Source organism: Ambystoma mexicanum, chromosome 4p, assembly GCF_040938575.1.
Source record: "Ambystoma mexicanum isolate Mex_15411 chromosome 4p, UKY_AmexF1_1, whole genome shotgun sequence".
Taxonomy (NCBI): domain Eukaryota; kingdom Metazoa; phylum Chordata; class Amphibia; order Caudata; family Ambystomatidae; genus Ambystoma; species Ambystoma mexicanum.
Window position 1 is genome coordinate 691,190,831 of NC_090927.1, and position 968,833 is coordinate 692,159,663.

The window sequence follows — 968,833 nt, forward strand, 5'->3', positions numbered from 1 at the left end:
CCCTTTGTGCCTCCTCCCTGGGAACCGGTGAGTTATCGGGGTGCTGCCCCCGTCATTGTTCTGGAGCACCAGGTCCAGAGTTGGGTGCGTTCTGCGCCGGCACGCCCATCTGAGGGTTCTGCTGAGCCCTCAGTATGTGACCCAGATCCCGCGCCATGTTTTGAACCTGGCGCTCTAACTGGGAAACCCGCTCAGGCTGATACGGGGCCCTGTTTTCTCCCCTGGGCTGATCCCGGGAAGGGTAGCTGTCCCTCCTCTGGTAATACCCCGGGTTGGGAAGATTTGGATACCCCTCCACCCTTGGCCTCCCCTCTCCCGGATTCAGTGGTCTGGGCTCAGGGAATTGGGGAAAGAAGGATGGATGGTTTTGGGGCTGAAAGTCGGGTGGATATCTGGGGAAAAAGTTCTGCCCAGGGTTTGGTAAATTTCTGCCCTCCTGTGGGAAGTTTGGAGGGAAGTTCCCTGGGTTAGGTGCTTGGCTGGATCCCGCCCCTTGGGCTGGAGGAGTCCACACATAACCCAGGATGGGTCGATTTCCCTTGTAACGGGGACTTACATAATCAGGAGAGCGAGGGACCCCATTTGTGGGGCTGCCTCCTTGGCTCCCTGTCTGTGACTGACCCGAGGACCTCCTGGGCCTAGCATTATTAGGTGCAGGTAGGTTTTTAGGCCCCCCCATCTCCAAATCCAAAACGGGGGTGACCTTTACCTCTGCCACCTTGGCAGCAGCAGGGGTGCTGTTGGCTTTGGGGTTTTTCTGGGCATTACTTTTGCTATCTATCGGTTTCTGCACCTCATAGATCCGGGTAGCCTGTTCAATGACCCAGTCTAAAGATCTTTTCTCGTGAAAATCCCTCACGAGCTTGGTCATGATATATTTGGGCAAGGCATGGAAAAACGTATTAATAAATTCTCTGCTATCCGTGCGCACCCTTCTTGTGGTCTGTGCAAAAGCACGCTTTAACTCCTGCACAAATTCTTGTGGGGCCTGATCCTCCCCACATTGCAAATTGTAGGCTGCCTTGCGAGCCTCTTGAGGATTTCTGTGAACAGAAAAATGTTTCAAGATGGCCGCCTTATAGGTGGACCATCTTAAATGATTTTGGTCCTCCAGCCCTGCAAAGAAACTTGAGTATTCCGGGGAGAAGGTCCACTTTACATATTGAATACAGCTTTGGCTGTCCTTCAAATGGAAAGTCTCCATCATTTGTTCAAACAACTCTAAGTGCTCCCAAACAGAATACTTAGCGTTCTTATGGTAAGGCGTGATGACGCTCCTGATCGCCTTAATCTGCTTTAAGGGGTCCTTAAGCAAGGCCCTTTTTGCCTTATTGGCCTTTTTGGTTCGGGTAACCCTTGTCCATTCGTCCTCGGACTCAGAGGCACTGCTCCAGAGGTTCCCGTCTGTTCTTCCAGGTTTTCCCGGATTCTGCGAGCCTGGGAATGGCTGGCAGAATGTGGGGACCTGGTCTCCTGTGTCCTGCGCAGTTCAGAGGAGTCTTCAGATTCCTCCTTGCTGCCAGGATTTGATGGGTACCCCCTCCACTGACCTAACTGGGCAGAGGTTTTCAGGATGCCCTTAATGGGCCTACTCTCCTGGGGTTCCCCATTGAACTGTACTGTACTTGGGTGCCCATACCCGGATGCCCACCCCTCCATTCCTGAGTGGTACTGGCCTATGAGCCCCATACTCTTAGCTGGATAGTAATCTGCCATCCCTGTGGCCCTGTGCTCATGTGCGCCAGGGGACATGGGGGTGGTAGAGTCCAGGGACTGGGGGAGATGAAGGCCCCTGGTGTTAGGGCTCCTGCGGTTATGGTCAGGAATCTCTCTTTCCCAGCGGACCTCATCTCTATCCGCCCCTGCTCCCTGTTGCAATGCAAGAGCCTGCATTTGTGCTTTCAGTTCCTCTGTTAAGGCCTTACTCGACTCTATCAGTTTCTCCTGCATCGCTACCTGTTGCTGGAGCCTCTCATTGTGCTGGCAGAGAGCCTCATTTTCCCTCCGTGCTTCCTGGTTGGTCCTGGAGAACTGGGCCAGTCTTTGCTGCAGGAGGGTTACCTCCTGAGCTTTGTCCCTATTGGCCTGCTCCTTTCTTGCTAGAGCATCCTCCACCCTCCTGGTGTGCTCTAGCAAGTTCTGGTGTTCTTTTTGGAGGTCACCCAGTCCCTGGTGGGCCAGGTGATTTTCTTCCATTTTTCTTTTTAAGTGGCAGACTTCCTGGCCTAAGGTGTCCCTTTCCTGACTAAGAGTCTGCATCTGTACCGTCAGGTCGTCCCTTTGCCTTTGGAAGGCACCAGCTTTCTGGCGCTCCTGATCAAACTCTGCCTGGGTATCCAGGTCTTTCAGAATCAGTTTATTGCTCTCTGCCTTCTACCTATCTAGGTGGCTTTGCAGGGTGACTACCTGCTCAGCACATGCCCTATTGAAGTCTAGCTGTTGCTCCAGCTTTTTCTGGCTTTGCAGTAGGGAGTCCAAACCTTCTTGGTGTTCCTTCTGCAAGGCCAGAAATCTGGTATCCTGTTCTGACTTTTCCTTTTGCAGCACATCCATATCCTCCTTTATTTTAGTGATGTACTGTCTGGTCTCATTTTCTGACTCCTGGCTTCTGTGCAGCCTTTGCTCAGAAGAGTCCAGATCAGATTGGGCCTTTTCTAACGCCATCTGTTGCCTTTTTGCCAGATCATGGCCTTCAGCACATTTATTCTGTATGGCTCCCATATATAAATATAAATATGCCGCTATCCTAACGATCTTGTCGTGTTCATCTTTGGCCTTAGGAGCCATATATAGTTCACTCAGGGCCACATGTAATGGACCCTGATCTCTCCATAAGTCTGACCCTGTTTCAGTGACCTGTCGCGTGATGGCCTGCAACCAGGCATCCTGGCCCTGCTCAGCCCATTCACCTCTCACAAATAGTTTATGTAAGAAGTGCTCTCTGGCTATTTTCATATCTACCAAGGTCGTCATTCTAGAGATTGGTCTCTGTCCTGACTTACAGAAGTTAGTATTTTATTTTTGCAGAACAGAACTTTTCTTGGAGTGTCCCTTTTGAGGAATGCTTCACAGCGTAATGCAGCGTGGTGATCCGACTGGATGTATGTATCCCGTCAGTTAGCACACTGTATTAAGCCGCACAAGTGGTATTCTAACCCAGAATCCCGGATACGAGCCCCCAATTTGTAAGAGGATTCAATTCAACACTACAGCTAAGTCAATGCCTAGTCTGGGATACTGAATGGAAACCCTTATTAATATATCTTTATGTCCAGTTCATGCGTTCTGGATGACTACCCCTATATAACACCCCTCCCTTGGAATCCCCCTGACCCCACTGAGCCAAGAAGTAGTTCTATTTTGCAAGTTAAAAGGTTTATTTGATAATTTAAACAATAGATATAGATATCAGACTTTATAATAAATTAATAATTGAATATCACACTTAATCTGGTATGATAAAGATTAACAACGGAGAATCTGGCACTAGCACACTTCTTGATAATCACTAAGGAGTTGACATGAAATGGATAAGATAGCAACAATACTTTTGGGGTTTCCAATGGATGCAATGTGGAATGAAATGCAGTACAGAAAATAACTTGATAGGATTTCAGCAAAACAATGTAATCACTTTCTTGTACAATTCACCCCCCCCCCTTTTATGCAATGCAAGGAAATGGAAGGAAGGCACACAATTCTCAGAAATGCAATTAAATGTGATTCAGTTAACCCCAGCAACTTAGACTACAGACGTTGAAAACACAGGCAAAATGCTTTGATATGTGCTGGCAATGTAGAAAAAAATATGCTAAAATGCTTAAATTCCCTCTAGGAGGTTCAGGGTGAGTGAAATCAAGTTAATATTAGTCCAGGCTCACACTAGCAATGATTCAGGGATGATTAGCAGGTTAAACGAATTTCTGGCAAATGGAAGGCAAGCAGCAGCAGCTTTTTACACGTGAAGAAATTTGCAAATCGCGGCAAAATTCGCGAATGCGTGTTCCGCGATTACAGAGGAACTACAAGGACTATCACTATCGTTTTGGGGTCCTAAGAAAGCCTAGGATCTCAGCTTCCAGATGAAAGTTACTGCAAGTCTCTAGCACAAACGGTCACGGAGATATGAGCGATTAAATAAAGGTCGTTTTTCAGATTTGAAATTTTAAAGTTCAAAAGACAAGTGCAGCTTGCAACTAGAAAATGACAGGTGACAGCTTTGCAAATGACAGGTGACAGTTAGGAGACAGTTCTACTTAGATTAAAATAGGATTGAATTATATTATTTTAACTAAGAGATTGGTTCTGCGCAGTTTTGCTAGGTACTCACACTATATTTAGAAATATGCCTTGCCACGGATCTGGTCAGGTTTTGGACTGCACTCCGGTTCAGCTCTCTCTGGTTTTGGATACTGCTCTGCTTTCTCTGGGTCTTTCTGCACAGCTTTCTCTGGAGATTGATGGAGGTAAAGTATGGATTTTCCCGGCAGAGCGTCCCGCAGCAAATGGATTTGAAGGTCCTTATCTGTCCTGTCTCTCTGCTTTTATGTGTTTTGAAATGGGTGTGTGTGAGCATCACTAGACCCTACCCCTCTCCACTTGCCATTGGTCAAATTTTCATTTCTCACTTGATTGGGGAAGGAACTGTGAGTCAGAGCGATGTCATTTTATGGCTTGCAGAGAGGACACTCCCCTGTCAAATTGCACACAATCTATATTTGATATAAAAAGACATATTTGCACAGGTAAACATTTGTTTAAAATTACATGCACCCCTCACATATCACAGTAGGTATCCCCTGTTCAAACTCTGCTCTTCCTGAGAGCTTGCATTCAGAAATGGCAATATTTTGCACTTTTTAACTGGTTTGCAATACCGGACATTAACCCAAATTTACACACATGTGTGCAAGGAGTATGGACATTAGTTGATGAAGTGTCAGATTTTTCACATGCACACATTTTGAGTAATATCCTCTTAACTGCTAGTTTGCCCCCAGAACATCACACAAATTGGAGTTTGGGCTTGAATTGAAGGTACATTTTTTAAATTAAGGCTCTCAAAGTTATACATTTCTGTCATTTGATTACAAAGAGTTATCAGTGTTTTTGTAAAATATATATTTTTCTTTCAATTCAGTTCTCAGAGTGTTGGAGTCCGCCTCCAAGACTTGGGTGGGTCAGTCCTCTGGGCAGGCAGGGCTTTGTTGACATTAAACAGTCAAAATCAACATATTCCTTTCAGAGGAAAGGGGCCATTGTGTGGTCTCTGGGAAGCTCCCAGCCAGTCTGCCTTCTATCAATCAAGAGGTCATGTGAGATTCTAACTCCTGGTGTGAAGCTCTGGAGGTGAGAGGGTTTCCCAGGCTTCAGGCCTCTGGGAACAGCATGTGGCTAATTTTTAATTAAAATGCAGCCTTTGAAGTCAGCTGAGTCAAATCCCTTTGTCAGCAACTGCACTCAGTTCTCCTGTCAGAGTTTAGACCGCCAGCGCCCCCTTGAGGATTTTGTTGGTACTGCATGCAATTTTGGGATTTTCTTGGATTAATGCATTCTAAACAGGAATGGTTCTTACATGGTAGTAAATCCTTGCTTAACATTGTTTTGATGGGGCTCCTTACAGTAAAATGGTTATGTGGAACCCCACAAAAGGGTTGAATCTTTAAAGTGGTCCAATGAGTCACGATTTCAGCAACTTTTTCACATCAGTAACAGTGGATTTTGTTAACAAAGACCTTTCTTTACACTGGTGGGTGGCAAGTTAGGTAACCATTTTGGTGTGCGCACAACTGCGCAGCTCTCCTGGATTCTGGGATGAAATAATGGGCGGCGACAGCGCATCCCCATCTTTACCCCGTCTAATGATTCCACATGGGTCAAAACCCTCCACACTCCCCAAATCCTTCACCGCTTACTCTCTCGCTTGCATCACCTCGCTCTCTGGCATGCACACTTGTTCTGACTCTGGCAGGCACGCTTGTTCTCTGGCACACACCAACCCACTTTCTTTTTTGTGGCCCAGGCAGGCCCTAGCTCTCTCTGGCACCTTTGCCCTCTTACATAGCCTGCAACTCATTAGAAAATGTACCAGTAAATGCCACAGAAACTTTGTTTCTGCATTGTCTGATTCCATCCTGCAATATCCCAAAGTGTCACAGTCACTGCAAGCGCTACTTACACTCCTGGCCATTCATTTATCAGACACACCCCTGGTCCTTGTGCACTTTCTGAATTAATCAATTCCTAACCGTTTCAAGGCCCATCCCTTCTGCGGACACTCCAAGTGTAAAAAGTGGCAGTGATTCATGAAGTCACCCCCCAGTCCTGGTGCTTCATTAACTACTCTTCCTGTAACTATTCCAATTAATCCGACTCCTGGCAACTCCATGGGCACCTTCACCTCCAATGATCAACTCTCAATATTTACCCTTTCATTCCCAACTCCTCCTAGAAATCACACTCTAAGATTCAAGAATCAATCCTTCTACAGACCCGGCCCCCAACAAATCAGGTCCAGCCGCATGCTCTTGGGAACAAGCAAGCCCCTCCATGAATGATTCCTGCTGGATATACTGCCCGCACCACCACAATGTGAATCACGTCACCACCTGCTGCTTTACCCCATAATACTCCTCGCTCTGCTCCGAGTCCCAGCCCCGCTAAGACTCCATTCCTGGAGCTTTCAATAACCTGCACAGCTTTCTATCCCACTTTTCTGATTTTCCTCTGGAGATGTAAGTGGGAGGGTTGGATAATCTTCTGCATGTTTTAAAAAGGTCCCTCTTGAGCATGGGAGCATTGGTGGCACTAACCTTGCTAGTAGGCTACTGCTGTCACAGTGTGTGCATCACCTGATCTCTCGAGCCAGAGCTAGGTCCAGGACAGGCCGACTTGTCCGTCCACAGACCGCCCCCTCTTCTCTTCCTTATTCTTCTTTCTTTAGTGAGTTTCAGATTCAGACAGATACTTGACTTGTTGCTCAGACTTGAGTCGGCTGCTGTGTTGGCGTGTGCTGCCGCCTGCCTCCCTCTCTCCTGCAGTGCAGACGGGTCAGCTCACTGACCGAGCTACCTAGATCTCAAAGCGGCTGGCTGGTGTCTCCCACGTCCTGGCGCCCAGGCCTAGCACTGTCTGTAGAAATGTTACTCGGCTCACTGCCTTTAGTAAACAAAACTGAATGTGCAACTGTAGTTTGCGACTTGGCAAATGGCTGCTCTGCTTGGCTGATTACCATAGACGCCAAGGTGGCGGGGGCAGGCATAGGAGAGGAGCAGCAGGATCACAGGGCTAGGAACCAGTAACAAAATAACAACAGGGCCATTACATGATGTAAATCAGAAAAAAAATAGTTAATACAACAGATAAACAGACGATAGCAGCAGCAGGCAGCCCTGGCTATCAGGCAGCTGAGCTTGGGGACAATAACATAAAAGTTGATATACAGATGGACTATTTTTCGGTTCCCCAATAGTATGCTCCTTGTAAAAAACATCCCACATGAGTGACAAGACTCATCTCAATCGGCCCCGGGCCGAATGGCCGAGTGGCCAGTCCACCCCTGGATGTGGCGACTAGGGAAATGATAAGCGAGGAAATTACTAGGTTCTTTGAAACCAATGAAGGCTCTGTAGCAGAGGTGGGGGTTGTGTGGGAGACCTTTAAGGTAACTATGATAGGGCTATGCATCGCTAAGGAGGTGAGGATGCGTAAGACGCTTACTGAATCACTGATGCGAGAGGAAATTGACATCAAAGAATTGGAGGCAACACAATCAAGGGGAGATGAGGTAGGGGAAGATTTAGCCAGGGCAATCTTACAACAGCAGAAAATACAGGAGGCACTTGATATATGACCAAAGTAAGGGAGTGCAGTATAGATGCACACAGGGAAAGTTAAAATACACGGAGGACTTGCTGTGGCTTGAAAAAGTGGGGCGGCAGGTCTTGAGGGAGGTGTTTGGAAGTGGCAGTGATTTAGAGGTAGTGTTTTGTTTGAATGGATTGACAGAAGTTGAAATAAGGAGTATGTGTATTAACGCCACAAACATTGAGTATACTTGGCATATATCTGGTTAGTGCAGATGATTTGAACTATAGATTTCAGATTTTTAGATTTTGTAGTTTAGAAAATTAGAGGCCTATAGTATGGGCACGTGTAACACAGGCAATGTAAATAGGGGTTAAAGGATGTCTGAGGGATATAAGTTTATAGTGTATATTTTATTTTTCTATCGTACTGAATTTTGAAAGCTGTATTATGGACTAAACAATTTGTGTGTGCACACTGTCTGTTCCCATTTCACAATCCCCTAATTATGTGCATCTAATATTTAGATGGCATTGTATTCCCTTCTAAAAAAATGTTTTCTTTATGTAACTGAAAAACATTGTGGGCAGACATTGCAGAGAGGCACACCACTTCACTTAGATGTATTTATTTAGAAAGTGAACATTTGTATTAGAATAGGTGCCACACATCAAAAACAAAACACTGTATCAAGTGTTCACACAGATGGCGACATACCACATGAAGTAGACAACATTTTTTTGAAATTTGGATACCTCACCAGACAGCAATTGAAAATGGCTCATGCCATGCTTTTAGCCCAAACAATGACATCGCAGCAGCAGGAAGACCTCTCGAAAGTGGCAACACATTTGTGGACAAGTAATACACATAATGCAGGACCCTTGAAAAGCATTAGAGCGGTGAAGATCAAATTGAAGCTTGGTGCCATTATACCAAGAGTGGGAAAGTGCCATATATATTTTATTTATTTGTTTATTGGGCATTTGTATGGCGCCTATACACAAGTGTTTCCAGGCACCACAAGACAAGAAGGGGGGGGAGCATGGGGTATCATAAGAAAACAGCAACAAGAACAAAGAAACGATTATATTGGCTTTGTAACAATCCTACCGTGCAAGTGCTTGACAGGGTGATAAGTGCAAGGGGGTAAAAGGGGAGAGGGAGAAGTGCAATAGTGGGGGGACCCCACAGGGGGTGGTCAGGCAAGTGCTATTCGGGCCTGGGAGGCTGGTGCTGGCGATAGAGAGGTGAGAGGAGGAAAGGTGCAGTGGACAGGAAGGGACTGGGTTGTATAGTACGGGGAAAGGGAGACAGAGGGCATGTGCTGGCGGAGGATGCTGGGAAGGACTGGTATGGGGGTGGTCTGGTCCCTGTATGACTCTAAAGGGACCAGGCCCCAGTTGCATCGGCAGATGGGGAGCTTAGCACAGGAAGGGCGAGAGGGAAGGAATAGGAGACAAGGAAAGTCTTGAGAAGTTTCCGGAATGTAAGAAGTTCTGACTCAAGTCTGATGGGGAGAGGGAGGCTGTTCCAGAGGGCCGGACCAGCTGAGGAGAGGGATCTCCCACTCTCTGCTTGGAGAAACATTTGACCTGCAGAGAGTTGGAGCCAGAAGACTGAAGGATTTTGGCTGGGAGGTATTTATGGAGGGAACGCTGGATGTAGAGAGGTCCCAGACCCCAGACAGACTTGTGGATGATGCAAAGAGTTTGATCCTTGCAGACACCGGGAGCCAGTGTAGAGACTTTAGGGCTGGAGAGATGCTATCCCTGGGCTTGAGGCCAAGAATAAGTCTCGCAGTCCGATTCTGGATCAGTTCGAGAGGGCCCAGGGAGGAAAGAGGATGGTTGAGAAAGAGGCTGTTGCAGTAGTCGAGCCTAGAGAGAACCATGTATTTGGAGACATTGAGCTTCTGGGGGAAGGTGAGGAAAGGTAGAATACCCCATAGGAGATAAAGGTGAACATTTGACTTCTTGGCAAAGTCTGAGATGTGTGGAGAGAAAGAGAGATAGGAGTCAAAGATGATCCAGAGTTTTTTTTCCCTCAAAGTGGGTGAGGGGAGTGGACTCAAGGAATCTGGCCAGAGAGTGAGGGGGAAGCTGGGAGCAGGCATCCCAATGAGAATAATCTCGTTCTTGCTGGCATTGAGGCAGAGATCATTGGCAGAGCACCGCATAAGGGAGGAGAAGGAGGTAGGGGAAGGCAGCCGGAAAGAGAGCTGTGTGTCGTCTGCGTAACACTGGAAGTGAGGAGTGTAGGTGGAGTGGGCCAGAGGGGCCAGGATGTTGTTGAAGAGCCATAGAGATAGGGTAGAGCCCTGAGGGATGACACAGGTAGAGAGGGGGGTGGAGGAGAGAAAATGACCCATTTGAACTTGGGAGGGTCTGTTAGAGAGGAAAGAGGTAAGCCACACCAGTGCCCTGTCCGCGATGCCTAGGGTATCACAGAGACGGTTTATGAGGATGGAGTGGATGACTGTGTCAAAAGCAGAGGAGAGATCAAGGAGGATCTGGACAGATGGAGAGTTAGAGGCCAGATTAGAGAGTAGGTCTTCTTGGGTATTCATGAGAGAAGTTTCAGTGCGTCTGGTTCCCCTGAAACCGGACTGGTGGTCATGGAGGCAGCCCGTCATTTTGGTGTGGAGGGTCAGTTGGTGAATGACCAGCTTCTCTAGGAGTTTGCCCAACAAAGGGGTGATAGAGATAGGTCGATAGGTAGCTGGGCAAATGGGGTCAGCAAATGGCTTTTTTAGGAGAGGGGCACAAGGGAGTGCTTGAGGAGTTGAGGGAAAGAGCCTGTGGCAAACAAGTGGTTGCAGAGGTCAGCCAAGGCGGGGCAAGGGTGTCAAAGTTGTCCTTAATGGTTCTGGAGGAGCAGGGTAGCACTTGTTTAGAGGGGACTTTCATAGAGACCGGACAACACTAGAGATCTCATCTGGTGCAATGGGAGAGGGGGAGAAGTGTTTGGGGGAGAGTGGCAATTCAGAAGAGGTGGAAGAAGGAGGGAGGTAGGAGGAGGGAGCAGATGACAGAGAGAACAGTATGTCAAGAGTTTGAGGAAAAGTGGGAGGCCAATGCAGAGCATATGGCCTGGGAGGGAGGAGAAGAGGAGAATGCAGTAGGATCGGAGAGTTCCTTGCAGATTTTAAAGAGTTCAGCCATGTTGTTTGTGGCTCCAGAGATGTGAGCTTGAACATGAGCTCTTATCTTGGCGCAGATGGAAAGACGGTATTGCCTTTGGAGTAGGCAGCAGGCCAGTTTGTCAGGGGATGAGCTAGATATCTGCCACTTCTGCTCTGCCGCTTTGCACTTTCGTTTTAAAGCGGGTAAGTCAGAGTCATACCAAGAGTTGCATTTGGTGGCAGGCTTCATGCAGATACTGATGACGGGGGCAAGGATGTTCAGGGTGTTAGTGATAGAGAGATAGAGGTTAGATAGGACAGAGTCAGGGGGAAGAGTCCAAAGAATGGGACAGGGAGGGATGAAGGAGGAAGCAAAGGCAGCGTCTGACACAGCTTCATCGGTCGAATGATGGAGAAGGAGACTGGCAGGGCGAGGGTAGGAGACAGGGGAAAGGGGAGGTCCAGGAAGGTAGAGAGGAGAGAGTGTCGGACCAGGAGAGAGGAGTAGTGAGGGGGTTGGAAAGAGGTATGTCTGATGCGATGAGGGCATCTAGGGTGTGCCCAGCAGAGTGGGTTGGGCCAGAGGGAAGGATAGTGAGGGAGAGAGTGTTGCGGAAGTCACAGAAGAGAGTGGTGGCCACATAAGGAGAGTCGAGATGGATGTTGAAGTTCCCGAGGAAGATCTGTATGGGGGAGGAGGCAAGAAGAGAGGAGGAGAGGTCGGCCTATTCAGAGAGGAAGAGGGAGGAAAGACCGGGGGGTTTGTAGATTGTAGCAAGATTCACTAAGAAAGAAGGGGAAACTGACAGCCTGCAGACTAGGCTTTCAAAGGAAGATTATGATTGAGTGGGGATGATGAAGGCAGGAACCAACTCACGGAAGATCAAAGCCACTCCACCACCAGATCGGGAGGGTGTGGGGTTAGATATGATCTTGGAGCCCCCAGGAAGAAGAGTGTCAAAAGCAGTGATGGAGCAGGCCTTGAACCATGTCTCAGTAAGGGCGAGGACGTCAAGGTCATCAAAGAGGCAACAGATGTCAGAGGAGTGTTTAATGGTAGAGCGAGAGTTGAGGGCAGCTAAGTGTAGTTGGTGATCCCATTTGACAGATTTGCGAGGAGGGGTACAGGGATATGGCAAAGGAACAAGATGAAGGCATGTAGCAGACCATTATGTCACTATGGGAATAGGAGATAATACAGACATCAGATTATTGTTCAAGGCCTTTGACCTCTAAACACCTCTAAACACTGTAGTGGATGCAGAAGTCCCAGTGGCACCAAACAAGGCAACCATCCTTCATAGCATTCAAACACAAACAACACATTTTACGGATGCATATTTAAAGAACATATTTCCTGATTGTAGAATAACAGCCTCTCACAGCATTCCCTTGCCGGCATGAGAATCTGGCACTCAAGAGTACTATCAGGGTATTCCAAGTATCTATAAATCCAACAGTGTGATACACATGAATTTAGTAAACATACAAGTTGAGAGCACCGTCATGCAGTATGTGAAAGGGTTTTTAGTGTGCAGCCAGAGTAAGGAACAGTGTAGGGCAGACTTAGTCAAACATTTATAATATTGTTAGATGTCACACTGTAAACACAGGAGTATTTCCTGTAAACTCATGTACAGTACATGCAGACTTAGCCTACGTTTGTCAGAATCAGCCCTTACCTCTTTAGTCTTTGTTTCTTTGGCAGTGAAGAGGTAAGGCCTGTCCTTCCCAGTAGCCACTGTGCAACCCAATTATCAGTAATAGGAGGACACTGTGGCCGCCCAGAGAGCCAGGTCCCAGGGGAAAGAAAGTCCCCCTTGAGGGGAAAAATACCTAATGAAAAGAGAATCCGTCCAAGAATGAGGTAGGGCTGGAATGCGCCCAGGAGATGAGTTAAGGAGTACCCAAGCTCCAGGATTAGCGGCTGTATGTATTGAATTCAGGATGCAAGACTGCAGACTACAGCACTCAGAATGCACCGAGCTAGGAGGTAGCCTAGAATGGGCGTGGAGCAACAGGTAAGTCCACTAGGATGAGATCGGCAGAGAACAGCAAGAAAAAATGCAAATGAACCGCAAGCTCCAGGGAAAAGGAGAGCGGGAGAGAGCCACAGAAAGCATGTGCGAGCCCGCGAGAGAACAAGAGAGAAACCAAGGAGCCGCTAAACCGACAAGGGTAGCAGAGTGAGAGAGAGGCTAACAAGCACTAGCGTAACGCAACATAGGTACAATTGCAATGCGATGTGCCTCAATACGGAAAACACCATTTATTTCCGGGCCACTGGGCGTTTGGGAACACATAAGAGTGACGCTCCCACGACGCGGCACGGACGTACCAACGCCATATTGGTTTGGAAACCAAACCGAAAGTGCTTGTAAAGAGATGCACGATCGGTCATGTGCCAGGGGCGGAAAGGCATGACACCATTACATCCATAGTGCATTCAGGTTTTCTAAAATGGCAGAAGAGTGTTTACAAGAGATAAAATGGCACATAGTACAACATGCAGCTTTATTATTAAAACTAAAAGAAGCAAATTATATAACAAAGCTGTCTCAGAGTCCATGGTCGTCGCCAATAGTCTGCGTGGCCAAACCATATCAATCATATAAGTTCCGCATCGATTTTAGAAAGCTTAACACAGTCCTAGTTCGATAACTATCCAATGCAGAGGTCTGAAGAAATTATTGATCAACAGGGCACTGCCGTTTACATCTCTATGATTGATCTGACCAAGGGCTGTTGGCAGGTCCCTCTGAACCCTGAAGATAAAGAAAGAAAAAGCTTTCTCCACCCTTAGAGGGTTACATTCAAGATCCTTCCCTTTTGAATTCACGGTGCACCAGCAACCTTCCAACGGGTAATGGACGAAGTGCTTTGACCCTGTACCAGTTTTTGTGGGGATTAAATCATACACAGCCAAACATGGGAAGCACATATGATCCAACTATACCAAATCACCCAGGCCTTAAGCCATGCCGGAAAACCCACTAATCCAAAGAAATGCCACCTGGCCCAGTAGGCTCTAAAGTATCCTGGATTCTTTGTAGGTAACGGAATGGTTCAACCTCAAGTGGAGAAAGTCAAGGCTGTGACAGAAACTCCCATACCTAAGACCAAAAGTGAATTCCGGGCTTCCTTAGGGTCAGTGGGCTATTATAGAAGGTTAATTCTCAATGTTTCATCGATCACTTCATGCCTAATAGACACATTAAAGAACGCAGAGCCACAAAATATAAAATGGGGAAAAAAGGATCTGGCCTGCTTTGCTCCCTTACATCAATATTATGTGGCGAGCCCATCCTAAATATTCCAGATTTCAACAAAAAAAATTGTCCTCCAGACACACGCTGCGAAGGTGGGTCTAGGAGCCATTTTGTCTCAGGTTTATGATGGGAATCGAGCATCCCATGCTGTATGTCACCTGCAAGCCTTTCCATGGAAGGCACGAAAACTGTGGGCAGATAAGGTGAGTAACGTAACCAGCATCCTACTCAATGCGGTCTGCCTGGAGCTGGCCTAGAGTCCTTAATTAGAGGACTTGAAAGTATGAAAACTGTTGGGGCGGAGCAGCTGAGTGGCAGAGTCTAGTTACATGCCCAGAAGCCTACTGATTGCTATTTGCCTGGAGCTGGCCTAGAGTCCTTAAGTAGATGCCTGAAAGGTGTGAAAGCTGTTGGTGGGCAGAGGAGCTGAGTGACAGGGCCCTGTCACGTGACTAACTGCCTACTCACTGCAGTCTGACTGAAGCTGGCCTAGAGTCCTTAAGTAGAGGCCTGAAGGAGCAAAAACGTTTACAGGATGGAGCAGCAGATTCCCATGGCCTAGTCACGTCACCAGCAGCCTACTCAGTGCTTGCGGCTTGCAGCTGGCTTAGGGTCCTTCAAAAAAAGTAATGGAAGGCACAAAAACTGTCAGTGAGCAGAACACCCGAGTGGCAGGGCCAAGTCACATAGCCAGAACTCTAATTGTTGCCATTTGCCTGGAGCTGGCCTAGAGTCCTTAAGTAGAGGCCATAAAGGCGTGAAAGCTGTTGGTGGGCAGAATAGCTGAGGGACAGGGCCATTTCACGTGACCAGCAGCCTACTCAATGCTGTTACGCTGAAAATGGCCTAGAATCCTTAAGAAGAGCCTGGGAAGACACAAAACATATTGGTGGGCAGAGCAGCTGAATCGCAGGGCTTATTCATGTGACCAGCAGCCTGCTGAATGCTGTCTGCTTGGAGCGGCCTTAGAGTCCTCAAGTAAAGGCCTAGAAGGCGTAAAAACTGATAATGGGCGGAGCAGCTGAATGGCATGGCATGACCTGGTCATGTCACGCATAGACGACTTATTGCTATCTGCCTGTAGCTGGCCTGTAGTCCTTCAAAAGAGACTTTGAAGGAGCAAAAGCTGCTGGTGGGCATTGCAGCGGAGCAACAGGGCCCTGTCGCGTGACCAGCAGCCTACTGAATGCTGTCTGCCTGGAGCTGGCCTAGAGTCCTTACGTAGAGGCCTGGAAGGCATGAAAACTATTGGTGGGCAGAGAAGTTTAGTTTCAGTGCCTGATCCTGTAACCAGCATCCTATTCAATGCGGTCTACCTGGAGCTCGGCCTAGAGTCCTTAAGTAGAGGCCTAGAAGGTGCAAAAACTGTTTGTCGGCTGAGTGGCAGGGCCAGGTCACATGACCAGAAGCCTACTCATTGCTATTTGCCTGAAGATGGCCTAGAGTACTTAACTAAAGTCCTGAATGATGCAAAAACATTTACCAGACAGAGCAGATGAGTGGCATGGCCTGGTCATTTGACCAGTAGCCACCTCAATGCTGTCTGCCTGAAGCTGGCCTAGAGTCCTTCAAAGGAGACCTGAGGCACAAAAGCTGTTAGTTTGTGGAGCAGGTTTAGTGACAGGGGCCTGCTACATGACCAGCAGCCTACTCAATGCTGTCTCCCTGGAGCTGGCCTTGAGTCCTTCAAAAGAGACTTGGAAGGCGTGAAAGCTGATGGTGGGCAGAGGAGCTCAGTGACAAGGCCCTGACACGTGACCAGCAGCCTCCTCAATGTTGCATGCCTGGAGCTGGACTAGAGTCCTTAAGTAGAGGCCTGGAAGGTGCAAAAACGTTTACTGGACGGAGCAGTTGAGTGGCATGGCCTGGTCATGTGACCAGTAGCCGACTCAATGCTGACTGCCTATTCATCCCACTGTTGAAACGAGTGTATGAGGCAGCCTATGAACGGGGGTTCTTCCTGGGACCATGAGGGAGGTGAGAATTACAGTGCTATTGAAACCCAGCAAAGATCCAAACTACTGTGACTCATATAGACCCATCTCGCTCATCAATGTAGATGCCAAGATACTCTGGAAATTGCTGGCAACAAGGCTGAATGCTCTGGTTCCGGACCTCATACACCCCAGTCAGTGTGGATTTGTGGGCAGGAGGAACTACTCGATGAATATTAGGAGGTTGCATTATATAATGGAACAAGTGCAGGGTTCGCCGAAGGATCTTGCCACAATGGCCCTCGATGCAACCAAGGCTTCTGATTCTATGGAATGCCCCTGGATGTTCGGTTGTTGCAGGCATTTGGGTTGGGACCCAGTATTCATAGATGGATCCGCCTATTGTATAGGGACCCAGTAGCACGAGTTAAGACTGGGGGGGTGGATTTCTTCACAATGGACATTGGAAAGGGGAACCAGACAGGGCTGCCCGATTTCCACATTGCAGTTTGCCATGGCTCTAAAACCTCTGGTCAGGTATTCTAGGCACTACATGTCGGAAACGGGATCAGGGTCAAGGCATCACCCAGAATATATTGTGTACGCGGATGACGCATTGCTCTATGTCAGCAACCCGAGGGAGAATATTTAGAGAATATTGGAAGTACTCAGCAATTTTAGGCAGCTATCGGGTTTCTTGGTGAACAGGGAAAAGTCTCTGCTGTTCCCGTTGGCAGCGTTGCAAAGACAGCAGAGTGAAATGCTTCCTCAAGGGGAGATACAATGGGAATTAGAGTCATTCCGCTATTTGGGCATTACAATTTTCAATGTGATGGAAGAAACTTTTGTCGATACCACAGGAAGGGCATTGTCAGGTGTAGGAGACTCAGTGGATTTTGGAAGACTTTGCTGCTGTACCTGATGGGAAGAATTGCACTATGTAAGATGGTAGTATTGCCTAGATTGGTTTATTATTTTACAATTATATTCCATAGAAGATCGAAAAGGTATTTATTAAAATGCTGGATGTGAAAATCTGGGAATTGTTAAGGGGTACGGGTCGTAGACGAGTGGCTTTAGAGACATTGCATAGGCCTGACCAAGATGTGGGATGCACACTCCCAAATTTTGAAACCTATTCTATGGCAACTCAGTTGCAGGCGGCAACTCATTGGAATGCTTCTCTGGAGGGGGATCAGAGGAGGCTCCTATCGGCGCACCGGAGGAATAGCGAAGGGATGGAGTTATTGTGGGATCCAAAAAGCACTGTGGAATTAGTCAAATATATGCGGTTTCAAGGGAGATATGGAAGGGCCTACCGGGGAAATTAGATGGATCACAGATTTACAGTCCGAACTTGCCGTTGGGGTTTGACCCGATTGGTTAGGAAATATTTCCAGTGGAGCACAGCCTTCAGCTGCACTCCTGTGGGCTTTTGCTCATCTTTTATGGGGAAATTGACACGTCCCTCAGACTGTCAGTACTGGGGAGCTATGTTTCCCTTAGTCTTTGACTATGTTGCTATTTCCTGGTAGCTTTTTACCTTACAGTACCGCACATAGGGGTCGTTTGTTTTATGGCCCTAGACACCCTGTAAATATTTTTTGGTGATTGTACAAGTGTGCCTACGATGAACTGGTGGCAGCAGTTCACATAGTATTTTCACTTCTTTTCAATTAACCATATCATGTTTACCGCGTTTGGCTCAAGACTGTGGACAGTGCTGAAAATGGCCATGCCACAAAGTCTTTTGTTCTGTCCTTTGGACATTTTGTCCCTTTGCCTTCCCCCAGGACAAGCAAACCCAGGAATTCCTTATTTGGGTATGCAGCCTCCTGCGAAAACCACAACCTTTGCGAGCTTCTGCATGGTCCGAATCCACACCACTGGTGCCAGTATGTTTGGTATGCCTGAATGACTGGGACCACCGTGGACCATGATTGGTCCATGTTTGCCGTGCATGCAAGAGACAAGTTTTTCCAATTGGTTATCCCATATTTGAGCGTGAAATGAAAAAGGGACTCTGCATTCATTCCAGGTCGATCACTTGAAGTTCACAACGAACTACAAAAGGAGCCAAGTATCCTGAAACGCTAATGCAGACCCGTGGGACCACTAGAGATGTACTGGAAGGCTTGGGACCCTGAGCCCGCTGTTGTCCAGTCAGATCTCTGTTTTTGCATCGATCACTGAGGGCCTGCAAGGGCGCTTTGACCCTTTGGAGTAGTGGGAACAAATACGCTCGGCACCTCCCGATTACCCTCCAAAAGAGCCTCATGAGAAGTGTTCCTGGTCCATCCAGCGAACTGACCAGCTCGAACCCGGAGTATCGCATAGGAGCGCTGCCATTCCGAGTTGACACTCAAGATTTAAGGAACCGCCAGCGTGTGGGCCTGGGCCCTGTAAGGAACTCATGGTGGCAACAGTAAAGACAGACACGTGATCACAGTTCAAGGATGTTTATTAAACTGTACATGCAGGTTGGAAAAATGCCTAATCCAAGTCTAAATCTAAGATGGAAGCAAGCTACGACCATCAAATAATAGTAAGGCAGCCTTAGTAGCGTCTTGTCAAATAAAAGGGCATACACTAAGAAAAACCTACTGCCAATCCTTACGCTAAATACAAACAAAGAATGTGGGATAGGATTCACAGGAAAAAAAGAAGTGTTCACACATAATAAGTCCGGATGTGGTAGTCAGGTCGCCCTTCCCCACGTTTTGAGCACAGGACAAGGTAGGACTCGGGAGCACAGCACACGCTTGAGCTTTCCCAACATGAGCTAACAGTTCCGCTATCAGCTTATCAGGGCCTTCAGTGGTTAAGTCTATTTTCCACAAAAAGTATCTTGCCTCCGAGGACCTGATGTCTTCAACAAAATAATAAACAAAAGTTCCTTTCTGCTTGCACGTTTGGTAATGCCTTTTCACCTCTGGATCCACCTCTTCTGGGCTATGTTCTACAGGACGTTTTCAGCAGTATCAGGCCCTTCGGTATTCAACACACTGTTAATCAGGACTTCAGACTTCGCCTCCTTTTATCAGCATCCCTCGGTCGGGTTCACACGTGCCAACTTTACAATGTGGGATTTGCTTCCCTTAGCTTCACAATCATCTGTCGATCAAAGGATTTTTACTTTACAGGGGCTTTTACTAGACCCCTGTATGGTCACAAAGTGGTTACTTTGATCCCCTTCTCGCAAGTCCTTCTGGTAATGGTAGTTCAAAAACAGGGTAATCGAACAGAGTTTCCCCGAGTGAACACCCACGTGGCGCTTGACTCTTCTCTGTACCTTTTTTAATCAGCCGCTTGTTACTTTCCCCTTGCGTATCAACAGTTCTTTGTACTTTCTATAATCAGCTGCTAGCTGCTTTTGTTCAACACAGTTCGGTTTCTTATCGGCTCTCCCTTATCGACTCACAGGCTGACAGGCTGATATGAACCACTTTGCTTTTCTTGTCTCTGTGGTCAAGGCCGGTACCATGGGCCAAGCATCTTTCCACGGCTTGGTTGTCAGCGGAGGAGGACCCTGTGTATCATCAACATCTACTGCAACACATGCTGGCTATTGTTCACGGTTTTACGATTCCTTCTGCTGAGGTTTCACAGGCCTTGGTCGGAAAGGGCAAGGTCTCTTCATCCCTTGCACCCTCTTGATTCACGCTGTCTTTCTCCTCCTCTTGAACTGCCAGTCTGAGTTAGCTCTCTCGTTGTGCGTTCTGCCTTGCTCATATTGTGCTCTCGTGCTCCACCTTTTTTTCCTGTGGGTAAGGGAAAGGGCCATTAGGTGTGTGCGATTCTCATCAATTGGCTGACTTTACCTGACCCTGGCATTGGTTCATGTGAGGTAAATGGCTTTGGTGTTTGTCCGTCGGTGTGCAAAAGTGTTTGTGTCAGAAAAGGGGGGTAGAGTGTTAGAGTATCCTACGGAGTAGGATGGGGAAAAGTTGTTATAAGAAGGGGGATACCACGTCTCACCCGTCTGTGTCCCACTTCCACTTCTGAGAACCCCCATTCAGGTGATCCACTCTCACTAGTCCACCCCCAGAAACTGGATCCAATATCAGTGGCCATGCCCTGGCCACCTGATTGACAGATTCCCTTCAGGTTTCTCACATACCATTCCCCTAGGCGAGGTGGATATACCTGTACTTTGTCCAGGTTCTTGGTTGTTATGACCTGGAAGAGAACAAGGACAAGACCTGGAGTGCGGATGAGCATGTCAAATCAGCCGGTTACCTGAAAGGAGTGATGAAGATCTGGACTCCGAAGAAACACTTCAAGAGGAGATATCAAAATGTGGAGACTGGTGAATGTGTGGTCGATGACTCGACCAGAGGGAGGAGTATAGAGGAACAGCCGAATACCTTTGCAGGAAGTCCCGCCCTGCTACTACCTGTATGCTGCCAGCCTGAAATTGTGCCATGTCTGACACCAGCAGTTATGACCATTCCGCTGTGAATATTTGAGAAGAGATATCCACTAAGAAACCCTATCAAATGTATTCCCGAAGAGATGACAATTTAATGGAGGAGCGCCACAAAGGAATATGAAAATGAGAGAAAGAGGAGATGGTGACGTCCCAAGAAGCCAGCGTGACATACTGAGCAGATAAACTGAAGAAGATACATGGACCTTTTAGAAATTGATGATGAAATAAAGAATCAAGTGAACGTACACATGTGAAAAGAAGATTGCACGTGTGAAGAGCACTGCAAAAAATACAAGTCTTTCAATAACTGTACAGATGCAACGCAAGTAGATCAAGTAATATTAGACGCTGGCTAAAAGTAGTGAATAGACGGCAGGCGGAGCCACCATTATATTTATTTTATTTTTTTACATTTATAAAGTGCTCAAAGTGGCCCTGGGGCATCGTGGTGCTGTTACAGCAATGCTTACTTCATTATATGAGAAACAGCAGGAACAAATGTTTGCGGTTCTTGGTTACAGTGAACCTACTCCAGGAGAGGTAATGGTTAGAATGGGCATAACTGATGTGGACAAGTTACAAGTTCTGTGAATCTAGTGAACTTAGGGGCCTGAGGAAGCTCGGGGCGTAGGTGGACCGACTGTACGTGTGGGCATCAAGTGAAGGGGAGAGTTAACTGAATAGCTTAGTTTTAAGTGATTTGCGGAAGGCTATGCGAGAAGTCTCATTCCTGAGGGCGGTTGGGAGATCATTCATATAGAAGCTGGACATCAGTGCCACATATTTATTACGTTCAAACCCTTGGAGAAAAAGGACCAAAAGCTGTGTCGCAGCAAATAATTAGCTGGGACCGTGGCAGAGTCGAGAAGGGCTGTCTTGCCTGGTGTCAAGGCTGAAGCAGTCAAGACTGGTTATCTATTCTTGAAGGCAGCAAACATCAAGGTGCAAAGAAAGAACACCATGAGTGGCAAGTTCTATTCATTTAAGACAATTAAATGCTGCAAAATGGGCCAAAGTACGGCCTCCAGTTACGTGAGTCAAGAAAGAAAATAGAGTTGGGCATACAGTTCTAGAACTATGATAGCACATGCTCACACTCCCTTGTATTCCAAGAGACAAGGATACCTTGCAAGGCCAAGTTCAAAGACAATCTGTCATGATCCATAGAACGCGTCCCTTTTGGACTTCCTGGTCTCTGTCACAACGGGGCTTGCACTCCTTGGTACTTCCAACATGGCAGTCTAACGTGGTACGCTCTCCACCAGCCTCCACGTCAGACGTAGCTCAGACCACACCTCAGCAGTCCCGCACGTCTCAACGCTACCGCTTGCAGTGGCTAGACGTGTGCTACGTAGTTCGCTGTAACTAATCTCTTGTTTCCGGTTTCCAGACCATCGATTTCCCCCCTCTTCCCTTCCTCCCTCTTTACTCTGCCTTGATTCCTGGATCTTGCCTACCGCCTCCGAGTACACCTCCCTCGTTTCCTGGACTTGCTGGAGACTCCGAGTACCCCTGGATGCTGAACGCACGCTGGAACCAGAAGAGGCTCACGCGGGCTTGTACAAAACCCGATCCGTACGCAAGAAGGCTCCTTCCAAGAATTCCTGCAAGGATGGAACTCAGGTGAGAAAGGGGGAAATCCGCGACAGATTGAGACGCCAAACGACCGAAGTTGAATCGGACATGGAGGCGGCCGTTCAGGATCTCATGCGTCGCATGCAAGAATTAACGACCGAGGTGCAGAATCTGAACGCGGAAAATGCTGCATTATAACAATTAGTTTTGTCCCGTGATTCCGCTACAAAAGGAAAGCGTACTACTGGGCGGCATTGTAGAGAAATATGATGGGTCTACAAAAACCCTTTGTGGATTCCTTGACTCCTGTTTAGTCCACCTTACCTTTAAGTCCTACTACGTTTCAACCCCCAGGGCTCAGATGGGCTTTATAATTTCGCACCTTTCCGGAAATGCACTAACCTGGGCCACACCTTTAGTCAATTCTGGAGATGCCCTCCTGGATGATTACGATGGATTTATACAGGCCCTTACGACCATGTTTGACTGCCCAGAACAGGTCTTTAGTGCCCAGGAACGTCTACTTGATTTCCAGCAAGCTTCCCAGGACATGCTTACGTATGTAACACGATTGAAACAATTGGCTTAACAAGCGGATTGGTCTTCAGAAGCATGCTTTACTCTTTTCCGAAGAGGGTTAAATGAAGACATCAAAGATGAGCTAGCCAGAGTGGCTCGCCCAAGTTCATTCCAGGCCCTTATGGATCTCGCTATGCAGATAGACTTTCGTATCCAGGAAAAGAAGGCAGAGAAGAAGAAAACCAAGATGCCCTTCCAGAAGGTTTCCATTGAAACCTCCTCAAAGTCTGACCCTACTCCTGCCTCGGTTAACGATCCAGAACCCATGCAATTAGGGGCTTTCCATGGACCCATATCCCCCAAGAAAGGATGCGAAGGATCCACACGGGGTTATGTATGTATTGTGCCTACGATAAACATCTAGTTAGAGAGTGTCCTCTAGCCCCTCCACGGCGTTCGGGAAACGCCAGCTCCCGATCTTAGATGGAGCAAGGCTTCGGGAGAGAGATGTTTGCTCCACATCTATTCCATCCTTGAACTCTCCTGGACAGAACAACGTAGTGATTCTTCAGGACCCAGAACCTTACAGACCAAAGAGATCCAACTCTCGATAAACCATCATCAAGAGGTGATCAAATTTGACATCATAAAGTCAGCTCATTACCATGCCCTGGTTAGAGAAGCACAACCCATATATCAACTGGGCAGCAGGATCCTTGTTTCTCGGTTCTGAGCATTGCATGTCTCACTGTCTATTCCTGGATTCCTCCTCGACATCTTCAGAAGGCACGCCAACAGACCAGCAAAGCCCATTCATGGTTTCAAATATCATACAGGTTCCTAAGGCCTATCAGGAATACGCTGACGTGTTTTCAACTGCTATAGTCCAGGCCCTACCCCCTCACAGACCTGAAGACTGCCCTATTGATACAGAACCTATTGATACAGAACCTTCAGCAGTGATTCCCTTTGGAAGGATGTTCATTTTATCCAAACCTGAAAAAAGGGCCCTCCGAGAATACTTGGATACCAACCTTGAAAATGGCACCCTAAGACCATCCAAATCTCCAGCTGGAGCTTTGTTGTTTTTTGTTCCCAAGAAAGACACTAAAGAGCTTAGGCCTTGTCTTGATTATCGTGGATTAAATCAATGCACCCTCAAGGACCGCTACCCATTGCCCTTAATCTCAGATATCCTGGAAGCGGTGAGAGGAGCTGTTGTATTCACGAAATTGGATCTCAGGGGTGCTTACGATCTGATCCGTATCAGGGAAGGAGACGAATGGAAAACAGCCTTTAGAACACCCTTTGGTCACTTTGAATACCTGGTCATTCCCTTCGGACTCGCTAATACCCCAGCGGTCTTCCAACGTTTCATGGATCGGGTGTTTTCTGACATGCTGTTCCTCTTCGTCATAGTTTACCTGGACAATATCTTGATTTACCCCAAGGACCATCTAAAGCATGAAAAACATGTTAAGGCAGTCTTAAAACGGCTACGTGAACACAAACTCCTAGCTAAACCCGAGAAATGCCTTTTTTTCATGTCTCTACTGTTCACTATCTAGGATTTGTCCTTAGTCCAGAAGGAATTGGAATGGACCACTCAAAGGTAAAAGCCATACTATCTTGGCCTGTTCCCACTACCGTGAAACAGATTCAATCCTTCTTGGGGCTTGCCAACTTTTACCGGAAATTCATACCATCCTTTTCTGAGATAGTTCAACCGATCATTGCATTGTTGAAGAAAGATACTCCCTTTCTCTGGACATCAGCTCAAGATAAGGCATTCCAACGATTAAAACCAGAGTTTACTCAAGCCTCCATCCTAGCTCAACCTGATATTAATTGACCATTTGTAGTGCAGACGGATGCCTCTAACTACGCCATAGGAGCAGTGCTAAAACAGGAATTCGAGGACAAATTAGAACATCCCATCGCTTACCTTTCACGAACCCTGACTCCCAGCGAGACTCATTATTCCATCTTGGAAAAGGAGCCGTTAGCCATCCGTCAAGCCTTCACAGAATGGCATCATCTACTTCTGGGAGCTAAACATCCTGTTCAGGTCCGTACGGACCATAGAAATCTTCAAGTTCTACAATCTTTGGAATTTAGGAATAGTCGTCAAGCCCGTTAGGCCTTCTTCTTTGCCCAGTACCAGTTCCACATCCATCATGTCCCCGGATCACAGAACTTAATTGCTGACGCCTTATCCCGACGTCCCGACTACGAAACTCTTGAAGATCGGTCCTTCCCAAAGATGTTTCCCCACACAATTTTTGTCGCCCAAGCAATCAGTCTCCTGAAAGACATTCGGATGCAAACCTAGTCCTCTGAGATCTGGAAGGAATTTACGGGGAAGAATCGGTGGAATCTTAGAACAAGAGACGGGTACCTGTTTAAGGATAATGGCCTGGTCATTCCCACACAGAGACTACAACAACAGATTATTAACCTCTGTCACGATACCCTCCACTTCGGACATTGTGGCATCACCAACACCCTCCGTCTCATACAAAGACAATTTTGGTGGCCTAAAATGAAAATTGACGTTCAACGGTACATTCAAGCCTGTGCAGTCTGCAATCAAAAAAAGCATGATAACAGGAAACCGACAGGTCTACTACTTCAACCTATGCTGCCGTCTAGGCCCTGCAATTCATTGCTACGGACTTTATTGTGGAATTACCACCATCCAGAGGTTACACGACTATCATGGTCACCATTGATATATTCACCCACACCATTGTACACCATTGTACAAATTGCCATCTTCCTCAGAACTCGCTGGCATCTTCCTGGAACACATATTTCGACTTCATGGACTCCCTTCCAAGATCATATCAGACAGGGGACCTCAATACATCTCTCAATTCTGGAAACACTTATGCCGTATTCTAGGAATCCAACGTGCCCTCTCTTCAGGTTATCATCCACAGACTAACGGAGCTACCGAACGTGTGAAACCAGACCCTGGAGCAATACCTACGTTGTTTCGCCACCAAGGTACAGGACGACTGGTCACTCTTAATACCTGTGGCTGAATTCGTCTACAACAATTCTGATCACTCGGCAGTCAAGACCAGCCTTTTTTTTTGCAGCCAAGGATTCCACCCTTCGGTTCTACCTTCCATTCTTCCACATCCCACACTAGTCCCAACAGTCGACTCCTGGATTGAAACTCTCATCAACGTACACAAGGAAGCCAGAGAACACATGCTAGACGTGTGCTCCGTAGTTCGCTGTAACTAATCTCTTGTTTCCTGGTTTCCAGACCCTCGATTTCCCCCTCTTCCCTTCCTCCCTCCTTACTCTGCCTGGATTCCTGGATCTCGTGTACAGTCTCTGAGTACACCTCCCTCGTTTTTTGGACTTCCCGGAGACTCCGAGTACCCCTGGACGCTGAAAGCACGCTGGAACCAGAAGAGGCTTGCGCGGGCTTGTACAAAACCCGATCCGTACGAAAGAAGGCTCCTTCCAAGAATTCCTGCAAGGATCGAACTCAGGTGAGAAAGGGGAAATCTGTGACACAATCTCCATGGCAGAAGGCGTGGGTGATGAGACGTTGTGCTAATTGGGTGGGGCGGTACAGTCAAGTCCACCTCCTCGCAACAGGGGTACGAGCTTACGTGCTGCTAGTGAGCCGAATGTTCCAGGCTGGCACAAGCATGCCAACCAATTGTAGAGGGCCATATAATGAAGTGCCTTATAGTTCAAGAGCCAATGGTATATCGTGTACCTAACAATGATGAAGATTACTTGCACTAAAGGAGGGCACAAGTTGTCCACCTGACATTAGATATCCAATCACAACCCAACCCCTTATAGAAAGTATACTCTGATGTTCTCCTTGAGCATATCGCAACCCCCGTAGGTTTCTCATTTGCCATGTAGTATGATGTCACGTATGACGAATTTCTGCTATAAAAGTTTGCTTTTTTATGAAATGCTTCGAGAATTCTTGTGCGACGTCTGTAGAGGTCTGTTGTAACTCCCTGTTTTATACAACTGATGTTAAAACAGAAAACCTTTTGCCATCTTCCTGAGTTGGTTCTGTTATTTGGTGTAAGAGTTACTCTGCTTCCTATCCACGGCATGACACGTTACCCAAAGGACCTTATGTTCATGGATGTTCACTAAAGTTGCACCAACGGTGATGTATTTTCTTTAGATGACTGTCTTTTACGCGATTTATTTCTGTTGCAGTTTATTCATTTATGTATGCCTTTTGTGAATAAATAGCCGTATAAGGTAACTTATCATCTAACTGAGTGTGTATGTGTGAATCGTTGCTTACCTGCAATCAAGCTTTTTCATTCAGTGTGCTGGTGATAGAAAAAGATATATGTTTGTCCGTGCAATTTTTAAAAAGCAAGACACATCCCCAAACTGATTGCTTGGTAGAAAAACTCAATGAAACCCTGAAACTGATTTTACGAAAATTGGTAGACAAGGATGTGAAAGACTGGGATTGAATGATCCTGTGGGCACTATTTGCAGTGAGGAAAATCCCCCAAACTTCCACAGGTTGCTCTTCCTTCGAACATCTCTATGGTAGAGAACACAGAGATGTCCTGGACATGCTCCGGGAAACCTGGGATGAACGATAGGCGGCTCACATTCCCATCTCACAAACTGCCACCAGAATGCGATAACATATGAAATTGGTTAGGGACTTGGTTTGTACACATATGGAAAAGGCCCAGAGCCAACAAAAATCCACTTACGACAAAAAAGTGAATTTAAGATAATTCTCCATAGGACAGAAAGTACTGGTCCTCTTGCCCACCTCAGACAACAAACTTGTCTCCAAGTGGCATGGACCTTATGAAATCGTAGAGCGAACGGGAACCTGTACTTATAAAGTAGCCCAACTGGACAGAAAACATCAAATCCATTTGTATTATGTAAATCTATTGAAAGAGTGGAAAGAGAACCCGTCAGATACCCATGCCAAAGTACTAGCTTGTATGGTTCCTGAAGAGATAGATAACTATGAATTAATCCTGCGCGAGCTATCTATCCAACAACAACAAGATTTAAAAGACAAAGTAATCTCCTTTCCCGATGTATTCTCAGAAATACCAGGAAGAGTAAAAGGCACATAACACTATATTAGAACACCTAAAGGTAAAGTGGTTCATTTAAAACTGTATCGACTCCAAGAAGCCCGTAAACAGATAGTGATCGAGGAAGCCAAAAAAATGTTGAAAGCCAATATTATTGAACCATCTTCAAGCACATGGTACTCTCCTATCGTGTTGGTCACTAAACCTGACCGTTCCTGGAGATTTGGCGTAGACTTCCATGAAGTAAATGCCATCTCGGACTCCTATGCATATCCTATCCCTGACATCAATTACCTAATTGATCATCTTGGAGCAGCCATGTTTCTATCTACCCTAGATTTAACCAAAGGGCACTGGCAAGTCCCCGTAGAGGGGCCAGATAAGGAGAAACTTGCATTTCCCACGCCTCTAGGACGATTTCAATTTAAAGTCCTTCTTTTTAGGTTACACAGTGCGCAAGCCACTCTCCAACGCCTCTTGCATCAAATTTTACAACCCTACTCTGATTTCTGTGGAGCTTACATTGACAATATTGTAATTTATAGTAAAACCTGGGAGGACCATCTCTTCCATCTTGATACCATCATGAAAGTCCTCAGAAACGCTGACCTAACTGCAAATCCAGCTAAGGGCATATTGGCCCAGTCAGTCGTAAAATACCTAGGCCTCTTCATAGGGAATGGGAATGTACAGCCTCAACATGAGAAGGTAAAAGCTACCTTAGATACACCAACCCCGCAAGACCAAAAGAGATCTTAGAGCTCTTCTCAGGTTAATAGGAAATTACCGTAGGTTAATCCCCAACTTTCTGGATAATACAGCCCGGCTTACAGATAGACTTAAGGATGCCGAACCCCAGAAACTTCATTGGAGTGATGAGGATGATTTATGCTACAACACCTTGAAACAGACTGAGCCAGAACCTGATCCTAAAAGGTAGTCGACTTTTCTAAAGAGTTAATCTTACAAAATGATTCCTCCCTTACAGGGTTAGGAGCAGTCCTGGCCCAGGTTTGCAAAGGATTGGAACACCCCATTTTATTCACCAGCTGCAAACTATTTCCACTTGAAAATAATTACTCTGTGTTGGAACTAGAGGCCCTGGCCATTAAGTGGGCCATAATCCATCTTAGATACTACCTCTTAGGATGAAGGTTCACACTTGTCACAGATCACTCACCTCTGGTTTGGATTAGCCAATGCAAAGACTCCAACCCTTGGGTCAGGTGATGGTTTCTAGACCTGCAACCCTATTATTTCACTGTGGAACACCGAAAAGGAAAAGATCAGGAAAATTAGATTTTCTTTCCCGGTTCCCCTGTGAAACAAATGTGGCCACATCACATGGAGGAAGGGTATGTGAGAAACCTGAAAGTGTCTCCCTGACTAGTCCACGGGGATCTGTCATCCAGGTGACCAGGATGTGGGCATCGCTATTGGAACCAGTTCCTGGGGGTGGACCAGTGAAGGAGGATCACCTGGATGGGGAGTCCTCGGGGAGTGGAAGTGGGGCACCGACGGGTGAGACACGGTGTCCCCCTTCTTATAACAACTTTTCCCATCCTACCCTGTAGGATACTCAAACACTCTTCCTCCTCCCCCTTTTATGACCCGAACACTTTTGCATACCACGAAAGACGACGGCCAAACACCAGAGCTATTTACCTGAAATGTCCCACCACAAGGGTCAGGCAAAGTCAGGCAATTCACCAGAATCGCACACACCCAACGGCCCTTCCCCTTCCCCACAGGGATAAAAGTTGGAGCACGAGAGCACAATACGAGCAAGACAGACCGCACAATGAGAGAGCTAACTCAGCACGGCAGTTCAAGAGGAGTAGAAAGACAGTGTGAGCTGAGATGGTGACAAGGAGAGAAGCAAACTTGTCCTTTCCGAGCCAGGCCCGTGAAACCTCCATGGAAGCAATTCCGTGAACAATAGCCAGAGTGTGTTTCAGCAGATGTCAATGGTACACAGGGCCCTCCTCTGCTGATAACCAAGCCGGGGAGAGACGCTTGCCAGCGTGGTACCGTCCTTGACTTCAGAGACAAGAAAAGCCAAGCGGTTCATCACAGCTGGTGAGTCGAGGGGAGAGCCAATAAGAAACTGAACAGTGTTGAACCAAAGTAGAAAACGGCTAATTGAAGAAATACAAAGAACTGTTAATGTGAGAGGGGAAAGCCAGCTATGGAGGTGTAAGGCACCACGTGGGTGCTCACTCAGGAAACTCTGGGCGATTACCATATTGTTAAAACTATTATAACCAGAAGCCCTTGGGAAAGGCGAGGAAGGGGTCAAAGTGGACATACAAGGGTCTAGTAAAATCCTCTGTACAGTCGAAAGTCTTAGAACGACAGATGATTGTGAAGCTAAGGGAAGTGAATCCAGCGTCAGAAGAACAGTTCAAGAAATGGTGTGATTGACAAATTTGGCAACAGTGTACCCGACGGACGGATGCCGATAAAGAGGGGGCGAAGCCAAAAGTCCTGCTAAATAGTGTGTTGACAAGAGTGAACCCGGCAGAGGGTTGTCCACAGCGAACTGTTTAAAAAGACATTAAAATTTGTGAACGTCACAGATGAGATTGTGTTGAAAGCTGTAGTGAACCTGATGGAGAGAGGCTATCATTCGAGAAGGGTCTGATCCAGGAAGAGGGGGATCCAGGGGTGAAAGGCATAACTCAACCTGCAAGCAGAAAGGATCATTTGTTTATTATTTTTGGAATACATCAGGTCCATGGAGGCAAGAGACTTTTTGTAGAAAACAGACTTAATCACCAAAGGTACTGATAGCTGAGAGCGGAACTGTAGTCTTGTGCTGGGAAAGCTTGAGCGTGTGGTGTGCTCCGTAGTCCCGCCCTGTCCCATGCTCAAAATGTGGGGAAGGGAGACCCTGACTACCGCATCCAGACTTTGTTATTTGTGAACACGTCTTCCTTTCCTATGAATCCTATCTCACACTGTTTGTATTTAGCATAAGGATTGACGATAGGGTTTTCTTAGTATAGGCCCTTTTATTTGACAAGACGCCACCAGGATTGCCTTATTATTTGATGGTCGTAGCTTGTTCCCATCTGAGATTTAGGTTTAGATTAGGCATTTTTCCAACCTGCATATACAGTTTAATAAATACCCTTGACCTGTGATCACTTGTATCTGTCTTTACTGTTGCCACCATGAGTTCCTTACAGAGGATAGCTTCATAAAACAAATGCCTCTGATGATTAACGAAAACATGCAAAACAAGGTATTTTCCAGCCCGCAGAGCAGAGGAATTAATATAGGACAATAAATTGTTGAAGTGTTCTGGCACACAAAGTAAAAAAATACCTGCTTGCTGGAATAGATCTCAGTTGCACATAGCAGGGAGAGTTGACCAAAGAAGGATGGGTTGATGGACTGAAAGGCTGCAAAGGACAAGCACTCATAACAGCACCAAAGGAGGTTGTGGAGAATGCAAACAGAATGCACACGGGGTGTTCCTCAAAGAGTGGACTGAAGATTCCAAATTGCTTACCTGGGTAGAAGATGAAGCAGGACCAGTACCCATAATATCGGTCACACACCTGGAGTATCACACAACTCCTTCCTAGCCACGGAAGCCAAATGCAGTTGACCCGTCCCCTGTCACCTTGGTTGGCACAGCTCCTGATTTTAGCATACACAGGCCCCTGGAGGCAGCCAATGGGGGGAAGAAGGTTAGGGACAGCTTGTGGATGGGTAGGGGGTGTTTAGGGTCACTGGAAAGAGGTTTAGGAATCTTGACGTTGGACAGGACAAGGGAACATAGGGAAAAATGTAACCTGACCTTTCAGCATACACTTGTTCAAATCTAAGCAACTCCCCTAAGAGATTTCATAAGTAGCCAGTACCCTTCTTGATTTGGATATGGACTCCTTCTCATGCATTTATAAACATCCTCTGAGTAAGCAACAAACATAAGCACAGGAAGCGTTATTGATGGCCAAGGATTACTGTAGCGACGTACACATGTGGACAAGGAGCACAAACAACAAATACAGCTTTCCAAGAAGGCATGATTCAACCCCTCTTACTGTCACCCAACATTGGTCGAAATCAGAATTCTGTTCTGAACAAAATGCTTGGTAAGAACATGAAATGTACAATAGCAAGCAGCCACAAACAAACAGTGTTACACCATGTCATGAAACAGGTTTTGCCCCAACACTGAGCGTTCACGTTCCGTGTGTTGTGGTATGCCTAGTATGAGTTTGTGAGGTTTGTTGAGAAAAACACACACGTGCAGTCTGTATGATATGGAACCAACCCTTGGCTGTTGTGAGAGGTAAGTTCCTTAATTACACACACGGTGCGTACCGCACCCAACAACTGAGGATATGCGCAATTCATTCAAGAAACACTTAACTGAGATCTAGAGGGCTCGCCGGCACCTCCCCAGGCAAGATGTATCCTGCATTGAACAGACTCCTGCCATGCTCCTGCTCGATCCCCAGTGGGGAACAGAGTGCTGTTGGAACGCAGCGTTTCACTGCCGGGCCCAGGTCCTTTGTAAGTCTCACCGCCTGGCCCGGGTCTTGCTCTGACTCCCAAACATTGTCTGCACACCTTCTGCCTCCGGCCCATGCCTGCCACGCAAACAATCACCAACAGGCAACACAGGCCGGAGGATGTCTTAAATAGCACAGCTGACACACCTACCTCGATCCAAACCAACTGTAACCCCAAAGGCTCATGGGGATTGTAGTCTTTAACCCGTTTTCACACGGGAACCTTTGCTTGAACTGCCTTTTCGGCCCAGACAGCCCCTTCTTCATCACAATACCAACATAAAATGCAACCCTGTGTTTTAGAAACAAAGGTTCAATGAAAGTAGGAGTGAACAAGGGTTGCCAATGGATTATGGACCCACCAGGCATGAAGGTGGGCACATCTGTATTATTGGACCACTTTTAGGCTATATTTGCAGCTCCCTCCAAATTGGGGAGGCATATGCTCCTGAGTAGTAATAAATGCACCGGTTCTGGTGGTGCCACAAAGTGAGGTACAGATAGGGGATTTTCCCCTGATGGGCACAAGCACCAGAAATAACAGGTCTCTTACCCTAAACATACACGCAGGGAGAATTACCCGACGAGCATAAACTGTTCAACAGAACTGGAATACTCTTCACCTGAAGAGGATAAATGCGATTAAAGAAGACTTGCAAGCCGTACAATTAATGACTCTCCAAAAGAGAAATGTTCTAGATCTCATCATGGCCAGGGGGGATCGGGGGGTTTGCCCCAAGATAGGCTTGTCTTGCTGTGCGTGCATACTGGAAAATGGCAAACAGAATTTTCAGAGGCCATAACGACCTTACAAGAGCTGCACACTAAAATGGTGTTGGGGGTGGTGGGTACTGAAGATGATGACTTGTTTAATTACCTGTTTTAATCAGTACCCACTTGGTTGACAAACACATTCAAAATGTTACTGCCCATACTGGTACTAACAGCCTGCTGTGTCCTGAAAACAGCACTGAACCAATGTAAAAAGCCCAGCAGGAAAGCACTGGAAATGACAATAATAGTAAATGTGGATGATCAAATGCACAGATATACACAAACAGATGAAATGGAACATCCTATCGGATCCCTTGGGACAATGTTCACATGTCCGGTTGACCCCCACAACTACACCGAACATTTAGTGGATTGTGCAGGGGATGGAGATTGCCGTTATATGACATGCGGTCCGGAAGAATATGTAGAAGAAGGAGGTAGCCTGGTGTGGGTCATAAAACTATGAAGGACCAAAGGATGGCTTTAATGGGACAGGCAGAAGTGGGGACGTGGTCAATGATTTGACCAGAGGGGAGGGTAATGGGGGGATGAATATGCAGATATCACCTACTGCCCCTACTCAGATGAATATGCAAGTACCAATTCTTGCCCCTACTCCTCACCATTATCGTACAGGTGAGAAACCGTACCTGCTGAGGCAGCCCTAGTACCCCATGAGTCTAGGGGTGAAAGACGAGACAAACTAAGACAGATTCCAAGAAACAATGTTTTAAACAATCAATGTATACACTTGTGCCATAAAGAATTAGTTAGGCTGTGCGACACTAGTAGGGATCATAGTTAGATAGCAGAAAGCACAAGTAGTGTGCTGTAAATAGCATAAAAGGGCGGAGGACTCCGGAATACGAAGAGAGGGACTCACTACACCGATTGGGTAGATCAAATCATAGGCAGGTAAGATCCAGCATACACAGGCAGGGAAACCAACGTATGGCAGATGCACAAGGTGAATATAACATGACCAGAGATGACTATAGGTCGCCAACATGGAGGCGAGAAGCGCAGGAGTACAGCCATTTTCCCAGCAAAGAGGTTGCAGAAGGCCTAGAAGTTAGCAAGGACGCAGATGAGATGCTAAATACATAAAACACATTTATTTTAGAAGCTATGAAGCTTCCCAGACAGTAGTTGTAGCACGTACCAAGGCCAGTTGCACGGAAGGGACTAGTGGGTGTGCAGAACGCAGGGACGATGCAACAGTTCCCAGGATGCAAAGCAGTGGCCTTCACAGTTTATTGAATTAATAGGAGCACAGACAGTCATTGATGTCCAGGTGCATGAGCATAGTATGCCAAAAGACTCCATAGTGAATAGATAAATGGTGTCCCAAGTGGCTACAATGAGTACAACATGCACATTAGGGTTAGATAAAAACTCAGTAAATAGGAGGAAAATCATTCTTCAACACGGTCCCCTAACACCTGATCAATACATGAAGAACACTGGTTATTCCTTATGAGCCAAGTATAGATAAGACACCTGTTGAAGTCCCTGGCACACACACAGATACAGGATGATACACAAGGCAAAATACAAAGGAGTAGATTGGGCACTTGGCCTGGGAATGATGGGGAGTACTTATAATTGGAAGTATTGCAGACTATGAGCTTCTCTCCCCCACCATATGTCTCCCTTTTATCTTGGACGCCTTGCCAACGTGTCCAACGTTGGTGAGCAAATGACCAACCAATGGAAATCCCTCTTGCCACACAGTCTATAATGAACAGAGCCAACGAATTAAGTGTAAGTATAATAAAGGAGTATCTGTAATGGGTTGGACCCTGGAGCAGCGATCAGATATGTCTAACTCAATCATAAAACTAACGCCTATATACTCAATATGTAGTTTACAATGTTAACCAATTAAATTTAACAATAAGTTTTGTGATTGAGATTGTATTATGACGACACAAATGATGTGTCTTTAGCTCAAAAGCCACTCACGCTCGCCCAACGACGAGCGCAGATTGCATGCTATCCTGGCCGAGTTCAATGCTATGAATAAAGCTGTGTTTTCCCGTGCACTTTGAGTAAGCCACTATTGAGTATTGTTTTTTATTAGTGTGATAAATTGGGCCCTCCTTTACAGCTGTCTCCTTACACTCTTTTCAGGTTTCCAGCAACTATGTCAATAGTTAGTGCACACCCTTTTTAGCACGAAAAATAGGCTGAGGTTTGAAAATAGAGTATCGCGCTCCCTGCACTCTGCTTCATTATGCCTAGCATCTGGCTATGTTTGCACACCATACAAATAATTCAAGAAAAAACGACACAAACACAGCTTTTTTTTACTCATTATCCTATTGATCCAAGGCCATCACACCTAGTTCCTGTGCCAATGTATAAGCGTAAACATAACAAGTCCACAACAAGCTCCCACTAGTGCAGATAGCGGGCTTTTGCATATGCCAGCGATTAAGAAATTAATAAACAGCCATGATTTGCCAGAGGTGCCGACTGGTTCATCTACATTATTGCCATCAGATATCATGGTGTTGGTCAATGTGCATCATATGATAGAATTCCTGTCATATTGCAGGGAGTTGGTTAATCTGCCAGTGTTTGGTCATGATAATCTGGGTGCAGTCTTCATATGCCAAGACTAGTGACATCACTTGCAAAATTTGCTGACATCATCCAGAGCTCTCAATTTCGCCGCGGCCATGCGTGAGGAAGCCATAAAGCACTGGGTGTTTTCCCTTTGGATTGTGGAACTTGCAGTTCGTTCTTTCCCATTTGAAATGTAGGAGAACTACAAGTCCCAAAATTCCAAGCAAAAACAAGCCTGGGTGGCCTGCTCACGTATGGCAGAAGGAGCTTTGAGAGCTCTGATCCTATCTCAGGAGTGTTTCATCATATGCCAACGGTGCTAGCTAGCATCATATAAAAGTAATGCTACTCATATTCCTTCAAAAATTGCCATTGTGTGCCAAGTGTGTTGTCATCATATGTCATGCGTTCTGCTCGATGTTCTTGTGTGCTGTAAAGGGTAATGCCATCATATGCCATACGTGACAATAAGACCCGTTGCAATCTGTAGGTGCTTATCCAGTCCTGGGTTTTTCTTCGCATTCTGGGCAGTACCGGCTCAAGGTGCGCTCCGAGGGTGCAGCCGCACAAGGGCGCCCTCACAATAAAGGGCGCCCTCACAATAAAGGGCGCTGTGCCTCCAGCTTAGTGTCATGTAAAGGCTGCCTATTTTTGAATCACGTCGCGCTTCTTTAATAGACGCTATTTAAATGACCCTGAGCTGGCGGCAAGGTGCACTTTACAATAACATCAGGGGGCTAATTTCCATTGTTCGACTGATACTTCTTCTAATATCAGCCGAACAACAGAACTGAGCCCCTGATGTTGTTCTGCATTTGTGGCGAGAGGAGTGGGGGGCAGACCTGGGGCTGGAACTGATTCGGAGACTTGTAGCACTACTTTCCCATTATGAAGCTCAGACTACAAGTCTCAGAATGCAAAGAAAAGCCCAGGACTGGATACGCACCTACAGATTGGAACGGGTCATGTTGGCAAGTATGCTATGCCAACACGACACCTTTGGGCAATAGCATCGTATTACACTGTTAAATACACAATACATCTCAGTGCTATTGCAACATCAGTATAAATGAGTGTTTCTTGCATCATATACCATGGGCACGGTCTTCATGTCCCCGGGGTTGTATCACCATGTGCCAAGGGCTGTCTGACCTCTGCAAACGTCATCTCTCGCCCATTCCGTTTACCCCCTCATACATCAAGTGACTTGAGATACAATGTCAAGGGGACACCGCTTTTTAAATCCTGGCCACGCCCATTCCTTTTATCTTATCACAGCTGCAAACCTGCAATGTACTCAGACTCAAGACTATAACACCCAGAATGCATTTGTATGTTAAATGAAATCACTGCACTGTTAAAAGTGGTGCCCAGGCTTCCCAGATGACATTTAAAAGTTGTGTTTAAATCAGCAGGCTTATCTTTATTTTGTTATACGAAATGTACAACAGGACTACAGTAAGCCCTTGCGTTTCCTAAATAATAAGAGTATGATACCTGCGGGTGGCGTGTGAGGGGCATTTATTATTTAAAAATAAATTAAATGTTCTCAGGATTGTGTGCTCTTGCTCACTGGCCCTCTTGACCACAGCTGGGCTCAATCCCGCTTATAGCGCGGCCAGAGAGCAAAGGGTCAGTGCTCACCTGGGAAAGCATTCGGAAGGGGATTTCAATGGGTCGCAGCGCTGCCCCACCGACTCCTGGTTATCAGCTCGTTAGATCCGTTCAAACCACAGTGTGTTTTCAGCGCGATCGTTTAAGCACTTTAAAATGTCCGAATAAAGGTGATATGGGGATCAGGGGGGACCAGTGTCAAACCCGTCTTTACAGGTTACCAGTAACAGGCCTGCAGGCTGATTGCTGATTGGCCAAGGGGCATGCAGTGCCTTGGGGCGGGGCCACGGTAAGCAAGGCTATAAAGCCGGCTTTTCGGCCAGTATTTGGTTTAGTCTAATCAAGTTTTGAGAGAGGGGTTGAGATGCAGCCACCATGGGTAACCGGCATACTCTGCCTCTCAAGCGCTGTGCTCTGTTTACGTATGCGTGCTGCTGCGCAGTAAGTGCTTTTGTTTTTTTGGTCGCTGGTTTCTTTTAAACCCTTCATGAACACCGTAGGGCAGGTTACAATCTCAGAATGTTTCTCCACCGGTTGCACGCGCACTTGTCTGTGACTGGATAGAATTGGGAACCACGGGGACCAAGGGAAATACCTCTTCCCCCCCCCCCCAATAAACTGTAAATTAAAGTTTGGAGACCTGGTACAAAGTTCCCGCAAATGTTGGACTTGTGCATATTTAACTTTATATAGATACCGTGTCCATCACTTGCATTGGACAGCATTCTATAGACAACCTTGCTGATGGCTTGCCCTGTTCCCAAATACTCTGCAATCCGAAATAATGTCCCTGTTTTGTTTTGCCAAACGTTAGTGCAAAAGCTGTGAAATGCAGAGCCCTCCAATAGTTTAATGGTAGTTCATCTATTTCTGCCTTATTTTATTTCTTTACATGTTTTGCAACGTGGGACATGACTAGCTGAATTCACAAAAAAAGAAAACCAGTTAACGGAATGCAAAAAGTAAAACCAGGACTGGAGGATTTTCTCCCAGTGGTGGAGCATGTTTTGGGGCAGGGGAGTGGGGAGCAGATGGGGTGCCAGCAGGAGGATGGGGGGTGCACTGGGCACCAGGGTGGATCCAGGGGGTGGCCTTCTCCCCCCCTGCCCCTCCTCCTCCCCTGGCTTTGTACTGCACATTCCTCCCTGGAATGGGAGTGTTGCTGAGATGTATACTTTTTATGCTTCTTCCCCTCTCCTAGTGAGACAGGAAGCACTTTTTGCTGCACTTCTGGAACTTTTTCTTTAATCCTGAATGAGGAGGAGCCTTTTTCCACTAATTCATGCTTATGGGCTCTGTCTTTTGTAACTCTGTTCTCTGTATCTAATCTGTCCTATGGAATTCATTTTGCTCCATGCCTCTTAAAGGCATCTGTATTTTACTAGTGCAGCACACAGCTCCTTATGGGCAGTGTTGTTGAGGACCCTTTGGGCCCTCCTTGGAGATTCTTTTCTTTATCCTAGAGTAATTACAGTTCTTAAGGGTAGAGATATTTAGTATCTCCCCTAAAACTTTAGTCTGAGAGATTGGCACACCCCACATTATGTGGAGTGCCAAAGCGATACCTAGTACCACCACCCCCCTTCTCTCTGCTCATGTGACTTTTTAGTCACATAGACCACCTAGTTATGGCTGGTGGCAGTGGACGTGTTCTACCAACTATTGATTTTTCCACCAGCAGGCTATGTACATAGCCCTGGTAGTGCACAATAGGGACAAGCACGTACTAACCTGGGGAGGCTTTCTTCTTTTTTCACCATTTCTAGCGTGGTTGTTCTTGGTTAGTCCTTCTACCATTCTGGGAGGGTGAGGTCTGTGCATTTTTGGCCTTTTGCAGGAAACCTTGGGTGCCCCGCCTAGGCTCTGCTGTGTCTGGGCAGGCAGGAAGTGGAGTTTTGCACTCTTCCTGTGCCTTGTCTTCCAAAGGGCCTGAATAGAACCAGCTCCCACCGGGAGTCTGGCTGTCCTGATTGGACAGCCATATGCCCCTTTCTGTAAGTTGCTGAGAGAGATTGCAGAGGAGTGAGTGCTGGAATTGTATGATGGGTGAGGCTCACGGAATAAAAAGGAAGTCGACCACTGGAAACTGAAGTAACCGAAGAAGACTACCAGAGACGCATGTAGACCCTTTGCAACATTGTGAAGCAACCTCTGCTGTCCAGACCCAGTTTCTATGCGACAGAGGAACTCTGAAGGGGACTGCCTTCCCTTTGACTGGTGGGAACAACCAGTCCCAAGACCAACTTTGATTTGAGCCATCTCCTGAGGTCCTGAGTGTTTCCAGAGCTGTGGAACCCCAAAACCAGGAGACTTGCTGCACATTTCAAATGCATCATTGTGGAAAGGCCGAAACCGTCCAAGTCTTTACTGAGCCCTAAAAGACGCTCTACAGACCCAATCCAACCCGTCCAGAGTGTGGGACTGCAAGAACCGAAGATTGACCAGGCAAATGGCATCCTTTATTGGTGCTGCAAAAAAGGCACCAAAACTGTAGTGTGATCAGAGAAGCTGATGTAAGCTGTGCTAGAGGTCTTCCCTCGAGACTGCTGCTGAGAGATCCCGCCCATTGTCCTGCCTTTCATCATCGGACCAAGGAATCCGGAGGTCTGGCCCAGAGCTGCAACATCAGAGCATCCAGCAACAAACACTTTCTTCAAACCTAAGGTACTGCGGGGGAAAAGGGTATTGCTTACCTTATTCCAGAAAGTCGCTCCAGAGTGTTGGTGTGCACGTAGGTGTCCAGGGAAACCCCCCCACCTTAACTCCAAATCAAGCTGATGCTGGTGTTATTTTACAGGGTCGCCAAGATTGGTTAAGCTTTTATTGTACCTTCCTTCCTACAGACTGGAAAGTATCCACAGGAACGTTTGACTTCTGCTGCTTTGCAAGACTGAGCCTCTCCGAACTGCGTTTTAGCTAGGGTTGTGTTTTGGACTAAGTCCTGCTGTGCATAGAAACTGCCTCCAGAACGTGAAGCTCTGCTAAATCACAAAAATCACTATCCTTTGTGTATGCTGACTAAATGCGATATCTTATTACTTTGTGGGTGCACGTTATTACTATAGTACGGTAGACCTGTCAAACTCCTGTAAGAATTATGCGCATTCAGCAACTTCCAACTAAGTAGTGGCCTTTTAAAAGTATTGTATAGTATACCTATGTGCGGTTTGTTGTGGCAAGTATTTAACAGTGACTCGTTGTGTGTATATATACATAGAACAGATTTGTGCAAGTGTTTCTTTGATGTGCATTACTAAGTAGATTCAGTGTACTTACCTACAGCTCACATCTTCCTTTTAAGATGAGCCTGACTGCTCAGCTATTCTACCAAGGTTCCGGAGTAGCAGAGACTGATGCTCAGTGTTGGGGATCTACAAACCACTGGGCTAGATTACTAAAGTGTTGCCTCCAAGTGGGACTTTAGGAAAGCACCCCTAACAGAGCACACATTCTGAAAATGGCTGTATTTGGTGCACATCATTCCTAGAAAGGGGATCCTCCATGTTTTGCGCTTAAACTGCATGCTTTAAATGTATTGCTGGGTAGGGTTTTAAGCTGGCCAGCGCTCCTCCCTGGCAGTCTCCAGATATTGCCCTTGAGCCCAGAGGTCTCCCTAAATGGTTTGCCAACCATAATTCTGTCACCATAGCAATGGAAATAAAGTTTAGTGACCATGTTCTTCAACAGTAGTTGCCACTATGAGCCATGTTTAAAATCATATTGGTTAGACATTTGGAGTGAAACGCATAAGGGAAATTATAGGAGAATGCACTGTTTGATTTTTGCAACACATTGCGTTGCGTTAAACTATATTCATTGCAATGATTTCAATTGGTTCCATTTCCTTCAAAAGAAATGTGGGGCCATATGGTATGCGGACTTATTTTGATTTGATGTGCAATTTTATAATTGAAAATGTTCATTGCAGTCAATATTCTAACTGCACATGAATTATATGTAAAATGTTTTTTAAGTTAGAATTTATTTCCTTTCATTGCTCTTATGAAAGGGCCTGTTGGGTTACTCCTTTCATTCCATAACCCCACCTCTTTTAAAGGTTTACTAGCTACTTGAGGCTGCGCCAGACCAATATTTTAGGCCTGTCCCCAAACATTACGTTGTTAGAGCTGCGCCACCCCACCAATTTTGAATCCCACTAAAATAACTGTTGCTGGTTATCTTGAGCACTGAATATTGCAGTGAGCCCTGAACATTAATGTGTGCAAAGGATAGATTTCTGAATGTTGAATCTCTTTTAAAATAAATGAATTCTACTCTTATCACCGGGGATGTTCCTACTCCCCGAAACAGGCACCCACGCAAAACCGCAATCATTTCCCCCAAAGAAGGTAATACAACTTAGTAGTCCTTGCTGCTTCCCGGGGCTGGCTAAATGGGGCCAGACCCCCAATTTTTACCCCCACAGGGAAGCAGCAAGGCTCTGCCCATCCTTGGAGGTGGGGGGAATCTTAATGGGGCTGGCCCACAGGCACAGGGCCAGCCCCCGACACTCCCCCAAGAGTTCTACTATATGTGGAGTGTAATGTTTTACCTTCCCGGGGGGGGGGGGCAATCGATGCATCACTGTACCAATTTGCCTCCAAAACAGGCAAAGCATTATGCATTTGGTTGGCACTTTCTGGGGGTGGGGGGGCTGATTAGCCTGTTTCCTCCACCCCACCCCAAGATCATATCCCTGGTGGCCTAGTGGTCCTTGCTGCTTCCTTGGGGTGCAAAATGAGGTCAGACCCTCAATTTTGCCCCCTGCCACGGAAGCAGCAAGAACCTGCCCCACCCTGGGGTGATTTCTGGGGGACTGTCCCACATCTTGCCTTGCTTGGGGGTAAATTGCAAAACGGCACCCATCTGCCCCCAATGAAGGCAAAACATTGTGGCTTTTTTATTTTTGGTGGGGGGCTGTTTAGCCTGGTCGGGGCCCCCACCCAAAAAAATCAATGCCCTGGTGGTCCAGTGGTAATTGCTGGTCGAGGATCGAATGATCCTTGACCAGCAAATGATTCTCGACCAGCAATCTCATTGAGTGAGGGCTAGTTGGAAACGGTTAGTCTCCACTCAAGGAAATCGGGCTAGAAATGCCTGAGCAGCATGCAAAAGCATGACCAGATTGAATGCCTCTACAAGTGTTCCTCCACCATTTTTTGGTAGATCTTTAGGTCTTTGTTTTCTTGATATGTTTGTCTGGCAGTCTGTAAATTAATGGTACCTTGTCTGATAAAACTGGTAGGATTCTCCCTCGAATATTTGCAGTTATTTCAAAAGAAAAACTGGACGTGATAGTCCACAGTTCGAGCAAATGGTGGAGAAACACTTGTAGAGGCTTTCAATTGAGGCATTCAATCTGTTCTCTCAATGGACATTATTCGAAGTGAACAAAGAATTTGAACAAATTGATTAGAAATTGGAACAGTTTAAGAAACCAACAGTACTTGGCGCAACCTTTATAAAAAAAATTAAAAAATGATGGGAGAATTCTTTTTGAAAACCTTATTTATATTTTCCAATAGAAGAAAGAGAAGAAAAAAATGTATAACTGAATCAACAGTAAGGAACCATTTTCAAAAGGCCTAATATCAATAGTGGTGATTTACAGAACCATCAATGAGGCAAATAAGCAACTCCTAAAAGATTATAATTGTCCAATGAGTAACCTAACAAAAATATCGATACCCTACTGTTAACCCTCTATACATAACTTGCATGTTTGTATAAGAACTACATTTAAGAAAAAAAGGGAGAAAACACAAAGAAGAAATTAAAAGAGAAAGAATAGAACAAAATAGAAAAAAGGTACACTAGACAACTAAATACCTATACAAAACACTCACCACACCCAGCATACCCTATATTCATCATAACACCACATGAACATACAAATATCATACATCACCAAACTCGATTCTATACACCATAAAAATCATTAAAGGGCGACCAAATATCCAAATAACCTCCTCTTGATTTCTCCTGTAATATATATTTTTCAAGATCTGACAACTGCATATCATTGACCGGATCTTCCACTGGCAGCTTTTTCCTAGTTTTCCATATTCTTAAGATTTGTTAAACTGCCATTATCAAAGCCTTATTAATCCAACATCCATACCTTCTAGTAGTCACACATCTTCCTGTCTGATAAAAGAATTGCTGACAAGGGTGTTCTTGGAAAGCTTATGGACAATACTGTGTCCAACATATCCTCCCAGAAACTCATCGATCTCGAACAATTCCACATCATGTGAATCATAGTCCCTCTTTCTCACATCCCCAGCAAATTTCATTATCTAATATGCCAAATCCATGCATACTCACAGGTGTCCAATACAGACCGCCCAAAATCTTCTGGTTTAACGAGGCGTATGTTTAAATCTAACTTGCTCCTATAATCCATCTGAAGTATTCCCCCCCCCCCCCTCCATTCATGAGAGAATTTCAACTTTGGGGCAGAAACAGAAGTACACTTGTTTAGGAAGCGATTAGTCATAGCTTCAAAACCTGAGATAATCGCTCAGAGGATGTAAGGACTACATATTTTTTGTAACAAGATTAATTTCATTATTCAAGTTTGAAAATGTGCAATTATATTTGACTGAACGACTAAACATATTTGTGCAACAATCTGCTCAACAAGTCTGGACAAATAGTCGATTTGGAGGAAGTTAAGGTGAAGTATCAACAAACTGACTAAGGCTTGATACCTCAGAACAAACACATTCTCTCACCTCATCTGGGGAGACTACTTCACCTATACCATCAAACTGAGTCTAATGTGCTAATCTATCAGTGTTTAATTAGGACCTCTGTTTCAGTTCTGAATTTGGGTACTGGTGCTATTTCTGATCCATGGACTTTAGATTCATTAGTGGTTACCTCTATGGAGGGATTGAATGGTAACATAGAGGGCAATGATTCTTCTCTTGATCTTAATTGGGAGTTAGGGGGTCGCTTGGCTAGGATAAAAGCATATTGCCAGTTAATGGCATGCCTAGTAGGCTGGTTCCTCAGGCGGGCAAGAAAGAGGGTAAACATCTGAGTAAAACCAAAAACATTGTTATGCCTGCTAAAAATTGACAAGTCTCTAAAGAAAAAGTTCAGTTCTTTGCTAAAAGAAAATCCTGAGGTCAAAGGGAAATTAAGAACTAGCGATTTACAACTTAACTCTGTTAAAGTGGTACAGAATATATCTCGAAAAGGATTAGGGGCAGAAATCTGTACAGGGAATATGAAGAACAGGTTGAGCTGTGAATCGCTGGCCCACACTGTTGTAATGCAAGTCAGTCTTGTTATGCATCACTGGCCAGGAGTGCCTGCTGATGGAATGTGGATGTATGCATGATAGACCGCTCAGGAAAATGGGTAAGTGTTGTGTGTGTTCTATGAATTCCAATTGGGGTCCTGAGCTGGGAGTGAGAGGATGGCTGGTGGGTCTGTCCCTATGTCTACTTGTGTCTACCTGATCCTGTGATGTACATACCTGCAAGTAACTGGAGTTTGTAATGATGTGCTTATGCATGATGCTTCCTGGTAACCTACGTGACTCCAAAGCTGGTCTGTGTACTTAAGGTTAGAGCCTACCATACAACTTAACATCGGCGACGAGGATATTCAAAGAACTCTCACCAGGAAGAGTGCTTACTGGAGAAAAAAAATGACTACATCTGAGCAAGAGACAGCAGCAACCTGTGGTAAGGAGAGCTGTGGGAGGGGGAAGCAGCTGCAGTCAGACTAACTGTTAACCCATGCAGTTAAAATATCCGTACTCTCCCAGCATATGTGTCCATGGGTTCTCTGGGTGAAAGGCCCCCACCAGCAAACTAATTCCCAGAGTACCCCAGTCAGAGAGCACCTGTTCCCCTGGAGAAAAAAAAAACTCTAAATCAGCGCTGTTAGTGCATCGCAGTTACAAATGAACAAACCAAAATTACGGCTTGCCACCCTATCATAGGAGTGCCGGAGGATTGCCTTATCCCCATGTGTACAGCCCTCTGCTTATGTGCCAACAGCTCCTTCCCACTTGCTTCGTGGTCTGCTGCTCCAGGCGCCATGCAGCACGTAAAAGGGTAAAAAGTAAAGGGGCGGGAGCTCTGCTTTGAATGGGATAGGCCTCGTGAATTGGTGAGGATTGGAAAGTGTGCCCGACAGGGCTTTGTTCGGTACCTGAAGGTGTGGGACATTTTTGCTCCCTCTGGTGCAGGTTCCGCATTGATGGAGCGGAAGGAGAGCTCTGTTCCCGTGGTGCCTTTTCCACACTGGGGACATGGTGCCATGCCTGTGCCGCGTTCTACTGCCATTGGTTCCGGCCTTTCTAGAAGAAAGGCATGCTGTACATGCTCTACGCCTGATGAGCTTTTAGATACTCTACTTACTGTTTTTGTTTGGTTTCGTCCCCTGAAATGCCACAAAGGTTTAGAAACGCTCCAACCTGCTAATGCAGTGTCATTTTAAATGGATTACATCAGAGATTGGTGGTCACAAGAGATTGACAAGGACTCCGGAGGGAAAAAAGGTGCCAGCTCATCAAACGCTGCAATGCTATCAGAGATTGGGAGTCGTGAGAGATCGACAAGGACTAACAAAATAACTCCAGTTAACAATTTAGCTTACAAGTGAACGGAAGAGGTTAGGTATTTTACGCATCAGCATTCTGTTCGCATCAAGTATGATTAGTATGACTATTGTAGTGCATATGAAACGTGGTTGCTGGCCATGATCACTCCAGTGCCCTCAGATTGAACAAGTACATGTTGCTGGAGCACTAGTTGAATCAAGAGACTTGAACATTGATGATACTTGAGGGAAAAAGTGCGTTGCATAGCTGGTTGTTTGGTTTGTGAGTGTGGAAGTTGTGTGGATTACGTACCCCTTCTGTGCTTGCTGTTCCTGGCATAGCCAGCGCAACCCTCCCTGTGGGTTAGTTGGTTTGGACTTTGGCGGTCTGTATGTTCCGCACAGGCTCTGCATCGACGAGGCACATTGCATCCTGGTCCGGTGTTGGGTAATTGCTGATCCTTTCCCCTACCCTGTTTCCCTGCCTTTCCCGCCTACCCCGTTTCCCCGCCTTGTGGCGTAGAGTTTTTCCCCAATTCTGGGTGTTTGTGCGAGGGTGTGGCAGACCCTGTATCCGGGGGTGGCAGCTCCTGGATGGAAGGTCGCTAGGTGTGGAACCAGAATGCTAACACTGGTGTTGCATCTGGGTGTGCATGTTTCTGGTGTGTGCTTCAGTATGATTTTGTAGACTAGGATTGTTTGTAGGAAGGTAGATGGTATGATGCGAGTTAGTTTGTTCAGTCTCACTGGCCATGAATGCATGCTGATAGAATGTTGGTGTATGTATGATGGACAGCTCAGGGGAATGTTGAGTGTGATGTGAGTGTTCCATGAATGCCAGTTGGGTGCCTGAGCTGGATGTGAGAGGTTGACCCGTGGGTGTCTTTTGTTGTGCTTAACAGGTCATGCCCCCAACTGACTAGAACACTCGCACATACTCACTCAACATTCCCCTGAGCTGTCCGTCATACATACACAAACATTCTATCAGCATGCATTCATGGCCAGTGAGACTGAACAGGACTAACTCGCATGTTAATTGGAAACGTTTTATCACAAGTATTCCTGAATGTGAACCAGTTCTGCTGTAAGTGGCAAAACACATTAAGAATTAATTTATATGGAATTGACAAGTGGAAATATTGTAGACATTTTACAAAACATAATGCATTTCAGAGTTAATTAAAAGGGCCATGGGAAAAGTTGTATTTTTAAAAAATGTTTACGCTTTGCTCTCGGAGTGGAGCAAAGTTTTGGAAAGAAGAATTGGAACACTGTTAATTGATGAAGCTTTTAAGATGTTCAGTTAAATATGGTGTTCAATGTTTTATTTCAGTTTTGGAACATTGTGACGTTTGTTGTGGCCCATTAGACCCATCATATTGCGTCATCGTTTAACCAAGTACCACATTGTTTTGATGGTGCTTGGTCTAATCACCATGGAGGTTCACGGTGGCTATATACTGTCTAAATTAAATGTATATAGTGGTTATGCATTAAGTGCAATAATGGTGCATCCATGCAGTGAAGTATTGCATCCAGATTACAGGTTAAAGTTTTAGACTGCCACAAGGGGTTTACATCAGTGGTGTAGAATAAAAAGGATTGCATAGGTAAGTTTCCCATGTATTCCTGGATAGATGGCCATGCACAGGACAGAAAAGGTAAATGGGTAAACTGTGCATTGAACTGGAAAACGTTAAAAATGCATGTACTAGGAAATATTAAAGATGTAAATGGAGATGGAAAGTGAGCGGTTGTGATAGTGCACCCTGCACACAAAGTATAGAAAATTGCGCCTGGAGTAGAATACAGATATAGCTATATGTAAAAATGTGGGCCACATTTCTCCCCAAATAGTTTTTGTTAATGTTTAGATTATAGTTTGGTTCTGGGTGTCACCAGGAGCACCTCATTGGTTTATTTTATGTGTCGAGTGTGTGTGTGCGCTATGTGGCAGAAATGTGTAGGTTTGTGTATGCATGCACGTGTACGAGATTACACTGGATGTCTATGGCATGGTTGAGGTTGCATGATGAACATGGTAGAGATGAACATGGTAGAGATGAACATGGTTTTCTTAGTCATGTTGGATGTGTCATGGCACCCCCTGTTGTGAGAGGTTTGCTTGCCTGTGTTGCTTTGCTGCCTCATTCCTTTATTCAACTTTGGTATGTTTGAGTGTTGTAGTGCATGTATATAGTTAGTGATGCGTCAGTGTTTTGCATATGGTGATTTGGTGATGGTTGCGTACACAGATGTTTGAAGTTATGAATGAACATTTTGATTATTACCTTGGTGGTTGATATTCTTGTGGGACTGTTTTTATTGGGTGATAAGTGGGAGCTGATTGCAATTGTTTGTCTGGAATGTGAGGGTGGAAGTTGGTGGATTACGTTCCCCTCCTGTGTTCCGGTTATGGACAACACCACCCCCCCTGGTGTTAATGGATTTCTGCTTCAATGTTACGCTTTGGCTCTACATCAATGTTTTGTGATGCATCCGGTCCAAAGTCTGGCAATCCGTGACCCTCCCTTCTTGTTTCCCTGTCTCTTCGTGTGTAGTTGGTTTCTTGTGGTTACCCCTAGGATGTTTGTGGCAGACACTGTATTCCGGGAGTGTCAGATCCGGATGGAAGGTTGTTTGGGTGTGGCGGAGAAATGCTGCGTGTGATTCTCTCTATGGAAGAGAGATGTTGTGGCCTGTGACTGTTTATAGGAAGGGAGATGTAATGTAAGTCAGTCTGTGTTATGCATCACTGGCCAGTAGTGAATGCTGATGGAATGTTGATATATGCATGATGGACAGCTCAGGAGAATGTTGAGTGAGTGTTCTATGAATGTCAGTTGGGGGCCTGAGCAGGGAGTAAGGGGATGGCCAGTTGGTCTGTCCCTATGTCTACTTTGTGTCTACCTGGTCCTGTGATTTACATACCTGCAAGTAACTGGATTTTGTACAGATGTACTTCTGTATAATAAAGCTTCCTAGTAACCTAAGTGGCTCCACAGCTGGTCTGTGTAATTAAGGTTAGAGCCGACCATACAATTTAACACACACTAATCCTCCTTCTGGATTATGTCCAAGCACCTTTGGGGGTGGGGGAGTTGCCTTGGGCAGGAACAGACCTAATGAATAAACATCACCAGATGTTGGTCAATGAAAGACCTTCAGGGTTTATCTCTGGTCCATTGGCTACCAATACCATTCTGCATCACCACCTGGCAGGAATGGGGGTGAAGGCATGACCGTGATTGTGGAAATAGTCAGAGGGGTCACACAATACCAACTCGTGTTATGCTTTTGACATTATAGCAGCATGGAATGCCTTTACGTACAATCGAGGTATGACTCATATAGCCTCTTCATGCACATTTAATCAGTTAGTGGCAGCGTTAACCATTTCCTCCACTGCACCAAAAGTCTACACTAATATTCACATCCCTTAGCATTAGTGTCAACCTCACAGCCATTACCTCCAGACTCCTTGACCCCCCACATTACACAATCTTTCCTAACTTTCAACTGTGAGGGTGCCTCGAGGCCTGTTTGTAATGAGTCAGTTGAGAGGGGCCGATGTGCAGGGGGTGGAGCTCGATTTGATGAGTTTGCATGTGGGGAAGTTGCCAATGGGGTTGTTATGTTTGAGTGTAGTCCCGGACAACAGGTCGATTGTAGAGACACTCCAATGTATTGGGATTGCTGGGCTCCCTTTCTGCTTTGACCCCTATTTGCTTGTCTATCGATCCATTTTCTGCAGCTCAACAGAGGAATGACCGTGTGGTTCGCCATCTTAAATCCATAGTTGTTCTGGACGTCTTAAGGAGTTGGACGCAATTAGGTCAAGGTGATTTGATCTTTTTCTGTACAAGGAACACACCCCACCATGGGGTGGAAACCTTTTGGGGAACAAACGTCTCTTAAGGATATGATGGAAACTTTGTGTATGGCAAAGTTTGAATTCTAGAAAGCCTGAGTCAGACTTACACTCAGAATGGCTGGCTCCGCTCACAGGGGTTGCCCAGGACAAAGCACAATCGGAGGTTTATAACTCATACCTTACATTGATCATAGTCATCTCTATTCCTCTTCTTTCCTGGAACACTAGGGTGCATCACATTTTTCTAACTAATCCTAAAGTAGGAGATTGTTTAATGCGCACACAGTAATTGTCCTACAAGAAACATGGCTATTACAACCTAGCCCTGGATGGTTATCAAATTGCTTGCCAACCAGCATGTAGATCTTTTGGTGGTTTGACTATGGTCAAAATGTCCTTCCCATTATCTATTTCCTTTACGGTCTCTGTTTGGAGTATTGGCTACTCAAATCCGAATTCAATTGGACATTACTTGGGATATTTTGGTCAACATATATTGGCATACTGGTGTGTGCCCATATTTTATTGGTCATATAGTCGCTCCAGCAAATGGTTGGCCGGCCCAATATGAGAAATTCCAGCTTCTCCTGGGGGACTTGAATGCCAGCTGTATGCCAAGGCATTTTGAATTGGGACTGAAGCAGTGTTCCATGGCTAAGGACCAGTTTGGTAAGCTTTGGGGTCGCAATTTACATGGGCCCGGTTTAACAATGCTCAATGGTTCGCTCAATGGTTTGGTTAATGGGGATGAACCCAGTAAGTCTACATGGAGCGATGGGACAGTTTGCTCTACTCTGGACTATAGTTTTGTGACTACTGCAGTTGTCTGAGAATTTGTTTAGTGAACATCACTACTTATCAACCATGGTTTTTGTTTCAGTCCATGACTTGTGTTTTGCCCAAGTCCCTCCCTTGATTGCCAAGTTAACTTGGCGGGTAATCGGCTAAGATGGAATTCTAGCAGTGTAAAGAAAGTTAACACAATTTCCCTAAACCGCCTTACCACTACTCCTCTGTACTGGCAATTGGATACTTTTGAGTCCAGAGGTTTGAGGGTTTTGTTCGATTAGGAGGTATTCACACGCATATAATGCTGACCTAGTTCAGAAGAAAAGGATCATGCATGCGAAGATTAGGGCAATTAAAAAATGTGGCTCCCTGTTCTACTGAGCAAAGGCAGCTGGCAATAAAGCATGTTGGGTGAGGGGCAATCTGACTTCCCAGTTACAGCTAGAGGAAGCAATGCTGCATGCTCAGCAAGACAAGGATACACAAGCCTTTTGGTCATTGATAAATGACTTGAATGGGACCCAATTCTATCATGGAAGGGCCTCAGTAACGGAAGACCAATGGGTTGCCCATTTGGAGTTTTTTTGCTTTATCTACCCTGTTGGGGTGGACTTGCCCTGAATTAATGGTTGATAGCCATGAAGGAATTTGAATGACTCGGTTTTTCGGATTATTTTAATCAGTTCCTCCAGAGCTCCGGGCCCAAACAAACTTTTGAATATTCTCTTTTTAAGGGGAACCAGCCCTTTGGGCAACGATTCTAACCACCCAGTTTAGAGACATTGTGATTCTGAATTACTTCCCCCTTGCTGGTTGATACCACATATCTTCCCCATATACAAAAGGGCTCTCGTTCAGATCTGTGCATCTATCGCCCAATTGCCATCTTAAACGCAGACAACTTTTTTTCTGTGATACTACTTGAGCATTTGGAGTCCTGGTAGAAAGCTGTTGGCAGGATCCCTCAATGGCAAACTGGTTTCTGCAAGAGTCGCAACACTGTTTGATATTAAAGGCAATTTTGAGCCACGCTTGGAATGGAAAGATTGCTGTTTATTTGGCCACAATAGATTTGTCTGCCTCCTTTTATGCTTTAGATCATAATTTACTGTGGTTAAAGTTACAGGGATGGGCGGAATCCCAGTTGGGCTTCTTTGATAGTTGATCTTCACACAAGGACTAATATTTCAGTTGGATTCTGTTGGTTTCCTATCAAGTAAACTGCCCACAGTGAGGTGTTAGGCAGGGATGCAATTTGGCTCCCTGCCTTTTTAATCTGTCTGACATTGGGGAATCATTGATTAAGGCTTCTCTGGGTTATCCCAGAGTGGATAAGCTCGTCTATGCGGACGATTTTGTAAGTTTTGACCTGACTCCCAGGGGCCTTTAGCGACTGTGGAATGGACTTTCGGCCTTCGCCGCTGCTCATGGCTTGCATATTAATCCAACCAAAACAAAGTTCTTGTGTGACTAAAAAGAACAAAATTAACGCTTGGCTGTAAAATTGTATGTTGATCAGGTATTATTGGAGAGATTGGACACTTTTTTCTTGCGTGAATCCAAATTTCTACTGAGGCACTGGTTACTCTCTCATGGAGTTAGTATGGGCAATCCGCTATTAAGAGGAGACCTACAGTGTGTCAAGTTTTCCATTCGCCCGGATATCTCCCGGGTATTACATTTTGAGGACAAGATACTGTCTAAGTTGCTGTATGGTATTGAAATCCTCTCAGGTTGGATCTGTGATGAAATCCTCCCAGGTTGGATGTGTGACCTGCTTACGCAAGTTGAAAGAAGCATATGGAGACTTGTATTGCATGATCACTGCAGTGTTCCTATTGCCATTATGCTCTATGATGTGGGGCTTTTTTCTCTTAATCGTAGAGGGCATTGGAAGCTCCTTGCACTCTAATATAAGATCATTACTTTGGAGCAGGAGCCCTGTCTGTACACAGATCTAAAGATAATTATCGAGAATTCTAGCAACACTTTTTTCTGTCGCTCTATTGTCTATTTGTCATTCATAGTCTATTTGTCATTCAGTTCTTTTGGATCTGGACATGACTGTTATCGATTTTAATTGAAAATCCTGAAAGAGTGAAACATTCTTTATAGGCAGGAATGGGCATGTACAGTTCATACCATGCACTCTTAGAATCTTTGAATTATCTGAAATCTGATTATAAAAAAAAGCTAAGAACATTGCAACATTTTTTAACCATGTATCCTCACTCAGCAGTGAGGTGACTTTTCCTCCATTTTAGATGGAATTTAATTCCGACAAGGCAGATACTGTCCCACTACACTCCTGCTCCCAATCACCATTGACATGTCGCTTTTGCAATTTGCCCTCGATGGAAACCTTGGAACACTTAATTGTGCATTGCTCAGAAAGCAGGAGTTGGACTTTAAGAACTGTCATTTTTGTTTAGCGGGTCGGGTAACTTCCATTGTATCTCTGAAACGTGAATGAATTCATTTTATGTATGGGATTTTTTTTTAACAAATTGGCTTTATATTTACTTGTACTTAATAAACTTTGCTGTTTTTTTTCCTCTTCACTTTTTCGATGAATCTGATTTTTTGTTTGATAACTTGTAATTATTTGACTATTGTTTGTCAAAGGTTTGAAAATAACCATAAAATAAAGGTTGGTCTTGTGATGCTTTTGCCACCAACATGTTCTTTACAAACCCCTTTACGAAGACACCCATGATGGTATTAAAAGTATGGGGTGGGTCATTATTTTCAGAGGTGAAATATCCATGTACATATGTCTGGTCCACCCACCTGGGCAGTCCAGCACTGAAATGCTAGGCAATTCTCCTCTGAACAAGAGTATCAACAGCAACCCTAGATACGCGTTTGGCCTTGTCTGGTCTCATCAGTGAGGTGAAGATGTGCCTCTCTAAGCACAATGAGCAAGGGTTGCACGTCTGGATTATCCTGGTTAACCTGGGGTGAAACCCCAAGTTCTTTAAATGTTGGAGCCCTTGTTAAGTAAACACTGTTGGCTTTGCCGCAAAATGCAAGCATTTGCAGTTGTTTATACATCCTTCTGATAGCTTTGCTCCAACATGCCAATACTTGTCCCTGTAAAAAGTGACCTTGCCCCATTCTTGTCCTCTCCACCCCACAAGCACACTTTTCGTGCATACTTGTTCACGGCACATACATTAATCATACACACATTAATTCATTCACCCGCAGTCTCTTGCACTGTACACCTGCTCCAACACATGTATTTACATGCCTTAACCCGCACCTCTCCTTCCTTCACATGCACGCATGCGCAGACACCCATTTCTTTTCAGTCACGCACACACACTTGCACACATACCACACACTTAACGTCTGGAGTGTTAAACCCAGTTCATAACTTCTCCTCATCTGGGTTTAAGATGACTGGCACAACACCTGCAAGCACTTTCTCATCCTGGGACCTTGCTGAATATCGTCTTTGGGCAGCCAGCAGAACCATGCCTAGTGATGTGCTGGTTGTCCCTTTCTCACCTCCACGCCCTGCCAATAGGGTAATGAAACCTGCAACAGGTAGGACATCTGTGTTTAATGAGGCACTAATTTGCCCTGTCCTAAACTCCTTCAGGAAGGTAACAGACATACCCTTGGAAGCATTTACTGTTTCTTGCATGCCCTGGCGCTGAACCGTTATTGGGCATTTGTATAGCACCTTTCACCATTGGTATGATTCCAAAGTGCTGTGTGTTGAACACCCTTGGGCACTGGTCAGTGGAGAGATTAGAGTAGTGATGTGCTTTGGTGCACTTGGTATGTGTGCAGCCAGGGCGGATTAGGTGGTGTGTAGCTGTATTGTAGTGCTAGGCATGGTGCAGGGGTTGTGAGATCAGTAGAATGTGTGCAGCAGGCCAGTTGGACTTGGATAGCTGCATTCTGGTGATGGCAGAGTTTGTGAATGGGATTGTGTGCGGCTAGGCTGATTTTCGTGGGATATAGCGGTGCCCTAAAGACTGAGGTGATCAAGTCGGTGTAGAAGTATGTGTGCAGCTAGGCCGAATAATCAAGGGGTATAGCTGCATTCTATAGTTTGTTGGTGTATCAGAAAGTGTTAGCATATTTTTGTGTATGAGTGTTTGCGTGGATTTGAGGGGGACCCTGTTCCTTATGAGTTTCCAGTGCCTGACGAGGGTATGGTTTCTCCCTATGGGTTCAGCTGTTAGGTTAGGTCCTCCCTGTGTCTTTTTGGGACAGCAATTGTTAGCCTTGTCTGTTGGATGATGGCCAGATCTGGTGCAAATTGTATCATTTCAATATAGGTGCTGGCGAGGCCCTTGGTTGCTAGTTCCACTAGAAACGTTCCGCAATACATAGGATTTGCAAAGATATAAGACCTAGTAGGCCCTCTGTATGAAGTGTCGCCCAGATTTCCAGATGAGTGACATCTGCAAGGATAGGTAGCCATTGGACGGATCTGGAGGGAGATGGGATCAAGCCTAGCCATTGCATAGATAAATGATGTTAGTGCATGAGTTATGAGTGTGGCACAGTCGGGCCAGGTAGTTGGGGACAAATATCACTTGGCCTCATAGCGTAATGTATACCTGGAGGAGGAAGGCAAATAGTCAACTCCATCATGGTGGAGGTACTTAAGTGCTGCTATGATTTTCAGATGGGTAAGATTGGCGAGGGTGGGCCTCACTGATGGCTTAGTGCATATCTGGAGTCATGGTATAGGCACAGAAGTGCAAACTAGTGCTTGGGTTATGAGTCTAGCATAGTCGATCTAGATACTTGAAGATGGATATCATTTGGCCTCAGGGCATAGTATATGCCTGGTGGAAGGAGGCAATGATTCATATCAGTCAAGGTGTGGTATAAAAGTGCTACCATTCAGCTTTCACGAGGGCATTGGCCCCAGACAGTATCCTGGCCTGAGAGTCTCTTGAGGGCCCGTATTGAAGGGTTATCAAGCCATTTCTTGGATGTGGCGAGTCTGGTGGTCGGTGAGGTCCCTTGAGCTTTAGGGAATGGCCAGGTATTGAGGTTCTTCCCGAAAGCCATGTAGTTTTGGTTGTCTAATGCACACAGGCAGAGTGCCACAAATGTTGCGCCAGGGTTGAGTAGGCAGACACTCTGATCCTGGCCGAATTGGAGGTGGGAACCATTAGGAGGACTGCTTAACCTTAGGGTACGAGTAGGGAGTTATGGCTTATTCACTTGTAGATATTTGGGGCCTGCTTTGTGCACTGCTCAGTGAGTAATGCACAGATTTGTAGAAACTCCTAGATTTGGCGATACCTATATAGAGGGAGAAATGTCTGAAATGTGGGCTAAACAGTAAATTTGATACTCACGATTGTGGATTTGTCAAATATCCAGACAGCTGCCTGCCCTTTTTTTGTGAAACAAAACGATTTCCAAAACCAGCCTTTTTGTTCCTGGATTGTTGCCTTTCAGAAACCAATCCTGATGTTAAAGGTTATCTTTTTTGAAAAACCTTACTTTGCAACACGCAATGCATCAGGGGAGATGCTGCAATTTCTGCTTAAGTTTAAAATTATCTACCCGAAAGATTTCTGCCAAACCAACAAGGAATGCATGACTGTACTTTATCGCTTTTAAACAAATTTGGCAGGGTCGTGGCTAGCAGTGCTGACTATGTGGACGCGGCTCTGATGGTCTGTGCATGAAGCCCTAAGTAAATGAAGCTGGTGCTTGCTCCTAAACTCAGCTGATGTCCCTTGAGCAGGTTGTGTGGCAGCACCCGCTGCACGCTGAGTGGCAAGATCAAAAGCCACAAGGGAAAGGAAAAGCAAGTGGCAGTAATTCCATTGCTCCGGCGGCAGAGCTCCAGGAAAATGGCAGCCATGTAGCTCAGAGCCCTGGTGATTGGCTCAGAAGCATCTTTCTCTCTCTGTGCCCCTGCCTGTGTTCCTGGCTCCTGAGACCACAGGACTGGCAGTAAAGATCCACCGAGTGGAGAGACCAGAGGCGCTCTCTGCCTGCCTGGCAGCCTACGGAGCACCAGCTCCTTGGCATGCATTCTTTCCTTTCCCACGCAGTAGCGGGGGACAGCAGAGCAGCTGCCCACAACACCCTTCTACTAGCCCTGATCAACTGGTCATGGCAGCGGTACCTGGAACAGCTAAATAACTTTTTGAGAGCCGTGGATCCCCCCAACCAGCACTACAGTACCTCAACAGGTGAGAAGCAGCAGGGGGACTCGCTAGGAAGGTGCTGCCAAAGGAACCCAAATGCTGCAGACAATGGGGATATGAGACTGGGAGCCCTCCAGAGACTCATCTGAGCGAATGTTGGCAGAGGAGCTGGCCGGTGCCCCAGAGCTGAAGCAGAAATGAAATCTGAGGCAACCACAAGGAGACGGATGCCCCTACTCCTCTCCATAAACCCCATCTTGCTGGCTTACTCCTTTAGCTCACCCATGCTCCAGCTAAACCACCCCTGCCCACCCCCATGACCTTACTCTGCGCAAAGGGAACCTCCAACCACAAACTGGCAATGGTGAAGCTGGCGAAATCTCAAGAAATGCAGACATTACAACCCTGTTGCAGCCCACCGACAAGGGGGGGAAACTGGAGGTGACAATCCCAGCTGCTTTCCCTGCCTCACCCAGGGGGACAACTAGCCATGAAGCAGGATATACACTCCTTTGTCAGAGATCAAGCTGGAGTTCCGCAACTGTGTGACAGACCACAACAAAAGTTGACCCACTGGACCGAGTGCTGGGGACCAAACAAAGGCTGAGTGAGGTGGAAGACGAAACGGACAAGGCAACAACTGTGGCAGATTTACAATGCAAAATTCATGCACTGGAGGATAGGAGTGATGCCATGGAACGAAAGCAAGAAGACATGGAAAACTAAGCCCGTGGGAACAATCTACAGCTTGGGGGTGAGGAGGGTTGTTCCCTCAACTGTCAGTGATGAGGCCTGAATGAATATGTAGGGGATCCTTTCCAAACGCTCCTCCGGCACCCACAGGCTTTGCTCCCACAGTGGGATGGGCTTCAGACTTTGCTCCAGACGTTGTCCCGAGAATCCACTTCACAGTAAACAAGAGATTCTCACGGCCAGCTGAATATGTGGAGAGCTGACCTTCCAAGGGGTGTCGCTCCAAATCTTCCAGGATCTTGCTACAGTACAAAGGAGAATGCTTCAACCATTGACCACCCTACTTCAAGACCAGAAGGTCAGATACCGCTGGCTGTTCCCCGCTACTTTAAAGTTTGTCCTGAACGGCACAGCCCTCACTATAATTTCCTTGGAGGAGGCTTAGGACATGCTACCGAACGCCCCCGCCCCCTAGATGCAGAAAGAGGCTCCCCCTCGACCTCTTTACATCACCAAAAAGATACTCACTTGCCTAAACATAACACGCAAAGGGTTGTAAATCCAAGATACCTCCATAACAGACCTAAATGGCCTCTGCCGGTCCATTGGCGGATACTCACTTCCATGTAATCACCCTCCAGCTGAACCGGCACAACCTATCCAAGATCTAGCACTGGGCTTCATGCAACCTCTGACCACTCGTGGGTAAGATTTCACACAGATTCCAACAGGGGCTTAAGACTGGCACAAAGGTGGTTCTGTGGCACTAACTTCACACACACATTTCACTCCCTTCCATGCCATCCAGCTCCAATGTCTCCACCCTCGTTTTGAACTATAAATTATCCCTCCCAGCACCTCACAATACAAATCAAATAATTGTAGCTTAAAGACGTGCAATGTCTCTTTGAACATTTCAGGACTGGTTACATTGGGGTTGGTGGTCAAAGAGCACCTGCGATCTTCAGGGTTGGTCAGTGATATGGGCTATAACTCATGGCTGCCTGCGTATGGGCCAGGTCATACTTGGTCAGTGTGAGATAACTGGCACACCAGGATCTGGTCTATGGCACATTCCTTGTGGATCGAAAAACATCTTTTCAACACTGTTGGAACAATGAATGAGCTTTCTGGCAGTCGGGGGTGTGGGTTGTCCTCATGGGAGTTCAGACATGTCTTGAGATTTCCCTCATCTCACCATTAGGGCGTAGTGCATGAAATGCTGCATTCACCAAGCAGGCCTTGTCTTCAAACTATGGTTACTAACATCTACACAGAATGCACTAACATCTATACAAAGTGGCAGTCTTGCTCGTGCCTTAGGCTACACTGTGGGATGATTATATTGGGGTGGGTGTCCTACCACTGCCCCCGCCCCCTGTCCCGCCATAGTGCTTGGAATGCCGCTGGCCTTACTCTAAAACACTTAGGGGGTGGGACGGTGTCACCCGTTCCCAACATCGCCCCCCCTTTCGTTACTTCTACAGTAACAAACTCCTTAACACTCGTTCTCTCCGGATGTCTCCTCTCTGCTTCCATGTATGGCTGTGTCCCATGGATTTCTACCAAAGCCCTGTATAATGACCGCAAACTGTCCCCGCTATGTGCATATTCCTCAGGTGAGCAAGTCATAGAGGCATCTCCTATCCCCCGCCAGGTCCACCCAAACCTCTAATTCTCTACATCTGGGGGTGGGGTAATGTTGGTGTGGAATAGGTTGTCGACGTCGTTTCCCTACAGGATGGGGAGCATTTCATGCTTGGTGCCACACTGTGGAAGATCAGTCTGTACAAAAGTCTTGCGAGGTGCTTTTGAAACTCCAATTGATACCATCATTCTTGCGCTATTGGGTGACACATTGGCACAACATCTAATTCCCAGTTGACAGGTGCAGAGAATAAGGAGTAACATGATGGGCATCAACATCTTCATGATTGCTTCAAGCCACGACGGGGCCCAGTCAAATGCCATGGCAAACCAGTCTCTCCTGTACTCCTCCCGCCATTTATTTTATTGATTTTTGTATTTGTAAAGCGCCTACAGCCCGGAGGCATCGAGGCGCTGTTTCAAGAAGATGTCTTGGTTGCGTGAACAAAAGGCATTGCATAGGTTACAGGGAGCAAGTGCCTTAGGGAATACAGTCCTATTCATATGATGCATACAATGGATGTCTTACAAACACACAGGCCATGGAAGGCTGCAATGATGTGGGATAACAACACATTCTCTGCATCCTCTGAAGGCACCAACGTGCAACAGGAATCGCCAAACATTTTTGCAAACTATGCCTTCCATTACTGTTCCAGCACATTGAGTTTTGCATCATCTTAAGTCTCAATGCACGCAACTCAACCTTGATCACATGGAACCCATTCTCTGTATCATCTCCCAGCGCACAATCTGCAACCATTTGGCATTTGCTGCGGCGTGCACTCACGGCAACAGTGATAGTATTTTGCAGAGCTGAAGAGCTTGTAATCTTCTGGTATTGCAGCAAGCAATGCGAAAAGAGTCTTTGGATATGTAATTCGATTGTTGGAACTGTCCTTTTCCTGGCAGGATGCAGAGCTCTTGTGTGGACAACAGTTTTTTTTTTTCTTCGAATACAGGAGGGCTAGTTGGCTCCTCAGCAGGCATTGCTCCTACTAGTAGCACTAAGTACTGCGTGGCTAACAAACGGCCCCTCCATGACAGTGGGAGGGGCAGGTAAGCTTGTGGGCCACAGACCCAGTAGTAATCAATTACAGCTGCCATTATCTTCATGTCTGCAATCAGTCTTCTTGCAATGTTCATTCAAGCCGACACTGTATTCTTGCTGCAGAAACATAGTCCATATACTTCTTCCTGTGCACTCGCATCAGCTTTTCCATTGTTGCAATCCACATCAGCTTTGTGTTATGATCTGTCCAAATTTGTACACAGAAATTGTTCACTCGTTCCATCATGTTCTTGTTATACATTACCAGTCCTTCTGCCAGGCAAGGAAGTGTGGTGTCCTGCCATATTCTATCAACATGTTTGCGTCCTTTCACCATCAAATAGGGCAACTCCACACACTTGATGTTTGGATTGTTGTTGCACTTCACAAAATCACCAATTGCAGTTGCACACTGTGTCCCTGGTACGTTCCTTTTATTCTGCATAGCACAAGATGAAGTAGGTATTGGGCCTCAATTGGGACTGCTGGCTGTAGTAAAACCTTGGGAGCCCCGACGCATGTGGAATGAGTGAAAACACAGCAGCTTCCATTCACAAAGCTTCTTCCCACGCCACTCACGTCAGTATACCAAGAGTTGGTAAATTCGGGATGGCGTATATCCTCCATCACATCCAAACCTAGCCCTTGATACGCATAATACTTTTTTCGTACTTCCCTTTTCATTATTCTATACACGCTGTCAGTGGGCCAGTTTTAACAGAACTATTGAAAATATCACCATACGGTTTCGAATTATTAAACAATCCTTGACTTGCTGGAACCAAACTCTTCACTTTCACTCTTATTGGCAATTGTGCACACCCGCTTGCTGTCGTGTTCCTGTTATAATCGTCATATAAAGACTATTGCTACTCCTATATGCGTTTCCATTATTGTTAGCATTCATGTTGCTACTAATATATGTAAATCCACTATTAACATTTATAAGTACTGTCCCGTTTAAATTTACAGGGCCATTGCCCACCTTTATAGGACCTCCCCCTATAACATACTCTCCCAAAAAAGCCCCAACAGTGCCATCACTATCATACATAGACCTGGAATAATGGTCATTCCACTATAGTAGGCATAGGCCCATATATTTGTGCATCTGCACTTCATATCCCTACTTAACGAACAATTATTTACATATGTGAGATTAATCCTCTTTCCTGAAATGGAAGCAAAGACCCGAAACAAAGGAGAGACGTACCCAGTGGCCCAACACAAAATGTGGGGCCACCCTGTGAGCCATGCCGAGGGCCCCCCCAACTCGGCAACAAATCACAGCTTGCGTCCCAATCTGGGCCGGCCTAGATTACCACATGTGCACAATACGCACAAACATACTAGTGCAGGGGTACGCTGCACACTGCACTAGGAGAGATACAAATGTGTTTTAATGCATTATACATCACACTTTGAGAAAATGTGGCTAAAAGGGCAGAGCGTTTGCAATTGTTTTGTAGGGTAACACTAATCCAAAAATCCAATACATGCAAGTCATCAAAAGTGCACAGGAACATTAATGCTTTTATTTATTGCTTTGCTTTTCAAAATGCCATGCCACAATGAAAACATGTCCAACTGGCTGCACAATGTAGACCAGTCTAGACACTATAATATTATAGTAAAGGATGCACAAGGAATGAGAGCACAGTATGCCCACCAAGTTAGAACAAAGGTTTCTACAGGGTTAGTAGATATTTAGTGAGGTGCAAAGGAGAAAAACACTGCCTTGACACTAGGCAATGGTACAAAACAAGGAAAAGGAAGGATCCACGGGCTGTGGATCACTCGTGTCCCCTGCGCACTCAAGTTATTGCCAGTGGCAATCAATTGTTCAAAATGTTTCTCTAATACTCTTGATCTGTTTCAGTACTTCTTTTCTAGTCTGAACTGCTTACACGGAAAAGAGGAATAACTTAAAGTTGACTTAGAGTAACTGGCTAATTAGCCACCAACTGGGGTTATCTCAATCAGCACTTTGGTAATAGTCATTTACACGCTTTCTTAATCTGTAGAGGTAATAATCATGCAGTCACTTGGTTATTGATTTCAGTAGAAATACAATTTATTAATACATGCCAGTCTATATTCAGCAATATTACCAATTGTTGATAATCATATAGTGTCATGTCTTCAATCACAAAATATATACATTTTAGGTACAGTAGAGGCCTAACTACTGTTCGAAATAGCTCAACGCGTTTTGGGAAGTGATTGTCCCTTCTTCAGGAGCAAAATATTCTATGTTAATAACTTTCAAACTTCATGTTTTCATAATCTCGGTTCTTCCGGACAATCGGTTTCCCTCTAGAGAGAAAATCACAAAGAATACTTTTAGTCTATTCTCCAATTGCAATGTGCGTGAATATTTTGTCATTTTTACAACTCAAATGTGTCTCTACCTCTCATTGGTGGCCCTTCGGTGTGTCTCTGGCTGGAGTAGTCAGTAATCAGGGGGGGTGTCCCCTCTAGAAAGGATATGGGTCCATAATTCTGCTTGTTAAAGTTTTACAAAATGTCTTTAAGGCTGAGTAATTCTCAATTATTACTATCAGAGTCTTGTATATGTAAAAAAGTGAGTCACTCACCCTTTCATGCGAGTGAGGTCAGGGTATGTAGTGGTCAGTCCAGTACCCAAATGGTGGGGGGAGGTGAGCTTGTCAGAGCAGTCATTACCTGTAGATAAAAAGCGAAGTTGGGTCAACCCTTGTCCTGTCCACACAATGTGGAAGTTAAATCTAAGGAAATCCTCTAGCCTTTAATATTTTGTTGGGCTTCTTACCTCAGTTGCAGGTAAGTGTTCTGGGAAGGAGTCCGTGAATGCAATGGAGCGTGGACATCCCGTTATTACCTAGACGTGGCGCTTGTGTAAGTCAGCACGATGACGTCAGATGTAAACACCCGACATCACGCCGCGCGCTACCAACCGCGCGTCATCACTCCAAATCCCTGCTAATGGGATAGGGCTGGGAACTAAGTATACAACTTCATACAACCAATGTCAAGGCCATCTAGGATGAAGTTATGAATCCGTAAGATATGAATTACATTTCATGGAAAGATGCTACAGACTTTTGTGCAGTGATAGTATATTTAGGATATTGAGATATCAAATGGGGCACCTCTGCTCACAATCTCGCTAAGTTCATCCGTTGTCATGACAGTACATTTATTTGTGAATAACATGGTTCTATTGTAATCATATGATTCAGTCAGTTTCCTTCAAACACAGGCAAAAAGGCAACGAGATGCTAAAGTGCATTACATGATGCTGTCCTTAGACTATGCCTATCCGAAATTTGCATGGCAGATAAATTAAATTTTCCATACATGGATCCTTAGGGTTATGCTAGTCATTGTAATCACCTTTGCGGATAAACACTAAGAATTAAAGAACCTGATGAGTCTACAGCCTGATAGTGTAATGTTTGAGTCATTATTGGTATGGTGTAGTAGGGATGTTTAAACAGTCTGATCATTCAATGTCGGTCTATACCCAATGGGATTAAGGCCTGATCATGTGCTGTCTGGTAAAATTGTTAAAACATTTTCGTTTAACTGGTGGTTACGTTTATGCATCCACTGTTAGGAGCGCTCCTATGAGCAGAAACACTAGGTGGAAATCTTTGTTCGTTCCATATGGGCACATGCTGTCCAATTTATCTATCCAGTACAACTCGTGTTGGTCCATCTTTTTTGTGTGGTTGCCTCCTCTTGGTGCTCTATGTACCACCTCCAAGATTTGCAATCTCAATTGGGCTACTGTGTTTTTTCTCACTGAAGTGTCTTGCAACTGGCGACCGTTATTCTTGGTCCGAATGTTGCTTTTGTGTTCGTTGCATCTCTCCTTCATCTTACGTTTGGTATGACCAACGTAATAAATGCTGCATGGGCAACTCAAGGCATAGATTATAGATTTGGTATCGCAAGTTGCAAAGTGTTGAAGTTTAATTTTGGCACCTGTTTGAGGATGTCTCACATAATCTCCTTTTGTGATGTTGTTGCAGTTATTGCAGTGCAGGCACGCAAAGGTACCTAATTTTTTAGTAAGTAGTACCCTTTGTCGTTGATCTTGAATACATTCTGCCCTCACCAGTCGGTCTCTAAAGTTCTTCCCTCTTTTGTAGGCGATTAAGGGTGGTTCTGGGAAAAACTCCTTCAGATGTGGATCCAGTTGTATTATCCTCCAGTTCTTTCTGATTAGCCGAGTAATTTGATGGCTTTGGCTAGAGTATTTCAAAGAATATAAGAATGGAATCTTTCTCTGGTGTTTTCTTCAGTAGGTCTTCCCTAGATATGAGGGTGGTTCTTGTTTTGGCTGCCAGATCACATTTTCCGGGTATCCTCTCTTCGCCACAACCAGAATCCTCGAGACAAAATACAATTGAGGCCATTAGTGAGATTCCGTCAAGTGGGGAAGAAAGAACAAGGAGCAGAGAAAACAGGAACCCAGCCACCAACATATACAAGACTCGGATAGTAATAACTGAGAATTACTGAGTCTTGAAGACATTTTGTAAAACTTTAACAAGCAGAATTATGGACCCATGTCCTTTCCTGTAGAACTCTTCAGCTCCAGCCTCTACCAGAGACCAAATCACTATACTGAGGGGACACCCACCCTGATTAATGACTACTCCAGCCGGAGACACACCGAAGGGGCACCAATGAGAGGTAGAGACACATTTGAGTTGTAAAAATGACAAAATATTCATGCACATTGCAATTGGAGAACAATAGACTAAAAGTATTCTTTTTGATTTTCTCTTTAGAGGGAAACCGATTGTCCGGAAGAACCGAGATTATGAAAACATGAAGTTTGAAAGTCATTAACATAGAATATTTTGCTCCTGAAGAAGGGACAATCACTTCCCGAAACGCGTTGAGCTATTTCAAACAGTAGTTAGGCCTCTATTGTACCAAAAATGTATATATTTTATGATTGAAGACATGACACTATATGATGATCAACAATTGGTAATATTGCTGAATATAGACTGGCATGTATTAATAAATTGTATTTCTACTGAAATCAATAACCAAGTGACTGCATGATTATTACCTCTACAGATTAAGAAAGCGTGTAAATGACTATTACCAAAGTGCTGATTGAGATAACCCCGGGTTGGTGGCTAATTAGCCAGTTGCTCTAAGTCAACTTTAAGTTATTCCTCTTTGCCGTGTAAGCAGTTCAGACTATAAAAGAAGTACGGAAACAGATCCTCAAGAGTATTAGAGAAACATTATAGTAAAGGATGCCAGGCCACATTTAGACATACCTGGACTGGTTGCCCCAAAAGGCCAGTCGAAGCAATAACACTTACCATGGTTATTGATCATGGATATTTTATCACAGATGCCCACACAAATATACAATGCTGTAGTAAGAAACTGGTAGCACCCAAATGCCAGTCTAGCCAGGTAATTACACTATCAGATGCCCAGGTCAAAATGAAGTCCAGCCAAACTAAGAAATGACTAGACTGGCTGCACCAGTGCCTCTCTAGCCACTAATACCACATATCATGCCTGCTTAGCCTGGACATGGATGACCATTATGATTTATTCCACAACCCCTGTTCAACCCCACGCCCCAAACCTCCCCTCTCCCTCCCACCCAATCCCCAAAATCAACTTCTCGGCCCAGAATCGCCTCAACATCTCTTTTTGTATCCCATTGCTTGTGTATGAGGGTCCTTGCATCATAAGGAAGTACTGGGATGAGGACGAGTGAGACTAGGAGTAATGAAAATTACAGGTAACTAAGCCAGGCATTACCTCCATGTACCTCTACCTCATCCCAGTACTTGTGTAGGAGTAAGTGCCTCATACACAGGTACTGGGATGAGGACGAATAGGGCTATGAGAAATTAAGATTACCAATACGTAATTGAGGGATTAAACACAAGTAGTGGCGCAACACCATTGAGCTGACTGGGCTTCAGTCCTCTCCCCAAACATCTCCAAATTTTGGGCTATTTTGACTCGACCTGGCTGACCTACAGAACGGTTGCCGGACAAAACATGACACAGATGTTAAGCAGCACCTGGGTTTTGCTGTTAACAAAGCCCTGGCAATAAATAACCTAAAACATTTCACTATTAGTGCCTGCATTCATATGCATAATTCTTTAGGCAATTGAAATCTTGATGTGGGTTTAGTACTTGCATGCCAGGGAAGTGATTGGAAGAGTAGAGAGGGGACAGGAGATGGTTTATTCCCAAAGCAGTCCATAAGTGGGTGCGTTCAGACTTGGTGTTAACTGCTTGTAACATTGAAGCTGCACTAGAACAGTCTAATTAGGATGCATAAAGTAGTTAGATGCCCCACAAAAATGTTTTCCCCTCCCCACCACCTGTGAATTTAGCATCTTTCCCAACATTTGAAGGGTTAGCACCCCAGCCCTGAAATTTAGGTTTCATTGCACCCCTGAACCCAAGCACACACCATTCACACCCAGCCACCCAAGTGTGCACCCTTTCACCACACACCCACACATGTCATGGGGTTGAAGGGAGCACTATTACTTCAAAAAGAATGATTTCTTTTTGATGTCACTTCGACTTCATAAAGACATTATTTCTGTTAAGGAGCGAACTATGTGCTGCCCCCAACCCCATGACATGGAGGACTCCAACCTAGAGGTTTCCATATCATGGGGTGGGGAAGCCCTCGGACTAGATTCCTTCTTTTTGTAGTCACTCGGGTTTCATAAAGAAATAATTTCTGTTATTAAGAAATTCTGTTACTTTGTAACAGAAATAATTTCTTTATGAAGGCCGAGTGACTAAAACTGTCTTTTTAAAGACTTTATTTCAAGGGGGGGCGGGGGCTCCAAGGACATGTGGTGGTGTGGCCCCCGTTATGCCAGTCGATGTACCTTGATAGAGAGAAAGCTGAAATAAAAGAATAGAGCTAGCAGCTGAGCTTTGGCCCATCAACAGTGTGCGACACTGCACACGTATCATGCCTGGACGGTCTGGTGAGGTAGATAAGGTGCCGGTACTATTGCCCCTCCTTTTAAGATAACTGAAGTCCTGATGTGCTGTATAGGGGTGCCCTGCAGACATCAGAGCGGTGGACCCAATATCGCAAGCACTTTACCTTCACAGCGAGGGGAGCACAAAACACCACCTTGTAGGGAGTTCCACCTACGCACGAAATTGTTAATGTACAGTCCAGGCAGCAGCGGTTGTGTGGTCATGCACTTGTTAGGACAGTTTTTCTGAAGTCCAACTAAGGGCTCAGTAAAACCATTTAACTGATGCAGTACAAGATTGCACTCTTAGTATAAGGCTGTACTACCAGAGTTCATGGTAGCGTAGACAGAGCAGCCAGGCTTATCTTAGGTAGGAGAGAGGGCTGTAGAATCAGTACAAATGTAATTGTAATACAAATGGTTCAATGAAATGTACACATACATGGTTTATTTAAATAAAAGTAGGCCCAGATAAATATTGGGTTGGGGGAAATAAGTATTCACATTATATGTAATCAGAATTCTAAAAACGCAACACTATGCGAAGGTACACAGACCAAAGGATAAACCTTATTTTGAAGACCTAACAGAAGTTCTAGGGAAGTCCCTTTTCAAACATATTCAGTATAGGTCACACCTATTCTTGGGCAATAAAAAGCAATGCTTACTTTTAGATTACATTCCGTAAGTCAAGGGTAGTAGACCCTACCAGTTGCACAGTGACTCTCAGCAACACATCACATAATCAGTCAACTGAGCAATATACGTTTTGTGAATAGTGGAACACTTATTCTAGGTACAGTAAAAACCTATAACTACTTTTGTGATAGCTCAGTTATACTAGGTGAGTAAAACCTACAGATATAATTTGCAATTACAAGTGCTTTTGAGATCAGTGAAACAGATTTAGATAAGGAGTAACTCTTGTAACTTATTTTGGATGGCGCACAGCTAACTCAAGGTAAGTAAAACCCATATACTTGTTCAAGGAGCTATTAGCAACTTGGGGCAGGTATAAACCTAAGACTCTCGGTCGGTCTAAAACAGACCAGGGAAAGCAAAACTCAATGAAACACTTAGGTAGGTAAAACCTAATGCAGACTTATTCTGGACAGGCTAACAGCAACTCAGGGGAAGCAAGACCCAGTTGGGGAACACTCATACAATTTTCCTAACCAGAATAATTATGTGAAACCAACAGCATTACTTTTGGGAAGAGGCAAAACCAAATCACAGTTGAGTAATATACCATTACATCTACTTTCTGTTCGAATGGCAAAATCAGTTTCTAAGGAAAAAAAGATGTTGCATACTTTTCAGAATAGTGCAACACACATTCAAGGTAAGTAAGAACTTTTTGTTCACTGTCAGTTAGTACCCAACCAACTTCTTTTGCAAGTAAGTAACTTTTAAACACATATTCTCTTTTCTAGGCAAAAGGCCCACTCCTTTAACAGTCTTTCCCTTTTTCTTAGAGCATGAATGTTCTCAGCAGAAGGGTGGCAACTAGGGTCTAGTGCAATGTTCTCTCTAAGCTGTGCACATGTGCGCTTGCCCAGCTTCCATCTGAGTGCTGCTCAGAAGAATTTCAGCAGCGCATAGACAATTCTCACCTATACAAAACGATTTAATAAGACACAAGCCACAGCAATTACGTGACATTTTCTTTCTCCTAAAACAAGCAACTAGTCTTGATATTCTGCTAATTTGCATTAGACTACTATGCACCTAAAATCCCTAACCGCAAAATACAACCCAAGAGGTTAAAAACGAATATGAAAAACTGGCTCCATGAAAAGAAGAATATAACCTATGCCTGCACACGTAAACCAAAAATGTTCCTTCCTCACCCATGACTAAACATGACTCTACCACACTTTTACCTAAAGACTCTAACTTCTGCCCCAGAGTACATTAAGATACTGCCTGACAACCTTTACTCTTCCTCTCTTGGCTCTGCGAAAGGTTAGCAGGTGTGTACCTACATCCACTTCTTTGATGTTTGTTGTAACATAACGTTCACAACCCAGAATTTCTGTTACTATTGGGCCATACCAAAAGCGTCATCCACACTATTTAATCGAACTACCAGCTCAAATATCGCATATTGACTAAGTAAGCAGGCTATTTAGATGTGTAACCAAATCCCATACTTCCTCTTTGTACATATATCACCAAGTGCTTTGAAGCGGCCCTCTTGTAAGTTAACGCATTATAAAACTCAAATATTATTTTGCCTTCTAAAGATTTTGATAAGACTAATGTGATGCTCTGCGTCTCCTATTTTAGCATTACTAACATTACCTTAGAAGTAGAGAGCAAAATTGCAATATCATTTACTTGGCCTACAAGGGATAATGGGTATGCACTATGCCTCATATTACTCATCCATAGTATCAGGGCACCAGATTTTCAGACCAAAGAATGCTTTCCACATAATCTGCATCATTTCCAAGTGTCCAGAGTTCCTTTAGGCATAGACCATCACATTATATGGTAACTTGCTTCTATACAAAAATAATTTCACCGAACACTTGTGTAATCCTACACAATGATATAAGGATGGGTATGTTACAAGCAATCTTGTATGCACTGCAAAAGAATTGTGTACATGCAAAGTCATGACATTCTGAAAATGCACATCATGTGGTGGTGTGGCTTTGAGCCATAGTGGTTGGATCAGCTCTGTAAGGGCTCCTGACTGACCCCATGCATCCGACCGAAATGCCCCGGTGAAAGTGTGATTAAGAGATCCTGACGGTGCACCTGAAAGCCAAAGTGATGCTGCAAATGAGGACCTAAGTCCTAACACCCCGCGACTCTTGCAACAGAGGGCTTGCTCAAAATGGCAGGTGCCACTACACTTCGCAACTCACAACAGCGGAGTGCACTGAGAAGCAGGCGGTCCCTCTGCAGCGGAACCACTGGCCCACTCTGAGAGGCGACCTCGACGCAGCCCTTGGGCGGATGAAGGCACTCGCTACCAGCAACCCTGAATGAGGAGCCAGTCGCACCCCAGCTGATAGCTGAGCAGGCTCCGGCATGACATGGCATTGTGGAGCCAACTGCCCCGGACGAACCAGGAGTGCCCCAGCCCCTGGGCACAGGGACACTGCAGGAGATCAGAGAAGGCTGGTGCGTTCCCTCCCCCGCGGGCAAAACCAGACACCGACTTGCTGCTGCATGCAGCGGTAATTGCCATAACAAGGGGGGGGGTCAGCAGGCGAGCAGCACCCGAGGCGGAACCCAGTCAGCCCAGGGTACGGACATCTGAGGCAACAGCACCCCGGGACACAGGCTGCCTTGAGAAGGTGAGAGCGGAAGCCTGCAGCAACGAGTCAAGTCTTGACAAATTCCCTGCCCCGCACTCCTGAGCCGCCTCACGGAATCCCCTCTGCACTGGGGGTTGCAGGCTCTGGCTGGCTGTAAGCTGCGGGACAACAGAGACCCAGGGAATTGGAGCCCCCCCCCATGGAAGCAGTTGCATTGGCCCCAAGCCTTTGCGTATGGTAAATCACGGCTCACCTCTTCCTCCCCCGCACTTACACCCATCACTGGAGCAAAAGCCAGGCAGCGGAGTCCCCCAAAAACACTAGCAGCACGGGCCTCCCCACAGAGCACCCCTTCCTTAACAGGGGCACTGGCCTCTGGCCCACAGGACCTGGACTCTGAAGGAGCAGGGGCCTTGGGGACCGAGGCTTCCAACATCGCGGCAGGTGAGGGGGTTCCCTGCAGTGCCCAGACACCAGCAGGGCTCACACCTAAGCCGCACAGCTGAGGCTGGAGGCCCGGACTGCCTGACATGCCCCCCCCACCTCTGCCCGAACTGCCAGGACAAGGCCGAGCAGTGGAGCTCTTGAATAACCGAAGTTGCATGCACCCCCCCATAAGGCGCCCCCATTGACCGCAACCTGTGTGTGGAACGAAGGCCCTCCGAAGCGGTTACCCACCAGCAAGCCCTGGGCCCACAGCGCACCCCACATCTAGACCCGGGGAGCAGGGCTGGGATGCCTCCCAGAAGAAAACCCCACCTCGGCGACACTCGGGCAGGGGCAAACCACCCATCAGCGGCCATACCTAGCCCCCCGCCAAGCAGCAACACAAGCAACAGTAGCCGGGAGAAGACAACACAGCCACCCCCCCCGGGGTGGGATTGCACATCTGCGTCTGATCGGTCCCAACCAAACCCTCCCTCGCGGAGCCTGAGGCCCTCAACCAACAGCCTCACAAGAGCACAACGGGTCCCCTGGCACGTCAGAGCAACCCACTGCCTGAGAGGCACGTCATTGGCCCCCGGCCTTCTACCCCAGGACACCGTACTGGCATCACAGGGAGAAGCTAGGGGCATGATTAGGGAGTCTCCAGCGGAGAGGGGCTGTTCAACACCTGCGGTCCCCCTGCCTGGGGGTTACTCTACTAAACGTGGCCAGGCACACAGGGTCGCGGCTCCCCCTGCCCTCTGGCTTGAGTAACCATCCACCCAATTACCAGCCCCGCAACTCCAGCAGACTGCACCCCATTCTGTGGGACGGACCTGACTTCATCATGGCCAAAAAAACAAGTAAGCAAGTAGACCTTGCAACTGTTAACCACCCCTCACATAGGTACAGGAAAGGGGACCGCCTGGAACCAGGGGAAAGGACCACTGAGAACACAGACATGGAGCCACCCTGAGAAGCCCCTACGCAGGCAGTCACGAAGTCGACCTCCTAGCGGCACTAACCAAAGAGTTCCAGAGGGAAACCAAAGAGGTGAAGAGCACCATCACAGTGCTGGAAGCAAGAGTGGGGGTGCTGGAGGCAAGGACTACAGAGGTAGAAACTACCCTGTCCGAACACAGCTACAAGGTCGAGAAGGGGCGGACAGGCTCGCCGCACTAGAAGCCAGGTGCGAAGCCTTCAAACTTAAGCAGGAGGACTCGGAGAATCGCTCCCGTCGCAACAACATACACCTGAGAGGGATCCCCACATCCTTCCCCAAGGCAGACCTTGTGAAGACGAGACACTTGTCTCTGCTGCAAGGTGAAGTATGGTGTGCGACTGTCAATTTGGCCACGTACCGAAACCCATGAAGCAATGGTTGTGGCTGGCGTCTAGACCTTCAGGTGACACGTTACGTGGAGCATTACGTGAGTGACCTTTCGCTTCATCCTAACCCTGCCGGACTAATCGCCCCTGGTGCTTGACAGGGTCCACAGAACCAGAGTCTGATCCAACTCCTCAGCCCCACCAGATGTTGTCCTACTTCAAAGTCAAGGAAGAAATCATGTTGGAGGCAAGAAGTTCCCCACGAATACTGTTCCGAGATGCCTCCATCTCCTTATATCAAGATCTCGCCTCCATTTCACTTTTGAAAAGGAAGGCACTGAAACCAGTCACGGAATGGCTGAGGGAGAAAGGAGTACCGTACCACTGGGGCTTCCCTACCTCCCTGATCTTCTCCTGGAACAGGAGAGTGCCACATACGCAAAGTGCACGAGGCGGAGAGACTGCTACACCCGGACACTGGGGAAGGGACCAACGCAGAAGACGCACCCTAGGAACAGGAAAACCCACAGAACTCTTAACTGATCCTGATCATGAGTGGAGAGGCAATGCCGGAGAATTAGGGGCCCCTCACTTAAGAGCAAACGTCCCAGCAATGATGGCTGAGGCCGCGTAGCACTGGCACAACGGATCTGCGGATCCGATACGGGTCACCTGAAGGTCTAGACCCCAGCCACAACCATTGCTTTATGGGTTTCGGTACGTGGCCAAATTGACAGTCGCACACCATACTTCACCTTGCAGTGGAGACAAGTGTCTCGTCTTCAGAAGGTTGTGTCAGCCCAGCCAAAGTCCCTGTTAGTCGAAGGCTGGTCCAGATGACCACATTTTGTTTATTACGGGGGGGGTAGAGGGGTGGACACCGAGGGGCACAAACTACCAATGCAGGGCCCAGCCCAACTGGCAGCTATCCATACAGAACGACGGAAAATGGAGGGGAACTCTGTGAAATGGGATCCCCCACACAAAATCTAACCATGATCACTTGGAATGTCCAGGGCCTAAACTCCCCCAGAAAACAGAAGTCTGTGGAACATGAGGCAGATATGGTCTGTCTACAAGAGACTCACCTCTTGAACCCGGATGAGCAACAAGTTAAGTACCAAAGATTCCCTAAAAGATATTTTGCATACTTCTGGACAGAAGAGGATGGGTGGCAGTTCTGCTCAGCCAATCAGTGGTTCTGTGAAAGGTCACGGTCAAGTGGGATCCTGAGGGTAGGTTCTTGCTGATCAAGGGATTCCTGGTGGAGCTCCCAGTAACTATTGCAGCAATTTACTGTCCAAACGACGCCCAGGAACGCTTCCTACAGTGGATTCTCCCAGTGATAACGTCCTTCGCCAAAGGTAAACTGCTGATCGGAGGTGACTTCAACCTCACCCTGGACTCCCACCATTAACAAGACACTATCACCGACTGGAGCAGACTTCGCGAAGGCCCTGGGGCTTGCGGAATGCCTGAGAGACAGGTACGATTGACGCCTTGAAGCTGGCTAACGGTAAGGCCTGTGACTACACCTTTTCACATGTCCACTGGGGTCTCTCCAGAATAGACCTACTCGTCTGACATGTGCTGTTACGCTCACCTGGTATCCATGGGGACGCCACCCAGCCCTGGTTGGATGATTTGGACTCTTGAACCCTCTCCCGGTCCCTTGGTAAGGCCTCTGGTTAAAGATGGGTCTGCAATATAGGAGAGCTGGATTCAATACCAGATTCTTTGTTTTCCCACCTCCCTTGGCCTCAACTCCTTTCTCACGCTTGGGCCTTCTCCTCACCTTAATATTGTAAAAGGTGGATTCTCCATCCTGCTCCTCGTGGCAGGGGCGTGTAGATGTGGGGGGCGAGCAGCAATGAAGTTACTTCACTGGTGCAAGCCCCCCTGTGGGAATCCAGGCCTGCTGCGACTCCGTAGGTTTGCTACTTTAGTGTCTTTATATGCAGTTCTGATGTTCCTCTTAGTTCGAATGTCTTGCTTCTTTCCTTTTAGGTATGGAAAGGTGAGTAATGCACCATGTGCGGTGCTGTTTCGCCTTTTATATTGCTAACCTGTCTTTTCTCCCTTGCAGGTTGCGATGTTCCTCGCCGAGCACCATAATGTTCCAGCAATGATACTGACCAGGAGATGACTACCCAGGTAAGAATTGTGGCTTTCTTCATTCGGGAGGAAACGTGAGTAAACGCTTACTAATGCTGTCTTTCTTTCTCCTCTTTCTAGGTTATGGTATTCCAGGAGGCATGCGGTGCCGGATGATGGAGTTCGTACCTTCAGGTGAGTGGAACTGAAGTCAGCGATGGATTGAAGACCGGATACTGTTCCAGGTAAAGTGTTCTTTCTCTCTCTGCAGGTCCTTGGTTTCAGGTAAGCTGGCACCAAAGAACTGGACATGGTGAGCGTTCAGCTGCCCACAGCAGAATAACGCAAAGCATGTTCTGCTGTTTGGGTATGGTTTAAATAGTCTCAGGTAAAATAGTCCCAGCCCTGCCACACCCAAAGTAGTCCAGGTAAAGTAGTCCCAGGCCTGACACACCCAAAAGACTAGACCGCATTGCTCAGTTCCTTGTAACTGAGCTGTGTGCCTCCATGTTGGCTGAACCCTCCCTCCCCACTGGAGTTAAATAGTCCCAAGTAAACAGTCCCATTCTAATGCTGGTCTTCATGATGGTTATGAGCCTGGCGGCAAGAGTCTTGGATGAGGTTTTAAGGCCTTTGACCTGGCCCTAACTGGAAGGCTGACTTGCCAGTGAGGGACAGGGGCAAGGGTCATGACAGCTGTTCCCCTGCATCCACATAGGGCTAAGGGATTCTCCGACCACGTCCCAGTTATGGCTCCGCTCCAAATGGAGGGTCTATTAACGCCACAGCGGAGGGCTTGGAAGCTGCAAGACTACCTCCTTTCAGACATAGCAGACAGCCAGGAACTGTCAGAAGCTCTAATTGACTACTTCACAGAGAATGCGGGCAAGGGATCCACGGAGGCTACGGTGTGGGATGCCATGAAACACGTGCTTCGAGGCATTGCCATGAATTGCTCAGCAGCACACACACCAACTCAGACTAAAGGAACTGGAAACTGAGGTGGCCCAGAAAGAAGCAAACCATAATCGCCATTCGGCAAGGTCGTGGAGTGCATTAAGCAAAGCCAAAGTAGTCTTGGAAATGCACCTGGCAGATCGAACAGCCGGAGCATTAACGTACACAAAGCAGTACTACTATCTAAACGGCAACAAAGCCAATCACCTGCTTTGTGCATAAGCTCAAAGTGCACACAAACCTCGCAGTCCTACGAGACCTGGACGGGAAACCCCGCTGCTCGGACCCCAAAAAGATGGCCATCATGACCGAACTCCACAGGAACGTGATGTCAGGGAGGCCTACATGTGCAGAAGCACACACCAACTATCTGCAAACTGCCCCGCCATCCGCAGATCAACACTTCCAGACACAATATTGCGGGAGGAGGTATAGGAGTGATCCTCTCAATGAAGAACACGGCCCCTGGCCCAGACGGCCTGCCCGCACCATTCTACAAGAAATGCAACCACATCCTTGCCCCCCATCTTGCCCCTCTTCAACTCTTTCCTGGAAACTGGCTCCATCACCCCCTCCATGGAGGAATCTGTCACGGTCCTGATCCCGAAACCAGGAGCAAACACAGAACTCTGTTCAGCATACCGCCATATCGCCCTGATGAATGTGGACTCCAAAATCTTCTCAACTGCTAGCACGCAGGCTCGCCGGGCTCCTTCCAGACCTCACCTACCCAGACCAAACCGGCTTCATCCCCAGCCGCAACACCTTGGACAACATCAGATGCACCTTAAATGTTATTGAGACGGCCAACAGAACTGGAGGGGAACTAGTGGTGATCTCACTCGACGCACACAAGGCGTTATATATGCTAGACTTGGGCTACATGAGGGAGACGCTGCAACACTATGGGGTGGGGCTGAAATTTCTGAAATGGACGATGGCAAATTACCAGCACCCCTCCACAACCCTCTGAATCAACGGTGCCATATCCCCCAGAATTGAGATCACCAGAGGCACTTGCCAGGGCTGCCCCCTGTCGCCTCATCAATGGAACTGTTTGCCTCCAGGACGTAATAGAGCCCCACAATCCAGGGACTTGAAATCAAGAACAATATTTATAAAGCAACCCTTTACGCGGACGACGTGCTATTGATGCTCTCACCCAGACGCATCCCTGGCACCACTATGAGAAGAGATGAACAGCTTCAAAACAGCCTCCGGGTTCTCGATCAACCGCACGAAGTCTGTAGCACTGGGCATCAACATCCCTAAAGCAATGCTGGACTCCCTCTTGGCTAGTCTCCTGATTCTGTGGCCCAAATCCCACCTAAACTATCTGGGCATCTGGCTACCTAAGCTGGCAGAACGCACTTGCAAACTAAACTTCCCGCCCCTGCTGAAGGACCTGCAGTCGGACATGTCCCGCTGGCAAGATCGAGAGAGATCCTGGCTGGGGAGGATCACAGCACTAAAAATGAACTTAGTTCCCAGACTGCTCTACCACTGCCAAGCCCTTCAGTAGCAATCCCCAAAAAAGCCAAGCAGAAACTACAAGCAAACATACTAAAATTCATATTGGGGGGGGGGGGCAAGAAACCCGGGTAACCAGGAACGTCCTGCTCAGAAGCCCCAGTGTTGGGGGCATGGGAGGCCACAAGGTTGAGAGGTATTGCTTAGCCGCCCAGCTATTGGCGGCATTTATGTGGCAACCGGGCACAGACGAACCCCGTTGGATCAAGCTGGAGGATTGGAGCAAATATCCATTGGAATCCCTCCCACATATCACGTGGCTTAAGCATCTTACAAATGCCGGACCCCTCACAGCCACTAGGAACATGGTGAACAGCTGGAAGCAGGTGGCCAGGAAACGGAACAGCAGGAGCACGGTGAGCCCGCTCTCCCCGGTCTGGGAGAACCCGGACTTCACCTCAGGACGAGGGCAAAACACCTTTTCCAAGTGGAAGCCTGAAGCATGTGGCGGATTTCTATGAAGGGGACACCCTACTCACTTTCGAGGATGCAAGAGGAAATTCCAGGTGTGGGAGAGTGAAAGGTTCCATTGCGCCCAACTCCAACATTGGCTGTCGCACGACTCAATGAGGACGCACGGCCACAGAATTTACAGCGCTGGAACGCACACTAGCTGCAACCCCGACCAGGGGGAAGAGTTCGACCCTGTATAGGCTACTGGACAGGGCAGACGCCGAATCTAAGGTGCCCTACATGAAACGGTGGGAGAGACCTAGGCAGAGAATTAGACATGGCCAGCTGGAATAGCATTTTGACGAGAACCCACAAGACCTCCAAATGTGTGACGAATAAAGAGGGTCATTAAGGTCTGCTATAGGTGGTACATAACACCGGAAATTCTACAGAAACGCAACCCCACCATAACGCCACTCTGCTGGAGAGGCTGCACGGACACAGGAACATTGTTCCATCTCCTTTGTTCGTGCCCGAAGGCAGAAAGGTTTTGGAAGGAAGTCTTGGAAAACAGCCGACTCATTACAGGCCTAACAATCCCGTGGGACCCAGGAATTGTCCTGCAGACCGGCCATCTGGCGAACCTCTGCACGCACCTACTTACTGCAGCCAAAATCTCAATTGCCATACTTTGGAAACTTCATGAGGGCCCAGTGATCCCTGTATCGTGGGTAAAGTGTTGGGACATAGCCGCAGCTGAGAAAATCACTGCCATCTGCCTTGGCAACAAACCTGTTTTGCAGCATCTGGACTCCATTCCTAGACTTCGTGCAGAGATTCCCCGGAGTAGCCAGGCAGCCACCATCTCTCCGCTGGCTGACGAACATGGACTGAGAGACTAAGTGCCCCTGGACTGTGAGAGCGGCTTTCTAGCCCACCGCTATCACTGAACTTGCACCCTGCAACACTAACCCGAGACTGCTGCAACCCCGGCCACCCCAGAGTAATCCCCCTTTTTTTCATTCACCTCAATTGAGGTTAAGTTGATTTTTGTTATGTTATACCTCACATGTCATAAAGAATAGTGAAGCGTTTGCAATCTATAAATGCCAATAGTCATGTTGGAAAACAAATGCACATATGTTGAGGCATTTAAATATGCCTTGCTGGCAAAGTACTATGGGTCTGTAAATATCCCACAGAGTGTTTACTGCCACAATCCCTCACTTTTTACAGTGTTCTATCAACTAGTATTGGAGGCAAGCACAGGGGCCAGGGCAGGGTATGGGTGAAAGCATCACTCCTTGCAGGTGATGAACAAAGCAGCAAATGTCGTTTCGGCAGTACAGTGAAGGAAATGTGTAGCATGTTTGCTAAAGGATTGGAACCTCTAGTACCCATCTACACAACAGCGCCGACTTTTTCTTTGAATGCTCAACTGCTGAGGGCTTTTCAATATAACCATGTGTTCTGGGTGTGCAGTCTCCAGCATCTCCCTGCATCTTATTTAACTGATCACAAAGAATAACAGAAAGGGATCCATAGTTACAGAAGAAGGCACTCAATCAGTTGTATCTCTGAATTGATGCAATTAACTTAAAAGGCATACATGTGTGATTTTTCGTCAACAGTGCTCCATAATTAACCTCAGTAATGCTCTGGTTAATTTTATCTAGGCTGTGGTGCGTAAGGGTGTGCAAAACTATACACTTTATTTGCCCTGTCATTTCACTCCCTTTGTCAGGGGTACAAGTAGGGCTCTAATCGTATGTTGCGCCCTACTTGGACTCAAATGATTTTTCAGGGAGTAAAAAAAAAAATTAGCTTTGCCAAAGGGATACTTTCTGCTTATTAAAAGTTTTCCCCATAAAAGTCCTGTTGAGATCGGGCATTAATGTTCCTTCCAATCCCACTGCTCTAATGGTCACTAATTTGAAAAAATATCAGTGGAGCTTTGTGGGTTGAAGCAATGTGTTCATTGTTTCTCGCTTTTGTTAGGCACATTTTCCTTTTTTGGGGGGGGTAAAAATGCATGGTGCGTATGTCTCTTACCTCTAAGGCTTGAGATCGTAATGTGGACAGTAGGCAGAGGCACAGGAGTTTTGGATCATCATATTCTAAGGTGCCGTTGTTCTGATGCAATTATCATCCTTACACAAATTATTAGAAGCCTGTTCTCCTGGCCCTTGAATTACTTCAAGTGGCACTTGAACTCCTTTCAGCATGTTTTGGAGACATTGCTTTTAATTGCCATTAATCCATCGGCAAATGTATTCTGTCTGAGTTTCTTGACAGCCACATTAGTTATGATAAGAGTTGTTTTGTAAAACAAATGAGTGATTTTCCAGTGGCATAAAACATACAGGGCATCATTATGACTTGGGGCGGTATCCTGAAATCAGCCAGAATACTGCCCAAATGATTTGCTGTTACCGCCACTTGGTCAGGAGGAATTTCCGCCCTATTACAACTTGTGGTGGCAGTGTAAATCCCCATTCAAATTGAGTCCATTGGACTCAATGTGGCTTTTTTGGCAGAATTACCACAGCGGAAATTCTGACTGTTGGCGTTGAGTTGGAGCATTTACCTCCAGGACTTTCCTGGAGGCAAATCCTCCACTCAAGGCCCGTAATCGTAATTTGGCACAGTGGTAAAGTAGGCAGTTATGGAGTTACTGCCACGGTTTGGACAGACAGCAGCCAGGGTACTCCCGCCGAAGATAAAAATCACACAAAGGAATTTCCCACCCTGGATGTCAGGGGGGCAGGGAGGGGGGAGGGTGGAGGAACAAGAGACAAGGAACGCTAAAATGGTGAAGAAAGACTGGGCCCATTTTTGTAAAATGAGCACCCTTAGATGCCTTTACTGCAGTTGTGAACACAGCCCACGGTAAAGGTGCACAAAATTAATAAAAGGTATCACTGCCACCAGCCATTGAAGGTAAGCTTGTCCGTGTAACGGAATTGTTACAATGTATCCCCTTTCCCACTATAACTGTATCTCCCCAGCATTTCACTTAAGGTAGGGTTTGCTGGTTTCTCCAAATAGTATCTAAAAGGGATCCAAAGATCCTTTCTACCCTTGGGACTGTAGTTCTCTCAAGTTTGGGCAGAGAAAGTTAAAAGGGGAGATCCTAGGGCAAACCAGCTTATTGCCAAAAAAGTTAAGACAACTTTAAAAAGACACTATGGAGAGTCTAAAAAATGATACTGATAAAGAGTAAAAGATTCTGTGAGTGTGGAAAACGGTTCCCACTTGGAGGTATAAGGAAAAATAATCCACCAGTAAAGCCAAAAAGTTCTGGTGTTGACACACCATTTCTATGAAAATCTTACCTAACAGCACTCTGGATCTGTCACCGTTGTGTTTATTACATCCAGTGTCTCAATTCTGGGAGGTGGATCTGTCGGGACATTTAATCGCCTGTGTTAGTGTGGTCAAATAATCTTTGAACTTATCACTGAACACTACTGCTGCGTCTGAAGCTCTTACAGGGGATATGGGGGTGTGCATACGCTGACCAGTGACCACCTTGTGAGGTGGCAAATGGTGGTCTTTGCTGGGCTGTGTACATGGACTGAAAAAGGCCTGGGGAAATCGGTGCACCAGGTCTTCAACGTAGTACACAGTTTGGGAAATGTGCTATTGAGGAGCCTGTCAGTCTTCTCCACAATGCTGTTGTCCTGTGGGTGGTACATTGAACACATCCAGTGCTGTAATGTACTGAAACAGTGCACTGAAAAAATGTCTGCCGTTGTCAGACCGTAAAACCTTGCACACACACCCCATCGAGGGAAAACCTTGACTACTAAAAATCTAGCAGCACATTTGGCATCCGGATGTGCACAAGGCACTGCTTCTACCAACCTTGGAACAGGACAAACCACAACTATGAAATGCCTGGAGCCAACTCAATGCTCACCAATTTGGACATAATCTACATGTCATTCATGAAATGGCCCTTTATGTGCCCTGTAACGTCCCTAATGTCATCCCGGTACTGAAACATTGATATGTGGTGCAGTGTAGGACCATTTCTGCGATGATCCAATGAATATTTGGTATACACCTGTATATCTGCTGCGATGTGCTGCTTCAAATGGTGGGATGAGTAATGTAAATGCTCAAAGGCTACTGTTGGCAGCTCCCAGGCATTACTGTCTTGCCTGAGCTCTGTCGCCACAACAGATCAGTTGGGGATTGATTGCATCCCCGCCGTAATCACAATTCCATCTCCTCTTCTGATGCCCTACCTTTTAATTAAATAATTTGGGAGATTGGCAGTGCTGCATAAGGTATTGAATGTTCGCTGGCTGGTAGGGTGGGCATGATGTGCTCAGCAGGCATTTTATTTGTCAGATATACTGCCATTTTGGCTGCCAAGTCGGCAGCAGCGGTACCCATCGATATTTAATCTATCCTATAAGTGTGGGCACCTGACGATCGCCACAATAGATGCCTGAGGTAATGCTACTATCAGTATTTCTAGCAGTGCTGCATGCTGCACTGGGGAATCCATCCGCCCTCCGAAACCCACTCTTCGAGCAGGATAGACCAACGTGCACAGTTGTGATATACGCAGTCTGAATATATTGTGACATGGCACTCTCGGGACGCTCTCAATGCTTCAATGAGCGTTATGAGATCCACCACCAGGCCAGATTAAGACATGGACAATCTTCTCAACCACTGTCTCTTACTCCCCTTCCTCAAGCCATACCACCGCTGCTCCTGTATGTCTGTCCATTCTCCTGGTCAATTGTGGATGGCCAGTCAACGAAGAGTACCTCGCCCTCCGTCAATGCGCAATCTTCGCTTTGGGGATGTTATCCTCCTCCCCCTCATATGTGGGCAAGTCGTGCACCATCAGATCTTCAGCAGTGGGCATAACTTAAAAGTGGCAGGATTCACTGTTTGTATCTAACCACATGAATGTGGGGCTTTGAAATAATAATCTTGTACGCTGAAGATCTCTGTATTGTCAGAGTGGACTTTGACCTTTCTAGGGTGGCAAATGGAGACTGTTCCACATACAACGTAACTGAGCACTCCATTACAATAGAACTTTTTTACTATTGCAAATGCAGCCGCTGCAAAACCTTGTTTGCACACAAACTGCCCTTTCATCACTGAATATAATACGCTGCTGTAGTAGGCTGACTGCTTATGACCCATAGTACTTTTCTCTGTCAATACTGCTGTCAGCTGGCCATCTGAATGTGAGAACAAATACAATTCCTGTGTAGTCTGGGGTGGTGAGTACAGGTGCTGAAATAATTACTACTTTTTAGATCGAACTGTTTGATCATAACTGCAGTCTACTGTAACTTATGATCCTTTGTTTTTTGTGCTTCCTTAAAGGCTTGCAGAAGTGGTCTTGTGTATTCCACATAATCTAAGATCCGTGCCCTACAGTAGTTGCACAGCCGCAAAAACAGCTGCATTACTTTAACTGAGGCAGGTCTGGGGGTGGCGTGTACTGATGCTGCCCTATCTGATGGTATCCTTTTACCATTCTCTGATATGAACTGTCCCAAATAGAGCATCTCCAGTTCGCAGTATTGCTACTTAGCCTTGTCAATTTTGTAGCCCTTACAGGCCAGCAATTGGATGAGTGTAATAGAATCCCTTTGGCAGTGCTGCTCACTGTCAATACACACCAACAGCTCATCCATGTACTGGATAATCATTTTGGGCACCTGAATATTCCCTAAATCAGCGTGCAATATTCTATTTAAGATGCTCAGGCTCTCTCAGTACCCTTGAGGTAAGTTCAAAACTCATATGGCCCTATGCGAATGCGGTGAGGTACTTCGACTCAGGATGGAGTTGAATCGAGAAGAATGCATTCTTCAAGTCCACTACAGTGAAGTATGTGACTTCTTTGCGGATACTGCATAAAATTGTTGCAGGATTCGGAATTACTGGACATTTTCTGTACCACATTATTTAGGGGGTGCAAGTCCTGAATCGGTCTCCAATTGCCCCCTGTTGATTTTTGACAGGGTATATAGCCGTGTTACATGGAGACATCCCTGGCGCAATGATCCCCTGGTCCAGTAGGGCCTGTATTGTCTTTAATAACCCTCCTCCTTGCTTGATAATGGTTATTGTTTTACCCTGGGTAGCACCGCTTAAGTGTTATATGCACAGGGGTCATGTCTCAGTATATGTAATGGGCTGGATAGTGACAATCCTGGCATCTAATGCGTTCCTGTTTTAGCTGGACAGGTGGAAGTCACCAAGTCTTTTCCTAAGCCAATCGAGGAAGAGGATGATGTCTGGAGATTATATTTGAGAATACAATATTTTGTTATCCTGAGATACCCGCTTTGTCAGGGTGATGTCCTAATTGTTCTGAGCCTTCCCTGTTAATGCTTAGGATGTGTGGAACTGACAGTGCAGTACACTGTGATGAGGTGACCCTCTGCACAGGTTTGAGCAGAGGACAGCTTTTGCCTCTGTAGGGATGCATAGATGTGTGCTCTATGGAATACGCATGAGCAAGATCTATGCTAGTTTGCGCCCTTCTGAAAATCTAGATGCAGGTTTCATTATGATGTAAACTTTAATGCATTTGTAAAGCATAATAAGAAAGAAATGTCAGTGCAGAATCGTCCTTAATGAAGCACAAATCTCAATTGTGTATTGTTCCTACATGGTGTTGCATGTAAAGTGCAATGTAGATTTTATGGTGCGTCCCCAAATAGTTTTTACTGGAATTGGTTTGGTTGCATGATTTAGTTCTGCATGTCAAGGTGATCTGTTCCTTGGTGCTTGAATTCTAAAGACAACTAGAGCAGGCATTGTTACAGCTATGGATCTAATCCTGAATACCTGTGTTTTCGGTAGTGAGGACATCGGAAAGTCCAGGGTCGGATTGGGGCAGAGCATTGGCTCTACACAAATGGAAACAGTAGCCCAGTCACATACGGCAACTAATTTCGTTTGCTACCGGCTGTTCATCAAACACTCTTGTTGGGTATTAGTGTGTTGCAATTTGTGCATTTTCAATAATATTTCAGTAATGTGGGTCGATTGTACTAGCTCCACATTGAACTTATTAAACTGGCCCATTCCAGCATGTTGGGCCTCCACTTGGGCATTGTCCTTTTGCCCTATAGACTGGGCCAAGGCTGCGAGTGTCCATGGGTCAACACCAGTGTGTAGTATTCTAGCCCAGTCTGCAAACGACCAGATTTTTGTCAAAAGTTGCTTGGTGAGTCACACTGGGCAGTACAACTTTGAATGTGCAAGCCATTATTACTCACACTTTGGTGTAACCCCATCTCTGCCAGTGCATATGCACACCCCTGTAACGAACCAGGCTCACATTCCTGAAGTGCAGGCACGACATGCTAGTGTGGGCCACTTGTGGGACATTTTGATGAGTTGCTTCCTTGTGCAGCTGATCGGTTTGGCCAGTGATACTGAGCACGTTTTCTTTGAAATGTGCTACTTGTAACATTTTACCAAAAAGCTCCCGCTTCGGTACACCTAAAACAATGTCTCAAAGCAAATTGCTATTTGCGACGGTGGGCCACTTTTTTAATGGTTCCAGCCAAATGTCATGCCCCAGTCTGACCCCGTGCCAGACGTTTCAATAGAACCCTCTCAAAAAAGAAAACTTCAAGAATTATGCCTGCAGCGGTCTCATTACAATTAAGACGACGAATGTCATGAGGGAAAACTTTGGTTAAACTGTGGGGGGTGGGGGTTCACTTAAAATGTGATCCCCTAAATAATTTAACTTTGATTAGTCTGGGCTTCGTATAATAGTGGTGCAGTGACTGGGTATGCCGACAAAAAGGAATAGGAATGCAAGTATGTTTAAAAGTAAAGCTAATTGTGTGCTCCATATGGTAGCAGGGCAGTGAATATGCCCAAGCATGTAAGTCACAACAAATGCCAATTTGTTGCAGACAGTACTTTGGTGATTGTTTCATGGTTCCCTAATGGTTAGGTGTATAGTTGAAGTTCTCAAAGTACATGGGGCTTTAAAGAACCCAACGTGATTAACCTGCATGTGTGTTGCATGATTGGTAACCGATCTGGAAACTGGTGCAGCTGCTTGGTCCATCTACCTTAGATCCTTAATTTGAACCTTTCATGTCAACTTCTGTACCCATAGATAAAATGGCCAGGGGACATATTGCCTGAAAGTAATACCTAGGCATGACGAGATCTGGCATGATCTCTGTATAGGAGGTGCTAGAGCAGGCCTTCGGGGACAATTTGCTCTTGCCGTTACCACGTAAATGTGTCTACCACGTAAATGTGTCGTCACATTTCGCAAGGCTCCAGTCAGAAAATTGGATACAACTTTCCGAGGTATTATGTCCTGGTTGTTTAGTGCCTCACTGTTTGATGGTGTTGACCATCAGAGTTCTTGTTGGAATATTCACGTCTTAACTTAGTTTAGGTACTTTTATTTTTTCCTGCAAAATCTGCTTGTTGCAAATGGAACCACAGATGTTAATTTTCCTAATCATTGGCCTACTAGTCTACAGAGCCTGACTTGTGCAGTTTTCCTTGACTGAAGATGTGCCTGGAGAATGCGGGAGATGCTGTAGGTCTCTAGTTAGCTAGACATTCAATGCCTTATATTCTTTTATTACAAGCTTAATACAGGAAAGCAGTCATTAAGCGTGGAATTGGGATTCAAACCAGTTGCTTTGTGTTGTCTTGCTTCCAAGATAAATGTGCTGCCCCTGAGTTATCCTCCCTGCCAATGTGTTCACATAGCCAACTGATTTGCTTTTTACTGAATTGTAGACCCAAGAGCCCAGTGAGCACTTTCAATCGAACAAGGATTAGATTTCCAGAATTTGCTTGCTCAACAACCAAACGGTTACTGAGACTGTGGTGGGTGAGGCTAGTCCAGAACAGAAGCAGTGACCAACCTCAACGTATCTGCAAACAAATTCATATTTGAGAGTTTTAAACCGAAACGCATCCTTTTGCTATTTCGGTATGCTGTTAAGGTGTTCCAGATTGCCAATGCACCTAGGAAGGATTGGTAGGAAACCTGGGTCTGAAATTTGGGGGTTTCTAATCTTGGATTCTGGTCACTCTGGTGCCACTATATTTGGTTACTATATATGCGAGATTGAAGGTTTGTTGATTAGAGCACTGTAGCAGTTATATGCAAGTTTGGGTTTTGGCTTTGGTCCGGTAGTGCATCCATAGTTTTCATTGTGCTAGAATTCCAGTGCAGAGATGTTAATCATTCTTTGGCCTTTGTCCTCTTGTCTGCGAGCAGCCTACCTCTGCAAGCTGAATGGGACCCCCTTCCTTTAGAAGAGTGGATTTTCTTGATCACTGGCTTAATGCAATGATTCATAACACTAGGCATTATGGAATCTGAAAGATTAAAAGCACAAAAGTCTATAAACTAATACAAAGTAACTTCTAATGCACATAAGCCTGTATGTAAAAGTTGAACGTGTTGCAATTCGTATGCAAAGTGTAATGCAATTAACAGCAGGTCTTGTGTTCTCCAGGCCATCCTACTACATTACCACCCCATCCCATCTCTGCCCTGGCATTGAAACTGCTCTTGCTGTCCACTGGTTTGGCAACGAGGACATTCTCACTGTGGATGCAGAAATTTCAGATGGCAGTGCACGCCTGGCTCACAGACGCGACAGCTTCAGTAACGGTACGTTGTTTCTAGGTAATATCAGTGATGTGCGTTTTAAGCCTGTTCTAACTTGTTCAATGCAGGCTTTTTAGGAGTTTGGATGAGTAATTTTAGGTCACTCTATGGCAAAATTACCACATTACCGAAGTGACATCTTTGCGTAATTACTTAACTTTGCAAAGGTGATGCAATGTCTAGGTGTGATTGAGGTCTTTGCATTTTTTCAATGGCCACACAAAATAGATTTAATGAGTAGTCTGACCTGTTAACACCAGGGAAATGTTGTTCCGATGTTCCCCAAATGTTTAAAGATGATCTGCCAAGTCCTAAAATTACACAATTGTACCTCAACATTTTTTATTTCTTTTGCATATACTTTTTCCTGCAATCAATGCTTAAAGAAATTTGTATTGACTAATTTCTAATAGCCAATGATGTTCTTCATTGGTTATTTCTTTTCCATTTCATTTTCTGCATGAATTATTTAGTGCAAATATACACATTCATTATTTATATAAACACATTACATTCATCATGCGTCCCCTATCCCCTTTCAAACCAGTAGGTTGTAGTAAATGCCCTCCTTGATGTGTGACAGTCCACTCGCAGACCAGTTGCAGAGCCATGATGGATTCCAGGTCACTTTATTGTACATATGTATAAATATACAGACTCCAGTTACTCGTGGGGTATTTACATAATACATAGAAGTAGATTAAGTACATCCAGTGACAGGGAAGACAGACCCCCACCGGCCATACTCCTACATCCAGCTCAGGCCCCCAACTGACAAACATGTAACACACATGCATCACTCACTCAACATTTCCCTGAGCTGATATCAACATTCTGTAAGCATACATTCATGGCCAGTGAGACAAACAAGACTAGCTCACTACATAACATAGGTCTGCATTTTCAATCACAGATTTGCAAAAATCCTAATTGCTGTTGGCACAGCCAACAGCACCTCGTGTAGTTAATCCCACGGTATACCCATATAAACACTTCGACCAGGTCTACGTCTTGTGTAGCAAAACATTCCACACATCTAATTTTGCTCTTCTGTTGCTAGATTGATGTTTCGGTGGAGCTACAATTACGCCAACTTCAGGACCGTGTCCTTTGTGGGGATCCTAGAAAGCAACAACAAATGTGTATAAACCTAATGTGTTGATAAAATCCTTAAACTATTGACTAAAATGGTCAATGAGCCAGAGCGTATTTTTCTGTGACCTAATCTCTGTAGTACTAACCTTGCTGTGTACACACAGCCTCCTGTTCTTCACTTGTGATGGGCTTGGTGCTTCTTCACTCTTGTATGTGACCTATTAACAATGGTTGTAGGGTTGGTTGACCCTCTACCTGTGCTCTACACAAGTGCCTGTACCATTATGCTACAAAAGTCTTACCCTATTAGTGGGTTCTTTATGGAGTATTCTTGTTCGGGAATACAAGGGTCTTCATGGCGGTAGAATATTTTGATCTATCTCTGTTCAATGGTGCAGCCTTGGTTGCTTGTGCCCTAGTCTGCAAATAGAGGTATACATCTATATACACACTGTAGGGGCTCTTCCCTTGAATCCACAATATATATGAATCTTATAGGGCAGCATGGTCCTGGTGACCCTCTAGAAGTGTTTGTACTTGATTCTCACTATATTAGTGGAACATAGTCCATTGTATTTTATTTCTTCTATATTTGATAGCGTCCCTTCTGGTTATGGATTGCTTGCACATCATATACAAAGCAGTGGAGTGATTATGTGAATGGCCTGTGTTCAAGTATTGTGGGATGTATCCGCGCTCTGCCATTCTCCATTTATCTATTTAGTACACCACATTGGAACTTACTGTCTTCAGAGCCTTCTGTGTGAGCGTGTCCTCACGGTTGCTGGCTTCGGCTCCAACTAACCAGCAATGCTGCTATACGCATGCCTCTGCTTTTGTTTGTTTGGTTGGTAGTGTGACGTTGCCAATGGCAACCTCAACACTGCCCATGTGAAGCACAGACTTTGCGTCGCTTTGGTTTTGTAAATGCAATCACAATGATATATTGCTGCTCCATGTGTCAGAAAGGCATTTGGCTTGCGGCAAGTGTGGCCAGAAGGTCCAATGTGATGGGACTGACTTCGTGGCACAAGTTGTTCAAAAATATGGTTGTGCGGATGTTGGCATACACTCAACTCGTCCCCCACTATTTTGGAGCTCAATGCTTCCGGTAATTCACATCTGTGTTTAGTGACACTTCACTTCTGTGTCAGTCCAGGTCTACCTGTCACTTGGGTGCATAGCAACTGGTTACTGCAATATTGTGTTTTTGCACACCCACATTGAACTGCATTATGTTAAAAAGGGTGACCTAAGTGATTTGTCAGGCAAACCATGCAGTCAGATCGTTCTGCTAAGGGAGTGACTGCAGACTGAATCAACTGGTTTGCATTTATCTGTGCCATACCTGATAGTGTTTCCCGCTGTTAGATGCGGTAGTGTGGGCTTGCATTTATCCCCTGTTTGCATAGGACTTGTATGGGAACACCTCATGGGCCACTGTGCTATATAGTCATAATGTGTTTTGGATTAAGTTCAAAGGATAAGGTAGGCATACACTCTGATCGACAGAACAAATTTTCCAACATGTCTCAAAAGTCATGACAAAATTAGTTCCTCGTTTAATCTGGTCAGGTGTGTGCCCAATTTGTGTATCAACCAGGACTCCTTGTGTAGGAGTGCCCTGGGTGTGGTTTTTAACTGTATCTATAATCCACCAGACCATATCAGGAGTGCGCTGGAGGCTTATATAGTGTGATATCAGTGGTGCTGTATGTGTTGCATCTAATGCGGGAGCGGTGCTCCCCTATTCTCTTGTGTACCGGTCTAGATGTTTGGCCGATATATTTCATAATGCAAGGGCACTGTATACAGTGAATTGCATTGGGCATTTTGCAGTTGGTGAATTGTTTTTAAAGTCCATGATCTGCCTTCCACTGTAAAGGTGTTGATTTTCCATGTGGATCTGCACACTGCAAGTGCTGCACGGGTAGTGTCCCATACTCTCAGATTCCATAATGAGGTTTTAGCAGGTTGCTTTTGGAATAGGGCATGTGTAAGACCTTTTAAACGCCATTCTAGGAAGTGGTTCATCTGGTAGAACTAATTTTACTAATGGTCAGAGTTCTTTGATGGATTATTTTACCAGCGGGGTATTTTGGCAATAGGTAGCGACACGTCATTTTTGGTGACCCTGTTGTGCAGGTCCTTCGGGTGTCCAGAGTACTTCAGGTGGAGTAAACTTTGCTCTTTCTCTACTGGCTAAGTAGTTTCTTAGGGTACCCTCTGGATTTGTATCTGTTGGTCAAATTCCCTGCATGCAGCTGGTAGTCGTTGAGGTATGTGCAGTTAAGTCGTACCATCAAAAACTGTCCATCGGGGAGAATTTGTTGGAGGGGAAGTGTATAACTTCCATACTGCATCCATGTGTTCCTGTCAGTGGGTTTCGCGAACAGTGCATTTCAGCTTTCCATTGTCGCTGCCAATACAGAGGGCCAAAAAGTGGATCTCAGTCACTCGTGTTCATTGTAAACTTAATGTGGGGCGTCCCAGTCATTGTGACAGACTAAGAATTGTCCCAGACATTCCCTGTTGCCTCTCCAGATCAAAATGTCATCTATGAAGTGATTCCATTTCTGAATGTTTTATATATAGGTGTTGGTGATGGAAAAATATTTCTCTTCAAAGAATGCCATGTAAATTGTTGCCCCATTGCTGTTCCATTGACCTGCTGATCATGAAATTTGAAACAAATTTGAAGTTCTTCATGAGTGCAGTGTGTAGCAGATCTACTAGGAACTCAGTTGGTACCCTTTGTTGTAGATCATAGAGATTAAGTTGACTTTGAACGCATTCCAGGGCCAACACTTGTCGAATGCTTGTATTTAATGCTGTTATAGCCATGGTTACTAGCATTTCTTGTTGTGGGTCAAATGGTTCTTCCTTGAAGCACACAATGGTTGTCATAGTGTCCAGTATATATGAGTGAGCGAGTGTGCTTACTGGTTTCAGGAAATAGTTAGACTATCTTAAACTACTGGGGCTCCCTAAATCCTCACCTGGCCCCACATTATACATGGGATTGAGACCCATACAGAGGCCAATTTCAGACCAGCATTTTTTTGGCTGAGGCTCTGGTCAACACCAGAGCTGAAAATTTACCAAGAAGCCGTACCTCACATCTTAGAGGCTGAAGGAGTGAGATCTCTGCCATGGTTCCAGCATGTTAAGTCGATTTTGTGGTTGAATGACTGAGGTAAAAATGTTCGCAGGAGAAATAACTTGTCTTTTCTCCTCCGAACATTTCACACTTTTCCACACCCCAACACACCACCACCACCCCCCCACTTAACTTTTCATTCCGATGCGTTGTATACAGTATAGTGATCCCCCGCAACCTCTGCTCACTTTACTTTATAGTATGTGGGGGAAACCCCTGCAGCGTCTTATTTTGTTATTTTTGGGATGGCCCCACAACCCCGCTCACAATATAGTGAGCAAGGGTGTGGGGGATGGCCCTGCAACCCCCAGCAACGAATGCGTGATCTGGTCGAACTTTTCGGCCGTTTGGAATTTTACAAACGGCCGAAAATTGGCCAAATCACGCATTCAGATATTTTTTACAAACCTTTTGGCCTAAACGGTTAAGTCTATTGGGAAAATTGGAGTTGTTGGAACTATGGCAGAACCCACAAGGAACAACTTGTGTAGCACTTATAGAAGTGAAGCGCAGCGCCCGGTTGCTTATGGAGCTCGAATTAGTGAATGAAGGCATCTGTCGATTTGGCCAGCAAGACATGTCTGGGGTTTGAAAACTACCTAGACATGGTAAATCCTCAGTTTTCTCATAATCTGTATATAAGGTACAGAATGTCAAACTTGAATCTTGCAGTTGTTACAAAGAATTGGGTCCCAAATGGAAATGGTCTGTGTCCCGTGTGCCTGTCAGCGGAGTTGTCGCTGTCGCATTTCCTTTTTTTGCTGTGACAGTTACCAGGCCATTAGACGTAGGCTCTTAATTCCGTTACTGTCCAGAAATGGTATCCACAACGTAAACGCAGCACTCCACTTTCTTAGGAAATGTATTGAAATCAAAGTGGTGTAGTGTGGCCACCTATTCATCTCCAGCCTGGAGGGTGAGGGCGAACAAGTTAAAAGGAGTGGAGAATAGAGCCATGAATATTTAATTGACAAACTGGATTGAAGAAAGTGGTATATTTTATGGATGCATTGGGCACAGGTGTTATTCTTATGTATTGAAGGAATTGTAACTAGAACATTTTAATGTATTAGTGAATTAATTTAAAAATTGTTGCATCCTTAGTCAAGATCTTTGGTAATTTTGTGTATTTGAACATGCTACTTTGTCTAGATATTGTGTCAAATAAGTCTTTTGAACAAACAAAATAGTCTATGATCGTATTGACTGGTTCCAGTATTGTGCCACATACTGAAACTATTAGACGTCCTGGTTGGTGGTTCGTATCCTTGTGGATTTTTGGAATGGCGTAGAATAATGGCATTCAACCTTCAGAGATGTTCAAAAAGTAAAATTCCTTGTGTTATCCATGCTCTCTCCCTCCCCAGTTCTGAACTGTCCAGTATTACGTTTCATTATTGGGGTTGGATCCCCATCAAGGGGGGGAGATGCTTTTCTTTCTGATCTAGAAGTGCCATCACCATTGTCATGAACTTATCTCTGGTTTGGACCACAATACCCCCACCTTTGTCTGTTACCTTTATAACAAGCCCTTGGTTTGAGCTTAGACCCTTGAGTGCATGTCTTTCATGGTTGGTAAAATAGTGTCTGACCTTGGGGTTCCTAGTTCCTAGATCTTGAATTTCTCTTAGGACACATCTCTCGAAAGTGACCACCTTTTTGGGCATTTGGCTCTCCATTGGAATACATGTAGATTTAGGGCAGAGGCCTGTTTTCAAGGTTAGCAGAGTCTTCATGGTTCTTAAATACTTTGAGTCTAATTGTTGTGGAGAAATTTCTAATTTCCTACTCTGCCAGTTTGTTGGGTGGGTGGGCACAAGTGAGACCTTTCAACAATATCGACATCTCATCCTTTGTTAGTGTTATATGCGACTGATTCAATACTGGGATTTCTACATTGGGTTCTACCATCTCATTCTCGGTCTGTGTGGGCTCCATGTTCTCGGGCCCATTGTTACCTTCTGGGGGTCCCTTCTGCCTAAAGTCTGACCATTCTAGAACCTGCACCAATTTGCAAAGCTAACCGGTTTGGTTTTTTGAGTTCATTGCATTCGACATTTAATAGCATGTATATCTGCAACATTAAGAACGGACACCACACAAAGAACATGAGTTGAAGAGCCAGTCCTAATGGGACTATTGCATGAACTTTTAACTTCTGCTGGATGATTAGTTTTATCCTTTTAAATTGGCAGCTGGGGCAGAAGGCTTGGTTTAAAAGGCCGAATATGGAGGACCATAACATGCTTTTAACCTTGATCATCCTGCAATGCATCAACAATTCTAAAACGCACCTTCAAGCCACAATTGACCAGACTGCAAACTGTCCATCAGTAGAACACCTAACTATTCACTCACTATGGGGCCAAATGATAGATCCATACAACTTCAAAAGAACACCGATCTACATATGAGACCATGTAGGGGTTGTGCTGCTTTTGTTTGTAGCAATACAAGACTATTGTACAGCACCTTTTTTAACTGCCTTGCTCACAGACTTGTACATACACAAGGTGTGCTGCCTCATTCTGAACTCTTTAAAAATAACAGCCCTACTCTTTGCTTCTAATATTCCTCCCCTTCGATCTCCTCTCTGCTTCCTGCCTGATTTTTCTCCATTGCCCAATGCATACAAACATGGGGTCTGCTCTGATGGCAATGTCCAAATACAAAAATTCATCACTACCACTGGTCTTTACCATATTCCTGACATTCTAACCTTACTCTCACGCTCATCAAACCTGACTACTCAATCCTATTCCTTGGCCTTCCTCTTCTCCATCCTCCCTCTAGGCAAAGTCCTCAGCTTTGCTGCCTGCGCTCTTGAGTCCTACCCAAATCTTCTACCACTTCTTCCTACCAACATATCCTGCTGGCTGACTCTTATGCATAAAGTCTCCTTTTTCAAGTTCGTTCTAGTCTATAAAGTGATCGATGGTCTTGGCCCTCAGCACCTGTATCTTTTTTTTCACTCTCGTTCATTCACTGATGCTCCTCTGCACTCAACCTCCCAGTCACACAGCCCCAGTACCTCCACTCACTTCTATGCTTTCTTTCTATTCGCCCCGCTCCAATGCCCATCACAAACTGCAGGTCTCTTCAAAGCTCTGCTTAAACTTCACCTACTTGGTAAAGGAGCTACCATTGCCTTCTCACCCTTCCTAACTGACCCCACCACTCCCAGTGACGCTTAATATAATTTACTATATTTATATAGTACTCCCCTTTAGTTCACAGCACTACCCACTTAATGTTTGTTACCTTTCTACGTCACTGGTTTCTTTAAATATACATATTTTTCTGTGTTTTGTCCCTGTTAAAAGTCCCACTTAATCAGAAACTGGCTCAGCGCTTCTTCTGATCTTGGTGCTGTTGTACAGGCACCCATCACTGAAATGCCTCTGCCATCTGTAAATGTTATTGTAGTCATTTCTGATAGAAATTGATACCCGTTCTTGATACAGCAGTGGCACCTGGAATCAGTTCACTTGCTCATAGAAGCTGCTGAATAGCAGGAAGCCAGTGTTATAATTTGGATAGAGGAATACATAAAGCTACAGTTACATGCATGTGTTGCAAGAAAGATGGTTGGTATAGGAAGCCTTTTAAGAAAACTCGTATATGTACGGTTTAACATAACATATTCTGGGTTGCTAAACCAAAAGACTATACCTAGGTACTTGTAGTGTACGTGCGAATGCCATGTATCAATGTGCACAATGGAACAGGTCTGGGAAAGTAGACCATTTCATGTTCGGCACAATGCAATTTGTTCTACAGATTCAAGAACCTTCTCAGTTTCCCAATTGCTCACCAGGTGCAGGGATCAGACTGGCCCAGCAGAAGGAGCTGCTGTTGGGTAAACTATGAAGTTGAAGGAGTCTGGCAGGCTGAGTCTGTGGCAGTCTTAATTTGGTGGCCTCTGCATGGTCTAAAGAGGCAATGAAAACAGAATTGGCGAGTTATGGAAAATACGTTTAGAAACTGCGTCCCAACTCAGTCTAGGGGAATTGAACGTGATCTAAGATCTGACCACTATCACACAGGTTTTAACGAGTATTTTCAACCTCAACAATGAGGAAAAGATGGGACATCGCCTGTGATGAGGTGCAAGATTACCTGAATGATCCAATAAGGTCCATTTGAGAATGCCATTCATCAGTTGCGGCTTGAAGTCGCTGAAGTAAGATGCAGGAGGCCAAGATGTGTTGGTGGAGAGGAGTACCGAAGTACGCCAGTTGACAGTACAATGTCGAAGTCTTCAGCATGCATGGGGGGGCACTTAAAGGCATATGGGCAAGACCTAGAAGTGGATACTGGAATATGGGAATGCTGTCTGGGATTGGGTTGTTGGAGATGTCTACGACATAAGTGTCCGTAGAGTAAAATCTTTGAGCGCCAAGGTAGCTTTTTTTTTAATTTATTTTTTTTATTGCATAAATCCAGCAATGGCTCATGACCTTCTGTATTTCATGAACTTGGTCTATAATCTATTTACACACCAGTGGGAAAGCACATCCACAGAAGAATTTAGTATGAGCAATGGTTCTACAGTACTGTATACTGTAGCAGGTGAATGGGTGCCGTTGAGTTGTGCTTTCATTCAAGTTTTCTTGGTTTTTTCACTTTCTGGAGGTGGGAGTGTCCATACATGGCCATCATATTTACCGTAGACTCTCACTAACCCCTCTAAACCAAAAGATAATGGAAAAGCTACTGAAACAAGTGAGTTGCAGTTAATGGTGATTTGGGGGCGAGATCATGCGCATCAAGGACAACATAAGGGTAATACACCAGGCACTGAGGGGCTCTAAACTGGAAGTGGAGATTCGCAAGCTGTTGCCAGAAAATGTCCCATCACCCAACACCTTTTGGATTGGTATTTTTTTAATGTATTTGGGCGTCTTAGTTAAAACAGTTAAAATAAACCGAATACTAATAATGAGGCTAAAGTATGACAGAATACAAATTGTATGTTTAAGCACACATGGAGCAGTAATTACCCTGGCACCTTGTTTGGCTGAGGGGTCTTGTACATGGACTTGTTCGCTGGAAATATTCTTGCCATGTATTGAAACGCCTTGGACACTTGATCTCTGGGTATCAAATAGCACAGGTTCTGAACTACTTGAAAACCCCCATGATGGTCATTTTCTTTCGTTAAAATCAATTCTCTATTGTGAAATTATTGAAATGTGTGCTTTGATTGAAGCTGCGTTTTTTTTTTACTTTTTACCTTTCCTACTGTGTGCTCTTTATATTTTGGTTTTGCTGGTAGCAGTGAGGTCACACCCCTTAAATGGATGTGTTAATCTCAATCGTACTACTAAATTGACTTTTTGACCATTCTGGTGTGAATGACTGGGGGCGGTGAGCAAGGAGGTCAGCTTGAGCTGAATTCTGCTTTTGGACAAGGCAGTGGTTTGGAGGTTCATCAAGAAGTGTACTGTACAGGAGTTTAAAAAGCAGAAGAGGATACAATAATCAATCACTGTGCACATTAACTGCCACTGATTTATGGTGCATATTGCCACCACGCCAAAATCAAACCATCTAAAAGCAGTGGGTTTATGAAAACTAGAGCATACATACAATACATGCCAGAAGTGGGAAATTGATCTAATGCATGCATTAATAGATCATGTGGAATCCTGGGGTCCCAGTTGATTGTGGTGGTCGCCCTTTTGATGAGGTTTTTGCCCAGTTGAAGCTCGCACCAGGTTCGCACACCCATCCCCAATGAAGGGGTGCACTGGGTAGGTCAGAGGTACTACAGAGCTACAAACCTAGGTTTTAAAGGACACATCTCCCTCGCCTGCAGCCAGGCCAGTGCGAGAAGGGGTGGGAGCCCATATCTTCATTAAAAGGCAAGGGCCACCTAGTGGTGAAATGGTCATCTGCTTCTGGAGTAGCTGATGTATTGGGGCCAAAACAGGGTTAAGATGTGTGGGCAATGTGACAGACTGGTCCCATTTAAAAAGCCATATGCACCAACTTTGTGGATAGGTGCTGTGTATACGGGCTTCTACGTTATTTGCCGCAGGTTTTTTCATCACTGTTTTTTTCTCAAAACTCTTTTTTTGGGGTGTTACCCGCCCAAGCCCACTTTTTAAAAAAATGTTTTTATTCCCTTACACCCACAACCATATATTTAATTTTTTAAACAAGTTTTTTTTCGAAATAAAAACGGCGATGAAAAAACACACGATGAAAAATACCGCGGTGAAATGCATGTATACCGTATACGGAAGGCCCAACACTTACTGCAACTTAAGCTGAAGGGTGCAAACTCTGCCTAATTAGATTTTAGTGAAAGTGTGCCTAGACTCTGGAGACAGCAGTTCCCGATAGCGCAGTGGCAAGAATGCAATATACCCCCCAATGGCCAAGGCATCATTGCAATCCGAAGAACTGATGCCCTGATGGGGATCCCCAACCTAATCGTTTTCCCTAATCAGAGTCCCCCTTTGATCTCCTAGGCTACCACCGTACACCACAAACCTCCCCCACAGTGCTGTTACAGGCCCAGCCATTAGCGCATGCACACTAATCTATGACAAAGCGCTCCATAGTCGTATCACATTCTCCCACTTCTGTGCTATTGGTCTCTTCCCTATGCAGAATACTTCATCTAATCACTAAATAACCAACAGGGATCCATGCAGCAAAGTCAGAGGGTTTCCATATAGCAGTTCAGGAAAGTACCATAGCATGCATCCCTCTCTCAAAATGGTGGCCCCAAGGACAAAAAGCTCAGGATTGTATTATCCAGTTTTACACCAGGAGTCTCATACAGAAAAACCATTGATGCATGTAGTCTGTTACATTAATAACTGACTTCCTAACTGCACATTCTTGGGCCATGGTTTTGCTGGATCAGAGCTTGTAGTACTGTTTGGCCCCCCATGGGACGTACCCACTTCTCTCTGGAAGCTTTCCCTAACACCTAATGGTAGCAAAACTGCAGCCTCAGCAGTCAGAGGGTCATTTTACTTCCCATGCTGCTAAACCCACCTTTATAACCTAATGTGGGGTGTGTAAGTAGGCATGCCTCGGACTGTGGATTATTTCTTACTCGCATTGTTTTCTGGGCAGTCTTTGTGCTTGACAACCAATCCGTCTTTACTCTGCCCCACCACCCCCAGTGATGGCTGTTATTGCGAGACATTGAGGCTTCTGTGCAACCACACACCTAAAGTAATATGTAGTCGGTTTCCACATTTACCCCTTTTGTGCTTTGAAGCACACTTTTTCCATTTTACTTCAGACTTAATTTCCACTTCACATTGTATCCCCTTATGTATACATTTGTTTGATCTTGCTCTGTGTACTGTGATAAATCGGATGTCATCACTCCTTTACCAGGGATAAACTCTCCCCATGTGGCCAGGGGACAGCAGCCGCTACTTGAGCCTGACCCTGGGAGTGGATCTGACGGAGGACCACATGGGGAGGTGACCCTGGGGTGTGGGGATAACATGGCGTCATCAAATGAAGGCACATGCCACCCTTTCTCTTTTAGGGATGTTCCCTCAATCAAGCTTTTATGGCTTATTGCGAAAGTTTCCTCCCACAAAACCTGCTAATGGCCTCACTCAGTATCCTGTAGAAGACACCTAGGAAAGCCCAATATTTCCATATGTAAGAATACTGAGACGAGGGGGCTGAAGGGAGCAATACAGACCCACGATGCAGAGAACTACAGAATGTGCTCTAGTAGTTGCAAGTGCTTGACAGGTGCTGGGAGATTTAAAAGGCGGAATCTGAATGAACACAAAGAGCTACCTGGGAAAGCCACGTTTGTTCAAGGTTGATCGAGGGACTGCGGAGTCACTGTGGAGGAGTCTGTGGCGCCAGCTGGCTCAAGACAGGAGGAGGAAGGCTGCAGCAACCAGTGTCCCATGCTGGGACCGCAGCAGAGGATGAAGGCAATGCTTGTCGGCAGTCACGGGAACCAGAGAACAGCACCTCAGCCACAGGAACATGAGGGAGGCTCAACCACCAGGGGGAGCCGCAAAGGATGTGGAGTTGGCGAGTGAGGACAGTGGACCCACAAACTGGATGCAAAGCGCACACGCTGTTCCCTTTTAACCGTGAGCGAACCAAAGAGTGCTGCAGAAAGCCAGTGAGCCCTGGAGAGAGGACGACACTGTGGTGCTTTCGCAATGATACCGAAACACTGCTAAATAATTCATTTGAATGAAAGAATTGTCTTTTTGGGAAGCAAAACCGGATTTCAAGAGAAGAAAACTCCTCTCCTTGTGCACTTGCAAGACGATAAGTTAGCCTGCTACCTCTACCCAAGGGAAGCAAAGCCAGAGGTTAAGGGGGGAGAAAGAGCCCTTCACCTTATGAACTTTTGCAAAACCACAAGTCTGCAAGTGTGTTTAAAGGAAGTATGTTTAAAACCCTGGCAGAGTATACCGGGACAAGTTTGCAATTGTAGAAAGACACCCAAAGTCCTGGAACAGTAATATGCTAGGTAAACCCAAAACCGTGAATTAAGTGAAGTGGAAAAGAACCTGTCGGAGTAAAATGGGTATCCTGTATATTTGAAACTTGCATCTAAAACTGTTTTGGAATATCAAGTATTTTGTTATTAACTAATAAACCTCCAATAAAATATTGTGCCTTTTTGGAGTCTTGAGAAATCTTTAACCAGCTGGGGAAGGGAGCCATCTCCTGGAACTGTGAACCTCATCCATTGGGAACGTTGGTGTTGAGTGCATTCATATTTCTTTTGAACTCTAACATTTGTGCACCTTCCAGGGCTAGACAGTGCCCCGTTGCACATTAGTTACTTTGGAATGTGAGGGCAGGGATAGGTTTTCAGACACAGGACCGTTTTTCTTTGGACATCTTGCCACCGGACAGACGTTTAGTTTTGGTGGAGGTAGGAAAATACCTCGTAGATGTAGGGACATCGGGTCCTTTTCCAACCCTTTAGTTAAATCTGTAACCACAAATGACTTCTGTGTCGGTCTCATTCCTGGCTCCTCACAATACCCATTCAGAGCTCCTCCCATATCTCATTGTACCCCTATTTGCATTCTGCTTAATTAGTGTATATCAGAGTGTTTAGTGTTGTGTATTTTGGCAACCACAATAATTAAAACACAAGTGAATGGAGGCTTGTATGCACGCTATCTGCATCATTTGTAAAATGTCTTCATTCATCTTGTTGTTAGTTTCCTGCAAGGTGCCTATATGCTTGAATTCAGTGTTACCGAGGGGCATTATACATTCATTACGAATATGGATTGCTCTTTCCTGACAGGAGGAGCACCAGTAAAAGAATGTGCATGACCATCATGGTAATGGGAAATGGGATCCAATGAGTAGGACCAACAGACTTCGCTCACTCAATGATGTGACAGACATCCAAAGCTGTGCATATTGTGAGTGTCTAGTCAGTTCGAAAGCTTTTTTCTTATGTTTAATTTCCAGAGCCGTTGTTAGTCATTTAATTTGTGGAATTTTAGTAAATGGTTCTCAAAATGGTATGGGAACGTTTTAACCCAATCACTCACTTTATAGCTCAAGTGAATGTTGTATTGCACAACTGCACACCAATGAACAGAATCCTAACATTTATGTAAGACCAACTAAGTCTACGAATAATGTGTTCACCCTAAACCGATAGTGAGCCAATCCGCTGCACACGTTAGCAACAGCGAAAGTACCCAAAAGCTTCTTGTGCGATTTCAACCCCCCACTTGAGCCTTTGGCTGTTTTCAGTCCTTTCAAAGGAAGATAACTTTGGATGAATTTCTGATTTAGACCGTTTCCCAGAACATGAACGTATGGTGGCAGAATGGCCTCTTTTTCCTCTGGGTGAAAGTCACCTTTTCTGTTAGGGCCAATGTGAAAATGTAATGGGGATGTACTTTACTGGGGCAAAAGTGGCATGGCACTGTGGACAGTCCGGCTACTTTTAGGGGGCATCTAGAAAATACCACGAGTGTTTAACGAGGCAATGAGAAACCGAATTGGTATTGTGTATACTGTCAGGCGGGCATGTTTGAGGACAGTATGGAATATTAACAGCACACCTGTAAGGCTGTCGCACGGAGCCCCGTATTTGTAGCAGAATTACTATTTCAGCAAAATTCTTAAGTACCTGGATGTGATGGGAGTTTTATTTTATGGCAATTGAGAGTTATACTCAGCAAGGAATAAAGTGCTGTGCATCTTCTTGTATAGTGTTACATTGATATAATTAGCCTGCCACTATTAAAAACTATGCACTGAGCAATCTAAAGTAAAGCAAACCGGGATGAGGAACTTATTCGTGGTGTCTGTTGAAAGTTAAATGATGATCTGGTTTATAATTTCATCAGCATGTGACCGGTAGCACGAGACAGCAAGATGTGGTACTGTCATGCAATTTGAATTTGTATTACTAAGCCTTTCTGCCTTGTTCTCGCCAATGTGGTGCCATGTTCGCTCTGAAGAACCCCAGGTTCCAATGCAAGATGGCATTGAACAGCAAACGCGTCCTGCGGTTACAGCGGCTCACTCTTGCTGCATAGGCTTCTGTGCAGCTGAAAGGGTTGGGAAATCATTGCCACAGACCAGCTACTCGCCGTCCTTTCCACCTAGCTCCAAGTAGACGATCATTTGCTTGTGTAATGCCAATCGGGGGAAGTGTTTGAAGCCCCCGAGGCACAGTTTTTCATGTGCCCAGAATGAACCAGATCATAGTTTTCCACCTCCCCACGTGTGTGTTAGATCTCCTACCACCGGTCTTAAATACTGAAAGTCAGAATTGCGAACGTTATAACTATTTGTGACGAGCAGACCTTCATTTCCAGCTTTGTACTTTCATGCAATGGGAATTAAATGAATCCTGTGGAAATACCCACTCTGACACAGAACAGTGGGATGTGCTGTAGGTTTTCAGCATGTGGATCATCCTTGGTAACCTGGCACTAGACACTGACCCACCCTAGGTTAACACGAGGCAGTACATTGTTCGTAGGTTACCTAGGGCTTTTTTGATTGAATGTGCTGCCTGGGATTGTATTTCCTTTTAAATGGGCCCAATGTCTGAAATGTATTCTTTTCTTTGCAGATTCCATTGGCCTCCTGAAATTGCCTGCGGTAAGATACGGAACGAGCAAGGGAATGATTGTGCATGTTGTGTGCTTCGGTCACTAAACTGAATGGAGTTGGGACAAACTTGCTCTGCTAAGCTATGTTTCAGGCCATCTGGCTAGTAAGACTAGATGCAATACACCTACATGTACACAAAAGCAAGGTTGGAAACCTGGTTCACAATTTGCAGATTTGACATAAGCAAGGCGGGTGCATGAGTCTCATTCCAAACTCTGTGGCTCCTTCACACAGTGTCTGATTACAGCTGCCATGCATGGTTGCAAGGTGACCCAAATGCACATTCCTCTTCCCTCACCGTCTTCAGTGCTTCACCATTTATATTTTAAACCAACTGAGGTGTGGGCATTGCAGTGTGCTTCCGGTTTAAGATGCTGTGTTTTTGCATCTGCATTGTTCCGTTCTCTTGTTTGTTCCAATCTGCCTCAACCTTCACAATGTCACAAGTTCTGTGCTTGGTCTTCTGTGAAGAGCATATTGTTCCGGTTTGCCAGTGGATCAGTCTAGTTTGATATCTAGCAATAGTCAAATTGACCTCCCCTTCTCTGGAGATTGGAGCTGCAGTGTCATCTAGCTGAATGAAATGTGTGCCGAATGGTTTCCAAGTGCTGGTCTGTTTATGCAGTGATGTGTGCTATTAGAGACTGAACTCTTATCCTTGACCCTGGCTCGGGTGTGAGTAACATGATCTTGATAGTTCAAGAATAGGATTCAGGGGCTCATCACAAGTTGGGTGATCTCCCCAGAGGTATTACCGCTGGGGCTATTAGCATTCCCGCCAAACCCCCAGGCGCTATTGGCGCCGGATCACAGGTTTGCTGGAATAAAGTTCCCATTCCCCATTGGGCCCATTTAGAATTCCCCATTGGGGCATTTTCGGTGCTACCACCTCCGGCAGTATTAGCGCGGCGGTAATAGTGCAGAAAATCGGCAAAATCGTGTCGCATTTGCCCCCAGCTCAGAGCTGGGGGTTAATCCTGCCAATCCTGTGATTTTGCAGACCCTTAAATGCGGCAGTAATGGCGTTACTGCTGCATTTAAGGGTTACCGCCAAACTCGTGATCTCCCATCCAGTGAGGGAGAATAGCTCAGGGGCAACGTGCTCACCTTGGAAGCAAGACGACAGTGCAACACAGGTTCGATTCCCAGGTCTGCGCTTAGAAACCTCTGGGTATTTAGTGTTATAAATAACCAATCATATCGGTGTGAGCCGCACCCTCTCCAAAATGCAACTTGTTGTTGCACTGTTTTCAGTAGTGGTTATGAACTATTAAATACGAAATGAAGACAAAAATGCTAGAACAGTGTGTTTAGTATTGCATTAGTAACGGAGTGTTAAAATTGCATAGAATTCCTAACATTTTTCTTCACAAAAGAATACTGTGCAATACTAAAGGCCTGACTATATTGCACACACTATAAAAAGACAATGAGAAAACTTAAACACTAAAGGGCATTGTAAATCTGGGCAGATGTGGAATGGGCGCAGAAATGGGAGTCTTGTTGGACTGCTTGAATGCAGCAAGACTGGAGAAGTCAGTGAGCAGGCATGACCAAACACGGTTTCTGCAAAATATCGTTCTCTGGGCACAATTGTCCATTTCTGAGTTGGTGTCTTTTTTCATTTGGAGTCTGTTGGTAAACCTATACTCTCGTGTACATACATGTTCATGTGTTTTCTCTTACCAGCTTCCAACGGACTTGGCACCCCATTCTAAATATTGGCTGCTAGTTAATGGATCAGCACAAAATGCTTCGCTCTTCACCAGGAAAATTGAACTGGCTCTGCAGTCCCAGGATGTCTCAGTGTTCATAGAGTTGGACAAATCGGTCTACAGGCCCAAGCAAGACGTTAAGATCCGAGTAATTTGCCTCCAGTCAGACATGAGACCGTTCCATGGACCAATAGACGTTCATATAAATGTAAGCGATTCCTGGATTTGAAATTCTAATCCATAACTACCAACGTAAGGTCTGTCGTTTGCATTTGTGTCAAGGCGCTAAACAAGTTTAAATCTGCTAAAATGCTGGATATTCACATTTCCATAAACGAAGTGCTTACTGTCGAGCAGGGTTGACTTCATGTTTTGTCTTTTTTTTTTTTTTTGTCTGTTATTCTCGCATGAGCAGTTTTCTTCATGAGTGATGCGATTGCAATCGTGTTTGTTTGCATCCTCGGATCTTAGTAATGTGCGTTATATTGATATTTGCTCTAGTCGGTGTCACCAGCAAATGTAATTGTATTCTAGCTCCAAATTCTTTAAACCTTGCATGTAACATTTAGCCAAATCTTGATGCCTTTACCTTCCCTTGGTATCACTGAAGTGCAGACCCGGAGCTGCATTAAGTTGCAGTGGCGGGGAGATGCTACAACTGTACCCAACAACCCTGGTATGTCTGTGAACCCGCAGTTTAACATGTATGCCTTTCTTTTGTAAGCAGTCTCTTAATCGTGTCGTGTGTGGGTGTAACATTTTCATTGTACATTTTGCTGACTCGTTAGACAATGCAACCAGTATTGCAATAGGCCTGTAACACATGGCAGCCTGTACATGCTCTAGTGACAGGCCAGTTGTTACTTTACTACTGACCTGTAATAGACAAATGGCAGCACTACTGCATTTGAGCTGTGACATCACAATGCCTGCGGCTTGAGCCAACACAGAGCACAAATGCAGCTGTCACTGCAGCACTTAAACCAAAAGCTAGCAGTTCAAATCCCTTGCTTGTAAAATAGATTTCTGTGAAACTTTGCATCCATTATCTGATGGAACTATTTACGGGTGTTTATTTTTTGCACTACTGCAGTTTAACTGGGGAAAGCAAGCATCTGTTTCCACAAAACGGGCTTTAGATTTTTATTAATCTGAATTCTTTGTGTTCTTAATCCAAACAGATATACATTTCATTATTTGGTTCTGTAACTGGAAGATCTTAAATTGGATTTAGTAAGTGACCAGGTTTTAAGTGGGATGACGGTGTTATGGGCTTTTATTCTGAGGAATGATATTGCAAGCCACCCTGGATGCCCATGACCTTGTATAGGAACTATATCAGTTTCACGGGTTTTTGAACCTTTGGCTCTTCTGATGCTATGGACTACATCCCCACCAACCCTAACAAGCAAAATCAGTGAGGGTTCATGGGATTTGTAGTCAAACATCTGGAGAGCCACATGTTGAAGACCTCTACCCTATTTGGTCATGGAACTCTTCAGTGACTTGTAATATCCCTAACACACTAGGGTGTACTTTACCCCATAAATGCAACAAAAAGGAAATTGAATAAACACCCCACAAATTAAATCAGACGACATCCAGGCCTTGCTTAAACTTTGAATTTATAAACATTTCAGTATGATTCTTCAAAGATGATGCAGAAGAGCCAGATATCCAAAATAATGTATATGCATCACATGGTATTGCAATTTCCCAAACGAAGAGCTATGGCATGGGGGCAAGGGTCCTTGCCTCCTAAAATAGGATGTCTGGTTAATAAAATAGTCTTCTGGAAGAATTGCAAGATCAAACATCCACCAATTGCAGCAAGAAATAAGTCGGATTATTAGTACCTAAATTCATTAAAGAAACCGGTTTCCTCGTGAATTTAACATGAGTACATCTGCAGAGGGATGTCATTGACAACACTTAGGCTTACATGTCAAAGTTGCTAGGCACCAATAATTCGAGTGGGGATATATTAACTTGAAGTAGTGCAAATGCAAGAAAGTGGTCACGTTTGATTGCAAGCAAAGGCAATTGTCATGTATATAGTCCTGTCCAATTTTGAAGCCTGGTAAAACTGTAGACCTCTAGTTTATTTTCAGGGACAATTACTTGTTTCCAGAACAACACACAGTACTTGGAACCTCTAAACCATATCCTAGATGTGGCAACATGCAGTCCTTCAGATGCTTTTTCCTAGGATTCCCATAGGATGTTTTTAGGTTAAGAATCTGAAGGGCTCTAGGTTCAGTCACGCTGCTGACCACCAAAGTGTGAAGTTCATGTGATTGAAGCCTGTTAATATGCAGATTCAGCATTCCAAGCACGTGTGCAGATTCAAGATGAGAAGGTCCCCCGCCAGGTAGACCTTAGGACTTGAATTCTTTTTAAGTGCATTCTGGTTTCTTTACAAAAACCTTCAGCACTACATATACTAAAAAGAAATAGCTGCATCACATAATCAAAATCTATACCACATAAAACTTGAGAAATGCAACTAATAATTAACAAATCAATATCCCAAAAAAATAATTCCATTAATAATTTTTGCATTTAAAATGTCTGCTCCTTCTAAATGTAATAAGCGGCAGCGGAAATAACCAGTTAGTCTCCCCCATTGCCTTTGCTCAAAATGATCTAATAAGCCCAAGGGTTAGTGAACAAACTTGCTATAACATACATTTCGAATGGATTGTGTCCTCCAACGTATTCCGCATCTTTGACATGTGATGTCCACAGCTGTGTACTTCGGAAACTTTTTCGGCAGAGGGCGTCCTGCGTCAGGTCGATGTCCCTTGAAGGCCTCCGTCGAGGATGACATCACTGGATGTTATAAATAGGACGCACGGCGCCTGTAGCCTCAGTTCCATTTTTTCCGCAAACGTGTTTGCTTTGGAGACTCTGGCGCCTTGTGTATTCCTTGTGAATGTCTTCTTCAACCCCTCGGTATTCCTGGCAGAGGAGTGCACCAGGGGTACTGTGAAAAGCAGTCAAGCATACCCAACTGTGCAGGAGGACAAGGTCCTCCAACAAGCCCTCTTTGTTACATTGCCTGGTGTGGTCGAATAAAAGAGGGGTGTGAGAGGTCGGAAGGGAGACATTCCCCCTACTTAAACTGCCAATTATATAGAAATGTATGTGTCCATAGGAAAGGGCAAGGGGAGTCCTGACCAAGACAGTGAACCAGCTTGGTTTATTTTCAAGTGTAAGGGATAGAAGTAGGATTTTGACACTGGACTCTTTTTTTTATTTTTTATTTTATTTTTTTGTTTTTTCCAGACATTTTTCCTTAATGGAGGCAGAGAAACCCCTCTTGGTGGTAGAGAAGGATGGGGGTTTCTCGTTACTTTATTCAAAGAATATGTCTTTGCCCAAAAGAATGCCACCTGTGTTAGTCTCCTCCTTCCACACCCTTACAATGCATTGGTAGGCCCTGGGCAGATCATAAAAGGAGTAAGAACTGCCGAATACCAGGACAAACAGGCAGTGTTGCATACTCAAGTCTGCCGATAGAAATCGGACCAAGTGATGGCTCATACATAAGGATCAATATGGACAGTAAATAAAAGCAGAGAGGACAACCCTGATGGAGGGGTGGGTGGGGGGTATCTCTTCCTTAAAAGAAGTAGAATGTATTGAATAATCACTCTGGTCTGAAAATCAGTATCACCATACCTTCCAACAGACCTCCCAATTGACATGATTGAAAGCTTGTTTGTCAGCATGCAGAGTTGTATGGTGGTTCTGAGATGTCACGTCCACCAGAGTGAGTGGCAGACAATATTCTGCATGGTCCTGTCATGGCCCCTCACAAACCCGTGCTCCTCGTGTCCCACTAAATCCCTAAAAAGGCTTTCCAACAGATGAGAACGTTTGCGAGCAGCTTACGGTTCCTAGTTTCTGGGAGAGATGTGCCTATATGAGGAACAACACCTCCCATCCTGTCCTCTTTTTAGGAAGGATTGATATCTGGGTCATGCCACAAGTGGGTTGCTGCTTTTTATTCCATACGTACTGGAGCATTTCCATTAGAGGAAGAAATGGAGTACCAGTACACTTGATATACCCCTGTTGTAATTCCGTCCTCTGGATGCCTTTGCAACAGAGTGGCACAGAAATGCTTGACCGAGGTAATCGCCTGGATATTCAAGTAATTGCCATTTGTCTTTTAGTCCCGTAAGCGCAGTCTTGCAATAGACTAGGGCTGATGGCTTGGTACAAAGTTTGATAGAATTTTGACAGGATCTTCAATTTTGCTGATTAAACTTCATTTGCTGTGTATTTTATTTTCCTGTCTGTACTATTTGGCATTTGCACTGCGAGTACTTTACTGCTCCTATGAACTCTGGCTACTCCTATCACTTGGAACAAAGTTCCCTGCCTAATTCTGCACTTCACCAAGGCAGTGCCTCCGGTGTCCTGCTGCCGCTTCATGCCAGTGCATGATGGGCTTCGGAGTTGCATGGCGAGGGTTTCACTGGTTATCCTGCTTCACCCCCACTCCCCCATCCCCCCCCTTGTCCCAACTGGGTAAATAGACTAATAAACGCCTTCAGTCCCCGGTGCCCAAAACCCCCTTTATCTAGACACGAAGTCCCAGGAAAAAAAAGATTTTTACTAAAATTGTTGGCCTATGGGGCTTTTGGATAAAACTAATACATGGCACATAACATAAAAATAGAAAACAGTAATTAAAATCCATCCTATTTTAAAAACATCAAATTAATTAAAGAATGAAAATCATTGTGTACTAAAATACCATTGATTAAGTAAAAGGAACAAAATGTGTTTACATGCAAACTCACAACATACACACTGAGGGATATCATTTACTGTGGCAGAGCAGTGTAACCCAGGTTCTCTAAATTTCTAAGCTGCAACTAAGAGCTCCCCCATTTCTTGCCACCTGATAATTGAAATCGCCCAGAAGAAAGGCCAGAAGTCTCGGACGCAACTTGCTGTTGCAGTGCCCTGGATGTTGCTGCTTAGTCACATTTGGATGGCTCTTCAGGAGAAGCAAAAGCCACTTCCAAAAATATCTTCTGCCTTAGTTTATGCATGCCGAACAATCTCCCACAACTCTGCACCTTAAGTCACTTTACTTCCTATTTTGGCTTGGAAAATCCTATCGATTTGGTGCGAGATGTTACATGCCATCTCACCATTTTTATGACCACCCTTTCAACAGGCTCAATCTTTTCTATAGCTCAAGATGAGATTACCAACTTCCATCTGCTTTGCATTCCAAAATCGGGGTACTCATTAACTTGTTTTAATGGAACCCTGTTTAAATAGGTATCCAGTCAATCTATCTAAAACATTACCGTGTGGAACATTTCAGAGTGGATCATAATACTGAAAGACACTGCAAACATTAAAAGCGTTAAAATGCGCCGGGTTTGGGGGTGGCGAAAGGGTAAAAAAAACAGGGTGCTTGGGGGCTGATGGAATCCCCAAATAAAAAAAAAAAGAAATCCGTGTTTTTTTGGTATTTTGTCTGCAATGAAATTTACCACGCTGTAATTTTAGTCCGTAAAATCGCATAGACTGCCCTTACTCTTTTACATCGCCCATGCTTGGCAAAATTCATAATATTGGACTTGTGCTTATTTTAAGTTTTTATTTTGACTGCAGTACTGGCCTACTGCCATCACTTGTGCCTGTAGAGCAGTTTGAGTTCTAGCCAAGAAGATTGAACTCATCTTGAAGTAAGAGAAACTTCTCTCCCCTCTGAATGACATCTGATGCAGCCAAAACGCTGTCCACCAATTTGTTGCTGGAAAGTTACATAAGGGTACATGGAAGTAAGGAACCCTGCAAGACTCCCCTTGTCCTAAAGCTTTGAGAGATTCCCTGGATGGCCAAACCGTACTTGATTAGATATTTTCATATAATCCACTGACAATATTCCGAAGAGAAATTGCCATACATATCTTGGCCAACTTAGACTAAAGTCTGACCATTCTAAAACAAACTGGGAAAAAGGGTCCTATTCAGCGTACAAAACATAAATATGCTACAAATTGAGTACTGATGGACAGTTGATAAGCCACTCCTAAAGCCTTTGTAGTGGGGGTCACACAATAGTTTTTGTCGAACAAGTCATTTATGGCTCAAAGAATCAGTTGGCAGTAACTGTCGCTCAAACTGATGAGGGAATGATGTACCTTTTTTCATACAAGGGTACCATGGTACTCTGCGGACAGAGGCAGGAAAAGCACAAGTCTCCGAAAATCTGAACTCCTTTCTTAATAATGAAACTGTTGTGAAGTGCTTGCTTGTGAACGAGACCCTTTGATGTCATGTGAAATGTTAGTGTAAATGCTGTATGAGTGTTCTACCTGATGTCAGTTAAGCCTTGGTGATGGGACCCAGTGGTTATCTTTATATGTAGCTTAATGTAACTATGTAATAAAGTATATGTAAGAAGCCAAAGACCCCTGAAGTTACATTATTACAGAAACCCACAATGTAGAGGCCCGTTGGTACCAGGTGCTTCTCCTCTCACTCGTTTCAGTAGCCATGGAATTTTTTCGTGAGAAATAAAATGATATATTTGCTTGCAAAAGGTTTCTCCTGTGATGGATAGCAGTATTTTCAGGAAGAGAACCTATGGGTCGGTGGGCACTCTTATTCGAGCAGGGTCATCATTGGACAGTCCCAAGTATGCCCCCCCACACATCTTCAGCTATCCTGTTGTCTCCACAGGATCCAACCGTACTTAACACTTGTTCGACATTAAGCACAAAATATTGAGTCCTTTTTTTCTTTTGCTGTTTTTTCTAATGCAGCCCATCTAATGGCAATATGACCGTTTATTCTTCGCTTCAATCAAAGCTTTCTAATGAGCTCCAATATTCGTAATAGACCTGCAACAAGTGCTATCCTTAATTGCATTTTTTAGAACAGATTTCTTGTCTGCACAATTTTTATCATGCCAGGACTGTTGAAGGACGCAGCCTAACCTTTTCTTTCCAAAACAATCTATAGTGACTAGGGGGATGGAAGAAAGTAATTTATCATACGAGGTTAGACCACCAAGGGAAGGATCACACTTGTGACATAGGGTTTGGTTTTCAAATCATCCACAGACTCACTATTCAGTTTCCAATGCCCCAGGGACCGGGCCGCATGAAATGCGGGACAATAGAGGGTCTGGGATTTTAGGCGCTGGGTGGGGGGGAAATGGCGCGAAAGCGTAGGGAGGGGCGTCCGAACGGCGCCACAAGAAACAAAAGCCCAGGAAAGGGCAGGAAGCAGCACCTGGTGTGAAAACAGCAAGGGACCTGGGGGGGTAACCCGGCCGCCCCAAGAAGGAACAAAAGGCCGGGTTGTATAAGTAAGCCAGGAAAAGGAGAGGCGGCACAAACCAGGTAAGAGCTCACCTCTTGGGTAGGCTCTTAGTGCCTGGATAAGGGGAAGGAAAAACGTTTGCTCTTGCGGGCTCACACATTTCACCTCTTAAATCGATCTAAACGCAGTGGCTTAGAGTTCGCCCAGCCGTGCCGGAGCAGGAGCGACCCAGAAGTACCAGCTGCGAGTGAACAGAGCACTTTCGCCGTGGACAAGCGAGACGGGTGAGAAAGATCGGGTTTAGAAGACAAGGAGAAACAGAGGACGCACGGTGCGAAGGAGAATTCAGACGAGAAGGATGGCGGAAGGAAGAGCAAAAAGGGCTCAAGAATTCTCAGAATGGACGAGAAAGGCAGAAAAAGAATATGGGGCACAATGGATGCTGTAGATAATGCAGAAGGAAGAAAGGACAAAGGCAATGTCACCCTTGCTGTTCATAGAGCCGAGCAGCAGCGAAAGTGAGGACGAGGTACCGCAAGGACAGAAGAGGGGGAGAGTGGAGTTGAAGAGATCGGAGGAACGGACAGAGGCACCTACCAAGAGGAAGAAAAAAGATAAAAACAAAGGTACTGTGAATAATAATGTGGGGAATAAAATCGTAAAAATGTTAATTGCGTCACGGTTTCGGGTACGTCGCCCAGAACCAACGGCAAGAAGAGCAGACGTGAGAAGGGATCCAGGGAGGAGCGGCAGGGGAGCTCTTCAACTGAAGTAAGCAGTGATGACTAAAAGGGATCATTTAAGGGTTTGGGTAAAATGGCGAGGAGTGGTGAGCAGGGAGAAACAGAGGGGAAGGGGGGGGGCAGGGGCAGAACCCAGGGAAACCCCGGTCCCAGCGCCACAAGGGGCACCAATAGTCCCGGCACCACAAGGTGCACCGGTAGGGCCAAACACAGGGGGAGCACCGCAAGGACCCAACCCACAACCGGGGGTGCCAACAGGGGCACCAGCGGCAACAGTGGCAGGGGAACCACCACCGGGGGTAGCACTGACGGTGGCAGCGGTAGAAATCGGGGGGCCACTCGTGACGAAATATGGCAGCCCAACATTCGGTAAAGATGCACAGGGCAGGTCAATGAAGGCAATGGCTTGGTATATAAACGACAAAGTAAAGGAGAAAATATGGAGGAAGGAATTGATCGATATTTTCACATTGTTAGATTGTCAAAAGAGGGTGATGAATGTGGCCCTAGAGGACATTAAGGAGGACGAGAAAAGCTTCCTTAAAAAGGGGCCAGTGGTAAGGAATTTTGACAACTGGATGGCGGCCTTCACCATAATGTCTACAATTATATTACAAAAATTCCCGGAAGACGGGGTAGCATTAGTGGCGTATCAGCAGAGGGTGCTGAAGGTACACGCAGCGTTTGGGGGTGACGCATGGCTGGAGTATGATCACGAGTTCAGAAAGGAGATGGACTGCTTCCTGGATATGGGATGGGATGAGGACAATTTTAATCTCTACATATTTAATGTGCTGAAGGAGAAATGGGATTCCAAGGAGCGAAGCGCAGGGGGGCAGCAGAGAAGGCAATATTGGCAGAATGATTACAAAGCGGATTATAGATACAAGGAAGATCCGGAAAGAGTTAGAACTGGGGAGAGTGGAGGGCCAATTTACAGCCTTACCATTCAAAGAATTTATATGCTCTCCACTGGGGCTGGTGCCGAAAAAAGACTAAGGGGAATGCAGGCTGATACACCACCTATCCTACCCCCCGGGGGCCTCGGTGAACGACTGCATCGCCCGGAGCGACGCAACGGTATCTTATTCAGACTTCGAGGAGGCAGTAGAACTGGTCAGGAAAGCAGGAAAAGGGGCATGGATGGCGAAAGCAAACATTAAATCTGCATTCCGCATGTTGCCAGTCAACAACAGATCTCAAAGATGGTTATGTATGCATTGGGAGGGGGAATACTTCATCGACAAATGTCTCCCGATGGGGTGCGCCATCTCATGTGCATATTTTGAGAGGGTAAGTTCATTTTTGCAATGGGCGGTAACAGAAGAGATGAGGGAGTCCATGCTGGTACATTACCTGGACGACTTATTCATTGGGCCCAAAGGTTCAGAGCTATGCAGGGCAACCTTAGATAAATTTGTGGAAATAACAAGCGAGTGGGGTTTTCCACTGGCGGAGGAGAAAACAATGGGCCCAACGCAGATTAGTCAAATCCTAGGAATAGAAATTGACTCAAGCAAAGGAAGGTGCCGGATCCCGGATGACAAGGTGACAGATCTGCTGAAGACAATAAAGGAACTACAAGGAAGAAACAAAGACAGTAAGAGAATTGCAAGCGCTGGCGGGAAGGGTCGTACCACAGGGGAGGGTGTTCCAGAGAAGTATTGAGCTGAAAACCAGAGGGGCTACAATGGGGCACCAGAGTCAGGCTAGGGGGAGGAATCAAGAGAGACCTGGAAGTATGTGCAGAATTTCTGAAATACTTCAATGGGTCGGTGATAAGGCGCTCACCGGTAAATGAGGAAGGTAAAAGGGTGTTGTTCACCGATGCAGCAGGTGGCCTTGGTTTTGGCGCAATACTGGGGAAACAATGATGTGCAGGCAAGTGGCCAAAAACATGGCAGGTGGCGGAATGGACAAAAAACATAACGCTGCTGGAGCTCTTCCCCCCCCCCCCCTGCGCATAACGCGACCCATATTGGGAAGAGCTAGGAAACCAGGAGTTGGCAGTATGGTCGGATAACATGGCGGTGGTGCACGTGTTAAAGTGCGTCATGCATCATAGTGTTGGAATTAATGAGGGCAATCGCGCTGGAAAGCCTAAAAATGAATACATGCATAAGGGCGAGGCATATCGCTCGGGAAGCAAATGTGGTGGCTGATGGCAATCTCTCGCTTTCAGTGGGAGAAATTCAGGGAGCTGAGACCGGACGCCGACAAGGAAAGAACACCCACGCCGCGGAAGGCATGGGTCCCGTTGGAGGCACTGGAAAGGAAAGCACGTTTGGCCACAAGGTCGACTCAAAAGAAGTGGGAGAAGAATGGAGAAAGGAAAGGGTCATTGACACCAGGAACGCCCTAACGTACAGAACGGGTAAGCAGTATGAAAAGCATGTAAAAGATGTGCTGGTGGAAACAGGTGTAAAAGAGGAAAATAATTTCAACAGAAATGTGTGAATTTCTCGAAGGGGCATTTGCCAAAGGGAAAAAGAAAAGCTGGGCAGCAGCGCACATAGCAGCGGTGGCATATACCACAAAAGTGGCTGGCATACCGGACCCAACCGACAGCGCTAGAATAAAATACGCTATGAGAGGATGGGCGAAATTAGAGGGGAAGAAACCAGATAACAGAAGGCCGGTAAATTTTGGGAAGTTGCTAATTCTGTTAAAAGTACTACGAGATACATGCAGCAGCACGTACGAAACCGCGCTGTTCAGGGCAGCATTTGCGCTGGCATACTGTGGGGCTTTCAGGGTAGGGGAACTGGTGGCCAGTAATAGTGGCAGGAGACGGCCTGGCAAGGAAAGACATTAGTATGGGAAACAAGGGGATGTCTATAATGCTGAAGAAATAGAAAACAGACCAAAGGGGCAAGGGGAGAGCAATAGACCTCCATTGCATCAGAGAGAAGGTGCCTACGGCCTACAACTTTTCCATAAACATAATTGGTCCGTGATTTATTATTTAGGTAGGGATCTTAGGGCTCTGGTAAGAGGAGCAAAGCGAGCCCACACTACTCAGCCTAAGAGATTTGCCATTCCGTGTGCAGTTCCTGTAACATTGGGACCCATCTTGATGTAAATTCAAAAGAACAATGTTGGGGGGAGGGGCGGTGTAGGGGTGGTCCTGTATCATTTTTCCAATTGGCCACTCTAAGAAACGACACAGCGTAGTGGTTTGTAGATTACTACTATGGTGATCTGCAGGCATAGACATGTGATCCATAACAGAGCTGGCTCACCTGGTACTATACATTGGGACACTGTTGAAAGGGAAGGCATTTGGGCAGATAACAGTACCCTACACATCCAGCTAATTGAAATGGTTTACAGTAGGAATCCCCCAGCACCTTCTCCTGGAAAAGGGCCATCCTACTGCCCCATTCAGACATTTTAGCATCTAGGTCATCACAAATGAAAATTCCCCACTTCGCATCTGATTCATGAAAAGTCCCAATTTGTTAATGCTTCAGTAATGAATGTCATTGAAAAGACTGCCTTTTGGTTTACATAACTTTTTGGTGTAGTAACTCTGCCAGTGGTCTGCAAAGTTTGCCATTGGTGAAGGGACAAATTGACTCCTTTCTTTATCTAGCTTGCATGCTGAGCTCATGGGAGGTTTAGTCGGTGGTAGACTGGCCTACAGAAAACTAGCGATTTCCCAGTGGGCCTCTGCACCATGGGCCACGTTTGTGTGGGTGCTGTTGATCAACTGCTTTTAACCTCTAGCCCATGCACCCATCCACCTTCCCTTCATCTCCACACATCCCTTTGTTGTGTTTAACTACTTTGTATTCTGTATATAGTACAAATGTGCTTTAAAACTCATTATGTGGACCCGTGTTGTCCAAATTCTTCTCGGAGAACACCTGGGTTTGGTTGAGTTGCACCCTGCCTACTGCTCAACTTTGGAAAGTCTGATTTGACTGATTCTTTAACACATCCTCTGTTTTGTTATGCTGGTAGGATCCTGAAATGAACATGGTCCAGAAGTGGGTGGCAATTGGGACAAAGTTTGGAGTTGCTTCCCAGGAGTTTATTTTATCTGAAAACCCCCGTTTTGGAAAATGGACCATCGAGGTGCAGTTAAACGTAAGCTGGACCGTTTTATATCCAACGCAGAATATACAAACGTCTGTTATTTTTGCTTAAAATAGTTTTCTTCAAACTTTCATGTGTGAACCTTTTCAACTTCTGCAATCCTGTGTATTTGCTTAATTTTCTAAAGCAGTTAAACCGTTCTAGGCCCAAAGTAGGAATTAACATCCTGAGGTTATCTGCTTCAACTGTCATTGAACATTTCATGCGTTTTGCAAAGGGATCTGATGTCAGATATGTTTCAAATGACCTAGGAAATATATTGGTTTCCACCATTCTTTTATGGAATGTAGTTTCTTGAAAAGCTTTCCCTCCAATAAAATAACCATGCCCCCATTTTGCTCCATCTGCACTGGCTTTCAGTTTTCTTTAAATTAAAACCAGGCTTCTATGTCCTCAGATTTCTCCCAGCACTAACCACTGGAATGCCAGTCTTGTGTGGTGCCCCAAATGTAAACACAATCTTTGGTTAATATTTTACCTTTGCCTTCACACTCTTGTACCCTGAGTTTCAAACGGTTTTGGGCCCTCTTCTAAGGTGTTGACAAATTGTCTGTGTTCGAGAAACACTATGACCCGCGTGTTCCAGACACACTATGACCCGTTAAACCTTTGGTTTTTCCTTTTTAGTTGTGTGCATTTTGTTGCCAGAATTTGTGGTGGCTTCGTAACATTTCAATAAATTATAAAAACGACCATTTTCCAATGTCAAGACGCCAACTGGTGGCTGTATGTTTTTTTTGTAAGAGAATAATAGATTATATGACGTGAATCACATCTTGAAATAAAACACTTGTTAAGAATATTTCAAAATTGTCTTCTTGCCTGACTCTGTGCCAAATCCTCTACTGTGGCTGAAAGCAGAGGCGTTGATGGGGGGGGGGGAGGGGGAGAGAGAAGGCGTCTATAGCCCCTTGTCTTTTGGCTGTAGCCCCAGATAGAAGCTCAGGGGTTACAACCAAAAAGGCTAGCTAGCCCCCAGTCCCGACAGTCCCAACATTAGTGTAGCCCTGGATCTTTTCCAGACCTAGCAACACCCCTGGCTGGAAGTGGGGCCGTTCTATGAAAACCTTTAGTGCTCCTAGTGGTGCTGACTGGTGATCGAACAGTGCAGCATTACAGTATGAAGGACTGAGGCGAGTATGCCATTTTAGTGATGACCAATCACAATGCAAAAGTCTTCATTTTCTTTGGGATACCTAAACGTGTTCTTCCCAGAAAAACAATGTAGCATTGCCCCTGCCCTGGGGCACGCACTGTGGGTGGCCTGCAGGATCGCTGCGCTCTGTACAAAAGGCACGTAGATGGAGCAACTTCCAACACGTCTTTTTTCTGCATAAACCAATCAGTAACTGCCCTTCTCTTTCTCTACGTCATGTCCGTCCTGCTCCCAGCATCCCGCCCACCTCCCCCAAACAAAATTTCCGAACACGACTAACCTCTTGAAATGTTACAATAAAGTGAATACTCTGCCAATTCCCACCTTTATTAAACAATACATTCTACACAACATTTTTGCACCTTCTGGTCTTCATCTTCCCCGCCTGCCCGGAGATATTGATTTCATTGTTCTGATGCACGAATTACTCTTGTTTTCATGAACATTCTCACACACTAACTTTTTGTATTGGTCAAATCCTGTTCTCCCCCTTACTTCCTCGTTCAATTCTATTCCATGTGTATTGTTCAGTCAAGGCACGTGCAGCAATCTTTTCTTCCATGTAGCCTTGCTTTTAATCAAACTTTGATTGTTGGGTTTATATATTGTGGTCCAATTTTTAAAAAATGTTTATTGGTTTAAAATTCCAAGCAATCTGACATAAAAAAAACCTTGAACATTACATTTCATACAGATAGATCATCATAAAGGTCCATATATTTTACCTTCCTCCCCACCTTCTTCAGTTAAACCTCTTTCAAGAGGGTATTGGGGTGGAGGGAGAAGGAAAAACCCATCGCTCAAAACAAAGGAAAAGAAGCCAGCAGTGTTTTCTTCACTTTCTAGTTAACTAGACTCCTAAGGCTCCTGTGCTCACTCCCGCACCCCCCGATTGGGGCTTCCACCCAACACAAATTCAATCATCACAGCTATTACCAAACTCGTTTGCTCCCCCAATAGAACCCAATCCCACCACTCCTCATGACTCAAGAGTTTCCCCAAATCCCCTATTTGGAATGACTGCTAAATTGGACCACAAAGTTTGCTTATGTTTGCTACTGGAGTTCTATATGGAAGCTTAATCTTTCTAGGTACGATCGGCTTCCTCAACCTGCTGATGTAAATGCAACTGGGACCACACAATATTGCTGGCTAATTTGCTGCCCTTTCAAGATAAATACTCAAACTCTACACTAACAGTCCCGACTCTACCACAGAGCTATCAAGTTTCCAGTGGACATCCCCTTTGGATTCTGGCACTTTTAGATTTATCTTCCTTATTCAAAACCTTGGAAAACTAAGATTTCCAGATCTACAAGCAAAAACAATACTGGATGCCTTACTCGGGCATTTGCGCAGAAAACGTAGCCTCATCTACCTACTCCACAACTAAAATTGGGCACAATGCAGAGTATCCAGGTGTACCTTCCCTCAAATGATTGGATCGCCATGTTTCAAGGACGTTACAAAAAGCTAGTAGATGGTACTAATCAACTTAAAAAATGCCAGAATGCCGCACTTTCTAGCCTTGATGGGTCGAACTGATAAAATGACCCTTTTGACTTGTTTCTGTATCTTTTTAGAACGTTGCTTTCTTATGGAATTACTTAGGCTTTAATGTCAAATTATCTGAAGATATCTTCAGCCACAAGGACTCAAACTAGCCACCTCAACCTCGCTCAACCCCCAACTGACATACGGACACTGAGCTAGTTTTCACTTTGCACATCAACATTTGTCTATCTACTCTGAAACGCACCAAAACCTACCTGTGGACAGGCTCAAACTGACAGGGCAAATACAACGACCAAACCCGTCCACTTTTGGCCAGTCAAACAAGGACCCTGTCTGTAGACCCCCAATGTCGAGACAAACCACAAAACAGGACTGCATCCTGTGACTTAAGGCTGCTGTGCACTCCGGAAGATGTGCCAATTAGAATTTGGTTATAAGAGATTCTATATTAACTTCTAGCTGGAAACACTCAAGAACCATATGTTAACCCATAGTGCCGGAACACATGAAAGCATTTGTATCCGAGTCTGCCACCCTCGTCCATACTAGTCATGCCTACACACATGCAATCCCAAAATGCCATGAAAAGCAGCACAACAAACGTCTTGCTGAGAGGGGACATGACCGCCTAAACAAAATGACACACGTGGTACCTCAAGCAAGACCCTTGTATAGCGTGTCTCATTCATCGTTCACAACAAAAGGACAAACTATGGCCTGCTACTCCTGCACTCAATAGTCACACAATTCTGGGACCGAAATAAAAACCCTTTGGCGGAGAGGTTAATCTTTAAAGAGCTGAGAAGGTGGCACTCCAAACACCTAGTCACCCTATCCAACTGGCTTCGTAGGCCTGGGCTATCGCCTCTCAATCACTCATGTACAGAAGTCTAGCGCACGCACAGCTGCATCAAAAAACGCATCGTTGATGGCATTCACGCAGTTGAACGTGCCACTCCTTGGCCTGAATCAAAACCTATAAACCCGTCCCTAATGTCAAGGACAAATCTATTGTGACATGTAGAAGGGAGTACTATATGCTTAGAATATGTGTTTTTGTTTAGTCCAATGGACGTATTTTAAGCTTTTATTGCAGTAAGTGAAGGTACATATAGCGAACTACGCCATAACATTGCAGGGTGTGTCCAATGGGAAACACATCTCATAACTATGTAGTACAAGCCACCGTCTATGCACTAAGCCAGTTAAAACTGGTTCACCACGTGACAACTGCCCCTAAAGCATTGCTCCGATATCTTAAAGATTACTTGGTGTTCCATTAAGGTAAATTTTATATGCAAATTAACAAAGGGTCACAACTGTAATGCAGGCAGTCATGCCACACCATCCCGTAGGGACAATACAAAATGGCTCTCATTACATTTGTCAGCTAAGGTTACTATTAAGCATTTGTTTTTCAGTGCAGCTAACTAAACCGAATATATTACTGTTGAATGTATAGATCTGAAGACATGTGAGGCAGCCCTCCCAGCAACCAGACAATATAAACTCCTGAGGGGGAAAAAAAAGCTCAGTGCACCTCTTTGCAGGGAAATAAGATTTATTTTGTATACAGAAGGGAAAAGGGTAGCAGAAGACCCTGTAGAACCAAACTGACGGGGAGATCTCATTTCAAAGCAGTCGCAACGTTTTAAGAGAATCTTAATTCGTGACGTAAACCATGTTAACCACCCACCCTCATTGGCTACCACCTATATACATACTACCATTCCCCATTAGTCCCTTGACTGATTGGCCACATTCTATCCTCCCCCGTCCCCTAACATGTAATTCATCTACTAGTCACCTTGGTTCCCTGCTACTGTATTTGTAGGCTGCTTGATGCATTACCCTCCCCATGAGCTTAGTCACAAGGGGCTCTAGGAGTTTGTGAGGAGTCAGAAATGCGAAGCGGACAACTTGGTAAAAGTTTTTCACAAATAGCCATTTTATTAACTTAAAATGGTGGTGACAAAATGCTTCGCTATCCCGAACCTAAATAAGATTTCCCTGCCCATCAAATTAGACTAAAGAGAAACTGTAATAAAAGGAATCTGTTTCTGTCTCATGGCAATTCAGGTTAAACAAATAAACATACTCAACATGAACTTGATAACTTTGTATCCTTGTAGCCTGGGCCGGATCCCCTTCCTCGGGTTCAAAAGCAGCATTACCGATTTAAGTTCTAAATAAGAAAGTTCCTCTTTTGTATAGTCAAGCTCTATTCATAAAGTCCCAGCAGGGGAAATTGGACAGTGAAAAAAGAAAACGGGAAAGGCCATACCACAGGCTAACGCCCACTTGTCAAGATGGGCTACTACTCGATAGGATTGAGACCTCAGATGGGTTAATAATGAACAGGGCAAATGTGGTTAGATGGTTTCAACACGTTCCAAGCCTGTGACTTCTTACATCGGATGATCTAGTTACAGTGGAATTTTTTGATGAACTTCGCACAGAGTAGCCCTTTCTCCATCAACGCCCATGATTAGCCAGCTCTTCGTCGAAGAAGCAAATCGTCTGAGACCGCTGGGTTTTGACTTAATGGAATTTAATCCTCCACGAAGACACTCTCGTATGGTAACCTCGAGCCAAAGGACGCCTGCTAACCAGACTCGCACCAAAGGCCGTGATTATGGGCGGGTCAATAGAAGAGGATCATCCAGGACAAGAAGTGGGAAACCAAGACTGAAATCCCTGAGACCAAGGAGTATTTCCTGTGATTGGCATAGACAGAGATATGTATCACGCGACTGGAATGACAAGGAGTCGGGTCACTGAAGATCTAGGCGTCCAGAGGCTTTCGAGGTCTGACTCGAGAAGGGAGAACTATACGAGTACGACTAACTCAGGGGACCATAAACCGACAAATTCAAGGGACCACAAAGGGACCAATTCAAGGGACCACAAATGGTCCGACGATAATTGGAAGTGGCTTGTGGGCCTTTTGGCTGACAAAATAAATATGCCATAACTGAATCAGGAGTTAGTGGAGGCTCCAGTGATGTTGGTCAGTTGGAACACGAGGGTCTTTGTCCATCTATTCTAGGGGGCGTACCATCAATTGGTAACCATCACATTATATGCCTCCAAGAGACATGTTTAAGAAACTCCAATATTAGATGGCTAAGAAGTGTATTTAAACCCAGCGATTAAAGGTCCCAAGGGCAGACCATCATCAGGCCTGTTAATCGCTATCAAAGATAGTTTGGGTTTTGAATGTGTCGAATCTTTCACCTAATCCTTACATCCAAATACTGGTTGGCAATGTGACTTGGGGTGTACTGAAGCATAAAAAGACACTTATCCTTATGAACCTGTCCTGGAATCCGGTACTTAGTGTGGAATTGTTGACCAGCGATTAAAATGGAATGATGCATGGTTTATTCTATCTGGGGATCTGAATTGTTTGTTTTGATACCAATGGTGTGCTATGCGAGGATGACCGGATTCAAGCAACGGCTGCTGAAGTGAGAGGTTGGTGTTGGCAGCAAATGATGGCTTCAAAAGATTTAATAATCCTGAATGGTTGCACCAAGGGAGACATCCCGGGAAATGCGACTAGAACTGTCTGTAAACCGGGCCAGATCTTGATTACATCTGCACGTCTAGAAACATGGTAATGGACGTGAGAAGGAATCAGAGCGACCATAACTTAAGCATGACCTGGTACTCTGCCTGTTATGAACGTGCACCAACATGTATAAACGTTGGAAATAACGCCAGGCAGAAACCGCCTTCAAATCCCGTCAAACAAGATCTTCCAACTTGCATGGAACCTGGAAGAGGTAACTACCTGCTTTAAAACTAAAAGTGGAAAGACGAGAGTTGATTACACTGGTTTACTCAAAGCCTTTGAAATGAAAAAAAAGAAAGTTTACGCGACAGGCATTCGAACACTGCCATATATACGACCAGATCATGGCAGCTAGGAAAAAGATCATGCATCATAAAATTATGCAGGTAAAAAAAGATCGATCAGATGACAGAAGAGGGCAAATTCGGATATTGAGGCAACATGGAAATTGGCTGAAACTGCATAAAAAACATTACTCGAACAACGCCGAACACATGTTGGAAAAGATCAAGTCCCGGAATAGTGGCGAAATTTGGTCAATATTAAATTGGCAAGAGGGGCCCCAGGAAGCATATCTGTTAAACCTCTATACCTGTGTCGACTTGGATGGACTACTTCAGGAAGTTTTCAGATATTGATGCACTGGATATGTGAAGGGCACAGCACTAGTGGGGATGATTGCAAGTGAGAAAAATGGAGGAGGTGGACGACAGCTGCACCTGTGTGCCCTATGCGCAATCGCATTAAAAGCATCCGTAGGATGCCACTATGGGCCGCATGTTTTCATGCACACAACCGTCTGTAAATAGTTGCAGGAGCATCCGTTTATCTGTGGCACAACTGCACACATGGGTAGATTGTCCTGTGACGCCTGGTAACACTGTCCCTGGTGAACATATGCAAATAAACTTGTGATGTAGTTGTACTAGCTGGAAGCATGCTCCCACGTCCTGCAAGTATTTTTCCACATAAACATTCCACCTACTGTATCGTGCTCACAGCAATCATAGGTAGAAATGTGCAATGTATGTGTGCCATATGTTTAAGTAGTCCGGGTATGGCAAGAATATCTTTATGTGAACTATGCACGTGCCACAAAGTAGAACGTCCAATATACGTCCGGCAGACAAGCTTGGAAATGGAGAACAATGTTGACATCACCATTGTAATGGAAGGGTGCGCGTGGTCCCTTATTTGGCGGATGCAACCCAGATCTGTATACATCGAAAGGGGAAATATTTCTGTTACAGTGATGGTTCACCCTTACAGAGATCCTCCACTCTGCCTTCTACATATTGTAGGGAAAAAGTTAGTGCCACTTTGCTGTGTCACATGCTCCACATTGGCCCTATAAAAGAGCACACCCCACAAGTGCTGGGTTTGGCTTTTTAGAGAAGAGCAGCAGTGCACATTGTTTCGGGCAGAAATTGCTTTCTCACCAATTGTGTGCCTGCAAACTACTTCTCCAAGTAATGGCCACCAGAGCTTCTGCTACTACCTCGGACTCGGGAGCACCCACACCCTCACCACCAACACCTCCTTCTAAAAGTCCTAAGCAAGGGGACAGGCATCATAATATGGAAGGACATCGCAGAGGAAACAAGAATAAAGTAGAAGGAATCCCCATTGCCTACAGCCAGAGGCAATACTGGGTGTGTAAACTATTTAGGACGGTTGGAGATGCTAACCAGGTACAGTGCACTGATTACAACATAGTACTCAGTCGCGGAAAACCTGGCTTCTACAACTATGGCACCACCTCCATGCGACACCAGGAAGCTATTCGGCGGGTTGTGCCCTTCTAAGCAGGCAGTAGGTTATTGTCCTCTACAGCATCCTCCGCATCTGCTCCTGCCACCACTACGGACACTCCAGTGGGCCACCGCGTCCCGCAAGCAGCCTTGGAGGGCATACGCAGTGCAACAGACCCTTACCTTTCAAAGGTCACTGTATTGTGCATATACTGCAATACGGTACTTTGTAGGGGAGAAAATGTGTGAAGTGCTTTTGAGGCTGCGGTCCGGGACCATGACAAACTGCCCCTTAACCAAGTAAGGTGCACCCCACATCTTCTGCTCTCCATGTATGATTTCTTATCCCTGTGGTTGGTACCCTTTGCCAAATCTCCCTTCCACTGCTGGCTTTTCTGGCGCGTCTCATAACAGGAAAAATGCTACACAGCCAGAGGGGGGGGGGGACACAAAAACGCTCTTTTCAGAGCCACCTTGCACTGTTCAAAAATAGAAGATGAATGCAAGCATGCAGGTGATGATGCTGCCTGTAAGCACCGCATAAAGAGATGGCAACAATGGGTGGCAGGACGCGGTCAAAACATTGTACGCATTTGCAAAAAAGTGGTGGCTCTGAAAAGAGCCTTTTTGTGCGGGGTTTGTATTTTCAACGTTAAAAGTGGTGAACAACCATAGGGACAATGCATCCTACACTTGCAGGAAACGCTGCATGGCATTTTGGAAATTGCGCAGAAAGATCACAATGCCAGCATCAGCCAGATGAACTCCATCTGAACGAAAACATTTCCTACGATGAAACTTAATGTTTTCACTGTGGAAGGAGAACATGCCAACGTCGCTCAAAAAAGCGCAAACAGCCTTGTTCACATTGCGCCACGCTTTCTCCATTTGTGGGTCACAGAAGGAAGAATGCAGCCACATCTGTCTCTGGGCAATGCGCGAAAAAATTGTGTGATTTGGGAAACATTTCCATGAGTTGTCGAAATGTCTCCTTCATTGCAAACTGCAGTGAAATGCTGGTAACGTGCCCTAAACTGTTCCCTACAGAATGAACAATGTCTGGATGAGCAAGCGTCCCCAAACTGGCACAAAAAGGACCCACATGGAACTACTGCATCCCACGTATTCCGTACCAGTGCACATTGACATTATGGAAACCAAGTTGTGCTGTTAGTGCACAACACTCTGCGTAAACTTGTACCCAATGGATCTAAGAGTTGACCAACAGCCAGATAGTCCTCATACTCAACAGCACACCCGTCCCCGTAGCCATGTCCACTCCTATTGGCAAACAGACATTTTGGCGCAATCTGTTCCTACACACCACACCCACAACTTCATATTGACCAATCTCAACTCCTGCATAGTCCCATTTCTATTGCAGCCACCCTCAAAAGACTCGGATGTTGCATGTCTGCACCCCCAAAAGGTGCGGCTTTCGCAAACATATTGCCCTGTGTAAGGGGCTACACAAACACATTTTAAGCGTCATTGAAAATGGGCGTCTTCGAAGAAGTTGTGCAAAGTGTTTTTTTTTCTAATTTTGCTAAAGGGACGTGTAAAACACCTTCTTGTGTGCTCCCAGTTAGGGATTGCTCTTGGCTTGTCCTCCATACATTACTACGTGTGTCTGCAGCATACATTTTATAAACTGCAACACATTACTATTTGCAATAGGGGGAATTCTTTGTTGTTGCCACCACTGACAAACGTCACTAAAAACACCAATGTTGTCATGGGCACAAAAGAACAACCTACCATGGAACACAAAAGCAGACGCACGTGAATCACTGAACCGTAGTCCCATTTCCATAGCAAGGACATTACGAAGGACATCATGTAGCACGTGCGAATTCCCCAATTCCCTGTACAGCGATCTACGCGTTCTGCACCCACAAACATCCGCATCGCTACCCATCACACCCAGTAGGTATTACTATTTCTTCTACAGTACAGTGCCAACATTGTTATACGTGCGCATGCCTCTCAAATCACACGCATTTGGCGGGTGTCACCCGCCACTTACGCAGCTCTCACCCACCAAGCTCCCTTAAACGCCCATAGGAATCAATGGGCTTTCACACGCCAATTGCAAAATTGGGTGTTTTCACCCGCCCAAGGGCCATGAAGGGCTGAGAGCTATGCATGCTTAGCAACAGTGAACCTAGAAGTGAACCCTCTGTCCCCAGGGCCCAGTTACCTACTCACCCTGCCACCCTCCTGCACTGCCTCCGGGCCACCTCTTGCACTGGGTTCTATATCTGTAACCATACAGTCCCCACCCTGCTTTTCTTCTGCACTTACCAGATTTACCCGGTCTGCTAAATCCAGCACTTGCCACTTGCTGGCTGCCCTACTACAGTTTATCACCATTATTTTATTTATTAATTATGTTTCTCCCCTGTTCTGTACTTTCCACTTCTCCCGCCTCCCATGCACTTTTCCCCTTTTCTGTTTCCCATGCACTTGCACGTTTTCAACGTCACTAGGCCTAGTAAGATCGTTGTTTTGTTCTCCCATGTTTCCCCTGCCTTGTCACGCTCTGAAACGCTTGTGTACGAGCGCGATATAAATAAAATCATATCACCAGGAATTGAAGCTAGAATGAACACAACCCGTGTGTATATATATAGTTATTATGTATTGCATCGGGAAACGTCAGTTTTATCAATTGCACATGCACTATGGTTATGTTGGGAATGAGGTGTAATATCATAGCTTCCCTTCAGTGCATTAGATTAGCTACTTTGCTCATATAGTACTGCGTCTGGTCAATGGTGGATACATTTCCATTTATACAGCTATTTGTGTTGTATGCCTGGGCACCATGTATCTTGTTGCAATATTGCGCACATGTGCATTTGCACAGATTTAAGCATTTTATTTAAAGCATTGTTGCACAATAGGCAACTGTACACAGATTTAAGCACTATGCTGTTGAAGTATTTGCAGGCATGTTTCAAACCTGATGTCCTGGGTGTTAGTGTTAACAGTGCACGGTGGCGCGAGTTATGGTTGCTTATCTTACCATAACTGACGAATTTCAGGGGTTTTTCGGTTTTACTTTGCCCCATAACGTCCCTTTTAACGTTTTTCACTGAATTTCATAGGTTTTTAGTAGCGCAACTTAACCATAAAGTCACTTTAACACATTTTCTTTTACTGAATTTCATAGTTTTTTATTAGTGCAACGTAACCATAACGTCCTTTTCAATGGAGGAAGACCACTAGCATCCTAGGTTCTCAAAGTGGGAACCCGGGGTGGTAAAGATTTTTCTTCCCAAACCAGGACACCGCAGGCAGGGTTCCCGGTGTAGGAAGGAAAATCTTTTACCAAGATGGACACCAGGGAAAGGGAAGGCAGGGTGTATAAAGAGAACACAACAGGGCATCGGCAGGGGGTCGGGAAGACCAGGAGAGAGACGCGGGGCATGAGTGGGGGGTAACACGAGGGAGACACGGTGCATGAGCAGGGGGTGGAAAGAAGGGAGACACTGGGCATGAGCGGGAAAGAAGGGAGACACGGGCCATGAGCGGGGGGTGGGCGGCGGGAGGGATAGACATGGGGCATGAGCTGGGGGGAGGGATAGACATGGGGCATGAGCTGGGTGTGGGCGGCGGGAGGGATAGACACATGGGGAATGGGCGAGAGGGGGAGAACACAGGGCATGAGCGGGGGGTGGGCGGGAGGGGGAGAGACACAATGGGCATGAGCGGGGGGTGGGGGAGAGACGCATGGGGCATGAGCGGGGGGTGGGAGGTTTGAGAGACACACGGCGCATGCATGAGGGGGGGAGAGACACACTGCGCATGAGCGGGGGGTGGGCGGCGGGAGGGATAGAGACACGGGGCATGAGCGGTGGGAGGGATAGACATGGGGCATGAGCGGGGGGTGGGCGGCGGGAGGGATAGACACACGGGGCATGAGTGGGGGGTCAGGGGGGAGGGGAGAGACACGGGGCATGAGCGGGGGGTCAGGGGGGATGGATAGAGACACGGGGCATGAGCGGGGGCTGGGGGGCGGGAGGGATAGAGACACGGGGCATGAGCGGGGGCTGGGGCGGGAGGGATAGAGACATGGGGCGTGGGCGGGGGGGATGGATAGAGACACGGGGCGTGGGCAGCGGGAGGGATAGACACACGGGGCATGAGCGGGGGGTCGGGAGGTGGGCGGCGGGAGGGATAGACACACGGGGTACGAGCGGGGGGTGGGCGGCAGGAGGGATGCGCACGGGGCACGAGCGGGGGGTTGGCGGCGGGAGGGATAGACACTGGGCACGAGCGGGGGTGGGCGGCGGGAGGGATAGACACACGGCACGAGCGGGGGTGGGCGGCGGGAGGGATAGACACACGGGGCACGAGCGGGGGTGGGCGGCGGGAGGGATAGACACACGGGGCACGAGCGGGGGGTGGGCGGCGGGAGGGATAGACACTGGGCACGAGCGGGGGTGGGCGGCGGGAGGGATAGACACTGGGCACGAGCGGGGGTGGGCGGCGGGAGGGATAGACACACGGGGCACGAGCGGGGGGTGAGGGATAGACACACGGGCATGAGCGGGGGTGGGCGGCGGGAGGGATAGAGACACGGGGCATGAGCGGGGTGTGGGCGGCGGGAGGGATAGACACGGGGAGTGGCCAGCGGGAGGGATAGACACACTGGGCATGAGCGGGGGGAGGGATAGACACACGGGGCACGAGCGGGGGGTGAGAGGGATAGACACACTGGCATGAGCGGGGGTGGGCGGAGGGAGGGATAGAGACGCGGGGTGTGGGCGGCGGGAGGGATAGAGACACAGGGAGTGGCCAGCGGGAGGGATAGACACATGGGGAGTGGCCAGCGGGAGGGATAGACACTGGGCACGAGCGGGGGTGGGCGGCGGGAGGGATAGACACTGGGCACGAGCGGGGGTGGGCGGCAGGAGGGATACACTGGGCACGAGCGGGGGTGGGCGGCGGGAGGGATGGACACGGGGAGTGGCCAGCGGGAGGGATAGACACACGGGGCATGAGCGGGGGGAGGGATAGACACACGGGGCACGAGCGGGGGGTGAGAGGGTTAGACACACGGGCATGAGCGGGGGTGGGCGGCGGGAGGGATAGAGACACGGGGAATGAGCGGGGTGTGGGCGGCGGGAGGGATAGAGACACGGGGAGTGGCCAGCGGGAGGGATAGACACACGGGGCATGAGCGGGGGGAGGGATAGACACACGGGGCACGAGCGGGGGGTGGGCGGCGGGAGGGATAGACACGGGGCACGAGCGGGGGGTGGGCGGCGGGAGGGATAGACACACGGGGCACGAGCGGGGGGTGGGGGGAGGGGGAGAGACACGGGGCATGAGCGGGGGTGGGCGGTGGGAGGGATAGACACACGGGGCATGAGCGGGGGGTGGGAGGGAGAGACACACAGGGGTGGGAGAGACACACTGGGCATGAGTGGGGGTTGGGGGGAGGGGGAGAGACCCACATGGGGCATGAGCGGGGGGTGGAGGGGAGGAAGAGATGCACACGGGGCATGAGCGGGGGTGCGGGGGAGTGGGAGAGACACACGGCGTTCGTGTGAAGGTGGCAGATCCCGCTCCTCGGCCCTCCGCTGGCCACCGTGTGCCGATGGCGTGAGTGGGGGACTGGAGGAACAGGGGACACACGGAGCATGAGTGGGGGTGGGAGGAACAGGAAATGGACACGGGCGGACTTACTGTGCAGGCGGCAGATCCCGCTCCTGCTGACAAAGCCTCTCATGCGAGGAACAAAGATGGCGGGGCATCTCTGAAGCCAGACGCACTACACGCTTTCACTGCATCCAATGAGAGAGCACGTCGGATGTCGCGGTTATCACGCAAGCTGCTTGCCCAATTACCGTCCTGTCCGCGGAGCGAACCGGGAAGTGTGTCCGCGAAGCGAACACAAATATCACTAATTTCTTTCACTTACATTTTTTTCATTTTTTTAAAAAAAACTACTGGACGGATTTACACCAAATAAAGCAAAGCACGCTTTTGGTACCAAGCCACAGCTCCTGCTGCAAATTTGGTGTAAATCCGTCCAGCGGTTTGGGCTGTAGGCGTGAGCAGTTTTTTCCCATTATGTCTATGGGGAAAAAGTTTTGGGACCCCCTATAACTTTTCCCCCCCTGGACGAATCCTCACCAAACTTTGCAAAAGAATTCAGAGTGGGCCATATACTTTTTTTGCAAAGTTCGGTGAGGATTCGTCTAGGGGGAGCGAAGTTATAAGCCGCCCAAAAAGTGCTCTTCCTATGGAAACACCAACTTAACCATAATTACATGGCCACTACCGTGGCCATGTAATATAATGCAATAGCCGCCCTAGTTAAGGTGAGTTGGAGACACATGGGAACCCCTCAAAATTCTGTTAACTTTTGATTTGAGTAACTGATTTGACAGTTTTGAAAGTGATTAAAGTCTGCAACCCCCCAACACCAGATTTAAAAAAAAATGTTCAATGAATCTTTCCGAAACTTTGCAAAGTATTAAGCGTCAAAATAAGTGTGTGCTACTTCCCATCCCTTTTCCCATATACAAAGGTCGATTTCTGCCAAAGCGCACAGCACAAACCGCAGATCGGATTTGGACAAGGTCCAAAACAACTGGGGCACGAAGCATTGACTTGCATGCCATGCATTGTTTGGGTCTATGTGGAGTAGTCATTTAAATATTTGATGGAGAAGGGGTGCCCCTTTCCCCCACAAAATAGAGACCTCCCATGGTGTATTGCAGGATTATGGCTTTCAGAAATGAAACGACCACCATCTTGTTTTTCTCTTGATTCAAGACGTATTTGCGGCTGAAACCGAGGTTAGGGGAAAATGAAATGCAGGAAAAAGCTATGGCCTGGTAAAAAAAACATGAATGCCATCAGGATAGAGGTAGGGTGATGGCTAGAGGGCCCTGAGTGAAATGTTGGAGATGGTTCCAGGAACCGAGTTTGCAACGCGAATAGCCGACATCTGAAAGCAAAATGCGCCACAGAAGAAGCATGTGTTCTGTAGTGAAAGGGAGGTGGCATGGGAGATTAGGGTGCGGGGGGAGCTGGCACAGATGAGGGTGGCACTTATGTCCTGGGGGTCAGGGAAGCAGTTTTTGTTTTCGGTTGTTTCGCCGATATTTGCTGCTATACCCAAGGCTACGAAGGACTAGATATACCCATGGGTAAGAGTAGTTCTGTATTCGCTTCTAAATTTCGGGGGGGGGGGGTGTCTATTTTATTTATTTTCTAAAGATATTTGTATAGGTATAGTAACGTCGGGGATGAAAGGCGCCAAAAGCCATGGTCAGTGACCTGGTAGGTATTAGTCTTTTTTGGATGTGTTTTTTCAGACTTTTGAGCATGTGAGAAATGGACGAAAATAGTTTAACAAAATCAATATAAAAAGGAGGAATTGTCTAGTTTTTGATGTGTCATACAATGTATTTTGGGTTGTGTATTTTCATTTATGGTATTACATTGTCTGGTTGTGAAATGTTTGCCTATATAGTTTTGTAAAGTAACAAACATAAAGCATAGAAAAATTAACATGAGTATTGTTGGACTGTATTGATATTTTAAGTTGGATTGTAATATAAAACTTGAAGTTAATTCCCCTTTTAATTGAGTTTTTGTAATCAGTTATGGTAAATCAATGAGCTGTAGCGCGTGTATTTTATTTATTGTATTTGTGTATTAAATCTGGTGGTCCATCTCCATTTTTGCCTATGAGCGAGATTGGAAAAGATAAAGCTGGTGTGAGCAAATAGTTCATTTAGTTTACCCATGTCTTGTTTTATCATTGAAGTAATGGACACCTCTCATACTTTCCCCAAATCATTGTCTCCACAATGAATTGGTATGACGTCTGGGTGCCCTCTTCACACTTAAAATTTTGGAAAGACTTGGAATCAATGCATTCTCTGCAATCCAAACCGTTTAATTGTAAAATCTCTCAAACATAGGTCCATGTTAATATTTAGCTTCTCACAAAAAGCCAGCCGCCAAAACAGCAAACTGTCTTCAATCAGCCACACAGTTTTCAAACCAGCCATAAAATCTGCAGTCTTTCCGTTTATAGGAAAATGATTCCTAGTTTGAATTTCTAGTAGCTTGAATGAGTAGGGTATGTATTGTGTGTGTTGTAGTTTCTAATTAGTTGATGGTGCTGGCATTATTCGCGGCTATACAGCAGCCACCCAGAGCATGGCATTGGTATTTGTGGGTAGATAACCCCACCCCTTCTGCAGCCGCAGCTAAATGTGGGCAAATGACACATTGTGTGTTTGGACGTGTGGTAGCTGCGCCTATCTGAAACTTTGGGTGGGATAGCATCTTGTATGAATTGAGTGGGGGATTTTAAGAGATTAAGGGAGTGGAGAAGGTCTAAAGATTGGAGGCGGGGGATGGCCCTTGCCCTCCCTCTCTTTTTACATTATATTTCCTGGGGGCGGATTTAGGACTATAAGCCCATAACGGACAATATGCGAAATGGAAGTATAGTTGCCATTGGTTCTAAATTGCGTGGTATGTGACATTAGGAAGTAACAATTTTAAAACGATCATTTGTCTCACTCCCCATCTCTTGCCTGATGCCATTTCTAGTTTTATACCTCTGCATATTAGTATTTTCCACTATGTAAAGTGTGCATAACCACAGCTTCAATGAATGCACGATACCCGCGGTTGGCAACAGACCAATGAGACGTGTGTTTTAGCTATGACTATGGCAACGGCAGGTAAAGCGGTTACTTCCTATAGCCTTGAATATCAAAACATTTCTTATCTTGGAAACAAAATAGTTATGGCCTGCACTTTGGACTTCATAATTTAACATATGGTCCTTTTCCACTTTCTTCACCTGTATTCTGACATTTGAACTTTTGCCACCCTGTACGTAAATTGCCTATAAGCGGCTATGTCGGCATGGCGTGTATTTATAGATGAAACTGCCAGCACATTGTTGGATAGCCACGAGTATTATACTGCCAATGAGACATCCATTTTTGGTAGGCTGCTATACCTTCATCCAACGGTTGTGGTACCCATGGCAATTCAGAACGTACACTAGAAGCTTGCAACTTTTAGTCATTTGTCAGGTAATCGCCTTATTCAGATTATGGAGGAATAAGTTAACTGCGACAAGCGGTGATGTGGAAGAAATTTGAGAAGCATTGGCTAAGTACATGCTTTTATCAGAACAGAATTCTGGAAGGAGTTTTTGAAAGAATAGCTGTGTATGGATTGTGGACAGATATTTTTGATTGGAGTACAGGATATTTTTTTTTTTGTTGGTAAAAGAAAGCATCAACAGGAAGAATACACATTGAAGGATCCAAATAAACTTGCAAAGGAACCTTGTGAGGGAATTGCAGTAGGACACTGTCGGAATATGAACTGTAGTATTTTAGCAAAGTTGGAGCATTCCTTTATTATAATGGAAGACCTGCATTTCCCTGATTGATTAGGTGTACTCCAGGTCTACATAGGTTAGACATGTAGAATTGGATGTTTTAGTTAGTCATCCATTACCAGTCTCTGAGAGCAGAAACAACCTCATTAACATTTCACTGAGATTTTAAAATTTTAGAATTAAATCTGGCGGTCCATTTACATATTTGCCTTTGAGTCAGGTTGTGAAAGATGAAGGTGGTGTAACAGTTTCATGAGCTTTTCAAAATATTGCTTCATCAAAGCCATCCATTCCCCAAGTCATTGCCTCCACAATGAATGAGTATATCGGGCTGCCATGTACTTCTCAAACTCCAGAATTTAAATCTGGAACCATCGCATCCCTCGCAATCAAGAACATTTAACTCTAAAATCAGTCCAACCCAGATGCATGTTAATATGTAGTTTCTCACAAGATCGGTAAAGAAAAGACCCAACTGGCTCCGTTCATCCACACTTTTAAATCCGGCCATGACTGGACTCTTTCACTGTCTTCTTAAAAACACATACTAGTTTGCTGGCCCAAAAGACATCAATAGTGACCACGCCGAAGGAGGTGGCTACCTCTCCCAATCTATTTTTTGGGTCCAGAACATCTACAGTGGACACGGCCAAAAGGCCATGGCTTGTGGCTCTTTAAAATACCTATGAAATAGAAAACTCTTGAAATGCACTGAAAAACTTTAGTTGCAGGGACGATAAGTTGAGCAATACATTCTACCCAAACCTTTCAACCTTCCATCAGTGATGTACTAGATGTCATGTATGATGTAGTTTTTTTTAAAAACAATTCTGTTAATTTGATAAACACAACAACCAAAAGAAATCAAACTGTGAATATCAGTCATAGCTTCCAAATGTCATGTACAGTATCATATTGTATCCACTGCTGTCCCATTACACTCCCCCATCCCGAGCTTACTCCCCATCACCCCCTTCGACCACCCTATCTTGGGGTACAGTCTTCCCCTCACCGTCCCAAGAATCTTAGTCATCATGGCTGGTCAGGGTCGACTCGGACAAAGTAGCTACCAAGTGCCTCCAGGCCCTCAATGTCTCTGCTTCTTCTCCCTCTGTTGGCTGCCTCACTCCACACCATTGTTTCCGTGTCCACTCATTTCGAAGGTCATTCTTTCCAGCCCATGGGTATCCTGCGCTTGGCCAGCATATAGGCCAAGTCTTATGTGCCAGCTTGCGCGGCTGGAAACCCCCCCTGCCCACCATGCATGCCCACAAAGAATCTACCTCCAGTTTAATCCCTTTCTCAGCCAAGAGATGGGCCACCTGCCCCCAGAATCTCATTATTTCTGGGCATGCCCAGAACAGATGTACCATTCCTACATCCACCTCCCCACATTTAGGACATGTTTGTATTCCAGCATTCTTGAACCTTGCAATCCTCTGGGGGGGTCATATACGCCCTGTGGGTAATATATAACTGGATTTGCTGCAACCTTGCGTTTCTAGATACCTTTAAAAAGTATCTCTGAACTCTCACCCACAACCAGTCACTCATAGATTCCCTGGCTTCCTCTTCCCAATCCCGTCTCAACTGGAGCACCTCCTTCCCCACCCTCGACATCAATAGTTCATAAATCCGGGAAACTTCATGGCCACCATCTGATATGATACAATGTTTCTATGGCCGTATCGGGCAGACCCTCCAGCACTAGTGACCACGTATCTTTTATCATATGCTCCAGCCTAATGTGAGCGATTGTCCCTGGTGAAGAACAGTGGCTGCCAACAGTGGGTCAAACTCTACCACCTTCCCCTCTTGCCATGTCTCCTAGCGTGGTTAGCCCAATCGGTTTCCAATGCTTCCGGATTATCATCCTCAACTGCTTGTCTGCTCCTTTCAACGCCACAAGCGGCATTTGTGGGGGAACATGACCCGACAAGCTCTTCGCCAAATCTTCCATCCTAAGTCTAACATTCTTGTCCTCCCATCTTGCTGTGGCTTCAGCACCCATATCTATTCTTTTAAGAAAAATGGGACACACTCCGCCTTCAACAGTCTGGACTCTGATATTGAGTCTTCTGATAACCATCTAGCTACATATTGTAGTTGGCTGGCCAAATAGTAAATCTTGAAGTTGGGCAATTTAATGCCCACTTCATCGTATGTGTTTTGCAGCTTCCATAATGCAACCCTGTTCCTAGTATTTTGCCATATGAACCCTCTACATATACTTTCGAGCTTGACAAGCATTGCTTGGGTATCATTTATGGTATATTCCAAAAGAAATGCAACAACCTAGGCAGCACCACCATCTTTAGTAGTGCCACTCTCCCCATCATGGTTAAAGGGAGCTTGGCCCAGAACCTCCACACCGTTTTCAATATTAGCCACTGCCTTCTGTTATGTTTGTATTCGGCCTCGACCATATGGTATCCCTCAATCCCCAGATATCTAAAGGTCTTGGGTCTCCCATTGTATTTGTAGTACCGGCAGTCCCCCTCGTGGCGCCCCTTTATATCTACCTAGGGGGAATACACACACATTCCTGGGATTCACTGTTATGCCAGACGGCACCACATAGCTATCCATTACTTCCAAAATCTACTGTATGTTCTCCTCAGGGTATCTTAAAAACAGCAGCATATCTTTAGCATACATTGATATCAGGTGTTACCCTCCTTTCATTGCTGATCCCCACATCTCCATATTGCTTCAAGTATATCGCTTGGGGTTCCAGTGCTAAGATAAACATTGGGGTCCATGGCCATCCCTGTCTAGTACCCCTGCTAAGTTGTCATCGATCTGAGATGGTTGCTCCCATCCTAACTCGGGCCAGTGGTGCACTGTATAGCAGTTGTGCCCACCTCGGGTACGTGGACCCAACTCCATACTCCTTTAAGGCCGCCATCAACCAAGGCCATTTGACAGTCGAAGGCCTTCACTTCATCCAATGAGACTATGACAACCTCCTGTGGGTCCTCTTCCGTTTGTTCTATGACATGATGTATAAGTTTGTGGATAACCGCCTCAGTCTATTCGCCAACACCGCCGTGAGTATCTTGCTAGCTTGGTTCAGCATGGATAGCGGTCAATATGACCCGCATTCCATGCATGGTTTGTTAGGCTTGAGAAGTGGGACAATGATCGCTTCCCTCAGGGACTCCGGCAGTATCCCCCTATCCAAAGCCTCATTTAGCATTGCTAATAGTGGGGGGGGAGCACCTCCGCCTTGTATGTTTTGTAGAACTCGCTAGGGAGTCCATCCACCCCTGGAGCCTTACTAGTAGGTAAAAGCTTGATCACTGTCTCTAGTTACTCCAGGGCGCTCCGCAGTCCCAATTTGGGAAGCCCAATATCCGCCCATATTTCAATCACATCTCTCCTTTACCCTCCTCGACATCTCTATATAGCTGCTGGTAAAACTCCAAAAAGCCCCTGTTAACCCCTTCTTTGGTGTCCTGTATTTGCCCGTACTGCTCTAATTGTTTTCCTGGGTATTTCCCCTCTTATATAGCCAGTGTAGTTGCCTGCTCGGCTTGTCTCCCCCAGCGTGCTGTCTTTCCACTTATTTTTTTTTATAGCTCAGGTTACATAATCTCTCCCAATACTCCCTACAATCCTGTTGCAATGGTCTTATTATTCCAGCCTCCTCAAGGGCATGCTCGCTCTTTTGCATAATTGCCTCTAGTTTCTTCTCCGTTTCATGTAGCTCATGTGCAATTCCCCCCTGCAGACCCTTGCATTTGGATATTGCTGCTCCTCTCACCACCACCTTAAATGCCTCCCATACTGTGCTGCCTGAGTCTACACTCTGTGTTAAGTTCAAAGTATTCCACAATTCCATTTCTTATATCCTCCCTAAATATTGTATCTGTCAAAGCCTCAGCCCTGACTTTCCATGTCAGGATCTGCGCCCTGGGAGGTGAGTATTGCCATGTCATAATCGGAGGCGAGTGGTCAGAGGACTCTCGCTTTGTATTCCGACCGCACTAGCTCCCCCCATGAACTCCGGTGTAGCTAATATATAGCCCAAACCTGTATGCAGGTTATGTGGGGCGGAATAGTGATAGTGCCTATCCTGCGCATGGTGCGTCCTCCACACGTCTACCAGATAAAAATCTCTTAATAGGGTCTTTAGGGATTTAGCTGCCAGGGTGGGCTTGTCCACCTTCATGTCTGATCTATCCACCTTGGGGTCCAGCATACAATTAAAGTATCCTCCCTGTATGACTGCCCCCCCATGTGTGGACTTATCTTACTGTATAAGGTCCTGAAGTAGCCTGTGGCATCTTGATTCTGGGTATATGTGTTAAGCCGTGGTCGAAGGGAGCAGTGCTCCTATACTTTTTTTAAATGACCTTTAACAGCCCATATACTTTTATTTTTAAAAAACTGTTCCGGAATGGTTTTGTTTTAAAATAAAAGTGTAGGAAGAAGTTGAAACCTTCACTTTCGGTGCACTGCACTGAATGTTCCCTTAAACAGCAGGTGCTAGTGTTTGGGGGTGTGTATTGTGTGGGAGGGGTTGTGGCAACGGGGTTTGTGGGGAGCAGGGCCAGGCCAGCAGGGAACATAGTTCCACTACTTCTTTTTGAACACTTCGAACACTGCTGTTAAGTATGCTCAGTTCCCTGTTTTTTTACTAAACCTCTTATTAGTACATCCTCCCATCTGGCTCTATGGTTGACTGTAACAGTTTAAAAGGGACATGCGGTGCTATCCACGTAATAACCACTCTGGCGTATGCCGAATATGCTGACCCTATGGTGGTCCCTCTCCATTTCCTCCCCACTAATTTCTGTTTCTCCTTTAAGTTTCCTGCAATAAAACTGTCTATGTACAACATGACCTTATTCCTTTTTAAATAACTATTGAGCCCCCTGACATTCCATGTCACTATCTTGAGGTCCCCCATTTTATCCGTATCCTGTTCCACCCCCCACCCCCTTTCCTTTCCACAGTGATGTATAGGTGTAAGCTTGCTCCCTAACTGTTAACACCCCTTCAAACTCCCTTCCCATCCCCACCAACCCCAACTGTCACCCAGCTCATCCCTGGATCTCAGGCTATCCCGCATCTAGCCCTTTCTCGGTAATACGGTTACTCGGGCTCAGCAGGGGGATAATGAACTATCAGTATCCTAACTAAGCTAACTGTGAGGAGGTGATATTGTGTCTCCCGGTGTCGTTGATCTAATACGGCTCCCGTATTCCTGCATCAAAATGGCAATATGCCACAGTCTACCTCATCTTCCTCAAACCATCCCCGTCTTGCCTGCTCCCTCCAACCTCGTCTGCTGTGCTATATTCAAGTCCAAGGTCAATTTTTCGCACAACACACAATCCCAAACCCCTGGTTCACTTATCTAGTCAGCCCATCGTCTGGTCATCTGCTCCTGCCGGGCTGTTCTGGTCGTCGAGCCACTCTGTTGCATCCTCCGGGGGTCTAAAAAAATAGAGCCTTATTCTTGTGGAACACCTTCAATTTCGCTGGGTACATCAGTATGTATCTGTAGCCCGCTTCACGTAACCACTGTTTGATCGTTCCATAGTGCAATCGGCATCTTTGAACCAAGAAGGTGTAGTCTGGGTACGCTGTAATGGACGCCGACCCTGTCTATTCCTCCCTTCCGAAAGTGCTCCAAGATCATCTCTCTCTGTAATTCAGGATCTTAGCAATGATCGGCCACGGGGGGCTCCTGGCAGTGGCTTCCGAATCTGTGCCCTATGTGCTCGCTCAACTGTGAATCTTTGGGTGTGCGCCCCACCCTTTATCTCCTGTAGCAACATTGTTTATTCATAATTGGTTGGGTCCGAGCCTTCTCCCTCCGGCAGCCCCACTATTCACACATTGTTCCTTCGTGCCCATCCCTCCGCATCCTCTGCTCTGTTCTCCAGATTGCGCACCTGTTGCCGCAGTGTGTGGACTTCTGCGGCGTTTGCTGTGCAGGTGGCCGTATTGGTCTTCACTTCTCTCTAGTCCACTCGTTCGCTCCGCTAGCGCCCTCACATCTTGCTGCAGCAAGGTGAAGTCTACTTGCACCGCATCTATCTTGAATTCCAGTGTGGTCTTCAGATCGGCCATTGCTGCATTGAGTTTATGCTCTCTGGACACTCAAGGTCGCAATTGCATCCAGATCTGTTGGTCCTTGTGCACCGGGGATGTTTTGTCCTGGTTGTTCTGCCCCTTGTTTTTAGTAGCCTCTGTTGTCTGTGGCGATTTGGCATATTCTTCTATTGTCAACTGCTTCACTTTGTTTTTCATCATTTTATTGGTCATTTTTGTCTGGTGTGAACCCCCACTGTGGGTGGGCGGAGCCTCTGAACGCCAATGACTTATATGCTGCTCTTTCACCTCTGTGGCAGCGTGAAACATGCCCTCTTCAGCACTGTGCCGGACTACTACCAGATGTAGCAGGAAGGGATCCGGGCTGTCTTCCTATGTTGCCCTCTTCCACTTAGAGTAATCCAGCTGAACAGGCTAATCATTGGGGATTCACCAATTTGTCTCTCCTGAGGGCTTAGAATGAGGGCCACCTCGATCTTGGTTTTGCTACCCTGCAGTCCGTTATACGTGGCTGCTTGTGTAGCGCCAGCTCTTTGATGTGGACCGCACTTCACGGATCCTGATCCCCAGGCCCAAGTCCATCCATACCTCCTTTGGGTGCCTAGGCATCGGGCGCTCTCCTCCAGTGTAGTGCTTTGTCCTCCGGGTCCCTACTTGTCCTCTCAGCTATAAGCCCTCTTGGTTGCTGCTGGATGAGTCGCCACCTTGTTCTGTTTGGTGTAATTGTGTTGTGCGCCTGCTAGAGCACTCGGTCCGCGGGGGCCCTCTCCTGTGGTGCAGTATTTCAGGTCCTCTCCCACAGTCACTACGCGCAGCGATGAGGGTCCATCCCCATGGCCATGTTCCTCCCCTGTACTGCTATCAGTGTTGCACTTGGTGTTTGTGGTTCCTTCCTGGTACCCGCTGTGATTCACACCATTAATCCGTGGTTGGCAACATCAGTGTCTGTGGGTGGCCTCCCAAGCAGATGTTCATTATGTCAGAGCAGTTCTAGCTTGCTCTTGTTACTCCATGTTTCCATTTACTTAGTAGTCCTCGTGATAATTATTTCAATTTTTTTTAAATTTTTACTTTAATCTTTTCCTCCAACTTCGCTCATAACGTCTACTGGGCAGGTCCGGGGGGGACTATGTACTCCTTGCCTGTCATCAGGCCGTGTGAATCTCCAGTTAAGCAAGCCAGGATCAGCACCGTTTCGGAGCTACTTCGGTGCCTGAGCCTGCCCTTTCTTCCTTTGTCTGCTGTAGGTTGCTGTTGAAATTAAATGGATCGTGGGCTCCAATATATGACCACCTGTGCTTCCGGAATCTGCTGTTCTCTGCCTCTACCCTTTGTCTTATCCCGGGGTCCCTGCCATAGTTGTTGTTTGGTGCGTCCCGTGTGTATGCTTCAGTGTTCTCGCATCTGAAGCCTCTGCAGGGACCGTACCCGGGACAGCCGTATGAGCACTCTTCCCTGATTCTCCGCTCGCGTGGGACTCCAGCCCTCTCAGTTTCTCACGTCTTGTGGCTGGGCTGTTTTCTGTGCTGGGCACTTAGAGCGACAATGTATCCCCTTATGATACAATATCTGTGCGCAACCCCCCAGCCCTCTGTTTTATCCTTGCCTTCAGTTCTCAGCACACTCTTTGGCAGCCGGCAGTTTTGGTTCTCACTATTCGTATCGAAGCGTCCTTTGTTCTATCATGTCGGCCATTTTTAATTTTTTTTTTTTTCCCCGTGCCAGTCTCTGGATACAAACTTGTGCTCGATGTATTGAATGCGGTCAGCATTGCCAAGGTCCCAGCTTCTCCACAAATGTGCACCACAGCTTCCCACAAATGACTACTTTCCAAGCTCAAACGAGTTATTCTGGCATATTTCTAAGCAGGATCATCTCGGATAATCGGGAGCCACACGAGACACACGTCCTACTCCATGGCCCTCAAGCCGCGCCCCCATAAATGATGTAGTTAGTGATGTAATCTGTCATCATTGTGGTCATACACTGCAACTGGGGACGTCAATTTAAGGTCACTTTTCCTGAATTGTCTGCCGAATTTCAGGGGTTTTCCTGCATTAAATGTATACCTTAATGTCCCTGCAACTGTGGATATATAATTTGAGCAAGTGAAAGATTAGTACTAGTTACGAAGCTCCTACCTATAAGTTTGCTCAATCCAATTACTGGACTCGTCCTAGATGTATGTTCAGGTGTTGTCCAAAGTCTCCTGCAAATAAGTTGGTTACATTGGTGATTGAATCACATAAAAGCATGAATTACGAGTCCTTGGTCTATTACCATATATGGGTGTTTTGATGTAGTTACATCCAGCCAGGGGCGTTGCTAGGGGGGGGTAAGGGGGCTATAGCCCCTGATCTTTTGGTTGTAGCCCCGGATGGAATCTCAGGAGCTACAGCCAAAAGACTAGCTAGCCCCCAGTCCCAACAGTTCCGACATCAGCTTAGCCCCGGGTCTTTTCTAGAACTAGCAACTCCCCTGCATCCAGCTTTGTTCCGCCTAAGAGCAGCATGATTATTGCATTTGGTGTGCTGGAAAAGAATAGGAACGGCATGTATGGGCCGTGCCCTATAAATGACGGGACATCTCACATTTAGCGTGTGATGTCGTAAATGTCAATACATTCTGTAACGTGCTACAAGGCATATGTCGGCTGTGAATCCATGTATATATGGTGTGCATCCGTGCGCATGCACCATTAACTGATTTGGTCCTATATAATAGTTGGAATAGAAATCAATTAATAAACAAAACAGACGGTGACAATAGCAATGAGGGTGGCGAGCGTGATTCATGACACTTTACGAATCAAGTGATTGATATATAATGAATATCACTGCCATTGAATGACAATAAATTGGGGACAGGGATGGGGGTGAGCGGGGAGAAATCCTAAAGTAAGCCTGACATTGACATATCCACATCTTGAAAAATAGACACCTGCGGGGGTGGTGGGGGGGGGGGGGGTCAGGATCGGATAACGCAGGGCAAATGTTTACCATGATGTGGGAATAATGCCAGTAACCGAGGGAATCATAAAACCTAAGGATATGTATAATGTCATAGGATTTCATACTGTAAGTGGTTTCAACCCAACACTTCACCTAAGTCAATGCCTAGCGTGAGATGCCCAATGCAAACCCTTATTTACATATTTTAATGTCAAAAGTTCTTTTATTTCCGGATGATGTACCCTTATATAATGCCCCTCTCTTTGAATCCCCCCCCCGGTCGCATCGAACCAAGGAATAGGTTTGTTTTGCAAGTTAAAAGATTTATTTGAAGAATTACACTATCTATATATCACACTTTCATGAATATGAATAATATTTAAATATCACACTTATTAATATTTCTACAATGATCAGCAATGGGTAATATCACAATCAACAATATCTTTAATCATTTAGGAGTAGGAATAGGAAGAATAAGGTAGCAGAGAATAACTTTGGATGGGTTCAATGAATGCAAGGATATGAAATTAATGCAGCACAGAAATAAACTTGATATGAACTCGGACAATGTTACTACTCAATCCCCCCCTCCTACTATGCAATCTGAAGAGATGGAATGAGGCACACAGGTTTCAGGAATAACAATCAACAAATGCAAGTTCAATCCCGATTTCCCCCCCCAGCAAGCTTAGAGAGACACAGGAAGGATTTTAAAACGGGTCAATTGCTTTTTAATGTGATTTAGTAATGTATGGAACAATGGTAAAAATGACTTTAATTCACTAAATGGAATTCAGAACTAGTGAGAGCTGCTTTGGATTGTTTCTGGTCAACACTAGCAAAGATTCTTGAATGGTTGGCAGATTGAAAACGAAATTCAGAGGTTGGATACAAGAAATAGCTGTTTTTACATGTGGTGAAATTGAGCCAATGCAAAATCGCGGCAAACTTTTCAGCGTGCCAGAAATGCGATTACGGAAAACTATAAAGAATTGGAATGTCTTGGGTTCGTTTGAAAGCTTAGGATGTTGGCTTCAAAATTACATTTGTTTCTAGGACGTACGGTTCAGAAGTTAGAGGTTTTAGTAAAGGTAGATTTTTCAAGAGAGTCAAGATTTTACAAATGTGAGATTGAATTACAAACAGATTGGACTTTACACTAAGTCTATGAAGCCGCCAGCTACACAACAGCGTACCCACCAGACTAGTGGCGCCACCAGTTGGTTGGACCTGTCGAGACGCTTGCCTTTCTTCAAAAATATATTGTGCAAAGATGATTCACTACAATTATCACAGAATGGATGAGAGAAAGATTCAGGATGGACACGGATTCTATAATGCAGTTCTGGATAGGTTGAAATGGATTGAATAGGATTACTTTAAACTAATAGATGACTATGGACAGTTCTATACTAAATACTCACTACTATGGCTTGGGAATGGAATGGGCCCGTCAAAGGTTTGGCTGGAATTTGCTCGCCACCGGACAGGTCTCGGGTGCTTGGTTCTGCTCTCAGCAAGGCACTCTGGTCTGCACGGCCTCTTGGACTGGATCGACAGGTTGGTTCTGGGACAGCACTGCTCTACCGGTTTGGACCTCTGGGTTCTAGCACGGCTTCTTGGCTAGAAGCAGAAAAACAGCTCAGCCAGACTGTTGGATTTTGTAGTGCCCCTTGGAAGTTTGGGTATTCAGGTTGCAAAAGATTTTAAAGGCCAGCTGAGAAGGGTTCAGCTTTTTGGATTGGGCCGTTCTGCTTCAGAGTTGTGGAGTCTGGATCTAGGTTCTGGAGTCTGGATCTAGGTTCTGGAGTCTGGATCTAGGTTCTGGAGTCTGGATCTTCCTGCAGGGTGCTTCGCCAGTGGATCGGTTGATGAGAGAATGTGTCTTGTCTGTCCTCAGCAGTCCCTATTTATGTATTTTCCAAGGGAGTGGGTCGGCTGATTCTACTAGGCCCAACCCTCTGGTAGGCCAGAGAATTCACTCTCCTCTGATTGGAGAAGTGACACTATGTTTATGGTCCAAAGGAAAAAAACGCCCCTTTGTGTCAACCAGAAAATCTATTTTTCATAAAAAAACATTTCCAATATCCCCAACTTGTTGATAATGCATATTTACATTACAGATTACTTAAGGTACGCTTCTGTCGAAGTCTCATATTCCTACGAGTTTTGGTTCACAAATGAGTTTCGCGCTTTTGGTTGGTTACACATTTTCGGATCTGTACAATTGTTTACACATACATGCACATACCATCTGGGCATACTTCCGTAAATTTTCATCCTTATAGCATAATCACAATAGCTACAATATTAAAATGTTCATGGTTCAGTCTCGGAACATCGCACAGATTCCAGATCAGTTTTAAACTGTGAGCGACCTTTTCATTTTAATAACCTCTAAATTCCATATTTTTACTAGTTCAGCACAATTTGTTATGTCTTTTTCTCAAACATATATTTACTTCAGTTTCAAATCTGCATTTTCAGTCTGGCCCGCCTCCAAGGCTTGGCTGAGCCAGAGAGCATCATGAGCTTGTTCCTGCCTGGGCTTGGTTTGTCACAGCCGAATTAGCATTTTCGTTCAGTTCAAGGAACCCATTGTCTCTTTACCAGAGCAGCAGAGCAAGTCTCCTCCGCTTCTCATTAGAATCCAGATGAGAGATCCTATCCTTTTGGCGGGAAGCAACAAGATGGTGTTCTCTCAGTGGGGGAAAACCTCTTTGAAGTTTAGCTGAATCAGGTTACCTACAGTACATTGAGACATTGTTCCTTGTGAAATTTTATTCCTTGTGAAATTTAAAGTTAGAAATTTAAAAATAAGCAAACCTATCTTCAATTCCAGTCTTTTTCAATATGAAAATTAAGTTGTGGCAACCTATATTGCATTGGATGGAAGTCTCTGCTTTCCCCACACTTAGATTTTGAGACATAAGTTTACATGACAAGTTAGAGATCGCCAGCTTCTGATGCAGGTGAGTCACGGTATTGCACCCATTTTCTTTCAAGCAAGCATCTTTAAATGTGGATTTTCTCCTGATAAATGTACTCCTGCTAACATTGTATGTATGTGGACTCTTGAAGTAGAATGATGTTTAATGATGTTTAACCCCCAAACAAGAGGTTGGATCTTTTGTGTGGTTTGTGAACCATGATTTTTGCAAATTTGACAGCCAAGAAAAATGGATTTTCAAACAGCTGTTTCATTTTGCAATGCAGCATTACTTTTTCAAGTGGCTCTCTTTGACCTTTGGGGGCAGCCAAAGGATAGGTTTTGGCAGTGGTCTCCTGTGTTACCACTGACCTAGGCAAAAGTGGATTGTCGGCCATTCTGATGATTTTCCTGCGCACTCCTGGGTGATTTTTAGCGTGCATCATGCTTTCTGGCAGCCATTCTGATGTTCCTGATGCCAGCAGTGCACAGGAATGTTGCAGGGCCTGGACTAGTGGGTTAAAACATCCCACAAGCCAGCTAATTACTTTATTCCCTAGCGACAAGTGACCCAGAGTACAACTTGGCAAGAGTGCCATCTTGGAAGAAAGCATAAAATTCATGATCAGAATTGAGGTCTTGTGTAACCGTTCTAAATATACATATTAGTTTGGATTTACATTGTAGTATTGGTTCCCCATCACCGCCTCTGACATCTAGAGATTTCTTGCTGGTCCACTGGAGGCTGGCATGCACTGCGTACAACATCTCTCTGCTCGCCATGTTTCACCATTACATTGTTTCCTAGATCTTTGGGTCCCAAACACATGGACAGTGTTTTTATTGCTGAGTGATGACAGTGGTGCCACTATTACCAAGAATTGCCCATTTTGGGGGTACAGGGATTGTGCCACTCCAAACTCCCTTGCCCAACTTTAGCTCTGGCATACACCTTAGTAGGCTGCATAACCCAGGTTGAGGTCCCCTGTTCTACTCCCTTTCACCGGCAGGGTGAAGCTCTTTGACCCTATTGCACAGCATAGAAGTTTGTAAACACCAAGAGATTTGGTTGGGGGCTTACATCCTGTGTGATCTTCCTCAAAATTCAATTATGACTGAACAATAACTTGCGAGTACTTATATATTTGGGACATATTTTTTAAGGTAAATGTTTTGCTATCTGGGAGGCTTATTATATAGACAACCCTTTGGGTCAGGTGGCAGTTCCCTGTAGCTAATACCGATCATAGCAAGGTGTGCAAGGATGGCATCTACTGGTTTCCATGGAAGTGTGATGTAAATGTCGTCGCTTTTGAAGATAGATACATAATGTGTACCTGGATGGCAGTATTGCAAAATGCGACAACATGGAACTGTAACCGCCTAACTCGCCTTTAAAACCTCTCAATATTCAGATTGTGTTGGTTGTTGCATAAAGAGATGCCCTATAAAAAGTATTTGATCTGCTGCCACTAGGAAGTGGCCAGATTAAGAATTGATTCAATGTTGACCAAAGTGTCCACGTGCTGGTCTAATTTCTGTAGCAAAGGGTTAGCATCCACATTTTGAACAAGAAGCCACATGCCAAGTGCATTTTAAAAAGGTAATTTCCAAAACAAATGAGCTTGCATAATTGTCCAGCGAATTACAAAAAAAGTCCAAGTCCTTGCACAATTTAACATATGTTACGTTCTCCTTTGACCTGCCCATATACTTGCATGGTTTGAGAGGTACGACCATGAGCTGTCTGATATTGTTATGCTATGTTTCACATTAATTTGCCAAATTACTATGCTGTGCCACATCCTACCAGTAAATAATGCCTTTGCACCCGATCATGTACCAAGCATTACCATCCTATAGCAGGGCTTACCGTCATTTGCTTAGGTATTTCTATTGATATGGAATAATTGAACATTTTGGCACTTTTCGTATGCCATATAATCAGTACAAGACATTTGAAGGGTACTGGAATTGCATACTACCACACATACTCACTATATGCCCGGGCATTGCCATAGTTTATTTTGTAGTTGTTGTGGGGTGTTTTTCGGTAGGCTAGCTTATGTGACCATACCCACTTTGGGTTTGAGGTTTCTGAGAGTCTTTGAAGTGTTGTGGGTACATTTTGTTGAGCCGGGATGTAGTAGGTTGTGTGGGTGGGTTCCTTTGCGGATAAATACTGACATTTCATGTATAGATGCTAAAAAAAGCTCTTCCACGTCGTTATAGAGCACACTGCATTTATTTTTGATATTTTTGCCTTGTTCAGAAATATTTTTGTCAAACCCAAAATGATTTAACTAAATGTCTTTATTTTCAGAGCTTACTCTTTTCAAAGCAGTTCACGGTCACCGAATATGGTAAGTGAAACACTGACTGTTGGAGAATGTTTCTCCTTTTGTGAAAACATCCACCACAGAGCTGTGGTGGTGCATTTCTGTCATGCAAAATAGCCCTATCGAGCAACAAACGATTGAGCAAAGCTTTGGCCAATGTTTCCCTGAGATTTACCAAGTGATACCCATCCTTCCCTCAATTGCTGCCATCCATTTGTAATCTAAACGTTTTTATTTTTAGGTCTGCTGCACCCAACCCAAAATGAGTACTTGTTTAAGCTGTAAACCTAATGTGAATGATGGTGTGCTGCCATTGGGCCAGATTTTCCTGGATCCGGGAATCTAGTAAAAAAGGTTTCTGAAATGTGCACCCTTCAACTAGGTAGACCTATTTAAAATGTGCCCGCTGGGTTTCGAACACAGATCCCTGGGCACCAGGGCAACACACCCACACGACCATTTGAATGTCTGATGTATGTGAAATAGCTTCAAAGTTTTTGAAAAATGTCAATACAGACCTTATTTAGGTTGAATAAGTGTGAACCTTTCATGCTGTGGATCTTGGCTAAAAAAAGCCAGCAGTGAGGGCTTCAAACCCTTTGTCTAGCTTTTTCGCTAGAATAAATTCCTTAAAAACATTGCATAAGGAAAAACACGAAACATTGGTTGAGGCAAAACCCCTTTGTATTTTCATATAAAATAACCACTGTACATCTGCCTATGTATTTCGGACAGATTGTCCATCGTCAGGCAAATAGCTGTACATGTAATATAGAAGACCTGAGGGACCCCAAACAGGTCAATGGTGTATCAAGCAACTGGATGAAAATAAAAAAAATGATTGTGGTAGTGACGGGTATACTGTGTACACAATAATACATTCCCATGCCAAGAATCGCATGGATATGGATCAACCCATTATTTAAAGCCATTATTTAGTGTGCAACACATTTTTTACAACCTAGTTATCCATTGCTTGAGGCCTTAACTCCACTTACTGTCACTACGTCAAATTGTATATGTTCTGCGAGATTCAGGTCTTTGGTCCCCCTGATCCACCGATTGTTCTATTCTGCATATGCCTAACTAATTACTTTGATTGACTTGCTGCACTTGTGTAGAGCTTTTTGCAGTAGGAAGCAGCCGAGTTGCCCTGTACTTATTGTAGGCTTGGTTGAGTCTGGTCGAGAATGTTTCTAAGACCATGCCTTAGGTGCAGAGCATTAGAATAAGCAGCACCTTGTGTAGTTCTGATAACCATCTCTCGTCTCTGATTGCCTAACTGCCATTCAAGATTGGTGTGCCGCCAATGATCTTTGAATGCCAGCAAGACTGAGATCCTCCTCATCGTCACACCTTCACCATCCTTTCCCCTCACTCTCTGGCCGGCTTCCCTTGGCCCTCCTCCTACCCCCACCTGCGAGGCTAAGAACATCGGGGTCATCTTTGACTCTACCCTTTCCTTCTCCGCCCACATCTGAGGTCTCTAAAAAGTCAAACTTCCTACTGCACCTCCTATGAGGTACTCTGCCTTGCTTCTCTTTCCCCCAGAAGCTCGTGGTATGCCAAGCTCTGGTTCTATCTAGGTTTGACTATTTTAACAGCCTCTTTCTAAATCTACCTGCCTTTACTCTCCGCCTTCTCCCACTAATCCAGAACAGGACTGCAAGACTTGGCCTTGGCCTCAAGCCCTGGGATCATATCTCTCCAGCTCTGAAATCCATTCAAAGGCCTCTGCATTGTCCACAAGGCTTTCTGGGGCATGGGTCCAAAATACCTTCAGCTAGCCCTCTGCAAATACCTCCCCTCTCGAGCTCTTCGCTCCTCTACCTCGAACTCTGTCAGGGTCTGTCGTTTTTCAAAGAAATGAGCTGGGGGTAGATCTGTCTTCAGCTGGGGCCTCCCTCTGGAACCGCCTCCCTGCCACTCTAAAACTTGAGGAGAACCATCTCTGGTTCCAGAAGCACCTCAAGACCTTCCTTTTTTCTTCTGCCATTGCTCCCCCTCTCCCCTGCTGATCTGTTCTCTCTTGGCATCGTGCACCTGGCCAACCTCTGTCCTCCGGGCCCAGGTACCTGCTCACCCTGCTACCCTCCGGGCCACCTCTTGCACTGTGGTCTGTATCTGTACCCATACAGCCCCCCCTTTTCTTCCTGCACTTATCAGGCATACCCTGTCTGCTGCCTTAAACCTAGCACTTGCAAATTGCTGGCTGCACTACCACTGTTTGCCTTTATTTATTATTATTGATCTGTTTCTCCTCTGCTTCACACTTTCCACTTCTCCACCCTTCCATGCACTTTTCCCCTCCCCCGCTCCCATGCACTTGCACGTTTTCAATGTCACTGGGCCTAGTAGGATCGTTGTTTTGTTCTCCCCTTGTCCCCTCCCTTGCCGCGCTCTACTAGTGTACGAGCGCGATAGAAATAAAATATCAATATCAACACGCTCATTAACGGAATGTTGTTCTAGCAAATATGCTAGACAAAGGGTGTGCAGCCCTGACTGCTGGCTTTTCTAGCAAAGGTCCACAGTTTTGCCACTTGATACACGTTCTGACTGCCTGATTTCTTTTTGTCCCCCATGAAGCATTGGAGTTTGCATTTGAGGGCTCTAGTGTGGCAGATTTCCTCCAAAGTTGGTGGCCCTGAGCCGAAGGAGACGGTCTTTTACCACGGTAAAGGTCAACTAGCTTGTGTCAGCTTGTTTGTCTCCTTGACCAGTCTGTATATATAACAAAAGGAAAATTGTAATGCAGCCTTTACAGGGGGCTATAGCCTCTGTTACTAGCTTAGTGATTGGCTGGAGGCTACACCTTTGCTATTAAGCACTCACTACCCCTGCAATATTCACAAAATCGAAATGTCCATCTGCTAAATTAAGCCTGCCACCCTGTGCTGCCTGTTAACTCACTCTTAGCCCTTGGGCTGGCTGGGTTAAGAAACGTGAATTAAACAGCACCTAGATTCGTTATTGCAAAAACATGAGGTTTTTGCCCTTCCAAGATGGCCGTCGCCGCATTTCTGGAGGATTCAAACTTCCCTGCTGCCATCTGAAAACCACCTCACACCGGATTGGCTGGCCTTGGCTTGATAGAAAATCAGAGAGCACCGGCAGTCGAAAGCTGGGCCCCAACAAAGGCAATCCGAAAAAGGCTCCACCTCACTGAGCCTGACCGAGCTGGGCCATGCTCGAGTGCTCTCCTGCCTGCTCATTCCGAGCCACACAAGGTGAGATCACCTTTCACTTGCCTACCATCATCTGAGCGCCCGTGGTTACTCCTTAACCTGGTAACCACTATAGCCCGGCCATATCACATGCTTGCTCTGTTTATCCCCTCCTCCCACTCCTTACCAATAACCGAGGCCCGTTCAGCCTCCCAAACATCGCTCACTACCGCGTTTATTGTGCAGTCACCGGATTCTACCGCCACACCAATTGCACTGTCATTGTGTAAAAATCGTGCAAAATTCCAGAACCCCAGCTTCCGCCACATAGTGATTGCGAGCCAGGTCCCTGCTAACCCTCTGATCCTTACAAAAAATCACCTGCAAACTGCAAGCCTCACTGCACCCTCCCGATCGCCTGCTACGCCAGTGCCCCTCAAGGAACTGTCTGCCGATGACAAACTGCGGCTACCTTATCCGCACTGCCTGCACACTTCCTCACTATGCAGATTTGAATAAGAGCTATGCCTCTCTTCGCAGGCCCACATTGAAACCTAAACGAACAACTCCCCATAACGTCTGATAGCTTCCTCACTATTGGACTGAAACCAGCACTGTGCGCCTTCTCGTACCTGTTTGTATTAAACCGGCTGCATAACTGACTATACTATGCATTATCTGCCAACTTCTATTGGATTGTAGTTAGCGCCTCACGATTTGATTGTTCTATATACTCCTTGCCTCCCAAGTCAACACGACGTTGACTACACCTATTGCCTCTTAACCACAATTGCCATGCCTAACTCTCTGATCCTGATTTAATAGTAGCCAATCTTAACGCTCCTCATTGCCTGTTTGCTGTAAACTTGTCTGGCACACGTTCTTATTTATCTTCTATATGTGGACAATAATTCCAGAGCATGCTTACTCTAACCTGTACTAATGTGGTTCATATCTGCGGCCCATATCCGTATTGACCTGTTTTGACTTCAATCAATCATGTAGTAGCACTATCAGTTCATGCCCTAGCACTGAGTCTATTCTTCATCTGACTGTGTTTTTAGCACTAACTGTGCAGCAGCTCATTATCCAATTGTGCCCTAGCATTTGTGCCCGTGTCTCTTACTATTGTGCCTCAGCAGTCTAGCAACTTAGGCCAGCATGCATTGTATCTGGTTATGTATTAGCATCTTACGCAAATGTGCCCCAGCATCTTAACTGATTGTGCCCCTGCTTTCTATCTGACCTGGCCCTAGCATTTCAGCTGACTATACACTAGCTCCTTATCTAATTGTATAACATTACTCCTGCCCAGATCTCACATGCTCGAGCTCTAATACCTGAGTATGCTACAGACCGCTGTACAGGCACGCACCCCAGCCCTGTGACACAGTATTATTTAACCCCTCCTAGACAATCCTACCTCAGCTATGCTAACCTGGATCTTCTTCATGTTTCCTTTCTGCGTGATCTCGCATGACATCCCATGCATAGGATCAGCACTTCCTCTCCCACCACAATGGCCTTAGTAGACCAGCCTGCCAAAGACCCCATCCCATCCCCTGTCCCACCCCATTCCTACCCAACATAAATGCCTTCCAATCTGTCTTCACCAAGCCTCACAGCTCAACTGTTACATCCAGCACACAAAAAGGAATACAAACCACAACCTCTGACATGCCCACACCGAAGAATTTCACTACCAGTGCATCTTACCCCAGCTTAGGCACATCTAGACTCAACCGCCTCAGATCCAGAACACACATCCTATCGACCACCCCCAAGTCAAACATTAATACAACCTGCACCAAACCCAAATTAGCCATCCGTCTCACACACCACATGCTACCCACCGATCAGACCACGCCCTGCCTTAACACCACCCCCCCCGCACCCATATCAGAAAACCATGTCACACCCCTGAAACAATCAAAGGTGCACTCATCAACGCGAGATCCTTAGTCGCCCACGCCTTCGACATCCTCTCCCTCAATGAACTTGATTTCATAGCAATCACCGAGACCTGGCTCCACCCAGCCTCCGGTCCTGCACTAGCGCTAGCCATACCCAACGACTACACAATCTACCGCGCAGACAAACAGCCAAAGGTGGCGGAGTAGCCATTATCGCTAAAAGCTCCCTTAACATAAGGCACATTCAAAACCAAACTCTCCCAACCGCAGAACTACTCACTTTCAAACTATCCACCACACACAAGCACCATTACCACTCACCTCATTTACAGACGCCGGGCCCATACTATCCTTCAATGATGACATGGCTCTCCTAATTTCCAATAATACCAAACCCAACTCACGAATACTCTTCCTAGGCAATTTCAACTTTGGTCTTAATGACAAGAAAGATGACCAAGCTAATACCATCGCCAACACCATCTCAGAACTAGGATTCACCCATCACATTTCGCAACCTACACACAACAAAGGCCGCATCCTTGACTGGATAGCTGATCTCAATTGCAATACGACCATCCTCTCCAACACACCATGCGCCTGACCGACCACCACCTCATTAGTTTCACCATCAACAAAGATACCCAAACTCCTGGCCCTCTTCCCCAATGCTCCACCTACACTCACAAGAAATGGCAAAAACATCATAGAGAAACTCCTCCCTCTACTCCAACCTATCATCAACCTTTCACCCAACATCACCGGAATTAGTTGAGCTCTACACTACAACCGTGCTTAAGGCCATAAACACCATAGCACCACTTAAACTTCGGAAAGCCAAACCACGCATGCACCTCAACTCCTGGTTCATGCCTGAACTAAAAACGCTTCACAAATCAAAGACAAGCTGAATCCGCATGGAAACGGAAGCCCTCCACTAACACATCCTACACACTTGCATCCAATATATACAAGTCAGCAATCATCCAGACCAAGAAAAACATGTACAACGAAAGAATTTGTAACGCCAAATCAAATACCAAAGAGCTCTTCAACATCCTGAGAGCACGAATCCCCCTCCCCTATTCCAGATACATGCACCAAAGACATCTCTTGGTGTACAAACATTCAAGAAGCACTCCTGGGCAAAATTGCCATGCTACACGTCATCAAAGACGCAGCCAAACATCTTGCTCCTTTCGTTCACATCCAGCACAGTGCCTAACAACCTCAAAGACTCTTGGGTTCTACCCCTTCTCAAGAAGCCCACCCTTGACCCCAGAGTCCCCACCAATTACAGACCCTTTAAGACTGTTCCCTTCCTCCTAAAAATCCTTGACAGAGCTGCATACCTACAGATACAGAATCACCTCGAGAAAAACAAGCTACTAGGACTCAGACAATCAGGCGTCCGCCCTAAACACAGCACTGAGACTGCACTAATTGACCTCAAGACACAAATGGACAACATCAAAGGCAAACTTGCACTACGCCTTCTCCTCGACCTGTCGGCTGCCTTCGACCTTTTCAATCACGACATCCTCTGTAAACATCTAACCTCAGCTGCCAAATTCTCAGACAAAGCCAATGCTTGGATCCAGTCCTTTTTGAACAGATCCATGAGTTTTTGCACCCACAGCCTCCGCCAAACCTGCCCCAGTCACATGCGGTGTCCCACAGGGCTCCTGCGTTTTCCTCCCCACACTATACAATGTATTTACAAAACCCCTCTTTGACATACTGGACCTCTTGGGTGTCATTTACACTACGCAGATGACACCAAATACCCCACTAACAGGCGGCTATTCCACTGATGGCACAGTTCTCAACAACATTTACTCCATTATTCAAGAATGGATGGCCAACCACGGCCTCAGTCTCAACGACAAGACTGGGCTACTTCTCCTAGGCTCCCAACCCAGACTCGACAAACTAGACAATTCATACTAGTCATTCACCATAGACGGCCACAACATCCCCGTTTCCAATACCGTCAAAACCCTTGGGATTTACCTCGACTCACCCCTCACACTGACAAGACAGATTAATGACATCTCATCCGCCACCGCTTACACCTGCAAGCTTATCAATGCCAGTAGAGCGTTCCTCTCTCCTTCCAACTGCATCACACTGGCTAGAGCGCTAGTTCTCTCCAAAGTCAATTACTCTAACGCTCTATATCTGGGTACCAGCCAAAAAAATGAACAAGCTGCAAATTATCCAAAATAACGCACTGCAAACAGCTCTTAACATACCTAAACATGGACATATCTCTGATACCAGACGATCTTGCCAATGGCTCTCTATACCGCAGAGAATTGAACTCAAAACACTGTCGCTCACACACAAGTGCTTATCCAACCAAGCACCCAGGTACCTATCAGACAACTTCACACACTACATCCCAGTGCTCGCCTCTAAATTGTGGAAATCGCTACCATTGGACCTTAGATCTGAACCGTCCTTTCACCGGTTCAGACACACCGCTAAATCCTGGTTACTGACCAAAGAAGTCTAGAATTCCAAATCCTACACTGTTACCATGCCCACTCCCCGCAAACATGTACATTTTACTGTATTATAAATGACTTGCGTGTGCCACTTCTTTGTACATTACCTGCAACTGCCTGACAATTTATAACTTTCTGTATTGCTCACACGGACCTGCTTTTTTACACTGAAATGTTGTAATTTTTTTTTTTCCAGAGCGCCTGGATGCCCCAGGGACAGGTGGCGCTATACAAATAAACTAAACTAAAAGATGTGGGGCACAAAGGAGAAAGCTGGAATACAGGCTTCTACTGTGAATAGACAATGGAGGCTCTAAGGAGGAGAAAACTGTTCAGAGTTTAGGACTTTAGGAGACTCACTCTTGGGTGTACAAGGTTATAACTCTCAGGTTTGGCCTGAACTACCCAAAAGGTTTGGTAGCTATGGTTGAGCAGCCAGGCTTAGTCTAGGGGGGAAAAGGGCAGTGGGTAAGTACAAAGACCTTGTAGCACATTTGCAGTCGAGGAAACGCACAATGTAGTTAAATAAAAATGTGTTTATATACACTAAGGCAACACTCCACACAATACCAGACTTTAGGTAAGTAAAACACTCTTCATAGATATATACACAGTTGGATGATTGCATTCAATATTCTGTTTCAACATTAGACTTTCAATGGAACACCAGTAAGTATTCGGAGTAGCTGAAGGTTAGCGTTGAAACCGAATGGTATACTGATGCTGACAGCGTTTCTAAGCAGCCTAGACTTAGGAAGGCCAACCCTATTTTGGGAGAAGTCTGTCAGATGAGGCACAGGGGTGGGGTGGGGGACTGTTAACTTTGTCAGCGTCTGCCTTCCTTGGTTCTGCTGTTCAAAGGTTCAGCAGATTCTTCAAAATTGTAGGTAAGTAACTTTGTTGAAATTGGAAGGGTTCGGTAAGGTTAGGGGACCTCCTGACGGCAAGTAGCCCAAAGGATTGATGTCCTTAGGCCAAGGATAACACGATTGGGTTGCCCACCCAAGCGTGTTTTAGGAAGCTCAGGAGGTGCACGGATCAAAGATACCAGCAACCAGGTAGGTACCTAGGAGTGGGACAATATCTGAACAAGTGATGTCACTGGCAGGCCCCCAAGGTGGTGACAGACTCTGGTTTAGGGCCTTGGCAGCTCAAGACGTCACTTTTGGCAGGAAAAGTTGGTTGTACTATTTGGAAGGAATGCCCTGAAGACTATCTTCATGATACTGGCTCATTGGAATTGGTAGGCTTCAGGTCAGCAAATGTCACCAGGCAGGATTCTGTTTCCTGCTCTCCATCTCAGTTGCAGGGATGTCTAGGCATGGAAAGAGTCACGGTAGGCCCATACGGATGCCCAGAAGGTTTCTGATGAAACAGCACTTCAGGAGACTATGCACCGCAAGATGGTCCAGTGTATTGGTGGAGTTTAAGCTCTTCATGGGATGGTGCCAAATGCAGTTGGTCTCAAGACTGGTTAGGCTAACCAGTCCAAAGGAGGAAGTTGTCCGGTGTGGATCTTCCCTGTTGCACAGAAGGTGTCGGAACAGCAGCGGTTACTCGGCAGGCACTGGCAGTCACTGGAGCTGGCTGCAGATGTTCTGAGAGTCAGCTGCAGGACCATCACCTTCTATGCAAGAAGCTGGCTTCTTCAGCCCATCACCAGGCATTTGTTCAGGCCAGGCAAGGGAGTGGCGTGTCCACGAAGGACAACACCATCTCAGTTTGAACTGGATCCAATCAGAGAATGCAGGACAGACCAAAGGAGTTTTGTTGCCCTCTCCCACTTCCTGTCGTTTCAGGCACTCCGAACCTTGGCGGGCCTTCGCAAGGAAGCCTGCCAAAGACAAGACACCTAGCAGGACCTCCGACACCCTGGTAGGCAGAAGGCTCGAGACAAGTCATTGATAGTTGACGAAAAAAAGTCACTTTTTTAGGTCCATTTTGACCCAGGTGTTCCTTACCACAGCTGAAAAAGCCTGCAGGCAAAAGTGCACAAAAAGTCAGAAAATATCAACAGTCACTCAGATTAACTTGTTGCTGAAAACTAGAAACTACAACGTTACAGGAGAAGTGGGGAAGGGGATACAATGTGTCCCCTCAGCATTCCACATAAGGTGGGGTATGCTGATCTCACAAAATAGGTTGGGTAGGAAAAACAGTCCCCCTGTCCTTGGTAACATCTGTTATCACAAGGAAAAGAAAAGCGGCAGCTGAAGGGGCACCCAGCAAGACTGCAATAATAAATTACAGCTGCCACGAAAGCATGATGCCATGAGAAAGATAAAACGGGTTGAAAAAGGTTCCCACTCAGGAGACCTGGTCAAAAGTCCAGCACAAATTGCAGGGGGACTCGCAGGTCAAGGAGATTTCACATGAAAATGAAAATCTACTGTAACAAAAGCCACCTCTGTTTGTGCCTGAGAAGCATACCCACGTTGCCATTCTAACAGCAAAAGCGTGGTAGTTTAAACCTGGGTGCATAATATACCAGTGGGGAATACACAGTAGTAGGCACTTTTAATTTTATTCACCTTCACCTGAATTAGAAATATTTAAGCCTTTGTATACTGCGGTGTCGTTTTGGGGGATAATGTCCCACCGACGTTATTAGCTTAAGCAAAGCTGTGGACAGCAAGTATGTGAAGGAATATTATCCCTGGTAGTAGTTTCCTCTTATGCAAGGCTAATGGCATAAGGCTCTTGTCCTCTTTCTTCACACATTCAGAAATGCAGTCGGTGAAGGAATGAATGCCGGCCCAAAACACATTAGTCACCCACCACACCATCCAACATTACCTATCCGCTGTCCTGACAGCCACGCCCCCAGAAAGCCCAGAATCTCAACCATATTTGCCACATCGGAAAAGTTGGTGCGCCAACATTATTCGTATGGCAGACCTTTGCCTAAGATATTGTATGGATGAATGTATTTAGTTAAGCATTTACTTACCACTCTTCTACTTAAAGCACTTAAAGATAACCATGGTTGACTAGTCACATTTTTCTTTTAATGCCATCTCAAGGATTTTTTTTGACAAATCCCTCATCTCCAGTTTTCAAAGCCTTCATTGCAAGAGAACCCTGCACAAACTGTTGGAAGAGAAATGGACATGGGGAGTGCTCCTGGGCCAGGCCACTCAGACGAGACACTATGCAGTGTCATGGCATCTAGTCCAAGAGTTAGAGGAGCAACATACAGGAATGAATAATTAGCAACACGTGTGTATGTATTTCCTGCACCGCCCTTTATGAAGACTTGCTAAATAAGTATTCCCTGTATGCTCCGTGAAGTTCCACTTGAATGCGTTTCTTGACAAGCCGATGTTAAACGTAGCTTTAGGGGGGTGATCCTGGCTTCTTATTGTTCTGGATTTTACCGGCTTTGATTTCTTGTAAGGGGACAATTCTGTTCAACTGTGGCCAATAGTTTGGCTCCTGTCGCACTGGAGATTCTCACTGTAGAGCTCCATAGGTGAATGTGTCTTAACATTCCAAGCACACCAGGCTACCTCCTTTGACAGGCCACATTTTCTCATGCATGGTGTGCTTTTTCAAGGCTTAATACCATTTGCATCAAAATCGTGTCTTTGCACCTCTTGTGGTGTCCTTATCAAGACACTACTTACTTCCCAGCAAATAGAGGCGTGGGGGATATAAAGTGTGTCTCACGCCAATTCTGCTCCATCTGCCAGAGGCTCCTCCGCACCTACGTGGGAGTATCCGACCAGCCATGTAATACTCTTCTTGGCTTCTGAGCACCCCTTCTAGAAAGTGCTACTCTCCTGCTCAGCACCCCACAGCAGTTACTCTGCTTGGCTCTTCAAGCGAATGGTTAGCTTGGTGTTAAGACGGATTTCTGAACTCTGACCTGGTGTGAGAGGTTTAGAAGGCTAGCCTAGTTTCTTGGAACAGGGTAACCTTCTGGACAAGCCAGGCCAATCAAGGTAGCTAAAGCAGGCGGTCAAGACTAGGTCTCGGAAGGGTTGAGGGTCTCACTGAAAGACCTCAATGAGCCCACATTGTAAAGGACACTTATAAATTACTCAGTTAGGTGTGTATATATATATATATATATATATATATATATATATATATATATATATATATACTCCACGGTAGTGGCTGTGTAGTTATGGTTAAGTTTGTTTCCATAGGAGGAGCACTTTTTGGGTGGCTTATAACTCCGCTCCCCCTGACGAATCCTCACCAAAACACTGCAAACAAAGTATATGGCCCACTCTGAATCTTTCTGCAAAGTTTGGTGAGGTTTGGTCCGGGAGGGGGGGAGTTATAGGGGGGGGGGTCCCAAAGTCTTTTTTTTTTCCCATTGACTGAATGGGGGAAAAACTTTGTGCACGCCTACAGCCCAAACTGCTGGACGGATTTTCACCAAATTTGCGGCAGGAGCAGCGGCTTGGTCCCGAAAGCGTGCTTTTGTAAATTTGATGATCCGTCCAGTAGTTTTTTTTTTTAAACCTACTTTTTGGTCGTTTTAAAGAAATGTGTGATATCTGTCTGCTCCGCGGACAGGACATCGATTGGGTAATCGGCTCGCGTTAAGTCCACGGACATGTGACACATTCCCTCATTGGATGGTAAAGAGCGTGAAGTGCGTCAGATTGTTCCGATGCGCCCGCCATCTTTCAACCGTGTTTTGGTGTCTGCGGACATCGCCGCAAAAACATACAACGCACCGCATTGCACTTGTTAACCTTATCAAATACTGTTTCGAAAGGTGAGTGTTGATGAGGATGGGATGTGGCAGCAAGAAGCAAAATTGTGTTTTTTTGTCACGGAAGTCATACGGTACATTTGGAGGTGTTCCTTATTATAATGTGCATAAAGTACAGGCAAAGGACTAATGTGTCTGTTTTACAACGTATTTAAAATAATATTCAAGTCAGACTGGCGCCTCCTAGAGTCTGGCATCTGAGGCAGCCACCACTTTGATGGTAACCTTATTAGAAATTAGCATGCATTTGAAAGGAAAGAAAAATGTGTTTATGGTAATATGGCCATAGGGTCTGCCTTTTTCCCTTCTGCAGGCTGCCATGGAAAGCGAAGAGGGGCCCTGTATGGAATCCTCGCCTTCCCTTTCCTTGGTGGCCATCTTGGAAAAGGATTTTACTTCCTAAACCGGGAAGCGAAAGGCATCCTGGTGTAGGACAAAAAATCCACCTTTTTAGTAGCACGGGCTACCGCTTTGGAAACCTAGGCTGGTAATGGCCTTCATCCCCCCTCATTTCAGGGGCTGGAATGGAGGGATAATGGTCCAGAGACCTCGTTATCCACCCTCGCTTCGGTTGGGTCCCTGGAACGGAGGTTGACCGCCACAATATTCCCATTAGCATAACACAAAATGCAAATGGAAATGTTGGAAAATGTTATGCGTCTATGTACTTTACTGAGAAATATAAAGTAGATGCCATCTATGCGTTTTTTTTTAGTTCTATTTTTTTTACCTGTGAAAGGTGGTTCCTAAAGGAACATTTATTTTGTTTTTGAATGGCTTTTTTTTTGGCAGGAGAGCTAACGACGAAAGATCGGGAAGGGAAAGGAGGGAGGAAGCACCAAACACTAATATGGAGGGCCAGGTGGACAGGGGAAAATGTTGTGCATGTGTTACTTCTAAGGTAGGGGGCAGTGTTTCTCATGCTCCTTGATTACAGCAGTGGTGGTGTGTCTTGGGGAGGAGGGATGCCCTTAGCTGATGTCATTTTAAGATGAATAGCAGTTTTGCCAAAAGTATGTACTGTTTACTAGATTGGGAAATGGCTGAGTACGAATAGGTATTGGAGCTGAGCAAGGGAAATGTTGAAGTTGCAAGTTCCTACATCAGTAGAAAATGGAGTTGCACAGTGTCCACGAAGCACAGATCTTATTGGGAAGTGCGTACAGGTTCTCGGACACGTCATCATGCTGTGCACCAGCATATGGTCATGTAGCAGTCACCGGAATGTGTGCAATGAAGTCACATGTTCGTAGACATTATGGTTAAGTTGTGCTAACAAAAACCTATGAAATTCAGTAAAAAAACATTAAAGGGACGTTATGGTTAAGTTGCGCTACTAAAAACCTATGAAATTCAGTAAAAAAAAACTGACGTTCTTGTTCCAAGTAAAACCGAAAAACCCTTCAAATTCACCAGTTATGGTAAGCTAAGCAACCATAACTCGCGCCACCACCATGCACTGCTAAGACTAACACCCAGGACATCAAAGATATCACAAATATCATTAACATCACATGTGCGTTTACTTTTCATACAAGGGGTTGTTAATGTAATGTTGGCCAAAAAGTTTCAGGGATTATCGGGAGATGTGTAATAAACTACGTACTTCATTACGCAATGTAATGTTCTAAATAACATTCCATTGCAGTGCGCTTTATAGTACAGGAGCCTACTCGTACAGAAATGTAGGTTTTGGCTGCAGCATACACCACAGAGGTGCTATGTTTTTAATTTTCCAAAGTTATATAAAGAAACAGTGAATGCTTCTGTATCAGACTTTTCCGTACTGTGAAACATGTACTAATTAGCTAATAATGCATCACTTACTACATATTTCTACTAATAAACACAAAACATAGACTACAATGCATACAAATATGGGGCTTATATATGGAGAGTTAAGTAAGCAAACAAGAGGCAGTATAATTAGCAACTGTGTATAATCTACATGATTGCATTCACGCACAGAAATTATTGCTGTTTCAGGCCTGCTTCTTCCCCTATATGTGTACATCATAAGATGCAATTAAATTCTAAGGAAAGTAGTGTAAGAACATGTGAGAATATCAATATCTATAAATGTAATACCTTTTTGAAAGTTAAGTTTCTGACTGTCAGTAAATAAAACCACCTGCCCTAGATATAGCAGTGAACAAAAAAGGGGCTAGACATGTGATGTCATCTTTGATGTCCTGGGTGTTAGTCTTAGCAGTGCATGGTGGTGGCACGAGTTATGGTTGCTTAGCTTACCATAACTGGCGAATTTGAAGGGTTTTTCGGTTTTACTTGGAACCATAACATCACTTTAACAGTTTTTTTTTTTTACTGAATATATATATATATTTTTTTTTACCCATATTGGTTTTCCATTTGGCCTGCGGAGAGTGCGGCTCCCCTTCTCATATATGTATATGAGAAGGGGAACCGCACTCTCCGCGGGCCAAATGGAAAACCAATATGGGTAAAAATGGCGCAGCTCACAGCAAAGAATAGGTCAGGAATTTAATTTAGAATACAAAAAAAACAGATAAAAAACACGGCCGGAAAGGCAGCAGCAACAGAGGCAGGATGCCCGTGAGCACGACCCGCACACAACGCGTTTCACGCTCAACTGAGCGCTTGGTCACGTGAATATATATATATATATATATATATAATCTCCAATGGGTTCTAAAGGATGAATGCACCAAATGGGTTCACAACCTAAACGGGGAATGAAGCAGGCAGTGCAAATAGTCTTTAGTCCCTTCTTCATCAAACACAATCCTAACTGAAAGGCAGTCCAGTCCCTAAGATGAGGGGAGCCAAAAGCTCAAATGTACTTGCGAAGCTGGCACTTGCAGTAGTTAAAATGGGCGAAACAGGGTCTTTTGTAGGGGCTGTAGCAGCTCAGAAAGGTAGGTGAGGTGATGCAGAATAGGTTCCCACTATTCGAGGAGGTCCTCCACTTGAGGACAGTCGATTTCAAGAGTTGGAATAGTTCGCACGAACAGTGGAAAGGAGGGGCACCTCAGGGGCCACTCGTGCGTAAAAATGGATGGATGCGCTAGGGGCCACTGGTTAGGGTTGCAATTACTTGCCGACCCCTGGCGCACTCCGGACCAAACTTCGCCAGTCGCGTCCAGGGATGCTTCTGAAAAGGCTTACTTGCAGGATTTGATGAAGGTGCCGAGAATAGTTGGTCCCACCATTCCAATGGGTCAGTGTCTTCGCAGAACTATGATGACCAGGTGCAGAGGGGTCCCACGGGACGACAGCAGGCTCAGGGTTCCAAACCTTCCAGCAGGTCACCAGCGGTTCCTCGACTCTGCTTCTTAGTTTCAGGAGACTTGGATCCTATCCTTCATTCAGTGAGAACGTAAGACATCGACCTGGTATGGATGCTTCGAGCCTTCTTTTATCCAAAATCGTCTTCGCGCCAAAACGAAGAGGACTCGATGTGAAATCTGCTCACATACAGGCATGCCATACGTGGACCAATCATGGACCACGGTGGTAGCAGACATTCACAGCGCACCAGACTCTCTGGCACCCAGGATGTGTATTGGAACTAGGTCCTGCCTACATCCTGGGGGCGCGCACACAAGGCATGCAGAAGCTAGCGAAAGCTTGGCGCTTCACGGGAAAATGCATGCCCAAGTAAGGACTGACCTGGGTCAGCTTGACCTGGGGACGGTGAAGGGGCAAGATGGCCAAAGGACAGGACAAAAACTTGTGGCGTGGCCATTTTGGAGCCAGGCCACGTAACCGTGCTAAATGCAGTAATCGCTGTTTACCTGGCAAAGGGTTAAAAAGATACAAAACGATAAGCTGCCACCAGCCCTGTCCAAGGCACATCTGCACTTCTCCTAAAAATAAAGAAAAACCTTCGAGAGTAACTAGGGCCTTTGGAAATGGCAGGAAGACCCAAGTGCACTGTACTGTAAGGTACTTTGTGCACTTGCAAAGGACTAAGGGAAACAGTCTCCCAGTACTGACTGTCTTAAGGGCATATCAGTTTCCCCATAAAAAGTGAGCGAAAAGCCCAGAGGAGTGCAGCAGAAGGCTGGGCTCCTCTGGTAAAGTAAGACTATGGTGTGTAAACAAAGCCAAAAAGTTGGGGGTTACACAACTGGAGGGAAAATTACACATGAAATGGAAATCTTTCCTAACACTTGGCTTCCTGCACTTCTTGTGACAAGTACTTTAACGTCTTAAGCAGCCTGTCGGTCCGATGCTCTGCTAGACTTGTCCGCTCCATCTCTGGCACATGCCTGCTTTGCTTATTCTGCCCCAATGGGTTTGTTTGCCTTGCTTCACTGCCTATTTAAACAAGTGTGTGATTTGCCTGTCAGCACCTCCGTGGCAGAGTGCATTGTTTGACTACCGTTCTTTACATGCCTATCTGCTCATGTTAATGTTTGTACTCCTTTGTATCTCTATGGTCTTATTTCCTTTGACAAAAGAAATTTCTGGCTTTGGCACGTGACGCTGGCGTAGATTTGGAGTTGGAGCCCATCAGTGTTTCAGAAAAAACAGCTCTGTGTGGTATCTGGTAATATTATCCCCATAAATAATGTTGCCATACATAGTCGCAGGGAAATGGCATTGGCGACATTATTTATGGGGACTATATATGGGGTAAATAGGGGCGGGGGTGTCCCTGCTCCCTTTAAAAAAAAAAATGGGGTTTGCAGGGGTGTCCCCTGCATGTTCCATAGGGTAATTTCGCTGCAAAACAGCACCATTCTTGTATGGTCGACATTTTCGCAGGGATACTATCGCATGGAACCCTCCTTGGAATGAGCATACTATGGTTCAAAACCAGTCCCTGCGGTAGACGTGTAACCTGAATGATGGAAACAATTGGGAAAAGCCAACTGATGCTATTTCAGGGCATGGATCAAGGCTTTCCAGTAGACATGTACGCTAAGCACTACCATGGGTGAAAGCAGTGCAGCACTGGCTCAGTGCAGGCCTATGCAAGCGTGCCCTCGGCCCAAGAGATTACCCGACAATGGGGAGGCTCGTAAGAGCAGCGGCAGAAGAAATCCTAGATGACCTTGGCGCTTGCCGAGGAAGGAGGATCACAAGGTAGCATGGCCAGAACACTACGGACGAACAGCGCAAATACAAACAAAAGGTCTCTGCCCACCACCCCCTGAAAGTTCATGTTGGCCACAAATCATATGAACTTGGGTCATTGTAGACCTTAAAGAGGAAGAGTATTTTCCCTTCGGAACTAAATCACAAACCCTTTACTAATGGGGGGTCAATCATATCAGCAAATTGGGGAAATAAGCAAATGAACATGGCCTATAAAAGGAAAGGTAAAGCTAAAATTGTGGCAGGTGTTGGCTGAACTAGCAGCAAAGTGGAGTGAAGCTGCAGAGGGCAGTGGTCCTAGTGGGCGGGAGCGGTTGGGAGCAGTGCTCCACTACTTTAGTTAAGTTTTACTGTTTTTATACTTTGATTTTAAAAAGAAACCGTTCTGGAATGGTTTCGTTTTAAAAGAAGTTGAAACATGCACTTTCAGTGCACTGAACATTCCCTTAAATAGCAGTTGCTTGCGTTTGGTGGTTTGTATGGCGCGTGGGAGGGCGGTTGGCGATGGGGTTTGTGGGGAGCAGGGACAAGCCAGCAGGGAACATAGTTCCACTACTTGTTTCCGTACACTTTGACCACTGCAGAGCACTGCAATTTTCCTTGGCTGATGGCCTTCAGACACCATGCTGCCATTGTCCTGGCTCGGCTGATTGCCCAGAGGGCATCAATTGCACATTTAAAAGCAATTCAGCATGGGTCTCCCTGGATCAAGTGGCAGTGGGCCACAATGGCCACCCTGCAAATAGGATATGCCACCTCTTAAACTGGAAGGACAAGTCGCAGCCAATATGGCAGCCAGTTACTGGTCTGTGCCACACACTTTTTTCTGGCTAGCCATGGAATATTAGGTTCTATATAACAGATTTTATTTCAGATGGCTTGCATGCTCCCTATTCGGACAGTTCCAGGGTAAAAGGAAGGGTTGGAGCCTGACTGTTAACGGATCACAATAATGCTGAGGTTATGTTGTAACATTTACAATCTTTGTTTTTCAAAACCCTTTTTTTTTTTTCTTCAACCTGGGACGGCCTTATTCTCTCTGGGTAGGTAAGGTACTCTTCTGTTACGTTATGTTAAAGGTACTTGTATAGCACAAAGTCACCAATGGAATTGGTCCCCAGGCGCTCTGACTGATCTGTAACAGGAAGGACGGGTAGGGTTATTCGGGAGGAGGGGAGCAGGAGAGTGGGAGAAGTGATGTGCTGTTGGCAGCTTCAGCTCGGTATGCACCAAGTGCTGGGCTTTGGTGCTAGTATCGGATCGGGACAGACCTCGAGTGCTGTAGGTGATTATGTGTTGATGCAGTGTTAAAGTGCGTGCAGATTGCTGGGAGATATGGTTGTGTGGCTTTGTGTGGTTTAAGTATGCAGAAGATTGAGGGTTGGGTTAGTGGTCTGTGTCCTGATTCAGGTGCTTCTGATTCCGTTAGTTGTATCCCTGTGGGTTGGGTTGATGCTGGTTTCTCATGGGCCGACTCACTTTGTTGGTGCTGCGCTGATCCGGCTGTATCATAGTGAGTATTGTTTGGATTGATGGGTGCATCTGAACCTTTCTGCGGGTGTGGGACTGGGTTGGTAATATTTCTATTCTCTTGTTATCTAGTGCGACACTGGTCAGTTGAGATTTTGAATGGTTCTGTCCCATTCATTAGTGCGATTTGTGACCAGTATTTTGATTATATGGAGTCCACTTTGTCATTCTCAGTGGACAGAGGTTGGCGCTTTTAATGTCTACACGAACTGTGGCTAGATTCTGGCTTGGGTTTGAAGCATTTGGTAGTCTGCTGTTTTGGATAGGTCGTGGTGGGTTTAGATACTTTTTTAGGGCGGGGGGAATTAATTATTTGTACAGTTACTCAGGTTCTGTACCTGCCGGCTTGGTGCAGGTCCCTGTAGATGGTCCTGGTTTGTTGGAGTGGGTTGATTTGCTAAATTGGTAGGATCGGAGGGTCTGACCAGATTATATTGAGGTGGTTTGTCAAGTGTGGCTACAACTTAATATTTTTATTAGTCGAGATCTTTTTCCAGGGGAGATTATGATCCAGTCTAGCCCAGAGTTTGGGGGTTTCAGCTATTGTGCTGAAAGTGTTCAAGGTTATATGTCAGAGATGAAAGTGGTTAGTAAAAATGAGTATGTCCGTGTACCATTCTTTATTTTTTATGACCCCAATCGCAGTTGGTAGAATAGGTGTCGGGGATATTATGGAGGAAAATATTTTTGAATTGCCTTTGCCCATTTGTGGAGTACATTGTAAGTCTTTGGCGGTTATCCATAGTCCCGTATGGTATGTGGTTGGACTGCAATGCTATTAAATGCTCAAACACAGGGCTTTCGATTGCAGATGCAATTGTAAAGGTCATAATGAGGCAGAACAGAGCCAGACCCGCTTAGCAATTCCCCTTAACCAAGCCAGTTGGGTGCCAGAGCCTAATCCGAGACTCCCGTCAATAGGGAGGAATTGATGGCAGATTTTACTGTTTTTCTTATTACCTGGAAAAGCGGTCACTTGAAAACCCACAGCTCCCTTGCTCTGTGTGCCCTGTTCCCCACTTTGGTCTATGCAGTCTGCATTGCTACTTATTGGCTCTCATTTGCTCTCATTTGGTGCACAGTGGTAGATCGGTCTGGGGGCCTGGAGGCCATAAATGAAGTGGCGATATAAGGGCACCGTCATAGAGGTGAGCAAAGAGCATTTCCGTATTGGATTTTGTTTTGGATAGGCAGTTGACCTCCTTCAATCTGCACTGAAGGAATCCCTGATCACATGTAGGGCAAAAAAGCTCCCATTGCACAATCCTCTTAAGAGGTACGATTTTCATACTTGTGATTGGACCTTTAAATGATCATTGCCTCTTGAATGGTCTAATATGACGTTAGTAATTGTTGTGGTCTTTAATTAACAAGTTATTTGCCACTGGCAGCCTCAAGTCCTATGTCGCTATTAAGTGTTGTGATTGAATAAACAGGCGAGGCTCCTTTAAGGAAGCAAGCACGCCAGGGCAGGAAGAGGGCGGAAGGGGAGGGACAAAAGGAGTTGGGACAGTAACGGGATGTAAGAATAAAGAAAGGTTGAAGCATGGAATGGCTTCTGTCTTAGGCTGCGCCATGAAGGCCTAATTTATAAATGTTATTAACTGCAACACTAAGCATTGTCAACTTGACCCTTTTCATTGCACTTGCCAATGTTTTTCTGGTTAACCACTTTTTTGATTGACCCTAAAATCCAATGGTTGGTAAATTCTGTTGTATCACTTCTCACAACGAATTTCTGTTTTTCTGTTTCCATACCTCCTACGAGACTGCTCTGCTTTCAGCGAAACTGCAGTATTGCTCTTCTGGATTCCTATTCTTCACATCCTCGTCTATTTTAGCATAGCTCTCAACCATTTGAGTCGCAAAAGTGGGTGAAAACACCCGATTTTGTTTTTGGCGGGTGAGAGGCCCATTGAAATGAATGGGCCTGCAGGAGGCTTGGCGGGTGAGTCCACTCTTTACAAGGTGGGTGACACCCGCCAAAAGCGTGTGAGTTGAGAGCTATGATTTTAGACCCCGTCTCGTATTCGATCTCCTCCCCTTCCTGACACTGCCGTTTCCTCCTTTCTCTCTTGGCTTCAGATTTGGCAACCCATTTCTCTACGAAAGTTGACCTCCTTTGCTCCCCTATTTCCACCACCATAACTTGATCTGTTCCCACTTCCTAACGCCATATCCCTCTCTTTGCCTTTTCGCCCTCTAATGCCAATATTGCTGCTTTTCCTTCCAAAGCCCATTCAACCTCTGCCCCACTGATGCTCTCCCTTCTGTGGTAATACCTAAAGTCTACCCTATTAACTTCCTTTTCTAGCATCTGTTTAATTTTCTGGTTTTCCCTACTATTTTTAAGCATGCCACGATTCATCCTACTCTAAATGAACCATTACTTGAAATTTCTTTGCCTTCTAAGTTCCTATTTCTCTTGTTTTTCTCGCCAAGCTCGTGGAGCAAGCAGTTTATACCCTTAATTTCACATATCAATTCTAACGCTTGCCTGATTTCCAATCTGGCTTTCACCCTTGCTACTCTATTATATCCCATCCACATGACAAATTCACTGTTTTCCTCTTCCTCACACGCATGATGGATGAAAATTGCCACCTTGACTTACAACTCTGGGTCAAGAAAAGATGGCAGAATGTTCTTAATGGTACTATTCACCCCAACGTGTGTATCCGGTTGGTAGATTTTGAGCAGTTCCAAAGCCAGTTGACCTTCTCCATAAACTACTTTTGGTATTGTTGGATAGAGCCCCCATCGGATACACCAGTGACGCCACCTTTGTTCCGCTTGGCTGGGTCATGTCGGTGAGCACCACAAAACTCAGCCTTTTCGGTCCGCAATTGAGGTTTTTATTTTGTTTCGCAGGTGGCTCACTGCCTCGGGATCAGGAATGTTCCTCCTTGGATGCAAACACTGTCTGTGCCTCGCGCTGCAGAGTTTGCATCTCTTCCATATTTTGAGGCATATGGCGTCATGCGAATTTACTAGTCATTCTATGGTTTCTCTATATGTTCCAATATTTTCTTTGGAGATTAGTAGTGATTTAGCCCTTATAGATTCCTTATGCATCCCCCGTAGCTCCTTATGGTTAGTTGCGATAAAGCGGTTGCAAGCTCGGTCCATGTAGGCTTACCTTTCTGAGGTTTCTAGATTTGGCTAGTGAAAAGGAAAAGCTTTTGACAGTATGTATCTGTCCTTATCTACAGAACGGTGTAAGCATGTTTTTCGTGTGTGCATGTGTAACTTCATGCAGGATTTCAAATTTACTTTGCAACGTTGCTATGTCGCGTTGTCACTAGTGACGTCAGCACGGCTGGAATTTCAGTCAACCTGATCCAGTGATGAGACCACTGCCTTTGAAGCCGTCAACTGGATAGGGTTTGAACGGTCGTCTGAGAGTATCTCTTCCCATACATAGAAAACACTGATGCGCCTGGAGGTTGGCCAAAGAGCGAGTTGCATCTCTCGTTTCTCATCTTTTGGGCTGACATGCGCATAGGGGACATGAGGGCCATTCCAGGGACCCTCTCTTCAGTTACATAGCATATAGGCTAACTTGCTGGGTGGCCTCGTCAAAAGACTGCAGTAAAGAAAAAACGTTGACACTTTCCACTATGTACATTTTAGATGGGCCCCCCCAATTCTAGTTACTGGCTCACGCTTTTACGCTAGTCCCTGCCTTGTGCTTTTATTGTAAATGGTACCAGCATAAGAAGCGTCGACTTCTGCTATGTTTTCATTGTATTAATTCCCTATGCTTTCCTCCAATATTTCAGCACTTTGAGAATCTTCTAGACCACACTAACAACCTCAACTACTGGAATTTCAAACAGTGGCAGCTGGTGACCTTGAAAGGTGGTGGTGGCGGCGTAAATTTAAGAGGGTGAATTTGGAAGTGAGCAAGCGCAGCAAGCGAGCCCAACAAATCGGAGGCTGCTGACTGCCCGCCCCTCCCCCTACGAAACTTTTGGAAAAATGTCTTCCAAAATCTGCAATTTACTTTCCAAATCCACCCAAACACGTCCTAAAAAGCATTGGGTTTTAGGTACCAATGATGCATTCTTTTTACATGTGCAAGTGTGATGGTGTGTTTACAGATTGTATTGAATAGCTGGCACTATGTTTATGCATGAAGACATTCATGGTATGTCTGTAAGAATATCATTGATCATATCAAGATGGTGCAAGGTGCTCCAACTGCCTAATACATATACATAAAAAATGCAAGACCTAAAATACAATGATGTGGGGAATGCAAAAATAAACACAGCAATTAACTCTACTCATGCTTGGAATTTCTTTTTCTAATCAGTCTTTTGCGTTCCTGGTAGGGGGTGGAGAAAGGGGATGCGGTCAGGAAGCCTGCTTTCTTCTACTGGAGCAGTTCACTTACTACTAAGTCCATGACCCAAGCGAGGAGAATGCCACACACACAAAGAAATGGCGACAACACATTGGGCCAATTCGCAAAGCATTTTCATAGACTCAAACATATTTGCAGGTACAATGTGCAATTGGGCGACTTGCACCTCAACCACACAACAAAAAAGGCTGTTTGGTACAAACGATCCCCCGAACCGGTCACGCCGACAGTGGGTAGGAGCAGGTGTGTATCTCCATGAATATCCAATTTGAATATGAAAAATTTCTGGAGTGGCCATGGGTGGGCCACACATTAGCCACACACCTACAAACGCAGGTCGGGCATCCGGATTGAAAACAATGCAGCAACACACCTGCTTTAATTTCTCCTTGCTCTCAATTTGCCCTGTTCCAATTCAAACTTTCAGAAGTGACGCTTGGGAAATGGGCAAATCTGCAAGAACAAAGTCAATTTATGTTAAAAAAAATCCAAAAGGCTAATTTAAAGGCCTTAATGAAATGTGTATATTAAGATTGCTGACTGCCAACAGCAGGCCAAGTTGCTGCCCCCCCCCACTGAGGCTCGGTCACTTTTACTTTCCCACATGAATATCCCATACCAAGTTGGAGAGACCACTCGCAAGACGCGAGAGATGCCCCATGCGAGAAGCACATAGAGGTGTGACTGAGGGAGCGCGGACACCAAGGAGGAAGCGTCTCACGGCCCTCCTCCATGAGCTGGGGGGAAAATAGGGGCTTAGGCATGATTGAGTCCCAGATCTCCTGAGACATTAAAGACTAGATGACCTGTGACATAATGCTGTGTGTAAATAGTTGCTGTTAAGCCTGTGAATAAAAGGAGAAAATACCTGATCCTGAGTGCCTCATTTGCTTGCGGTGATGGTCTCATTTAAAGTCCTTTTCTTGTGGGCCCGGATATTTAAAGGCAGTTCAAATCCCACACGGTTTATTTTGCATCAAAATCCGTGTGAATGCATGTACAAACTGAAAAGTAATTTCTTTGTGAATTGCCAAACCCCCCGAATCGGGTGCATAGCACAAAAGGGGATTCTTCAGTGGGGGGTGAGGGGTGCAGTACATTCAAGCCCAACAGAGGGAGATAGCTTCCTATTGAAAAACCAATTAATACACATCATAACTGCCCTTAGCATCCCAGTACAAGTGTTTCTGCAGCACAGTGCCCCCAAGTGCTCGCCGGCATCTTGTGGGTGCTTTCAAAAGGACCGTGTGAGCCTCGTATGTGGGTGCTTAGCCTTGACACACGCACAGGGGCTCAAGCATTTAACGCACAAGAGCGGGACACCTGAGCTCTTCACATACATGTCTTAGTTTATTTTCGCTCGTTACAGGAACTGCCCTCCTCCCCCCCCCCCCCCCCATACCCGCCTCCCTAACCACTACGGCACTTCCTGTGAGTATGTCCGCAACGGCAGGCATCCCACATAACGATATGGAGAGGCTACCTGGGCGTGTTTACTGCACATCCTGACATCACCCCCCCTTTTAAGGCACTGGATCACCTTCTGTTCCTTACCCCATCTCCTCAATGTGTCTGGGGGTTTTATCCGGAAACGCTGACCTCGGGGAGATTCGAGGTGTTGTCGGGGCTGACTCCATCACCAAGATAGGGTTTGTCAGACCCTCTTTCGTCCTGGCTGTCAGATCATTCCCATACATGCTCTGGTGGGAACATTACCTTTTTAAAGTGTGACACGCTGTGCGTCACTGAAGAGTGTCCTTCCTCTTGAGCCGTGACCATGGTGTCTTTCCTTTTGGGTCACTAACATTTTCTGGTGCGAACATGTCATCTTTCTGGCCTTTCCGTTGGCATGCCAACACTTGATCCCCTGGTTCGAGAGCGGATTCATGAGCCTGCCTCCATGCATTCGCTCTTTCATTTTGCTCTTCTCGTCTGTCCTTTTCCCTCGCATGTTGTTCTAGCGGGGTTGGGGGTGTTAGATCAGGGCCTTCCTGTAGTCTAGTCTTGACAGGCCTCCTGAACATGAGATCCACTGGGCATACCCCTGTGGTGCTGTGTGGGGTGTCGATAATCCCTCAGCAGTTGTCTCGGGAGGGTAGCTCAGGGGCAACGTGCTTGCCTTTTGAAGCAAGGCGACACTGAGCAACGCAGGTTCGATCCCCGGGTTCGTGCTTAGAAACCTCTGGGTATTAAACACGTTATAAATAACCTATCATATCAGTTGGTAGTGGGCCTGCTCGAAAGGCTTGTTGAGAATGGTGGCTATCTGCAGTGTCCTCTTGATACTTGCCATGAACCGCTCGACGATGCCATTGGCTTGTGGTCACTGTGGGGTTATTTTCCTGTGTAGAAAACCGATGTAGAGGAGGTCCCAAATAAAGCCTGCACTCCAGTCGCCCATTTTGAAGTACCAGGAACATTCACACCGAAATACGTGACGTATGATGAGCAAATAAACCAGCAGAGAGCCACAGTAGGGCTCTGCCTATTACCTATCAGAAGAACAATACCTATTGAAGTACCAATAACCAGACAGCCATGGACAGTAAGATACCCATTAAGAAAACCCTACCAGCAAATGAAACGAAATGAAGATTGCTTAAGTAATGTCCAGGAAGAAACCAAAAAGTCCTTAATGCGGCTTGCTATGCTAAGTAGAAGAATAGAGCGGCAAGCGCCATTGTACACAATCTATCTCAAAACTAAGCATGTTATAGAAGTGCTAGTCCACTTTGTGCTAAAAGCTGAACCAACCCAGGTTATTATAGGCCAAACGCAAGAAGATTCATATTCTAGCAAACACAAGGAAAGAACGCTGAATCGAAACTCTGCAGAGGCAGCTCGTGCCAGGAAAGCCAAGGTCATATCAATAGAAGCTATCAACAGTAGTTACTTTTAATTGAAGCTAAGAACAGAATATCCTGCTTCCTGAAGGATCGAGCTAAGAAGGCAAAGGCAGGTGGTGGGTGAAACGAAAAATCAAATACACAAATTGAGAAACAAGGCAAATTCACGGTGTAGTAGCACGTGACCATCCAAGCAAGAGGCACAGGTTCACACCTACGCTTGGCAGCCGCCCAGACAAAGATATCCTAACTTTTCCTGACAAGAAGACCGTTTTGAGGCCGTCCACAGCCAACTAATTGACACATAGCCACTATAGTAATGATGGATTGAGGGAAGGCAGGGTGAATCTTAGGGCACCCTGCACCTGGTTGACCATTCTGCGTGCTGCTAAGTAAAGTCCAGTCTACAGAAGTCTACTCACGACGTGACTTCCGCAACTTTGACCCCTCCCTCTTCACCGACACCTGCTCTTCTCTTCTCCCATCTCTCCATGACTACTTATTATCGGCGAATGATGCCCTTTCCTCCCTTTCATCTGCTATTTCATCCTCCCTTGTTCATCTCTACCCTCTTTCGTCCTTCCACCCAACCTGGAAACCCTCTCAACCTTGGCTCACTCCTCCTCTCTCCTTCTCGCCCGTCTCCCCCTCTGAAGTCTCCACCCTCCTATCCAAAGCCCATCCCATGTCTGCCCCTACTTACCCTCTCCCTTCCCTTCTCATCCCTAGGATATACCCTCTTCTTGTCCCCTACCTCACTTCCTTCTTCAACATCTGTCCCTCCTCTGCTACCTTTCCCTCTGCCTTTAAACATGCCACGATCATCCCCATACTAAAGTAACCTTCTGCTGACCCATGTATCACCTCGAATTTCAGACCTCTCTTCTCCCTTTCCTCTCCAAGCTTCTCGAATGCCTTGCATACTCTCAACTTTCATCCTTTACCACTAATTCCTCTCTCCTACCACCCTTCCAATCAGGCTTTCATCCTAAACACCCCACTGAAACTGCTCTCGCCTCTATTCTGAATTCCCTTCTTACTGCCCGCCATGCTAAACAATCCTCTATCCTTATTCTCCTTGATCTCTCTGCAGCCTTTGACACTGTCGATCACCCCCTCCTCCTTCACACTCTCTACTCCTTTGGCTTCAAAGGCTCCGTACTCAACTGGTTATCCTTTTACCGCTCCTTTGCAGTCTCCTGGGGTGGCCGGTCCTCTAACTATCCTCTTGAATATGGCGTACCCCAAGGCTCCGTCCTAGTCCCTTTCCTATTCTCTCGCTACACCTCCCTCATTGCCCCTGTTATCTCCTCGTTTGGCATCTCCCACCACTTCTATGCCAATGACACTCAACTCTTCCTCTCCTTCTCCTCCTTCTCAACTGACCTCCACCTACAACTCTCTTCCTGCCTTACTGCCATCAAGAACTGGATGCCTTCCCGATTTCTCTCTCTCAACGACGACAAGACAGAAGTCTTATTTTTTCCCTCTAACTCTCTTCCTCCTTCCTCTCCTCCCCCTTTCATTCACTTCCCTCCCTCCAATCTCCCTATCTCTTCTCAGGCTCGTAACTTAGGCATTCTCTTCGACTTCTCTCTCTCCTTCTCCCAACACATCTCCCTCACTTCTCGCTCCTGCAGCTCCCACCTCTTCAACATTCGCAAAATCCGCCCCTCTCACTTTCCACGCTACTAAACTCTTAATCTCCTCCCTTATCTTCTCCCGCCTCTTCTACTGCTCTTCCTTACTCTTTGGACTTCCTACTTCTCACCTTGCCCCTCTTAAATCCATCTACCACTCTGCTGTTCGCACCCTCTGTCTCCTTACCTCCTGTGATTCCATCTCTTCCTCTCTCTCCTACCTTGGCTGGCTTCCTTTTCACTCCCAATTTCAATTTCTCTGTCTTGTCTTCAAATCTCTTCATGGTCTTGCCCCCTTTATCTCTCCTCCCTTCTCTCCTTCTACTCCCCCTCCCGTTGCCTCCGGTCTGCTGACCATTTTCTTCTCACTTCACACCCTCCCCCTGTGCCTCCTCCCGTTTTCGCTCCTTCCAGCTCTTAGCTCCTCTACACTGGAACTCCCTTCCTCTTGCCCTCGTTCTTCCCCTCATTCTGCACTTCCCTTAAATCTTTCTTCATCCTCCTCCTTGAATCCCCTACCCCCTTCTACTTCCCCTCTTCCTCCCTCCTTTTCCCCCTCCTGCCCTCCTCCTTCACTCCACCCCCAACTTGTCCCATCTCCATTTCCTCCCTGCCCTTCAGCTAATTGCTCTTTCCATTGTTTTGTTGTTTGATTCATATTGTTATGCTTCAACAGTTTATCGTTCATGTTTTATGTATCATGATCTATGTACAGCGCTTTGGCGTAAGGTGCTTTATAAATCAATAAAATACAAATACAAAGTGGAGATTTATGCATGGGGTTGAAGCCAACCCACTCACAATGTACCAAATAATCTAGGGTTCTATAGATAGTAGAACCAATGGGACGTCTTATTCATAGTGACGTCTACTAGAGTAATGTTAGAAGGAAGGGCTTAGATGCCCACCTGATAGTGTTCATCCAATCCTCTTACTCTGTTACCATATACAGATATAGTACCTATAGTAAAGTTACCTTTTCCTAACCAATAGAACTGCATGTTAACTTTTGAGTGTTACACATCAATGATGACGAGGTTTGGATATAAATGTTACTGTTTGTATGAAGTTCGAGGGAGTTGAAGTGAGACGGACTATCGCATCACTGTTGATTTCCATGTTTCCCCGTTTTTTGTACTTGTCATTAAACAAACTCCCCTTTGCCAAACCATTGCGTGTTCCTTAATGATTGGTGTTGGAGTAAGAAAATCTACACCCCCATCCATCTCAAGGTGCAGCTATCTTGTCTTAAAGTACTCTGGAGCAAACCCCGACTCTATGGGCCGGTCTGGGGTCTCCCCAGTACACACATGTATCTTTTGAAGTTCTGAAAGTCCTGGCTGGTGAAAGGCAGGCTATTATCAGACTTTATGACTCTTAGGACTCCATATGTGGACAACATGTGGTCCAGTATTGGGGACACACGTGGCGCCCGTGCTCTAGACCACCTTCGCTTCCCGGAAGCACAAATGTTATCCATCAGTACTGGAACATAAGCACCATGGCGGAGAAGGCCAAAGAATTCTGCCAGTTCATCCCACACATGTTCAGGGAGTGCGGAAATCTGCACCGGGTTAGGGTATGGTGGCGGGGCCATTTGTGCGCACGTCTGGCACTTTCCTACCATTTCTTCCACCAGGGCGTCCAGCCTTGATTCGATTTTTTTTTTTTACATTTGTAACGCGCACGTGACAAACTTAATCGTATTTTGGCACAGGTGACAACAGCAAAAGTAGAATATTTCAGTTGAAACAGGACCCCCAAGAAAACAGGGCTATCTACCTAAATAGAAAGGTTTTCAGTGCTCTGCGGAATTGCAGAAGAGAGCTTGTGGTCCTAAATGGCAAGGGTAAAGAATTCCACAACCTAGGACCAAAAACAGAGAATCTTCTGTCACCTCTAGAGGTACAGATTGAATGGGGAATAACCAGAAGATGACTGTCACTAGAGCATAATTGTTTTACTGGGTGATGAGGCTGAATTAGCTCTCTCAAATACAGAGGGGGCAATGCCATTAATGCATTTGAAAATAATGCAGGCCGTTTTAAATTTGATGCATCAGCAATTAAGAGCCAGTGTAGCTCTCTCCGGTAAGATACAGGAGTAAATTTGCCCAATTTAAATATCAATCTAATGGCCGCATTCTGGGCTCTCTGAAGTTGTTTGGAGGGGATGCCCATCAATTGACTGTTACAATAGTCAAGGTGGGCGCTAATTAGTGCCCTACCACAGCGGCATGAGCCTCATTAGGGATATAAGGAAGAGCTTTGCGTAGCATTCTCAGGGCGAAATAGACTGCTTTAGTCTTGGCTCACACCTGTATTTCACTCCCCAGGTCGTCTTGCCACATGCATTCCAGATTTTTAATTTTTGAGGCAAACTGAAGATGTTTGCCCAATAGTGTTGGTACAGGTAGTTTTTTAGCAGCTGTCAGCAAATGTTTAGGACCGAATAATAGGAGTTCAGTCTTGGCAGCATTAAGCTGTAAATAGTTCTTTGACATCCAGCTACTTACTTCTGTCAGACATTGCTCCAGTTTGCTAAACGCTTCCTGAAAATTAATAATTTGCAGGAATATCTGGGTATCATCGGCATAAGAATGGAAATCCAACCCATACCGTCTAAGAATTTCCAAAAGGGGTCGGATATAATCATTAAACAGTAATGGTGACAAAGGGGATCCCTGTGGGACTCCACAACTTAAACAAATGAGGTTCGACAAGAACTCTCCCAGTCTTACACGCTGCTGACAATTAGTCAGAAAAGACTTGAACCAGTTCAATGCAGAACCTGAGACTCTTCCTACCTCCTGTAGTCGCTCTAAAAGGATATCGTGATTCACTGTATCAAAAGCCGCAAACAGATCCCGCTTCACCAAAAGTGTGAGCTCCCCCTGGTCCGCGGCCTTCAGTAATCCCTCCTGTACTACTAGGAGGGCTGTCTCGGTTCCTTGGGAACTACACCTTTTGCCGTAGTAGGTGCTTGTTGACACCACCCCCATGTGGCCTTCGTGCACCAGCCTGACTGTTTTCTCTCGCAGTGTCTAGGGGATCAACACCTTGCAGCCATTCAACACTACATGGTCCTCCACAATGGAGAGTTCATCTTTGACCTGGTCTATCCATCGGACGTCGTTGCATATTGATTCACTCTCCTGCTTGGCTTGTTTCATATGAGCTTGTCGTTCAGACTGAATGCAGTGTCTGACAATGCAGATGGCAGGGTCCTTTCTGATTGAGTGATGAGCTCTGACCACCCCACCGGAAGTGGTTGTAGGTGGTGGACTACATAGTTGATGTATGCGTCAGCTATGGATGGCTGGCACGCGCCCGGCCAGTGGGATGGCGGGATAAGTAGTCTGCCATTTTGGCTTCCTTGCTAGGTCAATGTTAAAATTGTAGTCCTGGAGGTGCCGCCCCCACCTTGCATTTCTGGGCGGCATCCTGGCTTTTGGTTCACCATAAATCGGCAGTAGGGCTTGGTGGTCTGTTATAACTGTGAACGCCTTACCATACAAGAACAAATGAAAATCTTCACAGGCCCACACCACTGCAAGGCTTTCGTTTTCAGCCTGGGAGTACGCCTGTTCTGTGATGGTGAGGCTCCTGCTGGCGTAGGCCACAATAAATACGTTGGCTGGGGTGGCTGGGTCTTTTTGGGTGAGGATGGTTCCCAGCCCCACGGGACTGGCATCCACGATCACTTCAGTTTCTCTTTGCGCATCAAAGTATGCCATGTCCTCTGCTCTTGCGATGTTGTGGATGGACTCGAATGCTCTCTGGCATTCCTCCGACCATTTGAAAGGTTGGTCTTTGCAGGTGAGTAGATGTAGAGGGTTGCTTACAGTGGTGTAGTCCTTGAAATATCTCAAGCAGTAGCTCACCAATCCCAGGAAAGAGCGCAGTTATGTGGTGTTTTAGGGGTTTGTGCTGTGTTGAGGGCTGCCACCTTGTCTGGATCTGGCATATCCCCTTTTCAGAGAATATATGGCCGAAAAACCTTAGTGACTGTTTACCAAACTCGCACGTGGCCTTGTTAAGGGTGAGGCCAGCCGTCCCCAACGTGGCGCGCACACACACACACACACACACACACACACACACACACACACACACACACACACACACACACACACACACACACACACACACACACACACACGATGTAGAGCTATGTCATGTTCTTCCTTTGTTTTTCCAAATACTAAGACTTCATCCGAATAGTTGAGGCAGTTGGCGCATGACTTTTAGAATGTCCTCTTGGATAGTTTCTGCTGCCGACGAGATGCCGAAATGAGTCATTTGTATTGAGAGTCCTAGGTGACACAAATGTTGTAATGTATCGTGAGTTTGGTGCAATTTCAATTTTGATGGTAACCCTTTGTATCAACCCAGCTTGGAGAACACCTTTGCGCCTTGAAGTAGATCATGTCCGTGATCCTCGGTGCCTGATGTCACTCCCTTTCAATTGCTACGTTCGCTCTACACATGTCTACGTGTAAGCGTATTGACCCGTCCGGGGACTTTTTTGGCACAGGGACTATGGGCGACACCCAGGCTGTTGGACCTGTGACCCTACGATCACTTGCAGCTTGATGAGTTTGTCCAGTTACTCCTCAACCTGCCTCTGTGTATTGACCGGAAGGCCCCTATATTGCTGCCGACTGGGCTGGACGTTCAGGTTGATGCATAGTTGGATTTTTATGTGCTTCAACTTCCCAGAGTCCTCTGAATGAATAATTTTGGGAAAGCTGCTTCCACCACCTCCGGCCTGGCAAAATACTTGGGTGCCGTCAGCTGCTATAGTATATGGAATAAACCCATGTCGACGGCTGTCCTGACGCTAAGTATGCAGCCACTGTTGGCCTCGGTTTTAAGCACATGTAAAAAGACTTTAGCAGTTGAAACACTTGTGCATAGACGTGTTATAAATGCCATATCATATCAGTATGGGTCTTGTGTGTGCACCAGGCCGTGATGGTGCACTTGCAGGCCAGTGGTGTGGTCGCGCCATATGGATATGTCTACTGTAGCTTTTCTCAGCTATGGGGGCTATGTAAGGGAGTTGTATGCCTCCTCGTGGATATTGATGGTGGCTCCCGTGTGAGGAATTCCAGTGGCATGTCATTGACTTGTCGCGTGAGAATGGGGCTGTGTTGGGAGGCTGTGTCGTTGAGCGCCCATACGTATCCCTTCTTCCTCTGATCCTACCCTGACGATGGTGATTCACTGCTCGAGGGTGATCGCATCTCTATGTAGCGGACAAATCGTCTTCTCCCATTGCATCTGGAACCCTCGGATGGCTGTCTCTCCTCTCAGGTACAGGTGCTTCTGCGTTCTCCGTCTTCCCGCTGTTGATTCCTCGGGTCGCCTTCCGACCTGTTGCCAGGTGGGCTTGGACGAGAGCTCCTTTGCCGTTCCTGGACCCTCTGTCTGCCAGGCGTAGGAACAGGGTAGTTTTTGCAGACAGCTCTGAAGTGGTCCATTCCTCCGCAGGTGGTGCATTGCTGCCCCACCGCAGGGCATTCGCCCGTGTGTGAGTATTCGTAGCCACACCTGAAACACGTGGCTTCTGAGCGTTTTCCCCCTTGGTTGGGTGTTGCAGACGGCTTGTTAATGACATCCGGGTTCGTCGCTGGATGGTGTAGTGATTTTTATTTCCAAACTGTCGCGTTAGAACTCTACTGCCGCCTTCATCCAGGCTAATGCGAGTATCTCCTCCAGTGATAGTTGTTTCTGCAAGAATTGTTTCCTAAAGGGCTGTGATGCACAGCCAGCAATCGCCTGAGACCTTTGTGCCTCCTCGTTGGAATAGTGGTGAGATTCACAATATTTGAGTTTAATGCGGAGGCACATGAGAAAATTATCGAGGGATTCCCCCTTTTCCTGTCTCGTGGTGTCGAAGATAAGTCTTTCATAATCAATGTTGGTGTGAGGAGCCAAGTATTCTGACAGCTTGCCGTGCAGATCGTCATATGACACGGTGTCCAGATTGAATATCTCCCCCGCAATGCCCCTGACAGCAGGCCCGACGGTCATGGACAGCGTGTTTTTCAATCCGGCGTCATCCGTGAGTCCTATGGCTCCTACATAGAATTAAGTCTAACAACCAAATGGCCCAGAGGGGCCCCAGGTTGGTGGTGTCTCTTAGGTTGAAAGGGTGTGGCATGTGTAGTACCTGTGACGCTCCACTGGCGCTGTGTTGGCGGCACCCCTTGGTGCACTATCCGCCCCTGAGGAGGATGCCACTGGATAGAACATGGCTTTGTAGGGAGATGGGCCTCAGATGTGAGGCAAGGTGTGCTGCGCTTCAATTTGGGGCATGGGCTTTCTCTTCAGCTGGGCCCTGGCTTGATGCTTTCCTCACCTGGCCATGTGTCTCATATGCCGTGGGTGTGTCCTGCTTTTGGGGTTCCTTCCCCATGTGCTGTCTCTGGGAGAATGTTGCCTCCCCTTTAGTTCCCCTTGTAATGACAGGGCATGTCCTGGAGCCTCTGGCGTTGAGCTGGTGCCTCGTGGGCTTGTTATGCACCGGTTTTGCCTGTGTGGTGCGTGTGGCTGCTTGGTCATGCAGAGCACGTCTCTCGGGCTCTGTGATGCAGCAGTGCCTCCCCCGGCCTCCGCACCGTTGTAGCTGCAGTGATCCTTCACATGCACTCAGCAGCGCAGCCTTCTTGGGGCACAGGGGTGGGCCTAGGCATGGGAGGCGCGCTGATGTATGATTACATGCCAGACAGTATCCTCCCGGCCGTACCACTGCACTGTCCTCCTGCGGGTCCTTCGCTATGTCTCGCGCAGGACCTGCAATTACCTAGTCGCCATTGTAAGCCTCGTATGTGGGTGCTTAGCCTTGACACACGCAGACAGGGACTCTAGCTTTCACAAACAAGCGCGGGACACCAGACCTCTTCACATACACATCTTTATTTTAGCTCGTTACAGGAACTGCCCTCTCCCCGTGTCCCCTTCCTAATGCCAACCTCACTTCCTGTGAGTATATGGCCGCAACGGCAGCCATCCCACATAATGTTGTGGAGAGGCTACCTGCGGGTTTTTACTGCATGCTGACAGACCGCACAAATTAATAAGAAATCTCCACCATATCTAAGTGGCTAGTACTTAATCTTCATGCACGCTATTCTAATACCACAACCCTAGGGCTCCAGGAACAGGCTGGAGAACCTGTCTTGGGAATAGAGGCTGTACTTGCTGTGGCTTGACTACTGTAAAGGTCCATAGTCCAGGTGCCGGCCGTGGGTACAGTTCTACAACTTCTCTTCTTAGTTTTACAGCTTACCATTTCGGAGTAGGACAGGACCGTCTACTGGCAACCAGCACGGCAAGGCCGCACTGCGCATGTGGCTGGCTCAGGCTCTGCTGCTGTTGTGTGGCTGGCCATGCCCTGGGAAACAAACTGCAACAAGTACAACTGAACTCAAGTGAGAAGGTGGCGCTGCACGTGTGCCCAACACCCACTGATGCAATGTATATTAATTGGCAGGCAAACAGCTGATGACCACTCTGCACATTGTGTTACTATGCTATTACTGTGTGCAGAGAGATCTGATTCGACACTGCGCTCTTTGCACATAGGACGCTAGAGTGGTGGCCCTGCCAGCATTAATCTATCAGCCTTCTACATTAAATGATTATGTAAAGTACGTGGTACTACACATTTCATGTAGTATACTAAAGGAAAACTAGTGGGACTCATCCCTCTGTGTGGGCAAGCCAAGCCATGACACAACCATTTTTTACTACACAGTGCTTGCGCTGCATGTAACAAAATAATGTATACAGACAGAAGTGAACAACACTTTATTCTGCACCCATGCCTTAAATAAGCGTCTGTCACTGCTTACGGAGTAAGGCACCACATAATTTAGCGCATAAGCAAAGCAGGTCGCATGCACTGTTTTGCCTATCCTCGGAGCAGCTACATTAGACCCTTTGTCAGATGTCATTAAGCATGCTTTGCACCACTGGGCGTGATCCAATTTGCCACATTGGTCAGTGTATATCTTCCCAGAGATCAATTGCCCTGACTTGCTGTCAACCCGGCCTATACACGATTTATGTGGGTGATTAGCCCTCTGTTCCTGTTATCTAGGGCTTTTCTGAGGTGTGCCAGAGATTCTGTCCACATGTCTATTCTCAGGCGGACTTTCTGAAACTGTGGCCCATTTGATTTGCTTCCATGGTATGGTGGTAGAGGGTTGATATTGATCAACAAGGCCAAGGAGTTGCCTTGAACCAGGGTTTTCAACAACTCAGTAGGGCAATAAATCTACTAAGGTAGACATTGAATGGATTGCTTTTTATGTCTCAAACTATTTTGGAAGAGGCTCGAAATCCACTGCAGCAAACAAATGGTGCATTGAAAGAGGGGAGGGGTAGAGGTTGTCTGTGTGCTGTGGTACTTGCAGACAAAGATGGTGTTGCAACAAAGCTTGTGAACATCTGTGAATTTGCAGCTATGGAATAATGCTGGGGATGGAGTACAAATGTGTGCCCATTGTCTGCAGGTGGGCCTGGGATTCTGTCCAATCACCTTCCCGCTTACCATCCGTGTGGAAGATGCAATCACATGTAGGCCCACAAGGTGCCCACATTGCTTCCCAACGTCCCCCGCAAGAAACATTTCTGCATGTTTCCCATGTGGCAAGAGGTTTATTTTCTGCTTTACAATAATCCATTTGGCTGAATTATATTTAGGAGTGGCCCTGCTCCCAACCTTACTTCAAGTGGCTACTGTAGACTGCAGAGCTGGTGCTTTTGATGGGATTGACTACAAAGTTCGATTACCAACGTGTTTTCTTTCTAGTTTTTGGAAGACTCTTTACTGGGGCTGTGACTTGTCCTTGACAGTTGACTGGGTGTTCAGATCCCCGCACTGTCTTGTTTTACCTTTAACTTTGACAATGCCATGGCAGTGGTGACATTTTGAATCTCGATCTTGAATATGGCACAATGTATAGTCTTGGTCATTTTCTTTTTCCAAGGAAAAGTGTGTGGAATTTCCAGGAGTCACCTTTTCATAAAACGTTAATTCTTTATTGCTGAGGCCATTGACATGGTCTCTTGAACCTCCGATAGTGGGGCTCAAATTCCTTCTACTGAACACGATCCTTAGTTGCTCAGTGTGTGACCGATGTACATTTATTATTTGTATGGGATTTGAGCGTGGACCTGGCTTCGAGAAGCAACAGAGTGCTTTACAGAGATATGCAACAATACAGATGCATAATGGAGCACTTTTCAGAGGTAACAGAACAGACATACAGCAGAAGGTGGGATACAGATGGGTACAGCTATACTGGGTGGTGGGAAGAAGAGGGCGGGCAACGTCTAGGCAGTCAGGTGGCACGAGGGGCATTGTGATGGCCTAGGTGTTGAGTGAGAGAGATTCCTTGCTGAGGTGGGTCTTGAGTTCTTTTCTGAATCTTAGGAACATGGGGGCAAGTCTGATGTTTACTGGGAGGTTCCATAGTCTTGGGGCGTAGGCAAAGAAGGCTTGTTTTCTGGTCTCTTCCTTTTTGCAGTAGCAGATTTGAAGTCTGCACGTGTCCTGTCTTCTGATATTGTCTGCCTTCAAAATTTCATATTTGCTTAAGATTGCTTTGGTGTTGCACGCCCTTCACCAGTGCCGAGTACTTTAGAGTACTACACCCTTCTCCACCGCCTATGAAATGTACTTTGGGAGTCTCACTACTTGGGCCTTCTCTTGGTTTTTCTGCCCCTCCACCCACAAACCATGTCTGCAATCTCCCCAAAAATGTAACTTAATTGCCTAACTCTACCCAGGCCCTATTATGGATGAAACCACTCCAATATGCACTACAACGAATCCTTCCCTAACTACTGTCTCTTTAAAGTCCAACCAGTGTAATTGTTCCTAATTGCATGACTTTATATGCATGACTTTATATGTATGCAAGGTCTAACCCGGAAGAAGACTTTGCGGAAGCTTTGGGGACGGGATGGGAGAAGTGATCTTTGGAGAGAATAAAGCACAAAACATTTCTACATGGTAGGCCTCCAGCTGGACTGGAGCTTGTTTGCACAGGGAACCTAGTGCCAGGGTTGGCATGTGGCCTCCAGGTTGCTAAGCAATCAAGTTGTGATCTGTGTGCCCCCCAGTCCTTCTGTGTCACTGCCTGCTTGATTCATTAACACTTTATTGCAAAATTACTACCAAAGGTAGGTTTCCAAATTTGTTTTTTTCTGTATGCATGCCTTTCAATATAGTGCATAGTTTTTGGTGAGCTTGTTAGTGGTGTTTGGGCTTTAGTGGTGCGTGAATGCAACGTATGCCTGTTTGTATGGCTGTGGATTGCGACACATCAAAGTGGTTTAGTGACTGTGCCCTGACTGCCATCCTATATTGTATGTAGGACCTCATCAAAGTGATACATGCCACCATTGTCACAGTATATGGACATAGCATCATGAACAAGTAGCAATTCTATCATGTATTAGTGGCTCAGCTTCATGAGTGATTTCCAGTGACCATTAATGGCAGATGTGTTGGACCAGCATATTCGTGAACATGTTTTAAAATGTTGTACTTTTGGTGACGAGGCATTTACATTTTTTCATGTTACCATAGAGAACCAATTGAACATTGTATTGTTTGCCCCATTTTTCTCATTGTGCTCTAAAATGCACAATTTCAACACCTTATTTTGCTCGGATGCATTGTGATTGACAACCATCTATACCAAGTTAAGATGAAAGGTTGGTTCGGGGCAGTACTGTGGCAACCCAGGCTTAGATGGGCATTTTTTGTTAGCTAGCTGGGAGCTGAATAAGCACTTCCAGCAGAACACCCATTTCAGGGTGGGGATGTAGGTAGCCTCCTGAACGTGTGCTCATTAAATTACAATGAGCCATGAAGGGTGTGCATACATTGACATCTTACCACTTGTCCATAGTGTCCCTTGTGCCATTTCTTTTAAAATCGAAACCAGATCAATGAACATGATTCCTCTATACATTCTGGTAGAAAACCCTTCGTCCACACTTTTCCTTAAACTACAAAGGCACTTCAGTTCTAGTTGGAGAGGCATGCAGAGTGATTCCTTAATGCAGGTGTTTTATCATCTACAAAGCGTTGTCTGCACTGATCCTCTGATTGCAACGGAAAACGTTTGCTTCAGCCACTTTAATACTTCAATGCCCCATCCCAGGGGTCAGTGTGCCTCTACCCTTTCTAGCCTTCCGCCGTGGGATGGGAGGTGAGGATCAGATTTCCAGATATTCCAGTTCTACCGACGTCTGACACACCGGGGTTAGACCATTTTCTTCAAGAAAACTCTATTCTCTATATGGTTGGGCTAATCTGCTTTTCCTGTACTGCTTCATCCTTTTCCCATTAACAGGTAGTTTGGTCCATAAGAAGCCTTTCTGCGTGGGGGTGGGAGGGAGGGCTGCGGGTGTGGGGGGGGTTCGCTTTCTGGTATAGTCTGCCACATTTCTCCTGGCACAAGTTGCACGTTAGCTGCATATCGGTCTAGAGCCATTGGTCCTACAGGCTCAAAACATTGCTCAAATTGCAATAGTCTAACAAAGTTGAGGATCAAGTTGTATTTATGAATGTCCTCCGTTTTGCTCGTCGCAGCTTATCAGTTGGCTGCATGCGAAATCAAATTGCATACACATGTTCTTGTGGCAGGTATTTGGCTGGAACCACAGCTTTACTGGAAAATGATCCAAGTGTTCGTACTAACCGATTTCTTTTTTATCTTCTAGTGGTGCCTAAATATGAAGTTACTGTGAGAACTCCATCTGTTTATGTTCTGTCCAAAAAAGAAAATGTAACTGGTACAGTAATTGCCAAGTAAGTGAGTGTATTGCAGCTTTGTTACAACTTAATCTGGAATACTGCAGGCGGGAGAAAAAACATACCAACAGATTTCCTGTTTCAAAATAATCTACATAACTAGTGCATTTCATATTCGGAAAACCAAATGTATGTCGAAGCAGGGAACACCAACATCCCACAGTTGTGTATTGTGTACATGTAGCTACCACAAAAGCAGGAGGCATTTAAAAAGTGACTGCAACTTGTAATCAAATATTATAAATGTACCATTGACAATAGAGGCCGCTATTATGCTAGGTACATTAACTTGTCGAACTGATGTAGTCCTACCATTTTAGTTGAATAACTATACTGCAACCACAGTGGGAAATCTTCATTAAAATACATAATACTGACAATAGTTGGATGTGGTGTTACAAATACAATAATTACAAACTTGAGAATTTTTTTTTTTCCAGACAATGACATAATAAATATAACAATCTGAAAATTAAATCAAGTATTAATTCACATTGTTGTTATACAACACTTAATGCTAGATTTGTTCATATTCTTAGACTGCTCTATTATATTAACGGTACTTGGACACGCATATTTAAGTGTAGCTCTTATGTCACTCTGTTAAATTCACATGTTTCAAGTCATCTAATGGCTCTTCACCTGGCCAAATTCCTCGTCTCCTACAAATATTTAAAGGGCACTGATTTGAAGAGTCATTAGTGTTGGACATTTGGGAAAATAGCAATCAACAAATTTACCAATATTGCCAGTTGCACATTTTCCAGGTTCTGCCAACAATAGTTGAGTTATTAGGAGTACTAGAAAGGTAATCCACCAAAGTGTTGCAATATTATATCATCCAAATAGGAATGGATTTGTTATAATCCGATATCCTACTTTGACAAAAACGTTACCCCATTACTGAATTGGGACTAAACATTGGTGTGAACAAATTCAACTGGTTGAAGTGGGCAGTATGGCAGGTACCTTATCTACGCCCCCAAATTATGTAGTTCAATAGGTTAGTTTATATCCATGTAACTTCTCCAAAGAGCAGAATATATTCTTATATTTTCTTAATGTATAACAAAATAATAAATATACATTTAACATATGGGGCTTAAACTGACATGCAGAAGAGGATGCCTCTTTCACAACAATAATTTAGCTATGTTATGTCCAACTCATGTTCCTGAGAAGAGTGATGGAAAACCTGTTCACTTAGTGGCTGGTTTGATGCTGGCGAGTGCCCACTTTCCTTAATGCTTTAGAACCTGAAGGTTTTTGTTCCTTCCACTATTGTGTATCGATGGTAAAGTCTTAGTTCACAGTTGATCCAAAAGAATTCTGAACTGTGATTAAAATTAATCCTGTTGAGAAAAATGTTTACATGTAAAAGGTCAATTTTAGCTCAAATTTGTATCACTAAAATAATGCTAGACCTTAGGTTTTTATCCTGAACTGTACTACATTTTGTACGTAACATGAAATGGGCACCATGTTCACTAGGAAAAGGGATTTCCATTTAGAAATCACTGATGAAAAATGGTATTTGACATTGGATAACCACTGTGGTCTGAAGGTTAAGGGTCTCCTTGAAAATTAACTTCAATATGCAGAATTGTAAAGATTGTTAAAATATCTCAATAACATTAGTGCTAAAAGTAAGTATCTCACAACCAGACGGTTCCCTTTCTGCTGATTGTACATTTAAAAAGTTTGCCTCAATATAAAGTAAGATCACGAAGAACATGCACAATTCTTTCTGAACTCTATATAATGCACTTGATTGATGTTGAATTTCTCATGTGACTATTACACTTTCTTTGCTATAGAATAGAGATTACTGCATTTCCAGCCTACTGGAGATTTGACCTGCACAAATGTTCAATTTGTGTTCCTTCCAACTTTGCTTTTCTAATAGTTAAATGAACATAAGAACAGCATTGGCATTTGATCCCATTATTTGACTTGCGTGCCAAAATATTTTCTTACCTTTTTACAAAGGCGATTTGCTTTAGCTCCTAATACAAAGACATCATTTTCAACACGGGGAAAGTCATATTGTAATCGTTTTTTGCTGCTTCCATGATTCACTCTGTTTTCTTTGGCATAACACTTTGAACGGTTTCCTGTAGGTAAATCGGTCTGGTTCAGGAAATGTCTTATGCAAGGTATTGTGCTGGAATAGTCCATCTTTTCTTCATTATTGCTTTCAGTTTGTTACTGTTGAAAAGTTAAACACCAACCAAATTAGATGACTTCTTGGCGGATACTGGTTTAAACTGTTCTCATGCTACTTTCAATGCTTTATCCAGTGCTTTGATGTCATCACTGGTAATTACTAGTGGTGCTCTAACTTACTAAAAATCATTCCTGTGGGAAACTGTTGTCTTTTATGGATGGGTCTGACCCACTTCGTTGTAGTCCATGTGATTGTTCTGATGGTCAAACCCAGCCACAAGTCCTATGGTAGATTTCCAGGCCTTCTACCCAGTTGCAATGCTTGGGAATAACTAAACGGAGACCCTCAGCCATTCTAAACATGTTTGAGGGTCTGGCGTTCTTCCTTCTTGCTTTGTAGGTTTTTTTCGGCTGTTTAGTTAAGGGTAGACAAGACATGCCAATAAATGTTTTTGTGGGTGTATCGGTGTGCATTTTGTGCATTGGCTAGGTGGTTTTGCAGTTATGACCCTGGTTATAGCTCCTGGTTGCCAGTTTGTATACTTTAGGCTTTCCTTTAACGTTCCAATTGTAATCCTTAATCTACTTTTAAGAAATGTAAACTTTTTCGGTTTGTTGAAAAAACATTGTGGGAGAACCCGGAAAAGTAGGTGCTGTTCAGTCTCCTTCCCCTCTGTTTGAGAACTCCTTTGCATCATTTGTCTTGTGAGAATCCCTTTATTTGGGACTTCTTTTGTATTTTGCTGTTTGGTCCTCTTATTTGGAGGGAGTGCGAGGAGAAGATGAGCAGCTGGATTACTCCTTAAGCTCTGGTTGAGGGAATCTGCAAGCTGGGGGAGAAGAGGGGTCAGCAAGCGGTTGAGATGAAGCATGAGGAGGAGATGGTGCTTGAGGGGGAGACCAAGCATGAGGTGGATGTGGCTACCAACCTGGAGGAGGTTTTGTTGGTGGTGGAGTTGGGAGTACCTGCATACGGCGGGCGATTAGATTCACCTTGGAGTTTGTGGGGAGGAGGTGTTGCGCCAGGATCAGGGCGAGATGGCTACATAGTTGCAAGGGTTTGAAGGGCAGAGGGAGGGGAGAGGTGGTGGCAGTGCTGGAACAGACTGATAAGCACCAGACAGAGGAGCCAAAGATGGTCCTCCAGCAGATGGTTCAGCAGGAGAGTGCAGGTGCTGCCATATTGCCTGCCCATGCTGAAGGCTTTCCTCAAGAGGTTCTCCACACCCTTTACATCCCTTTGCATCTGATCATGCGTTGCACTACTTCAGCTTGCCGGAGGTTGACCTTGTGGCGGCTGGTTGTGCAACATGCAACCTCTGCCAGAAGGGATTTTGAGGCAAGCCAGATAAGAGTGCTTTGAGCACCACATTCATATACAAGCTCTTTGCTTATGGCACAATTATGTATTCAAGGGGGTGCACATGTGTCAGATGTAGCTAGTGAAGTACCCTCCAGAAGCTCTGATGGCCATAAGGAAGTGTTTTAAGACACTCCAGCTACTATCGGGTCCGTCTTTAGCAAGTGGATTCAATCCCCCCATGTCTGGCTCAGCACAACCAGACACACTGCTGACTAGCAGGGCCACTTTACCTCCACTATTAGCAGCACAGCCTCCTATTGGTCATGGAATGCTGGGTGTGGTGCCATTGGCTCAGAACAAGTAAGACGGAATGATTAAAGCAGGCAAATACTTCATGCATTCCATGACCACCTGGTCGGTGTGAGCTGGTTCATGAGCTAGTGGTAGATTCCATAGAGAAGCACGTGCCTGTGCCACCCTACATTCATTTTGAGGACTGGGCAAGTGGTTGGAAAAAGAGGTCATGGGCCTATAGCAATGGGGAGAGAAAGGCATTGGTGGCTCCGTTGGTTGGTAGAGGCAAATAGAGGATGAAGGATAACTGAAACATGTAATTTTTCAATGCACTCGGCTGGCGGTCTGCACGGCCTTTCCCAATTCCTCTCCACCATGACTAGCTGACAGTGAGAGCAATCTGTCTTCCCAAGTGATGGTGTGGTGTTTCCTCCCACCAAAGTCTTCAGCAATTAGATGCACTTATGCTTTTATTAAGGTAAGCTTGCATGTCATTGAGGTGTCTCTTGCAATGTGAGGCAATGGCCCCAGCAGTACTAAAAACCCATTCAAACTGTAGATCATAGTGCACGTTTTGCTTCCCATAGGTAATCGACCTAGTACAGATGGTGACACTGCTTGCTAAGCTAGATTTGCAGCAGATTATCCTCCTACTCAGTTGGGATTTGTCAAATGTAGGCATCAACCATCTTGTTTTCCATGGGCCAGCTGAATTCTTGTAGGGACCTTGATGCAAATGGCAAGCCAGACTGGGAGAGGAGTTTGACTCTCTGAAAGCTCGTTTTAGTGGTGCCTGAAATATGTTCAGGAGTTATGGAGATTGTGTGCTGAAAGGGGTTGAGACTAAGACTCAGACACAGAGGCATGTTGAGTTTTGGTTATAAACTTTTTTTATTGAAATGATTGTTGGAGAAATCCGATCAATTCCCTAATTCTGAGGGGGGCATCCCAGCCTCCACAAAACTAAGGAACATCTGTGTCAGATTGTAAACAAAAAGTGTCTTGAGTCATGAGTCCAAAATCCTAAACTGACCCCTACACACTTGGCTCGGAGAGAAAAAAATAATTTCACCTTTTATTTAGTTTAGTCTTACAGCTTTCTCTTGAAGTTGCCGTCATGAAGTTCTATGGTAGAGAAAGAAACAAACTTGCTCTTGGAAAGGGGTTTTCCCATTCCCTAGATTTCTCCAGTTGTCTTAAATGCTTTATCACAGTTCCAAGTGGTTCAGGGGGGGGGGGGGTAGCTCTTCCCCTTGAATCACTTCCCATATCACACAGCTATTTTGTCAAAGTACAGTATCCTCAAAGGAACACGAGTCTTCCCTCGTCTGTAATCCACATCCACGTATAGGGGTGTTGACCCCTAGGCTTTTACACTCGTCCTTCCCCTGGTAGTCACCAACTAGTGTATCTTCCCTTCATTGCTCGGGTATGAGTCCCGGACTCTGTCTAGTTCACTAACCTGCCAGGGCGTTTACACTCTCCACGTCCTTTCTTCATTGCCTTTCTTTAGGCTTTTTTTCTTATCAATGTTTGTAATGATTGTATTGCCTTTACGTAGGCTTTTCTTTCAACGATGTTTGTATCTATAAGAATTGCTCTGCCTTACCTTTTGGCCTGCTTGCGTAGTACACGGTACACAGCATTCACTCTGAAGCGCTTTTTTAACCCATTCTCTCCCGGATTACCGGTTATGGGCGACATATTCAGTGCACTTCGCGTTTCCCCAGGGTGTGCACGCCCAGGCCATCTACTGGTAATGCGCCCTGTGAGTTTGTTTGCTTCCTGTCTTGCTTTCTTCAGTCCTTGGCAGCTCTGGGTGCCCATAGTCAGAAAACGGTACTTCTCCCGACCTGGCAATTGCTCAATACAGCGTATCTGTTGGCCTCCGCACTGCGCTGTGCTTGCCTTCAGTGTCCTCCACTTTATCTGCATAAGACAAGAGCCTCTCCAGTCTCTGGCTCTCTAGTTCTGCTGCTCGATCTCCCCAATTTGTTTCACCTGCGTTACTTTTAAATATCCTTGTCTCTGCTGTTTACAAAGACTAGAATGCAGTGTTGGTTTGCTGTGCCTAGTTATCCTTATTGCTCCAGCCCACGTCCTCGTCTCGGTGCTACAAAAAGGAGGTGGGAGGAAGAGAGTTTGGGCTAGAGAAACCTGGGAAATCAGGATCTGTTAAAACAGGCCATGTATGAATGTTGCAAAGGCACTTGGTGATCACTAAAGGTATGACCGAAGAGTCATCTTGCTACAATGAATGTCCCTGGAGCTTGTCTTCTCCCATGTGGTTTTCCTGCAGATTGCCACACCCAGGTTTAGTCAAGTAGCTAATGCCTTTACCTAGCCATTTGAGAGGCTTCCTTCCAGGGAATTAGTGACCAGGTTGTCGTATTCATCACAGTGCACTGTCTAAACCTCTGTGCACTGGAAACCCAGACTGGGTTGATACCCGTTCTTTGGCTCATCTTTTTAAAGCTGAAGCCTAGTATTTAGTGCATCCTTGCATATGTATAGCACACCCTCCAATTTCCTCATCCTTGAACACATGCAGTTAAGTTTGCCAACTTGACTTTAAACCATAGGTCTAAAAAAGATGCCTGGAAATAATCCATGTTCCCACTCATCTCAACAAATCATGGTTGCAATCAAAGTTGGAGCGGCTTCCTAGCCAATTGTCCTGGTTCTGCATCACAGTTATGAATTATGCTGGATAGTAAAATTTCCAACTAGTACAGCGGTGGCAGCCCCTCGCTGAGTGGTATAGCATAGAGGCTAACCCTCTGGGTGACCTCTCAAATGACTGCAGCAAAGAACAAACGCTGTCTGACGTTCACCACTGTGTAGGTGTCAAGTAGGCAGTTTATTTGCAAGCTCTAGCCGCAGTAGTTAATCACTGCATTGCTCTTTTGGCAGGGGCTCCTGCATTTGAGGGTTGCATTCCACACTAGATCCATTGTCCACTGCCGCAAAGGCCACTTGAAAATCATGAGTGAGCCAATGTGCCACAACCTCATTTACTTTCTCTGATATATTAATATGTGGGTTTTGCTTTCAAACCCTTCCATACACAAGGTGGCTAGCTGGTAAATGTTATTTGGTGGTTGTGATCCTGGGCTGTGCTGATGAGGACTGGGGGCAGGTGGCAGTGTTCGGTTAAGGGCATGAAATGTGTACATTGTTAGGGAGACATTCTTCCCTTCTGTGGTCCAGTGCCATTTCTACCACATGGTCATGGAGGCATGGTTCAGACATGTGTGAAGTAGTGCTGATTGGGAATTTACCTGCATTTATCAACCAGGACAAGGAACCAACTGAATCCTACAATGCAGTGGATCTATGACCTAAACTACATTACATGGATATACAGAGCTTTTTGTGTCTTGTGATATTTTGTGACATGCTTAAAAGCTTCAGCAACGGTGGGTCAGTGCATGAAGTGGGGAAGCTTGACTGCTTTCCTTGGCATTTACTGGCAAAGCTGGTGTTCTGGCCTAATTACACGTTCCATTCTCTCACTGCCACTCCCACCCCTGCCCCCTCCATTACCCCATTCCCTTGGCCTTGCACTTTTGTGCTGTCGCACTTGCACAATCTGAATGTGATAAGACCCAATAAGAGAGTTTGTCTTGTCCTCCCTCTCTTCTCCTTCCCAGAGCCCCCCCATCTCTTTTTGCCCTCTGTACAGGTGAGTTATAAATGACATGTGTATCATTGGCCTTGCTCTATGCATAGTCAATGCTTGTAGGGTTCTCGGTTTCCCTTTAATGCAGGAGGGGCTCATTGCTTGGACTTTCTCCTACATCTAGTAAATGCATGTTGAGTTCTCAATACTTTGCTTTCATCTTCACTTACAAAACATGAATTGGGTTCAGTGCTTTGGCCTTTCCAATACACCTAGTAAATGCATGCGTAGATGTATTCTTTGGCCTTTCCCCACACAGTGAATGCACAAGTGGTTCTCATGGCTTTGCCTTCCCTAACAGCAAAATGCACCTGGGTTTCTGTGTGCCTTACCCAAACTCTAGTAAATGCATGTGGAGTTCTTTGCTTTGGCCTTCTCATACAAAATGTACATGGGGGGGATGCGGGGGTTCGCCCCTCTTCTCACAAATCTAAGTGGGTTGTATTGCACTTCCATTTCAGGAGACTTACCATTTTGTAAGTTATTCTGCATCTTTAATATATTCTTTAAATAAGTTACTGTCTAAACAGATGAATGTCATTCAAGGTGACTGCCAATTTCCCGCCCCAAATTCGTAAAGTTATGAAACGCTATGCACTAAGGCAACCATATCCGCCTTACTCAGCCAAATACAAGAAGAGCTCAACCTGATGTAACTAAATATGGAGAGAGCAAACGACCTCGCTGCCAAGGGACACAAGTGAGTATAATAGAAATGAAGCAGATATGAGCTCACCATGATGAAACACGAAAGGTTAAACTTCTATTTAGACATGAATATTGCTTGCACCATATAGGTATAGCATAGCCAATGCATATGTTGACTTGCAACAAACTATATCAACACAACTTGCTAAACGTAGAAGCGCAACAGTAATGAGTGGGCATCTTGTATAAAATGGATGGCAGAGTCACATTACAGTGAATGAGCAGCCTTGAGGCTGCAGGAAAATTTGACTGCTGAATTAGCTGAAATACAGATCAGTGCAGGCCAGAGGGTGGCTGTGCAGCTCCCTTCCAAGGTTACTGCAAAATAAGTGATGTCTGGATTGCTCCCAAGAGATCAGAAGATAATCAATCCTGAGCGCAAGACAGATTGTTCTCCTATTTAAACCCAAAAAAGAAAACCGCCTTTGAATGCCATGTGCTGATTAATTGTAAGCCTAATACTTTACGAAGAATGGATCAACTAAGTCTCTGGTGGTCAAAGACTAACTGCTGTATTAATAACTGAAATCACGGTAAAATAGTACACTAATTCAAAACATGCTCTTCTCACGCATGATCTGTAATTGGAAGACACTGTCCATTCATTAGCTCCAAACTGATATGCACCTGCCTCGACACCCCACAAATTCCCAGAACAGACGCTGGACAAGGCCAAGTACAAGGCTAGATGCCCTGGCTTGTGGCCTAGGAAATAAGCGATGGTGTCTTGTTTAATTAAAAGGAGCAGTTCCTGTATTTCACTCCCCGCTACCCCCTATTACCCATGTATTGATGACCTGCCAAGTGCTCATTGTTGGTAAGATATGTCGGTCAATCAAAACTCTCAATGTGATGCCACCCTGTAACTGTTGCATTAGCCAATTACCTATTTCTGGGATGTCTCTTACCTTTACCAATTTAGTGGTGGTCCAAGGTGGGGCCATCAGATAGTGTTGCCCAATGAAAAGACTAAGCCCTATATATTGTATATGTAGATAATTCACTTAACCAATCCCTTGACCCCGTAGGTTTTTGCAACTAAGATTGTTATATTACGTCAGCTATGCCGCATTTTCCATTTATAATTAATTGTTCTGTATTGAAACCTTTGAGAGACTTGTGTGCTTACTGCTGTCCCTGCTTTATATGGTTTGTTAAGAAAGCGGGCTTTGCCATTTACTGTGACCATTTATTTGGGTGCAGGATTTCCTACCCTGTCTTTTCCGCTACTTCTGGGGCTTCCTGGTGCTCCTTTACAATACTTTTGGAGGAAGCACAGATGGGAAAGGTTCTGCTACAGTGGTTATGGTGATATTTAATGACATTCATTTCTAAATTGTAATTGCGTTTTCTCCAAGACCACACTTTTGGGTTGCATATGAAATGGCAAAATTTGTTTGAGCAGTAATGATTTGAAATATTTATCAGTTTTAGGCTATACAATGCCCCTAAGTGACCTTTTGCATATACAAAATGAATGGTTTGTTATGCAGGATACATTTTTAATTACTGTACACAATTATCTGAACAATTCAGAACTGGGTCTAATGATGCACCACAGAGGCACGGAAAACCTTTCAATTCAAAAGCATTCTGGAAATTGACACTCGGGGGGGGGGGGGGGGCGGTAATTCATAGAATTCAGCGCACAAGTGGCGCATGCGGCTGGCGCACAGTGTGCGCGTGCGAATCCCTGCGCCAGCCGCATGCGCCAAAACCCATTTCCGCGCACAGTGTATTCATGGATTCCAGCTACCAAAACCAGCCGTGGCGCAGCGACCCTGCAGCAGCGCCAGTTACGCCCCCAAGAACGCCTCTCGCGCAGGGAAAAGCCATCAAAATCCCCAATCCAGCGCAAAGGGCTGCGCTAACCCTGTACCAGCACGGCAAGCGGGCTACGTGTATCACTGGGGTATTAGGCTTACAATTAATCACACGTCATTTCAGCTGGGTACGTGCATTTCAGGGGTGCGCGGGAAGTTCCACACGTGATTTCAGCAGGGTACGTGTGTTCCAGGGGTGTGCGGGACGTTCCACACGCGAATGTCCAGGCTACGTGTATTTCGGGGTGCGCGGGAAGTTTCACACGCGATATCAGCAGGGTACGTGCATATCGGGGGTGCGCAGAAAGTATCACACGCGATTCCATCAGGGTACGTGTATTACAGGGGTGCGCGGGGAGCACCACACGTGAATTGCACGTGTGGGTCCTCCCAGGTGTACCCTCTACACCCTCCACGGCCCCTGCAGGTGGCTCACACCACAGGGGCCTACCCTGCACATGTCCTGCAGGCACCCCATCCACCATGGCCATGCCCCCCAGCCAACCCACATGTCAACTTGCACTACTGCCCACCAACGCATGTCCCCCCTGCACCCCCAGCCACCAGGGGCACCCTCCACAGGCCCCCACCCATGTCTCCCACCACCCCCACCCCCCAGCACTGTGGGGCACCTGCCAGCAGGCCCCCACCCATGTCTCCCACCTCCCCCCACCCCCCAGCACTGTGGGGCACCTGCCAGCAGGCCCCCACCCATGTCCAACTCATGTTCCCCACCCATGTCTCCCACCCCCCAGCACTGTGGGGCACCTGCCAGCAGGCCCCCACCCATGTCTCCCACCCCCCAGCACTGTGGGGCACCTGCCAGCAGGCCCCCACCCATGTCCAACTCATGTTCCCCACCCCCCAGCACTGTGGGGCACCTGCCAGCAGGCCCCCACCCATGTCCAACTCATGTTCCCCACCCCCCAGCACTGTGGGGCACCTGCCAGCAGGCCCCAACTCATGTTCTCCAGCCAACATGTCATCACAATCTAGATCCCTGGTCCCTATGGTCAGCCTCCAAATGCAAAACACCCACCCAAGTATTGCATCCACCCACTCAGAAATGGCAATTACATGACAGAACACCAATTGCACGTTTCGAAACAAACACATGTCCCTCACATACACCCAATGGGTGTCAGTGAATCTCAAAACCCATATCATGATATGCATGAAACCAATGAGATGATACTACACATTGAAGTTCGATAAAAAAATATGTATTAAAGGAAACATAAATAGATTAAAAAATAAAGAAACAGAAATGGCAATGTACAGAAATGAAAAGAAGCATGTCCGTGAAAAAAAGCAAAACCAAAAATCATAATCCAAAGTAATGGTGTCCAAAGTCACTGTCCACAAAAGAAAATCCAATGGGAAATAATAATTGAAAGCCATTGCTCCATGGGTAAATTGTGAAAGTAAAATAAAATCCAACAGTGAACTATGTTCAGACGAACAAGCCAGGGTCCATTATCCCAACAAAAGAAATGAAACCTATCTAACAACACTAACTAATAAAATAAACTATATACAAAAATGTGGCCAATGTCCAAAAGGTCAAAAAAAACCAAAGGAAACCTAACACTACCTACATAACTATGTACAAGGGCAGCGGGCTAGTCTGACGGCTCACTTTTGGATGTCCCGGGCCAGGGCATCATCGAACTCCTGCTCAATGTCCCGGAGGCGGTCCTCCTCCATGGCCCTGAGGGTCCGCTGGGCCGTCGACGTGTCCACCTCCAACCCCCTGCGGATTGCTTCGAGGCACTCGGCCCGCCTCAGGGCCCTCCGCATGGAGTTCTCCGCCCTGACCATTGTGAGCCGTGCCTCTTCCGCCCGCTGCCGCTCCGCATCTATGGCGTGGCCCAACCGCTGCCACACGGAAGACACTCACTGTCCTGGGTCCCCCTGCCCTCCGGCCGATGCCTGCCCCTCCGATGTTGAAGGCCCCGAGCCTTCATGGCTCCCACCACGTTGCTGCTGCTGTGCCTCTGCCCGTGCACTGCCTCCTGCTGCCTGCACATCCTCCGCCGGCTGGGGTGCAGTCGTTGATGTGGCCACCCCTGCTGGACGTCCGACTCCCGACTGTGGCAGGGATGCCTCCTCCACCAGCCTGGCCGCACCGTCAGAGGCAGCTCCACAGGGCACCCAGGTGACTGGGTGGGAAGATGGCACGGTGGACGACTGGCGCGTAGGGGGTTCCGTTGAGGGGGTCGGAGCAAGCCCCATCAAACGGATGAATCCGGCCTCGGTGACCTGTCCCAGCAGGCTGACGCGGTCAACGAGCCATTCGAGATGACGTGCAGTCTCCTCATGAAAAGACTGCAGGTCACCTCGCATGGCCCGTTGACGCAACGCCACACCAGTCAGGACAGGCTCAACCCGGCCCCGGATAGCCACGTCCGCAGGCAGAGGAAGGCCAGTTGTCTTGCTTGCACGGCCTCCTCCACCAAACCCCCCACCAACCTGGATGACTCCGTGCCATCTTCCCCCGTTGGGCCCTGTGGGGGTCCCAGCTGCCCCTTGTGCTGCTGAGGAGTCCAACTCCAACCTCTGCCTCTTGGTCCTCCCCCCGGCAGCTGCGGCCTGGGACGCGGCACCGGAATCCTCACTCCCCGACAAGATGACAACATGGGAGGGGAGCTGGGCCTTGCGTCTCCGGCTGGCGGTGGGATCCCCACCACTGTGCTCCACAGCACCTTCTCCGCCCTCTTCATCAGTTGACGCTGCAGACAGGGAGAAATAAAACGGGCATCAGGGCACTGTACAATGGACACATACACAGACAGTTGTACATGAGTGGCATTGGCAAACCTCAGACATGCCATCACAATCGCGTCTGTGACGTGACGGGCACGAGTGTTTCCCTCATTACACGTGATGACAGAGCACACGTGGTAAAACTGCACGTCCGAGTGTCATCGCGTGTAATCAGAGGGAAGTGAGCGTACACGCGATTGGCCTGGGTACGTGTGTTTCGGGTGCGTGGGAAGTTCCACACGCGATTAGCCTGGGTACGTGTGTTTCGGGGTGCGCGGGAACGTTCATTTTCGATTTGGTGGAAATCCACGTGTGCTCTGTCATCACGTGTAATGAGGGAAACACCCACGCGCGTCACGTCAGACGCGCTCACGCGCTAAGGGCCTTTGGTCCAATGAAATCGCATATGCGTGCTGACGTGTATACGCGCTAAGGGCCTTTCCTCGATTTACACGCAGACGTGCAGGATTTTCACGTGCCAATTCACTCCGTATCAAGCTGGCCACGCGTAAGCACACGGAAGACCACGCTCCTGCCCAGAAGGCCGAATCACTGCCCCCCAGAGCCCCGAGCACGCTCCCACCTGCCATCTGCTGCTGCCTGACTGCCTGCTGCCCACGTGCCCTGCCATTTGCTGCCTGCACATCAGCCAGGGGTGCTGTTGCTGTGACCACCCCTGCTGGAACCAAAGACTCCCGACTGGGATTCCATCGCTCCACAGCCCAGCCCCAGCCCCAGGACCCAGTTGCCCACCCACTCCTGCCTCTGGGGTTGTCATGTCGGGCACTGCAACATCTGGCACCACTGACAACCCCCGGCCTGAGAGGCAGAGGGGCACCAGCTTCAGTGCCAGGGAAGTTGTTGTCCTGGTGGAGCAAGTCCTGGGGCAGTATGATGCCCTCTTCAGAAGTTCCCGCGCCGACAAGGAAGGACGGACTCGGATCTGGACGGACATCGTGACTGCCATCAACGCGGAGGGGGTGGCAGTCCGCGACTTACAACATGTCAAGAAGCGCTGGGAGGACTTCAGGTCCAGGACCCTCAACAAGGCCCGGCGCCTCTTGAAGGCCCGGATGCTAAGGGGCGCCGGGGCCACTTGTCGGAAGATCAGATGAGGGTCCTTCAACGCATATCCCCAGCGCTCCACGTCCAGGTCCTTGAGAGGCAGACCCGTCTGGAGTCGAGCGGTAAGTGCACATGCATCGTGATTGTGAGCTGTGCGTGTGGTGATGTTTCAGTAGTGTGCAGGTTGCACATCTGTTTGTATGGGGTCGGGTATGGGTGGGGGTGTACAGGGCCGTGAGGCTAACACATGCGAGGGCTGTAATGTGTGAGACTTGGATGGTGCTTGTGTGTGTAGGCTTGCATGCCAAATGCAGCTGTGTGGGCACACATGTTTGGATGAATGTGTATGTAAGTAGACATGTTCGTGATGTCACGCATGTATGTTGATTTCAGCTGCATGTATCAGCACTGTGTACATGTGCATTTGTGTGTATTTGACAAGGGTGCAACAGTGATGCAACATGGATGCATGTGACAGCGGGATGTGGAAGCCTGATTGGCAGATGTGACATGGATGCCCATCTGAACACTGCGACACTTGGCAGAGGTGTACACATGCATGCAAGTGTGGTGGTGTGTGTACATGTGTAGTGCACTTCCTGTGGTGCATGTGATGTCTGGCTCAGCTTTGCCTGCTCATGCTGTTGTATGTGTATGGATGGTGCTGGCAGTTGCTTTATGGCTGTGGTACGGCTCATGTGTGCGAGTTGAAATGACATGTGTGTTGGGGATTGTGATGCCCTGTCTGAGGTTTGCCAATGCCACTCATGTACAACTGTCATGTGTGTATGTGTCCATTGTACAGTGCCCTGATGCCTGTGTTTTATTTCTCCCTGTCTGCAGCGTCAACTGATGAAGAGGGCGGAGAAGGTGCTGTGGAGCACAGCGGCGGGGATCCCACCGCCAGCCGGAGACGCAAGGCCCGGCTCCCCTCCCATGTCATCTCGTCGGGGAGTGAGGATTCCGGTGCAGCGTCCCAGGCCGCAGCTGCCGGGGGGAGGTCCAAGAGGAGGGGGTTGGAGTTGGACTCCTCGGCAGCACAAGGGGCAGCAGGGACCCCACAGGGCCCAACGGGGGAAGATGGCACGGAGTCATCCAGGTTGGTGGGGGGTTTGGTGGAGGAGGCCGTGCAAGCAACAGACTGGGTCTGGAGGTGGGGATCCCACTGGTGCTAGTGGTGCAGTGCAGGACCAGGGACAGGAGGCAGCACAGGCCGCCGCGGAGGTGCCTGTGTGCAATCCTGTGCCTGATCCTGTCCCTGCATCATCTTGCACCAGCAGGGATGCCTACGTCCAGACCCGTTTTCAGGCAGGGGATGAGCAAACGACAACTGGCCTTCCTCTGCCTGCGGACGTGGCTATCCGGGTCCGGGTTGAACCTGTCCTGACTGGTGTGGCGTTGCGTCAACGGGCCATGCGAGGTGACCTGCAGTCTTTTCATGAGGAGACTGCACGTCATCTCGAATGGCTTGTTGACTGCGTCGGCCTGCTGGGACAGGTCACCCAGTTCGGATTCCTCAGTTTGATGGGGCTTGCTCCGACCCCCTCCTCAACGGAACCCCCTACGTGCCAGTCGTCCTCCGTGCCATCTTCCCACCCATCAGTCACCTGGGTGCCCTGTGGAGCTGCCTCTGACGGTACAGCCAGGCTGGTGGAGGAGGCATCCCTGCCACAGTCGGGAGTCGGACGTCCAGCAGGGGTGGCCACATCGACTGCACCCCAGCCGGCGGAGGATGTGCAGGCAGCAGGAGGCAGTGCACGGGCAGAGGCACAGCAGCAGCAACGTGGTGGGAGCCATGAAGGCTCTGGGCCTTCAACATCGGAGGGGCAGGCATCGGCTGGAGGGCAGGGGGACCCAGGACAGAGTGTCTTCCGTGTGGCAGCGGTTGGGCCACGCCATAGATGCGGAGTGGCAGCGGGTGGAAGAGACACGGCTCACAATGGTCAGGGCGGAGAACTCCATGCGGAGGGCCCTGAGGCGGGCCGAGTGCCTCGAGGCAATCCGCAGGGGGTTGGAGGTGGACACGTCGACGGCCCTGCGGACCCTCGGGCCCATGTAGGAGGACCGCCTGCGGGACATTGAGCAGGAGTTCGATGATGCCCTGGCCCGGGACATCCAAAAGTGAGCCGTCAGACTAGCCCGCTGCCCTTGTACATAGTTATGTAGGTAGTGTTAGGTTTCCTTTGTTTTTTTTATTTATTTTGGACCTTTTGGACATTGGCCAAATTTTTGTATATAGTTTATTTTATTAGTTAGTGTTGTTAGATAGGTTTCATTTCTTTTGTTGGGATAATGGACCCTGGCTTGTTCGTCTGTACATAGTTCACTGTTGGATTTTATTTTTCTTTCACAATTTACCCATGGAGCAATGGCTTTCAATTATTATTTCCCATTGGCTTTTCTTTTGTGGACAGTGACCTTGGACACCATTACTTTGGATTATGATTTTTGGTTTTGCTTTTTTTCACGGACATGCTTCTTTTCATTTTTGTACATTGCCATTTCTGTTTCTTTATTTTTGAATCTATTTATGTTTCCTTTAATACATATTTTTTTATCCAACTTCAATGTGTAGTATCATCTCATTGGTTTCATGCATATCATGATATGGGTTTTGGAATTCACTGACACCCATTGGGTGTATGTGAGGGACATGTGTTTGTTTCAAAACTTGCAATTGGTGTTCTGTCATGTAATTGCCATTTCTGAGTGGGTGGATGCAATACTCGGGTGGGTGTTTTGCATTTGGAGGCTGACCATAGGGACCAGGGATCTAGATTGTGATGACATGTTGGCTGGGGAACATGAGTTTGGGCCTGCTGGCAGGTGCCCCACAGTGCTGGGGGGTGGGGTTGGTGGGAGACATGGGTGGGGGCCTGGTGGAGGGTGCCCCTGCACGGCTGGGGGATGGGGGTGGTGGGAGACATGGGTGGGGGCCAGCTGGCAGGTGCCCCACAGTGCTGGGGGGTGGGGTTGGTGGGAGACATGGGTGGGGGCCTGGTGGAGGGTGCCCCTGCACGGCTGGGGGATGGGGGTGGTGGGAGACATGGGTGGGGGCCAGCTGGCAGGTGCCCCACAGTGCTGGGGCGTGGGTGTGGTGGGGAACATGAGTTGGACATGGGTGGGGGCCTGGTGGAGGGTGCCCCAGCACTGCTGGGGGGTGGGGGTGGTGGGAGACATGGGTGGGGGCCTGGTGGAGGGTGCCCGGTGGAGGGTGCCCCAGCACTGCTGGGGGGTGGGGGTGGTGGGAGACATGGGTGGGGGCCTGGTGGAGGGTGCCCGGTGGAGGGTGCTCCTGCACTGCTGGGGGGTGGGGGTGGTGGGGACATGAGTGGGGGCCTGCTGGCAGGTGCCCCACAGTGCTGGGGGGTGGGGGTGGGGGTGGGGGTGGTGGGGAATAGGAGTTGGACATGGGTGGGGGCCTGGTGGAGGCGGCCCCTGCACTGCTGGGGGGTGGTGGGAGACATGGGTGGGGGCCTGGTGGAGGGTGCCCCACAGTGCTGGGGGGTGGGGGTAGTGGGGAACATGAGTTGGACATGGGTGGGGGCCTGGTGGTGGCTGCCCCTGCACTGCTGGGGGGTGGTGGGAGACATGGGTGGGGGCCTGGTGGAGGGTGCCCCTGGTGGCTGGGGGTGCAGGGGGACATGCGTTGGTGGGCAGTAGTGCAAGTTGACATGTGGGTTGGCTGGGGGGCATGGCCATGGTGGATAGGGTGCCTGCAGGACATGTGCAGGGTAGGCCCCTGTGGTGTGAGCCACCTGCAGGGGCCGTGGAGGGTGTAGAGGGAACATCTGGTAGGACCCACATGTGCAATTCACGTGTGGTGCTCCCTGCGCACCCCTGTAATACACGTACCCTGCTGATATCGCGTGTGAAACTTCCCGCGCACCCCGAAATACACGTAGCCTGGACATTCGCGTGTGAAACTTCCCGCGCACCCCGTAATACACGTAGCCTGGACATTTGCGTGTGAAAATTCCCGCGCACCCCTGATGTACACGTACCCTGATGGAATCGCGTGTGTAACTTCCCGCGCACCCCCTAAATACACATACCCCGCTCAATCGCGTGTGTAACTTCCCGCGCACCCCCGAAATACACGTGCCCCGCTCGCACAGGCCCAATTGCTGTATATTGCCCCTTTTGTAATGCGCAGGGACGCTACCGCCTGCCTTCGTGTGGCGGACGTGTTTCGGCTTGTGCGTGTCTTTGGCTGTGCGTGGCTTTGCCCTATTCCATTCCATGAATACGTGTGGGCGTTCCGTCTGCTTCCCTGCAGTACATCCCCAGTTACGCCCTTATTTTCGCGCGTTGTTCCCCATTCCGCGCGTTACGCCCTGTGTTCCGCCCACTTTCTGGTGTATGCGCCGAGGTTGTGCGCTTTCACTGTGCGCGTCGCCTTTCGGGATGTTGCAGTGACGTGTGCGCCATGCATGGCGCACATCCCGAGGAAAACACGCGCAGGGACTTCCATGAATCGCACGCGTGCGCCTGTTTTTTTGCGCTTGCGCAAAGATTTTCAGCGCACGTTTGTTACATGAATCGGCCCCTCAGTTGGCACGTGCAGAACTACATGAAACTGCCCTTAACAGGGAACTGAATTCAATCAGAATAACTAAATGCAACCGGCATCCTCCTGTGCACGTCCAGTATAGGATACGTTTCCTTAGTTATCGAGTTTGATCTGGAGATTTGAGAAATTTTGTTCTACATACTGATCAAGTTTATCCTAATGCCATTTCACTGATATGCTAATTATTACCTTTGTGGCTTTTGTTAACTACCCAATCCTGTTGGGATAATCCAATATCACAAAGGTTCTGTCCAGTTACCTTTCTAGTACAGCCTGCAGCTTTTATTGGTGCGGAACCTGTACAGTAAAATGTTAATGTCTAGCACCTAGCCAGTATCAAGTACAATGGTGATGTATTTCCAAGTTAAAGTTTATCCCTAGGAAGAGCAGACTTATTTGTGCTAATGGAGTCGTTGGATGACTTTCAACACCTTTAATTTTTGCTTTACGATCTGCACTTGATTATAGGGATTGTGACATATCCTAAAGTCAGTGGGCTCATGGAGCGTGTCACCCCTGTGATAAAATTCTATTGGACATTGGCTAGTGGTTAAGGATGAAAATAGATGCTCTGAATAAGAGTGCAGAATCCTGGTACCTCACATTTCGATTGGTCAGTGCGAGTTTTCCATGAGGACAAGCATTGTCTTTTGATTTGTCTCCCAGAGATGTGAAGGTGAAGATTGACAGCAAAGTTCTTCGGAGATGCAACATCCGAGTACAATGCTACATACTATACCCACAGGGGCTGTGGGCTAAAAAGTGGAGAGTGGGATACTGGGTGAGCATTGGAAAACAATTCATTTAAGACAATGAAAGTCTATTTGATCCCTGCTGGCTTGAGAATGTGGGTTGGAACTTTTGACTGGGGGTGGGATTCATTGGAAACCTGTTCCTTGTGCGGAGGAGTGTTGACCCAGCCAAGTTGAGCCCTAGTAGAATGGGGTAGGATGAATACATCGGAGTATGCTTGGAAATGAAGAACCTACTGTTCATGGAAAAATGTAGAGTCAGGGTGCTACCCTGGAAACATGGTTTTGTGTACCTTCCCCGTCACCTTATTTCCCTTATCCCAGTTTGTGCTGATTTTCTATGACTATTTGTTTTCTGCATGTATTCGGAGCATGAAAAGGACCTAAAGTAGTAGCTTAAGGTGGGGGTATGAGGGTAGGGGGGTACGAGAGCAACTGTTGAGTCTGCCATCCTCATGGTTTCTTGCAAGGTTTGCTGCCTGGGACTGATGTGAGCTGGTGCTTGATGAATGGTGCTTCACTTGTGCTCCTAATGGAGGAGGATGCAATGTCTGAGTGGCCCTTCATTGCAGATTTAAAGAAGCAAGAGTTAACCACATGGGATTGAATTTTCTTTAGAAGACATGTTCTAATGGCAGAACTGCATTTCTGGACAGAGCAGCATACATTTGATTTGTATCCCCTTCATCACTTTCCGTTATATCACCGGTCTCTTCTGAGGTGTAGCTGCAATCACCAGCTTGGGCAGCTTGGGTATTTCAACGTCTTATCTTTTTTTTTCTTTGAAGTTATTCGGCGTACTATGTGTTTAGTTGACCTAGTGTTAATGTGTTAATGTATAGACCTACATAAGGTATCATTTCCTTTGGTTATGGATGCACTGTTAATTTGTAAGCTTCCTGTGATAAGCTCTTGATAAAGAATGCAACTCATTTTTAAGACTTCCAATTAAAAGGAATTACTGTAGACTACATAACGCGACTTAGTTCGAATCTATGTAATGTAGGAAATGTGCGGATATTTAATGAATGTATGGGGGGGAAAAGCTGGGAAAGTTTTATTTGTTTTACTGTATTGGGGAAGATGGAAAACTGGTCGCTTTCGTCAAAAATCCTTACATTTCAACTATTGGATCAACATAAACCCTTGTTAAAGAACTTTTTAATGACCCAATTAAATTGCATAAATATATATGCACCTACCGCTGACTTGGTATTTTGCAGGGGGTCGAACTACTGAAATGTTAACCTAATTTTCTTTCGAATGCGGGTAGTGACACACTTGACCCCACCTCCCTGCACAATTTACTGCCAGATGTAAAATGTATTCAATGCCTTTTTCAAAAATACAAAACTAATTGACCCATGGAGATTTAAACATCCAGCCCAGAAAGATATTTTTCTCCATCCCAAATCTGTCTGACAAATTTTAGATGTATTTAGAAATCTGGCAAATTGTTAATAGGATCAAACCATTAGTTTCAGATCAAGCGCTTCCTAAGTTTAATGTTCAACTATGCAATTCTTATCTTAGTAGATCAGGATGGAGAAGTATAGGTGACCTTGTTTCTTATGGTAACAGATTTTTCAGTCATGTTAAAAATGTTTATTGATACTTCTCCGAACAATGGCTGGATGCTTTTAAAGCAAGTCAATGGATGTACTATGTATACTTTTTTTTGTTTTTCTTCACAACTGTTTTTCTTTAACTGCTTGACAAGGCGACCAGGGCAATCATATCGGTAACATTATGCACAGCAATATACATTTAACATTGACCACATTTCCCAATTGTGTTACAGTATATTATATCGTGTGTAAGTCGTGAGTTCATGCACAAGTCGCCAGACTTCGGGGGGGGGGGGGGAGGATCGGTTTCTCTCAAATAATCAGTGGTGATTGTATGTAGGTAAGCTCGGAAGGGTGGCCAGATGTCTGGAGGCTTGCAACAAGCTGGTTGCAGGGAGATGTATTGTTCCTCAATAGCTGATGCCCAGGTGACATTGCAAAGCCACTGTTTGATGTTGGGGGTAGCAGCTCTGAGCCATAACCGTATACAGCGCACAGCAAGGATCATACAGAGACTAGCAAGATCACGGCATGTTAAATGGAGTAGCAAGAGCTTGTGGAACAGGCAGTTCATAGGATTCGGATCAATAGTGCAATAAAGCCTTTTAGATACAAATGTACAAACCCCTGTTCAATATCCCAGAATTCTGGGACAAGCCCAGAGCATTTGGAGGTAGCTTGCGCTTTCCATGCGGCATCTGAGGCAGCGGGAAGAGTGGTCTTGAGACATTATGTGCAGTCTAGCTGGGGTGTAGTGACATCTGTGTAGATCCTTGAGCTGAATCAGTTGAAACCTGGCATTTAGGGAAACCTCCCACCGAACATCAGTGATGTTGATACCCAGTTCACTGCCCCATGTATCAGAGTTTAGATAGCAGCTTATTTAACCAGTCTTGCAGCTGTTTTTATAGTCTAGACACTACCCCAGGAGGCACAACACTACCCACAATTAATGCTCTAAGTGTTTGGTCTGGGGGCAGCGAGGGGACCTCTCAATGTCTTACTGGCTGCACGACAAAACCCTGCATATTTCAGACACCGGGAGGATTGCCTGCTGGGGTGTTTAGGAAGATAAGGCCATGCCACAAAGGAGCCCATTTTGAACATGTCACCCAGCGTGGAGTAGCCATCGGCTGCCCACAGGTCCACAGTTGCTTTGCTTACTCTAGGTAACCCAGGTAAGAGGTTCCATTGTGGCAGGTTCCTATGAAATGGATGAGGGATATGGCGATCAGCCTCCTTATGTTATCCCATGCCAGTGCTGTGATGGCCGCTGGGCACCTCAGGATCTTTCCACAATGGGGGTAGTACCAAAGAAGGGAGGTCATAGGGCCCGCTCGCATGTCACTCGATCTTCACATGTGGGAGTGGAGAGCCCTCAGCGAACCAGTACACAGCGTAGTGAGTCTGTGCTGCCAACAAGTATTTCTCGATCTGGTGCTGCTAGACCTCTCTAATTGTATGCTTTCGTAAGTGTGGCCCATTTTAGTCTTACCGCTCCAGAATGGCATGGGAATCCATTTTTCCGAGACTTCAGCTCATCGAACAGTGCAGTATTGGGCCATATTGGGAAGTTGGGAAAATGGTACAGTAATTGTGGCAGCACTATCATTTTAAGGAGTGATACCCTGCCAGCAAGGGTTATGGTCAGTTTAGCACAAGTGCACAGCTTCGGCATGAGCTGTAGCAGGTAGGATCCATTGTTCTGATCATACAGCGAGCCTTGCTTTCTTGAGATTATAATCCCGAGATACTTAATCTCCGAAGGAGCACACTTGAACACCATAAGGTCAGTTGGGGCTGAGGTGGCGTCGGTCAAAGGAAAAAGTTCTGACTTGGCACAATTGACCCAGAGTCCGGATGGGCACCCGAAATGAAGGACATCCCTCATGATGGGAGCAAGGTTACTTTCAGGATCTCTGATGTAAATTAATGCATCATCTGCATAAAGCAAAATAATCTTGGGGTAACCCGATAGCCGTGTCCCCTATGCACATGTTTTTGTCACATCAAATGAGCGAAGGGCTCTATAGCTATTGCAAATATAATTGGGGAAAGCGGGCAGCCCCGTCTGGTCCCTCTGCAGATGCCAAATGGCTGGGAGAGTCGGCCATTGGTGCAGACACTGGCCACAGGCATTGTATAAAGTAACCATAGCCATGAAATGAAGCGGGGGCCAAAGTTGCTTTTTTCAAGCAAAGCCCAGAAGAACCACCAGGATACTGAATCAAAGGCCTTTTGAACATCCACTATAGCCACAACTACCCCAACATCCAGATCTCGGGCTAGTATGTTAGAGGCGCCTCAGGTTGAGGGCCGTGGAGTGGCCGGGTACAAATCCTGATTGGTCAGTGTATTAAGTGTCATAGGGAGCGAGCCGGAGGGTGAGCACCTTTGCAAATATTTTAACATCAATGTTGATGAGTAATGTGGGCTGAAATGAACCGCAGTGCGAGCCGGGTTTGCCAGGTTTAAGGAGCATGGTAATCTAGGAGTGACCTATAGCATTTATAAAAGTCCATGGAGAGGCCATCTGGGCACAGGGCCTTACCGGTAGGCAAAGCTTCAATAGCCGGTAATCTCGCCCAGACCAGAGAGCTGATAGCGGGTGCCCGTCCTGGAACGTTTCTATATTCGAGTCAGGTGCTTCATCAGTATTGACGTAGAGGGCCATATAAAAAGTAGGAAATACTTCATTTATACCTAATTCAGTGTGGACTATAAGACCCCATTGGAATCCCTGATTATTGGTATGTGGTGTCCACCCTCTTGTCACACTACCCTAGCCATTAGTCTACCCGGGCGTTCACCCTCACCATATTGCCTTGCAACTCCAGGCTCGTCAAACGTCCGTTAGCGATCGGCGTGTTCTCTGAAGCTGTCCAGTTCCTTTAATTTTGCCTAGAGTAGTCAAGGCCGGGTCAGTAGCGTATTGAATTTCAAGTTGCTTATGTGAGGTCTCACTTTTTCTAATACTTTGACGGATCACCCGAAGTATCCCTGATTCTTTGGCCAGGGCCATGCCGCGGATATAAGATTGGAAGGCATCCCAGAAGGTAGCCAGGGAGTCCACTGTTAAAGTGTTTATCCTGAAAGAGTCACCCACACACTCCCCCCAGCTCGGTCTTGAACACTGTCTAATAGTGCCTGTGTTTCTCGCCTCCAGAGGCGACTGGGGGACTGTATCCCGCCCCAAGACATGGTCAGGGTGATTGGAGAGTGGGTGGATTGGTTTGAGAGTATGTCTGCCTCTATCGTCCAGTTTACTATTGTCCCAGACACAAGCCATTTATCTATTCTTGAGTGCGAGTCATGTACTGTTGAGTAAAATGTGTATCCACAAGACTGAGGGTGTAACAGCCTCCAGGCATCTTCAACACCTAGACTGAACTGTCTTTCTAATATGGTCCTGGCAGCTCTAGTTGGCTGTCGAACCCTATTCCCAGACCTGTCCAGTTTGAGGTATATGATGGTGTTGACGTCCCCAGCCCACAAGACAGAAACAGAAGGGTACATTGCTAATAAGTCCACCATCTCAGTATAGAAGTTGGGGTTGTCTGTTGTGCCCGTAGATATTGAGCATTACCACCTCAGGGCCAGACAGCATGCCATGTGTCAGTATGCAACATCTGAGTGGGTCCGCATGAGTGGCCTTCGGTACATATTGTAGTGATTTGTGGATCAGTCCTAACACCACGGCTTTGGGTAGAATATTGCGTGTAAAAAACACTTCGCACCCCAGCTATTAGTGAATTTTTTGCAGCCTGCCGTCAATGCGTGCGTTTCTTGTAAGAAAAGAATGCAGGCCTTGTGGTGGTCAGCATATAGCTGTAGCTTTCGCATCTTAGCATGGTTTCCCAGAGCTCTGTTTCAACTCATGCACCCCAGTGGAACACCTGGCATTTGTAGGTGGTAAGTCATGGGCCCTATGCGGCCAAGTAGAAAGCACCTTTTCAGAGATCCTTTGGGGAGTTGTAGCCCACTGAAAGCCCCATCAGCCATGTCAACAGTTTCTTTTAACTTTTCCCATCTTCACTCCCTCCTCCCCAGCACCCCTCACAATCGGGCAGGGGTGGGGGGGGGGGGGTGAAAAACCCATAGCAGATATAACATTTTCAACTTAGCATGGGGGAGGGACTGTTTACGTCAACAAGCCTGGTCCACAATACATCAGAGTGGAGTATATCAAGTATAGAATGCACAATAGCATGTTTTTAGAGCCTTCGCAGGGGGGAACTGCAATTGGATTGGAAGTGTGGCCCAGTAAAGGCCTACTATAGTGAGTCTGGCGTTGGCATCTGTTAGGCGGAAACCTGTGCAGTTCCCTCTGGGACCACTGCAAAAGATTTAGGACTACAGGCGTTGGCGGTGAACCTACTTGGTAGCAGTCTGCACCACACAGATTCACTTGGTAGCTGTGGCTGAGCAGTCAGACCTCTCTCAAGAAAAGTTGAGCAGTATGTGGAGTATACAAAATAGGGCAATTCTTCACAGCAAGACAAGCAAACACGCAACGAAGCTTAGTGTAAAGATATTAAGGTATTTATTTATAACAGAACATCTATGAAAAACACTATAGCACTATCACGGCAAACAAATCAAACACAATTACTCTACGAAGTAGAAAACGATCAATCCCCCTAGCAATATGTCGACAACTCTAGGTTCTACCGGTACCACTTATTTTCAGACAGGGGTGTATACCTCAACCTAGATGACACTCAAACATTAGTTAGGACGGGAGAGAAAAGATAGGCAGGTCATGAAATCAACACAGTTCAATCCTTTGCGGATAAAATGCAAGGCGGGAAGGCAAGAATCACAATAGATCATAAAGTTCAGAGGCCAGGCCCACTCGGAGAGAGGCAAGGCGCGATGTCCCAAAAAGTCTCTAGTGGAGATGCATTCAAGTCTTTGTAGCAAATTGTTATCAGCAGATTGAACTAGTTCAGAACAATAAATGAGTAAAGCTTGAAGGCGACCCAACGGAACGGAGAGGATTAAGACACCTCACTCGAACCGATCGAAAGGGAAGCCAGGCGGACACAGTACCTTGTTGTGGAGGGCAGCTCCGGCGGGGGCAGTTGTTCCTGGTGGTGGATGCACGTCGGGTCTTTGCCAAGAGTAGAGATGATCCCGTCGAAGAAAAGTGAAGTCCGGTGCACCACCAGGGAAGAGACCAGCCGCGGAGTGCTCCGTCACAAGGCACCACCTTTTGGTCGCGGTACAGGGGTAGTGGCTATCCGGTTGCCGAGGTGCTCTGCACGGGCAATTCGACCACTGCGTCCTGAGGCGAATAAAAAGCAAAAGAGACTGGTTGTTCCCACCAGCCAGGGGAAGAGACTCTCTGGCAGGGAGATCTCTTCTGTCGTCGGGAAGTGGTGAGTCGGTTCCGCAGGGCTCCACCGGAAGTGTCGTCGTGCAGGTCGGCTCAGCGTTGCCCTCGTCGGATTTTTAGGTCCTCTGGTGACTTCTGAAGATCCAGTCCCAAAAGCCCTGCTTTTATGCAGAAACCCCCATTCATTCAGCCTAGCTGTCAATCAACACATGCTAAGTGGTGAGCGGGAAGGCTCACCACTTGGGCCAATCACTCCAGAGTGCGACCGGAGTTGGCAAGGCAACTCGGTCCAGGGTGCCTAAACCCCCTCCCACACCCCTGTGGTAACCCAGACAGAATGGCACCACTTTGGAGGGTCTCTGTCCAGGGGCCCGCCAAAAGTGGAACAAAGGGCTCAACCTTTGGTTTAGGAGTCACCGAGACGAACAGACGCCATTTTAAAAACCGAGTTCTGGCAGAAAATACCATCTGATAAACTTATTTAAGATAAGGAGACCGGTGGTACGTTGGAGAATAATGAGAAAAAGGGTCAATCTCCAGCAATGGGACGAATCCCATAGGGTTATGGTCGGGGTCGAACATAACAAGTAGTTTCCACTGCCACCAGCCAAAACTCGACAAGGGGGGACGGGACAGTGCCCCCTCGAGTAACAGATCTAGGAGTAATCGAATTACCCCTACTAGTACGTCTACAATAAGATGGTTTGTACTAGTTCTGTTAGTAAATTTAGGTCTAGTAAAGCCAATGGTGACTTTACATGCCTGGGGAGACAGTAGTCAGTCCCCGGGTATGGAGTCTATGGTGGGGGTCCGCTAGGACACCCCAGTGTTACGGCACGTAGGGTGCGGTGTAACACACATAGAAAAACATATGAGACCCTATGGAGTAAAAGACCCCATAGCCCATCGAACACATTGACATTTCAAAGGAATTACACACATACATGTCCAAGAGTGAGAGAAAAGAGTCGCACTCTTGGCAGGATGGAAAAAAACAAACTCCAGAAATCCAGCAAAGCTGCTGGGGGACTCACTAGGTTAGGAAATTCAGCCTAAACAGAGAATTCTCCCTAACAGCATCAGAGCTACGGCTTATAGAGTCAGCCACTAGATCGATGGAAGGATAAAACTGGTTCACCCAGGAAAGTGTTGGTCGAGGAATTTCATAGCCTCTTCGGGATTGTGACAAAGTAAACTTTCTCGGAGTGCTCTACTCTTAACTTGGCGGGCAATAGCATAGCGTACTTGATCGTTTGTTTACTGCCACACAGGATTTCCCTCCTGCTGCACTGTGATGATCCGGATATAGATTAATTCTGTTAGATTCCAACAGGAGCTCCCCCTTGGCCCTGGAAGCCCGCAGCAGCGTGTCTGTCTCAGTAATTCAAGACCCTGGCGATAATTGGGCGAGGAGGGGTTTAGGTTTTGCGGATAGTGAATGATGAGCACGTTCTATAGCAAATTGAGGCGAGAGCTTGTGGCACTCCAGAGCAGGGAGAGAAGTGTGTTCAACGTAGTCTTCCATGGAGCCAGTGATGTTATCCTCCGGGACCCCAATTATGCGTATATTGTGCCGTGATCGTGACTTAATCATCATTTTTCTTGCTGATGGTTTGCACCTGTTTGGTGAGTGCAGTCAAGTCATCTCTGAGTGCTTTGATGTCTTCTGTTAGCCCAACTCTGGACTCTACCTCGGTGACCAGGGTGTCGGTCTTCTCCATGCAGGCTTTTATGGTGCTAATCATGCCACTCGTGTCGTCGAGTTTGGTGTTGAGGGTTGTAAAGCCCTACCTCATGTAGTCCATCAATCGCTGCATCTGTGGCTTCCATGGTGGTAGGCGTGAAGGGGCCCTCCCTAGCTTCTTCCAAGTTTCTGGGCTTTTTGGGGGGCAGTCTTGGAGTACAGGTTAATGGAGTTAACCCCCCCTCCCCCTTGGTCATAGCCGCTCCATGCGTTGCAGACTCGGGTAGGTAAATGCAGTGAAGCAGTTGTTGCCAGTTAGAGGATGAGGTTAAGCAGTGGGTGCCGTGCCCGGGTTCACACCCCACGTTTGGGGTTCAGTGGGAGTGACTTGTGCCATCGCTGTCCTAATTGGTGGTAGTATCTGTCCTCCAACCCAGTAGGCCACACAGGCCACGTCACAGGGGGTTGCAGTGCTCCCGTGGTGTGCAGAGAACATACGCTACATCTGTAGGGTAGTCCCAGTGGAGGTGCTGTTCTTTAAATTACAGGCTGCCTGAGGAAGGCAGAGCAGATCAAAGGGGCCCAGAAATGCCAAACGAGGGCCAGCAGAGACATGGAGGAGGAGGGGGGGAGGTGGCGGTAGGTAGTGAGGTTTCAGTGCGCCACCAGCATATGGCCACCCACCATGTCAGTGATTACATAAATGTAATAAAGCAGTAGTTTCCAGTCAGGATGTGGGAGAAGCAGCAACCGCGGTGGGATATGCATCCGAGTTCACACCCCGTGTTGGGGCTTTAAGTGGGAGTCATTTGTGGTGTTGCTGCTTTTAATGGTGGCAATATCTGTCCTCTGACACAGGAGGCCACACAGGGGAGGTCTCTGGAAGTTGCAGTGCTCCAGTGGTGTGCAGAGAAGATGTGCTACACCTGTAGGGCAGTTTCAGAGAAGGTGTGGTCTTTAGAGATATAGACGAGCCACACGAGGTGAGCAGAGCAGTCAACAGCTGAGGGCTCCCAGGCATAAAACAAAGTAGTCCAGCGATGCCTGGGGCAAGCGAGGGCTAGGAGTGATGCGTGGAGGATGCAGAGGCCTCAGGATAATCCCACAGGCAGCAGGGTTTCAAGGTGTTGCCACCACACGACTACTCATAGCGCTGGTGCTCATCTAGCAAGGCAATCCGTCAGAGCTGTCCTGGATCGTCAGGCGCAGCAGGAGCTGGACAGTTAAGGGCTTGTAGACATAACCTGGTATCAGTGTAAACTGGCAGGCCCCTGCGGCCTCTTCTGCACCGGCCACCCAGCGCGAGAGTGCGTCACGGTCTCAGATGCAGGTTGACATGGGGAAGGTGAGCAGGCCGAGGCAGCGGCCCATGCTGATGTTCACCCAGGCAGCAGGATGCCGCCAGTGACCGACCACTCACCGCGCCATTGCACACCAGGCAAGGTGACCTGCCAGGGCTGCTCCGATGCATCAGGTCTGATGGTTGTAGGGAGGTCTAAGGTGCCCAGGCATAAATTCATGTCAGCAGTAACAGGCACATTTCTGTGGCCATGCCTGCACCGCTACCGCAGCTCCAGAGGCGTATCGGTATTAGAATGGCGCAGGGCCGGTGGGCCTAAGCAGCAGTCAGGCCAGTGGTGCAGCAGTCGGAGCGATCCGGATGCCGATCAGTGGGACTGATATAGCCCTGAAGTGGCCTGGGAGGAGACTCGACTCTCCTATTTAAACAATTCTCAGTTTCAGCTTCATAGAAGGGTGTATACTACCCTGTGTTGAGATCTCGAGCTGCGGCGCAACTCGTTCAAGCGGCCATCTTCCTTCGCACGCAACAATGCCCCCTACTATATATTTTCTGACATAGAACAAACTAATAAAATATACCACCTATAGCCATCAATACAGCACACTGACTTCAGTATGATTATTTTTTTATTTGTATTTGGTTTCATTGAAACCTTTACAAAATAACACCACCATACCATCATAAAATAATTATGACATTAGTAATTTTACCTGGAATTAAAAAAATCTAAAAATGGATTTCAATTCAAATTACAGCATTTCGTTGCTTTACATGTTTTGTAAAGGGGATCACCATACTTCCTTTACTCTGAGCCCTTTTCTGTGTTTTAGATTAGACTGGTCTGGGTAGCTATGTAGTAGCTCCCAAATATACTGAATGCCTCTAATTGATAGCTGGTTATTATATCGAAAGTACTCTCCACCAGAATTGATCTGCCACAGCTATCATTGAGTGAATTTCTGAAAGTACTTTTTCAAAATGTTTAACACATTTGGACAATCAATAGATGTCTGAGTTTCTAATCCACCATTGGAGCAGCCAAACCTGCAAATCCTGAACTGGCAGTGTGTTCCTAATACCACAGAATTCTCCTCCTAATGAGAAATAAATTTAACTTCAACCCCATAAATAAGCCTCTATAATACATGTGGAAACCTTTTCAGGTATTGTGATCTCATTCAATTTTATATCCTATTTTAACTGTGAGTAGATTTTATATTTATATTGTCCTTCTCTAGTTTCTAACCAATCTTTCTGCAGATTTATGTTTTAAAGTTGGAGGGTTTCAAACATATGATCATTGATCAAATGTATTTTATCCAAGAGTTTTGTTCTAAAAGTCCAATTTAGTGTTAAACAATTGCCTTTTATCACGCTACTGTGAAGTGTAAGATAAAGGGAATTGGAGTGAGGCGTTAAGATGTTCCTGTATAAAGGGCCACATCTAAATTCAAAAATAGTTTTGATGGAAGTGAGCTCGAATTTAAATGTTGCAACACTGGCTGGAATCCCTAGAATACTTCTGCACAATTTAGCCTCTACTCTTGACCATGCAATATTATGCTCTCCAAATTCTGCCCTATGAATTGAAGTAGGAATTTTCGGTTTATAAAATCGATGCACGCAATGAGTCCTGATTTATTTTTTTAATTTGCTCTGCTGGTAGTAAATTTTGAATAGAAATGTTGAAAAATGAAGCTGATTTTCTGGTAATTAATGAAACATTTCCCTATGATGATAATCTAGTTGATTGATGGAAAGGTATTAAGGATGGGGGGGTCAAAACTTCCACAATAGGTTTGTTCTATGCCCATGAATTACAAAGTGATACTACAGGAGTTTGAGAAATGTTTTCTAGATTATATGACCAGCCCATTGCTACAGGCTAGATTCGAACACATTATTTTCTTGAAGTCCTTATTGGGAACCAGATGCTTAGTGGTTGAAAACTTTTGTTACTTAGATCCATGACTCCATGAACTCTTAAGTTTTAAGGCTGCTGGGTGTCCAGCACATTTTTTAGAAAGGTTTTTCTAAACGAGTCACAATCCATTTAATCATTTAGGAAGTATGTAGTACATCTAGGATGGGATTGTGGTCCTAAAACATGGAAGACTAACTGGTTTGTAATTATCAACTAATCACCAATCAAACAATATTTTGAAACTACTTGGATTAAATGCTCGTTTTTTAAACATTTTTAAATATTGGTTTTATAGAAAAACAAAATCCATCATAATCCCCCACTAAAGCTTTGAAAATATGGTCTACGTTCTTTGACTTGTTGGCGGCATCTTCATATTCAATAAGTGTTATCACTTTTTTCTTTGAAATTCCTAGATTCACTTTTTCAACACATTTCTTTGGGATAATGAAGCTCAAGACTTTATAAACTGCTAGGAAATGATGTTGCCATATCCTTTCAAGATTGTCTAGAAAATCATTTTTCCGGGTCAGACTCGATATGTTATGGTTCTGCAACATGAATGGCAACATGAATGGCTTAAGTGTCATTTGCTGTTAGAATTAGAAAAATCATTTTGGCCCTTTAGCCACCGTCTAGCTCACTTCGAATATGGTAGGTTTCTTCACATTATTAGATACACCAAAGAGATTACACTTTTGAAAAAAATAACTCATGAAAATGAAGCTTTATAATGATCTGAAGAATGGGCTTGGCTGTAAATTACTGATTTTGGAACTAGTCTGCGCCCCATTAATCAGTTTAACCATAAACGTCTGCTACTTTAAGGGCAAGAGCCCACCCACTGCCACCTGGTCCATGCAGTTTGTCTGAACAAGGTTGGAAAGCCAAATACCGATTTGGTGGGTTTCAAACTGAAATGATTTGGTCTTCAGTTAGACCAGATCCAAAGATTAGTAGATGTGCTACCTATCCTATACTAGTGCATGAATTACAACTATACTGGAATAAAGAGCAAAAGTTGGATATTGGAGGACCGGAATGGGAAAAATCTTGATTTTATTAACACATGGCTCCGTTTAAATATGTCCAAACAGTATGTTTCCAATTAATCAGCTTTTGGACCCCAGTTAGATTACAAAGCGACCATTTCAATGTTTGCCAAAACGTGTGCCCAGTTAATCGATGGATTAAGAGTGAATGAACTAAAATGTAAACGTGTACGTCCTTGCACACAGTGGAACGCTTCCATGTTTTGTTGCAGAACCAGGTTCTAGTTTGATGTAATACGTGACGCACCGAATGTGTGCGAATAGCATGCATTTACAACTGTAATGTTTAGCAATGGAATGACTGTCCATCATTGTCTTTGCTTTGTAGGTACAGCTATGGTGAGCCTGTGACTGGACACTTAACTATTTTGATGTCTTCTATTTATACCAATACGCCAGTAGTTGTCAGGCCGACCTTCCCGGTAAGTCAACGAGAAACCTCTACTAGAAATCCCTTTCGAAATATCATGTAATGGGCTTGACTTCAATTAAAATGATTTTTTAATTGTTTAGTTCATTTGCTACTTTCCTTATTGCATAATGTTTATTTCTTAATGGAAAGTCTAAAAAATTAATTACTGCTGTCGCTGATGTTTTATCAGACGTATTAATGTCTCATGGCGGCATAGGTTTTCACATGTTCTGCTTTCCTTTATGCCAGCTGTGAAAACCAGATAGATTAGTTGCGTCGGCGTGTTGTCTAGGATGAATTCTTAGTTTTGTGTATTGCGTTTCTCATTGATCCAAGAAACTCCTGTCGCGATCAGTGCTAGAATTAGCCACACAATGCCGAGAGCAAAGCAGCACTTGGTTTCCGACATGAGATTCCCTCTACAATGAAGGATGCTAAACGAGCGATGTGGGGGTGACACTTTGTGCTACTGTCGCAGGTTGGAGGATTATAGCATGGAGTGTCCTTTGTCAAGTTTAGCTGTAAAGCCTACAATAGACTAAGCTTTTTTTTTTTTTGTAAATGTAGCTGCTTAAAATTGCACATGTTGGGAAGCTGTTTAGACACAGCATTTCGATACTTGAAATATTAATTTGAAATGAGCATACCTTTAGAACAGTACGTCAAAGTCGACTGTACTTTGATGTCAGTCAATTTGATCTCGACTGTTTCTGGCATTTTGGTACTCCAGCACTACCGGGTGGTGGGCTCACTGGGAATTTTGGAGAAAGCTAATTGGCTTTGTCAGGGGGCGCTGCAGCCTAGGCAGAGGCCTGATTGGCAGCAGTGCCAAGGGCAAAGTTGGTGCTGGGGGGCCACACATTTGTCTTTAACTCCCCACTCCCGTGGTGGAGCGGGGAGCGAATTGCTTCAATAGGGCACGGATTACTGCAATTGGGTGCTGATTCTAATGCATCAGTGCCCTACTGTAATGAAATGCGCCCCGCTCCCGCACTGGAACGCCTGTGCCAGCACGAGAGCAGGGCGCATTACCACGCCAGCTCGGAGGAGCCCTTGAAAGACTCCAACCACCCCCTAGCTGGCATGGCGGGGAGCTAATGTGGCGCCCCAGGCAGTTGCCCTGACCGGGCCTAAAGCCGGCCCTGATCCCCTTGCCTCGCTCACCTCTAGCATCAGTTAGGGGGCCACAGGGTTATGTCCCTAAAACCACTTGCCTAGAATCTTACATTTGTGACTGGCAGGGAATGTTTAAGTTGGCATCAATGTTTGGGTGAAAGGAATTGATAACTGCATTTGAAGCTGAAAGATCGCACAAGCCTCCAGTTGGCTTCTGAAATTTTTTCTCAAGAGCCTCAAAGGCCCAAGCCCCATTTTTAATTGGTCCAATAAGTGTGCACCATTTATATCTCCAGATAGCCTTTAACTACGACCCCTAACCAGCTTTGTGAATAGTCAGGGATCATGGGAGTTATAGTCCAAAGCAGTGGGCAAGTTGCAGATTTCAGACCACTGATTTTGTTTTTACTTTTATACTTCCATTCAGCATGGAAAACATGAACTTATTACATCAAATGTATATTGGTTAGTGTTTTCTGTTATATCAGTTTTGATATATAGTGAATATGGATTTTATTTCACATCTATATAAAGATGGGAGCAGCGCTCAACGATTTTCCTAGGTCGAGCGCCGAGAGCGATGTGAGCTTTGAAGAATGGGATTGTGAATGTAGTGTTTTGCATAGGGACGCGTTATGTCACGTCTAGAAAGCAGATATAAATGGTTATATAGTATAGATGACATGAATTTTATACGGGGTATGGAGTTTGCTGCATCACTTTAACATTGAATTTTGCTATAAACTCAATATAAAAAAATGTTCTCAATGACACAGGTTCAAATTGATCTTTTTGATATAAAATGCTCGAGCTACAAATAGAGTGGGATGGTTTTAGTATTTTAAGACCAATAACATTTGAATGCAAATTGTTAATAAAATATGCGCTACTTATAAAATATGGTTGTGTTTAGGTTGAGCGGCTATGGAGTGTGCATGCCCGGGTATGTTTGCCCCACAACTGAAGCTGGCTGAAATATATTATGACAAAGGGTTTTAAGAGCCTGTAGCATCTGCTAGAATAATAAACAGCTGGAATAGTGTTACTGTGTTTTAACTCAGTGTGATTACAAAATATAGAGACTGTTTCTTTAGCCCATAGCAAATTGTTTATCCTTTACAAGTAAAGTGTGGTTTATAATGCTAATGAAAAAAGAGCCAGAACTATTGCCTTTGAAATAATGAAAGCAGTTTACTTTATAAGTAAAGTGTTTCCCAGACCCGTACAAAAGTCAAGCTTTGCCTTTGACAATCTGGCAAACTGCATGTGCCCCTCTGTGACCCAGCAAGCAACTGTGACCTGGAAATGCCGGCGCTGATCAGCTGTGAAACCGCACTGCTGAGGTTTTTGATCTACGACAAGGCCTGTGGAACCCCAGCATTGTGACTCACACAGCAGTATTCTATCCACATCAGCAGAAGGCACAGGTATCTTTATATTTACAGAATACAGGATGTTCAAATACACATGGATGTTAACTAAAACCAACGGTAGTTCGCAAGGCTATTAACTTATGACTGAAGGACAGCACAGGAAACGGCTGACTTCTGAACTTAATTTTAGATGTTGCTTTAAGGATACAGGAAGTGAACTTTTCAATCTACGGTACCACTATAATTATTGCAAGGTAAGCAGAAATACATACATCTGTGCATTGGTGATAAGACGAATGGGCAGGAAAAGGTATGCATTTTCACCCCTTAAAAGGGTTGTCTCGGACTCCAGCAGGGTATCGCTTGCCTGTTTGGGAATTCTGGTAGAGTGACAGCCTCATGATCCCCTGCAGTGTCAACTAATTGACTTGGAAGAGCTGATTGAAACTCTGTGTGGGAGGCATTGTTTTTTGGCTGGATTTGATTGTTGTCTGTGGACACGCCTACTTTTTATTCAGAGTTTATTTCAACATCAAAAAAAAGTAAAATCGGCCTGCCTCATGGCCTTAAAGATGTTTCATGGAGCTTGGAATGCGCTCAAAGGCGCCAGGCTGTACATTTTTTAATTGACAGCCTTGTGCTTTTAATAACCTGTTAAAAAATGTATACTTTACTTGGAATGCTCTGTGGTTAATCATGTCTGCTAGGTAGCACATAGATATTGGTAGCGCCGGATTCTATTTATGGGTGTGAGATCACATGAGCACAGAGCTTATGTTCTAGAACTGTTTTTGAGATTTTGACTACAACACTTTGTTTTGCAAGTATTTAGTGTTTATTAGCGCTGCTACACAGTTGGACACACAATCAACAAGCAATGGGTGTTATGCATGAATTTGAACACATTCTTATTTTTATAAAAGGACCTATTTAATACTAATCAGGTCAATGTAGAGAGAAGTTTTAATGCAACAAAGAATAAACCTGTAGATTCAAACACAGCTCTCAGACACTCAGCTAGGACTGTAAGGAAGGCATGGTATCACCAGTAAGACCGACACAAGTGATCACAATAAAATGGTGTTTATTGAACTTCAGAAAGGGTTTGAAAAACACCTATTCCTAAATCTACAGATTGGAGCAAGCTAGAATGCAGTCTTTGTAGTGTCTTGTCAAAATAAAAGGGCCTATACTAATGAACCTATTGCCAATCCTTACCTCTAAATACAAATATGGTGGGAAACAATGTCATGAACAAGAAAGAAGTGTTCACAAAATATATCAATATGTACAGGCCATTGGCCTCCCTTCCCCGCCTTTTCAGCACGGGAAAAGGCAGTACATTTGAGCTTAGCACAGTCTCTGGCTTATCTAGCACGAGGATACAGTTCAATCTTTAGCATCAGGGCCTTCCGTGCCCAAGTCTCTTGCCTTGCAAAGTCTCTTCATTCAAAGGCCTGATGTGACAAATGATGAGTTCCTTTCCTCTTTCAAATATTCACAAGTATTCAATTTCTTAGGCGACTCACTATTGACCTCAGATCCCCAACAATGGCAAATGTTTGACAATTCCAGGTCTATATTGCCATCACCCTATATACTGCCAAGTCCAACATGATTATGATGACATAGTTCAGGGGACTGCAACCTGTGCCTTTCCAAACGTTTTGGATTGAGACCCCTACAATCCATCATTGACTATGCTGATTTAGACGGATGGGACGTGTAGTCCAAAGCACCTGGAGAGCCAAATGTTGCAGACCCCTTACATAGCTAATCAAAACAAGGATTGGTTCATCAGACAATCATGCTTTGGCATTGTTGTAGCAGACAATGCGTTGAATGGTGCCTTACAAATTGACAACCAAATTCAAGCCCACCATCACCATTTGCTACACCTTGTCAACACATGCTTCATCAGTAATGGTCCTCCTGTGGAAGTGACTAGTGACTAATTTCTACAAGCACCAGTTGCCACTGCACAACCTGTAGCCACCCTTTTGAGACAGTACTTTGAATAGGTTGCATGGGCAGTGCAATGCCATCAGATTAATGTGACTATTGTAGTTGAGATTTAGGGGGGGTCACTTTTTACACCACTGGAGACAGCTGCTGGTTGTCTACTCTGTGCCAAGACCTTTCAGGGAGGACAATAAGCATCCTTCAGCAAGCATCTCTTGAGGTTTCTGCATGAGAAGAAGCTGTCCAACATGGTGAGGGACCATGCCCTTGGCAGGTGATGTGGATGCAATACTTGAATAAGAGTACTTCCAGTCTTCCTTTCCGAACCCATGTTTCATGGTTAGTGGCTGCTTTTCACGGTTGAGGGCTGCTTTCTTGCAGCACTTAGAACTTCAATTGGAAACAAAGACAGCAGAAGAACAGATACCAGTGCACATGGTGCCACTACTACCCACACTGGGAATGTCGCGCTCCAGATTGACTGCATCACTGGGACTCGGAAACATGTCCAACAGCATGTCTTTACAGGCAGTGTTGGCTCTGCTCACAAAGCTTTAGACACCCTTCTCAGTAATTTGGCACCTTCAATACAAATGGGTTATCAACAGGATCAGAGATCGGATCAGCTGTACGGATGCTCGATGCTCATCTATTGGGCACTTTAACTGTGAGAAGGAATGACCCAGTATTTCTGCTGCATACAATCTGAGTCCAGCAGCACGTGTGTGAATTGCAATTCTGCTAAGCCTCCTTCCCTACAAATGTGCAACCTGAGGGCATTTAGTGCAGCCCAAACTATTATCTAACACAGGTTAAGCCTCTCAGTGCCACGTGTTGAACAATGGACACACACATTAACCTTTAATTCCTTGTGGAAGAATTTGGAATAACATCTAGCCAAAGTCAAGGTAACTGTTTGGATGATTAGTCACGCAGTACATTACACACTGAAAGGTGGAGCAGGAAGGTTGCATGGTGTGTGGTTGGGAAACTGAGGTCCCAACCATTTGCTGGGTGATAACGTTCGTGCCAGTTAACAGTTTTGGGCTCTTCCACGGTCTACAACTACTCCCTGAAGTGCTTGGGCTCATACACATAGTACTCGTCCCCCTGGTGTGTGAAGTCTCCCTCAAGAGCCAAACCCAGCCATGACTGCCCCATTCATTTACCTTTCACAGCATCCTACAGATAGGAAGGGTGGTGCTGCAGGACATGTATCTGCAGCAGACTCCATTATTGTGGCGTTCAGCTTACCCTAGCTGTCTGGCATTGGCAATGGCAAGCAATGTGCCTGCATCCCTCAACATCCAGTCCCATAAATTCTACCTTGATGGAACAGCTGCCAGTGGATTTGGTGATTAACAGCAGCCCGACACTACACTCCGTGTTGGGGAGGGGGGCAGCAGCACACTATATATCACATATTTCTATAAAAACTATGCACTGCCTTATTTTCTATCCGGCAACCATGGGAGTCCCCTGATGCAATCAGTATTCTAAATTGACTTCTGAACAGGGCAGCGTTCCAGTCCACTCTTCCACTCCCCTGTATTTAATGTCTGATTGGTCTGTGCCCTGGGACAAGCAGATGAGTCTCAAAGTACCATCAGCTTTGCTTTCTATCAGATTTGAAGATATATTTTGATTAATATGTTAATATTTGGGATGTTCATTAGGTGGACACCATAATAGTATACCCCCTCCTATAAAGTCCCACCCCACAATTCTGAGCAAGAAAAAGACTATTTGCTCATAACTCCAATTTATTTAAATTGTGAAATTTGATGTGAATTCACAGCAAAGGTGAGCTCCAGCTTTATGCTGGCAAACTCGCAACAATGCTACACAGATAGCTGGTCAATGAAAATTACCTACCTCACAACTTCTCACTAATGTATATAATCTGAATAACGCTGCACATTCTAATTCTACTTCTACAGCTTGTCGGTCAGTATATTGAAATTCTTGACTTCTTTTTAAAACATTTCTAATTATACACTGTTACATTTGCAAATGAATCAAACTCGGCCAGCCCAGTAACACCAATCCATGCTAGTATCAAAGAACCATTTCAGGGTCCCTACAGCTCACATAACTGTGGGGCTAAGTGCAGCTAACGTGTGTGCAATTTACACTATGCTTATAATAACTTGGAACTGCAGGTTTAGGGTTAGGGAAGTCATGTTTTCAATTTAGAACGGATAGACTATTTTGACCCATCTAACATGAGAGAATTGTTTTCAAATTCTATTGAACACATCTAAAAACCCTTCTACATTCAAATTGCACATGCACCTCACTGTGGGAATTTCAGAATTGGGGCGGGGGGAGGGGTTAGTGTGGGAATTATATTTGTACTATGATCAAAGAAATATAAATGACTCCTTTAAACTTTAATTTCCAATTTTATTTCAAGTAACTACGGTCTTCACAGATCATATATGATCAAACTTATCTTCATTAGACTTTGTTATGGGTGTCCTATCACAGCCCAATGTAACTATTTCTGTGATAACACTTTGGGTACAATTTATTATGATCCATACCATTTGAGTTAACAATTCAAATGTATTTTAAATTTTATTAAATTGACACCTCACTTAATTTTACATACTGAGATTGTACGATGGTTATCCCTTTTTTAAATCCATGTTTTTTGAGAACACCTTCCCAATCACCCCTTTAGATATCAATTATTTTGGGCAAATATCATACACCCTTTTGCTTAGTCTTTAGAGGCATGAAGCAGGGAGGAATCGTGTTCCCAGGGGAGAGTCACAATGAGGTTCCATTCTACAGATCCCCTCAGTTTGATCTCCCTCTTTAATCCATGGTGGTGGTATTTTTTCTGCAACTCTACAGTGTTAGAATCCCTCCCCTCTGTACTTGCACTTTTTTAAATATCTGCTTAGTTTCCCACCTTTTGTCATAATTGTCTAATATCGCTAGCTACACACCTATTGAATATACACCCCGAGTCTTCATTGGATGATTTGTATACTTGTTATAAAACAATGGTGAGACCAAAACCACTCCAAATACTTGACAGCAATTTAGATTCTCTTATATAATTTTACAGTAATATGCTATCTTAATGACGCCAAGACGATTGGACTATGTATTTGCAGATGTGCATGTGGATATGTGACATAAATGTTAGACAAATTGAAATTATGAAGCAATAGGTCAATCGTGAATTATAGAAAAGTTGAATTTGGTGTAAAATTGAAGAGGAGTTTTTGATCCTTATAACCTTTGCTTTCGGCACCTTTAACACTGCATTGCATCCCACCTTCAAGGTCACCCGACCCATGAAGAGTGTCAGCAGCTGCCTTTGCCTCTACCTACACTCCTTCCCCTCGCGGCTGACACCCACCCTGACCCAGCCCTCTCTAACTTTCACCCTTCCATCTCCAACACTCTCGACATCCATCGCCCCGTCATGAGGGTTCGACTGAAGCCTGCCAAAAAGTGCAAGTCTTGGTACTACTGATTTGGCTGATCTTAAACGCAAGTGCAGGGCAGCGGAACGGAAATTGGGCTCTTCAGGTGCACCCTCTGACATACTGGCCAGCTGCCTTCTGCAAAGACAATAGACCCTGCATCCGGTCCAAAAAGCCTGCATCTCTGCCGCATCTAACATGGCTGAACTCTTCAAAGTATCAAGGAACTAGCCAACCCTACTGCAGCCTCATCCTCTTCTGCACACATCCAGGCCCTTTGCTCAGCCCTGGCTGCACACTTCACTGCTAAAACACGATATACAATTCTTTCTCTCTTCTGCACCCATTCATGCACCATCATCCCTTGGGCCCACCTTGGCCGACCCCTCCCCTCTTAGGTGTGACAGGGGAGAGAAAGGAGAGGAGGTTTGCAGACAAGTCCATTCTATGAAAACCTCTTCCAAACGGGTGAAACCCTGCCCCTCCAAAACTAAGGACAACATTGACTCTCTCACTTCGGCCTTGGCAGACCTCTGAAACCTCTCCTTTGCCACTGGAGTTTTACCCACTTCTCTAAGGCACTATCTTGTGGGCCGTCTGCTGAAAAAAAACCTCTGCCGACCCTTGCATTCAAGCTAACTATCGCCCAATCTCCATCACCCCTTTCCTGGGCAAACTCTTGGAGAAGCTCACTATCCCTCAGCTTATCCTACACACAGAATCTGTTGGCTGTCTCCATGACCATCAGTCTGGCTTTAGAGCATCTAGAGGCATGAAAACTGCTTTGCTGAACACCTGTGAAGACCTGCTCTCTAATCTTGACTCCAAATCTCCCTGTGTCCTCGTCCTTCTTGAACTCTAATCTGCTTTCAATAAGGTAAACCACAATATCCTGATCTCCGGCTGTGTGATACCCTGGGCATCACAGAACATGCCCTTGCATGGCTTTCTTCCTTCCTCTCGGATCACCCTTCCCAGGTTGAACTTGGGTCCTTTCTCTCCGCTATCACTGTATACTTGTGATGTTCCCCAGGGATCTAATCTATCCCCCTGGGTCTTCAATGTCTACATGGCCCCTTTGGCCCACATGATCTCTTCTTTCACCTCTAACTGTCAGTGTTATGCGGATGACAACATGCGCTCTCTCAGGGTTCCCTCAGCCTCTTCCTTCTCTCTCAATTCAGTCCTGGTGTGCTGATAATAATCTCTGCTTTAATTCCAGCAAGATAGAGATCGTCCTCATTGGGACCCCTGCTCCCGCTTTCCCCCTTGCGTTCTGGCCGGCCTCCCTTGGCCCGGCTCCTTCACCCACTAGTGAGGCAAACAATCTGGGTGTCATCTTCGGCTCCACTCTCTCCTTCTCTTGTCACATCTTGGACATCTCTAAAAAGTCCCACTACCAGCTTCACCTCCTCAGAGGTATTCTACCTTTTCTCACCTTCTCCCGGAGGCTCACCGTCTCCAGAGCCCTGGTTCTCTCTAGACTGGACTACCGCAACTGTCTTTCTCAATCTTCCTATTTCTAATCTGACCTCTTCAACTTATCCATAACAGACCCACAAGACTTATCCTTGGCCTCAAGCTCAGGGACCACCTCCGTCTGGAGCTGAAATCTTTCCACTGGCTCCCAGTTGCGGCAAGGGTCAAATTCAAGTCCCTCTGCATAGTCGAAGGCTTTCTGGGGCCAGCGCCAGCACTACCAGAGTCCTCTGCTCTGCCTCCTCCAATGTGAGCCGTTTCTCCAAACAGATTTGTGGGTAGACGTTTTCCTCTGCAGATGCCTCCCTCTGGAACAGCATCCCTGCCTCTCTCTCCGTCTTGAGCCAGACCTCCGCAAGTTGCGGAAATGTTTTAAGACCTTCCTCTTCCCTTTCTTTCCCTCTCCTGCTAACCACCTTTTTTCTCCTCTCTTGCTTTCCTCCCCAACTCTGCTCAGTTCGCCGACTCGTCTCCTGGTGCACCTCCAGAGCCACACAGGTCCCTGGCTCCCACGCCAGTCATACTGTCTCTGGGCCTCTGCACTATACCTCGCACATCTGCACTCAGAATAACATTCCATGCTAGAGGCACCCTTTTCTGCACTTAACCCAGGCCCTGATGGACTGGGCGCACTTGTCCCTCTGCCTCGCACTTCCTGTCTGCGCACTTGCACAACCTTGAATGCACAAGGCCTAGCTAGTTTGTATTGTCCTGTCCTCCCTTTGTCTTCCCTTCCTAGCTTGGTCACTCCTGAAACACCTGTGCAAAGGCGTGTGATTTTGCTCGTTCCTTCTCCCCCTCCCGCTCTCATTCCCTCCGGTCATGCAATTGCACTAGTAGAAATGCCTCGGTCCTAGTATACTAGTACACTTTTATACCATCATTCGGAAACGTCAAGGCCTAAGAATGACTACTGTCTTCCCTTGTACCCTTCCTGCCTTGAAGCGCTTTGAATCACTTCACTTGTGTATAAGCGCTCTACAAATAAACCATTACAATTTCATGTTACTAGGTCTTGTTAAAAGGTAACCAGTAGTAATCGCTTTCTGCAGGTAAACTCAATGACAAATATGTTATCGTTTGTTGGAGTTGGGAGGACAGGTGGGCACCTGCGCTAACTTGTTGATAAATTTGTTGCTATGAGAAGACCTGCAGCCTAGCACTTGGTTTGTCTGGGAACCAAAAACTCTTAGGGTGCCCATTGAATGAGTTTAGAGAGGGTTGGTTGACAAACCTTGTTGAGTATAGGCCTGGGTTTAACTGTTGGTTATGGCCATAGATTTCTTGCTTCTTGGTTTTTAATAGAGCAACTCTTGATTTGTCATCAGGGACGTTTTAATGTTGGTACACAAGTAAACCGAAGGACCTAGCAGAATGTGCTAGGTACATCAGAGGGGAGCCAACACGCAGTGTTCCAGTCTGTAACGCTGGAATGAAAGTTCAGTTTTTCAGTGTTCCGACAACCGTCGGAACACCGAAAAACAGAGTGTGCATTCCAGTGTTGGACTGGATAACCAGGCTGCCGCCCACCAGGAACAGTGATCTTCTCACAAGACGCAACAACCCCTTAACAGGACCACGAACCATTGCACATGCCTTGACAAAGGCTAAGGTCAAAACACGTGTTTGCTCCCCTCTCATGTACCTACCACATTCTGCTAGGTCCTGCGGTTTACTTGTCTACTAACATTAAAACCTTCACTGACGACAAATCAAGAGTTGCTCCATTATTGTTAACAACCAAGAAGAAAGCAATCTATGGCCATAACCAACGGTTAAACCCACCACCAGCGCCTATAATCAACGTTTGTCAACCAACCCTCTAGACAAATGTTATGCTTTAAAATCAAGGAAATATATGTGCCTACTCTTGCCTTGTGCTCTCAGTGCATAAGAACAGCTTTTTGTGAGGCTGTGATTAATGAGTCATTTGACCTGTTACTTTTGTTCTCTTTGCATTAGTCCAACGCACATGTATTTTATGGTGACCAGGGTCAATAGATTGCCAATTAATGCACTATTTTGCTTTTGAGGCTGGCCCTAAATTCGCATGGGCTCCATCCATCTGGTAATTCCAGAGGCAAACTTTTTTTGTGAAGCCCATGAATTTGTATACTCTTGGAATTGTAAGGTTTCTTTTTTTGAACAACCTCCCCCCCTCAATATTTCCAAAGGTGGGAGGGATTTTGCTTGGAGTGGAAATGCTGATCTGATGAGATGAATAGTGCTATCAAACCAATAGAACCTTTGCTGCTTTTCTTCCTTTATGATAGTATTTGACATTATTTCACATAATTTTGAATGGAATACATTGCAGATACAATGTGTTTGACATAAATATATCCAGAATGCACTTTGTGTGCATTTCACCCAAAGACTAAGGAAATAAACAAAGGCCCAGTATGTTGAGTGGTCTCTCATGCACAGGCCATTACCCACATTCAGGTGCACTCTTGTTGTGGTGGTGAGTATGGGGCAGTGGTTGTAACTCAAACGTTGCATATTTCTGGTGACTCTCAAACTTAAAACGGTCTCCTTTTCACTTTTATTCTTCCAACAATTTAGTCGTCGGTCTCAATCCTATAAGGAACAGAGAAATTTGCAGTTTTGGGCATTTTTTCTTTATGGAAATTGTCTTGGATTCTATTTATTTGGACACTATGAATGGGTTGACCAATGTCCTTCGGCGGTTGTTCCCTTGTAAAGCAGTCTCTATAGAACACCAATGAACATGGACGAGAAATGGCCCATCTGTAGGTTGGTGCACGTGCGTCTATCACTTGTTTTTGTTGCTTTATTCCATCCCTACTATAACGTTCCACATTTAATCCACCACACTCCGTGGTTCTCTTAAAAGGGTATTCCCAGGATAACCTTTTTGTCCTTGCAATTATCAATAGTAGCACTTGAGAAGTTTAACAGAGTTAGACTTATCTCTTGATTGGGCCCAAAAAATGAACACCTTAAAGTGACTTTGTTGGGTGCCATTCTAAAGCTATAACTGACTTGTTGGGGCAGCACTGGCAACATGGGCCTGCTTCTGCCAGCATTTACTTACCAGGTCCTTTAGAGTGAGGCGATCGATGGACAGAAGTGCGATGTACCAGGGGGGAAGAGGGCCGGGCTACGAAACCCTGCACGAACACAATATTGCATGAAATACAGATGTATAGACTTAGTGCTGGCATAGAAAGAGATGACATTTTTGTAGTTATAGTAGATGCATTCAGTCCTGTAGGGCTGCACGGTAAACACAGGTCCGATGAAGAAACCTGAACAGGCCCTAGCGCAGATGGAAGAAGAACCTGCACTGCCAATCCCATTGACTCTTCTGCTTCCTTAAACTGTTGCGAATACTGGTTATCCCAAAAAGGAATGCACCCTGCAAGGCCGCTAGACAGCACCAGGTGCCTCACTGTGCACATTAATCGCAGCCAGACTAAAAGCAGATCTCCAACCCCCACCCAACACACCAGGAGTTAAGATCCCTACAACTGACAGTCCAAGACCTCGTAATTTCCACAATCATAGGTGACCTCAGACCACCAACCATATACCAAGTGGTCATAAAAGATCTGAAAGAAAACAACCATTTCACCCTATTGCTTAATACACTTTATAATACGAGGTACCGGGAGGAATAAATTCTAGTCCAAAGCGAAGGTGGAAGCCTTGGGTGCGGAGAGTTCGATATGAACTGAGCAAAGGATGTGTGGGTCAGCATGATCATGATCCTACCCCTGTGCCAGTCCGAGTTTCCCAGGTGTATGCCATAATGAGTGGCATTGTCTTGCAATAGTAACTAATGAGCAACATGACCTTCATTCACTGTAGAGATGTGCCCAGCTGACCCCACATGATGGAAGACGAATGTAAGGGGCAGGGGTTCTCATCCTGGCAACCCCTAGGGAGCAGGCCCATGTATAGGGTCTAGCCAACCAGCCATGCAGGTTTCTACTGTATGTATGACAGTTATGACTATGTGTTGCCTTATAACCTTCTGCTTGTACCATTTCTCAGCAGAACATTCCTTGCTGGCTTACCTATTTTTGTGTGATTAAAACTTTATCCTTGCAAGAAATCTCTTGGCATTTTTTTACTAGCCGGTTGTATTTTTTTGGCTGTAGGCGTACAGGGGCATGCCTTCATTTGGTGACTCTAACGTGATCCCAGCGCCCCTGTACCTGGGGAGGTATCCAGGCAGCCTCTCCAGAAGGGCTGCACCCACCCACCTACAGTGACTAGTCCCAAAAATGCATACTTCCCAGTGGCCGTACAGGAGTCGCCTTTGCAGAATCCTTGCTGCTCTTTGAAGCGGGGTATGCCCCCATGGAGAAGTGCAGGTTGGTGTTGGAATCCTGCGACAGACGAGTTTAGTTGAACACGTGCAAGTGAGTATAGCCTTTCAAGGGATAACTAGTCGAGGACAGATGTATGGGAAAGTGTGAACACGCAGAGATTGGAATTGGAAGTGTGGCATATCTGTGGCTTATTTTGTTTTTTGGTTTTTATTAACATTTTGAGGAGAAAAATAAGGAAAGGAAGACTGAAGTGTAGGGAGCCTCCCCGAGTGAGGGGAGATGGTGGCGCCACTCATACTGTTTAACAAAGAAGAAAATAGGAAATGCAAAGGACACGTATAATTGGAGAGCTCGCGAATAGTAGCAATTGTTGTTTTAGCTTATTTCTGTTTGTTTTATTTGTTTTGTGTAGTGGTGGGGAGGGGTGCTATGTGGTTTAGGGTGTGTAGCGTATGGTTTGTGTGAGCAAAGAGACTGAAAGGAAAAGGGGTATGAAGCAAAACAATTGGGTGCCCTGGTGGACGGGCAGCAGAGTGGGCAATAGTAGTACAAAAAAATGACTGCCGAGCGTTATCTGTATGGTTATCGATTTAAAACCATTTTGCATCAACAGATGGTCAAACAATGATTCAATCAAATAATTGCGCCCAGAAAAATCCTACAGACCACTCAATTGTATTCAATGAAGTATAAATGTTAATTTACTAACATTTCAAGACAGAACATTAGCATAATTATTAATCAATAAACATAGACATAAAAAATTGTAGTACAATACAAATACCTTGTGTGTAGTAGTCATAAATTACAGTGCAAAGTTACGTTGTAATCTTTAGAGAAACAAAACCGTGCAAAGGTAGGTTGTAATCGATCAAAGGGACCCAGTGACAATAGTGTGCAAGACAAGAGCTGATACTGAAGGAATTGGAAAATGACAGAAAAATATTCGAAATACAAACTGGCAGGTAAAATTGTGGCAAACAGTAGTTGGATCAAGAAATGGTTATTCAAATCGTACCCTTACTTTCAGTGGAGTAAATTTGCTGAAAATGTTGGGGGGGGGGGGGGACATGACATCTGAAGAAAAGGTGCTACAGCCAAATGAATGGGGACAAAATGGTATGCCATGAAAGTTGGGGGGACAAACACCCCTGTTAACCCCCCCTAAAATTACGTCCATGCTTACTTGGGAAACACTATCTTGAATTTCTCCAAAATAAACCAATAGTTATGTCTGACTTGACAATTAAGTCAAATGATACTGCATAACGGGGATGGGAGGTAAAGTAACAATGGTAAATCTCACATTAGTTGTGTTTGAACTGTTGGAAGCAGAGTTGCTTCGGTTTTCATTTTACAATACAAGTCATTCCTTGGTTTTAAAGAAAAGGATAAGGGGGGCTGAGGAAAGAATTATTGAAGTTTTTTGTTAACTAAAATGGGTGGGAAATGTAATGTTTTTGACAATATATATACAACTGTGTAGCACATTAGTACAGGCGTAGCACCAGCAAGTGCGCAACCAACGTGGTTATGGGAGGAGAAATGCCCATAGAGTAAATGTGTAAGGCCCTGCCATTGTACTGCGACGGGATCAAGAAATATCAAAACCAGTGGGTGACTGAAGCAAGGGGAGAGAGGGGGGTGCCCCGCTTGTGGCCAGAGCAGGACTCCTATGATATAAGTATTCTGGAACACATGTCTTACCTTTCTGACAGCAAAATACAAAGGGAAACGATTACCAAACAGACAGGTAATATTGAACCTCTGGAAAATGATTGAGGACGCAGAGGAGCGTGAAGGAGGGGCGCACAACGATAGCAAGAGCGCAGGCATTAACACAGATGGGAGGACGTCAACGGGCTACAATGTATTATACCCTATAACGGCCCGTCCCGCAGTAGGATACACAAATGCAGCTTATGTAGCAACACCAGTGATAGCCCCACCCACCCCATATGCCTCGCCTCCAGATGTCACAGTGCACATGGCTGTTAATCTGAGAGACCTAGTGGTAGCGCTGGCATCGACGCACACAGAACTCGCCAGACTACGGGTGGCATATGGCGTGACTAAGGCAGACACACCAGTTCTGCACAGGGAGGATGCATGGCAGTCAGGAGATTTCTTATTCAGGATAGACAACACGCCCAATGGAACTGTAGACTTGCACTACAATGGTGAAACCGCTTGGGTTACAAGAATGTTGGACCCTGTAGGGGAGACAAAGGTAAGTGAAGTACGTTGGATGAGGAGGCCGAGCAAGCGCCTCAATGCACCCCTAGAGTAGAGCTTATGGAATGGCAGGTTGAGAGAGGGGTTTGGCCGGATGGAAGTAGCAAGGAAAAAGGGAAGTGCAAAAAAGGCGGTAGAAGCAAGCTAGAAATGGAAATGCCCCTAATACACAAGGGTACAGGGAGACCACATTATGTGCCATTGGCACAGATGGACAAAAACAACCAAATAATAAAGGCGCTTCTGGCTCTTACAGCGGTTGCGGGGAAATGGATATATGCATTCGAAAAGCAAACAGTGGTAGTGCACCTAGCTATAGGAGACATGAAAAGCTTATTGGTGGCCGCTATCCGATATCAGGCAGCCGACGTGTGGGTGAAGGTGGGGTACCCGGAAGTAATGCTGAGCAACGATGCACATGATGGAGCATCCTTAAATAAAATTAGAGCTAAAGTGTGTGGTGTGCTATGGTGAGCTTTCCCGGACACACCCGATTTGCAGTCCATTATGCAGTGTACAATTTGGTGGTGGTGGTGTTCAGTTTTTTCTTAAGGTCCAAGAGATGTGGAGGGCAGAAATGGGTAACGCATGGGACCAGTTAATATCTATTTTTCTATTTTATTGTCAAACGAGGCCTACCCAAAGAAGTACAAAAAGCACTAGACAAAATTGTGGGCATCGGGGCAAAGGAGTGGCCTGAAATTCAGAGCATAATAGTGCATCTGTGTAGAAGAATAAGGGAGCGTGAGAAAGAAATGACTGAGGCGACAGGCAGAGGAAGCAAAACTGGTCCAAAACAAATTATCTAAGGTAGCTGTGGAGGCGTCCGTATCGGCACTAGCATAGACAGACGTGGCAGGATACACACCTGACTTCACAAACTCTAGAATAGCAGTTATGTGGGCCGAAGAAGGACAAGAAAAGTGGGGCGGAAACTGACCATACACAGGGCCACAGTGGCAAGGACAAAAGCGAAAACTAGGTGGGTTCAGAGGATCAAGGTGAATGGGGTTTGGAGGAATGGGTCCCCAAAGAGGTGGAATGGGGCAATGTTGGAACTGTGGGAAGTGGGGGCATTTTTCAAGTGAGTGCAGGAGCAGGCAAGGAGTGGGGTACAGCTATGGCCAACAGAACTATGGTGCACCACCCCAATGGGGCCCTCGAGGGCTGACTCCCAGAAGGAACTCCATACCCTATGATCTACACCAAGCTTTCACCCAGTTGACCCCACAGATACCAGACCCTCCCTGCAGGCTATGCAACAATACCATCCTCACAACAACTTCATCAGGCAGAAGTTGCAAACCCCTTTAATGGTGCCCCCAGTGGCCCCATTCCAAGGTGCTGCAATGGTGCCAGGAAACCCCTTCTCATTGATAGGGACATATACTTATCCTGTCTAGGACAGCCCACAGACAGTATTTGTGTGTCCGGTCCTGTCAATGATCTTCACACCTGAAGAGGAATCCATGGTGGGGGCAGAGATGGGAAACAAGCAATTCATCTTTATGATGGATTCAGGTGCTCAGAAATCGTGCATCAGTGAAGCAGACCTCCTGTTACTGGCGAAAGTCACGACACGCAGGCATTCTCTGGGGCTATTTCTAGGGTTCCATATACAAAAGATTTGGATGTAAAGGTGGGAGGAAGGGTAGTTTGCGCTCCCCTAATGTATTCTGAGAGCTCTGTTGTGAACTTGCTCAGCAGTGATCTGCTTAACAAGTTTAACACAACAATCTCATTTACCGACCACGGCATTGTCTGCGCCAGACCAGGAATGTCCGCGATGAGGGTGATGCTCATAATGCACGCCATGACACGTTGACCCAGGCATGTTCATCTATGGCATAACCATGCTTCTCAAAGTAGTGCCATAAATTGCCAAAGCCTGCTGGAGAGTTCCAACCGATTTCTTTTTCCGCCCTGTAGTGTTCCCAGAATTGGTAGCGGGCACAATACTATCCCTCGAAGGGTTGTTGGTGTCTGAAAAAAGAGTAGTAGTTCTCAGAACAGATGGACAGAGTGCCAGTGGCGTATTGTATTGTTCATTGATCCCTACATACCCCTCAAGGAAGTGACCGATGACAATGACGGGGAGATAGTACTTGAGCTATGTATCCCCTGAGGTCATGGTGCAGTACAGAAGAGTGCAGTGCCCCTAATGGCTGTTGTCGTGCCACCTTCCGTCATCCATTTTCTCACCTAGAGTATGTGCCAGCACAATTGTGGATAACCAACCCATCTGATGTAGGCCTATTAATAGGAAGTGACCCCAGTGCAGATCACACTAAAACCTGGGGTGTTATGACCCCTGGTGAACAGTACCCACTATCAAGGGAAGCACGGGGATGAGACCATACAGGCTGTAATCCACCAAGGTATCATAGTGCCCTCTACCTCTCCTTGTATTACTGCTATATATCCTGTAAAAAAAGCAACCGGGGGGTAATTGGAGAATGATCCAGTATCTCCGGTCACTTAATGATGTAGTACAGAAAATGTCCTTTAATGCCGAACCCGGCCACCATTTTGTGTAGCATCCCCAAAGACGTAACTCACTTCAGTGATTGACTTAAACAATGCCTTCTTTTCTAACTCCGTACCTCAGCATTCACACATGGCAAAGTGCTACGGTCACACTAATTTGCCCCTACAAGAGCGCAAGCATATTCAACAGGATATTACATGAAGAAATAGGCAATATCCATGTGCCCAGAACAGTCATCCAGTATGTGGACTACTTTTGCAGTGCCAGTGAGCAAACAGCGCAGCGCTCCGCATCAATAACTGACTGTGGTCTTTGCCATCGGCGCGGCAACTCCAAGATCGAAACCATCCCTGTGAAAACAAGAGACATTGTTAGGGAACAGCGTAGTGGAGCAAGACGCAGAGAAAACGGAGGGAAAGAAAGCGACGTAATAAAGACGGAAAAGACATAAAACACCTGGAAGACAGCAGAGTCGGAGTTACAGACGGGCTGGACCCGACATAAGGGCACACAGACCAGTGAAGCAACTAGGTCCATGGAACGCCTGCACCAACCACGCGCCCCTGCAGAGACGCAGGTCGGAGAGTTCAATGCACAAAAACCTAAGGTGAGCAATAACCCCAAGGGAGGGGATTTGGACCAGAGGGAGGTGGGAGTCCACCTATCACAGAACCAGTATCTTAACCCTCCATTCTCCTGTTATAGGTGCTACCCAACGTCTGGCACATAACCACGCAGAGAGGGATCTGGGATAGGACTTAGAGCTCCATCTAGTATCGTGTGGCACCCCCGTGGATACCAGGTGAGCGTAACAGTTACCCCTGATGAAGAGGCGTTAACCCCTGCACTTTTCAGTGCAGGCAGCAGAATTGATGGCACTCATCGAGGCTGTACAGGCATCACAAGGTTGTCATGTGACTATCTATTCAGACTATGCATATCTCATTACAACTGTGCATTGGCTTATCACGATGGAAAACGAGAGGGTTCTGCAGGGCAGATGATTCCCCAGTACAACACGCTGCTCGATTAGAAACGCTGATTACCTCACTGTTTCAACCTTTTGTGGTGGCGGTCATCAAGTGCGCTGCGCACACTAGTAACACTGATGAAATGGCATTAGGAAACACTGCTGCAGATGCTGCAGCCAAATTGGAGGCCTACCTTCCTGTCCTGGTAATTTCAGAATGTCATAACTACACAACCACAGTATCTGCAACCAGCATCATACACTGCGCTGCCCATAGCACAACTTATTGAACTACAGGGAAAAGCACCAAAATTTTGAGAAATAACTATGGTCCAAAAGTGGGATGTAAACCGCCCACTGGGCGGCTTTGTAGACATGAATGCACCGGCAAGGCAGTAGTGCCTGTAGAGCTCTTGACAATAGCATTCAACCAGTTACACAACCCATTCCACAGCTTCAAACACCTTGCTGCAGACATTCAGGAAGATTGGTTCATTCCAAATCTTCAGGGGCATCTCATGAATCTCATTACACACTGCACCACCTGCAAAACTTTCAGCACTGGCATGACACTCCGGACAATACTAGGCACAATGCCTCGCCCTATTGGGCCATTCTGTTAGTTGCACATTGATTACGCAGACCTGGGAGAAAGATGGAATGGGTCACGATACCTAATAGTTGTGTGCCCATTTTCACAATAGGTTGAGGCTGGTCCTTGTGCACACCCAGATGGCAAAAGCACTGCTAAATTTCTAGTACGCAAGGTGTTCTCTCATTGGGGCTTGTGCGATATGTTAAAGTCTGGCAACGGCACCCATTTATTCAATGAGCTCTTCAAAGAGCTCATACTTGGCATTAAACATCAGATGTGTACAATTTACCACCCCCTAAGCAAACGGCGTTGTGGAATGAATAAACAAAAGAAAGCTCTCCAAACTCAACCACCCTAAATGAAAAACTGGGTGCGCTGTTTGCCCCTGGCATTGTTCAGTATGCGCACTGAGCCAAATAAAGACCACCTCTTGCCACAAAAAATGGTAACTGGCAGGCGCATGCACACACCCATCTCCCAAGTAAGGAGGGCGTCAGACACTCGTAAAGCTTAAGCGGTTCTGGGCAAGGAATTAAAAGAATACTTAACAAACCTGACTGGTGCGATCAAATATCGCAACAAATTGCACCGCCTCGCCTAGGAAGTCCACCGAACCTTGATGAGCAGCCTACCACAGATAACACGCCCACCCAACCACTGCTGCTAGTTGACATACTATGTTAGGAGTTTTGTGCACAAATGGAACAATCCAGGGTTCCATGGCCCGTACAAAGTAGTGTTTTTTTTTACCCTTCTTGCGGTAAAGGTGAGGTTGATATTGAATACACCTCACTGATGTTTGTAGGGCACCCCCAAACTCATCACCAATACTATAATTCTGAGGAAATTATTGTGAGGTAGATTGGTTTACTTTAATGTCGCTGCATGCCCCAGAGAATAAAACATGCATTGCTGCTGAAGGCATAAGCACTGTAAAGTAAAATAATCTTTCTCTCGTTCTTTCTTCCTCTTTCCTCCCTCACCCATTTTTGTTTCCTCTACAGGGATATACAACATGAAGCACTCAACGTAAAATTCATTGTATGTTCAGAATAGAGCTAGATATGCTGTTAGTTACACAAGGTTATATTCTTACACTTGTGGTTTACACTTCACCGCTATCCTATTTACCATTCTAATGTTAGTTAGGAATTCATTGGGGTAATCTTTTATCTGGGCAAGCCATCTCGAAGAGGGGGTGGGGGCGCATGAACAGAAGTGCACGCCAATATGCAGCTGCACTGTCAAATGAGACCCGCAATGCAACTGTAGATATGTATAAAACTTCCCAAATTAGTAATGCATGTCAACAGTGTGTGCATGAGCAGGATGTTACAAATATTCCCCACAAAGGTTATTCCAAACCTTTTTTTTAGCACACATTAGTAAGAACAGCAATGTTCGCGCTAGTATAGTAACAAGGAGTTATGTATTGTGCCATGGTAGAATGAGAAGGAAAGCATGTTTGATGCATACCATGGCCTAGGCCTGGATGCTATTGAATATATTGGACATTCCGAGCACACAAATAGCTGATATACGGATATAAGTGCGATAGGAAGATAATGACAAATGGCAGCTGCTATCTATGCTCGTTGATATTGCACTCATCGGGGGCACACACGGTTTTAGTACCACAGGAAGTTCCAATTATAGAGGCACAATGCCTGGTTCATCTTGCGCTTTGTAGACTAAAAGGTGCCTGGAAGGCACACAACGTGCAACTACGGTTGTTGATCCAGATGCTCTGCAATGCAAAACCCGAAGAACAAACTGCTTACAACAGCCATATTTAGTGATTGATGAAGCGAAATACAGAAACAAGTGGCAGCAAACTACATAGTTTCCCAGCTGAACGCCTACTGGGATACAAAGAGAAAACCGTGATGTTCGTGGCAAGAACATGTGCACAAATATGGACAGAGCACATCACAAAACTGACATAGATTGCAGCAATGGAGAAGCCAGTGAAAGTCCCCAGAGATTAGAATTGAGCTTTGCTTCCGCAGTGTCTTTGTCGGCTCCAATGAGCAATGCAACAGGACATTGTTGATTCCAGACCTGAAGAGGGGCCTGGCAGCCGTGATGTACTACTACTGGGTATGCGGCCAACAAACTTTCTTGCATCTCCCAACATCTTTGGGGGGGGGGGGGGTCTACTGTTCGCTGCCCATGCTACACTCCGCACTATGGGTAGTCGCACAAGATCATTTGAAAAGCGGGCCAATACCAGTTCCAAAACCAACAGTTTCCCCAGAAGTCGAACAGAGCCCAATGCCACTGCCAGAATTTCATCTTACCTGGCAAGAGCCAATATGATAAGCTGTGGAGGAAGAAGAGCGCATCAAACTATCTATCAAAAGACAACCGCATTGCTTGATGAGATACCCGATGAATAACGGTTGTTGAACTCTGCTGAAATGTTTTTTGCATCGCTCGTTACCCGGCATACAGGCAAGAACTAATTGGCTGCAGATCATACGATGAGAACTGGTCCAGTTGGCACAATACTATCCCTGTACAATACTATCGCTGTGTGCCCTAAAACTGATAAAACAGATGCATCCTGGATATGCTGACGGCAATGGGAGGTGTGCAAAAAGATCAGGGATTCATGTCGCACATTCGTACCTCCAGAATTTTCAGAAAACGTATCATTTGGCTGAGGGGGGGGGGGGGTTTCATGTGTAGTGTTTTGGTCTTGATTATGTTTGTGTGTAAGTGTTTGTTGTAATGGTTTACTTGATATGTGAGGGGTCTTTGTATTGGAAGTTATAGTTTACTGATGATTGTATTTTGGTGCAGAAATTATGTATACTGTTATTTCTATGACTCTCACCAATATGTGTTGATGTTATTAATGGTTTGAAAATTTAAATAAAGTTATAAAAAAAAGAAAACTGATCATTGACCCACATAGTATCACCAGTGCACGACCTGGGGATGCGCATGAAAAAATAAGCGGATATCCAAGGAGATACTGGTATCCAATGAGGTGATAGATTTGTTATCGCCTTTGACTGGGCACCATCCTGGATACGAGCCGTCCTGATTATGCCGATTCCTGCCATCGTATTCATCCTAGTTCTTTTCTGCTTGTGCCACATGGGACTCCGCTGTTGGGCCAAAGCAGTGCCTAGGAGAGCAATGATGGTTTCAATTGGCATTTCAAAGGTACCTCATAATACAAAAGATAGAAATACAAACTGACCACCCTATCCCCCACATGGTCCACATACCCTATGGAGATGAGGTAGATAGACTGTACCAAACGATTATTATTGTTTCTTCTGACCCTGAAAATTATAAAGACGTGTTTGTAGATTTAGCGGGGGATGTATCTACATGACATGCACTCCAGAAGAATAGGTACAAGCAGAAGAAAGCCTGCGGGATGTATGTAGGGCATTGATGCCAATAAAGCGAACTCCACCGTATGACGCTGCGGTAAGGAGGGAGAATGAACGTAAGTAGGCAGAGGAGTTTGTTACTGTAGAAGTAACAAAACGGGGGAGTGTTGGGGAAGGAAATTAACCTTTCCCACCCCCCTCCCCCCCCCAGGTGCTTTAGAGTGAGGAGTCCCATAGACTTGCGATGTACTAGGGGAGAAGGCTGTGCTACAAAACCCTGTTTAAACACAATCGCATGAAATACCGATGTATAGACTTAGTGCGCACATATAAAGTGATGCCTTATTTGTAGTTATGGTAGATACATTCAGTACTGCATGGGCATGTGGTAAACACAGGCCTGATGAAGAAACTTGAACAGGCCCAAGCGCTAATGGTAGAAGGACCCGCGCTGCTAATTCCCCTTGCTCCTTAAACTGTTACGAGTACTTGTTATCCCAAAAAGGAACGCACCCTGCAAGACCATGGAGCCTCACTGTGCACATTCATCACAGCCAGGCCAAAAGCAGACCTCTAACCCCCACCCAGCCCACCAGGAGTTATGACACCCACAACTGACCCAGTCCAGGACACCTGAATTCTGCGATGGGTGACCTCAGGTGACCAACCATAAACCCAGTGGTCATAAAAGATATGAAAGAACATCACCATTTCACCTTATTCCATAATGACACACTTTGTAATACGAGGTACCGGGAGGAAGAAATTATAGTCCAAAGTGAGAGTGGAAGCGGTGGGTGCCGAGAGTGCAATATGATGTGTGGATCAGCATGATCGTGATCCTACACCCCCCCACCCCCCTGTACCAGTCCCAGAGTTTCCCAGGTGCACGCCATAATGATAGAGTAGCATTGTCTTGCAATAGTAACTTATGAGAAACATGACCTTCATTCCCTGGAGAGATGAATCCAGGTGACCCCACATGATGGAAGACAAATGTATGTGGCAGCCAATCGTAGCCTAGCAACGCCTATGGAGCAGGCCCATGTTATAGGGTCTCACCAACCAGCCACGCAGGTTTTTACTGTATGTATGAGAGTTTTGACGAGGTGTTTTCTTAACCACCTGCTTGTACCATTTTTTTAGACTGAACGATCTCACGCAGCAGAGTTCTTTGCTGGCTTAACTATTTGTGTTATTACAACTTGTTATCCTTGCAAGAAATTTCTTGACCTTTTTTCCCTAGCGGGTTGTATTTTTGACTGGCGTGAGCCTACAGGGGCGTGCTTTCATTGGCATGAATTGGACAGGCTTGGCAGATGCATGGTACTGCATACCAAAGGGTGACATTGGCTCTACCCTGGCCTCAACGGTATTGGGACCTGAATTGCTACCACTGCTGAAGGTGCCTTTGGCGACAGCTGGGTCGCCTGTGGATTCCATGGAGTGGGACTACATCTCTGTGCCACTCATGAATGTGGTTGGGCATGATAGTTGTACCAAGGGAGATTCCTTTACTCTTAGGCCTCATCTCATTTCCTTGCCTCAGCCTTCCACCGTGAAGACCTTTCACAGTCTTGACTATAGTGGCAAGCCAAAATACTGCTTACTGGAAAACGGAGGGCTGCATCATGGGGTGGTGGGGGGGGGGGGGTCATTATTCCGAATCCTGTACCTGCTTGACACTCTGCAATGGCGGCAGGCACAGTGTAAGGCTCCTATTAAACCACCCCCTGCAAGTCCTCCCCCTCAGGTGGGACCACTGCCTGTTGTGGAACCACCAGACTAGTCCTTCCTCTGTGGCCCAGCTTCAAGGTCATCTTCCGTCTTCTGCCCATAGCCCTGCTGGTTAAATACCACTTCCCCCTCTACGAAGGTACATGCACCCAGTAAGTAACAGTGCAACGGGCACCACCTGAGCTATTGGCAAAGGTGTACAGATGGGAAGGAATTTTTATGTGAGATGGGGGTGGGGGGAGACAGCATGGTGGTGTCTGGATTTACTCACTCACGCACTGCCCTTAGCCATGCATATCCCTATGGCTGCTGCTCTAAGCCACTACACGCCCTGCCCAAAATACACCTTCCTGCGATCTTTGTGCTAGCTATGTGGGTTTAAAGGGATTGCCTAAGCAGGCTTATGATAGGAAAGGGATTACTTATAGCTGTTGAATTGTCTTCTGGTGCTTAAAACTGTATTAACCATGTGTATCGTTAGCTATTTGATTTCTAAACAACGTAAACTTACATTTTGTGTCTTGCACTGAGTTCATTTAAGCAAGAATTGGTAAATCCAACAATTGTGGATCTTGTATATGTATTTAAGCCTTTGCCAGGCACTGCCATAATATGCCACGGTTCTTGGACCATTTTCCAACTGCTGCCATTTTATGCCCAGGTAGTACCATTATGGCAATACCTGGAAAATCCCTATTGCATGCCTGCACGAAAGCCAAAACTGTCAGACTTGCATTCTGTATGACCTTACTTTACATGTCAACAAGCGCCCACCCGACTATATTAATATTCGGTGGTGTTCCTGCTCTGCTCAGCAACAGAAAATAGTGCTCCAATCAGTTATTAATTGGGTGGAAAGATTCAGAAAACTTGCCATGTATATTTCCTATAAAGTTCAAAAAGTCACCTCAGCACATAATATACACAGACACGAAGTGAATAATGTATGTAGGTGATCTGTATTTACTAATATATCACCTAGTCTGAATATACAATAAAAATACACTTCGAGATCACATTAGAAAATATCAAATCACATTTTATTAAAAGCTAATTCAGTTTTCAAGACTCTTACAAATACACACATGTAACACCAAAAAGCCCATCAATGGAACAACACTGTGTAGATAAATACTCGAAAGGGTTTCAAAAGACTAACCAATCCTAAAATGTGACACTGTGTGTAAGCTCCACTTTTTCACAAGCTTGACATGTTTTGTTCTCTCTAAACTATGGTATCTTCCTCGGGGGCAACAATAACCGTAGTATGAGGTGATGTGTACATATGAGCAAAATCAGAAATAAAAAACTGGTCACCACCCAATTATCATTGTAAAATATATTTGATTAGATTGCTTATTTTGTGTTTTTTACTGACCTCATCCCATAGGAAATAGTGGGTGTAGTCCCAAAAGCATGAGGATTATGCCTATTTCTTATTTATTTTCAAAACATTTCAGCGATCACCCCAGTAGGCCTTGATCTGCTATAAAACAGAAGTATTCAACAGTATGCACTTTAACATTGTTATGGCCTCGCAAGTATATTTCTTGCTTACCTCCGTGTTTAGGTATGCTTGCTACCATCCAAAAAATTGGCAGTAACAGCTAGAAGACCAAGCTGCAAAATGATTGACCTAGTATGTCAAATAATGTTTAAAATATCTCCAGTTTATACAACAGTCAGCTTAGCTACGTAACCTGTACTGACTGACTTCCTTTCAAGTGTTTACTGCTGAATTTCATACCATGATTTCAATGCACTTATAATAAATTCCAGGGGATAAAGTTTATGAATGCGTTGCACTGTGGCTTTTTGAAATGAAAGCACTTGCTCTACTTGTTTGGATGCTGTGATTAAGTGCTAAATTGTGCTGCACTTCGTTTCTCCAGTAAAAGTGAACTAATATTTTATTGAGACTTCTATTGAACCATCTCACATTTTTGGTGTGATTGTAGTTAAAGTAAAATTAATTAATCCCCCCTGGATGCATTCCTCTCCAATCATTCATAAGGACACTGACATCCACGTGAAGTGATACAAAACAATTTAAATGGAATTGCAATTTTAAAGGGGGCTTGTGTTGAATAACCTCCCTAGACCGAGAGTTTGTCTTTTGGGTTCAGGACACGATTTTGCAGGATACTGCTACAGATTAGAACTTCTCAATATTGCATACACCTCACAATGTCTGTTCTTTGCTAAATTGACACGGTTTTCCCTTTGTTACTTTTGCAGATCTCTGGTTCAATTCATTTGACTTTCACATACAACCAATTACTAAAGCTCAGTGAGAAATTTAAAACTCAATCAAAACTCCAAATCCAGGAAGACTTGCTCTATGACCTGATGTGGCTAGACAATGTACGTCTGAACGTAACAGCCAGAGTGACCGAGTCATTGACGGGTAAGGAAGATCATTTATCTGTATATTAAATTGAATCTGTTGGCAGCAGGGCAGGGTGTTTATTCAAAGAGTGCTGCAAGTAACTTGTGGTGTACAGGGCATCATCAAGGTAGCGCAATAGTGCCAGTGTCTGGACAAATTTGTCCAGTCTTCTCTAAATCCCTTGAAGTGGGCAGTGGTGTAATTCTTTACTTGATTATTTTAGTTTGGTCTTCTGATATCCATGTTTATCCACCCCTGAAAACTGAAGTGCAGAAGCACCTACAATTACTTGCCCGAGGAGCAATTCCATCTTCAAGGATTTCAGTTATGAGAAGAATTATAAACTATATGGTTATTTTATCATCCTGGGTTATGGTGCAATGTTTTTTCCAATTCTTGGAATAGTATTTAGTCACCCACCAAGATCCCTTCTCAGCTGCCTTTGTGGATGAAGTTGGTTTGCTGGCCAAGTGGTGTGCCTTGGAGCCAGTGTTTAGCACCAAACTGAAGACCTGGACTGTCTGAGAGGAAACGTTGGTGAAATAAATTCTACTCTTCATGCTACCCATGTGTCAAAGTAGATAATGCTTGAAATCAGCCTTGGTATCGCACAACCAGCATGGGTCACTTTGCGCTCTATTCCTTTTTGAGATGCAAGCCATTATGCTTCGAGTCCCCTCCGTGCATCATCAAGATATATGAAACTACTTTCAGAAATGCAATGCTCTTGAACTGCTCAATTGATTGTCCATTGATTTAATAACCCAGCAATGTACTTCATATACTTAGGAAGGAACGTCTAGGTTAATGCTGGACCAAGGTCTGCAACCATCCCAGTCCATGGAGTGGGAACATGGCAGTGATAGTCCAAAATACAATGGGTGGGTGGAGGGGGAGCATAGATTGCTGAACTCTGGTGCAGAATATGCTCCGACTTTGAATTTGGAAATCAGACTTTGAAAAACAGCATCATATAGGTTCAACAAGGAGAACATAACCTTTGCAGTAATAGAATGTAGGACCACAATTACAACATGTTTATATAGAACCTGGTTATCCACCCCAGGAACGTCATTTGGGGATCGCCAGGGGTCGCAACTGTGACCCCTGTGGTCTCCCTTGCTACCCCTAATAAAATACAAAAAAGTAACTTACATTTTTTTTAATCTAAGCTCCTGGGCTGGCTTTGGCCAGTGCCATGTGGATCTTTATTTCTGGAGTGGCTTGCTTTCTTGCTCAGGCCACTTAAAAATAAAATGGGGTTGCACTAGTGTAACACTTTGAGTAGTGACTTTAAATAAGAAATAATAGGAATAACAATTTCTTTCTTGAATTCTATACAATCATTGCTAGACTCATTAAAATGTTTATTTCAGGGACACTTCAGGGGTAAATCCCTGATTTAGTATGTTCATAAACACCTCAATTCAGCCTTTCATCCTTCTGAGGTCGATAAATGAGTACCAACACTGGTTTGGTGATAGTGTATGTAATATAAAGCACTTAAGCGTAAGTGCTTTATAATAACACATCATTCTCATTTGACCTTAGATTTCTCCTTGCCTTGACAGTAATTTGGTAATATGGGCCTATACACACTGATATTAACGATGCATATGGTGATCCATTCTTGTATGAAATGTATGTCACATAGTGATATCGTAACCATATTTTTCGTTGTGTATGTACGAACAATGCTATGATGCCCATTCCTGTTTTATCAAGGGGCGAATAGTTGTGTTCCATTGCTTCCTTTGATGTCACTTTGGGGTTGGGACAAAGGACATCACTTCCTGTGATCTAATCATAGCTCGGGGGTCGTGTGATGTCACTTCCGCTATCCCTGGCATTTTAGTGAAAGGACTTCCCTGATCCAGCCATCTCCGCCCCATGGACGGTTTGTGTGAAGATGATGCAAATGGTTGTCAAGTAGTCTACTCTCTCAGAACGAGATGGTAAATTTAACTTTGTTACATGTAGCAAAGGGTGGAGCACCAGGTTATGGAGTGGTTACCCAAATTATCGTTGGCCTTAGGATCGTCTTCCTGCCGGACCGAGTTCCTCTTATTGCCAGCACAGTGTTCGCTTGTTAACCTACTACAGACAAGATGGTCATACGGTCAAAGCTTTTCCTACGTATTTGGAGGGCTAAAGGCGACACCCAACGACCTTCAGGAATTCCTAAGTGACCTTAAGGGAATGGTCCCTCTCGTGGGGATTCAGTCTTCCTTTTTTGTCTCAATCCTGTCTTCTCCCTCCACTTCTCAGGTCTTCACTCTTCCTCCTGCTCCCATTCCTGTTTTCTCCTGCTCTTACTCCTCTAAGCTATTCTCCCACACTTCTCTCTATTTTCTCTTACTCTGCCTCCTACTCCTCTCAACCGCCCCCCCCCTGTGTTCTCCTTCTATAATTTACCCTTGATCACTCATACCATATTGGTACCACTTTCTCAACCAACACCTTGCCTTAACTCCCCAAATACCCCATTTTCTTCTGTCCACTCCTACTTTGTGCTCCTCTCTGGTCTCTTGGGCCTCCTACCACACCCAAATAACATTAAAACTGACTCTACTAGGCTTTTATAGCCCTCTCATTCCTGCTTGGAAAATACCCTAAACTCAATTGGACACTGTTTAGTGTCTCCCTAGGCCAATCTCTGGTCTGTCTAAATTAAACTGCTACTATCTCCTCTTGTCGTATGCAACATTCCCCGAGTTTTCATAAGAGCCTTTACCCCTGCCCCTTTCAGCTTCCATTTACTTTCGCCAGGCCATGCCGTGACTGGGTTTTTTTATCTATTCTTTCTCAGTTTGCTGTTTCAGGTAAGTTACTGCCCATAGTTTTGAGGTGCATTCTGTTCTCCCCTTCTGCTATGTAGCTCCGCTTCTCCCCTGCTAATCTGCCTCAGCATCGTGCACCTGGTTACCCTCTGACTCTGGGGCCCAGGTACATGTTCACCCTGCCACCCCCACTGCTTCCTGGCAATCCCTTGCACTGGGGTCGGTATCTGTAACACTAGAGCCCCCCCCCCCCTTTCTTCTGCACTTATCAGATACCCCCTGTCTGTTGCATTAAACCTAGCACTTGCTGGCGGCACTACCACTGCTTGTTTTTTTAAATTATGTATGTATTCCTTTGCTCAGCACTTTACACTTCTTCCTCATCCCATGCACTTTCCCCTTTCCCTCTCCCTGCACTTGCGCGTTCTCAATGTCACTGGGCCTAGTAACATCGTTGTTTTATTCTCCCTTGGTCCCCTCCCTTGCCTCGTTGCGCTCTGAAACACTTGTGTACAAGCGTGATACAAATAAAATATCAATAGCTCCCTGCTGGTTCGATCTTTGCTGTTGGGCCATCTATTGTTCCCTTTTAGCATGTTTGGGTACCCTTAGGCTATTCTCTCTCCGATTTAGCTCCTTAATATCTGGGGATAGTCTGACATCAGGGCAACCATTTCACTTTGTGATCCAGGCTGGGTTTTGTCCATTTCACCCAGGTGCATTTAGTGCTTGGAGTCCTTTCCCACACAACGTTTAGTCGCTCTTGCTGCTTATAACCGCATAATCGGTGTAACCTCTTCAGGAAACTAAAGTCCCCCGTCCTTGATGGTCTCTGGAAGGTGCTGTTACCTATGGTTCATTGACTATTACGATGGTATAAGAAGTGTGATGCATGCTTATAGCTGTAGTCTGAGTCTAGCATCCTGACAATGGGCTGGTCTGATCGCCATGATTCTGTGGGACGATCTCAAACATTAGCAAAATGGCTCAGACAGAGGGTGCTAGGCACTCGAATGGGGACTGTGGTGTGCAAGTCGGAACACCGAACGGAAAACCTGCTGGCGACTAAGGGGTATGTTTCAACTCCTTGCCACCCGTCCGAGCACTTGAGTGGTAAGTCTTGCTATGTCCTGGTAAGCCACCTACCCAACTACGAGAGGGGTCACTGTGCCCTCTGACACAGTAATTTCCACGACCCTGTCTGTAAAGTGACAGGACACACTATTGCCCCATTTGCTCCCTGTGCAATGTCCTGGCATGAGAGGGAAACCATTTAAAGATGAGCAGGTAGAGATGAATGTGGGGGTGGGAGGGGGGGTAAAGGTACATTGTGTTTGGCAGAGAAAATATGAAAGTTAGTGGGGAAGGTAGGAACAATCTGTTAGGGAGGAATTCGGGTGAAACCCGAGTAGGGCAGAAATAATGGGTTTTGGATGAAAAAAATAATGGGTCAAAATAGGTGGGCTTGGGTGGAAGTTGGAAAGGATTAATGCAGTAAAAGGACAGAAGGTGTGCTCTAGAGACTGGGTTTATAGGTACCTGGTGTTAGAAGTTGTAATGATAGCAGAGGCTGGCAGGGTTTGTTGGCACATGCAATTTGTTTCATGGTATTTGGATACTCTCAATGGTTTAAACAAATCAGGGGTGCCGCAGAGCCTTTTACGCTACCATCAACATACCAAACATATGGACTATGGCTACAGCATGTGTTTTTAGTAGTTTGTCAACGGAAGGTAAGGATCATCTCTTCACGGACGATGCATCTTAAACTGGCCTTATGTCATCTATTTACACTATTGGCTTTCAGAAAAAAATATACATGTGCAATGCCAAACTGGAATATGTCAAAACAAGGATGTGGTGCATGAAAATATGCCAATGTCTGGGCTACTGAATGGGGAGAGCTGTGGTCCATGGATCTTCATCCAGAATTTCAGTTCCGTCATAATTTTGTATTCTGGGATTTTGAACACAGACCTAGCTTTGAGAAGCAACAGAGTGCTTTACAGAGGTATATGATGATACAGATGCATAACCAGCACTATACAGAGGTAAACAGTACACATGTATAACGGAGCTCTTTTCAAAGTTAAAAGAATAAATCTACAGTGGGAGGTGCAGCTGTACCAGGTGGCCGGGAGTAGAGGGGCAGGCGGTGTCTAGTGAGTCAGTTGGCGTGAGGGTTGATGTGATGGCATGTGTTGAGTAGAGATTCCTTGAAAAGGTGGGTCTTGAGCTCTTTCCTGAATCATAGCAGCGTGGGTGCGCATCTGATGCCGATGAGGGAGGAGGTTCAGTAGTCTTGTGGTGTAGGCAGAGAAGGCTTATTTTCTGGTCCATTTTGCAGTGGCAGATTTCAAGTCTGCATGTGTCTTGGCTTCTGGTGGTGTGCTGTCCGCCAGAGATGCAGAGTTTCTCCATGAGGTAGCTGGGTGACTTGAGGGCGACTGCCTTTTAGATGCAGCAAGTTGATATGTGCATGTAGTGGCAGCCAGTGAAGGTCGATGGGGGCTGGGGCGATGTGGTCGTATGTGCGTAGACCCTTGATGAATCTGGGTGTTCAGTGTTGTTGGTGAGGAGTAGGTTGAGCTTAAAATATGCATTGGACATCCAAGACTGGATCATCGAAAGGCAGCTTTTGAGCTTATGCATAGCTTTGTGTCGTCGGCATATTGGTGGATGTTATTTGGCTAGGAGGGCTTCTAACTTTATTTGATTACAAAATAGGTAAAACAAGAATAGAGTACCCTCTACAATGACAAGTGAGCAGACTAAAATGAAATTCTCATATTCCATACAAATGGATGCTTATTTGGCTTTGGTTACAGGTTGTCCTTTGCAATGATATGGATTGCTAAGAAACATTTCAGTCTGCTGGATGGAATTTAGCTAGATTTAACTGGATTGAGTTTAGTCAGCAGATGACGTTTATCACAATTGCTTACTATTTAGAGTAAGTCTTTTCTATAGCAACGTCTGAGCACTTTTCTTTACAGTAATATGCACAAGATTAGCATCTCAAAACACAAATCATGTAAGTAATTGGTGTAGACATTGTGCAGTCAGTGAATGGACCAACACACAGGTGTGCTTCATGGCCTTCATTTCTCGTTCTCCAGAGATTCCATACCACGAGTCCATATTAACCTACAATAATGTTCAGTCTCTCCTAGCATTCCAGGGTGGTAGCATCTCATAGCTAACTGTGGGGTGCCAATGTGTAGCAACCATTACCTAGGGCTTTCTACAACCTATGTATTACACTCCATGGTTGCCACCTCACTCTTCCAGTGGCAGACTTCAACTTGGTCTTCATCAAACTGGTATATGGCACATTTCTGCAAGATTGGGAGTTAAAACCAGCAGTCACCACTATCAACTTAGACTTTGCAGGCCCTCTTTGGACTTTCAGGGTTCCTGTCCTCATAGCCGCTTGCCTCATCAACTCCTGCTGTCACTGCCAGGAGCATGTAACTACTTGCCTTCTGCGTCTACTTTGTACTTGCAATATCTGCTAGAACCTTCCACTTGCGGGTTCACTTTTCCTTCTGGTGTTAAACACTTTCCAACTATTACCACATCCCCCTATCGCAAACATCTCCTCCTAATGCAATACCAGCTACTGACATTGCCGTCTTTTCTTGACGGTCATCACCACCTCTTACTAACGCTACCTCCACCAATCACTGCTCCTCCTAATGACGCCACCTCCTCTGAGGACCTTAGCCTAAGGGGATGCAGTCACTACTTGGGTTTCATTACACAAAGTACGCTGAGACTAAAGCGAAGTTGCATGCGGTTCTTTATTTCTTAACTATTGCTTATAAGTAGCACACTCTGGCAGCAGAGCAGTGGTTACCTCACCCCCTGCCCTGTCTCCCAGTTCCCCTATGTTAGTCCTCTGCTTGGGAAGTCCTGGTACGGACTGTCCTTGTTATGAACAAATCCCACGATGGCGGTGTTCCGCTTAAGAGTTCATACCTTTTCCTGTCCACAACCCACTTTCTCTTCTACAGCCTCACCTGCTCCCTCAGTGGTGGCGTTCTGCATGCTAATCTCTAGTTTTCCTCTTTTGCCTCTTCCAGCTGTTATTCGAGAGTCCGGCTTCGTTTCCTTTATCATACGTCCCTCCGTTCCGCAGCCGCGTCTGTTCACATCGTTCCTCTGGTACAGTTTCCCCAGGCCGGCTAATAAGCCCAAACTTCCGCAGCACCACCTGCATCCTCCTCTGTCCCTCGTGGCACAACCTCTTTCTGGCGGGCCTCTTCCTCCTTTTTAAAGACGGACCGAACAAACCCATTAACCCAACTCTGCCCCTCCCCGCACCTGGGCTCACACCTGACAGTCCTTTATTCTCGTAACTGTCTCGCACTCTGATTAACCTCTTCCCTGCGTGCTGCAGCCTGTGCTCCCTCGGTTGTCACTGTCACTTCCTCACAGAGGCCATTCGGGGTTCCCATTTGATTTGCACCTACCCAGTGGTGGGGATCAACCAGAGGCTACTCTGCATTCTGCCCCCACATCTATCCCCTCGCTCTGAGGTACCTGCGCCCCCTCCCATCGTGTTCCTCTCCTGACATTTCTTATAACCTGACCGGGGACATTGTTACAGAGGCCATACGATGGCCGGGGACATTGTTACAGAGGCCATACAATGGCCGGGGACATTGTTACAGAGGGCATACGATGGCAGACTGTATTGGTCTGGGTTTTATAGGCAGATTTGTTGTCTTTTGTGGTGAAACTGCTCCACTTAAACTTTGGAGTGATATATATTAAGGGAAACGGGGTGTCAATTGTTCCATAGCAAGAGGAAATTGGTGATCAGCCATTTCTGGTGTAGGTGGACATCAACTGGTTTACATGATCACTGTGGCACCTGGTCCTCATTCTGGCAAACATTTATATAGTTTAAGGTCAGTATATTGGAATGAAATTCATGTTGCCCAGGTAGTCTTCCAGCTAGACCAGTGGACAGTGGCCCAGTCTGCAATCTTGCAGGACCTGCTTCTATAAGTAACTTGAACCACTATTCCAGAATGCCAATTTGCTTGGTGTGGCTTGGCCAATAGTCCCAAGTCTCATGTTTTGGGCTGAGTCTTGATCTATCTAGCTGCTTGCATTTGCTCTGGAAGCCTTGTTTTAAAGAAAACCAAAGCATGTCGCAATGTGGCGGTTTAATTGTGTGAGATATCTAGTTCATTTCACCCAGTTTCAGCAGTTGGGTTTAGTAATGTTTTGGTAGCTGGAATTTTGTTCAGTTGATCACTGATTGGGGAGTTAGGGGTGGAGTTTTGAGTACTGTGTAGGCTTCTTGGAGTAAGACAGACAACAGAAGCTGGTTTTGTGATCCAAGCACGTGTGGGCCTCAGTGTTTACATCTTGGGACCCTGTCATAACTGGCGGTTGCTGCCCCGCTGATGCCTGGGCTGCGGCTGTCCTGGTGTAACGCTGAGGGTATTTCAGGCCTCTGATCGTATTGCAGGCTTTTGACCAGGGAGTGAAGGTGAAGGCTAAGTTACACCAGTAGTGTTATGCCTCAGATTAGAAGTCTTTTCTGGTGCCGTTTTTGTTTTCAGTCTAAAACTTGCATAATGCCTGACACCAGTACATAGGCTCCTAATGCTGCATTGGACTCCCCAGTCGGTCAAGGTGAGAGGGGAATCCCCACAGTCACCAGGAGATCGTTGTATTTTTGATGTTTTGGCTAGAAGCTCTCGGTGCAGGCAGCGTCTGAACAAAGTAAAACATGATATGGGAAATCATGAAATGAATCACTCCCCAAATGTTTCTGCCAACAAATCTGTTCCAATAATTGATCCCTGGATAGTAGGTCACAGAAGTAATCACGGATGATTTGGAGGGAAAAAATATCATAGCTTGTCTCACCGCCCAACCCTGCTTTTCAATTGGATCAAGATCAACTTGGGGGGGGGGGGGGGGGGGGGTGATTTGTGAATTGCAAAAAGATTAAGCAGGCAGTCAATACAGCAGTTTGCAAAGCTGTGAAACATCAATCGAGCAGTATGGATAATGTCGTCTCTGAAGTCCTTGCCGACATGAATCAATATGGCCTCCTGCTGGCAGTCTGTTAAAGAGCTGATTATTCGTGACCTGGATAAATGCAAACTGTCAGACTTTCAGATTTGGACGGACTCTTTGTAGGAAAGACAAAAAATGCCAAACAGATTGCTTAATTGCAGATGTACGATGTCAAACTGAGGGGGTTCTGTTAAGTAACAATTTACTGATGCCTGCGATACCTGCCGTTAATCCGGTTTCGCCCCCTAACCCCGCGCCCCTCCCCCCCAGTGTCTGTGGGTAGTATACATTTTTCATTAGATAATATGCTTTTGTCTTACAAGGTGATGACAGTGTTCGGTCATTACTTTCCAGTTGTTTTAAAAATAATTTAAGCTGCCCCTCCTCAAAGACATTAGTGTGAAAAAGACTTCAATGGCAAATATATCAGATCCATCTTTAAAAAGTCTGATTGCTGATAAAAGGAACATGGTCATTGTAATGTAAGTAATGTAAAGAGCACTGAGCCGAGAGGCGCCCTTCGGAAGAAGGTTTTGGCATGGTTGCTGTGTAATATTTTGGAGGAGTTATATCAGAACCCAGGATCTGAAACAGTTGTGGAGGGTTCAAATTAAAGAATGGGCCTCAAAATTTGGGACAGAATGGGTCATCTGCGAGAAGGGACCTGAAATGCTGACACTGCACCCTGTGCCGACACAACCTCCTGCATGCAATCTAATATCCCGCAAAATGGGGTGTGTGGGAGATGAGGAGCAAGTAACCATTTTGCACGAATGTACAAAGCCTCAGGACCAGTAGTTATGCGAAGAGGCCCTGCCAAGGTGGTCATGTCTGCCCTCAGAAGTTTCCTGAGGCTTGCCCAGGTAGATCAGGATGAGGAACGGCCAGAACAAGAGGACGATGTGTTCATTGCCAGTCTCGGTCACAAGTAAGCGTCAGCCAAGGTGCGCGTTGTCTGTTGACTGAGATTCCGATACTGATTGACACTCGGGCATCTGTGAGTGTGATGGCACTGGAACACTGAAGCGTTACCTGGCCTGCCATTCTTGGCTCAGGCAAAAGTGAGAATGTTCACCTTCAGAGGTAAACCACCATTGTTGCTCAAAGAGGCGTTCTTCTCGAAAGTGGGTCATGGGCCAGACACAACCAAGGTGAAGTTCTGCATCACAAATGTTAGCAACAACACTCTACTGAGTGCGGAGTGCAACGGAGGCCCTCAAAATGGTTAGTTTTGCATATGGGGGTCAACGTGGAGGACATTCAGGAGGTGCTGCAGAAGTTGGAGTGTGATCGTGAGCGTAGGAAAACTGGTGGTTGAGCTGGTGAAACTGCAGATTGATGAATACATTCGCCCGGTGGCCCTTAAGCAAAGGAGAGTATCTTTTCACCTTAGCAACCAATTGGCTAAGGAGATTGAAATCCTTGTGAAGATGGACATCGAGACGTGGAGGGGCCCACCCCGTGGGTCGCCCAGATAGTGGTGGAAAAGAAACCGAAACAGCCAGTCCGTTGGGATTTGTGTGGATATGCGACTGCCCAACAAGGCTATCAAGCGGGAATGGCACCTAACGCCCACTCTACAAGACATCATTGCATGACTACAAGGAAGTAAGGTTGTTCTCAGAACTGGACCTGCGGATGGGCTATCAGGGGGTCCTGCACCCTGAGTGCAGGTACATTGCAATCTTCATGCCTCATGGGTTTAGGAGACTCGGCTTTGGTGTATCATCAGCGGCTTAGGTATTTCAGAACATTCTACGTGGAGTGCTGGCTGACCTGGAAGGGGTCATAAACATCAGTGATGACGTTTTGGTCTTTGTCGTGTCCGAGACTGAACAGATGGAGAGACTGGAAAAGACACTTTCAGGTCGCTGGAACTCTCCCTCCATAAGGAAATGTTTTAATTCTGAGTTTTTCGGGTTTGTGTTTCAGCAGGGATGAGTGCCGCCGGATCCCAGAAAGGTGTGAAGGACATCAAGGAGGCGAAGTCCCCAGAATCGGTCACAAGAAGTGAGGTTTCCTCGGTATGGTAACATACTATGGGTGATGCATCTGGAATCTGGTGACTTTGTCAGATTCCGCAATGGCTCGGACAAAGGGCACTAGGTGGCTGTGGAGCCCCTTAGAACAGAGTACCTTCGAGGAAATCAAGATGGCCCTAACGGCCGACAGCGCAATGGCATTTTTCTACCCAACCGTAGCGTCAGATTGTGGTGGATGCAAGCCCATTTGAACTAGGGACCGTGCTGACCCAGCACAATTCTAAAGGTGAAGTGAAGCCTCTAACATTTGTGAGCAGAGCCTTGACGGACACTGAACGCTGTTCCCAGATTGAACGCGAGGCACTGGCTGTGCTCTGGGGTGATATGATATGGCATTTATAACTTGCCGATACACAAGTGTTTCAAGGCGCAACGAGGCAAGGGAGGGGGAACAGAGGGAAGACAGACAACGAACTTACTAGGCCAGGTGTCACTCAAATCGCACAAGGGAAGGGGGGGTGGGGAAGGAAAGTGCAGGTGATGGGAAAATGCAGTACATGGGAAAGTGCAGTACATGGGATAATAAATAAGATAAATAAAAGAACGGCCAGCTGGTGGTGAGTGCAGACAGAAGTGCTGGTGGGGGAACTGTAGGGATACAGAAAACAGTCTCCAGATACAGGGGTTGCCAGGGAGGCAGTGCAGGCGTGCTACTGGCAGGGCTTGGGCCCGAGATCAGATGGGTGGCCAGGTAACCCTGCGGTATCGGTGTCAGCAGGACTTCAACAGGGGAGAGGGGGCGAGAAAGCAGAAGCAAAGAGGAAGGTGTTTAGGTGCTTCCGGAACTGAAGATGGTTCTCAAGTCTCAGGGAGGCAGGGAGGCTGTTCCAGATGAAAGGCCCCAGCCGAAGAGAGAGATCTACCACCAACTTGTTGCTTTTGGAGGGGGATGAGCGGAGAGCTCAAGAGGGAAGATATTTAGGAAGAAAGTTGAAGGTATTGAGGCCCCAGGCCACAGAAGGCCTTGTGGACAATGCAGAGGGTTTTGAAGGAGGGAGCCAGTGCAGAGATTTCGGTCCTGGAGAGATACGATCCCTGGGCTTGAGGCCAAGGACAAATCTCGCAGTCCTGTTCTGGATGAGTTGCAGAGGGCGTAGAGTAGAAGCAGGAAGATTTAGAAAGAGGCTGTTGCAATAGTCCAGCCTAGAGAGAACTAGAGCTCTAGAGACAGTGAGCTTCTGGGGGAAGGAGAGGAAGGGAAGAATACCTCTGAGGAGGTGCAGCTGGTAGTGTGACTTCTTAGAGACGTCGAAGATGTGAGGAGAGAAAGGGAGTGTGGAGTCGGATGACCCTGAGGTTTTTAGCCTTGCGGGTGGGAGCAGGAAGAGGGCCAAGAGGCTGGCCAGAGAGCTATAGGAAAGGAGGGAGTAGGTGTGCTGATGAGGAGAATCTCAGTCTTACTGGCATTAGGCAGAGGTCATTGGCGGCATACCACTCACTCCTAGATAGGCGACACAGATGAGGGACGGAGAAGAGGTGGCCAAAGGTAGTCTGAAGATGAGCGGAGCGTCATCCGCATAGCACTGAAAGTTGGGGCAGAGAGCGGCAATGCGGTGGGCAAGGAGTGCCAGCTATTGGTTGAACAGCCAGGGAGAGAGGTTGGACCCCTGGGGGACACCACAGTTAAAGAAAAAGATAGCAGAGAGGAAGGACTCAAGTTGGACCTGGGAGGGTCAGTCAGAGGAAGGAAGTCAGCCACGCCAGGGCCTGACCGGTGATACGCAGGTTATCACAGAGACAATTAAGCAGGATGGCATGGTTGACCCTGTCAAAGGCAGAAGAGATCAAGCAAGATGAGGACACGGGGGGTGTTGGAGTCAAGGTTGGAGAGCAGGTCTTCACGGATGTTCAAGAGAGCAGTTTCCGTGCTTCTGGCAGCTCTGAAGCTTGACTGATGGTCGTGAAGACAACCAACAGATTCAGTGTGGAGATTAAGCTTGGAGATGGCCAGTTTCTCCAGGAGCTTGCCCAGGAAGGGAGTGATGGAGATTGGGCGATAGTTAGCCGGGCAGGAGGGATTGGCAGAGGGTTTCTTAAGAAGAGGGTGCACAAGGGAGGGCTTCAGGGGGGTGGGTAGACTCCAGTGGTGAAGGAGAGGTTGCAGATGTCGGCTAGGGCAGGAGCCAGGGTGTCAATGTGGTTCTTGACGGTTTTGGAGGAACAGGGGTGAACCTGTTTTGACAAGACTTTCATGGATCAGACTTGTCTAGAAATCTCGTCAGCGGAGAACAGGGGAAAGGCAGAGAAGGAGGGAAAGGTGGCTGCAGAAGTGCCAGAGGAAGAGCAGGGAGTATAGGGAGGAGGAGAAGGAGGAGAGTAAGGACAGGATGTCCTGAGTTTTAGAGATGACGTGAGAGGCCAGTGCTGTGTACAGGGCCTGGGAAGGGACAGGAGAGGAAGAGACTGTGGCAGGATTGGCCAGTTCCTTGCAGATTTTAAAGCGTTCAGCCGATTTGTTAGATGCCGCTGAGATGCGGGCTTGGATATGATCTCTCTTCTTGGTGAGGACAGAGAGCCGGTATTGCCTTTGGCGCAGGCGGGAGACCAGTTTGTCAGAGGATGTACAAGAAGCACGCCATTTCCTCTTGGCCACCCTGCACTTGCTTTTTAGGGTGACGAGGTCTCAGTCGTACCAGGAGTTGCACTTGACTTTGGGCTTCAGGTGGATCCTCATGACAGGGGCAAGAGTATCAGATATAGCAGAGTGGAGCGTGGAGAGGGTTGTCAGGGTGAGAGTCAGCCAAAGGGGAATGGGGGGTGGGTTGAGAAAGTGGTAGCGAAAGCCTCAACTTATACGCGCTTCATGGGTCAGATGACTGAGAAGGTGGGTGGCAGTGATGGAAGCGTCTTGGCCTGAGGGGTAGAGAGGGTGAGCTGGGAGGAAAGGAGAAAGTGATCACTCCAGGAGAGGGGAGCGGTGAGAGGGACAGAAAGGGGGACGTCTGAGGAGATCAGAACATCCTGAGTGTGCGCAGAGGGAGTCGGGCCAGAGGGGGGGAATAGTGAGTCACAGAGGTCGCAAAAGAGTCCAGAGGGAGGACAGGCATCCAGGTGGATGTTGAAGTCTCAAAGAAGGAGTTCAGTGGTCGAGGCCAGGAGTGAGGAGGAGAGGTCCGCCCACAGAGGAAGGGGGAAATCTGACCAGGTGGCCGATAGATAGCCACAGTAAGGGAATGGCTAAGGGAGAGAGAACCTGCACACAAGGCATTCAAAAGAGTAGGCCTGCGTAGGAATGACCGAGGCAGGAATCTGCTTGGGGAAGATCAGGGCTACACCCCCTCTGAAGCAGTTGGACATGGGTGCGGAGAGGATCTTTTGGCCATCGGGGAGGAGTGTGTCAAAGCTTGTGACAGAGCTGGCCGTGAACCATGTTTCGGTGATGTCGAGGACATCAAGGTCAAGTTCTTCCAGAAGGAGTGTTTGACAGCTGAGCGAGAGTTAAGAGTGGCAATGTGGAGAAGGTTGCCATCCTTGAAGGACTTCTGGGGAGGGGTACTGATCAGTGGTACGCCCTGCGGAGGTGTGGAAGGAGCCCTAGGGGGGGCAAGAGAGGGAATGAGAAGGCAAGGTAGCCGAGGAGGAGGCAGCAGGGGGAGGCGAGGAGGCCATGGAGGGGGGAGAGGGGACAGCAGGAGAGGAAAGGAAATTGATGCGGCGTGGGAAGCGTCTATCAAAGAGGTGAAGGTTGGCCTGAGGGCCTTGGACTAGGGCGGACCCATTTGAATAAACATTAATGATTCACATTTTAGGCTGTGTTGGAGAGCCAGGTGAAGGTTGTGACCGACCATAAGCCATTGCTACCAATCATTGCCGGATCGTCGTTGAGGCCACCGGCCTGAATCGAGCGTTGGATGCTTGCATTATTGTAGTAAGACCGCTGCTAGTGTACCTGCCAGGGGTAAACATTACCTGTCCAGACATCGAAGTCCTAAATGGAGTCTGGTGGAGGAGAGATGTATGTCGAAGCATTTGTCAGGCTGGTGGTGGAGTCCAGCACCCTGAACTCAATGTTTGTGTAAGAGCTGGTGGAGAGATCCGCAAGTGACAAATGTTTCTGCCTACTCCGTGAGGCCTTGGCCAAAGGAGAGTGGAAATGGGCTGTGATGGGGGTGGACAAACGCACACAAGATGCGAAGGTGGTGCTGGAGCAGCTATGGGTGGTGAGGAAGGAGTTGTCTTTTTATGGAATCGGGACTGCTATTCCCAGTGTTGGTCTCAAAAGTAACACTGGCTCATCATTGGTCAGCCAAGAACAAGTCACGCTTAAGGATGAAGGTGTGGTTCCCCAACTTGGAACAGCTGGTGGACGATTTTGTGAACAATTGTGTGTGGCATCATGCTGCAGCCCCAGTGCGGAGAAAGCCCCAAAAGTCTATTCCCAGGGCTGCTGGACTGTGGGAGATTGTGCACATGGATTTTGGATCAGTAGGCAGAGATGTACACTTTCTAGTGGTAATTGATGAATGGACCAGGTATCGCGAGGTGGAGTTTGTAGAATCCACCTAGTTTGAGAGTGTGGTGCCGATGGAGAAGATATTTGCCTCATGGATTTTCAGGAAAAGTGTGTACCGATAATGGACCGCTATTTCAGAGCTTTGCAAGCTTCATGATAGACTGTAGAATCTGGCACAGGAAGATGTCTCCTGTGGCCTAGAGCAAATGGGGAAGCAGAATGTTTCATGCAGACCCTGAGCAAAGTATTTAGGATCACTCATGGGCAAGGGCAATCGAGGCCAAGCCCCACTGCTCCACAGGAGTCACCCCCGCAGAAGCTCTGTTAAGAAGGTGCCCACATTCGCTCTTGCTGGGCAGTGAGGATAAAGCACCAGAGTGATCGTTGAAGAGCAGGAGGCCAAAGAACAAAGGATGCGGAATATGAGAAAATTTGTTGGGAGGAGATTCTGACCACCGGACATATCCCTGTTAGAGGAAGTGCCTGTCAGGAACCGGCACCTGGAAGGCAAAATCTCGCTGCCATATGACCCAAAACCCCCGTAGATGTGGTAGGAGTAAAGGGAATCGATGGTGACTGCATCTGATGGGAGGACGACGTTTACCAGAAATTAAAGTTTCTTTAAGAAGTTAGGTGGCTGGAACACAGCAGAACTGAGCCCTGTGAGGGGTGAGGTAGACCAGAATAACGATCAAGGGTGGATTCCACAAGAGCAGATAGATCCTGCCCCAGTAGTGGAAGAAGAGTCCCGGGGGGCACAGGTAGGAGGTACCACCAACGCAAGTCCAGGTGCCGTTCATCTTGTTTGAAAAGGTATATACTGGACGATTAACCTGCTGCCAGCCTTACACCTGTGCAACCCACAGAATGGTGGTGTGATTATCAATCCTAATGGCATTGTTCATGTTTGGTTGATAAGTTTGGTTTCTATGCCAACTCGATTGTTATGACAAAGGATGTAACTCTGACACATGAATAAAAGGAATTTCCCCATGTATGCGTGACTGAGCGCAGCGGAGCTCAGATGGAATACCCATGTCAGTGTTGGTCTGTGGGGGTCCTGGGGTTTACCGCTACGCAAGGCTGTGTGGCCTTACAACAATTGGGTTGCTGTCCTTGTTAATGGTTTATTCACCTCAGAGTTCATTATGCTTTGGTTTAACACTCAATTGCCTTGTGTAATCAATGCAGATGAACGTTGCCTGCAATGTTTCATTCACTTTTGAAGTCTCCCCCCCCGCACTGTATTTAGTAAAATGATAAAGCTTTACTGTTAGCATGTTCATGAGTAATGCTTTTCTTTCAGTAGGGTATTCCAAAATGTGTAGATGTAGTTAACCATTGTTTTCGGTTTGGCATTCCATAATGCTTAAAGGTTTTCATGCAAGTCATTCTGTTATTTAATTTAGTTTTGTTGTAATTTATCTTTGTATTTTGCCTTTAAGTATGCCCAGCACCTGCAGACCTTCCAAAACGTGCTTTCATCTACACGCAACCACTCCATAACAAAGTATTCTCTCTTGTTCAAGAATTAAGTCCTATTCGCTGGGTTGCAAGGATTCGAATCAGACTTTTGAAAACGTGTCTCGCCATACTAAACCTTGCGAGTAAGATCAAACACTTGCATACCTGGTTTCTATTTGCTTAGAAACTCACCAGTTTCTTTGATGCAAGTTCCTGCAGTGCAGATCGATCTGCCTTCTAGTCTTTGCTTCAGGGATCCACCTCCTGCCCCTCAGGCACTCTTGGATCAGCTTCCGGCCCCAGGAGAAGGAGCACCTTCAGCCATAGAAAAAGGGGCAGTCTTCTGGCACATCTTCCCTTTCCAGCTTCCTTTGGTTCCACAGATTCCCAGCTCCCAAGCCGCTTTTCCCTGAACCATAATTGTGCTTCACAGGGACAGCTCCTCGCTGTTCTTGGTCTCCCTGTGAAACTGCATTTTTCTATGATGGTTATTATGAGATTAATCCATCCACTAATCCATTCATTAGTCATTCATTCATACATGCATTCATTTTGAATTCATCTAGAATAGGCTGTTTGAGCACTGTAGTTTTGGTTTAAGCTAGTATGGTTCAATATATGCTGAGAGCCATGTGATTATGTACACGTCATTTAATAGTATTATAGTGTGCTTTCAGGCGCTAGATATGATCTGCCTTGTATCTCTGTCCATCTATGAATTTGGCTTCTTGCTGTGTGCGGAGAGGGAATTGTTTTCACAAGTGAACACACAGTGTAAAATATTATCATAACTGCCCTTTGGCAGACAGTCAGCTACTCATTGGCAGAGAGAAACGCCCTTGCTGAGTGAGGCGGATGCTATGTGTTGGGTTTTTCAAATGAGACTGCTCTCTCAATGCGAGAATGTTAGCGATGGCTTGTTCATACTTGGGAGAATGTAGAGACATGTCACCGTGACTAGTATAGTTCACTCCATAACAATGTATGCACGTAGATAGACGCATGCTGTTTTCCATGAAATGCTTACTGCGCATATATGTAATGAGTGCGTCACAGCACAACAATGCTAATGTATAACTGTGGGGTTTCTGTTGAGTAGATTCAGGACGGCGGTAAATGGAGAAGGAGAGGGGAATAGGAGTGTGTTGGGGAGCTGCTATGAAAAAGAGCTAGCTACAGGGAAGGAAGCGGTCTCATCAGAGCACAGTTCTAGGGACCTGGCTGTGTGGGAGAGAGCATTGCTAGGAGAAGCTAGGAGAAGCTGGGAGAGCCTGGGTAGTTAAACGCACTCATAGGCTAGAGAGTGCTGATTGCTTGCTTGTATAGCGATGACTGACCTTTTGCCTTGCAATGCAAGGCATGAATAAAGATACAATGTTGCTTTGAAATGAATAGATTTCTGTCTTTTTGTGATCTTCTGTTTTGTTTCCATAGCATAGCAATTTTGCTGTAGTTTCACAACTACTTCTGCTGCAACTTCACTGCCACTGCCCCAGTCACTGCTTCTCCCCTCAACTATTTGGTGGTGCTGTTTGTACACCTGCAGCCCTTTAAGAGGCTGCAGGTGCAAGTTTACAATTGGCCCTGCTTGACCATCCTTAATGGGACATGCCTGACCTCTACTGCTCTCAGCAGGTCTCTTCCTCGTCCCAGTACCACAGTGGTGATAGCAACTAGTCTTCATTACTCCCGGTTGCCTCGTCCTCATCTCAGACATATCTATAAAAAAAACGTACTGAGGGAGTCAGGGGAGTTGGTTTATAATGCCCCATGAGGACGGTGGGGGCAGGGGGTGGGAGCCTTGAGTTGGTAATTTCTAGGACAAGGGTGCTACCATGTCTCTTCCCAAGGGCATCCCACTCCCCGCAGACCCTTCACCAAGGTTATCCTGCCTCGCTTGTCCACCCCCAGGGTCGGGATCCAAGAGCGATGGCCTTTCCCTGGCCACTTGCACAGAGGATCCATGGGGAATAGGAGTGGGAGCACCCTCGGGTTTCTCACAGTAGTCAAATCGAATACCAAGAATGATCCTCATGTGTCTGGGCAGGAGCAGTTGCCAATGAAATGAGCCATTCAAAGGGCACAGCATAATTTCTATTCCCAAGCAGTAGATGATTGCGGATAGAAGAAGCTCTGATCCAATAGTTTATGATCCAGACACTTGGTCATGTCAGTCCACCTTACTTTATGGCCAAATTGGAACCCTACTCCACTTCCAGAACACTGCACTCTTCTTTTAGATCATCTTGCCAATTACAAAACCAGAGGGAATGTTTTCTGTGCTGGGCCCAAGATTTTGTAATTCCCTTACCCTGGACATGTCTTCTGAACCCGATCATCTGAAAAGCAGTTAAAATGTTAAAAAAATCCTTCACCCCACCACTCGAAAGTGCCCATCTCTGGCATCTAGTTTGCTTGTTTGCTGTGCTAAAGGGCAAATGAGTGTTCCCTGATTGCATATTAGAAGTGAAAATAAAATAAACTCGAGAGTAAATAGTTGATAACCCCACCCTATTCCTATGGTTCTGAAACATTGAGGAGGAAAGATTTGAGGAGTCTGACTTGCTAGTGAACTGGAGGCTTCCAGCCCTTTAAGATGAGTAGTACCCTTGAGAAAGATAGGGATGCATATTTTAATCAACCATCAATAATCAGGACGACACAAATAGTTTGGCAAACATTAGTCTGTTTTAATGCAGGTATTTAAAACGGGGAGTACAACGAACATCGGCAATTGCTCAATGTTCTGACTCTAACTACTTTATAAAAACAATGGTTTCTTATACCCATAATTGGTCATAGCTGACGTGTTGACCTGCGTCATTGCCAACATCATCCTACGTGGCAAACTACAGAAACTTATCTGGAAGCTGGATTGGTTCTAAGTGAATAACTAAGCATAGGTTCTATATCTGTATGGAGTAACAGAGAGAGGTAAAAGGATAGTTAACATCAGTTGGGGCAACTAGGCCCTCCCTTAAAAATGGCCACTATGTATGTCACTAAATGTTTGATGTCCCATTGCCTATACACACTATAGGACCCCAAACTACGTGGTCCCTTACAATTGGTTGGCTACTAACCCCCGTCAGTTATAGTCCACCTATGTGAGCAGCATGCAGAGCGAACAACCAGGTGTGGGTGATCTTGTCTTGATACCAGCTTCCCACCAATTAAAAATGTGATCCATCACCTCGATGGGCCAGTGTCAATTAGCACTTTGAAGTTGGCCTTGAGTCTGTACTGTTCTGAGAATTTTTAAGGAGTATGGGTACTATTTGGCTTCCTTGCGTAGGTGTGATCTTCTCATTCGTCCAACTTTCTTCCATCATGTGACTGGACACCATGTATTGAGCCTTTTCGTGTATTTTATTTTTATTCTTCAATAGTCCTCTGACGTCTTTTGTTTTTGCTTGACCTTCTTGAACAGGAGCTTTTGTTCTTTCACGTTAATTGTATCAAATGTCAGCCAATTCCAGTTTGATAAGACCTTGGCTTTCTTGGCTCAGAACTCCTTAGCTACACTTTTATTCTGTTTAATTCAATGGCTTTTCTTAACTGCGACACTGAAATTAGGCCTTCCTCGTTTTTCAGTACTGCTTTATACGTAGAGGACACATTCATTCTTTACTTAATCCATATGTATCTGTGAGGAATGTAGGTATATGTTGGCGCTTGCTGTGGTTTAATAGATTTAAGGATGTGGCTCGCTTCATTATTGCTTTGGCTCCCCTCTACACTGGCACTCCAATCTGTGAGCTCAACTTTCTGAGAGCAGTGAATTCCGACCTTGTTGAGCCATCTTGACTTGTCTAAAATGCAATTTCTTTACTGGCAGCCCTTCTAATATTCATATTCTATTTTGCTAACCTTTTATTGACAAGCCAAATTCTGTCGTTCAAACTAAAATTAACATAACTACAATCTAAAAATAAATCTAGCCTTGAACTGTTAGAGCTGTAATAAATAAGTGTGCCGGTAATTGTAATTTATTAGAAAAAATTATTTACTTTAGTCAACATTTACTTCTGGGTGCACATAGGAATGAGCATGTTATTAAAACTACTTATCTCACCAATCTGCAGCATTATATTTAGAAGCCAGCTCATTTTTGTGCAAATAATTTGTGATTTTCACAGAATGTGAACTGAAATGTTTTCCCAGCTTCGATAATGTTAAACCTCTTCATTAACGTGTTGCAGGTGTGACAGTCAGTAAATCCACTTCAGTCACTTTAATATACTCCGAATATGTAATCCTGGATACCGCTGGACTTCTTCGACCGCAGCTCAACTATACAATGAAGGTATGAAATAGTACTGGTATATTCCCCCTGCTATGATTTGGTTTTGTGAACCTGGAAGCAGATATTGGGTGAGAGACTGAAGTGTATTTTCTTACATACGAAGAAACTTGACAGTTATATATAAGTGGGAGAGTGACCCTAAGCATGAATCGGCTCTAGGTCTGATGGGTCAAATTCAGTAAACCGTCAGAATCTTCTAGCGCCAATTTCATGTTTGCGCATACATAAAGCAATCAATCCTAAAATAAATCAGCATTTACATGGCCATGAGTCCACTTGTTAAAAGACAAATCCTTGAATTTGCATATAATGTAGCATTGCTCTAATCCACTAGTTATAGAAACATAATAATCCGTTTCATGTATGGCTCTTCCTTCCTCCGTTCAAAACCAGAGTATTTCTTGGTTACAATGCACAAGGAAATGTGAATCTAGAACACAAGAAAGACAAAACTATTGTCCACAATGTACTCTGAATAAATTCTTCACCAGTTAACTAACTAAAGGAAGAGACATAAATGACCTGTTTACTTTAATATAATTTCCAACTGACGTGATCTGTATCACCCCTACCTCCAGAGCCTTCCCTCCAACCTCTACAGGATTGTCCAAAGTGTAAGCAATAACCACCTGCAGTGAGCGACTAGTTCGCAGAGAAGAGGCCCTACACATCATGCTCATATTTAAAATGCATCTTACAACTTTCTCCGTAATGAACACTCAATGAATGCATCGTAAACTCTCATGTATATTTTGTAATTGAGTCATAAGTAATACAAAAACATTGCTACCATTATGGTCACTATACAAAATGCACTTAAGATGCAAAAAGTTATTTATTGCATAAGCAGCAGTTCTTATCATTGCGGTTAGTCAAGAATCAGACTAATCCACTTTCTTCGAGATATCATAGCCGCCTTAAAATAACTACCTGCCTCACCAGGAAACCTCATCAAAACTTGCTAGGCAATCTTCATAGAAGCACCTGCTCTTTCAATACCGCACTATCTTTCTCAATGGGTTCTCAATAATGGGTAAAAGCTCTCATGCTCACTATCTGTAGAAGGTAGGGAGATGAAGACTGAAGGTCTGGGGAGGTCTGCACAGTCCAGGGAAAATGCTTATCAACCACCTAGTAAATCACCATGGTTTTGTAATCAAAAAAGCAGGAAAATAGGAAAGAATTCTTCATAAAGTCAATGTCAATTGTATCATCCATGGTGCCAGCATCAGCCAATTAAGATCTGTTCATATGTGGTGAGCTATATTGCGTTGGGTGGAAATGTAAAGATATTCCCCATATAGCTGGGTAAAAAAATAGTTCTGCTCAAATGCCAATAGCACTCTGTTTGGTTTTGCTGCAGTGTGGTGTAACCTACTCTGTGTCCTTTGAGATTTTCATGCTGCTAATCTGCTTTAGTTCTGAAATTGTCAAAGACCAAGATTCTGAGCAGTGAAGTGTGTGCATATGTAAAGCTCAGTGAAACTCAGATTGAAAGTGGCATAGATAAGGCAATAATATATGAAGCATTTCAAATGCGAACCATACAGTTCACAAGTTTACACACTCCTGTGATGTTATTAGGGATTGTATCTGTGTAATCCCTTAATATTTGGTTGAATAATCTATAAAAGTTAAATTTTCAGAGTTTACCTGATTGGGTTTCCGCAGTTCTTTCCATTGTCCCTGGTACTGCAAACAGTGGTTTGCGGTGGGAAGCGCCACTATTAATCCAGAGTCACGAGATTGGGTGGGTCTAGAAAGTTACCCATCGGTCATGTCTGTCGGATCAGAGGTGGACACGTTGTTGCATATTGGCCTAGATTCCCTAGGCAGTGCTTATGTTTGTAAAATTCTCAATATTTCTGAAGTGGCAACAGTTGTGTGGCAAGAGAACACTGATTTTAATCAAAGTTACACGAGCATGCCAATGTTGATGATCCCGATCTTCAACTTCTCTTCCACTGAAGAACTGCATGAATACACTTGTCAAAAGGGCTTATTTGCAGGCCTAATGGTGTAGTAATCTGGAATAAATGGAGCTAGATCTTAAACTATTTAGAGTGGTTAGACTTGATGTTAATGGACATTTGTACCGCGCACTATCACCACCGAAGTGGTCCCCTGGCGGCTCTGAAAAAGGGGGGGGGGAGAGGGGGTGGGTTAGTGGGAATAAGCTGGAAAAGTGCAAGAGAGCAGTGATGTGCTGTTGACAGCCTCAACCCGGTGGGTCCGTTGGCTGGGCTTGGGGTGTTTTGTGGTCCGTAGTCGTCGTGTGCTGTTCAAGTCTGTGTGGTTTGTTTTGTTGTTGCATTGTTGTGAAGTTTGTGCGGATTGCTGCGTTTTAGGTTTGTGGTTGTTTGGTTATAGTTTGAGAGGTGTATGCAGAGGGATGGAATTGTTAGTTGGTTGGTTAGTTGGCATTGCTGTCCTTGCAATTGTGGGATTCCATCTAGGTGTGGCACATGCAGACAGTCACAGTTCTATCTAGATGCGGCGCAAACTAGGTTCAGAATTCTAAGTGTGGTGCATGCTGAGAATCATATATGCTAATAATCACATTTCTGTCTAGATCTGGCACAGACTAGGCTTGAGAAATTCCATCTAAGTGTGGCATATGCTAATATTGCAATTATGGGATTCCATCTAGGTGCGGCACATGCCGACACTCGCACTTCCACCCAGAAGCGACGGAAGCCAAAGTTCAGAATTCCATACGAGTGTGGCACATGCTAAGTCACGTTTCTATCTAGATGTGGCGCAGGCTAGGGATCAGTTCCATACATGTGTGGCACTAGCATATTCATCTCATGGCAACATTTACATTCCATTTACAGTGGTCACAATTCTTCATAAGTATATATTAAAGTCTATGGAAGTCTACGCTACGGAAGCTAAGGTAGAGTGACAGGGGCTTTCTGGAGTAGAGTGATTGCTCTACACCCCACCGCTGCCACACTCAGTTTTGTTGGTGTCTGCTGGCTTCCTTGGCTTCCCCTGCTGACACCTGCAGACACTTTGTGTATCCGTCCTTCGCCTCGGGGTCCTTAGCTGTAGGGGCTGCCCTGGGAAGGTGGCTTAAGAGCCTTGATGGATCAATGGGGGAGAGGGGGTGGACAGGGAGGCGGGAGGAGGGAGGGAAGGGGAGCCGCAGGAGAGGGACGCTTCGGGCATGGCGGGGGCTTGCCAGGGCCACTGCTGGCCAAAATGGAGGCAGCCCATGCCCAGCCTTACCTGGAGTGCCGCGCTCACCTGCAACGCCGAGATGGAATAATCTTGAGGCATTATTCAGTGGAAAGAATCTTGAAATATAGGGCCTTTAATACTAATTCCAGAAATCCTAACTTTTTAAAATACACTCAAACAGCTACCCAATGTCTCTTCAGATAACCAACATGGTCAATTTTATTCTTTCCACTGAAGACAGAACAGCACTCTTAGAATTACAAAATAACCATGCCCTCATGATTAAACCTGCAGACAGGGGTGGCGTGATGGTTATGGATATCAACAAATAAATGGAGGTGGGATTGGTACACCTGACTAAACCTACATATAAAGACTTTAAAGAAATTCAGCTGATATTGTAAGGTTACAACTGCTGAAATTGTGTTCAAAGGCTTTACAGCTAGGCTTCCTTAGCAAACCAGAAGCCATGTTTTTTGGTTCTATTGGATGTTTCCGCATTTGAAGAGCGAACTCAATAGTCTTATTTCTGCCAATTTTGTGTGGCTAAAATCAGTCTGAACACCCCCTGGGAAGGTGATCCTGCTCCCACTCTCTCCTGAGCTGGTGGGGTTTCACCCCGCTCCCCCTTTCATTTCTGCCCCCTTTCCCAACACATTCCATCTCACCCTCCACCACTCAGACATGCAAACACTTTTACTTGCTACCCCCCCTCCTCTTTCCTACGCACATACTCACAAAAATAACACCTCCCTCCCGTGGCTCCTGTGCTGCTGGGGCGTGACCGTTTGATTTGGAAAGACTGTTCGGAGAAGTCTTTATAAATCGATTCTTTTAATTTTCTTTTTATTGAACATGCCACTCTAAGATGTATTTTCTTTTTTGGCCCCTACAAATATTCTGAACCTGGTCTTCTGTGCATTATGAAATGAATGCGTTTCTTTATGGATTGAGAGGTTCAGATAATGAACTATGGCTTCTGTAGTGGTTTTTAGATCGTCTGTAGAATTGCATGCTGATATGATTAAGAATACCTTGAGCAATCCTATCTATTTCATGTCAATTAGAGATAGTTGGCGCCTATTAATCAAAGCTTACCTTGTTTAGCAATATGTTCATTTGAAGTACGGAAGTTGATCACTGTTTCATTTGATATGCAAATGTTTCTCGCTGCCATCAAAAGGTTGTGGTCCTCATAACTAGATTCTAAGATGAGAGGGATGAGGCTGGTCCTGGGACACAAAAGGACTTCAAAAAACCTTGAACAACGTCTGAAACTGGGAGTGATTATTTTGCCACCTGTGGCACTTATCATTTTTATAAATTGGTCTTGTTTATTGATAAATGTGCATTTGGCATAATTCCATCTTCCAGTCATTTTGTTTTTTTTGTAACAATGTTCTTGAAAATGTGTATAGAAGTACGGGAGTGTTTCTCTCTCCTGTGCTGCTTTTCTGCATAGTGTTTCTCCAGGTTTCCATTTAGTTGCAGGAAGGCTTATTTGCTTTTGTTCGATCTAAAAGTATATATGCTTCGAGGGGATTGGGTCCTCCGACGTATTCCATATCTATGACATGTAATCACCACAGCTGTGCTGATTACATGTCATAGATATGGAATACGTCGTCGGACCATCCCATCGAAAGAACGTTACCAGGTAAGAAAGTAACTTGTTCTTTGGTATCGACCCAAAAGGTCGTATTAGAAGACATACACATGGTTTTCCCGCATTAGCCACATATACAAAATCACGAATCTGAAAATACTGGTTCGGTGTGCGGAGGTTGTGGGGGTGTGCCCGGCATACATGAAAGTGAATGCAGGGGACTAAAAAAACCCGGCAATATCGAATTGCAAAATGCGGCACAGTGGGCCTCTGCATTTTGCATTTCTATCTTTTTGTCCAATGTTTGCACGTACATCCACATGCTTTTATAAACTTAACTCAAAATATCTTTTTATTGCAGCAGGGCATAGTGAATGGAGGCAAATAAAGTGTATCAGAATCTAGCAGGGCTTTCCCCTTGGGACTTGATCTTCGACTTTGCTACCTCACAAGGAGACAATATTTGTATGACAATGAGAGATCTGCAAGTTGGCAGCATAAAATCGTCTTTTCATAAGCAACTCTGTATAGAACATAGTCCGGAGGAAAGGGTATGGCGAGTATGCTTGACTAATCTGATTGGTTCTGAACTTGGGGCCAGTGGCACCATGTGGATCTTCATTCCGATAGTTTATTCAGTCTTGATGGATTATTTTTCAGTGGTGGAGTAGTACAAATTTGTAGTTGGCCCCGACTCCCAGAAAAGTTTCGCCTTCATCCGGTATGAGTATCCTGTAAACACCAACTAATGCAAGTCTGCCCTCCTTTTCCTATACCCTGCATGAAAAAAAAACTATTCTCCAGCATTGGATCTTTGATAGATTCACATGCTGAGAATATTCCCTGGCGTCCGGCTGGGAATCCTCGGTAACCTTTTGATTTCCCTTGCTACAAGCAGGAAAAACTCTAATTTGTATCCCATCACACTTTTTGTGGGTGGGTTTGGTCCCAACCAAATGGAACCTAGCGTAGCTAGCTATTCACTCCTCCTCCTTTTCCCTTCAGATTCTAATTGCGTGTTGAAGCTGAGGTAGCCCTGTTTTTTTTTTTTTTCCTCCCCATAGAATTGACAAAATATAACCAACTGCATTTTTTCTTCGTCATTGAGATGTACATTGTTTGATTAACAGCACTACATTGCAGGATCACTGTGACTGATAAGTGGGGATGGAGCGAAAACGGAGACCCCTTAAGTCCTGTGACACTTGTGGGCTCAAACATATACGAGGGGGACAAACATACCTAATGCATATACTGTTTATACCCCCACCACACGCTTGACAGTTGCAACATCTGCAGAGGTCGTAGCACCAAGACACTCCGATAGAAAACCGGTAGCCGGTTAGTTGGCTGAATGAGGGGTGGATCTACCCGGAGTACCCCTCTGATGTCAAATCAACGAGGAGCATGGCCATACCTGTGGAGAAGCGACCACAGTCCAGGGAAAGGGCAAGGCCAAGAAACTTAAGCAACGGGTTGCCCACATCTATGAGCCGTCAACAGGAGCAAAGGTTCTCTTGGAGGGAGAGATGACGCCTTTCAGACCGCCTGATAGACCATTGTCACCAGGCAAAGGGCTGTCTTCATTGGGCATGCAGAGAAGCAGACCGGCACAATGGGAATCTACGGCAGCGACACCTTCTGGTCGGTCAGAAGATGCACCAAGGCACATACTTGGATCGAAGTCAGCGGAAGGGTCTGCAAGGTCCTAGTCGATGTCCTCGTCTGGGGGGAAGCAAGGAGCATAAAACCTTGAGCCACAAGATCCCAACAACTGGGTCGACTACATCCACAGCAGCCCCCGTGGATGCCAGTATTGGGACTAACAGAGTGTCCCAAACATCCTGCTGGACACAACAAAAAGTAATCCCCTACCATGTCTACTGGACCAAAATGGACAACTCTTAATGAAGGCCTGGCTGAGGCAAAGCACAAACACAAATCCAGTTCACTGATGAAACTCCATAAACCAGTTTTACAATGGAAAAGACCACACACAGCATGGCGATACACTGGCAGACACCCCATCGCTGATGATGGGGATGCCTGTTCAAGGAAAAATCTGTCGACGGGACAGATGAAATCAGTGTCTTGTCACAGACGTTCACGACACCCTTGTTGACGGAAAAATGGAAAATGCCACAGGAACAAGCTTTACAGATGGAACTTGGGTCCTTACTCTCTGCCATCACCCTCTCTACTTGTGGTGTGCCCCAAGGATCAAATCTATCCCCCCTGGTTCTTCAACATCTACATGGCTCCTTTGGCCCACATGATCTCTGCCTGCACCCCTAACTTTCAGTGTTTTGTGGATGACACTCGGCAATTTCAGGCTACCCTCGGCCTCTTCTTCCTCCTCCTCCTCCTCGATCATTCCAGATTGTCTTTCCGCAATGCTGCTAATGATCTCAGCCATAATGCCAGCAAGATGGCGAGTCCTTATTGGGACACCCACTCCCACCTTACCATTCACTCTGGATGGCCTCCCCTGGTCCTGTGCCCCCACCTACCAGTGAGGCAAAACATCTAGGGGTCATCTTAGACTAATCTCCTTCTCTTTTCACATCTCTTAATTCTACCATTTCTCTCCTTCCCCCCAGAGGCTCATGATCTCCAGAGCCCTGGTCTTCTCCAGACTGGACTATTGCAACAGTCTTTCTGAATCTTCCTACTTCCTCTCTATGACCCCTCCAACCTATCCAGAACAGAATTGCAAGACGTATCTTTGGCCTCAAGCCCATGGACCGAATCTCCCCAGTGCTGAAATTGCTTCGCTGGCTCCCCGAGGATGCATGGATCAAGTTCAAGTCCCTCTGCATAGTCCACAATGCTTTCTGTTGCCGGGGCCCCTTCTACCTACAATGATAATCCCTCCAACTCTCTGTGGGTGAAATGTTTTTCCAAACAGATTTTTGGGGGTAGATCCGTATCTTCTGCAGGTGCCTCCCTCTAGAATGGCCTCCATGCCTCTTTGTCTTGAACTGGACCTCCTTAAGTTCCGGAAACTCCTCAAGGCCTTACTTTTCTCCTCCTCCCGGTTCTCTCTCCCTCTCCCCTGCTAACCTCCTCGCCTCTTTCCTTCCTTTCTCCTCCCCAATCTGCTCAGCTTGCTGACTGGTCGCCAGGTGCACCTCCACAGCCCTACAGGTCCCAGGCTCCCCCCCCCAGTCCTGGCCTTGCTTCTGGGCCCCTGCACTTTGCTCAGCACTACTGCATTATCCTCCATTAGAGGGGTAACCACTCTCCACTTAACCCTGGCCCGTGCTGGACTTGGCGCACTTGTCCCTCTCCCTCACACTTCTTGTCTCTGCGCACTTGCAGGACCTTCAATGTACTTGACTTAGCAAGTCTGTCCGGTCCTCCCCGTCTCCCCTCCATAGCCAGGCTTAGTACTGTAGTTGTATTGTACATCACTCCCCCACCCCACTCTTTCCTCATTCTTTGTCATGCACTTAGTAGATATGCCTCTGGTCTAGTATGCTAGTTATTGTTTGATCATTGTGAATCTTCAAGGCATAAGAATGACTGTAATCCATTGTTCCCTTCCTGCTTTGAAGCACTTGTGTATAAGCGCCTTACAAATAAACAATTACAATTAAAATGACAGCCTCCACAACCAACCTGGCCAATGCCTCCAACCGTAGAACTTGGATTGGAAGATCCCATACAGTCTCTCCTATTGCATATTCTTAGGTTATCCCAGAGGAGATATTGCAACACAAAATTGACAGCTTGTGAGGCACAACACGAACAACTCCAGATTACCAACTCTGAGGAGCCGGTCATAATGTAAGAGCAGGTCCCAAGTAGGCTGGTGATGCCAGGGAGACATTCCCAAAGAGTGCCAATCGAGTTGCGGCCCACATGCACAAGTGGGGACTGGGCCTATGCCAATCCCAGGGCTCAGCTACCTCGAGTTTCAATAGAGGGTGGTACAGGCATTGCTGTCGAACCCGCAAGCCTTGCTGCCTATACAAGTGCTGTCTTCTTTGCAAAGGGTGATTACCCAGCTTGACGCAGCACTGATGAAACCAGCACCACCAGCTTTACTACCGCCACCCAAACAACCCCCATCCCAGCTGGTAACACCACCGCAGCCCTCACCGCCCAGGTCCAGATCCAGGTCAATGCGAAGGTCTGCCAAAAGGTCACCAAGAGATCTCTCCCGAACCAGATCGGTGTCTCGCGTTACCCCAAAACCTCCCATGCTCCATTCAGGCAACAGGAGCAGAAGCATCACTGGGGCTAACATCGCCCCCACATAAGAAACCGCAGGATCTCCCTCTTGGTCGGCCAGCACCGGAGAAAGGAGAACTGACTGACGCGTGCCAGGACTAGTCGTCTTCGTCTTGCATGCCACGGAGGGACGATGATTGGGACACTGATTCCCTGCAAGAGTGCCTACCAGAAGAGCCAGCAAAACCATCCCCTCTGTATGACCTCAAAGGATTACATTCACTGATCATGAGGGCTTGCAAGGAATTAAGCCTTCTTGCCTCCAAAGACGAAAAGGAATGTTTCTTCGACCACATGGCCAAGAGGAGGAAGGCGGTTGTATCAATACCAGTCCTAGATCATGTCTGGCAAGAGAGCCTCAAGACAAGCACCCGTTCATGATTCCATCGGTAAAAGGGCAGCTGGACAAGAAATATAATCCCCGGACAATGCATCCAAGTGCCTAACTTTTCAACCATCACCAGAGTCTATAGTGTCAGCAGCGGCAAGCCACAAGGCCAAGTATGACGAGCAGAAATGCAGTCCTTCTGGACAACGAGGTATGGAAGCAAGATGTGCTTGGAAAGAAAGTGCTTGCGATGGGTGTCACAACTGTCAAGGTGGCCAACTCTCTGGCTTTCATCAGCCGGTATGATAGAGAAATGTAACACAAAATAGCACCAATCCTGGAGCATCTTCCGGAGGAAAAATGGAAGGGAGCAAGCACGAGCCTCAAGGATGGGGAGGAGGCCTCCATTCTTATTAATATCGCGGTGGACCTCACAGAGACCAGGTTTAAATGGGTGGTAAATGGCACTGTCCTGAGGAGGCAAGCATGGTTTAAATGCACAGACTTCCACACCGACATCTAGCATAAGGTGGTGGACGTGCCATTCGAGGGTCGAGCATTCTTCTGCTCCAAAATCAACAAAGCCCTCAATGCCATTAAAACAGATCTGGTCCAGTCCCTGCAGAACTGCCAGCCTTTTCTCGTCCTTTCAGGGGAGCCACAGGCAGAACATCCACATCACCCTCCAATAAGGGAAGACATTACTCCAGAGGATTCTCATATTCCCAGGGGTACAAACGATTGTACAAGGGTTAACAGAAATCCAAGGATTCTAGACGGACGCAGCGACTAAAGCAGTTCCCTGGCACTCAGACAATTGCAGGGCAAAACCCAACAATGACTACACACCCCTCAGCACTGCACTATTGGGGTGGAGGGGTGGATCTACAGGTCTGCTCACAACTGGAGGCTAGTAACAGACAAGTGGGTGCTGGAACTGGTGTTTTACGGACATCTAAAACGCCTCCCATGACCCCAGACCACTGGCCTCAAGCGCACAAAAGCGCACTCCTCAGGGATGTTCAGCTCATGCTGCAAAAAAGGGCAATAGAAAAAGTCCCCAGAAACCTCAGGGGAAGGGGCCTGTACTCCTGGTACTTTGTCCGCAAATTGCAAATCTGGGACTTGCGAAGGATATACAAGTTCATGGTTCACCATGGTCACACAACAGCAAGTGATGGAGGCAGTTCAACAACACTACCCTTACCTCCCTGGATCTCCGGACGCATACTTCCACCCGGGTCACAGGAAATGACTACGGTTCGTGGTCAAAACTAAGAGACCAAGACTATTGAGTCTTCGGTGTGGGCCGCACACCCTTTACCCACTTTAAGTTCACCAATTTTGTTGAGTAAATCAATAGATTTTCATTCAAGTGTAGTTGTATTAAGATCCTTTATTTTTCTCCAATATTCATTTTGTTTCAAATTTCCGAAATTATACAATTGTAGCTTAACTATTTAGGCTAATGCAGGTGCTGCGGAAAACAAAAATTCAACCCTATGTGGCGAATGCATTTCAGATTATAAATCCTTCAGAGCCGGGTTATGACTAATTCATAAACACAAACATATGTTGTATATTCAAATATTCACATAAATTTCATGCATTAACATTGTGTGTAACACATTTAGGCAATTCAAAATATGCAGGGCACCCACAGTTACATACACACAATCAACAGATAAGAAAAACATAAACAAGAAAGCCTCATCAGTGCATTTGTTATGGCGGATCGTAATTCCCATTTGTTATAACACCTGTAGATCAACTTAGTTTATTCTGCCTAGTGCGAATGTTATCCTTCAGTACATTGTCACCTAGATTCTTTGTGCTTATTCTGTGCTGCACACTTATCGTTGTACAACATGCTCATATCTTTACACAACATGCTCGTGGTTGTGACCATGTCCATCGCTGTGTTTACTCTTGTATTTTAAATCGTGTCAATGTTTACCTACTGGCTTAGTCCATGCAGTGTTTGGTGTGAAAATCAACATTATCTGTGCTGCCCTTAAATGGTTCCTTAAATAAAATTGTGAATCATTCCAGTGGAAGTGTGCACCCTAAGGAGGCCACTGACCTGTTTGCCGTTGTGTACTCTGTCAGTACGGAGATTCGAAATCTCGTAATTTTCACTCCAAGATAATCATAAGTGTAGATCGTATTAGCAACATACTAAACGTTGTGACAAAATGAGCTTAGTGTTGTGAATAGCGATCGGCCTTGTGCATACCCCTCGTCCTGCAATGCAGGCTTTGCAGGACGCCGCTACAAGAGTTCCTGGCGGTGATCTGGTCTCGGGTATCGTGGTCCCAGGGGTTGGGGGGGGGGGACAAAATGTGAATTCCTCTGGACTCCTCACACAACTCCAATGATGGGCCAACATTAGCAAGGGAAGCCCGCTCCCAACAAGACACTTGTCACGGGCACCTCGCTACAAGGTGGGGCACATATGTGGACCAGCTTCACATCAGAGGGCTGTGGGGCCCACATGAGATATCCCTCCATATCAATGTGCTCAAACTCAGAGAGGTATGGTGGGCACTCGGGTCTTTTCTTCCAGTTTTTATTTTTAAAATAAATGTTTTTATTGTGATCTAACCAATCATGGTTTCTTACACATTACATCAACATGACGAAATATAAAAAAGTTCTATAAAATCATTTCCCTTCATAATTCAACCACACTTGATAGAAATTGTCATACATTTCAAACCATGCATATAGCCATAACGAAATGAAAAAAAAATGTACACAATTCATTCACAAACCCGAATAGACAAAACAAGTATCCCATCGGTAGAAGTTTAAAGAAGGGAAAGAGTAAAGATCACTTCCAACTCAGGAAAGAAATTTACCAGAACTCTTGTGGAATAAACCCAGTCTGCTGCAGAACTCTTACAACATTCAATGAATTTCGTCTCATGTCCTGAGATCATTCTTTCCCAGAGCGTATTTGACGAAAGACGGTCTGAAAGGGGCCTTTAGGGGGGGTCCCTCGCGATATGGAAACAAGGCAATAACCATACACGAAAGGATGCGCCAGACACAAGGTTCAAATTGCTAGGTTTTATTGCAAGCAAAATAGTCCAAATTGGCCAACTGTGGTCTCGCACCCCGCCACGTGTATTCTCTAGACCTCGAGGGACGCAAGAGAGCGAATTACGTACATCAGTTACATATATACAAAATGCATATCATACAATCAGCTATGTCATGTTTAACACCCCCTTTTATTGAGTTTCTTTGAACTCTGGATGATGGACATTTCCGAAGAGTATGACAATTATGACACTTTCGATGTCTATTCTAGTAACAATGTGCAATTTAGAAAGTGGGGAGGCATCTTCTAGTTGTTGAACAGAACATGGTGCTTCTGTTCTTGGAAGCAAGCTGCACACGGGGGAAGAGTCACATTCCAAGCTTTGCTATCTGTGAGGTGCTATTCGTGTCCTGGGAGCCGACACGCTCTAAAGGGTTTTGTGAAGGGGGGCCGTAAGAAGAGCATAATTCAAACCTTTAGCTGCTTTATTCTAACATATTCTACCACAGTACGAGACTGGCTGGCAGCTGTGAAATGATTAAATGCCCTGCGGCTCTCCCTCAAGGCTACAGAGAGGGAGCGTGGGCATTCCTTTCTGGGCTGCTCATGAGGAGTTTCAACGAACTCCTCAGTCCCGCGGCCTTGCCCTTTCATATTCAGACAACAATGTTAACAGTTGAGCAGAGTAAGCAGAATTCGCAAGAATTGCAAGCTGCAAAGCAGTTTAGACAGAAAGCAATGAGCAATGGTTAACAAGCAAAATGGCGATTCTTGCTACGTTTAAAATGGCCGCTTGTTGGTCAAGCATAGCAGTCTGTATTTCTATAATTCTGTGCATAAGACGGTTGGCCTTCGGCCATCAAGATACGTCTATCATCCAAATGAAGGGTATTCATTTTTCCAGATTGACAGGTCGCTGGACCTGACAAAAGTGGCCAGATGTTTTACCCTACTTTCCCAAGTACCCTGGCAAAACCTCAATATATGTTCAATGGTCTGAGCTCGAGTCAATAATTTCGACATAGTGCGCGTATCTCCGCAACTAGGTCCCACTTACTAAAAACGGAGCCTGTCTTTATCAAGACCGTCTAAGGAAGTTCTGCCTGGTTTTTACATCCATGGATTTCATTGATATTTTAGTTCTATTGCACTTGTACACAAGTGTTTTAGAGCGCGGCAAGGGAGGGGAACCGGGGAGAACAAAATAGCGATCTTACTAGGCCCAGTGACATTGAGAACGCGCAAGTGCATGGGAGAGGGGGGAGGGGAAAAGTGCATGGAAGGGGGGAGAAGTGGAAAGTGCAAAGCAGAGGAGAAACAGATCAATAACAAGAGAACAGATCAGCAAGGGAGAGGGGAAGCGAAGGCAGAAGAAAAGAGGAAGGTCTTGAGGTGCTTCCGGAACCAGAGATGGTTCTCCTTAAGTTTTAGAGTGGCAGGGAGGCTGTTCCAGAGGGAGGCCCCAGCCGAAGACAGATCTACCCCCAGCTCGTTTCTTTGAAAAACGACTGACCCTGAGGGAGTTGGAGGAGAGAAGAGCTCGAGAGGGGAGGTATTTGCAGAGGGATAGCTGAAGGTATTTTGGACCCAGGCCCCAGAAAGCCTTGTGGACAATGCAGAGGGTTTTGAATTTAATCCTTGCATCCACTGGGAGCCAGTAGAGAGATTTCAGAGCTGGAGAGATACGATCCCAGGGCTTGAGGCCAAGGACAAGTCTTGCAGTCCTGTTCTGGATTAGTTGCAGAGGGCGGAGGGGAGAGGCAGGTAGATTTAGAAAGAGGCTGTTAAAATAGTCCAAGCTAGAGAGAACCAGAGCTTGGGATACCATAAGCTTCTGGGGAAGGAGAGGAAAGGCAGAGTACCTCTGAGGAGGTGCAGTCAGATATTTTACTTTTTAGAGACCTCAGAGATGTGGGCGGAGAAGGAAAGTGTGGAGTCAAAGATGACCCAGAGGTTCTTAGCCTCGCAGGTGGGGGTAGGAGGAGGGCCAAGGGAGGCCGGCCAGGGAGTGAGGGGAAAGGATGGTGAAGATGTGCTGATGAGGAGGATCTCCATGTTGCTGGCATTCAGACAAAGATCATTGGTGGCACACTAATCTTGAATGGCAGTTAGGCAATCCGAGATGAGAGAGGGAGAGGAGGTGGCAGAGGGCAGCCTGAAAATGAGTTGAGTCGTCAATTTAGCACTGGAAATTTGAGCAGAAAGTGGCAATGCAGTGGGCGAGAGTTGCCAGGTATTGGTTGAAAAGCCAGGGCGAGAGGTTAGGCCCATGGGGAACACCACAGCTAGAGAGGAAGATGAATGAAAGGAAGGACCCAAGTTGGACCTGGGAGGGTCGATCTGAGAGGAAAGAGGCCAGCCAGGCCAGAGCCTGATCAGTGATACCCAGGTTTTCACAGAGACGGTTGAGCAGAATGGTATGGTTGACCGTGTCTAAGGCAGAAGAGAGATCGAGGAGGACAGAGGGAATGTTCGAGTCAAGGTTGGAGAGCAGATCTTCACGGATGTTCAGGAGAGAAGTTTCCATGCTTCTGGCAGCTCTGAAGCCAGACTGGTGGTCATGGAGACCGCCACCAGAATTGGAATGAAGGTTAAGCTGAGAGATGGCCAACTTTTCCAGGAGTTTGCCAAGAAAGGGAGTAATGGAAATTGGGCGATAGTTAGCTGGACAAGCAGGATCATCTGTGGGTTTCTTAAGAGGATTCACAAAGGAGTGCTTCAGAGGGGAAGGATCCAGAGGCAAAGCAGTGGTTGCAAAAATCAGCAATGGCTGGAGCGAGGGTGTCAATGTGGTCCTTGATGGTTTTAGAGGAACAGGGATGAACCTGTTTTGAAGAGGCTTTCATAGATCGGACTTGTCTAGCGACCTCGTCGGGGGTGAAAAGGGGAAAGGACGAGAAGGATGCTGGGAGGGTGGCTAAAGGAGGGTCAGCAAGCACAGAGGGAAGAGGGGTGTGGGTGGAGAGGGTGGACAGGATGTCCTGTTTTTTTTTTAATGAAGGGAGAGGCAAGGGCATTGCAAAGAGCCTGGGAGGCAACAGGAGGGGAAGAGACTGCAGCAGGGTTGGCCAGCTCCTTGAAAATTTGATAGAGTTCATGAGAGATCTAGCCAAATAACCTTGTTTTTTTACCATATTTAGAGAATGAGGCGGGGATAGATGAAGCCCTCATATTGTCATTTGTTGTAATCCAATCCCTTAGTGTACGTTTTTTTTTTACCTTCATAGAGTTGCTGATCAATGTAGGTTTGTCATGATCACAATACATGAAGATCTCCTTTACTTTTTTTCTAAGGTCACTTAAGGTATAAGAGGCACCTAGATTTAAATGGACCAAAAGATCCCCAAAAAGTGTTTTCCATAGGGTCCCCAATTGACCTAAAAAGAGAAAGCACTTTCCAGTCCATTTGCGTCTTGGGCCCAACTCGTACCTTAATGTAGCCATTTGTAGGCAAAACGTACACCTGCTTCCAAAGTACAGCTTCAATTTTTTTGCCAATCAATGGATCATAATAGTGGTTTGGCCAGACCATAAAGTAAAACTGGTACCACCTTTGCCATATAGAATCTAATTAGTGGCAAGATGGAAAATTAGCAATATAGGCTATATGATATCCTTTTTATCTGTGATAACTGTTCTTTTAGTCAGTATCTCCACTAACCTCAACCCACTTGTTGGAACCGCATGTAGGGTGTATCCAAGATAAATTATTTCCTTTACTTCTGGGATTAATCGACCACCTATTGACCAAGTAAATTTAGCGCATTGAACTCCCCTATGTCTGAAAATTACAGTCTTAGATTTCTCAGGGTTAACAACAAGGTCATTTTCTTCATATAGTGATCAAATGTTCTAAGAATTCTTTGTAGACCAACAGTTGTTTTGTCCAGCAAGACAATGTCGTCCGCATACATGAGCCACTTAATGAGCATCGAGCCCAACCTAACACTGGCCATTGCTGACGAATCTATCTCCTGAATTCTGAGATAGAAGGTAAAAGGGAAGGGTGCTACCATGCAGCCTTGCCTAACCCCTCTATTCACTGTGATGTACCAGAAAAGTGGCCGTCTAAATTGAGTCTAACGCACTGTATTTCCTTCATGAAGACTTGCAAGAATATCCACCAGTCTCTTTGGGGCTCCCCGCTTCACCAGTACTGAGGTCGTACAGTCAAGGTCTTTGACAATTCAACCACGATTTATTAGCTGCGGAAGCACAGAGGGACTCGCACCAAGACTCTATCCCGGGAAGCCCAATTAACCTGGCATTGGGGCCTTCTCACATGTCATCACCATAGGTGTTGCATCTTCCAGGATTACAGAACCAGACTGATATCAGAGAGCCACAAATGTGAACTCAACCATGACACAGTGCAGTCGCTATTCCAGCACTGGGGCCACTTATCAGTGTACTTATTCGCCGGAATCCACAATAAGAAATGCTCAAAGCATGCCAGCAGGATGCCCCAACAGGGCTCAATGGGGGATGCATTCACCTTCCCATGGCATGCCCTTTTCGTGTACGCCTTTCTACCCTTCCCAATCCTGCGCAGAATGGTACAGATGATCAGGAAGCACTTGTGCAAAGTAATACTCATTGCCCCGAACTGGCCACGCCAGACCTAGTTAAACTCTCGGGGGACAAGCCCATCCAACTTGGCAATCACCTAAACCTCATCAAACAGGTCCAGGGCAAGAGACTACATCATGATCTGCAGTCCCTTCCCCCTAACAGCGTGGCTCCTGACTTCACAGAGTTAGAGGATTTAACAATCTCTCGTGCAGAGATGTTTTTTTATCAGCAACCAGGGTCCCCTCCACGAACAAATCATATAGCCTAAAGTGGAAACTGTGAAAGCTCTGTGTCGACCAGGAGAGGATTAACCCATTCGGGGTGAAGCCAGATGGGATAATACCGTACCTGCTCTCATAGGCAAAGCAGGGACTTGCCCATAACATAAGAGTACACCTGGCTGCCATCTCTAGATACACAAGGAGTACAGACCCCCCTTTACAGAAGCAGTGGTCAAGCATTTCTTGATGGGTTTGTTCCAAACCTTCCCCCAGTGAAACAGATATCACCAGAGGGGGGAGCCTGCACACTGTCCTGTCAGGCCTCATGAAGAAATCGTTTGAACCTATGGCCACTACAGAACTCCGATACCTGTCATGGAAGGTGGTGTTTCTGGTGGCGGTGATGTCGGGTAGAACGGTATCCATGCTACAAGAACTAAGTCAACCAACCAGATCTACCTTTTTTGGAAAGTGCTCTTGATGACAAACCCACTCTTCATTCCCAAGTCCCCATTGATACAATAGTCGCCTTACCAGTTTTCTTCCACCGACATCCCCATCCGAAGTAGCCCTGCATTCTCTAATTGTCAAAACACTAAAGTACTATATTGATGGAACTCAATCTTTCCGAAACGCAACACAGCTCTTTCTAGCATACAGACCTACCAATAAAGGCAAAGCACTTTCAAAGAAAGGCATAGCAAGATGGATCTCCTATGCCATTGCATTCTGTCAGAGGTCTTCGGGGAAGCCTCTACATGCCCCCCCCCCCTCATGCATACTCCACAAGAGCTACAGCGATCTCAGTGGCATGGTGGTAGGGAGTCCCGATTTGGACATTTGCCAAGCGATTACCTGGTCTGTGCCACACACATTCTACCTGGGGGTTCAAAAACTACTACCTGGGGGTTCAACACGCAGAGGACGTACAGACAGGAAGTGCAGTCCAGCAGCACCTGTTTCAATGAGGTATGCTCCTATGGTTTTTGGAGGGGGTAATGTACTGGTTTTTACCTTTATGCACCTCCATTGGCTGTATGCTGCTACTTGATTTATTCACAGCATATGAATCTAAGAAAGATACCAATGCTGGAAAACAGAAGTTACAGGTAGGAAGCTTTCTCCATTCATTACAGACCCCAATAGTAAATCAAATGAATTTCTGAAGCTGGAAGGGCAATTTTTGTATCCTGTTTTATTTAAAATGTTGTAACTGGTTTATTCTTGCGGTAGCGGCCCTGTTTATGGGGAAAGTTGCTCAACCCACTTTTTGGGAAGCTTATACCTTCGTCCCCGAGGACGAAAAAGTATATGGCTCTGTCAGATTAAATCTGCAATGTTTGGTGAGGTTTCGTTAAAGGGGAGCAAAGTTAAAGGGGAGGGTCTCAAAATGTGTGATTATTCCGATAGACGCAATGGAAGAAAATGTCTGCTAACACCTAAGGCCCAAACCGCTGGAAGGATTTATACAAATTTGCTGCAGCAGCTTGGTCCCGAAACAGTGCTTTTGTAAATTTGGTGTAAATCTGTCCAGTAGTTTGTTATTTAATAAAATGTAAAAAAGTAGGTCAAAAAGAATTTGTGATATCTGGGTTCAGTCCACGGAATCGCTTCCCTGTTTCGTCCGTGCACGGGCCTACAATTAGTGCAGATGCCGACTTGATCGGTGGACATCGGCCAAGCCTGCTGATTGGTGCTGAAAAACGTGAGGTGCGCCAGATTTTTGGAAACGTCCACCATGTTGGATTAGCGCACAGCGCACGTAGTCTGTACTTCGAGGTAAAAACAATTTAAAAAACACAACATTGCACTTGTCAAACTTATCAAACAATCTCTGGGGGGGTGAGGAGGATGGGATGGGATATGGCCTTAAAAAGCCAAAGAATGTGCGGTTTTCTTCCCAGATGTCTGCGAACAGTCCTTTGATGTCCACAAACCTCTTAGATGTTCAGGGACATCTATGGTTATTTGTGCATTACAGAATTGGTGAAAAGCAGTTTCTGGGTGGCTTATAACTTTGGTGCCACTCAATGATACTGCGTGAAATTTTGGAATTTCATTCTAGACCTGATTCTTAATGGTTATTGAAAGTGTGGTGCTGTTTTGTCAAGAGGAACACAGTTGGAGAATCCCAAAATATTGTAAAGGATTATAAATGTGGTGGCATTTGACGAATCTGCACAAAGGTTTGCAAAACTAATTTAGAGGGGGGTCTCAACATTTTTAGATGGTTTATAACTTTGTTGCCATTTGACGAATGTGGACAAAGGTTTTTAGAAAGATTATAGACCCAACCTTGAATGTTTGTGCAAAGTCTAAATAAATGTTGTCAAGTAGGGGGGCTAAATTATGAATATTTTATGTACATACATTTTGATACTTTTGAAAAAATGTAACGTGGGCGGATTTCCAGCAAACTCATGTAAAGAGCATTGATGAGGACCTGAAAGCATGATTTTGCTAATGTCGGTATTATTTTTTGACAACTGTCATGATGCATGTCCAAAAAATAGTGACATACCTTTGGTGGCTGAGGTATAGCCTGTGGCCATGGGCAGTGGCCAGATTGTCCAGATCATGCCATACAGAGCCCTGCCTTTCCTTTCCATGGTGGCCATCTTGGAAAAGGATTTTCCTTCCTAGAGCGGGACGCACGCGTGTCCTGTGTAGTTACTGCTTTGGCAACCATGGGTTCTCATGGCCTTCATCCCCCATTGCAGGTGCTGCAATGGGGATAACAGTCCAGAGCCCTTGTTATCCGCCATCTCTTTGGTTGAGCCGATAACTGGACTGCCGGGCCGTTATCCCCTGTTCCAGACTTTGGAACAGGGGATAAACACCAAATTAATCCAGTTAGCATAACACAAATTGCTTATGGTAATGTTGAAAAATCTTATTGAGTCTATGTAAGCCGGTAAGATAGCTCAGCGGGTTGAGCGCTTGCTGCCGCGATCTGAGCGTGATCTGCAGGTTCGAATCCCAGAAAGGCCAACTCAGCCTTTCATTCTTCCGAGGTCGATAAATGAGTACCAATTTCGGTTGGGTGATTTTGTATGTAAATATGTTCTCTGTAAAACGCTTTGGATTAAGGCACTATATAAATAACACATGATTATCATTACTTTACTGAGAAATGTAAAGTAGATTGAATCTATAAGATATTTAATTTAATGCTATTTTTAAACTGTGAAAGGTGGTTCCTAAAGGAAACGTTTGTTATTTTTGCAGTAAAGGTTGGAAAGTAAGGTGGGGAGGGAAATGAGGGAAGAGGCACCAAGCACTAATATGGAGGGGCAGGTTGACGGGGGGGGGGGGTGGGGGAAGAGAGATGGTGTGCGTGTGTTACATCTAAGGTAGTGGGGGAAGTGCCTCTTATGCTCCTTGATTACAGCTTCAATAGACGTTTGAAATTGCTCCCCCCGCAGAGTGGTGTGTTGCCGTATTTACAGAGTAATGTTGTCTTCGAAAGATATGGATCAACAGCCTCTTTTATTGTTTGCTAGGTAGCTGGTGGGATTTTATCCCACAGAAGTAGACTGTGTGGTTACAATATTGGTTGAGGAAGATGGCCTACTACCTGCTAAGAAAGGAACAAACTTGCAGTGGTTGGATTTGGTATGGCGGCGCATGGAGCTGGTCCCTTGGGAGTAGGGTACAGGTAGTCTGCGACTGAGTGCATTTCACTTTGGTAGCTTTAGCCTTTGGTGTATTGCCAAAAGTGGTAAAAGAACTGCCACACGCATGATTCTCTCTGGGTGCTAGAGGTAGGCACTTCCTCTACCTCATCTTCTTGGTCCTCTTCATTGTCTTTGAAAGTACTGCACTTGTGTTGTTGTGTAGGTCCTCCAGTTGATGATGGCAGTGGCGGCTCTTGGGGAGGAGTGATGGCAATAGCTTATGCCTAAATCAGTAGAAAATGCAGTTCCGATTATCCATGAAGCATGGACCAAATTATGAAGTGTGGACGCGTTCCCGGACAAATCTTTATGGTGTGCGGTCATGTGACACACTGTTAACTCAGCGATGTCAGACGTTCACTGGCGTCGACTAATGCAAAAACAGTGGGAAAAGGTGTACAAGTGTTAAAAATTATGCTAGAAGCTGGGGGAATGGCAGAGTTTTAAGGTGAAACTTTTTGGACCAAATGGTGCTATATTGGGGTATGTATGATATTAATAAGTTGTAGGAAATTAGCATCAACTGGTAACCCATGAAATTCACTGAAAAACTTTAACAAAGTGACGTTATGGTTACAAGTAAAACCGAAAAACCTGAGAAATGTGCCAGTTATGTTAAGCAACTATAACTCACGCCACTACCGCGCATGGCTAAGACTAACACCCAGGACATCAAAGATGACCTCACAAATGTCATTGATGACTCACTAATGACATCACATGTGAAATAATTGTTGATAAAGTCCCTACAAGGGGTTGTGTTTATAATGTTTGCAACAAGATGTCAGGGGTGATCGGGAGACGCATGATGAAATACATCACCCATTACAGAATGTACTCATCTAAATAAAACATTGTATTGGAGTGTTAAATCAGGAACCGAATAATACATAAACATAGGCAATGGCTGCAGATTATTTTTAATCTTGTCATTTTGGATAGTAAAATAATGAATGCTACCTTATTAGAGTTTTGAATAATGCTAAACATGTAATAAATAGCTACTTTTGGACTCAAGTATATGCAATTTGCGTTCTCTATTGCCTTTCCTTTTATAGATCGGTATATTTGCCGATGCAAAAAATCTCATTGATAATGCATCACTATCATACTTTTCAGCAAAATGCACAACAATAAACTTGAGTCCAAATTGATTAAAATGTTCAATACCAAAAAGCCAGGGGGTCACAATAATGGGGAAGAACTCGCCATACATTTGATGGATGATTAGAGGCTCTATGACCAGTAATATTTAGACATCCTTTCTGTGATTAGAGAAAGGATCTATGAAATGGCCATTGAGAATACTGGTTTAAAATACTGGAACCGCATCACTAATTCTTGACAATCCTATAGTTATTTGATAGCATGCAGTCACTTTAGGAGGTAAAGTAGAAGATATATAAAATATGATTATTATATCTATTCCTGAATGAGCAAACTACATCAGGTACACTATAGTATGCACATGGCACTTTAAATTTAACTGTGAATTAGCCCGGTATGGCACGATTGTGCTACTGTATGAGACATTTTGTAAACGAGTGTTAAGAAATATTGTATTCCCATCAATGCACGCAAGCACTTTAGATGTTAATGCAATATATCGATATATGACTCGAATAAGGTAATTTGTGCTAGTTCAATGTTTTACACTACATAATGCATATGTCACTTTAAACGGAGGGATTATTTAGCTCACTTGGGAATGATTTTAGATTTTGAGGTTCTATTGTCTGGGGCAAAGCTGATGGAATAATATACAACCATCATCCTATGCATTCAGAGCATCACTTTAAATAATTTTTACCCACTTTGGGAGACCGAAATAAAGCTCTAATAGTTGGCGCTTTAAATGGGTGCCGCCACACCGCAGCTTAGATTTATGACAATATAGAGTTTAACACTCATTACACGCAGTACTACACTGTAGTTATTTAAATAACAAATATTTGAGTTGCAGGTGGAGCGAACCAATAAAGCAGTGCAATATAGTACAATTATGTTTACTCAAATGGGAGCCGCAAATTTGAACAGTCTGGTAGAACAGACGGAGCTATGAGCTCTTTGCATGTTTCTGTCCATGGGGATGAGTATAACTACACAGGTCCAAGATGGTCGCTATCGTTTCAGCTAGATCTAGGATTGCCTTCAAAATAAGCCACATGAATGCTTGCCCTAAACAAATTGATTCACTTTGCCTGAGGAAGTCCCCGCATAGGGGTGGAACGTGTGGCAAAGACAGATGAGTGTTTGCGTTTTAAATGCCAATTAAGTCCATGCTAGTCAATATATTGATGATTTTAATTTAATAAAGCTATTTGCACTGAAATAGTTGGATTGAGTGCTTTAAGTTTGGTTTTGCTAAGAAAACTGTTTTTTGATCAAGTCTACAGTGGCAATAAGCAACACGTTTTTTTTTACATTGCAAAGGTTAGCCTTTACCCCTATAACGAAGCACCACTGTTAGTAGACATTGTGCACAGAGTAAAGGCAATAAGAGTTGTATATCATGTTTTCAATATTGGGGATTGGAATGCCTGATTGGAGCTCACAGCATGCCATTCAGCTGCTGCTGCAGGATTCTGAGCTTTGGCAAAAGAATGTCTGATCGAACCCAAAAATATTTCCAAAAGGGTTTGATGAAGTGGAGGTCTGTCAGTAGGACAGAGCTTTGTGTGCCATAGTTGGTCAGGATTGCCTGCCTTAAAGCCATCTGGTGGTCAGAACGTGTAGGCCAATCGAATTGATTGAAATGTGGTATCTTTTCTAATCAGTCTACATTGCCCCCTTACTCATATCTGGCTGATAGTAATTGGAGAGGAAATGTAAAAAATTGCCCTTCACCAGAGTATGGTGTGGAATCTACCAATTCTGTTGCATATCTTTTCCTAGAGGATTTTGGTCTTAGTTACAGACCAATGATCTGTTCAACGAAAAACATTGTTCATTCTGTGTGCTAAAGTGCATTGAAATGATTGGTAACGTTCTAAATTCTCATACTGTAGCTACAGATTGGAAGAAGTGATGAGCAGCCACTGACCCAAGAGGAAAGGAGCGAGCATGTATTTGTGAAGATAGAACAATTGACATCCGAAAATGGAACGTTGGGCACGACACCAAACTCCACTGATTTGCCATCCACCTTGGAAGCACAGCAACATCAAATCCCAGCAAATGGAGTGATAAAAATAGAATTCCATGTATCCGAATTTATAATGAAGATAAGAGTACAGGTAATGGCAACATTAAAAACTTCTCACACAAGATTATAAAAAGGCCAATGATTGCTTGTGGATGATAATAGAATGACGTACGCGTAGTATATTCTAGCCATATAGACCACACAAGTGCTCATCATTGGATCATTTTCCCTCTGTCCAAGTTCTGGCTGGCAGTAAAACGAACAGGCAGAAGTTAGGTAACAGAAATGATCAAGGCAGTAATGAATATTGAGGCTGTTCACTACTTGTACTTGCGTATGTTGAATTGTGGTGACTGCTGTTGCTTCTGCTATATATAACCTTGGCTATGGCTAATGAAGGTATAGGTACCTCACCTTTTGCTCCGTTTACCAGTTACGTTGGTTGTACATTTGTGCATACTGGAAGTATCGTTCTGATGACACATTTGCATGATTGCCCATGACTTTATGCAATTAGCAGTCATGTACCTGGAAAACCCAATTATTGGCACACACAAAGTGCGGGTACTTAAGGCGGGCTGAGGGACCCAAAGATTCAATATGGCCCAGCAGCTGCTGGCAACACCCTGCTGTTGTGAGGGGTTGCAGCATACTGTGAGACAGAACCCAGAAGCATTGGAGCAGGGACAAGAGGAGACCCTGGGAATAACCAGGAGTGGGAAGCGGTGTGAGAACGGATAGTGAGACCACGCTTGTGTGATACAAAATCCTGAAAGCCATTGGGATCGATGGCTACAACTAAGTGAATTAAGAGTTTTAAGTGATCTGATCGAACAATTGGAAGAAAGTGTTCTTTTGAATTATCTTGTACAGATCTGGTTCTGACAGCGTGACAAACGAGTTGTCCTTTACTGTTTGGGGTCTTGAACATCCGCTTGCTTGTGCTCACTGGTAGGTGATGGTGGTCCGGATTTCCCATCCAATTTGATTTAGCCTAATGAAATGAGCCATCTTTTTCTTCAGAATAACGCCAAACACTATGCACAGCTCTGTGGTACCTGTCACTGCATGAACCTGTGGCTGAGAGTGCACAGGGGAGAGTTGAGTGAATGAATAGTCAATTACTATTTAGCTACCCATTTGTTGCCGGAGACAATGGATCCTCCCCACCCCCGCATTAGTAGCCTGAAGCTTCGGTCATGCAACCCATACTGCCCTTTCCTGCTTGCCTCATGACCTGAGAACATCCACACAACCCCAAACTGTGTGCAATGCCTCCTCCCCTGATTGTGTACTTTCTCAGGCCAACCTGGGGGGGGGGGGTGATGAGGAAATCCCTTGGGCAAGGTCTCTAAGTACGATACCTATAAATACTGTCCACGTCTCAGGGTTTAAACATTAACCGTTAAAACATGTTGTAGGAGAAGCGTGTAATATACACGACTAAAAATCTTAGAACTGTTGTACTTTTCATTTTTTCCGTTTACTTTGTAGATTCCTACTCATCTGTTAATCATTCATTAACATCGGTAGCCTTTCTCTCCCTGATGCTAGCTAGGACTTTTCCCAACACTCTGACACAGATGTCCAGCTTCTACCTCTTGAACTCTCCCAGGGCTGCACCTAGATTTTCCCCCAGTGCATTGGCCCATATGAAGTCTCCAGTCTTGGAATGCGCTAGGTAAGGTGCCTACCTAATGGCAAAAGAAAATCTATTTCTTGAGTTTGATTGCAGTTAAGTTTGAGCGCTATACTAACTCCAGCCATAACCCCAAAGAATGTTATTTGTGCTACATCATGCGTAAGTTCACATAGAGTCAATGTCAAACCACTCTCACTGTTGATGGGGTGTGATATTTAGTACAGCAATCAAGCATGGCACTTGCAATGGAGTGTGGCAGGGCAATGTAAGAGGTCAAAGAGTTGCAACCAGAGCCCCGTGCTACATTCTGGACACTTACCCCATTCCACTTTACTCCACTCTTCTTTGATCCATCTGAACGGGTATCTGCTGATTGAATCTGTTCTTTCATCAGTTTAGAACATTCTGGGTACTATTCCAATGTGGACACCCATGTACTTTTCTCTAGCTGAGCGAAGGTGTCTTTCTGAACTGCAGAAGACACCCTTGCATCTCATCTCTGCAATCATGGTCTGTGGATACCGTCCACCTTCCTCTTGCGGATTACACACCCATATGCTTTGGTCCATGTGAATACCAACTCTGAACTATAAAGTTCCCCTCAAGTTTAGAATCCATGCATTTGGGAAAACGTGCTTTCTTGGGGCCATGATTTGCCCCAGGAATGTTACCCATGATAGTTTTTCATATCTGCAGTGTAATCGAATTCCTGGATTGCCAACTTTATCTGTGCAGTCTCTAATTCCCTAGCACCTCCTGTCTAACAGTATTCAAATAGGGTTGTCCCCAATCTCATACCTGGATGTTGCACGTTTTGCATTGTATGTTCTAAATGACTCTGTCTGATTAATCAAGGCTTTCTCTTGCTCTGTCTTTATCTCCCATTTAATTGCATAGTAAACAAACATTGGGATGCACACCTCTCTGCCCATAGCTAAATTGCATTTGGTCGGTATTGGGCATGATTTAAACCCGTTTTCATCTTCAAACTCTTGTGGATTAACACCCAACCCAGACCTTAACGTTTGGTTCAACATATCCAGTACCATACACATTCTATGCATAACCTCATTGCCCAGATATAGTAGGGACTATGCTCAACTCACAACCCATAGTTTGCAACATACGTTTAGCCCCTATATTCATTTTTAGCATGTCCCTCCCAACAATCATGTGTTTTTGCATGTCTTTAATCTAAATACATTCATTTGTAAATGTCTTAACTATTTCAGAGACATTACCATTCTAACAATGTGCAGAGCAGGTGTCCTTTTTATGCCTGTTTTTGGGGGTCCTTTGTCAGTTTTTCCCTCATTCTAAGGCAGACTAATCTTTGGTGTCTAAAAGCACATGCCTGGTCCCAGAATTGCTTTATTTTGGGTTTCTCGCTCACTACTAAAAGCTCTTCTTTCCCTTTGAAGAGCAGATCTCCGCCAATGACTTCCCCTCACAAGGAGAATTTCCATGATGCGAAAGTCACTCACGTTTCCGGACTAAGCCTTCATATGTCATTTTATCAAAACAGTCCCAGGGCCGGTGCTACCACTAGGCAGGTTAGGTGCTTGCCTATAATGTGAAAATGTTAGAGCGGCAAAAACCGCAAAAGGCAATAACTTGTACATTTTTTGTGTACATATATTATTCTCTCTAGAGTTGTGAGGTGGGCAGCACTCGGCACTGTCTGCAGCAGGCACCATGAGTTTCGGGTCAGAACTTGGGTGTGAGCATGGCGTGCTATGCCGTGCGCATAGGCTTGGGCTGCACCTGCTCATTGGAAACACTCGTGCCCTTGTGACTGAGGCTTCTGCAAATGTTCTTTTTTTTCTGGACCGTCCATGCTCCGCCCGGCAAACTAGCTGCAGTCTGCTATCTTGGGCCTGTGGGTTGCGACCCTGACTGTTGAGAGCGACTCAGACACGCACAGACAGTTGAGGGATGCCCTATTGTAATTATTCTGCCTATCGGGGTGGCAATAGCTGAGCTGGTCCTTGTCTAAATCTCACTCAGATTTTATTGCAGAGGATTTAAGAAAATGTGAATGAGACCACACAAATGCACGTGCCATTTTTCACTTTAAAAAAGTTTCACAGACTGTTTTTCAAAAATACATGTAAACTTCATTAATCAGGCTTACCTCGCATACTGAAGCGAGCTGGTTGGCTGCATTAGAGAACTGACTGAGAGAACCAATATGCCCGTCCAATGGACCACCTTCGTGGCTACCCCACACATGAACCAGGTGCTCCCTTTTTATAACCTATGCAGGCGCCTGCAACCTTTGGGTCCCCAGATATTTTGGACTTTAACTCCCATCGGCCACACCCATCATAGCCAATGGGGAGGAATTATGGGAGTTGTAGTCCAAAACATCAACAGCCACAGTTGCAAACCCCTGTACTATGATGATGTGTTTTACTTATAGAATCAAGAACATGTATAGCTGCCAAAAGGAAGGCCAGATCCACTCCCACAACAGTGGGTGAGCAGGATGAGATGCTCCTGAGTAATGGAAAGTTTGACTTCTGAGAGGTGGAAGGGCAGATCTCCTTTTGAAAGATCACATTGCTTGCTCAGGGACCACATGGAATTGACATGTCTAGCAAACTCAATGTCTTGAGGCCTGAATGGCCATTCTGTGCTTCTTCTAGCTATTCTTGCACCAGTTCATATCCCCTCTAGCCAATGTGTGGTTGGTTTGATCTGAAGTTTTTGAGGGCCTCCATGAGTGTGCAGGAAGAATATCCTCATTTTCTATTGAGTCCCAGTCCTTCAGGACTTGTATATGTGGGCTGCTTTCATAGGGGACTGCTCAGGACTTTGGTGTGGGCGTGCTGTTCCGTGCTTCCGGCCTCTGGCCACACCTGCACATTAGCACCACACGTGCCCTCATGACTGAGGCTCGTTCAAATGATGTTCCTCTCTTCTGGATGCTAGTCTGCTCTGGACTGTCCATGGCCCGCCCTGCACACTAGCTGCAGCCCTGCCATCTGAGAATCGGGTAGGTGCACAGCACAGATAGATTGAGGGGTGGGTGCCCTATTGTAATTATTCTGCCTCTGTCTCTGGGCAGCAATAGCCGAACTGGGTTGGATAGATTTCGATGTATGGAAGCGGAATGGAGAACGAATGTATCCATGCATCATTGAGATGCCTGTGGCTGTGGGCAGTAAACTAACTGTGCTCCACTGGACCATTTCCCAGGTCAGCAGGGAGAGGGATAGGGCCCAGGGCCGATGTTAGGACTGTGTGCATTGCACATAGGGGCCAATACTGCTTTCCTATTCAAGAACTGCCTAGGAAAGCAGAAACCAAGGGACACCGATACTGACTGTAACAATTTGATCTCTCTTCCTATCGACATATGCTCATTGCCCCCAAAGGCCCCTTGTCTTTCGCTTTTACTTGGGCTTACAAAACCTCTAGTCTCTTGCGCTGGGCAAACGAACGGAAGTATAGTAGCGCCTGCGTTTTTAGCACAGAGGTGTGTGCGCCCATCTGTCCTTCAGGACACGGCTGTGCCGTCTGCTACCAGCTTTGCCTTTTGACCACAGCATAGGGCCCGACAGCCGGCCTGCTGTACTGTGCATTCCAAGACAGGCGCAGAGCTCAAGTTAACTCGGGGCTTTTGTGTGCAGCCCGTAAAGCTGCAGCTCTCATATGCTTTCCTTCAGTCCTTAATTTGTTGCAGTTTTCCAAGTGTTTGAGTTGCAGTTGAAGCCATACATCAAGTAGCAGGGATGTACTGCACACAGATGTTATTTAATTATTCACTTTATACCTGGGGAGTGAGAAATCGGTTTTTTTTTTTTTTAACCCACCCCCATCTTCCTTAGTTTTGTGGTCTCATCTCAGTTGTCCTCTGCTAGGGCCTTTGTCTCATCTTTGAGACCTAATCAATTAAACGCTCCCATTTAAATAAACATTTCACAAGGAAGTTGCAATGTGGTTCGTTGCTCTGCCCAACATAAGGATTTAAAGGCACAGAGTGTGGGCTTTGGTGGGAATACTGTAAGGCACAATATAGAAAGGAAACTGAACCAGGGTGTATTCAACAAAGGGGGAGGGGGCTTGAAAGCAGAAAAAGGTGCAGAGAAGCATCCTGCCTTAAACCTCCATTATCAGGTCTGCGAAAGCAATAGCTTTCTATGCGCCTATTCCAGTGCGTGAAAGTAGCTTCTCCCTTCTAATGAGTGTGGCCCTGTTCCGGGTTGCTGTATTTGCAGGCCGTCCTGTTTCCGTGTCTATAACTGAGCCTAAATCTCACTTTTTCTGTGTTCACAACAACCCTATAACTGAGGCCAGGTGGTTGCAGCAATCGTAACAAAATGTGGGTGGTGGATTGAGAAGAGTTGGGACCTGGAGTGGGGGGCGCCAATCTTACACTTTGGGCCAGTGTAGCCTATCTGCTGGAAGCACCGAGTCCCCAGCTCCGAATTGTTTTGTCTCTCTTTGAATTGTTTCTCTCCCTCTGTAGCCCCTTTCATGTTGCTTCCCGTTTTACCTGTGCATTTTGTCCCAGGCTGCAATTGTAAATCCTCCCATTCGGTTTGTCATACATTCAGTAGCCTTTACATTTTTTTCTAGGACCGCCTTGAATTAATTTGTGCTTATACTTCGCCTCGACCTGACCCTTTACTGCATGTCATTCAATCACCAAGTGAGCTGTTTACAATAATATTGTACCAATTGATTATGCACTCCAACTGCTGCCAGCGCCCCTCCTAGCTCCTGCTCAGAGCCACATCCTGCATGGCTCGTGTGTGCAGGTAGACTAGCTCCTTCGTGACGATTCAGAACGCCTAAACGCCTATCTTGCGAAGCACAAGGAGTCTTTTGCACTGAAGTCCTGCTAAAAGCGAAACCTGGTTTGGGCGTGTGTATTTGTATTGGGGAATTTGCCAGGCACTGCTATTACATGCCCAGGTACTCGCACCATTTTGCTGCTGCTACAATCGATGGCCAGTTAATACCACTACAGCAGTACCTGGCAAAGAATCGGTGGCCTCTGGTACACTGAACATCTCAAACTTACCAGGCCCGTTAACCATGACCAGCCACTCCATCTTCTGACCAGCCACCAGCCCTCACTTTGAAAAAAGACCTGATCCTTTTCTCCTGACCGTTTTCAACCCTGCCTTGCAGATTGTTTTCCCACCAGCCCATTTTGTCTCATCACCTCAAGGCCAGTTTCACCATCACATGACCCCCTCGGTATGTTATACCGTGCACTGCTACCACCCAGTGGCATTCTTCAGGCGCTCGCTTGGATCTGCAAGACAGGGGATGTTAGTGGGTATAGGGTAAGCGGATAGGTTCAGAATCAGGATGAACTGGCGTCTGTGTGTTTTACATGTGGTAGTTTGGGCCAGAGGCCTCACACATTGTAACCGGATTGGTAAGATTCAGTGCATCCGGTGTGTAGTAGTGTTTTGTGTTGGTGTGTTGTGCAGGTTTTGGTGGGTTTGGTTGTGCGAGCAGGTTAGATGGTGTCCATAAGGGATCCAGAGTCACGGAGTGGCTGTAGCTGTAAGTTACGCTATCATGGTGTGTAGTTGCGTTGTTGATGGATTTGTGGACTGTGGGTGGTTCATTCTAGGTGTGCTTCAGCATCTACGTGCTGGGTGTGAGCATAGTGTTGATTCTCTTTGTACCTTTCTCTCAGCATCTGCCATGCTGTTACACAAATGAAAACTTGCCAACCTTCTTCCCTTGTCTGGCACCAGAAGAATGAAGGCTTAATTGCTTGCTTCATAGTCTCTTACTCTTTCCATCATCCATCGCAATGTTGCTAAGATTGCTACCAGCATGTCAATATGTCTCCGTTTCAGCGTGTTTCTTTCTCGAAGTTCATTAACCCAGTAAGTGCACAGTCCGTTATACTCTCAAGCAGAAAGTGCACGCGATACCCACCCGTCCCTCAATATTCTCCTTTATTTTACCACAGGTGCACCACCTCCATGAGTGCATGTGCCACACCGGAAGTGGGCAATTGCACTCTTCTAGGACACTCTCTTTGACTCGTGCGTCTGATTGATAATCCAATGTTTCTTCACCAGTCTATTTGAGTTGGGGTAGGGTGCAAAACCCTTCTCTTCTGTCATAAATAATAGAGGGGTTGAGCGATGGCCCTAAATTTGCTGCAGCAAATTCTCTTGGAAATAGTGGCTGCCCTCATCAACCGCTTGGCTCATCAGTGACAGCCTGGCAACTTTTCCTAGGCTGCGATATCAGTGTCTCTTGGAGCAGGGAAGCAGAGGTGGTGGAAGGTGAACATGCAGAGGGCAAGGAGACTTTTTGACAACGCAGTAAGGTCTGCTTACTCGATCCAGAAACGTCTGAGGTATGTCCACTTTCTCCTTGCCATTCTGGAGCACAAATGGCATGGCGCAAAGGAGGATGGAAGTGGCTATGGAACAGGTGCAGGAACCTAATCCGAGCATGTATGTAGTGTACACTTAGAACGGGAAATCGGATAGATGTGTAAACCAGCAAGGCCCGACAAGCCTGCAACCCGCTGAGCCCATTACTTATTTCTTGCATTTTTTGAAACTGCTCCATGATTTGACTTTGTATTAAGCACACAGGTTAATTGGATTTGCGTTTTTGCAAAGTGCAACTCTGCAAACTAAATTGCTGGAGGTGCTATTAAATATAAACAGATGGCTGGATAAAATCAAAGGTGCCAGCATTGTCTAGAATTTCTTGGAAAGTTAGAAAATTCAGCAGCCAGAACTTTTTTTTAAATATCTTTTTATAGTGGTAGGTTTCTAAAATATAAACCCTTCACATAAATCAAAAGAATAGTTCATGCAGTCCATAAAGGCTAAGAAAAATGAAGACAGTGACACACTCATGGATGAAAGTAAGGCTACACATTGTCGCATCGATTGCAATCGCTTTTTAACCTAGAACTTCAACAAGGAATCTGCACAAAGCCAATATAAGTGAAACGTTGCCCCCCCCCCCCCTCCGCGTTAAACAGCCACCAAACCTGTTTGTTGTACAAGGAAGGCCGTCACGTACTGCGTTTTTGAAGTAATGAGTTCTGGTTTTGGTGAGAAAAGAACCATCCAAAATGGAGTGATTCTGAAATAGTCTCTGGTTTACAGAGTCTGCAGTGCAGGGTTGGTCGGAATGCTCTGGTCGTCTGGCCAGACGTTCACGAGTTGAGCATTGGTTTGGGCGGAAATGCATGTAGAGGGTGCAAAGGTTGTTGCACAGTAACGGGTGGCCGTATTGTGGCAGTCTTTCTCTTTTCCTAGCAAACTTTGCATATTCCCTGCACTTTTTAAATGTACTGAGGTTTTCAACACCTCGAACCAGTTGTTAGGGAGAATTCTCATTCTATGGCTAATTTCCCTTACCTATAGAGTCCCCCAGCAGCTTTGCTGGATTTGAAGGTTTTTTTTTCTTCTGCTAAGAGTGAGACTCTTTTTCCCACTCTTAGACATTTTTTGCTATGTGTGTTCTAGGCTATTTTTGTTTTTAATGTCGATGGGGTTTCTCTCACCTCCATAGGAACCATCTTTATTCACATGTGTTACACAGCACCCTCCGTGCAGGGACACAGGGGTGTCGTAGCGACCTCCAAACATAGACTCCATACCCTGGGACCGACTGTCTCCCAGGGCATGGAAGTCCCCATTGACTTGACTAGTCGATTTTTGTGAACTAAACCAGTACAACCCATCTTACTATGGAGGTACTGGGAAGGGTTGATAGTTTTCCCTTCTGTTCATTTTCAAGAGGGTACCGTACAGTCCCTCTCAGTTTCTGGCTGGTGGCAGTGGTTACTACCATAAGTATTCGACTGCAAATATAATATTTTCCGATTGTTCGAGGCTACCACCTTTTCTGACGGCCTCTAACATACCGCCGGTGTATTTTAATATTAGCTTTACTCCGGTAGGTTTTAATTGCCAGAACTTTAATATAACTTCTTTCTCATGTCTTTTTCTAAACTCCTAACCCAGGTCTGGGATCCTTTGTTCGTCCTTTTGGTGGGCTTCTGCCAAGAAGTCCTCCTTTCGGCGCCACTGAGTCTGGGGTGGGTCAATTAATGTGGGAGGGGGAGTAGGACCCCTGGACAGGGTTGCCTTAGCAACCCATGTCGCACTCTATCCTGATAGGTTGGAGGATCTCCCACCAAGATGACCACTCCACTGTGTGAGTGACAGCCAGGCTGTATGAATGGGGATCTTTTTGCATAAAAGCAGGGTCCTGAGGACTGGAAGAGCAAGACAGCGCCACTGGAACTAAGAAGCAGAAGAGAGAAGCCAAAGACATCTGCAACGACTGAACCACCGGTGAAGCCCTGTTGCAGCGTCTCACCACTTTTCTCCACACGACGAGAGAAGATCTTCATCTGAAAGAGCCTTCTTCCCTTGAGCTGGTGGGGCCAACCAGTTTGCGAATCGCCCCTCCTGGACCTTCCTTGGTTAAATCGCCAGTACCCTGTACTTGGAGTCCGGATAGCCAGGCACCAGTCCACCCGGATCACGATTTAAAGGAGCATACCTTTTATTCGTCGGGCAGCACCGCAGCTGGTTTCATCCCTGGGTAGTGCTGTAACTCGAACCTTCCTCCATGACGAGAGCCTCTCTTCCTCTGCTGGATCCCCCGAACTGCAGGAACTACCAGGAACAACCGCCACCGCAGGAGCCACTTCTTCATTTTAAGGTACATTGTTCCTCCAGGCCGCCCTTTCTGTGTGGTATAGCTAAAGGTGTTTTAAATCCTTTACCTATGTGTTGGGTTGGCCGCCCCTCTCAACTTTGTCTTTCACCTTCTGCATCCACCTTTTCAAAATCGTTAACCAAAGACTTGACTGACTGCAGCTACAAGAACATTTTGCTCCTGGGCCCTTGCCCTGTACCACTGACTCTGGCACAGGCCTACTGACTCTGGATAAATTTGTTAGCTGCCTTCTCTAGATTGCTTTTCAACTAGAAATGTGTTGGTGCACCTACTTCTTATAACCACCCTTTCCTCCCCACTTTTAAACCTTGTGAAATGCCATTTTGCTCAGTTTTCATTTAAGTATTTTCTATACTGATGCACTGCCTTGTTTAAGATGGTTCACAAACTCATGAAGTGTTAGGGTGTGTAAGAATATATTTCTTATCTTGTGTTTTTCCTCCCTTGTGAGAAATTGCTAGTGCCATTTGTCTTTGGTTTGCACTGTGCCATTTTGCTCAGTTTTCACTTACTCAAACTTGTCTACAATTTAACTAGGGAGTTGTGTATATTTTCTTTGACCAAATTTAACTTGCTTTAAGAACTGATAGATGCGTTTTATTAGAAGTGTATAATATAAATATCTATATTTGTTTTACTACAAAGCTTTGGTCAGTGTTTCCTTGTTCCAAAGTACTGAAGGCCTATTGTGTAAACACTTAATACTGCTCCTCTCCCTCTTCAGATAAGTCTGACTGCTCAGCCACAGCTACCAACTAAATCGTTGTGGTACAGACTGATACCAAAGGGGACTTATTGCTCTCACCTGAAGTCCTAATCTTCTGTAGTGCTCCCCAAGGGAACTGCACAGGATTTTGCTTAACACCAGTCCATATTGAATAGTTTGTATTTAGTCTTTCCACTGTGAAACAATTGGAATGCTTTACTGTGCTAGTTTTCGCTGGATTGCTTGGATATCAATGATGAGGGTTGCTGTGTTCTTCAGTGGAGGTAACACCGCCTAGACGAGCATGCTGGGTGAGGCTTTGTGCATAGCATAGGTAAGCATATAAATCTCAACCTGCCAATGTTGTATGGAGGGTTGCCTGTTAAAATGCTGCCCCAACAACCTTTAGTTTAAATCCATTTGAGTAAACCAACCTCTTGCAGTGTCATTTTTTTCCAAATCTATTTTTAGTGAATTTGCACAAATATAACGTGCTTAGCCAGTTTTTCAAATTTGAACTTTCACCATGCAGATTTTCTATCCCCCCCTCAAACAACTTTGAGTTCACCCTCCCCTTGCCCCTATAACCCCCACCCCTTCCACACTTGTGTCTTGTGTGGCCCCAGGATCGCCACATCAGTGATTCCATTGGAGCCTGTATTCCAAGCTCCTGAAGTAATTTGTTCCCTCACCTACAGAGTCTTTGTTCATTTGTGAAATATATATCACCCCCTCAGGGTCTAGGGTTGTGGTTCACCTGCATTGTTTGTTTCCGTCTAGCCCCCCAAATCCCCCATGTCCGGCTCAAGCTGCCCCTCTCCACCTCTGCCCTCCCGGTTGCGTCTGGAGTGCCTCGATCATTCACTGCCCATTAGGTCCTTCATGGCCTCTGAGTACTCCCTCCCAGCATCCAAATGTGGCCTCTCAGGGTCATACTTCTCGAGAAAGGCTGCCCATTCCATTTCCCTTGATGGGGTCAGATTGTGTATTTGCCTGGTCAGTTACTCCATTCTCTACAGGTCCAGAGCTTTCGTGGCCCATTCCCCTTCACTCAGAAGTCCCCCTCTTCCATCCCCCTACCAGGCATGCCCTGGCCGCTAGCAGCAAATGGGGCATGTGCGGGAATTTCACCTAGTCCCCTTCCACCATTTTCATTCCAGACAATGGTGCCTGTCCACCCCCTCCAGGCCCTTTATCCAGCCTCGGATCTCCTTCCAGTACTCCTGTACCTTCACACCCCCACCACATGTGCCAGTAATCCACCATTTGCCTGCATTTTCTCCAGCAGAAGGGATCCGCCCTTTGGGAACATCTTGGATATCCTCACTGGATCCCTCTGCCACCTGTACATAAGTTTGAGCCCGTGCAGCTTATATTGACAGGCCACTGACTTACGGTGTGCACTCACACATAACCTCCTTCACTGGTCCTTCTCCATTTCCAGTCCCATATCTCACTCCCACCTCCTCTTAAATGTTTCAATTTCTCTCCTCCCCACCCCTGCGCCTCCAGTAATGCCTGATAGTTTGTTTGGATATTAGACTCCTTGTTCCCCTGTGTTCAGTATCCCCTCCGTGCCAGTCAGCTCCCTTTGCTTCCATTATTTGGACATTAATACCCCTTTAAGCTGTAAGTATTTAAATCCACAGACTTTCCCTTTACCCAAGGGTCTCTTCAAGTTCCCCCAGGTCTATGAATTCTTCCTTCTTTAGCACTTGGCCTATTCTCTCCAAGCCTGCTTCAAACCAATCCTGTATCCTCTCGTGGTCCGGTATGCAATCTCGTATTGGGGGGGGGGGGGGGGGCATATATGACTAAGTGGTGGAGGCCAGGTTGTAAACCCCACCATTTCCCTTTTGTCCCTCTGCAGCTTCCAAAGCGGACCTAGAATCCTGTGCGATTGTACCCTTCAAGGGGCTGCTTTCGCCAGTGCCCAGAGCCATTCTCCGAGCGTGACTGGTCTAAATAAGTAATTCTCTATGCCTACCCATTGTTTTTCCTTGTCCATTCACAGATGAGGGATCAGGGCTCTGAAATGATTGGGGCTGCTCAGTAATAGGTGCGCATCTCAGGTAGACCCAACCCTCCTTACTCTTTGGGCTGCACCAGTATCCTGTAGGCTACCCTTTGCTTCTTTCCTTGCCACAGGAACCTCACTATCCTTTTCAGCTCTATGAAATGTGAGTCTGGCAGCTCTATTGGCAACACCCGATATAGTTGTAACACTCTGGGGAGGCGCATCATTTTTATTGTATTTAGCCTTCCTAGCCAGGAGATAGTTAATTTAGACCAAGTTTCCAGCTCACAGAAAAGCATATGCAGTAGCGTGAGGAGGTTTCGCTCATATAAATTATCCAGGTCTTTGGGTATCACCCCCTAGGTATTTATACTGTCCCTCTCCACTGCTATCCCTAACTCTTCCCACTCCCTTCTTCGCTCCCCTATTGGCTCTTGTAGGGGAAGGAGAGTTGACTTATTTACATTTACCTTGAAACCAGATACCCTTCCATATTCTTCCAGTATCCTTACTACCCTTGTGACTCACCTAATTATCTGAGGGGTATAGCAGTAGATCACCAGCATACATGCTTACCTTATGGCTTTCTGCCCCCCACCCCAATCCCTTCATCTGGTCATCCTTGCGTATCTTTTCCCCCAGCGGCTCCCTTGTCAATGCAAACAGTAGGGGTGATGGGGCATCCCTGCCAAGCCCGAACTCCCATGACTTCGTCCAGTCTACAACCAACCTCGCCATTGCTCCAGAGTAGATTGCCCCTATCGCACAACACATTCCATCTCCCACCCCTACCTTCCGCAGTATAGCAAAGAGAAATCCCCATTTGACTCTATCAAAGGCCTTTTCTGCATCCAAGCTTAATAGCGCATGGGCCCCCGGGTCTCCCTTAATATGTTCATGAGGTCCAAGGTCTTCTGAATCGCATCGGGGTCCTGTCTACCTGCTATAAACCCCATTTGGTTTGGGTGTACAATGCGGGGCAGTTTCCCTTCAAAGTTTGTCGCTAAGATTCTTGTGAATATTTTCTCATCCACATATTTAAGAGAGAGATGGGGCGGTATGATGAGCATTGGGCGGGACTCTCCCCTCCTTCCGGATTACCGATATTAGTGCCCCGATGAACATGGCTGGTGCTTCCCCTGTGTCTAGAATATGATTGTATAACTTCACAATAAGTTGTGATAGGACCCCAGCGTATTTTTGATAGAACCCTATGGTATATCCATCCTCTCTCGGCGCCTTCCCATTGGGGAGGCGTGATATTGCTTCCTGCCCCTGTTCAGCTGTTATTGGGCTCTCTAGTAGCTGCTCCACCTATGAGCATGTGAGCCTGGTCATGTTCACTTCCTTCAAATATTCCCCCACTGTAGCTTCCCCGCTACGGACTTCAGATTTGTATAGCTTCTCATAGTATCAGGCGAAGCCTTCAGCGATATATTTTGGCGAGTCTCGGCCGACCCCTTTGGGGCCTCTCAACGTGGATACCCATTTCTCTGCTCCCAGAGCCTCGCTGCCAATAGCACATCTGCCTCATCCCCTTTTTCATAGTATTTCTGTTTGAGGTATCTCAATTTCCACAAGGTTTCCCCATCCACAATGCTTTCAACTCTGCTCTTTGTTAACCAATCTCCCCTGATCTCATCTGGGGTTCCCTTCTGTAGCATACATTGTTTCCTCCCCCCTCCACTATCTTTCCTCTGTCTCTCTTCCTGCAGTCCCTTCTCCCTTTTCTACTTGTCACCCTCACTGATGTGGAGCCCCTGAAGTTGCTTTCCCTGCATCCCAGATACCCCCGTGCATACTGCCCCAGTATAGTTTATTTCAAAATATTATCGCCCATGCCAGTTGGTCTGCAAAGAGTGGGTCTCCCCAGAGTGATTCATTACAATGCCAGATACCACCTGGCCTGCACAGTCCTTCAACATTCAAGGTCATTATCACCATAGCATGGTCGGTCCATTTCACAGGCCTAATGCTACTATCCATCACACTCGTGCCCTGGTCTTTAAGAGTAGGTAATCGATCCTGGTATGTTTTGTGCGGAGGTGAGAAGTAGGTGAAGCCTTCCTCCTGTGGATGCTGACTTCACACGTCCATTAAGCCATGTGGCTCCATTGCCTGTCCCATGTGCCCCAGTCTTTCCCCTCTCTTCAGCCCCGCCCACTTCGCCCTCCTGTCCAGGTTTCATTTGTCCAAGAGTTGAAGTCCCCCTTATGATACACAGATCGGCTTTGAGCCCTTGTATTGCATTAAGCGCATGGAGTATAAATTCTTCTTGCCCCTGGTTGGGTACATACACTGCCGCCAGTAGTACTCTCGCCCCTTCCATGTTGCCCTGCGGTATCGGCCGCATTCCTTCTAACAAGCTTGTGCCTACGCACTCCTGTAGCTTACATTTTTATTACTACTATACAGACACCTCCCCTTTTGGTTTTCCCAGATGCCCAGTGGACCTGTACTATGCCCCTCTTAGTGCCAGCTCAACTCCCTGTATTAGGCGCATTTCCTGCAGAAAAAGCACATCTAGTGAGGCCTTACGGAATTCCCTCATGACTAAGGACCTCTTCATCTGGGAATTGCGGCCTTCCACGTTTAACATGCCCACAACCAGACCCTCATTTGCTTCACCTTTTCCCATATTGATTGTACCACCCTGCCCTCCTTTTCCTCCTTCCCATGGTTAGTGACTCGCCCCTTTTCTCATCTTCCTTCTCTTGGAATTTGCTTTTCCCTTGGCTGATGCTCACTTCCCTGAGGCCAAACCCATCACAAAAACCCCTTAACTGTATAGCTATTTGTAACCTTAACTTGTTATGTTGAGTAAGAGTCCTTGAGCAGCCCTCTCTCCCACAGGGGGCCACTTTGGAGTGAAGTCTTTTTTACCTCCCTCCAGCAATCCATTTTCATACCTTTACTTTTCCACCCGATTGTGGTGTTCTCTCTCAGCTTTCACACATTCTTTTCCCTCGAATCTTGTTCCAGCTGCTGTTCCGGTATTGTGGGTGTATTGCGGGGTGATGGTCCATTTAGTCACATATTTTCTCCCAGTTTGCCCTCTTCTCCTCTGTGGGCCAGATATAGGTCTTGTTTGCTCCCCACTTTTGGTCGGCAGTCAGGGTCTCCCTGGTGTTGCCTCGATATCCACTGTGAGATGACACAGCACCTGCTCCACTTCCTCCGCCGACGTTGTATGGTAGTCCACCGCTTCAACCTCGAATTGCAGTGGAAAAGGATGGCCCCACTTGTACCTGATGTCCTTTTCTCGTAGCCACTTCGTAAGTGGCCTGCAGTCTCTGCACCTGGAGAGTGTGAGGTTAGAAAGATCTTGCTATATCATGACTTTTGAGCCTTCAAAATCCACTTCGCTTTGTTTGGCCCTGTTCAAGACCTCCGTTTTGTCTTTGTAGCTCAGGCATTTTGCCACCATGGAGCGGGGGCCCCTCCCGTAAGGTTTTCCTCATCTGTGTGCTCTTTCAAGTTGCACGGTCTTTCCGGCTGTGAAGAGATGGTGCACTAGAGCCTGTACTTGCTCTTCTACTTGCCTCGGGGTATCTCTTGGCGTTTCTTTCAACCCTAGTATCCTTATGTTATTACGTCTTTCTGTTTTCCAAGTCATCCATTTTGAGAATCCCTTCTTGTAGCGCCAGCTCTGCCAGTATGGTGTCCAGCTTCATTTCGACTGTCTGCCTTGTGTTGATTGTTTTCAAGTCCCTCCACTTTGCTTTCCACTGTGGTCATCCTGCCAGGCAGGTCGGCCAGTGAGGCTTGTAAATCTCCTCTGAGGGCCATGATTTCCGCCAGGATATGTCCTGAATCTTCCTTTGTTGAAAACGGGGACATTTCCACCTCCGTCATCAATTTTATCTCTGGGGCCTTCCTTGTTGTCCCTCCTTGCTTCCTAGTTTGTGGCATCATGCCGTCCATCTTCGTCTTGCCCCCGATCTGGGCGCCCCCTTTGTCCACTTTTAGGTCCTTGCCCCTTTTCCTTCCTTCAGTCAATCTCTTTTCGCCTTCCTGCTGGCCCGGCCTTCACAGTGGAATTCTGATCCGTCTTCTCCCTCCTCTGGCTCATGGCGCATGCTTTTCCACTCTTCCCCAGCTTCAGCGATTCCTCCCTCCCCTCGGCACCTGTGCTTTTTCACCGTCCCACCAGTGTGTGGCTTCCTCTTCTTCCTGCCATTTCGTTTGGCAGGGCTCCCTCGTGCCACTTTTGGCAGTGCAGTGGCTGTATCTTACACCCTTGTTTACAGTCTGTCCTTCTTGGCCAGGCATCTGTCCCTCTTGCGCGTTACCCTGTGGGTACTGGGTGGCTGTTGGTGTCGAGCTCCCAGCTTTTTCTCCCCACTATTTTTGCATCCCGTGCAGTTCGGCAGGTTTTGGCACTCCCTGGATAGTTTCACCACTTTATCTCCTGGCCTCAGATTTGGCTGCGCTCACCTCTCCAAGCCTCCCTCTGTTTAGTCCAGTGGATTCTGATCCACTGTGTTCCTCCTGATTGCCTGTCTGGGCTCCTCCGGCCCCTTTCCGCTTGTTGTTTTACTTGTCATTCTTCCCAGGGCCGAGGAGCATGGATGGGAATCCCCTTAGCTCCCTCTCAGTCTCTGCTAGTCTGTCTTTTCCTGTCTTTCCCTGCATAGGGCTGGCTTTCGCCAATGTAGGTCTTCCAATTGTCTTGCTGCGTCGTCTGCAGCTCTCGCTCCCTGAGGGGCTCTTCTCTGTTGTTGGTGCTCTTTGCTGGGGGCCCCTGATGGCTGTGGCGCAAGTGCATTGCTCCACCCAAGCTTGGTGGTGCCCCTAGAGAGAATCCGTCCCTCTGCTGTTTACTGCGCTCACCTGCAGTGCTGGAGTATTGTCCCCACTTTAAAGGGCCGGGGTGCCTTCGTGACATGGTTTAATTTCCCCTGGCTTCCCCACTCCCCAACCACCTTTCAGTGCGTTGCCGTCCCCTTGCAGTTAGCAGGGCTATTGGTGGGTGGGGGGTACCTTGGGTGATTCACTGCTTCACGCCTGTGTCTGTCGGCTGCTCTGTTCTCCTTTCGGGCTCCTCCTGTGCCTGCTGTCCGCTCTCCACCGCGTGGCCGATCCCCATCCATTGGGGCTGCTTGCACCTTCATTGCTGCTAGGCCATCTCATCTGCGTTGCAGTAACTTCACTGCTTCCCTTTCTTACCGGACCACCGCGCTTCAGTCTTCTAGGCGCATTTCTCAACATTGCGTCCTTCCGGATCTCTGCATCAGCACCTTTCGCGCATGTAGGCTTGTGGGACGCACACCTGTGTACCTCACTGTTCCTCCGGGGCACCCCGCCACTTATTTTTACTATCCCTGCACTCTCTGAGCATCCAGAGTGGGGCAAGGACACTACGCAGATGTGTCCGTGTCAGGCTTCTGGCCATTCCTCTGCCCAGTCTATCGGCGGGCCCCGCCGTCTCCTTGCACCACATTTCTCCCCTCGCAATCCACTTTCTTTCCTTTGTCTTATGTTCTCTAGGTACCCTTCGCCAACACCCTCTTTCAGACACCTTTTGGCTTGCAGTTACCAGGTGAAAGTGCTCCATATCATCGCCATTTTGCTGGCGGGAGCCATGTGCCTATGCGGCCATTTTCTCCCACACCCTCTAGTGATCTAGTGTCAAATGTGTTGAGCAATGGTACCCGATCTGGCGGTAAGAGCCTGGGGCCCAAATTACAGGCCCGAGCACAGCGCATCGTTCCAGTCATCCCGCAATCCAAGTCACCTGATTGGCCTGCTTCCCTGCCTAGGGTGCTCATTAAAAATGATAGCTGTGACCATCAAATTTGATGACTGAAAAGCTGGACCCTACTAATTTCTATATGCGCTAAATGCCCTCCAAGCAAGCACAGAACATTGAAAGGTGGTTGCGTAATGGGTTGCAGTGTCGGTTGACTTGACTACGTCAAAACCCATGTCTGCCTGCATGATGTGATGGACTCTGCAGACTTGAGGTTGAGCCTAGAAGTAGTGTTGGGCAACGGCATGACCCACAGAATCTTACAGTATGAGGACAGCAAAACAGTTGATTTGGGCCTACAAACATGCATATTGTCTGGCACATCCCCCCCCCCCCCAATCCACCTCGCCTGCCAAGTGCAATGCTGGTCTTCCCCTCCCGTACCCCACTCCTACCCTGAAGGAGGCAGGAATTGCGGAGACCCAATGCATCACCGTCAGGAAATTCTGCCTCTCGGGGGAAGTCTGTCTAAACGGAGCATGATGCAGGTAAGGTTTTCTTGGAGGAGGCATGGGCATTTTGTAGGGTATGAATAGAATCAGGCTGATTGCATGGGAGCCGGCACCCATGTTCTGAGGGTTCTGTGCAAATGGAACATTCACGGGCCCTGTCCCCGGTGTGCCTGGTTTGTCTGTGAAGCAAGATTGCACTGGAAATGCCCATGTAGTACTGCACGCATTTGTGAGGTGAGCTTGCACGGGTCCTGACCATTGTGTGCAAGTGCCTACTTGTGAGAAGCTTGCACTGGTCCTGCTGTTCTATATGTATAAGGGAAGCTTGAACTAATTATGCTTGTGCTACACTTGTGAGTTTTGGGGTGCACGCTTACACTAACCATATGCTCATGCTATACCTGTACCGTTTTTCTTAAAGATTACCCTGGGGCTTTCCACGCTGCATCAGTTTGCGATGGAAGCTTGCAGTAATTTTACACATGCGCTTGTAAGCGAAGCTTGCACTAGGCCTGTCCACACCGTATGTGTGCCTCTTTGCGAGGAAAGCTAGTCCTGGCCCTACCTGTTTTGCACCTTACTGGGAGGGAAAATTGTTTAAGAGATCGTTACTGACCTTGCACAAAGCATTCCAATTATGTGGGAAGCTTGCACTGGCATTGTCTGTTCTGTACCTGTTCATTAGGAAAACCTGTTGGTAGTGAGGGAAGCTTGTTACGTCTCTGCCCGGGTTCTGTACCCTTTTACACTAAGGGACGCTTGCTCTTGTGCGGCCCATGTAGTGCGTCCCAATTTTGTTAGTCCACTCTGCCAGTTTATGGTCTGACAGAAGCTGTCGGTGCTGTGGCCAATGTGGTTCCATATATATGCATGCGTTTGAATCTTGTACTGCTTCGGACTATGCTGAAATGTTTCTTTGTCGTGGGGAGGCAGCCTGCTTTCATCTGCCCATACTGTACATTTTGTCTTAGAAGTTGGAAATGCTGCTGCATGTGCTCTTTTGTGTGTAGTATTGTGAGGTGTATGCTGCCACTAACAATGTATTATCTGATTACATGGGATTTTCTGGTTGTGTGCACCTGTCTGGGGTGGGGGCTGATGGTGATTCTTTCGAAACGTGCCGAACATAGTGCTTACGTTGCAGTGAGCGTGATTTAGTTTTACATGGTTAAAAAAAGGTTTAAAAAAAAAGGTTGATGCAATCTGTGACAGGCTTGGCATTTATGTCAGGAGATTCTGCACACATTTGATATAGGACATAAGATGGCAGAAGGGACATGGCAATTGGCAAAATTGACCTTTTGCCAGTGTGGCAAGTTAATGCACCTCAGCAGAGTTGAGGCCATGCTGCTGGAACTTTGCCATGTTAGTTACCAATAATGCTCTCAAAAACGTATTTGTTCCTCAACATCTCAAACGCGCACTATTCCCATCCATTGTGAAAACAGGCAGGCAAGGATCCAGCCCACTACCGGCCAGACTCCAACTTGCCTCACAGTGGCAGCGTGGCCATACAGGTGTGATCTACAGTAACCTCCCCCCCCTGTGTTCCTGGAGATGTACTTGGAAGAAGCCCTACAGCTCCATGTGGAGACGTTTGCTTGTGGATTGTGCTTGCGTTTGTGAAAATTAGAAATGCCAGGAACACACGGCGTCCTCTCCTGGTGAAAGCTCCAGGTTCTTTGGAGCAGTTTGTTGGCAAACTCAAACTGATCTAACTATTTCTGCATCGGCCCTATGCATGAGGATTGCAAGTGGACATTGAAAGGCATGATTTATTTTATGTGCAGACACTTTTCTGCCAGCGGTTCTTTAGTATTGATGGGAATTAGTTTAATATGTCCGTTTGTTAAATTTAAAATGTTTCCCCTAATAACTTTTTTCATTTAAATTTGAGGTGTACAATAAAGCGCTTTGTTAGATGTAATTTTGAATTCTTACACATCCAAACAAAATCTATTGCTTACTCTTCTGCTGCAGTGATGGGCAATTTTATAGTAATAATGTAGAAGCAGTCGGTCATTCTTGGCAAGCATATTTTACTTCTAGGGTTTTGGATGGGACATTGCAATGTAATGGTTGGTATGACGGTGGGAAGTGACTTTTGACTGGTCTGGCTGCGCTAGAAGACAATACCTTACTACTTTAGCATTCCTGAAGACACTACTCCCTACGCTCACTCCCCTGCTACCAGACTTCCTAAGCACTTCCCCTGTGCAAGTATTCACACTCACGACCTAGCCCCTCACTACCCCATCTAAATTCAGATGATGGGGTGTTTGGATAGATCGTGTTTGAAGCCACACAGAGGAAGTTCCATTCAGCCGGGAGCTTAAGTCACCTTTAGGCTCAAAGCTGTTCCAGAACTTCAGACCAGAACATATTTGGCTTTTCCTCAAAGAATATTACACTTGTTTTTAGTCTCTCGGTACACTTTAACGTTTCTACCTTTTTATAAATAAACGTACACCATGACCTAATGATCGCAGCGTGCGTCCTTTTTCAGGTGCAGTACAAGAGCACCAGCCATACTATTGAGAGGCAAGTTCAGTATTGGCAAGAGGAAGGCGCTTACTTACAGATCCGTGCCCTCACTTCCCACATCCAGGTAATGAAATGCCACTTTCTTATCCTTGCCTATTCATTAATGTTCCGGATTTACTCGTTTTAAGAAATCTTGCATGATTAATTATTGCTTTTTATCGTTTAGGTGGGGTTTCCCATTGCATTAAATTTTGAAAGCAGTGAAGACCTGAACGACTTCAACTATGTGGTATGTGTGACCTCTTCTGCTTCCAGGAATGACACTATTCTCGCTTTTACTATATTCTGGGTAGTTACTGCTGTTGGTGTTTGTTTTTTTTTTTGTGGAGGGGAGGAGGGAGGAGAGCTATGGGACCCCGTACTTTTAGTGCATATTGTGAGTGTTTAATCATTCGGTGCAGTCTCGTTTCTGTAATTGTATTACTCTGTTAGCTCAATGAGGACCGAGGTGTATGGTGGACCTTTTTACCTCCTTTAACTATTGACTGTTGTGTTACACATGGACTGGCTGACCTGATGCTGATTAAGGTTGCGCATCTGCAGTTTTTGCAAAATGTTAGCCTAACGGATCGATACTTTCTATACACCAACAAAAACCTAAATGGTTTTGGCAGTTCTCGGTTCACAGGAATAGGCTTTTAAATTCCGGGTCTTGCGATCGACCTCTAATTAGTTGTACCTAGGCTGCTATGCTCTCTAACTTAAAGTACAAATTAAACGTTTTTCAATTCGTAAAGGAAGCTCGAAGAAATTTCGTGGGCTAAGCACCCACTCTTGGTAATGTGCTTACCTGTACGTGACACATTGGGATTAAGCTATATCTGCAATATTAGAAACCCACTTCTTCAGCCAATCAACAGTTGGAAGATGCTAAAGTATCAGCACGGGTCCCTCGCCACGAGGGCTGTCAATCGACCAATGGTGGAGAAGTGGCTCCAAGTTCAAGTGCTTTTTGTGGTTCCTCAGGCTTGTTATGGGGCTTGGCGCGCTCACTCGAGCACCTTGCTATTGGGCCGTGCGGACACAGGCCTGGGGTGCCAGGGTCACCATGGATGCCGGAAGCATCTGGATGGTGTCGCCTGGGTGGACCCAGGTCACCATGCTGGCCTCTAGGTCCCAGGGCAGCAGGACCTGCAGTACAGTGGTCACATGGTGTGGATCTGCAGGAAACCAGTTGAAACTTGCACTAGTATCATTTCAGGACAGTTGATCGCCCAGTTCAGCAGCTGGCAAAACCACACCTGGGGCCAAATCCGCTTAGCCTCCTGATGTTGGATGAGGCAGCGTGACACTGGTAGCAGGGCATCTAGGCTGTGCCACATCCACGCTCCCCCCAGGCCGGAATGCCTCTGGATGTTGACAGGGCATTGGGTGGCAGCATGTTACTCTTTCTACCCTCCCCAATCCCCTTTTCAGCCACACAAGCAGCCTCTCAGTGGAGGGCTACGCAGTCAGCAGGAGGCCCCCCTCTGTCTCTCTCTCCCTCCCTCAGGCAGGCGTTGTCTTCCTCTTGGTGGTGGCTGTGGGGCAGCGAGACATTGATTGGCAGGGCATATTGCACAATCCCTGGGGTGAGAGCCACAGTCACGTGAGTGACTTGAGCAGTGGAGGGGCCGCCCACCTGACAGCAGGGCAGTTGCACTTAGTGGTCTCCACAAGGCAGTCCTCAGTCTCTTCCTCACCCAGGCAGCAGTCGTTGGCAGGACACTCCTTATACTCCCCTAGGTAGGAATCGACCCAGGATATTAACAGGGCAATGGTTTTGGCAGCCTGGGCCTCATTCCACTCCACCTTCCAGGCAGGGGCTGTTAGCACAGGAAGGTGCACAAGCGCACTCACAGAGCCTCAACTCTCGCATGCTGGTTCATCCTAATTTCCCCCTTTACCACAGCATGGCAGACACTTTTCCACATTACAGGTGACCGAGATTAGTTGCCAGATGAAACCAAACACAGGCAGTCGCCCATAGCCGCACAGAACTAGTTATTGGTTCTTGACAGCATCATGACTGTCATGTTAAGGACTTGCTGTAAGTTAATGTTGGTGGCCTCATGAACGAGAACAAGTCCGCATTTGTTACCAGCTCGGGAGAGGGCTTGCATGGCAAGTGTAGGTGTGCAGTTGCAGTTGTTGGGCCAGCTGATATGATGGGGAGTGCAGGCTGGAAGGGAAAGTGACCCGCTCCCACCAGATCGCATGGGGCCTGGAGCCTCCACCTGACACGTGGATCCACAGCACTCTGCCGAACATGTGTGCAAGCGACGGCGAGCAGCCCCTTGTTCCCTTCACAGGCTGCGCTCCACCTCTCCTGGGAGTAGCTGGGTCAAGTCTGCACAATCACCTCTGCTCCCAGATAACAGTGCCTCCCTATAAGCATCCAGGGTCTGGAAACTCCTAGACCCTGAGACACTACACCACGTGGCTTGGACACACAATCCACGAGTTTGCACCCACTGGGAGTGCAAATCAGACCAATTCACCCACCCGGAGTGTCCCCATCGTGCACCATCAAAAACAGGAATCCTTGAACGCCCGTACCCCGGCAGTCCTATCCTACCGCCAACAATCAACACACCTTGACTGCCCCACCTCCTCCTCACAATGAGCAACCCTAGCAACCCACCATCGTCCCAGCCAGCCGGGGCCGCGAAGTCCATTCAATTACGGATGCCACTACCATTTACTATGACGCTACAAGCCACAAAAGACCCGTGATGGACTGAGTGGATGGAGGATTTCCACCATTTTGTGAGGGGGATCAGGAGATGGCGAGACTCTCCACATAAGGGACATTTTCCTCAACCTGGTGGGGGAGAGGGGATATAAAGACTATTGACAAAACCATTCCAGCATCTGATCAGAATGACTTTGCAGCCTTAATCAAAAGCCCTTGACAAACTACTCATCGAACCCAATCACAACTATAAAAGGTTTCTTTTCAACTAGTGCTCTCAGAAACCAAGAGACTGTAGATGAATGTATAACTCGCTTAAGGGTAAAAGGCCCCCACTGCCAATTTGATGCATTCTCCCTAGGTGATGCAATATGCCTGAGGATCATCGAAGGCTGCTTATCACCAACGCTCAAGAAGCAACTACTCAAGAAGCACCTCACAATCCCAGGGGTCAGCAAACTTGCTCTCATCTTTGAGTGTAGATGCCCAGGCCGCATCCATGACGGGTACCAGTAACCCAAAAAAAAATACCACTGAACTCCTAGCAGCCATGCAACCAACCCCACCTCGCCAAGGCGACAAAGGAACATACCCATACAAACCACAAGCCCTGCAAGTACCACGACAACAGAGACCATGCTACCGCTGTGGCATGGCCTTTCCACACTGAGTCATGCCCGGCGTTATCACAAAGGTGCACAAACTGCAGAAGAGAAGGACGCTTCCAAACGGAAACCATTCCCCACTATACGGCCCCAAGCATCAATCAGGATGCCCTTCCGCCCGCCATTTCCCCAATATGGACCACAAAGGTACTATCAACCGAACCAACGGCGATGCTTGAGAGCAGTCGACTAATACACACAAACCCAGGACTATGCAGAACAACCACAATACCTCATGGACGAATATGACAACCCACCAGAAGGACATGCAGTGGACATATACTACCATGACCCCATCGCTCCAGGCACCATGTACTATGACCCACACAATCATGAAGAGTACGTCAACCTCGTACTCGACAATGAAGAAGCCAGAGAAGCCCCAAAAATAGCAATCAAAATGGGCAACAATCTGTTTCACTTCATGGTGGACTCGGGAGCCACCATAAATATCATGGGTGAGCAGGAGTAGGTGAAAATTTCAAACCCGCCAGCGCCCGAACCGTCACAATCCAGAATCTTCCAGTGAGGGGCAGCCACACCTATACACACCATTGGACACTTTATGCGCTGCCTCCTCCTCCATGGCCGACAAGTGGACACCACCATCCAAGTCATTCGATCTTTCACCAAGGGTCAGTGCCTCCTCAGCTATTACACTGCTTCGTGTCTAGGGCTGATCGACATCCATGTGGGAGCGGGCAACATCACCGCAACCACGTTTCAGCAGGACTCAAAGGATTGGGGCTATCCTCCACAGACCATCCCAAAACCTCATTACCAAAGCGGACATCATGCAGAAATGTCCGCAACTGTGGACAGTCTATGCAAACTCGAAGGTCCCCCGATCAAACTACACATAGACCCTACAGTGAGACCCATACCACAACACCCAAGGAGAGTCTGATTTCACCTCCAAGAAGCGATCTCCAGAGAACTTGAGCAACTACTCTCCGATGGCATAATCGAGCCCGAAACTGGGCCAACACCATGGGTTTCGCCCTTAGTCATCGTACCCAAAGATGGTGGCAGACTACGCCTATGCGTCGACATGAGTGGCCAACACCGCCATTCAAAGCGAGACAACCCGGCCCATGCATCGAAGACATGATAGTGCAGCTGAACAATGCTCGCATGTTCTCCAAACTCGATCTGATACAGGGTTACCATCAACTGGAACTACCCCCCGACTCCAGAGTGATAACGACTTTTGCGACGCAGATGGTTTGTTCAGATACCAGAGACTGAACTTTGGCATCTCCTCCGCCGCAATCTTTCAAGAGGTGGTGCGGCAGATTAGACCAATACGGGGGGCTTTAAACTATAGCGACATACTCCATTTCGGCTCGTCGAAGGAGACCCATGACGCTGCTCTCCTTGCCACATGTGAAGCAATACAAGCTGCTGGTCTCACGCTTAGCATTGAAAAATGTCCTTTCAGCAAGTCAAAGCTCATTTTTTGCCCACATCTTCTCGAGTGAGGGGATGACGCCTGACCCCGAGAAAGTGGACACCATTACCAAATTGAAAGAACCATTACAAGCAGCTGACGTCCGTTCTTTCCTAGGAATGGCCGGATACTGCGCCAGGTACATACTTCATTACGCCTCGCTCAAGGAACCACTCAGGAAACTCCTACAGAAAGATGCAACGTTTTACTGGTCCCCAGCATGCCAACGTGTGTTCGGCGCAATCAAACAAGCTCTCATGGAAGCCCACCGCCTAGCATACTTCAAACCGTCCTGGCACATGGAAGTTATAGTGGATGCCAGTCCTGTCAGCCTGGGAGCCATTCTAGCACAGACAAGCGGTGCAGATGTCAACCCCAGACAGGTGGTTTATGCAAGCAGAGCATTGTCTCCCCCCAGAGGCGGCCTACTCACAGGCCGAGAAGGAAAGCCTGGCCGCAGTCAGGAAATTGTGAAAATGTTCACAGGACCAAATTGGAAAAGAATTCACTTTGATAACAGATCACCAGGCGCTGCTCTCGCTATTCGGCAATCGACACACGAAAATGCCTCCAAGAATAGAGCGATGGGGCATTCGCCTTCAAGAATATGACTACGACATCATACACCAACCCGGTGGCAACCTGAACCCTGCTGACTTCCTGCAACGACACCTCGTGGGGCCCCCACTTACCCGAGGAGGTGACGTCACCTACATCAATCACATGGTGGCAAACTCACTACCACCTGCACTATCAATGGATATGGTCTCCGCAACGTCGGCAGCGGACCCCACAACCTCACTCGCCATTAGCCTCACATCGACCAACAAGTGGAGAGACCACAGACATGCAATGTTGGCTCACCCGGGGGTGTGTAAAGAGGAAATCAAAAGACTCGCTAGAGTACACAACGAACTGGCTGTGAAAGACCACAACATACTGCTCAGAGGCTGCCACATCATCCCAGCCGCCCTGAGAGCAGACCACCGCACACAAAGGTCACCGAAGAGCAGAGAACACAAAGCAACTACGATGCCACATCTGGTTCCCATTCCTGGACTCAGCAGTGGACGAATGGATTAAGAACTGTCACGCATGCCAATGCACGTCGCCAGCTGAAACTCACGCTCCGCTACAGCATACACAATTACCAGAACGCCCATGGGGAAGGGTGGCTGTGGACTTTTATGGACCAATGGAATCAGAAATCTACTTCCTCCTCCCGATTGATGAATACTCACGATTCCCCATCGTCAAGAAGCTAGCCACCACAACTTTTTCCCCGGTGGCTGCCGTACTAGACTAAGTACTCAGCAAATGGGGCATTCCCAGAGTGATCAAATCCGACAATGGACCACCTTTCAATGGATAAGAGTTTGCAGCACTGACAAGACACCTAGGATTCAAGCACATGAATCAATAAAGACGATCCAGAGAGCCCGCATTGAGCAAGTCACCCCACAACAAGCGCTATGCCGACCTCTCAGACTATCGAAATACACCCGATGAGGCCACGAACAAGACTCCGGCCGAGCTCATGATCCGGTATGATGTGCACACCCGCATCCTATGAAACTCATCGGGCCCAGAGGACATGGACACCGAAGTGACTCTCCAAGACGCAGAAGCGAAAGAGCCAAGCAGGACACAGACGCAAGGCGCAAAGCAACACCAAAAGATTTTCCGATTGTAGATGAGGTCCTAGTGCGGCAGCCCATGATCAGAAAGACACTCATGTTTTTGCCACAGCCCCATGAGGGTCACGGCCATCAAGGGAGCAATGGTGACAGCCCAAGACCAAGATAAGGCTGTTACGAGGAACTATTCACAGTTCAAACACTACCTCAAAAAGAAGAGCGAGTCTCCTCCGCGGGCCTGCAGCCCGGTACCACGGGAACCACGGGACGACTTGTGGATCCCACCTGGGGGAACCGTCGGCAGGACAGAACCCAGTGGGCACACTGAAGCTGGAGAAGAACCAGATCCCTGACACGAGAGACCACAGCGAGCCATCAAGAGACCACTACGGCTGGTCGAAGAATGCTAGCCCGACGCCGGGACATTTTGTCCAGGGGTGGTGTTGCAGACCGCTGCACTTAGTAGCCCTGCCAACAAGGAGGCGGGACTAGTGACAGTTGGGGGAGTTGAAGGGAAAGGCGAGGTTAGTGCCAGTTACATGTAAGCGTTTAATAAAAGTTGTGCTTCATCCCTCCGGCTGTGTCCTCCTTCAGGCCTACCCAGCCTGCTTCCTAGCAACAGAAGCTGCTTCTCCCCTCCAATCAGGATAATTTAAATATAGGCGGCTATCTTTGCTGCTCTTCTTTATGGTATTCTGGAGCTCTGATCGCAGAGCAGGCACTGCCTCCCTCCAGCCGAAGCAAAACGATGAAGTCGCAACAGATGCTGCAGGGGCTGCAGGCTTACCTTCACCCCCGGTTGCACGAGCACCCTCTTCATTGAGGGCTGTGGCTGGGGTAGATTTTTCCATCTGGGTGCTGGGGTATCCACCCTTTTTCAGCAGTGGATGCCGCTCACTTCTCTTCCCCCACTGGCGACTGACCACGCCGCCGGGTTCCTTCCTCCTCGTTGTAGTTATGGTGCCCGGCAAGCTCATTCGAGCTGACCCCTTCAGTGCGGGCGTTGCCAGCACTGTGCTTGGTTGCCGGATCGCCTGGACTTACTGGGTTGCAGGGTGGCACCGTTTTAGGCTGTGTGGACACTGTCCTGAGATGCCAGGGGCACTGTGGATGCCAGGAGCATTCGGATGGTGTAGTGGCATGGGCGTACCCAGGGCAGCATGCTGGCCTGAGTGTCCCGGGGCAACAGGACCTGCAGGACCGTGGTCCGAGTGAAGGAATGAGACAACAGTTCCATATTTGGAGTCTGCAGCCATTGTGAGACACGTGCGTGCAGGAACTCCCTTTATTAGCATGGTCTCATGACAGTCATGAAACCTCTTAAAAGGGCAATAAACTTGGGAGGGACGCACAACAAGGCTTATGTAAAGGGTCATCCATTCCTTTAACACGTTCTCAGTCCAAATGTTTGCATTTTCCCACAAGCACATGTTATTGCTCACCATTTCAAAACCAGATTTGCGCTCTGTATTTTCATGCCCAGTCACCTCACTTTGGAACAAACTGCACCTCCAGATTCGAGCCTTCTAAACCCCCCCCCTTCTAAAAACCCCCTGGGCTTGAGTAAACCTCTGAAGACCTGGTTTTTCTAGGATTGGATCTTGAAGCAGCATGCTTGCAGAGTTCGTCAGTGTCAAAAGGCCGCTTGTGGTGAACGTTGCGCCTAGTAAATCATTGGTAGCATAAAAAATCAAAGTTAAACAAAAATCTATATATTTTGATTAAAAATATGAACATTTCAAACCTATAACAACCCATCCCTTACCTCCACTCCCAACACTCTTTCCCATTCACCATCAGAGGTCTTTATATTGTCTGTACACCCCTTAATGAAATTGCCACAAACCAGGTGGAATCACAATATAGCCAAGGTTCTCAATTTATGGGTGAAAGGGGCCCCGAGGGGTCCCTTACGTCTATGGAAACAAGGCGAGTCACCACACACGATAGATACGCCAGACACAAGGTTGTATTCCCAAAGCTAGGGTTTATTGCAAAGTAAAAGTCTCAGTTGGCCAATTCGGTCTCGCGCCCCGCGACGTGCATCTCTAGACCTCGAGGGACGCAAGAGAGTGAATTACGTACATCAGTTACGTATATACAAAATGCATATCAAACAATCAGCTATGACATGTTGAACACCCTCCTTTATTGGGTTTCTCTGAACTCTGTGCGATGATGGACACTTTCGACAACTATGACACCTTCAAATATCTGGTCTAGTAACAATTTTCAATTTGTGAGTGCAGAGGCATCTTTCAGTTGTTGAACAGAACACAGCGCTTCTGTTCTTGGAAGCGAGCTACATACGGGGGAAGAGTTGCATTCCAGACCTTGTTATCTGTGAGGTGCTATTCGTGTCCTGGGAGCCGACACGCTCTAACGGGGATCAGCAAAGGGGGGCCATAAGAAGAGCATAATTCAAGCCTTTAGCTGCTTTATTCTAACATATTCTACCATATAACGAGACTGGCTGGCAGCTGCGTAATGATTAGATGCCCTGCAGCTCTGCTTCAAGGCTACATTCGGGAGGAGCCGGGCATTCTTCTTGGCGCTGCTTACGTTGTGTTTCAACGAACTTTTGTTATCCTCGCGGCTCCGCGGCCTTGTCCTTTCACGTGCAGACAACCATGTTTTAGAGTTGAGCAGTGTAAGAAGAAAATGTACTGCGAAGCAATAAGAACAGAAAGCAATGACCAATGGTTAGAAAACAAAATGGCGATTCTTGTTACATTCAAAATTGCCGTTCATTGGCAAACTCGGAAACCTATATTCTGTCATATCGTGCATGAGACGGTTGGCTCACGGCCATCAAAATACGTTTGCCGTCACATATGAGAGCCAAACTTTCTGAGGCCAATCTTATTCCGTCAGTGGCTCCTTTTTGCTTCTGTTTTTGATAATGATAATTTAGCATTTATGTAGCGCTACAAACCCTCAGGTATCTGAGTGCTGCAGTGAGCGATAATGAACTAAGCTGCAATCAGCAGTCTCATAAAAGCCATCCTGTTTGCTTTAAATGGTATAGTAACTTCCGGGTCCACCAACCCCATCAACCATTCTCTACAACTTATCTCATTGGTGAAAGTAAACCGAGTACCTGTCGTAATACCCTCCCAAAATGGTTTTTGGATCGGGCAATCACCACACATGTATCCAATGAGCCCCCGACCCCCTTTCTCAGTTCTCTCCAGTACAATGCTGACAAATAGAGGTATATTTTATGGAACGATTCTGGTCTGTAGTGCATTATATAATAATTTGACACGAGTCATCAATTGCATCTATCGGGTCAATTTGGTTATTTTACCCCAAGTGTGTTCCCAATGTTCTCTCTGTACCTCTCCTCCAAGGGTCGATTCCCATTTCCTCATGTAGGACCATTGTGGTGTATTGGCCCCTTCCAAAAGAATTTTATATAATGAACAAACTATTTTTCTTCCCCTGCCCCCATGTCATAATATATTTCTCAAATAGAGTGAAATCTCTACTAGCAGCCAACTTGACTTTTGAATGAGACAACCAGTTTAAAGCTGGGCTTAACGCAGCCGTTCTCCCTCACCCAGATTTGGGGAGTGAAATAGGCAGGGCCTCAAAGTGATAACATTTTTATTGAAGCTATTCGTACCAACCATTGTATGGTGAGAGGATTCCACTTTTGATAAATAATTTTACAGAGGATTTATCAGAGGGGGCAATTTTCTTCATAATTCTTGCTCATAGTATTGTTACTCTTTACTCCCAAATATCTAATTCCTCTATTCGCCCATCTAAATTGTGAATGCTGCTCAATCCTACTTGTGATCTTTTGTCAAAGTGAAAGATCTAAAATTAGATTTTTGCATATTATTTTTCAATCGTGCTATCTCTATCATATCATATTTAACATATCAGAGAAACGCCAATATTTTATGTTCTTTGCATCTAAATGAATACCCTTGATGTCTGTCGATATTCACAATTTAAATAATAATGGTTCAAGGCAAGTGACTAAAAGTGAAGGGGACAGTGGACATCCCTGTTTAGTACCAGGCACAAGAGGCATTTGCTTAGTCAAATGTCTGTTGATCAAGAGTCTAAGAATGGGGGTCCTACAGTTGCCTGGACCATATGAAGAAAATTGTCTCAACCCCATGTGCTCCAAAGTGTGCAATAGGAAAGACCACTCAACCCAATCAAATGTTTTTTCAGCATCTACGATATCAATAAGGCCAGAGATTTCATGATTAAGATCTATCCTATAAAATGATAAACCCTTCAAGTGTTAAGTTTGTCAGCCAGGGATAAACCAGGAATGGTCCGATCCAATCCATGTTAATATGGAAGAGCAAGTGCTCCACATTGGAGAAAGAAGTGCCATAGTAGAGAGATTTCCCAAAGTGTTTCCCAAGGGAATAGGGAGTGTGAAGGGTATGAGCCATCAGATTGTCCTAGAGGAAGGAAGTGTTCTTGTTGCAGCAAAACTATGACCCGTACCAATGGTATTAAGGGAAGGAGTGTAAGCGGAATTGAAGAAATGGAAACGGCTGTGAATGTAGAGTGGCTGTCTCCGTTGGTGATAATAGAACTGATAATAGGCCGTTGAAGATTATTTTTGAAGAGAAAGTGTCTAGGGGGAGTTGCGTAATAGGTGGCCAGAATGCAAGTTTATAAGTTTGTTATAGAAGTGATTCCAGGAAGAGAGAATGTATTGGCAGATCATGTGTCAAGGTTGGAGACTGAGGATGACTTGGTCTCTAGAGAAGATATGATTACTGGCACTGTATTTGTGACACATGAAGGAGTTTTCACTCGCGAGGGGTGGCTAAGTGCCTTGAGGGAGGAGAAAGAACTCAGGAGAGTTATGCAATTTGTCAATGGTGGTTGGCTGGAGAAGAAATTACTTGGTGGGGAATAAAGAAGTCTATGGGAAGTAACAACGGAATTCAGTATCAAAGGTGACAATTCTTTTTTTTTTTTTTACAGGTGGGTTAGAGATGTAGTGCCAAGGAAGTTAAGGATGGTCGAAATTGCCCATGAGGGTCATATAGGAGTGTCAAAAACAAAGGCAGTACTGAGAAATGGGTACTGGTGGCCAGGATTTGATTGTGATATAGAGAAGATTTTGTGAAGGTGCTAGGAGTGAGAATTCAGGCAAGGGTGTTGTGGCCTGACAGCAACCCATGATGAAGGTAGATGTGCCAGAAAATGTGTGGTGTGATTTGGTGTTGGATATCCTTGGGCCGGTTGATGGCGGTGGACGTGGTAAATACATCATCATTATTGTGTATTTCTTCTCGTGTTACACGGAATTCAAGTTGTCTGGGACATCACGGCATCGGCAATGGGGGACTTTTTACAGAACATATTTGAGAGAGGATTGCCCAGTTCAATTGTGACAGACAATGGTAGACAATTTGTTCGGGTATGTTTTGAAGAATGCCTCAAACATTGTGGTATGAAGCACAAAAGAACAGCAGTGGATCATCCCGAGGCGAATGGAGCAGTGGAAAGGGTGAATGGATGTGTGGTGGAAGCAGTGAGGATGGCAGGTGCATGAGGGGAGACCAAACAGTTGCTGTGAGAGATAGGCTTTCTGCCTTGTGGTTGGCACCCTATGCATCTACGGATGTGAGTCCTTCTGAGCTCATTAGGGGAAGGAACCCGAACACTAGGCTGTCGCCTCCCTGGTTGGGTAAAGCACGCTACAGATTGTGTTGTGGAAGACATGAGGGAGAAAATTAATGGGGAAAAAGAGCAAATGGGTAAAGAAGGTAAATCGGGAGGAAACAGTATTCCGTTATACCGGTCCAGTTCTGACTGAATATAGGTGGTCACATCACTTAAGGCCCGCTAACATGTGGGGAAAAGTTTTGAGCAAAACCGCTTTGGAAGGCTGCGGACTGACGGGTTGAAAAACTACTCACCCACGCGTCTGGTGGGCGAGTGAGGAGCCAGCATGCAGGCAGCTACCTCCCATCCATGTTGGTGCTTGTGCAGAAACACAAGGAGTTAGTGGACTGCAGGGCCCCTGGGGCACACCTTGCAGCGCGGTCGCGGGTGCTCTGGCCTCCCGTAGAGCGCCTTCTGGACCGTTCCCACCTCCCAATGCAGAGCTGTTTGGTTGTTGGGTGATCCCTTGCCGTGGGAATAACGGTGAGGGGGGTGGGCGGGCAGCAGAGGACATCGAAAACTCTGAACGGGGCCTGCCTAACAGTGAAACACCTCCCGTCTGGTTGCCAGTCAAAGGATCGACAGTGAAAGGGTCAACAGGTCAAAGGATCGACATTAAAGGGTCGACAGGACACAAAGGATGGAATTTCTTATTTGTTTTCATTTTTTTTTTTTTTGGGGGCGGTCCCCCAACCCCCCTTTTTTTTTGTTGCCAAAAACCACTTTTTTTCCAAAACGAAAACCTAAAAAAGTGTGTGTGTGTATGTATATGTGTGTATATATATATATATATATATATATATATATATATATATATATATATATATATATATATATATATATATATATATATATATATATATATATATATATATATATATATATATATATATATATATATATATATATAAATTCAATCCTTTGTCCTGTCGACCCTTTTGATTCGATACTTTGACTAGACATCCTCCCGCCCCTCCAACCCCAAGGACACGTCTGGCGGTTGCAGACTGAGTGGCCCAAATAGAACAGGACGGCTGCGGTGGGGGAAGCCTGCCCGGGGTGGATCCATAAGTGCAATATATCCCTACGCCACTGCACCGGAACAGTGCTGGAATAAGGCCATAACGGAATGGAGAGTGCTCTTGAGTGCCTATGGCGTATGAGCACAGTTAAAACCCAGAGACAACGTACACAAGTGCTTGGGGGGTGGAGGGGAGGAACATTCCACCGGCCCCTTTCTGAACTCCGTTACGTTGAGCCACCGGACGGTCACAAGCTGAACACCAGACTTGCGGCTGGCTTTGCCCATACGGAGACGTCCTCAACCCGACATACGAACCACGAGACGGGCAGTCATTCCGTGCAGGAGATCATAGCCAACAGCTATCCAGAAGCCCAGCTGGGTTCCTGACCACGCACTTCATGATTTCTGTCCATGCATTACCCATAAGAAATGTTCCTCAACACATGAACAGCAGAATAGAGAATTCTAATCAACACCCCTGTCTTGGATGAGATGAAAACCTAAACACAGCCCCTCTCTGCCGTAAGTTTGTTACATTTTCAAGGGAGGTTACAGAAGGGGACACACGTGCGCTCACTAGTGAGCACTCGCACATGGGTAAGGCACCCTAGTACCTCTACAGTGCAAGCAGAGCTAGAAGGAGGTGACCCTTCCACAGTGCTGGACTTCCCAGGCACAGACCACAATGGATTACCGAGGTAGTGGTGCAACCCCTACCCCATAAGAAGCCCAACGAAACAGAGCAGCGAATGTGGATGGCAACAGAGAATCACAGATCTAGGAACTTCTTGGGCACGTGTGCCGTTCTCCACACCCTTCACTCTGTGATGCGTTAGCACAGCAGCCCCATCACTCTAACCCATCCAGGGGCATGAAGGCTCTGACGGCTGGCAAGTATCTGGTGCTGGACATTGCACTGCACTAAGGTGTGGCAGGGCCAATTTCTACCCGGTGGAAGTGATAGATAATGGCCAAAGTCCTAGTCCTGAAGAAGGGTAAAGAGACTATCGAAAAATTCTCTAACGGCATCGAGAAAGAAACCTGAACCCACCATCTCTATGGAGTCAACGCCAATGAACCCTGCAACACCGGCGATTACTATGGATCCACAGGCAGTGTTCGAAGCGATGCAGCAGGGCTTCTCTGCTCTCAACGAGAAACTGGATGGGATAACGGTGAACGTGGCGACCATCAAAAATCAATTGGACAAAGCAACAGGCCGAATCAGAGGTGGAAACCTAGATCAGCACTACGGAAGATACGCAGGACGCACTACAGAATACAGTGACGACAATGGCGAAGGAACTGGGCTCTGTTAAAATAAAATGTGAGGATTTAGAAGCCAGGTCCTGACGCAATAACACTGTTGGTAACGTATTGTTGGTGTCACTGAAGAAACCTTGAAAGGCCCCATAGAGATGGCTGTTAAAAAATTGCTGCAGGACCTATTGGGGGATCCTGGTTGGTCACCCATGTTCATCTTAGAGCGAGATCACTGGCACTGAAACCTAAACCTGGGGCCTACCCTAGGCCCATCATATCGCAAATAATGAACTTTAGAGACAGGGACTTTGTGTTGAAGGCAGCAAGAGAAAAGCAGTGATTAAGGTGGGAGGCCAATACCATCTGCATATTCCCGACTATACACTAGCGGTCCAACAAGAAAGATGTTCATTCACGGGAGTCAAGAAATTGCTACGAGACCGACATATCCCCTACGCCATTCTGTACCCCGCCAGGTTACGACTGCAACATCAGAACAAGACCTATTTCTTCACGTTCCCGGAGGAAGCAACACGTTTTGTGGAAACTAATATACCACTACCCCCCACGGCGAACAGCAACTCAGGATGACATCTGACCTGCAAAGCGTCATGAACCTTTACTATGTGATGAACGAACACTGCATGGGGACACGGCACCCGCCTATGTGGGCGAACAACTAGTTTGTCACGATGAATGGTTGGTTGGTAATAAATGATATGAGTGTATTCCCAGATGTTCATTGTGGGCTCAAGAAACGAGTATGGGCAGGACAGATCAGAGAAAATTCAAGCATGTAGCCTGGTTTGACGCAGCAGACCCCCCACCCCCACCCTGCTGCAGGTGCATTGAAGTAATATGGGTAGGGGAAGGGATGGAAAGGGTATCATAGTTGAAGTGTGGGGAACTGAGGGCGAGGGAGGGAGATGGGGGTCTGGGGGTTCAACTGGTAGTGGAATGGGGAGGTGGAGTTAAAGTTCAAAACGCACAGGTACAGATGGAAGTGAATGTTACAGGCACAGGTAGTTATAAAGGCGATTAGCATCTCCAAAAGAGACTTAGGAGGAATGTACGGGGACTGGGATCCCCGATAAAAAGGAGGAAGATCATGACCTACATTAATAGGCTAAATCCTAAGATGGTCTTCCTTCAGGAAACTCAGTTATTGCATCATCAGGAAGAGAAACGTGCCCCCAACTGGGGACCACATCATTACTATACTTCATACTTCAGTTTTGCCAGGGGTGTGGCAACCTTGATACACAAATCTATCCCTTTTGCGTGTCTTCGAACCGATATTGACCCACAGGGCCAGTATGGTTTGGTGCATGGCGGAGGGAGGTGCTACTGCTGAACATATACGACCCAATATAGACAATCCTAGCTTCTACTCCACACTGTTCGGGAAACTGGCTGGCTACCCCACAGCTCATTTGATATGTGGCGGTGATGTTAACACTATTCTAGATACGCACCTTGAACGCACATCGGATCAGCCGAGAGCTCTAACCAACGCGGCTCGCATGATACTGACCCATACGTCAGACCTGGGCTTGCGAGACGCATGGCGTTAAACGACCATACACATACGACTCGTCGGTGCACGATATGCACTCTTGAATAGACATGTGGTTGCTGTCCCAGGAAGCGTTGGGCTGAGTCACTGACACACTAATACACCCTAGGACATACTCTGATCATTCCCCCATTCAGATATTATTGTGGATCCCAGAAATGCAAATACAGACCCCCATGGAAAATCAATTCTGCAGCATTAAAACATCAGGTCTACAGGACGTCATAAACCCAAAATAATGATGAGTACTTTGAAATTAATGAGGGCTCGGTTTCCAGCCAAGCAGTGTTATAGCAAGCCTGTAAGGTGTGCATTAGAGGCACTGTGATGTCTACCGAATTCGGAGTGCTAAAAGACATTTGCAGCGAGTTGGCAAGGCGGGAAAGAGACATCACAAACAAGACCAGTACCCCCAATTGCCCTCCCCACAACTGGGGTTAGACATAATGCAGGTATGGGAATTCAGGGAGGCAGTTGATTGAGACCCGTTATTTTGATAGACCCACCGCAGCACGACGCTATGGGGAGCAAGAACGCCCTAGTAGATTGTTGGCTAGGATGGTGAGAGGTGAACGGGGGCCCATGGGCATCCCGTGTATTACACGATCTGACGGTGCCGTGACCACAGAACAGAAAGAAATTGAGAGGACATCTGACTTTTACAAACAATTGTACTCCCTGCAAAGCGATGCCACCGATCCTGAGATCGATCAATACCTAGCCAAGATACCTATGACACTTCTATCACCTGCCACCAGGGAACCACTAGAAGCCCCGATTACGACAATCGAGATATCTGAAGCCATCAAGGCATTACCTAATGGGAAGGCTCCGGGTTCTGATGGCCTCAGTACAGAATTTTACAGAGAATTTGCTGAACTCCTTGTCCCCCGGTTACATGCCGTTTGGACAGAAACCCAAGAAAAGGGTGAATTGCCAACGACAACCAGGGAAGCTATCGTTGCACTGCTACTCAAGCCTAGGAAACCCCTGAGGAGTGCGGGTCGTACAGGCCGCTATCGTTTATCAACACCGACGCCAAACTTTTCATAAGGTCCTGGCCACACGGTTAACACCGTTAATACCATACATGGTCCATGAGGACCAGGCAGGCTTTGTGACTGGTAGATCCATGGCAACTAATATTAGGCGCTGCCACAAAATATTAGCTGAAATACCAGAGGAACTCCAAGGAGTGTCAGTATCTCCGGATATGCAGAAGGCCTTTGATATGATCTGTTGGCCGTTTTTATTCAGTGTCTTGGAAAATTATGGGTTCGGGTCACACTTAATTAAGTGGATGAGGGTGTTATACAAACACCCTTATGCTAGAATAAGCGGTACACTGTCTGAGGTGCTAGAACTACTGGGAGGCACACGCCAAGGCTGCCCACTAGCTCCCCTCTTATTTGTGTTCGTAATAGTACCACTGGCAGACCTATTCAGGGCAAAATATGGCAAATTTGGATTACTTTTACAGGGAAAACTGGAGATTATTACACTATACGCCAAAGATGTCTTGTTATACTTGAAAAACCCTGACCGCACTCTAGGTAAGGTTTTAGCAAAAGTTAAAACATTCGGCGGATACTCAGGCTTGACACTCAATACTGCCAAATCCAAAGTTTCCCCACTCACTGATTCGACAATTCAACCATCTGATCTCCATGCACTCCTCTGGAGTGCAATTCACATCAAATATCTTGGGGTAGCAGTAGCTAGAACTGCACAACTATCTCGCGCATTGAATAACGAAAGGTTGGTTGATGCCCTCTGTGTAAAGATGGAGTGATGGAGAACACTACCACTGTCATTGTTAGGCAGGATCGCCCTTATAAAAATGATCACTCTCCCTAAACTTTTTTTATTTGTTTAGTACTTTACCGGTTTGGCCCGGTAGGGCACTGCTTGCAAAAATGAAAAGTGCATGCACCGCACTGATATGGGGCGGACACTCCAGGTTGAAGTGGAGGGTACTTGCTGATCAGTATTCACAGGGTGGCCTAGCAGCACCAGACTTTGAGGTTTATTATCTTGCAGCTCAAGCACACTATGCAGCACAATGGGCATCAGATTACCTTGTCCCCACCACATCGACAGACAGGGCCCCAATACCGCAACCAGCCACACTCCTCCATGGTTTGGCGACCTCCTGTCCCAAATGCTACAACACTGTTGACCCGACGCAGGCCACATGTACGGCATGGGCCAAAATAGCTGATATACACAGAACGGGCACGTTATACCATCCAAGTATGCCAATCTGGGGAGCCCAATATATTCCCCATGCCTTAGACCCAGAGATAGTAACACACTGGAGTGCCAAAGGTATTATGCAATTGGGACACTTATTTGACAGTAAGGAATTCGTAACATGGAAAAAGCTCAAGGCCATTACAGGAGACACGCCTTCACAAAAACTACAGTACATGCGGATGAGGTCTGCCATCGCAAAGGTGTGGACTGAATTTCCATTAGAACCACTGATACCTCTAGGGCTGGGATATATGTTCACAGCTGGGAAGGGTAAAATATCGGCCTCTACACTGTACAAAACCATACTCCAAACCCGTCCACTGCGCTGCAAAGAAAAATGGCAATTGTACCTGGGACACCCTATCAATGACAAACAATGGACACAGGTGTGATTTAACGAAACATGTCTCTTATAACAGCAGATACAAATTGATACATTATAAGATCATACACAGGGTACATTAGACCCTAGCTAAACTGAGACGCGTATACCCCTCGACAGATGGTACTTGCCCCCAGGTGTGGGAGTGAAGAAGCCAATACCTTGCATATGTTTTGGTCATGTACACAATTAAGAGAATACTGGGCGGATGTGTGTAAAGCTATAGATGGCATGGCAGAACAACCCATAGAGTGGTCACCAATGATATGCCTACTGGGGGCCACAGGGAAAATGAACCCTATGTGGCAGAGACTATTGAAAGTGAGCCTGCTATTAGCCAAAAGGGCGATATTATTGGAAAAGCAAATATCCATTCAACAAGAGCGATTGGGACAGAGACATGATCTGGTCGAATGACAATGAATAAATATCAATAGAATTATTGCATGTTAATACGAGACCTAAGCACATTTGGGGCAGATGTAAACAATACCTTGCCGATAATAAAAATGATGAGCAAGTGTGATGTGACGCCAGTACATGATGGACTGGAGATTCATGTTTGATAAGTACATTGTGCAACCTGAAAGTGTTTGATTTGATACTGCACCTGTGTGAAATAAAATAAAAATTAAAAAAAAGTAAATCCGAAGCTAGGGAGGAGAAGTACCGAAGTTTCAGTGGGTGATTGGGTGCACAGAAAGAAGGGATTTAAGAAGAAAGGTGACTTGCTGTATTCAGATCCCATACAGTTGGAGGAAATGATGAGAAGCAGTGAGGTCGCGTGGGGATCAGGTGTGGAATTTAGCCAGAGTGCCAAAGATTAAGAGTGTATAATTGTTTTGCAGTTTGTGACCTCCCGGTTGCACAGACCCTTCCTGCTCTGAGTTCAATCATGTTTTTCCTTGTACCTAGTTGTAATGAGAAGCTGTGTGGAAAAAGTATACACTGTTTCAAGGAGATTTTTCTAGTTGTGCTTGTAAATAGTTTAGTGGCAAATGCAATATCTTGCTGTTATTGTAGGGGAGTGAGATGTGTTGTGTTGTGCCTGGGCTTTACCATGTTGTGTTTAGATCCCTATGCTGTTGTGTTCCATCAGAACACAGCAGCAGAATTCGGCAGTGAGTTTCACCCTGGAATGCATCTTTTGTAGAGACAGTTGATATGAATGAGGCTGGAAGACTAGCAGAAAGCGAGGGGTTTGCTATATGGATCTTAGTGAATAAAGCACTACAACAAAAAGTAAAGCATGGGGAATCTTCATTACTCTTTGCATCTTTGTTTATTAAAGCTAGGGGCCTGTAAGACCCATAGCTTGTTAGATCTTTCCCGAGCTCAGGAAAAACGACCCCCTAGGCTTCCTCCATGGATTGAGTTATTCTCACCCCAATTCTGAATGGATTAAACCATTTGGTTAGCCAAGGGACCAATCAGAATTTTTAGTTTTTATAGAATAGTGATGGAAAACCATCCGGACCCGGGACTTTTAGGTGGAAGGGAATACATTTCTGCCAATGCTTCCTGTTCTGAGATTTCAGGTTCTAGTTCCTCTAGACTTAGGCAAGGGTACAGAGTCTAAGTAGTACATCTGCACAATTCATAGTAGTTAGTAAAAATGTTGGCTATAGCCTGAGCTTCCATCACTAGCTCTCCAGCTTCGGTAGCGCTTTAAAGAAAATTCTCACTAAAAGCCGATCTGCTTTGTTGACCCTAATAATGAATCTTTGTTTTGCATAAAGCAAAGGGGTTTCTGTTGTGTGTGTGAAGCATATCCAATGGACTCCTAATGTGTTGGAGAGCTTTCTGAAGCGATTCAGAGCTTCTGTTTGTTAATGCTTGCATGGTAGCCTTCAATTGGTCTTCTACCATCCACTGTTTTTTCCAATGGGCTTTGGCTGCGATTACTTCTCCCCTTAAGACCACCTTACATGTATCTCACAGGGATTACCTCATACTTCCAAGCTATCATTCTCAATAAAAAAATACCTCTATCTTTTCTCCTATAGATTCCATGATAAATGGGTCTTCCGTGGCGTCTGAGTCTGAATCGTAATAGAAATTGGAGTATGATCTGGTAGGGAAATCAACCCCAAGCCAAGAACACTCATCCTTCCCATCAACCTGGTGGAAACCCAAATGTAATCCATTCTGGACATTGGTCTATGACCATTAGGAAGAAAGTGTATCCACGTTCAGTTCCATTAAGTACTGTCTACATATCGAAGGCCAATACATTTACATTTCTGTCGTAAACTAGCCAACATGGCTGACATCCCTCATTCCCCCACGCTCCTATCTTCATGTTGTACCCATGCCAAATTGAAATCCCTTGCTAAGATAATTTCTCCCACCACAAAACATGACTGAGAGTAGCCCCTTTAAGAAACGACCCTGGCCTGTATTTGTTGCATAGATGGACACTAAAGTGTAAAGTTGCTGATCCAAACTAATATTTAGCATTAAAATACGATCTTCCGGGTCAGGTAGTTTTCAAAATATGGATATGAAGCATATTTTTTAAAAGCTATCTCAACTTCCTCATTTTTCTTTCGAATTATCTTGGTACAACTGAGAATAGACTCATCTTAATCACATACTTATCTTTCCCCTAATATGGGTTTCCTGAAAAAATAGCTGTTTCCAGTTTCAAGAATGCCTTTACATTCTTAAGTGGAATTGATTCCCCTAATATTATATGTACTGCACTTTAATGCTGCACCTGGTTCATGTATTTCAAATAATTCTGATCCTCAGCCATTGATGCTGAAATATCCCATAATATCCTCTGATGAAATCTTCTCCCTCTTTACCAGAACAAGCCCCAGCATCTCTCTCCCCCCCCCTTCCCATAACACCCCCACCCTCCAAACAAACCGGGGCGGGTCGCAGCGCAAACGGAGCCAGCCCCACTTTCTTTTCGATTGCCCGCTTCTTTTTTACTAAAGGCCTACCAGGGGAAGTTGGCCCCCACCCTAAGGCCCATTCTGAAGGCCTTCAGCCACAGCGGGCCAGACAGGAAAGCAGAAGTGCTGAGCACCCCGTTTTTACAAACGCTACCCTCACTTCAGTGATTTGCTGAGTGCTGTATTACCCAACCATGCCGCCTACTGCTGTTCGGTGCACTTCATGTATCTAGCATTAAAAGGCAAGTGCAGCTGCCCACCATTGAGCCCACATGGCACTGGAACTCAACCCCCGCCTCTCGCTCGATTTCGCTTGATTACTCAGCCCATACCTTCGTTTGTCCAACCCCTTTCAGTGACTTCATAGCATTGATTATCAGACTAACTTTTGTGCATATGTCGATTTACCAACATAGCCCCTCGCACCTCGAAATGTGACTCTGCTGGTCTATGCACCCTCACTAATGTCGCTTATGACCTATCTGTACCTGCATATTTTATGTCGTGAAGCACACCAATGTTGCATTTTACCCATTTGTTCCTGCAAAATTGTTGTAGTCCCCCGCACCATGAGGTGAGGCAGTCCAATGTTGCATTTCAACTATTTGTTTCTTGCACTTTATCTAACTAGCGGTGTGATACCCGAAGGTCTTGGGCACTGCTATAAATGCTAAAATAAATAAAAATGAGCCTAGAAATAACCAATCCCCAACTGTGACCATTTTCTTGCCCAGAGTATAAAAAACTCAAGGGTGATCTACGTCTCTCAGTTGCGATTCAGGATGACTTCACAGGCATAGAAATTGCCCACTGGTCCTATCCTTTCATTATGCACCTGCATTGAAACCAAAATGCTTAATCAAGTGCTGTACACCACCTTGAACCGTGTGGAACTGGCAGCAAAAAAAAAAGAAAATGGTCAAAATTAGAGAACCTAAAGACATATAATGCAAGTCACTCCATTATCCTAGAAACACCTTATGGCATGGACATGTGCAGGGGTGGACCTCACTTCTATTTTCTACTTCACTGAACTGTACCTCATTGTCCTACGTCGCCTTCCCGTTGGGTGTGTCTCTGGTTTCAAGAGCTGATACACGGGCACAGTGGGCACACATGACGAGAGGGTTGGGTAATACATTGGGACACATAGCAACATTACGGGAATAGGATGGAAGGGAGCTCTGCGACGTAAGGACACAGTGACAGGGGCGGGCATACATTGGTAGGGTGGGGAATAGGTAAATATGATAAGCGCATGGGGAGCAAGAAAGTGGGGTACACAGACACTAGTACGATGGGCACACACGGGAACTAGAAGGTAGGGTAATTCCATTCAGTCTATTCAATCGATTCATCTAGTCCATGCCTTCATCCGTTTCGTCCATTTTGTCCATTCCATTTCATCCATTGCGTCCATTGCATCCATTCCATTGCGTCCCAGTCGTCCGTCCATTCCATCATTTCTTCCATTCAGTTTCATCCATTCCATCCATTGCTTCCATTTCATCCATTGCGTCCATCCACTGCGTCCTTCCATTCTATGCCTTCCAACGTTGTGTCTACACCAACCACTCTGTCCACTCCATCCGTTAATTCAGCATACATATATATTCCATCGGTCTATTACATATATAGACCTTCCATTCATTCCACATGCACCCATACCATCTATTTCTTCCATTCGTTCCACATGCATCTATCCATTCCATTCATCAACTCAGTATACATATATTTCATCCATTCCATCCATCCATTGCACATACGTGCCTTCATTAGTTCTACATGCATCCATGCCATCTATTTCATCCAGTTGTTCCACATGCGTCTATCCAATTCCATTCAATACATCCTTTCATCTATTCTATCCATCCATCTGCCCATTCTATTTATTTAATTAATTCCAGCTATTTCATCTATTCCATATACTTACATTCCATTCAGTCCATATGCATCCACGCCATCCATTCATTCCTTGTGTCCATCGATTCAATCCTTTCCATCCATTTGTTTCATCCATCCCTACTATCCATTCCATCAATCTATTCAGTCCATTCCGTCTGTCCGTTCTATTGTCTGGGTAGGATCTAGAGGTCGTTGTTCAGTGTTCATGAGGCTGTCTATAGTCCAGTCAGTGCGAGTATTCATTGAAGAAATGGTTGGGAGTCGTATTGTGTATTTTGTCATTGGTTGGGTTGTAGGGGGTTCGGATGCATCTTTAAGCTTGATGTTACCATTATGGAAAGATGGAAGTAATAGAGTTCCAATAAATTCTTTTGGCAGGAATTGTTTAATTCACATTCCTATATCGTTTGCCGCCAATGGAAGTTTAATTTTTATACATCACACAATGAGTTCTCATCTCAAATTGCCCATAATATTTTGGTGCCAATGCATTTCGGATACAATCCTTCTTCAGGGCGGTATTATAGCAAAAAAGCATAAAAATTAGTTTAACTAGTAACAGTATATGTATATGCAAATATAGTAATTATAACAAATATAACAATTATTGCAAACATTTGTAAAGAGTTATTTCGAAAATCACATACCCATCCACGAGTCATGTTCATTTGGAGAGGAAATAAGCAAAAATAAAACAAAACGGTATGTCAATTAGTTGACTAAAGTAGAAAGACATTCTATCATTATCTTTTAGCCCTATATATTTGTCATACCTCGGTCAAGCCGATCTCTGGACTCGAGTCATTGTACGTATGTACAATCAAATTTATAAGCAAATTAAACAACAATTTTGAGTCATCCTCAATCTCTTTCGTGGGTATGTTAATCCTAATCGGTACTGCTGTACTTACTCAGCTCCTGCCGTGCACAACGTGTAGCTGCAGACTGAGCAGCTTGGAACGCGCTCGTGTACCTTTCGTTTTAAAGGTCACCATGGAGACGGTATTACGGTATTAACATACCCACGAAAGAGATTGAGGATGACTCAAAATTGTTGTTTAATTTGCTTATAGATTTGATTGTACATACGTACAACGACTCGAGTCCAGAGATCGGCTTGACCGAGGTATGACAAATATATAGGGCTAAAAGATAATGATAGAATGTCTTTCTACTTTAGTCAACTAATTGACATACCGTTTTGTTTTATTTTTGCTTATTTCCTCTCCAAATGAACATGACTCGTGGATGGGTATGTGATTTTCGAAATAACTCTTTACAAATGTTTGCAATAATTGTTATATTTGTTATAATTACTATATTTGCATATACATATACTGTTACTAGTTAAACTAATTTTTATGCTTTTTTGCTATAATACCGCCCTGAAGAAGGATTGTATCCGAAATGCATTGGCACCAAAATATTATGGGCAATTTGAGATGAGAACTCATTGTGTGATGTATAAAAATTAAACTTCCATTGGCGGCAAACGATATAGGAATGTGAATTAAACAATTCCTGCCAAAAGAATTTATTGGAACTCTATTACTTCCATATCATGAATCAGTGACTGAATATTAGCAACCAAATTGGGGCAAACTGAGATGCGCCTTTCTTAACTTAGTGGATTCACTTTGTTTCTTGGAAGTTTTTTTGATCATTTTGGTCCTAGTGCTATAGGACCTCTTTTGAGATTGGCAGCTCCAGGCGAGAATAAACCATACAAACAACTAATGATCACATCTATGATTTCTAAAGGACAAACTGTGAACTACAACATGTAGTGCCCTTCTCATCCTCTTTTTCTTACCATTATGGAAAGAGCCATGTTTTTAGTAACTTGCGGAAAGTCAGATCGTCTTGGGTGTGTCGGATGTGTGGTGGAAGTGAGTTCAACAGTCCGGGCTAATGCTGAGAAAGAGGATCCTCCAATCCTGACGGCGTTAATGGTTGGGATCACAAAGGAGGGCTGAGCTTGATCTTGGGGGTGCGGGGTGGGAGGTAAGGTAACTTTTTTTGCAGGTATAGTAGCCCGTTCTTGTGCACTGCACGATTGGTGATGCATAGGGACTTGAAAGTGGCCCTTCGTCCGACTGGGAGCCAGTGGAGAGTTTTGAGAGCTGGAGAGGATTGGTCTCTAGGGCCCATGGCAAGGAGCAATTTAGCAGCAGCATTATGTGCTCTTTGGAGTTTAAGGTGGTATGCCGGGACTCCTAGGTATAGGGAGTTGGCATAGTCCAGTCTTGACATTACAATAGACATAACAGCGGCAAGTCTGTTAGGGAGGAGAGGTAGGGAAAAATGCGCCTGAGAATTTTGAGATGGTAGTGACCACATTTCTATAAGTTATTGACCTGTTGCAAGAGGGTTAGGCCAGAGTCCATAGTGCATCCAAGGTTTTTTACTGAGACAGAGAGGGAGTGGGGGGTGAAGGCCCATGGATTGGGCCAAGGAAGTGGACGAGGTAGAAGCTCAGTGTTGCCGCACACCATGATTTCACTTTTAGCAGGGTTTAAGAGGAGGTGGTTTATAGTTGTCCAACGGTATCAAACGAGGCTGAGAGGTCTGGCTGGGAGTTGGGGTCTGAGTTGCGGATTTTAAGGATGATTTGGTTATCAGCAGTGTAGTTGTTGCACAAGATAGTGTGCAGGTGGATGATTCCACAAAGGGTGTACATATAGAGGTTGAATAGGAGAGCAGATAGACATGCGCCTTGTGGTACTCCTGTGCGTGTTAACTGAGCGAGCAGGAGAGACAAAAGGGAGAGGAGGGTTATTTGTTTCCTTTTGAGGAAGGAGGTGATCCATTTAAGGGTGGTTCCACGGATTCCAAGTGAGTGGAGACACTCTAAGGATTGAGTGGTTGATCGTGTCGAAGGCTGCAGAAAGCTTGAGGAGAGTCAGTGCAGCGCATTCTGCAGTGGTTTTAAGGTCATCCCATATTGAGGCCAGAGGGGTTTTGGTTCCATGTTGCGGTCTGAAGCCTGATTGGGCGTGGTCGCGGAGGTTGTTTGATTCGACAAAGGCGTTTAGTTGAGAGTATACAGTGCGGTGGATGGTTTTGCAAGGAATCTGAGATTGGTCTGTAGTTTTTGGGGTCAAGTGGGTTTGGGGGATGGTTTTTTAAGAAGAGGTTTTACGTGCAATTTTGAAGGCATCGGGAAAGATTTGCGAGTGGAGGGTGTCATTATGGATGGTTCTTGCATGTTCTCCTGCGCAGGTGGATGAGAATATTTCTTTGAGGACTGAGGTGGGGCAGCGGTAAAGGGGTTGGGGGGGGGGACCAGATGGTTTGCTAGCAGATTGAAAGTCAAGAAATTCTTCTCTGGAGATTGGTTTAAAGGAGTCAAAGGTGGGGTAGGTGCGGGAGCGGGTGTGGGAGGGGGCTTGTTGGAATGGTTGATAGTTGGGGGTGCGGGGGAGAGGAGGGAAAGATTGTTATTAAGGGAAGACGTCTTGTCAAGAGCAGTGGTGTAGAAGTGGAAGGAGAGAGTCGCAGAGTGATTGTGATGGGGGAGATTTAGAGGAGGTGCAAGTGGGCTTGACAAATTTGTGGAGTTCTTTGCTGCGGTTTCCACAGTTGAGAATCCGATTGTTGTAGTAGCCTTTTTTGGCTTTCCGGATTTCTGCTTTGTAGTTGAGATGATGCAAGGCCTAAGTGGATCTGCTGAGACTAGTTTTTTCTTGTGAAATGTCGGTCGTAACCAGGTTTGTAAATGATGAGGAAGCAGTGGGAGAAGGCCGGAGGTAGTGAGAGTTTAACGAGAAGGGATTTGCATAATGGGATGCATGACTGCGAATCGAAGAGTGAGACAGAGAAGTGATATTTGAAGAGGACTGCCACGCCGCTTCCTCCTTGAGGGTCTGAACGGGATGAGGGAGTAGTCGGGGGTGGTGGCGGGTCGGGCGTGTGAATGACTCGTGAGCAACGGTGAAAGTGTCATTGGAGAACCAGGTTTCAGTGATAAAGACTAGGTCGGGTTTGTCAGAGGAGAGGAGGTTCGAAGATGCTGTCTATTTTTCGCTACAGAGCGGGCATTAAAAAGGATGCTTTTGACTTCGAGCGGGGAGTGGTCATGGAGGCTGTTGTGATGTGAGTAGGAGGTGCAAGGGGGATAGTGGGGGGTGGAGGGGTGGGGCACTCAAGGCCAGTGGGGCAGGGAGAGGATAGGCAGAGGGGAGGTGGGGATTTCAGCGGGCTTGGGGTGATGAACTGAAGGGTTAAGCGGGTCGAGGTTGGGAAGAATAGGCGAATGCAGGAGGATATGTGAGGGGTGAGGGTAGAGTTGGGGAGGGGAGGGTGAATGGGCAGATGGTCCGAGGATGAGGGGTTATTTGGGGGTGGAGACTCTCGTATGGGTCTCAATGGACCTGGGGAGTCTTGTGTGTGGGAGTAGAGCGGGGTTGGAAGCAGGGCAAGGGTGGGGGGGGGCTGTGAGGCTGGGTCGTGGTAGAAGAGGTGAGGAGTAGATGTCCATGGAAGGGGACCAGGCTTGTTTTCTACTTTCCAATGGTTTTAGTGCGGACTGGGTTTGAGGGAGGGTGGGAGGGTGATGGAGAGGAGGCCACTGTTCTTGCGAGGGTGAGATGTGCTGTTTTTAGAGAGGGGAAGGGATATGGTGGGGGGGTGTTGGCTGGCTTTTACAAACAATCGCATGGAACAGTACTGCACTAGACGCCGTGTTAATCAATTGAAGAGCACAAGTGAAGCATTGGTCTCGGACGGACGTTTGGCCAGCCAGCACTTGGAGAGTACAAATCCCCCCACAGAGTGAATTTACCTTTTCATCGCTCTGTCGATAAAACAAGGACCATTCAAATTGGGTGAATAGTACCTGCTATTACAGTGCTTGGAAAATTTAATAATGCCATACTAGTAAGTTCAAAAGAACGGAGCACTGGTTGTGATAGCACAGTTTAAATCTTTACATTAAGGGTTAAGAGGCATAATTTCGCATTCATTGCAGACTGCCTAATATGGAAGGGGAGGTTAAAATACACTTTTTTAACTCGGTAACTTAATCCTTAATTTTCAGTAAAGATTTTAAAACCTAAAGATGTTTCTCTCCATCTCCAACACTCTGGATGTCCTTGCCCCTGTCATGAGGATCTGCATGAAGCCTGCATCCAAGCGCAACACCTGGTATGACTCAGACCTGGCCCCTCTGCATGTGCAGAGCTGTTGAGCAGAAGTGGCAGGCTTTGAGCACATCCTCTGATAAACATGCCTGCCTCTTGTTTCAAAGGAAATGCTGTCTTTCCATCTGCTTGAAGGTCTATATCCAAGCCTGCATCTCTGTGACCACTAATAACATAGCTGACATTTTCAAAATCTGCAAGGAACTCTCCAATCCTACTGCAATCTCCACTTCTACTCTGCTTTCCCTGGCCCTCTGCACTGGCCTCACTTCACCACTAAAAATCAGGACATCATGTCCTCACACTCCTCTACACCACTCCCTTCTCCCTCACCCATTTCACCTGATGCGGTCTCTAGACAAGTACGCTCTATGAAACACTCATCCTTACAAGTTCTCCCCTGCTCCACCAGAACTATTAAGGACAACATTGTCTCCCTTGTTCTAGCCTGGCTGACTTCTGCAATCACTCCTTTGCAACTGCACCCTTCCTGTCACTCCTCAAGCACTCCTTTGTGCACCCGCTCCTCAAAAGCTTTCTGTTGACCCTTCCTGTCCAGCAAACTACTGCCCTATCTCCATTAACGCCTTTCTGGGCAAGCTCTTGGAGAGGTTGCCCATCTCCATTCTTATCCACCACACTGACTCTGTTGGTTGTCTCCACAACCACCAGTCTTGCTTCAGAGCAGCTAGAGGCACAGACTGCACGCCTGAACACCTGTGAAGATTTACTCTCTAATCTCAATTCCAACGCTCCTTCCATTCTTGTCTTTCTTGACCTGTCCTATGCCTTTGATACAGTGAATCATGCCACCCATCTAGTCTCCGATACCCTTGGTATCGCTTACCTGGCTCTGGACTGGTTGACCTGTTCTGACCGACCCTCCCACGTTCAACCCACCCCTCATCACACCTCCATCCCTCTACACCTGTAGTGTCCCTTAGGACTCTATCCTCTCACCTTGGCTTTTCAACATCTACCTTGCCTCTAAAGCCCCTTCGATTAGTCTTTTCTCTTAACTTTGTGTTATGTGGATGACATGCAGTTCTCCTTCAAGCTTGCCTCCTCTGCCTGCTCTTCCTCTCTTTCCTGACTGTCTATTCAGGCATGGTTCACTGCCAATGATCACTGCCTTAATGCCAGTAAGACTGAGATCATTCTCATTGGGACCCCAGCTCCCTCCTTCACTCTGGCCACCCTCCATAGGCCCTGTCACCCTCCTCTGAGGCAAAAAAACTGTGTCCTCTTCAACTCCTCTCTCTCTCTCGTTCGCTTCTCACATCATGGTTCTTGCCAAGAAGGCCCACTTTCAGCTGCACTTCCTCAGGGGCATTCTCCCTTTACCCATCTCCCCCCACCTCCCAGAAACTGAGTCTCTCCTGAACTCTGGTCCTCTCTACTCTGTACTACTGCAACAGTATTTTCCTCAATCTGCTTAACTCCTCCCTTTGCCCCCTTCAACTAATCCAGAATAGGACTGAAAGACTTGCCCTTGGGCTCAAGCCCAGGGACTGCATCTCTCCAGCCCTAAAATCTCTCCACTGGCTCCTGTTTGCTGTGTGGTTAATGTTCAAGGCCCTCTGCATCATCCACAAGGCTTTCTGAGGCCTGGGACCCTGCTACATCTAACTCTCTCTCCATAAATAACTCGCTGATAGAGCCCTTCGGTCTTCTAGCTCCAATTCTCTGCCGATCAGACGCTTTTCCAAGAAGAGGGTGGGGGGGGGCTAGATCTCCCTTCTCTGCAGGTGCCTCAATCTGGAATGTGCTCCCTACCCCTCAGACTTGAACCGGACCTACTTAAGTTCTGGAAGCTTCTCAAGACCTTTTATTCTTCCTCCTTCCCTCTCTCCTGCTAATGCCCGCTCTGCTGCTTGACTTTCTGCCCGGTTCCTTCAGATTCTTACAGGCCACCAGGCCCTTCTCGACCAGTCTACCCCTGATTTTACCCCTACCCTGCACTTGCCTTTCTGGGCTACTTCCCCCCTGCCCTATCCTGGCTGGGCATGCAGTAGTTTGGTATTTTCAGATTTCGCAGCCTCCAAAATAAGCGGGTTTACTCCCTTTAAGCCCCCTTATCCTCTTCTTGCTCTAATCGAATGAGAAGTAGCATTTGAAGGCCAACATTAGAAGTCTATGAAGAAGTTACTTTTGTTGTCGTATAGATACAGGCTACTTTTTATCAATATCACCCAGGAAAGTATGCAGCCTGTAGTACCAATACAGGGCTGTATGTAAAAGGTACATGTAACCCAGAATAGACGGAGAACTCGCATTAGCTGACTCACAGAATGCAAACGTGCTCATGCATGGATAGAGGAGAGCAATTGGAAGGAAGGGGAAAGCTACACATACCATAGCATGGATAGTGGATGCAGATTAAAAGCTACCAAGAATGTGGCTGTATCCAGACACTGAGATTTGAAGTGCAACATGGTTTTCAAATATTGTTGCCATTAGCGATCAAAGGAACACGTGCTTGTGGTGTGCAATAGATCAATGCTCACGGTTATAGTAGAAGCAACACTATAGCCAGTGAAAACATGAGTGAGCCATTTTTGAAGGTATTTCCTGAGAAGGAAATAGCTCTGAAAGGCTGACAATTTTAAAAGGTTTAGGGACTGGCAATTGCGAGAGGTTGGACAATACAAGATTAAATGAGATGCCCAGGATCGCACATTCTTTGAGGGGTGAAGGATTTGCGCCAACTCTGCAATTTCTTTATTTGAACACTTTCCATTCCAGTTCTTACCATGAACTAAAATAATCTAATTTTATAAAACCGACTTGGAAAGCACACATCTTACCAAACATGACCATTTTTTTAATACAAAATATTATAGACGTGTTACACAAAATGGGAATGATTCAGCTTAATTCTCTGCATCAATAAGGGACGTATATAAGTGCCAGCAAACCAATCGATGTGATTTAACAGATTTAATCTGGGTATGTCTTTTTTGTATTTTAAAGCTTTGAATACTTCTAAAACACTGGCTGTGAAATTGTCATTTATAAACGTGCAGAAAAACCTTTGAATTTGTCAAACGGGCAGATATTAAAAAAATGAGGCCTGCTACATCTCGTCCGCTCTGTCTACCACCCCTTCCACTCCATGCCCTACATATGAAGAAATAGCAAGTAATGGGCTAAACGATGCCACCAGCATGCGAGAAGGCACATCTCACAGAAGACCACACAGAAATGTATCCCCATCGCCTGCTGGCAAAGCCTGGATACAAGCATGAACGCTTTGGTTCCAGTGTCTTGAATTGGATACTTATTCACCTCTTGAACTAACAGTATATGCTAATCGTTGGAAGTGATTGCCTGGGTTTTTATAAAACCCGATCGTAAAAAAACTATTTCTAGACCTTAACCACACGGATGACCTGTTGGTTTTTATAGCAACCTGATTTGGTGCAGGATTGATGATAATGGCACCTGTTGTGCTGCAAAACCAGGTACATATGCCGGGTTAATACAATTCAGGCATAGGAAAGGCTCAGCCAGCTTGCTGGAATGTGCGATTCTAATCTTGCATATGAACACATCTCTGCAATGAGTGCTTAACACAATGAGCTAACATCTTAACCACTGTGGCACTCAATGCATTAATATGCTTTACAACTTTGGCTTTTGCACATGATCAACATAATTCTCACAGGAAGGAAAGAGTGCTGCAGAGATGTGCCGTAAGGAACACACAAACTATGTATACCACAGTGAACACAGTAAGCATTGCATGATGAATATGATTAATTGATCCGAGCAGAATGTACTTGGCAGTAGGTTTAAAGCCTCAGCAGCATGCCGTCAAATATTTGAACGTGTGCCATTTACGTCTGAACAATGGAATCTTACTACTTTAGATGAGACGACCTTGTGGGGCCCCCCCACCAAGGTGGGGCTGCAGGGCAAGTGCCCCTTTTGCCCTCCCATAAAAACGACTGAGCTATTCCCACTGCCTGCCTCTCCCTGTTCTCAACACATCCACCTGGGATCTTTGAGCTACCTGTGGAAGGCCTGCCAGTTATATTTCAAAGCAGTCTTCAGAGTAAATGGCTTAATTGTAGCTCTAAATGTGTTGCATGTGTAATACTAAAAATGTCTTAACCAAGTGTGCAGTAAGCCACTTAATTTTAGAAGCAGTATGCATGTCCTTGCATATGAAGTCCCATTAAAAAACAAGTATTGGCAAAGCCAACGGTTTCGGGCAATCCTGCATGGGCATCCCACAAGCGAGGCAGGGTAACTGCTGTTACCATCGGCAGCTGGGAGAGGGGGAGCCCCAACCCCCAGCGCCTGCTCCCCTCCTTCCCCCCCAGCTACAGAGACGCGCAGTCTCGGCAGCACAAAAGCCACGTAAGGGTAAGGTGCGAACAGTCATCGCACCCTTCCTCCAAACAGCAAGGTGCTAAAGCGCCATAAGGAAACCACCATCAGGCAGGGCCCAGGTTCAAAGATCTGCCCCCACCAGGGGGTCACACAGTCGGCTATCCGGCCGGGGGCTGCGACAACAGCGGCCCCCACCACATACACAACAAAGACCCAGGGCCTCCCTGGGTCCTATAAATGAGAGCAGCATGCTAAGAGTAAACACAATCTGTTTGTGGACCCTGAACGGGGACCCAAGCAGACAGGAGGTTGACTGTTTACTTAGGGTCTTCCAAATCTTCTTGCTTCTTTAGCAGTTCTTGAAGTTCAAAGCATTTGCAATATAGCTTTAACGAAGGAAGAAGCAACTGAACGGCCAGCGCGGACGCTTTCAACTTCAACATTTTCGGCACAGAACAAAAAGCGAGCGGCGAGCATGTCCAAAACAAAGATGCGTGCTGTGGAATCATCCCCAAAACCAGTGCGAACGAAGGAGAAGCGGCACAGCACGGCGCGGACGGCTTCCGATTCAACACTTTAAGGTGAGCCACCGCACAGGGGCTACGAGGGAGGATAAATAGACATTTATGTCCGTAAGTTTTATTACAGTGGACGGGAACCCTCGCGTTATAAGGCAGACGGGGAAAGATAACACAAGGCAGTTTTAAACTCGGGCAGAGTCGCAAGCCAGCTTGGGACCTTGTCTTTGCTTTACAGCCACGCAGAGCTAGCGAACACAGTTCCAAGCGCGGTGGGCCCAAAGACTGCAGATTTAAAATAATTTCTGTATTGCAGGGCGACCTCACAGCTACACCAATTTAAATCCAGTAAATCAAGCCTGGGGGCTGCCCAATTTTCTGAACCCGGGCAAGAAGGCACCAGTCAACATTTACCCAGCACTGGCAACAAATGGAACAGGCGCAAAGAACTCGCCGATAACAACGGTTTAATTCCTTGATAAAACTCCTTTTTCTTTTTCCTATAGCAGGCATAGAAAAACATGGGGCCCAAACGGAAAACACAGACACCCCCAACACCGGCGCAGAAGCCCAAATCACCACAATTGCTAGCAGCCATTGAAGCGGCAGAGCACTACAGATGGACATGGGTTAGAGAAAACATGTACGGCCTACCCAGAGAAGGACTTACCAACCCACCCAGCCAGGCGGAGGTTTCTGCACCATTAAAAAGGAGAAAAATATCCGAAGGCGCCAGAAAAGGTACCAAAAAATTGTCAAAACTATGCGAGAATGTAGCGGAATTACAGCATCTAATGGTAGAAATAAGGGGAAAACAGACACCGCCCACAAGGGAACCTGGGGCCTCAAACCCCACCATCGCAATAGAACCTACAATAACAGTTGTCAACCCACCCGTAACAGCACCTATAGCAATCCCGCCACAACAAGCACAGCAGTTGCCAATAGCGGCCACAGCTAAAATACAACAGCCTCCACAACTCAGCAACTGATCCAACAGGTGCCCTAAAAGCATGGACAGCCCCATGCACAGACAACACGGGCGCGACAGGGACACCCGGCAGCAATACACCTCACATTGTAACAATCTGTAATGCACAATTAGACCAAAAAATGCTATCCTTCCAAACAGAGATTAAATGGATTCAAAAGATGCCTGGCATGGAACATTGATACCACAATCAAAGAAGCCATATGGGCCAAAGAATTTATAGAAATCTTTTCCCTAATTGGAGCCCAGCGCAAAGGGAAGACGCTTTCAGAGACCCCAAAAAAATAGAAGAAAAAGCTATTGCCAGAAACGCCCAGGTCGAACAAAACTGGGACAGCTGGTTACAGGCCTTTGCCATCTTAGCAACAATATACGAAGAAAAATTCCCCTTGGATGGCAGGAAGATCTGGGCATACGTTGATAAAATAAGGGAAGTAAAAGTAACACAGAGGGGGAAGACATGGCTTGCATACAACATCAGATTTAGGAGGAGCATGTCAGAAAGGCCGGCCATTGAGTGGGATGAAGTCCAGAACGATTTATACACCCTCAACGCCGAACCTCCCCAGGAAGAAGATACCATGCAGTCTTCTTCCAAAAATAGCAAAAATCCCCAAGTAAGCAAATCCCCTGACAATGATGAATCCAAAAAAGGGGAGCAGCTATTTCGGAGGGACCAGCCTTGGGCGGCTAAAAATAATGCCCACAGACGGAACAAACAGCAGGTTGTCAAATCCAACATCCCATGAAGAAATTTTGGAAAAAAACAGTGTACATGGGGCAAAGAATGCTGGTACAAACACGCCTGCACAAACTGCAACGGCGACCATGCAGCAAGCAAATGCACCAGATTACCAGCCAAGAAAGAATGATATCCCAATCTTAGAACCAGGACGAACGCCCATCAATCCAGGCAATTTTAGGGATGCCCTAAACAGCTACCCAGACAGGGAAACCAGCAGTTTACTATGGCAGGGTTTCACCAAAGGTTTTTTCATCTCTTTTTAAGGGCACTAGGTCACAATACATCCCAATGAACCTAAAGTCAGCCAGGGACAACCCCCAGATAGTAGAAATCAAAATCAAGAAAGCACTGCAACTGGGAAGGGTAGCAGGTCCCTGGGACTTCATGCCTTTAAAAGACTATTTAATATCTCCAGTAGGCCTGGTCCCCAAAAAAGAACCCGGAAAAATGAGACTAATTCATCACCTCTCCTACCCTGAAGGCCAGTCTTTAAACGACGGCATCCCACACACAGAATCTGCGGCATCTTACATGCATTTTCAAGAGGCGGTAAGGCTCATACAAGAGTGCGGCAGAAATGCTTTAATGGCCAAACTGGACATCGAATCTGCTTTCAGACTCTTGCCAGTCCACCCAGAGTCACAGCAGTGGATAGGTTTCACTTTTAACAACAAATTCTACGTAGATAGATGCCTCCCCATGGGGTGCGCAGTATCCTGTGCCCTATTTGAACAATTCAGTTCCTTTTTTCAATGGGCTTTCCTAAAACAGAGACCAGGGACAAAAATAGTGCACTACCTAGACGATTTCATGGTCATAGGGCCACCAAACTCCGAGGAATGCGGCCGAGCTTTAGCAAAACTCGAGCACATGGCCGCACAGTGGGGAGTTCCCCTAACGAAGGGGAAAACCACCAAACCAGACAAAAACATAATTTTTCTGGGCATCAAAATAGACTCAGCAAAGGGACTCTGCAGAATCCCCAAAACAAAAATATCAGAACTCCTGGCAAAAATACAAAACCTGATAATGAGAGAAAAGGGGACTGTAAAGGAAATACAATCCTTGGCAGGCGGCCTCAATTTCGCATCCAAAATAATACCTCAAGGAAGGATATTTGCCAGAAGCTTGGAGTTCAAAATCAAATCACTCACCAAACCACACTTGCATATCCGGCTAGGCAGAGAGGTGAAACAAGAACTGGAAACATGGGGAAAATTCCTCCGATTTCAACAGGGTTTTACTTTGGCGTACGCCTTTAAATACCCTGTCTAACAGTGTATAGGGTCCTATACACTGACGCAGCTGGGAGCAAGGGGGTTGGAGCCATACTAGACTCCGAATGGGTGGCAGGACACTGGCCCAATTCATGGCAAACAGCAGGGTGGACAAGAAACATCACCCTACTAGAAATATTCCCCATCTGGCTAACATTCCACATCTGGGGCAGGCGACTAGCGAATACAGAACTTTTGATCTGGTGCGATAACATGGCTGTAGTGGGCCCCATAAACAGAAGGTCTACGAAATGCCCTCTAGTACTAAAAGTATTACGAGCCATTACAACAGTCACACTACAAGTAAACGTTGTACTCGAAGCGAAGCACATTTCAGGGGCAGATAAGAACATTGCTGATGCCTTATTTTGTTTCCAGTGGACAAAATTCCGAAAGCTAGCGCCGCACGCCCAAGAACAGATGACGCCAATACCAGCAGAATGCTGGACAATAATGGGAAGACCAGAATAACGGCATCAACGCCAACGCCAGAGAGCACAGGCCGGGATGCCCAACGAAAACCAGGCACCTCTAAAACGGGTGCCAACAACACATTGGCATCAACGCCAGCGCCAGAGAGCCCAGGCCGAGATGCCCAACAAGAATCTGGCACATCAACAACGGGTGCTAACAACCTCACAGGCTTCCTAACAGAGATGGCAGAGAGGGTGGTGGCAAGCACCACTGCAACGCAGTACAGTAAGTGTTTGCAAACAGTATTTAAGGCCACAGGTGTAAACCACATAGAACTTAGAAAGATTAAAGATATAGAAGTATTTTTAAAATGGGCCCGGGAACAAGGTTTCAAAAGGGATTGGGCAAAAAGACACCTGGTGGCAATTTCATACTTTCGGGGCGATTCAGACCCCACCCAGAACGCCCTCATCTCTTACGCAATGAAGGGATGGGGCAGAATAGAGGGTCCACAAGTGGACACCCGCCGACACCTTGATTTCAGCAAACTGGTGCAGATAGCAAGCCATTTGGAAGCCATATGTTGGCACCCATACGAGATAACGTTATTTAAAACCGCTTTTTTCCTAGCCTACTTCGGGGCTTTCCGGATGGGAGAACTCCTCGCTTCCAGCACCAAGGCCACAAACGGCCTGGGTGTCATGGAAATCAGGGTGAGGCAAGAGAGTGTTAACATAGAAATGCAACAGTCGAAAACGGGTGCAAAAAGAACCATCAATATTTGTTGCATCGATGAGGCAACAAACTGCCCACTCTATTACGCGCAACGAGCCAAAGTAGGGGGGAGTTTTTTAATCCACAAGGATGCATTGGCCCTAAGCCACTACCAATTTAAAGGAGTGCTAATAATAAAAGCAATCGGCAGAGCAGGGTGGGTTCCCAAACAATTCGGCACTCATTCCTTCAGGATAGGTGCCGCCACTGCAGCATGGCAAGGATGTTTAGCACCGCAACTACTAAAAAACATAGGGGGATGGAAGTCAGACTGTTATAAAAGATATATCAGACCAAAATTGATATAGCCTTACACCCTAAAATTTTCCTTCTTTTCCCCACCTCCCACCACCACAGAAACAGGCGAATTGAGGACCACACTACGATCAGCATGGATAGTTGGGCACTCATTCGTTTTCAGGACAGACAGATGGTGAGAAGAGACCAAAGAAGGGCCACCTTTCAGAAACGTCATTACTTCATGGTGGGGATAGAGGCCTACGCTGGGCTGACGTCCACGAAACACCAGCAGAACTGGTGGCATACAGGGACCCCCCAGAATTCCTGATCATCCATCTAGGGGGCAACGACCTAGTTAACACAGCTAGATGCATCCTATGCGAAGAAATCTGTTCCTCCCTAGCAGGCATTTCACACAACTGGAGGGGGACGGAAATATACTTCTCAGCCATTTTACCAAGAAAGAAATGGCTAGGGGCCAACTGCTACAAATCTATAGACATTTCCAGAAGAAAACTGAACAGGACAATAGAGAGATTCTGTATGACAAGAGGACTGGGTTTCATAAAACACCCAGCCATTACACTAGGCAACCCAGACCTTTTTCTCCATGACGGCACCCATCTGTCTAGCCAGGGCATGGAGCATTTCTTTCGGGAAATCAATACAACTCTTGCTCACAGGGGCTGTCTCTAGGGCATACTCTTGGGGGAACACCGTCAGCGGGAACCTGCCCGTGTGGCGGCACGGGTCCGAGGGGGTAACCTCAGGACCCGGTGCCCAAAAGTATGATACCATCATGATGCGATATTGTCATAACCCATATCTGTACAATAAAATCCTACGGCCTTTTTATTGCCAACACTTGAAACAAGTTGTGAGCCTATCATTATGGGTGAGGGTTTGGGTTTCGGCCATTACTAATGCATGCATATGGGTTCAGCAGTTATGGCTTGTGCATAGTTATCAAATACGGATTTTCCAGGCCCTGCTCTTATATGCCGTAACACTCAGCACTGCGCAGATGTTGCTCAGACATTGTTTGCAGTGCCTATCAAATGCCTAACCCACATTTACACACAAGCCAAAATTGTTGGCTTTGTCCATGGTTGTTGGTACTGAATTGTTTCTTGCAGGCAGTAATGTCTTTATGCAATTTGGCTTCTTTCCTTATATGGCAGATGTGCCTTTCATTCCAGTTACTTTTGTTACCCACTGCAATGTAGTAAAACCCACCAGAATCACAGACTGCCGACTCCCAAGGACAGAACGACAGGATCAGTGTTTATTGCCCGCACCTGTAGGGTATGGAGCACAACACGGTGTCGACGCAAAAATGACTTGCCTCTAGTATTGATACGAGATGCATGGATAATTCTGGACAATGCACCATATAAACATGTGTGATGGATTTCCTAGCAAGCTGTTTCAAAATTGGTAAATCGATGAGCTTGGTGCGTTTTTTTAATTGCAAATCCTGTTACAGTTCAAACACCATTGAGGTTGCACAGCAGTTGTACTTCTGAGAGTGCTACTATGCAAAGCAGGGCAAATATATATTTTCCTTTTAAACTTTGTTAGGCAAAGAAAACCGTGCAGGAAATTAATCTTTGAGCTAGCAGGGAAAATAGCCCTTATTTTACGAAATTAAGCTACATATCGTAATGATTGAATTGGGCTTTTTAAATCCGGCTTAAAGTTTGTTCGTTGCCCTTGCATTCCAGGGCCGGTCTTAGACTTGAGTGAACCCCAGGCGAAGCATTATTGGCGCCTCCCGCCCCAAATGAAAACAAAATGTTAGGTTACAAATGTTTTTAATAAGCCACTCAATAAAGAACTAGCAACACAAAATGCATACATTAGATACTAGGTGACAGTTTTAGAATGCTACCTGTATTATGTATTCAAAAGTAACTTTTCTTGGGGGGCGCTGTTGAGCAGGCAGCAAGATGGCCGCTTAGCTTTAACACTCCGTGGCCCGAGCGCTACATATCCGCCTCAATCAGCGGTTTCACGGACACACTGAGGCCAAGACCCCGCGCATCCTGCTGCCCATTGTCCCCGCTTCAACCTGTCCTGTTTTGGGGAGGATCCGGACTTTGGGAGGCCCGCCTGCCGGCTGAGGCCTCCGGGCCGTGCGGCTCCTCGGCAGCCTGTCCCCGCCACCCCCCTGCGGCGCATTGCTGTGCGGAGACGAGGCTGTCCGCCCCCCACGCTTCCCCTGGGGGCAAGGCTACACCCGCGGCCTGCTGGTTCCCTCTTGCCGGCCCGCTCCGCCTCCTGCACTTCTTCCCTGCGCTGATGGGAGACATCACGCTGGAACTCGGTGGGGGCTGCCGGAGCGGCCCCCACACTGGTATCGGCCCGGCGCCCTTCCCGCGCCACCTCTTGACAGGCGGTGGCACTCCTGCGGCGGGGGCTGCTGGAGCGGCCCCCGCACTGATTCCGCCCAGCACTCCTCCTTCTACGCAGCGGCCCCGGTCAAGAGGCATCACTCAGGAGTGCGGCGGGCGCTGCCGGAGCACGCCCCCCCGCACGCACAGCAGCTGCTACGGACATCTCCCCTGCACTTCTCCCCGGCGCTGCGGGGACAGTGCCGCCCCCTGATGGGAGACATCACGCTGGAACTCGGCGGGGGCTTCCAAAGCGGCCCCCGCACTGATATCAGCCCGGCACCTTCCCTCGCGGCTCTGTTGCTGACTCCGCAGGTCCCACGAGACGGCAGTGACGGGCGGCCGTGCTGGGGCCTCCTGGCTCCGGGACCCTGCTGGTGCCTTGAGCCCCGCTCGGGCCTGGATCCGCTGCTGCTGATTGGTGACCTGCTACTACTCCAACTGCTACGCATACTTTTCTTCGCGGAGTCCCGAGGTGAGGAGGTTGGGGGAGCTGGGCGCCACAAAATCACCCTTGTCTGCTGTGTCCTCGTGCTGTCCCTGCTCCACTCTACACAGGATAGCGACCCCCTGAACCACTCACCCGGTGCTGGTGCCACCGTAGGCTTCTACTATTCTCCTCTCCCTAGCCAGCGCACTTTCTTACTACGCCCCGGGGGCATCACGCACCCCTGACAGCGCTGCCCTCCAACACTGGCCATCTCTGCCTAGACCCTCTTGGCACAGAGGCGGGCGCCACAAGATAATGTCCACCCCGAACTGCACTGCCCCTGGGACTCCTTGCTTGCCCCTCGGAGCGGGCTTACCGCCCTATAACACGCCTGTTGGTGGGGTTCCTACTTCCTTCCCACTGGGCGGATGCCGCCTCACTGTTGATTTTGACCTAGTTCCTCCATAAACCCCCTGGTTCCTGCTTCTGTCCAACGTTACACCCTCTACTGTTCTTAAAGCACCTCCCCCCAAATGTCCGGCAAAGCATTTGGGGCCAACAAGGCTGGAGCAATGGACAAGTTTGCCAAATCGCTTGCCAAGCAAGACCAGGCTGGGGCTGCCCTTATTTAAGACGACCTGGATATATCCCCATGCTCTCCTCAGCCGGACCTTACGTCTATCATGGAATCCATGGCCAAAAACTTTGCGTCATTTCACGAAAAATTAGATGACATAAATGCAAATGTTGCCTCACTACGCGCCAAATTGGATCAGCATGGCACTAGGCTGGTGGAGGCCGAGACCAGAATTGGGGCCACTGAGGACGAGGTACACACGCTCCAGGATACGGTCTCTGAATTGGTGCGAGACATGAAGCAGGTCAAGGCGAAGTGCGATGATTTGGAGTCCAGATCTCGTAGGAATAATATCCGCATAGTGGGGGTTCCTGAGACAGCGCTCAAAGGCAAAATGGAGCTGGCAGTCGAGACCCTTCTTAGAGACCTCCTAGGTGATCCTCAACTCTCTCCTTTTTTCACTATTGAGCGCGCCCATCGATCACTGGCCCCACGCCCCAAGCCGGGCGATTTTTCCCAGACCAATTATAGCTAAGGTTGTCAGCTTCAGAGATAGGGACCACATCCTACGGCTTGCCCGGGAGAAGGGGGAACTTACACTTGAGTCCCAAACTATCCGCATCTTTCCTGACTTCTCTGTCAACGTCCAAATGGAGCGCAGACAATTCAATGGCGTAAAAAAAAATGCTCCGGGAGAGGAAGGTGGAATATGCCATGTTCCCCGCAAGGCTGAAGCTCACCCATCGTAACAAACTGTACTTTTTCACTGTCCCTGAGGAAGTGGTGAAGTTCGAGTCACATATTCCTGTCCCAGGCCCTGAAGGAGACCCCGTAGATGAGGGTTGAGCCGACTTGCCTTGCACGCGCTACTTGAATTATTGTGTTGCAAATGACCGGTGTGGTATTAGTATCTTCCCTATAATCCCATGTATTCTTCCCCTTATGCTCCCTCTTATTGTTGTAACTCATTGAAATTTCATGAATCATAACATGGGTCACGGCTGTATGGTTGACGGTATATTGCACTTGCACTGGGATCCTCTATTCCTATAGCCCATGCTCACCGTGCCCTACTGTGTTGTCTCCTCTAAAGTTTAACTACGCCGCCGCTGTACGGTATTGGGTGTATTTCACTGTTATACAATCTTAATCTGGCTCACGGCAGCAGCTTCCCCGCTGCAGTTGCAACGCCGAGTTTGGCTTGTTTAGTTCATTGGTTGCTCCCATGTTTGGTTTGGGGGCTGGCCCAGCCCCGTTGGGGTTGGCACAACAGATGTGAGACTTTGGGTGGGTTTTTGAGCACTGGTATGTTGGGGGTGGCAGTGAGGGAGGGGGGTGGGGTTGTTGGGGAATGGTTTAACAATAAAAATGGTGACAGTGGTAGCTTTTGGTATGACACATCTGGTAGCGGTACGAGTTGCTGGCACCAGTTTGACAAAATATGACGCACATTACTGGGATCCCCCCTAAATTACTACTGAATGGCTATTAGGCTGATGTCTTGGAATGTCAGAGGGCTCAGCAACTTTACGAAGGCACGCAGGATCACGGCCTACGCCCAGAGGCACGGGGCCAAAATACTTCTCTTACAGGAAACACACGCCCTCGCACAACTATCGGCTTCTCTTTCCCCGTCATGGGGCCCCAGCAGATATTATACTGTGTTCTCATCACAATCCAGAGGGGTCCTCACTTTGATTCACAAATCGTTGCAGTTCTCCCTTCGCACCAGCCATATAGACGCCCAGGGTAGATATGTGATCTTTCACTGTTTCCTCGCTAATACAGAATACCTCCTGGTCAACACATATGCCCATGCATAGATGTACCTGAGTTTTTCGACCACATCCTTGACATTCTACTTGGCTATGTTGGGGTCCCCATCATCTGGGGGGGGGCATGAATCTCATCCTCGACCACGACTTGGACAGATCCGGTGTTGCACCTAGAACACTCTCTAGAGCCGCTCGCCGCCTCCATGCACACATGCTCACTACAGGTCTGGTGGATGCCTGGAGAGCACTCCACCCCAAGACGAAACAGTTTACTTTTTACTCCTCCGTCCATGACAGTCATTCCAGGATCGATCTCTTCCTTCTCTCTGCGGGGCTCATGGGCAAAATACATACCACACAGATCCTACCCCGCACACACTCCGATCACTCCCTGATCACGTTAGACATCACCCTGAGCCCAACCTCCCCTCCACACTCGCACTGGCGGTTTAAATCGGACGCACTACACGATAGTCTTCAAGGCTGACATCCTTGCAGACATCACCTTGTTTTTCGATAACAACCAACACCACGATACAACGGATGGGGTGAGGTGGGAGGCCTTTAAGGTTTTCATCAGGGGCATGTGTCTCTCCAGGGAGGCTGGGGTCCTGAAGGACATTAGAAACTCTCTGCGCCGCTCCGAGTCCAGACTCCGAGAGCTAGAGTGTGAATATGCGGCCACCCCCCCTCTCCGCCCAAGCTAGCTCAGAAAGGAACTAGACACATTCGAGTCCTTCGCCCACAGCAAAATAAGATCTCGCCCGTCCCATTGCAGCCTGTAAGTATGGTGAAGGAGAAAGGCCTGGCCGTACTCTTGCCCGCCTCGCTCGGGCCGAAGGAGGCAGGGCTCGAGTGGATAGCATCATCGATAGTGGTGGAGTGAGACATTGGTCCGACCAGCCCATTCTTGAGACCTTTGCAGACTTCTATACAACCCTTTATGCCCAGCAACGAGAGCACAGCCCGCGAGATCTTGATGACCTCCTGGACCGCATCCCAATGTCCCTTATATCTTTAGCCACCAGAGAACAACTTGATGTTCCCTTCACCCTTGAGGAGATTACCGCTGTCATTTCGGCCCTGCCTAAGGGTAAAGCCCCTGGTCCAGATGGCCTGACCGCCAAGTTCTATCAGGAACATGTTGCCCTTCTTGCCCTGCGCCTGCACGAGGTCTGGGAGGAGTCGCTGCGTCTTACTACCCTCCCCTGTTCCTTGCGCGAGGCTGTTATTACGGTGCTTCCCAAACCGGGTAAACCTCTAGATGAGTGTGGCTCTTATAGACCCCTCTCCCTCATAAATACCGATACCAAAATCTTTCCCAAAATCATAGCAAATGGGGTCCTCCCCATCATGAAATATTTGATCCACCCAGACCAGAGCGGTTTTGTCCCTGCCCGTTCCACTGCCTTAAACATTCGACGATTTATTAATGTAATCTCTAGAATCAACCCCCGAGCTAATGCAGTAGCCGTGACGCTGGACGCTCAAAAAGCGTTCGACATGGTCTTGTGGCAATACTTATGGGCGGTACTGTAGAAGATGGGGACTGGCCCGTATATGATGTCCTGCATTAAATTGTTATACACTAACACTGAGTCCTAGTCAACTCTAACCTGTCGGCCCCCTTCTCCCTACATAGGGGGACGCGACAGGGCTGCCCATTTTTTCCCTTGTTGATCGTGATGGCCATCGAGCCCATGGCTGACAGTGTACGTAACAACCACATACGCAGGGGGATTCGGTTGCGGGATTCTCCTGAAATCATTTCACTTTACGCCGATGACGTGCTGTTATATATTAGAGACCCTTCAATTCACCTCGACCCGATCATACGTGAAATTATCAAGATTGGCACATTCTCAGGCTTCACTATTAATTACTCTAAATCGGAGATATTCCCCCTCACCCTTGGAACCCCCCAACCTGCATGCGAGTTCCCTCTCAAATGGGCACTTGAAGGCATCAAATACCTAGGGGTCCAAGTGGCCCTCTCTAGACCCTCTTTATTGTCTGAGAACTATGGGGCTGCCGCACATTATGCTCACACCAAAATGGAAAGATGGCGAAACCTCCCCCTTTCACTCTCGGGAAGAATGTCTCTAATAAAAATGATAATAGTCCCCAAACTCCTGTACATATTCGCTAACGTTGCACTTTGGCCCGGAAAACAATACTTTGCGGACTTGCATGCGGGGTGCGCCCGCTTCCTCTGGCACTCAGGAGCTGTGCGCAGAAAGTGGCAGCATATGACCCTGCCTTACGAGAAAGGCGGCTTCAGTGCACCTGATCTCGTCCAGTATTGGATAGCTGCCCAGGCTCAATACGCTACGTACTGGTACCAGCACCAGGAACCCCCCCCCCCGCATGTTAAACTCGAAATCCTGGCCGCCGAGGAGGTGAACATCATGTCATTGATCCTCTTCCACTCGTATCGATCGCAGGCCCCTGCGGACCCGGTGGCCTCCACTATAAGGGCTTGGCGGCAGATTCTGGCGCCTGACTCCGGCTCACCCCCGTATTACAAATGGCTTCCCCTCTGGTCCTTCCCTGGCCTCACCCCCACACACGATAAGCTTCTCATGCGTCACTGGTCAGACCTGGGATACAGATCATTCTCCGACCTGTTCCCTGATGGGAAATATCATCCCAGACACATGGAAGCCTGGGCACTCCAGGTCCCCACTGGAGCTGCTGCAATACTTCCATATCAGGGCGGCGATCCAAGGCATGTGGCCTTCATACCCGGACGAACCCCCCCGAGGTCAGCTATATAGCCAATTCCGCTGGCGGTAGGGGCATCATATCCGCATTGTATAAAATGTTAATGGCGCGCGTGGCCGACCCCTGCCCCGCTCAGTTCGGGATGCCTGGAGCCGGGATCTGGGATTAGACAGTACTGATGCTATGTGGTCCAAAATGTGTATTCATACTCGCAAGGTCTCGCTCCACTCCCAAGCTAGATGTATTCAGTACAAACTCCTCAATCGCCTGTACTACACTCCCTTCGCGATTGGGAATTGGGAAGTTTGCCCTAGACCAATCCCACCCCTGTCCAAGATGTAGATCCACTGAAGCGGACCACGCACACATGTTCTGGTTTTGTGGGGCACTTGCCCCATTCTGGAATGCGGTGCTTGGAACCCTCTCCGAGGTAGTGGGGTTCTGTGTGGGCCCGGAACCTTTGTCTCTTCTGTTTGAGCTGTGGGAGGGGCCGGAAGCGAAGCGGGAAGCCAGGTTTCTGAATGTGGCGGCTATTGTGGCCAAGAAATGCATTCTGCAATGTTGGAAGCGCAAATCCCCCCCCCCCCCTTCCCTAGAGATGTGGCTGAAGGCCCTCACCTGGACACAATCCTGTGAAGGGGACTATGTTAACTTGCTGCCTAGCAATGCACGCCCTAAAAACATATGGACTGAGTTCTGTAGCTACTTGAACCGCAAGGTGGACCTTGTGCTATTGTCATCCCCTCCCTCTCCTGATCAGGGGGCGGACCGCTCTACTTGATACATGCCGATATTGTAATTGACTGTTGTTGGATTGCATGTGACCTTCTGTAGAATCTCCGTTTTATCATTCACGCTTCAATATGTACTGTGTATCATGCGTGTAAATTGTGCTATGCTGATTGCTACTTCTCGCCAATAAAGAAAAGTTTTTAAAAAAAAGTAACTTTTCTTGACTTTGCCCTTGCAAACATGTCAACTTTTTAGAGTGCCAACTTTGGTTGGGTGATAATGTATGTAAATATGTTTGCACAGTGGTTTGGGGAAAGCTCTACATAAACAACATATCATTACTGTATTAGCGAACTTTCCCCACCGAACGCCCTGCTTTCGTACACGGTGGGGGTGACTCCACCTTTTAAGAGAGGAGGGTGTTTGGTGGGGAAGTTTCGCAAATACAGTAATGATAGATGCACCCAAGTAGATTGGTGATCACACTACTCAAGCAGGTCTGGCTGAAGATGTGTGGGGGCACATTTCAACAGAATGGTTGGGGGGTGGGGGGCCCTTGCTTGAGAGAAAACAGTCTGAAGCACGGGTTGGGTCACAAAGATGAGGTTAACTGCCAATTATCACCGGACGGCCAGCCACCAGGGAGTTTAAACAAGAAATGCCTACTGAAGAGCTCTAAACCCTTATTTTTCAGCAAATGGTGGATGTGAAGGAACCAGTGTAAGAAGGCAATGAGGTAATAACACTTCTGCATTTTCCGTGGTAAGAGAAAATGCAGCTTGTAATGAAAGCACTGCAAAGTGCAAATTTTCAGCCCCAGAGCGAAAATAGAGAAATTAATGTATTGAAAGACTGCTAACTGGAAACCTGTGGCCAGTTGACAGGGGCCCTTAAGGCTCAAGGCCCTTTTCATTTGAAAAAGTTGAAAGGCCCCGACACTGTCCCTGCAATTGTGATCACAAAGATAATGGCTACTTTCATAAATGTGTGAAGCGTTGCTCAAATCTTTAAACATCATCAAAAAGGCTCTTTCATTAATTTTGGACCAGCTGAATGTAAAAGTAATTTCAGAGCTAATACAGCCATGTCTCTCTATGAACTACCAGCAGGCTAAAATAAGAGATTGCCATCATCCAGGGACGTCATTTCGCCAAAATGCCAGGGATAGCGGAAGTGACATCACACGACCCTTGACCACCGATGACATCACAGGATATCACCCAACCTGTGTTGGTACTCATTCACTCCAGAAGTAAAAAGCCACATGGTGCTGGCCACAGCCCAGGAGCTTGCATTACCCCCCAAAAAACAAAAAAACATTGTTTTATTTTTTTCGTTTTTTTTTTAAGACAGAGGTCGCAAGGGAGACCTCAGAGGTCGCAGTTGCGACCTCTGGCGACCCCTAAATGACGTCCCTGCCATCACCGCCACCACCAGATGTTCTGAAATCAAAAAAAGGCCTGACCGCGTTGGAAAGTTGCATTAACTAGCACCTTGAGCAGATTGGTTAATTACAACAGGAGGCCTCCCCACTGAACCAGGGCCCTGAAAGTGGTGTTTGGGCTGCAATGTTGACGACACTTCTGCTGCTCCTTCAGAATAGAACCACCATCCTCCGCAATGAACGCACAACCTTCACCAGCTGCGCACTCGCACGTCTGGCTATGGCTGTAGCCAGTGATCTATCTGCTTGTCTTCCAAAAGAATGTAGTTGTTAGACAAATGCAACCGCGATGGAAGGTGTGCAATGTGGGAAGATCAGAGGGGATGTCACTTAACATTACTTTAAAAGTGTGTTCTGTAGAAAGACACACGATGACAACACCAAGATGCTGCGCATGACGGCATGGTCAACTACTATACAAACCTGTCCTCGGTCAAAAAGCTGATGCCTAAAAATCACAGTTCATATTCGCACCCACGTTTGGCATTTCACCCAAGGTTGTTCTTTGGCATATCTTGCACTTTTCTATGTTCACTTGCTTTATCTCGGTTTTTCATTTCCCCCTCAATCGTTTTAAAGCTTCCCTATTAGTTCATTATTAAACTAATGACGAAACGGTGCACTATTAGAGTTCACAATATATCTTAGACTTCGAAGCCTGTTTCCTTGCAACAAGCTACTGATCCAAACTGTCACAATTTGCTCTTTTCAGCTTTTGTTTTGCCGTGCTTATTTTTTGTGACCCTAGCACAATTTGGAGCGTGTGCATCCTATCGGGTCTATTTGCGTACCTTTGCCGGCAGAGAAGACTAACAGCCTGGCAAACTAATTCCTGGTGCGTAGCCGACGCACCTGGCTGCTGGGCCCGAGTGCCCAGGGCTGTGTGAAGGGACCCACTCTGTACACACACGAAACTGCTCAGTGAACTGGTGTATTCAACAGCTGTGAAAACCTGCAGAGAAACTGCTACTTCTCCAAGCAGATGTTCAAAAAAAATTAAAATGGGCAGGCCTTAAAGTTGAAACCACAGCCCTTCTCACTGTCTCCCGTTGGCTACTTTCTCTGTTGAGAAGTGCTGGTACTCTTCTGTAGATATGGTATCCAAGCTCTCTTGAAAAGTGCCAGTATTGTCCCCACTCATGTAGCGAAGCTATGGAATTTGAATTATGTACAAAACTAAGTTCTATCGTTCAGATATGGTATTTATTGGGATTCTGTTGAGATTTGCCAGTACTGTACAACAGAAAAGGCATTTCAATTTTGTATATAAGTGCCAGTACTGTAGATAAGCTATTTGATTTCTGTGGGAAGTGTCTACTGTCGGAGTGACATGGTGCAGCCCTGCTGAGAAAGGGAAGTCAATTTACAGTGCTAATATTGGAGTACACCCGAGAAATGTCCTAACTCGTTGTTCTTCATGATGTATAGGAGTACTGCTGTGAACTTCCAGTATTCCCATATATAATATCGTTTTGTAGTGCACCAATTCCTCACGCACTTCATAGCACTTTAATAACCGGTGTCATTTCCAATGTAATGGTACGCAAGTGATCTACCTCTGAAGGATGAAGGCCCGAGCCGGCCCTGCTGGGATTCAAACCTGCTGCAAGCTAGCCTGTGTTTGTGGCAACGGCTTTAATCTTGCGCTAACCGGTCAGTGCTTCAGATCTACTGAGAATTGGTAATATGTGACACACTGGAGTCCTGCTGAGAAGTGCCATAGTACTTCACAAGTGCAGTGCTTGAGTTCCTGCTGAGGGGGTGGCAGTACTTTCACACTGAATTACAGGAGAACTGAGAATTGCCAGTGGAGAGCACAGTCTACTCCCTGTCTCCCCACTACAGTCCTGCATTGCTGGGCTTTGCATCAGGCTGCATTTTTGAAATGTCAATATTAACTCGCAAGATGAAAAGCACTGTTTTTTTTTAATCCTGCGTGTTATTTTGTGCCCTTAAAAAATGGCTCTGTCTGGCAGAATAACTCCTAGCCAGGACATCTATTCCTGGCAGTACGAAATAAACGCACCAAATGATTTTTTGATTTTTTGATTTTTTGATTTTTTTTTTTAATGGAGGGGAGCGGGCAAGGGATTGTTGACAACCAAATGTTACTTGCCCAATAAACGCATATGGATATTGGCACATGGGTAGATTCTCCCTCAGTGGAGCTGCTTGGCATCCTCTTGCCCTGCTGCCCCTGGGGACCTTGCTGCTTTTATCTATGCCGGAGGCTGCGGTGCTGGGACCAACGATGGTGAATTGGGGATTCATCTCTTAGAGTGTCCGTCCGGTCCACTGACTGCACACAGCCCAGCCAGCGCAATCATTATTCACCCCGTGACTTTTGCAGGGCATGCGCTGAGGAGGCACGTGTGGTGAGGCCTGGCCCTGCCCGAACTGATGAGCAACAAATGTTGCTTTTTACTAAGTCAAATAGCCGGTCATACAATCAAGCATGTGGTGATAGCCTGGCTTTGCTCAGCAGCATCAGGCATCAGGCATCATGCAGTCAAACTGCTCTCTCGAGCTCCGATTGAGTCTGATTTCGAGGAGCATTTTTTTTTTTGCATGCAGATAGTAACGTTACCCTTTTGCAAGTACGTTAGTTTATGAAATGATGCAGCATCCTGATCCTCTGGGGGGGGACTCGGACTGTGCAGCTGGCGCCCCCTAGAGGCTGAATACTAAGATTAGTGCAGTAAAGTTTGTAGAGATATCGCGGGACCTCTAGTCTCGATATCTTGCCCGATCACGGAAGTGAAGGGCTCGAACGAGGCGAAGCGCCAGAAGCCGGAGCAGAGGGCACAGAGCACGTAGAGCTCCTGGTGTTCCTCTTATGAACTGAGGCAACCACCAAAATAGACATTTTATCGGCCTCACTATCCAGCATAACAAAGGGCCTGTTGCCCCAGAGTTCATTGTTTGTGTAAGCTGTAATGACAAGTTGATACCAGAACCCCAATAAAGGGGTCAACCAGCCAATCCAGGTCTCCTGTGCATTATCATACAACAAAGTTGTTTAACCTTGCGCTTTAATTGTGGCGCTTCCATTTCACTTTGGTTCTGTTGTTTCTAAAGATCCATTAAACCTGCCAATCCCACACTACTGTAATGATTTTGAGTGTTGTATATTCACTGACCCAAGGTTCCAGTGTCGGGTGCATGTATCGCACTTACGATAAGGTGGCAATCTCAGGTGTACGTTATATTAATTGGGGCTTGGGTAATGTGCTACACCTGGGGATTGTGGGGGCGAGGGGGTGGATTTGACGGGGAGCGTGCATAAAGGCAGTATGAAAGCAGACCATGACTAGCTTGTAGCTGGCGTTCAGGTAACCTTTCATTCATTTCCATCTCCTATAACAGGACAAATTTACAAACTATATGTACATTTTTAGAAGTGCCCATCGCTGTTATGGATTACTTCTTTCCTTAGTAGTGTTCCCATCGCATTGTACCATCGTAGCATTGTCTGCTGCCTTAGAAAAGTGACTTCAACTTGAATATTGTGGTGATCAAACTAGAATATCACCATTATGATAATATTATTGAACTCAAGGTTACTTCATCCATATCCGGTTAGAAGGCAGAATCCTCTTTCCAATACTAACCCATGTCATGAAACAAATAACTTTTGATCTTTCTGTTCCTCGACTGAGCTATTTTATGTGCAGATGTGGCCTTGACACATACTAAATACTTAGTTTGATTTTGGCATTTCCGAAAACTGTTGAGATTAATGCCCCTTCCTTCCATCTCACTAACTTTAAGCCTTTCCTCCTGTTCAGTTTTGTTTTGTTCTTCGGGGAATCTTTATCCACAGTCTCCAGATGCATCTGTCGTAATGGGGCCCTGGATCATGGCAGTCGGATTAGTCTTGAGGAACCAGTGAATCTCCCTCTAGTGGTAAGGGATTAAAGAGCTGGCGAAGACTGCTCATTCCGCCGGGTCAAGGCCATCGGGAAAGGCTGCAGGTCTGTCTATGCCTGTCCGGGGCTGAACCGTGGCTCGACGCGCCCCACATGCCCCTGCATCCTTATCCAACTTGTGAAAGCTGTGGAGTACAACTGCATCACCCTAGGTAAGGAGCACGCCATGCGTTACATTGGGCTACTTTCAGTTAAGTCAGATGTCTCCTCGCGGACAGACTGCAGCTTCTGTCTGCCCACACTGCACGCTTATATCGGGCCATGATTCCTGCTACTTCTATCCCACCCTCTCCATACCCCTTTCTACTATGTCTGCTCCACCTATGTCTCTGATGCGCCAGCCTCTCACAGGACATCCCTCTAAATTCCACAACATCGTTATCACCATCTCCTAGTTTGCCGATCCACTTACCCCTCACCGATCTGTAACGTTTTGTTTCTTCAGACATTCCTATTTCACCCAATCATGGAACATCATGATTTCTTCCGGCAGTGTCTCTCTCCCACAACTGAGCTACAGGCTTACGCTTACCCCCGATCCCTTCAGAGTGAGACTTTTTCTACACCTTGTCTAAGTACTTTCCTATCTTGCCTACAGTACACCTGTACTTTTTTTTTTATGCATGCCTTATGTAGCCCCCCGCAACATGAGATGAGGCTTTCCCAGTATGTATTTTTTGTTCCGTCCCATGAAGGCCTGTCATCCCACAACCGTTACTTGTTGCTACATGAACATCCTGTAACCCAATTAGGTTAAATGCGCCTAGATGCCTCTATATAAGTGACACAAAATAAAAGAATCGTTCGCAAGGATCTGTGCCGGTACCTCACACCTGATCATCTCCACAATCTACTCCTTAATTGAACTGATCTATGACCTAATGTTCAAGTGGAAAATTGTTGTCGACATCAATACGTCATCATTGAAATTGAGATCTTGTAGCAGACTTCATAACTGCCCTTTGATGGTTGATTGGGATACTTTCTTGTTAGTGAAAATGATGGGGATGCACTATTGTAGGTATGCAATTGCCTGCGTAACAAGTTACAGTGAGCATTACCATTTGTAAAAACACATTGCTGATTACACTGCAGCAAGGAGTTGCTTCACTTGTAACCCAATGTGGTTGTGCACCAATTTTGATATATTTTATTTATATTGCGCTCGTATGCAAGTGTTTCAGAGCGCAAGGGAGGGGAACAGGGGAGAACAAAACCACAATCTTACTAGGCCCAGTGACATTGAGAACGCACTAGGAAGGTGGGAGAAGTGGAAAGTGCGGAGCAGTGGAGAAACAGTTAAGTAAAAATAAATGGATAGTAAAGGCAATAAACGGTGGTAGTGCAGCTAGCAAGTGCTGTGTTTAAGGCAGCAGACAGGGTATATCTGATAAGTGCAGAAAAAAATGAAGGGGGTGGGGGACTATATGGGTACAGGTACAGATACAGACCCCAGTGCAAGGGGTGGAAGGGTGAGCAGGTACCTGGGCCCGGAGGACAGAGGGTGGCCAGGTGCAGGGTGCTGAGAAAGAAACAGATCAGCAGGGGCAAGGGGGGGGGGAAGGCAGTCGCAAAAAGGAAGGTCTTGAGGTGCAGGGATGCTGTTCCAAAGGGAGGCCCCAGCCGAAGACCAGGATCTACCCCCTGCTTGTTTCTATGAAAAACGACTGACCCTGAGGGAGTTAGACGTAAAGAAGCGAAGAGCTCAAGAGGTGAAATATTTACAGAGGGATAGTTGAATGTATTTTGGACCCAGGCCCCAGAAAGCCTTGTGGACCATGCAGAGGGTTTTGAAAGTAATACTTACATCCACTGGGAGCCAATGAAGGAATTTCAGAGCTGGAGCAATACGATCCCAGGGCTTGAGGCCAAGTCCTGCAGTCCTGTTCTGGATTAGTTGTAAAGGGCAGAGAGTAGAGGCAGGAAGATTTAGAAAGAGGCCGTTACAATAGTCTAACCTGGAGAGAACCAGAGCTTGGGAGACGATGAGCTTCTGGGGGAAGGAGGGGAAAGGAGAGGAAAGGCAGAGTACCTTGGAGGAGGTGCAGTAGGAAGTTTTACTTTTTAGAGACATCAGATGTGGGCGGAGAAGGAAAGTGTGGAGTCAAAGATGACCCTGAGGTTCTTAGCCTTGCAGCTAGGGGTAGGAGGAGGGCCAAGGGAGGCCAGCCGCAGAGTGAGTGGAAAGGATGGTGAAGGTGTACCAATGAGAAGGATCTCGGTCTTGTTGGCATTCAGATAAAGATCATTGGTGGCACACCAATCTTGAATGGCAGTTAGGCAATCAGAGATGATGGGGGAAGAGGTGGCTGAGGGTAGCCTGAAAATGAGTCGAGTCATTAGTGCAGCACCGGAAATTTTAGCAGAAACTGGCAATGCAGTGGCCGAGAGTTGCCAGGTATTGGTTGAAAAGCAGGGCGAGAGGTTAGACCCCTGGGGCACACCACAGGTGGCGAGGGAGATAGATGATAGGAAGGACCCAAGTTGTCCGTGGGATGGTCTGTCCGAGAGGAAAGGTCAGCCAAGCCAGAGCCTGATCGGTGATACCCAGGTTATCATGGAGACAGTTGAGCAGGGTGATATGGTTGACCATTTCAAAGGCAGAAGGGAGATCAAGTAGGATGAGAACAGAGGGGAAGGTTAGACAAGGTTGAAGGGAAGATCTTCACGGATGTTCAGGAGAGCAGTTTCCATGCTTCTGGCAGCTCTGAAGCCAGACTGCTGGTCATGGAGAGAGCCAACCGAATCCGAGTGAAGGTGAAGGTTAAGCTAAGAGATGGCCAGTTTACCAAGAAAGTGAGTAATGGAAATTGAGTGATAGTTAGCTGGGCAAGAAGGATCAGCTGTGGGTTTCCTGAAGATGCACAAGGGAGTGCTTCAGAGGGGAGGGGAAGGATCCTGAGGCAAAGGTGCGGTTTCAAAAATCGGCAAGGGCCGGAGCAAGTGTATCAATGTGGTCCTTTATGGTTATAGAAGAACAGGGATGAACCTGTTTTGATGAGGCTTTCATAAATTGGACTTGTCCAGCGACCTCATCGGGGGGGGGGAAAAAAGAGGAAAGGATGAGAAAGAGGGTGGGGTGGTGGTTGAAGGAGGGTCAGCAAGCGCAGACGGAGAGGGGATGGGAGGGGCTGGGGGAGAGGAGGAGAGGGATGTCCTGGGTTTTAGAGCTTAAGTGAGGCAAGCGCATTGCAAAGAGCATGGGAGGCAAGAGAAGGGGTAGAGACTGCAGCAGGGTTGGCCAGCTCCTTACAGATTTTAAAGAGTTCGGCCGAGTTGTCAGATGCTGCATTTATTGGAGCTGCCCTACACTTAAGTTTAAGATGTAGTTAGGCCAGAGTCGTACCAGGAATTGCACTTTGCTTTGGACTTAAAATGGATCCGCATGACGGGGGCAAGAGCATCAGAAATAGAAGAGTAGAGAAGGGACAGGGCTGTTTCTGGGTGGGAGTCAGCTGGAGGAGGGGGGTGGAGAGAAAGTGGCAGCTAAAGCCTCAACTGACACATGCTTTCATGGGCCAGATGTCTGAGAAGGTAGGTGCCAATGTTGGGGAAGGCTTGGAGGGGGGGGAGGAGGCAGTGGTCGGAGGTTTAGAGGGTGAGGCCAAAGGAGATCAAGACCTAAAGTGTCCTGCAGAGTGAGCCAGCACAAAGGGATCCAGGGAGAGGGAATCGCAGAGGTCACGAAAGAGCACAGATGAGGAACAGGGAGAATCGAGATGGATGTTGAGGCCACCAAGGAGGGGTTGTTGAGTGTGTGAGGCCAGGAGGGAGGATGAGAGGTCAGCCCACTCGGAGAGAAAAGGTGATTTGGCCAGGGAGCTAGTAGAGAGTAGCAACAGTAAGAGAGTGGCTAGGAGAGGGAGAGCCTGCAGACAAGGCATTCGAAAGACGAGTACATCTGAGTGGGAAAGAGTGGCAGGAATCCACTCAGGAAAGATCAGGGCTACACCCCTTCCGGGCCGGGTGGATCTGGGTACACAGCGGATCTTGTAGCCATCAGGGAGGAGAGTCTCAAAGCTTGAGCTGTCTGTGACCCATGTCTCAGTAAAAACATGGACATCAAGGTCCAGTTCTTCAAGGAGGTGGCAGATGTCACAGGAGTGTTTGACAGCAGAGCGAGTGTTGAGGGTGGCAAGATGAAGAAGGTTGCCAGCCTTCAAGACTTTCCAGGCAGGGGTACAAATCAGAGGGTCGTGCTGTGGACTGAGCCCGAAGAGGGACAGAGGAGGGGGGAAGAGAGGGCAAGGTAGCCAAGGGAGGAGAGGAGGGAACAGCCGGAGGTGAAAGGAAGTTGATGAGGCGAGGGATCCGCCTAACGAAACTGAGATTGGCCTGAGGGCCTTGGACTCTGGAGGAGTCAAAGGAATCGATGAGGAGTTCCCAGTGAGTGCCACCATTAATAGGAGAGGAGGAGACAGGACAGAGCACAGAGAACATACAAGGGTCCATAGATGTGGCAAAGGAACGACAAAGAGGATGTTGGTGAGGGTCTGTCTGGAAGAGGTACTGGAATAGCTATCAGCAATAGGGAGACCTGGGTTGGAGGCCAAGATATCCTTTTTTTAAAACTACTTATTTCCAGACTTGGTGAGAAGGAAAGGATAGTTGATAGAGAAGAAGTTGGAATAGATAGGAGAAACAGAAAGCGCTGTACGAGAGTATGTAAGTACAGCGGTATGGAACAGTCTGGACTAGCAGGTTACAATCAATGGCCAAAGTTAAATGCAAAACAAATCCAAGTTTGACTTTCAAAGTTAAATGCAAACCGAATTCAAATATTTACAGATCGTAAGGTCTGTATTCATAATTGTTATGCAGTTTTGTGTACTTTAATGACAGAATGTTAAAAAAAGCTATGCATTGTGTAAGGTTTCGTTTTTAAAACAAATCACAACAAATATTGTGCCAGGTTATAATTACTTGCCATGAAAGTTTCCTTTTGTAAGACAATGTTGGGACATCTTTGTGATATCCTGGCTGACACTCTTCTGTAGGTCCTGGGGAATTGGGAAATTACTTTGCATGGAGTTCTTTTTACAGAATTCTTTTTACTTTTTTTTTACACTTGTGTAATCACACTGCAGAGTTATGCAGCAATACCGTAGTACAGATATAGACATTCCACTCCCAACTATATGGCAGTGTAGGAGCAAAAAATGCAACACACATTCGGATTACGAGCATCTAAAGCTGGCAGGGTCTGGAGTGCACAATCTAGAGGGGGTTACACATATACTGGTACTAGACAGCTAGTTCTAGTCAACAATCTGCAATGGGGACACCAAGTAGCTTGCGAATGCGAGTCTCTGAAAATGTATTTCGGTCTTTGAAGTTGAGTTTCGTCTACTGCGACGGGCTCTGTAATAGTCACTGTTTGGATATCTTTCTTGTAAAGCTGGATGTGCTTCGGCTATGTGAATGTCTTTGCTCTTGGAAGGCCTGGTGCGCATTTCGTAAAGGGACACTGGTTAGTGTCCTCTGCTTTAGTGGAAGCTAAAGGAATTTCTTTTGGGCTGTGGGAGTGCCCCATTTCCCTTATCCCATATGATCACAACTTCCCAGACGTAAGGACTGTTTAACACCATTGTACACTGGCCTTAGATGTGCAAATATGGGGCTAGGTGTGGGCGACCATGGAATCCTTTTAGGCCTCCCCAAGCCCATCATCTTGACCCTATCGGGGAGAGTTGGGGGATGCAGGGTTCCCTCCCAACCAACAGTAGGCAGCCTACTAGGGCATATGTCACAACCAATCATAACCCAGAGGTGCGGTGAGTTAGTTGGGAGGACCGCAGTCCCTGGACCCTATCTTGGTGTCGAAATACATATGAGCTTTGTACCTCTTTGGTACACTATACCTTGAACCCTCATCTCCAATAAAATCTCTCTATTGCAGGACCACTAGCTCCAGATTGCAGCTCCTTGCCAGAGGAGAGCCCCACAAATCAGAACACTGCAGCCTCAGCAGTCTTTCTCTATCCAGTCACCACCAGTGTACCAGCCAGAATGCAGACTTCACCAAGCAGGACTGATGCAAGCAGCCAAAAAAGCCAGGATACAGCTTTAGCAACCCAATTAATGCAGTCGTGGGAAAATGGGGTGGGGAAAAGCTTTTTTTTTTATTTTTTAGAGTCGAGACCCTATAACCGGACCCCAGGGTGAGCAAGATGGGCCTGAGGTATGGTGGGAGAAGGTACCAACAGGAAGCGTGAGGAATGAGGCAAACAGGAAGGCCCGGGTATAAAATACCTGCATGGATGGACACAATTGGATGTGAAGTCAGGAGAGGTGGTGGACCAAGGGACTGGGCAGAGGACTGACCATGGAATAGAGTGCCAAGGATGTGTTTCAGATTGTGCAACAGAGTGCAGGTGTGAGGTATTAAGTGTAAGAGGTGTTACCACGTAAGAGTGGAGAGATTGCTGTGAGTTTGTTTTGTAGTGGGAAGTAAAGGGAGCATGGGAAAGGCAAGAATGGCGTAAGAACGGGAAACTGAGGGGAAGTGTGAAAGAGAAGGGCTACTTGTGTAGAAGGGAAGGTGGAGGTTGGAGATTTGGAGGGAAGAGTAGGAGAGGGTAATGAGGAGGATGTTAAGAAATTGAAGGACCTGATCAAATGTAGATGAGTGAGACAGACTGGACTGGGATGTCTCGGGGGAGGCGTCAAGGGAGAGAAATGACGCACACACACCCTTCTCAGTTGAGAACTGGGAGGATGGTTGGGTGGTAACTGGGCTTGCTCACGTGGGCAATCCAGAAAGGATACTTGTCAAAGGACAGGCCTCTAAGCCAAAATAGACCCATGTTGAATGTATAATCAATACAACAATTCTGCGGGATCGGAGGGGACCTGTGCAACTTTGGCTTGAGATCTTGACCGCTGAAGATGGTGGTCTGATAAGACTCCTAAACCTCCTGCCAACTGCATAAATACCCTTGTAGGAGCCCTGTCTGTGGTGGTGACAATGCATATTTAAAGGCAGACAATGTGTATCCCAAATTAATTTTAACATACTAAACACAAGTCTCCCACCATGGTGGGAGAGGACTGGCCTGCGATGTTTTGAGCAGGGTGCCTATGGGGATGACTGCACACTACAAGAGGAGACCATGCCAGTCTGAACCTACTCTGTTAAGACGAGAAGGGCATTTTACCACCTTTAACATCCCAAATATACAATGGTAACCCCATGGTTAAGGACAATAGTCCACTTTGTAGGGTATGCAGTGATTATATCGAATCCAGAACTAATGAAAAAACAACTAATTCCAGAAGAACTAATTTTGAAAACTAAAAATGGGGTTATGAGAGGGAATAGTAGTTTTGGTGGTGGGGGAAAGTATTTTTAAAAAGGGACAGCTTTGGGGTGGGTGGAACCCCCCAAAAACAAACAAATAATTGGTTATTTTGGAATTAGTTACTTTGTATTAATGTTTTTTATTAGTTTGTTCATTAGTTATAAGTTATATTAGTTATATTCATTAGTTATTACATGTAACCACTTTGTAGACTAGGATACGTCACATACATCACACCATGAATAACCACTATGTTCTTTCAACAAATCCTCAGTTAAGGTTTTTAATCTTTTTAGTACACAACACATTATTTGGTTTCTTAGTTTAAAAAAAGTTATTCCTTTAATGTCTGGAATATAATTTATCAGAACTCTCGCTTAATTCACCCACGTGTTCCATATACCGACACATTGAAAAGAAACGCACACTCATGGTACTAGACATTACACACACATGAATAAAAGCACAAAAAGCAATTTCCCAACATGAATTAGTTCTATGTACAACTCGTGAACCTTCTTTGGGGGAAATTGTTTCAAAGGTGATATGTGGTGACCTAGACCTTGAAATAAAGATGTACAAGTAGATTTTTTCAAAATGTGTAGACTTTGTCAGGACTTTTTTCTTTTTAACTATTTTGGATTTAACCATCGTTGACGTTAAAGTACCTGCATTGAGTCAGAATCAGGAGATGGACACGATGACATGTTTCACTGATCATTCACACAAGTACTACTCTGTCCTTAACCTTCTCTACCCGAGCCTAAAGAAATAAAATGTCAAAAGTGTGCTTGTCTGGATGTCCCAGAAACATAATCTGAACGTAACTTCCCTTAACTCCTATCCCTACCACTAATGCAGAAAATAAATAATCCTACAAAGCAACTGAATGGTAGTTTGCTTCTGACCCCCTTATGTCTTTGGCTTCAAAAAGGGTTCCCTGGCCCCAATGTCCAATTCACACAATTGTCTTTCATCTCCTCCATGTCGGATAAAGAGTTTTCCAGTTTAATATATTTTCTCCCTCTCTGATTTTCCTGGTTTTTACTTAGGTCATATACCTCATACCAGTTCCAGCTGTTTTATACTTTTGACCTTGGCAAATTGGATTCCTGGGAGTCTCCGGGGTTTGTACACTAGACAGATTCTCCATGCATTTTCACCCTACTTGGGATAGTCTATTCCACACCCTATAGCAGATGGTTCCTCACCCCGCTTCTAGGGTCCCTTCACTTTCACCCCTTTTTGGGTTCATCTTTCATCCCCTCTCGTTGTCTGCCTTGCTTGTAACACCCACCTCCCACTTGTTTAACTAATTAGCCTCTACTACTTGCTTGAACTTTACCTACCTGTGCATCTGTAGCTATCTAGGGCATAGATGCCTGAGGGCTTGGTGCACTGCTAAAATGATAAAAGAAATACCTAAGCAACTGCTTACCTTTTTGCTGTCTCGCAGTGTTCTTAAGGTCAGGTATTTTGGAGAGGCGGCTGGTCATCTTCTCGGCTTCTGATGGTGTGGGAGCAGCAGTGGTGGCTCAAAGTCTCCTCTCGCTCAGGACACTGTGGTTCCAACCGGCTGATCAGCTAAGGCTTGAGTGGGGTCAACTGCCATCCGAAATGTCACTTCAGGTGTTTTCTCACCAGGCCGGGACATGCCTCCATGCGCTTCTCGCTCTACCATCTCAACTACGTAAATGTGCCCTTTTAACTTTTTAGTTCTGAGGAGGGCTCAAGACTCGTCCTTTGGCTTGACTTGCATGCAGTGTACACAGAAGGTCAGAAACCACACCACTCTTGGTTTCATGTCTTAAACCCATTACATTAGTCTATGCTCATTCAGTCATCACTTATGTGAGTCTGGAGACAAGGGAGAGCAATACATATTCCTCTCATGGATTGCCTTTCCTTTATAGAGGTGTGGGGAGTAAACGGAGTACAGTGTTCTGTAGAAGGAGACAATTGCTGTTAGAAAAATGATGATCTGTGTTCAAGATTTCAGCCTCTTGCTATCTGCAAAAGGCAAAATGTCCACGCACCCGGATGGACTTTTTTCAACAAAATTTAAAACGTTCAGACTTCAACTGTCTCTAAGGCCCTTTTTAAATGCAGTTTGTCAATGTGAAGGTCACGCCAAAAAATCCATATGGAAATTGGAACTTTGGGCAAGTGTCAAAATACTAAGGCCTATGCATCTGGAGTATGATAATCCGAAAAAGAAATGGGTTCAAGAACATTGATTTTCACAGTCCTGAAGCTTAAACAACTTAGTTTCTCAACATATTCCTATAATTCAGAAGCCATGTGTAGTGAAAATGCATCTGTAATTTTAAAATGCTCCTGTCATTTCAATGGTAAGGCATGGGGAAATGCAATTCTAAATGAACAATTCCAGGATTTCATCAGTGCCATGTTCCTAATATTGTGACAGATGAGGCACTTACGAATTGTAATAGAAAACATTTTATTAATTTTCAATCATTGCCTTGTAATACATTACACATAATTTTGACTAATACTGCATTTTATTTCATTTGAAATAGAACAGGCCTGAGCAGGTAACTGGATTCAGCTTGGCGCATTAGCCCCAACCATAGTTATTTTGTCATAGGACCCCAGCACACATTAAGACTTTTGTTTCTTACTTGAAGTACATGCTCTTATTTGACTTATAATTCCTGTCCGACTGAAGAAAGTTTTATGTTTTTTTCAAAACATAATAATTTGAAAAATCACCTCCATCATGGATGGTCCTACAAACATAAAACAAATTGCAATTTACACATAAAAATGATCTTAACACATCGTACAAGGATATTCAGCATCTTCAATTATATGCTCTGATGTACAGTATATAGTAATATTTATTGCATTAAAGTTGCACATTCACATCCAAAGTTACACTTTTACAAAGAAATGCCTCTTCATAAGTTTAGGAGTGAGTTTCCTCCTCCCTTCTGTGTTATGAGCCTGTGGAAACCACACCTTGGTCATAAGAGGAGGGGAGGAGCCCAGGATTATAAAGTAGCTAGCACACATAATTTGGAGATTAGTAGTGGGAAATGAATGTTGAATAATATGTCTGGATACAACTGGTAGGTGGTGGCCTGGGAGCAGAGCTGAAATCATCTGGATTACTGGTTCCCAAAGAGGCTGGAGACAGAAATCCTTTCAGGGACGATCGGCCCATATTAAAGATTGATTTCCAGAGCTGCTGCTGGAAAGAAACCTTGCTAATGGAGTAATTTCAGACTGACTGGGTCCCAGCTGATTCTCCCAAAATAACCCACATTTAAAATGTAAATATTTAAACCCCAATATATAACCCCACATCCCTAAAGTGCTGTCAATGGTAAAATCCTGGTGAACAAAGCGTCTGGAAGGCAAGGGGGAATACTAATATAAAAAAATACAGGTTAGTCTTTAGTGTGGAGCCCTGTCTCCAATTTAAATTGAGTACCAAGTGAGGTACCCTTTCCTTAAAACCCAAAGCATTTTTGCATTTAGAGTTGTATCTCAACACTGTTTTGTACAAACCGAATGCTGACTGTTTTTGTAGAATTATACCAAATTAAAATCGAATCATTACCTCATGCTGGCATAGAATCACCCAGGCCATAGTGTCCTCATGAAATATTATTCTCTAATGTGATATCATGCACATTTGGGTGAAGGGGGCGGCTAGTTGTAAATTGTTTGCACAACAAATTGGCACAGAGAATTCATCCTAATCACAGAAAATTGTGTAAATCCCCTGAAGTCCCTTATCTTCAAATGCACAAGCAGCCCTCTGTAATGTGAAGGGGCAAGGGTGCTTTAACATGGTACACTTTACTGGTGAATATCATATGCACAGCCCAAACTTGTAGAGCTGAAGGTAAATTAGGAATAGATTGAAAACTGCACACACATATAGATTGGATGTTGTACCCACACACAATCAATAGGAGTGACACTGTAAATCAATGGGAACTTCAAAATGAAATGCCACCTTAAGCTTCTGAACTAGACCATGGTTAACAAAACAAGAATAGGCCCTGGGAGGAATTGCATTTTGGCAAGCGTGTGTGGCAGTCCTGTCTTTTTTTTTAATTTGAATTAATACAATGTTTAATTCCCCCTTTCATAAAGCTCCATGCCAAAGCTATAGGTACACTTGGGCCTACTGAAGCAGTCTCCTGATCCTAAGTGCCAAAGAGCTGGTTTAGAGGTCACAGGTGCCATGTGTGACACTGCTGTGCAGTTCATTGAAAGTCGCACACAGTCAGAATATTGAATAAACATGTAATAATCCCCTGCACTACATTTTATATATAGAAAACATTTTGATCTGTAATTTATGGGGGTCTTCGGGGAAAAATGATTTTGAATCAGTTGACCCGTAATATTATGCCTCCATGTTGAAAAAAGATTTCTGAAGTATGGATGACGACCAATAGATGTGTTTAGAATGCTGTCTCTTACAGTATAATATAAAGAAAATTGATCTTAGAAACGAGTGCTCGTGTGAATAGACATTGGTGTGATTCATGTAGGCAGGTAAAATATCCTGACACTGACCAATTGTTTGAGCCTCTATTGGAGTTAATTCATTGGTATAAAGCTGGAGAAAACCTATGTTTGAAGTGAACTTTAATGCTTTAAATTTTGAGTTTTGGGAGATCACGGTCTGTTTTCTTGCCCAGAATTGTGGGTTGGTAGTCTATATCTGGGACATTAAATCTTTCATGTCACCCTAATGTGAGCCGAAAATGTAAATATCAAGTAAAATATCTTATTCAACCCCCAGTTAAGACCTGGATATGAGTGTAGCTGGCAGAGAGGTAGGGTCTTTCTCCAGCATCCGTTCACTCCAAATGTAGTGGATAAGAACCACTCTCCCAAAAGAAGTCCAAATTAACTGTTGAGTTTCGAATGATCCAAGAGTGAATCCAAGAAACATTGGGTGAGACACTTCGTTTTAAAGGCAACAAGTCACAGGGCAGTAGGCACAAGCAAGCTTGTTTTAAGGGGTACAATCCTTGTTACGATAACATGTGACTTGTGCCTTATTCTCAAGTGCTTTTCTGTGTGGCAAGTTGGGGGGGCGGTTCAGGAAGGCAAGAAATGACACAGAAAACGAAGATTGAATCCTCAGTTTGAATCTGCTCTGCCCCGACTCCTCCTCCAACCCTTCACTTAAAGGCCTTTTGGTATGCAACACTGTGGTAAGAGGCTGATCCTTTTGTGTAAGGTGTACCATTTGAAGCACTTTTCCAAGGCCAACTTCTCAGGACCGCCCTGCACGAATAGGTGTTGCCTGACCTCACAAAGAATCAAAGGGATGCTCTGTCTTTCCTATACTTTGTCTTGCCGGTGAGCAGAGACTGCATTCTGACTAGTATACATATAACCTGCAATGGCTGGCGAGACTCAGGCTTGAGAGGAGTATGATGCAAGTCAGATGTGGCTTTCAATAATTGTGACCCATCATACCACACCCTTGGTAAAGCTTATATTTTCAAATCCTGTCCCCAGGTCAGTATTTTATTAAATATGGATTTGGAACAGAGGTGCAGATTTAAATGCAGCCCCTGTACTGCAGTGACATTCTCGTCATATCAGCTGTCAAACGGGGCATATGTGACCTCTGAACCTGCTCTGTGCCACTTAGGAGCAGAAACTACAGCTCAGGAGACTGATTTAGCAGGCACATGTGTATCTATGCTTTAGCATGACGTTTTATTAAAGGGGGCTGAGAGGTCTGGCTAGCAGAACTTTCTGAGATGGAATTACCAACTTCATTTTTATTAATTCAAATAAAAAAGCCAGGACTTTTACATGCTTGCCAAATGGCGGTTTCGCACAAGGCCTAATCTTTTTCTTTTGTGAACCTTAAGTTGCCTTTTCATCTTGAGTCATTCCCATTGATTTACAGTCACTCCTTTGGAAGCCATCAATACTGTCAACCTCAAACTATCCTCGTGTGATAACACAATGTGCAACTGGGATGCCTGCAGCCACATGCAACTCTGATGTTCAGTGATTGCTTGTTGTAACTTTGCAGTCTTCCCTACATATCTTTTTCTGAAATTACAGGTTGTTGAATACACTACCATCATATTATTACAGTTTGTAAATTAGGTCCATCTCCATGGGTGTGTAAGCCTTATGTCGACCTGGTCAATGTTTGCAATATGTGGACAAACTCTGCATTCACCACATGGGCAATTTTCCACTACTGAGACCCCACGTTGCTGCCAGCACAGTCTCACCAGGCACATATTTGCTAGTCAGTCTTTACCATATCATTCCTCAGAATTGTTGTTTTATGCAATAAGTGGATGTGGCATTCTACTTGGACGCTGTTCCAAAGTCTTCCAATGTTTTGCGACTGTCATGAACGCTACATTAGAAAATAAACTTGTACATCATACTTGTTCTCACATTTCTCTTCTCTCTTGCTTTCAAGGGTGCTACATGTGTTTTTTGCTTAATGAATTCCTATCCTGATTTTGGTGTATATTCCATTGTCCCACAATTTCACAAGCAACATTTAATCATCTTTCTTGATGTCCGTCCTTTCTGGGCTGATACGTTTCAACTGTAGGAAATTGTTTAATTGCAGATTGTCCTTGACAGCGTTTGGCTGAAAACGACTGTAATTGTATTGCTCTAATTGTTTTACTGCAAGATGGAACCATATACATGTCTGTATATGTATGTGTGTATATATATATATATATATATATGTGTGTGTGTAAAAAATATTCCACGGTCTGGGAGTTCAAAGGTGACTCTAAAGGGGAAGCACTTTTTTTATAGACATAAATGTACATTGGTTAGTCAGATGGGAGAAGAGTTTGGTCATCCTCACCCAGCACAGACAGCAGAAACTGTCCTTCAATGTCACTTGGAACCTTCATCTAGAACACTCGCTTGAGGTCTCCACACATCTATCTCCCTCCAGCCACGCCCCCACCCCAGGGTTGCATACATCAGGCAGGCAAGCATGAAGGATGAGATGCAACCGATATATTCAATTGTGAGGGTGGGGTGCTTCCAGATGTGCCGTGGTTGACTGCACTCAAAGGTATCCTACATCAAGATCTAATGTGTGTTTATTGAATTGACTGGCAACAATCGTTGGAGATTAGTCAGTTTTTGCTTTCCTTTGATGGAAACATAGTTTTTGTTTCAGACTTCTTCAAATGGCTGCAGTTTTTATATATATATATATATATATATATATATATATATATATATATATATATATATATATATATATATATCTCATAGCATGGTAATAACCAAACCAGCTGAAAATACAGGAATGATTCAGAGTGGAAGAACTGGTTTCTACAAATGTGCTTACTGTAAATTGTGCAATCATGTGTCTAAGGTTCCCTTTTTCAGAGTGTGAATGGCCACTGTTGGAAATACAATCACAGAATTTCTTGTACCACGAAATATGTGGTCTGGGATTACATGTACTTGTGGCCTTCATTATATAGGCTCGACAATAGGTCCTTTAAAGATGCAGATTCTCCAACACTACAGAGCCATCAAAAATGGAGATTTAACATACCATCTCACTAGCCACTTTCAAGAAAAGCATAATGGCGATGTGAAATCTATATCCTTTACGGGGCTGGTTTACATACCACCCAACAAAAGATTAGGCAACCGAGAATTGAAATTGAGGCAATTAGAAGCAACACTCATTTGTAAGTTTGACACCTTGAGACCGAAAGGATTGAACATAGATGCAGAACTTTGTGTTTTTGCAAACCTGAGCTTTTCACAAAAAAGATGTGTTGTATACAACCTTGCTTTTAGATGTGTTGAAATCTAAACTTGCCATCTGCACACTTGGTTAGGGGTAAACTGGAAATACAGGATGAGCCTTGGGCAATTACGCTATATTTATAGTTGTATGATTTGCACTGTACTATTGACATAGGAATTGATATTTGCACATTGGGAGAAGTGAGAGTTAGATATCTCCATACTGCTATGTATCGATAAGCTGAATGACTTTTCTAATGAGGCTGCTATCCTTTTTTGCACTTTATCATTGACATAGGAACTGCGATTTGCACAAGAGAGTAACAGTTGGACATTTGAAACATGGGATGACCTTTAGGCCATCACTTTATACTAGTTTGAACTGTACTCAATAATTGACATAGGAATTGCTATTTGCACATTGAGAGATGTGTAAGTTACACATCTCCACATTGCGATGTACTGAGCTGTTGATTTATTTAATAAGGCTGCTTTTCCCTTGCACTTTTCATTGACATAGGAATTGCTATTTGCACAATGGACATTTTAGTGGTGTAATGGAACCTATTTCTGTGTATTTATTGTAGTAGGCTGCTAATTTGAAGGATCAAATCATTGACTTAGGAACTGCTATTTGCACACTGGGAGGAGCTATATGATGAAATAATTTTACTCTCCCTCCAGACTCTGGGTTCACTTGTGCATCCACTAAGCAATAGGGCACCTGCCTGTAAGAATAATGCCTATTATAGGCATACTCCCGAATAACAGAGCACTTGTCTATTGACGAATTGGCTGCGGCCGCTGTGCGCGTAATCACTGGCTTGCAAACACTGACCCTATGTGGGGGCATATGTCTGTGAGCGGCTATCCTAGCTGGTTTCAGTCATCCAATTATGAACAGGCACACTTGTGCTCACTTGTTACACATCAATTGTAATTTGACAATAATACTTTAAGCAGTTTAGAGCGTCTCCATGGTGTAGTTCACAATGCGGTAGTTAACATAAGTGACTTCCTTATGCGTAACTTTTACGTTATTTTCCAACGTACTTACCTTATCTATAGGACTTTGACCATTCCAATATGGAGGTCATCGTAGGTGATAGATTTCACCATTACTACCTTGCAGCGGTCACATGACCGTGTTTGCAGGTGATGTGACACAAATGGGGATGCTCTGTAACTGCTTTTCTTTTTAAATTCTATGTTGTGCAAGCCGCATTTGGATTTTAAAGGTCTGAGGAAGCCTGAGCATTCAGGCGGAACGCGTGACCATCTTCCACCCGTGGGGTGAGTGTTTTGTTCAACCTTATGGCTGTCACAGAGGCGAATGATTTCACCTCTGTGTTTTGTAATGTGCTGTATTAAGTACCAATAAATGATATTTTAAATAGCTAGGTCTTGTGTGCTGAAGTATTTTCTACACATGCCAACTGGGTGGTTTTTTGCAGTGTTACAACCGCGCAGGGGCTTGTGTGTTTTTCTTATATATATGTATATGTGTGTATGTATATATGTATGTATGTATGTGTGTGTATATATATATATATATATATATATCTGACATGTTTACATAGATTAAAGCATGAGATGTTTCTGGAGGATCATTTGAGAATTATGATGCAGTATACAAATGTGAAAATCTTCATAGTATATAAATGTAAACATTGCACATGAGGTGTTTTGGAACATCCCAAAATGTGTCCTGTGTGCAAGTCTAGCATTGTTGGATGGGATTTCCCAAAAGTCCAACCTTGCCTTGTTTTGAGGCTCACCATAGAGTTGCAAAACTCGAGAGCCACTCTAAAGTCCATTTGAGGGTCTTTAAAAAATAAAAAGCACCCTGCTTCCCATGTGCGTTCTGAGATGAGTGGAAAGGACAGGCTAACCAATTGGTGGTATTGGATGTCTTCTGGTTAGTTAAGGAGGGGTCAGGGGTTTTGGTGTAGTTTTATGGATAATTTTGGTTTAACACTTTTTTGTCTGTTTTTAGGCTTCACTATAATCTTCCCTTCTCCCCTCAAAAAGGAAAAAACAATGTCCAGCATTTCCTTTAAGGGTCAGACATTTAAAAAAAAAAAGGTTCCCAATACATGTCCATTTCTGCTTGTAGAGAAAGCTTTGTTTGTGAACATGCAGTGTCTTCTTGTGCTGAGTCACCTCAAAAATACTACATCCAAAATGAATGCCCACTATGAGCTAAATAGAATCGCATTGCTTTTGTTACTCATCCAAGGAGAAAATGTATTTTCTTGGTTACAAAACTATTGTTCACAATAAAATGTAATTTGTAACATTCACCTCACAAAGGAAAAATATCAATCTACGCCATTTGCCCACATGCGTTTTACTTTATAGGTCCCCATGCATTTGTTATGGCCTATAGTGATCTTCAAGGTTTTTAAATTTAAATACAAAGACACATGTCATTACATGGTATTGACTAAAGCATTACTAAAATGAAAAATTTGTTATGAAAAGAACGAACAGAAAAACAATTAGCTTTGATTTGTGTGCATAAACATTTTTATCGATATCAAATAATTTTGTGGAATCCTGCACTTTTCTGGAGGTCATAAGTATGAATACCTACAAATTAATTCAGTCTTTCTTCTGCTTACAATTACCAAATTGTATCTGATATTTCATCCATAATCCTAAATACATAGTTGTCATACATGTATTTAATACTGTTCATCAAAAATCATTCTTAATATAGTCTCTTTAGATTACTCTACAATCTCCACTTTTCAAAGCTCTGTAGGCTCTGTATGTTTGAGTTAAGCTTGCTTCATACCTTCTCTTCATATTGATCTCCACATTTGATTTCATTCTTTTTGATGGTGTTACCAGTGATCCTTCTAATGTATAAAACAAAATGGAAAATAATTGTTAAAAAATTACATTAAAAGGATTGCAAAAATAACAATGTATCACACTATTGTGTTAACTAATATTTTAGTCGTAAGCTTTGACTAGAACTAGATTTTCCATAATCATTAAATCAGTTTCAGTAGACCCTTACCATGTGTACTGTTTCGTGCACCACAGCATAGCCTTATATTTTTGGTGTTTGGTATCTTAATTTGTCTGCTGCGATCATAGACCGAGGACTAATCGGACGTTCTTTGTATTCTTCCAATAGTTTCTCCATCTAACAGCGATTGGCATTGCACTTAGATTTTGCTATATGATGTATCCATGTTCCTTTTTACTTTATTAATCACTTTACTATTCTATTAGCACAAATTGTGCTCTAGATCTGATGAAATCCAAATATTTCTAGTATCTTCCATATTTAATTTTACCCCTGCAGGATAACCTTGTATGACATTAGTTTACTATTTGACTTCTTGTCAAATGAGATCACTTATTGTCCCAATTCAATCATCTTTACTTTGCTGTCCAAACAGTGTTTACAATTTGAGATTTCCATTTCTACTCAATACATCCACATGTATGCTTGGTCTTTTTTTCAGTGTTCATTTATTGTGAAATTTCTTATGTGTTTTTTGCACATTGGATATCACTTAAATGAATATTCAATCAATGCATCCCCACAATACAAGCATATTGTATTAATCTGGATATCTAAGGTCTTCCAGTTGTGCTTTTGATTTCCATATTTTTCCAACATTTACACACTGTTCCTATTGAACAGTTTTCATTCAGCAGAGTGTAGTTTGTGATCTGTATTTAATCCTACAGTTGTACTGTGAAAAAGAGGACTCTGGCTTCTTGTTGACATATGTTATTCTCAGTCCCCTCTTTTATTTCAGGATCTGCAACCTTTGGTTCACCAAATGTTTTGGACTGCAACTCACATGTGCTCTAGCCAGCATCATCAATGGTGAGGAATCATGGCAGTTGTAATCCAAGATATCGGGAGCCACAGGTTGCAGACCCCTGCACTAGTGCATCACCCTGCCACAGAGGTGGTCGTGGTGGCTGCAAGGGAGTGTCGCATGATGCTCCATCCCATTGCCAGCCAAACAATATCCCTGACTGCCCCATCCCCAATGTCTGGGGCAGCTCATTCTGACCTAGTGACACCATAGATTTTGGGGACACTTACCATCATTAGCAGTGCAGCCTCTTTGTGCCATTTGGGAAAGACAGGCGAGGCAGTGTGATGGGGAATGCAGTCACATACGGCCTAATTTCTGTCAGTTGTTATGAGGTGGATGATGAGCTAGTCGTGGATGCCCTGGAGAAGGGCAAGCTGCTGCACCGCCATAGTCGTATAGATGACTGGGCAAGTAGGTATTAAAAGGGACATGGTGCACTTGGGGGAGTGCAAAAGAAAATCATTTGTTTCTAAGCTGGTTGATGGAGATAACTGACCGATCAATTTGTGATTAGAAAAGTGGATCCGATCAATCCTGCAGATCACCTTTTCTCCTTCACTGGAAAGGCTCATCACATCTGACCTATTACATCTCTAGTGGCAAAGCAGAGACCCCTACTGGCATGTTTTTTGTTATACTCCCCTGATCAAGGTGCTGGAAGCACTAAGGAAGGAAACCATCTGGGAAGATCACGTTTGAAGAACACAGAGCTATATTACTGGGGACTGCTATAAATGTACAATGGACAAGAGCAACAAGTTCATGGAGCTTTTCTGTAAGCTATGCACCATAGGGATGCTGATATGGCATTCTAACCATCGATTACCAACTGAAACGGGGTGTCCGAATTCTTTGAAGAACTGGATGACCTTTGCAGGTTCTTAAAGTCCCAATCTAAAGAACTCGTGGAGACTCTCCCACTTCAGATGGCAAGGAGGGCCCATCGACTTTGCCTCACTAAGATCTGGAGTCCTCCCATTTCGATTTTACTTTATTTTTCTACTAAGTTGTGCCTTTTTGTTTTCTGTTTTTTTATAATGCTTCTGAATTGGTTCATGGAATATGCCCTTTAATTCTGACCAATTTAGATGTACAGATTCACACTATAGATTAAAACTCTGAAATATCATTCATGCATCATATTTGATCAACTTGTCTTGGGATGGGTATAGATTTGATTGCTTTAATAGATTAATAAGATGAGCATAAAACATTCAGCCCCAGTTTCCTTTGAGGCAGGGACTTGCTTTCCTCTATGTACTATTACTGGAAGCTGAAGGGCCCTTACCAAACCTGGACTGCAATCTAGCGTGATGCCAGTTTTAAAACATCCCTCATTCCAGGTCCAGATCAGGCTCCATGGAAACGGCCACTGCCCCCCATCAAACCGCGTCAAAGCAGGAAAGCCAGATCTCGGTTGGAATCGAGAACCTCTGTTTAAATCATTGCCTTGATGATTACGGCAAGTCTGGTCCTTTTTTGGTTCCCACAAGGAGTTTTTTGAGTAGCAAACTGTCTGTTTGTGCTAATTGCAGATGTTCGTTCATGGCTCTAGAATTTCCTGAAGTTATGCCTAGGGCTGAAGCGGTCCTTGGGGTTCCATCCATCCAATCTTCATGCTCCCATTTGTTCCTACATGGTACAGAGCCGCTGCAGGTCTTGGCAGACGACAATTGCAATAGGTGCAGCTTGCCCTCTAGGTCTTCCCCTGCTTAGGGTACCCACAGTCAGGACAAACTTGGTATTTTACTTAGGATTGTTTGCAATGTGCTGTTCCAACGTATTCCGCTCTATTGCCTTTCTTACTATCCTATTTCTTATAAAGTTGTAGCATATGGGGTGCTACTACATGCAAGTCAGTTCTTCGCCAGTCTGCTGTACCTATGGAGGACCCCAATGTCGGTCAAGTGGGCTATTCTAACATTTTGGGCTTTACTTTTGCCATTGTACAATGGTTTTTCCTTTTTTCCTTTAGACCGTTCACTAATGACAAATATTTTCACACAAAATGCTAAAGGATTAGTCTTCCCATTAAGACAAGGGTCTGTACTCATTTGAAAAAGCTGGACGCCCAAATTGCCATTCAAGAAGCACTTCTCTGCAAGAGGATGCAAACCCAATGGGTTAGCAGAGCTCCTATTCTGAGAAGACTGGCTGTAAAAGGGTGTCTGCCTAGATTTCAGAAAAAAGACTCTACTTTGTATTCTCAAAACAGGACCTATGACTTAAGCAGGTTGGGTTATGGTAAAATGTACAATCAACATGAAACCTCTCTCAATTCTAAATCTTTACACAGACATCAAATGTTACAGTCCTTAAGTTGCCTCTCACTAATTGGTGGGTACTGCAATGTACATGTGAACCAGATTTTAGACTAGAAATCTCTGTAGGTTTTTTACATCCAAGATAAACACAGCCTTTGGTTTATTCAGTAACAAGCTCATGGATGTGACTGATGTGCATTCATTACTTTTTTCTTCCCCATACATAACTCCTACTCTGGGATAGATTTACTTTTTCAGAGCAGAGGCTTGATGGCATGGGTATATAGAGCTGACATTTCTCCTTTTCTAAATCCTACTCCGATAATGCCCTTAAATTGGCATTAATAAACGACGTCTAAACACTGATTCGTTAATCTCTGCAGAATTTAAGAGCTCAGTCATTGTCCTTTAGTTGCAGGAATTCCTGTACAAACTTTTCAGAGCTGTCCCCGGTTCTGTCCTAGTACGCTTGCAAATCAGCTCTTCGCGGCCACATCATTAGGTCTGTATCGTGGAAGAATAGTGTTGAAGCAGGAGGTTAGGAATTCTCTTAGAATTATAAATGCAAATAATCTAATTTCATTTTAATTTGTATCACCCAACAAAACACTTCCTAATGCTAAAATAGAGTATAACAGAACTCGTGCAGAGCATCTGGAAACCTGTTAAAGTATCCCTCTTCATTTTTGGGGGAAGAGGGGTAATAAAGCAGGTGAGCAACTCGCCTTTTACCCCTAAATCTAGAAAACCAGCTAATTTGCTGCCCTACCAGTGGAAAACTAAACCCTTGTCAGAGGAGGAAGTTGTGAGCTGCTTTGCAGGCTATTACAAAGCCGTATACACCCCTGAAATCCATCTAGCAAGGAGTCAAATCGGTTCCTACCTGCCAAGCATCCCACAGCCTACCTGCTACAGAATTTTGCTGTCTGAATTTATTCAATTGGGAGAGGCGATTACTTTGGCAGGAATTGTCTATAAGCCATTCCAAAACAGAAACCGGGGAAAGCGTTTGGCCCACATGGCTTCCTCCTAAAAAAATGTTTTAATACATAGATCTCCATCACCCCCAAATTCCTGGCTCTAATTTCATCCTACAATTGATGGCAAGACACCTTTTTTGATGGTGTGATCCACGTTTTTTTCCAAGCCTGCAGCAAGACGGTTTCAGTCAAAAATGAAAGACTTCATTCCCAAATGCAGAATCAAACATTTTCTCAATTTCGGGCATTGTTCCTTGAACCTTCATTCCTACACTGATCTACAAAAGCCAAACGGGAGTTAAGGGAAAACTTTCTTCGGCGAACACTCGTCTGCTTTACGATAATGACTTGGATGGGAAAAACCAACACCCTCTGGGCAGCAGCAACCATCTTGGATGCTGAGAAGGCATTTTTCAGAGTGGACTGGTCTTTCATAGCTAGAGCCATACTATGGCACAGACTGGATCAGAAATCCATTCCTCCAATACACTGTCGCCATCCTAGGTCCTTGATTCTTACTAATGGTATGTTCTCCCCTTATTTTGGCCTGCCTTGTGGCACGAAACAGGCTGCCCTGTGTTACTTGTCTTATTTGTGCTGGCTTTAGACCACTTCTGCAGCAGATAAGTTAGCCAATCGATTAAGTGGAGTAGGAACTAGCTCTCTAAATTAAAACCTCCCCATATGTAGATATTTTGGCATTTATGCAACACCCACCCAACTCCCTCCATGCATTTTTGGACAGCAACCTATGCTTTTCTAAGGTGTTTAGATACAAATTAACATACGAAACAGAAATCATGCCATTATGCTAATACTGCCCTAGCTAACATGTACCGAACTGTGTTCCTCTGGAAGCTCCTTGGTATTAAATATTTGGAATACAGTTTACCAATGATGTACAAGAAACAGTACAAACCAATGTTAAAAACCAATCAATCAATTATGGTGTCAGTTAGCTCTGTGATATTATAAACTCTATCCTTCCCCTTGGAATGGCCTCCTTCCCTTTTTTAAAGACACTTAAACAGTTCCTGTGCAAAGGGAAAGGACCATGCTAATGAGGGCAGAGTCTGCTTTTCCCAAGTACCACCTCAATGCCTGCACAATTAAACTGGGAGTACAATGGTATGCAGATGATTGCCAACCCCCTGCCAAGATGGGCCGCCGACCTGGAATCTGACTGCATGCCCCAGTTTCAAATACAGGACATCCCCCGACTTTAAAGCTAAGCAGTTACTCTGCCATATTCATGCATTGCTGAACACCAGTACTTTATTTACAGATAACATTGAGTCTCAGGATGAATATTAATGCTCAATGTGTAAGTCCACACTCTTGTATAACTTCCAAGGTGGCACTCACTGGAAATCGGAAGTCTCTATCTAAATTTGCCTTTCACTGGTCAGTTTGGATAATGTGACTAACCTAATAAGTAATCTGAAACCCACTAAATATTCATCCGATTCAATGGTGCTTGGTGAAAATGTTCAAGCTTTGATTAATGCTTCACTAACCCAAGGCTGTGTACCGCCATAATTGAAGAGGTCATACCTCACCCCTTTGCTAAAAAAGCCAACATGGACTACACCATCCTATCCAACTATCACCCCATTGCTGGTCTTCTGTGGTCGGCCAAGATTCTGGAAAAAGTTGTGATGGTACTATCGGACGTTTCTTGAGGAGAATAATATCCTCGACTCTTATCCGTCAGGATTCAGGCCGGGTAACGGCACCAAGACAGCATTAACTGCCGTTTGGGGTGATCTACTTGAGGCTGCCGATGGTGATGTCAGCATGCTTCTCATGCTGGATCTATCGGCAGCTTTCGACACTGTAGATTTTAATATCTTAAGGTCCAGACTGTTATCAGTGGCCCGAGTATCTTTTGAGGCACTGAGCTGGTTTACTTCCTTTTTTCCAACCGTGTCCAACAGCTTAAAGTCGGTTCATGGGTCTGATACTCTACCTGTCACCTGTGAAGTTCCCCAGGGCTGCTCTTTGTCGCTGCTACTGTTTAACTTGTACATTCGCCCTTTGCTCAACATTTTTTCTCAATTTAATTAATACACAGATTTGTCAGGTCAAAACATCCTCTGGAGGCGCTGGACCGAATCATGTCTTGTGCTGACAAAATACAAAAGTTGATGTTGGAGAACAAACTCCAAATAAATCTGCAAAAAACAGATCATCATTTTTGGTTCAAAGTGGCAAATGTGTTTAAAACCATTCCCTGTCCCACCCTATTTGGAGCCCCAACTAAATATACTCAGTCAAAAACCTAGAATGCATTTGGCAGTCTAGTCTGAGTTGCAATTTGCAGGTTAATCAGACGGTGAATTCAGTTTACTTTCAGCTCAAACTATTGAAACCACTGCTGCCCCTTATTTTAGAGAAAGACCATCCGACAGTAGTGGGAACGTTGGTCAATGCCAGGATAGACTACTGTAATGGCCTGTTGGCTGGCATTCCTAAATACCAACTTCAGATACTGCAAGTAGCCCAAAATGTGTCGGTACAACTGATTTTCGATTTACATAGAAAAACTGCCATCATTTTTTTTTTTTTTTTTTTTGAAGGACACTTCACTGGCTCCCGGGGCAACAAAGGATTGTGTTCAAGATCCTATGCATGGTCTTTAGGAGTGTCCATGATCTGGCCACAGTTTACCTATCATCCCGAATTACTACATACTGCCCCAACCATATGTTACGATCTGTTGAACAAGGTCTATTGGTGGTTCCCTCTTCTAGAACCTCTAAATGGTGTGACATTAGTGTCTCCTGCATAGCCCCCTGGACATGCAACTCACTCCCAGATAGTTTACGACAAATTCAGGCACTGAGCATGTTATGGAAACAACTGAAGACCTACTTTCCTGTAAACCATTCTCTAGCATGTTCTTCAATTCTGCATGATTTGTGTTCCATGATAATCTGCGCCCAGATGCAGGATTTCTCCTGGTCCCTCTATAAATTTACAAATCAAACCTGTAAGGTGTTGGCTTCCTGGGCAAGAGGTACAGGGTGGGAAGCTGCTTCTAGAAACGTGCAGCATTTGTGCTTCATTGAAAACAAAAGTCAAACTTCCTACTGCACCTGCTCAGAGGTACTGACTTTCCTCGCCTTCCCCCAGAAGCTCATCGTCTCCCAAGCTCTGGTTCTCTCCAGGTTGGACTATTGTAACAGCCTCCTCCTAAATCTACCTGCCTCTACTCTCCGCCCTCTGCAACTAATCCAGTACAGGACTGCGAGACTTGTCCTTGGACTTAAGCCCTGGCATCGTATCTCTCCAGCTTTGAAATATCTCCATTGGCTCCCAGTGGATGCAAGGATTAAATTCAAAACCATCTGCATTGTGCACAAAGCTTTCTGGGGCCTGAGTCCAAAATACCTTCAGCTATCCCTCCTGTAAATACCTCCCCTCTCGAGCTCTTTGTTCCTCTACCTCCAACTCTCTCAGGGTCAGTCTTTTTTCAAAGAAACGAGCTGGGGGGGTAGACCGCTATTCGGCTGGAGCTTCCCTCTGGAATAGCCTCCCTGTCATACTAAAACATGAGAACCATCTCCAGTTCCGGAAGCACCTCACGACCTTCCTCTTTGCTTCTGCCTTCACTCCTCCTCTCCCCTGCTGAACTACTCTCTTGGCACTGTGCACCTGGCCACTCTGTCCCCTGGGCCCACGTACCTTCTCACCATGCCACCCGCCTGCACTGCTACCTGGCCACCCCTTGAAATGGAGACTGTATCTGTACCCATACAGCACCCCCCATTCTTCCTTTCTGCACTTATTCAGACCTACCCAGTCTTCTGCCGTAAATACTGCACTTGTCACTTGCTGGCTGCACTACCACTGTTTATTGCCTCTATTTGTATTTATTATTTATCTGTTCTCCTCTGCTCCACACTCTCCTCTCTCCCTCTTCCATGCACTTTCTCCCCTTTCCCTTGCACTTGGGCGTTCTCAATGTCACTGGGCCTAGTAAGATAGTTTATTTTGTTCTCCCTTGTTCCCCTCCCTTGCCTTGTCGCGCTCTGAAACACTTGTGTATGAGCAATATATAATGACCTATGTTTTTGTGATCCGCTGTACACCTAGGCATACTATATACAATGGGCAGATACGGACAAACTCCGATCTAACCTCCCAACAATCTATATTTAAGACCAGCTGGAGAGTTTTTGTGGCATCTCAAATTAGTTAACTGTCTTTGAAAACTAGAGCAGGCCACAGCTTTGAATGAAATCTACATCACCAGGACAATTGACAATGGCCTCTGCTTCTTACAAGACACTGGGCCTCATTACAAGTATTCCGAAATCCGATTTTCTGGCATGCCGGTGCCACCGTGTCCGACAACCCATGATGCCGGAATCTCCAGCAGATTCTGTGTTGGCGTACATGCGCATTTCGGCATGCCCCCCAAAATGACAACACCGTCGTTCTTGGTGCCGGTGATTCTAAATCCGGCAACACGGTCCCTGAGCCACCAGTAACAGCGGTGCCGCAAATACTGTGAACGGAAATAGTGATCGCCCAATCGTCCAGTGGCCATTACTAAAACTTTAATCCACTGCAATCCTGAAAGCACAGGCTACTTCCAGCACTCTGGAACACAAACTCCACCCTTCCCATGGCATCAAGAGTCTGTGAGACGTAGAGGCGCAAGCCACGCTTCAGTGATGCAGAGCTCAACATGTTATCGGACACCTTCGTCCAGCATGCTGCAGAGGCTATTTGCAAATGACCAGCGCAGGCAGGCCCAGCTGCACAAAAAGAGCATCTGGGAAGAGGTTGCCCAGAGAGTATCTGCAGTCGGAACAACACCCACAAAGTGTGAGACTGCCACAAGAGGTGGGATGACCTGCGCTTGAGGGTGTGCAACCTGGTCTCGGCCCGGCACAGACAGGGCATGGGCACACGTGGCGGGAGCGCATCCCCAATACACCTGCTGCCCTGGCAGGGGACATGCAGCAGTGTACTGCACCTCAAGCCATCAGCTGGGTCGGTGCTGCCAAGACCCGAACCAGGACACCTGAAGAGGCTTGCGAGTACATGTAACCCCAATGTAAGGTCAACCTCTCTGTCCGCCCTGCACCCACTATCAACATGGCATGAATGTAGTACATGGTCCACAATGCAAATAAAGCCCTGCATGCACCCCGCCCCAAGAGACCAGCAACCTGGGTGCACACACTGACCTACACCCTCCCCCAAAACATTACTTGTACCACTAATACACCTAGAACACAGCACAGGCACCCTGTACTGTCAACAGAACATGCTTCTGCTGCCACTCGGACACACATCCCCATGCCACAGCTTAATTTGTGTGCCCACCGTGCTTCCCCTGGCACAAGGTCACATCAGTGCTAAGCCTTTTGTCCACCCTCAAATGACCAGTGTGTCACAAAGGAACCCTATGACTCCCTCGTCCCAGCCAGCCCGACCCATGAGCAGAAATTGCCACCTATCCCTGTAAGTGCTACATGCCGACACCATCCATGGCACACCCGTCCCCATCATCAGAGTGTGAAGGCCACACCCCTAACACCGTACCCAGCAATTGTTAATACACCACAACAGTATCACTGGCACACCACCCCGGCACACCAACCTACCCTGTATGGACATCACACATCCACCTGCACAGTATGCATGACACAAGCATGTGTGCACCTTGCCATGTCCCGCGCCATGTCCCTGACACAGCACAGACACAAACAAGATAATGCAGGAATATCTGCCTTATCAATCCACACTGTTCACTGACCAGCTGCCCCTCCGGCACATCATCTGACAATGAAGATGCCCGTCCAAGCACCTCAAGCGGCACCAGCCATCGATGCCTCCAGACACAATGGACCACCACCTCCGCCCAGGACTCCACAGGCCCAACTACTTTGGCCACCCCAGCGGCACCCGTCGAGCCACCACCGGTCCCACAAGCTAAACCCATTGAGCCACCACTGGTCCCACATGCTGCACCCATCCAGGCAGCCCCAGCTGCAGCAGTACCACCACCACCCCACCCCAGCCACATGCACATGCATGCATTGTCAAGGACTTAGACGACTGAGTCGACACGGGGGAGACCACCGACCACTGGATGGAATCTCTTGCCTATATCCAAACAGTCATGGGATTTTCTTTCTTTAGAAGATACGGACAAGAATTGTCACATACCTATAATCGCGCAAGGTGGTCTGTAGGATTCTCCTCTTCAAGTGATCACAAAATGATGGACACTGTTAAATCCACTGTATGTATAGCCTGCCCTCAAACCCGATTTTTCTTTTCCTAGTATTTGGTCATGTCACAAAGTACATCCGTTAGCTACTGAATGTAAACGCATGCCTCCAAACGTTTCTCGGATTTTCTCTGCACTCCCAAGTAGTCAAAAAAATATAAAGCCGGCTATTTCAATTTTGTCTCTACTAGTATTTTGTCTCCTCACAAAAAGATGGCACACTCGTACACGCACATGACCTCTAGTCAGTGGCTGTAATTCACGCATCTTGGACCGTCAGCTAGGACAGGTCAACTTTTTTCCCCCATCGGGAAGAGAATTCCACCTTTTTCATCTCCCATATCTTCCAAGATGTTTAATAAATCCTGAATAACGTTTTTGTCAAATCACCTGAAATTGTGTAACTCAAAATTATGCCAAGGCTCACCACGCAGAACCATGTATTTGGCCTTGTCTTTTCATATATGGTCGTCAACTTCAAGACCCATAAAGCTCGTTTATTGGCCGAGGGCATTATTTCTGAACTAGTAAATGACTTGGAAATCTGCATCTTGTATGTAGCACTATTTAAAATTCTATACACTTTAAATTCGAACACCAGTTGATTCTATAAGTTTGCAATTTTACAATTCTAGGCTCATCAGAAAGTGTAACTGTCTTGCACTGTTGGCAGTGTGCTTGTGCTTCAGACTAATTACTTCAACAGACAATGATATTGTGTTCTTAAAATACGTATCTTTCTCGTGTAGGTATTATCGAAGGGACAAGTGCTTGCTGCTGGAAAGCAAAACAAAACCAGTTTCACTCTCACCCCAGAAAACTCCTGGACTCCTAAAGCGACCGTCAATGTTTACTACATTCACAACAACGGCAAAGTGATAATTGACAGCAGAACATTTTCCATAAAGCAAGCCTTTGGAAACAAGGTATGTATGCATTAACTAGACTTGTTTGCGTTCATCCCTTAGGGTATTTCAATCTCTTTCCAGCGTGTTAACAAATTTACTATTTCCTGTCTTATTTTAAACAATTGAATCTTTGGAATGCCACTGGTATCAGAGGCCCAGCAAATGCCTTTACCAAACCAGGTTCAACGCTGAAGTAGTTTGCATGACCTGTTGTCTATCAGAGGTTGAAACTGTTGGCATGACTTCATCGCTCTAGTAAATTCATGGACCGATCTATTTACTTCAAGCAAAACGAATAGAAGGGTTTCACTTCAAGGTCTTAGATACTCTATGGAAGAGGACCTTCACTTATGAGAGGCACTGCATGGGGTTTACATTGTTACCTTCCAAGCCCTCCTTTGTGACTTTACCCATGCTTCCAAGCTGTAATAAGTGTTGGTACCCGTCAATGTGCCCTTCATGTCCTCTATGCACCACTATCTGTTGATGTCCTTTTGGAAGTAAGCACAGAAGCGATTTATCAATTTTGTTTATGCAATTGTGATTAGTTCAAATGTAAAACCGCAATTCAGTGTATCTGTAGAGGATTGTGATTTTCAGCCAAAACATAGTTGCAACACCATAGAATCTTGCTGATTTTCTTACATTTTCTGCAAAATGCAGAGGGAAATACCAGAACCTACCCCCTCTATTTTGTGAGAACAAACGCAGTAAAAATAGTGCAGACAAAATTCTGCTGTGAAAACATTAGATGGGAACGATTTTTAGCCAAACGTGGTAGTTCAAAGGCCAACAAGGGATCTAAAGTGATTGCTTTTCCTTAGTAGCCTTAATAACTCCAGTGGATAATGTGGATAAGTGTTAATGGAACAATGTCATGGGGAAAGCTTTTGAGGTGAGGGTTTTCCTACTAGCCTCCCAAGTATACTTGTATATTTCCAATACCTGCAGCAGAGTCGGAATGGATTGTAAAGGTGTCTAATCTGACAACATTGAAACAGCTAGAGTGCTTGCACAGGGATGCATTTTAGCACCATGCCTATTTAATATCTACGTGTCATAGGCGAGCACCTAAAGATCGCCTCCTTGGTCTGCTCTTCGAGTAAACCACGTTTGAACTGGTTCGCATATATGCTGAGGATTTCCTCTTATTAGATCACACCCAAAATGGCCTGCAGATGCTACTGGGGCCATTGAAAGGATACACCATAATTGAATTATTTACAAATCAATAAAAACAAAACTAAAGTGACCAACAAATACCAGGAAAACATTGGCTTCTGCTGGTCCCTGAATAAAGTTACTCTTGAAGTCACTGAACTTTTTATTTCTTGGTATTCTAATAATACACAGTCCTAATAAAATAGCTTTAAATGTTTACCGGTGGGCACACATTGAAATCTCACTCCAGAAGATGAAGAAATTGCAGGTTAAAATTGGAAGATTCTCTATTGCTCATTAAATATTGCAATGGTAAGGCAATACCCAAGCTAATCTACGGTATGGAAACCATCTTCTAGTTTGATTGGGATGGACTGGATTGAAGCCCGATTGTGGAGTGCTATGGTTGCCCAACAGCTCGATGCTGAATTGAAAAGGTTTGAATGCTCGCTGGAACTTTTAGTACAGTCGCCTAGTAAAGTTAAGAGGCGACTTTAAATCATGGAGAAGGGAAGTGTTGCTGTGCCAGGGGTTTACAGCTGAAATGGGGGTCATTTGATTCCCAAAGATTCCCTAGGTAGCTCAATGTTTAAGCAGTAAATGCTGCAGGGATTTATTTTGAGAAAATAAATCCTCTTGACCCAATATGTAAGATACCAAAAGGAAGCAAGTATCGAGTTTTTTAATGTATGTAAAGCAATCAACAAGTAATGAATCGACAGGGAAAAAACAGTGAAGAAACAACAATAAAAACATATAAGTCTCAAACCATATAAAACAAATTGGTGTGGTGTGACGCACACCAAAACTTAATCTGTTATTTCATCACAGAAAAAGATGCATTTAAGTCAAAGCGGTGGTGTCCAAAAGGCGACAGATATGCAGAAAAGAAAAAAGTAAAGGAGTGATAGGTTGAAAAAGTATAACCGGAAATGCAGTTTAGTGATAGCGGCAGAGTGGTAGGACCTGGATGCGTCTGCCTGTCCTGCCACGGTCTCGGGGAAAGATTTCCAAGACCAACAACCTTTTGTTGTGCTGCTCTAGTCAGGGAGTGTGTCCTTAATATTCCCAGTATGGAGGTCTGGAAGGGTTAAATCAAACAGAAAAAATCCTGATAATACTGTTCAGGTATGTCGTCTGTTACCATGGTTTGCGACTTTGGCACTCTGATTGGATTAAAACTCATGAGATGCAATATGCAAATATAAATCGCATCAGGACTTGGCTAAAGCGGATACAAAGAAGGGGTTTTTACAATTGTAGCCAAGCAAATTCCCAAACGTAAATTGGAGATAGCCATTCGTCTCAGGTCTAACCTAATACTAACAATAGACCTCTTAAGCATCAGATGGCAGTCTTAGTCTCCAATGTTCTTTCTGTGAGCAATTGTCTGTTGTAGAGTACCTAATGCATATACTTTGGGACTGCGCTATGCTTGCTGTCCAGTGCCACTTGATCCTTGCGATGTTTCTACAAGACTTGATACTACTTGATAGTGCATTCTTTTGGCTACTTTTTTTTTTGGCACATCAATATCATTAATGATTGCAGTTTTTAATATGTCTTGGATTGATCGATTTATAAATATGCTTTTAAATCTGCTGGAAACCTTTGAACTTAGTACCAAATAATTTGGACTAGTTTAAGGAAATCTTGTATTGCCTTTTGTCATTAGAAGTCATTAGAAGTGTTCGGATGAAATAGTTCTTTAATGTGTAATGAATAATTATGTGGACGATTATTCTTTTTGTATGTGACTTGTGAAACGTTTAAATAAAACCATAACACAAAACAAAGTGAAAACTTTGAAACTCCGCGCATACCTGAGAAATTGTTGACACAAGCTACCTTGTGCTATTAGTCCATTCGTCCTTTTGGATACCAAGTTCTAGAATGGTCATATTTTTCAGACAATTGAGTTGATTAGAGCTGATTTTAAATTGGTGTCATTTTAAGCAAACGCACATCTCGTGATTTATGATGGAAGCCTGTGGGCCTTTGTTTCTCCTTCAGGAAGTTTTTTGCTTGCCGGAAGGCTTATAGTGCATAAATGTATCGAGCAATAATGCTGCATTCTGTGGGCTTTGGCATGTGGTAATGGACGAAGGAGGGAATTTCTACTTTTGGAACATTCGACGCGATGATGGTACAATGTCAAACTAGAAGAAATATTGGAATGTTGTGAGGGCTGTACCATGAACTGTGGCACCAAAGTTGATAAAGGTTTAGAGTCCCATAACTCCTGGTACGGCCCATGGGCGGGGTCTATACATATTATTTTGAGTACTTGTGATAAAAAAAGGGGGTGGAAATGGGGCTTGGCTGGGAGGAATTTGCTTGGGGTGGTTGCAGGGGCTGTTTCCAAATACCATGTTGGGCTGCATCTGCGGCCTGGCAAAGAATCTATGTGACAGAGGTAGAAAGGGTCCGATTCAAGACCGGGCCACATCTTCCAGGTGCAGCAAGAGAAAAATCGGTGCTGTGGGTTGGAGTCAAGGGTGCAAGTTGCGCCTGCCAGGAGTGATCCGGGCTAAAGGTAACAAGTGGCATGGGAGGGTTTTGTTCTCTGGCTACGTTTTGTCTAGCGTGGCCAGGGTTAAGAAGGAGCGATGTCAGCATATGGGCTCACAGCAGTGCTCAAGCATTGTGTTAGCCCTGGTCAGAGAGCTCTCTCAGCAGCGATGACCTCGGCGTCATGCATAACTTCCCTCCTTGATCTGTCTGCGGTCTGAGATTTGCAAGCTGTACAGTATTGTATAGCCCAACGTTAAGAGCAAAGGGGAGTAAAGGTGCTTCAATGGCCTGCATTGTAATCCATATTAGTTTGATTTCCATGCAGGCGAGGTGCAAATAATGTCTCTTGTTGAGCAGGCTCACCGGGATTCAATTTTAAGGCACAAGAACTTCCTGAGTTATCAGATCTTGTGGCCTGTTGAAAAAAAGCCACGTCTACCTTTTTAAAAGTACTTGGCGTCTATTTGTTATAATTATTGCGAGAATCAATGTCACTCGCCAGCCCAGGTTGATCGGGCATCAATTGTGTATTTAGACTGCAATCTTTAAGACCTTTAGTCCCCATAATGCTTGGTTCGCACATAGGTCACGGACAGTACGAGACGGTGAGGAACTAGTATTGGAAACCTGGGAATGGCAGACGAGGTAAAGTGGTGGTGCGCGGAAGGCCCATGCGCAAGATTGTGGGTGTGCCTGAGGAGGCAACGATTATGAAGGAGGGTCTGTACGTGGAGCACGCCTGTTAATTTGGGGAGCCAGAGAGGATCATAGAAACTGAAAAGTATTGCCATTATATTGTGCCTTTCTCCCTTAACAGCGGACTATCGAAACCCTCTACTTGAGGTCAGGTAAAGGCACTGAACACGGTATCATGGGAAATACGGGGGAAACACCCCTTCAGTACTTGTGTAAGACACTCCTGCCTTACAGAGAAAAGATTTGCAAGTATAGCATAGAATGGTCCAACCGTACCCAGGGGAAGTTGACTAAATCTTGGCCACCGTGCAGAGGTTTCTCCAAAGACGTGCATCAATCACTACTGACGAATATACAGGGTAACTATAAGGGGAAGAAGTTAAAACGCATGGCCATATTAGAGTTGTCGCATGTTCCAGGAGGGCGAGGGGATGCCTCAAGGCATCAGTGGATGCTGAGCCAGCGAGAGGTGAAGGAGCAATCCCTCTGCACCCCCATGATCCTCCAAGTGTAGCTTCTGATGACGCAGATGATTAGCAAGGGATGTACCCAATGCAAGAATTAAGGGCAGCAGAGGGGTAATCAAATCTGACCTGTAAGCCACCTCCATACACTAAGGACAAGCTGATAGGTGCAGGACAGCAGGCTATCGAGCGAGAGGCAACCAGCGAGGCACAGGCGAGAAGCAGTAAATGTGCAGAGATAATGGATGTGGAGGACAAGAGGATGAGGAAGAGGAGAAACTCGAAGGATTACAGGGAGCAGAGAAGAAAAGAGATTGGAGAGAGGATAGTGAACAAAGGAAGGAGGAAGAGAGGGAGCGTACAGAAAGGGAACGAGGGGATCGAAAGAGACCTCCAGGGAAGAAAGGGAGCTGAGCAAAGGTAGCGGGATAGAAGGACGAGGGAAGTGGAAGAGATTGAACAGCAAAGTGCAGTAGCAGAGCGAGAAAACAGCAAGTTAGCGGAATGGGAACAAAGGAAGTTAAAGCTGGGTAGGCTGGCAAGAGAGTGAACAGTAAAGACCCAAGGAGCCCTAGACTGGGGAAGGAACAGACTTGAAGAGGACAGATGAACGTAACCAGACAGCACAAGCTTTCAAAGCGGCACAATGGACCATGGAAGGAGCAGGTCTGGTGGTCCTGGGGAGGAGGAAGCAGGTATGACTTTTGGGAGATAGACCTCGGCAAGGCCCAACACAGACTCAACATCGAGGAGGCAGAGTTTTACAAATGATTTTTGTAGTAACATGGACACAGAATCTGATAATGAGGAAGAATACAGTGAGGACAAGAGGGGGGGAGCAGTCCCAATCCCAGTCGACAGGGACAAACGAGCAAGTGGCATGGCAGTTTAGGACGCACACACAGGGAGAAGGAGGGGGCAGCACGAATGAGCACACATGACTGACAACAGACTTCAACACCAAATAGGACACCGCCACATATATCGATACACTTGGAGACCTCCCAGGATGAAGGTAAGGGGAGACAGCAATAGCTTTTTCAAGGAGGCCGATGGCAAGGAAGTAAGACAGCAAGAGAGACTACCCCTAATAGAGCCAATAGATGCATGCGCAGGCATTGAGAGAGAGGGGGGACCAACAAGTCAGGCTGACTAGGATGCATGAGGAGGAGGAGGAGGAGGCATTCACACAGATGCCCTTACTAGAGAGAAGAGGGTTACAACCTCAGTATGCAACATGGAAGCACACGGACAAGGAGAATGTGAAGTGTAGGTTGCCCTAGCTGAGTGCGGGGGCTGGGAAATGGATCTATGAGATGGAGAAGATGACAGCAGGACATAGATTAGCTGTGACATGAGGGACATTTAGTATTGATCTTGGACGCAGCTGATGTATGGAAAAGGGCGTGGTTCCTGGGGGTGACAGAAAACACAGCAGTATGGCGAGCATTGAGGACACAATATCCAGACATGTCAGACATTGGAGCGATTACGTCACAGAAGATGAGGGAAGACTAAGATCATGCGCAGTACATTCAGGAGATTCAAGAGCTCTGGCACCTTGAAACTCGAGAGCCGTGGGACAAAACAGTAGCAATATTATATCACATATTGTTACAAGGGCTACCAGAACCTGTTCAGAAGAGTTTAAGGAAACTGGTAGGGATGGAAGCAAGAGGCTGGCCTGAAAATCCAACTCCTGATCGGAAGATGGATGAAGCAAAATTAGTGCAGAGAAAACTATCAAAGTATGCAATGGAAGGGGCGGTTATAACAAGCCCCACCCTACAGGCATAGCAGCCACAATCACAGCAGTTTACATTGCCCGTGGGAGGGAGGGTTCATGGGCGGGGTGGACCACAGCAAGGGTTCAGAGGAATGGGTGGCCCAACAGAGAGGCTGTGGCTTTGGACCACAGATACATCGCAACCAACAGGGCTATCCAGGGGGGTTTAGAGTATATGGCCAGCAGATGCAGCAGAACCCAGGACATTTTTTTTGGGGGGAGGGGTTTCCGATGGCAAGGGAGGGAGCCACCACAGTGTTGGACATGTGGGCAGACAGAATACATTTCGAGAGTGTATAGGTACAGGAGGATGCAGCAAGAATGGGGAGGCAGGGCCAACAGCCCTACCCAGAGGATCAGGACGATTATTATGCACAATGTCAACGACCGATGCAGGGCACCCATCAACAAGTGCCACAAGCACAAGTCCCACCGACAAATGCAGATGCCAGTACCACACTATGCACTAGCACTGCAGATTTGAGGGAACACACAGCAATTAGCGCAGAGACACAACAATGACGCACCAACACACGTGGATACAGTGGCAACCGTTCCAGTCAGGCAGCTGAGAGGAGTTGCCATAGTGGGGAACAACCCCTTTACAGGGAATGGGATGTCGCAGTACCCTTAATAGGATAGCCCACAGACAAACTTGATGTGTGCCATCTTGTCGATCACACCCAACCCTGCAGAGAAACCTTGCATAGGGGGGGCGATCGGTGACACAACTTTTTCCTTTTTGTTGACACAGGGGCGACAATAGTCCTTAGATTGTACATTATTATGTACTCTAAAACGCATAGTAAAGGATGTCATTTACATGAGTCGCATTAAAACTGAAAATATATTTTCTCTTCACAGACTATCTGACTTGGAAGTACATGTTAAGGAATCTAGTCTTTAAGCTTTGTAGCCAAGAGAATTACTATTTTAAGGATAGCTGGGCTCTTGGGTTAACATATTATAGGTGCTTGGGCCTTAAAACATAAATCATATGATTTTAATACACATACTGTGACCTTCGGTGTTCCTTGGAAGTAAATTCTCTAAAACATTTAGGGCCTGTCTTTTAGATGGGACATAATTCCCGTTTGGTTCTCATCCTTGTCCTTCTGAACAGTCAGAGTGTCTGTCTGAAAGAAAATGTATGATCTACCGCATTGATTTTACAGGTGAAATCAGGCCTCAAATTATTGCAGTCCAAGTTACTTTTATAATATTTGCACTGTTATTGGGCATGCACATTTTTTCATCCTTCTCTCCAAAGTTCTTTATAGACCACAAAACACTATTCAACACCCATTCCTCCTTCATAGGATTCAGTGCAAGTCATTAAATAGGTTGACTGCTGCCTCACAAACCAATATCAGATCTTCCAAACTTGCACTTACAGATCCCAGGAATGCCCGCTAACATCTGCAGTCAAACAAGCCTCCATCTGTTCTGGTCATCTACAACCTTTATATTATGACACTGAGAAGAACCCTTGGCCAAATTAGACCTTACAATACAGTGATATGCTTGACACCCAGATCTACCCGAAGGTCAAATTGCTCAATGACATTCACCAATTTAAACACTGCTTGGTTGACAAGTGCCTACCTGAATCTCAACCCTACCAAAGCAGAGTTCATCCACTAGGCAGCCCCCAAACACATCCAAGTGCAAAACTGGCTGACACTGATGGATCTAGGCCTTCTCCCTAAACCTGCCACTAGTGTAAATTCCCTCCCTCATCATAAGTTCTCTCCTTCAAAGCACACTGTGGCATGAAGACACAAACCGCATGGTACTGGATCACTCCTGTGCTGAATCAACGCCTTCATCCATGCCCTCATGCTCTCCAAACCTTGATGGTGGCAAAGCCTTCCTGGCAAGTGTTCAAACCACTACATTGGTCTCTCTGAAAGCTGTTCGCCATGCTTAATCGCAGGACTGAAGACATTCTGTTTTTTTATACTCAGGGATTTTCCATTGTTACCCATGCAAGCTTGCATCACCTTTAAGACCTTTTACATCACCTACAAAGTTCTAATGGCCATAACACCATCATACTTGGCTGTAAGAATCGCTATTTCAGGATGTCCGTGCAGTGCCAGGAGCCAAGATAGTACCATACTAGAATCCAAGAAGTGCAAGAAGACCTGAAAACAAGCAGCCTCCTGCTATGCTCCCATGCTCTAGAACAACCTTCCTGCTAACATCAGGTTGGTTCCCTGCGAACTACGATTCAGAAAAGACCTTACGATCCAGCTCTTCAAGGAACACTTTACTGACAAATAACCATAGACTGACCAGGATAAATCTGCCCTTCCATATTACACTTCTTTTGTCAGCACTCTATAAATCGCCTACTTACAAACATAGATTTTGTTTCTTGGCTCTTAGATTTGCAACATTCACATCTGATATGTGAATTATATAAAATATGCACAAATATTTGATCAAGGATAAGTTTTATGGTTTTGGCCCAGTTTCATTTACTTTGTGATAGAGCACTGTAATCCAAATGGAATACAAATTATTGCCCTGCTCCTCAAGGCTAACCCTTCCTGCACCCCCACTGTCTCTGCACATTGTAAAGTACATAGCTCCCAGAGTTGCTCTACATCTAACTTTGTTCTTCAACTCCTATCTTGACAATGCTGCTTTTTCCTCATCCTATAAGACAGCTACTGCCATCCCTGTCCTTGCAAAACTTGGTCTTGAGCCTAAGTGTCATGCCAACTTTCACCCTCTCTTTTACCACACTTTTCTAAAATCCTATGATAACCTCCAGGACCCTCTTAAATCTGGCTTCTGACCTCTGCATTTTGCTGAAACAGCTCTCAATGTCAGCAACTGCATCTCTTCTTCTCGGTTTTCATCTATTCTTCTCGACCTCTCTGCTGCCTTCGATACTGTCCACCATTCTTACTATACACCTTCATTCTCTCCTTGGAAAGAGATTGAGGCCCTTGCTTGGTTTGCTTCATACCTTGCCGCCAGACGCTTTCAGGTGTCCTCAAACAGCTTCATCTCCCCACTCTCCTCACCTTATGTTTGGAGTTCCCGATGGGTCTGTCCTTGGTCCACTTCCCTTCAATATCAATACTTCAGCTCTTGGTACCCTGTTCTCCTCTTGGTCTTCTCCAATGAACTCTTCTCTGACTTGGATGTTCTTCTCATTTCACTCCTTATCCGACAAGCTGTTGACAACTTCATAAAAATATTGGATGGCATCTCACTCGCTCATGCTCAACTTCACGAAGACCGACATGCTCTACTTCTTGGCCAAACAGGCTATCTCTTCCTTTTCTCTTCTCTCTACCTTCATTCCACTTGTAACCTTGCAGTCGCCTTCGACCCATCAACAACTTCTTGCTCTTCAGCTCCAAAGCTGCTACTCCAGCGAGACTCTACCTCCTTAATATCAGAAAAATGTGTCATCTTCCTTTCAATACTGCTAATCTCCTCCGTCCTTTCTGACGAATGTGCCAGTCTCCTTCCCAACTATGCTTTCACTGCTTGACAAAGTCTTCAACTTTGCAGTCCAAACACTTTTAAACCGGTCTCAATTTACCTCTACCACCTCTGTTCCCAGATTGGCTGGCCATCTGTGAAACAGTGGGCTAAGTATACATTTCTTCTCTGCTTCAAAACTATCCATGGACTCGCCCCACCCTACCTATCTGCTCACTTCACTACCTACTCTCCTCGTACGTTAAGATCACACTCCCCTCCTTGCCACCACTCAGGAGCCCTGTGCTCCCTCGAGTTTCCACTCGCTCTTCTCCCTCTATGTCGTACTCCAACTCTACCATTACTTAAATCCAACCTCAAAGTATTCCTTTCGGAAGAACCTGTTTCTTGGCACTCTACGTTACTGCATTACCCTGTTTTTCCTCTATCCCTACCCTTTGTGGACAATCAAACAGCACTATTCCATCACTCAATGCATTATCCCGTTCCTTGGTCATTCTGTCCTGTTTCCACCTTCCCCTGCAACATCTTTTCGTCACATTCTCTCACCCCATTGTAAATGATCCATATCGTCTGCTCTTATCAATGGTAAATTTTGTTAGCGTTTTGCCCTGTGATTTTTAATATGAATTAAATACAAAATTGAATATTTATTCTTGCATTTTTAAGTGTAGAATGATATACAAATTATGCCCTTATTTCAGCAAAATCAATATAGTCCATGTATTTTTCAGATAAATCCCCACAGTTAATGGCGAAGCATGGAAATTTGACCCAGTGCATGGGATTCATCCAGCAACCGGACTGCACTCTTTTAGATATACAAACTATGAAAACCGAGATACAAGTGCTCCAGGGAACAAGCAAAGGTCTTCCTACACCTGGCAAGAAGCTGTCTCAGCAATACAGAGACTAGATGCTCTTACCAGAGTGGCTTTAGTACAGCAGATGGCAAGTTCATTGCCCTCCTAGGAAGCCTCTACTTCCTTTGGAATGTCATAGTGGGCATCATTTGAACACTCACCAAGGCATACTTGTACCAAACTTTGAGAAAGCTGCTGAAAATATTCCACAATTAACTGTTTAGCTAGACACACTATCAGCATTTCAGACTGGAATGCTAACATTTTATATACAGATGAGAACTGAATTTGCCTGCACAACCAATAAGGGAAGCATTTTATGAAACTACATATATACTATTTAGTGTATTAAGTAAATATTTTTGATAACCATTGACTTGAGTTACGGATGTGACCTCTTGGTTAATCCATGGGGTTTTGAATGTTTTGGTACCTTAACACAGCTTGCTTTGTAAAGCACTACAATACTGGGAACCCTTCATTGGGTAGAACAATACTGGATAAAGGCTGTGTCTGAAATAATCTACACACATGCCTGTGTGATGCAAAGGGAATCCACTGTTAACCAGTACCCACTAAACTATTTTCACACCCGTTGTCAGTACAGAAAAAGTAGACGACCCTCGATCGTAAGGCAATGTAATTTGTTGGACGAAGACCAACTGCCTCATGTGTTTAGTATTAGAAATATGTAGCCATAAGCTTGACTAAAGCGCGGCCGTTTTAAAGGTGACAAATCGCCATTTTGTTTTCTCCAACGTTTGCTTTTTGCCTTCTGTTAAAACTGCTTTGCTGAAATATTATTCTGCTCCACTAGTGCATAACGCAAGGCCGCGAGAGACCTGTTGAAACCTAACGCAGCAACCCAGACAGAAATGCCCGGTCTCCTCCCTCACATATCCTTGGAAGTAAGCAGCAAGGCATTCTAATCAGTACAACAGGTGCCAGCTAGTCTCGGAAACACAGTAGAAATGCTAGAAGCGAACATTAAATGACTTGAATTATGCTCTTCTTTGCGGCCCCCCTTTCCAGAGCCCTGGAGAGCAAGTATGACCCCCCCAGTACACAAATAGAAACGAGGAGATAGCGAGGCCTGGAATGTGTCTCTCCCCTGCATGCAGCTTGCTGCAAAACAGAAGCATTGTGTTCTTTAAAACAAAGACTTATCTGTAGGCTCGCGAAAATTGCAAATTGTTGCAAAATGAATGTTTGAAGGTGTCATACTAGTTACCATTGTCAATAATCGTGCCCAATTCAAAGGAAATGTATTAGGGGCGGTATCTAATGTGTCACTGATTGCAAGATGCTTGCTTTGTATATATGTTGTACGATTCTCTCTTGCGTCCCCCGAGGTCTGGTAACACACGTCGCGGGACGTGGGACCCAGTTGGCCAACTGAGACTATTTGCTTTGCAATAAACCCTAGATTTTGGGAATACAACCTTGTGTCTGGTGTATCAGTTTGTGTGGTGATTGTGCCTTGTTTCCATATGCGAGGGTCCCTCAGGGGCCCCTTCAAGTTGGCACCTGAATAGGGACCCTCCCCCACTTGTTCCATTGTGTATGTTGTAAAATAAGGAAGGAGGAGAGAACGGCGAGGACGGGACGATCGAGCCGGGATCAAGAGGTGTTCGGGGCTCCCCTGTCAACGCGATGAGGGACTCCTTTGCAGATCTGCACACAACTGATCCCTGATCGACGTGCCCGGCCAGAGAACAAGGAGGCGAGGGTCCCGAAACTAGGCAGACTGAGCCAAAATACGCAGACACAACGTCATTGGTTGCGTCAGTATACGGACGAATTGTGTCTTGAAAGACAAATCGACTGATCAGGTGAGTCGTGCCCCGATTCAAAGTAATCCTGATATTGGTTGAGAGTTGATTTTGCAAAATCAAACACCCAGTGTAAGGTTGATTAGCCAAGGGTAAGGTTAAAACATGCCTGGGGTATTGTCCACCCTAGTGGGATTTTTCTGCTGCGGTAGATGATTTTTGGAAACTGCCCAGGTTGCGCCGCCTGTGGGAACGCTGGTGTATTCGATGTATGTGAAATTTGGTGTGGGAGCGATAATGTTTTGTTAGACTTGGCATAGACAAACCAGAAAACGGGAAGATCTTCAGTGGCCAAATCATGGGAGTTTTGAGATCACGAGAATAGATAACTTGGAGAAGGTGTTGATGAAAAAGAAAACGCGCCCTGCAGCATTTCATATCCTTAGGGACTGGAGAAGGGAAGCTATGCTTCGTTGGAGAAGTAGAGAGAAACGTGCACGCAGGCATAAGTTAAAAACAGAGAGAGTGAAAGAAGAGGAGTGGAATGATAGTTTGAGAAAGTCACATAGACGAGACACGTCGAGTATAGAAAAAATATAAATATATCCAACGAGAATTGCTTTCATCAGATGAATTAATAAATAAAATACTGACTGATCCAAAGCAAGGCCCAAGGGAAGAGACTAAAAAGACTGCGTCAGTAACTATTGCTCAGCCCCCTCCAGTTGCTCAGCCTCTCCCAACTGACCAAATCCCAGCACAGCCACAGCCCACACAATCGGCGCCTCCCATTAGCCAGTCAGCGCCGCAACAGTCCCTTCCCTTTCCCGTTATCCCATCTGCACCTCCCTCTCTAGAGATCATTTTTGTCCCATCTGCCCCTCCCGTAATTGAACTTGAACTCGTTGAAACAAGAGAAGTGGCTGGACAAAGTGGATGTGCGAGAGTGACTCGTAGTGCGATCAGCAAGGAGAGAAGACGGGAGTTGCAAGAACAGGCCGAAATGTATATAAACGGGAATGATGATACGTCAGCGCTAGCTTCGATGTATGACTTCAGGAGGAGCAATGAAAAACAGGTAGTGTTGGAATGCATGGGGGAATATTTAGTGGCGAGATGGAAACCGTTAATTGGAAGTCTACCGCCACAACGATTGTTGGATTTGAATGCATTAGCACGTTGTAGAGAGAGATAGAGAAATAAGGGAACATGTAGACCGACTTTTTGAGTTTAAGAATGAACTTGATGATGAATATGCTGAAATGTTTGCCACACCAGGGTATAAGAGTAAAGATATTAGGAGAGATGGAAAGGAAGCGGTGGAGCCCCATCTACAGCAGCGATTTTTGCCGTCAAGACAGACCGGCAATAAACTAAAAGTATGTATACGAGAGGCGTTAAAATGGATTTCAGATCGTAATATTCCCCACAATGGAAATGCATGTGATGTTTGATGAATACCCCTTGCCAATGAGGATAGAAGCACTACGAACAATGGTTGAGGTGCTACTTCAGCAAGTGGTGGTACACAATAAAGGAAGAGGAAATGCACAAGGCAGAGGTAATTCGAACATGCATGGAGGGCCTTTGGGATTAAATCAGTGTGCATATTGTAGGGAGGATGGTCACTGGCGAACATTTGGCCACATCTGTAAAATAGGAATGGGTATGGCCAGAGAAGACAGCATAGGATGCATCCAGGAACTAATGGGCAAAATAGAAATAGCATGCAGCAGCACCAAAATAGCCAAGGGAATGGTGCCCAAACTCAGAACCAATCTCATAATCAAACTGCCTCTACTCAGAATCGGAGCCATCAAAACATGCAAAATGGGAATAGAGGAAGGGGCGGGAACATTTTTGACACTCAAACGCGTACTATAATAACACAGCGATTACACATCGGATGATGTGCTGTTTCCCCCAATAGGACAGCCCAAGACAGGGGTTGGAACCAGTGTCTATTCCCGTGAATCAGAAAGGACCCTACGTAGAAATAAAAGTAGAGAATGGAGAGCAAAGCTTTCTCGTAGATACGTGGGTACAAAAGTGCTCAATAGATCACTTGGTTCCAGAAATACCACTGTCAGGGCAAAGAAATATTTCAGTAGGGTTCGCAGGTACCCCAGTAATAAATCCACAGTCCCAACCAGTAGCAGTGATATTAGGCCCATTCACTGAATATTGTCCATTTCTCTTAATAGAGAATTGTGGGGAGAATCTTTTGGGGTTAAAGCTATTTAAAAAACTGAGTGCAGTTATCCACTGTACGCCAGATGGAGTATTTTTGACCATTTCACCACAGAATGTACCAGTATCTGAATTTGTGTCCAAACCTTTGCCAGGAGAATTGAGTGAAGTGCCAACTTGTATACGGGCAATGAATGACAATGATGTGGGATGCTTGAAGATAGAGGCAGTGAAAATTGCCCTGAAAGGAGGAACGTTGCCGCGTATTCCACAGTACAAAATCTCAGCAGAAGGAGAGAAAGGATTGAAAAGTATTGTCTGATTTGGTAAAATTGGGAGTAATTGAAGAGATTACAGGCAGTACTTGTTACAGTCCCATTCTTCCGGTGTATAAGAAAGGAGGTAATGAGGTACCGTATCGTTTCATAATTGATCTGTGTGCATTAAACAAGGTAGTAAATCCTCAATTCCCATTGGTTCCAGACGTCACCACAATTTTGACAATGATTACTGCCTCGGCTGAATACTTTAGTGTTATTGATTTGAAAAATGCTTTTATTCCGGTACACAAGGAAAGCAGATATTTGTTCGCCTTCACATTAGGAGGACGATCATTCACATTCGCACACATTCCACAAGGCTACACAGAGAGTCCGAGTATTTACAGCAGAGCATTGAAAGAACTAGATATGCTAGAATTACCGGCAGGTTGTGTATTGATACAATATATAGATGATTTATTGATCGCTGCAGATACAGAAGAGATTTGTAAAAAGAGTACTGTTTTACTATTAACACACTTAGCAGCACATGGCCACAAAGCGAGCTTAAAGAAATTCCAATATTGTCGAAAGGAGGTGACTTATTTGGGTTACCTACTTTCGAGAGAAGGGAGAAGACTGACGCCAGAAAGAATAGAGCATTTCTGGTATTCCTATTCCAAAATCACAGAAAGGAGTCCGAGTCACAATAGGCATGGCGTCCTATTGTCAGCAGTGGATTGTGAACTTTGCATTGATTGTGAAGCCGATGGTGGAGTTGACAAAGAAGGATGTTGTGATGCCTTTTCAGTGGAATGAAGAATGTCAGAGAGCATTTGATCTGCTCAAAACTGCATTGTGTTCTGCTCCAGTTTTGGGCACACCAAATTATGAAAAAGTTCAGATTGTACACGAGTGAAGGCTGCGCGTTGTCCGGTTTGACACAGGAACAAGGTGGAAGAAATAGGCCATGCAGCTATTTTTCTTCTGCGCTGGACCCTGTAGTGCGCGCACTACCGCGATGTTTGCAAGCTGTTGCAGCGGCTGCTGCATCAGTGAAACAAACTGAAGGAATGGTATTGGGGAACACCTTAATTTTGATGGTGCCACATGCCATAGACGTTCTATTGATTAGAACGCAGACGAAACACCTCACCTCCGCTAGATTGACTAGATACGAAATTGTCCTTTTTGCACCACATATCCAAATTGAGGTGTAGCGCTTTCAATCCTGCAGAATGAATACCACTGCCCACGGAAGAACTTGGTGAGAATGATACACCTCCCCATGATTGCTTAATGGTTACTGAGGAAGAAACAAAGGGGAGAATTGATTTAAGCGATAACCCACAAAAAGAACCAGATGGAGAACTGTTTTGTGACGGCTCTGGTTTTAAACTACCTGATGGCACATCAACTGCTGCCAATGCCCACGTTGAAGAGTATTGTGGAAAGTAAAGGAATCCCCTACAGCTCTGCACACGCAGTGGAGATAATGGCCTTAACCAGAGCCCGTGAGATTTCTGAAAATCTGAGTGTAAACATATATACTGACAGCCAATACGCCTTTGGCATGGTTCATAACTTTGGCCGACTTTGGGCTGAAAGGGGTTTCTTGACATCACATGGGGCCAGAATTCAACATGGCCCTTTGTACGATTGCTATCTGCACTTGCGTGTCCGAAGTGCCTAGCAATAGTGAAATGCGAGGCACACAAAAAAGTGACATGCAAAGTGGGAGAAGGAAACGCATTTGCAGACAGTATTGCGAAACAAACTGCCATTGACTTGAATACCAAAATGTTAACAGTACAGTCTGAGGAAATGCCCTGCATGATAGAAAATGGAATTGCTACAGTCAAAGAGATGCAGGCATAAGCCACTGCCGATGAAATACAAGGGTGGGCTGAGGGCTCTGCTGAATTAGATCTAGAAGGTTGCAGGGTGGACAAGAAGAGTAAAAACTGGATGTTGCCCAACTCTTATGTAACTGCAATGGTCAGATTGGCTCACAGCCCTACTCATATTTGTGCCAAAAAGATAGTTCAGCATTTAGCCACAGTATGGGAGAACACACACATAAAGAAAAATGCTGAGAGACTGGTTCAAAATTGTATCACGTGCCTACAACACAATGTGGGGAAAGGAACGCTGACCCCAACAGGCAGTTTCGGCCCTCCCTCTGTCATTTGAGGTAATCCATTTTGATTTCGTAGAGCTGGAGAGATGCCAAAACTTGATGTCCTAGTGGTTTTATATGCATTCAGTAAATGGGTGGAAGCGTATCTATTAAGACTGTACCGCCATGAACACTGCAAAAGTAATGTTGGAGTACTTTTCCCGTTTTGGTCTGCCCCGTGTCATAATGTCAGATAACGGTCCGCATTTTGTGGGCACAGTAGTATTACAGATTTGCGAAGGTCTCAAGATAGGCAAGCGATTCCATTGTTGTAGACACCCCACTAGTGCCGGTCTTATTGAACGCCACAACGGCATTCTGAAAGCCAAAATGAGCAAGATTTGTGCAGGAAGCAAGTTAAGCTGAGTAGACGCACTGCCACTAGCGTTACTGTGCATGCGTACATCTGTGCAGGCAAGAACTGGGCTCTCCCCTTATGAAATAGTCATGGGGAGACCAGCGAATGTTTGGGGTGCACCGCAACCGAAACGGTTAGGGGAGCTTGAATACAAAAATTGCTTTTGATTCATCAGCAGGTGCAGGAGGCATTACCGATAAAATACACTGGTCCGCGGCATGCACTGGAACCCGGAGAATGGGTGCTTATAAAAAAACTTTGAATGGAAGACATTGCTTGCACCCAGGTGGCGTGGACCCTATCTGATACTTCTAACAACGCAGACAGTTATTCGTGTAGACGGAAGGAAAGTGTGGATTTATGCGACGCACGCTAAGAAGGTCCCGTCACCGTCTGAAAAGCTGCCTGATCGAGATGACCAGAAAGAGACAGCGGTCCCAGAAACAAAAGAAGCAGTCGCCAGTTCTTTGCCACAAAATCTGCCTGATCCTGAAACAAAGCCTGAAAAGATTGCTGTAAAAGAGGAAGGGCAAAGAGTGCCCCAACGTTGTCCAGCAGAATCTGCATCACTGCTGGCTGACACAAAACGTGTACCACTGTGGCGCCCACCATCTTTTGTTGCGCCGCAGCCTGAAACAAAATCTGCATCATCAATTTGGCGGCGCCACCATCTTCCATTGCGCCACAAGCTGACTCTGAGCTTGAGTCTGGACGTGCGTCCGCACTATTCATTGATCACACGATACCGGGAGCAAGGCGGTATAATTTGCAGAACCGAAAGGAGGAGTGATCATATCTTCATTTCTTTTGATTTTTGTTGCCTCTGTTTCCTATTTGTGGATGAAGTAGGAACCCGAGGCCTAGAGGAGAGCGGTCTGAGGGTTGTGCAAATCGGACAGCCTAAAAAGCGAGGCTCCTCCGTGCTAAAATCCATGTGCAGATCACCCCTTACGGACAAGAGTGGCTCACATGGTATGAAGACAATTGATAAATGCTCTGGAGTTCTTTGAGCAATGTGCAAATGCACAGAGATCTTGCCCAACGCATAGCAAACCAGGCTGTTAAGAACTGGCAGAATAGACTGTGGACAATTACTGAACTTATTGACATTCAAACGAGTGCAACAAGAAGAGCTATTCACGACGAACATTGTTGGAGAAGAACAGCGAGAGAAAGATGCCGAAATCAGCTTTTGCCCCCTCCTGCACCACTGTTGATAATGAATTAAACATAGAGACTGAAGGGTTACAAAAAGTTGTCAAAAAAATTGTATGCTGATCTTAACAATAGTAATTTGCACAATGAGTATGTTCGCTCCAATAACGACAGTACTGGTATTATGGTACTTGGAAGAAATACACCCATTAGAAGTGCTCTTGCCTGTTAGAAACATTTCCACTACTGAAAGCCCGCTCCATGCGATAACTTACTTTGTCCCCAATGGTAGAAAGACGCAGGCAATGTTATGGGAATAGCACATTACTGCTAATAATGAATATGACACTCAATATTAAGAAAAAATAATTGTTGGGTTTGTGCCCACTTGCCACAGCATGGTGGTAAGGGGATTGGTTGGTATGTGCAGCCCCTGCCATTGAGTTCTGCATGTTACGCTTCTTTGAGTGCGTTATATTATGGGAAATGGAACGAAAGTGAAACTGGTCAATTGGATAGAACAAATGTGAATGAATTTGAAGAGATCATTATGAAACCCCTAGGTTGTTCTATATTTCACAAAGCGCGACCGATCACACCAGTGGTGAGGCGGCAAGATAGACTATACCCTATAAGTCATCTGTAATCGCGTTTCAAATGAACCCAGAAGGAAATAAAGATACAGTGCCCCCCTCCTATACAGTAAATTACAGTCCACGGTCTGTTCCTTTTTGCCTGAGGAAGAAGGGTTCCTATTCGGTAGGGACATTCACCAGATGTATGAATATAGCATTCCCTGATAAGGAAGTAGAGCCAGTGTATGTAGGAGATCCTATTTATTTTATATGTGGAGAAAAAGCGTATCCCTGGTTACCTAGAAACTGGGGAGGTACTTGTTACTTGGTATTTTTGTTCCCAGGGGTGTTCCTTTCAAAAACAGCGGACATATCCAAATTGGCCAGGTCGAGACCACGGCGGAATGAGGAAGGAGGTTTAATTGCAGAGGACATAGCGAAATCATTTATACCATTTTAGGGCCAAGCAATAAACTCATATAATATAAGACAACTGTCCAGGATTTTAGAGAAAACGATAAATGGGACAACAGATAAATTATACAATATGACATTAGAGGAAAAAGGAATTAGATGGCACTTGATGTAATCCTGGTTGTTCGTGGCAGTTTGCAAAATTGTGGGATCAGCGTGTTGCGTATTTGTAAGCGGCGACTCCCCTACAATTTTCGAAATAAGAAAGTTGCACGTTTTAAGCTCTGACCTTCACCCCCTTGAAGGGAGTTGGGATTTAAACATCAGCTCCTTGTTCTGGGAAGTATTACGATCATGGGGATGGAAATTATTTGCGATCCCAGTAGCAGCGCTAGAAATATTCATTACATGTTGTTGTTGCATACATTGCTTACCCATAATATGTACTGAAATAAGCGAGGAGTGTGTACAGATGATAGAAAAAAGAGCACTTTTAAACCAAGTACCCACGGAAATGATGAGTTAAAAACGGTAAAAGAATTCATGTCAATCGATAGTGATGACAATGAGGATGAGACCAATACTATGCAAGAATCAGAATTAGAGTCAGATACTTGGTCAGAAGAGGATGCAATGTATGGATGAAGCATTTGGCATACGCCCAAAAGGAGGGTTTGCCAGTCCAGAAAAAGTAGACACCCCTCGATCGTAAGGCAATGTACTTTGTTGGCCGGAGACTAACCGCCTCATGTGTTTAGTATTAGAAATATGTAGCCATACACTTGACTAAAGCACAGCCATTTTAAAGGTGACTGAAATCGCCATTTTGTTTTCTGTTTGCTTTTTGCCTTCTGTTAAAACTGCTTTGCTGAAATATTATTCTGCTCCACTAGTGCATAACGCAAGGCTACAAGAGACATGTTGAAACATAACACAGCAACCCAGACAGAAATGCCCAGTCTCCTCCCTCACATATCCTTGGAAGTAAGCAGCAAGGCATTCTAGCAGTACAACAGGTGCCAGCTAGTCTTGGAAACACAGTAGAAATGCTAGAAGCGAATATTAGATGACTTGAATTATGCTCTTCTTTGCGGCCCCCCTTTCCTGAGCCCTGGAGAGCCAGTTGACCCCCCAGTACACAAATAGAAACTAGGAGATAGCCAGGCCTGGAATGTCTCTCCCCTGCAAGAAACAGAAGCATTGTGTTCTTTAAAACAAAGACTTATGTCTGTAGGCTCGTGAAAATTGCAAACTGTTGCTAAATGAATGTTAGAAGGGGTCATACTCGTCACCATTGTCAATCATCGTGCCCAATTCAAAGGAAATGTATTAGGGGTGGTATTGAATGTGGCACTGATTGCAAGATGCTTGCTTTGTATATATGTAACTATTGTACGATTCTCTCTTGCATCCCCCGAGGCCTGGTAACACACATCGCGGAACGTGGGACCCAGTTGGCCAACAGACTATTTGCTTTGCAATAAACCATAGATTCTGGGAACACAACCTTGTGTCTCGCGTATCAGTTAGTGTTTGGTGATTGTGCCTTGTTTCTATATGCGAGGGTCCCTCAGGGGCCCCTTCACCGTCACTCGGTGTCCGGATCCCAAAAGAACAGCACTGTGCCTGTTGTGATTGAAGTCTGAACCATGAATAATGTTGGTTGAGAATTGTATGAGCAGGCCATACTTGTTACCCAATGGTTACGTTGTTGTTCAGTGCAATCATACATGTTGTAGTGAGCTTTTAGCAATTTCTAGCTAAGCATGTTCATCAATGCAGTCACCTGTTGACTCATTCTCCAACCACCAGTACAAATGAAATGGCCTTAAGTAAAGCTCGGATTAATTTATTGCTGCTATTACTGTGTTTTTTATAAAAGTAGAAACGTTAAAATCACAATTGCCATCTGTGATGAATCCTACGGATCCCTCACTAAACCCCTGCTTAAAGACTCGTCCCAGGTGGGCAGGGAAAGGCAGATGCTTCCTGACCTTGGGATTGGTGCTCTGTGGGAGGATCACCTGCAAAGAGACCAGGCCCTGCGTGGTGAGGAGATCTCATGGGATGAGATGGAGGATTTGTCCTTAAAAGGGAGAACCTTTTCAAATTGCCAGAACAGGTAATAGCCTATTGTCATTATGATGTATGTAAACCACATATAGGATCTGTGGCTCTGAATGCAAATGCCTTTAGACCTGAACATACATTAACAGAAGTACCATGTAAGGTACTTTAGGATAAAGATTCTCCCTACTCCCAAAGGTATAATGGAAAGGAAATTAGAGACGGTGTCTTAAATAGACTGTCTTCCTCTGTAACAACAAATTCTAATGGTTCATCCTTTAATGACTCTTAAGGGCAATACAATCTACCCTTAAAAACCAGTAGTTATTGAAAAGAACAAACTTTGTTGTTGGGGGCTACAGGTCCCATAATCCCATAAGTACTGGGACAAGGAAGAGGGCTGAAAAGGCATGCTGTGGTAGTAGGCAGGCAATTAAGCCTAATAGCCCACACCTAAAGGAACTGGAGAGGCATAAAAGGCCCCTTCTGGTGCAGGCGATTGGAAGGAGCTGGAATTGTGGCTGCAGTAGTAGCAGAGACAGAAGGAAGAATGTACAGTGTTAGCAATCCAGGCCGAAGTGGGAGAACAAAGGTAACGCCGAAATTCTGATGAAGCCGATTTCACCTGCTTATCCTGTGAGGGTTCCTGTTCCCCCAAACTCTGAAGTGCAGATGTTGCACAGCAGAAGCATGCAGGAAGGCTGCCTTTCCCCATGTGAGCCTAATTGCATAGATTGCACAGCGAGAAGCGAGTCCGAGACAGTGTTGAGCAGCTGTCATGAAGCTGTGGGCCTCTGGAGCAAGAGGGACTCCTTAATTGAGTAGCCAGACCAGAGGCACCTTCTACGAGGAAGCCTGTGGGTCCCAAGTTTAGCCGGTAGCAGAACAGGTGCAACACATGGAGAATGGAAAACGGGAGCCGATGAGTTAAACCTGGTGTTCCCATTCCTTGCGCGAGCATTTCCGGTAACAGTGTGCTTAACTCACTCATGTAAGAGTAGAAGCGAGGCCAAGTTATTTATTCCATAACAATGGAACACTTGAAATATACCACTCGCCTGTGATTGTAGTATTTCCATTTCACTCGTGTGAAGGGCAAACGCTATGGAAAAGCAACTGTTAAACTTTAAAACTTGTACAATCTATGAAGAAGTGGTTGCAGGGCCTAATTAAGGTTCTCAAAGGAAGTGTGAACTTTGAATTATTATTTATGCAGACAACTGTTTCTGAAGAGATGTCAAGTGTTTAAATTGTTTTTTGAAGTTGGAGAGATCAAGCATTGCCCAAGCCAATAGTATTAAAATCAGAGCAGTTTAAGCAATTTTGTGAGCCACAGAACTTCAGCACTGTCCAAGATGTGTGCAAGCATTACCTGAAGCCAAGAGTGGCACCAAAGTGTCTCTGTAATTCTGGCTAGCAGTTGGCAAAGGGATGCAGGCAAGGTTCGGGAAGGGAAACATGCTACTTATTCTTTGAAGTTGATACACAACCTACATTGCCAAAGACTGTAGAACGAAGAGAGTAATGTATCTGAAAGACACTTAGAGATTGTTGGTTGTAGATCACCAAGAGAGGCAAAGAGGCTGCCCCTTTTGAAGAGGGATATTCAGAGGAAGAGTGCCTTGCCTGTTTGAAGGTGTTGAAGTACCTGAAAGTGAATCTTGACATAACCTGATTGAAGTCACAAAAGTACTAAAGCTGTGATGGTGTATTTGGTTGTCAGTAGATGCAAGACTTCTGTAGCACAAATGAAGTGGAATACTATGAGCCAAAAGAGTATGACCTCTTGGGAAACTATTGTAGTAGAAGTGGTGTGATGTCATCCTGACAAAAATCCCTACTGTGAATCGTAATCTTGTAAAGAGATAAAACTGTTAACCAAGAGCTGTGTGTCACTAACGTTGGCAGAAGCGATAATTCATTTTGAACTGAAAGTTGTGGAAAAGCATTGTGGCTAGTAATAACATTGATATTGTGGTGAAGTGAAAAGTCTGATCATGAAGAGAAGCTTTGCTGTTGGAACTTTTGTTAACAAAATTTTACTGTGACATATGTGCGACTTTCTTTTTGTTGAACATTGAAGCGGAACACACTCCCCTCTCCCTTTTATGTTCCCACAGTTCCTACTGATATTACGAGCCACGGGTGGAATTTCTTCCCACAACACTCGGCAATACAAGTCCTGAGGAAAGCTATAGGACACTACATCATCTACACGTGTTGTTGTCCGTAGCTGGAAACACATTTGAGTGTCGACTGACTCGATATGTGCATGTTTCAGTAACATTGCACTCTTAGTTACTATGTATTAATTTTGTCTCGACTGACTCGATATGTGCATGTTTCAGTAACATTGCACTCTTAGTTACTATGTATTAATTTTGTCTCACTGTTACATTATATGATGACACAATATAATGAACAAGCACTTGAAATTTAGATGTATATGTGTATGTCAATAAAAGTATGTCATCCCCTATGTGTAAATAAACCATGTTGTACACTTGACAATAAATCTGTGCTCTATCATATAAAAAATATACAGGTTTTATGTAATAGAATCTGTTACATCCATAGTTCTGCCACACCTGTAATTATCTCAGAGGAAGAGGTAGCCTGAATCCACCCCCCTTTTTTGCTCTATATCCTTCCTCCAGATCCAGGCCCCTCTATAAATACAAAAGAGGACCCCCCCTTCCCCTTTTACAATCCTGCATTCCATGTATATCCTTCTGCAAGGGCATAGAGAACTAGTTTGTTTCCAAAGTAAATGATAACTGGTTGCACAGATCCCCACCCTTAGTAGAAAAAGAAGTGCACACCTTTTCTTTCCACATTGATCTATTTCTATGGCTTTATAAAAAAACAAGTTGTCTTTTTCTATGAGCTGCTAAGGTGTGAAAAACAAAGGAGTTTTGTTTATACAAACATTAAAAACTACATCTGTCATGCATGCAACCTTTACATTGATACATGCTTTATTCCTTAGGTATCTGTATCCTGGAGTAAACTGGAGGCTAATCCATCCGAGAATGTGACATTGACAGTCATTGTGACAGAACCTGGATCTCTAATTGGTTTAAAAGTTGTTCAGAATAGTCCAAACATCTTAAGAGGCTTAAACCCAACCACCACTGCAGTGGTAAGTGCCTGCTATATCATCATTCTACAAGGTGTAATGAGTCTTGCGGTCAGATGAGGTGGCAGAAAGATCCTGTTTTATTCATAAAACTTCCCTTAAAAATGTAGGCAGTTGTTGTTTCGGTATGTTTTCAGTTTCGCAGAGAAGTCATTCTGAGTGCTGGGTGGAATTCTTTGGGTAGTTTTGTAATTTCCATGGTTTATAGTGACTGTTTCAACAGTCAGTTTCGACTGGTGAAAGTTCTGACACAAGTGTCAACATTTTTAAAACATTTTTTATTTTTTTATGGGCCCCAATCCCTTTTTTTTTCTTCTTTTAAACACCTATTTAACTATACCAAATTATAATGAACCATTTACTATTAAAAATAATTTTCAAAAAAACGTTTGTTTCCGGCACTTTTGTGTTGAAACTTTTACTTGTCAAAACTATTTTTTTGAAACTTTGACCGGACACCATTTACATCATTAAAATTTGATACATTTTCTTAAGATTTGTATCCGACTACCTTGGTCTTCATCTTAAGGTATGATTACATAAGGCCCTCTGCAGTGTAACCAGAGCACTGTCTTCGGCTCCAAGTGCCTAGGGGTAAGTAATCCTCATGTGCTTCCCCACCCTTTTTGGCCTTTATTTTCTTTTTAAATTGATTTCTGTACCATCTTGCTGCCTCTGAGCCCCTCTGCCTAGCCACTTCCTGCTCTCGCCCTGCCCCAGCAACTGAGCCCTCCCACCACCCTATGATTGGCCTGCTTTCCCCTTCTAAGACACCCTCACAGGGCAGCCTCTACCCAGGCAGTCCTCGGCTACGGGCTACAAAGCAAAGAGCAGCTCACGAAGAAGCAGCGCCACTCTGTGTTTGCCTGGGAAGCCTGCCGCAGTCAACCAGCAGCAGCTGATAAGCAAAGTGTGGTCTGGGCGGTGAGCACAGCCATAACTACACTCCAGTAAAACCCCACCACTGTTACCTTATATTGTAAACCTATGCTTCAAGCCTTAACTCTATATGGTAGCCACATTTTGCATTCAGTCAAATTGTGTAGCGTGGCCATACTTTGGTAGCCTTCCCTTTCCATAGCCATGAGTCGGCCATATCTCACTTTTAGCCCATTTCTGTTAGCTATATCTTGCTTTTTACCCATTTGTGCTGGTCAGCTATATCTCGCATTTTAAACCGGATGAGGACGCTGGCAACTTAAACTGTATTCTAAACCTGGAATATTCAGCCTTCTGCTGCACCTAAAAAGGTCAGACAAGAACAGCACTAATAGAATGGCCTGGTTTTTGACACTGGGATCTGCGGGTTCATTGAGTCCCCAACTACGTAATTGGGAAGTATTCCTAATTCCCACAGAACTGGATGTATCTGCTTATAGAGGGTGTTAACCAACGAGCAATTGCCCGCACAGATAGACCCGGGGATGGTGGACTGTAGATCTGTGATTGCTTGGCCCAGTAAAGCACCAGGACTGTTACCAATAGAATTGCCACTATCCTCTGCAGCCCCCTCCATGCAGAGACCTAAACAACCAAAAATCCAAGCGTAGGGAAGTTAATAGGTACAGCAGGTGGGAAACTGCCAAACGCAACATTGATTATATTGTTACGCCATTGAGAGGTACAGACATGTTTGGCGAAACGGTCCACACTAGACAGAGGGGTTCCTGGAGAACTAAAGCACCAAACCTCTATAACGGGGATCGAAAGTTAATTCAGCAGGCACAAGAAGGTCATCCGTAACGGGTAATTCAAATTGCAAGCACACTTGCACATACCTACCAATATGCCGACCCTCACCTCTGCACCATAGACCAGTTAGAATGCGGCTATAACCCATGATTAAATTGGCCCAGCTGCACACAATTATTCACCATCATGCACACCTTAATCTTTAGAATGCAGCTATCCCCACAAAATCGATCTAGATGCACACAATCTCATATACAAGCACCACCTCCGCTAGAATGCAGCTACCCCCAAGACAATTCGGCATAGCTGCATGCAAACTACTGGTCTTGCACACCTTTACACTACCAGCGTTCAAATGCAGCTACCCACCACGAAAACTTGGCCTAGCTCCATGCATATAGAGTGCACCCACACTACTTACTACCCTACTTTTTCCACTGACCTGCCTACGGTCCCCGGGGTGTGCAACCCACAGCACGTTGAGATCATACCAATGGTGCCATACAAATGCCCAATAACACATTATTTAGTTACATGCACCAAAAAGTAAAACATGTAGACACTAATTTTGCTATTAAACGTGATCTGCATACTCCTACTTTCAGACATTTACATGTAGCAGCAGCAAGAGACGTCTAGGTCCACTACATCTGTCAGTTGTTTCCTCTTGTGGATATACAAGCAATAGGAGTGCCACTGTGTGCAAGCGTGAAAGGGGGCAAAACGTTATCATTAAACAGAAAGGAAGGTACCCACGCTTATGATAACCATTGCTATTGCCATTAATTAGTTATTTTAGAAAATGGAACAAAAGGTGCTTCAGAAAGTCACATAAAAAAAACAAAGAGAAGTCCTTAAAGTGCAAACTTAATTCAATACAAAGAAAAGGTATTTTTTTGGTTGAAATCTTTTAACTTATAAATCTTTTTTACATGAACTTAATAGAAAATATTGGAAAAAGAAAAAAACAGAAAACCAAACATTCAGATTATATACATTGCTCACAAAAAACAAACCATTATAATAGAAAATGTATCGCCAAATTAATTGGATAGGCTGCCGGAGACAGGTTGCTACTGCAGAGAGGCTACCAGGGTGTGTTTAAAATAAAAAAAAAAAAAAAAAAAAAAAATATTTAAAAATAATTTACCCTGGTAGGTTAATGGAGGGTATTGGCATGATTAGTTAATAAACATGACCTCATTGTCTGCCTACGTGGTGTTTCCTCTTGTAGCACCTGGAGACATTTCTTTCCCTAGCATAGTTAATTGCACCAAGCTCTCTACGTCTAGAATTAATCTGACCGCTTTGTCTAGTCTTGGACAGGAGTAACCCATACAGTTCTATTTTTTGCATGCTTGCACTTTTAGGGGCTCTTATCCCGTGGTACGTTAAGAAACCGAATGCAAAGAAAACTACCACAGGCTTTTTGCTAAATTACACTCCTTTGGTTGTGTAGGCCACCGCCCTTCCTGGCCTGTTTACCTTTGTGTTACATACCACATTCTGTCTCCCTCTACATGCCTTTCATTAGATGAACATAGCTATTTATTGGCAAGCTTTTGTGAGCTTCCGGTTACTACCTCAAAAATTGAATAAAGCTTTTGAAAAAAGTATTTGCCCAACACAATTTGTGGCAATGTTCATGCTGGTTTAAAATGGGTCAGAAGTTTTTAGCCATCGAATTTTGGGAGATTTGATGGAACAAGGATTCAACTGGACTATGGAGGAACAACCAACGCCCTATAAAATATATATTTTGTGTGCACGATTTCTTATAATGCGATTACCATAAATGCTACGTGACAATATTTCTATGAAAAAATAACTTTCTTTTTAAAATGTCATCAAAGCATTAATATAAATAAAACAGTGACCATTTCTTTGGAAGTAATTGGTTTGAAAATAAATACTTTTTTGTTCCAAATCAATTTTCAAAGATCTAAAGTTGCACCAGTGTTATGTGGTCTGACACGCTGATGCTTACTTGACATTCTTGAAAATAAGGGAAAAAAGAAATTTAGAATGTTTGCTTTTCTCCCAAAATAAGGGAATATATTACTCCAATACAGAATAAGGATGATAAAATAGTATAAAATGTAATGAAGAAATATAAAATAAAAATTTAGTACGGGATAAATTAAGGAGATATGAATTCCTAAATCATAATTCATACTCTCTCGCTGTGCGTGCAGAAACTTTCAAGGGTAGACTATACAAGGGCTTCTTGGATATACTGCAGTTCAGATCACTTCCATTACCGCCTTCGGGGTGCAATGGTTTATGTAAACTAATGTGCAACTTTGGCTTTGCTGGGTGTAGCAGTTGTCCCAGCAGAACCATGTGACCCTTGAGAAATACGTTACAGAAAACTATAGTAATTGAATACATTTTCTATAATTAAAGTTCCCATGGTGAACAAAAAACAGTAATGGTTGCCTTTTTATACTCTTTAAGGAACTTGTAATTTACCTTTTACACTCCATTGATACCAGGACTTTCCTGATGAGTTAACGATTATCAGAATAGTCTGGTTCGAACACCCATTTCGAGTAATGTCTAGCAGTGACAGTTGGATTGTTTTCCAAGACCAGAACAGTATCCTACATCTTTCAGGAACTGGCTCATCTAACCGAACCTTCACCATTTTAGGTCGGTAGTCGCCTGACTGATACCAAACTTAATAACATTCTCAATCATCACTAGGCTGTACGCAGAAACGTCCTGCCTTTCGCCAATTCACTGCATCCTTTCCTTCACATGTAGTCCTTTCTTGATATCTGCTTCCAGTTATCGCATACCAAGTCCTCTTCGAAGCGTCCTGCAGAGGGGCGTCTCCATCTTCCCAGTGTGTTGTCATTCGTGCTCTTAGTGATCCTTAGTCCTTACTTACTAGACAGTACCAGTTTATGTAGTCCGATGGGTCTAAAAGTCCTTGGACGGAGCTTCTGCAAGGCTGCACTTTTCCAGCCCTATAATATACACCTGCTTAAGAGTCAGCTGAGAAACAAAAGGAAAGCAGGAACAAAGTCTTCACTTAATGCAGTATCATTGGGATTGTGGCCCAAGTTGTATTTTGCCATGTATGCATGTATTTACTCATTTCATTTTTTCCCTTCGCCTGCTCTATCATGTAAATATCTTCTTTTGACTTCACTAGTTTACTTCAACCCAAGTACTTTTGTTGTATTGCTATACAGAACACGCCAAAATACTGATGCCCAGCTTTGCAATAGGACGTGCCATTAGATTAAGCATTTACTCGGCAAACGGTTTTGGCTTTCGTGTAGGGTTTAGATCCATACTTTTCCAGGCACTACCATACTACTAACTGGCCGTAAGATTGGTTCTAGTACCTGTGCATATTATGGCAGTGCCCGGCAAATGCCTTTTTAATGCATAAACAAGAGAAAAAGTTTCAGATCAGCTAATTTTCATTAACAAAACTGATTGAGTGCAAGGACACACATGCTGCTTATAATTCAAGTGGCTTTAGGAACGCTTGTTTAAATCTGTTTTAGCTCATCATGAGTTGGTTCATAGCTGCAATTAAGCCGTTACCTTGCTGGATATGCTTTGAATGGGGAGGTGCATGTAGTGTCTATGAATGGATCAGGGGCTAGCCAAGGTCAAGGACGATGTTTTGGGGTTTGGTTAAATAACCAAGCACTGCCGACAGGCTGTGTCACTCCTTGCATCTCGCCCATCTTCACTTTCCTTTCTGTGACACTAGTTTCGGGTTACAGGCAATGCTTCCACTGCCACCTAATGGCCACAACTAAAAATATCCGACTCACTAAAGCCCCACCCATCTCTACCACATTCCACTGCACAAACTAAATCACAGCATCTTTATTTCCAGGTGGTCTATCATGTGATGTATACTGTTCTGTACACGGAGATCAATGATCCCAGAAGAATAACGTGCACAAAAGGATTACCTTGCTTTTGCAAGATGCAAAACCAACTAGTGATCATTTTTTTTGTAAAATAGAACTGAAAATTGACATTGAGGTTTTTGCCAGACATGTACAACTGGAAGTTGCTCTTGCAATGTTGGCATGCTTTCAAACTCACCATTCACTGACGAATGTTATTTGCAAAACACCTGCTTATTGGTTGGCAACATCCAAAGACTCCTTACTGATCGACCTCTTCAGTCATGAAATTACACTGTCTTTTTGTGATCTGAATAAGTGGGGGTCGGGGGCGGAGGGTCGAATGGCTCTTCACCTTTGGTACGTGGCTGGTCTCTGAGATGTTTTACACTTGCAACCTGCCAAACATTAAGCGCTGTAACCTTGTCTAAATGTGTTTTTTGTTGTACTTGCACTGGATTAATTTTGCATTACCTCTGAATGAGGTAATGAACAGAATTACACCCTAAAGAGGGTTTCAAAAGTTAAAGGCATGTCTAGGGCTCCCCTCGGTAAATTAGTTTCATATCACGTTGTGCACTTGCGGATTTAAGTGGTCTCTGGTAATCGTGCGAGCCCATTTTAAGAATCTATTTGTACCTTGTAATTGGTGAAAGAAGGGCATCGACATTCTTTCTGTGGGAGGAACACCAGTACCATTCATTTTCGTGGATGGCCAGGTTCTGCGTGCAAGGACGGGCACATGCACTGCACCATTTAATTGACCTTTATTCTTTGAGCAGGAGATTTATCCATAAAAGAAAAGTTTGACAGGAATGTTTAATTTGACCAATCGTAATATCCGCAACGCACCAATATTTTGAACCTTTTTTTCAAGAGAGCAGTACTTATTGAAGGAATAATATCGGTTACTTTCACCTGTTCCCAAATATCATCTTGTGGTACTCTCAACCGCCTCGAGCTAAGGTCAAGTGCTCTGATTGCAGGAAGTCAAAGCACATGCCAGCTTGTGATGTAAACTACCGCAGCCACAAAACACCTTTGGTCGTGATGTGAGCAGACGACTGAGCTAAACATACTCTACTGGTGTTTGCAGTCTCGTTTCTCTGTGCAAATATAGAACTCATGCGATGAATAACATTCAGTTCCTTCACTTCACAAAAAAAACATTTCTCACTAATGTAGTCTATGTAATTGAAGCAGTCAAAACTGTAATGTAATATGGTTTGTATTGAAATTTCATTTGTGAACATCAAGGATAATACTGCGTATTTAAGAACAATAAAAAGCACGTTAGATTTGACTTGGGTTTTTGGAGCTGTGGCATTGGAATCTAGAGTCCAATTATATAATTCTTTATTCTACTGCAAAATGTAATGTCTCGGAGTGGCGGCGAGTGAAAGTTTCGGGCAATTTCTCGGTGTGCTTTGGTTCTGCTTACTACAATTCGAAGGAGGAGCTTCTTGACCCCTACAAATACGGCAAACATCCGTGGAGTGGATGCAGAGTGGCGGCGAGTGGCAGTCTCAGGTAGACTATGGCTGCTAGGGATGTTGGAGGTGCTGCCCGCGCTTGCAAACAAAGTAGTCGGTGTACTTCAGGAGGATGACCGCCGGTGCCTTTGAAGCTTCCGCCAGCGGAACGAAGAAAATTATGGAAATGGACTATGTCCACTGGTAATGAAGTGCTCCACTCTATCCATGCGGAGGCTCCTGTCAGAGTTCTTTCCTTCAGGGCCTATGACTTGCATTCCTGCCCCCTTTGGCGAGGGTGTGCCCCCAAACATGGCCAAGCGGGACGACCGCCTGCCGAAACTTATAAATCATCCACAAGGTCTAAGATCAACTAGTTGCTGCAACGGTGAAGAAAGTCTTGTTTAGTCTCGACGGAAAGACATTCTCCAGTCAGACATTATTAGGGAGGAAGCATCTGCTATAGATGATTTTGCTACAAACTCACGATTGATTACTGTCCTATCAACCTCTACGTCCCAAGACATTTCGCCCCCGCTTCTGTTCACAAGGATACTCCAGCCCCAAACGACCTACCTGAAAGCAGCGAGGCGGTGCCGTCCCTCAGAGGAGACGGGTCCAACTGCCAGGGGTGGGTCTTTGGTGGATAACTCTGCGTCCTTGTTCCGAGCAGGTGGTGGGGAGGGTACCCTCGAGGCTGGGTCTTGGGTGGTGAAGGCTCCTGGCCATTTCAATCAAATGGGGGCTGGCGAGGGGCCGGCCTCCCCCGGGGTGAGTTCCGGTGCCCCGGGAGAGCTAGAGCCTGGGTTCGAGGTAGCTGGCCCACTGGACTAGAGTGAAGCCTCTCGATTGAGTGTGCGCGTGCGTGCGCTGGTCCATGGACCTCCTGCTGGAGACAATCCATCGCCTCCCTTTTGGAAGGGCACAATCGGAGCTGACCCGCAAGCCCAATCACTGCCGGCAGTGGTGTCCTTAATGCAGTCTCCACAAACTGAGGGTGGAATTACCACTCTCGTCAGGGCACAATATTTGAAATTCAGGCACCAGGTAAAAACGAAAATGAAAACAAAAAAAATCCATGGCAAAAATAGCTGGACTGGACAGCCAGCGAAAGCAAGATGTAAATTTGGACACAAAAAATACATGACCTCTCAAAGACGGCAACTGGAGACACCTAGAAAAAGCTCAGGTCAAGTGCGCCAAAACTCCAGTAAGTTAACTTCCAATAAGCACGCCTCCCAAAAAACTGTCCTGGGCCATCTTCAACTCAAATACCCTGAAAGACTGTTTTTTTTTTTTAAAACAGTGCAAGTGCAAATTTGACACCTCGAGGTCTCAGCCGCGGAAATGCTAGAGGCTGTCCTTCACCCCGAAGCACAAATTAAATCACACAAAATGGACACCGGATCAATCCTTCCAGCAGAATGATTCTTGAAGAGTCCCAGAGAGCACTCAGGCCTGTTACTCCTGGCCAACACTCGGCAATTGAAGCCCAAAAACGGACGACAAATGTTATCCAACCTACCAGTAACACTTATACAGCCTACCTGGCCCCTTCACACATTGACGAGGTTCAACAGCCTAGTTCAGACTAGGTGTTTTCACAGCTGCCACTGCCGACCATTGGAGGTCAGCAACTTGCGGACTGTTCTTCTAACATCAAGGGAAAAAACTCAGTTCCCTCAGACTCCCTTGACCTTACAAAAGCCATCACAGTTTACCACTAAAGGACTTGCATCCTAGGAGAAGGTCCCTTCCACCATTTCCATCTCCCCCTCCCAGGAGCAGAAGCGACCAGCTCCACAGCTATTCAAAAGAGACCCTGGTAAAAAATCAGACCTCTTTTTATAATGTCGTTGGTCACTATAGCCTTGGCCCCTTTCTGTAAACTTTACGAGTCCTTAAATGACACCCTCAAAGATCACACATCGATCTTTGCTATGATGCACTCAAAACTTATATTTGTGGAAGGCTACATCAACGCCATGCAGCATAGACGGCCCTAATTTTTCCATGGTGCAGGGCTGTACTTCCTTCTCAGTAGCTGACAACTTTCTGGCAGTGTCAGAACTTCCAGCCTGGAAAACCACTGAAATGGGAACACAGACGTCTAACATTGACACAGATTCTTTGGCCAGGTCGAGTGGCGACCGCATAACATGCAACCTTGATCCCAAGGTCCAAATGACTTACAGCTCAGCTAAAAGAATAGTCAACTCACAAACATCAATCTCAAAGGAACATCTTGACATGACCTCAAGGGGCCAGACAATCCAAAACAATGGCTGAGGAGGAACTCATCCTCATTGAAGATGAGTGGGGGGGAGGAGGGGAGGGAGGGGAATAAAAACCTTCAACACTCTATCCCAGGAGCCTGCAGAGAAAGACTTTGCCATCTTTGATCAACCTAATCCTCTACCTAAATCAAGCTCAACAACCAAGAAACAGCTAGTTCTTTGTCTTAATCCGGCACATGCCTCTAGTGCAGTAGCGGGCACAACAGTAGGTGCCTCCACCATATCAACGAACATGGGGCTGTCGGACAAATTGGCGAAAGAAAAAAAAATGGCCGTCTCCAGTTCAATAAACCAGCCAGCAGAGCCTTTAAATAGTCATCACCAAGAACAGTTGAAGACTTTTTAGAGTCAAGTGACCTAATGGAGCTTAGTCAACATCACGAAGATCAAGTAGGGTGTGATTTTTTTTAACAAGGATCGCCAACAAGCTCCCTACCTGTAAAGGAGCAAACTGTCCAAGCTGATCCATCAAGTCTTCTCACTTTAAATGAGCATTTCAAAAACTTGACTCAGACAAACACCAAAGTCTCTAGGGCCCAATTACCACATGACCAGCCTAAGAGCAACAAATGAAACCCACCCAACTGTCGATCACGGATTCGAAACTCCTCTCGATATCGTAAACCAACGAGAGAATCAAGATTTGACACACATGCCGCCATCACACCAACAGCGATATCCCCTCATAGCCGGTGCACATTTTCTTAAGTGCTCAAAACCCTGCTCCGATATCACAACCTGTCCGACCAACTAGTAGGGGCAAGATCCACCACGGAACACAGATCAGACTGAAAATTTTACCTACTTTCAAATTAAAACATACGGACAACAGAAAATACCTCGTCTTGAACAGAGGTGTGGTCTCGAAACTACTCCGAAGCCTCACATCTCTTTGCTTGCTAAAATCTGAGAACTTATAGAGCCTAGCCACAAAGGGAACAAAGCAATCTCCTACCTCTACACTACCTCCAACGCTGTAAACGACATGCTAGGAGATTCCTTTTGAACAACTCCGAAGACCAGGTTTTGAGCTGACCGAATTAAAAAGCTGATGCCTCACCATGCAGGGACCTGAAAAACACCACAAGAAGAGAAACCAATTCGACCCGCCACATCGAAGTATTAGCCCAGCATGATTCAAACCATCTTCCTGACCTGAGTTTCTCTTCAAATAAGAAGGAAGATAAGTGATCGACCTGCTGAGCGAAACCAGAATCGACAAAGCGGCCTTTGCACTCTGAAATGAGACATGCCATATGTATCAGAGCGAACGGATCTTCACCTTTTTCGATCCAGCTTGATCCGGAGAGACGCCCCAGTGGACCACCGCTAGCAGAAAGACAAACCATCACTCAGGACGTGTAAGCAAGATCTTTGCTTGCTAATGAAACGATTGTACCACTTCCTAAATCCCATCTTTGGGCATGGCTTCCTAAAGTCTTAGCGGCACAGCTCCCAAAGTAGCAACTCACTACCCCAGCAACTCACCATCCAAGCCCGCCTTCGACTACCTTAACTCTAGGTTCTTGAAACACTCGGGGCTTTTTGCACCACACTGTACCAGGTGTGATCGACCTGGGGACCCTCGACATCCTGTGTTTACAGGAATTATGGTTGACTGACAAACCAAGCCTGGATGGATTTTCTTTAGCTTTCTCTCCGGCCATAAAAGGAGAGAAAGGTAGACCACTATTGATGGCTATACTAACTGGTAGTGGCCTACAGATAGAAAGATTAGTTATGGGGGACTTATCTATTCTGACAGTTTTACTTTTTTTGGTCACACGTTGAAAAGGTTACAGGCAAGCCTCTTTTGACACCAGTTCTGATTATTAACATCTATTTGAATCCTCAGGGAGTACAAACTGAAGCCTTATTGGAGAAGGTAGCAAACCAAATTGACAGTACCTACCTGGACCATCAAGATGCTCATTTGATCATTTGTGGCGACCTAAACGCCATCTGTAGACCCTTAGCCTCACACAATAAAGTGGCATCCAACGCCTACCAAGCAGAGAAACGAGGATAAGCCTGGCTTAAACTGATGGCATCAAGAAACCACCTTGACACAGCAGCAATACTACATGAAACTAATGAGACACCTACGTGGGAGAGAGGTGCCCCAAACACCATAATTGATGACATCTTTGTATCCGTAATCAATTCCAGATTTGGAAGCCGTAAACGTCACAAAAACAAAGTGACCACAATTTGCTAATAATCAAGTGGTCTTCAGTGAATTACATAAAACCCTACTTTCCGCCTGAAATTGACTGTGCAAACATCTTGGAGCCAACAAACTACTATAATGGAGCCAATGGAGTTGATACGATAACTCAGATCCTTCCTCAAGTTGACTATAGACCACTCTTAGAACTTTATAGGGTGCATCCACAAAAGAACAGCAAAAAAGAACACGGGAGGAAGCATTCCCACATATTTGACTCTTTTGGTTGCCAAGCGAAGTATGCAAAGCCAGAAGAAGAGCAGCTTGGGACAACACTGCAACAAAGAGAAGCCGCTTTGGAAACATCGAAGAAATAAGTCCTGGCTAAAGTCTGATCGGCAGCATTATGCTAACGCGATTCCGAAGAAATGCAGAAGCACGTTAATCGGAAACCTTGCGACTTTTGGACACTTATGAGATCCACGGGAACATCTACAAATAACGCATTGACAAATGGCATCCCTGAACATACTTGGGTGTCCTTCTACTCGAACCTCTTCCAATCCCCTTCAACACCAATTCAGGGCCAGTTTGAAGAGCATGCCTCGCCTTGGGTTGACCATCATGACAAAGAATCCATCAGGTCAACAATTTGCAAGTTAAACTCGAGAGCACTTGGCCCAGATGGGATTTCCAATATCGACCAGACGAATGGTCATCCTTCATAAAACTTGTATTTAAGAGATGTGCCGAATTTAAGAAAATCCCAACATCTTGGACTTCGTCGATCATAGTCCTGATTTTCAAAAAGGACCATAAGCACGACCCTTGCAACTTTCGACCAGTCGCCTGACTAGAAGTCATTTGGAAGGTCTACGGATGCTTACTCCTGAATAAATTCCAAACTTGGGCAAACAACGCACCATGTGCCGACCCCCTAAAGTCAGGCTTCAAGAAAATCACGGGGACAAGCGCAAACATCATGCTCTTGAGCATCATAACAGCTAAGATCTTTGAAGGAGGGCCCCGGGTCGTCTTGGCATTTATAGACCTTACCCAAGCGTTTGACTTAGTAAGAGTTAAACTGTGGCAGAAGCTAGAAGACTGGAACTGTCCGTTGGGAATTCTAGGACCACTGAAAGCCCTGCACACCGACACCACCGTACATGTACGGCTAAACCAACAGGGCCTACTTTCAGCTGGAATCCATACAACCAGGGGGGTGAAGCAAGGATGTCCATTGGCACCAGCCCTCTTTCTGGCGTATCTTGGTGACTGCAAGCATGCTGACTCCACGACAAGATGTTTTCCTCCGTCCATTGGCTTGGAAAAGGTGCCTAGACTGCTGTATGCAGACGATTTGATTCAGCTCGACCAAACAGCCATCAGGCTACAACGGCATCTAGATAACCTTTCCAAATATACTGTCGCCAACGACTTAGAAATAAGCAAGTCAAAAACTAAGATCATGACTATAGAAAAACACAGCAAGAAAGGAGAAAATCAGAAATTGTTACCTTTTCTATCAAACTCCTGTCCAGGAACCGAGTTCAACTACTTGGGAGTAACGCTAGATGGCTCCAAAACAAAAAGCTCAATGCAACAGGCCCTCCATAAAAAAAATAAGAAACTTGACCTCAGTAGCTAAAGTCATGGATAGAAAGTATGGGCGATTTTCACTCCTACCAACAATCAACTTTTATAGGAGTAAAAGTAAAATCGCACCTATCGTCACTTATGGTGCTGAAGCTTTACCCAACATGCCTAAAACAATATGGTCAATCTTAGAGTTTCTTCTGGAGATCCGTCTTAAACCTCCCAAAATCGACACCAATCACCCTGATTAGATGAGAATTGACCCTGTCCTCTTTAGAGATAATCATGGAGCGTAACACCATGTTCTACAGAAAAATTGTGGATCCGACTAGTCAATTGGTATTCACACTTATAAATACGGAGATCAGAAAGTGTTGCTGCAAAAAGCTCAACTGTTTGGACAAGGACTGTAAAGACAAACTTGTTTTGATTGGAAGCTCAGTGGACGAATTGATACGAAATCCGACTAAAACAAAAAAGTTGGATGAAACTGGCTGGATCATTAACCTGGACAAAGCTTCAAAATATAAGCTTAAATCACACCTTCCGTTGGTGGCAAGAAAACTAAATGATACTCTGCCTTTCTTGAAGAAACATCCAAACAGAAATTCGTAATACTCTTCAGAGCCCGATTTTAAATCTCCCTTCTTCAAATGAAATCTTGATGATCAGAGGTCTTTCGAAGACAAATGGCTGCATATTTTGTTGCAACTCTTCTGAGATTGAATCAATACGCCATCTCCTTTGAACGTGTAGGGGCACAGGCAGTTTTAGAACTCCATATCTGATAGAACTTCTGGCCGCAACACGAAACCACAAAGATCATCGCTGGTGGGCCTGCTTCATTGGTGGGGAGAAGACCTCGTGGGCAATTGCAACAACTAAAACTTTACAACAAATCTTCCACTCAGAAAAAGAAGATTATTTCACACCTACTACTTTTTAGGCTACACTACAAAAGTTGCACCAAAGACGACTTTTTGTGTGGACCAGTTTAATTTTAAACAATCTTAATAATTGTTCATGCCTTCTTGACACGCCTTCTTGAACATTCATTTTCTTTTTCTGCACTACTATCTTGTAAAAATTGCTAAAGCAATTAAAACTTGTAATAAAAAAAAAGATGCCACTACACTTGCATATTTATCCTCCATGACAATTGCAGCCCTAAGTGATGTTGAATTTCGAGGTGTTACTCCAAATCTTCAAATCAAAGAGCATGGTGAAACAAAGCATTTGACAGTCTTTTGATCTGCAGCGTTTTCTTATGATAAACCTTGACTCGGTGCATTTCTCGATGCTTCGGTAAAGAAGCAGGCACACTTCACCTGCAGGGTCTTGCCATGTGACCGTCTGACTATTCAGAAGGAATATTACCTGCTTGTTGATCGCAGACAGGTTTCACATATGTACCTCTTAAGCAATGTATTCTGCACATGGTTGTACATGACAACTGCTTTCCTTTTGCAATCATGTTTATAATATTGAAATCCATGACTACAAGCACAAGAGTGCCAATATATGAACATGTATTCTCTCAGCCCCCCCATCCCTTTTAGTGGAAATACTTCACCATTTGTTTTGGTAGGGATTGTAGTCGGCGATTTGGTAAGACGCTCACATATTTCTATGTGCATTGCTGCATTTTATTTTAGTTTTTTTTTTAGCAAAGCAAAAAATGTCAAAGCTTCATTTAACAGCCAAGGATTTAAAATATCTTTTACACCACGTTTGCTCTTGTTCCATGGTCGTGTTGGTCGCTGAAGTCTGTTCTTATTTGAATACTGAATATGAATCTTTTGCCTTCAAATATTACTATATTTTGGGAAAACCAATAACCTTATTATAACTAGTTGACTTGTAAGACGAAGTCCCCTGCAATACTCCCTTGAATATTCATGGTCGCCTTTGCGAGATATTGCATTTGTTGAAGTGACAATGTCCTTGCCTTTCCATGGACTAGAATACTTTTGTTTCACTCTTCTTAGTTCACACTTGGAAATTATCTTCGACAATGGTAAGATGAAGTTTTATTTGTATTATCATAAGCCAGCCTATAGTATCCACGTAGCAGTAGAAGGTCTGGGAGTCCCTCTACCGGCACAAACACAACCCATTGGCCTGTTCTTGGGTGGATGGCCCCCGGGAGAGTCTCAACCACGCTTTAGCTCACTGCGCTTTTCTCAGAGGAGAAATTTCCATGTGCAGATCAGTCTTTGTCCCACCCAAAGGCAGTCCAGTATCAAAATGCTAGGCTAATCTCCTCTGAACAAAAGTACCAACAGTAACCCCAGATACATGTTTCTGCCTAGTCGGGCCTCATAGGTGAGGTGGAGCTGAGCTCGACTAGGCCAAAACAATTGTCTGGGATTGCTGTTGGTGCTGGACTGCCTTTGGGTGGGACAAAGACTTATACGCATATGGACATTTCGCCTCTGTGAAAAGCGCAGTGAGCTAAAGCATGGTTGACGCTCCCGGGCAGTCCAGGCCATGCACCCAAGAACCGGTCAATGGGCTGTGTTTGTGCCGGTGGAGGGACACCCAGAACTCCTTTTGCATATAGTATCGATATCTTTCATAAACCTTAATGGAAATGAACAGCATGTTACTTTTGAGTAGCCATGGATGGATTTGTATTATGGATTTGTCTGGTACTGCAATGTTACCATCTGGCTATATGGTGGTAACAGCTGCAAAATGGTGCTTCTGAGGTCATTGCCCGTCAATTACCTGTCTGGTACATATACACAAGGAAAAACAATTCGCATTGTGGGGGCCTATTTTGGGGACTGCACTTAAGTACAAGGCACTGATGCAATATTGCTTAAAGATTTGATTTTTTTTTTTAAAGAGATTTATTACACCTGAAGCTTATTTACACCAGCCATTAACTCTCAAGGTTTAGAAAACACTTTCAGGCCCTTACCTGGCACAAAGTCTGTTTATTTTTGTGAAAGATGTTCAAATTGTTACCCGAAGGATATGTACAGCTGCAGGGGGATCATGTAGTGACTGGCCTTAGGTGGTCAATGTGTGATTAAGCAGGGAAGACACAAGCTTTGTTGCTCCTCACTTCCGAGCTCTGTCCTCTCTATTCCACGCACACTGTGTGCTTTGAATTACAGCATTGTATCCTTCCTTTTAGTTCTTGCTATTATATGAAATCATAAACTGTGAAATGTATCGGGTCACCCTCCTAAACCAGTTTTCACATCAATCTGTGTACATTCACGAATGTGAGCAGAAACACCCAAAAGATAAGATCACACAGCATATAATTGTGGTAGCATGTCTTCCAATTCAAAGATGACCAATGCATTTTGGTGGCTGAACCCAGACTCGTTGACAAATTGATAGCCCCCTTCTGCAGTGGTGCAACTGAGCTAGTGAACTATGCAATGGAAGGCTGCTCAGAGCTTTGATAGTGGTAATTATTAATTACGGGTCTGCGGTATGTATCGTGGAAGCAGTCTTAATAGGAAGAAAAATTGCGAAGTTAGTACTTTTACATTTTTTTTTAAAGGACTCGAGACTACATGAACTTCCCACCTCCTAAAAACATGTATTGCTCTCCATTAGGCGTTTAACTGTTCATGGTATGACTACCATGAAGGTGGTACTATTGTAACCATAAAAGATAATTCTGTAAAGGGAACTATTTTTAAATGCATGTATGAAAGGGCCCACTCTTTTATTATATTTTTGAAAGCACGATTGATGAAATATTCTAGAAACGTCCTTGCAGTTTTACAAAAATCATACAGAGCGGACAGCTTTTATTAAGGCTGCTCTATGAAGTACCCCTCCACATATTTTTGTAGACCCTTCTTGCTCCAATAACGTACAGCAATTTGAACTCTTAAAAAATTCCATACATGAAATATTACTTATAAGGGCAAAACATTGATGCCCAATAGTCTTTCATTCAACTATTATCTCTCCACCCTCAGTGATACCAGCTATTAATTATTCGTCCCTTCTAAAAATGGAATAATCACATTCAGTTTACAAGGTAATTGAAAGCATTTGACATATGAACATACAATAATACTTGATTATATGATGATAGTTTATTTATATAGCGCCTATTCAGTGTTTTTCAAACCTCTTCAAGGCAAGGAAGGGAACAAGGGAAAATACAATGACATTCTTACAGGCCATGAACAGTAAGGTTGTGAAATTAACTAGCGTACTCGGCCTGACGACATTTCAGAGGTGCAAGAGCTAAGACATAAATAAGGGAGGGGGAGAGTGGGAAGGAAATGGAAACACAGGCAACTACCGTACTCTGCCTGACGACATTTTTCTTTGAGCTGGAGAAAAACAAGAGGTGAGCGAGAGGGGTGCAGAAAGGTAGGTAGGGGAGGAACAAAACAAGCGACTACCATACTAGGCCTGACAACATTTCAGTGCTGGAGGGGCGATGGGGAGGAAAAAAAAGCAGTAAGGGAAGGGGGAAGCAGACAGACTAGGTTGCTATCATACTAGGTCCAGGGACAATTCTGATGGAGTAAGTGCACAGAAGAAAGTAAGGGGAGGAGATGGGAAAAGGGAGAAGGGAAACGAGGAGAGAACAAAGTTAGCAGTCAAAAGAGTGGAGCAGCAAGAGGGGAGAGTCAATACAATTGCAGAAGTCAGTAGTAACACATAATGTTGCAGGCCAGGATACAAGATGAAGATGGGAACAACATGATTCAGGGCCACCATGAGTACAAGATGCAAAGGAAGTCCAGCATGAGAATTGAGAAAAGGTGACGCACCGTGAATGAATGAAGTCCACAAAAGTTAAATCCAGCATTGGCCACAAGACGGTGATGGTGAAACCAGAATTTATCAGGACAGACTCCTGCAGAAGTAGGCTTGAGGTGGGTGAGGTGGGAGCAGGGTAGAAGAATCGAGCAAAACGGGCAACACCTGTGTGCGAGAATGGTGGGGGCACAAGGGAACATCACGGGGGGAGCACAGGGGGTGGGGCTGGCCTGTGGGGACAGAGGGAGTAACACATGTTGGTGCATGCTTACCTGCTGTCTGAGCAGGGGGTCAGGCCCTGGGTCCTCCTGGTCCGAACAGGTCCAAACAAGAATTGCCCTTTTCTTAGTCTGCCTTCAGATGAACCTTCAGGTCATGGTGAAAAAGAGCGGCAGGCAGGAAGGCACCAGGTGGGCGGGGCTTAGGCCAGGTGACCTAGATCCACTTGCACCTGCTCCCCACATGCACAAGACAGTGTTTATTATACATTTCTGGCAATTCAGTTTTTGAACAGGACATTGATGCTAGATACAATGATTGACTATACCACTTTATTTAAATCTGCATGTTATTTTGGTGACAATGGCCCACTTGGAAGCACATTCCACTGGTGCAATACTTTTTGGCCCTGATTCAGTGTGTGGAAGAAAACCAGTTTTTACCATCTGTTTCCATCACCAAGAAGTGTGCTCTTTCACAAACTCAAATTCCATTCCTTCAAAGACAGACTTGGTGACTCGGTACTTTCTTTTTTCGGCCATCCTGAAAAGCAATTCTCCCCCAATACAAGGAGTTCTAGTCTGTTTCCTACCTAAGTTTTCATTGTGATCAAGCACAGAAAGCCATGTACGCACCTCCATTAACTTGATGCTGAAAAACCTCTGAATACCCAGTGTCAAAATTCAGTGTGGCCCATCATATCTTTTGTGAGTCCTTTGTCTCACACGATCTTCACAAGGGCTGTATGAGGAGGCGATCTGGGATCCAGTCACTTTTCCTTCTGTTTCAGAGTAGAATGTGCACATGCATATTATTTGCCCCCCATGAATCTTTTGTTAGCTGCTTGGTGGATAAAAGATTTCCACTTTTTAAACCAGCACATCAGCTGAACTTTCGAGAACTCCACTAGAAATTGATTATGGACTGACCTTTGCTGCAGATCCGCACAGCCCTTTTTTCTCCCTAAAGCATTTATTTCCTTGGCAACAGACTTTGCAAACCTAAAATTGATGCATGATCTGTGGTAACGTCTGGCATGACTTTGGCAATACCCAAGTGTCGGTCCATCTAGTACTTCAATTTGTTATCCTCTTAAAGTTCAGTGGAACACCTGGACCACCAAAGATAACTTGAATACTGGGCTGTCACACTACCACCTGCCAACCAAAGCTTTTTGTCTGTGTTGGCATAGTCCAGTGGTACCTGCTCTTGAGTCCATGCATCATGTATTGCAGGGAATAAATAACTGTGCTAGTATTTTTAGTAGGTCATCTTATAAATTAAAACCAGCACAAACAAATAACAAAAGCTGGAGATTTTTGTGAATGGAGTCACTAAATAAGAGTGCACAAGAATTAAGTACATTTTCTGCTAGAACATTCTCGAGCGTTGGGTGAGCAGATGAAGGCTGCAGTGGTGGTCCTCGCAGCTTCATTGAATGGTCAAGTTTTTTCAAACTACTTTCTTTTTTAAAAAACCTTTTTAAAGGTTTTCCACTACTTTTACCCACTGTCTATTAGTTGCATTTAATCTTCAAAATGTCAAGCAGTCAAAAGCCACTCGTTGGGCAATTCACTTTTTTTCAATTTTATCAGTTATTTCTGAGGTTGCAACAATGGTTTCCAAAAGGGATAATTCTGGTGGCTCTGATTCAATCATTGAAATTGACAAAATGATCTCTGAATCTTTCATTAAGCTCTTCGGTGGTGTAGAATGCATCACTTTGTACAGAATAGGGTTGCCTCTTCTGTTGATATTGGCAGGTGAGGACCCTTATGTGGAGTAAACATGCTCTTTCCTTACTTTCCATGGCCGCTACAGTGGTTGTCCCATTTCCGGCCACTGCACATGGGCATGCCTCCCAACATTGGGTTGAATTTCCAATATCTGCAACAATAGTTCATACCAAGTCCCCATCCTTTGACATCTGGCATCCCTTGTTTGTTGTGTTGTAAGATTTGCTGTTTTTTCCTAGGCCTCTATTTCAAGGATTAAAAAAGTAGGCAGGGTGTGTGTGCTAATTGTTCACCTACAAAATATAGCAAGAGTCTGAGCAAATCTTAGAAGCCAATGTTGAAAAGAGACTAGTATATTCATTTTATGTACTAATAATCATTTTGATGCGATGTGTAACAAGAACCAAACCTGTGCCAGTCTCATGCTACAAAATGACAATTAGAATAAGGCAGTTAAAGAAATGTCATTATATGCGTTGCACATATACATATAAAATTGAATAGGAACTTAATACTTGTTTGCATTTGTAATCCTCTTTTATTAACAGTATTTTGATCAACCACTTTGGATTATCAATACATGCACATATCAATGTTTTGTACACTGAAAGCAATAAAATAAAACAATGTGCAAACCTGTGCATCTTGGGTGGTGATGTGGTCCTGACTCTCTTAGTCAATATTAATCCGGTCTCTCCCAGCTTTGTTAAAAATACTGGCACCTTATTAGATGGCACAATAGCAACATGTTATCAGAACGGATAACTGCAGTAACACATCAACACCTGTAACGCTTACCTGATGCCCGTGTCTCGTCTCTTATGTCGAGTGTGTTGTTCAAGCCACACCCAAGTGTGCAAGGTCGGCACCAAACCAGTTCCTTCACTGGTGATGAGTGGTCCAGTCCTGCTAGGACTCGTGTGGTGCTGGGGCAAAGTCTTTCTTCACTCTTTGCTTGTACTGCTTGTGGTGTACTCGTAGAGTAGATGTTAATGTTAAAGGATATTTATACTGTGCACTATCCCCACCAGAGTGGTCCCCTGGCGCAGTGGGAATAAGCTGGAAAAGTGCAAGAGAGCAGTGATGTGCTGTTGGCAGCCTCAGCCCGGTGGGTCCGTTGGCTGGGCTTGGGGTGTTTTACGGTCTGTAGTCATCGTGTGCTGTTGTGCAAGTCTGTGTGATTTGTTTTGTTGTTGCAATGTAGTGAAGTTTGTGTGGATTGCTGTATTTAGGCTTGTGGTTGCGTTTGTTAGTTTGAGAGGTGTATGCGGAGGGCTGAAGTTGTGAGTGCATTATTTAGTTGGCATTGCTGTCCTTGCAATTGTGTCAAGGTGTGGTGCCCGCTATCATTCACTATTCCATCCATGGTAACTCTGGTTTGACTGCCACTGGATTGATTATGGATGTGCTGTGATGGGATAAGGGCCAATGAATTTCGGGTGACATCTTTTAGGGCCCCTTAGCTGGTTGTCTTTGGTAGCCAAACACACCTTGTCCCCTACTTGGTATACTGGGGCATCAGTTCACTTTGTCCTCAAATCTCTTGTAAGCCTCCCTGGCTTGTTTAAGGGTTTCTTGGATATTAGTGTTTAAGGAGGCAATAGCAGGCATCTCCAAAGACGTTGGTGGATCGTAAGCAGAGGTGCAACGGTGTCTACTGTGTAATATGTAGAAGGGTGAGAAACCGGTGGAGCTGTGAAGTGTTGTATGCATATTCCGCCACTCGGAGGAGATCCACATAACTGTTTGTGGAAACATGCAACGCAGGCATTGTTCCAAGGTTTGCTTGGTTCTTTAGGTCTGGCCATCGGTCTGTGGATGGTGGCTGGTTGACAAGCAGATGTTGATTTGGGCTAGGGCTCAGCAGTTCCTCCAGAATCATGAGATGAATGGACTCCTTCGATCAGATACAATAACGGAAGGGAGGCCATGTAGCCTGACTAGATTTGCTAGAAAAGCCTGGGCCAGCATAGGCACTCACTTTAGGGCGATGAAATGTGCCATTTTAGTCATAAGATCAACCACCATTTAAATAGTGTTGTACGCATTGCATTGGGGGGAGGGGGGGGGTGGAGTAGGAGTCTGCCATCCTTTGATTTTATCACAAAGTGCGGATCATGCCTGGTGGCTTAGTTTTTTGTTTCGTGCACAGACATCGGAGGTCTTGACGTACTGTGCCACATCCTTCCGCCAGGTTGGCAACCAGTAGTACTGCTTGATCTTTGCAAGAGTCTTTGTGACACCAGGATAGCCTGCAGTCAAGGTATTGATACACATGCAAGACCCTGTTTTGCATGATGGTCTCTGGCAGATCTAAATGACTCTTGTAGTGCAGGAGTCCATAATGCTCTGTTGATGAGGGTCCAGGGAGACCCAGGCTTGTACCTATGCAGTTTTCATTTCCTGTCGGATCGCCTCCTGCAAGGAATCCAAGTCAGTGAGAATCGTTTTCAAGGTTCCTAGCAGTTTGTCTTTGGGAATGATGGCGACTGGTGCGGGAGCAGCATAGACGTCACCCCCTCCTGCATCCCAGCCTATGCGAGAGAGGTCATCAGCCTTTCCATTCTGTACTCCGGGTCGAAATGTACCAGTAAGATATTGTGCCCATCTTAATTGTCAAGGAGGCTGGGCCTTTGCTGTCCAGAGGTACTACAAATTGTGGTGATCCATAAGCACCGCAAATGGAGGACAGTCCTGGAGTGTGATGTCGCCATTCCTTGAAGGCTGCCTTGATAGCGAACAGTTCTTTCTGTCACAGCATAATTCAATTCGGCAGGAGCAAACCTTTTTGACCAGAATGTTACTGAATGCAATTGGTTGGTTCAGCGTCGGTTTCCACCAAGTAAGGGAGTCCAGGATCCGGGTGTTGCAACACTGGCGCGGTAGTGAATTGGTGTTTGAGCTAATTAAAGGCTCATTCAGCATCAGCTGTCCAAGCGAACGTTTTATTCTTGTGGAGCAAGGATGTGATGGGATGTCGTATGTTTGGGAAGTCAGAAATGAAACACTGGTAAAAGTTGGCGAAACCCAGGAAACTCTGAACTGCTTTCAGAGGTGGGTGATGGCGATTAAAGGATTGCTTCTACCTTTGGGTTGTCCATGCATATCTCTTGTGGAGTCAGGATGAACCCTAGGAATTCTATGTTGGTGACGTGGAAGGCATGCTTCTCAAACTTGGCGTACAGTTTGTTGTAGTTTCTCCAAGACTGCCTTCATGTGTAGTACGTGCTCTTCCATCGAGGCGGAGTAGATCAAGATGTCATCAGTGTAGACCATGGTAGAGACGTCCAGGAGTTCTATCAAGACTTCATTCATGAAGAACTGTAATGCTGGTGGGGCGTTTTACAACCCAAAGGGCATGATGGAGTACTCAAAGAGGCCAAACTTGGTGCAAAAGCAGTTTTCCACTTGTCGCCTGCTTTCACCTGCACCAAGTGGTACGCCCCCCGGAGGTCCATCTTAGTGTAGATGTTGGCATTCTTCACCTGATATAAGAGCACCAGAATCAACGGTAGGTATGAAGGCCCCCCTCTTTCTTGGGGAGGAAGAAGAGGGGTGGGGCTGCCGGTGACTTGCAAGGTCAAATGAACCCATTTGCCAGATATTGATCAAGGTAGTTACGAAGGTGTTGGTTTTCTTTATCTGTCAGTGCATAGATATGACTGCGAGGAACCTTGGAGTTCGGTATCAAGTTAATCTGGCAGTCGTAAGGCCAGTGTGGTGGCAGGGTGTTGGCCTGCTTTTTCTGGAACACTCCCTGGTAAGCCTAATATTCAGGCGGCAGCTGTCCTTTGATGCCTAACACTGGTTCTTGGTTTGTGTCACCACCACTACTGACTGGTGAATGACAGTAGGGGGTACCAGTATCTGGATAGCTGGTCGAAAGGCAGTAAGCAGAGAAGGCCAGTGTTTGTGTTCGCCAATTGATGTTGTAGCACCCTAACCAGGGCATGCCTAGGATGAGCTGAAACTGGGGTTTGTTAATCAAATCAAAGAAAATACGCTCTGTGGCCATCACAAGAGAATAGCATGACCTCCTCTGTACTCTGGGTCACTGGTCCATAGGATAATTGTGTTCCGTCGATGAAGACAACGTTGTCAGTTTTGCGCCGCATGGGAATACCAACTCGTTGGGCCATAGCGACGTCCATGTAATTCCCCACTGCTCTACAATCCACGTATGCCTCAAAGGCATGCATCTTCTGTGGTTGTTTGGGGCAGAGGAGTATCGCAGGTATCGTGAGATGAGACCGTTGGTACTTGCTCCTTACCCAACAAGCCGACCTCTATTCTTGCTGAGTAGTTTTCCGAAGGCTTGACTGGTATCCCTGTGTCAACCCCTCCCAGAGGTTTCCCAGGTGGCTTGCCTGGGCAGTCCCGTAAGAAGTGTCCAGTCTTCCCACAATACAAGCACAACTGCTGCTGCTGCCTCGCCTCCTTCATTCCCCCTTGGCCAACGGTCCCCTGACGCTTCCCAGTTGCATAGGCCCGCTGTCTTTTGGTCGAAGGTAGAGAGGACGTCCCTCTGAACGGGACCAATCAATTCTTTGTTCCTGCAAAACGGTGATCCAATTGAAGGACTAAGTCAATGTATTCGGAACAACCCTCAGGGTTCGGGGGGGGGTAGTTGGCGATTGACTACTTGTGCCAGGACATCCTTGAGTTTGATGCACAGGCCCCAGTAAAACAGGGTGGTTCTTTATCTTCCGGCCAGTTGGTCTCCGCCACTAACCGATTGACCTGACGAAGGGTCAGTAACTCATGATCAAGGGCCTGGCCCTGTGTTCTGTGTGTGAAAACCTTGTCTAATTCTCGTTGGAATTCTGGAAAGTTGTGTAGGATTGGATCATCCCGATTTACTAACGGGACTGACCAGTTGGCTGCATGCCCCCATAAATAAGACCACAGAAACGCAACCTTGGTTTGGTCAGTCAGAAAATCTCCTGGCCTACACAGGAAATGGAGGCGGCACTGGTTCATGAATACTGCGTACTTGTGAGTCCCCCATGAAGCGTTCAAGATGGGGGAAAAGGGACTGTGGAAGGTGTGGTTACCGGTATGTGTGCTGGTGATGGGGCAGCGCCATCTGAAAACCCTGGCAGGGGAACCTGACTCGCCTGTGTCCTAGTGAGACGTTTTGCTAACTTCAGTACGTTCTCGGTTCACGGACTCCTTTCACATGGCATTGGTCTCGAGCGGGCGGCATGAGCTTCTTTAGTAGAGTTATGTGGTCCACCTCGGAGGCCATGTTGCTTGGGAAGGGTTTCTGCACATGTGGGCACACAAATTCAAGCCCTTCTTCCCTCCAGACAGCTGCACAATCCCCTTCAAGTCTTGATGCATCCTCTATAAGGCAGTCACCCAGCTACCTTGCGGAGAAACTCTGCATCTCCGGCAGACAACGCGCCAGAAGCCAGGACGCATGCAGACTTGAAATCCACCGCTGCAAAAAGGAAAGGACCAGAAAAGAAGTCTTCTCTGCCTAAGCCCCAAGACTATGGAACCTCTTCTGCATCATCGTACTCTTCCCCCATGCTCCTACAATTCACCTCTTTTTAAGGAATCTCTCTGCCACAACACCCAGGCCATCACATCACCCTTCGTGCCACCTCACTCGCTAGACTCTGCCTGCCCCTTTCTGCCACCCGGTACAGCTGTCCCCCTCTCCCCCCCCCAACTCTGTGCCCCCCCTATATATATATATGTTCTGTTAGCTCTGAAAACCCCAAGTACAAGGCCTGGCCTTGTGAAACAACCACTGGAAAAACACTAAATCACTATACCAGTCATACCTGGTCTTATGTTGTCATATGGTGCAGACATAAGAGTCGACATAACATTGGCTTCCCTTGGGCATGAATAGAGAAAATATCAGAAGAGCACAAAAGGCACACAATTGACACGTGGAGCATGCATACATGCAAATGGGATGAGAGCATGAGGATTCAGTAGTGACATGGTTGCTTTTTCCAAGCCCACAACACCGATCCATGGATGTGCACAGAACTAAGACCAAAGACTCCACGCATACCTGTTCTTGGTTGTAGTTGTACGTGCCAGGCAGAAGAGTACCAATCATGGTATTCTGCGTCCGGACAAGAAATTGACAGATAAGTGAACAGAAGACAGTAGAAACTCAGTCAAACATTTGGTGCTATACATCCCACTAGAAGCATAGAGCGATCGGCAACATAGGCGAGTGACGGAGCTGCTTCAACATCTTGCATTGGAAACCTACCTGCTTTAAAGCAATAAAAAATTCACCTCCTGCAGGACACACATTGATCCGAGATTTTGCCAACAACAAATATGTACTGAAGGAAAGGGCATTGAAATCTACATGATTCTATATGCAGAACCAGCACTGACTGTGCCAGTAACCCCTGAAAATCTCCCATAAAGCAAAATGCATACCCGACTGGCGTAAATGCATACCTTGGGCAGAGTCTGATGAACCAGGTAACTGAGCAGACATTGTATCCTCCTTTTGAAATCAAATGAAGACGAACAAGGCCAGATTGCAGATGGCCAATAACCTATAATTGGATGCACTTAGACATACAGTGTCAAACAATTGTACTATTCAATATAGCACGATCTTTGTGATAGCAACATCTATTGAGAGGTGACCAAGAGAAATGAAAATCCATTGACACGTTTTTTCCTGCAGGGGATTATTTTTATATATTTATTGTATAGGTATAGCTAATGGGATGTGCGATTAAAATGAATATTGTGCAAAAAAGATAGATTTTGATGGCATTGCATTCTGCTTTAACTCCTCTCCTCCATGCCTGCCAACAAGCTGCTCCTATAGGCCAGAGCAACACCCAATTGACTAGAAGTGCTGAGACTGTAAAGAGCCTTATCTCTGTGCTCTTCTGTATTCAGCCTTTTCTGCCTCCCCTTTGTAGAAGCAACATCTCTTTGGTAAGGACTATCCCCGTGGCTTGGGCAGCTATTTTACATTCTTTTGTCTCTGCTCTGTGCCCCGCGCAGTTTGTTTTCCTTCCTCCCTGCCCACCCACAGGCTGCTCAGATAGTCTGGAGCAGCACCCATGTGACCAGTAGTACCTACTTGGATGGTCTTCCAAGGACCGCCTTGCCAGGGCAGCCGGATAAGGTCCAAAGACAAGGGGCAGCTCCCTTTTGCATCTGAGGGAGTCAGCAATGTGTTGCACTTGGGTGGATTTGGGGGTGGTGTGACAGAAAGGAAAGAAGACAGACCAAGTTGTGCCAGTGGTTGCTATATCTTTTTATTAAATGATAAACCACACCAATCTAACTGAAGAGGGGTGGATGTAGTATGCAAGATGTAGTTTCAAGGCATGGTATATAGGGGTTTGAGAGCACAGTGATCGCAATGAATAGTCACCCGTTTAGCAATAATTGGGGTTTGTTTTTATTCTTTGGAGCATAGGGTTTTTTACACATGTAATTTTGCTAGTTTATTTTTCCACAGTTCAGCCATGTTTTTATAGGCCGAAAAATAAATATAAAGGAGGATATATTTCTAAATCAGTCAATGACGCAGATTGCAGTAAGACAGTCCTTCTGTCCTTATCCCCCACTGTTGGCACAGAGGAAATACCATAAAAGCTAAATGCAGGACAGATTCACCAACATAAATGTTGCACCGCAAAATGCACATCCACTAGACACAAAGCAAATGTGCAGTCAAAATGAAGACTAACACTAGGTCAAATATGCGCTACACAAATATTTACTGCATCCATTTAGCCATGTAGAACTAACTTGGTACTAATTAGGAATTCATGGTTAGGCAGCCATCGTCTTTAAAATGATGCCACTGCATGGCTCAGAATTAGCAAGGCCTTCCAGGCCTCAAAACTTGAGGCTGAATTCACAAAGCACATGCAAACTAGAAAGGCTCACCAACCACAAAAGATAGTTTAATGCTGAACCTCAAGGTTGAAATGCGAGGAAAGAATGTTCCAATGGGAGGAGGGGTTTTCCCAGAACGCCAGGTGCACAGGCTCATGCAATAAAACGTAATGACAAAATAAGAAATGAATAGCCACTCATTACAAATCTCAACAGTGCCTTGCAAAGTTTGTAAACTAGACTTGGCACAAAGCAAGTGAAAAGATGGGGAGAACAGGGAAACAAATCACAGCAATGGGGTCATCTAGTGGCATTGGTGTAGCCGTGCCTCGTGTTATTTTCAACATGAACAGTATCCAGTTAAAACTTGTAACTGCAGCCATTTTGTGTATTTGCCTGCCAAAGCGTAACTAAGTTTTTTTGCTGGTCAGCACGCAGTGATGTCATTGAGGGGAGGGAGATTTCAGGGTGTGATGTCAGAAGTGGGCTGTGTGGGTTTTGCAATGTTGGCCAATAAGATTACACCAATGTGTGGGGACTATGGATATTTGCACCAATCCACTTGTTAACTTTCCCCAAAATGTAATTAATGTCTTGTTGTATAAAAAGTGTTAGCAGTGGGAAGGGCTGAGAACTCTTTCAAACTCTTTCAAACTGTTCAAGCTTCCAGGGCTGTTTTTCATTGTTTTCTGCACAGTGCCTACATTTTCCGTGGATTATTTTATCAGGTTATATCTGCAAAGTAGGCGTCCTTTACATATCCTAAACCATTTTCCCTACCTAAACTAAAGAAACTCTGGTGCTTGTCAGGAAGTCTGCGAGTCAAAACCAAAAAGGCACCGTCCTGATAACAAAGGCACCTACTCTATCCCTGCCACTACAACAAAACACCACAAATTCCAACTACTGTTTGTAATCCAGGAGAATGACTCCCTTCTCCTGGATGTAAAGCGTCCAAACATCCAGGAGTTCTCGACTTTCCAGCACCACAGCTTTGTGGAACTAGGCCGGGAACTGTATCGCAAAATGGCTTATGATTTCTCAATTTCATTATAGTTTAGTCTCATAACTTCCTAGCTCCCTCCCGGACCTGTACATATTCCTGTTACCTTCTCCTGGTGAACTCTTCACCGGTTTCGCCAGAGGTTGTAGGTCCATACTTCTTAGTTCAACTTCCTCCTTTAGTAGTCATCTGCATCTTGCCTCTCCCCCTCGAGTTACTGTGGATTGCCTCTGTGTAGCTTTCGGACTCCTTGGTTACGCCTTCCCCACAGTCTCCACTCTCTCCCGATAGTCACCTATGTAGCTCTGCTGTAGGCTATGGTAGGCGGTCTCGGCACTGTTTGACTGCGCAGTCCACCCACTACAGGTTGTGCCACTAACTCTCTGCAAGCTTATCGTGCTGGCTCCCAAACGATTCAAGACACTTCTCAGGCGTCCCGCTATTCCTCTTATCAGTCTTGGAGATGAGCCTTGCTGCAGTCTCCCGAAACCCTGTGCCAGCTTTCTAGGCTTTGTTGCGGTTTCCTCGGTCGCCTGGTTCTCCCTCTGGTTGTACATCAGCTTCCAGTTTGCCCAACCGCACAGGCTGTTGCTGGATGGGTCAGCAGTTGATTAAGAACACAGTCCTTCTTTGCTGTTCAGTTTAAATAGCGGGGACATCCTCACCTTAACATACTTCCAATCGACAGAAGTTGTTCTAGCTTTCATACCGCTCAAATGTAGCATTTTTTAGCACTTCGTCTTCTTCAGTATGTTTGTCATCAGGTGGGTTTGATATTTTACAATAACATAGTTTGAGGTGATCTTATGTTGAAATTTGGGTGTTATCGGATTTCACATGGGTTGTACCTCCCAAATTGTGTCCTTATTCCTAGGAGAGGGGTCCCTCCCATAAGATCCTTCCGCATATTACCACCCCTGGATGAACTATTGGTTAGCAGTCTAGCCTCCCTAGCCTCATAGGAAGGGATTCTTCCCTGGGGAGAAGAGACTCCATCTGAAGGATTCACAGTGGGCAATCTGTTGCACTTCAGTGGATTTTGGGAGTTGGGGGTGGGCAATGTGTATTGCACAAGGAAAACCTCTCTATTACTCGTAAGATATATGAAGGTAGCCTGTCTTATTGCACTTAGCCTTGGTATTGCATGTTAGCCTGTCTATTGCGCTTAGAAGATTTGGCACAAGCAGAGCACGGACACCGGAGGTCCGACAATACGTGCGGTGGATGAGCTGCTGCAGGGACAGAAAAGCCGTCTCCACTGTTGTCGTGATCACACTGAGGCTGTGGTGGGCTGGGAGCCCTCTAGCTAACAAAACGCCAGAATCCTGTTAAGGAACGATGCCTCAGGTCAATGCTGAGACACGATTCCCGGAGCCGGTAGCAGCAAAGGCTCTGCCTGAACTGTATCCACATGGAGAACCGCATGCACCAGAGGTTCATGGAGGAGCTGTTGGTGCAGCTCTCGCAAGCCGAAGAGAAGCAGACACAGGAGAGTTGCCCCGTGGAGATGCCAAAACCTGGGAGCAGACCTGATACAGGTAGCAGAGTGGCTCGGAGAAGGGGAAGAAGGCTAGTACTACGAGAAATGCAATGTATGGTTTCGGGAACCCAAGTAACCCAAAGCGTACAGTACTAGTATGAAGCAGCCACCTTTTGAAGTAACAAGTGGGAAGGAACCTGGAGGGTTCAAATATATAAAACCTATATAGAGAACCGAACAATTTACCAGAAAGGGGCGAGTAGAAGAATCCCTTGAATAAACAGAACTTTAAGTCTAAGCCATCATCAAGACTTTATACAGCTCACAATGAATGTGAAGCGGGTGAATTAGAGAACTTTGTGAGATAAAAAATTAAGACACATTTGCCTGGTACTGATAAAGTATCTTTTGTGATTTTTTTTTTTTCTTTTCTTCTAATGAACACCTTTTTTTCTTCCATGGAACTGAGAACGACTTTTGGAGATCAAGGATCCTCAACCAGTATCAGAAGCCTCTGATTATTTGTTGTTTTCAACATACTTGAAATTTCCCCTTTTGGTCCACCTCACTTTGGTAACCCCACTACTCCTGAGGAATAAGTCGTAATCAAAACTATATTGAATAAATTGACAATCTGACAAATCATCAAATCCTCCTCCTGCACCCTATCACTTACACTGCCTATCTGCAGTTAATTGTCCCCTTTTCTGCAGACCTCTAACCTACTCCCTACTTGGGCGGTATAATCCTGACCTCCAATAAACTGATTGATCAGTACTCCACGCACTCGCATGTATCATTTATTCTTCCCTCACAGAAGGATGACTGAGATACCCTCAAGACTGCTGCAAGACTTCTTTTGGAAAAACTGACCCTATATCCAGACGACCTGGACATTACAAACCTCCCTTTTTATTAGCTACATTTTGGAGAAAGTATTCCCTTCACAACTGCTCACAGAATTAAACTACACCTCCTTAACTATCGTTTGTTGTACTTTATTTCGGTGAAGTTTGAAAGCTTGTGTACACTGAGGAGCAACATTTTCAGAGTGTTAATTTGTTATGTGGTATATTTCAGCGCATCGTTCAGCTGGCCTAATAGAATTCCTAAAGCAACAGTTCCCTCTAGCGTGACAACAGGCGAAGCAGGCAGTCTCTACTGTGCATGACTGCATCGGGCAAACATACATCTGGCCTTTTATGTTAGATTGGAAATGCCATAAAAGCAACAAAATACGAACAATTTTAAACACCATTCCTCAAGTACATTTATTCATTAAGCATACAAATTATTACAGTATCTGTCCTCAATTACAAAACTAAAATGCATTACATATATAAAATAGAACTGATGATACTGTCCAATTTAATAGAAAGCATTCCATATGCACTTGGAAATATGAAGACTCCTAAAATTGAATAGAATTTACAGTATTAATATACAAAAGACAATCAACAAACCTACAACAGTAAGAATCATACATGTCTGGGTACAACGCCCTTCCATCGCCAGGCTTTCTAATGCCTGCTTTTTAAACATGGAAACTAACAAAAAAGTTAATCGAATTTTTTAGGGTGTCGCTGGGAGTAGTAAAAAATAGGTGCCGTAGGCGCGGATATTGAGTGGGGGACCCCCAAATAAAATGTCGATTTACTTTTTAGTTTTTTTTTCTCCACTTTTAAAAGGAAGGCGTTGGAAAGCCTGGCGATGAAAGAACATAGAACCAGATGTTTGTGGTAAAAAATTAAGAGGATAAAAGACATGTTAAACTATGTGCAAATTGCAAAGTTTTTGTGCAAAAAAACGATTCTTTGTGCAGGAAAAGCCACCTTAATTTGGAAGCAAAACATTACATATGCTTGTAAAAAGCATACCACATAATTTAGGAGCATAAAGAAAACACTTTAATCCAGTTGGCAATTACATTATTACTTTAAAGAAAAGGGAACTTCACACCGCTGAGGCACTACCAGTCATAGCCCCAACTTATTTAAAATCACAACTTTTGGGCACTTTGGGTGACCTTCTCCATGCCAAGAGAAGGTATCCCCTTGCTGCACAGTATAAGACCATGGCCTCAGCTGTGGTTCTAACTGCACGCTCATTAAACAATGATTTCAAGAATCTCCCTCTTGGGTTATAATGTGAACAAATAAGCATGAAATAGAGTGTGTTCGATGACATTTGAACAAAATAAACAGGTTGCCTACTCATTACGGTTCCATTTTGTGTTTATGCATAGAATACCCATACAAAGCTTGGCATACAAGAAGCTCATCCTTGGCTGCCAGGATTATCTGGATACAATGCAACCTAAGGACTGCTTCAATGCCCAATATTTGGTTGCTTGATTCGATTGTGTAAATGTGCTTAAGACCTCCAAATCTTTTCATGGCATAAACTATCAGTCAGGGTTCCATCCCAAGTTTAGCATCCTAGACAACCAAATCATGGATAAGAGAGACTCGTGCCTACTCCTTGTCCTTGACCTCTTCTATTGTCAAACACTGTATCCTAATCTCCCTTCTCACCTAGAGTGGGCGTACCTGGTACTGTCCTGAATTGGTTTACCCCTACCTCTCGGGCAGACACCAGGTTCTCCAGATGAACACATTGCATTCTAACACCCAGTCTCTTGAAGAGTCCCCCCAAGTTGCCATCCTCTCACCAATTCTTTGTACCTTTACATGGACTATACTAAGGGTACCTGGTATGGTCTCGATCATCCAGGTCCTCAATGAATTTAAACAAAACAATTGACTGGGACCCAAAGTAGTGGACAGAACTGATTATAGATACTTAGGATTGGTTACATAATAAATATTCATTTTAGTACAAAATCCATGAAAAACGTGTTAATATCAAAAATGAGAAAATATCTTCATACCAAGCACCTAGTATAAATAGTGGCCCCAACTCCATTCAACCTATTTGATTAGGCGTACTCATTCGCAACCTCATTCATACTTCTCATTCAGTGCAACTCTTCTATGCTGGCCTATATAAATCAAAGGCTTAATGACAGTCATTTTCAAATTCTCATACACCCCATATGTATACAGATGTCTTTTTTCTACACAAGTATTGGTGACCCGTGTTTCAGTCGGAATGTGCAGGCCTTTGCACTTCTTCAGGACAAAATGGGTGCCTCACTTCTACACCTTTCTGTGTTGGTGCCTCATCTACAAAAATAAAACAGTTCTATTATCAACATTGTTCTTTCCGCACTTGGTACTTCTATGCAAGAGCTTATTTACTCATGCTATAATCAATGAATGTGTACATGTCCCAGACTTGACTCCAGGGATTGATTCTGGATGCAACCTCAGGACTTTTGGGATTTTTTCACAATGTTGAGGCGACTAAATCACTTGACACGTGCCCATCTGTGGCCAACAAGGTGCAGAACATGCAGCAATTATTTTGTACACAAAGTGTATCTAGTGAGACTGTGCAATACAACTGCAGATGGTCTAATTGCATTGCACTTACTATGTGCTTTTCGAAAAGTCTCAGTCAGCCATGTAAAGTTGGGGATGGCCCGCTCCTGGTAACCAACAGAAGCATGGAAAGAAGGGGCCCATGATTGTTAGTCAGATGATAACTATCTCACTGATGTGGTGCATTGAGAAATGTGTAAAATAATTACGCTTAACACTAATGGTAGCCAGTCTTAAAGTGGTTTGTGTAGACGCTGGCTGTCCCCAATTACGCCACATTTAGGTGCTGACAGGCGTAACTGTACTGTCAGTGCAAAGTGCTGACTTGCAGCATATTTTGCCTATTCTGCGAGTTCTGTAGGCTGTGGTACCCTCTGCAAATTGTTTCCAACTTTCTGGTTAGGCATGTTGATTAGTAACAAGGGTGGTAGCAGTCTTGATTCCTACCTAAAGAGCTGTTTCTTCCACTTAGCCTGTTCTTATAGACATAGCTCTGTCTCAGTATACTAAATATCTGTTTCAATTAGGGGTGTACCGAACTTGGGCTTCGAGTAAGTATTCGGCCGAATTCCGGCTGAGAAAAAGCTATTCGGCTCCGGCCGAATAGATTCTTGCTATTCGGCTCTTGCCGAATACTTTGACATTCTCATCTGAATACAATGCAACATGAACTCAGAAAGGCAAATATAGACTTCAGTTTGCAAAACTGAATAGAATTAGACCAGACAAATTGCTATCACACAGCTGAAAAATATCTTCTATTGTAATCTGCCCTTTAGGGCATGTTTTGTTACAGGTTCTTAGACAAAAAAGGTGCTCATCTTTTTATTCTTAGCTTGCAACAATACAGGAACATCTTTTCTTTTGGCGAATGTTTAGTCATAGTCCGCCATTTTTCTTTTTTTTTTTTTTTACGAACTTGTCATAAGTTTAACATTATATGATATTTTGTCAGAAATTATAAATTGCATATGTTTATGTATTGGCGAGAAAGTGTGGCTAGGATAAGTGAAAAGTGAGCATCTTTTGTTTGGGTGGGGTGAATAGTTGTGAGATGGAGTTTGTGCATTTCAGATTTCCTCTTGACTTGTGTCCTGCATGAGCCGACATGAACCATTTTATACATTTCTGTGTGAACTGCAAAGAAGTTTCGAAACTCGACCGCATCGACTTTGCAACTGGATAGAGCATGCAATACATCTGATTCACTAAGGTAGTCCTTTTGCATTTGTGAAGCCTCCTACTACTACTGGCACTGAATATGCAACTATCTTCTGTACATTTGGCCCCTTCATTTTGGTTAAATCTGCTCTATTTCTGGCTTTTATACTTTAAATAAATATGCTACATTTATTACAATGAAAACAAATAAAAGTAAAGAATGCATTTATTATGGTGCGTTATTTGTTTTTTTAATAAGTGTTTTTTTAAGTTTGGAACATGATTTATTAAAAAAAGCAACTATTCGGCTTCATATTCGGCATATTGACAAACTATTCGGTATTCAGCCGAATACTAAATATGCTATTCGGTACAGCCCTAGTTTCAATACTGTTCCAATGTTGAAAACAATATATTAAGCACATGCGTTCAGTTGTGCAGCAATAATGTTAGCATACTCGGCTCTCTGAATATTCATATCTCGTTCAGAGAGCCACTGTCAGTCACCTGGATTTTGTAACACTAGATCCATCTTTGAACTCCATTTTTTGTGTTCCAAATAAAATTCAGAATGGAGCTGCTAGTAATAAGTTATAACTACGATAACATCTTCAGGCTATCTATCTTCTTATTAAAACTACTTCCTGCTTTATCTGACCTGATTGGATCTCTTTCAAGTAGATCATTGCTGCTCCCCTTCCTTGGTACATCATCCAGTTCCTATCAGTACACTTCAGTATACGACTCCCTTACAATGAGCTCATCTAAACGTTTGCTCTCCCATGCCATTGATATTCAAGTTTTATCCTAGATCAGAATCTTGACTTGTCATTTGTGAAACTTGGCTGAGAGAGTTCTCTGGACCAGCTATTGCTGCTGCATTACCAGAAGACTTATTTTCATCTAACATGACCCAAAGTAGGGGTAGCTCTTATGTTAAGAAGCTCATATTTCGACCATCGCCCAATCTGAAATCCTAGTTCTGAAATGTTCTTTGGACCCAACAGCGTCTTTATTAATTTTGGTGGTCTAGCACCCACCCCAGTGTTCCATTGTCTCTTATTATTTGTCTAAAGCCAAATTGCTATTTATGAAACCAGTAGTCCTCTTTTAATCCCATGAGACTTCAACCTTTATAATGATTATTTCTAAGATTGACAAGACCCACAGATGAAAGAATGATTCTCTAATTTGCGCTTTGTTGGGGTATTTTTAACTTCAGAGTTGAACCCTAAAAAGCCTGAATTGCTGATTGTTTTTTTTTTCTTCTCAAGTTTTACATCAATTGATAACAATTGTCGCCTTAGTTTGCTATGGTCTGACCACTCTGCCACTCTATTTAATGCCTCAAGGCTTGCTCTCCCTATCAAACCATAAAAGCTACACTTCTGATGTAGCTTCGTAATGAACACTATCTTAACGCCCATCCTTAACACCACACTTCTCTAATTTCACGAAATCACGTGGTAGTATTTCAGATCTGGACTGTACTGTTGGTTCTTATGCTTAGAATATCTCACATATCGAGGCTATTGGCCCAGTGCAAACCATACTTGTGCCTCTAACAAGGAATGTTACGTCTGTAATTTAGGAGAAATACTTTTTGCTTTCAAAATATCTGAAAGAATATGGAGGAGAAATCCCAACTTAGAAAATACAACAAAATACAAACTATTCCGTGCTGAGTACAGACGTGCGTAATAGTAACTAAGTGTACCTACTATGCCTACCAGATCAATTCAGCCCCAAACTTCACATAATGATTCAAAATGTTTAATTCTCGAACACTACTCGTGACATTGTTTGGCATGAGCCATCAGAGAAATGGTGTGATAACATTTGTTTTATTTCAAGGGAAAAAAAATCTGCATCCACTCTAAATTGACTCATTCATAAACTTCATTAGATTGTCGCCCAACAACCTATCATCTCTTCCAGCTGTCTGACTCGGCCAAAAACAGTGTGTTATTGCCCATTAGGGCATAGTCTCAGTTCACAGAAGTCTCCTGCCAAGAGACCATATCCCTTTTGAACAGATCTTAAATCCACTAGTTGTTGATTATCCATGCCAGTCAGCACTTGCGAAAGAATATGTGAATACTTTGAGTCTGGTTACAACAGCACTCATAAACCAGTCATTCAACAAAGGCGAGGTTCCTGACGCCTTAAAGGCATGGTGTGCACCTCTGCTGAGCATAAACTTGATCCTAAATTGTGTTCCAGCTGTTGCCCAATTGCGAATGTGCCCTTTCTGCTGAAGGTGCTAGGTAAGGTGGATAACAGCCAATTGAGCAACTTCGTAAAAAAACACAATCTGATGATTTCAAGTTGGGATTTAGACCAGCCAGAAGCACCAAAAAGGCACTGATAATATTAGCGATTCCCTACTTAACATTTTTGACAATGGGAAGTTTGGTTTCCTTATGCTGCTGGCTTTTTCCACAGCTTTTGATAGCCAGCCTGGACCATAATATTTTAGTGAGCCATTTTAAAGTAGTAGGCTAGGTTTGCTGCCTTTGTCACTTGTACCTCTTCCAGAGTTAAAATAGTTCCTTACCATTCCCAGGAAGGAATTAAGTGGGGCGTTCCCAAGTGATCATGCTTATCAGCACTGCTATTTAACATTTACTTAAAGCTGCTCCATGATCAGTTACTTGAATTTGATCTCCCTTTCCAGAATTTTGCTGATGACACCCACAATCTTTAGTTTTGGGAAGGACCAGCGCTCTAGCATCACACGAATTCTGTGTATTTTCAATCAAATAGAAAGATGGATTTCTGTCTGACAATTTTTTTACACTAAACCCAATGTAGACAGAGCTTTTACTTGTTGCTTTGAGTAAACATTAGCTGCTGCGTTTTGCTTTAATTGGGCTTCCTAATATTTAATCAGTGCTCCTGAGGCAGCACCATCCTCGTGGGTAAGCCCCCTCTCTTCTTGGGCCTTTATTTTTTTTGGGCTGTTTTTTGTTTCCCCCATGATTGGGGCTTCATTCTCGGTGCGCCCTCCCCTCCCCTCACCTTCTCTCCCCTCCTCGCCCAGTGTCTGGGATTGGTTCATGCACCACACATGTGACCAGAAACTCTACACTTCAGTGTCTCTCCCAGGACAGCTTGCTAACGGCCACAGCAAAGGGGCGCATCCCTATGGCTCCTCTCTAGAGAGGTGTCTGTTAGCCCTACACAGCTGTCTACTGCAACTACCAGGAAGGATGGTAACCATTGGGAGCACCGCCAGTGCTCTGCTTCTGAAATCATGCCACTACTACATTACTTTATTGCTACCATGGAATTCTTGCCATTGAGTTAAATATTGCTATGCTCCAAAACTAGCCACTGCATTGTATTTAGCGGGATTTTGAGAGTAGCCACTGTATTGAATTTGGCTTAATTGTGAGTGTAGCCACTGTATTGAATTTGGCGGAATTTTGAGTGTAACCACCCCCACGTGCATTTGTGAGCATGGCCGCTGTGTTGAATCTAGGTGCACCTTTTAGTTTAGCAGTCCTGCTTTAGCCCAGCTGTATTCCCGAGTATAGTGCCATGGTTGGTACCCCTGATGACCCTTCACTTCCCCCAGGTTAGAGCGGTACTGCAACATCCAAACCTGGCCCTACTGGCCCCCTAAGAACTGGAGGAAGAACACCTGGTTTCAGTCCTGGCGCCTTTGGCACCAGGCTCATTACAGTGAATAGGCCAGGTATCATGAATACTACCTAAATCCAACATGGAGGCCTACCCTACAGCCTTGTTCCCCAACAGGACCAAGCAGACTAGTGTTTTGGGTGTGGTCGGATGCTCTGGTGTGGTTGGCTATATAAGCCACGACCCGGCCGAAAATCACGCTTTGCGTTATTCTGCATCTCTACAGTGTAACGCTCACTGTGCCCAGCTCTGCTTACCTGATCTTCAGTCACAAATCCAACCGCCGATCCATAAGGAAAAGCAGCAGATCAAGAGGAAGAATACCAGCACTTACCTGCAAGCTAGCCGTAGGATCGTGAACACCATCCAAGCAGACCGATCGATCTTCGATCCGAGAGCCCACTGCAGTCTGCAACGTCGGAACAAGAGAAAACGCAGACAGCAGGTTAGCATCGCTCACGTTCACCTCAACCCAATGCTAGCGCTCACATACTGGAACTTACCTGTCAACTTTGCCAGTCTCCACGTTCTGGGCTCCGCATCCATTCTCCTATGGGCGAAGGCGGACCACAACCCAGCTTCACGAACTGCAACTGTGGAAACAAGAGAGACACAGTACATTAGTTGGACATAAGGTGAACACCGGAATAGAACATCAAAAGGAAGAACCAACACAGAGACAAAGGCCATCCCACCTATAAGGTGAACACTTGGAAAAGAACATTAAGAGAGGAACAAACACGGAAAGGGAGAATAGATACAGAAAGAAGAGAACACAATTAAGGGCAATACTCACCTTAAGACTGCAAAACAAGAGTCGGAGTCACTGCCGGTCTGGACTCGACGTGCAGGCCCATGGACCAGTGAACCAACTAGGTCCCTTCGCCGCCTGCATCTTTAACGGCACCCCTGCATAGGAAAGCAGCACGGAGAGTTCATTGTTCATATATCCAAGGTGAGAGGAAACCCTCAGGGAGGGAATTGTGAGCAGAGGGCGGTGGGGGGGTCGTACCAAGAATAATTCCTAACTGCTTCCCTCGCCCATCATAGGAGCAGTCCCCCAAGTTTGGCCATTGATCAGAGCGACTCCAGAAACAGTGCAACCACGCCCAGCATCATTTGGAGCCCCCGAGGGGACCAGGTGAGCGTAACATATAGCCACCAGATTGAAAAGGGTGCTGTTGCCCATTGAATCCTGCCTTTGTGTTGAAATCATGCAGCAATCTGAAGTTTGCCACTTACTAACCACCCCTGCTCCTCTCACGCATACTTCCCAAGTACCACACACTCCCCAAAGGGCCAGCCACACTACACACATCAGTCACAACAAACATGCACAAACAAGCCAGGCACTGGGCCTTACCGCTCTGAACTAAACAAGCCTGTGCACACAATCGAAGCACATTAAGAAAACCGACGCACATAGATGCCAGTTTCTCCAGGTTTTGAAAGCATCAACAGAAGAGCACAACCTCTATCCTGTCCCTCTTCCCTCACTAACCTACCCCCTCCTCTTTATTACAGTGTCACGTGAGTGCCTGGAGACCAAACAAATGGTAGCATTGTGTGGTATAAATTAACATAACCTATCACCCTCTCAGGCTTTTCGATACTCGTTAAACAAAAAGTCCAACATTGGGTGTTATATTTGACTTTCTATGGTCCCCCAGATTTACATGGTAATCCGTTCCACTAACGTCTAATGTTGCTAAGACACTATCAGAATTTCACTACGCTCTGCTCGCTAGAGCTATAAAAGGTACTAAACTACCAAACGGTAATGGTTTATATGCTGGTTCTCCAAATTATGCAGTTAAATCTCTTGAGGTGAGGCAGAATACTGTGGTTCACATCATTTCCAATTTGCTTTGGCATTTACACACAACCTCTAATCTGAGGAAGCTGCACTGCCTCCCGGTCAAAGCCAGGATCACTTTCAAATGTATTACAATAGCACACAAAGCATACTATGGAAATTATCTATGGTACAGAAAGAACCGCATGCTGGAGTATATTCCCATTCAGGCACTTTGATCAGGCACATCACGATTGCTTCAAATCCCCCAGTACAAAATGGGAATTCGGCTTGGGCAAGACTTGCTTCATCAAGGTTGGTAAGCACTAGAATTCTCATCCTCTTGACTCTTGAGGTATTGTGGATTGTTTAGCCTTTCAAAAAAACATTAAGACCTTGTTTAGACTCTGATCAAATACTTTGTTGGTCTACTGGTAGAGCATTTAGATCCCTATGGAATGCAGCGCCTCACAAGTAAATTAATCGCAGCCTCCATCCCAATGCAAACATGGTATGACACATTCCATGATGGTTACCTCCGGATAACACATTAATTCACAACCAGTGACTAGAGGACAGCCCACAGTATTATGCAGCACACATACATGTCAGTATTGCAATAGAGCATACTTTGAGGATTCTCAAATCCTACTTGAGCCTGAACCACTCTGGACGAGTGATACTGTATGTCCCCCTGGTTGCCTGAATCAGTGCTAGCCTACTCTGTGCTACACAGTATAGCACCCAGATGCGGTTTGCAAGTTGAGATGTGCCCAGATCTGCCGTCAGCACCACCTGTTCTGCATGATGCAGTTGGTGGGCCAGTGGGTGCAGGGACAGTCTTACGAGATCAGATGTTTGCAAGATTTGTCCCCTGAGCCTGCGCCATTGGACAATACCCATTTCGTCTGAGATCCCTGTGCATGAAAGATAATTCTTCTGATGGCCAATGATTGTGTCCTTATTACTGCTGTGTTTTTAATCTAGGTGTTTTCTCATTACTGCTGTTTCAAGTTTAGGTGTTCCCCCATCACTGTTGTTTCAATTCCAGGTGTTTTACCACTGCTGTTGTGTTCCAATTCTAGGTGGGTCCCCTCCAATGATGTGCTCCATTCTAGGTGGGTCCCTTCCAATTATGTGCTCCAATTTTAGGTGTTTCCACCATTATTACAGTGCCTCAAATCTGGGTGTTTTGCCACTAGTGCTGTGTTCCAATTGGAGGGTTTCCCCCTACTGGTGTGCCCCAATTCTAGGTGCGCCCCTCCCCATTACTAGTATTTCAAGCAGATGTTTTCCCACTACTGCTGTATTCCAATTGTAGGTTTTCCCCACTGCTGCTGTATTCCAATTGTAGGTTTTCCCCACTGCTGCTGTATTCCAATTCTAGGATTTCCCCTTCACCGCTGTGCTCCAAATCTAGGTGTTTCCCCACTGCTGTTGTTCTTAGAATCTCGGTATTCCACCACCACTGCTGGTTTTCCAACCTTGTGGGTATGCCCACTACTCCTGTGTTCCTATTCTAGGTGTTGTCCCACTACTCCTATGTTCGAATCTGAGTGTCTCTCCCCCACTGCAACCAATAGTTAGCCATATCGTCCCTGCCTGCAACCAACCCTGTATCCTCAATTAATAGGCATTGAACGGAACTATGCCTCAAACGCCTATGCCCAAGTTAGCCTCAGTTAGAAGTGCCGAACTGTTGCACCATAATCATCCAAGACCCCCAACCCCCAAGTAAGACAAATTACTGTGCAAGTCACCATTAGCAAGCCACTGAACAGGACAGAGCTGCGTCCTACAGCAACGACGAGAGGGCCACACACCCGGACCACTGCATTCCCCAACAGTCACCAAAACCACACAGAACCATAAAGGAAAACTGGTAAATTGATTGAACTACACAGGTTTATGCCCCAGGTTCCACACCCTTATCACCTACAAGCAACAAACTAAACTACAAACAGTGAAGAATCGATCCCAGGAAGCAAATCAATTCAAAGAGGACTGCTGCTCCAAGAAATTCAACCCCCAACTCCAAAACAGCGTGCCTCGCCACAAGAAAGACTAAGCTAGACGAAGAAGCTAGAATGGGAAACCGAAAGAAGGGAACCCTTAACCACACAGGAAGGTACCGATCAGCAGGTCTTCACTATGCCGAAAAACCTGGAGAAGACGATGCCAATTGTACTAAGGACATTGACAAAAAAAGAGCAAACGTGGACTAAATCTGTCACTACCTCTCAACATACGACTCATTTGCAAGTGAAAACAGACGATCCACAACAAACCCACAGGCAAGAAGTGAAACAAATACAGACCCCATCGGGACGCCAAACACTGCACTCCAAAAAACACCTCTCCATACCCCCAAACCAGAGAACACCATGAACAATACATCAACAAGGATCAGGGACAAACTTGAATCCATTAAATTCAACACACCCTACATCACCAAAGACTGGAGCAAAGGACAGGTACCGACACAACTCGCCAACCAGAACAAACCAAAACCAAACCACCCTTCCATCAATTCAATCTGACTACTGGACAAAAGCTACCAAAGAAGAACTTCTCCCAACAAGCACAACCAGAAGAGAACCGCAAGCAACAGAAAACCAACCCAGACTGCCCCAGCAATGGAAACACAACCCCAACTGACAAAAGAACAAACGACTCACAAGGGAAATTACACAAACTACACTGCAGCCTGCTCAACGTTCAATCCATGGCAAAACACTAAACAGAAATCCATGACCACCAAAGCGAGGGAGGCACAGATGTGCTCTTTCTTACAGAAACTTGGTTATCTGATTACTACAAATCCACCACTCACCAAGCCGTACTGGACAACATCAAATTAATACACCCCAACAGAGAAAACCAATGATACACAAAGTGCACATTAGAGCCACACCACTTCCCTCAACTGACGTCAAACTGTGAGTCCCTCCTCAAGATCAAACTCAACGACCAAGCCAACATAGTGTTCCTCCGGATCTATAGAGCAGCGTCCTACAACCTGAACTTCGCGACGAAGCTAGCAGGCTCCATTGCCATGCAATCAACCTACCATGCCAACCTAGCCATACTGGGAGACTTCAACATCTGGTTTGAAAAAGAAACACCTCAGAGAACTCGCTCTGCGCACTCCTGGAAACACTGCACTTCAAGCAAATAGTAAATGGATCCATCCACAACGCCGGACACACCGTGGACGTTATCTTTTCCAGAGAAGGACTATGCGCATCTACACCACCTACACCGATGGTATGGAGCAACCAATACCTGATGCCATTCTACATTAAACTCCAAACCTGCTTACTGGCCGGGAAGGAAATACTCCATGCCACCAAGAAAAGTAACAAAGAGCCTAGTCCTGAGTCCTTAACAAATTTGCTGGAATAGACACAACCTAACACCACAGAACTAATCAAAACAACCCCCGTAGTAGCGGAAAACACACTGCATCTGGATTACTGAGGCCCTAGCCCATCTGGCACCAGCAAAACCTTTCAAAGCCACCCCCCAAAAAACTTGCTGCAAAATGGTTCAGAGAAGAGCTGAAAGAACCCCAAAAAAACAACTGAAAAATGGAAACTATATGGAGAACAGTACGACAGACAGGACAAAATAAAATACGAAAGACCACTCAGACTATACAAATCAAGAGTACTCAAAGCAACAAAAAATATACTACGCTACAACAATTGAATCGGCAAACTGCCCTCAGAGCTCTACAGAATCATCAGAGATTAACTTTCATCTTGCAAGAAAGTAGTCATCCCGACACAAGCACCATGTGACAGCATCACCAAACACTTAAGATCAAAAACACATTCCAACAGACCTACACGAACCACGCTAATACAACAATAACTGCTAAACCACAGAATGTGCAAAAACAGACTACACCAAGACTTGCCTTCCTCGAACCTATTGCCAAAGAAATCTTCTCTGCACTTATCAAGGACACCAACCTTGCAGGATCGTCAAGTGACCTTTGCCCCCCCTGCACATCTTCACAGAAATCCTCAACCACAAAACCACAGTGACACTTCTGGAACCTAATTGACCAGTCACATAAAACGGGAATCGTACCAACCTCCTTCAAATCCACATACATCAAACCACTGGTAAAAAAGGAATAGACAACTACAGACCTATATCCAACTTGCCCTACCCAGCAAAGATCTTGGAGAACCATGTATACAAGACGCTACTTAAATATGTTGAAACAAACTGAAGACTCAACAACTCGCAAGTTGGCTTCAGAACAATTAGAGAAACAGAATCAGCACTCCTATCGATATGGGACGACCTGAAAATAAATCTAGACAGTGGCACATAATCTTCCCTTGTACTATTGAGGATGTATGTCATTTCACCTAATTAGCCACACAACACTAATAAGACTCATGGAATGTGGCATACAGGACTCGGCACTAAGGTGGCTTAGCTCATTACTCACAAATCGAATTGAAAGAACCTACTTGCCACCTTTCACCTCAAACACCAAAAACATCTCCTGCAGAGTGCCACAACTATCCAGCCTCTCCCTCCTGCTCTTCAACATCTACATGCCCCCCTAATGAAAATCATTTGAAACCACGGACTAACCACTTAGAACTACGCAGACGACACCCAACTGATTGTGAATATGATCATAACCCAGGAACCAAACTGCCTCAACAACTGTGTCTGACATCTGCAACTGGATGGCAACCAACAACCTCAAACTGAACCCGGCAATAATGGAAATTATGATCTCACCCACAGAAAGCAACGCAACCAACCCACAACTGGACTGGCCGACTGGCATGGGAACACAACCCGAGACTTAGAACGTGGTAAATAACCTAGGAGTACTCATGGACAATGGACAATCCCTGGAACTGCGAGTCAACGCAATCACTAAAGTGCTTCAATCTCCTAAAACTACTCAGGGGGGGATGTTCCATACTCTCCTTTGCACACACAGCCCTTACCATCATATACCTGATACCAACAAGAATTGTCTACGCAAACCCAGCCTCTACATAGTAATGCTGAAATGACTCGCCAAGAAAATCCAATGGATCTAAAACACTGCAGCCAGGCTTGTCCTATAATTAAACAGAAGAGACCACATCACTCCATCTTTGAGACACCTTGATTGGGTACCAATAAAAAAACATCAAATTCAAAGCCCTCTGCATTGCCCATAAATCCCTTCACAGACCAGGAGCTGAAATCCCTCCAGGCCAAAATCAGCTGCTACCAGCCAAGGAGGGACCGAATATGAGGAACAGCATTCTCCTGCCTAATTGTTCACTTATGAAACACCAAGCCTAAAGACACTAGAACCCCAGAATACCACATCACCTTCAGGAAACTTCTAAAAACCTGGTTATTCAACAGACAATAGCAAGCATAAATGGACAACGGCAGCTAAAACATTGCGGACCAAAAGAAACACACTAAGGGACGCGGTCACAGATAACAGCAGTGTAATGAAGGAGGACCAGAATACCCCACCAACATTCCCCACCTCCCCAGTCATGACCAACAACTAGAGAGATTGCCGAAGAGTAGCCCGCCCATCAACAGACTGACTCGGGGTGGTCAGGGTGGATACACTGCATGTGCATTTACAGGTAACACACTAAATGGAAGCATCACCATAGCACTTGCTCACCCACAGAACTAGGGTTGCCCGGTTGAGCACCACTTCTTCAAAATGTATACCAGCTGTGCACCCTTTTAGCAGCCAACCGAACAGGCCAAAATGCAACTGCTCAGACTAAATCCCCCCCTGAGTAACAAGGAACACATTAGGTACAACCAACCTCTGCACTCTGACCCATAGGGGAGGTCAGCCTCTGTTTGGGGAGGTGGCTTGACTGGCCGGGCCGTAACCAAAAATGCTGGAAGGTATAATCGGGCGGCAACCGAAGACACACTTCAGAGGCATTATCAAGCTAACTGATGTACCAACCACCTACCCCTTTCCTGCTCGTCCAACATAATGCCACTATACACGACTAGGGACAAGCCACACTACACATAGACACACTGAGAACTAATCTAATAACCGGTGAACTTGGACTCTGGAAATAACCTTCGAGGTAACATACCCTTGCACATAATCCATAAAATTATTGACCCCACACAAATGCACACAAACCCAATACAATTAACCACCTAACAATTATCTGTGACTCAGTCTTTTCCATGAGGGGGGTCCTAACCAGTGCGCACCCACCCTAACCTCCTACCACACAACACAAACACACACACTAGCACACATCCAAGGCACTGGGTCCTACCCATACGGTTACAAGTGGGGCCTCCTGATCCAACTCCCACACGCAAGGCAACGCACAGTCGCCAGTTCTGAATTTATCCCATCACCCTATCCACACTAACACACCCATCCTCTTCTCTTGCAGAGCCACGTGAGCACCTGGAGACTGCCCTTGGGTGGTAGCGATGTGCGGTATAAATCAACATAACATATGGTCGGCCTCCATGCTTTATCTTTCAACTACGGGTTAATCACTCAATGCTTTAAGGCATCAGGCCCCAGTATTGCCCTGAATATTCTATGAATGTTGCGCACTTGTTCTTGGAAATGCAATGTTGTGCAAACCAATAAATGCAAATGGCATTAACTTGCTCTGAACCATTCGTTTGGATTTCCTTTTACTGGGTGGGTGAGTTGTGTGCGTGTTAAGACTGGCATGGTTGTTAAATCGAGAAATTAGTTGGCCACAAAAGGGCTTCCGTGTGCAAACTGTCCTATTATGAAACCTTGTGCCAAAACGACCAGCTCTTATTAAAGACGTGAAGATCCTGCATGAAGGCAGATCTGTGCGTTTCTGCTGGTGTGGTTATGATGGTGGTCAATACTTGCCTCTCGCCATCATAACACTCCCTGCCACTTTCCTGTATGTGCTATAAACTGGAATGTTGTTGTCGGCCTCTACCATTGTCTGCCATTTTCTATTTTAACGATCCTAAATGCTGTGATCCGCTTGAGGCAGTGCATGCACCAGGGAAGATGGGGTGGGAGGGTAAAGTTCTGTTTTTCACCATGTTGTTCAATTAGGGGCTGTGTGCAAAATATGGTTTGCAGTTGGGTTAGGTGACATAAACCACCTATGCCTATTGAGTTCAGCTTGCATAGTTTCAAAGGATGTAATCCTTCTGAATTCAAATGATTTCCCGTTTGTCTTCCTATTCAGGTTTCCCACACTAGAGTATTTACTCCCACGTCCTGTGCCATTGGTAGTGTCTTTATTCCGCCATGCAATGCTGCAATGCTCAGTGATCTAAATGTCGATCAAAAATTCGTACAAAAGTCCAACTCGAAAGCAGCTAGCTGCCAGTGCCATCACTTCTCGTAAAGGAGTCTTCTCTATAGACTCCTTACTGAATGCTGTAAAAGTTCTGTTTCGTCTTTAGGTTTCAAATCCTGAAGGCGAATGATATACTTGTGAATCACTTTTGCCAATAACCTTGGGATAGTTATTCTTGCCAGAAATGTCTTCAACACGAAGATTGGTGTGCTGTGCTCCCCCATTGATGCAGTAGGACCAGCCGAGCCACAATCGCTCAATTTCCTCTTCCAAAAAGAGTCATTGCTTGGACTACTGTGCTTCTGACACTAGGTGTGAACGTTGCAATCTGTGGCTACCATTTTGAATGTGCGGAAAAGTTCTGGTCCCATGAGTGCAGTTTCCAGTCCTTGAGCAATCTATAGCCTGCTACTCTGCAGCTTCAAATTGCAATCCGATATTAAGGCACAGACTACCAGAAAACACTTCCAAGGCTTACATAATAAAATGTGTTGACCTTGGGGACAATCATACTAAACGTGGTCGAGAGATCTGAAAAAAACCTGATGCAAGGTTGTGAAGTGAAACGTTGATCTAGAACACAGACAGGGTGAGCCTTGATTAACAAGTATCATTAATGTCCGATTAGGCACACCACCATAGCATTGTTGCTAATAGCAACCCATGGCCAAACCCCTGAGGCACTAGATGTGTCTTAAAATAAGACCACCAAACCTGCGTATGGGTGGCGGCATCAAAGGCTGGCATGTAAATGGAAGGTGGGGTGGCCTGAGCATAGCCTCTTTTCCGTGGCCGGGCGAGGCAAAACAGTTAAGTCACAGGAACTGTGGTCGATGGGTGAAACATTGGATATTTCTCTTTTGGTAAAGTGTAGGTTGACCAGTTGTGTGTAAAGAAGTGCCCCCAGTCATGCCACACACATCTTTACAAAGGGTTCCTGCTATTTTAGGAATGTAATGTGAGGCTATCTCTAATTTCTTTGCTTTTCTAGTGTCCCTGTGTTGCCCATGAAGCTGTTGATGCAAATCTATATTCAACATGAATTACTTGGCTGCTCCTGTACGTATACTTCGTACTAGCCTAATTTATGATGGGCCATTCTTTTTTGACCACCTAACATGACATTCATGTACTTCATATAATGCTGCATCCTGTTTGATGCCCCACATAACTTCCAGTTGTGCCTTGGCTGTTCACCACAGCGACCCTCGATGAATGGGGCACCTTCTAGTTGGATCAGAGTTTGGTTTGTGTTGAGAAACCTGTCTATGTACTGAAAGTACATTGCGCGAGTCCTCCCACCACTGAAACTAAAAGCTTGCTTGGATATGCGTTTATCTGTATTGCAGTTTCAAGTCTTTTGGTTGAGCAAACGGCGACCTGCAGTGCAACTTTTCTTTTTCACCCGCAGGAAAGCAGAGGCTTCCCTTTGACGGATGCTACACTCACTGATTATGAAGTTCAAGAAGAGGGTATGTAAATGTTTTGTCACCCGTTACTAAGCATTACACTTTTTTTTAAAGCATTCTGTTGTGAATATTGCAACTATTGGGATGACAGGTTATCACCTTTATTCAATGTTATCACTTACATTATTTTCACCATACAACATTGTTATGTAGCAGACTCTCTTCAGTGTCACAGAAGCTCAGAAGTCAGGCAGGTGCAAAAGAATGCTGCTTAATTTAAATGTACATTCCAGAAATCCAATTAATCTTCACTTCAGATGTTACATCGGTGAACCTTCAGGCACTCACAACTATGGCGTGAAACAGAATTTGGGGGCCCCCACCCAAGCCAAGCTGAGGGACTCCACCTCCCCAAGATCCTTTGAGCACGGGATGCACCACACTCCGGGTCAGCCTAGACCACGAACGATGCATGTTTCTAATCCGAGCTTAGATTCAACTAGTGTATCAAAAAGGGAGTGGTGCTGGCCCCTGTCCATCGGCTGGTAATTTCTTTACATTCTTTTTTTTATTGGGGTGGGGGCGTGGGGTAAATATTTGCCACAAGTATGCAAGAGCTGCCAAGTGTAGTGCCAAGGGGCGAACGCTTTTTGAATAATTGCTCAAAATGGTGCATTGTAAAGAACACTTTCTGTGGAAAAATTGGGTAAAAAGCCAGACAGTGTGCAATCGGTGTTGGTTAACTCATGAAAAAATTCGATGGATGCAAATCAAAACAGTGCACAGGAACATTTCCCAAATCATTATCATGTCTCTCCCCAAAAAATATTAGTGTAAAAAAACATTTTCACGCTCTGTGCCCATACATTTCCATGCTGGCTGCAATAATATATGCAGTACCCCCACGGAAGTACATAATTGGCCAGCCTAGACACGCAAGATGCTCAGTAAAAATGTCATGCCACAGTAAGAAGTACCTAGGCTGGCAGCACCAAAATGCCACTCTTGCCATGTAATACAAATCAAGTTGACTTTGCTCAGAAATGCCAGTAAAACATGTTGTTACTTAAGGAAATGTTAACAATGCTCCAGTGCTCCATTGGACCACCAGTGACTCGCACATAATCGCATTCATACCCATTTATCCATCACTCACTCACCCATATATTTTCTCTTGCATTCACTGACTGTCTATTCTCCACACATACACCCACCCAGAACATTCACTGACATTCATATGTTGCTTACCCATTCACCTTCTCTCATAATCACACTGCATTTGCTACACGTGCACCCACCCACCAACCAACAATATTCAGTCACATTCATACCCATTCACTCACCTGTCACTCAACTGTACACCTTTTCACATTCACTCGGACTGCAGTCTCCACCCTAGCGCCCACCAACAGCATCCATACACAGTCACACTCTTTCACCCACCTGTCACTCACCATACACCACCTCTGGCATTCAATCACACTTCATTCTCCACACCAGCAACCAGAACATTCACACTCTGCATTCTCAATTTCATGACGGGCACACTCCCCACCCATACATGCACATACATACACACAGCATACACAATCACATCAGACACTCGCTAATTTTTTTTAAAAAAAGGTTTCCTTACCTGTTCCAGTTGACGCTCATTCTTCTCTCAGGCCACAGGCTGTACATACAGGAAGCAGGAACCCTGCTTAATGTGTGATGTGCACAGCAGAGAAGGAGCAACACCTTCCTGCGTCAGCAGCTGCGCGGACGTCCCGGCCCAGCCCTCACCCTGATTTTGTAAGGATGAGAGAAGGGCCAGAGCCCTCCTAACCTGGGGTTCACTGGCCCCCTTGCATAGCAGGAGTTCCCGCTACGCCAATGACTCGCAGCTCAGCCCCAACTGACACGCAAAATCGTACTTCACTCTCACCCAACATTAACCAACTGGTCTTCAATCTGTAGTCGCCAACATTCTACCTTCAGGCACAGAGAACTAGAGAGATAAACCCAGCCATACCCGATATAACCTCTTAAGACTTCCCTGTTCAGTAAATGAGTTTGCAAAAGAAAAACATGGCTAGCCACGTGCAAGCATTTTCTCTAGGAATGATGACACTTGCCACACACTTGTTTGTGAAAAGACTCAATTTAATGAAGCTATATTTACGCTTAAAAATACCTCGCAATGTTTGTATTAAAAACTAGAATGTGTGAATCAACATTCTAATAGTTATTTGCAAGACTCGCCTTCCTTTAAGAACCCATCCTCAATGTCCCATCAACCCTTCTCCCCGGTCTCCTGACATTGCCTCTGTCCTCCTTGCTCCCAATCCTGCTCGCAGACTACCTTTTTAATGCTACCATTCCTGGACCTCTGTGCCCAATTCTTGCTTGCCATTTCAGGTCTGACATGTCCCCCTCTTTATTTGCCCAAGGCCAGAAGTGTTTTTCTCCCCCATTCCTTAGCTTTTCCTGTTAATCCCTATAATCAACTTGGGTGACATTTTGGTGATTACCTTTTACAAATGCATAAAGCCTGCAATTGGGACCCATCTTGTATATTATTCTCTCCCATTTAAACACCAACTCCTTCTGCCCCCTTCCTTAACTGTGGTCCAATTCAGAATCTGAACCATACGAATGGGGGCGGGTGGGCTTTGCTTGCGCTGTGTTGGCAGTTTTGCAAATGCTGAATTGTAACATTGTGGTCCCTTTGTGCTTGGCCCTGAATATTGAATGCCCTGCTGCCCCACCAATGACGGGGATGACAAGTCTGTGTGGTGGGGGAAGCTGTGTTTACTGTTGTCCCTGGAGACCAAGGTTGAAGGAGGAGCTGGCCACCCATACCCTAGGGTATTTTTTCCAGCAGGTTCAAAAACATCTTTGGTAGTAGGTCTAGAAATCTTGTGCTATTATTTGTCATACTGAAAAAAAGTGTGAAGTACGCACGCATTATTCATTATTTCAAAGATCTCATCTGCATATGAAATAATTGGACTTTAAGTAATTCATCGCTGCTGGAAGAAAAACATGAATGTTCTTTGACCATTAGTTTCTCATGTATTTCATCAAACCTTTTCTGCCACCCTGGGTGCCATGTGGCACTACCAGATTCCATGATGCCAGGCGGGGTGTCTGGAGCGGTACATATGGAGGTATTGGCAAACCTAAACTTCAGTTTTATTTTCTGGGAATTCAGTACTCTGCTCAAACAAAAAACTTGACTGTCAAGCAATCATAAAGTGGGCATCAAGCCCTATGAGGGCTGCCTTAGTCAGATGTCATTCACCCACCTCGCGCTCTCCCTTCCCCACATGGTCTGTGTTCGCAGCGTGGGGGATGATCATGCTGTGGAATGGCTCTCCAGGGGCCTGTCACTGACTTGTACACCCTTTTTCAAGGGTGGAAAATGTACGGCCAACAAGTCACTTACTTCAGAGCTCTCTTCCAATGAGGCCTGGTATGCTGAGGAGATTGGGGTTGAACACCGCTAAGGGAGGTCAAAAACCAAAGGTTCCAACTCACATGGAGGTGACCAGTGTCAGTCTCATTCCACCAGGGAATGATATGTATGCTAACAGTCACCTGGAACCTCTCTGCCTGAAACAAATGGTGAATCCACTGAGCTGTCGTCCTACCCAGCTAAACACACATTCCATGCAAATGTGTGCAGCTATACACACACCACTACCACCCCACGAGTACTAATCATCTGGAGTAACCACTGCATGATCCCTTTCACCATCAGAATCCCAACTCGTGCGAACACAGTTCCATGCTAATCAAATTTCCAAACTAATACTCAACAAACTAACAAGACCCGATCTCTGTGACCCAGGCTGACCAGATGTGTCTATACCCGAAAATGAATGAACCTATCACTGAAGACTGGATTTGTTCCCAAAATACATAAATCTGCCTATATTAAGCCACTTTTTTAAAAAAATGAGGTGGGAAGAACAGGCAACACCTCCAACTAGAGTCCGATTATGAAACCTACCCTATTCTGCGAAAATATTGGAAACTTGTACAAAGAAATGCTCAACCATGTTGAATCCAATGGACTGCTGGACCAGTCCGAGGTAGAGTTTACACCCATTAGAGGAACCAAAGCCATGCTACTTTCTATACTGTCAGGGGTTTTGACCCATGTTCGAGTTATTATGCTGCAACATTTGGTACTGTGGGCTCAAAATCCTAGATGGCCGAAAAGCCCACATTTGCGCCAGAATCCAGGAAAACCGTGCAGTTTGCGCATACCAAAATGGTTGCCTAACCTGCCACCCACCAGTGCGAGCGCGGTGGGCCAGAAGCGCCATGAGTGAAACGTGGTGCCAAAGGAAAAACAGCAGTGCCGGTTAGCTTAAAAAGCGCTTTGAAATCACCTTTGTTTCTCTGAAATGCAAGCTAAAAATGTCTATTTTAAACATTGCAAGATATTCAAAAATCTCACTGAACACCAGCAGACATTGGGCAGAATGTAGTCTTGTGTGCATACAAAATCTGGAAAGATGAAGAGCCCAAAACAATGTTTATAACAAAACTGGCTGAGCTGTGGATGTCAGCAGCTTCACTGAAATTGGATTTAAAACCACTAAAATTTAAATGTTTAAAATAAATGAGTGACCTACTTTTGAGTGTCACATAGGTTGCAACTGTTTAAAGGTCATAGTTTTGAACTTAAAATCAGCGTTCTAGCTGCATGTGTACAAATTGTAAGTTTGATTTGAATGAAGAAAAACTGGGAACAAAAGTGACATTTGGCTGAAGCCTGGCTTGAAGAGATTGAATTCTGCCCGGCAACTACCCCCGACAGGAGTGGAAACTTGCTCAGCTACTGCATTCCCAGGCCTGGCTGCCTTCTGCTGTTCCCACCAAAAGGAGATGACACCTCCCTGATTGAATCAGGGGAGGAACACCTGGGAGCAGGGAAACAGAACAATGAGCCTTCCTTGGCTCAGGCAAAATGTTAAATTGGGGGGGTCGTAAATGGCTTCCTCTTAAGAGAAACTGGGAGGGGCAGTGCCTCTGGGAGCAACTTGAGTTGGAGGAAGTGGATAAACCAGAAATTCCACCATGTGCTTTGGGAAACCACACCCCTCTGGGCCAGAGCATAATTTTAAAAAGATGGATAATTCATAGTACGGACTTGTCAAAATTCTAGAATTAATATTATTCTTGTGATTTTTCTGAGCACATTTCAAGAGGTATTAGGAATCTGGTATGTTCTGGGGGGTAGTAGTGGAAAATAAGGTATTACTCCGAATGTCTGTATGTTAAAAATCTGACACTTTATCATCTGATGTGCATGTTTGTGTAAATTCTGGAAAAGTTTAGAGGTTGTGTTCTTGATGAAAAGGGAAGCATTCTGTCGTAAGTGGACACATCTTACAAAGACAGGGATCAGATGGTTTGGTGCTACAGAAAATATGTTAACTGGACATATAATATTAGAAAAATGGTACATAAATATATATTTGCATCAAAAATAGATTTGTGGGAAAATTGACAAGGGGAGTGTTCTTTCTGTATGCCATAAAATTGATGCCTGATTACACTCCATTCCTTCCCCAATCAAGAGAGAGAAGAGCTTGGCCAACAAGAGGGGCAGGCTTAGCTTTGCCCACGCGCGCACACCCTTTTTCTAAAGACCTAAAAGGAGCACCAAAACCCAGGTAGAGGCATTCATTTTCCATTTTCTTGCGGAGCATTTAGCCGGACCACACAACATCTAGAAGGAACATCCAGAACTTAGACTCCAGATAGACTACAGAACTTAAAGCAAAGGCCTAACCCACAAGCTGTGAACTCTTCTCAGCAGGTCTTCAGAATCCAGCAATCCAACCAAACTATTCTATAGCCGGGCGAGCTGTTGGATTCTTTGCCAAGAACTTTTGCCAGAACCGGTAGCAGACCCAGAAAGCAGTGCTGTATCCAGAGAGACCAGAACCGGAGACCAGACCGCTGTGAAGTGCAGAGCAGAGCTGACGCAGAGAGCTGTGTCTTCAGAACCACCTGCCGGAGTCCAGTCCAAACCTGCTGACCAGACCCCGACGGCCTACTTCAAATTCATAGTGTGAGTACTCAGCCAGAACTGTGCAAAACCATTCTTTTAGTTTAAAATAATCTAATTCAAACTATTTCAACCTGTCAGAACTGCATCATAGAATCGTGTGTCCCTTCTCCGATTTTAAACCTGTAAGTGTCATTTTGCCATTTTGAATCATTATTTCATTTCTGAAAAACTACCTTCATAAAATTCTCCGTATCTTTGGAATCGTAGGTGCTAGGAACGTGGTTTAAAGCTAAGATTCTAAGCTTTCCAACGAGCCTAAAACCGACTTGCTATTCCTTACAGTTCCTCCGTAATCGCGATCGACGCACTCGGAAAAAAATGCCGCAAATTGACAGTTTGCTTCATTTCAACCACGTGTAAAAATGTCTTGCTTCCATTACCGAATCCCGTTTTCAACCTGATAACCATCCCTGAATCATTGGTAGGGCTGACCTGAACTGATTTAAAGTATCTCTCTCACCCTGAACCTCTAGAGGGAATTAAAAGCATTTTCCTCATATTTTTCACTTCATTGCCACTACATTTAAAAGGATCTTGCCTGCTTTAAAATCATACCGGTTTTCCTCTAAGCTCGCTGGGGGGAACTGGAAATTTGTATTGCATTTTGTATTCCTGAGAATTGTGTGCTCTCCCATCTCCTTATCTTGCATAGGGGGGGGGGGAATTGTCAAAGAAAAAGTGATCATATTATCTTTTGTTGAAATCATATCAAGTTTATTTCTGTGCTGCATTTTTCCCTCATTGCTTTTCCTTGAAACCATAAAAGTATTTTCTGCTATGTTATCCTTTCTATACTAACTCCTCATTGATGGTAAAGTGTGCTAGTGTCAGATTATTTAAGTGTTCTATCAAATATTTATTTATTATAAAAGTTTGATATATATATATATATATCTTGTTTACTTTCTCAAACCTTTTAAATTGCAAAACAAACCTTCTTGGCTCAGTGAGATCAGGGTGATTCCTAGAGAGGGGTGTTATACAAGGGTTTATCATCCAGGGTATAACTTGCTATAAAAATATATAAATAAGGGCTTCCCTTGAGCAGTTCCAGACAAGGCACTGACTTAGTGGGAGTGCTTGATTGGAGTCACTTAACAATACAGTACGACCAAAAGATGAATGCAGACAACACCCAATCTGCCTTTATACTACTAGACATAACAGCAGCTTTTGACACCACCAGAGACCGATTCTTCTTCAACAGACGGAACAATCTGGCATTCAAAATTTTGCACTATAATAGCTAAAATCATTCCTCACCGGAAGAACCTGCCTACGCGATTAACCTCAAACGAGAAGCCCCACCTGTGGCTTGGTACAAGGATTAAGTCTCACAATTTCTCCAATATTTACATGTCCCCACTTATGAAACTCATCGAAACATATGGACTTGCATGCTACAACTGCGCAGACATGCAGCTTATCTTAAGGATGTTTAACTATCACGACGACTGCTCTCAAAGTGCCTCGATGAACTAAGTGTCTGTACGACTAACATAAAACTGAACCCAGCCAAAACAAAAATCATGATCACTCCATGAAATGGCAACCAAAGGCGTACATTGCTCAGCTGGCTCCAAGGAATGGGAACACAACTGGAAACCTCCAATTGTAAATGGGAATGCTCATGGACAGTGGTCTCACTCCAGAACCACAGGTAGATGCAATAGAAGCATTTTCTTACTATGACCTATGCTAACAAGACAACAAAAATACAGAGCCCCAAGAACTGTTATATAGATTATAGAAGATATTCTAGATTGTCTAAACAGGTCAAATTTTTATTAATCGTGGGACGACCTCATATTGGTGTGTTTTTGTTTGACTATGCTTAAGAGGCATCCTCCCGTACCTTAACTTCACACACTTAACCCTTCTCATCTCCCTGCTATTATTGAGAATAGACTACACAAATAGCCAATACCTAGGAATACCAGACTACTTCACCAAGAAATAACACATTCAAAAAACAGTGGCGAGATTCCTTCTGAGACTAAACAGGAGTGAATTACCCCAGCCCTAAGAAGTCTGCACTTAGTAACATTCCTCCAGTCAAGAATCACCCAATAGAAGCCAAGAATGGCTCCGAGTTAAAGTACTTACTTGCTCATAGAAACAAGGCAATATAAGACCTACATTCAGAGGAAGGGCTTTCTCATTATCGTAGCCAAACTATTGAACTCGATTGCTAAAAAAATCAGGACTGAGGACCGCCTGATTTTTTTGGGAAACTGCCAAAAGCCTGGTTATAAAAAATTGCAGAAAAGCAATCCAACAGCAACCTGATACCAATCATCCTTCTTGGGGCATCACGTCTTTTCTGTGGAAATATTTTGGTGGTGCACTTCTGTGGTGAGTGTTACTCTAGAAAGTTGTATTAGTGAGTGGGGTACTTGATTTGTAGCTTTTAGTTACAGGTTTGCCTTGCCCATTGAAGTTCTTCAGATCACACTTTCTGTATAAAACTGTAAATTACAAATAATGCTTCTATAGTGTGATGTGTAGTTGTAACCTTGCAATTCTTCTTCCTCACTTTGTTACCCTCTGCCTTTATTTTCAGACAATTGGAATCAAATTCCATACCATGCCTCTGAAGAAGAAGAAAGTGTTCCAGAGACCTGGATTTGGAGGGAGCTGACCATAAGGTACTACACATTTGATTCAAGTTCTGCATTCAGATAAATGCAGTTTGATCGGGAGTGGTCTACATAAAAACCACAAAGGCCAATTTTTATTTACATCTTAATTTTGACTCCAGTAGCCTTTGCAAATTGAGAATGACAAAGGTAATTGTGCTACATCTACATTATCAAGATAATCTGAAATGTGTTCCATTAATGCAAGATATCCATGAAAATCAACTGACCCCACAATCCGGCCATTCGAAACTTTCAGCCAGCTGCATTAACGAGAGGTTATTCAACATTCAAATGCCCTGTCATTTGTATTCCTTCAATTTATGAAGCTCTTATTGCCTTTGAAAAAATAATGTATTGTAAACATGGGTGTAGATATGCAAGATTATCTTTATAGTAAGTGTAAAATCACACATGCGCACTTTCAGTTATGGCCAACTACTTCTCACATGGCAGTCGATCTGTCAAAAGTAGCTGTTCAAAACTCTCAAAACGACCTCTAACCAATGCGCTCCTTGCGCCTAATTTTTAGCACTCTTTTACTTTTCCATTCAAAATATTCATATTTCAGCACACTTTGGTACATTCGCCTACTCGGAAAATTGACATTTTCCCGTTGCTGCCTTCTAAGCAAGTCATAAAAAGAAAGCATTTTCCTTTTAACTATGGTTTTGCAAGGTTTAAAGGCACAAAAGCTGGTATTGCATGATCAATGTGCCAGCAGATGATGGAAGTTATCCCAAAAAGTGTATTTCTCTGGTCACTATATATATTTGTGGTGTCTGCCTCGGCTGGTATAGGTTATACGAGGTTGGCAAAAAGGATGTTGTGTGAGGGAATCTGGCAAAAAGTAGCCATGTTCTAGATTTTAGCAGACCTGAGACTCCATGCCAAATTCTTGTTTGGCTATAAGTACTCTCTGTATCCAATGGCCACAATATTTTTAAAGAATGGCTACTGAGATGCCAGCCAGTGCCCCTTCGTGTTCCTGGTACAGGTCTCTCATATGGACCTTCAGTAATTACCCTGTGTCTTTGCCGTACTTGATTTCTTTTTTGGCCTCCCCTGTTTCAAATGCGCGTTTACTGCACGTTCAGCAAAAAAGAAATGAATCCCATTGCACCGAATAAAGGCTCCCCCCCCCCCCCCCTGCTTCCCATCTTCGGTGTAATGGGCTCATTGGGGCAGTTTGTGGGGTTGCCCCCCCCACCTTTTATTACAAGGATAGTGTATGGCAAAGTTTGTTTTTAAAAGTCCCTGCGGTGCAAGTTCCGGCCCACTTTAGTGGAAGGGAACGGATGTCACGGGGAGAGGGCAGTCAGCGGCACACACACGTGTGCCGCCGAAAGGGAAGTAGCAGAAAAAAAGGGGCAGGGTGGGAAGTGATCTATATGATCACTGCACCTCTAAGTTTTTGTAATTTGTTTAGTCTACATTGTCAGTGGGGCAGTGATCACATGCATCTGTTCGCCCCCATACTGCACTATTTCCTCTCACCCAGACTGCCTTATTTTTGTGTCCTCGCCCTCTCCTGATTCTAATGGTTCCTATGGGTCACGTGACAATGCTACCCTTCAAATCAGATCTCTGCTCAACATCCTCGACTGAGCAGCTAGCAAAGGGTGAAGAAATGGTTGACTCCTGTTTGCCTGCTTGCTGCGGGACCAATGTGTCTACCATGCCGCTGGGCCCTTATGCCTAATCCACCATCATGTAAACGGACTGAGCTACTGTTTAACCACCTGATGCTCCATTAGGCACCACCTAATAATTAAGAAAAAATTGAAATCTTTTGTATGTTGGAATGGTACCATATGGATGAAAATGGGGGCATACATGAACATTCCCTAAATTAGGGTTTTGTATTATTACTAACATTCTCCCCTCATATATTTTTTCAGATCCATTATTTGGTAATTTTAGCTCCACATAGAAGAGAGAATTCCTCTATTCATATGTGCACTGACAACACCGCGCAGATAGGCTGACCACGTATTGAACAAAGAAGACGCTATTTACCCCTGTGTGACGTTAAGTAATTGTCATTTCCCATCATAAGTTGCGTGATGGATGTTACTGGTGGCCATCTTGGTAGTCGCATATCCTAGTGGGTTGGCAATCTACCTATATGCTTGTTCTAGTGTACAATGTATACTTTGTTTGGTTATTAAAATAATAAACGTTTACACTTTCACACCAAAAAATATATATAAATGAACAATGTATTAAATGCAGATTACTTGGCGTCATTAAAATAGTCTAATACAAATGACATTACATTTTTTTATATATTTTTTTTGGTCAAGATAACGCAAAACGGTTATGGTCAAAGATGTACAGTTACCAGTCAATATATGTTGCCATACATTTTCAACATCTATAAAATATAGGCTGTGTACAAAACCTTTAAAGTGCGTAGGAAAGTTAAAGCAGGACATTTCATTACCAAGTGTTTCACTATTTCGAGTAGTTAAAATTTCTCTAGTGGGTAATATATTAAACCTCATAAAATGTCCACACTTTTGATTTGGGAATTATAAGATACTGTTATAACCCTTAACTTATGTTCATTCCTCGTTTCGACACAAGATTCGTATTTATGGGTTGAGTCACAAGTGTCCGCCCAATCCTTACTACAGCCATTTTAACTCTAGCAGGATTCTGTACCAAGACGTCACTCGAGGTATTGGTTTCCATTTTACACAGAGCTGGGAGAAATGTTCTCAATAGAAGAATTTACACTTTTCAGGTCATAGAATAGAGAATCTTTAGGCGGGAACTAACATTTTTTCAGTAACACAACAAAAACGTCTGTTTCACTCCCGCTCTCAATGATTTTATGCCCAACTCAAATTGGATACCAAAAGCGGGAACACAGTTCCGAAGCTTCCACAGTTTACGCCATATCTCTGCCTAAAGAATGTTTATCCAGCACTGGTTGCAAGATCTCATCCCAAATGATTAGTTTAGGTTCACCCTTAGCCTAATAACATTGTATTAATAGTAAAACAGATAACCTTCTGTATTCTGGGTTGATTTTTGCCATCTGGTCATGCAAGAGCACTGGCCTTATGTTGCAAAAAACTTAAAAATATGAGCCTTATTAGGTTTAGAAGTAATGGGAAATGCCAGGAAAATTAAATTGCCCATAGTTTCCAGTTGTACATGTTTAAAAACCATGTACATTTGTATTGGGTTTATTTGAGGCTTTAATTCCCAAAATTTAAGTTTTTTAATGGGTAAATCTTGAGGCAATTATCCATGGAATGAGTGTAGAATGCATTAATTAGTTTGCGACAAGCAAATGGTGTTGTCAAAGAGCAGGGAGGCATCTGCATACACCAACACAGAGAATTTGAGATTAACAAGTTTAGGGGAGATAAAGGATGCTTTCTCAGGTTAAACAGGCAGGAAGCTAGAATGCAACCCTGCCTCAACCCTGAACAGATCAAAATCTTTCAATAAATTACCTAGATAAGGTTTCACTTGAATATTGGAATCTTTATGGAGATGGATTGTTTAATCGTATTTGCTATTGGTACCCGACAAGTGACACTGAGCTTGTTACAAGCGAGCTCATTGGCATTCACCTGGTCGTTACCGGCCTTACAAAGCCTTTGTTGGGCTGGTCGCAGCCGTGTCTTGCCCGCCATGGAAAGGGAGAAGTGACTACGTATAATCCCTTCTCCCTGTTCCGTCCATTTTTCTTTTTTCATGTGCTAGATGCTGCATGTCTCTTGCAACTTAAAAGACACTATCGGTAACCTGATCTCATGGGCTGGTGTACCCGCAGGGATGGCAGGGGGGCGTTTTGCTGGTGCCTGTAACTATGGATGCCAGGCGTTATTTGAAGCAGTAATGCACCCCCTCTCCTCCTCAGCTCAGGGCTTATTGCTCAATTATTTGTAGGAATAGATTTTGGAACATTGTATGTCCAGTATTAAATATGTATAATACTTATCCTTGTGTTTTAGATGATTTCAAACGATGACCACTGTGAACATGGATATAAATGCAGAGCTTCTCTTTATTTTAAGTTCATTGCGTGTAAATTAGTGGGAGTTTGCCTTTGTTTTCCTCGCAAATACTGGAACTTCCCTAATTTATTTTATTCTTTTGCCATCACAGCATACCTTTAATTTCCTTTTTGCTCACAGGCCAGGCATTTACTGCACAGGACCTCCTGGCCACCAACTTGAGGCAGCCCTTCTGTTTGTATGAAGGTTTTTCAGACTACTATTTAAAGTCTCCCAAAAGTCTAGTGTGGTTGTAGATTATTATTTTAAATGACAATTTTTAAATAACTAATATTGTCCACACACTTTGTAATATTCACATTTATAACATTCCTCTCGACTGACACAGGACTTTATGAATGGCTTAGCTTTATATTAGATATAGTGCACCTGTTTGAGACCTGTTTTGCACCCGTTTGAGAATTTCCTTGAATTCTAAATAAGGCTGGATTAATTTTACAGCACCGGGAACAGCACTGCTCTCCAGGTGACGGTCCCGAACTTCATCACTTTGTGGGTGGCCAGTGCATTTGTACTTTCTGAAGGGCTTGGATTCGGGCAGATGAGTGAACCTGTTGAGGTAATGTATGGCACATAGTCTTTTAATAACTGCTTTACAAAAACATTGCAAGCATGTGTGTTGAAATAAACATGGCAGTGTGGTTTGGTAGTGCATGCAAGAACATAGTAATTCAGGCTGTTTGGAGGAAATCATTTTGTAAGGTTATAATTCTAAGTGTGGTTTATCCCTGCTGCACAGCTAATGGAATGCTATGTTTGTGGCAAATACCTACTGGTTAATATCCACATTAAAACATTTTGACATCATTTGCAGTGTTGGATAAATGCTGCTATGTGGTCACCCCTTCAAACCTCTCCCGAGTCGCAAGACTTTTTCAGTACATTGGTCGTTGGGGGCGGTTAAGGAGGGGTATATTGGAGCACTAACAGGAAAGTGAACAGAGCAGGGAACTCGCTGGAATCCTGGTGCATGTGCAACCCCTTCCATTGGGCAACCCCTTCCACCCCCCTACCATGCACGCCACCCTGCCCTTGCGTGCACAAGTACTGAAGTAACTATAAAGTAACAGCATTACTAGCAATTATAGCTAGTAATAGCAAAGCAACATTTTTAATCTTAAAACAATTTGCTTTGGTTGACCAATGTTAATGGTTTGTTTATATGAAATTAATGTTATTACTTTTGCATTCATCTATGTAGTCTTTCTGAAAAGACTGGAAGGCTCCAAGTGTGATTGGGGTCATGTAGACCGTTTAGTTTAGTGCTTGGAGGGTGAGGGGGGGGGGCTGGAGTCTTTTACCACATCAAACCACTCCAGCAGGTCCAACAGCACCAGTGGCAACACCACCCATAATATAAATATATTTTTGATTTGGTCGTTTTATTGAATGTATATGGAATCGTGGTTAATTTCAATTTAATTCCAGTTTATGCCTGCACTGTTGGGGTACACCAGCACTATAGGAACAGAATAAGCCTAAGCAGTCCAAATTCACATCACTAAGAACATGCCCAGCAAGAGAGGCTGAGCAATCCAAACTCCACTCACATAGAGTAGGAATAGCATAGCCGCAGCGGGCGCACCACCTGCATAGAAAAGGAACAGTCATTATTTCTGCACTGCAAGCTCCTGATGGATATTACTAGTATAGCATTGATAGCGACGGGTTCAAATTCGAAGGCTGAGACGGCTTCCGGAATCAGAAAAACTACACATTGTAGAGATTCGGTAAAACCGAATTAGAAAAGTCAACTTTAGGACAAATGATTTGTGTACCAATCCCCAGCCAGTCTGCAGCTGGTTTACGCCCTAAAGCATGTTGCCAAAGGAAATATTATTACAGAAGGATAGGTCGCGCAATTCACCTTTCATTTTTCCTCTACAAATGTCAGCACATTTGATCTCTTCTGTATAGATTTACGTTTTTAAGACCCAAACAAACCTGGTCTATTGCACAGGCAATCCAACATGACTTGTGTGTTTTAAGGGTTGATCTCAGGTTTGTTGATTAAGGAAAGTCCTCATTTACTGGAACTAGTACTACTTAATGGTATGCCAGTGTTGTGATCTGATAGCGCAAAGTGGAAAGTACTCAATTCTACAATCTCTGGGCCTCATTACATGTAAGGCAGTGTAGGAACAAAACCAGCAGTAATTTTATTGCTGCCACTTTTTTTGGTGGTTCCAGAATTACTGCCAGTTTTTTACAACACCGCTGCATTAAAGGTTTTACGTTGAAGTGGAGGGCTTTCCCCCAGCGTTATGCTGAAGGTAAATCTGCCACTTTAAGGCCACATTTTGTTGTAATTTCCAGCAGCAATAATACTGCCAGAATCACGATAGTTCTATGGACTCAAAATGGGCATTAGCACCACCCTGGCACCACTTATAATCCTGTGGTAAATCCACAGGACGAAGTGGTGGTAATAGTAAGCACGTTTTGACAAAATTGTGTGAATTTACGGCTGAGTGACGGGCAAAGTCGTAATGAGGCTGTATATCTAATCTCTTGCTCCAATGTTGGCTCGCCTGAGTTACCCTTGCATCCTTCAGAGGTCCGTAAACTGACTATCGACTGAGCAAATAGTAATCACAGTGCTTGGTAGCTGCAGGACTCCTGCATGAAGCACTACAGAAAAAAAGTGAAATACCCATCTGGATTGCCGCTGCAGGGACAGGTGTTTTGCTCAGTCTTTTTCATTTGCAAATGACATGATTTGCTTGTTTTGTAATAGCGCTCCCACTGTCTTGGGAGTCAGGTTTTAAATGTTTTAAGCCTAGACTTGACATTTTGAAAGCGGCTGTGCCCCTGTGATTGGTCTGATGACAACAACTCATCCTTGAGCAACGGCCTTGTGCCTTTGGCCATTTATAGTGCAATTATCACATTAACACCAAGTTCAGGTTTAATGAATGTTTAAACAAGACATGCCATACTCATCTGTGCCCCAGTTAAGGTTTGAGGTGGAAGTATTTTACACACTGTGAGTAGAGTCCATTAAAGTGTAAGAGTATCACTAATTTGCCTCATCAATAAACCTGAAAATGAATAGGACACATTGGCAAAACAGTTGTGAAGCAAAGAAGTCTGGCTTCAAATAAATTGACATTTGTGAAAAACCTTCTCCCACACATTGTGTGTGAACACACCATATAGATGAATCGCGATAATAAAACCACTAGACACATGAACTTCGAAAAATACTTTCGGGCAATGCATGCCTTCACTGAAAACATAAGCTGCTAAAAGGATACTTTTCAATTGTAATGTTTTCCATCTCATTACTGCTGTGATCCTAAAATACTAGGAAAATACATATACATGCAGTATTATCCTATCCATGAGCATTTACAGACCCAAAACTCGAAAGTTGAACAGACAGAATCCATTCCTTATCTCGCTGTGAGCTGTCTGTGACAGAAGTTCCTTCATGCCCTACAATTTCATCCATGTAGAGAAGAATCTGGTTTCTGTCAAGTCACCTGCCCTTTGCACTAAAGGTGCTTAAATGGTATGCACAGAAAGATAACATTTCATATTTACAAGATTTTAATGCATAGAAATGGCTGGTATGACGCTTATCTTGAGGCCAGAGTATTTGTATCACTCATCCTAAAAACAGTCCCCTATGCAAAGTAAGCATTTGGATAGTACAATTCTGAATTTGCACCAGCCCACCGAAGAATGCAACGTACTTTAGAAGGACATTTCCAAAATCAACATATCTACAGATGACGGATAATGTACTGTCCATATCAAGAAATAAGAAGCTAGGCCCTGTCCATGAAACACTTATGTTTTGAGGACACAGGTTTATCAGGACTAGAGTAACCAAATGGATTTTAGACTGACTCTCACGATCCCTCACCATTGCCTATGCTCGAATGTAAAACCTCTGGCGATCCAAAGGTTTCGGACTCCTGCTGTACTGCATCTGAAATGCAAGATTGTTATGTACTAGACCAACTTATTGCAGTCATCCTACCATTATCTACAATGCATGACACATGTTTTTGGACCTTCATAAAGATTAAGGAGGCCCCAGGTGGTGTCATGTTTCCTCATTATGACATCACTGATGGCATCCTAGATGTCCTAGGTGATGGCATATGTGATATCAGTGTACTTGGGGGCTGCGTGCTGGGGGTCTCGTAGTTGAGATGGCATAGCTTCCAACACCTGCCAAATTGCAGGTACATTAAATCAGCACTTTCACGTCCAACACATTTTTTCTTTTTTTGGTCTCTGCATTAGGAGGATTTTGTCATGCTAGATATCGACCACCTGTAATTTTGCCTTTTTTCTGATGACCTAACTTCTGTGATATCCTTTGTTATAAATGTGTTCTTCAGCAACACAACATGATCAATAAAGTATTTCATTTTTTTACTGTCTAATAGATAAGAATGGATTACTAATGGTGTACTGCAATGGAGTAGAGGGGAGGATAATGCACAGTTTACTAGCAGTGTTACTGTACTGGGATGAGGAGCAGGGAAGTAGGGTATTGCAAAGAATTACTAATGGAATGAATGAAAGTGAGGTGTCGTAAATGGGGAAGTAGGGTGAGGAAAAGGGAGATAGGGTAATGGGGTGCTGGGATTAGAAAGGGGGAGTTGGGTGAACTTCAATGATTTACCAATGGGTTTCTGAGACAGAGGGAGGTGAGAGTAATAAATTACTAATGGTGTACGGGGAGACGGAAGAGAGTCAAGGTAATGTAACAATTACTAATGGGGTACTCGCAGGAGGAAGAGGAATGTTGGTGTAATGACATGCATTCATATTGGGGTACTGGGATGAGCAAGGGGAATGTGGGGTTAATAATAAGATGGGTTAGCGTTGGGGTACTGGTACGAGGAAGAGTGGCATGGCAGTAGGGAACTGATGAGGAAGAGGTGGGGTAGCGAACTGTGAGGAAGGCTTAGATGGTAGTAGGGGTCTCATGTGGAAGAGTGATGTGGATTGATGAGGATGAGAAGTTGGGTAGCGGGAGTCTGTCGAGAATGGGTGAGGTGGTGGTAGTGGGGGATTTTAACCTTTTACATGATTTTGGCCATGTGTAACATGTTAAAGCAGGTCATAATTTTGATAGAAGAATCATTCCCCTTGCATGTTACTTTAGATGGCTATTTGACTAACGTTCAACCGTCTTCCTGAGGTACCTTTTATTGCAATCAATTCAAGCTGTGACTCGAATTTACAGATTTGATAAAGCCCTAGGTCTTCTATCTCTCCACAGAACCACATTGGTGGATCAGAGGGAAGTTCTTAGTCCATTTATATTGGAATGATGTTTCATCCCCTTTAAATGTTTGTTAATCTTGCTAATGTTTTTATTAGATGATTTTCAGAACTATATTATGGTTGCAGTGATTTTTAACTGTTTGGTGGATCATGAGACTCCAGATACCCCGGAGAATACACTTGAAGCCTTTGCTCTAATGCCACCACTTTCCTAATGAACATTCCAGTACAAAGATTGTTAAGGCGGAGTCGTGTCTTGTGGGAGTGGATAGGACTAACAATATACATGCATAACTAGATAAAAGATGGAAAAAAAACATTTTTTTTAATCGAGGTGCTATAAGTTCCCTCCTACTGGTTTTCTCCTTATGAGGTAACGTACACATCTTATGCGGCCATGTCTCTCACTCCATGACATGAATCCTCTAGATTTCTATCCCTCCATCTGCTCCTCCCAATGACTCTGGTCATGTAAAAGGGATCAACCGAACATTTGACGTGAAGCTAAATAAAATGCATATCTTATATTATAACCAAAAGAAGGGATGAAGTTTAACTGGGGCCACTGGGTGGGGTTTGAAAAGTGAAAATCAGACTGTTTAGGCCCCTCTTGGTAGAGTGATTCTAAGGTTCCCACTCTCCCTTAAACTGATTCCCTGGAAGTAAGAAGTTCTTTGTGGTGTTCAGTGCCCACACACTTTTGTTGGACGTTTGTGATGTTTTTTTTTGTGATGTTTTTCTAGTCCTTTGTTGGATTCTTTGGGATGTTGCAATTCTTCTCCTTTGTCTCTTTAATGCCTGGTACCTGTGCTACTAGTGGCTTTGGGTTAGGCATGTCAGTTGGAACTGCATTGTACCTTGGGGTTACTGGTGGTCACCCGTTCAGCAGGCTATTAGGACCCTCCCCTTTTCTTCTTCAACAGTCTGTCTAGGCTGTTCGGTCTCACCTTACTTCCCTCCTTGGCCTCCTCATCACTTCCCCCTTTTCTTGTCTTCACCTTATCTCACTTCCCTGTTCACTGTTCTTCCCTACTTGTCATTCCACCACACTCCAGGCTGCTCCTTTGTTCCTCTGCCCTTTCTCTTTTAGTCTTCGTTCTGCCTCCCTGCCATCTGATCTCGTTTATTACTTGATTCTCTTCACTCTCCCTCCAAAACGCTTCTTTTTACGCTCCTTTGTCTCTGGCCTTAATCCTTGGCACCTTTCCTGCCCACAACCAGACACAATTCACTCTTCACTTTTTAACTTGCCCGAATCTTTTTATCCCTGCATAAGTGGCCCGTGAGACTCCTAATTGTGAACTTCAGTGGCTCATGTCGTTAGCTTCAGAGGAAATTTGGATTTGGCATGTCTGTGTTTTGTGGCTTGGCTAGCTGAGATTATTATTCCTGTGCGTGCCACTTTTAATGAATCCATTCTTGCAAACCACACCGCTTGCCACTGCACGCCTTAAGTAGGATGTCACTTCTCCCATGTGTATGCAAGAATTTGACTCGCTGGTCCACGTGGGGTCTGCAAATATACGTAGTTGGGTCCCGTGATGGAGTGTGTGAGCAGCACTCACAAACTGCATTTCTCACAAAAACATTTTTCTTCACAATATTAAGGGCTCTGCATGACTTTTGCACTTGGTCTATGCATATTTCTTTCTCAGATTTCGACATATCACTTCCTGCCATCTGGCAAAGGCTTGTTAGTGTGGATGCCACAGATGAGGCTAGGAATGGACTATGCATCCCAGAAGGCCCTCCATGCTTGCGGGGGGACTGCATTTCCGAGTGCATGGTAGTCCCGGGGCTCCAGTATGGGAGCTGATCACATTCCCCGAACCTGCACCTTCCTCCTATTGCAGGGTACAATTGCAAACTAAACATGGAAAACCAGAAAAAGGCACTGGTATATACTCTGGACTGACTTGAATCACATTTTTAATGTGATTACTGAGTAAATTAAGTCTGCATTCAAATGTGTGAATTAATTTTCTAGATGGATGTACGTGAAATGTTAAATTAAAAATACTGGGCAGAGAATGCCAAATCTTTGGAAATTTAAATTTTTCGACTTGAAATGTGTGGGGAGACCACCGCAGGCCCCAACATTCCCCTATCCTATTCTATCTCCTTACCCCACCCCCCATCTATTTTTGTACACAAGTCGAAAAAATTGAATACAAAAATTCAGCATTTTCTGCCTCTGTATTTCTCACTGGACATTTTCTACGGATACCCAAATTGATCGGGGAGAAATGACCGAATTTCAATGGTCCTAATTGACCTTTTGCACAATTGTGTGTGTGTATATATATATGTGGTTTTTGTTAATTCCATTATTTAAAGTGAATGGGTGGGGTTGCGGGCAGTTCCCTCCCGCATGCATGTCCAAATTGACCTTTGAAATTCGGTCAATTCTCCCCCGAGCAATTATCATTCGGTCAATTTGTATACAACTATTAATCTTAAACCATTGAGGTAGTTGGTGGTAGTGCCATATTGCAAATTCAACTCAGATGTGTTTGCATGTCTTTGCGACTTTGCAATCACTTTGGAGCAACTTGAAACACTTCAAATCTTGTTTGAAAGGGAGTACTATATACCCACCCCCCCATCCAAAAGTTTTTGCACTTTGATTCAAGCAGCCAAGGTTGCATTGGCCATCATTCATCAAGGTAGGCTTTGGCACCTATGCAGACCATTCAGTTAAGGCATGACATGCCAAATGGCTCTCAGCCAGTCGAGACCTGTGATATGTTGATGCACAATATGTGCCTTACAGCATAGAGGGATGAGAATAATTAATTGTATGCTTCTCTTTTTCAGCTGCATGTATTCCAAGCTCTCTTTGTCTCTCTGAATGTACCTTTTACTGTAACACGAGGGGAAGAGTTTATTCTGGAAGTGATCCTTTTCAACTATTTGAAGCAGACACTAAAGGTACAGCACATTTTCAAAGATGTGTCTAAATATTCATGTTTACTGTGTGCGGATCTGCTACTAGTCAAGTCGAAGAATACTATGTTGTCTTTTCTTATCCTCATGTTGACACAATCAAAGCAAATGCAGTCTTAATATTTAAATGGACTTTCTGCAGCTGGTAGCCTGGCAGCTTATTTTCTGAAAGAATGCAGATCCACTCGATAGGCAGATGCCGCATGGGTTTACTCCCCCTCCCCAAGCACAATAATGCATTGGAGAATGACTTTATATAAGCATTTCAAACTGCCCTTTGCCATAGTGTTACAGTTTATCTCTGAAAGGACTGACCCAAAGATCTAATTATAGATCAAACTTTTAAAACACTTTAGTTTGAAATCTCCAATTTTCAAAAATTAAGTTTGAAAACGCAGTCTAACATTACATGTTGTTTAACTGAAAGTTCAGATGAGGCTTTGCAATTCTGTTGCTACAATATACAATTGTGTTAATTTGTTCCCCTGACTATAACCCCAATACTTTGCTTTTTCCACCTTTTCATTCGCTGCTGACCGGTTTTCTTTTAATTATGGAACACCCCCATCCATCAGACTTGCTCTTTTGCCCTCCTAGTCCATACCTCCTTTCCTCCTAGTCCATACCTCCTTTCCAAGTTACAAACTTGTTTACCAAACTTTGGACCAGATTCTAAATAGTTATCAAAATGCTTGTAGTTGTGCAGCTAACTAACGAGCCCCTTAATTGTACAGCCACTAGACCACAACTGGCAGTTGTACAAAATAAGCACAGCCGGGATTTCGTTCAAAGTCGAAATCTGGGCTGAGGAAGTTTAATAATCATTAATTTTCTCTGGATATTATGCGGTTATGGAATACTGCACACTGCTGCCATGTTCATGGTCTCCAGGCGCTCTGGTGTATCTGAAAAGGAAGAAGGGCTGGAGAGGGTTGGTTAGTGGGATGGACTGGGAAGAGCAAGAGCTTTGTTGTGGTGTTTGTGGCTTCAGTTCTGAAAAACCAGTGACTGTATGTTGGGTTTGGTTTTAGTGAGTAAGGGTTTGGCAGGGTTTTGGTGAATGGGGTGCTGTGTGTTTGTAGTTTTAGTTTTCTGTAAAGTGTTGGGATAATATGGTTATTGCTGGCTGCGTGCAGCTACTTGTGGTTTTATGTTTCTGCTGTTGTAGAGGCATGTGTGTTGTATTTGGTGGTTGAGGGTGAGTATGTGTGGCGCTTATTGCAGGGTTCATGGTGAAATTGGGCTATGCGCTTCTCTGCGATGGTTGTGTTGGTTTAGATGGGTTTGTATCCTTGAATGGTGGATTGAATTAATTGTGGTTTATTCAGGGTATCCTGGTTTCAGTTGTTTTTAATTTTGGGTGACTCTCCATATATTGTGGTTGGCCCACTCTCCAATGGAATTTCCCATTTAGCTTGGCGAGTTAAAGAGCCATATCTTTAGTAAGCTTCTGAATTTTAGATGTTTTTCTGTTCAAATTTCTTTGGGGAGTGAGTTCCAAAGTTTTGCCATATGTAGGAGAATGCTGAACCAACAAATTCTAACTTTGAATATTGGTTTAATTCGAGGTGGATGTCATTGTTGGACCTCAATGTTCGGTTTTGTTTGTAATGGAGATTTTTTTTTGTTGTAAGAATTCTGCTCCTTGGCCGTTGTTTGCTCTGTGGGAAATGCAGTGGTTTTTTCAAGACCATTCTCTTGGACTTATAGTCAGTGTAAGGTTCATAGTGCTGGTTTGACGTGTTCTCTGCTGCGGTCTGTATATTCGCTGTCGTTTTTGATGAGTTGATCTGACATGCCAAGTTAGATGCTAGAATAAGAGGCTATGGAATTGTGTATGTACTTGGACATATGAGGTAGGTCTGTTGATGTAGGAATTGTTTACAATGTAATTCACTGGAATGCATATGGAAAGGGGTAAGTCTGGGGTTCATTTTGTTTGTTTGCTTTACCCTATTTATCATCCAGTGGAATATGAACCATGGTGGTGAATTTACCACATTACATCACTCCACCAAATGTGAGAAATCATTGGTGGATGTGCTTATCCCTTTGCTCCCCAAACAGAAGTGCAGCTACATGCTGTTTACTTCCTGGTAATCTTCATTACAAGCCCTACTCTTCCACGTAATCCTTAGGATGGATGAGTAATGTCCAGGAAATAAGGTAACTCTGCCAGCCCTTTAAATATTTTATTTAAATATTTTAATTCACAATCTACCAATTCCCTAGTTATAAAGCACCTAACCAATCAAACGCAATCCTGCTAGTCTTTGACCATAATGGATTTTCTGACAGACTTGGTTCCCACAGATGGGTCGGAGGGATTGAAATCCAGCACTCTGATGAGTAGGGCTCACTATAATGAAGCTTGCACGTAAGAGGCAATTAACACTCCATCCATATGCCTATGCTGGTATCTATATTCTGGTCTGATAGCACAGGGAGTAGAGCGCTCGCATTGACATCTGTACAGAGCGTGCTGACGCAGGTTCGAATCCCGGCAGGGCCAAACTCAGCCTTTCATCCTTCCGAGGTCGATAAATGAGCACCACACACTGTGTGTAATAAGCAGTGCTCAGATACCTGAGGGTTCATAGCGCTATATAAATGCTAAATTATTCTTAACCTAGTTTAATTCCTTATATAATAAAGCAAGGAGAGACCAGTCTGCAACAGATCCCGCTCAATAGCTGAACACAAGCCCTGAATTAAAACACCGTTCGAAAGACTAGTTTCAAAAGTCATGGAAAGTGACAACCATTTATCAGCCTAGGTTAGAGAAATGATGTTGCCTGAAATCCCTGTGGCACACAATATAATTCTGTAACCCAACATGCAACGTGCCAAATCAGGCCCACCCAACAAATAGAGGCAGGGTAATGGCATACACAGACGAGCCTCTTTTAATATGAAGGGGACAAGGCTGCAGCAAATTATCCCAGATCTGGCAGAGCAGAGTACTAAAGAAGCCTATAGACTGTCCACATTACAATCCACAGAACTCGGCGCTGCAAATGTAATGCTTCTCTATAGAAAAGAGTAACTCTTCAAGGACCTGTCAGGAATGCAACTGAAAAGACCAGGATCGGTGAGCACACGCTAACCGTATACAATCAGCCTGCCCCTGGGAAAAAAACACTTCAAAATCATACCAAACATACAAAAGTATATGGTGGACTTACAGAGAGCAAGAACTGAAATGCCTTGCTTAACAAAAGCAATCTACACAAACCTATGGTTGAAAAGGGAAGTCCAGGGCACCACACTCGAGCTCATTGTGAGACCAGGCCCTTGCAGCGTAAGAAGGCATTCTACAACAACCCAGAAGTATCTATTGCTACAGTAACACCTCAGCAATGGAGGACAACCACGGCATACGAGATGAAAACTAAGGGTACCAAAAAAAGTGACCTAATATAGGTACAGCAATGGAACCTACAGCCTCCTAGATGGTGAAAAGGTCATCCTAGAAAGGCACCTTTTGCTTCAAAGTGAACAACCCTGGAGGACAATTGATCTTATCAATCCAACAGAGCAGCGCAGAACAACCATTTCACAAATATCCCGGAAGCAGAAGCCTAAACTGAAGACTCCCACAGGAAGAATGTAACATACAAACATGAGCATTGAAAGCCTTTCATGGATGGATGAATTCTTGAGTAATGCAGAAATTAGACCGTGTCAAACGGAGGTACACATGTAAACTTGAAGACCCGAAGCAGAAGCAGCCACCACCGTCATTTAGGAGTCTTCCTGCCTGCCCTAAAGAGACCCGATTAACCTTGGCCATTCAGAGTGACAAGCCGTACAATCCTATGCATGTGCCAGTCTGATGAATGTTTGCTTGTAAGCTTGCCATTCTACAGATCAGGGCATTTGTTCCTCTGCAGCCGGGTATAGGTGCTGGGTTATTTTAAAAAAGGAGAGGTAGATGGGCAGAATGAGGCATGGGTCCACCGGAAATCGATTTGATTTTTCTTGTGCTTTGGAAGTTCTCGCCACAGGGGTGTGGTAGAAGAAATACGCATTTTTGGTTCACTGGATACTTTAAAAATGGGCTGTTTCCCTAATGGGACAAATGTAAACTCCAAGCACCAGGCGAGAAGTGAAAGCTTGCATGAATCTACTTTTCTTTTTCTGCACCAGCTTTTTAGTTTTGGATATTTAGGTGGTGCTAACATGCTGCCTGTAAGCTTAAACTATTGCTTTGGAGTCCAACTAGGGAAAAATTGCATATGACCAAGATTGTACATGTTTGGTTATTTACCCACCAACTGACTGTCCATGGCCAGGCTAATTCTTATGGCCATTCCGAGCCACTTTCTACCCCTACGCACCCAAAACTCATCCTCTGGGGATCACTTTGATGATTCTTACCATACAACTTTGTACTCGAAGTGCCTGCCTTGTTTTTCTCTTCAAGGCATTGTTAGCCACTCCATAACCACCACCAATGAAGTTCTGTTAAAAATGTGCACTGGCAAAGCCAATAGTTTTGGCTTGTCTAGAGGTATTAGGCATTTGCCGGGCACTGCCATTATATGCCCAGGAATTGCACCATGTTTTTTGCTACTAACATCGATTTGCAATGAATACCACTACGGCAGTTTTTCCACCACCATATGCTTATGGTAGGATTTGTAGCATCCACTGAATGAACCATCAATATTATAATAACTTATTGGTTTCTTTTTCTGATGGAAAACATTCCACCTTAATTATTTTCATGAAACCAAAAGAGGATTTATAATACCACGGTCTGACTGACCACCCTGGAGGTAGCTGTGAGCAAAAATACAAATGGGATTTTGAATGTTAAATGCAGCTCTTCATGCATGCCGAATTACTGATTCCCCTTGACAGCTCAACAAGAAGAGCTACAATAAATGTTCTAGGGGGGGGGGACCTTTTTGGGAAATGTTCATGCAGGTTTGTCTGGTGGTTCAAAAGTAGAAAATCTCTCTTCGTATGGAAGTTAATGTACTCCTTGCTCCATCTGTCTATACCTGAGCAGGTATTGCTGTTGGTATTATCATTAGACTTTTAAGATCTAGTGCAATAGTCTATTCAATTCCTATTTCTTTTAACAGGTTACAGTTGCGCTGGAGCTCAGTGATCACTTTGAGATATTGTTTGCATCAAACAGTACAGCTGCAAATGACACTACTCTACTAAGTCAACGGGAGGTCACATTACCAAGTGAATCTGGAAGCGCAGTCCTTTTCCCAGTCAGCCCAAGACGCCTGGGTCAGATTGATTTCACCATACTAGCCAACTCGTCCATGGCATCCGAAGTTGCCTCCAAAACAGTCTTTGTTAAGGTAAATTAGCTCATCCCTGACTATATTTCAGAAGTTAATGGATACATGGGTGCTCTTGCTTCCCTATGGGGAACTGTAGGGTATGCAGTGTTGAAGTAATATACGACTATTGAAATCGGTACTTTCTTGAGATTTCATGATGTAGCTAGATTTTTTTAATGCATTTTTAAAATGTAATTTTGTAATGCACTACTAACTTTAGAAAATCTAGACCTCTTCACTCATAATAGACAATCTGCGAGCACTACCTGGTTCTTGGGTAAAACATTAATTTGGGATTGGTGTTCCTTTCGTTTTCACAATTCGTTATTTTCAAGTAACAGCTCTTGCAATCGCGAAAGAAAACACTTGTCATGTCACTTCAAGCTTCTTCATAATTGAATGTGGCTATTGTAAAGGCATGGGATTCATTACTACACATCCGTCACTGTACTTGGTGATCACTTATGTTTGTTTTGCCTGATTCAGTTTCATGAAGCTTATTGTATCGTGAATATCTGCTCATGTGTTCATACCCACTGCACTCACTGAGTGGAGATATAACGGACTATTTTATTCACCATTGTGTTCTGTTAAAACTAATTTTTTAAGTTTGTACTTATTTGTTTTGTTAGCCATTTGAAATGCAATTGATTTGTAGAGTTCTTATTAAGCACTTAAGATGATGCAGCCTTCCCATCCTAAATGTTTTCTCACAAATGTAATGATGAAACGTGATCAGGTTCATTCTATAGATAACTTGATGAGCAAAGGTAATGGCATTTGATATTTGAATAACTAAGTTCCAGTAATTCAACAAAAGTGGTATTTTCCTAAATTGACCCCACTGCAAGCATGATTCAAGACTCAACACCTGGTTAGATGAGTTCCATTGGGAAAAGGCACAGTGCAAATACAAACCATGCTAATATCCTTGGGTGAAATGGGGCTAGAATTGGGACTAATTTTAATTGCTGGTGTTATTGAAACCCTTGAAATGTACAGTTAAAGAGGGAGGAAGGTATTTAATGTTACTCCGGTCAGAGGAGACAAATGCAAGGTTCCTGAAGCCTGCACATCTATCTGCTGGCAAAGGGGGGGCGTGTTTACGAGGGCCATGAAGGAGGACGTGGTCTGGAGGAGATCCTGAAGTGATCCTGGCGAAATAGTGCATAACAAAGTGCCTATGACCGCCGAAAAAACACATGCTGGTGAGCGAACGGGACGGCCGTTCCCGATGAACTTTTGGAGTGCATAGGAGGGATGGCGATGGAGTTTTGAACACAATAAGATCGGGAGCGCCGGGGACGGAGGACGAAGCAAAATGGCCGACCGATGGCTGGAACAAAGGAAGGAGTCGGCCACGCGACGGCCAGGCGATGGAAACGGACTGTGCACGCATCCGTAGTGTGCGCAGAATGAAGGATCTCTGTGACGGGATACAAGCGCGGATCGGGCCGAACCTCCGAAGTGCTGTGGACAGAAATTGGTGGGGTGCCCTGCACGTGTGGCTGAGGACCCCTTGTGTAACATAGGAGGGGCTCGCGAACCGCTGGGACGGCTGTGGGTCACAGCGGCGGCACCCGCTCTCACGAGCTGGATGGGGACGGGAGATCCCTGGTAGTGCGATCACAGCAGTAACAGTAACCGCACATCGGGAGGAATACAATGTATCTAACGGGCACATAGCCCGAGTGAACGGAACAGAGCGAGAGGTCCCACTTGAGAGGTCCCGAACTAAGGCAATGAGGAGGAGCCGCGGTACGGCTTGCAGTCAGCGGGAGGTGTGCAGACTGCTAGAAGGATTTCTGCAGAGGTGCAACGGCAGCGCAGGGCTGGAGTGCGCTTGCACACGTTAAGCAGCAGCACGACTGGGAGCACTCGTGCTCAAACGCGCAGGAGGTATTGCACACGCGGGACGGCTCGCATGCGGCGCCCCTGCAGCCTACAACAGGCGTCTGCCCTTAGGCAGGTAATAAGGTGCCGGGCCGCAACATAACAGTAGCGAGGCACTGCGAACGAGAGGCTTTGCTTGGGAAGTTGTGTTCTGCACCGGACACCCTTGATGACACGCACGCTTTGGCCATCACAGGCCTCCTGGTGCTGCCAAACACATGAGAAGAGTGGAGAAGGTGGACTTGTAGGCCGTCGCGGGCTGCCCGGGAAGGGTCTAGGGGGAGGCTGGATGTGCCTTTGAGGAACTGACGCCCCCGGGCCTGGGCGGGCTGGTGATATTTGGACTGTGCTTGCCCTCCCCCAGCCCGTGGAGCGGCCAGAGTGGTGGTCATACAGCTACGTGGGAGAGCACAATCCACTGTGGCAGACAGGGCTCGGCTGGGTGTGCCTCTGGAGTGACCCCCTGGAACCTGATCCAACGGTCGCAGAACCATGTCCAATAAAGCTGTGAGACCAAAGGGCAGGCAGCACACGCTGGATGAATTCTCCAGGACGTCCCCTGGGCCGGAAAGCTCCAAAAGCAAGGATAAGCCTTCTGCAGGCGGCATGCCTGTCGCGGGCACTAACCAGGAGGTCCTGGCTGGGATTGTGGACCTGAAGGCGGCTTGGGAGGCCAAGCTTGAACTAGCTGTTACTGAGCTGAAAACAGCATTGGATCTTAAGGTTGGTGAGGTGCAGGAAGAGGTGAATTTACTCCGGCAGGACGTCCGGTCCCTGGCGGAGCGCACTGAGACCCTCGAGAAAGAGATGAGCCCGAACACTGCAGACTGTGCCTCACACAAGGCGGAATTGAACGCCCTGGTGCAGAGTGGGCAACCTGGAGAACAGGGCGGAGGAAGCGGAAGGACGCGCCCGACGAAATAACATCCGCATAGTAGGCTTGCCAGAGGGATCAGAGGGTCATGACCCCACAGAGTTTATCGAATCCATGCTGCTGCAGGAGATACCTGGAGGAGCTCTGTCTCAGGGATTCGCGGTGGAACGTGCGCACAGAGCTCTGAGGAAGCCACCGCCAGGTAATCCACCTAGGCCAGTAATTGCCAAGATCCTTAACGACCGGGAAAGGATACTGGAACACTTCCGCAAGGGTGGAACAATTAAACGAAGGGCGGCAAACAGAACAGCCTACCCGGACTATACCATGATTGTGCAGCGGAGTTGCATGAACTTTGGGACCGTTAAGAGGAGATTGAGAGAAGCGGGCCATAAATACCTGCTGCTTTACCCGGCGAAATTGAAGGATTTTCACAAACACAAGACCTTGTTCTTCGAAACTCAGGAGGACGCCATGGGATGGCTTGATGCGTAGGGTTGCCCCCTGGAGACCCACATTCAGACAGGAAAAGGAGATGGAGGAGATAAGTAGTGCACGATGGGGACGCCATGGGACGGAGCGGTGTAGGACTGAGACTTGATTGTAGTCATTGGTGCAGCCTCTAGGCGGATAAGGCCAGATTGTTCAATAATATGTGGCTAGCACTGTGACTATTGCTGTTATGAGGAGCCTTGCAGAGCTGGTCTTTATACCCCATTTAGTATTCATAGTTAAGTGGCCTTTAGGGCGACTTCACCCTACTGAGCCCTGGGCATAGGTTTGTGCTTGCAGGGCTAGATGTGGGGGTGCCTGAGATCCAGGGATGGAGTTTGGCAGCAGTTGGGGAGTGTGGTGTTGGGGAAGGGATGGGTGGGAGGAAGGTAGGGAGGAGGGGAGTTTGGGGTGTATATAGTTCTGGGGAGTTTGAGCTTGTGCTTGAGCCTACGAGGAAGAGCTAGAGGGTTGTATCTGTGTCGCATGGGTGGGTGGGATTGGCTGAATGGAAGGGAGGAGGATATTAACGAGCTATGGGAGATCTTAAGATCGTAATGTGGAATGTCAGGGGACTTAACAGTTACTTAAAGAGGAACAAGGTCATGCTGTATTTAAAAAGACAAAAGATAGATCTTGCATTGCTGCAGGAGACGCACCTGACGCGAGGAAAATTGGAGCTGGTTGGGAAAAAGTGGAAAGGTATGATAGTGGGTTCCCCGTACTCGGCTTATGCTAGGGGAGTATTGATTTGGGTGGCGCCGCACGTTCCGTTCCAGCTAATACAGGAAGTGGTGGACACTGAGGGGAGGATGGCTATAGTGAGGGCTTTGGTAGAGAATAAAGGTGTGCATTGTAAACACGTATGCCCCCAATCATAACACGGCGGCATACTTCAGGACTTTGTGCGCCAACCTGGGTGCGTGTGTGGGTGGTGCGGTTATCTGGGGAGGGGATTTCAATTGTGTGCTGAACCCCAAGGTAGATAGATCTGATGGCAAGCTTGAGAGGCACACCCCAGCAGCTAGGGCATTGCAGACGCTGCTTGACGATTTCGGATTGGCAGACGTGTGGAGATTAAAGCATCCTACTGAGAAGCAGTATTCGCACTATTCGGCCCCGCAGCAGCTGCACACAAGACTTGATTATGTTTTTGCCACGCCAGATGTGGTGATAGAGACTACTCAAATAGAATATAAGGCGGGGGTCCTATCAGATCACTCGCCTCTGGTCCTGGGGTGTCAATATTGCCGCCCTAGGGCACGGATTCCGACGTGGCACCTCTGCAGTGAGGCGCTCAAGGACCCAGTATTCAGAGAGGATATCAGAGATGAGATTATCAACTATTTCGAGGTGAACACGGGCAGTGTTGACTCAGCAGGTACATTATGGGAAGCCTTTAAGGTGGTTATGCGGGGTGCTGCCATCGCTAAATCAAAGGGCCTGCAGTGCGGGTCCTGGGCGACTTACGGGGAGTAGAAGAGGAACTAGAAAGGGAATTAGAAAATGGAAGTGTGGACACGAAGCTAGTACTTAAACTACAGCAGCAGTGTGCGGAACTCCGGGAAAGGCTCTGCGACCTTAATTATAAAAAGTATGTTGAGAGGCAGCATGCAGGCGGGGATAAAAAGGGGCCGCCTCTTAGCGTGGCTATACAAGAGTGAGACCCCTAGGCCCCGATTAGGGCAATAACCAGAGAAGATGGAGAGGTAGCGGACACTCAAGAGGGAGTCAATGGGGAATTTGTGGACGATTACAGGGTACTATACGAGGACAAAGGGGGTGGCAGCCAAGAAGAGATACTTCAAACTTTAGGGGACATAGGATTGTCCAAGTGCAGAAGAAAGAATTGCTGGATGCGCCGATCACTATGGAGGAATTGGAGGAGGTTGTGAGGCAGCTGTCTACTAGTAAGACCTCAGGAGCGGATGGGCTTCCTAGTGAATTTTATAAAGCATATAGAGAGGTGCTCCCCCCAATGCTGGAAATGCTTAATAAAGCGTTTGAGGTGGGTCGGTTGCCGGAGTCGCTTAGAGAAGCGATCATACCGCTCCCCAAGCCCAACAAACCAGGGCATAGCTGTAGCTCCTACAAACCTTTGTCGATGCTGAACCAGGACAGAAAGATATTGACGGCGGTCCTGGCAAATAGATTGCAGAAAGTTATTAGTAAATTAATACATCCAGACCAAACAGGCTATGTACCAAACAGGAACATAACTCATAACCACAGGCGACTATATCGGGTGATCGAATGGGGGAGTAGCAATGAAGGTGAAATGGCGGTGGTGTCTTTGGACGCAGTTAAAGCTTTCGACTCGGTTAGGTGGCTGTGGCTGTTGGCGGCCCTGGGGGAGTACGGGATGGGGCCGGGTTACATCAGGTGGGCGAGGATGCTGTATAGTGAGCCGCTAGCCAGGGTTCGCACAGGAGCAGTAATATCCGAGAGATGGCAACTTAGCAGAGGCACTAGACAGGGATGCCCCTGGTCCCGATGTTATACATTTTGGCTCTAGAGCCCCTGGCAGTATACCTTCGGCAACAATCTATCTGCTGGCAAAACTGACACATTCCAGGGATTGTATAGTTTCCTTACAATATGTTAAGATGAAACCCATTCTTTGTTTCATGGTTCAGATTGTATTATTTTAAAAATAAAAAGGGGGAAAAAAACTTTAGATTCAGGGATCTTAAGGTGAAAATATAATGCAACAAAACCTCTGAAATTCGGCAGACCATTCAGGCGAAGCTGCCTTAACTTGTCCGCCCCTGTTGTGCAACATATGACCACAAAGATGACACCACTGGTGACATCAATAGTTACATCAGGTATGACATCACTGATTACATCACCTATGGCATCAGACATAACATCATATGATTTAGCTAATGAAAGATCTGATTATATAAATACAATTTTGAAACGATTTTATTGAACATAAAATGCATGTACATATTAAGGTACATTTTCTGCTGTAATTATAAGGTACATTTTATTCAGCTGTAATTTCTTTGAATTAGGTGTATGCTCTACAGCTAGAAGTATTTACAAACCTGAATATAATAAAATTTGAAAGAGTAGTTAAACTGCAAAATGAGAAGCGTCATCGGTTTTACTTTACTATGTTATAATTAATTTAGAGAAGTACAAATGTAATTGCATGTTTACAAATCAAAATTGAATTTGTAAACTTAATTTCTTTTGTGTATATATGTAATTTTTCAGTCATATTTTGTAATACCCATGCTTAGAATGTCCATAATATATCCCAATGCATACATGTTTGTTTTTATAACACTTCTTTTCTCATTTACAAAACAATGTGTACATACTTTTTTCAGAAAAAGCCCAACCAAACATCATATGTACATTTAAGATGTATGACACAATCTGGTTTCAGCATGCTTCTATTTCATTCTAATATTTTCTTACATTAAAAAAGTGTAGGATATATATATATGCCATAATCGGGTTCATTCTATACAATGGACAATTGTATTTGCTTGCTTAGATATTTATCAAATAAAACATATGTATAATTTAATTTTCATATTTAAAAATTACTACAAATCAAAGCTTCACAAATACTGTCGATCACGTGTAGATATTTCATTTTTTCATGCAATCTTCCCATTTAGCATACTGAAAGCACATATATAGAGGGGTCCTATACATTTTGTAACATACCTAATGATTCAGCTTAGGTCTGCCACCAGTGACGTCATATATGTCATCAGTGAGGTTCTTTCCATCATTGTGGTCATTTTCTGCGCAACAGGGGATGGCAAGTTAAGGTGGCTTTGTCTGATCGGCTGCCTAATTTCAGGGGGTTTGTGTTAAATTCTCACCTTAATGTCCCTGCAACTAATATACATAAAACATTCAGTATACAATGTGTGTAATGTATGCAGTCCAGAACGGATTCTAAACCCAATGAAATGATTTTAGGTACTACTAATTGGCTAAAGTGTAGGGGGTAGTAGCTGTTGGATATGGTCACTAGAAACTTCTCATTAGAAAATGAAAACTTAATGCATAGTCACATTCATTTTCTCAAAAAAGTGCAGTTTCTGAACAGCCGTAGTGTGAAAGCTGATGGCAGATATGCGCCAATTAACACTTACTTTGAGGAGCTGGATCATGCGTCCCCACCCCATACCAATTCATTCTACATGCGCCATGCCATACAAGTGAAATTGGAAATGTAAAGACTTACAATCGATAATTGAATATTTACTTTCTAATCTTCATTTTTTTCAAACGTATTCTTTTGTATAGATATTAAACTTCAAAATCTTAGATTATATATTTTCGTAATGCCCACGGACACATACTTTCTTATGTATGTGATAAATTTACTGCAACACTGTCTAAAATGTTTTATAAAAAATATAATTTTAATTATTTACAAATACATGAAATTAAAACCAATTGTGTAAAGTTACATTTTTTTATTTTAAACTTTAGAACTGAAGTACTACACTAATATTTCACATTTAATCCTATATACAAGTCACCAAAAATATTTGAACTAATTTAATCAGTAATGTCACATATGAAATTATTGATTTTATCAGTGATACCAGTGGTGGTATTGTGCTCATAGGTAGTTAAGTTGGAATTGCTTGAAATGGCTGTCCACCCACACATGTCCTTTACTTGTGCCCTGAACAGAAGCCACAATCGGGGAAAATGATTGCACCGGTGTCCAGGATTGCAACCTCTCTTGCCATTTCCTGGGCAAATACTCATGACTTAATTGCCCTGTCCTCATTCCTCCCCTCAACCCCATGTCTGGCTTCCAACAATACTCTGCTTAATAAAGATAACTTTAAAAGTACACAAAACATAGTCATTCATATATATAGCTCCTTATTGAACTATGTTAAGCAAGAAGTATACAATTGTGGCATTATCCCCCCCCCAACCTTGACTGGGAGACTACAAATAATAGAATACAATTCAGCAAAAGGCAAAACAATTGTCTCCGAACTCAGAGCACTGGGAACATAGTAGGTCTTTAAACCATATTGGGGATATATATATATATATATATATATATAGATATATAGAGATAGAGATATATAGATAGAGATATATAGATAGAGATATATAGATAGAGATATATAGATAGAGATATATATATAGATATATATAGAGATATAGTGAAAAAACTTTGTTAAAGGGACGTTATGGTTCAAAGTAAAACCGAAAAACCCCTGAAATTCGGCAGTTATGGTAACATAAGCAACCATAACTCGCGCCACCGTGCACTGCTAACACTAACACCCAGGACATCAAAGATGACATCACATGTGCATTTACTTTTCATAAAAACTCTGTACAAGGGATTCTTATAATGCTGACCAAAAACTGTCAAGGATCATTTGGATAAATATCATGAGCTAATTGATGCATTAAGCAATGCATTGATATAAATAGCATTCTATTATGAAGTTCTATCCAGTATACTAAGCTACTCATGCAGAAACATAGGCAGTGTGTGCAGCATACATGATGGTGCCATATTCATAATCTTGCCATGTTGAATAGTGAAATAACTGCTTTCTTAGAGTTTTGCGTACTGTGAATGTAATAAGTAGATAATAAAACCCACTTGATACATAACTATTACAGACAAAACGCAGACAACACATACAAATATGAGTATATACAGGGACAGTGAAGTAAACAAAAAAGCAGAAGTAGTAGCAGAAAGAGTTTATAACCTAACTGTCTTTATGCAGAGAAACTATTGCTCTGTTTCAAAGCTGCTACTTAACATATGTATGTGCATCACATGATGTGACTCCACCCAAAGGAACGGAGAGTGAGTATAATGTATACAAATATGAGCATATACAGGGAAGGTAGAGTAATAAAAATAAAACTATGAGAAAGTGCTGATAACCCTAATGATTTTCTTCATGCACAGAAAGGATTGCTCTTTCAAGCCTGTGTCTTCCGCTATGTATATGTTTCATATGATTTGACTTGACCCTAAGTCTACAAATCTAGTACCTTTTCAATTTTTACTTCCTGACTGTTACTGAAGAAAACTATGTGGCTTAGATATGAAAGTAAAGGAAAAAAGGGAGAGCCAGCCATGTGATGTCATCTTTGATGTCCTGGGTGTTAGTGTTAGCAGTGCACGGTGGCGCGAGTTATGGTTGCTTAATTTTACCATAACTGCCGAAATTCAGGTGTTTTTCGGTTTTACTTTGAACCATAACGTCCCTTTAACAAAGTTTTTTTACTGAATATATATATATATATATATATATATATATATATATATATATATATATATATATATATATATATATTTACTTACATGGACGCAGTAGCATCCATGTAGTTATTGTTAAGTTGGTGTTTCCATAGGAAGAGCATTTTTTGGGTGGCTTATATCTTCGTTCCCTCTGGACGAATCCTCATCAAACTTTGCAAAAAAAGTATATGGCCCACTCTGAATTCTTTTGCAAAGTTTGGAGAGGTTTGGTCCGGGGGGGGCAAAGTTATAGGGGGTCCCAAAAATTTTGTTTTTACCCATAGACATAATGGGGAAAAAACTTTGCGCACGCCTACAGCCCAAACCGCTGGACGGATTTACACCAAATTTGCGGCAGGAGTGGGGGTTTGGTCCCGAAAGCGTGCTTTTGCAAATTTGGTGTAAATCCGTCCAGTAGTTTTTTTTAAAAATGACCAAAATGTAAGGCAAACAAATTAGTGATCTCCATTCGCTCCGTGGACAGTGCCCTGATTGGCCGAGCAGCTTGCGCGATGTCCGCGGACATCAGACGTGTTCGCTGATTGGACGGCGTGGTGCGTGGAGTGCGTCAGATTTTTGGTGGCGCCCAACATCTTGCATTCGCGGACGACCGCGAACAGCACGGTGAAACTTGGTTTAAAAACTGTATTTAGTGGATTGTGTTGGTGTGTAGGAGTGTTTGGGGAGGGTGGGGGAGTATGAGATAGGTTGTATTTTTTTTATGTGCTAGACGCTTTTGTTGTGCTCGATTTGTCTGCGGACAACACGGCTGTTCTGAAATGTTCGTAAATAAACAGAATGTATTCAGTGTCAAGTTGAAAGTGTTCTAAGAAGACTCGTGGGGTCCTGGAAAGTTTGCAGGGGGTGTCCTGAAGACGTTGTCTGTATTGTTCGTTGTCAAGCTGAAAGTGTTCTAAGAACACTCGCGCTGTCCTGAAATGTTCGTACATAAAGAAAATAGGGGTGTTCTGAGGATGTTCTCCGTATTGTGTGCCTGCTTAGCTGTATCCAATGAGGGAATGGCAGAGTGAAGTGGAAATGGTAGAAGGGCTGTCTAAGATTTACGCGGTTTTCGGACAGGGCGTGCTACATCCAGGTTTTTCCACCAAATCCAGCATGGAAAGAAGACTGTAGGGATCAGCCAATCAGATGTTGAGGTTGTGGATTTGTGTTCAAAGAGACTGTAGTGAAGGTGGCAGAAGTGGAGAAAGTCAGGGTGGTGGTGCTTGGAGATATGTTTGTGCATGGTTTACAACAGTATGCTCAATGCAGGCATGTTGCAAAGAATTTTGATGTTAAAGGAGTGGAGCTGGTGTGGAGCACTGTGCCTGATTGCAATGTACAGGGAATTGTACAAGTTTGTGAAGATATGGGCAGGATGAACACTCCCCATGTGGTAGTTTTGCACTATGGTGCTTTCCATTTGGGCTATGTCAGTGCCCCTACTTTGTTGGCAGATTTGGAACACTTGGTTCAAGCAGTAATGAACATCCTTCCAAATGCCAAAGTAATTTTTTCTGGATTAGAACCTAGGCAATATGGGACAATAGTTCAGTTTTTTTTCCTCCGCAAAACAATGCTAGGTGTGTAATCAACCGAGGCATGTGTGCCTTCATGCTTAGAGCTGGTATGTTCTTCTGTAGTAATGAGAATATTGATTCCAGTAATGCGGTTTATTTTAAAGAAGATGGCATTTCCTTATCTTTTATGGGAAATGCCATTCTGTTTTGGAATGTAAGGGTTGCTTTGGAGAAGGTTATGTGAAGATTTTAGGAGTAAAGTAAGAAAAATAAAAAATACAAAATAACAGGTGTCTGTCAAGCATCTGCAAAAAAACCCCAAAAAAACAGCTTTTCAGAGCCAACCTCAAAGGGGAAATGGGGCACACTATTTAAATTTACATTCACCACGCTCAGATTTTCGATATGTCCGCGGACATGGCGGTAGTCCGCGGACATCCAAATCACTAGCTAGGGGTTCAGTATGTTCTATGTTACATGTATATAAAGTCTGGGATATTATGGTTAAGTTGTGCTGCTAAAAATATATGAAATTCAGTAAAAAAAAGTTGTTAAAGGGACGTTATAGCAACCATAACTCGTGCCACCGTGCACTGTGAAGAATAACACCCATGACATTAAAGATGACATCACAAATATGATTGATGACATCAATGATGGCATCACATGTGCCTTTAATTTTCATAGGAAGTCCCTACAAGGGGTCCTGAATATAATGTAATGGCAAAAAAGTGTCAGGGGTCATCTGGAGATGTGTGATGAACTACATACTTGATTATGCAATGTATTGCTCCAAAGAACATTCCATTGCAGTGTTCTTTCTAGAACAGGAACCTACTACTACATAAACATAGGCATTGGCTGCAGCATACACCATAGAGATGTAATATTTCTAATTTTCCCATGTTGGATAGTAAAACGGTGAATGCTTCTGTATCACACTTTTGCATACTGTGAAACATATACTAAGTAGGTAATAATGCATCACTTACTACATACCTGTACTACTACACAAAAAACGTTAAGAGACCACAATATATACAAATATGGGGCTTATACAGGGAGAGTGAAGTAAGTAAACAATCGTGAGCCACTCTGTATAGCCAACAAGATTAGCTTTACGCATAGAAATTATTGCTGTTTCAGGCCGGCTTCTTCCCCAATGTATGTGCATCATAAGATGTGATTGAATTCTAAGGAAAGTACTGTAAGAACATGTGAGAATAGCAATGTCTACAAATGTAATACCTTTTGAATTTTACATTTTTGACTGTCAGTGAATAAACTCACCTGGCCTAGATAGGTCAGTGAACAAAAAAAGGGGCTAGACATGTAATTTTATCCGTGATGTCATCAATCATATTTGTGATGTCATCTTTGTCATGGGTGTTAGCAGTGCACGGTTGTGGCCCAAGTTATGGTTGCTTAGCTTACCATAACTGGCGAATTTCAGGGTTTTTTTGGTTTTACTTGTAACCCTAACGTCCCTTTAACAAAGTTTTTTGATTGAATTTCATAGGTTTTTATAAGTGCAACTTAACCATAACGTCTACGAACATCTGACTTCATTGGGGACCTTCGAGGCAGTGCCACATGACCAAATGCTGGCGCGCGGCATGATGACGTGTCCGAGAGCACGTCCGCACTTCACGATAAGATCTGTGCTTTCACAGACAGTTCGGAACTGCATTTTCTACTGATCTAAGAACTTTCAACTTCAAAATTTCCCTTGCACAGCGCCAACACCTATTCCTACTCACCCATTAACAATCTAGTACACAGTACATACTTTTAGCAAAACTGCTATTTATCTTAAAGTGGAATCGGCTAATGCCATCCCTCCTCCCCAAGAGACGCCACCACTGCTGTAATCAAGGAGCATGAGAAACACTGACTCCTACCTTAGAAATAACACACATGCAACATTTTCCCCTGTCCACCTGCCCTTCCATATTAGTGTTTGGTGCCTCTTCCCACCTTTCGTTGTAAGCTCTCCTGCCAAAAAGAAAATGCATCCAAAAACAATAAAAGAAATGTTCCTTGAGGAACCACCTTTCACAGTTAAAAAATAAACTTAAAAAAAAAAACTTAGACTCCATCTACTTTATATTTGTCAGTAAAGTACATGGACTCAATAAGATTTTCCAACATTTCCATTTGCATTTTGTGTTAAGCAAATGGCAATATTGTGGCGTTTATCCTCCGTTCCAGGGATGGAACGGTGGATACTGGCCTGGCAGCCCAAGTTATCAGCCCAAGTGAAGCGAGGGTGCATATCGAGGTCTCTGGACCATTATCCCTCCATTCCAGCCCCTGTAATGGGGGATGAAGTCCATTAGCACCTTAGGTTGCCAAAGCAGCGGGAACCCAGGGTGCTAAAAAAAGGATTTGCCTTCCTACACCGGGAAGCCTCTGACGTCCCGGTGTAGGAAGAAAAATCCTTTTCCAAGATGGCCACCATGGAAAGGGAAGGTCGGGTTCCATACAGGGCCCCTCTTTGCTTTCCATGGCAGCCTGCAGAAGGCAAAAAGAGAACTCTATGACCATATTACCACAAGCACATTTTTCTTCCTTTTCAAATCTATCCCAATTTCGAATAACTTTACCACAAAGCCAGTCACAGGTGGACATGGCCACTTTAACCCCATGTTTTGTCCATCGTGGTCATGGCCAGTAGCCAGATTGTCCGGATCATGACCTTATTCCATGACCCGGCCAATCTGGCCACAAGCTACACCTCAGTCACCCAAGGTATATCACAATTTTTTGTACCTACATTATGACACTTGTCAAAAAATAAAACACGGGCACATTTGCAAAACCATGCTTTCAGGCCCTTCTCAATGCTGCTTACACAAGTTTGCTGGAAATCCACCCATGTTTTATTTTTTCAAAAGTGTCAAATGATGCACATACAATCGTCATAACCTAGCCCCCACTTGACAAAATCCATTCAGACTTTAAGAAAACATTTATATCTAGATCTATAATCTTTTTGCAAGCCGTTGTGTAGATTCGTCCAATGGCACCTCATTTATAAGCCTTTACATTATTTTGGGACCCCCCCTTTAATTTTGCCCCCTCTTGACCGAATCCCACCAAACTTTGCAAACTCATTCGGGATCAGGTCAAGAATATATTTGCAAAAGTACATGCAGTTCCATTAAGTGGCGCCAAAGTTATAAACCATGTAAGAACTGCTTTTCACCAAACCAGTAATGCAGAGGTGTCCGGAAACTTTCACAGGACTGTTCGTGGACGTTCACGGTGAAAAACAGCTGTTTTTTTTGCTTCTTGCAGCCATATTCCATCCCATCCTCATCACCCCTCACCTCCCCAGAGATTTGATAAGTTTTACAAGTGCAATGTTGTGTTTTTTTTAATGTTTTTACCGTGATGTCCGCGGATGTCTGCGAATCCAAGATGGCGGGCGTTTCCAAAAATCTGATGCTCCTCACGCTTCACGCCAACCAATCAGCGAACACGTTGTGTCTCCCCGGACATGACGCAAGTCTATTAGCCAATCGGTGTCCTGTCCGCGGAGCGAACAGGGAAGTATGTCCGCGCAGCGGACCTAGATATCACACATTTTTTTGCCTTATGTTTTGGTTGTTTAAAAAAGAACTACTGGACGGATTTACACCAAATGAACAAAAGCACGCTTTTGGGACCAAGCTGCCGCTCCTGCTGCAAATTTTGTGAAAATCCGTAACGCGGTTTGGGCCTTAGGCGTGAGCAAGGTTTTTTCCCATTATGTCTAAGGGAAAAAAATTAAGTTTGGGACCCCCCTACAACTTTGCCCCCGCTGGACCAAACTTTGCAAAATTCAGAGTGGGCCATATACTTTTTTTGCAAAGTTTGGTGAGGATTCGTCAAGGGGGAGCGAAGTAATAAGCCGCCCAAAAAGTGCTCTTCCTATGAGATGAGCAACTTAACCATAACTACATGGCCGCTACTGCAGGCCATGTAATATATATTTTAGTGAATAAACTTTGTTAAAGGGACGTTATGGTTCGAAGTAAAAAAAAAAAAGTCTTAGCAGTGCATGGTGGTGGTGAGAATTTCTAACACCCAAGACAACAAAGATAGCATCACAAATGTCACTGATGACATCACATATGAAATTATTTTTGAGGAAATGTCCTTACAGGGGGTTGTTTACAATGTAATGTTAGTGGCAAGATGTCATGGGTGATCGGGAGACCGCTCGTGAACTACTTCATGTCTTAGAAAATGTACTATTGTAAACAAAACATTATGTTTAGGACCCAAAAATACATAAACATAGGCAATGGGTGCAGCATGCGCCATAGAAGTACAGTATTTTTAATCTGGTAGTATTAGTCTCTAAAACAATAAATGCAAACCCATCAGAATGTTGACTAGCATTAAACTTGGAATTAATAGCTAGCAATAGAACTCTCACTATACACTTATTAGTACAAACAATATATATGCAGAGCCACAATGCGTAGACCTGTAAGGCACTTGCAGGGGAACTGCAGTAAGGAGGAAAGAAACATCACCAGAAAATGACAATAACATTGCCATTGATCATCATGTACACAAATAAATGGTTTGAGGCCTGCTTATTGGCCTATGTATGTGCACCATGAGCTGAGATCAAACTCTAAGGAAAGTACTTTAAGAATATATGAGAAAGTTAATGTCTAGATATATAGCACCTTTTCAATGTTTTGAATTCTGTTAGTGAACAAAAATAACTAATCTAGATGTTTCAGTGAACAAAAATGAGTGTCCCAGATGTGATGTCATTAATTACATGTGTGATGTTATCTTTGATGTCCTGGGTGTTGGTCTTAGCACAAGATATGGTTGCTTAGCTTACCATAACTAGTGAATTTATGGGGTTTTTCAGTTTTACTTGTAACCATAATGTCTCCTTAACATTTTTGTTCACTGAATTTCATATTTTATTTTACCAGTGCACCCTTAAATTGATACAAGTTCCTTATTATACTCACGCCCAATGTCGCAGCTCCAGAGTCGTGGACATCAGGTGGCATTCACAAGCACAGGGGACAACAGAAAATGTTGTACCCTTCAACCAACACATACACATAAAACATTACACCAGGAGTCCTTAGAGTGCCTGGATTTCAGAAAGTGGGCTCCCTATTGGGGACCCACCATAGGAGCGCAGGGAGGCAATGGCACGCACACCCATTGACAACATAAGAGCAAACCCTTCAACCATACCCATGTCCACCCACAAACCGCTAGACGGAGACAAGCCACCAGTATTCGCAGAACCCGATGAATGAGCCACCACTAAACGCCCCAGTACACAGCACAGGCAGACACACCTAACATAGTTGTCCAAAGCAATGAGATAAGAAAAAAGGCCCACTAACCCAACTGCTAAACCTCACGCCCTGCATACACCTCTCACATGGTAAAATGCAACCAAATCTTTGCACAGCAATCTGCATGCAACAAAACAAACCACACCACACATAGTCCCGCACAACAGCACTTGGGAGTCTATCCATTCTAAAATTGCACCCATGCTCAACAAATGGTGTGAACCGAACTGAAGCTGTCAACAGGACATCACAACTCTTTCGCTCTATCCCTTCCCGCTATGCCTAACTAACCCATTCTACCCTCTTACCTCTCAGAGAGCCAGGGGAACACTTTTCTTTAAAATTTTATTTTCAATTTTAACAATACATTAAAAACATCAAGGTGATACAAAAATAAACTATATACAAGATTACAAATCACTGAAAAAAAATTCCACCCCCAATCGTAGAATTCACATCCAAACATATTCAATTGTCATTTTCAGTATCTCCCCCATATCTTATTAAATAGCATTTTCTTGTCTTGTCTTTTGTATAAAAACTTTTCCACATCAGCCAGACTATGCATTTCATGAAACCAAACATCTTTGTGTAAGGTAGTAGCAGTTTTCCAATTCCTTAAGATGATTTTTTTTCCTATCGTGGCACCTCTATATAACCATTTCTTCTGGCATTGTGTTAGATCTAACAAGTTATCATCACAACCCAAGATCAGTGTTCGAAAATGAAGCTCAATCTTCTCATTCAAAACCTTCTCGAAGATCTCCCCTAATTCCGTCCAAAATTCTCGCACCTTCCTGCAGTCCCACAACATATGTTCCAATGTACCACTCTCATGAACACAATTCCAACAACCTGGATCATCTTTCAGACCTCTCTTCCATAACCTTTCGGGGGTCCAGTAAACCCGATTAAGGATTTTAATTTGTCTCGACCTCTCAGTCAATCCCAAGGAACATAGTTTAACATTTTTACTCATTCTCGTCCAAGATTCCGCAGTAATTTCAGATCCAATTCTGCGACTCCAGCCATCTCTCAACAAGTAATTTCCCTTATATTCGTTCACAATTACTTTGTACACTCGGCTTGCTAGACCACCTTCCCCATCCTTTTGCTCTATTGTGATTATAGTCAGATTAAATCTAGCCTTCACATCAATCTCTCCGATAGCATTTTTTAATTTCGTGTATTCTGAGGCTCTGAAATTTTCAATACTATATTGTTGTTGTATTTCTCTTATATTCAACCACTTTCCCTGCTTAAAGAGATCTTCAATCCAATTAACTCCCCCCAAAAACCATTCCTGCCAAAATAAAGTTTTGTTCTCCAATTTAATGGAAAGATTCATCCATATTGATGCCCCAGGATCTTTAAATGCATTCACATTCAGTAATCTATTCAATTTGTCCCATGAGTTTCTCAGACAAACAGTCAATGGATCTTTCACACATTTCGTTCTAGACTCTGTAGTCAACATCGCCCTTGGTGTTAGAGGACCATTATTGCTCGTCTCCGCCACAACCCACTCATCGGGTGACGGCGTTAGGAATTTAACCAAATAGTCACACATGTAGGCAAGATGATACGCCTTAAAGTTTGGCACCCCATTCCACCTTTATCCAAAGGTAATTGCAACTTCCACAACTTCAATCTAGGGGGTTTCCCATCCCACAAGAAGCCTTGGATAAGCCTATCCAACTCATTCCAAAATTTGTTATCGATATTTAGCAGAGTCATGCTGAGGACATAGTTGATCTTAGGGGTTGACACCATTTTTAAAGCGTTAACCTTACCCCATAATGAAAGATTTAAAAGGCCCCAGCGTTCCAAATCATTTTTAAAGTTTGAACAGACCTCATCCATGTTTATCTTCACCAGATCATTGACTTTTGGAGTAATCCAGATCCCCAGATACTTCATTTTATCAGGGCACCATCTAAACCCCAGATCGGTTATAAAACGTTTACTACAGCACGGTACCAGGGGTAACACTTCCGATTTTGTCCAATTTATTTTGTATCCGGAGGACTTGTGAAACAATGCCAAAATGGCCATGAGAGTAGGTAAAGACTGATCTAATTCCCTGAGTACTAGTAGCAAGTCATCTGCAAATAGCCACAATTTTTGTTGCAACCCCCAGCATGATAATCCTTTTATATTCGGGTGATCTCTAAGTACAGCAGCCAGGGGTTCGATCGCAATAACAAATAGCAAAGGGGATAGAGGACAACCTTGCCTCGTCCCTCTTTTTAGCTTGAACGGTTCTGAGCGTAAGCAGGGGAACACTGCAGTGGTGGTAGTGTGTGGTATAAATGTCCTTTAGATCTACTACAGACAAATATACTTTTTTGTACAAATCATCATTTCAAAATGTGCATTTATTTTTCATTTAGCACATAATATAATGCAAAGCATCAAACGCAAACAACTGTGCACCTCATGTTACAACTTCATTACAACTCTTCATACAGACTCGCATACACCAGGTGCTCATTCCAAAACAACGTTTCACCAAATAGTAAGTACACTGTATGTATTTTTCTCTTACTTTTCATTATGTAAAGATTTCCTGTAAGCGAAAAGCACTATTTCTTTTATTTTAACAGAAATGGCAAACACACAAGAAAACTTCCCAAAAGAAGAGTGATGATAACATATTTAATGTTAAACAATACATCTTTCAATATAAACAAATTTAATTTATCTTTGAAATCTTATTTTCGTGAAGCACTTAGTGTACATGAAGAAACACCCACATTTTAATATGGAGAATCCCAAGAATCACAAAGAAAATGTCTATCCCCAACTGTACATAATGAAATCATGATCTTTTCTCCAAAATTGAATAAACTTAGTAATGACTTTAAGAAACTTTTAAATTAGGTTAATCATGTTATTACAAATGTTGATTATCACTGTCCTTCTTGTACCAGTTTCTCTTCCCCCCCCCAACCCAGTAATCAGCCCCATCAAATTGCCAAATTGAAAGACACTTCGATTAAATTTCACTCCCTCCCTCCCCTGATGATTGTTGTATACAAATTCCAAATGCTCCCATTTGTTTCCCATTCAGATACCATATCCCTTTCATAAATACATATATTTGCATATTACAAATATGTTGTATATTCTGTCATGATTTAATTTTTGTTTAAAACTCCAAATAAGTCTGCGGACCATACGACTGTCTGGGATGTCTGTTCGCAAAATGGCAGTGTCTGTGAACAGTGCGCCATGTCCCAGCATGTCTGTTCTCGCATGACTCACTGTTCGTCCGCGGACAGTACACCCATTTGTGGACATCCATGCGCATACGCCCAGCGGTTTCCTGCCCAATGGTGTCCTTGGATGCTCATGTGCTCCACGGGTGCCCCCGGACATAATGTCACTTCAACCGTGCGGCACGACGTGTCGCAGATAGTTTAAAATTGCATCTCCGGCCCAGCTAGGGTGTTTCAAGTTGGAAGTTTACCATTCCAGAGCTCATATACCCATTCTTAGTTAATTTGTCAACTTTGTACAACTTCCAAGGCCTATTCTTGACTCTGTAGTCCATGGACAGTCGGGCAGTCCGCGGACCGCTTTTCTGAAGGGACCCACCCATTACTTTTCCTCATTTTCAATCTGGCTATACAGGAGAGAGCACCAGGAGAAGACCTGCTTTGCAGAATTTTTTAAACCTGTTGCCGTGGCATCTGTCATGGCCATTCCTCCTCCACAACAAGAAGTAGCTGGAGGGCCTGGACAGGGGAACAGGCCCAGAGGATGAAGACGAATCGCATGATGAGGTAGAGGAAGTGCCTACCTCCAGCGCCCGAAGTGAGTCCTCAGTGTGGTGGTGTTTACCACCATTGGGCGTGTACCAAAGGTTCAGACAGCAAGGTGAAAGGCACTGTGTTCGGGGCTGTACTCAGGAGTACAAGCCAGGTTTTCAGCAACTATCGGACCACCTCCATGCACCGCCACTCCAGATCCAACCACTCGGGTGCTCTGAGAAGTGCTGTTCCTTTCTCAGAGAGAAGCAGGTTAATGGCCTCCATCCCAGGTGTGGACTGGGATCCAAAAGAGGCCCTGGAAATGTTCAATGTGGCCCTAAATTACACATTTTCAGCAAGCCCAGCCTTTTTCCTATGAGAAAATGTGGAAATGCAACACAAGAGGCCCAGGGTGCAGAGTACTACCGGGAAATTGCCATAGTTCCCTATAGGCCAGTCCACCCCTGCTCTACCTCTGCTTCCTCGACCGGTCCTATTGCCACACAAGCTACTCCTGTGGGGCAGAGGATCCTGGCGGTCACCTTGCAGGCCATATAGAATGCTGTTGACCCTTGACTTTTGAGGGTCACAGTGTTATGTACTGCAACAAACCGATCTGCAGGGGTGCGCAATTTCGAAGGGCTTTGGAGGCCGTCGTTGAGGAGCAGGAGAAACACTGAGACATATCTTAAATTTGCCCAACATCTTACTACGTCCACCTGCACCTCCGGCTCTGTGGTTGGTGCCCCTTTCCCTCCATTGTCTCCCCCACCTTACCTTGCCTCTCTTGGGGGGGGCTAGGGAGTGTAACTTAGCCAAAATAAATACAAAATCACAAAACGCACAGAAAAAATGGTTCCTTTAGGAGCCACCTTTCACAGTAAAAAAATAGAGCTGAAAAATAAAAACTCGGAACCCTTTGTGGCCCGCACAGTCCCTGGACACGTTGGAAATTCCAGGGAGGGGTGGGGCAATTAAAATGATTGTTTTTGTTCAAAAATGGTCTCCTAATTCTTTAAAAATTCTTTTTGGGATTATTTATTTTTATGTACTGAACTAACCAATGTCCTGCTGAACTTAATACATTTTTCTAACTTTCACTTTGTTTACTTACAACTACTAAAAAAAACTGCATCCATATTTTGTGTTCACAAAAACTGCTTCAATGCATTTTGAACAAAAATCTAATTGCCCATTTCAGATGCACTCCATCTCTTGGAAAATGTTTACTAGCAAATCTGATATTTTTCTTATGAAAAGATGTCATGCCAACATCCTGGAAAAAAGCACATTGACATAATTTTGAAGGCACCCACATTTGTTTTTCAGCTATGTGAAAAAAAAACCTTTCCATGTGGAAACGGTTCCATCAACTTTCCAAATGTATCCTTCATTGCAAACGGTGATGAAATTCCGGTGACCTAGACCAAACTGTTGCCTCCTACGTGAACAACAATAATGTCCTGATGTTTGAAAGTAACCATATTATCACAAAACGGGAAGAATCCCACCCACAACCTTCCTTGAATGCCATACTAAAAAATGTCAAATACTTGAAATCCAAGATTTGCAAATAATTCACGCTGCTCACAATACACCTTCAACTAATGGACCCCAGAATTGCCCACAATGCTGACGGTCTGCTTCCTCAAGGCCATAGCCATCTTCACTGCACACAACAAATAACTCTTTCTGCCCAGTCTTCCTGCATACCACACCCAGGAAACCTGATTGGCTGTTCCCCCCCCACCCCCAATGTCCCCGGACATCCATGACTGTCCACGGTGTCCGCAGTACCCTTTCCATGCAAGGCATCCTTAAAAGAGCCGGAAGGCACGTGCGCGGACAGCATAGCGCATGGCAGAATTTGTGCCCTTTTTACTTTTATGTTTGGAACACTGACTCATTGGCTGCTTTCGAACAGTCACATATCCATCGTCCAATCGCATCCAAAAGCACCACATGTAACTGTCATCTCAGTTCAACCCTTCAGAAGCCAATTCTTTTTTTAACCATTCTAGCAAATGCTATGTATTGCAGCATTCAGCACCTGCTGCCATCAAGGGGCAGTTACTTACAATGCTGTGTGTTTAAAAACAAATCTTTTTAGGATCATTTTCATGAAACTTTTAAAAAAAATGCATATGTCAATTATAGCAGCACTAACTTTTTTGTAAAAGAAAGGAAAAGCAGATTGAAAGGATTTGTACTGTTTTAAACGCCACTTGGTGTGTGGATGTTGGCAGTACATGCATACTGGCCAATTTGACTAATTCCAGTCTATAGGTGTTTATCAAGTCTGGTTTCTTTTCCCTCTGCATTCTGTGACTTGTAATACCACTTCTCCCATTACACAATTCAGACAAAGTCCCAGAATGCAAAAAAAAAGAAACTGGGCTGAAAGATTCGAAAGTATGACATTTATATGAAATGAAAAATTTAAAATGCTGTGCATTTAAAAATGTTACTTTTTACTAACATTTTCATCAAAGTTAAATGCATGTATACGTTTACAACAGCACTGCATGTTCTTTGTAAAAAAAAAAAACGCAAAAGTGTACATCATGATTAAGTGCCACTTAGTGTGTGTAGGTTTAATAACTTGGCAGCACATGCATACCTGCTAACATGACCCGTTCCAATCTGTACATGCTTATCCAGTCCTACTTTTTTTTCTGCAGTCTGGGACTTGTAGTCCAACTTTTCTAATGGTGCAAAAAGTGCAACTACATCTCCCACAATACAAAGACAAAAACCAAGACTTCATAGGCACCTACATATTAGAATGCATTGTATGGGCAAGTATGCATGTACTGGCAACATATTAAACTTCCTCACAACAAGTGGCACTTAAAAATGTTTTACAAATATCTTTTCCACCTGCTTTTCTTTTTAAATAAGTTACACACACTACTACTATAAATGTACATATGCATTTTTTAACTTTCATGAAAATGCTACTAAAAAGAAACCTTTTTAAACTCTCGGGATTTTTCATTCCATATAAATGTCCCACTTTCCAACCTCACTCATTACATCCCTTACACTGCCACCATTTTCCACCTGTTCACACGTGTATACCGCTAAAGTATCTATATACAACACTTCACCTTGCATATAAAGTACTCTTCTTGCCCAACCTCTACTATAACACAAGCATTGCTACAACAACAATCCACCATTGCATTGCCACTAGGCCACCTTTTTCCTATTCTTTAAAAACACCAACACATTACAAATACATTGCACCACACACAGCACTTATTTAATAAAATTAAAATCAGCAGCACTAAATTAAGACATGCACCTTTTTCTCACACCTATTTTTGCCCTGTTCCTTCTAATGTCCCAAACAGCACTACTCCTACTCCAATTCTAACATAGTTAACATATTTCTGTTCACCACCCATAACACAACTGAATTAACTTTTTCCCAACAATTCCTCCTACCTTAATAAATAACCACTTACTAAAAGTACTTGACCATTACCACATATACCCACAAATTTTCTTTTACAATTACAGGAAAGATTATTCCCGAATGACTGCTACCGAAAAAATAACTCTTCACATCCTTCAAAGTACATTAATATTGCATGTATATCTCTCTAATTGTTACAATGCACTTTCACTATATATTAGCCTAGATTATTATTTTCAAATCATTATATTGCAACATTCACACTTTCAGTTCCCATCTAAACACCATTATTACACCCACGGATTTCCTCAAAACATAATGTCCCTATTTATTTAACCACAACAACACTCCCATACTAACCCAAGCCGATCACACCTGTACACGCTTCCCAATCATACAGCACTCTATTCATCTCTATATTCACACCCACACAGCCATGTACAATACATGCAGTCTTTCCACAACTTTCAACCCCAAACTTGTTTTCCTACAAACTCAACAGAATGCCTACTAAAAAGCAACTCAGTAGAAAACAAAGAAAAATAGAGCAGATAAAATAAATGCAAGGCCATATAGTCACCTACCTCTAAAACAATGTATTGCAAACATTAAAACACAACAGCTAGTAACATGACTCAACAAAACCAGCTACCACTAAATAAATTAAGGCCCCGCTTGAAAAAAGTAAAAATAAAATGTACAAACAAAAGTAGATCTACTAATGAACCTAACACTTTATCCACCAATGTTAATGTAGCCACAGTCCAGCATTCCAAAAAATGTATTTGACAAAAAATGTCCACCATAGAGTTCTTCACAATCTTATAAATACAGCTGAAAAGTAACAATCGACCCTTAAAAACTACAGCAGAACACTAATCCTTGAAGCTCTAATTGACAGAGAAAGCGGTTTTCTATTTTAAGCAAAATGAAACCACTAACTAAATTAATGAATACATTACAAAAAGTACTTGTAAACATGCGCATGGTCAATATAGATACTTTTTCAAACTTCTGTGAAGGGGAATGGATTCACACCAGCAGCACAGATCCGTATTTCTATGAAGAGCTTTATAAACAAGAACAGAAAAACATAATTGCCATACATTAATGATCGAGGGTATGGAATGATAGACACCAATTTGGGAAACGAAACCCTCATAGAAAAAGCATCCCCATCAAACTTTCAACCAATGTTCCTTTTGCTCAAAGAACCGTCCAGTGTACAAATGGACATGCAGCTCAATGTGTAACATACGCCAACAATCCTTCAAATCTTTACAACAATTCCTGAATCACTAAGTAAAACTAAGACAAAAGTAGAATAACTACAAACCATGGACTCCTCTCCAGTGCGCAGCCACACTGAACTGCATTTCAGGAACTGCTTGTAAAATATTAGCAAAATATCATTCCACTATACAGAATGGTGTGCGTGCATAGACTATATTATGCTCAATGTCCTGCTCTAGAACTGCAAAACGTAAATCACTGTTAACTATAAGGAAAAGCCAAAGAACTCCGTTGCTAAAAAGAGCACATCCAAAGTAAATATTTTGTAACTGAACACAAACGCCAACCTCCTAAAAAAGCACATACAAAAAAGAAATAGCTAAATTTCAAAACACATTTGCTGAAGTTCCAGACCAAGTATGTGCCTGTTGTCGCAGAACCTTTTATCAAAAGGGCACACAAATAGTAGATATGGCCTACAAAATAGTGAACCATGAGGAATCCCAATGGTTTCAATTTGCTTTATATCTAACAGCAGGAAATAAATACAAATTAACTGACCCCTGATTAGTTTGCATGTACTGCAGTACAGAACTTGACAACCAAATGTCATCATGTGCTAGCTTTAATATTCCCACTTCCAAAGGCTCTCCAACAACTGAACTTGTATATGAGCATTATAATCCTAACAGTACACCCATTTCAAGCTATAATACGCCTTGAACTGAAAACTGCCAAATTGCCTCCATCTGAGTCACTAAAAGACATCTGTGGCAAAGTAGTATATTTGCTATTAGATCTTATAGAAAATGTAGAAAATCTAGTAGTACAACTGCCAATGGATCAATCTTTGTACTTGTTAATGGTGTACCAAAAAAAGAATTTGGCAAAAACTAGTTGACTTTAACAAAGTTAAACAAGCCCTACAATATCTGAAAGAAGGAATGAATACTACAAAGATATAAACGTAGAGGAAAACGTAATAGAAACCACCCAAATAATTCAGGATTCACCAGCAACTGGCCAAATTGAATGTGTAGACCCTGTTACTACAGTATTTTAGGCCAGTATACAAGTCACCCACTACACTCCAAAGTCACAAATGAAGATGCATTAGAAACCCATCCGTGGAGCCAAAGATCCCAATGAGCATATCGGGGGACGGGGGAGAGTGTAAAAGCACGTTCTTTTCCTCTACTCTTTCCTACAAGAAAGGAGTAAGATATGATTAAAGATCCACACAAAGGACTCATCAGATTATCTCTTTATGAATGTATTCCGAAGACCCCAGATTCAAATGTAGAATACATTTTCTACCTCCTGTTCGAAAGTGAGCTAGCAACTCTGTAATGGAGATTTTAAACATGTCCACTACTCAGCTGCTTTAAAAGATCAGACAAAGATGAAGTTTTGCAGTCAAGCATCACAAATCTCTTGGCGAACATGAGTGGTAAAAATGAATAATGGTTCCGATGTCCTGCTGATGTACGTTGAATGCTAAGGAACCTAGGCCCACCCGCATGGTATGTTACTTTAACTTGTGCCTAATTTGCATTGCATGACTTCTTACACACTAAAATAAAGAGGGAATAGATGTAGAAACACAAGGATATCTCTGTTCTCTTGACCGTGTTTCCAGGTACTTTTACTATTGCTTCATTGCCATGCTGCACTTCTCCAGTATTGGATCTTTCATGGATTCCCCATAGTCAGGCTGGGAAAACCCAGTAACTTTAGTATAGTTTTTTTCCTATGGAAAAAACAGACACCTTGAGTGTCCCATCAACGTAGTTATGGGTGCTTTAAGCAGCACCAATGGACGTTGAGTGTATAGCTCTGCCCCTGCAGCGTCCCTTTAGATTTCAACCTTCTTCCAAACCATTTGTGTGAACATTTTGTATTTTTTGCTTCAGTTTTCACTGTTCCAGTCTTTCGGAAAAGACAGCAGTGTTGGTGGGTCCCATTAGCGCATCTTTGGGTGAGAGGAAATCTTTATTCAGGCTGTGTGAGACCTGTGGCCTCAAGAATGTGTACGAGGGGGACGGCCATGCGGAGTGCCTTTACTGCTTACACCCCAATCTTTCGGCCGAAAACAAACATCTGTCAGGGGTTCTCCCAAAAGACCCTCAAGGACCAAAACGGGCGCTTGATTTGCTGGCTGAAGGAGGGTGCCTATCCAACCTCAGAGGTCGACACTTCACGTGGGGCAGGTCTTCCACTCACACAGGCAAGAGGTTGCCAGCGTGAAAGGGCCAGGTCAGAAGAACCGGTGCCTAAAAAAACAGCACTCTGGTGAGCCCAGGCCTTCATCTGCTTTGGAGAAATCTTTGGCTGGGCGGTCTTCTGCGAGTGTTGAAGGGAACGCATATTCCCCACTCTCAGGATACTTCGACACCAAAGGGGATAGGCTCACATCCGCAAAAATGGGCGGACCCAGCCCACAAGGCATAGTCATCGGATAAGGAGAAATTTAAGCTCCACTCCTCATCAATGAAGATGTCTTCATACAAAGACCAGCATCGCTCTTGGACATCCCATAGGTCCTCTTCTGGCCAGGAGTCGCCAAAGTACAAGCCCAAGTCCTCATCCAGGTGGCCACCTTCTCCATCTACGGTGGTATTGCTGACTAAAACAGCATCTACGGCTCATCCCTCGTCGATGACCAGTTCGACTCTCCTGTGAATGACAACCCTGTCATCCACTGTCACGTCGATGACCATACTGTCGACGCTGGCTCCGTCGACGACAACCTTGTTGACGATGAAAAAGAATAGGTCACTGGTGACGCATACATCCTCTGCAAAACCAGCTCTGCCTGAATTTGTAATGGGAGACCCGTCTACCAGGGAAACATCGAGACATGCAGCTGCGTCCACAGAGCAACCTCTGTCCAAGTGCTCACTACTTTGCAAACTCTGCTAGGGCAATTGGACGCCAGGCTCTCAGTACCTCAGCCGCCATTGCAGCAAAGCCTGTGTGCCGTCCCTCGCCAGAAGGATTTCTCCGATGTCTTGCGCAAATAGGGACTTCTCCCCAGGAAACAATCCCCAGCTAGGCCTCCTCCACCACCTTCGCCTAGGGCTTTTAGTCTGCCTCGAATGGATCAGGAGGAAGGGGAGCTGGATGATTCAGAGCTAGACATTGCCCCACAGGACACACTATCTACTGCCTCTTCTCCCAGAAGCTATGAAAAAACAGTGAGCAAACTGCTACAACATGTGTCCTTCTTTTTTTTTTCTTTTTTTTTGTATTGGGGGCTAGTTGGCGGAGGACTAAATACAGAGAATATAAACTAAGTGCCAACAAGCTACCTTTCAAATGTCCACACCAAAGGAAACGAGAATGGGCCTCAAACCATATGTGTATGCAGGCATACCATCAGTCTTTTAGCAAATGTAAAGAGATGGGAGGCTCTATTTTAACAAAAATATCTCCTATATTTGTTATGTATAACTCAGTCATAAAACAGACCATTAGGTTACATTTGCAAATCTTAACATTTTAAAAAACATCAAGTAAAAAGAGAGACAATAAATGCACACTTTGGATCTTTGCATTCATTCACATAACAGTTTGTATCATAAGTGATGTTAGTAGCACCTGGGTGACTTGAAACTAGTAGATATATATTTGCTTAGATTTAGAGCCCCCAATTTTGTTGTGTCGACATGAGTAAATCCGTTTCCAGCCTCAACGTTTGTTTGGCACACCGACTTGACCTTGTTCTTATACTGGTTAGTCGTGAATGTGAGGCTTTCCTCAGGACACATCAATCTTCTTGTTAGAGGATCTAGAATGGCACAAGTTGTGTTGTAGAATGTCTCGCAATATCTATAAAAACGGAGATATATTTATCAGTATACACCAAAAGGACCTGAGCCTTTTCTATTTTGTCATGATTATTTCACTGTATACAGAGATTGTTTGAGAACATTTGTTTATCCTTTCAGATTATGGGTGGGCATCATACTATTTATTTGATATAAATTCGCTATCTAGATAGTACAGCGTCACTGCATTTCTAAAAACACAGGGTCATCTTTTTACAAAAATGAGGCGTGAGACTTAGCCCGTATGAGTGGGCGCCTTACATTTTGTTGCTAAATTGATTATATATGTACAGAGCACAGTTCTGCATATAGGGAAAACATGACATATTTACAAATGTGAGGACGTGTGCAAGCACAGAGTGCCACATACCTATTATAATTCTTTGTTGGTCACGTGATTTATTCACTAGTAAGCCCGGCTTCTCTTGGATGGGCCGTTGTTTTCAAATTGTTAGTTCTTAAATGCGACTAAGTGGTGAAAGGCACAACATGATCTTCAGTAATTCTGATATACCTAGAGAGTGACACGTATATACATTATAATCCGAAACTAAGTTGTGGATATATATGTCAACCAACCTGGTGCAGCCCCTAATGCTGATATGCAGGCGGGGTGGAGATTACGGCTTTTATGTAGTCTCCAAAGCGAAAGTCAAAAAAGCACCGGCGTCTACTGGCCGACACAAACAAATGCGTATGGGGCAGTGGTTAATATCAAAGCTGTTTGGCCACATGGGAACGTACAACCTCTTGTACGTATCAGAAACTTAATTATTGATACAGCAGTGTTACGAAGCTACTCGTCTCCATAGAAGCGTGACGTGCCCGATGAAGCTGCACTTCAGCGTTTAACCAACAGCGGTCAACGATGTAAAACTGTTCGAGCTTTTTATGCTCGCGTTTGAAGATGCGATCACGTGGACCAGCCGTCAGCAGGAATGCTCGTAAATGGAGCACCGGCTGTTTCTCTAAACTAAGACGAATCTTGGACTGGGCAGGGTGCACCCGAAATTCACTTGTGTACTAGGCTGGGAGTGGTGGCGATTTCTTTTGGAAAGCACATTTTGGTGCATTAAACGGCTGTGGTGATAAGATGGCCGTTGTATGTATTTTTTAAGATAGAATAAATGGTATTCATTGTGGGCGAACATTGGATATATTCTGTTCATCCTAGTGGACTATTAAATAGTGGTCAGTTATTTGCATGGAAAAAGGGCACAAATCGGAGCATACTCCTCAATGAGACACCAAGATGCTGACATCTTCAGAAAGACCAGAAATGTCTGGACTCAGTTTATATGATAGGCTGAAGGCAACTAGGATATACTGTTAGTGATAAGTGACGTTGGAACAGGATGGCTGTCCTAACGAGAACGAGAGGAACAACCGTGAGGGGGAATGATCCAAAGTGGATATATCCTCATATGAGCAATACAGAAAGTGTGAAGCTCGCCCCGGTGTATTTCTTATTGATCAATTATTTGCGTACAAATAAACCCCATTCAATACATAGATTAAGACCATCTTTAACTGAGTCCAGATAATATATCCATCTTTGTTCGAGTCTACGTAATTTTAAGTCACGGTCGCCTCCACAGGGATGGTTATCGATTATTTTTTTTTTTTTTTTGTAGTACACCCCAAAAGATATCATGCGAGTGTTTTGCCTTTTTGTAGTGGTCAACCAGTGGTTTGTCCGCCGTGTTGTTTTTGATGCAACAGCGGTGTTCACCAATTCTGGTCCGCACTGGTCGTTTGGTCTTGCCAATGTATATTAGCCCACATTGGCAAATAATACAATAGAACACCCATTTGGTGGCACAATTAGAGAATGTATCAAGCCTCCATGTTCTACCTTTCAAATCAATAGTTTTCAGGTTGCTCGTGAATTTACACATACTGCATTTCCCACATTTAAAATGACCTACTACCGGTGGTAAATGCCATAATGTGGATTGGGCGTTACCAGTACTTTTAGGCAGCGGGTAAGTATGGACAAGTTTGTCTACGATGTTGGTCAGGCGCTTAAATGCAAAACGCGGAGATTTGCTTTAAGTGTCTGTGGTTTTTGAAATCCGCTTTCTCGGAACAGTTGCGCCTGATTCGGAGAAATTGGCCAAAAGGTAGATTTTCTCTTAATGACTGTGTGTGGTAACTATTGAATTGCAGTAGCTTATTTTTTTGAGTAGGCTTCTTATAAAGGCTGGTGCCAACCCTATTGTCCGGCAAACGATGGATCAGTAGGTCTAAAAAGGCAACATTGTTAGGGCCAGAGTCACATGTGAATTTAATTGAGACTTCTCTAATGTTTAGCCACAAAGTGATGTCCACTAGTTATTTTGTGCTTCGCCCGATAATAAAAATGTCATCTATGTAGCGATACCAGGCCTTAATGTTTCCCTGGTATGGGTTATCGTCAGCATAGATGTTGATGGTTTTGAAATTGTCCATGTACAGGTTCGCCAGGTCGGGGGCAAAAGTCGCCCCCATACTGGTGCCATGTAGCTGTTGGAAAAAGGTTCCATTCCATATGAAAACGTTTTTGGTTAGTGCTAGATGGATGTACTCAGCAAGAAAAGCTGACGGAGGGTTTTTGTCCTCCCGTGTTTCCAAAAAATTCACCATCCCCTCCACGCATTTAGTTTGCGGTATGTTGGTATAGAGGGATGTAACATCTAATGTAACCAATAGATCTTGTGTTTTGACTGTTAATTCATATAGAATTTTTATCATGGAAGTGGAATCTTGCACAAACGATTTCATCTTATTGACGAAAGGCCCAAGAAACATATCTACATACATTGACACTGGTTCAAGTAGTGAGCCAATAGCTGAAACAATTGGGCGGCCTGGAGGTGTAGTCAAGTTTGTATGAACTTTTGTTAAGCAGTAAAATGCTGGGATAACGGATTGCCTGTTAATGAGAAACATTCTTTCATCATCGTTGATCCACCCCTCATAAGAGGCGTGGGTCATCAGGCTTATTATCTCCTCCAGGATCTCAGGAGTGGGATCAGTTGGTATTCGTTTGTACACCCATGTGTCAAAAAGTGGTTTTTCCACTTCTAATTTGTAAAGGTTTGAGTCCCAAAGAACAATCCCTCCCCCCTTTATCTGCCGGTTTTATGACAAAAAGGGGGTTGTTTTCAAGGTTTTTGAGGGCCATGAGTTCTGATATCGACAAATTATCTTTATGATGATTTTGGTGTTCGCAGAGATGTTTAATCTCTCGGAGGATTTTATTCTCAAAAGCTAAAATTTCAGGTGACACCATGGATTGTAATGGTGTGAAGGTGGAAGGAGGTTTCATACCTGAACGGTTATCATCAATAGATTTGTTAGTTTCTTTATCATGGAGGAAATACTTGAGCCTGATAATGCAAACAAAGTTTCTCATTTCAATCTCAGTCGAAGGAATTTGCCCTAAAAATAGGACACTGATAATTCAGCAGAGGATAGTATATGCGTGCTTAAATTAAAGATGGGGTTCACCAGGTTTGTGGAGGGATCCACTGCCGAGTGCACATCGGGTGGTGGTTCCATGGTCTGTTTTTTCTGCGGTTTCCTTGTTGTTGAACAAATTGGTGTTTTGGACCTCTTTGTGGTGTGGAAGCCCCACTTGTACTTGGACCATTTTGGGTAGAGTCAGAGTCGCTACTATTGGAGGAGTTGGAAAAAGTTACCAGCTTTTTATTTCGTTGGGGTTTGTTTTGAACTTGCCGGTTGTTTTGATTGTTATTGTACTGTTGAAAAAACCCCAGAATCAAATACGGATATGTATTTTCCTCTTTATAGTTTGCGATATCTTTTTTGAGCTTCCAAACTTTTTTGTCCAAAGTGAAAGTTTTAAATTTAGTCATTTCATCCTTCATTTTTTCCAGACTGGTTTTGATATCTGGGATGACAGATTCCTCGTTAATCTTTGCCTCAAAGGAGCCGAGCTCCTCTTTTTGTTTTTTCCCTTCTTCTGCTGTCTCGACTATTAGGATCACCCAGTCACGGGAACATTTGTTTCCAACACCGCTGAATCCTTTCATAAATTTGGATTTCTCTAGGCAGACCCTGGGTATATTTTTAACTTGAAGGCCCTCAGGAATTACCTCGGCCTTAAGGGACTCCATCATAAGCTGTCCATGGGATTGTGTACGAATACATTTTTTTGTTTTTTGTGCGAGTAAATCTATATAGTTGGAAATCACCAGTGGAGGGGGCGCTGGTCCCGTAGCTGGGGTCCCCAAAATCGAGGGTAAATCCAAACATTTTTTATATATGTCGTCAGTAAAAGACAAAATATTGACATTTTCCATAATGATTTAGGGAAAGTTCAACCAACCAAAGGGTTGTCCAAAAGCTATGAAAAAACAGTGAGCAAACTGCTACATGTGTCCTTTTTTTGTAGTAGGGCATAGTTGCCGGAGGACTAGGTACAGAGAATATAAACTAAGAGTGCCAACAAGCTACCTTTCAAATGTCCACAACCAAGGAAACAAGAATGGTCTCAAACCATGTGTGTATACAGGCACACCATCAGTCTTCCTTCCAGACTGAGATTGAAATGAGAAACTTCTTTCGCATCATCAGGCTCAAGTATTTCTTCCATAATAAAGAAACTAACAAATCTATTGATAACCGTTCAGGTATGAAACCTCCTTCCACCTTCACACCATTACAATCCATGGTGTCACCTGAAGTTTTACCTTTTGAGAATAAAATCCTTCGAGATGAAATATCTCTGCGAACACCAAAATCATCATAAAGATAATTTGTCGAAATCAGAACGCATGGCCCTCAAACCTTGAAAACAACCCCCTTTTTGTCATAAAACCGGCAGATAAAGGGGGAGGGATTGTTCTTTGGGACTCAAACCTATACGAATTAGAAGTGGAAAAAAGCATTTTGACACATTGGTGTACAAACGAATACCAACTGATCCCCCTATTGAGATCCTGGAGGAGATAATAAGCCTGATGACCCACGCCTCTCATGAAGGGTGGATCATCGATGATGAAAGAATGTTTCTCATTAACAGATAATCTGTTATCCCAGCATTTTACTGCTTACCAAAAGTTAATGAAAACTTGACTACACCTCCAGGCCGCCCAATTGTTTCAGCTATTGGCTCACTATTTGAACCACTGTCAATGTATGTAGATGTGTTTCTTAGGCCTTTCGTCAATAAGATGAAATCGTTTGTGCAAGATTCCACTTCCATGATAAAAATTCTATATGAATTAACAGTCAAACCACAAGATCTATTTGTTACATTAGATGTTACATCCCTCTATACCAACATACCGCAAACTTAATGCGTGGAGGCGATGGTGAATTTTTTGAAAACACGTGAGGACAGAAACCCTCAGTCAGCTTTTCTTGCTGAGTGCATCCATCTAGCACTAACCAAAAACTTTTTCATATGGAATGGAACCTTTTTCCAACAGCTACATGGCACCAGTATGAAGGCGACTTTTGCCCCCGACTTGGCGAACCTGTACATGGACAATTTCGAAACCATCAACATCTATGCTGACGATGGCCCATACCAGGGAAACATTAAGGCCTGGTATCGCTACATAGATGACATTTTTATAATCTGGCGAGACACAAAAGAACTACTAGTGGACTTCACTTTGTGGCTAAACACTAGAGAAGTCTCAATTAAATTCACATGTGACACATGACCCTAACAATGTTGCCTTTTTAGACCTACTGATCCATCGTTTGCCAGACAATAAGGTTGGAACCAGCCTTTATAAGAAGCCTACTCAAAATTATACGCTACTGCAATTCAATAGTTACCACCCACAGTCACTAAGCGAAAATCTACCTTTCGGCCAATTTCTCAATCAGGATCAACTGTTCCGACAAAGCTGATTTCAAAAACCACAGTCAGATACTTAAAACAAATCTAAAAGAAAAGAGGGTATCCTCCGTATATCATTAGAAGAGCATACAAAAAGGCCGCCAATATTTCAAGGGCTGATTGTCTGCCTAAACAAAACAAAATCGTACTAGACAAAATTATGTGTCTTCCTTTACTCCGATTAGTAACAAGTTAAGAAAAACAATATTGACTAATTGGAAAATGATTAATACTGACGATTTTAAATTTCCATCTCCGCGTTTTGCATTTAAGCACCTGACCAACATCGGAGACAAACTTGTCCATACCCGCTGCCTAAAAGTACTGGTAACATCCAATCCACATTATGGCATTTACCACCGGTAGTAGGTCATTTTAAATGTGGGAAATTCAGTATGTGTAAATTCACGAGCAACCTGAAAACTATTGATTTGAAAGGTAGAACATGGAGGCTTGATACATTCTCTAATTGTGCCACCAAATGTGTGGTCTATTGTATTATTTGCCCATGTGGGCTAATATACATTGGCAAGACCAAACAACCAGTGCGGACCAGAATTGGTGAACACTGCTGTTGCATCAAAAACAACACGGCGGACAAACCACTGGTTGACCACTACAAAAAGGCAAAACACTTGCATGATATCTTTTGGTGTGCACTACAAAAAAATCGATGACCATCTCTCTGGAGGCGACGTGACTTAAAATTACGTAGACTCTAACAAAGATGGATATATGATCTGGACTCTGTTAAAAATGGTCTCAATCTATGTATAGAATGGGGTTTATTTTTACGCAAATAATTGATCAATAAGAAATACACCGGGGCAAACTTCACAAATTCTGTATTGCTCATATGAGGATATAGCCACTTTGGGTCATTCCCCCTCACGGTTGTTCCTCTCGTTCTCATTAGGACAGCCGTCCTGTTCCATCATCACTTATCACTAACAGTATATCCTAGTTGCCTTCAGCCTATCATATAAGCGTAGTCCAGACATTTCTGGTCTTTCTGAAGATGTCAGCATCTTGGTGTCTCATTGAGTATGCTCCGATTTGTGCCCTTTTTCCAAGCAAATAACTGACCACTATTTAATAGTACACTAGGATGAACAGAATATATCCAATGTTCGCCCACAATGAATACCATTTATTCTATCTTAAAAAATCTATACAACGGCCGTCTTATCACCACAGCCGTTTAATGCACCAAAATGTGCTTTCCAAAAGAAATCGCCACCACTCCCAGCCTAGTACACAAGTGAATTTCGGATGCACCCTGCCCAGTCCAAGATGGCGTCTTTGTTTAGGGAAACAGCTGGTGCTCCATTTACGAGCATTCCTACTGACGGCTGGTCCACGTGATTGCATCTTCAAACGCGAGCGTAAAAAAAAGCTCGAACAGTTTTACATCATTGACCGCTGTTGGTTAAATGCTGAAGTGCAGCTTCATCGGGCACGTCGCGCTTCTATGGAGATGAGTAGCTTCGTAATGCCGCTGTATCAATAAGTAAGTTTCTGATACGTACAAGAGGTTGTACCTTCCCATGTGACCAAACAGCTTTGATATTAACCACGGACACATATGCTTTTTTTTTTTTGTCGCCGAGTAGAGACGCCAGTGCTTTTTCGACTTTCGCTTTGGAGACTACATAAAAGCCGTAATCCCCGCCCCGCCTGCATATCAGCAGTAGCGGCTGCACCAGGTTGGTTGACATATATATCCACAACTTAGTTTCGGATTACATTGTATATACGTGTCGCCCTCTAAGTATACCAGAATTACTGAAGATCATGTTGTGCCTTTCCCCACTTAGTCGCATTTAAGAACTAACAATTTGAAAACAACGGCCCATCCAAGAGAAGCCGGGCTTACTAGTGAATAAATCACGTGACCAACAAAGAATTATAATAGGTATGTGGCACTCTGTGCTTGCACACGTCCTCACATTTGTAAATATGTAATGTTTTCCATATATGCAGAATATGCTCTGTAAATATATAATCAATTTAGCAACAAAATGTAAGGCGCCCACTAAAACGGGCTAAGTCTCATGCCTTATTTTTATAAAAAGAGATGACCCTGTGTTTTTAGAAATGCAGTAACACTGTACTATGGAGATGGCAAATTTATATCGAATAAATAGTATGATGCCCACCCATAATCTGAAATGGTAAAAAAATGTTCTCAAACAATCTCTGTATACAGTGAAATAATCATGACAAAATACAAAAGGTTCAGGTCCTTTTGGTGTATACTGATACATATATCCCCGTTTTTATAGATATTGTGAGACATTCTACAACACAACTTGTGCCATTCTAGATCCTCTAACAAGAGGATTGATGTGTCCTGAGGAAAGCCTCACATTCACGACTAACCAGTATAAGAACAAGGACAAGTCGGTGTGCCAAAACAAACGTCGAGGCTGGAAACTGATTTACTCATGTCGACACAACAAAATTGGGGGCTCTAAATCTAAGCAAATATATATCTGCTAGTTTCAAGTCACCCAGGTGCTACTAACATCACTTATGATACAAACTGTTGTGAATGAATGCAAAGATCCAAAGTGTGGACTTCTTGTGTCTTTAGATTAAATGTTGAGAGTTGCAAATGTGACCTAATGGTCTGTTTTATGACTGAGTTATACATAATAAATGAGATATTTTTGTTAAAATGGAGCCTCCCATCTCTTTATATTTGCTAAAAGACTGATGGTGTGCCTGTATACACATATGGTTTGAGACCCATTCTCGTTTCCTTTGGTGTGGACATTTGAAAGGTAGCTTATTGGCACTCTTAGTTTATCTTCTCCCAGAAGGGCAGGTACCTGGGATACAGACCCAGACCTGGATGCTCCGTGTAGTCTGGCCCAACCATCCCGATGACATAGGGGCTTGCATGCCATGATGACTAAAGCCTGTCACAAATTTGATCTCATCCCAGAGGAGGAAAAGGACTGCTTCTTGTTCGACCACATGGGGAAGAGAAGTTTGGTTTTCTCAATCCCTATATTAAATCACGTATGGCAGGAGGGTCTCCGTATGATGAAGCACCAGTTTACGGAGCCAGCGGTCAAGGGCTGCTTGGAAAAGAAATGTAAGGCTCCTGAATCCACTCTGAGGTGCCCGACATTGCAGCCTACACTGGAGTCGGTGGTTTCTGCAGCGGCTAATAGAAAAGCTCGCACCCAGCACAAGTGCTCCACTCCTCCCAATAATAAACTGTAAGTTGGATGCTTTCCGGTAAGAAAGTCCTCACTGTTGGAGCCACTACTGTGATGGCTCTCAACTCATTAGCCATTGTGGCAAGGTACGACCGCGGCACTGCTTAGCACCGCTGTTAGACCACCTCCCAGAGCAGCAGAGGAAAGAAGCTATGCTTTTGATACGAGAGGGTGAGGAGGCATCTAGCCATAGTATAAACATTGCTGTCAACTTTCCGTAAACTGGTTTCAAGCTAATTAATAATGGGGTGGTTCTCGGGAATCCAGCTTGGCTTTGCTGCACGGATTTCCACCAAGAGGTTCAACACAAAGTTGTGGACATGCCTTGTGAGGGATAACATCTTTTCGAGGGGATTGGGTCCTCCGACGTATTCCGGATCTATGACAGGTAATCACCACAGCTGTGCTGCTTCAGAATTTGTTTTCCTATGTCGATACGCTGTCCTCGTAGGCCTCCGTCGAGCCAACGTCAACGGATGTTATAAGTAGGACACACAACGCCCGTAGCCTCAGTTCAGTTTTTCCGTGAAAGTGTTTGCTTCGGAGATCTCGGCACACCTCGGTTCTTCTGAGTTCTATTCTTTCGGTTCTTCGAACCTGTTCGTTTTTGAAGATTTCCATGATGTCTTCGCCTTCTTCTACCCCGCAACCAGGTTTCAAGAAGTGTCGGGACTGCAGTTCCAAGATGTCGCTGACGGACCCGCACAACGCCTGCCTCTGGTGCCTCGGTGAGGACCACGCCACAGACGATTGTGACGATTGCCAGTCGTTAACTTGAAAGGCCTTGCGGGAGTGTAAGAAGCTGCTTTCTGTCGGTAAGGGGGCCAAGCCCCGGAAGTCAAAATCCACTAGGCTTTCGACAGACAATTCGAGGGGCGACTTTCTGCATCGTCTGCATAAGTCCAGGGGGTCTCGGTCCCGGAGCGGGTCCTGCCATTCCTCTGCCTCTTTGAGGCACTCACAGAAGTGCCGTCATCGATCGCCTTCCCCGTCCCCGTCCACGTCTGAGGACTGCCCGTCGGCGGGTTGCTTGTACCACCAAGCATTCCACTCCTGTGGAATGGGATTCATTTCGTAAGGAGATGATGGCGATTTTTCAGTCGCAGGGCTCCATTCCGTCCGCGCTGTCGAAAGACGCCAGAAAGGAACGTGCTAGAGACACTGTTCGCACGCCTTTGGGGTTGAGCGGTCGTCGCGATCACCGGGCACCTTCGAGGTCCTGGTCGGACAAGGTGGATTGCTCTAGCCATGCCCGCTCGAGGTCCCGGTCCTCGACGCCCTCAAGACTGTCTGAGCCTGTGTGGTCTTCGAGTTCCCTCAGCAGGGACTCTTCCCAGATGCATGAATGGCAACTCCATGATTCCCAGGTGACAAAGATCTTCGACAAGTGGGGTACATCCCTTTGGACATGTTCGCCAGCCACGAGAACAGCATGTGCCATCACTTTGCCAGCAGAGTTCCTCATCCGAACTCCAGAGGGGATGCATTCTCTTTTCCATGGACAGGGATGTTCCCCTACGCTTTTCCTCCTTTTCCCCTGATAAGGAAAACGGTTCAGATGTTTTGCAAGTTACCTGCAAGATAATCCTGGTGGCCCCATTCTGGCCCAGGCAGACCTGGTTCTCTGACCTTCACCTGGTGCAAGACCAGGCTCTACACCTGCATCCTCAGCCAGGAATGGTGTAGCATCACAACCCGGGCTCTGTCAACCTAGTGGCATGGCTCCTGACCAATCTGAATTCAGAAACCTAAATATAACTCAAGATTGTTGCTGTATTTTGGCTGCGGCAAGGGCTCTGTCTGCCAGTGCATCTTATGTACGTAAATGGAAAAGCTTTTGTCTGGTGCTCTCAACAGCCTAACCTACAGCCATTGGGTGTTTCATCTCAACAACTCCTTCCTTACTTTTTGCTGTTAGCAAAAGATGGTCTCTCAATATCGTCTTCAAGGTTCACACGGAAAAGGAATTCTACACCTTTTCAGTGACAGATATTTCCTCAAGGGTCTTTTCAGGACTTTTCCCCCTAAGAAAATGTTTTCTCCAATTTGGAGCCTCAACGTTGTGCTCACAGCACTCATGAAACTACCATCTGAGCCCATGTCAAAGGCTGCCATAACATTTCTCACTTGGAAGGTAATTTTTCTAGTGGCCATTACGCCCCCAGGATGAGTTTCAGAGCTTCATCTCTTGTCATTGGCTCTCCATATCTGCGCTTCTTGAAGGAATGGGTTCTTCATTTTACAAACCCATACTTCATTCCGTCGGACTTTCATAAGAATGCTAAAATCTGCTTACCAACCTTTTTTCCAGATGCTTCTACTCTGGTGGAAAGAGCCTTGCATTCCCTGGACATCAGAGCTTTCAAGTACTATCTGAATCGCACTAAGTCTTTCAGAGCATCCAAGCAACTCTTTGTGGCTTTCAGCCCTTCCAATAAAGGGAGGCCGATTTCTAAACGAGGCATCTCACACTGGGTGGCGGCGACTATATCTTTCTGCCACGCTAAATCCAACAAGCCATTACAGTCCGCTCCCAAAGCTCACTCTACAAGGACCACAGCGGCGTCAGTTGGTCTGTGGGGGGGCGTACCACTCTGACATCTTCCAGGCAGCAACGTGGGCAGTGCCCCAAAGGTTCACCAGCCACTACTGTCTGCCTCAACAGCATGCTGAGGACATACAGGTGGGTCGAGCGGTGCTCCGATGGCTGTTGCAGTAAAGTAAGCCCTGCAGCTTCTGGGGTTTTTGACTCTGCTCCTGTTTTGTGGACTAAAGTTATGTACTTCTCTTTTTGCTCATATTGCCTATCGGCTACGTTCTGTTTGCCTGATATGCTCCTCCAGGCACTCTTACTGCTACACAGTCGCACGTGAATCCATGAAAGATCAAATGCTGGAGAAGGGAGTAGTTTCTTACCTGGAACACCATTCTGCCAGCGTCTTTCATGGATTCACATGCGCCCACCAGTCTTCCCCTTCAGGTAAACAACTTCTACGGACATCCTCTTTTTGGAGAGGTTAAAAATCTGAAGGGAAGCCACTGGGGCGGAGCTATTCACTCGAGGTCCCATTGGTGCTGCCTGAAGCACCCATGACATTGATGGGACACTCAAGGTGTCTGTGTTTTCCATAGGAAACCTACTATACTAAAGTTACTGGGGTTTTCCCATCCTTTACTGGGAGTATTCACAGCATGTGAATCCATGAAGGATACCAATGCTGGAGAACTGGAGTTACAGGTAAGAAACTACTCCCTTCACCTGAAATAAAACTACCCCACCACTCAAAGGTGGAACACTTCTTTTGGAGAAAAGAATATCAATCCAGAGGAGCACCACGCAGCCTTTCTTTTGTGAGTAAAAGGTGCTCCCAAATTTGACCATGACAGTGCTGCCACTGTTTTAGTTTATTGAAAAATACATTACCTGCGACATCCCTTCATCACTTCAACACAAATCTTATGCTTTCAAAAAACATAATTGTGGCAAATACTGCTGACTTGGATATAAAAAAAAGGTAAATACTATACCAAATGTCGCTTTGGCTTCCCTAGACCAGTTTGCAAAAAAGAAAAGTAAATAGCTTGATGTCTTCTGTTAGACACAGTGTGAAAGGCAAATTCTCTAAAAACGCATACAACATTAAGAGATGAAGCATACAAGTAAATCAATGATTACAGTTTAATCATTGCTCTCTTATGGAATGCATTGCAGACCACTCCACTTCCAAGATATGTCTTCCTATCTCACCAAAGATGAGAAAACTCTGCTAAATGACCTCAGGGATGACATATCATCTGACAAAACACTGTCACCAAAATTGTACAGCTTCAGTATACAAATGCTCTCCCAGAGAGAATGCGGGTGCTACAAAGCTGCAGACAGCTTAACAGGTACAGCCTTACATGGCAAATCTGAACACATTGTCTGGCTAAACCTTGTTCTAGCTTCATCCCGAAAGAGTACTAAAATTCTACCAAGAGATAGAAACAATAGCCACAAAAGATCCCAACAGCCAGGAAATTTCAAATAAACAATTTCATTGACACATACTACCCAAACAAAATTACTGCTTTGGAAAATGGCTGTACAACATTGCCCAAAGCTACTCCTACAAAAACAATGTCGCACCAGTTGAGACAACTAGCAAATATTCAGTCTTGACTTGTGAAGGAAGCCTAGTAAAATGTACCAAACAGAGCCTAATTAATCATATAAAGTTATCATTGAAATCTCCGCAACATAGAGAACTTTATTACATGGCCCTACATTGGAGAAAAGATAATTATTAGGTGACTGACTCATTTGAAGCTGCATTCAAAACAAATCAAAGCAGTACAACAAATGTAAATCTAAAACAATACAAAGAAATGTTTGACAATAAACACTAACCAGCAGAAATAAATTGAATTTTTATTAGATAAAGACACTCCTGAGGGCAGTCAACCTTCCCTTACACGAAGCGAAGAAGCACTCATTCTAAATGAAGCAGAACTAGTTTGACTGAGGTAGAAAGTATCATGTATCAATCTGAACATCAGTAAAAGGTCAACCTATTTTCAAAACATTAGGACACAAACAATGCTGCAACACTCTGCAGCATTGGAAATGTACATCCATGGTAAACATTTTGCTACAGAGAGCCAACTCAAAACATGCATCAGTCTGCAGATCTCACCTATGCTACAATTTCGAAAACCATTAGAACTGGTCTGCTTGCTAAAGATGCAAAATCCATCTTAGTTACTAGACTAATCCATGAGCTGTATGGGCAAAACTTATCTGCTCCTTATGTTATGTAACAATTTACTCAACAAATTACAAAATGCATGTCCTTAATGACAACCCTTGCAAGCTGCAGTCAATTCAATGATACAATGTTGAAAAAAGAAATGCAACCCATACTGCATATCAGTGCCACAGACCAGCTAGAATTGCACAGCATGACACTCGATGTGTCAACAAGCAACTAAACAGCTTAGAAAAATGCCTCTCCAACACAGCTGGATTAGAAAAAGTATTAACTGTTTCTAAACTGCAAAGTAATTCTAAAATGTAACCTTGACGTTAGGACAAGGTTTAGTCAATGGAGCAATTGGTACAATTGTTGGCTTCCAACAATGTCTACATGACAGCATTATTCAACTTGATAGTAATAGGCTGTACAATAGCACGGTTCCTTGTTTTCAAAGACCTGCAAGTATGGAGTGAACAATTCTCTCGATCTCTTGCATATGCTGTCATTATTCACAAATCGCAAGTCTAACCTTAGAGAACGCATTGATTGATATTGGCAGCACCGTCTTTAAAGAAGGTATGAGTTGCATAGCACCTTCACATCTGCAAACACTCAATGGTTTATTCCCTGTTAACTTTGATGCAAACAAAGTCCACACTGACTCATTGCATCCTAGAATACAACAGGCTACATACAAAACCCCATAAGGATATGTACCCTGTCCCTCAAAAAAGAAAACCTTTAAGAAGAAAACCAGTACAAGCAGAACCTATAACAGATCTCCGAACAGTACCACTAAAGAAACAAAGACCAACTGCTGCTCTATCAAATACAACCACAAAACTGTCTAGTACAAAATTGTCATGTCCATCAGAATACAAAGAGAAATGTCTCTTCTCAAAAAACCACTGCCGGCCCATCGAAGGATGCAGAGGCACAACTCTCTGGTTCATTTAGATTCAGCAACACAAGTGATGTAAATTGCTATGCAAATGTAGCAGTCCATCTTCTCTTCCAAACTTTTACAACATGTACTTGAACGGCTCGGACCAATTGTTTGGCAATGCTAGTCCTTCATGGAAATGCCACAAATAATCCTAATGGCACTTAGTGTCTCGGGTATAAGGCAAGAATTGGACTACTGTAGAGGAATGGTAAAGTTCACCATAAGCACACAGGAAGATCCACAGGAATTCCTAATGTACATACTGGTAACCAAAAACATCCCTATAAATTAAATCTTACACATTTTATACACATAGAAACATACAAGCACTCTGCCACCATGTTTCATGAGTACATCCCTAATGAACAATTTGTGTTTACCATTTTACCAGCTTCTGCAGAATGCAAATCATAGCATATTATGCCCTTTTTGTAATTCAGACAATTTGTCCAACATACAAATAAACTCACATGGCTAATATGTGATACTAATGATTCTAAGATACAATGCAAATGATAAAAACAACTGTAAGCTTATTAGCTTCACACACAGTCCAATATCTTTTGGCAAGAAAACCTTCACAACTGTGGGCATAATCTACCACACTGGTGCTACATCCACTTGTCAATTATACTCCTTATGTCAAAAAATAAGTGATTGGTTTGAATGCGACGACACCTACGTTACGCCAAAACATAGGTTACCAGCAAATCTAACAAATGCCTGCTTAACATTCCTTCAACCCAAATTTAGTCACGAAACTGTAGCACAATAAACAGAATACCCAACAGGTATCTACTGTAAAAATACCCTTCATTGCAATACACTTCAAATATGCTATCACAGTTCTTGTTACTACAATACTTTACATAAGATCCAATATAATTACAGTACGCCAAAATGACCACCAAATCTAACAAATGCTTGCTTAATATTCCTTACACCCGAATTGACTCACTAAACTATAGTATAATAAACGGTTAGAATATGCCAACAGGTATCGAACTACTTTGAACATTCCCTTAATTACAACACACCTCAAACAAATTTACTATAATATTTACTCGCACATTCAGAATTTTTTTTTTTATCCTCTATGGATTTTATCCCCAATATTTGATGTTGATACAACAGTGTAGCACACATTAATGTTGTGCCAAACCTAGTATATAGAATGTAATGTTGATGAAGGTAAAAAAAAGTAGATCTATATTTAAAATTGTATGTAATTGAAACTTTTAAACTATCTTGCTTAACATATTATACTGTTTTTGCACAGAAAAAGATGCAGAGATTCCAGCTTTATTACTGTATGCAACTAAGTGACCGTACCAAGTATTATCATATCTACACAAAGGATGACCTATTCCATAAGCACTATTCTCCATTGTACTACAATCATAAATACATAAACACTTCAATTATATAATTCCATGTTACAAATACTGTACAGTCCCCCTATAGTACATATAATTACTTTACACATATTACTATAGTATGTGTTACAAAAAAGGTACCAGGTGCCCCTCCTCTAGAAAGAACATGGCCGGATAACCTGTTCAGTGGTTTTTAACCACTTTGAGAGTTCGCACCCATCTGCTTTTTGCTCACTGTACCTTTCACAGATGGGAAATATCCATTTGCATATCAGTCTTTGTCCCACCCACATGGGCAGTCCAGCACTGAAATGCTATGGCAATTCCCTTCTGAACAAGAGTACCAACAGCAACCTAGTCACCCTAAGTTTCCCAGGGTCATCAAGATGTGGACCCCTTGCTCACTGTGCTCAGAGAGGCATAGCGCCACCTCACTGATGATGCTCAACAAGGCTGAAACAAGTTTATAGGGTTACTGACCAGGATTATTGTCGGAAAATTAACAGGAGAGATTATGAGAATGGTAGTGTTTGGTCCAAGATGACTGGTTGTTCGAAAGACATGATAATCAGGACGACGGGGAGGAGAATGACTGGGAAGACTTGGTTAGGTAATCGGAAGATCGGGACTCTGGGAGATGTAGCTACCCACTGTAATATTGTTCAGGTTCCTAATTGGTTTCATAGACAAGGAGGGGTTGTTGGATTTTGTTCCCCGAGCATGAACGCGGGTTCCCATAGCCAGGTGATCCTCCCTCACTCGTCCTCCCCAAGGGGTGAAATCTGAGAGTGCAATACCTTCCCTGGCTACCTGAATAAGGGATTCTCTGTCTATTTCGGAGAATACCCTCGCGTTTCTCACAACACCCATTGGAACCCAGCACACAGGCACCATACCCGCTCACATTGGCAACAGCAGTTTCCAGCCTGCCAACCTTTCTGGTGGCACAAATGTGCTGCTGTTGTGGGATCACAATATTCAGGTTTCAAATGATACAACCATCCAGTGTTGCTCTTCAGTGTTCAAGTATACTATCTTGTATGATGGCAGTATTTGTTCTTGTATCCCAGCCAAGGCTGTGGCCAGTTAAAGCATGATTCCCATTTGCACATGCAATCGCAACATTCCATCGCTAGATTCTAAATGGCCAAAATGTCAATCTGCTTTACATTCCGCACTGCTAACTGCTAGGCTACAAGGACGTAACCCCAGGCCCAAGACTGCTTTTCACAGCCATGCTGGCATCTCAGCATATGATAACTGGACAGGTTCAAGCTGTGACCATGTAAACAAATGTATCTGAAATTATATTTTTTATAGAACTTAAAAACAAAGTAGGCGAGAGGAATTCGAGCAACTTCTGAGCTGCCCATGGTTTGAGTGGTCTAAAATATGGGGTACTGAGGCTTCTGCTTCTTCCCATGAAGGGGTCTTTTGCTGATTCTGGGTCAGTTGATTATTTAGGTGGAAGGTGAATGAACACTGCCACTACAAGGTACAAGCAAATGGTGTTAAAAAAAATGCCACTAAGTAAAATCTTAGAACTTTATTCATTAAGGAGAAAATAAGTTTTCTTTCAATAAGGTTTTTCTGGTGCAAAAAACGACTCGAGTATTAATCGGGTACTTTTTTGTACGTCTTATTTTTCACATAACAAAGCCAACATCCATGTGTGAAAGAAAATAGGATGGGTGTTGGGTATGTACAAGACAAAGAAGAGAAAATTGAGTGGGTGGGTCCGAGGTGGCATCTGGGTGAGCAGCTTCTTTGCTCTGTCCCGGCCCTGCACTGACAAATCTAGGCTCTTTATTTCACAAAACCAATGAGTGTTCTGGCGGTTGAAAACCACAAATCTGGTGGATCACACCACAGACTACAGGAAGTAATAGCAGATGCTGAGGCACGTGAAGGAGCGGGCAATGAGCTGTTGTTCAGAATCCAAACGGCCCCAATGTGGCAGGTGGTGACTATTTTAAAAACCCAGTTAAGTGATATGACTGGACGTTCTTAGCATGGACTGCCTGTGCCTTGGAAGACCAACATGATCTGGGTAAGAATTAGCCCACCTGCATATACCAGTGGTGGAAGGCTCATACAGGGAGGAGTTCCTCCAGAGCTCAATCATTTTTGAATTGGCTACTTGGACAAATAACTTTGGAAAAAAAGTTATGCTGTGCTGTCAAGCACACTGCCTGGGCTCACCCGAGGGGCTCACGATCTTGTTGAATTGCTGGAAAGTCCCCATAGTTGCCTATTGGTGCTCACTCTGGAGACCACTTACTTGTGCATTTAGCAGAATGGTCAAAAAGAGGAGGCAACGGACTGTCCCTTTGGATGATTTGTTTGGGCAAAAAGGCATGGAGAATCGAAGAAAAAAAAGGGCATCGCCCAGCGGCAGCGATGGCTGGATCAGGGGAAACTCATCAGAGGGGCTCACTGGTTGCTTTTACAAAAGATCTGACGGCCTCCCTGCATTACATCAGACGATATTATAGCTGACATTGAAATATTTAATGGAGAGGTGTACCTGAAATGAGGCAGGATATCACTTCTGTGCGAAAAGAATATCAATGAGAAAGCTACTAGACCTGTCCAATGAGAAATCAAGACCCTGCAGGAAATTACGGTGAACTCTTGTACCAATGTAGATTTGAACAGGTCTCAGTGAGGTACTATCGGATTGAAATTTGTGGTGGAACACCTGAATGGCTGTGACAGGAATCTGAGAACTATTTAAATTATTACCTTGAGCCAATGATGCTTCAATAAAAATTGACAAGTCTACAGAGTCGACCCGAAACAAGGGAAAGTGAGGGACTGTTCAGAAGACTTTTTGATGCAACTAAATGCCACAGATGGCCTGAAAACAGCAAGAGTCTTTGTATTCTCCCAAAAATCCAGAGAATGTAAGGTATGGTGCTGGGGCTGTTCAATCCATCTTCTATCCCATGAGATTCCCTTACTAACCCAGGCGTCGATAATCCCTGGTCAGTGTTGCATACCAGTAACCCCTACTGTCTACAATAGCCTTGAGCTACAGATGCTGCCCTAAAATGTTTGCTCTCATATTCCCTCAGGGACTTCGTAGCAGAACCTGCACTACTAATGTTTAACTAATGTGGGGCATCATGTGCAGTTACACCGTAAAGCCCTCTACCTTATTACTAATCTCCTCCCTCTACTCTGCCCAATTCCACTCACCTTTTCTCCTCTCCACATCCCTCTCACGTGTCTTTCTCCTACCCTTTACCTCTGTTACTTCCTTCTTTCCAACCACATTCCTTCCTCCACTCTTACTGCTCTGCCTTCTCATACACTACAATTCTTTATTTCAATACTTGTACTCTTACTGCTACTACTCTCCTCCCACCATATCTCGCCTCTTTCCAATGCAACTGCACTCCCGGCACTACCACTACTCTTCACACCACACTCCCATTCGTAGGGTTCCACACTCCCAGTCCTCTGTTTAACCCTTTGTTACTCCTCTTTCGAGGAGATTGGGTCCTCCGACGTATTCCATATCTATGACATGTAATCACCACAGCTGTGCTGCTTCGGAAACTTTTTTCTGCGTCGATGACGTCGATGCGCCATCGTCGAGGACCTCCTCCGACGTCTGACGTCATCCAATGTGATAAGTAAGACGCACGACGCCCGTAGCCTCAGTTCCGTTTTTTCCGCGAACGTGTTGCTTTGTGATTCTCGGTTCACGCCTCGACTCTTTAGAGTTCTGTTCTTCGAACCTGTTCGTTTTGTGAAAATCCTTCGTGTGAAGATGTCTTCTACTTCGTCTTCGACCCCGCGTCCGGGTTTCAAGAAGTGCGGGGAGTGTGGGTCCAAGATGTCGGTGACTGACTCGCACAACGCCTGCCTCTGGTGCCTCGGGGAGGCCCACGACACGGATGACTGTATCGACTGCCAGTCGCTCACGTCCAAAGCCTTACGCGAACGTAAGAAGAAGTTGTCGGTAGGTCGGGTGTCCAAGCCCAGGAAGTCTAAGTCTGCGGGGCTTTCGACGGATGATTCGAGGGGTGACTCTCCGCGTCATCGTCGGAAGTCTCGTGGGTCTCCTTCTAGGAGTCGGTCTTGCCACTCCTCAGCCTCTTCGAGGCATTCTCGGAAGCGCCGACACCGGTCGTCTTCCGGGTCCTCTTCGGAGGACTCTGCCCGGCACGTCGCTTACCCTACCAGCCGTGCGACGCCGGAGGAATGGGCTTCCTTCGGGAAGAAAATGCTGGCAATTCTTGAGTCGCAGGGTACTAAGCCGTCCGCGCCCCCGAGTGGGGTCGGTCGTGAGAGGTCGAGAGACACCGCTCGCAAGAGTGGTCGGCACGAGTCACAGGAGAGGTCCCGTTCGGACAAGGAAACTCGTTCTCGACGTACCCGTTCCAGGTCCCGGTCCTCGACGCGTTCGAGACGGCATGCACCTGTGAGGTCTTCGAGGAAGAAATCGACGTCTGAGGCGTTGAGGGCGTCGACAGGCTTTCTCGAGGCTCTGGTTCCGAGGAAGCTGTCGATGCTCAGGTCGTCGAGGGACACGCTCGGGGCTCCGGCTTCGAGGGCTGTCGACGCCGCCGATGCTGGAGGCGCGGCATCTGACGACGCCGATTTCCTCGACGCCGATCCTCTCGGCACCGATGCCGGTTCTCTCGACGCCGGCGCCGATTCGCTCGACGCCATCGACGCCTTTCGTGTCGGAGGTACCCCGTGGCACGGGAGAACCCCCTAGGAAGGCTCTGGTTAAGAGCAAGCACTCTCTGGTGTCTTCTTTTCGCCACCTGGACTATATTTCAGAGGCGGATGAGGATTCTGATGGCCTGGTTCCTAGTCAGGTTCCAGATGAAATTGTCTCGGGCCATAGTCAGTTTGACAATTTGAGACAGTCACTGCATGATGCCAGTGGACTGGACACCTCTCCGGAGGTGGAGTTTTGTAGGCCTGAGCCCAGCTCTCATGCCGATTCCTCGTACCGGTGCTTTATGGCTAGGGTTTCTGAGTACTTGGGATGGTCTGCTCCCCCAGGGGAGTTTGTGCAGGATGATCTGACGGACATCCTTGATGTTGGTCCCCCAACTGATCCGGTACTGCCGTTCCATATGGCTTTACAGAGAAGGGCGGCGGCGGCGGCTTGGACTGCTCCGGAGAGTCTCCCGGCGGTGGGCAGATCCTTGTCGCGAAAATACCGTTCAGCCAGTAGCGACCCCTGCTACTTGACCAGGCACCCTACTCCGGAGAGTTTGGTGGTGCAGGCGGCCAAGGCCCCGGCAAAGCAGGCGTCGTACCCTACCATCCCTCCTGATAGGGACGACAAACGTTTTGATGGCTGGGCGAAGAAAGTGTTTTCTTCTGGTGGTATGGAGATTCAGGCGGCCAACTCCATTTGTGCCTTGTCTCGTTTCACGCACTCTCTGTGGAACTGTGTTGCGTTAGCGGCTGAACATATACCCGAAGGGGACGAACGGGATGGTTTCCTTGCTATGGTCCAGGATGGTAAGGATGCCATGTGAGTCCGTTCAGTCGGGTTTGGACTTAGCTGAATGCGTCAGTAGGTCCATGGCGGCGAGCACCGTGATGCGCAGGTTTGCGTGGTTGCGGAAGTCGGGGTTTGCTCCTGATGTGCAGTCTCGGCTCCTCAACATGCCCTTTGACGGTGAACACCTTTTTGGCAGCAAGGCTGACGAGAGCCTTGAGAGGTTGCAGACCTCGAAAGCTGCAGCGAAGTCGTTGGGCGCTGCAGTTCGCCATCCTCCGCCTTTTCGTCCTAGGGGACAGCAGTGGAGGGGTGGTTCCTTTCGCTATTACTCGTCCTTCAGTAAAGCGAGAGGAGCTGGCAGTCAAAGAGGCCAACGCAGGGGTACCAGAGGTGGACGACAGGGTACCCGTGGTGCCAAGTCTGCTCGGGCAATTGCCTCTTTGCCCTCAGGTAACGCCGCGGCCGCTCCCACTCAGTCATGAGGCCATGTCCCATGGTTCGCCGGTTGGGGGAAGGCTGGCGCAGCATCTTGTAGAGTGGCAAGCCATTACTTCAGATGTGTGGGTTCTGGAGATCATAACCCACGGCTACTGTCTTCCCTTTCGGCACAGGCCTCGCGACAATCCACCGGGGAACCTCTCTTTGCAGAGTCCGGATCCGCTCCTTGCGCAGGAAATTCAAGCCCTGCTGGAGAAAGGCGCCATAGAACTGGTGCCTGTAGCGGAGAGGAACAAGGGATGGTATTCCCCTTATTTTTTGATTTCGAAGAAAGACGGGGGATTGAGACCCATCATGGACTTGCGCGGTTTGAACAAACTCCTCAGGAAGGACAAGTTCAAGATGGTTACTCTCTCTCGTCCTCCAGGCCCCTCAGCTTCAGGACTGGTTGGTGTCACTCGACCTCAAGGATGCTTACTTCCATGTGCCGATCCATCCCAAGCACAAGAAGTACCTGAGGTTCGCGGTTGGCGACTCACACTTTCTGTTTCGGGTCCTGCCGTTCGGATTGACCTCTGCCCCGAGGGTTTTCACCAAGCTCATGGTGGTGGTGGCAGCGCATCTCAGGCAAGGGGGGATTCACGTCTACCCCTACCTGGACGATTGGTTGATCAGGGGGAGCTCTCCCGAGCAAGTCCTGGATCATCTGTCGTCACCTGCCACTCCCTTCACAGGCTGGGCTTCTCCCTCAATTTAAAGAAGTGCCATTTGACGCCAACCCAGCGGCTCCAGTACATCGGAGCAGTGCTCGACACTTCCCTGGGGCAGTGTTTTCCTCCCCAGGTGGGGGCTCTTCACAATCAGCAGATGGTGCACAAGTTTCAGCATGCCCAGACGCTCCCAGCGTTCGAGTTCTTGAGGCTGCTCGGCCTCATGACATCCTGCATTCTTCTGGTGCCAGAGGCTCGCCTGCGGATGAGATCTTTGCAGTGGGCGCTCAAGACGCAATGGTCGCAGTCCTCCTTCAGGATGTCGGACCCGGTTCAGGTGCCGCCCTCGGTCGCCCGGGACCTTCTGTGGTGGGCCGTCGAAGGCAACTTGATGAAGGGGTCTCCTTTTTGGCTTCCCTGGCCGGAGGTGACGATCGTGACGGATGCATCCCTCACGGGTTGGGGAGCTCCTGCCAACGGGCTGACAGTCAGCGGTCGTTGGCCTCCGTCGGAGTCCAGACTCCATATCAATCTGTTGGAGCTGAGGGCTGTCCGGCTAGCCCTGAAGGCTTTTCTGCCGACTGTGCGAGGAAAGAGTGTCCTGATCCTGACGGACAACACAGTGGCCATGCACTACCTCAAAAAAAAGGGGGGTGGGCAGGGTCACTTCCTCTGTGCAGGGAGGCGATGCAGCTCGAGTTCTGGGCCATCCAGCAGGAAGTTTCGATCTCGGCAGTTCATCTGGCCGGAGACGAAAACGTGACGGCGGACGCTCTGAGCAGGCAGAGCACGATCTCTCACGAGTGGGAGTTGGCTCAGGAGATTCTCCTGGAGATCTGCGTCCTTTGGGGGACCCCTCAAGTGGATCTCTTCGCCTCCAGTGTCAACCGGAAGTGCGAAAGGTTTTGCTCGCGGGAATTTCCTCCAAAAGGAGCCTTAGGAGACGCGTTCGTGGTGGAGTGGTCGTTCCCGCTGCTGTACGCGTTTCCTCCAGTCCCCGTCATCCCGCAAGTGCTGCGGAGGTTACGGAAGTTCGGTTCCCGGATGATCCTCATTGCTCCGGCGTGGGCTCGGATAACGTGGTACCCGGACCGTATCGACTTGTCCCTCTGCCCTCCGCGTCGTCTTCCCTACCGAGGCGATCTGCTCTCACGGGAGGGGGGGTCAGGTTCTCCATCCAGAGGTCAGATCCCTCAACCTTCACGCTTGGCTTCTGAAAGGTTGAGGTATAAGGATTGGGACCTCCCTGAAGACGTGATGGAGGTGTTGCTTTCGGCCCGAAGGCCAGCAACAAAGTCTCTGTACCGTTGGCGCAAGTTCTGCGACTGGTGCCGAGTTCAGAATGTGGATCCTTTTGCAGGTGACATCCCCATGGTTCTGTCCTTTTTACTTTCTTTGGCCCACAGGGGCTTGCAAGTGGGTACCATTAAAGGTTACCTGCCGGCGCTGTCCATCTTTAGGCGCTCGTCTGAAGAGTGTTCTTACTTTAAAATCCCTTTAATTTCACAGTTTCTGAAAGGGCTCACTAATGTGTTCCCTCCGTCACCTTTCCTGGTGCCCGGTTGGGATTTAAACCTTGTTCTTAAGTTTCTTATGGGTGCTCCGTTTGAGCCTTTACATTCTTGCCCTTTGAGGCTGTTAACTCTGAAAACTGTGTTTTTAGTTGCGGTTACTTCCGCTCGCTGAGTGAGTGAGTTACAGGCACTTTCAGTTAAGCCACCCTTCACTGTATTTCACAAGGACAGGGTTGTCCTTAGAGTTCGTCCTTCTTTTCTTCCGAAGGTAGTGACGGAATTTCATTTGGCCCAGAAGGTTGTTCTTCCGGCATTCTATCCTCCTCCGCATCCTGGTAAGGAAGAGGAGAGGCTCCATAGGCTTGATCCTAGGAGAGCTTTAAGCTTTTATGTTTCACGCATGTCCCGGGTCAGAGTGGACGATCAACTCTTTATTGGTTACGCTGGAAAGCGTTTAGGGCAAGCTGTGACGAAACAGACTTTGTCTCGCTGGATTATTTTGGCCATCTCGGAGTGCTACTGCTTGGCGGGCCCATTCTACCAGGGGTATGGCTGCATCTATTGCCCTGCAGAGGGGTGTTCCTATTCGCAACATCTTTGATGCAGCCACCTGGGCTTCAGTACATGCATTTGTACGTCACTATTCCCTTGATTCCATCCGAGCACAGGATCTGGCCTTTGGCAAGGCGGTCCCTTGCTCTGCTATTTGATTGGCTATTCTAAATTTTGATTCTAAATTCTTTCCCTCCTCCTTGCTCTGGTACTGCTTTGGGAGTCTGTCATAGATATGGAATACGTCAGAGGACCCAATCCCCTCGAAGAACAAGTTACTTTCTTACCTGGTAACGTTCTTTCGATGGGATGGTCCGAGGACGTATTCCATATCGCTCCCGCCCTGCCTTCCCCGCTGCAGAATTTCTTTGCGATTGCAGCTTACGTTCCGCAAGGCTTTGTGTCTGACTGGCAGTTGGCTAGTGTCACACGTTCTGGGGGAAAAAACTACAACTGAGGCTACGGGCGTCGTGCGTCCTACTTATCACATCGGATGACGTCGGAGGAGGTCCTCGACGACGGCGCATCGACGTCATCGACGCAGGACGCAGACGCCGAAAAAAGTTTCCGAAGCAGCACAGCTGTGGTGATTACATGTCATAGATATGGAATACGACGTCGGACCATCCCATCGAAAGAACGTTACCAGGTAAGAAAGTAACTTGTTCTTCTGTCCTACTACTTCTCTTTGCCCACAAACTGAGGGATTTGGTACCCTGCTCATCCTTCTACACTGACTCGTCTCCCTGTTTGCTAGTTATCTCCTGCAACTTCCTGCTTCTACCCCACTCCTACGCCCATCTCTGCCAGCCTCACTCTCTAATGCTACCCCCTTTTACTGCACTCCCTTTCTCCTACCTTCCACACTATCTCCATCGCTCAACTTCTGTACACATTACCTACATTGCACACAACCAGTACCACTCTCTCTCGCAAAGACCACACCTTTATTCTGCTCCGCCATCCATCCTCCCTCTGCCTTTCCTGCTGTCTGCTTTTATAGTTTGGGGCTGATGGTTCATTGCCTCCTGCCTCTTCCCATTGGCTCTGCAGTGTTCACCTGACAATCTGCAACATGTGCTGCTTGACCTATCCCCAGGACCCAGGTGAGATACTTAAAAGGAAATGAAAACCTAAGCCTTTCCCCCATGTACAGAACAGTTTTCACCAGTCTATGATCGTTCTCCTGTTACTTGGCTGTACTGTGGAATGAAGTTTGTTTTTCTGTAGTCGAGAGGTAGGGGGATGATGTGTACTCTTCTGATGTGTTGGTTGCTGTTGGGATGTGGTGAAGACGTGTGGTTCATTTCTATTGTCTGGTTTCCATTTTCTTTGTTTGGCTCGAGTCCAGGTGTTCGTTGCAACTCCCAGGTGGATTGTGGGGGTTTAAGTCCAGGAACAGAAAACGCTGGCCACCAACTGTTTTGTGAGACATTGGGAGATGAAGTGGTACTACAGATGACCTTTCTGGCACCAGGGGCAATTTTAATGGTGGGGACCCCCAACTTCCACCGCACATATCTAGAGCAGACCTGAATCCTCTCCTGTTGTCCAGACCCCCAGCTTGAACATGGCCCCTCAGAGTTCTGGTTACATGGGCCCATTACAGCTGGATGCTCTCCCCCTTGGGAACTTCTCCTCTAAGTGTCTGCATTGTTCTATAGCCATTTGGCCCTCCACCAGAGCACTCACCAGACTGACCATGGGTGTTGGTATCGCCCCAGTCCTTTGTTTCCCTTCAGAGTTGAGATTTCCCTTCCTTTATTAATAATGGTCTTTTGATCTGCTTCAGGAAGGGGTCTGTCCCTAGGGCCTTTGCGGATTCCAATGTGGCGGTCCTCGCAGGCTCTATGGCTCCCTAGGTTGAAGAGTACAATGGTTGCTTCCCCTTAATATTCTTCACTGATTCCAGCCCCCACATCTAGCGAGTGTCTTTTTTTAGACCATGCTTGGTAGGTGGAAGGAGGGTAACCTTTGTTTGGAATTTCTACACCGATAGAGACCTGTTCTAACCAGTGCCTTCCATCTTGGCGGAGTCCTCACTTTTTTCACATGCAGGGCCCAGCCTGTGGCTCTGGGGTTGACTGGTTGGTAGTTATGTGGTCTTGTTGGTACGGGTTACCTTCTACAACTTCCGATCTGTTGGTCTCAGCCGAAGTAGGCCCTGATCCAGCAGAAATCCATGTTCAGATGTCCTGTCTGTTCTCCTGGCATATAGGTCAACCTTGGCATCAGGCTCCAGTAAATCCGACTTCTGGCCCCTAGTGTCACAGATGGCCTGCATAAATCCTAATCTAACTGCACTTTAAGGGATTTTATTCTCAAATAAATAATGGCAACATGAGGCTATGGACTGTTTCTTGGAGCATTGCTTGTACTGGAAGTATAGGAAGGTGGGTGGGGGTTAGTGGTATCAGCACTGTTTATAGTAGCACTACTAGTCAGACTACATGTGACATTTGTTGCAGTATTTATAGTAACACTAGTGGTATTGGACTTTGTTGTGATAGTAACAGTAGTAGCAGCATGGCCGTTTATGCTTATGGAAAAATAAATAAGAAATTGAGTTTTTCAATTGGCATTTGAAACGCATTCAAATTTCTGAAGTGAATCAACGTAACCTTTTTCTAGCAATAACGTACGTGTTTTTGTTATAGGCTGAAGGTATTCAGAAGTCCTTTTCACAGACTGTTCTCCTGGAGGCTGTAGAGAATACTACGAAACTGGGATCAAAAAGTTTATTTTTCACCTTTCCTCGTGATGTGGTTCATGGCAGTGAGGTAGCCTATGTGAATGTGGTTGGTAAGTATGGGTCCACCGCTCTACTTAATATCCTAAATAAAACCTCTGCACAAAAGCCCTTAAATGTACTCTGCTGAATGTGGAATACCTTAAACAGTGGGTGCAACAAGTCTGCCTGGAATCTAACACCCCCCATCCTGCAGAATTAGAGAAATGTACTCAAACTTTTGTTCACTAGATAAATCGACTTCTTATAGAATTGCCAGTTTTTCAGTCTTTACGAAAGCATTTCTTATCCCTTGGTATTTCTGGTTAGAAGTGCTTGCTACGAAGATCAGTGTGTGATCTGCAGGTCGCAGGTTTGAATCCTAGCAAAGCCAGCTCTGCCCCTTATCCTTCCATGTTTGATAAATAAGTACCAACTTTCATTGGATAGTAATTGTATATAAAAAATAGTTATATGATGAGAGCCTTTGAGAAAACTCTACATAAAGAACACTTTTAAAAAAAAAGATGTCGGCCCTTTTCCCTGCCCAGACCTATGGGGCCTTTTCTGCTTGAATGTAGACAGTGTTTGTGCATGTATTGAAGGTATGTGGGTAATGTAGTTAAGGTGCCTTTGTTTTCGGAAACCAAGTTGTTGTGAGGAAGCTGCTGGTGGGCAAAGTCCTAAATCTATCACCTGACCTTACTTTCACCAGCAACTAAGAATAGAGGCAGTTTGCTCTTGTAGCATCCTGATGAGAGCCTCCTTGCACACCATAAACTTTACTACACAACTCTATTCGATGAATTGTATTTTTAGCAGTTTTGTTATAATATGTTTATTTGTCCTCTATTTTGTTAAATTCCTGAATCGGGAAGTGACCTCACAAGAGTATTGGGAGCGAACTGTGCAGCACTAAAAGTGCAGTTTTGGAGGTGGTATTTTATTTTACTTTCCTGTAGCATGTTTACACACCCTGGAATTCTACATTTTCATTGACTGAATATGCCCTATGATCCTGGGTTTCCAAGCATAACACTGATGTGCCCCCCCTTCCCCTTCTTGAGACATACTTGGAGAACCTATTTGGCCCAGTTACTTACTGTAACGCTAATCTTTGTTATCCCAAGTTTTCCTTCTTATTCTGAAGGCAGTCTTCATCCCTAAAACAGACCACTCACTTTCACTAAAATAAAAGTTCTCCCCAAATGGCTTTACTTGAGCTTTTAATTGTACTTCTGTCTGCCTACTCCCCCAGTGTAGAGTCCAAAACCTCTATAGTAAAAAACAATCGCAAATGAACAGGGTCAATCTGTTCTCCATTCAAAAACATGAAATAAATATGAAGCTGTAGAAGAACAAGTTACTTTCTTACCTGGTAACGTTCTTTCGATGGGATGGTCCGACGTATTCCATATCTATGGCAGGTAATCACCACAGCTGTGCTGCTTCGGAAACTTTTTCCTGCGTCGAGGCGCCGCCTTCGAGGACGTCATCCGAAGTGATAAGTAGGACGCACGATGCCCGTAGCCTCAGTTGTAGTTTTTTCCCCCAGAACGTGTGACATTAGTCTACTGCCAGTCAGACACAAAGCCTTGCGGAACGTAAGCTGCAATCGCAAAAGAAATTCTGCAGCAGGGAAGGTAGGGAGGGAGCGATATGGAATACGTCGTCGGACCATCCCATTGAAGACTTTACCAGGTAAGAAAGTAACTTGTTCTTCGAGGGGATTGGGTCCTCCGACGTATTCCATATCTATGACAGACTCCCAAAGCAGTACCAGAGCAAGGAGGAGGGAAAGAATTTAGACTCAAAATTTAGAATTGCCAATCAAATAGCAGAGCAAAGGACCGCCTTGCCAAAGGCCAGATCCTGTCCTCGGATGGAATCGAGGGAATAGTGACGTACAAATGTATGTACTGAAGCCCAGGTGGCTGCATCACAGATGTTGCGAATAGGAACACCCCTCTGCAGGGCAGTAGATGCAGCCATACCCCTGGTAGAATGGGCCCGCAAGCCAGCCGGTGGGTCCTTACCCGCCAAGCGGTAACATTCCGAGATGGCCAAAATAATCCAGCGAGACAGTCTGTTTCGTCACAGCTTGTCCCAAACGCTTACCAGCTTAACCAATAAAGAGTTGATCGTCCACTCTGACCCGGGACATGCGTGAAACATAAAAGCTTAAAGCTCTCCTAGGATCAAGCCTATGGAGCCTCTCCTCTTCCTTACCAGGATGCGGAGGAGGATAGAATGCCGGAAGAACAACCTTCTGGCTCAAATGAAATTCCGAAACCACCTTTGGAAGAAAAGGACGAACTCTAAGGACAACCCTGTCCTTGTGAAATACAGTGAAGGGTGGCTTAACTGAAAGTGCCTGTAACTCACTCTGCGAGCGGAAGTAACCGCAACTAAAAACAGTCTTCAGAGTTAACCGCCTCAAAGGGCAAGAATGTAAAGGCTCAAATGGAGCACCCATAAGAAACTTAAGAACAAGGTTTAAATCCCAACCGGGCACCAGGAAAGGTGACGGAGGGAACACGTTAGTGAGCCCTTTCAGAAACTGTGAAATCAAAGGGATTTTAAAGTAGGAACACTCTTCAGACAAGCGCTTAAAGATGGACAGCCCCACCAGGTAACCTTTAATGGTACCCACTTGCAAGCCCCTGTGGGCCAAAGAAAGTAAAAAGGACAGAACCATGGTGATGTCACATGTAAAAGGATCCACATTCTGAACGCTGCACCAGTCGCAGAACTTACGCCAACGGTACAGAGACTTTGTTGCTGGCCGTCGGGCCGAGAGCAACACCTCCATCACGTCTTCAGGGAGGTCCCAATCCTTATACCTCAACCTTTCAGAAGCCAAGCGTGAAGGTTGAGGGATCTGACCTCTGGATGGAGAACCTGACCCCCCTCCCGTGAGAGCAGATCGTCTCGGTAGGGAAGACGACGTGGAGGACAGATGGACAAGTCGAGAAGGTCCGGGTACCACGTCCTCCGAGCCCACGCCGGAGCAATGAGGATCATCCGGGAACCTAACTTCCGTAACCTCCGCAGCACTTGCGGGATGGCGGGGACTAGTGGAAACGCGTACAGCAGTGGGAATGACCACTCCACCACGACCGCGTCTCCTAAGGTTCCTTTTGGAGGAAATTCCCACGAGCAGAACCTCTCACACTTCCGGTTGACACTGGAGGCGAAGAGATCCACTTGAGGGGTCCCTCAAAGGGCGAAGATCTCCAGGAGAATCTCCTGAGCCAACTCCCACTCGTGAGAGATTGTGCTCTGCCTGCTCAGAGCGTCCGCCGTCACTTTTTCGTCTCCGGCCAGATGAACTGCCGAGATCGAAACTTCCTGCTGGATAGCCCAGAACTCGAGCTGCATCGCCTCCCTGCACAGAGGAAGTGACCCTGCCCCCCCCCCTTTTTGTTGAGGTAGTGCATGGCCACTGTGTTGTCCGTCAGGATCAGGACATTCTTTCCTCGCACAGTCGGCAGAAAAGCCTTCAGGGCTAGCCTGACGGCCCTCAGCTCCAACAGATTGATATGGAGTCTGGACTCCGTAGACCAACGACCGCTGACTGTCAGCTCGTTGGCATGAGCTCGCCATCCCGTGAGGGATGCATCCGTCACGATCATTGCCTCTGGTCAGGGAAGCCAAAATGGAGCCCCCTTCATGAAGTTGCCTTTGACGGCCCACCACAGAATGTCCTGGGCGACCAAGGGCGGCACCTGAACCGGGTCCGACATCCTGCCGGAGGACTGCGACCATTGCATCTTGAGTGCCCACTGCAAAGATCTCATCCGCAGGACCCGAAACAAAGTGCAAGTCACCAACCGAGAACCTCGGGTACTTCTTGTACTTGGGATGGATTGGCACATGGAAGTAAGCATCCTTGAGGTCGAGAGACACCAACCAGTCCTGAAGCTGAAGGGCCTGGAGGACGAGAGAGAGTAACCATCTTGAACTTGTCCTTCCTGAGGAGTTTGTTCAAACCGCGCAAGTCAATGATGGGTCTCAATCCCCCGTCTTTCTTCGAAATCAAAAAATAAGGGGAATATCATCCCTTGTTCCTCTCCGCTACAGGCACCAGTTCTATGGCACCTTTCTCCAGCAGGGCTTGAATTTCCTGCGCAAGGAGCGGATCCGGACTCTTCAAAGAGAGGTTCCTTGGTGAATTGTCGTGAGGCCTCTGCCGAAAGGGAAGACCGTAGCCGTGGGTTATGATCTCCAGAACCCACACATCTGAAGTAATGGCATGCCACTCTACAAGATGCTGCGCCAGCCTTCCCCCAACCGGCGAACCATGGGGCCTGGCCTCATGACTAAGTGGTTGCGGCTGCGGCATTGCCTGAGGGCAAAGGGGCAACTGCCCGAGCGGCCTTGGCACCACGGGTACCCTGTCGTCCACCTCTGGTACCCCTGTGTTGGCCTCTTTGACTGCTAGCTCCTCTCGCTTTACCGAAGGACGAGTAATAGCGAAAGGAAGCACCCCTCCATTGCTGTCCCCTAGGACGAAAAGGTGGAGGTTAGCGAACTGCAGCTCCCAACGACTTCGATGCAGCTTTGGAGGTCTGCAACCTCTCAAGGCTCTCGTCAGCCTTGCTGCCAAAAAGGTGTTCACCGTCAAAGGGCATGTTGAGGAGCCGGGACTGCACATCGGGAGCAAACCCCGACTTCCGCAACCACGCAAACCTGTGTATCACGCTGCTCGCCGCCATGGACCTGCTGACTCATTCAGCCTTGTCCAAACCCGACTGAACGGACTCACACATGGCAGCCTTACCATCCTGGACCATAGCAAGGAAACCATCCCGTTCGTCCCCTTCGGGAATATGTTCAGCCGCTATCGCAACAGTTCCACAGACAAGGCACATATGGAGTTGGCCGCCTGAAGCGCCATACCCCCAGAAGAAAACACTTTCTTCGTCCAGCCATCAAAACGTTTGTCGTCCCTATCAGGAGGGATGGTAGGGTACGACGCCTGCTTTGCTGGGGCTGTGGCCGCCTGCACCACCAAACTCTCCGGAGTGGGTGCCTGGTCAAGTAGCAAGGGTTGCTACTGGCTGGACGGTATTTTCGCGACAAGGACCTGCCTACTGCCGGGAGACTCTCCGAAGCAGTCCAAGCCGCCGCCACCCGTCTCTGTAGAGCCATATGAAACGGCAGTACCGGGTCAGTTGGGGGACCAACATCAAGGATGTCCGTGAGATCATCCTGCACAAACTCCCCTGGGGGAGCAGACCATCCCAAGTACTCGGAGACCCTAGCCATAAGGTGCCGGTACGAGGAATCGGCATGAGAGCCAGGCTCAGGCCTACAAAACTCCACCTCCGGAGAGGTGTCCAGTCCACTGGCATCATGCAGTGACTGCCTCAAATTGTCAAATTGACTATGGCCCGAGACCATCTCATCTGGAACCTGAATAGGAACCAGGCCATCAGAATCCTCATCCACCTCCGAAATATATTCCAGGTGGTGAAAAGAAGGCACCCGAGAGTGCTTGCTCTTAACCAGAGCCTTTCTAGGGGGGTTCCCCCTTGCCACGGGGTACCTCCGACACCCCGGCCTCGAAAGGCGTCGCTGGCGTCGAGTGAATCGACGCCGGTGCCGAGAGGGTCGACGTCGAGTAAATCGGCGTCGACGTCGGATGCAGCGCCGCCGGCATCGACAGTGTCGACAGTCCTCGAAGCCGGAGCTCTGAGCGTGTCCTTCGACCTGAGCGTTGACGGCTTCGACGACTTCCTCGGAGCCTCGAGAAAGCCTGTCGACGCCCTTGACGCCTCAGGCGTCGATGTCTTCCTCGAAGACCTCACGGGTGCACACGGTCTCGAACGCGTCGAGGACCGGGACCTGGAACGGGTATGTCAAGAACGAGTCCCCTTGTCCGAACGGGACCTCTCCCGTGACTCGTGCTGACCACTCTTGCGAGCAGTGTCTCTCAACCTCTCACGGCCGACCCCACTCCGGGGCACGGATGGCTTAGTACCCTGCGACTCGAGAATCGCCAGCATTTTCTTCCCGAAGGAAGCCCATTCCTCCGGCGTCGCACGGCTGGTGGGGTAAGCGACGTGCCGGGCAGAGTCCTCAGAAGAGGACCTGGAAGACGACCGCTGTCGGCGCTTCCGAGAATGCCTCGAAGAGGCCGAGGAGTGGCGAGACCGACTCCTTGAAGGAGACCCACAAGACTTCTGTCATGATGCCTGCCCCCGGAAGACCAGACCAGGCCCAGCCGCCCTGGAAGCAGGCATCATGCCACTTGGAGCATGCCCAAAAGCCCCAGTTAGGGGCTGTTTGGGTACAGTCCTGGCGCCATGGGCACCAGGCTCATTGATAACTTACCTGAAGCAGACCATGCTGCATGAAGACTCGAGCCAAATGAGGCTTAGGAGGGACGATTTTACTGAAGGGACTATTTTGTTACTTGGGTGGGGCTGTGGAAGAATACTTACCTGGATCTTCTTCCAAGGCTATTTAAACCACCCCGGACAGCCACACGTGCTTCGCGCTATTCTGCTTGCTGCAGCGTAACGCTCACAGTGGTTTCAGCAGCTCCAGTCTTCAGCCACGCCCGCTTCAGTCCTGGGACTCCTGAAACAAGAAGACAAGAAGGACAAAGGTTAGAACAGGAGTTTTAACTTTAATCCTTACCTGAATCCTGATCCATTTCGCCACGGAACTGAAAGACAAGTCTTTGAAGCATTGCTTCACATTCCTACGGCGCCGCGCTGAACTCATCTGCTTGGCGGTACTTCAGCATTCCATCACGCTCTCTCCATCTCGCGGCCGTCCTCTGACACCTAAGGAGACAAAGACAGCAAGGTGAGCAAGGGGACTCTCTAAGGCTATACAAGCTACCCCCCCAAGAACTTACCTGATTTACCACGGGAGGTACTCGCCTCATTTCGGGTCGGCGCAGTCAACTCTGCTTCATCGCCCTACCCCGGCCCCTAAGGGGAGAAAGCAAAGACGATACCAGTTACCCCCCACAAAACTTACCTGATTTACCATGGGGGTCTCACCTCATCTCGGGTCGGCACAGTCAACTCTGCTTCATCGCCGTACCCCGGCCCCTAAGGGGAAAACCACAATAGACTTACCTGAATCTTACCGAGTGCCATTTGGAAATCTTTGAGTGGTTTAATCGGCAACCTGCAAGGAATCGGACAGAGTGAAGAGCAGCCATTTGAACTCTTATGAACAATTTGACTTTAGAGTCAATATTGGAACTCACCAATTCCTCTACGCCAGTGAAGTAACTGGTCATCAACGCGCCCCTGCGTTCGACGCAGGATGGAGAGCTCCTCCTTCCAAACCATCAGGTGAGACTAAGGAGGGGACATCAAGAGTGATCTGTGGGAAGACAACGTGAGTGGGGAAAGGTGGGTTGACACTCAATTCCACGGGTGGTTAATTCCTCTTCTCCTTTGCAGTCCAGTCAGTCATCTCGGCGCTACACGTCACGCTGGTGGAAATAACAGTGGCCCAGTTCCGGTCGACGCCCCCGTGGGGACCAGGTCAGCGTAACAACTTCTGACGACGACGCGGAGAGTCACCTCTCGAATCATCCGTCGAAAGCCCCGCAGACTTTGACTTCCGGGGCTTGGACACCCGACCTACCGACAACAACTTCTTACGTTCCCGTAAGGCTTTGGATGTGAGCGACTGGCAGTCGATAGTCATCCGTGTCGTGGGCCTCCCCGAGGCACCAGAGGCAGGCGTTGTGCGAGTCAGTCACCGACATCTTGGACCCACACCCCCCGCAGTCCTTGAAGCCTGGACGCGGGGTCAAAGACGAAGTAGAAGACATCTTATGAAGGATTTTCGCACAAAATACGAACAGGTTCGAAGAACCGAGAAGAACAGAACTCCAAAGAGTCGAGGCGTAACCGAGATTCACGAAGCAACACATTCGCGGAAAAAATGGAACCGAGGCTACGGGCGTTGTGCGTCCTACTTATCACATCGGATGAGGTCGGACGTTGGAGTAGGTCCTCGACGGTGGCGCATCGATGTCATCGATGCAGGACGCAGACGCCGAAAAGTTTCCGAAGCAGCACAGCTGTGGTGATTACCTGTCATAGATATGGAATACGTAGGAGGACCCAATCCCCTCGAACATACATTTTTGAGTAATTGGGACTCAAAATTCAGTACAATTGGGTTAGACCCTACATTACCTATTGCTGTGTTGCACCACAATAGGGGTCAAAACAATTATTACATTGATATAACAACAAAATTTGTATTTTGTGATTAGCAGGCTGCTTCCTTGTTGGGTGTACTTGGTATAATTCCTGTCCCTATGTAGACGATTCTCTCAAATCCCTAAGCGCAGTGGAAAATTGTCAACACTGCTTCTACTCACAAATGTTATATCAATGTGATAATTGTTTTGACCCCTGTTGTGTATCCTTGGGAATCTGTGGCTCAGCACTCAAATGGATTGCCTCCTTCCTCAGCAACCGGAAACAAATCGCCTTCCTCTTCTCTTTTGTCTCAACTGCTCGCACTGTGAACACTGGAGTACCCCAAGGCGCATGCCTCTCTGCTCTCCTTTTAAACCTCTATCTGACCAGTCTACCAAGAATCGTATGCATGCGCAACCTCTCCTGTTACAACTACGCCGATGATACCCAAATTATCCTAAAAATCCCCACGACCAGCATCAACCCACTTACCGACCTTGAAGCTTGTCTTTGTGACATTGAACGATGGATGACAAGTAACCACCTCCCTTTGAACCCTGATAAAACTGAAATAATGGTGTGCAGCAATACTGCCCTTCTCCCACAACTGCTCCCATTGCCCCCCTGTGTCGGCCCCCCCACTCCCTCCAAAATAATCAAACCTCGGATGCACCATGGACTCGGGCCTAGCCCTCTCCTGTCAGATCAATAATGTTTCAAAATGCTGTCACTCCCACCTCAAGCTTCTTAGACACATTTTACGTTGCCTCTCCTACCCCAATAGACTCGCCGCTGTTATGTTTATTGTAATATCGAGACTGGACTAAGTAATGATGCCAAATCCTTATACCTGGGAGCACCGGCATACCAACTCAACAAACTCCAAAGAGCCCAAAACGCTGCCGCCAAACTCCTCCTCGCCCTGGGACACAGACCACATCTCACCTGCTCTCTGCACACTCCACTGGCTCCCAGTCGGACAAAGGGCCACCTTCAAGACCCTATGCATTACCCACTGAGCAGTGCACAAGACCGGCCCTACGTACCTACAAGAGAAGATAAAACCCTACCTAACATCTTGCACCCTAAAATCAAGCACTGCCCTCTTTCTAGTGATTTCAACCTCTACCTCTGTCAGGATCGAAGGATCTGCCTTCTCAACCTTGGCCCCAACTCGGTGGAACTCACTTCCCCCACATATTCAACACATCGAAGACTACATAGCCTTCCGCAAAGCTCTAAAAACCTGGCTCTTTTCATAAATGCTGATTGATTTTTTTAAACATTTTTTGAAGAAAAATTTGACCATCAAAGGCAGCTGAAACCTTGCAACATGCCAACAAATGTTCAACAGATCCCGAGCAATGACGCCTCTGAATGCAACGTCACTAATAATTTTACTCTGAACGCAGCAATTGCACACCTGAAATCTGGAACTGCGAGGCCTTTAGATCAAAACCTCTACCCACACACTCACCTCTCCTGTCACCATGCTCACGCTCTACTCTACACCAACAAACCGAGCATAGCTACACCACTCGATTAATTTCAGCCTAGCTGCTCACATACGAACAATGCTTCATGACCACCAACATTCTGATAAAACGCAGCTACACCACACGAAAATCGGCCTAGCTGCACACATGCATCCTGCATAGGCCTAATACAACCAGAAGCCATTCTTGGTGAACAAGCTCTAGATTGCACACATTCAACTTATATCAAATACCACCACACCTAATGCTAGGATGCAGCTACCACCAGGAAATCGCATCAGATGCACACATAATCGGTGGATCCAAGATCCGACACCTTACACTCTACACTGACCTGGACTATGATCTCTGAGGGTCTTCAACCTACCAGCGCTTTGAGGTCATTCCAGTGATATATAGAATGCTATATAAATGCCAAATAACTTACCAAGAAGCAATTGCAAAGTATGAAAGGAGTGGAAGAGGATAAGCTACATACACACAACATATTTCTATTTGAATAAACAAAGGAGTGAGCATTTGCAAGTGGCACGTATTGAAAAATCATAGATGCAGAAAGCATATGCAGGATGGAACAACCTAGTCTCTAGAGACCAATAGGAATAATGGCACCCAGTGTAGCTGAATTAAATGGCACTAAATAGATCGGAATGGACAAAATTGTGGTCTCCTCACAGATGGTGCAAGACCAGAAAACAAGGCCTGTTCATTAAGCTCCAAACAAATATAGCAATGTATCTTCACTCCTAAACATTTGAGGAAGAGAACAGTCAGCAAGGTCAACTACAAAGAAACCTTGACTTGGGGCCTAACTGACGAGAGGTGGTAGGCTAATTGGCCAAGTGGGCAGTTGTCTGACGTTCCCTGCACCTGGGTTTTGTTTTGCTTACGTGCTGCTAACGAGCCAAATATCCAAGAATGTCCAAGGTTGGGAGAGAATTCCAACCAATCATGAGGGCCTATGTAGCGATGTACTATACATTTTTGCAGAAGCCAATCAGCTGCTGTTATTCTGCTAGTAACTGTATTATACATAGAAAAGATGTTTAAGGCTCGCCTGCTAGGTAAGGTGCAGCACATGATTTTAACACCTAAATAAGCTATAGGTATTTGTTCCCTTAACAAATCCCTCCTTGCAATAGGCGTTTACTTTTTGCCACGTAGGATGACATCATAGGTATAAGGCAAAAGACAGGGTGTGTCTGATAGGTAAAGCTAAAAGGGGGGAGGGGACTGTATGGTTACATATAAAGACACCAGTGCAAGGGATCACCAGGAGGCAGTGCGCATGGTTGGCAGGGTGAGCAGGTACCTGGGCCTGAATAAGTCAGAGGGTAAGCCAGGTGCACAGTGCTGAGACAGAGCAGATCAGCAGGGGAGAGAAGCTAAGAGACAAAAAGGGAAGGACAAAGCAAATGAAGTGACAATAGTGCAGAATGAGTGGATGGGAGGACAGATATTCCTCAAATTAGACGGAAAGGTTATTGACGATGTTAGAAAAAGAGGAACGAGAAAGGGCATACAAAGAAGGGAACAGGGGGGAAAGGAAGGATGAAAAAAGGTGTGTAACAAATGAAAAACTCAAAGAAATAGAAACACAGATTGAAAGAACGTAGGTTATAAAGAAGGTGAGAGAAAGAAGAGAAGCGAGATGGGGCAAAGAGTTGTGATAGTTTATTTATATAGCGCCTATACACAATGTGTTTCAAAGCGCTTCAAGAGAAAATACAATGTCATTTTTACAGACCATGAACAGTAAGGATGTGAAATTAACTATACTCGGCCTGATGACATTTTAGATGGTGCAAGAGCTAAGACATAGATAAGGAAGGGAGGGGGAGAGTGGGAAGGAAATGGAAAGACAGGCGACTACCATAGTAGGCCTGACAACATTTCTGGTAGAGCCGTAGAAAAACAAAAGGTGAGGGAGAGGGGTGCAGAAGGAGTCGAGGAACAAAAGCAGTGGAGGAACAAAACAAGCGACTATAGTACTAGGCATGACGACATTTCAGATAGTGCTGGAAGGGGGGGACAAGTTAAGGGGAGGGGAGAAGAGACCTACAAGGTTGCTATCATACTATGTCCAGGGACGATTCTGATAGATTAAGTGCATAGAAGAAAGTGAGGGGAGGAGATAGGAAAAGGGAGAGGAGGAGAGTACAGAGAGTAAGCAGTCAAAAAGAGTGGAGAAGCAAGAGGGGAGAGAGAAGTCAGTAGTATAATGTTGCAAGCCAGGATACAAGATGAAGAGGGTAACAGCATGATTCAGGGCCACCATGAGTACAGGATGCAAAGGAAGTCCAGCATGAGAGTTGAGAAAGGGTGACGCACTGTCCATCAAAATCAGCATTGGCCACAAGACAGTGATGGTGAAACCAGAATGTATTGGAAAAGACTCCTGCAGAAGTAGGCTTGAGGGGCAGTTGGGGTGCAGGGTAGAAGAATCGATCAAAACAGACACCTGTGTGCGACAAGGGAGGGGGCACAGGGAACATCACAGGGGGACCAGAGTGGGTGGGGATGGCCTGTGGCGGACAGAGGGAGTAAATGCATGTTGCTTCATGCTTACCTGCTGTCTAAGCAGGGGGTCTGGCCCTTGGTCCTCCTGGTCTGAACAGGTCCAAATAGGGATTGCACTTTTCTTTGTCAGCCCTTCGCTTCGGATGCCCAGCTGAGAGATGCTCTTGATATAAGAGTAGGAAGGAAGAGGTAGGGCTAAGAAGGTGGGCAGTGCTTAGGCCAGGTGACCTAGATCCGCTTGCACCTGCTCCCCATCTGCAAGGGAAAAGGGGCTTGAGGGCTCCTTAAGTAGGGAAAAAGAGCGGCAACCAGGAAGGCAATGAGGAGGAGGGGGACAACGATGATGAAATAAATCACACCGTTAATAGATGTATAATATCTATCGAAGCACAAGAACGATGGGCAGAAGAAAAGGTCACAACAGCCATGCAGGGAGCTACAAGTGATACAGAGAATACAGACATGGGCTGATGAGCATGAGGCAGAAGGCATAGGGAGAAGGATGGTGCATTAATATAGGCACATGATGGAGAAGGATGGTTAGAAGACCAAACGGAGCATCGAAGGATTTTCACTGAAAGAAACCAGAGACCGATCTGATGAAGTAATGATGGACGAGCATAGAATGCTGCCCTTTAGATTAGATCTTGATGACAAGGAAAGTGACAGCCATACCAGCTGGGGTACAATGTCAGACGAAGAAAGCATGAAGAGAAGGCACAGAATGTTTTTCATTAGATCCAAATATAGAAACAGCGGAAAAGTGGTCAGATTTACAAGACCCAAAAGGAAAAAAACACGAGAACTGACCCCACATTCTGAACGGGTACAAGCACGATCGTGCAGTGTAGGGGATATATTGCCACCTTTTGTAAGTAGATCAAGTGTAGGTGGGTACGATCGTAGACCAAGATTTACACAACTCCCATTATTATATAAAGGGGGAGGATGACCACAATATATACCATGACCACAAATGGACAAAGATAATCTGAAATATAAATGACCTAGTTTGACTGCAGGTGCAGGAAAATGGATTCAGGAGTTAGAAAGAATGACAGAGGGAATGACATTAGCATTGGGTGATGTAAAAGGCCTATCAGCTATTCTAGGAGAGAGAGCTGGCGACATTTGGAAGCAAGCAGTATATGCGAGTTTGATAGCACAAAACACGGCACATGATGGAGTGCCATTTAGCAATTTCAGAGCAGTCATGGAGGGCGCTTAGAGTACAATATCTGGACACATCAGACATGGGTGCGATTATGACAAGGAAAATGACCGAAGACCAAGATCCTGTTGCTTTTATTCAAGGGCTTCAAGATCATTGGCATCTTAAAACAAGGGAACCGTGGGATAAAACAGTAGCATTATTCTATCCTGTTTTATGTCGAGGACTGCCATGCCGAGCCAGTGCAACGGCAGATGAAGAAACAGAGTAGGGATGGATGCATGGAAAGCCATGGGCAGCAATACAGTCGACTATCGTACATCATTGTTAATTATTACAAGAGAAGAATAAGAAAAAAGCTGAGTAGAAAACGGGAAGAAGTGAAGTTACTTCAGACATTTTTTTCAAAATATGCGATAGAAGGAGCAGTTTTGACAAGCGGTTACGGTGTGGCTACACAAGAGTTGATCAGCGCATCCAAGCAATGTAGGGTGCCCAATAGATCAAAGTGGGTAACATTTTTGGCCACAAGTTAGAGGGAATGGCCCTAGAGGAAGAGGAGACAGATTTCAAAACCCTCAAGGGGAGGTGAGTTTAATGGAGGACAACCACAGCAATGTAGGAATTGTGGGAGGACAGAACATATAGCCTGAATGTGTAGTAGTAGAGGGGACATGCAGCAGAATTGACACGTTCCAAGATGTGGATGGCTATTCTCCACAATACAATAGAGAACCACAGGAGTATTATGCCACACACCCATGCAGAATCAAACGTGTGCTGCAAATGCAGCAAGTTCTGTTGCAATCAGTCACCACAAGGACAAGCGTCTATGCAAACACAAGTAGACAGAACAAGCAATGATGCCACAATGGAACTCTAATACAGGAGTCCCACAAGCATCCACACCCAGGAAAGTGAGTGTGACAGTAGTGGGAGGGGAGCCCTTTTACAGGTACAGGGAGGAATGTATGTCCACAATAGGAAAGTCCACAGAGTAACTTGATGTGTTCAGTACCACCAGTGACACCAGAACCTAAAGAGGAACCAAGGGTCTGGGTTACAATTGGAGGTAAGGCATTTTTATTTCTTGGAGATACTGGAGCGACTCGTTCCTTTGTTAGAGAGGGAAAGTACCCTAGTTCTGGCATTGCCATGAATGCGCAGGGATTCTCTGGAGCTAGGAGTTTAGTTCCTTTTACTGATGACTTACAAAGGTCTATAGGAGAAGATGGCGTGTCTATGCCACTATTGTGTTCTCGGCAGACACCAGTTAACCTATTAGGATGTGACTTGATGACAAAACGTCTGACAAAGGGATAGTGTGTTCCACTTCAGGGATACATTACATGAATATAAGAGTTTATATTAGCATTTGCAGGCCAAAAGGCACTACGAGGAGTTCCTTTAGACACAGAAGCCTTTTTGTATGGAGTAACTATTCTGTCAACATGGCTTCCTTGACTGGTAAGTAAATTATTGGGAATACCAGACTAATTATTGTTTAGGCCAGAAATACCTATGGATGATTGACTAGTTATCCCCATAGAACTAGAGGCAGCAGTGGTCCAAGAGGAAAGGGTGGTTGTCAATGGAGCAGAGGATGGAGAGCAGTAATGACTCTTGTTGAAGGATATAGACTAACCGACTTGACAGACGAACTGTACAGAAATGATTATTCAGACGATTAATTCATATTTGTTATAAGTCTGTTGTTGGATTAGTAGAGAATAAAGAAGTGCACAAAAAAATGGCATGGGCGAGGAAGAATATTTCTCCAGCATTGGATCTTTCATGGATTCACATGCTGTGAATACATCCCTGTCAGGCTGGGAAACCTCCAACTTTAAATTAGCTTTTTCCTATGGAAAACTTCGACACTTTAGTGTCCTTTCAACATACTTTTTGGGTGCTTTAGGCCCCACTAATAGGACGTCTGTTATAAATAGACCGCCATGCGGCCTCCCTTCAGATTTCAACATTCTCCAAACTGTTTGGATCACCTCGTGTTTCTTTGTGTTTTTGTACGTGCGTTTGGTTCGTGGTCTAGGGTGTCATCGGTAGCCCAGAAGTAGTCTCTTTTTTTTCAGCCTTCTACTACTTGCAGCATGAAGTTGTACGAAGGCGATGGTCATATGACCTGTCTTTACTGTCTCTACCCCATCAATCGGCGGATGCCTGTAAGATATGTCAGCGGTTTTCGGAGAAGATCTTGAAAGACAGTAATCGGCTCATATGTTGGCTTAATGAGGGCACGTGCCCGGCTTCAGAGGCCGTTTCAGCCCGGGGGAGCCAGTCTTTAGGGAGAGCAGAGAAATCCACAGAGCATTGCCGAGCAGCTTCGGCGGAACCCCCTGCTAAGAAGCATTGGGCAGCGTTACCTGCATCCGAGGTGGGGAAAAGGTGGCAAGTCTTCGTCTTGGCCTCATCATTCGAAGACGAGTGGCTCCTCATTGTCCAAGCATGGTCGGCCGGACAAGTCAAAGGGGTCTGGTGGTAGGCCTGAGAAGTCTTTGGTGTCAGAAAAAGACCTCTTGACACGGAAGGAGTCTTCGTCAAAGCATTTGTCGTCCAGGGACCATCACAAGTCTACGTCCAACCGGGAGTCTTTGAAGCAGTGGTTCGGTTCTTCCAAAAAATCAGAGTCTCCAGTTAAGTCGAAGCCAGGGGATGCGGTTCCGATGACAAGCTCGTCGACTGTTCAGTCGTCAACGGTAGTGCTGCAGTCTATGGTTGCGTCGTCGGTGCCATCCACGACTGACTGACAGTGGTCTGTTGCTGTTGTCTTTGTCACAGATGGAATCGGAAGGGTTTTTGTCGACGGGTGAGCGTGGCAGTCGCCGTCTTTGAGTCCATCCTTCCTGAGAACATTTTACACCAAGATCCAGCTACATTTTCTGTTTCTTTGCGAATGGAGCATTAACAGGAGCCGGTGTTGGACTAGTCTGCTCTGGGTCTGCAGATTGAGGCCTTCGACGTTGAGCGGGGTGGAAGCTGGGCGCCCCTTTACCCGTTGGTTAACCTGCAATCTTTGCTGTCATTGCAAGTGCCATCTATGCTTGTCTTTATTGGGGCAACTGGATGGGAGGTTGCCGCCTCCTCCGATTCCGGCGGTGCCAGTGGTCGAGGGGTTGCCTGGTGAGGTGCCTAGGAAGTCTCCTCCGGCATAGTTGACATTGCCGTTGCTGGTGGAGTTGGGCCATCCATGGCCTCATCCTGAAGAGGGTGAGATATCGGAATTGGACCCAGAGTGTTCCAATGGACACTTTGTCTACTGAGTCATCATTGCGGAAAAGGGATAGCGTGTGGGACACGGAACCGGAGGTGGAGCAGCCCCATAGTCCTGCAAAACCATCGCCTCCGGATGATATTTGGGCGTTCCATGCCATGATGTCGAATGCGTGTGTGGAGTTTGGGCTGACGCATGAAGAGGAACGTAAGGAATACTTACTCTTGGATCATATGGGCAAGCGGAGGAAGGCGGTCTTCTCGGTGCTGATTCTCGGCCACGTGTGGCAAGAGGGCCTGTGCATGATGCGCCACCAGTTTTCAGAGTCGGCCGTGAAAGGTCACCTTGAAAAGAAATGTAAGGCTTCTGAGTCTACCCCTAGGTGCCTGGTGTCGCAGCCCACGCCTGGGTCTGTGGTCTCGGCGGCGTCCAGTCATAGGGCCAGGACCCAACATAAATGCTTTATGCCTCCAGACAGTGAGGCCAGGAAGCAGGATGCCTTTGGAAAGGTCTTGATGGTAGGGGCCATGACTGTAAAGGCTGCAAGTTCCTTGGCGATTATTGCCAGATATGATTGTGAAATGTGGCATTGGCTGGCTCTGATTCTTGAACATCTGCTGGAGCAACACCAAAAGCAAGCAATGCTGTTTCGGGAGGGGGAGGAGGCCTCCATCCACAGCATCAATATTGCTGTGGACCTGACTGAGTCAGATTTTAAACAGATTAATAATGGGGTGGTGCCTCGATGGCAGGCCTGGTTGAAATGCGCAGACTTTCGCCCAGAGGTCCAATAGAAGGTCATCTACATGCCCTACGAGGGCCAACACTTGTTCAGCGAGAAAATTGATGAGACCCTAAAAGGGATGAGAGGATACAGAAACTGATAAATCTTTGGGTTCCTTGCAAAGTAGTCGCTCTTTTTGCTCCTTTTGAACCTTTCTTGGAGCCTCTGGGAATGCCCGGTTTGCTTCTGCCAGAGATTGGGGATACGGGCACTCCAGCTACTCGTCTCAGGGTTATCGGCGATCAGTCCAGTCGGCTCAGAAGGGCCGGGACTTCAACGCTCAGCAAAAGAAACATTTGCAGTCCTCGGCGACGAAGAGACGGCAAACAAAACCTTAACAATGACTGCTATATGGACAATCTGCTGGGGGGCAGGGTCGCCATCCATGTCAACGAGTGGCGAAAGATAAAATCAGATCGCTGGGTGCTGGACTCGGTGCGTCTTGGCCACTCATTGGTGTTCCGGCACCCTCTGGTCCCTATTCCTGCTGTGCAGGTGCTGCAGCTGCCTCTTCCAATCCTGCAGCAGGAGGTGGTTCTCATGCTAGAGAAAGGGGCGATGGAACCATTTCCGGTTGCGGAACGGGGCCAGGGTGTTTACTCCTGTTACTTCGTAAAGAAGCCCAACAGCAAGTGGATGCCTTTTCTAGATCTTTAGGCTTTGAATAAGAATCTGCAAGGCCAGAAGTTCAAGATGCTCACCCTTCAAGTTGTCATCCGTTCGGTGCAGCCGGGCGTGTTCCTGGCGTCGTTGGATCTGCAGGATGCCTATTTTTACATCCCTATGAGGCGGAAGCACCGCAAGTTCCTGCGTTTTGTGGTCAGAGACGAACAAAATCAGTTTTGGGTCCTCCCGTTTGGCCTGATGTCTCGCCCACCCACCCCCCGGATGTTCACGAAGTGTCACGCCCTGGTGGAGGCCTCCCTCCGGAGGGAGTGTCATCATGTGCACCCCTACCTGGATGATTGGTTGGTGAGGGGTTCGTCACAGGAAAGGGCACGAGTCTCTCCCATGGGGACCATGTGGCTTTTGCAACAGCTGGTATTCGCTGTAATCTTCGACAAATCCTATTTGACGCTGTCCATAGAGTTTGTGTTTCTCAGGGTGCAGTTTCTTACCCGGAACAATCTGGTAAAGCCTTCCAACGAGCGTGTGGAAAAATTGCGGGCCAAGGCAAGCGAGTGGAAAGGGGGCATAGTGATCTTGGTCTGAGGTTACAGGTCACTGCTGGGGGCCATGGCGTTGTGTAGCCCTCTTATTCCCAATTGCCGTCTGTTCATGAGGTCGGTGCAGGAGTTCCTTGCGGACAGATGGTTACAAAGTCTGAGTGTGGTTGGACAAATTGATGGTCGATGAAGGCTTGGTGGACTCCCTTCGCTGGTGGACATGCACAAACAATCTTGTAAGGAGTTCCAGTTTACGATCAAGCAGATGCTTCCCAGGTACGGTGGGGGGCACACCTCGACAAGTCACGGGTGCAGTGCCTGCGGTCTCGGGTGGAGGCTTTGTTACATATCAATGTGCTCAAGTTGAGGGCGGTGCACTGGGCACTGAAGTAGTTTCTTCCGCGGTTCAGTGGTGAGGGTGTTGACGGACAATATCACCATGATGTTTTATTTAAGAAAACTGGAGGGGGGGCACACATTCCAGAGTCCTGTCGAAGGAGGTGCATGACGTTTGGCATTGGTCTCTAGCTCAAAGAATCAGCATTGTCGCTTTCCACCTGCCTTTTAGTTCTGAATGTTTAAGCGGATGCACTCCGCAGCTGCACGAGTGGAGGCTGAAGGAGCAGCAAGTGTCAAGAATCTTCCGGCGATGGAGGTATCCTTGGATCGGTTTGTTACAAGGGAAAACCAGCAGTGTCTGGAGTTTGCCAGCAGAGGGGCTCATCCTGAGTCATTGGGGGACACGTTTTCGTTCCCATGGACGGCCTCTTCATGTATGCGTTTCACCCGTTACCGCTTGTTCGGAGGACCATCCAGTGGATTTGGAAGTACCAGTGCTGGGTGATTCTGGTGGCCCCTTTCTGGCCCAGGCAGACATGGTTTTGAGATCTCCTTAATCTGGTGTGGAAGAGCCGGTTCGGTTGGGAGCGGATCCGGATCTCCTGTCTCAGGACGATGGCAGTGTGTGGCATCATGATCCGGCATCTCTCAGCCTGGCGGCGTGGCTCCTGACCACTCCGAGTTAGGTCTAGGAATATCCAGCGAGTGTCGACGGATTTTGGAGGCAGCAAGGGCGCCTTCTACGAATGTCTTGTGTGGTCATAAGTGGACGAGATTCTGTGAATGGTGTAAGGGTCATCCAGTGGTTGAGCCTTTGGACATTTCCCCCGCTCAGGTTCTCCCGTACTTGTTACACCTGGCGGAAGGGGGCCTGGCGTTGTCAACCATTAAGGTGCATTTGGTGGCGGTTTTCTAGGTTCACGAGAAAGCGCCGTTCTGCTCCTCTATTTAGTGATCGCTTGGTGAAACATTTTCTGAAGGAGGAGTTCCGGACATTTCCTCCGGTGACTGTTTGCACCGGTGTGGAGCCTTAATGTGGTCCTTTCGGCTTTGATGAAACCTCCTTTTGAACCCATGTTGACTGCTTCCCTGAAGTTCCTCTCATGGAAGGTGGCATTTCTAGTGGCGATTACCTCGGCCAGGCGGGTGTCGGAGTTGCAAGCACTGGTCATTTACCCGCCTTACCTAAGGTTTATGAAGGACAAGGTTCTCCTGGCCACTAACCCACACTTTATCCCAAAAGTGCCGTTGGTGTTTCACAAACTTGCCTCTATTGGTTTACCCTTGTTCTTTGCTAATGCCTCCATGCCAGCGGAAAGGACCCTGCATTCTCTGGACGTTAAGAGGGCCCTAAAGTTTTATCTGAATCGCACACAGGACTTCAGGAAGTCACAGCAGCTGTTTGTGGCGTATGGGCCATCCAACGAGGGGCAGGCCATCTCCAAGCAAGGACTTTCCCACTGGGTTTCCTATGCAATTTCTTTTTGTCACACAAAGGCGGGCAAACCTTTGAGGGGTGTTCCGACGGCCCATTCTACGCGATCCACGGCGTCAGCAGCGTTGTGGTCTGAGATAACACTGGTGGACATTTGCTAGACAGCCTTGTGGGCGGTGCCGCATACCTTCACCAGGAATGACTGTCTGGGGCAGCAATATGTGGAAGATGTGCAGGTGGAGCATGCAGCCCTCCAATGCCTGTTTCAATAAGGTAGGCCCTGCAGCTTTGGGGTGTTTTCCATTTACTATATCACTTGCCTGGTTTGTTGTCTCGGGTATGTGATTTTAATACTGTTTGTTGGTTTGCCTGTGTCACACCGCCACATATTGGTTGTACTGCTATATAGTCTATTCACAGCATGTGAATCCATGGAAAATCAACGCAGGAAAAGGGAGTAGTTTCTTATCTGCAACTCAATTTCTACAGCGTTGGTATCTTTCATGGATTCACATGCGCCCATCGGCCACCTGTGCAGGCAAACCTGGGTTCGGGTTCCATCTACTTTGGAGGTTAAAATCTGAAGGGAAGCCGTGGGACGGGGCTATTATTATTTTTTTTAACTTTTATTTATTGGCAGAAAGTTGCGACAGGTACAGCATGCATTTCAGAGAAAGAAAGGAATTAGTGTCACATTGACAACAAGGTCTTGCAATTGTTCAAGCAGTACATAGTGGGGGGGGGGGTGAGCTGACAGCTTGATAGAGCCTGCAGTGTTCAGGAGTCGGGGTGCACCAGGTGGGCTTGACGAGGGGGAAGAAACTCCATTTGATATTGTCCTTGTTATTTAGATAACTGCAGAATTCAGTCCACACATTTTTAGGGCGTGATGTCATGTGGAGGGAGTCAATGTATTCCTCTTAGCACGTTTGTGTCCAAGTAAGGGATTTCAGCCACATTTCAAATGTAGGGGGGGAATAGCGCTTCCAGCATTGCAATATACATTTTTTGGCCACTATGGCGCTTATATTAACAAAATGTAGACATTTTGTTTGCATCATCCCCGGACCATATTCCAAACAGCAGGGCTCGTGGGTCGAGGTCCACCGGGGACCCAATTATCTCTGAGAGCGCTTTTGTCTCTTCCAACCAGAACGCACCAAGCACATTGCAGGACCAAAACATATGTATATGATCTGCCTCTTCTGATCTGCATTTCGGGCAGGTGTGGGTCAGGGTACGTGCAAATTTCGCTACTTTATGTGCTGTGTAATCAAGTCTGTTGACGAGTTTATATTGCATGCACCTGAATCTAGCATTAAGGGAAACTTTGCGCGTGTGTGCACACATTTTGTTCCACATACCCTCAGTGATCTCCAATTCCAGCTCCCCAGCCCATTCCTCCCGTGGTTTGATGGATGCATTACCTGTTTTCCCCAGCAGCATTTTATATAGAGAGGATGTTATGCCCCTTCCCCCAGCCGAGTTGGCTATGTATTGGTTCTCGAGAGTCCGGGGCTTGTCTGGATAGGAGGGCCACATTTCACGGACTGCTGCTCTTAGCCTGAAGTATTGTAGCAGCTCTAGCGCCGAGCCAGAGTGCTCGGGGCACCACGCCTGAGGGGTGATACCATCTGGGAATAGATCCGTTAGTGCTCGATAGCCCAGACCTGCCCAGTGTCGTAGGAGGTGTCTGTCGTGTGTGAGGGAAGGTCCCGGGAATTGCCAGATGGGGAGCCACTTATAGTTTGGGCGATAATCCGGTTGCTAGTGCAATAGCCTGTTCTATGCCTTGAGCGTGGTAGCCACAGGGTCGGCTGGGGCATCAGTTCGAAATGTGTGATGTAGTATTAGGGTCATAATGTTGGTTCCCTCTCCCGCCGGTTCCTCTAGTTTAACATGCGGGGCGGGTGCGAGTGTGCGTACCAGTGTGTGGCATGTTGGGCCTGTGCTGCGATCCAGTACATTGTTAAGTCTGGGGCTGCAAAGCCCCCTTTTCATTGGGAAGGTTCATGTGTTGCCACTTCTTGCGGACTGCACCGGGGTGCCAGAGGAATTGGGCGCACGCCAAGTGGAACTTCTTGAAATATTGCTTCCCGGGCTATACCGGTACATTGGCAAAAACATTAAGGAGCTTGGGGATCGCTTTCATTTTTATTAAGGATAGTCTCCCCGCAAGAGATAGTGGGAGATTGTGCCATCGACCCATTTTTGATTCTAGGAGCTGCGCCGTTGTCACATCTGCCAGCAGGGGGGATTTGGATAGTGATACTTGAACCCCTAGATGTTCGATGCCGCCCAGGGACCAGCGTAGGGGGAATTCACTTGACGGTTGCTGGTTTGCCGTAGTGAGTTTAAATATTTCCGATTTGGAATAGTTCATGGTGAAGCCCGAGTATGTGCCTATTTTAGTTGTCATGGATGATCGGGTCTAAATGTATAGATGGGTCTCTGACATATAGGAGTACATCATCGGTGTATGAGATGATTTCAGCCGTGTTTTGTAGGCGTATGCCCTTGTGGGTGTGCCGATCCCCAGCGTTGTCCGCCATGGGCTCAATGGCGAGCACAAATAGAATAGGGGAGAACGGGCAACCCTGACTGGTGCCCCTATATAATGCAAAGGGGGAAGATGTCAAGGAGTTTACCAGGACCTTGTTCATTGAACCTGAATATAGAAGTTTTATGTAGGAGATCATGTGGTCCCACCCCCATTTAATCCAGCACTGCCCACATGTATTGGCAGGAAACCATGTCGAATGCCTTCTGGGCGTCTAGTGTGACCGCTACTGCATCAGCCATCGGGTCGATTCTGGACATTAAATTGAAAAGTCGGTGAATATTGAGTGCAGTTGAGGGGCCAGGGACAAATCCGCTTCGGTCCGCATGGACCAGATGTGGCATGATCGGGAGGAACCTGTTCGCTATTACTCTAGCAAAGATTTTCATGTCCGTATTTATAAGCGATAAGGGCCTATAGGAACTGCATTCGTCTAGGGATTTCCCCGGCTTGGGAAGGACCGTTATCAGGGTTCCTCTTAAGGAGCTAGGTGGAGTGACTCAGCCCAGACCTCGTGCAGTATGGGTGCTAAAATGGCAATGTGTTCCTGGTAGAACTCCGATATGAGTCCATCAGGGCCCGGGTACGTGCCCTTTGGGAGGTCTGTGATAACCTGGACTATCTCTTCCAAGGTGAACGGGGCATCAAGTTGTTCTCTGGTGCTTTGGGAGATGATGGTCCTAGGGATGCGTTCAAGCAGGTCATTCATGTCGTGAGCAGTGTGTTCTTGCTGGGGGCTGTACAGATTAGCGTAAAAGTGTGCGAAGATGTCGATTATGCCCTGATGCCATATATTTGGGTCTTACCTCCCTCTGCGCGTACCAACCTGGCCACTGTTTTTCCAGGCCTGTCTCCCTCACCATACTTCCGTGCCGCCACAGGCCGAGCATAGTATCGCACCTCGCTGAGGGCGTGAGATTCATAGAGTTTAAGTTCTTCTCTGATCTTAGCCAGGATTGTCGGGGTGGGTGTAGAGGCATGTTCTTGTTCTAGTGTTTTGAGCTTAGTTTCAGAAATGTGTAAGGCATGTCTTATGGCTTTTAGCATCCTGCCTCCCTCGAGATGCACATCCCTCTAATATATACATTAAACGCCTCCCAGCGAGTCCCTTCGGATGTGTCATGTCTGTTGTTGTTCTCAAAGAAGGTGTTTATATCTGATAGAATCTCAGCTTTGAACACAATGTCACACAGAGCTTCGGATTTAAAACACCAGGCAGGGCGGGCAGGTGGACCAGGTCCCAGTTGGATCTGCATCATCAGCGGTGAGTGATCTGAGAGCGTGCGCGCTAGTATCTTGACATCTGCTATTTTACCCATCCGACAACCCGACACCAGAAACATATCTATTCTTGAAGAGCTGTCATGTACTGTTAAGTAAAAAGTGTAATCTCTCCCTTGGGGGTGAAGTGTCCTCCACACGTCATGTAAATTCAGGGACATCATATTTGTATGGAGTCGTTTGGCGGCGCGAGACATGGCTCTGCGGGTATTGCATGTTCTATCTAGGACATTGTCTAGTATGAGGTTCCTTTCCCCCCCACCCATACAATGGGGACTTCCACAAATCTCATGAGGAGGGTGGCCACCTCGTCGATAAATTCTGGGGAGTCGATGTTCGGACCATATGAGTTTACCAGCAAGCATTCCTCATTAGCCAGTGTGCAGTGAAGGATCACGTATCTGCCCTCCGTGTCTATGTGGGACATGTGAAGTGTACATTTTACTGATTTGTGGATTAGGGTCAACACTCCCCTGGATTGAGTGGAGTATTGAGTATAGAACCTTTTAGGGCCCAAGACTGTGCCAGGTTTGATGCAAAGTGCTTCAGAGCATGCGTCTCCTGCAGCAGGAGTATTTTGATTCCATGTCTCTCTGCATATACAGTGAGCATGCCGGCCTTTGTGAGATTGGTTAACCCCCGAACATCCCACGTCATCATTTTAATGGACATGACAAAAGTTTATGGGACATCCCAATTGAAGGATCTGTCCCTGCCTTCCACATCATGCGCTGCTGCGGCGTGAACACCTCTTTTCAAAACCAGCCACTTCTTTCCTGCCGATTTTTGAGTAACATTCCCCATCATCTCCACCCCTCACCGCCCACTTCCAACTAGCAGTGTGATAGTTCACACCCATAGAGCGGACAATTGCGTGCCATCCCCAACTTGGCGACGCTCGACCAATAGCCCAACAGGGGTTTAAACTTATAAACTCCACCTTACAAGACATTGCAGCTGCAGTGGGGGCCGCCGCTGCCGTGTGACCAGCATTTGTTAATACAATTATGATGAAACATCATTAATTTTTGAACGGCATTAGGTTACAAAAAAAAACTATCATTGAGACTCGCAATCTAAGCAGATGATGTCCAAGCATGGTGCATGCAGATGAGGCATGTCTGTCAAGGTTCCAACCCAGTGTGTAACGTTGCAATAAAGCGGATTCAGAGTGTTGCCCCCTACTGTTGGTGGTGCTCTTAAGGTGGTAGTGTTGGGGCACAGTTGGCTCAGAGTGTCGTAGAGCAGGGGGGACGTGGTGAACAACTGGGGGTGGACAACAGGTTACACCCAAGAGACGGACCATCATGAGAGTTGAGGGAACATTTGCCTTTGTTGTTGTCTATTGGTTCCTCTGGGGGTTCCGTTAGTGGGATTTGTGCCTTAACGAATTTGACTGCTTCATGCGGAACCATTAAGAAATAGTTTGTTGCATTAAGTGAATTTCAAGCGAGCGGGGAAAGGCATTGCATCCTCAATTTTCCCATCTCTTAGCATTCGCATTTTTTTCACACCACTGAATTGCCGTCACTCAATCTGTACCCCCATCGAGAAGTCCGGGAAGATCCTGATGATTTGTGAACCCAGCCTTAGTTCTCCTTTTTCCTTAGGCAGGCGGAGTATGTGGCCTGTCTTTGTATCTTAAGAGCTTCGCAATTATCGGTCTGGGAAAGTCACCCGGCTTGGGGAGGGGTGTCGGTACGCGGTGTGCTCGCTCAACAGTGAAGAACGGTGACAGGACAGGATTGTCTAGGAGATCTTTAAGTAGTTGTTAAACCGCAAGTTCCATGCGTCCCTTGAGCGCCGATTCAGGAACCCCCACAATACAAATATTGTTTCTTCGCAACCTCGATTCTAGGTCATCACACTTAGCTTTGACCTGCTTTGTCATGCACGAGCTCCATGACCATATTTTGTAGGGCATGGACGCCATCCTCATTGGTTCCAATTCTATTTTCTGCTTCAGTGATTCTGGCCCCATGCTCATCTAATTTGGATTTTAGCGAGGCTACATTTGTGATATTGTCGATTTTTTTTCTTGAAAGGCTGCAAAGTTTTTTGCCATGGACTCCATCATTGTTAAGTCAGACTGAGAAGGGTCCGGCGGCATGTCTACATCTTCTTGTCCTGCGGGGGAGGGCCCCTGCTCCGCCCTGGGCTCTGCCTTGGCAAACTTGTCATAGCCCCAACCTTATTGGCCCCTGGCAATCTGTTAGACATAGCAGTAATGGGGAGTGGCGCCTCACTGGGCAGGTGTTGGTGACCGTGGGTCAAGAGTCCCACAGTGGGAGTGGTAACTTGCCACAGACTCCAACGCCTGGGAGACCCAGGCCTGCCTATACGGGTAGTTGCCCCAACCGGGGGAAAGCATAACAGTGGTAGGATAGTGACAGTGAGGTCTCTGTGGGTGTCAACCAGCGAAGGGGGCTGTAGTGTAGGACGTCTAGCAGATGGACTGTGGTTGCAGCGGGCACAATGGCTGGGGCGGAGCGGCAAGCGAGTTCCAGTGTGTTCAGTGTGACTCAACAGCTTTGTGGGTGTGCTGGGCTGTGTATTGCTAATGGGGTGAGTCTGGGGGAGCCCATTAAGGTCCAGGCAATAATGTTCCTTCACACCGGTGTGTATGGTGTGGCAGAGTTGGCCTCCCCAGCCCCACCGCTCAGGCTCGGCTCTTCAAAGGAGACTCCCAGCGCTCCCGGGAGCTATCGCCGCAGGTGAGGAGCAGCGCCGTAGTATGGTGTTTGACTCCTGCAGCACACTGGGCAGGTCAATGGATGTTTGGGGCGTTGGTAGGCAGGCTGGGGTACCCAGCGTCTGCAAAGGCGCTCCAGTAGCGCTGCAGGTGCGACAGCTGCTGTTCCAGGGGGTACCCGGGGGGGCAAGTCCAGGCCCCTGGAAGATGATGTTCCCTCGGCGGCCCGGTCCAGAGCTTAGTCGGCCGGGAGAGGGAGACCGCTGCAGCGCTCCAGCAGTATATTAAGAAAGGGGAGGAGGGGGCAGGGAATCTGTGGGCCACACCGCGGCCACTGGGTCCAGCGGGGGCCACTAAGACAGGGCAGCAGACCACAGTGAAAATGCCCCCTTACACTCCCCCCCCCTTGTCTCCCCCTCCTGGGGCCACCTACAGTCACCGTCTACAGTCAGCCGAGGCCTGTGGCGGCAGAGCAGGGGGGCAGATGACTCGTTGCGGCTTTGCTGTCCGGCACACAGTTCCCCCTCAGCACCACCGCCCCCACCAGCAGGTCCAGGGGGCTCACTTGCAGAGTCGCCCGCCTCAGCAGGCCAGCACAGCGTGGGGACGCAGCGGCCGCGCCGATCCCTGGCAGTTCCGGAGGTAGGCCCAGTGCGATCCCGCGGGGCGGGCGGTGCAGACAGTTGTTTCTTGGGACTGCCTACTCAGTTTTCTGTGGTTTTTGAGCCGAGTGTTCCCAGCAGTCACAGGATGCTCTGGAGTATGTTTACAGGGCTTGACTAAGCAGGATTCCACCATTGCTCGCGGATTGTGGTCAGTGGGCTACGGAGCTCCTAAGCTAGGCAGCCATTTTGCCGGCTGCTCAACAGCGCCCCCCTGGGTGGGGCTATTTATACCAGACATCCTATTGGTGGGGCCTAAAGCACCTAAAAAGGGTGTTGATGGGACACTGAAGTGTCAAAGTTTTCCATAGAAAACGCAAAGTTAAAATTACTGAGGTTTCCCAGCCTGACGGGGAAATATTCACAGCATGTGAATCCATGAAAGATACCAACACTGGAGAAATGGAGTTGCAGGTAAGAAACTACTCCCTTTACCAGGGATATTTGGAAAAGGTGCCATGCATCTTATGGACCAATAGTCCATATGACGTGGGTCTATAGAGTGGAGCAGGAGCAGTTAAAATTGAGCTCAAGCCAGGAGCAATTTTGCCACAAGCAAAACAGTACCCCATGTCCAGAGAAGCAGATGAAGGTATATTTGAAACAATTTCCGCTTTAGTGCAGCAGGCAATATTGATGCCATCAGAATTGCAGAATTAGTGGTGCTTATCGCTGCACTCGAGAGATGAGGAAGTGACCGTGTTCTCTGAATCCACTTATGTGAAGTCAACCGTGCACGCAGGATTATGCTGGAAAAGGAGGGGTTTCCTCCATCCATACAGCACACCAGTGCAACATTTGTCTCTATTGGATAAACTCATTCAGGCAGTAAAACTCCCATTGGCTATCGCTGTGGTAAAATGTGCAGCGCATACCAAGAGGGCAGGCAGGATTTCTTGTGGTAATGAAGCCACAGATGTTGAATCCAAAAGGGCAACATATTTTTCAAATATTTAATGTTGAAATAGAAAGTGTTAAGTAAATGTCAGGACGATGTTTGGTGGCAAAGGAAGGTTTTACTACGTTATCCATTGTACAGTTAATTGAGCTACAAGGTCGAGCTTCACAGGAATACCAGGATTTACGGAAGAAACGGGGGGTGTTCTTTATCCCCCCCAGAGGCTATATGGAGGCAAAATAGTACTGGAAAGCCAGTTATACCTTTAGCATTATTGAAGGTGGCACGTGAGCAGCTTAACTACTTTGCGCACACACCTGCAGTCTTGCTGCCACGATCGCAGAAGAATGGTTTCACCAAATTTGTTAGAACATGTGGCACAGTTAATTGTGAACTACCTTATCTGCCAAATGTTCACAGCAGGTCACACCTTGTGAACAGTGAGGGGAGCAATACCCAGACCTAATGGTCCTTTTCAGCATCTACATGTAGATTAAGTGCAATGACTATAGATGCATGTTAGTGGTAGTATGTTCCTTTTCCAGATGGATTGAAGCAGGTCCATATATGTGTCAAGGCCATTGGCCTGGAACCTCAGACCCATTACCATCATGTGACGAGAGCAAGGGGTAATGCAATCTTTAATTGTCCCTGGCGGACAATACAACCTAGAGGGCCCAGCTGGTCTCAGTCTTTGGCGCCAGGCTCATGAATAAGTGTGCACTGGCACACTTTTATTTGGTGCAAAGTACTTGTTTTCCCTGCAGGGGCCTCCACGTGCATTTGTTTGGGCGTGACTTATAGAGAGAGTTGGATTGCACGTGCAGCATCCTTTAGGAGTGGCAGGGTGGGGCCGGTGAGCCAAGACTAATGGGCGTGGCCAGATCCAGGCTATATAAGCCGCCTGCATGCAAGCGCTTCGCGTTATTCTGCTGATGGCAGGGTAACGCTCACCGCTGCCTAAGCGCTTTTTACCTTGTTTCCAGCCACCAGCCCAAGCGCATCTTACCTTGTTTCCAGCTACCAGCCTGAGCGCACATTACCTTGCTTCCAGCTACCAGCCGCAGCACTTACCTTGGAATCTGTTTTTGGCAAGCATCATTGTAGACTCTGGCATTCTTCATCCATCTCCAGACCTCCGGGAAGCAGTGCTCCAGGCCGACATCGTGACACTACGAGCAATCCATCGGAAGACGGAACCTGCAAGAGAAAAAGAGAGACAAGGTTAGAATTTGCTAAAGACATTACGTTTAAGCTTGCGCTTTGACAAATCCTTGTGCGTAACCTTAAACCAACAATCGCCTTCTGTCGGAGCATCGTGGACTCCATTCACTTCTCATTTGGCCTCACTTCATGCACCACAACTACCGTTGGGTCGCATTTCATCTGTTGGGAGAAAGCAGAGTAAAAACATCATTAAAAGACACGGACAATAATCATGAATCAACATCACAATATCTTGAAGCCATTAGACACTTGCCTTCTGGAGTGGTTAAGCCAGAGCTGGTCTGTGTTGCAACACACAATGGGCCAGTGAAGGAACTCTGTCCATAAATAAGTGCCCCTGCAGTGAGAAGCAGGACGGGGAGCTCGTCATTAATAACAGGTGAGACTATATGGGTCAGCGCATGCTCACCACGTTTTGGGAAGAAGGGTTTGGGAGAGACAGCAGTCACCTAGCAGCATTCTCACGATCTCTCATATCCACACTGGATCAGTGTCAACATTTGTCTCAGCACACAGCACATGAGCAGGGGAAGAAGCCCGACAAGGGGGGGGGGGGGATCTACTTCCAGGGAGGGCTGCAACCGTGCCCCTACGTCCCCGCAAAGACCAGGTGAGTGTAAGAGTGTGCACCATAATGCCACATGTGCTGCCAAGTTTTTTATTTCACTTGTTTCCTAGATGGAGACGGGATGGTGTAGGAAGTCCTGCAGTCTGATAATGGGCCACATTTGTAAATGAATTGTTTGAACAGAGAGCTCTTTATTAGGCAAAAAGCTCAAGTTTCCATCTGCCCATCACCCACAGGCCAATAGTATGTGAGCGGTTAAACAGTATCCTTAAAAGGATAGCGAAGATGAAGATGACTTTGAAGAAGGAATGGCTGTATTGCCTATCTTTCATTATTTGCACTGAGAAATCAGGCCAGCTCAGATTACCACCTGACGCCTCATGAGTAAGTGACTGGACACCACATGAGTACCCCTTGCTCCTCCCACTAGACTAGAAACCAATGCCCATAGTGTAGCAAAAACCTTAGGGGATGCAATGTATGGTTATTTGACAAATATGACCTATAGTGTTTCTTGTATTTCTCATCAGATCAAACATCGTAGGGAAGGGTCAAAGAATAATGAAGACATCCAAACAGGTGATCCCACAGACTTGCTGAAACAACCTTGTTTGTACCGAGGGGACTAAGTGCTTTTAAGAAGCTTTCTTTGTACTCAAAATAAACCCTGTTTTGAAGGACTCTGCTTAGTAGAGGGGGAGGGAGATCACTCCACTGCAGTAAAAATCAAAGGAAGAGGAGCTTGGCTGCATCTCAATAATGTAAAGCCTTACAAAGGAGAGACCCTGACCCCTCCTGTACTGGCTGACAGTGAAGCAAGTGATGTTCCATGATTCCAGACAAGATTAGCTGCCAAGAGCCAAAACGAAGAACAGATGAAGTAAAGATAAATTGAACTTTTAGCTATGGACTATTCCCGAGTCTAAAGGGAAAACGGAGGAACATTGCCAAGTATCAGCTGAACAATTCCAGTGAGGCTTAAGAGACACAATGCTTTGGAGATAAAATACAAAATACGCACACACTTTGTTGCCTGTATCGTTGCATACATTTATGCATTCTGTTTTTGCATGCAGTCTTCGGTTTTACTCTGCTTTAGTAAAATGGCACACTGGTATTGTCAAAGTTTTGGGAAATCCTAAAGTTTTATTATCGTCAGGCTCATCATTGCGATAATTTTACAATTTCTATTAAAGTGTGGTTTATAAAAGTGACAAAGTATATGTTGAATTAAAGAAAATGGGAGTTTTACAATTCATAAGAGACACATTGGCAGAAGAGATACGCATTTTTGCCATTTCTTTTAACGTTATTACGTACAATGATTTGTCTCTTCTTCCTTATTATGGCACTTCGTCAAATAGTGATCTATAAGACAGATGAAGTGTTACTAATGAGACATCTATTTCTATCCATAACAAAAGCAATTATCTGATTTAAGAGCTAAGCTGAAGATAATGAAGATCTAAATATACCTTGATAATTCAGCCCATTTTAAAGAATGTTTTATCAGCACATGAAGGAGGTGGGGAGAAGAGCATCAGATGAGTTGCCATGTGTGTTCTCTCCCTTATGCCACAAGCACAGCCAGAACATTTATCACAAGAGACATACCTGTACATGATGTGAAGTGCCGCAGTCATCTAGCGGCATGCACAATAAGAGGACAATTTGGCGGATGGGCAACCACTTGATGGAGGTTGAGAAAGACATTCCCATATGAAGATGAATACATAAAAACACAGGAAAAAGACCCAGACTGGAAAAAACAGAATGCTCATGTGATCACTCAGTGGTATGACTGGAGACCAGATAAGGATTGTTCAACAAACGAGACTGAGGGTGCAGACACATGGGAAACGTCAGGATTGCTAGGATGCTGGGAGAGATCTCCGCTATTAAGATGGGGACGAGTAGCCACCAGTACAGGACGGCGAGATGGAATGTTAGCCTGCAGTGTACACTTATTGATCACTGCACCAGTACTGGTAGTGCAAATAGATGTTGTGAAAAGGGTATTCACTCTGGGATCCGCCCTGTAGGTACTAGAATACCCTGCTACCACCCCCCTTTTAGGTTTGAATACTATGCGAGACACAATGATCTCAATCTGGAAGAAACCCACCCACAAGAATGTGCTAGACTTGCTTTTACTTGATAATAAGCCAATTATATCTAAGCAGTATTTTTCAGCAGAATGGGATAACATGCAAGATTAAGCATTGCACGTTCTTTCTTTGCAGTTGACATACAATAAAATCTTATGCTCCTAGGTATAGTTGGTCTTGGCATGATCTTGTCACATCTAGGACCCACAAAACCCTCGTGCCTGGTGCCTTTCGACCCCGGGACTGGCCATGTCCCGCTCTGCAGCCTGCAAGGAGGTGGGATATGACAGTTAAGAGCCTCTGCCCTCAAATGCTGGCTGGTTTCCGGGCGCTGCTTTGCGTGCATGTCTCTCTTAAACAGCCCAGGATGAGTTCCCCCCTCCCTAGAGCAGGTAATGGCGTCTTATTAGGGCCTCTGTCAATCAGCGTGACATGCTTGACTTTCTAGAAGTTACGCAGCAAAACATACTTCACACAAACATGTTTTTTTAATGGAAAACTCCTCTTCTCCTGCGCTCTCGTCACCCCCCCCTCTTTCTTCTGGGAAACTTTCCCTGGAATGAGGCCTTATCAGTGCCCCTGCGAGGTCAAACTGTGCCTGTGTAACGCGGTGGAAAGCAGTGCCGGGCTAATGTCTACCCACAGTGGAGCTTCTTGCAATAATAGAGGTTATGAGCTGAAAAGCTTTTATATTTAACCCTTTGCAAGCACAGGAAGGCTCATGTCTAACACAGCTTACTTAGGCTTGCCATCTATATTATTGCTTTGCCAAACCATCTATGAAGCTCTGCTTAGCAGTATTCTGTTACTCTTCGAATAAGCTCTGTGTATGTGCAACATGCCTTAGGCCTAATATAGAGCATCATTAGCTCAGTGGGTTTATGCACCTACACCAGTGCCTTGACGCTTCACACTACATTCCACCCCTTTCGAGGTGTGGGCAAAAAAATGCTGGTTTAATTCCATGACTTAGAAGCATATTTAGTATGTTGCAGGCCTGTCAAACCTTTCTCTCTCTCAGCCATTTTATTGTAAAGATAAGTCATTCTGCGCAAAAGCCCAATGAAATTTATAGCAATTAGTATTAGGGCTATAGGTGTCATGGCCACTGGCCCAAGAACAGACCCTGCACCATCAGGGAATGGGGGCAAGGAGTAACACAGCTCTTATTCGTCCCTTTGCGACAATCAAGCACAGGGGGCCTAGCTGGGCACAGTCCTGGTGCCTTTGGTGCCAGGCACATGAACAAATGTAAACTGAGATGTTTATTTGGTGCACAAGTGCTTTATTCGGTGCACGAGTGCTTTATTAATGAACACAAACTTTCACGTGCATTCTGTTTGGGCGTGGCTGCTGGGGAACTGGGTTGCACGTGCAGCATAATCTAGGAGTGGCAGGGTGTGGTCGGTAAGCCAGAGCTAATGTGTGTGGCTGGGAACTCGACTATATAAACTCACCCAGCCTTCATGCGAACACTTCGCGTTACTCTGCACTTGCATGCAGCGTAACGCTCCTCGCTGCCTGACTGCAGACTCACCTCATTGACTCCAGCTTCATACTTACCTACATGTTCTCACCTGCACGCGCTTCTCTTCGAACCTGGCATCCAGCATTCCAGCCTCAGCCCTCCGGAAAAGCTGAAACCTTGAACTTGACACAGCAGCACAATGCGCTCCTCATCCACGAAGACGGCACCTGCAAGAGATACGAAAGACAAGGTTAGACATTAAAGACATTCCGTTTAAGGTCGCGCTGCCATCAAACCTCACGCTAAACCTTAAACCACCATTTACCTGTTGTCCTACCATCGCGGATCCCCTCATCTTCCATCCGGCTTTGCTTCGTGTTCCAAGGCCGCTGATGGGCCGCAATTCCACCTATATGAAGAAATCAGGAGAGGCATTAACAACCCAAAATGTTTCAACAGCGTGAAGAGAAAATGGAACTGAAAGACACTTACCATAAGAAGTGGCATAGTCGCAGCTGGACTGAGCTACCACGTACGAGGGGACCAGTGAAGGAACTCTGTCCCATCAAGAAGCGCCCCTGCAGAGAGTAGCAGGACCGAGAGCTCTCTATCATTAATCAACAGGAGCAGTGTCACCAATTGTCGCAGCCCACAGCATATCTGCAGAGGAAGAAGCCTGAGAGGGGTGATCCACTTCCAGGGAGAGCTGCAACCATGCCCCAACGTCCCTGCAGAGACCAGGTGAGCGTTACAATAGTCTGCCACACCAACAGATGTAGCATTATGTTTAGCAGCTTTGTGGAAGACCAGCCAGTAATTATGTCCCACCAGTGATGAGCAGTAAATGATTGCAAATGGTCAGCTGTCTTAATTAGCTGATCTTTGTCTATTGTCATTTTATACTGTGCAGATATAACTGAGGTAGCTAAAATATCCCATAAGGTAGGGACCTATGTGGCATATGTGTGAGCTCTGCATGCAAGGTGGTATGAGACCAGCGTGTCAGAGCATAGTGTGAGTAGTGATATCTAAAATAGTCACAACCTGATCTACACGGAATACTTGAGGGTTCCCCAGCAATCTATAATTGTTAATAAGCAAAGTATGATTAGTAACTATGCAGGCCCCATGCTGATCAATTTGGAAAATGTCAGTTCCATTAATGTGGTACTGCATACAGGTGCACTCCCCTGCTATGGGATGCATGCATGGTTCCGGGACGCTTCCAGTTTGGGGGCACACCCACCCCTGGTGCCAGGCCACACACACGTGTGACTATGTGTTGTATAATTTTGGTTATCCAGCTATTCCCATTGTATTTGCGGAACCCACCTGGAGCCATTTATTTTCATAGGCAAAATTATGAAAGGGCACCATATTTCTAAAACATAAGCAGTCCTGCTAACTTGCTTTAAAGCATGACAGGTATTGTTCATGCAATCAAAAGCAAGCAATTTAATCCATGTGTCTGCAGGTAAATGCAATTCTGCGGGCCAGTGGGTTGAGGACCATCTTTCCCACTCAGTACGAAAAGCCAACACCTGTTGATTTAATAAGGTCTGCCACAAAATATATTGGGTGTCCTTGACAGTTCTGTTTACCTGCCCTATGGCTGAAAATGTCTTCATAGCTAAAATCCTGCCACCTTCAATTGGTGCCTATACTCTTGGCATCATTTCTCAAGGCAGTATTTATCAATGTGCCCCACTGCACCAGATGTTTTATCGCAGCACTGGCATCTGAACCCATGGTGGATAATTTGTTGCGCACAATTTCTATGTCAAAAGCATTTAAAGCTCCTGTTCCCACCCGAGCTGCCTCCGCGATTAATGAACCTACCCCTAGCTACGTGCAGTTTAGCAATTGGCCATATATTTGACTCCATTTGTAGGAGCTTGGTTGAAACAGTGAAACATTACCTCTTGACAAATCTATTTCTAATTGCACTTTGCTAATAATAGAAGCATTCCTGCAATTCAAATGTTGCCTCACTACTGGAAAATCTAGCATGCACATTTTTTCAGTGTTTTAAAAAATTCCATTCTGCAGGTGGGGTGTCTGCCATATACAATATTAGCTTTCGCTACGAATGGCATACTGCCGTCCGTTAGTGGTTGTCTCCTTGCACAATCATATTTATCACATTTAGTCAAGTTATAGTTCACAAAGTCTTGCCGGTCGCAGTTTCCAGTCTTTTGGACAAAAGAAGCATAAAACATCAAACAAATTGTTGGACCCATTCACCAAAACGTTTGGGCCCAAGATCTCAAACGGCAGAAATGTGTCAGTGACGAGGTGTCCGACAATATGCCAAGTCAGTACTTTAGCAGTTCCATATGGCTATTCATTTGTGGTGCTTTTCTCACAGGTTGCAGTGCGATTGTGATCATTCCGCAGGACTGGAGCAATAGGTGTAGTGCATGCGATTCTCAGAGTCCATGTAGCGTCTTGCCTCAACCCATTCTTTACAGAGAAAGCATCTGCTTGGCAGGCCAGGAGCACCCACAGCAAGCTCATATTTATCTCCATCATGTAACGTTACGTTCGTGGTGTGAGCCTAGTAGCAGGGATATAAACAGGAATGTCAGAATATTGCAATAATACAACAAAAGTACCCCCCCCTCAACTCAACACTTTCCCAGCATTCAGGCTTTTTTGTTCGGATGATGAACCCACACCTTTTTCCCAGTGCTACCAAAACCACCCTCACCTCTGCGTGGTGTCTGGGGCTTGTTTACTTTCAATCACCTGGGGAACAAATGCCTGTTCACAAATTAATTGTGCAATGCGGTCATATTTGGTTAATGGTACCTCAGATGAACCAGTGTTGTGCAAAAGCACAAACAGTTTCCCGGTAATCAGGATCAATCACACCTACTAAAATGTCAATGTCTTTCTTTGCCAAACTGGATCGTTCCACAATGCATCCATAGGTGCCAGCTGGACACTTGATACCAATGCCCAGCGATATCGATTTGGTTTGCCCCGCTGGTATTGCAGCATCTTCATAGGTAGACAGATCAAGTCCAATACTGCCTGCTGTAGCTTGTACAGGCAGCTTTGCTTCTTTTTCAGTTTTCCAAACAATAACAGTCCTTGTTGTTTTTACCTTTTCACTTGTCAGTCTCACAAAGGGTGTCTGCTGGCTTCCCAATGGACGATTATTCAGTTCTAATAAAGCTTGTGCCAGGTGCTTGGTCCACCCCTTAAGAGTGGGAGTCTGAGTTAGCTTCTTTATTTGTTGTTTCAATAAGCCATTCATGCGTTCAATAAGACCAGAAGCTTCCGGATACCGGCTTGTGTGCAGCGTCCATTTTATGCCTTGTTCCAAAGCCCAGTTTCACACATTATGTCCTGCAAAATGGTTACTTTGGACTGACTGGATTTCATCTGGAACGCCAAATTGTCTTATTAGATATTCTATTCCTTGAAAGGTAGCCTGTTGATCTGCATGGGCGACTTGATGGGCCAACAGCAATCCAGAATGTGTCTACCATGGACAACACATGCTTTCCATTTTCTGGCGGCAAAGGGCCGATATAGTCAACCTGCCAGATGCTGACTGCTTTTTCACCTCTTTTCAAAGCACCTTGAGTCTTCCTTTCCAGTGGATAGCGCTTTACTTCACAGCATACAGGGCACTGGGATGCAGCTTGCTTGGCATTGTCCATTGTGATGGGTAGTTGTCTCCTCTTAGCCCACTCATAGGTGCCCTGTTGCCCTAAATGTCATGATGTTTGTTGCGCCCAGTCTGCCATTCCCTGCAGCACTTCTGCTTCTTCTGGACTTGTCACTGGGCACATGTTTGCCATTTGATCAGCCTCATTGTTGAATGCAGCCAGTGAGTTGTCAGGAGGCATGTGTGCATAGACATGCCCAATGTAGATCTTGCTTTTCTCACCTTTGTGCCACATCTCTTCCCAGATTTCTGGCCCTCTCCATCGCCATGCCGGTGCCCCTTGAGTCAGGCCTTGATATGTAGCCCAACTGTCTGTATATATGTTTGCAGTCTCTGTATCTTTCACCTGTTCAATCACGGAGGCCACCGATTTTAGTTCAGCATACTGGCTTGAGCCACCCACTCCTCATTAGCAGCGTCTTTCGGTGGGGTTGGAATGCAACAGCTTGCCAGCATCTTTGTCCTTTATCATACTTTGCAGTGCTGTCCGTGAACCATGCAGAATTCTGTGCTTCCATCAATGTATCATAGGCGGGTGCGACTTTGAAGGGCGATTCTGGCACAGCGACAAGGGCGCTCGGTTCAGGCATTTCTTCCAGGTTCACCTCCGCCAGCATTTGTTCTTGCAGCCTGGAAACCACTGTGTGCCAGCTTTTGCGCGTTGTTGCAAATACCACTTCCACTTGACTTGAGTGGCATCTTGCTCTCTGCCACTCTTTCCGCCTAAAGCAGCTTCATGCACCCAGCCCATGATCGGAATTTGTGTGCAAATTGTCACTGGTTGCTTGCCTGTGATGTGTTCAGTTTCAACTAGAGCCCAATATACTGCAGCAATTTGCTTCTCAAGCTGAGTATATCTTGTCATAGGGTCTGCAGCTTTGCTGGATTTCTGGGGTTTTATATTTTCCACCTGGTAAGAGTGTGAACCTTTTTCCCACTCTTACATGTGTTTTGCCATGTGTATTTCTACTTTTGGTGTGATCTTGGGCTCTGGAGCCACACCACTCCATGAGCCCAACTTTGTGTGTTTTACACAGCACCTTCAGTGCAGTGACACAGGGTTGTCTCTGAGACTTCCCACTGACTCCATTTTTCTGGGGCTAACTACTGTCCCCCAGAAACAGGTAAAGTTGCCACTTACTTTATGTAGTCACTTAAAGTACAGACCCAGTACACCCCATTGTACATGGAGTATTGGAAAGGGTTAATGTTGACCCCTTTATTTTTGTCTGTACCTTCTGGAGCCTTGTTTCGCTCCCTTAACACTAAGGCTTGGCTGGTGGCAGCGGTATCTACCCTAACTTTTCTACGCAATTATAGTATATAAACGTGGTACTGTTTTAGGCTATTATATTAGCCTCAAACATAAACCCGCTTGTCCAAACATTTTATTTTGGCTCCGGTCAGGTTTAGTTGCCATTTCTTTTTGTTAACATCCTTCTTGTGTTTTTCTTTTCACGGCAAACCAGATTTGCCTTCTTTATTCGCCGTCCTTTGACGGGCTTCTGCGAAGAAGCCCTCCTTTGGCGTCTGGGTGTCTAGGTAGGCTGAATGTGAGGGAGGGGTTTAGTAACCCCCTGCACAGGGTCTCCTTGGAGACCCAAGTCGCACTTTGTGTCCATTGGCTGAGGTGGTTGTCTGGGCTGGAGAACCCCCCTGCTGTGTGATTGACAGCCAGGCTGTGTGAATGTGGGTTTTTGGCATAAAAGGCAGGACTCTTGAGCGGGAAGTCAGTCACCACTGGAACTGCAAGAACCGAAGAGAAGCGGAGAAGAAGATGGCTGCTGCAACTCCCGGTGAAGCCCTGCTGCAGTCCTGAGCTATCTACCCTTCAACGTCAGAGAAGATCCAGTCTGGAGTCTTCTTCCCTTGAGCCTGGTGGGATCAACCAGCTCACCTTCTACAGCCAGAGAATCCTCTTCTGGGTCAAAACCGCTGCACAAAGCTGTAGTGGTCTGGATAGCCATCAGAAGAGCCCTCTTCTATTTTAAAGGAGCGCACCTTTTATTTTCCGTTGCTTTGCTGCTGCTGGCCTCATCCCTGGGTAGTGCAGATCGCTCCAGACGTCCTTCTTGTCCCCACGACTGAAGCTCCAGGAACCGTGAGTCTTCAGGAACTACCAGGAACAAATGCCGTAGCACCAGCTTTCTTCATTCGAATAAGGTACTGTCCATTTGGTTGTTCTCTCCGTCTGACCTGAAGGAATCGGGGTGAACCCTTTTCCTTGCCAAAGGCTTGTCCTTGCTTCCTTCCCTCTTATAACTTTTGCTTCCCTTTGACAATATCCAGTACCACTGGCAACGTTAATCTCAAACTGTTCTAATCGTGTGATCCTTGACAACAGATCCCTGCTCCCTTTGACACTGGCGCAGGCCTATTGACTTTTATCTGTCTCTTAGAACTCGTCCTCTGATTCTAGCGCCTTGACAAAAGTATTGCCTATGATTTTTATCCGCTATTCCTGGTTTTAATTCAATGTGCTGAATGTGTTTGACTGTGGTTACAATTCTTCCCGCGGGTACGCGCTTCTTTCGTAAGACCGAACTGTCATTACTGTAAAAAAAGTGAACGCTTCTGAAACCCCCGGTAACGTCTCTTGTTTCGCAACACTGATCTGTCAAATCCTAATGTACTTAACTTGAATTGACCTGAACCAAAGGAACTGGTGGTGTGTAGTATATTGAAAGTGTGGTTTTGTTTAATAGAAGTGGAGTGTTTTGTCAACAGATGGTTTTAAAATAAATGTACTTATATTTTTTTTAACCAGAAACCTTGAGTCAGTGTTTGTTTGAGTCACAGTGATTGTAGTCCTTTGTGTGATCCCTGTTACTGCTCATTTGCTCTTGAGATAAGTCTGGCTGCTCAGCCATCGCTACCACTTTACTGCGTAGTACTGGCTTGTACCAAAGGTGAAATTGTACTGCCACTTGTAGTCTTCATTGTCTGTAGTGTTCCCTAAGGGTACTGCAGAGGATTCTGCCTAACGGGCACTCTTTTCTATCCTTGCTTTTGCCACAAGCTCCACACCGCAACATCACTGTAGCCAAGAATTTTCAATTCAAAAGGATCATTTTGAGTCATTGGACCCAGCGTAATGTAATCCTGCAAAGCGTCTTTAGCCTGTTGAAAGGCAGTCTGCTGGTCCATGCCCCATCCAAAGTAGTTTTTCTTCCTGTTAACTTTGTAGATTGGTTTCAAAATCAAACTCAAATGAGGTATGTGATTTTTCCAAAACCCCATCAACCCAATTAATCTTTGTGCCTCTTTCTTATTTAAGGGCTGCATAATCTGTTGTGCCATGTTTATTACAGGCTCAGGGATTTTCTTTACTGAGCCAGACCATATTGCACCCAAAATCGTCACTTCTTGAGCTGTCCCCCTGTACTTTCTTGGGATTAATAGCCCACCCACAGTTCTGCATGTGCGTGATCAGCTTTTCAGCAGCCTTTTCAACATGTACTGTTGTGACTGGTCAGCATAATGTCATCAATGTAGTGTGCTACATACACATCTAACTGTACCATTTTCAAGTCTCTGGCAATCAATCCATGACAGAGTGTAACTGTGCGTACCCCTGGGGCAATTTAGTGAATGTAAATTCTGTCCCCCCAAGTTTCAGGAAATTGATTCTGTGATTCAGCATCAATATCAATGGAGAAGAATGCATTGGCCAAATCAATTACAACATGCCATTCACCCACTTCCTTCGTGAGTTTCTCAATCAACTTAACAATGTCTGGCACAGCCAAAAGTGGCACATCCTTGTTCAAGGCGTAAAAATCAACAACCATCCTCACAGCCCCATCTGGGCGGTGGAGGAGCCACAACAGGTAGTTAAATGGACTGACTGCTGGCCTCATTATGCCACCTTTCACTAGTGACTCAATAGTTTCACCAATCTTTGTGCCATCCTGGCAGCCTGTACGGTTTCATGCACACTGGCTCTGCAGGAGGCGGTAAATGCAAGGGAGTCCATTTGGCATGCCTAACTAAGACAGGGTTCACAACTCTCACATGGATTTTCCGATTGCCAAAATAAATTCACCTAACTCTGTAGTCACACTTTTTCCCCAACAACACATTCATCCCCAATATGTACTCTGGTATGTCGGCATCAAAATATTGGCAGTGAAAGGCAATCCCTCGCCAATTGACATCTTCACGTTAAAAGATTTTGCAACAGTTTCTGCCCCCACTAACCAGTAACCAGGACTCTGGGGCCAGTTAATTTATTGGGATTGCCATTCAGAATGGTCACCACAGCTCCGGTGTCTAATAGAGCCAAAACCTGTTTCACCTTATGTAAATACAATATAAGTGGCACAAAAGAGCGTCTGTCTCTGGGACTGGTTCTCTTTATTAACCGCACCTCAGGGACAGAGACAGCCCTTCAATCAAAAATGGGGTCAGGGACTTAACATTTGTCTTTTAACAAATCTGGATAAACTGTTGCCTGTACTTTTGGCTTCAACACATTTTCCTCAGGGGGTGTGATATGGCTAGTTTTGCCCTGCCCCCGCTTCTGCATCTTTTTCCATTTCTCAAGCAACACAGATGTGGGTTTACCGTTTCTCTTCTTTCATTATTCCAGCTTTCAGCAGGTCAACCCACATTTGTCTGGGTGTAACTCCAATAGTGTCAGCTTTATCTTTAGGCTTTGCATTCTTTCCAGTCTTTCTCTAAATCAGCACCTGCTGCCACTAAACACGCAGCTTTCCGCTCATCCATCCCTTCCAATTGCCCAAGTAACAGTCCAACTTCACCAATAGCGTTGCTCTGCGCTGGACCTAACAATGATAGCAATGCCCCTTTCATATGGCCAGGAGCATTTTGCAATAAACGTGCTCAGACGATCTTGTCCAGGGGGGAAACTGGAATGTTGTGTGTTGCCTACATAGCCAATCTATGCAAAAGGCACCTGTAGAACTGACAAAGCACAAAGAAATTGAATACTTTTATGGACCAGTGGAGCGAGGCCATTAAACTTGTAGAAATATATCTGCATTTGATCATGCTGAAATGATATCCACATTTTTTACTCACAGTTGTAATTGTCCAAATTAAACCATTTCCTAATGGTTCCTAAGAAAGTTGCTGTTTCCGTGTCCAACTAATGAAGGGTGACGGCAAACAGCCCTCCCAGATGTGAGCTGAAATTCAAAGGCTGCAAGTACAAATCTCTGAGACACCACATTTTGAATTGACTTTAAATTTGGTTAACTTTCCTCTTGTGATCTATTGATATAATCAAGAATACTGAACAATACCTTTCCCTTGGAGAAGAGCATTGTAATTACAAACATATGTATGTAGATTGTTACAACCCCGTCTCCAAACTGTCACTAATTTGAAAACCAAAAGGCTTATGAGAGACTTGTAACCATAACCAAGCCTGATCGAGTGAAAACATAAGTAATGTGAAAACATGTACGAGCACAGCTCCTACCTGCAATTCTGGAGACGCTTTTATAGGCAGGATATGGTTATCAGATATCAAGATTCTAGCCTTCAATGCACACATTACCCTGAAAAGAGGAGCAAACACAATTGCTTATATGGGAGCATACTTCTAATCTCTGAACAGAGAAACCTGATGCAATACATTTGGGGGTCACTGCTGGCCTCACTTGGTGTTAACCTAGACTATCCTAATGTTAGGCAGACACAGGTTTGTTGTAAAATCTTAATGTAAACAGAAATGTGAAATGTGACTCTGAAAATAGACAATGTATTGTGTAACATTGAGTTTTCGTAGTATAAATGTACATCAAATTTTTTACAGAATATTGTAAAGATTAAGGAACATCTAGTATCTCCTGTTAATATCATTACTCTGGAATCTGCTGATATGAGTGTTGGAGAGATCTCTGAATGGAAATCAAATGTATGTACTAGGCTTGGTAGCACCAAGACTGATCCGGTACTGCACAAACAAGCGTCTTTTTTACGATGCAATTATAGCACATTTTAGATTACTGTGACGTGAAATCAGATTACTGCAAAAAAGATCAGTGTACAGGGGTGGAGGAAATGAAGACCAATATTCCACATGTAAAAGGGAAATATCAAAATTGGCTGAAGAATTGTCTCTGAAGAGTCGAATGGCAAATTATGATTCAAATTTTAGCCGAGAACAATTCTAAGAAAAACGGGCAAATGATTAATAAAATGATGATCCCACATAATACTGTGCTTATTGTGATTGATGAGGCTACATGGTGTAGGCATGTAACCACAATTCACTTTAAGGAAGATTCCAATCACAAAGTACCTATGTGTAATCCAGAGGAAAGGATTTAAACTCAGCGAAGACCTCTATACTTGATTACGAAAACTCTGTGCCAGGGCCTGATGTGTTAGAAAATGCTATCCTAACACAAATCACTGATTCTGGGCTAACTTATTGTATCTGTATTTTGAGACGTTTTTGAAAAGTTATTCCCAAGTCATGGAAGGACTATATCCAAAAAAGAGTGGTAGGTTAGATCCACTAAAGTATAGACTTCCGGCCCTTCATAATGTTTCAAGTAAACTTTTTGCCAATATCCTTTGAAGAGACCAATAAATGGGTAACCCAACTAATATACTGTCCACTATTCAAACCAGTTTTAGGCAAGTGTACTGTACCACACAAAATATATACATTTTGAGGACACTTAGCTGCTCACAATTCTAATGTCACACCCATATATACAGCCTTCATTGACTGTAGTGCAGCTTTCCACAATGGCAATAGAGCAAACTATGGGCCAAAGTGGGAGCTGCTGGTTGGTATACTCAACCTAGTGGTGCAAACCTATAACAATACCGCAGTTTCCGTTCAGATGGACAGTTGGGGCATGTGCAGATGTCCCGGAAGGACCGGCAAAAGTATAAAGCAGGGATGTGTGCTGGCCCCTATATTTCATCTTTATATGGCGGATATGGGAATGGTACTGGAGAAAATGAACATCTTTCCACCTAAAAGTGGGGACCAACACATATTGGATGAGTTATGCTGATAATGTGGTCCTCCTTGATCATACACCAATAGGATTGAGCAGGTCATTACAGTCAGTTGGCCAGTACTCTAGGGATATTGGCCTGAATATGATCCTTGATAAAACGAAGGAAATGTACTTGGTGTAAAGGGGGGGGGGGGAGAAAGGGATCGATGCATAAGATGGTATATGGAACAGCAGCTTTTACAAGTTGATTCCTGTAATTACTTGGAAGTTGTATTTACTAAATCAACTAGTGAAGCTGTGCTAAGGCAGGCTCCATACATAAAGGTAATGACTAAAATGATGACCACTATAAGAAGCTGTTAGCAGGAGGGATACAGTGTCAGTGGCCTCTTAATTATACATGGTCGAAGTATAGTGCCTACCATATTATATCAGTATTACAACCATTTGGATACAGAACACGTTTGGCTGGATAATCTTGAATCCAAATTATGGATATATTAGCGGGGGATGTCCATTTGGGTACCGGTTGCGTTTTGAGATTGGAATTGGAAATCGTGTCACTTGGAACACGGGCAGCAGTGAGTAAAAGTATGTTTATTAAAATTTGTAAAAATCAAGATATGATCTATCAACTGATACACGACACTGTGTGCAGCAAGCGGTCAAAGGTACTAGATGAATGTTGCTTACTGGTAAATGTCTTTCTGATTTAAGATTGGATACCGCCTAGATTGGGATATATCACCAGCCTTAGAAATAAATTTAAGCCTGTACATGGGACCATATTGAGAATATTGAAAATGTTGGTATGAAATTAGGTATTCAAGAAATAATTGATTTAACATATCTAATGGGTATTGCTCAGTCGTCGATAAAGAAGTTCCCTGCTCCCCATATCAGAAAACTATGCATGTTATTAAGGCTAAATTAATTACCAGGCATGTCCGTATTGTGACCACACCTGGGCTTACAAAGGGAACATATATGTTGCAAATGTAAAAAAAATGATATAATTGAAACAGTAAGGCACTTATAATGTATTGTGATACATTTTTAGAGATTCGTTGTAACATATTTGAAAAATATTTACAATTATGAAATTATTTTGTGTTCGCTGTCTGGCTGACAACCAAATAATGATAATGTGTTATTTATATAGCGGCTTAATCCAAAGCGCTTTACAGAGCACATATTTACATACAATATCACCCAACCGAAATTGGTACTCCTTTATCGACCTCAGAAAAATGAAAGGCTAAGTTTGCCTTGCCGGGTTTCGAACCTGCGACCTTCAGATCACGCTCAGAATGCAGGAGTACGCACTCAACCCGCTGAGCTATATTACCAGCATATCTCATTAATTATAGGCGTGGTGAAGGTGTTGGCAATAGTTAATAACAAAATTAATGAATTTGAATATCAATTGTTGTTTTTGTTATATTTGAAATATTTGTATATGGATTGTTCAAATGTATATTATAATTGTATGAACATGTGTAAAGTTAAATGTTAACTAGCACACTTGAATAACAAAAAAACAAACATTGTCTGCTGCAATTATTTAACTCGTTAAATATTAACACTTCAGCCTGTCGAGTAAACTATTCAGAACATTTTTATTTATTTTATTTTCAAAATTATTAGCTTTCAATGTTTACAAAATGGATGTTTCCTACTTGAGTTCCTTAAGTTACCAAGAACCAGATCTAACGCACTGCGGTTCCACTCGCAACACACCCACCCACCCACCTCACCTCAGGCATACAGGTGATTGCTCATGTTTGCTTGTGCCCCTTAGGGCTGTCCATGTGCTGCTTCTACAAATACATTGCTTGTATATCTTAATGCAAGGGGTGGGCAATATTTTTGCTGGCAGAAGGCGAATCCAGAATTTGCAGCATTTCTTTTTCTGCTCGCTGTGAAAAATTCAACCTTTGTGCATTTTCCACCGTTGCAGATTTTGCTAATATTTATATACCTTATTTGCTGGCGCATTGTCCATTTTCCCACACGAATGTGTTGCTGTGGAATCTTGCATGGGTGCAATAAATAGCCCCACAGAAGACGCTAAAGTGGACCACAGAAGAGAACTTCTGCTGCAGTGAAAAAAGGAATTTAGCACACCCCTGCCTAGTGGAGCGGGCTACAAACAACTCTTCATCTCCTTAGCCGCAGTCTAGAAAGCCCTTTAACCGTCACCTAGAGGAATTGTTCTCTGCAATCTGTGAAGAACCAGGAGTGAGACGTGAACACAGAAGACTTGTTTGTGGATACTAACTTTTATTGAAATAATAACCGGGTTTGGGAACGGCCTCACTGTCACTAATCTAGGAGGTATTTCCCTACCTCAACAAAAAACTAAGGGTCTGTCTGTTGTCAAGATGTCCAAAGCAAAAATGTCCTGTCTAAAATCTATCCTAGCCCTCTCGCTCTAAAAGTAACTATAAGGTGCTAAGATTCATGTCTAAAAGTTCTCAGATGTTCAAATTCAACAAAAGATATACATTCAACAAAAATCTCCAATAAACGGTGTACACTGTTCCAGGGGGATGACTCCCTTCCTCAAGTTTTACTTCATGAAGGTAAAAAGTTCAAAAAGAATAACCAGGTTCCTGTAGCCCAAGTGGATAACTCCCTCTGGGTGTTGTAGTTTACTCCCAGGGAAATTACTCCCTTCCCCAGGTTTTCTCCTAATGCAATGCAGTTCACAATCCTAAGTGTATGAATCTTCTTTTGGATTCCCTCTTTAGAATTTCTTAACTTGGATGCAGGTTCCAGACTCACAACAACTGGTACACTCCCCTGCCAGGTCTGTTGTACAGTTCTTTTCAAGAAGAGGTATTGCTTTTCCTTTGTTTTGTTTCTTCCTGCCAGGACTTTCAATTTCAACTTTATGGGGGCGAGTCCACTCTCCTGCCAGGACTTTCAACGCAATCGTCAACAGCTTTGGGAGTAAAGGGGTAATTAGCTTCACCAAGGTCCCCTTTCCACCTGGGGTACTTGTATTTTCTTTCCTCTTCGAAGTACTGGGACTATGAGGATTAGCCATGTAGCAAACTGTAGGGATTTCCCTCCCACTTGTGCTTAGGAGTACTTTCTCCCATACCCACTCAGTGCCCCAGCCTTTTAATATGGGCTCATCGGTGCTGGAATGGCTTCCATAGTTTCTCAGACACCCCCCCCCCCCATTCAGGTCCTACTTCATGTCTGCTCTCATGGGTTTGAACAATTCAGCTCTGCGGTTGATGTCATCTGGCGTGCTACCCCAGCTTCCCTTGCTGGCACTAAGATTCTTATCTGCTTCACGTCTCCAATGCCTGTGTGAGTGTGCTGCCAACACAAAAAACACCTTGCTTGCTCTCTGCTCATCAGCTTCACTAGCTTCCTCCTTTTCCTCCACACTTCTCTCGTGGATCCGTGCTTGTGTGTCCTGACAGCTTGGTTTACTCTGTGTAGGCTAGCCAGCCGGATCTCCCTGTGTTGCTCAGCTGTTCAATCTTTAAACTCCCACCCTGCGAAAGGAGAGTGGATCTCTCCAACTACTGGACTGCTAATTTTGCTTTCATTGAGTAATCTTCATTCTGGGTGCCCTCTTCCTCGTGTCAGTGTTTCAGTGGATTGGTTTCAACATATTGAAGTACATTGTCCGAATGCTTTGTGGGTTGCTGAGGGGGTCACAATCTGCCATCAACGCATGTAGAATGGGGGGGGGTATCCCTAAAAGGGAAAGGGGGAAACCATGGAGGCTCTGCACTGGAGCGAGACCCTACAGATGGGCCATCTTTCAGTCTGGATAACCTCCTCAGACGCAGTACAAATTCTGTTCGTAGATCACCCATCAGGACCAGCCAAAGCCTTTTTGCATCACCTTGATCTCTTCCTTTCTTTAGTCGGAAGTAAACATGGTGAGCTCCTTTGTCTAGGTGATTTTAACATCTGGCTGGATGATCAATCTGACATGGCTGCAAAGGAGCACATTCAGGGTCATTGCCTAGTGTTTCAATCAGGGCGGTTCTTGAGCCCCTTTAAAAGAGAAGGGGCTCAAGAACCGCCCTGATTGAAACACTGTCCATCTCCTGGTCAGACCATTTTGTCAGCGTGTTCCTATTCAATGAGTTGAATAGGGAAACATTTCCTCTGCGTGCCATGGGTGAGTCAACCTATCGTAGCACGAAAGACCTGGATAAATTGTCTGGGACTGTCCTAAAAAATAGCACTAGATGGGATCGATCCATCAGCAAATTGTGATATTTTCCTTGGAAATGGTGCAGCAATTATGGGAAATATTTGCAGCAGGGTTTCTCCACTTAAGGTAAGCAGCTGCAGAAAAACATCCTAACCTTGGTACTCATTAGGCCTGCGCTTAGTATTGAAAAAACGGAGAGCTATAGGACACAGATGGAGGAAACGTCGATCCCAAGATAGAGCTGCGAAGGTAAAAAAGGGTCCTGAACGATTATAAAGCTGCACTTTTTGGAGCAAAACCGGAGTATCTGCACACACATCCGTGGTGCAGGTAATCAATCCAGTTAACTTTTCTGTTATTTCCAAGTTTTGCTGACCTAAGTGTGCCACCCTTCCAATGGAGACGTCCTTAACACAAGCTAATATATTTAATCTGTTCTTTAAAAATAAAATCAAGGGCATCCAAGAACAAATTTGTGCTAAGCAAGATTTGTTTCCTTGCAGAGGTAAAGATTTGGCTACGGCCTCCGAGGGGGCTGATATTGATATTTGATTTGTATTGCGCTATACAGAAGTGTTTCAGAGCGCGACGAGGCAAGGGAGGTGAACAAGGGAGAACAAAAGCAACGACCTTACTAGGCCCAGTGAAATTGAGAATGCGCAAGTGCATGGGAGGGGGGGGAGAAGTGGAAAGTGCTGAGCAAAGGAATACAAATAAATAATAAAAAGCAACAAGCAGTGGTAGTGCAGCCAGCAAGTGGCAAGTTTTAGGTTTAAGGCAACAGACGGGGTGTGTTTGATAAGGGCAGAAAAAAAGGGGGATCTGTAGGGTTACATATACAGACCCCAGTGCAAGGGATTGACAGGAGGCAGTGCAGTGGGTGGCAGGGTGAGCAGGTACCTGGGCCCGAAAGTCAGAGGGTGACCAGGTGCATGATGCAGAGATAGAACAGATCAGCAGGGGAGAGTAGGAGCGAAGGCAGAAGCAAAGAGAAAGGACTTGAGGTGCTGCCGGAACCGGAGATGGTTCTTGTTAGTGAGTATTGTCCAGAATGGCTAATTTCCCTTACCTATGGAGTCCTTCAGCAGCTTTGCTGGATTTCTAGGGTTTCTTTTTTTCACCTGGTAAGAGTGAGCCTTTTTTCACACTCTTGCCTGTGTTTTGCTGTGTGTAACATTTTTTGTGTTCATAGACTGTGGAGCCTCACCTACTCCACAGGCATCATCTTTTTACTGTTACACAGCACCTTCAGTGCAGTGACACAGGGTTGTCTTTTCGACCTCCCAACTCAGACTCCATTTTCTGGGACTGACTACTGTCTCCCAGAACATGTAAAGTTGCCATTGACTTTGTCTCTTTAAATCCACAGACCAAGTACAAACTATCTTACATAGAGTACTGGAAGGGGTTAATACTTATCCCTTTTTGTCTGTTTCTCTTGGAGCACTGTTTCGCTCCTTTTTCATCAAGACTTGGCTGGTGGCAGTGGTAACTACCCTACTTTTCCTACCGCAGTTATCCTAAATTACCTTGGTAGTGGTTTAGGCTACCTTGGTAGCCTCAAACTTAAACCGGCTAGACCATAAATGTCTTTCTCGTCTTTTACTCTGCGTGCCAAACCAGGTTTGGTTCCTTTGTTCACTGTCCTTTCGCGGGCTTCTACACAGAAAGTCTGGGTTTCAGGATGTGAGGGAGGGGTTTTAGGACCCCTGTCTTGGGTTCCCTTGGTAACCCAAGTCACACTCCTGTTTGATTGGCTAGGTGACTGTCCTGCCAGGACAGCCACTCTGCTGTGTGATTGACAGCCAGGCTGTGTGAATGGGAGAAAACTGCATAAAAAGCAGGTCTCTGGGACTGGAAAGGCAGAGTCCCCACTGGAACGAAAGAACCGATGAGGAGCTGACAGAAGAGGACCCTTACAATGACTGAACCGCCCGGTGAAGCCCTGCTGCAGGTCCGAATCTTCAGACTCCAACGACAGAGAAGATCCTCCAGGATCTTCTTTCCCTGAGCTGGTGGGACCAACCAGTTCGCCCAAACTGCAAACCAGGTCTCCCTCCTGTGGTCGAATTTGCTGTACAGAGCTACAGTGAACCGGGTAGCCAGGAAGGTCGGACCCTGCTTGGGTTTTAAGGAGCGCACCTTTTATTTGTTGTTTTGCTCTGCTGCTGGTTTCTTCCCTGGGCAGTGCAGGACACTCCAGTCTTCCTACTTCATGCCAGTCCGACAGTCGCTTCAGGAACTGTGAGCCTGCAGGACCTGCCAGGAACGTCCGCCTCAGCTACAGCTCCTTCTCCATTTAAAGGTACTGTGCACACCCGATTTTTCGTTTCGTCCAGCCATGGTGAAGGTGTGTGAAACTTTTTGCCAATCCGAGGGCTTGTCCTTCTCTTCTCTTTAAACTAACTTTTCAGTTGACCAACTTCATCCGGAACTCTTGGCAAAGACTTAACCGCGAACTACCCTGAACTGTGTGATCTTGAGCAAAAGGCTTTTGTCCTATTGACTTTGGCCCTAAGCCTGTTTGATTTGATTCCATCACTATAATTCCTCTTTCTAGATGTCCCTGCTTACTTACCTGTTGGTGCTGCTCAATTCTAGCCTAACTTTGTTTTTGTTTTACCCTCCCTTTTTAAATTGCTGGAGTGCCATTTTACTCTCTTCATTTTGAGTTTAACTTGTCCAGAATCTGTTGGGAGTGGTGTGGTTTATTAAGTGATTTTTCAACTGCTTTACTTTAGTGAAATGTTTTACAACTGATGTATGAATAAATGTATATTCTTTTACTCAGAAACCTTGTGTCAGTGTTTGTTTGAATCATAGTAATTGCTGTCCTTTGTGTAACTATTGATACTACTCACTTGCTCTTGAGATAAGGCTGGCTGCTCAGCCATCGCCACCACTTTACTGTGTAGTACAGGCTTATACCAAAGGTGAATTTGTACTGTCACTTGTAGTCTTAATTGTGTGTGGTGTTCCCAAAGGGTACTGCATATAATTCTGCCTAACCGTTCTCCAAGTTTCAAAGTGGTAGGGAGACTGTTCCAGAGAGAGGCCCCATCCAAAGAGGGAGAGCTACCCCCAGCTCGTTCCTTTGAAAAATGACTGACCTTGAGGGAGTTAGAGGTGGAGGAGCGAAGGTATTTTGGATCCAGACACCAGAAAGCCTTGTGGACCATGCAAAGCATTTTTAATTTAATCCTTGCAGCCACTGGGAGCCAGTGGAGAGATTTCAGGGCTGGAGAGATACGATCCCAGTGCTTGAGGCCAGGGGCGCCTCCAAGGGGGGGGCCAAGGTGGGCCACGGCAACCCTTATAAAAGCACGGGCCCCCCCACCGGCCCATTCCTTTATATGTTTTGGTGTGCCACCCCAAGACTTCAAGTGTGGCCACCCCTATGAAAAATGTCTGGGGGCGCCACTGCTTGAGGCCAAGGACAACTCTCACAGTCCTGTTCTGGATAAGTTGCAAAGGGCGGAGAGTAGAAGCAGGTAGATTTAGAAAGATGCTGTTGCAGTAATCCAACTTAGCGAGAACCAGGGCTCGAGAGCAGTGAGCTTCTGGGGGAAGTAGAGGAAAGGCAGAATACCTCTGAGGGGATGCAGTCAGAAGTTTGACTTTTTAGAGCCATCAGATGTGGGTAGAGAAGGAAAGCATGGAGTCAAAGATGACCCTAAGGTTCTTGACCTCACAGGTGGGGGTAGGAGAAGGGCCAAGGGAGGCTGGCCAGAGAGTGATAGGAAAGGAGGGTGAGGGTGTGCCGATGAAGAGGATCTGTCTTTCTGGCGTTCAGGCAGAGATCGTTGGCAGCACACCAATCCTGAATGGCAGATAGGCAATCGGAAATGAGAGGAGAAGAGGTGGCTGAGGGACGCCTGAAAATGAGTTCATCAGCATAGCACTGAAAATATTGGAGCAGAAAACGGCAATGTGGTGGGCGAGAGTTGCCAGGTACTGGTTGAAAAGCCAGGGTGCGAAGTTGGACCCCTGGGAAACACCACAGGACAAAAGGTAGATAGATGAAAGGAAGGACCCAAGTTGGACCTGGGAGGGTCGATCAGAGGAAAAGTCAGCCAGGCCAGAGCCTGATCGGTGATACCCAGGTTGTCACAGGGACAGTTTAGCAGGATGGTATGGTTGACCGGGTCGATGGCAGAGAGGGATCGAGTAGGTTGAGGACAGAGGGGGTGTTGGAGTCAAGGTTGGAGAGCAGATCTTCACGGATGTTTAGGAGAGCAGTTTCCGTGCTTCTGGCAGCTCTAAAGCCAGACTGATGGCTTGTGGAGACGACCAACAGAATCAGAGTGAAGGTTAAGCTGTGAGATGGACCGCTTTTTCAAGCAGTTTGCCCAGAAAAGGAGTGATTGAGATTGGGCAATAGTTAGCCGGGCAAGAAGCGTCCGCTGTGGGTTTCTTGAAGAGGGTGCACAAGAGCACTTCAGAGGGGAGGGGAAGGTTCCTGGGGCGAAGGAGAGGTTGCAGAAATCAGCCAGGGCAGGAGCGAGGGTGTCAATGTGGTACTTGGTGGTTTTAGAAGAACAGGGAGGAACTTGTTTTGATGAGATGTTCATAGATCGGACTTGTCTAGAGACCTCGTCGGGGAGTAAAGAGGAAAGGATGAGAAAGAGGGAGGGGGTGGCTGTAGGAGGGCCAGAATTCACAGGAGGGGAAGGGGATAAGGGGGTGGACAGGATATCCTGGGTTTTTGAGATGACATGAGAGGCAAGGGCCGTGCAAAGGGCCTGGGAGGTAGACTGCAGCAGGGTTGGCCAGCTCCTTGCAGATTTCAGAGAGTTCGGCAGAGTGGTAAGATGCTGCAGAGACGCAGGCTTGGTAATGGGCTCCCTTCTTAGTGTGGACAGTCAGTATTGCCTTTGGAGGAGGCGACAGGCCAGTTTATCAGAGGATGAACAAGAAGCCCTCCATTCCTTCTCAGCCACCATACACTTACATTTAAGTGTAGCTAGGTCAGAGTCATACCAAGAATTGCACTTGGCTTTGGACTTAAAACAGATCCTCATGACAAGGGCAAGAGCATCAAGAGTATCGGAAATAGAAGAGTAGAGCATAGACAGGGCTGTGTCAGGATATGAGTCAGCTATAGGTGGAGCGGGGGAGAGAAGGTGGCGGCAAAAGCCTCAACTGACATGTTTCTCGGGCCAGATGTCTGAGACGGTAGGTGGCATTGTTGAGGTAGGCTTGGCCTGGCGGGGAAGAGAGGGAGAGATGAGATGAGAGGAGGGAGTGATTACTCCAGGAGAGAGGAGTGGTAAGAGGGATGGAGAGGGGGAGGTCGGAGGAAATCAAGACATCAAGTGTGTGACATGTAGACTGAGTCAGGCCAAAGGGGAGGATAGAAAGGGAGAAGGAATCAAATGTCACGGAAGAGAATAGAGGAGGAACAAGGAGAGGCTAGATGGATATTGAGGTCACGAAGGAGTTGAGTGGTTGAGGCCAGGAGGTAGGAGAAATTAGGTGATCTAACCAGGAGGCCGATAGATAGTATCCACGGTAAGAGAGTGGCTAGGAGAGCGAGAAAGCCTGCAGTTAAGGCATTCGAAAGAGGAGCATGTCTGCAATGGAAGATTAGGGCTGCACCACCTCTGGACCAGGTAGATCTGGGTGTGGAGAGGATCTTGTAGCCATCTGGGAGGAGAGTGTCAAAGTTTGAGACCGAGCTGGCCGTGAACCATGTCTCGGTAAGACCGAGGACATCGAGGTCAGGTTCTTCCAGGAGGTGGCAGATGTCAGAGGAGTGTGACAGTAGAGCGAGAGTTGAGAGTGGCAAGATGAAGAAGTTTGCCAGCCTTAAAGGCCTTCTGGGGAGGGTTACAAGTCAGAGGTAGGCCCTTTGGAGGTGAGGAAGGAGCCTCCGGTGGGGCAGAAGAGGAGGGAAGAGAGGTCAAGGTAGCCAAGAAGGGGGAGGAGGGGACAGCAGGAGATGAAAGTAAATTGATGAGGCATGGGAAGTGCCTATCAAAGAGGAGGAGATTGGCCTGAGGGCTTTGGACCATGATGGTGTCATTAGGGTAGACATTAATGATGACTTTAGAGCAGTTGAAAGGAGCCATGAGAACTTGCCAGTGGGTGGCACCATTAATGGGAGATGAGGAGACTGGACAGAGTACAGAGATCAGATGAAGAGTCCATAGATCTGGCGAAGGAACGACAGAGGATGTCAGTGAGGGTCTGTCTGGAGGAAGCGCTGGAATAGGTATCGGCGAAAGGGAGACCAGGGTAGGAGGCCAAGCTATCCTTTTTGAACTTCTTCCTTCCAGATTTAGTGAGAAGGGAAGTATAATCTATTGAAAAGCAGTTGGAGAACATGGGAGAAACAGGAAGTGCCATGGATGTGATAGCGAGAGAAAAGGAGAGGTGAAAGCAGGTTGGAGTGTAACAAAGAGAAGGGTGATGTCACTGGGCCAGCAAGTTACAGAGAAACAACACAAGCAAAGTGCAGAGCAAGTTGGCAAAATACAGTAAGATTTGAGATTTGAAATTGGGTTCAGAAACTAGCAAAGGGTGTAAAAGCGCAATGCAATTGAAAATGTAAACATGAGAGGAACTAGCAGAGGACAGAGAAAGTCAAGAGGGTAGGAGTGAGTCCAGAAGGAGGGAACTAACCCATAGTCAAGGAGGTGTGAATGTCATGGTCCTAGATTTCTTAGTGAGGTAGCAGTATCATGGCAGTTCAGGTGCTGGGGTGCAGAAAGACCCCAAGTAGCATCCTGGTAGCGGACAGGGGCCTTAGGAGTGGGCCTTGGAAGAAGGGGGCTGGCTAAAGCCTGCCGGTCCCCAGTTGGGCCTGCTGGCCAATCAGCAAGCAGCTGAAGGAGAGGCCCAGAGAGGCAGCCTCTGCATTGAAAATATGGCGGCGGCCATGTTTGAAATGGCCACGAAACGGCAAACAGGGCTTCCAAGTTGTAAATTGTCCAAAAAGCATTGCCCAAGCAAGGCAGTTCATACACCAATGTTGTACAGATGGAACGAGGGACTCATGCCGTGAAAAGGAGAAATTCCCAAAACCAAGATCTTGGATTAATATATTTTTTATTATTGCAGATTGTACATCAGATGTTGGTATAAAACATCCCCAATTGCACCCTCATACCTTCAGCATGCTTGTAGCTCCAGCAGGGCCCAACAGCCGCCAGGCTCCAGTGGTAGGGAGCAGCAGCTGATTGTAACACTGCACAAGGAGCTAGTAGCAACACGGATGGTGTCCCACAATCGAATTTTCTACGGTCTCAGGATACTACCAGACACTGCTAGACGGTTTGAAACCAACATATGGCCATATTTGTCCACTACCAGCGCAAGTGGCAAAGCGTGTAGCTCCAGAGATGACCTCATACCTGCCACAGTTTGTGAACAAGTCTTTACTCATTGGATCAGTACTTATAGAGTTAAAAAATAAAATAAATGGTTACGCCACTCATAAAATCCAATTTAGATCCAGACATCCTGCTCAATTATCGGCCTGGCAGGGAAAAATACTTGAAGATAGTGCAGTTACAGCAACATGTGGCAAAAGAAGGACTTTTGGATTCCTTTCAGTTTTCAGGCCAGCATTTGGCACAGAGACTGCGTTTTTGTTAGTTTGGGATGACCTCCTTAAAGGCAGATCGGGGGGAGCAGTCTGTACCAATTATGTCAGATCTTTCAGCCACCTTCGAAACAGACAGCGATTGAAAGGGTTTCGGCACAAGATCTCCATTGGTTTGAGTCTTTTTTAATAGGATGGCAGCAACAAGTCAAGCTGGGTGAGTGCGTGTCTGATCCCTTGGATCAGACGTGTGGGGTGCTGCAAGGGTCCTCCCTGTCCCCCCTGTTACTTAATCTGTACTTGCATCCTCTGATCGACATTCTGGAGGAAATGCAGGGTCAATTACCAATCATATGCTGATGACACCCAGGTGTGTTAATATTGGCAAGGTGGAAGACTGCTTCCAGAAAGTTGGGGCCTGACTACATGAGATTGATAAGTTAAATGACAATAATATGGAGGTGGTATTGTTTGGCCCCAAACCTCTTCTGGAAGAACGTAACTGTCCTCACACATTCCATCTCCTGGGCATGGACCCATCCTTTTGCCACCAAAATCAAGAACCTGGGGTGCATCTGGTCAGAGAACCCGAGCAGTGAGGCCCAAGTTAGTGTCATGGTGCAGTCAGTATTTAACATTTGACTCCTGCGTCAGGCTCTACCTTACATTCCCTTTGAAAAGCACGTAGCAGTGGTCGGAGCATTAGTTAACTCTCAACTCAACTATTGCAATAGCCAGCTTGCAGGGATCCCATCAACACAGTCCCAATGGCTCCAAAGGTCACAGAACACAGCGATGAGACTTTTGGTGGGGGCTAAGAAATCGGACCATATATCGGGCTCCCGCCGCTCACAATGTTGGTTATCGTGAGGGACAGAATGGATTTTAAAGTTTTGTCTTATGTTAAAATAATCTGGCCATGAAATACTTGGCAGATTGAATTCATGGGTATAAAGCAGCAAGCTCCCTCCACTCTGAGGACAAAATGATTCTATGTATCCCCCATCCAGTCGCGTCTCCATAGGAGACTGAAGCGTTGCGGTCTGTGGACTTAGTCTGGAATAGACTGTCTCTAGAAAATCGGGCAGTTAAATAATTGCATCTCTTTCATAAAGCATTAAAGACCAATTTGTTCAAATGAATTTTTGAGTTCAACCAGGGAAGTTTGACCTTTATTAGATTCCATGGGTTGCCTGTTGGTGGAAACATGATACCTTATAACATCTGCACCCAAATATGATTTGAGTTTGTCCGGTCTGCGCTATACAAATAAATCAAATGTATCATCTGATAATGCCTCACTCAACCCCTGAGGGTTGCCTACCACCATGTGATCCTCGCTCAAATGGCCGCCACGCGGTCAGGAACAAGTAGCAGCCACCATTTCCATGTGACATGAGACGCCACCCCCAGTAAAGGAGGGATTACATTGGATTTATCGCATATCCTGGTCATGTTTAATATGACTTTTCCAATACTGCAGTTTGTCACTATGCATCACTGCATCGTCTGCTATGGGTGTTTTAGGTCATCTTTCACGTGTTACACTTAAGACTTTCGATCATTTAGTCATGCCCAATTAAATACTTTAAATTGAATGAATTGCTCAGATCACTGGAAATCAATATTCTTTGTTTTGTATTTCATAGGTGACATTCTTGGCCCCTCTGTTGATGGCCTACAGAGACTAATTCAAATGCCCTATGGATGTGGTGAACAAAATATGATCCGTATCTGTCCCAGCGTCTTTGTCCTGAAATATTTAAATGCCTCTGGCCAGATAGATCCTGCTATGAGGGAAAAGGCCATCAATTACTTGAAGGATGGTTAGTAAGTAGTCCTATGTGCGACTATCTTTATAGACCTAAATTAACCTTGGTAGTACTGTCATTAAAAAATGGAAATGTATTTGATATAGTGTGTGGTTTGTCTTTTGTTTTCTTCTTTTGTAGGTTACCAGGCAGAACTGGCTTACCTAAGGGAGGATGGGTCTTTCAGTGCCTTTGGAATGAGGGATTCTTCTGGAAGCACTTGGTAAATCTAGATCTTCATTAATCTTTTCATCCTACTTCCTGAATACTTTGGCTATGTTCACATAACATTTCTGACATATGCTTCAGCATAAACGGCAAAGGTGTTCCATTCTAGGCATTCACTTTGGCTTCATAGTCTCCTCTCTGACCCCTTTTGATCTATGCACAATACCAGGAGTCCACACACATTTCAACAGCAGTCTTTTTTCACTTGCCAATTGCACCAGCAGACCATTCAATGATCTGTGAATCGAAGCACTTTACACTATTGACCAATTCTGTGAAACCAGATACTTTAACATAGTCATATTCTGCTGTCTCATTTACATGAATCCGTTAATAAAATAAGTCTTCAGATTCATTTCAATACAGGCGGTTTCAATGTGATTTTAAAAGGCACATTCATGTGTGGGTTTTGCTGATGTTTGAGTGTTTAGTTCTCTATCTAGCATCTGCAAGATGATTATCCTTGCATGTGCAGCTGTGTAGAACCTCCATTGTAAAATAAGATGTGGAGGACAGACAATTGAGGCAGTGCATGTAAACGGGGTGCTCGTAACAATGAACTTTGAAGACACTAGTGTACATTTTAAATGAAATGTAGAGCCGGCTTCATGCTGCATTGTTTATTATATCTGGATGCTTTAAAGTTTCAAACCAAATATGGTTGACTGATTCTAAATTCAGAAAATAACATTTTGAGGCACCACCTTATGCTGATTAGGTGTTCCTCTGGTACATGCTGCTTGGCCAAAACTGCAAATCCTAACTGGGCTCTGGTTGAAGTGGTGTTTGAGAAGAGGTTCTGTAGTTATGGAATACTAAACCGATATTCCCTGTTAGAATGAGTCAAGGTATTTACTGGGTGTATGCTACACATTCAAAATGTGTAATTTGGTGACTAATATGTTATGCAGCAGTAAAATATTAGATCTGAAATCTCCCCCAAAACCTGATTTGCAGTGAGACAAAATATATGAAGCATCATAAAGATCAAAGTTGGAGAAATGTGTCAATAAAAGATGACTTGTTGGGGCACACAGCTGTGATGTAGTAACATTCACTTTCTTTTTTTGCAATCAATTCAACCTGTAACAGTACAAATATACATAAGTAATCAATTTGAGCAATGCACAAAAGGAAAAAAGAATAATTCATATCTTGATTACCTAAGAATAAAGAAAAAAACAGAAATCCTACACAAACTAACCAGAAGAAATTAACCTAAAAAAGGCACTTTCTAGTTGATATTACACTTCATGCTCAATTAGTATTTAATCTAAAAAAACAACCGCATTTACATTGTGTGGTTGATCCTGTGTCACTAATTCCACATGTGGTCGATTGATAAAAAGTAATCGTGTGTAAACTTAAACACTTTCCCTTAACTGCCTCAAGGCTTCACACGTTAACAGCAAAGGCTTAGTTGTTTCTGTTTCACATCTCTTCACAAACCTCAAAATACAGCCTCTTCTTTAACCAGGCCATAGCTCCAGTGTTTCGTCTGTCCGTATCCGGTTTAAGCAGCATCTCAGGAAGGTGGAGCGAACTACTCCAATAGAATGAAGTGATGGGTATGGAGCCAAGATACCTTGTTTTTTGTGATCTCCTTTTAGGTGAGCTAGGGAGGGTTATGCATGAAATTCCATCACTATATTACCCCAATCCGCTATACATGGAGCCTTCTTAACTTCTTAGCTGGGTTGCCTGTAAGATCTAACACAGAACACCCCGTCTCTGCCAATAGCAATAGGGCGAGCCTCTTTATTTTGGACAAAGCTGAGTCCGGCGAGCTCACATGCTTCACTGAAATCCAGTATCGGAGAATCTGATTCCTATAAAATTATATGTAGCTCCAAAAGGCTCTAGCCTTCAATTAATTACTGCCCACCGATTATCATTTGAATGCAGCATGGAGGATGGAAGACTAAGGACTCTTCTCCAGATCAAGGCTTCTAAATGAGGCAAATAATCTATCGGGGCTGGATCATATATTTCAATCCTATAAAGTAACTTGGGGACAATCTTGCCCTCCAAAAAATGCCGACAGGGCAGCAGAGAAAACTTGCCAAATTTAGAATCTACACTGTACAATTGGTTCGCTAGCTTAACAGCCTTGGTGTGGAGCCATAAGCCAATAGAAGTAAGAGGGTCTAGAATTTATCATGAAGCCAAGATAAAGAAAAGTCAGTCTTCTCCACTGACCCTGCTTGAACATGCCACTTGAATGGAACTAGTTTCCGAGTGCTCGATAGCTGCATTTCATTTCTTTTTGCAGAGTTGATAGACAATGAATTGGCATTGACAAAGGGAGAGAAGCCATTCAAACACGTTGAAGACCGATCAGGGTGATTATCAAAGATTAGATGGTCATTTGCATAACCCATCTATAGAGGTCTTACATTAGATAGTTTTGGGATTGCAGGCTGCAAATATTGGTCTAAATCTGCCATGTACAATTTATGAAGGCAGGGCGCTAGTATGCATCGCTGCCTCACGCCTCTATAGTTTTTTTTTTTTGGGTGCGACAATATGCCTTGATTTAGGCTAATTTGTATAGAGAAGTGGTTATGGACCTTGACTATCAATCTCAGAAGACCAGGGGGAATATCCTATTGCTGCAGCTTGCGCCACAGCAACGCACGGTCCCCCACATCGAATGCTGCGTCAACGTCAATCAAGGCAAAGTATACTTCGATACTCCCCTCTGACCAAGGCTGACACTGAATGCACTTAGGTAGCATGCCATTGAGTTGAGTGCCCATCCCCTTCCTGGACCCCGTTTGCCATTTAGATATTAAGTTTTGGCTACTGGCCCAATATTCCAGGTGTTTTTACAGGAGACAGGGTAAGATTTTGGAGTCTGCGTCAAGGATGGCAATCGGACAGTAATTCCTTGGATTCCCTCTCTCGCCTGCCCCTATATTTAGGTATGATGTGGACACTATCCAAAGTCAAAGGAAATTGCTCAAATTTCAGGATATCTGAAAATAGAATATAAAGGATTTCCGCCCATAACAACTGGTTTATTTTAAAGAGGCAGTTTGAAAGGCCATTAGGGTCTGGGGCCAGCGAGTTACTGATTCTCCCAATTATATCTGTACTTTTTGGAATGTCCAAGGCAAATGTCAAAGTAGGCATCATAAGCGGCAGCCTTAGTCATCCCAGAAGGGGCTAGATTTTGGGGCGGGGCATAGTTTTTCAAAGTGTTGCAGCCAGGCCTCCCCCTGCTACAGCATTCACCAGCCTACCCACTTGGATATTTCCTGTAGCATTAATCAGGGTACAAAAGGACTTTGAATTACTGTGGGCCAATGCAGATAACATTGTTTCAGAGTCCAGTTGAAGGCAATGATCTCTAGATGACTGGATCCAATTTCGGGACCCCTGATATTCTTTCTTGATGACATTGACATTCAAGCACATGTGTACACTTCTGCCTATGTCTGAGAGGAACACTGCCATCTCTTGGATCTTCCTTCTATTAAAAATAGGAACATGTACATGTGACAGGTTAGATGCAGGAGACTGACAACGAGAGATGGTTGAAAGTGTTTCACTTTATTAAAAGTAAAGAAAATTCCTCACCTAGCCCTATTGCTACTATGAAGTTAACATTTTCCGTAAAATAAAAGGTACTAGTCGGAATGTCTTATGCAAATCAGAACCTGTCCTCTGTCCAGACTAATGCTGTGGTAGTAACTGGTCCTACGACTAATTATGGAAAACAAAACTCAACCTAGAGAAGTGTCCTTTACTCCCCTTCTTCGGTTTGTGTTGACTGGTGCACGACCCCTTCCCAAAGTATCTATTGAAATGTTTGAGTTCTCAGGTTTTTGCCTGCTTGTACAGTTCACAACCCACAAGTTCTTTAGTTTGTAATATTAAAAAAGCAAACTCCTGCACCCCATCCAAAGTATAGATTAACTGCAACAGTTAAAAAACAAATTCCTTTGGTCGACTATTTGCATTTGTAAGCTCCAAGAGTCCAAATTATGCTCTCTTCACCCCTCCAGGGTGTGTCTCAGCTTTTTTCAGGTGATAGGTTTTTGGGGTCCAGCAAGGACTGGCAGACTCTAATTGAATTACTTTGGTTTGTTCTCCTGTTTAGACCTTTGGCCAGTTTTTCCCTTCTTTTGATACCCTCACAGGGATTTCTAATTCTTTCAGCTTTCTAGTAGCCCCTCTTAAGGTGGCAATTTCATATTCTTCCCCTTTGGGTGTTTTGTTTGTTTTCCGGTTTCTGCTAGCCCCTTCTGGGGTATGGGTTTTTATTTGTCCTCTTTGGTTATTTCCTTTTAAGTTCAGCTTTGTCCTAACCCCTCGCAGGGTACTAAATCCTTGTTCACCCCCTTTGGGTTTGTCTTTTTCTATCGGGTCTCTGATAACCCCACTGGGGTCTTTGGTTACCCTCCTCAACTTTCTATCAGTTTCGTTCCATTTCAATTGCTTGGATCGCATCTGAACCATTGTTGTAAGTTTGTTGCTGTTCCCAGTCTGGTCAGGTGTTGTAATTTGAGTGCTCCTGGGTGCTGCGTCTCCGGCAATTCAATCTCTCTCAACTGGAGACCTTGGAGCTGGGGACTCTGTCCTCTTGGGCTCAGCGGTGTTCAGCGGGCTGTCCACCCACAACGTATGGGACTTGGTCCCACCTGCAGACTCTACAGACTCCACGCTTCAGCCTAGGCTCCGGCTCTGTGCAGCTTTGCTCAGACTGGCACTCTCCCAGCCACAGCTTGGCTTTCCAGGGACAACTCCTCCCCAGGTAGTGGTCTCTGCCCATTTTGTCATTTCCCAATGACGAGACGCAACACCCTTAGTCCTGTGGTTCAGGCCTCGAGGAGGGATCAGCAGCACAGTTAAAGGTTCCACTAAATTAGCAGTCCCCATAAAATCTGAAAACACTTCAGGCACTGGTACTAGGGGAGATGGGTAGACTTGTTTACTGGGGTGGGGGACCTTGTCTCCTAATGGAGGGAGGGGACAACCCCCAGTGAGATCCTGCTTGCCCTGTGCCCTAGGGAGTGTTTTGCGTAGCAAGCTCCCCTCCGTAGTGTCAAAGGGGGTGGCTCCCCCTCGAAAAGACAGGACGAATTCCCTGGATTAGTCAAAATGTTCAGGATTGATTTCGATCCATTTTGTTCAATGGAAGGGGCATGGTGGGAGTTGAATGGTAGGAGTACAGCCTTTCCAGCAGAATCTACTCGTTACCCAGTTCTTACTAGTTTGCATGCCAAATCTTTTAGGCATGTTGGTCAAGTACAAGAAATTGTGGGACGATTGAACTAACTTTTCATGGATGAAATGACACATTTTGTAGCAGAGCCTAATTTCATGGAGACAGTTACTTAATTTAAAATGACCAGTTTTTGAGATCTGAAATTCTTTTTTTTGTAATGTTTTTTTTTTAATTGTGCACTTTGGCTTTATATAGTATTTTTGATATAGTTGCATGCATTGAATTCATTTCTTTTTGACTTTATTAAACTGATAATTAATACCAATACATATTCCAGGTTTAAAATACCTGGGTCTCCTTCCTAGACATGGGTTCACCATTTTGTACAGTGATAAGTGTCTTCTTTAGACTCTTACACCATGCATGTTCTCATATATTAACTGTAAAGATTGGGACCATACTTACTGCCAAAATGGTCCAGCTAGCATGCTATATGATTTTGCGTAATGCCAACTTGATTTCCTCCAAAATGTCCACATTGTGGATTAGCTAGTCCATTATGGGCTTGTTAATTAAAAATTTCACTCGCATTAAATAACTAAGATATGTTAAGATATGTTTTATACTGTCTTGAGAGGTGAGTCACTTCAATTGGTGCTAACTTCATATCCGAGTTTTCCATTGATCACTGAAAGACTCAAATTTGACCAATTGCAATGAAGGATTTACCCCCAAAAAGGCTGATTGGTGGGCTGCTAACTGAATACGTTGTAGTTCTTTGCTTAACTAAAGTCTCTGATCGTGTACCTGCTGGATACAGCCTTTAGAGTGGCCCTGTCCTCTCCCTTACTTCCCCATGACCTATTTGGTTGATGCAATGGTGGGACTAACCTGCTGCTCCGGCCCTAGTGCTTGCAATTTATGAAGGGCAGTTTTTGTAAGTTGCGTCTCGGCCCATTTTTGTTGCGAGAAGGCTGAATGTGCCACCACAACTATGGGAGATCTGCAGGAAATCCACTAGAGGAGCTCCTTGAAAACAGAGCTGTATTTTGGAGTCTAGGACTTTGTTGCTAAGAAAAGGAAGTATGACACAATTTCATCATAGCACAATATCTAAGGGAATCGATAGTCAGAAAAGGCGAGCCGGCGACCGAGGCATACACATTTATACAAGCCGAAATGTTTATGGCGGCCCCTTTCAATTTATGGGCAATGCCCTACTCCAAGGCGCTAAGAGATCGAGGGGAGGTTGACCCGGTGGGTTCCACAGTACGAGCATCATCCAAACTTATGGACAGAGTGGGGTGCCACAAGCCATACTGGCCACATACCCCGCTATGGCATCACCCAAAGCTCGAACCCACTCTAGACATGACCCTTCAGAAAAGATGGGACCCAGGGAAAGAAATGCACCTGGGAGACCTTTACCCTGATGGGAAGTTGGCATTCTTGAAGACTATCCAGGCGTAAAGTGGGTACTGGGCTAGTCACGTCACTACAGTGCTAAAGGCAGCATGTAAGAAGCGATGGCCATCCTTCCCGGAAGCCCCATCCACTCACCAATTCCTGACCGATATCATGACACCCGAGGGCTTCAAAGAAGGAATTTCCACTCTCTATAATGCTGCCCAACGGCACACCCCCTCCAAGAACGCTATGAAGGCCAAATGGGAAAGACCTCGGGATCACCATCGAAGACACCCAATGTGCAAAATACTGCCAATTCACCAAATCAATCTCCATATGCACAAACTTCAGACTAATCCAATTCAAGATATTGAATCGCCTACATATCACGCCTAAAAGAAATTGCCAAATTCGACCCCACGACTTAATCAGAATGCCCTAAATGCCAGACCCAAAGGGCAAACTCTTTCCACATGTACTGGGACTGTCCCCTGATTAAGAAGTTCTCTGGTGAGGTAGCCGAGACGGTAAGTGACCTTGTAGGGCTCAGAATTCCAGCAACTCCATTAAAATACTTACTCGAGACATCGGGAAGGTATCGATTAAAACACCTCGCATGGTTGCAGTCAAAGGGGTGGTCGCTATAAGGTGCATCTTTAGGGCCTGGAAGGCAAGGACCCCTCCCACTCGGCAAGCCTGGATGAGAGACTTAATACATGTGCAGGAAACAGAAGAAATATATGTTCAAAATGTGGTGCCTACCTGCAGACCTAAAGATATTTGGGCCCCACTGAGGAGATATCTGAGGACATCCCCCGACACTTGAGGAGATGAATCGTCCAGCTCGGCCAATGACCCAGCTAACGGAACTACGTGAATATCCCAGGGACCAAGCCTAGAACGCGAAAACAGTCACCCACACGTATAATGCAAAGCTTACCCGAACTTGATATATAGCCTGTTGTATATTATGAATGTGTACAGTCAACACTAGTTGGACATATGTGATGCACCTGTCAAATCTTAAAATAAGGTTTTTTAAAAAAAAAGGCGAGCCAGGAGTCTAAACAAGATTTTATTTAGCCACTCTGTGCACAACACTACTTCATAGGAAACAAAAGGCAGCCATCTTACTGAAAGCGCATCAACACCCACAAAGGTACCACCTGGATTTGCTGCATGGCGTTCTTCACTGTTGGCAAAAGGAGTTGTCCAATGTCTAGGAACCCTTCTCAAACATCACCTGAAAACCCTTGAAATGTCTTTACCCCAGACATCAATCTTTGAATGATTTGACCTGAAAGCCCAGTTATTTATGACAGATTACCCAGTTTCTGAATTTTAAACTTTAGGTTAGGGAGAATTCTCATCAATGGCTGATTTCCCTTACCTAATGAGTCCCTCAGCAGCTTTGCTGGATTTCTAGGGTTTATTTTCTTTTCACCTTGTAAGAGTGAGAGCCTTTTTCCCACTCTTACATGTGTTTTGCTGTGTGTATTTCTACTGTTTGTGTGATCTTGGGCAATGGAGCCTCACCTACTCCATAGCATAATTTCTTCATGTGTGTTACACTGCACCTTCAGTGCAGTGACACAGGGTTGTCTTTGAGACTTCCCACTGACTCCATTTTCTGGGGCTGACTACTGTCCCCCAGAAAAGATAGTTGTGATTAACTTTGATAGTCACTTGTAACCACAGACCCAGTACAACCCATCTTACATGGAGTATTGGGAAGGGTTAATTCTTATCCCTTTTTGTCTGTGCCTCTTGGAGCATTGTTTTGCTCTCTTTACACTAACACTTGGCTGGTGGCAGTGGTATCTACCCTATTTTTTTTACCACGGTTATCTTAACCATGGTATTGTTTTAGGCTATTATATTAGCCTCAAACATAAACCCGCTTGACCATATTTATTTTATTACAGTTCCGGCTGGGTTTATTCACCGTTTCTTTTTGGAAATGTCTTTCTCGTGTTTTACTCTGCGCGCCAAACCAGGTTTGGTCCCTTTGTTTGCCGTCTTTTCACGGGCTTCTGCACAGAAGCCCTCCTCAAGGCGCCTGAAAGTCTGGGTAGGCAGGATGTGAGGGAGGGGTCTTGGGACCCCTGCCATGGGTTCCCTTGGTAACCCAAGTCGCACTCCTGCTTGATTGGCTGGGTGGCTGTCCTTGCCAGGACAGCCACCCTGCTGTGTGATTGACAGCCAGGCTGTATGAATGGGGGGGAAAACTGCATACAAAGCAGGTCTCTGGGACTGGAAGAGCAGAGTCGTCACGAACGAAAGAACCAATGAGGAGCTGATGGAAGAGGATCCCTACAACGACTGAACCGCCTGGTGAAGCCCTGCTGCAGGTCCGAATCTACAGAATCCGACGACAGAGAAGATCCTCCAGAAAACTTCTTCCCTTGAGCTGGTGGGACCAACCAGTTCACCAAAACTGCAAGCCGGGACTCTTCCTCTGGTCGAAATTCGCTGTACAGAGCTACAGTGGGTCGGATAGCCATAAAGGTTGGACCCTGCTTGGGTTTTAAGGAGCACACCTTTTATTAGTTGCTTTGCTCTGCTGCTGGTTTCTTCCCTGGGTAGTGCAGGACCCTCCAGTCTTCCTACTTCTGATCAGTCCGACAGTTGCTTCAGGAACCGTGAGCCTGCAGGAACTTCAAGGAATGTCCGCCTCAGCTACAGCTTACTCTGTTTTAAGGTACTGTGCAAATACGGTTGCTCGTTTCGTTTAACCGCGGTGAAAGTGTTTGAAATCTTTCTCCAAACTGAGGGCTTGTCCTTCTCTTCTCTTTGAACTAACTTTTCTACCAACCAACCTCGTCTGGCATCCATGGCACAAACTTTACTGCGAACTACCCTGAACTGTGTGATCTTGAGCAAAAGACTTTTGACCCATTCACTTTGGCCCTAAACCTTTTCTACTTGATTCCATCATTGTAGTCTCTTGTTCAATTGCCCTGAGTACTTAACTGTTGGTGTGATTCAATTTCTGTTAACTTTCTTTCCCTCCCTTTTAAATTGCTGGAGTGCCATTTTGCTCCCACTTCATTGTGTGAGCTTGACTTGTCTGGAACCTATTGGGAGTTGTGTGGTGTATTGAGAGTGTGATTTTTAAACTGCTTATAATAGTGAAATGTTATACAACTGAAGAGTGAAATAAATGTATATTTTTTTGCTTGAAAACCTTGAGTCAGTGTTTGCCTGAATCGTAGTAATTGCTGTCCTTTGTGTAACTATTTGATACTGCTCACTTACTCTTGAGATAAGTCTGGCTGCTCAGCCACTGCTACCACTTTAACTGTGTAGTACAGGATTGTACCAAAGGTGAATTTGTACTGTCACTTGTAGTCTTAATTGTGTGTGGTGTTCCCAAAGGGTACTGCATGTAATTCTGCCTAACAAAACTCCTTTCCTAACGGAGTACATTTCTTCAGTTCAAATATCCGTTGTTTGGCTGTTACTGATATTTATTTTTGAAAATTCAGTTTTATTAAAGTTTTTAAGGTCATGACATCAGTAAAACAATAGGAACATTGGTGAACATAGAACATCCATCGCAACCTTCCCCTCCCAACCCTCCCTCCCCTCTCCCATTCCCCACCCCTCCACACCATGGATCTCTGGATAACAATATTGTCGGCGGGACCCAACACGGGTTTCTGTGGCACATTACTTGCAAAACGCTCAAAACGCAGTGCCCTCCAGTTAAAGATCGGATCCTCTTCCCCAACGGGCCCCCACAGTCTCCAGGAGGGAGTGTCCCGAGGGCAGTGCTCGGACCCAACAAACAATCGTACAATGTTCATGTTGCTCAGAACGTTCTACCATATTTGTCAAAGAAGGGGAGCCATAGGGCCTCGATATTGGTCTTAGATTCATCGATCAGATGGGTCAAAAACTCCATGTCATATATAGCTCTTAATTTGGAGACACATTCCTTTTTCTCCGGGGGGGGGGGCGGGTGACTACCATTTCTGGGCCCAACAGGATCTAGCGGCTACTAGCAAGACCTGTACCATATGATTGTACTTCACCTTCGGCCCACCCTCCACCTCGATGCCAAACATTAGCCAGGGAGATAGTTCTTTCGATTCTGTCAACATCCTTTATCCAAGACAGCACCTCCCTCCAGTAGGTTTGTGCCACACAACACTTCCACTACATGTGCACATAGCCCCCCCCTTCAGTGTGACATTTTCAGCAGTGAAGGTCGTAGCCCTTTCTCATCCTGGCTATCCTTTGGGGAGGGTAGTGCCATCTATGAATCAGTTTCAGGGCCTGGTGACGGTACTGAGGTGAAGCTGTAGAGCGGTTGCCCTTTCTACAAATCTTGGTCCATCTCCTGTCCGTGATGGGGGGTGCCCAAGTCTTTTTCCCCATTGTACCTGAGCAGACAGGGGATCTCGCGGGGCAGAGAACAGCAAAAAAAAACCATAAAGCCTCGATATCGCACCTTTTGTCCCTTTCTGTGTGATTAGAAATTTCTCAAAATGTCTTAAGTCTCGCCTGAGAGTGTCTCCCCATCTGCTTTCGGTAAGGGCTCCCTTAAGCTGTAAGTATCGGAAGGGAGAGAGGTTGGCAAGGCCCAGGGCGTCCTTCAGGTCTCTGAGAGGCACAAACACTCCATCCACCCATAACTGCCCTGCCCAGTCCCGCCTCGTACCACTGTTGAAAGGCTAGTGGTTTGTTAATTCCATCCCAGAGTGGGGGGACCCAGATACAGCTTAGGGGTGAGGGCCAGGTCGTGAGCCATCTAAGATAACCCCCCCCCCTCTTTCCATATGGACCAGAGCACTCCCAAGACCGGATGATTCAAAATTCTCCTCGGGATACGTGCCTTGGGGACACACAGCCATTCATCTAGTGTTACCGGGGAGAAGAGCACATTCTAGTGCCACCCACTACTTTTTTGGGCCCATCAATAAGTGGTCGCCCAGGACTTGCAGCTGTGATGCTTTATCATATGTTTCCAGGTGTGGGAAATTAGGAATTCCTTGAATACCTGGTCTCTCATGAGGGTGTTGGTACAATGCCATCTATGTGACATCGGGGTGCCCTCTAATCGCCAGTCCATGACAAGGAGTTCATGATCCGACCAGGTCACTGACTCAACTGTAGGATTTCCAATTCCCCCCTTCCAATAGTAGGTCAATCCTGGTATATGTTTGGTGCAAGGGGAGAAGAACGTGTACCCCCCCCCCCCCCGGAGTATGGCAACATTTTCGCCATACATCAACCCAATAGTATTCTTGCAAGAGGTCTCTCATGGCAAGGTTATCCTTGGTGGGTATCTTTGGCCCTACCTCTTTAGCGGACCACCAGTCCAGCCGAGGGTCTGCAAAGAGGTTGAAATCTCCCCCCCAGGATCATCGCGCTGTCCGCCCATTCGTCCATAACCTTGAATACCTTATGGATGAACTTGATTTGGCCAGCGTTGGGTGCGTATAGCATGGCCAATGTGACACGTACGGCCTGGGATAAGCCCTTGATCCCCAGAAATCTTCTCCTAAAGCCCCTTTTCGTCTCTATCAGTAAGATTCATCTTTCCCAGCAGAATACCTACTCCCTCCTTCTTGGAGGATTTGTGTGAGGCCCAGAAGTTCCTTCCTATCTCCCTCCCTTTTATCGTAGATTCCGCACCGCTCCTGTAGTGTTTCTTGCAAGAAGAGGACTGATAGTTTTTGTTTTCGGAACATATTACTTGTGAGAGAGCGCTTGTTCTGAGAGTTTAGGCCCTTTAGGTTGAGCGTGCCTATCCGGCCTTCAACCATAATTGTCACTATTCTTGCCCTGAGAACTTAGTGTGGTCCCCATGTGTGTTTTCTTTGCTTAGCCCGTGGTACCATGGTGTGGTATCCTGCTCACCCTCGTCCCTTACCCATTTTGTAAGGCGTTTGTCTCCATCGCCAAACAAACATTGGGATCTAGACGACGAACCACCAGTGTTGCTACCCAGGCCCTGGGAGAATAAGTGGTGTGGAACTTTCCCTCCCCACATCTATTCAAAAACTTTTCTCAATTGTGGTTATGAACAGAGGCTCAATGGTGGCTAGCCCCTCCCCCGGCCCCCCCAGCATGTCCTCCCTCTTTCGTGTGCCGGGAAGATAGTGTGCCTCACCCGCTGTGGACCTCCCCGTACCCTGGGCTTTTAATGTGAGTCAGGGTGGTCTCCCCCACGAATGGGAGTTGGGTATAAGTGACCCCCCTCCACCCCTCCCCCACCATGAGACTCTGAGCCTTTAACAAGGCAGGCTCCGACCCTCATGTTACCTCAGATAAACAGAGACCTTGCCGGTAGTGGCAACACCCACAGGCAACATGGGGCTCCCCCAACGTGGGGAACCCCCCAGAGGTCATATAAACAAATGCAATACAGAAAATAACATTGTGGCTTTTCTGATGCAATCCTGGGGGCCCACCGCGACCCGCCGACGGATGTCTAGTTTTCTGGAATTGTCGGGTACTCTTCACTTTGTGTTTCCCTTGAGTCAAGTTGGGGCCCTGTGGGGCTCGGCAGGGGCCCTTTCAGTGACACTCTGATCTCCGAGGGGGTCCCCGACTAGCTCATCCGTGGCCCTTTTGGATGTCGTCCTCAGTCACAAGATGACGCTCACCATGCCATTCAAATGTCTGGTAGAAAGGGTGTCCCCAGCGATATCGAACCCCCTTTTCTTGTAGCCACCTGGTGATTGTTGCACATTTTTTCCTCATCTGCAGCGTGATGGCGGCAAGTCCTGGTAGATCGCCACCCTGCAATTGCTGTATTGTATGTCTCTCAGGGTCCTCGCCCTCTCGAGTATCTTTGCTTTATCTCTATAGTGGTGGAATCTTGCGAGGACCCCTGCCACCTCCACCAGCCTGATGGACCCTGTCGATCAGGACCGCCTCCCCAGAATCCGTTCCCAGAACAATCCTGACGATATCCTGCACTTTGCCTTCTAGGCTCGTCTGGGTCTCCCCCTCCGTCTCCGCCAGGCTGAAAATCCACAGGTTGTTTCTCAGTTCGCGGTTCTCCATGTCGTCCACCTTGAGATGGAGTTCCCCCTCTCGGTGCTGTAGTTCTCTAAACCTGGCCTCCATTTGCATCTCCAAGAGGACGGTAGCTACCTGGTTGTTTTCGACACCCTCCATTCGGTCTTTTAGGATGGAGACTTTGGAGGTGAGGTCGGCCAGCTTGACTCCCATATCTGTTGTCATACCTCTAATTTCTTCAAGGATTGTCTGGATGTTTTGCATGCTGTGCATGTTGGGGGCCTGGGCGGAGAAGGGTCCGGTCTCCATTGCTGGGTCTCCGGGTGTAAATTGGTACTTCCCTCCAGCTCATAAGGCGCTTCTCTCCGAAGATCTCCGTATTTATTTGGTGCCTCCCGCGGTTTCTCTCTGGATCCGTGACTCCCCCCCCAGGTCTGCCTTGGCGCACACAGCACGGTAATTGGTAGGCCAGACCTTGCGGCTTGTTTCACTTGCTGGGGGTTCAGATAGACCGCGGGGCCCCACTCCACAGCCACAGATGTGTTGTGCCCTTGCAGTCTCCCAGCGATACCCAGAAGTGTGGTCCGATGGCCATTGTGTCCGTATATCAAGGACCCCGGGTAGTTACCTGGTTGCACCCTTGAGTACAGTTTATTAAATCCCCTCCCAATTTGGCGGTCCCCGGGTGTCCGCTTGGATCCAGGTGTCTGTGGGAATATCTGGAGCTGTCTCCAAGGAGCTGGGGCACGGTGGTGGGGCGAGGGTTGCCCTTATTAGGATGTCGTATGTGGCCCTTAGCTGGGGAGGCCGGACTCATGTAGTCTCCCTGTGTCACTGGTGATTGTCCCAAACAGATCCTCCTGTGAGGTGTTAGCAGGCTGTGGGGGCGGGGGGGGGGGGTCCAGGCGTGCTCCCACGTCGCCCCGGGCCTAAAGGAAGGCAGCTTGGGGAGAGCTGCAGCGGCTGCTGGGAGATCCCAGTGGCAGCCCCACCTGCCGTAACCTCCCTATACCGGATGATGTTAGAGCCCGGCCAGTCGTAGAGCAGAGGAGGAGGGGCCTGGATGCCCTCCCGCGACAGCCCGGGCAGGTCGAGGGCCCCCCGGCGGGGTGGAGGAGGCCTGGGCGATGTTAAGGGAGCCTCTCCTGGCTGCTGGGGCCCCGGCAGGCTATCCGCCGTATGGTGCTCCGGCCCGCTCCCTCCTTTGTTGTCACGCGAGTTGCATGGGGTGGGCGGGCTCCCTCAACGGGGGGGACTTGTGGCCACAACTCCTCGATCGTGGTGCGGGCGGCCCAGCATGCACGCCGGCCGCGGCACGAGGGTCTCCCGCAGACGGGTGTGGAGCAGTTCCGGGCTCCCCCACTGGCACGCACTGCCAGGCTGGGTGGAGGAGGGGGAGGCGCCGAGGAGCGGATGTCTCTGGATTCCCTGTGTTCACCTGGCTGAATTTCCACAATTGGGGGGGGTGGGGAGCGTTCCTTCTTCACCTGAAAATCTGCTAGTCTCCCAGGGCCATACAGGGAGCTTAAGGATCAGGCAGCCATCTTGCCTGCGCCCCTTGGTGGCCTCTCGTTACTGATATTTTGTGTATCACGCTCGTACACAAGTGTTTCAGAGTGCGACGAGGCAAGGGAGGGGAACAGTGGAGAAACAACAATGATGTTACTAGCCCCAGTGACAGTGAGAACGGGCAAGCGCATGGGAGAGGGAGAGGGAGAGGGAAAGGGGAGCGGGGAAGGAGTGGAAAGTGCTGAGCAAAGGAATAAAAATAAATCTAAGAATAGATGCATAAATAAGTAAATAATACAAAGCAGCAAACCGTGATAGTGCAGCCAGCAAGTGACAAGTGCTAGGGTTAAGGCAACAGACAGGGTGTGTCTGTTAAGTGCAGAAATAAAAGGGGGGACTGTAGGGTTGCAGATACAGACCCCAGTGCAAGGGATTGCCAGGAGGCAGTGCAGGTGGTTGGCAGGGTGAGCGGGTACCTGGGCCCGAAAGTCAGAGGGTGACCAGGTGAACGATGCCAGGAAAGAACCGATTCACAGGGGAGAGTAGGAGCAGAAGCAAAGAGGAGGGTCTTGAGGTGCTTCTGGAACATGAGATTGTTCTCTTCAAGTGGCAGGGAAGCTGTTCCAGAGGGAGGCCCCAGCCGAAGACGGAGATCTACCTCTACTTCCAGCTCCTTTCCTGACCCTGAGGGAGTTAAATGTGGAGGAGCAAAGAGCATGGGAGGGGAAGGTGTTTACGGAGGGAAAGCTAAAGGTATTTTGGACCCATGTCCCAGAAGCCTTGTGGACAATGCAAAGGGTCTTGAATTTTATCCTTGCAGCCAATGGGAGCCAATGAAGCGATTGCCAGTGGAGCGATTTTGGGGCTGGAGAGAAACTATCCTGGGGCTTCAGGCCAAGGACAAGTCTTGCAGTCCTGTTCTGGATAAGTTGCAATGGGTGGAGAGTAGAAGCAGATAAGTTTAGAAAGAGCCTGTTACAATAGTCCAACCTAGAGAGAACCAGTACTCGAGAGACAGTGAGCTTCTGAGGGAAGGAGAGGAAAGGCAGAGTACCTCTGAGGAGGTGCAGTAGGAAGCTGGACTTTTTAGAGATGTCAGAGATGTGGGCAGAGAAGGAAAGCGTCAAAGATGACCCTGAGGTTCTTAGCCTTGCAGGTGGGGTTATCCTGAATGGCAGATAGGCGATCAGAGATGAGCGAAGGATAGGAGGTGGCAGAGGGAAGCCTGAAAATGAGTTGTCGTCAGTATAGCACCGAAAATAGGTGCAGAAAATGGCAATGCAGCGGGTGAGAGTTGTCAGGTAGTGGTTGAAAAGCCAAGGTGAGAGGTTAGACCACTGGGGAACACCGCAGGTAGAAAGGGAGTTGGATGAAAGGAAGGACCCAAGTTGGACCTGGGAGGGTCAATCAGAGGAAAGAAGTCAGCCAGGCCAGGGCCTGATCAGTGATACCCAAGTTGTCATGGAGACGGTTGAGCAGAATGATATGGTTGACCGTGTTGAAGGCAGAAGAAAGATGGAGTGGACAGAGGGGATGTTGGAGTCCAGGTTGGAGAGCAGATGTTCAGGAGAGCAGTGTCCATGCTTCTGCCAGCTCTAAAGCCAGACTGATGGTTGTGGAAACAACCAACAGAAACGGAGTGAAGGTTAAGAAAGCAGAAAGGCTCCTTTTAATAAACAGAACTTTAACAATTGTTCTTTGAGGAAGTAACAAGTAAGCCATGCAGGAAATTGTGTGCTAGCTAGCCATGCTGCAGAACCAACTCCAGATTGTGGGTCAAAGCTGATTCTCCAAAAATGAGAAACTACAATTAAAGTGTAATTCTAAAAACTCCAATAATTAACTATATTTCCCATAGTGTTATCCATGGTATCATCCCTGGAATCAAAGGACCTGGGAGTCAAGGGGATGCTAATCTGACAGGGACGCAGGTGGAGTACTAAATAAAATGCCAGGTGTCTTTTATTTGAATGCAAGTGAGATTTCATTTTCTTTCCAAACAATACATATCGCATGCCGATTATTTTTTGTAAAATATCATATGAAATGGAATCCATGGTTCATGTCGGCATAGAATCACACAGGATCTGGTGTCCTCATGAAATACTATTACCTAATGTGCGATTCCGCAAATATGAGGCCGGAGGGAGCTTTGTCATAAATTAGTTTGCACCAGAAATTTGCACAGGGAGTCATCATATTAACAGAAAACTGTGCAGAGTGCTAGACCTCAAGTCCCTTATCTTGAAATGCACAGGAAGACCTATTTGTGAAAAGGGAATGCTGCTTTAACATGGTACCTCTTACTGGCGAATATTACAGCTCCTGCCCAAACTGGCGGAGCCGAAGGCAAACTAATATGATAGATTGAAAACTACACACATGTAGAATCAAAGTTGCATACACATCTTCATTGAAAGCTGCACACATGCCCTATAGATTGGAAGCTGCGCACACATGTAGATTGAACGTTGCATACATATCTTCATTGCAAGCTGCACACACATATTCAGATACAATTGCATACATATGTGAGAATCCCCTGCAACACAGTTAATGTATAAAACACATTTTGATCTGTAAATGATAGATGTCAATGGGACAAATAAGGACTGTATTTTGACGTTGTTCAACCAGTGTTCAACCAGTGTGATGCCACATACTGAAATGCTTTTGTAATGGTAATGGTAAGTGTTTAGAATGCCAAGTGCCTTTTAGAGGTAAATATATGCCTAGAATTTATTTATTTATTTATTTATTCAGATTTATAGAGCGCACGTCAGCCCGGAGGCATCGTGGCGCTTGTTACAGACAATATCTTAGTTACATAGGATACAGTAATTACATAAAATACAGAATTTACAGTGGATATGTATACATTAGCAATGCAGTATATTTACATGGATTCCTGAGAGTTTCACAGGTATTTCGCAAGGAATGAGGTTTTCAGTTTCCTGCGAAAAGTGGGGAGTGCGTTTTCCGCTCTAATGTCAGCAGGGAGAGCGTTCCAGGTCTTGGCTGCAATGTAGGGGAAACTTAGACCTCCGGCTTTGGCTCTTTTGATGCGTGGGATGCAGATTAGGTTGGAGTATTGCGTCCTGGTGGGACGGGAGGAGGAGGGTTTGAGGATGGTTTCTGATAGATAGGACGGGGCGGAGAGAGAGAGGCATTTGTGAGTGAGGGTGAGGATTTTGAGAGTGATCCGTTCTTTGACCGGGAGCCATTGGGCTGAGTGCCTGGCCTGGGTGATATGCTCTCTTCTTGGGATACTAAGAGCGGCCCGGAGAGCATTGTTCTGGGTGATTTGTAGTCTGTTTATGTTTTTGGCTGATGTGCCTGCTAGGAGTGCATTGCAGTAGTCCAGTTTGGCTCCAATGGTTGCCCTTGCTATAGAGAGGCAGTTGGGTTTAGAGAGGTAGGGCTTGATGGCGTTTATGAGTTTGGTGGTGTGTGCGGATGCGGATGTGATTGCGCTGACTTGTCTAGTCATGGATAGTGAGGAGTCAAGGTATACTCCCAGAGTCTTTACGGCTGTGGAAACAGGGATGATGGAGTTGTCAATGGAGAAGTTGGCGTACAGTTTGTCAAGTTTGTCTAGGGTGTTCTGTTGACCTAATATCATGATTTCCGTTTTGTCACCATTGAGGCAGAGGCCATTGACAGCCATCCAGGCCTTGATGACGGCGTAGATTGTGTGGAGTGCCTTGGCGTCTTTGTTGTATGATCCTGAAAGGGGTAGAAGTACTTGTGTGTCGTCCGCGTAGTTTGTGTATGTGATGCCGTATGAGTCAAGTTTGTCAAAGAGGGGCTTGGTGAACAAGTTGTAGAGTGTGGGTGCAGTGCAAGATCCTTGAGGGACCAATCAGTGGATTGTCGTGGGAGTGGCGTTGGCGATGTCTGAGAAGACTTTCATGGCTCTTCCCTCGAGGAAGGAAGTGATCCAGAGGGCTGCTTCTTTGGAGAAGTTGGCTGAGTGTGTGAGGTGTGAAGTGGGAGTTTTGTGATCAACCAGATCAAACGCGGCTGAGAGATCTAAAAGGAGCAAAAGCGCAGGCTTGCCTTTGTCCATGATTTGGGTGATCTGATTCTTCAGATCTACCAGGGCTGTTTCCGTGCCATGTCCTTTCCGGAAGCCTGATTGCCTAGTCCCGAGGATGGAATGGGTTTCCAGAAAGTGTTGGATTTGGCAGTGTGCAGCTTTGTCCAGTAGTTTCAGCAGAAATGGTACCGTGGTTATGGGTCTGTAGTTGTTTGGTTGTAAGGGGTCGAGAGTGGGTTTTTTTAAAAGAGGCCGGACCCAGGCCTCTTTGAGGTTGGCTGGAATGATGCCTGTTTTAAAAGACGTGTTGATGAATGCCGTGAAGAGCGGCGCAAAGCAGTCTGCGCAGTCTTTGACGAGTTTTGGTGGGCAAATGTCTCCTTTACAGGGGGAGGGTTTGAGATTTTTTAGTAGGTTTATGAGTTTGGTGGTGATTATGAAAATTAATTCTTGTGACTTAATTAGCAAGAATAATGTAAGCAGGTAAAATCTCATGTCACCAACCAAATTATGAGCCTCTTAAGTTGTAGCAATGGCCTTGCCATGAAGCTGTAGACCATTTTTGTTTGAAGTGTATGGGTCTGTTTTTCTTAGTCCCACTGCACAATTCTGGGTTTCGGGTACCTGAGATTAGTCACAACACCCTAACGTGAACCTATAATTTTAAACTTAAAAAACACATTTTTTGCATCTTTAAATGCACCGGTTTTGTTGAAAAATTGTTTAGTGCCTGTTCCGGAAAGAAGAGGTGTAGGGGATTGTGATAGTGGGATAGAACAGGAGGCTAATGTAAATTCTGAGGTGTTGCTGTGTTCAGGCCAGAATTAAGGGCCATGGGTGATGGTATTGTTGCTGGTGGTATGTGGCTATGAAGCTTTGGTATGTTTGATTTTGTGTTGGGGTGCACAAGATCAATCAAGTCTGCACTGCAAGACTGAGTTAGCCACTGATGTTGGCGCAGTGACAAATCAGAGTGGTGGCTCTATCTTATAAACAGGTAATGCTGTATTTTGAAAGTATATAACTGTCATGTGCAAGCTTTTACTGTGTCAGTAATGTAACTTAGTAAGAGATTAAGATGTGAGTTTGTTAGTAGCAGTTAGTGGGAGAAGCTTGTGATTAGTGAGGAATTCAGTCCTCGGTTTGAAAGCTAAGCTGCACCATTGAGTTCCAGTCTACACTGTTGGTCTGGCATGGCAAATTGTTGCATAGTTGTCCATCAGGACGCATAATCTATTTGGTTTTGTGTAATGGGTGGGAGGACAGGTAGACTTATTGGTGTGGATCTGATATTTTTTGAGGTTTTTTTTCCAAGTGTTGTGCTCTCATGCATGGCATGCTGGTGGGAATCGCAGAAGAAGTTTGTTACTTCCTGGTTTGTGGATTTGTTTTTTTGGTTATTCTCTGCTTTCATTAGCCCATGTACATAGTGTTCCTTTGAGGAAAAGAGAGGTCTAGGATGGTTGCACGCACTGGATTTATAGTGGGCAAATGTCCACAGTTGGAATTGTTGCTGGTTTATATTAGTCCAGGATGCTTGGGTTTGATCCTGTTTTTATGCATGATATGGTGGTGTTTCAATAGCCTGGCTTTTGTTAATTTTTGCAGCATATTGTGCTTTTTCTCTATGCGCGGACTCCTTGGGACAACACTGCAGAACTTTGTGATTAAATATTATCGTGCGCTGTGTTTTTAGTTGAAACGTATCCCCATTACGAAAGCTGCATTACTGGATCAGAGAGCTAGGTTTAGTTTTTAATGAATGAACTTCCTCATTGAGGATTTTGTGCTACTGCTATGGAAGGAGCAATATGTTAAAATGTAGAGCGTGCACATGACAAGGGTAGCCTTTGACTCTGTTCTCTAATCTGCTATTGCTACCTAACCCTCTAGAGTCAAGCCCCCTTCACACACAAAAGAGGGTTTCTGACCCTTATTTTCTGTTTACTGGCAGCCACAGAGAAAGCCAGACCCTACAGAGACAATATTTGACAGTCATGGCCTGAGCGAAGGGCCCTTCCAGTATGTAGGGTAGGAACCTGTCCTGAAGGAAATCCGCTCCATCCCGATAATATGCCTGATGGACTAGACAAAGATTTGAACATGATCCTTCTTGCCTGTGGAGGGATCATAATAACAGGCTGATATGGAAGCCATAAGGGGTGGAAGTGGCTACTCGGGCGGCTTGGTTCTGCAACAGCTGCAGTCAATGAATCGTGCCAATAGGCTGGTCCAAATACAAAGCATTGCAGTAGTCTAATCTGCTCATGACAAGCAAGGCTACTACTGCTGGGTGCAAAAGAACAGGTAAGATGACAGAACATTACGAAGAACCTTCAACAGTAAATAACCGTTTTTTCATTCTACACTTACCTGGGCAGTCATGCAAAGTGAAAACGAAAGATAGACGCCAAGATTCTTCACTTCTGTCACTGGAATGGGGGACTCATTCCATGCAGGTGGCCAAAAGGAAGAGGACCAGGAAACTGAGTCAGAAGGGGTACCCAACACCAGAACCGCAGTCTTGTCCTGATTGAGCTTACACCAGTTCTTGCTCATCCAGCCTCTCATGGACACCAGGCAGTCATGCAAACGGGATGACGCCTCCAACTCATCGAGATCTAACCGGGCCAGAATCTGGGTGTCTGCATAAGAGCAGCACCTGAAGCCATGGGAGCTGATGAGACCACCCAGAGCATCAGGGACAATACAGAACCCTGAGGAACACCACAGGAAAGCATATGAGCAGACACCAGGAAAGGATGCAGAGACAATGATTGGCCTCATTATTGGCCTCTATTGGTCAAGGTGCGCCAGGACAGGGCCTGAGCAGCCTGCCGAGGCCAGGCAGGTTTAGTACTATGGAGTGGTGATAAAGATTTTGAACTGTATATCCTTCTTTTGTAAGAATGTGGGAACTACTGGACTGAGAACGAACTTAGCCAAACAACTTTTTCTATGGGTGGATTCCCTCTTGGGAAGGCCTCCAACCACCTTTCAGCTTACTACCTTTCACAGTGGAGAAATATCAATTTGCATATGAGTTTGGTCAGCCCACAAGGACAGTCCTCCACCAAAATACATGGCAATTCTCCGCTGGACAGGAGTAATGTCCGCAACTCCAGACATGTGCTTCTGCCTTGTTGGGCATCCTCAGTGAGCCAAAGCTGTGCCCCTCGACACAGTGAGCAGAAAGGGGTCCATGTCTAGATTACCCATAGTAACTGGCAAGATAATTCTCCTCTGTGAAAAGCACAGTGAGCTAATGTGTGGTGATGGAGACTCCTGATTGGGAACTGCAAGATGGAAAGTTTATTTTACCATATTCTTTAAGTGGAGGAGCTCCCAAATCTTTGCTTGTTTTGAAAGATTTTTCAATTTACCACTAAAATACTATAGGTAATCTAGACTTGGACCTTTGCTGAAAATCTCGGATTCAGCGATGATGCCCAACAAGAAAGGAACCTTTTCGGAGGTTTTGGATGGTAGTCTTTTACAGAGGAGACTTGCCTTGCGTTTGGTGCAGGAATGCCCTTCTGGGTCGAACCAGACTGATGGCCAAATGTGTGTTTCTCCTCTTTGAAAGGTACAGTGAGCTAAAGCCTGGTTGTGGGACCTCTTTGCTGTGATCCACCCTATAAAGTAAGTTATTTGGCCTTGTTGGTTCGCAGAAGAGGGGTTCCAATTATTTTTCTAAATATTCTATATTAATTGGGAGCCACTGCAGCATTTTGAGGGTCAGGTTATCTAATTTTTGGAGAGTCTGGAGATCAGCTGTGATATTTTAGCCTCTGTAGCCTTTTGTATTCAGGGAGTTCCAGGTTGAGGTGGTTGATGAAGTCTAGTCTGGTGGAGAATATACTGCAATGACTTCAAAAGTTGGAAGAAGCAGCTTCTGATTAGAACTTCTCTTGGATGCTAGAAGTGGTGCTCATTGTCCATTGCGACTATGATGTTTTTAAGTATTGCTGCCAGCAGGGTCCCATTTCTTCCGGAACGGATTAATATGGGGTTTGAGTTTGCATGCTGCAAATCAACAATTGGAATTTTGGTTACATTTGTCTATTCCCTGTCATCAAGGAGTTTACAAGCACAAGTGAGGTGATAAGTTCCGTTTATTTGATGTTCACTTGTTTGTAATTTTGTAGTTGATTGTGATGTCTGTAGTTCAATTGAGTAATTGAGTTCCATGAAGAGTCGCTAGCACATTTAGAGGATGGTTGGACAGCTGTATGATTGGAGCACTATACAGCTCAATGAAGGGGTTGAGGGCCATATGCATGATTTCAGTTTTTCTGAGAGGAACAATGTGATCCAGCTTAGCTTGGGTCATTTTAGTCTGATTATCAGCACGTCTTCGATAAGCTCCATGGCTTGTGGTGTTGAATGTAGCAGAGGTATCCAGTAGGATAAGTGCATGTGGTGCGTTTGTGTCCTCATCGATCTCAATTATTGACACTCATGGAGATTGTTGGTTTCTTAAGTGTTCTCGGGCTTGTTGATCCACTTTTCAAGGACTTTTTGCAATCAACAGTGAGGAATGGTCCGTAGCCTGACAGGATTTTGAGTTGGCATGTGTTTTTTGTTCTACGGTAGAGGTTTTAAATAACATGGTATTAAAACTTTGTGAGGCAAGGTTGTGTTTTATGTCGGAATTTAAAATAAGGGGACCATTAAGGGCTGTTTGGTAATGGCTTTATAGATGTTTTGGTGTCAGGGGTTTCCAGTTTTTCTGCTAGATTACTGCTGTTGACTCAAGACATTGCACATTTAGATGGCTCAGAAACTTGGCACCAGTATTGGCGTTGTTCTCGGTGCAGCTACAGCAGTGCGATTGGTGACTTTAGATAAAGGACCAAAGTGTGTTGAATTGTGGTCCTATCTCTTGTGATGGTGTCGGTGCTGTGTTGCAGAGTGAAGGTTTTTTCATTTCACTGATAATTTTGTAGAATACTTTCAGGCCTGCTGGTGCCAAAAGTATGCAGAGCCCCTAATGAGCATTTTTTTTATTGTACTGTTTCTGCTGTTTGTTTAGAATTTCGGGGGAAATCATTGGTGGGTAGTTTTGTCTTATTTATGTGAGCGTGTTATTTTCTTTTGAGTGACGTTTGGGGTGATCCATTTGGTGACTTGTTTATTGTGCGAGTATGTCCAGGGCCTGGTTTGTGCTGGGGTGTGAAAATACTAAAAGGAATGGTGAGGTGGTTCCCCTGAAGTAATATCACTAGAGATGAGCAGGTAATGATTTTTGTTTCCAGAGATTGTCTACCATGTTTTTGGCAGTGTTAGTGGGCACTCTAGCTACTTTTAGGGCAAGCAGCTTTTCTTGCCAAACGTTCCATTCTCCAAATAAGGTGTGATGTTGGCTGCCTACCAAGAGGTTGGCAAGATTGCATGAAGGAGTACGGGGGATGTCTGTAAATAAAGGGCAGATGTATGGGAGATGGAAATGTAGAAGTTATTCCCAGTCCAGAATGTTGCCTGAAGATGTTTTTAGTGCTGATTTTTATTTTGTATACACGTGCAACCCTCCTCTCTTCTTGTTGGTCCTGTTATGAGGTTTGTCTGGAAATCTGAGCAATGGTCTTGTTTATAACAGCTGGCATGTTTTGTATTCTCAGATGAGTTGCATTCCTCATCAAAGAGGCTGAGCAGTAACCTATTGGTATTGGGGATGACATCTTAATTCCAGTGACTTTTGGTAGTATGGCAGTGTTTTGGGGTAAAAGGCTTGATCTGCACTGTGTGAGGGGTCAAATGAAAACAAGATAAAGTTGTCATGTTTTTGGACTGGTAACTTAAACTGGTTGGGAAAATGCCTCTCTGGCCCTATTCTATAGAGGAGTTTCCTACCTGAAAAACGAAAACTAAGGATCTGTCTGTGTCAGGATGTCAATAACTGAAAAGCCGTCCGTGTGTCGAAAGCCTCCTATCCTGACCCTCGCATTACAAACAAAACAAAGTGAAAAAGGAAATGTCTGCAACCTGATATTGGCAAAAAGTGTTCCTATATGAAAATTGGAATAGCTTTAACAAAAATGTTCTTTAAGGTCAAAAGACCTTGGATCCAGAGGGTGGTTCCCTTCCCCTGCATTCTTAAATGGGATGGCAGTCCCTTTACAAACAGTTCTTTTGCGTCTTTCCGTCATTCACAATATTCCTGTTAGGCAACAAGTTCTGTGACAGTCTTTTTAACATAAGTTTCTCCTTTTTCTTACAAACACTGTCCTCCTTTAGCATTTCTTGTAGCTATGATAATCGCCTGGTATACTCCCCTCCCGGGATTTCTCTTGTGTTTCAATTGCCTGGTATCCTTCTCATGCCAGGACTACTATGCATTTCACAGTTCCTCTGGATCACCAAAACTGCACATACCATTCTTGGTTTGGAATATGTCTGCTTTAATGTTCGTTCAAACTTTGCCCCACGCTTGCATCTCATGCATTCGCATCTTGTTGGGGTTTGGATCTGTACTTTGCCTTTTCTGCTTTCAAACGATCTTCTTTTAGTTTGTCTTGCAATCTCATAACATTCAAATTGTCGTTGGCACATTGGCAGGAACGCCCCAAAGTCCCCCCCTTGCTTTGTGCTCACTCACCAGTTCTCTCCAGTCCGTTTTCCACTTCTGAGGTGTGGCTCTGCCGCTCGCTTCAGATTCTAGATCAGAGACGTCCTTCGGGACTCCACGGTCACATGCCTGCTTCCCTTCAGGTCCCGGTACTGAGAACGCTGCCTCTTCAAGTTGCCGACCACTCAGGAATTCTCGCACCTCCCGGCGTCCACACAGCATATCCTACTTGTGTACTGCATTTCTCCTGTCTCTGCAGATTCACTGCTCCATAACACTGGTGTGTGTCTCTCACACTTGTAAGCCCTTGCAGAGGAACCAACATCATCTTCTGCACTGCCATCCTCCATAGTGTGATTGTCATCTTTAAATGTCCCACGCAGAGGTGGTTTCCTAGAACTAGTGTGCATGTTATGCTTCATGTTCTTGTTACCTAGTAACGGCTACTTAACCCTGTGTCGGTACTTGGGTGGTTATGGGAGTTGAAGTCCATGAGTGTCATTGGACCTACAGTTTTGAGATCTAATGAGTCTTTTTCAGTGATTTTTACATGAGAATAGTACATAGAGGTACACTAGCCGTGCACAAATTGTTGTTGGAGTTTTTATTTTATTAATCATGTCATAGGTGGGGTTTTGACCTAAAGAATATTGGGAAGAGGTTTGTTTGTTCCTCCAGGTATAGGAAGTAAACACATGGCAATAGGCCATCAAGGTCTTGAGCATTAAAGGATCTTCTTCATGGGCAAGGGGGGGGGGGGGGAGCAAATACTGCATCTAGTCCAATTTAAGTAATGACATCTACTTGGTAGTTGTCTCCTCGCATGTGGTCTTCCCTCACATGGCCACTCCCAGGGCCCGGATCACGTAGCAGCTGCTGTCAATGCTGTGGAAACTGTGATGACTCCATTGGATTCATCACAATTGACCCCAGGAGTCGAGCATTTTTTGGTTATTTCTCTGTTCAGGTGTTACTTGCATTCTGGACATATAAGTATCCTTGCGGTCTAGTTCTTGGGGATGATTGGGAGGGGCAAATCAACAGACGCGACCAGGCCAATGAGCGGGGTCACAACGCTTTTTAAAAAAATATGTTTGTGTCCAAACTTCATTATCTGCTCGGTTTGACTGTCTTTGACTTTCAATGTTTTTGCTCAATAATGTGTAACCAAAATTTTATGATTGTGGAAATTAGAGGGTTATCGGTGCCACCGCGAATTTGGGTCCATCTTTCGCGTGTGTCTATCTGCTTCTTTGAGATGCTAAAAAAGTCTCTGAATAGGTTTCCCTTCTCGGTTAAGGCAGGACATCTCATCATTAGGTGGAAGAGAGATTCTGTGGTGTTTTCCAACTTGCAAAATCTGCATTTTGGTTTTTTCGTGTCTATTTGTTTAGTTTGTGCTAAATACTCCTGCTTTGGGAGTATATTCAGACGAAAGAGGAGGTGTAGAGATCTCGGATCTTCTGATCGGGAAATTGAACTAGATGGGCCGGAAGTTCATTCAGGGCTCTGGTTTCTGTGTCACATCTGAGAAATCTTTTGTAGTGTGTTCGCTGTGCTAGAGTTTTAATCCAGTCATTGCGTTGTAGTTTGCGTTTTGCGTATTGTGTTTCAGTCAGCATCTCTTTGGAGATTTCTTCCCGTTGCATCAGATTTTCGATCTGTTGACCAGTGGGCTAATGCAGTCAAATGCATTGCTTTCTTTTTTTCCTGTAGAATCTCGATTGCATGGATTTTTTGATTGTTTTAATTCAGATAGCCGATAAAACAGGAGATTAGATTACATTTTTGGTGTTCAATAAAAACCTGGGCAAAGATGACAAGTTCTTTCTACTATGGCCCTCTGTCATTACCGATCACCCCCTCTTGGTGGCAAACCATTGCACACATTCTGGGCGTTTAATTGCCCTCCCCATCCAAATTATAGCCTTGAATGGACTTTCTTGGTTTAGGTGGTTATGTTCTGGATATTGCCTTCTGTATTGATGCAAATACCTAGCACTACCACCCGTGGTGCATCTTCATGTGGTGGTTGGACATGAACCTTGGAATTAATCCTTGCAACCTTCCTCATCAGTCTGAGTCCATCCTGGCTCCGCTGATCTTTCAAGACATCAGCTGACTGACTAAGCACACACAGGATAATGTGTGATCAAACCTCTTGGCACTGTCATTCATTTACCACCTCCTTCCCCTCTCACTTCTTTGCATCTCGGGAGTCTTCCATTCACCTCGTTTCCCCACCACACAGCTTGTTCATCCACTTCTGCTCCTATGCTAACTTAACTCTCCACCAACACTGCTCTTCCTCTCTGCTATTATGTCTCTCTACTACCTAACCGCACTCTTACTTTCAACTTTGCTCTACTGGTCACCATTCCTACTTTCCATTCTAAGTTCGTTTCCAGTCCTGCTCCACCTCTCTCCTTCCTTCCTATGACTGTCTGTTTTTTTTAACTCTGCTCCCCCCATTGCCTCCACTTCCTCCCTTCACTATTCCTGTCTGTTTTACCTCTGCTCTTTGGTTCTAATTTCTTTTCCTCCTACCCTCTCAAGATCTCTGCTCCTCCTCTTCCCCTCTCCGCTCCTCCTTCCCCTCTTTGCTCCTCCTACATCTTATTTCATAACTTTCCCTTCTCCACTACCATCTCCTAATCTGGACACCTTCTCTCCACTCCTAACTCCCACTCTCTTCTCTTCCACAACACCTACCTGATTTTATTTCATCCTTTGTCTATGAATGTCTAATTGCATAAGAGCCTTCAGGTGTGGAGACCACAAGTAGATTCTTTGCCATTGAGGACAAGGCCAGCAATCTACAAGTAGCACATATGAAACCAATGATTGTGCAGCTCCAAGTGGCTCTGGGACCCGAGGCTAATTCACTTTCTTTGTCCTGAATTCTGAGCTTTGATTACAGGTATAGGTATTGGGTGAACAGACTACTCTGTTCCTTCATGGCTTAGCATGAATTTGTTTTTTTTCCGTCGTGCAGCTCTGCACGCTTTACCATTGTGGGTTCACCCCCAGTACTATGAGCAACACATCTTTTGCCTCTGAACAAACCAACTGCTGTTTTCTGCAGGACTTGCTTGTGGATGCCCGTGGCAGTGGGTCTGCGGGCCACCTTATTTTCTCCATCTATTCAATTGTATATCTTTACACACACTTTTCTCCTGCTTGGGCATTTCTTAGCAGTGCTGTAGGATGTGTAGAAAATGGAAAGCACTAGGATTCCTAGGGATTAATGTTATACCTTTCCCAGGGCTACATCTTGGAGTATGTGGTGCAACCCATCTCCGTGGTCCCTTCCTCCCATCCTCTAGCCTTAGATATGTGACTTCAACACAGAGGACTGGTCCTCCTTCTCCTGCTTTGGCACTGTCCTGATTATGTTGCATGGTTGACTTGTGGCCAGTAGGATTGCCTCTGTTACTGGGGGAAGGGGGGGACAGTAAGGCATCTAACATGGTATCTGGAGAGGATCGGTGTTGGTGTAGGTTGGTGTGGCAATTAGTCTACTACCTGTAGACAGCTGACCCGTTGCTGGTCAATGAACCACAAAGCAGTGAGGGCGATCCGTTGGATCTTTTTGCTATGAGGGAAAACCAGCAGTGTCTGGAGTTCGCCAGCAGAAGGACTCATCCAGTCATTGGGGGACACGTTTTCGTTCCCGTAGATGGGTTTCTTCTCGTATGCATTTCCCCCATTCCCGCTCATTCGGAGGACCAGCCAGTGGATTCGGAGGTACCAGTGGCGAGTGATTCTGGTGGCCCCATTCTGGCCCAGGCAGACATGGTTCTCAGATCTCCTTCAGCCATTTCGGTTGGGAGCGGATCTGGATCTCCTGATGCAGAACGCTAGCCAGGTGTGGCATCATGATCCGGTATCTCTCAGCCTGGAGGCGTGGCTCCTGACCACTCCGAGTTCGGTCATTTAGGAATATCCTGAGAATGCCGACGAATTTTGGAGGCAGCGAGGGCACCTTCCACGAATGTCTCATATGGACATAAATGGGCAAGATTCTGTGGATGGTGTAAGGGTCATCCAGGGGTTGAACCTTTGAACGTTTCTCTGACGCAGGTTTTCCCGTACCTGTTGCACTTGGCGGAAGGGGGGGCCTAGCATTGTCATCCATTAAGGTGCATTTGGCTGCGATTTCTAGGTTCATGAGAAAGCGCCATGCTGCTCCTCTGTTCAGTGATAGTTTGAAACATTTTCTGAAGGGGTTGTTTCAGACATTTCCTCCAGTGAAGAAGTTTGGAACGGTTTGGAGCCTTAATGTGGTCCTTTCGGCTTTGATGAAGCCTCCTTTTGAACCCATGTTGACGGCTCCCTTGAAGTTACTCTCATGGAAGGTGGCTTTTCAAGTGTCAATTACATCGGCCAGGCAGATGTCTGAATTGCAAGCAGTGGTCATTGACTCACCTTACCTGAGATTTGTGATGGACAAGGTTCTCCTGGCCACTAACCCACACTTTATCCCGATAGTGCCAACGGCATTTCACAAACTTGCCTCTATTTCTTTACTCTCGTGTTTTGCTAATGCATCCACGCCAGCAGAAAGGGCCCTGCATTCTCTGGACGTTAAGAGGGCCCTAAAGTTTTATCTGAATCGCACACGTGACTTATGGCAGTCAAGGCAGCTGTTTGTGGCATATGGGCCATCCAACAAGGGGCAGGCCATTTCCAAGCAAAGACTTTCCCACTGGGTTTCCTCTACAATTTCGTTTTGCCACGCAAAAGCTGGAAAGCCTTCGAGGAGTGCTCATAAGGCTCATTATACGAGGTCCACTGCCGCCTCAGCGGCGCTGTGGTCTGGGATACTGCTGGTGGACATTTGCCAGGTGGCCTCCTGGATGGTGCCGCATACCTTCACCAGGCATTACTGTCTGGGGCAGCAACATGTGGAAGATGTGCAGGGGGGCGTGCGGTCCTCCGCCTGTTTCAATAAGGTAGGCGGGCAGCTTCAGTGTTTTTTTTCTATGTACTGTCACTTATGATATGATTGTTTATTTATATAGCGCCTATACACAATGTGTTTCAAAGCGCTTCTTGATGGGTTTGTTGTCTCATGTATGTGATTAAGTACTGTTTGTTGGTTTGCCTGTTGCACACCGCCACTCATTGGTTGTACTGCTATGTAATCTATTCACAGCATGGGAATCCATGAAAGATCCAATACTGGAGAAGGGAGTAGTTTCTTACCTGTTACTTCATTTTCTCCAGCATTAGTATCTTTCATGGATTCACATGCGCCTGCCGGCCGCCCCTGCAGGCAAGCCTGGTTTCAGGTTCCTTCTAATTTGGAGGTTAAAATCTGAAGGGATGCTGTTGGGGCGGGGCTATTTATACCAGACATCCTATTGGTGGGGCCCAAAGCACCCAAAAAGGACGTTGATAGGACACTAAAGAGTCAAATTTTTCCATAAGAAAACGCTAAATTAAAGTTTCCGAGGTTTCCCAGCCTGACGATGGGGAAATATTCACAGCATGTGAATCCATGAAAGATTCCAACCCTGGAGAAATGGAGTTGCAGGTAAGAAACTACTCACTCATAATGGTAAGGTAACCCTCTCCCGAGCAATAAGGTGCATTTATAGATTTACTAGCATCATTGTTGCAGTAAAGGTGCATTTTTTCTCACCCATAGTTGTGTGCAAAGGAACAATAAAGTGCATTGATAGATTAACAGCCACGCTAATGGATGTTAACACTCCTTATGTATAAGCCACGTTGCAGAATGGCGATTTATATTCAGCATCTTTTGTAAGTAACTTTAGCTCGTGTTTCCCCCGGCTTTTGATGCCCTTTCTCTTTTGCACCATGCGGGATGGATGGTAGTGTGCCCCAAAGTATACTATATGTCATTGCTGTAACCAAAAGGCAGTAGCGCTTCGCTTGTCTGACGTATACCGCGTGCATTGCAAATTGTCTTTACGTAATTATTCCTGGCCACATGATATCCCTGGCAAACAAACTGCGGCCTAAGGATTTCCTGGCTGAACCACAGACTGGACATAGATAGTTTCTGGATGTATCCAATTTGCTCCTACGGTGTACTAAATTCAGTTGGCCTAGCCAAAATTTTGAATATGCGACATCCTTCTGTACACTTGCACCCTGCCTTGCTGTTTTGTTAATCTGCTCTTTTCTGCCTGGTATACTTTTAATCAAGAAATGTTAGTTAAAATTACAAGATCTAAATAAAACTATGGCGTGCATTGAAAATGGTGTGGGGGCATGCTGTTTTAAGCCTGCTTTTAAAGTTTGAAACATTATTTAATTAATATTATCCAGTTTGATTGGCATATGCAACATCTTTGAATTCTATTTTGCGTTTTTTTAGAGAGCCGTGCTCCAGGGAGCCTCCGCCTTTTCCCCCACACTTACCAAAGGCAATAAAACTATTTAACTAGGATAATATTTGGCTGTTCCAAAAAGCTGGGATTTCAGCATAGGTTTCCTGATGTCACTTTTTCAACTTGACAGCAAGGCTTAATCTTCCATCTTTTAAAACATTTTTTTTACATAACTGTAAATCGGTGACGAAGCTCGAACAGATTGGTACATCAGAGCGAAGGATTTTGCTTTGCTCAAATAGCCATACATGAGCTGGCACATCAAAAGGCCCTTACAAACCCTTCAAGGACAACAAACCCCATACCTGGCACCCAGTCTACCCCCCTCGCACAACATAGGACCCATACCTGCCCTCCTGTCTTCCGACCGGTACACATTCTATAAATGGGTAACACTGATTATAAACCCATATGTGTGAGAATTTTTACCCACACAATATAATAATTGCTGTGTAATCCTAATTTCGAGGGGATTGGGTTCTCCGACGTATTCCATATCTGACAATCGCCACAGCTGTGCTGCTTTGGAAAACTTTTCCGCATCAATGACGTCGATATGCTGTCCTTGAGGGCCAACGTCACCGGATGTTATAAGTAGGACGCACGGCGCCCGTAGCCTCAGTTCCGTTTTTTCTGTGAACGTGTTCGCTGTGGAGATCTCGGCGTGCCTCGGTTCTACGGAGTTCTGTTCTTTCGGTTCTTCGAACCTGTTCGTTGTGAAGTCTATGATGTCTTTGGCTTCTTCCACCCCGCGGCCAGGTTTTAAGAAGTGTCGGGACTGAGGGTCCAAGATGTCGTTGATGGACACGCACAACGCTTGCCTCTGGTGCCTCAGGGAGGACCACGACACGGATGACTGTGTCGACTGCCAGTCGCTTACATCGAAGGCCTGGTGGGAGCGTAAGAAAAAGCTTTGTGTAGGTAAGGCGGCCAAGCCCCGGAAGTTGCGATGCACTGGGCTTTCGACGGACGATTAGAGTGGCGACTCTCTGCATCGACGGTGTAAGTCCAGGGGGGTCTCGGTCCAGGAGTAGGTCCCGCCATTCCTCTGCCTCTTCGAGGCACTCACGGAAGTGTCGTCACCGGTCGCCTTCCTCGTCCGAGGACTCTGCCCGTGGGTGGGTTGCTTGCCCCAACAAGCATTCCACTCCTGCGGAATTGGATTTGTTCTGGCAGGAGATGTTGGCGATTTCTTAGTCGCAGGGCTCCATTCCGTCCGCGCTGTCGAAAGACGCCGGCCGTGAACATGCTAGAGACGCCACTCGTCCGCCTTTGGGCTCGAGCGGTTGTCGCGACCACCGGGCGCCTTCGAGGTCCCGGTCGGACAATGATGGTCGCTCTAGACATGCCCGTTCCAGGTCCTGGTCCTCGATGCCCTCGAGACTGTCGGAGCCCATGAAGTCTTTGAGGAAGACATTGACGTCTTCGGTGCCGAGGTCGTCTAGGGACTCTCTCGAGGCTATGCCTCCGAGGAAGCCGTCGAAGCTGTTGGTGCCACGCTCGACGTCGACGCATTTCGAGGCTGCTTTGTCAGAGGTACCCCTGGCACGGTGGAACCCCCAGAAAGGCTCTTGCCAAAGCTAAAAATGTCTTTGTCCCTTTATTCTATGCCCTCATTCCAACCTCTGGATTATATTTGAGGTGGATGAGGGGTCTGAGGAAGGTATGGTGCCTGACGAGATTTTGTCTGGTCATAGCCAGATTTAAGACCTGTCAGTCGCTGCAAGACGCCAGTGGTCTGGACACCTCTCCGGAGGTGGAGTTCTGTAGGCCTGAGCCTGGCACCCATGCTGAGTCCTCGTACCAGTGCCTTATGTCGAGGGTCACGGAATACTTGGGGTGATCTGCGCCACCAGTGGATTTTCTGCAGATTGACCTGATGGATATCCTCGACCAAGGTCCACAAACTGACCGGGTACTGCAATTCCATATGGCCTTGCAAAGAAGGGTGGCAGCGGCTTGGACTGCTCTGGAGAGTCTCTCAGCAGTGAGCAAGTCTTTGAGGCAAAAATACCACCCAGCCAGTAGCAACCCCTGCTACTTGACCACGTACCCCACTCCAGAGAGTTTGGTGGTGCAGGTGGCTACGGCCCCAGCAAAGCAGGCGTCATACCCACCCCTCCCTCCTGATAGGAATGACACGCGTTTTGATGGCTGGGCGAAGAAAGTGTTTTCTTCAGGGGGTATGGCTTTGCAGGCAGCCAACTCTGTGTGTACCTTGCCACGTTTCACGCACACTCTGTGGTACTGTATTTCGTTAGCAGCTGAACATTCCCGAAGGGGAGGAGCGGATTTGGTTTTCTTGCTATTGTGCAGGATGGCAAGGATGCCATGTGAGAGTCCGTTCAGGTGGGTCTGGACATGGCAGATTGTGTCTGCCGGTCCATGGCGGCGAGCACCGTAATACGCAGGTTTGCGTGGTTGCGGAAGTTGGGGTTTGCTCATGATGTGCAAGCCCGGCTCCTCAACATGCCCTTTGATGGTGAACATCTTTTTGGCAGCAAGGCTGATGAGAGCCTTGAGAGGTTGCAGACCTCCAAAGCTGCAGCAAAGTCGTTGAGCGCTGCAGTTCGCCAACCTCTGCCTTTTCGTCCTAGGGGACAGCAATGGAGGGGAGGTTCCTTTCGATATTACTCGTCCTTTAGTAAATCGAGAGGAGCTGCAAGTCAAAGGGGCCACCGCAGGAGTGCCAGAGGTGGGAAATAGGGTACTCGAGGTGCCAAGGCTGCTCAGGCAGTTGCCTCTTTGAACCTCAGGCACTGCCACAGCCGCTTCAGCTCAGTCATGAGGCCATATCCCATGGTTTGCCAGTTGGGGGGGAAAGCTGGCGCAGCATCTTGTAGAGTGGCGTGCCATTACTTCAGATGTGTGGTGTAAGTGGTTTCAACCCAGCACTCCACCTAAGTCAATGCCTAGTATGGGATGCCCAATGGAAACCCTTATTTATATATTTGTATGTCAAGTCATTTTATTTCTGGATGATGTACCCTTATATAACGCCCCTATCTTTGAATCCCCCCGGTCTCACTGAACCAAGAAGAAGGTTGTTTTGCAAAGTTAAGATTTATTTGAAGAATTGAGCTATATAGATTACACTTTTATGAATAATATCTGAATATCAGCAATGGGTAATATTACAATATCAACAATCTCTTTAATCAATTAGGAGTAGGAATCGAAAGAATAATGTAGCAGAGAATACTTTGTATGGGTTCAAGAAATTGCAATGATGGGAAGGAATGCAACACGGAAATAAAACTTGATATGACTTCAATCAAAGACAATGGGCTCACTCTTTCCCCCTATTACTCACTCCCCCACTAGGCAATATGAATAGATGGAATGAGGGCACACAGGTTTCATGACTAACCATCAACAATTGCAGTTTTAATCCCGATTCCCCCCAGCAAGCTTAGAGAGAACAGTAATGATTTTTAAAACGGGTCAATTGCTTTTAAATGTGGTTGAATTGAATGGGGAAAATGCTAAAAAATGACTTTAATTCGCTAAATAGTATTCAGAACTAGTGAGAGTTGCTTTGGATTGGTTCAGGTAGACACTAACAATGATTGTAGAATGATTAGCAGATGGAAAACGAAATTCAGAAGTTGAAAGCAAGAAATAGCTGTTTTGACGTGGTGAAATTGAGCCACATGCTAAATTCTCGCCAACTTTTTCCATGTGCGAGAAACGAGATTACAGAAAAACTATAGGAATTGGAAAGCTTTGAAAGCTGAGGATGTTGGCTTCAAAATGACATTTAAATTGCATTCCTAGCACATACGGTTCAGAAGTTAGAGGTTTTCGTGAAGGTAGATTATTCTCAAGAGGTCAAGCTTTTACAAATGGGATTGTGCTTTTGAAGATTTTCCAACAAGAATAGGCTTATACTAAGGGGCTATGAAGATGGGTATCTTGCAACAGCCAGCCACCAGAGCAGCGGTGCCTCCGCTCTGACTTTTGTCTGCCAGGACACTTGACTTTCTTCAGAAAATATATTTAGCGCAAGGATGATTATCGCTACAGTTATCACAAGACTATATGATGAGAAGGATTCAGGATGGACACAAGATTCTATAATGCAGTTCTGGATAGGTTGAAATGGATTGAATAGGATTACTTTAAACTAAGAGATGACTATGGACAGTTCCATACTAAATACTCAATACTATGGCTTTGGAATGGAATAGGCCCGTCAAAGATCTCGTCAAAGGTTTGGACTGGACTTCGCTCGCCACCGGACAGGATTCAGGACACCTGGACTGCTCATTCATCTGGTGCTAGAAGCCAGGTTGCGGATGAGATCTGTACAATGGGCTCTCAAGCGTCAGTGGTCGCAGTCCTCCGGCAGGATGTCGGAACCTGTTCAGGTGCCGCCATCGGTCGCCCAGGACCTTCTGTGGTGGGCTGTCGAAGGCAATCTGATGAGGGGGGGGGGCTCCATTTTGGCTGCCATGGCCAGAGGTGAAGATAGTGACGGACGCATCCCTCACAGGATGGGGAGCTCATGCCAACGAGTTGACAGTCCGCAGTCGTTGGTCTCCGCCAGAGTCCAGACTCCATATCAATCTGTTGGAGCCGAGGGCTGTCGGGCTTGCCCTGAAGGCTTTTCTGCTGACTGTGCGATGGAAGAATGTCCTGATTCTGACTAACAACACTTTGGCCATGCACTACCTCAACAAAAAGGGGGGGGCAGAGTCACTTCCTTTGTGCAAGGAGGCGATACAGCTCTGGTTCTGGGCCATCCAGCAGGAAGTTTCCATCTCGGCAGTTCATCTGGCCGGAGACGAAAACGAGACAGCGGATGCTCTGAGCAGGCAGAGCGCGATCTCTCAGGAGATCTTCACCCTTTGGGGGACCCCTCAAGTGGATCTCTTCACCTCCAGTGTCAACCGGAAGTGTGAAAGGTTCTGCTTGTGGGAATTTCCTCCAAAAGGAGCCTTAGGTGATGCGTTTGTGGTGGAGTGGTCCTTCCCACTGCTGTACACGTTTCCTCCAGTCCCCATAATCCTGCAAGTGCTGTGGAGGTTAGAGGTTTGGTTCCCAGATCCTCATTGCTCTGGCTTGGGCACGGAGGACGTGGTACCCGGACCTTCCCGACTTGTCCATCTGCCCTCCACGTCGTCTTCCCTACCCAGACGATCTGCTCTCACGGGAGGGGGGGGGTCAGGTTCTCCATCCAGAGGTCCGATCCCTCAACCTTCACGCTTGGCTTCTGAAAGGTTGAGTTATAGGGATTGGGACCTCCCTGAAGACGTGATGGAGGTGTTGCTTTCGGCCCGACGGCTGGCTACAAAGTCCCTGTACCCTTGCCGTTGGAGAAAGTTCTGCGACTGGTGCAGGGTTAAGAATGTGGATCCTTTTTCGTGCGACATTCCTGTGGTTCTGTCTTTTTTGCTTTCGTTAACCCACAAGGGCCTGCAAGTGGGTACCGTTAAAGGTTACCTGGCGGTGCTGTCGATATTTAAGCGCTCGTCTGAGGAGTGTTCTAATTTCAAAATTCCTTTTAATTTCTCAAAGGGCTCAATAATGTGTTTCTGCCGTCACCTTTCCAGGTGCCTGGTTGGGATTTGAATCTTGTTCTTAAATTCCTAATGGGTGCTCCGTTTGAGCCTTTACATTCTTGTCCTTTGAGACTGTTAACCCATAAAACTGTATTTTTAGTTGCGGTCACTTCTGCTTGCAGAGCGAGTGAGTTGCAGGCACTTTCAGTTAAGCCACCCTTCACTGTGTTTCATAAGGACAGGTTTGTCCTTGGAGTTCGTCCTTTTCTTCCGAAGGTGGTGTCGGAATTTCATTTAAGCCAGGAGGTTATTCTTCCAGCATTTTATCCTCCTCCACATCCTGGTAAGGAAGAGGAGAGGCTCCATAGGTTGGATCCTAGGAGAGCTTTAAGTTTCTACATTTCACGCATGTCCCGGGTCAAAGTGGATGATCAGCTCTTTGTAGTTCATGCTGGAAGGCGTTTGGGACAAGCTGTTACTAAGCAGACTTTGTCTAGATGGATTATCTTGCAATTTCTGAATGTTAACGCTTGGCAGGTAAGGACCCTCCGGTAGGCTTACGGGCCCATTCTACTAGGGGTATGGTTGCCTCCTCTGCCCTGCAGAGGGGTGTTCCTATTGATAACATCTGTGAAGCAGCCACATGGGCTTCGGTCCATACTTTTGTACGACACTACTCTCTAGATTCTATCCATGGGCAGGATCTGGCCTTTGGCAAGGCGGTCCTTTACTCTGCAATTTGATTGGGCATTCTAAATTTCTATATTCTAAATTATTTTTCCATCCTCCATACGTTGGTACTGCTTTGGGAGTCTGTCATAGATATGGAATACGTCGGGGGACCCAATCCCCTTGAAGAACAAGTTACTCTCTTATCTGGTAACGTTCTTTCGATGGGATGGTCCGACAACTTATTCCATATCGCTCGCTCCCTACCTGCCCCGCTACAGAATTTCTTATGCTATTGCAGCTTACGCTTCCGCAAGGCTTTCTGTGGTCATACTGGCAGTAGTTTGGTGCCACACATTCTGGGGAAAAAACTACAACTGTGGCTACGGGTGTCGTGCGTCCTACTTATAACATCCGGTGACCTCGGCTCGACGGAAGCCCTCGTACAGCGTATCGATGCAGGAAGCAGACGCCGAACATTTTTCCAAAGCAGCACAGCAGTGGTGATTACTGTCATAGATATGGAATATGTATAGTCGCACCATCCCATTGAAAGAACGTTACCAGGTAAGAAAGTAACTTGTTCTTTGATAGGAAGGTGTTTGCATCTTACACTAACCCACTTGCCCCACAAATCACACAGAGCCTGGCTGCAGTTCAACCTTCTTTATTGAACTCCTCTCAAACTAACTTTCCCTCCCGTGCCCTCCCGATCATGTCTTTCCCTTAAAGGCTCCTTGTTTTGATCTGCTCCCGGATCACTGGAGTGGGCCACAGCGGATGTCTGGATCGCCCAACATGGTACCATAGAGCTGTGTTCACGCAGCGGACAAACAGCAGGAGGCATCCTGCGGGCTCTGGATTGCCAGGGCTGGATGTCGTTGCTGGGGGCACCCAGCCTACAGCAGCCCCAGCTCTGGGGGCACCCAGGATGGGGCGGCAACCATCCGTGTTCACACTACGCCCCACAGACAGTGGGACAGTGTTGCCCTGCAGGGGCACCGTCCAGGTGCAGGGCCCATTCCATACGACTCCTGCACGCGGCGTGTCACCAGCATGGTGCGTGCAGTAAACACGACGGAGCCAACTCTTTGTTTGACTGACGAGCCGGAAGCGGCTTGTCCCTTTTATTAAGTGGGTCACATGGCTGACACCATGTGTCGTCCTGCACTTTGCGAGTGTCACTGGATTCTTGTAGGTTTGCGGTGCAGTCATATGCGTAGGCACCCTCCTGTAGAACGTCGGTAAGCAAGGTCACCAGACTACTGACAAGTCTTCATCTCACTACCTTGAGAGCTGGATTGGATAGTAACACCTCAAACCCCGATGCTCTTTGTGTTGTGAGTGTCCTCATTGGACTTTTCAGTTTTGCGAAGAGTGCATGTTCGACGTAAAGAGTGGTGCTGCATCCCATGCTAATACTCGCACATTTAATGTCCTTGCATTACTTGGTCTAATTTCCCACTGTAGTATGCTAGTGGCTTGTGCCCCAAACTTGTCTTCTGGGTCAGTATTGCTGTCATTACTACCCGTCGGAGTGTGAGAACAAAAATAGAATAGTCTGGGATCCCTAACATTGGAGCTGTGCATATCACTTCCTTCTGCTCGAATGCCTCAGTCGTTATCGTATTATATTGGCCCCTTTTTGAGCTTCCTTCAGTGCACTCAGTAGAGGCCTGGTGTAAGTGCTGTAGTCAAAGACCCATGGCCTGCAATAACCCTAGGAACTGCTGTATCTGACTGTCGTGGGTGTTGCTGTCTTGTGCATTTCCCCCACCCTTTCTGGCATCACCTGTTGGCCATTGGGAGATCACCTGCCCGATGTAAACCACTTATGTCTGACAGTACTGTAATTTGGCCTTGTCCACCTTGTATCCCTTGTCAGCTAACACTGTCAGCATGTGTACTGAGTCATTTCTACACTGTTCTTCTGTAGTGCTGCAGATCAATGAAACTAACAAATGAACATGGTCACGGAACCCGGTGCATACACTTCTACTGATTTTCACACAATGGTAATCTTTCAGACCGTATACATGAAATGGATTGTTTTCCTTTTGTCAGTGATTTACTACAACACAATTATATTTCAATTAAAACCTATTTACAGGACATTCATCAATTCACAAAAACAGTATCTATACATGATACATTGGTGTTCACCCAACATAATCACCTTGGATCACAGTGCAAGACATATAAATACCCTTCAATCAGTGAGGAATAACATTGAGACGAATGTAAGAATTCAACAAGGCGCAGTTAATTACACAGCTTTAACAGTGTGTGTATTGGACACTGGAAAAAAGAGTCGACATGACTGTTTTGGCCATTTCTAGCTACACTGTAGCTACAAATTGGTAGGCCTTCATCAGGACGAGAAGAGAATTATAGTGGGAAGGTCATGTTCACTAGTGTTTGAAAGGTGCCAACTGTTTTTCCTATGCACGGGTCCTCTACAGGGTTGGGTGTAACCGACAGGATGGAACACATGAAGTCCATCTGTGGGCTTTACTATTGAGGGTATAAGGACATCCTGTTCTCCAGAAATGGGTTGTTCCCCATCATCGTCACCCCTCCACCCCCAAGGTTCCTAATGGGGGCTGCTGCAATGGTGTTGGTGTATTGTGCGTTATTTTGAGCCGGAGGTACCTATGGTGCCACGTATGCATGTTGCGTGTTACCTTGTGTCTGGGTCATCTGTGGTGACTGCAAATACTGCAGTATAATGCTTGCATCTGTGGGGTCTGTGTCCTGGGCTGGTGTGGCTGTGCCTATGCTTTCGGTGCTTGTCCTTGTTGTGGTGTTTGGTCCTGTGTATAATACTCATCCGGGTCCCCTTTGTATGCTGACTGGTATTGCATACCCCCATTCTGTGGAATCCCCCTACTTCTGCATACCCTCAATGTGCCCCACCTGTATGCACACCCAGCACTGTGGTGGCACACATCCCTGGCCTTTGAAACCCCCAGATAATTCCACTGGGCCCAGCTGCCAATATCCTTGAACCCCACCTGGAAATCCCCCTTGGTTGTGATGCATCTGTGGGCCATATCTGCCACCTCTAGGGGGCCCCGCTCTTCCTCGCAACCCCTGCTGCTCATTCCCCCGCCCCATAAATCATCTCCCCGCGGGCGGCAGTGCGTACCGTGGCTGTGGTGGCCCTTATCCTCCCGCGCTGGTCAGCATATTTAGAGAGCTTCCTTTGTAACAACTTTGCTTACTTTCCTTGCACTTTTTCCTTGCGTTTTCCTGCAGTAACCTACAGTGGTGTAGTATCTTGAGTTGTATTTCTGGCAACAGTATTGCCTCCATGGCCACTGATTTCATAAGCTGCTTCTGCACTGGTTCTGGCAACCCTTGGCACAATATGCGGTAAAATAATGCTAATGTTTTATCCCACGGTTCTTGCGTTTCAAGGCGACAAAATTCTTGAATGGTCTGCATATCGTATAAGGGGTCTTAGTCTTCCCCCGTTTTGCATGCCATGATCGCACTACTGCCCCACGTGTCTGGGTATTGTGTCCTTAGAGCTTGCCATATGGCTGCTCGGCAGTATGCAAATGGTGAACCGTACGGCACCCTTCTCCATACGTCATCATCGGCCTCCCCAAAGATTGACACTAGTAGCCCTGTTACATCCCCCATTGCTAATCTGTCCTGCTGTCATTCTTTCTATTTCATATAACCATTTCCCTGCACCCACAGTTAACAAGGGAAGCCTACACCTCTGTGTTTCCATGGTATACATATTGAGGTCGCCCCCATCCCCCCTCCTTTTTCCAACAGGGTCAGCTGCGTAAACCCTATCTCCCCATTCAGCCCTTGTCAGTCACGCGTACCTATCCGATCCTCCAGTGTCCTTAGTGTCAGTACATGCTAGTTTTTTAACCGTCTCACCCTTCCTTCGTCCTGGTAGATTCCTCGAGTTGTGTGGGACTGTCATGCCTGCGCCATGGGCGCATCCATTTACGCTCAATTTGGACTATATGTTTATCATTTATTTACAACAGACTCTTGGATCCATCTATATTTACTTTGGGAACTTTATTTCCCATTTGCGAGACTTTGCTGCTTAATTATTATTTCCAACAACCTACGCATACCATAATGCACCTGGCTACAAGCATCGATTCCTGGCTGTTCCTATTGGTTATCAAAGGAACTACACCCCCCAGAAGCCCTAGAGACTTGCCCTGCTTCCACCAGCCCAGGAACAGAAAGGGAGGTGGCCGATTGCCTGCAGGTGTGCTTAGCCAGGTGCAACCAATTAGCCTGCCTCTGTCCTGGGCTAGGCAGTATAAAGGCTGCTGCCTGCAGTGGCTCAGGCTCTTGCATCTGAGAGTCCTTCCTCCACCTTTTGCATCTTCCTACGGATCTTGTATGCTGCTTACCTTCACTCCTGCTTGGACCCTGCCTTGTTGCTTGCTCCACTCTGCTGCCTTCAGCCATAGCCTTCCAGGCTCCCTGCCTCACAGCCCTGCTCCTCTGGGCTCTCCACACTGCAGCTGATCACGCTCTGCTGCCTTCCAGCCTCCGCCCTTGCCCTGCCGGGCTCTCCACATTGCAGCCGATCACGCTCTGCTGCCTTCCAGCCTCCGCCCTTGCCCTGCCGGGCTCTCCACATTGCAGCCGATCACGCTCTGCTGCCTTCCAGCCTCCGCCCTTGCCCTGCCGGGCTCTCCACATTGCAGCCGATCACGCTCTGCTGCCTTCCAGCCTCCGCCCTTGCCCTGCCGGGCTCTCCACATTGCAGCCGATCACGCTCTGCTGCCTTCCAGCCTCCGCCCTTGCCCTGCCGGGCTCTCCACATTGCAGCCGATCACGCTCTGCTGCCTTCCAGCCTCCGCCCTTGCCCTGTGGGCCCTCTACATTGCAGCTGATCACGCTCTGCTGCTTTCCAGCCTCAGCCCTTGTCCTCTGGGCTCCCTGCCCTGCAGCCTGCCTCACTCCGGCTGCCTTAGCCCTTGTCCTCTGAGGCTCCCTGCTCTGCAGCCTACCTCACTCTGACTATCTACAGCCCTTGTCCTCTGGGCCTTCCTACTTTGCAGCTTATCACGCTCCGCTGCCTACTACCTACCTTTTTCCGCTGGGTTCTCGGCCTAGCAGCCTCTACAGTCCTCTGCTACCTTCTACGTTCAGCGGCCCTGTCCCTCAGGGTTCACTCCTTACTGCCCGGCACTTACGGGATCCTTGCCGTGCAGTCTGCTTTACTCTACAGCCCTTTTCCTCTGGGCGTTCTACCTTACAGTCCTACTCCTGTGGGCTTACTCCTTGCTTTCCTGCTCCTCTGAGCTCTCAACCTTGTTCCTTACTGTCCTCTGCTATCCTATCCTGTTACACGACTTTCATTTCCTTCTGCTAGTTTGCTATCACCTCCTTTCCTGGATTTGTCTGTAGTATCTTCTCTTGTACTGTTTGTAGACCCTTTTGTACAGAGCTTGTCTGTTGGTTCCCATCAGTCAACCTCTGCCCCTTCCCTTGTCCTGTTTCTACATTACAGACACCCAGAGCTGCTGTTCCAAGTCATGAGCAAACAGCGTGGGCCTCTGTTATAGCAAACTGTGCAGAAGGCTAGAGTATTTCCAAGGTTCGTGGAATACTCTTTTCCTATATCTGCATACACCCCAAGAGGGTATTCATTCTGTATCTTTTCCCTTGCTACTCTTGCTTACTCTTCGTTCTCTTTCCTTTCCGCTGTGTGTGTTCTTATCTGTCCACTTTATTTGGCACAACCACCCAAACCCTTTCTGGGTGTCCTGTGCCACTCTTAATAGAGTGCCACTCCTGACAGTGCCACGTCTCTGGTCCGTGGTGACCAATCGTCCCTATCCTCCTCATCCCTATCCTCCTCATCCCTATCCTCCTCATCCCTGTATTCTTTCCCCCCTGCGCTGCCCCCCGGGAACCTGTACTTAGAGTGCCTTCTTTCCTTGTCCCTCTTTCACCCCGTGTCAATATCAATCTCCTAGGGGTTGTCTTCCCTGGGCTTCCCTCTGGAGTCAATCAAGTATAGGTCACTGCTTTCCCCACAGGAACCCATACCGGTCATGTCTGATACGATAGCAGTAATGTCCGGCATGGTTGTGCTGGCTGGTTCTGCTCACCTACCCTTTTGTCATTTCTTGTGCACATTGCCCGCTGTGCCCTTAACTCTAATCGCACGCTCCTCCTCCATCCGATTGCTCTCTCGCATAAGCCGCTCTAGCTGCCACTTCCTCTGTTCCCTCTTCACTAACACTTACTTTGCCTTCTCATACCTTTGTCCCTCAATCTCTTCTCGCTCCTTCCTTGCTGCTCCTGATCTTTCTCTTCCTCCCTTTGCCTGTCCCTGCGCTCTTTCGAGTCTTTCTGCTCCCCTCTCTTCTGTCTACTTCTTCAATTATCTCTGCCCAGTCCTTTGCTTCGCTGCTCCCCTTAAGGCCTTCCATTTCTTTGTTAGTCCCCGCTGCTTCTCCCATTTTCTACCCATCTAGCTTCAGCAGGCTCTGCCCCCCCCCACTCATTAGCAGCTACGCTCTCTAGCCCCTCCTTCGTGCCCTTAGGCGCTACTCATTCCCTTTCCGCTGGTCACTTGCCCAATCCCTTTCTGCCCCTTCTCATTTGTATATGATGGGTGTTGAAATACTAGGTTTGAATAGCCTTCTGCTACATTTAGCTCCCATAGTGGGTAAAGCCCTTGTTTGTAGTCTGTCCTCTTACTTTTTGCTTGCTGGAGTGTGTGGGGGAGCGGGGACGCTGGCCCCAGTGTCTCCTGTTGGCTCAGCATCCATTGACGGCTCACTTCTTCCAAATATTGGCATGCGGTTGACTAACATCTTCCCCTTAAGTGTCCTGTAAGTGTGTCAGTAGTGATTGCTGCACATACCTGGAGAAACTTCTGCATTGTGGCCATGCTTAGTGAATTTACCATCTGTGCTTTTCGTCCATTCCGCGCTATATTTACAAATCTTGTCCTTACATGATGGAAGGGCTTTCGATACTTCGCTGTTGGAAAATGCACAATAAAATGTACTTTCTCGATGCCTCCCTGGCCCAAAAACAGTCCCAAAAAGTCTGTCGGGCATGCTATGCATACCGCCCCTCTGTATTTCTCTAACTTTTCAGGTCCACTCATGATCTTGTGCATGCGCCTTCCATGCACCGCCACTGGCAACCTCCTCTGTCAATCTCAAGTTTCTCAACACTGTTTCCACAGCACCTCATGCTCTCCAAGTCCTATGCACAGACCTAAGGTGTGACGTCACCAACTCACTAAGCAAGGTAGTGCTGAAGATCACTTGCAGCGCGCACAATGCTAAAATCCTGTTGCACAAAAATCCACACAACCCAAACATGAACTCACAGCTGTCCTCCTGCCTCCTAACAGGGGATACCAATATTCTTTTGTGTCCGAACTCTACCTACAGAGTCGCCTTGTAGATAAACTGCCTCTGTGAGAAATAACCATACTAATCACCTTCCACAATCTAGGCCAGCTCCCTTTGCTAAACCTTGCGGGGATACCATCATCTATGACCCAAACTAAAATGCCCAACCCACAGGAAATCCAATATTCACATAACATTTGTCATACGTGTCTTCGAGTCAATGGTCTAGGTTGTTCACCAGAAGCTTTTACCTCAAGACAGAATGTGCCCTAGCCACAAGACATCTACCTATCCTCCTATCTCTACTAAGCCAGACAATATAAACAATACTTCAAAGGTACTCAACACCACCCTTGCACCCCTGTTACTTTCTTTTTCCCTTCAATTGCTGTGTGGCTGAGTCAATACTTCCACTCCATGATCTGCTGACGCTGCTCGGCGGCCACGTCTCCCAAAGCTGCCACAGTGCCCCTCTGGTCTGGTGGACTCCTCACATACCACGGGCCGGATATTTCTGACAGCCTTTGAACAGGGTGCGCTTTCCATGTTGTCTCGAAACTTCTGAGGTGTCCCGCAGCCCTCTGAGTGTTGCAGTGGGAGAGTCTGCTTTGTGTAATCTTGCATACCCCAACCCAATCGTCTGCTACCAGCTTGTTGGTGAGATTTCGGCATACCAGAGGTCTGTGGATTGCTCTCCCGAGTGCCCAACAACCCTCTTCTCCAGAATAACCGAGTGCTCCGCCAAGGGCAAGTTAAACTGTCGTTCATTAGAAAAATTTACAGCCATCATACAGGACTGTCACACGGATTTCCAAATAATCAAGTCCACAAGACTTGCTCCACAGATTTCATACCAAATGGCGTCATCACCTGGGCCCTCCCCCAAAAAACCTATTCCTGGTTCGGTGCTCGGGATGGTATACCCTATAGCGGGTCCATATACATCTAATTGTACTGGACCTTGCATGTCAGGTGGCTGACCTGCCCCGTCCCCAAGAAACTATTACATTGTTGCAGGGTCATAGAATTACCATTGGCCCTTGCCCTCTGCCATCCACCCCTGGATGTCTGTCCCTTGATTGGTTAGATCTGGTCTCCCTAGACCTGGGACCCAGTTTGGTTCTCAGCCCTCTCTGCAAGGTGATGTGAAATGACTGTGCCTCAATTGTATCTGGTAGTAACACCACTTTTGCCAATGAGTGCGCTCCACCTTGCAACATTTGTTTCACTTCTCGTCTGGGTTGTGTGAGAACGGCTCATCTACCCATCACGGGTGAATGCCCATTGTCTAGTTCGGCCCCATCACGTGGTTGTGAAACACACAATCAAACTCTCTGGGTTGGCATTAATGAGAATTTAGTCTGTTTTCCTGCAGCTGGCCCCTTGTTTGAACCTGAAATGTTCTTGGTTAGCTCTGACCTTCACTGAGAGGTCGGTCTTCCCGCTCTGTGCAGCTTGAGTCTGCTCCCCTTTTGCTGGTGTTCTGCAGCATAAGGACTTTAGTGATTTTCATTAGACTTATATGATTTTTACAAGCTTATGTTATACTCTTTCCTGTAGGTTAGTCTTACGCAGTCCTACAAGCTCCATAAATACTCCTGTAATTCCATGGGGTTAATTGTCATAAGAATTTGTAAGCTTGCTCAGGATCTTTTGTTACCTTGTGCTTTAGCGTTAATGCACTTGACTAATATGAAATATAATAAAAGAATAAAAGCTTTGGCAGTATGTATCTGTCCTATATCCACAGAACTGTGTAAGCATGTTTTTCGGGTATACGAGGGTGTGTTTGTGTAAGGCTGTGCGTGGCTGTGAGTGTGCTTCATGACTAAAGCTGCTACGCCGTGGTGTCACTAGTGATGTCAGCCCAGTGGTTTCTTAACATTTAATTGATGTAGTCCCTTATAGTGTTCAGATCCAAGATCACTGTCAAGTCACCTGTATCTGTGAGCACATGCACTGGATAAGGTTGGAATGGCTGCCTGAGGGGATACCCCTCTGCATACTTGCCAAGCAGTGGTGCACGTAGGGATTGTCCAAATGAGTGACTTTGAACATTCTTGACTCTTCGGGCTGTCCTGTTCATGGGGGTGAGGAGGGGCATTCTTGGGACCCTCTTGTCACCCTGGCTTACTTTTGACAGGGGGTTACAGCTCTAATGTTCAATCATCTAGTAATTCTCAAGTGTATGCAACCACTAATGTATCTCAAGATTGGGCTTCGTTGGAGGGTGCCATTAAAATGTTTACCAGCATGAGGCAGGTTAATCCCCCTTCCTTAACCCCTCCTCTTCATGCTTGCCTTTTGGGATGCTTATGGTCAAGTTGTTGGCTAAATGCCTTTTGAGTTCCGACTTTCAAGGACAAGCATGTCATAGTTCAAGAAACTATGGCCATGAAACATTTTGAACTAGAGGGGTTTACAACCCTTACAATTAGGCCTTTAGAGGCGCCATGGGGTGTTCCAGTGGGGGTTTTTCCCATTGCATTAGACCTCAATCTGAGAATTAAAACATGCAATAATTATCCTTACCATGAGAGCCTCTTGGTTGTAGGCCTTTTTATTGAACCAGGTCATTTGGAAATCCTCAGTCAATCTATATTTGAACCCCTCTTGGTCATCTTTAGCCTCTATTCAAGCTGATTTGGCCTCATTAATTGTGGAATTGTTGGAACAAAACCTTCCACTCACAATACTAGATGGGGGTGGAGGGGATTTCAACTTCAAATGTGCAGAGCGCGCTATGCTGAAGGATTCTTCTGCACTACCATCTCCTACTGACTCAACCAGTATACAGCAGGGAGCCGATTGCGACTTGTGTATGCTTGGGTGGGGATGTCCCTGGTTCCATTGCAAGAGTACATTGAGGCCTTAAACACCTTCTCTTCGCACTGTGGGAACATGCAGTCCTGGATCGATTACATCTTTGAGTTGAGAGGTTTATGTGGCCTCCTATTGTTACGCAATATTGGAATATGTGACTATATTATCTTAGATTTTGTAATGTAAATTTCTGTAGTTTGGTTTGACTTTACCCTGTCATGGCTATGCCAGCTCCCGATTGAGGCTGGTTAACTGTCAAATGAAATTACCATTCCTGTTGAAAATGTACAAGTTTAATATCCAGTGCCATCAACAATCTTGCTCTATCGAACAGTGGCTCTCTATCTTTTTACCTTTCTCCAGACACATTGAAGCTAATTATTCGACAATGTTTGGCAAAACTATCTAAGAAAGGTAAAATGTTAACATATATTTCGCCAACATTTTTGACATTAGAATTGCCAGACCTAAATGGTCAAAGATCCAGGTTAAGAGATCTATTTAAACAAGGGCTTCCTCTTCCCAAACATAGGATCAACAAGAGGGCTATTTGACATGCCCACAAAAATTATGTTAAGTCGCTAAAAGCTCAAATTTACATAAATGACAGCCAGACTATTCTAAAACAACTAACCCGCTGCAAATATTGCCAAATTGTGGTCCAAAATTAACAAATTGGGCACAGTCCAGCAACACATGTCATGTCCCATTTTTGAACAGGTTTGGGTGGACTACTATACTAATAAATATACTTTTCTAGTCAGGTTCACACTGAAGGACCAAAACATCCTGAGCCATGTTGCGCCAGACATTTGTCCTTGGAATAAAGATTTCTCCTCGGCTATTTCTAGATCAAAGGTTTCTAGGTCCCCTGGCCCAGATGGCTTGGCCCCGGTGGTCATTAAAGGTGCACCTGACCTTTGGCTTCATTTTTTAAAGGCCCTCTTTGACACCATCTACAAGTTGCATACCATACTTTCGACTTGGAAGGATTCTGTAATAATCCCGATCCATAAAAAAGGAAACCTTAGTAAACCTGCCAACTATAGACCCTAGGCATTTGGCCCTACTTAATGCGGCTAGTCAAATCTTTTGTTCTCTTGTTAAGAGACTTTGATTCCATCCTTTTGTAATTGGAGATAATTACACAGTATCAATTAGGATTCAGGCCTCAGATGTGTACCGCCATAAACGCGACCATTCTGGCTCATTTACAAGCTAATGTGTAAAAGGTTTCAATCATAACCACATAGATGGCATCGATTGGCATGTGCAGTTTGTTTGATCGGGTTGAAAGATTTACCTAGTGGGACAAACTACTGGCCAATCTGGTGCCCCTGAAATTGGTTCAGCTCGTAGCACTGATGCATACTAGTAGGACCATCAAGGTTAGGCTCTCCAGGGAGGGTTATTTGTCAAAGTCCATTGTAACATCTGTAGGACTAAAACAGGGGTGTGTATAGGCCCCTGTTCTTTTCAACATCTAGATTAATGACATCAACCTTCTTTGGGAGAACAGTATCTTGTCTCAGATTAAGCACCTTTATAGCCAGCTATGACTATTTTCTATCTTGCCCTTGTTAAAATTCTATTTGGCTAAGATTGAATCCATTTTGCTCTATGGTCTGGACATGTCTACTATGGATCTGGGTCTAAACCTTAGTGTGATTCAGGGAAAAATCTGGGAAGAAACACTTGGTCTCTTCAAGTCACCTAGCATCGTTCTCCTAAGACATGAATTGGGGCTAATATCCCTTCATAAAAGGCTTTTGTGGAGACAGTTGTCTAGTTATGCTAAGATAATTTCTCCTCCGTCCAATTCTTTATACATCTACTTGAGGATAATGTTGGTTGACAAGTCTGTAGAATCCATCAATGTCTTCAAGAGCAATATGACAAACCTTTTGGACTATTTGTTACACAGAGGACAAACTTATCACACGCCTGCTAACACTAAACACGCTGTTTAGACAGGACTGGTCGGAAACTATTGAGCAACTTAACATCTATAGGTCATACAAAGAATATGCTAAGCTTCCTCTGAAGCAAGGAGATTTGCCTAGGTATTTAATTATCTTTCCTTGCAACAAGGTGCATACTACATACCTTTTCTTCCACCTCAAGCAGCTGCCTACGATTGAACGAATAGGCCACTGGAAAGCCCCTCTAAACCAAGTGTTTGACTGTCGTTTTTGCAGAAGTGTTGGCACATTAAGACATTTGGTAACTGTTTGCACTGCACAGTATCAGAAACCATCACTTTAAAGACTATACCCCTTTGGGATCCGACTTGATGGGGGGGAAATATTTTGTGCTCCCCTCATATGATCTGTCATGGGCGCTACTCCCGAGGGGCCAGGACTGGCCCAGCGCCTTCAGAAGCCGACCCGTCTTCCACTACTCCGGACCCAGCAGACCCCTACAGGGGCCCTTTGGACCGTGTCCTGGTGCCAGGCTCATGAAGGGTTTCAGTCCCGGCGCCATAGGCGCCGGGCTCATATTGATAAACAGTGTAATAATGCTTGGGTGGACTTACCTGAGGCAGACCATGCTGCATATTTACCCAGAACAATCCAGTCTGGTTGAAGTCCCCAGCCATCAGGGCTGGGAGGAGCTATTCCCTCCATTCAGGAACTATTTTCTTACCTGGGTGGAACCGGTGGAAGAACACACACTGGAAGCACTTCTCTGCTATTTAAACCACGCCCGATGGAAAACATGTGCTTCGATTTATTCTGCAGCAGCAGCAGGACGCTCACCGAGTCGGCTCCTGCATTCCAGGTCAGAGTCATCTTCAGCTTCCGCACAGCAACCTGTGGATGAAGAAAGACACAGAACAATACTTACCAGATCCCGGAATCCAGTCACTGGCAAAACCTGCAAAGAATAAACATAAGGTTAGAAAAGTGCAACTCGCTCGCAGCCGCACCCGGTTACCTGATCCATCCGTGATTGCAACGGAGCTAACCGCGGCCTTCTCTTCGGCAGCTTCTCTGCACCTGAAAGGCAAAGGACATAATTAAAAAGGGGTTCGTGTGAAGGCAGTTGCATTCATCTTAATTTACCAGTTTTTGCACGCGCAGAAGCGGCCGCATCAACCGCAGCATCCCGGCACCTGAAAACTAGAAAAAGGACATTATTAGAGGTGCCATTAAAAGCGGCCAACGATCATTATACATACGTGCATCGGCACGTGCAGTGGCAACGGATATAAAGCCCGCAGCATCCTGGCACCTGAAAACTAGAAAAAGGACATTATTAGAGGTGCCATTAAAAGCAGCCAGCGAACATTATACTTGCGTGCATCGGCGCGTGCAGCGGCAACGGAAAACTACGCCCACAGCATCCCGAGGCCTGAAACAAAGGAAAAGGGACATTATTGAGGTGCCCATCTTTTAAAGCCTAAAGACTACAGTATACTTACAGGCATCCGCTCGTGCAGTAACGGCGGCATCGCTCTTCGGCATCCCAGCACCAGTGCCACAACTAAGGCCGCAAAAGACTTGAGCCTCAACACTGAACTCATCCAGTGACGTAACTGGAATCCACGCACCCCTGCACCAGACGCAGGGTGGAGAGCTCAGCATTTATACGCCTAAGGTGAGAGCTCGCCGAAACAAGTAGAAAGCTAGGCTGTGGGAGAAACTGGCGATTGGTGGGAGAAGAAATCCCATCAAACGGTGATTAACCCTTTTTCTTCCACCTGCAGAAAACTTACCCTGCAAGTCAGACATTCGATAAGAGGAAGCCCAGTCCTGAGTCGTCCGAGCTCTACGCTTCTCAATTGAAGAAACAATAGCAGCCCAGCCGGGATCAGCGCCTCCGTGGGAATCAGGTGAGCGTTACATGATCTGAAAATGTTTCTTTCGTATTGGCTTTGTGCAGATTTCTTTCACAGGTTTTTGAGATCATTGAGAAGTAATCGTGTCTTGGAAGTTTTGTCAAATAGATCTGTATAGATTTTATTTTCTTTTTCTTAAGATTGTAAAGTGTGAAAGGTTTCTTGTAAACCTAACCACAATAATAAAAAAATGGGGAGAATCCAAACTTCCTACACCATCAATTCAAGTTCAGCATATAGAGCTTTTAAACACACTTTAGTGCATCCATTGAAAAAAGAGCATCCTAGACTAGGAACTGTAGAAGGGCAAGATATTCTAAGCTCCATTTTATGATGGGGTTACCATCCCTTAGTTAACTTAAGTGGCAACTGGATTTCTGACACCCCACCCCAAAGAGTTCTTGCGGTTTCGCTCTGCTCCTCGACAATTCCAAACAAAATAATTGCCTCTTCACTTTTCCTCTGGGTCAAAACAATGTCCTTGTCTGGTAGTACATAGTTTCTAGTTTAACCCTTCTCTTGGGGTGTAGTCTGCCTATGGGTGGAGATGGAAGTGTCACATAAAAACAGTTCGTTCTTTATTCCTCGTGGGTTATTGATCTCTTTGGCCCCTTGCACGCCTCGAGCTTGCTCAACCTGGTTTGCCTGGTTGCTTTTCTTATCCACTCTTGGGGTAGTATGATCGATAACCCTGTGTGGGCCTTGGGCTTGCTTAGTTTGTGCTTGGTTACTCTTTTCACCCCTTGCTTCCAGGGTATTTGTGGTGTTATTCCTGTATTGGCTTTGGGCCTGCTCAGTCGAATGTGGGTGGTGGGTTCTTCCCCCTTCCCTGGGATATTTAGATCATTGGACCCATCTGGGCTTAGGGCCTGCTGAGCCCTGTTTGGTCACTCGCTGCTTCCACTCCCGTCTGGGGTATTCAGACTGCCAGCTCTGTGTAGGCTTTGGGCCTGCTCAGCCCTGTTTGGTCGTTTGCTGCTCCCACCTCCTTCTGAGCTATTCGGATCCTCAGCCACATGCAGGCTTGGGGCCTGCTCAGCCCTGTTTGGGCAGTCGTTGGTTCCACCTTTTTTCCAGGCAGTAGGATTGGCAGCCTCGTATGGCCTTCGGAATGGCCTCACTGTCGCACAACTTTGAGCCTGCGATGCTGCTCGGTGCTGGAGGCATTCATTATGGGTCCTGCAGGCCAGCATTCTTCCTCTTGCTTCGGTTCAATTGGTGGTCTGTCCTGCAGTACAGGTTCCGTTGCTAGTTTTCAGTGTCGGCAGAGGATGTCACTGGCGCATCTTGTTGCTCTGTTTTCTTTGGTTCTCCTGTGGTTCCTTGCTTTCCAGGTTATTTCCCTGGAGCAGCAGTGCTCCTTAGGCTATTGTGGTGCTCTGCCTGCCATGCCGACTGCGTGGTTGTCAGCTCCTCGTGACTGGAAGTCTCCCTCTAATGCGCATCAGTGCAGGCCTGAACTTCCTGCTTTCAGCTATTATCTGTTTCTGGCTTGAAGTTCCACTGTTTTTGAGTCCCTCCATGGAAAGGAAGGGAGTGATCCATTGTTCCTAATTTGCCTAAAGAGGCAAAGACAAATCCAAGTAAAAAAACCAACCATTCCACTTTAATGGGGCCTTGCATATGTTTGCCCTGTTCAACTCCGATACAATCAACAAACATGGGGGAGGTTTGATGTGAGGGTATGTGGGAAAGTATCCCTACTTTGTAAAAGGGGCCATTCCCCATGGTAGCCTGCTTGTCCTGTACCCTAGGAGGGTATTGTGTAACATGCTCCTCTCCCCAGTCCCAAAGGAGGTGGCTCCCCTTGGGGAGAAGGGACGAATTCCCTGCATTCGTCAGATGGTCATAAAAACTATTGAAAAGTAGAATTCAAAGTATACTTACACCTATACAGACTGTTTTCTAGCGAGTAATAATAAAGGAACTATAAAGGACAACCGGATCCTCCAGTGTTACTCCTGCTATTGCATAAAGATGTTGATAATGTAAGGTGCTTGCGCGCTCCTAATACATCGCTCATATGTACAATGGATTATAGTTCCGATTCAGTGTGATTGCAGCAAAGGTTTATATAAACTTTATGCTTCAAGTCAAAAAGCTAGTCACTGTTTTGAAATTCAACCACAATCTATCTTTACACATGGGGTGTAGCCATTTAAAGGAAAACCATACTAATTTGAATAGCGGGAGGATAGCTCAGGGGCAACGTGTTCACCTTGGAAGCAAGACTACACAGAGCACCAGAGGTTCGATCCCCGGGTCAGTGCTTAGAAACCTCTGGCTATTAAGCGCGTTATAAATAACCTATCATAGATCATAAAGCTTGTACCTTTTTTTTTTTATTTTTTTTATTTTTTTATTTTTTTCCCTCTTCATTTAAACAACTTAAAACCAGGAATTCTGATGTTTCGGTAGTTCAACATGGATCCCAACTTTAGGTTGACATCGCTCTCCAAGTTGATCTAGCAGTGAACATTTGTAAAGTTAAAGGTACTTTTGCTATGAAAAACTGGTCCGTGACATGGCTTTTTTGTGGGACCTGTCTTGATAGATGCCCAACCATCTAGGAAAAGGTTTGAGGAAATCTAATGCACTAATATAAGCTAAGGAAGCATTTCCATGTGTAACATGTACTCATTGGTGTGGATGAATGGGTTAAACAGTGAACGTGTGAAATTAGAAGAGCAACACTGGCTCTCAGTAGCCGAATAGTTTCCCTGAAGACTCTTGCTCTCACACACAAATGCCTGGCCAATCAAGCTCCCAATTACCTGGCGAGCCGATTCACCTCACACACTTCCATTTGCTCCCAGAGCAGCCCAAGCGCATTCTCGCTTTACCCAGATTCAAGCTGCAGACAGCCGGGAGTACCAGCTTCCCGGTCCTCGCCGCTAAATTATAGAATTCGCTCCCGAACCCACTCTGAACAGAATCCTCCTTCCACAGCAAGGCTAAATTGTGGCTCTTCGGCCAAGACACTCATAACGACTACACAGCTTCATAGCCTTCCGTTCTCTTCAATGACCAAGTACTCCTTCACTATCTCCCTGGTTCCTGAATGTAAATACTGTGTAAAGTTTTTGTAGTAGGCTGCCCTGTATATTTCTTATATTTTTTTAGTTTTTTTATATTGTATGTTATTTTTTGTAAATATGTGAATGTATATTTGCTATCACATTTTCTTGTGTTCTACTGTTCTTGCTATTTGGACTATGTCACTGTAACCTAAGATATGCGCCCAGATGCCTTTGGGCCAGGCGTGCTATACACATATATAAAATACAAATACAAACAGGGTTTCTCTGCTGTGTTCTGTATAAACATTTACATGAAGCAGGATCTTGAGTAGAAGTTCCAACTGCTTCTGAAATGAGTGATTGTGCACTTGGTTTGAGCAGCATCTTTGAGATGGTTTTTGGATTACTGATTTTCCGTTCCTCACGCGCATCAAAGGCACCTGGGTTTCCTTCTATGAAGAGAGAAGGTATTCTCATCCCTTGCTTTGCGCTTAATGCAAACAAACCACCCATTCTGTGTTTATTTTTCCTTCATTACCATAACCTTTGACCTCATGCTGTTTTCTATGTTTCTATCCTGACCTGGGTTAGTGCTGACAGCTGATGAGGCAAGTGACCTTTTAGTACTGTAAAAAAAGGGTCATTTACCTGCGACGGATACATCGTTGTCTAATAAGTAATCTAGAAAAGACAATGTCGAATGTTGTGGTGCAGAGTTAACACATTTCAACAGGGGAGTTGCTAGGTCCGGAAAAGACCCGGGGCTAAGCTGATGTTGGAACTGTTGGGACTGGGGGCTAGCTAGTCTTTTGGCTGTAGCTCCTGAGATTCTATCCGGGGCTACAACCAAAAGATCAGGGGCTATAGCCCCCTTAGCCCCCCCCCCTAGCAACGCCCCTGCATTTCAATTCGTTTTAGAGTTTATTCAAATGTATTCTGCATAAAATCCATCAAACATATACGAGATTAAAAAAAACATAAAAACGATCATTAAAACGCAAGCTCAGATAAAACCAATCTAGAGCCACCTGAAGAGATGAGTTAACCCCAAAGGGCTACATTCAGGCGTAAACTGTTTCAGACAGTTAGTGCCTTCGGAATGCAAGCGCATTTTCAATATACGAATAAACACATTGAACAGCATGATAGAAGAAACCTGAGAGCAGTGTGTACATGTTTTACTCAGTGAGCCTTCAATAAAGGTAAGACGAATGTCTTCCTTAGAATCGTGAGGGCAGGACAAAAGAACATAAAATGTTTATGCTCAAGGAACAAAGCAGATGATTTAAAAATCTTCTCTGCACTATTACAGTGTCCTTTGTAAATATTCTGTCCTGAAACTTTTCCCTGATGGGGATGGCTCCAACGATTGATTGTATGGTAAAATTGGACACTTTACTTTTTACCTTCTCTAATCGCCTAGCATCTGCCCTATCTTTCAGGAAGTCATTCACCATCTGCCTTCTTTGAGAATTTATGGCCCCTAGTTCTTTACAGAGGAAACGTTCATAACTAATTTTTTTACAGGGCGGGTTTAATATAGTTTAACCATAATGATGCACTGCTTACAGTCTAGGACAGTTCATCCTCTACCAGACTTTTTGTGAGCAAAAGGTGGGGATTTCCCCACAAACTGAGCCAGTGAATTAATGGTTGGGCAGCTATAGGATATTCAATATGGGTCATTCCGCATTCCTCATGCAACAAGTAACCCGGGAAAGCCTGATCAACGTCCATGAATTTCCTCAAACTTGTTTTCACTAACCTGGGCTTCGTTGGTAAGGTCATACCTGCATACAGCAGCTCCAAACTTTAGGACAGGTGATGATTTGGCAGAATAAATCTTCAGAATGTGGTCCAAAGGTTGACCACCTAGGTTCCTGCCATACCTTAGAATGGAGCTGTTAATTTCGGAAGCCTTTATGGTTTGCTCTATAGGTCTGCTCCACCTTAAATCACGAGATATTGTTACGCCTAGGTAACGACAGGAATTTACCCACTCCATTCTTTCCTTGTTGATGACTACTGCATTTTCCAATGCTTTACTGGGGCCAACACACACCTCTTTGGACTTCCCAATATTGATTTTCAAATCTTTTTGTTCCATATAATCTTTGAATCCATTTACTAGCACTTCGTGTGTGCTTTGTTTTGGCCAACACTGCATCATCAGCATTTAGAAGTGCACACGTCTTTTGACATGTACTTTTCATTTTAGGGATGTCACTTGTCAAAGCGGCTAATGCTGTTGGCAGGGAATTCCTGTAAAGGTTAAAAAGCAGCAGTGCAATCACGCACCCCTGCCTTGCCCCTCTGATAATTCTGAATGCTTTTGTGGTTTTTACCTTGCTTCCCTATCCTTATTCTAGCCGATAGTTTTCAATAGAATTCGACTAGCATCTGTAAGATCTCGCCTGCCATGCTCTGCTCATATAGGGCTCCCCAAAGCTTTGTATGGTTAATGAAGTCAAATGCAGTCATTAAATCCATAAACCCCAGTTTTAGGACCGCGCACGTGTTTATCCAAGACTAGGCTTACATTTAACTATTGGTCTGTAGTGCCCACACCTTTGCAGAAACCATTTTTTTCTTTTTAAAACGGTTTTTATTATTTTTTAAAACAAACAACCAATACAAACCAAACTGGCAGCGCTTTTTGCAACCATCACATGAACATCAATTAGTCAAGACCACTGCTCCCCCAATCCCTCCCCCCTCGAGAGCTTGTTCGTCCTTCTCATTCTGTATCTGCTGCGTGTGGCAGGGTATCGCCTCTTTGGAGCAATAACAGACTCTGCAGCCTCGGAAACAGTCCTGCTATTAATACTCTCCATGCCATCAGGGTACCCACTTCTTCTTCCCCACATATGCCACATGCCTCCAGCCATACCACCGTTTCAGCCTCCGCCCATTTCTGTAATTCCCGCCACCATACCTCCACCCGTGGCTTATGGCACTGCTTCCATCCCATGGCAATCCTTTGTTTTGCGAGCACATATGCCAAGTCCTTCAATTTCCCAACATGTTTAAGTTTCCGTGGTCTGGGAAACCCTCTCAACAGGCAGGCCCAAGCCGTATCTATTATGAGCGTGACCCCTTTGTCTCCTAGTTTTTGCGCCACTTCTCCCAAAAAACTCTCAATCACTGGGCAAGACCAAAACATGTGGGTCATATCAGCATTTTCCTTATCGCATTTTCGGCACGCTTGTCGTCCCGCATTTACAAATTTCGATATTCTCATTGGGGTCATGTAAGCCCTGTGCGTTATATACAACTGTATTTGTTGTAATCTGGCATTTCTTGACACCTTCTTGTGGTATCCCGTAGCACGCTCCCACATCCCATCTTCCATCTGTGCTCCCACCTCTGTTTCCCAATCTAACCTCAAATGAGTCCATTCCCAACCCGGGTCATCACCATTTCATACAATCTGGAGATCTCATGCTCCCCTTCTGATATGTCATATATTGTCCCCATAGTGGCGTCTGGTTCCTCCGCCAATACAGTCTCAGGCCAGATTCTACGAATATTCTGCACCAGCCTTAGGTACGTGACATACTGGCCCCTATGCAAGCCCGCCTCTTCCCCTAGTCCTTCAAAGTCTCTAATAGCTCCCTCTTGCCAGACATCCCCCAATGTAACCAGCCCGACCGACTCCCAGCAGGTCCTGATTATCATCCTTAGTAGTTTGTCTCCCCCCCGCCAAAGCAATCAACGGCACCTGCGGGGAACACGGGTACGGGTCCTCCATCATTCGACATACTCTATGCCACATCTTCCACCCCATTATCATCATCCCCGGAAGCTCCTTCATTTCTGACCTAGGCAACCAAATAATTTCCTTCAGGTAGAATGGAGTGCAGTCCTGTCCAAACAGCCTACATTCGGCAGTTACCTCGTCAGAGAGCCATTTGACCACATATTGCAACTGACCAGTCACATAATGGGCCTCAAAATTAGGCAGCTTAATACCCCCCTTTTCATGGAAATTCTGCAACTTCCATAGCGCCACTCTATTCCGAGTGCCATGCCATAGGAAGTCTCTGCACATACTATTCAGCTTGGCAAAAAACTTCTTAGGTATCAAGTACGGGATATTGCTGAAAAAAATGTAAAAGCCTGGGCAGAACCACCATTTTGAGCATCGCTCCCCATCCCATCATTGCCAGCGGCAACTTCTCCCAAAACTTCATGATTGTATGGAATTTTCCCACCGCCACCTCGGTGTTATGCAGATGTTCCTCCTTTACCGTGTGATACACATCTATGCCGAGGTAGCGGAAGGAACCAACCGCCCATGGTATCGGTAACACTGGCAACTGCGGTATCTGCTCACCTGAAAGGGTGAGAGGGCTGGAGCCCTCCCCTGTCCCCTCGAGCATACCGAAGCACCAAGCCTCGGACTACACTCTGGCTGCCTGACCCCCTGATGCAGCAACCACGGAATCCACAACACTGGTGAGCTGCCTGCCTGCACAAACAGCCCACTCTCACTACTACTTGGGCCACCATCCGAGCCTTGCTGGCCACCAGAGCCCCACCGGGGCACCTGCGCTCATCTGTGGACAAGATCCACCATCTTGTCCTGACCACGCGGCCTGACCCTAAAATGGCGGGCGCAGCGCGGCCCGAAAACGAGGCTGCATACGGCTGCTAAGCAACCTGGTCTCTCTTTGGCCAATCCCCGGCACCGATAGGCGGGAGCCGACACTTCGGGAGAAGGCCCGAGGGAAAAGGCCCTGTTCCTCCCCTGTTCGCCCCGGGTCGCAGCGGTGAGGCGTCGCCATCATACTCTACTCCAGCTGCCATATCCAGCCTGCACGTCCCTGCGGCACACCTCAGGTACTATCCTTCGGTTTACTTGCCATCCTGGCGACTGCACCCTGCACATACTGTCATGAACAGTAGTACTGATCTCGGCGCCAGGAGACTTGCCTGGTGAATTCACCCGTAATTTCTGTCACTCACGCTTGTCTATACTGGTGTTGTGCCCTATGGTCGCTTTCAGACCACATTTGATTTGTGTTGTGCCCTATGGTCGCTTTCAGACCACATTTGATTTGTGTTGTGCCCTATGGTCGCTTTCAGACCACATTTGAATTGTGTTGTGCCAAATAGCCGCACACCTGCGATCAGGCCAGTGCCTCTTGCTGCGGCTAGCCACTCTGTTACCTCCTAGTACCTAGGCAGCTCACTCTGAACCTATCCATTCCTGCCCACCTCAGGCTAGGTCCACCCTATCCGACTGTGCCCTCCTCCTCACACAGCCCCGCCCAGCGTACAACCATGCCCATAGCGTCCTGCAAGCTCAACGTGGCCACCACCACGCTGCTCACTCTCCTCGCAACTCTCACTGCTCTCAAACTCTATATTTCCATCCATCCCCTCATACCCACACCACCAAGCCCACTCCCCTACCACAAGCATCGCGCTACCCCAGATACCACACGAACCATGCCACATCACACACCAGGTGTCGTAACTATGCACAGACTAGAAAGACTTAGGGCTCGCACACAGACCACAGAACTTAGCACACTACCCCTTCCCACAGAATACAGAAACTATAGACTGAGTTCTCGCACCACTTCCAAATACTGCCCCCGCACGGGATACCCACTCCCCCACAGTCCACCACCCACTAACCTCGCCACACCTCACAATACCACCTCACATAACACTTCGGTCACGACCACCACTCGCACCTCCACAAACAAACCTCTCACACCTCACTTCAAGTGTGCCCTCCTCAATGTCAGATCTCTCCCAGCTCATGCACCTGATATCCATGACCTCATAACCAACAATAACATTGACCTATTAGCTATCACTGAAACATGGTTACATGAAGCATCAGGCCCCGCCGTTGCACTTGCACTACCACCTGGCCTCACCATACTCAGACAAGATAGGCCAGATCGAATAGGAGGAGGAGTAGCCCTCATCTACAAGGAGAACCTTCAGCTCCGACCTGTCAGTCAAGCCTCGACGAACAACTCTGACCGCCTATCGGCCAAACTCACACTATCACCCAACAGCACCATCAACATTCACCTACTATACCGTCCCCCAGGCATCACCACAGACTCCCAGGAAAACATCATTCACATCCTCAGCAATAATATTAAAAGCTCCACCAAAACCCTACTATTAGGAGACATCAATCTTGGATTCAACGATCCAAAGGACAAACCTGCAGCCACTCTCACCAAGGAACTCAATGACTTGGGCTTCACCCAAAAAGTTGAAAGTCCTACTCACATCAAAGGCCGCATTCTTGACTGGATTGCAGACCACAACTGCCTCACCACTGTCACCTCTAACTCCTCACTGCCCTGGACTGACCACAACTGCATCGAGTTCTCTATTCCCATCACCAAAAACCACAAAATTCTGACCCCAGCCAGCGCTGCACAAGTCAGAAGCTCTAAAAAACTCATAGAGGAGAACCTGCGCCCATACCTCAAAACCCCTGAGTTAGCTCCCCCATTCGCTAATGACCCCAATATCCTAGCAGACATCTACAAAGATGTCATCACCAAAGCTATCAATGAAATAGCACCACTTGTATGGAAAAAAGAGAAGAAATCCCTACACACCAACTCATGGTTTACTGAAGAACTGCACTCAATGCGATCCCACAAAAGAGCAGCACTAAAAAACTGGCAATCGGACCCCTGCACCAATACTAAGAACAAATTCAATTCAATCTCCCACCAATACAAGATAGCTATCACCAATGCCAAAGCCAACGCTTTCAACACGCGTATCTCCAATGCCAAATCACACTCCAAAGAGATCTTCGCCATCTTTAATGAGCTTATCTCCCCCCCTAATACACCGGACGAAATAATCAAAGACGAAGCTTGGTGTACCAGCATTCAAACTGCCATGCTACACAAAATTGACCTTCTCCAAAAAAAAATCAAAGACCACTGCAAAGCACTTCCCCAACAGACTGAAACTAAACTCACCAGCACCACACCCAGCTCGCCAAAGCCCACCATACCCGTCTTCTCCTTCAGAGACGTCACTGAATCAGAAGTTATTAACCTACTAAAAAATCTCAAACCCTCCCCCTGTAAAGGAACATTTGCCCACCAAAACTCGTCAAAGACTGCGCAGACTGCTTTGCGCCGCTCTTCACGGCATTCATCAACACGTCTTTTAAAACAGGCATCATCCCAGCCAACCTCAAAGAGGCCTGGGTCCGGCCTCTTTTAAAAAAACCCACTCTCGACCCCTTACAACCAAACAACTACAGACCCATAACCACGGTGCCATTTCTGCTGAAACTACTGGACAAAGCTGCACACTGCCAAATCCAACACTTTCTGGAAACCCATTCCATCCTCGGGACTAGGCAATCAGGCTTCCAGAAAGGACATGGCACGGAAACAGCCCTGGTAGATCTGAAGAATCAGATCACCCAAATCATGGACAAAGGCAAGCCTGCTCTTTTGCTCCTTTTAGATCTCTCAGCCGCGTTTGATCTGGTTGATCACAAGACTCACTTCACACCTCACACACTCAGCCAACTTCTCCAAAGAAGCAGCCCTTTGGATCACTTCCTTCCTCGAGGGAAGAGCCATGAAAGTCTTCTCAGACATCGGCAACGCCACGCCCACGACAATCCACTGCGGGGTCCCTCAAGGATCTTGCACTGCACCCACACTCTACAACTTGTTCACCAAGCCCCTCTTTGACAAACTTGACTCTTACGGCATCACATACACAAACTACGCGGACGACACACAAGTACTTCTACCCCTTTCAGGATCATACAACAAAGACGCCAAGGCACTCCACACAATCTACTCCGTCATCAAGGCCTGGATGGCTGTCAATGGCCTCTGCCTCAATGGTGACAAAACGGAAATCATGATATTAGGTCAACAGAACACCCTAGACAAACTTGACAAACTGTACGCCAACTTCTCCATTGACAACTCCATCATCCCTGTTTCCACAGCCGTAAAGACTCTGGGAGTATACCTTGACTCCTCACTATCCATGACTAGACAAGTCAGCGCAATCACATCCGCATCCGCACACACCACCAAACTCATAAACGCCATCAAGCCCTACCTCTCTAAACCAAATTGCCCCACTATAGCAAGGGCAACCATTGGAGCCAAACTGGACTACTGCAATGCACTCCTAGCAGGCACATCAGCCAAAAACATAAACAGACTACAAATCACCCAGAACAATGCTCTCCGAGCCGCTCTTAGTATCCCAAGAAGAGAGCACATCACCCAGGCCAGGCACTCAGCCCAATGGCTCCCGGTCAAAGAACGGATCACTCTCAAAATCCTCACCCTCACTCACAAATGCCTCTCTCTCTCCGCCCCGTCCTATCTATCAGAAACCATCCTCAAACCCTCCTCCTCCCGTCCCACCAGGACGCAATACTCCAACCTAATCTGCATCCCACGCATCAAAAGAGCCAAAGCCGGAGGTCTAAGTTTCCCCTACATTGCAGCCAAGACCTGGAACGCTCTCCCTGCTGACATTAGAGCGGAAAACGCACTCCCCACTTTTCGCAGGAAACTGAAAACCTAATTCCTTGCGAAATATCCGTGAAACTCTCAGGAATCCATGTAAATATACTGCATTGCTAATGTATACATATCCACTGTAAATTCTGTATTTTATGTAATTACTGTATCCTATGTAACTAAGATATTGTCTGTAACAAGCGCCACGATGCCTCCGGGCTGACGTGCGCTCTATAAATCTGAATAAATAAATAATAAACTGCTCCGGAAGGGCTCCTCTGTAGCTACCCAATGGGAATATGCTCGATTTTTGGGGGTTCACCGCTATGCCAGACAGTTCTGCATACCTTTCCATTACCTCCAGAATATACTGAAGATTTTCCTATGGATATTTCAAATATAATAACAAATCGTCAGCATACCGAGATATTAGGTGTTTCTCTCGCCCTACCTCAATGCCTATCATGTCATATTGTTGCCGAAGGTACACTGCCAGGGGCTCCAGGGCTAGAATATATAACATCGGGGACCAGGGGCACCCTTGTCTGGTGCCTCTGCTAAGCTGCCACCTCTCGGATATCACCGCTCCTGTACGTACCCTAGCTAGTGGCTCACTGTACAGCAACTTCGCCCACCTAACATAACCAGGCCGCATCCCGTATTCCCTCAGGGCCTCCAGCAACCACGACCACCTGACGGAGTCGAAAGCTTTGACTGCATCTAGGGACACAACCGCCATTTCACCCTCGCTCTCTCTCTCCCCTCCATTCATGATCGCTCTCAGCCCTTGCGATTACCTCAAAGTTCTTAAATGCCAATCTTCTACGGCTAGTATGAAGTAATCTTTAGTCGAGTGGCATCTAGTGTTTACAACAGTGTTTGCCCAGATTATCGTACTCAAATCTTCCATTTGTAGCTCTCAATCCCAATTCAATGAGAGCATCCATACATTTTCTGCCTTTTTCATCAGTGCTAGGGCCCATCAAAAAAGGACTAATACCAAAAGCTGTGTCATCCAAGACACCAACATATGCGCTAATTGTTATATTGAAATCACCCCCGACTACAAAATTAATATTGCCTGAGGGATCGGCACAATCTCTGGCAGCCACCAGCTGCACAATAGGCCCACTATGGACTCTGACTTTGGATGAATTGTACAAATATGCAACACGCCACAGTGTGCCATTCCCTGGGTCTATGTCTTGTTTAATGACATTGGTGAGCTGTGGAATAATCATATCTTTTTGGTTGTTAAAGTATTTGATATTTATGTTGCAAGGCCACCAGTTTCTACCCCTTTACCCTGGTGATGCGCTTACAATAAAATACCTCAAAATGTTTCATCTCACTCTTATCAAAGGCCCATGTTTCTTAGAGCAACAAAACGTCCGCTTGTTGAGTCAGCAGGAAGTTGCTCAATCTCCATCTAACCCAGAGAACATTGTTTACTGGGAAGTTTGTCGGACACAGTTAACATAGGCAATGAACATTTGACTATTTTGTACATGATGCTTTAAAATACTTGCAGACTTGGTTACTTCGCTAGGGTGGCCATTCTGTAAGTGCAATTACAAGTGTGGTTTTTACATATTGAGATTTTGTGCTGAAATAATACGTAATTTTTCTGAATCTAAATAAGGTATTTGTAATGTATGTAGCTGTTGACACTTTCTCCCAGTGTTTTTGATTAGGGGGATGTCTTTTTTGACAAAGTAGGGATGAGTTGGAGAGTATTTGAGTTTTGTGCTGCTGTTTAAAATTAATGCCCACATCCCTTTGCATTTTACCTGTGATGGCGTCAAAATATGCGCTTGTGTCCACATTTATTGCATACACCAGGCGTAATGTCTTTAACTTCCAGTGTGCACAGAAATCTATTGCGTCACAGGGAGATTTGCCCAAGAACCGAGCATTTTTGTTTAACTTTGAAAGGAGTTGTAGCCAGACCTTCCTGTGTGGGTCTCCATCATAGTGTGTTCTGTGCCGTTATCACAAGCGTGGGTATACCGGTCTGCTCTTCAGTTGAGGGATGGCGACGAGAGGGGCAGAGCCTGACACGGTGTGGGACTGCAAGCTGGGAGAGGCTCCCAGGACGCTTGCTGGCGGAGCGGCCTGCGTCTGCCGACCCAGCACGGGTAGCAGCTATGAATGCCGAAATCAAGGACTTTGCCTCCTCCTGAGCGGCGGTAGTTATAACAGTACCACATATCCCTTCCTGGGCAGCGGCATTGCCACAATGTCTATGGTGAGATACTGGACACACTACCTGCACTTTCATCAGAGGTATTTCGGGCCACACAAGGAGAGGTCTCTCCATGGCAACTGCCAAATGCATGACCTCATAGGTACCAGCAATCCCGGCCCATGGTGGGCTAAAGACTTCAAGGTATATGTTGGGCAGTGGACTCCATGGACGATGAGTGCAAGAATAATATATTGACCGTGGCTGGAGGGGAGGATCAGCGCGATCAATCCTATACAAGCTGGTGGATGAGGAGAAAGTCACCTGCCAAGAGATTCAGGAGGCGCTCGCCAGGTATTTTGCCCCCCACACTAATGTAAACTACGAGAGGCACATCTTTCACACTACTATGCAAGAGAGAGGTGAAACCCTTGACAATTTTGTTATGCGACTCTGCATCAAGCACTGCACATGCCACCGCTACTTGAATGAGAAAGCACTATGCTCTCAAATTATTGCGGGATGCGAGTATCCCGAATTCAAAATGAAATTGCTCCGAAAACAGACCTTAGATGAGATCCTGGCAATGACTGACATGGCCATATCCCAGCAGGTTGTCCACCTAGGCAGAGTAAAGATGGCCTCATCTCCACGAGACCAGGAGACCGTCAAGAAGCGATCGCCAGCGATGTATGACAACACCAAGAGTACCGACAAGACATGTTTCCTGTGTGGTTATGACTTCCCACATGAGAGCTCGTGCCCTGCTTTGGGTCAAAAATGTGCAGCCTGCTGAGGCGTTGACCACTTCCGGGCAGTGTGTAGAAATCCTACCCCCTCCCCCGACCCCACACCGCCACCTCAAGGATCCTTGTCGCAAAGCAGCCAGCGACACCTGAAATATAGCCTCGATGACTGAAAAACAAGCCGTGAGTTCCGGGAATATCACCCTTCTGAAGGGGAAAGGGACAGGCAGCCATACTGCCGGCCATATAGATCCCCTGACAGGAAGTGTACCTACAGAACCAGATGGAATGTAAGCTATGTGGAAGTAAGATCCCACTCCGGGAGCAAATCATCCTCCTCCCCCGGATGATTAGCAGAAGAGGGGTTACATGTGGGTGCTTGGCACATGAAACCACCACTGAACGCAGCCCCACAGGTCTTCCAAGTAAACGTCACCCCGATTGAATTTCTGATTGACACAGGTGCAACAGTGAACGTCATGATTGAGGATGCATATGATCGGCTCTCACTGACTGAAACGGTCTGTAGTGGACATATACCCATACAGCACCAACACACCACTGCCGGGCAAAGGGACGTTCACAGTCTGCACCCACAAGTCGTACACTGCTCACATCCAGCTACACGTCCTTTCCACTGAAGCAAACTGTGGGCGCATCCAAAAATGTAAGGTGCACCTCCACATCGACCCAACGCTCAAGTCGGTTGCACAGCACTACAGGGGCGTATCCAGAAGCAGGTGGAGAAGGAGTTCCAGTGCTTACTGGACCGTATTATCAATCTGGCGGTTGGGCCCACCCTGTGGGTCTCACCAATTGTCCCAAAGAAGTCAGCCAAGGGGTTGATTGCCCTGTGTGTGGACATGCACCATCTGAATTTGGCCATAGGAGAATGCCACCAGACCTTAGAATCATGGACATGATCCACTGGCTCAATGGGGCTACCGTGTTCTCTAAAGCTGGACCTGAACAAGGACTACCACCAGCTGGAACTGGCCCCAGAGTCATGATATATCACCACTTTTGTGACTCGCATGGGGCTCTATCGCTACAAACGGATGAACTTCGGAATATCCTCGGCAGCAGAAATATTCAAAGAGGAGATCCACCAGGTCATCAAACATATACCGAACTCTTTAAGTTATAGTGATGACATTTTAGTATTTGGCAAAATGTCTCAGGAACATGACGAAATGCACCTGGTCTGCATGGCGCTTGAAGCAGCCCGGGTGACTCTAAACAAGTGCGAGTTCAGGAAACGCACTCTACAATTCTTTGGGCACATATTTTGTGATCATGTTATTTGCCCCGACCCTGATAACATCAAGGCCCTAAAAGGGTCCCCACGTCTGAACATATCGGACCTGCTAGCTATTGCTCATGGTATCTGGAGAACTGTCCCATTATGAGCACCCCACTCTGAGAGCTGACCAGAAACAACCAGGACTTTGTCTGATCCCCTGAGTGCGATCTTAGTTTCAAGCGAACTTCGCATCTGCCACTGACATAGGGTACTTTAGTTCCTCTAAAGAGACTGAAGTGACAGTCGATGTCAGCCCCATCAGCCTTGAAGCAGTGTTGGGGCAATACAACCTCGAGACCCTGCACATCAAGAGAGTGGTGTCCTATGCCAGTTACAATTGGACAACCACAGAACAGAAATACTCGCAGGCTGAGGAGAGCCTTATTCGGGAAGGCCTCCACTGTTGCCACAGACCATCAAGCCCTTCTCAAAATCTATGGGAATCTCAAAGCATGCATGCCCCCGCACATTGCAAGATGGGGCCTCCGGCTACAAGACTACAAGTTCGCCATCTGCAATGGGCCGCGGAAAGACAAGAATCCAGCTGATTACCTTTAACGCTATTGAGCTGGATTGCAACACCCTGAACACACCATTACATACGCCTGCTTATACTATGTCATCCACCAAATGAAACCATTTCCAGTGCGTAGAGGACTCTACAAGAGGATTCGGCAGCTGACGAGGCCCTTGCTATCATCGCACAATGCATCGGCCAGGGCAGAATGAAGCACGCCCAAGAAATGGCCAAACTGCTTGACACTGCATCTCCGATGGTGCAAGATGAACTCGCCGTCACAGAAGATCACATTCTCATGAAGGGGTGAAAAAATTGTCCTTCCCAAATCGCTATGCCAACAGGTCATGGATCTGGCCCATGATGGACACCGCGGGGTAGTGTCCACAAAAAAGTTACTTAGTCAGAAGATATGGTTCCCTTGGCTAGACAAAATGGTTGAGGAAACGCTGAACTGTGCCATCAATTGTGTGGTGGCTCCACTCCCCCGGCAAAACCCATTACAGATGTCTCCACTGCTAGGAGTATGGGACAAGCTTGCAATGGATTTCTTTGGCCCTAGTGGTCATTGAATATTCTAGATTCCTAGAGGTACAGATAATTTCCTCCACAGCCGCGAAGGCTGTCTTACCAGCCCTGGATTGCATACTGACTGCATACGACATCCCAAATGTCATCAAATCAGATAACGGCCTGCCATTTACCAGCCTAGACTTTGCCAAATTTGCACAATAGATGGAGTTCAAACACTGCAAGATCACAACCCTCTGGCCCCGGGCAAAGGGCATGGTCGAGTGTTTCATGGTAAGTATCAAGAGGGCATTGCAGATTGCCCATATGTCCTATAAACCATTTGATCAACTGTTGTACCATCATCTAAGACTATCAACATAAACTACACAGCACCATAGGCAGGTGCCCAGCTGACCTCACGTTTGGCTGGTGAGTGAGACTAGAGTATCCCACAGCCCTTGGATGGAAGAGTCCACATCATCCGACCAAGAAATCTGAGAGCCTGAAGGGAGAAAATGAAGATGGCAGCCGATACAGAGGGGGTCTTCAAGAACATTGTTGAGGTAGGAGACTGGTGGTACACCAGATGCAGCATAGGAAAGAAGAGTCCAGGTTTTCACCTGAGCCCCTTAATGTCACGCAAGTAAAAGAAACCATGGTTTCTGCAAGAGATGCAGAGTGCCACGATATCACTAGAAACCTATCCCTTTTCAGGGAGTACAGAGCAACACGTGTGAGGAGCAGTGGGATGAAGCTGCAGTGAGTGAATACTACAGAGAGTAGTCTGTTCCGTAGTTGAGTGATGTCTGAGGAAGAAGGGGGAGACATGGGTTTGACACCCTGAGACAGTCCAGCATCATCACTCAAGGGGTGGCCCATTGGGGCCAAGACTAAACCCGTAAGACTCATAGAAGAAATAGGTTGACATTTATCTTTTGGTTTTAGAAGGGGGGGAGGTGTTATGTTGTTGAGACATACATTATGTGGGGCAGGACTAGGGTGAGTGCAAGATGAGGAAGTGACATAGGGAGGCAGGAAGCCTCTGGGGGTTGATATAGCAGTTACAATAAGAGTTGAAGCCAGACCTTCCTGTGTGGGCCTCCGTCATTGTGCTGCACCCTTACACAAGCGTGGGCATTCCGTTCCGCTCCTCAGTTGAGGGCTGACCGTAGTGGTCATAACTCAGGTTCATGGTTCCACACCTGCGAAATCTCCACTGTACCCCTTCAAACACTTTTTTACCAGCGGCAAAGACTGATGCTTTCTCTGTCACTCTCTGAATATCGCAGTGGGTATGTGAGACTGGAAATGAGCGCTCAAGGTCCCTCTGAAAACAGTTAATGGGGCAGAAGAACCACTTGTCCAAGTATGGTAATATGAGAATGGTTATAGCACGAGGTATTTGGTGGATGCACAGTTACGATATCATTAACATAACATAAAACATTCACCACAGTAAAAAGGGGAATTTAAAACGGTGAAGTGTCTGCATGTTGAATACATTTGCCCCAGAGATGTGTTAGCATTGTGATCTAGAGATGGGATCTATTATTGGAATTTTTCTTCGCTAGAGCATGTGAAAACACATAATCTACCTATTAAAAATAACAGACATATAGAAGCTTTCTGCAGTAGAAACTATAACGTAAATAGAGCGGCCATGATGAAAAGGTGGACGTCGGGTCGTGCTAAAACTACCTCTGAGACAAACCAGGGCGTAGATCAGAAACGCTGCAGAAAACTGCTTCCTGCAAGAAACAAAGAGTATCTGTTTTGCTAAAACTAAGGATGACGCAGCAAGGCATAATTGGAAAGTACAAAGTGAGTTTACAAGGATAAGCTATAAATGAAGGGCACATTTCTCTTAGATTAAGCAGAAGCGGAAAACATCTCCAAGTGCCAAGTATTGGAGAATAAAGGATGCGAAAAGCATATGTAAGATGGAACGACCAAGTCCCCAGAGGCCAAGAAGAGTAATAGCATCCAGGACAATTATATTAAATAACAGTAAATAGAAGTATGAAATGGACAAATTCATGGTCTACTAACACATGATTCAGAACTTGAAAACAAGGCCTATTCATTAAGCCTCCGACAAAGTTAGTGGTGTACCCTGACTCCCTTAAAGGTTCCAGAGAAGAAAAGAGTGAAGGTCAACTATAAATGAGGAGCCTTGGCTTGTGGCCTAACTGATTAGAGATGGCAGGCTAATTGACTAAAGTGGGCACTGTGCTGACTTCATTCTCTTCACCTGGATTTCATTTTGCACATGCTACCAATAATGGGTAGTTAATACCACTATGGCTGTGCCTGGCAAGAGACTTTCCCATGCCTACCCAAAAGCCCAAACTGTTGGCATTTACAGTGCTTGTTTTGCTGCAGCATGCAATCTAAGATGGAACATTGGAAAATGATTTCACCTTCTTATAGAGAAACCGTTTACTTTTTCATGACCCCTAATGCATGCTCATGTTAAACATGTTCCAGTTCAACTAATTGCAATTAAAATGCTTAATTTAGGAAGACCACAATGTTATTCCACGTCCTCTTAAAACAAAATGTTTAACTTCACAAACTACAAAACATGTATTGCTTCTACCACCATGTGCTAATAGCCTTATAGTCCTCGGGAGGGTTCATTGTTGCTTGGGATTATCCCACAATACCGACCCCTCCCTCCCTCAGTCTGTAAGGCTATATTAACAAATTGTGGCTACAGAAATCGAAATTATGGAGTGGTTCTTCACTTATTGATCATGAAAATCTCTCCCAACGCAGACCTTCACAGGAGTAACTTGTGATTTGACCTGAAGTTTTTTTTCCATATTTGCATATTGGCAACCAGTGTATCAAAACTCATTTCATGAAGCTGTTGGGGAGCATTCTCCAGAATGGCTATTTTCCCTTACCTACGGAGTCCCTCAGCAGCTTTGCTGGATTTCTAGGATTTATTTTTTTCACCTGGTAAGAGTGTGAGCCTTTTTTCCCACTCTTACATGTGTTTTGCTGTGCGTGTTTAACATTTTTGTGTTCATAGACAGTGGAGCTTCACCTACTCCCCAGGCATCATCTTTTTAACTGTGTGTTACACAGCCCCTTTAGTGCAGTGACTCAGGGTTGTCTTTTTCAGACTTCCCAAATCAGACTCCATTTTCCGGGACTGCCTACTGTCTCCCGAGAACATGTAAAGTTGCCATTGACTTTATTAGTCGTTTTAAATCCAGAGACCCAGTACAACCTATCTTACATAGAGTTCTGGAAAGGGTTAATAGTTATCCCTTTTTGTCTGTTTCTCATGGCACCTTATTTTGTTCCCTTTTCATTAAGATTTGGCTGGTGGCAGTGGTTACTACCCTATTTTTTCTACCGCTGTTATTTTTAATTGCCTTGGTACTGTTTTAGGCTATCTTAGTAGCCTCAAACTTAAACCAGCTGGACCACATTTATATGGTTCCGGCTGGTTTTATTCGCCATTTCTTTTTGTAAAAGTCTTTCTCGTGTTTTACCAGTTTTGGTTCCTTTGTTTGCTGCCCTTTGGAGGGCTTCTGCACAGAAGCCCTCCTTAGGTGCCTGAATGTTTGAAGGGGACAGGATGTGAGGGAGGGGTTTGAGACTCCCTGCACAGGGTCTCCTTAGAGACCCATGTCGCACTCTGGTATGATTGACTGAGGTAACTGTCCCCCCGGGACAGCCACCCTGCTGTGTGATTGACAGCCAGGCTGTGTGAATGGGGGGGAAACTGCATAAAAAACAGGTCTCTGGGACTGAGAAGGCAGAGTCGCCACTGGATCGAGAGAACCAAAGAGAAGCTGATGGAAGAGGACCTCTACCATGACTGAACCTCCCGGTGAAGCCCTGCTGCGGGTCTAAATCTTCAAACTTTGATGACGGGGAAGATCTGCAAGGAATCGTCTCCCCCTGAGCTGGTGGGACCAACCAGTTCACCAAACTGCAAGCCAGGCCTCCCTCCTCTGGTCGATTCACTGTGCACAGCTACAATGAACCGGATAGCCAGGAGGATCGGACCCTGCTTGGGTTTTAAGGAGCACACCTTTTATTTGTTGCTTTGCTCTTTGCTGGTTTCTTCCCTGGGCAGTGCAGGACCCTTCAGTCTTCCTACTTTGTGTCAGTTAGACAGCCGCTTCAGGAACCGTGAGCCTGCAGGACCTGCCAGGAACGTCCGCCTCAGCTACAGTCGTCTTCTCCATTTAAGGTACTGTTCAAATCCGGTCGCTCGTTCCGTCCGACTGCGGTAAAAGTGCTTGAAAGCATTTGCCAATCCGAGGGCTTGTCCTTCTTTATTTTTTAAAGTAACTTTTCGTCTGACCAACTTCGTTCTGAACTCTTGGCAAAGACTTAACCGCTAACTACCCTGAACTGTGTGATCCTCTTCATAGACTCTGGTCCATTGACTTTGGCCCAGGCCCCTTGATTTGATTTCCTAACTGTAGTTACTTTTTCTAGATAGCCCTGCTTGCTTACTTGTTGGTGCTGCTCAACTTTTGTCTAACTTTGTCTCCCCCCCCCCTTTTAAATTGTCGGAGTGTCATGTTGCTCACACTTCATTTTGAGCTTAACTTGTCCAGAATCTATTGGGTGTGGTATAGTGTATTAAGATTGTGATTTTTCAACTGCTTGATAATAGTGAAATGTTTTATAACTGATGTGTAAATAAATGTATATTCTTTTACTCTGAAACCTTGAGTCAGTGTTTGTTTGAATCATAGTAATTGCTGTCCTTTGTGTAACCATTGGTACTGCTCACTTTACTCTTGAGATCAGTCTGGCTGCTCAGCCATCGCTACCACATTAATGTGTAGTACAGGCTTGTACCAAAGGTGAATTTGTACTGTCACTTGTCTTAATTGTGTGTGGTGTTCCCAAAGGGTACTGCATATGATTCTGCCTAACAGTAGCAATAGCCAAATTAGTAAAGTTTAACTCGCATTCGATTTGAGCTTGCATATTTCAGTTGAAGGGCATTTTGCATGGAAGGCCTGAGCAACGAAAGCATGTTTACTTGAAAAGATCTGGTCTGATTTAGTATGGCACAGATGGTGTGCCTTTTAATTCTCCTCTATTATAAACTCCTGTAACTACTGGTGATGTAACATGAACTAATAATTGAGTTTTACAATTAACTAATGGAAGTGAATAGCAATGGTAACCACAATAGAAAAAGATAAATAAACAACTTAATTTTGAGACCTAGAGCACATTTTACCACTTTTCAATGTTGGCACTTCCCTTTTAGCAATATTGGGCTTTTCTTTCTCAGAAATGTGCATGCGGAGTGTCGCTGTTCTAAATTACTTGGTTTACTTCTGCTTGTCGTTAAAATGTTAAATCAATTTATTCTGCAGGTGTGATGTGGTTATAGGTTGTGTGCAAAACTGTTCAAATATATTCAAATGACCTTGTGTTTGTTCTCCCCTCGTCAGGTTAACCGCCTTTGTGCTCAAGTGCTTTGCCGAGGCCCGCTCCTTCATTTTCGTTGATGAAGCTGTGTTGAAGAAGAGCCTTGCATGGCTTGTCCAGCACCTGAATAATGACACTGGTGAATTTCTGGAACCAGGACGTGTGATTCATACCGAACTTCAAAGTGGAGAAAACGGCTCAGTCTCTGTCACAGCTTACATTCTAATCGCCCTTGTAGAGGGTGGTATATACAGGGTAAGGTGATTATGGACTACCTCCAGACATTGGTTAAGGTTTAGCAAAGGTTTCTGTTACTACGTTCTTAACAAATAATTCACAAACTAAAACGTTCATAGTGCTTTTGTCAGCGGACTCCACTTTACTTGAATATTTCATCTGTACAGTACACATAATACTGTTAATCCATTGAAGGCGAGGGGTGAGGCCGATCGGGACTAATTGTATGCCAGGCAGTTTGCCTCCAGCTACTTCTACATTTCCCCACACCACTTGCTGTCTGCTTCAGCCACAGGAAGTTGTGTACATAGAGAGTTCTAGGTCATTATCCCACTGGTTGAAGGCAAATCCTGCAAAAGTGCTCCTTTAGACTGCCTGGGAGTGTGGCATCCAGCAGGTGGTTTTCTGCCTCAATCGGCGGTGTCCATCCCCATGACCCCCAAACCATGTGCTCCCACTCCATCACCACCATGTCTTTTCTCCTCGTCCTTGCCCAACAATCCCCCTGTTGAGCTGACTCCTCCCCCTATGTAGGATGTTTTAATCAGGCAAAATCTACTTTAGCGAATTAATTTTCTACCCCAAATCGGGCAGGTACAATTTGTATTAATTACTTTTTATGAACCTGGCCACACCAGTTTAACAGTGGCGATTCCCTCTGCCCTCCCTTCCCTTACAAGAAACACAAGGTTACACAGATGGTCTATTTATTAATGACTAGAATTAATCCAATTTTAAAATATGAAATTATACATGTGTATCCTTCTCAAAGAAATCCAAATGTCAATGGAACCATACACGGATGAATGATCCTGTAAATACACTGGTAAATTCACTTGTCACTGCTGCATTTAACGTGAGTGTTAACTGTGTTGGAATTCGATTTCATTGCAGACACCTGGAGAACAATAACAGTAAATTCTATCAAGTGGTGTCTCACGAGGCAATAACTTCCAATATTTTTTAAGGTTTTAAGGGCTTAAACAGGGGTCATGGATCAGTCCAATTCTGTGAATATTGCATGTTTATTCATTCATAATAAACTGACAATCTGTCAACATATACATATTAAACAAGGACAATACAAGTACAGCAGAATATTGTTAAAAAATGGTGCATAGAAAGTGCAATTATGCATAGTGCAACTCATCATACTCTACTGTGCAATATTAAACTGTTTATATTTTTGTTGCACATGTCGCCATCTAAAAGCACAACTAAAGGTAGTTCAGAGGTGCATATTTGGCTCCTCGATATTTTACGTTTAACTTCCCTTACACTATTTTCGACCAAACATCTAGAGCTACAATAGCACTGATGTCTCTCGTCTTCAGCACCATATGGTTTATAAAATCTCTTCAAAACACTCGAGTCTTTGTCTAAAGAAGTATACAATAATCTATTAAAAATCATTCTATTTCACAAAACTGTCTGTCCAACATCCATCAACCCCTGTAATGTGCTCCTATTTGTATATCCAGAGCAAAACAGTTATTGTTAACTCCTCCTCAATTGCCCAATTGGAATTGGTGCAGCTAATTAAATCATGCAATGACATAACAAAGAATGTGGGTGTATGAAATTACCCTCTTTAACTTGGTAGTGGTGGTGCCATACAATGTCACTAAGTGTCAGAGAAACAAACCATCTACCTCTAGCACCTATTCACTTCTGACATTGGAAGATGCTAAACACCTTCATGTAGTGTTCTCTTCACAAATCGAGCCACTTTTCATCTCAAAAGATCTGCAGTTAAAAATTCTAATTTAAGTCTATTACATCATGCCGGATTGGCATTATACAACATACATTTGTATCAGGTGCAAAGGAGATTTAAAAAAAAGTTTTACATAACCCCAAATGTTTCTTTTACACTAAGCGCACATTCACCATGCATTGAAAAATGAATGAGGGTTCAGGACAAAGCTTTCATTTTATACCAAACAAAATTAAATCAGATTATCCCGGTATAAATCTCTATACCTTTCATTTGTTAAAAATAAACACCTACCAGTTAATGGGTATGTCAGAATTTCAAACATTCCATCAATCTCAATTTAAATGCCAGCTACTTGACATTCCTGGAGGTAAGTGGTTTCCAAACAGAAAGATATACATTTAAAGTGTGTTTGCTAGGTTCCCTTCAATGGTGTTGCTGTTGCATTATTGGATAAAAAGTGTGCATTTGTAATTTTTCAATGAGCAATTTAAAATGGGGACATGCGTGGCAGTTAAAAACCCTCTCCCTAGTTCCTTGAGTGGTTCAGAACTAGTAACAGGATTCTACTCGGTGATAACCAGGGGATGACTTTGATTACATTCTTTTTCTAGGCCTGTGCAAAGTGTGATTATATGGCTCCCGTTCTGTAGTTGGCCATTGCTCCGAAAAGCTCTCCTAATATACCCAGCATTTGGGTCTATTTTGATCAAATGCAAGGTCTCCAGAAGCACTTGCAGTTATGAAATGTTTCCTGATTTGCAACAGTAAATTGATATACTCCCACCCTGATTACAAATATGTGGGACAGGAATTTGATATATTCCACTTTAGAGTAGAACTCCCCATTGAATGATATTTCCCCTTGATGTTATACTTGCATATGAATTTCCTTTGGCTATCTCACACACATGAGGGCACCCTCTCAAGGAATGGTTCAATTCTGTCCTTTAGGGAACATATAGGCATAAGTCAGCAATGCCGGTCAACTTCCCCCCCCCCACTGCCTGGTTTCCCTCCTCCTTTATTGGATCTGCCTTCTTCCCTTTTTGCACTGAGGAATCCCTGGGGTTAAATTCTATGTGGGCCACCCTTACAGTGGGCTGCCAGTAATAAAAAATGATTCCAAGGGAAGACTGCCTATTCTTTTCTCCAAAGCTCCAAGGGAAGACCGGCTATTGGTTTCCTTCCTGTTATCAATTCTTCATTCAATCTCCTCATTCTAGCCAGTCATCCCATTCAGTGTGTGCGAGTCCTCTTTAAGCTATGGGTTTCAACTTTTATAGTTCAAAACCCACTTTTTTGAGGTGTTTCATTTCTCAGTTGATTGGTCAGGCTATGTGATTGAATAGTGTTCCAAAAGTGATATCCCACAAAACCATCTCCTTCATTCTCATTGGGGATATTAATGAAGAGGGCAGCCTAATGGGTGTAACTTCTAAACCCAGTTTCCCTCCCATTCCTTGTGATATCAACCATTGTTACATCAAACAATTGTGATTTTCTGAAATATTTTGTTCCTTATAAATTACTAATTAGCTTGCTAGATTGTTCTCAGCGAGACGAATCAAATAAGACCCATTTTAAAGCGATGTTTGCGGTCATGCAAAATGCTGCGAAAAAGGGTGTTTTGTAAACATTTTTTTTTTAAAAAAACACATGCATCAAAAATAGATTTGAGAACCTTGCCCCTTTGTAAGAAATGAAATACGTAAGCACATCTCATCACTTGCACCAATCAGAGGGTATTTCTGCACCTTTAAAAGCGCATCCCAAATTTTCAAACAAGATGCGCTTTTAAATGTGCAGAAATTGCAGGGACCCCAATGCGCTTGCTTTTGAATAGGCACACAGTGGATGCCACTGCATGATGTGTTCAGCAGAATTAGGAATTGCTGTTGCCTCACTTGCATTTCTGTTCCTCAAATGGGATAAAAATGCTTTTTTAGGGTAACATTTTATAGTGGCAGGGCCTGTCGCGGAGATATGCACTGAGAGCCTGTATAACATTGTCAGCAGACCGCTTCCAACACACACTAATTCAAGGTGGGCGTAAAAAATGTACAGGTCACCTGTGGGAATAAGGTGACCTGCTAATTAATGGGTTATCTAAAAATAGCTTATCTTCTGCTATATTTTTAGATGCCCCATTTTTTGAGGCTCTTGGATAAATCAGCATTTTGTAAAAATGATCACAATATGAGAGTGACAGGCGAGAGGGTGTGTGATGGGTGAGATGTGGAGTGGTAGGCAAGAAAGCAGAGGGGAGAGCAGTGGGTCAGAGGGGGATGCAGTGGGCAAAAGAGCAGAGGAATTAATGGGGAGAGGAGCTAAACATCTTGGAGGAAGTAGCAGGCCAGAAATCGGAGAGGAAGCAGATGTACAGAAAGTAGAGGGAGCGTGGGCTCAGGGGGAACAGTGGGCCAAAAAGCACAGGGGGAAGCGGCTGGCTGGAAAGAAGCAGTGAGCTTCAGATTGGGAGAAAGGATGAGCTAAGAGTGCGATAGACTGGGAGAAAAGATGCAAAAGTAGCATGAAAGAACTGTATATTGTGGGCTGAATTGGGGAGGGAAAGGTGTGAGCTACGAGTATGATTTGGAGTGTGCAAATTGTGACTTGGCAGTGTGACGGAGCATGTGTTGTTGAGAGGTGTTTGGGAATTGGAGAACATAAAAGGGGAATATGTTAAGCATTACAACTTATGATGAATAATAATATTAAACAAACATGATATCAATCCAAGAGGTTAGTTGGTATATCCTGCATACTATATTGTGTGCCTTATGTCAATCTACCTCAACTTTCTCAAAGTTGCAGTTGTGGAGGGTTTTGACCCATGTGGAATCATTAGACGGGGTAAATGTGGGGATTAAGCTGTCGCTGCCCATCATTTTGCCCCAGAACAAAAATAAATAATTGGAGTGGGTAAAGATGGGGATGCGCTGTCGCCGCCCATCATTTCATCCCAGAATCCAGGAGAGCTGCGCAGTTGTGCGCACACCAAAATGGTTACCTAACTTGCCACCCACCAGTGTAAAGAAAGGTCTTTGTTAACAAAATCCACTGTTACTGATGTCAAAAAGTTGCTGAAATCGTGACTCATTGGACCACTTTAAAGATTCAACCCTTTTTGTGGGGTTCCACATAACCATCTTACTGTAAGGAGCCCCATCAAAACAATGTTAAGCAAGGATTTACTACCATGTAAGAACCATTCCTGTTTAGAATGCATTAATCCAAGAAAATCCCAAAATTGCATGCAGTACCAACAAAATCCTCAAGGGGGAGCTGGCGGTCTAAACTCTGACAGGAGAACTGAGTGCAGTAGCTGACAAAGGGATTTGACTTAGCTGACTTCAAAGGCTGCATTTTAATTAAAAATTAGCCACATGCTGTTCCCAGAGGCCTGAAGCCTGGGAAACCCTCTCACCTCAAGAGCTTCACACCAGGAGTTAGAATCTCACATGACCTCTTGATTGATAGAAGGCAGACTGGCTGGGAGCTTCCCAGAGACCACACAATGGCCCCTTTCCTCTGAAAGGAATATGTTGATTTTGACTGTTAATGTCAACAAAGCCCTGCCTGCCCAGAGGACTGACCCACCCAAGTCTTGGAGGCGGACCTCAACACTCTGAGGACTGAATTGAAAGGAAAATATATATTTTACAAAAACACTGATAACTCTTTGTAATCAAATGACAGAAATGTATAACTTTGAGAGCTTTAATTTAAAAAATGTACCTTTAATTCAAGACTAAACTCGAATTTGTGTGATGTTCTGGGGCAAAACCCCATTGTTTATTAATATTACAGACTCCCTGTTTCAGCTAGACAAACGAAAATGCATTGGTATGTGGGTAGATATGTGAGGAACAGTTGTATAAAATTTAATGAAGATCCAATGTTGTTTAGCACATGAAAAGGTTCTAGAAGTTGCCATTTTTGAATGCAAGCTCCTAGAATGAGCAGATTTGGACAGAGACATGGCTAAATTCAGCCACACCATGTATATGTAATTTCAAACAACTGTGTAACTCTGAAGTATGTATTTTGATCATATATAGATTTGGGTGCACAGATGATAAGGGAGGTTCTTCAAGAGATCATAAATGGCTGACATCACTCTGACACAACTTAGTTCGCCAATCAGGGGACGAATGAAAGTTTGACCAATTAGAAGCTGAGAGAGAGGTAGGGTCAGTGATGCTAGAACACACCCACATTCTAAACACATAAAAGCAGACAGACAGGACAGATAGAGACCTTCAAAATCCATCTGCCGCTGGAAGCTCTGCCGGAAAAATCCATACTTACCTCCATCAACTTCCAGAGAGCCAAACTAGAGACTTCAATCTATCCAGAACTAGAGACCAGACCAGACCAGAGAGAAAGCAGTGCTGTACCCAGAGAGACCCAGACCAGCAGAGAGAGTGACCAGAGCCCAGTCTAAAACCCTGACCAGATCCGTGATGAGGCCCATTTAATTCAAGAATATAGTGTGAGTACCCAGCAGAACTGTGTAGAACCAATCTCTTAGTTTAAATTCATCTAATTCAATCTATTTAACCTAAGTAGAACGGCCTCCTAGCTGTCACCTGTCATTTCTAGTTGCAAGCTGCACTTGTCATTTTGAGCTTTTGAAATTTGCAAACCCAAAAACGACATTTATTAAATCGCTCATATCTCCGCGACCGTTTGGGCTAGAGACTTGCAGTAACTTTCCTCTGATAGCTTAGAATCGTAGCTTTGAAATGAACCTAGAACCGCATTCCTACCCCTTATAGTTTTACCGCAATCGCGGAACACGCATCCGCGAATTTTACCGCGATTTGCAATTTCTTCACATGTAAAAACTGCTGCTGTTTGCCTTCCATTTGCCAGAAATTCGTTTAACCTGCTAACTATCCCTGCCCCATTGCTAGTGTGAGCCTGGACTAATATTAACTAGATACCACTCACCCTGAACCTCTGAAAGGGAATTAAAAAGCATTTCCAGCATATTTCTCATTCATTGCCAGCACATATCAAAGCAATTTGGGCCTGTGATTTCAAAACTCCTATCTGTTTTCTGTTGTCTAAGCTTGCTGGATTGAACTGATTACATTGATTGCATTTCTGAGAACTGTGTGCTTTCCTCCCATTTCCTTGCATTGCATAAAGAGGGGGGGAGTGAATAGCCAGAGAAAAGTGATTACATTGTTTGGTTGAAATCATATTGAGTATTTTCTGTACTGCATTCATTGAATATTGCATCCACCGGAGCTTACATAAAGCATCCTCTACCACATTATACTTTTGTTCCTATTTACCAGTGTGCTATCTTATCCATTTCATGTCAACTCATTAGTGATTATAAGAAGTGTGTGAGTGCCAGATTCTCCGTTGTTGATCTTTATCATATCAGATTAAGTGTGCTATTCAATTATTAATTTATTATCAAGTGTCATATATATATCTATTGTTTAAATCATCAAATAAACCCTTTTAACTTGCAAAACAGAACTACTTCTTGGCTCAGTGGGGTCAGGGGGATTCCAAGAGAGGGGTGTTATATAAGGGTAGTCATCCAGAACGCATGAACTGGACCTAAAGATATATCAATAAGGGTTTTCATTCAGTATTCTAGACTAGGCGTTAACTTAGCTGTAGTGCTGAATTGAATCCCCTTACACAGTGCCTTACGCAAGCTGCGCAGAACTACCCTTTACATTTATCACTTGCCTTTGATCATCTGTTCGCCTCAAGGAGATAACTAAGGAGAGACCTTAAATGAGTTACGAACCTACGAAAAATGAGACCAAGCATTTTCCCTTCTTCCTCACTTTGTTGTCATCACATAGCCATACTCTCAAATGTATTAAAGCTTTTTATTTGCCTAACTCTCTCCTCGTTAATTCCATGGTATCCTCAGACACCGTTGGTAATTCCCCGGGTAACTTTCTGCATGCTCAATTCATGATGCATGCTTAAACAGAGCATCTTGAACCCCAAGATACCACAATTATCCCCCCTTTTCCTTTTATATGAGCCAGAAAGGAGCAGGGGGGGAGAGAGGTCTGCGGACTGCTTTCCTTTTAACAAAAATATACTATCCCTTATTCCTAATCCATGAGCCAGGGTGATTCCTCTGTAGTTGGCCTTGCATATTGTCACATGTCTGGGCATGTGTGAGGAGTGAGGTGGGTGCCCTACCTGTCTCTGCTGCTAATGAATAGAATGCGTCCTTCATTTAAGGGCCGCGTGTGATCAGACCACGTTTGGAATTATTTCGCCCTGCATTGTTGGGATTTTAGCTAATATTAGTGCAAGTGTTATTGTTTTATATACATTCTCTTGATCCATTCCCTATGGAGTCTTTGGGTTTATAAATTATTCTGCACCTGGCTTACAATGGCGGGTTGTTCTTTTCCTAAATTTCTAATTAAACAGGTAGTATTCTTCTTGTGTTCTGGTAATTATCGTGTGCCTTTTCTGCTGCTTCAGACCCTCCCTAATTTCTCAGCAACATTGGCCTGGTCTGCAGAGCTACTGTATGAGCTCTGGGTGGATCTGTTTTTCTGTAATTTTAGCATTTTTGAGTTCTTGTGAAGCTTCGAGGCCTTTCATTTACTTTCATACTGTGGCTTCCATTTGTAAAAGATGGCTGCCTATTACTGTTGCATTTCTATGTCAGTGAGCTATATGCGTGTCGTTCATTTTGCATTCAACTTATTTTTTGTGTATGTTAATATTCTTCATGTGTTATAGATGTAATGTTAACATTCTTTGTGTATACAAGCATATGTTACCTAGTTCACTTTCTTCATGTTGAGTGCATATTTGCTTCATGTAATGCACATGTGTTGCTTTATTGTAAGTTTGTTTATTCTTGCCATCTTTAGCTTGGATCCAGTCCATATCCCGCTGTACCTCTCTACCTTTCCCTTGTACATGAGAGGGCTAATTCAGCTGCATCATCCTGTGAGACAGATGTGCTCCAGTGATGGCCACCTTTTGGCTATCCCCAACTCAGTATACAAATCGTAGGGCGACAGAAGATTTTCTGTTTTTGGTCCAAGGCTTTGGAATTGCCTGCCATTAGAACTAAGGACAATGAGCTCACTTCTCCAGTTTAGTTGAGCACTAAAGACACTTCTGTTTAGATAGAGAACCCTCTTTTTGGAGATTTGGTATGGATCCAGCTATACTCTTTATAGTTGCCATCACCTGTGCTGCTACACGGTTTATTCTGTTCTGTGCGCGTTACAGATCTAAAAATACAAAATACAAATAGCATATGGACGGTACAGCTGCCTTAGCGAGTCATGCCTTTCACCTGTGTGATATTGGGCTGGAGGAAGGGCAGTAGCTATGGATGACGTATGCATCTGTCCCTCAACACTGGTGACCCTTGGAAGGGGCACAACACGCCACTTTATGGATAAGCCTAGGTGCTCTGAAACTACTACGGGGGTGAGGTTGCACAGTACAACAAATTTGGAACATAACCTAAGACCTGGCATGGATGGTGCAGATGACCCAGACGGCGTGGATGTCAGATGTTATGGATGGTGCAGATGTCGTGGATGGCACGGATTCGGTACGGATGCTGCGGCCGGTACGGATGCTGCAGCCGGTACAGATGCTGCGGCGGATGATAAATATATATCTCCTATATATGCTATGTACCTGTATCCCCATATTTATCTGTATCCCATGTTTACCCTATCCACCCTGTTGCTTTATATATGTATGCCAATATGTACGCCCCCACTGTCCTGCTCACGTGCCTGGTCTCAGGCGCTTTACTGATAACCACCATAACATACTACTACGCTTACTCTCTCCTATACACCATCATTCAACTAGAACACAGCTATAACCTGGAAATTCGGCCTAGCTGGTCACATACGAACATGATCCCACGAACACCTAATCACCCTAATAAAACACAGCTAGCTGAACACATTCCAGGTAGCTCAGGTGTACCTCGGGCCTAACGCAGCAAGAACTCAGTCTGGGTGTCCACCCTCCAGACTGAACACATCCAACTGATTTCCTCAGCACCACACCTACTGCTAAGAAGCAGCTATCATGCAACAACCACACCAGCTGCACACATATCCGGTGCACCCAAGCCCCACACAACACTCTCTACTGACTTGAACTGCAGTTCCAGAGGGCGTTCAACCTACCAGCGCTTTGAGGTCATACCAATGATATATAAGGCGCTATATAAATGTCAAATAACAGAACATAAATAGGCATGCACATGAAAACAAAAACATAGCCAAAACAAATGCTGTTCTGCCAAGCTAGTGATGTCTGGCACTGTTCCTTATTGAATTGATACAAAAGGTACAAATGACACCCTGGCTCTCTTGTCACCTTGTACACTGCCCCTTTCCTGCAATGTGCCAATCTTGAACCCGCCAGTCAATAAAAAAATGTGCAGCGAAAATTCTGCAATAAATAACGTTTTGTTCCGCAAAATGTTCCCATTTATGCTGCAATATCCTGGAGGATCTGTGAAATAATGCAGTTCTCATCTCGGCACAACATATGATGTGCGTGAGACGGATATTTGCTTTTCCTTCTGATACCTTCAATCAACAATCTTATTCCTGAATTAGAGTAACAACCTATCTGGCACGAATGCTATGATATATGAACCACTGACATGCAGTGTTTCTACGACATTTCTATCAAACGAAATTTACGAAAATGTGATTCCATACATAAAATTGATGGATGCATGTTTTATCATAGTTAACAAAATCTAAAGTAGTAGTTCCCTTTCTTGACCCGGCAGCATGCCATATGGTGTTGGTCCTTTGAGGCTCAATTGAGATGCTGATTAGCTGAGGTTGTCTGCTGTGAGCTCATGTTCTGACTATGTTCCTTGTATTTTTAGGGCATTTGTTTTGCTCTCAAGGCCTGTTTTTGGGAACAAAGATAACCTTTTGGACCTTGGTGAATCCAGGCAGTGTCATAAACTTTAAAGCCCATCTTCAAAGGCCTGCGTTTACCCCTGCTTTGAACCCCCCCAGGGCACTGTGTCTGGAGTCAGGGAAAATGCAGTTCTGCTTTCTCAACATTGTTGCTCCTTCATTCAGAAATGAGCATTTACAATAATTTTCTTTTCCATATTGCCATGTTGTAACTGGTTCTTTAAACAGGGGCTACTTCAGAACATGTCTTGCCATCTGGTTCGGTTGGTAAAGATTGACAGTTCATGTCTGTTTTATTTTTTAATACCGATTCTCAATTCTGAAAAGGAAGAAACCCTAATTTAGTTCTCAATTAGATTTTTTACTTTTCTATAAAATGCTGTGCTTAACAATCCAGATTTGATTGTACTCCATTTCATACTGATTGTTGTATTCTTCCATGTAACTGAAAAGTACTCTTTTTTTGGCTGTGTCTTTTACTATGGTCCAATACACTTTAGTTTTAGGTGGGCTGCTGACTTCACAAAATGTCCTCACATGTTTCTTTCAAATGCTGGACAAAGGATGCAGATCATATATTTGTGTTCTAATGTGAAGTTATCATTTGCATCCATTCTTTTAGACATTCCTACACCTTCGTGCCACACCACCTTTCCTTAACCCTCTGTATTACCCCCCTTTCATGACCTCACTCCTTCCCTCTGCTGGGTTCAAAACAAAATACTTGCCTGCACCAGCACATTTCTTTTGCAGACCCACTTCATGGCTTTCTCCAGGTGGCATTTCCTGGCCAGTCTCTTATAATAGCTGGTCCTGGAAACTCAGATCAGAGGCACACTGATGAGCAGCCCCTTGAAGGGACTCTGTGCCACTGTTGGATGTTATATGAATACAATTTTGACTTCGAAGGCTGCAACCCCTGATCTAACTCCCCCTAATGCGAATTCCCACCCCAAAATTCAGGGACATGAAACCGCTATATTTAGGATTAATATTCACATTTTATATTAAAATGTCAAAATCGTAGATTTCCCTTATCTTTATGCTGGGGAAGTCACAAACAATGGTCTATAATGTACAGTCTTTGGTTTATTAAAATAATGACCTGCCTGCAACTATCTTGCTAATCGGCAATGCACATACATTCACATAAATTAAATGTGTATACATATTTCTAGATTTCAAGAATAATCAACTTCTAGTGTCGCCATTTCTACTTATTGATCAGACAATTTAATGCAATTTATTTTCCTCAAACATCCATGACCAACATTGGTATTAGAGAGAATGTTTCAACACCAAACATATGTACATAATAAGATTGCTCACTTATGTTGTGTTGTCATGTATGTGTATGGTGTTGGCTTCTAACGTAGGCATGCTTGTAAAATACAGACGATAGTATGTTGCATTGAGAACATATAGGATTAAGTTTAGGGAAGATGTTCTATAATTTGAGAATTCACAGAATATAGGTTAGTTAATAATTCATACGAATATGGTTTTCTGAAAGTTGTAACGAATCTGGAGGTTACGTCCCTTCTTCCCTGGGGGGCAGCTAATGCCTTTGAAGTGGTGAGCCTGCCCATCAAAACCCTCCCTAGGGACCCCACTGGGAGTGACTCCCATTGCCTATAACTAAAGAGTTAGCTGCATAAATGGGGATCCGAGAAACTGAGGTTACATTCAGCGGTGGGACTGAAAATAATTCTGAACTGCATAGGATATTTGTCTCAAGGCAATGCTGGTCTCTCAGTGGGTTTGACTGCAGAACATAAACATGCCAGTTTTTGGTCTCTGAGCGAAAATGAATGTGTGATCACCCTTGACTGGAGGAGAAGCAGCAATGTGCAGAGGCAAACCTCTGACGTGAGCATGTCACTGAGCATGGGACTGAGCTGCACCGCACATAGCAGAGCCGGCTGTGGCCCCAAGAGAGGCAGGAGGAGACACAGCAACCCGGCACAGAGCTGTGCAGAGTTGGTTGCACCAAGGCGGAGCATAGACTTCCTCATCTGGAGGCATGACCATACAAAGGACATGGTGGTTCTGGTGTGCGAGAAACCACGCCGAACCCAGAGCATGAGGGAGGAACTAATCCTCTGATCACAAGGACATCAAAGAGGAGAGAAACGCTGAGACGAGTGGAACAGAAAACTTGCTTCTGTCCAGACTGGAACATGAGAAAGCCATGGTGAACGCCACCGCTATAGAGCAGATGCCACCTCACTGGAGTAAACCATCTGACATAGAAGGTACCTGGGTTGCTCATAGTGGTGGGGGGGCAGAGAAGGAAGGATTACTCTAACACCTTAACCGGGGCATATAGGCAGAGAGAGAACACCAAGGAAAACTATGGGTTACAAGAGCCTGAGAAACCGGATTATTGTAATCGCCCAAATGGCTATACAAACTCAAACTATAGAGAACCTAGAGAGGCATATGGAAAGAGGGGTTACCAATACACGTGGGAGATAAGTGAGACAGTGGGACTGAGAAACTCAAGGGAATCGGAGGGGCCCAATAAGACGAATGAAGAACAACTAAAAGGGGAACAGAGGCAACCAAGACGTGAACCTAGTGGGGAGAAACCCACCGAAGTGGTGCAGGGAGATTAAGGAGGTATCCTTACACCTACGAAAACTTGGGCATTTGATCTTTTCAGGAACTTGAGGCTTTATTTTGTAAACTTGAGAAACTTTTTGAATTCTTTCAGGTTGTCAAGAACTGACTAACAAGGGAGAATGTTTTCTATGGATAAGCACTGGATCAGACCAGAATGAACAAAGTCCTTGCAGAAAGGAAAACCAAGTAATTCTGAAAGAAACTGAATTACAAGGCTAAGCAGCTTTATTTATGACAGTGCTATTGTGGGCCAAGAAAGACACAAGGAACTGTTGTATGAAGAATTGTTTGTATTAAAGCGGAATCCAGGGGAAGGGAACCACCATCTGGAACAAGGACTATTTATCCTTGCAGAACTTTTGAGTTGAAACTGTTAAGATGGATTTCTGAACTATGACCTGGAGGAGCAGAGGTTTGGAAGGCCCGCCTAGTTTCTTGGAACAGGGTAACCTCTTGACAAGCCAGACAAATCAGGGTAGCGATGGCGGCAGTCAAGACTAAGTCTCAAGAGGGGTGAGGGTGACTGAAAGACCTCAATGAGCACACAAAGCAAGGACACTTACAAATTGCTCCAGAAAGGTGTTATATTAAAAATATAGACACATTTATTTCAAGGCCTTTGTAACATCGACCATAGCAAAGAATCACAATAATACTGAAGTAAACCAACACATCACAATCAATACAATATATATACAAGACCGAGGGGTCTAAGGAGTTAAAAGCACGAAATATGTGGACCACCTAGATGGGGAGGAAAACGGGCAGTGCAAGTAATCATTAGACCCAGTTCGACATCAGAAATACACCTAACTAAGAGGCAGTCCAAGCCCTACGAAGAGAGGAGCCTTCTGCTCAATAGTACATGCACGCTTGTGCCAATGGACAAAATAGGGTCTCTTCAAGGGTCTGACAGTTCAGGAAGGTGGATGAGGCGATGAACAAGTCCCCACTACTCAAGCAAGACCTCCGCTTGCGGACAGAGGCAGGGTGAGAGTGTGGGATGGAGCTGCCATATCGCGACAGCGGTAGAAAAGAAATGGGTTCCTGCGCTAGGGGCCACCAGTTGGGGTATGGACTACTCACCGGTCACCGACACAGGCAGACCCAGACTTTGCCAGTTCAGTTCACTTTGCTGGCAGGTTCGGATGCGACAATCAGGACATCTCGACACCGTGTAGTCTCCGCGGTAGCAGGATTCTGGGTCAAGTGGGTCACAAGTGCAGCAAACTTGCACAGGTCGTTGCTGCAGCAGGGAAACACGGTAACCGCCTTTACTCCAGTCCAGGCGCACTCGTCTCACTTCAGACCTGGAAATGCCAAGTGTAAGAAATTTGGTGTGAGGGTGCCGGGGACACAAAGCAATCTGGATACCAAGTTTCGAGGGCCTCCTTGAAACGGCGGCGGTGACGGAGCAAACATCCTGTGTAAGCTGGCCCACTGGTAGGCCCAGGGACACTTACAAAGAGGCTTACTTGCAGGGTTTGATAAAGGTGCCGAGAATCGTTGGTCCCACTATTTCAATGGGTCGAAGCACCTTCGCAGACCTAGGACGATCAGATGCAGAGGGGTCTCGCAGGACGACAGCGGGCTCAGGGTGCCAAACCTTGCAGCGGGTCACCAGCAGTTCCTCGACTCGGCTTCTTGTTGCAGGATACTTGGCTCCTTATCCTTTGTTCATGTGAACTCAGGAGATCGACATGGTAGTGGCATTTTTGGCCTCCTCTTATCCAAAGTTCCCTTCGCGCCAAAACGGAGAGGACCCAATGGGAGATCTGCTCACAAACACTCACTCCATAGGTGGACCAATCACGGACCACAGTGGTCCCAGGCATTCAGGACACTCCAGACTCTCTGGCACCCAGGATGTGTATTGGGAACAGACATCCCAGCACACATCCTGGAGGCGCAGACACAAGGCATGCAGAAGCCCGCAAAAGCTTTGGGTTTCGCGGGAAAGTGCATGACCAAATAAGGACTGACCCGGGTCGGCTCGACCTGGGGAAGGTGAAGGGCACGGTGGCCAAAGGATAGGACAAAGAACCGCATGGCATGGCAATTTTGGAGCCAGGCCACCTATTTGTGCCAAACGCGGTAAGCGCGGATAACATGGCAAAAAAGAGTTCAAAACATAAGATAAACGATAGCTGCCACCAGTCCTATCCGTGACACACCTGCACAGTTCAGAAGTCCAGCAAGAGTTTCTAGGGCCTTTGGAATGAATAGAGACCCAATGATGCGGTAAAGTAAGTTACATTGCACTCTTGTTACATGTTCCACAAAAGCTGCAACATGAGGAAAGGACTAAGGGAAACTGAGTCTCCCAGGACTGACTGTTTTTTAAGGGCATGTCAGTTTCCCCATAAGAATTGAGCGAAAGCCCAGAGGAGTGCGGCGGAGGGCTGCGCTTCTCTGGCAAAGGTTAGATCAGGGTGTAAAACAGAAGCAAAAAGTTTGGGGGTGACACATGGAGGGAAAATGACATTCAAATATGAAATCTTTCCTAACAGAAACCATTTATTCTTCATTTTGAGCTCTTTTTCAAGCACCTAGGGTTAAAGACATTTCCATTTCCACCATCTAGTTAGTTCATAGTTTGAAGGTTAGAATAGAACTTTTGGATACTAGGACAGTTTTTTGATTTTGACACCCTGACACAGACAGATCCTTAGTTTTGGTTTTAGTTGGGAAAATTCCTCTTAGATGAGGGTCAGAGACATGTTCCCACCTCTTTTTATTTTCACTAAATGTTTTAATAAAAAACTTTGCTAACTTGTTTCTGAGTTTCATTCCCAACTTGTCACAATCCTTACAGCTATACCATCTTCACTGCTTCGGGTAGCACAAGCTGAGGACAGGACCTATGTTGTAATCGGTGATTACAATGGAATGAAATGCACGCGCTTGTAGGAATGTTTGGGTATGACTTGGGTGACGTGCGTGTGTTCGTCTGGAGTCGGTTGGCGAGTGCCTGCAGGGTGGGAAGCCGTTGTCTGTTCTCCTACGAGTAAACCTGTACTTTGTACTTGGAGACATTAAAGTTTTATCAATAACTTACCTGCACGTCCGGACATCCATTATTACAACCTACCCATCAGGAGATGGCACATAAAGATCACAAATAGTACGAGGGTACCAAAAAAATATCCAACCAATAGTCAATGAAAATAGGATCTACTATTAAACTGACAAAAATGAAAACTGCTTCTATAAACACTACTGAATAACTTCTGTAAGGTTAACACACTGAGAAATCAGGCTTTGGCATTTTGCTGCTGAAATGTTTATTTTAGTTATTAAATGTCTTTCAAAATGTAGAGAAGAGGGACTTAGAAGTCACTATGGACATTAAAGCAGACTAGGGCCTCCAAGTTTCAATAATCCTTTCCTTTCAGTGATCAACAGATTTGAGCTAGGCTTCTAGGAGCTTTCCTGTAGTCAAGCCAGAGCTGGCCCAATGGTGAGACAGATGGGCAAGTAAATGGCTTCAAGCGGATTGAGTCGGGTCGAGGCGATGTTGATAGAGTTGACAGTCGAGATGCAGCAAGTCATGTGCTCCCATGGAGTTGTGCCAGCAATCAAGCCATGTTGGTGCGTTTCAATAGGTAGTCAACATAGAGACTGCTTGAAGAGCAGGTAAGCAGTTGAAGGTAGTTGGCAAGCCAAAGGCAGTAATGCAGATCACCTAGTACCTTGAAGTGAGTAGAGCACAATCCAGCTCTTCCAAAGCCTTCTGTGGCAGTAAACAAGCGTGCAGCTGCTTTGTAGGCTTTGCAGTTGCTGGGAGACCCAGTGCAGAGTCTGGGTGGGTGGAGGCGTGGCAAGGAGTATTTTCTTCTGACCTTCCCAACATGGAATGTTTGTAGAGGTTACTTGCAGCATTATGTCCCCTCCAGTGAGCAGGCTGTAGGTACCAGTGCTTCAGTTGTAGGAGGCATTGTCAAGCCAGCAGGTCCTACCAAATAGGCCATTGGAATGGTTAGGGGATGGGATTACCTCTTCCTTGGAGCACCTGGTCTTCACCACTCTGCCAGAGAAGTGGCATAGACTGTACTTGCAACCAGGTTCAAGCGAATCCTTCTTGAAAAGTGTTCCAAAGATGAATCCACTTAAGGGAGGGTCTGCGCTCCCAACCCGCGCACACTCTCGTTTATGGGGAAAAATGCTGCAGCAGATTGGTTCAAAGCAAGTATGTTAAAGGTCCAAACGAGACCACTAACATATCAGTTGCCTGCTGATGTCATACCACATGTGCCTTGTCTGCTGAAAGTGGGGAGGAGGGCAGGAAGTTTGGAATCTCTATTAAATGCCGAGATGGGGAGACTCCTCTGTGGACAAACTCTTAGCTGGTCTACGCTAACTCTACCACCTTTTAACACCTTGCATCAAAAGGTTGCCAGTAATCGGCACGCTGGTAGGAGGTGGCAATTTTAATAACCGGGCGGCTTTTTAAGGGCTGGTTCCCAGCAGAACCAAATGGGAGTGCTACTGTTACTGCGAGGAAGGTGCCAGGTAGTGCTTCCTGGGCTGGACCTAGTCAACACAGTTTAATACAAAACAGGCCCTGTCCTGATTGAGACTGTACATTAACTGGACAATGGCATCAATTGCTAGTGGCTGTATAATTGTGCCACCTCAGTAGCCACAATGCAAAACTAGATGTTACTTGTATTTAGTTTTGAAATGCCACCATACTTCTGAGGTATACAATTATGAGCATTTGAAACAGAGGTGCATAGTTAAAAAGCCACTTCTGTCCAGTGGAAAGTTGTGGTTTCAGCAACAAACCTCAGGGATGCGTGTGACCTTTGAACCTGTCCTGCTGCCATTGCAGGGAAGCTACTGGGGCTGTCTAGAGATATTCACAGCAAGATACATATCTGCTTTCTGATTTCTTTCTTTTCTTTTTTTTGCATGAATCATTATCAAAGTGGGGTATATTTAGCAGATCTCACTTTCAGAAACTGAATTAACTTACCTGTTGCATTTTGTCTGCCAGAAAGGAGTGAAGACATTTCAAGGTATGCACTGAAAATATTGGCTTGCTCAGACCGACATGAAAATGCATGTCATGATCCATGAATCTCCTAAGTGATCCAATATCATTAGAAAAGTCATATGCCCATTGTCTGCACACTCCAAAATATCATCCAAACGGACCATAGGACAGTATATTTGCCATGTTTTTTGATGGAAACCCGATTGAAATCCAACTAGAATAGAATTCTGTTCTAGGAAATTTTGAAGTTGATAAATTACAACCTGTTCAAAGATTTGAGACCAAATTTTCACCCGGCACAGATCTGTAGTTTTTCTGAGCTAGGGATCTAGCTATTTTTCTTTAGTCTTTAGTAGAGGGGATATGATGGAGGAGTTCAGTTGAACAAGACAACCTTTGTTTAATGGATTGTTGACAAAACCATTAAGTATTTTACAATTGAATCTGAAAAGTTTTTCAGCAGCTAAAGCTGAACGTCTTCCAGGCAAGAAGTAGTCCAGAGCTTTCTATGAGCTAAACAATTCTCAATTAAATACTAGTTAAGACAAAACCATTTGAAGGAGAAACATCTGTTTACTTAGTGGGAGTTACAATTCACCTACACTCAATCATTGACTTTCTATCCAGAATATTCGATTGGTTATCGAAATATTTGAGATGTATTCAAAGCAAAATAAAGTTCATAGGAAATGAGTGCCATTGAAAATATATATATATATATATATATATATATATATATATATATATATATATAATTTTTTTTTTTTTAATGTTTGAATAATCTGGAGCAGCTTTCTGTCCTGAAACATTTCTTTGCATGTAGGTTGTGGACTCAATCTTTCATCTGAACAGATTCTAAGATGTGCAATTAAATGCGTAATCTTAAGGACATTGAAGATATTTGTTTCCCTAAAACCTGAATATCTGAAACAAACTAGTACAAGACAGTTGTGACTTAACACCACAAACCCCAAAAATGGTCAGGTCAATAAAGATTGTGTATTGTTGGGAGCATTATCATCCTCTATTTTTTTGTCCCTTATAGTGTGGTTGAAGAGGCCAGTGGGAAATCGAGCAATATTAAAATGCTTTATCGTTGAAGACTGAGACAATTCCCCAAGTGTTTTACAACTGAGGAAGACAAGTTTGATACCTGGTACCCTGCCCTTTCTTGTTCATTAGGCACTTTTCAGGGCTCTCGCTCCCCTTTGGTTCAAGTCCAATAAAGGATTAAATAAAGATTGTCACTCGACCTACATGATTCTTGTGTTCCTGCTTTGTTGTAGGCTGTTTGCCATTAAACGTTCATAGGATATCGTGCAACACTTTTTGACTTTTTGGACTATTATGAACTTTCTAATTTTCCACCTAACATTTGCACAAGTGTGTGATTTATTGTTGCAAAGGGCAGACTGACACTATGGGTAGTAACGATTACTATAACCTCTAAATTAAACTGCTTTGGAGGCTGTCTGTGGTGTTTAAAAGTTAGGCACACTTCCATTTTAAACTCTCGGCAGGCCAAACAGTGGTTTAATAGTACATAGTGTGTTTTCACACTTTGAATTGGTGTAAAAAGAACGTTTTAGCCTTCATCCTGGTTGTGATGTGCATCTTCATCAATTTTCTATGCACCATATATTCGATATCCTTCAACGCATGCAAGGCATCCTTGCTCAAGCAAGCATGACCCTGTTAAGTTAATGATCCATCCAATGTCCTAATTTGCTGTATACTCTTGAACAGCGTTGTTTTTTTTTTTTTAATACGTTGTCTATTTATGTAGAACTGATGGTAAAATCTATATACTATAAATAAAATGTTCAATGTTCCTATGTGAGTATTGTGGAAACATTCACTTCAATGAGTTTTTCTTCTGAACATGTTTTAGAATTCCAACATGTCAAAAAGTGTTGACTTCTTGGAGCAGAAGGTGGAACAAGGGATTTCAAGTAACTACACACTGGCCATTGTTTCATATGCTCTTTCATTGGCCAACAGCAGCAGTGCCAGATTTGCCCTGGACCAGCTGATTCACAGAGCAGAGGGAGCCGGTAAGGCTATCTGATCAATCTTTAGGATTCCCGATTTGTGCTGAACTGGTGAATCATTAAATTATGAGATTAAGTATATTTGCTGATTTTGTGAAATTTAAAGCATTGTATGAACAATCTTTTCCAAATAATTAAACAAACTCAAAGGCAACATGACCATGTTTCAAATGATAGCCAACTCCAACATATGGAGCAAATGGTTGCTACAAAGGTGCAGAAGACCGCTGTTAAAGGGGTATGAAATTGTCAAATATTTTCATAAACTATGCTTTGCATGTCGGCTGTAAAAATGCAATATCAGTTTAATGACAATTATGTAAAATATCATGCAGGAGTCCTTATTTTGAGAAGAGATGAAAATATAATTATTGTAGTAAATGGCGAGTTTCAAATGTTCATTTTTTTCTCAAATATAGAGAAGTAGTTGATTGCAATTTCTACTTGTCAAGGAACTCTGAAAATCCCAATACTTTAAGAAGGGAGCACCGTCCTGAAAGGAATTTTACAATGTAACATGGAGAATCGAAGGAATTGTTCCTGCTCCCCAAGGGGAACCACCACCTTTGAGCTTAGGGAGGTGAGCCGCCCAAGCTTAACACCTCTTAGGGGACAAGGCAAGCAGCATCCCACTGGGGATCCACCAAGCCACCTTGGAGAACAGGCCAGCCCTTGACAGGTTTGTTATGCCCCTTGTCCCAGGAAGCTACAGAAATGTATTGGCTATATGGTGATTACAACAGAACTATGGGAATGTTCATAAAGGGGTACATGGTATGGTTTCTGACCCTTTAGTGAGGCCCTCATTGTATAAAATGCAGGACCAATGGACTGTTCTGTTTTTTCACATGTAGAAACATAAAAGGCCAAGAGCAGGGGAAGGCACGCAAGCATGTGGAGCGAAGATGACTAGGAGGCCCATCCCCCTTCAAGGCAAAGTCAGCAAGCAGTCCCACTCAGACAGCGTGGAGGAGCAAGGGAGCCTGCAGAATGCTACTAGCTGGACGGAGGCCAGCAGCTGATGAAGCTCTGCTGACAAGAGACTCACCCTCATAAACTGTGGTCAACCGGTACTGGCTAGAGCAAACACTGAAGTCCAGTCACAAACTGACCAAAGCTGCATGGCAACATGGAGGACTGAACCAGAGCCGCCTTTGCAGAGAAGCACCACCGTAACAATCTAGGTGCATTGTGTATTCAGGGAACTGAGTGGTGGGTTGACCAGTCCAGGTATACCACAAGCCAGGCCAAAAGCTATAGATCCCAAGAGAGGCTGAAGAATCAAACATCCTGAACCAGGTGAGTATCCATATACCCCAAGCTGGGGTGAGAGAGGCTGAAGAGGCCAAAATAGGCTGAGAAACTAACTGGCCCTTAGTGCAGCTGAGACACCAGAGGGTAGGGGGACAATCCATTGGGCCCTAAAGTGGGGCACCAACAGATCAAACCAAAGAAGGCGTTTGCAACCTGAGACTCCAGAGACACGTGTAGGAGCGAAAGAGTTTCTGAATTAAGTGAATTAAGCCAGATTAGGCCCTGCACAAGACTGGAATTAAATAGCAGACCAGGAGTCCTAGATACATTCACTGCTCCATTGTACACCTGATGGGAAGCCCCAAGGGGACTTATTGAACACGTATATTGGAAATGTGAATCGGGCGAAAGGCACAGACATTGGCTGATGACGAGACTGGAATCCTGCTTACGGCAAGATGCCCTTGTCTAACCTGGAGACAGTCTAGGGTGAGTCAGAAACCATCCGAAAATTCCTGACTTGGACCCCTTCGCATGTGGCCAGGGAAAGGCAGCCACTACCTGATCCTGACTCTGGGGGTGGTGTTGTGGGAGGATCACATGGGAGGGAATGCGGGACAGGAGGAATGGGAGACCCTCTGAACAATTTCCCTAATGATCACACAGTCCTGATGGCATATTGTAATATTGATGATTCTGGTCCTCAGTACTGAGACGAGGAAGAGGGATCCAGAGTTACCAAACTCTAATGAGCGGTTTAGTAGTTGACCCACACCTGAGCGGAACCTTTAAACATTTAAATGCTGTTAAGGTGCAGGCCAAAGAGAAGCAGCAGGAAGAAGCAGAAGTTGGAGCTGCTACTGTGCTGACATCTGGACACCGTGCAGAGAGCGTGGTAGAGGTTGGGGTAGCTGGAATGCTCAGCAGGAAGTGGTATTGAGGCCAGCTGTCCCAAGGGAAGAAGCTCTGTCCTGCATATCACCCCGCTGTGAGGTTTTCTCCGGAGTGCATGTGGAGCGGTGAAAGTTCCATTGACGGACCGCTCAAGCAGCGGAAGGCTGACCAGAGCTGTCGAATGCCATTGAAGTTCTGACTAACAAAGCAGTAGAAGAAGCGAGTCGGGAGTAGACGCCAGGATATACCATTGGGTTGGCCCGATACAGGTGACCCCGGGGCACTCCGAAGTCGACCGCTGTGTAAGAATGCACCTTTTGAATACCAAACCTTTAAATTAAAGCAAACTGGGACCACTCTCCTGTTAAAGGAGTTGGAATAGGAGATTATTGTAACCCACATTGCCAAAGCTGAAAAGGGGCAATAATCAAGCAAAGTGAGTACAACTTACCTGAAGAGGGATATCCAACAAGGGGACCTACATTGCCAAAGCAAGCTCAGAGTGACATTAGAGCAATTTGAATGTGGCAGTGCCAGAATAAGACACGCTGTGGAAGAGTTGCCAGCACCGAATAGGTTGTGTAGGAAGAAATCAAACTGCAGGAGACAAGCCCTCATTGTAGAAGGGATCGAGTAAGCGAGAACTGTAACCTGGATTGCCTATGGGAACTAGATCGATGTGAGAATCATTGACATTTTGTACAGTATACTTGTGGAGGAAGTTAGCCAATTGTGTTGCAAGTCAAGACTTGCATTAGAAGCTGTTTTTTGTTCAACTTTTCCCATTGAGGATTTAAGTGTGGAAAGTTTGGAACAAGCCTCATCACAGAGTACAAGTTACCACTTGTACTCTGCGTAGGAGTTTTATCCGGGCAGGTGAGGACACCAGGAAAGGTACAAGTAGTGGTTAGTCCTGGCAGGCGAGTGGACCAGGAAGAAGATGGTTTGAAGTACTGTGAATGGGGTGGAAGGTTGTAATTCCACTACTGTGTTTTGATGAACTGTTGTATAATCATCCTGACTAAAGTATAACTTTCTGAATGAACCATCCTGGCTAAGGGGTTGCTTATGAAGACATGTGATATGATAAAGCAAGTGATTGGTCTTTGGAGAAAAGAACGTATACATTGACCTTTTGACTTTATATATGGAGAGGCTTTTTGGCTTGCCAAGCAGAAGGTTGTGAACACTTTTACAATTGTCTTAAGATTCAGAAACCCTTTTGCGACTTTGCCAAGTGAAGTACCTATTGGATGAAAAGAACTGTGTATTGTACCTGGAGTGGAACTTGGCAAGTGAATTTTGGTTTCAAACATCCTGACTTGATTCAGGGGAGGGATTCTAACCCTGGTCACAACATTCCTGTTTATAGCATTTGTTTTCATTTATGTTTTTGATTTTGTTGTATATATTAGTGTGAGGGACAGATACATTTGGACATTAGGTCACTTTACTTTAGCTTTACTCTGTTAGGTAGGGAAATCCTTAGTAGGTTAGGGAAAGATGAGTGTCTCTCATCCTTTTTATTTAATAAAATGTCGACTTGTGGGAAAACCCTACCTATGTGCCCATCTCACATTTCTGACCCCTCGCATAGGGCTCGGATCAGGATAGTTTAGGCTTCTAGATGGTTAAACGATTTTCTTTTCTAAAACATCCCAAAGAGCACCCTTTTAACTCCCTCTTAGTTGATATATGGAGTATAGTTGTAGCGCTAGCACAGGGTTTTGGGACTGGAATGAGTTTAAATCATGAGTTATCGGTCTACTGATTCTGTCTTGCCACAGCTTTCAATTGTGCAGGTATCTGCATGACCATATAGCTTTGAACTGTTTCAGTCAATAAAGATGTAAATTAAATGCTAGTTTTATGTGAATTCATAAATCAAAGCCATATTAAAATGTGCTGCCTAAACATTTCTCATTCATTTTATGTGTGTTTCAGCCCTGATGGGCTCAACTGTAGCGCGCACTCCCTGCCCTCCCCCCGAGTGTGATGAACCTATGTTATGTATTTTTTAAGGAGCACCTTCACGGACATGGGCAACATGGCACTGACAAACTGAAAAGATCAGGCAGCAGAAACCTAAAATAGACTTCAAAGAGTGTCGAAAAGAAAGATGGTCCTGAGTAGGCTGCAAAGCCAGAGGGAGAGAATTCCAAAGTAGAATGGCTGTCAACGAGAAAGGCGTGGTCCACGGTCACAGAGCATTGAAAACTAGGAACCCATATACAGAACCATGAGGCAGAGCACAAAACACTAGATGGAACATAGGGATGGAACTTTACCTGCAGGTACTCTGGACCAGTTTCATGGAAGGCACGGTGCACAATACACAGCGCCTTCAATTTAACACCCATCAACACAGGGAGCCAGTGTAGCGATAAAAGAATAGAAAGAGCAGACACCCAAAACGGTGCACCAATAGCAGCTCTAGATGCAGTTTTCTGCAAGTTTTGAAGTTGGTGAAGAAGATGCAGGTTGGGCCAAATACGGGGAATTTCAATAATCGAGAGATCCAGGTGCCACCAAGGGGCGAAGATTCTCGGGAAAAAAATGTGCACAAATTGTTGAGCTTAAAGTAAACTGACGGAGCACACCTGTGGCTCGGGTTGCTGACCAGGTTATTTCCTCTAGTATTGCATGTGTCCATTTTTTGCACTGATTATGGGAAATGTTTCATACACAGAGAAAACAAGTGTTTGTAAGTTTCTCCTAGCCCACAATCTTTGGCCAGAGATGTTGATTGGTTGGGTTACTTGCGTTATCCAGAAGACCTCTTAATGCACCTATCATGGGGGATCCTAATTGCTGCATGCTGCTATCGAAGGTAGACCATACTACTTGGGGTTTTGAGGTCTATTCACTGGACAAGTAGAAGGAAAATACTTGCTATTAAGTGGGGGTTTGAAATGAGCAATTTCTCAGCCATTACAAAATATGTAAGAATATGTAAGAATATGTAAAAGTATGTAAGAATATATAAAAGTAATAAGTGTAATTCTGCTTGATCATACAGTGCTTATGGTGTATTAACAAATCATACAAGTAAAAGTGCTAAGGGCGAGTATGCTCGTCCTTTTTGCATAGACTTGATTATAGCTCAGCAGTTAAGGGGGAGCAATTGAATTCTTTACTATTGTAGCCGCTTATCAGTAGGCCCATTTGGTCATCCGTGACTGAGGACAAGGGTGTTGCAGTAGCCCAGCCTAGAGAGAGCCAGGGCTCTGGAAACATTGAGCTTCTGGGGGAAGGTGAGGAAAGGTAGAATGCCTCTGAGGAGGTGAAGCTGACAGTTGGTCTTCTTGGCAAGGTCTGTGATGTGTGGAGAGATCGAGGAGTCAAAGATGACCCCAAGGTTTTTTACCCCTCGGGTGAAATGAAGGTGGTCAGTCGTGCCAGTGCCCGGTCCATGATACCTAGGGTAACATGGAGAAGATTTATGAGGATGGAGTGGTTGACTGTGTCAAAGACAGAAGAAAGATCAAGGAGGATCAGAACAGAGGGAGTGTTTGAGTCCAGGTTTCAGTGTGTTCTAATAACTTCTTTTATTTAAATACATTTAATTTCTCACAATACTAACCTGTTTCTATTCACCTTTCAGGTGGAGCAATGTTTTGGTCCTCCCTCTCAGCCGGAGTACTCACCCACTGGCAGCCACGTTCATCGGAGATTGAAACGGCAGCATATGCTTTGCTCTCCTGCTACCAACAAGAAAGAATTCAGGAAGGAGTGCCTATAATGAAATGGCTGAGTATACAAAGGAGCCCCCTTGGCGGTTTCACATCTACTCAGGTAGCGAACGATGCACTTCTACGCCATTGAGAAGAACATTAGATTTAAAGTGCATCTGTTTTAAAACAAGAACATGATGAATTTATACAATTTGTGCTCTTGTGATGTAAAAAAAATATGGGCGCTTCAGACTGTTGGTGCCTCCAAACAGTTTTATTTGGCAGTCCTATTTGCAAGATGGGACGGTGATGCCATCCGAACAAGCGCTTGGTCTCTAGTTCAAACCTAGCCAGAAGGTCTTTTCGGAATGCATACCAGCATCAGAAAAATCTGTTTGCAGCAAATATTGTGACATATAGGTAAAGATCGAGATTATTTTCAGAAATTGTGTTAATATCTTGCTTAAATGTCTGCATATTTGTTTTCCAGGATACTGTATTGGCTCTACAGGCTTTATCCCTGTTTGCAAATGTCTACCATGCCAGTGACCCTACTCTCAATGTCTCACTGACTGGCCCAGAGGACTCTGTACCACAAACCTTTCAGATTACTTCAGAAAATCGTTTGGCACTACAGAGTCACACGGTCAGTGTTCTAGTAGATGACACTGTAGTACGTGCATGAAATCTGATACCTTGATAATCTTGTTACTTTCCTTTTTATTTTAGATGGAAGTGGCTCAAACCCTTTCAGTGACGGTTTCTGCCACGGGGATGGGCATAGCGGTTTGTCAGGTAAAAACATTCATTTTGTTTGCCTTTTTAAAAAAAAGGTCTTGCTGAAATTATCAATTTTCAAGGCCATCTTACTGCTTTATGAAGGTGGAAAGCCTGAGAATGGCAGCGATTTTGTTACACGTTGGTAATAGGAAATATGTCACGTAACTTAATGTCAACCTATTTCATCCCTTTGGGCACCCCCCAGGGTAACAAAATTGAGGCTGCAGAAAGAGGAGAAAAACAATTGATGGTATGGGTTTTGTGTGCCTTTATTGATGGCTTTTACAGACTAAAAACTGGGATAGTTTGCTAGTTTGAACCTTCTGCTTTTTTGCTTAGGTACTGCAGCAAAGGTCACAATATGCCCACTCTACAGCTGCAGCCACAACAAAGTGTTACCAGCACAGTGGCAGCATTTAAGATATGCTCCCCTGTACCAAAACTATGATCATAAGTAACCCATGCTAGTGGTATGGTAAACTATATGCTTGAGTCTAGGCATAGTGCATAGCACTACTTATGATTATGGCCGCCACATCCCAAATTGATATCGGACATGTCTGCTCTGCTGTTGAAGGTGATGTGTATTCTGCTCGGGCTGATGGAGTCTGCCAAACGGCAGGACAGGGACCTGGAAGACTGACCCTCTTCTTTGATCTTTTTGTGAGGGCAGGTAACACCCTCTGCATGATGCATCCACACAACAGGCTGCTGTCCTGGGCATCAAAGGAGCAAACCAATTCAAAAGCAGTCACCTCACACCTGGATGCTACATCTCTAAGGTATTGGTGAAAAGAGAAAGGGTTGGAATAGAAAGGAGTGTTCTGGTCCATGGAAGGAGACTTCCACTATCTTGCTTTTCTCTGCCTTTCATTTTCCTGTCCCCTCCACTTCTGGAGCAAAGCACCTTGTGTGTGCCATCAGAAGGGCAAAGTCCACTGCATTCAAGAGCAGGGATTGGACCACTAAGACAGGCTAGCTTTAGGCCAATCACCTGGGGGCTTTTGCCTTTAAAGGCGTTTTATGCCCTTTTCACAGATTCTCTCGGATTCCCTGAAGACTGCAGATTAGTTCTGGAAGAACTCGCTGGACTTTGTGAAATTTTGACTTTCCAAAGCCCTCCGCCTGAGGTGAAGAATGAGCCTTCCAATGTCCAGGTCATCAGTTAACTGGCTGCTGTTTAAAGAAGGTATGCAACGGGAACTCTCTGCCTCTGCTAACTTTGAGGATTTTCAAGTTTGGGTGACTGCCATTAGCTCCACTCTCCTCATTGCCCATCCTCTAAATGATCGTAAATTGGGACAGAAAGAACATCATAGACTTGATAAGTCCTCTCAAACCCCCCTCTCGTGGAATGGGCCTCATCAAGGCTGTCATACAGACCGTGGTGAGGCTCTTTGCAAAGATCGATCATTGCAGGTTAGGGTAGCACACCATATTCTGGACTCGGGGGATACTGCACTGATGAATGTTTTGACCCCAGCCAAACCAGCCCCATCTCCGGCTCTTCGACTACCCAAAAATATCCGCCAATGAAAACCTACAATGGCCAAAATTGAGGATCCCAATATTAGTTTTGTACTGGACCCTATAAATCTTATTATTACAGACGTTGATAAACCCAGGGAATTTGAATCCAGGCAATCACTGAAGAATAAAATTCTTTCCCGGCTCAATTATAGAGTGGGGCCCAACTGTATTAGATCGCAGGATCTGAAGGTCCTCCGAAGGATACAGCTTAATAACTGGTGTTCCACCGATAACACTGACTGCATTATTGTTGGATGTGGTCATAGCTCTCTTCCGTCGTTCCTGAATAGAATGAAAAATATGGATATTAATTCTCCCTCTAAGCTAAGAATTGTCCTGAACTGACTGGCCTATTCGCTAAGGACACTGCTGTAATAACGTATCGTGCAGTTATTTTTTTATCCGGCTATTTTGTGAATTACCTATGCATCATAGTTTTTTTTGTTTTTGTTTTCTAACGTCATTTATGTAATTTTGTAATTGTTTGTATGTCGGCGCTCTTAAGCCTACGGGTCAGTGATGCGCGGTATAAATAAATTTCAATTCAAAAGGAAGATCTGTTTTCTACCCACTCCCAGAGCACATCAGGAGTTACCTTTACTGTGGATCAGGACTTGCCACTCTGGAACAGAATCTCCTGAAGCGGGGAGAGCAGACCCTGAACGGAACTACCCTATCCTTGAGTCCCCCTGAGTGGGCTTCACAGCAGCTGGCGGGCCAGACCAGCCAAAGCACCCTGTTCTAATACACCGAAGTGGTTGTTGCACAATATGATATTTATAACGCACCTGTACACAAGTGTTTCTAGGTTTGACAAGACAAGGAGGGGGGAAACGAAGGTTGGACAAAATAACTATCTTACTTGGTCTTGTGTCATTCAGATGGCACAAGTGCCGGGAAGGGGAGAAGTGCAGTTAACTCGCGTGCAGCCAGCGTGTGGCTCATAAGTTAAGAGAGAAGGGACTGTAGGGTTGCAAAAACAAACCCTTAAGTGAAATGCAGGAGCCTGGGCCAGGTTCAGATGGTGACCAGTCCGCGGAGCAGTCTGGTGCATCAGCAGGGGAGAGGGAGAGGGAGAGGAAGAGAGAAAACGTTAGTGAAAAGGGAGGTCTTTAGTCGCTTCCGGAGGTGGTTCTGCTCAAGTCTGAGAGGCAAGGAGGCTGTTCCAGAGAGAGGCCCCAGCCGAGGAGATAGATCTGCCCCCAACTCTCTGCTTGGAGAAGCACCTGACCCTCAGAGTTGGAGGAGGTTGAGCGGAGACCTTGAGAAGGAAGATGTTTTAGAAGAGAAAGTTGGAGGTAGAGCAGTCCCATGCCCCAGAAAGCCTTGTGGATGATGCAGAGGGCCTTGAAGTTGATCTTTGCAGCCACGAGGAGTCAGTGAAGAGCTTTCACAGCTGGAGAGATACAATCCCTGGGCTTGAGGCCAAGGACAAGTCTTGCAGACCTGTACTCGATAAGTTGTAAAGGTTGAGTAGCGGCAGGAAGATTTAGAAAGAGGCTGTTGCAATAGTGGACCAGAGCTTTGGAGACGGTGAGCTTCTGGGGGAAAGTGGGAAAAGGAAGAATACCTCTGAGGAGGTGCAGCTGATAGTGTGACGACTTAGAGAAGTCAAGGATGTGAGGAGAGAATGAGAGGGTGGAGTCAAAGATGACACCAAGGTTGTTAGCCTTCCAGGAAGGAGCAGGAGGAGGTCCCATAGTGGGCAGCCAGAGAGAGAGGAAAGGAGGAAGCGGGTGTTCCAATGAGGAGTATCTCAGTTTTACTAGTTTTAAGGCAGAGATAATTGGTGGCACACCATTCCTGAATTGCGTCCAGACAGTTTTGTATGAGAGAAGAAGCAGAGGTGGCTGAGGGGAGCCTGAGGGAGAGCAGTGTGTCATCCACATAACATTGAAAATTGGAGCAGAAAGTAGTAATGCAGTGGGCAAGAGGTGCCAGGTAGTGGTTGAAAAGCCAGGGAGAGAGGTTAGACCCCTGGGGAACACCACAAGTAGAGAGAGCAAGATAGAAGAGATGAAAGACCCCAGTTGGACCTGAGAGGGTCATTGGTGAGAAAGGAGGTCAACTAGGCCACGGCCTGTTCAGTAATACTAAGGTTGTCGTGGAGACGATTGAGCAGGATGACCTAGTTAACCGTGTCAAAAGCAGAGGATAGATCGAGGAGAATGAGGACAGAAGAGAGATTAGAGTCCAGATTGGCGAGCAATCCTTAACGGGTGTTCAGGAGAGCAGTTTCCGTACTTCTGGCAGCTCTGAAGCCAGATTGGTTGTCATGGAGGACACCAACAGATTCAGTATGTAGATTAAGCTGGGAGATGGCCAGCTTTTCCAAGAGTTTGCCCAGGAAAGGAGTGATGGAGATCGGGCGATAGTTGGCCGCAGAGGGAGGATCAGCCGAGGGCTTTTTTAGAAGGGAGAGTACAAGAGAGGGTTTTAAGGTGGATGGGAAAGTTCCAGTGGTAAAGGAGTGATTGTAGAGATCGGCCAAGGCTGGAGCAAGGGTTTTGATGTGCTCCTTGATTGTTCTGGATGAGCAGGAAAGAACCTGCTTTGATGAGACTTTCATAGATCAGACTTGTCTAGAAACATCATCAGGGGTGAACAGGAGAAGGGAGGAGGAGAGACCGCCTCAGATAGGCCAGGAGGAGTGGTGGTGGTGTCGGAGGAGACTGCAGCAGGATTGGCCAGCTCCTTGCAGATTTTGAAACTTTCGGCCGAGTTGTTAGATGCCACAAGCTTGTATGTAGGCTCTATTCTTGGAGAGGACAGAGTCTATACTGCCTCTGGAGCAGGCGGCAGGCCAGTTTGTCAGGTGGTGTACCTGATATCCTCCACTTCCTCTCCACCACCCTACACTTGCGTTTAAGGGCAACAAGGTCGGAATCGTACCAAGAGTTGCACTTGGATATGGGCTTCAAGCGGATCCTCATGACGGCAGTAAGGACATCCAGAGTGTTGGAGATGGAGAGATTAAGGTTAGAGAGGGCTGTCTCAGGGTGTGAGTCAGCCAAAGGGGCAGGAGAAGGAGAGAAAGTAGCAGTGTAAGCCTCAACTGACGCATGCTTCATGAGTTGGATGACCGAGAACGTAGGTGGCAGTGCAGGAGTCGGCATGACCTGCTGGGAAGAGAGAGAGGTGAAAGAAAGGACAACGTGATCACTCCAAGAGAGAGGAGTGGTGAGAGGGTTAGATTAGGGGAGGTCTGAGTAGATCAGAAAATCCAGGGTGTGCCCTGCAGAGTGCGTCAGGCCAGAGGGACGAATGGAGGGAGAGAGGGGGGAAAATTGCAGAGTTGGGTAAGAGTCCTGAAGAAGGGCTGGTAGCATCCAGGTGGATGTTCAAGTCTTCGAGGAGGAGAGATTGAGAGCTAGAGGTGAGGAGGCAAGGTCAGCCCACTCGGAGAGGAAGAGGCGAGCTGTCCCGGGGGCCTGTAGATAGTGGCCACAGTGAGAGAGGGGCCAGGTGAGATAGAGAGCCTGCAGAACGGGCCTTCAACGGAGGAGGAGTGCTGCATTGGAATGATAGAAGCAGGGATCCACTCTGGGAAAATCATGTTTATCACACCTTGAACGAGAGGTGTAGCGAAGCAACATAACTAAGAGTTCAAATAACTTTCCCTTTCCATCTGTTCCTCCACCCATACATTCAACCCATAATACATTAAATAACTTGCTCATGCAGTCTAGTTCATTCATACATTTAGACTTTAATTCTTTGATTCATCAATGTATTTGCTTATCCATTTTTCATCAATTTACCTGCCCATTCGTTTGTTCACCTTTTCATTAATCAATCCATCCATTGATCCACCCTTTCTGTCATTCATGTATACAGGTATTCTTCCAGCCATTCAAACATGCATTCATCTGTTGTACGGTATTGTTAATCCATCAATTTGAGGATTCATCTGTATTTGATCATTCATCTAGCAATCTATTAATCTGCTCGGATGTTACCCGAAGGGCACCTGAATTGTCAGGGCAATCCTTCAGTCGCGTTACCTGCTCTCATTACACTTTACGCCACCCTTTGTGAGCTGCAGGAGTAGTTTTCGATCATTGGCAATTCAACACCAGCTGAAACCAACTATGACATTAACAAGCAGGCTGTTTGTTCCCTAGACTTGAGGCCTAAAGTAATGCAACGCTTTTGAAAAGGAGTCAACACTGGGTGGAAATGTGCCTACAGCCAATCCTATGAATCTTTCATTAAATTCCCCAAACATTAGCAGCATTTGCAAAACAGAAATACCTTCAGATGTATGTTTAGAAGAAGAGGATGAGAAGTACAGTGATGTATGTGTGTATTTTGAACAGAACATTAAAAAGTAAGTGGTGTCCTGGCTGCTCTGAAGAAAGTGTGACGTAATGGTTTATTTGCAATAGGACTCCTGTATATGAAACTGTCTTTTTGGATCAACAACCTTTTCATTAGATAGCATGGAATTCAATAAGTAGCATTTTTGTTCAGTCATTGAGCATTTCAATACAGAAAATTGTCCAATGTGGCTTTTTAGAACATGTTCTCAGTAATATCTTTCATTATAAGACCAAATAATTGTAAGCATATGCTCTTTCACCCAACAATACCATAGTTTTCTTTGATATAAAGTCATTCAATGGTGTTTGAAATGTGCTATTAGATATGTTTATTTCTGCATTTTGCAGTATGGCATATTAGTACTTTTAAAATGTTGACCTCAGAATATAGAGTGCAGTCAAGAACTACTGATACTGACTGCATTCTCAAAATTCTTTCTTCAGAAGTAGACCGGGAAATAATGAAATTTCCAGTTAATATTTTGTTTCAACAAGACACTTCTTCTCTGGCAGGACATTTTTTATTTTGCTGCAACCTCTGATTTAACACGCAAAAGGGAAAGATAAAACATTTGAAAATGCTTTCGTTTTCTTAGAGAAACGGTTTACTTGTACATGACACCTAATGCAAAACCTGTTACATTTCAACCAAGTTGCAATTCAAATGCGTAACTAATAAAGACAACCATGTTATTTAAATACTACAAAATGAAAACGCATTTAATTTTAATTTACCATTTGTCTCTACTCACTGGTAAAGCACAATATTTTACTTCACCACGAAAATGACAAAACATGTACTGCTAGTACCATGTGTTAATTGCCTATAGACCTCGGGAGGTGTCATTATCGTTTGGGATAATGACCCTTCCCCAATGTATGGCTCTCAGCTTTGACTTGGGCCACAACTTGGTGGCAGTTCATTATCCTGCAATAACGACCCCTCCTTCAGTCTATAACACTATTATTTTTTTGTGCGCTACTTGGAATGCACTTGCCACTCATCAAGCTACCATCTAGACCTTGCTGTGATTGTTTAAATAATTGCTGAACCCTCCTAATGTGTGTCCTTCAAACATGGTACCAAAGGCAACTGACAGAAGGCGTTCTTAAAGCAAAGCCGTCATATTTGCTTTTGGCGTCATTTGGATATGAGTTCAATCTAACATCACACCCATGTGCTCGTAAATTAATGTCAATGTGCATCATGTGTGGAAAGTGTCATAACGCACAAATTACTGACCTAAAGCGAGCAGCTGCGTTTTATTGGTTGTACAGATGGATGGTTTAATGTATAGTTTTCTTTACAGCTACATGTACTTTACAACGTAAAACCTGCAGCTGAGCCTAAAAGTGCAGCAAACTCGGATGCATTTGCATTAAATATAGTCGTAGAGGACCGCCAAGATGACTTAAATCGAGTAGCTGTGCAGGTGTGCACAAGGTGAGATGTGTGGTAAGAAATATTACCTCCATGCATGAAAGCTGTGCTTCGTCTGAACAAATGTTAAATTGCATCAAACTGATTTTTCCTGTGGCTCCCTGGACACATTGCGTATGTCTGAAGAAATGGTTTAGTAATTGGCATTTTTATCAAGGTTTTTAAAGCTGTAGTGAAGTCGGCTGGAACCGATCATGTCTAGACTTGCATTGCCAGACAGCTAGCAGACACGTCCGTGCTGAAGCGAGTAAGATTGCGTCGCCATGTTACAGCCAGTGATATGTACATAACTTGCAATCGGAGGTTTGGATGGCGGCCATGCCAAAGTCAGACTCGTACATAATTGGTGACGGGACACTGACCTGCCACCCCTCATGCAGGTAACTTGCCAGATCAATTAAATCCTTGATCTGTCAGTTGCAGCAAGAATCTGAGGGTGCAGTCTTGGACTGGATTTTGTTAGGGAGGCATGATAACCCCCCTCTATTTTTTATACAACACTGTAGGGACGTAAACTCGCGGGAAAACGATCTTGCAAGAAGTGAGAACGTGAAGCGCGTGCGGAACGTCTGAGGCGGCAAAACCTGGCGGAGAGTGATAAAGACAAACCGCTGCAGCGCTCCTCATGTTCATGGAGCTTAACTATCTTGAGGCCCTGACCCGTAAGGCCATCACATCCAGAGCGCAATGCCATGGCTGAGGGCAGCCACCTGGGTGCTCTGGATGTGTGATGTGTGCACCCTATGCCTGTATCCCCATGTTATCTGGATCACATGTTTACCCCTATCCATCCTGTCGCTTTATATACATATGCCGCTATGTACGCCCCCCTGTCCTGCTCTCGTGCCTGGTCGCAGGCGCTTTACTGAAAACCACCATATCACACTACTATGCTCACTCTCTTCTATACACCATCATTCAACTAGAACACAGCTATACTATGACAAAATTTGGCCTAGCTGTTCTCATACTAACATGACCCCACAAACACATCACCCTAATAAAACACAGCTAGCTGAGCACATAGCAGCTATCTTAGGCGTTCTCCTCAGGCCTAACGCAGCCAGAACTCAGTCTGGGTGTCCACCCTCCAGACTGAATACATCCAACCGATTCCTCAGCACCACACCTACCGCTAAGAAGCGGCTATCATGCAACAACCACACCAGCTGCACACATCCGGTGCACCCACGCACCATACGACACTCTCTCTCTCTACTGACTAGAACTGCACCTACCAGCGCTTTGAGGTCATATCAATGGTCATACAATGATATATAAGGCGCTATATAAATGCCAAGTAAAATAACACAGCAGGCAGTGAGGTAACTGCATGCATTAGACTGCATACCTTAGACTGTATACCTATGTGAGAACAGTTTCTGCCCCTACCATAGACTTTACTTATTCCCAGTTTGGCAAGTTTATGAAGGTGTCCAAATAAACACTGTCCAGCACTACCTTTGTCCTGTCTTCCTTCAGGCCACCACATAACTGGCGATGAGGATCCAGAACCCCACAGGCACGTCATGCAAGGCGCCATGCCACCCCCGATTTCCACCCTTTCTCTGGGAATCCCAAGCCATTCCATGGCAGCAATGGGAACCGCTCTTTTCCACGTACCTAGAGGCACTGGGCAGAACAGGGTGTGCGCCGGCCAGAAAGAAGGGCCATGCTTCTCAACGCAATGGGGGTCGAAGGGCAGTGCATTTTTGCAGGGCTCAAAGCCATACCTGTTGAAGATGAAGAGGACGACGCCTACAAGGAAGCGATTTGCTGCATTGTCGAGAGATTCACCAATAAGGAAAATGTGGTGTTACCCAGATTCAAATTCTACACCCGTAAGCAAGAAAGCAACAAGCCCGTAGTCTACATCACCAGGATGAGGGAAGTCGCGTCCCTATGTGGATTTGATGACAACGTCGAACAAGTCATCTGCGACATGTTGTTGGTTCACACCAATTCAAGGAAGGTCCAAGACAAATTTACACAGGAGAAGGAGATCGACCTCGACAAAGCCGTCCAGATCGTCAGAGCCGAGGCGTAGACCTCCAGCAGACGCAAAGAGGTCAGAGGCCCATAACCCGTACCGAAACTTACCGTGCTGTAGTGAAGAGGGCGCAAAGAGGGACAGCCCTGCAATACCCCCAGAGACAGAGGTCCCAGACAAAGGGAGGCACCAAAGTGCTACAGATGTGCCAGAACCAAACACAAGCCGAATGATCGCGACTGTCCCGCCAGGAACAAAGAATGTTCAAAATGTCGACAGTTCGGTCACGTGGCTGCAGCCTGCACGTGGCAGGGAAAAAATTGTCACCCGCGTCGATGGCGACAGTCGAGTGACGACGACCAGAATGACAAACCCATGGTGATCATGGTCAACACACCCTGCGCAAGGAGAGAAAAGCCTCACTGCAGAGTGAGAGTAGACGTCATGGAGATGTGAGTCATGGCCGTCTCAGGATCAGATCTCACCACCCTCCCCATACAAATGCACAAAGAAATTGTGGGGTGTGACCAGGTTGAAATCAACCAGCAGACAGAAGCCGACTGTCTTTGGAGGGTCCACCGTAGACTTGCTTGGCTACATCAGGGCGAAAATCGAATTTAGACAGGTCCACCACTACTAAAGTGTACTTCTCATCCCAGGGCCCGGCCATGCTAGAATGGTACGACCAACACCGGCTTAGCATAAGGCTAGACCCCAGCACCCCAGATCAGGTGCTTTTGGTCTCTTCAGGAGGAGGGCAGAATTTGAAAGAAGCCTTCCCCGGCCTGTTCTCCGAAACACCCGGAAAAATTAAAAACTACGTTGAAGATCCACCTCAAGCCAAATACAGTGCCCGTGAAGCACAAGGTCAGATCTGTGCCGGCGACAGAGGCCAGCACTCGAAGCCCAGCTCCAGAAGATCGTTAAAGAGAGCACCATCGAAACAGTGAAGTCTTCAGAATGGTTGAGCCCAGTAGTCCTCATCAAAAAGAAATCTTCGAACGATCTGAGAGTCTGCATAGACCTACAAAGTCTCAACCTAGAAGTTGTCACCGACAGTTTTCTGCTTCCCAGCGTCAGCGAAATAGTGCTCATGATGAAGGAAGCTACCATTTTTTTCAAGGCTCGATGTGCGAGATGCGTACCACCAGATAAGCCTGCACAAGACATTGCGCCGGCTTACAGCGTTAATCACCCCGTTCAGCATGTACCAGTACACTCGCAAGCCGTTCGGCCTATCCTCAGTCTTTCAGAGAATGATGAGCTCCTTCTTGCACGGCATTACCAATGTATCCTACTTTCAGGAAGACATCTTGGTTTACACCTAGGACACGGATACCCACGACAGAGCATTGAATGCAGTCTTGAGCAGACTCCTATTGGCGGGCGTCCACCTACGCCATGATAAATGAGTGTTCGGCGTGGGAGAAGTTGAGTATCTCAGCTATCGCATCTCGAAGGACGGTGGTGAGCCTCAAGAAAAATCTGCTCAAAGCGATAACCAATGCCCCAGCCCCGATGTCCAAGGATGAACTCCGGTCCTCCTTGGGCCTCGCAGAATACTATGTGAAGTTCGTCCCTAGATTCTCTGAAACAACGTTACCCTTGAGGGAACTCCTGAAGAATGGCGTGGCTTATGCGTGGGGGCACCAACAGGACAAAGCCTTTGTCGAGATCAAAAAAGGATCCTACACACGCCCTGTCTCGAACCTTTTCAATCCCGAATGGGAAACATGCATCACGACAGACGCCAGCACTTATGGGTTAGGCGCCACCCTCATCCAAAAAAAGGTGACAGAGAACATAAAATAACATAGCAGGCAGTGTGGTAACTGCATGCATTAGATTGCATACCTATGTGAGAACAGTTTCTGCCCCTACCATGGACTTTACTTATTCCCAGTTTGGCAAGTTTATGAAGGTGTCTAAATAAACACTGTCCAGCACTTGAACATGACAAGACGCAGAGTGCGCAAAGCCTATTGGCGGCCTGGCATGGACCAAGACATACGGGCAATGATTGTAAGGTGCCACGAGTGCATTAACAGCGATAAACGCCTGTCCGTGAAACAAGCCCCCATGATGCCTACGGAAATTCCAAAAGGAGAATGGTGCAAAATGGGCTTGGACTTCATTGGACTGCTAGACCGCATGTCCACAGACCACAAGTATGGAATAGTCATGGTGGACTACTTTTCCAAGTGGGTGGGGATCGAATTCGCGGCAGACATCACCACGAGCAGTGTCATAGAGGCGCTCACCGCTGTTTTTCATCAAGAAGGTCTCCACGAGGAAATCGTGACCGACAATGGAGTGCAGTTGGTGTCCAGAGAAATGGAAAGGTTTCTAAGGAAGAATGTGCACCAATTGAGAGCAAGCCTGTGTAGGTGACTTTCTCCGTCTTACTACGTGTGAGAGAAAAAGAAATAAAATAACAGGCAAAACCCCTTGTTGGGGGAAAGAGGCACTGAGACCCGGCTGCATGAGTTCAAAGGATGATTTATTTCTCCAGCTAGGAAATAACCCAAAAAACTCTCTAACACATTACATCAGTGCCAACATTTATATTAGTTAAAGTAAGTCTAACAAAAAATACTAAATGGACCCGATTGGCCAGACGGTGTGGTGCTGTAGGTGTGGGTAGCAGCTCTTCCTCCTGGTTGGCTGAGTAGCTGACTGATGTCAAACATCTTGTGCTCCATGCAGGTCAGGGTCCGGTCACTGTGGTCACTACCTAAGCTAGTATTGTTTCATACTAAATGACAAATTATTTTAAACATTTTATGCTACTTGTCACATTTCTACATAAGATACACACAATGAATATTGTCAGTACATTCGTACCTTTAATTGAAGGCCTTGACCTTTATTGTGCATGCAAAAGAATCAGACTATGTTTCGTATTTCTTTCTAGGTTTCAAATTCATTAGTGCAAGTAAAAGCATATATGATAAAAAATGCTTAAGGTTAGTAGTGGGGTGTTGGATGGGTTTCGCAACACAGGCGAGGGTCTGGCACTTGAAAGAAATACCTTACGGGGGGTTCTAATGGGGGTGGGTGGCTTGCACGTTTTATGAGAACGAATCGAGCAGAAAGTGCTTAGCTCATCTTGGTTCACATGCCGGTTTTTAGGCAAACCGTGATCTCGGAGGAAGAAAACTGTAGCATATTGATTGTTGCAACTTTTCTCCAGCTTCAGCGTGTGAATGGAAGCGCAGAGCTTTTCCTTCGCAGGGGGAGTGCAAGGGTGGGGGCCAGCCAGCTGCCTGCGCGCCTTGTGTGTGTGTGTGTGTGTGTGTGTCTCTCTGTCCTTGGCTGCTGCGGTGGAAAGGGGAGCTGAGCATTGCTGTACTATCACAGTGAGGCCTGTTTGCCCAAGATGGAGTCAACAGGGGGCACACCAAATAGATGCCCCGTGTCCTGCTCAATAGTCCCATCTATGCAGCAGTCAACCGTGGTTAACCTTACATAAAGGCAAGGGGGAATACCACTACCGGAGGCACGTGGTCCAAGCCTTGTACTGAGGAGCGTACGACGCGAGGGGGGCCGGAGGACCCCTCGCGCCCATACATTCCCCCCCTTTCGTTACATCTAAAGTAATGAACTACTTTCTCGTTCTTTCCGTTCTCCCTTCGGTAGCGCTCAGCTTCAGCCACAGCCTCATCCCAAGCAGGTGTACCCTTTATTGGCATCCATGCTTTACACACACTTTTTAAGCTGTTAACCCTTCTTGCATATTCTTCTGGGGTGACCAAGTATATCCCACCATCCCCATCTAAATCTATCCATACCTCATTATACCACAGCAAGTTTTTTGGTTCTCTAATGGTAGTGTAATGTAGATTATCAACCACGTCCCCATACTGTCTATAGATGGCAGTCATCCTATACTGTGGTGTGGTGTATTCTCCGGTTTGTACTTGGGCATCTATCATGGTAGCCACCGTTGTCTGTCGGCCCACTGTTACCATCATCATTGCTGAATTAGGAATATTATTTTCAAAGCATCTCAGTCCCAGTTGGCACACACAAAATATTAAAAGAAGAAAGACTATTTTGGGAATGAGTATCTTTGCTGCGATGTTCACCCACGATGATATCCAGCTGAACAGGTCGTCGAACCACTTGTTATCTACTCAGCCTTCTGCTTTTATTCTTTCTCCTAAATTATGCACTGCTGTTATCACATGTGACAGTGTCCCGTTATCAGCATCGGAAGTTGGTACGAACGTGCAACACGCCCCCAATTTTTTTTGCAAACACCACCGTCCATCGCTGTGATAAGATCTAAGACATATCTGTTTTGCATCGTCATCGGGCGCAGTGCACGGAACTCTATTTTTTGTGATGTTGAATCCTTCTTCAGTGTTGTTGGCCAGCTGGATGAGCTCCCAGCGTGTTATCTGCAGCCATTTCGCGTTTGCCCTTGCTTGAACGCCTGGTGCTAGGAACGATGCAAAGAATGTTTCTGCAGATGAGAAAAGTTTATACTGTTGTGGGATTTTAGCAAAGAGTTCTGACGATTTGGACGAAATGTAATTGGATCTTTTGCTGTGTGACAACTTGGTTTTCAAAGTTTCTTCTGACAATAGTTCGAATGCTGGGGGCTCTGTGATTCTCATCGGGCGCTGTCTATGGTTCAGCCGATTGCCCTGCTGCCGATGTCAGTTGATCGGCTGACACATCGACAGCAGGCCAAAGGCCTTGCTGTAAACTGGACGTGGCTTTCTGGTATCACCATTAGTGCTGAGTGAAGTGTGGCTAGGGCACAAGTGCCCCTCCAGGATGCTGGGAGATGCAGGTAAGCTTGTTTGCCACAGATCCAGTATGTCCATTAATGCAGCAGTGCCTTTTTTCATGACTGGCATTATTAGTCTTATTGCACTGCCGCACCTTTCCCATGTTCACCTTCCCTTTGCCCATTCGTACGTTTCATCTGGCAGCCCTCGAAGCCCCTCAGCTTTGCATTCAATCGTTTCATCATGCCACTTGTCATCTGCATATCTTGTGCCTTTTATAACGAAGAATGGCTCTTGGAGGCAGATTACTCCTTAACGTCTGCTGGTGCAAGTTTGTTCATTTTCCAATTTTTCCATAGTGACTGTGTGTGCTTGAAATGTCTTTTTTATTCTACACAGCATCAGGTGAATCAAACATTGGGCCTCAGACAAGGGTACTTCCTGTGGAATTAACATTTTTGGGGTTCCAGTTGCATGTGGAATAAGTGAGCAAACGTAACAACTTTCATTACTTGCTTGCTTTGCTGCGGCACTCATGTCTGAATACTGGATTGGTCAGGGTGTCGGGGGTCCTCTATTTCATCTAACCCCAAGTTATGATAAATATCGCATCTGTTTTTTCCCACCCCCCTTTTTCTCCTGTTTTTTAATTGGGTACCAACTAGTGAATATTGCAGCGGGAATATTCTAGACCATGCCTCATCTATGTTGTTCATTGTGACGTGTGTATTCAGTAGTGGTTTCTGGTGCAGTGTGTACGCATGCTTGTATTTCTGGAATCCGTTAACCAATAGTAATCATCATTTACATTCCATCCAAGCCCTATTTCCTTGGCTCCAGTATTGTTCAACAATGGAATAGCAGTTTTGTTTACGTGCAATTGTAAAAGGGGCAATGTTATAGTTTTAACATTCAATTCAATATTATAAGTGTCCTTCAAAATAGCCGTTGCTTCAGTCCATATTAGTTTAGACCCTGATTTTGTCATATCAGTTCTGCTCCCGCCTTTGTTCATTTCATTTGCCACATATAAAACATTATACCAAATAAGATAAAACGTTATTGCAAATAATATGGCAGCATATTTTATAACACATTCCAAATTATTTAATCTACTGGCCCTAGTAGCATCCCTATTTCTATCTAACATTTCAGCTTGCTCAGCCATTTCGTCGCATTGGCTCATGTTGAATCTATGTGGGCGAGACAAATTCGTTAAGTCACATGGAAGAAAAATAATTGCAATTATTCATTTTTTTCATTTCTTTACTCAGTTAGGCATGTAACAATTCCTATTCATTTCATCATGGAATAGATTAGGAGAAAAAAAACAACATGATTTATATGAAAAGAAAAAGCGAGAGAGAGAAAAAGAGACAAAAATATATGTAAAACCTTTGCTTTTCCCCTATACTTTCCTGTCTTAAATTGCAATTGTCATCATATCAACCTGTGCCAGTAGTGGCATCCACACAGTCAGTTTCATTTTGGGGAGGTGTAACACTGTGCGCCCTTCTTACGTCTGAGAGGTGCACCCAGTATTTTAACCCTGTGACTTTTACTGCAGTTGGGGTGCTGTACACCACTGTGTATGGACCATGAAATCTTGGTGAGTTCCACTTCCTTAGGAAGCTTCTAACAAGGATTTGCTCTCCTGGCATTAAAGGCCCCTCTGGGCTGTCTGCGGTCGGCACGGAGGTGTCTGTTGCTACATCTTCAGTAAATGGTGAAACAATTTGTTTTGCTATGCTGCGTACTGTGCGTGTTAGCTGTGTTAGGTATTCCTTAAATTCTTCTCCCAGGACTGTGGCAGCCCTGTGCGCATCAGACGCTCTCCTAACAGGGGAGAGCGGTGTGTGAATTCTCCTTCCCGTCACAATTTCGTGCGGGCTTAAATGATGGTCCTTGCATGGTTGGTTTCTGAGTTGGAACATTGCTAGGGGCAGACAGTATTCCCAATTCTTTTTCAACGTGCTGCATAATTTCGATAAATTGCTTTTAAGCAGCCCGTTGATCCTCTCCACAACCCCATTGGCCATTGGATGATAAATCGAACATAGTTTGTGTTTCACCCCCCCCGTAGGGAGGTCACTTCTTTGAAGAGGTCATTTACAAAGTGCGTGCCGTTGTCTGAACGGATCACGTCACAGATTCCCCACCATGGGAATACTTCTCGCACAAGGAACTTGGCAGCACATTTTGCATCAGGATGGGGACAGGGGCCCGCTTCCACCCACCGTGAAAAAGGGCATACCACCGCAATCAAGTATCTTGCTCCGTTACATCTTTCTCCCATATCTGCATAATCGATATGTAGTTCTCTAAATGGACCTGTAGGGAGTGGCAAAGTACCACGCAGAGTTCGCAATGTCATTCCTGAATTGTAAGTTTGGCATGTAGTACATTCAATCACAAATTTAGTCAAGTATTCATGTAGATTAGGAACAAACCAATCCTCTTGGATATCGGAGGCAATGTGTTTTGCAACGTGAGCGGGAAAATGCAGATGTTGGAATGGTACTTATAATAATTCTATGGGCATCACTACTTTGCCTGTCGTTTCCTGTCTCCAAATGAGATCTGTGGCTGATTGCTTACACCCTCGTTTGCCCCACAACTCCTGCTCTTCCGGTGGGGCCCTTCTCTGGAGTTCTATCAATTGTGCTATGGGCGTGTTATTGTATGCATCTGCTGGTTGTTCTGCTGTGGTTGTTTTTACAATGTACTCTGATGTTGGTGTCTTATTGAAGTACGAGGCTTCTTTCGCTGCCGCGTCGGCTGCCGCGTTCCCCAATGAGACGGCGTCTGTGTTATGGGTATGGGCTTGGCATTTAACCACCGCTACTACCGATGGTTCTGCTAAAGCTTCTATCAGTTCATTTAACAACGCGGCATGTTGTACAGGGACCCGTCTGCTCTTCTGAACCCTCTCCTTCGCCAACGTGATAGCCCTGAGTGAACTGTGGAGATAACTTAAGCTGAATCTGAATATATGGTCATGGCACAACCTTTGGCTGTGTGTAACGCGCTGATTAGCGCAGTCAGTTCGGCTGCTTGTGTAGAGTAATGTGAGGGGAGGCGTTTTTGCACAATCACTTCATATGTGTCTTCTTCCATGCGCACTACTGCCATCCCCACGTTTCTCTCCTGTCTCTGAATTTATGGATGCTGACCCGTCTATGAAATACATTTCACCTTCTGTAAGGGCGGTGTCGCTTGCTCTGGGAATATCATCGCCTCTCCCTCGTATGTGCTACAATCGTGTTCCTGTAAATCCTCAGTTATGCATGGCTCTGTAATAAAGGTAGCTGGGTTCACCGTTTTGCATCTGACCACATGTACATTTGGACTTGATATTATTTCATAAGCAGAGGCTCTCTGTGTTGTGAGGGTAGACTTTGATCTTTCCAAGATAGCAAATAACGAATGTTCCGCATATAGCGACACTGAACATCCCATTACGATCGTGGTGTGGAAATCGATATAATATTGTGACCCCAATCGCATTGTTTAAATGTATGTTGGCCTACGCCAAGCTGTCTAAAGAATATTGTGAACATAGGTTCCGCGGCAAGGTCTTGACCTTAAAGTATCGTGTAAGCTGCCATCTTGGATCTAGCCGCCATTTTAGGTATTCTTGCAGTGTGGAAGTCACCCCGAATCACAAAATGGAGGCCGAATGACATTGCGAGTAAGACTTCGGCCATGGTGACCTCCGCACACGTGAATGAATAATATGTCCGCAGGCTACTTGTTAAGGTCATGAACTAAGACCCTGTCCTCTGTTTAACCTAGGTGTAAATATGTAACTGTATCAGGGGAACCGATCTAATATATGGAGATTGCATGTTCGACCTGGCTACGAACCCTAGCCATGGTTCCAGAAATGGTTAACTTGTAGGAGGGCTGGCCAATGCAGTACTAAATGTATAAAAACCCAAGCATCCCGATGATCGGTCTCTCCCACTTTCAGTGCGAACCTAATGTTGAAGGTTTGTGTGTTAGTCAGAGGGCCGAATAGCTATTCGCATGTCAATTGACCTTGATAACTTGGTAACTTTGTAACTTTGAAATAAAGCGCTTTATATGGTCCTTTGTAACCTGTGTTGGTGTGTTTCCATTTGGGCTTCCCGGCCTCATGTCAATTTCTCTGTTTCCACAGTGGCACTTTTCTCAATGGCGAAGGCCGCTTCAGCGAGGGCCTGTTAGCAATCGAAATGTCCCTGCATTACTGGGTCTAATATTCCACTGTAGTACGCTAATGGTTTGTGGCCTAGTGATGTCTTTTGTGTCAATACTGCTGTCATTAATGTTCCATTGCTGTGTGAAAACAGGAAAAATTCCCTTTCATAATCTGGATTTGCAAGGACTGGGGCGTCTGAAATAAGGTCTTTTAATCGAGAGAATTGAGCAATTGTCTCCTGTGTCCATTTTATTGGGGCTCTGTTCTTTTGTGCTTCTTTTAGTGCTTGTAGCATTGGCCGTGTATATGCTGCGTAATCGAGGATCCACACTCGGCAATAGTTACATATGCCAAGAAATTTCTGCATGTCCTTCACTGTTTTTGGTATGATAATGTGTCGAATGGCTGCTGCTCTGTCTGGTAATATTTTTTTTCCGTCTCTAGATATTTGCTGGCCAAGATACACAAAGGCGGCAAGGCAGTATTGTAACTTTCCTTTGTCCACCTTGTATCCCTTGGCAGCCAATACGTTAAGCAGTGTTATCGAGTCTTCTCTACACTCTTCTTCTGTTTTGCTGCAGACGAGTAAATCGTCTACATACTGTATAATGGTGCTCTCTACATCTATGTTGCCAATGTCTTCTCATAGTACTCTGTTAAAAATGCTCAGACTTTCGCAATACCCCTGTGGGAGTCTGCGATGTTCATATCTGTTTCCTAATGTAAAAGCTGTAAGATATTTTGACTCTGGTGCGAGTGGCACAGAGAAAAAGGTATTTTTCAGATCAATAACCATGAAGCAAGTTGCGTCTTTTGGTATACTGCACAATGTTGATGACGGGTTAGGCACTAAAGGGAACTCTTTTTGGATGAAGTCATTGAGTGGGCGGAGGTCCTGGACCATTCTCCACGCCCCTCCTTTTGCTTTCTTAGGAAAAATCACTGTGTTGCATGGGGAAGTTGATGGCACTAAGATCCCTTGGCTTAGGAGTGCATTCACTGTTTCTCTAATACCTTCCTCTGCTTGTTTGGATATTGGGTATTGTTTCACTCTGGGTGGGAGGGCACCTGGTTTCAGTTTTATTTTTATGGGAGTTACCTCGTGCAACAATCCTACATCGTGTGGTCCTGTAGTCCAAATTTCAGGTGATACCCTGGCCATGTCTTCTTCAAATATTGTCAGTGGGGCCTTTATGTTAGCCATGAGTGGGTTGTGTATTTCTCTGTATTGAATCATAATGTCACATGGTATGCTTATTTCCATTATTATTTCTCCATCCCCTTCGTAGTCAGTAAACAATTCTTCATCAGTAATATCTTTTAGCATTATGTTTGGCTCTATGCATAGCACACTTCTCCACTCGCGTCCAGGCCTATGACCACGATGCGTTTGTTGGAAACTTGAACTGCCTCAATGTCTATAGACAGAATTGTGCCTGGCACTACATCTGTTGGTGTGATTGGGCGGAATATGAAATCGGATGGTATTCTCCACTCTTTTTTGTGTTATTTCAGGCACTACTCGGGCTAATACCTGTATTCCATAGACGAACATGTCCATGTCAATGGGAATCCCTCTTACTGCAACTTCCTTTGTAATCGTACTTATTAGCAAGAGTGCCCGTACGGGGCAGACCCCTGGCATTGAGCACACTATTCCTCTTTCAGTAAAGACTATGGTCATGTTTAACTTACTGAGTAGGTCTCGTCCCATCAAATTGATTGGCGCGTCTTCGTAATACAATAAGGGTGCACGCACTGTTTTTCGCCCCACTGTTACTTCAAGATCTTTTGTATAAGGAACCTTTGAAATAGCCCCACAGAACCCCTTCGTCTCCAAATTTCTTCCCGAGGGCTGAAACCACCCTTCCGTGAGGCATGATTTTTCTGCTCCAGAGTCTACCATAAAGATAAACTGCTTGTTTCCTATCTCTGCCGCCACTAGTGGTTCCTCATTTGCACTTTGTGTGGTGGATGGGACTGGACACGCAAGTGCTCCCTGTGGGCTGTCCTAGTCTTGGTATTTTTGCTGACCTGGCATTGAAAAAAACATTGTCACCCACAAACGTTACGCCACGGTATGGTGCAGGGGCACCGTTTGCGGTCGCTGTAAAAGGGTTATTGTTTATGTTCCCTACTGGGTTTTGTCTCGCCATGGGCTGTAGTGCGTTTTGCTGTTGTGGCTGCTGCTGCTGTGGTGGGGCTGGCTGTCTTTGTTGCATTTTGGGGTCATAGCAGTATTGATCCTGTTGCCCCCCCCCCAATTGGAGCTCCATAAGGGCTACCTGGGTGTGGGCAGCCCCACCCCTGTTCATTGTTCATGGGCTGTTGTTGCTGTTAAAAATACCCGGATGGTCGCTTTCTACAATCTTGTGAATAATGTCCCCATCTTCCACAATTCCAACACGACCCCTGTTGTCCTCCCCTTGGTCCTTGCCCACCATACCCTCCGTTTCCCATTCTTCCGTATCCTCCCCTTTGCCCACGGTACCCACCTCTTCCTTGGGCCAGCCTGTTCTGCCACTGCGATCCTTGGCATGGTTGTCCCTCTCCGTTCCACTGTCCTTGGTCTTCTCCAACCCACTGTGCTGCTATCCCAACGGGCCTTCCTCCTGCGTTTTCTTCTCCTTCGTTTCCTCTGTCTGCTGTTGCACTGGCAGTAATGGCGGCGACCTTCACTAATTTCGTCTATACTAATTTCGCTTAGTCAGCCAGCCTCCTTTGCGTGACCACCTTTTCTTTCTCTTTGATCCTCCTCCAGTGGTGAACAATTATGCTCTGAATTTCAGGCCACCCTTTGGCTTCGATCCCAGCTATTTTGTCCAAGGCCTTCTGCACTTCTTTTGGCAAACCCTTTTTAATGATAAAATAGAATAAAGCTGTTGATTGATTCCATGCCGTACCAGTTTCCCTTCTCCATAAATCTTGCACTTGCAAAATGAATTGCGCAGGATCCTCGTTCTCCTCCATACACTGCATCACTGCATGTAAATCTGGAACGTCTGGAAATGCACGCCGCAATGCATCCCACACTTGTGCTCGAACATTGTTAAATGGTGATCCATCGTGTCGGTCACAGCTCATTGTTACTCCCGGAAACCCTGCCCTTTCCCAGATTGTGTCTGCTTGGTCCCCGATTGCTGAAACTAATAGACTTTTTACATCACCTATAGCTAACGGCACGCCTGCCTTGTTCTTCTCAAATACATGTATCCGCTTACCTGCACCTCCTGTCAGCGGGGGGGAGGAGTTTTAACAGGTTGGTTTTGTCCATTTGGGCCCACGGAATGTAATTTGGCCTACCTGCTCATTTATGCATCAGTGGCATTTGTAGTTTGTTTCTTTCACGTTCTGCTCGTCTTCCCTTTTTTGGCTTTACTTACCAATATGTTTCCTATCCTCCCTGTTCGTTGTCTTAATCTACCTTGCCATAATGGTGGCGATAGTGTGTCTGGGTAACGGTGGTTTGGCAGTGGGGATCCTTCCGCAGCAGCTTCCTCTTCGTATTCATCTAAATCGTCCCATATTTCTTTTATTTCTGACTCTAACTCGTTATTATCCTCCCAGTTTTCCTTGGGTTCACTTCCTGGTCTTCCACTCTGGTCTCCACTTTGACTCTCTGGTGAATCTGGGCATATAATTCTCACTGGCTTGTTATTCAATTGGAACAGGAACTGTCCTGACTGCCACTCTTGTTCTTGCCTCTGTTGTGATGACGTTCCTTGCGATACTATAGACTGCCCTGATACCGAGGCTGCTAGGGTTGCATTGCTTGCTGGCCCTATCAGGGGTGTGAGATCTGCCAGTGACAGAGGGGGCACCTCCCCTCCCCCTGGCAGCATTTGCCCTTTGTCACATAAAGCTCTTAACCATGTTATTTCCATTTGTGCTTGTGCTAGCTGACGGTCCAAATCACCTGTTAGTCCTGCTATATCAACAGGAGGCGCACTCGTGGGTCCATACAGGCCTCCTTTGTCATATGGTGGAGGTTCGGGGGCTGTTGCCTCGCTCTGGATAGTGGCGGTGGGTGGTATATACAGGGGTTCACTAAACCCTACCGCTGGCCTAGTCATTAAGGGATAGATTTTTGTTACTTCGTTTTCGGTTGTAGTTGTTGAGCATTCCCCTTTTGGTGTCCCACCTACTTTTTCAGGGTTTTTCTGCTTTTCCGTCATTCTGTTTGTACCTACCTCTGCCGTGGGGGAAACTTCCTCAAACATTCGCCATAAATCTAACACTTCTCTCCGGTTCTGTAACTGTTTCCCTTTGTATCGCGCTAGCAAATGTGTTGATACGAAGTCCAACACTCTTTTGTCAAATGATCCTCCTTCTGGCCAAATTGGTGTAACCCCGTCTCCCTTTATCTCAGTGATCCACTGATCGTGATACTTTTGTATCCTGTTGCTATAAAGTGGAAGGTGCTGGCAAATGTGCCAGTGGTGTTACTCCCCCCATGGCAATGTTTCTTTTCTTGTGTATTCTAGTGCCTTTTGAATCTCTTCCCACCTCTAATTTGGTATATCAGTTACAATATGTAGAAATAATACATTCTTTATCAATGCTCACAATTACCATATGTCACTTTAGCTTTCTGAGAGGTGTTACCTGATCACCTCTGTTTATTTCTTCTGCTTTTACCTTGTATCGATCATAAATTACTTGTGTTAAAATACTTTAGCGTGTTCAACAAGACATGTACATAAAAGCAGACCAACAAACATATAATCGTGCAACATACACATGCACTGCTTGCGCGCATTTGTTCTTTCCCTATTCCTGTTACTGACCCTGTTTTCTCTTCTTCCCTATACTAACCTACTATTTCGAGGGGATTGGGTCCTCCAACGTATTCCATATCTATGACGGGTAATGTCCACAGCTGTGCTGCTTCGGAAAATCTTTGGCGTCTGCGTCGATGCGCCGTCCCCGAGGACCTCCTCCGACGGCCGACGTCACCCGATGTGATAAGTAGGACGCATGACGCCCATAGCCTCAGTTCCGTTTTTTCCGCGAACGTGTTCGCTTAGTGAATCTCGGCACGCCTTGACTCGTTGGAGTTTGCTGTTTTCAATTCTCGGTTCGTTGAACCTGTTCGATTTATTGTGAAGAACTGTTCGTGGCAATGTCTTTCTCATCTTCAACCCCGTGTCCGGGCTTCAAGAACTGCAGGGACTGTGGGTCCAAGATGTCGGTCACGGACTCGCACAACGCCTGCCTCTGGTGCCTCGGGGAGGCCCACGATACGGACGACTGTCGACTGCCAGTCGCTCACGGCAAAGGCCTTGCGGGAACGCAAGAAGAAGCTGTTGGTAGGCCGGGTGTCTAAGCCCCGGAAGTCTAGGTCTGCGGGGCTTTCGACAGATGACTCGAGGGGTGACACTCTGCGTCATCGTCGAAAGTCCAGTGGGTCTCCTTCCAGGAGTCGGTCTCACCACTCCTCTGCCTCTTCGAGGCATTCCCGGAAGCGCCGCCATAGGTCGCCTTCCCCGTCCTCTTCCGAGGACTCCGCCCGTCGGCGGGTCGCTTATCCCTCCATGCAAGCGATACCGGAGGAATGGGCTTACTTCGGGAAGCAGATGCTAGCGATTCTTGAATCGCAGGGCACCGGTCCGTCCGCGCCTCCAAGTGGGGTCGGTCGACACCGCCCGTACACCTTCGGGCTCGGGTGGTCGGCACGGCTCGCAGGAGAGGTCCCGCTCGGACAAGGGTAGCCGTTCTCGCCATGCCCGTTCCAGGTCCCGGTCCTCGACAAGCTCAAGACCGCGTGATCCTGTGCCATCTTCGAAGAAGACGTCGACGCCTGTGGCGCTGAGGTCGTCAACGATTTCTCTCAAGGCTCTGCCTCCGAGGGGGTCGTCTATGCCATCGGCGCCTAGGTCGTCGAGAGACACGCTCGGAGCTCCGGCTTCGAGGCCTTTGTCGACGCCGCCGATGTTGGTGGCGCTACAGCTGACGTCAACGCCTTTTCTGTCGACGCCGGCGCTGACTCGTTCAGCGCCCTCAACGCCTTTTCGAGGCAGTGATGTCGGAGGGGCCCCGTGGCATGGGGTTTTCCCCTAGAAAGGCTATGGCTAAGGTCAGGCACTGCTTTGGTCCACAGAGGTCTTCCTCTCCCCGCCTGGAGTACATTTCAGAGGGTGATGAAGGCTCTGATGGGGGCTTGGTTCTGGTTACAGTTCCAGATGACCTTATCTCGGGCCATAGCCAGTTTGATGATCTGCGGCAGTCCCTGCATATGATGCCAGTGGACTGGACACCTCTCCGGAGGTGGAGTTTTGTAGACCGGAGCCTGGCACTCATGCTGATTCTTCATATCGGCGCCTTATGTCTCGGGTCACCGAGTACTTGGGTTGGTCAGCTCCCCCAGGGGAGTTTGTGCAGGATGATCTCGTGAACATCCTTGATCTCGGTCCCCCCACTGACCCGGTTTTGCCTTTTTCATATGGCTCTGCAGAGAAGGGTGGCGGCGGCTTGGACTGCTCCGGAGAGTCTCCCGGCAGTGGGCAAGTCTTTGTCGCGAAAATACCGTCCAGCCAGTAGCGACCCCTGCTACTTGTCTAGGCACCCCACTCCGGAGAGTTTGCTGGTGCAGGCAGCTACGGCCCCGGCAAAGCAGGCGTCGTATCGTACCATCCCTCCGGATAGGGACGACAAACGTTTTCACGGCTGGGCGAAGAAAGTGTTTTCTTCGGGGGGGTATGGCGCTTCAGGCGGCCAACTCCATATGTGCCTTGTCTCGTTTCACACACACTCTGTGGAACTGTGTTGCATTAGCGGCTGAACATATTCCCGAAGGGGACGAACGGGATGGTTTCCTTGCTATGGTTCAGGATGGCAAGGATGCTATGTGTGAGGCCGTTCAGTCGAGTTTGGACTTGGCGGATTGTGTCAGCCGGTCCATGGCGGTGAGCACCGTAATGCGCAGGTTTGCGTGGTTGCGGAAGTCTGGGTTCGCTCCTGATGTGCAGTCCCGGCTCCTCAACATGCCCTTTGACGGTGAACACCTTTTTGGCAGCAAGGCTGACAAGAGCCTTGAGAGGTTGCAGACCTCCAAAGCTGCAGCGAAGTCGTTGGGCACTGCAGTTCGCCAACCTCCGCCTTTTCATCCTAGGGGACAGCAATGGAGGGGAGGTTCCTTTAGCTATTACTCGTCCTTCAGTAAAGCGAGGGGAGCTAGCAGTCAGAGGCCATTGTAAGAGTGCCAGAGGTGGAAATAAAGGTACTCGAGGTGCCAAGGCCGCTCGGGCAGTTGCCTCTTTACCCTCAGGCAACGCCGCAGCCGCTACCACTCAGTCATGAGGCCAGGTTCCATGGTTCGCCGGTTGGGGGAAGGCTGGCGCAGCATCTTGTAGAGTGGCAAGCCATTACATTGGATGTGTGGGTTCTGGAGATCATAACACACGGCTACTGTCTTCCTTTTCGGCAGAGGCCTCACGACAATCCACTAGGGAACCTCTTTGAAGTGTCCGGATCCGCCCCTTGCGCAGGAAATTCAAGCCCTGCTGGAGAAAGGCGCCATAGAACTGGTGCCTGTAGCGGAGAGGAACAAGGGATGGTATTCCCCTTATTTTTTGATTTCAAAGAAAGACTGGGGATTGAGACCCATCATGGACTTGTGCGGTTTGAACAAACTCCTCAGGAAGGACAAGTTCAAGATGGTTACTCTCTCTCAAGTCCTCCAGGCCCTTCAACTTCAGGACTGGTTGGTGTCTCTCGACCTCAAGGATGTTTACTTCCATGTGCCGATCCATTCCAAGCACAAGAAGTACCTGAGGTTCGCGGTTGGCGACTCGCACTTTCAGTTTCGGTCCTGCTGTTCGAATTGACCTCCGCCCGAGGGTTTTCACCAAGCTGATGATGGCAGCGCATCTCAGGAAAGGGGGGGATTCACGTCTACCCCTACCTGGACGATTGGTTGATCAGGGGGAGCTCTCCCGAGGAAGTCCTGGATCATCTGTCCGTCACCTGCCACTCCCTTCACAGGCTGGGCTTCTCCCTCAATTTAAAGAAGTCCCATTTGACACCAACGCAGCGGCTCCAGTACATCGGAGCAGTGCTCGACACATCCCTGGGGCAGTGATTTCCTCCTCAGGTGAGGGCTCTTCACATTCAGCAGATGGTGCACAAGTTTCAGTTTGCCCAGTATCTCCCAGCGTCCGAGTTCTTGAGACTGCTCGGCCTCATGGCATCCTGCATTCTTCTGGTGCCAGAGGCTCGTCTGCGGATGAGATATTTGCAGTGGGCACTCAAGCTCCAGTGGTCTCGGTCCTCCGGCAGGCTGTCTGACTCTGTTCAGGTGCCGCCCTCGGTGGCCCGGGACCTTCTGTGGTGGGCCGTCGAGGGCAATCTGATGAAGGGGGCCCCATTTTGGCTGCCCTGGCCGGAGGTGACGATCGTGACGGACGCATCCCTCACGGGATTGAGAGCTCATGCCAACGAGTTGACAGTCACCGGTCGTTGGTCTCCGTCGGAGTCCAGACTCCATATCATGTTGGACCTGAGGGCTGTCAGGCTAACCCTGAAGGCTTTTCTGCCGACTGTGCGCGGAAAGAGTGTCCTGATTCTAACGGAGAACGCGGTGGCCATGCACTAGCTTAACAAAAAGGGGGGGAAGGCAGGGTCACTTCCGCTGTGCAGGGAGGCGATGCAGCTCGAATTCTGGCCCATCCAGCATGAAGTTTCGATCTCGGCTGTTCATCTGGCCGGAGACGACGAGACGGCGGATGCTCTGAGCAGGCAGAGCTCGATCTCTAACGAGTGGGAGCTGGCTCAGGAGATTCTCCTAGAGACCTTCGCCCTTTGGGGGACCCCTCAAGTGGATCTCTTCGCCTCCAATGTCAACATGAAGTGCGAAAGCTTTTGCTCGTGGGAATTTCCTCCAAAAGGAGCCTTACGAGACGCGTTTGTGTTGGAGTGGTCATTCCCACTGCTGTACGCGTTTCCTCCAGTCCCCGTCATCCCACAAGTGCTGCGGAGGTTCGGTTTCCGGGTGATCCTCATTGCTCCGGCATGGGCCCGGAGGACGTGGTACCCAGACTTTCTCGACTTGTCCATCTGCCCTCCACGTCGTCTTCCCTACCTAGACGATCTGCTCTCACGGGAGGGTGGTCAGGTTCTCCACCCAGGTGTCAGTTCCCTCAATCTTCATGCTTGGCTTCTGCAAGGTTGAGGTATAAGGATTGGGACCTCCCTGAAGACGTGATGGAGGTGTTGCTCTCGGCCAGGCGGCCGGCAACAAAGTCTCTGTACCGTTGCCGTTGGAGAAAGTTCTGCGACTGGTGCAGAGTTGAGAATGTGGATCCTTTTGAATGTGACATTCCCATGGTTCTGTCTTTTTTTGCTTTCTTTGGCCCACAGGGGTTTGCAAGTGGGGACCATTAAAGGTTACCTGGCGGCGCTGTCCATCTTTAAGCACTCGTCTGAAGAGTGTTCCTATTTTAAGATTCCTTTGATTTCGCAGTTTTTGAAAGGGATCACTAATGTGTTCCCTTTGTCACCTTTTCTGGTGCCCGGTTGGGATCTGAACCTTGTTCTTAAGTTTCTTATGGGTGCTCTGTTTGAGCCTTTACATTCTTGCCCTTTGAGGCTGTTGACTCTGAAGACTGTGTTTTTGGTTGCGGTTACTTCCGCTCGCAGAGTGAGTGAGTTACAAGCACTTTCAGTTAAGCCACTCTTCACTGTGTTTCACAAGGACAGGGTTGTCCTTAGAGTTCGTCCTTCTTTTCTTCCGAAGGTGGTTTCGGAATTTCATTTGAGCCAGAAGGTTGTTCTTCCGACGTTCTATCCTCCTCCACATCCTGGTAAGGAAGAGGAGAGGCTCCATAGGCTTGATCCTAGGAGAGCGTTGAGCTTTTATATTTCGAGCATGTCCCGGGTCAGAGTGGACGATCAACTTTTCATTGGTTACGCTGGAAAGCGTTTGGGACAAGCTGTGATGAAACAGACTTTGTCTCATTGGATTATTTTAGCCACCTCCGAGTGTTACCGCTTGGCGGGGTAAGGACCCTCCGGCTGGCTTGCAGGCCCATTCTACCAGGGGAGTGGCTGCGTCTACTGCCCTGCAGAGGGGAGTTCCTATTCGTCACATCTGTGATGCAGCCACCTGGGCTTCAGTACATACTTTTGTACGTCACTACTCCCTCGATTCCATCAGAGAGCAAGATCTGGCCTTTGGCAAGGCAGTTCTCTATTCCGCAATTTGATTGGGCATGCTAAATTTGTATTCTAAATTCTTTCCCACCTCCTTGCTTGGTACTGCTTTGGGAGTCTGTCATAGATATGGAATACGTCGGAGGACCCAATCCGCTCGAAGAACAAGTTACTTTCTTACCTGGTAACGTTCTTTCGAAGGGGATGGTCAACGACGTATTCCATATCGCTGCCTTCCCCGCTGCAGAATTTCTTTTGCGATTGCAGCTTGCGTTCCGCAAGGCCTTGTGTCCGACTGGCAGAAAACTGGTGGGACACGTTCTGGAAAAAAACTATAACTGAGGCTATGGGCGTTGTGCGTCCTACTTATCACATCGGGTGACGTCGGAGGAGGTCCTCGGGGAAGGCGCATCGACGTCCTCGACGCAGGACGCAGACACCAAAGATTTTCCGAAGCAGCACAGCTGTGGACATTACCTGTCTTAGATATGGAATACGTCGTCGGACCATCCCATCGAAAGAACGTTACCAGGTAAGAAAGTAACTTGTTCTTCGCATTCAATCCCCACCTCTTTCACCTTTATTATGTCTCAAGATTTCTTACTTCCACGGGAAAAGAATATTCTAAAAAACTACTCCGAGCCTACACGAGACCCCTACTATTTTTCTCTTTATCTCTATTCTGCACTTGGTTGGGACAAATGCTACACGGCGCCGCCTTCTACCCCCTATGGGCTAGGATACCACTTCTCTTCTCACTTCTTACAACACCTAATGGCCATATAAAGGATAGATCAGAAAAGCCTCACCATCATTCACTCAGACCCTATTCTTGGCTACCTTCCTTTTATTTCCCTTCTTCCCATATTTCCCCCTTACCTTCCTTTGGGGTCTTTGCAACCGGGACTCCACGTGTTCAGTCAGGTAATCCGACGGTCGCCGCTCGCGGCCGTACCACGCTCGGGTCCGTCCCCCCAACACGCCATGGCCTGCCTTGGCAAGCAGCTTTTGATCGGGTATTCGTCAACCGGGAACCCTTAACCCTTTCTTCTTGGTGTGCAGTCTGGTCAACCGCAGAGGCGATGGTTCTGCTGGGGGAGGCACTGGATCTCGCTGCTGGGCGGCGCAGGCCTCAAGGCACCTCTCTAAATCACGTTTCGGGGGTCACCAAAAATGTAGCTGCCTTTCCCCGTCTTACTACGTGTGAGAGAAAAAGAAATAAAATAACAGGCAAAACCCCTTGTTGGGGAAAGAGGCACTGAGACCTGGCTGCAAGAGTTCAAAGGATGGTTTATTTCTCCAGCTAGGAAATAACCCAAAAAACTCCAACACATTACATCAGTGCCAACATTTATATTAGTTGATGTAAGTGTAACAAAAAATACTAAATGGACCAGATTGGCCAGACGGTGTGGTGCTGTAGGTGTGGGTAGCATCTCTTCCTCCTGGTTGGCTGAGTAGCTGACGGAAGTCAAACATCTTGTGCTCCATGCAGGTCAGGGTCCAGTCACTGTGGTCACTACCTAAGCTAGTATTGTTTCATACTAATTGACAAATTGTTTTAAACATTTTATGCTACTTGTCACATTTCTACATAAGATACACACAATGAATATTGTCAGTACAATTGGGTCATTCCTGGCTTTAATTGAAGGCCTTGACCTTTATTGTGCATGCAAAAGAATCAGACTATGTTTCATATTTCTTTCTAGGTTTCAAATTCATTAGTGCAAGTAAAAGCATATATGATAAAAAATGCTTAAGGTTAGTAGTGGGGATGTTGGGTGGGTTTCGCAACACAGGCGAGGGTCTGGCACTTGAAAGAAATACCTTACGGGGGGTTCTAATGGGGGTGGGTGGCTTGCACGTTTTATGAGAACGAATCGAGCAGAAAGTGCTTAGCTCATCTTGGTTCACATGCCGGTTTTCAGGCAAATGGTGATCTCAGAGGAAGAAAACTGTAGCATATTGATTGTTGCAACTTTTCTCCAGATTCAGTGTGAGAATGGAAGCGCAGAGCTTTTCCTTTGCAGGGGGAGTGCAAGGGTGGGGGCCAGCCAGCTGCTTTGTGTGTGTGTGTGTGTGTGTGTGTGTGTGTGTGTGTGTGTGTGTGTGTATGTATCCTTGGCTGCTGCGGTGGAAAGGGGAGCTGAGCATTGCTGTACTATCGCAATGAGGCCTGTTTGCCCAAGATGGAGTCGAAAGGGGGCACAAAAAATGGATGTCCTGTGTCCTGCTCAGTAGTCCCATCTATGCAGCAGTCAACTGCGGTTAACCTTACATAAGGGCAAGGGGCAATACCACTACCAGAGGCACGCGGTCCAAGCCTTGTACTGAGGAGCGTACGACGCGAGGGGGCCCGAGGACCCCTCGCTCCCATACACCTGTACCACCCGCAAGCAAACGGGTTGGTGGAAAGGGTGATCCGCTTCTTCAAAGGGGTGCCGCAACTGGCGAGCGCATCGGGTCTAGACCCCAACAAGACAGTAAAGGAAGCTGTCGCAGCCCACCGCGTCGTGCCCAACGCCATCACCAGAGTTTCCCCTTTCCAACTGTTGAGAGGGAGAAGGGCGGCGGCCACGCTGGTACCCCCTTGGCTGTACCAAGTCAGAGAAGACGAAGACCTAGACCTGCGAGACATCGTATTCTGCATGCAGAAAAAAAACAAGCCATGAAATCCCAAGCGACAAGCACAGGGCCGCCCACCGCACTTAGGTCAATGAAGGCGAAATAGTAAAAATACGCCTTCCCCACAGACACCCAACTGGCTCCAAATACAGTAGGCCCATAGAGGTCGCCGCAAAGGGAACCAACCACGTCCGCACCAGCGACGGCAAGCGATGGAACCTGAAAAGAGTGGCCGTATACTGCAGAAGAGAGTCCAGCAACAACCCATCCACAGAAGCAGGAGATGACCATGAGCAGCGAGGTTCACCCGGCGACCCCATTCATCCAGAGACAGATGCTTCGGCGATACATATCAAAGGGAACATTCAGGCATGAGCCACTCGCCCCATTCCTGGGAATCACTTCGGGAGGTAACACAAGGAGAACTCGATCCACCTGAATCACCCCACATCATCGCTTGAGCCCCAGGTCTCATCTCCAACCAAGGCAGACCCCAGCGGGAGAGAAGGAATCCCACCATGTTCTCAGACTTTGTCATGGACTAGCACCCGTCCTTTTTCCACCAAGGGAGGTGTGTGGGGATGTAGCGATCTTGCGAGAAGTCAGAGCGTAAAGCGAGCGTGGAACGTCGGAGGCGGCAGAACCCAGGAGAGAGTGATAGACACACCACCCCAGCGCACCTTCTGTTCATGGAGCTTAATTACCCTGAGGCCCTGACACGCGAGACCATCACATCAAGAGCGTAATGCCATGGCTGAGGGCAGCCACCTCGGTGCTCTGGATGTGCGATGTGTGCACCCTATGCAAACACAGCAGGCAGTGAGGTAAATGGATGCATTGGACTGCATACTGCATATATGTGAGCACAGTTTCTGCCCCTACCCTGGACTTTACTTATTCCCAGTCAGCAAGTTTATGAAGGTGTCCAAATAAACAGTGTCCAGCACTACCTGTGTCCTGTCTTCCTTCAGGCCACCAAAAATATCCAATGCTGCATGCCCAATTGACCACCTAAGGCTGTTTCTTTTCACGTTCAGTCTTGCATGGCCTGTTGGGCATACAGGCCCAAATGTGTGCAGGGCATGCACATTCAAAGGGCCTACGGCATTGGTTTGCAGGAGCTCCAGCTCTGCCGCGCATGTCTGGTACCTGGAAGAGTTCTTTTTTTACACCTCTGCCTGCATTGTGCACAGTAAGGCCACAGGAGTTTAGACGGCTGTGCATGTTTACGTTTCTTTGTTTACAACTCTTCACGCCACCTAAAGATGATCTTAACAGATCGAAACATGTGCAAGTAGTGGCTGTGAACATGGGATTGTTGCCAAAATGAATATGGAGAATCGGAATTGAAAGAAGTTTAAAATTCTAAATTCATATAAAAGTGTACTTTAAAAGTAGAACATGGAGCCATTCGGTTTTTACCTTAGGAGTGAAACGGTGTTTCATTGATCAGCAGGGTGCACTGCTTTTTGTGTGTGCACAATAAGGCCATCCAGAGCAGGTGAGGTCCAGAGCTGCAGAGGAGGCGTGTGCAGGTAAAGTGCATATATGCTTACATCCGAGGGATTGTCTGTATAAGCATGCATTAGTGCCTTGTGTTGCTTACGGGTATGTGTGTGTGTGAAAATGAAAGCATCTGTGAGGTCCTGGGAAGGAGGACAACTGCCGATTGCTGCTTGGGGTGGCGTTTGGGTTGTGTGGGCGTCACTGTCCCAACCTAAAGCTTAATGTTCTTAATGGCATTCTGGGCAAAGCCAACATGAGTGTTTCTAGTGGTGATAACTGCTTGTACTGGCGCAGCTGGCATGGGGACAGATGGCACGAACATTTTTTTATAACGCTGGACGAATATGGGCATATAATGTGGGCAAAGAATCCTACAAAGCGGTATTAGAGAAACTGGTGCTTTTTACCCAATTTCTTTGTGTGCTGTAAAATTTACCATTAACCCATTTATATAAAACACTTCTCGGGTCAAGACCCCAGCGAAAAAACCCCTTGGTTCGTTCTCCCTTGCTACACACGGTTGCTCAAGCATCTTCATGTGAAAAGATTACGCCAATCCAATTAAAGAATTCACAAGCCGCCTCTGGTCAAAATGTCTACCATTGAATTAGGTATTTGAAACGTTTTTAAATTTTACCATGCCAAATCTATACCCTAATGGTTTCAAAGCACTGAGGCTAGTCGTATTGGCATATTGTTCCCACTGTTAATTGTACAGTTAATTACACAATTGCTTAATATAAGGACATTGGATTCTCCTCATTACTCGTGTGCCCACATAATAATCCTTTGTCAACTTTATGCACAATATATATTTTTTGCTGCATCACCAAGCCGTACAAACTTTATTTTAAATATTTACCGAAACTTCCCATTTTTGTTCCATTCAATTTGCACTTTTTCCCCTTGCTGCTGGTCTTGGTGAAATCTATGGTACTCATTTATAGAAGCCAAAGTGCGCCCTATGGAAGGTAAATCGCAGCTTGTTGGGTGGCATGTTATCTGGCAAGTGAGAGTTGGCTCTTTGCAACTTTCACTGGCCAATGTAACAGTTTGAGAGGGCACACTCAACACAGGAAGTTCCTACTCCCTTCCCCCAATGTGTCATGCAACGAACTGTTTAATGGATTATTTTATTCAGCCCTTCTTCAGACGCGTATCAGATCCCTTGGATCCCTCCCCCCTGAGCTACCAATGAGCAAAGATTCAGGAAATATTTGTATTCATTTAAATTAACAGTAATAGAAGTCTTTCAAACTACACCTGCCCCCTACATTGTGGCTCACCTTTATCATCTTGTTACACCAATCAATTCCACAAATTGGTTTAAAATAAACACATCACAATACTTGCTTTCAAATCAAGAAATAATTGGCACTGGAACACAATTTACTATGCAATTTTGATTTTCCTGTGCGCTTAAAAGGCTAGCATTTTGGATTTTCAGATTTGGAGAAATGCATATTGCAATTATTATTTTAACGAACACTTTTGGTTTAAAATAAACAGTGATTTAGCAGTTTCTTTTTAGACCCCCCACTTTGGTCTGGGTTGGGTAAGTCTGACCGAAAAATGAGGGTGATAGAAGAATTTTGGATTTCAAACGCTCCTCCACTTAAAGGCCTATGTTGTGGAAAGTTGGACAAAAAGATTGGACTGATTTAAGAACAAAACATCCCTCTTTCTTAAAGAGGTCGGGGTCAACAGGACAAAAAGGATTTCCCGATTTTAAATCATAGGCTATAGTTTTTTTGGTGCACGCTGGAAAGTGAGCTTTTAATTTTAAATTTTATCACCCTGTAATGTTCTGCCAAATGGGGAATTCATTAAATTAATATTTTTAGTTAAATAGACTAAGGATCTACACAGGTCCCTCCCCCGCCCACTATAAAGGGAAAGGATTTAAGGCAAGCAGGCTCCCCCACCATTTGGTTTCCCAGGGCTCAGTTCTACTTGCATAGAAAGCCTCTGTTTAAAGTCCAAGACCGCTAGCTGCATGTCAGGACCCTCTAGAAAGGTGGAGCAGGGGTCTGGTCACTCCATTCTCAAGGATGTCCTCCTGCTCTCCACCATAGGATCCAGTCAGCTTAGGCCTTCCTAGAAGTTGACAGATCCAACTAGAGGGAATCTCCAACATCTCCTAGTGTGTCCTTGTTCTTTAGATGGTGCGTTTTAGCAGTTACCTTTCTATGGTAAATTTCAACAGCTCTGTCCCCCTCCTCATAGTGCCTTCCCCCTTATATAGCAGCGATGACACTCAAGTTTACATTCTTCAGTGAGTTCCCTGCAAGAGTTCTTGCAACTAGGATTGGACAGTTACCCTTCTTTCTCCACCCAACTCCAGCCCATCTCAACAGATTAACGAGCCTGGAGCAGACATATGGCAGCCCCACTGGCGATCCCCATTTGTTATGACAGGTTTTGGGCAAAAACTGGTTATGTGGCAAAGCATAATTTTCTAGCAGCTGCCATTATACATATATATATTTTCCTTTTCAGTTAATCATGGGGAATTAAATATAACAGCCAGGTCTGCACCATTTTGCACGACTGTTTGGCAATTTTCCACTGTTTTCACCAAAAGCAGAATAGTTGGGAATATGTAATTTACCCATATTCCTAATTTTACACTCCACCCGTTCACCAACTCTCACATTTGGAACATTTACAGATCAGCCAGAAACCCATCTTAAATGGACATTACAGTTCCCTGAGTCGCAGGTGGGTGTGTTTTTATATCCCCAAAATCGCCTGGAAATTACCTAGAAAATGACACATGAATAAAGAATCTGACTTATGGTTGCTGGGAAAAAGGCCTAAATGATACTAGTGCCTTTTAAACAAAGAGAATCTTCATATAGTGCACATGTGAACTTTTCTGCTTCATGCCATTTGTCTCTCTGGGCCAGTGTTCTTATTGGTCTCTTTGAACTTGGTCGTTTGAAGTTAGTTACAGCCCGTAAAATGGGGGTATGCATTTGCTACACAGAGATCGGCAAATGTAGCTAATGAGCCAGGCCGGGTCCTGTGATGTGATGAGGCCTGGCTCTTATCTGGAGGGGACCACTATTTCTATCTGAGAGGAATACATTTCTTGTATTTCTTTCAAAGTTCTGCTTCTCTTAATGGTAGCCCTGGTATTCACACCTCCCCTCCAAATTTTGGTCATGCTCCAGCCAGGGGAAATCTTCCTGCAGAGACAGCAAGCCTTAAGAACACATGGTTTTCAACACCTTTCAAGCACGCACCATTTTATTGTAGTTGTAAAATAGCTGGGGGGGATGTAAAACACAGCCTTCCCGTGGGGGAATTCTTTGTGAAGTTTGCCCAGAGCCCCCTATTTGTCCCTGGCTGAAATGGAAGTCCGATTTCAATTTCTAACGCAGTCTTTATTCTTTGTCATACGGTGCGTTTTACTGATCATGAGTCACTTTGCTTTTGCATTGAAAGTGCAGGGCTGTTTCTTTCAGTCATTATTAAAATCCACTTTTTATTATCTGCCGTTTGTTTTTCTGCTGAAAAGTGGGTCTGAATTGTCAGTGTACCCCCTTTTGATTGGGTACAGTTTCAATGAAAAATTATGCATTTATTTCTCAACCCGCAATGTGATGTGCTTTTCCAACCTGCGCTCGGATTACATCTTTTGTTTTAGGTTTTTCTGGTTTTCCCTTGCAGAATGACACCCAAATAGTCTGCCTAAATAGGCACACAGGAACTTTTCATGACAACCGAGCAGGCTTTTCCTTTCAAATGTTCTGCTGGTCTTTAGCATGTGAAGCATAATCTACCTTACGTTTTGTCAAGACACACACCATGTCTTTTCCCTGACATCTTTATATTGGCTGGGGAACATTTTTCTCATGCCTTGCTTTCCCTTGCAAACACACATGTAAAGCCATTTTTGTCTTGTTTTTCATTTATGAAGAAAACAATTTTGCTCTTCCTTTGGTAATGACAGATAGGCCTTTTTAGTTCTGTTAGTTTGTGGCCTTTGATTGCACACCACACATCAATATCCCCAGAAATAAAGTGGGAGCCGCTGAAATCACTTTTTTTCTAATGGAGAGTTGTCGGACCGTGTTAAGTTGATTTCCTTATTCTCAAGTTATCCATTTTCTTTCTAGTTTTCCTTCTCCCATCATTTCGTATGTCGAGGACAGAGGTGCATTTTTTTCTGCGAAGAACAATGGTGGTTTGCCAAATGCAATAAACGTTGCTTTAAGTTAATGACTTTAGGTTAAAATAAATGTCCAAGCCAATAGTTCTGGCTTTGAAAAATTTTGCAAAACATGAGGACATCCTAAAGTTTCTCAATTAGCCTCCCCTGCCACCCCCCCCCCCAAACCCCTGTGGCACAATTTTTTAAGTTAGAAGTTTGTTATAATAAAGTGCGTTTTATGTTTTTATCAGGCTACAAAAATACTCAAACTGCTTCATGTATTACCACTTGCCATGCACGGTCAGATATGTTTATCATTCAAATAAGCAAATTAATCCCCTCTAAGCACCTTATGTGAACAGCGCAGAACACTGGGGTACTGATTAAAAGAAATAAAATGTATAATCATCATTTAATTAGAAGTCAGTTACACTTAAACAGGACAAGCATTTATCTACAATTGAGGAAAGCACATAGGATTTCATGGTTTACTGTAGGTTGTAAAAATGGCATGAACAATACAAATTCATGTAGCGAGCTTTTAAGGGCAGGAAGACCCATAGAGGGGGTTAATTTGCTGCATAGAGACAGTGTGAGCGCTAGCATAGTTAGGGACTGTATAAGACAATTACAAAGCATGTAGAAGCAGAAATAGTGTAGAAGAATACACTTTGAATTTCTTTTACAATGAAAACACATTGTTTTGAACAATGAGGACCATCTAGAAAAATCAGACTGCAGCAAGAACACACTTGGGTTCATCCCAAGTGCTCTCAGCTAAAGGTGCTTGCGAAGAAGTGATTGGATTTTTTTGTTAGTCTATAATAATTTTCGTTTTAGCTTTGATACGTACAGAACGTTTTGAAAAGTGAGTATGGTTTAGGTTAAGTTGTTTGAGGTAATTTAAATCGAAGAACTAAGCAGAGCCAAGAGCAACGTAAAAGGGCATAGAACAAACAGTTTGCACTTTTTGACAAGATTTTGCAATAGACTTGGACCGTATTTTATTTAGATTTTTTTTATTAACAAGTGAAGAGTGCTTCGTTTAAACACGATAGTTAATTTTTAAAATTTTGACTGAACATAGGTGCAACTAGAAAGGATGCTTGAAATTATTATAATGGCATACACTTGAAACTCCTTTAAAATAATACATTGGGGGCAGGCTTCTTTTTTGAGGCGGGGGGGACCACCCATGATAACCATTGATTATGCCAACTAGGGATGAGGCTAGCAGTGAAAAACATCTGGTGAGCCAAATGTTCCAGACCTCTGATCTAGATCCTTCAAAAGCTCTGCAAAAGAGCTATAGTTCCTCTGGGCATGACCTTAAAATGAACACAGCTGCTCAAATGCAATTTAAAGAATATATGTAGCTTACAAACGTGTCAGTGTTGTATATTCCTTTGCATGGTTCTTCCTATGTGGAATGTGTGTATACTATATTGAATAACCTTTTCTTTGTAGGTACATTGCCTCTGTGTATGGAAACCAGAGTGGCATGGCATTGATGGAAGTACAGTACTTAAGTGGCTTCTCTTTGGATCAGTCAAAACCTATTCAAAATGATCTAATTAAAAAGGCTGAAGTACAAGAAGGCCAAGTAAATCTTTATTTTGATTCGGTAAGTAAACGTATATTCTTTGTTTTACTGTAGTCTGCTTTCTAAAATGGAAGCAGACAAACTGTGATATGTTCATGCGGGAAAAGTAATCCAGGTATCATAGTTGCTAACATGATCCATTTGACTCTGTTGGTGCTTGTCCAGTCCTTTTCTTTCTGTGCCTTCTGGTATTTGTAGTTCTGCTTTTCCTCATTATAAAACTAGTCTGCAAGTCCTCTGAAGGCAAAACAAAAACCAGGACTGATCCACACCTAAAGATTGAAATGCATCATGGTGGAAACTATGCAATTCTGCTGGATGTTTTAATAAGTGTTGCTCTCTTGCTTCACAGGTATGTTTGTGCTTTATAAATCTCATGCATACCTTATCACTCTAACGTGTTATTTCTTTTTTGTATGAATGGCTTTACAGCTGTTACCAGGGTTGGTCTGGGAAGCGGAAGTGTCACTTAAAATGCATTTCAAAGTGACCTCATGTTACAATGTGCGGGCAAATCCAAAATGTGCTCTTTGCAAAATGAACCCCAAGTAGGTCACTCTGTCCGGCGGCCACCAGCTTATTTTAGGTTGTTCACTATGCCAGCCTCGCCCTAATAAATCACTGCTTTTGTTTTGGATACATTTTCCTTTTAACATGTGAGCTTTTGGGGTACCGTGGTGCACTCTTGGAATTTACTGGAAGGCTGATTCTGTCCTTCATGCACATAGGCTTAAAAATTGCACCAAGCACGGTTCAATTGCTGACACGGTTCCCTGTGATGTCGAAGGTATTTATAATAGGGGTTTAAACGTGTTCCTTTGGCTCGTATCTGGTCTAGAATGGGAGAACAATGAAAGTATGGAGGGCAGAGTGGATTTCTTTTATCTTTGGACAAAGCAAGAATCTCGGTAGGTGAGCTAGATCTTTGCTGCAAAGGGTCAGTAGTTGGAGGGAGATTGGTACTATGGGGTGAGGGAGAATTGATAGCTATGGAGCAGAGGGGAGAGTATTTTTGATTTGCTCAGTGGTTAAAGAGCACATGCCTGAACTGAGCCTAGAAGTAGGAGGTACTCTACGTTATGACTGGTGATGGGACTAGGCAGGATTGAGTGGTAAAAATTAAATTACTATATTTTTTTTAGCCAAGATCCTAGTAGGACTTTACTTGCACCAATGCGGTCGCAAGACCTTCTTCCCCACTCTGTAGCCCTCCCTTTGTTTTTGTTCGTAGCACCCATATCCCTCTTTCCCATCCTTATTCTCCTGCCCATTTCTGGGTATCCCTGGTGGTGACCCAATACGCCAACTCTTGGGTAAGCCTAGGCACTCAGACTGTTAAGGTAGTTGTTTGGCGCTGTATAAAGCCTTTTCAATCATTACAGTCCTCAATCAAGTGACGCCTAATTAACCCAATGCCATAGCCGTAGCGACATGACATTTGAACCTGAAAGTCTGTCTTAAAATATAACCTGCTCAGTTTCCAGTTTTTAGGAATGGCATGGATTAAAAGGCAAAAGCGTGATCTATCCTGCTCTCCTTAACACTTCCTGCTATCTAACTTTGTAAGCGAACTGGAGAGAAAATAATTCACTTTAATTGTCATTAGGTATTAAGATTGCGTTTCTACTTGACAGTTAATGGGTAGTAGAGATTTGTTCAAAGGTCTACATATCATAACTTGTCCTAGTAATGCATGGTGGCAGTTAATGAAATTGTGACACATCCTACATCACACGGAATGGTTCTTTTGACCAACTAGTCACTACATATTAAACATAATTAGCTGATCACCACCTAGGGTTAAATGGACTATGATTGTACATGTATAGTGTCAGCATGTTATAAATCTTAGTCTGGACATCTCTAGGATCTTTTGCCCATGCCTTTGAAGCCATAGAATATACTGACATGTACTGTTTTAATAGAAAAACTGAAGGTTGCATGTAGGAGCACAATTAAAGGCATTGTATGCATAGCTTTCAGGAGCTCCCTGAAAAACAAAATAGGAAATTGATGTTCGGCCAAACTGGATTGGCCAATAGAAAGGCAGCACTATAAAAGGACTGTTGATGCGAAGTAGTGCGACTCCAGCATTGGCATAATTTGAGTGTAATGTTTGAAGAACAACATTTTGGTATCCAAGACCTCTGAACCAACCAGAGCAAGATCAGCCAGGAAAAGCAGCACATTTCTAATTGCAGTGATGGGATAATTCAGTGACTGATGCAGTTTAACTTTCGTGAGACACAGACGTGTTGTTTTCCATATATACAGTGTACATTGGTCAAAAGACCTTTCAACTATTGTAAGTCTAACCACTTCTATTGCAAAGAGTGTCAAATTACAACAAAGACATAATATACCATGACCTGAAGAGAGAGAGGCTGTGATGGGCATCCTGCTCATCCATTGCTCTATAACGGGTAATGCTTCAAATGTAACATCCAAAGTGTGCAAATGAGGAGGAGGCTTGGTGACCTCTAGGGCCAAGATTTGCGTTTGTGCACAGCCTTTTGCAATTCTTACCGCCACCGTTTTTGAATGATGAGCTGTGGGAGGTCTAGGAAAGTGAGCATTCATTAATTTGTGTGTTTGGGCAGGGAATGATGTTTTCAATCTTGCAGGTGATATCTTATTGAAGAGGATGGAGTTTTTCTTTATGGAACTGAACCAGAATGATGCTTTTGTTAGGCCTCATTGGTAAATATTCTATGCTGCTGTAACAATCTGATATCTTATATGCACAATGTTGGAAGATGTTCTGCGGGTCAATTATGCAGCATAGAATAAATTCACCTAATAAAGCGAATGTAAAAACCTATTCATCTGAAAAAGAAAGTGTGTAAAAGTCTCAGGTATTCAGCCATTGCATATTGTGGGGCAGAGAAACTGGTGAACTGCATTTCACGTTGGGATTCTTTTGGACATTAATTGGTATTGGCTTCGTCCTCACTCAATGTGGTTCATAAGCCACCACGCGTCTAACCAAAGTCAGCCCTGCCATTTAGGCTTGTGGGAGGCTGTATATATGATGCATTCCAGGCATGTTTGGTTGGTCGGCCACAAGGTCTGCACTGTTTTCTCAGTATGCATGGTTTTGCATTAGGAGCAGTCAACTATCTGCTCCAGTGTTTGATTTATTTTTTTCTCCTCCGGTCTAGAACATCGTTACTGGAATGGTCTTGACTTTTTACGTTCTGCTTTTCCCCTGTGTATATTATAACCTATTCAGATAACACAATCAGTCTCACAGCACCAAAGTCAATTAGAATTAGAGTGAGCTTCCAGTATTGTGAATTTATTCATCAAGGTCCAATATGTCCAGCCTGACACCTGTTTCGAGCACACAATTGCTCTTCCTCAGAAGCTGATTACAACATAATATGATGTCAAAGATTCACAATGAATAACACACATTGATACGTCCAGCCAGGTGTGCAAAGGTCTGAACACAACTTATAACAAGATATTAGCATTGTATATCATTGATAGTTCAAGGTTAATTTCACCAAATATTTGTTTTTGAATATATAGACCTAACACAAGAGGGAGGGGTATGAGGGAGAAATACAGAAATAAACCATTGGTAACGCCTTTAATCTAAGTGTGCTCCCATTGTAATGCACAAAAAAATGGTTGTAAAATTGTACCTTAAACTTATTTTGCGCCAGAAGAATTGAGCCAGTCTGGCTGAGCTACCAGCTGGTACCCTGTAGGGTCTGCGAATGACTAACTTAAAGTACACAAAACAAAAAGCATGTGTCACATAGGTAGTGTTATGACTTGATGGTTGTGAAGATTATGGGTCCTCTGTCCACAAGTTCCACTCAGAAAGATACAAATAACCTCCTGAGCGATCCTTGAGGCCACTGGTTTTTTGAGTTGCCAAGAACGCCAGGAACACCGGTGACCCCTCGTCCGCTTTAAAGCAAGCAATGGGTCAGTACAATGGCAAACAATACACTGAATAGCGAGGTAACAAATATCAACGGGCTTACAAAGGGTCTGGGGATGGGAAGAGCACAGATGAGAATGGAGGTGTTCCGTGTGGCTGCAGAGTGTAGCAAGCAGCAGCGGGTAGGCGTAGATTGTTGTAGAAATAGGCACTGCAAAACCTGTATGGAAAGGGTATAACAAAAGGTAACGGAAGAGGAAATCCGAAAACAGTCCGTTAAGAGTTCCAAGGTCAAAAGCCAGCCAAGTTTGTCGAAACCAGGGGTAATCCAAAGGAATCCAAAAACACAGTTTAAAGGTCCTGAAACAGCAGAGCAAAACAGTATCCAATGGCTTGACAGAGGAATCCAAGAACAGTCCGTAGTCCAGAATCAAGATGTGGAGACAGGAAAACGCCGAACAGTGCCTGATTGGGTCAGCTGTGAAGCACTGAATGAGAGTTCCTGCTCCAGTTTTAAAGGGGCCTAAGAGTGTCACATGACCCCATCACGTGACTGATGATGTAGCACGTTTCCTTGTCACATGATCCAAGTTTTCAAGAACGCTGCCGGGTCTTCCTGGGGGCGTGATGAAGCGGAGAAAAGGGCCGACGTCTCCGTCGGCTGTCTCCAAGACGCCATGGCAGTTGCCAGCGTTGCAATGAGTGAGTAAAACCATAGCGCGCTGGATGCCCTCGTGTGTTCTTGTTGTAGAGCCGCTTCCGTGCTGCTTGAGGGAGTGAGGACATGAGGTTAGTAGGTGAAGGCAGATCAAGACCTGAGATGGAGGGCTTAGTGGCTGCACGGGTAAGATGACCAGTGGATGGTTTAACAGAGCCCCCCCACACCCCCAAAGGCCCACGACCCTGTAGGCGAGCACTAAAATCTCGATAAAACTGGGCCACCAAATGAGGGGCATGCACATCATGGGCAGGAACCCAAGAGCGCTCCTCAGGACCGTAACCCAACCAATCCACGAGGTACTGGAGCTGCCCCCTGAAGAGACGAGAGCCCAGAATACCCCCAACCTCATAAACATCAGGGTCATCCAGTGACACGGGCAGGGTGAGAGACCAGGCGTGTAGGAGCAGGGCATGGTTTCAGGAAGGAAGTATGAAAAACTGGATGGACCTTCCAGCTTAAAGGAAGGGATAGGCGATAAGCCACAGGACTCAGGACACCAGACACCCAAAAAGGACCAACAAACTTAGGAAGCAATTTGCAACAGCCAGGCAAGTGTAGATAGCGGGACGACAGCCAAACTCAGTCCCCCACCCGGTAAACAGGAGCAGCAACCCGTTTCTTATCGGCTGAAGCTTTCATGGCCAACTGAGCTTCCTGCAGATGGGCAAGAGTCTGGGCATGAACCATGGCCAAGTCGCGAACACTAGATGAGGCAGCAGGAGCACAAGAGGATGCATAATCGGGAATGGGCAATGTACGAGTGTGTTGGCCATAAAGGGAGTAGAACGGAGAAAAGCCAGTAGAAGAGTGCAAGCAGTTGTTATGGGCGAATTCAGCGAGATGTAGCAGGTGTACCCATGATTTCTGATGTTGTAGTGAAAGACAGCGTAAATATTGTTCCATGGCCTGATTTACCCTTTCTGTCTGGCCGTCGGTTTCCAGATGGTAAGCAGAGGAAAATCGTGCATCAATACCCAATAATTTAGTGAGCGCACGCCAGAAAGGGGATGTAAATTGTGAACCTCTGTCAGAAACCAAGACCGTAGGGAGCCCAAACAAACAAAAAATGGACTTGAAAAACAGGTTTACCAATGTAGGTGCAGAGGGTATACCAGAACAAGGAATAAAGCGAGCCATCTTTGTGTAGGCGTCTACTACAACCCATACTGTATCATAACCCTGTCAACGAGGGCGATCAGTCACAAAATCCATTGTAAGGGTATGCCAGGGTCTGGGGGGAATCGGCAAAGGCTGTAAAAGACCCAAGGGGCGACCCCTACGGGACTTACACTGGGCACACACTGAGCATGTATTGACATAATTCTCAATGTCACGCCGCATCGAAGGCCACCAGCGTTTAAGTAGATGCAGAGTACGCTGTTGTCCTGGGTGGCCATGGATGGCAGCATCATGAGACCATTCCATAGCTAGATTTCGAGTGTCACTAGAGGGTAGGAACAACCTGTTGTGACCAAAAGGTAGACCATCGTGATAAACTGGATCCCATTCTGCTAACTGATGTGGATGTTGGGAAACCCAAGTGCGTATGGCTGACAACATAGAAGGCGAAGGAGTGCATAAGCATTCTACATGCCTGTGGTCAAGCACCGTTTCTGGGAAGACCGGAAGCGACACCCCTCCAGGAGAGCGGGATAGAGCGTCTGCTTTACCATGAGACAGACCAGGACGGTGTTTCACAACAAAGTCATAGGCTGCGAAGAATAAGTGCCAACGTACCTGACGACTGTTGATGCATTTGAGGGATGTGAGATCCTGCAAATTCCTATGATCCGTGAAAAATGTGACATGGTGTTTGGCCCCCATCAAATGGTGCCTCTATACCTGAAATGCGTCTTTAATCGCCAGGAGTTCCTTTTCGGTAACTGTATAATGGGACTCAGTAGATGTAAACTTGCGTGAATGGTATGCTACCGGGTGTAAATGACCAGAGGTTGGGCAGGGTTGTGACAATACCGCTCCCAAAGCAAAGGATGATGCGTCTGCCTCGACCACGAATGGCAACTCCGGATCCAGGTGTTGTAGGACCGGAGCTGAGGTAAATGCAGATTTCAAGGACTCAAAAGCGGCTTGATGTTCGGGGGTCCAGATAAATGGGGCACGTGGACTGGTCAATTTAGTTAATGGTGCCACTATAGTAGAAAAACCAGGGATGAATCGTCGATAAAAATTGGCAAAGCCCAGGAAAGACTGTAAAGACTTCAAGTTTACCGGGACCGGCCATTCCAAAACGGCTCGCACTTTAGACTGATTCATAGTCAATCCACCCGGTGAAATGTGGAACCCCGAAATTCTACTTCTTTGGTATGAAAATGGCACTTCTCAGGCTTGGAAAATAGCGCATTTTTGCTCAAACGGGATAGGACTTCTTGGACGTGAAGGATGTGTTCGTCTAAAGAGGAGGAAAAGATTAGAATGTTGTCCAAATAGACCACCACATAATTGTCCAGAATGTCCCCAAAAACCTCATTCATAAACCGCTGGAAGGTGGCTGGGGCGTTGCACAAACCGAAGGGCATCAACAGGTATTCAAATAAAGCCTGTCAGGTGCAAAACGTCATCTTCCACTCATCCCCTTTGCGGATCCGTATCAAGTTGTATGCTCCCCTGAGATCTAATTTGGTGTAGATGGAGGCGTGTGTTAATCTATCCAAGAGTGTAGAGATGAGAGGTATGGGGTATCTATCTTTGATTGTGATGGCGTTCAAACGTCTGTAGTCTACACAGGGACGAAGATCCCCCTTTCTTAGGAACGAAGAAGATAGGGCATGCAGCAGGCGAGGTGGAGGGCCGAATGTGGCCTAAACGTAATGCCTCCTGTAAGTATTATTTCAATGCTTTATCCTCTACTGGTGATAAAGAATAGATTCAGCCCTTGGGGATCTGAGTGTCAGGGACCAGATCTATGGGGCAATCGTAGGGTCTGTGTGGAAGTAAACTCTCTGCGGTGCCCTTGTCGAAGACTGACAAAAACTGAGGGGTGGTTATGAGGTCAAAGGCAAGTGTTTCCCTGTGTGTTTCCTGGATGACTACTTCCATGGGAGCAGTCTGTTGTCGAATAGGTCCAGAAGCAAGGGAAGTCCCATCCACAGCCTGTACAGGCTCGGGAAACTCCTTGGTAACTAGTGGAAGGTTCAAGGCATAAGCCATTTGTATGTCGATAAAGCAGCCAGTGGCCCCGGAATCAATGATAATCTGTCATTGTGTCAGGAGTAGGCTTTAATAAGGTGTGGACTGTGACTAGTCTAATAGGCCCAAATGCCGGAGGAGAAGAAGAGGGTGACTGTGGAGAACTCGTCCTGGCCCCCATAGTCGGGGACGAGCAGTCGGAAAACCCGGATTCTTTTGCTTTGGGCGGCGTGGAGAAGTCTTGACGTAATGTCCATTAAGTCCACAGTAAAAGCAAGCGTTGTCGGTTCTCCGCCTTTTTCGTTCCGGCATAGTTATAGGGCTACATATTCCACCCACTTGCATGGGTTCGCCGGCTACATCATAAGAAACCGACAACTGTGTACCTGAGAATTTGACTTCTGCCTTGCGCTCGGTGCGTCGAGCGTCTAACTGGAGTGTTAGGTCAACCAGATCAGAGTACTGAGTCGGAAGCGACGGCAACACTGCCAAAGCATCCTTAATGGAGCCACTTAGACCTCTGTAAAACACTACAGCCGCTTTGTTTTCGAGCCAGGATGTTTCTGCCGGTAACTGGTTGAATCGTGTTATGTATTTTATAAGGGTGCTTTTCCCCTGAGAGAGATCTAGTAATTCCAAATCTCTGGATTGAGCTTTGTCTGGTGTCAAAAACCTTAGACATTTCAGTCACTAGCAGATCAAAGTCATAAAGGGCTGTATGATTGCTTTCAAGTAATGGGTTGGCCCATGTGGCGGCGACGCCAGACAAATAGGAAAGCAAAAACGTAGCCTTGGCAGGTGCATCAGGGAACGCTGAAGGTCTACAAAGGAAATGTAGTTTACATTGATTCAGAAATGTACAGAATTTCCTGGGGTCTCCCTGGAATCTCTCAGGGGGTGATAAAGGAAAAGGAGTGGGACCAATTACTGGTGTGATGATGGAAGAGGTGGAAGGGGTGGCAGAAGGACCAGGGGTTGGAGGTGTGGGGGTCCCCAAATTCGGAATCAGGAGGTAGGGGATGGCGATCACTCTGAAGGGAGTCAAGGCGGTGGTGTAACGCCGTGGTGGCTGCGGCCATATCGGCCCTCAAGGTAGTAACTGCTTGCAGTAGAGCGGCCACAGGGTCCCCAGCCGATGCCTCCATAATCTGAACGACCTGTCGGCTTCACAGTCTGTTATTGATGGTCGTGAAGATTATGGGGCCTCTGTCCACAAGTTCCACTCAGAAAGAAACAAATAACTTCCTGAGCGATCCTTGAGGCCACAGGGTTTTTGAGTGGCGAAGAACGCCAGGAACCAGGAACACCGGTGACCCCTCGACCGCTGTAAAGCAAGCAATGGGTCAGTACAATGGCAAACAATACACTGAATAGCGAGGTAACAAATATCAAGGGGCTTACCAAGGGTCTGGGGACGGGAAGAGCACAGATGAGAATGGAGGTGTTCCGTGTGGCTGCAGAGTGTAGCAAGCGGCAGCGGGTAGGCGTAGATTGTTGTAGAAATAGGCACTGCAAGACCTGTATGGAAGGGGTGTTCCAAAAGGTAACCGAAGAAGAAATCCGAAAACAGTCCGTTAAGAGTTCCAAGGTCAAAAGCCAGCTAAGTTTGTCGAAACCAGGGGTAATCCAAAGGAATCCAAAAACACAGTTCAAAGGTCCTGAAACAGCAGAGAAAAACAGTATCCAAGGGCTTGACAGAGGAATCCAAGAAGAACAGTCCATAGTCCAGAATCAAGATGTGGAGACAGGAAAACGCCGAACAGTGCCTGATTGGGACAGCTGTGAAGAACTGAATGAGTGTTCCTTCTCCGGTTTTAAAGGGGCCTAGGAGTGTCACATGACCCCATCACGTGACTGATGTAGCACGTTTCCTTGTCACATGACCCAAGTTTTCAAGAACGCTGCCGGGTCTTCCTGGGGGTGTGATGAAGCAAAGAAAAGGGCCGACGTCTCCAAGACGCCAGGGCAGTTGCCAGCGTTGCAATGAGTGAGTAAAACCATAGCGCGCTGGATGCCCTTGTGTGTTCTTGTTGTAGAGCCGCTGCCGTGCTGCTTGAGGGAGTGAAGACATGAGGTTAGAAGGTGAAGGCAGATGAAGACCTGAGATGGAGGGCTTAGTGGCTGCACGGGTAAGGTGACCAGTGGATGGTGTAACAGGTAGACATGTCAAGAGAATATGTATTTACATCCATTGATTGCATTAATTAAACATGAAGTGAGGACATACCTCTAATTCCTCGCAATTGCGGGAATTACTATACTCTAATGAAAAATCATCCAGCCCATCCCAATCGACCCATAGGGAAAAGTATGGTTGAGTAATCAATCCATTACATGTTGCACTTCTGCTTAAGGACAAAAGAAGAGAAAGATCAAGTGCAAAATATGACCCTCTCCTTGGCTGGATCAAAGCCTATGTGTGCAGCGGTAAAGCAGCTGATTGGATAAGAGGACCGCAATATTGCGGAAAGTTAAGGGGCCATAAAACATCAGTCTTACCTTGATTGAGCGTGTAGTGAGACTGATTTAGGACGCTAGACGCCCTGCGGTTAACAGGGAAACTTTAAGATTCTCTGCACTAGCCTGCGGCGCTAGTGTTCGTGATGCGTCAACTAAAAGCCGCCATCTTGAGTGAGGATGAGCTACTATACATGCACAATTGTGGTTAATGTACAATAAAATTATAGGTATCCATGAAAACCCTAGATTATTGCCTAGGGTAAAATGTACTATGGTTGGAGATAACATTTGAAGAGAAGGGAAATGGGCAATGTCTATATCGAAATTGTTGCCTGATGGTCAAAACTGTGTCTTTGCCCGTAGTTATTAACAGTGTGTCGATACACTCTAACACATTCAAAATTGAAACCATTTGGACTAAAGAATGTTACTTTGTTTGTGTGCGCACCGCCCGCCCAGTCGTGCCTTCAATGATACTGCGATCTCATATTTTATAATGTCATGAACACACACAAAAAAAAACTCATGGTCTGAATTGAGACCAGAATGTACAGTTCAGTATTTACAAATAAGTCTGGTGTAGAGATTCTCTTGTAGAATGTGTAGCACGCAAACCATTCTCCTGGCTGTTTACTTTGGAGCATGGTTCGCGTGACACAAGAAGGCGAGAGCCGTTGGTAGAGCTGCAGTGCTCCGGCACGGCGGGCCGTTATTAATAAACTTAAATATTAATCTTACCATGTTTCATCCATTCCTCACACTGGCCACGAGGATGAGGAGAGGGGGCCCACCGCGGAAACCTCGCATGTTGGAGATCGTGCGAGGGAGAACGGCGATTGCAGCCGCGGCGCCTCAGGAGTCCCTCCTGCTCATATGTTGTTGGGCCAGAACAGCAGTGCAGTGCGGAACGGCGGCACAGTTAGAGCACCGCTCCCAAAGCCACTTTAGGGTCTGGTGCCAGCCATGTTCTGTTGATTCACTCGCTAGCAGTCACAGCAAGGAGCCAGGAGCGGCGGCGAAGTTGCTGCTAAAGAGGTGAGGAGGGGCAGAGGGAGGGCAGCCACAGGAGGACAGGAGAGGGGGCGGTCCTTTCGAGATCCCTGGAAGCAAGAAAGTATAAAACAAGCCCAACTGACTCGAGTTTGTCTCTGCTTTGAAGCTGATGAGTGGAGGCATACAGCCAATCAAGTCACAGATGACCATAGTGGACTAAGGAGGCCACAGCACTCCAGAATGTAAATTGTTGGGTACTCTTGCACAATTAGTGAAGATATAAAAGCTTCAAAACACTTTTGAATGTTATCTGTTCAAACCAGTGGTGAACCTTTTTGGATCATGGCTGCAGCCAGCATGGCCCCACCTCCACCTTTTCTGGCCGAACCAGGTGTACCTCCAATAAGATGGGACAGGTGGAAGAACATTTTTGACACCTACCTTGTAGCAATTGGAGGTGACAAATTTGCTGCGGAAAGGAAGGAAGCTATTCTCTTACATAATCTTGGCACTGAAGGTCAGAGTGTTTGATGGGTTACCCCAGCCCATTTTGGAAGGTCAAGTAGACATGGATGAATATACTCTAGCTGAAAGAAAATTGGGAATTCATTTTGAAGCGAAGAAAAACGTAACTTTTGAAAGGCATACATTTTTTCATCGAGTGCAAGATCCCCAGGAACCAGTGGAGAACTTTGTAGCAGCCTTGAGATCGTTAAGTCACACGTGAATTTGGAGTGTTGACTGACTCACTCATTCGGAATCAATTAGTACGCTGTACTAATAACTTGAAGATACAGGAGAAGTTGATGTGTCGCTAGAAGTGACCATAGAGACGGCCAGAGGAATGGAGCAAACCCACAAATACATGTCCACCATGAAGAATGATAAGCTAGATGGTGAAGTGGCGATGGTGAGAGGATTTAAGAAGATGAATTGTGGCAAGGAAGTCAAATGTTATAAATGTGGCAGCAATCGCCATATCTCTACCAGCACATTTTGTCCTGCAAGGAATGGATTCTGCTTGAAATGCAAGAAAAAGGGACATTTCGCTAGAGTATGCAGAGAGTCAAGTCAAGTACATTGCATAGGGTCAGCTACAAGAGTCTCAGAACAGGAAGAGAATACAGAATTTGACATATGAGGTTTGTTTGCAGAGGAAAGTAAGTGAGTTGATTGAACACACGATAGAGCATATGCCTATGGAAACGTAAAGATTCAAGTGTTGGGGGAAGTTCCAGGCTGTTATTAAATATAAAGGCAGAAGCTGTGATTCAGAAGTTTATGTGACACAAGAAGGTTTGTCACTGCTAGGATGGGAAGAACAGCGTAAACTGGGCATCTGGATACAAGCAAGCGCAGAGGAACCACTTTCAGTTGCTGAAGTCCGTGATAAGTGGGAAGAAGAATTTCCTTTCGTTTTCCAGGGTGACTTAGGGATGCTGAATGGTTTTGAGCACGAGATCCGCCTGAAGGTGGGAGCGATCCCTAAAGTACATAAAGTGAGACCAATACCGCATGGCCTGAAAGAGAAACTTAAAAACGAAATTGAGAAATTGTTACAGAAGGGAATTATTGAGAAAAGTGAGTTCCGAATGGCTGTCGCCGGTGGTGGTAGCGGCTAAACCCAATGGAGAGATAAGACTCTGCGTAGATAAGAGGGACATCAACAGAAACATTCTAGTAGACGGGCATCCTTTGCCGATAATAAGTGACAAGCTGTCGACGCTCAAGGATGCAAGAGTGTTCTCTGTGATCGATCTTTCTCAAGCATATAATCAAATTCCTTTGAAGGAAGACTGCCAGCATTTGACAGCGTTCATCACTCCTTTTGGTAATTTCAGATACTGCAGGATGCCATTCGGTCTTGCTTCGTCAGCGGCCGTATTTCAAAGAGTAATAGACACTATCATGGAAGGAATGAAGAACATTGTGGTGTTTCAAGATGTTCTGCTTGTGTTTGCTAATTCGAAGTCTGAACATGATGTAGTGCTGAGACAAGTGTTAAGCAAGTTTTCAGAGTCTGGGTTGACTGTGAAGAGAGATAAATGCAAGATTGCGGTGGGAAGAGTGGAGTATTTGGGACATGAAATAGACGAGTCTGGTGTGAGACCGAAGAAATATCTGGTAGAGGCAGTGAAAGCGGCTCCCATTCCCACAGATAAAGATCAGGTGAGGTCCTTTTTAGGTCTTGCCGAATATTACCACAGGTTTACTAAGGATTTTGCCATGGTGTCAGCTCCCATAAGAATGATACTTGAGAAGGGAGTGAGGTTTGACTGCTCTGCAGAGTGTAATACAGCTTTTAATAACATTAAAGAATGCATCTGTAAGGCACCTTCAATTGGGAGGTTTGATCCTGCGGACAGAACAGTTCTGGTGGTGGATGCCAGTCTACTGGGTTTGGGGGCAACGTTGGTACAGTTTGACAAAGGTAACAATGAGAGAGTTATTGCCTTTGCGTCTAGAGCGTTGAGACGCGGAACCCAGGTATTCAGTCATTGAGAGAGGCTTTAGCAATGTTCTGGGCAGTTTTGCATTTCAAGTATTTATGGGGCAGACGTTTTGTGATTCGATCTGATCATAAGCCATTAGTTCAGTTGTTCGAGAGTGGAAGATGGGCTTTAGGGTCGCCCAGGATAAGCAGGTGGGGCTTGGGCCTTCAGGGGTTCAATTTTGAACTAAGTTTTTTGCCTGGAAAGAAAAATGTAGTGGCGGATTACCTTTCTAGGATGCCTTTGGTTGACACAGAAAATCTCGAGAGGCAAACTATTGAAGAATCGGTAGTGGCTGAAGTTAGTCTGGCGGTGTCTCAGGAAACGTGGTTGCAGGCTGAAAATTCTGATGAAGATTTGAAGGTTATCAAAGAGTGGACCGTGAAGGGTTGGCCACATAAGAAGAATTTGGATAAGAAGTTTGACGTGTGGTGGGAGGTCAAAGAAGAGCTGAATTTACAAGGAGACAGACTGAGGAGAGGACGATGCGTAGTGCCTCCTGAAGCCATCAGGGAAAGTCTTTTGGAATTGGCTCATGAGGGACATCCGGCGGAAGGGGCAATGAAGAGGAAACTTCGTCACAATTATTGGTGGCCACATATTGACAAAATGGCTGAAAGGTGGGTGAAGGAGTATATGGAGTGTCAAGTAAGTGACAAAAACAAAGTTGTAAGGGAAGTTCCTCTAATTCCGAATGTTGTACCTGAACAACCATGGTCTAAAGTTGCTGTGGACATTATGGGGCCTATTATGGGTTTGGGTGATGGAGTGAGGTTTTTGTTTGTGGCAGTTGATTTTCATATAAAATGGATTGAATGGAAGGCAGTGAGAGAAGTCATTGGGTTTTTAGAGGAAATATTTAAGGACGGAGTTCCCAGTGAGCTTGTTTCTGACAATGGAGTTCAGTTTGTTTCTCTGGCGATGAAAACATTTCTCAGTGGATATGACATTAAGCGTGTTAGAACTGCGTTGTATCACCCGAGAGCAAATGGCCTGGTAGAGAGGGTCAACCGTTTCTTGAAGGAAGGTCTGCAATTAGCTATGAGAGTGAAGCAGCCATGGAGGGAGATGTTGAGGATCATGACGTGGAATTACTTAACTACACCACATTCGGTAACAAAGGTTTCGTCATTTGTATCTCTCAAGGGAAGGGAACCAGGGACGAAATTGTGTCCGGGGTGGTTGGGAAATGCTGGAGTAGTTCAAGTTGATGGAGAACAGATCATGAAATGCATCAAGGAGAGCCAGGAGAGAAATGAATTTGGTTTTGATGCTCGTGAAAAAGTTAAGGATCGTGAGTGGAAGGTGGGTGAAATGGTGTATGTCAAAAATCCAAGATTAGTGAGCAAATGCCTAGAAAGCAAATTCATGGGTCCAAAGAGAATATCTGCAGTCAGGAACAGTGTGGTCATATTAGAAGGTGGAGAAGTCTGGTCTAAGGGCAAAATTGCCAAAGCATATGGTATGGATGGGGGAGCAGAAACGAATGAGCCACATGTTAATGGTGGGAGGAAGGGAGAAGGAGGAGGAGTTGTTCAAATGGACCAAAAGGTTCAAAGTGATCAAAATGTTCTAAAGGATCAGAAAGATCTGGTTGGTTTTCAGAGATCCAGGTCCACGTCAGTGTGGATGAAAGACTGTCATAATTGTGCATATTCATTGTTGAAATTTTACATTCTATGCTCAAATAGCACGTCAATAATAGGTGATGTGTGTATTCTTTAGTATGTATGGTTAAATTGATTTTACTGTTATTTCTTATGTTCAAATGATTCAGTATGTGTGCACAACTTTTCTGTTTATATATAGGAGGAGATATGTAGAGATGCTCTTGTAGAATGTGTAGCACGCAAACCATTCTCCTGGCTGTTTACTTTGGAGCTTGGTTTGCGTGACACAAGAAGGCGAGAGCCGTTGCTAGAGCTGCAGTGCTCCGGCACGGCGGGCCCGTTATTAATAAACTTAAATATTAATCTTGCCCTGTTTCATCCATTCCTCATATCTGGCTTCCAATCTCTGTAACGTCATCATTAAATTATCACCTCGTGGCAACATTACCTTCACCAAACCAGCAAACTTGATATCAGATTTGTTATCCATTTGATGACATATTTGCAAATGGCTTGCCAGAGGATATTTAGCTTCTTGGCTAGCTATCGTGGAAAGGTGTTCTCTGATGCGTATTTTCAATGGTTTTATGGTGCTGCCAATATATTTTAAACCACAAACACAAATGATACAGTGTATCGCATAAGAAGAGCAATTGTGTGCCCAAAACACGTGTCAGGCTGGACATATTGGACCTCGATGAATAAATTCACAATACTGGAAGCTCATTCTAATTGACTTTGGCGCAGTGAGACTTAATTGTGTTATCTGAACAGTTTACCCCTTTGGTGTACACGGGCGAAGTACCCAATCTTCATCAGTCACCTGCAGCCTTGGTCTCCTTTTTGCAGTGTCAACTAGCAAGCGCAGTGGACTCTTAGTGACTTCTGCCACAAACATGAACCTAGATTATAACCTATCCTCTAGAGAACGTGTGTTCAAAATGATTGCAGCTGTCGGGCCTTGTGTTTTTACAACACACCACTAAGAACTCCATTATATTGTACTTCAAATTTTGTTTTTACGTCACATCAGGCTAACTGGATCAAAATGCCATGGGTTGTAATCACCCCTCAGCACTCCTTAACAAGCACATGTTGTATTAATTCACGATAAAACACATTTACGCCGATGGATGTTACTAAATTTTTATTTATAAGGCCTCTACCAAAACATATTTATTTGGACAACTTTCTTAAAGTGTCAATTTAGGCTATTTATAGTGTTATTTTAACAGTATTTGTACTGCGCACGTTCCCCCCAAGGGGCAGCTAGGTGCTAGGACTCGGACAGAACAACCCAACACACATAGCCTAGAAGAACAATGTTTTTAAGGAGCACCAGAATAGATGGTTTTCAATGCTCCTAAGAGCAGTGGGTAGGTTGTTCCAGAGTTTGCCAACCGAGACCAAAAAGGCACGCCCACCAAACCTAGCAAGATGAACTTTGGGAACCACCACTAGACCAGCACTCCCAGAATGGAGAGTATGGGGCTCATTACAAGTTTGCCGGTCCGGAAACAGTGCCAGTAAAATTACCGGCACTGTATCTGGACCAGCAAACTACTAGTTCTGCAGGCGGGTGCCGTCCCGCCCGCCAGGTCAGACCTGGTGGGCAGGACGGCACCCGCCCGCAGACTTTGACGGAAGCACTGGCACTACTGCGCACAGTGCCGGTGCTTCCGTCCTCCCCATTCCCATTGAGTCCTATGGGAATGGGGCATTACATTTGCCGCCGCCTGACTTACCAGACTGCCGGTACTGTAATGCCCAGTTATTCCGGCAAGTCAGGTGGCAGTAATTCATCACGAGTCCGGTGGCAGCCTGACGGTTTTACCGGCACGGCTAACGCCGGACTCGTAATGAGGCCCAGTGTCTCGGAATGTAGGGTAAGAACTTGTCTTGAAGAAAGTCCCCCTCCAGGTGATACTATGCTCGGTGGACTACACAAAGATTTAAATTGAATCCTTTGTCCCCGGGAGTCAATGGAGCGAGCAAATTACTGGACTAATGTAAGAACCGTAGGGGGAGAAAGTGGTGGCCCACGCTGCAAGATTCTGTAGGAGCTGCAACTGATGTATGCAACAGCAGGCTGAGTGGGGAATAGGGCATTACAATAGAGTATACGACTAGTCACTAGTGAGGCAAGCACCAAAGACTGCAGGGAAACAGGCCAGAATGGCATGACCTTGCGAAGCACCTTCAGCAAGAAGTGACCCATTTTACCAAATGCACTAACCTGGGGAGCCATCGACAGTGAAAAAGATAAACCTATACCTACATTTTTTACCACAGTCACTGGGATGGAAAAGTCACCCCGAGACGCCAGGCAGAAGGAGGAAGTCCAAAGTACAGTGTCAGGGAAGGAACCCACCACCAAATCCTCTGTCTTGTCCCTATTAAGCTTAAGCCAGTTGTTGTCCATCCAGCCCTTCACAGTGACCAGGCGCACTCGCAAGTGCGATGACCTCAGCCTGATCAAAGTCTAAACGGATCAAGATCTGGGTGTCATCAGAATAGGAATAGCACCGGAAGCAGCAGAGCAGATGAGACCGACCAAAGGCTGAACATAGATGTTAAAAAGTAAAGGGGACAAGGCAGAACCTTGGGGGAATACCAAAAGAAAGCGAGTGAGGGGGGAAGATGGAAAAGGAGGGAGAGAAAGTAATTAGCCCCCGTCAGTCAGGAAGGAGGTAAACAGGCCAGGACAGGACCAGAGAGGCTAGCTAGGGCTAGGCAGGACAACAGGATGGAGTAGTAAATGGTATAGAATGCCGCAGAAAGATCTAACCAGATCAGGGCTCCCACTACACCCAGATCAACCAGCACGGCCAAATCATCGATAACGGACACACGCACACACTCCCTACCACGGCCAGGCCGGAATCCAGACTGAAAGGGGTCAAAAAAGATGAAATTCTAGAAAATGAGAGAAGTGGTGAAATCAGGATTTCTAGCAATTTCATGAAAAATGGAAGAAAGGAGATGGGGCAAAAAATGATCCAACACCAAAGAATCCAGTGATGAGTTTTTTTTACCGGAGGAATGACCGTAGCCCGTTTAAGTTCCCCAGGAATGTAGCCGGACTGACAGGAGAAATCAACTGCGCTAATGACCCAAGAGATCATGCCTGGCATGATCTCCTTGAGTAAACCCAGAGGAACGGGGTCAGAGGGAGCTGCAGATTTAAGTTGACTAACAGCCCTAGACACTGACTGTGGGAAGCTAGACCCATGAGTGCAGCACGACAAGCATAGCCTCCACAGGGCTAATGGTATTAATATTTTGTATACTCAAATGAATGTGCTCGAGACTATCCATGATTTTAGTGTTTAAAAACTCAGCTAATGAATCACACAGGTTTTGAGTAGGGAGCAGATAAGGAGTAAAGCAAGCTGTCAAGGAAAAATACTTCATGGCAAACAACTCTTTAGACTGGTTGAACAGCAACTCCACTTTACCTGTGAAGAAACTCTGCTTAGCTAGTCCGATGGCAGCATGATGCTCAATAGTGAGGTGACAAAAAGGTAATCGCTTGGCGGAGCCATAAGACACATGCCACTTACGTTCAGCTCACCTCAGTTCCAGGTGAGCTACCTTTAAGCTCAGCAGAGAACCAGGGCTGCGATGTCCGATTACGAGGTTGTATAAGTTTAAGCAGGGACTGAGACTGTTGATCGAATTGGGGTGCGGTCAACCGCACCCCAATTCAGTTTTAAAGTGGCAGTTGAAAGATTAGGTCAGGGGGACAGTGGCCTAAACTGACTAAAGTATTGAAGAGTGATCCGACCAGAGCACAGGTCTAGCAAGTAAGATCAGAATAACAGGATCGGCAGAGAAGACAAGGTCCAAGATACCACCCAATTAATGAGTAGATTCATGAACAAGTTGATTAAGGCCAAGATCCGCTAAGGAGTCAAGAAACTGGGCCAATACCGGAGCTTGGGGAGAAGTGTAGTGAATATTAGTCCCATAGCACCAATATATTCGAGAATTTAACTTGGAGGGAAGCAAGCAGCTCCAAAAAAGGATTCCAAGAATCAGAATACGATCCAGGAGGATGATAAAAAAAAATGTAACGCACGAGAGGGAGAAGTGTTAAAACTCACCAAAAGATCTTTAATTCTCAGACTAGGTGGTAATGGAATCAAGGAAAACCGAAGGGTAGATTTTAAAATGATAGCCACCCCACCACCAGGATAGAGGGCAACCTGATCCAAATGGATATTATATGCTTCAGGAAGTGCCAGTGAAAATATGGGCGTAGAGGTTTCTGAGAGCCATGTCTCGGTGAGATACAGCACATCAGGACACTGCATTAAATAAAAGCTGCATGGGCAACAAGAGAACGAGTGTTCAGAAATGCTGGTAGCGGGGCAACTAATGTTAAAATTTGGCGGCAGACGGGACTAAAGGGTGCAAGACTTGAGATAGTATCAGTTAAATTGCATACTGGCAGGCAGCCTAGACCGTCTTACCCAGCCTTTACCCAGCACACCCAGATGCGCTTGCCTTTGGCACGCTCTCAGCGCGTCTGGTCTATCTTGTAATTTTATGCAAGCAGGGACGGCGGGAGCGTGACGTGGAAGTCAAAAGCAAAGAAAGACTTCCCAGGTAAAGATCCACTCGGTAAGTTTATAACAAGCTAACAGCCCCTGCTTATATCCCAAAAATGCCCCAGCAATCCGTTAAATATAAAATATCAGCGTTCCTATAGTCACTATTAGGAATAAGAAACTGTACTTTACCAATTTTACAGTCTTGCCATTTCCTTTTAAAGTACATTTATTTCACATTAAATGTTTCGATAACATTCGGCGTCTGACATATTCAATCAAAATGGATTTTTTTTTCGATGCTCTCGATCCGCAAAATGTTTATCGCGAGCCACGTGCTGTTCCTTTTTGGTACACAGGGTGTTTGTTTTGGCTAAATGAAGCACTTTGGTCGCATGGTGAATTGCAAGGATGGTGCATCAACTTGGCACTAGACCACCGTAAAGGTTATGTTGCTCCTAATCGATGGTACAGCGTAGGGACATATTGGCCCTTGTCGATCATCCCAAAGAATAGTCCAATAAATCCAGTGATTGACATGTAGCTGCAGCTGGCGATTGAAGAATCCATCAGTTGGGGTCTGGAATAAATGACAATCGCAGAATGGCACGATGTAGCTGTTTGCAAAACATAAAAATAGAAATGTCTCAGTAGCCGATCTTTATTACAATTAATAATTTTCTTTATTAGCGCAGAGGTGACACAATGTGAACTGAGAATCCAACGTGGAATATCAAAGTACTCCGCTATTTGCTTCCGAGGATAGTGCAATGGAGTATGTTGAGCTCTAAACATAATGCGTAAACTGAGGCAACAATTCGAGGTGCACACAAAATGTAATGATTTATTAGCGTAGAACCAGGGGGAAATCAGTGGTGGTCTACATGCGTGTCAATGCTGGACTGCCAATGTGACCGGTAGATAGCCTAGCACACACAGGTTGTACTAGCACTTCATTGCAATATGCCACACAGAATGAACAAGTACAATGTAACCCAGCAATAATGGTCAGCTATTCGCATTTCGACTAGTTCTGGTATAAAATCGTCTAAAGAGAAACATACATTATATTAGGCATTTCCATTCTCTTGGAGTAATGCAGACTCCTCCGTTCGTGTTAACGATTTTTCATAAACTTAACTTACATGTAACTAGGTCCAGTTTCGGAATGGACAACCTTATCATATCATACGTTATTACACCCCCTCCTTCAATTCAATCCCTTTCGGAATAGTCCCTGTCTCTCAAGGTCAAAAAACAATAGAACCTTATACTGTGTGCGGGACGCGTGGGCCTTCCAGCTCCCAAGCAAATATTCAAAGCTGGTGATCTTCACTCACAATGAACATACATTCTTACTTTGCAATATCCCATGTCAACACATCCATGAGAACATGAATTTTGAAGCCCGGGCCCTGGAGGAAAAAATTGGGGACTGTCGCTGCTCGTTGTCCGTGGCGCTGCTGAGGGGTAGGGGAAACTTGCCAATGACAGAATGCCCCTTACTCCAAAATTATAGTCTATGTAACACAAAAACTGAGTCAGTGTATCTAGTAATAAACCCACCTCTGCTTATCTCATGGCCTCCTACCCCATGGCATGTTTTCACAGTCAGTACTTCTTGCGTGCCTAGTATGTTATGTTGCCTAGGTCTAATACCTTTTATGTGACGATCAGATATTCGGCTGTTTGGGGAACTGTATGGCAAGGCAACTGCCAAAACCCAAAGATTCGTACACACTGTTATCCATTGGTCATTAACATGAAAAATGAAGGTCCCACAGTAGCTCGACTAAACTGTGAAACGTGAAAGCAATCGTAATAATTGTACAATTTTTTTTTTTTTTTTTTAAACGGACTAAGAGGATACATTTCAAAAGACAAATTGCATACTTTATTTGGACACTTTATAAAAACATTTTTGGAAAAAATAAAAACAGATGGTAATCATTTGTACCGGGATTTGAACTGTTCAACGAGCTCTGCTTTGGGTGGACATGGCACGCTGGCAATGTTTTGTGGCAATGTTTGTGTGCTCTGAACAGATTCATGCGCAATTCCATGAGTATGCATCTCTACGACATTAATAATAAAATATTTCACAAAATCAAATTCCATTTCCTCATATATTGGTTTGACCACCCATTTTGTGCTTCTTTTCATAAAGGGAATAGTGTAGCGAAGCATCCCTAAGTATCCTGTAGTCCTAGATTGTTCACGGCCTACATTCTCGTTATGCACTAATACCGCTAGTAATGTCCTATATTTCATGCCTCTGATGCCGAAATGCAATCTTTTTGGCCTGTACTTTAGGCACATATTGTGCAAAACTCCAAATCTCCTGTGTGACAGAATTCTGAGAGTCCCTTCAGATCTCTATATAGTTTTATCAAACACAGTCTTCTCAAGGGCTTTGTGTCGAGGTGAAGATGGAATCAACCACTTCTTCTTCCGTGCCTGCTCTGGGGACAAAGGGCCATGTTCACATTGGTGGAAATGTTGGTTTGCTGTCCAGTGGTGAACGTTGGAACAGTGGTGCATTAGTGACCACCATTTTTCCAGTTGAATTTCCAGACCCATCACATGTTTTGGAGCTCCGCCAAAGATGGTTGCTGAAAGACTGGGACCATTGTGAAATACTTTCCAAACCTTTTTTCCCCCCTGCAGCCAAGATGTTTCTATTGATTGATTTTTGGCAACATGCCATACATCAAATTGATGTTTAATATTTGGAAACTGCTCTCTTTGTCTTGGCTATTGAAATGTCTGTCCGTGGCTATGAGGTTGATTCGCATTCCCCTCAATTGTAGATATTCCAGTGATTTTATAAAACCAAGTTTCTCCATGGCCACTGAGGATTTACATTGGGACACCTGCACGACCACCGAACTCACAATTTTCTTACTTTCCATGTCCTGAAAATGGCATGTGTAAATCTGGGGCTGTCACACTGTCCATCGCTGGCTAGCCTGAACCGTTTGTGGGTGAATATACTTTGAATAGACAATTGTTCAATTGTCCAAGCTTCACTAATGGCAGGGAATAGATAATCACATTGGTGTTTGTAGTACTGTGTTTTAGAAATGAAATGGAGTCCCATAAACTGAAAGAAACTGGATAACTTTGTGAAACTAGAGCCACTGAAAAGTAAATCTGCTGCACACAGTAGATTGCCAGCTGGCAGTTTGCCCAGCATCGTTTGAGCGGACCATGAAAATGTTTTATGTAACTTTTCACAGGTGGCATGTATTTTGAGGTTACTGCCTTGTTAGACAAGTCACATTCACCAATGGCTTCCCACATACTTCCCCTCTCACAATGTACACATTTCAGCATCTTTATAATCTCCATCAAGCTGCTGTCGAATGCTATGTATTTGGCCTCTTTTATTGACTGTCATCTGGCAACACTGTTGTTTCAGACTGAACCGTTGTGGACATATCAGCCAAACTGGACATACTATAGTTGATATCTTTGTCTAGTTCATCGGTCAATACTGTTGATGCTTCAGTCTGTCATTTCAACATCTGTTACTTGACCATGGATAGGAGAAAACATCAATGTTGACTGTTTTTTGGGGGGCATGTTTTTGGCGGGTGTCGATTGTGTCAAGTGCTCTGCGAGTAATGTAAAACTATTTTCTATACATTCAGTTTCATCTTCATCTGGCGGAGCAGTCTCATTGTAATAATGGTCCAAAAACACTGCTGGATTCGGCGGTCAGATTAAATTAATTTTGTGGCCATTGGATAAAGGCATCTCGAGTGTGAACACGCTGCGCCTCAATTAATAGTTCCTCCATGGTGAAAACAGTTTGGCAAGCAGCATCTCTCATTTGTATCGCTGTCTGTGTCTGCATAGTCCGTACTCCATCAGCAACTACAGGACAGATGGGAAAAGGGATGTCCAGTGTGTATTGTACAATTTACATTTTAAAAAAAACATATAATGAAGGCCTCAGGCCAAAAATATAAACTATTTATAACTAACCTTATTTTTGTTTCTTTTCTTTGAAACCTTATTTACTCTAACATCACTATCAGCAAGCTGGCGCACCGACTCAGATCCACGTGCCTCCCGTTCAATATACGGATCTTGCATACATCCCTAGAAAAGAGTATCCATTTAAAATAAGTCATTTGCATTACACGTAAAATTAGACCGACTTTCTTTCATTAGACGGTACTGTCAGTATGTATACCTCTGGCTGGCTCCGGATCAACTACAAGGTCGGGCTCCGGATCAACTACAAGGTCTGGTTTTGGAACAACTACAAGGGATAATGTAATTGTAGAGGACGTGGCAGCATCTCCCTGAAACACAGTACTTCCATTAGTATGGATTAAAATATTGGAAACTGGAAACACACTACAAAGGTAGATATTAATAGCAAAGTACGAATGAAACATTGTGTAAAACAATTACACGATATGAAAATATGATCAGATTATCTCGTTCGATGGAACTGTCAAGACCCATACCTCTGGCTCCGTATCTACTACGAGGGATGTTGTAATTGTAGTGGACGCTTCAGCATCTCCCTGAAACACAGTACTTGCATTAGTAAAGATGAAAATATTGGAAATCGAACACACACTTTGGGACGCGGACAAAGGTACATATCAATATCAAACCGAAAAACATTGTTTAAAGCAATCATACATTGCGAAAATATGATCACATTATCTCAAATTCCATGCATAAAACAAGTCTGGAACAGAATAGCTAAGTAACATTACCTGATACTCGTTTAAAGTGATTGATGACTCCAGGCAAGAAATGGATGTTGAATCTTGTTGCTTCATATTCGGTGGATAGTCATGGAGTTGTAAAGGGAAAGTATTATTCGATTTAGAAATGCCAACATTAAAAAGTGGCATTTAAGGAGACTGAATACGAGAAAATTATGCTTATGTAAATGCATAATATAGCATGGTTATCTGTGCCCATAAATCAATTTTCTATGAGGGTTCTAAAAACAAGGGCTGAGGTTTAGCAAAATGGTCATTATTTAAAAAGCTATTCAATCATACACATATCGAAAGTATTATAAGTGACATTTACACCAAAAATACAGGCCTAAAGCTGAATCCGGAAGTGTGACTCGCCTGTGGCGGCATGTGCACGAATAAAGTCGGAATAGCGTTTGTGAGCAATTTTTTCCGAGTTGTTCTCCGTTGATTCTTCTTTGTGTACAAGGATGTGTCGTACATATTCGGGGTAAAGTGCAGGCTGCAGATGCGGTATCCATCACCCCTCTTGTCCTCCAAGACTTTTTTGACTCTACTTTCAAGCTCTTCCAGTTGATATCCGCAATATCTGACCCATTCTTATTCGATCAACAGTCTCAGGGAATACATGCATTGTAATGCCTTCAGATTTGTCATGGGTCTTCGAAGGGAAACCGAAAATAGAACATGCAGGCATTGATGTAAATTCTGCAAAATAAAGATCAACATTATTCTAAAATTATTTTGCATAAAAATGTGAGAAAGAAGGAATTGGACCATACGTTGAATGCACGCTTTATTTTGGGCACCACAGCAAAACCAGTGCAGCGTGGACGGCTGTATTATAGAATAACTTACAATTCATTGATGTGTTGAAAATCAGAACATGTTACTCGTCCCTTGAATGTACTATCGTGCATGAAAAGGAAACGTGCTTATATTATAGACACGGTCCGTGAAGGATGCAATTCGATGCCAATTGACACTGATAAAAATTGATGTATCGATAACATAACAAAATTAACTCAAGTCAATAGCAATGAGACAAATGAACATAGCACTACTGAGTACGTTACTTCGAAATGGATATAAATTTACAAATGAAGGAGGATTAGGATACATGCCCTTACCTTGACCAACAAACCGTTAGATTCAGCAAGCAGAGTAGTTAGTGGCAGGAGAACAGGGAGATGTTCACAGGTAGCACACTGACGAGTTCACTCAAACCGGTCACAGAAGTTCACAGATAACGCGACGAAGAGCAGATTAGCATCGGTCTCCGGGCTTCTCAAGTAGCACGTTCACAAGTTGACTTGCAGTGCTCAAAGATGTTCTCATGATACATATCAAGTGGTTTATAAAGAATTACAAAAAGGGGTGTGTTTGTGAATGAATGAGATGTATATGTCGTGGTATTATATGGATTGCAGGGACGCGGCCTACTTGAAGGGGAGCCTGTCTGGAGACACGGGGTCTGAGGAGGCCTTGTGAACAATGACCCCTGCACGAAAGATAGCTTTGAAGTGTACATGGTGTTTGGCACCTTGGCCGTTCGCGCCCCTGACAGCACCCCTTGGCAGCTCACATCCACTGGTGCGAACTGCCTTTGATAGTGGAGGGGGGGTGGATGTGCCTGGGGCATGCAGACAAAGCACCAGAACACTGCTGAATGGAAACGCACTTGATTCACTTAAAAACTGAAACAACCATTGATAAAAAATGTTGTTTTATTTTGTTTCTTATTTTGATGACAAAAAACTACTACACATTGTAAAGGTCTGGTCGCAGCACAGCGAGGGAAAATCCCCTGTACTGACCGCTGTCACTGGGGAAAGTTTCTCTAATGGCACCAACGACACAGGCGGGTATTACTCGAACGCAGTGTTCAAGCCTCCCATGAAGCCACCATGTAAACGAACGATAGGCCACCAGCTTGTACCACCTATGAAAAAGAAAGATGGAAACTGTTTTTAAATCACCAAAATAAGTGTATTAAACCTTAGTTGTCAATGACCATTCTTCGAGGGGATTGGGTCCTCCGACGTATTCCATATCTATGACAGGTAATCACCACAGCTGTGCTGCTTCGGAAACTTTTCCGGCGTCTGCGTCCTGCGTCGATGACGTCGATACGCCGACGTCGAGGACCTCCTCCGACGTCCGACGTCATCCGATGTGATAAGTAGGACGCACGACGCCTGTAGCCTCAGTTCCGTTTTTTCCGCGAACGTGTTGCTTCGTGTTTCTCGGTTCTAAGCCTCGACTCTTTGGAGTTCTGTTCTTTCTGGTTCTTCGAACCTGTTCGTTTGTGAATTTCGGCGATGTCTTCCACTTCGTCTTCAACCCCGCGTCCGGGCTTTAAGAAGTGCGGGGAGTGTGGGTCCAAGATGTCGGTGACTGACTCGCACGACGCCTGCCTCTGGTGCCTCGGGGAGGCCCACGACACGGATGACTGTGTTGACTGCCTGTCGCTCACGTCCAAAGCCTTACGCGAACGTAAGAAGAAGTTGTCGGTAGGTCGGGTGTCCAAGCCTCGGAAGTCGAAGTCGGCGGGGCTTTCGACGGATGATTCGAGGGCGACTCTCCGCGTCGTCGGAAGTCTCGTCGGTCTTCTTCTAGGAGTGGGTCTCGCCACTCCTCAGCCTCTTCGAGGCATTCTCGGAAGCGCCGTCACCGGTCGCCTTCCAGGTCCTCTTCCGAGGATTCTGCCCGGCACGTCGGTTACCCCACCAGCCGTGCGACGCCGGAGGAATGGGCTTCCTTCGGGAAGAAAATGTTGGCGATTCTTGAGTCGCAGGGAACTCAGCCGTCTGCGCCCCCGAGTGGGGTCGGCCGTGTGAGGTCGAGAGACGCCGCTCGCAAGAGTGGTCGGCACGAGTCACGGGAGCGGTCCCGTTCGGACAAGGAGGCTCGTTTTCGCCGTACCCGTTCCAGGTCCCGGTCCTCGACGCGTTCGAGACCGTGTGCTCCTGTGAAGTCTTCGAGGAAGACGTCGACGTCTGAGGCGTCGAGGGCATCGACAGGCTTTCTCGAGGCTCCGGCTTCGAGGACGTCGTCGAGGCCGTCGACGTTCAGGTCGTCGAGGGACACGCTCGGGGCTCCGGCCTCGAGGGCTGTGTCGACGCCGCCGATACTGGAGGCGCTGCATGTGACGTCGACGCCGATTTCCTCGACGTCGACGCCGATCCTCTCGGCGCCGTTGCCGGTTTTCTCGGCGTCGGCGCCGAATCGCTCGACGCCATCGACGCCTTTCGTGTCGGAGGTGCCCCGTGTCACGGGTGTACCCCCTAGGAAGGCTCTGGTTAAGAGCAAGCACTCTCGGGTGCCTTTTCGCCACCTGGAATTTATTTCGGAGGCGGATGAGGATTCTGATGGCCTGGTTCCTAGTCTGGTGCCTGATGACACTGTCTCGGGCCGTAGTCAGTTTGACGATTTGAGGCAGTCACTGCATGATGCCAGTGGACTGGACACCTCCCCGGAGGTGGACTTTTGTAGGCCTGAGCCTGGCTCCCATGCCGATTCCTCGTACCGGCGCCTTATGGCTAGGGTGTCTGAGTATTTGGGATGGTCTGCTCCCCCAGGGGAGTTTGTGCAGGATGATCTGACGGACATCCTTGATGTTGGTCCCCCAACTGACCCGGTACTGCCGTTCCATATGGCTTTACAGAGAACGGTGGCGGCGGCTTGGACTGCTCCGGAGAGTCTCCCGGCGGTGGGCAGATCCTTGTCGCGTAAATACCGTCCAGCCAGTAGCGACCCCTGCTACTTGACCAGGCAACCCACTCCGGAGAGTTTGGTGGTGCAGGCGGCCACGGCCCCGGCAAAGCAGGCGTCGTACCCTACCATCCCTCCTGATAGGGACGACAAACGTTTTGATGGCTGGGCGAAGAAAGTGTTTTCTTCTGGTGGTATGGCGCTTCAGGCGGCCAACTCCGTTTGTGCCTTGTCACGTTTCACGCACACTCTGTGGAACTGTGTTGCGTTAGCGGCTGAACATAGTCCCGAAGGGGTTGAACGGGAGGGTTTCCTTGCTATGGTCCAGGATGGTAAGGATGCCATGTGTGAATCCGTTCAGTCGGGTCTGGACTTGGCTGAATGCGTCAGTAGGGTCCATGGCGGCGAGCACCGTGATACGCAGGTTTGCGTGGTTGCGGAAGTCGGGGTTTGCTCCTGATGTGCAGTCCCGGCTCCTCAACATGCCCTTTGATGGTGAACACCTTTTTGGCAGCAAGGCTGACGAGAGCCTTGAGAGGTTGCAGACCTCAAAAGCTGCAGCGAAGTCGTTGGGCGCTGCAGTTCGCCAACCTCCGCCTTTTCGTCCTAGGGGACAGCAGTGGAGGGGTGGTTCCTTTCGCTATTACTCATCCTTCAGCAGAGCGAGAGGAGCTGGCAGTCAAAGAGGCCAACGCAGGGGTACCAGAGGTGGACGACAGGGTACCCGTGGTGCCAAGGCCGCTCGGGCAGTTGCCTCTTTGCCCTCGGGTAACGCCGCAGCCGCTCCTACTCAGTCATGAGGCCATGTCCCATGGTTCGCCGGTTGGGGGAAGGCTGGCGCAGCATCTTGTAGAGTGGCAAGCCATTACTTCAGATGTGTGGGTTCTGGAGATCATAGCCCACGGCTACTGTCTTCCCTTTCGGCACAGGCCTCGCGACAATCCACCGGGGAACCTCTCTTTGAAGTGTCCGGATCCGCTCCTTGCGCAGGAAATTCAAGCCCTGCTGGAGAAAGGCGCTATAGAACTGGTGCCTGTAGCGGAGAGGAACAAGGGATGGTATTCCCCTTATTTTTTGATTTCCAAGAAAGACGGGGGATTGAGACCCATCATGGACTTGCGCGGTTTGAACAAACTCCTCAGGAAGGACAAGTTCAAGATGGTTACTCTCTCTCAAGTCCTCCAGGCCCTTCAGCTTCAGGACTGGTTGGTGTCACTCGACCTCAAGGATGCTTACTTCCATGTGCCGATCCATCCCAAGCACAAGAAGTACCTGAGGTTCGCGGTTGGCGACTCGCACTTTCAGTTTCGGGTCCTGCCGTTCGGATTGACCTCCGCCCCGAGGGTTTTCACCAAGCTCATGGTGGTGGTGGCAGCGCATCTCAGGCAAGGGGGGATTCACGTCTACCCCTACCTGGACGATTGGTTGATCAGGGGGAGCTCTCCCGAGCAAGTCCTGGATCATCTGTCCATCACCTGCCACTCCCTCCACAGGCTGGGCTTCTCCCTCAATTTAAAGAAGTCCCATTTGACGCCAACGCAGAGGCTCCAGTACATCGGAGCTGTGCTCGACTCTTCCCTGGGGCAGTGTTTTCCTCCCCAGGTGAGGGCTCTTCACATTCAGCAGATGGTGCACAAGTTTCAGCATGCCCAGACGCTCCCAGCGTTCGAGTTCTTGAGGTTGCTCGGCCTCATGGCATCCTGCATTCTTTTGGTGCCAGAGGCTCGCCTGCGCATGAGATCTTTGCAGTGGGCACTCAAGATGCAAAGGTCGCAGTCCTCCGGCAGGATGTCGGACCCAATTCAGGTGCCGCCCTCGGTCGCCCAGGACCTTCTGTGGTGGGCCGTCGAAGGCAACTTGATGAAGGGGGCTCCATTTTGGCTTCCCTGGCCGGAGGTGACGATCGTGGCGGATGCATCCCTCACGGGATGGGGAGCTCATGCCAACGAGCTGACAGTCAGCGGTCGTTGGTCTCCGTCGGAGTCCAGACTCCATATCAATCTGTTGGAGCTGAGGGCCGTCAGGCTAGCCCTGAAGGCTTTTCTGCCGACACTGCGAGGAAGGAATGTCCTGATCCTGACGGACAACACGGTGGCCATGCACTACCTCAACAAAAAGGGGGGGCCAGGGTCACTTCCTCTGTGCAGGCAGGCGATGCAGCTCGAGTTCTGGGCCATCCAGCAGGAAGTTTCGGTCTCGGCAGTTCATCTGGCCGGAGCCGAAAACGTGACGGCGGACGCTCTGAGCAGGCAGAGCGCGATCTCTCACGAGTGGGAGTTGGCTCAGGAGATTCTCCTGGAGATCTTCGCCCTTTGGGGGACCCCTCAAGTGGATCTCTTCGCCTCCAGTGTCAACCGGAAGTGCGGGAGGTTCTGCTCGCGGGAATTTCCTCCAAGAGGGGCCTTGGGAGACGCGTTCGTGGTGGATTGGTCGTTCCCGCTGCTGTACGCGTTTCCTCCAGTCCCCGTCATCCCGCAAGTGCTGCGGAGGTTGCGGAAGTTCGGTTCCCGGATGATCCTCATTGCTCCGGCGTGGGCTCAGAGGACGTGGTACCCGGACCTTCTCGACTTGTCCATCTGCCCTCCACGTCGTCTTCCCTACCGAGACGATCTGCTCTCACGGGAGGGGGGTCTGGTTCTCCATCCAGAGGTCAGATCCCTCAACCTTCACGCTTGGCTTCTGAAAGGTTGAGGTATAGGGATTGGGACCTCCCTGAAGACGTGATGATGGTGTTGCTTTCGGCCCGAAGGCCAGCAACTAAGTCTCTGTACCGTTGCCGTAAGTTCTGCGACTGGTGCAGAGTTCGGAATGTGGATCCTTTTGCTTGTGACATCCCCATGGTTCTGTCCTTTTTGCTTTCTTTGGCCCACAGGGGCTTGCAAGTGGGTACCATTAAAGGTTACCTGGCAGCGCTGTCCATCTTTAAGCGCTCGTCTGATGAGTGTTCTTACTTTAAGATCCCTTTGATTTCACAGTTTCTGAAAGGGCTCACTAATGTGTTCCCTCCGTCACCTTTCCTGGTGCCCGGTTGGGATTTAAACCTTGTTCTTAGGTTTCTTATGGGTGCTCCGTTTGAGCCTTTACATTCTTGCCCTTTGAGGCTGTTAACTCTGAAAACTGTGTTTTTAGTTGCGGTTACTTCCGCTCGCAGAGTGAGTGAGTTACAGGCACTTTCAGTTAAGCCACCCTTCACTGTTTTCTACAAGGACAGGGTTGTCCTTCGTGTTCGTCCTTCTTTTCTTCCGAAGGTAGTGACGGAATTTCATTTAGCCCAGAAGGTTGTTCTTCCGGCATTCTATCCTCCTCCGCATCCTGGTAAGGAAGAGGAGAGGCTCCATAGGCTTGATCCTAGGAGAGCTTTAAGCTTTTATGTTTCACGCATGTCCCGGGTCAGAGTGGACGATCAACTCTTTATTGGTTACGCTGGTAAGCGTTTGGGGCAAGCTGTGACGAAACAGACTTTGTCCCGCTGGATTATTTTGGCCATCTGAGTGTTACCGCTTGGCGGGTAAGGACCCGCTGGCTTGCGGGCCCATTCTACCAGGGGCATGGCTGCATCTACTGCCCTGCAGAGGGGTGTTCCTATTCGCAACATCTGTGATGCAGCCACCTGGGCTTCAGTACATACATTTGTACGGCATTATTCCCTCGATTCCATCAGAGGGCAGGATCTGGCCTTTGGCAAGGCGGTCCTTTGCTCTGCTATTTGATTGGCTATTCTATATTTGTTTATAAATTCTTTCCCTCCTCCTTGCTCTGGTACTGCTTTGGGAGTCTGTCATAGATATGGAATACGTCGGAGGGCCCAATCCCCTCGAAGAACAAGTTACTTTCTTACCTGGTAACGTTCTTTCGATGGGATGGTCCGACGACGTATTCCATATCGCTCCCGCCCTGCCTTCCCCGCTGCAGAATTTCTTTTGCAATTGCAGCTTACGTTCCGCAAGGCTTTGTGTCTGACTGGCAGTTGACTTCTGTCACACGTTCTGGGGGAAAAAACTACAACTGAGGCTACAGGGGTCGTGCGTCCTACTTATCACATCGGATGACGTCGGACGTCGGAGGAGGTCCTCGACGTCGGCGTATCGACGTCATCGACGCAGGACGCAGACGCCGGAAAAGTTTCCGAAGCAGCACAGCTGTGGTGATTACCTGTCATAGATATGGAATACATCGTCGGACCATCCCATCGAAAGAACGTTACCAGGTAAGAAAGTAACTTGTTCTTCTATCCAATGGCATTTTTGCCAGGACAAATGCTAACTAGACATTGCACAATATTGAACAACTTATGTGACTATTACTAGAGAATTGCATGACTAAACTGATATGGCAATGATATATTGAAGTTACGAGTATATAGGAGACAACCATGAAATAGTAGTGGCCTAACTGACATCACAACCAGAGTATACTTACTCGTTACTTGGATTACGAGGGCGAACTGTTGCGTGAAGTTCGTGCATAAGCACCATAAAAATCCTCAACACGGACCGTGTGAGGCAGGCTGCCCTGAAGTCTGGCAGCTCGGTAACGCATTGCAGCCGTGGCTCGCCTTGCGATGAGTAGGACAAGCATCCAGAGTTTTCTCGGCGGCAGCAGTTCTCCTCCTCGGTTGGCATTAACGCGCACCGATTGCAGGTACACCAGGTGGAAACACCGTCCATGTGACTAGGCCCAGGCTCTTCATCTGTTGAATTGTCCTCCCAACTGTCGCCCGAAGCCCCATCGTTTCTGCATCTTTCTCTTTCCATTAATTCCTCCTCTGAATACTCTGGCTCGTACAGGTAGGGCATTATTGTTGTCATTGTGTGATAAACAAATGAAAATAAGTGGTGGTACTGGTATCTGTTCACACGGGCTACAAGCAACGAAGGTAGCTGACCAGAGCACAGAAACGAGTCACAGAAAACTCAAAGAAATACAGTGAGAGGAATGGAATAGAAAATATGCTGTTGTGTGTTGTGAAATGGTCTGTTTATACTTATTGAGGAAAGAGGCGTGCTGCTATTTCCATGGCGACACATCCTTAGCTGGTGTGCAGAGAATGTTGACACGAGACGTACTTTGGTGTTATGAAATGGGTGGTACGCGCCTAGTGATGTCAGGCTCAGGGGCGCGGGATATGATTTAGTGCCGCAAAGGCAGGTTACCCAGGGCGATGAGGCAAGTGATAAGATTATCACAAGATGGCCGCGCCCTGCTGCCTGATTTCGCTTGTGTTCAAGAGACAAACTCTGGTAAGGTGCATAGGAAATGTTTGTATGATCGATCAACTTATGGTTAAAAACACATGGCCGAACCATAGGGACAATAATATTTCTTACTGAACTATTCCTTTAAGTGTTTCATGTGTAGTGGAGTATTCCTCCATGAGGTAAACATTTTATTTGTTCTGATATGGCATTTATAACTCGCCTATACACAAGTGTTTCAAAGCGCAAGTGTTTCAAAGTTACATGTAGATTCACATTTGTAGAGTGTTTCAGGTAGCATTCTGTAGCAGTTTTGGAGGTTTGTGCTAGTTTTCAAAGCATTTTTTTTTCCATCGTTACTTTGACCGATTTTGACCCTAATCAACATCAGTTGAGGCCTGTAATAGGCCAGAGACAGAAATTGTTACTTCATCTCTCTTCCCCCCCCCCACCCCAGTGTCTCTGTAGTCTGTATGCAGGTGTATTTTATGAACTTCTATATAAAACTCTGGGTCCTACCCCACCAACAAGAATATAAGCCTACCTGGATCTACGGTAGAGACTTATTGCTTTCAATATACCCATCTAGATGGTCATGTGAGATCCCTTTGGTAGTCCAGATTGGTAAAGGTACATGCACACTTAAATGTTTATATTTTTTTATTGATTTCTTCCCACAGCTTCCTAATCTTGGAAGCATCCTGCAGGTATCTGTCTGGCTTTAGAAATATGACGGCCACATCGTGCAAGCTACAGCTCTGTTTCTGCTCCACTCTCATTGAAGTCCATATGGAGCTGGCTGTACATCACTTACCTTTTTATACACTATCTCAGAGCTCTATTTCAGGGCATCCCACTGCTTCCAGGGGTTGGCAATCCATGGATCAAAAGGCCTTGGGAGAAGGTGCAGCAAAGCTTTTAATCGCTCTCCACCAGGGTAGGAAGACACACTCCAAATCTGTCCTTACACTTAAAAAGATGAGCCTCTGTGTGTGGCCCAGCGGGAGAGGCTTGTAGGGTTTGTGGTTAGGGAGGATTACAGTTTTGAATATGAATGTATTGGCTATTGTACATCTTCTAGGCTATTCCTATTCTGGTCACAACTTGCACACTCAAAATGAGTCTGTATACATTTCAGAAGTTCATTTGAAGTGGTCAGAAACCAAGAATCTATAAACTTCTTTCGGTTTCCACCCAAGAGGAGAGAATGGCTGGATATTGTAAAATACTTCCAGATAGCACGGTTAAGGGTATTAGCTGAATGATGTAAAGTGGATTCTCGCAAACATTAGATACTGAACAATTTGACTGTGGGCGAGTATTTTGGGAAGCAATCCTAGGTTTCAAGGGGAAAAAGGCTTTGAAGGTTAACCAGATCAATAGGTATATATTGAAGGCATGACATACTGTAAATAGGAGGTTGTCTGCTACCCTGGCCATTTCCATGGACGCTCATGGTAATGAATTTGCCCTCCCCACACTACTCCTCCCTCAGAGTATGTTGCCCAAGAGGTGGATATATGGAGGAGCTCGGAGATTAGGGGAATTGTTAAAAAAGCTAAGTTTTATTCAATTAATGTATCCAGGAATTTGGACTCCTGGAGAAGATTAGGCTAGCATTCTACCGATTGAGGCACTGGACACAGCAACTCCAGATCAGGGTTGGGGCTTTTGGGGATAATTTTTTTGAACTGCTGATTTTTAATTGTGATTCATATTAGGGAACCGATCTCTGCTATTTATATCAGAGTACTCCATACCTGCTAGCTAGTCTATTTTGGCAAGACACACTGAAAGGTGTGCAAAATGGAGAGTTTGAATACAACCTTATTCACACATGGCACTACACAACCAAGAAACATCATAGAATTAATGGAAATACGAAATGTCAAGATTGTCAAAAATGTAAATGTAAAGTTAGAGACATACTGGAGGACCTAGTGCTGGATGACCCTACCTGTGTGTTGCCAGGTTTGCTTTTAGATAGTGAAAGTCTACATGGTAAGTTGCTTGGGCTGTGCTAAACTTTTAGATTGTCTGTGCAGTGGTACATTGTAAGGCATTGGGGACAGATGGCTTCATCAGATTTGCAGTGGGCCCACAAGGTTGGGGACATATTGAGCATGGCGAAGTTAACCAAGGTAATCCAGGGAAAGCACAATGAAGGAAAAAAGTTGTGGGCTCCTTTCATTCTTTATGCTGAGAGAAACCATCTGGAGTTGTAAATCTCCAAAAGACTGAGCACTCGATCAAATGCCAGAGTGTTAGATGAGTGAATAGTTATTTCTTGCCACCTGAAATTGATTGACTCGGGAAAGGTGATCTTGTTGGATGTTTAACTATATTAGCACCGCAGGATGAGGGCAGGGGGTATCAGGGGAACCTCCCAAACAATCAGGAAGCTTTGGGAGGTTTAATTCGGTATACATGCATTTCACCGCGGTATTTTTCATCGCGGTATTTTTCATCGCCGTTTTTATTTCAAAAGAAAACTCATTGTTTTTTTTGGGGGGGGGTTAAAAAATTAAATATATGGCTGTGGGTGTAAGGGAATAAAAATAAAAGGGGAGATTGGGGGGTAACTGAGTTTTTGAGTAAATGAGTTTTTCGGGGAAAAAAAAGGCGATGAAAAAACCTGCGATGAAAAATACTGCGGCGAAATAACGTAGAACCGTTTAATTCATGGTAATGCCTGCATCCTGTGCCTCCTCAAATGGGAGGCCACCATCTTCTCTGCCGGGCAGCAGGTAAGTGGTAGCCCAATCCCCTACCAACAAATTCCACTTCCCTCTAACTCCGCCTCTGCTCATTTAGTTGCAGATTTGTTTTCCCTTGCCAGCACCTGGAACACTATGTTCCGGTGCTTTCCCTGCTGTGGCAATGGCTGCCATGGAAAGGGAAAAAGGATTACATGTAGGTGAGGGAATGACAACAAATAATAAGCTCTGAGCAATGGACCACGTTCGACCTAAAATGCAGCATAGCTATGTGATTTTTATTTACTTTTAAATATATTTAACATAAATTCACCCACTTCTTATGCTTTCAGATGATACCTCAAACCTTTACTTTGTATAGTTATTTAGGGAAAAATTTGAGTCTGTAAATGTTGTTTCTGGCTATCTAATAAAACAAAGATACTTTCAGCCAAACTATTCCCGAGGATGTGGTGAGGTCTCATGTTAGATGACCCCATCACAAAAGCATGACATTGGCCGTGCCAAGTGTTCATTGTGTGTGATGCTCAAGCTGTTCCATCAATCGCTGTCCCTCCTTATATGGTAGATAACAGAACATCAAATGGTTTGGGCATGTGAGGACTATCCGTCGACATTCTCTAACACTTTGAGGTCTTTCCAAATGCCTGGGTTTTCAGAGTCGGCCATTTTGAAGCATCAGCTCACCCTTGCTTTTGTTGTTAGTTTGTAGTTTCAGATCTTTTAATTAATTTGTTGGCTTAAAAGAAAATTCTTTAACGTTTGAAGACTGTGCCAAGATTTCAAAATGCACTAGCCGGTTGTCTGTCGAGCGCATGCTAATTCTATTGGATATGAAGCCAATGAGTTTTGTTTAGCAAAGGTAGATGTTTCTGGTATTTCAAAATTGGCTCCCAGGCAGATGATGTACGGCTTGACATCGTAATTATTATATTGAAATTTGGCTGCTAAGGTTTTACCTTGCATGTCCTATTGATAAAATGATTATAGGGGAAATATAACATAATTTCGAGGCGATTGGGTCCTCCGACGTATTCCATATCTATGACAGGTAATGTCCGCAGCTGTGCGTGTGGAATACGTCGGAGGACCATCCCATCGAAAGAACCTTACCAGGTAAGAAAGTAACTTGTTCTTTCTCTCCCAATTAATGGTAGTCCCTCCTGGTTTACACATCTGAAAGAAAGGGGGAATGGGGCAGTATGTGGTGTTTGGGGAGGGTTATTTAAGAGCGGTGCTGATAATGTTTGTTTCATTGATTGCGCGCATGAGTACGAATTGATATAGGCAAAGGATGAGTATTACCCATTTTGGTCATTTTCACCTAATATTTTGCTGCACTTTTTACCACTGCTTTTTAGCCCAATAATGTAGATGGTAAGTTTGGGTAAGGTATATAGAAATGGGGGGGCGTCTCCCCTCTAACCCCCCTTAATTTGTAACAGTAACAAGTGGTAAAATCAGCCACAAAAAATCGCCATGTATGTCATTTGTCAAAAACAATTGGTTCATAGATCCAATGGATCTACCTTCAACCAGGAGTTTACCACTTCACGATGCCAAAGCATCATGTAATGTATGCAGCGTTGTTCTCACTGGGGCTATTTGGATTCTAGTTACTGGTTTATGTATATCTGTAAGGGGGGGGGATGAAGACAGTGAAATTGCCCAGATCAGGTAGAAAAGAGTTGGCATGAGTTTCAGTAAATCTTGACTTGGAATATGCTCCTTGGCAGAGTATCTGATTTTCTCCTTTGTCTGTGCAATTTTGTCTTCGATTTCCTGTTCTTCTTGGATACCGAAATGTAGAAAGTGTTTTAATCACAGTATGTGTTTTGAAATATCATGCATTGAGTTTGACGCTTTTAGGTAATGCAGTGACCATATTTTGCCTGGCCATTCAAGGGCCCTAATTGGATTTCCTCGTAAGGTGACTTCATAAATGAATGTTCTGTTGCACATAATGTGTGGCCTTATTTGTGCATGTTCTTTATTTCCAATTTGATGGCTGAAGTTGTGCATTACTTGGTAGTGAATGTATTGAATTAAAAATTACTGAGTTCGAGTTTTCCCACTGCAGATAAATGAAACCCCAGTATGTGTGTCCATCTCAATGCTTCGGGATGCCAAGGTATCGAGTACCCAGGATGCAACAGTATCGATAGTAGATTACTACAAACCAAGTAAGTCTGACACCGAAAAACATCCATATAGTTCCCTGAAAGCCAGAAGCAACCCTGTGTACTAATTGCGTTGTTTGGGTGGCATTGAAAAGTTTCTTTTTACACTTAACTGCATAAACTCCTTGGTGATCCCTGCACGGTTACTCTATAAGCCACACTGTAAAACGGATCATATTATCCTGTAGGAGTTTGGAATATCTTGCCAGACATTGCTATACTTACAATGGCAGTATATAAAAGTTAGAAGTCTCCTTGGAATTCCTTTTCATGGATGCCAGGCCTCTTAATTTCCACCCATGTCTCGCTAAACATTGAGGGTGTGCGTGCACTCAGACATGTTGCCTGTGATGAAAGGCCTAAAGCAAAATGGTGTTAAGCTAAAACAAACAAGCAGTTTTCTTATTTTAGGTGTATGGTTGTACCTTCTAAATCTATATTGCTGAAGAGAGGCTCAAGTGTAGTTTGTATGAAATGAGAGCACACATTCCCACAATACTTTGCTTTAATTACTCCTGAAAAAAAACCTACGACCACGATGTGGACACTGACCTCACTGACAATGAAAGGCTGGAAAAGAGGATCAACAGCCTCAAGGCAGCTCAATGACTGTTCTTGGTAGGGCATGTCTATAATGGGAACAGATCTGGGAGAGGATGGAACACGTCAGGTGGAGCAGTAGGTACAGATCATGGAAGTGACAGCAGATCACCGGGAAAGAGAAGACGGAAGAAAGGTTGGGGTCGGGGGTGGGACATCTGACAAAAGTGGAGGAGAAGGTCAAAGAATGGTAAAGGGGAAGGAAAGAGATGAAGTAGAGTATGGGGGTAGATAATGGGAGTGGAAGTTAGAATCCAGTACGACGTGTTGAAAACCTGGACCAGAGCACTCTGCTCTAAAAGCCTTGCAGGCAGAAAAAAGGAAATGGAAGCCCTGTTTAAACTCATCCCACCAAGGAGAATAAAATTAACTTGCTGAAAATCTCAGACTACAAAAATGAAATACTACTCACCAAACGCGAGACATACAATGACAGGATCAATAAAGCCAGCTCCACCACCAAGAACTCTTTATGATCTTAAAAGAAATGGAAGCCCCCATTCCCCCTGAGGACACTTGCAGGAAGGATAACGTTTGGTGCACTAATATCCAAAATGCATTGACCAATAAAATTACACTCCTCCAAAACAAAATTGCAAATAAGATTGAACCTTCCAAACATAGACACGCGCCAGAATATCCAAGACCACACCTCTAAACCCTTTCAACGCTTCAAATTCTCCAAGTCTCTACCCTAGAGGTAGAAAACATCATTGCTTCTCTCAACCCTCATGATTCTAGGGAGATATCTGTCCAGCCCAGATAATCAAAGACACAGCCAGAGACTTGGCGCCCTTCATTTCAAAATTAATCCATACCGCATTCTTATCCTGCAGCGTCTTTAGCAACTTAAAGGATGCATGGGTCCTAACTCTCCTTTAAAAAAAAAAAAAAAAAAAAAATCATCCCTGGACCATGCGATAGCTATGAACTATAGGCACATTACCACAGTCCCGTTTTTACTGAAGATAATGGATTAAGCGGCTTATCTCCAGGTCCAAGCACACCTGGAGACGAACAAGCTCTTAGGGATTCGACAGTCTGGCTTTAGACCACAGCATGGCACTGAAACAGCGTTGATCGATCTAAAGATTCAAATTGATGAACTCAAAGGCAACAGGAAACTTGCCCTCTTGCTATTAGATCTATCAGCCACCTTTGATTTGGTGGACCATAAAGTGCTTTGTAATCACCTGGCCACGGCAGATCACTTCTCCCAGGAAGCCATAGCATGGATCCAATCATTTCTGAATAACAGGATCATGAGTTTTCTCTCCCTCGGCCTCAGCAGACCCTATTCCAATAACATGCCAAGTACCTCAAGGTTCTTGTGCATCACCAACAATGTATAATATCGCAAAGCCATTGTTTGACAACCTCGACCATCTGGGTGTCACCTACACTAACTATGCAGATGACACCCAGATCCTCCTACCTCTCAAGGGAGACTGATACTGACCTGGCCTTAGTGAACAACATTGTTCTAATCATTCAGGCATAGATGCCCTCACATAGCCTCTGTCTGATGGACAAGATGGACTCCTGATCCTAGGAGCACCAGCTGACCTTAACAAACTCGGTAATAAATAGACATCCTTTAACATTGATGGTAATCACATTAAAGTGGCCAAAGAGATAAAAACTTTAGGTTTCTACCTATATTCAGCTCTTAATCTAGGTAAGCAAGGTAATGCTACAGCCTCTGCAACAGCATATACATACAAGTGGATACAGGCCTGTAAACCTTTCCTATCCAGAGAGAGTTGTATTACCCTAGCGAGAGCCCTTATCCTTTCCAAACTGGATTATTGTAATGCTTCTACTGAGGTGCTAGTAATTGTCAATAAACTCCAAATACTTCAGAATAATGCACATAGAACGGCCTTAAGCATTCCCAGGAGACAACACATCTCGGAGGTGAGGGGAAAGAACAAATGGCTTTCGATCAAGGACCGAATACAGTTGGAAACAGTCTCACTAACCCACAAATGTCTTAATCACGCTGCCCCCATATACCGAAGTGAGAAAATTGTCAAAAAATCCTAAACATGTCCTACCAGGACTGCTAACTCATTCTGCCTTGTAGTCCCCAGATTCAAATTGAAAAAAGCAGGAGGGTGCAGCTTCCCTGTTATGGCTGCTTAACTCCCTCCCTACCTCTCTGAGATCAGCAGTCCTTCCCTAGCTTTAGGAAAATTACTAAACGCTGGCTGTCAGCCTAGGACCAATGATATGACCCAGCATATTTACGGAGCTACTTTAAGTCCAACATAATGTCCTCTGCTATTTAATGGTTATTATATACTGTCATGCTTGTATTTTACTGCATGTCCCTTGCTGTATCCTCTGTATATCTGACTGTAATCTATTAATGTTGTTGAACCAAAATTGTAACTACCTGTATGTAATGCGCCCAGATACCCTTGGGTTTGGTGTGCTATATAAATCAATAAAGAAGCAAACAAACTCAGCTGAAAGGTGCACCTTTTCTTCTGGGCAGCTGGGCTCGTATTAAGGAGTTATGCATTGGATAGTCCACCTGCTATGTTCCCAACAAGTACCCCATCCGCCAGTTGGGCAACCTTGCTCCCTTCATATCCATTCTCGGCCTAAAGACTACAGAGATGCATGACCTAATGCGAGGAGTGCTTAGAGAAGCTGGAGTGAACCCTGGGTACCGGACCCTTATTGCATTGTTTCTAGTTGCCCGTTGCCACTGGTGATGAGAGACTCTATAGTGGCTGGCCTGGTGAGTAAGACTGGGTGTTGGAAAGCAGAAGAGTGAGCAATGTTTGTGGTTCCTGGGTGCAGCAAGGCGAGTCTCCTGCTGGTGAAGACCTGCACCTTAAGAGAACTCCGAGGGGGAGGACTAGAATATTCACTAAAAGGAGCTGGTCTTCATTTCACACTGCTTTGTTATTTTGAGCCATTGGGTGGGGCTTGAGCGCCACCTATAAGCCGATATGATAGGGGAGAGGACATGTGAGGGACACGTATCCCGTGGATGTTTGATAATTTACCCATCCATTGACTGCCCATGACCATGGCAAACCACATTGGCCAGTCCCGTCCACTTCTTGTCCATGCTGAAACAGCCTCCTGGGAAATCCTTGCGCGCGTTCTGCCAAACAGTAACATGAAGCTTTAGCTGCCAGTGTTTTTCTATGCAGTCTGCTCAGAGTTAATGGCTTATTTGCAGCTATAAATGGCTAGTGGTCTAATAAAGTCTCAGCCAAGTGTGCCATAAACCACTTGATTAACATCTGTCCCTTGTACTGAAGTCTTGTTAAAAACCAGCAATGACAAAGCCAACCGTGTTGGCTTTAAGTAATAGATGGGCATTTGCCACGTACTGAAATCGTATGCCCTGGTAATCACTGCATTTTCCAGTTGTAACAATCCTGTGGCCAGGTAGTTAGTGCCTTTATACCAGTGCCTAGCAAATGCCTATCCCATACCTACACCAAAACCCAAACGTTGCTTGGCCAATGTTTGTTTTTGAAGAAGCTGTCTTTGTTGGATAGTATGCTTTGCCTTTTTGAATGCCAAGTGAATTGGCGGAGTCCTGCCTTGAGCACTCTCATTTGCAGCCCCTGTCTTGCACCCGCATCAAGCAAACTAAAACACTCCTCTTGTTTGATGTACTAGGTGACTTGCACCAGTGGCAGCAGTACGTTCTTTCTTGTGGAAGAGGCACACCATGTGGACGATCTGGGCTTCAACCAGACGTCAGCAATGCACTAGAATCATGTTGTGCTTTACGTGCTCGCTGACGGAACCCCTTGTTTGTGCATTAACATGAGATCAAGCGTTTTATAACGGAGCCTAAAGAAGTGGCTCAGCTGTTTAACTTGGCGACCTTCTGTCCGGCAGTTGGTGCAAATCTTACTCTGGAATCTGAATTAGACGTGATCGGAGTAGCTCTTCCACTACAACTCACTGAACATCCTTTTTGCCTTCCTTTTGCATTTACTTTCCTCCAGGGGCGTTGCTACGGGGGGGCTAAGGGGGCTATAGCCTCTGATCATTTGGTTGTAGCCCGGATAGAATCTCAGGAGCTACAGCCAAAAGACTAGCTAGCCCCCAGTCCCAAAAGTTCTGACATCAGCTTAGCCCCGGTTCTTTTCCAGACCTAGCAACTCCCCTGCTTTCCTCCTTTCCTACTAAGTAATCTTACATTTCACAGCGGTCTCTCTGCTAGATGGCGATATAACCTCTCACTAACTTGAACGCCGGAAGGTGTAGGTTATAACCTGTATGCAGAGGGGCCATAAAACCTGGTTTCGTTCGATACCTCTGTTAAAGGAATTTATTCGGTCATAACTTGTGCCTGTTTTAAATGATATTGGGATTCATTTTTTATTTTATTTGATATGCTTATAAAAAAGCATACCCAAGAAAATCAATGGCTTCTAACCGCTAGGATGGTCACAGGGCAGCACAAGCAAGAACCAGAAGGAGGGGGAGACACTGGAGAAGTCTGAAGGAGTTAATAAATCAAGCTTGGTTGAATAGTCGGACTCTGGGATGATGCAAAAGAGGTGGTTATGGATGGGGAGTATGTTTCAGAGCCTAGGGGCTGACACTGAGGCCTGTGTCAGCGTCTGGAGGTGGGGGGTTCTCAGAAGTGGCAATAAGGGCGAACTTTGTCAAGGTAAGGGGGGCAGAGAAGTGAAGGTATCATGTGCATGCCAGGCAATACATGCACTTGCAGGAAGACCATGGATATTGTGCAGGAAAGGTGAGCTGGAATATTGTAAAGCATTTATTTTCAAGATAAAAGATCTGTTTTTTCAGCCCCTTGAAAGGTTAAGGACTTGGATTGTGTGCCAGAATGTGGCTTGGCTGATAGTTATGAGAAGGCCTGTATTTAAATTGATACTGCACCAAACTTGTTACTGCATTCAAACTAAAATGTCCATAATGTGGACTGAGACAATTACAGGGCTATTGGAATTGGGACAGGAAGATGTCTAAACTACCTGTGTCTGGTATCACACAGCACCTCTGATGCAGAAATGTACAGTCCGAGGCAGAAGACTATCTCTTGTTAAATGCGGCCGAGCCTAGATATTTAATAAACCCCACCAGAGGGCGCTGCTCTATGCAAGAAACAAAAACAGAAAGCAATCGAGGGTCAGAGTGTAAGTAACAGATTGATATTAGACTTTGAAACTTAAATAACTGAATTCTGTGGGAGGTTTGACGGTGTTTAGTGGTTTTTCCCAACTAACGCCTAAACTGTTGGTTAGCTCTAGTATGCCTTTTGTGGCGTTTGAGTGAGTAGTGAAAAAGTGCATAGTGGCCAAATGTAACTGGTCCCACTGAACCCTTTGGCTTTTATGATTATTTGCTCCATTGCATGCCACTCGAAGATGAGGGTGTCTGATGGGTTTACTTTTTGAAAGAGGGACTTTTTGACAGGCTTGACCTGAGCGAGCATCAAGCTCTGAACTTCATCTCAGGTGCAGTTAAACTATGAATTTAGGAACCGCAAATGGGGAGAAATGGAGTACCCCATACAAGATCTGTCGAAACCTGGACATCTGCATAAGCTCTCCCAATACACGTCTCCAGTTCCAACGTGGCCCTGTATATCAGGCGAGGGCTCCTGCAATGGGCCTTGGAATGCAATCATTCCCGAGTGATCCCTGGCGAGGGTGCCCTGTGTTAAGCAGTTATTTGGTTGTCTTTCTGAAGTTCTCAGAAATCCTATTCAACATATAAAAGGAATGCTTAAGGGCCCCACTCGCCTGCTTATCCGCTTGAGGCCAGGGTGCATTGTGAGCTGTCACATGGCCAGATAGTCTTTGTGTAGAGACTGATGCATATTGTTCCACCGTGTGCATACCAAAGTAATGTATTTATAATCTCTCAACCGGCTGGTGTGCCAGTGCTTGCAATCCTGCTTTTAGCTACGCTTGTCTTTAACACAGTATTTCATATTTACATTAAACCCCATATATTCTTTTAAAATGGTACATTTTTAATGTGGTTAGTAATTTTAAGCATCTCTTGATGGCAGTGCAAGTCCCTAAAAGGTATATTTCTTTTAGACTGTTGGGAAGAATGATCATTTCTATGCTTCATGCCCTCTCCTAGTTGGTACCCGGCACTTTTTGATGGACCTTCGGACCTTTTTCTTTAATCCTGAATGAGGATGAGCCTTTTTCCACTCATGTATTCTTATGGGCTCTGTCTTTTGGAACTCTGTTCTCCGTATCCTATCTGTCCTATGGAGTCAATTTTTCTCCATACCTCTTTAAGGCCTCTGTATTTAACTCTGCATGCAGCTCCTTATGGGCAATGTTACTGGGGCCCTTAGGGTCCGGCCTTGAGATTCCTTCCTTTCTTTATCCTAGAGTAACCACAGTTCTTAAGGATAGGGATACTTAGTATCTATCTTCTAAAACCTTATATTCTGAGAGATTACCACACATCACCTTATGTGAAGTGACAAAGGGATACCTAGTATATCTGCTCCTGTGGCCTTTTAGACATAGACAGCCTTGTAGTAGGATGTGTTCTACCAACGATTGTGTGATTTTTCTACCGCAGGCTGTGTCCATAGCCCTGGTACTGCACAATAGGGGCAACCAAGTACTCACTTGGGGGGCTCTCTTCTTTTTTTCACCATTTCTAGTGTGGTTCTTAGCTTTTCTTCTACCATTCTGAGAGGGGGAGTCTGTGTTTTGCCTTTTGCAGGAACCCGTTGGTGTCCCAGCCTTGGCTCCATTGTGTCTGGGCAGGCAGGAAGTGGGGGAGGAGTTTTCCAACCCCCCTGTCCTTTGTGGGACAGAGTGTTTTAATGGAACCAGCTCCCACTGGGGGTCTGGCTGTCCTGATTGGACAACCATATGCCCCTTTCTGTAAATTGCTGAGATTGCAGAGGAGCGAGTGCTGGAAGTATATGAAAGGTGAGTCTCCTGGAGCAAAAAGCAAGTTGACCACTGGAAGCTGTAGTAACCGAAGAAGACGACCAGAGACTCCTGCAGACACTTTGCAACACAGTGAAGCGACCACTGCTGTCCTGACCCTGCCTTCTGTGAGACAGAGGAACTCGGAAGAAGACGTCTCCTTCCCTTAGGCTGATGGGAACAACCAGTCCCAAGATGAATTTTGATTTGAGCCATCTCCTGAGGTCCTGTGAGTTTACAGAGCTGTGGAACCCCAATACCAGGAGACCTGCTGCCCATTTCTAGTGCATCATCATGAAAATGCTGAATTTGTCCAAGTCTTTGCTTAGTCCTCAAGGATACTCAAGAGACACAATCCAACTCGTCCAGACCCCCCTCATCTATGTGTGGGATTGCAGGAACTGAAGATCGCATCCTTTGTTGGTGCTGCCGAAAATGTGCTAAAACTACATTGACCAGAGAAATTGATGAAAGCCGTGCCACAGGTCCTCCCTCGACACTGCTGCTGAGATCCTGTCCATTGTCCTGGTTATCGTCGTCATACCAAAGCATTTGGAGGTCGGGTCCAGAGCTGCAAAATTGCAGAGCATCCAGCAGAAGCCTCTTCTCCAAACCTAAAGTACTGTGGGGAAAAGGTATTGCTTACCTTATTCCAGAAAGTCGCTCCAGAGCACTGGAGTGCATGTAGACTCAAGCCGCTGCTTGTGTCCCATTAGCGAGTTCTTTAACAGGGTCTGCAATGTTGGTTATGCCTTCTTGTATCTTCCTTCCTAGAGACTAGAAAGTATCCACATGAGCTTTTGACTTCTGCTGCTTTTCAAGACTTTAAGACTCTCCAAACTGCCTTTTAGCTACGGTTGCATTTTGGACTTAGTTGGTTAGTGTTATCCTAGAAGAGCTTCAGGTTCTAGAGGCAGTTTCGAGGGGATTGGGTCCTCCGACGTATTCCATATCTATGACCTGTTATCACCACAGCTGTGCTGATTACATGTCATAGATATGGAATACGTCGTCGGACCATCCCATCGAAAGAACGTTACCAGGTAAGAAAGTAACTTGTTCTTCTATGCAGAGCAAATGTTTCGCTTCCCAAAAATCGCTATTTTATGAGTATGCTGACTAAATGCAATTACTGTACTTTTTTTTGGGTGCACGTTATTACCGATAATACGGTAGACCTGTCAAACTCCTGTAACAATTGTGTGCGTTCAGCAACTACCAACACACTATCGAAAAGTATAGCTATGTGTGTTGGTGTATTGTTCTAAGTATTTCACAGTGATGCATGTTTGAATATCTATATTTAATATACATTTGTGTAAGTGTTTCTTTGATGTGCATTACTAAATAGATTCAGTGTACTTACCTACAGCTCGCATCTTCCTCTTAAGATAAGCCTGACTGCTCTGTACTACTCAGAGACCTTGGTAGAGTGACAGACTGATACTAAGAGTTGTGGGGGGGGGGGATCTAAAACCACTGGGATAGCTTATTAAAGTCTTGCCTCCAAGTTGGACTTTAGAACAACTCCCCTAACATAGACCCATGGGGATTTATTTTCATAACGCATTTAAGTTTACCATCTAAAAAAGTAATTTATAAACTTTGGGAATGCCACCATTAAAATGTTCTGCATAAAATAAATCGCTCATTGCTGATACCTTAACTTGCTCTTTTTATATTGCTAACGTGTGAAAGTGATCATGTGTAAATAGTATATTGTCTTTATATACTGATGTATGTGGGCTTATTTCCACTTGGCACCTTAGTGGCTGATAAATAACGTGTGGTATGAAGACGGGCATAAAACAATGTCTTGTGAGCGCGCAATTTTATTTTTGTTTTGAAAATTTGGTATATGGTTTGGTTGGAAGAATGTTTTGTAGTTTTATAGGTGGTGGGCTTTTGGGTACAATTTGTTTACAGTGCATTTGTGAGTGTTTTAAGGTCATGGTGTTTATTCATTGCATTACTTTATATGCTTAATTTTGTGATTTGATTTATTATAATGTGGCGGTGGTGGTGGTGTACATTCATAGAAATCTACCGATGTTCTGATGGGAATTTCTTCTCCGGGTTTGTGTTAGGGAACAACAATTTTTCTTTTTATAATGGTTTTATTTTGTTAAAGTTTACTGTTTGCTAATGGGTTGAACCCTAATGCTGGCATTCCCAACTTTTATAGACTTAAACTTTATTCTTTAAAAAAGATTTGTTTTCTCCAACAAATTTCTGTTTTATGGGGTTATTTCTTAAATTGTGTGGAAATGTTGGCATGTTGCCTTGTTATCCCAAGATTGTAATTGCATTTGTTTTTTTCCCTCGCTTTGTGTAGTTTTCTTGGTCCATGTGTGGAATATTTAGTGTGAATTTTCCATGTATTAGTTTGCTGTGTGCACAATCCTTTGATTAGAGTCCATGTGCTTCATTTAGCAAACAGTAGAAGTTTTTTTTCAGTTGAAATTATGTAGACACACAAGTGAACTGATGTGTGCATAGGGCTTGTTTTGATTAGTGGAATTCATACATTAGGATTACAGTGTAGTTGGAGAAATGCCTTGAATGTTGGATGCCGTAATTCGAAGAAGGAATTTAATGAGGTTTAGCAAATCTTAGTTTACTTCTTTACGTATAATCCCAATTTGTGTTACATGATTTTTAGATGTTTAAATTGGTGTAACCTATTTTTTTTGTTCCCCCATCTGCCTTGTCTCCCTCAGCTGCCACATTAGCACCGAGGCTTCTTCTAGAGCGGACTCATTTTTGTAATCCTCACCCATACTGATTCTAGGAATCTAAAGAGGAATGTTGAAGACGACCCTAGAGGGTACAGAGGGAGATCATGGAAAAAATGAATGGCCATCTGGGGGGCTAGAATTATTGTAATTGGAAGAGGGTATAGAGAACCCCACAAAGCTACATGATGTACAGGGTAATATGTTCTCTCATATAGAGTACATTTGTGTCTCAATCTCTTCTGGACCTCTACTCTCCACACTCCTAGACTTTGACAAAAGTGAGCAACCATGCCCTCCTATCCTGATTAATTTGGGTGGGTGGGAGAGGCCTCAAAATAGACTTCTGGCTAACTAGTGTAAGACATGGCCACCAAGTGAAATGGGAAAAAGTGCAATATATAAATTGACTTCATCATGAACATAGGTCAAAGATGTGAAGAGCGTGGTTGTTAATACCTAGAATCATGGAAAGTACTTTTCTAAAGCTTAATCATTCTAATCTCTAAAAATAAGTTTTGTCTGAAATGTTTTATGAAAAATGTATAAAGTGAATAAAAAAAACTTTTCTAGAAGACTAAGAATAGAAACCTGCTTATGAGTGCTGGTGGGGAAAAAAGATAAGGGCACATTTAAAAATAATAGCCAGGCTCTTCAGGGATGATCCCGCTAGATGTATGGAGAGAATCCAATTATTCTATCTCTGCTTATTTTCTGTTTTAAGTCTCAAGTGCATCTTCAATTGAGGGATAATCAAAAGGTTCTGAGGTTGATGGCTGGCAAAAACTCGGCAAGATTATGGGAGATCCTCAAAAACCACTTGGAGGGCAGAGGTTGGCAGAGGGGTGATGGTTTAATGACTGTATTGAATGAAGACAGATGAAAAGTACAATTTAGGCAGATATATTTGAGTCGAATTGAGGACTTTGGTTTTAATGAAGTTGACTGGGGTGCATTACATGCCTGGAAGGAACATATAACCAGAGATTTTTTTAAATTAAAATTAGCAGAATGAAAATCTCTAGAGCTGGTAGACCTGATAGAATTCCAACATTGGTTCTAAAATTGAATCCAGGATTGTGTAGTAGTCTTTACTGGACCCTATTGCAAAATCTTCTGGAGACCCTGGACTCCCTCTATCAAGGCATTTAGCCATATTGCTACCTATGCACAAATATTGAGCTGGAGTGGAATCTTAACTATAGACCAATTTTGCTGTTCGTTTGAGTAAAATGTTTGCATCCATCCTTAAAGATATTGAGGCTTGGGAAAGCAATACCTTCATTCTCTCAATTTCAAGTGGGTTTCAGAAGTAAATTGGGACAACTTTAAATGGAATGTTGCTAAAATGTATGCAATCTCTGGTCTGTGGTAGCAAACTTGGAATAATGTATGTGACAAATATAGATCTGTCAAATGCCTTCAATGAAGTTAATAGAGAACTGCTTTGGCATAGGATAAAGAAGTTGCACATCCCTTACAAACATTCAGCTTTGGCTAATGTCAGAGGGTGGTTTTTTACCTGCTCTTAACTTGCTGTTTTTCAATTAATGTCCTGTTGGGCTTCAGCATAAGTTAGATGCATTTGAGGAATACACAAAACTTAATAGATTGACTGTAAATACAAAAACAAAATCTTAATTTTCATGAAGAAAAGTAACCTCAAAAATGTAGATGGCGTTTTGGAATGGATAACATTTTAGTTGTAAAGCAACTAACTTAGCTGGGGTTTTCAACACAAAATCAGGTGAGCAGGTGCAAGTGGATCTAGGTCACGTGGCCTAAGCCCCACGTACCTGGTAATCTCTTGGTGCGTTCTTGTGTTTCCACCCCTTCTCCCTACTTAAGTAGCCCTCCAGCCTATTTTCCTTTGCAGATGATGAGCAGGTGCAAGTGGATCTAGGTCAATTGGCCTAACCTTCACCCACCTTCTTAGCCCTGCCTCTTCCTTTCTGCTTTTAACTCTTAGATCAAGGGCGTTTCTCATAGGGGTGTCAAGTGAAGGGCAGATGAAGAAACTGGCAATGCCTGTTTGGACCTGCTCAGACTGGGAGAACCCAGGACCAGAACCCCTACCCCTCTTAACATCAGGTAAGCTCCCTTGAATATGTTTCACTCCTCTCCCAACACCTCATTCCTACCATCACCAGTCTTCGCCAACCACGCAACTCACCAGCAAAATCATGGATACCTCTTGACGGCAACCTCACCCATGTCACCATACACCCCATCAGCCACCATTACACAAAAACTGATGCTTGCCAATGTCTGCTAAGCCATCAACCATGCAACTGACATCACACACCTAATCACCACACATAACTTGATGCCATCTTCAGAACTGAGACCTGGATGACAACCACCTCCACCCACATCCTAGATTTCCTCAAATGGCTACAGAATTCTGCGACGAGACTGTCCAAACAAGATCAGCGGAGGCCTCGCCATCATTCACAAGGCATCATGGCCATGCACCCAATCGGACGTCGCCACCATTGGCTCTTCCGAAAACCTATCGTGCTACTTCCTGCTCTCCCCTGATGGGCAGGGTGCCTTTTCATCTCATCTACAGACCACCCAAGCCAAACACCTCCATTGAAGACTTCAGACATCTGGTCCACCACCATGTCGCTCACGCATGCAAGCAACATCTTCATTGGTGACTTAACATCCCAGGAAATCTGGCAACCAAATCAATGAAGAAAGAGCTCTACTGCCTACTCTACACACTGAAGCTCACACAGCACACAAAAGAACCAACTCGCACTCAATCTCATCCCCACACTGCCACCCTTCATCACAGCTCTCCTATTCCACTCAACTGGTCGGATCATCTGGCAATCCCTTTCAAGATTAGTCACACCACATCTTTTAAGCAAAGCCATTGGAAACCAAGCAATTAAGCCTTCAGATCCTCCAAGAACTTCCCAGTGGAGGCTCACACAAGACCTCACCAAACCCCACCTCACATGGGCTCATCTACCTCTGATGAACCAAGAGCTCAATACCACCTTCGACTTCATCAATCACCATGCCCCAGTGAAATGGGCGAACCATCAGAAAACAAGACCAGAATTGGTGATAATCCTGCAGCGCATCAGACCTTGTCCTACTCACAGAACTCTGTGCTACACGCAGGCGAGATGAACACTGTCAAGGTCAACTACTATCAAAACGCCAGGGCCAACAATGAAAGCAGAGCCGTCTTCAAAGACAAGAAGCACTGAATAAACCCTCTGCCCCACCCACACGTAGTACACCATCGAAAAAACCACTCCTATCAACTTTTCTCATCAACATGATCCTCCAACAAATAGGCATCAAGGCCACAACTTACAGCACACTACACTACACATCCCATCTCACAAAACCACAATTACCTGTACAACTGAAGACAGTAACAATGGAAGACCTCACTGCCACTTCAGCTTTTCTCAAGGCCACATCATATGTGAATGACCTCCTCCCTTCCTCCTTGTAACACCTTTTCCCCATCCTACCAGGTAGGATACCTAGGAAGTCAACGCCCGCCCTTTTCCCGACACAAACACTTGCTCAAGTACAGGCCTCCGCAATTGACAACGGACTAACACCACAGCCGTATACCCGACATGTCCCAACACAATGGTCAGGCAATTACGGATTATTACACACGCCTGACTTCCATCACACTTCCCCCACATGGAACCAGGCACGGACGAGCGATTACCACCATGGTACTCTCCTTGGCTCCCACAACAAAGCAGCGTCCAAAAAAAGAGAGCACAGCTAGTGAGTCAGAGAGACCAATACAAAACAAGCTTGTGTTTTGAACCAAGGTTGCAAGCAGCAACATTGTATAAAGAGAACAGTGTGAGAAGCATTTGTAATAAGCAACACAAATAATTGGAAACCAAAAGGAGTATTTGAACTTTATAATTGAGCTTTGGGAGGCCTTGGAAAGTCTGTTGGGTATCTAACGGATGCGGAGTGTGAGACAAAGGAATATTGAGATCGAAGTGGGCCTGCAGTAGGTCGAACTAAACCCTATGCACATTCAAAAGCCTTTGATAGTTTAAAGTATTTCACAATTGATCCGATCCCGGCTAAGGGAGACTAATTGAGTGAAAGAAAGGAATCCGAGCCCGCTGAGAGGGATCCAAATTGAATACTGGAAAAGAAAAAGAATGGTTTCTTGTTGATTTTGTATTCCGAGCCCTCTAAGTCAAGAGACCTGCAAGAAGTAAAGAGGTTTGGACACAAGGCCCTTGCCGCAGAAGCCTGTGTGTTTTGTTGGCTCGAGTGAACCACCTTGTCCGTGCTGAAAACGTGGGCAAGGGAGGCCAACGGCCTGAACATCCCGACTTATCATTGTTTGAACGCTTCTTTCTATATCATGAACATCACCCCATATTATTTGTAGATCGGTAGTAAGGATTGGCAATAGTTTTTTTTTTTTTTTGTACAGGCCCTTTTTATTTGACAAGACTGCACTAGGAATGCATTATTTTTTTTGGATGGTTGTATTTTGCTCCCATCTGTAGATTTAGGTTTAGGTAGGTGTTTCTCACCCTTGTGAAGGTTCAGTAAACACCCTTGAACTGTGGTCGCTTGTCTGTCTTACTGTTGATACCATGCCTGCCTTACACCGCACAACTCCTCCAAAGCATTGAATCCAATAACGTCCTTAAGTACTACAAATATGTCTTCAAACCAGTTGCAGCACAGAAACAGCTACCATCAAGGTGATCGATGCCCTTAAAATGCCTCCTAGTTCTTCTTGCCCTCTCAGCAGCATTTTGCACAGTAGATCGCCAGACACTCAGCGACGATCTTCATTGCTGCATGGGGATGAGTGAAATCCTCCTCCTGGTTCAAATCCACCCTTGCGAACTGCCAACAGTTTGTGCAAATGGATTATTCCAGATGACAAACTCTACCCATCACCTGGGAAGTTTCTTTAAGGTTCCATTCTGTCTCCCTTGATCTTCAATCTTTACATGGAACCACTCGGAGCACTCCTCTCTGCGCACATCAACATTCACCAATTTGCAGATCTACCTCAAGATATCCTCCATCAAAGACATCCAGAGGTTCAAGGCCTGCCTCACAGTGATCGAGTACTAGATGTCCAGTACATACCTGAAGCTCGATCCCCTCCAAGACTGATTTTGTTCTGCTGGCCAACATCGAAAGAAAACTGTCCCACTCCAGGAACCATTCCTCTTCTTCTTTCTCATGGAAGAAACAACGCCACCATCGGCGGAGTCAAGCTGGTCTTTGGATCGAGTTAAGCCCTCGTAGGGAAACCACCACTCGTGAAGAGTGGGACACTTTTTAAAACCAGAAATGCTTAACATGTTTATACAGGCAGCTGTCGGCACGGTCTCTCTCCCTGTGACCAGCAAGCCTTTCAGATCAACACCAAAAAGGCGGGAAAGTCTCCTTCGGAAAGCAGACTAAAGGCTGCCTCCAACGACGACCATCGTCTGTCGGAGCAATCGGCCATGATAACTTTGAAATCGGACTCGAAAGCGCACTGCCAGCGCTAAAGCCTGTGGCATCGGCACCCAAGGCTATTGAATAGGGGGAAAAATCCTTGATGTCGACTACCGCTATCGATGTCGGGGGTTTTTCAATTCTATGCGATCTTCAGCTTCAACCAAACCGATGACCATGACCCCATTTTCACGTGAGCCGGCAGTGTCGATTATTTCAACCATCGGGCTAATCTATTGGCACTGGCCCAAGGGTTCCAGGATGCCAGTGGTCTGGACACATCTCCAGACCTAGACATGCAGCAAAACCAATCCTACACTCATGCTATTATGTATAGGGCATTGGTAGAGAGGATTGTTGACACCCTTGGTCTGAAGGGGTATGGTGGATCTGACCGACATCTTAGATGAAGGTCTGGCAGTTGACCATAACATGCTTTTCAATCAGACCATAGCAGACCCCTTAGCATGCTTGTGATCTCTCCCCGTAAATGCCAATTTCACTGGGAAGTTCAGGCCAGTAAGAGGGGATCCTTCTTTCCCCTGTACACACCCTTCCCCAGAAGGGCTTGTGGTGGAAGCTGCCATGATTTCAACCAGACCTGCGGCATCCACATCGAATCTCCCTCCGGATAGGGAGGGAAAGAAGCTGGATGCTTTGCCCAAAAGTATTTTCACTTCCGGCAGCATTTCACTCAAGGCTGCAAACGTAGCTTGTGGGTTAACAAAATATTCTTAGTTTGTGGAAAGCTGTGGAGCATGCAGCAGAATACGTCCCTGAGGGTGCTTTGCGGGATGGATTTTTACAGCTTGTGGAGGGTATCGGGTAATAAAACCGCAGCAAAAATGTTGCAGGTAATACAAATCGCTGCAAAATGCTGTGGTTTGACCCAGTAAAGGTGTACAGCATTATATCATTTAAGGGGAGCAGGTGTTTCAGGGGTGTCCCGCACTACCCTTAAATGGTATAATGGGTCCAGGGGTTGCAGGGGTGTCCCACGCATCCTTTACATGATTGTGGTAGCAAAACCGCAGCATTTTTGCCGCAATATTTTGTATACAGAGCCATTTTTGCCACGATTTTAAGACCTGGAACCTTGTGGAGGATGGAAAATAGGGGGGCCTAGCAGTCATTGCAGATGGGCGTGGACATTGCGAATTGCATTGGGCGTTCAATGAGGTTGGCGGTAATTATGAGGAGGCAATCCTATTTGAAAACTCTTGGTTGTACGCAAATGTTGAAAACCGCCTTCTGGACATGCCTTTTGAGGGAGAGATGCCCTTTGAGCAGCAATTTTAGACTCTGAATTTTTGTCCAGTCACTGGGTCTAGCTGCTCAACCAACCAAACCTGCTTTCAGCTTTGCCTCAAGGGGCAGAGGCTATAGTTATGTACCCTATGGCAGAAAAGTGCGCAGCTCCCTCAAGCCAGGCAGTGGCAGAGGCGTTTCTCGCATCACGGAATGGAGCATAGGCGCTTCGAGAGGTCAACACGCAGCAGGGGGGGGCGCGGCCAGGTCCTCTAGGCTGCTTTGATTTCCCCTCCCACAACTTACAGGTTGGTGGACAGTTGGCAGGGCATTGACCCCAGTGGCAGGTGATTACCTTTGATGACTGGGCCCTGCAGACAATTCGGTGGGTTGGTCTGCCCTTCTTGAGAAAGCCACCAGACACCCACCCACCTCCCCAATCCACCTGGGACAGGCGCTCCAGGAAGAACAGAGAGCCCTGTTGTCAAAGGTTGCCCTGGAAGAGGTACCTCCTGAACAGAGGGTTCGTCTGGTATTCCTGTTTTTTTCTGGTGCCCAAGAAGGGAGGAGGTCTCAGTCCCATTTTGGACCTTAGTGCCTTGAACAAGGTGCTGAAGAAAGACAGGTCCAGGATGGTGACATCAAGAGAGATTCCTCATGCTCTCGAACTTCAGGAATGGCTGGTGTTGCTGGACCTACAGGACGCCTATTTTATGTGCCGATACAGCAAAAGCACAGGAAATTCCTATGGGTCCTCATAGGGGACAAGCACTATCAATTTGAAGTACTACCCTTTAGGTTGAGCTCCACTCCGAGGGTCTTCAAGCTCATGGCGGTAGTTGCAGCTCATGTGGGGAGATCCGGGGTCCATGTATTTCCTTACTTGGAAGACTGGCTGATCCGGGGGAAGTCAGCGGGGCAGGTTTTGTCTCAAATGGAAGACACCCATCTGCTACTGCACAGGCTGGGCTTCTCTCTGAACACGAAGTCCCACATGACACCAGTCCAAAGGCTTCACTTCATCTGAGCAGTCCTAGACACTCGGATAGGGAAGGCTGTCTCACCCAAAGAGAGCCAAAAGCATAGAGCAGATTGTCCATTTGTTCCGGAACCACACCACTTTACCAGTGACTTCCTTCCTCTGCCTCTTAGGTCTCATGGTCTCCTGTATTGTTCTAGCGCTAGAGGCCAGGCTGTGCATGAGATCTCTCCAGTGGCTCTTACGTGATTAATGGTCCCAGTATCTGTGAGCTCTCACACGTCCTCTCCATGTCCAACCAAGTGGTTCTTGACCTATGCTGGTGGGACAACTGCAGCAGCTTTCTGGTGGGGGAACCCTTCTGGATCCCTTGGTCACAGATGCGTCAATGAAGAGTTGGGGCGCTCACTGCGCAAACTTGCAGGTGAGCGGCCTTAGGTCCACGACAGAAGCCAAGTGGCATATCAACACAATAGTTGCGAGCCATCAGGCTAGCCATGAGGGCTTTCGCTCCGTCTCAAGGGGAAGCAGTCCTCCTTCTGATAGACAACACAGTGGCCATCCACTAACTGAACAAACAGGGTGGTGTGCACTCCCGTCCGATTTGCACAGAGGTGATAATACTGTGGTTCTGGTGGCTATAGAACAGAATCTCGGTCTCGGCAGTTCATCTGGCGGGGACGGAGAATGGTTTGGCAGATGCTCTGAGCAGTCAGAGCACCATCTTGCATGAGTAGGAAGTCCTGGAAGAGGTCTTCGCTCTCTGGGATACCCCAGCGGTGGATCTGTTCACCATGGAGTCCAACAGGAAATGTGAACTGTTTTGCTCGAGGGAATTTCCAAGGAAAGGGGAACTGGGGGATGCATTTCTGGTGGATTGGACATTGCCTCGCCACTATGCCCCCCCTCAAACCTCCGATACCCATCATGCCTTGCATTCTCAGGAGGTTGAAGGGATTCCAAACAACCATGATCTTCATCGCCCCGGACTGGCCGAGGAGAACATGGTACTTGGATCTCTTCAATCTAACCACCTCACTGGTTGCCTAGGCGTCTGGATCTCCTGACCCAGTCGGAAAGGTTGGTGCTTCACCTGACCTCTGCATTCCCTCAATCTACATCCGTGGCCCTTGAGAGGATGTGATATGAGGACTGTGACCTCTCGGAGGAGGTGCTTGTGGTGTTGCTGGCTTCACGCAGACCTTCTACTAAATCGATGTACGCGTGCAGGTGAAGATTTGAGGTGTGGTGCAGCGACCCAATCTCTTGCCCCACCATTACAGTGATGGAGCTCCTTTTCTCACTGGCCTCAGTAGGCCTTCAGGTTACCACATTCAAAGGGTATTTGGCTGCCTTGTCTGTGTTAAAGTCCCCAGATCAAGGCTTTTTCATCACTATTCCGGTCATGGCCCAATTCCTGAAGGGCTTTCTCAAGAAGTCTTAGCAAACCCATTTTGTTCCAGATTGGGACCTTAATCTGGTTTTGACCTTTTTAATGGCGGCTCCATTTGAGCCTGTGCATTCCTGTTCTTTGAGACCGTTTTCTCTTAAAACAGCATTCTTGGTTGCAATCACCTCAGCCAGGAGAGTTGGTGAGCTGCAGGCATTATGCTGCATACTGCTGTTTTTGCATTTTTTTAGAAAATATTTCTCTCGTCATGCCTGGCTTTCTTCCAAAAGTTGTTTCTGAATTTGATCTTTCACAATCTATTGATTAGCCTGTGTTTTACCCCCCTCGAAAGAGGAGCCTTTTCACAGTCTTCACCCAAAAAGAGCCTTGAACTTTTATGTTGCCTGTACATCTGGGTTCCGGAAGACAGACCAGTTGTTCGTAGTCCATTCTGTATCTTGCAAGGGTCTCGCCATAACAAAACAAACCCTTTCACGTTGGATTATTTTATGAATATCTGAGTGTTACCAGTCGGCAGGCAAAGATCTTCCACCAGCTATCGGGGCACATTCAGCTAGAGGGGTTTCAGCTTCCACAGCCCTACAGAAGGGGGGGGGCATTTGCTGTGCGGCCACAGGGTCTTCCTTGCATACGTTCACCAAGCATTGTGCTTTGGATTTTATCCGCAGGTATCATACACACTTTGGTAGGGCAGTTCTGCAGAACCTAATTGTTTCATGCTTTTTTCCCTCCTCATTTAGCCTTACTGCTTGGGAATTCTATCAAGATGACGAATCTGCAGGAGAAAAGCAATCCATTGAAAGAGGAATTATTTACCATAATCTTTCTGTGGATTCTTCTCCTTCAGATTTCTCATCCGCAGCGTTCAGGCACAGGGGGGGAAAAAAGGGAGGAACTGAAGCATGGGGTGTATTGACGGGTTATATATATATGATGTCCGACGTCTCTTCCGGAGCTGGTGATGGAGCACTGAGCAAGGCGGATCGACGATAGACAGCCCAGTCGATGTCTACTACACCCCCCCCCGTCAAAGTTTCTGAACAGCAGAGCTGGATGATGGATATCTATCAAAATGAAGAATTTGCGGGAGAAGAATCCATAGAAAGATCATTACGTTAAGGAATTTCTCCATCTCCGGAGACCTGCGATCCACCAGAAGTATGGAAATGTGCAGACTTTAATTACGACAGTGCAGGAAAGAAATAACCAGAAGACGGGCATTCTCCGTCTATGCATCAAGACTCTGGAACCTCCTTCCCTTCGGCATCAGACTACCCCGTCACTTCTCTAGTTGAGGAAAGAGCTGGAGACATTCCTCTTCAAGGAATGGCTCCTCCTTAATACCTAGGTCCGCACACCCTGCACTCCACACCCTACCTGAGACTATGATCTGCTCCCCACCATCTCAACCCGCATGTTTCCAATTGCCCACACTCCCCTGTTAGCACCCCGAACATTTTTCTCTGCATCCCTCACTGTGTTGTCCCCCCAATGATTGTAAAGAGCTCCATTTTCTGAAGCTAGGTCTGTGCTTAATAAATACCCTAATAATATTATTAAAAAGGAATATTTTTGAAATTCTTTAACTTTTTCCTAATTCCCATTCAGTGAAATTAGTGGCAACTGTGTTATATGGCTCAGAATTGAGCAATGAAAGCATTAGTAGGGTCCTCAATAGGGATTAAGTGATTAGTTGTAAAAACTTTCTGCACCTCCTAATTTCCGTTCCATGTAGTGTGATAAGAATGGAAATGGACCTAGTATATATGGAAGCCATTTGGATATGGAAAAGCTTATCTATCACTACGCAAAACACTCGAAGCTGCCCACCAGTTTTCTTTTTGAAATGTAAAGATCTTACGTGAGTCTAAATCTATTGAAGAATTGAACACATTTGCTGATTTTATTATGAACTGCCTTTTAAGTATGGATTGTGTACATCTTCACCAGTAACGCCACATAATAGAAAGTCTTTGCCAAAATACCTGATTAGGTTTCCATCCAGTGAGTTGAGTATTTCTTTTCTTAGATTTAAGTTAAATCTGGTCACTACTTTAGAAGTAATAGGACCTAGGATTCGATTAGCAAAGGACCATCATTTCTGCAGACTTTGTAAGAATGTAAATTGTTGTGAAACCTTCATTTATGAACAGAATGTACTGGAACATGGCATTGAAGACACATGTACTTTGAAGGATTTTTTCACATATTTATTCTAACAGTTTTATGGATGTGGGATGGATTTTGCGAAGGCCGCCAAATTTCCTGGATCTTCGCATTATGTAGATTTAAAAAAAAAAACTATTTGAAATGTTAGAGGTTTATACGCTTTTCAGAAGGGTATCTATTTTTAGGCTAGGATGTAATTAAATGCATTGATTTCATTTGTCTTCGTCTTTTTGTATGTAATTGTGAAAGGTGTTTGGTTAACTATAATCCAATAAATAACAATGACACTATGTAATCTCTTTACAGGCAGGCTGGCTCACCAACACCAGGTGTTAGTTTGTTGTTTGGATGTGTTAATCGAAGTTTACTTTTTTTGTAAGGTGTTTTGTTTTTGTGTTGCACAACGTGGACATCAACAGCATAACTGTTTTTGTGATACTGTTGTCGGGCAGTGTTTTTAAACAAAAATTAGGATTGGATTGTTTGGGTTGGGGTCTTCTGCTGGTAGTATAGTCTGATTTGTGGAGAGTTTTGTTATTAATGTGGCTGTTAGGGAGCCTGTACTTTCTAAAGTTAACTTTAATATACAGTTATACATGGAAGGCACAAGTTAGATACCAGTGTTTTTGTTTCCCTGTATTTTCTATTGTGTTTTGCATACTACAAAAAGTAATTCAACTTAACAAGTTCTGCTATGTCCTTTATTGGATCATTCTGGCTCATTGTAAAATAGATGAATATTTTTCTTTGTGTCGGGCATATACATGTGTACTTGGAAACATGCATTTGCATGTTAGTATTGTTATGTTTTTTATTTATGGCTCACTTGTTTTAAAATGACAGTTAATGGGTGGTAAGAGATGTGTTGCTATGTTTTGAAATGGGCTTAGTTCAGTTTAATTTTTTTTAACCACAAGCTTGTTTGAGATGCAAGACATTTCGGTATATTTTTTAGTACATCGTTGGACTGGGTGTGTGTATGTATGTGTGTCTGTGTAAATTAAACACAAATGAATATGCATACAGTTTGTCGGGAAGTTGTATGATACTGTGCAAGACTGACCTGTGCCCTCCTGAACTTTCTCATTAGACAATCTAATGTTCTTCCAAGATGTGGCAAAGTGACAGCGTGCTGGGGTGGCAGAGATTGAGGATTCACTGTTATTGGGTCATGTGTTTTTAATTTAATTATTTAAACAGTTTGGGTATGGTGTTACAGAGTGCTGAAGCATGGCTTTGAGGATTAAAGGCTAGTTCCGGGACTTTTTTTTGTTATTGTCCCTACGGTTCGGCCATGTGTTTTTAAGCATAAATCGGTAGATCGTAGAAAACTTTCCTATGGACCTTACCCGACTTTTCGTCCATTAACGCACTCAATCAGCCGCCATTTTATGATAATCCTATCATTTCCCCCCATCACCCTGGCTCACCTGCTTTTGCGGCACTAAATCAAATACCCCGCCCCTGAGCCTGACATCAGCAGACGCGTACCGCCCATTTCCCAATGCCAAAGCACGTTTCCTGTCAACAATCGCTGCGCCTCAGCTAATGAAGTGTCGCCATGGAAATTGCAGGACGCCACTTTCCTCTATAAGTATAAACACACCGTTTCACAACACACAGCAGCAGATTTTCGATTCCATTACTCTCTCTGTGTTACTTTGAGTATTCTGTGACTCGTTTCTGTGCTCTGGTCAGCTACCTTCGCCGCTTCTAGGCCTTGTGAACACCTGTACCATCTCTGTAAATTATTTTAATTTCTTTACCACACAATGGCTACAATAATGCCGTATATGTACGAGCCCGAGTACACCGAAGAACTACTGGAAAGGCAAGCACGCAAAAACGATGGGGATTCGGACGGCAGTTGGGAGGACCAGTCAACGGATGAAGAGCCTGGACCATGTCGCATGGACGGCGTCTCCACCTGGTGCACGTGCAATCGGTGCAAGCTAATGCCAACTGAGGAGGAGAACTGCTGCTGCCGTGAAAATTCCGGGTGCTTGGCCTACATTTCGGAAGGCGAGCCAAGTCCGCAATGCATCACCGAGCTGCCAGAGTTCAGGGAAGCCTGCCTCTCACGGACCGTGTTGAGGATGATGGTGCTTATGCACGAACTTCGCGGCACTGTTCGTCCGCGTAATCCGAGTAGCGAGTAAGAATACTCTGGTTGTGATGTCAGTGATGCCACTACTATGCCATGGTCGTCTCCCACATATAAAATTACATCTACATATCATTCTAATGCATGTAAATTGGTTCCATATTGTGCATTTTCTAGATAGAATTTTTTTCAAAGCAGAATGACATTTTTTACCTGAATCGACAGTGATAAGAAAGTTTTGTCATTTTAATACAGTTTGCATCTTTCACTTTCACAGGTGGTACAGGCTGGTGGCCTATCGTTGCTTCACTTGGTGGCTTCACGGGAGGCTCGGACACCGCGTTCGGAGAGTAATACCTGCCTGTGCGGTACTTGCCATTAGACAACATTTCCCCAGCGACAGTGGACAATACCGCAGATTTTCCCTGGATGTGCTGCAACCGGAACTTTACAATGTGTAATGTTTATTATTTATGTTCAATTGAAATTAAGATCTAAAATAAAACCCAACATATATTTTAACAATGGTTGTTTTGATTTTTTAAATGAATCTAGTGTCTCCATTGAATAGTCTTCCTGTGCCTTGTCTTGTCACACCACATGTCTCCGGCCAGCATCCTCCCTCACGCTGGCCGCCCACCTTCAATCCACATAACCGTTGAACCCATATGCAGCAGACATACATATGTTATTTTGCGGGTTGGCATCAAGCCTCCCGGCCTTGCCTCCTCCCCCAAAAATACTTACCACACCACTTTGTTCAAGCGTTGGCAATAAAAGGAAGGCCGTTGGATTTTATTGATACAAAACATGGTTATAGGTAAATAATCCATATGGTTGATCATAATAAATCATCCTTTTGGGCACCGGGTACAGAGATGACCCCCCTCTGGCCCGTGCCGCCTTGCCACCACAGGCCAGCCTGCTGCTGACTAACTGCCTAGGCATCCAGGGTCTCCAGGGTGAACTGCACCCATATATTCTCCTGGGAGGGTGAGGTATTTATAAACTCACCCCCCTGCCTTCCATGTACTAGATCCTGCAGCCTGCCTCTTACATGCAGTTAGATGGCCTCTCCTTGGTGAGGCCCTGCGGCAAACGAGTCTTGTTTGCACGACCACCGCCCCAATCCAACCCCCCGCGTCCTATCACAGGCAGTTCGCACCGGGGTACTTGTGCTGGCAAGTGGAGCTGTCAGGGAGCGATAAAGGCCAAGAGGTGCCAAAGACAATGTACACTTCAAAGTGGTCTATAGAGCATGGGTTGTTGTTCCCATGTCTACCTCCAGACCCCGTGTCTCCTGCCAAGCATCCCCCCCACACGCTGGACGGCCCCCTGCAATCCACATAAGTGTGTCTCCATTCACGAGTCTTCCTGTGTCTTGTCTGCACGACCACCGCCCCAATCCACTCCCACCCCCCCCCCCCCGCCCTATCAAAGGCAGTTCGCACCGGGGTACTTGTGCTGGCAAGTGGAGCTGTCAGGGAGCGATAAAGGCCAAGAGGTGCCAAAGACCATGTACACTTCAAAGTGGTCTATAGAGCATGGGTTGTTGTTCCCATGTCTACCTCCAGACCCCGTGTCTCCTGCCAAGCATCCCCCCTCACGCTGGACGGCCCCCTGCAAACCGCATAATGCCACGACATATACACGTCATTCATTCACAAACACACCCCTGTTTCGAATTCTTTATAACCCACTTCATATTTCTAATGAGAACTTCTTTGCGCTTTGCTAGTCAACCCGTGAAGGTGCTGGTTATCTGCTCTTCGTCTCTGTGAACTTCCGTGACCACTTCGAGGAAACTCGTCAGTTTGCAACCTGTGAACTGCTCCCTGTTCTACGACAAGAAACTACTCTGATCCCTGCATCTAACTGTTTGTTCGTCAAGGTAAGGCCATGTACCATAATCATTTTGCGTCCAATTTCTTTTCGTTCAAGACAGTACATGCAAGGAACTAGTCACATGTTCTGACTTTAGTCAAATTATCTTTCTATTTTTTTAAAGTTATTCAAATACTTATCCGCATGTGAATAACGTGTATAGTTCCAAGAACCAAAACGAACCTTGCATTGAACCTTTTATGTGTCATTTAATTTTTTAACACATTGGTATTCATAGAGAATTGTTGATCTTTACTTCTCAGAACTTTCCACAATGCCTGCCTGTTCCATTGGCGGTTGCCCTTCGAAGACCCATAATAAATCTGAAGGTACTATAATGCATGTTTTCCCTAAGACAATAGATCAGATAAGAGAATGGGTCCGATATTGCGGATATCCACCGTCTGAGCTTGAAAGTAGAGTCCTAGAAGTCTTTGCGGACAAGAGGGGTGATCGATACCGTATCTGCAGCAGGCACTTTAGCTCAGACATGTACTCCACATCATTGCTAATAAAGAACACACCGCGAGCGAGGCGAAAATTGCTCTCAACCGCTATTCCCACTCTATTCGTCCACATCCCTCCACTGGTGAGTCAAGTTTACGTATTTATCTCTCGGCCTTGCGGTAGTGTGTAGCATTAGCTAACAATAATTTCCCCATTTATGTATCCACTCAATATGAAGGCGGAAGATTCTCCATCCGTGTCGTTATTGCAGTCATCAGCCACTTCAAGCGCCTATCGGGTATTCTTACTTAGCTATTCTGCCACTGACTTGTTTTGGGCATGTAAATCAATAGTTTTAATTTATCGTGTGATTATTTTACCTAATGGTACACCCTTGTACTCGTCCTCTAGTCTTTGTTTTCAGTTATAATTATTGTTATCCTAAATAATGCAAGTACTGTCTTTCAGGGAGATGCTGAGGAGTCCAACGTATTGACGACAACCGTTGATGTCACTCAGATGCTCGAGGTACGTTTCCGGACAGTTCCATTGATGGAGATCATCAGATCTTGCATTAACGCAAGTACTATGTTTCAGTGAGATGACGGAGCTTCTTCTACAAGAACATCACCCCTAGTAGTTGATGCAGATCTTTGGGTGGTGACACTTCCAACGATCGAGCAAATCGAATCATATTTACATATCCATTATTTATTTTAGACAACTGATCATTTGTGCAGGTCTATTTAGATGAGCCGTTGACGCCTGCACAAAGTTTATGTTCTTTTGAACAAAATAGAAAACCATACTAATGCAATTACTGTGTTTCAGGGAGTTACTGAAGCATCATCTTCAATAATATCAATGGAAGTCTGAGGAGCCCGAGGTATGGATCTTGACAGTTCCATCTAACTAGATCAACAATGCGTGAATAATTGTCGTTTGAATGTTCTACACAAAGCGTTCATTCGTGTTTTGCTATTGAGATGTACGTGGGTTTTGGTCCCCAAGTACATTTTGTGTTTTCAATATTATTATACATACTAATGAAAGTTCTATGTTTCAGGGAGTCGATGGAGCGTCAGTGCGTGATGGATGTGCTTATCATGAAAATATAGTCGTTGCAGCGCAAGAGGAAGTGGAGACATGCACACACGAGTCGGAGCAACAGCGTCCTGATGTTGAAGTTCGAGGCAAGAAAGTTTCAAAGAAAAGAAAGCAGAAGGTTAGTGTCCTGGTCACTATATTATGTTGTTTTTCACTGTTAATAGTTCAATACTGTAAGTTGTGTTTAAACTGAACATCCCTTTTCCAATCTGTCCTCTAGTTGCGAGTGGGTGTACGAACTAGATCTACACAGACAGTGAAGCGAACGAGAGATGTTGCTTGTCAAACCTTTTGGCAGGGACTTGAGACTGGATATGCATCGTGCCAATGGGAAGAATATGAAGTGATTGACAACGGAGCTATACCACCACCAGCCATTGATAGTGAATGTCCTCCTGGTAGTTCGGATGCAGTCGGAGATCAATTCACAGAATCCACACCCGCAAAAACTAAGACCGCGAGAAAGTTGAAGAAATTGTTTTATTCACCCATCGCCGGAGAAGGAACACATGTTGCAATGGAAGAGAATGAAGTGGACGACAATGAAACACCATCAATATCACTGAACATAGCGGAAGACGATATCAGAGATTCTACCTTTCATGTGAGTGACATGTCCTCAACGTTACAGGCCGAACCAGCTGGGATGCAGAGTGACAGTATAAGGAAAGAGGCCAAATTCATTGTATTCGATAGTTGTTTGATTGATATTATTATTCGGATGAAATGTGGGCATTCGGTTGGTGGGGAAGTATGTGGGGAGCCATTGATTAATGTGACTCGTGCAATTCGAGGCACTAACCTTAAAATACATGCCACCTGTACAAAATATCATCCTTTCTCATGGTCTGCACAACCCATGCTGGGGCAACTGCCAGCAGGCAATCTACTTTGTGCAGCGGCTGCACTTTTTAGTGGTTCAAGTTTTAAAAAGTTAGTCTTTCTTTCAGTTTGTGGGAATCCATTTCATTGCGAAAACTCAGTTCTACAAATACCAAACCGATTATCTATTTCCAGCCATTAGCGAAGCTTGGAGAATGGAAAAAATGTCTATTGATAGTACATTCGCGGGCAAACGGTTCAGGCTAGCCGGTGATGGACAGTGCGACAGCCCAGGATTTTCAGCCAAGTACTGCACCTACCACTTTCAGGACATGGAAAGTAAGAACATTTTGAGTTCGGTGGTCGTGCAGGTGTCACAAAGTACATCCTCAGTGGCCATGGAGAAAGTTGGCTTTGTAGCATCATTGCAAGAACTACAATCGCGGGGAATGGTCATCGACCTGATAGCCACGGACAGACACGTTTCAATTGCCAAGACAATGAGAGGAGTACAAAAATATAAATCACCAATTTGACGTTTGGCATCTTGCAAAAACAATCAATAAAAAAATGTCGGCGGCAGGTAAAAAAAAAAGATATGCAAGGTATTTCACAGTGGTCCAAGTCAATCAGCAACCATCTTTGGTGGAGCTCAAAAACATGTGGAGGGTCGTTGGAAATTCTACTGGAAAAATGGCGGTCAGTAATGCTACACTGTAGCAACGTTCACCGCTGGACCACAAACCAACATTTCCACAATTGTGAACATGGCCATTTGTCCGCAGAGGAGGCACGGAAGAAGAAGTGGTTGATTCCTTCATCACCCACTCACAAAGCCATTGAAAAGATTGTATTTGATAAAACTATAACAAGAGATTTGAGGGGACTCACAGAATTCTGCCACACAGGAGATTTGGAGGTGTTCCACAATATGTGCCTAAAGTACAGGCCAAAACGATTGCATTTTGGCATGAAGAGCATGATAAATCTGACTCTTCTAGCGGTCTTGGCACATAACCATAATGTTGGCCGTCAACAAAGTAGGACGACCGGAACTTTAGGGACGCTTCGCTACAATAAGGCCTTCACTAAAAGAAGTAAACAATGGGTTATCAAACCAGTGTTTGAGGATATGCAATATGACTTTGAGAGACTTATTGTTGATGTCCTAGATAGGCACATACATGGAGTTGTGAACGAACCTGTGCAAGGGACAACTGCATTGCCACCCAACATTGCCTCTGTTCCATATCCACCTAAAGAAGAGCTCATTGAGAAATACACATCACGGTTTAAATGATTGTAATTTGATTGCCTGTTCTCTCGAGTCTCCTCATGTCGCAGGCCCATTGAATATGTGTAGCTATGTATTGTGTAAATAAAAGTGATTGCTCTGTGAGTCCTGTGAGATGGCCTTACACTGAATGTAGCTAACTAGGAATGTGTGCTCGTTCAAAGTGAAGGTCAGCTGCTTCGATTTTTTTCTCGGGTGCCGGAATGGCCCACGACTCAGTATAAAGTTCTATTGTTATTTGACCTTGACAGGTCGGGACCATCCCGAAAGACTTCTTTTTGGGGGTGTGGGGCAATAACGTAAAACGATAATGAATATAATTTCAGAAACGAAAGCCATTTAATGTTTGTTCATTAGAAGAAATAACGTCGGCATAGGAGTGGTATTTCGGGGCTGCCCTACGCGCACACAATGGAAAATGCAAATATAATGTAAGTAACTCTTTAGATGAGTTTATACCGCAATTTAATTACTATACAGTAGCTTTAAAACGGGTTAAGTTGTACTTGTTCATTCTATGTGGCATATTGTTTTGTACCGCGCACTATCTTGAGGAGAACATCTCCTTTTACGGAAGCACCTCAAAACCTTCCTCTTTGCTTCTGCTTTCTCTCTCCCTCTCCCCTGTTACAACTGGTCCACTGTCTGCGACCTCGGTCCTGGGCCCTTCCACTCTCCACCTGCACTGCCTCCCTGTCAACCCCTGCACTGGGGGACTGTCTCAGTATCCTACAGCCCCCCCTTGACGTATAATACCCAGTTGCACTGACCTAGCTATGAAATAATTTCCCGACCTAATATATAAAATGAATAATTTTAATAAAGATCTGATGGTGAGACTAATTTCATTTTTTATGTTTTTAAAACAGGTACATCCTTCATTATTGTATGTGTCACGAGTACCAGACACCGGCGGATGGCTTTTATAACCGCCAGTTGCTTCTCCGCGTGAACAGCGTTACCACCCTGACCATTTTATGGGACGATCGCCAAGTACAAGTATGCCCTTACGCGGTACTAACGGCTAGATGCAACATACAGACCGTTGTGGTGGCCTAGTGCCTCGTTGTTGGAACAGCCATGCGATTATCAGTGCGACCGAAGAGCTTATTTTATCGTAAACCAACACCGTGTGTACTGCACACGAACATCGCTTGCCTCAAGACGAACTATTTTGGATCGAGAGCAAAGAAAAATGCAAATCGCAGAATATTCTCTAAACATTTGATGTCCAATAAATGTACTTTGCCAAATGGACAATCTTGCCGTTTGCTTTTAAACAACAGTTTCATATTCCGAATTGTGGCGCTGCATTGTGAGATGATCTAAGACCCTGTGTACAGCAAAGGAACATCGCGTGCCTCAAAACGAACTTTTTGGAACGTGAGCAAATAAAAATGCAAATCGCAGAATATTCTCTAAACATTTGATGTCAAATAAATGTACTTTACCAAATTTACAATCTTGCGGTTTGATTTAAAAGTACAGTTTCATATTCCCAATTGTGGCGTGCTGTTTTGTGAGTTGATCTGTGTTGGTTTCCGGGTTCTGTGTGTAGTCGCGTAGAAGATGCCTGGGCGCGTTTGCCTACGCAGTACAGTCACGTCACGGATAGAGGCGCGGAATATGAATGTTTTGGTAAAGTCTGTTTCAGGGGCGGGGGATTTGATTTAGTGCCGCAAAAGCAGGTGAGCCAGGGCGATGGGGGGAAATGATAGGATTATTAGAAAATGGCGGCTGATTTCGAGTGCGTTAATGGACGAAAAGTCGGGTAAGGTCCATAGGAAAGTTTTCTACGATCTACCGATTTATGCTTAAAAACACATGGCCGAACCGTAGGGACAATAAAAAAAAAAGTCCCGGAACTATCCTTTAATTATCTGCCAGTGGCACCCTCTTCAATGTGTAGATGGCTATTTTTAGTAGCCTTTTTAGGCACTTAAAGGGGATGGGCATTTTTCTTGTTAATAAAAGCATATGTTGACTGATTGGTTTTTTTTGCTGCTTTTCTTACCTGGTGAATAGCTGCGATTGAACAGTACTGTCATGTTAATGCCAATTAAAGTTGTGACATGCGAGATATTAACACAAGTCGATCTACGAGTGTGGATAAAACTGCTAATTAAATGTTTGTACATTCCTGCGTTGGAGCCGTATGCACTGTCTTGCTTGACAGTGTGGATGAAACTTTGTTCCAGGAGAGCTTTCTAGACGGTCCCATTAGGTACTGAGAATTGATCAGATGTGTTATATGTCCAGACAGGTTGGACAAATCATTGCTCCACATGTAGTTTTAAAGGGGACTTTGTGAGCTGTTAAGCTTCACTGAGGAATGACACATGGAGCAAAGCAAAACATATTGAGCTTTGTTTGTGTAGGCTGTGAACGAGTACTGGGGGATTGCAATGAGGATTCCATGTTTAGTTACGCCTGTGGGTGGTTTTATTGTGTTCTGATATTCTTTGAATGTTACCGTTTTAATGTTGCACACTTTTAAATGTGATTTGGTTGAGCAAGTTCTGTGGTTGGCTCTGGTGATTCGCCATCATTAACCAAACAAGTGCACATTTCTGTATTATAACATGTATCTTTGAAGTGGTGAGTGCATGTTGTGTGAGAAACCTAAAGGTATTTGCCCATGTAGACCCCGAGAATCCTCTATTCAGGTGGCATGGGGAGGGCCATCGCTCTTGGATCTCAACCCTGGGGGTGGACTAGTGCGCGATGATCACCTGGGTAGGGGAACCCAGGGTTGTTCTCATGAGATGGTGAGATGGGGTATTCAAACGGGATGGCAGGTGAGACAGGGGAAGTCCTGGAAGCCTGTGGGATATTCCGGTACCAGGGTCCCTAATCCAAGAAGGTGAAAGTATTGTATTAGAACAAAAACCGACAAGGAGGAGGGCCAGATGAGACAAACACATAGTTATAACCTCAACACCCATTTATATTTCCCTGATTATGCCAGAGAGAAAGGAAATCACTCCGGGTATATACAGACCGGGACAGGGGATGCCCCTCTTACCACTATCAATCACCTTATTATTGGTCCCCAAAATATCAATCTTGCCCTGTCTCCCCCCTCCCCATTTCTAACAGATACTGGGACGAATAATAGACTGAGAGCAATGAAGATTAGCCATAGGAACAACATGGAGATGCAAAGGGAGCCCTACTACATACCACCATTAGGCTGTCCCATTAATAGTCAAGCAAGGACAGGCTCTTTACTACAACTGTGGACACCTTGACTCTCCCCTACACTATAAAAGGTGTGGTTCTGGCAGAAGCAGTGAGTGGGCTGGGGATGCTGGTGTGGTTCTGGCAGAAGCAGTGAGTGAGCTGGGGATGCTGGTTGGAATGTGGAAGCCTGGATAAGCAGAAGGAGAACGGAATGCTGTGATGCTGACCCAGTCTGTCGGAGGAGTTGCAGCATGGCGAGGGAGCCAGGGTGAGGCGTGCTGCAGGCTGTTGGCTCCGTTCAGGCCAGTGCTCGTTCCCCTGGGATGTGAGTCTGTCCCAGGGGTGTCTGAGGGCCAGGTGCTAGGACCCTGACCTCGGTCTATAGATCCCCAGGACCCGCTTACCAGAGCTATGCTACCAGGTGAGTTTCAGACAGCGAGAGACTCTGTAGCGTCCAGACCGGGAGGAAAAAGGAATGAAAGATGCAAACATGAATCGGAAAGGTGAAAGAAAGCAATGCAAAAGGAATCTGTACAGGAGAGGGGGAGTGACCTCTGACGGGCCCATAGGATAAGAGCTCACCCTCTAGTATTTTAAAACAAGATAGCTGCACCTTCGGGGAGGATGGGGTGTGTGATTCTCTTATTCCAACACCAATCAATAAGGACAACTGAATGGTTTGGCAAAGGGAAGTCCATTTAATGACAAGTACAAGAAATGTGGAAACATGGAAATCAACAGTAATGCGATCGCCCGTCTCACTTCAACTTCCACAATCTTCATTCAAACAGCAATAGTTGTAGTAAAAATTTGTCACCATTGACGTGTAACACTCAAATGTTTATCATGCAATTCTATTGGTTGGAAAAGGTAACTTAAGTATAGGTTCTATATCTGTATATGGTAAAGGAGTGTTAGGATAGGATAACTCTTATCGGGTGGGCGTCTACGCCCTTCCCTCTACATTACTCCTGCAAGACGTCACTAAAAGTATGACGTCTCATTGGTTCTACGAGCTATAGGACCCTAGATTTGGTCCATTGTGATTGGGTCGGTTACACCCCTAGGCATAAATCTTCACTTTAATTAGCAGCATGCAGAATGGTCACCCAGATGTAGTATGCCCCAAGATTTACCCTGCCTCCCTTCCATCATTCAGTGTTTTATTGCTATGTGTCAATTAGTTGGCTGTGTTCGGCCTCAAAACTGTAGCTTCTTATCAGGAAAAGTTATGGCATCTTCTGGTTTTGGGTGACATCAGACATTGGTACTTCTTCGCGCCTGGCTGGTCACATGTTAGTACACCATGAATCTGCTTTGTTTTCCTTCTATTTGTGCCTTTGAGTTTCATTTCGGCCGAGCCACCTGCCTGAGCCTCCTTATCTCGACCTTCACGGGGCAGGCTGCTCCGCTCTCAAGTTTTGATTCTCCAAAGTTGCTGTCCGCCTCCCTCTCTTGCTTTGACCTCGACTCCCCAGGCACGAGCTGCTCCTTGCTAAGTTTCGATTCTGCTGTCTCTTCTTGATTTTGCTGGAATATGGATCCTGGCCTGTTTGACCTAGTAACCTGGGTTTAATTCTGCTTTTGTATAAAGTGGATTTGCACTTATATAATGTGCTTCGTTGAGGTAGATACATAGTTGGCGCTTGCCGCTCTATTCTCCTAAGCATAGCAAGCCACACTGTTTTCTTAGCTTCTTGTGTTTCAAGCATATGTACAGATGTTAGCTGATTGAATATTTTCATCCTGCTTTACAGCTACGTTTCTTTATATTTCAACATCGCCTCTTCTTCTAAGTCCATTACATCTTTATTCATAACATTTCGTCTTTGCGTGTCATCTTTTGGTTGTCGTTTCGTTCATCTGTGCGTCTGTCCAGGCCCTTGTCTTGTCACCATTCGTCTTCAATTAAGGCTTTTTGAGTTTCTTCTGGGACAGTGTTTAAACACTCTGTTTTGTGTCATTTGTTGGTAAGGCTGTCTCAATGGATACATTACTGCCCATGGTTGTCTGGTTATTGGCACTTCAATAGGTATTGCTTTTCTGATTGGCACTGGGCAGAGCCCTAGTGCGGCTCTCTGCTGGTTTATTTGCTTATCATACATCACATATCTTGGTGTGTACGTTCCTGGCATTTCAAAATGGGTGGCTGGAGTGCAGGCCATATCTGGGACCTCCTCTACAAATGAAAGATCATTGTGAATCGGAAAGGCGAAAGAAAGCAATGAAAGCAGAAGAATTATTTTTAATCGGAAGGCTGCAAGAAAGTAGGAAAAACCAGAGAAATTTTAAGAGCAAAGCGAAAGCGGGTAAGAGGGCGTGAGAGACCAACAAGCCAGAAAGAGGGGGGTGCAAATGATCCACAAGCAGGAAAACTGTGCCAGCTACCGAAAGGTGGGTACGAATGACCCAAAAGAAAGGAAAGTCAGGTGCACGTGTGCACAAGTAGTGCAAAACAATTGAAAGAAGATGCAAGGATGCACAAGGAAAAGTAAAGAAAGGTGGGAAAGGATGAAGAGCAGAGTGGAAGGTGCACTGGAGGAGAAAGATGCCAGAAGAGCGAAGAGAGGGGCCAGAAGTCAGTTGTCAAGCAGGGGACGAGCAAAAAGCCTGGTGTTTTCGAAAGTGTTGGACACTACACTCCCAGGAAATACAGAAAAGTGTTGAATGGTACAGTCTGACAAAGTTAACTTTTGTTTGACAAAAGAGGGGCCTGGGCTTGGGAACCCTGAGAGGCCCACAAACACCTTTTGAATGTTGGACAAGGTGAACTTTTAGTTGAGAAGTGATGGGCCTGAGCCCGGGGAAGGGAAACCTGAGAGGCCCACAAAGACTGTTTGAACTCTGAAGAAAAGGCCTAGACTTGGGGAAGGGATCCCTAAGAGGCCTAAAAAAAGGAGCTGGGAGGATTGAAGCTTGGGAAAGGGAACCCCAAGAGACCCAGAGACATTTGGAAATTTGTTGACTTGCTGCATGAGCCATATGTGGAAGGTTCAGAGGGAAACCCTTGTTGAACTAATTCTTGAAACTGGCAGAAGTGCACCTGAGGGTAAGATTACCTGAAACCAGTCTTTTGAGCTACCATTTTCGCTTTAGAAGACCCTGATCACATTTTATCAGTGAGGGTAAGCATAGGTTATGACCTGCAGATTTTGGACTCAGACAGCCCTTAAAAACATCAGTTGAGGGAACAAACCCCTTAGAGTTGGGGCCCGTTAGACATTATACCAACCCCACAACATTCTTTAATAAAGGTTTTCAAACTGTTGCTTTTGAGTCTGTGTCTCTTTGATTCATTTCATTTGTATCGCGCACATACAAGCCAGAGGAATTGAGGCGGTGTTGCAGGTACAAGTCAATTGGTCAATCTGTTTTACAATCCTGTTATGTAAAAAAGCAAGGGTAGCATAGGTATATTTAAATGGTTAACAGTTACATTAATAGAGTGGGCTGGTCATAGATGTTAATCATAAAGTACAGTGGAATAGTAGAATTGGTCTGATGGGTGGGGTGGGTGGGGTGGGGGTTAAGAGAATAGCTGGGTTTTTAGCGCTTGGCGAAAGACCCAATAAGATTTCTCAGCCCTTAAGGTGGGGGGAGGTCATTCGAAAATTTAACAGAAGTGTAGGGGAAGCTAGAGCCTCCGGCTTTGCATCTTTTTACATTAGGCACAATTAGTCAATCTGTGTAGGGGGCCCTAGTGGGCCTAGCAGAGTGCACCCTGGTGATTCTTTGGGCAAGGTATGGGTGCTGTATTCGAGAGGCACTTGTGGGCAATGGAAAGTGTTGTGCAGGTGATACACTCCTTAATGGGGAGCCAGTGTGCTTCTCTTCTGGCTTTGGAGATGTTCTCTTCAAGATATTAAGGGCTGCTCTAAGAGCGTTGTTTTGGATGATTTGAAGTTTGTGGATATTTCCAGAGGAGGTGCCTGTGAATAAGACATTGCAATAGTCAATTACTTTTCTATTTTTAAACTTTATCATTTGTCAGATATTCAACAAAATTCAGTAACAAGTAACATTGTTTCCAAGAACCTAACGTATACAATAGACTAATAATTTAATTAGTTAAATAATTCCTAAATAATTATAGATATCCAACCAAGTTAATAAATAATATCAATACTATACTGCTACCAACCCTCTGAGCACACTTACCGTACTTGTATATTAACTGAGGTCCATAAAATAAATAAAAATAAAAATACACACATTCACACACATACACCAAAATGTATTAACATGCGTTCACATATTTTTGACCGGGTCTCCAGTCATACAATTTATTTCTATGGACCATAATAGATTATTAAATGGTGTCCAAAGATGCAAATAGACATTCTCCTGATTCCTCCCATGATGCATACATTTCTCAATCTGACAATTGCATATCGCTAACCCAGTTCTCCACTTGTGGTTTTTTCCTAGTCTTCCACAGTCTTAACACTTATTTCACTGCCACCATTAAAGCTTTGTCAATCCAAATCTACCTCCTAGCAATCACGCATCTTCAGGAGAATTGCAGAAAAGGGTGTTCTCGGGAAGTCTATAGATCGTACTGTGTCCAACCTGTCCAATAAATCCCCTCCCAAAAACCAATCGATCTAAAACAACTCCATGACCTATGTATTAGAGCCCCCCCCTGTCCTTCCCACACCCCCAGAATACTTCATTGTCCAAAAGGTCTAAGCTATACATGCGCGTTGGTGTCCAGTACAAGCAACCCAAGATTTTCTGATGTACAAGTCGCAGGTTTAAATCTAGTTTACTCCTATAACCTACTTGCTGTACCTTTCTCCACGCTTCCTCTCAAATAATGCAATCAAACTCAGTCTCCAAGGTGTTTTTTAATTTGTCCCTCAATTTGATAGCAGACTAGTCTAAGGGCATTATTTTAATATAAGTAGACATGCGGGGTGAAGACCTAAATATGACATATCCTGAGGGTTCCTTTTCCATTGGGCCTGATATCATTCTCCGCCTCTGATGTAAGAGTGTCTAAATTTCTTTAAATGTACCCAATTCTCCAGCCCCCTAGACCAAACTTCCTCTGCAGTTCCAAAAAAGGTACTATTTGCCCATCCCGCATGATGTCCCTTATCCTCAGAATATCTTTTAGGATCCAGCTGTGCCAACAGAGCTGTATTTACCAATTGAAGGCCAGGATTCCCCCAGAGCGATGCCTTGTAATGCAGGTAAATGTTCTGGTCCGGATCAGTTAGCCAAGCAATACGAATTGCGCATGTCCCAACTATAGTTGGTAGTCTATTTAGGTTCTTGGGATTTTTTTCCCCATTGAGTAGATGCTATTTAATTCCAATGGATAAAACACACCCCTTTCAATTGTCAGCCAAATTGGTCATATAGTGGGCAGCCTTTTTTAGTATAAAACCCCTGTGATACTTAATAAGGTCCGGGTAGACAAAACCACCTTTCTGAGTACTACGTATCATAGTATATCTAGGGAATTTTGCTTTCTTCTTTTCACCCCACATACAATTCTGAAATACTATCAACTTTTTAAAATAGGGGAGTGATTGAACCAGGTATAATATCTTTGGCAAAAGGGTCATTTTAATGGCATTGACCTTGGCCCAAATTCCTAGAGTTAAGCGCTCACATTTCCTGATCTACTTAATAAAGTCCCCAATCAAAGTGTCTACATTTGACTCAACAATTCTCTTCAGATCCTTGATGAGGTATATTCCCAGATATTTAACTTGCAAATCTGACCATTTGCAATTCCATTCTGCAAAGTCACTTCTTTTACATATCTCTGAGAGTGGGAAGACCTCTGATTTCTCAGTTAACTATCAATAGTCAATTTCTCAGCCAATATTTGCACGGGTATTGGTAAGGCAGTTATTTTTGGAGAGAAACGGTCTGGCAGCATTGAAGACCTTCGTGGCGTAGGCTGCTGAGGGGGCAATGGCTCTTACTTGTCTGGTCATGGTAAGTAAGGCGTCAAGATAGACTCCTAGAGTCTTTAATGCGGTTGAGACTGGGATTAAGCAGTTGTCGATCTGGAAGATGGTGTATTGAGGGTCTTAAAGGCATTTGGTGTGCTAAAAATCAGGATTTCTGTTTTGTTGCTGTTAAGACACAGCTGATTTGCTGCCATCCAAGCCTGAATTGTAGCATAGATCTTGTTGAGGGTGTCGGAGTCATCTGTGTAATTGCCAGAGAGTGGAATCAGGATTTGGGTATCGTCGGCATAGTTGGTGTAGGCTATGCTAAGGGAGTCTAGGATGTTGAAAAGTGGCCTGGTAAAGATTTTTTATAGGGTTGGGGCGATGCAGGTTCCTTGAGGTGCTCCACACATTATGGGAGAGGGAGAAGCGTTAGCAAGCCTCCGAGAAGACCCTCATGATCGAGGCAGTAGTGGTGGGGAGAAATTACCATGGGTGGTGAGGTGGTGGCAGAGGATTTGGTGGTTGACCAAGTGAAATGCATCAGAAAAGTCCAAGAGGAGGAGCAGGGCAGATTTGCCCTCATCCCTGATCACGTCAAGCTGATTTTTCTTTTTAGGTCGAAAAGGGCAGATTCAGTGCCGTGCACAGGGCGGAAGCCAGATTGTTGCATCCCTAGGATTTGGTTGTCTTCCAGCAACTGCTTAACTTGCAGGTAGGCTGCACTGTCCTGGATTTTTAGTAGGAAGGGGACAGTGGTGATTGGCCTATAGTTGGAAGGGAATGGCTGGCTCTAGTGAGATTTATTTCAGAAGAGGTGGGACCCATGCTGCTTTCAAGGCTAGCAGGCATGGTCCTTTTAGTGAAGGATGTGTTTATGAATGCTGTGATGAGGGGGGCTAGCAAGTCGGCACAATCTGAGGGATGCAGGGCATGTATCACCTTTGCATTTTGAGGGTTTCAGGCTTTTGATTAGTTTTAAGCCTTCACTTTCTGAGATGTCTCTGGAGAAGAACTGAGAGGAGGGAGTGGGGGGGAGGGGAACGCAGCTTTTGCCTATGGCCAAGGGGTCTTTGTTGAATTGTGCCTTTTGCGCAAGGGTTTTCAGGTTCAAGGTGTCAGTTTTGCTTAAGTGCTGCTTAGATACCTGAACACCAAGTTTCAGCCACGTTAAGTGATCTTGTCATTTCTGATTGCATAGATCCCAGAGGTCCAGTTAAAACCAGGAGTTGGAGTGTCTTACTGTTGTGGATTTGTGTGGAACAAGGGGGGGCTATGGTGTTCACAGCATTAGAGAGGATTGAGGTGTATATATCTGCAAGTGAGTTGGGGTTGAAGTCGAGCTGGGCTGGAAGGCAGGGGTGTTGAGCAGGGGCAACATGTCTCTGGTGAGCTTCCGGGAGCGGAGAGCTTTTGCTGGAGGTAATGGGTTGGGGGTGGTATTGGTTTTAGAGGTCTGTGGGATGGAGAAATTGATGATCTGGTGGTCTGACCAGGGACAGGGTGTGATGACACTGGTGTCGACCTCGCAATTGTGGTTTGCAATTCAGTCTAGAGTACATCCTATTCTGTGGGTGGGGTTGGTATTGCGCTGACAGAAGCCTAGGGTGTCATGAAGTGATGTTGCTTGAGGGTCGTTGGGTTATGAAGGCCCAAGTTAAGGTCGCCTAACAAAATTATTTTGGAGGAGGCTTTTATGTTGTCCTGGAGAATGTGAAGTATGTTGGACTCGAAGTTGAGAAGGGGGCAGGGTGGTTGGTAGATGAGGTGAAGGGTGATAGTGCATATGGGTGAAGATGAGAGTTTGAGTGATAGGTCACTGTTGCCCTCGATGGAGGTCTTACACCGTCTGAAGGGGAGGGAAATCTTTCTCTCAGTCCAACACCACCACCTCTGGAGGGGAGGGTCTGTCATTCCGGAAGATAGTGTACCCCATGCGCAGGGCTAAGGATAGGGCAGGGCCAGAGGCCTCATGAAGCCAAGTCTGCGGGATGGGAGTGTCGAGGTTAATCACGCTGAAGATGTCTAATGCACGAGCATGCAGAGAGCAAAAATTGATGAGGGCGCAAGTCAGGAAGGGCAGAGTGACTGAGGCTGGGTCGAGTGGGATACCCCGCCTGTCTTACAATTGGTAAATGTTTTTATTCCCGACAATCTTCATTTTGAAATGGAGATGTATGCTTGGTAATTTGTTATGCCGTGAATGATTGTTGGGTTAGTGGTTCGCCACATGTTATGTCATGTTTGCTGCATGTGCTGGACTTTCCAGGATGATTGTCGAAGTTAGAATATTTGGGCAGGTTCTGTCTCATAGGCATTGTGACAGAAAATGTGTAAACAGTAAGTTTTATTGTGTTGGATGTAAGAGTATTTATTGCACTTGTGTAGTTACTATTAAGTAAAGTGTTAGCTTGCCGGTGCTATGAAGTACATCAGAGCGATGAGACAGAACAAGCTTGCGGCTCCATAGGTTGGAGAGCACCAAGCATTGCCAAAGAAGTTATCTTGAATGCGCTTAGCTGTGTCTGTGGCTCTGAAAAGTGTATGTTGGGTCATCTGTTGGAATGAAAAATCCATTGCTCTCGTGTGCGCAGGCATGCAGAGAGCTACTTATCATTTTCTTTTTTATTTGAAGACATGGAGTACATGATACATTTCTCTAATGAGACCTTTGAATGTACAGTCAGGATGTCTGTGTATGAACGACTGTGTTGGTATATGGTATGTAAATACTTCAGTTTTGAGTTTATTTTAGTGTCCTTTTAAAGTAGGTTGGTGACATGTCCTGCAACTAGTGGATTTTTGAATTCTTTGATTTGCTGGCCTCAGTGCTTACTCCTGAATATGAGCAGGTGTGGGTGAAATTAATGTCTGCGACATCCATTGGCATGGACATGATTGGGTAAACGGGCTGATATAATTAGAAAATGTTAGTTATGTATCCACGACCATTTGTTATTAATGTGTTCATCCTCTTTGTTGATGGTAATGACCTTGGTTACACCAATGGCACTAAATGCTTTTGGCAAATGAGGAATGACCTGGAGTGTTGGTTTCGCATTTCCAATGAGAAACATTGTGTTTTGCTGCCTGTAAATAGTAGGTTAGGACCAATCGTTTGTGTTCTGTGGAGACCGGGTTACTTTAATTTACCATGGCAACAACATTTTTTGCCACAAGATATTGAATGCTTTGTCTGTGTTGCAGTAAATCCTCTTTTGTTCAATGGTACATTGTGATTGGCGATTTTTGTGCGATTGAATATTCTAGAAACACATGTTCTTTAAATCAATTTCTTGATACCTTTTTAATAGTATATGCTGGTTGCGTTTAGAAGGGCGTTTGTGAGATGGGGACGTTAATTGTGTATTTTAAGCAGTACTTCCTTTAATTCACGTTGCCCTATTTATATTAACACGTGCTCTATGTTGGGTGTCCTGTGAATGTTTCGAATGGTATAAACTTGATTTTGTTGTGTAGGCGGGTATAGTTCCTACGGTTGGTACTCCTTACTCATGTTCATCTGTTCCATGCAGATGTTTATTTGTGTTGAGCAGTATGTACTTCATTCACTTTGTACACAGGACATCAATTCACAAAAATGCCAGAGGTATATGGTTATATTCAGGTCACAAGTCTGAAATCTGATAAGATATCATGGAAGATTAGTTTAGCTGCAGCTCAGTGGCATAACCCAAAATGAGGGTCTCCCCTGCAATCCATGCTGAGGCCCCCCTTCAAGCTCTTCAAGGCATGGGATGCACCACACACTGGTCTGGCTTGGACCATCATATGCACGCAATTCCTATGATGATCGTGCTGCGCTAGGTAAAAGATGTACGTTTTTTATCAAAGCGTCCCCCTGTCGCCCAATGTAGCAAAAGGGGGCTGGCTACTGGCAGTGTGCACTTATTAAGTGGAGGGGCATAAATATTTGCCATATGTATGCGAGAGGGACAAGGCATAGTGAGGGAGCACAAACCAACGAGAAGGGGTTCAGGGTTCTCCACCCAAGTCCCCAGATAATTTATTTTAATAATGGGTTAAAATGCTGAATTATAAAATACTTTCTGTAAAAATAAAAAAATAAAAATAAAAGAATTGGGTAAAAGCCACATAGTTTGCCACCAGTGTTGAGTTTTGTAGGGTATCGCTTAAAAACATCCAATAGATGCAAGTCATCTAAATTGCACAGCAGCATTTCCAAATGCATTTTCTTTCCTTTCCCCACAGCATATACCATCCCAAAAAACATGTTCACGCTGGCTGCACCAATGTAAGCCAGTATTGCCATTTTAGAAGGTATTCTTTGATTTGCCCATAATGCCAGTAATACTAACGGAAACCATGGCCAATCTGGCTCTACCAATAGTACCCCCACATAAGAACATATGCCTTTTGGCTTTGCCACAGAAAATAAATGTCATGCCAAAATAACTCATCCAAACTTCCTCCAATGTAGGCAAGGCTAGACACATAAGAACACTTATGTTTAACTAAGCATCGATAAGCCAGTTATGATGTCATGCCACAGTAAGAAATGGCTGGACTGACTGCACCAAAATGCCAGTCTAGCCACGCAATAACACACACATAATGCTTGATTTATCATGGATGCTCATTAAACAGTAATTCAAACACCCTCACACCCATCCACCCACCAAAATCTGCTTCTCGACCCAGCACCAAGCGCACAGTTAAACAGCATTCACTCCCTCATTTACACACCATACTCATCCATTCACACACATTACATATATAATGCACACATTTGCATGCACATAAGCATACATACACACATACATCATAAACGTGCAACACCTTCGCAAATATAAGCGCCCACTTTTTTTCTTACTCGTTTCCTGTCACTGTGGGACTCCTTGCCAGCATGACTGCTGCACAGCGCAGACGGAAACCAGGAAGCTCTCAAACCGGGAGACCTTCTTGATACGCGCAATGGAGCCTGGGCACCTCCATCTTGTCGCAAAAAGAAAAAAACTGTCTTATTTGTTTGTGCTTCCTCACTACGTTAGATGCTCTTGCATACTTTTGGCACATATTTATGCCCTTCCAATTAAAAAGTTCTCACCATCAGCGACCACACACTGCCCCCTTGTTTCTACATTGGGTGAAAGGGGTAAGCTTTGATTTAAAAACATACTTGCATCTTTGACCTAGCGCAGTACACACGTGACCCTGCCGCAGCATGATCATCATGGGAATTGCACACATGCGATGGTCCAGGCTGGACCAGAGAGGGCCGTTTCCTGTGCTTTGAGGAGCTTGAAGGGGGGTATGGGGGGACCCACAGCATAGCTCACAGGGGGCCCCCAAATGTTATGCCACCAAGCTGCGGCTAAACTAACCTTCAATGATATCGTATCAGATTTCAGACTTGTGACCTGACTATAGCCCAAAGATCTCTGGGCTCTGGTCTGGAGGATATCCCGATATCTTTAGCAGGTACATGAACACATCTATGAAGCATGCAGATTCTGCACTTTAGGCTTCACTTGGCATACTGTATTATGGCATCACCTAAGAATATGGGTCTTTACTTGGCATATGATTTCTAGACCTGACATGTGCAGCTATAATTGGTAAAAGAGGGCAATAAATGGCCAAATTAGGCTTTAGTGGAATATGCATGGCAGTGCCCCTAGCATTTTGTTGTTCTACTGTGTCTAGTCATGTCATACCATGGCCTCCTGCATGGCATATCAAGTCGGTGCACACTTTAAAATGTGGTTGGTATTAAAACACGTGTAAAATCTGCTTTAGTATCGATTTTGCTATTTTATGTAATGTAAGCTTATGTATGTTTTTTTTACACCCGTCGGTCACTTCATGTGATGTCATTAGGGTCAAAGGTCATGACATCACTTCCTGTGCTGTTATCAGATGTGTGATGTCACTTCTGCTACCCCGTCATTTTGGTGAATTGACCTCTCTGGACTCAAAAAAAGATGCGAAGGGAAGGCCCTACCACCCCCACCCCCAAACTGCCACTCAATATCTTGGTTACCATAGGACTTGGAGGGAGGGCAGCTCAGCAGACATTTTAAGATTTAGGATTCGATATTACCTCTTATGACAGGACGTAACACACGCATCTCGGTTCTTGGAAATAACACAGCCTCCGGTGGAATCTATAAGCACTCAACCAGCTGGACACCATCTAGAAATGAGTCCGCGGATGCACGACCCTTGCAATGAGGAAAGTGTGACCGGCTCTTAAATCTGTGGCTTAGTGCCTTAACCTCGTGGAGCACAACATCCCCAGTTTCAGAAACGGTCGCCAACCTTCTCTTGCGCCCTATCCAGTTAGCCAACCCCCAGGAGACCAGGTGAATCAAAGTCCTATTTTTTAAGCATTTGTCATGATTTGTACCTTATTTCTGCAGTGCATCATTTTCCTTAATGGAACCCCTCTCTAAGTGCATTAGAACAATTGGGGAGTTACTTTCCGGCTGTAGTACAAAACCCAGAGTTAACTGCCATTCATTCCTATGGCCGAAGTTCTCTCTAGAACAGATGAAAGATCTCTCTCTCCATGACCAGAAAATTGATGTGATGTTAAGAACCCCTGTACGTAGGATACCAGATTGACCCGCTGGTGCATGTCCCAAAACAAAGGGGCCTTTTTTGTGCATTTTTTTTATTTTTTTATTTACACATTAAAATCATGCAGAACAATATCCAATACTACACAATGTCTAGTTCTAAAACCTAAATACTACAGGCAAAGCAAACCTGTAAAAATCTCAAAATACATAATGCAATTAATTACACGTATAACATTAGTATGGATTTCATTGTTAAAAACAGCTAGAAAAATCTTTCCTCTAAACATTTTAATATATAATTTTTACCTGTGCAATGATCAATGCAGCTTGACACTTGCCAGCAAACGTCAACAGAGGGTTCATAAACCTCACTAATTGGAACATTTGCCTCTAGTGAATCAGATCTATGCTTGCATGTGGAGTTCCAGCTGCGATCTCCTAAGATAGCCACCACCAATATCCTCGTGATCACGGCCCAGCTTTGCCCAGCCGTCTGACCCAATCAAGTGCCAGCATCTATTTCTTCCAATAGGGTGGACTGGCAGGCGGAAGCCGGCGCCCTCCCCTAAGGCTCCTGGCCTCACTGTCTGCCGTCGGTTACCTCTGGAGGGGCCCCCTGCAGGAGCAGCACACCCAGACCTTCGGGAGCTGTAAATTGATTTAAGGTAAGCCCATCGGGGCTTTTGCATCTGGGATTCCCATCAGCATTATCCCGCTGTTCTTGGGCTAATTCCCTTGTACATATATTATAAAGCGATGTGATATTGAAAATCACATCACGCACTGCCTTATTGTGTATTTCCCCCTCCATGCTCAGGAGAGGCACCACAAAGTACTCTGCAGCTACAATCTCCTAATATGGCCGCCGCCAATATCGTGATCACGGCCCAGCTTTGCCCAGCCGTCTGACCCAATCAAGTGCCAGCATCTGTTTCTTCCAATAGGGTGGACCGGCAGGCGGAAGCAGACGCCTCCCCTAAGGTACCTAACACAAGGCGCCTGTCCAGTGATGGACAGATGCCAACGCCATAACCCCTAGCCATTTTCCCCCCTGCATAACACACATGCCTAAACCCTCGCGACTCTGCATCTATTAACAGTCTGAACACATGGTTTGCTGAACTTTTCACCGAACTGATACTTGGCTCTCACTACTGCGGTGCGGTAAGTCCTTTAAAGATATCAAATCAGCATCTTTCGCTCCTTTTTACTGTAACGTATACCGTGAACAATGAGCTGCATAACACAGCTTGCTGTAGCAGAACTGTATGTTACTCACGACAACCCTGTCTTTTATGTTTGCCTATAGCGAATGCCTCTTAAGTGATACTGCCTAACACCTTTAAATTGCATTATTAAATACTGCTGTTTTACCGGACGGAAACGAGACCACCGTACCCATGGCTACTGACCTAATGTACTCTCCACTCTATTAGCAAGTGTGATATTATTAAACACGAAGTAATCCTAGAGGTTTCATTAATACGGCATACATACTTGTCTAGCGTGCCGCCACTGACTTATCCTTCCAGCCATCTGCAGCTCCCATTACGCTCGACACTGCGCCAGACTCAACCCATAGTGATGACAGAGTTTAATATTGCATCGACCCACGCTGTATTTCAGGTTGTATACCCTTCCCCATCACGGACTGAGATAGACCAGACTATCACAATGTGCTAAACTAAATCCTCCTTCATCGCACTGAACTATTTCTTATACATAAGATTGCGCTAAAAATACTGCACCGTAACTGTGGCTAATATTCTATGTTTATATGGCTAATGGTGAACTATTACGAAATATTACCACCTGTTTATCTAAGCACACCATTTAATCTGATTCAAATGGCTGCGCCAAATCTACTGCACCGTATTACTGGCGAACAATGTATGATTGCATGCATAATAGTAAACTTTTACTAAAATAGCTTGTCTACATATCGAACTGTACATCAATTAACAGTTAGGAGCACTGTGTACTGAGCTCCTCCGCTTATTACATGTTGTGAGCAGACAAGATTATACAGACATGTTAAGATTTTTATTAGCCATCATGTTTCCATTCTGCATTGTAGCACAATCTGTTCCCTGTACAGGAAACGTTCTCCCTCAGGGTAATGGCCTAGCTAGGAGGGGCTGCTTTAGACACCACCCCATCCCCTGCCCCACCCCATTCTTCCCTCTACCTCTCCATGCCCACTCATTCAGGGACATAGCAACAAAATTAGCACAACTATGCTTACCAACAATAGGGAGACCAAGTCTAAAACACCAACAACCACTATCACACATACGCCCATCAGTCAGGATACTATCGCTTTGCATCCTGTCGCTGGCATCACCAGATTAAAGCGCCTAAGATCTCGCACGAACAGATCCGAACTAATGGATAAGATATCATTCTCTAATCATTACAGCCAAAACATAGCCCTGCACATAATGGCAAATTCTATAAGACTCCATCTTTAATTGCAACAGAACCATGCCAAAGCACCCCAGGAATACAGGTCCCCCCCCCCCCATCAACACAGTACCCCCTATCGAAACACCAGCTAAAATTATTGGAGCTCTCATCAATGCCCGCTCACTTGGAGCCCATGCCATTGAGATCCATGACCTTATCTTGGAACAACATCAGGACCTACTAGTTATCACAAACGTGGTTACACCCAGCATCTGGACCACTACTAGCTTTAGTGATCCCACCAGATTATAACATATTCAGGTCGGATAGAGCCAATGGACAAGGAGGTGGCTGGGCCATAATAGCCAAGACCACCATGCCAATTAGAACCGGCCCCCTAGAAGATCTTAGCTAAATTCAGACCCAACCCCAAAACAACTATGAACCTACTGATTATCTACAGATGATCTAACAGCAACTCCCACCCAGACCTAGACATCCTGCTTTTACTAGCGCCTCATAACAAACCTAACACCAGATGCATCATTTTAGGGGATATCAACTTAGGTTTCAATGACAATCCGGATCATATTGTGGAAACCCTCATTACTAGATTACAAGACATGAATTTTATGCAATTAGTGAAGAGACCACCCATATTAAGGGAAGAACACTTGATGGGCTACTTACACTTAATGCCCAAGTTTCCATTGATTCTATCACACCCCTTGACTGGACAGATCATTTCTGCATTAACTTCACTATTCTTACCAAGGAGTCCAGTGCCCCCAAGAACAGGAAAATGTAATCGTTTGAAACTAGAAACACCCGTAAACTCACAGCTGAGAACTTGCCACCACTAATAAATGATGCCCTCTCAAGTTTTTGGTTCAATAAAGAACTAGTGGCACTCCGGCGGACAAAAAGAGCCCTTGAACACATCCACAAAAAATCCCACACGGGAGACTCAGAGAATGCTTTTAGGGAAGCTAACAATCTATAAAGCAGCTATCATCACACATAAAACCAATGCCTACAACACACGCATTAATAATGCCGCCTCCAATTCTAAGGAACATCCGAGAACTCGAGAATCCCACCCCAGTCACCATACCGATCAAAACTAGCAAAGAATGATCTACCACCATCCAAACTGCCTTAACATCCAAAATAGAACTACTACAAAAGAAAATCATCACTAAAAGAAAAATCCTAGCTGAAAAAAAACATGACGGCACCCACTCTCAACAGCATGACCTGACATATAAACACCCTGTTCCAATTTTCCCCAGTTACCCAAGACCTAGTGTTAGACACCATCTCTAAACTCAAAGCTTCTAACTGCAAAGGGGACAACTTCCCAGCACGCCTATTCAAACTATGCGCCCCTACCCTCATGCCTATTATAACCAACTTCGTGAATGCTTCATTCAAAACTTAGTACCAGCTAGTATAAAAGCAGCCTGGATGACCTCTTCTAAAAAAATAAAAAAAAACCTTGCTGGAACCCACAATACCCACAAACTATCGACCAATAACCACGGTACCATTCCTTCGCAAGATCATAGATAAAATAGCATACACCCAAATCCAAAACCATCTAGAGCAAAACTAACTCTTAGGTGCTAGACAATCTGGCTTCAGGCCTCATTGTAGCACTGAAACGGCACTCCTGGATTTGAAAATCCAGATGGACACCATTAGGGACACTGGCAAACTATGCATACTGCTACTGTTAGATCTCTCAGCAGGATTCGATCTGGTGGACCATGATAAACTCTGTGCAACATTAGCCAATGACTTCAGCTTCTCCAAAGAAGGCACTCTGTGGGTGAAATCCTTTCTAGCAGATCCCACATCAAGAGTGTCCATTGGTAAAGAGGCAGCTGATCCCACCCCAGTACCAATCGGGGGTTCCCCCAACGATCATGCCCCTCACCCACTCTGTACAAGGCATACAGTAACCTCCTTTTTTCTGCCTTGGATGCTCTGGGTGTTATCTACACCAACTTTGCAGATGATGCCCAGATCCTCATCCAAATCACAGGAAACTAGGACCAAGACACTATGACAAATAAAATATACGGAATAATACAAAACTGGATGGCTCTAAACAGCTTATGTCTTAACGATGAGAAAACCAAAATTCTCATTGTGGGCTCTCAATCTAAAATCAATTCCCTATACACAGACTACACATCCATCAACATCGATGGTTTCTTGATTCCTACCTCTAAACAAGTAAAAACTGAAGGCGAGCGTCCCCGAGATAGCACGATCCTCCCCACAATGAGAGACAATAATGGACTCTCCCAGGATGGGAATAAGGCCAGGACAAAGTGCGGGTGAGCTTAAATGGGAGTTTATCAATCAGAATAGGGCATGCAAAGAACTCTGCAAACTCAGAGAGCGCTCTGCCTCACAATAGCAAAGACAGGCGTATATATTTACAAAAAGCGTCATAAGAACCTACATGCTATAGGGGGCACAAGTTCGTGGGGATTGGGTGGCGACGACTAGCTATAGGTGCTGCTGCGATGTGGTTTGCCGTGGCTGGAGGACGTCACTGGTTACCCTCGTGGGTTGGGCTGGGCCTGGCAGGTCAACTGGGCTCATCCGGACGGTGGTGTTGTGCAAGCCGTGGCCCGTGTCAGTGATGAATGTCTTTCCTGGCTTTTTGCCCTAGGGCCACGCACACTGCAGTCATTCAACATTGCAATATTATCTTCCCTGGTAAATCTTCCAATAGGTTATTCTACAGGTTAATGCAACACAGGAGGAATGCACCTAGAGTGGGGTCTGTTGGCGATTCATCAATACATGGTTACCATCGTCCTGTTGACCGGGTATCCTAGGTCGCAAGGTTGGGTCTCAGGGCATGGGACAGGCGGTCCGTGTTATCATGTCTCGTTAGAAGTCATTATGGATGTGTTCCTGTGGTGTTGCCATAATATTGAGTGTCCTAATTTTACAGGGGCCATTAACCTAAGGTGAGCCGGTGGGTCGTGGAGCCTAAGAAAGGGCGCCTTGGGATCTGTGTTTTAAGGCAGGGGTTTACTGCTGGGTTGTAAATGATTCAGGTGGCAGGCCGTGGCCTTGGGTGCTGCGGGCGAATGTGAATGTTTGAAGCGGCTCCAGCCGAATTGGGGGAGGTGGAGCAGAGCAGCACAGGCCTCTGCTTTTTCGTCTGGCAAGCTTCACTGGGAGGAAGGGGGAATGGCCTTGCATGTGCTCACAAAGGTATTTTCCTCGTGTGTTGCAGATTTAGGTGGAAGAGACATAAACATTCACATAATATACAATACTCTGAGTCTTTTCAAAGCTTATGTTTGGACATTATTAGTGCCTTTCACATGGCCATTTAACACATGTTATCTATACGCTAAGTATTTAACACCCACAACATTCTGTTACATTTCTGTACATGTGTGGTAAGTGAGGTAGTAGTAAGGTTGGTGGAGCACGCAGGAACAAAACCGTCAACAAGGCTGACGGCAGTGACGCATAGTGAGCTTCGACCTACATATGGTGCCTATTCATGCACCCCTTACATGAGCTCTCAATATGGTTGCATTTGTCTTCCTTTGCACTCTAGCAGCATTAGTTCAGTTATGGCGCGGGACCGTGGGGTGCAGTCTTCGTGATGAAGCACATAACACTAAACCCCCCGGGACACTTTTACTATTTGCGCGTAGCTACAGGGATGTGGGCGCTTCATCCCTAATGTCTTATAAGCACACATTCTGCCATTTGTATGGAGGTTACAGGTTTTTAATCAAAGAGGTCGTGAAGAGGAAAGTTTCATCACAGGTGGTTTGCTCGTTAGCATTTGGGGACTCTGCTTTTTGTCAGGGGACCATTTTACAGTTCTTTTCCACCCCGGCCCTGCTGGCCAGGTCATACTGGAAACAGAGATACACTGCGGAAGGTGAACTGTTAGTGTTGGTATCTAACACTAGCTCATGTCCGTCTGTTCGTGGGAACGGGCTCTCAGCGGATCTGCCAGAGGGCTGCGGCCACAGGGATAATTGAAACTCTCCAAGGGTGGGGGCTGCACTGCGGTACACAGGGCTCAAACCATCTTTATTTCACAAAATGGTTTCCATGGCCTAACTAAATTGAGCAGGTTTGGTCAATGTCTTCAGCCAGCCGCCCCACCCACCACCTGGGCCCTGGTGGCAGGGGGGACCCCTGACGAGCCATGGACTTCACCGGGGGAGAGGATGCAGGGGAGGGGGGGTCTCTTGGACCAATCCTCCCATACAAAACCTTAGGAGTATACTTGGATGCTAACCTCACCATGACGAAATATGTGCATGCCTTATCCTCATCTACCTCTTATACATCTAAGTCAATTGCCCTTAGTCGCCAGTTCCTCTCACCTACCAACTGCATCACCCTAGCCAGGGCTCTGATACTTTCTAAGTTGTACTACTGTAATGTAATCCTACTAGGGACATCCAAGGCCAACCTAGACAAACTTCAACTCGCGCAAAATAAAGCCCTACAAGCTGCTCTAGGAATAAGATAATCAGACCTCATTTCAAATATCAGAAGAGAAAACCACTGGCTACCTACCAAATCTAGAATCATTTTTAATGCTCTGTGCATCACACACAAAGGTCTGGCCAGGAAATCCCCTGTCTACATAAACAGTTCATTAAAGAAAAAACTTCAAACAGAATGCTTAGATCAAACGAAAACTTGCTGCAAGCTGTCCCCCACTTTAAAAGCTCCAGAGCTGGCGGAAGTAGCTTCAGTCATTGCCAGAACACTGTAATGCCCTGACCATTAAGTATCAAAAATGTAGAATCATTCCAGTGCTTCAAAAACATTCCTAAAAACCTGGCTGTTTAATCAAAGCTAGACAAGTAACTCCTTAGACAAGAAACTGTGCCTTATTCTGGATATGTTGTAAATAGTGAATTACTAATGTTTGTATTTAGTAGAGTTTGAATTTAGTAGATTACCGATGTACCTTTAGCATTGTAATTATTGTACTATGTATGAACCTTGAATAATATCCAAATCACATTGAAGATGTCTGTAACTACGCAGATGGCACTTCGTTTCAAGAATGCCTGAAATTTTACATCAACCCTGTTCGATGGTGGTTGGCCCTCTTCTGGGACCCAAGGTTTCCATTGAGCACAGGCTATTGAGTCTAAGACTCCTAAAAATAGCCTGGCATTTTTGGTCTGGAACTCATTGGATATAAAGTGTAAGCCCATCTTATTATCTAAGCAAAAAGGCATAATCGTTGAGCAGTTTATACCTGGAGATGGAGTCAAGCTGGATACACCAGTATATTTTTTTATTTTTACCTTATGTTTGTTAATTAGGGTTTGCACATTTGAATCGATGTTCTTGAGGATTTCCAAACAATTGTTTGTGACTTTTGTTAAGGGATTCTTAGAGACCCTCCAAAAAAGGATTGAGGACTTTTGTAAACTATTTTATGGAGGGCCAATTATTTTATTAAACATCAGTTTCTTGTAACTCATGATAGAATACATTTATTGACTGTAGTCCTAATTCAAGACAGACATTATTTATAGGAAGAGATTGCAGTAATCCTAGATTTCTTTTCCAAATTACCACTGTTAGCCAATAGATGCCTTTTTTCATAAGAGTAACTAGTACTTCCCACCCATTTTGCATACTTTATCTGCCAACACATTGGACCGCTGCACCTTACCCCAGATGCAGCAGCAGTTCTCTTCTGCATACCATCATCCTTGGTGACTCCAACTCTCCTGCTCTTCAGCTACACTGGAACCTACGAAAACATATAAACCAATACACTACTGTTGACCTTCCACCTCCACTGGAATCCACATATTGCCTGTCGACAGTCAGATTTCCAAAGATACTGGTCCATGAGGTTCCCACCACCTAAATTGACTTCTGGATGGAGTCTGAAGTCCTGCCGCAAGGTCAGATCATGAACATTGGCCCCATCTTTAACGTTGGGTAATACACATACCGTTAGGGACTGCCTAGCACCAGGCCTTGGACTTTAAAGCTGACCCTATCGGACAGCAGAAAGACCTTGTAAAGCACCTCCCTATCACTTGACCATTTCTAAGCCAGAACTGTAATGTGCATTCATACCTAACCTGCCGTTTACAAGATGTACCATATATGTTCATATACCTCTGTGGGGCAGTCATTTATTCCAAGTAATACTTGCATAACCTATTATCTGGTTTACTTCACTCCACTCCCAGGAGCTAGCCTCGATTGTAATACAATTTTAAATTCACTCGAGTCAATAAGAAAAACGTATTGTAATAGTCGCATATGTCAGCAGAAAATACATTTAAATACGTTTTTATATATAAATAATTGGTAAAATTAAGCGATTTCAGGCATTAATACTTCAAAAATATGAATGCTTTTGAAAATGCACCTGAAAGTTGTGCAACCTGTGTTGAGAAAGGAAATAAAGTAAAATCAATAATGAGTGGAAAAGGCATTTATAATGCACGAGAAGTGCCCCATAGCTGAAATTATCAATCTTGCATGTGATCGTATTGTCTAATTTGCATTTTAAAGTACTGGGTGCAGAAAATAAGGCAAATGAAAGTGCTGTGTTGTAGAAATAACGGTTACATTTGTACTTTAAGTTTGCATCTGTGATACGAAAAAGAATGTGAACAAAATTCTATTGCTCACTGGAATTGAATAGTCCTGTACAAAAGAAATCTGTTTAACTGGAAAATGATTTGAGAGATTTTGTTTTGCAGATGAAATGTGTCCGAACAAAATAAAACCAAGGAATGTTTAAGAGCTTATTGTAGTGTTTGTGTGCTAAACTGCCTTATCTTAACGCAAATGAAGAGCGGGTACACAAGCAGTGTATATCTTGTTTAGTCGTTTCATTAATATTGGGGATAGTAGCTTGGATCCCTACTGCATTACCCTACAGAGCGGCTGTTTATATACCATACACTTTAAAATGCATACACATGATACAAGTACTGTCTCTAATCTACAATTTGTTGTGCAAATTGCATCATACTTAAGATAATATCATACCAACCAGAATCAAACGCTCAATATCGGTATGTTGAATGTTCTGATTTAGTGCAGACCTCTACACGTTAAGATCTTTAGTTGGTTAAGAGGAGGCACCTTAATGAAAGTTGTGTGGCCTTACTATCTGATGTCTTTCAGGGTCTGGATAGCGTGTACTATGGACCAAGGTTGTTTTAGCAGTTGTGCAAGGGATTTGGTAGAGCCAGTTACCCACTGAGAAACTGCAGGCAGTATGGATCAGAATTAGGGTTGATGTCACCAGGGGCCCTTCATAAAGAGCCCACTTCAGATGCGTGCAAAAGAGATTGCAGGACACCCTAAGGCCACATGCTGCATGGATCTTGGCATTTGATTACGCTCTAGTGCTACTGGAGAGAATGGAGGGCAGTTTTCTTGATTCGAGCCAGTAGTTTACTGGAATGATCCATGCTTCAAGAAAGCGGTCCATTCAGATTAAAACAGCAGGTGGTAGAGTCCGTAAAGTTGAGGACAAGTCCTCCCATGCAGTCCATTGGTAATCATCCATATAACATTACATAAGTCCAATCAGGAGTCAGGGCTGCTGTTGGGGACGCAACACTTGTGATCAGATTTAAGAATATGGTGTCAAAATTGGCAATGCAATTAATAAACTGATAGGACTGCCTACTGTTACCTGAATCTGGTCTGGCAGTCCTTTCAGAGTTTAAAAGGATTCCTAAATGTTTTTCTACCGTCCTTGCCATAGTATGAACTGTAAAAAACGTAAGCTAGTGCTCATTTGAAGGGGATGTACTGGAGCCCACACCTGCCAAAGTATATCTGTCCCACTGGCCTTTAACTGCAAGTAGTTGACTTTTATTCAACCAGGTACCACCTCAAGGAAGTTTGAAATTACTCCAAGCTCCCCATCAACAGGCAGGTATATCGGGGTATCCTCAAACATCCACCAGGGCAGATTCTGTCCCATGGCTAGGTCTGAATCAAGATTGTAAAGGGTATAGATTGAAGTTTTCAAAATGATCCTAGGTCTGTCTCACAATCTGACTCCAGGACATCTGCAAGAAGAGGGAGCGAGTGGTAATCTGGCGATAGTTGCATTGGATCGGGTCCAGTGTAGGTTTTTTCAACAATGGTCTCTTCAAAGTTCTTTCCATGGGGTATGGCACCACACCACCCTGTAGCGCGCCTTTACACATGCTTTTAATAAAGGGATCCAATTATTGTTCAGGCATTCAAGGTCCAATCCACGATCATGTCATTTGGTACTGCAGTATGTTTTAATTTTTTAAAGGAGTAGGCCACAACTTTCAAATATAGGGAGCATGTGTGGGAGGATAGAATCACAGCTGATATAAGCAGATAATGCATTTGGGGGATTATCGAGTGAGACAATCGTACAGATACTTTTCTTTCTATTTCTTTTTAGGGGAGGGGGGGCATAGAAATTAGACAGTTCATGACATAAGGCAAATCCAGGAGAAGAAACTACCCCCTTCAGCGAGTAGAAACCTTTAAGTTACCTAAAAAAATTACATTCAAGTCTAGACAGAGGAAGCACATTTTGCATTCTAAATGGCTTTGATAAACTGACACTGTGGTTCTTGGAGTTATTCAGTGAGGAGGTCCTATTTCTTGCTCCATTTCCTGACAACTTGTTTGCTTTGCTGTTGAAGTGAGAAGCTGAGTGAGCTTGACAAAAGCTTTTCCTTAGATGGACATTGCCACAAACGTTCACCTTATTCATACAAAATCAAACCGGTAACAACCAGCCTTCTTTGGATCACCCTTCCTTCGAAACTACCCGACAGCTACTAATTGTCAGCACAAGATGTCTATAGAAGCAGGGTTCTGAGTTGCCAATGTTTTTCTGGGAGTAAGCGAGAATACCAGTAAGGAATGGTTGGAGCAAACTGGGATCCTGACCTATATAATTATCTGTATTATGTAGGACCTAAAACATGCGTGTATACCTGAATTATTTGCAGTCCCGGATAGGACTGCAATAGATTGGTTGCCATTATATCTTCCTCACATCTGCCCAGACATTAAAATTCCTGCCTAAAATGCAGTATTACTTGCTGTCAGTCTGTTAAAGTGGGCAATAATAAGATTCTCTACCAGGTGGTCTATAACGCAACCATTATGATATATGGGGATAGTGCCAAAGAATTATGAAGTTTGATTCTAAATGAACCCTGGATAAAAGGCATGACATATGTGATTGGTATATATGGAAATGACCTCATTCCAGGATTGGTGGGAGATGAGACTTTGAGAGGGATGCAGCTGGGATTGCAAGAATGTGTTCTATCCTTGGATGGGCTGAACAAATTCATTTAGGCTACACACAGTTCTGGTTTTGTGAACTTTTGGACAATGCTGCCAAATGGCAATCTTTTTATGTAATAAGTATACTATAATTTACATAGCTTGTTAAATCAACTGTTAAATTTACTGCCCCCACCCCCGATGTTCTTTCGGCCTTCAGGAATCGTGCCTGCTCATCACACTGAAGAAACTGGAACTAGCCAATTCTCAATTCTTTTTGACTAGAGGATCTTTGGAATAACATGAGTGCACTGTTAAGTGCTCCTTCCACTTGGTCTCGAAGTAAGAGAAGAGTCTTATCGCTCCAACAACAAGGTGGAACGTTGCTTGATTTCGTGTAAGTAAGCATGGAGTATTACTCTGGCATCGGCTTCCAATTCCACAGGGACTAAGGCATGTCAACCTCTCCTAGCTTGACATGGAGGATTGTCCTAAAAGGGTTTGAAAGTTCATACCCTTAGGCATGGCAACATATGGGCCCAATACCGGTATTTTAAAGGCCCTATGTGACTAATGGGAATCTTGCTTCGCATGGAGCCACCACCCACTTTCAATAGACATACAAAAGGGCAAGTTAAGCATGAGTTGCAATATTGCAAGTCGGTTTCTGGTTCTTTTCCCTCCCCAAGGAAGTTGACACCTGTAGCAACTTCTGTGAAAATATTGTTCCAACCTGTGCCCGCCTTGTCTGGGCTTTGAAGACAATGGTCACCTAAGACTCCGAAGACAGTCATGCTGCCAACCGGACAGGCACCAATCTCAGTTGTATGATCTGGAAAGTCCAATATGAATTGATGTTCTGCCTAGACCTGATATTTTTATGAAAGTAAGTTGTTCCTAATTACCTTCCGAACATACATGATTCCTGAATACTCATTGTCTATGGATAAAAGTGATGGGGTTCCAGAAAAGTGAGTAAAGATTCGGGAAGAACAATAATTGCTGCTGCATGTATTGCCTTTGCTGCAAAAGAAAACTCGTTTTGAGGAACAGTTCTTTCATGGTCTACTACTTTATCTTTATAATTTGTGCCTGCTGTGGATCGCACCTTCGTCTGCCAAAATGGGTTATTTTCCCTGGTGAAGAGGAAAAGTGCCTAAGTAGCCCCGTCTTATTCCATTTCAAAGACTTTTTGCAGTTCGATTTCTTTTGTAAAGCCTGTATTACTCATTTGTTCCTACATTTCATTGCAACGATTAGTTGTACTTACTAAATGATTGTTGATCTATGCCTGCACAGGCCTGAAGTTGGCTATTTTTTTTTATTTTTTTATGTGCTGCAATTGTTCTTGCTGAATCTGGCACTTCTGGAAGCGTTAAGCCTATTCACTTAGCCTTCTCTACCCAGGGTAATTTAAAGGGGCATTTTGATTTACCTGTTTGCATAGGACGCAAGGGTGTACAGCTACAGCATCGTGTGTCTTGAACCACATCCCCACTCCTGTCCTCTTGAGACTAGTTTCTCACACACTTGGAGCCTCGTTTTCAGTTGTAAAATAAGGACAATGCTACTGCCGGCAGTATAGCAGGCAGACTTTCTGCTTTAAGTATGCCTGTTTTCACCTCATCCCATAGGTAAAAAATTGAAAGTAGCCCCACATTGCTTTAAATATAACTGAACTGAAGGTTAGTACAGTAAAACAAATGCCGGCAGAATGGGTCCTTATTAAGCCGTGCTACGGTAAGAATCTCTGATGCCTACTTCTCCTTACCATGTAATGCATAAAAGTTTCAGAAATTGTTATTTTGTCCCTTTTTAACGAAATGTTCAGTAGTTGTATGGGCCACTATTCTCCACGAGCCATTTCCACCTTTCAACTGGAGGGTGGAAATGGATGAAAAGTTTTTTTAAAAAAAATGAATTCGGAGGTTACCACTGGTGAAGATGGTATTTCCGAAAGGGCACCTCCACCCAAGCAAGGTAAATGCCATGATAGTTTTTAGAAATTGCACCTACACAGGTGGTGGCTTCCGCCAAAGGTATTTAGTTATATAAATCTACCCAACTCTAAATGAGACCCTCAGTGTTCATGAACACAAGTTGTTTAATGTTCTTATCCCACGGTGTGTTTTGCATCTTTCCTGAAGCTGCTGTCACAGATTTCCCCCTTTCTCACCTGGGTTTGATGCTTGCTGGATTTCTTGGAAGGAGGAGTCTTGCGTACGGTTCGGGCTTTGTACAACCTCATACGCGTGTCTTTGGGTTCCAGCGTTCGTTCAGCGTTCTTCGTCCAGGGCCGATGGGAAACTCCAGGAAGTCCAGGAATGAAGGAGGAGTACTCGGAGGCGAGTACACGGATTCTGGGATACAGGATAAGGAGGAAGGGAAGATGGCAGGAGGAAGCGAGGGTCCAGGAACCAGGAAGCAACAGGGTTCAGCGAAGGCGAACTACAGAGCACACGTCTAGCCACAGCAATCAGTAGCGTTGAGACGCACAGGGATGCAAGGGCGTGGCTTCTTTATAGAACGTGCTACGTCTGACGTAAAAGCTGGTAGACCGCATTCTGTGTTTAAAGGCCATGATGGAAGTACAGCAGAGTGTAAGCCCCGATGCGTCGGGGGACTTGGAAGTCCAAAAGGGGCGTGTCCGACGGTTCATGACAGCTGCTTTTACAAAGTTTTGCATGTGGTGTGAAACCAGAAATGGTGTGCACTGTGATATCGCTTTGAAAATAAAACAAGAATGGCAGAATCACAAAAGACACAGGAAATCGGGTCATTTCAAAGCAAAATTGCATCTTTATTCATGCCTTGCATCTGCCTGGCAGAACGTCACTAATCACTATACAAGCAAGCAAATCAGCACTCTTTAAGCATAAGTGCATCTACCCCAAGCATCTACCCGGCTTCTCCTTTAGCAACACTCTCAGACCAGCTGAGCCTAACCTACTGCATCTCTAGTCATGCTCTCTCTAACATTAGCAAATAGCAAAACCCCTACTAGCGCTCAGCATTTCTCTGTCCCAAAACACAGCTCTCTCTAACCCTGCTGAGGAGACGGCTCCCTTCCCTCTAGCTCTCTTTTACAGCAGCTCTCCAGCACTCCTACTCCCTTCTACTGCCATCTGCTTCTATAGTCTACCGTCTGAACTCTCTCTCATCGCCATCTACTGAACAGAAACTCTGGGATGTCATTTAGGGGTCACCAGAGGTCGCAATTGCGACCTCTAAGGTCTCCCTTATGACTGCTTGTCTCCCTTGCGACCTCATGTGTGTCTTTACTTCTGGAGTGGATGGCTCCCTTGTTCTAGCCCCTTAAAAAAAGAAATAAGAAAAATAAGAACAGGAGTGCCACAAGTCGAACACTTTCAGCACTGACCCTGAATAAGAAAGTGTAGGAATACCAAATAATGTGTCTTTCTGGAATTCTATACAATAATTACTAGACTCATTAAAGGTTTATTTCAGGCACACTTCAGGGGGTGAGTCACTGATTTAGTCTGTTCTTAAACACCTCAACTCAGCATTTCATCCTTCTAAGGCCGATAAATGAGTACCAACACATGTTGGGTGATACTGGGTGTATATTTTTTCTATATAAAGTGCTTAAGCCTAAGTGCTATATAATAGCACATCATTATCATTTGGTCATGGACGTCTGCTTGCATTCACAGTAATTTGGTAATATGGACCTATGCACACTGATCTTAATGATACATATGGCGATCCATTCTTGTATGAAATGTACATCACATTATAGTGATATCGTAACCATATTTTTCGTAGTATACAATGCTATGTGATGCAACTTCCTGTTTTGTCAACGGGTGAAAGGTTGTGTTCCATCACTTCCCGTGATATCACGTGGGGTAGGGTCAAATGACATCACTTCCTGTGATGTCATCAGGGGTCAAGGGTCGTATGTCACTGCCACTATCCCTGGAATGTTGGTGAAATTACATCCCTGCAGAAACCCCAGAGTTATACATTAGCATTGTGGTGCTGTGACACACTCTCATTACGTATGTACACAGTAAGCATTTCATAGAAAACCGCATGTCTACCTACGTGCACTTCTATACTTCGTGCGTGCAGACATTTTGTTATGGCATGGACTGTACCACATTCTAAGAAGAGCAAGCTATCGCTAACATTCTCACATTGAGACAGCAGTCTTGTTTTCTTGCATAAACCAAAACAAAGCATTCTCCTACTCACCTAAAACCTCCTCTCTGCATTCAGCCAGCCAAGGCTGTCTTTCTGTAGGCCAAGGAGTAACTGGTTGTCTGCCAAAAACTCAATGTTATCAAAACATTTCACACTATGCAAAAACAATTATCTGCCCACTCTGCAAAAGCCATCAGAAATGGACAGAGACAGGGCAGATTCTCTAGCACCTAAAAGCTAAGCTACAATGTGGTATAAAATAACAAGTGCACATATAAATCATATGGCTGTCGGCAAATATGTAACCATGATAGCTTAGACCAAAACTATAGTGCTTTCATGGCCTATTCTAGATAAATTCAAAGATGAATGCATGACTGATGAATGGATTAATCTCATGATAACCCATCATACATAGAATGCATTTCAAAATGCAGTTTCACAGTTGGGGCATTAATGGTTTATTTTTGCATGGGATATGCCCATCTAAAAAATTGTGTTTTCTTTTACAGGAACCAAGGTGACTAGGATGTATGCTTCCAAGGTTCTGAAAGCCACATCGTCATGTGCTTTTTGTGGCGAGGACTGCAAATTATGCCGCACAATCATCAGTTCAGAAGCAGGAGATGGCAACCACACACAAGGGCATTCAAAGGCTCCCCTTGATCTGGGGTCGCATCATACCACTTTGTTTTCCTTCCTGACTTTTTGGTACATTTCTATTTGTCAGTATTGATCTGGTAAAATGTACTGTACTGTTCCACTAGTTCCCTAGTACTTGGAAGCTAGGCAGAAACCACATTTACATAACCTGCAAAGAAGGCATAAAGCCTGTAATGTTGTAGTATTTTGATCTGTTTATTTGCCATGATAATCAAAGGTGTTCTTTATCTCTGTAGAAAATGTTCTAGAACTAAAAAGTTCAACTGCATCAACCTAATTTTGGGAAATGTGATTTTGACATAAATACGACTGAGATTTGTAGGTTGTCTGTTATGGTTGAACCGCAGCATGCGAAATGCAGGCAGCACTGGCAGTGTGATTTTATTTTTATATTTGGACCTATTTCACTTTCGAATGTGGTTAAATAAATTCTGGTGCCTTATGACTCACAAGAATGGCACATGATGAAAAATATAACTTTGTTGCATGCCCTTAAATGGCAAAATTGTACAGAATGGTGACACACCTGCAGTGTGATGCAATTGAATGAGTCACACTGATCAAACTCACAATGGCCCACATTATTCCTATATGTTCTACCCTTCTTTTAAATATATTTTAAAGAAAAGTGATGCAGCACTATTGCAGAAAATGAGTAACTTTGTAAACTACTTAAAATGCATTGTGAAAATTCAAAACTGCACTTTCCCACAGATTGTTTATAATCTATATCAAATAGTCTTATTGCACTTATTAAAAATTCAAGAATCGTCAATAAAGATGTTTGAAACATGCTTTGTAAGTTTGTATATATTGTATGCAATTTGCAGCCCATATTCGGATCTTAAGGGTTACAAATGTAATGTTAATGTGATGCGTACCATGCACCACTGCCACTTTCGTGGTCTCCAGGTGCACTGGTGGATCTGAAAAAGAGGGGTAGGGAGAGTTGGTTAGTGGGAGTGGAAGGCGAGCACAAGGGTGCTTTTGCTGTTTTTCCAAACGTAAACTACCTACAGGTCACTGTGTTGGGTTTGCTTCTAGGTGGTATGGGTTGGTGGGTGTTTCCTTGTGAGTCTGTTTTGTCCCCCTGTGTCGCAGGGTTGGCATTAAGTGAATTTTAGGAGTAGGTTTGAATGTTGCTGTACGATTTTTATATTTGTGTTGTGGTGGTCATGTGTTGGTGTTTGTATTTGGTAATTGTGTGGTGAGTTAGCAGGAATATGGAGAGTTTTAGTAGGATTAACGGTTCAGAGGGGAGATCCTTCATACGAGGTTGCATAATTGTTTGATTTAGACAAATGTCTTATTGGGTTGTTGGTGATATTACGTTTTCTTTCTCTGGACCTGGCCAGTTTTATTGACTTGATCCAGGAGCCCAAGCGACCCCATAATCTGTTTATCACTTTTGTACTGAGGTTGCTTCTTTCTCTTTCACTTTGTTTTGGCTTTTAGGTTGGCAAATTAAGTAGGCAGGTTTCTTGTATTTTCCTGAAGGCTAGATATTCTATTGTGCGTTTCCTTGGGGAGAGAGTTGCCAAGTTGTGTTGATGTATGAGATGGCTGAGCCACATATTTCATTTTCGATATTTTGTTACTTTTTTTTTTTTTGCAGGAGTGCTGCTCCTTTGCCATGGATTGCTCTGTGGGTTATGCAGAGTGTTTTGCAGTAAATCCTTTTTTTGACTGATAGCCAGGGTAGATATTGAAGTGTTGGTGTGATGTTGTCTTGCTTAGTGAGTCTGGGTAGTCTTGCTACTGTGTTCTATATCGGTTTCAGTTTTTTGTACGGTAGTCCAGCACTCTGAGGTATATACTGTTGGCATTGTCTATTGTTGGCATGACGAGGGAGATGATGGCAATCGTTCTGTGTGGGAAGGGTAGTGACTGTTTGTGTGTAGATCGAAGAAGCATATCTTCGTTACTGCCTTGACTTGTAGTTGTAGTGTTCTGTCATTGTCCATTAATATAACCAGATTTGTCACTACTTCGTAGGTTTCCGGTCCGTTTCCCATTTTGGTAGGCATGGTATGTGTTGTTGAGTCAAGGGGTTGCTGGGCATGATCATGATTTCTGTTTTGTCTGGGCTGAGTTTATGGCTGTTGCTGCTCATCCGTCCATTTATTTGTGCGAGGAAGTTGGTAATGATTTGGTATCTCTCTCTGGTGGTGGTGATTTTTGTAGATGATTTGTTTCCTCTGCATAGTTGTAGCAAGTGAGTCAATTTCTTTAGATAAGTTTCATGACTGGCATCTTGCAAATGTTGATGAATAGTGTAGAAAGGGACAAGTCTTCTGCAACCTGGGAGGGTGCAGTAGTGAGAGATCGATGCACAGGTGTGCATTTTATTGCTACAGACTTTTACTAAATGAAAAATGGGTTTGGGGAAAGACCTCAGTAGCCCTAATGCCTCAACAGAAATCTCAAATGGGTCCCTCAGGATGTCAAAAAGAAAGATAAGTCTGTTGTGTCAAAACCCTCACTCTAGCCCTCATACTTGCAACTAAATATAACGTGCAATGGAGTGATCTTCTCAGCTCGTCTTTCATAGTTTTCAAAGTTTCAAATGGTGCAAAAACAAAGTTCCACAGCAGCCAAGAGAATGCTTCTCTTCTCTTGAATTCTCACAATGTCCACAGGTCTCTGGGGGAATGGTTCCCTTTCCCTGGTTTCTTCTACACTTTCTTGAAGGGCGAAGAGAATATCTCCCTTCCTTAGCACTGACGCAATGTCCACAAATCCCAGGGGCTGCCTCCCTTCCCCAGGTTTCTCTTCCTTTGCACAGCCAACTGGGTTCACTCTTCTTGCCGGCACTGTGACTATGAAGCAGAGTAACAAGTGTCCTTCTCATATGGGTGTGAGTTCCAGACTCGCCTCATATCAACAGTTCTTTCTAGGTGCTCTCTCATGCCTAGACCTACCTATTGCACACCTGCCCCATTTCACCTTTCTCTAAGTACTGTGACTGAGGATAAGCAACTGATGTATTTCTGTTATGGGTGAGCGTCCTAGACTCTCTTGTCCGCCAAGCACTACAATTATTAACATGTGTATGATCCTTTCTTCAATATTTCTCCCCGTTTCTGCTTGCCACCACTTCGTCTTACTTTCAGGGTCCCAGACAGTAGGTTTGGGGTATTTCTCCCCTGCCTGAGAGCCACAGCCTTCTCTGCTTCCCAGTGACTTTCTGCCCCTCTGCATACCAATTTCCCTGTTCGCGAGGGTGTTTGCCTTCTTGCAGGTCCCTCCATGAGCCGCGAGACTTGTGGTCCCTGCGAAGCCTTTGTTTGGTCTGCAACGGCTCCCCAGCACCAACCGTTCTTTAGGACTGTCTGTTGCCTGCGTCCACCAGCCTGCCATCCCTTCCATCGCTGGACTTGCTCCGTAGCTCTTGGCTTCTTCCTGGGCATCCTGACTTTTTCCCCTTCCCCCACAGCTATAGAGATACAGTGCCTTTCCCTCGTGACACATCCCGGGAGGACTGTTCTGTGTAAGAAGTCCTCCTTTCTTTATCGCATAGTCGGGTTTGGCTAGATTGAATAGGCTGGTCTGCTCCCTGTGGTTCAGCGGGGTGCTCTTCTGCAGACTTTGCTTCTCCTTCATCTCCGTACATTTCTCTATGGTGTAAGAACTGTTCGTGTCAGTATTTATGGGAGGACAAAGTTCTACTTTGTTCACATACCTAGACATATGAGAGGTTCTTGTATTCTGGAGAGGGTAAGGGGGGTGAGAGAGCTGGGACATGAGTAGGAATATACTGCATCTCTCCTAGGATTCCATCCCGCATATCATGAGGGTGTTCCCTCTCCTTGTGATCCTGCCACAGTGCACCACCCCCCAGGCAATTATAGGACTGTGGCTACACCGCCCTGGCCACAGGAGAACGGTTCCCCCCATTGGAGAAGGGACAGCATCCCAGGATTTGTCACAAACCCCACAGGTTGGTGTACTAGGTCACTGCTGAGCTGAAGTGGTAGTCGGTTGATTTCAGTTCTTTGTCTGGAAGGACTGTATCCATAGTAGTGTGGTTTTGCTAATTCCCATTTCATGGATTCTTTTGATAAGGGTTTGCATGGTTGATTGTGTCAAAGGCCACTAAAAGGTCTAGTATTAGTGTTGGATTTGGGGTTAATGTCCAGGTCATCCTAGATGAGAGTAGGGCTGATTCAGATTCTTGTGCCTGTTCCAGTTAGATGGTTGGCTTCCACATGTGCTAGGATTTGGCCATACATTTGTATGTTTTCTAGTGTTTTTTTTTTAAAGGCTGGTAGTTGGTTGGGGCTGCCGGTTTCCTGAGGGATCTTTGGGAAGTGGTTTAATGTGTCTTGCTTAAGCTCCCAAGAATGGTTCCTTTTGCCAGCGAGTGGTTCATAAGTTTGTGGAAATATTTTGCAAATGTCTTTTACTGAGGATGATCTTGTAGATGTCTGGTAGGCATGAGTCTACTGGCAATCCAGCTTTGCTTTCCTTCACTAGTTTTGTGAAGTCTTCTGTTGAGATTGGTGTGACGTAGTTCAGTCTTGTGGTTACTTCTAGAGTGTGGTCGATGGCACATTTATTGCCTGTGCCCGTGGGCATAGCCTTGATTGCTTGTTGGATCTTTGACTGTTTTTTAAATGTTTTGCAAGGTCCTTGCATAGTTTCAACGAAGGCCTGGGTGCAAGTTGTTTGGGGTTCTTATCTCATTAATGATGCAGAACATCTCTTTCTGGGCATTTGCTCTTGAGATACGTTCGGCATAGTGTCATTTTTTTCACTTTTAGAGGATTTCAGCTTGATAGTGGTATCTGTTTCTGGCATGCGATTCTGTCATGTTGGTTGTAGTCTTTCGTCCATGCTTATTCCAGTTTTCCATTTATTTTCTTCAAGCCTCTGGGGTGGGGTGTGAACTATATGGCCTCCATATTCCTTTGGGAGAAAGTTAAGGATTTTTTGGGTGTAATGTCATCTAGTGCTTCCGTGATGGTGTTGAGGGGTATCCAGTTTCTTTTCTTAACTAGGATTACATTCATGTGGGGAGGGGTTGGCAGGGAGAGATCAGCATTTATGTTGGAGCGTGGATCGCAAAGGGTTTCATAATGTGGTTGTTCCAGAGAATGTATATGGGGGGCGCAGTTGAAACTAGGTTTCTTTTGCCGCGATGGAGCGATATTCTTTCTTTGGTTGTCAGTCCAGATGGGCTGGTGTCACTGTGGCCAGTAATATTCGAGTGACAGTTTGTTGGGATGGCCAGATCTTGCTGTTCGGCACGATATCTTGAGGGCACAAAATCTGTGGGAAAAACTATTGCAGCACTACACTGGATCTCCCAGCTCATTCCCCATGCAATGGCCCTCTGCCACCAAAGCATGCTACCGCTCACGCTCGTCTTGTACTAATCTTGCAATGCAAATTTGTTCACCTCTTGGTGCTGTATTTACTAAGAAGAAAATGGTGGGACCTTGTGAAAAATAAAGATCAAAGTTCACTGCAGTAGCGATTTTAAATGATCTATTTATTTTGGAGATCCACACATGTTTTGTCGGTAGCAAGCTTGGCCAAGGTGTGAATTCAATTGATATAGAACAGCCCTCAAAAAGGAATAATGAAATTAAGGAACTAGGTGCCAGGATTTTTAACAGTGATTATCCATGTTTAAGAATCCTTATAAATTGAGGTTAATACTCAATTGCATTGGTACCTAACAATACAACTAATTTGTGTAGCCAGAGGTACATTGATAAGAAGATGGTAATGCTTCCACTTATTGGTTAATTGATAATCAAACAAGCACTTATAAAAAATGCATATAACTGAGCATTACCTATCATTCCTGCCTGCTGTATCCAAAGCATTCCGTACTAAAATGTTGTAAATTGTGGAGTTTCCCAGTCTAAAGCCGGTTTGAGATGTCCGTATACAAATGTGCATCATGGATGCATTTATTCAATCCCCGCAAAACAAAGCAGAGACCATGTTACCCATTGAATCCAATAGTGATATCAACATATAGTTGCTAGGATCCTGATGACTGATTTTCTTAAATACAGGCATTGGATGTGATATTTTAATAAAAATTAATTTCTGGCCATCTCTCTGGTTTCAAGACTGCAAAGGACACCCCGCCTGGTCCTGGGACTCGTTTCAGCCCCTTTATTATCTCGACAATACTATCGTAATTAAACTCAATCTCCAGCTGGTTGTATCATCCTTAAATTCAGTTGAGATTAAATCACTCCAAGCGTCTTCGCCGATTTATATTTCCAGAGTCAGGCCCTTCCCTTTTCATGTGCCTGAAGGTATGTCAGAATTTTTTGTATTTCTGGTCTTCAGTATGGCATATATATCCTGCAAAGCTTTATTCTGTGATTATGCTGTGTAAAGTTCACCTATATACATTTTTTACCTGACATAGGCGTGATCTTCTCTCAACGAAGTTATTAATATTTTCCCTGATTCGTCTAAAAGATTGTCTAAGTAATTGTTTCCTAGCCCCAATGTTTTTATCATACGATGTTGTGTGCACTGCTTCCATCTTGGTGACTATGCAATTGCCAATTGTCAGAAACCGATCAGTTGTATCTTTAATCCAGTTCACAATTGCATCAGGAGTTCAAGATTCTGCTGTACATACTGGTAATCTAAAGTGGACATGGAGACATGGCCTCCAGATTACGATCCGTCAATCCAATCCGTTTTTTTTTTGTTTACTTACCTCTCCGATAAAATTGACATGCATGTTATCTATGGCATCCACCTTTAATACTAAGGTAAGAATGCCATGATCAGTAAATGAGTTGACCGCTACCTTAGAATTGGGGCTATTCCCCCTAAGTAGTGTATTCTGCACTTCCGCGTTCTCGATGTCACTGGGCTTAGTAAGATCATTGTTTTGTTCTCCCCTGTTCCCCTCCCTTGCCTTGTCGCGCTCTGAAACACTTGTGTATGAGCGTGATAGAAATAAAATATCAATATTATTGTACATATAGTCAATATTGGATTCTACCCTTCAGGCCAGGGCAGAACAGACCAAAAAAGCAAAACATTTACAGTCTTCAGAGGGTTTCAAGAACAAAGAGCTCGCCAGCCAAACAGATACCTTAGCCTACACAGGAGGAAGCAGGCAGGGAGATGTCAGCATGGAGGCTGCAGCACCTGCTGGTGCTCTTAGCATTTTGCATTTTCACAGTTCACCAAATGTATCTGCATCCATCTCATTTTCAATGTGGGAGTGTTGAAACCAGCCGACAGCCTCCCAGGCGGACCGACTACCAGCCCCAGCATCCCACCATCAGGATGTGCACTGGTTGCTTGCGGAAAGCAATGTGACGAGTGGAGCTCCACTCTGCCAATTAGACCATTCAGTGGTAGTGAGCATGGATTCCTCCCAGAGAGCCTGGGTGTGGGGGGACACTACAGGACTATTTCATACACTGTGTGTGGGGCAGGAGGGTGTTGCTGCTAGCTGGCCATTGGGTTATCTCTGAGACCATTTCTGCAACATTTAAAGGGCAAGGCAGTTCTGGTACAAACTATTCCATGTCTGTTCTACACAAACAAGGGGGCACCAAGTCCCCACTCCTATGCGTGAAGGCGGTGGCGATCTGGGAATGGGAGCTGTCTCACAGGATAATGCTCAGGGATGTTAATCTACCAGTTGACAGCAACTCTGAGGCCGAAATCCTCTGGCGATTGGCACAAATACCGGCGAGTGGGTGATACACATGCAGTCCCATCTTCAGTGAATGGAGTCACCCTCAAGCAGACCTCTTAGTCTCTGAGAGCAACGCCAAATGTCACCTTTTCAGGTGATGGCAGGGACTGGGCAACAACTCCCAGGAGCTGTGTTCCAAATGAGTTGGGACAATCTGCACGCTTAGGCGTTTGCCCCAACCCCGCAAATTCAACATGTCATCTACCAACTCAGGAATTAGGCCAACTGCAGAATAGTGGTATTAGCTCTGGGTGTGGTACTCAGACCTCCTGCAGTTAGCCAGACAGGGACCTCCCATGTGGCCAATACTCTTGCAGGGGTTCCTATCTCAGCAAGGGACGGGGGCAGTAACCCATCTTGAATTGGAGGGTTTGGCCCTGCCAGCATGGCTCATGAGTAAATAAGGTTACGCCACTGGGATCTTTCGGACAGTAATTTGCACATTATTCAGTGTGCTCGGAAGGAGTCACAGAGCCCATTACAAAAGCCAAAGGGTAAGATTCTGTTTTTGGGCTGAAGGGAACTGTATTAACCCAATCACCTGGGTATAATATGATGTATTGTCTATTGCGGTGCATCTTGCATTGTAGGGCGTTCACCTTGATATGTGCCAAACTTATCTGGTGGCAATCTGGGCATCCAAAAATGTGAGTTCACTGCGGCCAATCCTGTAGTCAAGACATCTTAAGGGCCTATCCTGAATGTTCCCACTGGTCCACAAACCTCATCCGGTGTGGGATCTCATTGTGGTGTGGTCCACTTTAGGTCATAAACCCTTGGAACGCGTTAATTCACTTGATATGAAATGGGTCACACTCAAGACTGTCTTGCTAGTGGTGCTGACTTAAGCCCACTGAGTCTGCGAGATCCATGCATTATCCTCAGAATCATTCCGTTTTTCACAGAGACAAAGTGGCGCTAAGGACGCATCCTAGGTTCCTACCAAAGATAATGTCTCTGTTCCACAGGGGAGATGTTTACTGGTGTTTTTTCCAAAATCCCCAGTCAAAGGCTGAAGAATTGTTGCACTCCTTTGACCTACGCAGAGTTCTTAAATTTGCACGCTCTCAGAAAATGGAAGCTCTACTTGTCACTTTTGGGGGCTTCACCCCAGGGGCAAGAGCATCTAATGGATGGATGGATGGAGTTGGCTATCGAGACATACAAAGCCCAAAAGAAAGATGTCTAGAAGGGAATTCATGCATATGCTGTAAGGGCCAAGGCTATGGATGTGGTGTTTTAGAGGCATGTATTGTGGGATGTCATCCGCAGGCCATTATGCAACCACTACGCCATGGATACCATTTCCAGGGCAGACGCAGCGTTCGGGCAGGCAGTTAGAAGAAATCTGTTTGCAGCTAATTAACTCACTCGGGTCCTCCTTCTAGGGCTTAGGGTTGTGTTTTGTATCGCCAATACAGAATGGTGGAAAGGGCAAGGGATATCTGAGTAATAAAATGTTACTGACCATGGTAACTAGAATACTCCTAGTCCATACTACCCTTTCCTCTCTATGCCCCAACGTCATCCCTCCTTGAGTTAAAATATGCACGCAATGTCCAGGAGCAGTTATAGCATCCGGTGTGTAAAAGGGGACTGAGGTGAAGTGCTGGAGGGAGGGAGGGAGGGGCTAAGGGGCGTTGATATGCCATTCGGCTGGACCTCCACAGGCCATCCTTAAATTTAAAGGGGAAGCACCTTATTTCACTGCTAGAAGTTTCTTGTCTCATCCCCATTGGGGGACGCCCATACAGGATAGACGAAAGTCAGACTATGGACCAGGAATATTCCAGTGACTATGGTGACTTAACATTTTATTTCTTCAGCTTCCAACATTCCCACACTTTCTTTGCTTTCTGTACAGTGCTTAAACTGCAATTTCTCCTGTAGCTCATTTTCTCTTTCAGACCATGGACTGCTGTAGGGCCATGCATCCTACAGTGTTTCCATGCCATTACATTTGGCAGGAGGCGCTAAACAAATAAAAGATAACATAATATTGTGTGCTTCACATGCCCAGGCATTTCCATTGTACAGTGGGTATTCTTTCATGTAAAATTAGTATATTCTAGATACTGTCTTGCATTCCCAGGTAGAGATAATATAAAACCCAACACATGCAGCTTCATAGTTCCAAGCCAATTATGGACATTTTTGAGAATTTACAGCCAACACATGTTGGCTGCACCCTGACATACTACGGTATGGTTGCCTATGGCACACATGTTTTTATTGCCCAAAAAGCAAATCTAGTGGGTGCTTAAAGCTGGGATTCAAAATATCAGCTGAGGGGCTCAGGGGCTCTCTTCAGGTATGGAATGTGATGTATGCTTTTTGCTAACATGAACCACCTTTGTAATCTGTGGAGCAACGTTAAGTGGAGGACACCCACTCACCTACCCAGTGATTAATTTTATTTCACGTAAATGTGTCCTGAATTGAGAGTTTATTTTACATTGAAACATTAATGTAACACGGCATATAATATGAATCCTTATCTCGACATCTGTCCATGTGTGGCTTACTTCCCAACATGCCCCATTTCATGTTCAAAATGCTAGTCTAGTCCTGTGTTCCCCTTGCATTCTTAGTCTTGTAGTGTTGCATTTTGCCCTTAAATCCAGGAATACATGTCCTAGAATGCAACTTGGATCAAATGGAATGGAGCATATTGCCATGGTATGGTGTGTTGTGGCTTAGGGCAAATGTTCTGCATCCTAACAGCTCACTCAATTACACTCAATTCTTGTTTATGGATGTTTTGATCTGTACATAAATCTGATTCTATACTCGGTTAGCGAAAATGTGCACATTGATACATCCGCGGGAACTATGTGGCAATCAGTAACAGTCAGACCTGCTGCCCGTTGCCGCGTGATGAAGGGGAGCACCACAATGCCCCAGAAAGACCATTACCGCTGCATGCACACAGTGAAAATAGTCACCTGGGTTTGTGTTGCACCTGGCCTGGTCATGGCAGCGAAAACCTGAGATCATGGCGTTGGCGTGCACAAGTGTCTCCATGGGCCTCAGATAAATGCACAAAACTGTATTATGTGTTTTTGTGTTGCAAGTGTGAATTAAACGCCAGGGAAACAGGAAAAAACATGTAAATCTGTTTCATCCCTTATTTTCAGCTTGCAACCTTGACAACAGTGTATTAAGTACTTAACCAGTGGTGGAACACGGGTGGGGGTGAGTGCAAAGTAGAATTTGTGGAGACGTAGGGGTCTAAGTCATGTCATTGTCAAAATGGAATAAGTCAAATCATGTGTATGTAATTGTCGGGAGCCCATAAGTCTATTTAGAGTTATAGTAGCGGGAGAGTATGAGACAGAGTACAAAACACATGCTTATGAGGGATATTTGTGATCCTAATTGTGTTCACATGGTGGAAGTACGAGAGTAGGGTGCGTTGGGTGGTGTTGACCTGATCCATATACATTGCATTTCCATAGACCTCTTTCTGGTTTTCCTATTTCCCAGTGACTTTCCACAACCTATTCCTAACCCTCCTGCCTGTAAGGAAGGGTTGGTATAAAGGTGTGACCACAGTTGAAGGGCGTTTATTGAACTTAAACAAGGGTGTGATAAACACCTATCTAATCCTAAATCTATAGATGGTAGAAAGCTATGACCATCAAACAATGCAGTCCTATTGGAGGATTGTCAAAATAAAAGGGCCAATACTCAAACTATTGCCAATCCTTGGCTCTAAATGCAAATAGTGTGGGGTAGTGTTCATCTAAAAGAAAGAAGTGTTCACCAAATGATAGGTCGGGATGTTTAGGCCATTGGCCTCCCTTCCCCAATTTTTCAGCATGGGACAGGCACTCTTCGGCACAAGGGCACAGTTCTATTACCAACATTGGGGCCTTCTGTGCCCAAGTCTCTTAAATGATCAAAGTCTCTTGATTCAGAGGGCCTGATGTACCAAAACAAACAAAGTTCCTTTACAAGTATTAGAGTAAGGTGATGCACTCTTCACACTGGATGCCTCTCAGCTGGGCTCAGATCCCTTTTATACCACACTTTTTACTTTGGAACTCCCTCTTCTGGGCTCAGATCCCCCTCCCCAATGTTTATAGAATATATTTTCTCTGGTGACTCCCGGTTCACCCCGGATCCCTCTCAGCCATGCTGAAACCCTTCTTTTACCCAATTAGTCTCCCTCAGCTGGGCTCAGACCAATTGCAGTTCGTATTGGCTATCGAAGACTTTCAAATGTGCACAGGGTTTATCTTGACCCGTTGCAGGACCACTTTGATTTCACAATTTACACTCTGTTGGATACCTAACGGAGACCTTCCAATGAGCACCCACATGCTGCTGGACCACTCTGTATATGGTATCTATTTTGGCTACAAAAGTTGTCACTCCTTGGATGTTCAATTATATTTGTGTCGCTCGTCACATACACTTCACTCTGTTCTTTTCAGATTTCTTCATACAATGTTGCCGCTTGCAACATTGGTTCTAACAGACTGATCTGCTATCAGTCTCCCCGACTCACCAGCTGTGCTAACTTTACTGGAGCTACTTTGTTGTAGGAGCCAAGGACAGTACCACAGTGGCAATCACTCCTCCCCGCCTTGGCTATCGATGCAGGAGAGCCCTGGGTACCTTCGAAACACAATTCACCTTTCTTCAGGTTTAATTCTGGGTCTTATGTTTCTTATTCTCGAGGGCTCATGAAAGTAGCGTTTATTTTCAGAAAAGACCATGGGCAATTCCCTCCTTGCAACCCTTTCTGGTCTTGCCGTCTTTCTCCTTATATTAAACTGCCATCTCAGAGCTGCTACTTCGTGTGTTTTGCCTTGCTCTGTGTGCTTTCGCTTTTTATCCGTGCGGGCAAGTGTGATGGAAATCAGGTCTCTGTAATTATCAGTAATTGCATGACTCTTCCTGATCCTTGTGTTGGGACATGTCAGGTATACGGCTCCAGTGTTAGTCCATTTTCTCTGTGAGCTGTCCATGAGAAAGTGTTTGTGTTGGGAAAGGGGGCGGATTGAGTTCTTAGGCATCCTGCCTGGTAGGATGGGGAAAAGGTGTTACAGGGAAGGGGATACCGCGTCTCACCATCTGGTGTCCCACTTCCCCAAGACCCCTCATCCTGGTGATCCTCCTGACCTGGTCCTGGTACAGTTAGGAACTGTATCTAAGTGATGGCCGTGTCCTGGCCATCTGAATGACAGATCCCCGGGGACTAGCGGGTGAGACTCCTTCTGGTGTCGCACACCACCTGCCCCTCTCCCCATTGGCTGCCTTGAGGGGACCTGTTAACTGGAGTAGACATCTGATTTCAACCAATGTGGGAAGGTTGTGAACATGCTGCTTCCATGGTTACCTTGAGAGTGTTGATTGTGACAGAATCTCAAGCCCAAAGCTAATTAACCACTTGATAACATGGACAGAGCCTCCGTCTAGGCTGATATGATGAAAGCATTATGGACGTACAGTGAGAATTGGATTATGCACAAGCAGAGACCTCAATGTCTGTACATGTGTACATAGCGCAAACAGCTCAAGCTACAGGCTTCAGGGGGGGGACTTGCCCAGACAAGTTGTTCAGGAGGTAAGAGTCCCACACCAGCTTTTGTGGTAGGCCCTTGGGCGCAAGTGCCTTTGGTTTTGCCTGAAACTTCTTGGGATGCTCACAAAAATCAAATGTTTGACACAGTACCAGTTGCTTTTCAATCTACACAAGCAGGAACAACCTTTCTCATTTCTTACTTGGTGGGTGACACTGCTGTATGGGCAGTTCCTTTAGTGAATAAATATTCCCCTCTTTTGTGATTGGGTCCACTTTAAGAATGAATTCAGTTAATTGTTCGATAGGTGGGTGGTATCACTAGCTTGAGCAAAGAATTGCTATCTTTAAAGCGGTGCTCTACACATTTTATTACATATGTGACACAGATTAACTGATTGGTCATAGAAGCAGATTGGCCAGCAGAACAAAATAGTGCTTTTTTGCCAGGGCTACGGAATGAGTTGAAGGATGTCGTGTCTCGGGTAGATCCCCAGCAACAGTCTTGTACTGATTTGATCGATTTGGCTTTGCAGTTGGATAACCATTTTACAGAGAGCAAAGGGCAATGGAGGAAGGAAACTGTTCCTTTTGGTAAGATTTCAGAGGATACGACCAATATGGGACAGTCAGCAAAGGTGAAACCTATACAAAGGGGACGTTTCCGAGAACTCTTGAGTCGAGAAGAAAGACAAAAGACAGAAAAAGCAGGTCTTATACTGTGGTCTTTCGGGGCATGTTGTGCAGAAATGCCCAAATATGAACAGATACTGCTTCAACAGGAGCCTGACAGTAGTAACACGTGTGTCATAAATAAAATTTTTGGTAATTTAATACAGTCTCAATTTAAAGACACAAAGTCTTATCTCCTCTGGTCTGAATGGGAGTCCTGGTGATATTCTGAAATCGTCCATAGATTAATGGTTCCATCCTTAAATATACTATGTGATGCTGCCCTTAAAGTAGGAGAAGCCCCCTGGATCCATTCGATGAATTGCCTACACCACGTATGCTAATAGATTTCATTGAGGTAACCTAAACCCTGTTTGGTGGAGTTAACAGTCCAAGCAACTAAGGCTCCTACTACAACTGCAAACTTGTCCAGTAGCATGATGAGAGCAATTCAACGTTGCCAATTTATATTTAAATCGCATACCCAGGGAATAGGCTGAACATTTATCGAATCTAACATTAAAGCATGTCCAAAAACCAGAACAGGGAGGGTGGGTGTACTGTGAGGGGAAGATTCCTTCTTCGTGTTTTCAGGACATCCATCTTCCCCTGGTTAAGTTGAAGCCTGCTGGATAATGCAAAAAGACTTGCGCAATCAAATTATATTGGATCCACAAACTTGATGCATTATCCCCATTGGGTCTAAACGAAGACTTCTATATGGGTCCTTTCTTATAAATCTTTCTAGAGATTAGACTAATCTAGATGATAATTACCCTCCCAAAATATTATTTACAATTATATTACTTTTAGCAGACCTTTTTTTTTCAACCCTCCAGGTCTATGATTCTTGTGCCCGTTATTCAGAGTCTTTAACTCCAGTTTAAACAACCCTACTGTTCCTGTTGATGTTTTTCTCATGATGTTTTCCTCATGAGAAGTTTCTGAGATTGTGAGCTTGCGTAAAGACAGTCACACTGTTACTAAAGGTCTTTTTCCATTCTATCTCTGTATAAAATTGTATATACCTTACAAAACTGAACAGTTCCGATTATGTTGTGACTTCTTATAGTATTGTCATTTTTACCATTTATCACAAATTAGATAGATTTAGTACTAGGGACACGTGAATTCAAACCATGACGACGACTGATCTTTTGAGATGTATCCCACACATTACTTTTTTACACTATTTTCTGAATTATTCTATTTTTACCATCTCCTCCCTTTTTATTACTCTTACGATGTTGACCACATTTATTATCTCTTACTATGATCCCATAATACTTTTTTATGCGCATCATCTGGTGTTATTGGCTCTTGCTTTATTTTAGATGCTTTTACTCGTTAAACATCACTCAGATGTTTTATGCCAGTCGAGTTTGCTTTCAGCATCCATTAAATATTATTTTACTTATCTTTTTGTGTTTACCGAGACACTTTACATCGGAAAACACATGTTCCTGATTTAACATACAGTATCAACCCCCCCCCCTCCTTTTTTTCATTCTCTACTTAGCGGGTCTTTTCCAAGGACATCCTCTTACAACCCGTGTTTCTTCGTATCTACTTCGATATTGACCGCAACTGCACATGCGTGTGATGTCAGTGTTTACACTGTGACGTCACACGTTCTCTCGACGCAGTACATTGATTTGCATCGCTATACTTCTGAGTATTTAAGGACCGCTTCCAGTCACCTCCTTTGTGGCGGATCCTGCCAGGAGACAGCCCCCCCCCCCCCGGAAGACTGTGTTCTTCTTCTTCTTCTTTTCTTCTACATTATTTCGTTCAACGTGAGTATACTTCGACCTTTGATACATGTCTGACTTTAAGCCCACTAGGGTCATTTAACCCTCCTTTTTTCGGATTCTTTTTTAGATCAGGGGTTTCCCCTGGCCCATTCATTGCTGAACACAGTGGCTGACCACACTACCAAACTGGATCCCTCCTCAGTATTTACTCGTTAACTGTGAGATCCTTGCTGGTAAGATACAGCTATGCCACAGCCTTTACTATCCTTACTTTTTCTTACCTACCTATCCATTCCAATAATTTTTTACAATAATTATTTTGCATATTCAAATAGGACCTCAGCATATTCTGACGCGAATAGACAGAAGATCTACTTCCCACCTTCTCTATGATGCAAAACTATCTTTTTGATGACTGATATAATCTAAACCATAGGTAAATGTTCTCTTGGAACATTGACATGCCCTATTTGTGACAGCAATTACTTTATTGACTATTGGGTTTAACACAACATACCAAATAGACGTTATATGTGATTCACCTTGTGATGGACTTTTTTGTACAGACAGGACAGTGTGTCTATGACTATTAGTAAGGAACAAATGAATGAGCGTGATATGGGTTTCTTTTTGCATCTTTATCCACAAAATTAGGCGTTATATACTATTACAAAGGTAATGAAGTCAGTCATATCATAAGATATTCTGCATTGAGATGATTTGTTCTAATGTGGATTTATTTGAATGTTATGTTTTTCAGAGATTGTTTGAAAATTGCCCCTGAAGAAGTGAACCAATTCACAAAACGCGTTGGGCTCCCAAATAAATCATTGGATTTAAACTAATATATGTGTTGTCATTGTGTATATTTGTACATATGCAATTGAACAATTATTATTGATCATTCTACTGTTAATCTCAATCGAATATATTACCCAATTAGGGATGTAACGGTATTATGGTATAACGTTAAAGATACCGTGAACCAATGAATTGAACAATAATAACCGTCACATTGTTTATACCGGTATACCGTTAAGTGTGCTTTTCAATCTGATTTGGAAAGGCTGCAGTAAGCAAGTGCTGCGCAGTCTTGGCCTTGCACTGTTGGATGTGCCGTCTGCCAAGTAGTTTCAGTAATTTTTAATGCCATTCCATAAACCACACTTCCTGACACAAAATCAATATGTTAGCAATAGGAAGAATAAATACAGTGCCAAGGAGGAAAAGGGTTTGCTTTTTTTTTTTTACAGCGCTCACACAGTCCGCAGGCATCGCGGCGCTGTTAAAGAAATTGTTTTTGTTTATTTAGTTGTGTAATTGTTTTTGTCTTAGTTGCCTATTTATAACACGGTTAAACACCCAGAGGTTTCTAAGCGCGGACCCAGGGATCGAACCTGTGTTGCTGCTAGTGTCGTTTTGCTTCCAAGGCGCACACGTTGCCGCTGAGCTATCCCTCCCGGGACTTTGGGTTGGCGGCTTTGGGGTTTATATATTTATAATGGATAATGTTTTCTAAACATATGACAATGGGGGATTTCCCTGGTTCTATCATTGAATTTACATATAATAAGTCACACTGCGAAATTTACTCATCTCTGTGGGTATTCCCTGCTGCCATACCAAAGGGTAACATGTCCATGATTACTGAACACCTTTTGGTCCGGAAGTAAACTAAAGGCTGTAACATAAAGAGAGAGTGCGTGTGCATGCGCACAAGCATATACTACCATCAGACTCCATTGATCTGTGGCATGCAGGTTATCAAGATGGCAACATGTTCATCTTCACCAGGAGCCAGTGGGGGAGCTAAAAGCCTAAATGACCACTTAAGAAAAGGTATTCAGTTTGCTTTGCCAGTTGCAGCAGGGCCCCCCCCCCCTCCTCTTCTCCACACGTGTGTTTGCGTTTGGTGGAAGCAAGGGGTGGCATTTCAGTGGAAAGTATGTTGAAAAGCCAAATTCTGCCCTGAGTGCCTGGTTTTGTTTGTGATGAATAATCTGACAGTTTGACCTTTTAGAAAATATTTAAGATAACTCCACCTGCTATACCGCGATAACCATGATATACTGTCATTTGGCAAGAAGGTTATTGTACCGTCATAAAACTAATACCGTGACACCCCTATACCCAATCTTCTATTTAATAGAAAAAATTAATAATATGACTCATCATTGAGCCACCCATAGAGTGCAGAGGAAGTGAGTTCCCAGATTTGGGAACTTGACTTTTGTTTTATGTCTTTGTAGCCCATATGCCAGGGCTGTCATCTTTCTCCTCTGCACCTTAAAATTCATTATTCCCTTGTATAAAATTCATTTATGATATACACACAAAAATCAGGTGTGTCGATTGATCTACTCATATTGCCTGCTGGAGTCTACCCAGCCGGATATTTCCTCCTGGCTTGGAGTATGGCAAAACAGATTTCAGTTTGGAAAGATATGACGATCTTTTTTTTTTATTGTGTAGATGTATCTATACCGGCAGCCAGAATATCATCACAACTGTTAAGATGCAAACAAGAACAATACGTCAGTTACTGCTACACTGACACCAATACACTGATAGCCGTTAATAAAACCAAATCACTCCAACTGTTGAACAGAAAGATTATTCAGTAACACAATAAGGTTGACATATGAATGTATACGGATATAAATATATGGTGTCACATTTTGGTCCCATAGATACAACGCACTAAAAACACACAAGAAGCAACAATTCTAAGTAGCATAGTTTGTACACTACTTTTCCCCATGCAATTCTGCAAATTAGTTTTGACAGTTGATCCCCAGGGTGTACAGGGTTGGCATTGAGCCATCGGTCCTTATGAGATGTAAGTGCTCTATATAAGAGTTTGATTGGTCTGTATAGTAATGAGTTGTCCCTAAACTCTCTTGTTAATCATTTGACATAAATTGTACTGATTATTTGATATGAAATGTCGAATGCCCTATATGTATGTTGGAAGCGGGCCAAAAAAGCAGGCCTACATACATTGAAACAGAGCCAAAAGCAATTATGTTCACCGGAGCGCATGAATCAAGGAAAATATTCTTTTCACCCAATTGAAACTCTAGTAAAACAGATTCTATTTGTTTTTCTGAAAAAAGTAAAGGTCACTTTTTAATATAACAATAATGACACATTTCACAGTTAAGATATTGCAACACGTTTCAATCCCTTAAAAGGGCAGTTCCATAAATGAGGTAGTTACAAAACATTGTAGCATACAATTGATACAAATAGCACACATAGTCTAAGATGTAATCCTTTTTCACATGAGGTAGTTGCAAATCATTGTAGCAACCAATTAATACAAATGTTCTACATAGCGTATGATTTGCATATTGTGCACAATGAGGTAGTTATAAATCATTGTACCATGCAATTAATACAAACCGCATGCATACTATGACATGATGGGGATATCACCCCTTGCTAACACGCCATTTACACCATGTCTCTTAAACAATTTCCTTTTGACTGGAGGCTTCTGGAAGTGAGAAGTTGTTGGTGTAGCATGCTGCAAAACAAGGGTGACAGTTGGAGCAGGCAAAGGTCTGCTTTCAGAAGGTTGAGGAAATGGTACTGCATTGGGTGAAGGAATTACACCAGGGGTGCTGGTGCCGCTTTTTACATTTTCCAAATGAGTTTTATGCCCTGCATTCTCTACCACCGATGTTGGCACGTTCAGGTCAGCCAGGGATTGCTTGAATGCACACCAGCCTATAGGTCGTTTCTTGCTTGAAAATGTGTGGGACTTCGTAGTGCCTCTGACTAATTCATGCATGTTTGAACCATGTGTAGCATTACCTCTGTAAACGAATGCCCCATTCTCAAACCATGAACATAGTCTTATTTTGGAGAATTTATTTTAGCAGCAGTTCTTTTTGTAACTGAGATTAACATTGGCTGTGATTTCAACAGTTAAAGAAATTGGGTGATGATGAAGGTATGTTTACCTGCAGCCTCTCTCATAAGTAATGTTAGGATGTCTTTCTCCATTTTGGCGATGTGTGCAAATGTCAGGTACTTTTGGAGGAACAATACTAAAATGTCGCCCCAAAAATTGACCTTTTATTACTGTGCCTTTGCGCTGTAATAAAATGCTGACCCTCACTACACCGACTAATGGGAGCAGGGGTGTCTCCCGCTCCTCTTTGTTGGTGTATTGGAGGTCGGGGGTTGTGATAGGTTAGATGGTACCGGGGGACAATAAAGGGGGGAAAAAAGGACCCTGCGACACCAATTCAGACCCGTTAGTGGGCGCGAGCTGACGCTGAAGGGTCGGAGAAGAGACGGCGGCACACTTCACGGTGTGCTGCCAAAAGGTAAGTGGTTAGGGGGGAGGCAGTTATGGGGATGCAGGGCACAGTGATCTGTGATCGCCGTGCCTTAATGGGAGTCAGCAATTTAATTGTCGACATTATGGGCAGCGCAGTGATCACATAGATTCCTTTTGGAGACTAGTAGAGTGAAACTTAGCCTTCTGAGCAGTGGTTAAAGTGGGGGAAAAATAGTAGTGGAGCTATGGATTTTGTTTACAAACCGATTTCTAGGGCGTCATGAAAAATCAATTTGATGCAGAGTCACCAATTGTGCACAGGAGCATTTCCCAACACGTTTTCATGATGCCTTTTCCCACTACAATGCAATTTTCTGCCATTGTAAAAAAAAAAGTTATTTAATGCTGAATTCGCCCATAAATGTCCATGCTGGTTAAACCAATATATGCTAGTATTTACACGTAAGAATGTACTAGTGTTTGCTTTGACCACATTACCAGTAAAGGTACAATAGGACATGTCCATAATGGCAATTGAAACACGTCCTGACTGGCTGCACCGTTGGCTGGCGAGGCCACATAGAAAACGCTCATCATGTTGGCTTTGCCCTTAACGTTAGTTTAAGATGGCATGCCACAGTAATAAAACATGTCCATGCTGGATGAACAAGATACAAATACCCACACCACCCATATTATGAATACACTTCATGATGGCTTTGCCCTCTCAACGCAGTTCAAAATGCCATGCCATAGTAAGAAAACCTTTCCAGATTTGCCACGTAAGAACACTTATATTGGCTTTGTGCCAGTATAAAATTCAATTCATAATAAGAAATGTTTCATCTGAATGCATAAATGTTACTGCATTTACGAATGGTCATCGAATGTTCATCTTATTTGCTTTGTCCACCATGCCACCTGAGGAAACATTTCAGTGCACCAATACCGCCTTAAACCTCAGCCTTCCACGCAAACACCTATTCATCCACATTCACACCAGCAGGCATGCGCTCATTTTAAGTGCCAGAACAAAAATAGCAAAATTAATATATTGCAGTGTTACAAAAGTGATGACTGGAAACATGGGGGGCTGTTGCTGGAGGCCCACTTAACACAAATCTTGAAAGGCACCAACGCTGTCCCTGTCACAGCTCAATGCATTTTATTTTGGAACTCCGCCACTGTGCTACTACAAATATTTCCCTCCAGTGAATTTTGTTTTTCTGCATTTGTGGGGTTGGGTAGGAAACTAGTGAAACACCCACAAATTACTGCTTCCAAAGCTCATCAACTTGAAAAGAAATACGTTTTTAGATAACAAAAATAATACTGCTTTTTTATTGACTGTTCAAAAGTAGGGTGTTTCCAGATCCTGCAGTAATGGATGACATTAATATTCCTGTATTCAAAAATACTCATTTGTGTTAACTTTAGAAGGGTAAAGGGGTGTGCTTGTCATATTGGGAGGCTATCCTTTGATATTCTGTGCAGCCACCACATTGCCCTCCTTTGACCTATTTATTAAGATTGCATCGCCCATCCATTACATTCTCTCACCTCTCACAAAGAATCAACCCCTGAAACTCTCCCTTCCCCTAGTAATCTACAATGCATGTAGTGTGTTACAAAAAACAAATAAATAAATGAAATAAGCATCAGCTTAAATCCCATATCTAATTTGTACACTTAAATTACATTCGACTGTGCATGTCCCCAATAAAGTAACAAGAAGTTCTAGATAAAAGATGGGGCCCAATAGCTTCCAATTGGGGGTAGCTCCTAAGTAATGGGCTTCCCTGTAGCAATGGGAACCATGCAGTGTATTCTGCTTGCACGTTGATGACTCACATCAGCATATCATGAAATGCATCAATTTTCAATGTGTTCTTTCATTATTTAGGCAAGTGCTCAGTTTTGTAGGCTGCTATCCTTTTAGAACGGGTTGTGAAAGAGTGCTATAGGGGTGCAATTGGACTAAACCACCACATTTCCGAATCCAGAATTAACCTACATCGGTTACCTGTCAAGCAGAGAATCTCATTGAAAACACTTGCCCTCACGCACAAATGCCTAGCCAACAAGCCCCCCCTTACCTCTGCAACCGGCTCTCCCTCCATTCTTCCACCCAACCTCAAAGAACTGCCCAGACCCATAGCCCATCGATTCCAAGGTTCAAACTCCAAAAAGTGGGGGGCACGAGCTTCCCTGTCCTAGCCTCCAAGATGTGGAACTCCCTCCCTGTCACCATCAGATCTGAGGACTCATTTAACACCTTCAATTTGAAAACAAAATCATGGCTCTCGATCACAACTGAGGCCCTCCTATACTTGCGCTATACGCCACAGCTTCAGTCGCCTGCGCTGCCATAATCTCTTGAATATGGCATATTTACGTGCCGAACTTCTGTTTTACTATGACTATTGCTCCACTTTTTCTACTACGCATGCCCCTGGGCCTGATGGTGCGCATTATAAATATACAAAATACAAATATAAAACTTCGTGCGGGGGGGTAACCCTTCAAATAGTGGAAGAGGCACTAACTTCAGAGACAGTAGAGGAGTGGCAAACTTACTTTTGTAGGGGCATCTAACTTCATTATTCTTTGTAATGAGACTATTCTAGTGCAGCATCAATGTTAGAATCAGTTAACTCTCTCCTTTAAGTCTGAAAACACCCACTTCTTGCAGATCCTGAAGGTCTGAGAAAGTGTGAGAATGGCAGATGGTGTGAAATGAAGGACTCAATATAATAGCATAACAGTGTGGGGCAGTAATCTGGATGGAACACGCACCCTCAGTGGCTGGGAGCAACAAGGGAGAATATGTAATGTTGGTTCAACCACAGTTAGTCCGCTATACTAGAATCTCTGGTGCACTGACTGGCTGGTGAGCCTATGCCTACCTGTCAAATCAAGTGATACGAGACGGGGAGGGCCAGTGCAGCAATAATGCAATTCTACATGACCATATTCGAGCCACCAGCAAAGGAGCACTAGGGTACACCAATGTGTCCCTACATTTATTAAAACTGTCCTATTGTGTAAATGTAATCACTTATACACACTAACATTTTTGCAGTTTAACTCAGGGTGAGATTACATTATATGCCCAGGATCACACACTTGCGCTAAACTGTGAAGCCGGGAATTTAAAACACTCTGCAATTTGGGTATGGCCACCTTCTACCAGGCTTTACTTGGAACAAATATTTAAGTTTTTGGTGTCAAGACCTACAAAAATACCGTCCTACAGAGTTTACTTGCAAAATACTTAAATTGCATAGTAAATCATGGAAACATGTAAATCCTTATAGCAGCATGTTGGGACAAAATAATCAGTGTACCTTTTATTTTTCACATCCTGAACGGAAAGGCAAGCTATTTACCCACTTTATTTTCAGCGCTTTAAGACACACTCATAACAAAATAAGTTGTGTCATAAACTCACTTAGGTTGGGGGATTTGTCACAAACTTCCAGCGTGTTATGTATGGTTTTAAGAAAATTCAACTAAGGACATTGAAGCAAACTTTACTTTTTAGCATATCAAGCTATTAGACATTATGGGTGTGAAGACACATTTTCAAAGGGTGCTTTATTGTGTTGCTCACTTTAACAGTCAGTCACAGATTTGCAAGCTGACTGGTGGTCTTGCAGTTGGAAATTGACCATCAAGCATAAGGCTTTGCTGTTGATGACAAAGTTCCTTAAGGCACTGGCTGCAGAGCCAGGCATGCAGCCTGTGTGTCTCAGGGTGACTGTGAGTGTGACTCTGGGAAACGGGCATAGAGCAATGAAAGGCAGCCATAGCCAGGCTGATATTCTAAATTGTTCTTTTGACTTGCAAAGTCGAGAACTAGAACATTGTTGGTGCCAATAACGAGGCGAGGGCCTGTCTTCCGCTTTTTAGTGCAGAAGACAGGCCCTTGTTGCCCTCGTTATTGGCACCACCAAATGGGAGAAAGGAATTGTATTGCTCTGCCAGAGCAATGCAAGGCAGGCTGAGTGAGGGCCAGTCACTCAAGGTCCCCTGACCTCCCGCCCGCATTCCCTGCCTCAATGCAAATATGCACCTAATTACTGCCATGTGTGGTAGTTGGGGAGGAACATGTCTGTATTCTGACAACTACTAAACTGGAGAGAGCAGCAGTGGAGCCAGTTTGTAAATGCCAACTAGGATCAATAACGCTACCTAAGGAAAAAGCAACAATAAAGTGCAGTGCTGCACTGCAATCCCCCAGAGGTGACATCTGTAAAGGGACTGGACTCAGAAATGAAATTGTGAAAAGGACTGGCCTTCTCTTGGCAGAGAAAATGATGCAACAAAAGCAAGTGTAGTGTGAAAATCCACCATATGATGCACTCGAACAGTTAACGGACATACAGGAGCAGGCTCCAAGTGCAGGAAATAATGTATGGAGCAGAGCAGGATGTTCCCTCTTTAAAGCAATACGCATTGGGATTTGTGTGAAGGAAGGCCAGTTAGTGGTTTCCAACAAGGTGCTCCAAAAATGGACTAATGCTGCACGGCACAGCACTGAGATATGCTCCAGGTTTTTCACATATGATAGCAGAACAGTTAGTCTGCCAGACAGTGTTTGATTTGAAACAGTAAAATGTAGGAAAATCAGTGAATCGTGGAGCAAAGGGCATACCCCTGCAGTATATGGCACCATTTACACAAATGTGGTAGGTGGCAGGCCTGCAGTGCGTGTTGGTATTGTCCATGTGTTCTGAAAATGGATCGAAACTTGTCCGACCCATAAGGCAGGATGTGGTAGAGGTGCAAATATATCATTTTAATTATGATTATGTTCGTGTGCCACTGAGCCTTATTGCTTGAGGCTGGAAGAGAGGGACGGTTTAGTAGACTGAATAGTCAACTGAACCGTCGCTCTCAGTCGCCGACCTTGGACAATCCGAGGCCGCCCGCATTCCATTCAGAAATGAAATGCTCGGGTTGGGAGAAAGGGATGGAATTCAACCGTCCCTCTCTCCCTACCCACACTAGTCACTTGGCTGCCCTGACCTGGCTCCCGCCGGCATTCATCCCGGCCTGCCCTGCAGAATATGCTAGCTAGTGGTAGGGGAGAGAGGTGACTCAACCGTCCCTCTCTCCAGACCCACTTCGCCTCGGACCACTCCTCGGTTCACCTCATTACCTACCTGCTGGCAGCAGCGGCAGGAGGTAAAAACGAAATGCCTGGAGTCCAACAATACTCGAGAGCCTAGCTGGTCGCTGCACTGCTAGGCCCACGCTTGCGCATACTGAGGCCACGTGCAGAAATGAACAGCACTGCTGCTCAATGCGCAGGCGTGGGCCAAGGCTCCGCCTGCCTTCCAATCCGCCATCCAGTTTACTGCAGCAGCAGCCTGAGTGCAGTGCGCCTGTCCTGTGATCCATTGACTTCTCCCAACGCAGCCGTACATTTACATTTAATTTAAAAAGGAGCGCTCCGGAGCGATTTCTTTTTAAAATAAAAGTATAGCAATGGTAAGAGACAAAAAAAAGGAGAGGAGCACCGCTCCCCCTCACTTCGAGCACTGCGTCTGAGTGGGCTGTACATCATCCTTATGTAGAACGGCTCCAGTACATAGCAGTGCTTCTGATCTCTGGTTAATCGCATGTGAGACGTAATGGGAAAAATTGGTGTTTAGGAACAAGATGCATGTTCTCTGCAAAGTCCGTTCCGATTCCCAAGTAGACCAGTGAGAAGGGGGGGGGGGGTGAAGCTCAGCATGGATCGTATAATCCCCCGGACTGCTTGACTAGGCTCCATTTTGTTTTAATTGATATTTATATTGCTCGGCTTCATAATATATTTGCTTTTCTTTTTTAGGTTTTCAGAGCATTCTCGGAGGTGGTCGCTATTAAATCGTCACACGCTGACGAGAGTAGAGCTTTCTATTGCTGAGAGGCGGAAGGGACCAATAGCTTTAAGAGCCAGATTTCTGCACACCCTGCAGGACATGATCATCCGAAGCATTTGCGCTAAAATTGAGTATCCCACACATCAGTTTTAAAAAAAAAGAAGTTTACTATAGGCCACAGGTAGCTCAGGAGGGAAACATCTGGCCCTCAATCTATATTCTGTCAAATATGAAATTAGCCCTACTGGGGTGTAACTGTCCATTTAACATTGTCATTTGGAGCTTGGAGGATTTTTTTAACCCCGCCACACCATATATTTAGTGTTCCGAGCAATCGTGCAAGAGCTCTTCCCTGGCAAAAGGCATTCTGAACGAAATATAGGAAACTCAATTTGTGATGAACATATTGAGGAAACACTTTCTCAATTTTTTTCAGTCACAAGTATCTAAAATTAGCATATTTGCGCTGGGGGGTGGGTACATTCTCATTTAAATGGGTTGGAAGCCCTTCTATGAACTTGCGGTATGGAAAGTATCTTGAGAGTTGTTGATACCGCCTTTACCAGCAGGAATAAGCCCATACAACATTGGTTTGGGGCTGTGTTCGGTTCGCATGAGATGCACATTCTCTGGAAGGTTTTCCCCAAAGCAGCTTTTACACAAATTGGAGGGGCCTTTGAGGATACATGACAATCTGTGTTGTAGGCTGAAGTCCATCTCTAATCTCTGATCATCCTAACACGTATGGTATCCATGTAACGCGCTGCTCATTGTGACTTTTTAAAATCCATACGTCAGCCTTTTATAAGCATCTTTGAGAACCTGCTTATCATACGCAACCCTTACGGTTTGCGTGTCTCAACCTTCCAACGTTTTCCAATTCTTGCAATTGGGTGATTCGCAGCTAGGCTTTCATTATTTGGTATTGGCTCACATCTCTCACTATGAGAGGCATAACATTCATTCACTCAGTTTATTTGGACATATTGTCATAAAACTGTACAAAATATCCTATCAAATGCATAACATCATGAATGAGCCAATAGTTAATTGAGCAATTAACTTTTTCAAATTCCTTCTTAGCTCTGACGTAACAGTTGTACCATAATACCATTACTAATATACCAGGGCCATAGCCATATTTCGAGGGGATTGCGTCCTCCGACGTATTCCATAGCTATGACATGCAATCACCACAGCTGTGCTGCTTCGGAAAATCTTCGGCGTCTGCGTCGATACGCCGCCCTCTAGGACCTCCGCCAACGTCCCTGGATGTTATAAGTAGGATGCATGACGCCCGTAGCCTCAGTTCTGTTTTTTCCGCGAACGTGTTCGCTTCGGAGATCTCGGTGCGCCTCGACTCTTTGGAGTTTCTGTTCTTTCTCGGGTTCTTCGAACCTGTTCGTATTGTGTAGTATATTCTTCGTGAAGATGTCTACCTCGTCTTCCACCCCACGTCCGGGCTTTAAGAAGTGCGGGGACTGTGGGTCCAAGATGTCGGTGACTGACTCGCACAACGCCTGCCTCTGGTGCCTCGGGGAGGCCCATGACACGGATGACTGTTGACTGCCAGTCGCTCACGTCCAAAGCCTTGCGGGAGCGCAAGAAGAAGTTGTCAGTAGGTAAGGTGTCTAAGCCACGGAAGTCGAGGTCTGAGGGGCTTTTGACAGACGATTCAAGGGGCGAACCTCTGAATCGTCGTCGGAAGTCCAGTGGGTCTCGTTCCCGGAGTCGGTCCCGCCACTCCTCTGCCTCTTCGAGGCACTCCCGGAAGCGCTGTCATTGATCGCCTTCCCCGTCCTCATCCTAAGACTCTGCCTGTCGGCGGGTCGCTTATACCACCAAGCATGCAACGCCGGAGAAATGTGCTTCCTTCGGGAAGAATATGTTAGCGATTCTCGAATCGCAGGATACTGGTCCGTCCGCGCCTCCGAGTGGGGTCGGTCGTGATCGGTCGAGAGACACCGCTCGGACAAGGGGAATCGTTGTCGTCATGCCTGGTCCAGGTCCCGGTCCTCGACGCGCTAGAGACCGTGTGCACCTGTTTTGTCTTCGAGGAAGACTTCGACGCCGGTGGCGCAGAGGTCGTCGACGGACTCTTTTGAGGCCCCACCTCCGAAGAAGTCATCGACACCATTGGCGCCCGGGCCGTCGAAGGACACGCTCGGGGCTCCGGCCTCAAGGCCTGTGTCGACGCCATCAATGCTGTCGGCACCGTATTCGGCATCGATGCTGATTCACTCAATGCCTTTCGAGGCTGTTTCGACGGGGGTACCCCGGGGCTCGGTGGAACCCCATAGAAAGGCTCTGGCCAAGGTCAAGCATGGCTTTGTTCCACATTCTGTGCCTTCTTACCACCATGTTGAGTTTTTCAGAGGTGGATGAGGACTCTGATGATGGCATGGTTCCTGATACAGTGCCAGACGAGATTCTCTCGGGCCATAGCCAAATTGAGGGCCTGCGGCAGTCCCTGTGCGATGCCAGTGGGCTGGGCACCTCTCCGGAGGTGGAGTTTTGTAGGCCTGAGCCTGGCACTCATGCTGACTCCTCGTACCGGTGTCTTATGTCTAGGGTCACCGAGTACTTGGGATGGTCTGCTCCCCCAGGGATTTTCTTCAGGATGACCTTACGGATATCCTCGACCAAGGTCCACCAACTGACCCGGTACTGCTGTTCCATATGGCTCTACAGAGGAGGCTTGGACTGCTCCGGAGAGTCTCCCGGCAGTGGGCAAGTCTTTGCCGTGAAAATACCGCCCAGCCAGTAGTGACCCCTGCTACTTGACTAAGCACCCCACTCCAGAGAGTTTGGTGGTGCAGGCGGCTACGGCCCCGGCAAAGCAGGCGTCATATCCTACCATCCCTCCTGATGGGAACGACAAGTGTTTTGACGGCTGGGCGAAGAAAGTGTTTTCTTCAGGGGGTATGGTGCTTCAGACGGTCAACTCTGTATGTGCCTTGTCACGTTTCACGCACACTCTGGAACTGTTTCCTTAGCGGCAGAACATATTCCCGAAGGGGACGAATGGGATGGTTTCCTTGCCATGGTTCAGGATGCCATGTGTGAGGCCGTTCAGTCGGGTTTGGACATGGCAGATTGCCTCAGCCGGTCCATGGCGGCGAGCACCGTGATACACAGGTTTGCGTGGTTGCGGAAGTCAGGGTTTGCTCCTGATGTGTAGGCCGGCTCCTCAACATGTCCTTTGATGGGCAACATCTTTTTGGCAGTAAGTCTGACGAGAGCCTTGAGAGGTTACAGACCTCCAAAGCTGCAGCGAAGTCGTTGGGCGCTGCAGTTCGCCAACCTCTACCTTTTCGTCCTAGGGGACAGCAATGGAGGGTAGGTTCCTTTTTGTTATTACTCATCCTTTGGTAAAGTGAGAGGAGCTGTCAGTCAAAGGGGCCACCGTAGGAGTGCCATAGGTGGAAAACAAGGTACTCGAGGTGCAAAGGCCGCTCGGGCTGTTGCCTCTTTGCCCTCAGGCAACGCCGCAGCCGCTTCAGCTCAGTCATGAGGCGATGTCCCATGGTTCGCCGGTTGGGGGAAGGCTGCCGCAGCATCTTGCAGAGTGGTGCGCCATTACTTCAGATGTGTGTGTTCTGGAGATCGCAACCCACGGCTACTGTATTCCTTTCCGGCAGAGGCCTCAAGACAATCCACCAGGGAATCTCTCTTTGAAGAGTCTGGATCCGCTCCTTGCGTAGGAAATTCAATCCCTGCTGGAGGAAGGCACCATAGAACTGGTGCCTGTAGCAGAGAGGAACAAGGGATGGTATTCCCCTTATTTTTTGATTTCCAAGAAAGACTGTGGATTGAGACCCTCCATGGACTTGCGCGGTTTGAACAAACTCTTCAGCAAGGACAAGTTTAAGATGGTTACACTCTCTCAAGTCCTCCAGGCCCTTGAACTTCAGGACTGGTTGGTGTCTCTTGACCTGAAGGATGCTTTTATTTTCATGTGCCGATACATCCAAAGCACAAGAAGTACCTGAGGTTCGCGGTTGGCGACTCGCACTTTCAGTTTCGGGTCCTGCCGTTCGGATTGACCTCCACCCCGAAGGTCTTCACCAAGCTCATGATAGTGGTGGCAGTGCACCTCCAGGAAAGGGGGATTCACGTCTACCCCTACCTGCATGATTGGTTGATAAGGGCGCACTCTCCCAAGCAAGTCCTGGATCAACTGTCTCACCTGCCACTCCCTCCACAAGCTGGGCTTCTCCCTCAACATGAAGTCCCATTTGACACCAACTCGGAGGCTCCAGTACATGGGAGCTGTGATCGACACGTCCCTGGCTCAGTGTTTTCCTCCCCAGGTGAGGGCTCATCACATTCAGCAGATGGTGCACAAGTTTCAACTTGCCCAAAGTCTCCCGGAGTTCGAATTCTTGAGATTGCTCGGCATCATGACATCCTGCATTCTTCTGGTGCCAGAGGCCAGGTTGCGGATGATATCTTTGCAATGGGCACTCAAGCTCCAGTGGTCTCAGGCCTCCGGCAGGTTGTCAGACCCTGTTCAGGTGCCGTCCTCGGTCACCCAGGACCTTCTGTGGTGGGCCGTCGAAGACAATCTGAACAAGGGGGCTCCATTTTGGCTACCCTGGCCGGAGGTGACGATCGTGACGGACGCATCCCTCACGGAATGGGGAGCTAATGCCAACAAGTTGACAGTCAGCGGTCGTTGGTCTCCGTCGGAGTCCAGACTCCATATCAATCTGTTGGAGCTGAGGGCTGTCAGGCTAGCCCGACTGTGCGAGGGAAGAATGTCCTGATCCTGACGGACAACACGGTGGCCATGCACTACCTGAACAAAAAGGGGGGGCAGGGTCAGTTCCTCTGTGCAGGGAGGTGATGCAGCTCTGTTTCTGGGCAATCCAGCAGGAAGTTTCGATCTCCACAGTTCATCTGGCCGGAGACGAAAACGAGATGGCGGACGCTCTGAGCAGGCAGAGCGTGATCTCTCACAAGTGGGAGTTGACTCAGGAGATTCACCTGGAGATCTTTGCCCTTTGGGGGACCCCTCAAGTGGATCTCTTTGCCTCCAGTATGAACCGGGAGTGCGAGAGGTTCTGCTCGCGGGAATTTCCTTCAAAAGGAGCCTTAGGAGACGAGTTTGTGGTGGAGTGGTCATTTCCACTGCTGTACGCGTTTCCTCCAGTCCCTGTCATCCCGCAAGTACTGCAGCGGTTACGGAGGTTCGGTTCCCGGATGATCCTCATTGCTCCGACGTGGGCCCGTAGGATGTGGTACCCGGACCTTCTCTACTTGTCCATCTGCCCTGCGCGTCGTCTTACCTACCAAGACGATCTGCTCTCACAGGAGGGGGGGGGGGGTCAGGTTCTCCATCCAGAGGTCAGATCCCTCAACCTTCACGCTTGGTTTCTGAAAGGTTGAGGTATAAGGATTCGGACCTCCCTGAAGACGTGATGGAGGTGTTGCTCCGTTCTTGCAAGGCATGAACACCAAGAGCAAATGTACAGAGAAAATCAGAGAACAAAGAGTGCAGACAACAAGAGAGTTGAGATGCACCGGGGCTCTGTCTCACTTTCTATTTATGCCCTGGCATAGAAACAAGGCTGGTGTACCTGGTTGCCAAGCAATGGAGCTCCATGACATGCCGAGCCAGCGTGCATCTGTGACGTGGCCAGTAGAGTGGGTAAAAGATGGCGGCTCCCTTCCACTGCAAGGCCCCTGGGACGGGTCGCCTGATATCACCACCACGACCCCAGGAGGGTCTACAAGAAGAGCTGGGGTGAACCACACTACCACCAGCCCAGGGTACATTGGCTCGAGACCCCAAACGTGACAGGTAAGCCCTCCACCAATGCAGAAAATGCCAACACGTGTACATGCGCAAGCCTCCCGGTCTGTGATGGCAGGAACTGGAAGGCATGCACTGGCGCGACACTGGTATAAATATAATTGGGCCCATGAATGCAGTTTCCCTGGTGACATTCCAGGTCATAAAAATATCATTTTTGTGTTGGGGCGCGTGTATGTGCATAAAACAAAAAAGTGAATCGAAATAAATCATGCATTCTTTACAGAACCCGCATTTCAGTCGCTCGCATTCATGATTTTCTGGTCCCTAAAAACTGCTTGAATCTGTTTTTGTTTGAGTGGCACTTCACTTTCCCTGCAATGCTCCCTTATGATGCCGTTTTAAACAGGGCTTAGACTAAAAAGTTGGTCTAAATTGCGGACAGTTGCAGAGTTCTGTAACATAATCGACACAACTGGTTGTTATACATGCCTTGCAACAATCAGCACAAGAGTTGTATTTGTGTGTGTGTGTAGGCAAAATGACAATTGCAGAAATATCTAGCTCCTAGAAATGTGTATATGTCTTTTAATAATGTAAAAGTGGTTTTCGTGTAAAAATAAAAGTCTTATAGAAAGGTGCCAGTGTTGAAATAGCTGCAGCCTCCTTCATGATATAGTACTTTGACGGTCCTAAATGATCTTAAAACAAGGTAATGGCTGTTATATGGTAATTTCATGTTTTATTTGCGTCACTGTTAGAATGGTTCTGGAATGTTTGTATTCCAGAACCATTCAGTTGTTTGAGGTGTCCTTGGTAGCTGCTAGCTCCGGGGGCTTACAAATAAACTGGACTACAAATAATCATTACACGTCTCACCTCATCTTTACTACATATGGCGACGAGGATCAAGTGAGCCCCCGGAGTAAGAAATTCATGTCACACCCGATGGTTTTGATGTTGATGCGTGCAGATGAGCTGTCGCGCTACATAGCGGTCTGTAGAAGCGCTGTTATGTTACAAAGCTGCATGTAAGTGGGGAAGAGGTTTGCACACAAGCAGGAACTGGTAAGTACCCTTCATCCTGAATTGGGGAAGGCGGGCGAGTACGGATGAGACGCAGCGCTGTGCATTATATGAATGGGACACACCGTTGCGCACGCTAGCATATTAGAGGAAAGGACCTCTGTACATGCCTGAGCGTGGTGGGCATTTTAGACTGTTTGAAAGTTACCATGGCAATCACTGTTTGAAACTCGTAATAGTGAAACCGTATGAAGATATTGCATGTGCTGAAGGAAAGTGAACTGTTACATAATTGTAAACACACAAACACACAAGGTTGCTACAATCATCGACCATCCATAAAGAAATGATCAGATTATACAACGTTTAAGTGCCATTGAAGAAAAATGTATTTCTACCAAGCAAAGGTAGCACCAAAATATGGAATAGAATAATTGTACAGGTATTATGGCCATGCAACACGTGACTGCTCCAATACTGTTCCTTTCTCAACCGGGGAACCCATTATGTCCATGGGAGCACTGGATAGATGGGTTCCAGGTATACTTGAGGGCCATTGGTGGAGCCAAGAATAATGATGATCTTAAGGAGGCCACTTTATTAAATTGCATAGGGGCAGAAGCATTAATGATTTTTAGAGCTTTACCTGATCTAGATGGCACTGAAAGTGGTTCGGGAGTTAATAGAAGGAAATTTGAACATGCCCTAGTGAAGTTAGCTAAACACTTTAGAAATAAAGTAAATGTTGTTTTGGAGAGAACGGTTTTTCTCACGACGACAAATGAAGGGAGAATAAATAGACATATACATGGCAGCATTAAGGAGCCTTAAGGCCATGTATAAATTTACAGATATTGCTTGTGAGTATTTGAGAGACTAACTGGTACTTAATGTAGTTGATTCTCACATTCAGCAGCGACTATGGCAAGCCAAACACTCCTTGTTGGAGCAGGCACTGGAGATTGCCAGGACAATGGAGATGGGAGAACACTGTATGAAAGAAAGGCTTGAGAAAGATGATAGAAGAAAAAGAAGGTGATGAATCTTTAGTAGCATTGATGAGAAGGATGACCACCAGCATTACTAGAATTAATCCTAAAAGAGGGAAGGAGACGAGTTACAAGGAACAGTTTCAGAATCGTTGTCCGAAATGCGGAGGGGTACAAACATGCAAACATAGAAAAAGAATGTCCAGCAGCATCAGTTGAATGCTGCAAATTTGGCCATATGGGACATTTTGCAAAGGTGTGCAAAAGGATCGTGGGCGAGGCAGACATAGGCAACAGATGATGAACAGACCAACACAGAATATGATTAAGATGGTCGAAGAATGCAGATGGCAGAGTAGCATGTTGTCCATTAACAGCGAGGATGTGCAACATGTACAGATTCTTAGTCCCTGCCAAAAAAGCCATAAAGGACCCTGGGTGTGCATGCAAATCAATGGTAAATCTATGCCTAACATGGTAGATACTGGTTCACTGTACACTATGGTGGACAATGGTACATTTACTGAAGAATTGGCAGGCAAACTTGATGAACTTCAGTGCACCAAAGTAAGAGCAACAGGATATGGTGAAACGCCCATAGATATCATTGGCCACACATGGGTAAAACTATGTTTTAAAGATAGAGATTTTCTGCAAGTTATATGTGGCGAAGAATGGATCATCGGTAGTTGGCTGGGAGGAGCAAGTCGCTCTATGAGTTAGAATTCATCCTGGTGAGGAGGTTCCGATCCTGAGTGTTGAAGGATAATGGTGACATTAAGGATGCTTTAGCCAAACAGTTTCCCAAAGTGGTCAATGGATCCATTGGTCTTTTTAAGGGTTTTAAGCCCAAAATAATACTCAAGAAAGGAGTTAAACCAGTGACACACAAAGTAAGAGGTGTTCCCATTGGAACAAAGGAAGCTCTACAAAAATAATTGTCCAGGATGTCTGAGCTCTCCATAGGTTTGATTATTCCTTGTTCAGAGTGGTTATCCCTGATTGTCCTAGTGAAGAAACCTGATGGAGCTATAAGAATGTGTGTAGATCTTGGAGATCTGAACAAAAATATCTGGGTAGATGGGCACCCATTGCCAAACATTGGGGAATTATTGACAACCATGGCTCTGGCAAGATATTTCACTACGTTAGAACGGTCTTCAGCATACCATCAAATAGAATTGGAGGATGAATCAAAACACCTAATATCGTTTGTCACTCCACTTGGTGCTTTATGTTCAAGAGAATGCCTTTTGGCCTTGCCCTGGCTGCAGCAGTCTTCCAGAGACTTATGTTACATTTGTATCGGGGGTCTAAAGGGAGTCCATTGCTTCCAAGATGACATTTTAGTCTCGGCTGAGAAGGAGGAGGAGCATGATTCCAAATTGGTAGGAGTGTTAAATGCGATTCAAGAAAGGGTGGTAACATTGAAATTGGAAAAGTGTAAAATTAAAAAGTAGTGACATATCTTGATCATTCCATAGGTGCCAATGGAATCAATCCTAAGAGGGAGTTGGTGAACTCCATAATGAACATTCCAGAACTTAGTCATTCCCAAAAAACTCCTTAATTGGTCCTTCTTACTGAGTATTATTCAAAATTTTTGACAAATTATACGGAAAAGACCAAATGTATGAGAGAGTTGATGAAGAAATGTGCCAAGTTCATATGGTCGGATGAGTGTAAAATGGAATTTGAACAAATGAAAAGAGAGATCAATAATGCCCCCACATTAAGAATGTTTGATTGTAAAGCCAAGACTGTAATCTCTGCGGATGCCAGCAAGATTGGTTTGGGAGGCATATTGGAACAGATTCAAGACAGAGGGCCAGTTCCTATTGCATTTGCGTCAAGGACATTTTGGGGTGCTGTGTTAACTTATTCTACAATTGAGAGGGAGGTGCTGGGTGTGAAATGGATTTTAGAAAATTTTAGGAATCTCGTGTGGGGGTTGCACATCTTACTAAAAACTGATCATAAACCCCTGGTACATGTGTTGCAGTCCAAGACACCACATTTAATTTTGCAGAGGATAAGGCGATGGATTTTGGACATCATGCAATATAACATATGTATAAGTTACACACCAGGAAAACTAAACCTGGTGGCTGATTGTTTCTCAAGGTTGCCTTGGGACTGTGCGGACTGTGCAGACTGTGATAATGAGTGTTGTGTGGATTCTAGGTCTATTGACATTGTAGCTTTGGTGCATCCATGTATAACAAATGCGCAATGGAGTAATGCTGCTGAGAGTGATTCAGAACAAACACATCTCAGGCGGTCTATAAGTAGTGAGTGGAGTGATGGTGACCAAAGTGTGGAAGGTTACTTAAAAAAGAAAGATGAAATATCAATGGAATCATCATATGTATACAGAGGTGACCGCGTCATTTCTCCTACAAGTCTAAGAGAGGATAATATCCTTGGCTCATGAAGGTCATGTGGGCAGAAGTCTTACTAAAAGAAGGGTGAGACACAGTTATTGGTGGCCAGGCATGTTGGAGGCTATGGATGAGAGTGTTAAGAACTGTGTTACATATGCTGCCAGCAACAAAGTGAAAGCGAGAAAGACCCCTTTACAACATGTGAAAATACCTGGTGAAGTTTGGTCCAAGTTGGTGATTGATGTAATGGGGCCCTATGAGAATCTGGGTGCTGATGAGATTTACATTGTAGTGTTGATGGATTACACCTCAAAATGGGTGGAGTGGGATGTTCTTGAAGGGAATATTGCTGCGGGAAAGAATGTTTTTTGAGTAAAATATTCAACAGAGAAGGTGATCTCAAAGAAGTGGTGTCTGACAATGGAGCTCGATTTATATCAATAGAATTTCAATCATTTTTAAGGGAGAGGGCAGTTGAACACATAACCCCATCACTATATCATCCCATGGTGAATGGCCTCATTGAAAGAATGAATAGTTTTATAAAGAATATCATCCAATTGGCTTTGGCGAATGCGCTCCGATGGAGGGAGACTTTGAAGGAAGCCTTGTGTGCATACAGGACAACACCACATTCCATGACAAAGGTGGAACCATTTACCATGATGAGGCGTAGATTAGCTTCAAATCGCTTGAGGCCTGCGTGAATGTTCACTAATGCCTGTGATCGTCATATTTACATGGTGGAGATTGTGAGAAGAGTGAGAGAAACAAAACCAGTATTAAGAGTACTATGATTGTAGGAATGGAGTGGTGAAAAGTAAGATCAAAGAAGGAGATATAGTTTGTGTAAAGGAGCCAAGGAAAGTGATGAAAGGGGAGTCCAGATTTAGGTCTCCACAAAAAGTGATAAGCTGTTCAGAAAAATCAGTATTATTGATTCACTCACACGCTGTGGAATTGTGCATCTTTGGCGGCTGAGCATGTTCCTGAAGGGGTGGAATGGGATGGTTTTCTAGCCCTTGTGCCAGACGGCAAGGATGCCATGTGTGAAGCCGTTCAGTCTGGTTTGGACACGGCAGACTGTCAGTCGGTCCATGGCTGCGAGCACCGTGATACGCAGGTTTGCGTGGTTGCGGAAGTTGGGGTTTGCTCCTGATGTGCAATCTCTGCTTCTCAACATGCCCTTTGATGGTGTTCATCTGTTTTGCAGCAAGGCTAACGAGAGCCTTAAAAGGTTGCAGACCTCAAAAGCTGCAGCAAAGTCTTTGAGCGCTGCAGTACATCAACCTCTGCCGTTTCATCCTAGGGGACAGCAATGGAGGGGAGGATCCTTTCGGTACTACTCTTCCTTTGGTAGATCGAGAGGAGCTGCCAGTCAAAGGTGTCACCATAGGAGTACCATTGGTGGAAAGCAAGGTACTCAAGGTGCCAAATCCACTCGGGCAGTTGCCTCTTTGCCCTCAGGCACTGCTGCAGCTGCGTCTGCTCAGTCATGAGGCCATGTCCCATGGTTCGCCAGTTGGGGGCAGACTTCCACAGCATCTTGGGAGAATGGCGTGCCTTTACTTCAGATGTGTGGGTTCAGGAGATCATAACCCACGGCTACTGTCTTCCCTTCCGGCAGAGGCCTCACGACAGTCCACTGGGGAAGCTCTCTTTGAAGCGTCCGGATCTGCTACTTGTGCAGAAAATCCTATCCCTGCTGGAGAAAGGTGCCATAGAACTGGTGCCTGTAGCAGAGAGGAAGAAGGGATGGTATTACCCATATTTTTTGATCCGAAGAAAGACGGGGGTTTGAGACCCATCATGGACTTGCCTTGGCTGAACAAGCTCCTCTGGAAGGACAGGTTCAAGATGGTAACTCTTTCTCAAGTCCTCCAGGCCCTTCAACTTCAGGATTGGTTGGTGTCTCTCCACCTCAAGGATGCTTACTTTCATGTGCCAATTCACCCAAGCACAGGAATTATCTGAGGTTCGCGGTTGGCAACTTGCATTTTCAGTTTCGGGTCCTGCCGTTCAGATTGACCTCCGCCCCGAGGGTCTTCACCAAGCTGATGGTGGTGGTGGTAGCGTATCTCAGGAAAGGGCGCTCTCCTGAGCAAGCCCTAGATCATCTGTCTGTCACCTGCCGCTCCCTTCACAAGCTGGGCTTCTCCCTCAATTTAAAGAAGTCTCATTTGACACCTACCCAGCGGCTCCAATACATTGGAGCAGTGCTCGACACATCCGTGGGGCAGTGTTTGCCTCCCCAGGTGAGGGCTCAACACATTCTGCAGATGGTGGACAAATTTCAACATGCCCAGAGTCTCCCGGATTTTGATTTCTTGAGGTTGCTCGGCCTCATGGCATCCTGCATTTTCCTGGTGCTAGAGGCCAGGCTGCGGATGAGATCTCTGCAGTGGGCTCTCAAGATGCAGTGGTCGCAGTTCTCTGGCAGGATGTGAGATCCCATTGAGATTCTGCCCTCGGTCGCACAGGATCTTCTGTGGTGGGCCGTTGAAGGCTATCTGATGAAGGGTGCTCCGTTTTGGCAACCTTGGCTGGAGGTGACGATCGCAACAGACGCATCCCTCACGGGTTGGGGAGCTCATGCCAACGAGTTGACAGCCAGCGGCCGTTGGTCTCTGTGGGAGTCCAGACTCCACATCAATCTGTTAGAGCTGTGGGCCATCAGGCTGCCCTTGAAGGCTTTTCTGCCATCTGTGCGGGGGAAGAATGTCCTGATTATGACGGACAATACAGTGGCCATGCACTACCTCAACATAAAAGGGGGGGGCAGGGTCACTCCTGTTGTGCAGGGAGGAGATGCAGCTCTGGTTCTGGGCCATCCAGCAAGAAATTTTCGATCTCAGCAGTTGATCTGGCCGGAGACGAAAATGTGGCAGTAGACGCTCTGAGCAGGGAGAGCATGGTCTCTCAGGTGTGGGAGCTGGCTCAGGAAGTTCTGTTGGAGATCGTCAGCCTTTGGGGAACCCCACAAGTGGATCTCTTCGCCACCAGTGTCAACCAGAAGTGCAAAGGATTCTGCTTGCAGGAATTTCCTCCAGAAGGAACCTTAGGGGATGCATTCGTGGTGCAGTGGTCCTTCCCACTGCTGTACGCATTCCCTCCAGTCCCGTCATTCTGCAAGTGTTGCAGAGGTTACGGAGGTTCGGTTCCCGAATGATCCTCATTGCTCCGGCATGGGCCAGGAGAGCATGGTACCTGAACCTCCTAGACCAGTCCATCTGCCCTCCACGCTGTCTTCCCTACCAAGACGATCTGCTGTCATGGGAGGGGGTCGGGTTCTCCATCCAGAGGTCAAGTCTCTCAGCCTTCATGCTTGGTATCCGAAAGGTTGAGGTATAAGGATTGGGACCTCCCCGAAGACGTGATGGAGGTGTTGCTTTCGGCCAGAAGGCCCACAACGAAATCCCTGTACCGTTGCCGTTGGAGAAAGTTCTGTGACTGGTGTAGGATACAGAATGTGGATCCTTTCCAATGTTCCATTCCTTTTGGTTTTGTCTTTTTTGCTTTTTTAGCCCACAAGGGCCTGCAAGCGGGTACCATTAAGGGTTACCTGGCGGCGCTGTGCATATTTAAGCGCATGTCTGAGGAATGTTCTTATTTTAAGATCCCTTTGATTTCTCAGTTTCTAAAAGGGCTAACTAATGTGTTTCCAGCGTTGCCTTTCCAGGTGCCGGGATGGGATTTGAATTTGGTTTTAAAGTTCCTAATGGGAGCTCTGTTTTGAGCCCTTACATTCTTGTCCGTTGTGACTGTTGTCCTTAAAAACTGTATTTTTGGTTGCGGTACTTCCGCATGCAGAGTGAGTGAGTTGCAGGCACTCTATGCCAAGCCACCCTTTACGGTGTTCCATAAGGACAGGGTTGTCCTGTGGGTGCAGCCTTCTTTTCTTCCGAAGGTTGTGTCGGAATTCCATTTGAGCCAGAAGGTGATCCTTCTGCTGTTTTATCCTCCTCCACATCCTGGAAGGGCTTTGAGTTTCTATCTCTCACGCATGTCCCTGGTCAGTGTGGACGATCAGCTCTTTGTTGGTTATGCTGGAAGGCGCTTAGGTCAGGCTGTTTCCAAACAGACCTTGTGTAGATGGATCATTTTGGCGATCCCCGAGTGTTAACGTTTGGCGGGAAAAGACACTCCAGTAGGCTTACGGGCTCACTCTACTAGGGGTGTGGCTGCCTCCACTGCTCTACAAATGGGTGTTCCGAATCGCAATATTTGTGAAGCAGCCACATGGGCCTCAGTCCATACTTTTGTGAGACACTATTCCTTGGACTTCCTCCATGGGCAGGATTTGGCCTTTGGTAAGGCAGTCCTTTATTCAGCAATTTGAATTGGGCATTCTAAAATTATAAATTGTAAATTCTTTTCCCACCTCCATATGTTGGTACTGCTTTGGGAGTCTGTCATAGATGTGGAATACGTCAGAGGACACAATCCCCTTGAAGAACAAGTTACTTACCTTATCTGGTAACGTTCTTCCGATGGGAACCCTCCCAGCCTGCCCCGCTATTGAGAATTTCTTATGCGATTGCAGCTTACGTTTCCGCAAGGCTTTCTGCAGTTTTACTGGCAGGAGATTGGATCCACACGTTTTGGGGAAAAAACTATAACTGAGGCTACAGGTGCCGTGCGTCCTATATATAACATCCGGTGACGTCGACCCCTCGGTGACGTCATCGACGCAGGATGCCCTAAACTGAAATTTTCCAAAGCAGCACAGCTGTGGACATTACCTGACATAGATGTGGAATACGTCGGAGGAACAGCCCATCGAAAGAACGTTACCAGATAAGATAAGTAACTTGTTCTTATGCTTTTGTCCTGCAATACCTTCTACAGCTGATTTAGAATCCTGAGATTTAGTATTGATCCGAGACACTGCAGATTTGGGCCTAGGCTGTTCTTTTGAACTACATTGCCTTTTTTTGTATGCCCCCTCGCCCTGTGCCTGACTCGCTCTTTTTAAGGCTGGGGAGTTTGTTGGTGTGTGCCCGCTCTCACCCCCATTTACTTGTTTTTCTTAGACCTCCATGTGTCTGTGGAGGTTCCGGTCTTGTGGCTTTTGAGTGCTGAAGTTGGCTGTGAGCTTCTGAGAAGTTGCAGGTGTTGGAATACAAGGGTCTGCAGGTCTGATGGAAGGTGGCTCATGAGCAACCCCCTCTGAATCCACCAGCAAATGCGATTAAAAAAAACAATGTTGGTCCATTTGCTTGAGCAGCAGTGTTCTCTGCTAAAATCAAAAAACACTTTTTAGGAATAAGTACTTTTATGAAAAAAGATCCAGTGTGCAGGAGTCATGTGGGGCGTCTGGTGCTGGGGGATTTATAGAGGGTGGAAGGTGTCGGGGGGGGGGGGGGGTTGGACTGAAGGTTGGGGAGATGGTTAGGAGGTAAGTATATGGGGGTAGCAGTGGCTGGGAGAGCATATACAACTATTAATTTTATATTGGTTACTTTCAATAGCACAACTATTGATATTGTCCTCAAGCAGTTCATTCAGGATCGCCTCATGCACCTCTGAATCTTCCTAAAAAGAACCAGAATGACCATAGTCTTTCCTCTCTGGCCTCTTTTTTTCTCTTTGAAAATTGGTTCCTGGGAACTGTAGTTCCTAATCAAAACAGATGTTTTACTGAACTGGAGCTTGATGCAGGGGTTAGGGAGATTGTCTTACCAGATTTCAGATGCACTGACTGTGGGTTCTTAATGGAAAGTAGATGCCTTGTACTAGATTCATTGAGAGATGGAGGGAGGTTTGTGGGCAGTTAAGGGAGAATTCTCAGAAATATGCCAATTCCCTCTTTTGCTGGACTTTAGGAGTTTTTTCCTCTCATGTAATTTCAATGTGATTACATTTCTGTGTTCTTTTTAACTTTGGAGTTTGACAAACTCCGTAGGCATCATATTTACATGGTCACCTTCAGTGCAGTGGCACAGGGGAGTCTATTAGATTCCCCAAAGGTTTAGATACCTTCTCTCGTTGAAACTGTTTCCAAGAGCAGTCAAGTGAAAATGACTTTACTTACAATTTGTAACTTTCTCGACCCTGCACACAATGTTACAATAGGGTGCTGGAGGGGTTACTTAGATCCTCTTTGTCTAGTTTCTCGTGCAACATTTTTATGTTGCCCTTTCTACAATTAATGGCTGGTGGCAGTGGTTTACTTTTTTACTACCATTGTGTTTTTTTACTGTGGGCTGCGTTCACAGCCATGGGTGCCCATTTCGTCAAAATGGCCCGGTATATTTTCGCCATTTTCCGTTGGAAAGGTCCTTCTTGAGATTTACTCTGACCAAAGAGACCAAACCTGGTTTGGCAAGCATTTTGTCCTTTGCAGGATTCATGAGTGAAGCCTGCCTCTGGCACCAGTATGTCTGGCAGGGGAATTAAGTGAGCGAGGTGCCTGAAACTCCCTGTGCTTAATTCCCTTTGTTACAGGAATGCACCGAAGCGTGATTGGCCGGCTGGCTGTTTGGCAAGGACAGCCACCCTGCTGTGTGTGATTGACAGCTAGGCTGGAATGAATGGGAAAAAACCTGCATAAAAGGTGAGGCTTTTTGGCTTGGAAGGCAGTCGACCACTGGACAAAGGAATCCGAAGACGACCTTGGAAGAGATGCCTGCTGCAACTCCTGGACCGTTGGTTTGCCCAGTGAAACCCTGCTCCTGTGCTGAAGCTCCAAATTTGCCTCGACTAGAGAAGCCCTGCTAGGATGACTGCTCCCTTTCAGTTGGCAGGACCAATCAACTCCAAAGTAAACCTGTCTGGACATCCTCTCGAAGCTGGTTGCATTTCCACTGCAGTTACTGCTGGAACCGAAGAGCCAGGGAGAGGAACACCAGATTGTGTGCATTGCTTTTAAGTCAGACCTGAGCGTCAGGAAGATCCTCTGGAATTCCCTATTGCAGGACTGAGCAAGCCTGAGCCACCTCAACAGAGTGCTGGACCCCAGAAGCAATGCAACTCTGAAGTGGTAACCGAGAACCGCAGTGTTGCTATTTGCTGTCAGATGCGAGGAGCTGAATCACTGAACCACAGAATTGAAGTTTGCCCATTGCTGTCGTTGACCGTCCCATTACAGAGCAGGAGTCCCCAGACGTCCTCCCTCTTGTCCCAATGACTGAGGCTCAGGAACAGAATCTGCAGAGCTGTACAGGAACGGAAGCCTGCTGGAACCATTTTTTCCAACCAGAGGTACTGAAAAGTCTAAGAGAACTTACCTCTTGTTGTGTAGCCTTACTTGCTCTCACCCTGTGGCCCTTCAAGTGTTCTATTTTCAACAAACATTTCTACATACATTGTGCAACACGTTTTACCTACCTGCAAAGATCATCTTCAGCTCCCCTTGACATTGTGCAATTAACATTGGCTGTCCTGGCTCCCTGAGAGACTCCTCTTTACCTCTGACTTTGTGCTTAGGAAGGTGTTTAAAAGTACTTGCCTGTTTGAGTTATTTGTTAACTTTTGTTTTATTCCTCTATTCTATCTTTTTCACCTAACTCAGTATTGCTCTAAATGTGCCGATGACAAATCAATGTCCTGAGCGTCCTAGCTATTTAAGTCACTTGAGATGGTAGGAAGTGTCTGTGTGCCATCCCCAATGGGTGTCATTTGATTTAGAGAAACTAAGAGTGTGTTTTGAAGTATATTTAAGTGTTATATTGCTCCCTTCAGAAAGGGAGCAAAACATGTAACTGACTATGAAATAAATTAATAATTGTTCTATCAAGAAACCTTGAGTGTAAATGATTATTTAGATAACTGTATTCAAAGCTCTGTGTCGCAACATTTCTGCTCACATTGACCCCTCTTGAGATAAGCCTGGCTGCTCAACCCCACTATCAACCTGCCAGGAGGTCAAGGTTATTGTAGTGCACCCAGAGGGTACTGCATACAATCTTGCTTAACAGCAGCCTGCAGCAATGGGCATTCTGCAAGTTAATCATTTGACTAAGAATGATTTTTGCAGTCAAGGGCACATAGGTGTGGGGGCTGTGTGTGTGTGTGCACGCACATGCCAGCTGGTGCCTCCATATTTTCAAAAAAGAATAATTGGGGAGATGATCAGCTTCTTGATGGTTTGAGTAGTGTACAAAAGAAGTGGTTGTTTAGAGGTTCACTGATGGCAGAGAAACTGATCCTGAGACACTGGCAAGCTTCAAAAAGCAGGGGGAAGTCATTTTTTTGTGGAGATTTGGGGCCTGACGGTATTTTCTTACCGCCGAAAAATAATTTAGCAACAATCACTCCTTGTATTCAGGGTCATGTACAACAATAATACAGTGGACATGCATTATTTCAGCACACAGACATGCGTGGTTGGTACGTGTGGTTGGTGGTATTTTGGTGAGCATAATTCCCTTGTTTTATTTGTGGCCCCAATATCCAGAACCGCTTATTTTTGTTTAGATTTTTCGTGTAATCACTAGAGAGACCTCAGGCTTGCATTTCAGGAACACCACATTTTCATTTTTAGTGTGCCACCATGGGCAATTTCTCTCTGTCTTATCTACGGCAGCGAGCTATCATGTGGTATTTTCACTATCTTATATACGGTAGTGAACTATGTCCCGGGCCTCCCTTTTTGCCGACTCATAGATCTCCGGCAGACTACAACACACACAGTTAGTTATAATTGCTCATACTGAATTACATTGTGCACACGGCCGCAGCCAAATTTTATGTTTAGCTACCTTGAAAATGACAATTGCACTGTCTAAACGTCTCCCCACATCATCAGCACTGTATTGGTAAATATAAAACACACCACCCGTCTGCTTTCAGATATTTTTGTGTATTATAAAAGTTGCATTTACACACGATCTCACTCTTTACAGAAATAAATGAAATAGCACAGTAACCGCATTATCTGTGATACACTGAAAAGAGTGGCGGAGGCAAGAACTCAATTTGCAACATTAAACACGTGAGTAAAGCACAGGAATCTCCTTTCCTACACTGACTGAATATTCTCGTACACACTCAGCCCCCACACCTCAGCGAGATGATTACCAGGCTTATTCAGCATGTAACTTCTGGAGGGGTTCACCCAGCAAGGACAAGCATCTGCCGTCACTCGAACTGGGACTTGTTGACTGGAAAAGCCAGTCTCTGCAACCGAGTTTAATCTGCTTTAGGAATCAGGCCTCCCCAGCTGTCAACCCCGTCCTCCTTCGAGCTGTGTCAAGATGTCTCTCCCTAGCTCCTTCCTCGAGATTAAACAAAAAAAAACTCTGGTTCCCTCCTACCAAAGGATCCTAACCAATAAAATGCTATCATGCCCTAACCACCCTCTGTACACAATGGCTTGGCTAATACAGTTGCAACTGTAACAAGCTGATTTCCTGCTTATTCGAAGTCTTTGCTTCCTGCAGTTATTGTGGACAGAGCACAGGAAGGCAAAGAAGAAAAAGAAAAAAAACCTTGAATGTGTGTTTAAAACTGATTTTCAGAGTCTGACTCTTTTTGCAGTGAAGACACATTCTTTTATTAATGAGTTATAATTATTTGTCTTGTTAGTGATATTAGTTTAATTACCAAATGTGTCTCTTGCAACATAGGCATTTCAGGTGAGAAATGGTGTGCATTTTGAAGGTACAGATGTGTGCTTTTAACTGTGAAAAATGTATTTGCATTTTATATGTAAAAATCGTTTTTGACTGAATAACCTGCCCTTACTTATATGTCCATGTTACACTGGCAACACATAGCTTGAAACAACTGCATCATAGCAATGCACTAAACCCATGTAGTGGCGCTGCACTTAAAAAAAAAAAAAAACATGCTATACATTGATCCAGTGGAGTGGTGCTGTACTCTGTGCTGTAACACGCCAAATATCCTTACATGCCCTCCTTTTTTTTTTTTTTTATTTGGATACGATCCAAGCCAATTCCAAAAAAAACTGCTCCTTTTCAGAGGATTTGGCCCTTGTCCAAGCCACTATCGAAAGAAATCTTACTTGCCCCCTTTCTTCTTTTCACAATGTAGCAATCCAACAAAATGAATATTCATGTGCATCAATGAAAAAGTTGCAATCAACTCAATATTCATCTGAGTTCATCAGTTTCCAAAATGTTCTACATGTGCCTTCCCAATGGAAGTGGCAATAGTCCAAAGTTTCAATTTTATAAGTCAATGGAAAACAATAAAATAAAACAACTAACTAAAACAAATAATTAACATAACAGATTAAAATAAATAATTAAAATAATAAATACATGGAACTCCATATGCCAGGACACTTGTCTGCCTCTGATATGTCCCGACCAGCGATGTCACATCATTTGGTTCATTCGAGTACTCTTTCATCTTGGCAATCTTGGATCCATAGGAGTCATCTTTTTTGGCATTCTGGTTATCTTGTCTTCACCGCCACCTGGAGGCAGGTATCTTTTGGTCTTCATCCAGGGGGACTCCAGGACTCCATTGTCTCCCGTGACCTCCGGTATAAATAGTTAATCTGTTTCTTTTCTATTTTGGTTTAGAACATTAAGTATACAGCACAATACTAACCACCCTTTTGCCAAAAATAAAACATTTTTTTTCTGAAATTAAACAGGTTAAAAAGAAAATAAGCATTCATGAAACAATATTTTAAATTCAATGCATTTTCATTCTGCACACCGACCATGAGCTTCCATTATATATATATATATTTTTTTTACTTTTTATATTATTTATTTACATATATTAGTGTTTATGTGCCATTATAATAATCAACGTTTTAACTTCTCTGTCACTGCCTCCTGACTGTACCCAATTATTTTATCTTTTTGTGTTCAATGGACTTTCTGTTGTATTGTGTGCATCAGTGGGCAGTAGCCCCAGGGCTTTCTGTTTCTACATGCTCAAGCCGCCTGATCTCGTGTCTGGGATGGCATGGCTTGATCTGATTTACGTGGACAAACTGCTCTATCGCCGTTTCACCTTCAGTTTTCAAAATTTTATAAACCACAGGAGAGACCTTATCTATAATTCGAAATGGCCCCTGCCAGGCTGCTAGAAATTTAGAATTTTTCTGTTAGCACTGTCAGCAGCCCTTTCCAGATTTCTCTGCACAAAAGCAAATGCATGTTGCAAATGCTTCCTCAGTTCATCAATGTACTCATGAACTGTGGATGCACTCACACGTGTCTGCTCATGTGTTCTGTATAGTAGGTGTTGTGGTAACCCCATTTTCCTACCCGTCAAGACCTCATGGGGGCTAACACCTGTTGCTTTGGCAGGAGTTGATCTGATTGCCATCAAAACCAACGGTAAACATAAATCCCAGCTGGAACCTGCTTCTGCCACAAATTTCTTTAAAATATCCACAACAGACCTATTGCTCCGTTCAACTCCACCTGAAGAGGCTGCCCGATATGTGATATGTAGTTTCCTTTTCACACCCAGTATTTGCCATACCATACTCATTAGGGTACTTGTGAAATGACTTCCTCTGTCTGACTCAATTCTTTGTGGCAACCCAAACCTTGAGAACACATGGTTCACCAGCAATGTGGCTGCTGTTTGCGCACTACAATCTGGTGCAGGAATACATTCAATCCACTTCGACATCAAACATATCACACTTAAAATGTAACGGTGTCCTCTGCTCGACCTTTTTAAAGGGCCTACATAGTCTATTTGCAAATCTGACCATGGGAGAGTTAGGCCTCTTTTCATCAATGGTGCTCTATGCATTGGTGAAGCAGGTTTAAATTGGGCGCATACTAGACATCCTCTAGCATATAATTCCACATCTTGGGACATATGTGGCCAGTAAGCATAATCTTTCAGTATTTCCAATTTTTTTTGTGAACCTCTGTGGCCTGCAGTTATTGCATCATGTGCATGTTGTAGCATTAGCCCTCTGAATGAAAGGGGTACCACCCACTGTATCTGTCCTGTTATGGACTCTCTAATCATGAGTCCATCTTGTAATGTAATTCGTTTTTTATTCTTTAATAGTACCCTCAACTCTTCTTTTCCCATACAATCATTTTCTGTTAAAGGGTTTTGTTCAGGATCTATCAAATGATTATAATAGATTCCCAAAATTCAATCATTCTTTTGTGCCTCAATCAAATCTTGGTCTGGCGTGTCATGGCCCCATTGCACCACTGGTTGATCTACCTCCTTTGGTGCTTTAGAACGTGTTACTGCATCAAACAGTATTTCACCCAGTAAATCATCAATAGGTAGCAATTCTCCCATCACAGCCCCAATTTTAGCCAGGTGGTCTGCCTTATCATTTCCCTCCTTATCCTCGCCTGGTGTTTTTAAATGCCCACAAATCTTTCTCCAGTATATTGTTAGATCATTCTCTGACACCAATTTGTCTATGGCTTGTATCATTTTTCCAAGTTTAAGTGGCTTTTTGTTGTATGTAATCATTCCTCTTGCATTCCAGCCAGGTAAATATTCCACAAAACTATTCCGTGCATAGTCAGAATCAGTCACCAGGACAATTTCACTGAACTTTCTATCAATTGCAGTAGTAATTGCTTTATAAATGGCTGCCAATTCCGCCACTTGACTGCTCCTAGCTCCAATCCTCATCCCTATACTGGGGACTCCTTCACATTTCAACCAGACATTTCCTATGCCTGACACTAATTGTTTATTACTGTCATTTTCAATGTGAAAAGCACCACCATCCACATATACAGTTGGCAAATCCTTGCATGTTTATTCATCAAAAGCTTTGTGTGGTGATTGTTCAAATTCCTGCCAATTAGGTTCCACTTCCATTTCATTTGATATTTGGTCAGCTGCGCAGTCATGTAAGTCCGCTAACCCTTGAGCAATTGGGCTCTTTTTATTTTGTCCATATCTCACTTCTACAGGAAAACCTTGTAATGCCAGCGTCCATGAAGTGATTCTGGACTGCGCTAGATTACCTGACCTAATTCTTTTACTCTCTAAAAACTGCAAAGGTTTATGATTTGTTTCAATAATCACCTTTTCTCGCTGAACAATGGGGCGGAAATGTTGTAGCGCCCACACAGTGGTTAATAGGGCCTTTTCACATTCATTAAATTTGATTTCAACTTGGGAAAATGCCTTACTTGCATAGGCAATTGTTTTGTGATTCAAATCATGTTTTTGTGATAACACTGCTGACATACAATGTTCAGAAAAACCTATTTCTATAAAGAAATCCCTACCTTTTATGGGATATGCTAAACATGGTGCCTTTACCAGACATTCCTTCAGTTTAGCCACTGCCTCAGACTGCTCTTTTTTCCCCATTTCAGTTTAAGCAGTTTAGTCAATGGTTGAGTGATTTCGGCATAATTTTCAATTAATATTCTGTTATAGCCTGTCATCCCTAATAAACTTTTTACCTCTTTCACATTTTTAGGGTCCTTTAGTTTTTGTATGGCCTCTATTTTTTTCTTTTGTGGATTTAGCCCATGTTCAGTCACTTCATGGCCTAGAAAGTTCACTTTTTTCTTGCACCATTGTGCTTTTTGTAAAGACACTTTGGTGCCTGCTTTCTGCAATTAGCCAAGCACATGTCTTATTTCATCAAAATGGCTTTTCAGGCTTTCATTTTTTATCAGGACATCATCCACATAAACTATGGTTCCTCTTTACGCTGCATCTGGCATTGCCTTTCTCAAAAATATGCCAAATTCACTCCCACTATTGATGTACCCGAACGGCGTTCTAAGTCAGGCGTATTGAGTCCTGGCAAATGTAAAGGAAAATAAATTCTGTATCTCCTCTGCCAATGGCACGCACCAATATCCAGAGGTGAGATCTAATGTGGTAAACACTTTTGAACCATGTATCTGAGCTAAGCCCTGATCAATGAATGGCAATGGCCATCTGGACACTGGTACTGTCTGCACATAGCCGCCATTGACCATTTGGCTTTAACACACCTAAAATAGGTGTATTGGATGTGCTATGAATGGGCCTGATGGTTCCCCGTGATTCCAAATTTTTAATAATCTCTGCCAATGATTCTAAACATGCCAGCGGTATTCTATACTGGCGTACAAACACTGGACTTCTGCTATACCCTTCTGGTAGTGTGGCCACATGTAAATCAGTTAAACCACAATCATAAGCATCTTTTGCAAAACCTCCTTAAACTCCATAAATATCTCCCTCAGATTGTTTCTTTCCTCATTGCTGTCACACGCATCTGCTAAGGAGATCTGCTCTTCTACCATTTTGGAAAATTCTGGAAAATCTTCTGGTAAGGGAATCTCGGCGCTTTCCTCTAACTGTGTGGCTGTGTCTTTTTGTAAAGCTGCCACTTTTAAATATTTTGGGATATCAGCTTCCACTTCAATGGGCTGGTTTTCTGTTTCATTTAAATTAAATATTATGCAATCCTCTTGATGGCAGCACACTGTCTCATTTGAATCATAAGGATACACAGAATGAATTTTAAATATTCCTTTGGGCTGAGAGTCCAGGTGTTCTGGCAACTCACCCTTGGCATCTACATACTTTCAGGGATATTTCCAATCACCATGTTATTTAAATCTGCCGTATAATGTGATTTTTGTATGGCCATTCCTAATGGGGAGTTTTCCTCTAAATGAATATCCTGACAACCTTTATTATTTACCATAATTTTTACAGATCCTTCACCAATATCTACCAATGGAATGTATTCATAATACAGGCCTTGCTGTTTTACGGATTCATTCAGGCATACAAATGCATCAGAGTATTTCATCTGCTGTCCATTTTTGCATTTCAGTGTTATTGCAAACTGTTTTGTAAATGCAGGAATAATATCTTTCCTCATCTGTAATTCGATTGCATAAGGAACCAGTTGTGCACAATGATAAGCCCTTCTTTTGTCTTCAGATTTCGGTGCCCGGCCACCTGGGTGTGACCATATTTTTTGATTAAGGAAATCTAACACCATACACATTCTGTGCATGATGTCATTGCCCATGTAAAATTCATTTTGTGCTCCACTCACTATCCATACATTATGGTAAATTGTTTTCTGCCCAATGCTAATTTTAAGCATGCATCTGCCTGCAATTCGGTTTTCAAAGTCTGGACTATCCAACCCAGAAACATATTGGTTTTTAATCCTAAATTTCGGGATTTCCTCACTCCATTATTTTTTGCAACAATTTCTCATTAATGAAACTCCTCTCCTGTTCAAGCGCTAAAGTGGCTTTTATTGTTTTAAAACAGTCATTTATACCAACATGAACCCATTGTTGCTCATCTTCCATGTGTATATCAGCAAGAGTGGTAATGTGTTTTTCGGAACCTGTTTTAGAAGCAATATTCTGTTTGATTGTTTTCTCTTTTAAATAAAAACGTAATGTGTGATCATCTATGGCAGTCTGCCAATTTTTCCTTGGGTCCAAGTAGATTTGTACAGGTAGTCCTTCATTATCGCTCTGCATTTTGTGACACTAGGTATGCAACTATTCTGGAGATATACCTCCACAACATCATTTGTTTTGGCAACGGTGTGACATTCATTTATGTTGCTGTTTTGTGATTTTAGTTTCTTAGGCCTCAATGGTTTTTTGGTTAAGGACCACAGCACTCCATTCACCCCATCTATGAGAGGAGACAATCTTTTCAGGCAATCTGTCCCCATCAGAAATGGAATTTCACAAATAGATGTCATCAATACCTCCTGTTCCATTCTGTGCTTTCCTATTTTTATGTCAACCTCAGTTACACCTATGATGGGCACCTCCTCCCCATTAAAGTTATGCACTGGACCTTGATTTTCCTTCACTGTGATCTGACTCTGTGGGGGTCTCCCTTCATTGATCCCTTCAGGGCTCACCTTTCGCAGGCCTTTTTCACTTTTGGCTAAGCACATTGGTAAATGGAAAGACATTTTTCCCTCCTTTTTACCCATTTCTGCGCGAGAGACTTTATTCATTTCTCCATGATCAGAGGTTTTTTGGAGTGTGGCCACTGTTCGCCCATCCATCTGGGTAACATCAGAGACCACATTACAACCTTCCAACTGAACATGTGTAACAACATCATTCAGCAATTTGTCATTTTTTAATTCTGTGCATTTGTGATCATTTAGTGTGATACCAGCCCTTTCAGCCTCTTCAAAAATATGTGGCTCAAAGAATTCTTCAGGTGATTGACCCGTACCCTCCTTTTGAGTATTTCCTTTTTCTACCTGTGTTTGGTCATTGTTTTGCTTGCCCAGGGAAGGAGCTATAGCATCCCCACTTACTCCCTGTTCACTGGTATTCCTCATGCATGAGTCATTTTTCTTAAATTTGTCTTTGTTCTTTTGGAATTCCAGGTGTTTCTTTTTTATTTGCACACATCTTCAATGTTTGATTTAGTTCTAGGTTAAACCGTACCTCTTTTTTTAGAAGTATTTGCATTTTCTGTTACATGTTCATTTATTGGTGCTTTCACTTTTAAATCATTAGACATCTCAGAGTCATTATGCAAAATTACATCAGGGCAATCTGTCTTTTTGGCACTGCAGGTGTCATAAGTACTTAGTCACTTCTCAGAAGCCCCCCGGTCATTGCTAGGGCCATCAGCCCCCTCTTTGGAAGGTTGTTTTTGCGCTGTATAGAGCTTTCCTATTTGCTCAGCTAACATTTTTACTTGGGCCTCAAGGCACTGGAACCTTTCCATCTCTCTAGAATCCTCTCTCTGTGGCCTAGGTCGATATTGGTTGTTTTCCCCCCTGATTGGATCTATTCTGATACCTCTCAGGTTATTGACGTCTGTTGGAATGGTTTCTGAACTCTTGATTCATTTGTGGAGGGGAGCGGGGTGCACCCATCCTTTGATTATAGTCCCCTGGTGGGGAATCATTGTACTGACGTGGATTGTAGTTCATGTTTTGCCTCATGTCCTGTCTCTCAGATTGTGGGTACTGGCCCCTATGTTGATTTCCATTATCAGTAAATCGATCCACACATCGGGGTCTATCCTGATTACCATATATCATGGTGTTGGGATCAAATCTGCTCTGTGTCCCCAATGACTGGTAGGGACCATCATTTCTTTGGTCTTGATTTTGTCTCTGGTTATTGTTCATACCTGCCATATCAGGCCGATATCCTACCCGGGGTCTGTCCCCTAAATACCTAGGGCTGATGTAGCTCTCCCTATTACTAGGATCATGTGATTGGAACATTGATACAGGAAAGGGCGATCTTTGTTGATTACCCCTTTGTTCAGGTGTCACATTATTTTTTACCTTGGCTTTGAGCAGACTCAAGGGACATTTTGGCTGATCTGATTTCCATTACTGTGGCTGAGGGTTCTTTAGATTTAGGTCTAGTATCTTTCATTTTATCACTTTCTCTACCCTGACAATAGAGTACCTCATGTAGTTTTGTGCTTTGATGTACAATCCATTCAAGGGACTTGTCACGGTCAAATTCACGGACCAATTGGGATATGATGTCTTTCTGTAGCCCATAGAAGTATGCAGTTTTAAACTCATTGGAATCTGGGTCAAAAGATACATCAAAGTGAGAAAATGCTCTTTTTAAGTCTTGTAAAAATTGGCGAGGGGATGTATTAGGTCCAGCAGTGATTGTGTAAGCGACTTTCTTTGCCTCCTGCAATGACTGAAAAGGAGAAAAATGACGCCTAATTTCTTTTTCAAACTCCACCCAGGTAATATTCTGCTGTTCATTTAATCCCCTTATGATGCTGGCTGTCGGGGCATCTAAAGTTAAATGAAAATATTGTCTGTACTGTTCCTTAGGTATCTGGAGTGCTTTAAAAATGTCATGCACCGCTTCTAAGTGATCCTCAATGCAGCATTCACCTCCCTTTTTAAATGATTTGATCAGGGCTTTAATGGATTTCATTATTTCTATGGGGCTACTTGTTGCAATGCATGGAATTGCACTACTTTGTGATTCAATCCTGTTTTCAGGTGTATGAGATTGGTGGCTGCCCCCAATGGGAGTATCATATCCCCCCCAAGGGCGCTGCAACCAAGTTCAGTCACCGGCCCAGTCACTGGAGCACTAGCTCTTTGGGCAGAACTAGAATTCACCTCCACTCCATTGAATGTGGTACCCTGCCGCCTCTCCTGGGAATGCACATTTGCTGTTCTAAGTCCTTACGCTTTTTAAGGAGTCTGTTTGCTTCATTTTGAAAATAGTTGTTTTCATCACTCATCTTATTAATCACCTCCTGCATGTCTCACATTTGCATTTGGCATTCATTGAACTCTTTATTTCTCTTGTCTCTTTCTTGAGTCATTTTAATCATTTCTTGTTCTGCACTTTGGAGATCACATTCTTTTTCACAATGTTCTTTTTGTAAAATCTGCATTTCTGAAACAACCTCATCTTTATCCTGTCTAATGTGGTCCACTAAGGCTTTTAAGTGTACCAATTCTTGCTCACTATCCTCAAATTGTTTCTTGCTCTTGGATAACTGAGCATCAAAGTCTCTGCATTTTAATTGCATGTCTTTTTGGCATACATCCAATTCTGCTGTTAACATTTCCTGATTTTTACTTGCCCCATCTAATTCAGTCTTTAACCTGTTAATTAGCTGGGTATCATTTTCCTGCATTCGCAGGGACCTATTCAAAATAAACCATATTTTGCCGCATAGCCGTATTAAACAGTCTTTCTCTGCACTTTTATCGGCTGCATTCAATAATCTTATAAGGCAGACCTGAATTATGCTGCCTTCTGCAAAAATATTGTCTAGTTTTTCTTTCTGCACCTCACCCTGAATGCGGTCATGCCATTCTAAGGTACTGTTCGACGACCACGTCCCATGTGCAAACAACTTTGCCTCTAAATATTGCACTAGGTCTGAAAATGTGGTTTCCCTTTGTAACATTCTGAAATTCGTTTTTAGTGGCACACTGCTATTATAAAATGGGTTCCCTTTAATGTGCAAATGGCAGTGCGAGACACGCTTGCTATGCCCAGTAGGTACTCTATGATCACTTTCCCGGCCTGCAACGCACCATAAATATGTTGGGTATTTTTGTGGAGATTTGGGGCCAGACGGTATTTTCTTACCGCCGAAAAATAATTTAGCAAAAATCACTCCTTGTATTCAGATTGGGCCATGTACAACAATAATACAGTGGACATGCATTATTTCAGCACACAGACATGCGTGGTTGGTATGCGTGGTTGGTGGTATTTTGGTGAGCATAATTCCCTTGTTTTATTTGTGGCCCCAATATCCAGAACCCCTTATTTTTGTTTAGATTTTTCGTGTAATCACTAGAGAGACCTCAGGCTTGCATTTCAGGAACACCACATTTTCATTTTTAGTGTGGGCAATTTCTCTCTGTCTTATCTACGGCAGCGAGCTATCATGTGGTATTTTCACTATGTCCCGGGCCTCCCTTTTTGCCGACTCATAGACCTCCGGCAGACTACAACACACACAGTTAGTTATAATTGCTCATACTGAATTACATTGTGCACACGGCCGCAGCCAAATTTTATGTTTAGCTACCTTGAAAATGACAATTGCACTGTCTAAACGTCTCCCCACATCATCAGCACTGTATTGGTAAATATATAACACACCACCCGTCTGCTTTCAGATATTTTTGTGTATTATAAAAGTTGCATTTACACACGATCTCACTCTTTACAGAAATAAATGAAATGGCACAGTAACAGCATTATTTGTGATACACTGAAAAGAGAGTGGCGGAGGCAAGAACTCAATTTGCAACATTAAACACGTGAGTAAAGCACAGGAATCGCCTTTCCTACACTGACTGAATATTCTCGTACACACTCAGCCCCCACACCTCAGCGAGATAATTACCAGGCTTATTCAGCATGTAACTTCTTTGGCTGTTCGCCTTCTGGAGGGGTTCACCCAGCAAGGACAAGCATCTGCCGTCACTTGAACTGGGACTTTAGGAATCGGGCCTCCCCAGCTGTCAACCACGTCCTTCTTCGAGCTGTGTCAAGTTGTACCTCCCTAGCTTGCAGTGTGTAGACGGCTGACAGGAATTGAAACAGGGCACCAGAACTGCTGTCAGAAAATGAACGAGTGAATTTTCTCGCCGGAAAACTGTAGCAGGAACTGAGGAAACTACGGAGACTGCGGAGTCATAATACTATGAAGTGACAGTTGCAACTGTAACAAGCTGATTTCCTGCTTATTCGAAGTCTTTGCTTCCTGCAATTACTGTGGACAGAGCACAGGAAGGCAAAGAAAAAAAAGAAAAAAAAAACTTTGTGTGTTTAAAACTGATTTTCAGAGTCTGCCTCTTTTTTGCAGTGAAGACACATTCTTTTATTAATGAGTTATAATTATTAGTACCAAATGTGTCTCTTGCAACATAGGCATTTCAGGTGAGAAATGGTGTGCATTTTGAAGGTACAGATGTGTGCTTTTAACTGTGAAAAAATGTATTTGCATTTTATATGTAAAAATCGTTTTTGACTGAATAACCTGCCCTTACTTATATGTCCATGTTACACTGGCAACACATAGCTTGAAACAACTGCCTCATACCAATGCACCAAACCCCTGCAGTGGCACTGCAAAACAAAAATAAATGCTATACATTGATCCTGTGGAGTGGTGCTGTACTCTGTGCTGTAACACGCCAAATATCCTTACAGGGCTGTGTGTGTGCACGCACACGCCAGCTGGTGCCTCCATATTTTCAAAAAAGAATAATTGGGGAGATGATCAGCTTCTTGATGGTTTGAGTAGTGTACAAAAGAAGTGGTTGTTTAGAGGTTCACTGGTGGCAGAGAAACTGATCCTGAGACACTGGCAAGCTTCAAAAAGCAGGGGGAAGTAGTTTTCCTGTTCTAGCCACGCAGCTATGGAACTCCTTGCCTACAGCATTAAGAGCAGACTCCTCTTTCTTTAGTTTTAGAAATAAAACTAAAAGTTGGCTCTTCACCCGTGAGGTATAACTTGCATTAGGCTGTCTATCATGTTCTTAGCTACAGCACTATACTGCCTGCATTTCTCTGTAAATAAGCTTGCATATTTTGGTTCTCACAATATATGTAAAAATCTGTAAATATTGACTTGCATTTGTTTCATTATGCATCAGTTTTAACTGGCTGTAACCTGTAATGCGCCCAGATACCTTCAGGTTTGGAGCGCCATATAAATAAATAAACTGGAAGTGGATGGTCTGCCCCGAGGAGAGCACCTGGTTGGATGAAATGGATAAGCTTGCACAAATGGAGTGTGTTATCTACATGCATAAAAAAGAAATAGAAGTTGTTTGAGGACATTTGGAGCAGATTCCTGGAACTGTATTCATCTGTGACACTATTGGGGCGGGTGGGGGTAGGTGGTTTTCTGAAACTGTAATGTAAAAATGTATTAATTGTGAATTTAAAAAAAAAGAATAAGTCACGAACAGTGAAAAACATTCAAATGAATTACACTTGCAATAAAAACAATCTGGGAGCCCCCCATTCTCGGTCTTCAAGAGGTTGGTACGCCACTCTCTCCAAGAGGTTGGTGTGCCATTTCTCTTAAAGATTGGTCCGGAGTCGTGCAATCTTCTCTGGACGCTAACTCAATGCTGAATGCACACTCTTTTATACCGTGAGTTATGCATTTTGGTAGGAACTTAACTGCTGACTTCAGTCCTTCAAGGGTTCCAAGGACAACCCGACTTCGACCCCTTATTATGCTACTCTTTACAATGCATAGGAGCATAGGCATTCAGTGCTTGGAAACAGTTGTTCAGATGCCATCATGGTGTCATCTTTAATTATACAAATGTATTCAATTGCAATACAGACCTATTGAAGGAGCAGGGGTGTTGCAAGGGGTGGGGGGGGGGGGGCTATGGGGGCTATAGCCCCTGATCTTTTGGTTGCAGCCCCGAATAAAATCTCAGGAGCTACAGCCAAAAGACTAGCTAGCCCCCAGTACCGACAGTTCCGACATCAGCGTAGCCCCGGGTCTTTTCCAGACATAGCAACTACCCTGTGAAGGAGCCTGCTGGACCATTGTAGTTCTACAAGGCCTTTGCAGAACCCAAACCTTTTATAAACTTGCAGCAAAGATCACATTTGCATTTTCAGCAGAAGGATATCTCTCAGCCTTAATAGAACATGTGTTTTAGTACAAATGAAAAACATAACTGCCTACCGTTACCCTTACTGCTCGGATGTGAGACGCGATAAAGAGTTAAACAATTAAAGACAATTTAATTAAATGAGTTCATATGCATGCAGTAACAAATAAAATGCATTTTCAATACTGTGTAATATTTAAACGTGTAATTACAAAGCATATTGTATGGGGGAGTTTACTGTAAAATATAACTGTTTAAGCTTAACGCACTGATAATATTTGTACTCATTAAACGAAAAGCAAGATTGTAAACTGTGAAGCAAGTGATTTGCAGGCCTTTGCAGCTGGCGCTGATGTTTTACGAACTTGAGTTAATCATAATTTTCGCCTACTGTTTTGAATACATCTGTAAAATGTCTTTATAAAGCATAGCACAACAGCGATGAAACAAATGGAATAACCAATGTGCTCCACACATGAAGGATGTATAACTTTGAATCTGATCAGTCAAAAACAAAATGCCCTCAGCCGCATTTAAATTAAATGCAAATATGTCCATATGGACTGTGGGTGCAAATTGGGGGTGGCTACCCATAGAAATCAAATAAGTCGGCAGTCAATGTCGACCCATATTGTTTTCTGGCATAGTGCACACTATGCAATGTAAAGGTCTGTGTTGGTGGGGCAAAGGTGTATGCATTTTATCACACGCAAACACCCCCCCCCCCCAAAATGCTTAGTGACTGTCTTTAGAAAGAAATTGCTCATCTAGCAGGGTATTCATTCTTTTACATGTAATCAAACAAAACCTCTCTCTGGTTATTCACCTGGATGACGTTTGAAAATGGTATGACATCCTTTCATTGCCTGCAATTTCATCCCCTGGCATTTTAATGTGTATATTACAACGCATATGCTCATTGAATTTTTTAGGTGGGGTGGCAAAGGGTTTGAGGGGTAGGGAATAGCTAATTTCATCACCTGTAATTTCATTCCCTGTCATTTTAATATGTACAATCGAACGATAACGCTCATTATTATTTTATTGTTTTGGGGTGGGGGTTCCCACATTAAAATGACATGGGATGAAATTGCAGGCGATGAAATGACATAGAAACTTGAAAATACTGTGTAGATAAAAACATTTACTGTAGCTGGTATGACAGTAATGAATCGTAACTGAATTTGTACATTTCCACTTTTATTGATGGTGCTCTCTGCAATCCCTATTAAATGCAATAAGAGTATCTTCCTGGATGTTCTTCCATATGTTTGATCAGGGATCTGTCTAGAGCAAACTCTCCACCAACCTGGAGGATCCCTATATATTCTCTAACCACATCCCCCGGCTGCATGATCGCTGACAAAGGGTGTGCTGGGAATCTGCATCCCGTCCACAGTCAACGAGCCATAGGAAATGGTGTTCGCTTTAAATTGAAAGGATTATTTTCATATGACCCAGAAAAAGCATTGTTCTCAGAATAACAGTTTTTGGTATTTGTCCCAAAAATGTATTTTCCAGGTTAGCTACCCGACTCCTGGCTGAGATGGTGAAGACTTGAATCTCTTCCCTTTCAACAGGGCATTTTGCATTACCCGTCTAGAGCGTCTCGGTGTGTGCTAAGCAGACCCCAGTGCTGACATTGACATGCTTCACAGAAGGTGGTCTTAAGGATTGTTGCTTTGTAGAGTTTATCGGTCTCCATGCTCATCAGGCAGACAGAATCTTTATTTCTCATCAATTTGACCTTTTCAGATCTAGAACGTTTAGCATCCATTTCTCTTTGAAAAACAAATCTTTGTGCAAATCGGCTGATGAGTTCCACGGCCGATGAGCTCCACTTTCTTGCTTTGGGACACGAAACATGCTCTACTCTCAAAAACCTCATTTGCGCAACTGAGTGCTGCATCCTCAAAAAGGTCCCCTCCATCTCTGTTGAAGAGACCTCCTAAAAACGTAATTTTCAAAGTCTGATTGCTGTAATAAAATACTGTCGAAATATCCTCTGTAAGAATTAGATTTTTGATAGACTGATGAGCCGATCTCTGAGACCGACGTCCAACTGACTGAACATCTATGCTATAGAATAGGGGACACATTCTACCTTGGCGACCGCTGGTAGGTTCGACCCATCATCTTTTGTTATTTTACAGATGAGATAAAGCAGCATGCCTAAGGGGACCAAATAGTCCCCCAAATGTGCTACAAAGAATTGCATGGGATCAGGATCAGAGTAGTGAAAGTAGGTGGCACTTCAACAAATAATGAGTTTTAAATGCTGGATTGTTTAGGGGGGGGGCCTTGAAATAGGTAATTTCAGATTGTGTGCATTTCCTGTGAATCGCAGTGAATAAAGGCCATTCTTTTCAAAATATATCTCTATTATAGGTGTTTTCTTGCTCGTCTAATGGGTGGCATATGGTTCTCCTCTGTACGGTGTGCCTGTGACTTTCTTTTCTGATGCATCCCCAAAATGTCTGAAATTCCATTATGTGAGTATGGGTCTATTCTGCAGGGCCGAATGTGAAGCTTTACAATCAGCTTTCCGACATTAAACATGTTTATTCTGATAGTAACTCACCTTGATAATTATGGTGTCAAAGTGACTTTTTCTGACTGTTATGTAGTCTGGATTCGTGCAAATAATCATCATGCTGTAACTTTTTCCTGTACTTTCCACATATCGGAGAAGTGGTACATAACTGTCCTCTACCCACTGATGTTCGATGACATTGCAATATAAAAAAGGGCATACAATCCAGCATGTACATCGATATATGCCATGTAATATATATATGGCACGTATGACGTGCCTGCACACAAGTGTTTCTAGGTGCATTGATGAAGTGTGATGGACGTGCCATGTAAATCCTAACTTTTCACCTACTAAAAAACTGTAGTCCACTATATTCCTAAACACTGCTTTTCTCTGTTGAGGTTCATATGTTAATCTAAAATGTTACTCAGCAATATTACTGATGGCGTTATTAATCCCTTCGACAACATCTGATGTGTCATAATGCCCCGGGAGGACTGTCAAATGATACGCCGATACCGCCTTGTGAACTATTGTATTTTTGACATCCTCTTTTTCAAAAGTGTCCCACGTATGCGGGCATTGTATTTCAGTAAGAGCAACCTCACCGTACCTCTTTAGATCTTTGGGTTTTGCTAGTTTTACCCACAAATTAGATACTTGGTTATTAGGAAACATATCGACTGATGAGCTGCTCAGGAGAGTTTGATAAAAGGATCCTATTTCCATGATGGCTGTGGTAGTCCTGATTCGTTATAATTGTGTGGTTTTTGATAATTGTGGCTTTTTTTCTATTCTTTAATACATCAGCAGCTACCCAACTGTTCCATTTCTCTGTCCACCCCTTCCTTTTTACTAGGCACTGTCTTTGATGAACATGCCCCCTATGATCTACCACTTTGTGCACAAGAAATGCCTGATCTTGGTCCGGTTTTATTTTTTGCAGTGCCTTTCCATAAAAGGATCCTATAACCTCATCCCCTGCATAATCTTTTACATTGAAAGTTGTAACACCCCCCATGGTAGAGTGCTTATTGACAAAGATGTTGTTGCTAAATGACTGTTAATACCCCTTTTGAAAATTAGATATCCTAACATGATCCCCTTTTTTAATACCATGTTTGGGAGCGTCATGTTTAAACATTTGTCCGTATACTGTTCTCTATAGTGTCAAAGCATTTTCAGGGGTCACTTCTACCTGGTCTGCCTTTATGGTTCTATGATAGCTATGATTGTAGCTATGAATGAATAAAGTCTTTTAAGTGATCTATGTAGCGGAACGAGTTGTAGGCTGTGAAATGCCTCCAGATGTGTCTTGATATAGTTTGATTGAAACATTGAATGACTACTGCCTTTACTTAGTTTGTGGAAAAAAAGACTTTACTCCATGCTCCCTTAACATGTGTCTCGTAGCGTTGTTCGTAAACTCTTTTCCTCGGTCTGTAACTTGACATTATACGCCTCTTGCAAAAAAATGTCCTTGAAAGCCTTAGTCACACCGGCCCCCAATTTGTCTTTTAAACTGATGCCAAAAGCATACTTTGACAACATGTCTATCATGGTTAATAGGAATTGTGTACCATTGTTATCCTTTGCATATTCCCCCATATCTAGGAAATCTGCTTGCCACGGATGGTCTGAATTGGATACCATAGTTATCGATTAAAACGCTAACTGCCTGAATTATGCAGGTTGTCATGGCCCTTTTGTTAGTTCTTTTCTTTCAATTCGTGAATCGTTGGTTTTAAATACACTATGCAGTGTTAAAGAGTTTATTATGATGCAACAGAGGCCGGTAGTTTTAAGTGTTTGAGCCATTGTTCTCTGCAAACATAACCTGTTTCCAGGGTCTTTCTTTACTGCATTTCAAACAGCTGTTTATTGAATACGATTTCTGAAAATGCCAACAGAGAACCATAATGTAAAATGATGTAATATGTTGCATAACAATTGCAATAACGGTCATATCTTTATATCGATAACATCCATATTCTTAAAAACCCCATAAAATGAAATCCTTTAGTATAGAGCCCCTCCCCAAAGACTTGTCACAGCAGCAGCACAATGTTTATTTTCCTAGCGCTCGATGGTATCAGTTTTCGGGCTTCTTCCCCAGCACCCCTCAAATAGTGTGGTGGAACAAATTGCAAAGTACATTCATGAACTTGGAAAGAACTGACCCTTATTCATCGTGCTTCCTCCTGTGCAAAATGTGCTCATTACTTTATTTACACAGTCTTCCAATTTGTCTTCAGGTTGCTTGTAAGTTTTGATCTTATCAAAGCTGTAGAAGCATTGTGAAATCAGCCAAATTTAATTTGCAGTTTCATCAATAATTTCCCATTCGTTGTGCCACATAGAGGAAGGCTGAAAAACTGGTTTGGGATCCGGCATCATTTCTGTGATCGGATAATGGGTGTCTTTTTGGCATTGAACTCCTGGTCGCTCTGTGGTCGCCATCAGATGTTCAAACGTACTCCTACATGAAAATGCTACATAAGATAAATTATTAAAAATAAATTTCTTCATACTAGATCGCTGTATCTTATATTTTCTTTACACAAAGTGCTATTGGGTTTTTCCTGTGGCTGAAGAGTCTGCCTCCCCTTTCGGTCGGGGAATTAGTATGTGTAACGGGGAGACAAAAATCATTTAAATCCTTGGGTTTTGGTGAGCTACCAAATGAGTTATCTGCTAACCCAATCTGTGTGATTGTTTCCTTACACAAGTTTGTAATGCTGTTATCACTAGGTATGTTCCAGATAGCTGGAAAACTGGCATTATTGTGCTGATGTTTAAAAGGGAAACACTTCTATTGCCAAACAACTCTGTCGGATGTGTGATGAATCCTATGGATCCCTCACTGAAACCCTCCCTAAAGTGTCTTCTGGTGTGTCCTAGGAAAGGCAGACGCTGCCTGACCTTGGGGGTGGTATAATGCAGTAGGATCACTCGGGAGGAGATGAGGGTCAGGGGAGTGAGGGATACATATGGGATGAGAGACAGTATTTAACCGCTTGTCGAGAGGAAATCCAATATAGTTCCTGAAACCTAATAAAAGGAAGTGATATAAGGGAAGCCATCAAAGTAAAGCGCCATGTTCCTCTTCTGAGACCTGCCCTATGATCGACTCTGATAACCTTTTGTTAAATATTGTAGAATATAGAAATCAAATTCACAATGTAGAAAAATGAAGGAAAACAAACTTTCACTTGGGACTTCCAGTCCCATAATTCCCTCAGTACTGAGACAAGGAAGAGGGATACAGAGGAATCAAGATGTGAAATTGGTCAGCTAATTGGCAAGAATGACCTACACCTGAGGGAGGGTGTAAGGCATAAAAGGCCCCCCTAAGGTGCATGTCATAGAAACGGAGAAGGAGAAGAAGCAGTAGCTGTTGCAGTTTGAGAAGCAGAAGCGCGGGCAGTGTATGCTGCAGGATAGAGGAGTAGAGAAGCTGCAAGACGCCTGGAGAGCTGTGAGTCCTGAGAGGGTCTGTGCCTCTATCATCCTAAACAACAGAGGTTGCACTAGGGGAAGCGTGTGGAAGAAACGCTTACCCCAGAAAACTACTTTGTGCTGAGCCATTGCAGCGGGAGGCAGGCATAGTGCGTCCAGTTGAGAGACTCAGGTGGCCAGGTTGCACCGGAGACTCTCGGAATCAGGACAACTCTAAATCAATGTGGCTGAGATGACAGCTGGCGAAAGGAAAAGGTGCACCTGGTCAGAGGGAGCTGCAAGTGCAGCAGTCCTGTTAACACGCAGAGGAGCACCAGGAAGTGACTTACCCAGTGAATCATAGCCACGTGAGTGACTCTGAGGTGCTCCGGTGCAGGCTGCGAGTTCAGAGTAGGCGGTATCATTCGTGAGTGACAGGCAGACTAAGCAATGCTATCAATACCACACTGTGGTTAACATACAAAGAGAAGCTCTGTAGGGGCAAAGGGTAATTGCACCAAAGAGACCTAGTGAAAGGTTACGCTAGGTAGTAGAATGAGCAAGTGCTAAAGAGGGGTACTATTTGAAAGCAGCATTTATACTTGAAACAAGCCATTCTGACCAAACGGTTTGTCAAACTGAAGCATGCCATTCTGAGCAAGCAATTCATTGTTGTCAAACTTGAAGCAATCTATTCTGACCACACCATTTGTCGTTGCCCCAGACGTGTTGGAATTCTCATTCCAGGAAGAGTGAGAGCTTGTGACCTTTCCTTTCAAGATACTTTGGGGAGTGTTCATATTCCAGGATGAGTGAGAGCTTGTGACTGTGGCAAGTTACCTCTTTGAAATAACATCACTCTGTGTTAAAGCTTGATTTCCTTGGTTTTCCTTTGAACTGTGAAGAACATTCTTGTTTGAATCTGGGAAGGGGAGTTTGCCCAGTCCATGACAAGAGACATTTATTAGTCTATGAACCAATTTATGTTGTTTACATTTGTGGAACCGAGTTGCCATATTATACCTTTTTGTGTGAACAGTTGTATTAGTGTGAGGGGTAGAGATCCCTTGGTCAGAGTGTTCCCTTTTAGTTTATTATAGGCAGGGAAATCCACGTTAGGTTAGGGATAGTGAGGCATTTATTTAACTTGGTTTGTTTAATAAAATGGCAATGGTTAAAAATCCTTTACAAAGCTGTCCGGCTCACGTTTCTGACCCCTCACAGATGGTACATCTAAGCTTTTTTGCAGGGTCCTTATTGAATAGATTGGAGGACTGGGCGAGGGAGCATGATCTCTTGATAGATGCACAGCTGGAAGGGGCACTATGAATCGATGCACAGCTGGAAGGGGCACTGTGAATTGGTGTCTAAATTTGCATCTTATTTTGGCTAAATATGCACTGTCTGGGAACCCCTGTCTATGTGGCCTTCATGGATCTGAGCTCGGCCTTTTACCACAAACATAGGCTCTTTTGGGTAAAGCTGTACCAGATGTATACCGAAACCCATATTATGGAGATTCTCCACACTGACTCAAAAGTCAGAGTTCGTTATGTTAAGGGGGTGAACTGAGTGATGCCATAAAAGTGAGGAAGGGAGTTGGTCAGGGGGTGTTCTTGTACCCCTCCAGTTAAATCTCTATTTCAATTCCCTTACGTCTACCTTAGAAGCCACAGTTGCTGATTGTGGAGGTACAAGGCTGTCAATTTTCAGTTATACTGATGATACAGTGCTGTCTGCCAGAACTCCCAAATCTTTGCAGACACTTGTCGACACTTCCGGTAATTATGCAGCTTCGTGGCTTGATGGTAAATGCAGAGAAATGCTCTGCTATGTAGTTCTCTAAAGCCACCTGAAGCTCTCTGCAGATATCAATGTCATTGAACGGACAGAGGATGCAGGTCTGCTAGCATTTTGCTTACCGTAGGATTCTTTTTAAACAATCTGTCCCTTGGAAAACCAATCCAATGTCGGAAAAAAAGGTCTAAAATGAACCAAGCAATTGGGGGGCCTCATTAGATTCGCTAAGCTGATGAAGCACCATTCAGTCACGCCTATGTGGGAAATGTACATGGGTAAGGTAGGTGTCGGGCTTATGGAAGTGAGCTATGAGGTTGCTGGAATCTAGATATTCTATGGAGGGGGATAAACCTTTTTCTTGCTGGACTTCTTGGTGTTCCCGCCTTCCCATCATTGTACCTACTGCACCGGGAAACCGGTTTTGCTTTTCTTATAGATTTGCTGTCTCTAAGACTGATTTTGCTGTGCTGGTTAGTAAAGAATGTATCTTACCTAGAATACTAATTAAGAATATTTTAACTTTGGAGAACTGTCATAAAATATGCAGGCGGTTTTCTTTTTTTTTTTTTATTAATTATTTTTTAAAGGTCACTTGTGATAATGGGTTTGAATTGCTGCTTGAAAACCCATAAAGCTTTGCATCTCTATGCAGCTCCTCCAAGAGAAGTTCTGAACTGTTTGGGATAACATCAGGTGGGATGCAAATTTGAGTAACCCTTTTCTTAGGGTGTATCTCTTGCTGTGTGAGTATCCGGTTATGGTCTCAATACATATCCTCGGACTTTTCTGACCAGGACTCGGCTACATGCTTTTCACTTAAATGCTATAACTTGCAAATGGACGTACGCTTTAAACTTCGATTATGGGCACTGTTTGTGTGGTGAGAAGGAAACATTGCCATGTTTTGTGTTAGTCTATATGTTTTACATTTGGAAACTATTTATTGAATATGCTCCGGAAAAGTGGGCTACGACAAGGGAGGCTGACGTTCATGCTATTGCAGTCTCTCCCCAATGGCGGGGTTGCTTTTGCCTACTTTTTACCATCTGCATGGCATTGGATATCCAAATATTCGGGGATAGTTGTGTAGTAATGATTTTGTGTGCACAGTATATCATGTGGATGCCTTTTTATTATTTTAACATTCTAATGATCCTAATGTTTTAATCATTGTTGGAAAGAGATGTCGATTTATTCAGTCAAACATTATGGGCCTCATTATGAGAATGGAGGTAATGAAAAAAGGAAGGTGGAATGGTAATAGCGGCATCGTGAACGGGTCCCGGGCATTCCGACCCGACAACCCACCAATACTGGCACCACCCATACCGTGCCCCCTCATACCGGCATGGGCGTGTACATGCGCCCCTTTGGGGAGTAAATACCAGCATTCCAGTAGTAGGAGGACATCACAACCCACGCGGGCATGCAAATACCAGCATCCCAAAGCCGGTAATCGGGGCCTGCACTACGGCAGCCACACAGGCATCGCGGACCACCCGTAAACGGCAATCAGCAATCGAGCTAACTGCCACAGGTGCACACAATCACCACAGGTGGACTCAATGGAGTCTGGCCCAGTATAAAAGGAGTACACCCACACACTACACCCCTTACTAAACCAAAATGCTACCACTAGCTGTTGCAATCATGGCGCTGGAGGACATGCCTATACTGCTACAACTACAGCAACAACAACTACAGCAGCAACAACAGGCAGCACAGAGTAGACGCAGGAGGGTGAGACAGGCCCAGCAATTACCACCAGTGCAGCCAGTAGTACCTCGTAGGCAGCCACCAATCCCTCGCATCAGACCCAGCCCATTCAATCTAACCCCTGACCAGATCCACACCCTGTACCGGTTGGACCAGGACACCATCACCACCATAGTGGACATGATAGGCAATGACATTGCCAGCCTCAAAGAAACACGCACTGCCATTGCCCCGCTACTAAAGGTGGTTTCTGTGCTCCACTTCCTGGCCACAGGCACCTACCAGCACACAGTGGGCCAGCTGCATGGCATTTCACAACCATTATTTTCACGCATGCTGATCCAAGTGCTGGATGCCCTCCTGAAGCACGCTAGCACCCACATATCCCTACCACGGACTGCCGAGGAGATAGCTGACACCAAAGTAGGCTTCCATGCACTGGCAGGCATGCCCAATTATGTTGGTGCCCTGGACTTCACCCATGTTGAATTGGTAGTCCCCCATGCCATAGAGGCGGTGTACCGCAATCGCAAGCAATACCACTCCATCAATGTGCAGATGGTATGTGACTCCAGCAAGATCATCACACATTGCTCCGCCCGATTTCCCGGATCAACACATGATGCCATGGTACTGCGTAACTCCACGCTACCCCGTCACATGGAGCGACATGCTGGACCACGTGCCTTGCTGCTTGTTGAGTTGCCTGAATGGCCCATGGCAGTGCATCAGGGTAGTGGTGCGTTGGGATGCATACTCCACCAGGGTGGGGATGCATACTCCATCTGGGTTGTAATGGGGGGTGCATACTCCACCTGGGTGGGAATGGACAGTGAGTGGAGAATGCACGCAGAGCTAACGACTCCTGACCTGAACCCCCCAACATGACACATCATTGGCACACATCTGACCATTAACGTATATAAATGACACACATGGTGCCCAGGTTGTGCGTCTTACATGTGATGTTAAGCAGTGCATTACTAAACAGGATCGCAACTGTGCCAATGTGGCTAGTGTGACCATGCACAGTGTAGTATACACAGCAAAAATGGGAGGTGAAACATTGCCGTACAACCACAGTACATCCGCCTCAGCATGCGTTATTTCACTCTGCATCATCTATTCAACGCCATCAGACTACCACACCACATAGCAGTATAGAATGCATCTAGATAACATTTGTGCATACGTACAGGGACATGTGCATGTCCACACCAAATAGCTGCGAGCATGACTGTGAATCCTGAAGGTGGCAGCTCAGAGTGACACACACCTATTTGTGTTTGCCTGCAGGTGATGGAGGATATCCCTTGAAGCCGTGGCTACTTACCCCTGTGCGGAACCCGCTAAACAGCCATGAAGAGGAGTACAATCGGGTTCACACCTGTACCCGTGTTGTGATTGAGCAGACCTTTGGCCTGTTGAAGGTGCGGTTCCGCTGCCTAAGCAGGTCTGGTGGAGCACTCCTTTGTAGGCCTGAGAAGGTGGCAAAGATCACCACGGCCTGTGTCATGCTGCACAACATGTGTGTCCGGAGAAATGTACCACTGCCACCTGACATTGACATGCATGCACTGGGTGAGGATGATGAGGATGGAGACGGAGGTGAAGCAGCACCCCTGCCAGTACGTGATGCACAGGATGGCCATGCACTACACCAATCACTGATTCACGAATACTTCTGAACCACAGGGACTTTGATAGATATGTGTCGGTGACACACTGGGTCCATGTGGACATGCACATAGGGAATGTTGGGAGTTGGGCACTGACCACCGTCATACATTAAATGGATACACAGAAAATGAACAATGTCCAGGCATTGAATGTTTTATCACACAATTATGGGCCTCATTACGACCCTGGCGTTAACCATGGCGCTATTAGCGCCATGGTTGACGCCGGTATTTTACCAACTCCACCATGGTGAATGGCGGAATTACCGCCCCATTCCAAGGTTGGCGGGCGGTAATTCCCCATTGGCCCTTCCCCATTCCCATTTTTGCCCCCATAGGGCTCAATGGGAATGGGGAAGGCGGTAATGCCGGTACCGCAAATTGCGGTACCGGAATTACATCGAAAGTGCCTTTGCGGGTTCCTTCCTTAACGGCTGGTAAAACCAGCCGTTAAGGTCAGGACCCGCAAAGGGACCTCGTAATTAGGCGGTAAGGGTTTAACAGCACCAACACCTTTTATGGCGCTGTTAACCCCTTACCGCCAGGGTCGTAATGAGGCCCAATGGGTGTATTGAATCAAACTGCAAAAATGTGAAACCCCCCCAGTGAACTCCCCCCCTAATGCTCCCATTCACCCCCAACACCATCTGAGCCAGTCCCATAGTTTTCCCACACTATTTGCGGGACTTCTTGCTGTCTGGGGACAGCATTTCAGTGTGCCTCACACTCCTTCTCATAGGACACACAGGGCTGGGGGGTCCAGAGGAAGAGGGGTCAGAGGAAGCAGGCGTGGTGGCTGGTGAGGAGTCGGTGGGGATTTCCACGCCTGCTGCAAGTCATGGCCGCTGCATGTGCAGCAGGATGGAGTTCAGGACCTGTGTGATGGCCCCAGACAGTCTCTCCAGGTCTGCCGAGGCATTGACTGAGGCTGTGTTGGCTGCAATGGCGGCTGCGGTCCCCGCTATGGCTGTGACCATCTCCCGCCTGGTGTCCTCACCATCCGTGGTGTATTGGCGCAGCAGGTCCAACATCGACTCCTGTCTGGCCTCCACCCTCGCCAGCCGTACCTCTAGGCTGTTGGTGGGTGCAGCAGTGGTCGAGGGTGCTGTCATGGGGCCTACATTATCAGTGCTGTCCTCATGGATGGGGTTCAGGTCGGAATCGTGCAGGCAGGGATCGGCACTGCTGTAGGTGGGTGAGGGCTGAGTTTGGGACAGGGGTGGAAACGAGGCTTTTGGAGTGTGGACATCCCACATGCGTGACTCCTTCTTGGTCCACATACTCCTCCACGTCATCTTCGGTGGTGGCCAATGGTTGTAGGGCCTCGCCTCCAACTGGAGTAGGTGTGGGCAGCTGGGTGTCCGGTGTCAGGTGCACTGGGTGTGGCTGTGGGCTGCGAGGCTGCCCCGGAGGTGGTGGTGTCGGTTGCCGTTTTCTGTGGCAGGGACGTGGATGCCCTTGTGGTGGTATCCTGGCTGGCATCCTCTCCATCGGTGCCTGGGGGGGTAGAAGAGATGCAGGGCATCAGTGATGGTGTTACATGCAAGATGCATTCTATGGTGCTGTGGAGTATTTCATTAATCATGCATTCATGTCTTACAGGTGTGTCACACAGCGTAGTATGAGGGGCCATGTTGGCATTTGCTGCGTGGCAGGTGCCATGCCGTTGTATTGGGGTTTGTGTGATGTATTACATGGGCACGGTCCATGTGTGTTGGTAATGGGATTGGCACTCAGCAAGCATTTCTGTGTGGCAGGTTTTGACCCTCCATCTGGACTAGAATATGTTGATGTGTGTGTTGGGACATGCATTGCCTTGCCTAGACTCTCTTCCACATCACTTGTGCTACGTCATGGTTTCCCCTACAGGGATCTGCAGGGTCACTCACCTCCTTCTGCTGATGTTGCTGCAGCCGTCTCCATCTCCCCAAATCCCCTCGATGGACTCCAATTTGATGAAGGTGCTTGCTATCTCCTCCCAGGTGGTCAGTTTGGCAGGAGAGTGGGGACCCCGCCTGTGGCCATGGCCTCCCGGTTGCTTGCAAGGATATTGCGGACCCTGAGGCGGAGGTCATCCCACCTCTTCTTTCAATCCCTCACTGTCCGTGCGGTGGTTCCAACAGCAGAGACCTTGCGGGCGACCTCCTGCCAGATCTCCTCCTTGCGCTCCTGGACCTCACGTTTCAGGTTCTGATCTTTAATGATATCAGCATGTGCGGCAAAGGTGTCGGCAAGTGTAACGCTTACCTCAAAAACTCTGCGGGAGCACCTCTCCTGAATGCCTACCTAGAACTCTTAGTTTGCGTTGCTCTCTCTCTGAAGTTCATCAAGTGTTGCCACCATTCATCTAGGCAACACACAATGGATTCCTTAATAATGCTTCTCCAAGAAAAAGTAACTATTAGGATTCTTATTCCTAGACACTCTCTGCGCCTTTACCTTAGGTTATTTGATGGTGGGCTCCCCATCCTGCTTCTGTGCAGGGGTGCTTGTTCTGAAGAGTGGAGATTGTAGTGAGATAATTCCCCTCCCCCTAAATGTGTGACACTGTGCAGTTAAGTGCTGGTAGTGTAAGAAAGGATATAAGAACCTAGCAGGAATTGAACTCCCAACTGTGAGCTTCCCTTACAGGCTAGTGCATGAGGAGGAAAAAACTATGATGAAAACACTCCCAACTCTTCTATCAAGGAATGGGGAAATGCTCATGTATCTACAGGGAGGATCCTGTCCTAAGGAATGGAGTAAACACTTTCTATAAATGGGCTTTTAAACTTTCTAGCCTTTCCAGAAAGAAAACCTTGCCTATAAGCACACGAACAATGGAGTTCCTTTCACAAGAAAATGTCAGAGCGTTCTGTGAGGAAAATGCAAATGACAATGTAATCCCTGTAGCAGCAACTCTGGGATACTCTAGTTACATACACATGACTGTTAAGAATCAAACACTTCTAGGCGGCACACACAATGAAAACCTATACAGCTGGCGAAATGTGCCCCTCATGAGGAAACTCAGCGTCAAATGATTGCGCGACACACTCTCAAGAGAAAACACAAAACCAATGTGCGCGTGCCGTAAACAAACGCTGCCAATACTTGTGGTGTGTAGACGGCTGACAGGAATTGAAACGGGGCACCAGAACTGCTGTCAGCAAATGAATGAGTGAATTTTCTCATCAGAACACTGTGGCAGGAACTGAGGAAACTACGGAGGCATAATACTATGAAGTGACACTAAAACTAAGGGGGCCAGGAAATGTTGCTGAGGTAACTTTTGACTGAAGCCAGAACCCCGGTTAGCGTGCACTGCGATTGCAGACGACGCGAAGCAAGAAAGGGGAGGGGCTTATATATGCTATGAGTGTTAACCTCTAGACCTACACTGCCACTTCCCAGAAGACAACTAGGCGGCCATGTTGTGTTATGAGGAAGTAACTTATTCTGCATAGCCTTGGCATAGTTTTTCCTACCCACCACCCAAGCATGGTAAGCCACGGTCCAAGAACGTTCAGAGGTAACTCTAGGGGCATAACCAGTGATCATGACCATATTCCCCCCCACAACCCCTTCTAAAATGGAATCCCCCTACCTGGGTTTGCCTGGGTTATTCCGATGAAAAGCTTCATCAATCTAGGTGCATGGATATTCTCTAGGGGTTCCCATGTTCTATCCTGAGGACCATACCCCTGCCAATCCACCAAATAAAATAACTTCCTGCACACCACCTTAGAGTCCAAAATGGCCTTGACCTCATACTCTGGCAGATCAGTTTCAACTTCCACAGGAGCTGGTGCCTCTTGAATTCGGGTATTTGGACTGACTGGTTTCAACAATGACACATGAAATACAGGGTGGATTTTTATGTTCTTAGGAAGCCACTGGATTAATTACTCTTTCGATGGTGAATGGTCCCAGAAACCTTGGAAGGAATTTTCACGATCCTTTCGATGCTAAGTTCTTAGTAGCTAGCCAAGCCAATTCTCCCACCTTGTATTCTGGAGTGTCCCTTCATTTCCGATGAGCAAATTTCTCATGGGCCCCTTTTGCTAAGGACAATTGTTCTCGTGTCTTGAAAAGGGCTGTGGCAATTTTTTCGTGCAGAGTTTTAACTGCTGGCATTTCCAATGACTCGGGGGGGGGGGGGGATCATAGACTGATGTCCTCGGATGCTGACCATGTAAGGTAAAAAATTGACTTAATCCTGTGGAGGCATGTACTGAGTTATTGTAGGCATATTCTGCTATCCACAAGACATTTAACCAGGTATCTTCAGACTGATGTAACATGCATTGGAGGTACTGTTCCAAAGTTTGATTTGTTCTTTCAGTTTGTCCATATATTTGTGGATGATGACTGGTGGACAAGCGCACCTCTACCTTGGCCAGTTCTCAGCATTTCTTCCAGAATTTGGAAACAAATTGACTTCCTCGATCAGAAACTACTATTGAAGGGAAACCATGTAGCTTCACCATGTTCTCCAGAAAAGTTCTAGCCAGATCTGATGCTGTAGGTAGTCCTTCCAATGCCACAAAATGTGCCATTTTCATAAAAAGATCCACCACCACCAAATTGGTATCATACCCTTCACAATTGGGTGAATCGGTGATGAAGTCCATCGAGAGAGTATACCAGGGAATGGGTGGCACACTAAATGGTTGAAGAAGGCCTGCAGGTTTACTTTTTTGATTTTTATTTTGAGCACAATTTCCACAGGTTTTCAGGAATTGAACTACATCTCTTCGCCAAGTAGGCCACCAATATGAGCTCTTCACCTTTTCCATAGTTCTGGTGACTCCAGGATGACCCTCCAGCAAGGCTCCATGGTAGTTTGAAATGACTTGAGCTTGCAGCCTCGGTGTAGGCAAATACAAGCGTTTCTGATAAAATGGTAACCCATCCAGTAAACAAAAATGTTCACCTTTAGACTCCCATTCCTGCAATTCAACTGTGGTGAAGTTGGTTTTAACTTCTTCTCTCACTTCCTCAAATGACGAATCTGCTGGACCCGTGACTCCAAGTACCTTTTCCCCAGAAATGATTTAAACAGGAATGGGGGCACATAAGCTTCTTCTCCTTTCCCAATACGAGATAGGGCATCAGCCTTCCCATTTCGTACCCCAGGCCTGAAGGTGATGATGAAGACATACTCTGCAAAACAGAGGGCCCATCGTAGCTGTCAAGAGGATTGAGCTTTAGCAGAGCGTAGATACTGCAGGTTGCGATGGTCAGCGAAAATGGTAACTGTGTGTCTTGCCCCAAGCAGGTGATGTCTCCATTCTTTAAGTGCGCACTTTATAGCCAGCAACTCTTTGTCTGTGATTGTATAGTTGAGTTCTGCAGAGGAAAACTTCTTAGACCAAAATGCCAGTGGATGCAACTCTTGGGAATCTGGATTACACTGTGATAGGACTGCACCCATAGCCACATTGGATGCATCTGTTTCAACCACAAAAGGAAGATCCGGCCGTGGAGGTTGGAGGACTGGGGCTGCCGTCAATCTTTCCTTTACCCTTTGGAAGGCCTCATCTGCCTCCTTAGTCCAATCACATTTTCTCTTTCTGAGCAAGGACGTGATAGGATGAACTAACCGGCAAAAATCTGACACAAACCGCCAATAACAATTTGTGTATCCTAAGAAACTTTGGATTCCTTTGACAGACGTGGGTGCAGGCCAGGTGAGAATTGCATCAACCTTTCTATCTTTCATCTTGACTCCTTGTGCAGATAGAATGAACCCCAAAAATTAAACTTCAGGAACGTGGAAATGGCATTTCTCCAATTTAACATACAGGGAGTTTTCCTTGAGTCTTTGAATAACGGTGGTTTCATGCTTTACATGTTCCAGAGGGTTAGCAGAAAAGATTAGAATATCATCTACATAGACTACCACACAAATATCTAGAAGATCTCTGAAAATGTCATTCATGAAGGATTGAAAGGCCGCTGTAGCATTACATAGCCCGAAGGGCATTACTTGGTATTCAAAGAGCCCGTACCGCGTTCGAAAGGCAGTTTTCCCCTCATCTCCCTCCTTAATGCGAATTAGATGGTATGCACCTCTGAGGTCTAATTTAGTGAAGATTTGTGCCTGTTTCACTAGGTCAAACAAGGTTGCGATGGGTGGGAGAGGATAGCGATTTTTTATAGTGTTTTGATTCAATGCTCGGTAGTCTAGGCAAGTTCTTAATTCTCCTTTTTTTTTGGGCACAAAAAAGAGGTGAGGCTGCTGGGGATTTAGATGGTCTGATAAAACCATTGGCCAGGTACTGATCAAGATAAGATTTCAAATGGACATTTTCCTTTTCTGTAAATGCATATATTCTACTGCACGGAAGCTGAGCACCAGGAGTTAGATCTATTTGACAGTCATAGGTTCTGTGGAGGGGCAATACTTCAGCTTGTTTTTCCTCTTGGAAAACATCTTGGAATTCCTGGTATTCATGTGGCAATGAGCCTATTAGACCTAAGGTGTTTTCAGTAGACAATTCATGCTGCATTATCTCCACTGAACCTTCCGTAAAACTGCATGAGTCCTGACAGTCAGAAGCAAAGGCCAAAGTTCTGGCACACCAATCGATCAATGGGTTATGCTTTTCCAACCATGGTATTCCCAAAATAATCTGGAACTGTGGAGCTCGAATCAGGTCAAAAGAGATCCTCTCCCTGTGTCCTTCCTGGCAGAGCATTATAAGGTTGTTAGTGCACTGTGTTACAGGGCCCGACACTAATGGAGTGCCATCCACCCTCGGCTTCTAACTTGTCCGTTAAGGAGAATCCCAATTTAATAGCCAGGTGAATATCCATATAATTGCCAATTGCCCCACTGTCAATGTAAGCATTCAATGCATGCCTTTTAGTGGGAATCTCATGACTAAAAAGGATAATCGGAAACACAAAGTGTGACGTTAGTGAAACCCTATCCATGCTCGACAAGCTGACCTCTAAACTTGTCGGGCACTGGAGTTTTCCGTAATCTGGTCCTTCTTGTCTTGGTTAACTCCTCCCAAAGGTTTCCTTGACGGTTTCACTGGGCAGTCCTTCAAGAAGTGACCCGCCTTACCACAGTATAAACATAACTGTAGTTGGCATCTTTTCTCTCTCTCTGCTTGAGAAATTAGACCTCGAATTCCACCCAACTGCATGGGTTCAGGATGAGTTTCTGGTCCCGATCTTGTAACTGGTTCCCTTGGGTGAACCAAATATGCTCGATTGTCTTGGAGAGCGCGATCAGTCCTACGATCTTGCAACCGATGGTCTAACTGAATGGTCAAATCAATGAAGTCTGTGATATTTTCAGGCGGGTTCACCACTTGTGCCAATACATCCTTTAGCTCGCTGCGCAACCCTCGATAAAATAATGTTGTTCCTTTTTCTGTTGGCCAGTTGGTTTCTGCCACCAACCTATTAAAAGGTAGTCACATATGCCAACAATTCTTGATTGCATTGCTTAAGCGACAACAACTCGTTGTCCAGCGCCTGTCCTTGAGTGTGTCGGGCAAAAAACTTTTCTAACTCTCGCTGAAATTCATGAAAATTACGCAACACTGGATCGTCTCTATTAACAAGGGGTATGGACTAATCGGCCGCATAGCCGCCCAAATAAGATAACACAAAGGCTACCTTTGATTGGTCTGTAGGAAAAACTCTGGGTCTGCACAAAAAATTTAGTCTGCACTGATTCAAAAATACAGCAAATTTCTTTGGGTCTCTTGTGAAACACACTGGGGGTGCCAAGGGAATACTTCCAGGAACAACCACTTGGACTGGAACCTGGGGCTCTGTAGGAGCGGAAGCCTGGGGATTACTTAATGGTAGCAGAACTTGTCCCGCTTGAGTCTGTAATAGCTGACGAGCCAGCTCTTCTGTCCGATCCTTGTTCAACACTAATTCCCTTCTAAGGGCACTGGTCTCAGACCGAGCTGCGTGTACTTCAGACCTTAATTCCCCCAGAAGTTGTGTCAGCTGATCCACCTCAGGAGTTTCCATGATGCCCAGGCAGAGTATGTTTCAGCACGGCTTCGCGTTCTGTAACGCTTACCTCAAAAACTCTCTCCCTCCCTCTCTCTCTATCTATCTGAAGTTCATCAAGTGTTGCCACCATTCATCTAGGGAACACACAATGGATTCCTTAATAATGCTTCTCCAAGAACAAGTAACTATTAGGATTCTTATTCCTAGACACACTCTGTGCCTTTAACTTTAGTTATTTGATGGTGGGCTCTCCATCCTGCTTCTGTGCAGGGGCGCTTGTTCTGAAGAGTGGAGATTGTAGTGAGATAATTCCCCTCCCCCTAAATGTGTGACGCTGTGCAGTTAAGTGCTGGTAGTGTAAGAAAGGAAATAAGAACCTAGCAGGAATTGAACTCCAAACTGTGAGCTTCCCTTACAGGCTAGTGCATGAGGAGGAAAAAACTATGACTAAAAAACTCCCAACTCTTCTATCAAGTAATGGGGAAATGCTCATGTATCTACAGGGAGGATCCTGTCCTTAGGAATGGAGTAAACGCTTTCTATAAATGGGCTTTTAAACTTTTATAACCTTTCCAGAAAGAAAACCTTGCCTAAAAGCACACGAACCATGGAGTTCCTTTCACAAGAAAATGTCAGAGCATTCTGTGAGGAAAATGCAAATGCCAATGCAATCCCTGTGGCAGCAACTCTGGGATACTCTAGTTACATACACAAGACTGTTAAGAATCAAACACTTATAGGGGGCACACACAATGAAAACCTATACAGCTGGCGAAATGTGCCCCTCATGAGGAAACTCGGCGTCAAATGATTGTGCGACACACTCTCAAGAGAAAACACAAAACCAATGTGCGCGCACCGAAAACAAACGTTGCCAATACTTGCGGTGTGTAGACGGCTGACAGGAATTGAAACAGGGCACCAGAACTGCTGTCAGGAAATGAACGAGTGAATTTTCTCGCCGGAAAACTGTGGCAGGAACTGAGGAAACTACGGAGACTGCGGAGTCATAATACTATGAAGTGACACTAAAACTAAGGGGGCAAGGAAATGTTGCTGAGGTAACTTTTGACTGAATCCAGAACCGCGGTAAGCGTACACTGTGATTGCAGACGACACGAAGCGCGGAGCAAGAAAGGGGAGGGGCTTGTATATGCTATGAGTGTTAACCTCTAGACCTACACTGCCACTTCCCAGAAGACAACTATGCGGCCATGTTGGGTTATGAGGAAGTAACTAATTCTGCATAGCCTTGGCATAGTTTTTCCTACCCACCACCCAAGCATGGTAAGCCACGGTCCAAGAACGTTCAGAGGTAACTCTAGGGGCATAACCAGTGATCATGACCGTATTCCCCCCACAACCCCTTCTAAAATGGAATCCCCCTACCTGGGTTTGCCTGGGTTATTCCGATGAAAAGCTTCATCAATCTATGTTCAGTTCTGCATCAGAAAAGCGCTTTTTCCGCAGGCGGGGGGGGGGGGGGGGGGTAGTTTTCCGGGTTGCCTTGGACATGGTGTACGTATTGCCACTGGTCTCTCCTGTAAACAACTGTTGCTTTGGGAGGATTGCAATGGATTGTGTTTTTAAAGATGGCGGCCGGCACATTTCCTGTTCCGACGCGATGACGTTACTTCCGGGTCTGGTATTACGATCCCGGTATTAGCATGTTGTTAATACCGGGTCGGTATTAAGGGGTTCCTCCTAGGCGGAGGCGGTATTGGCGTGTCCTGTGATGGTGCTATAGGGGGGTTTGGGGGGGCCTTTAGTGGCATGCCGGTATGGCCATTACCGGCATGGGGGTTCGCGCGTGCTCGCGCACTCGTAATCTCCCGCTATTAGCGGCGCCATAAGAGCACAAACCCGCTCTTACCTCCATGCTGGTAATGACCCCGTTTTTACCCCGCTACTCGTAATGAGGCCCTATCTATTGAATTTTTGCTTGCCTATTTTATTATGTGATTGTTTTTTAATCCTGTGCTGTTTGATGGATTTTTCTGATCTGATATAAACAGATTTGACTGACTGGCCTTCTCAGAAATTCGCAAGTCACTAATAAGAATGACTTTTTTTACTTCATAAAAAACATTTTAGTCCCCATTTCCAAAAGTAGGGAGGACAATACTTCTAACCTTCTAAACCTAATCATGGCCAACTGCACGAAGTCCAGTGCCTTCATGTTCTCCCAAAATTCTTTACCCATCTCATTACGAAGCCAGAACTGTGACAGAGGTATTGGTTAATACAGCCACTTATTTGATGGCTACTGTGTAAAGTGGCAACAGAGACAGGAGAAAAGAAGGTGGCTAGCATATTTCTTGTCTCTTGGAACACTCTGGAGAAAGTAGTATATTAGACTGCAAGCTGAAGTAGATATTTCAATTGGATATGGGAACCTTTGGCATAAACCAGATAATCCTGCCAGGAATTTATATTCTCACTCCCAGAAGCACCTTTGTAACATTGTGCCCCACTGCTGGACATATTCGATTATTAGATGCTGCATTGGTATGGACAATTAAATTGGGATGTCAAATTTGGATTTGTACCATGTCAAAATAAAAGAAAAACAATGGGTTTTAAGATATAGGTCTAACACTATCTGACAGGCAGACTATGTATTGGAGGCAGTAAGTCTTGGGATAATATATTTACAAACCTTACTCTTCTTGGGGACTCATTGCTTTATTTGTGCATTATGTTAATTGGCTTGCAGAAAGCGTTATGAACCTTTAAGAGGGAAAATAATTATATTATCACTATTTCTTCCAAAAACTACATTAGATGGATTCATTTTTATACAAAATCATAATATGTACCACTTTTTAAAATAAATATTGAGTAAAAATCGTATAAGCAAAAAAGTCTGCGTCTGTCAACGCATGCAAAAACAAAGAACTCCTTAAAATTGTATTATTTACAAACGTTTTGAAATATCCCAGTCTGCTTATTCTTGATGCATCATGCTATTTTACTCAATGTTTTAAGTTCTCAACAACACCCTCCTCTTTACAAAATCAACATATTCTTTCATGCGCTGCTGTTGTCTTCCAACCACCTCCATCGTTTCAAGAAGGTTAAAATAAGGCCTCAAATATTCCATGAAAAAATGAATCAAAATGTTTTGACGGCATAATATCACCATATCCGGGAAAGGTATTAAGATATATTCTAGATAACTTTTTACATTTTGAATATAGTACATTTTGGTTTCAGTCACAACCGCTCTCTTCTTTATTTCATTTACATATGCACAAATACTGCCATCCCTACCTACTTTATGGCCCATAGAACACTGAATTTATCCAAAAACTGTTCTTTTAAAACTTAAAAAATTCGAAGGGTTGTTCTGGTGATTCCTTTCCACAGGCATTGTTTTTTTTAATCCTAAACAATTCTTCACAGTCCTTAGACAAAATGTGTTAGAACAGCCACATGGTTTAAATCTTCCAAGTCATGAATGTATAGAAAAATAAAAGTTCAATTCTAATATATACGAGGGCAGCACTGTGGTACACTTAAAGCCTTTCTCCTTTAGTGTCCATCTATCAATTCTTCCCAGTGAGTTGCTATTGCAGGCCATACTATACGCCCGTATAAGACCATGCCGTAGTTATTAAAATAGAGGTCATGAAATCGACATGGAGAATGAGCACTATTCACAACCCACTGTTTTGGTATCCAAATTAGGACTGGAATATTTGAAAATGGAGGCTGCTGGGATACAAAGAAATGCTATTGAAAAGTGACCCGGTCTCATGGAAAACACAGGGTGTTTGTAGTTTTTCATCCAGCCTGCCTTAGATCAAATGCTATTTTATGAGACTATGGGGGTAATTCATGGAATAAATGTGCTCTGAAATTAGTGGCGCAAACGTAAATAAGCCAGCGCACGCGTGCGAATCGCACGCATGCAATTCATGGAAGGCCCTGCGCATGTATTTCCTGGCATGTGCGCCAAATCCACGCGTGGCCCACACGTCACTTCCACATCCCAAACGCCATGCGCGATGCGCACAGCGAAAGCGCACGTCAGCGCCCACATCAAAAAGGGGACAGAACACGCGGAATGGGGAACAACGCATAAAAATAAGGGAAAGTACTGCTGGGAAGTACACGGAAAGCCCACACGCACGCAAACTGCATGTATTCATGGAATCGAATAGGGAAAGCCTGCTCCCGTCAAAACAAACACACACGCACAATTACGTCCGCCACACGAAAGCAGGCGGAAGCACTCCCGCGCACCATAAAAGTGCGCGCAAACAACAAACAAGCATATACAGCTATGATGTCCCGTTCCTCGCAGCAGTGATTGTGGGACACCGCAGGAGGAGGAGAATAGCCAGGACCAACCTTTTTGGGATGCCTGATGACCAGGTCTATGGCAGGTATAGGTTTCCACCTCATGTCATCCTAGAGCTGGTCATGGAGTGGGAGGATGAACTCACATCATCCATCCTGTGCTCCCAAGCATTGAGTCCCTTGGAGAAGTCCCTTGGAGAAGGTGCTCAATGTACTGCATTTTTTGGCCACTGAGTCTCACAGCCCACGCAATCACGATGCCTACACCAGGTGTTGGCAATCATCACTGGGCGCCCCTCAGTCCGCAGACACATATACATGCCCAGAACACCCGCATAAAGGCAGGCCATGGTCCTGGACTTCTACAGGGTGGCACACTTCCCCAAAGTGCTCGGTGCCATAGATTGCACCCATGTGGCCCTACGCCCATCTAGGGCCACTGAGCACATCTATCGAAACCGCAAGCACTGGTATTCCATCAACGTGCAGGTGGTATGCGATGCCAAGGGAATCATCACCTCTGTCTATGCAAACTATCCTGGGTCCACCCAGGATAGTTTCATATTCAGAATGTCTGCCCTGAGCTGGGCCCTGGAAGCTGGGAAGCATGGCAACACATGGCTCCTAGGTGAGTACAAATGCCTGTTCATATGCATGCATGTCACACACAGACAAATACACAAGCCCAACTAATGACAACCATTATCACCTTACCAGGGGATAGTGCCTACCCTCTGAGCACCTAACATGATGACGCCCATATGGAACCCCACCACACCACGTAAGATACAACGTAGCCCATATTGCAACCAGGGCCATAGTGGAGTGCACATTCGGAGTGCTAAAGTCACGCTTCCGCTCCTTTGACCGCTCTGGTGGACAGCTACTATATGCACCCCCAGTAATGTGCAGGATCATTGTGGCAGCATGTGTCCTGCACAACGTTGCAACACGGTATGGCGTACCGGTGGACATGGTGGTGCCCTCACATCCCCAACCACACGCATGGCAGCTGTGCATGGGAGGGGAAAGGGTATGTGGGGAAGCAGCCCGTACCCAGCTTGTGGCCACATTTTACACTTAAACTCCAACCCATGTGGAGTGCACACAGGCCTGGCACATACCAGGTCACAATCGATGATGAGAAAGGGACAGTTAACTGTCACTACCTTACCACCCTGAGAATGTGTACACGGAAGTGCCACATTGTGTGCATCCCTAGCTAATTAAACACAACCAATCCCATGTGACCAAAGGGAACACATGCAAGGTGCTTCCCCCCCCTGCTAAACAGGGCATGAAAGTACTGGTATGCCACCCAAACCCTCCCAACACCCCTGAACCCCGTCTGCCATATCATACCATGGTTTGCAATGGCAAATCATCAAACCATATGCACAACACATGACACAACAGTCATGAAGTGCCACGTGAGAAGTGTAAATAGGCACCAGACAATTACACCTGACATGGAATCTGAAGAAATGACTGACCCAAACCTCAAACCATGAAAACGGTGGCACAAATGCATGCCACCAGTGGTGCAAGTAACAAAAGTCAGAATACCTGTTGCCATGCACATTGGACAATTGCAAATTGGCATTTCAAACACCGCTCACTGGACAGCACAGTGAGTGTGCATTGCATTGGGGAAAACCCTTCAGCATCATTTGAAAAAATGGCATTCAACCAAATAGTACCCTGTCATGCATGTACACAATCAATGATTCAGAAGTGAACATGGATTGTCATGACACAGCATGCCTGAGAAGGCAATCTGGGTGCACGTGTGTGCATGGTGTCAATGTAGTTGGGGGGGGGGAGGCGTTGCCTAAGTGTTTTTGTCAGTAGGGACATGCATCGAATACATGCTTGTGAAATGAAGTGAGTGCCAGTGTCCCGTACACAGAACATGTGAACATTGCACTCAAGGACCCCCCCCACCCTTTGTGTTAAACCACACCCATCACCTGACACCTCAAAATAAAGCACAACATTGCATCAGCCATTAACCAGCAGAACATATCATGTACAGAGTACCCCACATCGACAATGGCAGACAGTGACAGCAGAAGTCACATAAGGAGGTGAGTGAGGGGAGAGGTGAGGAGAGTAACAGAATAAATGACAAACTGTGGTAGGTCGACAAAGAATCTAGATAGTTCTGAGGAGTTGGGGAGTGGGAGAAGAAACACAGAAAGGAATGGGTGAACAGCCGACCTGTAATCAGTGGTGGAGGCACTAATGATAAAAGTAAGTGGCAAAATGATACTAAAAAAGGTGAAGGGTGGGGTGGGAAGGACAGAGGGAGAAGGGTAAATGTCTGCAAAGAACAAGCACCTACATATCACCATGGCTGATAGCAATTGGGGTAGGGGTGGAAAATGTCAGACAGAGGACAAGGAGGAGGGTAAAGGGTGGTGGAGAGGGAGGAGAGGAGAGAAGGGAGGAGGGGGCCAAGGTCAAAATTCACAATGGGGAAGATGGGGAACGAAAGCACACACAGGGGGCAGAGGGAAACCAGTCGGTGCAGAAGAGTAGGGGATGTGATGATGAAGGGGGGGAGACAAAGGGACACTGGCAGGGGCAGGGGAGATGGGGGCGCAATCAAGTAACTCAGAAGGCTGGTGTGTCAGTCTAGAAAAGTAGACACCCCTCGAACAGAAGGCAATGCAGGATAATTGGTTGGCCGAGGACCAACCGCCTCATTTAAAGTATAAAGAATATATGCCCAATTCTTATCACGTAGCTATTAGTTCAACTAGAGTGCGGCCATTTTAAGGTGACCAGAATCGCCATTTTGTTTTCTCTGTTTCTCTTTAACATCGCCACTTTGCCTCATGTAAAACTGCTTTGCTGTAGATATGATTCCGCTTCAATGGTCCAAGGTTATTAAAGACATGTTGAAACATTGCGCGAGGAGCCAGACAGAAAAGCCCGTTTTCCTCCTTCACATATCCTTGGAAGCAGGCAGCAAGGCATTCTTATCAGTACGCGGATGCCAGTAAGTCTCCTTAGAAGAATAGCAATGCACAAAACTAATAAAGGGTTTGAATTATGTTCTTCTTTACGGCCCATCTTCTGAGCGCTGTGAGCCCCGGAGAGCAAGCTGACCTCTAGAGCGTGAATCGAAAGCAGGAGATAGTAAGGCCTGGAATGTGCCAGTCCCCCTAGGCGCAGCTTGTCCATGAAAACAGAAGCGCTGTGTTCTCACAAATAAAGAATAGTGTCTGTGAATTTGAGATTGCAAACTGTTACTAAATATGGTGATCTAAAGTGTCATATTTGTCACCATGGTCAATCATCGCCTCCACTTCAAAGGGAATGAATTAGGGGCGGCATCGAATGTGTCAAATGTGTCATTACTGATTGTAAGATGCTCATTTTGTATATATGTAACTGATGTACGATTTTAGCTCTCTTGCGTCCACCGAGGTCTGTTAGACACACATCACGGGGTGTGGGACCATTTGGCCAACTGGGACTATTTGTTTTTGCAATAAACCCTAGATTTTGGGAATAAAACCTCGTGTCTGGTGTATCAGTTTGTGTGTGGTGATTGTGCCTTGTTTCCACATCCAAGGGTCCCTCAGGGGCCCCTTCAAGATGGCGCCCGAATAGGGACCCTCCCCCACTTGTTCCATCGTGCATGTTGCAAATTGATGAAGGCGGCAAGAACGGCGAGGACGGGAGCGATCGATCCGGGATCAAGAGGTGTCCGGGGCGCCCTGCGAAAGTGATGAGACTCCTTTGCAGATCTGCACACAGCTGATCCCTGATCGACGTGCCTGGCCAGCGAACAAGGGGGCGAGGGTCCCGAAACGAGGCAGTGCCGCTATACGCAGACACGACGTCATTGGTTGCGTCAGTATACGGACGAATTGTGTCTTGAAAAGACAAATTGACTAATCAGGTGAGTCGTGCCCCGATTCGTAAGTAATCCTGATATTGGTTGAGAGTTGATTTTGCAAAATCAAACACCCAGAGTAAGTTTGATTAGCCAAGGGTAAGGTTAAAACATGCCTGGAGTATTGTCCACCTTAGCAGGTTTTTTCCACTGCGGTGAACAATCTTTGGAAACTGGCCAGGTTGCGCCTCCGGGGGGAACGCCGGCTTATGAAATGTATGTAAAGTATGGTGTGAGAGCGATAATGTTTTGTGAAATTTGGCATAAGCAAACCAGAAAGCAGGAAGACCTTCAATGGCCGAGGAATGGTAGTTTTGAGATGGATCGGATAGATAACCTGGAAAAGGTTTTGTAAGTAAGAAAGCGCGTCCTGCGGCACTTGATATCCTTAGGGATTGGAGGAGGGAAGCAATGCTCTGATTTAGAAGTAGAGAGAAACATGCGCACAGGCATAAGTCAAAAGCAGAGAGAGCGGAGGAAAAAGAGGAGGCGGAGTGGAGCAATAGTTTGAGAAAGGCAAATAGACACGACCAGTTGAATATTGAAAAAATATATCCACAGAGAGAGTTACATTCATCAGATGAATTAATAAACAAAATACTAACAGAGACAAAACAAGGCCCGAGAAGTGAAACTAAGAAGATCACGTCAGTAGCCGCCACCCAACCCCCTCCTATTGCTCAGCCTGTCCCAACTCCAATACAGAAAATACAAGAAACTCGAACTATTAGACAAAGGTAAGGATGACGGAATGCACAGGTGATTTTTGACTTGGTTTCAATTCCAAGATTTTATTATTTTATTCAAACAAAAAATGCTATGTCTAAAAACATATTAAACATTTCATACAACATTATGGCCCATTCACTTTACATTCGTTCACATGCATACTATTCTCATCAATCTCTCATTCCACAATTCATTCTTTTGAAAAAATGGTCTGTATATAAAAAACAGTTAAACATCTGTTATATCTCCATGTGATTACAATTCTTTATAAAGCATCCCCACGAATTTGGGGTATTACAACAGTCTGTGTTCTCTTATTCCCACAGATTCACGTCGACACGTGTTTCAGTTGCTCTCTGCGAGCATCACCATTAATACTCTCTCTGTACGGCAACCTTCTTCAGGACAAAACAACCCATTTTTCAGGCACATATATTGGCATGGGCCACACCATCTATAAAAAATATATAAAACACTACATAAGTATTGGGCACTCCCGTCAATCCTTTTCAAATTATTTAATTGCATATTAATATGGTATGCTTTAAAAATGTGTAAAGCATCATCCGACTCACCTCCTACCCGATGGAATCAGGAGGGACAGGATGTAGTATTAGATTTCAGCACATCTCAATTGGAATCTCGAGGATGATTGTCCTCTGATCTAAGGGGTTAAGGCAAATACCTATTACCATCTATTATACCCAATTTGTTCAATCACAAAAGCCAACATTATTTATATGTTTTTAGTAAATCACAATCAGTCTCCATAAATTGAAGTACAAGGCTTTGTCACTTACTCAAAAGTGGAAATAGCCACGATCTGCGATGTTAATTCGTTTTGGGCGCTTTATTGGATGGAAAAGGTGGCTTCTAATTTCGAGGCTTCCCTTCTTTCCACACCTTGTGTATGGTTCATCTAGTGGTTAGATTTTCTCAGGTACGTGAGTCTGTAAAAATAAATACAGAGAACTTAGTTATTTACTCCGTATGACAGATGTTATTGAGTATAGACGTATCTAACTTCATGTTTAAACATTTTCCCTTTTCTTGTAGCACTAGTGCTCCCAATTGTCAAGATGGGGGCGCGCAAGCCTCTAGTAGTTGATTCAAAGGCAAACCAGAGCCTTATTGTTTTGTGGACCGCATCAATCTCTGATATTTAGGTAAGAAACAGTCAGTGTTGTTTCTCGGGCGGCATCATTCTTCAATTATCAACATTAGTGTCCGTATTGACTAGTTAGAGGATCAGTGCCTCCCATTCTTAGAATTGACTGGGGCGACACCCTCCCGTTTCAAAAGTGCGCGGTTTCTACTTCTGCACTATTCAAGCAATCATGTCCGGTGGCTGACATATGTGTTCCAACTTGCCTGATTCTCGCCGTCTGTAAATTCTCCTTTCCGTGTACACCGCAGCATTCACAATCCAGCTGGCGGGGTCGCGAGTTACCATTGATACGGCTCCTCATGTTCATATGCATAAAAAGAGGACTAGAAAAGCACTTGCGTGCATGAGGGAGAACCTCCTCACTTGGCAGGCTCTACATCAACTCGTTATTTTTCGTTTTTTTAATTTGTTTTATTTATAGACTATCTCGCTAGGGTGTTTCAGCTCCTATTGAAATAATTAATATTCGCCAAACAACTGGAAGATCGAGATAACAATACCTCTATGTAGACCATAGAGATAAAAAAGGACTATTTGGATGTCTATTGCCGGATAATTTCAATCAATTATTACATTCAGCCTTCATGCTATAGACACAGGCCTTCCACTTGTAAATGCATTTTATTTAGATCTGTATTCAAACAAATGTATATATACATTTCAACTACAAATATATAAAGTATATAAAATATATCAAATACACTGAAATGCGGCATGTTTTAATCAGCATCTGCTATAGGTGTATTTTAGTAAACGAGCACTCAGTGTTGCACCAACATAGGGAATGCTAGACAGAGCCCCTTGCTCTTTTGTTTCCTGTCTGGTGCAGTAAAAGAGATATTTTACATATTTGCAATCAGATGGTTCCATTCCACGGATAAATTCAGACCTCGTTTCACTGTGTCTAGAGTGTATATCCAGCGTTGTTCCTTCTGGTGTAAGAGAGTGCCCATATCACCACCTCTCTTTGACGGCTTTATTACTTGTAACACAAACCATGTTAGGTCTGTGTCTTTATGCCCACATCTCCCAAAGTGTTCCACAAGTGGCTTGTCCGCCACTTTATTCCTTATACATGATCTGTGTTCCGAGATACGCTGTCGTACTTCCCTGGTAGTCTTACCTATATATAATAGGTCATAAGGACCTCTAATTACATAGATGGCGTTCTTGGTTTTACAGTTGGTATGTGTTCTGAGTTGCCATTTCACTTGCCTGTATTCAAAGTCAGTTCTTACTTCTACCATAGGGCAAGCTACACAACCTCCGCATTTGTGGTGACCAATCACCGGGGGCAACCCCCATTGATTTAGTATTGTCTGGTTATTCTTTGGCTCCACATATGTATGTACTAGTTTTTGCCCAAGATTTTGGTTCCTTTTAAAGGCAAACATCGGTCTCCGATATAGGGACCCCTCTTGTTTCACAAGATCCCAGTTGTGATTGACTATCTTCTTAATCTGGTTACTTATTGGATTATAAGTAGTCACACAGACCAATCGCTCTTCTTTTTCTTTTGGACAGTGTGTTAAACATACATCTCTATTAGTATTTTTGGCCCTCTTCAGATTATTTTTGACCAGTCTTGTTGGATAGCCCCTCTCCATCAGTCTATCTTGTAACTGTTTAGAGTGTTCCATGAATTCTTGTTTGGTGCTACAGTTGCGGCGTATTCTTAGAAACTGCCCATACGGTAAATTATATCGCAGACCTGCAGGGTGGAAGCTGGTATAATGCAACAAAGTGTTGCAGTCTGTTGGCTTTCTATAGAGTGTTGTCTCCAATTTGGCTCCCGCTTTTCTGATAATTAAATCTAGAAAGCTCACCTCGACCAGGCTAAATTCCATGGTGAACCTAATGTGGATATCCTGTCTATTTAGCCATTGATGGAATGTTTTCAAGGATTCTACATTGCCTGTCCATGTTATGAAAATGTCGTCAATATTCCTATGCCAACCCATCAGGTGTTGGCATAGGTCTGGGATGGCTTGGAGTGCATTCAGATGTCCTGATACAAACTTGTCCTCAATCTGCCATATAGAGGTTCGCCACATCAGGGGCAAATGTTGCCCCCATGCTAACCCCTCTGCACTGTTTGTACAACTGTTGTTTATGTAGAAAACACATTTTCGGTCATCGCCAATTTAGCACATTCGAGTATAAATGATGTTGGTGGTTGGTGAGGTATATTTCCGGTATTCAGAAAGCTACCCAAAACATCTAAGCATTCGAGTGCGGTATGGCTGTATACAGCGATTCAACGTCCATTGTTGCCAGGATCAATCCCGGAGGGCACTCAATTTCTTGTGTAATTTTAATCATGCTTGTTGAATCCTTGACGTAACTTGGCATCCTCGCAACAAAAGGTTTCAAGAAGAATTCTACATACACTGACAGTGGCTCGAGTAAGGAATTTATGGCAGAGACAATAGGCCTTCCAGGAGGATTTGTTTTATCTTTGTGAATTTTCGGCAGTATATAAAATGCTGCCGTTTTTGGATAGGTTTTATTCAGAAATCGTCTTTCTCCCTCACTGATCCATTCTTCCCTCATGGCATGGTCAGTAAGGCTTTTTATTTCCTCTTTCAATCTTAGAGTTGGGTCTTGTCCAAGGATTTTGTAGGAGTTTGTATCTCCCAGTAGTCCTAGGCATTCTTTTTCTTAGTTACTAGTTTTCATAGTAACTATCCCACCCACCTTGTCCGCGGGTTTGATGGTAATGCCATCTGTATCACACAGTTTTTTTAGGCTGTCTCTTTCAGCTCTGGTTAGATTGTTTGGTTGAACATTTTTCTTCTTGATGGCTTCCTTCACTTCTTATGTAACCTTATTTTCAAAAGCCAAGATCTCAGGCGGGCAAGCGTATGGAGGGGGGTTAAAGGTCGATTTGTTCTTAAGACCGGTTCTATTAGGTATATCTTGGTTGTCTCCAGATGTTCCTTGTTGAGGCCTATCTAGATTTGGTAGAAAAATCTCGAAATAATGTTTCAGTTGTATGTTTCGAAAGAAACGATGAAGTTCAAGTTCTATCGTAAAAGGATCTGCCTTTGTAGTGGGAACAAAAAATAAACCTTTCGACAGAATTTTTAATTCATTAGGGTTCAGAATCATTGTTGATAAACTGATAATGGGTATTTTATCTCCATTATCTAATGATTCTGATACCACTGTCGTGTTCTCATTCTTGGTCCCTGTTTGTATCGTCCCTGATTTTGTCTGGGGCGCCCTCTGTGGTTGCCTCGGTAAAAAACCCTCTGCTGTTGACCTCTTCCTCTTGTGTTAGTAGGTTACTGGTTATTCAATGACGGATCTGAACCACTTGATGAACCAGAAGTATTAGAGAATGACACAAACCTATTATTTCTCCTGTAATTGGCTGTTCCCACTTGAGTGGTGAAAAAACCTTCTTTCAAGTATAAGTTTTTTCTTCCGAATAGTTTGCCACATCTTTTTGGAATTTAAAGATTTTGCGATCAAGGTTAATTTTCCTGAACTTAACAATTTCCACTTCCAGATCTTCCAATTGTGTTTTTGCATCTTTAATTGTTTTGCTTTCAGAGAAAGCTTTTTCCAAAGCAGCCAATTTGTCTCCCTGCTTCTTAGTTTCTTCTTCCGCCGTTTCGATTATGAGGATAACCCAGTCCCGAGAACACTTGTTGCCAACCCCACTAAAGTTCTTCTGGAACTTGGGGTTGTCAACAAATATCCTCGGGATGTTTCTCACTTGGAGTCCCTCGGGGATAATCCCCGCTTGCAACTCCAATACAGTCACAGGCAGCGTTAGTAATTGTACCGCCCTCTAGTCAGCCAGCCCTGAGTGTTTCGCAACCATCACAACCCCAGCAGATCTCTCCCGTGCCCACTGCCCCTTCCGCACCTTACGCTCAAGGGGGTATTTCTGTTCCAACTGTGCCCCCCATAAGCGAATTAGAACAAAGCGAGTGTGTGAGAGTGACCCGCAGCGCAATCACCAAGGAGAGAAAGCATGAGCTGCAAGAGCAGGCGGAAATGTATATAGACGAGAACGATGGGATGGCCACGTTGGCGTCAATACATGACTTCAGGAAGAGCAACGAAAAACAGGTATTGTTGGAATGCATGGGGGAATATTTGTCGGCGCAATGGAAAAGGTTAGTTGGGAAGTTATCACCTCAGCGATTGTTGATTTGAATGCATTGGCCCGTTGTAGAGGGAGAGATGAGGAAATAGAAGAGCATGTGAAGCGACTGTTTGAATTAAAGAATGAACTTGATGAAGAGTATTCTGAAATACTTGCCACACCGGGGTACAGGAGGAAAGACATTGAGAGGGGTAGACAGCAGCGATTCTTGTCACCAGCAGCGCAAACTAGTGCAGAACTGAAAGTATGTATACGGGAGGCACTAAAATGGATTTCAGATCCTAGTACTCCCACAATGGAAATACATGGAATATTTGATGAATACACTATCAATGAAAAGGAGAGCGTTACAGACAATGGTTGAATATTTGATAAACAAAGATATAAGCGAGAGAAAGGTCAGCCCTCCTGAGCTGTTGGCGGTATATAAGAGGGCAATGGAACGGGGAACAGGAGAGACAGCTTTATCCCTCGATTTGGGAATATTGTTGCATATGAGAGAGGGGGGAGGAGCAGTGAGGATGGCATTCCCCATGAGAGAAGTGCCCCCAACCTTTGTACCGAAGGTAGAGACTTCCGGGGTAGGCAATGCGCCACCTCAGGTAATTCCAGCACATTAGACAGCCCAATATGTGCATGTTCCCTTCTCTAGACAGGAAGTGAAAATTATATAAAACAAACGATCCCTGATATACGGAAAAATCCATTGGGTTTTTATAAAGAAGTATCTTTATTGCAATCTTCGGTGTTCACTATGAGTGATATAGATCTAATATTCCCCGTGATTCTGCCAGCGGATATATGGAAACGAATAAGGAAGGTAGACGATGAGACGGCCTATGGCGCCACTTGGGCAAATTTAATACTGGAGGATAGAAATAAAGAGGTGGGTGCACAGCCAGGGGCGAATTTATTAGCATTATCAGCATGAATACTACAAAAGTTAAAAGAATTTGTTCTAGAGAAAGAATTCAGTGGGATAAAATGACTGTGTGCGTTCAAGGTAAAGACGAGCTGGCCAAAGATTATGTTAACCGATTCGAAGAAGTATTTACAGATTTCAGTGGGCAGGATGTGAGCACGGAAGCAGGAAAAGGTTATTTGTTGATAAATATGTGAGGGGATTAATACTCCCGATTCAAAGTTTGATAATGACATCAGAAAGTGCATGGCAAGCAAAAACTTTAGGAGAAGTATTATACATGGCCCAATATTATGAGAACCGGGTAAATACTGAGAAAGAAAGAGAATCGAAGGATAGAAAAAACTTGAAAACAAGAGTGTTACTTCAGCAGGTAGCAGGACATAACAGGGGAAGGGGAAATGTGCAGAGCAGGGGCAATTTGAATATGCATGGAGGGCCTCTGGGGTTAAACAAATGTGCATATTGTAGAGAGGAAGGACACTGGCGGGCACAATGTCCACACTTGCAAAATAGAGGCGGATATGGTCAGTGGAGACAGCACAGAGGGCATCCAGGAACAAATGGCCATAATAGAAACCATATGCAGCAGCACCAGAATAGTCAAGGGAATGGTGCAAAAAATCAGGGCCAGGCGGTGAATCAAAATGCTTTTACTCATAGTCAAAATCATCAGGCTAATCAAAGTGGAAACAGACGAAGAGCGGAAACATTTTTGATACTCAGACAGGTGCATACTATAGTAATAGTAGTGATTACACCTCGGATGATGTGTTGTTACCCCAATAGGACAGCCCAGAACAGGGGTCGGAACCAGTATCCATTCCCGTGAATCAGAAAGGACCCTACGTAGAAATGAAAGTTGGGAATGAAGAGCATATATTCCTCATAGACGCGGGGGCACAGAGGTGCTCGATAGATCATCATTTGGTTCCAGATATACCTCTGTCAGGGCGACAAAATATCTCAGTAGGGTTCGCAGGCACCCCAGTAATAAATCCTGAGTCCAAATCAGTAGCAGTGACAATAGGGCCTTTTACTGAACATTGTTCATTTGTTTTGACAGAGAATTGTGGGGAAAACCTCCTAGGATTGAATCTATTGAAAAAGCTAAGCGCGGTTATCCACTGCACACCAGATGGGGTATTTTTGACTATTTCTCCTCAGAGTGGGCCGACTTCTGAATTTGTGACGAAATCTTTAACAGGAGAATTGAGTGAGGTGCCAACTTGTATTTGGGCCATGAATGACAATGATGTGGGATGCTTGAAAATAGAGCCAGTGAAAATTGTTTTGAAAGAAGGAGTGACGTTACCACGTATTCCACAGTATAAAATTTCAGCAGAAAGGAGAAAGGATTGAAAAGTATTGTTTCTGATGGGGTGAAAGTGGGAGTGATTGAAGAAATTACAGGCAGTGTATGCAACAGCCCCATTCTTCCAGTGTATAAGAAAGGGGGTAATGAGGTACCGTACCGTTTCATAATTGATCTCCGTGCACTAAACAAAGTAGTAGATCCCCAATTTCCGTTAGTACCAGATGTCACTACGATATTGACAATGATCCCTGCATCGGCAGAATACTTTAGTGTTATCGATTTGAAGAATGCTTTCTTTAGCATTCCAGTACACAGAGAAAGCAGGTATTTATTTGCTTTCACTTTAGGAGGACGATCATTCACATTCAAACGCATTCCACAAGGCTATACTGAAAGTCCGAGCATATACAGTAGAGCATTGAAAGAACAGCTAGACATATTAGAAATACCAGCAGACTGTGTGTTGTTGCAATACATTGATGATGTGTTAATCGCTGCTGACACAGAAGAGATTTGTAAAAAGGTACTGTCTCATTATTGACCCATCTAGCTGTGCATGGCCATAAAGCAAGCTTAAAGAAATTCCAGTACTGTCAGAAAGAAGTGGTTTATTTGGGTTGCTTACTTTTAAAAAAAGGGAGAAGATTAACGCCAGAGAGGATAGAGAGTATTTCTGGTATGCCTAGTCAGGGATATAATTGGCATGGCTTCATATTGCTGTCAATGAATTGTGAACTTCGCCTTAATTGTAAAACCAATGGTGGGATTGATAAAAAAGGATGCTGTGATGCCTTTGCAGTGGAATGAAGAATGTCAGAAAGCATTTGACTCGCTAAAAACCATTTTGAGTTCTGCTCCAGTTTTGGGCACACCGAATTATGAAAAGGTTTATAGGCTGTTTGTGCATGAGAGTGAAGGATGTGCACTGTCTGTCCTAACACAGGAACAAGGTGGAAGAAATAGGCTGTGCGGTTATTTTTCTTCCACGTTGGACCCTGTAGCGCGCGCACTACCACAATGTTTGCGAGCTGTTGCAGCGGTTGCTGCGTCAGTAAAACAAACACAAGGGATGGTATTGGGGCACACTTTAATTCTAATGGTGCCACATGCCATAGATGTTCTACTCAATAGAACGCAGACGCAACACCTCACCTCTGCTAAATTGACTAGATATGTAATTGTATTGTTCGCCCCCCACATCCAAATCATGAGGTGTAGCGCTTTGAATCCAGCAGAATTAATGCCAATGCCTGGGGAAAACATTGATGAGACTGAATCACCTCCCCATGATTGCTTAATGGTTACTGAGGAAGAAACAAAAGGGAGAATTGATCTACACGATACGCCACTAAAAGAACCAGAAGGAGAACTGTTTTGTGATGGTTCTTGCTTTAAATTACCTGACGGCACGTCAACCGCCACATACGCTATCACCAGGTTAAAAAACATAGTGGAGAGTACCAGAATCCCATGCAACTCTGCCCAAGCAGCAGAGATAATTGCCTTAACAAGGGCTTGTGAAATTTCAGAGAACTTGAGCGTAAATATCTACACCCATAGCCAGTACGCCTTTGGCGTGGTTCATTACTTTGGCCGACTGTGGGCCGAGAGAGGTTTCCTAGCATCACATGGGGCTAGATTTCAACATGGTCCTTTGATTGTACGATTACTGTCTGCACTTACGTGTCCAAAGCACCTGGCGATAGTGAAATGCAAGGCGCATAAAAAGGTGACATGCAAAGTGGGAGAAGGAAACGCATTTGCAGACAGAATTGCGAAACAAACTGCCACTGATTTGAATACAAAAATGTTAACAGTACAATCGAAGGAAGTACCCTGTATGATAGAAAATGGAATTGTAACTGTTAGAGAGATGCAGGCGGAAGCTACCGCCGACGAAATACAGGGATGGGCCTAGGGCTCTGCAGAACTAGACTTGGAGGGTTGTTGGGTGGACAAGAAGAGCAGGAATTGGATGTTGCCGAATTCTTATGTAAATGCGATGGTAACAATGGCTCACAGTCCAACCCACATCTGTGTGAAGAAAATAGTCCAACATTTAGCCACGGTCTGGGAAAATCCTCTCATAAAAAAGAATGCCGAAAGGCTAGTACAGAACTGCATAACGTGCCTACAGCACAATGTGGGGAAGGGAACGGTGACTCCAACAGGAAGTTTTGGACCTCCCTCTATGCCATTCGAAGTGATCCACTTTGACTTCATAGAAATGGAGAGATGCCAAAACCTGAAGTATGTTCTGGTGATCATATGAGCATTCAGCAAATGGGTGGAAGCATATCCATTGAAAGACTGCACAGCCATGAGCACAGTGAAGGTAATGCTAAAAGAGTATTTCTCTCGCTTCGGTCTGCCCCGTGTCATATGGTCAGACAATGGTCCGCATTTTGTAGGTGCAGTAATATTGCAGATTTGTGCAGGTGTCCAAATCGATAAGCGATTCCATTACTCCAAGCATCCCATGAGTGCCGGACTTATTGAACGTCATAACGGCATCCTGAAATCCAAAATAAGTAAGATTTGTGCAGGCAGCAAGCTAAGTTGGGTAGATGCATTGCCAATAGCGTTACTGTGTATGCGAACATCAGTGCAAGCCAGAACTGGGCTCTCCCAATACGAAATCATAATGGGAAGAACGGCGAATGTGTGGTGTGCACCCCAGCCGAAAGAATGAGGGGTAGAATACCCTTTACTCAGCATTTATTGTAATTTGTTAGTAAAAAAACTGTGTTTGATTCATCAGCAGGTGCAGGAGGCATTACCAGTGAGGTACACAGGCCCAAGACATGCATTGGTGCCAGGAACCTGGGTGCTGATTAGAAATTATGAGCGGAAAACATCGCTGGCACCCAGGTGGCGTGGGCCCTACCAAATTCTTTTGACCACGCAGACAGCGATACGCGTGGATGGACGGAAAGAGTGGATTGACACCATGCACGCCAAGAAAGTCCCACCGCCATTTGACACTTCGACTGATTGGGACAAAGACCAGAAAGAGACAGCAGCGGCTCCAGAAATGAAAAATGCAATTGCCAGTTCCTTGCCAGAAAAACTGCCTGATCCTGAAACAAAGCCTGATGAGATTGCCATAAGAGAGGAAGGGCAAAGGGCGCCCCAAAGTTGTCCAGCAGATTCTGCATTACTGCTGGCCGATATCAAGCGTATATCTCTGTGGCGCCCACCATCTTCTGTTGCGCCGCAGCCTGCATCGTCACCTGGTCACTCATCATCATCTGCCATTGTGCCCCAGGCTGACTCCAAGCTTGAGACCGGAAGTGCACCCGCACCATTTGTAGACCACACGATACCGGGAGCAAACCGGTATAACCTGCAGAGCAGAAAAAAGGAATGATCACATCTTCAGCTTTTTGTGATTTTATTGCCTCTGTTTCCTATTCTCGGATGAAGTAGGAACAGGAGGCCTAGAGGAGAATGGCGTGAGAGTTGTGCAAGCTAGACAGCTCAACAAACGCAACTCCTCGGTGCTAAACCCATGTGTCCGGAACCCGAGTGAACAAGCGGGGCGCACATGGTACAAAGGCAACTGCTCTGACACTCTAGAGCAATGTGCAAATGCACAGGAATCTTGCCAAACAGATGAACAAGTTACTCTCTTACCTGGTAACGTTCTTTCGATGGGATGGTCCAACGACGTATTCCATACCTTTGACAGGTAATCACCACAGCTGTGCTGCTTCGGAAAATTGCCTACGTCGATGTACCCTCCCCGAGGACCTCCTCCGACGGCCGACGTCACCCGATGTGATAAGTAGGACGCACGACGCCCGTAGCCTCAGTTGTAGTTTTTTCCCCCAGAACGTGTGCCACCAGTCTTCTGCCAGACAGACACACAAGGCCTTGTGGAAACGTAAGCTGCAATCGCATAAGAAATTCTTCAGCGGGGAAGGTAGGGAGGGAGCGATATGGAATACGTCGTTGGACCATCCCATCGAAAGAATGTTACCAGGTAAGAGAGTAACTTGTTCTTCAAGGGGATTGGGTCCTCCGATGTTTTCCATATCTTTGACAGACTCCCAAAGCAGTACTAAAGCAAGGAGGTGGGAAAAGAATTTAGAACACAAATTTAGCATGCCCAATCAAATTGCGGATTAAAGGACTGCCTTGCCAAAGGCCAGATCCTGTCCTCGGATGGAATCGAGGGAGTAGTGACGTACAAAAGTATGTGCAGAAGCCCAGGTGGCTGCATCACAGATGTTACGAATAGGAACACCCTCTGTAGAGCAGTTGATACAGCCATACCCCTGGTAGAATGGGCCCGCAAGCCAGCCGGTGGGGCCTTAACCGCCGAGCGGAAACGCTCAGAGATAGCCAAAATAATCCAACGAGAGAAAGTCTGTTTCGTCACAGCTTGTCCCAAACGCTTTCCAGCGTAACCAATGAAGAGTTGATCGTCCACTCTGACCCGGGACATGCGTGAAATATAAAAGCTCAACGCTCTCCTAGAATCAAGCCTATGGAGCCTCTCCTCTTCCTTACCAGGATGCGGAGGAGGATAGAATGCCGGAAGAACAACTTTCTGGCCCAAATGAAATTCCGAAACCACCTTCGGAAGAAAGGAAGTACGAACTCGAAGGACAACCCTGTCCTTGTGAAAAACAGTGAAGGGTGGCTTAACTGAAAGTGCCTGTAACTCACTCACTCTGCGAGCGGAAGTAACCGCAACCAAAAACACAGTTTTAAGAGTTAACAGTCTCAAAGGGCAAGAATGCAAAGGCTCAAACGGAGCACCCATAAGAAACTTAAGAACAAGGTTCAAATCCCAACCGGGCACCAGAAAAGGTGACGGAGGGAACACATTAGTGAGCCCTTTCAAAAACTGATAAATTAAAGGAATCTTAAAATAGGAACATTCTTCAGACGAGCGCTTAAATATGGACAGCGCCGCCAGGTAACCTTTAATGGTATCCACTTGCAAGCCCCTGAGGGCCAAAGAAAGCAAAAAAGACAGAACCATGGGAATGTCGCATTCAAAAGGATCCACATTCTTAACTCTGCACCAGTCGCAGAAGTTACGCCTACGGTACAGAGACTTTGTTGCCGGCTGTCTGGCCGAGAGCAACACCTCCAACACGTCTTCAGGGAGGTCCCAATCCTTATACCTCAACCTTTCAGAAGCCAAGCGTGAAGGTTGAGGGATCTGATCTCTGGATGGAGAACCTGACCCCCCCCCTCCCGTGAGAGCAGATCGTCTCGGTAGGGAAGACGACGTGGAGGGCAGATGGACAAGTCGAGAAGGTCTGGGTACCACGTCCTCCGGGCCCACGCCAGAGCAATGAGGATCATCCGGTAACCGAACCTCTGTAACCTCCACAGTACTTGCGGATGACGGGGACTGGAGGAAACGCGTACAGCAGTGGGAATGACCACTCCACCACAAACGCGTCTCCTAAGGCTCCTTTTGGAGGAAATTCCCGCAAGCAGAACCTTTCGCACTTCTGGTCGACACTGGAGGTGAAGAGATCCACTTGAGGGGTCCCCAAAAGGGCGAAGATCTCCAGGAGAATCTCCTGAGCCAGCTCCCACTCGTGAGAGATCGTGCTCTGCCTGCTCAGAGCGTCTGCCGTCTCATTGTCATCTCCGGCCAGATGAACAGCCGAGATCGAAACTTCCTGCTGGATGGCCCAGAACTCGAGCTGCATCGCCTCCCTGCACAGACAAAGTGACCCTGCCCCCCCTTTTTGTTGCGGTAGTGCAAGGCCACCGTGTTGTCTGTCAGGATCAGGACACTCTTTCCTCGCACAGTCGGCAGAAAAGCCTTCAGGGCTAGCCTGACGGCCCTCAGCTCCAACAGATTGATATGGAGTCTGGACTCCGACGGAGACCAACGACCACTGACTGTCAACTCGTTGGCATGAGCTCCCCATCCCGTGAGGGATGCGTCCGTCACGATCGTCACCTCCGGCCAGGGAAGCCAGAACGGAGCCCCCTTCATCAGATTGCCTTTGACGGCCCACCACAGAAGGTCCTGGGCGACCGAGGGCGGCACATGAACAGGGTCCGACATCCTGCCGGAACGACCACTGCATCTTGAGTGCCCACTGCAAAGATCTCATCCGCAGACGAGCCTCTGGAACCAGAAGAATGCAGGATGCCATGAGGCAGAGCAACCTCAAGAACTCAAATGCCGGGAGCGTCTGGGCAAGTTGAAACTTGTGCACCATCTGCTGAATGTGAAGCGCCCTCACCTGGGGAGGAAAACACAGCCCCAGGGATGTGTCGAGCACTGCTCCGATGTACTGGAGCCGCTGTGTTGGCGGCAAATGGGACTTCTTTAAATTGAGGGAGAATCCCAGCTTGTGAAGGGAGTGGCAGGTGACGGACAGATGATCCAGGACTTGCTCGGGAGAGCTCTCCCTGATCAACCAATCGTCCAGGTAGGGATAGACGTGAATCCCCCCTTTCCTGAGATGTGCTGCCACCACCACCATGAGCTTGGTGAAAACCCTTGGCACGGAGGTCAATCCGAGTGGCAGGACCCGAAACTGAAAGTGCGAGTCACCAACCGCGAACCACAGGTACTTCTTGTGCTTGGGATGGATCGGCACATGGAAGTAAGCGTCCTTGAGGTCGAGAGACACCAACCAGTCCTGAAGTTGAAGGGCCTGGAGGACTTGAGAGAGAGTAACCATCTTGAACTTGTCCTTCCGGAGGAGTTTGTTCAAACCGCGCAAGTCCATGATGGGTCTCAATCCCCCGTCTTTCTTCAAAATCAAAAAATAAGGGGAATACCATCCCTTGTTCCTCTCCGCTACAGGCACCAGTTCTATGGCGCCTTTATCCAGTAGGGCTTGAATTTCCTGCGCAAGGAGCAGATCCGGACTCTTCAAAGAGAGGTTCCCAGGTGGATTGTCTTGAGGCCTCTGCAGAAAAGGAAGACAGTAGCCGTGGGTTTTGATCTCCAGAACCCACACATCTGAAGTAATGGCACGCCCCTCTACAAGATACTACGCCAGCCTTCCGCCCAACTGGCGAACCATGGGAAATGGTCTCATGACTGAGTGGTAGCGGCTGCGGCGTTGCCTGAGGGCAAAGAGGCAACTGCCCGAGCGGCTTTGGCTCCTTGAGTACCCTGTTTTCCACCTCTGGCACTCTTACGGTGGCCTCTTTGACTGACAGCTCCTCTCGCTATACTGAAGGACGAGTAATATGGAAAGGAACCTCCCCTCCATTGTTGTCCCCTAGGACGAAAAGGCAGAGGTTGTCGAACTGCAGCGCCCAACGACTTTGCTGCAGCTTTGGAGGTCTGCAACCTCTCAAGGCTCTCGTCGGCCTTGCTGCCAAAAAGATGTTCACCGTCAAAGGGCATGTTGAGGAGCCGGGACTGCACATCAGGAGCGAACCCCGACTTCTGCAACCACGCAAACCTCCGTATTACGGTGCTCGCCGCCATGGACCGGCTGACACAATTTGCCATGTCCAAACCTGACTGAACGGCCTCACACATGGCATCCTTGCCATCCTGAACCATAGCAAGGAAACCATCCCGTTCGCCCCCTTAGGGAATATGTTCAGCCGCTAATGCAACACAGTTCCACAGAGTGTGTGTGAAACGAGACAAGGCACATACGGAGTTGGCCGCCTGAAGCGCCATACCCCCTGAAGAAAACACTTTCTTTGCCCAGCCATCAAAACGTTTGTTGTCCCGATCCGGAGGGATGGTAGGATACGACGCCTGCTTTGCCGGGGCCGTAGCCGCCTGCACCACCAAACTCTCCGGAGTGGGGTGCCTGGACAAGTAGCAGGGGTCGCTACTGGCTGGACGGTATTTTCGCGACAAAGACTTGCCCACTGCCGGGAGACTCTCCGGAGCAGTCCAAGCCGCCGCCACTCTTCTCTGCAGAGCCATATGAAACGGCAGTACCGGGTCAGTGAGGCGACCAAGATCGAGGATGTCCGTGAGATCATCCTGAACAAACTCCCCTGGGGGAGCCGACCATCCCAAGTACTCGGTGACCCAAGACATAAGGCGCCGGTACGGAGAATTGGCATGAGTGCCAGGCTCAGGCCTACAAAACTCCACCTCCGGAGAGGTGTCCAGTCCACTGGCATCATGCAGTGACTGCCTTAGGTCATCAAATTGGCTGTGGCCCGAGAGAAGCTCAACTGGCACCGTAACCGGAACAAAGCCCTCATCAGAGCCCTCATCACCCTCTGAAATGTACTCCAGGCGGTGTGAGGAAGACACCTGGGGACCAAAGCTATGCCTGACCTTAGCCAGAGCCTTTCTAGGGGCTACCCCCGTGCCACGGGGCCCCTCCGACACCACCGCCTCGAAAGGCGTCGAGGGCGCCGAACGAGGCGGCGCCGGCATCGAGAGAATCGGCGTCGAGCGAATCAGTGTCAACGTCAGCCGCAGCGCCGCCAGCATCGTCGACACAGGCCTCAAAGCCAGAGCTCCGAGCGTGTCCTTCGACAACCTAGGCGCCGACAGCGTCGACGACCCCCTTGGAGGCAGAGCCTCGAGAGAGGTCGTCGACGACCTCAGCGCCACAGGCGTCGACGTCTTCTTCAAAGACTGCACAGGATCACGCGGTCTCGAGCGCATTGAGGACCGGGACCTGGAACGGGCATGGCGAGAACGGTTACCCTTGTCCGAGCGGGACCTCTCCCGCGAACCGTCCCGACCACCCCAACCCGAAGGCGTGCGAGCGGTGTCTCTCGACCGATCACAAATGACCCCACTCGGAGGCACGGACAGACCGGTGTCCTGCGATTCGAGAATCGCTAACATCTTCCCGAAGGAAGCCCATTCCTCCGGTGTCATTTGCATGGTGGGATAAGCGACCAGCCGACGGGCAGAGTCCTCGGAAGAGGACGGGGAAGGCGACCGATGCCGGCGCTTCCAGGAATGCCTCGAAGAGGCAGAGGAGTGGCGAGACCGACTCCTGGAAGGAGACCCACTGGACCTCTGACGATGACGTGGAGAGTCGCCTCTCGAATCATCCGTCGAAAGCCCTGCAGACCGCCACTTCCGGGGCTTAGACAGCCTACCTACCGACAACTTCTTGCGCTCCCGCAAGGCCTTGGCCATGTGCGACTGGCAGTCGACACAGTCTGTGTCGTGGGCCTCCCCGAGGCACCAGAGGCAGGCGGCGTGCGAGTCCGTTAACGACATCTTGGATCCACAGTCCCCGCATTTCTTGAAGCCCGGACGCGGGGTTGAAGACGAAGTAGACATCGTCACGAACAGGCTTTTCACAAAAACCAAACAGGTTCAAAGAACCGAGAAGAATACAACAGAAACTCCAAAGAGTCGAGGCGTACCGAAATTCACGAAGCGAACACGTTCGCGGAAAAAACGGAACTGAGGCTACGGCCGTCGTGCATCCTACTTATCACATAGGGTGACGTCAGCCGTCGGAGGAGGTCCTCGGGGACGGTGCATCGACGTCATCGACGCAGGAGCCGAAAATGTTCGGAAGCAGCACAGCTGTGGTGATTACCTGTCAAAGATATGGAATACGTTGGAGGACCCAATCCCCTCGAAAAGCAATCCAGGCTGGACGAGAACTGGCATGGAAGGACTGTAGACATTTATCGAACTCTCTGACATCCTAACAAGTGCATCGGCAGGAGATATTCACAACGAACATCGCGAGAGCAGAACGACGAGGGAAGATGCCGGAGCCAGCCAACGTCTCCTTCTGCACCAATGCTGATAGCGAATTAAACGCAGTACATAGAAAGGTGAAAAAGGGACATGGTCGAAAGAATTGTATGTTGGGTTTAACGATAATAATGTGTATAATGAGTATATTAGCCCCAACATTGACCATATCAGTATTATGGTACCTAGAAGAAATGCACCCCCTTGAGGTACTGTTGCCTATTGTGAACATTACCACGACGGAAAGCCCAGTCCATGTGATTTCCTATACCTTGTCCCCAATGGAAGAGAGACATAGGGAAGGATATGGGAACCACACATTACTATTGATAATGAACATGACACACTCAATACTAAGAAAGAACAACTGTTGGGTCTGTGCCCACCTGCCGCAGCATGGTGGTAAGGGAATAGGATGGTATGTACAGCCCCTGCCATTGACTTCTGCATGTTATGCTTCTCTGAGTGCCTTATATTATGGCAAATGGAACGAAAATGAAACTGGTCAACTAGACAAAACAAACATGAATGAATTTGAGGAAGTGATTATGAAACCGATGGGTTGCTCCATATTCCATAAAGGTGATTCATTACACCAGCAATAATGCCACAGGATAGATTGTCTGTACCATATAAATATTCTGTAATCACGTTCCACATGAACCCAGAAGGGAATAAGGATGCGGAACTCCCTTCATATACAGTGAATTATAACCCTCAGTCTGTCCCATTCTGTTTAAAGAAGAAGGATTCTTTCCAGGTAGGAACATTTACCAGATGCAAGAACATAGCTTTCCTTGGTAAAGAAGTGGAACCGATATATGTGGGAGATCCTGTGTATTTTATATGTGGAGAAAAAGCATATCCTTGGTTACCTAGGAACTGGGGAGGCATGTGTTATTTAGGCTTCCTGTTTTCTGGGGTGTTTCTTTTAAAAACATCAGACATAACCAAATTGACCAGTTCACGACCTCGCCAGAATATTGAAGACTGGTTGATTGTAGGGAACATAGCAAAATCATTCATACCATTTTGGGGCCAGGCGATAAACTCCTATAACATAAGACAACTGTCTAGAATATTGGAAGAAACAATAAATGGAACCACCGACATATTATATAATATGACTCTTGAGGAAAAAGGAATTAGATTGATGTCGCTGCCAAACAGAATGGCCCTTGATATAATCTTAGTTGATTGCGGCAGTGTTTGCAAAATCGTGTGATCAGCGTGTTGCGTATTTGTAAGTGAATCCTCCCCCACGATTTTCAAAGCGATAAGAAAATAGCATGTATTAAGCTCTGACCTTCATCCTCCTGAGAGTAGTTGGGAGGTAAATAGAAGCTCCTGGTTCTGGGAAGTGTTACGGTCCTGGGGATGGAAGCTATTTGCAATCTTAGTAGCAATTTTAGCAATATTCATGACGTGTTGTTGTTGCATACATTGTCTCCCCATTGTATGCACAGAAATTAGTGAGGAATGTGTTCAAATGGTAGGAGGAAAACCCATTACTAGAGCAAATACCCACAATGATAATGAACCCAAAACAAATAAAGAATTCATGGCAATTAATATCGATGATGAAAAAGAGGAATCTGAGAGCGTATATGAGTCAGAGTTCGAATCAGATTCCGAGTCTGATCTAAACACTTAGTCGGAGGAAGATGCAATGTATAGATGAGGTGTTTGGCATACGGCCAAGAGGAGGGTTTGTCAGTCTAGAAAAGTAGACACCCCTCGAACAGAAGGCAATGTAGGATAATTGGTTGGCCGAGGACCAACCGCCTCATTTAAAGTATAAAGAATATATGCCTATTACTTATTACGTAGCTATTAGTTCACTAGAGTGCGGCCATTTTAAGGTGACCAGAATCGCCATTTTGTTTTCTCTACGTTTCTCTTTAACATCGCCACTTTGCCTCATGTAAAACTGCTTTGCTGTAGATATTATTCCGCTTCTATGGTCCAAGGTTATTAAAGACATGTTGAAACATTGGGCGAGGAGCCAGACAGAAAAGCCCGTTTTCCTCCTTCACATATTCTTGGAAGCAGGGATCAAGGCATTCTTATCAGTACACGGATGCCAGTGAGTCTCCTTAGAAGAATAACAATGCATGAAAGTAATACTAAAGGGTTTGAATTATGTTCTTCTTTACGGCCCCCCTTCTGAGCGCTGTGAGCCCCGGAGAGCAAGCTGACCTCTAGAGCGTGAATCGAAACCAGGAGATAGTAAGGCCTAGAATGTGCCAGTCCCCCTACGTGCAGCTTGTCCATGAAAACAGAAGCGCTGTGTTCTCACAAATAAAGAATAGTGTCTGTGAATTCGAGATTGCAAACTGTTACTAAATGTGGTGATCTAAAGTGTCATATTTGTCACCATGGTCAATCATCGCCTCCACTTCAAGGGGAATGAATTAGGGGCGGCATCGAATGTGTCATTACTGATTGTAAAATGCTCATTTTTCAATATATATGTAACCGATATACGATTTTCACTCTCTTGCGTCCCCCGAGGTCTGTTAGACACACGTCGCGGGGCGTGGGACCATTTGGCCAACTGGGACTATTTGTTTTTGCAATAAACCCTAGATTTTGGAAATACAACCTCATGTCCGGCGTATCAGTTTGTGTGTGGTGGTTTTGCGTTGTTTCCACATCCGAGGGTCCCTCAGGGCCCCCTTCAGGTGGACAGGTCTAGTCAGGGCCTCCATTGTGGGCTTTTGGTAGTGGTGGCAGCCTCAAGCATCCTGGTTGGCCAGATTGTCAGAAGGGCCAATTGCAACCAATGGGAGGGGGGGAGCAGATCCAGGACACAAACATGACAATCAAATCAAGAGCAATGCGGTCATACCTCAAATGGCACATCAAAACACCAGCCAGGGATGCAAGATGGCCAAAGTGGTGCTAGCAAGGAATGGGTGGTGGTTGAACTGCGTGGTGACATGGGTAACTCAGCATGCAGCCTTCACGTGGCATATCAAAATCACTTTGGGGAAACTGTCCCAATTCAACATTTTCAGCACATAGACCCCTCCCACCATAAGTGTGTCGTACACAGCCAAAATGTGCATGGTACCACCTACAGCAGGAAGTGCATTAACATAGACAGTCAATACATAACTATCTTAAGCAACATGATGAAATGCACAGTCAACATAATACTCACCAAAGTGAAGTGTAGACATGCATTGGAGAAACCATCCAGAATACCCTCTAGGGGTGTACACACAGGTAGGACTGCAGGCTGGCCACAGATATGACGGAAACCCAATGTGATGGAAACCCAATGCCCATGTGTGATATGCTGTTACACTGAGCTATCCTTGCAAGCCCATGGAAAGGGGAAGCAGGAGTAGCATATGTGTTAGGACCCCATGCAAAACACATACACAAGGCAAGCTTGAATGGGCCCAGCTGGAACACAAAGCCGATGCCTTCCAATGCCACAAAGCACAAACACTCTCACATGTATGCACAATAGACAAAAGAAAATAAAAAAAGAAATCTGCTGAAAATAAAAATAAAATTAAATAAAAAAATTTAAAAAAGATTATTCATTGTGAAAAATAAAGAAAAATAAAGCCAAAAAAAGAAATGTATTTATTGAAAAAAAAAATTAGAAAAATGAAAATAAAAAAAATAACATACTTACCCAAAACCATAACATTTGGATGAAAAATTACTAAAAATGTGCAGACAAAAAAAAAAAAACTGGAAAAAAATAAACATTTGCAGGGGAAAAAAATATCAAAAATGGCCATATATGACCCAGGGGCTGGGGGGGCACCCAGGAGGGGAGAGATAGAGGGGTGCACCTCAACATCCACATATGTAGATGTTGAGATAAAAAAACAACCTCACTGGGCTCAGCGCCTGCACCAGTGGGCCCGTGACAGCAGATGTAAGTTGCTGTTGGGTGATATGGGCACCAGGTTGTGATGCAACAGCTGCCCAACCCAGGAGCCACAGGGGCCACAGGGGGTGTTGGCATGTCAGCACCAGTACGTGGCTGGGCATCCCGTCCCATAGGGGCACCCCTGCCTCTCCCCCCCTGTAGCCACCCTGGACTCCCTGTCCTCCCTGGTCTCCACGGCCACGTGCCGGACCATGCCCAGCCCTGGGAGGACATGCAGCGTTGCCGCCCTTAGCCTTTGGTGGCCTCCCAACCATGGCACCGATGGAAAATAGGCTATGGGAGGTTCACTCAACAATTGTCCTGGGTAATTGGCTAGAAGGGGGCAGGGTACTTGATGGAATAGGTACCCCAGTGCTCATGCAAGGCTGTCTGTGACCCCTGGGGAAATATGACGGGTCGCGCAATGCTCAGGCTCCCCCAAAAAGAAAAAAATGAAAAAAAAAGAAAAAAAAGAAAAATTGACAAAATATAAGAACAATACATTGAAAAAAATAAATGTGCACACGACCCCGGTAGCCCAGGTACGTGGATTTTAACTCCAGCAGTACGGTGTGGCACCCAGGAACAAACACTTGCGCGTCGAACACGTGGGCTACTATGACCTCGAAAATGGTACGCGATGCAGAGGAGGAACCACAGTGGGAAAAATAGCGTACGCGACTCACCGTCTGCCTTGAGTGAAAAACAACACCAAAAACACATGTGCATGCGCGTGTAGGCAACACCCCACCAAAAGAAGAGGTACGGACTTCAGACGTTGTGAAGTCATCGCGTGTGATATCAGCAGAGTAAACACACGCGTCGGTCTCCAGGAACAGCACGTACAGTGGTCTGCTGGCCCGCGCTCACCTCTAACCCGTGCTGAAGACAACACCCGCGTATGTAACGTTACTTATGCCCTTTCCTCAAATTACACGCATTCACACGCGGATGCACCCGTGCTTAGGGAAACGCCCGCGCATGTTACATCACAGACGCGCTTACGCGCTAATGGCCTTTCCTCGAATTACATGCTGACGAGCTGTTTTTTTCACGTGCCAAATCACTCCGTATCAAGCTGGCCACGCGACAATACACAGAAGGCCATTTTCCTGCCAACCAGAGCCCTGGGCAGACTCCCACCTGCCTTCTGTCATGACCACTGTGAGGGGGCACAAGTTGTGCCACAAGCAGGCTCCCATCAGAACACTGAGGGCTTTAAAATCACTGCAAAAGGGCTCCTGGAGCCAGTCCTGGCACCTTTGGCACCAGGCTCATATGTTGGAAGGAAGGGCTGTTCAAACTAGGCTCACCGTGTCCAGCTCCTGGTCTTCAGCATCTTCATGTAATCCTGCAAGAACAAGATTATTCTGTTTTACCTGAGAAAACACCATCCAGCACTCAGCATCTGAACTGGGCCGGAATCTGTGGAAACCGAGAGAAGATGAAACATCACTCACCTGTGAGTACTAGCTTAAGGACTTCCGGCGAACCGCTACCACAGCTGCTGTTATAACATTGCGACCTGCAATAACGAGAAAGGGAAAAACAATATTAGAACACGCGCTTCCAAAACATCAAATTCCATCAGTCTTACCTGAATACCATCGCGCTACACCACGCTTCCATCCGCAGCACCACAGCAACATCTGCAAAGGAAAAGAAACATTCAGGTTTGCTTTCAATATTAAACAACCGCACAGCGCTGTACTACCTTAATGGATTCCGGGGGCCTGTTTTTCATTGCGCTCTCATCCACTCGCAGCACCACAGTGGCCTGTGAGGAGAAGACAAAAGGCACTGCGCTTCACACTTTCTCTTACCTAGAAACGTGCCTCTCCATCCAGCATGCCAGCATCAAGACCTTCGCACCCAAAAAGGAGATAAAGACATTAACGAATTCCCACCATAAACAGAACAAAGACTTACAATTAACAAACCTACCTGCCTACTAGCAGATTCGGGGTCACAGCAGGCCTGGGCCCAACGAAGGCATACTGCACCAGTGAAGCAACTCTGGCAGCTCGCCAACAAACGTCAAGCGCCCCTGAACAAGAAACGCAGGATGGATAGCTCACCCTACAAATAACTAAGGTGAGAAAAGAACCCGGTGGGAAGGGAATCGGTCAGAGGGAGGTTGGAGATTCACCCATTAGAGACAATTATCACAAATCCTCCCTTCTGTAATTGCAGATTCATTATTCATCACTGGGCAACTACGCATCCAGGGTTCCAGATCTCAGAGTTTTCCAGACGCACCCGGGGATAACACGTGAGTGTAACACATCTACTGCTGCCTGCCTGCTGGCCATGTGCCCGCCACTTGGTGCCGGCATGTCAGCCATCTGCAGGAGTCCAGTTGCTGTGACCACCCCTGCTGGAACAGAAGACTCCCAACTGAAGTGCCATCGCTCCACAGCCCAGCACCAGGACCCAGTTGCCCACCCACACCTGCCTCGGGGGTTGCCATGTCAGGGGAAACACCAGCAGACACCACTGGCAACCCCCAGCCAGAGAGGCAGAGGGCTGCTAGCTTCACAGCAGGAGAGTTTGGCATCCTGGTGGAGCAAGTCCTGGTGCATTATGATGCCCTCTACGGAAGAAGGATGGAGGGGAGAGGATCTGGCTGAACATTGTGGTTGCCATCAACACGGAGGGGGTGGCAACCCGCGACATACAACACGTCTGTTAGCGCTGGGAGGACTTCAGGTCCAGGGCCCTCAGGAAAGCCTGGCGCCTTTTGGAAGCAGCGGATGCAGTGAGGCGCCGGGTCCACCTTACCACCAACGACATGAGGGTCCTGGAACGAATGAACCCAGCGCTTCACCTCCAGGTCCTCGAGAGGGAGACCGGTCCGGAGTCGAGCGGTAAGTGTCCATGCGTACTTGTTGGACGCAGTGAATGTTGAGGTGTGCCAGGAGTGTGCAGCTTCGACATATGTCTGAAAAGGTCCATGTATGGATGTGTATGTGCAGGGATATGACCATGCTGCATGCGAGTCCTGTCATGAGTGATGCACATCAATGGTGTATGTGTTAGAAAGCATGATGCACAACGGCATGTGGAGATGCACACATGTTGGTATTTCTGTGTATGTACTATGGCATGGTTGGGGTGTGACACATGGATGCTGGTTCCACCTTCATGTATGTGCACGGCATACATGTGCGTGTGTGGGTTGCACATGTGCGACAGTGATACAACATGGATGCATGTGACATGGACATGTAGGAACCCGATTGGCAGATGTGACATAGTTGACAATGATTGCACTGTGACAGGTAGTGGTGATGTACAGATGCAGTCTGTTGGCGTGTGTGCATGTGTTCGGCACTCCCCATGTTGCTTGTGATGTCATGCCAAACTTCGGATGTTCATGCCGGTGTGGGTGTATGGATGCTGCTGCCTGCTGCACAATTCCTGTCAATTTGTGCATATGTGTGGGTTCAAATGATATGAATGTTGGGGAGTGTGATGCCATCTGTGAAGTTTGACACTGCCACTCATGTGCAACTGTGACATGTGAATCTGACCATTGTACAGTGCCCTGATCCCTGTGTTCTATCTCTGGCTATCTGCAGTGTTAACTAATGAAGAGGGCGGAGACGGTGCTGTGGAGCACAGAGGCAGGGATCCCACCGCCAGCCAGAGATGCAAGGCCCAGCTCTCCTCCCACGTTGTCATCGATTCTGGGTGTGAGGAGTCTGGTGCCGCGTCCATGGCCGCAGCTGCCGAGGCAAGGTCCAAGAGGCGGAGGTTGGAGGTGGACTTCTCGGCAGCAGTAGGTGCAGCTGAACCTCCAGAGGGGCCTATGGAGGAAGATGGCATGTAGTCATCAGGGGTGGTGGGGGGTTTGGTTGAGGAGGAGTCCGTGGAATGCCCATGCACAGGGCCTGGAGGGGGGCATTCTACTGGTGCTAGTGGTGCAGTCCAGGGGCAGGACAGGAGGCAGCACAGGCCACCACGGAGGTGCCTGTGTGTAATCCTGTCCCCGATCCTGTGACTGCATCATCCCACACCAGCAGGGATGCCTTCATCCAGACCCGATTTCAGGGAGGGGATGTGCGAACTACAACTGGCCTTCCTCTCTCTGCAGGCATGGCAATTCGTCACCGGATTGAGCCTGTCCTAGCTGGAGTGGTGATGCGTCAACGTGGTATTCCGGATGACGTGCAGAGTTCTCGTGTGGACAATGCACATCATTTCAAATACCTCATTGACCGCGTCAGCCTACTAGGACAGGTCACCGGCGCTGGGTTCTTCCGTGTGCCGGATCTTCTAGCGACCCCCTCCTCAACTGAACCCCCTATGGGCCAGTCATCCTCTGTGCCATCTTCCTGCCCAAGTATCACCTGGGCACCCTGTGGAGCTGCCCCTGACCCAGCGGCCAGGCTGGTGGAGGACACATCCCTGCAAAAACAAAGAGGTGATGGCTGGAAGGTTTAGAATGAATCTTAACCACTGGCGTTGCTCTGGGCAACCCTCCAGACCATCGTTCTTCGCCTGCCAAGCCATTGCAGAAGGGGAAAGACCATATGCAAATCAGGCTTGGTGCCACCCCAAAAGGGGCAGTCCAGCCCGAACTGCTAGGTCACATCCCTTCTGCACGAGACCACAAGCATCCCCAAACATGTTTCGGCCTTGTTGGGCCTCCTCAGTGAGGAGTAGCTTGGGTCTCTAGGCCCAGCAGGCACGGGACCCACGTCTGGGCATACCCGTCCCACTCGGGGTGACAAAGCAAAAACAAAGAAATGATGGCTGGAAGGTTTAGAATGAATCTTAACCACTGGCGTTGCTCTGGGCAACCCTCCAGACCATCGTTCTTCGCCTTTCAAATACCTCATTGACCACGTCAGCCTACTAGGACAGGTCACCGGCACTGGGTTCTTCCATGTATGGGCCAGTCATCCTCTGTGCCATCTTCCTGCCCAAGTATCACCTGGGCACCCTGTGGAGCTGCCCCTGACCCAGCGGAGTTGGAGGAGGCCATGACTGAATCCCTGCAAGACCTCGAGGCCAGGGAAGAGGCCCGCCTCTGGGACATCGACGTGGAGTTCGATGATGCCCTGGCCCGGAACATCAACAAGTGAGTCGTTGGACTTGCCCGCCGCCTTTGTACATAGTTCTGTAGTGTTAGGTTTCCTTTGTTTTTTTGTTTTTTTTGGAGTTAATGGACTTTGCTCCACTTCATGCATATCGTTTTTTATTCATAGGACTTTTTTGTAGGTTTCATTTGTTTTGGGGATCATGGACCCTTTGGACTTGCATTGTATATAGTTGAAGACTTGTACATACTTTCTTTTTTTTACAATTCCCATGGGTCAATGTTTTTTTGTTGTTGATAATTTCGTATTGACATTGGCGATGGACCACTTTTCTTTTTTCATGCTGTGGATTTTTGTTTTTCATTGGATTTTCTGTTTTTTTTTGTAATATCTGTCATTGTCTATTAATTTTCAAGTTTGATTGTCTTTGTTATTTCATTATGTTTTTAATACATTTATTCTAACTTCATGATTGGTGTTGTGTACTATCATTGGTTTTGTGCATGTCTCAATGAACATTGCCTCAGTCATCTGTTGCCACTGTTTGGCTCTGTTGTACATTTATGCATGGGCATGTCGGTTCTTTTAAGACTGTCATGGCATGGGTAATTTGGGAGTGGGTGCAGTGGATGGTTGCCTGCTTGTACTGGGGGGCAATGGGGGTTTGGGTTGGCATTAGGGCCATGGGTCTGTTTTGTTAGGACATGTTGTTTGGTCGGCCATGAGTCGGGGCCTGCTGGCAGGTGCCCGTCAATGGGGGTGGGTGGGGGGCGTGGGGGGAAATGAGTCGGGGCCTGCTGGCAGGTACCCGTCAATGGGGGTGGGTGGGGGTGTGGGGGGACATGAGTCGGGGCCTGCTGGCAGGTGCCCGTCAATGGGGGTGGGTTGGGGTGTGGGGGGACATGAGTCGGGGCCTGCTGGCAGGTGCTCGTCAATGGGGGTGGGTTGGGGTGTGGGGGGACATGAGTCGGGGCTCCCGAGTGCATGGTGCCATGTGGCCTGCCTGTGGGGCATGGTCTGGGCCATGGTCTGGGGTGATGGGATGCCTGTGGGGCATGGGGAGGGGGTCACACCCGGGAGGGCACACGCTGCCAAATCTGTGTTAAAGTCCACGTGCACCCTCAGAATACACGTACCCCGCTCGTGCTTGCGGAAACGCGTGTCAAAGTCCACGCGCACCCCCGGAATACACGCAGGCAGCCCATCCACCCTCCCTATGGCCTGCAGGCAGCCCATCACCCCAGTCCATGGCCCGCAGGCAGCCCATCACCCCAGTCCATGACCCGCAGGCACCCCATCACCCCTGGGCATGGCCCGCAGGCAGCCCATCACCCCAGTCCATGGCCCACAGGCAGCCCATCACCCCAGTCCATGGCCCGCAGCCAGCCCATCACCCCTGGGCATGCCCTGCAGGCAGGCCACACCACAGGGTGGACATTTCCATGCAATTTACCTGACGCAGCGGGGTACGTGTATTCCCAGGGGTGCGCGGGGACTTTCACATGCGATTTCACTGGCGTACTTGTATTCGGGTTGCACGTGGACTTTCACACGCGATTTCGCTGGTGTACGTGTATTACAGGGCGGTGCGTGGACTTCCACACACGTTTTCACTGGCGCGAGCGGGGTAGGTGTATTCCGGGGGGTGCGCGTGGACTTTCACGTGCATTTTCGCTAGCACGAAGGGGGTACACATATTCCGAGGGGTGCACGGGGAGTTTTCCACGCGTTTTCGTGGTTGGGGGCTGTATGCTGGTCCACTGGCCTTTGCGCCATGTAGGGGATTTGTGCTATGTTTTTGGTGCACGGGCCGGGGTTGGGGGCATAACTGGCGCTGCTGCCATGGCTGGTTATGGATGTGAGTATCCATGAATACGCTGTGCGCTGAAATGGGTTTTGGCGCATGCGGCTGGCGCACGTTCCCTCTGTGCGCCAGCCGCGTGCGCCCCTCATGCACTGATTTCTATGAATTACCCCCTATATGTGTTGTAAAAAAAGAATATCACCTTCGATTCATTGTCCAGATTAAAGGCCCATCTGTTTTTCTGAAGGAACAGATGCCCATTTATTCCCTAAAAAATTCATTAAATGGGAAAATGGCAGTGCTTCTCTGGACTGGTAGCGATTTTTTTTTGTTATCCTTATAAAAGTATTTGATTGTTTAGTTGCTGCCAAACCTTTGAACATTTAAGTGTAGACACGAATGTTAAGTGTATTTTCTTATTAAGTTGTCATTTGATGTGACCATTAATGACAGTCTTATCACAAAGGAATGGGATGATATAGGGGGTCATTACAAGGTGGGAGGTAAGGGATACCGGGCACCGGTAAGGAGACCGGTGCCGGTAATCCCTTACCGCCCTATTCCAAGGTCCCTTGGCGGGGACCATAAGGAACGTGTGGTCTGACCGCACGTTGCTTACGGGTTCCGCTAAGGGACCAGGGCGCTAATAACAGGCTTGCAAGTCGCGGGCCCGTTATTAGCGCCCTCCCCATTCCCATTGAGCCCTATGGGGGCTCAAATGGGAATGGGGAACGGCATGTTCAATGGGGACTTACCGGTCCCGCCATGGTCGGACTACACCGGTAAATCCCCATTGAACTACACCGGTGCCGGACCCGTTATTGGTGGCAGTCATGGTGCAAATAGCCCCATGACTACCACCAATCTCGGAATGAGGCCCTATCAATATACCGGTCACGAAAATTGAAAACCCATTAGTCACAATTTATGAACGTAATGCAAGTCAAATATTAAACATCTGTTTTGTCTATCTCCCTCAAAGCACAGTGTTATCAACTTTGATTATTGAATGCAAACGCATGTACTAGAGACTTGCTTTCTTACTTGTTCACCTGATTTTGACCCCTGTCGCACCCCTTCTGGGAGTGCGACAGTAGCTTGTGTATTATTGTCGATTGTATACGAATTGTTCGTTTTACACCTGTTCGAATTACAATTGACCTTTTCACAATTGACCGAATTGTGAAGGTCAATTGTAACATATATGTGGGGGGAAACCCCCCACAACCCCTCACCTAACGCCAAACCCCCCAAAACCCCTATATATATATATATATAAATATATATTACCAAATATATATATATATATATATATACGGTCAATTGTGAAAAGGTCAATTTGGGTAATATCTTATTGTCTACTGTTTTAGAATGTTTGAACAAGAATACTAACTTGTTCGTTGTCTGTCTGCCTCATGACAAAAACTGTTGTTGTTTATGTTCCTTGTAAATGAAGGATGTTCAGCATTATGTCAAAACTATATAAAGACATCAAAAACTATTTATAAAATGCTTTTTTTTAAACCGAGGTGTGCGTTTTTTCTGTGTCTTCCTGTACATTCCATGTGCGAAAGCTTTAAATTAGTAGTAAAGGTGGAGCTACAAAACCTTTGCTCACCCAACCCTTTCATTTGTGTTGTACAAACATTTCATACAACTACAATAACTACAATGGTGTGATCTAGCACAATGCGAGATGTAAACAAATCCGTTTGATGAAGAAAATATATATTATACCACTAACAGAAGTTCATGATGTCACAGTGCAAGTGTTCCTAACATGGGAGGAGAAACGAGGGGTTAGAAATTCCTATTGAATGACCAACCCTCATCCCCAGCCAATCAGAGATGTGGAGGTGGACTTTGCTGAGATTCATTGGAAATATAAACCAATCTGAGGGGTGAGACCACTGTTTAGAAGCAAACCCTTTGGGAAATATTTAGACCATTTATTGTTGCATGTACACAACTCTGATTAACAGGGTAGGTCCCTGCCAACTCATGCCTCAGTTTCCCGTCAGCAAATTGGCAAGGACATCTGGAGGGGAAGCATAATCCATTCTGAAAGCCATAGGGAACCAGAACAGAGTACATTTTAGTGCCTAGATGGAGGACTGAGAATGGTGACTGGATTACAAGTGGCTGGATTCTGATTAGAAACACTGGTTCCTATGAGCCTATTCCCTCAAACTCTCCCCACAAATCTTTGAACACTAGGAAAAGAGCACCTTATTGAGGCCATTTAGAGTAAGCTTTACATGGTGCAAAAATCTAATACTCCACTGTTAATCTGCAAAATATTGTATACACTGTAACACCTTCACCCACATAGAAGTTTGCTTATGCAAACACCACTAGAGTGCATTTATTAATTTTGAATGCAACCTCTCATTTACCATTGCTTAAAAATAAATATTAATTTAAATGCAAACATTCACTCATTCACGTTGCTATAAACATTTTTTAAATGCAACCATTAAATTGTTACAATTCTCAGAAATATCAAACAGCGTAAAGTGCAGTTGATTATAAGGTATCCCCTTAACTGGAAGTTATTGATGTGCATATCATTTCTGTGATTTTCTCTAAATATTTGTTTGCAGGGATTTATATATGTTCATTTGATATTGCATTGTCTAAGTATTAAAGTAAATCATTTAATACAGGTTTCTATCTTGGAAGACAGCGGCTTAACCATCTCCGCCTTAATGATAAACTTTGGTTGGAGACGGATTTCTTTAGTTGACGGATTTATGGTTATGTATGAGCCTGCGAGGAAGGGTATTAATGGTCGCCCCTATGGTGGTTTGTTTTGTGCCTGGCATGTTCTTTCTGGCTCAAACATTCAGAATATGTGCACTGGTTGCTCAGATTTGTTGGCATGTAAAATGACATGGTTTGATTCAACTATGCAAGCTCTTACAGTGCTGATTGTTCTAAATGTTTATTTTAACCCAGTAACAACTCTTAACAGAATTATTTGCAGCCATTATTAATATCTATGGTTGCTTGATTCTCCATCCAAATGTGTGTTTTATACTCTTGGGCGATTTTACCTCGTGTTTAGACCCCAGGTGGGATTTCTCGGGGTCCACTTGGTGCTTTTCTCAACCCTCAGGAGATAGAGGTATTTTATTGCATGCTTGTTTTTATGCTCTGGACTTGGTCCCCCTGAATGGTAATCTTCGAGATGATGTCCCACCTAGTTATACCTGGTCTAATGGCGTGTACAAGTCCACTTTGGATTTTGTGTTTGTGTCTTCACAGTTTTTTCTTGTTTTAAATAATGTATTTTGATATCTGAGGCTGCAAGTGATCACTCGCCCTTTGGATGTAGCTTTGGTGGCATTAGTTTCATTGATGGGCCCGATCTACTGTGGGATGCTGTACAAATTAACCCCCAGAACCTTGCAGTTATATGGAAACTAGAATATGCTTATCAGTTTAACGCCAGTATTGACCAGGATATCGTGGCGGGACTTATTGTGCCCACGCCTATTCTTAGCCCCTTGTCAATCCACACTTAACATGCTGTTTCCAGCTGCACAGCTTGTGGCGGACTCTCGATCAATGATATCTAAACACAGGTATAGTGTGGTAGTCCGTGACAAGAAGAGGGAGCTGAGAAGGGATATTAGAAAAACCCTTAAAGCTAGGACAGATGTGGTTCGTACTATAGTAAGGCTAAAACGTGTACATAGGAATTGGGCAAAGGGGCACCGTGCCTTGTTACAACATGATTCAGAGAACATGCCTATTGTTTTAGCCTCTCAACGCATGGCTAATTTCTGGAGATTCATTCAAGGGGAGGGTGTGCAACTTTCACTTCAATTTCGGGCCAGGAATGGGAGGATTTTTTAATTAATTTCTATGCTTTTGAAGGTCGTAAAAAGGAATTTTTAATTGCGAAACAGGAGCTTGTGTTGAGTTCAGAAACCTGGGACTTGGATATTGAGCTGGTTGGCATTGAGACCTCAATTAAAAGGGCTAAATCTTCAAATGCTCCTGGTACGGATGGTCTATCCAACCTGACTCTAAAATCGGACCCTTCTTTATGGGCTGAAGTGTTCTTACAACTGTATTATAATGTAGTTGGGTTTTCTAGGTGTCCTGCTACCTGGAAACAGGCTATTGTGGTAGCGCTATATATAAAAGGGAGATAGGGCAGATCAAGGGAATTATCGCACTATCTCCCTCCTGGATGCCTCGTATAAGATCTTCTCCTGCTTTTTATTGCGGGCCCTGGGAAGATGGACAATTTCGCCAAAAACCTGGATTGTAATCAATCTTGTTTTTGAAAAGGCACAAGTAAGCACTTGTTTGGTTTTCAAGCTGTTGCAAAATCAGGCGTTTCAAACTAAACAATCAATTAATATTTAATTTCTCGATATTGCCAAAGCTTTTGATTGCATTAATCATAATAAGCTATGGGGGATGCTTAGGGAGTGCGGGTGCCTTGAGGCTTTGGTTCTACTTTTGGAATTTCTCCATAAAGATTTAAAGATTAAGGTTATGTTGGATAGGAGGGGTGTGTACTCCAGGTGAATAGCTGTTAATAGAGTCATGCGACAGGGTTGTGTTTTCGGACCATTTCTTTTTAATTTGTATATTTTTGGAATTAGGGCAGCATTGGAGGGGCCAGGAGTAAATCCCCTGAGGTTGGGTACGGTTAGTACTTGGTATCCTCTCTATGCAGACGATCTTGTTCTCTTTGATTATACTGCTGTTTAATTACAAAAGTCTCTTCTAAGGGCTCAGATTTTTTTTAAGGACCTGGAGATCAGTGTCAAGAAATCCACGATTTTGATCTTCAACCGTAGATGTGTATGAGGCGATACAAATAAAATATAAGTGTTTCAGAGCGTGACCAGGCAAAGGGAGGGGAACAAGGGAGAAACAAAAACAACGATCTTACTAGGCCCAGTGACATTGAGAACACGCAAGTGCATGGAAAAGAGAAAAAGGGGGAAGTGCATCTAAGGGGGGAGAAGTGGAAAGTGCGGAACAGAGGAGAGAACAGAATAAATAATAAGTAAAATAAATAAATAAATAAAGGTGATGAACAGTGGAAGTGCAGCCAGCAAGTGGTAGATTAGTCAGATAGGGTATATCTGATAAGTGCAGGAGAAAAGTGGGAAGGGGATTGTATGGGTACAGATACAGGCCCCAGTGCAGGGGTGGCCTGGAGGCAGTGCATGAAGGTGGCAAGGTGAGCAGGTACCTGGGCCCGAAGGAGAGAGGATGGCCAGGTGCACAGTGCCGTGAGGGGAAAACAGATCAGCATGGGAGAAGAGGGGCAAAGGCAGAAGCAAAGAGAAAGGTCTTGAGGTGTTTCTGGAACCGAAGCTGGTTCTCCTCAAGTTTCAAGGTGGCCAGGAAGCTGTTCCAAAGGGAGGCCCCAGCTGAAGACCGATCTATCCCCAGCTTGTTTCTTTGAAAAACGACTGACCCTGAGGGAGTTAGAAGGATGAGGAGCGCAGGGCTCAAGAGGGGAGGTATTTACGGATGGATGGTTGAAGGTATTTTGGACCCAGGCCTAGAAAGCCT

At 45.4% G+C, this 968,833-nt stretch overlaps 1 protein-coding gene across 1 annotated transcript; it reads left to right on the plus strand.

The window, feature by feature from the left end:
- The first annotated feature begins 37,566 nt into the window (after positions 1–37,566).
- On the plus strand, positions 37,567–850,123 carry LOC138453422 (CD109 antigen-like). Its single transcript, XM_069606255.1, has 32 exons — positions 37,567–37,660; positions 86,469–86,626; positions 101,953–101,981; positions 103,683–103,916; positions 115,720–115,845; positions 147,523–147,562; positions 187,081–187,168; positions 219,501–219,594; positions 246,872–247,040; positions 268,006–268,109; positions 291,990–292,217; positions 313,899–314,000; positions 314,103–314,165; positions 394,925–395,101; positions 419,992–420,144; positions 469,068–469,128; positions 477,702–477,786; positions 482,256–482,373; positions 489,882–489,995; positions 495,104–495,334; positions 551,428–551,572; positions 609,299–609,475; positions 609,602–609,683; positions 684,155–684,386; positions 704,531–704,693; positions 710,443–710,633; positions 711,003–711,158; positions 711,242–711,307; positions 718,455–718,588; positions 749,407–749,563; positions 787,850–787,952; positions 849,179–850,123. Exons 1-32 carry the CDS (start codon positions 37,584–37,586, stop codon positions 849,400–849,402), a joined length of 4,281 nt encoding a protein of 1,426 aa, XP_069462356.1. The 5' UTR covers positions 37,567–37,583; the 3' UTR covers positions 849,403–850,123.
- Positions 850,124–968,833: the final 118,710 nt, after the last annotated feature.

Bases quoted from the DNA above. Each gene is read 5' to 3' on its own strand.
- LOC138453422 (XM_069606255.1), top strand. From the start codon at position 37,584: ATGCAGCCACCATGGGTAACCGGCATACTCTGCCTCTCAAGCGCTGTG. The intron at 37,661-86,468 runs GTAAGTGCTTTT...TGTGTTCTCCAG, and splicing joins CGTATGCGTGCTGCTGCGCA to GCCATCCTACTACATTACCA. The intron at 711,159-711,241 runs GTCAGTGTTCTA...TTTTTATTTTAG, and splicing joins TGGCACTACAGAGTCACACG to ATGGAAGTGGCTCAAACCCT.